Source organism: Canis lupus, chromosome 7 (assembly GCF_011100685.1).
Source record: "Canis lupus familiaris isolate Mischka breed German Shepherd chromosome 7, alternate assembly UU_Cfam_GSD_1.0, whole genome shotgun sequence".
Lineage (NCBI taxonomy): Eukaryota > Metazoa > Chordata > Mammalia > Carnivora > Canidae > Canis > Canis lupus.
In genome coordinates, this window is record NC_049228.1 from 26022371 (window position 1) to 27077976 (window position 1055606).

Here is a 1055606-nt window from a genome sequence, read left to right on the forward strand (position 1 = left end):
ATACCACCTCACACCAGTGAGAATGGGGAACATTAACAAGGCAGGAAACAACAAATGTTGGAGAGGATGCGGAGAAAAGGGAACCCTCTTACACTGTTGGTGGGAATGTGAACTGGTGCAGCCACTCTGGAAAACTGTGTGGAGGTTCCTCAAACAGTTAAAAATAGACCTGCCCTACGACCCAGCAATTGCACTGTTGGGGATTTACCCCAAAGATACAAATGCAATGAAACGCCGGGACACCTGCACCCCGATGTTTCTAGCAGCAATGGCCACGATAGCCAAATTGTGGAAGGAGCCTCGGTGTCCAACGAAAGATGAATGGATAAAGAAGATGTGGTTTATGTATACAATGGAATATTACTCAGCCATTAGAAATGACAAATACCCACCATTTGCTTCAACGTGGATGGAACTGGAGGGTATTATGCTGAGTGAAGTAAGTCAGTCGGAGAAGGACAAACATTATATGTTCTCATTCATTTGGGGAATATAAATAATAGTGAAAGGGAATATAAGGGAAGGGAGAAGAAATGTGTGGGAAATATCAGAAAGGGAGACAGAACGTAAAGACTGCTAACTCTGGGAAACGAACTAGGGGTGGTAGAAGGGGAGGAGGGCGGGGGGTGGGAGTGAATGGGTGACGGGCACTGGGTGTTATTCTGTATGTTAGTAAATTGAACACCAATAAAAAAAAAATAAAAAAAATATATAGGTCAGTACTAATCTGCCAGCTGTCCAAAAAAAAAAAAAAGAAATGTCCATGCACATATGCACACAAGAATGCTTTTCACAGTGTCTGAAATGGCAAAAGACTGTAAATAACTCACATATCCATTGACAAAAATATTTTTTTCTTAAGGTTTAAGATTTATTTATTTATTCATGAGAGACACAGAGAGAGAGGCAGAGGCACAGGCAGAGGGAGGAGAAACAGGTTCCATGCAGGGCGCCCAATTTGGGACTCGATCCCGGATGTCCAGGATCATGCCCTGAGCCAAAGGCAGACACTTAACCACTGAGCCACCCAGGTGTCCCCGTTGACAAAAATCTATTAAAATAATTTTATTAGTTTGCACTCTATGAAATACAAGTTTTGTTTTTGTTGGTTAAAGAAGAACATAAAGGCTGAAAATGGTCTCCATGGAATGACACAAAAGTCACTCTTAATACCATTATCCTATTTTTGTAGAAACACACTTAATTGCATAGGTATACTAGTTAACAGTGGTTATGGGTGTGGTTGATTATAGGAAACTTTCACTTTCTACACATTGTGGCAATTCTTTTTCCAATAAACCTGTGTCTTCAATTATCAAAAATATGATGATCATTTTTGAAAAATCAAACCCAGCCCTCTCAGGTTTCCTGGCATCCAGAAGCTTATGTTTTAGTGAACATGTGACAAAACATACTTATTACTATTTGCATGTCTGTGGGAAGTCTCAGACAAACAACCTCTGGGGTTTTTCCCAGAATTCCTACATAAAAATGATGCTGTGCTTCTCACGCCTCAATCTATTGGTTTTGTGCTACTCAGACATGAACTAGCATTTAATCTCAGAAGCTTTGAAATTGTTTTGGTCCATTTGGTTTAGTCTGCTAATACTCCTGTTTCTGGACCCCTCTCTCTATCCACTCTAGGATTATTGTTCCTTGATGTGAACCAACTGCTTAAACAATGTCCGGTTGCCCATTTCTTACTCTTTATTCTATCTGTAGCAAAGCATTTCTTTATATTCACTCCTCTCCATGAATTTAGTCCATGCCTGCCATCAGGCCTCATCCTACTATTAGGGAAGAGAGCAAATTCCAGGTTAGGGAAGCTGGTGTGGGCACAACAACTATACAGCTATCTCTTCATATACATATTTAAGCATTACCCTTAAAATGCCAAAATCAATGACAACAATTTGTTCTAGGAATCCACGCTTCTAAAAAAAATTGCCACCTCCTCTTCCTTTCATTTGCACATCATATCATCTCTCAACCACAGAAAGCTAGCTCCTGCCTCCGCCATGCTTCTCTCTAAAGTCTCCAACAAGCTCCAGAGTGCTGCTGTTCTTTTCTCCTTTGTCCTCATGAAATCTGATGTTGTTGCTTATTGACACATTTGTGGAAGTCTATCCTTCACTTCTGGAATATCATGCTATTGATTTCTTCTTTCTTCTCCTTTATAGATTCACCTTTTCCACTCTTAAAGGTCAACATTCTTCATTCTGCCTATGTAATCAATAGGATTGTATCATTTTATTAGTTAAATTTTATAGATTCCCCACTGCTTTTAGTATAAAACAATTGGTTGATCAACCAAAGCCTTTCATGATTTAGTTTCTGCCTACTTCCCTAGCCTCATTTCCTGCCGTACCCACCACAGATGGCTCAGTTCAGCCATATGACACAATTTGCTGCTTGTTCCCTCTGAATCTATGTCTCATGTCCATGCATTTATACATTGGTCTCTTACTTGAAGCACTCAATTTCCACACACACTTCACTACCATCGTCACACATATCTATACACACATCTGATGTAAGTCTAGCTAATGTGAACCTATCCTTGAAAACTCAGTGTCACCTACCATATAGTTTTCCTTTATTCTCACCTCTTACTACCAATTTAATTTATTTTTTTAAAGATTTTATTTATTCATGAGAAACACAGAGAGAGAGAGAGAGAGAGACAGAGACAGAGAGATGCAGAGACACAGGCAAAGGGAGAAGCAGGCTCCATGCAGGGAGCTCAATGTGGGATTTGTTTCCAGGACTCCCAGGATCACACCCTGGGCCAAAGGCAGGTGCTAAACTGCTGAGCCACCCAGTGATCCCCCAATTTAATTTAAATCTATAATGTGCTATCACTATCATGGTTCAATTACATGGCACTACCTCCTCCACTAAGGCCAGAAATTTCAAGCACAGAAATAATGTCTTTTCGAATTCCATATCATCAGTATCGATTGGGTACTTTGCAAATATATGTGGAATAAATAAATGGATGATTTACTTTATAATACAAACCCCCATTTACTCCACTACTCAGTCCCCACACTGCTAATCAGCTTATGGCACTCTCTTCCTGACAACTCTCCTCCATGCCTCCATGAGAATAAAGTCGAAACCCCTTAATCTAGAACCTAAGAGTTCATACTTAATCTAAAAATTTATTTCCAGAATTATTTCCTACAATATTCCCCATCATGGATCATTTGCTACAGCCCTTCTCTATTGTGCATTCTTCCCTGACTTCTTCTATTCTCATTTCAGGCCTTGGCTTATCAAAGGAAAACAACAAATCAGTCTCATTTGGGGAATTTTGCTTGCCTCAGGAAAAATTGATTTCTCCTTTCTACTCATTTCTAATACAAAATGCCTTTATTTAGTGTTAATTACATTTTGCTATTTTTATATACAATTGTATATAATTGAGATACAATGTCTCTAGAGACAGAGAATTTGTCTCACTCCTCTCTGCTCACTCTTCTATTCCTCACCCCCGACTTGCATATAACTGGTAATCAACAAACATTTGTCAAATCACATATATTTAACTGAGAAATTTTACCTTATTTAAAAAGAAGTTTAAATTGTGAATTCTCTAAAGCAAAATTATGCCTAAGTTCCAAATGCTATACTACATCTGGTTTACTCTAAGCACTGCAACTTCACAGGAAACAAACAACCAGAAAACCTGGTCGCAGGTAACAAAAGCCAAGACTGACAGGGATGACTACATGAAACTAAAAAGCTTCTGCAGAGCAAAGAAAAGAATTGACAGAAGGAAAAGGCAACTTACAGCAGGAGAAGATATTTGAAAAGCATATATCTGACCAAGGGTTAATATCCAAAATATATATATTTTTTAAAAAACTGCTGCAACTTAATAGCAATAATAATTACAATCTGCTTAAACATGGTCAAAGGATTTAAATAAACATTTCTCCAAAGACAACATGCAAATGGCCAACAGACATATGAAAAGGTGTTCAACATCACTAAGTATCAGAAAAATGCAAATCAAAAATATAAGGACTGCTAATCTCACATATGTTAAAATGGGTGTTACTGAAAAACAAAAGATAGCAAGTGTTTTGAAGACGTGGAAAAAAGGAACCTTTGTACACTCTTGGTGGGAGTGTAAAATGATGTAGACACTATGGAAACCAGTATGAAAGTTCCTCAATAAATTAAAAACAAAACTAATCAAGCCATCCCACTGATGGGTATATATGCAAAGGAAGTGAAATCAGAATCTTGAAGAGATACCTGCATTCCCATGCTCACTGAATCATTATTTACAATAGCTAAGACATGAAACAACCTAAATGTCCTTAAGTGAATGAAAGGATAAAGATGGTGTGGCATGCATATATACATATATGAATATTATTCAAACTTAGAAGAAATACTGGGGTGCCTGGGTGGCTCAGTCGGTTAAGCATCTGCCTTTGGCTCAGGCCATGACCCCAGAATCCTGGGATGGAGCCCCACATCAAGCTCCTTGCTCAGTGGAGAGTCCGTTTGTCTCTCCACTCTGCCCCTCCTCACCCTGTTCAGACTCTCTCTCTCTCTCTCTCTCTCAATCTCTCTCAAATAAATAAATAATCTTAAAAAAGAGAAAAATGAAAGAAATCTTGCCATTTGGGACAACATGGATGAACCTGGAGGACATCATGATAAGTAAAATAAGCTAAACACAGAAGGACATATATTACATGATCTCACATTTATGAAGAATCCAAAATAGTCAAACTCACAGAAACAGTAGAATGGTAGTTGGGGAGAGAGGGCAATGGGGACATACTGGTTAAAAGGTATAAATTTTCAGTTATGCAAAATGAATAATTCCTAGAGATCTACTTACAGCATAGTGCCCATAATTAACAATACTATATTGTATAGTTAATACTTTGTTAAGAGGGTCTTGTGTTAGATGTTTTTATCACAAATAATAATAAATAAATAAAAGTGGGAGGAAGCTTCTAGAAGTGAGGGATATGTTTATGGCATTAAGGTGATGGTTTCATGGGTGTATACTTATCTCCAAATTCACCAAAAGTATACATTAAATATGCACAGCTTTTGTATGTCAATCATACTTCAATAAAGTGTTTTTTTAAAAAACCTGGAAAATACAAATGTCATTAATACAGTTACAGAAAAAAAAAAGTTCCCTAAATATCTTAATAACATTATTATCAGCCAAAAACAAGGTACAGAGATCCCTGGGTGGCTCAGCGGTTCAGCACCTGCCTTTGGCCCAGGACATGATCCTGGGGTCCCGGGATCAAGTCCCGCGTGGGGCTCCCCGCATGGAGCCTGCTTCTCCCTCTGCCTGTGTCTCTGCCTCTCTCTCTCTCTCTCTATGTCTATCATGAATAAATAAATAAAATCTTAAAAAAAGGTACAATTTAATAAATAAGAATGAATATAATATGTGAAAGTAATAATAATAATAATAACAATAACAACAATAATAATATTCTATGAAGAAGGCCATGCTTTCTGTAAAGGCAGTATTTGTTCCAGGGGATTGCATATACATTTCCTTTAGTGATTTTAAAAGAAATGGAATATACAAAGAGTTACACTTCAAGATCTATTTATAGGTATTGCTAACAAAGATTCAAAGATGTCAATAAGGTCAAAGTAGGCAGTGATATTGGAAAAGACAAATATCTTTTGGGGACATTTGTAGCCAATAAAATATGAATTTCTTTATGAATACAGAACTCAAAGGAAAAAACAAAGCTAGCATCTCTGGTTTTCTTTTTTTTTTAAAGATTTTATTTATTTATTTATTTATTTACTTACTTACTTACTTACTTACTTACTTACTTACTTACTTATTTATTTGAGAGAGAGAGAGAGCATAGGGAGGGAGAGAGGGGAGCAAGGAGTAGAAGGGGAGAGGGAGGGAAAGAATCTCCAGCAGACTGTGCTGAGCACAGAGCCTGATTTGGTCTTGATCTCATAACCCTGAGATCAGGTCCTTAGCTGAAACCAAGAGTCAGACATTTAACCAACTGAGCCACTCAGGCACTCTGACATCTCTGGCTTTCTTAAAACAGCCTTGAGCTTGCACCCCTAAAAATGCATTCTTTCCTCTTAGCCTGTCCTCCACTTCTTCCATTCCTCTCAGAAGCACAGGGAAATTCCAATGTTCTCCTGTTCATTGACCAAAGAAGAGCACATCAACTGTGGTAGAAGTTGCTAGTTCTCTGGTGACTATGTCAGAAACCCATGTATTTCTCCAGGTATTACTCAGCATGCAAAACCTTCAGTAAATAAACAGTTTGGGCCTCCTTTATGGTTCAGACAATAACAATACAAATGAATCTAGGTGAAGGTGGAGGTTGGAGGTAGGGATGAGGTCAGGGTGATAAAGGGGAGAGAGAGAAAGAGTGATATGAAGGGAAATCCCCTTCTTGACTCTGCGCACAGCTTTTTTTTTTCTCTCTCTGAAGTATCATTTTTGCATCAAACCCAGCTTAATGAGCTTAACCCTCTGTTAGACCCTGTCATGGAGTTACAAAAAAAATTTTCCCATACCTGTGAATCAATCTATTTTTATACATGGAAAACAACTGGAAAATAACATAGGGCATTTTATTATCAAAGGTCAGTTATAACCAAATGATTCAGAATTCTTGCTTTGAGTAGTCAGGATTAAGAGTTGCAGGAGCCAGAATTTACTAAGAAGGTTTTTCTGGTGAGCATGAAACCTAAATTTATTTTGGAAATGTAAACTATTTTGAAAGGCAGAGTACAAGCATCAACATAGCATAAGGAGCTTGGCTAAATAAACTGGGCTTGCCTTCTTACAAAATCTTAGAAACCTGAAATATCTTAAGGATTTCTCAAAGGTCAATTTATCTTAGGCTTTACTTTAATTCTGTTTTCCTTCCCAATTATTTAAAAATCCTAATAATAAATTTACTTTGATTTTATGCTTAGTTGCCTCTCTTTGTACAGTCCCAGGAATCATGAGAAAAGAAAGATAAAATATCAAAAATAAAATAGTCCTCTTCCTCTTTCACTTTCCCTGTCTTTCCTGAGCAACGTAGTATAAAGACATTAGATAGGACTGAGCCAGATAGGCATTAAAACATGAAGTGTAGGAGGAGGATCTTGTTATAAGGTTTTGGAACCCATAAGTGCTAAGGGTGGTATCCACACAGGATTCATAACCCAAGAAGATGAGTAGATAGTCCATGAAAAAGGGTGACTTGGTGTGGGTGGAAGAGCCTGAGCAGGGTTAATAAGACTTCCATAATAGAAGTAGGCCTGAAGTGATGCAATAAAGGTGAAAAGGGTACCTACATGAGTGTATCAATTGGCCATCCTTGGGAGCTCAGAGAAAGATATGATGTGTCTGAGTCCAAGAAAGATACAGAAGGCATCAACACAGAAGGTAGTGTAATGTAGGGTGTTGAAGCCCAAGTGGTAGATGAAGAGGGTATCTATCTGCATGGGAACATGGCCAGGCATGGGTGTCAGAGTCTAAACAGGCTGATGAGGGTATCTTGTGATGAGGCCCTACACAAATTGTCTGTGTCCAAGTGGGATGAAGAGGGGCAGGCCACTGTCAAATATTGTAACCTGAGCAAGAGCATTAGAAACTATAAGGCACCAGAGGGCTTCAGCCTAAGGATGTAGTCAATACAGGACATTTGAGCTCAAGTGGTGCTAGGCTGCAGACCATTAGAAATTAAGACAGTCGGGGATCCCTGGGTGGCTCAGCAGTTTAGCGCCTGCCTTTGGCCCGGGCGTGATCCTGGAGTCCCGGGATCGAGTCCCACGTCGGGCTCCTGGCATGGAGCCTGCTTCTCCCTCCTCCTGTGTCTCTGCCTCTCTCTCTCTCTTTCTATGTCTATCATAAATAAATAAATAAATCTTAAAAAAAAAGAAATTAAGACAGTAACAATAGGAGATTAGTTACAAACAGGGAGGTTGACCAAATAAGAATCATATTCAGGATAACAGAAGTCTGCTTTCTTATTGTTGGAAAAGAGAGTTACAAACATAGAAAGGAAGAAAATTGGAATAAATCATATCGTATTGGATTAGAATTAAAAATATTGGCATGAAAATATGGATTTTAATATATATATAAAGAGATATAGATAAAAATGTGTGTGCATACAAACACACACACAAATACATATATTCTTCACTACTTCTGTTCATTGAGAGGGCCTGAGAGTAGTGACATCCCAAGAATAATGAGCACATCTAGCTTCCAGATCATGGTTTCTAACTACTGTCATTAAACGAGACCAGAACTCCTTAGAGAAACATCTGATTCTATATCTGTGATAAGAAAAGCACAAAATGAGCCTGGAGCATCCTGCTAGGCCAATGACGTAAGAAAGTGCTCAAAGAATGATGAGGATGTATCAACACAGAATTCAGATTGAAGAATCTCCTAATGGCCAAACTACAAACAATTTGAACAACTAAAATAAATAATGGTAGTAATGCATTTTAATCTGTGGAATAAAATAGGAATCCATAAGACTAGGTTAATACAAATAAGTGAAAAACTGAAGAAAAAGCTTGATTTGAAATGAGATATTTACTTAGTTTCAAACCAATCTCCCTCCCACCCCACTCCAATATATAAAGGGGAAAACAGTAACTTTCCAGTGGATCATATCACCTTAGTGTGGTGATATCACCTTAATAAAATGATCAAATTAGGGCATCTGGGTGGCTCAGTGGTTGGGTGTCTGTCTGCCTTTGGCTCGGGTCATGATCCTGGGGTCCTGGGATAGAGTTCCACATCATGCTCCTCACAGGGAACCTGCTTCTCCCTCTGCCTATGTCTCTGACTCCATGTCTCTCATAAATAAAATCTTAAAAAAATATCAAATTAGCACCATCAATATGGCAAAACTCTCAAAACTGTATGCTACCTGATAGGATATGGTGAGAAGAACACAGCATTAATTCTGTGCTGTTGTTGCCTACCAAAGAATAACCTGAGTCTAATCATGATGAAACATCAGAGAAAAGCAAACTGAAGGACACTCTACAAAATAACAAATCTGTCATCTTCAAAAGTGCCCAAGTCACAAAAATCAAAGAAAGATGACTAAAGATGGAAACACACTAAAGAGACACAAGCAAATGGAATGTGTGATTCTGAACTGGATCCTTTTCTTATGAAGGACGTTAGGGACAATAGCTAAAACTTCAATAGGGGGATAGGACAGGCTGGTAGAAATATGTCACTATAATTTACTGATTTTCATGGTTGTTACATGTGGTTATCTAGAAGAATGCTCTTGTTTGTTAGGAATAAAAGTTTTTAGGTATAAAAGACTATCTTGTCAACAACTTACTCTCAAATGAGTAAGTTACTCTCACATTTGAGTATTGTAGCTTCTTTGTAAGTTTGAGATAGTTTCAGAATTTTAAAATGGTAAATTTGCCATACCATGTGTTCTGGGCTGGCAGGGATCTGACTGACAGAGGCCTTGTGTGGAGTCTTTCCTAAGTGACCCAGGACGAAAGGACACAAGACTGCAGGGCAGCATACCCTACCCCACTCGGTGATCAAGGGAGTGACACATCTGTGTGTTCTCATAGCAGAGATGTCCTGATGTATGTGCAGGGCAGTCCTTTCTCATTCTGAATCATTAGGTAAAATGAGCTTCCTCTGATATTTTCAGTAAAAATGATTTTTTTAAAAAAGCCCTCTCGTTTTGGGCCCATTATCATGTAGTGAGCCTATAGTAATGGGACAAGAGGAGAATAAACCTGAATTTGGAAAGTTAAAACCTGGTTTGACCTTGGCTTCTCTGGAGAACCCTTCTTTCCTACTGCACTGGTTGCTATAAACATCAAATGAGATATGTGTGGAAAGTCTTTATGGAGTGCTATGTAAATGGTAGTATTACAGTGGCTGCTCCCTACCATCAAAGCTTACATGAGACAAAGTTAAGAAGTAAAGGAGGTTGTTTTTGGTTTCCTTCCTCTATTTTCCTTTTCCTCACTTCTTGTAGCCTTCTGAAACTACCTCCAATCCAGTGTTCTCAGCAGCCTACTCTATTACTCTATCCTAACCCACTTGGAAGTATCTCTTCCATCTCTCTCTCTCTTTTTTTTTCTCTCCCATCTCCTTATCAAAATCCTAGTTGTTTCTCCAGCAAAGGAAAACATATGAGTCAATCACATATCTCAACCACTTTACCATGTGCTAAACCTGTAGGAGCAATCCAGAAGGTATATGACAGAAAGTCCTTGCCTTCAGAAAGATTGCACTCCAGTTGAATTACTAACATGTCTAGATACTGTTTTCATTTTAAAGGAGAATATTTTAAAAGATAATATTTTGATGCCACAACACAAATGTCCAAGTGAGCTAATTAAACTATGTAACAGATGAGTCTCCTGAAGCACGGTATGGGGATGGGGAGGGAAGCAGTGAGATGGATGGCAAAGGAAAAGGTGACCATTCTCAAACCAAGCCTCCCCGGGGCAGCTACCTTGCTTCCTCATCTGTAAGTATAAATATGTATGATACTTACTCCATGAAGTTGTTGGAGGATTAAGAGCTGATACTTAGGATAGTGCCAGGTACTTAATAAGTACTAGGTAAGCACTAAATGTTAGCATCAAATTACGAAGCTGTGGAAATAAGGCAGTTCTAGGCAACAAATGACACTCATCTAAGTAGAAAAGAAGGATGAGAAAAAGCAGGAGGCCTGGGAGAAAGACAAGGAGCAAAAACACTGAGCATTGTACCACCTACAGCACCTCAATTTAAGTAATAAATAAAGTAATTAAGTAAATAAAAAAGTAATACAAACTTAAGTAATAATATTAAATCCTTAAATATGCTTAAATTTCTTAAAACTTAAATATTAATAATGAAACCTTTAACTTCCTGCCTGTGAAATCATTTTGCCCATGGCAAAACCTATTCACGTGTAAGGTATACGTATGCAAATATATTTATGGAAAGAACAGGAAAATGAGGTTTCAGCTCACATAGGGAAAATAACATTGGTTTTGTTGGTTTTAACCATGTGAACATTAGGTTTCATGGACCGTATCCAATTACACCATATCCATGATGTCAACTTGGTTGGATCAAAATTTTCAGGGTTGCTACCATGGCATGTTGGCTTCACTACTTCTTTATATTACTATACCTATTTAGAGCCATATGTGCCTCCTCCTGGGTGAAAGGGAGAGGAAAAATTGAGGCTGATCATGAATCCCCTTATTTGGTTTTCCTTTCTGGAAGAAATAGCTTTTAAGTCTAAAAAGAAAGCACAAGGAATAGCATGCCTGAGAGCAGCACACCATGTCTCCTTGTGTCAATCTATCTCTAAATATTTAGCAGGAAATTGCATGACCCAAGGCATGATCCACTAGAAACTGGAACTAGAAAGTATTATGCTAAGTAAAATAGACAGAGAAAGACAAATACCATAACTACAAAACTTTCTTTGCAGCCCCTGACTCCAACAAAAGCCAACCCTCTCCCAAGCCCAGCCATGTTAAGGTCTCCTTTGCTAAGAGTAAAGGACATGATAGCTCCAAAATGCATTCTCTCATAGTTTGTAGGTTGAAGTTAATAATCTGAGCACACAAAATACCATTTATTTATATTTATCTATTTATATAGAAATTAAAGTATGCTGGTCTAAAGAAAGCAATAGTGGTAATTTTTAATAATACTTAAATCTGTTGAGCAGTTATTTTATACTAGATACTGTGTATTATCCAATCCTCACAAAACTATATATATATATTTGAGCTATATGAGCTATATAATATGATTCCTATTTTACAGATTAGAAAAATGAGACTTGGAAGAGTTAAGTACTCTAAGTTACATATCTACAGAAAAGCAGAACCAAGATTTTAATTCAGATAGTTAAAAGTTAAAGCACTCAAACTACCAAACTGGAGAATGCATTTGCAAATGATATATCCAATAAAGGGTTAATATCCAAAATATATAAAGAATTTATGCAACTCACCACCAGAAAAACAAGTAATCTGATTGAAAAATGGACAGAGGACCTGAATAGACATTTTTCCAAAGAAGAGAGAGACAAGATGGCCAACAGAAACATGAGAAGATGTTCAACATGACTAACTATCAGGGAAATGGAAATCAAAGCCACAATGAGATACAAAAATCAAAATGTCATATGATCCAGTAACTCAAATATGATATATTTACCCGAAGAAATTGAAAACACTAATTCAAAAAGGTATATGCACCCCTATGTTTACTGCAGCATTATTTACAATAGGCAAATTATAGAAGCAACCCAAGTGTCTGTCAAAAAATGAATGGAGAAAGGTGTGATACAGAGATAGAGATATAGATATAAACACAGAATGGAATATTACTCAGCCATAAAAAAGAATAAGATCCTGCCATCTGCAGCGACCTGTGTGGAACTAGAAAGTATTATGCTAAGTAAAATACTCAGAGAAAGACAAATACCATATAATTTCACTTATCTGTGAAATCTAAAACACAAAGGAACAAACAAAAAAAACCCAGAAATGTACCTACAAATACTGAGAAGAATTAGGTGGTTGCCAGAGGGAAGGGAGGTGGAGGGATTGGTAAAATGGTGAAGGAGATTGGGAAGTACAAGTTTTCAGTTATGGAATGAATAAGTCATAGGGATGAAAGGTACAACATAGGAATATAATTAATGGTACTGTAACAGTGTTGTATGGTGACAGATGGTAACTAAGTTTGTGGTGAGCATATCATAATGTATAGAGTTGTTGAACCACTATGTTGTACACCTGAAACCAGTATAACATTGTGTATCAATTATACTCCAATAAAACAATTTAAAGCTTTCATTCTTAACCATTTTACTAGGCTAATTTTAATAATATGTTTTAGTAGAATATGCAATAATAATTGAAAGCAATAACTTTAAAAATGCCTTTTTTTAACTTTTGGTTTCAAAATAATTTTAGATTTAAAAATTTTGACTCCAGTATAGTTAACATACAGTGTTATAGTAATTTCAGATGTACAATATAGTGATGCAACACTTCATCACCCAGTGCTCATCACAAGTGCAATCCTTAATCTCCATCAGCTATTTCACCCATCCACCCACCACCTCCCCTCTGATAACCATTAGTTTGTTTTCTATAGGTAAGAGTCTGTTTCTTGGTTGCTTTCTTTGCTCATTTGCTTTGTTTTTTAATTCCACATATGAATGAAATGATATAGTATTTGTCTTTCTCTGACTGACTTTTTAAATATAGCATTATATTCTCTAGCTCCATCCAAGACATTGCAAATGGCAAGATTTCATTCTTTTTTAATGGTTGAATAATAATCCATTATATATATATGTATTCCAATATATATATTTCATTCATATTCTATAATAACATTCCATTATATATATATATATATATATATATAATCTTTATCTTTTCATCTGTCAATGGACACTTGACTGCTTCCATAATTTGGGTATTGTAAATAATGCTCCAACAAACACAGAAGTGCCTGTATCTTTTTGAATTAGTGCTTTTGTATTCTTTGGGTAAATACCCTATAGTAATATTACTGGATCATATGGTAATTCTATTTTTAATTTTTTAGCCACCTCCATACTGTTTTCCAGAGTGGCTGCACCAGTTTGCATTCTCACCAACAAAGCATGAGAGTTCCTATCTCTCTGCATCCTCATCAACACCTATTATTTCCTGTTGTTGTTGATTTTAGCCATTCTGACAGGTGTGAGGTGATATGTCATTGTGGTCTTGACTTGCATTTCTCTGATGACAAGTCATGTTGAGCATCTTTTCATGTGTCTGCTGGCCATCTGGATGTGTCTTCTTTGCAGAAATGTCTTCTCATATCTTCTGCCCATTTTAATCAGATTATTTGGTTTTTGGATGTTGGATTGTTTAACTGCTTTATGTATTTTGGATACTAGCCCTTTACCAGAGACATCATTTGCAAATATCTCTCCTATTAAGTAGGTTCTTTTATAATTTTAGATTTATTATTTTGCAGTTGCAAAGATAGTACAGAGAGTTCCCACATGTCCTTCATCCAGCTTCCCTTAATGTTAATATTACATAACCATAGTACATTTTTGAAAGTAGAGATTAACATTGGTACAACATTAGTCCCTAAATTACAGACTTTATTCAGATTTCTCTAATTTTTTCTACTAATATCTTTTTCCCATTCCTAGATCCAACTCGTTTAGTTGTCACTCTCCTCCAATCTGCAATAGTTTCTTAGACTTTCCTTATTTTTCCTGACTTTGACACTTTTGAATAGTATTACTTAAGTATTTTGTAGATCATCCTTCCATCTGGGTTTTCAGAGGCTTTCTCATGATTATCCTGAAGTTACTAATCTGGGGTGAGGAATAACATACAGGTGAAGTCCCCTTTGCATCATATCATTATCAGTACATGACATCAACACGACTAGTGATGTTAATTTTGACCACTTGGTAAAGTGATGTCTGCAACATTTCTTCACTCTAAAGTGATTATTTTTACCTGTCTTACTCTGTTCGTTAGAACCAAGTCACCAAGTCTTACGCAAGGGGCCCAAATTAATATATACCTCCTAGAGAAGGGAGTATCAAAGAATTTGTGGATATATGTTTAAAACACCATGACAATTCATATTTAGGGAGTTCTGTTAGAACTGTGTGAATATTCTCTTTTTCCTTAAAATTTTTGTTACTGATTTTAGTATTCATCAATGGGCATTGCCTGTGGCAATTACTACTCTCATGTTGTAATAGTGATTTTGATTTTGATTTCCCTCATTGCTTCCATATTTATTATCTGGAACTCTTCTGCAAGTATGGTTTGTCGTTCTTCTTAATTAATTAATTATTTATTCAACCATTTATATCAAGGAATATAAATTCAGTATGTATAAAATCAGTATATAAATACCACATCATAGTCTCTTATTTATTTAAGCTTTTATCTAGAAATAATTTCAGATTTACAGAAAAGTTACAAAGACCTACCATATATCCCTCATTCTGTTTCTGTTTGCCCTAATGCTATCAGCTTGTAATACAATGGAATATTTGCTAAAACTAAGAAACTAACATTGATAGTTTCTTGATTGATAATAGCTTATTAACTTAATTAAGTTTCAAACTCAATTTTGATTTTACCAGTTTTCCTGTTAATGTCTTTTGCTGTTCTAGGAGCTGATCTAGGATGTTCCATTGCATTTTTTAAAAATATTTTATTTATTTATTCATGAGAGACACAGAGAGAGAGAGAGGCAGAGACACAGGCAGAGGGAGAAGTAGGCTCTCTGTGGGAAGCCCGATGTGGGACTCGATCCCAGGACCCTAGGATCATGACCTGAGCCAAAGGCAGATGCTCAACCACTAAGCCACCCAGGTGCCCCTGCTCTATGGCATTTTATTTTCATTTCTCCTTAGTCTTCTCTGGCCTGTGACAGTTCCTTTCTACCCCATCCTCTTCAGGAAGATTACATCATGCATCTGTAATATAGTTTGATTTATTTGATGACGTCTTCATTCCATCCTGGGATCTTTTCAATCTATTGGTTGATTTTTTTAAAAATTGCATATAGTAAAGTTCACTCTTGGTGACATACACTTCTATAGGTTTTCGCAAAAACACAGAGTGATATATCCATCACCTCAGTACCATTCAGACCAGTTTCATCACCCCAAAAATTCCTTTGTGCAGCCCATTTGTGTAGTCCAGCCTTTCTACTTCCTCAAACACTTGGTAGGAAATGATGTTTTCTATCTCTATAATTTTACCTTTTCTAGAATATCATACAAATGGAATCATACAATAGGTAGCCTAGCCTTTGGGGTTTAGCTTCTTCCATTTAGAAAAAAATGCATTTAAGATTCATCCATGTTATTGTGTGAATCATCAGAAAGCAAAAATTTTAAGTTTGATAAAGTTTAATTTATTAACTTTTTCTGTTATGGATCATACTATCGTTGTCATATATAAGACTTACTGCCAAGATCTTATAGATTTTTCTTCTATTTTCCTTTAGAGTTTTATAGTTTTATCTCTTCCATTTAGATTTATGATTTATTTTGAGTTAATTTCTATGTATTGTATAAAGTAAAGGGTCAAGTTTCACTTTTTGCATTAAGAATACCCAATCATTCTAGGCTACTTGTTAAAAAAGATTATCCTTCTCTTATTGAATTGCCTTGCAATCTTTTGTTGAAAGTCAATGGACTATACATAAGTGGGTATATTTCTGAGCTCTCTTGTCTGTTCCTTTGATTTATAAGTGTCTCTTTAGTTTAATATTCAACTGTCCTTATAACTGTAACTTTATGATTATAGACTTATAGCTCTATAATTTTTAAAATCAGAAAATGCAATTACTCCAACTTTGTTCTTCTTTTTAAAAATTGTCTTGGTTAAAAAAAAATGTCTTGGTTATTATAGGTGTCCTGAGACACTATGAAAGCACATATATGAGTTGCATCTTTCCACAATGTCAGCTTAATCAATCATAAAGCAAGGTTAACATAATTATACAGCAGGCTCAGAATTCCAAACTCAATGACATTTCACCATGTGATTAACTTGGCTTAAGGTCTTACAAGGCAAACAAAGCAGAACAGAAGACATGTCACACAATAAACAAGATAACAGAGGGTATAGGAAGTTAATGAACAAAACATTAAGTCAGTCTGGGTGCACAGCTGAGATAAGGCCTCAGTCAAGTCCGGGTCAGCTCTAGGCATTTACTGTTTATTATGTTCAAGCAGTCAAGGATCTCAGTTCTATTTGGAGATCAATTGCACTGAGCCTTTGGAAACAGCCGCATTTTTAAGTGATCAGAGAAGTCATGTCTGAAAAGTCTGACAGTTGCTGCAAATATCTTTCCTTTTTAAAGGAATTTCGTCAGTCTTAGGACACTGCAGATCTCTGCTTCCTCTGGTTATCAGTTCTGGGATGTCAGCTGACCCCGGGTTGGCCATGTCTCCTCACTGCCTCCCTTAACTCTTGTGTCATTGCTTCACACAGGCCCCTGCTTGATATGAGTGATTCCGTCTTGCTCTTTCCAATAAGTTTTCACATTTACATGAAATGTTAGAATCAACTTGTCTTTCTACAAAAGAGCTTGATAAGATTCTGATTGAGGTTATACTGAATCTATATATCAATTTTTAGATAACTGATATTTTAAAAAGATTATGTCTTCTGATCCATGAACATGAAATATCCATTTACTTATTTAGGTCTCTTTATTTTTTTGTTTTTTGTTTTTATTTAAATTCTATTAATTAACATATAGCATATTATTAGTTTCAGAGGTAGATTTCAGTGATTCATCAGTCTTATACAACATCCAGCGCTTATTACATCAAGTGCCCTTCTTAATGTGCATCAACCAGTTACCCCATCCGCCATCCCCCTCCCCTCCTGCAACCCTGTTTGTTTCCTATGATTATGAGTCTCCTATGGTTTGTTTCCCTCTCTGATTTTGTCTAGTTTTGTTTTTGCCTCCCTCCCCCTATGCTCCTGTTTTGTTTCTTAAATTCCACATATGAGTGAGGTCATATGATAGACTTATTTTGCTTAGCATAATTACCCTCTAGTTCTATCCACATCATTGCAAATGGCAAGATTTCATTTTTTTGATGGCTGAGTAGTATTGTATTATCTATTATATATATTAATATAATATATATTACTACATATATATATTACATCTTCTTTATCCATTCACCTGTTAATGGACATCTGGGCTCTTTCCATAGTTTGGCTTTTGTGGACATTGCTGCTTTAAACACTGGGGTACTGGTGTCCCTTCAGATCACTACATTTGTATCTTTGGGGTAAATCTCTAGTAGTGCAGTTGCTGGGTCATACAAGTAGCTCTATTTTCAACTTTTTGAGGAAGCTCCATACTATTTTCCAGAGTGGCTAAACCAGCTTGCATTCCCACCAACAGTGTGGGAAGGTTTCCCTTTCTCCACATTCTTGCCAACGCCTGTCATTTCCTGATTTGTTAATTTTAGCCATTCTGACTGGTGTGAGGTGGTATCTCATTGTAGTTTTGACTTGCATTTCCCTGATGCTGAGTGATGTTGATCGTTTTTCCCTGTGTTTGTTGGCCATTTGTATGTCTTCCTTGGAGAAATATCTGTTCATGTCTTCTGCCCATTTCTTGATTGGATTGTTTGCTCTTTGGGTGTTGAGTTTGATAAGTTCTTTATAGATTTTGGATACTAGCACTTTATCTAATATGGCATTTGCAAACATCTTCTCCAATTCGGTGGGTTGTCTTTTGGCTTTGTTGACTGTTTCCTTTGCTGTGCAAAGGCTTTTTATCCTGATGAAGTCCCAATAGTTCATTTTTGCCTTTGTTTCCTTTGCCTTTTTCTAGGAAAAAGTTGCTTGGCTGAGGTCACAGAGGTTATTGTTCTGTGTTCTTCTCTATGAGTTTGATGGATTGATTTAGATCTCTTTAATTTCTCTGAGAATAGTGTTTCTTGAAGATGAAATTACAATAACCGAGAGTGAAGATGCACACAGCAAAGCCACAGAATTTAGAACTATCTAAGGCATTTTAACATGATGATGGCTATAACTGTATATATTTCAAAATCCTCTCAAGGAAATGGAATTTAGTAATTCATATCATAATGATAACCCAAAGTCATTTAGAGAGTATTCAATGCTATCTAGTGTATCACTTAATAAGGCAAAACAGTATATGCTTTTTAGAAATCTTTTAATAGTGTTAAAATTAAAATAAAGTATGGTACTTAAAAGAATAAGTTTCATTTAAATGGATAATTCACTAAAAAGAAATACATCATTTCCAATTATGGTGAAATATTGAGAAACCTCTACAAATGACACCCTTTGTCTCGTTTTAGAAGTGAGATAGGCAGACCAGGTTTCTCCTTCTGCCTGGGGAACTCCCTGAGAGAGAGACAGTAGGAGTTTTTCTTTCACTATATTTAGGGCTTTGCAGGATGTTGTTTGATCTTGTTTGTGATTGCAGAAAGTAGTGGCTGACAGTGTGCAGGTGCCTCTAAGAACTTCCCACAAGAAACACAATCTGTTTTCTCTCAGCAAAGAAAAAAAAAGGAAGCCCTGGTTTTCTCATAGATGTACTTTGGTTTCATACAGCAGACATGAAAGTTGTCAGGTTTGTTTTTCTTTCTCACAATACTAAGTAAATCTCCATTGACTTTACAGCTTTGGTAGTTAGAGAAGTTAAAGAACAGTTAAGGAACTTTGGTCATTGTGGACAATTGTTTCATGGGTCTTACTTTTTTATGATTCTCTGCTGAATGCTCCAATAAATGGACATTAGAGCCTAACTATATATTTGAACTATTGTACTCAGTCAGGGAAGAAATAGATATGGCCTCAAGAATTTTCTCATAGTAAATGCTATACAGGTTCAGCCCCAGCAGAGTATATGGGAAGAACCAGTGAAAAAATGTTCTTTAAAAAAAAAAAATGTTCTTTTTTGTTAAAAACTCCTGTTGGCTTAAAAATTATTTTTTTTTCTGAAAGTCAATTGTTATATAATATTATCACTGAGAAGGTTGAATATGGGAAGAGAAGAAAAACAAAAGCTAAGCCTGTGGAGGATGCAAACCACATTAGCATTTATAAATCTTTTTGTTATCGAAGGTCATATGGAATCCAGGAAATCACTGGTCTTTTAACTATTCCTCTAATCCTTTGTAGCAGAGAAGTAATATCACAATATAAAGTTTGTTTGTTTGATTTGTTTGCCATGGTTATTGTGGCCTATGAATATTTCTTATTTCACTTTGCCCAGAAAAAGGGGGGAGATCCCCATGAAAGTTGTAATCAATGTTCGCTTAATATTAACAAAATGTAACATTTCTCAATAACTACCTTTAACTTACCTCAATCTTTATATCATTAGTATATTATATGTAATGTTGGGTGGGGGAACAATTTAATTATATTTGGCATTACGTGAGGTGGAGGTCTCCAAAATCAAAAATACCTAAGATCAACTATTGACCTTAAATGACTTCAACATCCATACTGGGTGGGGGCAAATACAGTAATGCATACAAGATAGATGTTCTTCAAACCGTGGCTCTAGGGATGCCTGGGTGGCTCAGTGGTTGAGCATCTGCCTCAAAATCTTAAAAAAAAAAAAAAAAAAAACAGTGGCTCTAATACCATAGCAATCATAAAAGCCCTATGGCATTTGCAGTGGTTGATTTGTTACCCCATCACCTCATTACTTTATTCCATGTTATTGCAGGTATAACTAGTCTCTTCTGCCTCTCTTTTCTTTGCAGCAACAGATTTAATTTTCTAAAACACATCTTTCATCATATCACTAACCTGCTCAAAAACATGTGGTCAGTCTTTGTTACTAAGAGGAGAAAATAACAAGTCTTTAACATAGCCATAGGGAAAAAAGTAGTCAAGCTTCCACCCTCTGGTTCTTATCTGCTGACCAGTCACTGAAGCTCCTTGGCTATAAGTATGTTCTTGGTGGGGAGGGGGGACTCCTGGGTAGCTCAGTAGATTAAGCATCTGCCTTGGGCCCAGGTCATGATCCTGGGATCCTGGGATCAAGCTCCACATCGAGCCCCACATTGGGCTTCATGTTCAGCAGGGAGTCTGCTTCTCCCTCTCCTGCTCCCCTTGCTTGCACTTTCTCTCAGTCAAATAAATAAAATTAAAAAAAAAAAAAAAAGGAAGAAAGAGGATGTTCTTGAGGTGGAGCTCAGAGTGAAGCAATGATATACCAAAGTACCATCTTTGAACCAACAAATGACTTGTGCTGATTTTCATCTTTAAAGCTTTGTTTGCTTAGTGCAAGGCTTATTTATTTATTTAAATTTTTAAAAAGATTTTATTTATTTACTCATGAGAGACACAGAGAGAGATAAAGATTTTATTTATTTATTCATGAGAGACACAGGCAGAGGGAGAAGCAAACCCCCTGTGAGGAGCCCAATGCAGGACTCAATCCCAGGACCCTGGGATCACCACCTGAGCCAAAGGCAGACATTCAACCACTGAGCCACCCAGGCACCCTTATTTATTTTTAAAACTTAACTTCTTTTTCTATACTTATTAATTCATTTAACAAACCTATCTTGATCTCCTATAAAGAAGTCATTGGGTTTGCAAAGATAAATAACTCTCTCCACTCAAAGAACATATAGGTTAATGAAGGAGAAAAAAAAATTTAATTATCAGAGATGTGATCAAGGGATACTGATAGCCCAGTTTGGTGGGGAGGAGCAACGGGGCGGGGGGCGGCAGGGTAGGAGTTAACTCACTCTGTTTTCAGAGTCCAGGAGAAGGAGTTATTTTAGCTAGATCTCAAAGAATAAACTGGAGAATGATAGGCTGGGCAGAAAACAGGCATTTCAGGTAGAGAAAACTGCCTATGTTATGATACCAAATGGCTTACTGCATTCAGGAACTTCTAAGTTGCTCACTTTGGCTAAATGGTGAGAGATGAAGTGTGCAGGGTCAAAACACAATGAGTCTTGTGAACCACAGTAAGAATTTTAGACTATATTATGCAGAAAATGGAGTAGTTTAAACAAGAAATCATATGATCTGATTTTCCTTACAGAATATGGTCCTAGCAACTCTATGTCCCATTTGACCTTTTAAAGGCCTCAGCTGGCCCATATTACATGTCTAGAAGTCACATAAACATGTCCATTACATACTCCAAAGCTTCTCGATCAGATTTCTAGGACTCTTTGCCTCATTTGGTTCCACGTCCCAAAGACTTCTGAGTCTTACCATTCACTGATGATATTATTTTAGACCTTTTATCCTTCTCAGTATAATATTGGTATTTGCCAGTTAGCATGATGCAATGTAATTCTGGAGTTAAAAGCTCTGCCTTACATGACAAAATCCAGTTCAATCTTGGCCTCTTGAACATAGCTTCTTTCTGGTACTTGCCTAACTAGAATAGGGGCCAAATAAAAGTAGTAGAAAGGCTAAGATTAGAAGCAAGTTAGAAAGGAGACAAGGAGGATAGTTGTGGAATGACTGCAATGATTATGTGTGAGATAACTAAGAAAAGGAATATATGAAAGAGAGTGAAAAAAGTCAAATAAGCAAGATTGAATAGGCAAAGCCACAGAGGAAAGACTTCTGGGTTCCTTACTGGGGTAACTAAGTAGTCCCATTCATTCAGGTCAAGAAAACAGAGGAAGCAAATCCAAGAGAGAAGACTATGAGCCCAGTTGTGAATCCATTGAGTTTGTAAAACCTAACAGACATTTGATTAGAATATTCATGGGCAGCAAAATATGTAGGTTTGGAACTCAGGAGAATTTGCACTGGAGATCTGGAAGTAGTGAAAGAGATAGGCAGGAATGAGATCATCTATAGGAAGTATTCAGAGTGCGGAGAGGATAAAAGATGAGGTTGTGGAACAAAACCATATAAAAAACAAGTAAAAAAGATAATATCCAGTGAAAGAGACCCAGCACAAATGGCCAGAGAGATAGAAAAAAAGATGAATTTCTGACTAATAGATATGATACTTTAAAATGTTTTGTTGATGAGGCGCACCTGGGTGCCTGAGTCAGTGAAATGTCTACCTTTTGCTCCTGTCACGATCCCAGGATCCTGGGATCGAGCCCTGCTGCAGGCTCTCTACTCTTCTCTCTCTCTGCCCCTCACTCCTGCTCATGCTTTCTCTCTTTCTCAAATAAATAAATAAAATCTTAAACAAAAAACCCTAAATGCTTAAAAAAAAAAAAAAGTGTTCTGTTGACATTGGAAAGAGCAGTTTCAGTGAAGTTATAGGGATAAATTATTTTATTGAAAAAATGAAACCTGAGGAAGTATTTACAGAAAACATAGATAACTTCTTCAAAAGCTTGATTTATTAATGAAACGAATGAGATTATGCTATAAGTGCTTTTAGAAGATTTGGGTGGAGTAGGGTGTTATGTTATTTTTATAACTAGGAAAAGTTTGAATATATTTATATTCTTCAAGGGAAGGATTAACTGGAAAATAATACTGAGGGGGCACTGCTGGACCAAGACAAGACAGGAGACAGAAGATTGTATATGGATAAGAACACCGCATCTGTGAAACAAATAGAAATGGGCAAAGAGGATTACAAATAGTAAGTTTGTGGATGTGGAAGTGAGAAACAAAAAGTTAGTATCTGCTCACTCTCATACAACCTTTGATACAGGAAACCTGTAAGATTTACACTGAGGATTGACATTGCCACTGATGGAACTGCAGGAAGAACCCGCTAACCGTTACAAGGCAGTTAGTGGTGGGGGTGACTGGGTGACGGGCACTGAGGGGGGCACTTGATGGGATGAGCACTGGGTGTTATGCTATATGTTTGCAAATTGAACTCCAATTAAAAAAAATTGCATATGTGAAAAAAAAAGAATCTATGATTCAAAATTTCAACGATTTTCTTACCATAAAAAAAAAAAACAAGGCAGTTAGTGGCATTAACTTGTCACCTTGTAATTTCCTTCAGCAACTAAAAAGTAAGAGTACAGAAAATGGACAATATTGAAAAAAGTTCAGATTTGATCATGTAGGACTGACTGATCCCAGCTGAAAACCAGTAGAACAGGTATAGGGGAAGTTATTTGAAAGAGAAAAAGTTAAGCAGTGAACCATAATGTTTGGACTAGAAAGTAAAATAGTAAGGCTGGGGAGGAAAATGGAATAGGTAAAAAAAGAGCGGTGGAAAATCTGAGGTCTTTTTGGATGAAATAGTAAATATTGGTGAGAGAAGGAATTTAGAGGATAGTCGAGATGTTAATTGAGATGGTCAGGATGTTAATCAAGGTTAAAGCTGCAGACTTCAAGATTTCAGAGGTAGAACATTTCCAGAGGATGACAAAGTGTAACCTTACTATGTGTCATTTGCTAAAGCATGATTTGGGTCACGGTTGTTGAGTAGAGAATGTCAAGGAACTCTGAGGCTCAGACATTGGGTGCTGTGTCCTCTAAACACTAAAGTCACCCAAAATAAGTCTGACTTGGGAGTTGAGATGCAACCCCTGGATATGCATAAATGACTGTGAACATGGTAAACAGCACTCTCTTGGAGAGGTAGACAATGGTGTCACAAAATGGCATGAATTATGAATGAGAAAAGTACGTCAACAGAGGTTGAAAGGAAATCCTCTGGAACAGTGATTCTCAAACTTGACTGTACTTAAGAATCATATGGAGGGTTTGTTAAAAAATGCATTGCTGGGCCCTATCCCTAGAGTTTATTTCAGGTCTGGGTTGGGACCAAAAAACATGCATTCCTAACAAGCTCCTAGGTTTGGGGACCACTCTTTCAGAACCACCACTCTGGAAGCATCTTATAAAGGGAATTTGATAGAGCTGAACTTTTCAGATATAGGAGAACAAGCAGTTTCCCTAAGATAGGATGAGGGAAGAGAGGAGCAGAGGTATCACAGGAGATATGCTTCTGGTTTTGTTTTTTTTTTTTTTTAAGATTTTATTTATTTATTCATGAGAGACACAGTGGGAGAGAGAGAGAGAGAGAGGCAGATACACAGGCAGAGGGAGAAGCAGACTCCATGCAGGGAGCCCGATATGGGACTTGATCCCAGGTCTCCAGGATCACGCCCTGGGCTAAAGGCAGCGCTAAACCACTGAACCACCTGGGCTGCCTTATTTTCAATTAAGGGAGTAAGTGGAGAAATCATATAATCCTAGTAATCGAGGAGGCGGTGCAGCAGTAGAAATGCTACTTCAAGCTTCTGACTAAAGAGCCTATGCTCTAATCCTCAGGTGGTAAGAATATTTAAGACCCTAAATTGTTTTATTTATTTCTCTTCTGAGGTAGGCTACAATAGGACCTATGGTTCTAACAACTTTGGATCAGTTGTAACACACTGAACAATTTTTGATTAGTCTACTCTTATTCATCTATTATTCAATTAGGTATTGCAAATAAAACATGGATCCTGCAGGCAGGTTGAGCTAATTCCATTCTCAAATGAGTAAGTTCTAGACTGAGTTTAGTATCAAAGCACAGAAACAAAAATTTGAGATATCTTTTCTGAAAAGATCTCTGTTGCTCCAAAAGAATGTTTAATTTTAAAGTGTCACATGACTAGGTCATGAGAAGCAAAATGCATGTCCCAAATAACCAAGGTGCCTATCAGACAGGATTATTTTCATTTTATTCATCTGGATGCTGATAGCCCTTTGCCTAAAACTACCACTGCAAGGTGGTTTTTCATAGTAAGTTGGTAAGCAGCATGTTTCTTCAAGAGACACCATTTTGAATGTAGTTTTCAAAGCCAGCCTATCAACCTAGCTAGAAAACGCTTCACCAGGCAGGAGTCTGGTTTTACCACATATTTAGCTGTATATGTGTATGTGGAGATGGAGTAGTAGACAAATGGCACACTCAAGCCTCACACAAGTTGTACTAGTAAATTATTCCTATCTACGGAAATAAATGCTGATGAGTTCCTAATTGGGAAAAAAAAAAAAAAAAGGAGGATGGAAGGAACTCTTTTCATAGCTTGGAATTTCCTAAGGATGTGGTGAAATAGTTTGAAGAAAATTCAGCAAGGGGTGGGTTGAGGGTCTAGGGAAAAGGTGTAGACCATATGAAGAATAAAGAATATCCTTTAAAGAAGTAACTGAAGATGTCTAGGTATGAAGTGCTGTGTTAGTTAGCTAAGGCAGAAATGCAAAGGCTGCCAGGTAAACCCAGAACTGGGTCAACCACATATAAACTTTGTTGTCTTGAAATAGCAAATAGAGCTTAAAGCCCTTGTCTTCCCATGGTGAAACTAGGGGTGCTCTGAGATGTAGGGAGTGCTCCAAAGTTCTCTTAGTGGTTGGTCAGCTTGCAATCCCTTTACTTGAACGATGAGAAAGCGGAAGACAGAAACTCCGGGGGGATTTTTCTCCTGATTCAACAGTGTTCAAGGGTGTTGGCCCTTGGTGACACAGTCTTCTCATGTGTAATACCAAGATTTGTGTCAATGTCTAGAGATGCCAGGCTTGTTTGGAGAGTACCTGGAATTTAGATATCAATTAATCTATAAAAAAAATGTAAGTCCTTTAAAAATGTAAAAAACTGTTGAATATCAATAGTTTTTAATGATGCCTGTAAAGTATATTAATTTTAAAAACAGTTTAAGGTTTGTCACTTATAACATTACAAATCATATTTTAATTATAAAAGCTAATTTTTACAGATTTTTGAAATTTTGGAGAGCCCTACCAGAGACAGATATGTTTAAGTCTTTTATATGAGGTTATTTTTGTTCAGGCTACCTGAAAGTTTCTTGTTGAATAAAAAATTATTTTCGTATGCATCTATAAGAATTGATGTTGTGGTGATGAGGCTAACTGAATGACGTATTTAGTAATCGGTTTTAGAACTTGAGAAAATTATATTGATAACTGGCTTGCTAAATTGAGATTATTCTACTCTCTTTTTGGTCTTTTATTTTGTTGTATCCCTTATTGGAAAACATTCTATGATTTTAAAAAAGCTATTTCCTTATTTTATATGTTATTCATATAAGTTACAGTTTCCTTTTAGTTTTATTAGTTCATTTGAAAAGACAATAACTTTTCTGTTTCTACCATTACTATTTAAGGGATGGCTGAGTTTTATTCATCTAGCTGGAAAAACAGTATTAGGTTTTCAGGCCTGGGAATAATCTTCACTGGGTTGGAAGCTCTACCCTCTGGCCTGAGGCTCTCCCACTCTGCCACTTTCTTTCCTCCAGAAGTAGCATATGTTGTTTTATCAGTTTCCTGTCTGTAGAATTTTGGGAATCCAACAGTCTTTTATTTCATTCTCTTTCTATCCACTTCAGCCCAAGTTGGCTATGTTTCTGGTGGTTTAAAATTTTCTGGAAACTTGTGGATCTCTTGCGTACATCATGGGGATTTACTCCATCACACAAGAGAGATCTCCATAGGTCATCCCTAGATAGTTCTATTTTTATTCTTGGCTTTAGCTGAGGTAGCTGAATGGCTCCATGAGTCACATATCTAATCTCTTACAAGAACCTCCTTGTATGACTGAATACTGTGATAATTGGTTCCTTTCAAGGCATTAGCAAAAAGTTGTCTAGCTCATTCAGAAAGACACACCCTTGCCTTTCTCACCAGAGTAGGTTTTCCTAACAGTGAATCTAATTGATCGTATTTTGCAGTCCGGATAGACTGAGAATTTCCCAAATCATCAAGTCTTGCTTCCTTTCCAGCTAACCATCTTCCCTAAGTTTTTCTTTGTCATCACACATTTTAGTTATGAGAAACCAGAAGAAAGCGGACTATGTCTTCAACACTGCTTGAAAATCTCAGGTAAAACTCCAAGTTCATCCCTTACAAAGTCTGCTTTCCCCAAAACGGCAAGACACAATTCAGCTAAGCTTTCTGTGATTTAACAAGGACTCACTCTCCTTCCCTCCAGTTTTCAATAACATGGTCCTCATTTTCATGTAGCTCTCACCAGCAGCACTTACCATAGCCATAGTTCTACTAAAAGTCTATTCATTAGGATTTATGTATTCTCTAAGACAATGTGTTTTCTCTATCATGCTCCTTACTTCTTTCTGAGTCCTCACTAGCAGAATCATTCACATCCATTTTTCTGCTAATAGTCTATTCAAAGCTTTCTTTGAATATAAGCTTTCTCTATTTATGCTTCTCAAAATTCTTCTATTCTCTGCCATTGCCCAACACTAAATACACTTCCACATTTTTAGGTACTTGCAACAGCAAGACCCCAGTCTCAGTTTCCTAACACTGCTATAACAACTTACCACAAACTTAGTGATTTAAGACAACACAAATTATTAGCATACTATTCTGTAGCTTGAAAGTTTCGTGGGCTAAAATCAAAGTATAAGACTGCTTTCTTTTGGATGCTAGAGGAATTTATTTCCTTGCATTTTCCAGTTTCTACAGGTTGTCTGCATTCCTTGGCTCATGACTCCATCTTCAAAGCAAACAACTAGAATTTTCAAATCTCTCTTACTCTCAACTTCTGACTCTCTTATAAGGTTCCTTGTGATTATATCAGAACTGTTAGGATAATATCCTCATCTCAGTACTCCTGATTCTTAACATCTGCAGTCTGTTTTGCCACCTAAATTAACATATTCTGGGAGGCCACTATTTTGCCTATAACAAGATGGGAACTTAGATTATTTATTCAAGTCTTTCCTCTTTTCTAATTTATTTATTTAGTACTATAAATGTTTCTCTCAGCACTGCTTTAGTTGTGCTCCACAAATTTTGATATGTTATATTTTTGTTTTCCTCATTTTAATGTATTTTTTTAATTTTCTTTATTTGAGATTTCCTTTTTGACCCAGGGATTATTTGGAAATATGATGTTTACTCAGCAAGTGTTTGAAGACTCTCATTTCCTTTCTGTTATCAATTTCTAGTTTTCTCATTGTGATCAGAAAACATACTTTGTATGAGTTCAGTAGTTTCAAATGTTTTAAGATTGGTTTTCTGACCCAAGATATGGTCTATCTTGGTATGTTTCTTGGGCACTTGTAATAAATTCTGCTATGTTGAGTAAATTGTTCTATAAATATCCATTATAACCTGTTGGTTAATGGAGTTGAGTTCTGTAACTTTGCAGATATTCTGCTTAATTGTTACATAAATTTTTGAGAGAAGGTTTTTGAAGTTTCCAACTTACAATTGTGGATTTGTCTATTTTCCCTTACAGTTGTGTCAGTTTTTGCTATAAACATTGTGCTACACCTATTTTGTTGTCCTATGTTTGGTGTTTATATTTAGTGTTATTTAGTGGTAGATTGACCCTTTCATTACATCCCCTTTCTCTGGTAATTTTCTTTGCTTGCAAGTCTAATTTATCTGATTTAATATAGCCACTCTTGCTTTCTTTTGATTAATATATGCAAGTTATTATTTTTATCCTTTTACTCTCAACTTGTCTATACCAATATATTTAAATTTCTTATATTTGAGTTTCTTATACACAGAAAATAGTTGGGTGGGGATCCCTGGGTGGCTCAGTGGTTTAGCACCTGCCTTCCGCCCAGGGTGGAATCCTGGAGTCCCGGGATCTAGTTCCGCATCGGGCGCCCTGCATGGAGCCGGCTTCTCCCTCTACCTATGTCTCTGCCTCTTTCTCTCTCTGTGTCTCTCATGAATAAATAAATAAATAAAATCTTTAAAAAAAAGGAAGAAAGAAAGAAAGAAAGAAAGAAAGAAAAAAGAAGAAGAAAGAAAAAAAAGAAAAGAAAGAAACATCAAAATCCTACCGCAACTCAGCCCACCGAAAGAAAAGAAAAGAAAAGCAAAGAAAGAAAGAAAATAGGTTATGATTTTTAATACATTCTGGAAATCTCTGATGTTTAATTGGTATATTTAGACCATTTTTTATTTAAAATAATTATTTATGTTATAACTTAAAAGTGACATTTTAATTTTTGTTTTCTGTTTTTTCTGCTTTTGACTTCTCTGCTTTTTGTTCCCAGTCTTCCTATGGATTGCTGCAGAATTTTTTATATTTCAATTTTGATTAGCTATAGTTTTTTTATTGTACATTTTTGTATAGCTATTTAGTAACTGCTGTGTGTATTACATGATATATACATAATTTATCAAAGTTTACCAGTGTAGTCATTTTACCAGTTCAAATGAAATGTAGAATCCTTATATTAGTCAATTATCCAGAGAAATAGAATCAATGGGACATATAGATACATAAGAGAAGATTTATTATAGGAATTATTTTATGAAGTTACGGAGTTCAAGAAGTTCTGTCACCTGCAAACTGAAGAACCAGGAAAGCTGGTGGCATAATTTAATCTGAGTCTGAAGGCTGAGACAGGAGCCACTGATAGAAGTCCCAGAATCCAAAGGCCCAAGAACCAGGAATTCAGATGTCCAGGGATAGGAAAGTTTAAAGAGAGAGAAATTGCCCTTCCTTTATCTTTTTCTTCCATTTGAGTCCTCAACAGATTGGATGATGATTACCCACATTGGTGAGGGTGGATCTCTTTACTTAGCCTACAGAATCAAATGTTAATCTCTTCGAAAAATATCCTCATAGCACATTAAGAAATAATGTTATACCTGCTATCTGGACATACCCCAGCCCATCAAATTGACACATGGAATTAACCATTACAATCCTTATCTCCCATTATGTTCTTTACCCTTCCTTCATAGTATGATTATCTTAAATATTTCCTCAGTATACTTTCCAAACCAATTAGAAATGGTTATATTTTTAGCTTCAGTTATCAAAAAAATTTACAAAACTCAGAAGGAGAATTAATGTCTAATATATTTACTCATATTTTTGTTCACTGTGTTATTTCTTCCTTCTTGATATTCCAGGATTCCTCTTTGTACTCCATTTAGAGAACTCCACTTAGTCTTTCTCTATTTTTCTTTCTGAGGTTTATAAAATAATCTTTTTTTTCCACCTTACTGAGGTATAAATGACAAATATAGTATTTTAAAATATATATAAGTATATAATTAATAATATACTACAGTATTTAAAACGTACAACATGATGACTTGATATACATATACTTAGTGAAATGATTTCCTAGCCTTTCTTATATAGTAGATCTACTGAAAATAAATTCCCCTAATTTTCCTTCACGTGAGAATGTTTGATGATCTCTTCACTCCTAAAGGATATTTTCAGTGGCTGTAGGATTCTGGGTTGATTGTTCCTTTCTGTCACCACCTGAAAAAACATTGTACCACTTCCTCTAGACCTACAGGATTTCTGATGAGAAATCATCCATTGTCATTCAAATAGTTTTTCCCCTAAAGGTAAGGTGTTTCTCTCCTCTTGCTTTTAAGATTTTTTTTCTATCTCCAGTTTTCAGAAATTTGACTATGATGAGTTTTGATGTGGATTTTTGGGGAGTTGATCTATTGGGGATTTCCTTTACTTTCTTGAATCTGTAATCTCTGAGTACTCTTCTTTTCTGGGACTCTGATGACTTGAGTGTTAGGTATTTTGTTACAGTCTTGCAGTTACCTAAGGCTTTGTTCATTTTTTATCTTTTTTCTTTTTTTCAGATTTGGGTAATTTCTATTATTCAATATTCAAATTCACTGATTCTTTCCTCTGTTCCTTACTTTATGCTATTGAACCTATCCACTGAGGCTTGTTTTTTTTTGTTTTTTTTTTTTGGTACTACATTTTTAAGTTCTAAAATTTCCATTTGGCTCTTCTTTTTGTTTGTTGAGACTTTTTACATTTTTGCTGAAACTTCCTATATTTTTCATGTGTTTCAAGCATGTTTACAATTGCTTGCTGAAGCATTTTTATGATGGATGTTTTAATATCCTTGTTAGATAATTCTAATAGCTCTTTAATCTCTGTATTTGCATCTATTGATCTTTTTAAATTTAGTTTGAGATCTTCCTGATTCTTTGTACGATAAGTGATTTTTTATAAACATGGACATCTCTGAGTATTGTAAGACTGTGAATCTAATTTAAATCTGGTGTAGTGACCTCCATTGACACTAGTTTGACAGAGGAAGAAGAATATGCCATCTCTTCGCTTCCAGGGATGGATATAATTCCTGGTTGCTCATGTGGCCTCTGTTGACACCCAAGCAGCCCAATGAGTCTGCCACATGGGCCCTCCATCCTCCAAAGATGAGGTAATATATACAGTAAGACCCTTTGCTTTTCCTCCTAAGGGAAAGCAGCCTTGCCTTAAATAATCCTTTTCTTTTGCTGATAGCTTTCTTGCCCCACCTTCCTATAAAAAACTTCCACTTTGTACACCTCCTTAGAGCCCCCTCTACTTGTTAGATGGTATGCTGCTGATTCATGGATCATTTGATAAAGTCAATTAAATCTTTAAAATTTACTCCACTGAATTTTTATTATTTAACATGGTTTTTTGTTTGTGCTCCTTAGCATTTCCAGGTTGTTGCCTTTTTCAGTTCCAAGTCTGAGATATATAAGGCAAAGATACTCCAGCAGAATAGGGAAATGAAGACATTAATGGTAATCAGGGATTCATTGTAGAAGAGAGGTGAAGGAAATCCCCACTGTAATGGGGAAGGGAGATCCCATGGTCGCAGGTGTGCAGCAGGCCTAAAGAACAGCAGTCCAGATTTGAGCAGGCATTCAGAGGACTCCAAGAAAGAGATTTCCAAGAAGCTAAAACTAACAGAACATTTATTTAAAGGTTTAAAATTACTGGGGAGGGGCAGCCCCAGTGGCACAGCAGTTTAGCACCACCTGCAGTCCAGGGCGTAGTCCTGGAGACCCGGGATCGAGTCCCACATCAGGCTCCTTGCATGGAGCCTGCTTCTCCCTCTGCCTGTGTCTCTGCCTCTCTCTCTCTCTCTCTCTGTGTGTTTCTCATGAATAAATAAATAAAAAGTCTTTTAAAAAATAAATAAAATTACTGGGAAGATTTACATTTATGGTGGAGAATCTTAGAAAACTATACAAATACTCCAAAGAAAGACAATTATTAACTCTATGGAAAAGAAAAACCAAACAGTGTACCCAAAAAAAAAAGACAATTATAGTTTCCCACATGCTATGGTATAATAAGAAATACATTTGAACTTTGTCCTTGGTTCCTGGCACAGAGCACCACTGGGGTTTCCTTACTGATAGGATTGTCTTCTGTCATGCATAACAACTCCTTTTAACCATACCTGAGTTTATGCTAATGAGGTGACTATTAGTGGGCCCCCAGATAGCTTCAGGAAGGGAGCTGGTCACTAGAGGACCAAACTTTGTGATTAGAAGGTTGGAATTTGTAGCTCCACCCCCCAACCTCCAAGGAGAGGAATCGACTAGAGGCTGAGTTCAATCATCAATGGCTGATGATTTAATCATTCCTGCCTAAGTAATGAAATTTCCATAAAAATCTCTAAAAAAAAAAAAAAAAAACACCTCTAAATAACAGGTTTCAGAGAGTTTCTGGGTTGATGAACACATCGGGATGCCAGAAGTAAATGGAAGAGAGGATATGCAAGTTCTGTGCCTTCCCTCTCCCTACTTGTTTTGCCCTATATGTCTCTTCCATTTGGCTGTATTCTCTTATATCCTATATAATAAACCAGCAAGGCTAAGTAAAGCAGTCTCCTGAGTTCAGTGAGTTTTTCTAGCCAATTATCAAAACTGAAAAAGGGGTTGTGGGGACCCTGGATTAATAGCTGAGCTGAACAGAAGTAGAGATAACCTGAAGACCTGATACTTGTGACTAATGTCTGAAATTAAGACAGTGCTGTGGTAATGAGCTTTTAAACCTGTGGCATTCACCCTAACTCCAGGAGTTGGTGTCAGATTTGGCTGATATCAGGGAGGAGAAAACATCACAGACATAGCTTATCTTTGAAGAGTATCTACATAATTGTAATAACGTAAATTAAATATTCATCTTACCTAAATTACAACATAATTATAATAATTATTATATAATAATATATATATAATTATATAATAATTATATATATAATTATATATATAATATAAATTGAAGGGGAAAGTGCATGTGTGTGTGTGTGTGTGTGTGTGTGTATTAGGGTGGAAGGGCAGTAAAAGAGCACTAAAGCCTCATCTTCCATAGTGGAAAGTCAATAGATAATGCCTGAAACTGATACAAATGCATAGCCATATATAAATGTATTTAGACATATGAAGGTAAATGTAAAAGGAACAGCCTGTGGAATAGAGAGATAGTGTTAGAAGAGGAGTAGCAGAGACTATTCTATGAGAAGGCTTCTAAGTACATGAGTAGCTTTGAGTAACATAAAAACAAATTTATTTTTGAAAACTTAACTACAGATCACTCAAGAGATAGCCAGGAAGTAGAAGAGATCGAAGTCCTGGCTGACCACAGGCTGAGGACTAGTTAAAAGCCTACAATCAGAAGTTCAAGATGAGAGAGAATCAGTACTAAATAAATGCAGTTTTAGTGGAAACAGAGGAAAGAGATAAGATACAACATAGTCACAAATCAGGGAAGAAATCAAAGTAAGAGAGGAACATGTAATAGCTGCAACATTGTTGTCTTTTCTAACTGTATGTATGGCAGTGCCATTTTTAAAAGAAATGTAGAAGAAAGAACAATTAAACAGGAAGACACAGAGATCAGTTTTGGACACAATGGACATGAGAAGCTGAGTTCTAAAGCCCAGAAGAGAGATTATAGCCATGGATCTACATTTGCCAAGAGGCAGAGTAGCAGTAGTAAGTGGCCTGAAGCCAGAGTTGACAAAAAAGATTGGTCAGGGTTAAAGGGTCCACAGCTCAACCCTGGAGAATGTCAGCATTCAAGAGGAAAGGATAAGAGGAGTTGTCAAAGAAGAGTGAACACAGATGAAGATAGATGCAGATACCAAAATACACTGGTGTCTCCCAGGCCAGGAGAAGGAAGGTGTCTCCCAGGCCATTCCTTTCATGTCAACATGAAAGGAATCAACAACGTCAGTGCGAGCTGTGAGGAAGTGAGTAGAACAAACATTAAAAGGTCCACTATATTTGGCAGGAGTGGTTTAAAAATAATGGGAAGTTAGGAGTAGAACATTCTGTTAGGGAGAATGACTGTGAAGGAAAGGTAGGAGACAGGGCAGAGCTCACGTGGGAAAGAAGTCAAAGGAGGGCTGTTTGTACATTCACATAATATGTATTTTTTTTCTGATTACAGAAGTAAAATATGCTTTATAAAGAAATTTTGGAAATAAGTGAAGAAATCATATTTTGGTATATTATCAATATATTTTTCATTGCCACTCCTTTTTAACCACGTCTTTTTCCCCATTTAAACTAAAAGGCAGGGCAGCCTGGGTGGCTCAGTGGTTTAGTGCTGCCTTCAGCCCAGAGCGTGATCCTGGGGACCCAGAATCGAGTCCCACGTCGGGTTCCCTGCATGGAGCCTGCTTCTCCCTCTGCCTGTGTCTCTGCCTCTCTCTCTCTCTGTCTCTCATGAATAAATAAATAAAATCTTTAAAAAAATAAACTAAAAGGCAGCATATGCATTTTTTTTCAAGAAAAGGAAAATAATTTAGAAATGGGAAAAAAATTATTTGGGGTTTTAAAACCAAAGGTTTGTTTTCATTCACGAGAGCCTAAAATTTTGACCTTTAGGAACATTTTACCCTACAGAACTCAATGCATCTACCTAGTGCCATAACTAAAAAATTTGGAAAAATATATGACATATAAGAATCAATTTTCCCATCCCCACAACAGATAAGCCTCTAGACTTGGAAAAAGGAAAGGAAAAACTAAGGAACTTATCATATTGATAGATCGCTGAGACAGGCTCTCCCTGGGAGCTCCAGCCAGCTCGAAATTGAAGGGAGCAAAAGACATAACAGAATATCCAGGTGAGTTTGAAAGATCCCGGAGAAGAGAAAACCTGTGTCTGATTTTCTATGTGTAACCTGAGACCATATAGCAAGTTTTATGGAATTCCTCTGTGTCTAGCATGATATGAGAACCGTAGAAGAGACATGGCTGCATTGGGCATTTGAGATTTACACAACTTTCTTGTACCCTGGGTGACACAAGAGTACCCAGTAGGGACATAGAATTAACTGAGAGAAAAGCAGACTCAGAGAGGCCTTGTAGCAAGAAAAAACAGCAGAGTAACTAGATGTATGGACTGAAATCCGAAGTCCACACAGAAAATGCTATCTGACCTTCCGTTACAGATAGTATTAGAGAGCTAGTGGTCCCCCAGACTCCACCACCTTGGCTTGCTGCAAAACTTCTGGAACTTAGTCACAGCTTTAGGGAACACTAACAGTAATTTTCTACCTCCCAGTAGGAATGAAGGCTGGAAACTCAACTCAGAAATTCAATACGGTGTTTTTAGCGTCTACTCTGAGTCAGTGTTATGGGAGATTTGGAGGAAAATGTCAGGGCTCCCACAACTTTTTTTCCACCTCCAAAATGACCTACAGAGTCCTCCCCTGCCTCAGGAAAAGGTGTTATTTTCTCCAAGGCTAACCTCCCACCTGGGACTATACTCCATCCTTTCTCCTCTGCTGAGGTCATATGCATTCACCAAGCCCCAAGGCTTCCTGTATCTTTGATCAATTCATCTCCACTAGATTTTTCCTTTCAGCCTACCAGCTTCTCAATTTCTGCCTCTCCCTAAAAAGAAGCTCTACTTCAAAATTACCTGCCTTTTCATTATGCAGCAGTGCCATTCTTTCACGAAACTTCTTGAACCAATAGTTTCCAGTAGTTGTTGCTGTTTCCTGAACCGGATTGATCTTATTTATTTCTACTCTATTATTCTGCTGATATTGCCATTGATAATGAATATTCTACTGATTGTCAAATCCAGGGTTCTATATTCAGTCCTCATACTACTATTATCTTCTTGAAAGTCCTTTGGCTTCTATGACTTCCATTTCTCCCTATTTCTTTTTCTAATTTTTTTTTTTTCTTTTTTTGGTCTCTCTCTCTCTCTCCCTCTTTCTCTTTTTTTCCCCCTTGAACCTGCCTCTGGCTACCAAAACAGTGGCTCACACTATATCTCTGTAGACCTCATTTCTATTTTCCTGTCTTGTCTTCTATGACAATTAGCTTTATTCTCAGACCCCAGAGCAATTCCTCACCCACAAATTCATAGTGGTGAAAATCTCCCATTTTTTTACTGCACAGCCAGAGGACAAGGGAGAACCTGTTTAGGTGGCTACTTTAAAAATGACCAAATATCATAGAAATATGATCAATTGTGGCGATCCATCAAGTTGGTGCAATTGCTAGGACTCTTTTTAAGTTTCATTCTTGGTTATGTTACAAAGAAAATCACAGAGCCAAAATGGAGCTGCTTAGACCAAGACACCATTAAGTTGGGCTTAATACCTAACCCAACCACAGTTTCAGCTTACTTTAAAATGTGACTTTAACAGTTGGCAAACACCAACGAGGTTACCCATCCCCTGAGTTCTCTCAGCCCTGTAAGATCAGGTAACTTGCAGGATAAGACCCTCTGCTCTATTCCCCTGAAACACAGTGACCTTGCCTAAAACAATCCTTTCTTTTTCTAATTCACTTCTTGCCTCATCCTCCTTCCTAAAGAAGAACCTTCCATTTTGTACACCTCCCCAGAGTTCTCTTCCACCTGCTGGATGGGATGCTGTCCCATGAATCAATCACTGAACAAAGTCAATTAAATCTTGGAATTTATGTGATTGACTTTTTGTTCTTTAACAGGTACACTGACTGGAAAAGCTCAACAGAGTACATAGCGATAGACCTGAAGTCAGGAATGGGGCACGTGACATTTTTTGAGAATTATAAGTATTCAGGTGGTTTCCTTCAGAAGTCTCTTTGGAAAAGAAAACATTCTCATTTGAAGAAATATTTTATTTATTTATTTATTTATTTATTTATTTATTTATTTATTTATTTATTTAAAAGATTTGATTTATTTATGAGAGACACACAGAGAGAGGCAGAGGGAGAAAGAAATATTTTACTAAGCCATTACTTATGTAAACCTAGACCCCATAAAAGACCCTCAAAAGAGAAAGACTTAAAGGGAGACTAAATTTCTCAGTTTCATAGAGACACAGAATTTTGGCATTCTCTTCCAATGAGTCTCTGGGAAATGCGGACCAAAAGGAGGCCTGAGGGAAAAGTGGGTGGGCAGACCGGAGAGAAGCTGTTCTCAGGTCCCCTGAGGCCTAAGCCTGAAAATGGTGAAGTGAGAAATTTGCTGTGCTGTGGGTCATGAAGGAACGTTAAGTAAAGAAAATACGTAATACTGAATTTTATATTGCTTCTCCCTTATGTTGTAATCTCACTGTGATGTTCCCAAACATACAATATAGGTCAATGAAACCTTCGGGCAGTGAAGGGGATGCGTCCCTGTCCCTCTGATGTGGAGAACGAAGGCAAAAGAAATGTAAATAAAATTAAATTTCCTTATAACTTGCAGCCCATTGACAAGTACTTGAGGCTGGCAAAGTATAACATTGCTCCAGAATCTCCCAATCTTCATGTCAATGCCCTGTTGGAGGCAAAAAAACAAAAACAAAAACAAACAAACAAACAAAAATACCCAATCTTAGATTGACAATAGCCAGGCCGTGGGGATCCTGGGAGTCTTCTTTAACATATGAAAATCCTATTGGAAGTTTACCTCCCCCAAACTCTTGAAGTATGTATAATCCACTGCTCCTCACTGACCAGAGCAGCTCTTTCTGCCCACAGGTCCTGTCCCTGTGCTAATAATAAAGATACCTTTTTGCACGGAAAATGTCTCAAGAATTCTTTGCTGTTTGCTCACGAAAACTGCTTCACATTATATCATCCTGGTGCCTGAACGTGAGGCCTGAGTCTTTTCATCTGGACTGAGCCTTGGTGCAAACTTGGTGAGTACTTCCTCTTCTCTTCCTTTACTCTTATTTCAGGGGCTCTTCAAGGAGTACGATCTTATGGGAACACTTTCCTGTCGATTGCTCAGGCTGTCACCCTCTGGCCCATGACTACCCAACGGGGAGGAGAAAACCTACCTCTTGGCTGGAAAGTTAGTACTCTGGCTGAAATAAGAGACAGAGACAGCCTGCGCTCTGATTCCTGTCCTTATACAAAGCTGTCTTGGGCACTGGACAGCCACCCAAGTCGCTAGCTCAGCTGCTGATTTTAGGACTCCTGTGTGTGGTTTCCTCCTGACTGTTCTAATGCTATCCCCTTCACATCTCTGGGCTAGCAGCCTCTGGGCAGGAGGGAGGGGACCTCAACTGGGAGCTGGCCTGCAGACAGCAAAATGGACTCTTTCAGGTCAACCAGGGGCCTGTGTCAGCAAGACCCTGTGTCAAGCAATGATGCAAGCAGTTAATGTACTGCAGTTAGGAGATACATCTCCAGGACCAACGTCAGCTGACACCCCACAAGAACCAGAGTAGTTCTGCAGAGACCCAAACCTGATAAAATGCCTTTAAAAAAGGAAAGATTTTGGCAGCAAACTGTCAGAGTCTTCAGACCTGACCCCCCTATATCTGACTACTTAAAAAAGGCAACTGCTGCTGAAGGCTTTGCCCAATTGATCTTCGATCAGAACCAAGGTTCTTCACTGCTTGAACAGAAGCAGTAAGTGCCAATAGCTGACACGACCAGCCCGAGGCCTTTTCTCAACTGTGCTCCCATGAACTGACTTCAGATTTGGTTCATTAACTTCCTGCCTCCTTCTGTTGTCTTGTTTGTTGTGTGGCTTGTGTTCTGTCCTGCTTTGTGTGTTAAGAAGCCAAGTGTAATCACATGGTGAATGATCATTGAGTTCGGACTCCTGAACCTACCTTATAATTGTGATTTAACTTTGCTTTATGATTGAATAGTTTGATTTTGTGGAAAAACACAGCTTGTGCATGTGCCTTCATAGCGTGCTCCTGACAGGGCCAAAAACCAGTACGTGATTGAATTAAAACCCAACCAGGGACCATTTCAGCTGTAAGAACTATATGTGTGAGAATGTTACTTAGATCATGATGGATTTCTATCTTTGCTGTTTTTCATCAATAGCCCCAACTGACTACTTAAATTACAAAATTGTGTAATTACCCTTTGCAAAACATTTCTAGTATTTTCCACACGTTAAAAATGGTGGGTTCTTCAGGCAAGGGAAGATAAGACATGGCCTTCATGGCATGACAAGGCATGGTATCTTGGTCCATATGCTGGCACTCTGGTTACTGGAGGAAACACAGGCCATCCCTGAGGGAGGGTCACTGACTCTCTCTCTCACTGTTCTTCCTATTAGACCTGGGTTACTCCAACTCTGTGTGGAGGCTTCTCCTTCATTCATTTCCCATGTCGATGGCTATAATAAATTGGAGTCAACTGTATCTGGTTAGTCTTCCTTGGGATGGGGACTTTAAGGAATATTCCCAAGAAGCTGCTGAAATTCCTTTTGTTTTGGGGAAGTTCCTTTGTTTTCTCCCATCCAACATGGACTACCCATTTCTGTTTGCTGATGGAAAAAACAAGTCTTTTCATCTTTTGAGCAGAGGAGCTCTAGGACCCTTGGGCAGGGGGGGGCACTTCACCTCTTCTGCCTTCCTCTCCCCCTCCTCCCCATTTCAGCAGCACCTTGGCCTCTGGCACCATTGGCTCCTCTCCCTCCCTTCCCAGTCCCAAAGCAAAGAGTACCTCTTGGACTTATATTGCCCACTTTAGATTTTTCCCACCTGTGTCCCAAGTAAAAATTGACAATGGGGAACAAGTTGATTGGCCAAGGTGGACATATTCAGTATTTAATTTAAGCTTGTTGGTTTAATTAAAACATGTCTTTTAGAGTTATCAGTGATGTAGGAAAAGACACTAGGGTTCAAAGCTGATGGCCAAGAAAGAATCCTTGAGATGTCTTTGGTGCAAAAGGTGATTTTATTAAAGCATGAAGACAGGACCTGTGGGCACAAAGCTGCACTGGGGTCATGAGGAGTGGCCCATTATATACTTTTAAGTTTGGAGGGGGTTAGGGATAGCATAGATCTCTAAGGAATTTGGGGAGCAAGGTTCCCAGGACCTTAAGGGAGCTAGTTATTGTTGGGGAAAAGTCATTTACTACCGTCTAACACACCCTGAGTCACAAGACCCTTCAGATGTACATCAGTGGGTCATATGCTTGGGGGCTAATTGCCAACACAGATTTTGGGGATTTAGAGATAAAGGAAATTTCTAAAGGAATTTTTATAGGTTAAAGTAGACTTAGAGGCCCCTGGAGGTTGGGCCAAGGTTGTCTTTTGCCCTTAGCAAAGTATTAACATTGAGGATGGTCACTCTGCCTATTTCAAGGACTTGTCAAGGGGCTATAGGTAGTAAGGGAACTTAATAATTTTTCTTCTGCCTTTGTTTCCCTCATCAATTAGTATTAAATACGAAACTTATTCACCCAGATTTCCTAATGGTCAAAGAAACTCATGTTACCTCTGTTGTAATTTGTCAGCAAAAAGATAATTTAAAATGATGGTTAATTTTGTCTTTCTCTAAGTTTTCATGGGTAATTGTTAAGACAGTTTTCAAAAAAAAAAAAAAAAGACAGTTTTCAAGGTCTTTGGTAATCTAGACCTTTAAAGTGTTAAAAGCTTAAAATTTTGCTTGGATGATAAATTGGATTGTATTCATCGGACGCCTAACCTAAGTCTTTTCCAAGTATGATAAGCTTGTAAAGCAATGATTACTGAATGTAGGTTTGGACTTTTGACTTAGAAGCAAAGAGTACTTGGATCTGAGGGTAAACATGCTTTGTGTGCTTTATTAAAAAAAGGTGCCATGGGAAAACATGTTTTCAAAATTATGAAATACCATAAATTAGCCATGAAAAGAATTCTGGTATGACATTTCACAATCCATTATGTCTTAGTTTTTACTAGAGACTAAGGTTTCTTTTTGAGACTAAGTTTTCTAAGAGCTAAAATTCTTCTGCTAAATGTAAAGGACTGATGGCAATAAGGGAAACAACTCTGAATAAAGAGTTGTTGCAGAAGGTTTATGAAGGGAAATCTTTAGAAAGGAATTTTATATGTGGTCAGTGATGTAGTTTTGAATTTTGGATGAGTTTCAGAGCTAAAGGCCAAGAAGGAATTCTTGAGATGTCCTTGGTGCAAAAAGGTGGTTTTATTAAAGCATGGGTACATGAAAGAGCTGCACTGGGGTTGTGAGGAGCAATTGATTGTATTCCATGGGGTTGGAAGAGGTAAGGAAAAGGGAGGTATCCAAAGGACTTTCATATCCTAAAGAAGACCCTCAGATACTGGAGGCCTTACTATTATCAAGCTAAGTATGTTTTTAGGATAGTTGGAAGTTTCCTGGGAGTAATGTCACACATATTCCACTCAAGAGCATGTGGGAAGGAGTTTGTGGGGCCTCAGCTTTTGCTTTGACCTCAACTGGCCTTCTGCCCTCTCCTCAAGGACTAAGGTTGAAATGAATGGATTTTAAAAGTACACTGATAAAAGATTGAAATTCTCCTTTTCTATCTGTTCAAAAAACAAAAGTTTTCTTGGATTGTTGATCTGCTCTTGATAAGGAAATGTAAACAAAGGCTTTTTTTCTCTTCTTTGTGCCCAGAAAACTAAATCTTTTGCTTTGTTTATATCAGATCTTTGATTACTTAGTTAAAGCTTCTCATTATTAAAGGAGCTAAGTTTTGGGGTGCCTGGGTTGCTCAGTGGTTGAGGCTTTGCCTTTGGCTCAGGTCCTGATCCTGGGGTCCTGGGATGGAGTCAGGCATCAGGCTCCCCACAGGGGGAGCTTGCTTCTCCCTCTGCCTATGTCTCTGCCTCTCTCTCTGTGTCTCTCATGAATAAATAAATAAAATCTTAAAATACATAAATAAAGGAGCTAAGTTTTGCTAACAACTATATAACCCTACTTTTTTGTCTTTGGAATCTCTTCTTGCCACCTTGGCTAAATAAATATTTAAGTTTTAAGTTTTGTACTGATCTGTAATTCTATATAGGCATGTACTTTATAACTTTTTGAGGTTTTTTTTTTTTTTTTTTTTTTTTACAAACCTTTTGAATTTAAATTGTAAATAAAGTTTCTTTGACTCATTAGGTGTTTTTATTTGGTATGTTAAGTGGCCCTGAAAGCATTGCTAAACAAATAATAAGCCTTAAGTTATGTTTGGGTAAATGCTATAACTAGTCTAGAGATTACATGCAATTCTTAAGGTGTTTTGTTTTGTTTTTGCAATTCCTAAGGTTTTAATAAGTTTTGGTATGAGGCCATTACTTGATATTCTGATTATTGAAGTGCTGTGTGTTATAGAAATAACCAGACTGCCAGTTATATTGTAACCTCTTATCAGATACTTAACCATGTTCATTTTTGAGTCTTTTGCCATTTACAGTTATTGTTCTTATCCTCTTATCCTTGTGTTTGATACTCAAGGAGATTCATAGAAAGGACTTTTTTTTTTTTTTTTTTGAGATTTTCTTTATTGGAGCATAGTTGGTTGAGTAAAATCCAAGTTACTGTGGGGCTTGAACTTAGAATCCTGAGATCAAAATTTGAGCTGAGATCAGAGTCAGATGCTCAACAGACTGTTGGAACTTTTGGATCAGTGTGTAAGTGTGTACCACATCATAATGTGATATGCATGACTTAACTGTAACTTATGGTCCAAAAACTTTGTAAAGCGCTGCCTTAGGTGATCTCATCCAGTGTCACGGTTTTTAATACCACCTCTATGCTAATGATGCACAAATACAAATTTATATTTTCAATGGAAATTAATTGCTAAACTCCAGACTTACCTATGTAGTCACTTACTTGGTATTTCAATTTGGATGTCGATCAAGTGTGCAAACCCGTGTGATCAAACATAGAACCCCCACATGTGTGCCCAGCCTCCTTCTCTTGTAGTCTTCCCCATCCCAGAATAGAGCAATTGTATCTTTCAAGTTCCTCAGGCCCAAAATCTTACAATCATCCTTATTAACTTCTCCCTCATATCATGCATTCAATGTATAATCAAATTCTGTCTTCTCAAACTTTTACATGGATCAGGAATCTTGCTACTTCTCACCTCCACTCTGGCCCAGCTGCACACTGATAGCTTGCCCATGTTATTATAATAGCCTCCTTTTTTCCTTGACTTTCTCTAGTCTATTTTCGAAAGATCAAGCAAAGTGACCCTGGACAAATATAAAACAGTGTACCCCTTCTCTAATTTAGAACCCCTTAGGGCTTCTCAATCTCATGCAAATAAAACCCAAAGTCCTTACAAGGACACATCCCACCATTCCTCTCAGACCTTATGAGTATTACTCTCCTTGACATCAACCCTCAGTCACCATCCCATTCAAGTTTGACCTTACCAAGTACACACTTACCTCAGGGCTTTGACACATGCTTTTTAATTTACCTCAAAGTCCTTACACTAAATACCTACTGACTGATCCTATCATTGTATTCAAATGTCATCTCATAGTCAGGCCCTCCCTCTACTCACTATCTCTGTTTTCTTACTTTATTTTTTCCCATAACACATAAAACTGTGCATGTTCTGATAATATCCTGATGAACTTGTCCTCAGTTGCCTTCAGGATCCATGTGTCTTAGGGCAGTTTACAAGGCTATGGAAATCGAGTTGCCCTGTGAGTCACAGACAACTTTTGAATCAGAGTATGTTTTAACTATGCATATTGCTCTCCTTTCTTGTACTCTAATGCCCTGGGATTCCACTGTCTTCTGAACTCCTATAGTTTCTGCATCACCTGGTAACTCAATAGAGATGCAGATGGGACCCACGGAATCAGACAGCCAATCACATATTGCTAGAATGTAGGTTCCAGAGTCAGACTACAGAGGGCTCCATGCCAACTCTACTCTTCATGACTTTGTACATGCTTCTTAACCTCTCTACACCTATCTTTCCTCCTTTGTCAAAGGCAGAGGGCATCGTAGTTGCTAGGCCCTCTATGTCCCAACTGAAATCAGTGTTATGTCAAAACTTGTGCTGAATGGCTTAGAAACTTTTTCCTTAAGAAGCTTGTTACCTAAATAGTAGAAGTTATTTGTTACTTAAGTAATAACTGGATGCTGGGTGGTGGTGGTGGTGGTGGTGGTGGAACATAGGATAGTAATGACAAAAGGAAGCAAGCCAGGAGCTGAGTGTCTGGGGGGAGGAGGAGGGGTGAAGGCAGCAAATAAATGGAATGGGAAAAGTGTGCTGATAAGAAACATGGAAAAAAAGGAGTGTGAATAATCAAAATAGATAATAAAAAATGAGATGATGCCTTAAAAAGCAAGGACCAAAGAAAGAACAAAAGAATGAGAGGGGAAAAAAAGAGAGAAGAAGGAAGGAAGGAAGGAAGGAAGGAAGGAAGGAAGGAAGGAAGGAAGGAAAGAAGGAAAGAAGAAAGAAACAAAGAAACAAAAGAAAAGAAAAAAGAAAAGAGCTCTAGGAGCCTATCAACAAGGGCAGGAAATGCTGAACATTTTTGGAAACAATTTGAACATTATCAAAAGCAAACCCACAGGCCCTTTTTGCGCCTTCAGCATCTCAACTGCTAAATGAGTTACAGTAAAATCCAGAAGTAGGGCAGAAGAGGAGCTATGCGTAGGAGTTCAAACCACATCAGCTACAGGCAGGGGGGGATTGCCCCAGGGGACAGCCAGTGACCTGTCCAAGGTTTGAGAATGTCACCAGAAGTAGGCAGGGACACACAGTCCCCACAGAGCAGACAGAGGGGGCATCTGTGGGGTCTGCCTGGGAGAACCTCTGAGGGGAGGCTCCCTAGAATGATGTAGGAGCGTGTAAGGGGAAAACAAAGCAGAGAGCAGCTTTATGATTTTATGACTTCAAAAAGGACTTAAGTAGAACTTTGAAGGATGGGAAAGATGTAGATGACTGGAGAGGAAAGGAGAGGATATTTTAGAAGGGGAAACGTTCTGAGCAAAGATTACAAGGCAGGAATGAGTCTGTAAGTGTGTGAGCATACATACATTCATGTCAGGCATAGGGGGACCAGGCAGGGGCACTCATGTTTGTAATGGGAAGTAAAAGGAGACAGGATTTTATATAAAATTACATATCTTGGGCAGTCCCGGTGGCTCAGGGGTTTAGTGCCGCCTTCGGCCCAGGGTGTGATCCTGAAGACCCAGGATCGAGTCCCACGTTGGGCTCCCTGCATGGAGCCTGCTTCTCCCTCTGCCTCTGTCTCTGCCTCTCTCTCTCTGTGTCTCTCATGAATAAATAAAATAAAATATTTAAAAAAAAAAAATAAAATTACATATCTTATATGTATCCTTATGGATAAATCTCTATGATATGTATATCATAATCTCTAGCTGAGTTTAGACTGAACATCTGCATGGAGTGTATCTTTTGGGTCACAGTATCATCCAAGACTAGGTACAACCTAGACTAGAGAACCTCCTCACAGACCTCAAATAGAATCAATGAATTCATGTGACTTAATCAAGGAAGTAGGACAATGAGAACTGTAGCATATTTTCCGTTGCTAAGTGATAAATAAGTTAAGGGATAATGCTGTTTATTATTAGGATATTTCTGAGAAGTACAGAGCCAGCCTTGCTCCCTGCTTCCCTTCCTTCCTGCCTGTCTGCTTGCCTTCCTGAAGTCTTTTTTCCTCCTCCTTCCCATTACTATTTACTAAATACCAACTGTGCTCAGAGCACCTAGCAAATGAACATAAGGATGATCCTTGCTTCCTGGAGCTCCCATTTTACAGTGAGGGAAGGGGAGAGTGGGGGTGAGGAGGAGGCTGCTGTGGTCTGGTTCAATAAACTACACTTGACTCTCTTCCTAATGAAGAGGAAATCAAATGGTTCATACTCAGTTTTAATTTCTATTTCCTGAGTATATTCCTAACTTGCTATTAAAAAATAGCTAAGCTTAACAAGAATTAAAATGACAGAAGTAGTTAATATATTAGAAAACACAGGGCCAAAACATGTGGGAAACATGCAAACTTTATAATAAATAAACACAACTTAAAACAAGTATGAGATACTATTGCATGTTTACTGAATTAAAATTTTAAATGTATTATAGGACATAATGTAATGAATTGGTTCAATCAGACAGTATATAACAAGAGCTAGAGGGTTTGTTATAGCTTATGATTTAATCATCTCATTTTAACAAATATATTTCAAGAAAAAATACAAAAAAGGGAAATGAACCAGAAATATCATTGTTTATGGTAACTTCAAAATTTGACAAAGTTGAAAAGACCAGCAATTCCATGGCTTTCTCAGCATTTCCAAGACTTCTTGCCAGTATACTGTCTTCACTTGCGCTCTCCCTAATTCACCTTGCAGACAGAGGTCAAATTTCCCATTAAAATGTTGAAGAAAATTCAATCTACTCAGTTTTAATATTCTTTCTTTTAAATCAATAAATCAGAGGAAACTATCTTAGTGACGAAATATTCTTCCATTAAAAATGAATCCATCACAGGGCACCTGGGTGGTTCAGTCAGTTAAATTTCTGCCTGTGGCTCAGGTCATGATCTCAGGGTCCTGGAATCAGGACCTCCAAATCTGGTTCCCTGCTCAGCAGGGAGTCTCTTTCTCTCTCTTCCTCTGCCCTTCCTCCTGCTGGTGCTCTCTCTCTCTCTCTCTCTCTCTCAATGAATAAAATCTTTTGAAAAAAATGAATCCAGGGCACCTGGGTGGCTCAGTGAGCATCTGCCTTTGGCTCAGGTTGTGACCCTGTAGGGAGCCTGCTTCTCCCTCTGCCTATGTCTTCTGCCTCTCTGTGTGTCTCTCACGAATAAATAAATAAATTTTTTAAAAATGAATCCATTAAAGTTGGTTTATTTAAATGACAAACTTCCTCTAGCATTCACTGGTCTGATATTAATTATTTGGCTGAGTAGCTTAAAACAGAAAAGTGTTTACAGAACTACCTCTTGAAATGTCATCAGATACAAAAATCAAATTCCTTTTAATTGAAAAAGTAAAGAGATAGTAATGTCTTAGTATCATATATGGTACAAGGCTCCTTATCCCATGATCATGGAAGTAGTTCCTGGTGAGAGTCACCAATCTTCACTTGGGGAAGTGAGATGTGCCTGGGATCTGTGTTTTCCTGAGATTGCTCTTCAGGGAAAACTTATGAGAAGTATTAATAGGTGTCCCTTCGGGAAAAGGTTTTGGAGGTTAAATTAGTCGGAAGAAAACTGAAAAATACAAAGTGAAAAACTTTATTTCCCAAAGTGAAAAACTTTATTTTAGGTCCTGTGTATTTCTGGGAGGGAAATCTCCACTGAAGGTATTCACAAACTTATTTGATAAAGGAATCTTGTTTGCTCAAGGAATCTGAAAAGTTAATGCTGTACAGAAGGCACTCAGAATACTGGGATCCATTATTTTTAAAGACTTTATTTGAGAGAGAAAGAAAGAGAGAGAGCACAAGCAGAGGGAGGGGCAGAAGGAGGGGGAGAAGTGACTCCCCACTGAGCAGGGACTCTAATGTAGGTAGGGCTCTATCTCAGGAATCAAGACCTGAATCCAAGGTAGATGCTTAACCAACTGAGCTACCCAGGTATCCCTTGAGATTCATTTTTAATTAACTTTGTAGGAAAAACAATAAAACTTTAATCAGAAGATAATTATTTAGTTTTGTCCTCTGATCCTTACTATTTTATATAATTGTAGTCATTGTGTGTGTATTATTTTATACTAGGTTTCTTACTTGACATTATTTTTCATTATTTCCAAGTATTGTCACAGTTAATATTATCACCATTTCATATAGATAATTCTATATTTATGATCTTGAAATACCATAGAGAACATGGTCATCCCCAATTTAACATATGTGCAATATTATTGTTTAGCCTCTGGGGTTCCCAACACATTTCCTGCCCCAAAACTCCTCAGAGATAAAATGTGTTCCCATCAGTAATAATAATCAGTTACACAAACACACTCTTATACACACATAAACTATAAGACTGTGTGTAAGATAAGATCATGTCATACAAAACACCACAGTACCAGGATATTGCACAGAAATGGAAAATTATTTCAGCTTGGAAAAATGACAGTCTTTGCTTCATCTTTTTTCCTTCACCCCACAAATCCAATTCATCAGCCAATCCTATAGGTACCACTTCCAAAATTTAACAATAGAGAACACCTACTGAGGGCTTAGTATGTGCTAGGAACTTAAAGAGCTTTTTGGCATGTCCGGGTGGTACAGTGGGTTGGGCATCTGACTTGATTTCAGCTCAGGTCCTAGTCTTATTTAGTACTTATAATATCTCTATAGGCAAATATCATTAGTCTAATTTTACAAAGAGAGAAACTGAGGACAATGAAGTTGAGTTGCCAAAGGTCTCATGATTTGTAAGTGTTGAAATTGGGATGATGAGCCCAGGGAGCTTGATTCTAGAGCCTGCAAATCTATGTCCATGCCTTTCTGTCCCATCACTCAGAGCCCTCTACCTCTCTTCAAATTCACTCCTATGCTCTAGATGAAGCCACCCTCATCTTCTGCTTGGACTTCTAATGGCCTCTTAAATGCTCTTCTTGCTTCCACTTTTGACCCCTGGGGAATCCATTCTTCCTATGTCATCCTGGGTGATCTCTCTAAGATATTAATAAGCTTATGCCTGCCCCCCACTCCTTGCTGAAACTCTTCCATGGTCTCCCATTGCACCTAGAGTAAAACCCAAACTTCCTACCAATATTGAGTACACAAAGCCTTGAGTGATCTAGCCTCCACCCAGCTCTCCCACCTCATCTCACACCAGGTTCCAGGCTACATTTCCATTCCAGATCTTTCTCTCCTCAGGGACTTTGCACCTGCTCCTCTGTGCCTGGAATGATATTCCCCAGACTCTTCACATGACAGGTTCCTTTCATCCCTCCAGGCCTCAGCCTCATTGCCAAATCTCAGGTAGGCATGAGTGAACTATTCTAAAACCATCCTCTGCTTTCTCCTCTCAGAGCACCACACTTATTCCCTCCACAACACTTTACTCTGAAATATTTTTATCTGCTCACTTATTAATAAATTGCCCTCACTAAACTCTGAGCACCTTGAGGACAAAATGCTGGTCTCCTTTATTCATTCCTGCAACAAACACATATCCTGGTACAAAGTCAATGCTCAATAAATATATCTTGAATGAATGAATAAGGAGTAGAGATTTATAAATAATATGTCAAATTGAAATTTCATGTGCCCAGGTGGCTTGTGGTTGCCTCAGGTTGTAGCATAACATAACACAAAGAAAGTGAAGGGCACCTGAGTTGAGCATCTGCCTTTGGCTCAGGTTGTGATCCCAGGATCCTGGGATCGAGTCCCCCATGAGGCTCCCCAGAGGGAGCCTGTTCTCCCTCTGCCTATGTCTCTTACTCTCTCTGTCTGTCTCTCATGAATAAATAAATAAAATAAAACAAAACAAACAAAACAAAAAACAAAGAAAGTGAAAAGATAGGAAGCAAGCAGTGTCATCGATGCCTTCCAGAACGTGTTGCACAGCATCATGGGACATAAAAGTAGAATGAATGTTGGAGATCTGAAGTTTCAAGGCTTGAGTATCCCTGGGTGGCTCAGCGGTTTGGCGCCAGCCTTTGGCCCAGGGCACGATCCTGGAGTCCCAGGATCGAGTCCCACGTCCGGCTCCCGGCATGGAGCCTGCTTCTCCCTTTGCCTATGTCTCTGCCTCTCTCTCTCTCTCTCTCTCTCTATCATAAATAAATAAATAAATCTTTAAAAAATAATGAAGTTTTAAGACTTGCTCAGTCACTGAGTTATTTAGAAGCTATAGAAAATAATAGGAAGAAGAAGAAGGTGAGAGAGAGGGATGAGGGACTAACCTTTACTAATCTGGCCCTGCTTTACATACTTTTTATGTGTAAACTCAATGACTTCTTGTAACAACTACTCAGGAATCTATTGGATAATAATTAACTATCTCCAAACTTGTGGCTTAGAAGAAAATATATTAGTTATATTTCACAATGATGTAGGTCAAGAGATCGGACAGAGCTCAGCTGGACCTCGCACATACCGAAGCTTGGTAGTCACTCAACTGGTGAACCTGTTGTCAGAGGAGCTAAGAGACTCACATGCTGGGTGCCTCGGCAGTGATGGCTGGAAGGCTGGGCTCTGCCTTTATGTAGTGTCTCCACAAGGTGGTTGAACTAACTTCCCTTCTTTTTTTTTCCTCTTTCTTTTTCTTTCTTTCATTGTATTTATTTGAGAGAGAGAGAGAGAGAGAGAGAGAGAGAAAGACCGAGCATAGGTGGGGGAGGAGCAGAGGCAAAGGGAGAAGCAGACTCCTGGCTGAGCAGGGAGCCTGACACCGGGCTCAATCCTATGGTCCTGAGATCATGACCTGAGCCAAAGCAGCCACGTAACTGACTGAACCACCCAGACACTCTGGGTATTTGAACTTTCTACGTGAAAGTTCAGGGCTCCAAGAAACCAAGGAAGAGGGTGCTAGTCTTAAAAGCTAGATTAGAGCAGACTTCCAGTTTACTCCACTGATCAAAGCAGTCATAGCCCAGCCAAGATTCAAGAGGAGGAGAAATAAATGCCCGTTCTTTTTTTTTTTTTTTAATTTTTATTTATTTATGATAGTCACAGAGAGAGAGAGAGGCGCAGAGACACAGGCAGAGGGAGAAGCAGGCTCCATGCACCGGGAGCCCGATGTGGGATTCGATCCCGGGTCTACCAGGATCGCGCCCTGGGCCAAAGGCAGGCGCCAAACCGCTGCGCCACCCAGGGATCCCTTTTTTTTTTTTTATTATTTAAGATTTTATTTATTTGTTCATGAGAGACACAGAGAGGCAGACACATAGGCAGAAGGAGAAGCAGGCCTCCTGCTGGGAGCCTGATGCAGGACTCGATTCCAGGACTCTGGGATCACAACCTGAGTTGAAGGCAGATGCTCAGCCTCTGAGCTACCCAGGGGCCCTAAATGCCAGTTCTTGATGGGAAAGGTAACAAAGAACTTGTGGCTATCTTTAATTTGACAGAATAATTCTTTGAGATTAGGGTACTATCCTCTCCAGTCTTCAGCTAAGACTAGAAGCAGATGGTTGGTAAACCCAGATAGGTCTCTGCCTTAATTTCAAAACTGATTAAGTAGGAATAATTAATACCTTTCCTAACTATGCTTTACAGAGTAAAACTGTGAATAAACATCTAGTAACAATCATGTGCAGCATGCTGTGTTCACCATTGTGGGGTGTGGGGGAAGGAATAAAAAACACAGTTTCTTGTTCTATGTGGGAAAATTACTTGAAAATTAAAAAAAATAATAAAGTACATGAACGAATGAAGAAAGAAAGTGTGGTGTATACATACAGTTGAATATTACCCTTTGAAAAAGAAGGAAATGTTGCCATATGCAACAACATGGATGAACCAGGAGGACATTGTGCTACATGAAATATGTCAATCATAAAAGAAATACTGCCTGAATCCACATACATGCAGCATCTAAAAACAGCCAGTCTCACAGAAACAGAGTAGAATGGTGGTTGTCAGGTGCTAACGGGGGAGAGAAATGGGGAATTGCTGTTCAACAGATATAAAGTTTCAGTTCTACAGGATGAAAGTCCTAGAGCTCTGCTGTGCAAAACTATGACTATAGTTAACAATAATGAACTGTTAGCTCAAGAATTTAAGAGGGTAGACCTTATGTTAAGTGTTCTTACCACAATAAAAAAAAGACATTTTCTTAAAAAATAAAAGGGCACCAATTCCATCCTTACCTAAACCTAATTATTTCTCAAGGGCTCACTTTCAAATGCCATCACATTGGGGTTTATAACTTCACCATACTAAATTTGAGGGACACAAACATTTAACCCATAATAATGTTTTTGCTCAATGGCTCCAGAATTCAACATTCACAAGAGCATCTGGAATATTCATTATCTCAGAGAGTGTGTATCATACAAAATTCTATTTGTATGCTATTCGTCCTTTAAAGAGTGTAACAAAAGGATCAAAATAATTATCATAGAAAAATAGAAAATAACATCAAACTTTCATTTTCCAAGCTTGTCACCACAACAAACACCTATTCTTGCCTTGGGCTTTGTAGAGTTCCCTTCATTTCCTCCGTTACTGGCTATCAGTGGGTTTGGGTATGACCCACCTTCTCTCTCACTCACAGTCATAAAGGTAAAGGGTACAGAGAGAGAGTAAGACTCACGAAGCCATGACTCATTTTTGAGTTTTTGATCAAATGCCAACAGATAGCAAGAGATAAATGAGTCTTCAATAATTGGGCAAATGGAAACCAGTAACATTATGGGTGATTATTTAAGTTTCATTATTAATGTTCTTCTTCCTAAAATTGTAAATAAATGTAGTTCATTAGGCAAAGGATACAATCCTAACACCTCCTAGGAGTAGAGAGAAGTTGCACTTTTCAGCTACATGTGTGATGTACTCACATATATAAAAGGTGAGGTAATAACTCTTAGACCATAAAACTTTAGAGTTTCATATCACCCTGGTAAGTGTACCTTATTTATGAAACAAACTATATAATGAGTTTCTCTTTCAAAATGTATTCATTTTCTTTCCTTAAAAGCAGCACAAAGGGGAAAATGCTTTCTAAAATGACCCAAATCAACATCCGCTACTACGTAACTAGGATAGAGAGTTGGAAAGAACCTGAGAGAATCTAGCCTCCTCATTTTGCAGAAGAAGCAAACTGTAGTTTAAAGATAAATGTCTTGCTCAGGACAATAGAGCCAATGAACAGTCATGCTCAACTGTATCAAGGTCTCCAGAGCCTCTTTACATATAGATCCCTTTTCAGCAAGGTGGTTGTCTCAGCATTCTTAACCTTTATCCTCCTGGATCGTGGCATTTTGAGAAAAGAATGAAGATTAAACAGTAGTTCTCCTTCATAAGCATCATATCCAGAATGTAGCATGCACTTATAACTATCTGGAAATCAAAAAGCACATCACATTGAAGAGAAACAATTCTGACCTAATAAAAATAGCCCCTCCCCCAAGTCATAAAGATGATAACTGGCAGGATTTCTCTGTTTCTTGATATGAGACTTACTGCCTCAACAATATTTTAAGCTCTGTGTCAGTTGGGACTAATCATTTATTTTGCTTCCCCCACACCAGAGTGCCAGGAATGTTGTTACAAAAGCTGTATTTTTTATCCTGAAATCAGAACACATACTATTTAAAAGGATTTTTTAAAAAATATTTATTTATTTATTCATGAGAGACATAGAGAGAGGCAGAGACACAGGCCGAGGGAGAAGCAGGCTCCATGCTGGGAGCCTGATGTGGGACTCAGTCCTGGAACCCCAGGATCATACCGTGAGCCGAAAGCAGATCTGCCCAATCACTCAGCCACCCAGGCATCTGAAAAGGGATTTTTGTACCACTTCTTGGAGTGGTGAATTATCCAACAGATAGTGTTTTGTTGTTGTTTTTACTAAGATAGAATGTGCAAACCATACAATTCACTCATTAAAGTGTACAATTCAGTAACTCACCATTTGTCCACCCATCACTCCAATAAATTTTATAACATTTTCATCACCCCAAAAAGTAACTCCACATCCCTCCACCTCTATTTCCACACCAGTCCCCGGCCTTTGGCAACCACTAATCTACTTTCTGTTTCTATCAGTTTCCCCATTCTGAACTTTTCACGATATGCAGTCCTTTGTGTCTGGTTTCTTTCATTTAGCATAATGTCTCCAAAGTTTGCTCATGAGCATACATCAGAACTTAATTCCTTTTTATGGTCAAATAACATTCCATTGTATGGATACACCACATGTAGTTATCCATTCATCAGCTGGTGGACGTTTGAGTTATTTCTACGTGGTAACTATTATTAACAATGCTAACATGAACATTCATGAACACATTTTTGCAAAAATGTAAGTTCTCATTTCTCTTGCATAAATAGGAGTGGAACAGCTGGGTCATTAGTAAATTAAATTTTAATGTGGAAATATTTGAGTTAGCAGAACATTTGTTATGATTTATTTGGGAAATGGGACATACTAATTGAAATAAGATCTGTCTGAAATAAACTGTTGCCAAACCTAAGGGAGAAATTTGTCAGTATTTGTTGGACTGGATCTAAGTACTGGGTCAATCTTTGCCACTTGCCTATTGTAGACTGCCCCACATTTCCCTAGTACACCTCTTTGACTCAGTAAACTCATGGAATGATTCTGAAAATGTATACTTAATATTCATAAAAGGCAAAATGTGTATATGTAAAATTGCACCTCCTATTTCCTTAGCTTCTTAAAGAGACTTGAGTCCCCTAGATAATTTCAATAAAACTTCACATTATAAAGTTGGTATAAAATTACTAATTGTTAAAACTAGCAGTGTTTGGATCAAATTTAACAAAACCGTAGAAATGTAATTTATGTGTTACAGGCACACTTTATACTCTATTGCTATCCTCTTCAGTTTCAATGGGACCTCTAATTTGGGTTCATTTTATAAAGTCTAGAATGCGATATTACTATTTTTAAGTTCTAAAAATTCATGTAGGGCAGCCCAGGTGGCTCAAAAGGACTGCATATCGTGAAAAGTTCAAAGTGGTTTGACGCCTGCCTTCAGCCTGGGCCTGATCCTGGAGACCCGGGATCAAGTACCGCATCGGGCTTCCTGCATGGAGCCTGCTTCTCCCTCTGCCTGTGTCTCTGTCTCTCTCTCTCTCTCTCTCTCTCTGTGTGTGTCTCTCATGAATAAATAAATAAAATCTTTAAAAAAATTCATATATCCCTGTTTTCAAAAATCATCTAATCATATGTGTGAACTTAACTAATATTTAGTGCTTGATCAGTAGAACAACCTTCACCTGATGTGCAGCATTGTTTATTTGACAAAATGTAATCCACTTCATATGCTTTATGTCTGCCTTATGACATAGTTTCCAGGAACTCACTGTGGTGAAAACTGGGACTTTTTGCACAATGTGTTGGACTGTACCCTTCCTGACCTCACCATCGACAGCATTGCAGATGACTCTCTAGTTGTGTTATCAAGGTAGCACTGGCAAGAATGTGGTGTGGGAAGCTTGAGGATGGTAGGCTAGACTCTCAGCAATATACTTCACCCGAAAGTACCTGCTAGTGATAAGATTTGCTCTTTTTTTTTTAATTTTTATTTATTTATGATAGTCACAGAGAGAGAGAGAGAGAGAGAGAGAGAGAGGCAGAGACACAGGCAGAGGGAGAAGCAGGCTCCATGCACCCGGAGCCCGATGTGGGATTCGATCCCGGGTCTCCAGGATCGCGCTCTGGGCCAAAGGCAGGCGCCAAACCGCTGTGCCACCCAGGGATCCCTAAGATTTGCTCTTTATGTGTTTCTCTTCAGAGAAAAATTAAAGGCCTTTGCTATTATTTACCAGGCTGATTTAATCCCCCTGGCTGTCGATCTTCAAAATTTGATAATACAACTGAAAAGTCAGGCACTTTCCTTTGCAGTAAATGCTCTGAATGGTAGAATAAGACTCAGCTGGTTCCTAAATTCTTAGTTCAACTATGTTATGGCTTTCACAATAATTATAATTTAGTATCCTCTCAGTTGTCATCATGTAAAATATGATCCACTCGCCTATTCTCTCATGGCCAGGATTATTATATTCAATTCAGACATCATGTGATACAGAGCAAAATGACTTTGGAAGCCCTGAGTTCAAGCCCTGGTTTTCTTATTTATAAGATGATTACTTTGGATAAACCACAATCCACCAGAAATATATATATATATATATATATATCCAAATCCTATCTTATTCTCCTCTTCTTAATTAATGGAAAGACTACATCCTCAGCCTTCCAAGCAAGGGGCTTGGAGCCATTAGAATTGGGACTGTGGACAGGCAGATCTGACCTTTAAAAACATCCCCTTTGGACTTCTCTCTCTCCTTCTGATATGGTAAACTCATGTGTTGAGATGTGTTGTTTTCTTCGATTCCATATTTGTCTATGTTGCATCTACTAATCAAACTAATCCAGAACAAACTAATTGCCACAGTTGTTTACAACCCCTCTGCAATTCAGCTTTCCTGACTGCACAAAAATTATATTAGAAATCCCCTAACCAATCCCAACTTCATGTCCCCAACTACCCTCTTTATCTAACTCTCACATACTAATCTAGTATGCTCCCTGCCCTAAATTATCCAGGGCCAGTTACCACACGAAAACTAGAGATACCATCCTTATAGACCAGAACACACCAGTATTATTCAAACTAGCCTTTCCCTTACCCTGCCTTACTTCCCCACAGAAAACACAATAATGGCTCTGGGCCTATGCTTTCCCCTTGCTCCTGCTTCTGCCTCCTGACCAACAATGGGTGGCACTTCTCCACATGGCCTTACTTGGTACACTATGCCTCTTATTTCCAGGCTAACTATGAATAGCAATAAACTTTACTTTCAATAACATTGACGTCTCCATATCATCACTCAGTCGCCTTTATAGATTAGGACCTAGGCACAAATCAAGATGATGGCCTCATAAGATGAAGAATCTTTCCTGACCAGCATTGGTTTTTCCATAACTGGGTAACAAATGTTTATTTTGTTAAACCACTGAAATTTGGAGAGTAATTTTACTATAGTGATTTTACTATAGTTGAACCTGACCTAACCTGGGAAGCGAGAATTCAATTATTTCAATGATTAGGGAAAAATACATGTATTCAAAGTATATAATAATTCATGGTACAAAGACATGTTTTGAATTCAAAAAATGGTAGTTATCAGGATGATAATTCAACAACAATGTCTAAAAATAATGTATACACAGAGCAGATATGATCTGTTTATTACTCCATCAAATGAGAAAAACGGATTTTCACCACATATGGTGCAGATCATTTGAAACCTCACTTAAAACAGAAATTGTTGCATATATAAAAAAATACACTTTGGCAGTTTGTTCAAAGGGACAGGGAGTCATCTGCACAGAAACTGGAAACAAGAAAAAAATATGTGCTCATTGGGAGTGGCACTCTGTGCTAAAATAGATGCCACAGAGAGAGAACAACAGTGGACTCTAATGAGAGCCCATATCAAAACATGTGGGCAGATGATATAAATTATAGACATTGCTTTACTGCACATTTTCTTCTTCCTTGGACAATCTACATAGGAGGATTTATTTATTAAAAGGTAATGACTTAGTTTATATAACTCTTTACAGCTTACAAAGCATGCTAACAAACATTCTAATAAAAGCCATATGAAATGATCAGGGAAATCATAATGCTGTCTGTACACAGAAGAAAAGAAAGTTCCCTGTGTACAACAGCAAATCACTGCCTCTATTCACTTTATATACTACTTCCAGAGCTTAGAGATTATATTTTTCTGACAGTAAAGCCAGGAAACAAAAAGAGGCCAAAAGCATTGACATCACCTGGAGCTTGTTAGAAATGCAGCAGCAGGACCCCCTGAAATCTTTGTATTTCAACAAGATGCCCAGGTGCTTCCTATGCGCATAGCTTAAGAACATCGTTCTAGGAGAATATTTATAATTGTGTGCCTGAGATTTGGGAACCTCCAAACTGGACCAGAAAAAATAGAATATAAACACAGGAAAAGTCTAGACTAAAAGTCTAGACTATGCCTGCAACTAATTAATCAGAAAACCTAACCATTTTAGTGTATTCACAGTGTTTCCATTACCCATTAATGGAAAAGGAGACAGACTGCTGGAGTCTAAAAAAGAGAAGCCTAACAAGTAATGATCTCCCTTTGTCTTCTATACTGTTTGAAAAGATGGCATTTAGATCTATCAATCTATATATTTGCTCTGAGAGATATAGATAGGGTGCATTAGATCATGATGTTGAGTGTCTCGTAATATTCTCATAATCTAATTTTATGTTTTCCATTTAACCTACTGATTATAATTTGACTTCCCATCTCATGTAATTTTTCTTTTTTTTTTTTTAATATTTACTATTCATGAGAGACACATAGAGAGAGGCAGAGACATAGGCAGAGGGAGAAGCAGGCTCCCTATGGGGAGCCTGATGTGGGACTTGATCCCAGGACCCCAGGTTCACGACCTAAGCCAAAGGCAGATGCTCAACCACTGAGCCACCCAGGTGCCCCCTTCATGTAATTTTTCTACATGGAGATAACTTGACCAAACAATCAGACCAAAACATTCTAGATCACTGGCAATTATGCCTTCCATTATAACTTAATATGCTGGCTGCCTAATTTCAAAATCAGTCGATTATGAATGTGGTTAGGACAAACAAGTCTACCTAAGTCCATAATGACTACACAAATAAAATTTGTTTTTCTGAATATCGATGACCACTTCCTAAAAACACAACTGTGTGGGGTATGGCCACATGATATGTTGGGATAATGATAACAAATGTCTATTAAATATTTAGTATATTTCAAAAGTGCTTTGCCTCTATTAAGTCATATAACTCTCATAAGCCATGTATTATCATCCCCATTTCACAGATAAGAAAACATTGGCACAAAGTCATTTAGAAACTTGAGTAAGTGATAAAGTGACAGAAAAGAATTTTAACCCAGGCATTCTGGCACCAGAACCTGCCTTCTTGACCACTGTGCTATACTGCCAGTATCCTGTTGCAACAGTTGCCACACACTGGCCTTTTCTTGTTTACTTTCCCTACCCATCCTATTTTAATCAACTTCAAAAACATTAATAGAAGTACCAAGAACTAGAGCTCTTGATATAGCCAGGAGATTAAATGACCAAGCCTCAGTAGGTGACTCCCCTGTGTGGGTGAGGACACTCCCCTGGGCCTTGTAGGTTAAATACAGATAGGCTAGATCCTAAGAAGACATTCTCTACCTTACAGCTCCTTGGATTTGTTTCTCCCAGTCTTGAGATTGGAATGGGACAGAAGCCAAGACTGGATAGAACTAGGGCAGTGGTAGGGGACAGAGCTCACTCTGATGGGGGTTTCAGCAAGAGTTTTACAGAGACAGAGAATGTGCTTTGCCTTACCTGGATGTCTATGGTTACATTTCTCTTGGGACAATCCCAGGAAGTGGCTGTGGCCACACAAAACTCAAGGATTTGCAACCCTGAATCTTCGGTGAAATACCAGCATTATACACCTGCCAAGCACAGCAGAAATAGCATGTCATTTCACAGATAAGAAAAATGATAAACTGGAGTGGAAATCTTTATCTTCATTGCGATAAGAAGGGCAGAATGGGCCTGTAAAAAGTTCTCTATGGTGTCTCCTACAGCCTTTGTAGTCATCTGCTATAAATGGCCAGGACTGTTCAGTAAATTCTTCTTGTGACATTAAGTGAGTACTTTACAATCTTTTCTCTGCCCTGCATGCCTCTGAGAAACAGTACATTTCTGTTAAGTTAGAGTCACACTTCAAATGAGATTTGTAAAAAAGTACATGTTCCCATTATTTTCAGTACTAAAATATGAAGTTTGTGTTGCTTAGTATTTTTAAGAAGCACTTAGTAATATGCTGAGTAAATGTCATTGCCTAGAAGAGAAAACCAATTCAGTAAAAATGGGCAGTAGTGAGCCTTCAGAATAAACTTAAACTGAACCTGGACATTTAACAAGTTCATATGTTTAGTGACTAATAATTGAGCTTCTATTTCCCTCCTGGTTCTTGGCAATAACAAAGACAAAGAATGTTCAAACAGGCAATAAGTAATAACTGCATTCTATGTTTGTTAGGAAAGCAAAATATTTTATTTTGTATTTATAAGTTATAAATATCCCAAAGTTTCCAAATATTTGCCATCTATCTATCTATCTATCTATCTATCTATCTATCTATCATGTTTATTATTATTACATAGGAAGCATTGGAATAATTTCCCAAGGGTCAGGATGGACCACCACAGCATATGAAAATGTTACCAGTTAGTGTTAACTAATTTCTTTATAAATATTAATCATGTGGTTGATGGCTTTTTTTGCTGTTCATGAGAAATTGTACAAGCTTACTAAGTATGTATTTTCTTGCTATTTTTTTTTAGAAACTAGATTCAGAATTTGCACAACATGTAAAATAAAACAAGTCACCTATTCTTAATCTGAAGTATAAAAAGGTTTGTCAAATTTGAGTGCATTTCTGACTGTTTAAAATGTCTTATGTATTTCTGAACCACTATTTGCTTTTTCAAAGATTTAGGAGTCTAGAGACTTAAAAATGATTGGTTTGTGGGGTGCCTGGGTGGCTCACTTGGTTCAGTGTCCGACTCTTGATTTAGCCTAGGTCATGAGATCAAGCCCCATGTCAGGCTCTGCACTGGGCATGGAGCCTCCATAAGATTCTCTCTCTCCCTCACCTGCTACCCTCCCCCACCCACTTGCTCTCACACACACTCTCTCTGAAAAATAAAAAAGATGGACTTGTGTACAATCAACTAGAGTGCAAGACTGATGAAATGTAAAGATATGTTCATGATACATCAAGGAGACACCAGGTAGTTTACTACATCAAAATGAGGCTCAGTAAACCTGAGGCTGGTAGAGAATTTTGAAGATAAGGAAGTGCAACTGTAAATGAAGAGAGCTAAATGCCATAAATGAATCAATAGAAATAAATAAAAACAATGTGTAAGAGCATAACATATGAAATAAGTTAGAATTAGGAGAACTGCAATTCAACATACTCGGGATAAGTGTTAAAAATATCTCAATGTATATAATTTAATAACTATTAAGATCAGCTAGATGGATGCCTGCATGTGTCAGTGGTTGAGCACCTGTCTTCAGGTCATAGCATAATCCTGGGGTCCTGGGATTGAGTCCTGCATCAGGGTCCCCAAAGCGAGCCTGCTTCTCCCTCTGCCTCTCTCTCTGTATCTCTCATGAATAAATAAAATAAATCTTAAAAAAAGATCAGCTAGAAAGAGTTTTAATGGTATACCTTATATAACTAATAAGAAAAGCTGAAATGAACACTTTTACATTTTATTTTTATGCCAAGCAATTATTTTTTAGGTTTCAAGGAGTCACTGAACCAAATCACTGAGTCAGATATGAATGCCAAATCATCATCCAGAAGGTTTGTGTAAGTTTATTTTTCTACCAAGTGCCTATTTCCCATACCATTGCCAACTCTGAGGATTGTTTTTTATTAAAAATACTCCAATTTGCTAAGCAACAAAGTCCTATCATATTATTTCAATATATCTTTTCTTTCCAGTGCAGTTGAACACTCTTGCAAGTTTCTTAAATTTTTCTATTTGTTTAAGAAATTTCCTTATTCCACCTGTCCATTTTCCTACTGGAATATTCATTTTTCTCTGATTGACAATAAAAGCTTTCATATACTCTTGCTACTTATATGCCATATGTTTTAAAAAATATTTTTCATGATTGGAAATTTGCCTTCTGGTTTGTTCAGACAACTCTGGTCTATTTGAAAGGCATGCAACTCAGTTATAGTCAGAGAAACAGGTCTGTATCTGGCTGACCTTACACATCCACTGGCTTTCATTGCCTCTTCACACCTAGAAGTCTCCCAAGGCTTACACTTGGGTCCTCTACCTTTCTCTCCCCACGCCTCTTCCTTAAGAAGTTCATGTAACCCAGTGATTTTCACAACTCTAAGCTCATAATTCCCTAATCTATACTCCTGCCCCTAACTCAGTTTGCGCCATAAGTCAATAGTAGTATGGTTTCATATGCCTGATGAAGCCTTCCATTAAGATTTGTTTTAAAGATTTTATTCATCTATTCATGAAAGAATGCAAAAAAGAGAGGCAGAGACATAAGCAGAGGGAGAAGCAGGTTCCTTGTCAGGGGGAACCTGTTCCCTGTTGGAACCCCAGGGTCACGTACTGACCAGAAGGATGCTCAACCACTGAGCCATCCAGGTGCCCTTCATTAAGATTTCATTTGTTCATTCACTCACTCAAATTCATATAGTAGTTCTTAAGCACATCTAGTAAATAGAAGTATTGTGAAGTTTCGGTATCTCACATTCAAAGATTTCACAGCAAAGTCCCCTATTGCCCCACAAAACATCCTTCCTTTCCATTTCTCTTTTTTGTTGTTAACTTTCTGCATTTCTGAAACACCATATACTAATCTAAGAATGTCATTATCTTTGCTCTCTGTGTCACCACATACAATCAATCTATTATTTTTTCCTCTAAAATGGCTCAAAATTTAACTCTCTTTTGTCCACACTGCTGCCATTTTGGTCCAAATGCTCATCATCTGGCACCTATCGAGCTGCCATAATAATTTCCTAGTGGCCTCACTCATTCCCATCTGTTCCCACTTCAGTTTGTTTTATATCTTGTGCCAGATTATTCTTCCTGCGGTATGGCTCTGAATATGTGATTTCTCTGTTCACAGAATCTCAAGTATTTCCTTCTGCCTATAAAAATAAGCCTGAAATCCACCAGCTCCTCATTAGAAGTTTGTAATAAGTTGATTCTACATATCCTAATTCATTTCCCACTACTCCACATTGGAAACACGATGTTTGCTTAGTGTTGTTTCTTGCATTGTCCTCCATGTAAGACTTCTCACCTTTGCTCATTAATTCTGATTATATCCCTCACTTCTCTCAATCAGTCCAAACCCTATACGCCCATCTCTTCACAACACAACTCAAGTCTTCTCTCTTCCAGGAACTTAAAGGCTCCTACTAAAACCATAGTTTAGTTTTCTTAGAATTGAAGTAGACTTCACAGAGTACCCTCAAGGACTCTGAGCCTCAAAAATCTCAATTTCTGTTCAACAACAATTTATTGAACACTCATTTTGCACAAAGCTCTAAGCCAGGAGCTGAGGGTGAGAAAAAATGAATAGATGTGATTCCTCCTCTCAAAAAGCTAGTGCCCACTGGAAGGGACAGGTACATAAATCATTTCAATCAAATATGTGAAGTTCTAAGTTGGAGGTAAACAGTGCTGTGAGAGTGAGAAAAATAAGCTTTTAATCCAACTATCCAACTAGGGATTTAGGGAAAGCTTCCCAGAAGAGATATCCTGTGACAAGAACAGGATAATAAGCAAGAGCTATTAAGACAAAGAAAGATAGGAAGGGAGTTTGAGAGAAAGAGAACAAAATAAATATAGCCAGAGACATAATCAACAGGAGGGGAATGAGGAGCTAGAAGCAGTAACATTAGGTTATAATGTTGTGACCAGGAACTGGTGAGAGATAAAGACAGGGAGCAACCAGAGACAGTGAGCCACCTGGGTAAGGGCTTGTACACTACATTAAGAACTTCACACTCTGATCTAAGTGATGAGGAGCACTAAAAAATATTTAAATAAGAAAGTTAAATGATTCAGTTTTATCAAATTTTCTTTACTTTGTAGAGACCAGATTTAAAGAAAGCAAGACAGAAGACAGGAGACTACATACCGAAAGGCTCCAAGAAAGACAGGATAAATGACTCTAAGAAGATGCTGGTATTAGGGATGGGGCTGAAGGCACAGATTGGAAATATATATATATATATATATATATATATTTAAGGGCTAAAACTATTAGATACTGTTGATTTCCTAAATGCAGAAGATTCAGGGAACTGAGAAGATTCACCTGATTCCTAAGTCTTTCTTTAGGCAACTAGATAGTGGTGACAGTAATTAAGCTAGAAATCAAGGAGCCATAGTACATTGGGGGGCATTGGTGGTGAGGACTGGAGATGGTGAGCAGAGTGACAATGAGGACAGTTTTGGATATTATGAGTCTGTGATTCCTGTAGAATATATGAAAACCGAAGATCCCATATGAGGTCAAAGATAAAAATAAAAATTTAGCATTCATCATCATTCCACTACAAGATAAAATGATGATAGATAGGCATGAGATCCCTCAAGCAAAGCATGTAAAGAGAGAAGTGAAGACTTTAGAACACAGAGGGTCACCAGCGGTTAATGGATACACAGCAAAGGAACAGTCCATAAAGACCTGAGAGGAATAGTTAAGGAGAAGGACTGCCAGGACTATTTGGAGTCAAGGAAGTAAAGGACAAAGAGTTTTAAGATGGCATGTAAGATAAAGACTGAGAAAGCATCTTGGGTTTGGCAATATGAAGTTCACCAGTGACCTAGAAATGAGTGTGGACTCCAAACCGTGATGAGTTAAAGAGTGGATGAAATGGAGTCGTGAGATGTAACTTAGCTGAGAGAGAAAGGAAAAGGATTAGGGCACATGTAGATAGGATGGAGGACCAAGAGACAGCTAACTAGGGCTCAAGGAAAAGTGATTACAGAGGCACACAGTAAACTAGTGTTGCTATTTCTTTTATTTTTCTTAAAGATTTTATTTATTTATTTGAGAAAGAAAAAGAGCACAAGCAGGGGAGAGGGAGAAATAGACTCCCACTGAACAGGGAGCTGGTCAGGGTTCAATCCCAAGTCCCTGGAACTATGACCTGAGCCAAAGGCAGATGCTTAACCCACTGAGCCACCCAGGTGCTCCTAGTGCTGTTATTTAATTCATGGCTTTAAAGAGAACAAAAGAAGGCCATCTACAAATACAGAGTTCAATACTCAAATACCTTTTTCAGTCACAAGACTAGAAGAGAAATAAAGTCACATGCACTGGCACTGCCTTTGTCACAGTTCAAAACACATCTTTGTCTAAATTATGGAAAATTATGACGTTTTTGCTCTTGCCAGGAACCAGAAGCATAATTAACTGGCCAGGCGTCTTCCTAGAATAACTCAACTCTGGAGTGTAATCATTTTCCTTTCAGGCTGAGTATCTTTTCTATGAGGAGTCATTGCACCCCCATATGGCCAGCCTTGAGAATAGCAGCTTTTCCTCAACTTCCCACAGGTAGATTCTGGGTTGAAATACAAAAAAAGAATTCGGCAGCCAAAAGAGACCTCAAAGACCCTCTCCTTATTGTACAGATGAGGACTTACTTAACTTTTCAAAGCGTCTTTTTATTTTAACTTATATATTGATGTCTTATACATGTATAAATGCTTATATATATAAAAGGCAGACAACATAAAAATATATACACAATCTTTAAGTCTTCATTCAAACCTCAATGCAGCATCCCTATAAGAGTCTGTTTCAGACCAAGAAGTTGATGAAATGCAGGAACCCACACAGATCCTTGTTCCCAAACTAATCTTTAGCAACACTATATTGCCACAAAGTTAGCAATTTAGTTTAAATTGAGCCATTTCAAATTATATTTTAAAAATGTATACTGAGCTCAAATGAAATGGTAAAATAGGAAACATGTCTACTGAGGACCAAATTGAAGGTGGTTATTAGAATGTGAATCTTTATCATTTTTTCTGATAAGAAAAGTAATGGATGTCATAAAAATAATTTGAGAGACTTCTGGGGGTTACAAAAGCATTTAAAAAATCACTCAAAATCCCATAACCCCAACATAATCTTTCTTGAGATTCCGGCATATTCAATCTCCTCAAAATATTTTAAATTGAAAATATCAAATTAGACATTTTATTCATCCCATGAAATTAGCTGAGAGTTTAAAAAAGATTTCTCGTACTTATAGAAGTTCTTTTAAGCCCATCTAACCAAAAGAGTCACCAATTCAGGAACAAACAGTAAAAACAGCAAAGTTGACAAGGTTTGTGCACCTTTTTTCAAGGTGGCATCTTTAGCCAGGTCATTCACTTGTTCATCAACACTCTCCTTGATTATTTTTAACAATCCTTAGTGTGTTGGCTTCTCCCTGCACCTTTTTACCTGCCATTCCAAAGATGTTTCTGTTGAATTCTAGAGTACTTGGAAAGGGAACACCCTAAATCAGCAAAACTGGATCTCTATGATTTCAAATGTTTCAAATCAAAGAAATGGACTCCTTCTGAATACAACATTAATAAGCATAGTATTAGGAACAGTGATGGTAACAATTCATGAAGCTCTTATAATGCTTTATAAACTTCCCACTTCATTGTCTTAGCAACTTGATCTTACAAATGAAATGTTAAGAAATGTCTCTATTGGGGCAGCCCAGGTGGCTCAGTGGTTTAGCGCCGCCTTCATCCCGGGGCATGATCCCAGAGTCCCGGGATCGAGTCCCACGTCAGGCTCTTTGCATGGAGCCTACTTCTCCCTCTACCTGTGTCTCTGCCTCTCTCTCTCTCTCTCTCTCTCTCTCATAAATAAAAATAATAATAATAAAAAAAGAAATGTCTCTATTTCACATAGCTAATGTTTAAGAGGAAAATATCCTCCCCAAATCCTGTTTCAGTAAGCAGAACCCCACAGTCCAAGACATTCTCCAGGTACGCAACATGTAGCCAACCTCAGGTTTTCTGAGTCATTTTAACCTACACCAATGTAATTATATTCATCAGAAATGCAGCAAATTATATTTTGAAAAATATCTGCTTCTTTCTTTTGACTCTTTGGAGTAGGTCAACCCAAGGAGTCCATTTGTCTAGAGAAATACAAGGATATTTTACAAAAGAAATGCAAAGAGAAAAAAATAAACAAATAAATAGCTTCTAATATACAAAATAGAAATGTTATTATGGTCCTGAGAGAGAATTTTTCCAAATTCTTTTATTCACTAAAATTAAGACCCAACGCTTACAGAGATCACCTGCAGTATGGAAAGGATACTGCTCAAAGACAAAAGAAATACATGATTCAGAAAGTACAAGAAAAGGATCCTTCATTTTCTAGTAAGTCAGGGAGGCAGGAGAGTAGGACTGTTAATCATGGGGTCCAAATATCCCTTATTCAAGGTATGGGGCGGGTATATTAGCATAACATAGAGGGCAGGAGCAGCAGCTTATTTTCCTACTCCCCACTGAGGACTATGGAGTTAATTATCTCCTTTACTAATTTGCCATATGACCACATCAACAAGGAAGCCCAGAGTGGAAGGAATCTCTTAAGTTCAGCTTTCCAAAGCAGTCCTTGGTTCCCATGGGGCATGAGGGTTGAGATCAAGCCAGCTAGACACTAAATCCACAGTGACAGCAGCCAGTGACCTTATTGCTGAGGCTGAGGTGGACCTGTGGGCCAGTAGATAGCAGGAGAACGTGGTGAACACCCAGGCCTGCAGCCAATGGAAGCCCAGTATAAAGCAGATCAACCGAAGGAGCACTGCAAGCTTCTGAGAAAGCAGAAGAAGAGGGCGCACAATACCAGGTACCAAATTCACAGGAAAATGCCAGCTAAACAGGAACATTGCCTAGGCTTCAGAAAACACAAGCCCCAAAGACACAAAGTCTTCTCCTTAGATCTCCTTCTCTAGATGTGTCCCCCAGTTATCATCAAATTAACAGATTGAACTAATTTAAATAAGAATGAACACTATTTTAAAAAAAAAGAATGGGGGATCCCTGGGTGGCGCAGCGGTTTGGCGCCTGCCTTTGGCCCAGGGCGCGATCCTAGAGACCCGGGATCGAATCCCACATCAGGCTCCCGGTGCATGGAGCCTGCTTCTCCCTCTGCCTGTGTCTCTGCCTCTCTCTCTCTCTCTCTCTCTCTGTGACTATCATAAATAAATTTTGAAAAAAAAAAAAAAAGAATGAACACTATTAATACTTTCCCCCTAATACGGCAGATGAGTCCCCCTGGAGAGGCTTAAGTGAGCTCTAGACAAAAGAAGGAAATTCTATTTTCGGGGTTCTAGGTTTAGGTAACACATCTTTCTTTTCATTCCTTCCTAAAACCAGAACTATAGTAAGGAATCTTTCAAAGGACACAAACCCAGAAGAATGGGAGAACAGAAGAGACAACAGCAACACATTTGGAAGCTAGAAAGAGAAGGACAAGTCATAACTAACTCACCAGGTCTAAGAAAGCTGAATTCTGTATCCACAGTAAACAAGCTGGGAAGAACCAGCCCAATTAACATCACAGGAACTTCAAGGGTTCAGGAACTAGAAGCCCCAAGATCTCTTGAACCTGGGGTAAGAGAGCTGTCTGAAATAAGGAAAGCTGAGTGAATACTATTTCAGAAATTGTTAGGATTCCTACATTCCCTCATCCTTTCCACATTTCCCTTGCTCCACTGGGAAAAGTCTGAAGATTTGTTCTCTGAAAAGGGTAACAGAGGGATTCCGAGTTGAGGACAGCAGGAGAAGTTGAGGGCATAGGTACCAGATCCAGTGAGAAGCTGTGGAGTGAATGCCAAATGCAACCAACTCTTGCCATCTCCCCTCACTCTGCTTTGAGAAGGACCATTATACTCTAGGCCGAAAGTTGGAATCTGGCCAACTGGTCTAACTAAAGCAATGTTAGGCAAGAGATATAAAAGATGAGGATTATCTTCACTAAGACCTCAATTCAATCAACTTTTTAACTTGAGCACAGAATATGCTTGTGAGCCAGGTCCAGATTCTTATCTGTCTTTGGCTTATCTTGACCTTGTGCTAATTGAAGTTCATATGCTCTCCTGTGTACCCTGCAACTTGGGCTAGCTAAGATACTTCTTCCACACTGAAGAATTACTTATCTTTCCCTACTCTTGAAGGCTGCATGTAGGTGGTGACATAAGAAGCAGAAAATATGAAAGAGCCCCCTTATATTTGACCCCATTTCTAGCACATGCTCAAAGCCTGGTCCACACTATAGTCCTGCCAGATACCCCAACTGAGGTGACTGACTCCAATGTTTCCCTGCTCACAATCTTATGCATTGACTTCACCTAAAGGATTCTATAACCTCGCAGAAAACTAATGCCAAACTATGTCCAGAAATTCTATTCAGCTTGTCATCTCCTGGTAACAATAACATAATATGGCAATATTGCACTTTCTAAACACAAATAAATTTATGCTTACCATTCAGCTTTCCAAAAACTATACAATATACTGTTTAGGGATTCACATACCCATGGTAAATTATAAATCTTAGCTGTCACAGGAAGATAGAGATGTGAATGAGAGCGGCATGGTGGCTGTTGCTTGGATCATACCTGATCTAACCCATGCTGATTCTGAGTCACACTGAAGACAGCTAAGGAAACATGGGAGCACAAACAACACTCTCCAGAGTGCTTCTAAAAGAGAGACACAAAATAGGCCTTCTCCATATCAGTCAGTACAGACCACCTAACTCTGTCACCTAAGGGATCCAGGATACTGGCTGTGGTTACTTGAGAATAGGATTTTTTTGAGTAAGAATATAGGCAATATCCCTTGAAAACCCCCAAGTGCACTTAGGTGACAAAAGTGGTAGAGGGGGACTCTTGGGTGGCTCAGTGGTTGAGCATCTGCCTTTAGCTCAGGGCATGGTCCTGGGGTCCCAGGATTAAGTCCCACATTGGGTTCCCTGCATGGTACCTGCTTCTCCCTCTGCCTGTGTCTCTGCCTCTATGTATGTATCATGAATAAATACATAAAATCTTGTAAAAAAAAAAAGTGGTAGAGAAAAATGGTTGAGAAATTGGGCTTTCAGATTAATTCAAATCCAGACTCTAAACTACTGGCTACCACCTTAGTCAATTTATATAAATTATCTGAATTCATTCCTTTTACCTATAAAATAAGACTGGCTAGAGTCACACATTTTTTTTTTGTTGTTCAGTCAATACCATTCACACATTTGTTGAACAAACACTGTGCATCTATTATGTACAAGGTGCTGTATTGGCATTTAGAATGCATCAGTTAAAAAGAGATTTATAAAAATTTCCTGTGTTTATGGAACTTATGTTCTAAAGGAGGGTATAAACAAAATATAAATAATAAACAAATGTGGTAAACATTATATTAAAAGATCAGTCTTGTTGGGGGGAGCAGGGGAGTTGCAGTTAGCAATGTTATTTTTTAAAGATTTGATTTATTTATTTGAGAGAGAAAAGAAGTGGGGAAGGGACAGAGTGAGAGGGAGAAGCAGACTCCTTGCTGAGTAGGCCTTGCTGTGCCCAGTGCAAGTTCGATGCCAGGATTCCAGGATCATGACCTGAGCCAAAGGTAGAGGCTTAACCAACTGAGCCACATGGGCGCCCCTGCAGTTAGTAATTTTAAGCAACATACCTTAAACAGGTTTCAATGAAAGAAAAACAATCGATTTATAAGAGTGAGGTAGGGATTACATGACATAATGTAAATATGTGCTCTCACTATATACCACTTATGACATAAGTGTTCAGTTAACTGTGATCAATGTTGAGGAGGAGGAAAAGGACAAAGGGAATCGGCAAGAGATCAAGGTCCCAAATGAGCAGATGAGTGGAGTAACAGGCTGTACCATTTGGGCAATTCTTAGGAATGTGACCCTTTTCAATAACAGTAACTATTACTTATAGAACATTGCCTATATGCTAAACATAGTGCTAAATGTTAAGATATTTAGCATCTATAATCCTTACTAATAGTCCTATAAGGCCAAACTCAGGCTGACAGAGATAAGTAATTTGCATAGGGACACACAGCTGTCAGGAGATGTGAGGTAGCCAGAACTTTGGCCAGGTGTTTCTGTCACTGGCACTCTTAGCCATCATGCGATTCTGCCTCTCAGATTTGTTCTCAGATACCAGAGAGACCAGTGGAAACATGCGTCATAAAGCAGGAAACAGTCATGTGTGGAGTGGCAGAGCTGGGACTACGTAGCTCCCTTCATCTGAAGTTGATTATGCTGTCTCACCAAGCAGGCCTAACCTGAATACTATAGAAGTTATACATAAATTCTGTTAGACAACAACTCTCCATCAATAGAATATAAGATACTGTACGATCACCCTGTTAAGTTTTAAAATAATAGATTAGAACTTACTTGAGCCAGACAGCCTTTGCCAAAGTTTGCTTCTCAATACCCCAGGCCCAAAAGATGCCACACAATAAAAGAATTAGCGTTACTACAGGCATAAGAGGCCCCACATCTGCAGAGTTTGTCCAATGTGCAGTATCCAGGAGGACTCAATAGTGCATATGTGTTGACTGATTTGTACAGAAAGTTGTGCAAACTGGTTTAATCCAGGGCTCCGTATACATGATTGACCACAGAAGCCACTTACCCTGTGGGAAAAGAGGGTCTGTAGTGCTGAGGCATGTCACTGCACACAGGGAGGAAATGGATGTTGTGTTCAAGATTCCTGTCAATCTAATGAGAAAACATGGCTTAAACTGAAGCTCAAGTCTGTGTTTGGAGAGAAAGCCCTCTCATGCATTAAAATGTTGGGGCAGCTGTACAGAAAGGCCTTGGAACATAAGAAAATAAAACTGAGAAATTTTACCCTATGCCTTGGTTTCACAGAATAATGGGCAGAAACTGAAACTAACAAACATTTCTGTTAACAAGTTCACCTTCTGGAACCCAACAATCCAGCAGTGTTCTCAAATTATCTAAAATGAACAAGAGGTTTCCCACCACAAAGCTAGAGGGCAAAACAACTGCCAGACCCCTCAATGGGCACAGCAACCAAAAGGGCTCACGTCAACACAGAAACACTAAGAAGAAAGGGGAACAAGGGGGGAAAAGATGAGAAACCTCCTCCCCCGCTTTCCCTGAGGCTGTCAAGTCTGACACTTGCCACATGAGTGACAGCATGGACTTCGGCAGCTCCAATATACCATAAAAAAAAAAAAGAATGGGGGAAGTGACACTGGGTGACATTCTCCCTGAGAAAGATGAGTAATAGTGTCAAAAAGTGCATGGTCTACTACCCCTATAGACTTTAGCATAACACCTCCCCCATCGAAACGGTGAGCCAGCAACAAATAGCAAATGTCACAGAAAACAAATCTCTTGCATTTAGGTCCCTCTTAGTTGAAGCTGCAGAGAGAGGAGGCCAGCTGAGACCACAGAGTTGATAAAAATTCACACCATGAAGCTCTCTTAGAACTTTTATACACTGGCAATATAACCAAACATCTCCACATACTAGGGTTATACTAATTTTTTTTTAAATATTACTTGTTCTCACTTAAGTATCAAGGGCAACCACAATCATTATATTAGGAAAAAGCATAAACCCACCATATGATAACAATTTGTTTAAAAATATACTCACACAGACATAAGATGTTCATGTGTGCCCATATTCATGTGTGTGTTTGAGTGGGTAGCTATAAGAATATGTACTATATGGATAAATTCATAGGAAAAACAAAAAAGAAAATAGGCCAATATATCACTAATTTATTTTTGGACAGTAAAATTATCAGTAGTTTTAATTATTTTCCTTAACATTATTCTACATTTTTCAACTTGGACTCATTTTTTTCTCAAGTCCACCTACTTTCCAGCTCCTAAGCACAATATCCTCTCCCCAAAATCTCTTTTCTACTCCTCACTCTGCATGACTACTACTGCCAGAAAAAAAATCAGTAAATGTGAAAGGCATAAAATGAAATCCAGGAGGAAAGATGCTTAAAGTGACAATGAACTTAATATTTATAGACTTTCCCTTTTTATTTCTACATACTCCTATGTGTTTTCTAAATTTCTTCTATAAACAGGGAAAAAAGCCATTTAAAGTATTAGGAGAAGGAAACACTTCCAGAATGCCAACATAAGAGCACCCAAAAACTAGTGCCTTCATAAAAGAAATGAGAATATTGAGGGGGAAGGGCTGTCAAAATGAACTTTTTTAGTACTCTGGAAATCAAAGTTTTGCAACAATCGGTGGGCATGTATTCAAGAAAAACAGCTGAATCTCAGGAAAAACAGTGAACTCTGTGGCATTTTAATTTATCCCATCCCCATTGACCTCTCCTAAACTCCAAGCTGACCTTGAAATCCAAAAACCTTAGAATCATGATACCTGTGAAAACTAGCATCCTAGCAACCACTAGTGGAAGTATATGGTTTTGAAGGTCCCCAGAAAGCCCCATCATTGGAGAATCATCATTATTTGATCTATATGGCAGTTTCTTGAAAAAATCCCATTCACAAGGTTTGTTAGTATTTGACCTGATTTGGAGCTCACTCCAGAACAAAAGCCCTACCCTTGGAGCACTTGCTGAAAACAATCTGATAATTGTTTAACATTGTATTCGCCTAGGTCAATGATACCACAGGACCAAACAGGAAAATAGACGATCTAGGAAATAAGCTCTCTAGAGGGGGTTTTGCAATGCTCCAGTGTGTTTGTGGGGATCTAGACTGATCCTCACATTTGAGCATCGGTGCACAACTTAAAAAGATATGAAAAGGCTCTAATCCCTCAACAAAGTTAGAAGCTTTGTGCAAGCAGGAATAGATAAGGTAGAGTTGTAAACTTCTAGAGTGTTGAAGGTACACACCCACAGAATCTCACTCATATTAAAGAGTAGATTTATTGTTTCAAGAAATTTAAGGAAATTTCCACCCAAATATTGGTTGATCATTAAGCTAAGTAAACAGTAACTTTACACAAGAAGGAATACAGACTTTATAGAACTAATTTCAATAAGTTAAATAAGCAAACAGCAGCAATGAAAACAAACAAGAATAATGACAATAACAACAAAAGTATGGGAGAGGGAAGTCTGATTTCTAAAATTGCCACATTATATTGCTGTAAATGTCCAACATTCCACCCCCCCAAAATGAAAATATATGCAAAATCCCAGAAAAGATGTCCTAAATATACCAATAACAGTAGTCATTAGAAAATCTCCTTAACTCTCTCTGTGTCTCTCATGAATAAATAAATAAATAAAATCTTTTAAAAAAAAAAAAAAAAGAAAATCTCCTTAAGAAAGCCCAAATGTCAGACTTAGTAAGCAACGATTTTAAATAAGCTATTACAAATACATTAAAAACAATGTAAATCCTACAAAAAGCCTTAAAGAAGAGTATGAATGATTGCCAAACAAACAAAAAATACTGTTAAAGATAGAGAAATTATGGGATAGGGAAGAGATTCACATAGAAATCTAAAGGATTAAAAACTACAATTACAAAATATTTAGTAGAGGGGCTTAACAAATTTAAACTGACAGCACAGAGAATCCACAAACTTGAGATAGGAAAATCGAGTTCAAGATCAGATATTCAGGGATGCCTGAGTAGCTTAGCCGTTGGGCATCTATCTGCCTTTGGCTCAGGGCATGATCCAGGGTCTGGGGACCGAGTCCCACATCGAGTTCCCTGAGGGGAGCCTGCTTGTCCCTCTGTCTGTGTCTCCACCTATCTTTGTGTGTCTCTCATGAATAAATAAATACAACCTTTTTTTTAAAAAAATCAGATATTTAACCTGAAGAATGGACAGAAAAAAGTATTAAAAAATGGACATAGTTTGAGAGTTGTGTGGGACACCATATAGTATGGGAGTCCCACAAAGAGAGAAAATGTTATATAAAGTATACTTGAAGAAATAATGACTGAAAATTTCCTGAATTCAATGAAAAACATTAATCAACACATCAAAAAAAAAAAAAAAAAGACTAATAAAATCCAGCCTAGAAAAACTGAAAAAGAAGCATACCTATACATATCATAGTCCTACTATAAAAGGACAAAGAGGGGAATCTCAAAAGTCCTAAGGAAAAAAGAAATGACTCCTTACATACAAGGGTGATGCAATGAGATTAATAGCTAACTTTTAATCAGAAATACGGAAGTCAAAAAGTGGTAGGACAACATATTCAAAGTGCCAGGGGAAAAGACTATCAACCAAGAATTCCATATCCAAAAAAAGCATTTGACAAAATGAAGCATCCTCTCTTGATAAAAACTCTCTACAGTGTAGGGATAGAAGGAATATATCTCAATATCATAAAAGCTAAATATGAAAAACCCACAGCAAATATCATCATCAATGGGGAAAAACTGACAGCTTTTCCCCTAAGGTCTGAAACAGGACAGGGATGTCTACTTTCACCAGTGTTGTTCAACGTAGTACTGGAAGTTCTAGCCTCAGCAATCAGATATCAAACAAATAAAAGGCATCTAAATTAGCAAAGAAGTCAAACTCTCACTCTTCACAGACAATATAATACTGTAGGAAGAAAACCCAAAAAACTCCCAAAATTGCTAGAACTGATCCAGGAATTCAGCAAAGTCACAGGATATAAAATCAATGCATGGAAGTCAGTTACATTTCTATACACAAACAGTGAGGCAGAAGAAAGAGAAATTAAGGAATTGATACCATTTATAATTGCACCAAAAATCATAAGATACCTAAGAATAAACCTAGCCAAAGAGATAAAGGATCTGTACTCTAAAAACTATAGAACATTCATGAAAGAAATGAGGAAGATGGAAATAGAAAAAAATTCCATGCTCATGAATTGGAAGAACAAATATTGTTAAAATGTCTGTACTACTCAAAGCAGTCTACACATTCAGTGCAATCCTTATCAATATATCCTCAGCATTTTTCATAAAGCTGGAACAAATGATCCTAAAATTTGTATGGAACCAGAAAAGACCCTAAATAGCCAAAGTAATACTGTGGAAAAGAAAAGCAAGGTGGAATCACAATCACAATTCCAGACTTCAAGCTGTATTATGAAGCCATAATCATCAAGGAAGTATGGTACTGGCACAAAAACAGACACATAAATCAATGGAACAGAATAGAGAACCCAGAAATGGAACCTCAACTCCATGGTCAACTAATCTTTGACAAAGCAGGAAAGACTATCCAAGGGAACAAAAAAACAACAAATGGTGTTGGGAAAATTGGACAGCCATATGCAGAAGAATGAAACTGGACCATAAACAAAAATAAGCCATACACAAAAATAAACTCTAAATGGATGAAAGACCTAAATGTGAGACAGGAATCCATCAAAATTCTAGAGAACACAGGGAGCAACCTCTTGACCTAGGTTGCAACAACTTCTTAGATATGTCTCTAAAAGCAAGAGAAGAGCAGCTCTGGAGGCTCAACGGTTTAGCACCACCTTCAGCCCAGGTGGGATCTTGGAGACCTGGGATTGAGTCTCATTTTGGGCTCCCTGCGTGGAGCCTGCTTCTCTCTCTGCCTGTGTCTCTGCCTCTCTCTCTCTCTCTCTCTCTCTCTCTCTTAATGTCTCTCATGAATAAATAAATAGTCTTTTAAAAAATAAAATAAAAGCAAGAGAAACAAAAACAAAAATGAACTATTGGGACTCAATCAAGGTAAAAAGCTTTTGCACAGCAAAAGAAACAGCAAAACTAAAAGGCAACTTATGGAATGGGAGAGGATATTTGCAAATTTCTTATCAGAAAAAGGGCTAATATCCAAACATATCAAACTCAACATCCAAAACTAAAAAATCCAGTCAAGAAATGGGCAGAAGACATGAACAGACATTTCTCCAAAGAAAACATACAAATGGCCAACAGACACATAAGAAAGTGCTCAACATCACTAAGCATCAGAGAAATACAAATGCAATACCACCTCACACTGTCAGAATGGCTAAGGTGAACAACTCAGGAAACAACAGATGTTGGTGATGATGTGGAGAAAAGGGAACTTTCTTGCACTGCTGTTGGGAATGCAAGCTGGTGCAATCACTCTGGAAAACAGTATCAAGATTCCTCAAAAAGTTAAAAATAGAGCTAACCTGCAACTCAGCAACTGCACTACTAGGGATTTACCCCAAAGATTCAAATGTAGTGATCCAAGGGGCACCTGCATCCCAATGTTTATAGCAGCAATGTCCATAATAGCCAAAATATGGAAAGAGCCCAGGTGTTCATCAACAGGTGAATGGATAAATATAGTAGATAATGGATAAAATAATATGTATATATATATATAATGGAATATTGTATATATAATCAAAAGAATAATCAAAAAGAATGAAATCTTTCCATTGCAATGACGTGGATGGAACTAGAAGGTATTATGCTAAATGTAATAAGTCAGTCAGAGAAAGTCAAATACCATATGATTTCACTCATGTGGAATTTAAGAAACAAAACAGATAAACGTAGGGGAAGTGAAGGAAAAATAAAAATGAAAATTGAGAGGGAGGCAAACCATAAGAGATGCTGAACTCTAGGAAACAAACTGAGGATTACTAGAAGGGAGGTGGGTGGATGGAAAGGATAATTGGGTGACAGACATTAAGGAGGGTACTTGATGTAATGAGCACTGGGTATTATATGCAACTAATGAATCACTAAATTCTGCTTCTGAAACTAAAAAAAACAAAAAAACCAATTCCATATCCAGTAAATTTTCCCTCAAAAGAAAGAACATAAGATAATTTCAGATCAGCAAAAACTGAGAGAATTAATTGCTGTCAGACCTATACTACAAGATATAATAAGAGTCTTTCTGGCTAAATTAAAGAACACTAGATAGTAACTTGGATCCACACAAAGAATTAAAGAGCATAAATAACTCTAAATGCATAGGTAAATTAAACGACAGTATAAATGTCTTTTTGTTTGTAATTTTCTTTTTCTCCTACCTGCTTTAAAAGATAACTGCATAAAGTAATAATTATAAAACTATGTTGATGGATTATGATATATAATGATGTAATTTGTATAACAATAGTAGCACAAAGGATGGTGGAAAGAATAAAGCATTAGTGAAGCAAGTTTTCTTTTTTTAAAGATTTTATTTATTTATTAGAGACAGAGACCGGGAGAGAGAGAGAGAGAGAGAGAGAGAGAGAAGCAGGCTCCATGCAGGGAGCCTGACATGGGACTCGATCCCAAGTCTCCAGAATCACACCCTGGGCTGAAGGCGGCGCCAAACCGCTGAGCCACCAGGGCTGCCCAGTGGAGCAAGTTTTAACAAAACTGTTTTAAGTTAAGATAATAATTGTAAGCTCCAGGGAAACTTCTATGAAAACAACTTGAAAATATGTAATTGAAGAAAGAACAAGGGAATTAAAATGATACACTAGAAAATAATACAAAAAAGAGCAAAAGGGAAGATGTAAATCCTACCTTATTAGTTATATTAAATGTAAATGGATTAAACACCTCAATTGAAAGTAGATATTGGGAGACTTGGTTAAAAACAAAGAAACAAAAAACATTACCCAATTATATGTGGTGGAAAGGAGTCACGTTTAAAATACATTAATGGATTGACAATAGAGAAAGATACACTATACCAACATTAACCAAAAGAGCTGAGGTGCTATACTCCTATCAGACAAAATATACTCCATGAAAGAATGTTAGAGATAAAAAAGGACTTTTTATACTGATAAGTCAATCTATCAAGAAGGTATAGCAATTGGGCAGCCTGGGTGGCTCAGCGGTTTAGCGCCGCCTTCAGCCCAGGGCATGATCCTGGGGACCCGGGAGTCTATGTCAGGCTTCCTGCATGGAGCCTGCTCCTCCCTCTGCCTGTGTCTCTGCCTCTCTCTCTCTTCTCTCTCTCTCTCTCTCTCTCTCGTAAATAAATAAATAAATCCTTTTTTTTTTTTTTAAGAAAAGGAGGTATAACGATTACAAACACTGATGCATCAATGACAAAATACAATTTGTAAAATACAATGCATAAAAATATAGAACTGAAGGGAGAAATAGAAAATTCTACAATAGTAGATGAATGCTTAAATCCTCCCTTTCTGTAATGAATATAGCAACAAGACAGAAGAACAACAAGAAATTAGGAGATGAATAAAACTACAAACCAAGTAGGCTTACCAGACATCTATATCCACCCCTGCCCCCCACACTCCACTATCAACAGGAGAACACATATTTTTTCAAGTTCACATGTACAGTCCACAGGGTACACCATAAAATAGGTCATAAAACAAGTCTCATTAAATTTAACAGGTTGAGATCATACAATGTATGTTTTCAGATTATAGTAGAATTAGAAATTGATAGGAAAAGGAAATATGAGAAAATGACAATATGTAGAAATTAATGCTTTCCTAAATAACTAATAGGTCAAAAAAGAAATCACAAAGGTAATTAGTGAATACTTTGAGCTGTAATAAAAATAAAACACAGCATACCAGCACTTAGAGAATGCAGCTGAAACAGTGCCTGGAAAAAAAATTTATAGCTGAATGCCTATATTAAAGAAGAAAAAAAGCATCAAAAACCTAACCTTCCACCTTAAGAAAATAGGAAAGGAAGAGCAAATTAAATGCAAAAGGAACAGAAAGAAGAAAGCAGTAAAGATTAGAAGGGAAATGCAATAAAAAAAATAGAACAATTTAGGAAAGCTCACTGAAACCAAAAACCATCTCTTCAAAAAGATCAGCAAAACTGGCAAACATTTAGTTAGACTAACCAAGAGAAATAAGATAAGACTCAAATTACAGAGACAACTGGGTGGCTCAGTTGGTTAAGTGTCTGCCTTCTGCTAGATCATGATCCTGGAGTCCCAGGATTGAGCCGAGCCCTGTGTTGGGCTCCCTGTTCAGCAGGGAGTCTGCTTCTCCCTCTGACCGCAACCCCCTCCTTGTGTACTCTCTCTCTCTCCCAAAGAAATAAATAAGATCTTTTTAAAAGCACTCAAATTACTAAAACCAGAAATTAAAGAGAAAACATCACTACAACTTTATAGAAATAAAAGGATAATGAGGAAATGCTGGGAACAACTGTATGCCCACACAATAGATAACAAAGCAGACAATTCTTAGAATGATACAAAGTATAGAAACTGACTCAAGAAGAAATTGAAAATCTGAATGATTATAACAAATAAAGTTATTAAATTAGTCATTTAAAAACTTCCCTCCAAAAAATCCCAAGTCCAGATAGCTTCACTCACGAAATCTATAAAAGGATTAAGGAATAATATCAATTATTCACCAACTCTTCCAAAACACTTTCCAACTCATTCTACATGGCCAATGTTACCTTGAAACAAAATTGAGACAAAGACATTATAAGAAAAGAACAGACTAATATCCATCAGTAATATAAAACCAAAAATACTCAACATTTTAATACTAGCAAATTAAATCTAGCAACAAATAAAAAGTGGAATTATATACCATCTTCCTTGGTCTGTCTGGTAAAGGCTATGAAAAACCCACAGATAATATTGTAATTAATGCTTTACCCTCTAGATCAGGAACAAAACACATATCTCTTCTCACCGCTTCTGTTCTACAGTACGCTGGAGTTCTATCAAGGCAATTGGGAAAGAAAAAGAAATAACAGGAAATTAGATTAGAAAGAAAGAAGTAAAGATATCTCTATTTTCATATGACAATCTTATCAATGAATCACCAAGAAAACTATTGGAACTGATAAACAATTTCACAGAATCTACAGGATACAGATAAATATACAAATATCAATTGCATTTCTATACACTAACAATGAACAATCTGGAAAAGAAATTAAGAAATAACTTCATTTATAGTAGCAGCAAAAAAACAATAAAACATTGGGAATATATGTTTTAAAAAGTGTAGGACTGGGCAGCCCCGGTGGCGCAGCGGTTTAGCGCCGCCTGCACCCCAGGGCATGATCCTGGAGACCCTGGATCGAGTCCCACCTCAGGCTCTCTGTATGATGCCTGCTTCTCCCTCTGCCTGTGTCTCTGCCTCTCTCTGTCTCTATGAATAAATAAATAAAATCTTTAAAAAAATAAAAAATAAAAAAATAAAAAGTGTAGGACTTATACCCCGAAACTATAAAACATTGTTGAGAGACATTAAAAATGAGATAAATAAATGGAAAGATAGCCATGTTCATGGATCAGAAGACTTAGTATTTTTAAGATGGCAATAGTTCCAAATTGATCTGCATATTCAGCACAATGCCTATCAAAAACACAGCTTTTTTTTTTTTGCAGAAATTTACAACTTGACTCAAGAAATCATAAGAAATAAAACTGAACCAAAACACCCTAAATAATCATCAAAAAGAAAACAATAAAAAAAAAACAAAGTTGGAGGATTAACAATTCACATTTTCAAAATTTACTACAAAGCTACAGTAACGAAGGTTATGCACTGGCATTCAGATAGACATATGAATCAATAGGATAGACGTGAGAGTACAGGAATAAATTTTTACACTTAGGATCAACTGATTTTTGACAAGGGTTGGGAAAGAATAGTTTTCTCAACAAATGATTTTGGGATAACTGGATATCCACATACAAAAGAATTACGCTGGATCTTTTGTACTCAAAAAATTAATTCAAAGTGGACCATAGACCTAAAAGGAATAGTTTATTTTTTTATTTTTTATTTTTTTAAAAGATTTTATTTATTTATTCATGAGAGACACAGAGAGAGAGAGAGAGGCAGAGACACAGGCAGAGAGAGAAGCAGGCTCCATGCAGGGAGCTCGACGTGGGACTTGACCCCGGGTCTCCAGGATCACGCCCTGGACTGAAGGCCGCGCTAAAACACTGAGCCACCGGGGCTGCCCTAAAAGGAATAGTTTAAACCATAAAACTCAAGAAGAAAATAAAATGAATGGGCAATGGATTCTCAGATACTATTCTAAAAGCATGAACAGGAAAAAAGATTAAGTGGGCTTCCTCAAAATGTAAAACATTTATGCTTCAAAGACCTCATCAAGAAAGTGAAGATACTAAAATATGTTAAAATATTTTCTAGGAATTATTTGATAAGGAATTTATGTCTAGAATTTATATATTCTGGAGCCCTACAACTCAATAACAAAAACAACTCAATCAAAACCATATGAGTAGACTTTTCTCCAATGAAATATACAAGTGGCCAATAAGCATATTACATGATCCTCAACATTAGTCATTATGGAAATGCAAATTAAAATAATAATGAGATACCATCTCGTTTCCACAGGATGGCTAAAAGTAAACAGATAGAAAATAACAAATCTTGACAAGGATGTGGAGAAACTGGAGTTTAATTCATCACTGGTGAGACTGTAAAACAGTTCAGTCATTCTGGAAAATTGTTTGGCAGTTCCTCAAAATATTAAATATAAAGTGCCACATGACACAGCAATTCCACTCCTAAGCTACACACCCAAGAGAAATGAAATCATGTCTATACAAAAACTTTTTGAGAATGTTCTTTGCACCATTATTCATCATAGCCATAAAATGGAAACAACCTAAATGTTTCTTACTTGACGGATAAACAAAATGTGGTGTATCTATACAATGGAATATAACTTAGCATTATGAAGAAATGAAGTGTTAATGCATGCTACAACATGGATGAAACTTGAGAACATAAAGCTAAGTGAAAAAGGCCAGTCACAAAAAATCATATATTGTGTGATTCCATTTATATGAAATGTCTAGAATAAACAAACCCATAGGGACAGAAAGCAGGTGTTCAGTTTTGGGAGGGAGGGGGCAAGAGGAGGATGGAGAGTAACCACTAATGGATAGTTTCTTCCATGGATGATGAAAAGTTTCTGGAATTAGATAGTGGTAGTTGTTGCACAACTCTGTAAATTTACCAAAAAGCACTGAGTTGCAGAGTTTAAAAGGGAGAATTTTATGCTATGTAAACATCTCATTAAAACTGTTATTGAAAAACATAAGGAAATGTGTAACAGGCAAAAATGGCCATGCTTCATTCTCCCCCACCCAATCTTTCTGTAGTCCCCTGAGCTTCCTCTTCTCCATCCTTTTGTCTCTGGCAATGCTTTCCTTCCTCTCTCTGACCTTTCCTCTCCCTTTCATTTATTCATTGGCCTGGAATTTGTGGTCTGGTTCAAGACTGAAATCTGTAAGGTCCTCTGCCACAACCCTTTGCTTTGCCTATGAAGACTCTGAATCACTGGGAGAAGTGACCAACCCACAGAGTTAAGGAGTGATAATGCAAGGGGATCTACAATGAGCAGTGTTTTCTCCATGGCCCCTCGGGGCTTTCTATTCACCCGTGAAGGGAAAGGACCTGGTACAGGATCTCAAACTCCGGGGATTCTTCTCCTTCCCAGGGACTTCCTAACCCACAGTTTAACTTCAGAATCTTTAAATTAGACTTCCTTCTTCCTGGGTGTCCTCTTCTTCTCTCTCCATCACCCCCCTTACATTCTCCTCTCCTCTCCTCTACTCCTTACCTTAACCACCTTTCTCCTTCTAATTCAAGCAGCTCTCCTCAAAAATCCATTCTTTCCCCTCAGTAATTCCCACATCCCCTCCAGTGTCTCTGCTGCTGCAGCCGCAGGACCCAATCTCTCAAATCTGATCATAGAACAAGAAAAGATAAGTGTTTTGAGCCATGTGATAGTGTCTGAAAGAATTAAAGTCCATCACTAAATTTCCCTGCAGTGTATATAATAGATAAAATTAACAAGTAGGTCTTTAATATGTACTGTTGGCTTCTGAAGACAGAAGCATCTTTATTCCCTGCACATGGGTCATCTTCTTAATACCCCCCAAGCTAGTATGAAATGAAAATCAAGCTTTCACCTCTTTGATGAGTGTTAAATCCTCCCAAGAGCTTTTTTTAAAAGTTGGTTAAGCATAAGAAATTAACTGATACATAGACCATGAAAGTGAACACTGTGCATCATTTCAGAACACACACACACACACACACACACACACACACAAACAAACAAACAAATATTCTCCAATGGCTAGTACTGTTTGGGGGCGGGTTGTTTGCAATAAATGACCTATCCTCCTACAATTATGAGGATTTCCTAAGAACTAATCAAATTGATTGGGTTAGCCAGTTCTAACCCAATACCTCTCCACCTCGCCTCAGAAGTAGGAGTGGGCTATCTTTGACACATCATGTTTCCAGTCTCCAGGCCCCCAACGGACCCTGGGAACAAACCTACATGGCTCACTCATGTGCAGGGATAGAAAGAACAGACAATATTGATTTCATCAACAACAGAAGGGGCTCCTCTTCTACTGTCCCAAGGCTGGCTGCAGGGCCAGCTTTATAGGTACATGGATTGTGCAGTCACAGAAAGCCATTTGCTTTGTTTAATGCTCTCATGTCACTGTCGAAATTCTGAACTAGAGGCCTTGGACTTTCACTTTGCACTGAGCCCCACAAATTATAAAACCAGTCCTGGCTGACCAACATGTGATAAGAGAGGACATGTGCGAAGTCAGCTTTGGTCCTCTTCCTCCTCATCTCCTGTTTTGCAACAGATTTCCCTATTTTACTATTCCTGATATGGGAGATAGAAAGGGAAAATGTGAGGGAGAGTTGAGAAGGATATATTTGTATATAAGTGATCAGTTCAGAGTCATTATTTTATACTTCCCTAGGGAAGATGAAGGTTTTTCAGGTTTTCTTTACTTTTTTTTTTTTAAAGATTTATTTATTTATTCATGAGAGACACAGAGAGAGAGAAAGAGAGAGAGAGGCAGAGACATAGGCAGGGGGAGAAGCAGGCTCCTCACAGGGAGCCCAATGTGGGACTCGATCTCGGATCCTGGGATCATGCCCTGAGCCAAAGGTAGACACTCAACCACTGAGCCACCCAGGCATCCTTCAGGTTTTCCTTTTAAGGAGCAAAGGGTCAATATGTAAGATGCAATATAATATATATATATATATATATATATATATATATATATAGTGTGTGTGTGTGTGTATGATGTAAATCATTCATTTCTCAGAACAAACTATGAGGTTACACATAGAGAAAATGATGCTTAGAAAAATTAAATAACTTGCCCCAGATCACACAGCAAGCAAGGGACACAACTATATTGACTCCTCATCCAACCTATCTGCAAAACCCATGTGCTCCAACTCTCAGCTGTGCAGCCCGTGCTGGAGTGGGTTTGCACATAACTTCCGTGAGAAATAACTACTGAATGCTAACTACATGCCAAGTATTTCTTTATTTATAAATTTACTTAATCCTTATAGCATTCTGTGACATGGATATTCTTATTATCTCCATTATATAGAAAAGGAAACAGAGTTTAAGCAAATTGTCCAAGGTTACACTATTAGAAAGTGTTGGAAATGTATTTTTAAATCACACTATCTGGCTCTAGTGTCTGACCTTTTAACCATGACCTCATTCTGCCTCAGTGTAGGAGAAATTACTCAATAGAACATAATCCAAGATCTCTTCTGAGCATAGATCAGTGTGGAAAAATTACCAGGTTATTTCTTTAAAATTAGTCCTTCTCCGAAGCTGACTAAGGAATATAATGCCCTGATACATTTCCCAGGACTCGCCATCCACGGAAACTCCATAGCATACTCCATGTGCAGTCGCTGTGTCCTTATCTCCCACTTTCTCCTCCAGAACTCCTGTGTCATTCCATGAAGATATGCCTTCTTTCTTTCTCCTTCAGTCTTCAAAGGTCTCTTAGCAGCAATTCTTCTTTTAATGTAAGAGACATAGGAAACAGGCATCTAGCCCACATATATTGATGACCTTCATCTCATCTACCCCCACTAAGCCACACTGTCCTCTGGCCAGGAGCTTGCTAGCTAGAATAGAATCAGTTCACTCTGCCAAAGAAGGACAGTGGCCAATGGAAGAATTTCCAGATGAATAAGATGACCTTCAGGTGCTCCTGTGTTTTTTCAGCCCACCATATCTGCCTTGTCTTTTTCAGTGAGCATTTTTTTCCATAAGAAAACAGTCCTGCTTTCTCTCCCCAGAGTGGCCACAGTGTACGAAACCACACACTGACCTATATGTAGTGACAACCTTGACATATGTGGTTTAGAAATGCACCCATTGAGCAGAGGTTGGGTCACTAATCTTAGCAGTATCACTGGATTATTTCACTGGTTTTTCATGCAAGTTCTAGAGATAGAAGGGGTTTTTCCCTGATGGGGTGTGGAGGAAAAAGAAGAATGAAGAAGGGGAATTACTTGTGACATTCACCTTCCCGCTGTACTAGATGACTTGGTAAGATAATTTCAAAGGACACTGATCAATAGTATTAACATTCTTATTCCCAGAATGGACTGAATTATTATAATGTAGTATTCAAAGACAAGTTGGACTTTTCTCCAAAATATCTACAGTATGCCTATAGAAGTTTCTCAATAGGTATCTGAATTAATACTGACTTGTATTTGTTTGTGTTAATTTCCTGGGTGCAACTTTGCTCCTTACTTCCCCAGCTAGACTAGAAGATCCTTGAGGGAAAAAACTCTTTACCAATTCTGCTGCATGGTCCATTTCACATTTCATGTTCTGAACATACTATAGGAACCCACCATCAAAGATATCTTAGAGTAGTTGAGTATCTAAAAAATAGTAGCTTCTTTGGAGCACTCAGAGTAACTCAGAAAATTTTCAGATTTCCAGGGGTGTGAGCTATTAGTTTGTTAAGCCATCTTGAGATGGGAACAATGCTTGCGTTTGTACTATAAGGAAAGGAAATCTACATTAGGTTCTTCAAATCAGACATTTAACTATGCAAATTTATAAGTAATGGGCACCTGGGTGGCTCAGTCAGTTGTGTCTGCCTTCGGCTCAAGTCATGATCTCAGTGTCCTGGTGTTGAGCCCCACATCAGGCCCCCTGCTCAGCAGGGAATCTGCTTCTCCTTCTCCCTCTGCCTCTCCTTGTCTCACTTCCACCCCCTCATGCTCATACTCTCTCTCTCTCTCTCAAATAAATAAGATCCTAAAAAAAAAAAAAATCGTAAGTGAATAAAATAAGGCATGTGTGTATCCTTTGAAAGAGAAATTTCACCCAGAGAACTTTACATCTGTCAAAGTTCTACTCTTTTGAGGTCTACCTCCTTTGAGGCCCAAATGAATTATGAATTTAAGAGTAGCAAACATTAGTTATCATATCCTACCACTTTTTAAAAAATAATAAACTCTTATATTTGGACACAATTTTATATTTTTCAAAGTCTTTTCATATTCACTGTAAAATTTGAGTTCATATTGACCCAATAAGCTAGGGAAGGAAAACATAAACCCAGAGAAATTAATTGACTTGCCAAATATCAGAAGATTCAGGGAAACTAGGATAAAAAGCCTAGAGGGTTTCTAGTGTAGTATTATTCCTCCATGGTTGTCCACTTGATAGGCAACCATTCTTTAATTTGTTGACAAGTATATCTTGAATATGAATTTCTTTTTTTTAAGATTTTATTCATTTATTCATGAGACATAGAGAGGCAGAGACATAGGCAGAGGGAGAAAGCAGGCTCCCCACAAGGAGCCCAATGTGGGACTCGATCCCAGATTCCAGGATCACACCCTGAGCCGGAGGCAGATGCTCAACCACTGAGCCACCTAGGCATCCCTTAAATATGAATTTCAATAAAGTTTACAAAGCACATATATTACAAACATGTCATCACACATTCCAAAGTCTCACTGTGTTAGCTCATTCTGGTTGTATTAATCTACCCAAATTCCAATGCATCTTATTTCTTTTCTTTAGTTTTATTCCTGACTGTGGTTTACAACTTTTAATTTATCATCTATATCTTTTTAAATAATCCCTATGTTCTGGCTTTATGCTTCAGTAAGTTCTTTGCTGAAGTTATTGTCCACTCAAGCTGTTTGTTGTCCACTTGTTTAGACCAATCCGAGTATGGATGCATGTGTATGGGTGTGTGCATGTGCATGTAATTTGACAACAGGTTTATTTGCTTGGTTTTGGCTTTTTACAGTTTTTACAGTTTCTCTTCTTATAAAATATGAATGTTTTTTATTTTCAAGAAGGATGAACACATTTTTGTGTGCATTTTAATCTCCTAAGGATTTATTTATTTTATTTTTTATTTTTATTTTTTTAGGATTTATTTTTTAATGGGTTCTATGGTTACACAAAAACAGAAGTACTTGTGTGCAGGCAGTTTATTTGGGGAGTGATCTCAGAGAAAGTGAGGAAAATAAGACACAGAAAGGAGAAGAGCCAATAAAGGATATGTTAAAATGTGGGTTATCAGTGTGGGCAACTAGAGCAGATCTCTCCTGAGGACTTTCTGAGAAAAAAATTGAATGCATCTCTGGATCATACTCTTTCCCTTGCTTGCACTGAAAGGGGATCTTTGAGATGTGAAAAAAGGCCATCAGGAATCCAGATGGTCTCATATTTGTCACAGAAGAGGTTCTGTCATGAGCTAATGAAACTGACACACTGAGTTAACAAATGTTTGATCATTCTACTCTAAGGACACTCTGGCTAACCTGATTTATGAGCTTGTTTTGCTAAAGTTAACCAACTACTGGTAAGACTAGCTGAGACAGGAACAAACCCAGAATAATTCTTTAAATTGCACAGAAGGGACCAAGTGTGAACAAAGGTAACCTCTGTGATGACACACCCCAGATCTTCCCTCTCCATTCATCATATTTACAATACCATTTAATGAACATGTGGTGCCATGAAAAGACATGATTCCTGAATGTGGGTGCTCCAAAGAGAGGACATCTCTCTTTTTCTATATATTGAATTAGCATATTGCATTCAACCTAACTACCCTGAGACATCCTGATCTCATTCTTAAATATACCCAACCCCAGCCCTTCAAGGAAGCAGATTTGATCATTTTTCTCCCCTCTCTTTCCTTGACGCTCTGCAACTTTTCCCTGCCACAAAACTGGTGTCCATGCTTGACTTGCTGCACATCAGGCAATGGATTCTTGCCTGAGAACACTAATAGGTGTAAAGAAAACTTTGCCAGAACTAGAACAAATGTACTTCTTCTCTTAAAGCCAAATGTCAAAAAAAAAAAAAAAAAAAAAAAAAAAAAAAGCCAAATGTCGGGCAGCCCAGGTGGCTCAGCAGTTTAGCGGTTTAGCACCGCCTTCAGCCGGGGTGTGACCCTGGAGACCTGGGATCGAGTTCCACGTCAGGCTCCCTGCATGGAGCCTGCTTCTTGCTCTGCTTGTGTCTCTGCCTCTGTCTGTGTCTCTCATGAATAAATAAATAAAATCTTTAAAAAAAGCCTAAATATCTTACATGATGATGGAAAATAGTCAATGCTGTTTATGAACAATGAGCAGAACTTTGCCCATTCTCAGACTCAGTCTTCAAATGGTGAAAGAAGCTAAGATCAAAGATCAAAGAATCTTTGATCAAGATCAAAGAATTATTAGTAACTACTAAAGCCAACCCCAGTGCAATACTATTTGAAGATAAACTCAGAATAGAACAAACCCAAAAAATGAGCTAAGCAAAATCATCCTCAAGATATTTGACTTTAAGGAAATTAGCATGACCTGTTCCAATTTGGGCAAATCTTTCTTACTACCTATTAGCTGCTACTAGAGCTTATGCCAGACTAATACGAGCACAAATCTGTGTTTCTGACTTTGATCTTCTTCCTGACATCAATGATCCTAAGGGATGACATGGAGCAATAAATTTAGTTGTTCCTAGTACCATACACAGATAATTTATAATCTTGGGAAATATTACCTTGCTATGTTTTTCAGTAGTTAAATCCTATCTCACCTATAGATCCTTATGTAAAGCCTCTTCTGCCATTAGGAATCCTATTGCTTCTTTTTTTTTATAAATTTATTTTTTATTGGTGTTCAATTTGCCAACATATAGAATAACACCCAGTGCTCATCCCATCAAGTGCCCCCCTCAGTGCCCGTCACCCACTCACCCCCACCCCCGCCTACCTCCCCTTCCACCATCCCTCATTCATTTCCCAGAGTTAGGAGTCTCTCGTGTTCTGTCTCCCTCCCTGATATTTCCCACTCATTTTTTCTCCTTTCCCCTTTATTCCCTTTCACTATTTTTTATATTCTCCAAATGAATGAGACCATATAATGTTTGTCCTTCTCCGATTGACTTATTTCACCCAACATAATACCCTCCAGTTCCATCCGCAAGAAGCAAATGGTGGGTATTTGTCGTTTCTAATGGCTGAGTAATCCTATTGCTTCTGACAATAACATAATCATCTGAAAATCTTTAAGTTTTCTTTCTAAAACCTACTCAGATTTCCATTTGAAGATACGTTTATTTATCCCCTGTGGAGATCTAACTTTGCTACAATAATTCAATGCAACATTGATTTAACATAAATGAATGAACATAAATGTTGAATCATTGAATTAACATAAATGTTAGCACTTGGAAAGGTATCTGATAAAAAGTATCAAAATAAAAGAAAAATACTGCCAGTAGGACAGATAGCTTTTTTCTCCTAAAATAGTAACAGAGAATGTCACCAGATGTTAATAAGTGATTACACCCAGAGGGATCATTTACACATAAAAGAACTTTGCCTTGTAATGTGACTCAAGACATTTCAGAAAAATATTAAGTGTGAGCTCTGCCCTAAAGGAGCCTGCATAACTGGCCACACATCTACTTCACTTTCTAATCTCAATTAAGAACTCAGTAGCAATCTACAGGGTAAGGGGTTTTTCACAAACACCTTATACAACCTTCATAAGAACTTTGTGGAGTATTACTGTTACTGATTTTACAGATAGTAAAACAAAGCTCAGAAAAGTTAAATGATTCACTTAAGTTCACAAATACCTTAAGAGGCAAATCTGGGACTTCCTCAGGGTCTGAGATCCAAATTGAATTCCTCTCCCACAGTACTAGGACTGGCTTCCATACATGAAGACATGATTTCTTTGTATCCAGAAAGATGCAAACAGACTATTGTGCTAGTTGTCACTGAACAATTTCAAATATCGGCACAAGAAAGGGAAGAAAATAGTGGAAGAGGGAGCAAAATAGCAGAAAGGATTTTTTTTTTTAAATTTTGATAACACTAATGGTTTCTAAGTAGTTGAATTAAAGATAATAAGCAATTTTTAAAAAAACTTTCTTCATGATAGTTCTAGATACCTGTCATTTTTATCTCTGACTCAAATTCCAGATCTTTTAATTTCTTTTTTTTTTTTAAGATTTTATTTATTTATTCATGAAAGAGAGAGAGAGAGAGAGAGAGAGAGGCAGAGACACAGGCAGAGGGAGAAGCAGGCCCCATGCCAGGAGCCCAATGTGGGACTCCATCCTGGGTCTCCAGGATCATGCCCTGGGCTGAAGGCCGTGCTAAACCTCTGAACCACCCAGGGATCCCGGATCTTTTAATTTTTAACCCGGTATACCAATCATGAAGTTACTGGTATCAAATCTTAAATTGAAAAGTAGTCATACTACATGAAATTTAGATCATCGTGTACTTGTAGTCCTGTAGTGAATTTACCTGGAATTAAGGAATTTTTCCCACTCTCTGATGGGTATACATGCAAGTTAAATTAAGCTTTCTGAAGCCATCTCTGATAAGCTGTCAAGTGGTCAAACTTGACTGAGAATCATTTCTGAGATAATTGTCCCTAAGTCCTTCCATTTCGTTAAGTATTTCCATATGAAAAAAGTGGTTTTTTTCCTAACTATTTTTAATGATAGAAAGTATTACTGAATATTAATGATTTCTTAGATATGGTGCCAAATAGAAAATAATAAAATTAGAGAGGAGATACCTGATGCCAAAGATCCAACTCAAGCTACATTCCAAAACTGTATTCTCTTTACTGTATTATCACATTTTCAAAGACTGTTATGCCAACACGACATTATTTCTCAGACTTCTCTGCAGATTATGATCACTTCTCAGTCATTTAACTTCCACAGTAACGTCCCATTAAAAAACCCCAAAGAGGGGCACCTGGGTAACTCAGTCGATTAAGTGTCCAACTCTCGATATCAGCTCAGGTCTCAATTCCAGGGTCATAAGTTCAAGCCACACATTTGGCTCCACACTGCACATGGAGCCTAAATTTAAAAAAAAAAAAAAAAATCCCCTAAGAGTCACAGAATACAAGAATTTTAGAGTCAGAAGTGACCTCTGAGACTGTATCTGCTTCCATGGTGCATATAAAGATAGCAGTGAAAGCTATTTGTTGCTATGTGTACAAATTTGGGATCTGAATTTTCTTCAAGTAAGGCATGATTCAGAGGTGGCAAATTAGGGTGAAGCTAGACTCCCCCTGACTACCCTCAAATCCAAATTCAGCCTATTAGAAGGAAGAGAATGGGGTAAAGGGAAGAGAAAGGAGCAAATCCATAATCTTCTGACTACAAGGTACTGAATGGAGGCAGGGGTGGATGTGTTTGTGCCACATAGAGAAATACATAGCATAAGATGACTATTAAGAGACATCAGGCCTTAAGTAATGTTTTAAGTTTGCTTATGGCTCTGCTCCTGTTTCCTATGGGACATTATTCTTATATCAAGTTAGGCAATGAAGAAATGCAGCCTGCTAACGCATATTCAATCTATGGTAAAATACAAACAAACAAACAAACAAACATAAGAAAGTAGTTTGCATAGTCCAAGTCAGCCCTCATATTTCAAAACAAAAATGAAGAACACAACTTTCAATACTTCACCCAAATCCTCCCATTTTAGTTTCTCAAATAAAAATATAGAGTCATGTACATCCCCCTCTTGTCAAGAGTTATATTGAAATACCTCACTTTGAATAGGCCTGCTTCCACCAAAAAATGCTCACCGACTACATCTGCTGGGTACTTACTGCCCACAACAGATAAATGACAATGTTCACAAAGCTCACCATTTTGAAGAAGCTGAGTACCATAGAATCTGTTATTCCTGGAGCCAGATATCCCTATATTGTCAGCAGCTGGATTCTTTCCTCTGCTTCTCTTAAAGAGAAGAAAAATCTCTCTATTCCTTCTCAGCACCACCTTAACCTTCTCCTTCACTGGTTCTCTCCACCACTACCATCTTGTTTCCCCACCTTCACTCTTTGTCTTCCTTTCAGCCTCTTCCACTCCCCAAAGCAGCTATTACACTCTTCCCACTGCCTATGTGATGAGGCACAAAACTCAACTGACACACAATATATCAATGGACTTCATAATGATTGCCTAGTAACAAAGCAAAAACAAAATATAAATAATATAGTCATATTCCATTTTAGAGAAGTTAAGTCATTCACTGAATTCCAGCAGGATGTGAACTATCTCCAAATGTCTGCAGCTACTTTAATCCTAAATATTAGAAAGAAACAAAAAATGTAGGGCTGGCTGGACTTGCATGAAAGCAGTGGATCCCTTCAGTGTAATTTGGAACCCAAGAGGGATAGGAGATTAGGGAAAGGTAGCAGGAATGTGAGTGAGAGAAGAATAAGTGTTATAAAATCACAGAGCTACCAGAGAGAAGAATAAGTGTTATAAAATCACAGTGTTATAAACTTCAGAGATCATCTTGACCAAACTGCTTAATTTTTACAGATAGAGTGCCATAGGCTTTAAAAGATTATTCAAGATCACCTTGCTAGTTAGAAGGTGCCAAGAGTTAATTCTCCAATGCAGGAATTTTTTTGGTTTCTTTTTTATTGTATTGCTTTTGCAAAAAAAGGAGGCTTACTATTAAAGCACACCAACCATCTACTATATACCATATAACTAGATTCCTTTTTCTTTCACCCTAATAACTAGACTTCATTTTTCACTCACTCCATATCTGACCCATTCTCTCTTATATCTAGAATACATGTGACTTGCTAATTCTCTCATTTTACCTCCTTGGTTTAGTGATCTTGGAAGTGACTTTGGCCCCTCACCCACGTCTGATTTTGTTTCTAGTACTCACTCACTCTCTGCTTAATCCTTCAGCTCAACACATGATGCCCCAAATAGCTCTCATTCTCCTTCTTCAACTCCTTTTTTCCATTCACTCCTTATGGCATTCAGAAACGAGTTAGATGTAGCCCTGCTTCTCTCTCCCATTCTGAGCTTGCAGAAAACCTCATAGGTTGGACACTACACTTAAATGGATTTGGGGCTAACAATCAGCATGGATCACTTGAAATTTTACCCGGTACAACTCTTGGAGTACAGACCCCTTGTGTATAACAAGGACCTCCACCTAGCAGACTTACTTTAAATTCACATACCAACAAGTCTGACACAAGAACCAATGCAGTGGAGGCCCACAGAAAATCAAGCTGCAACATCCTGAAGAACTAATATTTCCTCAAAAATTGCAACCTAGGCAGCCTGGGTGGCTCAGCGGTTTAGCGCTGCCCCAGCCCAGGGCGTGATCCTGGAGACTCAGAATCAAGTCCCACGTCGGGCTTCCTGCATGGAGCCTGCTTCTCCCTCTGCCTGTGTCTCTGTCTCTCTCTGTCTCTCTGTGTCTCTCATGAATGAATAAATAAAATCTTAAAAAAAAAATTGCAACCTGTTCCAGTCTATGACTCACTCTAGAGGAAACCAGGGGCCACCATGCCACAATTCTCTCTCAGAGGGCATCTGGATCTGGATGGTCTTCACCAGACTCACATTTCTGGTATCCTCCCTCATCTTCATCATTTAATCTCTTCTATACTTTCATCATTATCACTCTTCTGCACTTCTTCTCCTTTGCATCTTCCCCAAAAATCTTTTTCACACTTTCAGTCACCCCCCGGGCACATCTAGAACTGTGTCACTCAGAATTGTTCCAGAGTCAAAAGATTGAATTCAACCACTCTGCTCTCTGAATGCCTTTTACTCTTCCATTTCCCTCACTTGGTTACCCTCCTTATACCTGCTTTTTATCTGAATCAGTCCATCAATCCAGTAATCCTCCCCACCTTTCCCTAGTTAGTTCTTTTCATTCCAACTTCCTTCCCTAGCTGGCTCTAAATATTTTAAATTGTAGCACACCATTCCTAGAGAATCTCATCCATTCCTACTGGGTCAGATGATATCAAATCTTGTCTCCAGCTGATACTCCTCTTAAAGGTGGTCAATACATTGAAATAATGGACCTTTCAACACTGAAGATTTCATAGACACCAAAAACTTGACATCTCCATAATTGAACCAATTATTTTCCCAGTAGATTTGTTCTCCTAAAATAGGCTGTTTCTGGCATCCGTTAGAGAAAAAACTGCTTTCATTCCATACCATAACAACTGCCTGCTTATTTTTTTTAAGATTTTATTTATTTATTTATTTGAGAGAAGGAAAGAGAGAGTACAAGCAGGAGGAGTGGCAGAAGAAAAGGGAGAGGCAGGCTCCCTGCTGAGCAGACAACCCGATGTAGAGCTTGATCCCAAGACCCCAGGATCATGACCTGAGCAGAAGGCAGATGCTTAACTAACTGAACTACCCAGGTCCCCCTGCGCCTATTTAATAACATAAATAGAAAATTCACATCATAAAGTATGCCTCATAGCTGCCTTCCCTTACTTCTGCTACCTTGAGAAAGCATAGGTTTAGATCACCTGGATAGTTAGCAGCAATAACTCTTTGGTAGGGCTGCTTTTAGACTATAGTGATAGAATTAACCAAAAATCACTGCAACTCTTAAAGCTATCCACTGTCATCTAAACAGGGCTTAGTTGACGACATTACCTGATAAACTTCCCTCATCTCTATAGTCTGGCAGTTCAGATACAGCTTGCCTAAAATCTGTGCTCATGAGATAGTTTCTGCTCAGGCATCCAGCCCAAGCCACACACTTCTTATGATTACATTTTTAGTGTCTGATGACCCACTTAAAAAAACAATGTTTGCAAGCTTCTTAATCATCTAATCTTTGTTTATTCATTGCTTGAGTCCTTCACTATAATATAAGCTTCAAAAAGACAGTGACATTTTTGTTTACCACTTTGCTTATTCAGTGCCTAGAAGAGTAGTTGATGCATATAAGTGCCCAACAAAGAAATATTTATTAAATACATGAAAAAAAGTCATGACTCTCTGATCTAGTTGACAACTGATGGTTGGAAGAGAAATGAATAAAAAAGATATTACTGGGCAGCCCAGGTGGCTCATCGGTTTAGCGCCGCCTTCAGCTCAGGGCCTGATCCTGGAGTCCCAGGATCGAGTCCCATGTTAGGCTCCCTGCATGGAGCCTGCTTCTCCCTCTGCCTGTGTTTCTGTCTCTCTCTCTCTTTGTCTCTTATGAATGAATAAATAAATAAAATCTTTAAAAAAAGATATTACTTTGGACAGCTTACTATCAAGAAAGATGAGAGAAAAAATACTGGGAAGGAAAAATGTCTAAGTACAAATATGTATGGTAAAGGGTGCCTGGGTGGCTCAGTCGATTGAGTGGCCAACTCGATTTAGACTCAGGTCATGGTCTTGCGGTCCTGGAATTAGCCCTGCATTGGACTCTGTGCTCAGCAGGGAGTCTGCTTCAGGATTCTCTCTTTCCCTCTATCCTCTTTTCTCTCTCTTTCTCAGATAAATAAGTAAACCTTAAAAAAATAAAAATAAAATAAGTATATTAAGCAAATAAGTGTACTAAGTACATAGGTATAATTAAAGGATTTGGTGGTGAAAAAATTAAGGTACGAAACACTAAATAGTTAAGAAGAAAAAAGATTTGTGAAAGAAAATGTGGAGGTCAAGAACTAGAATAGTAATTAGGTAATTAAGAAATACTAAACTTTGTATCTCTGATAATGAAGCTCTCCTTGATTGGAAGTTGAATCTATTATAATGGTAATAATGACAGCCATCATTTATTGAAATTTAATTATGTGCCTTGCACTCTAATAAATGCTTTAAACACAGAACTACAAAGGTGCACACTTTGGGACAACCAGGTGAAGAAAGCAGAGATGAAATCAATTGAACTGGGCATGGATAATGAGAACTGGAAGAAGAGAAATTATATCTGGAAAATTTCCAATATAAGACTTAACACTAAAAGTGTAAGAAACTCAATTGTGTAACTATGCTCAGGTACTAAATCTTCAAGCTGTAATAACACAATTCATTAAATTCTCAATTGTGGGCAAACTGTGATGCTACCTGTGACTCACTAACCATTCTACACTTCATGAGCGGTAATGGAGAGACAGAAATACGTAAGATGAGTCTCAGTTCCAGAAGCCAAGACCTGAGAGAAACCAGATGATTAAAGGCACAGGACAATGATGCCTATACAGGAGTTCAAAGTAGAAGTGACTCTCTGACCATACCAGTAATAATGATAATATTTGGAAAGGATTTTAACAGGAGCAAGATCAGACATGATCTTTTTCAGGGAGAGGGATTTGGAGGACAGCATCTTTTGTTTCAGTACCAAAGATAATTGAGCACGTGTTCTTGTCTGAGGAACTGAAGTTATCATGGGCTTTCTCAACCCTCTTATCCTACATCTCATCTATAATTGCATCCTCTCCTTTCCTTCCCTCCAATCTCTGGGAAAAAGGGAGAACTTTCTCCTGTTTCTCAGTTTCTCTCAACTCCTTGTAGAACTTATTCTGTTGATTATTCAACTTCTTGCTACTATTTGTCTCTTTCACAATCTCTCTTTGTCTATGAACTTGGTCATATCTTTCCTTTCAAAACATATGTATTTGACCTTAAAATACCATCATCCATCCAAGATACTGCCTTATGTTTTTCCCCCCTCTTTAAGGTCAAATTTATAGAAAGAGCAAATTATGCCTACTGCTTTAATTCCATTCCTTCAGGCCCTACCACTCTACAGAAACAACTCCAGCAAGATCCACAAAACCCCTTGATTATCAAATGCAAAAGAATATTTCAATGCTTATCTAATCGATTATGTTATTTCACTGTTACCAAAGAATGTTTCTTAGTGCTATTAATAGTAGTGATCTAAGAAGAAAGGAGAGTGATTCATGATCAAATAAGCTTTGGAAACTTTACTTTGGAAATAAAACTTATGGAATTCTTTATAGAAAGACTTCTCAAAGATAGTAACAGGCTAGTGTGTGTATGTGTGTGTTTGTGTATGTGTGTGTGTGTGTGTGTGTGTGATTCTGCAAAAGAAATATGCAGATTTCAACATTTCTCCCACTTAGTTGACCACAAAATAATTTTCCAAATAGTATTTCATGGGAGGATTATTCCTTAGAACAGTCTTTGAGAAATACTCCTTCTTATCCTTTGACAATAATGATCATTCCTTTTGATATTTTTTCCTCCTTTGATTCTCATACCTCACTTTTTGTTCTCCTTCTCTATCCTTCTACTTCTCAATCAAACATTCCTTTCTCTACCCAACCTTTAAAATTAGTATTTTGTTTGCCTCTATATTAGATCTCTTCCTCTGAGTGTTTTTGGAATAATCTCATTTGCCATCCTGATTTTACTACTGGGTATGAACTACTGATTCCTAAATCTATATGTTTAATCAAGATTTCTCCACTCCATTTCAACTATACAGCCAAAGGTCTTCTGAACTTTTGTACTCAAATGTATTCTAAATATTTAATTCAACATTTCCAGAGCTTTCTTCCTGAAACCCAGATACTTTTCTGGTGTTTCCTATCATGTAGAAGAATATCACTATCCATTCAATTGTCTAAGCTAGAATTCACCCAAGACTTCTCCCTGCCTTCTCTTCACATGTTACTAGTCATAAATCCTACAGTTATCCAAACTGTGTAAATACTATATCTAAATCCTATAGATATCTAAACTATCCAGGTTTCTTCATTTACTATTTATTGAGCACTAACCATACACCAGGTACCAGTATAAGTGCTTTGGATACAACATCAAACAAAATAGATAAGATCCCTTTTATCATGAGACTTACATTTTAGTAGGTAGAACACAAACTATATAAATGTGTTATATGTTGAACGTAACCAAATTCACATGTTGAAGTCTTACTCCTTGATATCTCAGAATGTGACTGTATTTGGAGACAGAGACTTTAAGGAGGTAATTGAGTTAAAATGGGGTCAATAGTATGGGCTCTAATCTAATATAACTGGTATTCTTATAAGAAAACAGATTAGAACTGACATGTACACAAGTGAGACATGTGATGATACATGGAGAGATGGTTATCTACAAGCCAAGAAGAGAAGAAAACAACCCTACTGGCACCTTGACATTGGACTTCTAGCCTTCAGAATTGTGAGAAAATAAATTTCTGTTGTTAAAGCCTCTCAATCTCTAGCACTTTGCTTTGGCAGCCCTAGTAACCCAATAAAAAATATAAACAGATTTTAAAAAGACAATTTTAGATGGTGAAAAGTTCTAGGAAGGAAATAAAACAGAGAAATGTGATAGTAAGGACAAATGTTCAGAGACACGGACCAACCTAGCATGTTCTAAGGAAAAGGGAAAAAGAGTGATAGAAGGAAAAAATGACAGGAAATGAGGTCAGAGAAATGAGCAGGGCCAGATCCAGAAAGAAAGCTCCAGCCTTGACCCAGCTGCAACTCTCACACAAAAGTAAGAAGAGTAAGAAGCACATTGTCCTTACCTTCCCATGTTGTAGTCAGTGCAGGAGAGAAAGCATGCAGACTATTCCCAGCTTTTAAAGCAAACCCTAAGACATAGGTTTCAGACCAGAGGGCATCAGACTCTTACCTGAGATTAGCTACTCCTGCCCCTTTGGAGAGAACATGTAAAAGGTAGAAAGAAATACAAAAACCACACCTCAGGTACTTCCCAGACAGTATGGAAGGTTTGGTGGGACTTCCTTTCCATATGAGCCATAGAGGAATACGGAGTGGGGAAGAAAACAGTCTTCCTCTAGAATCCACCTAAATTTTCTGTTATTAATTTCAGAAATCATCACACTTTCAGGATTTCTACTAGTAAATAACATTCAAGCACATTCACTCTACTCCTCAGGAAGCTGAGGTTGCATGATAAGCTGAGGCTGATAGGTGGAAAGGTGGTGAGCCATTCTGGAGAACCATTTCTATGAGCTATGCGATATAGGGTATTTTAAAAGACTCTGGGGTACATATCCATCACAAGCCCTTAAAATTTACTCAAAACTTATGTACTCTTGAGTCTATTTCTTTTCATCAGCAGCCATTACCAGAATAGCAATAGCAGTGGCAAGAGCAATAAACATCCATGGACTATCTACTGGGCAAAAGTTGTGGGGCCTGGAGTATAGAACAGAGTATAAAGTTCTATCAAAAACTTTAAGATCTAGTCCAGAAGCTGCTGTACCCAGGGCTTGCCTTTTTTATGGAGTTTTCTCTTCTAGATAATATATTTTTATACCACCAAACCTACTGGCCTTTATAAGATGAAAAGGTTTGGGGAAATTTTCCAAATAATTATCTGGTGCACAGATATAACTAAAACCCACATAGTAGACAGAAGTCTAAAGAATTCTGAAGAACCCCCACAAGGTCCCCACCCCCTGGCTGGTCAACACTAACCTAGGTATTTCTGTAACGAGATTTGGCAGATTAAACTAAGGTTACTAATCAACTGACCTTAACATAGGAAGATTTTCCTGGATTATCTGGGTAGGCCCAATGTAATCACAGAAGCCCTTAAAAACAAGAGTGAAGGCAGAAGAGTCAGATGTGGAAGAAGAGGTAAGCAGAGGGAGAGGCAGAAAGGAAGGTCAGAGATAATTGAGGCATGAGAAAAACTCTGAAGATGGAGGAAGGAGACCATAAGTCGGGGAACACAGGTGGCCTCTAGAAATAAGAACCACCTCTGACCAATTGCCAACAAGGAATTTTTGTTAAGAGAACTGAATTTCAGATTAGTGAACACTCTTTTCTTTAACAAATTTGGCTGTCTCCTTTTGTACTCAATGCTAAGGAGGGATATATTTTCAACAAGGAATTTAAATTAATCAAGGTCTTACCACATTCTACCTTTTAAAAATAACAGGATGCCTATCAAGACAGAAATTAAGAAAAATGTCTTTGAAGATATTGATAGATGACATTATTATATTTCTAAATATTCCAGTTTCCTTTTCTGTGGTGTCCTTCCCTGCAGGACTATATGTCACCCTCTATGACATCAGGCTTAGCCATGTGGTATGCTGTGGTCCTTTAATAGCAAGCAGAAGTGATGTTTGCCACTACAACCAAAGGCTTAAGAGCCAGCATGTGGTTCACTGAGCTCTGTTCCCTCTTCCATGAGCTTGGCAATGCTCCAGATAGAGGATGCACATCCTGCTGGTTCCCACAGTGAAGATCATATGAAGCCAGAACTTCAGCTGACCAATGGGGAAATGTAACTTGAGCAAGAAAGAAACCTTTATTGATATAAGTCACTTGGCTTTGGGGATCATTTATTACCACAGCATAACTCAGCCAAGTTGACTGATAGAGGTGTGGTGCTAGAAATGCCAACCTTTTTAATGTCTAGAAGTCAGTAAGCGAGTCCACATGAAACAAACACTTCTGTTCAGGGTAGATACATATGAAAGGCTCCTCTGGTTATGCAAAGCTAAATCGAAAGACATTGTCCAGGGAGGGAAAACTGCTCTGACTAATAAATATTATTAGTTAAGGAGGGATAGGCTCTTCTGCAATAACAGTTCAACACCCAAATCTCAAGAACTCACAAAATAAACACTTATTTGTCATGTTCCAGGGCAGGTCGACTACTCTTCTGGATGGCTTTAGGTGGTCCCTCAGGGTTCAGACTATCCCCAGTAGTAGCTCTACTATCTTAGAATCCTTTGCTTCCAGTCATACAGATACAGGGAAAGAACATACGGAAGATCTCACAAGAAAGGTTTTATGGCAAGGTCTAGGAAAGGTATGGCACATGGGTCCATATTCTCTGTTCAGATCTCATTACAGTTCCCACCCAGAAGCAGGGAATAGAATGATTTTATGAACAGTTACTTTTTCTCTTATCACAACAAAGCAGTATTTTTATAGGAGAAGGATATAAAAGGCACTGAATTTTGAGTGGCTTTGAATGACTGTGCTGACATTTGGATCGTAATGGCCATGAAGAAAGATGGGGAGTGTTGACTCTGGTTTTCGAGGTAGGAACCCAACTAAACCTCTCAGTGTGGATTAGCTTATGCCCTGGCATATTTGTGTATGTGAACCAAAAGAGACTTCTGCTAGAGCCAAAGTGTAGATTAATAACCACTGGAGAAAAACAGAGGAGTCTGGACCACCAAGAGCATCACTGTTTCAGTGGACAAGCACTGCTAAAGAGATATGCAGGACTGACTTTCAGCAGAAATCCTGAGGGGTGGTGGGCAAGGGACTGATCCAGACCCCAGTCCTCTCTGTAACTAGCATTGGAAATGGGCCTGAGTCCTTTGCACCAAGCAAACTCTGAAGTTCCTAGCCAACTTAAGTAGGAGAGCCTCAAAAGAGAAATTTTGGTCTTCTTGCTGATAAATATCTAGCAGTTCAAGCAAATAATTAAAAAGCAAAAAGATGTCTATGTTTAATGCTTGTTGAGCAATTCATTCTGGTTAACTGAAAAGAAAGACAGTATGAAGATCATAGAGGACAGGAAAGAAAGCTTCAGAAGAGAGCTTCTAACATGAAAAAGCAATGTATCTATACTATTTTTGTTTATCTTTAATCAATAATCCCTGGCCCTGCAGCAGCAGTGCAAGACAGATCAGCTGATCAGAAGCAATACCCACTGAGAGAGGGACACCTCTCTGTGAGGTGATTCCACTTAAGAAATTCAGAGACTAGAGAACAGAGCAGCATTTCTGGTCTGTGTATTGAGTCATAGGCAGAGGTGAAAGGATATCCTTCCAGTATGTAGTTAAATTATTGTGCAACTGTGGGGGTGTTTGATCAACTTCTGACATAAACAGGATCTACATGTGGGAACATTTTCAAAGGTTGAAGGTGGAGCTTCACTAGAGACAAAGTAGCAGGTGGGCAGCCAGCCAATCAACCATTCAAATAAGACCAGAATTCATTTTCTGAAGCCCACTGAGATCCTTGCAACCTCTCCCATTTGATCAGCCCACTCAGACACAAATCTAAGAGAGGTATCTCTCACCTGTGGGTTGCCCCTACGCAAACCCCAACTGCACATCTGATCTAATCTAAAGAAGCCTTTCATATAGAGAACATACTCACTCAAACCAACGTCGCTCATGGGAAAATGGCATCTCTGCTCAAAAAGCATGATTTTCCCTTGGGAACTATCAAATTATTTGCTCTCACTAAAAGGGTGGAATCATCGACTTGTTTTAAAAAGCTGACTACTGTCTCTAACTGTTCGTCAGATTAACGGTTTGACCCAAGGGCTCTGTGATTATTGTGATCATCTAGCTGTAACCCAGGCCCTCATATGCCCATCCTGGGTAACAGTCATTATGTCTTTCTTTGATTTCAGCCCCTGAACTTTGTGGACATGGGCTCCAGGACCCCAAATGTTATCCTTTCTCTGGTATCCCAGTATCCCCTGTTCCACTGAATGAATGCTGACCTTTCTCACTCTGGGCTCTATCCATATGGTTTTTAGTCTGCTCAACACATATGTGACACTTGGCAGTAGGCCCTTTCTCCCATCAGAGCTAACGGACCAATTGCAAACTTTGCCATTGACTCCTACTTCCCTACTACCCGTGCCACTGAAGATTTTCTGCCCCAGCTCTGAGTCAATCTCCAAAGAAGACCTGGTATTTTAATTCACAGTATTCTTTACCACAGAACCAGGGAAATGTTCTCAAACACTATGCTAGAATGCATTAGAGTAACATCTTCCTGAGATTAACCCAAAAGTGATCCTCCTGGGCACCACAGGAAAATAGTCTTCCTTTACATTTCACTCGGCATAGTGCTAATTCCTAGGGAAGAGGAGATCGATAAAGTACTATCTTTGTCCTACAGGAGCTCTCTTCTTCTGTGTTACTCTTGCCTAGATTTGGTAGGCACACAAGCCAGTGAGCAGGAAAATTCTTGAGTAAATGCAGTGTTAAAGATACTCTAAATTACAGCACAGAGTAAGAGCAGTTCTTGGTAAACCATAATTATTGGAAAGAACCAAGGAATTCCCCAGCTGGTATTAGGGGTAGCACCTAATTCTGGATCTTTTGATTGAGCTTGAAGGAAAGGGAAAAACAGATTGTTCATTTGGTTTTCCCTTCTGACAAGTTGCTAGATCACTGCTTTTGTGAAAAATTTGTTATCCTAAGGCAACTATGTTTTCTATGCGGCCCCCTAGAGGGTGACACATAACTGCCAACAAAAAAAGAATCTTCAGGAAATCTTTTAGCAAAAAAATAGCTGAAGTAATCACATTGTATCAGCATGAAAGTACTAACCTAGAACAATAAACTATAAAGGGTGAAAGCCATGAAGATATATTAATAGTTCAGAAAAGCTTTAAAGTAGTTAGTCCTCACAATGCCCCTAGGTACTTTATTACAAAAAACACCTAGGTTCTTCAGAAAGTTCCCAAGGTGAACTACAGAACCAAGAAGAGAACCTCACTTTTATAATTTATGCATATCATAAACCGGGGGAATACTAAAGGGTGAAATTGAGCTAAAACCTTTCACGTGTCTTCCTTCCCTGCTTCTTAAGATGTGGGCCTTATGGAAATAGACATGGAACCATGTGGCTGGAACCATGTGGCTGTGGATGAACTTGAGTAACCCTGAGGTTTCTTTTGTTGTTTTGTTTCTTGTTTTTTGTTTTTCCCTGAAGGCACCTGAATATGCCAATGTTTTCCTAAACCAAATGGGAAGCAAGAGAAGTTACAGATAGTGTTAGGAGGAGAGAGGGTGGGATTGACCAAGGCTGGAGAAACAAATGGACTCCTCAGGCTCATGAACTATCCCGGGACAACTGAGCTCTGGAATTCAGCTGCAGGTCATTCTCTTGTCCTGTTCAGAGTTTGTACGTTGCTACTCAGTGGTTCCCCCTAGACAATATGGGGTCTCTGTTAGGCTATGTTTCAGCTTCCCCAATTACAGTCTCTGTACCCTTCACCACAGGTTTCTTCCATTCAATACAGAGCACTCTACCTACCACTATAAGATAAAGGTCAGAGTCAAAACCAAAGAGTTTCACAAAAACAATAACCGCCTTGTTCCCCACAACCTCTCTCTACCCTATAACCTCCCCAAAGGGAAAAAATGCAAGAAGGGATCTTGGTTTGAATGGAAATTGATTAAACTTTTTTTTTTCCAGTTTCAACACTATTTTTTCTAAACTCTTGGTTTCTAGTGACCTTTCAAATACAGAATAATTAAGAGCTGAAGTTTTTTAATTGAAAAAACTAAATTCAAAAGGCATCCAACAATTTTGCCAGCTCTTATTTTGGGGGCATACAAGACCCTGACATTTTAGAGGCTCCTTACTGCCCACCAGCATTGCTGTACCTTGCCAGGAATGCTGATGCATCTTAAATAACGAAAGAACTGTGACTCACAGCTCCAAAATTTCTCATAAGAATTATATTCTGTATCTAGAAATTTAGGAAGGAATGTTCCAGAAATGTGTAAGCTATAGATAGATAGATAGATAGATGATAGATAGATAGATAGATAGATCAGATTAGATGATAGATGACAGATAGATGACACATTGAATTAAATAGACAGATAGATACAGATATAGATACAGAACTAGTTTTCTCATATACTCCAGCATATCTAGTTGTAGATAGCTGTTTCTACAGCTGAACATATGGCACACACACACACACACACACACACACACACTCACATTCAGATTCTGCTGTCTGGATATCCCTAAGCATTCCAGACTTTTGGAGTAAAAGTTTTTCAACTATTCAAATAAAATGGCACAAGTACCCGAGTTCCATACAGAGGTAATTCCTCACTACAGGACTGGGAAAAGAGACTGGCTCCTCTTGTCTGTGTGGGTGGGAGAAGGTTCTGCAGCACACCTCTGGAGCCCAGGAGAGCAGGAGATACAGCCAGGGCAGGCAGACCCCTCAGAAGGAGCTGTGGGTCTTTGTTCTGCTGCTGTTCTGCCTTTCCTGATGAGTGGGGTTGGGGGCACACAGCCATTGAAATATTTGGACTCTTGCTCTCCTGTGCCATTAGAGAGGCTGCTGCCCCAGGCAGGCCAGCCCTCCTCCTCTCGGCTACACTCATGTTGCTCAGACTACATTTCAAATAAAAAAAATCTTCTTACCAAAAAAAAAAAAAAATGCTCTTCTCCATTAGTCCATTCTGCAGTCTGATTATCCATGATGCCTGGCTCTCAATTCTTGGGCCTACTCTCCTCTTCTAGCACTGCCTTGTCCACATGAATACCATTCTTCTTTGTATCCCCTAAAGCACCACTAACTTGAAGGTGTATGTGTAATAAAGTTTATTTTTTTTAATTTTTTTAAATTTTATTTATTTATTCATGAGAGACACAGAGAGAGAGAGAGAGAGAGAGAGAGGGAGAGAGAGAGAGAGAAGAGAGAGAGAGAAGCTCCATGCAGGGAGCCCGATGTGGGACTCAATCCCGGGTCTCCAGGATCACGACCTGGGCTGAAGGCGGCGCTAAACCACTGAGCCACCCAGGCTGCCCTGTAATAAAAGTTTAATGAAAATTTAGAGTCACTTGGCTGGCTCAGTCAGTAGAGCATATGACTCTTGATCTCAGGGTTGTGAGTTCAAGTCCCACATTGGGCATGAAGCCTACTTAAATTGGTTTAGAAAGTTTTATCAAAATTTAGAAAGGAGTACAGAAATATGGGAATATTAGTCTTTGATGACCTTATGTTCCTTCACCACTTCTACCACAAATAACATTCCCTTTGCCAAGGATTTCCTCAGGCACCCTATCAGATGCCTCCTCTGTGGATGTCCTCCTATCTTTCATTTTCTGAACTTCTCTCCCAGGCTACCTATGTATGTGCAGACCTCTTACTTGTTATGCAGTACAATCACCTCTTCCTTTGTTTTCCCTCTTTCCCCAAAATACTTACCAAAAAGACTCACCAAAATTATTTTTCTAAGCAAAACACTGTTTTTTTAAAAAAGATTTTTATTTATTCATGAGAGACACAGCAGGAGAGAGAGGCAGAGACACAGGCCGAGGGAGAAGCAGGCTCCCTTTAAGGAGCCTGATATTGGACTTGATCCCAGATCCCAGGCAGTCATTCTACCGCTGAGCCACCCAGGCGTCCCATAAGCAAAACACTGTTTACTTAAGATGGATTTATGCTATGCCCAGGGAAAGTAGAAGCAACTATAGTTGGTTTTTGTTTAAAATAGCATTCTTTTTCTTTTTCAACATACACACACATACATAATTTTGTTAAACTATTAGAGATTATCCCTGAAAAATTGAATTTAGCAAAGTTGGGAACTTTTCTTTTTCTACAGAATGTGTTTGTACATGTGTGTACGGGGTGTGTGTGTGCCTGTGTGTGTGTGTTGTAAAAGACTTTTTTTTAATGATCAGATTCTACTTTGCAATTAAAGAAGAAAAAAAAGCAGAAATGAATTAAAACTTCTGGGGCTAATCCTTTTCTCCTTCCCCATATCCTATCTATTGATACAATCCATCTCTAAAACATCACTTCCTCATACACTTCCCTTTTCCTCTGCTGCTACCCTCTGGTTTATGACCTACTGTTTCTAACTTAGATGCTACAATAATCTCCTAATTTGTCTCTATGCTTTCACTTTTACAATTCACTCTCTGCATAGTGGAGAGATTTTAAAAACATGTTATGACACCTCCTTCCTTAAAATTCCCAATAACAGGGATGCCTGGGTGGCTCAGCAGTCAGGTTGCTACCTTCAGCTCAGGTCGTGATCCCAGGATCCTGGATCAAGTCCCACATCGGTCTCCTGCAGGGAGCCGGCTTCTACCTCTGCCTATGTCTCTGCCTCTCTCTCTCTCTCTCTCTCTCTCTCTCTCTGTGTGTCTCTCATGAATTAATAAATAAATCTTTTAAAAAATTCCCAATAACATGTAGACCCCTTCCCAAGGCCATGTATAAGACCTACTCCCCACCTTTATTTCTGGCTTTACCTCCTGTGGCTCCCCCTCTTGCTCCCAGTGTTCTAAGTACACTAGTTGGAGCACATCAAACTCATCCTTGCCCCAGGAGCCTACCACTTACCTAAACTAGTTTACATGTCTTGGCTTCAATGACACTTCCCTGGGAGGCCCTCTTTAAGCATAGTATCTATTTTGGTTATGATGTTACTCTCTATTGAGACACTAATAACCTGCAACTACTTGATTACCCATGTATCTGTATCTCCATGGGACACAGATCACAATTGTTTTGTTCTCTGTTATATCCTCTACAAATGCATACAATATATAGGTAATAGCAACATATGGATGAATAAATGAATGAATGAAGCACCTTCTCCTTTTTTTAAAAAAATATTTTATTTATTTATTCATGAGAGACACAGTGAGAGGCAGAGAAACAGACAGGGGGAGAAGCAAGCTCCATGCAGGGAGACCGATGTGGGACTCCATCCAGGAATTCCAGGATCACGCCCTGAGTTGAAGGCAGATATTCAGCCGCTGAGCCACCCAGACATCCCTGAAGCACCTTCTCCTTAAAAGGTTTGTACTAGGAACTTTATATGTAGGTACAAAAACATGCTTGTGCTTCTAGGATCTTCCCCTCAAACAGGAAGAATAAGACATAAATAAATGACAGCAAAATGTTACTGTAATTCAGAAGAGGATGAAACACTAGTTAAGAAAACCAAAGGCTTTGTAGATGAGTAGGGTATTTGAGATGGACACTGAGAAATGGGTAAGATCACAAAGGATGGAAATTGCAATATTCCAGGTAGAATAAACGAAGACATGCGTGTATGAAGTGCAAAGCATCCTTGTCAGGGGTGACATATTGAACAGTTCTGCTTAGAAGAGGTTTGTGTTAATAAATTAATTAATTTAATTATTAATTAATTTAATTAAATTAAATTTTAAAAAAAGAAGAGGTTTGTATTATGTGGGTTAAGTGGGGGAAATGCAGATTGGGGCCAGATTTTTGCAGCTCATTAATACCTGAATAAGAAATTTAAACCTGTAGTTTCCTGAGAATACTGACATAATTAAAGTAAACTTAAGAGAATCTTGTACTGACACATAAGACCAATTGGAGGGTGTATTCATTTGCCAGGGCTGCCATAAGAAAGTACAAGCAAACAGAACTATGACTTCCACAACAGAAATTTAATTTTTCAGAGTTCTGGAGTCTAGAAGATCAAGCTTAAAGTTTTGGCAGATTTTATTTCTTTTCAGGCCTCTCTCTTTAGCTTGCAGATAGCTGTCTTCTTCCTGTGTCCCCACATGGTCACATTTGTGCTCACACGTGATGAATGTTTCTCTGTGTGTCTTAATTTCCTCCTATTAGGAAATCAGTCCTATTGGATTGGGGCCCAACCTAATGACCTCATTTTAACTTAATAACTTTAAAAAAAAAAAGGATTTTATTTATTTATTTATTTATTTATTTATTTATTTATTTATGTTTTGAAAGAAAGAGTAAATACACACTCAAGAGGGGCAGAGGGAGAGGAAGCAGCAGATTCCCCACTGAAAGCCTGACTCAGGGCTTAATCCCAAAGCTTGATCCCAGGGCTGGATCATGACCTGAGCTCAAGGCAGACGCTTAACCAAGGGAGCAACTCAGGAACCTTTAACTGAATAACTTTCTAAAAGCCTTATCTCCAAATACAGTCACATTCTGAGGTACTGGGCATCAGAAGTTCAAAATATAAACTGGAGGCGGAGGTGGGGGATAGAGAGACAATTCAGCTCATAGCAGAAAGGGAAGTATTAATTTATGAGACTGTCAGCATGTCTCATCTTCCCCTTCTGAGCATCACAAGTCCCCTTCCTCCCCTGTTGATCTCAAATGTTGAGAGGTTTCGAGTATATTCAAGAAGAAAAGAAACTCTTAACATTTAATGTAAGGAAATGGAGCACAATGATGTTTGGTTAGTAAACATTCTCTGCCTTCTTTTTTCAATGAAGTTCTTAGAAAAGCTGAAATTGAGTTTTTAAATGCTGAATGTTCGATCCATGAAAACCCTGAGGAAAAATATTTCCTAGGCCTTCATAGGGATGGTTTCTTTTCTCCCCCACCACAGACTGATTGTAACCTAAGGAACCCTAGAACCTTTGTAGACAATTATATTTGTTTTTCTTATTGGTTCCTTGACAGGCCTATCTCCAACAAATGTAGTGAAGCAAATTCGTGTTCTAATTTCATTTCTGGCTCCACCTAAGGTCCCCACCCTTAGTTTCCCAATGCTTCATTTGTCTTATATTCATTTACATTTTTTTTCATTTTGTAAGTTTTGTCAGCTTTCTTAAATCTTCTTTGTATCAAGGTAGAGGGTTTAAAAAAAAATGTTGAGTTAACATCAATGGCAAAACCTGACATCAACTTTAATAATTTTATTTCATGGTAAAAGTCCTACAAATCACAGTTCTCAGTAGACATGTCTATGGCCATAAAACTAATGATCAATTTACAGGAATAAAGTGAGAGAGAGAATAAAGAGGAAGCTCTCCTGTTATAGAAGCCTGTGTCTCATGGTCAGACTCTCCCTGACTCCTCAAAGCATCTGCTTTCTATAATCTTCTGATGATGCCCAACTAGTGACTCCATTCACACACAGTTGTTCACTCTCTTCACTGCCTCTCACCATCAATCTTGTGTTCATTTCTCTTAACTCTCTTAGCTAGAAGGTGTTCCTCTTGGTAAAAGCCTAGGATTTAAACCTGGGCAGTGGTCACATGGGGTGATATTCCAGTGAATCCTATGAAACTACCATTCTGACTGCACATTCTGACTGTACCTAACCTTTTGTCACATCCGTTATAACATCAGCATCTGCTTTATGTATACATGACTCTCCAAGTAAACCATCAATCTGAAGGGAAGATTCATATCTTTTGCTTTTGTGAGCCCCTCAAATGTGTCACAATGGGACATCACAAATACTCAATATAACTGAATTCATGCCTCTAAAAAGCTCAGAAAAGTTAGAAATAGCAACAGCTAAAGAAGAAAAGGAAGCTACCTGTCCAAAAAATAACCTCAATTAATTACATCTGTGTGGAAGCTTTACCGTGAGACCAGAAAAAAACCACATGAGTGCTGACCACAGGACACTTAGAGGAATCCAGGAAGGAAGGGTTACTGCTCACCAGGCTATTTGGATAAATACTTGGCCTGAAACAAGAAAAACTAGCAGTCAAAAAAAGCCATCGACTATAAAAGTAAGGAAGAATATACAGGAAAACTTAATAAGACTGGCAAGAAAACACACTTTTGCTAAGTACCACTGCCCAGGCACATTTTATTTAACCTTCTCAACAAACCTGTGAGGCAGGCACATAAGAGAACAGGCTGCAACAAGTAAACAACTTCCTAAACTTACAGAGCTTGTAAATTATGCAGCTGAGAGCTGAGGCCTAACCCATGTGATAAGAAAGTACAAGCTCATGATTCAATACTGCACTTTGGGCATAAAATGTGAAGAGCTCAGACAGGGATATAAACAGTGGAAGGTCGGTAAATTAAAAGAGAAGGATATTAAAAGAATGGGGTGAGGTACAAGGTGTTCAAGGTAGAAGTTTCAGGATGAAAACTCATGAACACCAGGCCTATACAAGAACATCAGTTCATCAGTATGGGGTTACTTCTTGAAAGGCACCAATCACCTCCATGATGTCCACTTTATTCCATAAAATTTGATAGTTCCATCAATGTTCCTCCTGGTCCCTGTGCTAATTCTCTTTCTCACAGTTAAGAGAAGTTAACTTTTCTCACTAAAATGAAATTTCCCTGTCTTCCTCTTTCATAACATGGTAACTGGGCACTCCCAGGAAACCAAGAAAACTGCTTATTTGTGTAACATACCTATTTTTAAAAAGATAATCTCCTAAGAGACTGAAAAAACAAGCCACGAATGGGAAGAAAATATTTGCAAAGCAAAGGAATTGTATCCAAACTGTATAAAGAATTCAAAATTCAAAACTTAGAAAACAAATAACCCAATTTAAAAATGGGCAAAAGCTCTGAGCAGACACTTTACTAAAGAAGATACACAGATGGCAAATAAGTATATGAAAATATGCTCAACACCATATGTCATTAGAGAATTACAAATTAAAACAGTGAGATACCACTACACAATAATTAGAATGGCAAATATCCAAAACACTGACACTATCAAATGCCAGTTAGGATGTGGAGCAACAGGAACTCTCACTTATTGCTGGTAGGAATGCAAAATGGCACAGCTACTTGGGAAGACAGCTTGACAGTTTCTTACAAAACTAAGCACAGTCTTATCATATGATCTAGCAGTTGTGCTCCTTGGTATTTACCCAAATGAGTTGAAAACATGTTCATACTAAAGCCTGCACATAAATATGTATAGCAGTTTTATTCATAATTGCTAAAAATTGGAAACAACCAAGATGACCATCAATAGGCGAATGGATAAACAAACTTTGGTATATTCATAAAATGGAATATTATTCAACAATAAAAAGAAAAGACCTTGAATACATATTGCTAAATGAAAGAAGCCAGTCTAAGAAGGCTACATACTTTATCATTCCAACTATATGATACTCTGAAAAAAGGCAAAACTATAGAAATAGTAAAAACAGTATTTGTTGGGGATCCTCAGGTGGCTCAGCAGTTTGGGGCCTGCCTTCAGCTCAGGGTATGATCCCAGAGTCCCGGGATCGAGTCCCGTATCAGGCTCCCTGCATGGAGCCTGCTTCTCCCTCTGCCTGTGTCTCTGCCTCTCTTTCTCTCTGTGTCTCTCATGAATAAATAAAATCTTTAAAAAAAAAAAAAAGGAAAAGGAAAAAAAAAAAAAAACAAACAAACAGTAGTTGTTGCCAGAGATTCTGAGAGAAGGAAGGAGGGATGAATAGGTGGAACATAGAGAGTTTTTAAGATGGTGAAACTATTGCATTTGATACTGTAATGGTGGATACAAGACATTATGCATTTGTCAAAAGCCATAGAACTACACAACACAACTATGTAATTAATGTGAACCATGGACTTTAATTAAGAATAGTATATCAATACGGGTTTATCACTTGTAATGAATATATCACACCAATGCAAGATGTTAATAACAGGGAAAACTGTGTATGTGTGTGTATGTGGTTAGGGGTTAAGACGGGAACTCTCTGTGCTTCCTGCTCAATTTTTCTGTAAGCCTATAATTGTACTAAAAATAAACTGTGCTAATTAAAAACAAGAAAAGAAAAAAAAAGACACTACCAAAATATGTACGTCTATTGGGCTAATGGTGTGAAAATTGAACCTATAGATAAATGTACTTGATGGGCATTTGGGTAAGTTTTGACAAATTTTAATTTTCCTTTGTCCTCTGAGGCTATGTTTTACATTTGAAACAAGTCTTAAAGCTATTTGCCATTTGAAAATTCTGTTTTTGATGAATACAGCTTCTTTTTTGTATATAATGAATCCACCAAAAACAACTGTTATCTAACTCTAAATTAGTGGAATTTAATTTCTATGTTTCAAGTTGTTTTAAGAAAAAAATCACATTCTGCTTTATAATCACAAGAATAAAGGGATGTTCCTCTTATGCATTTGTCAAAAGAGATTTTGTTTTGATTTTGTTTAAAACAGAAGTTCTTCTTTTGGGAATCCTTATCTCATTTCATCCTTATCCATCAAATTTCTTATTAAGGTTTAGGAACTATTTAGGTAGTTCAGGATCTTGGTAGCACTAAGACTAAAAGAAAAATGAAAAAATGACTAGTGATCACATAGCTCCAACTAGACATACAGTAAACTCAAGACAAATTCCACTATACCCTCTCCCAAGACACACAAAAAGAAAATAACTCTAATGTTCATGCTGGAGAATGATCATTTGCTTGTTATGACTATGTGGTTTCATAAAAGGCGAGGGACAGTCATTGTGTCACAGTGTGTGTAAAAACAGGGAAGAAAGAAGAGGAAGCAAATAACTCCTGGAAAGCTACAGCCCCAGTGAAGAGAGAAACTCAGGGGACACTGGGACGCTGGGGACATTCCTCCAAGACTGGAAAGCAGAAAACTGAGACAACACCAGACTTCAGATCCATGGTTTATCTAACATCCAGGTTAGAAGTTGAAGTTACAAGTTGAAAAGAGTGCTGATATAAGAATGAAATATTTGTGTTCAGAAGTCCTTTCTTTTACCAATTCACTTCTTTGGCCAGTTTTCCCCTAATGGAAAAGTCAGAGTTAAAGCTTTGTGAGACCACTCAAACTGAGACTGTCAATCCCTTTCAGAGTTCTGATCCAGTCTACCAGACCCCAGTTAAACCATCAAGTCCTCTCTGAAACCAAGAGGCCAATCAGACAAAATATGGAGAACTCCATTCTTAAAATTATAATCTGCATTGTCTCTGTGAACAGGAGGTGCTAGGTAACAACTAGCATTTCTTTTTAGCCTTTCAGTAGTGCCCCTGACTCAGTTCCCCATGAGGTAGTCAGCCTATCAAGCCTTGTGCTTGGGTCTTTGGGTACCTAAGGTTTCTCCAGTTTCTCCTCCTAACTATATTCTAGCCAGCTCACTGGGACCTACTGGATGTCTAGGTATAGGGATGGCCTGAATTATTTGTGTTAATTTTGAAATAAGGTGTGAAGTCATTAGGTACGAAGAAAGAAAAGGTAATAAGTATAAAGCAGCAAATTGGGATGAGTTAAAATAGAAAAAGCAAGGGCTCAAGAGAGAATAATCTAAACTGGTAGTTCTCAAAATGGAAAAGCACCAAACTCACTTTGAAAACATCTCTAAAATAAATATGTGCAGACACCATCCCAGATCCTGTGAATAAAAAACACAGGGACCTGATGATATCAACTATACTTAAAGTTAAAAATTTTATTTTATTTTATTTTTTTAAATGACGGGGTGGAGAGAAGAGGGTAATTTTTTTAAAAGTTTCACAGTAATTCAGATTTCCAACCCTGTGTAAAGCCACTGGTTAAATACAGATGGAATTTATAACTGATCCATGGTATTTATTTTCATGGCTGTTTTCTCTGTGCTCATTTAAAAACAATAAAGTATGAAATAATCAGGTACAAAGAAACAAAAGTTATCCAAGCATATGAAACAATAAATTAAAATATCGTTCTTGTGCATTTTGTAATTAAACAAATTTTCTCTTGAGATCTGTAAGACAGTGCTTCTAAAACTGCCTTTTTAATTAAGGAAAATACATAAAGTTTTACATTAAAAAAACAATTAACTCAAGCATACAGAGAAGAGAATTTCCAAGTCAATTCTATAGTAACCTACACTTACCACCTTTCTGTTACAAATTGTATTGCTCTGATATTTCTGACATTCAGAAGTACAGAACAGTCAACAATTTTTTTCTAGTCAGCTGTCTGAACATTTGTAGTCATATATATTGAACAAAGATACATGTAGGAATAGGTTTAGGAAACTGAACTGAATCTGGATTGATCCTCTGGAAGTTTAATTTTGTCATTTGGCTCTTGGTCTTAAAAGTGAAATGTCTCCAAAAATGAGTTAATGGATAATTCTTTTAAGTTGTATACTTATTCATAAGCATTTACTGCAGATGAACTTTAGAAGAAAGCCACCATGTATACCTGTATGTATGTATATACATATATGAGTGAGGTTAAGTAGAGGTCAACTGGTACAGTATCTGTAGGGTCTGTCTCCGATGGATGTTTTGCCACCCTATTAAACATTTTGAAAATCCCATAGGGCTTTAAGCCTCCTATACAGTCTGATCCTAGTCATAGGTGAGTTTACTGGCATCACCCAGCAAAAAAAGGCAGGTTCTGTGTGGGAGTCAGAGTAATTGACAAGTATGACTAGAGACTTGGGGGGCTGAGTAGTCACAGCTGTGGTTTAACTAACAATTTCAGTTTTGAGTTGTTGGGGCCCCCAACAACTGAGAGCTAGAAAAGTGATATTTGGTGGAGAGAATCTTCCAGGCACTAGCTCTGAAGACCTCCCACCAGAACCCTCAGATCATCTAGAAGCAGGAAATGCTCTGATAGAACTGTTGATGCCTAAGAGTCTCTGGCCACTTCTTAAAAGCCATGTTTTAGAGTTGGAGTCTGGCTTCTCTGTTGTTTTTTAGTTCTCAACCAAAGTTTCCTTTCCTTGCAAATCTAATTAAGGCAATCAGAAAAATAGTTTAGTCTATGTAGTTTCTAGCATTTATTTCTTGGAGTACATTGAATTTTTACTTTGTTTATAAGTAAATTATTTATTTACAAGTATAAATAATCTGTCAGACTGTTACGTATTCTTCGAGACCCTGTTCAGATTTCATCGACCTATAATGCCTCCTCTCACTACCGACCATGGCAAGATGCTCATCCTTTGTGCAGCTGTTGAATTTAATGGATATCTTAATTTCAGAAAAACACATAACATTGAAATTTATAGCGTGTCTATCTTCCTGAGGCAAAGCCATGTTTTATTCATGATACTGCCATTCTTTAATTGGTTCTAAACTCAACATATTTCTTGGCAAAAATAAAATAGTGAGAGATTAGAATGGAGAAAGGAAGGGAGAAAAGGAAAAAAAGAAGAAAAAGGAAAGTACTTCTTTAGTCTTATATTCAAACGATTATTTCTAGATTTTGAGAATTCAGTTAATCTTGAACTCACACAAGGAGTTGCATGAACCAAAATACACTTTCACACAATATGGGGGAAAGAGCAGTCACCTTTGTTGCTAGGAGACTATACTCAGAAAGAGTTTATGTCCTGGAAATAATGGTGTCTCAGATGACCATGTCTAGGAGTCCTGTAGTTTCCTCCTCAGATAAAAGTCTAGGCTGCCTTTCCAGCCAAAAAGCCCTTAGGAATGGCTCAAGATATGCCAGCCTCTAAGTGAACAGAAGTACAAGATTCTACATACAACACTTGCTCAATAAATACTTATCAAAGTTACACAAGACTGCCTTGAAGAAAGAGACAATTATTATTTCCTCATTTACTTGAGGGGAGGGGGAATATATGTATTTATATATATATATACACTCCCTGCCCTAGAACAATGGAGGGCAAGCCTGAGATCAGCTTTCCAAGTTAGAACTGCAGGCTAGTGCTCGTTTCAGGAAAAAATGAACTCACAGCAAATAAATAGCTGGTGTTAGCAAAACTGAAAAAAAAGTTCTGAAAAGGGGACCACAGAGCAGCGATTTTTAAAAAGTTACTTTACAGAGAATATGGACTTATGTCTGCTCTTCTGAAAGACAAATGAATAGAATTTCATAAAGTTAGAATTCTAGTCCTGTTGTTGATAAAAAATAGATGGGTGACTTTAACCAAGTCAGTTTTCTGTGCCTCAGTTTTCTTATCTGTCCAAGCTGGATAATAATCTCTGAAACATCTCAAGAGTGTTGTAATTCCAGAGAGTTATGTGGTCCAATTTTCAAATCTAATCTCCTAAGAGTTATCTAAAAACAGTTCTTAAAATATAGACAATTTAAAAATGTGGAATAGGGCAGCCTGGGTGGCTCAGCGGTTTAGCACCACCTTCAGCCCAGGGAGTGATCCTGGAGACCTGGGATCGAGTCCCACGTTGGGCTCCCTGCATGGAACCTGCTTCTCCCTCTGCCTGTATCTCTCTCTCTCTGTCTCTCTGTCTGTCTGTCTCTGTCTCTCATGAATAAATAAATAAAATCTTAAGAAAAAAATGTGGAATAAATGAAGTGGGTGGGATAGAATGAATTTCCTGCATTAGTTTTCTGAATTCGAAGCAACCTGTTCTTTCAGGAAGATGTTTTGGATCAGTGAGATGAAGAGTATTAATCCCAATAGTTTCTCAAAGCTCATGTCATCATGAGAGCTTTTTGTTGATGTTACTGTTTTCACCAATCATATGTAAAGACTTTTCCCCTATGATGCGTTTTTATATTAGATATTGTTTTTCTTTCAGTATTTCATGATCAAAATAATGATGGTAGGAAGGAGGTAAACAGAAAAGAAATGGTCAGTCTGAAAGGCATTGCTAGTTCTCATTTCCTCCTATTACATGAGGTCACTAAATTGTAAGAAAGGGCAGGAGCATCACAGACACAGAAGGGTCCAACAAGTAACAAATGTTTGGGTTATTAAAGGCACAAGCAACACTTTAATTTGCCAAAAAAATCACCCTTCAATAATATTGCCATAATAAACTTTTGCTGAACTCTTACCAAGTACAAGTTGCTTAATCAAATTTAACAGGATGATAAAACAAAAAAATATAGGCAATAAGTAGGCTAGCTGCAAATGGACCAACAGAGAGTAGAAAGAAACCTTCTGGTAAATCAAGGAAAATGACAGAAATATAATGACAGAGGAATGCTGACTGCCTGGAAAGGAATTAATTTCCTTTCTCCTTAGGAAATTTAGGTAGACCATGTCCCTCCAGAGGACAATAGTAGAATATTATTATCCGTGCAATCCAGTATGGCAGCCAGGTCCTGTGGTGAACCCACAGGAGAGACTGCTCCACAGAAGAGCCTGATGGATAGATTGGGAAAAGGAATAGAGTGTAATGATGGCAGAAGAATTGGAGTTGGGTTTTTCCATACAAAAGTAAGCCAATAACCAATATTGAATGATGATCTGTACAATTTTGAGATCTGTTGCTCAACTTTCCAGTCATTTCTGTGAGTTTAGGAAAAGAAGTAGTATTATACTCAAAGAACCTAACCACCTAGAAGAACACATACAGAACTTATGACACCAGAGGTAATATACACTCAAAGCTGAGTTAGGTACAAATTTCTTCAAGAGTTCTTCACTTGGAATCTATAAATTGAATTAAAGGAACTCTGGGGCGCCTGGGTGGTTCAGTTGGTTAAACGTCTGACTCCATTTCAGGTCATGATCTTAGGGTCCTGGGATTGAGCCCTGCATTAGGCTCCTTGCTCAACCAGGAGTCTGTTTGTCCCTCTGCCCCTTTCCTTGCTTGTGCACACTCTCTCAAATAAATACGTAAAATCTTAAAAAAAAAAAAAAAAGAATTTAAAAGAAATCCACTAAATCAAATTGAACAGATATTTGCACTGGCTTCTAACTAAAATTTAACATTTTCTTCAATTATGAATGTAGGCAATAAACTAAACCTCAGTAGTGTTAGCAGTAATTGTGACTTTGTCAACAACTGAGATCACAGTTATTTCCGTATTCATCACAGTCATTGTGGATATTGTAAGCTATTGACCTAGCAAACACCCAGGAGCCTTGGATGCTCATCAGAACTGAATTACAATAGTAATCAAACTCACCAGTTAATTTTATTTAATGCATCAGTAAATGAGCACATATATCACTACAGTCTATATTTGGAAGTTTCTTTTATATTTTGATACCTAGACTTCAATATAATTGGTTCCTTTATAACCCTAAGTTTGTTTTATTACTTTTCAATCATTCTAAGAAGAGGCTCATAGGCTTCACCTAATGGCCAAGTGGTTTCATGTCACAGAAGATTAAGATTTCCAGGTCTGAGAGAAGACAGATAAGCATACAGCTCCTATCCCAGCCTGGCATTAAGTGTGGTGACTGCCTTTTGATGGATGTCTGGTTTCCAACCTTCTAGTTGCTTCTTTAAGCTATTCCAGATCCTTCTAATAAGTCCCTTTTCTGATTATGTAACCTAGAGTTCATATCTGTTCTGCACAATCAAGACTCTCAACTAGTACAGTATTTGAATGGTATTTGTATACTGTGGTTTTAATAAATATATATATTTTAAGATTTTTATTTATTTACTCATAAGAGACTCAGAGAGAGGGAGAGAAGCAGAGACACAGGCAGAGGGAGAAGCAGGCTCTATTCAAGGAGCCCGATTCCAGGATCGCGCCCTGGACCAAAGGCAGGAGCTAAACCGCTGAGCCACCCAGGGATCCCTAATAAGTATATTTTATAGAAAAAGTGTAAATCGGTATCACAGGCTAACTCTAAAATATTACCAGTTTAATAAGTCTCCTTACTGAATCTAATCTGCAACACCAAATGACAGATAGTTCTAGTACCTAAAAAGAATTGAAAATGGAATTGCCTTGAAAATTCAGCCCCATGATGGTAGCAATTTTTTTTTAGCAATTTTTATATACTTAGAAAATATAAACTGTTTTGAATATCCAGCTAATAATTTAATGTATCTTTTTCCACTATTGGGATTTTCTTATTATTCTCTAACTAGTATCCAAATGACTTAGCAAGACAACAGATAGTGATTGAGGGTCAGTGATAGAGAATCCAAGAATAATTCTATGTTCTTCTCCTTCAACCCAAGAGGATTTGCTTATTGAGGAAAGAGAATCAATTACCTCAATGTGGCACTCTCATGACTTGGTTATCCAAGTGCAAGGTTAAATCGAGATTCTACAACAAACAGGGCAAATAGGTTTCATCTCACACACCCACTCGAATCTAGTGGTAGTGGCTGTCTGGAGCAGTGATGAGAAGTGTCTTGTGGCTCCCTCCTGGCTCAGCATGAAAGAATGCCACAGTTAATTAACAAAACTTGTCAAGATCACAGAAGTGGTGACATGAGTGCTAGGTATCTTCCACTCTAGCTCTATATATTCTCACGAAAAATTACCCAAATGGGACCACAAAACAGAGTTAGACTAGAAGAAAGTCATTCTTCTATTGGATAAGTCTTTACAAACCCAATTTTGATTCTCAACAGGCTTGCTGAGGTTTCTTAGGGCCTGGATGAGTGGTCCAATATCATGAGCTCATTGATAGACATGAGAATTAAAGACGTAATAATAGCCAATAATCCTCTTGGGAACTTCTCCCATACTGTACCAGCTGACCAAATATAAATTTGAGTCCTTCTATAGATCCTGAGCTCCAAATAGTGAGAATAGGGAAGACCTCAAACACTGGCAAATATTCAAGGATTCAAAACCAAAGGCCTCTTCCTAGTTTACCTTGCTTAAAGAGATGATACAAACTATTCCCAGAAACTAGTGACTACCTACATTGGTAAATACTCTGGCATTGGTGGCCTCTGCTGTTTCTTCTTTCTAGTCATATAATCCTTTTGTGCAAGGGTCACTCTTACTCCCAAGAGGAAAGTCAACATGACTCACTTTGAGAAACTGAAAGTACACCATGTCCACATGAGCAGTGCTGCCTACTGTATAACCACAAAACCACAACAGAAGAAGTCAGCTGCTTAGGAAGGAGAAGAGGCAGTGGGCTGAACAAACTCATCTCCCATTCCAAACAGTCAGCCTTCCTTCTACAGGACTTGTAGTCTCCTAGATAAGCAAAGACTTGGGGCAGGTGACAGATGCCCGTAGCCAGGAGTGTCGGGGTCCCTGACTCTGGTAACTAAACATTGAAACAAGCCTTCCCAAGGCAACTGTGAAGCTGTGGGGTTGGCTTTGTTCTTCTTTTCCTTTCCTTTGGCACATTCTTCTCCTAGTTTTTAAACTTTTTCTTAAGCATCCAGTGATCTCTTGCCAAACCTTGCACTAAATGATTTGGGGGAGGACTTACAGGGCCTTGATCTGGGTGGATACTGTCAGGATTCTATGACTGAGTATTCTAATAATTGTCACCTAGAAAGTTTGAGAAATGAAGCATGGCTAAAGATTTAATTGGTAAAGGAATAGCAATCACTCCTATTAGTCAGAATGGAGGCACATTTGGTCAATATTGTGGTCACTTTTGGACAATACTCTCATTTTCATCTGTATTCAGACATGATTGTGGAGTGGTATTGTTTTTGCCTTGCCCCACTGTGGTTGCACAGTGGCCTCGTCAAATGTTAGAGTTCCATGAAATTGTTTCTGTTCAATAAGAGAACACCAAGTCCTTGCCATGAGTACAAGGCCACCCTGCCACAACACCAGGGTCTAACTGATAGAGCCAAGCTTGCTCCTGACTATTAGGGGCTGCTTTGCTTTAAATCCTAATCCTGCAGCATAGACTCCACTCCTACCCTTCCTCCCACCTTTCACTTAAAACTGTCCTGTTTCCCATTTCCTCTAGAAAATGCACTCTTTCAAAGTGGGATAAATAGAATTAATATCCATTAACATTAACAAGAGTTAAAATTTTGTCCTAGGGGGTTGGAAGGGTGTCCATACTTCATCATAACAGGGAGTTTTTAGAGATAAAAGCTGACTCCAGATAAGCCATTAACAGTGAGACTGCTAAGCTGTAAAAGAGAATACATTTAAGACTTCTCTCATTAAATCAAAGAGGCAACTGACTGCTGCCAACACAGAGAGCTGCACCTGAATTTCATCCCCACAGTTGAACTTTAAGGTTAACCAACTCCGTGAAGTTCATTCATGTTGCCCCACTGTTGATTTTGTCAGGCCATCCACAGCCTGGCAGTCTCTCACACACAATCTCCTCTCTTTTGGCTGACCTCTCTCTGCTAGTTTTTAAATGAAGATGTTATTTTTGAATTCACACTAGATCTTGACCTGCCAACCCTAATGAGTTGACTTTAGAATGATAATGAAAAAAATAATAAAATTTAAAATTAAAAATAAAAAAAAATGATAATGAATGTCCTGAATAGGCCACCCTTCTTGTTCTCCTTTCAGCTACTCTGTAGGCTGAGTAGAACGCTGGTCTTGTGAATTCTCTTCATAATGTTCTGCTGCCACCTAGTGAAAATTCATAACTAAACAAGCCCCTAGAGTTGTCACTGACTCCACTTCCACACACTCTCAGACCAACCCGTGGAAGCAGACACTCACTGTTGTCAGTCCAAAACACCCTGCAAGGCATCGCATCCAATGCTCCTGGAGAAGACCTGTCCACTAGGGTTTCCAAGGCAAACGCTTTCCCTTCCTTTCTCTTAAGCCCCAGTATTGTAAGAGGAAACTTGACTGAGAAGAATCTAGTCCAAACTGAGACCAGAAAGGAAATAAGAGCAAAAAGAGTCTGGACCTGTGAAGGGGACACAGTCAGCCCTCCAGGACAAGCAAAGCTAGAATTCCTAGGGATACCTTGTTGTCTCTTCACAGTTTTGTTTTTGGTCTTAGGAAATAAAAGTTATGGTAACATTCATATTTTTAAAAAAGAAAAGACACCAATATTCATTTATTGATCTCTGCTTACATTAGGCCAGATATTTTATTTAATCTTCAAAATAGTTCTTTGAGATTACATATTAACATCTCCACTTTACAGATAATGTAATTAATTATCTTGTGCCCAAAGTCACCTCACTAGTTAGAGGAAGAGCTTGGACTAAACCTCAAAGAGTCTGGCTTCAGAATCTGCCCTTTAACTGCTATATTTTTCTGACTCTTTCTTTGCTACCTGGAACACTGATCCCTGATGAGAGAAAAGGGGAAGGAAAGAACCTTCCTGTCTCCTCCTTGACCTGCATCCTGTGACTCTCCATCACTCATTTCTTGGCACCTTAGCATCCTTGGACCAGATTCCCAGCTTCCATGGCCTCTAAGAACATAGAATTCCATTTTGTGTGTGTGTGTGTGATCCAGATATGTAAGGAATAAGGAATCAACAAGAAAAACACAAAATCCAAATTCTTCTGCAGTTCTAAATAAAAAGAAATAATAAGTAATTATTAAAATCTGGATGTAGTTATGTCCGTAGAATATGATGCAACCTGCAAGTTAAATAAACAATATATTTAAAAAGAAAATTACTTTCAAAAACCAAAGTAACTTCTGAATGATGTTTTGTGTGCACAGATGAATCATTAGGGTCATCAAAAAGCCCACACTGGTGTATCTGAGACATATGAGGACACACCAGGAATGGAGTGCTAGCATCCCAGCTATTTCCCCTAAGTGGCCAGCCTGGTGGTTCCTACCAAGAGGAAGTGTATGGGAGACATCACTGGTCAGAAGGGCTGGGAAGTGTTGCTCTGAAAGATATTCCCAGGGGAATACATAGAACAGGGAATTTGGAAAGAAAGAATTATCTAGAAGGTCATAGGTCTGGAAGTCAGCCATGGCAGAGACCAGGAAAGAAACCCATAGATGTCTCTGGAATAAAGGTCATGAATGACTGCCCAAGGGCCTAATGTAGCCCACAGATGGGTCTTGATTGGATTACTCAGTGCTTTCTAGCTTATGAGTCAGTGGTAGCATTTTAAAAATCAGAAAATTTCACATAAATTTGGATTTCCAGCTTGTCTTCAAGAATTGGAAGATCTAGTAAATACGGAGCCCACATTCCTACATAGTAACAAGTTGATTCATGCAGGTCCTTCAGAGTACCATGTCTGGCATGGTTCCCATCCAGCCAAGGCACTCGTGTAGCTTCTCTCTGGTACCCTAGAAGTATTGAGTCCTTGGCTGCTGATCCAGCAGTGGCTGCCCAGGGTCCTGGGACAGGCTGCTCCATCACAAAGGAAAGAATATACTATAGCTAAAAACTGCCAGCCTACTTAGCACCCAGCCCACAAACAGGGGCATGACCACAGGAATTAGAAACAACTCTAGGACTATGGTCCTTCTCTCTATTTAAGAACTCCCATAATTTGATCCTAACTTAGCTTCCCAACATAATTTCCCATTATTTCCTTCATATAGCCTACATTGCAGCCACACCTCAGTATTTACTACCCTCTGAATATTATTCCTAGATTTGTACAATTTGGAATGCCTCCTAACTACTTCCAGCTACTACATGTGTCCAATCTATACCCATCCTTTGAGGTCCAGCTCAAACTTTGCTTCTGTGAAGCCAATTTCTATAGTCATAACTAATCCCTCCCTCCTGTCTCACTGTAGTATTAGTTTACATGCCTGCTGTAGGATTACCATTACTGATTTATATACCATTAATCTATCATTTCTGTCCACTTGTGAGTTCCTGAAAGGTAGAAATTGCATCTTATTATCTTTGTGCATCACCCCCTCTTCACTCCCACTCCTTATAGTTCCTAATGAAGTATCCTACCAAGAGTAGACTGCCAATGATTATTGAATATATTTTTAAAAAATCAAATAAGTGGTGTATATACAATGGAATATTACTCAACCATTAAAAAGTTGAGATCTTGCCATTTGCAACAGCATGGAAGGACTGAGAGAGTATTATGTTAAATGAAAGAAGTCAGAGAGAGAAAGACAAATATCATATGAATTCAAAAATGGAACCTAAAACACAAAACAGAAACAAACGAAAAAGCAGAAACTGACCATAAACACAGAGAACAAACTGGTGGTTGCCAGAGGGTTGGGGGGCTGGGAAGATAAGCAAAGTGGGTGAAGGTGAGTGCGCAGCATAGTTTTACAGTTATGGAATGAATGAATAAGTCACAAGAATAAAGGTACAACATAGGGAATATAGCCAATGGTAGTGTAATAGCATTGTATGGTGATGGTAGCTACACTTGTGGTGAGCACAGCATAACATATACAGTGGTTGAATCACTATTTGTACACCATGAAACTAATATAACATGGCCATCACCTATACTTCAATTAAAAAAAAATCGATGAAAAAAAAAATCGATGAGTGGGCATTGACTTCTACTGCCATCTAGTGAACATAATGTAGCATTATGCCTAAAGATATTGCCAAGAGGTGGGAATCACAAACATTCCAAATTCATCCATCTATTTTCTTTCCTTCATTTCTTCTTCCTTCCCTTCTTTTCCTCCTTCTCTTCTATCATTTTCTTCTTTCTCCCTTCTTTTTTTCTCCCTTCTTTTTTATTCATTTATCCTTTCACTCAACAAATAATTTCTGATCATCATCTGGGTGACAGAGGCAATGAGCAATTAAGAATCATTACAGATATGAACAGGAGCTTGGGAAGATGGCGGAATAGGAGGATATTAAACTCACCCTATCCTGTGTTTACAACTAGATATCATTCATATCTGTGTGAATAAGCTGGAGAGCAATCCTACGACTGGCTTTGAATAACACATTGGTTCAGGTGGATCTAACAGATGTATTCAAAACATTCCATCCTAAGACAGCAGAATGCACATTCTTTTTCAAGTGCACATGGAATTTTCTTCAGAACAGATCACATATTAGGCCACAAAACAAGTATCAACAAATTTAAAAATAGTGAAGTCATACCATGCATCTTTTCTGACCACAATGCTATGAAATTAGAAATCAGCCACAAGATAAAACCTGGAAAGCACACAAATACATGGAGGTTCAGTAACATGCTGCTAAACAATGAGTTGGGATCAAACAAAAAAATCAAAGACAAAGTTGAAAAATACATGGAGACAAATGAAAATAAAAATACCACAGTCTAAAATCTTTGGGATACAACAAAAGCAATTCTAAGAGGGAAGTTTATAGCAATATAGGCTTGCTGCAAGAAGAAAAAAAATTCCAAATAAGTAGCTTAATCTTACAACTAAAAGAGCTAGGAAAAGAACCATAAGCAAAATCCAAAGCCAGTAGAAGGAAGGAAATAATAAAGATTAGACCAGAAATAAACAAAATAGAAACTTAAAAAAAACCCAATAGAACAGGAACAATGAAACCAGGAGCCAGGTCTTTGAAAACATCAACAAAATTGATAAACCTTTAACCTTGAGAGAAAGGACTCAAATAGATAAAATCAGAAATGAAAGGGAAGAAATACAAAAGATTGTAAGATATTATTATGAAAAACTATATGTCAACAAATTGGAAAGCCTAGAAAAAATGGATACATTCCTAGAAACATATAACCTACCAAAACTGAAAGAGGAAGAAATAGAAAATTTGAACAGATGGATTAACTGTAGTGAAATTGGATCAGCACTCCAAAAACTCCCAGCAAACAGAAGTTTGGAGCTAGACAGCTTCACAGGTTAAATTCTACCAAACATTTAAAGAAGAGTTGATACCTATTTTCAAACTATTTTTAAAAAATAGAAGAGGAAGTAAAAGTTCCTAATTCTTTCTCTGAAGCTGGGATTACCCTGATGCCAAAACCAGATAAAGACACTACAAAAAAAGAGAACTACAGGCTAATGTTTCTGATGAATGGATGCAAAAATTCTCAACAAAATATGAGCAAATCAATCCAATGATACATTAAAAAATCCTTCACCATGATCAAGTGGAATTTACTCCTGGGATGCAAAGGTGGTCCAATCTTTGCAAGTCAACCAGTGTGATACATCACATCAATAAAAGTAGGGATAAAAAACTACATGATCATTTCAATAGATGCAGGAAGAAGTATCTGACATAGTACAACATCCATGTAGGATAAAAACCCTCAACAAAATATAATTAGAGAGAACATATCCCAACATAATAAAGGCCATATATGAAAAACCCAAATCTAACCTCATACTCAGTGAAGAAAAAACTGAGAGAATTTCCCCTAAGGTCAGGAACAATACAGGGATGTCCACTCAACATTATTATTTAACATAACTAGAAATCCAAGCTACAGCAATCAGACAAGAAAAAGGAATAAAGGCATCTAAATTGGTAAGGAAGAAGTAAAACTCACTATTTGCAGATGACATGATAGTACAGATAGAAAACCCTTAAAACCCCACCAAAAACTACTAGACCTAATAAATGAATTTAGTGAAGTTTCAGGACAAAGTCAATGCATAGAAATCTGTTTTTTATATACTAATTTTAATATACTAATAATGAAGCAACAGAAAGAGAAATTAAGAAAATAATCTCATTTACAATTGCACCAAAGATAATAAAATACCTAGGAAAAAATTTAATCAAGGAGGTAAAAGACTGAAAACTATAAAATACTGGTGAAAGATATTGAAAGTGACACAAAGAAGTGGAAAGATATTTCATGTTCATGGATTGGAAGACAAATACTGTTAAAATGTCCATACTACACAAAGCAATCTACAGATTTAATGCAATCCCTATTAAAATACCAACAACATTTTTCATAGAACTAGAATAAACAATCCTAAAATTTCCATGGAACCACATAAGACCCTGAATAACCATAATAACCTTGAAAAAGAAAAACGGGGCACCTGAGTGGCTCAGTGGTTGAGCGTCTGCCTTCAGCTCAGGTCGTGATCCCAGGGTCCTGAGATCAAGTCCCACATCAGGCTCCCCATAGGGAGCCTGCCTCTCCCTCTGCCTATGTCTCTGCCTCTCCCTGTGTCTCTCAAAATAAATAAATAAAATATTTTTAGAAAAAGAAAAACAAAGCAGGAGATATCACAATCCCAGATTTCTAATTATACTACAAGACTGTAGTAATCAAAACAGTATAACATTGCCACAAAAATAGGCACATAGATCAATGGAATAGAAAGTACAGAAACAAACCCATGTCTATATGGTCAATTAATCTTTGACAAAGGAGGAAAGAATATGCAATGGGAAAAAGACCACCTCTTCAACAATTGGTGTTGGGAAAACTAAAGAGATGCATACAAAAGAATGAAACTGGACCACTGGCTTACATCATACAAAAAGATAAATCTAAAATAAATTGAGGACCTAAATGTGAGATCTATAAACTATAAAAATCATAGAAAACAGAACAAGCAGTAATTTCTCCAACATCAAATGCAGCAATTTTTTTCTAGATATGTCTCCTGAAGAAGGGAAATAAAAGCAAAAGCAAACTATTGGGACTACATCAAAATAAAAAGCTTCTGCACAGCAAAGAAAGCAATCAACAAAACTAAAAGACAACCTACTGAATGAGAGAAGATATTTGCCAGGGACCTCTCTGATAAAAGGTTAATGTCCAAAATATATAAAGAACTTATACAACTCAACACTCAAAAAAACCAGATAATCCAATTAAGAATGGGCAGAACACATGAACAGACATTTCTCCAAAGAGGACATCCAGATAGCTAACTGACACATGAAAAGGTGTTCTTCATCACTTGTCTTCAGGGAAATGCAAATCAAAACTACAATGAGATATCACTTCACAACTGTCAGAATGGCTAAAATAAAAAATACAAGAAGCAACAAGAGTTGGAAAGGATATGGAGAAATAGAAACCTTCATGTTCTGTTGGTGGGAATGTAAACTGGTGCAGCTACTGTGGAAAACCTATGAAGGTTCCCACAAAAAGTTAAAAATGGAACTACCCTATGATTCAATAATCACACTACTTGGTATCTATCCAAAAAATACAAAAAACACTACATCAAAGGGATACATGCATCCCTATGTTTATAGCAGTGATCTTTACAATAGTCAAATTATGGAAGTAGCCCAAATATCCATTGATAGATAAACAGATAAAGAAGTGGTGATATATATCATTAAATTTTATATATAATTTAATATATATTATATATTAATATATAATAATTAATATTATATAATTATATATAATGGACTATTACTCAGCCATAAAAAATAATGAAATTTTGCCATTTGCATCAACATGGAGGGAACTAGAGCATACAATGCTGAGAGCAAAATAAGTCAGAGAAAGACAAATATCATATGATTTCACTCATATGTGGAATTCAAGAAACAAAACAAACAAGCAAAGAAAAAGAAAAAAAAAAAAAGAGAAAGAAAGAAAAACCAAAACATAGACTCTTAACTACAGAAAACATAGGGGAAGTGGGTAGGGAGATGGGTGAAATAGGTGATGAGGATTAAAGAGTACATTTATGATGAACCCTGAGTGAGGTACACAATTGTTGGATTACTATGTTGTACACCTGAAACTACTGTAATACTGTATGTTAACTACATAAAAACTTAATAAAATACAATACAAATGTGAATAGATATAGAGGACTCCCATAGCCAGCCACAATGGAATAAGCCCATTGCAACCTATATCTCCCACAGATTACCTAAAAACTGCAGACAACTACATAAAAGCAGCTATCTGACAACTCTGAAAAGTTAAAAAAGTAAACAGATTAAGGAGGAAAAACTAAAAAAAAATTTAACTTAATTTAAAAAGGAAGAAAAACTAAATTCGAAAAACCCATACAAGGGAGAGTTTCTTTGGTACTTTTATTCTTTTGTTTTCCCTCTCTGACCCAAGGATTTTTTTTCTATTTTTCTTTCCAGTTCTGCACACAGGGTACCCCAAATCATGAACCTGCAACTTGGGTATCACATTGCAAGGGTGGTCCCAGCACCTAAAACTTGGAGGAAAAACAAAAAAAACAAACATATTTTTGGCCAGGAGAACTGGAAAATGGAATTTTGTGACTCAGAAAGAATGGAAGAATCACTTTTCTTTTTTCCCTTTCTCTTTTTTCTTACCACTTTGTCTTGTGGGTTGCCCCAGTTATAAAGAATTGCATGTAATGTGTGCTAAATAAGATCACTGTCAACCCAGAATTCTTTGGCTAGCAAAAATCTATCAAGAACTAGGGTGAGGGGTGCCTGGGTGGCTCAGATGGTTAAGCATCTGCCTTCAGTTCAGGTTGTGATCTCAGGGTCCTGAGATCAAGCCCTGCATCGGGATTCCTTGCTAAAAACGGAATCTGCATCTCCTTCTCCTGATTTGTGCTTGCTTACTCTGTCTCTCTCTTTCTCTTTCTCAAGTAGGTAAATAAAATCTTTTTTAAAAAAAGAATTATGGTAAAAGAAGGACATTTAAGATAAAGAAAAGCTAAGGCAACTCATTCAGCAAAATTGCTCTAAGAAAAGTGCTAAGGGAAGTTTTCCAGGTAAGCTGAAAATGATACAAGAGAGAGACTTGGAACTTCAGGACTTGAGGAAAAACAGCAATATAATTAAGAAATGATAATGGATAAATATAGTAGTTTATTTTTCCTCAGATTTATTCAAGTAGGTATGACTATTAAAATAAAATTGTAGGGGATCCCTGGGTGGTTCAGTGGTTTAGCGCCTGCCTTTGGCCCAGGGTGTGATCCTTGAGTCCCGAGATCAAGTCCCACATCAGGCTCCCTGCATGGAGCCTGCTTCTCCCTCTGCCTGTATCTCTGCCTATCTCTCTGTGTCTCTAATGAATAAATAAATAAAATCTTTAAAAAAAAAAAAAGGAAAAAAAAAGAAAAAAAATTTTTTTCACACTGTTTCACACAGTTTATTCAGAAGTTTAAAATATGGGCATCTTCCCCTAAAACAAATCATCCCCTGCCAGTCCCCACACACAGACTATCACCACTCCTGCTAACTTCTCTTTACCGTGCTTACCAAACATACTTGCAAAACACCCTGGGATCAAAACCTCAGCTATTTGGTAATACAATGAAATGACAAAGTTACACAAAAGAATCTCATTTACTTCCTTTTCACTAGCAGACCATGAGTGAAAGATTAAAGGGCAAATATTACCTTCAACCCTTCAACCAAAGTTAATGCTTCCCTATTATTCTCTTTTTCCTTCCTCTAAGACATTGAAACTCAAAGCAGTTTCATTTACTACTGTAACTCTGATATCCCATTTTTCTTTTAGGAATGGCTAAGCCAGGACATACTTTCCTTTCAAGTCGATCTTAACCTCAAGACTGGCAGAAAGCAGATTCCCAGTTGTCGCTTGGCCATGACGCTTTGCCATAGGCAAAATTACCACAGAGGTGCAAATCATACTTTCAGAGTCATCAAAAATCTTAAAATAATGCATTTGTATGGAACCTCCACATTTTTCTGATGCCACAAAATTCCTCTTAAGGTGGTGGCAGGTGTGAAAGAAAAGGCACTTTGTGCTAAAATTCAGAGGGTCTCTCAGGAGAGTGCCACAGCAGAGAGGCCCGGTCAGCCTGAGCAGCAGGCTGCCCTTTAAGTTGGAGAGAAGCAGCCCCCCTGCCCTGCCCTGGAAGGCATCTGCAAAGGAAAAATCAGTTATCATGATTCCAAGACAAAATGGTTACTTAAATTGGAGAGGACAAATACAAATATCAGAGAGAGAGAGAGAGAGAGAGAGACCAAACACAGTTGCACCAAGGACTGAGGAGGAGCGAGCTTTACAGGGCCCTGTAGGCCAGCTTTCGCCTTCTACTGGGCTGGCTCCTTCACTTCAGAGGAGGTTCCAGAGACGGAGCAGAAACAGCACCTTGGCCAAGAGGGTTCCAGGCCTCCTGCCTCTGCCTGGACTCTCCCTGCTGTGTTCCCAGGAACAAACTGAGTTCCTGCTGACAGCACTTGTGGCTGCTGCTGGTCCGCGACAACATCCATCTTAAGGATTTTTTGATCCAGCCATGAAGGGACAGTAAGGGTTTTCCACATGATCTGGGACTCCTTAGCAAAGCCCAGTGGCTTCTGGGTCTTCTGAGAGCGACTATGGATCACGCTAGGATCCCCCACCAACACTCAGAAAAGCAGCATGAGTGTTTTAGATGGACAGGAGACAAATCAGTAGACTGAGGGTCTTTATCCCAGTACCATAAATAAAGTGCACCATGAATGGAGGCTGTGGGGAGCCACTCACCAGAGGCCGAGGTATGGGAGACACTACCCTCACCACACGCTCAGAGGATGGTGGGTCATTTCCTTCAGCCAGAACGCTGGCTGCTGAGGCTTTCATTATTGCTTTATTTCCTTAGTACTACGGAACTTTTAGCTGTAAAGGAGAAATACTTGGTGGGCTTGGCAGAAAGCAGGTCTGTCACAAAAATCACAGAAATTGGCTGATACTCAGTTAAGTGTATGTTACAATCTTAATAATGTTTGATGATGGCTGGTTTTTTTTTTTTCTCCTTCATTCTGATGAACTTAGGAAAACGAGTTTTTTAAAGAACTCTATCAAATTGGCTCATGAGGCTTCTGAAGAAGTGGTACAGCTGTTTATGGACGACGTAGTAGAAATGGTTGTCTTTGTTCTGCAGGTTTCCAGATGCTTTATGGAAGAGAATCCACTTACTGTCACATTTCAGGAGAGTTTACCATGACATACTGGCGGGTTCCATAAACTTCTTGGAAACTCTTTTCAAAGAGCGTGTGAGAGGAAAACCGTAACGTTGTACAAGGAGCTCTGCTCCATTTAGGATTCTATTTCGAGGACACTATTTAGCTGCTTTCATGTAGGAAGGTATTGCCCCCCGAGCTGTCAGGCCCTCAAAGCGCTTGTATGTGTAATTGATGAAGACCCAGTCTTTGTTCTTGTAGTCAGTCTCAGGGTGATTACTTGTAGCCATTACTAGTTGGCTTAAGAATATCAGATTCTGGAAATTCATCCAAGTTTGAGGTATCATCAATGCTTTTGATTTCAATAATATTGCAGCAGGTCTCTCTCTGATATGTTCCCAGTCAACGTCTTCAAAAAAAGAATTACTTTTGATTTCCTCAACTCCAGGGGCTCCAATTCTATGTTCCCACTCAGAGCAGAATCTCAAAATAAGGTCCTTGGCTTTCTCAGAGATAGGAACTTCTGGAGGAAAAGTCAGAAGTTTCTTTCTAGTTCATCACCTTCTTATAGGTCTCTTGGGGGGTCTCAGAACAGAAAGGTGGGTACCCTGATGAGCATCTCATACATGATCACCCCAAGCGACCACCAATCATAGAGCTTGTTGTACCCGGTCTTCATGAACACCTCAGGAGCAATGTAGTCCGGAGTGCCTACTGTGGAGAAGGCTAGCTGACATCTATTTCTTTTCCAGGTTTCTGCTTTCCTTTTGGAATTCATGTTCTGGAAAGTGAAATCACTGGGGAGGCTGTGGTTCAGATTCCTATAAAATTCTGTCCTATGTGCTTTCTTCAGTCCTGTGCAAAGGCCGAAGTCAGAAAGCTTCACGTGGCCCTTGCTGTCCAGGAGAAGGTTGTCTGGCTTGGTGTCTCTGTGGATGAATCCAAGTTGGTGAATGGAGTCTATGGCTAATACTGTTTCTGCTATATAAAACTGAGTCTGTCAGGGTATCTTTTTTCATTAATGGGGTCATCATGTCCCCTCCAGGCAGGAACTCCATGATTCGGTAGAGGTTTAGCTTATCCTGAAAACTATAGAACATTTTCACAACCCACACACTGTCTGCCTCCCCTAGAATGTCACCTTTCCCACGAATGTGGCCAACCTGCTCTTTTTCAAGCATATCTGCTTTACGGAGTATTTTCATTGCATACACATGCCCTGTATCTTTCTTCTGAACAAGCCGCACCTCACCAAATACCCCTCTGCCTATCACTTTTAAGGACTCAAAATCTTCCAATCCAAGTCTTGTTCTCTTCAATCGAAGAAACTCTGTTTCCTTCCGAGCATGTGTGGATCTCCTCAGTCGCTTCTCTTCATCCTTTAGGCCTCCTTCTTCCATCACTTTTTCTAACTTCTTTTGTCTCATTTCTCGTTCTTCATGTTGAGCGATAAGGTTGCTATAAAAATTCTCCAGTGTCACTTTGGTCATGGTCACTCTTTCCTTTGTGTGATTACTCATGGAGGAACAAGGTGTTGAGCCTGTCATTGCCATGGCAGAGCCCCGGGGAAGAAGGGCTGGGGGCAGCGGACCGCCGCGGACTCCGCCGGCCAGCGACCTATCCCACCCGCAGACACGCGAAGCCCCCGCGGCAGCCCCCCACCTGACCAGCCAAGACTAGGGGACGCGCAAGGGGCTCCGAGGCTGGGGAAGAAAAGAAAATTGTAACACTGATGGAATTTTTTAATGCATGTAAGCGCAATACATATGACAATTTTAATATAAAGGGAAGAGGAAGATAAAGTAATTTTAATTACTTGATTTAAAACTTAAACTCTCACTTTAGGTGGTAAAATACTAACTCTAAGTAAACTGTAAAAGGTTAGGTATGTATATTATAATTCCTAGAACAGTCACTAAAACATACAGAGATAAAAAGTCAAGAGATAAATTAAGACATACTATAAAAATATTGCAATAATCTAAACCATGGCAGAAAATGGCAAATAGAGGAATAAAAACCAGAGAGAGGAAAATCTAAAATAAATAATTAAATAAGTAGAACCAAACCCAACCATATCAATAGTTCCATTAAAAGTAAGTGGTCTCAATTATACCAACTAAAAGACAAAAATTGTCAGGTTGGAAAACAAAAAGACTCAACTATATGCTATCTACAAGAAATTCACTTTACATATAATCATATTTAAGTTAATGTAAAAAATGGAAAATGAAAAACCATGAAATCACACTAACCAAAGGAAACTGAGAATGGCTATATTGATATCAAAGTAGATGTCAGAACAAGGAATATTACCAGGAAGAAAGAGGGGTCAGAACACTAAGAACACACAACAATCCAGATAATGTATGTAACAAACAACACAGCTTCAAAATACATGAAGTAAAAACTAATAGAACTAAAAGAAAAAAATGTACAAATCCACAGTTATACTTGGAGGCATCAAACATCTCTCAGTAATCAATAGAATAGTAGAAAATCAGTATGGACTAACAAGACTTGAACAATATCATCAATCAGGTTGACCTAAGTAATATTTATAAAGTATTTCACTCAAAAACAGGAGAAAATATATTCTTTTCAAGTGCACATGAAGCATTCACCAAGGTAGATCAGAAGTCAACAAACTATCACCTGGAGGCTAAGTTCAGCCCAGCAGCAGTTAAGTCTTATTGGAACACATCTATGCCTATTTGGTTTCATATTGTCTGTGGCTATTTTTGGTCTACAAAAGCAAGAGAAACTATGTGGCCCTAAATGCAAAAAGTGTTTACTATTTGACACTTTACAAAAACAGTTACCTACCCTTATTCTGAACCATAAGCAAACAGTGAATTTAAAAGAAGAGAAAACACACAAAGTATATTCTCTGACCATAATGGAATCAGATTAGAAATTTATAGTAAAGGTATTTAAACTTTTCCCAAATTTTGGAAATTAAACAACATCCTTCTAAATAACCCACTGACCAAAGTGGAGGTCTCAAGACAATTTAGAAAATATCTTAAACTAGGGCTCCTGGGAGGCTCAGTCCGTTAAACAGTTTGGCTCAGGTCATAATCTCAGTGTTGTAGGATAGAGTCCTGGGTCAGGCTCCACACTGGGCATGGAGGCATGGAACCTTCTTAAGAATTTCTCTTTCTGGGAGCATCTGGGTTGCTCAGTAGGTTAAGCATCTGCTTTCAGCTCAGGTCATGATCCCAGGGTCCTGAGATGCTCAGCGAGGAGCCTGCTTCTCCCTCTTCACCTGCCCTTTCCCCTTGCTCATGCATGTGTGCACTCTCTCCGTCTCTCTCAAAATAAATAATAATAAAAAAGAGAATCTCTCCCTCTCCCTCTCCCCCCACCTCCCTCTCTTAAAAAAAATTAAACTACATAAATATCTAAATATATAAAAATTTCTGGGAACATACAACTAAAGAGGTGCTTATAGGAAAAGGTATAGCAATAAGTATTTATATTAGAAAAGAATAAAGGTCTCAAATTATATTCTAAGGTTGCATCTTAAGAAACTAAAAAACAAGACCAAATTAAACACAAAGTGAACAGGAGGAAGAAAATAATGAAATTAAGAGTATAAATTAATAATATCAAAAACACAAATATAATAAGGAACATTTATGAAATTAATTTTATTTGAAGATAATTTATAAATCTTCAGCCACACTGAACCAGAAGAAAAGAGAGAGCACACAGATTATCAATATTGGTAATAAAAGAGTAAACATCACTATACATCACTATACATCACTATAGATACATTAAAATACTATGAAGGAGGGAAAAACTGAGAGCTTTTACCCTAAGGTCAGGAAAATGGCAGAGATGTCCACTATCACCACTGCGATTCAACATAGTACTAGAAGTCCTAGCCCCATCAATCAGACAACAAAAAGAAACAAAAGGCATCTTAATTGGCAAAGAAGAAGTCAAACCCTCACTCTTCGCAGACTGCATGATATTCTATATGGAAAGCCCAAAGACTTCACCCCAAAATTGCTAGAACTCCTACAGGAATTCAGCAGAGTGGCAGTATATCAGATCAATGTGCAGAAATCAGTTGTGTTTCTGTACACTAATAATGAGACAAAAGAAAGAGAAATTAAGGAGTCAGTTCCATTTATAATTCAACCAAAAACCATAAGATAGCTAGGAATAAATCTAAACAAAGAGACAAAAGATCTGTACTCAGAAAACTATAGAACACTAATGAAAGAAATTGAGGAAGACATAATAAATGGAAAAACGTTCCATGCTAATGGATTGGAACCTAAAATGCCTATGCTACCTAGAGCAATCTATACATTCAGTGCAATTGCTATCAAAATACCATCAACATTTTTCACAGAGCTGGAACAAATAATCCTAAAATCTGTATGGAACCAGAAAACCCCTGAATATCCAAAGGAATGTTGAAAAAGAAAACCAAAACTGGTGGCGTCACAATTCCAGACATCAAGCTCTATTACAAAGCTGTAATCATCAAGACAGTATGGTACTGGCACAAAAACAGACACAGAGATCAGTAGAACAGAATACATAATCCCAAATGGGCCCACAACTCCATGGTCAACTAATTTTCAACAAAGCAGGAAAGAATATCCACTTGAAGAAAAACACTCTCATCAACAAATTGTGTTCGGAAAACTGGACAGCCACATGCAGAAGAACGAAACTAAACCATTTCCTCATACCATACACAAAAATAGACTCAAAACGGATGAAAGACCTAAATGTGAGACAAGAATCCATCAAAATCCTGGAGGAGAACACAGGCAGCAACCTCTTTGGCCTCAGCCACAGCAACTTCTTGCTAGACATGTCTCCAAAGGCAAGGGAAACAAAGGCAAAAATGAGCTATTGGGACCTCATCGAGATAAAATCTTTTGCACGACAAAACCAAAAGACAACTGACAGAATGGGAGGAGATATTTACAAATGACATATCAGATAAAGAGCTAGTATCCAAAATCTATAAAGAATTGATCAACTCAACACCCAAAGAACAAACAATCCAATCAAGAAATTGGCAGAAGACATGAACATACATTTCTCCAAAGAAGACATATAAATGGCCAACAAACACATGAAAAAATGCTCAACATCACTCAGCATCAGGGAAATACAAATTAAAACCACAATGAGATACCACCTCACACCAGTCAGAATGGCTAAAATTAATAAGTCAGGAAATGACAGGTGTTGGCAAGGATGTGGAGAAAGGGAAACCCTCGTACACTGTTGGTGGGAATGCATGGTGGTTCAGCCACTCTGGAAGATAGTATGGAGCTTCCTCAAAAAGTTGAAAATAGAGCTACTGTATGGCCCTACAATTGCACTACTAGGGATTTACCCCAAAGATACAAATGTAGTGATCTAAAGGGCACCTGCACCCCGATGTTTATAGCAGCAATGTCCACAAGACCCAAAGTATGGAAAGAGCTGAGATGTCGGTCAACAGATGAGTGAATAAAGATCGAGTGGTATATATATATATAATATTACTCAGCCACCAAAAAATTGAAATCTTGCCATTTGTAACAACATGGATAGAACTAGAAGAACTAGAGGATATGCCAAGTGAAATAGATCAGTCAGAGAAAGACAATTATCATACAATCTCAATCATATGTGGAATTTAATAAAACAAAGGATCATAGAAAAGAGAGGAAAAAATAAAACAAGATGGAATCAGAGAGGGAGACAAACCATAAGAGACTCTCAACCATAGGAAACAAACTAAGGGTCACTGGAGGGGAGGAAAGTGGGGGGATGGGGTGACCAGGTGATGGGCATTAAGGAAGGCATGTGGCATATGAGCACTGGGTATTATATAAGACTGATGAATCACTGATCTCTACCTCTAAAGCCAATAATACAATATATGTTAATTAATCGAACTTAAATAAAATTTTAAAAAAATTTTAAAGGCTATTAAGGGAATACTAAAAACAATTTCAGGTGCAGACATTCAACAACTTAAATGAAATGGAATGAATCTTTGAAAGACAAACTACCAAAAACCACTCAAGAAGAAATAGGTAACCCAAATATTCAATTATACTCAATAAATTGAATTTGTAGTTTAAAACTTTCCAACAAAGAAAAGCACAGGTCCGGAGGACTTCACTGCTACACTCGACCAAACATTTCAGGAAAAATAAAACCAAATCTATATAATCTCTTCCATAATACAGAATAGGAAGGAAAACCTAACTTATTTTATGAACCCAGCATTTACCCTGATACCAAAACCAGAAAAAGACATTACAAGAGAGAAAAATTACAAGCCAATGTCAATATCCTTCATGAATATGGACACAAATATCCTCAACAAAATAAAATCAAATCCAGAAACATATAAAAAAGATAATATATCATGTAAAAAGAGGGCTTTGTTGCAGGAATTCAAAGATGTTTCTACCCAACAACAGGAGAATACACATATTTTTCAAGTGCACATGGAACATTCATTAACGTATATCAGAAAAAAAAAAAGTATATCAGAAGTCAGCCAACTATTACCTGCAGGCCAAATTCAGCCCACCATCAATTTTTGTAAATAATTGATGACATTTCACCAAAGAATTTCTAAGGATAGCAAATAAGTACATAAAAAGATGCTCTGTATCACAAGTCATTAGGAAAATGAAATACTACTACACACCTAGTAGAATCCTAAAATTTTAAAATAATTGACAATACCAAGCACTGGAACTATCATACATTTCTAGTCAGAAAGCAAAATGGTATAGCCACTTTGGAAAACATTTGGCCATTTCTTACAAATGAACCTTGTCTCCTACCTTAAAAGAAAAAAAAAAAGTTAACTCAAAAGAGATCTAAGAATTAAAAGTATAACAAAACCATAAAGCTTTTAGAAGAAATTTAGGAGAAAATGTTTGTGACCTTGTGTTAGGCAAAGAGTTCTTAGATATGACACCAAAACATGGCCAAAAAAAAAAGGGGGGGGGGATAAATTTGACTGTATCGAAGCTAAGAACATTTGTTCTGCAAAAGGCACCTATTGAGTAAATAAATAGCCTACTGAATGAAAAAAGGAAATTGATGATTATCTGGTGCAAAGGCTTCAACTTACAGATCAGAAAACTGAAACCCATAGAAAATAAGGACTGGTTTGTCAAACTTACACAACCTACATGCTGATGGAGCCAGAATTTTAGAAATTAAGTCAGAGAAGTAGTTGCAAATTTTAATAATTCATATTGAAATCTCAGCATAGCCTCAATTAAATTGATCAAAGCACTTAAAAGATTGTTAGTCTTAATTTTATATTTTAAAGTCAAATCAGCAACAATATTTAACAACTGCCCTTATTCATTGTCCTAAATATAAATCAGACAAAATCATCTAGAACACTAAAGTGATCAAAAGTAAGATTTTGTATGACCCATCTTATTCCACTTCAACTCTTGTTTCACCCACTTACCACAGCATGTAATTAAACTCATATGCTCCAAATTCCTTTTATGCCCTCTTCAATTTTAATGCCCTCTATAATTTTTCTGAGCTGCCTCATTCATATGAAGGGGATAATAATTTCTACATACAGAGGTCACACATTAATAGCCTTACTTGCATTCATCCTGAAAATCAGTTTTGTCTGAATACATCTATAGAATCCACTGAGTAACCTCAAATACAAGAGAAGGAAGTTCTCCCAAGACAAAATGATTGACCTGCCTGTGTCTGGTCAAAGGGTAGGAAGATTGGAGAGACCGAACTGTGTGTCTATTTGTCAGGTGACAAGTCATGCCAGAGTCCTTGAGAGGAGGGCTCTAATAAAGAGAGTGCTAAAAAATAACTCATTTCCCCCAAATCTCTGCTACTTCATAGAGAGTACAAAGAATTCTGATTTGAGTCAACCCATGGAACAAAATGAGGATGAAGGGGGCTTTTAGAATTTTTTTATTATTTTTTTAATATTTTATTTATTTATTTGAGAGAGACTGTATCCTTTGCTGTGCAAAAGCTTCTTATCTTGATGAAGTCCCAATAGTTCATTTTTGCTTTTGTTTCTTTTGCCTTCATGGATGTATCTTGCAAGAAGTTACTGTGGCCGAGTTCAAAAGGGTGTTGCCTGTGTTCTGCTCTAGGATTTTGATGGAATCTTGTCTCACATTTAGATATTTCATCCATTTTGAGTTTATCTTTGTGTATGGTGTAAGAGAGTGGTCTAGTTTCATTCTTCTGCATGTGGATGTCCAATTTTCCCAGCACCATTTATTGAAGAGACTGTCTTTCTTCCAATGGATAGTCTTTCCTCCTTTATCGAATATTAGTTGACCATAAAGTTGAGGGTCCACTTCTGGGTTCTCTATTCTGTTCCATTGATCTTTGTGTCTGTTTTTGTGCCAGTACCACACTGTCTTGATGACCACAGCTTTGTAGGACAACCTGAAATATGGCATTGTGATGCCCCCAGCTATGGTTTTCTTTTTTAAAATTCCCCTGGCTTTTCGGGGTCTTTTCTGATTCTACACAAATCTTAAAATAATTTGTTCTAACTCTCTGAAGAAAGTCCATGGTATTTTGATAGGGATTGCATTAAACGTGTAAATTTCCCTGGGTAACATTGACATTTTCACAATATTAATTCTGCCAATCCATGAGCATGGAATATTTTTCTTTGTGTCTTCCTCAATTTCTTTCAGAAGTGTTCTATAGTTTTTAGGGTATAGATCCTTTACCTCTTTGGTTAGGTTTATTCCTAGGTATCTTATGCTTTTGGGTGCAATTGTAAATGGGATTGACTCCTTAATTTCTCTTCAGTCTCATTGTTAGTGTATAGAAATGCCACTGACTTCTGGGCATTGATTTTGTATCCTGCCATGCTACCGAATTGCTGTATGAGTTCTAGCAATCTTGGGGTGGAGACTTTTGGGTTTTCTATGTAGAGTATCATGTCATCGGCGAAGAGGGAGAGTTTGACTTCTTCTTTGCCAATTTGAATGCCTTTAATGTCTTTTTGTTGTCTGATTGCTGAGGCTAGGACTTCCAGTACTATGTTGAACAGCAGTGGTAAAAGTGGACATCTCTGTCTTGTTCCTGATCTTAGGGGAAAGGCTCCCAGTGCTTCCCCATTGAGAATGATATTTGCTGTGGGCTTTTCGTAGATGGCTTTTAAGATGTTGAGGAAAGTTCCCTCTATCCCTACACTCTGAAGAGCTTTGATCAGGAATGGATGCTGTATTTTGTCAAATGCTTTCTCTGCATCTAATGAGAGGATCATATGGTTCTTGGTTTTTCTCTTGCTGATATGATGAATCACATTGATTGTTTTACGGGTGTTGAACCAGCCTTGTGTCCCAGGGATAAATCCTACTTGGTCATGGTGAATAATTTTCTTAATGTACTGTTGGATCCTATTGGCCAGTATCTTGTTGAGAATTTTTGCATCCATGTTCATCAGGGATATTGGTCTGTAATTCTCCTTTTTGGTTGGGTCTTTGTCTGGTTTTGGAATTAAGGTGATGCTGGCCTCATAGAATGAATTTGGAAGTACTCCATCTCTTTCTATCTTTCCAAACAGCTTTAGGAGAATAGGTATGGTTTCTTCTTTAAACGTTTGGTAGAATTCCCCTGGGAAGCCATCTGGCCCTGGACTCTTGTGTCTTGGGAGGTTTTTGATGAATGCTTCAATTTCCTCCCTGGTTATTGGCCTGTTCAGGTTTTCTATTTCTTCCTGTTCCAGTTTTGGTAGCTTGTGGCTTTCCAGGAATGCGTCCATTTCTTCTAGATTGCCTAATTTATTGGCGTATAGCTGTTCATAATATGTTTTTAAAATCGTTTGTATTTCCTTGGTGTTGGTAGTGATCTCTCCTTTCTCATTCATGATTTTATCAATTTGAGTCTTCTCTCTCTTCTTTTTAATAAGGCTGGCTAATGGCTTATCTATCTTATTAATTCAAAGAACCAACTCCTGGTTCTGTTGATCTGTTCCACAGTTTTTCTGGTCTCGATTTCATTGAGTTCCGCTCGAATCTTTATTAACTCTCGTCTTCTCCTGGGTGTAGGATCTATCTGCTGTTTTTTCTCTAGCTCCTTTATGTGTAAGGTTAGCTTTTGTATTTGAGTTCTTTCCAGTTTTTGAATGGATGCTTGTATTGCGATGTATTTCCCCCTTAGGACTGCTTTTGCTGCATCCCAAAGATTTTGAACGGTTGTATCCTCATTCTCATTAGTTTCCATGAATCTTTTTAATTCTTCCTTAATTTCCTGGTTGACCCTTTCATCTTTTAGCAGGATGGTCCTTAACCTCCACGTGTTTGAGGTCCTTCCAAACTTCTTGTTGTGATTTAGTTCTAATTTCAAGGCATTATGGTCTGAGAATATGCAGGGGACGATCCCAATCTTTTGGTATCGGTTCAGACCCGATTTGTGACCCAGTATGTGGTCTATTCTGGAGAAAGTTCCATGTGCACTTGAGAAGAATGTGTATTCAGTTGAGTTTGGATGTAAAGTTCTGTAGATATCTGTGAAATCCATCTGGTCCAGTGTATCATTTAAAGCTCTCGTTTCTTTGGAGATGTTGTGCTTAGAAGACCTATTGAGTGTAGAAAGCGCTAGATTGAAGTCACCAAGTATAAGTGTATTATTATCTAAGTATTTCTTCACTTTGGTTATTAATTGATTGATATATTTGGCAGCTCCCATATTCGGGGCATATATATTGAGGATTGTTAAGTCCTCTTGTTGGATAGATCCTTTAAGTATGAGATAGTGTCCCTCTTCATCTCTCACTACAGGCTTCGGGGTAAATTTTAGTTTATCTGATATAAGGATGGCTACCCCTGCTTTCTTTTGAGGACCATTCGAATGGTAAATGGTTCTCCAACCTTTTATTTTCAGGCTGTAGGTGTCCTTCTGTCTAAAATGAGTCTCTTGTAGACAGCAAATAGATGGGTCCTGCTTTTTTATCCAGTCTGAAACCCTGCGCCTTTTGATGGGGTCATTAAGCCTGTTCACATTCAGAGTTACTATTGAGAGATATGAGTTTAGTGTCATCATGATATCTATTCAGTCCTTGTTTTTGTGGATTGTTCCACTGAACTTCTTTTTAAAGGGGAATTTTAAGAGTCCCCCTTAAAATTTCTTGCAGAGCTGGTTTGGAGGTCACATATTCTTTCAGTTCCTGTCTGTCTTGGAAGCTCTTTATCTCTCCTTCCATTTTGAATGAGAGCCTTGCTGGATACAGTATTCTTGGTTGCATGTTCTTCTCCTTTAGGACCCTGAATATATCCTGCCAGCCCTTTCTGGCCTGCCAGGTCTCTGTGGAGAGGTCTGCTGTTACCCTAATACTCCTCCCCATAAAAGTCAGGGATTTCTTGTCTCTTGCTGCTTTAAGGATCTTCTCTTTATTTTTGGAATTTGCAAGCTTCACTATTAAATGTCGAGGTGTTGAATGGTTTTTATTGATTTTAGGGGGGGATCTCTCTATTTCCTGGATCTGAATGCCTGTTTCCCTCCCCAGATTAGGAAAGTTTTCAGCTAGAATTTGTTCAAATACGTATTCTGGCCCTCTGTCCTTTTCGGCGCCCTCGGGAACACCAATTAAATGTAGGTTTTTCTTCCTCAGGCTATCGTTTATTTCCCTTAATCTATCTTCATGGTCTTTTAATTGTTTGTCTCTTTTTTCCTCAGTCTCCCTCTTTGCCATCATCTTGTCTTCTATGTCACTCACTCGTTCTTCCACCTCGTTAACCCTCGTCGTTAGGACTTCTAGTTTGGATTGCATTTCATTCAATTGATTTTTAATTTCTGCCTGATTAGCTCTAAATTTTGCAGTCATGAAGTCTCTTGAGTCCTTTATGCTTTCTTCTAGAGCCACCAGTAGCTGTATAATAGTGCTTCTGAATTGGCTTTCTGACATAGAATTGTAATCCAGATTTTGTAACTCTGTGGGAGAGAGGACTGTTTCTGATTCTTTCTTTTGAGGTGAGGTTTTCCTTCTAGTCATTTTGCTCAGTGCAGAGTGGCCAAAAAGCAAGTTGTATTGGGAAAAGGAGAAAAAGAGAGGAGAGGAAAGAAGGAAAGAAAAGAGAAAGAGAAAAGAAAAGGAAGAAAAAAAGAAAAAAAAAGAAGAAAAAGAGAAAGAAAAAGAAAGAAAGGAAAAAAAAGGTTGGGGGGAAGGAAACACATAAAAAAGCGAAACAAAACAAAACAAAACAAAACAACAACAACAACAACAACAAACCACGGGGGAGTATCTTCTGATTCCGTATACTTTAAGTCCCTTGACCTCCCCTGGAACTGGTCCGTCTAGCTGGTCTTCTGGGGGAGGGGCCTGTTGTGCTGATTTTCAGGTGTTATCACTTGGGGGAGCTGCTGTGCCACTGCCTGGTGCAGGGCTCAGTGGGGGTTGTTTACCCCGTGAGGCCGCAGGAGGAACAACCGCAGTGGCAGGGCCAGCTCTGGAGCCCTGGAGTCAGCCCCCGCAGTAACCCCAGAGCTCTCCGTCTGCAGGGCCTGGAGGCTCCGGGGCGGGGCCGCTGATCTGCTCAGCTCCGGGCAGGAGCGTCCTCGCTGTCCTGGGCCCTCCCGGCCTCTGCCTGTCCCGGGGGAGGCCGGATCCTGGGCTGTGTCCCGGCGCCCTGTGCTCCGGAGCCTGCGCTGTTGGATTCACGCTCCCCCCCCGCAGCCCCCTCCGCGGAGCCGCCCCTGAGCCCCTCCAGCTGCTCCGGGTCCCGCCGTGCGCGCTGCAGCCCTTAGGGAGCTCGGCGCACTCTCCCGGGGCGCAGGTGTCTGTTACTGTCCCAGGGAGCCCGAGGTCATCCCCGCCCTCCTGGGTCCTGCTCCAACTCCCTGCGAGCCCCTTTCCGCCCGGGAAGGTCGGTGCAGCTCCTGCGTCTCCGGGACGGGCTCTCCTGTCCTGGGGACACTCGCCCCGGCCTCAGCCCGGCTCCTCGCGGGGCCCCTCCCCCTTGGAGGCCTTTTGTTTCTTTATTTCTTTTTCCCCGTCTTCCTACCTTGATAGAAGCGCGAACTCTTCTCACTGTAGCATTCCAGGTGGTCTCTCTTTAAATCTCAGGCCGAATTCGTAGATTTTCAGGATGATTTGAAGGTTATCTAGGTAATTTGGTGGGGACAGGTGACTTTGGGACCCTACTCTTCTGCCACCTTGCCCCTCCCCTAACCCCTACTTTCCATCTTAAGTTCCCCTTAACTTTTCCAGACTCATCTTGTCAGCTCTACTTAGCTTGTTAAGGTAAAAATTACTAATTTGTTAGAAAATCCCAGTTCCCAGAACCTGGTTCTGCTTCCTAAGCTTCCAAGAGGTATATACTTATTTCCAAACTCATCAGACATATATATAGTGTTTTTTTCTTATACATACATACCTATAATAAAGTTTAACTAGGCACACGGCATGAGATTAACTATTATTGTTAATTTCTATCGTAAAATAGAAAAATCACGGGGTGCTTGGGTGGCTCAGTCGATCAAGTGACTGACTCTTCATTCCCGCTCAGGTCATGATCTCAGAGTTGTGAAATCGAGCCCTGTATCATGTCAGGGCTCAAGAATATGTCTCTCTCCCTCTGCCCTCCACTCTCCACCCCACATGCACTCACACACACTCTCTTTCTAAAAAATAATGACAATAAATAAATTAGTAAAATAGAAAAATTATTACAATTTACTATGATAAAAGTTATGGGAGTGTGGCCTGCCAAAATATCTTATTGCACTGTACTTACCTTCCTTTTTTTTTTTTTTTTTTTTTTTGTATTCACCCATCTTGTGATGATGATGTGAGATGTTAAAAGCCTACAAGAGGAGGTTAAATCAAGTGGATGGTGCAGACATTTTGATGTAGTATTAGGCAACTATTGACCTTCTCACGATTTGTCAGAAGGAGGATCATCTGCTTCTTGACCGTGCTCAACTGACCGGGTAACTGAAACCACAGAAGCAAAACCACAGTTAAGGGGAGACTCCTCTACCTACAATTGCCACTAGGTAGCACCAGTGAGCCAAGAGTGTATGCAGGGGCAGGAACGAAATGGAAAGAAATAGAAGAAAAGGAGGAATGGATATAACCAACATTGGTTGAATATTTACTTGTTCTTTTTTTTTTTTTAAGAGAAAGACAGAGAGAGGAGTGGAGAGAGAGAGGAGAGAGAGAGAGAGAGCACCCAAGGAGGGGTAGAGGGAGAGAAAGAATCTCAAGTAGCCTCTACGCTCATCACAGAGCCCAAAATGAGACTCAGTCTCACAACCCTGAGATCATGAACTGAGCTGAAATCAAGAATCAGATACTTAACCAACCGAGCCACCCAGGTGCCCCTGTTTACTTGTTCTTCATAGCAGCTTTATATGAGATGAGTATCAGCCCGATAGGAGAGAGAGAAATGTGCCCTCTCATTTCACATTATGATACTCCACACATATCTTCAGAATGTAATTTTCCAAGATCTCAATTTAATGTCTCAATATCCCTGAGGGGGAAATACATGTAGTCATCAGACAAGTGATTAAGACATTGAAAATGAGGGCAGATGAAATATTTATCAACATACATTTTTAAATACAAGTTGTTGCACTATTGTTCTACCCACTGTATAAATTTCAACTTGTGCCTCGTTCCACCTCTATCACAGTCATGTAAGCCAAGCTTGAAAATCAGATATTCTTTAACACCTCCTCCCTTGAATAGTAAAGAAGAATATAGTTCCCCACAATCACAGCACTAGCTAAGATTCAAATCCAGATCTGCCTGACTTCAAAGCCTTTGGTCTTTAAATTAAAACACAAAACTGGCAGACAGGATCCCCAGATCATGGCTAGAACTTTACATAAGTTTTCCTAGGGGGCCAAAGGAAGAAAAAGTCCTCTTTATTTCTGGAAATAATTCATCTGAACTTCACATCTGCCTGACAGAGTCTAACAGACTCCACCCAGCAAGTCAGACACAGAGCTAAGGCAGAAATCCAGTTCTCCAGACTTGCTACATAAGAGATGCTGGCATTTCAGAAGGAAGAAGAAAAGGTGAGGTGGCACTTTGAGGCAGAGACAGTGAGTCCAAGATGACACCAACATAATGATCATCGCTACTATTTATCTAGTCCTTCCAAGAGTTGGCACTGTTGGTCAGCTGGCATCATTTTCTCCCTTCCTTCTGCAACTATATGGATAGTTTCCTTTGGGAAATTGCCTCTCCTATACCTTTTGCATGACGGTTGATAGGGACTTTATCCCCACCTCTTAGAAATGACTCTGATGTCTATCATCCCACCCCTTTGACCCAGTAATTGTTCAGAGTGCATACACAAGCCAATTCAGGCATTTGAGGCATAAGATGACATTTGCTGAGTACTTTTTTGGAAAAAAAAAAGGTTCTTCTTTCTTCCACGGAACTACCAGAAGAGAAACTCCCCACTTTGAGATAGTGGGATATAAGCGTGTAAGGTTAGAACTGCCACAACCATTATTGTTTCTTCCCCGAGGCAAGACGGCCTGAGAGAATACACCAAGAGTATCATAAAGAAATGGAACTCAAGGCCTAATGACATTGTAAGTGTCTGGATCAAACATTTGAAGCTAGACCTACTTCAAGACCACAGATACACAAGCCAATACACTCCCTTTAAGCTAGCTTGAGTTTTCTGTTTTTCACAACCAAAGGCATCTAAACTGTTAGTAGAAGTACTAGTATTATCTCCGTTTTAAAGGTAGGAAGATGGGTATTTAGAAAATTATCCAATGTCATACCATTTGTAAAAAAATTTGACCCAGAGCTCTCTGGCTGCAAAATCTTAGTTATTAATCACATATCATAGCCTTCATGCCCCAACATTCCAAAGGGAGGGAAATACCTGTTTCCCTCTGGCTTTAGTGAGGAGCAGCTCCTAAATTCTTTCCCTTAATCATCACACTTTCATATCTCCTCATCTAAACGCATACTCTCAGGACTAAGATGTGACTACATTGACAAAATGAACTCACAGGAGCAAATAAGATGATTCTATTTGATTTCAGAGGGGAGATACTAGAATGACTCCCAGCCCAGGAACTGATCACACATATTCACTGAGAATTTTCTATTTTTTTTCCTTTACCTAGATGCAGTCATTTATGGATCTCTGGTGACATCACAGAAATACTTGTCTAGTCATTGACATTTCTGGGCAAAGCAGAGTCCAAGCAAAGAATGTGACAATGTGGCCTTGTAAACATACTGCTCATAGTACACTTGTCAACAAGGTCAGAGGTTGATCACAAACAAACCCATAGCATCATTGAGCCACTTGCATGATAGCATTTTGGAACTTCTCTCTCTCTACTCAGATTCCACCTGGAAAAGATCCTCAAATGTCCCCAGGCTCAGCTATACTCAGATTACTCTCTGACCACTTAACCAAACCTATAAAATTACCCAAGGTGGAACTGCAGGACTTAATAATCCAAAAGCAAACAAATGGACAAACAAATAAACAAAAAAAACCTTGGAGGCAGAGGTGGAGGAAGGGAAAGAAAAATCATCCAAATATTTCCCAGTGACTTTCCAGTGGGATCCACCAGAAAGATTTTCCAAAATATCTTCTCACAAAGTAAGATGGCAATAAGAGGTTATGCGTGCCTCTTGGAAGCTAAACTCTTTAGTCTCTGTGATGGAAATATTCTCACTCTCAAACTTGTTATTCACTTTACCTTTTTTTTTTTTTTCACTATCACTCTGACCTTTTCTATCTTCTTTTAAACACATCGCCTCACGGCCTCCCTGCTGTACATAGCCTCTGCAGTTGATGGAATTTGAAAGGTATACCCCAGCAGCTGGGCTTTTGATGTGGGCTTTGTTACATGGTTTTTTCATTGACTATTCAAAATAATTTCAACTATCTTTTTCAATCATTATGTTTGGTTTCCTTTTGTATTTTAGAATAGGTCTCCTCAGACCATGGCAAAACATAGTAAGTCTCTGTACATCTTCCCACCATATTACAGTGATGTAAGTCACAGGGAGGGAGAGGAGTGACCCTCCTCTCTCATAGAAAACCCTGTAGAGGCATGAGTAGAGGAAGATTGAAAAATAAGGCTTTAAGTGGCACCAACACAGTTTATGACAAGAGGAGAGTAAATAGCTCCTTTGGTGGGGCGAGTGGCCTTAGACATGGCTCTAGGGGGTAAGTCCAAAAGTCTACAAAAGAGTAACTTAATCCTCACATAGACTTATACTCTGTAGAGAATAGTTACTATAGTATATTAAGTACTGAATAATGAGTATCAGTTAAATTATGAGTATCACTTGACTCAAAGAATAACTTTTGTAACACTGGAAGTATGTTGTGTCTGCTGGGTGGCCCTTGGGACTATTCTGATCGTACCTCTCTGTAGAGCCCTACTCTGCTGACGAAGCAACTAATTGATGTTTTAGACATGCTGCTGAGGTGTCTCCCTGGAGGTACACAGGGGAAACCATCAATAGAGGTCACTGCTGTTGAGCCTCTAAGTCCCTAGATGGTCAGTGAAGAGGTGATCCTATGGGAACAAACTTAGAAGAAGACAGGGGTGGACACTTTCTTAGAATCACAGTGTTTACACTAAGTAGGCTTAGAAGTCACTTAGCTCAAACCCTCATTTTCTAGCTGACGCAAAGGGTAAAGTAATATGACTAAGGTCACAACCCTAGTATATTAGAGACCAAGGAACAAAACCTAAACCCATCATTTTCCCACCATGATTTGCTTCTTTTCATCAGTTTCACAAATTTCTATAAATCATATTATGAGACTGAATTTCCTAAAACATAGTCTCAAGGTTTATAAAACAACTTGGGGTCAACAAATAAAACCTCCCTTGCTGGAATCTCCTCTATAACATAGCTCTTAATTGCTGTCCTATTTGTGCTTGAATCATTTCGATGGTGGTGAACTTATTATGCTCCAAAGCAAAATATTCTGTATACAGAAAATTTGAATTGATTAAAAAACATTCTTCCTTTTATTGAGGAGAAAACTGTGTCCTTGTAACTTTCACCCATGGGCTCTAGTCTTGCCATTGGGGTCATGTGGGGCAAAACTAAATCTTCTTATGTCACAATCCTTTAGTTACTTGAAGATGTCTATAATGCTTCCTGTTACTCTACTCTTCTCCAGGTTGCATGTACACTCTAGTTCTTTCACTCTACATATCTAAGATTCCATATCTCATCAGGCATCCTAATAAGTCTCTGCTAGATATGCCAGTTTGTCCAGGACACTCTCATATGGGACTTGCTGAAGTAAGCACTGAGCTCCAAGTATAGTCTACTACAACAGAAAGAAGATCATCTCCCTTATTCAACAGAGCAGCCCCTTGAACCACATTTAGGTCAGCAATATCTAGCTGCTCTTTCCACTTTCCCTCCAAAGCCTTTACCCTAAAAAGGTAAAAATATTTAAATTTATAATCTACTGGACTAATATTGAGTTGTCCTTAGCAATATTCCAATTCTAGCCTAACTAAATCCAAATGAGCAGAGCAGATCAGGCAGTCTATGGAGATCATAAAAAAAAAAAAAAATGGAAGCCAGTCAATTGCCAGTTACGATAGACTCTCATCAGTTTTTCATAGTTAAAAGTTGCTCCAATTGGGCTATTGATAAACGAAGTAATTGCTCAAAGAACCTGTGAACATCATGAAATACAAGAAGTAACTAAGGGTGATGCTTCAATTTCTGCGTATTTATTAAAGTATGAGCAGATACCCATCTCTGAGCATGACCCAGGCAATGTATATAGGAGGATGGATGCTGGTAGACTTCGCAATGTCCCTTCCAGCTAATTTACAGATACTAAATTTGTTAAATCACACTTCGGGACACTATACTTTGAAGTGATGCTGTAACATTAAGCCAAAAAAATAACAAATTAGTGATGTGGATCAATTAATTCTTAGGACCAAGAATCTACCCTGAAAAAAATATGAAAGTAGACCATTCAGATGACTGATAAGGAGCTATCATCAATCTGAAACAGATGGTTTCAATAATTCATTTTTGCTTTTGTTTCTCTTGCCTTCATGGATGTATCTTGTAAGAAGTTGCTGTGGCCAAGTTCAAAAAGGGTGTTGCCTGTGTTCTCCTCTAGGATTTTGATGAAATCTTGTCTCACATTTAGATCTTTCATCCATTTTGAGTTTATCCTTGTGTAAGGTATAAGAGAGTGGTCTAGTTTCATTCTTCTGCATGTGGATGTCCAATTTTCCCAGCACCATTTATTGAAGAGACTGTCTTTTTTCCAGTGGACAGTATTTCCTGCTTTGTCAAATATTAGTTGACCATAGAGTTGAGGGCCCATTTCTGGATTCTCTATTCTGTTCCATTGATCTATGTGTCTGTTTTTGTGCCAGTACCACACTGTCTTGATGACCACAGCTTTGTAGTACAACCTGAAATCTGGCATTGTGATGCCCCCAGCTATGGTTTTCTTTTATAATATTCCCCTGGCTATTCGGGGTCTTTTCTGATTCCACACAATTCTTAAGATGATTTGTTCCAACTCTCTGAAGAAAGTCCATGGTATTTTGATTGGGATTGCATTGAACGTGTAAATTGCCCTGGGTAGCATAGAGATTTTCACAATATTAATTCTTCCAATCCATGAGCATGGGATATTTTTCCATCTCTTTGTGTCTTCCTCAATTTCTTTCAGAAGTGTTCTGTAATTTTTAGGGTATAGGTCCTTTACCTTTTTGGTTAGGTTTATTCCTAGGTATCTTAGGAATTGTATTGAACTCCAATAAAAAGAAATTTAAAAAAAAATGAAACAGATGGTTTCTCCAGGATTTAGTCCTCTTTCTTTTTTTTTTTTTTTGTCTTCTTTTCTTTAAATTACAATGGTCCCCCCAAAATGGCCACTGTCTAAGTTAAATGCTCTCTAGCCAGTTTTTAAATTACTGAAATATCAATGAAAATACTTTTCTTTTTTTAAAATTCTTTTTGGAGTTCAATTTGCCAACATATAGCATAACACCCAGTGCTCATCCCGCCAAGTGCCCCCCTCAGTGCCCATCACCCAGTCACCCCCGCCCCCCGCCCACTTCCCCTTCCACTACCCCTTGTTCATTTCCCAGAGTTAGGAGTCTCTCACGTTTTGTCACCCTCACTGATATTTTCACTCCTTTCCCTTTATTCCCTTTCACTAATTTTTATATTCCCCAAATGAATGAGACCATATAATGTTTGTCCTTTTCTGATTGACTTATTTAACTCAGCATAATACCCTCCAGGTATTTTTCATGTGACAAGTCCATAGCAATGTGTCTAATAGTAAGATAACCTGAATGGTGGTAGAAGAATCCAGCTCTGTGTGATTTTAAATGTTCGCTTTGTAGATGAAAGAGATCAAAGAGAGACTCTAAAACCATCAATTATTTTGGCTTCCAGAAAAAAGAGAGCAATTTTCAAAGTCTAGTGTTATGTTTTTAAATTTTATTGTATTTTTACTAGAGGGAGGTTCATATAGTTTCCTTCCATCTTGTGCATTTCATTGTGTGTTCAAACAGAACCATATCCATCTAAATGATTTATATTTAAGGATGCTTTGTTTCTGATCATGGTGTGTGAAATATGATCAGAGTGATGGCTGGGTAAGGAGAGATCTTTTTAGTGTAGTTTGGAATGACCTGGGAATTAACAGAAATACCATGGACTAAAAATAGCATGGAAAAGTGCTCTATAACCTTTCTGTGGTGAATGAGGTTGTTTTGTACTGCTTAATTCATGCCTCACAGAATGTCTTCATGAAATGGAAAAATGGAGTTTTATACCAGCAAAAGTAAATCTTGCTGGGGAAAAAAAAGCAATACACTACAGACGATGTTTTTGAAAACCAATATAAATTATGTGGAAGTTGGTTTTATAGCTCTTTCTCTCAGATAATATAAACATACTTTAAAATCTAGACTTCTGAGCAGCCCGGGTGGCTCAGCAGTATAGCGCCGCCTTCTGCCCAGGGCCTGATCCTGGAGTCCGGGGGATCAAGTCCCACGTCGGGCTCCCTGCATGGAGCCTGCTTCTCCCTCTGCCTGCGTCTCTGCCTCTCTCTCTCTCTCTCTCTCTGTGTGTGTGTGTGTGTGTGTGTGTGTGTGTGTGTCTCATGAATAAATAAATAAAATCTTTACAAAAAATAAAATATAAAATAATAAAATAAAATAAAATAAAATAAAATAAAATAAAATAAAATAAAATAAAATAAATAAAATACAGACTTCTGCCTATCACTCAAGAATGATCAGTAGATACCCCTGGGTAAAAATCTCCTCCAACACAGTCACATTATCAGGATCAGCAGGAGAGCTTACTTCTATTGCTTCTCTTTCTTGGAAACCAAAGAGAATAGCATAAGGTCTCTGCAAATTAAGTATGCTGCCTACTATGTTTCCTTGCTAATAACTGTCTAATAATAACAAAACGAAGAAAACATTTAACCTGTTGCTCGGCCAAATAACAAAATCCCCAAATTCCAGTGCAGTGTGAATATTTATGAATGAAAGAACAGACTTTCTTGCCTCCCTGAGGGGGAAAGTAGAGAGAGCAGAATTAGATTTAATTAGCAAGAATCAACCAAGTTTTTCTCTCATCAAAATCAATGGCTCTCCAACATTAAGGGGCATTGGAATCACTTGGAAAGCTAGTTAAAATGCAGTCCTGGGTCCCACAAGATTTTGGTTGAGTAGGGTTACAAAGGCCCTAAAAACTGCAATTGAAACAAACATCATACATGGTCCTTGGTCCACATTTTTTGAGACAACCCATTTTAGAAGTCCCATCTCTTTCCCCATACTCACAGAACAGCTCCAAATAACCCATGTAAGTGATGAAATAAATTGTCAGCACAAATAAGGATTATTTTCCTTTTTCTTCTTCCTCTATTCCTCCTCTCAGTATTACTTCTCCTCACTACTCTCTCTGCTTTCCCTCTTTTTCACCATTTTCTTCCCCTCTGCCTTTGCATTTTCAGCTACAAATCATGGGCTAGCAGAAGAAATGGTAAAGAAGAAAAGGCTTCACTTGTCTTGAGTTTCTGGGCACAGACTATGATATGTTGGTGTCCTTCTTAAATTCAAGAATTTTCCATGAGTAGAGTATTGATGACACAACTTCCTAATTTTACAGATGCGTGACTTCCTCTTTTCTTTTTGCATTGCTGAAAGCTTTGGAATCTACACAAGGCAATAAATTGGAGAAGTAAAAGGAAAGGAAATTAAGCCTTGTCTATTTTATTTATTACTTGTTAGCAGTTCAGAGAAAGATTCACAAGGAGAATGAAGGCTAGAGAACAAGAATATCAAGAACAAATTTTCTCAATCATTTTTCCATTTATTCTAACAGCAACAACTATTTCATCTTTTTTGCCAGGGCGTGCGATAAAAATTAAATAAAACATAGTTTTCACTGTTGTTGAAGAGTTGTTTCAGAAATCAAAGAAAATCAAAACATTGGAAAATATTTTCATAATATAACCCCAACTAAGTTTTTCGTTAATCTAAAGCTAATGGACCTCCCTTCATTCACAACGAATATATTTACGTAAGTCATTCAATCTTAGTTAGGCTGACTCCTACCATGCTTCCAGCAAACATAAATGAAGATGGGTTAGTTCACCTAGTTTCATTTCTATATGTCCTTAGCTATTAACCTGGTGTCCTGAGATTCCAAAGCAGTCCAAGAACTGGGATGGGAAAAAAAATGCATCTTGATTCTCACTAACTTCGATCTGGTATGTAACATATTTTTATTTTAAGAATACAGGAAATAAACCACAGTAGTATTAGCAGTATCTGTGATAGCTAATAGAAATCATATACATTTTTCTGATCATATTACAGTTTTAAAATTATGTTGAAATAGCATTTACATTCATTGCTCTATTAAACTATGGTAGTTTGTAGATCAGTTGATATAACTTATTACTTAATGTGTTAATATATATTAATCTATTATAATTTTTCAAATATGTTGATATCTGTACTTCAACGTGATTGACTTCTTTATAGTCCTATATGCATTCCTTCCTGTATGTAGACTATTATTTTAAAAAGAAGTCCATTGCAAGGGTGCCTGAGTGGCTCAGCCAGGCACTGGCTCAAGAGAGCCAGGCACTCTTTCTTTTGGCTCAAGTCATGGTCTTGGAGTAAGATCGAGCCCTATGTTGGGCTCTGCACCCATCTAGGAGTCTGTTCAAGATTCTCTCTCCCTAAAATGAGTGATAATATCAGTGACGGTGACAAAACATGAGAGACACCTAACTCTGGGAAATGAACAAGGGGTAGTGGAAGGGAAGGTGGGCGGGGGGTTGGGGTGACTGGGTGATGGGCACTGAGGGGGGCACTTGGCAGGATGAGCACTGGGTGTTATGCTATATGTTGGCAAATTGAGCTCCAATAAAAAATTTTTTTTTAAAAAAAGGATTCTCTCTCCCTCCCCTTGGCCCATTCCCAGTTTGCACATGCACACGCCCACCCTCTAAATAAATAAATAAATAAATAAATAAATAAATAAATAAATAAATAAATAAAATCTTTTTAAAAAATAAAATAAGAAGACGCCCATAGCATAAGAAAGTTAAGAATTCCAGCAACTTCTCAATTCTGTGTCAAATTAAATAATCTTTAAACACAGCATCTTAGCTTAGGTCTCCATATGAATATGTTCAATGACTACAACTTAATATTATGTCCTTGGATTTTTCATGATCATGGATGTAAAAGACATTTACCCACAGAATACCCTGCTGACATGCCCATATCTCTTTACATCATCCTTTATGAAGCCCACTAATTTCTCTTCAGAATTCAATGCCAAAAAATATACTTCAAATAGAGTTGTATGATTCTCTTTATCAAATAACAAGAACTATGTCTCTTTTTGTGGGTTTTCCTAGTTGTTGTTTGCTAAGGCTGCCAGGAGGATAGAGCTAAATGTAGTATCTGATATAACTGACAATATCATTCCAGTTTTGGTGTAAAACTATCTCTCTTCTCTTAAAATAGTTCCTGCTATACTGCTTTAGCTGTCCTGTGCTATAGGGTTTTTTTTTTTTAATTACAAGTTGATATGAAACATTTTTTGAAGTAGGAAGAGTGAGAATTAGAAACAAATTGTTCTTAATGGCTTTGAAGAATATGGAAGTCCTTTCCTCTAGATATTGGCTGAGTTCTCTCCTATCCTGGGGAAAGGAAGATCTTTAATAAGATCTTTATTTTCTCAATCTAACCTCCAGAAGCTTTCTGAGTCATTAGCATTCATCAGCACTATAACCCTAATCAACTGCTAGAAATGAAGGAACTTCTGTACCGGATGTTATAAACTGTTATGGGGGCCTAGGCGAGCCATGCCCACCACAGAAAGATTCCACCAGTCTTAATAGAAATAAGCTGTCCCATGACATCCCAGTGATTCAATTCTCCCAAGCATTAATGAGCAGTTATGCAAATATTCATGAATTGTGGAAGGACTTTGCCTTTTACGGAGTTACTCACCAAACCAGTATCTGATTTTTTTAATTGATGTAATTGCCACCTACTCATCACCCTATTCTTCCCTCTCCCATCCTCACTCCCATCCCATCACAATCTAGGTTCACTCACCTCATGGAATCTCCCAGAAGCTTCCCAAGGTTTCCCAAAGGCTTCCAGGAAAATAAAAGGAATTGAGGTTCTGAGAGAAGTGTGAACCCATGTGGGTCACTTTAAACTAGGAATAAGACTCCTTGAGACTTTACTCTGAATGAAGTACCCATTGTCTCCACCCACTAAATGTTGATTTTGGCCTGACTCACTGCTATTGAAAGGAAGTAATTAATTTTTTTAGTGAGTTCCTGATAAAGAATAAGGAGAGCTGAGTGGTCTAACTTCAGTTCTGCCTTTGACCTTCTGAAGACCCTAGGCATATTTTACTCATTGGTTTCTCAACAGGTGCTAAATGACTGTGTTACTCCTTATAAAATACTCTGATTTCTTAGGAGAAAAAATGTAACCACAACCTACACAAGGCTTGACTTCTGCTAGCACAGGATAAGAATGATCTTCTGCTTAGGGAGTAGTGATCAACTGAAAAGAAGAAGGAAGAGGAGAAGGCAAAATAAAACAAACCAAAATGCTGAGGCTAAGACTTAATTTCAAAATTGACTGTGCACACTGTGCTTTGCCAAAGTCTGTTTATCATAATGATATTTGGAATTTTACATTAGGGTCATAATTTCACAATAAAAATGCCATCCTTGAGTAACGGACAGATGGCTCAGGAAATCAGAACATTAAAAAGAGCATCAAATCACCCAATAAAGAAAGAGTAAATAATTACTGTGTGTCAGGCCATGAAACAAAAATCGGGTATATTTTAGTGAATAAGACAAACACACAACTTTTTCAGAAACTTTTTCAGGTCATTTTTCAGAAGTTTAAATACACACCCACCCTTTGATTCAGCAACTCCATTTCTAGGTATTTGTCCATGAGAATTGAATACACTTGTACAAAACTGTCCATTACATGTGTGTCAACCATACTTCAATAATAAAGAGTTTTTGAAAAAAGAATGTTCATAATGGCCTTATGCATTATAGCCAAAAACAGGAAATAGCCCAAATGTTATCAACAAGAAAATGGAAAAACAATTTTTAGTGAATTCACACAATGGAATGCTACTCAGCAACAAAAAGGAATAAACTTCTGATATCTACAACATGAATGAATCTCATAGGCATTATGTTCAAAGAAAAAAGCTGAGAATAGACAAAACTAATGGATGGTAACATACGTCAGAAAGTGGTTACTTCTCAAGGCCCCTGGGTGGCTTAGTCTGTGAAGCCTCGACTCTTGATTTCAGCACAGATCTTGATCTCAGGGTCCTGGAATCGAGCTCATCAGGTTCCCCAGGGAGTCTGCTTGTCTCCCTTTCCTTCTGTCCTCTCTGCTCTCTCTCTTTTTCTCTTTCATAAATAAATTTATCTTTAAAAAATAGTGGTTAAATAAATAAATAAATAAATAAATAAATAAATAAATAAATAAATAAATAAAAAATAGTGGTTACTTCTGATCAGAGAGGAACATAAGGGAACTTCCACAAATGATAAAAACATTTCATATTTCACTATGAGTGGTGGTGACATGAGCATACACATTGTCAAAACTCATCAAACTGAACATTTAAAATATTTCCTCACTTTATGTAACGTCTATTAAAAATTATCTATAAATAATTATTTGTTCTAGATCATCTGCCTATCTCAAAAGAGAGACAGAAAGAAGAAAAAAGAACAAGCATAGTCCTTGTGGTATAGTAATTGAAAATAATAGAGGGATTTTATTAATTAGTGTGGTTGTAGAAGGCCTCTCTGAGAAGATGGTCTAAGAGTGAAAGGGTGCAAAGAAATAGCCATACAGAGAGTCCAAGTAAAGAAAGGCATTTTGAGAAGAAGAAATGGTATGTGCAAAGGCCCTGAAGTAAGAGAATGTGATGGTTCAGGAACTGAAGGGACCAGCATGGCTGCAACATGTTGGGTAATGGGGAAGAGAGCATGAGATGAGGTTTAAGGGGGTAGGCATAGGTTAGACAATATAGGTCAGAAAGTCCATGTTGGGCCACCTGGGTGGCTCAGTGGTTGAGCATCTGCCTTCAGCTCAGGGCGTGATCCTGGGGTTCTGGGATAGAGTCCCACATCAGGCTTCCAACAGGGAGCCTACCTCTCCCTCTGCCTATGTCTCTGTCTCTCTCTCTGTGTCTCTCATGAATAAATAAATAAAATCTTTAAAAAAGAAAAAAGAAAATACATGGTCAAGAGTTTGGATTTAACTTTAGAGCAATTAGAGGGTTTAGAAATGGTATAATCTAATTTATGTGTTTTTTTAAAGATTTTATTTATTTATTCATGAGAAACACACACAGAGAGAGGCAGAGACACACAGAGGGAGAAGCAGGCTCCATGCAGGGAGCTCGATGTGGGACTCGATCCTGAGACTCCAGGATCACGCCCTGAGCCAAAGGCAGATGCTCAACTGCTGAGCCACACAGGCATCCCTAATTTATGTTTTTTAAAGATAAATTTGACTGCTGGATGACAGTGGAGGAGCACATGAACTATGTAAACCAGTTTGTCTCTTAAAAGCTATTGCTAGGGGCATCTGGCTGGCTCAGTTGGTGGAGTGTGCCACTCTTGATCTTGGGGTTGTGAGTACAACCCCCACGTTGGGCATGGAGACTACTTAAAAAAAAACTATTATTAACCCTTCTCATATTGAATTTAGTTTTTCAACTGTGTAAAGAAATTTAACTCTATCATATCAACCTTGCGGGCATGAGAGGCAAGTGTAAAAGAAAGTTGTTCTCTACTCAAAAGGTTTGCCTTTTTCTGATCATTTCATTCTTCAGCCTGAAAGTACTCAAATACTCTTGACTACAGAATGGAGCTCATTTATTAAGAAATGCAGCCGCTATTGATGAAACTGAAGGTTCAGAAAGGATATACACAGAACAAAAATAAAGGAAGAAGTTACTTCAATTAGACAGTCTGCTGGGTCAACTCAAAATTCATGGGTATGAGTGCAGGGAGAGAGTTGGGTACAGACTTCAAAGCCGTGACCCACTCAGGTTTTCTGTAGCTATCTTACAAACAAATGCTTAGACTAGCAGAAAAGAAAAAAGCATTTTTCTCATGTCATCTCCCCCGCACATTCTTCCCCAACCTCATAAAGGAGGTAGCTCAGCCTGCAAAGCAAACATGGAAAATACCCATCAGATCTGCAGCTGAGGAGCCCCCAGAGACTTGATTACTTTATGCACCAAGAACTCTGCAACCACCCTCAAATTGTCTGATTATGCACTACTTGGAACAATAAATAAGATTCCACCCCCATGGGGTTGCCTGATTAAATAAAAAGTAAAAGTTGACAAACAAAGGGAAAGAGTGACACGCTTAGACATCTTATATCTGCAGTGGAAATCAATGCTCAGCAAACGTGCGATGGGGAAATACTACTTAGAGGCAGAGATCAAAAGAAGAAGCTTCAGCTGTTTAGTCTGTTTTCAGCCTGTCAGCTGAAATAGGTGTCTTCTCACTCAGAAATTGGCAGAAGAGGGAATACCCAGTGACCCCCGCCTCCTCCTCCCACTCGGAGAGAAAACTTTTACTCGAAAAGAAACAGATTTTCCCAATATCTTTAAAGCATTAAGTTGCTTTAAGAACAAAAAAACAAATACAGGTAAAAAAGAACAATGATGTGGTCTAATTAAGTTATAAGCAGAAAATTAAGAAATAGACATTTCAGAGAATCATAGACTCGTTGGAACCTGATTCCTATGCTTCTGGCTAGGAATAATTTTTTCTCAGAAGCCACCAACCAAGGATCCTAATTTACTTCAATTGTCCAAGAGTTCTTCACTCAACATGAATTAAGCCCTAACCACGGTATTTACCACTCTTTTATCTCCAAAGTCAACTCCTGATTTATTCATTCTCAAGATCTGGTCTTCCTCTCTCTCTTTCTCTCCTTAGATATAATATTTTTTTAATTTAAAATATTTTGTTAAAGGATCTGAAGGTTTAACAATTGGTTCCAACAGACTCTTGGAAGTGTATTAAGGCTCTTTTTAACTAAAACATGAAGTGAAAACTCAATATACTTAAATTGAAGTCTGTTACCTAAAGGAGAAAATATATGTGAGGGACTGCTTTTTAAGCTGCAGAACCTAAGCATCTCCATCTTATTCAAGTATTTCAAAGGCACTAGAGCAGCCGAACATTCAAGAAATGAAGTTGAAGTAGGCCAATGTTGGAGAAGGTCATCAAGAGGACATGATCACTGGCTGACCCTCCAGTGGGATCCAGATCACTGGAGGCTCCTCACCACTCCCAGTCCTTGGACTGTGTACACTCTGAACATCATTCCTGCAGTGGGCACCATTTCAAGGATACCACCTTGGATATTGAGACCATCTGGATGGCATATGTGACTGAGCCCCCAGTTAGGCTTCTATAAAAACTCTTAAGATTTTAGAGGGTGGGTGCAGAGGTCTACTTACCTTACCTTTCTGCTTTCCGACATCAGCCTTGTCTGTAAGTTCTCTTATTTATTAAACCTGCTACCTACCAATCCAGAGTGGCCTGCTCCTTTCTTTGGTCTTCGCTAGCTGTGTACGGAAGCTGGTTAAAGAATCAACAGCCAAAGTTTTATTTAAAAGATATTAAGTGAAGTCTACCACCTAAGTGCTGGTTTTCATGGAATCTTGCAGATCTTTGAAATTATTGCTGAATTAGTGGTATCAGAAGGCAGGGAGTGCCATGGCCCATGCTTGGGGCTATTCCAGTTCTGGAAGCCCTAAGCATGGATGGATTCCCTATAAGGTGTCCATGGCTGTGGTCACTTCCTTCTCAGCCTGGCTGGTCAGTGAAGCAGATTCTGGGAACTTTCTGATGACCACAGAGGGAAAATGAACCAAGAAGCCAGTACAGGAGAAAGTAGAGTAGAGAGGTGCTGCATGAGCCAGCTGGGCTGCTAAATCAATACTAACCAAGAAGCCTGCCCTGCCTCTGAACTTTCAGAAAGTGAAAGAATTCCAAACCTTATTTTCAAGGCATATTTGAATCTAAGAGTTCTGCTACTTGCTAGCAAAACCATCCTGATACAGGAAGTCAGCATTAAGCAGAAAATATCTTTTGGGTGTCTCCTATGTGCCAGGCACAACACCAGGCACTGTGTCCACAGTGGTGAAAATAAAAAGAACTCTCTCTTATGGAGTGCACAGTCCAGTGGGGAAGACACACACAAAATATAAGAACATAAATAATAAATTTCTAGTGTGTGAATACTGGAGAGTATGGGAGCTTATAACTAGGAGACCTAATAGTCTGGGGGATCAGAGAAGACCTTTGTGAAGAAAGTGATGTTCAGGGGATCCTGAGTAGCTCAGTTGGTTAAGCATCTGCTTTTGGCTCAGGTCATCATCCCAGGGTCCTGGGATGGAGCCTGAATAGCACTGGGCTCCCTGATCAGCAAGGAGTCTACTTCTCCCTCTCCATCTGCCCACCACTACCTCTGTTTGTGCTCTCTCTGTCAAATAAATAAATACAATATATTTTTTTAATGGTGTTCAAGATGAGTAGTGAGTAAAGGCTATTTAAGCCTAGAGTGTATTATGTATGTGGCTGACGAGGAGGGAAAGGCGATAGAGTAATGGTTGGTAGTTTCCAAGTAAAGGGACAGCCTGGAGGTAGCAGGAGACTGTCTGTCATCTGTTGTATTTGAGGAACTGAAAACCATCAAGTACTGCCGGCAGAGCAAGCAGCAAGTTCAGCTGGGGCTGGAGGGGTAACAGAGTTAATGTAGCTACAAAGGTAGAGGATAGATTAGTAGATAAGCTATGTTAATAATCTGACACTAAACTAAATCAATTAAAAGTCATAGCAAAGGAGCAAGTAGTACAATCCTATGTGATTTAAAAAGAATATTCCAACAATAATGTGATGAACAGGTTATTAGAATTCAAGTATGCAGCCACAATAAGAGGTGAAAAAAGACAAGGATGGGAAGATATTTGAAGAGATAGAGTATTTTAGTAGTAGTCCTGATAATAAGCTAGATGTAAGGTGAACGAGAGGTGAAATCAGAAAGGATACCAAGATCTTTGACCTACACAAAGGGGTGGAGTGCAATGCCTTTTACTGAAACGTAGGATGAGGAAAGTAGAATGAGTGGAAGGGAGGGGGAAGAGGACCAAGAGTTCAGTTTGAGGAATGTTCACTTTGAGGTACATGAAAGACAGCAAAGTCTATTCTCTTGAAAAAAAAAATAGATTAATCAAATTGAAGCAGCCTTCAGAAATCTTGAGACCTAATTTACAATATTGAATTTGAGTACGGGACTCTATACTATTGAGATAACCGGAGATGATCTTCAGTAAGGTCAAGAAAATAAAACTGAGCCTAAAAAAGGGCTTCTATCCACTGCCTGAGCTTTTTGCATTCAACACGGGTTACCTCCCTCCATGAAAGTCATGTCATCTTGGTAATCAATGTTTACTCTGCTCCCAAGGGCATCGCAGGCCATTTCAACGCACGATCCTTATTGGCTCAAACATTGATGTCCATATACAAGACTGTATTCACTGTCACAATTAAATAACATGTCTATGCTCTCAGCAAAGGAGAACCTATTTCATTTATATTTGCTACTATATCTATATTTAATAACATCAATCAGTATATACAAGGTACAGGTACAAGCAAATTACCCGAGTTATGTTTTCCTTGAGAAGGAAAAGATTGAATATAACCATCACCCATGTTCTAGTATTACAAATTCCTCTAATCAAATCATCTAAGGGGAGTATCCTTTGTTTATGGCACATATTATTTAGAATGTAATTGGATTTTTAGGGATCCCTGGGTGGCGCAGCGGTTTAGTGCCTGCCTTTGGCCCAGGGCACGATCCTGGGGACCCGGGATCGAATCCCACATCGGGCTCCCGGTGCATGGAGCCTGCTTCTCCCTCTGCCTATGTCTTTGCCTCTCTCTCTCTCTCTCTCTCTCTGTGTGACTATCATAAATAAATTTTAAAAAGATTTAGAATGTAATTGGATTTTTAATGTAGTGGTTAAGGTGAGGAGGAAGGGAGGTTCTGGGTTTTGTGTTTTTCTTTCTTCCTTCCCCTGGCCCCCACCATTTGGATTAGACGAAGAGTGCAGAATGAGGAGCTGGCTTCATGGGAAGAGAAATCTATCAAACATAAAACAAACACAAAAACCTGTTTCTATCCACTGGCTATAACCACAGCATTATAAGACAGGGAAGGCTTTCTATTTGATTGATTTCTTCAATAATCCTCACTGCTCTCCTTTTTTGTATAATCTCTTGCAATTCTGGTAAAATGGCATTAGGACATGTTGAGATGAATCATCCATCTTCCTTAATGTGTTTAGGAGTTAACAGAAGTTAGCAAAAGCAACTCTGGCCTAATACTCATCTACTTATAGCCCTTGTTCGTTATGAAAATTCTTGAAACCTCAACCAAAGCCTATCTTCAGATCAAACCACAGCACTCTGCCAGGAAATGCATTTTCACAGGAGGGGCTCACACAAAAGCAATTTTCTTTTCTTCTGGGAGAAAAGGGGCATTTGGCAACTTGGAATGAGAGCTAAGACAAATAAAGCTAGGAGAATGAATGGTCAGGAACTGGAGGACTAGTTTTGACAACTGGCTCATCCCAACATTAGATAAGCAGAGGTTAGTATCCTGAAGTGAAGTCCTGGAAAGTAACAGAAAGTGCACTTGGTAGGGGCCAGGGTAAAGGGCATAAGGAGATCACTAAAAGAATGCCCTGTAAATTGATAAAATGGCTGTGGAAAGGGACAAAGGCAATATCCTCTATCTGCATTTTTCATTCTATACATTATGCCTGTGTTCCTTTATTTCAGCACCCCTCCATACACATGCATGCTTGAGTGTCCCAGGGAACAAGCATTTTGCCTGTGAATTGTCTGGGTGGCACAGAGCTGAGTAAGCTACAAGGTCGTCTTGTATTCTTTCCCTTTATATAAGGTATAAAGTTATAGAAGTGGACAGAAGCTGTACATATTGCATATGTCATAGATATCTTAATAAACGGGTTTAGCCACTTAAATGATCTACAGAAATTTCTTCCCTCTGTACACAAAGAAGCCAATAAGACAGCACAGGACTTTAAAGTCTGACTCTGTCTATCTAAATAGTACTTCACACTTTCTTCTCTCTGTCCATCTCTGGCTGTGCCTTCTTTGTAAGTACCACCACAGCAGGGAAGAGGTAAGTGTGGCGAGCCCTAAAAGGATGCATAATATTTGTTTTGTTTCTTCTCAGTGACTCAAAATTAGTTTATTGGCAGGGGTGGAGCTGGGTGGTTGGAGAGAGTGGTCACAACTGTAGACTAAAAGGAGGTCCTAAAAGAATGTGTAAGCCTTATCTGCTAACCCGTTCCTAACCTTGCCCTATGAAACATCTCCTCAGCCACAGTGACATTACTACTCTTTGCCTTTGTCCATGTATCTCCACCAGGTCCAACTGTCCCTCTCTAAAGGGATGTGAATCCCAGGCACGTGAGTGGCTCAGTTGGCTAAGTATCTGACTCTTAATTTCACCTAGGGTCACGAGATTGAGTCCTACATCCGGGTCTGCACTAGGCGTGGAGCTTACTTAAGATTCTCTCTCTGCCTCTTCCTCTGCCCCTCCCTCCCTGACCCACTTGCTCATGCTCTCTTTCTCTCTCCCTCTAAAAAAATAAAAGTAAATAAAGGGATGTGAATCTAGCTCTTGACCCATATCTTCTCTAGAAATGACTTCTACAACTTCATCCCATAATGATTTCCCCCTCCTTTAATTCAGAGTGGGCTTGATCTGGAACTTTCACTTTATACTTAGCCAGCCTATAACTGACTTGGTTCTAACCCTCTTTTGGTCATCTGACCTTTCATATACAGATCTTGTCTTACAATTTGACTGCAAACCTCTTGAGGGGCAAAGCACCTACCACAGTACTGACTGTGCTAATAAGGGCCTTTGGTAATATCTAAAAGTAAATGTCACTACGAGAAGGATCTTTAGAGATTATCAGATCTAGTCATCTCATTTTACAAACAGAATGTGACAGTGAGGTGTTCTGGCATGGTCACAGTGTCAACCAGAACTTAATCTGAAGCCTCACCCTCCTACCAAACCATGTCTCTATTCTAAACTGTTGAATGAATGGATTCATTCTTTAACTTTGCACTCCTAACAAAGACCAATCACTCTAGAATGCAGATATAAAGAAGGTATGATTCAATCCAATCATAATCCCATATTTGTAAAAGGAAACTATTTGGCCATCAGTTCCAAATAAATCTGGGAAAGAACAAGTCACCACCATCCTGAATAACCAGGACAGTTTAAAGAAAGGGAATGAGATGAGGGTCTTACTTCCTATGATTTTCCTCATCTTTCACTTCGCCCTCAATGCTGAACTTCTTGCTATACTGATAATGTTCCCAGCAACTCTGCTGCCTTAGGTCCTTTGCACCAACTGTCACCTCAGCCTGGCAACATGCAAGGCCCTAAAATCTGCCTGGTTCATAGCCTTATTCTTTCCAGGTCTCTACCCATATGTCATTTTCTCAATAAAATTTACTCTAACCACCCTATTTAATACTACAGCCTCCTTCCACCTCATACTCTCATAATTCCCTACCTTAATCTATGCCTCCCTTGTCCTTTTGTCTCCTTTTTGTCTACCTTCATCTATATCTCCTATCACCTTATAAGATACACTTATTCATTTAATTTAGTATTTGTTTCCACCAGCTGTAATAAAAGCTCCATGAGATAGAGGTTTTCTTTGCTCATCAATGTATTGCAAGTCCCTAGAATTGTGCTTCCCCATACGTGCTGAATGAATGAATGAATGAATGTGTTCAGGAACCCTCTCAATTGAGAGCGATAGGGAACCATTTAATGAATATGGCTCTACATAAAAAAAAAAAAAAAAAAAAAAAAGGGACTTGACTATTCACCAAAGTAGAAGTTCAATCTTCAAAACGATTTTCCCTCTCCTCCCACACAGGTCCCCTATGCTTCTCTGCTTGTGAGTAACTGTATAGAAGGGATTTTTACTACATAGTTTTTCATTTTCACTAAACAATGACAAAAGTATGTAGATTCCACTCAACCACAGAACTGAGAAAGAATGGGAGAATGAGGCTATGAATTCTTACCTACCTCCCCAAGCAAGGTCAAATTCTCTTCTTTCAATAATTATTGATCTCTAACTCTGTGCCAGGAATTCAGAACATGTTGGTGAAGAGGATAGAAAAAAACCCTGATCTCCTGGAGATTAAATTCTAATGTAATTATGTATCCTAATCCTCAGTCCTTACCAAGGTCCGTGCCCAGATGACCAATTATTAGAACTTAGTTCCCCTTTGAGGAGAGAAAAAACATCCCAAGTAGTCTTTACACTCTTTTGTTAGAACCCTGCTTGCTGTTCAAGTATGGGCCCGCAACCAGCAGTATCAGCTCACCGGGGAGCTTATTAGAAATGCAGACTCTCAGACCCTGTCCCAGGCCCACTGAATCAGAAACTGCATTTTAATAAGATCCCCAGGTAATTCCTGTACACAGAAATGTTTGAGATGCCTTGCTTGGGAACTCTACTCTGAATACAAGCCTATTAGTATCACATAAATTGTGGGCAAGGGAAATGTGAGGATTAGGAAGGAGACAATTCAGCTCATTTTTCCTTTTGCTAATGAACAAAGAATAATATTATTTGTTTTTTTTATTTATTTTTATTTTTTTAAAGAATATTATTTGATGCCATGGATGATATTAGAAATTGGAGCAGAAAAAAAAAAGAAATTGGAGCAGAAGATTCTAGATTGATGTCCCATTTAAAAATTCAAGGAGCAGAAAGCTAACCTGAAATAAATACATGATAATCGTTTGCTAATGTTTTATGTAGTTATACATATTCAAGAGGTAGTACTTAAAGGTATTAAGTAAATATGTATAAAAGCATAGGCTCTGAGGTCAGACTTCCTGATTTCTAAGCTGTCACTATATCATTAATTGTGTTTCCTGGGCCAATCTGCTTGGCCTCTCAAGCTTCAGTTTCCTCTTCTGTAAAATAGAAATAATAGCATTACTCATGAGTTTATTCTGGGGACTAAATGGGGGTAATATCTATAATGAAATAAGCATACAACATCCATACAAAGTTTCAGTTATAAGATGAGAAACTTCTAGAGATCTAATGTAACACATGGTAACTATACTTAATAATATACCATACACAGGGCACCTGGGTGGCTCCGTGGTCGAGTGTCTGCCTTTGGCTCAGGTCCTGATGCTATAGGGTCCTTGGTTCAAGTCCCGAATCAGGTTCCCATGGGGATCCTGCTTCTCCCTCTGCCTATGTCTCTGCCTCTCTCTCTGTGTCTCTCATAAATAAACAAAATCTTTATATATGTGTATATATATATATATATATATACACACATATACTTATACTTGGAATTTGCTATGATATCTAAAGTGTCCTCACCACAAAAAAGTTTTAAAAAATTAAAAGTTAAAAAAGGAAAGCATAATGCCCAGCATCTAATAGGCACTCAACAAATTTTAACTTTTACTAATACCATTATAGTTATTTCAATCAATATTAATTTATTCAATAAATATTTTAGTAATAGGATATAATAATAGAGAAAATCAAGATAGAGTATGAGGAGCCTACCTAAATAAATTGGTCAAATAAGACCTCTCTCTTCTCTTTCTGAAGAAGGACAACAGCCAATCATATAACGAGTGTTAGGGTCACATGGAAGGAAGGAAAGAGCAGTTCAAAATTGGTACGTTTTAGGCAAGGCTTCATAGTCCAGAAGAAAGCTTTGGATTTTACTCATAATCATTGGAAAGCTACTGAATCCTTTTTTAGACAAGAGAGTGAATTAAACACAAATGTTTGTTGGGGCTCCACTGGGAGCAGAGGTTTAGGAAAAGTCACTGGGACACACAAGATGAATCAAACTTGTGTCAGCTTCAAAGAAATTGTCATTCTAATAATCTGACTTGAGACTTTTTTTTAAAGATTTTTTTATTTATTTATTAGAGACACAAATAGAGAGAGAGAGAGAGACAGAGACAGAGACAGAGGCAGAGGGAGAAGCAGGCTCCATGCAGGGAACCTGACGTGGGACTCGATCCCGAGTCTCCAGGATCACGCCCTGGGCTGAAAGCGGCGCTAAACCGCTGAGCCACCGGGGCTGCCCTCTGACTTGAGACTTAATGGGACAGTGGACAGTCTTTCTCCCATGCCTTCCTACCTTTCATTTTGCTGCCTGTGCCCCTCCTTGCTGAACACTTCCAACAACCAGTTCACGTGGCAGCTCCTTTGTGGAACTTGAGCTGACATGTGTCCCCTGCATTTCTGGCTCCTCGTCTGGCCTGTCAGAGCATACCTGTGGAACACACAGAGCCTCTATCTCACCGACTGTAATTAGTGGTACTCCTCACTACATTTTACTTAAGACTAAACCTACCCTTTTTACCTCTGTGGTCTCACCACAGATAGAATTATAATGCTGGCATGTTGGCACACGGTAGGTACTCAGTAAAGGTTATTCAGAATGAAATAACTGATTAAACATTTGCTTACCATATATTTCATTACTACAAAAAAAATGTGTGCCAAAGTCAGCTCTGTATTTCAATGACAAGCTAGAGACCTGAGACTGGTGGTTTTCTTAAGGAAGATTATCTCTTTTAGTGACAACTCCCTGCAAGAGAAAAATCTCAACTTGAAATGCATTTTACTAACAAGTAGACAAGTATTTAACTCAGTTTATATAATTTTTAAAAAATATTTTTATTTATTTATTCATGAGAGACACAGAGAGAGAGAGGCAGAGACACAGGCAGAGAGAGAAGCAGGCTCCACGCAGGGAGCCCGATGTGGGACTCAATCCAGGGACTACAGGATCATGTCCTGAACCGAAGGCAGGCGCTCAACCACTGAGCTACCCAGGTGTCCCTATATAATTTTTTTTTAACTTCAGTCCAAGATTATTACCATGGAAACCATAGAAGAATGTATCTACCAGTAGTGTTTTGGGTCTATTTTTCTTATTTTTTCCTCCCCATAGCCCTTTGTGGTGATTCTCATCTTAGAGAAGGGGAAACTGAAGTACAGGAAGACAGGCCCACAATGAGTCAGTGATCAAACAAGCTCTTCCTGTGAGTGGGGTGCTCTGAAGGTGTCTCTGAGGCAGCCACACTCATCTCATCCCTGACATCCCCTCACCTTTCCACACTTCTTTCTCTCTTTTCTCCCTCTCTCTCCTTCTCTCTTTTTCGTATCCTCCTGAGTGTAACTTCAACTCTTCCTTGTCCTGTGAGTCTGGCTTTGTGTCCTTGGAGAACCCCCAAAAATCCATCCACCCCCACCCCAAAACCTTGATCTAGCAAAACCTCCATGTTGACTGGCTCCTTTATCCTTCCTCAGAGTCACTCACCTCCTCCCAATGGCCACCTCCCTGCCACCACTTCTCCCACTTGGTCCCAGGTGCTAGTCAGTCCTTCCAGTCCTGCCTCCCTTATCCTTGAAGTCCTGCTCTTGGAAACAAATATAGAACCTCAGGATGACAAAGAACCCAAAAGCTCACCCAATCCCACCCATTAAGGTACCTTCCAAAGTATTAGTTGGAATACGGGCTGATCAATCAGTCTGTGCTAATAGAAGGTTAAAGGAAAGGAAGAAAGGCCAATACTGAGAGGAGCCAAAATTAAGTACCCTTTCAACATTCAGGGCAACTTAACTGCTGTATTTGCTTGGTCATGACCACCATGCTAACATGTTCTAGCATGAGTTAGAAGTCATCTCTACAAAAACTATTCTTGGACCCAAGAAGACAGGAGAGAAGAAATCTCCTTAGTGATGAATCTGTTACATGAACATAGATCCTTTTGCTGGGGAGGATCTGAACGTGAGAAGGTTCTGAAGCTTTTAGACAACCAGAAGCTTAGATGATTTGAGTATCATCTTTTACGAAAAAGAACATGAATTCACAAACATGCAATTGGGCACTACAGTGAACATGTCTTCAGAATGAGAAATCATGACAACTTGCATATTTTTTAAAACCTGATAAATATCACAAATATCACAAAATCCAAGGCAATCCAGGGCCAGAGCAATGAAGAGCCCTGAAGTTTGTTTCACCAGCTCTGATAACAATGACTTTAATTCTGGAGTTCTATTTCTTTTTCATTTCCTGTCCACATTTTTTTGAAAGGTTGTCTGTCTCCTTCCTGATAACTTCCTCTCTACTAAATCACTCCCTAATCATAGGCACTCAGTTTCAGTCCACACCACTCTACTGAAACTATCTTCTCAAATGTCACCAGTGGCTCCTGGTAACCAAGTCAGATGGCTTTTGCTCAGCCTTCATGCCCCTGGTCTTTCTAGCCATAGACATTCACAACCACACCTACATTCGCAGAATTCTATCCGCCTTGGCATGCAAGAGGCTATATTACAATTTCCTTACTGTACATACTTGTCTTTCTTTTTCATTGGTTTTACTTCCTCCTTCCATCTGTCAAATTGGGTACAACCCAAGGCTTAATCCTCAGCCCTTGCTTTTGTCAATCCATGTGCTTCTTTATCACCTCTCAGAGCTTTAAACACAAGAGTAACACCCAAATCTGTAACTGTGACTCTGACGTCTCCCCTGTGTGTCAATCCTGCCAAACGGACACCTCTACGTAAAAGCTCCCCAAACCTCGAACTTAGCATGCTTAACGCCGAACTAATTCCAGGCATCCCAAAATTAGTTGACCTCAGTACGTACTGAAATTCAGTGTTTCTAGAATTAAATGCATCATCTCCCCATAACTAGCTGTCTTTCAGAACTTCCCCCTTTCTGTTAAAGGTCTGACCTAAATGGATGAGTGTCAAGTCATAATCTGAGCAAAGGAAATGACACTCTCTTATTTCTATCTTTTCTGTATAAAGTAATTCATTCTAGGTTGTTCCTCATGAGAACAGGAAGTTGCTCCGTAGTTTTGTCTGGGAGAAAGAGCATCTGCAACCTGCTTCAGGAGGTTGGTTTAAATATAATTTTGTGTCTATCTCCATTGAGACTTGTACCAGAGGCTCCAGACCTCATCAGAATAAAAGCATTTTTGTGGTCAGCGATGCAGCTGTGGTTCTAGCAGTTAGCAGGAACTGTGGCATTTAAAAGGAAGGGAAAGACTATTACTAGCAAACAATAAAAACAAACAAAATCTGTGTACTTTTACAGTTGGGACACAAAAGTAAAAACAATGGTTAATCTCTTCTTAGTACCTGAAGGAATTAGAAAATGCCATTACAAGGGGAAGCAGAATGGCAGAGTTGGGGAGAAGGGCTTAGGAAGAACAGAGGAAGAAGAAAAGGAAAGAAGAGGGAGTGGGGAGGAGGGAGAGGAAGAAAAGAGAACACTAGCACAAAACTGGAAACTAACACTGTAAGAAGACAGTTGACTTTTCAATGCCCTAAAGGAAAAAATTAAATTTCCTCAACTGAATATTGAGGAAAGATGGATAGGAATTGACATGCAGAATGGTTTCTGATGGAAATTGACCTATAAGTCTGGAGAGATGTTCTGTCGTGGAGACAGAATCCAGCCACGCAAAGAAGCTGGAATGGAAAACCAAGAGAAGTAAGATCCATTTCCCTTTATAATCAAAATGTCAAGACCTATCTGGGAGTCAAAGTGTTTTATTCAGGAAAGAAAATACAGATTGATATTTTTTAAATAAGCCTTTTTTTTTTTTTTTTTTTAATTCAGAGAGAGAGAGAGAGGCAGAGACACAGGCAGAGGGAGAAACAGGCTACATGCAGGGAGCCCGACGTGGGACTCGATCCTAGGTCTCGATCCTGGGTCTCCAGGATCACACCCGGGCTGCAGGCTGCACTAAACCGCTGCGCCACCGGGGCTGCCCAGATTGATATTTTTTCTTCTCTAAGCAATCCCAGAGTCCATGTGCATATTATAGCTCTAAGTGATTGGGTAGCACGTACAATATTTTATAGTAATACATAGTCTCATTTATTTTTTAAAAATTTTATTTATTTACTCCTGAGAGACACAGAGAAAAGAGAGAGGCAGAGACACAGGCAGAGGGAGAAGCAGGCTCCACGCAGGGAGCCTGACGTGGGACTTGACCCCAGGTCTCCAGGATCATGCCCTGGGCTGAAGGCGGCACTAACCCACTGGGCCACCCGGGCTGCCCCATATCCTCATTTATATTCTAAATTACATAATATCACAGAACAAAGAAATGCCTTCAATACTCAACGGAGCATGTCCAAAGGACAAATATTCAGCACATGAATATTCCCTAAGGTTCTGTCTTTGGTCCTTATTCTATTCATTCTCCCTTTGTGATCTCACTTAATTTTGACACCTGTACGTACAACTCCCTACTACATGTTTTCATGTGTGTGACCCTCAGGTTTTTTGCTCCCGTCCTATTTCCATGTAACACACTACCATTCAATAACATATAACACATTCAATGGCAAAGAAACACAGATTCTCATGCTCATGAATCTGCAGGTTGACTGCAATTCAGCCAACCTAGACTGGGCTTGATTTAGGCAGCTCTGCTCTAAGCTGTAGGCCTAGCTCAGATCCACTCCATATGTGTTTGTTCTGAGTCCCAGACTGAAGAGAACTTTTATTTTCATGGTAGGTTTTGGAAGCTCCTTCCCTGAGTAGAAGAAACACAGAGTGCCTCTATGGCTTAGACTTTGAAAGGGCACACTATTATTTTTACCCATATTCTACTGGTGAAAGCAAGTCATGCAGCCAAGCACAACATCAAAGGCTCAGAAAAGTACAGCTTCTCTTCTCATAGAGGCTAAGAAAGAGGAAGTGTATATCTGCTGAATGATCATTTCATCTACTACACTTCTCAAGCTCAGTGTCTCCAAAATCTCTCAACTGTCTCATTGTTCTCTTTTACCTAATGACTGGCATCATCATCTACCCAGTCAGAAAGCCAAGAGTCATTCTAACTCTGCGTGCCCTCAGTAACTATTTATTGCCAAATTGTATTGGTTCTCACTCCTGAATTATTTATTATCCTGACTTAATTTAGGCCTGCAGAGAAAATTGTAATGAGCTCCTGACTTCTTACTGATCCTTTCCATAGCTAGTTATTCTACTACCCTAAAATGAAAATGTTAGAATAATCGAGAAAGCTTAGATGATGATAAAAAAGATTTTATTAAAAACAGAATTCCAGCCAATAAATGTGGAGCCAATTGCAGAATATGTACACCCTAATGAATAGTTCATTCATCAATATTTGAAACCATTAGATCAGGGGTTCTTGATCTCAGCATTATTAACAACTGCACTACTACCACATGTCAGGCTCTATCAGATCCCTACCACTAGTCATGGGATCCTTAATGCCAGCGGGCTGGTGGGCTATTGCACTCTAAAATTCTATTTTATAGTCTGCTCCCTCAGATGACCTCTCTTGGATTGAATTCTCTGTGAATAGCATCAGGAGAGAGATTTGTGGAAGATCTTTTTATTGGGGTTAGCTCTCAAGAAGAACACATTTGTGGGAGTGAAAGAAGCAGGACTATACAGAGGGCAAAACTGACCTGCAATGAAGTTTCAGCAAATGTCACTGCCTATCCTTTGGGCACTCTGGAGGTAGGATGGCCCCTTAAAGTTGTTGTGGCAAAGAGACAATGTACCATCATTAACTAGTCACTGGATGTAGATGCCTACAAAGAGGGTGTGAAACCTTGCACAAAGCAGCTTCCTTCTGCTGAGGGCAATTTTCTTCAGCTGCGAACCCTCAGCGGCCAACATTTTCAGCTGCTGGGAAATGATTATCTCAGTCCTAAAGGGAGATGTGGGCAGTGTACTGCATTATCTACTACACCTCTGTTAAGTATGATCTAAGTTTTGAACAGAATCAGGTTCAATTTTTTTTGGTATTGGGGGAGGGGAATAGAGGGCATATGACTTCAAGAAAGTTGAAGCATGTAATTCCTTGCCCCACCCTAACAACATTTTGTCTAATGCAGTGGTTCTCTACAGCATCAAATTTGCCCCCACCAGGGGAAATATGGCAGTATCTGGAGATATTTTTGGTTGCCACAACTGGGGAGAAGTTTGAGTGCTACTGGCATCTGGTATGTAGAGGCTAGTGATGCTGTTAACCAACCAACAGTGCATAAAGCAACACTATCCCCAACAAAGACTCATCATGCCCAAAATGTTAATAGTGAAGTGAGAAAGCCAGAAGGCCTCACTGGCAGCATCAAAGAAACTAATCCCTAAAACTGGAAGACAGAAAAATCTGAGCATTAGGTCCAAATCTAAATTAACAGATTCCAGAGAAATTTAAAACCTCGATTCTGGCAATTCCACTAGGCCAGAGTAAGGACCAAGGTTGGAAAAAGAATGGCACCCTGAAAACGGGAAATGGGACATTTGGGCCAATGCATTCAAAAAACCTTGAAACACCAGATTCCCATGACATTTCTGGGCCCACTCCTCCCTATTAAAGGCTAACATTCCCCTCACTTGAAGATGATACAGAGACCTCTGCCTTGCAAGAAAATATTCTCAAATATCAAAATTTACTTCTACCTCTCTTCCTAGCCACCTGACCAATAATTAGGGTCATTTGCAGCACAACACATTATAGTGGGAAGACCAAACTCCTTCAGCCAAGACAGTAAATCAAAAACAACCTTGCATGCTGGAAGGACTGGCAGGGCTGAGAGTCTTCATCATATTTCCATTTAATTCACCAGTCTGACTCTTGAAGAAACCATGTGGCTCCTGGAGGATGACAATGGACTGCTATAAACTCTATCAAATACTACCTCTAAGTGCAGCTGCTGTGACAAATGTGATGTCACCAGAGCACATTAGTGATATCTCAGCTACAAAGTACAAGCCATGGATCTGATCACTGGGTTGTTTTCCATCTTATCAAGACAACAGATCAGAAACAGTTCACATTCACAGGGAAGAGACAACAGTCGTCATTTATAGCCCTAAGGCTATATTAAAACTCTCCCTCTGTCTTAGTCTGAAAGGATTTTCACCCTCTGAGTATGCCACAGAACATCACTCTAGTCTATTCTACAGATGGCACCAAGTTAATCAGCCAAGAAGCAGCAAGTGTTTTGGAAGCCATGGTAATATATGTACTTCAGAGGGTGGCAGAAGCATCTCATGAAGATTCAGATCTCATCAGTAAAGACTGTAGGGGTCTAGTGGGCAGAGGCATAATTTAAACAATTCCTTTACTAGGAGGTCCCTCTCCCCTTGCACGTTTATCTTTTCACCACAATTCATGTAGACTTCCAATTACCCCATTCTTTATTTCATGAATGACACCAAAAAGTGCATGTCCAAAACTGAATTCATAACCCTTCCCAGAGACTCTACTCCTCTCCTGTTCTGTATGTCTTGGTGAATGTGTTTACTACCTACCCAACTGCCTACCAGGAACTCTGGGCACAGGTTTTATCTCTCCCTTTATCCCCACATCCAGTTAATCACTGTGTCCTAAACATCTCCCATGTTAGGCTTCTCATGCTCCTCTCTGCTACTACTCTGATTCAGGCCTTCAGTGTCCCTTTCCTGGCCTGACAATGGAGACAAATATTTGAGTGGAAAGAACAATAATTTTGGAAACTTTTTGGTATACTGACTTGGTTTCATTTTCATTTTACCCATTCTCTATGCATATTACTTGGACAAGCAAATTAACCTCTCTAAGCCTCAACTTCTTCATCTGAGATAACAAATAACCACCCCATAAGATTAGTATAAAGAGGGCAACTGGGTGGCTCAGTGGTTGAGCACCTGCCTTTGGCTCAGGTCATGATCCTGGGGTCCTGGAATGGCGTCCCACATCAGGCTCCCTGCAGGGAGCCTGTTTCTCCCTCTGCCTATGTCTCTACCTCTCTCTGTGTCTCATATGAGTAAATAAATAAAATCTTTTATTTAAAAAAGATTGGTATAAGGATAAAATTAAACAAATGTGTAAAGTGCCTGATGCAGAGGAAGAAGTTCATAAATGACAGCAATCTGCAACACTGCTATTAGTAGTCATCATACAAAAGTCTTCCCTGATGATCTCATGACCTTTAATTTTAAGTTTCCAATTTATCTTAATGAAGTGATTATTTCAACAGGTAGATCTGGTTATGGTGCAATATTGCTCCCCTGCCAAAAATTTTTCATTGATTTCTGTATAACAAAATGAAATTCCTTTGTAGCATTAACAAGTTCCTTTGTGATCTGCCCTGTGTTGTCTTTACACATTCCCCACCCTGTGTCACACCCTGACATTCTTCACTCAGACAACACAAATACATTTGTACATCCCTCAATTACCAATACTCTCTTGTCTTAATACCTTTGTGCATGCTAACTCCTCCATCTAAATGTTCACCTGCCCAGCTCCTTCTCATCTCTTATGTTTTAGTTAAAAGCTCTTTCCTCCGTGAAGCCACCACTGAATCCCTCTAGTAGATTTAAACACTACCTAAAGTTCCTACGAATTTACACTGTGCTCCACTCTTGCAAGATCCCATTGTATCCTCTATGACTATAGTCATGTCATTCTCCCCCACTTTACTGTGCAAGCCTTGAGGTCAGAGAGTCTGTCTGATTCATATTTTTACCCCACCCCACACTCCACACCTGGTACCTAGTAAAAGCTGAATGAAGGAATGATGGCCACCATCTTGTGCATAATAAAATACATATTTAATAATATAATCATGATAGAAATCTCAGTCCCAAAATTCAGGAGTGTACAAATAAAACTTTCTTTATTTTGTTATCACTCATCTCAAACATTACTTTTGTGTTCTCATTCCAGTGTTGCATGAAGTTTAATCTTCATTTAATTCAGAGTTTTCTCAGTTAATTCAGGATTTCTTTTCCCACCCTTCCCCTTGGATATATCTAAGTATCTCAGGTTGTAAAGTGTGCCGAAGCACTGGGAAACTGGGAAAGGGAGGACAGAAACCTGGCCCTCAGTCTTTACTTGAGCCCTTTAGCATGAGCTCAGACATCATCATTCCCATCTGGTTTATAGTTGCTGGTCTATACAGGACACAGCTACATTCTCCTTGCCCCACCCATTAGGTCTCCACAGGTTAATGCCTGTCTCTCTCTTTCTCTCTCTCTCTCCCAGCTACTCCCCTACTGTTCTTGGGCATACAGAATATATTCAGATCTTTCACATGCTTTATGGGGTGAAAGGAAATTCTGCAAGCTCTTTCTGCTTAATTATCACACATGGTCCCATCTACTCCACTACTCCCCTACTAAGCAATGTAGGGGAAATTCTATAGTTTTGTTACCACTCCTGGCTCCACTGAGATTATAAGCATGATTACTCTCTGCTCTCTGATCCACCAAATTCATGTAGGGTTCTTAGAATATGTTACTCCCATTTCCAGACTGCACCTGAAGAAGAGTGTGGAAAAGGTCCGTTTTCAGGAACACATACCAGCATTTAATATTCCAGGGCACATCACTGTTTTCCATCAGAGCCCATCATTTCCTCAGAGGTAGAAGAATCATCTAGCCTCATAAAAGAAAAATTATCTCTGACTGACCTTCTGCTCTTCCAAATCTATCATATTTCTCCTTAACTTGATGAGCCATGCCTTTTGGGACTTAGGCTGTTGAAACTCCAGAACACAGGTCCTTATAACTCAAAATAAGCTTTTGAAACTCAACCACCAAGAATCTGATTCTTTTCTTTATTAATTCAACAATTATTTATTAAGTACAAATAGGGACAGTTGCAGGTTCTAGGGACAACTGGAGATATGTCCTTTCCTTAGTGAGATTAGAGTCTGGTGCAATCTTACTTTCCTAAGTGTTTTTAGAACAGCTCTTTTCTAAGGCAATAAACATAGACAATCCTAACTGACTGTAGTGTGGAAGGATGGTTCCCAGGTTACAGAAAGGGGAAGATCGCATGGAGGTTCATTTGTAACTAAATGCGGTCTCACTACAGCATGTAAAACCCTTCATGAACTGCCCCACTTGTAAACTACCTTCTGTTTCCCCACAAATATTCTCTACTCCGGCCTTACATAGTACAGACAATAGCCACAATGGCTCATGCTCTCTTATTCTTTCATGTTCCTACACCTTCTTTCCCAAGCAACCTTCTAAGTAGCTTCAATTGAACCTCTCTAGTAAGTCTTCCATGCCCACTAGGTCATGGGCCCCAAATCGGTGCTACAGCATTTGTGTTTACTCCTTTCACAGCATTTGTCCCAAGGAGTTTGAGCACCTGGTCATTAACCTGTGAACTCCTTGAGAACCAAGGACAGTTTCTTTTACCTCTGTATCTTCATGCCTAGCACCCCATAGATGCTCAAAGAATACTGAATGATATGTAGCTTTTAAAATGTACTTTCCACATAAAAATTCAGCGTAGGTTGAAATTAAAAAGAAAATCATTGCAGTGGGGCAGCCCCGGTGGCGCAGCGGTTTGGCGCTGCCTGCAGCCGGGGGTTTGATCCTGGGGACCCTGGATCGAGTCCCAGGTCATGGACCCTGCTTCTCCCTCTACCTGTGCCTCTGCCCCCCCCACCCGTGTCTCCATGAATAAATAAATAAAATCTTTAAAAAAAAGAAAAGAAAAGAAAATGATTGCAATGGTTCAGGAAAATGGCCAAATAGAGGTAAGAAAGGGAATCTGTGGGCAGCCCGGATGGCTCAGCGATTTAGTGCTGCCTTCAGCCCAGGGCATGATCCTGGAGTCCCGCGATCGAGTCCCACGGCAGGCTTCCTGCATGGAGCCTGCTTCTCCCTCTGCCTGTCTCTCTGCCTCCCTGCCTCATGAATGAATAAATAAAATCTTTTTAAAAAAAAAAAAAAGAAGAAGAAGAAGAAGAAGAATGGGAAGGTGTCTGTTGGAGTACAACTATGACAAAACCAGAGATGATGGATCATCAGGCCAGCAGTAGGATCCCAGGTAAAAGCAAATAACCCATAATGCCTTCTATCTTCCTCAGCCCTCCAGTCTCTCATCAGTGCCCCCAGAAGCCTAGGCAATGCAGTCTGCAGACCTCAAGGTAGACAGAGGAAGCATTAACACTCAGTATGAGGGCACAATGGGTAAGAAATGAATGCCCTTAACTAACTTCCCAGTTGTCAGCCAACATCTTAGTTAATGGCTAAGATTTTATTATGTGTTTCTCTTTATTATTATTATTATTATTATTATTATTATTATGTGTTTCTCGATAACGATCTGAAGCAAGACCCTTTGAGAAAGCAATATTGGATGGTTGGGGTCAAAGGAGTTAAAGGATCAAAGAGTAAGAGACAAAAACACATTTTTTTAAATTTAAATTTTAGGTAGTTAAAAGACAGTGCCATATTGTTTCTGGAGTAGAATTCAGTGATTCATCACTTACATAGAATACCCAGTGCTCATCATAACGAGTGCCCTCCTTAATGCCCATCCCCCATCTAGCTTATCCCCCACGCACCTCCCTCCATCACCCCTCAGTTTTTCTCTATTATTAAGAATCTCTTATGATTTGTTTCCCTCTTTCTTTCTTTTTTCTTTTCTCCCTTCCCATCTGTTCACCTGTTTTCTTAAATTCCATATATGAGTGAGATCATATGGTATTTGTCTTTCTCTGACTTATTTTATTTAGCATAACACTCTACCTACATCCATATCATTGCAAGTGGCAAGATCTCATTCTTTTTGATGGCTGAATAATAATCCACTCTGTGTGTGTGTGTTTGTGTGTGTGTGTGTGTATCACGTCTTCCTTATCCACTCATCATCAATGGACATTTGGGTTTTCTGCATAGTTTGACTATTGTTGATAATGCTGCTATAAACACTGGGGTACATGTATCCTTTTGAATCTGTATTTTTGTATCCTTTGGGTAAATACCTAGTAGTGCAATTACTGGGTCATAGGGTAGTTCTATTTTTAACTTTTTTGAGGCACTTCCATATTGTTCTCCAGAGTGGCTGCACCAGTTTGCATTCCCACCAACAGTGCATGAGAGTACCCCTTTCTCTTATTCTTGCCAACACCTGTTGTTTCTTGTGTTGTTAATTTTAGGAGGGTATTATGCTGAGTGAAATGAGTCAATCAGAGAAGGACAAACATTATATGTTCTCATTCATTTGAGGAATATAAATAATAGTGAAAGGGAATAGAAGGGAAGGGAGAAGAAATGGGTAGGAAATATCAGAAAGGGAGACAGAACATAAAGACTCCTAACTCTGGGAAACGAACTAGGGGTGGTGGAAGGGGAGGAGGGCGGGGGGTGGGGGTGAATGGGTGACGGGCACTAGGGGGGCACTTGACAAGATGAGCACTGGGTGTTATTCTGTATGTTGGCAAATTGAACACCAATAAGAAATAAATTTATTATAAAAAAATTTTTAGCCATCCTGACAGATGTGAGGTGGTATCTCATTGTGATTTTGATTTGTATTTCCCAGATGATGAGTGATGTTCAGCATCTTTTCATGTGTCTGTTAGCCATCTGGATGTCTTTTTTGGAAAAGTGTTTATTCATATCTTGTGCCCATTTCTTAACTGGATTATTTGGTGTTGGGTTTGATAAGTTCTTTGTCAAATATGCTGGATACTAACCCTTTATCAAATATGTTGTTTGCAAATATCTTCTCCCATTCTGTAGGTTGCCTTTTACCTTTTATTGTTTCCTTTGCTTTATAGAAGCTACTTATCTTGATGAAGTCCTAATAGTTCATTTTTGCTTTTGTTTTCCTTATCTTTGGAGATTTATCTAGCAATAAGTTGCTATGACCAAGTAAAAGAGGTTGCTGCCTGTGTTCTCCTCTAAGATTTTGATGGTTTTCCTGTCTCACATTTAGGTCTTTCATCCACTTTGAACTTATCTTTGTGTATGGTGTAAGAAAGTGATCCAGTTTCATTTTTCTGCATGTTGCTTTCCAGGTTTCCCAACACCATTTATTGAAGAGACTATCTTTTTTCCATTGGATATTCTTTCCTGCTTTGTCAAAGATTAGCTGGCCATATAGTTGTGGGTCCATTTCTGGGTTCACTAGAACATGGCATTCAGGGACATACACGAACAGGTCCCTGCCTGTTCCCAGGACTGTCAGTCTTTCAGAGCAGGGACTGTATCTGCCCTGTTCATCTTGTGCCCTGTGGTTGTTGTTTGTTGTTGTTTGGGTTTTTTGTTTTTGTTTTTGTTTTTGCTTTTTTTGGGTTAGGTATTCTGTTCCATTGATCAATGTGTCTGAAAAACTAATTGTTTTAGTCTAGCCCATTGAGAACTAAGAGTTCAATAAAGTGGCTATATATGAAACTATAAAATATATAGAAAAAAGTTAAGAAATGTACAAAACCTATATAAAAAACTGCAGCAATCATATTATAATACAAATGTATCCTTATACAACTCAATATCAAAAATCAACAAATAAACAATCCAATTAAAAAATGAGCAGAGGATCTCAACACACATTTGGTCCAAAGAAGACACACAGATATCCAACAGATACATGAAGAGGCACTCAACATCACATCATCAGGGAAATGCAAATCAAAACCACAGTGAGATATCACCTCACACCTATCAGAATGGCTATTATCAAAAGGATAAGAAATAACAAGTGTTGGGGAGGATAAGGAGAAAAGGGAACTCTGGTGCCCTACTGGTGAGAGAGCAAAACAATGCAACCACTGTGGAAAACAGTATGGAGGTTCCTCAAAAAAAATTAAGAATAGAACTTAATAGAACATACAATCCAGTAATTCCACTACTGGGTAATTACCTGAGCAAAATGAAAACACTAAGTTGAAAAGATATATGCATCCTTATGTTCACCGCACCATTATTTACAATTACTAACATATGGAAGTAAGGGAACCAAGTGTCCACTGTTGGAGTACTGGATAAAGAAGACATGGTATACATATACAATGTAATATTATTCAGCCATGAAAAGGAATGAAATCTTGCCATCTGTGGCAATATGAATGGAGCTAGAGGTTATTATGCTAGGGAGCAAAAATCAGAAAAAGACAAATACTGTATGATTTCACTTATATATTGAATCAAAAAAACCAACAAAATAAAACAAAAAAGAAACAGATTCAATGATACAGAGAATAATCTGGTATTGCCGGAGGTGGGTGGAGTGATGGGTGAAATGGGGGGAGGTGATTAAAAGGTACAAACTTCCAGTTATAAGGTAAATAAGACATGCGGGAATGTAAAGCATAGGGAATATAGTAAATGACATTGTGACAACTTTATATAGTAATAGATGATAGTGGTGATCACTCCATAATGTATATGCTAAATGTTAAATTAATCATTATGTTATACACATGAAAGTGATATAATACTGTATGTTGACTACACTTCAATATAATAATTAAATATGTCAAATTAACATGTTATACATATTAAATTTACACAATATTATATGTCAAATTATGTTTAAAAAAAGAAAGAAAACTATAACTTTTCTGAAGGAATATAAAATAATCAGTAAGTGCTGACTCCATATCATATTCTCCTAGAAGGGCAGACTTCACAGTGTAAAGTGGTCAGCTTCTCCCTAATTAAATTATAATACATTTTATGTAATTCCAATCAAAAGTCCAATAGGATTTGACAAGGAAGTAAATGGAGGGAACACTGGATAAGTTGATTAAGTCTATGTACAGAGTAAATATACAAAAATTGCCAACAACATTCTGAAGGTAAAAAAGACAGTTATTAAAATAGTCATGACTGCAATACAAAGAGATCAGAGGAACAGAATAGCGAGTTTAAGACAAAATCCAAACATAAGAGGAGGCTTAGTCTAAGACAGCACTGTCATTTTGACAGATGGGAAATTAAAAGATACATACACTTACAATAGGGTGAAGCAAGTCCCATTGTGACAAGAAGCTCTAAAGGAAACAACAGTTTTGTTTTTAAAAAATCAAACATTTTTGTTCCTCAAAAAAGTTAAAAATAGATCTGCCCTACAACCCAGCAATTGCACTACTGGATATTTACCCCGAAGATACAGATGTAGTGAAACCCCAGGACACCTGCACTCCAAAGTTCATAGCAGCAATGTCCACAATAGCCAAATTGTGGAAGGAGCCTCAATGTCCCTTGACAGATGAATGGATAAAGAAGATGTGGTCTGTGTATACAATGGAATATCACTCCGCCATCAGAAAGGATGAATACCCACTATTTGCTTCAATATGGATGGAATTGGAGGGTATTATGCTGAGTGAAGTAAATCAATCAGAGAAGAACAATCATCATATGGTTTCACTCATATTTGGAATATAGAAATAGTGAAAGGAATTATAAGAGAAAAGAGGGGAACTGAGTGGGAAAATTAGAGGGAGACAAACCATGAGAGACTCCTAACTCTGGTAAATGAACAAAGGGTTGCAGAAAGGGAAGTGGGTGGGCAGATTGGGATAACTGGGTGATGGGCACTGAGGAGGGCACTTGGTGGAATGAGCAGTAGGAGTTATACTATATGTTGGCAAATCGAACTTTAATAAAAGTAAATGAAAAAAAAATCAAACATTTCTACATAGAAAATGATGACAGATGACACCAGGGGAAGAAACATTTATAATACACTTAAGAGACAAAGAGTTACATTTATACCACATAAAGAGCCACTACAAACCAGTAATAAGACTTATAGCTTAATTTTTATTTTTTAAAAGATTTTATTTATTTATTTGCAAGAGAGGGAGAGAGTGAGGGAGAGAGCAGGCATAAGCAAGGGGAGTGGCAGAGGGAGAAGGAGAAACAGATTCCCCGTTGAGCAGGGAGCCCAATGTGGGGCTCCATCCCAGGCTCCATCTGAGCTGAAGGTAGATGCTTAACCAACTGAGCCTCCCAGGAGCCTCAGTAGCTTAATTTTAAAAGTAAATTATATTCAGCAATTCACTGGAGAAATATAAATGGTGATAAACAAAACTAAAAATGAAAGAACCTCAATTTCAAAAATATTTTTTGAAATGTCAATTATAATGAGACCATTTTTTTGCCTGGTAATGTTATAAAACTTTTACAAATGAAAATATATATAGTGCTTACAGTATAGAGAAAAGACACTCTCCAATGGTGTTGGTGGGAAGTGTAACTTGTATAGATTTTTATATTATTTTATTTTTAAGGATTCTATTTATTTACTGGAGAGAGAGAGAGCACAGGAGCACAGAGAGGGGAAGAGAGACAAGCCGACTGCCTGCTGAGGTCTCATTGAAGATCCTGACCTGAGCTGAAGTCAGATGCTTAACCAACTCAGCCGCCCAGGCTCCCCTTGTACAGCTTTTTAGAGCCCAATTTGACAATGCATATTGAAAGTCATAGCACATAGCTTAGGACTAGCCTTTCCAATTCTACTTTTCTATCCTAGAGAAAACCTACCAGAAGTGCACAGACATGTATACAAATATAGTCTTACAGCATTTAAAAAAAAAAAGCAAACAAACCTAAATTCTGGGAACAAAAAACATGTCCCTTGGAGAAACAAATGAAGCAATGTGATGATAGTCCCTGCACAGAGCCATCAAAACGAAAGAGATATGTCTGTGTTATGGAGTGAGGGAGGTGTCCTTAGTGTTCTGTGTTGAATCATTTATTCAACACACTTTTTAAAAAATTTTTATTTATTTATTTATGATAGTCACACACACACACAGAGAGAGAGAGAGAGAGGCAGAGACACAGGCAGAGGGAGAAGCAGGCCCCATGCCGGGAGCCCGACGTGGGACTCGATACCGGGTCTCCAGGATCGCGCCCTGGGCCAAAGGCAGGTGCCAAACCGCTGTGCCACCCAGGGATCCCCTCAACACACTTTTATTAAGCACCAGAATAAAAGTCAACATGGATCTAATTGGAAAAATACACAAACAGGAACAAAAAAAGACTAGGAAATAATTACCAGTAGATACTGTAAAGGAAACAGTAGAAAATAGTGGGTGTAATCCCTGATTCATCTCTTTTCCACGCACCCAACACCCAATCAGCCAACCTGAAAATTCTTACTACCAACATGTAGATCAAATTTTTCCACTTCCCTCCAATTCCCCTGCTATGATGCTTTTCAGTGGCTTTGTTAGTGGCTTCTAAAGCCCTCGGCCCAGCTCAGAGAGCCCTATGTGATCCCAGCTCCGTCAACCTCCCCAGCATCCTCCCACCATCCTCCGCCACACTCGCTCCTTCCCTGTGCTATGTGCCAAGCTTGCTCTGGCTTAAAGCCAGGCACCTGCCCAGTGACTATCAACACGGACCGAGCAAAGAGTCATCCCCAGTGGCAACTTTGGAAATGTAGGTGGGACACATCTGGCAGCCTGAAAGGATTGCAACCTCAAATTGAATCAAAGAATATAAAAACAGGGAATTTCATGCATGCGCTCTCAGAAGGAGCCTAAGACCCGGAGAGACTGATTCCCATAAATGCCTGATTTTTGAGAAACTGGCACTTATCTCCTGACCAATGATCATCTGCCGAGAATCTCTACCCATTCTCAAGCCAATGAATTTACTTCGACTCTGGCTGGACTTCACCCTCTTTGGGCTCCCTGCCCATAAATAAAGCCCGACTAAAGCTCTCAAGAGACTGGAGCTTGGTTTAGCACGTGTCTGCCAATAGCAGTTCCTCTGCTACTTGGGACTTAACTGAATTTCTGCTAACTAGAGTTTGCCTCAGTTTACCTCTTTATTTAGGTTGACAGTTGTCTCAGTAATGAGGAAACATCCTGGTGCTTAAGCACTTAAAACTGTTATGCATATTGCTAATGTGTGTGATAATCCCACACAACAATGCATTGTTTTATCCAAAATAACATGAACAGGCTGTCTTCTCTGCCTGGAACCTCCTTAGCTTAATCTTTGTATCCCTGGCTCTGCTACTTGACATATATATAAAGTAATGTCTATGCCCAAAGTGGAGCTCAAACTCACAAGCCTGAGATCAAGAGTTACATGCTCTTCTGACTGTGGCTCTTGTCATTTTAAATGACACCCCCTCAGAGAAGCCTCCCCTCTGATGTAGTTAGCTAGTCTCTCATCTTAATGCCCTATTTTAATTCTCTATCTAGCATTTATCATTATCTGAGAATTTATTTGCTTTTTAAAAAAATTTTCTGCACTACCACCATCATTCCTGCCCTTAAGATGTAAAATTAAAGGAGCAAGGAAGGACACCTGGGTAGCTCAGCAACTGAGCTTCTGCCTTTGGCTCAGGTTGTGATACTGGGGTCCTGGGATGGAATCCCGCAAGGGGGTCCCTGTAGGGGGCCTGCTTCTCCCTCTGCCTATGTCTCTGCCTCTCAGTATCTCTCATGAATGAATAAATAAAATCTTTTTAAAAAAATAAAGAAACATAGGAACAAGGAACTTATCTGTCTTGTTCACCACTGCATCCCCTAAGCAAAGCTTGGCACCCAGTCGGTGCTTAATAAATATTTCAAGCCCGGTCTTGAATCCTATCTCTGCTACCCTATGACCTTGGGAATGTTACTTAATCTCTCTAAGCCTAAATCAGTTTTTTTTTCACTTACAAAATGGAGTTAGTAACTCCATTATGGAGTTGTGAGGTTTAGTAAACATAAAAGTAAGATGCTTTGCATAATCCTTACAAAAAATGAGTCAATAAATTACAACTATTATTGCTATTTATCTACCTCACGCCTTGGCTTAGGGAAAAAGTAAGTCCTGTAATAAATGTCTCGTTATTTTTAAATAAGAATTTGGTATTCTTACCCATTTTGTAAGCTATAAAATACAACAATGTGGGCTTGGCTGTATAGCAGAAAAAAAATACCACAAATTCACCTTCCTTTCAAAAGTGGATCCAGTTACCTAGCCGCCTCTCTCTGCCAATTGCACTCCTACTCCCTTTCCAGAGCAGAGAATTCTTTTCACATTCTTTAGGAAAGTTGGAAAGAGACAATTAGCTATCCTAGTCAACACCATTGAGTAACCCAAGAACAGAATGCTAAAGTTTCCTGTATTGCAATCTTCTCTTTGCCACCCTCCCAAACCTTTGCAGGAGCCTCTAGACTTTCTTAGAAGCCAGAACATAACCCACCCAAATGATGCAAAAGAGGATGCTGAGGTTTGAGATGTCTTCTCTCGCAGCTCACACCTTAAAGTTCTGTTTAACACTTTTGTATCTTTCTCATCACTTAGAGAAAGCTGTTTTTTCTTCTCAATGAAGACATGAGGTGAGGAGAATAGAACACATTTCATGTTACTGGCACCTCCAGCTTCTTCAATCTACAATCTTTACTCTCTGCTATGAAAGTCTAGAATCTGAGTTCATTTATTTAAGACCAGAGACATTGTTAGCTTCCTGAATCTTCCACCTGCCTTCTTTTCCAATCAGGAACAAATTCTAGGACCTTCCCTTCCAGAAAATGTGCACCAAGTTCCCTTCTACAGACTGGAAGTGGTACACGTGTGGTGTTAGGGTGGTGTGTGTGAGAAAACTAAGACCTAAACCATGTGAAACTAAAAGGTCGTTGCCCAGAGAAGCATTGAGACACTAAGAGACACCCTTCCAACTCTCCAGTCTCCTTTGCAAAGATGCACATCTTGTATATGGTGCCTTACATGGGTGGACACTTTCAGAGTTCGATAGTATCAAGGCTGTCTCTTACTAACTCACATGGTCTTTGAAGTGGTTTACCCACAGAAAGCCAGGGCTGTGACATGAGAACCAAGAAGTTCTATCCCTTCTGTGATGAGTAGCTGGAGGAGGGGGATTCCCTCAACAGCTCACATCTCCTGAGACAACCCTGGGTTAAGCTAAAGGTGTTAGCTATGCATAAGGACAGCAAAGAGTATATTCTATCTTCCCAGTCAAATGTTTAACCAAAACCCTATTTAATTATACTTCATGATTTAAAATATAGCACCAAAATGGCATCACCCTAGGCTATGAATATAATGAGCTCGGAAAATATTCAATATATTCATTTAACGTTTATAGAGAAGCTGATGCATGCCAACTGCTTTTATGTATATTATATCAGATGTTAAAAAAAAAAAAGCAAAAGCCATGTGAAAAAAGCTATGAAAATGTAGGATGTTGGGGGTATCTGAGTGGCTCAGTGGTTGAGCGTCTGCCTTTGACTCAGGTCGTTAGCTGGGGTCCTGTGATCGAGTCTCGCATCAGGCTCCCCATGAGGAGCCTGCTTCTCCCTCTGCCTGTGTTTCTTCCTTTTTCTCTGTCTCTCTCGTGAACAAATAAATAAAATCTTTTTTAAAAAGTAAGATATTATTCTTTTACTTTTATATCTCAGAATACTTGCCTACCTATTGTTCCTAATTAGTGTTTTCACATTTGATGGGATTCATACATAATATGGTTGGATTACAGATTGTCAATTTTGTAGAAACTAAATGGCAAGTAAGAACTTTTTTTACAGTGACTTTATCAGGAAAGTTGCTGAGGTACATAACTCCACTGACCTACCTTCCGAAGTGTCATTCCTGACAAAGTGGTTTCATTCCATTTAGCATTAGCAATATTCCTACAAAACCATAAGACTCTGAATCAGTGTCCTCATTTTACAGAGGACAACAGAATCTGAAGATATTCCCTATCACTTACTCAAGGTCACACACATAGCTAGTTGAGTAGCAGAAGTTGGACTCAAATCCAGGCCCTCTTACCGCTAGTTCATTCTTTTTTCCTTCTCTTCTAGGATGAGCAATAGGAGCAATTCAGTTAAACACAGTTAAACACAGTAGAGACTCCCAAACCTGGGAGGCCCAGTGGTTGAGTATCTGCCTTTGCCTCAGGGCATGATCCTGGGGTCCTGAGATCAAGTCCCACATCAGGCTCTCCTCGAGGAGCCTGTTTCTCCCTCTGCCTATGTCTCTACCTCTCTCTGTGTGTCTCTTATGATTAAATAAATAAAATCTTAAACACACACACACACACAGTAGAGAGATGAAATGAAAGAAGAGAATCTGTGACTGTCAACTATGAAACTCTATGACCTCTATAAGGTTATGATATCAAATATGTATACATATTATATCATATTATGTAGAATGTGGGTATTAACCAAACTGAGACTTAAAACTAAAATGCAAAAAGATGGGATCCCTGGGTGGCGCAGCGGTTTGGCGCCTGCCTTTGGCGTAGGGCGTAATCCTGGAGACCCGGGATCGAATCCCACGTCGGGCTCCCGGTGCATGGAGCCTGCTTTTCCCTCTGCCTGTGTCTCTGCCTCTCTCTCTCTCTCTCTCTCTCTGTGACTATCATAAATAAATAAAAAAATTTTTTTAAAGTTTTAAAAAAATAAATAAATAAAACTTTAAAATAAAATAAAATAAAATGCAAAGAGATAAGGAGGCAATGAAAATGAAGGGGTGAGGCTCACATTGAGTGCCATCATATAAGGTGCAGCTCTGAGAAATCTCTGCATGCAGAAAGGACATAAGATGCACGTGGAAAGGACATAAGATGCACAGTTGGATGACTGGGGCTTACTTAGTCTGAGCTCCACCCTTTCTTAGCCATGTCACCTTAAGCAAGACTCATAACTTTTCAGTGTCTCAGTTGTTTTTGTGTATAAAACGAAGACAACAACCTACCTTCTGAGGTTGTCATGAAAACTAAACAAGATAAGGTATATGAGAAAGCTTTACAATCTATAAAATACTGTAGGAATATTAAGCAGAAAAGAACTATATCCAATATGTGGAAGGTGCAATGCAGAAGATTCCAAATCTGAGAAAGAACGCCCTAAAATGTAAATGTAATACAGTCCAGAGCAGATATGGGCTCCCTCACAGTTCACTAAACCCCTCTCCCAGAGGTTTTCAAATTAAGGATGTGTTGGAAATGTGTTCCACCTTTTGTACATGTGGCAATGAAAATTTCTGCCTCAAAAGAGATGTTGCTTTGTATTCTTTCTAAGACGTGTTACAATGTGGACTGCCCAAGAGAATGAGGGTGCTCCCTAAAACTTTCAGGAAACTGGAGGGAAGACTTGACTGTCCACAGAATATGACATTGGGTCCACGGTATTTAATTAAGAAGCAGAAGAAAAGATGACCCCATAGTGCCAAAGGAGCTTCCAAGTAGAATAGGAGGGATGCCTGCAATGTGCTTCTCTCTGAAGATGAACAGTTAGAACTGTGGAGAAATGTCTCCTAATAAGGATGAAGCTCAGGCAATAGTGAGAAAGTCATCCCTGAGATGATACTTTCCTCCCTTCTGGGTGAACTGTAAGAATATACTGAAGATATTCTGTATATAAGTGGGTATACCAGAATACCCACTTAGCTGTCTATATTTTCAAGGTGAGTTGGCTTTTAGGTGAGCCCCAAAAGTTTCTGCCTACCATCAATAATTATAATAAGGTTGATTTCTAAGTCTGAGGACTCTAAGGAATGGAGTTCTGATTCCACTTTCCCAGGGCCACCTCTTCTGCCTCTTGATGGTCAAAAACCCTGGGAAAGGGAGAAAAAAAAAAAAAAGAAAGAAAAGAAAATACAAATTTTTCAGAAAGTAAAAATTTATCTCTATTAATACCAGAATGTAAGCAGACCCCCTTTGAAAAAAATAACATATGGCTGGCGTACTTTTTAGATAAGGCCCAGGGAATGTCTGTGGCTTAACCCTAAGAAAATCTTACAGTCTGGCTCAGAGGAGTTGGGCTTTTCTCTACAGTTCCCATCTTCCAATGATCTGTTGGTTCAAATGAGCCACACTCATAATGATGGTCCCCAGTAGAGCTCATTTCCTATTAAGCTGTGGTAAGTCAAAACCTACTTCAGAGAAGACAAGGTCACCACCCTGGGGGTGCTAATGAAAAACATAGGTTTTGTGTGTTTGGGGCTGCTTGAAAAGTAAGAAAACCTCAACCTCCTGAACCAGAAGTAATCCTCTTCTTTTTTTTTTTCTTTTTGGTAAGTGTTCTATGTTGGGTTTAGCATTTCAAAAGTTAACAATGGCCCAGGGTGCGATCCTGTAGAACCGGGATTGAATCCCACATCCATCGGGCTCCCGGTACATGGAGCCTGCTTCTCCCTCTGCCTGTGTCTCTGCCTCTCTCTCTCTCTCTGTGACTATCATAAAAAAAAAAAAAAAAAGGTTAACAATGGCAGATCCCATTTTTAATGAGCTCATCAAAGAGTTTTGATTTTTTGGCATTCTTTATGTACTGAGGTAAAGAAAACTAACTCAAGGTTCCTGAGGGAACTGTTAAATCTCTTTCCTGGAACAAGTAAATAGTGCATAGTAAGTTATAGCTCTATCTCCAGAAAATCCCAAAGGCATCCTAGTAGAGCTCAGATTTAGAGGGATAAAAGTGTCAGTAATACCACTACTAGTTGATTGCATTACGTCATCTTGGGATGGCCCAGTGCCATTCCTATTCTCCCTTTGCCCTGGTGCCATTATCTAGAAGGGTCCATTGACCGAAAAAAAAAAAGCCCAGAAAATCTCCTATTACCCTTAGTGTACTTGATGGCTGGAGCCAAGAGAGGAGAAAAAGGATGAGGAGGATTTCATCGTGAGGGCTTCCAAAAGAAAGGAGAATACTTCCCTGACTTTCTCGATGAGGTACCTGGCCAGGAAATAGATGATTCAACAGAATAATTTTAAGGAGAGCAGGTGACATACTCCAGCCTGAACCTTTGATTTCTTTCATTAATTTATTCAACAAATATTTATTGTCTTCTAAGTGGCAAGTGCAACTCTAGTTACCCAGCAGTTTCCCTCAACAGTATCCTGAATAACTCTTGGTAATGCCAGACATCAAATAGATTTTTCTTATTTTCCAGTGATAAGAATCAGGATGCACTATTTTTTCCATCTGTAGCCTGAAATTCCTATTAGATAATCTACTCAAAGCTGGATAAACAGTCACATACATTCATGAGGCAACACTACAACTAGTAGTGAATATATTCGCTACACTGAGAAATATACACACATACCCCACACTGAGAAACATTTGTTTTAATAATAAGGTTACTCAGTCAACAAGATATTTATTGAACTCTTAATAGATGCCAAGCACTGGGTTTGGTAATGAGGTTTCAGTGGTAAACAAACCAGAAAAGTTCTTGTTTGGTGAACTTTTATTGTAGTGAAAAAACAGATACTTTTTTAAGTGGTCAAATAAATAATATAACTGCAAGTTATGCTAAAGAGAAATAAAATAATGAGAAAAAGAAGAGGCTCTAAGAATGATTTGAGGAGGTGACATTTAAATTAAGGCCTGAAAGATAAGAAGCCAGACATGTGAGGAACCTAAAGAAGACCATTCCTGGCTAAGGAAATGGAACCCATGTGTATGGAGACAGCCTTCTATGTTTGTCTCTACCAGGAAAATGAGAAATGCAGCCATCACTGGAGAAGAGGAATGGTAAAGAAAGGTTTGGGATTTTTTTTTTGGTTTGGACTGGGTTGTCTTTTTTTTTTTTTGAAAAAATATATTTGAACATATGAACATGCTGATGGAAATCATTTCATAGACAGCAATGGTTTGAGGATCCAGAAGAGAGAAGAGAAATTTTAAAGAGGCAAAGTAGGGGAATAGAAATGGATCTAGTGCACAAATGAAAAGATGGTCCTCTTCCTCCACTATAAGGAAAAAAGAAGATGTAGGTGATCATGCAGATGTAGGTGGATCATGCAAATGTAGGTGGATTGGTGTTCTGGTGGTATAAGTGTGGTTCCATGGTGGGAGGAGGGGATATGTTGGGCTTGTAAGAGGAAAAGCTATGATGTAATTGTCTCAAATAGTGGAAAAACATGGTTGGCAGGGAACTGAAAAAAAAAGTGGTAGGCAGTATTGAATGCCCATTTGAGATCTGTGATCACTAATATAAGGCAGTGTTTCTCAAGTAGGGCTGACTTTTGTCTTCCCATCCCCAGTCTGGAGAAATTTGGCAGTGTCTAGAGATATTCTTGGTTTTCCTGCATGCAGGAGGGGACAATGATACTAGTATCTAGTGGATAGAAGGCAGAGATACTGCTAAACATACGACAGTGCACAGGATAGCTCCCACGACAAAGAATTATCTAGTTCAGAATGTTAATAGAAGGAAGAATGGAAACTCAGATGTAAATGTATGTCATACATATAGAACATCTCTGGAAAGCTGCATAAGGAGACAATGATACTCTCTGTGGGCAGAAATTGGGCCATGGGACAGAGTAAAAAGAGGACTTACTTTCATCCTATATATTTATATGCTTTTTAAAATTTGTACTATGTACATGTATTAGTTACTCAAATCAATCAAAAGATAGAAATAATTCAGTGATAAAGAGTAACTGATTTATGTAGATGATAGACAAAAATAAACTGAAACTAGTCTGTCTTTTTGGGTAATTTTCTCTAGCAACATCCAGCTTTTAGGATGCCAGCTTAAAGAGAAAGGGATTTTTGCAAGGGGAATGTACTGAAGAAAGAATATTCTAGAATTGAGAAATTTCCCAAGATACTGATTGTAATGACAGAGGGCAGAATCTAAGAGAGAGTTGTGTTGAAGTTGTGTTGAAAGAAGGAGTTGATGGATATGTAAGGAAAGGATAGAGTTTATTAGAGGTCTCAATGTGATAAAAATATACACATTTTAGGAGAGAAAATGTTGGAGCAATTGAGCTGGAATAATAGGAGGTAATGTGAAAATAAGGTGTATGAAATTAAATTGTAAAGCAAATACCATAATTTTTAAAAAGGCAAAGTCCAGGGGGAGGCCATGGTAGTGAGTGGTTGAAAAAAAATAGGAAAAGGTCGTTGTCGGGATCCCTGGGTGGCGCAGCGGTTTGGCGCCTGCCTTTGGCCCAGGGCGCGATCCTGGAGACCCGGGATCGAATCCCACGTCGGGCTCCCGGTGCATGGAGCCTGCTTCTCCCTCTGCCTGTGTCTCTGCTTCTCTCTCTCTCTGTGACTATCATAAATAAATAAAAATTAAAAAAAAAAAAAAAAGAAAAAGAAAAGCTCGTTGTCAATAAAGGACAGGAGAATGTAAGAAACCAGGTGTTTGGGTGGATCCCTCAGGTCAGTGGCTTCTCCTGGAGCATATAGTGCCTCTCTAGAGTGGTTTATTAAAATGATAGCTGCCATTTTTTAGATAGATGCCATGTACCAGATATTTTATGTACATATCAGTCATTTTTGTGCAAGAGAGGTTAAGTGACTTGCCCAGTGATTGCATTTGGAAAGCAGAAGAACAAAGATCCAAGTTAAAGGTTTTGTCAGTCCAAAGTCTGTGCCCTTTCCACTATGCTATGGCTCTGTTCCCAGGAAAATATGGGGTAAATTGTCACTAAATCTGTTCAAAGTTGGGTGAGCTTAACATTGGCAACTTTATAGGTAATGAAAACTCTGGATAATGGAAAAAGACTGGGGAGAGGGGTATCTGGCAACGATAGATTTGCTTCATAGTTCTCACACCAGTGAGTTCTTAACATGGCCTTAAGTCAAAATGAGTAATGAAGCCATGGAGGAAAGAATTAATAAAGAAAAGAAGTCCAAATTTTAGTGATTTCCAAAAGGTACATTCATAATATTGATCTGTATTCTAAAATATAATTTTTATTACATGTATTCTTTTTATTAAAATACACAAAATGCATATAAATACTGATTATAGGAAAACAGCATCAACACCTGACAATCAAAGAGTCTTGAGGGCTATTTTGAGGACAGCTGAGTTGGTTGCCAAGAAGTATTCAAAAATCTACCACTAAATGCAACCCATGATTTCCTAACATATCCTTCACAATTTCCACATTATCTCTTCTTACATAACTCTTCTAGTCAAATGCATGTGATACACACACACACACACACACACACATACACACACACACACACACCAAAATTGCACTGGAAATATACATGCTGTGTGGGGAATGGGATAACTTCACAAAAGATTCCCTTTGCTTCTGTGTTAGCATCACCTGGTGGTTCAGGCTATGCGTTTAGAAGTAAAGGTGCTGCCAATGGGACACTGGCCTTCTGGTTTCTTTAGCTTATCACACAAGCCTACTCCTCTTTTTCCATCCCTTATACACTCATGTCACATCCATATATCAAAAATCCTCCCCTGAGGTAGATAGTAGACCCACCCCAAGAGGTGAGTTAACAGGTGTCCTTTTCAATGTGTCAAAATGCTTTTGGACACTTAAAATGAGAGTAGAACACTCTAGTAGCTACTTCTTCCTGCTTCTGCATCTTCATATGGTAGCCCAGAGTCTCATGTTCTTCAGTCATGTTCCTCTTCCTGTCTGGTTCATGGACCTTAGGTGAGCTGAGGAACTGTAAACCTGCTGAACCCTATGGTCTTAAGATACTCCTGGATCATGTCTTCTCACTTGACCTCAAGTGAGCTTAAGAAGACTCTCATTCAAGACCATGTTCTCAGTGCTTGTAACAAGGAACCATATGGAGAGAATCCCAAAGTGCTTTTCTTAGAGCTTATATAAGCCAAAAAATGTCTTAGATTCTTCAAAACTGACCAGAGATAGTTCAGATACATTGACATACAAATGGTCAGCACTGGTGAGATTGAATACTGCCCCCAAGTAGCTGCTACGAGCCCACATCTGGCCTGTAGTGCAGTAGTTCATGATCTTCCCCTCCATCAGCATCAGGTCCTGGGGATATTTAGAGTTCCTCATATAGACCTTGTGGTTCAGGGGCTTGTTGTTGCAGGACTGACCCCTGAAGTACACTTTGGAATACACAAAGTACAACCCAGTATCATTGATCACAAGGCCACCCTTCTTATACTTCACCCCAGAGACAAGGGCAATTCCGTATGTGTCTTCCCATTCCAGAGGGATGGATCTTGAGTTGGGCTTGCCTGAAATCAAATCAGAGAGGAGCTTTCAGCCAGGAATGCTCATGCACCCAACAAATGAAGCTTCCAAAGCAAAACTGTGGGCCTTTCCTTGAGCAAATAACCAAAGTGACATAACCCACATAGAACTGGCCAACAGGTCAGACTCAATCCATCACTGAATTCCTGCAACACCTCTATCAAATTGTTTGCCTTGATTTTATCATCTACACAACTGGGATAATAATATAGATGCTAATCAATTACAGTGAGACATTACTGAGATTATTTTAACTCTCTGGAACAAAGAGTCTATGATCTTCAGAACTAACAACAAAACTTCTAGGTTTCAAGGTCCTTCCATGAGGAAAAAAGCCAAACCTAAGGAACTCTGAAATTTTAAAGTTAGGAAGAATCCTTAGGGATCATCTGGCCCAGCTCCTCATTTATACTAAGGAGACTTCAGTTCCCCCACTTTGGGCTAAAATCCCCTTTCTTTTATGTCCCTACAGCAATATATTCATACCTTAAGCAGAGAACACACTCCAGTACTAAAATTATCACTTATGTACCTGTATTTCCCTATTATATTTTAAGTTTCTTGAAAGCAGGGACCATGTATGATTGTATGGACAATCATGTATGATTAATCTACATGCCCCCAAGGCGTGGCACACAACACGTGTTCAATAAATATCTGGTGATCCAAACTGGATGATTCTACAGCCTCTACTTTAATAATTCTAGAGACAGTGACATACCCCTTCCTGTGACGTATCCATCTTTCAAATATTAATGGACTGTACCCTGGGAATGCCCACACCACATTGCTATCAAATCACTTCACTCCGCTACGTGACCACATGCAGGAAGTCCACCAATGCCGGGACAGGGCCCTTTTTCTCACTTCTGTTTCTACTCTTGCACAAAGCAGAGTGAAGCTCTTCCAGAACACCAGAAAAGCCCTGACTAAAATAATTCATCACTCCCTATCTTCCCAGATCTCACCTTGTGAACCCATGCCCCAAATCCCCTAAGCATCTTTGGAGTGATTGAAAAGAGCAAGCTCCACATGGGCAGGAATCATGTTATAATTAGCTCCATTTTGCCAATTTAGAACATGGCCTAGACTAGTAGGGGCTCAATATGAGTATGAGGCTGACTTGACTAGAAAGATGGGACTATTCTTCAGTGTCAAATGCTGTCCCTGGAAAGTAACAACTCCCTCAGAGCACAGTACCCAACCAGCTATTCTTTCTGTCAAACGCTTTCCCAAGCCCCATGTACCTTTCCAGATACAGACCTGTTAAATGGGCCACTTTCCTCAGCTCCCTTTTTTCAGAAGGTGGATTGGGTTGACCTGTATCATAGAGAGATGAAAGATAAATATAAAAATGAGATGCCAACTATTCTTTTGTTGGGACTCCGAACAGGTCATTTAAATAAAAGTGATTTTTTTAAAAACATAAATGACAATAGTCTAACATATACTAATCATTCAAGTCCAAACTATAGAATTCACAGAAATCTGTATTTCAGAAATGAAGAGGTAAAAAATAAACCAAATAGAGATAGACATATGCAAAAACTGTGTTACAATAAACCAATAAGTTTGATTTATAAAGAGCTATCATATCAGTTACTGTATTTGAACTTGCCACAACACTTTGAAGTGGAGATATTTCGTCCCACCTTATAGACAGCTAAATGAGCTTAGAAGTTGAGTGATTTTTCCAAGAAGACCCAGCAACCAAATGTCAGTATAGGACAGACTCTCAGGTCTTCTGGCTCTAAATTAGGGTTTTTTTCTCTACTCCAGTTCTGCTGCCTTTAGGACTCGGCAGAGCAGAGGCCAAAGAAGACTATGATTTCAGCTCCTGGCCACTAGCTCTTTGCCTCCGTGGTATTCGACGGTCTGCCCAAATTAACCATCCTCAGATATCAAATGCCTTGAATAGCCCCTCACTGAACCTATAATTTTGTAACAGTTTCCCTAGACATCATCTCTGCCTATTAGTCCAGCTTTATCTCCTGAGCTTGCTCACATTGACCAAGGCTGCACAACACGAGTTCTTTTTTTTCTTTCTTTTCTTTTCTTTTTCGTAAAGGTTTTATTTATTTACTTGAGAGAGACAGAGATAGCAACAGAGCATGAGTGGGGAGGAGAGAGAGAAACAGACTCCCCACTGAGACATGGGGCCTAATCCCAGGATCCTGGGACCATGACCTGAGCCAAAGGCAGACACTTAACTTACTGAGCCACCCAGGCGCCCCCACAACATGAGTTCTGATGTAACCTGAACAAACCTGCAATACCTCTTTCTTGGGGAAACCCTCACAGGCCTTTTTAATCGAATATGATTTTTCTCTCCTTTGAAACCTAGAATCACTTTGTCTTCACCTCTCTTCTTGGTTCTGACTCCCCATTTCTGTGGTAACTGTATAACTTGTCTTATCCACCCCCCGCCCCCAAATAAATGGCAGGTTTCCTACTATATGTTTAATCCACCAGAGTACTCCAGCCTCAGTGTCTAACACAGGGCATGTGACCAGTAAATGCTTACTAAGTTAAAATGGAGGAGTTAAAACAAACAATAGTTCACAAAGTAGACATTATTTCTTTGACTTCAAATATCTTAACCAAACAGAGCTACCACTTAGCTAATGAATTCAGCTAAGACATTCGAGAAAGATTCATAGAAAGGCCTTCATCCACATCAAGCTCCTTGCGATTAGCCTGTAAAGCTCACCCGTGGCGTGAGAACGCCCTAATCGGCTGAGAACATAACCTGAGCAATCATGACCTCTCTAGCCCCACAAGACCACCCACCATGAATGAGGTGTTAGCGAACAGGAAAGGCAAAACTGAGTCTCCTCTACATTCCTATACCACAAACCATCTGTGCAACTAGTTTGGCATTCAGCCATGTACTGACAGGAAATGGAACAGAGAACCACAGCTTGCGTATCTTTATATCCCTCGCAGAGCCTTGCACAGTGTTATTCTCATAGAGGGTTATTCAGTAGAAATACCTGCTAGGCAAGAGCAGAAAGAAACTGGAACTAGATCCTACACTTCGGTGGTGAATGTTTCCTGCCCCCAGGGTCTTTGCACATGACATTCTCACTGCTGGAATGTTTTTTCCCTACCCTCCCACCCCACCCCATCCCCACACAGGCAGGCACACACATGACACCTCTTTAGAGGGGACTTTCCAGACCACTCTATTTTACGTTGCCCTTCGTACAATTTGAAATTGTTGTCTGCTTGCTTGCTTTTGTTTACCCTTTCCTGCCTGCTAGAAGCTCTGTAACAGCAGGACCCTTGTCTCTCCTCCCTGGTTCTCAGTCATTACCAACACCCAGCATCCAGCCTGGCACATAAGAAGAATTCCAAGAACATTCGTGAATGGATAAAAGACTTAATGAGTTAACTGTGGAAAAAAAGGAAAATGAAAAAGGAGCCAATAAGTATGTTTAAATAATCTATAATAATAGTATATCCCAAAGAAAATTGCTGTTAATATGTTGAAGTATAAATCCTTCTAGTTCTTTACTAAAAATATAAAATTATACACATGCACTTACATAGGGAATTTAAGTTAAGCATACTGTTTTATAACTTGTCTTTTTATCTCACAATATAGAATGCACAAACTTCATGGCCTTAAATGTAACTACATGGATTGCAGCTGCTACATACAATGCCATCCAAACATACCATGATGTATTTAATCTCCTGGTAAGGGGTATTTAAGTTTCTTCTGACTTGTTTATTATAAATAGCCTTATAAGGAAATGATGAACATCCTTATCTATTAGTTTTGGGGTATATCTCTAATTATTTTATTAAGATAAATTCTTAGTGAGGAGATTGCATGGTAAATTAACACTGAAACCTTTCGTGGGTACATTTTTCCAATTGCTCTTCAGAAAAGGTATAGCAATTTGCATGTTCCCTGGCTGTCAAGGAATACTGAAGCAAAATTTTTCCCTCATATTTTTGCCAGTCTGCTTTTTTTTATCTGTGCTAATGGGATGAATGAAAATGGATAGCCCCTTGTTTTAATTTGCATCTCTTCTGTTAATAAAGTTGCTAATTTGATTTCTAGGGGGTAATGCACCCAGTCTCCTGGTCCATCTGGGCTGATCTAAAGAAGGTACTTGCTTACTGGAATAGGTAGATTTGACTCATCAGTTCACTTGACTATCATCACTAAAATGATCCCAGAGTGGGTGAAAGATGAGTAATTAGGAACCTGTTTCACCAGCCACATTCCACTGATTTTCGAGGCCATTTCATTTTATAAATCCTCCAAAAGTTTTATTTTTCTAACAAATATTTCTACTGTGCTTGAATATATCTGGACTCTCCAACATTGAGGGACTTGGACCTAGAACTAGAGACAGAGCATCCAAGGGATGAATCCTTCAGAGCTTACATTCTGGAGCAGTAGGGTGACTTGGGTCAGCTACAATAGGCAATAAGAGAAATTGGAACAGGCTTCCCTCATTGGATGGCCGCCAGTGCTGTCTTTTATTCTCTTCCCAATTTCTAGGAACAAGATATATCTATTGTCTTTGTAGAGGTTTCTTGCTTTTCATCTTTATTTCTCATTCCATGGCCATCAAGGACAGATGGAAGTTTCCCTATTTCATAGGGCACCAGTCTATATACTGGAAAGCCCTGTAGGTGACAAAGCACCAGGAGCCTTTGTTCCTTCTGGCCCTAGTTCCACACCAGTGGTTTGGGGGCATATCCCCTCATCTGTCTGGAGTTCTGTTTCTCTTCTGAAAAGTGAGATTTGCTCCAAGCTCCCTTCCAACTCTTACCAAATCCAAAGTTCGGTGATCTTAGTTTAATGAACCAGAGCATCCTAAATCTACCTGTCCACAGTTTGCAAACTATGTTCTGAAACTTCACACAAGGTTAGTGTCCAATTTTTCATCTTATTTCTTGTCCTGAACCTCATACAAAGAACTTTCTTTTATTATTGAAGGTAACTCATGATTGCCTTTGGGGAGGAAGCTGGACTAGCCTTTGAGAAATGGCCAATGTCTTCCCCCAAAGACTGCCAGGGAGTGCAAAAGAACAACCTTAAAGTGGATAATTAATTGCATACTTTTTAAAAGCCTAAATGGGACACCTGGGTGGCTCAGTCAGTTAAGCATCCGATTCTTGATTTTGGCTTCAAGTCATGATCTCAGGGTCATGAGATCAAGCCCTGAATTGGGCTCTGCACTGGGCGTGGAGCCTGCTTAAGATTCTCTCTCTCAGGTCACCTGGGTGACTTGTTGATTAAGTGTTTACCTTTGGCTCAGGTCATGATCCCAGGGTACTGGGATCCAGCCCCAAATCAGGCTCCCTGCTCAAGGGGGGGCCTGCTTGTCCCTCTCCCTTTGCTCTCTTTCTCTTTCTCTCTTCCTTGTACTCTCTGAAATAAATAAAATCTTTAAAAAAAAATCTCTCTCCCCCTCTCTCTTGACCCTTCTCTGCTAAGTAAATAAATAATTATATCCTAGAAAAAATTTTTGAATAAAGTTTGACTCTTGAGTAATCTCTTAAAGAGTTTAAAAAGGAGATGACTTTTCCCAGAAACATCTGTCTCTGTCTCCTCCTCCCCCATCTCCCTGGGAGTTACAGCCACTGCCCTTTCATGGAAGCCAGGAAGCCTGAGGAATGGGACAAGCCTGTTGCAACTGTATTGTCTCTTTCCAAAGTTGAAAGGAAATTATTTCAAATTGTATTCAGCACTCAGTTATACTGATTTTGAATGATTAAATTCGCTTCATATTTTAGAGTGGCTCAAGGAACCAAAATGACCAGAGATTCAGAATTAGCCAAGATTCCTTTTGTAGTATACATGTGTCCAAGAATGGGATGGAGTTCGACACGTGCAACCAACATGGTTGAGCAATGAGGACTATCTTTAGAAACTCAACGTACACGCATAAAAGGACTCACCTATTTGCTTCTCCAAAGATGGTGCTACATGCCTTTCGCTGGTAGACTAGCAAAAGAGAGAGAAAAAAAGATGTATAATGATTATGAAGTTCTTTAAGCTTAAAAATGCAAAATTGTCAAATAAAGTGAATAAACCTGAGAAGGGAATCTCAATACCTCAGAACCTTTCCTAACTCAGACCTTGGCCATGCAATTTTGTCTCACCATGCCTCAGTTTTAGGATTTGGAACAGTTATAATATTTTAAAGTATTTGCAAGGAAAGTTACTTTGGTCATTTAAACAAATTCACTTCTAAGCAAGACTCCAAGTTCCTCTTTGTTTTTTCTTGAATCACTAACCTCTAGGTAAGAGTTCAGCAGGCTGCCTTGCCAACTGAGAAAGGAAGAACTGTAACTGCCAGTCCTATTTTAGCCCTGATCCTCTATAAGATAGCAAATATTCCTTTCATTCACTTGAGCTTCTATTTTTCTGATGGTTGACTAGAACAACTAGAATGAACCATTTCTAAGACAGGAAAAAAAGGACTAAAAAATACTTGGCAAGTGAGACCACGCTCCCTCTGGACCTCAGCATCCCTCCAGCCTCCATTGTAGCAGAGCTGTCTACACCCGTGTCTCCAGGGTACAACGATCCACACACTAGCTTACCTCTCGGAGTTCAGCCAGCTCCTTCTGTAGATGGAAGAGCTGAAACATCCCCAGCCCCAATCCGACCAGGGCCACCAGAACCATGAAAAACATCACAAGGAGACACAGGCCTGTGTTGTGGTCCCTCCTCGTCTTCAGAGGTGGCAGTGGCAGTGGAGGCAGCGGTGGTGGTGGTGGTGGTGGTGGTGGTGGTGGTGGTGGTGGTGGTGGTAGTGTCGGCGGTGGTGGCGGTGGCCTCCTTTGCCCGGGCCTCCCTGGCACAGAGGATGGACACGGGAGGACTGACCCTGGAGAGGCCCAAGGAGAGTTGGCACTGCTGTCCACCCAGTAGATTTGGGGGTAGGGGTAATTCAAGGGATGCTGCATGGCAGCCGGTCACTCGGACGAGCCCCCAGCAAAGGTGTCAAGGCTGGGACTGCTGTTTCTGACTGCTTGAGAGAAGAAAAGCCCGGCTATCTCTTTATAGAGTTTCCATAGCCAAGGGAAACACTTCTCTTTCGTTCTCTCTTTCCTTCTCTCTTTCTGCTTCTCAAAGAGACACCCACTCACTTTGCATCTGAAGCTGAGAAGCCTCAAGACCAGACACCCAGAGCAAACCCCGGGAAGTTTCCGCCCACAATTTTCTGATGAAAGCCTGTAGGGCCCCAGTTGCCACTGCCTGCTACCTGAACCGCTGGTGGGATTGCCTTAACTTTTCTCAGGCCCTGCAAGAAAAGATGGCCTTTGTCCACTGGCCAGCTCCAGGGAGAGGGGCCAGCAGGGTGCGTCCAGACCCCAAGAGGTGAGACCATGGAGTCAGAGCCAGAAGAGTCGCTTCCACATCTTATATTTTGCATGAGGGGATCGATCCCTGGCTGCCATCCTTTCCCCACACCCAAACACTGTTTACCCCAACACTGTAAAGCACTATCAAAACCTGCTCCATCCCTCCTCTAGAGATTCAATCAGACATTGCAAACCAGTGGCTGATATGCCTTATGGAACCCATAGACCTGTCTTGTTTGTACCTCACTATGTTTTTTCCCTTCTAAATTTGGGATAGCCCACATTAAAAAATACAAATGTTTTTTATTATGTTTTGAAACATTAGAATACTGGATACCCTGGAGGTCAGCCAAACCCAGTCAGCTGGAGCTGGGCAGCCCCTGACCTCATGGAGCAAGCATTGGTGTCCCTTGTTGGCTGGCAGACCCACCTATCCCCATCCCTCCCCCACTCTCCTTCCCATGCCACTTCGCCATGGCAATGGCCTTCCTCATCCCTGCAGGCCCTTGCTTGCAGCATGTGATATGGTTGTCAGTTTTAATTCATGGTGCCCAGTTAAGGTTGAATTTCACATAAATACATCATTTTTAGGATAACTATGTCCTAAACATTACATGAAATTTGCAAAAAAAAAAGATATTTGCCATTTATCTGATGTTCAAACTTACCTGGTTGCCTTACGTGTTTGTTTTTTAACTAAAGATGGGATCTCTATCTGGACAGATCTCACTCTGTTCTCTGGCTTCAACTACTATTTATATGCCAGTAACTCCTAAGTGCTTGGCTGCAGTTCCAATCATGCTCCCATATAAACCACATAAACCTCTCACAAGGAGGCACCTTGCTCAGTGGTGGAGCATCTGCCTTTGGCTCAGGTTGTGACCCCGGGATCCTGGGATCTAGTCCCAAACCAGGCACCCTTCAGGGAACTTGCTTCTCCCTCTGCCTATGTCTCTGCCTCTCTCTGTGTGTCTCTCATGAATAAATAAATAAAATCTTTAAAAAAAGAAAAAAAAAACCTCTCACAAAATCCTATTTTCCATTTTACCAGAGGGCCCCATTTTCAGATTTCAATAGCATTTACGTCATGCTTTGGCATTTCTGAAGCCATTCTGGCTCTCCATCTGGGCCAACCCAACACCAAATTTATTTCTCTGGCACCTTCTGTCCACCTACACCCTCTCTCCATACTACCTTGACGTTTCGCTTGACGTCAATCTCTCTGATGACAACTTCAGCTCCTCTCTTTCTCTCCTGCAACATTTAGCCTGCTGATTTTCCCCGAGCCTGTTTCTCACCTCAGCACACCCTCTCCATTTCTATTTTTCCTGTTATTGTCTTAGGTTAGACTTCTATGATCTCTCACCTGCAATCATGCGATGGCACCCTGACTGCCCTCCCTCCCACCAGCTTTCCTGAGCACAATTCACCGCGCAAAACGATACAAGCATCACGCTTCCGAAAAAAAAAAAAACTCAATTACCTCACTTTCTTGCCTAAAGCCTCCTGTTGGAAGGTTTGAAACCAGAAGTAGTACAAATTCTCTAGCATGACACACAGGGCTCCTTCCAGTTAGACTCCAACAGCTGGCACTGCCTCCTCTCCAGACACTTCTGCCCACACCCTACTCTCCACTCATGAGACAGTGTGATAGATGAGAGCAGAATGACTGTATAAGGTTCCCACTATCTTTTCAAGGTTGGCAGAGTTATTAAGTGCTTTCGAACTCACATGTGGCTTTACTCATAGTTATGAAATCTGGCAAGTTTAAAGTTCATAAGTAAGGATCAGAATGTGTAACTTTAAGAATTCCACCATACATACAACCAAAAAAAAAAAAAAAACCTACCTTGAAAGTATTTTGTATAACTCTGACAAAAATTGTATAGATTCATATTTTTTATGCTATGAAAATTTTACTGAAGGTGTCAAAGACTTAAATAAGTGAAAAAACACACCATATCGAGGATGGGGAGGAAAGAAAGTGTTGCATGATGCTTAGGGGTTTGAATAAGCTGCCTGGGGTTCAAATCCCAGCTCTTCTACTTATAAGCTATATGAACTGGACAGGTCACTGTCTCTCCTCAGTGGTTGAGTGTCTGCCTTTGGCTCAGGTCCTGATCCTGGGGTTCTGGGATCAAGTCCCACATTGAGTTCCCTGTGGGGTGCCTGCTACTCCCACTACTTATGTCTCTGCCTCTCTCTCTGTGTCTCTCATGAATCAATAAATAAAATCTTTGTTAAAAATGGGCCTGATCATAACAGTACTTATTTCATAGGGCATTGTGAGCACTAAATGAGTCAAAGCATTTGATACACTTAAAACAGTCTCTAGCTTCAAAGGAAGCTCTTAACAAATGTTATCCTATTGTTGGAAATGCAGCAAATCTTCCTACATGTAATTCATCCATAAACTTAACAGAACTGATGGTCTTCCACTAAAGATAAAAGAAGGTGGAGTGGGGACAAGTTGCAGGAAAAAGTGCAAGTCAATGTCCAACAACCAGGATCTGCAGAGAGTCTGCCGGTGGACCGATGGACTCCTCTGTTTCAGGCTCACATACGCCCTGCTTTTCTCTCTCAAACTCCCACAGAAGCTTCTAGCATTTTCAGCAAGAATTCTGCTATACTTCCACATCTCCCTCTGCCCTATGTCTTGATTTAATCCATGATAGGAGGGATCAGAATCCTAACATCTGCCCCCAACCCATCCAGTGTCCTCTAATCCTGGGGAGAATCTGAACAGAAATGGAGGCAGAGAGCAGTCTTTAAACACCCGTATTGCTCTTTGATAATGCCACCAAATATCATATGTTGGCAAAATTGTGTGGAGAAATAAATACGCTAACAAACAATAACAGGGACTTGCCATAGTTTGAGAGTACTACCAGAACCTTGTTCATTAGCAGATATTATCTTTTCAAATAAGATCTTAATTCTGTGATTCCTGGGTGGGGGAGTGTGAGGGAAAACATATATTTGCCTTCGAAAGATGCACTGTAGGGGCACCTGGCTGCCTCAGTCGTTAGAGCATGCAACTCTTGATCTCGGGGTCATGAGTTTGACCCCTACGTTGCATGTAGAGATGACTAAAAATAAACAAACTTTTTTTCTAAAAATGCATTGAATAAATCAATCAAAGGGCCAGCAGGCTGGCAGCTCCCAACTGTGGGAAACTAATTGAGGAACTTCTCTCTTTCTCATCTCATCTCTCCTGCTTGTGCTGGCAGCGTCTCTGACTCTGGAACCAGAGTTCCTTGAGGATGGATGAGGGAGAAAGACTCAGAACTGGTGGGTTCTTTTAGATAAGAGGTAGGATTTCCTGTCATAGAGATTTAACAGTATGTGGGTGAGGCTTGGGAGCAAATTTCAGTGCAGGATCAAATCAGAGAACACTCCTTGTACATGTTAGAATTTCTTAGGTATCTTACCTCATTAGATGAAATTCAAATTATCTTTTATGATGGTCCCTTTAGCATTGTAATTCCCTTCAGAAATTGTCCTAACGCTTTGGTAGAAGAATTCCAATGATCTTTCCCCATTTTAGCAAGTTAGCCACATGGAGGTTAAAAGAACAGAAGAGGAAGAAGGGGCTTCTCTCCCTTCTGTCCCTCCCGTGTTTTAGCAGGCGAGCTGACTCGGTGCACGGTGGCCCAGAGCTCCAGGTGTGACTCAGTGGTCGCCTGAGTAGTGCTTGATGGAACCAGCAGCTAAGTCTTCCTTGGGGACCGGCAAGAGGATAAAAAGTCAACACTGAGCATTGACGAATTACACGTGGTATACCGTGTCTATACTGGGTGAAAACTCAACAAATACCTGATGGCCGAGTTTCTGAACACAGAAGAGTCTGAAGTCAGAAGCAGGACTCCAGTAGGAAGTCAGATTCTTCTGCATCCTCTGGAGACACTCTGCAGGTGCCAGCGGCCGGCTGCTGCCACAGGAAAGCGCAGCAACATCGTACTTTCCCTCCCTTCTCTGAGGCCGTGTCCCTCCTTCAGTTGTCACTGATGCAAGTGTTAATTTGGTCACGTCCTTCTGCCTTGACAGAAATAACATTTTAGTGCCTTTCTATTGTCATTTAGAATAAAATCTCTGAAACGTTTAGTGTCACTTGCAAGCCCCTCGTTATCTGGGCTCTTCCTGACTCTGCAGCTCTTTTTACTCTCCTCCTCTCACATGGGCCTTTCAGTTCATCAAATGTGACAAGTTCCTGTCCACCTCAGGGCTTTGGCCCGAGATGCAGCCATTGGCCAGAATGTTCTTTACCCTACCACTGCCCTACTTTCATATGACCAGCTCCCAAAATCCTTCTGTCTTCAAATAAATATCACTTCCTCAGAGGTTTTCACTGGTTGCTCCATCAAAATGAGATAATCCCAGTTAGTATTCTCTGTCATCATACTCAGAGTTTTTTTTTTTTCCTTTTCTGGTACTTATCACAATTTCATAAATTATAGATATAGAATCATGTATATCTTCTGCATTCTATTGTATACCCAGTCTAGTACAGTTCTGGGCGACTAATGTGTATATGGAAGCAATTGTTACCAAACTCCCTATATAGTAGTTTTATAGAACCCTCAAATCACAACTCCTTTATTTTCTCAGTTTTCCATCAAATTTTGGCTCCTAAACCCTGAGACGAGTCAGAAAACATTTGAGAGGAACCGCACAGGGTTACACCCGAAGGCTTCCAACTCATTAATAATGCAGCTAGAAAAAAAAATAATGCAGCTGGATCCCAGGGCAGCCTTTGGTCTTTCCTGCCTCCTGGTGACCTCCTTGCAACCCAAAGTATGTCCCACAAAGCCAGGGCAAGACTGTCTTCCCTCTTGACTCAAAAGTTTTAGTACCATTCAGTGCAGTCACTATTTCTCTCAAAAGGCTTTTTATCAAGTTTTCTTCAGTTAGAACCCTGGTGGCTGACACTGACATGATGAAGTTTATTTAGGTGGTGGCTCAGCAGACTGACCATCTTTTTATTTGATTTTTTTTTAAGCCCAGCATGGAGCCCAATGCAGGACCTGAACTCATGACCTCACTGAGATCAAGACTTGAGCAGATATCAAGAGCTGGGTGCTTAACTGGCTGAGCCAGCCAGGTGCCCCAATTTTTTATAGTTTTATTGAAGTATAGTTGACATACAGTGTTACATTAGTTTTAGATGTATAGCATAGTGATTCAACTTCTCTATAGGTTATGCTATGCTCACCGCAAGTGTAGCTACATCCTGTCACCAAACAATGCTATTACAATGCCACGGACTACATTCTATATGCCGTGTCCTTTATCCTCATGACTTATTCATTCTATAACTGGAAGCCTGTGTTTCCCACCTCCCTTCTCTCATTGTGCTCATCCCTCCATCTCCTCTCCTCTGACAACCATCAATTTCTTCCTTGTATTTATGGGTCTTTTTCTGCTCTTTGTTTTGCTTTTTAAAATTTCCCATGTAAATGAAATCATACAGTATTTGTTTTTCTCTAATTTATTTTACTTAGAATAATACCCTCTAGGTTCATTCATCTATAAATGGCAAGATCTCATTTTTTCATGGCTGAGTAATATTCAATTATGTATGTATGTATATGTATACACACACACACACATACACACAGGGGTGCATATATCTTTTCACACATTATTGTTTTTATTCTCTTTGGGTAAATACCCAGTAGTGGAATTATTGGATCGTATGGTATTTCTATTTTTAACTTTTTGAGGGATCTCCAATACTATTTTCCACCATATTTGCATCCCCATCAACAGTGTATGAGGATTCCTTTATCTCCACATCCTCACCAACATTTGTTGTTTCTTGTCTTTTTGATTCTAGCCATTCCAACTGGTGTGAGGTGATCTCTCACTGTGGTTTGGATTTGCATTTCCCTGATGATGAGTGATATTGAGCATCTTTTCATGTGCCTCTTGGCCATCTGAATGTCTTCTTTGGAAAAGGTCTATTCAGGTTCTCTGCCCATTTTTAATTGGACTATTTATTTATTTATTTATTTATTTGGTGTCACATATAGGTCTTTAACATTTGGAATTTATTTTTGTGTATGGCATGAGAAAGTGGTTGTTTAGTTTCATTCTTTTGCATGTGGCTGTCCAGTTTTCCCATTTATTGAAGAGACTGTCTTTTCCTTATTTATATTCTTGCCTCCTTTGTTGTAGATTGACCATACAAGTATGGGTTTATTTCTGAGCTCTCTTTTCTGTTCTATTGATCTATGTGCCTATTTTTGTGCCAATATCACACTGCTTTGATTACTACAGCTTTGTAGTGTAAGCAGGTTGACCCATCTTTTCTCCTGAGTCCTCGTATGCTCAATAATACATTGGAACCACTGAAAAACAGTGCTGAGGTCATACGTTGGTTACTAAGACATACGAATGTCTAACTGTCTGGATTTCTGACAATTAGAAAGAGAAAGGGCTATCTGTAAATTCCAAATCTAGAATAGTACTTGGTATTAAAGGCACTCAATAACTATCTGTTGACGAGATGAATACAAATGAGGAAACTAACATTCAAATATGTTAAACGACTTGCCTAGGATTACACAGCCTGTTGGTATTTGAGCCAAAATTCTAACACAAAAAGGGGACAATGTGAAAATGTTTAGGAAACAAGAGTGCTTAGGACTACCCCATGAGCATAGGGCTGGGAGCTCGCTTCCTCCAGGGCAATGAGGAGGTGAGATTGGGTGTGGGGCACACCACTAAACAACATGTTTTAAGGCTAGAAATGCCTGAGTCTTGTGGGCTCTTTTATGAGCTCCTTATTGATGTTTGAAATGCTTCATTGCAAAAACACATGTCATGGTAGGTCTGTGGGAAAGTCAGATGTACCAAACACTGACACAAATGTCAGAGTCGTTGTTTTTGTCACCCACTGTTTCCTTTGAGTGTCTAGCAGATGTTGGTGAGATCTGTGCATCTGGATGCCTCGAGAGACTTCCATCTTCGGGGTCTCACGAGAATCAACTTTTTGGTGCCCAGCCTCTGAGTCTGAGATATGGTTTGCTGTCACAGGGCCATGGGACAATAGGAAAAGAACAGCCTCAACCCAATAAGTGAAGAGTCCTGAGTTCTGTAGCAGTTTGTTAGTTTACAAATGAGGCTCTCAATCTCTGGGGCTCATTTGCAAACCAGTTGCAATATTGTCATGTCAACCCCAAACCTTACAGGGCTCTCAAATCTCATCACTAGAATAAGGTGGAGATCATCCTGCTGCACCCCTTATTTCACAGATGTGGTCCTGAGCCCCAGAGAGGTGAGAACATTCTCCCAAGGCCACAGTCAGTGTGTGGAAGAGTTGGGAAGAAAAACCGGTCTTATCTCCTAGTGCTTCCCCACCATGTCGTAAATATCTGGACAGGAAAATGCAGCTTTTATTTCTGTCCAATTCCATCTCTATGTTCTCGAGCACCAATTCATGCAAAGCACCATGGAGGGTGCAAAGACATGGCTGTGGCGCGATTCCTTAAGGAGCTCCTAGTTGGGTGGGATGTCCCTGCTTTCTTCACTTTTTCTCAAATCCGCTGGCCTTTCCCATCCCTCATAGTCAAAATGCTGATGCAATGTTCTGTGGGGAGGAGAGAGGAAGGACAGAAACATTTATTTTGTGACTACTATATGCCAGGCACTCTATACATTTTCTTATTTGCCTCTCAAGCAGCGCTCTAAGGTAGATATTATCTGCATTTCGAAATGATTTGGAAAAGTTGAAGAACTCATGAAGTGGCTGAGTTCAGATTTGAATTCAGGTCTTTCACCATACCACCCTGTCACTTTTTAGTTTTCTCTTCTTTCTATAGCCATTCTCTTGTCCCACAGAGGCTCACATGTCTTTAGAACTTTTGACAGGTGATTCCCCTCCCCCCAATGCATAACATCAAAATCTTTCTTGTCATTCTAGGGAACCTGAATTCTAAGTTGAAGGTCTTCATTCACAGTTTTCAATCCCCACACTGGCCCCCTCACCCCTCCATGCCCCTCCTGTTTTTTTATAACACTCATCTGCCTCATTCTCAATCATGAACTATCCTCACCTCCCTAAAGGCACTGTGTTCCAGGCATTGAGGCTTGCCAGACTGCACCCTCCCCCTCTCCTCACCTGCACCTCAAGACAGGCAGCCCAGGTATTGCCACCTCCTTTGTTGGCAGAAGAGGACACAAAAGTCCAGCAAGGCTGTTCTTCCACAAAGAATTCCCAGACCAGCCCACACCTCCATTCTTCAGGGCTCCTGCTCCTAGATCTCACTGCACCACACCCTGTGTGTGATGCCCATGTCACGTTACATGTGATTTTCATCCTCTTTCCTGGGGATTTCTCCATCACTCCAGCCCATTGCTTGGTTTGTGCCCTCCATTCATAGTTAATCCTATTTATCTTATTCTAGCTGCCTCACTTAGCCCAATATCCCCAAATTACACTTGGGAATGGCCTTTGCCCACAATGTCCTTTGGTCTTCCTGATGAACTCTTCCTTCCAAAGTCAGTTCAGACAACACCACTGTGAAAACCTTCCCCAGGTACAGGGGGTTTATTGTAGCACTTAAAAGGCCAAGACACTGGAAATCTCTCCTATTTCCTAAACTCAAACATCTTCACTACAGGGATACTTTCTTTTCAGTTTTGCAATCGCAATCTCTAGCCCAGAGGCGGCCACCAGGAAATGCTCAGTAAATATTTCCTAAGGTTTGCTTGCCTCTTTAGACCCAAGGGGGAAAACTAGAGCCAAACGGGAAGGTTCTGCTCCCCTAAACTCCAAGTTCCGCAAAGGCAGGGTTCTTCCATCGGTGGATTCCTCCTGTGGGACAGTCAGAGTGCTACAAACAGAAGGAGCCACCCCGGGCTGCTGTCAGTTCCCGGTTCCAAGAGATGTCTAAGCAGGAGGTTGCACTAGGTTATCCTGAACTCTCTCTTAGCTCCAGACAGCATGATTCCATGATGAGCAACAGGTCAGTTAGGGGAATGGAAGCAAAAGAGGTGCAAGGTAGGAAATAAAGGGTTGGTGAGGAAAGAGAGGCTGAAAACTGGAGAAAGGGAAGAGATCGGAAGGATTGGTAGGAAAAACATGAGAGCATGCAGCTCCTTAACCACAGGGAAGCGCTCGCACACTGGCATGGCCAGACTCCCGAGATCCCTGCGAGCCCTGAGGCACAGCTGACATGCTGAAAGCTGCTGCTACTGGAAGTCAGCCAGAAATAGGCTTCATGCCCATTCCACCCAAACAGGAAACTAAATCCTAGAAAATCAGCTGCACTTAACAAAAACCAGGCCACATAGGAACACAGGGAAACCCTTGCTGCCCTGTGCCATCTGGCCCTCCTTGATGGGCTACAGCCTGGCCAGCCCTGAGTCAACATGCCGGAGCTTTGGTCTTCAAGCAACAGAACTCTCAGAGGCCAGCCCACTCCAGCTCAGGCCACCACTGGCTCTGAACTCCACCCATCCCCCCTTTTCAAAACGTATTGCACGTTACAGATGATGCAACTGTAGGCTGAGCTCTAGGGTCAGTCCGATTTCCAGATGGGCAATATACTTAGGTCACTTTTGCTGCAGGTCCAGGTCTGACTTCACACCCTGGTTCTTAACACACAGCCACCTGGTGCCCCAGAATTGTTTACAAAATACACGAATATTCATGTTTACTGGGTGCCCCTTATATTCAGATACTGAATCAGATCCTCTGCATGGAGTCTCATGTTGACTCCTCAAAATAAGCCAATAAGGTTAAACATGCTCCTTGGCAGATCAGGAGGTGGAAGCTCAGAAAGGTTGAGTGTCTTTTCCAAAATCACACACACAACTATTAAGGGGCAGAGGCTGGATGTAAATCAGTTCTAGGGCCCATGACCCAGGGCCGTCTAGGAATGGAGCCTTGCTCCCCAGGGTTCCTGCCCACATGTTCCTTCCTATAAACGCAGGCCCTGTTTTGCTCACTGCTGTCTTCCACGGCCTGCTCTCCTGTGCCAGCTCTCCTCCCTGTGCCAAGCCCCTGGCACCTGTGCTTGAGCCCCTGCCCGCCTCCCAAGGACCTCCCAGCTGTCTCCTGTCCCACACCATGCTGCTGTGGAGGCTGGCCTGCCTGCCCTTTGATTGCTAGCCTCAGAAACCCGCCCCCATCACCACTACAGAGGTTAACATTTGCAACTTGCTGTCCACATCTAACCTGTCCTACCCCCCCGAACTGGTTTGAACGTACACGGAAACCTGAATGCATCTCCAGACAGCCACTGACAGGTGGCTGAGTCAGCTGCTTCTCCACTGTAATCTAACCCGTGAGTGCCCTCCATCCTCCACTGCCCTGATCCTTGCATGTCTCATTGTTCACATATCAAGGTTACTGGACAGGAAAGAAAAGGGGATGTCAGCCCTGGGCCTGGCTCTGATCCTCGAAGGGGTGGGGAGGGGGACGTGTCAGCTGAGGGAGCAAGGTCCCTTCATCTTGCAGCTCTGAATTAAGTTACCTCACAGTTCCGCACTTTCCTCCTTACTATACACACTGAGGACTTGTCACCCCAGCCTCCTGACGTGTGCACGCGCATGTGTGTAACCTCCTGCACAGCTCAGCCTTGTGGTCAGGGTAACCACCACCACCATGTAGGCCAGGGGAGGGGGCCCCTGCACGGGATGGGTGCAGAGACGGAAGACACATGACCCAGTGGCTGTGCTCACTGAAGCAGCCTCTTCCCAACACTCCTGGGTTGGTTCTTTTCCAGCTGCAGCTCCGCAGAGTGAAGTGGGTGCTAAGGAAGTGGTCAGAGGGCAGCAGAAAGCACTCCCTTTCACACAAGGCCTCGGTGGCAGAAGCAAAGTGTCATAACATCTCCTCCCAAAAATCTCTTCTCCCTGTATCCCCTTTCTCTAGTTTACTGGACACATTTTTTTTTTTTTTTTTGCGTTGTCCATTTCTTCACATTTTTCACCTGCATACTGTTTCCCATCCCAGTGGGGAGACACCTGTGTTCACCGTCTCTGGAGTTAGGAGCGGATCGGCTCTTAGCACTCAGCCGTCTGTTCCCGTAACCCCTCCGCACCCACCCTGTGCCAGGTGCAGACCCCGCCCTGGGCTTCACACAGTGCGACCATCCGGTGTAAGCTCCTCATTGTCTGTCCAGCTGGAGATCTGAGATGAAAGGCCCTCCCAAAGTGCCCTGAGCATCTTGGCTGGCAGCACACCACTTTCAAGAATAAAATATCTCAGAGCAATTAAATATTAAAAATGCCATATTCAGAAGTTTCTCACGCCTGGGTGTCTCCTTCCCTGTCTCGTGTTCTCCACACTTCAGGCATGCAAGGGGCGTCTGCTTGCAGAGGGTGGGCAGCATCGTGTACCAAGTCAGTAGACTCCTGAGAGCCGATGGATTGTGTCCCAAGATACCCAGTCTGGTCCACACTGAAGATACCCACGTCCTCAGTGACACCCCTTGTCCCAAAAGAAAGGTTAAATGTTATCGTCACTCATGCTCTTCTTGAATCAGACAGAAAGACTCTCTTTCATTTGATCCTGATGGTGCCTAAGTTCTTCCACCTTCAAATGTGGGGAAGATACAACCCGTATTATTATACAGATTTGAAGTATCAGCTAAAAATCAACTACTACAAAAGGAATGGACTATATCAAAGAGAAAACATATTGTCCGAAAAACTAATACTAAAGAAAACAAAAACTGAAACACAGGAAAAAAGTGAATTAGTCAGGCTCACTCAGGTTGCAAGTGGCAGAGCCAGGCCCCAAACCTCCATTCTCCCAATGTCAGTCAAGGCCAGCTGGGTCCCACAGCAGGCTGGAAACACCCTGACCTCCCTGGAGATAAGGTTCAAACAACATGACCTTTTAGTTCAATGCAGACAAATCTATGATGCTCTTTTGCCCCCAAGATAATTAGTTTGAGCAACTTTACTTTTGTCCCCATCTAAGAGCAGAGATTGCACTTCTTTTTTTAAAATTTTAATTAATTTAACTTAATTTAATTTTTTATTTATTCATTTGACTGAGACACCCTGAAATTGTACTTCTTGATGGTTTCACTGGACTAGAAATAGTGAAATGATATTTACCTACTCTTGATGATTGCCCTCCACAAGAAATAGCCAACTTTCTAAAAAAACAAAATAAACAAACCCATCTCCCCACCAAACTCAGCTCCTACAGGGAACTGGGAGGGGAGTGAGGATGGGGGACCCAATTTAGGAGCCAAGCCCTTAAGATAGAGAGACTTAGATAGGGAGACAAAGTGTTTGTAAATGAGCACTTAACTTGTGGGGAGGATGCAGAAATCCTCACCAGTGACTGCACTTGTCCACTAAAGTGTGAACTGCCCTGCCAACACTGCTTCACATGTGGTAACAACAGTCCAATTTTCTTGGGGCACCTGGGTGGCTCAGTTGGTTGAGCATCTGCCTTTGGCTCAGGTCATGGCTCCAGGGTCCTGGAATCAAGTCCTGCATCAGGGTCCCTGCTGTGGGCAGTCTGCTTCTCCCTCTCCCTCTGCCTGCTGCTCCCCTGCTTTCTCTCTCTCCCCCCCCCAAATAAATCGTAAAAATAAACAGTCCAATTTTCTCTGATGGACAACCTGCTCTCTCCTCCCTGTCCATGTAGCTCAGTCACAGCTAATCCCACTTAGATCCCTTCTGGCTCAGTTGTTAAAACCATGAGTCCCGCTGGCCCCAATGATTGGAGCTGAGAAATGGGCAAAGAAAGATACTTGGTGGCATCAGAGTATCTGAATCCAGCAGCACCTTAATCTTGGAATTTACCCCTACATTTTATAAGTTGTAGAAGCCATAACATTTCCTTTCTTTCTTTCTTTCTTTCTTTCTTTCTTTCTTTCTTTCTTTCTTTCATCCTAGTGTATAAGCCTATTTGAGTTGAATCTCTGTCACTTGCAACCAAAAGAGACCTCATAAACCCACAGTAAGGGCACTGAGTCGCTGCTCAAAGAGAATGAGAGCTTCAGTAAAGGGCAGTGACAATGTTTTGGGCACCTGGCCTGAGCCCTGCAGGCTCCTGAGAAGAAGAAAGGTCAGCTCCACCCAGACGGGGGTGCAGGCCCTAAGAACGTGCCCGGGAGCCATAGCAGAGCTCGCCAAGACAGCAGAGCTCATCCTGAGCTGACATCTAGTCCTCCACCCACCTAACTTTCCAGTGAGATTCAATGTGAGAACATGAAACTGCATTTGATGAGGTTTTGCCTCCCCTGACTCCCACAGTGCTTTCCAGATCCCCAGAATGTAATTTTTAATTTAGAGGCACCCAAAGACACCCGAATTGGGGTCCACCACCAGCCACCTTTTTTTTTGTTACTGAAATCCAAGCTTTCTCCATTTAAAATCAACATCTGACCCCAAAGTCCTTCTTCTCCATGACTATTGCCCCTCCCTACGTTCACCCGGCCTGAACAGGGAGGACGGTAGCTCTTTAACAAAAGCACAGTATTAGACCTTCACGACTTACCTCAGGTCATACTTTTTGAGTAGATGCTTTGATTTCTTCTTGCCTTTCCTGGTTCATTTCCTGCTAGTCATCTGTCCTTCCTTCCTATCTGGAGTTGGAGAGAGGGGGCGAGTTACAGACTGAGGTGCCACCACAAAGCCAGGGGCTAATCAGTCCTTCTCCCAGCTTCTGCGGAGCATCAGGCACTGTATGCCACTGTGGGGATACAATGGAGCGGGAACTGGCCCCGGCCCTCCAGGCTTCTAGCAGCAAACCCTCAGTGGGGGGTCTTTTCTGGAGCTCTTAGATGACAAAACTAGGGGCAGGCTGAAGACCTAACACATTTCATGCTGTTTGCTTTACCTGGCCTGTTCTACTCAAAACGCATCTACAGGCTCTGGCAATTCAGTCCCTCCCCAGAATGTGAGCCAGGCGGGCTGTCAGTTGCCGGAGTGGGCAAGGGAAAGGCGCAGCGTAGGTGTCCCTGCTTCTACCCTCGATGCTTGACCTCCTGGGCCCAAGCTCGGCGCTGCCTTGGGGCGGGAGGCAGAGAGCAGGCCAGTCCTCCTCCTACAGGTCGCCCAGTCAGAAACACGGCTCGAACCAGAAGAGTCTTCGTGTGACAGTCACTGCATTGCCAGACGGAGGGTGACAAGCACTCTGGGTGCCGCCAGCACGTTAGTCCTGGGAATAGAATCCTATTTGGAGCGAGTGTGACCGGCCTGGACGCAGAAGGGGCTCCGAGAATCAGCTCCTCCTGTTTATTTCAGCTTTATGCTTAAAAACAAACAAGCAAGCACTGGAAGGAAGAGGGCAAACGATTGCTGAGAAGTTGGAGTCCGGCCTGGGACTGCATCTCCCCTGCCCGGCGCGCCTCCCTGCGCCGCAGCGCCTCCACCCACCGGGCTGCTCCCCACCGCCCTTCCCCACAGTCGGCCTCGGCCTCGGCCCTCGGGGCAGCTGCTGCTCCCGCTGGCTGCCGGGGGCGCCTTCCTCTCCCCACCCTGCTCCAAGCCCGGTCACTTTCTTTGGGGGCAGCTCTGACACAGCCTGAAAGTCAGGGTTTCCAGAGATGAGACACATCAGAGGCCACATCAGAGGCTGCCGTGCCCACGGCCCTGTGCGGGCTGGGCTGAGCCCGAGCGTTCCGAGCGCAGTGGAACATGCGGCTGCGCCCGCCAGCGACACACGTCCAGGCCTCACCTTGTTCCCCGCGGTGGCCACACGCGCGCACAGGCAGCCCCAGCCCTGGGGCCCCTAGAAAAGCGGGCCAGCCTCCAGGCACACTCCAGGTGTCCTCAGGATCTGAGCCAAAGGAGGCTTTCACCCCTGGGAGCTCAGGCAGCAGGAGCCAGATGGAAGGAAGCACAGAGAACAGCAAGTCAGAGATGCAGGTCAGAGATGAGGCTGTGCCGGGAGCAAGTTTCTGGTGTTTGATGCTTGTCAAACGCAAACACGCATCCTGTTTGCCTCAGGATGCGTATTTACACTTGCCTTTACTAGTGTAAGGTAGTGCACATGGTTCGGTCTGTACACACAGGGGGCATGTTTTTCATCTGATGTGTATGAATGTGTGCATGAACCTGCAAACACGAATGGCAACTATGAATAGACGAGTAAGCAAATAGAAGGAGTACACCAGCGTCTTCTCACGGCCACGGACAGTTGGCTCTGGCTCCTTCCCTCGCTGATAACATAAGACAATATTTCGCATTCATTAATAACCTGCCCCTAAACCAAAGGACATCAACGATGACCTTTCCCTTCACTTTCCAAGGAATCACAAGGCACACTTCTGGGCTTGGACAGCAGAGGGAAGCACTTTTCTTACTGGAAAGGGAAAGAAGAAAATGGGTTGGGAGCATTTCTCTCCCACCCAGCAGCTTCCTCACTAAAGAGCTTCACAAAGAGGATGTTCCATGGTTCCACACAGATTTATAGAAAATTTAAGGAAACACAGAAGCCCTCAATTTACTTACTGTCTGCTGGGAGATACCGAAAAATAAATGCCAGCTTAAAAACCAGTTATAGCGTCAGTTAGAGTAGGCACAAGTGCCTTGGGAGCCAGGAGGAAGGTCACCAAACTCATGGAGCAGGATGCAGGGTCAGAGAAAATACTGCAAGATTGTGATACTCAAACTAAGCCTCCAGAGATAGATAGGAAGCGCCTAGGCTGCAGGGGAGGGAGAGCCATTCAAGGCACACAGAAGAGCATGACAAGAAGGAAGGCATATCTGGGCAACCTGCCATGCTGGAACTCACCCTGTTTTACGCTTCTCCATGACACTCAGTGCCATCTGACGTTTTACACCTTTCTATGTGTATTGGCTGTCTCTGCCAACCAGAATATCAGCCTCCTGAGACCAGGGACTTTGTTTTGTTCTTTGCTATATCCTCAGCATCTAGAACTTGCTTAGCATGTAGTAGGAATCAAGAAATCTTGGTGAATGCATGGATGCTGCAGAGGAGAAATGAAACTGGAAGTCAGGTAAGGTGTCCCCCACAATCACAAGGGCCTTGTGTGCTATGTTTGCAAGTGTGAACATTACCTTGGAGAGCCAGCACAGGATTTATAACCTGGAAACCTATAGACCAAACACATGAGTGTTTCACTTGGCCTATACTGTGTTTTTAAAATTAAGATCTTTTATTAAAATATATGCATGCTTGTATGTATCTGGCTTCCCTTAAAATGCAGTAATTTGGGGCCTAAGGTCTTGCAAGACAAAGTCACTAATGCTGATAGCAGGTAGTCCTTTAACAAGGCTTGTGCTCCATGGGCAGCCTGGGTGGCTCAGCGGTTTAGCACTGCCTTCAGCCCAGAGCATGATCCTGGAGATCCAGGATCGAGTCCTGCTTCGAGCTCCCTGCATGGAGCCTGCTTCTCCATCTGCCTGTGTCTCTGCCTCTCTCTCTCTCTCTGTATGTATCTCATGAATAAATAAATAAAATCTTTAAAAATATATTTATAAAAAAAACAAGGCTTGTGCTCCAAAGGATACAAACATAGTCATTGAAGAGGCACACACACCCCAATGTTTATAGCAGCAATACCCACAAGAGCCAAACGATGGAAAAAGCCCAGATTTCCATCAACAGATGAATAGATGAATGGATAAAGAATAAAATCTTTTTTGCAGTGACATGGATGGGACTAGAGGATACAATGCTAAGCAAAATAAGTCAGTCGACTGACCCCATTCAACCCACAGAATCATGACAAACAATAACAAATTATTTAAGGCTATCACATTTTGGGTGGCTTGTTACATAGCAATAGATAACCTAACACCCACATTACCACGTATTAGGAATGTGGCTTTGGGCACGTTATTTAGCATTATTAAGCCTCAAATTCTCATCTTTAAAATAATGGTTAAAGTACTGACTTGAGAGTTTTTTGAGATTCAAACTAGATCATGAATGGAATATACTTAGCTTTGAAGCTGGCACATCTTTTTTTTTTTTTTAGGACTTTATTTATTCATGAGAGACACACAGAGAGAGGCAGAGACACAGGCAGAGGGAGAAGCAGGCTCCCTATGTGGAGCCGGATGCAGGACTCAATCCCAGGACTCCCGGGATCACTTCCTAAGCCAAAGGCAGAGGCTCAACTGCTGAGCCACCCAAGGGCCCCTAAAGCTGGCATGTCTTAAGTGCTCGATAAATGTGAATCATTATTTTGCCTCAGTTGTCATTATTATTGTTGTTGAAATCTCTGTAGTGGGTAGCTATCTCTCAAAACCAGCATGCCAAAAGGGGAGCAGAAGCAGGGAAGGTACTGATGGACAGAACAGGGTCAAGGAAGGTGTCCATGCAGAAGACGGTGTGCGCATATATCTTGATATCCCAAACTCCAAAACACCAGGCAGTTGGCCATTTACTTCATTTTGGTGGCTATACTAAGGATTGTGGTAACTCCTATCAAATCACAATTGATTAATTAAAAACCCATTCAAAAATATTTATTGAGGTACTGTTCTAGGTGAACTGGGGATACAACAGTGAACAAAACAGATAAAGAGCCCTTTCCTCATGGAACTTCCATTCTAGTGTTGAGGAGCAAATACCAAGCACATAAGAAGTAGAATATGTGGTATGGCAAATGGTGATAAATACAATGGAAAAAAAAAAAGTAAGAGTGATAAGTGTGCCCTGGAAGAAACTGGGTTGTAATTGTATGTAAGTAGGTCAAACAAGCCTTCTTTGAACATGGTGGGAAGTGAGGGAGAATATGGGGGTGGGCAGGGACCACCAAAGAGAAAGATCCAAAGGTAAAAAAAAAAAAAATCTGAGGTTCATATTGTTATATCTGCTAATTATCAATCATACTGATGGATATGTATGTTTCCTCCCAATGATTCTGTAAGGCAAATGTTATTATATGTTATCTTTCATTAGTCACTTCTTTATCCAATTGCACTATATGTCTCTTTAAGCTACTTTAACTTCTTTTTGAAACAAGGGAAGATGATGTATTAGTCAAGTGAAGTTAGGTTAAATAACAAACAATCCCCAAATCACATTAGCTTACCACAGTAACAGTGTATTTTTTGTTCGCAAAGTCCTTAGTGGCTGGACTCCCTACCCACTGAGGCACAGCATCCAAGTTTCCAATCACTGCAGCAGGGAGGAAAGAAGATGGACAATTGACATCTGCTCTCAAATAATGGAAGACACCAATCACTATTTCTCTCCTAGTTCATTGATCAGAGCAGGTAATGTGTGTGTGTGTGTGTGTGTGTGTGTGTGTGTGTGTGTGATCATCCTAAATGCCTAAAAGTAAAAGGAAATAGATATTAATGTATACTTTAATGTCTGCCATAGATAGATACATGGATAGATAGATAGAATGATAGTAGTAATAAAAAATGATAGATGATAGTAATAAAAAATAATAGAGAGAGAAAGTAAATAAAAGGAAACTGAGTCTTACTAAGCAATTTGCCTAAGGTCAAGCAGCTTATAAATAGCCAAATCAAGATCAGAATCCAGATTCATTTGAATTTCAAATTGGTCCTAGTGAGACTGCTTGGAATCTATGGCACTGAACCATTGAAAGGAGTTCTTTGATATCCTCTCAGATATGAGCAACTGAATGTGCCTTTCTGACTGGGTGATATGTTTCTCTCTGAATTTTGTTTTCATGAAGCACAATTTGAGAACCTCTGCTCTTTTTCCAGCAAATTTTACAGCTATCACTATTTAACTATCATTACAAAAGACCTCAGTCAGATCAGCAAATACTACTGTTTCATGGTATCAGAGTTTAAGAGCCACTAAGATGAAAGCCTCACTCCAGGGTGATTCCCAAAACCAACAACCAATTCTCTGGTTCTCCAGACAACAACTTGGTGTTCAACAATTTAATTCAATTCTGATACTGCCTTTCCAGAGTTAATGCAGACCTCACAGCTTAAGGGCTCAGCCCCACAAGACTGGACCCCACTTCAGATGCCAGTGGAAAGTCCCAGCTTCCCTTTCTTCTGACTGGTAATAAATAGGGGTTCAAGCTTCCATGCCTCATTGGGGCACACCACTCATCTAACACTTTGAAGTGTTTGCCAACCTGTAATCTCTCCAAACTCTGTTATTTAGGAGTTTTATGAAGATTTTATTATGTAGACATGATCATCATGTTTACAGTAAATCAGTACAGTACTTCAGTAAATCATTTGGCCATTGGTGACTGAATCTCCAGTTCATCTCCTCTCCCAGGAGAGGGGTCAGGATGGGGGCTAGAAGTTCAACTCTCTAATCAAGTCACCTCATTAGCATACACAAGATACTCTGATCACTCTGGAGATTTCTGAAGCTCTAGGAGCTATGTGCCAGTAACCCAGGACAGATCCAAACATTAACAAACCATCTCCAATTTATGATGGTTCAACTTGCCATTTTTCAACTTTACAATGATATAAAGTGACGTGCATTCAGTAGAAACTGTACTTTGAATTTTGAATTTTGATCTTTTCCCAGCCTATTGATATACAGTACAATCCTCTCTTACAATGTTGGGGGATGGCAGGGACACAGCTCCCAGTGAGCCACAAGGTCACAGGGTTAAACAATGGATGCCCTTACAACCATTCTGTCCTGTTCAACTGTCCTGTTTGCCACTTCCAGTACAGTACGCAATGAATTACATGGGACATTCAACACTTTATTATAGAATAGGCTTTGTGTTCGATAATTTTGCCCAACTGTAGGCAAATGTAAATGTTCTGAGCATGTTTAAAGTAGGCTTAGCTAAGCTATGATGTTTGGTAGGTTAGTGAATGAAATGCATTTTCCACTGAATGGTCTTTTCAACTGATGATGGGTTTACCGGGGTTGTAAACCTTTTTATAAGTATGTTTTATCATGCTACACTCACCATGCTTAGACTAATTTCATTCCAAAATATCCCAAACTTGCCACTTTGAATGTGGAGACAATTTGTAACTTTCCAGAAATGGAAAGTAGGAGTGGGAAACGTCTGAGAGAAAGAAATTTTAAAAATTGTTCAATTAGGGGCACCTGGGTGGCATAATCAGTTAAGCCTCTGACTCTTGGTTTTGGCTCAGGTCCTGATTTCAGGGTGATATCAAGCCCTGCGTTGGGCTCCATGCTCAGTGTGGAGTCTGCTTGAGATTCTCTCCCCCTCACCCTCTGCTCCTCCAGCATGTACACATACACACTCTCTTTCTAAAATAAATCAATAAATCTTTTTTTAAAAAAGTTTTTCAATGGAACTGATTCTAGAAATTACTGAAACTGGACATTAATACCTGGAAACTTCTCTAAAGATTTTTTTTTAAGATTTTATTTATTTTTTTTCATGAGAGACACAGAGAGAGGCAGAGACACAGGCAGAAGGAGAAGCAGGATCCCCGCAAGGAGCCCCATGCAGGACTCGATTCCCGGATCCTGGGATCACACCCTGAGCTGAAGGCAGATGCTCAACAGCTGAGCCACCCAAGTGTCCCTCCGAAGATTTTTTAATAAATGGTGTGTATGAGGTGCCCTGATCGGATGAGAGCTGGCGGTGGGGATGGTAAAAGAATTCACCCTAAGTAGAACAAAAGAGATAACAGTTTACATAATACACCATTAAGGGAGCCACAGGCAGGACAGCAGAGGAGATGCTGCCTACTAGGAGGCAGTGGGTAGGGGCTGTTTTCAAAGGGGGAAGATGAAGAGATCTGGTGATGTATGGAATTCTTCCTTTTTTGGTAACTGTGCCTAGCTGTAAGTAACCTGTTGGTTAGGGCCTATGGCAGCTTGGAGGTGGATGGGCTTAATGAGCTCATTTGTGTTCAGCTCAGTGGTCACAATGGGCCCTTTAGCCTTGCTCGTGATTCCATGGCTCAAGCCTGTTGCCTAAAAGTAAACTCTACAATGTGTACATGGTTTCTATAAAACATGTTGCTTGTTGAGTTATGGAGATCTGTATGTGTATACATAATACAGACCTGCAATACCTCTTCCAAACTGGGAATCTTTCCAAACTCACCTGCCAGTGAGCCCTATGTTGAATTTATGTGGTGACAACATTTGACCTAAAGGGTCATGAGGCTGTTTAAGGTCTTTATAGAGAGGGTTTTTTTCTGTACTAGTGTGAATATTCATAGAGCTGTCAAAATGTGAATTTTGATCATGTCAACCTAAAATTGTCAGGAGGCAATAATTAATATTAAGCAAGAGTGTTGGGATCCCTGGGTGGCGCAGCGGTTTGGCGCCTGCCTTTGGCCCAGGGCGTGATCCTGGAGACCCGGGATCGAATCCCATATCGGGCTCCCGATGCATGGAGCCTGCTTCTCCCTCTGCCTGTGTCTCTGCCTCTCTCTCTCTCTCTCTCTATCATAAGTAAATAAATAAAAATTAAAAAAAAAAAAAAAAAAGCAAGAGTGTTTATTTGGGATCAAAATAGTGCAATTCAGAGTATATAGATTTGAGAAGCAACCCCAATAGTGTCCCATTAGGGAGCAAAAATCAAAGGTTTTTAAAGCACAAAGAGAATGCTTGCACACGTTTTTGATTGGTGTTGGTGTTGATAGCAGAAAGCTATCTTCGAATGTAATTGGTTGCTAAGGCTATCACTAAGCAAAGTCTTTTACTGTTAGCAAGTTGCAAGCATCCTGGTAATTTCTGAGGTGTGGCCCAGTTCAAAAGTTCCTGGTTCGACCTGGCGAGGATGTGCAAGACCCCACTTCCTTGCTGGCCTCTGGGCTCCATTTTATTTTTTTATTTTTTTATTTTTTGAAAAAATTTTTTAAATTTTTATTTATGATAGTCACACAGAGAGAGAGAGAGAGAGAGAGAGAGAGTGGCAGAGACATAGGCAGAGGGAGAAGCAGGCTCCATGCAGGGAGCTCGAAGCAGGACTCGATCCTGGATCTCCAGGATCATGCTCTGGGCTGAAGGCAGTGCTAAACCGCTGAGCCACCCAGGGATCCCTAGGCTCCATTTTAAAACCACTTAGCATAAGTGACCCCATTTCATTCCACTTTTCATGACCAAGTATTAATTTGATCATGGAAAGCTGATCCAGATTGGGGTGTTACATCATAGCAAGACACATACCATGTTATCTTTGTAAATAAAAACATTTCTGAAGCATGTTCGGCCCCCATTATTTGAATCAGAAATTGTGACCTAGATGGGCCTCATGGTTTCCTTTTGGTCTCTCTTTTAATAAGCTTCATGCCATTCTTCTCTGTTCTCTCTTTGTATTTGAGCCAGTGGAGAAGGATGGGTCTTGGCAGATGTTGCCCTTCTCATTGCTTCCTCATGGCAGTGATTTGTGATTTATGCAAAAATATTTTAAACATTCAGACAGAAAGGGTTCTGATGTGATTTTTCCCTGTTGTCCTTCAGATCCCTCTTTAGAGAGATGTGACACAGTATCAAAGGGAGGTTTCACCCCACATCCCCTCCTCCAACCCTGCTTTTCCCCTAAGATGAAAGGGCTGAAAACACACTGTACCACACTCAAGGTTTTAGGAATGATAGAGCCCTCTGTGAAATGATGAGTCAAAAACCCCTAAACAAATAAGAACATACTCAGCATTTTGCATAGAGTTTCAGATTTCTCAGATACCCTCTGCCAGGCCCAGATTAAGAACTTCCATCATGACCAGTGATTCTCACAGGCTAGAGGCTCTGGGAGGTCCCTTGGATCTTTGGGCAGGAAGATTCAAGCTCTACACCACACTTCCACCCACTCTGAGATACACACCTGGCACCATCAGCTGAAAACATTTTGAATAACAAGAAATAGATCCCTCTCCTGTCCTCAGTCTCACATTATTCAAGGAAAATAATTCCTCCAGGTGGTTTACCTCTTTGATGTGAAATCTTTTTTCTATAAAGGAGAGCCATTATAGAAGATGGAAATTTTCCTGAGATAAATACCTTATCAGGATTGCTCCTGTCCTTGACTCAGACTTCTGAATTCAATCTCTTTTAGTCATTTGTATGTTTAGTTAATTGCATGCTGATCACTATTTAAAAACTAAGTTTTTCTCTTATATTTACTTTGGAATTCTTTTCTCTGTACTCTATGGAGAAAGGCAATGAAGCAAATGAGAAGTGACTCACCTTTTTCCCCCCATCCCTTGCCTAAAAGGGATTTAAAATTTCTACAGCACCCAAAGATTTTAGAAACAGAAGCTAATTCAGTTGATTAGTCCAGAATAGAACCCATAAGGACCCATAACAATCCACAATCACATCCCAAGGCTACTTCCTTAATCCCAATGAGTCATCATCTCAAAATAAGTCTATGGTCACAATAGGATCAGATGATACTTTGGAGGCCCCATACCTACTAATTAATCTCCAAGAGCAGAAAGCACATGATGGTGGTTCAGTCATGGCATCCCCATGTGATAAGAGAAAGCCAAAAGGAGATACAAGAATCTGACAATCTGGGATCCCTGGGTGGCGCAGCGGTTTGGCGCCTGCCTTTGGCCCAGGGCGCGATCCTGGAGACCCGGGATCGATTCCCACGTCGGGCTCCCAGTGCATGGAGCCTGCTTCTCCCTCTGCCTGTGTCTCTGCCTCTCTCTCTCTCTCTCTCTCTCTCTCACTGTGTGCCTATCATAAATAAATAAAAATTAAAAAAAAAAAAAGAATCTGACAATCTTTACTCTGGGAAATAAATTAAAATCCATCTGGTCAATGGCCAGCTGTGGCATGAAGCTCACTGCACTCTATGCCTCTGGGTTTTTAGGGATCTTTCTGGAAGAAATACCTTCCCGGTGCCTGGTCCTAATTCTTACCCTTCCTGACGATGTCCATCACCACTGCTTCCCTTGCCTGGTAAACTCCGACTCACTCTTCACAACACAGCTTAAAAGGCAATTCCTCTGTGAAGTGTACCTTGCTGAAGCAGAATTACACCCTCCTTGTTCCTACAGATGTTCACAGTACCACTGCTAGGGTACTAAATATGATATTATATTGATGGTCATCTGTTTGCGCTTCTTTATCTACCTTGCTCAAAGATGGTGAAGTTCCTGAGATTAGGAATTATGCTTTTTCCATGCAACTTCACGCTTAAAATAGCTCTGCCTGGAGCATCTGCATTTGTTCTTGCAGGGAGCTTTGTAACTCCAAAGTACGCAAAGGAGGATGTTTCAAACAGAGATCTTAATTGGGAATACATTAGCAATGATTTCTGGGTGAACTATGCATACCTTTTGGCCTTACTGTAGGACTGACTTCAGATTCTCAGGAACCTCATAGTTGTAGTAAAGAGGAGTCGACATAAGCCAATGGTTGTTGGGCTGGTGAGACTGGGGACCTCAAAACGGCCGACCCCAGGCCAGCAACCTCCCAGTAAGTCTGTCTTGCCACTCTACCCTACCTTAGCACACAAAGACCTGTAACCCTTGCCCTGGTTGGAATGCCACCCTACCCCCATCTTCCCGCTGAAAGCTCTTTATAGACCCCCCTGCGGTTTGCCTGGGTGTGACTTCCCTGCCTGACTCAAGCCCCTCTGAGTCACGGAACCTCTCCTCATTAAAGCATTCTCAAACCTACTGCCTGGCTCTGCTGTTTTTAATTTCTCTGCCGTTCATTTGGGAAAAACCTAACAGTTGTCATTATAATATTATGATTAATGCTAAATAAGGTCTGAGTAGACAGAGGAAGATGGTTACAACTTTTTTTCTAAATGTGTATTTGACAGTCTTTGTCTAAAGACTTGACACAGCCCAGCAGCTGCTGGATTGGGCCTGCTGGGCCCTCTGCCACCATTGCCACCATGAGGGTCTCTGTATGTGAGAATCTTTTATCGGACTGTAAAAATTTTAGAGGACTGGGTTGTGCTACTCAGGAAAAGTTTTGAAATGGGTCAGGCAATAAAAGATCTTCTGTTAGGCCCCTTTGAGCTCAGGGTTGTAAATGAGCTCAACAATTAACAGTTACTGGATCCCCCAGAGAAAGAGCCCTAGGACCTATAAAACATGATGAAAGTCAACATATGACAGATTTGGGGGAAATTAGCTCACCTAATTACTAGAAGTTTGACAGTCTGTAATTCCTCTTACAGGCAGTATGAAATATATCAGCGATTAACATTCCTCAGCGGAAATCTTGAGAACAAGGAATCATTTCCTTAAATTTCATTGTCTTTTAGTTAAGTGACTCCTCTTTCACAAATACTGTGGAGTGGAAATGCAAACCACAGCCACTTTTTGAAGATGGATTGACAATTTGTCACAAATAACAGTGTGTGAATCAATTTAGTCACCATAGGATTGGACTCTTCCTCCTGATAACATCCAAAGAGGCTCAAGAGGTTGTAATCTTTACAATCAAATAACCAGAGGAGACAGCTCTAATCTGATCTATGCTATAGTGAACATAATAAACACTCTAAAATGCCCAGTGTTATTTACTTGATATAACTATAATTAGGCAAATCAGCAATGAGCCAGATTGAGCCTTGGGTCAGTGATATAGCCCTTGGTAAATATTTCAGGTTTTCTGAGAGACTCAATGAGCTCAGTGCTCTGAGATACAGAGACAAAACGATGAGAGCTAATGAAACATGAGTAGGAATCACGTGATACATGTGAAGGGTGTTCTGGGGCAGTGGGGGGAGATCATAGAGTCTTGGGGGAACAGGAGAGCCACAGCTTCCGTTCTCCACTAGCAGTTGTTATTTTTAAAGCAGAGTCTCTTTGATGTGATGTACATTATCATTTCATGCTCCTTCAATATTCTTTTTCATGTGGGGATTTTGAGTCATTTTCATACTTCCTCTTTTAAAGTTCCTTAAACCCCTATAAAGTATAAGAATACTGATTGCTGCCCTTGGAGATAGGACTTTTTTTTTTTTTTTTTTTTTTAACCACCACTAACATAAGTACCATTCATTTCTCCTCATTGCCCCCTGGTTCTTGGAAATGGACAGTATAGACTTCCTGATCCTTAAGGTTAAGAGCTATGGCAGTCCCTGCCTAGTCAATCTGTTCATGGAACAAACACCTCTTTGAAGGAAGGATTCACATTCTTATCTGATAACTACGTACTACACATATTCTTGGTATATTTTTTTCCAAATTGGAACTTTCTCTTAAAGAATTTACTTTGGGTTCCCAATTCCCTGGAATAAATTTTTAAAAAATTAAACAGGTATAATTGACATATAACATTATATTGATATACAGGTATACGGCATAATGATTTGATGTTTGTATGCTTGCAAATGATCAGCACATAAGTCTAATTAATGTCTGTCACCTTACATAGTTACAATATCCTAAGAACTACTGGAAAACATAACTTTGGAACTTTAAAGATCACTACTTTAGTTATTAAATTAGAATTTAAAGTAACGCTGAGAACAGATACTAAATGCAGCATTTTGTCCCAAATAGGTATAGTTAATGCATTTCTGAGTCTTAGTTCTCACCAGGCTGTGACTACAAAATGAGAACTTTCCAGGACAGGTCTAACTAGCCCAATGCCAGAAAGTGGTGCTTCTGTGATTGGTCCCTACCTTCTTCTGAGATCCTCAGAGGGGTCTTGGGCATTCTCAGGTAGTGTCCCCCATGTCTCTACCAGGAGGCATTACAGCATGGTGCTTAAGAGCCTAGGCACTGAAGTCTTACTACAGAGAGAAGCTTAAATCCCCACTCTTTCACTTACTTTGTGACCTCTCTGTTTCTGAGTTTATTCATTTTAAAACTGACACAATAACCATACTCATAGAGATTGTTAAATAAGAGGATATGTATACAATGCTTTAGCATGGTGTTGGCACTTTATAAGTGCAACTTCTAGCAGATGGGATGCTTTTGGCATAATACAAATATGTAACACAAAAACTGGTCAAGAATGGCTTAAACATGAGAAGATTATCTCATTTAACAAGAACTCCCAAGGATTGGATGGCTTCAGTGGTTCAGTGACTTAGAGTGAGGGCATGAACAATTTCTTTTTCTGCTCTACTCTTTCCTCTGTCAGATTTTCCTCAGACAAGCTGCCATTGTGTGTGTGAGAAGTTTACATATGTCATCCAGACAAGAAATTGTCCAGAGAAAACAAGAGAAGGAAACATCCTTCTCTTACTACAACTTGATTTTTAACAGCAAAGAAACCTCACTCTTGGCAGACTTCTCTTCATTTGCCACTGGCCAGAATTTCACCACACATCCATACTGAAACCAGTCACTAGTGAGGAGAATATTTACCATGATTTAATTACACTGACCAAGATTTATGTTTGACCAAGGAATAAGATCACCTCCCCCAGGAGTATGTGTCCCTGAAGTTAGGGAAAGATGGAGCACAAAGGACATGTGACTGAGTCCCACCGAGAAAATTAAAAAGTTGAGACTGGCTTGCTAAGTACTCTGATGGTGTGAGCAAAGAGTCTGAAACCTGTTGGGATTGAGCAGCATTCCCAGGGTTTGTAGCTGAGGATGCATGTTTTCTGGAGACAAAATATGAACTACACATGACAGCCATCTGATGGGAGTTTGATTGGTGGGACTCTGGTGGGACTGCAAAGAATTGTTACAGTTAGGGTGTGAGAGGGAATGCGCTAGAATAGATGGTGGTCAGAAGCTGGATGCTTGGAATTGGTGTTAAGGATTACAGATATTGGTAATGACAGAAACTAGGATTTAATCATTGGAATTAAGTGGCTGAAACAGACTGGAGAACAAGATCATTGGAGAAAGAGGTCAAGGAACTGAGAAACTAGAAAAATCATGTAAGGTAGACATTGAAGTCCTCAAGAATTGTGACAGGCAGTACTGGAATGATAGGGAACCCAAGAATGAAGATGAGAGAGGGCAAGAGAAAATAGGGGCTCATTTGCAACAAAGAGAAATAGTGGGTGGTATGGTTTGTTGATGTAAGATTCAGAGAGTGAATTTTAGGTCATGGAAGATTAAGGGGACCATCAACTAGTCTCTCCTCAGACCAAGTAGTGTGAGGAGTGCAGAAGAAAGTCGACCTGGAAAGGATTCAAGGGAAGTAGTTTTGAGTAGAACAAAAAGGTGAAAGGAAGGTTGAAACAAGCTAAAGATTTAGAGAATTTTATTGATGATTGATTTTGAGTTCCAGAGGGCACGACGGAAGTGATTAGGAAATATAATACGGAAGAGTATTCCTGAAGGAATAATGTGAAAGCCATATGGAGCTTCTTGCAGTGACAAAATTAACAGGAGTCAAGGACATATGAAATCTGCCTTGATGGTTTTGAGGAAGAAAGTTGTGGCAAGGCTTCATACTGAAGGGTAGAAACAGGTGACAAGATCTTTCTAGGAGTCCTGCTGAGTCTGGAGTGTTTAATGACCCTGTGGTGAAAGCACTAAGGGTCTTACCCTGAGTACATCAAGCTTAAAGCTCCCAGCTGACCTTGCTAATGGTGGTGTAGACACTGAGGCTAGAGATGATAGTCTTACACCAAGCCTGAGCTCCTTTCTTGACCTGCTGGTAGATGGTCAGACACCAGGGATGAGATCTAACTCTGAGCATCGAGACATCAATAGCTAACATTGAGTGCAGTATATGCTAGGTACATGGTATTTTTATGTGTATTAGCACACTTGATCCTCAGAATAATCCTCTGAAATAGGTGTTATTATATCTGTTTACAGGTGAGAAATCTGATGCTTAACGCGATTATGACTAATAGTGATTTGTCCAATGTCATCATAAGAGATGGAGAGCAAATATGAAACTAGGCAGTCTGATTTGAATACACTTGCTCTTAAATTGTATGATACACCACCAGAGGAACTTTTTAAACCATCCTGGGTTTAAAACTTGCTTTTTACCCCTTATTCATCTAAAATCACAAATGCAGTATTTACCCAAAGAATATAAAGGTACTAATTGGAAAAGAAATATGTATTCCTATATTACATTATTTACACAAAGATAATCAAGCAAACTGTCTATCAATATAAATTATAGACGAATGGATCAAGAAGATGTGAGATAGATATATGTAAGAGATATAATGTAATACATATATATATATATATATATACACATGCGCCATAAAAAACAGAATGAGACCTTGCCATTTGCCACAACATGGATGGGTACCTAGAGGATATTATACTAAGTGAAATAAGTTGGACAAACACCATGACTTTGCTTACGTATGAAATCTAAAAGACAAACAAATAAGCAGAAACCCATAAATAAAGAAAACAAACTGATGGTTACCAGAGGGGAAGAGGTGAAGGACAGGCAAAATGGATAAAAGGGAGTGGAAGGTAAAAACTTCCAGTTATGGAATAAGTCACAGGGATGAAACGTACAGCACAGAGAATATAGTCAATGGCAATGATATTGTACTAGCATTGTATAGTGACAGATGATAACTACACTTGTGAACACAGCATAACATATAGATTTGTCCAATCACTGTTGCACACCTGAAACTGATGTAGTAACACTGTGTGTCAACTATACTTCAGTAAAAAAGGGGAAAAATAATAAAAATCACAGATGCTTGTTTGCTCAGATGGACTTATCACTTTACATATTATAACATTAGGCATTTAGGTGGGTCTTAATATATGCTTTATCAAAAAAAATGCAACAATTCCAAGTGATAAACTCTGTTGTAAACATTCTAAAGATTAATTTTGAAAGTAATAAAGTGGAATATAATGTAGAGGTCATGAATACGTGTTCCTATAGGATATATTTAATGTCTTAATGTTATATTAATGGATACTTGTGTGTTGGGATAAAATTTAATGACAGTATTGACACATCACTAGAAAAGCTGTCAGTGCCCACTTTGGTAGCCCATGGGCCCTTACATAAGGAAGACACGCTAAGTCATAAAGCAATCTGTATTTAAAGAACCTAAATAAACAGTACAATCAAATGAACCTTGACCGGACATTGGACCAAAAAAAAAAAAAAAAAAAAAAAGAGGGATACCCATGGGGACAACTGGAGAAATCTGACCATGGACTGTGTTATTAGACTACAGAATTATCAACTTTTTAAATGATACAAGTATTGTGGCTACAGAGGTGAATGTCCTTATTTTTAGAAAACACATCCTTAGGTATTTAGGGGTAAAGGGTTCTAATATCCCAACTTTCAGATGGTTCACTCAAATGAATGTATGCAAATAGACACACACACAGACACATATAGCAAAAAAAAAAAAATTAAAAATGTTAACTGCTAAATCTGAATAAAGGTGCATAGATATTCAACTTTTCTATGGATTTGAAGTTTTTCAAATTAAAAAGCTGGGGAAAAGCATGAGGTTTTTAATAACTTTCTTCTATGAAATGCAGGTTTTAAAAAAGTATTGTTTCTAAACTGACATCCCTTCTATATGCCATGATCTTATGTAGATTTGTTCAAGTAGGTTAACAAATAGCTATTTCATATTCATGTATGTAAGTTTAAATATTCAAACTGGGAACACCTTTAAAACTGGAAAACCAGTAAGTGGTAAAAGAAACACCAACTGGAGACAAAAGTTGAAAAGGTTGCTATTGAGGAACAAACCATCCTTGGTGAAGGAGGCTGTGGTGGCAGTGGTGGTGTGGGGGCAGTGGTAGAGAGTAGAGAATTCCTGTTTTCTCATACAAGGCTTATTAAAAAGTTATTTAATTCCTCAGATTGTATGTATGTTTAACATAGTATTTTTAAAAATCCATTTAAAAGAACTGCTTTACTCGGCACCTTTGCCCTTAGGATTCCTGTTTCCTTTTATTTTATGCTGTTTTAATGCTTAATGTTAGAAGGAATAAAATGAGGCTATCAAGGAACATTGAAAGCTTATTTTATATACATAGCTTTGCTTCTTATCAGGCACCAGTGACACTTGGCAAGAACTGTTTCTTCCCCTCATGTAGGTATAATCTCACCTGAAATTATAAAATGTTATGCTCTGGTTAGATGTGTAAAAGTTTAAAAGTAAATTGTAAAGCATTATATTCTATTTAGATGTAGAAAAAATAAGAAATTAGTAGTCCTCAAGATAGCACCTGTTAAGAGGAAACTGCATACATGCACTCTACTAAATAAAGATCAAAACTCTTATTTTAGTGTTTGAAATGGTGAAATTATGATTGTATAGAGAACACAATATTTATGTGTAAGTTCAATCAGTATAGAGGTGGCTGAAATGTCATCAATTATGTAATGAGATGTTACTGTATTTAGTTTTTAATGTGGCAAAAACTTCAATCTATGTTCTGAGTAATATAAGTTCTCCTTCCAAGAACAAAAGAGCCAGTAATTAATAAAGACAAGTGTTCAGATTTATTTGGAAATTCACAGTTTCTAATGGCACTACAGCTCCGTAGTTACATACTGAAAGTCATCTTTCCACAATACTGGGTGCTGCACACAGATTGTGTACCTTCCCACTCTCCCTCCGCTCTCGTCTGGACCTCTTTTCAATGAGTTTCTATACAATCAGGCCCTCTTGCTCTGAATGGCTAATTGTACAGACTGGAAAAAAATTCAAATCATCTAAAACATACTGTTAACCTAAAAGCAGCAACTTAAACAAACAAAAAAGGCTTTAAATAGGTCACATTACAAACAATACCCCCAGAAAGGTATTAGACGAGTTTAAAAACAGTTATTACTAAAAGTGCTCAATAAGTTATAACTTAAGTCTTACAACACAAAATGGTCAATTCTCTCCCTTTCAAAAAGAAACTTCCGACTTTCACTCATTACTGTACAAACACACACTAAGAAATCATTGTATTGAAATACAGTTGCTGCCAATTATTTTTAAAGAAAAAAACGACAAAATGAAAACAGACACATCGACATCACACAACGTATACCTCTGCACATTTGTAGCCAATACAAAGCAAACATCAAGGAATAATAATCCGTTTAGACTTTACCAATTAGACAAGGCTTGACAAACTCACTAGCTGGTTCCGTGCATATGTACATAGGCAGTGATTATATCATATGAGACCTGGACTCATTTGACAAACCTTCAAATGTTCTATTTGTAGTAACAGGAAGCAATTACCTGAAAGTCTGAAGGATTAGTGCTTATTGTGAATGTTTAAAATGTAATGTAGCTAATGAAAACCCTTACAAGTGGTTACTGTGTTTAAGAGGTGAATTTATAAAAAATTTATTTCCAAATACCAGTTATTTGCAAGAAAAAAATCTTGTAGGCTTTTTTCTCATTGAGTTAATAGCTAGAGAAAAACAAATGAGAATAAGTTAAATGAAAATATCAGTATCAAGGTTTACCTAAAAGAGACAAAAATTCCAGCAAGTTTTTGCTTCAAGTGAGTTTGCTAAACAGTAGTCTATTTGGCAAGTATGCAGGATCTTTACACTGTCTGACCCACATTACTGAACTTCAGGCGCAGATCACCTTAAAGCCTTGTAGTGTTTGCAGCTTCAAAAAACTAACAAAGTTATAAAAGAAATCAAATGACAGAAAAAGTTCTCCCTCCTCTTCCAGTGGCATTATAAATAGACAAAAGGCACATAAATATGGGAAGGTGCAAGAAATAGGAACAAAGCTAAAGGAAGAGGTTTAGGCTTTCATTCCTATCCCACCCAAAGGAACTGGGGCTTCCAAATTACGTTTGTCCCAGTAATTAATCTGTGAAAAAAAAATCTTTATAAAATGTCTACCATTGTCCTTGTAGGAAGTGATCAGCCTTGTAAAACTGCAGCTCATTAACCAAGATTGACACAATCCCACCTACTTTTTTTTAAAAAGGCAGAAACCATAATTTCTGAATACTTTTCCCATTAATATTTTCTCCCTCCCCCAAACCCTTCAAATACCACAGACTGTTCTTCAAAGAACAACAAAAGTCTCCAGTATGAAAAGTTCTATTATTTTATATATGTCCCGAGACCGCTGTGACACCAAATGTTCCCACGGTGATCTCTTTGTTTCCTTTGATTATGTCATGCAGGCTCGGCAATGATCCTGACTTAGTCTGTATTAGAGTTTTTATCAATTTTCCTTGGTCTTGGACTTTAGATCGCCTTCGTTTTAAAGCCCTCTTCTCAGTTTTTGTCTTTTGGGACTGTCCATTGCACAGACTTGTGCAAGCTGAAATGCCACAAAAGTAAGATTCTTCTGACTGTGATGATGTTTCCGAGCTTCCTTCAGACGGAGGACCCTTATAGGAAGAATGATAAACTTCTCCCATATTAGAAAAATCTCTCTGGTTCATAAAGGGCTTCCTTCCTTTTAGGTCTCCATTGGCTACTGGGTGCAATGGATCTGCTGGCTTTATGGTTTCAATTTTTTCAGTTTTGTACTTGCAGCGTTTCTTCTATAACACAAATTTTTTAAAAAGGTAGTAATGAGACCTCCAATAGTTAACTCATCAAAACATCTAGACAGCTGGGCTAATGGAGCAAAGTACCAACCCAATGAGAAGTAAAACAGTGTTATGAACAGCATAACATACTGTTGTGTTCTGTATAGACACCACCATTACCTTCCCATTTTATAAATACTACTCAATCAAAACTCTTTACTTAGCAGCCACCTCTGAAAATAGATTTAGGAGATGATAACTAACATCTGAGTACTTACTAAGTACCAGGTATTATCTAGTTGCCTTCATGTGTATCTTAACTTATTGAGAAGTGAGTATTTTTTATCCCCGGTTACTAAATTAGAAAACCAAGGTTCCGAGGTTTGGTTCTCTGCCCAAGTTACAACACAGTAAGTGGAGGTTGGGATTGAATCCTGGACTATTTTGGCTCTAAAGTCCAAGTTCTTTCACCTAGAGACCATTACCTCTAGTCAAAATGAGTACAACTTAGAGAGGCAAAATGGAAAAAGCAGACTTTGTAACCAAAAAGTCTAAGTATATTTTGAGTTTTACCACTGATTTAATAGATCATGCAATAGTATAAACCCTCTGAATTTCAGCTTTCTAATATCAGCTCGGGGATACTACCATCTCCAGGCTGCTGTGAGGATTAGAGAAATAGCACATGTATACATTGTGCCTAATAAGCACTGATACTCAGTAAATAAGGACTATTAGCCAGGGGTCAGCAAACCTTTTCAGTAAAGGACCAGGCAGTAAATATTTTAGGCTTTGCAGGTCACATACTGTTCCCTCTTGCATATTCTTTTTCATCGTACAACCCTTCCTTTAAAGATGGTTCCAGGCCCATACAAAACAGGCCACAGGCCAGATACAGCCTATGGGTCATAGCTTGCTGACTTCTGCAACATTTACTTATATCATTAATATGACTGGAAATAAACAGTAAATTTAAATAAGGACCACTTAAAGATTAAATCAAACCTTTCTACCTAATTCATCTATAATCACATAATTACACCAACACACTAAAAAGAATCAAAATATTACCTTTTTTTCTGGAGAGAACTTGAGGGGTTCTACGATGTACAAATCATTTGGGTCTACTATAAATAAGAAAAAATAAAAAGCAGATATAAAATGTAGATTATGCTATGATAAACACTAAAACTATACTGTCCCTTAGTAATTGTTTTCCTAACAGATACAGTGAATTTATAATTATAACATACTAAGCATTTATTTATGCATTTTAAATTAGTAAAAAGCGACAAACTGGAAGAGATGGTACCATTCTTATTTTGGGCTTGGTTGGTCTCCTTCAAATAATTTCCCTAAATTTTTCATTGATAGCTGGTCATCAGCCAACAGTAAGGATCCTTTTCTTGGGCCCAGCCCAAACCTCTTACCTGATGAGAAGGATAACACCACTAGGTAAACTAGTAACAAGCCTAGAGATCATCTGAGTATTTCCCTAAAAGACTAACCTACACTGTATCACAAATGTGGGTTAATTATGGCAACAAGCAGCTGTGACCAGGTATGAAAGCCAGTTAAAGGAACATACACACAAAAAAAGAAATTTAAGAAGTTTTTTCTTACTGTATTTTACTATGACTAAAACTATGAATGCCAAAATCTAAAAACAGCTTGAACGTGCAATATAAATGACAAAGTAATACTGAATAAACACTTCTGGCAAGGTGAGTAAATTAAAAATATTCATTTTAAGGTTCCTAAGATTTCATTACTTTAAGCACATTAAAGACAGCTGTATACCACTTTCACACTGACAAGCTATACTTCTTGACAAGATATTTGACTACCAGATAAATGAGATCTCAGTCCTACTGAACCCATTAAAAGTAAACAGTATGTGGTCTGACAGAGCCAGAAGTTTATAAGTAGCAAAATTCACTATAAAACTTCATATACTGGGCAGCCCGGGTGGCTCAGTGGTTTAGCGCCGCCTTCAGCCCAGGGCCTGATCCTGGAGACCTAGGATCGAGTCCCACCATCAGGCTCCCTGCATGGAGCCTGCTTCTCCCTCTGCCTGTGTCTCTGCCCCTCTCCCTCTCTCTCTCTCTCTCTGTGTCTCCCATGAATAAATAAATAAAATCTTAAAAAAAAAAGAAACTTCATATACTGCAAATTTACTAATAATGCGATTTAACTAATTATGTTTTTTTTTACATTATATCCTAGAAATCTGCTGAGAAAGTCATCAAATATATAAAAATATCCAAAAAAAAATATCCAAACATTCCTCCAGATAGCCATTTCTATCAGGTTACTAATCTCACTCTAATTGCTTTTTTAAAAAATAACACCTACTTCTAGGAATGGTTAACTGTTACTCAGATCACCCTCTCTATTGAAAGCAACTAAATATGGAACTTTAAAAAAATCACTAAAAGCACTGTAGAGCAGCCAAGATTAACTAGGCCAAATTTGAAGGAAAAGTAGGAAGCCAAACAGTGAAGTGGAACACAAAAGTCATTTTTGTCCTGATGGCATTTGCTAGTGCATGAGTATGTGAAGTTTAGCTCTGATGATCAAGAGAATAAGCTAGAAATCAAATCTTCAGACCCATCCAGAGTAGTAGTGTAATAAGACACCCTCTCCCCGCAGTAAGCTAGAACTCTACAGAACTGCCCTCAGAGAAAGAATTAACCCATGCAATGCAAGGACTTACCGTCCAAATTCCCATCATCTGGTGGTCCAACTAACCTTACACTACAAACATAAAGTAAATATAAACCAATTCTCTCTGGAATAAGGACCTACCTTCTAGCTCTCAAATTATCCCTACAAATTTTTCAAAGAGAAGGACCAACACACAAAGGTAAAAGCACAGAAAGACACAAAGCATCTTGAGCAAGAGCCAGTAGACCCAATTAATGAACAGATTCACAAAGTCTTAAGATATTACAATTATCAAACATAAGACTAAAAAGACAGCTATACTTACTATTTTTAAATAAAAAACAAGCTTGAAAATATCTGCAGGAAACATAAAACAAAAAAAGGGGGGGATCTAGATGTTTAAACAAATACTAAAAGAAGTCCTAGAAATGGAAAATATAATAACTGACATTAAAAACACAATGGAAGAATGTAATAGACTACAGATAGCTGAAGAATATACGACATGGAAAACAGATTGGAGGAAATCACCCAAATAATGCACAGAAAAGCAGAAAGAATGAAAATAACAGGGGATGCCTGGGTGGCTCAGTGGTTGAGTGTATGCCTTTGGCTCAGGGCATGATCCTGGGGTCCTGGGATCGAGTCCTGCATAAGGTTCCCCATAGAGAGCCCGCTTCTCCCTCTGCCTATGTCTCTGCCTCTCTCTCTGTGTCTCTCATGAATAAATAAAATCTTAAAAAAAAAAAAAAAAGTTTAGCGGCATAAAGTGAAAAGGAAGTTAACATTGAATTAAATGGGTACTCTAAAAGAGAATGAGGTAGAGTGAATATTCTGGGGAAAAAATAATGGTTAAGAATTTTCCAATACTGATAAAAGATACCAATTGAGAGATTCAAAGAGCCCAACAAATTTAAAAAGGAATAAAGAAAAAAAGATAATGTTTCAGTATGAAGGGAAATAATGGCAAACGGAGTCTCAGAAAGCAGAACTGAAGAATTAAGAAATTGGTATATATGTGAATAAATGTAATGAACATTAGTGTAAAAAATAGTATACCTTGTTGAGTTAAAACTAAACAAAAAAAATAAAGAATTTATATACACAAAACAGTAACATATAAATGAAGTAGAGGATACAAGATCTTTGTATTGTTCAAAAAGAGGTAAAAGTATTGAATAACTGCAGACTTTGACAAGTATTTGTAGATGCTAAAGTACAAGAAAATGTCAAAATGAATGCACAACTTCTAATGACAGAATAAGAGAAGAAACTTGTAGCTCTCAAAGGGAGGAAAAATAAAGAGTTAATAGGCAAAAGATATGCAAGTACTTTTTTGCTAATAAATTTTAACATTTAGATGAAATGGAAAAATTCATGGAAATTTTAAATTTAAAGTGACAAAAAAAAAATCAGGTTCCTATAACCAAAACTCCTCTTACAAAGAAAATACTGGACCTATATGACTAATAATTCAAAAAATAATTATAATCTGAAACTCTTCCTGAGAACAGAAAATAAGAGAACACTGCCCATCTGATTTTACATACTTTACACATCAAAACCCAACAGTCTGAGAAATAAAAAATTACATGCTAACCTTATTCATGAACAGTAAGATAGCAAAATCCCTAGAGTATCACACAGAATTATGTGAAATTAACAATATGTACACAAAACATACACATATATAAATAATGTATTATGACCAACTTGTGTTTTTTTAACAATGTAATAAAAATGTAACTCTAGAATATCAATTAGTATAATTAATTTTAATAAGAAAATTAGAAATAGTCATCTTAAAAGAAGCTTAAAAAGTATTTGGTAAAATAAAGCATTAATGGGGAGAGGAACTATTATTAGCAAACTGAGAAGAGGAACTTCCTTTGATAATGGCTATCTACAGAACACCTATGAGAAATATAATACTTAACACTAGGTGTTTTCCCTTTAAGAATGGGAACAAGAAGAAAAAAAAAAAAAAAAAGAATGGGAACAAGACAAAGGTGCCTATCAGCTACTTCAACACTGCTAAAATGCTAGCCACTGCAGTTAGGGAAACAGGAAATAAGATCTATAAGGATTGGAAAGGAAGAAACAAAAATTGTCTGTAGTCTCAAAAAGTGTGCCCGTGTTCACAGAAGCTGCCACTCTGTCCTAATAATAAGTAAAAAAGCTGAACAAACCAAAAAATCAACTCTTTTTTAGCTCCTTCAGAGAAGTGAGCTCACAAGGCAAACTACTATCCCCAAACTCAGAGATAGGCAAATACAGTGAATCACAAATTACCTGGGCAGAAACCTCTGTGGGAACCAGTGCTCATATAGAAAAACCTGAACTATTAATTGATAAATTGCTGGATGCTCAGTGTGGATAAATCTGTAAGTTAAAAAGTCTAAGGAGGACATCCAGTCAAAGGGGAGCCCTCACACTTTTATGAGTCGTATTTTTAGGAGCTCTACCAGGTCCTCACCATTTTGAAATATTCCAGAGTAGCCCGATGTGGGACTTGATCCCAGGACTCCAGGATCATGCCCTGAGCTGAAGGCAGGTGCTTAACCGCTGAGCCACCCAGGTGTTCCAGAGAGTATTCTGTTCTTAACAAGGCCTGACTTTAGGAACTATTTTAGAAGAGCTGTACCTGCTGGTGTTTTATCAGAGCCGAACTGGCCTAAGCAAAAGGAGAAACCCAACAAACACTGGTGAAGTGTACAGTCCAGGGACAAAGGCCTGCCAAAAGACTGAAACCTAATCACAGGAGTCCACAATGCTTCCTCTACCACCACACCTCACCACTATATTATGAAAAGATCTGTTTAATTCCTTTTACCTAGTGCATCATGTCCCATCTGTCAATAAAAAATTACAAGGCATTTTTTAAAAAAGCAAAGAACACTTTGAAGAGACTAAACAAACATTAGAACTAGAGTTAGATGACAAGAATGGTGGAATTATCAGACCAGGAATTTTTTTAAATTATGATTAGTATGTTAAGAACTTTAATGTAAAAAAGTAGACAACATGCAAATATAGATGAATAATGTAGGCAGAAAAGTTCTAAAGAAGGATAAACAAAGAAATGCTAGAGATCAAACACAGTACCAAAAGATAGGGAATAGCCTCAAACTGAAAATGATCAAAATAATGTGCAGTGCATTTGTATAATGGAATATTGTATAAAGATACAACAACTATATTCAGTGACATGGTGAATCTCACAGTCAACAGTCAGAAGTCCCTGCACCCCGATGTTTATAGCAGCAATGGCCACGATAGCCAAACTGTGGAAGGAGCCTCGGTGTCCAACGAAAGATGAATGGATAAAGAAGATGTGGTTTATGTATACAATAGAATATTACTCAGCTATTAGAAATGACAAATACCCACCATTTGCTTCAATGTGGATGGAACTGGAGGGTATTATGCTGAGTGAAGTAAGTCAGTCGGAGAAGGACAAACATTATATGTTCTCATTCATTTGGGGAATATAAATAATAGTGAAAGGGAACATAAGGGAAGGGAGAAGAAATGTGTGGGAAATATCAGAAAGGGAGACAGAACGTAAAGACTGCTAACTCTGGGAAACGAACTAGGGGTGGCAGAAGGGGAGGAGGGCGGGGGGTGGGAGTGAATGGGTGACGGGCACTGGGGGTTATTCTGTATGTTAGTAAATTGAACACCAATAAAAAATAAATTAAAAAAAAAAAACAGTCAGAAGTCAAAACAGTGGTTATCCTGGGAGGGGATGGACAGTGTCTAAAAGAGCACAAGGAAGTTCTGGGGTACTGGATAATGTTCTCCATCTTAATCTGGGTGTTGGTCATACAGGTGTGTTCAACTGGTTTATGAAAATTCATCAAGGTTTACATATGACAATTGCATTTTCTTACATGTAATTCTTCAATTAAAAATTTCAGTTGTAAAAGAAAATCAGCCAAAAGAAGAAAAAAAGAAAAAGGGGGAAGAAGAGATTTACTAGTCCTAAGTAAGCACACATGTAATGTAATGGGTTAAGTCTGTGAAGCTTTGTGGAAATAGTAATGCTCAGCAATGATTACTTGAAAGAGTTAATCAATTGAAACATGCTGTTGTTACTAAGTCTTTAAGAAAGGGAAGCCAGCCAATAATTATTAAGAAAGCCATTCTAATTGAAATACATAATTAATTTGGTTATTTTAATACTGTATAAAGATAAGTCTCTTAATAAGTACTAATTTTAAAAGAACAGATATAAAAAAAATAGCCACTCAGTACACATTCATTCATTTAAGTATTCATTGACTGTTAGACAATAGAATGCTATTATAGACCCTGGCCTATAAAAAAAGAGATAGACTAGATTTTTTTTTTTTTTTTCCAGAAAGTGCCTCACAGTCCTAAACTAGAGACAAAAGGGGTCCTACCTGTACAAGAAGAGGAGGCAGATAAGCACAGGATGCTATGGGAGCACATTCAGGTTTTCCAAATCTGTTGAACTTTTTCAAACATCCCTTTCTAAAAAGAAATACTTCTAAACAGGAGCATGTGCAAACAAAGCTACCAATGGCTAATTAAACTAAGCCCCCCTTCCTTCCCCACCCTCTGGGCTTTTAGGAACAAAGACAGTAAGTGTGAAAATGATACAGTGGCTCTGACATAGTACAAACATGAAGGTTACCCATTATTCTGTTACAGGTGGTTTCGAACACAACATTGACATTGTAATTATGCCAGAAGTAAGTGTTTATATATATATATATTGCACAAAATCTACCTTCTTTGCCAGTTAACTGTAAAGACTTGGATCTGATGAGTGGGAATGAAGTTCTTCTTTTCAAATTCATATCATCATAGGAAGAGAAACACCTAAAACATGAAGAAAATGAACACAATGAGTAAACTACTCATTTACTAGTAAACTACTAGTAAACTACTCATATACTAGTAAACTAGTATAATTTACTTTGCACTTGGGGCTTGATAGAAGCTATTGAGAACTGAACATCCACAGAATACTAATCTCTAATGTAATACTTCAGTTATTGCTATTACATGTAAAAAATTGAGGATCATTGTCTAAAAGATGCTATATTAAAATACCTACTATCTTCTCCCTTTGAATTCCACATTTAAGCACCTTTCATAACTAAAACATTTCAAGGGTTTATGTACTTCCTATTAACGTATTTTTCATACCAGTCTACAGAACCTTCCAGATACAGGACTATCTCTTGCTAGTTACAATGATGTTTTAACAGTGCAGTTTTAAGACAATCATATGGGAAAAAGAAAGTATCTCATTATTTGCTTATTCAAATTTCTCAAAATATAAAATATAGTAAAAATAGTGAAATAAAATGTTGATATATACTACCTTTTTGGGCTTGGATATTGATTACTTTTAGGAAGTTTTGAAATATAATCTCCATCAAATTGAGAATTGTTTCGACAGCGCTGCATACAAAGCATCAGTCCCAAGACAACACAGAGAACCAAAGATATGACAAGATAGCTTTGTCGATCTGAAACCTGAGAGGAGAAAAGGATTTAATAATTATTATATTTTATTTTATAGTAATGTTAAATATATTATTATTTTATCCTGTCATTATAATTTAAAAATTATACTATAAAAAATATAATGGGATATAAAAATCAAAGGACAAATAATTTTAAGCATTTTTTAATATGTTTCAAAACCATAAAATGAAGGGCATGCACTTAGAAAATGTCCTACTGAGATAATTTTTCTTCTCTTCCCCTCCAATACTTTGAACATTTTTAAATCTATGGAAAACTTTTAAAAATAGTAATGAACATATTCATGCCTTTTCACCTATGTTCATCAATAGTTAACATTTTGCCACATTTGCTGTGTTTTTCCATCTGTATTATTCCTACTTGGGGAGAAAAAAAAATCTTGCTCCTGCCTAGTCTTTACCATCTTGTAATACTGAAACAGCAATTACTCAGTTATTTAAGCCAAAAACACAGGATCATCCTTAGTTCCTCATCCCACACATCCGATCTTTCATCAAGGCTTGTCTTTCTCTTCAACATTCCCTGAATTCAACAACTTCACACTGTTTTCCACTTCTAAAAATATAAGTCCAAACCAACATCACCTCACCCAGGTCACTGCAACTGCATCCTAATTAGTCTCCTTCCCACTTCTGTTCTTGCTATTCCCCAAGAGGCAATTCTCCAAAGAGCAACAAACAGGGAGTTTCTCAAAGTGCTGTCAATGAGATGACCCATGTCACTTCTTAATTCTTTCCCTAAGAGTAAAAATCAACTCTAAATTGCCTACAAAGGCCTTTATGACAGGGTCCCTGGCATATCCTGAATGTACTTCTTACTCTCCTTCTCCTCATTCTATTTCAGCCACCAGCCTTCTTTCTGCCCTCAGATATACCACACAGTTTCTAATCATGGGTCCTTTGCCCTAGTGCTGCTAGTAACAGGTTTGTTCTGAACCTAAGCCTCCTGTGGCATGCAAACTCTTCTTGTGCACTCAAGTTCTAATGTCACTGCCTCAGATAAGCCTTCCCAAATCACTCTAGCTAAGCAACCCTTACCATAATCACTTCATACACACATATTTCATTTTCTGTCTTACTGTCCTCTCCCCCAGAAGAGTTCTGTGGCCAGGGACTACTCACTGCTATATGCCATAAGGAATGTACAGCTTACACCTCACATACACTGGATGCTCAATACTTGTTAAATCAATGCAATGTTTGCTTTGTTAAGCAACTCAGTAAGCCTTTGTGAACTGAAAATGGAAGTACCAGTGGTTTGCAAAAGGCCTAATAGTATTGCTTTATAACCATATTTTAGGTAAGACCTAAACTATGAATGCCTTGTTTTCCAAAAAATTATCATAATTAATCTATTTCCAAAATATTATAGTGCCACATTCCAGTGTTCTGAGCAAGTTCTTTATAAATGACTATTTTGTTTGGTTTAAGTTCTTAGATACCATGTTAATAAATCAGTCTTTATGACAACCTCTATATATGCAATGTGTCTTACAATACCAGCAATAACAATACCTCGCGTTTTAATTCTGCCACTGTTGTTGATAAGTTTGAAACAAGCTGTGTCATGTTGGTCAATTGTGCCTGTAGTAACTGAATGGCTTCTGTTTGCCGCTGATCCTATGATAAAGAAAGAAGTAAGTATTATTTTTGTGTGTGTGAAAGTTTCATCTATACGTTAAATATACTGCAAGTTCCAGTAAAATTACTAAGTTTCTCAAGAAAAAAAATACATAATAGAAAGCTTTTAATGAACAAGTACTGTAAAATGTGACCAGAAATTAAAAAACACAAAAAAAACAAAAAATGAGACTGTTGAATCCTCCCTTCCCTGACTCCTACAAAAAACATTTTGCCATTTATTGCCACATTTGGATTACTGTCTAGTGGAAGTTAATAAATTACTTCAAGTTAACATGGGCTCCATATGCAGGAACGAGCATATAGTCAGCTATATGCAACACAATCACTTTGTCAAATATATTCTCAAACCAAAGCAGTCAGCACAAAAAGATGCTGAAAAAGTTCTGAAAAATGTTTTGGGGTATAAAGCACACTCATACTAAGAAGCTTTTACAAATTCTATTCTATCACACACATTAGAATGGAACTTAGAATGTCATATAGTCAAAAACCTACAACTGATCATCTAGTCAATGCTAGAATATCACCAATAAAAATAAATTAATCAAAAACATCCATCTAGATTTTTAAAACTTTTATAACTGACAAACGTGTCTTTATGTAAAATATCTACCTGCATATTTTAGGGAATTATGCATCATGCTCATGGTCAGGAATCTGTATTAGGGACACTGTATTGAAATTTTCAACTTACTACTGAATTTGGGAAGGAGTAAAAGAGGACAGAATGTAAAGAAAATCTAACACTCTATTTAACTATATAACCATTTATCATTCTAGACCTAACTTTTTCAAATTTAGATTTAAATAAGTCTTAGGGCAGCCTGGGTGGCTCAGCGGTTTAGTGCTGCCTTCAGCCCAGGGCCTGATCCTGGAGATGCGGGATCGAGTCCCACATTGGGCTTGCTGCATAGAGCCTGCTTCTCCCTCTGCCTGTGTCTCTGCCTCTCTCTTGAATAAATAAATAAAATCTTTAAAAAATAAAATAAAAATAAAAATCAATCAATCTTAAATCTCAAATGTGTGTATGTGCAAGAGTAGGGAGGATGTGGATGTATAAAACTAACAAAAAGTTTCACCTATTTCCCTACTGTGATACACTGTGGTACTTTTCTATCTTACTTCATCTTTTTAAAATGCTGAATCTGACTCATTTTATCTTGTGACTCACATTTGACAAATACGTTCCAGACAGTTATAAACATTTAAAGAAAAAACTATGAAATTTAATAATTTGGTTAACACTTCTAATCAAGATTTACTTCTAATACTGTTAATAATACATAAATTATATTAAAGTATTTAAATAAGTTTTTGAGATGAGAAAATATAAAGAGGAAATAATTTTAACCATTAAAATTAATGAAGAACTAATTAACTACTGTGTTCATGGGTCAGAAGACAATACTGTTAAGACGTCAGTTCTCCAAACTGATCTAAAATTCAGCAAAATCCTAACCAAGATGCAAACATGTTGTTGTTGTTTGTTTGTTTGTTTTGTAGAAATTGGCAAACTGATTCTAAAATCTGTATTAGTCAAAACAATTCTGGAAGAGATGAACAAAGTTGGAAGATTCACACTATGTGACTTCAAGAGTTCCTTTAAAGCTATAGTAATCACAACAATTTGGTAAAAGTATAAAAATAGATGAATAGAACAAAAGAGCAGCCTTGAAACAGACCCATGTATGTATGGTGAATTAATTTTTTATCAAAAGTACAAAGGAAATTCAGTGAGGAAGGGATAGTCTTTTCAACAAATATACTCGAATAAAGAGATATTCATTCATATGTTTCTCTATCCCCCTCCTCAACAAAAAGAACTTTGGGCCATACTTTGCAATATGTAAAAATTAAAATAGATTATAAACCCAATGTAAAATGAAAACTATAAAACTTTTAGAACAAAACGGAGGAAAAAAATCTTTGTGACCCCAGGTTACAGAAAGACTTTATAGAGCAAAGAAAAAATGGGTAAGTAGGCTTTAACAAATTAAAAACTTCTCTTCATGAGATACTTTTAAGAGAATGACAAAACAAATAATGAACTGGGAGAAAATATTTGTAAAGCATATCTCTAATACAGGACTTGTATTCAGAATACATAAATAACTCTCAAACTTCAATTAAAAAAAAAAAACACTAAAGGAGGAAATTTGTATGGAACCACAAATAGATTGTGTGTGGAAATGGCAGTAAGATGCAACTAAACTCTGAAACCTCAGGCCTCCTCACTTCATCTCATTTTTTTTTTTTTTAAGATTTTCTTTATTTATGAGAGAGAGAGAGAGAGAGAGAGAGAGGCAGAGACACAGGCAGAGGGAGAAGCAGGCTCCATGTACCGGGAGCCTGACGTGGGATTCGATCCTGGGTCTCCAGGATCGCGCCCTGGGCCAAAGGCAGGCGCCAAACCGCTGCGCCACCCAGGGATCCCCTCTCACTTCATCTCATTATCCCCGAGTCCCAGATAAGCTTTTAGAAAAGTATAAAATTTCTCATTTTAGTAACACACCATAAAAACTTTTATTTTATTTTATTTATTTTTTCATAAAAACTTTTAATAAGCATCTGGATATTACAACACTGAAGCTGTTCAATACTGAAATTGTTTCCTTAAAATCAACAAGACAGGGTAATGGCCAATATCAGCAGTCTTATTGCATGACAGGCAAGAGACAGAGGGTAAAAAAAGAAGAAATAAAAAGGTATAAGGATTAAAAAGAAACAGAACTATTCTTATTTGCAATCAAAAGATTTGAGTTTAACAAAGTTACGTAAAAAAAAAGGCCAATGCACTTCTACCACACATACACACACAAACTTGGAAACGTGATAGGAATAATGCTCAAGAAAATTATCTCTAGAGGAGATACAGATGCTGATAGCTAGGTAATTTCCCAAACATGACATCTTATAAGACTTATCTTAACCTATTGGGGAAAAATAATGAATCAATATTACTTTCTTACCAGCAAGAACCTATAGAATTCTAAAGAAATCTATATAAAATGTAAATAAGGGGTGAAGATGACCAACCTGCTCCTCTGCTATTCTTGAAGTATTCTGAAGCTTTACTATTGTTTTATTGAAAGCCTTTTGCATTTCTTCCATTTGTTTTCGGTACCTGTGGAGTAAGAAAGGATTTAAATTAGCTTTAATTTCTTATTAACTTATTACTGTAAACAACTTCTGATTTCAACCTGTGAAATAAATCTACTTTTTTGAAAATGACTTATTGAGGCCTGAAACACTTACAAAGGTAAAATAAAGAAGTCCCTTGAAGTATTTACTACCTTAACACTAATTCTACACATCTCGCTACTATATAAGATTAGTCACATATATATCAATTAATTTATGACAAAGGAACCAAGAATATGAAACGGGAAAGAACAGTCTCTTCAATAAATGGTTTTCGGAAAACTGGACAGCCATATGCAAAGAATGAAAGTGGACCACTATCTTCAACCATACACAAAAAGTAACTCATCGATTAAAGACCTGAATGTAAGGCCTGAAATCATAAAACTCAGAAGACAACACAGGTAGTAAGCTCTTGGACACTGATCTTGGTGACAGCTTTTTGGATTTGACAATAAAAGCAAAGATAAACAAGTGGAGTACATACCAAACTAAAAAGCTGTGGTACAGCAAAAGGCAACTCATATATCTGATTGGAGTTAATATCCAAAATACATAAAGAATGTATACCATCCAATAATAAAAAATTAAACCCAATTAAAACACTGGCAGAAGAGCTGAACAGGCTTTTTCCATAGAAGTCATACAGACGGCCAACAGGTACATGAAAAGATGCTCAACATCACTAATCATCATGGAAATGCAAATCAAAATCATAATGAGAGATCACCTGTTGGAATAGCTATTATCAAAAAGGTAAGAAATAATAAAAAAAAAAAAAGGTAAGAAATAACATGTTTTGGCAAGGATGTAGAGAAAGGGAACCCTTTTGGGTAGAAATGCAAATTGATGCAGCCACTCTGTAAAACAGTAGGGAAGTTCCTCAAAAATAAAAAATAGAACTATTCTATGAACCAGCAACTTCACTTCTGAGTACTTATCTGAAGAAAATGAAAAACCCTAAGTTGAAAAAATTTATGTACTCCCATGTTCACTGCAGCCTTATGTACAATAGCCAAGACATGGAAACAACCTAAATGTTTATCAAAGGATAAATGGATAAAGTAAATGTGGTCTCTCTCTCTCTCACCCTCTCCCCCCAACACACACACACACACACACACACACACACACACACGCACACTGGAATATGATTCAGCCATCAAAAAGAAGGAAATCTTGCTGTTGGCAACAACATGGATGGATGGACCTTGAGGGCATTACACTAAGTTAAATAAATGAGACAGAAAAGAAAAATACCATATGATCTCACTTATACATGGAATATAATAATAATGATGATGACAATAATACCCTCGAACTCATAGATACAGAGAACAAATTGGTGGTTGCCAGAGGTAGAGGATGGGAGATGGGAGAAATGGGCAAAGAGGATCAAAAGGTACAAATTTCCAGTTATGAAATGAGTAAGTAATGTAATGTAATGTAATGTCCAGCATGGTAACTATAGTTAACAATACTCTATTTGAAAGTTGCTAGGAGAATAGATCTTGAAAGTTCTTGTCACAAGGAAAAAAATCTTGCAACTGTATAGTAATGAATGTTAACTAGACTTATTGTGGTGATCATTTCACAATATATACAAATACCAAATCATTATGTTGCATACCTGAAATTAATGTCAATTATATCTCAATTAAAAATAAAAAAGTTATTAATGATTTCTGTTGTTCCCTTAGGGAGACAGTTGGGGTAAGGAGAAGCAGGTAGGAGGGTTTTGGGTTTGTTTTTTTTTTTAAGATTTTATTTATTTGAGAAGAGACAGAAAGCACGAGCGGGGTAAGGGTAGAGCTGGAGAGAGAAGCAGACTCCCCGATGAGCAGACTCATTAGGCACCCCAAGTAGGAGGTACCTAAGTGGGCATGCATGCACATACAATTTGCCAATAAACTGTCTGTATGGATTAGGGGGAAACCCATTAGAATATAATGATGACCTTAGTGACATCTCATTAGCAGCATTTTGATTTAAAAGGAGTAGGGAAAAAAAAAAAAAGGAGTAGGGAAAGGTGGTGCTTCAGAAATTCTGGACACTTAATGCCCAAGTGGTTACAAAATGTTGAAAGAGAAGCCCTAAGGACACTGGACATTTAGGGGATAAAGAATAAACAGGTATAAAAAAAATGGAGAACTGTGCCTGGGGTCCTAATCGCTGCATAAGCACACTGGCACTTATGACCACAAGAGCATAAATTATCACAATCAGAACTAGGATTCCAAGATTTGTTTGAAAGACTGTAAATGTTCCCTAATCATCCAGTTCAGTTTATTCTAGTATTCACTTATTTAAACTCTTAATTGATATCTGGTCTAGTTCCACTAAGATCTTTGACATTTACAGTTTTTATAGGTATTGCATATTCGGTACAGATATACATGTTATAATGCTATAATTTTCACATGATTACTCTGGGAACCCAATAGTAAAAGTGGCTAAAGTTAAACAACAGAAGAAAGGAGAAACTGATTAAAGATAATTCAAGTTGTTGTCACCCTATTTTATAAAGATATTACATCACTTAGTACTTTTAAAAAAGAAAATCAATTCATTGATTGATATCCAAGTAACTTGCTCTCCAGCTAAAATGGCACTAACTAGGGGCACCTACGTGGTTCAGTGGTTAGACATCTGCCTTTGGTTTAGGTCGTGATCATCCCAGGGTCCTGGGATCAAGTCCTAAATCAGGCTCTCCATGGGGAGCCTGCTTCTCCCTTTGCCTTTCTCTGTATCTCTCATGAATAAATAAATAAAATCTAAATAAAATAATAAAATAAAATAAAATAAAATAAAATAAAATAAATAAAATAACATAAAACAAAACAAAACAAAACAAAACAAAACAAAATAAAATAAAATAAAAATGGCACTACTACTATCATGAGATAACTAATCCTCTCCTCCTCTACTCACAAGTCATACTCTGCTACTTACCTCACTATGCAAAGTGGACTGTGCTAATTGATTATAAAGCTCACCTTTGACTAAGTTCCTCCAGATAGCGACCACTGAGAGACATGTTTACTTCTAAGGCTTTTATACGATTATTAAGTCTCATAAATACTGACTCCTTTTGGTTTGATCCATGTACAAGATTTCCATTACTGTATCCTAGATCTGTAGAATTTTGTAATTCAGCATAAAAGTCTGTAGCTGTCCTCTGTAGCCCTCTTAATAGGGCATCTTCTGGAGACTGTTCTTCCTCTCTTACTTCAGGTAATGAAGAAGAATCCATAATAGGAGTCAAAATTTGCTTTGGTGTGTCAGCTATGTTCAGTTTGGCTTCCCCATCTTCACTGTCTGGCATAGTAGCTGTGTTTACAGGTGGCACTATTGTTTCAGATAGCTTTGTGATGATGTGCAAGGAGTTCATATCTTCTTTTACAGTATTATCCATTACTTCATTAAGTTTATTTGTTTCATAGATCACAGGTGGCTTCTCTATAGAAGTAAAACTCTCAGACTTTTTTTCTGTCTCATTATCAACTTCAACAGAACTCTCTTGAGGGATCACTTGAGATGGTGTAGGTCCTGTTTCATATTTAATAGGCTCAGACACTTCTATTTTAGATAATGAATGGATTTCTGGAGTAACATCTAAGATAAGAGACTGAGAAAGAGTTTGAGGATGGCTTGGTTCAAGTTCAATTGCATCTGCACTGTGATTAATCAAATCACCTTGGTTCATACTACTTAAGTCACCTAGATCGATAGTTTCAGCATCCTTTTCCTTTCTCTTACTGTCCAAATCTCCACTCGGAGGTTGCAATACTAAAACATCCACTGATTCAGCAGGAAGCAGTAATGGTGGTTGAGCCAACACAAGACGATCTTTTCCTTTACCCACAGCAGTTCTGCTACGTTGCCGATAAAGAGCAACTCTAACTGAACACCATTTATATACGTATTCTGAAAAACTAGAAATACAACAAATTGTGGTCAATTCACTGCAAAATATTTGTGTCTCTGACTCAAACCAGGGTGATGATTCATCCTCCTGTTCACCACTACCCAGAAGGGTCACTGTAGATGGACTTGCCTCCTCTTCTTCCTCTTGAACCAGTTGTACAATGGGACTCTCTTTTGGAGTATCTGGTGATGAGAGCTCTGTATCGTGTATGTGTCCTTCAGTGGTTATAAACCTAGAAATACACACAAATTTAATTAGAAATCTAGAGTTAAAATTATGCTAAAAAATCACTGTATCATACATCGAATAAAAGGAAGACTAGAAATATAGGAGAAACTGAAATGGTTTTTTTGGATGAATTCTTCCCTTCAAGTCATTTTCACTATAAAAGCAAGTATTATTCAGAAATGGTAATAGAAAGATCATCTATCAACTGATCAGCCAGATGACTCAAATCCCCCTATTTACTACATCAAACTTGATTATTGTGGATTGCTTATATGTGGATTCTTATACTTATGAATGCACTTTGTATTTAAGTATCATGCTTTCAAAAGATAGCTAGGGTTTTCAAAAAAAATTTTTTTCTGTGGATGATGTGAGGAATTCCAGGGTAGCATTACACACACACACACATACACACACACAATTTTCTGCCATCCCTCCCTCCCCAAAATAATTTTAAAATCATCTGGCCTAATTTTCTATTATTTAAGACAAATATTTAACAACTTTTCATTAGAGTTGTCCTGGCTAATAATAAAGTGCCCTCATCTGTAACTTAATCCCATCTCTAGGATCTAGAGTATGTATGTAAGGCAGCAAAGTGTGGGGGGATGGAGCTGGTAAGAACAGTGCTATAAATTATAACATCTGTGGTTCATTCTAAGATAAATATAATAAATTTCCAGATGCAGCTCTTACAGCATAAAACATACAATCTGAAAAAATAATTTGAATACCAAAAAGAAACATCTCCATATATAATTTTCCTACTCTGAAAAATTACTAAGAATGCCAAGAAATGTCTTTGAATAAAGACTAATATCATAATAGCAAAGGTAGTAATAAAATAGTATCTAAAAGCTAGACTTTCATCTTGTTGACAGTAAGTAAATGGGCAAAACTAAAACATAGACTAATAACATTTCTTACATCTTTATTGCTTACTATTTACAATATAAATTATGACAGTAAAAAGGAGCAGTGTCTGAAAGGGAGGGAGAAAAACTAAATTGAGTTAATTTGGTACAAATTAAGTTGTATACCATCTATATATACCTCATCAAAGCTGTACTTTAAAAAACTCAAACCTGAGAAAAGAAAGTAAGTCATCTCTTCAAAGTAACTTTAACAATGACACCCTATCATGTATTCTTCAATTTCAGTTTTCTTCTTCAAAGGACTGCCATAAAGTCATCAAAAAGAATTTAAAATAAATAAGAAACATAAATTAAAAAGTAAGCAATTAGATTAAAAAGTCTATTAAAATCAAACTAATAGAGGGACACCTAGGTGGCTCAGTAGTTGAGTGTCTGCCTTCAGCTCAGGGCATGATCCCGGGATCCTGGAATAAAGTCGGGCATCGGGCTCCTCATGGGGAGAGCCTGCTTCTCCCTTTGCCTATGTCTCTGCCTCTCTCTCTGTGTCTCTCATGAATAAATAAAATCTTTTTTTAAAATTATAAGTAAATAAATAAACTAAAACTAATAGAGAAAGGTAAAAACCACTACATTAGACTGATGTAGTATCTTTCAACAAATATTCTTATGTATACATGGGGGGGGAATAAGTGTATATATGTGTATGTCGGTACATATATAAAGTGAAGTCAGTTTCCTTCAGTTTTGAAAAAGAAGACATAGTATGTGTTATTAACTGAAGAAGCATAGTTACAAAAATGGGACTAGCAATCACAGCTCCACATAATTAGAAATACCACCCTTTCCTAAATAGATTTCTTAGTACCTTCTAGGAATCAATGACATATAATGCTGTAGTCATTCAATAAATAAGTATCTTTAGTCATTTTCTGAATTAACACAGAATACAAATATGTCATTGTGCCCTTCAAAGCACAAAAATCTCAATTTTGAATTAGTATGTTATTTAGGAATTACAGCTTAAATTAATTGCAGCTTAAACCATACCCACTGCACCTTTCATTACATGTATCCTATTCAATTATCTTATCCTGTTAAGCAGATTTCTTCTGAGAGAAAGGGCTTTCAAAATTTTAGAGTATAATGAAATACACATAAACTTACAGTAACTATACCCAATTATCCAGTCTATGTGCTTATCTGTTATAAATAAGGGGTAGAGGTGTCAAAAAACCTTAATCATCTCTGGTAGGAAGACTAAAAAAAATGAGGGTGTTTTACGTTAGCTATATGACAGGCATTTCTGCCCATAGTTGCCCACTGCAAACTGGGAAAAGACCTCAATCTAATTCAGTTTAAGAAACTGAACAGAGTAAGAGTTTGCTGAGAGATAAACACATAATTTAAGAATCACTGCTCTAGGTATTTCAGGCACCCTTTATAGCTTTTGAGGCACAGCACAGGTATTCAATCAATGCTTTTAAATTTGAACTTAATGAAAGCAAGCTTTTAAAATTTGTCTTCAAACCTATTCCTGCAGAATTAGGCCAATTATTTGCAATAAGAAAAAGATTCAGTGTTGTGAATAATAAAGGTAATATATAATATCAAAACAACAGATATCTGGTCTGGAGTGAAGTGCATTCCTGGTGCCAAAAAGCAATTCGGAGATATTTTAAGTGGCTGTGGAATGCCTGCCTTATGATTCAGAGCTTTCTATAATCATTTCACACACAAATCTCAAGTACCTTTCTATGTACTAGTACACTTAGCTCTCCATTTTAACAGAACTCTAATATCACAATATAACTTACTCAGGTGATGGAACAGGAGTTGAAACAGGAGCTAAGTCAGGCATTTTAGGTGCAGCTGTGGCAGTGGCATTCTCAGATATACTTTTATTTCCTATTTTAAGAAAGATACCCATGTTGAGTTTAATTTTAAAAAGCTATACCATGAAGATATTTCACTATAACAAATAAAGAACTTTAGTTTCTGGGGGAGAAAAAGTAAAATAGGTTTGCTACTGAAGACTTTATTTTCTTCCAACAAAGTTCTTTTAGCAAGAAATGATCATACAAAGTCAGAACTACAAATAATGCATATTCTTTCTCAACTTCTCAGATAAAGCAAGTCAAATGACTATAAATTCTGTGTAATCTTACATGATTAGCATGCCTTCTAGACATCTAAAGGAGTAACTAAAGAGAATGAGAAGAAATGTATGGGTCATTTTAAGTTTGCACTGGAAACTAAGTATTTTCTAAGAATGAAAAAGGCAAGATGGTTTCTCCTTGCTATTAATACTTTTATTTGGCATTCTGTAGGGGAAAAAAAAATCACTTTCTAAATTGAGTAATTATTTGATAAATAAAATCATGCATATAGTATCCTTAGAGCATCAAAGAGATAAGGGATAGAATTATTACTTCTACAACAGGAAGAGTCAAAAAACAACTTCATGAATTTTATATAGACAGGATCCTATTATAAAAGAGAACTTATGAAATTCAAATAAACAATGGGTAACAGAAGATTGGTAAGTCCTTTTGTATCATTTCTATATTTCTAAATGAAAAATCAAATTGTTTGGCTTATTAATTAATTTTCCTAACTAGAATGACCCCTGGAGTATCAGATATTTAAAAGACCCATAAAATGATTAGGTACCTTCTGTCAGGTCTTCAGTTTTTGCTCCCAGAATATTAGCGGCAATATTCACCATATTTAGAATGGCATCTAAAACAAAATTCAATCAGAAAAAAATACTAATACACCTAAAAATTCTTATATAGCTTAATATCAGATAGTCAAAAAACCATTTATAATGGTCTTTTTGCATCTTTTTGGACTAATTACCTTTTTCTTCATCTTACTATGTAAGTCCAATCTAGGACACAAATTTCAGCCAAAAAGTATAAAACATAAATCTGAATTTTTATGTTCGGAAGGAATTTAAAACTTAATTATACTTTTTTGGTAAAGCTTCCCAAACCTTTTGCCAAAACACTAATTTCAGCATATTACAAAATTCAAGTAAAATTCAACATATAGCCTATGTTGGGGCAGAGAGAGAAAAATGTGACAACCAAAATTAGTATTTTACAGAAAAGCTTGTTTTTCTTTAAAAAGTTTCTACAGTTTAAAACAAAACAAAAAAAAAAGCATGAAGAACAGGCAATTTTTATATGTATAAACAAAACGGGAAGATTATTATCCAAAGGAGAGCAGAAAAATTTTATTTTCAACTAGGAACATATATTATCTGTTGATAATATAGTTAAATCCCAAGTTGATACTGCATAGAATCAGATTTCTTTGATAATTTTTAATGATGTTTAATGGATAATACATTAAACAGACTCTTTTGTGAATTGGGTGGGTATGGACATGGACAGATTAAGTCAATGTCATAAAACTCTCAGTGTTGTAGGTAAAGCAATCTGCATACCCAGGAATTCTATCTTTCTTTCTAAAGAGGGTTTTTGAATGATGAATAAAGTGAAACCCTTAATATCTGAATAAATAGCCAAAGATACATCTGAATAAATAGCCAAAGATCCGAATAAATCTGATTATGATACATGAGTACCACAAAATACCTAACTCCATGAAAAGCTGGTGCTAAGAACAGGTGGTTTCCTTCTGTAATGTAATTTTAACAGAAGTTAATTTCCATCTCCAATCTAATCTCTAAAATTCTACTAGAAGTTAATTCACCTGTTATCAGGTTTTTGTCCTATTAAAATATTAGTATCTGGCAAGGGCTACTTAATTAAGCCTCATCAGTTACTTCTGTCTTGGTTTCCTTTCCTAAGAGATCCATAGTATGGTTTTCATCACTTTCAGCGAAAATCATAGATGTGAAAAGTAGAAAGGGCTCAAAGGGAGGAAAGCTAACACCCTATCTAGAAAATTGAGAAGAAGCCAAGCACTGTCACCTGGAGCTAGTCCTGTAGATATATGTTTTATGGTAAGAGAAAGCAGTAAGAAATCTTAGTTTAAAATGATAACTGGTAGTCATAAATTTAAATCTTTACAAAGTACAGGAATGGTACTTTGTTCCAATCATTGGTATAACACACAAAAGCTTTGTACTTGTTTGTATATGTCTAGGATTTTACATCAATCTTTGCCCTTCCTTTGACCAGACAAACTAGAAAACAAAGAAGCAGTGTTGATTCTTAAGCTAACACATGAGATAAAAACAGGAATGGAAACACAGGATTTCCTCACAAACCAAGGTAAAGCAGCAATGAAAAATCTGTTATTTCTTCATAAATCCACTTTTAATGTCAGCCAATTTTCCAACAGTAGAAAAAAATTGCAAATCAGATATCTGGTTAGGGGTTAATATCCAAAATACATTAAGAACTTATATCACTCAATGGCAAAAAATTAAAAATCCAATTAAAACACTGGCAGAGGATCTGAAATAGGCCTTTTTCCAAAGAAAACATACAGATGGCCAACAGACACATGAAAAGATGTTCAACATCACTGATTATGAGGGAATACAAATCAAAACTACAATGAGATATCACCTCACACCTGCCAGAATGGCTAAAATCAACAATACAAAAAACAACAGACTTCAAGAGGATGTGGAGAAAGGGGAACCCTCTTGAACTGTTGGTGGGAATGCAAATTGGTGCAGCTACTCTGGAAAACAGTACAAAGGTTCCTCAAAAAGTTAAAAATAGCACTATCCCACGATCCAGTATCCACACTACTGAGTATTTATCCCCAAAATACAAAAACACTACACCAAGGGGATACACACATCCTGATGTTTTTATAGCAGCATTATCTACAATAGCCAAATTATGAAAACAGCCCAAGTGTCCATCAACTGATGAATGGATAAGAAAGAGGTCTATATATACACAGTGGAATATTACTCAGCCATAAAAAATGAAATCTTGCCAATCACAATGACATGGATATTATAATGCTAAGTGAAATAAGTCAGTCAGAGAAAGATATATTATATGACCTCATTCCTATGTGGAATTTAAGAAACAAAACAAATGAGCAAAGGGGGTAAAAAAGAGAAAAGTAGGCAAACCACCAGACTTAATTATGGAGAACAACTGATGGCTATCAGAGTGGAGGGAAAAGGTAAAATAGGTGATGGAGATTAAGAAGTGCATTTGCTGTGATGAGCACCAGATGTTATATGAAAGTGTTCAATTACTATCTTGTACATCTGAAACTATTATCACCCTGTATCTTACCTGGAATTTAAATAAAAACTTAAAAAAAACAGGAATGGAAACACCTTTTTTTCTCACAAACCAAGATAAAGTAGCAATGGAAACACTTTTATTTCCTCATAAATCCACTTTTAATGTCAACCAATATTACAATAATATATGATCTTCTACTTGGCCTGCCAGCTAAAGTTCAGTCAAAGCTGACTACTTCACAGAATCCAAATTCTGGAATCAAATCTATACTCAAAAGTCCTTTGTACTTCAAAGGGCAATCTTACCTCAGATAATAAATTTTTTGACATTCAAATTTTGGGGCATTTACTGCTAAAGAATTCAAGAACACATCTATCAATCTGTGTAAAGAAAACAGCTTTAAAGTCTTATTTTTTAACCTAAAGAAGATTAACATCATCCATCATTGAAAAATACTAATTATCATAATTTCAGGGGGATACTTGGTAACAAAAGCAAAATTTGGCAAATTTCTACATTCTCGGCCCATCTAAAAAATAATTTTGCTCTGTTCACAGAACACTGCCAAATGTAGTCTCATTTTGTCTTTTGAATGAAAGCAGCTTTGTGAATATTCTATTCTGACCATTCCCAATTTGCATCCAAACACATGATACCTTGTCAAAATCATAATGTGGCCACTAAAAAGCTGTCTGAATAGGCTAAGGTAATAATTTGCAACATAGCACCAAACTAGGTATCTGTCCTTAATTTCTCCCAGATTAGCCAACTCCTTTATCTTAAAGCAGGGCACTATTCATCCAATCTCATTCTTTTAGGAATGAATTCTCCCCAAGGACCATCAACATGTTATACTCAGTCTCCAGTACACTATGAAGCTTTGATAAGGAAAACAAACTACTTATGCTACAACATAACAGGACAAAGCAACAAAATAATTATTTCCTCCCATGTGCATTTAGATCCCTCTGCTGCATGCCCACCTTCATTCTCATTTCTCCTTCTAGGTCTTTAAAATACATACATTCATTAAAAAGTACTTTGATATAAAAGAACACAAAAACTATTTTGTCTTAAACATATACACAGAAACCTGGCCTTTAAGTGAGTCTAAAAAAAATGCAGACCATATTTAGGAGTAAAGGCAGACCTGCAAGAATATCAAAGTAGAAAGTGGTTTGGAAAATCCACATGACAAAGCACAAGGAAAGCAGAGTGATATGAAGAAATTTTGTTGATGTACAATAGTTAAATGTTTTGGTTAAAGAATGTAAATAAAAGAATCAAGCAGAAGAGCTGCCATAACTAGCATATACACAAAGTCAAGAATGCTGCTTTTTCTAACATAATAGTTTCTCCCTTTTTAGTATGGTAGTTAAGAAAATTAGATAATGTCAAGAATGTCCAAATATATAGTATGTATGTCTCTGAAAACCAAGTGCCAATAGAAGCAATGTACTCTGGTGACATTTATTTCCTGTAACTACTAACTGCTCAATACCAATAGGAAAAAAAGGAGTTTCCATTAAGATTAAAGCCACAGGAAAAAGGGGGGGAGGAGTGCCTGGGTGGCTCAGTCAGTTAAGTGTCCAACCCCTGATTCTGGCTCAGGTCATGATCTCAGCGTTGTGAGATCCAGACCCTTGTTGGGCTCTGTGCTGGTCATGGAGTCTGCTTAAGATTCTCCCTCTCCCTCTGCCCCTGCTTTAAAAAAAAAAAAAAAAAGGTTAAAGCCACAGAATTCTGTTTTGGAGCCACTATGTAAATTTTAAAAGTTAATCAGTTTCAAAATTGGCCAATTTCAAGCTAATTCATAGTATGATGATGCTAGTCAAATTCAGTTATTTCAATGCCAGAGATTACCCTCTTTGGCCTGATTCTACTCTGTTATTTACTCCTTAAATGTTATACCACCAGGTGATAGCAAAGCCAGGCTCAGAAATAGTCCCACTCTTCACAGAAAACTAGAAGAATAAGTGTAGAAGATAGCTGTGCTAGGTCATGTCTATAGCCTTTATGACACCAAAGTCTTATCACTACCAGCTACGATTGCCTTTTTTCTGAAACTTCAAGAGATGGGGGTCTTTTTAAACCCAATTTTCTATGTTTAGGCTTTGCTGACACCCTGCCACCCTCCCTTCCACTCACTAAACAAATTCTTTCAGTATTAGAACAATGAAAGGTAAATAGACTACCTTTTCAGAGATCCTCAAAAAGAAAAAATGTTACCAAGAAACACATTTTTGAGGAAAAGGATCCCAAAAGTTGGATATAAAGAAGACTCTTTATCTCATTAAATCAAATAATACCTTGGTCAGAGAAATGATTACAAATAGAGAAATGTCCTCCATTGAGATATAAACTGGGTTTTGTTTAGGAGTTAATCCCTTAAGAATATAGAAAAGGAAATCAAGAATATCAACAGGATTTTCCTTTATCTAAAACTACGGTAAGCTATTACTTCCCTAAGGTTCCCCTTCCTCTCCAAGTAACTATCAGAAGCTAGAGATCTTTCAGTTTGGGGCTATGTTTTGATTCCATAAAATAAGAATGCTTCCAGACAGCTAATACAACATCATTGAGCTATGATGATTACTATGTACCACAGAATTTTTAATACAGATTTAAGGACATGAACAATAATATTAACATCCAGAGAGATAAAACAGAATCAGGTTTTCACTCCTAAAAGATTCTATCCCATAGCAGTGAATGAACCACTTATTTTTAATACTATCAATATTAATTACTAAAGTAAAACTAATTAATACTATCATCAATAATACTATCATGAACTAGATAGCTAAGAATGCTACTTAAAAGTAGTCACTAATAAATAGAAAGTCAGTTGACCAGCAATAGAGTGAAACAAAGTATATTGAGCTACTATCCAACAAAGTTAAATATTACATAAAAGGGTTCCTCTTATACAGGAATTTTTATCATTCTTCTTCCTATGCTTTAAAAAGTCCACCGAAGGCTACATTTTTCTATGGAGAGCAGAAGGGGAAAAAGGGAACAGAAAAAAGAAAAGATGAAAAAAAACCAGAAACTCCCAGCTCCATATATTGCACCTATACTATACTAAATACTACCTAAGTAGATATACTACTGGCTGAGTATCCTAAAAAGGTATAAAGACAATTTATACCAGGAGATTGAGATTCAAGCAACTCAACTCACGAGAAGCAACAAAGGAAAATCACAAGAAATTAGCCATTGATTTTACTAAGCTTTACTTTTATTATATTCACCTGTTAATCTCCAATTAAAAATAAAACTCCTTTCACGATTTTATATTCTTTAGTAATAACCAAAAATAACAACCATTAAAATATACCTACCTGAATTATAACAGTAAAATAAAGTGTCAGTTGGTCTTTCCAAGAGTCTCCTTAAGCCAGCCTACCACTAGGTTTAGATAACAGGCTGGCATGAAAAAATAAACTACTAGTATCTTAGTCATTATTTCTTTAGTTTACAAAGAACATATTACTATTACTATTACTGTTATTGCTTGAGAATCATTATTATTATGGATAACAGCCTTTATAGTCTGTAATTAAATAAGAAACTAACTACATTCATAGATTAACAAATCATTGTTTGCTGGGATTTCACTGATGCATACTACCTCTGAACTACCATTCGAATTCCTTTCCCATCCAGTAGGACTACCCAGATACTTCTATTGATATGGTTTAGAGCCTCTTTGATAATTCTTTTCCCAAGTAAATTCATAACCCATTCTTCCAAGGAATTTGCTTAAAAATATAAGCACTTAGGGTAGAAGAACAAACTTGTGCTTGCACTTTTTCCTCTCTTCTTTTCATCTAATCTTTCTAGTCTTATTCCTATGGAAATACATTTCAAAGCCACTATCTTTGATTTCAACTTAAGTTCAATACTGGGAGTAGGAGCTTCCAAAACTATATACCACAACAAAATATCCACATATGTCAGGGAAAAAAAAGTTGAGAAATACTTTAATCGTGTCCAGGAAAATCCCCAAATACTCACTTGTAGCAGAACCAAGAAGATTTTTTGAGGATTTATCCTCTCCAGTATTATAATCCAGTGGATAATCTATTTAAAGAGAAAATGAAGGTAATTACACTAAGAACTATCTCCAATAATATGTTTAAAAGCTCAAATTATGTCCTGTCAAAGTCAGCCATTTAAAGCATATTTTATAATAAATATTCACTATACATCTAAAATATGTTCACAAATTGAAAATAAGATTCAGAAACCATTTGTCAAACAGATGTTGTAAACCAAGGAAAATAATTCCACTGCTTACCAAAATTGTAATCACATTTATTAAGACTTTATTAAGCTTTCCATGTACTTTACCAACCCCTAGTAAATGTTTTCATTTCACTTATAGGAAAATTAAGGAAGGGAAAAATTCAATTTTTCAGGCTATGATTTAAAATCTCTTAAAACGAGAATTGATAGAGTAGTAATTGAGGGTGACATAAAACCTTCTCCTACCCCTACAGACTAATATTAGACTTTAAAAAACAAAAAAATACATATAATAGTCATTTCTCTTAAAGTCACTTACCATAGTCCTCATCAAATAATTCTTGACGTTCTGACTGATACTGGGAATCAGCAATTTCTTCATATTCTTCAACCATGCTAGTGCCAAATACCCTATTAACAACAATTTCATTAAAGACTTTAAAACAAAACAGAGTTGTTAAGACTCATCTCTTCATAATAAATGACAAAATACATTAACTTTGGTTATTTTTTTGAGAGCCATTAGCTTCTGGACTCCAAAACAATGACTGTTTCTTACACTGTAGTCACCCGCCCACTGTTTCCATTAAAATTTTAATCTATTTAAGGCATTTAAAAATGTGATGGCCAGTTTTAATATTTGTCTAAGAATTTTCCATATATTATTATCATAGCAAAACAGCAAGCAAACTAAACCAGATACATATAATGGTTATTTTTTTCTTAAAGCAAATTCTTACATTTTTCTAAAATGGATTCAAGAACAAGGTTTTAACAGCTTCTATTTCTATAGTATTAACTTCACATAACAGAAAATCATTTCCTCACTTTAAATATACTGGGACTTTTGTGTATCTTTTTTTTTTTAATAAGTCACTCGATAAATGTTGTTCTGTATTACCTTATAAGGCTTAATGGACAAAAGTGCTCTGATCCAAAATGTGATACCAACTCTACCTAAAGAATAAAGCACAGTGCACGTGAGATTATCTAACAATATATTCAGTTTCTTTCATCAAATTTCTAAAAATAAAGTCTTCATTTCCCCGAAAGTCAATAATTATAAGTTTTGCTTTTTTGCCATGCAGTAATATGCCATGCCCTGTATTCAATATTGCAAAAGAGAAGGTTGCTAACCTTTATGTACTTGATGAACATCTGAAGCAAGAGAAAGGAAAAGAAAAAGAAATCAGTTCCAAAGTCTGGATAACATGCCATAAGCAACATTTAATATTTGTAAATTATATTGTATAATTAAAGTTTAGAAAGCCATATACTGTGTGATGGATAACATTGTAGTACTCTTATTTCTTTGCAGAATCAAGCCAATAATTAAAATTTTTACCATCATGGCTAGAAAATATAATCTAACTGTAATGAAATAATAAATTAACTTTAAGGTTAAGTTGAATAACCTAAAATTCATTGCTGCTATTTTATTTATCTGTCAGGAATAAAAGCATTCTAAAACTAATAAAGAATATCTAGAAACAATCTGTGTCTTATATTAATTCAAATATTATAGATATGTATTATGTATCTATGGATATATATGTTGATATGCACAAGCATTTACATAGTGATAAAAAGATTAATTAGCATTATATAAAATAATATTTATTCTTGTGTATATTGTATACAAATTTTTTTAAGGAAAGCATGAATTTTTCGTATGCTAGGTTATTTCAAATATAACTTACAGAACAAAAAGATATATAATCAATCCACTTTTAAGAAACAAACTATTTTAAAAAGTAGACTATACATCTGGGTTTAATTTTGGGATAAGGAAAACCCAGGCAAACTTACATATTTATCAACATTAGAATTAGAATTAAATGGGGTTTTTCTGCTTTTAGAACTAATGCTATCAAAACTAATTTTTTAGAAAAATGATCCTCAAGGTGCTCTATAATGTCCTACCATATAAAGGACTAAGTAGGGAATGGCACTTTTAAAACAACCAATAAAATGTTCTGCCATTATTAACAGAGTAGATGGTACAAAGAATGATTCTTGGAACTATTTCATTAATAGGTGGGTTGCCTTAACTGTAAAAATTAAATACAATTGTATCACCTGCCACATAATTTTTTAAATTCTTCCTTATCACAGTGTAGACACTGCTATATAAAAAGGTCATAAGCAACCGTTTAAAAGAAACAAATTATACCTTCATTTTTCTGAACACTGTTGAACCACTAAGAATATCAACTGCATTTTAAAAAAATAATTTGGCATTTTTATATTAAGACTAGGAATACTACAAGTTTACCCATTCATAGAAGCCAATTTAATATATGCTTAAAAAAGACACAGACAATATAATCCCAGAGGATGATCAGGCAGTGTAAGTTCTCACATTTAAAGAAGAAAAGACAGAAATTAGAGCTGCTATCATTCCAAAGGGTCATATTATAAATACAGTGGTACTTCAAGGTGTGCTATTATTTTAGAGAGAAAAAAAAAAAAAAAAAAGAGGGGAGGAGAAGAGTAGGAAACTCCTGTATTTTGTTTAAAATCCGATTTAAGAGTAGTAAGTGTATTTCAGTAGATAATTCAACTTTGGTAGAGGAAGTAGCAGGAATACTGAATATAAGCATTTAAAACTTTATCTGAAATTGGTATTTGGACACAGAATATTTCACTTGAATACACAATAGAAAAGGCAAAAGCTGTAAGACAAATAATTGGATATCAATATTAAAATGATCTAAAAATCCGATTCTAATTAAAAAAATCAGACTTGAATTAAAAAAATCAATGACTAACAATGATTTGGTCTTTGAAATAGAGACACATGATACTATGAAGATGACATTTTACATAAAGACCCAAAAAATATGAAGATACAATTTGAAATTTCATCAGAGCTGCAAATATCAAAAAATTGGCCTAAGCTACCAGTTACACAAAAGGGAATGTGTTAATATTTGTTTCATAAAATAATAAATGCAAGTAAGAATCATTTTATCAAAAAGAATATTGCATTAATATCCTCAAGTTTTGTGATTTCTAAAAGGGGGGGGGGGGTGAGGCATAAAAAAGTACGAATAATAGGTATGTTTTTATTATAAAACATAGTCCTGAATGTATAAACATTACCTTCACATATTTTGCATACATCTGTTCATCTAAAGGGAAACTCTGGACATTCCTCTCATCTCTACCATGAAAAGTACCCAGTTTAATCCACTTATTTGTGGGATATCTAGGAAATAAATATAAACATTCTTTTTAAAAAATCATAAACCACATACTGAGAGGTTCCATCACATCTCCAAAATACATCCTGTTTATTTTTTTCCTCCAAGAGCACATACTCACTTAACATATTTAAATAGGAGTAAAACACTGAGTTGAAGAAATACATTTTATTTTCCAACTAAATAAACTCTGATAGGTTCCTCTTTATAGGGAAAGAATATCTTGAGAAACTCACACCATTATCAAACAGAAAGCAAGAAAGGAGAAGACAAACGTAGGACCAAAACAGCTTCTTGGATTTCTAAGTAAACTGGAGGTTTTAAAACAGAGAGTACAAGAGATTGTTTCAGAAGGAGGTACTACTACTCCTCAGGTACTGACAGGTGTGTGACAATATAAAATATAAAAAGTACTGGTGGAAAGGGAAACAAAAAATTCCTTGCCAAGCAAGCTTATTAGATGAAAAATGGATGAAATTCAAGAGGTCTTGACAATTAATTTCAATAACTGTATAGGCAAAATGTTGAGTGTGAGGTGCAAGAAGAAAGAGCATGGAAAACCATTAACAATCACAACAGAAGAATGGTTAAATAAATAATAGCATCCTACATGCAATATCAGAGATACTCAAAAGGTATTTATGAAATGAGTAAATACCTCCAGTGGGGGAAAATATAAACTATTTAGAACTAGAGGATATTATGCCAAGTGAAATAAGTCAATGAGAGAAAGATAGTATCATATGACTTCATGTGTGGAATTTAAGAAACAAAACAGAGTATCATAGAGGAAGAAAGGAAAAGATAAAACAAGATGAAATCAGAGAGGGAGACAAGCCATAGGAGACTCTTAATCATAGGAAACAAACTGAGTCACTGGAGGGGAGGGGGCCCATAGGGGATGAGGTACCTCGGCGATGGGCATTAAAGAGAACACATGATGTAATGAGCACTGGGTACTATATAAGACTGATGAATCACTGACCTTCTACCTGAAACCTATAATACATTATATGTTAATTAACTGAATTTAAATAAAATTTAAAATAAAGAAAGAAAAATAAAAAAAATATTCATTAAAAATGGTATATTTAATCCATAGAATTACTGAATTAATACTGTAATGTAACATTGTAAGTTAATTATAGTTAAGCAAATAAAAATTTTTAAATGGTGTGTTTAAAAGACAAAAGCATGTATCAGGATATAAGCAGTAAAAGCTGATTTTTTAAAAAAAATTACTAAATATATAAATACATAGAAAAGACTGGAAGGAATATATTAAAATGCTAATAAGTTATCTTTGATTGGATTGTGATTCTTTACCAAATTCCTTACAAAATGTTTATTCTTTTATAATCACACATACATAACAAAGTTTTTAAAATATATTTTAACAAAAATATACCTCATGATATATAAAATGAAATATTCATGAATGTTTAAAGTAACTTTTAAAATTTTTTTTTTTTTGGAGAGAGAAAGACAGAGCACAGGCAGGAGGAGAGACAGAATAGACTCCCTGCTGAGCAGGGCACCTGATGTGGGACTCAAACCCAGGACCCAGAGATCATGACTTGAGCCAAGGCAGATGCTTAACCATCTGAGCCAACCAGGTGCCCCTTTTAATAACTTTTTAAAGAAATGTTTGGCAGTAACAGAGCATAATAATTAAAAATAAGGAATCTGAAGTCATACAGATCTACGTTTGAATCCTGATTCTCCAATTCACAACTCATGTGATCTGGACAAACTATTTAACCTTTCCTTATCTGTTTCCTCACCTTATAAAGGAATAATATCATATAATGATTATAAACACTATATGATTTAGTGAAAGTAAACTGATTAGCAAGTGCCTAATACTATAGTATTATTCCTATTCTTACAAACAGATCTATTAAAAACTAAAGTTTTAAAAAGTGATGCATTTAAAAATTTTTATTCCGGAAATCCAACAAAACCTCTGTAGAAAGCAGCTTTAGAATTTACCTGTCACTGATAGAAACCAGAAAGTCTTTAGGAGTTGATGAAAATAATTCATAATTTGCAATATCAAGCTGTTTTACTTGAATTGGCTCACAAAGTTCAATAACAAACCTTTAAAAAGAACACAAGACAATTATTGAGATAAACCAACCAAAAAAATAGTTCATATTAAACATAAATAGTTCACATAAACTAGACTTCCACTAAGTTACTTGTTATTTCCCAAGCATATCATTAGTTGGGGGATGAAGTAACTATAAATAACATAAGATACTGATTTTGTCCTACAAAATTTTTTAAAAGGTTCTTTTTTTAATGACAACATTCTTGGAGAAGGAATGACTTCACTAAAAGCAGCTAGTAAAAGTGTAAACTGACTAGTCTAGAGGGCAGTTTGGCATATACGTGATCTCAAAGGGTACCACAGTCTTTGATTTAGCAGTAAACTTTTAGAAATTTATCCTAAGGACACAAGCTCCAAAGACTCACCCTTGTATATTCATTGTAATATATCAAGGCAGAGTTTATAAAAGCAGGTGGAAAAATTCAACCTACATGTTTAGCATTAAGAATTTAAGTATGGTCTACTCAAACAATGAAATACCAACAGACATTAAAAATGTTACTAGAAACTCCATCTATATAAATATCTAGAAAATGTAAAATAATTTATAGTGATGGAAGACAGATCTGTAATTGCTGTAGGAGCAAGAGTTGGTTACAAAGGAGCATGAGAAAACATTTCGGGAAGGTGGATATGTTTCATTATCTTTATTGTAGTGATATTTTCATAGATGTATAAATGTCAAAATATATCAAATTGTACATTCTGCTGCTATGTTGCAGTTTATTTTATATGTGTATATATATATTTTTTATGTCAATTATGTTCAATAAAACTATTCTTTAAAAATGATGCCAGAGACCTGTATTTACAGTCATGGAAAAATGCCATAAAATATTGCTTCTTAGGAAGAATTACAAGTATGGTGTCATGTGTCTAAAATAAAACTGAATACAGCGTGGCATTTGGGGAAAAGAAATACTCAGGACATCTAAAACTCTAATCAATACTTTCAGAAAGTAATTACTATATCAAATGAGATTATATATATTGACAATGAAATAAATCAAAAGCATTAAAAATAACATCTTGTGTTTAATTTATGAGAGCAAAAGAACCAAGTTTTAGCAGATGGCAAAAAACAATCAGGTTTCAGAGAAAAGCTCATGAAGAGAAGCAAACCAACATTTGCTGAATGCTTACTCTGGGTCAGATATTATGTTAAATGATTTACATTCACTCTTTAATTTTTTATAACCAAACTGCAAAGAACATGATCTCCATTTTATAAAACAATTCAATAATCACCAAGTGGTTACTTCACATTCTTCTCTTCTGCCTTGTAATTAAAGACCCCGCCAAAATATAGCTGAGCTTATAGCCACACATCAAAGATTGTGTCTCTCAGTTTTAGTCGTGTTATTTAGTTTAGGGTGAAGAGGGGCTGTGAGGAGAAATGTCAAGTCCAACTTCTAGGTCAAGTCTTTTTTTTTTTTTTTTAAGATTTTTTTAATTTATTCACAAGAGACACAGAGCACAAGAGGCAGAGACACAGGCAGAGGGAGAAGCAGGCTCCATGCAGGGAGCCAGACGTGGGACTCAATCCCGGGTCTCCAAGTTCACAACCTGGGCTGAAGGTGGCGCTAAACCACTGAGCCAGCTGGGTTGCCCTAGGTCAAGTCTTTAAAAGGGAGCTGCTACTTCTCCATTTGCTTTCTCCTACCTTACAGGTTGGAATGAGAATGTGATAGGAATAAATAATTTCAGCAATGCAGGCAGGGACAACATCTTTAGGGGAGGCAAAGGAACACGACAGAAAGTGTGTGGGTCCTTTAATTGTTCGGTTCTATCTATCTGGCTCCAAAGCTTGAACATTTCCCAAACCACCAAAACACCCTTGGGAAAGGGAACTAAAGAAAACCAAACTCAGACTTTGCTTGTTATTTATAACGAAAAAAATAAATCTAAAAGAACATTAAGAAGAAAATAAAAAGCTAATTCTCCTCCACCTCTTCTTTTTGTATATGATGTTCTCAATTTCTATGAAGACATGAGCTATATATCAGAAAAAATAAGCTTTCAAACATATTACCAGATATAAAAAGTAAATTCAATGTGATGATCACTAGATATTATATGCAACTGATGAATTATTGAACTCTATACCTGAAACTAATGATGTACTATATATATTGAATTTAAATTTTAAAAATTAACAATATATAAAGAAAAACATGAAAAAGGTGAATTCACCGAGAAGATTTAATAATTCTAAAACTTGTATGCACCTAATAAATAAATATAAAATATAAGCAGGTATGTTATTATTCCTCAATTAGTTGATTTTAAAATGCTCTCTCATTTTTCTGCCTCATCTTTTATGTTTTCTTAGAAGCAGAGAATATTCTATGCAAATTAATAGAACCACATATATAAAACTTGACAAATCCAATTTCAATATGCTTCTTTTTTTTTTAATTTTTATTTATTTATGATAGTCACACAGAGAGAGAGAGAGAAAGAGAGAGAGAGGCAGAGACACAGGCAGAGGGAGAAGCAGGCTCCATGCACCGGGAGCCCGACGTGGGATTCGATCCCGGGTCTCCAGGATCGCGCCCTGGGCCAAAGGCAGGCACCAAACCGCTGCGCCACCCAGGGATCCCTCAATATGCTTCTTTTAGTCATTTATAGTTCAGGAATTTTAAGAGATCATAGATCTAAACACAAGATCTAAACCCCATGTATCAAAATTTAGTTGATACAATTAGGAAGGAAATTTATAACCTTAATGTGTTTATCTGGAAAAAAAAAAAACTAAGTTCAATAGAACTAAACTTAAAGAAAACATAAGATAATAAAATTTCAAGCAGAAATCCATAAAACAAAACAAAACAAAAGACATGATGGAGGTAATCAATAAAGTCAAACTGGTACATGGAGGAAGACATAGTAGAGTTTTTTTTTAAAAAAAAAATCATTAAAACAATCATTGAAACAATAAGAGAATACTATAAACTTTATTACAAAAACTTTGAAAATGAAGACAAATTTCTAGAAAAATGTAATTTACCAAAAGTAACTTAAGAATAGTAAACCTAAATAGTCTTATAACTATTTCTTTTAAATGTATTTAAAAACATCCCAATCTACTTACACCAGTACGAAATGGTACATGCTTTAGCTTATTTATAGTAACACTGTTTGCCATGGCAGATTATGAACACCAAATATTCATCATCATAAGACTAGTTAAATATTGGTAAAACCAAATAATCAAACTTTATGTAGCTGTCAAAAAGAATGAAAACGTTTTCTATGAACAAAATAGAAAAATGACCAGATACTGTTGAGTTAAAATTTAACTCAAGGAGAAAAATAGTGTGTATAATATACTAAGTTGTGTGAAAAAAGATCAATAAAAATCTACATTTGTATTTGCACAAAGAAACTAAAAAGATATCTAAGAATTTAACAATGAATAAGAAGATGGATGACAGATTGGAAGAATCTCACTCTAACTCCCTTATCCTTCTGAAATACCTTTTTGGGTTTTGAACCATGTGAACATATTACTTAGCTTTTTTTAAATTACACACTTAAAAGAAAATCAGTATCTTCTCACAGGCCAAGATGGTTTTATAGCTGAGTACCAAACTTAGAATATACCTAATGGTACAAGGTTAGAAGCAATGCCTTTAAAATAAGGAATAAGATGACATTGCCTACTGTCACTGTTTCTATTTATAATTTTCCCAGGGACCTTGCCAGCATGTAATGACAAAAAGAAAGTAAAATACAATGAAAAGGATTAAAAATTTTTTAAAGAAGAAAAATATGCAGGGACGCTATAATTTTCTACACAGAAACTCCAAAGAAAAATCTACACATTATTAGAAAAAGAGAATATAAAAAGATAGTTGGATATAAGATCCATATGTAAAAAACTGGACATCTATATACAAGAATTTCTAAAAAGATTTATTTATTTAAGAAAGAGAGGGAGGGAGCACATGCGCACACAAGTGTGAGCTGGGGAAGGGGCAGAGGAAGAAGAGTGATTTACAAGTAGACTTCACAGGTGAGCACAGAGCCCAAAATCAAGAGCTGGCCACTGACCTGACTGAGCCACCCAGGCACCCCAAGCCCAGCACTAGTATTCTTTTTTTTTTTTTTTTAAGATTTATTTATTTATTTATGATAGAGAGAGAGACAGAGAGAGAGAGAGAGAGAGAGAGAGGCAGAGACACAGGAGGAGGGAGAAGCAGGATCCATGCTGGGAGCCGGATGTGGGACTTGATCCTGGGACTCCAGGATCACACCCTGGGCCAAAGGCAGGTGCTAAACCGCTGAGCCACCCAGGGATTCCCCAGCTAGTATTCTCATTACTGTTGTTCTCAATTCTTGTTCAGATACATTGTTTATATCTGTTTTGAACAAATCCCTGGCCGTGATTTCTTCTTGATATTTCTTTCAGAAAATTCCTGTCTTGTCATTTTGTCTTGGTTTCTATCTTTTGCATATTATGAAAGCTTGTAATGTTTCCTGTTCCTGAGAGTAATGCAATATTAAAAAGGGGTCATACGCTGTCCAGAGCATTGCACTTCAGGAAGTGTTTCAGGTATATGCTACACACACTCTGCTTTCTTTTGGCTGCTCTTTCCCACAGGTCAGTCCTCTACAGAGTTCCTTCTTGTTTGCAGTGGGGAGTGCTTGGACCTTTAACTAGGTGTGCTTTGATCTGTTAAAATAAGTCTGATTAAAACAAAATTATCTAAACAGAAAAATGGAGAGGGAAGAATGAATCCCTCCTACATATCATATAAAAAAATTCCACTGGGATCAAAAACCTAAACATGGATAGCATAAGTTAAAAATTTAAGGTATCTTTTTTTTTAATGTCAGAGATCTGACATCCAAAAAATCCAAAATTATGACAGGTAAGTTCAGCTACATTGTTTATTCAGTTCTACACTACTCCCTGATTTACAATGTACTTTTATCATAAACTTTGCCTCTAAGCATGCATTTGTTCTGTACTCCCTGTTCATTCTACTGATCAGTTTATCACCACCTACAGTAACATCTCATTTTCTTTAGCTTTATGGATCTTAGTATCGGGTGGGGCAAGTTTTTGCATCATATTCTTCAGGACCATCTTAGCTGTTCTTCTGCTTCTGCTTTTTTCTTATTAATCTTAGACTTATATATTCTGTTGAATTCCCCAAATATCATGTCAAATTTTCTTTGGAATTTTACTGAATCTCCAGATGACTCAGATATTGAGTTTTCTTTTCTATATATAGGACATATCCTTCTTTGTCTTTTAATGTCTTTCAGTAGATTATTATTTTTTAAAATTTTCAGGAAAGTATTGTATATCTTATTAAATTCATTTCTGGGTGGCTATTTATTTGCTGCAATTGTAAACTCATTTTTAAAAATTACATTTTATTGGGGCACCTGGATGGCTCAGCTGGTTAAGCAGGTTGGCTCTTGATTTCAGTTCAGGTCATGATCTCAAGAGTTATAGGATCTAACCCGATGCTGAGCTCTGTGCTAAATGGGCAGTCTGCTTGAGAATGTTATCTGTCTGTCCATCCCCCTGCTCCCATGTGACCCCCCCCCTCAAATAAATTAATTTTTAAAAATAGTAGCTGGACTTGAAAAAAGGATAGAAGACACCAGAAAAACACTTGCTGCAGAGATAAAAGACCTAAAAATTAGTTGGGCTGAAAAAAAAAAAAAATGCTACAACTGAGATGCTGCAAAACTGACTAGATATAATCACAACAAGGATGGAAGAAGCAGAGGAATGAATAGGTGATACAGAAGATAAAATTATGGAAAATAATGAAGCTGAAAACAAAGAAAGGAAACTAGTAGATCATGAATAGAGACTTAGGGAACTCAGTGATTCCATAAAGCACAATAATATCTGTATCATAGGAGTCCCAGAAGAAGAAAAGTGGGGAAAAGGGGGCAGAAGGTTTATTTGAAGAAATTATAGCTCAGAACTTTCCTAATATGGGGAAAGGCATTCAAGTCCAAGAGGCACAGAGAACTGCCTTCAAAATCAACAGAAACAGGTTAACATCAAGATATAACATAGTGAAACTTGCAAAACACAAAGATAAAGAGAGAATTCTGAAAGCAGCTAGGAACAAAAGGTCCTTAACCTACAGTGGTAGACACATAAGGTTAGGAGAAGACCTGTCCATAGAAACTTGCCAGTTTATAGAGAGTGGCATGATATATCCAACATGCTAAATGGGAAGAATATGTAGCCAAGAATACTTTATCCAATAAGGCTGTCAATCAGAATAGAAGGAGAGATGAAGTTTCCAAGACAAGCAAAAACTAAAAGAGTTCATGAACCCTAAACCAGCTCTGCAGGAAATATTAAATGGGACCCTTTAAGCAGGAAAGGGAAACCAAGAGCAACAAAGACAGAGATAATCTACAGGAACAGTGACTTTACAGGTAATACGATGGCACTAAATTCAAAAAATTTCTCTGAATGTAAATAAACTAAATACTCCAATCAAAAGACAGGCTATCTGAATGGATTAAAAAAACAAAGGATGCCTGGGTAGCTCAGTGGTTGAGTGCCTGCCTCCAGGTCAGGGCATGATCCTGGGATTCCAGGATCAAGTCCTGCATCAGGGTCCCCCTGGGGAACCTGCTTCTCCCTCTGACCATGTCTCTGCTTTTCTCTGTGTGTCTCTCTGAATAAATAAAATCTTAAAACAAAAACAAAACAAGACCCCCATCAATATGCTGCTTACAAGAGACTTATTTTAGACCCATAGACACCTCCAGATTGGAAGTGATGGAGTAGAGAACCATCTATCATGCTGAGGGACATCAACAGAAAACTGGAATAGCCACACTTGTATCAGACAAGCTAGATTTTAAACCAAAGACTATAATAAGAGATGGAGAAGGATACTATATCGTAATAAAGACATCTATCCAACTAGAAGATCTAACACATATAAATATTTATGTCCCTAACTTGGGAGCAGCCACGTATATAAATAAATTAATACCAAACTTAAACTCATTGATAATAATACAATACTAGCAGGAGGTTTAACACCCCCAATTGCAGCAATGGACAGGTCATCTAAGCAGAAGATCAATAAGGAAACAAGGGCTTTTAATGACACACTGGACCAGATGACTTCACAGAGCATTTCATATGTTCAGTGCATTTCATTCTAAAGCAGTAGAATACACATTCTTCTCAAGTGCATATGGAACATTCTCCAGAACAGATCACATACGTAAACACACAGAGATAGAGACCATACCATACATATTTTCAGACCATACGCTATGAAACTTAAAATCAACTACAAGAAAATATTTGGAAAGACCACCAATACATAGAAGTTAAAGAGCATACTACTAAAAAATGAACAGGTTAACCTGGAAATTAATGAAAAAAATTTAAAAATACATGGAAGCAAATGGAAATAAAAACACGACAGTATGAAATCTTTGGGATACAGCAAAGGCTGTATCATAAGAGGGACGTATATGATACAGACTTTCCACAAGAGGCAAGAAAAGTCTCAAATACACATCTAACCTGACATCAAAAGGAGCTGGAAAAAGAACAGTAAATAAAACTGTTCTCAAAACCAGCAGAGGAAGGAAAATAATAAAGATTAGAGCAGAAATAAAGGATACAGAAATTTAAAGAGAGTAGAACAGAGCAACAAAACTAGGAGCTAGTTCTTTGAAAGAATTAACAAAATCGATAAACCCCTTGCCAAATTTATCAAAAAGAAAAAGAACCCAAATAAAATCACTAAAAAGAGGAGAAGATCACAACACCACTGAAATACAAACAATTATAAGAGAATATTATGAGCAATTACATGACAACAAATTGGGCAATCTAGAAGAAATGCATAAATTCCTAGAAACATGTAAAACTACAAAAACTGAAACAGGAAGAAATAGAAAACTTGAACAGACACATAACCAGAAAAGAAATTGAATCAGTAATCAAAATCTCCCAACAAACAAGAGTCTAGGGCCAGTCTGGTTTCCTAGGGGAATTCTACCAATCATTAAAGAATAGTTAATACCAATTCTGCTAAAACTGTTCCAAAAAAATAGAAATGGAAGGAAAACTTCCAAACTCATTCTACAAAGATGGCATTATCTTGACTCCAAAACCAGACAGAGATCCCACTAAAACCAGGAATTACAGACCAATATCCCTGATGAAAATTGTCAACAAGATACTAGCAAATCAAATCCAACAGTATATTAAAAGAATTATTCACCACGATCAAGTGGGATTTATTCCTGGGCTGCAGGGGTGGTTCAATATCCACAAATTAATCAACATCATACACTACATTAATAAAAGAAGGGATAAGAGCCATATGATCTTTTCAATAAATGCAGAAAAAGCATTTGACAAAATACAGCACCCTTTCTTGATAAAAACCCTCAATAAAGTATGGATAGACACCTCAACATTATAAAGGCCATATATGAAAATCCCACAGCTAATATCCTCCTCAATGGGGAAAAACAGAGCTTTTCCCCTAATGTCAGGAACATGACAGTGATGTCTACTCTCATCTCTGTTGTTCAACATAGTACTGGAAGTCCTAGAAAAAGCAATCAGACAACAAAAAGAAATAAAAGGCATCCAGATCAGCAAGGAAGAAGTCAAACTTTCACTCTTCAAAGAGGACATGATATTCCATGTAGAAAATCCAAAAGACTAAACCCCCAAAATTGCTAAAACTGATACATGAATTCAGCAAAGTCGCAGGATATAAAATCAAGGTACAGAAATCTGTTGAATTTCTATACACCAATAATGAAGCAGCAGCAGGAGAAATCAAGGAATCAATCCCATTTTGGTGCACCAAAACCCACAAGATACGTAAGAATCAACGTGACCAGAGGTGAAAGATCTGTACTCTGAAAACTATAGAACACTCATGAAGAAAACTGATGAGGACACAAAGAAATGGAAAAACATTAGATGCTCATGGATTGGAAGAACATATATTGTTAAAATATCTATACTACCCAAAGTAATCTACACAGTCAATGCAATTCCTATCAAAATAATAGCATTTTTCAGAGAGCTACAACAAACAATTCTAAAATTTGTATAGAACCAGAAAAGATCCCATATAGCCAAAGTAATATAGAAAAAGCAAAGCAAAGCAGGAAGCATCACAATTCCACACTTCAAATTGTATTACAAAGCTGTAATTATCAAGGCAGTTGGTACTGGCATAAAAACAGACACATAGATCAATAGTATAGAACAGAGAATCCAGAAATGGACCCACAACTATCAGGTCAACTTATCTTCAACAAAGCAGGAAAGAATATCCAATGAAAAAAAAAAGACAGTCTCTTCAACAAATGGTGCTGGGAAAACTGGACAGAGACATGCAGAAGAATGAAACTGGGCCACTTTCTTATACCATAGACAAAAATAAATTCCAAATGGATGAAAGACCTAAATTTGAGATAGGAAACCATCAAAATCCTAGAGAAAAACACAGCCAATAATCTCTTTGACCTCGGCCATAGTAACTTCTTCCTAAACATGTTACCAGAAGCAAGAAAAACAGCAAATCTGAACTATTGGCACTTCATCAAGATAAAAAGCTCCTGCAGGGCAAAGGAAACAATCAACAAAACTAAAAGGCAGCCTATGGAATGGGAAAAGATATTTGCAAGCAATGTAACAATAAAAGTTTAGTATCCAAAACCTATAAAGAACTTATCAAACTCAACACCCAAAAACCAAATTATCCAGTTAAGAAATGGGCAGAAGACATGAATAGACATTTTTCCAAAGAAGATATACAGATATGGCTAACAGACACATGAAAAGATGCTCAACATCACTCGGCATCAGGGAAATACAAATCAAAACCACAATGAGATACTACTTCATACCTGATGGAAAGCTAAAATAACAACACAGGAAACAACAGATGTTAGTGAAGAGAGAGAAAGGGGAACCCTCATGCACTGCTAGTGGGAATGCAAACTGGTGCAGCCACTCCGGAGAACAATATGGAAGTGCCTCAAAAAAGTTAAAAATAGAACTACCCTATGATCCAACAATTGTACTACTTGGTATTACCCATAGGATACAAAAATATAGATTTAAATAGGTATATGCACCCCGATGTTTATAGCAGCATTATCAACAAGAACCAAACTATGGAAAGAACCCAAGTATCTATTCAACTGATGAACAGATAAAGAAGATGTGGTGTGTGTGTACACACACACACACACACACACGAATACTACTCAGCTATCAAAAAGAATGAAATCTTGCCATCTGTAACAACACGGATGGAACTAGAACATATTATGCTAAATGAAATAAGTCAGTCAGAGAAAGACAAATACCGTTATGATTTCACTTATATGTGGAATTTAAGAAACAAAACAGATGAACATAGGGGAAGGGAAGGAAAAATAAGATAAAAACAGAAGGAGGCAAACTATAAGAGACTCTTAACTACAGAGAACAAAATTGCTGGAGGGGAGGTGTTTGGGGGGATGGACTAAATGGGTGATGGCCATTAAGAAGGGCACTTGTTATTAGCACTGGGTGTTATGTATAAGTGATGAATCACTAAAGTCTACCCCTAAAACCGATACTACACTATATGTTAACTTGAATTTAAATAAAAACAAGAATAGTGAAAAAAGTTTTGATGAAGATGACTCTACCAAATATTAAGACATAAAGCTACAGTGAGACTATGTGGTCTTAATATACCTTAGGGGGATTAACCTACTTAAATCAGGTGAAATCAATTAAACATGCTCTGAAGTCCAATTATACAATGAAAACACCTATGTAAATGAGCCAAGACTAAATAAATATGCAGTAAACACATAAATACATGCTGTTTGGTAGAAATGTTAAAATACAAATGCATAGCTATGACTACTTCATATAACTTCATCCCAGCATGTCTGTTTGAAATACAAAAATTTGGAGCATAAAAACTTGAGCTGTTACTGACTATAGAGGTGCCTACAAATAAAAAAAAAACAAACAAACCTCAAAATAACAGTTTAATTACAATCTCAGATAATCATTTCCTCAATTCCAATTTATGACAGAAGGAAAAGTAGACTTTCAAATTATCCCTTAATTCCCTCAAGTAATTTGTGGTATTAATTTTCAAAATGAACCTAAATGTACCAAAAGGAAAGCCAAGAACAGAAAACATAAGCATTATCTTAAAAGAGTTTCTCCTCAGATTTAAAAAAAAAAAAAAATTCAATATATATATTTTTAGTAAATCAGTATGATGGTGGTGATTTATCTTAATTCTTTTTTGAACAGCGGCTTTGGAGCAATTAAATAATCTAATAAAATTGTTGGTATATCACCTATACCTTTGCCTATATTCTTAGTTATTGGCAGAATCACAGACCCAAGTAAGAGCCAAAATCCTTGGGAGATTTCCTAGATGACTCTCTCTACATCCAATTACTAACCAAGAGCTGCCAGTTTAATCTGCTATAAATATCTTTTATATCCCCCCTCTCTTCTATATCTAAACTGCCAATGCCTTAATTAAAGCAGGTTCCTAACTGGTTTCCGTAATCCCAGTTGCATTTTGTTGTAGGCCATCCTTTGAGGACGAGCCTTCTTAAAATACCAATGAGATCATGTCATTTTCTTTTTTTTTTTTTTTTTTTTTTTTTTTTAGATCATGTCATTTTCTTACTTAAAACAAACACTGCCCTCCACAGTATTTTAACAAACTTCAAAACATTTTAAGATAAATACAGCATTGGATGGCCTGGTAAACTAAACTATTGGTAAACTAAATTTGTCTCCTCTTTCACGATTATTCTAATTATACCTTTATTCTTATCCTAAAATAATTTCTTCAGGTTGCTTCTACTTATAGCTGCCCATAAGAAATACAATCCTTTTAGCACTGTCCCCACATCCTTACAGTTCCTGAATATCTCCGTCTCCCTCATTTGTGACTTCCTACAAATCCTTGAAGATTTAGCTCAGGAATTACTTCTTCTAGGAAAACTAAGAAAGTACAGTACAAGCCAGACCTAAATTAAGTACAATACAAGCACCTATCAATCATAAATACTTTTTAAGTGACTACATGAACAAATCAATCTAATCCTAACATAAAAGCTTAACAGAGGATGTACATACATAGAATGCACTGTATTAAATTTTATATTACTTACCAAATTTTAGTGCTGCAAGGATTCAACATATAAAGATCCATATTTTCTATAAGAATAGCAGATGTGCTCTATTTTAAAAAGGGGGAAGGGAATAAATTACTTAAGGAAAAACACTTCAACTCTAAAGATTTCTAGGATTTCTATATTTTTAGATCTTAAAATAGCAAGATTCTGAAATGCTCATTTGAGAAGAAGGTATAGGTATAAAAAGGCTAAAATTTACCAGTTATGTCTATAATGTAAAGTTAGCCTTATAATAAAATGTTTAAAATTAAATGTCTGTTACTATAAAGGAAAAATGATTTTTCTATTAGTATTTTCTTTTTAAAATTTCAAACAGGTTTTAAAAGTTAAAAGACAAGATGAATGCCCTTCAGTGAATGACGAAATAAACTGTGGCACATTGAGACAACAGAATATTACTCAGCGCTAAAAAGAAATGAGCTATCAAGCCATGGACAAAACTTAAACTCATATTACTAAATGAAAGAAGCCAATGTGAAAAGGCTACATACAATATGACTCCAACTACATGACATTCTGGAAAAGACAAAATTATGAAGATAGTAAAAAGATTGGTGGTTGCCAGGGGTTGAGGGGAGCGAGGGATGACTAGGTGGAGCACAGAGGATTTTTAGGGCAGTAGAACTACTCTGTATGATACAATAATGGGAGATACATGTCATTACACATTTGTCCCATAGACTATATGATAAGAGTGAACCCTAAGGTAGACTATGGACTTCAGGTGACAATGTGTCAATGTAAATGAATCAAATGTATCACTCTGGTGGGAAGTATATAGATAATGGAGGAGGCTAAACACATATTGGGGTAAGGGATGTGAGAGAAATCTCTGTACTTTTCTCTCAATTTTCTTGTGAACCTATAACTGCTCTAAAAAGAGTCTTTACCAAGTCTAAAAAAAGGTGCAATGTATCAACCAATATAACTAAGAATTCATACAAGAAAATATCTTTAAAAGCATAATCCTACATATATTAGTAAATCAGAAAAAGAGCTAGCTCATGTTAAAATATAGTTTTCAGCAAACTGCTGCCTTTATTTAAAAAAGTTACTAGTGTCCCACATGTACAGAAGAATTTTACAGTTAAGTACCTTGGCTTCTGGATTAGCGGCCAAAATTTTGGCACCACATTCTACTGAGGCATAATTATTTCGATTTTTCTGTACTTTTTTTGTTGCATGTAGACCTCCATTAGAAGATGGATGCATTGACTGACCTGCAGACAAACCTTATTATAAATGTACATATATGATGACTATGATTTAAAATACCCCCAAAAATGATCTCAAACGCAATAGCTGACGTGTAGTGAAGAACAGGTTTTAATACTTAAGAGAACATTTTAAAAACCCATTAAAAAATTCAAAATGCTTTACCTCTTGGCTTTAAAATACCCCCCAAACCAAATTAACTCCAAAAATCCACAATACTTGAGTTATGTCTAAATAATACGAGTCTCAAAATGAAGCTTATCATGACAATCAAAATATTGTGCATACATATTTTATTAAGGATAGATGCTATCTTTCTATAACATTAAGAATTTTTAACTGAGATTTTCTTTCAAAAACAAAGGGCAATACCTTTGTCCAACTCTGTTTATAGTTTAAAGTTTCATGACTCAAAAGTTTCATTCATATCCCAGACAAGCCCCCACCAAAAACAAAAACAACAAAGTTTCCATGCAATTTTCCTCTTATAAATTGAAATGAAGATTACTGTTCTGTCTACTTTGTCTCATTTTTCCTCATTTAACAGTTTACAAGAATGGATTTTATTTTTTTGTTTGGTTTTTGTTTTAATTTTTTTCTTTTTTTTTTTAATTGGAGTTCAATTTACAAGAATGGATTTTAATTAAGATTAAAACTATGTAGTTATATACAGGTAAATCATGTATGTTGGTAATTACACATCTTAGTAACTTTCACCTTTAAAAAGTTTTCAAAAGTTTTATTTTATTTTACCAACTATGGAGAGAAATGAATATTTAAACCAGTCCCTAAAAAAGTAAAATAAATTTAACAAAGAATTACAATGCTTCCATACTTTTTTCTTTTTCTACTTCCATAACTTTCTTCTTCCATTCATCAAATGTTGGTATATCTTCTGGGTCTTTGGGACTTGTTACAGATGTGTGGTCAATTTCCCCTGGTTTTGTGTAATCAGAACTCTGAAAGAAATACAAAAGAATACAGAGAAAACAGATTAATAAATTGTAAAAGTACATACAAATGTTCCTGTAAAATTAAAGTCAAATTTTATAGTTGACAGAAAATATCTCAGAATAATGAAATGTAAAAAGTTTTGGTTTGCTTAAAAGGCGAGTTTCCCTTGAAATAATTGAAAATCTTCTACCTAAGCATCACAAGATGTATTCTTGTGGAAATCTACCTAAGCATCACAAGCACCATAGGATGTATTCCTTCACGTTAGCAATATAAGCATAGGTTGTAAAAAAAAAAAAAAAAAAAAAAAAAAAAAAAAACTCTGTATCATAAACAACAATTCCTTACATAAGTTAATAAATACTATAGTTGTAATGCATCCATCTTAAAATCTAAGCTAAAATAATATATGTTTATATATAATATATGCTTAAAGAAAGCTAATTTTAGATGACCATTCACATAAAAATTTAAGGTAGATTTAAAAACATAAAGAGTCTAAAGAAAAAGCTTTTTAAAGAAAGTAGAGAAAAATCTTCATATATAAAGGGATTTAACAACATGAAGAAATAATAGTTTAAAAAAAAAGACTGACACATTTCACTGGATTAAAATTTTAAAATTTAAATGTATTGAAAGACCATAAAATACATGGTACAACAGCCACAAGCTGAAAGAAGTATTTGCAATATATGCAACCTTTAATAAAGGATTACTAAAACTACAAAGACTACCTACAAATCAATAATGGAGAAAAGGAACAATAAATTCAGCAAAGAGAAAATGCAAAATGCTCAATCTCAGTAACAACCAGGGAATGCAAATGAACACCAGACATGCTAAATTAATTATACCAATCTGATGTACCCTCAAGTGTGGCATGTCTGTTGAACCATGGGAACATCTCTCAGACTGCTGAATGGAGTTCAAAATTTAGTAATATTAGGGGTACCTGGCAGGCTAATTCAGAAGAACATGCAACTCCCAATCTTGGGGTCCTGAGTTTTAGCCCCACACTGGGTACAGAGAGTACTTAAATAAATAAACTTAAAAACAATTTAGCAATAAAAGTAAACGTGCATACCCTGTGACCCAATTCCACTCTTATGTATAAATATGAGTGAAAACATGCACATGTGTCTAAGAAAGTACGTATGAAAATGATTATTACAGCACTGTTTGTAATATCAAAAAATCAGAAACAACCTAAATATCTACTAATTGAAGAACAGGCAAATTATGGTAGTGAAATATAACAGTATAAATAATGAACAGACAAATCTCAAAACAATGGTATGGAAAATGATACTTAAGAATGACATCATTTTATATTATGTCCAAATATACCAAATAATAGTATGTATTGTTTATAATAATGTAGTTTTGGGAAAAGTTTAAAAACACATTCTTACACACATACATATACACGCTGAATTTGACATAGGTGTTCTATCTGAAGAGGAGAGAAGAAATATAACTGGGGAAAGGCACACAATTTAATTTGTAATTTTTTCCCCATAATCTGAATACTGTATGCAAGTATGTTAATTCCATTGCTTATTTCTGTATTCCTAAAGCAATGCATAACATTTATTAAAATTTCCTTGAGAAGTATACATCTATTTAGATGACTTACTCTGGTAAATAGCACAAATCTCATATAGTGTACATATGCTATTTTTGTAGGGCACACTTTTAAGAATACTAATATTTGGGCAGCCCAGGTGACTCAGCGGTTTAGCGCCACCTTCAGCCCAGGGTGTGATCCTGGAGACCCGGGATCGAGTCCCGCGTCAGGCTACCTGCATGGAGTCTGCTTCTCCCTCTGCCAGCGTCTCTGCCTCTCTCTCTCTGTGTCTCTCATGAATAAATAAATAAATAAAATCTAAAAAAAAAAACAACAACTAATATTTGCTATATTAAAGTATACTTTTAAGGACTGATACTAGAATATTAGAATTACACTAATATACTAGTTTATTAGAATTACACAAACACAAAAACCCATAATCTTTCTCTAGAAAGACAGAAAACTGGCTCCCATACAACCTCCATCTTGGAGTGTTTTGCAGAACAGGCTAACAGACTAAATGAAGTATATGGCTATAAAAAAAAATACATAGCAGAATGTAAAGACCTAGCAAACCATTACTTTAAAAGTTAAATAAAAACCTAGTCTGAACATAATGGGAAAATAAGAAAAAAACATATTTATAAAAATTAACCTGAGTACTTAAGAATAAAGCCCAATACTAAAAGAAATACAAAAGTAGAGGAACATACTTATGCTCTTTGAGGCCCAGGCAAATAAATCACTATCACCTCTTAGCAACAAATAAGAAAACTAAACAATACAATAAAAATACTTGGTAAAGCACTGTTTCTAACTAAGTATGGCAAAGACTGTCTTACAGATTCTTGAGATAACAAGGATAACACAAAGATCTACCTGCATGAGAAAAAAAACTCTCCAGTCACACAAACTTAACTGGAAACAATTATCCTGAACTGGACAATACATAAAACTACCAGATATTTCATTATGTGCTCATTATCTGATAATTTTTCCAGGATATTAATTTATTTAGGATCTAATTAATACAGTTAAAAATTACACCATTTTTGCCTATTAGCATAGACTCATCATCCATCTTTACATCCTAGGTTATGAAGACTAGTTTCAGTCCGCTAATGGTTAAGGAGAAAGAAAAACTAGGACAAAACTGGCTGCCATGCTTGAATTTCACATCTGATACTTAAATAGCTCCAAAGAAGGTATTTTTGTAATGTTTGCCTAATTTTATTTATGGCTGTGGACAACTGAACTATAATATATGTCTGATTTGGTTTCATTAAGAAAATTACTTCCTTCAAGATGGCGGACTACAAAATGTTGCTCCTGTAATTTTAAGAAGCATCATAAAAATAGCTGGTACAGTGATATTAAAGTCTCCAGAATGAAGTTTAGTTAGTTGTGAGTACATATTCACTGAAAATATATGAAAGGGAAGGTAGAGAACAGAAGATCCAAATTAAAAGGGAACAAATGTCTATAGTACTCAGTACTTTAAATTACTCTTTGATTCCACATGTTTTAAGTTCATGGAGTGGACTTCATCTCTGTTACACCGTTACTTCTTACCTGAAGGGAGCCCAGACTTCTCCACCAACATTTCTTTAGGAAATTCTGCATTGGCCTCTATACGAAGTCAAAGCAGAACTCGAAAGGAGAAAAGAAAGTAAAACTTTCTTTGGAAAGTATAATTGAGGATAGTATAATTGTAAACGGCACACTCTTCAATATAAGCTGATCTAGTTTGTAGTCTGTGCACAAATAACAAACAAAAGGTAAAATATCTCTTTAAAATAATTCTGTTTGAAGAGCCTAAATTTAACATTGTTTATGGAGTTAAACTTATGTTCAGCCTGAAGATACCTGAATTCAATAATAATAGCTTCTTCTATACAGCTCTCTGAGAAACTGCTTAAAGACATTATGTATCTGGTATCAAACAGTTGATGGCAGCAGAAAACCACTTAATTATATACAAAGCTCATACTTGGAACAACTTTATGTATAAACAATACACTGGCAACAGTACCCAAAAAGTAACCACTTGCCCTCAAGGAACACAGCTAGCCTCAGTTCCATATTCCTCATTAACTACTTAATCACTGATTTTTATGGCAAATATGGTTAGCAAACTGCAACATAAGCTAATAATAAAAATGCATAATATAAAGTAAGAAATAGTCCAAGTCATATACCTACCTCATTTTTTAAATTATCTGAAGTATTCAATGCAGATTTTGAATCACCATTTTTCTGATCACTTGCTGAAACTTTTGATTCAAATTCTGATTTTGTTATTTTTCCTTTGCCATGTGAAGATGACACATTTTCTATATGCTGGCCAACAAGGCTATTAGAAACCAAAAAGACGTATTAAAAGAATTAGCTGAATAACAAGTTTATGTAATCTAACCTAAACTGTTACAATTCTCATGTATAAAATAAACCAAGAAAAGAGCACAAAGGGATTAGCTTTCTCTCAATCACAAAGTGGAATTACACGTGCACCATTCAAACATGACACTGCTATCATTACAGAATTATATAAAGGGCAAACAACATTTCACACCCACCTTTCAGGTGGACTAACAAAGGAAGGCTGGTCAACTGGAGCATTTGTTTCAAGGGTGTCACCAACATCACAATCGGTTTCAGATTGCTCAGTTTCACTTGGTTTGGCTATAGGAATAGTACCAGATTTTTCTATTTCACTAAAAATAGAAACAAAAAAGACAATCTGGCAATTCAATGAAAATAATGTGGCATAAGTTAAAAATTTTATTAGCGATTTTCAAAAAATAATCTAAGCCACCGAAAAATGCTTTGTAGTTCTGCAGGCTGTTTTCAAGAATTCACTATTTTAAATCATATAAGGTCAACTCCTGATTCTTGATCTGTTAATGTCCTTGGCCATTAAATAGGTAATTACCAAATTTTAAAGCAAAATATCAGAGTTTAGTATTTGGTCTCATAAAAAATAAGTTTTCAAATTTATGTATGTATGTATGTATTTATTGGGAGGTGGGGTCAGAAAGCACACTAGCGCATACAAGGAGGGACAGGAGGGGGAGAGGGAGAAAGAAAATCTTAAGCAGTCTCCACACTATATGGAGCCCAACTTGGGGCTCGATCTCACAACCCTGAGATCATGATTTGAGCTGAAATCAAGAGTTAAATGCTTAGGCGACTAAGACACTCATGCGTCCATAAAATTACTTTTTTAACTGCATCTTCTCTAATGTTTCCTTCCTGTTAGTATATTCTACCAGTATTAGAGTTGCTGCCTATAGTATCAAAAAATCATCTATTATCTCAAAACATTTCACTAAAGTTCTCAAGGCACTTTCAGAATTTTGTTTTATATATACCCTAATATTTTCCCCTACTCACTTCCAATTTGCTAAGTAGTCATGTTCAATATAATGGGAAAATAATATGTACTGTTCAGATATGTAATATCTAGCCTTAAATTCTTTCTGGAATAAATATTTAAAAAATTTGAAATACTATTGTTATTTCTAAGCATGTCTCCTGTTTCTTTGTTCCTTATCTAGGATAAATACCTAAATGGCAACTCTAACATCTCTAAGTACCACTCCTTCACCCCAGTCCCTTCTGTTCTTAAAGAGAGTATTTAAAAAGTGCTTATGTCCCCCCCCCCAAAAAAAAGTAGTGATGATAATATTTATTGACAGATATATTATTACTATGTGCCAGATATTGTCCTATCCATGAATATATATGTATATATGTATATATGTGTGTGTACACACACACACACACACACACGAAATACTTAGTAAGAGAAATACTTAATGTAGTATGAGAAGGGAATTTTGTTCTTTGTAGTGTTGCTTTAAGGATCAGGAGAGATTTAATAGACTAGGAAAGACATAATAGATTTTTCTAAATTAAGGAAATCTTACACCTACATATCCTGAATATTATCAAGTTTGAAAAACATATCTATTCACAAAAAGACACAACTATGAATGGAATGCTGCAGTAATACTTGATGGAAATGAATACCGACATTTGAATCTTTGATAATTATAGAGAAGATTACTCAAATAAGTATTTACTTAAACAAGCAGAACCTCAGTTTATGTGATGTAGAGATTTCATGGCTGAGATCTAATCAACTCAGAGTTTGGATGCAGAATAAAAACACAGGCATCGTAACTTAAGTCTGCTATATGGCCTAAACTTCAAATCTGAGTCTCAAGCTGCCTTATCTTTAAAAAGACCTTTTTCTATCATTACCTAATGGGATTCCTTTTTTTTTTTCTTTGTAATGACTTACTCAAGCTTTGAGATTGGAGTAATCTCTGAGGTAGATGAGCTGGAAATATTTTCAATGTTTTCACTTCCCACAACTATACTGGAAGAATCTTCTTGTAGATCAACTGTAGGGAGTGTCTCAATCACAGATGGACTTAATTTTGACTCAGTATTCTGTTAAAAAAAAAAAAAGTCAGTTGTATTCTTTTGCTATATAGGATTTTATAAAAGTACATTCAAAAGTGACAGTATCAAGAATGTACTTTTATAAAAATCCTATCTTCTAACATTTACCCCCCAAGAAATATACTTCATATTAAAATAAAAGCTCTAGACATTTTTCATGGCATTTCACAAACCAGGACAAAGGAGCTTGTCTTTCTTCTTTCCTATTTTCTATCAAGACCTACATATATTTCCCTCTTACTACTATTAATGCTAGTAGCAACACAGAAATCATATTTAAATATACAAAACAAAAAAACAAAACAAAAAAAAAACAAAAAAAATAAAAAATAAAAATAAATATACAAAACAGTACAACACATACTTCTTGCCTCAGAGCAGTTTAGAAGATAATGTCCACAAATAAATAACAGCACAGGGCATGTACAAGTAATATTACAATGCAATCCATGATTTTCACTGCTCCGTCACTCCTGGATGCTCTGGACCTTTCTACCCTCCAAACCACAATCTGAAATCTACCTAATACCACTCATATTTGAAACCTCTATCAGCATATTCACCACCACAACCAACACTACAGAGAATTAGCCATTCCTCTTTCTCTATGCCTCTACTTTCTCTGTATATAGACTTAAGACAGCATCTATAACAACTTAATTATCTTATTTAAGGTCTCCTTCCCTTTTTCAAGTATACTGTAAATGTCTTGAGTAAGAACTATGTTCTCTTGATCTTCATGCTCCCTGGCACATAGCAGACATTCAATGCTTATTAACTATCAAGTGAGAGGTATTCATGCTCAGTTCAAGGAAAAGACAAACTATGGACTATTATGGACTAGAATAATTGGTTCTCTGAAGCAAAAAGGACTCAGTATGGAAGCAGAAAGAAAACACAAGGTATAGAGTTCAGAGGAATATAAAATGCAATCATCTGGGGAAATATTTACACTGAAATGAAAAATTCACAAAGGAATATAAACAGTTTACAGTTTATGGTGGAGGCCTTGAAAAAAGGAGTATTACATTATCAAATATTATATTATCATTTTAATATGTATTTAATATAAAAAAAATCAATGAGATATTTTACATTTTTTTAACTCAATCTCCAAAATCCAATATGTATTTAATACTTGCAGCAAGTCTCAATTTGGACTAGCTGCATTTCCAGTACTCAATAGCCCCATGTAGCTAGTGGCTACTATACTGAACAGCACAGATCTATTAAGATGCAATAAGCACTTCAAAGTATTTGAGGAAGAGTATACCATGATAAAAGTTCTGGAGAATGAACAATGGTAGGACTGTTCAGGATAGTCGTATAACTGGAAGGGCTACAGAGAACTTTTTCGTACTCTTATGTACACACATCTAACAAACATCTTCCAGGATCCAATAAAATGAAATTCACTATTTGTACTTAGATAGCGAAATCAAGTCATAAAATAGCTGTAACTGTATTTTCAAAAAAGAATTCTCCCCCATTTTGAGTTGGTTTGTTTTTGTTAATATTTGAGATACTTAGTTTTTCCTTAGTTTTTCTTCTTCCAGATAAAATATCCCTAGTTCTTCAGCTATTCCTGACATTAAATGGGTTCCAGATGCTTCAGCATTCTAGTTTTTAATAATTTTCATAAAATTTGATGTACAAAATGGAAAATATTCAGGATATAATATAAGAAACACATAAAATACATTTTAACCTATTACTAATTCATATTCCACAATCAGTGACAAAAGTTTGGTATCAAAATACTCGATTTTATATACAAATACTTTCTTTTGTTGTAAGTTAGAAAAAAATTTCCCGACATCTAATAATCTGGAGATAAAATACATTATAGTGAGCCAAAATGGAACCTACAAAGAAATGAGAACTTACACCCAAACTTTTACTACAAAGAAAATGGTCACATTATTAAATCTGCAATTTTTCTATTTCTCAAAATCAGTACTCTTAGATGTAAATAGTATTAAAGCCAATTGCATGAAAGTTTGAAAAAAAAAGTAACAATATGCAATATGGTGAGTAGTTTTAAAAGATGTATTATTAAACATTAAAGCAACATAGCTTACTTGTACATCCACATCGTAGTCATCTTTTAATTTATGTTCTTCTGGAGGAATAGGTAAATTTGAACCCACTTTTTCCGATAATTCAGCATGGATAGGTCCCTCTCTTTCATCCTATATTGCAACAAGATGAAAGGGTAACTGATAAAACTATTTCACAAAACAGTTATATATATAATATAAAGCAATATTATATATTTTACAACCAAAACACTGTTTTGTACAAGTCTGACTCTAATTACTTTTATTTGTTTACATGCTTATTGTTCATCTTCCTGCATTCCATTCCTTGCCATCACACTTAAAATGTACACTAAATGAGTTCAAGACCTTCATTTGATTTCTTGATAAGCACTTTAGTCCTACCACACAGCACCACGTGGTAGGCAAACAGTAAGACTTTGGAAAATATCTAAAAAATGAATGTACATCATCCAATATGTATTTAATACTTGCGTCATCTCTCTTTTGACATTTACTTTCAAGTTAGGATTTCAGATACCTTCCCATTTAAATGTATCTTCTAGGATATAATTTCATAAAAGCAAGGTTCATTCTTTGCTTATCAAAGCCTTTAAATCATTTATCAGACCTAAATATTTCTGTAAGAGTATGTTCCCCCCCCGAATGCTTTGCTTACATTCATTCTCACAAAATTTGTTTTCAAATTTCTCATGAGAGATTAGATCAAAGTCTTAGACTGTGGGTAAAAGTTAAAAGTATAAAATTATACTCTCTTTAAAGAGATATTCAGCAACAGTCTTAAAATTTTTAAATGCTCTATCCCAGAAATCAAACATAACCCCAAAATTTGAATCATCCACACTAAATATCATGCCACCCCCTCAAAGCATGTAATTATAAACTTATGTTCACACACATGCGTGCACACACAAGCTGAGAAACAATTCAGTCTTTTTTTTTGTTTTACAATTCAGTCTTTTAATAAAGAAATATGTCATAACTTATGACGGAATAAAAATGTAGCCATAACAAGAATACAGCAACATGAAAAAGTGTCCATGAGATACTATCAGGGCAGAAGGGAAAGTCAAAATGTAGAATATTTACAATATGACATTTTACGGAAAATAAAAATATTAATTTGTGTGCCATATATAGATATCCACAAAAAACCAGTCTCAAGGTTTTCACAAGAAACAGTAAATTGTGGTTCCTTTCAGAAGGGGAATAGGCTATAAATATGAATATTCTATAGTTAGTATAAATTACTTCTATACAGTTGATCCTTGAACAATGCACGGGTTAGGGGCTCCAAGCCCTAGCACAGTCAAAAATTTCCATGTACTTTTTAACTCCCCCAGAACTTAACTACTCATAGCCTATTGTTAACCAGAAAATGTACCAATAATAAGCAGTCAACACAGATTTTGTATGTTCCATATATTATAAACCATATTCTTATACTGAAGTAAGCTAGAGAAAATAAAGTGTTAAGAAAATCATAAGAGAAAATACATTTACAGTACTGTATTATAAAAAATCTGCATATTAATATAACCACACAGTTCAAACTCATGTCATTCAAGGGTCAATTGTACTTTAAATACATATATTGATAGGGAGAAGCCAAATCTAGTCAATACTCACCTTTTATCTATCATTCATTTTATTTATTTATTTATTTAAATAGGCTCCAAAAAATAAATAATAAATAAATAAATAAATAAATAAATAGGCTCCATAACTAATGTGGTGCTTGAACTCACAACCCTGAGATCAAGAGTCATATGCTCTACTGACTGAGTCACCCAGGCCCCCCACCTTTTATCATTTAAAATAATAAAATAATAAGTGATTTAAAGACCATCTGATAAAAAAAAAAAAAAAGACCATCTGGTCTGGCTTTTTGGACTTTGTCTATTCATTCCCCCAATTATACTTTATTAAAATTCCCCCAATTATATTAAAAAACTACATAGCCAGTGATTGCAGAGTCTCCATATAATCCTCATATCTAAATTTTCACTTATAAGGCTGGGGTTTCTTTTGAAACCTTTTAAGTATTTAGAGTATTAAAAAGTGAGCCACTGGTTTTCAGTTCTCTGAATAGGTACTATTTTTCTCCCTATTCTAGGACTAAAGATGTTATAACATTCCAAACATAAGCAACACAAATAAACATATAAATATCTCAGGGATAGCTTACTTTCAGAATTATCTGAGTAATTCTTATTACAGCAAGAATTACAAATCACCAAAAATTATATCCTGTATTTTTGAAATTACTTTTATTCCAAAATTTTTGAAATTACTTTTATTCCAAACATTTTGAGGAAGTCTCAAAAAGCTGACACACAAATTACACTGTCAACTTTATTTAAGGTACCTTTTTCTGGAATTGTACATCTTCATTTTCTAGTGCACAATTGTCATCTTGAGAGTAGTATGATGAAGCTGAAGAACTCTCTTTACAACACACATGCCAACTGGGAAGCCTGTAAAACATTTACCATCACCAAAAGAAAGAAAGAAGGAAAAAGTTGTTAAGCCAATATATCCCCTACTACGGGCTAGAATTTGAGGCAATAAACAAATAGATGGCTCCTACCCTAAGTTCTCAAGAACTTAACAATATAATGGAGACAAATGTATATAAGACAAGTGTTTTTATTTAATGCCCTAAAAAAAAAACATAAACTGTGTTATCAGTATTCCAAGTAAGGCATTATGAATTTCATGAAGGTAAAACAATAAAGACTTCACAAAAGAAGTATCTGATAAGGGATCCCTGGGTGGCGCAGCGGTTTGGCGCCTGCCTTTGGCCCAGGGCATGATCCTGGAGACCCGGGATTCGAATCCCACGTCGGGCTCCCGGTGCATGGAGCCTGCTTCTCCCTCTGCCTGTGTCTCTGCCTCTCTCTCTCTCTGTGACTATCATAAATAAATAAAAAAAATTAAAAAAAAAAAAAAAAAAGAAGTATCTGATAATTCTCACAGAAGAAAAAGTTTTCAAAGACTTAATCTCCTCAGAAAGTACTAGATGCCAATAATATTCTAAATTTTACTAAATACTTAAGAACAGGGACACCTGGGTGGCTCAGTGGTTGAGCATCTGCCTTTGGCCCAGGGTGTGATCCCGGGATCCGGGATCCAGGATCGAGTTCTGCATCAGGCTCCTTGTGAGGAGCCTGCTTCTCCCTCAGCCTGTGTCTCTGTCTCTGTCTCTGTCTCTCTCTCTCTCTGTGTCTCTCATGAATAAATAAAATCTTAAAAAAATACATACATACATACATACAAACAAATAACTCTAAAGCTGCCTAAACTATTTCAAAGCACAGTAGGTAAAGCTTCCAAGTAATTTTCATATAGGGAACATAGCACTGATGTCCAAAATTAAGAGAAACAGCACACACAAATGAATACTACACATTAATACAACTTATGATACCAGACATGAATAAAACAATAAAAAAGAAAGTCCCTAGGAACATACCAAAGAAATAATATACTACTGTTATGATCAAGCAGAGTTTAATTCTGATATTCAAAAGTGGTTAAATATAATAAAATCTATTTATTTAGTCTACCATGTAAAAATATCTTATGATTATCTCCACAGTCACTGAAAGACATCTGATAAACTTACACATCCATCAAGATTTTCTTAAAATACTGGAGGGTATTATGCTGAGTGAAGTAAGTCAATCAGAGAAGGACAAACATTATATGTTCTCATTCATTTGGGGAATATAAATAATAGTGAAAGGGAATATAAGGGAAGGGAGAAGAAATGTGTGGGAAATATCAGAAAGGGAGACAGAACGTAAAGACTGCTAACTCTGGGAAACAAACTAGGGGTGGTAGAAGGGGAGGAGAGCAGGGGGTGGAAGTGAATGGGTGACAGGCACTAGGGGTTATTCTGTATGTTGGTAAATTGAACACCAATAAAAAATAAATTTAAAAAAAGATTTTCTTAAAATAGGAATAAGCAGATGTTTACCATGGAGACATATATGCATAATACACAATCCTAAAAGTCAGTACCAAAGTTAGTGAAGAAACCTAAAAATAACCCTATATAAATCTGAAACAAGACAAGAATTATTGCTAGTATTACATAATTTGATAAAAGGTATAAAAATGGAAAAAAAGAGTAAGATATCATTAAGTGTGAAAAATTAAAGGTGAAATAATTATAGGTGTGATAATTATAGATGAAAAATTAAAAAGAACCACCTATTAAAAGAAGTTCTGGATATACAATTTATATTTGTAGGTATAAAGAATCAAGTCAACTCTGCTCAAACCATCACCATCGCCACCAGTTACAAGATGAAACATAAAAGTTCCCATTTGCAAAAGAAACAATAAAACAGTAAAATATAAACTTAGCAAGAAATGTTCTATTAACTGTTTGAAATTACTAATATTTGACAACGCTTCAACATGGAAAACTCAAATTATACAATTCAAGCTAACATATACAGAATATTTGACAACTGCATATTGAAGACACAAGATTTTTAAGTAGGTAGGCTGATTCTAAAATTTATATAAGCAGTAAGAACAGTCAAGAAGATTTTAATGTGAAGGAACTAGATGTCTATAAAACCATAATAATTACAACAATATGGTATTGAGATGACAGAGGGAAAGGGAATCTCCAGGGTGTCTAGAAATAGAAATCCTAGCATGACACAGAAAACAGGGAACAACCTGGAGGTTGGAGGTTACCGGAAACTCCAGAAGAACCTTCTTTTAGAAGATGAAATTGACAGCACATCTGATGATAAGTCTTTGAAAATCTTAAGTACAGATTTATATAAATGGTAGACAGTTTGTCATTGAACAGAAAAACAAGCAAATTTAGTAAGTCAAATATTAGTTATAGGAGGAAAAATGGTAGTACAGAAAAGGAAAAGTAATCATGTTGTGAATAGCATTTATATAAGTCATAATTACATAAACAATGAACACTGATCTAATCCAAATTATGACAGAACTATATTACTATCAACATGTACTTAAAGAGAATCTGATTATCTGCACTAGAACACTAAAACTGACATTAAAGCAATTATTTTAGAGACAAAGAATATAAAATTAATCAGCTAAGAAATGAAAGTGGTTTCTTTCAAACCAAAATAAGTAAATAAATCTTAGAGCTCTCTTTCATATGGATATATTATTTCGATAAAATTAAAACTAAAAAAAGGGGGAGAGGACAAGGTACATAATAACATATACATACATATTATACCGTGTGTACATGTATACTAAAGGTATTTCTATGTGCATAAATTTCTCCGAAATAGTTGTTTTTTGTTTTGTTTTGTTTTGTTTTGTTTTGTTTTGTTTTGTTTTGTTTTTTAAAGCACTACCTTGGGGCAGCCCAGGTGGCTCAGCGGTTTAGCACCGCCTTCAGCCCAGGGTATGATTCTGGAGACCCAGGATCGAGTCCCACGTCAGGCTCCCTGCATGGAGCCTGCTTCTCTGCCTCTCTCTGTCTCTCATGAATAAATAAATAAAACCTTAAAAAACAACAACAACAACAACAACAAAAAACCACTACCTTGGTTGTATCCAAGGAGGAAAACTGATGGCAGAGTCACAAGGGCAATACAAGAGCATTTTTTACTAAATAATAACTATGCCTTTTGAATTTTGAGCCACAAGAATATATTACTTTTCAAAACTTCATATTGATACATCATTGTTTATTATGTATTTCCTTATTGAGACTTTACACTGTTTCTCAGGTGTGTGTCTGTGTGTGTTTATATGTATGTATCTGGGGCAGCCAAAGTTTAAGATATCCAAAACTGTGGGTACTACAATTTTGGTGGTAATGCCCCCTTATTTTCTTTATCTTTTTCTATACTTTCTAAATTTCTACCACAAGCATATATTAGTTTTATCATCAGGATCTCCGCATGTAAGTGTATGTATATAAGTCCTAATATCCACAGTTAGTAGGGGGGCCAACAGGCCTTAAATCTCATGATCTTTATTTTTAATATCATATAATCAAATCCTATTGCTCTAAGTTCTGAATTTTTTGGAAATGAGATTAGCAATAGCATGAGTGGACTCAGTAGACTGCCCTCCCAATGTGGGTAGGCACCACCCAATCCTTTGAGGGCCTAAATAGAACCAGGGGCAAAAGAAGGAAGAATTTGCCCTTTTTGTTTGTTTTCCTGCCTCATTGCTAGGACATCTCTTTCCAACCCTTGCACTGGGATTTATATCTCAAGCACCATTGTTTATCAGGCCCTCAGACTCAACCTGAATTGTATCACTGGCTTTCCTTGGTCTCCAGCTTTCAGACTTCAGATCATGGGACCTCTCAGCTTCCATAATTGTGTGACCTAATGCCTCATTAAAAACAACAAAAACAAACAAACAAACAAAAAAACACCACACAGACACGGAAGTTCTGTTTCTCTGGAGAACCTTACTACACTTGCCATTAGTATATAATACATTCTTTATATATCTTCCCTATTTCTCCTCTTATTTATAGCTTTATCAATGGTATCACTTAAACATCTCTAACATCTCAGTCTCTACTTAATAACAGATCCTAGTAAAACAATGGACCTATAAGAGATAAAACCTTAACTTTCTTCTTCATAAGTCTAAAATATATAATAAAAATTATCACCAATTAATAACTGCCACAAAATTTTAAACTATCAATGTATAAAATAAATGCCCTAAAAGCACTCTAACTCGACTGAGCTTTCCTAAGAAAGGATCTCTGTAATGGGAGTCTTTACTTTCAACACATTTCCCAGGACAATCAGATATGCAACACTCACTTTAAGGATAAGTGGATCACATCATATTGGCTGAAGGCACTTTTTGCATAACTCAATAGGCCTAATTCCATGCTATTAAAGCAACTTCCTAAAATTACACTATGAAAGTGCCAAGACTGAAGATATGAGTTTCCAGACTTAAGAATTAAGAAGTTCAGCACCAGAAATCACATCAAGATCAAGGACAATCAATCAAAAAAAAAAAAAAAATCAAGGACAATCTGTGAGCCCTTGACACACTCCCATAGTTCAAAATGAGTGATAATTGTTACTTTCTATTCATTTGTTAAATTGTTTCTGTGCATGTATATCTTCACTTACATTTAAAACATAAATGCTTTGAGAACCAATTCCTAACCACTTTAAGCCAGCCCCAAAAAGCCAAATCTTGCAAATATACGGTAGAGAACTGTTTTGAGCAGAGGAAAATTCAATCATTTTTTATTCCTTTCCCATCACCACCATCACCTCATCACTACCACTCCAACTCACCTACCCACCCACCACTCTGTCATACACATAAGAACCTGGAAACTAAGAGGATATTTATCCCTTCTTGTCAGCCTCTCTCTACCAATGTGGCATGGATTCACCATTCAAAAAGAAAGGTATTCACTTTCAGAGTAGATGTAACTAAAGATCTTAGAAAAAGATCATCTGCCTGCCATTTAGGGATACCAAGCTTTACAGACTTTAGTGAAACAAGAGTATCACACATGCTAGTAGTATTGTGCTTACCGAAAATATTTACTAACATCCAGTCTGAAAGCGTTAGCAGTCACAAGTACCAGTAGTTACAAAGTGTGTGTGTGGTGTATGTGTGCGTATGCTTTTCAACAAAAAGTGACCATATGACATCTTGAGCAAGAAAAATGTTTAAAGGATTAAAAACAGTAAATCTATAACAAAATGAACCAAAGTAGAGTCCACATGCTGAAAAAATCATCTTTAAAGGAAAACCTATGTTAAGCAGATACTAGATTTTAAATTTTTCTTTACCCAAACTTGGAAAAGAATTTTTTTTTTTTGGTACTTTACCTACTTATTATCTTATCAAGACAGTAATGCTACAAATGCTGCCAAATTGTGATTTCCTTTTACATGCAGTTGATGTTCTAATCTAAATGATACAACCAATCAACTTTATTTAGAAAACCTAGCAAAGACACGTGGCAAATAGTCAACAAATAATTTCTTCTTCCAAAATTTTAAAAAACCATTTTCAAATAAAAATAGGTCTATGAATATGTTCATATATATACTGCATATGTATAATATTCTTATGGAAAACAAAATGATTTTCTGGGTAAGAATTTTGAGGGTAAAAGTGGAAGGGGTAAAAATACCACCAAGCTAGCTTTGCGTTTTCTAGCTTTAGGTTCTCCTTAATGGAGACCCTCCTCTCCCAACAAATACACAAAAACAAAAACAAAAAATCACCCAAACAGCTTCTCAATGACTGTCTAAGAAATAGGACAGATCAGTTTTATTTATACATGTAACTGTACATTAAAAAAAAAAAGTTTTGCAAACAGGGGACCCTGTTATAAAATATTAGCACTATTCTCCAAAATTTTAAACAGTAGAAAAACTTGCAGCAACCATTAGAAATCCATCAACATAGGACGCCTGGGTGGCTCAGCCATTGAGCGTCTGCCTTCGGCTCAGGGCCTGATCCCAGGATCCAGGATCGAGTCCCATCGGGCTCCCTGTGAGGAGCCTGCTTCTCCCTCTGCCTATGTCTCTGCCTTTCTCTCTCTGTCTCTCATGAATAAATAAATCTTTAAAAAATCCATCAACAAATCTCATGAAAAAATAAAACAAAAATGATACCAAATTTCAAGCTGATATGTAGAGTGACCTAATTTTTAAAATCCAAGAGCTGAAATTGCTGTAACTTCCTCAAGACAGCAACAAATTGAAAAGCTCTGGCCCTTAGCAAATAATTATTAGGATCCGATGAGAAGTGAAAAGTAATAAAAGTAAAATTAAAAAAAAAAAAAGTAAAATTTAAGTTGGGATAGCATTCCAATAATATGCCCAGTGTATGCATGGCTATCTTTCATGGATTTTTCATTAAAATATTTCCTGATAAAGTGTTTTAAAAAGTTATATCCTTTATAGGTAAATAGATCAATCGATCACCACCACATCAGCTATGTTATGGTGCAAAGTTATAATTACTAGTATAACTTAGAGGCAAAGGTTTCAAGTCATGACCACTGATGTTGAATTTGGTACTCCATTTAACTATTAATGGAGGAAAAAAAGATAAAACTTCATAAAAGGGATGTAGTAATGGAAATCTTACCATTCCTTCAGGAGGTCACAATAATAGAGGTATTTGGCAAGGGGAGGTGCATAATATTACAAGATACATTCAACCATGACAATTTGCTAGTTGGTCTAGCACAATGGTTAAAAGAATGTAGACTAGAGTTATATAGGCTGTGGGATGTTGGGCAAGTTCACTGAACAAACATTTATTTCTCTGTGCCTATTTCCTCAAAATAGTATTATCTATTTCACGGGACTGTTAAGAGAATTCAATAAGATACTTTAAAGCACTGTAACTGTGACAGCATGTAGTAAACACAATATTATGCATTATGTTTACTAAAACACAAAGTATTTTAGATTCTAAAAGGAGTAAAAATAGGTATTTTTGCCTAAGAACATAATAGAGTGAAAATAACAAATTGATATGAACGCTAATTTTTACTTTTGAACTATAGGAAATATGTTTTTCATCCTCTTGTCCACAGCTGATCAGATATAAAACTATTACAAAATGTCTTTGACACTCAAATTTTATCCTATCCTGTAACTTCTGCAACCTTGAATAGTTACTTATTAAAAAAAAAAAAAACACATACACATTGAAGATTTCTTTCTATCTGCACATGATGTCTAGGTCAGTTTACTTGATTATGTTGTTAAATGTTGAGTCTGACCTTGACATGAACAGCATTACACTGAGGAATTTAAATCAATTGGTACTTAGGTTGGGGTCCTGCACATGGAAATAACTCCACACAACTGCCTTTAAAAATGTGTTCAGGGCATCTGGGTGGCTCAGTCTGGTTAAGTGTCTGCCTTTGGCTCAGGTCACACTCTCAGGGTCCTGGAATGGAATCCCAAATCAGGTTCCCTGCTCAGCGGGGAGACTGCTTCTCCCTCTCCCTCTGCCTACTTGTGCCTGCATGCTCTCTCTGTCAAACAAAATCTTAAAAAAAAAAAAAAAAAAAAAAAGTGTTCATTTTTATTGAAGTATTTATAAGTGTAATTATAGGATATCTTAGTTTAATATTATTCCACCATCTGATACCCCCCCAAAAATGCCAGGCAAAGAATTTTTATATATAATAGATAATATATATAAAATATATAAATATATATTTATAAATATATCTATATTATAATAGATAGCAATATATAAAAGAACTTTTATGTAATTTATATTATATAATTATATATTAGATTATTAGATTATATATAAATATATTATATATGATTATATATTATAATTATATATAATATATAATATAATAGGATGGCCCATGTTCTGTATCACTGTTAATTTCTTAGTTTTGACAAATGTACCATGGTTATGTAATGAGATGTTGGCATTCAGGAAAGCTGGGTGAAGGGTATATGGTTAACTCTTTGTACTACCTTTTCATATTGTCTATAAATCTATAATCAATCCAAAATATGCTCGTTTTTTCTGCACAGCAAAAGAAACAGTCAACAAAACTAAAAGACAATCTACAGAATGGGACAAGATATTTGCAAATAACATATCAGATAAAGGGCTAGTATCCAAGATCTATAAAGACCTTATTAAACGCAACAGCAAAGAAACAAACAATCCAATCATGAAATGGGCAAAAGACATGAACAGAAATTTCACCAAAGAAGACATACACATGGCCAACAAGCACATGAGAAAATGCTCTGCATCACTTGCCATCAGGGAAATACAAATGAAAACCACAATGAGATACCACCTCACCCCAGTGAGAATGGTGAAAATTAACAAGACAGGAAACAACAAACGTTAGGATGTGGAGAAAACGGAACCCTCTTGCACTGTTGGTGGGAATGTGAACTAGTACAATCACTCTGGAAAACTGTGTGGAGGTTCCTCAAAGAGTTAAAAATAGAACTGTCCTACGACCCAGCAATTGCACTGCTGGGGATTTACCCCAAAGATACAGATGCAGTGAAATGCCGGGACACCTGCACCCCAATGTTTATAGCAGCAATGTCCACAATAGCCAAACTGTGGAAGGAGCCTCGGTGTCCATCGAAAGATGAATGGATAAAGAAGATGTGGTTTATGTATACAATGGAATATCACTCAGCCGTTAGAAACGACAAATACCCACCATTTGCTTCAACGTGGATGGAACTGGAGGGTATTATGCTGAGTGAAGTAAGTCAACTGGATAAGGACAAACGTTATATGGTCTCATTCATTTGGGGAATATAAAAAATAGTGAAAGGGAATAAAGGGGAAAGGAGAGAAAATGAGTGGGAAATATCAGTGAGGGTGACAGAACATGAGAGACTCCTAACTCTGGGAAACGAACAAGGGGTACTGGAAGGGGAGGTGGGAGGGAGGATAGGGTGACTGGGTCACCGGTACTGAGGGGGGGGCACTTGACGGATGAGCACTGGGTATTATGCTGTATGTTGGCAAACTGAACTCCAATAAAAAAAATTTTTTTAAAGAAAAAAATGTTCCTTTTTAAAATAAGCACAATCCATGAAAGAAAAAAATTGAGAAACCAAACTTCAAAATTAAAAACTTCTGTTCCAGGATCTCTGGGTGGCGCAGCGGTTTAGCGCCTGCCTTTGGCCCAGGGCGCGATCCTGGAGACCCGGGATCGAGTCCCACGTCAGGCTCCCAGTGCATGGAGCCTGCTTCTCCCTCTGCCTATGTCTCTGCTTCTCTCTCTCTCTCTCTCTCTCTCTCTCTCTCTCTGTGACTATCATAAATAAATAAAAATTAAAAAAAAAACTTCTGTTCCACAAAAACACTTATTAAAAGGAGAAGCCAAATTACAGACTGGGAGAAAATATTTGCAAAGCAAATCTCTGATACAAGATCTGTATCCAGTATAAAGAACTCTCAAAACTCAATTAAGAAACAACCCAAATTTTAAAAAACAGGCCAAAGATTTTCACCATCATATCACCAAAGAAAACATAGGGATGGCAAATAAACATGTGAAAGATGCTCAACACTGTTAGTCATAGAGAAATGTAAATCAAAACCACAATGAGGTACCACTACATACCTATTAAAATGGCTAAAATTTAAAGTGTTGCAAAGAATATGGAAGGACCGAAACTCTCCTATACTGCTCATGGGAATGTAAAATGGTTTTTAATTTTTTTAAAAAATATTTATTTATTTGAGAGAGACAGTGAGAGAGAACCTGAGCAGGGGGAGAGGGAGAAACAGGTTCCCCACTGAGCCGGGAGCCTGATGCAGGGCCCTAGGATCATGACCTGAGTCGAAAGCAGACACTTAACCAACTGAGCCACCCATGTGCTCTGGTATATTCACTTTGGAAAACAATTTGGCATTGCTTTAAAAGTGAAACATATACTTACATATGATCTAGCCATTCCACCCTTAACTATTCACTCAAAAGAAAGGAAAACACAAAACATCACAGCAGCTCTATTTGCAATAGTCAAAAACTGGAAAAGACTCTCAAATGTCCATGAACAGGTACGTGGATAAACAATTTGTACTACAGATATGCAATGTAATACCATTCACCAATAAAAGAGAACGAACTTGAAACACACAATACCTTCAAAATAATTATGTTCTGTGAAAGAAGTCAGACCAAAAAAGAAAAAGAAAAAATAGTATACAGTGTATGACTCTGTTTATATAGTACAAAAAATGCAAACTAAACTACAGCTATAGAATGCAATTCAGTGGTTGCCTGGAGGTAGCAAGCCAGGAGGAAGGGATTACAAAGGGGCATGAGAAAATTCCTAAGTGTAAAGGGGATATATTCACTAAATTACTTGTGATAGTTTCATGGATGTATACATACGCCAAGAGGTATCAAACTGTACAATTTATGTAGTTTATTGTATGCCAATTATGCCCCTGATTAAGCTGTTTTAAGAAGTGGAGCAGAGAGCAATAAAACAAGATTGACAAAAGGTTGACCATTATTGAACCTAGACAACAGATGCATCTTATTACTCTTCCTTCTATACTTTCTGATACATCTTTAAATTCTCACGACCCTGAGACCATGACCTGAACAGAATCAAGAATCTGATGCTTAACCGACTGAGCCACCCATGCACTCTGGTAGCCTATTTTAAATTATCTCTTATAAAATAATAAATAGATGAACAAAAACTAAGGAAACATAAGATTTATACTAAGAGGGATGCCTGGGTGACTCAGTGGTTTAGCGCCTGCCTTCGGCCCAGGGCATGATCTCGGAGTTCCAGGTTCGAATCCCACATCAGGCTCCCTGTGTGGAGCCTGCTTCTCCCTCTGCCTATATCTCTGTCTCTCTCTCTCTGTGTGTCTCTCATAAATAAATAAATAAAATATTTTATTTTTTTTTACTCTTTTTTTTTAATTTTGTATTTATTTATGATAGTCACACACAGAGAGAGAGAGAGGCAGAGACACAGGCAGAGGGAGAAGCAGGCTCCATGCACCGGGAGCCCGACGTGGGATTCGATCCCGGGTCTCCAGGATCGCGCCCTGGGCCAAAGGCAGGCGCCAAACTGCTGCGCCACCCAGGGATCCCAACAAAATCTTTAAAAAAAAGATTTATATTAAGAAACAAGCTTGGTCAAATATATAGAACTTTATAACAAATACAAATTAAACATTCTTTACAAGCACATACGAATCTTTCCCAAATACTGACCATATACTAAACCTCAAAAGAAGACTCAAATTGCAAAGACTGAAGATCTAATAAACTATATTCTCCAACCACATTGCAACAATATATGAAGTAACAAAAAGATAGCCAACAACATCCTAATCTGGAAACAAAAATTATGCAGCAAAATAATCATTCCATTAAAGAGGAAACAATAAGGAACATTATGAAATATTATAGTGGAAGACTACCAGTCAAAATTGGTGGGACCCACAGAAGATAATAACAGGAAGACTATGCTTCTAAACACATTGGGAGACAAATCCTGAAAAGAAGAGCTAATCTTTCAACTCAGAGGTAACAATGTAAATAAAATAAAATTGGGAAAAAAAAAAAAAAAGGCAGGCTGTAAACAGAAATCACTGAAATAAATAATAAAAAAGGCAAAGATTCAGAAAACCAAAAGTTGATTCTTTGAAGAAAATGCTAAAAAGATACACCACTGGTAAAACCAATCAAGGAGAGTAGATGATATGAATTAACACAGTATGTTACAAAACATGAAATAACCACAGACAAAACAGATTTTTAAAATTATAAAATATTATATACTATATAAATACCAATATATTTGAAAACTTGGAAAAAATGGATTTCTTTAGAAAATGGCAAAATTGGCACAAAGTATAAAACTAATGAAAATTAAGGAAATTTGAATGGATCAATCAATACCTCAGAAAGAGAAGGAAAAAATGCTAACCCAAGTTTGTTTCCCCCCCCCTCTTTTTATTAGGGAAAATTTCAAAGTTTCAGAAGAATTGCCAGCATAGTAGAAAGAATATACACAAACCATATCAACCTCCTGATGAATTTTGCCTCATTTCTTCCATCACTTGTAATTTGCTCATGGCATACTCTCTCACATCCTTTTCACACTCTCCTTTCTCCATCTCCATATAATTTATTTCTAAATATGGTAGTATTTCCACAGAATAAGGATATTCTCTTACATAACCACAGTGCAATTATCAACTTCAGTAAATGTCACACTGACAATACTTTAATCCATATCACAATTTTGTCAATTAACTCAATAATGTCCTTGTAACATTCCCCCTCCACTACTCCCAAGTAGAGAATTGAGTTTAGGATCAATAATGTCCTTATAACATTCCCCCTCCACTACTCCCAAGTAGAGAATTGAGTTTAGGATCACGTCCTGTTTTTATCATGTGTCTTTCTTCAGCCTCCTTTAACCTGGAAGGTTTTGGCTTTTACCTTGTGTGGCACTGATATTTTTGAAGAACACAGTCCTTTTATTTTTAAATAATATATATCTTATTTGGGGTTTGTCTGATGTTTCTTCATGATCAGATTCAGGTTATGTATTCCCAGCCAGAATCCTTCCTAAGTGATGTGTCTTTCTCAGGGTACTATATGCAGAAGGACACAATACTCATCTGTTTCAGCGCTTGCAATTCACTTTTTGGTACTTCTGCTCAGGAGAAATGAAAAGTATGTCCACAAAAAGTCTTGTAAGAAAATGTCCCCCATAGGTTTTATTTCTAACAGCCCAAAACTGGAAGCAGCCCAGATGTCCACAGCAGTAAAATAAAGAAACTATAGTATGTTCATAGAATGTACTAACTAGGGGATCCCTGGGTGGCTCAGCAGTTTAGTGCTTGCCTTCGGTCCAGGGTGTGATCCTGGAGACCGGGGATCGAGTCCGACGTCGGGCTCCCTGCATGGAGCCTGCTTCTCCCTTTGCCTGTGTCTCTGCCTTTCTCTCTCTCTCTCTCTGTTTCTCTCTCTGTCTCTCATGAATGAATGAATGAATGAATGAATGAATAAATAAATAAATAAATAAATAAATAAATAAATAAATCTTTAAAAAAATGTACTAACTATTCCCAATAAATAAATCACTAATGAAACAACACAGATAAACCTTAGAAAGATCATGCTGAGTAAAAGAAACCAGACACAAGACATACTGTATAGCTCCACTTAGATGAAGTTCCAGAATTAGCAAAACTAATCCACAGTGATAGAAATCAAATCACTGGTTGCTTCAGGGGATTCACTAGAAAAGGACACAAGAAAACTTCTGGGGTGATAAAAATGTTCTATACCTTGATGGGAGGTAGGTTACACAAATATATGTGTTTGCCGAAACTGATTCAACTACTATAGAGTTAATATATGTGTATTTCGCAATATGTAAGTTACCTCAACTTAAAAATTAAAGGAACAAAAGTTTATATTTCCTCCCAGCAATAACCAAATAGAAAATAAGCTACTAGCAATAAGAAAAATTATAAAATGATTTCAAAATTAGCCTAAGAAAAATAATACACAACTATTTATATATACAAAATTTTAACTCTGTTAATAATCATACAATAAAGAGATAAATATATGAAAACCTAGTATGTTCATTCATAGAATGCTGGTGACAGCAACGTAAAGATAGCAATTCATCACTCAAATACAACTCCTATCAAAATACCTGAAGGGTCCTATTCTAAATATGAGAATAAAGTGATTCAAGAATAACTAACTTAACAAAAAGCAAAGGCACGTGGTTCACCTTGCCAGATAATTACATTTATTACAATACAAAACCATTCTAATTAGACTACAGTACTGGGATAGCAAAAGACAAGCAACTGGAACAGAATACTCCCAAAATGCATTTATTAACATGCAGTCTCTCTTTAGAAGCAGCCACACACAAAGTGCTCAATGAATGAATGATACTATCAGGCTTTCCTGACGATATCTGCCACATGATTAACTACTTTGCCACATCATTAACTACTTAAAATTCATTTCAATGGTGACTCTACTAACTAAAACAAGTAAAGATAAAAGTATTAAAAGAAGTAGAAAGAAGGAGATTAATAGCATTATATCATTTATATAAAATTTTATATAAGCATATAAGCAAAACAAGACTATTTTGGAAAAAACACATCAAATAAATACATGAAGGCTGACTGGAGAGGTATCAAATATACTCTGGGGTAACTGCCTAAAATGGGGAAAAGAGTGAAACTGAAGATAAAAGAATAAGCATATAAAATGGAGCAAAAAAGGGGACCCAGGGCAGAACTCTGCATAGAGTGTGAGCAATGCAATCCTAAGCACCTGATGTCTCGAGAAAAAAAAAAAAAGTCATATTTTTATTTTTTTATTCAGACTTTTAAATGAAAGTCTTAACCTAATTTTTACAAAGAAGCTACAGCTCAGAAATTAACTTGTCCAAAGTCATTCAATTTGTGACTACAAGTCTACGTATCTCTCTCCAAAGCCTATAATCTTTCTGTATCGCCGCATTTCATATTTAATATTCGCTGGTCAACAGATAAATGAAGAGTGAGAAAATAACACCAATCTGTTCACTCCAGAAATGATGGTACTAGTCAAGGCTAGCTATAGCATAACAAAAATATAAGAACTATCACAAAAGAGAAATAAGGTTTACCTCAGATTTAGATAGTGGCAACCAGAGATAAATATTTTTTTTTGTTTTGTTGTTTTGTAGTTTTGTAGTTTTGTAGTATAGTGACCAGGACATGAACTTTAGAGTCAAGATCCCCAAGTGTTATTTCCAGGTACTCCATTTATTAGTTGTATGTTCTTGGGTAAATTACAAAACCTGTGTGCCTCAATATTGATATTCTAAAATGGAGTTACTAAGGGGAGCTCAGATGGTGCAGTTAAGCTTCCAAATCTTGATTTCAGCTCAGGTCATGATCTTGGTGTTGTAGGATCAAGCCTGGCGTCCAGCTCCATGCTGAGTGTGGAGCTTGCTTGATATTCTCTCTCTCTGCCCCTCCCCTTAGCTCATGCACACATGCCAATAAATAAATAGATAGAAAAATAAATGATAAATAAAATGGAGTTACCATGAGGAAAATAAAATGACGCATGTGCTGTGCTTATTAGTCTGACATAAAATATGCACTCAAATGTTAACTTATCAGCTTTGTTCTTTCCAACTTCATTTACTTATCAAATTCTAGAGTACTATATATGTGTAGTCTCAATTTCTTCACCTTCTACTGAGCCCTTGGCCTGCTTAATTCTAATTTCTGCCCTTGTTTAAACTACCACCTTGTATAGTAGTAGCAGGATTTACCTTTTTTGATTTCTCTGCTGTGTGTGGGACCTTTGACTACTGCTTCCACTTGAAACCCTCTTCTCCTTTGGTTTGTCAAATTACATACTTCGGTTGCTCATCGCTCTCGGAGTCTTCCGAGTCTCCTTTGATAGGCTGCTTCTGCTGACTACAGCAGCTTAAATTCCAGTGATTTCAGGGTTCTGTTTTCAGTTTTCCCTTTTATACTCTACTTTATTACTAGGAAGAGTTCATCTAATCTCATTGTTTTCATCTGATGGTTACTTTATCTTCAGTCCTTATTATGTTCTCCTACCTGGTCCATTTCTTAAAACCTTTCGATGATACCCTATGTATGTGGCAAATGAATTAACCTCATTCAAAACTTGAATCTCTCTCCCTTCATGGTCCAAGATGTCTCCAAAACAACTAAATCCAAACTTGAACATAAGAATCTTCCTTTTCCAAATCTCTTCTTCCTATATCCTTGATCTCATCATGTGATACTGCTATTCACCCAGTCCTCAAGTTAGAAACCTGAAAAGCATCTATACATCTTTTTCCTTCATCCTCCCTCCACTATCTCCAGTTTATTTTACCTCAAATTTCTGTAATCCATTTCTCCATCTTGTTACAACTACCTTAGCTCAAACCCTCATCCCTTACTTAGAGCAACCTCCTAACAGTTCCCTAATTCATATCTTACCACTTCTGCAAATCAACCCTTCACACTGCCAAGAACCTAACACTAATCGTCAGACTACTGTTCTCCTGCTTAGGACCTTCTATCAACCCTCCATGACAAAATTCAAGCTTCCTTGCATATTTTTTAATATCTAAAATTCTTCTATTGCCTAAATCTTCAGCTTCATATTTTCTGCCACTCCCTGCCTCCTACTTCATGCTTCAATGATACAGAATTAGTTGTAGTTGTTCCCTGAACACATACTAAGCTGTCTTATGCTTCTAAGTCTCTGGCCCATGCTTCTCCCTCTTCCAAGACTGTTCTGCCCTACTCCCACTCCTCACCCTCCAAAACTTGACTAAATTCTTATCCATTTTCTGGGGAAAGGAACAAGTTAGGGACTAGCACACATTCCTGATTTCCACAATTTGTGGCTTGGCCACAACCCTTTGGCATATCTCTGAGCATTTATTACAACCCTGAACTGAAATTAACTGTTTATATTTCTGTTCCTTACACAACACTGAGCAACTCTAGGGCAGAGAACTTACTGCCCTGTTCTCCGCACAGCGATCTCCTGAGCAATTCTTCTGACTATGGATTGGAACAGTCTGGATAAGAACTTAGAAAAAGGAGAGAACCCAGTAACCACAGAATTTATGGTAAAAGAAAGAAGAGAACTGGGTAATGAAGAATTGCTTCTTAAACACAAGGGCAAATCTAATCCATAGTATGGAAACATAATTAATACCAGCCATTTAATTACAGCAGTGTGGTTAAAGTAATTCCCTGCCCACTTCCCCCCTTCACAAACAAAGGCAATCCAGGAAAGACACCTATGAAACATAAAGGTGGGAAAGTAGAACTTAACTTTCAAACAACTGAAAAGTATGGGGTTTTTTAACATTATTGTCAAGAAATTTGAAAAACAACAGAAATTCTACGAAGTACAAGGAGACTCGTAGTAAATGGGTATCATACTTTGATCAAAAACCAAAAAAGACCAAAAGATCACTGGGCCTCCAGTGGTTCTGGTTAATAAACACCCTACTTTCTTTCAATCACAATGTATTAAAAGACAGATATTCTTCTTAATCTATTATCAGCTTGGGGGCTCTTTTAAGGTTGCTTCTCTGCTAACTCTACATGCTGATCACAAGAGGTCACACTGTGCTCCTTTCCCCTCCCAGCTTTTATTCTATTTGGCTGCCACAGCAGTCCCCAATCAAATCACATGACACTCTATAGAGCTTAGCTAAAGAAAACTCTGTAGTCTAGCGTTTGCTTCTCATCAAACCTTTGAATTTCAAAGGTTTAACTATTCCATATATCAAAATCTATTAGAGGATTGTTTCACTAAATTTGCCTATAATTTCAAGGATCCAGCATGGGGTAGCACTTATTAAGCAATATATGTTGTTTTTACATTTTAACATACTGTTAGAAATTCAACCAATACAACTGTCCTCTGAAAATAATCATATGCTATACTTACTTGATAATGATATATTTCAATAAACTGCATCAGCTGTGTTTAGCCTAAAAACCCAAGTCACAATACCTCGTTACCTTAACTTTCAACTCAAAATTACAAAGATAGTAGTCAAGTAAATTACTACCATGTTAACAGGTTAATCATGCTATAATAGAAAGCCTACCTAACAGTGAAAAATAAAGCTACAAAAGTAGGTTTGGGCCAGACTTCAGACCTTTAAGGTGAGGTTTTAAATTTTTACTCTTCAGGAAAATAGGAGCCTAAACAGGAGCTAAAAGGTGTTTTAGCAAGAGACTGACATAATCAAAGTTGTGTGTTAGTAAGGTAAATCTAGTGGCACTGTGTAGAAAGGGTTGAAGCATACAAGGGTGAGACTACTCTAACCTCTTCTCTCTCTGGCTGCCAAATAAATGTATGAGAACTCATGCTTACCAGCTCTTCAAATATCTTCTATTTCCACTCCTGTGAGCTTTTACCAATTACTTCCCTCTTTTGAAAACAGGCCCTTTTCTCAGTTTTCAAGCCTTTCAGCCTTATCTGAGACATTCTATATTGCTGCCCACTCAAATGACCATCTTAAACCTCTTTCCATCTTTCTTTTCAAACCAGTCTCCTCCTTTCCCTTCAGAGCTTTACTTTGCTTGGCACCTTTCTTTATTCTAAGTATCTGCAGAAGCTCCTTGTTCAGCGAAAGTTCTGCTTCAAAAGATCCCCTCTCTATGAGGACAGCTCCAGCCCAAATCTTAAATGCAGTGAAGTCTGAATTTTTAAGTGCCTATACAATGTTCACTTGGACCATTCCACTTGGATTATTCCACTCATCTCAGCTGCTCCTCCTATCAAAATCCTCTGCAACTCTTCTCCAATTCTTCCAGTTGACCTAGTTAAAAAAAAAAAAAAAAAAAAAAAAAAAAAACCTAGGGGATCCCTGGGTGGCTCAGCGGTTTGGCACCTGCCTTCGACCCAGGGCGTGATCCTAGAGTCCTGGGACCAAGTCCCGCATCAGGTTCCCTGCATGGAGCCTGTTTCTCCCTCTGCCTGTGTCCCTGCCTCTCTCTCTTTCTCTCTCTCTCTCTCTCTGTCTGTCTCTCATGAATAAATGAATAAAATATTTTTTAAAAAATTAAACTTGGGCGGCCCTGGTGGCGCAGCGGTTTGGCGCCGCCTGCAGCCCGGGGTGTGATCCTGGAGACTTGGGATCGAGTCCCGCACTGGGCTTCCTGCATGGGGCCTGCTTCTCCCTTTGCCTGTGTCTCTGCCTCTCTCTTCGCTCTCTCTGAATGAATAAATAAATAAATCTTAAAAAAAAATAAAAATAAAAAATTAAACTTTTCTCTTTGAACTTTATTGCACAAATTTATAACTTTAGATCGTAGCATTTATTCTCTCAACCAATATACTACAAGAAAGCAGTTAACTTTGTTTTATCCACAAGAATCCTACATAGAATGTACCACATAGACGCCTCAGTAAATATCTCTCAACACTGACATGGATGACAGAAAGGGAGTCCTAAAGAACAAGAGCCTGTTAGAGGCAAACTAAAACCAAGTTCTCTTCTGAATCTTAAACCAATGCTACTTCTACTATATTGCACTGTCAATGGCCAATCTATCACCAAACCAGATCATTTACTTCCTCAAAACTCTGTTTAATGCACCCTCTTCATTTTTACTACCAAGTCCTTGTTATGATAAACTTCAATTACTCCAATTGTCTTTTTTTTTTTTTTTTTTTTTTTGGTACTCATCCCTCCAAGTCTCTCTCTTCTGAAATATTTCTAGCACAATGATGTCAAAATAACATTCTTGTAACATCACTTCTATTGCCAGATCTTTACTGTCTAATTCCTTGCGTGAGCTTGTAAAACTCATTACAATTTCCAAAACGTAGCTTTTAGTTTCTACTCAGGCTTGTCTGCTTACTATCACTCCCACTTATATCAAGTTCATTATCTCTTTTATTCTCTTTCTTCTTGACAATTAAGTACTACCTACTCACTATAGACACACACACACACATACCCCACATTAGGAAAAGCCCATTATTCATATTAGCAGAACCAGTACATCTTATTTCAGTTCACGAAAAATCTACATTCCAAAGAAGCCACACATCATTTTTTCTTAAACTTGTCATATGTTTCCTGACAACTCCAGGCCTGATTTTTCCTAATTTTCATTAAGCACCTACTGAACAATTCAGTTTTTTGTATTGTTCACAAATGTTCAAATCAGAGACCTCAGAATGCTAAAAGTACAAAAAATTCTCAGAATTCACCTGATCTAGTAATAATTACTGGGATAAACAGATTATCCCAAACCTACTGAGACAGAACCCCCAATGTAAGAATCCTAGGCATGTGTATTTTTTATTTTATTTTTTTAAAGATTTTATTTATTTATTCATGAGAGACAGAGAGAGAGAGAGAGAGAGGCAGAGACCTAGGCAGAGGGAGAAGTAGGCTCCCCTCAGGGAGCACGATGTGGAACTCGTTCCCTGAACTCCAGGATCATGCCCTGAGCCGAAAGCAGAGCTTAACCGCTGAGCCATCCAGGTGTCCCTGGCCTGTGTATTTTTTAAAGCTTCGTGAACAATTCTAATGTCCATTCCTAGTTGAGGCAATCCAGGCTGCCCATTTTCAGGTAAGAAAACTGACACAGGAAGAAAAGGTAAAGAAACTTGCTTAAGGCTATCTATCAGATTGCTGGTGGAGTAGAGTAGTGATAAAAATACAAGCTCACTAGATGTCCATTGACAGATGAATGGATAAAGATGTGAAATAGATGTAGATAGGTAGGTAAACAGATGGATAAATAGATAAGGAAATATTAGTGTGCCATCAAAAAGAATGAAACCTTGCCATTTGCAATGACATAGATAGAACTAGACAGTATTATGCTAAGCAATTAAGCCAAAGACAAATACCATATGATTTCATTCATATGTGGAATGTAAGAAACAAAACAGATGAACATAGGTGAAGGGAAGGAAAGATAAGATAAAAACAGAGAAGGAGGCAAACCATAAGAGACCTTAACTATAGGAAACAAATGGAGGATTGCTAGAGGGGAGGGGAGTGGAAGGATGGGGTAACCAGGTGATGAGCACTTGATGTAATTAGCACTGGGTGTTATATGCAACTAACTGATGCATCACTAAATTCTACCTCTGAAGTTAAATAATACACCATATGTTAACTAAATTGAATTTAAATAAAAAATAAAAACAAAACACAGACTCAGACTCAGCCTACTTAGGTTTATTGCTTACTAGCTGTGTGAACTTGGGCAAGTTAATTTTTATGCCTCTTTTTTCATCTTTAAAAAGATGGTGTGGCTAAAAAATAAAATAAAAATAAATAAATTTTAAAAATGGTGTGGCTATCTCAAAAGAGTTGTAAACAGTGGACATGAAACACTTAGAATAGAAAGAAGCGCCCAATAAGGGCTCAATATTAATAATGCAAAAAAAAAAAAAAAAAAAGGATTACAACCAAACTCTGAGTTAGTTTTATGCTCTTTTCACTACACTAGTATGTACATATATTTCCACCACCGGATTGTATATTCCCAAGGGCAGAGCTCAAGTCTCCTGCTTCCCACCACAACAAATACATTGTTAGTAACTAAATAACATTTTGAATGAATTTATGGATTCCTATTTCTCAACATTGCCATCTCTGCCCTCCTAATTATACCAAAGCACCCAGAGGGAATAAATAATAAGAACTCTTAGTGCTTACTATGAGCAAGGCATTATTTTAAGCACTTTACATATTTTCTCCTGTTAGATTACAAATATTCTATAACAAGAAATACAAAATTCACTTAGTACCTATAGGTCACAAAACATTTTCTAACAAAGCTAGGTGTTACTTCTACATAAAATATAAAAGAATTTTAACTAGTGATTCTTTACAAAAACAAAGTCCTAAAATAAAATCAAACCTTCTTTTAAAAAAAAAAATCTGCACTTATGAAATAAGTTTATCCCAAGGGATTAACATTCTTATACTGTAAGTACTCGAAAATAATTTTTCATTTCTTTGCAACGTGTACAATTTTTTGAAACTACTTTAAAATACGGCCTTGAAAAGCAAAACAAATAACACATAATTGGCACTAGAGTACAATCTGCAACATGTACACATTATGTTTCAAATAAAGAATTCCACTTATGTATAAACTAAACAAAGTATTTCATACATATGTTTCTACTTGAAGATGGCTTGACAGAATAAAGCACTTAAATTTTTTATAAATTTTTCTCTTCCCTTTATTACAAGGACTAGAATGTTAGATATACATATTGACCTATTTCTCTATTCAGACGGTTGGGAAAAAGTGAAAGAATAATTTAGGAGTTGACGAACAATGGAAAAATGAAATAACAGATGTCCAAAGGTATGTTAGGTGTATCTTTTGCTTTTTTCATTGCCAGACAATCTAACTACCTGCATCCATTCTGATATACCCTCAAATGTTTAATAATCTAAAGAAGTTATTACAAAACACAACCAGCTCTTTTAAAAATAATTCAAAGGATATTGTGAGTTATCTGCCTCTTTTTTTTTTTTTAATTGAACACAAGTGTTGGAGCTTTACACAAAGATGTTGTACCTCCCTGTCACACCTTCTTTCACAGACCTTTTCCTATTTAAGCAATCTGGCTTCATCGAACTTGTCTGAAAAGATCTAACATTGTTTTTAATAACTCAACACCTCTTTTAAGTACCAGAGACTTTCTTTGGAATGTATATCCCAGGGCAAAGATAAACTTTTCTTCCCAAAGTTTTTCACATCAAGTTCCACAAGAACTTGTTTTTAAATCAAAAATACAAAAAACAAACAAACAAAAACTGAGATACAACTGGCATATATTATGTTTGTTTCAGGTGTATAAAATAATAATTCAATATTTGTATATACTGTGGAATGTTCAACACTAAGTACATTCATTACCACACAGCTATAATTTTTTTTTCTTGTGATAACTTTTAAGATTTACTCTTAGCAACTTTCAGATATACAATACAGTATCATTACCTAAAGTCACCATGCTGAAAACTATATGCCCAGGACAACAAAGACTATAGAAAAAAAAAAAAAAAAAGTCATCAAATGATTTAAAGAAGAGGAATTACTTTATCATTTATTTTGAATATTTATTAATTTATTCAGAAAAGAGATTTATGGTCTTAAAAATAGTTACAGAAACACAATAAAGAAAATAATTTCTCCAGACAAAAAAGAGTTGGGATTTTCAAAGATATTTCCAATTATTACCTTAAAAACAATAAAACTGGGCAGCCGGGGTGGCTCAGTGGTTTGGCCCTGCCTTCGGCCCAGGGCGTAATCCCAGAAACCCGGGATCAAGTCCCACATCGGGCTCCCTGCATGGAGCCGGCTTCTCCCTGTGCCTGTCTCTGCCTCTCTCTCTCTCTCTTTTTCTCTGTCTCATGAATAAACAAATAAAATCTTAAAAAAACAACAACAACAATAAAACTGAGGTAGCCCAGGAGGCTCAGCAGTTTAGCACCGCCTTCCACCCGGGGCCTGATCCTAAATACCTGGGATCGAGTCCCACGTCGGGCTCTCTGCATGGAGCCTGCTTCTCCCTCTGCCTGTGTCTCTGCCTCTCTGCCTCTTTCTCTCTGTGTCTTTCATGAATAAATAAAATCTTTAAAAAAAATAAATAAATAAAACTGCTTATATTATTTTCTTGTTTCTCAAATTTCTGCTCATTTATGCATAGAGACAAATGAGCAAGAAGCCAGCAATATTATCATAGAAAAAGCAACATAAGAGATATGGAAATAAAATTACAAGCCAAGAACTTATTACCTCTGAGGTCAATGAAAATAGATGACATACTCAGAAAAAATTAGTACCAAGGACAAAAAAGCAAACAAAACAGACCACACTGATTTAGGTATCTATCAAGTCTCTCCAGTATGACTGCCACTTAGGGCTCCCATCCTCCAAAGGACAGCCTCCCAGTCTGTCCCTTCCAATCCACTCTATCCCCATAGTGATCTAAAAGATCCATCTGACTTCACGCTCTTGCTTAAACTACCGCCCTGGCTCATCCTCTCAGGTTAAAATCAGAGTTCATCTGCACAATTATCAAGTCCCTTCAAAACCTGGCTCTGGCTTCCCTTTCCAATCTCTCCCCCACGTAAACTCTAGGAATCTTGCCTCTACCTGAAACAAAATTCTCCCATCTTGAGCTATCCATCCTGCAAACCATTTATACAGATGAGTACTGAGACTTAGAAATAACTCATCCAAGGACATAGAGCTAGTGATAGAACCATATCTAGAATACAAATTCTACCCTTGGTGTTCCTAAAGACCTTTGTAAATATTTTTTGTATTTATTATATTGTCAAATGTATGAGAATTGTTGAACTGTCAGGTTTTTCTCATTAGCTCTAAATATAAGCTTCTCCAAGATGATCCTATTGGGTCCAAGAAGAATAGATTTTTTTATTTTTTAGTCTTAAAAAAAATAAGCCACTCTGATAAGGGATGTTGATTAATGAAGGGGCTATACAAGGATGGGGACAGAGTGTATGGGAAATCTCCGTAACTTCCACTCAATTTCAATTTTGCTGTAAACATAAAATGGGCTCTATAAAAGTTTTTTTTAATTAAGCTTTACTAAGTCTAATTTAAGAATTTATACTTGTTCTGAAGGTCAGCTAATCACACATCAATAATTCTAGGGACTAGTCAGAAACCTGAGGGAAAATGTGGAAGCTCCACTAAGGGGGGGGGGGGGGGTTACTTCCAGCACATTGTGAGGCACTGACATTTATATGTGCCCAGTTAAGTAGACTTAGGGATTATACTAATTAATCTTAATTAAACTGATTCTCACAACATGGAGAAGTAGCTTCAAAAAAATTCCTGCAAAGACTACAAAGATAATAGCTACACAAGCACAAATCAACAAGAAAATTGCAGGGCTAAGACTCCTAACTAATACAAGCTATTCTTTAATCACATCATGATGTAAAATAATTTAGTCAATCACAAAGCTCTCACCAGAAATTATTGCTTGAGAGCAAAAAGTACTATTAATAGAAAGGATCAGACTGTTTTTCTCATCTTTTTAAACTACTGAGTTCATGTAACTTATTAGTATACTATACATCATTCATTATATTGGCACATGCACATAACATAAACAAGGAAATATTAAAGGTGCATGGACATGGTTTTACTGACTGAGGGTAGACACATTCAAAAAAGTTTGAATATGCACTGCTTAAAGCACAAATCAAATCTTTGTCCTCTTTAAGCTGATGGTCAATCTTTCCAGTTTGCAGGACTGAAGGCAGTGTATTAAGCTGCATGATGCCTCCCAGAGATGTTGGAGTCCTAATCCCTCAATGTGTTACCTCACGTATTAAAACAGTCTTTGCAGATGTGATTAAATTAAGGATTTTGAGATGGGGATATAATCCTGGATAGTCTTGATGGGCCAAATGTAATCACAAAAGTGCTTATAAAAACGAGGCAGGAGGATCAGTTATATAGCAGATGTGAGGCCTTAAACTAGAGGTGGGAATGATGTGAGGAAGGAGTCACAGACCACAGGTAGCCCTCGAAGGCTGAAAGGTCAAAAAAGATTCTTTACCTCAGAGACTCCAGAAGGAATCAGCTCTGTTGACACTCTGACTTTAGGCCAGTTAAGACTTATTTAAGACTTCTGACCCCAGAACTATAAGATACCATATGTATGCTGCTTTAAGCCACTAAATTTTTGGCAACTTGTTAAAGCAGCACTAAGAAGTAACACAGGGGATTCCCGGGACCTGGGACTTTCACTGACCAAAAACCAGGATAAGTTGGTCTCCCTGTTTTCAGGTTTCCAATTCCCATAACAACATATGGTACATAATAAGCATAAGAAAAATCTTTGTTGGGCAGCCCGGGTGGCTCAGCGGGTTTAGCGCCACCTTCCGCCCAGGATGTGATCCTAGAGGCTCAGGCCCCAAGTCGGGCTCCCTGCATGGGGCCTGCTTCTCCTCTGCCTGTGTCTCTGCCTCTCTGTCTCTGTCTCCATGAATAAATAAATAAAATCTTAAAAAAAAAAAAAATCTTTGTTGAATAATTTTATGATGAAATATACAAATGATATACCCTTACTACTTTGTAAAGACCTGTTATATGTATTATCTCATTTCATCCTCCTAACAACTCAGTGAAGTGTGCATCAATTAGTTTTCCTACTTTTAGAATATAAGAATTAAGGTTCAAAGAAATTACATAGTATGCCTAAGGATGTATATCTACAAAGTGATGGAGCCCTATTTAGAAGACAGGCCTTCTCACCTTTGACAAGTCAGGATCCTCTGCCACGAACAAGGCTGCGTGGATTCAAATCCAGCCTCTTAAACTTAATAGCTGTTTAACCTCGCTATATTATTTAATTTGCCTACTTCCTTCACTATAAAATGAAAAATAAGGTTAACAATAATACTTACCTCATAGTGCTGTTGGGAAGATTGAATGTACTAAAATGTGTAAAGTACACACCACAAGGCAGACACAGAGATAGATGTCAATTCTAATCAATATTACTCTGTACTGCAGCTACAGTACATTTATGCCTAAAATATTCTGTACTACTTAATAAAGAATCATATAATATATGCAAAAGTAAAAAATAGCAACCAGAATGACTAATAAGATGGAAGGACAGGTTTTGTGTGAAAGAGTCTAAGGTTAGGACTCTAGGCTGAAAAGACAAAAGGAGAGGGAAGACAAAATCAAGATATATAAAGTGTGAGAGTATAAAAAAGGGGGTTAAAAAAATCAGTAATATTGGTAAGGAGAACTTTAGAAACTAGAGAACTGTAATAGGAAAGCACAGCATTCATAAATTGCAAAATGATATAGCTTTAAAAAGAAATGGATCAAAAATGGGGGACAATTAATGAATGACAAAGACAAAAATGGCTACTAAAATGAGCTTAACTACTTTTCTGTAAACATCTATCTAACCCTACAATGGCTGAACATAACCATTAATGGTAAAGGGAGAATGGAGATACTGGAAAATGACATTAGAGCAAACCATAACAAGAATTAGACCTCTGGTTGGATCAGTGCAGTAATTTCAATTTCCCCAAGGAAGAGAGTCTCAAAGACATAATATACCCTCTTGCCAGTCAGTATCACGTACCACTCCTCTTCTCCAATCTCATCATTACCCTTCCAAGAATATCTCAAGCCTAAATACCCTCTTTTCAATGTCCTTTAACAGCATCAGTAAAGAATAATTAAAATGTCCCTAAATTTGGTAGTCCAAACCAATCTCAAAATATATTAAAACAATTGTTTCTTTAGCTAAAGTTTCATAAACTTTTCACTCCTTTAAGTAACCCTCAACATCCATTCTTCACTGTGAAAGTCAACAAACTTTACAGAACTTTCTGACTACTACTTTCAATACTAGGCTGATTTTTTTCTCTAACAGGTTGTGATCTTCTCACTATTGCTAATGAGAAGCCATATGAAGTTGGCCTAAGCAAAAGAGAGCCAGAAGTTACACAAAGTAATAGAACCATGGTTAATTTAAATCCAAAAATGATTTCAGAAAGACACATTGTAATGTTTGGTTTCATCTCCACCATCTACTTAAAATTGGGAAAAAAAAAAAAAAAAAACATGTTTAAGGGTACAAATTTGCAACTGATAACTAAGTCCTGGAGATATGCTATAGAGTATAATGCATATAATGATATTGCAAGCAAATTATTAAATTTATTATGAGACTAGGTTTTAATTATTCCAACCACCAAAAAAGAAATGATAATGTGACACGAAAAAAGTGATAACTATCACTACAATAGCAATCATATTACAATATATAAATATAGCAAGTCAACATGTTGTACATCTTAAATTTATGAAATGCCACAATGACATTTACACAATGTCAAATATGTTTCAATTAAAAAAAAAATCATTCTAAACTTGAATGAAAAGTATAACCTCTTTGCCCTATGAGCCATTTCAGAAAGTGCTGGTGAAGAATAACATGATCTTAAGTTGGGCAGGATCAAGGAAAAGAGGAAATAAATTATATATATCCTGTAAATTACCAAGCCCTCCTCAGGAACAGGTGGATATGAGCACAAGGTTTTGGTATCTCACCTACAAATTTAAAATGGGATGAGTCGACTCCTCTGCACGCACTTCTTGGTACCTAACATGATACTAAAAAGCAGAAAGGGAGGAATGACAGCAGTCCTTTAAAAGGGTTTGTAATCAAAGTCAAAAAGCCAAACATCTTGTTCTCTAAAACTTCTGTCCATCTTCCATTCAAAATTCCTCAGCCAGGGAAGTGTTTCCTTTTCCTCTCCATTTACTACTTTCTGTGAGGAACTCTACAACTTCAGTATCTTTGGAATCGGTTAGGCACCAAGAACATGAACATATTGTTGGTGTTTTCCATAAATAAACGAGAGACTTCGTTTAACTAGACTTTAATCTAGTGTAATCGTTCTAACCGAAGCATCTTTTCAGTCAGCAAACGTCACACATCACTAAACAAATTCTCTAAGAGGGGGGGGGGGGGGTTAAAAATGGCTTTTCCGAGTATAATGACAGCAATCCTTTTACCGACAAGGTCTCTGTGCCTCAGAGACACCCAAATGTGCCAGGGAGCAACAGACACTCCATAAGCTTTAGGAACAAATGAAAAATAAGGTTAGCAATAATACTTACCTCATGGTGCTGTTGGGAGGACTGAATGTACTAAAATGTGTAAAGTACACCCCGCAAGGTAGACACAGATATAGGGACACAGGGAGCACTCTTCTCGCCTTCAAAATCCAGGACTTATCCTCCCATTACCAGGGACATTATCCAAGCCACACCACCAGAACCGACTGTACACACTACACCTAAGACTCTACTAAACCAACGGCTTTCCATCAGAAACGTGCTTCCCTTGGAAACGTGCTTCATAACGCCCCCCCCCCACCCCAAAGTTTCCAAGAGGAGCAGCCCCAAGGGTGCGCGAAAGCGCACAAGACACTAAGAAATGGCCAAGAACTCCTGCGTGTACATTACTCTCACCCTCGTGACAATCACGTTTTTAAAATCGCACGTCGGGAACACTCACATCCGACACTCTCTCCACCCTTACCACACTAGCAGAGCGAGCGGCTGGCAGGAAACCGGGGACTTACCTTGCATTTACCTGAGAACTACCCAAACATCCCGCCGTCTCCGAGGGGCCGCGTCACTGAGTACAAGGGCACTCGGGTGGTCCCTTCGGCTCAGGCACCTTTCCCTCCCACTTAGTCTGAAAATCCCAACACACACCCTCAACACCGTACAGAGCGCAGCCGGGCCCGGCGGCGGGAGAGCCGCGACGTAATACTCGCTGTGTCGCCCCGGCAGGGCCTGCGAGACCCGCACCCTAAGAGCCAAGATGATCTGGGGGTGTGACCTGGGGTGTCCCCTCTCAGGAAACTCCCGCCTCGTCGCGGCGACTCACCAGACGAGGGAGCACAGAGACAGGCAGGAGACCAGGGCCAAGGCCCGACGGTACTTCTTCATCTTCTCCTCCTTCTTCCCCCTGCCAGAAGGCGGCACATCCTCCCGGCAGCCGCCACTGCCGAGGCCAAGATGGAGGAGCCGGAGCAGGAGCGAGAGGATGGGACCGAGAGTCCTAAGGGCTGCGGCGCTGGGGGAGCGGCTCCTCAGCGGCTCGCGTACTGGCCGCCCTCCCCGAGGGGCCCACGGCGGCGCCCACAGGCGCGCTTCACAGGAGGTCTCCTGGGACTGCCGCAGCCGCCGGCTCGTCCGCGCCCGCCTCCTCCAGCCGCCGCCGCCGCCACTGCCGCCCCATATCCCCCCCGCCCGCCCCGGCTCTCCCTCCGTGCTGCCGGCGACCAACGGCCGCTGCGTACTAGTCTCCCAACAGCCAATCGCCGGCGGGGCCGCGCCACCTCACACACCGCTGAGCTGGAAGAAGACGCGTCACCCACGTCCCGCGGCGCTCGCGCCCCCACCAGCCTCCGCGCGGGCCACGCCCCCTCCGACGTCTCGGGCGGAGGAACGGGAGGTGGGGGCAGGACACAAAGCGCGAGAGCCGCTGTGGCCGCCGCCCCGCCCACCTCAGGGTCCCCCGCGGCGGGGGCTCACGTTCGGGAAGTCGGAGAGGAGCCCCGAGACCCTCAGCGGTCTCCTCTGCAAGGGCCCGCCCCCTCGCCCGGGGCCAGCCGAGTCCGCGCAAGGCCTCTTGGGAGTTGTAGTTTGTCCTCTGGAACGCTCCTTTTCCTTTATCCCTCCCGGAATCACAGTTTTGATGGAGAGGTGTAGAGTTCCGCGTCTCCTCGCCAGAATGAACAGCTTTGGAATTGTTTTACTCAGCTTTCCTCTTTTGAGCACAGTTCGTGGGATGGAAGGCCTAGAATGACGGTGGGGGAAAAAAGCTATGACTAAAAAAATTTAAAAGGTGTTTTTCCGGTGCCGATGGGCCCGGCCCGTGGAGGTAGGTGCTGATTGGTAGGTGGAGAGGGGTGCGCCAAGATTTCCTCTCACCTGATTGGTTGGAGCGGAAAGTCCCTCGCATCTCCTCGGCCTCGGGGAGACCTTCAGCGCCCCAGATTGCTGCGCTCGGGTCGGCGGAGGTGGTCTGCATTCTGTTGGATTCGAGCTTCGGCTGCACCGCGTAGGGGCCCGGCCGGGAACGCCTGGGCTCTCGTTGACGAAGCCTCGGGCCCTGGAGTTCACCAAAAGGGAGGAAGGAGGTCACGTAACACACGCCTCTTGTGCTACTGTGCAGAGCAAAAAAGTGCCTGGTTCTTAAACTTTAGTAACCGGCAGTATGCCCACCCTGGATTTTTATGCCACTGGGGTCCCTCGAGATCTTTTGGAATCGGTTTCTGCTTGAAACTCCAAAATGCTTGACCACTTTTCTTCCCAATCCCCGCTTGTAGCTCTGTTAGAAAGCAGAGTTATAGAGGCAGAGGCGTTAGCTTCTGCTCAGAGGAGAGATTGGGCCTCTGGCCTAATGAGTTTAATGCATTCATCTGTCTCTGCTGATGTATTCGTTTCAGACTGACACTAAGAGGAAGTTAGTCTCTACTGAGGGATGCTTCTTTCATTAGATAAGAAATATAAAATATAACTCTGGTTTCCTTTATTCGTCTTGACTGTCGGGAGACCCAGAACTCTCTTCCCCAGAAAGCAGCCAGACAAATGGGGGAATAGGGAGGCTCTAAGGTGTCTGTGCTGTGGCACACGGCATAATGTTTAGTGTAAAAAAATGAAGCAGATATTAGAGCATGCGTCAGGTACTGCACGTGTGGCCGTAGGGGAAAAAAAATAAAACACCTTAGTAAAATGCTTAAATTTCAGACAAAATTTCCTTATGAACCTTTTAAGTCGAATTGGTTGGTAATTGCATTCCCAGGGACATAAATGATTTGACCCATTCTAAGAATCTTGATGTAAGTCAACTGGATATATTTTTTAAATTCTATAAATGATGATGTGGAAACTAATTTTTCTGGCAATAATTAGGTAACAGTTCCAATGATCTACTGATACCACTCTTAGTATAAAACAATGAATTATCCTTTCATCCCTCTTTATCCTTGCAGTAGACAAGCCTTTATCTCACTCAAGAGCAGAAGTAAATGGTTGATATGAAAGTTGAAAAGAAGGTAGGAACAATAGAAAGATGGATTATTTTACATTCTTTACCATGTTGAGCATCTTTCCTTTCATTCTAGGAATTACTTTATTCAGGATAGGGAACAGATGCTCCCCAGGTGATCCTCAGTAGATTACCACCAAGGAAGTCTGATTAGAATACATCCTTATCTCAAGGCTGGCAAGTCACCAGGCACCTTATCTATTCCCTTTCCCGCTCCAAACCACAAACCCACCCACTACTACTCCACAAGTCCTTGCAATGCTCTTCTGGTACACAGAATCTTTCTTTCTTTCTTTCTTTCTCTCTCTCTCTTTCTTTTTTCTTTAGTTCCTTCCTTCTTTCTTCCTTTTTCCTATAATTTGGCTTTATTGATACCCCTGTGGTAGGGTTACCATTCACCATTCAGTCGTTAGCTTTCATAATTTCAGTCAATAAATATCCTTTTTTCTTTCTGCTAGCTTCATTTCTATAGCTTCATGTTAAGATTTAGTCTTCAGTCCTCTGAGCTTTTTCATTTTTCTCTTGGGGACTTCATAATTTTAGTTCATAACTATGCTGTTGACTCCCAGGTCTATAGCCCAACCTCTCTTCAAGTTTGTTGTTGGACATAGCATTTAGATATTCTACTATCACTTCAAATTTTCCCTGAATAAAATAGAACTCATCTTCCCCATAAATTAGCTTCTTCACCTGACTTTCTATTTGTGCTAGTTCTTCCTTGTTTTAAGATGTCAGATAGAATAAGAGAAGTTCCATGGAGTTGACCTTTGAAAAACTGGATGTTTTTCTACATGGTTGTTAAATATCAGGGGGAAAGTATGTTATAACTCAATAGGCAAATATAACAAAAAATTAGTTTGAATTACAAAATAAATTTAGCACAGATAAATGCAACCATATTTAAAGTATAACAACATATGCCAAAGAATAGCAAGAAAGACTGTAGAAAATCTTTGAGACATGGGCTAAGTAACTACTATCTAGAACCACAGTGGTTCTCAACCAGGAATAATTTTTCTCCTTGGGGAAAATAATGGCAACATTTGGAGACATTTCTGGTTGTTACAGTTGAGGAAATGCCATATCTAGTTGGTAGAAATGCTACATCTTACAATGCACAAGACAAAAAATTATTTGGCCTGCAAAGTCAAAAGTACAAAGCTTGAGGAAACTCCTATAAGAGGATCTCCCAACTCAATAAAACCTATAAATCACTGATCACACACATGATAACTCATGTGCACTGCAAATCCTAGGATTATTCTGGAGGTCACAAGGACTAAACTGCCTGATAAACATGAGTTCTTCATTCCTAAATGTTGTCCAGAAACTCTGGACAGCTCAAGTCTCTGCCCTGATAAAGATCAGATACTCTGCTGACAGGGAGAAAGAATCTGCAGATCTCAGAAAAGGAGCCAACCCCTCGGGCCATCTCCTTTGTCTTTTTTCATATGTAAATCATATTCAAGAAGCCTCAGAGAAAAAAAAAATATATTTGTCCAGTTTAAGTTGGTGATACTTGACAGGCAAGCCTTGACATATTTTTAATTAATCAAAATATTATCTGCCTTTTTCAATGCTAAGATACTATGTATCTTTAGGAGGAACAGTTGAGGCTCAAAGATATCAGATGGTTCCAAGGGTAAAAAGGAGTTAGGACAAAAGTTCCTACAGTGAGTTGTATACATGGATCACAGGTTAAGAAACACTGCACTAGGGCAGTATTTCTTAAAAGATGTGTTCATTTATTTGGGAGAGCAAGAGAGAGTGGCAAGGTGGGGGGAGGTGGGAGAAGCAGAGGAAGAGAGAGAGAGAGAGAGTCCTCAAGCAGACTCCCTGCTGAACACAGAGCCCCCTCTGGGGCTCAATCCTAGGACCTTGAGCTCATGAACTGGGCCAAAATCCAGGATCAGCCACTTAACCAACTGAGCCACTCATGTGCCTCCAGGGCAATTGCTTTTAAATCCTGGGTCACAATTCATTACAGAGTAAAGAAATCAATGTTTTGGGAATCCATCAGTAATTTTTAAAAAGCAAAAGATAATAATTTTAAAAATATCACAGTGTTTCACAGTAAGAGGAAGTATTTTTCAGGTACTCTTGTTTCAGTGATATAAATGTGTGTTGTACATGCGTGCATGTTTGTATAATATAAACTGTGAGCATCACAAGATTTTAGAGGAAAAGAAAATTCCTTTTTTTTTTTTTAGGAAATTATCAGGGAAGATTTCAAGGAGAAGGCAGATTTGACGTAGAACTTAACAGATGACTAGGATTTTCACAGAGATGTGAAGAGAAGCTATTTCAGACATAGAGAACAATAAATCCTAGAATCTAACTAAAAACTACCTTAACCATCATATGCCGTATATTTTTGGTTTGCTTGACACTTACTTGGTATTCAGTATATGAAATAGACAATGATGGTGAGCTCTATCAAATAAAATCAGTAGATATTTATTAAACTAATTTAAAATACCTCACTTGTAATGATTTTAAAGAACAGCCAAGGCATTGAAGAACTTTAAAATTAAAAATGCAATGCAAGCACAAAATGATCAAGGTGAGTTCAGGATAATTAACTTGGATAGAGATAATGCATGCGAATGTATACCATTACTTTTACTTGCAAAACCCCATAAAACAACAGGAAAGGGTTGGTTGGTTGGTTTGCAAATAAAGCCACAAGAATGGGGTGAGCAGATGAAAGGAACAGAAGAACAAAGCTTTGATGTTGCAAAGCAGAATAGTAGGAAATGACTTCCCACAGTAACCATTCGAACCATTCGCTCATCTTCCAAGGACTATCCTGGTTTACCTCTATTAATAGTCCTGGCATAATTAATAATAGTATCAACTTTTACTTCCTTTTTTTAAAGATTATTTATTTGAGAGAGAAAGAGACAAGTAGGAGGAGAATTTTACTGTCGAATATGTTCTGTTTTGAAAAATAAATAATATAATTTAACATAGCTCCTTAACACAGCAGATATGAGAAAACTAAATCTTACTTTAGTAGTAGGAAATGGCAAAAAAAAAAAAAATGACCCAGATTGTGATACAGAATCCCCAAACAGCTCATTCAGGAAATGACACCAAGTACTACTGGAAGGGAGGTTAAAGGTAAGCGTGTTTGGTGGTGGTGATAGTGGGGCAGAAGTTGCAAATGAAGAAATAGAGACCTTCCTCTATTCTACATGTCTAGATGACTACTCATCTCCTACCTCTAGCAAAAGACTGGATTTATTATGGAGAGGATTGATCCCTGGATTTGGTAACACCTAGCATAATTTAAGGTAGAAATACCATCAAGTAAATCAGTAGGTATTTATTAATCGAATAAAATCAGTAGATAAGAGTATATAGTTGGGGATATTTGAATAAGGACTGACCATTAAGTGATAAATTATTGTTATTTTTTTAACATTTTTATTTATTTATTTGACAGAGAGAGGGAGAGAGTACGTAGAAGGAGAGGGAGAAGCAGACTCTCTATCAAGAAGGGAGCTCGATGTGGGGTTCAAGCCCAGGACTTCCAGATCACACCCTGACCTGAAGGCAGCTGCTTAACTGACTGAGCCACCTGAGTACCCCTATTTTTTTATTAGATATAATCCATTGTGGTTATGTATAAAATGTCCTTATTTGAGGAAATTTATGCTGAAATATTAAAAGTAAAATGTCATGATAATGGCATCTTACCTTCAAAGGTTCAGGAGAGGAGGAGAGTAAGAACAAATGTGGCCAACTGTTAACCATTGTCAAATCTAGGTGGAGGGAATACAGGTGGTTATAGCACTATACCTTCAAATTTTTAATATTTTTAAAAATTGTATAATAGCAATTTGAGGGTAGAATGAACACATACTTGATTCTGAACCCCTAGCTGTTTTCCTGTACTGACAGCCAGTCTCTCTCTCTCTCTTTCTCTCTTTCTCTAGGCAGAAGATTGGAAGAGTCTTCTTTGGAGAATGTGATTATCCTATAAGGGAAGACCTAAAAGATACTGAGACATGAGTGTTCTCAACCAATTCACCCCATGGAAAGGTCATAGTCAAGCCCAGCTTGTGCTCAGAATATCAAATAAACTTTTAATGCTCCACTATTAAAAGGAATAGACAACTAATTACCAGCCAAAAAGAAAATGCTCTGACACCTAAAACAAACAAAACATCAGAGTAGAAGAAAAAGACTATGCAGAGAAGAAAACTTAAAAAAAGAAATTATAACATTGCCAGACATTGCCACCATAAAACAGTAACCAGATACTATACAAAAGGAACCTGTCAAAAACAACAACAAAAAAGATCTTTTATAAAGTAAAGATGTGAAAACAGAAATAAAAAAAACTCAAGAGGAAAACTGGAAGATAAAATTGAAGAAATTGTCTGGAAAGTAGGCAAAAAGACAAAGGACTAATGAAGAAGATCCAGAATAGCTATAATAGAAGAAGAGCAAAGACACAAACAACTTTAAGACATTTTTCTAGGGTTAAGTTTTCGAATTCAAAGTGCCCTAGTCTAAGTGCCCAGCACACTGGATAAAAATGATAGTGCTGAGTTGCCTAGGTGGCTCAGTCAGTTAAGCATATGACTTCGGCTCAGGTGGTGACTCTCAGAGTCCTGGGATCAAGCCCCAGTTCCAGCTCCATGCTCAGCGGGGAGCCTGCTTCTCCTTTACCCCCTGACTCTACCCCTTGCTCATGCTCTTGCTCCTTCTTTCTCAAATAAATAAAATCTTTAAAAAAATGATCGCTCAACACTGAGGCACATCATTGTGAAGTTTGAGACTATTGGATGCAAAGAGAAGATCATAGACCTTTTAAAGATAGGTGAGAAAAACAGATCCATGCCCAAAGATTCAAGAATCAATAGTTTAGGACTTCTCTACCTTTACACAGAAAGTTGAAAGGCAGTGGGAGCATTGTCTTCAAAATACTAAGATTGGAAGGTCATTTCCATCCAAGAATTCTATGCTCAACTAAGCCATCAACTTCAGGGGAATAAAGCCATTTCGAGACAGGAAACATCTCAAGAAGTTTACCTACTGTGCATCATTTCTCATGACAGGAGATTTTACTCTGCTAAACAAGATAGGAAACCAAAAAAGAAGACACTTGATATAGGAAACATGAAATCCAATCCAGAGGAAAAAGCAAGGAGGATTCCCCAGGGTAATAGTGAAGGAAGAACCCAGCACGGCTGCAGAGTATCCTGAGTAAGAGGCAGCCACTGAGGATTCAAGATCAGAAGGCACTTGGACAGACCTCTGCAGGAAGATGGCATTGATAGAACATCTACTGCATCTGAGAGACTTGTGGGGAAATTTAGGCAATTGTGAAAAGATAGCTGATTAGCGAAAATTATTTAGAAAACTAAAACAAGGAGTGCCTGTGTGGCTCAGTTGAATAAGTGTCTGCCTTCGTCTCAGTCATGATCCCAGGCTCCTGGGATCGAGACCCACATGGGGCTCCCTGCTCGGGAGGAAGCCAGCTTCTCCCTCTCCATCTGCCTACTGCTCCACCTGCTTGTGCACTCTCTCCTCTCTCTCTCAAATAAGTAAATGCAATCTTTAAAAAAATAAAACAAAACCAATTTAGAAAACAGAGTTACGCAAGACAAATTCATCTGTGAATAGTGTTTACATGATCTCAGTTACGATAAAAATTAATGTAATCAAAATTATGACATAACGACATCAGAAGGCTGGAACAATTAGAAGGTGTTATAGGTCAGGGAACAGGAAAAAGAGCAAAATCCTCAGCTTCTATGGCAGAAAGCAAATCAGTATTGCCTAAAACTTGAAAAAGCCAAGACAAAGAATAACGACACATGCAATTTAGGGCATGGAGGAAAATGGTATAGCAATTGACTGTAGGAGGGGAAAGCAGTGGGAGTTTGGGGAACAGGGAGAAATTAGAGGAGGGCAGTGGGGAATTGCTATTTTTCCTAACTTTGGTGGAACTGTCCGATTCTCCCGTGCATATGAACTTTGAGCCCTTAAAAAAAAATCAGATGTTTTATGATAATGTTGGTGATTTGTGGCAAAATAAGTTATTTTAAATATTTTAATTTTTTTCCTTTCCATTCTTCTATCCTGAATATATGGAACAAAGAAGACAGTCTGCTATGATGTGTCCATTTTCCAATTGTTCTATTCAGTCACAAGACTTGAAAATCCAAAGAGAATGCGAGAAAATAATAAAATGTAGAGGTGTGGGGCAAATGGACACTTCGCTAGGGATTACTTGTTTCCGAGGATCTGAAAGTGTTTCTAGAACTCTCTTTGCTGCCCTGCCTTCACAACCACCTAGTGACTGCTTATAATTCAATCTTTACCTTCCCTGACATGTTCTTCCCTCTGTTATTTGCATCTATTTTAGAACCATCTTTCAATGCTTCTATAAATTGAAGCAATTCTGGATAATTGAAGAACACTTACTTTATCTGTTATTCAGTCATTATCCTGTTTGGAGGCCTGAATTGTGAAAATCATTATATGGATTAATTTTCCCACTTCGTATTGCACAGGGAGATCATGTAATATTAAAGTGTGTCAGTCTGGAAGCTGTTAAAGGATTTGTATGAATCGATATTCAGGGAAACTGGTATGCAAGAACCTTCGCTGTTTCCTTCCACCATGCAACTCTCAATTCCTTACACCGAATTCACTCAATTTAATGAAACTCATTGGGAAAGTCCATTCCTTAGGAGAGCATTAAACATGAATCATTTCATATCACCAGATAATTAAGGAAGAGTAACAGTCATGCTTCTAGGGAAAGTTAAGGAACTGTTGAGAATATGGGATATAGAAACTTCTTGTAGGTGAGCTCTGAAACCACTTTCTCCATGAAGTCTTTTCCCATTGTACAAGCCCCTGCAAGCCCTCCACTTTGTGAACTTTCAGAGCGCGGATTATTACCTTCTTACTTGCACTGCAGTTAGTGTGTCTTCCCTGGAGGGATGAGAAGTGTATCTTATTTCACCTCTGTATCCTCCACAGCATTTGGCATTATTCTTGGCACAAAGGAGCTATTCAATCAAGTGTAACTGTGAGGTTGATCATGACGAAGTTGGTGATGATTCATGAAATAGGATATTTAAATGTCTTGAGCATCTTCTACACAGAAGTAGAGCTTTTATGTGCATTCTTTCATTTAAAACTAAGACCAAAAAAACCCAAGTCTACGAGTGAGCAATACAATCCTCATTACATAATGTGTGAGATGGGATTTTTTTTAAAGATTTTATTTATTCATGAGAGACACAGAGAGAGAGGCAGAGACACAAGCAGGCTCCATGCAAAGAGCCTGATATGGGACTCGATCCCGGGTCTCCAGGATCATGCCCTGGGCCGAAGGTGAGTGCTAAACCTCTGAGGCACCCAGGCTGCCCGAGATGGGATATTAAAGCATGACTTCTTTCAAGTGTTTAGAAACATTCGGCCTTAGTTAGACTTTGTTAGGATTTTCACTAGTTATAGTCCCATCTCCAAAGATACAATGGAGGAAAATTTAAAGGGTTTGAAAGGAAAACTGCTTATTTTGAAGAATAGGGATGGAGAAAGATATTTATGATCACTATAAGTAGAATTTAAACTTTACATTCTTTAAGATAATTTTGGTTAATTTTAAATATTACATGTTTTTTAAAGTAACCCCTACACCCAATGTGAGGCTTGAACTCACAACCCCAAGATCAAGAGTCAGATGTTCCACCAACTGAACCAGCCAAGTACTCCTAAACATTACATATTTTTAATTTTGCCTTTTTTTCAGAACCTAGTTATAGGCAAAAACAAAAACAAAAACAAAAAAAAACAAAAAAAAAGTTCAAAGATTTTGTTAATTTGAGAGAGAGAGCATGTGAAAGAGAGAGGAGAGAGAGAGTAAGGGGTGGGCAGAGGGAGACACAGATTCCCCACTCAGCAGGGAGCCCCAAGCAGGGCTCAATCCCAGCCCTGGGATCACGGCCTAAGCAGACTGTAGACACTTAACTGGCTGAACCACCCTGGTGCCCCTAGGCTAAAAATGTAATGTGATGTATTTATTTGCACAATTACAATAAAATATATCTACCATTTAGTCAAAGACTCACGGTTGCTGAAAAAAAAACTTAATAGATGGACAGAATATTTTGAAATAACTTCCTTTTTATTAATTAATTTCTTTTTTACATTGCAATGTTGTCAGTGTAGGTTCAATTTGTGAAAGGTGCAAAAGGTACCTAGTTAGCTGCGCTTCTATGTATCTCTTACTTGCAAGAGGAGTTCTTTGGGTTTTTCACTCCTCTTTGATCAATTGCAATTTCTCCTAAATCTCAATTTCCAAAATTTTACTTATAATAGAATCTTTTGTAAAGGTATATAGCTTCCTAAACCCACCCTAGATACTCAGAATCAGAATCCTTAGGAGAAGGACTGGGAAATCTGTACTTAATGGATGACTTTTATTGTCAGATGAATTAGGAAACACTGTTCTAAAATATTCCTCTCAGGTGCCTGGGTGGTGCCATTGGCTCAGGTCATGATCCTAGGGTTCTGAGATTTAGCCATGCCTGTGGCTCCCTTCTCAGTGGAGAGCCTGCTTCACCCTCTCCCTCTGCCCCTCCCCCCCTCATGATTTTTCTCTTTCTCTCTCTCTCTCTCTCGAATAAATAAAAAATTAAATAAATTAAAAAATAAAACATTCCTTTCTGAGCTCCTTGAGACACTATTTTCACAAGACTAGATAAAACATCTCCACTGTTTTGTACTAGCACAGAAAAACTTGGTAAACATTGTTTTTTCTGATCTCGTTTAGTGTTTAAGCTGTACCACCACTTTTTTTTAAAACAAAAGATTTTATTTATTTATTTATTCATGAGAGACACAGGGAGAGAGAGACAGGTAGAGACATAAGCAGAGGGAGAAGCAGGCTCCATGCAGGGAGCCTGATGCAGGACTTGATCCCAGGTTTCCAGGATCAGGCCCTGGGCTGAAGGCAGCTGAGCCACCCGGGCTGCCTGTACCACCACTCTTATTAACAACTTACATTCACATTTTAGGGTGAAAAAATTAAATTATATATATATATACATACATATATATATATATGGTTCTCTTCTGATTCCCTTGCCCCTACAAGGAAACTTTGTGATAGTAGAGTGTCATTTTGTCCTTTTACCTATGCTTCTCACAGACTTAAAATAGGTACATAATAAGTGTAAAATACGTATTTCTTGAGTTGAAATAAATCAAATTGCATATTAGTGACAAAGCAGGAAGCTGATAACTATGTTGGCTTAATTCATTTTGTTATTGCTTGGAGATCATTCTACTATCTTTTGCCCACCAAGACCCAACTAGTATCATCAAAGATTTCCCACTCAGCAAAGGTGAATGGAAGATACTAGAAAAGCTCCTCCCACAAGTCCTCTCTCCTTCATGTACTATATACCTTCTCTCCTGCTTTTTCCCGAAGCTCCCTATGTTGAGTATGTCTTGTCCTCTCACACCCAAGTAATAGTTTTATAGCTTTATTTACAAATATAGAATATCAGCTTCAGTGAGACAGGGACTCCCTCAGCAGAACTTTCTTGCCTTGGTCAGCATATTAATAAAATAAACAGTGGTTTCTAGGCTATAAGCTAATTCACCTCAGTGACAAAGGTGGCACCTTTCTCTAGTGGGAAAAGCAATTTGCAGCAAACTCTTGGTATCACTGCACCAAGGAATCTCTAGTCATCTGACATAGCTCTGGGCCAGAAAATCTGCAGCTCATCTGACCTTTTCAGCAATAACTGAGGGCAACTGACTTAGTTGCAGGAGAAAGTGTGACAATGGCTGTGGTAAATCGTATTTTCCAAAATTTCTCACCAAACTTATCCAGTTCTATATCCTCTTCTGGAAACTTGTCACCACCACCACTATCACTCATCAAAAGACAGAGTCTGTCTCTCCTCCCCTTGAAACTAGAGGGAGCTTGTGTGGCTTTGAGCTTTGTGTGAGCTTTGTGACTCCCTTGACAGATAGAATGTGTCAACAGTAAGGCTATGTGATTTCCAAGACTTAGTCATAAAAGATCATAAAAGGAGATACGAACTCTGATTGGATCTCTCTCTTTCTTAGACACTCAGTCTTTGAACACAGCCTCCATATTGTAAGGAAGCCCAGGTTACATGGAGAGGTCACATGTAGGTATTCTGACCAATAGCCTCAGTTTATATTCCAGTCAACTGCCAGCACCTCCTGCCAGTGGTAAGTGAATGAGCCTTCATATAATTGCAGCCTCTGGCTTAAATGGTTTGCCCCCAAACCATTTAATCTTCCAGCTGAGGGCTCTGACATTACTGAGCAAAGACAAATCATCCCCATGTGCCCTTCTTTATAACAGATCCATAGAATCCATACACATACTAAAGTATTGTTATACACCACAAAGTTTGGGGATAATTTTATCACATAGAAGATAATTAGAATAATGGCTAATTTGATAAAAGGAATAGAATATAAAGGCTACCTAATATACTGAACAAAGTATTAATCGTGGAAATTTGTCCCCACATTTCTGTGAGAAAAACAAAAATAATAATCTACTAGTCTGTTGTAAACACGAACTAGGAGAGATAATCCTGTCTTCCCACCAGAAGGTTTGTGAGCAGAACATCAATAGGAAATTGATGCAATAATTTTTAAAGTTTTGTTAAATATTATTTTTCTTATATTTTAAGATTTTATTTATTTATTTATTTATTTGAGAGAGAGAGAGAGAGAGGGAAAGCACAGAGGGAGAGGGAGAGGAAGAAGCAGACTCCCTGCTGAGCAGAGAGCCCCAATGTGGGGCTTGATCCCAGGACCCTAAGATCATGACCTGAGTCAAAGGAAGACCCCTTTTTTTAAAGATTTTATTTATTCATGAGAGACAGAGAGAGAGAGAGAGGCAGAGACACAGGCAGAGGGAGAAGCAGGCTCCATGCAGGGAGCCCGACGTGGGACTCCATTCCAGGTCTCCAGGATAACACCCTAGGTTAGAGGTGGCGCTAAACCGCTGAGCCACCCGGGCTGCCCCAAAGGCAGACACTTAACTGACTGAGCCACCCAGGCACTCTTATGTATTATTTTTTAAAAGCTAGTGATAATTTGGAAAATACAAAGACCAAGGAAACAATAATTCCACTCTTCAAAGCCAACCACAGTGAATATCTTTCTGTATTTCTTTTCTTTCTCTAAGCATCTAGTTTTAAACATTATCAAGATTCCATTACTGATGCATTTTAATCAAATATAGTCTTTTCATCCGCTACTTAGCTTACTTCCCTCTGTCAGAAGGGCCCTGTGCTTCTTTCCTGCCCAGCTGAAGCTCCTCTTCCTCTGTCTGGGAAGCCTTCCAGAACTACCCATCTCCCAGGACCACCCAACCCACAGAGACATCTACCTCAAAATCACAGCACTAATTGCCAACACTTCTTGCTGTATAATCACACATTGTCATGGCATTTTATGTATTTATCTTTTAATGTCTATATCATTCATATAATCTTTGCCATTATGCTTTATCTCCCTAACTAGATTGATTGCAACTTCAGGGCAGAGGCCAGTTTTTTAACCTTTTTTTTTTTTTTAAAGATTTTATTTATTTATTCGTAAGAGACACAGAGAGAGACAAGCAGAGACACAGGCCGAGGAAGAAGCAGGTTCCATGCAGGAAGCCCGATGCAGGACTCAATCCTGGGACTCAGGGATCATGCCCTGAACCAAAGGCAGACACTCAACCACTGAGCCACCCCAGGCGTCCCTAACCTTTTTATTCCCTACACCATTTAATATATATGTAGCAGATATTAAGTATTTGTTGAAAGAAAAGAAGGAAAAAAAAGAAGGCTTATTTCTAATACTCTCAATATTTATTTCAAAATTCTTTCATCTCAAAACAACACAAGTTGTTAATTATCATAAATTGGACATGTGTGTGGCTATGAATATATATATATATATATGAATATCTTTCATATTTTATCTGGAAAAGGCTTTACAAGGTCTATAATTTTTTCTTTTATATTTCACAAATATGCCTTTATTATAGAAGCAAACTCAGGTATTCACAATCGATTTTTAATGCTCACATTTTATTTATAGAGTATATTATTACAACATTCTGAGAGTCTATGTGTACATGATTAGGCGATAAAGGCTCTTGGAGGTTTTGTTTGATGTATCAAAGGCTTCGATGTACAAACAAACTGCAGGATGAGATGCAGACTGTCTGAAACTGTTCTAACACCAAGTTAGAACTTTCAGGAAAAGGCTGGAGAAGGGAAGGGAGAAGAATATAAACCATTTAGTCTTTAGTTTTGGTCAAGGGCATACATAAGGAGCCCAAAGCAGCGCTTAGGAGGTTAAATGCAATTTAGGGAACATTGTGGCATTTTGGATATAAAAAGTATGTGTGTGGTGGCCTTTCCAAATTAAAAAGATGTTTTTTAAATATTGAACTGGAGTTTGGGAAGTCTCAGTGAATCTCTAGCTTCTATAAGGCTGACAGTTGTAGGATGAAGGCCAAAGTGAAGAGACAGGAATAATTAACCCAGCCATGTAAGAGGCCTCGTGGAAATGGGGTTCTGTAGGATATGTTATCAGTACCAGAAGGTGGTATTTTATTTCCATCACCTTACTTTATTATTCTCTCTGTATTTGTCATCTCAGCTTCCCCTCTCAGTCACGCTGTCTGCCTTTAGTTCCTTCACTAAAACACACATATACACACACACCACTTCTTCAAAGTCTGTCCAATTTTATCAAAAGCATCATATCTGGTTTCAGCTCCAGTGTGTTTTCCTGATGGAGATTAACGCCTTACCAATTATTGTAGCTGTGAGAGGAGAAGGGGAAGGATGGAGCAAACTGAGCTCCTTAACAGAAGCAAAAGAAAGATGGGCCTAGGCCTGGACCTCTAACGGACAGATGTGTTTTCTTGGCACAGGAGGCAGCCGAGCCACTGTGCGTGTGCCTGTTGTGGTTCAGGTGCAGGATGGTGCTTTCTAGAGAGTGGGAAGGGCAGTCAAGCTAAAGTCTGGAGGCATACCAAGAGAAAAGGAGGTTCTATTTCCCTTGAGAGAAGGCTATACATGTCAGAGGGTTGTAAGACAAGGCTAAAAAGGCAGTTCGAGGCCGATAACAGAAGGCCCTGACTGCCCCATCTGCTCCTCACACTACTCCTGCTCTCTCCTTGTCCAGGGACAGAACCTAGGAAGAGCTGTTTCTATTTCCTGCCAGGGAGGAGCCAATACAGATTCTTCGTCTAATCTTGAAAAAAAAGCACCTTGTGACTCTCTTACTCTCGAAGATCAGTAGAAAGGTTTCCTGTGCTGGAGGAGAGCTAATTTGCCTGACTAATGTACAGTTTCCTCCTAGAGAAGAAATTAGTCATCCGATAACCAGGAAACCCAAAGAACCTTCCTCTGAGGTCATCAGAATTCTCAGATATTCAAAAATAAAAATAAAAATAAATTTTTAAAAAGATATTATTTCTTCAATCTTAATATTCTCACAACATCAAAAATCTTCCAGATAAAACAATACAGGGAGATGGGGGTGGCAGGAGAATATGAGCAAGGGGTAAGGAGAGAGAAAGAAGAGAAGGAGGAGATGGAGGAGAGAGTAATGGAGGAACATGGCAAGTCCTGCTGCTTTGCTGTCATCATGCTGATCCCCATGAGGCCTCTTCTCTGTCCTCCCTCATGTTGCAAGAAAAACGATATTTGAACGGTTGACCTATGGTGAAGAAAGCCCAAACAACAGTGGAAGAGATCCTGTATCTTTCTCCTTCCTCATGGATTTTAATGACATCAATGAATGACAAAAATTCCTCATAAATTTTTAATATAACCTTTTTTTAAAAAAAGAAAAGAGGGATTTATTAAAAATATAAAAGCTAGAAGGTGAGTTGTGATAGGAGCAATGGGCTGATAAGTATATCACATCACAGGAAATAGGTCTAGTCCCAGCCTTCCTGTTGTAGTTGCTTAAGAAACTGAAAATGCATAATCAGGAAGCAGTCCCTGGGTTTGTCCTTTTGCATCAGAAATGACTGGGGAAAACGAGGGCTACAGAGAAATGGTCTTCCTTAGCACACTTACTTTGTTTTTAGTATGTTTGTTTGAACATCAGGGCACCATCAGAGACTTCATAAAAGGACAAACAAACACGATGCAATCATGCTCCTGAGGTCTGTAGGCTTACAAAATAAAATGCAAGATCAGGTATTTCAACTCCTGCAAATTGTCATTTATCAAGAGACAAATGGAATAAAAATGATGCATTCTAAAGATAGTGATGTCCTCAGGAAAGGTCTAGACAAAAGTGAAATTAGCCTTATTATTAGGGTGACATATTTAGGGATAATTGATATTTGTTCTTTAATAATCCACTTGATTATTTTAATTTTAGGTAAAAAAACACATCCTGTGTTTCCCTAAGAGAACCTTTATATTTGCCAAAAGGGCATTTCATGTGAAGTTGGTAAATAGTGTATTGATTGGGACAGACTGTACAGCAGTACTTCTTATCTTTAGGTCCCACAGTGGTGCATGACTTTCTGATATTGCTAGTGTGACACTGCTCCTGCCAAGACACTGATGTCTTTCAACACATGCCATATAGGGTTTTTGATGAAATTCCATGAGCTGGGGGATAGCCCATACCTATATTCTCTGTAATTCAAATCTGCTGTGTTCACCTTTCACACCTTTCTGTAAGCTTGTTTACACTGTAAAAAGTGAACACACACACACATAAAAGACATGAGTTTTATACCATGCCATGACTCATGACTACTCAAATTACAGGTTGCTCTATTCTCTATCATTTCTATACAACTGCTTATTATTTGTTTATAAAATTAATTAGCAAAGAAGAATGTTTTTCTTCTCACTTTCATTGGTATTTAACATCTAAGTGTTGATAAGTCTCATTGACTCTGATAAAATAGAGACAAGTGTCAATAGAAGGAGCACAATTCAAGGACCCTAGACTACAATGCCAGAAACCCTAGCTCCTCACTCAACACTTATGAGGCCTTAGGTAAGACTCTTCATTTCTTCAAGTGTCTATAAAATGAGAACAGTCAGACTTTTATGGAGGAGAAGCAGGAATCAAATTAGGTAATAGGAGCATCCAGCAAAGTGTCTGACACAGGGCAGTCACTCATGAATATTAGTTGAATCTGATTCTGAACCAGTGGGTGGAAGAGAACACAAAATACTTGAAAAACATCCATTAAGACTATTTTTAATCCTAAAAGCAGTTGTTGGTTGAAGAACATGTTTTCTGTGTTTCCTTATTAATCTGGAGGTTACTAGTAAAGTCTCTTCTATTTTCTTAACAATAGACCAATGAATTGAGTTTTTTTCCAATACATCTTTTTGGCATTCCAGGCTAAGGACTGCATACAATAAATCAGACATAAGCATTATTCTTTAAGTCCATGATGCCTTCCTCCATGTTTGTATATTTCCAGGAACTCTGCCTGTGTGATCATCCTTGTCTCCTGCTTTATTTCTAAGCATTCAATAACTACTTTCATAAATTCCTTTCATTAATGAGAAAAAAATCCTTAAGCTGTGTGAAATATGCTAATTCCTTTAAACTATTTAAAGTCAAGAGATACAAATTGGACATATGATGTCTATATTCTAGTGTCTAATTGTCCATATTCTCCGAGCCAGAAAGGAAGCAAGCCCTCATTTTCAATGAACCATGGAAGATGAAATGATAGCTCAGAGGCTGTCAGCCGACCAAGTGGAGTGCAAGTTTCAAGTTCCCCTTCCTCAGCTCACTCACTCTGACTCTGCAGGTGAGGCTCTCTGAGATCACCATGAATAATCCAGGTGAAGACAAGCCTGAAGCAAGCACAGTCTTGCTGCTCCAAGATAAATTTGTCATGAGTTTTTCCTTGCTACTTTATCTGACGAAGGGAAGCTGCCCCTTGAGGAAGCACCTAGAACACTCCTAGCCATATATTGCTATTTGTTTACAAAAAATAAAATTGGAGACTAGCAATAATTACAACAAAAAACAAATCTAATTCTTTTTTTTTAAGATTTTATTTATCTATTCATGAGAGACACACACACATAGAGGCAGATACACAGGCAGAGGGAAAAGTCCATGCAGGGACCCCGCCGTGGCACTCGATCCCCGGTCTCCAGGATCACTCCCTGGGCTGAAGGCGGCACTAAACCACTGAGCCATCCAGGCATCCCTCTCTATAGTCTCTTTTCTAATGCCTCTACCTTCACTCTCCCATCAGTAAAAGAACTGATTCCATGTATATAGATTTTTATTATTTGTTTCTGACCATCTTTCTTCTGAAATAGCTTCCCTTCTTTTTCAGAGTCTGAAATACCCCACCTTCACCTGGCTCCAAGTGGGAACTGACCTCACCCTCCTGGTGAGTGCTTAGTCCCATGTGTGGACACATGACCCGATTGTAGCTTTCTGAACATTTCTTGGGATCTGTAAACTGGAGTTGGGGAGAAGTGGCTTTTTCTTTTCCTAGTAGAGAAGGGATGCAGATTGGCATAGGGATTGCTTGTAGCCTGGAGTAGAAGCAAATGAAGTCAGTAGTAGACAAAAGCAGAGAAAAAAGAATGGAAAATCCTGCTGATTATCAAGCTTGCGGTTCCCATTTTCCCGAGGTGGTTCCATCCCTCTGTCTCCTGAGGTCAGGCAGTGTGAGACAAGGCAATCTTCTTTTACCTAAGTAGTTCAAGTTGGGTTTCTGACCCCTGAAATCAAAAGAATTTCAATTTACATGCCCTACCTATTCAGAGACAGCCTGAAGAATATAATTCCTCAGATGAAAGGAGCAATATGAATGTTTGACATGATAGAGTACTGATGATTTTTTTCAGCATTATAATCCATTTCTTGAAAATAATTAGAAATGACGAGCAATGCTGTTTCTGACTCTATTTGACAGGGTGCATAACTCATAAGAGAAATAACAATATTGGTTAACAACTGACTTCCTCTGTGAAATCCAAGTTTTAAAGCAATTTTAAACAAAATTATTTCCTAATCACTGAACCCAGTGACTATTTTCTTCCTTCTCTTATGTCTTAAGTTAACTTATCCAGCTGTGTCTGTAGAACCCTTTCTGTTCCTTGGGAAACTTTATCTCATCATCCGCGAGTTTCCATGCATTAGACTCATTGTTTGTATCTTCAGCCTCTACCTCCAATGTTCCTTTCCCATCTACTTGCATGTATCCTTATATCTTCCTGTTTTATTTATTTTATTATTTTTTAAAAATTTAATTTATTTATTCATGACAGACAGAGAGAGAGAGAGAGGCAGAGACACAGGCAGAGAGAGAAGCAGGCTCCATGCAGGGAGTCCAATGCGGGACTTGATCCCTGGACCCCAGGATCATGCCCTGGGCCAAAGGCAAGACGCTCAACCGCTGAGCCACCCAGGCGTCCCTCTTCCCTGTTTTAATAAATTTCCCCTATCCACATTCTCCTAATGAGATACAGATAAAACGATTTCTTTCAAACAAACCTAGAGTAGGAAGCACAATAACCTGAACAGATCTAAGTTTGAATCTGAGCTTCATCAGTTTCAGATTATCAGTATGTGATGTAGTAAATTTATGTGGGTAAATTACTGTCCAGTCAGTGTCACAATTTTCTCATGAGTAAAAAAGGGATTATAATAGTACCTACTTAATAGGATCTGTGCAAGGAGGTAAGATATGCCAGCTGTTTAGTGGAATTCAAAATGCACAGCTACACTCTCCGATAAACACTGGTTATCAACATTATTATTACTTGATCTCCCAATTCTTCCCAGGCTGCTTTTTTCCTTTAACATCTTGCCCCTTGTCTTTTCTCCTCTCAGTCTCCACTGCCTACCAATTCTAATCCCCGAACCCAGCTCTTCTCAGCTGCCGCAGACCTCTCTCCAACATTTGGCCTCCTGATTCACCATCTTCTGTTTGAATCTCACTCCTCCTTTGGCTTTTTTTTGGCTCTCCTCCTAGATCTTAGATACTTCTTCATCTCCTGGCCAGCTCCATTTTCTTCTTCAGTGGAAGCTTTACTGCAATTTTTCAAGGGTTCTCTTCTTCAGTGAAGAGCAGGGCCATGTTGAAACTGGATCCAGAACCCAAGTATTGAAGGTGTATGTTGGGTAGGGAGAGGTTTTTTGGATCACAGGTTTCTCACCAAGGTGGGCAGTAGTGCCCAAAGATATAGTGGAGCAAAGTGCTAAAAGGGGCTGTAAAAGTAGGTGACAGACAAGTCCATTCATCCATTCAATATTAAATATCACCAGATTTAGTCTTGGCCAAATTATAACTAGACACTATAAAAGAAGATTTAAACAAACTTAATAACTCACTGATCAAGAACTTGAGATCTATCCAGAAGTTAGCTTTTAAAATCTTTTATTTAGATTACCTCACCCTGCTTAGTAACATAATTGCTGCAAAGTGAATGCCTAGCTTATTTGTTGAGTCCATCCCCCATTTGGTGATGTTATCTCTGTCCCATTACAAATCCCCCTGAAGTTGCCCGTCCATTTCTGTTATTTTCCAGTGTTCTATCTATAATTTTATTTCTTTTCTATGTCTTACTGAAACCTTGATTATCCTTAGAACCTCACATCTGACAAAGATTGGGAATGAAATCCAAGACATCTGCTAAGAGGGCAAGGAGCTCCATTATTCTGGAGGATCTATTGTTTCACTTTATAGGAAATGAAGCCTCATACATCTTGTCAAGTGATGGGAATAATTATTCAGCCTTTGTTTAAACATATCTTCTAAAGTTTCTGAATTAATCTTCATCCTGATACAATTAACTAATAAAGATCTACCTCTATCATCTGTCTTGCGAGCTATTTCTCCTTGAAACTTCTACTAGGGGTCACTTCCCCTCTGCAATTTTCCTTGGGAGTAGGGACTATGCCTTTTCCATCTTTGAAGCCAATGTCTTTCATGAGATAGACCCTTAATATACATGTTTGATGTTCTAGGCAGGAGCAGGGAAATATGCTATAGTGTTTCTTAAAAGCCTGCTTCTGTTGTAACAAAGTCTAGAGAACCACTGAGACTCATACTTAGTGGGACTGTGAGCCAGTGAAACCACATTGCCTACCTCTCTTTCCTTTCTCTTCACAGGGAGTCACCAGAGGAGAGCAATCTCCCTCATGTTGCTTCCCTTCCTCTGAATATACTCTCTGTGGTCGTGGGAGATGGGGACATCCCCTGGGTAAAGGGAAAGGATGGTATCTACATTGTCAATTCTCAATCTTATTTGGTCATCTCTACCACTTGGTGAAGTAGGTAGATTGGATAGAACCCCATTTCATAAACAAAAGAGTCTAGAACTTAAGGTCAAGAAAACTCCACCAGATTGTTTTCAGTGGCTATAAGCTCAGGCCTCCAGACCCCTATTCAACCACATGAAATTCCTACTGTCATAGATCTTTAGAGGTCAGTGTATAACAACAACAGCTATGTTTTCCCTTTCCAAATATGAAGGTACCTTCATAAATACTATCTGTTGTCAATACAGAAATAAACCATCAAGATTCTATGCCACCAACTCTACCAGTTTTTTTCAAGTAAATAGAAATGCTTACCTGATGCATTCATTCTGTATTTCAGTAATTGCTTTGTACTTTCTCTAAAATTTTAGGTGAATTTCTTTTATTAAATTAAATGCATTTATTTCCAAACATCACAGCACGAATTTGATCCTCCAAGTAGGCAACCTCAGTGGTTGGACATATTTTGTTGTGAGATGTAATCAAATGACTTTTTATTTCTTTATTTTTATTTTTTTAAGATTTTATTTATTATTTGAGAGAGAGCGAGAGAGAGAGAGCATGATCATAGGGGAGGGGAACAGGGAGAAGCAGACTCCCTGCCAAGCAGGGAGTCCAACCTAAGACTAAGACCAGGACCCCGGGATCATGACCTGAGCCAAAGGCAGATGCTTAACTGACTGAGCCACCCAGGCACCCTCAAATAACTTTTTATTTTTTAAATGACTTTTAAAATTGAAATATAATTGATATATAATATTGTATAAGTTTAAAATATATAATTATTGATTTGGTGAATTTATATATTGCAATATGATTACAAACTTAGATTAGCTAACACCTCTATCACTCTATCATGTCACATAATTATTTCTTTTTTTTGTGGTGGCAACAATTAAGGTGCAAACTTTTAACAACTTTGAAGTTTAAAACACAGCACTGTTGTCTATAATCACCACGCTGTGCAATAGATCCCCAGGACTTATCTACTAGTTGCAGGTTTGTACCCTTTAACAACATCTCTCTAATTCCCCCCACTCCTCAGCCCCTGGTTACCACCAAATGATTTTTAAAGTAAAAATTGTACTAATGTCTCCAGTAGGCTATAACCCCTTAAGGGCAGAGAAATGCTTTATTTATCTATATTCTCATCCCCTTAGCACTCTGCCTGGCAATACTATATATTCAATAAATGTTGAATGAATGGATGAAGAATTTTAGTTATCTTCTACAGACGTTCACTCTCAGATCCACCAGTTAACTACCTAAGTAATTTACAAGCTTGGGGTTTTCACATACGTAATCTTGGAGCCCATATGTAAGATTATTATAATTCAGTAAGGAAAATCTAAGAGAGACATAATGCCAAATTTAGGTGGCAATAGACTAGAACACCAAGAAGGATTCAATCTCTAACAAAGACCATGGTCATAAATACACTTAGGCTCAGCTATGCCTAGTAAACATGTAATTTATCTAAAGCCAAAGAGCACAAAGGGAAGTATCCTGCCTATAGAAAAGACTGGAAAGAGAGAAGAGGCACCATAGCAATTGGTTTGCTCTGAGATTGGTGTGTATTTTCCGTTCAAGAAGAATTGGGCAGTTTTTGTTAGTACGTCACCTCTTATTTTACCCAAGTGGGGAATATTGCATTTTTGTGAGTTTTGTTAGGACCTATTTGTACTTAATTTTTTAAAAGATTTATTTATTTATTCATGAGAGACATAGACTGAGAAAGAGAGAGGAAGAGACAGGCAGAGGGGGAAGCAGGCTCCCCGCAGGGAGCCTGATGCTGCACTCCATCCCAGATCTGAGCTGGGATGAAGGCAGGCACCCAACCGCTGAGCCACCCAGGCATCCCTATTTGTACTTAATTTTGATGGAGGTCAGTGCTAAAAGGAGGCTTGGGACCCAGCCAGGATGGGAAATTCAAATTCTGTGAAGAATCAACAAAGGTATATTTTTCTCATATAGGAAGAATTTCTGGGCAGCCCTGGTGGCTCAGCGGTTTAGTGCCACCTTTGGCCCAGGGCGTGATCCTGGAGACCCAGGATGGAGTCCTACATCAGGCTCCCTGCATGGAGCCTGCTTCTCTCTCTGCCTGTGTCTCTGCCTCTCTCTCTGTGTGTGTGTCTCTCATGAATAAATAAATGGAATCTTAAAAAAAAAAAAAAAAAAAAGGAAGAATTTCCCCAAGGAACAGGAGGAAACAATCTCTTATTTGACTATTCAACAAAGAAGCTCAAAGCTCAAAGTTCCTTGAGTTCTGCTCTCTGCAGAGGAGAACTATTGTGTAAGAGGCAAGAAGAACTTGGTGGTGCTGATAGATTCTAGTCTAGACACTGCCACTAATCTTCTGGTGGTCAGGGATGGTTTAACCAGAGGTGAGTGCATAAAGTAGTGAAAAAAATCAGACTTGTGTTCTAATCCTGACACTGATTCTTAATAACTATATAAATGTGGACAGAGCTTTTCTAGGCCTCTTTGCAGGTTCTTTGAAGAAAATGACCCCTGTTCCTTCCTCCTACTGAAATAGAGAAACTGCACCAAACTTGTTTTGATCCCCAAACTGCTTTCCAAACAGCCTGCCTGGCTGAGGTTAGCTTGTACTGGGGACCACTTGCTTGTTGTGCAAATAAGACCAAGGTCTTGCCTCAGCAGAATGTTAAACTTTGTTAAGCTCTTTGTGCCAGTTTTAGGGGTAAATACAATTTATCTGTATCCATTTCATCACTGCATGCATGAGCTCCTTTATGTAACTATCTATCCCAGTAACTCAACCCAGTCCAATGATGTCTAATATAGTGATAGCCATGTTACAAAATATTATCTTGCTGCTGTTCTTGAAGTATGGTTTTACTTCAAACTTAACTGATCTTCCAAAATGAGTATCCAAGGCCAGGAAATATATATTGAGATTACCAGGACTTAGCTAAGGCTGCCTACAGTGACAATTCGTTGCCATTCATTCATCGATTTATCAAACACATTCTTGAGTACTGTTACAAAGGAGACAACATGCCCAAAATGGAGTCACTTCTGCTAAATCCCATGTTTGCAAACCAAGACTCAGTACCTACTTAATTGCTGTTTCAACTCATCCCCCTCACCTCAAATGTAACCTTTATTCAGTCAACATGGAATGGCCTGGTCAACACTAATGAGATAATCTACCCAGTGGACCCTGTCTTTTCCTGTAGGAAGGCAACTTTGCCTAAAATAATGCATTGTTTGCTAATAATTTCCATTTCCAACCCCATTTCTGCCTTTAAAAGTTTTTTCTTTTCTACAGCTTTGTAGAACTTCTTCCTATTGCTAAGGATGCTTCCTGGTTCATAAATTGTTGAAAAAAAGCCAATTTGATCTTTAAAATTACTCACTTGGAGGGCAGCCTGGGTGGCTCAGCAGTTTAGCGCCGCCTTCAGCCCAAGGCGTGATCCTGGAGACCCGGGATCGAGTCCCACATCGGGTTCCCTGCATGGAGCTTGCTTCTCCTTCTGCCTGTGTCTCTGTCTCTCTCTCTTTCTCCTCTCTGTATATTCTCATGAATAAGTAAATAAAATCTTTAAAACAAAATTACTAAAAAAAATTAAAAAATGAAAAAATTACTCAGTTGGAAAATAAAATAAAATAATAAAGTAAAATAAAATAAAATAACTCAGTTGAATCTTTGTTGTTAGGAACTACTTCATTCCAGGTGCTGTGCTAGACACAGGATACAGGTGAAAGTTGTGACCCATGCTTTCAAATTGTGCACAGCCCAGTGAGAAGCTGCATGATGTAGTGGTGAAAATTGTGGTATAGTGATGGAAAATAAGACTTAGAGTCAGTAGAACTGTGGGTTTTTTTGTTTGTTTGTTTTTAGAACTGTGTTCTAATCCCAACCCTGCCTCTTATTAACTGCATTAATATAGATAAAGCCATTAATATAGATAAAGCCTTTCTGAGCTTTGTTTTCATACTTACAAATAAGAATAACACTACTTCACAAGGTTGGTGTGATAATTAATGACATAAAGTATTACTGTGAAACATAGTAAGCATTCAATAGATGATATCTATATTATCATTGTCATCAACATCGTGGGGGCTACCAAGAAAATTAACAATTACAATATCACATGTGGGATATGAGGATAGGGAGAAGGTACTATAAAAGCATTATTGGGGATGGTGATGAGGAAGAAGACTCATAGGAAGAGAGGGACTGATAACAAGCTGAGCCCAGAGGATAAGTAGCAGGACATCAAGCAGGAGAAGGCATTCTAGGAAGACAGACTGTTAGCATGTACAAAAGCCCAGAAGAAAAAAAAAGACACTTTAGGAAATTGCAAGTTGTTCTGTATGTCTGGATCTTGGAATATACATAGGGCAGTGGGAGAATAGTGAGGAAGGGAAGGGCTATGCTTCCCTCCAACCCTTGAAGTTGCCACAGAGCCTTGGCACTGCAGCACCACCACTGCTCCCCCATCTAAATACCAGATTGTTCCATGGCTGTAAAGACGATGGCCTTAGGCTTTAAGATTTTATTTATTTGTGTGTGTGTGTGAGAGAGAGAGTACATCAGCTAGCATGAGTGTGAGGAAGTGTAGATGGAGAAGCAGACTCTTTGCTGACCAGGGAGCCTGATGTAGGACTTGCTCCCAGGACTCTGACATCATAACCTGAGCCAAAAACAGATGCTTAACTAAGCCAGGTGCCCTGGCCTTAGGTTTTAGAGACAAGGGTGTTTCTTTCAGTTTTCCATTTCTTCCTATGCTGGTCAATGTAGGTGTCATAAAAGAGGAGCAGGGCTCTGATACAATCTTCAGAGGTTTCTCTAAGAGGTATGACCCACATTCTAATACCAGAGCAGCCTATACGTTCATTCAACTCCAGAGGTAGAAGGAAGTCCTTGCATCTGGGAGACCTGGAAGAAGAAAAAAGTATCCACTAGTGTTCAGCTACTGCAGAAACCATTAGTATGGCCAGTGTCTCTTCTTGCTGATACCTTTGACCTAGATACCACTTGGAAGGATGAGCTTAAACTTATTAAAATGTCCTATGGGTAGGTTCAGTCAAATTAAGTCAACCAGGCAAAAAGATAAAGAGTAGTTTGAAATCTAGTTAGTTTCCTGGAAGTTAAAAACTTCTACAGATTTATATAGAATGGGAATTGGAACACACCTGAACAACAAGGATTGGCTCTAGAAGAGATAGAGGACATGGAATACTGCATTTCAGATCAAGAACTCCAGGTGGTTCACCATAGGGAGGTGGAATTAAGAGACTCTCACTCCATTTTGGTTTCCCTATGTATATAATAGAGATGATGATAGCTTCCCTTGAACCTGCCTCAAAGAATTACCAAAAAATAAATAATGCAGCATGTTAATATGCTTTGAGGCCTTTGAAAGATGACTTTTCTAAGTTCTGGAAGTATGATCTTTTTTATCATTATTACCTTATTACTGCAAAAAAAAAATGCTTAGAAGTGTGTTGGCCACCTGACATCAATTAATGGCCAAATTCATCTTCCTCCTTGATTTCTTTCCATGCTGACGGATATTAAGCCAATCTAACTGGCTTATTCAACATATCATGGGCATCCTGATCTGCTCACATCATGCCTCTTGCATTTTCTTTCTTTTTTTTTCATTTTCTTTTTATTCCTCTCCATTTTTCTAAACCTCTTCCCCCAAGGTCTAACTCAGGTTTCCTCTCCTCTGTTAAGTGACCCTCTCTTCTTCTTATTCAGCACCATGTTAGTCAGGCTTCTCTAGAGAAACAGCAACAGCAGGATATACATAGATACATAGAAAGGGATTTATTATGAGGGACTGGTTCATGTGACTACAAAGATGTAGGAAGCCTACAGTCTACCATCTATAAGCTGGAAAGCCAGTGGTGGAGTTCTAGTCCAAACCCAAAGACCTGTCAACCAAAGGAGCTGATAGTGAAAGTTCAGTTCTGAATATGAAGGCCCAAGACCCAGAGGTGCCAATGTCTGAGGGCAGGAGAAAATGGATGTCCTGGCTCAAGCAGAGACAAAATTCACAGCTCTTCCAACCCTTTAGTTTATTCAAGCTCTCAATGGATTGGATGATACCCAACCACTCTAATGATGGAGATCTTTACTCAATCTACCAATTCAAATGCTAAAAACTTTTAGAAATAGCTTCACAGACATACCCAGAAATGTTTTACCAATAATATGACATCCCTTAGTCCAGCCAAGCTGATATATAAAATCAGCCGTCAAAAGCACACACAATCAACAAACATTTATTGAGTCTCTACATAGCAGGTACAGGTCTCTACATAGGAGCAGGTAATGCTCCTAGGCACTGGGGATATAGCCTTAAAAAAGGACACTGCCACTGTCCTCAGAAACTCATGGTTTCCTTTAGTCACTTTGAAAATTTCTTGATGTAAGGGATATATTTTACATCATAATCCATCACACAATCATATATTTGTATCTGTACACACACATACATTTCACAATACAGTATCTATGTATGCTGCCTTCTAACAGCTTCTATTTTGTTCTAAATGATGCTGGTTGTGACCCATTGCTATAATTTTACAGCTTCCTAATGAATCTTGGCTAACAGTTTATGTAACACTGGTCCCACTGAGATATAGACAGGGAAACCATCATATAAATAAATGATTTCTGTATCGTGTTAGAAGCATATACTTCTTTTTATTGTTCACTATTGTATCTATGGGACTCATGTTACCTATTCCAGTAGGGACTATTGCCTATATCTCTTCGTATGCTTCCTCTGTCTCTTAGCCTTGATATAGTAACCTCCACAGAGAATGCAATAGATCTTTCTTGTTAATGAGAAGAGTGTATTGCTGTTATTAATGATTGTGCTAGCTCAGGTCCTCTTAGAAGCAGATCCAAGAATGAATTATAGGTGTAAGAAATTTATTGGGGTCAATGCCTATGGAGGATAAAGGGGGAGGTGCAGGAGAGCTTTTCAGGAGAGCTTTCAGGCCATGATACAGATCTGACAACAGGACCGCAGCACAGTTCCAAGAAAGGTTTGGCCATGCTGATGGGATGTCCTCAAGCCAGAGTCACCTATTGAGAGTATCCCAAATCTGGCAGGAATGGGTACTCCTGTGCTTTTTCAGTGACCACCAGCAGCCTGTAGGAAGTGTGGCTATAAATGTGATGGGGAATCAAGAGGGTCAGCAGTTGGGGTTATTGGTCAGTTATGCTCCCTACAATTATGAGTGATGATAGTTTTGATATCATAAGCTAAGTTTTTCTTTTCAACTGGAAGCAAATGGTAAAAAAGTTTTAGATAAGTATCTATCGTTTCCTAGCTGTACCTTGTTGTGGGTTCCTCCCTCATAGCCCCCTTTGGCTATAGAGATGAGGCCCTCTCTACCTGGCCCTGACTTTCTCTAGGTGCCCTGCCATGGGAGAAGTTTTAGGAGTTTCTTCTGACCCTGCTGGGTTCCAAGTTAGTGTTCCTTGGAGTTGGGGTGAGGGGGAGATAGGGCTCAAGGAAGCAGGTAATGTGGGACACCTGACATCAGCAGGTCCTACACAAAAAGACTGGATCTTTAAGGCCACAAGCCCAGAGACCCAAATGAATTATTCCCTTTTATTTATTTATTTTTATTTATTATTTATGATAGTCACAGAGAGAGAGAGAGAGAGAGAGAGAGAGAGAGAGAGAGGCAGAGACATAGGCAGAGGGAGAAGCAGGCTCCATGCACCGGGAGCCCGACGTGGGATTCGATCCTGGGTCTCCAGGATCGCGCCCTGGGCCAAAGGCAGGCGCCAAACCGCTGCGCCACCCAGGGATCCCGAATTATTCCCTTTTAATGACTCAGTTCTCGCTCTCCACTCCCTGTGCCTTATATCTACTACAACCCACATGGGAAATATAGGGACCTTGAAGAGGCTTCTCCACACATTTCAATTGAAACACTGCGATTTGTGCAACAAAGCTTTCTTATATCTTCAACAGACTGTGAAATTCCTGGGGAGCTGGGATCAGCTCTATTCCTTCTAGTCTTTTCCACTGTCTTGGGACAGAGCTTCCCAGGCTAGGTCACTGCCTGGGCACCATCTGATGGCCTCTCTCCTGCCCACTGGAAACCAGACCTTTTAATGCTCTGAACTTAAATGTGACATGGCTTATTCATAACTATGAGGGCAGATGGGCAAGATCTATGTCTGTGATTGCATTTTTAGGTAAAGGAGCACCCACTGACTTTTATGGCTAGATAGCTCATAGCTGTTCCAGTTTCAGGCCTAGTTCTCATGATATCACTGCTCATGAGTTAACTATGAAAAGAAATGTCATCTGGGTTAAATAATGACCATACTCTGTTCAGCATTCTACTTAGAGCAGGAACCCAAACCCTGTACAAGGAAAATCTCATTAATATTCACAACAGTTCTTTAAAGAATTGGCAATAAGTCCATTTTGCCAGTCTGGGGAAAGGAGACTTGCAAATTAAGACTGACTCAATCAGTCAAATAATGGTTAAGCATGGTTAGTGATAGTGTGGAACCTGGGGAAATAGGAGGCAGAGACTGAGTCTGTGAGTGCATCCCCTCCAGGCTCAACCAAGTTGGCTACTGCTAGACTTTGCCTCTGGTCATTCAGAAGACCATCAAACTGAAATCTAACCTGTGCATTCTTCACAGAATTATTTTGATAGAGAGTTAAGTCCTCTGTTTTGCTATCTCCATTAAAGAGTCATAATTGAAGCTGTATATATCATGTGCACCATTGTTGTAGTAATGGGGTGGCTTTGGGGACACTGAGCTTCAGAAGAATGGCTGACCTTTTTAGATGTAGGTAATGGCTGCTGCAGAACAGAGAAGTTGTCTGAGCTACCTTCTTATTCCTGAAGTTGGACAATATCCTGGCTTATTGTACCCCAAGAAGTCTGCAAGAACCTGTTTTAGCCCAATCTGACTAAATCTCAACTTGGACTTATGGGAAATAAAGTGATTTGACATCAGTGGACTAAAAGGCTCTATTACATTCCTTCTTTTCTCAAAGATGGCCAGTTTAATAGCCATGGGCTTCCTAAAAATATATCCCCAGATATCTATAAGACACATTTTACACCACATAAGCTGCAGCATGCAAGGTGATTCCCAAACAGCATACTTCAGGAACCTGAGCCTGAGCTAATTATCATCATAGCATCCATTGGGCAATTCATTGTTGGTTCTGATTTCACAATTTGGAAACACTTCCTTCGGTTTTTCCCAAATGTCATTGAGGCTTGTGCAGTTCATTGGCCTACACTCTCCCCTATTCTTTGCTGCCCATATGGCAGGTAGTGTGGTGTGAGCTTTTGTCAGAGTCTTGAATGGCTTCTTATTGCCCCTGAAAAAGGTGACCTTTTGACTTTGTACCCAATGTCATTACAAAAAAAAGTGCTTCTCATCTGTCTGTCACAATTGGAGGAAACTTCCAACCATTACATGGAAGCACTAAGAAAAGATCATTCAAGTTCACAGGAAAAATGCAAAGATGCAGGACAAGAATGAGAGATGGAGAAGGTGGTTCATCTTTTAAAATTCTATTCTTCTCCCAAGACCTTCATCATCCCTAGCTAAATTAATATCCCTCTCCTCTGTATTTCTTCTGTATTTCTATAAACACAGCACTTCTCTTATGACATTTGCCAAATTTGTTGTATCACCAGCAACTTAAAAATTTATTAATAATTATGAAAACTTTGCATTTACATGATCCTTTATGGCCCCTGATGCTTCTACAACACCTGCTATCTCATTTGACTTTTCCAACACCTTAGGCAAGTTACTTAATCTCTGTGAGCCTCGTTTTTTTCCTTTGTAAAAAGAGTTATATCACCCTTTTTAAAAAGGATTGACATATTTTGTCAGTCTGGGAAAATAAGATTCATCCAAATGAAGATTTAGTGAATCACTTAATCAAATAATGTTCTCTCGGTCATTATAAGAAGCAAATAAACTAAGGGATGTGACAACTGATTTGTCAAATGCAAAGGCATATATGGGTAGAGAATAACAAAGACTTAGTTTCTAGCTTTTGTGACTGAGTGCCAAAACAGAGACTTGAAAAGATACATGAGAGAGCGAAGGTTTACATGTTGTAATGGGTTATCTGATAGGATACCTGTTGGGCCAGTCAGATTTTTGGGCTGGTGCTCAGGGGAAAATGTCAGGCCTAATAGGTGTGCAACTCAATGGCATGCAGGCAATAATTGAAGACAGGATTACACCTCCAGGGAGAGGGTGTAGCATGAGAAGAGGCCAAGAAGAACCCTTGGGAAGGTCTACATTAAAGTCTACATGGAGTATGTGGAGAGGAGATGGCTGGGGAGAAGTGGGATTGGCAGGAAAACCAAAGGGAAGAAGAAATTCAGAGTCAGATATTTGCAGTCAAATGAAATGAAAAGAGACTTTGTGCTAGTAGCTTAATAGGCCCCTAGCAAGTTTGCAGAGGGTGGTTTCAGTAGTGGGTTGAGGAACAAAAGAGACAGGAGGTAACAGGGGCAATTAATGGGGAGTCTGCAGTGTTAACCACCCTTCTGAGAAGTTTGGTGATGAAAGACAATGGACAGATTGGACGGTAGTTCTAAGAAGGAATAGGACCAAGGAAATGAAAGAAATAATAATAGCTAATTTAAAATATATTTTTTATTTATTTTTATTTATTTGACAGAGAGAGAACATGAACAGAGGGAGCAACAGGCAGAGAGAGAGAAGCAGATTCCCCGCTGAGCAGGGAGCACAATTCAGGGCTTCATCCCAGGATCCTGGGATTGTGACCGGAGCTGAAGGCAGATGCTTAACTGACTGAGCCACACGATGCCCCAGTAATAGCTAATTTTACTATCATTTCTTTTAATGAATAGACACTGCTATAGCATTTGTAATGTGTCAGGCACCGTCCTAAGTAGTTCACAAAAATGAATTGACTTAGGGCACCTCTGTGGCTCAGTTGGTTAATGTTTTCGGCTCAGGTCATGATCCCAGGGTCCTGGGATCAAGTCCCAGGTCAGACTCCCTGCTCAGTGGGGAACCTGCTTCTCCCTCTCCTTCTGCCTGCTGTTCTGCCTACCTGTGCGCTCTCTCTTTCTCTGTCAAATAAATAAATAAAATCTTTTTTAAAAATGAACTGCTTTAACCCTCAACTTTACATGATGACATAGTCACTATTATCTCTATTTTTACAGAGGGGGAAACTGAGGCAAAGAGTAGTTAAGTAAGTTGTCCAAAACAACAACAGAACTGATATTTAAACTACAGGCATTCTGAGGCACCTGGATGGCTCAGTTGATAGAGCACTGTGACTCTTGATCTCAGCACTATAAGTTCAAGACCCATATTGGGTATAGAGATTACTTAGAAATAAAAAGCTTTCTTTAAAAACAATTAAAGTAAATAAATAAGAGTAATAAAAGACTCCGAGACTTTTTTTTTTAATAAAATAAACTATAGGCAATCTGGTTGAAAAGTCCTTATTCTAACTTACTTATTTTCCCTCTGGAATGGTTTGGTAGTTACTTGAGGAAAAAGTATCAAGATTTTTATTCCTATTTTTAATGGAGGAGACTTCAACTTGATTGGGTGCTAAGAAAAGAAGCCAATATTTTAAGAGAATAAACAAGAATTTCTGCATAATGAAATTCAGGATCTCAGAGCATATGAGTGGCCACGATGAGCAAGTGTACCAGTAATTTGTCTTGGACAAGAATTAGCACAAGTTCTTCTCAAATAGGAGCGAGAGGGGGAAAATACACATTAAATTTTGAAGTGATGAGAAAGAAAACTGAGCAAATCCATTTCAGATAGACCCTAATAAAGTTTCTACAGAGAGAATGAGGATGGAGAGTGGCTGGTGGCTCAAGAAAAAAAGTTGCTGTGTCCCGGAACCAGGAGTCAGCTCTCACCAAATTGCACTGAAGCTTGCTGGTCTGATTGCCGTATGAAAACTGGTGTCCTAGATTCAAAGCCACATGCTGAGATGTCAGCCTCCTCTGTCACAGTGCTCAATTTGTTAAGAATGCTACAGAAGACAAGATAAGATCAGTTAGCACTCGTATGGCTAAATGTTTCTATGGTGCTCAGAGAAGAGAGAGCTCTGTATACCTCAAGGGAGCCATGAAAAGGCTTGGCTTGAGCTGGACCTCAAAAATCGGGAGAATCTGCCGGACAGAGAAAGAGGCACAGTTTTTGATGGTGGAGGAAGTGAGAGGAATAGAAAGATCAAAAGAAGAGAGGCAGACTTTAGAAGGGGCTTTTGGTCAAAGTGTAAGAGCTAGGTATGAGGGGAGCAGTGGTGTTTGAGTCAGAAGACAAACCTACCCAGTGACCTACCCTGGATTTGGGTCCCTTTGGGACCTCATGTCTCTATCAGCCGTCTTGGTTATCTCCTCCTCGTGTTTTGCTTTTTTTCCAAAGCAATTATCACTTTCTAAAATGCCATATTTAAAATTTGTATTTTATTTATTTTTATTTATTAGAATATAGGTAGGCTCTCTAAGAACAGGGATTATTGTCTTGCTCACTGGTTTATCTCCAGGGCATAAATCATGCAGTTTTGGGGTTAACTGAGGGTCCTTTCAAGTGTGGGCTCGAAATCCGGACTCACAGCCTAATTGCAAAGAAAAGCTGACAGCCTGCTTCTCACATGGATCTTCTTCAACATCCAGGTAAAAGGTAAGCTCACAAGAATTAAAGGCAGAAACTTCCAGGAACTGGGGGCTGGGGAAAACATCTTCTGTGAGGAGGTGGGAGAGAGGGTTTAAGAACAGACAGATTTCAGGCTAATTGATCTGGAATGGTTTAGGTGGAAGGATGAAGCCACTGGCTGTGTGAAGCCCTCAGCTTTTATTAATCTGTTCTTGCAGCTCTCCAGGGGGCTGTGTCAACCTCAATAAAAGAGACAGTGTATTCCAGAATCCTTTCTTGGATATGGAGTCTTTCTTCAGATCCTGGTCCAGGGAACAAGGGTTCTTTGTATTCTTGCCAGGTTTTTTATACTGTCCAATAGGGGAAAACATGATTTCTCCCCCTACATACATTTAAGTTTAAAGTTGGCTTCAGACAAGGAAACAAAACACACACTGTTCAGAAGCCAGGAGTTGCAAGTCTGAGCCCTGCCCAACAGTGGATTTGACCCATGGTAGGTGTTCCCACGTGCAGAAGCATCAACAGTAACTACAGGTCCTGTGCCCACCTCGAGCTGCTGTATAGTTGTATGCATATACATACCTAGTTGTATAAGTAAGTCACCTCCCTGTGAAGGGGTGACCCAATTTTCCTGTTCTGTGAAATGGGAATGAGAGTCCTCACTTGTTCTCCATATTCCCGCATCTGCAGAGGGGAGAAGATCTGATTCCACCTACCAAATACCTTGTACTCCTTAAAAAGAGGCAATCTACTCTTAATCAGTGGCACTGTTGTTTTGAAAGTCAATTGGCTACTTGTCAGGAAAGGCTAGGGTGAGCTGGCAGGGTGAGTTGGCAATTTCCTGGGAACCCTGGCACGTGCTCCCAACCTCCCAAGGAGACATCTGTCGGCTTTTTATTTCCTTTCCCCAGAGAAATCTGGAAGGTAGTCTTCTCTCCCTATGGAAATGCCCAGGAGGAAAGATGTAAGGTGAGAAACCTCAGCTTGCCTGCTAGGGAAGGGTGGGCACTGGGGGAAAACCTTGTTACACCTGTCAACTCAGCCTCCTCAGCTGAAAGAGGCCTCAGAGAGCAATATACCCCTCTCTCAAGCCAGGATGCCTGCTCCAAGCTCATTTCCTACTGAGCAGAGAGACAGGTAGGACCTGAGCCAAACCCCCCCATGGCCAGGGAAGCTCTGCTGGTACCTTCTGGAGCTCTGGTCTCCATGGGTCTACGCAACACAGCTCTGGAGGGCTGGACTTGGATACCTCCATCAGGCTGCTCCCTGGCAAGGGGCTGCCTGTGTCATTGCTGCTCCGCTCTGATAAACAGGCTGCGGGTGTCACCCTCCAGCCCAGAAGACTGATAAAGCAGAATTTGGCTGAGTGAATCTGGCTCCAGAATCAGCCGAGAGCCTTGTGTTTCTGGCAATATTCTCTCTGCTCTTCCTCTTTTCTTTCTCTCATGCCATAGACATAACCCCTGACAAAGAGGCAGCATTCCATCATGAGGCCCGCTCTATCCCAGCAGAGCCAGAGTCCTCGCCCCAACTCCATCACTGGATAGCTATGTGTCATGCACTGAACCAGGTAGAAGGCATTAAAGAACATTACATTGCTGAAGTATGTTATTTACCCCCGTTCCTCATCCCTACCCATGGGCCATACTTTCCCCTTCCCTGATCCTTGGGGAAATTGTGTTGCTTATGTAACTGCTTTTATGAAACCTCAGAATTGCTCTGTGACACTGTAAAATCTCCTGCCTCACAGAGCTTTTAAGGCTACAGTGGCCTGAGATGTACCTCTGCCCATCCCCACACCTCACAGATACACTCTTACAGGGCAAAATTCATTTGATTGCTTTTCAGCTTTTCTGGCTCCTTCAACTCTACTTTTTCTATTTTGGGGGGAAAACCAAAAACCACCACCAGAATCAGGTACCAAGTCTATTTTCTCTACCTGTGACCTAGTGTTTTCAAAAACTGAGGACTCCACGTGATGTGGCTGTGAGGCCAAATTAATTCCATTTTCAGATGCCTGTTTCTTCAGAGGATTGTTTCTTTAACTACTGGAGGAATAGTGAAGAAGGTGAGACCCCAGAAAGTCCCATTGCCATCTTCTCCCAAATAAAAGATTGATGGGCTGCCATGAGGCCTTCCCCTAGGCCTTTTCTAAACTTCCATCCCCAAGTTGGGTGAGAGAGGAGTTGAAGAACATCTTGCAAGCCATATTTTTCTATGGAGCCTAAGTACAGGGTAGCTAAGAAATAATGAGAGCTGAGAGCCTGGGCCCATGCTCCTGGGATTTTAGTGCACCTTGAAATCACCTAGAGGGCTACTGAAAACACTATGCTGGGTTTCGTTTCAGCTTCAGGAGAACTACAATGGGGCCTGATAATATGCCTTTCTAATAAGTTCCTGGGAAATGCCAATGATGCTGTTCTGGGACTCACTGGTTTATTCAAACCAAAGGGATTCTCTGGCTTCTCTCTAGCAACCCCAAAATCACCGATTCCTTTTCACTACTTCATTCTTCTGCAGAGTAGAGATGCTGGGTGGATAGTGCTACCGTTAGGAGGTCAGGCTGCCTGGGTTTGAATCTTGGCTTCTATTTATTGGTTGTGTATTCCTGGTCAAATTACTTAACCTCTGTACCCCAGATTCCTCACAATAAAAAATACAGTTGACTCTTGAACAACGCAGGGATTAGGACTATTGACTCCCCATACAGTTGAAAATCTATGTATAACTCCCCAAACTTAACTATGAATAGACTACTGCTAACTGGAAGCCTTACTGATAACATTAACAATTAACACATATTTTGTATGCTATATGTATTACATACTGTATCCTTACAACAAAGGAAACTAGAGAAAAGAAAATGTTATTAAGAAAAGCATAAGGAAGAGAAAATACATTCACAGTATGGTACTGTAAAAAATCCATGTATGGATGGACCCGTGCAGTTCAAATCTGTGTTGTTCAAGGGTCAACTATTAACATTTCCTGAGAGCTTACACTGTGCCAGGCATAGTTCTAGTGTACTTACTATTTATTTAAATACTTACAAGACTATGGGGTAAGTTTTATCCCCCATTTACAGATGAGTAAATTAAGGCACAGAGAGGGATAATAATAATAAATGCCTCATAAGATTATTGTTTGGATTCAATGAGATAATTCATGTCAAATTTTCATTTGAGTATCTAAGAATGTTAGTTACTTTTATTTTGGAACCAAGGATCTGAAGGTCCTTTCCTTCTTTTGCGATTCTTAAGGATTTGCCCAAGACAATGAACCAGTCCACTTTCTTCTGGATCCTATGGAAAAGATCTACAAATCACATCCTGCAACCTACCCCACATTTAGGTCCTCCCACAAGAGATCATGCTCCCCTCTTGCAGATTCTCTGTCTCCTGAGAGCTGTCACAGATTTAAGGGCCCCAGGGCAAGTGTGGGTGGAGAAGTGGGAATGGGGGGGGTGGAGCAGGGAGAAGGAAGTCTGCATGAAAGCAATGGTGTGTGCGTGCCTGGTTAAGCAGGGAGTCCTGTATGAGACCTGACAGGGATGGATCTCGAGAATGCAGACAGTTTGCAAGCTCACCAGACCAAAAGAGGAGAGAGAGAGAGAGAGAGAGAGAGAGTGAGAGAGAGAGAAGAGAGAATGCCCCAAGCTCCTGAGCTGCGCCAGCACATTCCAGCATGATTGACACTTGCTAGTGGCCTTTGTTTTTGTACCAGAGCTGGAGGGGAGGGGATAGAGACTGGGCTATTGCTTTTCCTGACCTCAACACATTTTAAGCTTTCTTTTCACAGATCAGAATAGAGGGTTTTCATTAAACCAAGGCTGAATATGAATACTAATTGGTATTAATCGCCATTAGTAAATGAAGTGAAAGCTGATGATTGAGCCTTCAGAACTTCCCAGCTATAAGAAAATATTCTGGGGTACAAGGACTCACTATTTAGTTCTAACCCATGCTCTATCATGTTCTAACCCATGCTCTCTTACCTTCCAGAATTTACACAGGCTACTGAACCTCCTCTTTCTGCTTTCACACACTGCTTTGCTTCTGGGTCAGCTCACGTCTGCTCAAGCCTTAGGCTGTCATCTCCCCTGGTTGGTTCCTGATTCTCTTTCCCGGTGGCACCCTGGCCGAGGCTGGATGAGATGCCTACCCTCTGGTCTGTCCCAGCTCCATCTCTTATCCTGTTGGTTGCTCTATGTCTCCCTGACTTGTCTGCCTTCATCCCTCAACATGAAGACATGAGCATCTGATTCACTTTGATTTCCCAGAGCCAAGTGCAGCACCAAGCCTGAGTAAATAACCATGAAATATCTATTCATTTAAAATATTTAAATTTTTTTTGCATGCCCATCCTCTCCTTGCAATGCTAAATGCAAGGAGAAGGCTTGATTCCTATACTCTGAGAGAACAATGAGAGGCAGGAAATGTTCACTGACTAATCCCGTTTTGGTAGCAGTAAATACTGAGGTGAAAATATATTTGATGTGCACCAGCTTAAACCAAGGGAGAATTGGTTGAGTCAAGCAAACAAGAGGTGCCTGCTCAATGTGTGAGCTGGTCCTAAGTGGACAGATGAATGAGAACATGCCTGAGCTGAGACAAAAGAATGTGAGTTCATATAGCAAGCTTCACTATCCAGTTTGATGTCGCTCTAGATACATAATTCCTCCCATGATTACAGGTCTCAGACTAGCCTTCTGGAGAGCCTTCACCATGATGAAGGGGTGAGGAGTGCCACAAGCTGGCTAAGCAAGGTATCATAGGTCTTGCCATCTTATAAGGATGAGCATCACTCTGGACTGAAGATATCCCTGGCAGGGATATCCTACTCTGGTTAGTTGGTCCCAAATATGAATCATTGGTCATAAGGGGAATCAAGATATTTGGGTAGGTGGACAGCTACCTCTGGACACATACCTGTAAGGTCATCTCCTAATAGGTCATCAGGTTTCTCTTTTTGAGAAGGAGAAAGGTTCCCATATGTGCGCTTGCTACAGAAGGACACCATGGTCCTTCGTGCTGCCCCTGGTCACTGGTTACCTTCTGCCACCATCTAATCAGTTTTGTATTCTCACTTCATGAGGATGAATACATGCTTATTGAGGGCAGGTATGTATTCTGGTGCTTCCTGCGGACTGGGGAGAGAGGGAGGAGGGGAGGCAATACTTACTGAAATGTAATAAAGATCAAGAAAGGCATTGGGCACAAAGCCCGAGGCCAATCCAGTCCAAAAGCAGGGCCTCTAAATTTAGTCCCCTGATTGTATTCACTCTATAAACCTCTACGTAAAAGCCTGTGCAAAACTTCTGTAATATTGAAATAGGCCCCAGCAGAAAATATGTTACAATCTCTTGGGGAAGCTTGTGAAGGTTTTTCAAGGCTGCTAGGGAGCTCAGGGGTCCATGGTCAAGGGGAGACCCCTTTCCCTTCCTCCATGCTACAAAGTTAAAGCCAGAACAACTTCTTCATTTTGGAGTGAAATCTGGCTCTACCAATCTCCACCTTCAATTGAGCAGTGAAGGCCAGATTCGGCAATATAGCACAAGGGAAACTCATCCTTGGGACTAGTTCCTTTTTTTGACAAACACTAAAATTAGTTCTCTTTTCCTGTAGCTCTTTACGCTGAGAGACCTGACACAGCAAATGACCTTTCTGTCATTCAAGAAGAAATGACTGAAGGAAAATAAAATGATTATCTTCAAATATCAGGAAAAAAAATTGATACTAGAGAGGGGAGGACTGGTTTTCTCCGACTTACTGGGAGGGATGGTTTAAAAGAGCAGAAGCCACAGGGAGACAATGTCAGCTCAGCAGGAGGGACAACTTTCTACTCGTTCCAACCATCCAAATGGAATGGTCTGCATTGTGGGGTGATGAGTTTTTGCACACTGAAGGCATTTTTGAATATTGAATTTACTTTTTTGAATAGATAATAAATGCAACAGGATGGAATTCAAACCTATATATTACAAGAGTGAGTCTCCTTCTTAGCTCTGTTTCCCAGATATTCCTTTTTCTTCTGAAGAGGCAATCTCTATCACCTGGTGTTTGACTGAAGGCCAGGCAACTCTCTGTAGGGAACATTGTCAATTAGGCCATGGTTTCTGGCATTGGGCATGATGACCTCTGAGAATCTTCCATCTCTTGGATCTCCCCCTTTCCATTTCCAGCTCATAATCCTTAAGATTGTATGACAAAATCTAGTTTGATTCTGGAAAATACACATTCGCTGCTCAAGAAATGTGTAGAGGACTCATGACCTGACAGTGAGAATACTGGGCCAGCTCGGAGCAGCTCTTATAGCAACAGGCAGATTCCAACACATGACAAAAGAAGTATCAGAGGGAACTGAACCATAGACCCCATGCCAAATTTGTGGGAACCCTTTGCCAAATGTAGTCCTTCCTCCATTTGAACTGAAGAGAACAAAACTTTGGGAGATTAGGGAAGGAACAAGACAGAGGAAGGGGTAGGGGTGGGGCAGGAAGAAGACAGGCCATGGATAGATGGGAATGGAAGAGTGCTGGTGCCATCAGGGATTGCTGGTAACCTAGGCAGTGGCCTTTCCTGTCATTAGAAAACCTCAAGTACTCCTCCTAACCTTTCTTCCTGGCTGTTTCCCGCCTTCTCCAGTTTCTCAAATGCCTCTACAGTCTGTTGTCAGAGTACCTAGAAAGTACGATTTCATCCTCTGACATACAGGGCTGCACATGACTGCATGCATGGAATCTCTTTTCATGTACTTGGAAAATTCAAAGGCATTTTTGATCTTGAAGGTAAGCTCAAACCTTTGATCCTGACAGATGAGTCTGGCTGCAGCATTCAAGGGCATCTAGACCTGAAATATCCAGGGTGGAATCTGTCCTATTTCAGGAGTTTGGCTATTTCCCCAGAATGAATAGAGGAAAGTAAAAAAAAAAAAAAAAAAAAAAAAAGGAGGGCTTTCAAGCAGAACTGTAGACTCCTTTATTTACAAGAAGTACAAGAAGCCATCTTGCCTATCCCTGTTTCAGCTTCTTAGAAGGGAAACAAATAATAAAACCATTTCATTATTGTCATTGTTACAATGGCCATTATTCATTTTAAAGGCTAAAAAATCAGTGTTTATCAAATGCAAATTGAAGAAAAGGCATATATTTTCTAGACATACTTTCATATCAGCAATAACCGAGCACATGGCAAACAAAATAAAAGAATCATTAAGGATATTCTTATCCAAAATAAAGTTGCGGGACATCTCAAGGGGCAAATTATCACAGGGTTCTGTGCTTAGAGGTATGTTTGGCATCAGTTCCACGAGCTCAGGGACGTGGGCCATGGGAATCTCTGAAGGTAGATTCAGGCTGAGGTTGGGGTATGGGCATCACCCAACACACTCAAGGCAATGTAGTGCCATGAAAACTCCACTTCTACTAATGAGAACAATAATATCAATGATTGAAATAATGTTAAGAGCTAAAGTATTTAAGTGTTTACCACAGAGATATTTGCTAGGAATTAGGCATGTGTGTTCTTATTTTCTCTTTATAACACTTATAAGAAAGGGACTCATGGTGACCTTGTTTGGAGGCTTAGAGAGTTCAAGTTACTTTCCCAAAGCCACACAGCCAGCAAGTGAAATGTCAAGGGGCAAACCCAGACTGCTTGACTTCTCAGATTCTTCTGTTATGTCTTATGCTAAACTGAGAGGAGCCACATGGCAGGGTAATTCCAAAAAAAAAAAAATAATAATAATAATAAAAATAAATTAGCTTAGGGAAAAAAGGAAGAGAATAATTAGCAAAGTGAAGTCTAGGAAAACCAAGAATAGATCTCCAGGGATCAAGTGACACGCAAACAGTAGTTTGAGATGAGTGATGTAGAAGTAAATCTAAAAATAGAATAGGCTCAGATCTGTTTTTGTTTGTTTTTTTGTTTTTTTAGTTGAAGTATAGTTGACATGAGACCTGTCTTTTATATTATGCCTATTTGTGTGGTAGGGGAGATGTGTGTCTTAAGTGAGCCCTGCTGGCTTGGCTCTCACCTTTCCCCACCCTATCCAAGGATCCCACCTCTCAGACAGAGCAAAGCTGGGGAGGAAGTACATCTGCTTCAGGTAGAACCTGACCTCAGGTCCATTTCTGCACTGCATAACCAAAACCCCTGTGTCAAGCTCCAGATCCATCCAATGAATGGTGGAGAGGATGTACTGGCTGAAAGGAGTCACATTGGCTGAATATGTGTTTCTTGTGTTTCTTTAATAAATATATATCACAGAACACTCATCCTAAGCACTCACAAGCAAGAAATCCTATTTATTTAGCAACATAAGAAATGGATAAACTTCTAGCAAAAACTATATGAATGATGTGAATTGTAGGAGAATGGAAACAGTGATCTAGTTGTCTCAACAAAGAATATTTATTACCAAATATGCATGAAAAGTATTCTTGGTATTGATACAGTGTTTAGGTAATAAGAAATAACCATCTTTGGTCTAATCTCCACATTACGAAGACACCTTGACTTGGTAACCTTGATTTGAGCATGCTCGTACCTGGATTAAGGTTTCTTACCTGTTCACATGAACCTTAGTCATATTGAAGAGATTTCTTTCCCCTTTGCTTAGAGGAAGAGGCATGCAGTGTGTAGAGGAGGGGTCTATCAGCATTTCTTCCATTTTTCATGGTAGACTAGAGACACAAAACTCTTCTGGTTTTTGGCAGTTTCCACAGGACACCACTGATGCGCTTTTCTCTGCAAGAGGCCTCATCATATTGCATAGTGTCTGTTTTCAAGCCACCTCCAACTTTATCCATGATCCCCTTTTTCCCTCAGAGAGCTAAATATATTGAAAACACTCAGTACTGCCCTGCCTGTATGTACAGAGAGCCAAGGATGTACTGCCCCAAATGTATTGGAGTCAACTCCTACTGGTAATGAGGGCTGATTATTAAATTTTTAGAAAATTGGTGAGCTTGTTGTCAAAGCTTTAAAATGCCCATGCTTGGAGTAGTTACACCATAGCAATTGGCAAGTGCTACAAATCAGGGCTTTTTTTTTTTTTTTTTTTTTTCCTTTGAGAATGAAAACTAAGAGACCATGATTCCTTCACTGGACATGTCATGAATTTACAATTTTTTCAGCCAAACTTGGTGAGCATCTACTAAATGACAGATATTATAATAGGTATTAGAGCTCTAGTAATAGGTGATACATGATCTCTGGACCAGAAAGACCTCATTAACTTTTTGACCCATTCCCTGACCATTCTACTGCTACTGCTGAGAGAGGTGAAAAGCTTTGGGTCTATTTGCACTTGAGATTGAAATATTCTAAAGTCTCTCCCACTTGTCATGATCAAACATCCTAAGAAAGGTATTTTAGAAGCTTATAAGCAATTCATCTCAAAATGAAATCTTTACTAAATGGTAGAAAAATCAAACCCCTGACTCATTACAAATGTTTTTCCTCTTCTATCTCTTTTCCTAACTGTTACCCTGGATCCTTGGGGGGTTTCATGCCAAAGAAAAGAACATAGCACAGAAATTCCCTTGGGTAATTCAGGGCATTTGCTTTTGCTAAGGCCTTTCAGATTGCTGGAACAGATTCATATGGATTTCATAAATGCTACTTATCTTTTCTTTATTTTTAACTCTTGTTCAAATACATGATTTTCTCATCGTTAGCTTGCCCTCTGCTCCCGTTTTAATTCCATGGCTATGTCCAGAATGAAAAAAGCCAAAGGGAAAAATAGACTGACTTGAGTTACATGAGCCTAGTTTTCCTTTGGCTAGAGCTGGTCTGACCTCCTGGTTCTGCTGAATGACCTTGAGCTATCACTTTCCTGATCAGTGTGCAACAGGATGGCATTTCTAACCACAAGAACATTTAAAGGATTAATTGTGCCCCCCCTCCCCAGCATTCTTAGAAAATGTAAAGGCAATTAGTTATTACTTATCCAGTACTGGCTAGTTTAAAAGACAGGGCCTGCATTGTCTAGATTATGAAAAGCCTTAGATCCCTTACCTCTAAGAACCATAATCAGCTTAAAAAGACCTGAAACTGTGACTGCTCAGAATTTCCAGTTGAGGATCAGAGCTGGTGCTGTGGTTGCTCACAGGAAATAAAGCAGGATCAGGTAACAGCCTCAAAGACCCAGGTCACCAGAGAATGTGACTCCTGACCTTCTCTTAAAGGAAACCTGAGAATGGAAAATGATAAAGAAGAATCCCAGGCCCTCAAGTATGAAGGTATAGAAATGAGGTGAGAGGTAAGAAAATTACAGATTTTTTCCCCTCTATTTCTGTCTTCAGCTCTTTATTTTTACTGATCTTCCTAGGTTATTTCATGTTTAAGCCTCCTCTATTCTAAAGACAGAAGACATTTTTTGGAATACCTTCTCTGTGTTATATGCTGGAGATACCTTGAGGAAAAAGATATCATTTCTTCCCCCTAAGGAGCATATAGTCCATGGGGGAGAAAGAGAAGGAAAGAATGCCAATAGTATATTAAGAAACATGATGCAGTAGAACATGGATATATAAGGACTTGTGGAGGGGTTCCTAATCTACTCTAGTCATGTTAGGGGACACTTCCTGGAAAAGGTGATATCTGGGCTAATTTAGGGACAAATAGATATTATCCAGACAAATGAGTGGGGAAATAGTATCTCAAGAAGAAGAAAGAGAACACATATAGAGAGATGTAAGAGAAGAAGAAACTTTGAGGAGCTCTAAGTAAAGCTACACTTAGGATTTCATCAGGGAGGAGTGGCAGGAGATGAGTAAGTGGAGACCAGCCTTGGAATGTTCTGGGATGTAAGATATGCTAAAGAACTTGCAGTTTAGCTAGGGGAATAACAAGGAACCATTGACTTATTTTAAGCAGGAAAATGGCCTCATTAGAGTTGTGACTTATAAAGCATTTTAAAATAAGAATAGTAAGATTAGTTGATTGTTGACTGCTTATGATGTGCCAGGCAAATCTGGGACATTTTTTTTTTTTATATAATGCATGTCAATCTCACAACAGCTTGTCCAAAGCCATATGGCAGCAATAAGGGCAGGGTACAAACCCAGCCAGGCCACCATCAGAGACTCTGCTTTCAACCACTAAGCTACAAACATATCCCATGTAGTTGTTTCTCAATCACAAACAGAATGTAATTCTCATTGCTTATCTTTTTATTGTTGTTCTGCAATTTTAAGCCAGCAAACCCCAACAATTCCCATGTATACACAAGAGGTCTTGCTTTTTGAAAAACCCCAGTTTTCAATTATAAAAGGTCTAGGGGGTTTACAAATTGGAAGGAATGCACAGAGAAATTCATGTTGACTAGACTGTTTTGGCCTAGTGGTGATCATGTGACTTCTCAGTGAAGATAACTCTGCAAGACATTTCCCTTTGTTTTAATTCTGAGCTTTGCTGGGAATCCCCAGGAATCCCTATCCTATGCTCAGTTTCTGGATCCCAGAATGAATTACTCCTCCTTGTCTCTATTATTTCACTTGGAGCCAGTTTTTTTTTGGAATCAAATTCTCAGTTAACAAGGAGCAAAATTAAGAAAAATCAAATCAGAGTTAAATGAGGGATAGTCAAAAAGTAAAGAGAAAGCTTTCTTTCATTCCTGGAAGACTAATCTTACACCTTTAGGAAGCCCCAGATTATGCATAGCTCCTGAAATAGGCTCTCAAATAATCAAATGTTACTTTTATTTTGTCATCAACCAAAACTTACAAGCACCTGCTCTGTGCCAGGCACTATGCGGGTGAGCTATAGAGAGATACTAAGTATGGTTTCCTCTTCATGCCTAATGGAGTCGCTCAGAGTCAGTCAGTCACTGGTACTTTTACAATGTTGGTGTTTATCATCTTCATCTCCCTGAATACCTCCATCTCATCCATGACTCTTGCAACAGGCATTTTTGACTTGTAGGAAATTGTAAGACACTCCTTTCCCTGAAATGGTCCAGTTCTAGATAGCCACTCTAGTCCAGGGAGATGAGACATGGTTCCCGACATGGGTCATCTGGCTGAACCAGTTCTTACCAATTCATTACTTAACTTTCTCATTTGACTAACAAGTGACTAGGCACACTCTAGCCTGTGATGCTGTTATTTGGGAGTAACTCCCTACTTGGGAGTTACTGGGCTGGTGCCATTTCGTTTTTTTTCTTTTTTTTTTAATTTACTTAATTTTAATTTTTATTTTTTTAGTATTCTCTACACTCAACGTGGGACTTGAACTCACAACCCTGAGATCAAGAGTCACATGCACCTTGGACTGAGCCAGCCAGGCACAATAGGCTGTGGCCATTTTCTAAAGGGAAAAGTGACGAGTTTTTATTTCAAGTCATCAGGAAGGAATATTACTTTAAGCATTGTACACAGAAATATCTCTAAAAGAAATGTCAGCCCTTTGGAAAATCTCTGAAAAGCCCAGCTATGTGACCATAAGCCAACTCCATCCCTTTCCCAAACATGCAAATTTCTCCTTGGGAAAGTATAAGTTAGAAGGGCCCAAATGCAATGCTTGAGGAACAGTTGTCATGGAAACAAAGCTGGGGCATGAAGAGCTCATTCAGTCTCACACTCCCTCTCCCACCAGGTACTTCTCTGGAGGAAATGCTGGGCAGACACAACCTCAAAACAGAAGGGACAGTCTGTGATTAGAGAGTCCCAGATCAAAAGCTTTACCCTCTCAAAATTTTTTGGGAGAGTCCATTTTTCTCATTCCCAAATGGAGGAAGACATGGAGAGCTGTGAGGAAGGGGGTTTCAAATTCAGTTTGCATTAATTTTTTATTAACTCCACTAACAACACCTTCTCCTATTCTTTCTCTTCTTTCTCTCCTTTGTCCGTCTACTCTGCTTATTTCCTACTTCATCCTGACCATCCCCAGTACTATCTTATTGACCTCTTTTCCCAAGAGTTGACAAACCAGTTCCTCAACTATTGCCTTTGGCTCCCTGTCACTAACTGTAAGTGACAGGTCAACATTCTGAACTCTGAAGACAGCATGTGCCTTTTACAAAGAAAAGGGGGGGGCGGCCTTGTCAAAGAGATGTCAGTTTCAGCTGCTCCCAGATGCAGCACTTCATTCAGACTCTGAGGAGATCACTGACAGCATTTTTGTGTTATGCAGCAGTTGATGACACCAACTTTTACAGGTATTAAGGTTTAGTCATCTTCATCTCACCAGTGGCTAACCAGTGTTTAATACAGAGCCAGGACATAATGAGCATGTATAGTGTTGCCTGCTCAGCCCCACCCACTATCCTTGAAAATTGTGCCTCTCTTTCCCTACCCCTTCATTTATATGGAGTTGGTCATAACTGATTGCTTGATGATACGATTCCTTTCCAAGTTGGGCCAGGTGCCTGGTCCTGGATTTTGGGGCTTGGAACTATAGTGGTTGAAAGCTATACAGGTAAATATTGGAAGATGTTCATAGTCAGATTTTCTGCCACATGGAAATAGATAGTCTGTAACAGGAGAAGGCAAAAGAGCCAGGAAAAAAGAGATGGAGAATCCACACTGTATTAAGTTCCTGGCTTTAATGGTTCCTGACGTCTGCTACATCCCTGCACTTCTTGTGGTTTGGTTGCTCTGGGAGAAAATCCAGGATCCTTCAAGTGTGCTTCTATTTTTTTTTTTTCTTAAGGTATAAATTGAGTTTTTGTCACTTGTAATCAAAAGGATCTTGATTAGTCCCTGGAATTAAGCAGGCACTTTACATAAATGTTTGCTGAAATGATGAATGTGCAGTTTTTCAGCGTCCAAATTCAGAATACCGTAAGGCTTGAAAATGTTGGGAAGGCCATTTGGTTTATCCTTCATTCTAAGCGCCAATTCACAGGCACTCCAGCCAAGGATAAAGTGCTCCTAGTTTTAAAGCCCTTGGAAGGCAATTTTAACAAAGGAGATCAGAAGAGTATGGATGACCATGACATCTTGAACCTCTGCTGTTTCCTTAAAAGTACTCCTGCATTCCATTCTGTCTTGATGATTTTCCACTTATCATATTTCAACTATTATTTTAAATCTTTAATTCTTTCATCTTTTTCAATTTTTCATATCTAAAATCTATTTGTATTTCCCAAGCTTTTTTTTTTTTTTTTTTTGGTCAATAGTGTCACATATATCATTGTTCCCTGGTGATAAGAGAGAATTTCTTTTCCAGAGAATTAAAGCACCTCATCATTAAGGGACATATAATGTGAATTCTTTCATCTGGCAGACCATTTGCTGAGAGTCTTGTATAAGGCTATGCTAAAGAATAGGATACATAAATGCTATAACTAGATCTTAAATGAAAATAAATTACTCAAAGTCTAGTTTAAACCTGATATGGAATTTCATTTTTCTGAGATTGAAATAATTACAGCCATTGTCCTTATTTTCTTCATTGATTCATTCACTGATCAGTCATTCAATGAATATTTTTGAGTTTCTATTTTGGGCTGGGCTCTGGGCTTATGAAATTGAACAATGTTCATATATTCTAATGGGAGAAGACAGAAAAAAAAACAAGTTCAAAATTAATTATTTCAGATGGCATTGGATAGTGATAATTGCTATGACTAAGAGAAGCAGAAGAAAGGATTAAACATCCTAGATTGTAGGCAGGCTACTACAGATAATATAATCAAGAGGGTCTTCTCTGAGGACGTAGCATTTGAACAGAGATCTGAGTCACACAAAAGGTTGAGCTACGCAATGTCTAATGAGATAGGAGCCCTGCCAGATGGTCCAAAGAATTGGTCTAGATGGTCTCTGGGGTTCCTTCTAGGAGGAAAACTTAGAATTTCACCCTTTCCACCTAGTTTATGTTTTACAATAGCTTTTATGGTTCCTCTTCTAAACCTTTGCCAGAATCCAAAACTTCTATGTGGAGCCCAGAATTAGTCTCTAGGGAAGTTGTGTCAATAATTCAGACTCCTGGCCCCAGCAGCTTATACTCATACCTGTAGGTGCCAGGATGATCCCATGTAGCCCTCTCTCATTTCAGAAAGAGCTCAAGATGCCAGACACAGACAGGTTCTGATCTTTCAGGGGAAAAAATGACTTTGTGGAACACTAAATAGTATCTCAGTGCCATGGTTAATGTGCTATATAAACCCTAATTTCTCCATCTATAAAGTTTGTATGTATGTATGTATGTATGTATGTATGTATGTATGAGAGAGAGAGAGCATGAGCGGGAGAGAGACAGAAGAGAGGGATAAGCAGACCCCCCACTGAGCACAGGTGCCCCACAAGGCTCGATCTCAGGACCCCAAGATCATGACCTGAACTGAAGGCAAACATTTAACTGACTGAGCCACTCAGGTGCCCCTAACTTCTCCATATATAATTTTTTAAGAAATTTTTTTTAATTATTTGAGAGAGAGAGAAAGAGAGAATGCCAGCAGGGAGAGGGGCAGAGATGGAAGGAGAGGAAGAAGCAGACTTTTGGCTAACTATGGAGATGATGCAGGGCTTGAGCTCATGACCTGAGATCATGACCTGAACCAAAATCAAGAGCCAAATGTTTAACCAATGAGCCATCTAGATGCTCCTCTATCTGTAATTTTGAAGTGGTCACAATATATAAAATATTATCTTTATAAATTAAACTCACAAGAAAGAGACCATAGGCCAAATCCCTATGCAATGAAGTCTACCAGATGCCTGGTATCTTTGGGTTGCATTAGAAATACAAAATTTGACTATTGCTAGGGTTCAGAGGGCCATTACATGGGCATTGTGAACTTTGGTTCTAAAGATTTAGATTTACTTTTGCTTCTGGAGTCATCCTGATATCACTTCAAATTAAATTCTCAGATTGAGAATATTTGGGCCACTCTAGTCATGTAAACTTTGACCACTTGTATGAGTCCCAGCTTGTAGTTTAACTCCTTGGATGAGGTGTTTCTCATCCTTTCTTCACCACTGCCAAGATGGAAACATGCAAGATTTTTTGCTGTCTCTCCCTGTGTGGTGAGTTCATTTCTTGTTCTGTAGTGAATGTATAGCCCTTTGGTATCTCAGCTTTATGTAGGGGGTCTCCCATTAGATTCCTCATCTTGGGTATTTTTTCTTAATTAGTATATATAATAATGGCACATTTTTATTTGATAGCATCCTTGATTGAGTAACATCTAGTAACTAATTAGAAAGCCTAGCACTTTGGGAATAAAATATAAGGTGGGTATGTGGGATTAAGGTGGCATCGAGGGAGAAAGCCACTGAAAAGGGCCATGGGACCACATGAAGAGACTAGTTGATCATTTACAATCTGTTAGAAAAGAATCAGAATGTGACTTGACTGATAGAGTACTGTGATTACTGGCTACCATTTGGGGTCTGAATGCCTGAGGACATGGTATGACACCAGTGAGACCTTATACCCTAGGTGGCACATCAAAGGCCCAAGACCAGCTAGGAAAATGGCTCTAAGAGTTTACACTGAACTACATATGGGTCAGTGTGTGTAGACTCAAGTTCTTTTCTGAAGGGAAGTTTTCTGGGGACTCTTACCCATCATTTCTTAATTCCTTATCTCCCCTACTATATGTAAATTCCAGTAAGATCAAGAACTTTGATTTTCTTCTACATCAGCGTCTTCCAATGTTAAGAATAGTGCCTGACTCATACTAGGGGTTTAACAAATATATGTGTGATGAATGCATAGGTGATGATGTGTCACTGTTAGCACTGCCAGTGGTGTTCTGGGGGCTTAGGCTTGAGTTCACACTGCTGAGGAGGCCTGGTTACCAAGCCCAAAGCAAACAGGCAGAGGTACAGAGACACTAGAAGTAGGAGCCAAAATGTGAAGCCAAGTGGGTCAGGAAGGAGAGGAACCTGATGTGTGATTAGAGCAGGCAGATGGAAGGACACTGGAGTGCTCTGATCTGGAGAGCAGGCTTCTCTTCAGGGGAATGCTTAGGTGCCCATACGCTTGGCTTTCTTTACCAGGCTCCTTTCTCTCATTAGAGGTCTCTTTTCTTCATCCTTGTCTCTGCTCCTCATGACCAAACTTCCTTCTTTCTTCAACTCACTGCAATCCCAATTCTTTTTGAACCCCTAGTACTCTGACATTCTTACCTCTGACATCTTAATTGTATCTGGTAACTTCTTTTCACTACTTTCCTGTTTGACTTCTCTGTGGTATTCAACCCCATTGGTAACATCCTATTTCCTAAAATTCTGCTCTTGGTTTCTGGGATACTTCTCCTGGTTTCTTCTCAGTTTAATTAGAAAACTCCTCTTCCTTATCCTCTGACATTGTCCAAGCCTGCCCCCTTGGATCCCTCTCTTTACACACTACAGTACAGAACTATCTTCTTGACTTATCTCATTGATATCTGTAGCTTCAAATACTGGACTTCAGACTGCTTATTCTTAGAAATAAGCCTCCAGTCCAGGTCTCTCCTCATAGGGTCTGACCATATAGTCTGCTAGAAGGTAACAAGATTTACAAACCTTGTCTGGATTATTGCAAAACCCTCTACCTGGTCTCTTTCCAACTGGTATTTCCTCCTTTCCCTCAGCTTTTTTTCCCTCAGACCCAGTTCTAATCATGCTTTTCTCCAGCCTACTGAGTAAGGATTGCACAGCCAAGTAATGTCATAGCTGGTATTTTGTACGTGCCTTTCTGATCACATTTATCATATGGTGTTGTAATGCTTTGGTCGTATGTCTGTCTCTCTCATGAGACTATGAGTTCCAACAGAAAAGTATTTATCTATAAATCATCTTTGTAAGGTTTCCATAAAGCATAGTGCCTAGTACATAATAGGAACTCTAATATTGAATGAATGAATGAATGAATGAATGCAGATATTAGATTGGCCTGAGATACCTTCTTGTTAAATACTAACTCCTTTGAAAACCAGCACTGCTACATTTCTAACTTAATTGTCAGTTCCTTAATAAATTACCCCATTGACTCATGTAATATTCTACAAGTACAGGCACAAATAAACCTTAGACTAGCTTGGAAGGGAATTTCTAAGCATAGAAAGAACCTGAACTAAAAGCACTCCACAGTTTCAGATCCATCAGATCATACTATATTTAAAATTAACTAATAATTTATATTTATTATGAGCTCTGTGCTAAGGTGTGATACATAATTGCCCTACTTAATCCTTACAACAACCCTATGTGGTAGGTAGCCTAGTAAAATCTTGATGGATGTACCATCTTGTACATCCTTGTACCCTGGTACCATCTTGAATCAAGATGGAAGTGCCATCCTAAGGGCACTTAAGTACAGCCAACATAAGTACAGAGACCAAGCTTGTAACCTCCATGGTCCACCACCCCTTACAGGCTACCCATTTTCATTAGATCCAGTACCAACTGCTCTTTAAAATCAGCTTATGAACAATTCTTCTAGGAAAACCTCTAGCCCAGGCTAGAGATCCCTCCAACTATCCTGTGCATACCTCTATCATAGTGTTTCTAACATTTCACTGTGATTATCTGTTAGCCTACCTCTATTGCCCAATTAGATCACAAGTTTCTGAACGATTATATTCATTGTTGTATCCACAGCACCCAATATGGTGCTTGTTGTTTTATACATTTTCAGCGAATATTTATTGAATCAAAGTAAACCAATGGAGAGAAGCTCTAAGCTCACTCATGGCCCTAGGAGGCAAAGAGACCTGTTTCAGAATTGGACTCCTTCTGTTTTTCTCTTGCTTTCCAAGGATTTCTCAATATTGAAACTGATCCCATCTTTGTTTAACATAAAAATTTCATAGCCCCTGTGATAATCACTACTATGCAAAAGATAATAGTTTTTAACTCGAGTTCAATTTCTATATATCCTCACCAGCTAAAAAGACTTTGTTCAGACTTATTATTTTCTATTATGAACACAAGCATATTTTATTTATTTATTTTTTTAAAGATTTTATTTATTTATTCATGAGAGATAGAGAGAGAGAGGCAGAGGGAGAAGCAGGGAACCTGATGTGGGACTCGATCCCAGGACTCCAGGATCATGCCCTGGGCCAAAGGCAGTTGCTAAACCACTGAGCGCACTGAGCTACCAGGGAATTTCTGCATATTTTATTTTAAATGCATGTGTAGGGATGCCTGGGTGGCTCAGTCAGGTAAGTGTCTGCCTTCGGCTCAGGTCATGATACCAGGGTCCTGGGATCAAGCCACACATCAGGCTCCCTGCTCAACTAAGAGTCTGCTTCTCTTTCTTCTTCTCCTTCTGCCCCTCCACCCCTCTCTCAATGAATAAAAACTTAAAAAAGTAAATGCATGTATATATGAAAAATATTTCAGTATTGAATGCATTTCTAACCTCCCTACCCCCAGAGATCATGATATGGCTTCACTGAGAATCCCTCGGCTTCCCGGTTTTGCTCTGGCCAGACTCCCTTCCTCAGGCAGCCCCTTGCATCTTATGCAGTGACTGGGCTTTACCATCAATATCAGACTTCCAATAATGAATTCCAGCTGTTGACATTTCCAAGTACCTCCTTCCCTCTCCACACACACATCTTTACCTCTCTCTCTACTGCTGCACTCCTCTACTTTGTTAGGGCTCCAATCCTGACCAAACTAGAGCTGACAGGTGTAAGATTTGTTCACTGACTTTGCCACACTCTTGGGACTAGTCTGCTTTCCTACCCATTTACCACCCACTTCTTAAACTTCATCTAAACTGGTGGGCAAGCTTCATGCCAGGACCTGCCTCCTCTGGCTCCTCCCTGCACTATCATTCCAAAAACATGACACATTCCAATAACCTACAGGCTGAGAGAAGAGAGGCCTCTGCCTGGAGCAAGTGCATGTCATTTCCCATCCTGGGAAAACCCAACAAGGTGAGGCTTCATTTTGTTTGACTCGCAGCCAGTTTCATCCGTCAGATGACGGAGAACTCTGTGAAGAGAACTGCTATTTTGAATATAACCTTTAACAAGGTTGAGGTGATTGGTTGATTGGAAATCTTAGATGTTATGTTGACCAAGAAATGGACAGAAATGCCACAATCAGAGGAGAGATAGGATAGTGGAAGGTGCTTCAGTTAGCTATGTGCTCAGAAAGACTCAAGTTCAAGTTCCAATTGTGTGCTCAGAAAGACCCAAGTTCAATTCCAAAGTGTGTTCTATGTAAGTTATTTAGCCTTTGTGAGATCAACTTTCCTCACTTATATTTGGAGATAACAACCCTACCCATTTTGAAGGGTTATTGTAAAGATGAAATATGGACTCACTGTGTTGAGCGTGTGGTAGGGAACACAGTAGAAGCTCATCCAATTACCCCCTCTACTAGCATCCAGTCTGGGTTTTATAAATGGTATTTTATCAGATTTCCAAATGTTAAATGAAAACATGTGTTTGATCCCATGGTCAGAGACTAGGTGGAAATCTTTAGTGCAGTTGTATCATTTAAGATTTTTTTTTTTTTTGCCATTTGGATAATTAAATATCTTATTCTTTACAAATTAATGGGTCATGATAACAAAATAGGTTTAAAAGCCAAACAATAAAAAAATGTAATGAATGGCCCTTAAATATATAAAAACAAGTGCAATCTCATAATTAGAGATACAAATTTCAATTGTACAGAGATATTTTTCATCTCTAAAAATTATTTAAAAGTAAAAATTATTGCAGTCATTGTTGAGGCTGAGGGCAACAGGCACTTGCATACATTAGTAATGGTAATATAAATTAGAAAACTCTTATGCAGGGACATTTTTTGCAATTTTTAATAAATATACATATGAGCTTAGCTTAACAAATATGGAACACTTCAGGAATTTGCATGCCATTCTCATGCAGGGGCCAGGCTAATCTTCTCTCCTCCTTCCAATTTTAGTACATGTGCTGCTCTTACTGAGACAGATACATTTATCCTCATTATACAGCACAGGAAACCCAGACTCACAGAGGTTAAGTAATTTGACCAAAATTACACAATTACAAAACATCACAATTCTGGGTTTGTCTCTGAAATTGCATCAGCCCAATACCATAAGAATGTTATCCCATGCTTGTCAGAAGTCCTAATATTTAGTTACATATAAATTTGATGAAAAAAGAAAAATTAATAATTATTCAGTAATTGAACTTTCCTTGATAGCAGCAGTTGAAACAATGTGAAGGGGGTGGTTTTTATTTTTTATTTACTTATTTTTTATTAAAAATATTTTATTTATTTATTTATTCATGAGAGACACACACAGAGAGAGGGAGAGGAGGGAGGCAAAGACACAGGCAGAGGGAGAAGCAGGCTCCATGCAGGGAGCCTGACGTGGGACTCGATCTCCTGGGTCTCCAGGATCACGCCCTGGGCTGAGGGCGGCACTAGACCGCTGAGCCACCCAGGTTGCCCAACCAAAAATCTTTAGTTGGTGGCAAGTCAATGTGGGAGAACGAGGAGACACAGCTGCCAGAAAAACGAATTTCTTATCAGTCTGCATTTCTAATGCAGGTACTTCAGAACTCAGGAGGCTGAGAGTTCTACAGATGCATCTGGCCAGGGTGCATCTGAAGTTTCAGATTTCACTCTAGGTGCCTTCTTTTGAGTGGCACTGGGGTGGGTTTAGAGAGGGTGACTGGGCCATGTCATATTGGCCCAACAGCCTGGGGATCATAAGTCCTATGAGCAACATGGATGATGCCATCCAATATTTCAAGGGTTTTGTGCAAGAGGGACTAGCCCTGTGTAGGCAGCATCATAAAAAAGAACCAGATACATATGTTACAATAAAATAAAGAAATTTTGTAAAGATGCCAGGGAAGGACTGCATTTGTTACATGGAAAGCGGTGTGTGCACCATTGATTGCTCTCCTTTCATTCTAAGAGAATGATTGTAAATTTGAGACAAAGAAAGGGGAAAAACAAGTCAAACTGCCTTGAAAGTTTAAAATGCTACCTAAGCTGGAGCATGTGTTTCTATTTGCCAGTAGCATTTCAAAAGCAAAATTTTCAAGGGCCAGAGATAAAATTTATCTTTCCACTAGATGCTTGTCCGGACTTTGCCATATTCAAGGACTGTGTTGTCCGTGATCATGAAGATAAAGCATTATGTTGATAGTTTATTAGGCTTACAATCCCAAAGCTAGATAGCCCCCCACCCCCAACCGTGACTTTTTTTTCCAGTAACTTTTTAAAGTTTTTATTTGTTTGTTTGATCTTGTTTCGTTTTTGAGTCAGCAAAACATTCCCGTGGTTTAAAATTCAAAGAATAGACAAGGAAATACTATGAAATATCCTCTCCCTCTGCCAATTTCTGTCCTCCAGCCATTCAATTCTACTCCTCAGAGCCAACCAATGTTAACCAATACCTCATTGTTTCATGCACACTTTACTCTTTACCCAATTTTTTCAATGTGAGAGTCTAGGAAACAAGGGTTTCCTGATTCTTTGGCTATGTGACCTGTAGGATGCTCTCTGCTACACAGGAAGGCATGAAAGACAATCCCAAGGGGTTAGGAACAAGTATTCCTCGAAAGAGCAAACATCTACCAATGCCTAATTTCACTATTCTGCACTTTACTGGCCAGGCAGTGAAATGCCTCGCCAAAGACTTTGCAAGGGGGAGATAACATTCTGTGAGAGTAAATATGGCTATTTTTCCTCCGACCAACTTCACCGACAAGGTCACACAATTGCATCATTGTCCCTGTCCAGAGAGCTGGGCAGTTGGTGCTACGGAAAATCGTATTGCTGATATCACTGGGGATTTATAGCAGAGAGTAACTCAAGCTTAATTACATATTGGCCTTTCATTTATGTCTAGATGTGTTATTTCTCCAGTTGAAATAAGTTCCTAATACCTAAACCCTTTTTACCTTCCTTGCCGGTCATCGAGGGAATTCAGCTCCTACTTTCTCATATTGCTTATCAACCTAGGAATGGACTTTTCTTCTAAATATCTTTCAATTATGCATCTGGGTAGCTCCTGTGGAGATATGCTGTCAACATGAGATACCGTTCTCGTCCTCATTAAGCTATGCCCTTTTCTAGAGAGATAAGAATTACACATATGAAACAGAGACTGTAATTTAAATAAAGTGGTAAATTAAGGGTGGCTTGAGGGAGACATGGTTAAAACAAGATTAATCATCCTGTTTTCTCTAGAGGTTAAATTTTATCCATTTCTAAATTCTCTATCTTGATAACACCTCTTGGTTAAGGCTTTAGTTTACAGGTTTATTAATATTAGAAACAAATTCTGTGCTTCCTCCTTTTCTTCTATATTCTGGAAATTTTCTATATTCTATTGGGTGATACCCTCCTCACCCCTAAGACCACCTTCAACCTGAGTAACTACACCCAAACAAGACATTCCAAATAGAGCTTTTCTTAGGAGGGGAAAATGCAGTTCTGCCAACTTTGTTTTTTTTCTTTTTTAACATTTTATTTACTTATTTATGAGAGACACAGAGAGAGATAGGCAGAGACACAGGCAGAGGGAGAGGCAGGCTCCCTGTGGGGAACCTGATGTGGGACTCAATCCTGAGACCCCGAATCACAACCTGAGCCAAAGGCGGACGCTCAACCCCTGAGCCACTCAGGGGCTCTTGCCAACTCTGTTCTATGTCTACTATTTGGAGTTCTTGGTTCTCGGTTCTTGGTTATGCAAGAAGCTGAGTGGCTCTGATGTGTATTACCATGAGCTTTGACTGTCAAGGGCCAGGAAGAAGATAAGTACCCCTGAACAGAGCACATGACAGTAAAGGCCTATAGGACTTCCCAAGGTTAAACTGGGGACTGGAAGTGACAATGGACTTGATATATGCCTGATTTCTTTTTAAAAGATCTAGCATGGATTTTCCTCAACATAACATTTTTCTCCATTTTGACAGGAAAGAAATTGTTCTGATTCACTGGTTTTTAAGTTCCCTGTTAAGATGAAGGATAGAGAGTAGTTTGCAGATTTTTATTTTAACAAGAGTTATTTTTAAAACAGCAAAACCAAGCATTAGCTTTAAATTAAAAAAAAATCTACCTAAGGTTATTCATTAAAAAAAATTAATCTGAACTCTACATGATTTTGACCTGGGAATAACATTATGAGCAGCTTTTTATAGTGAAGAGATTGTCTGGGCCCATTTATGAGAGGTTTTTGGATGAAGCTTAGGAACGCACAGTAGGTAAAGTAATAAGTGACAAGTCCACATTATTACCTCCAAGGATCCAAATCAGCACAGAAAAAAGTCTGCATGGGCAGCCTGGGTGGCTCAGCGGTTTAGCGCCACCTTCAGCCCAGGGCCTGATGCTGGAGACCCGGAATCGGGTCCCACGTCGGGCTCCCAGCATGGAGCCTGCTTCTCCCTCTGCCTGTGTCTCTCTGCCTCTCTCTCTGTGTCTCTCATGAATAAATGAATAAAATCTTAAAAAAAAAAAAAGAAAAAAGAAAGAAGAAAAAGCCTGCATCAATATGATGGCAGAGTCAACCATTTGACCCTATAGCACAAAGAAAAATGAAATTTGGTGTGCTTAAGATGATTTCTTACTTACATTACTAATGGTGAAAAAAAATCAGGCAGCATCCACATAGATTTCTTTGCAAGTTTATATTGAAATGGTGGCATGGGCTTGGCCATGTGGAGTAGGCTGTCAAGGGCTGGACTTCCTAACCTTGGCCATTCACCCTCAGTGCCACTACTCTCCAGGATGTGGTTAAGCAAGGAGTAAAGTAAAAAGGAAATTCGCCAGCTAGCTAACTGTTCAACAAAGCTGCTGATGGGACGTCACTGGTATGCCAAGGTCACAATGAGTCCAGGTTTACACCTCAGATTCTGGGAAATGAGTTCATACCAACCAAGAGCAAATAAACTAACAAGCATCCATATAGAGAATGGAGAGTCCGGAGGGAATGAGAGTTCTTGTGCCAACCAGTCAACTCACTCTATTTTCACCAGGGCACTATTTGAGAAACCAAATTAAGGTTGTTAAGTAAACAATGTGAGCAAAAGGAGACAAAGGATGCTGAAAGTTAATATAACTGCACTTGGAAAACCTGCTACTGCCTTCTTTCGAAGATCTCCGCCAAGAGACCAGAGTACTTGGGTGAGTGAATTTAAACATCCTGGCAGCCCTTTCCTGGCAAGGCCAAGGATGGGAGGGTATATCATGTGCATCAGAAGTTCTCAAAGTATAGTCTGGGGACCCCTGGGGGGTTTCTGAAATCCTTTTTGGGGTGTCTGTGAGGTCAAAATTATTTTCATAATAATACTAAGATGTTATTGTACTTGTTACTTTCCTTCTCTCCCAAAGCTACAGTGGAGTTTCCAGAGGTTATATAACATGTTATAATGTCATCACTTTGACAGCTACCGAAGGGTGTGCTTGGGTATTGCTGTGTTTAACATTTTCTCCATTTTAATTTCTAATGTAATAAATAACAGTAGATACAATCCATATTTTAAAAATATCTTTAGGGAGGCACCTGGGTGGCTCAATCAATTAAGCGTCCAACTCTTGATTTCAGCTCAGGTCATGATCTCAGGATCATGAGATTGAGCCCTGCCTCAGGGCTCCACATTGAACATGGAGCCTGCTTAAGATCCTCTTGGCTTCTCCTTTTGCCTCTCACTCCCCACCCCCACCTCTGCCAATGTCCCCTCTTCTCTCTATCTCAAAAAATTAAAAAAATTTAAAAAAGATCTTTAGGGCTCTCAGTCTTTAAGAATGTAAAAAAAGTTTTCTAAGATGAAAAGTTTAAGAACCACTGATACAGACCATCATTGTCAGTCACCATACTCAGCCACATTGGCAAACACCAGAATGTTATTCTTTTTGATGAAATTTTAGAAATACCCTTGTACTCCAGGTGAGGACTTTTTGTGATTTAGGAAGCATTCTATCTGACTGGGTATATGATATTCAGATTACCTCAAAAGCTCCAACTAATTGTGCTTAGGGCATGTATCTCTCCCTGATTCAGGGGTCTAGGTACCCCAAATCCTTTTCCTGGCTACATTAATTTGCAAAACAAAAAATAAGAAAAAACATTTTTATTCATGATTTGTCTGTCCTATGGCAATAGTCATGAAGCAGGATCATAATATATGCATGCCCCGAGAGGAAGCACATACTATTTTTGGAGTTATTGAACTCTAACTGAACTGAAACCAAGAATCATAACCTACGATAAATATAGGGCAATCGAGCGAGTTTTTCTGGTTTGGGGGGTTGTTTTTAAATGTGTGTGTGTGTGTGTGTATGTATAAGAAATGAGGTCAATTTAGGCACCAGGCCATCTGCTAAAGATTCCTGAAGCCCATTCTTCAAATACAGTCAGTACAGAGGTTGGTTCTCACATGTGGGTTCCAGTGTCCATTTAGCCAGGGTCTTCGGATTCCACAAGGCCATTGCATCCATGGAAGGGACCTTTTTGATATGAGCCCTCCTGAAGCTGGGTATTGAGCATTTGTGCCTGTAAATATATTTGAAATCCTAGAGTTTTCCTCTGTCTCCCTCACACTGCTGCCACATGGACCACAACAAAGCTGAAGGTACACCTTCTCAAATGAAAGTAATCAAATAACAAAATACAAGCATGTGATTTAGATATGAATGAGCAAAGATTAGATGAATATCTGATAATATACAGGGCACTAAATAGGGGGTGGGGAGCTAGACAAGGCACAGTTCCTGTCCTCAAGGGTTGCAATCCCTAATCACTTGCCATTTTCCCATTGCATCACAGTATCCTCTGTCACCTACCAGTTAACTAACAGAGATATTGACAGGAAGGTGACTTCCATTTCTCTCCTGTATTCATAATAGATTGAATTCATGAGAGACCTAAGGGAGCCACTTCCAGCCCCCTGCCCTGAAGAGCCGAAATAATTTGCATGGAAAATTCAAGGCTTAGAAACAAAGGATGTTGTCTATTATGACACAATTAAGAATCTTAAAAAAAAATAAAATTAATGATACTCAAAATGTTCCATTTTAATCAGTAAACCTTTATAATCATGGAAATTAAACCACTTGTCTTTAGGAAAATTGAGTGAGAAGACAGTGGCAAGAGCTAGAATTCTAGCACTCTCAGGAAGGTAAAAGTGAGTCACCTTTGTGGTGACAGGAGGAAATTAGGCTAACATGCCAGAAACTGGATTGGTTAACTTGTTTTCTCTTTGTGAGTCTGGAAGGTGATGAGCTCCAACCACTCATTGCCTCACTGTCTTGCCCATTGGCTCCTTTCTGGGCAAGGAAGAGAGTTGTGTCTCCTGCAGAGTTGCATAGGTATCTGCCAGCAGTTCATTGAAGACAGCTGTCCTGGGGCCCAGAATGGGCAGTCTGTAGTGAATGCTCTCTGGAGGGACAGTGTAAGAAGGAAATGCAAGGGCGTCTTAGAGTCTATTTTTAAAGCAACTCAAAATATCTAAAGGTCACCAAATACTTTTTTTCACCCTTATAGAACAGATTCAAAATTCACATAAGAATTCCTTTTAATAGAACCATCTTATTCTGCCAAGATTTAAGCTTCTACAAATCTTATCAAAGAGGTCAGAAGAGAGTACCCAGAAACAAAACTCAAGTATTAGGAGTCATTGCCAATTAAATAAAAACTGAATATAAAATGTATTTGATAATGTGAGTCAAAGGGAAAAGAGGATTAAATTCTTGGAATATTTTTCAGGGACACATATATGGTTCTATCTTCAAAAAAAAAAAAAACTATGATCCTTACAAAAAGTCTACAATAGTATTTGTATTTCAAAAGGAACCTTTATTTTATGAAATAATTTAAATTAGGGTTCCTTAAAATTCTCATTATTCTGACCTTTTCTTCAAATGTGATTTTATTTACAAAAATGTTAATATTCCAACTTTTCCAGAAGACACATTGCTCGAAGGATAACGTCTTTCTATTGGAAGTCACTGAATAGAAGGGAATTGGAGTCCTGAATTCTCTGGAAAAGCTCCTCATTTGAGCTGAATGAGAGCTAAGAGATATCACACGACCCCAGACCAAGGATCTGGTTCAGTCTCATCACTATAATGAAGAGGAAACAAGGTCCAGGGTGATAGGTACTGATGGACTGGGGACCAGAACCCTGATCTCCTTAATCCTAGCCCAGTGTCTTTGAATCTTGTCACACCACTCTCCCAGGTAGTAGGCCAAGGCAGGCTGTTCACATCTCTACTGATGTTTATTGACCACAGGAGCCCTACACATCATAGAACTCTGGACTCAAAGCCAGAGTCAAGATAAATGAATCCAGAAGAAATCCCCATCAGTTATGGAGATAGGCTCTTTCTATTTACTTACTTCTTACCAATAATTATTGATAATATACCAAGGTTAGCTGAATCCAGAAACACACTGGAAGTCACTGTTGTGATTAAGAAGAAGGGGTAGACAATGATTGGCAGTAATATTCACTAGAATGAGTCAGCCATTTGGTATTTGTAGTTTGTCCACAGGCAAGGCAGCACAGGTGGGTGGCAGCTTCAGCAATAAGCAAGTGCTGCAGCAGGGACATGTCTAATTTGTATAAACCAGTAGGGCCAGGACAGCATCAGCAGTTTTTCTGGTCTGATCAAAGGTGAAGGCTGCCTGTACTAAGTGTCTGGGTTTCAGGGGCGGGGGAGGGGGAAGTGGGACAGCAGAATGCTTCTTTGGTTTTATAGGTGGGAACCCAGAGGCCCAGACAGTTTAAACAATTTGGCCAGTCCTGTACAGCAAGACTAGGATCTGAACCTAGGTCTCCTTGCCTCTAGGCTAGTGCTTTTACAATAACCTTAGAGGGTACACGCAGAATGAAGCAAATCTCAGAAACGTCACAGCTGAAATCGATAGTAGATCTGCCAAGCTTTAGCTCCATAAGCACTCTCCCCCAAGTCCTACCTCCAAGATTGCTGTTCTTGGATGAACTCTATGGGAAAGAGTCATATTATGTCCAAGAACATAATGTGCTGACCTCTGTACACAAAGTCTAGCTCTTATATTGGTAATTGAAATACACTCCCATGGTTAATAAATTGATGAAAGACATCTTATCGCATTGCCCTGTAGAATCACAAAATAAACACTCTTGCTGAGGGAAGGGCATGTAAGAGTGTGCATGTATGTGTGTTCTACTTCTTTGTGAGGTAGGCCTGAAAAAATCCAGGTTCAAAGAAAACTCAGAATGAGTATGCAACTGGAAAAGAGAACCAATTGCACATGCCTGTCACCCTACGTTCTCTTGGCTTCAAGAGAATGAGGTGGTCACAGAAGAGTGAACAAGCAGAGGGGGAGATTTTCTTGGGTGGATGCTCTTAGCTCTTGGCTCTTTAGTTCACTTTGGCTAAATGAGAGCCATTATTTCCAGATACCCAAGAAGGGATTCCCTGAGACTGGCAGTCTTTCACTCCACCAATGTGAATATCTCCAAACCTCAACTGTTTACCTAAGTCTCTGGTCACCACTTTTAGCATCCCTTCAAGAAATCTCTTTATCTTAAATTTCCTCTCTGGATGCCTTCTCAGGCACTTCTGGCTCTAGCTCCCCTGCAGACGGAGATTAGACTTTTCCATTTGTACAAAGCAAAGAAAGTGATTTGGATTTAACTTACTGTGTAAATCACATGAGAGAAAAGTTGGAGGCAGCTTCAGTTAATATGGGAGCGAATAAGAAGGTGGATAAACTTACATGACAGCGTCTACTGCACTAAACCCAGAGTATCCCCCCAGGATCCACACCCACCTTCACCAGCCCAGTGTTGATGTCTCTAAAAGATGAGACACAGGTCAATGCTGAAGCTCTTGCTGAAGATGCTATCCTTTTGTCTATTAGTAGCAAGTGCACATAAGAATAGTGCAGGGCAGCTGCCAAGAGAAGGCAGGTGGTTTAAAAAACTGTGGGGTGGAAGGTTCAGGGCTTTGGTGAGGCCATTTCAGGGGTGTGGGGGTGCGTTCCTTTCCCACCTTTACTGCCTGAAAGGGAATTACACACTTTGCGCCCCATTTCCATGAAAATTCTTCAGCAAGTCAATTATGGGGGTCTTTAGAAAGAATGGGGTATAGCCGTGTGCTATGGAGAAGACCTGGGAAGAAATGTGGCATACATAAAGGTCAGTGAGCCCGGAGAGGAGACAGGTGGAGCTAGCCTGAAGAGACAGCCGGGGAGCAATTAAAACAGGCCATAAGCAGTATGTGAAAAGAGAAAGGGGCAGACAGAGGGAACTTATTCAGAAAATTTAGTAACTATCTTAGGGATTAAACTTTTCATCGTGCTCCTCTGGGGGTGGTATGTCCCCCACCACAAGTGCTCTAAAAGAACACAAACCTGTTGAGATGTCATTATGGGAATGTTTGAGTACAGCTTGGGCTTTTGGTGGATGAAGACTCATTCTGTTTGGAAGAAGCAAGAAAACACATCAGTTATGTGGCTCAGGCTTGGTGGAAAGGAATGTGTCTTGATACATTTTAAAACACAGATGGTCTCTTGAATTCAGCACCTGTTAACCTTGTGCTCAGAGCACTTTGCCACAGTATAATATGCCTGGGCCAAAGACCACTACATCTTAAGCTCTCTTACTTTTATGGAGTTTGATAAAAACTTCATTGAAAAAACATTTTATGTATTGTCCAAACACATATGGTCTAAAAATAGAAGGAATCAAGAATCCTCCAGTTTCAAGAAAAAAGTGAACAATTCTTTCACATCAGTAATATACTCCTCAAGTGCAAAACAGAATAAAAAACAGAACCTTCTTATTATTTTATTTTTATTTTTTGGCCTTAAAATCTCTTCTTTTATTCCCATCAATATTATGCTGTGAGACTGATTCTCTACTGTTGAGTGTTATTAAAGCAGAACAGAAACCATTTAGAAATACTTTGTTGCCAATCTGACTTTGATTAATTTTTACAAAATATTTATTTAAGTAATCTCTACACCCAACGTGGGACTTGAACTCACAACCTGGAGATCAAGAATAGCATGCTCTCCCAACTGAGCCAGCCAGGCGTCCCTAAATAAATTTTTTTAAAAATTTTTATTTATTTATGATAGTCACACAGAGAGAGAGAGAAAGGCAGAGACATAGGCAGAGGGAGAAGCAGGCTCCATGCCCCGGGAACCCAACGTGGGATTCGATCCCGGGTCTCCAGGATCGTGCCCTAGGCCAAAGGCAGGCGCCAAACCGCTGTGCCACCCAGGGATCCCCCTAAATAAAATTTTTATAAATATTTTTCTTTGTTTTTAGTTTTTATTTTAATCATTCAGTGTTCATCACAAGTGCACTCCTTAATCCTATCACCTATTTCACCTTCCAGTTTTAGAGAAAATGTCTTGACTACATCCTATTTCCCCCAGCGGCTAAGGCTGTGGAAGTGACCCTTCACCAAAATGGATATGAGCCCAAACCATTTCTACATTAAGTTGCTTAATTTTGAAAGATTGACAAATCTTTAAACTTTGATGGGATATCTAAGTCTCTGAACTCATTTCATTGTTTCTATTTCTACAAAGATTTTCCAAGATTATTTTACTTTGCTACCAAAAATATGTCCCATCTGGCCAATTTATTTTACTCAATTGCCATTGGAGAAATCAGTGGGACCAAGGAAAAGAAAAATCCCTTCTCTTACCCATGTTGAGCAAACAGGAAGGTGGTATTTCTAAGACTGAGTAACTGAAGATTTGTTTGCACTATAAATCAACAAATATATACCTCTCCACTCATATTTCCTTTCTTTCTTTCTCCCTCCTGCTTTTCTTTCATTCCTTCCATTAAACAAACATCACTTAATTTCTACAATATTTACAATTAAAGTCATTTTAAAAAAACTATTATTTCAGTAAGGACAATTATACCTGCCCATATATATATAGTGAGACTCAAAAACCATGATAGATTTATAAGCTTATAGATTTTATAAGCTACAAATAGAATCAGGACCTTACTTGACAGTCACACTAACTAAATCTAGAACAGAAGTGGTCTGTTTCCCTTCATTACACTGAAAAAAAAAAATGACCCATCTAATGATACTTCAGGTTGGTGTAGATGTGATTTTAGGATTGGCTCAACCCCTAGTCTAGCTCAAGTAATAAGAGCTATTTGTTTAAAATCAGCTAATGATTCTGGAATTTGGGAGTTTACTTAAAATACCAAATTTGCAAAATAAATAAACTGGGGCAACAAATTTCAAAAGTTTCTGTCATAGAGTGAAACTTTTGCACAGAAATCCCAGACTTTAGATAGTTCTATTTTCTTTTTAAAGTCTATACAGAATATTTATTTGAATTACTTTTATTATGATCTGACAGGTGCTTTTGAAAAGTATAGAGTGAGTGCAGGTAAGTGTTATTAGTACTGGAGCCTGTTGTACTCAAGTACACTACCCATTTCCTCCTTGACCCTTTCTCCCTGGGTCAGGCACCTGGCACATGGGTTCCATGCATCTGAGTCTATACTTCAGCTTGGAGAAAATTTCAGAAAAGGAATCACAGCATCTACTGCTGTTTAACATAAGCTTACAAAGAGACTTATTTATTTTTCCATATTATTGATTTCTCTTTGAGGGAGAAAAGTTGAAGACTGTCATTAGATCCCATATAACTTTTTTTATTCATATCAAATCTGACCATGCTTGTATGCCTACGTTCCAACCATCTACTATAAGGGAAGTCTATCCTCATGGGTGCCTTATCCAGGGTAAGTCTGTATTTGAATAAAAACTTCTTTACAGTCCTTTTCCCTTTCTGATAGGGGAGAAGAAAAATCCCTGAAATCCAACTAATCAAAATTCTGACTGGATTTTATTTTTTATATACTTGCTCTTGATAAGAAAGCAGCAAACAACAATTAAAAACAAACTGATGACAGGAATTTTAGTTACTAAAAAGTAACAGAGGATGTCTTGGACTGAGAACAGATTATGTGTAATGTCCCATGCCTTCTGAATTACATAAATCATCTACATGGAGAATTTGTACTCAGTTCTGACTGAGCTACCAGAGGAATCTTGTATCCCCTTCCTTGTACTGTTTCTGGGAAGGTGGAAATGCAGATAATACTTTCTACTACAATTTCAATAGTTGTTCAGTAAAAAGGTGAAAACAACTTTTTTGGTCTCTCTGGTTTAACCAGGAAATGAAACCAGTCAAGAAGCCCATTCTCTAAGCATTCCCTAAACGTTCTACTTACTATGTTTCTCAGTCCACTGTCCCGTATCCACAAACCAATATAAACAGAATTAAAATAATGTCCTGATTTAAATCTTAGACTTACCTATGACTCATAAGATTCTCAAAGGATAGTTTCAGATTATGAGGGATTATCACAGGTTTTGGTTGTACCTGAGAAAGAAAGTCTCATTTAGAACATCACCCAAAACCATATTCCAATTTAAATAAATAATGCACCATCATAGAAACTCAATTTGTATTTAATATTAGAATTATTCACGTCTTCTTCTGTATATGAATGAATCAGAGGTGATCACCTGCTCACAAGCCATAGAGTCTATGGTCTTCCCTGGTTATCAGATTTTGAAGTTAGAAACCTCAATATTGGTAAAGCCTCCAATCCTCTTTGTTTAGCTCATAGCTCACCCCCAACATTCTTCAGGTCTCAGATCACCGGTTAGCCTCTCACAAACAACACTGACTCCTGGACCACTGTTAGGTAGTTATCTGCCTTATGTTCTAACCATTCCCTAGGCTTTCTCTATAGGAATACTCCTAAGGTTTTTATTTTATTTACTTGCATGATGTCTGGTTTCCCTCATAGACTTTCAGCTTCATGTGGGCAGAGACCATGTCCCTTTTTTTGTATTTCCAGATTCTAACATAGTGCCTATTCAAGAAATATTTGCTGATCAAATTAGGGAATGAATGAAACCACTTTGAAGCACACTTGGTTTTAAGTGTGACCTTCCTAGAGGACTAAAATAAATTACACAGAGTATTCCTGATTAAGACATTATGTTCTTGAACTTTTCCAGATTTGTTACTGGCACTCAATATTGGTTTTCTTTTGGAGCACAGGCTTTCACTAAGAATCATTTGTTCCCCATTATTTCTCAAAAGACATCATAGCCATGACAATGAAAAAATAATCATAATATGTGGGTGTGGTGGTTAGTTGGGTTACTCATTTAGTGACTTGTGATTTAAATGTATGACACAACAAACCTGCAAGTGACTATGTGTTAAGGGCCTTCAGCGATGCTTGAAAAGAGAGAAGAATCTGAACATTGTCTATAGAAACACCAATCACTTATGGTATTTAATCAAATTGTTGTAACTCATTAGCTGAGGGGAAGATGTGAGAGAGAGGAAAGAAATGATCCAGTGACGGGAGCATCTGAGAGTAGTGAGGACAGCAAAGGCTTTGGTGAGAACCTGAGAAGAGGTTTCTTAGATACATAAAAGGGATGGGAATGAAGGAGATGTATTGCCTTTTTCCAAAATTTCTTCTGACATTGGCTCTTCAGAAAGAGAAAGAAAGATGGAGGAAAATCTCTACCTTCTGATTAGCATGACCCTTTTTCAAAAGCCCTTAAATCCAGGTAGTTTTTTTGCATGCATGAGTGGGCGATGGGGGCTACCTCAAAAATAATTCTGGACATTTCGTACAAATGAAATAATAATACCTCAAAGGTCTTTACTGAAGATAGTACTTTTGTCCCTGAAAAGAAGTGTGTCATGTGGTCAACTCCTATTCAGTCTTGAAAACCAGGTGTAGTATTCTGGGAAGACTTCTCTGATCTCTACTTTCCACATCTGTTCACATCCCACAGGTCTATTTCTATTTCTATTCATCACCTCCTTATCTTTATTTGTTTACCCACTGGCTCCTTAAAGATAGGATTTATGTCTTACTCTTCTATTTATTTATTCTTTCCTCTGTAGCTGAGCTATTACCTAAGTGCCTGGCCTAGGGTAGGCAGTCAGTAAATATTTGTTGAAATGAACTGAATTATATAAATAGACTTTTAAAACCAATTAACATACATATGTTAGAGAATACTTCCTTACATACTAGCTTGACATCCTAATTTGAAGGGACTTCAAAGTGTGTATCAGAGAGTAACGCAGATAACAGAACAACTACAAAATAGATGTTTTACAGGGAAGAGGAGCTGTTTGGAGCAGACACGTAAAAAGAGATGGTTTACATAACACTAAGGCAGATATCCCTGGGGACTCACAGCCAGCCATAAGCCTTAGTAGGTATTTCTTCCATGATAAATAATTGAGCTCCTGGCCCAGGGTACTCATACATAGGAGTATAAGCAGTCATACAAGCCAGGTCCTATTAGGCTTTTTCTTTTTTTGATATTCTTCCACCTTATGCTTTTATTGTAAAAAATATTTTTCTAGTGTTAATCTGTTTTTAAGTTCAGACACCGTAAGAGTCACCATCTCAGCATATAACTCTGGTTTTTAGTAGTGTCACAAAGTTGTAAACAATCACCACTATCTACTTCCAGATGATTTTCATCAGCCCAGAAACTCTGTCCCCACTGGCATTCATTCTTCATTCATTCATTCCCCAAATCCTTGGCAACTGCTAAGGATTATCTATTTTCTATTTCTACAGGTTTGCCTATTCTGGACATTTCATAATAAATGAAATCAATATAACACGTGGCCTTTATTGTCTGGTTTCCTTTACATAACAAAATGTTTTCAAGGTTTATCCAGGTTGTAACATATATAAATACTTTCTTTTCGTGGCTGAATAATATTGCATTGCATGGATTTTTTTTTATTTTATTTTTACTTATTAATGATAGGCACACAGTGAGAGAGAGAGAGAGAGGCAGAGACACAGGCAGAGGGAGAAGCAGGCTCCATGCACTGGGAGCCCGATGTGGGATTCGATCCCGGGTCTCCAGGATCACGCCCTGGGCCAAAGGCAGGCGCTAAACTGCTGCGCCACCCAGGGATCCCACATTGCATGGATTAAATGAAATTTTGTTTATGCATTCATCAGTAGACGGACCTTTGAGGTATTTTCACTTTTTGGCCGTTATGAATAATGTTGCTATGAACATTCTTGTACAAGTTTGTGTGTGGATATGTTTTCAATTCTCTTGGGTATATATCTAGGATGAAAATACTGGGTCATATGGTGACTCTATGTTTAAGTTTTTGAGGAATTGCCAATTGCCATTTCCTAAAGCAGCTGCATTGTTTACATCCTACTAGTAATGGATGGGGGTTCCAATTTCTCCATATCCTTGCCAACACTTGTTAGTGTACACTTTTTTATTATGGTCAAGCTAATGGGTGTAAAATAATATCTTATTGTGATTTCAATTGCATTTCCCTAGTGGTTGATGATGTTGAGCATCTTTTCATGTGTTTATTGGCCATTTGTATACCTTCTCTGGAGAATTGTTTATTCAAAAAATTTTTTTTTGCCTATTTTGAATTGGGGTGGTTGTCTTTTTATTGTTGAGTTGTAAACTTTTAAAAAAATATATTTTGGATTCTAGTCCCTTTTCAGATATATGATGTGCAAACATTTTTCTTCCATTCTGTGGGTTATCTTTTCATGTTCTTTTTTTTTTTCTTTTCATGTTCTTGATGATGTAGCAAAAATGTTTTTAATTTTGATGATATCAAATGTATGTAGTTTTGTTGTTGTTTGTGCTTTTGGTGTCATGTGTAAGAAACTATTGCCTTATTCAAGGTCATGAAGATTTACACCTACTTTTCTGCTAGGGATTTGCATATGGATATACAGTTATCTCAGTACCATTTACTGAAAAGACTAGTCTTTCCTCATTAAATTGTTTTGACACCTTTGTCAAAAACCAACTGTTCATGATCTCTTGCTTTTATGGAGACCCCACATGTATGTAATTAAATTTGATGTTCTCCTGTTAACATTTTTTTTATTTGTTCACATAAGATTTTATTTCTGGACTCTCAATTTTATTCCACTGATCTATATGTTTATCCTTATGCCAGTACCACAAAGTCTTGATCACTGTAGGTTTATAGTAAGTTTTGAAATCAGGAAGTGTGAGTCCTCCAACTTTTTCTTTTCTAAGATGGTTGTAACATCTCTTGCATTTCCATATGAATTTTAAGATCTGCTTGTCAATTTCTTCAAAAATGTCACATGAGTTTTTCTTTTAAAGATTTTATTTATTTGTTCATGAGAGACACAGAGTGAGAGGCAGAGATACGGGTGAGGGAGAAGCAGGCTCCATGCAGGGAGCTTGATGTGGGACTCAATCCTGGGTCTCCAGGATCATGCCCTGGGCTATAGGCAGACACTCAACCACTGAGCCACCAGGGCTGCCCTGTCACATGAGATTTTGAGAGGGATTGCACTGCACATATAGATCAATTTGGGAATACTGCCATCTTAAAAATCTGGGTTTTTCCACTTATTTAGGTCTTCTTTAATTTCTTTATATAAAATTTAATAGCCTTTGATGTAGAAGGCTTGCATTTATTTTGTTAAATTTATTCCTAAGTATTTTAATTTTTTGATGCTATTGTAAATGGAATTGTTTTCCTAATTTAATTTTTGGATTGTTCATTGCTAGTATATAAAAAATAATTGATTTTTGATATTGATTTTGTATCCTGTAACTCTTCAATACCCATTTATTAGATTTAATTGTTTTATGTGGGTCTCTTAGGACTTTTTAGATAGAAGATTATGCCATCTGTGAATATAGTTTTATGCTTTCCTTTCCAATCTGGTGCCTTTTATTTCTTTTTCTTTTCTTAACTTCCCTAACTAAAACATATAGTATGATGTTAAACAGAAACAGCAAGAATGGACATCCTGGTCTTGTTTCTTATCTAAGGGGAAAATATCCAGTCTTCCTTCATTGAGTATGATATTAGCTGTGGGTTTTTCATAGATATGCTTTATCAGGTTGAGGAAGTCAACCTGATATTTTTTGGAGTCTTTTTATATCTTCCCCAGCATCTACTTTCAACCCCCTGTTGAGAAAGGAGGGGTCTCAGTGACTACAGGAGATATGCAGTACCCCTACCCCAGGAGGAAGTTGAAGTGCTATTGTACATAGTGAAGCAGTATGAAGCGTGCTCATTTTCTAACTTTCTGCAGTTTCCCACCAGGGTTTGCATGAACTGCTTCTGACTTTCACGTTTGAGGTCCTTCTTTTTGGGATCTGTAGTGAATGGTAAAACCACAGTGTGTGGTTCTACTCCAATCAGGCCTAGGCAAGGGCAAAGGTCAGAGAAGAGGTCTTGAGAAAGAGAGCAGCTGCTGAAGTCCCAAGTGAGCCAGCTGGCCAAAGCCAGCTTGGGCCTGGGGTCAGTGCATTCTAAATGTGGACACAGTGATTCCAGGAATAAGATCAGGAATAAGATCAGGAGAAATCTCAATTCCACTTTCCCAGATTCCAGTCAATGCTAATATTGAACACTGTGGTCTTAATTGGACATAGATTGTAACATTAGATATACCTTTGTCAGTAGCTTCAGTTAAATTTCCAAATCCCACACAAAAATTTCACAAAACTGCTGGTCTCTTTCATATCTTATTAGCCAAGAACTTTCACCATTAACTAATCAAAGGAGGCTCTCTTATGTCTCCTGTTTTTCTTCTACTCCTTGCCCTTCCTTTTATCACACACCAGCCCAGAGTCAAAGGAGAATCATAGGATATCAGAATTATAAATACCCTTCCTCAACTTCTATCTGAAACCTAGCCATTTAGCTAAATTAACCTTCAACCCAAGCCCGACTGACCCTAACTCTAATCTTTAAACTGACTTAAGACCTAACTCTGACCTATGGAGCATTCCTCCATACACAGGCTTCTTTCTGCAGCATCTCTGACAGATGGCAGAGCTTTGTCCTTGTTTCCCCATAATCCTCTTGCTAGCCTTCATTCCCCACCATTCTGCACCACCCGTTACAGACACCACTCACTAGCTAGAAAGTACTATAGCTGAGCTTTAATCCTGAGGCATTTATTGAATTGATGTGTCCAAAGATGAAGCTGCTTGTTTCATGACTAAAATGGTAGGGGCAGATTGTGTTGTATGGTTGTGTGTTTTTTCGTATTGTATTGTGGAAATGTTAAGTGGGGAGAAGTTTCACAAGCTCCTGAACCTCTACAGCAGTGCAGTTACTTTAGGATCTCAAAGTACAGTGGCTCATCTCATCTCTATCCCTCTAACTCACCTACCCTAATTCATCTTTTGGTTTGTTGAAAATAAAGAGAGTTTATCATATTGTGTCAGATAATGATGCTCCCAGAGCCAACAGGTCCTTATTTTCAGCCATTCCTGCAAAAAGTATTGTCTCTCCACTGGGCTCTGGTCAGGGAGGCATAGTGCTTACTATCCTCTGGGATACCTATGCTCATCTCTATCATCCCGTTGACCTACCATTTTTATTTCTTGACATGTGGAGCACAGCTGCTTATTTCTGATCAGCATGGGGTTACTCTGGATCCTCCTGGCCTGAGGGGAGAAACAGAGGAAGGTAAGGAAATGGTGGGGGTATCTGGGCAGCAAGGAAGGGGGACAGGGTTGGAGGACTAGGAAAGGTAATAGTTACTCCTTCCATAAAACAGAGGGAGTCAGTTCCATCCCATGTGGACATGGAGTCCAGGCTTGGCTGCAGCTGGTAGGTTTAGAAAGAGTTTAGGCAGGAGGGGGTCAGTCACAGACTACTTGGGATCCCTGTATATAGTGGTACAGGTACAACTTACCTTTCTTCACTCACACTGACATCAGAGTCATGAAGTATGTTCATAAGAAGCATATAATATGAGGGAGGGGGGTCAAAGGGATAAACAATGACTGTGAATTAAAGCCCCCTTCTGCCATTTGATTGTTGACCTGTTACTACATGTGTGTATACCTGTGCCCTGACCCATTCCTGCTGCCCTGAGAGGAATGGGGCACAGGAAGAGGAGGAATATATCTCTGCAGTGTAGGGAGTGCCTGGGCAGTGCTCCTAAGGTGACCTTCAGTGGATTGGTCGTCCAGTAGCTTCATCCTCTGAGAAATATAAAGCATTTGGGTGAGACATTATTATTGAAGGTATGAGGACTGCAAACTAGAGACAAAGTTGGATTCTTTTGACAAATACCTAAAATACATTTCATTTCTATAGGCCATTTAAAAAGAATCAACTGAGTATTACAATACAATGTTGTGGGTTGGCATGTTAAAGTATGAGTGTGAACAACTCGATTCATTCATTCAACAACAGACATTTATTGTGAGGCCATAATAAATGTGCTGGGCTGGGGCCACAAGGATGAATAAGGCATTTTCTGGCCCTAAGGCAGGCCAGGGGAAAATACAAATTCATTCATTTGCCCATTCATTAGGTACTGGGGTCCCTGAAACAAATAAGACACAGCTTTTGACTTCAGCTGCTCACCACCCAGCAGACTGTGCCCAAGGAAGCACAACAGTATAGAAGGTTATGTGACAGGGATATGTTGAGGGTGCAGTGAAACTGAAAAAAGTGGAGGTGGGACGGACATTGAGGGAAGGGTCTGAGAAGGGCTACAGGAGCAGGCAATGTTTGGGTAGGTGTTGGTAGGGTGAACAAGTTGGGGGAGGGCATTCCAACCCCCAGGAAGCACGGCGATGGCGCAGAAGAATGACCTAGCAGATTGGCTTCAGGTAACTGAGGCTAGCTGAGCACGGACTATTGTCTAGTGTGGGGAGTGGGGCTTGGGCAGAGGCCAGAGAGGCAGAGGAGACTCCTGGGCTTCTGGCAGATTCCACCCTCTGCCATATCTTCCCGATACCTTGGGGATGGTATCTCCCGGGGTTTGGCTCCTCCTTCCATCCCTCACATCTGTGAGTTCTGAGACTTATATACATCTCTGAAACTGTGATCCAAGACCGGATGCACTCGATATCACAGAAGAAGCAATGGTACTTCCAGGCCTTCAGAAAAGAGAAACCACATCCCACTGCAGGATCAGGAGAGTCTTCGAGAAGCGGCATTACACTTAGTCTGAAAGAATGCAGAAGGTATAGACGGGTAGAGGTGAAAGTGGGAGTGTCCTCGAGCAGATTTGGAGTTATAAGTGGTTTCTTATTTTCCTGCGGTGGATTCCTTCCCCTTTTATAGGCTTTTGGTTTTCACATAAGAGGAAGAGTTCATTGCAAATCAAGCAACAGACCTGAGAGACCTCCAAGGTGCACGGCAGGATCTTGCCGGGTTAACGAGGGCGGCAGATGGGATGCGGAGTTGCATGACCTTGAGGACTCCCATCCCGTGGAGCCTTGAAGACGAAATGTTTTATATATTGTTCTGTCCAGCCTTGTTAACTCCACATCTGTCAAGACACAGCTTCACTGTTACTTTCTCAGAAAAGTCTTCCTCAAGGCCCTCTTACCATTTTACACACCCCTTACCTGAGTTGGGTGCCTGCCTTTCTGATTCTATCACAGACTTAATACAGCATTTTGCATTTTGTCCTGTTACTCTTTCTTTCTTTCTTTCTTTCTTTCTTTCTTTCTTTCTTTCTTTCTTTCTTTCTTTCTTTTCTTTTTTCTTTTCTTCTTTCTCTTTCTTTCTCTCTCTTTCTCTCCTTCCTTCTTCTTTCTCTTCTCTTCCTTTTCTTTTCTTTTCTTTTTTCTTTTTTTCTTTTCTTTTCTTTCGTTGGTTTCCTCCACCAGACTGAGAATTCTTGAAAAGCAAAAACATGTCTCAAACCCCTTTGCATCCCTAGAGCCTATCAGGAATCTGGCACACAATAGGCATTCACACATGTTGGTTGAATGAATGAATCACATAAACATATACTTATGTGTGTACAAGGAAGTGGATGCAAACAATTTGGGATTCCACACTCTGTAGGACCCCTCTTCCTACCCCCAGACCTCCCCCCAAACCTTCCTATATCCCTGCTTTCTTTCCTGGCCCTAGAATCAAGGGTCTTTTTCTTCTGCAGCATTTGCTGCTCACTCTTGATTTCCTGAGGGCCAGTTCAGCAGTAGTAGCAGAAATGGCAAATGAATTGGCTGATGGTTCAGAGTACACAGGCCCCTGTAGAGTCAGTATCATCTGTAGAGTAAGAGCGACCAAGAAAAGCTCTGAAATGTTAATGGGGTTCTCATTTTCCAAGCAGCTGTCCTCAGGATAGCAGATGGCAGATGTGATGAGAAAGTGAGAGCAACCTTTTGTAGCTTGGCCAAGGTATGAAGCACACTTCAGCAAGGCCCCCAAAGATGGAGTCTGCTCTTCACATTTCACGATCAGAAATGTCCTAATATTTGAGGTTAATATCTGCTGAGGTTCATAAGGTCTGGTTCATGGCCCAAGTCCTTGGCCTTCCTGAATCTTTGATAAAGAAACAGAGAAATACGTTTCTTTCCCTCCCTCTCTCTCCACCTCTCTTTCTCTCTCTGTCTCATACATATACACACATACCTCTCCACATAACAAAACTGAAAATGTAAAAGCACCAGATGGTGATCTTAAAAATAGCCACCACAAGCATGCTGAGGAACGCTGACAAATTTGCTTTCATCCTTCCTGCCCTCGACACCTCTGTTCCTTTCCTCCTTTCTACTCCTGACTTAAATGAGAGACACCTCATGGGTCACCTCTAGTTCAACACTTTGAATGAACACAAAGAGCAAATTGTAGCCCAGAAGGGTTAAGAGATTTGTCTAACCATATATGTATTTCAGTGAGCCAGAAACTTTTGGATAAAGGGACAAAAGAAGACTACCTTTTCTCAGGGAGAAAGTAGATTCTTAGGATCCATAGGAGGACATAATGCTTCCTATATCCCTTAGGAAAAAAAAGTGGTGATTGGAGAGTTATTTTCAATATTCAGAAAAGCCCTCTGATAATTACACACTTTCCTGCAATCTGAAAATACCAGCCATCTCCATTAAAGAATACAGTTGGAGATAGTTTTTAAAATACTCATATGATTGACTAGGAAAAAAATTCAAACATACACAAAATATTATCAACAACCATGCATCTACCATCCAGACTTATTAAACTTGGATTTTATTACCATCAGGTCAGTGGTGACCATGATTACCTCCCTTTTAAAACTGCATTTGTAGTTATATGTATCTGATAAATATACACAGGAAAAGGACTTAGGAACATGCAAGGTGGTTTCTGTGGTGGTCATAAGCTTTCAAACGCTGAGATTCAGCAAGAGAGAAATAATAAAACAAGTTCTCAGTGGTGAGAAAATTGAGAGTTGCCGTCCTGTGCGTTTTCTAGCCACATCTCTGCCGCTGCAGTGTGTTTAGCCAGGGGCCTTTGTCACAGGTCTGCTAAAAGCAAAATAGTACTGCTCTCATCTGGACTCTGACTCATTACACTAGAACAACAAACCCAGATCAAAAAGAGGAGTGAGTGAGGGCAGGAGCCGAGGGAACAGAGTAGGGTTCTCCACTAGTAAGTGAGTAGCTGTTGTCCAGCGGCACCCAACCCAGCAAGTGCACCAAGGGGTCCCAGGGCCTCCACTGCAGCCCCCAGAGAGCCCCCCACATCTGCTTGCTAGGGAGCTCAGAGCATGTCGTCTCAGCCTCAATTACTCAACGATCACAGTACACTGGGCTATTCCGTGGCATCTGGATGAGTCGATGCCTGGAACAGCAGGTGAAAGTCCTGCCTGACAAAGAAGCTGTTCCACCGTGGATGTCTAAATGGGGGAGTATTGAGGCTCCACCACTTTGTGTTTATTTTCCATTTTTCTTCTTTGCTAGCTCTGCCTTTCCTCTTCTACTTCCTCTTCTTGTAATCTGTGCCCCTACCCGCCTCTCTGCGCCTCTCTCGGCTTCTGCTTTCTTGCTATTTGTCTTCCTCTCCCTGTCTTTCCATCTCTCAGCCCCTATGTCCTTTCTATCTCTCCACCCCTTAGTGAATATTGCCCCAGACACGCAGACAGCCGCCTCTACCACAGGACTGCTCCTGGGTAGGGCAGGAATGCCACTGGAATGTGAATGTTCAAAGTTCTGCCCTTTGACCTGTGAGTGGGGAAGGGAAGGGAGCCAGGTGGAAGGACCTTTACACCTGTGCCTGGAGGCCAGGACCTCTAGCTGGTGGCATGGCTGCCAGCAGCCCTTTGGCAGGTTGGTGATTTAGAGGATAAAGAAAGACATGAGGTGTCCACGGTGCTTTATACTCCCACCGGATAGAGCACGGTTTCTTCCCAGAAAGGAGCAGCTGCTGGCTGAGCCCATGGTTACCTCACAGGGTATACGTTCAGGCCTTCGTGGTCACAGCCAACTGTACAATTCTGCACACGCAGACCTTGTTAAAAGCGTTTTTATCTTCCTTTAGCCACCCCATCTATTTTAGGTACTTTCCCCCATTGCCTCTCTTTGTTCAATCGAGCATAAAACATGTAGGTTTGGCCACTTCTTTGGGTCTTCATTTCCTTATGAGGGCTCCCGTGTCACATAAAACTTACATTTAATACATTTGTATGCTTTTGTCCCGTTAATCTGTCTTATACTGATTTAATTCTCTGATGCAGCTGAAAACCCGAAGATGGCAAAGGTAAGATTTTGCCTTCCCTATACCTGCTTGCCTTTCTAATCTGCAGGGGTAACTGTCTTTTACAGAAAGACACGGGTGGGGTGGGGTGGGGGGGGGGTGGGGATGAGCCCCAGACACGGTGAGGATGAGGATGAGGGTGAGGTCCTGGAGCCCTCCTTTCCTTGCAGGAGTTAGGATCTGGGGATCCCTGGGTCCGCCCAGAGCCTGGCCTCCTGGCCTCCTGGCCTCAGCCTACTGGCCAAGCCCAGGGAAGCAGCTGCTCTTGGCTTCCCTCTAGTGGCCACTCCTGCATATTGCAGCCATGAAATTCTCTGGCCTGCTGGAGATGGGCCTCTCAACCTGCCCAGGTCATTGTCAATGCTTTCCTCTCGCGCCTCCTGCCCCAGCGGTCTGGGGCCTGGAATATTAATGCCTTGGAAGGCATCATGCACTGAGACTCAAAGCTCACCTGGGATAAGGAGGTGCTCGGTGGCAGGGGAGAGCCTGTCTAAATCAGAGGTCAAAAAGACAGTGTCTGGAAGGCTTGTCGCTGGTTCTGCAGCAATTGTCAGGGTGGATCCCGTCTCCACTCAGCTGATCCTGTGCATGTCAAGGGGGAACTCATACCTACATGCCTGGCCTGGATGTTGGGGGATTAGTGCAGTGACTCAAGCACAGCCCCTGACCATGCTGAGCTGAAAACCTGGACCATCTCCACAGAGCTCCTGGCCTCTGCGGCCCTCTGCCCTCCAGCTGAGCCCACCCATCTGCGTGGTTTCTTTCCCTGCCGTGGCCTGATTCCTTGATGTTTTCATGCTCAGGTTCTGTGTCTTTGTTCCCTTGGTGCTTCCCTCCACTATAGGAGTACCTTCTAGAACACATGCAGGTGCCGCTTCCTCTGCAACCATTCCCTGGCACTCTCTGCCCACCCCTCCTTTCCTTCTCACTGCCTCACAGGGACTTTGCCTGCCCCTGATGATGGCTGTGCACCTATCAGGTCCCGTGCACTGATTCACTGAGCTGGCATCTAACTCAGTCTCTCCATATCTCCCTAAACCACAGAAGGCCTCCCTAAGCAGGGATCTACCTCCTGACATCATGGCTGACCCAGTGGTAACTCACAGAGTGGAGCTGTCACCATGATCGGGTGTCACCACGAGTGGGGCGCTGTGACAAGTGCTTAGGAACACCACCCTGGCACACCAGCAGCCACCCTGTGTACTCCTCAGGTGAGAAACTGCTTTTATGCCTGAGAATTCTCTCCCTCTGTCTCTTAGCACTGCTGACTTTATCAGCACCTTGAAGATCGGGAACCTCCTGGGGAGTATAGTCATCACCCAGTTGTCAATCTCAGTTGATTTCTGTGAGGTGGAGGGGACATGAGGAGGACAATATGAAATTCTACGGGTGTAGAATGTGTAGGTGGGAGATACAAGGGATCGAGGGCAGTGATGGGACAGGATCAGAGGCTCCAGAAGCTAAGACTGGCTCTGGACACAGGCTGAGCACAGTCCCTGAAAGCTTCAGGGTTTATTTCTCAATAGGATTGTGTTTGTTTTAATTTTTTGATGATTGTAACTTTCATTCTTAATGCTAGTGTACTTGACCTTGGGCGAGTCTGCGATGCTCATTCATTTCATTCAACAAATATATATGGAACAGTGATGATGTTCCAGGCCCAGCGCTCTGCTAAGGAGAGAGAAAATGCCCTTGTATTTACATTCGATGTCATCCCTGAACCACTATGGGTTTCTTTTCAATTAAAACACAAAATTGAGTACCTTAGATAAGACATCTGGAACTTGAAATAAAATAGGCAAATTCATATCCTTCTTGGATGAAATCAGGAAAGTGCCAGAATTCTGAGGATATCTAAAGGAATAAAAAAAAGAGCAAGTTAGAACCACAGTCTCTGATTTGATGAACCAACCCCTTGGTTGTTTCAGAGATGTAGGGGTTAATATGAATAGCCCCAAGATGTACTATATTGACTTGCAGAGTATTTTGAGCTGAAAACAATCAGGGCCAGAAAGACTCGGGAAGAAACTTTGACCTTCCCCTTAACTGCCTTAAAGAATTTAGATAAGGGACCTGCTCCAGGAAGAGAGCTATCATCATAGATTATATATAATATATCAACTAGGTAAAGAGGAATTTAGCAAAGTCTGTTGAAATTAATCTCTGTGTCCCATTGTTTCTGGATGGCGCAGCAAACATTTGCTTGCCAAACATTTACTTTTTCCTTTCTTCCTGTGAATTGTCTTCCTTCCCTTTGAAATTCTCAACCCCTGCTGCCTTCTTAGTTCAGCATGACATATATACCTTATTTGGCATGACTGTCTTTGGACTCTCATGTGGGTTCCTGTATGTACGAAATCAAATTTGATTTTCTCTTGTTAATGTGCTTCATGTCTATTTGATTCTTCAACCAGCCCGAAGAAACTTGAAGGGAAGAAGAAATTTTTTTCCTTTCCAAAAAAAGATAATCCAGGAGATACCCCAAGGAGTTGTTGCCCAGCCCAGTCCTGCAGGGCACAGGCCATTTGACAGCTTCCAAAGGATGACTTTGCTCTCTTAAGTCACTCTGGTTTCTCTGTCCTTTTGATTTGAACTAAGCAATGCCAACTGTGAACTGTTAGATAGTGTACAAATTAAGAGAGAAAAAAATTGTTCAGAGAAGCAGATGTAATCGATGAAACACATCCACATCTCCTTGAAAAGGCCCACCTGCTCTGCAGCTGTTATGGTTCATTTTATTACAATGTAAGAGGCCAAGGCCTGCAGGGGCCCCGGTCATCAAAAACTGCTTGTGTGTGCAGTACTGTACATGCCCCTGGCATTCCAGAAATGGAAACTCGGAGTGCCAGGAACACCTCTCCTCTCTAATGAGGAAAGATTTCATTGTTCATTGTTCATTTATAACATAGGCATGTGACAGGAGTTTGGTATTCCCGAGGCATTTATGGTTTCATTTCTCCTCACCATTTCCCTGGGTGAGCAGTGGTCCGGTGGGTCTGACCCAGCCCTTCACTGTCTTTACCTTTGATTTGTGGACAGCCAGCCTGCCTTGGACTTGACACCTAAATGCTGACCAAGAGAGACCAGAGACCACTCTAGAGCTGTTTAGCACTCAATAACCTCAAATACACAAGGCCTCAGTGTCACCTGAAGGCTCTAGAGACTGATGATGAGTGTGGCTTCCATGTAGCATGACAGTCTTCTTTGAAAGAAGTAGGTCTGTGCAGGCCATGGTGTTCAGAGCTAGGCCTCACTCCTCCAGCCATGTAGGTAGTTTCTGGTGCTCTGAGTACATTTTACTAAACGTTTCTTTCTCTTTTTCAGACTCTTCTGTGTTAGAACTGCTTGTGCCAAACTAGGTAATACTTAAAACACATCTATAACTTTCTTACTGAGGCCTTAGGAAAGTTTTGCCAAAAATAATTGGAACCCAGAGCGTTAGCCAGATGAAGAGTTTCTAATCTTTAAGAATTGTTGATAGTGGGATCCCTGGGTGGCTCAGTAGTTTAGCGCCTGCCTTGTGATCCTGGAGTCCCGGGATCAAGTCCCACATCGGGTTCCCTGCGTGGAGCCTGCTTCTCCCTCTTCTTGTGTCTCTCTCTCTCTCTCTCTCTCTCTCTCTCTGTGTGTGTGTGTGTGTCTCTCATGAATAAATAAATAAAATCTAAAAAAAAAGATTGTTGATACTTAAGTAAACTGTCCTTTCGAAAGACTGTGCATTCCTACGTTGTCTTCCTGAAAGCTCTGGGCACCACACTGGTGGCATCCAGTCAGTGTCTTTTGAGGGAGAGAAGTGCCCTTTCTCCTCACAAGAGTTGAGACTGCTGCCCAAATACTGTTTAGAGATGAGTAGAGCTTTACTGACCATTCAGGTAATTTCTCCTTATGGCCAGAGGGAAAACAACCCCTTCCTTCAGACTATCAATAGCCTGTCCCTTCTGATATACCAGGATGGCTGTGAAGGGGAAGAGGTGCTGGGGCTGCCCCATCATATTCTGGGTCTGCCTTCTTCAGGCCCTCGTCCTGCTTCCACTCCCTACCCTTGACCCCAAAACTGTACAATCAGAAAACAAGAGAGCTAGGAGTGAGAGCACCATGCCCAGGGATGCTTTACTCCTGGCTACAGGGGCAGGTCTAATGGGAACGGGGCTGAGATGGGATAGTGAGCTGTTACCCTGTTTAGATGTCAAACACTAGCCATTTCATACTAGCTAGACATGAGCTAGAGTGTAGACAACAAAGTAAAAATAGCAGAACAGAGCAACAGGCACTTCCTAGATGCTCTGAAAATACACAAATCTGTCTATTTACTGAGAATGTGGCTTTTAAAAGGAGCAGCAGATAAAGCAAAGGTCCATGTTACTGAAGAGGCCATGCGGGGAGAATGTTCTTCATGGAGAGTCACTTACTTGTGGGTAGGAGGGTAGGTGACGGTTACGAACATCCCTTTGCTAGAAGTACAACCCTTCTAGCAAACTGCCACATGTGCCAGGGAGCCAGCCCTCCTCATCTATGAAGTGGTTTCGAAGTTGCCTCCTGGCTGCTCTCTCTCTCCCCTCCCTCTGATTTCTTCCATTCGCCTCCACATTACCTCAATTTCCCCCTTCCTTCCACTTCCCCTCCCCAGAGCAGCCAGGGACCACAAATGAAAGAGGAATGAAGAAGCCCAGATATTTCGAGTGTCAGCACTAAAATGCTGCTAACACATGAACACCTCCAATTGTGAAACACAGAAACATATTCCATAGCTGTTGGTTTGGAAGTGGCAGGACTGGTGAGATTGGAGGAGATTGTCCCAAAGGGATATACGGGCAGTCGCTCCTCTCTAAAGATTGCCATTTATGGGTCTAGACTTTTGATGGTTAAAATGAGAAAATTTCAAATTAAAGCAGAGGAGAAAAAGTAAGATGTAGAGGAGGATGGAAGTGTTCGGAGAGGTAGCATCCAGGGGCAAAATTCTTTTGTATTGTTGAGTGGTGGTTGTAGAGAGGGAGGTTCATTGAGATCTCCTCCCCCCTGCCAAGCCTATACTCAGTGCCTGCTTTTGTCTGAGAAACCCAGGCCATTTCTGGGCTTTGAGCACTCATCTTGAGTTTCTCAACTGACCAGATTTGCCCCTCTGATAACTGCCCCAGAAACCATCTTCTGTGACATCTTTCTCGAAACCTTTGGCTTCAGTGACTGAGTGATTTACCTTTTGGGGAGGCTGAGCACTAATGGCTTGTTTATGAGGCTGGCCTCGCTAAGCCAAGGAATCTTGCCAAATTTCGGAACAGAAACCTGGAAAGAAATGGAAAGAGATCATTCCGTGGAACTTATTGCATTTGAACATTGCCATCAAAACAATAACCAAAGTGAGCTAATGGCAGCTATATAAAAGTCAGCACTTTACAAAACATTTTTATGACGAGGGCCTTTTGAGTCTCCTATAAAGGATCCAAGAGCAAACAGTGTTATCTCCACTTTACAGATGAAGAAATCAGAGCTCAGGCGTTGTGATTTGCCAAGTCACACGGCTCATAGGTGGATTCAGGTTTTCTGACTTTCGTGCCCTCTATACCTGGCCTTCTACTCTACCTATCCCTTTGCTTCTTTATTACTTCCATCTGTTGGTGCACCTATGCAGCCGGCTGAATTATCAGCAGCCTCCCGTTCAGTCCCAGACTGTTTTCAGCCGCAGGGCCCTCCGCTCCCGATTCCTTCCAGGCACCAAAGAGGAATGAACAACACGCTGAAGCCGCGGACATGGCACGTTAATCTGTTAATCCACTTTCCAGCTGGTGGCTTTGGGACAGCTCACAAGGTCTCTGAGCCTCGGTTTTGTCCTCTTGGGAAGATATCATCACTTTCCAGGTCAACGCACAAGACAGAGAGCTGCAGGAGAGCAGGGATTTTCGGTTCCACTCACTGTGGTGTCAAGAGCCCCCCTAGGACAGTGCTCGCAGGTGCTCTCCGAATACCTGTCCAGCGAATGCACGGATGCGTGGCAAGTCCCCAGTTGAGGGCCTGACTGAGTAACAGGAGCGCCTAAGAGTCGGCTCTACAGTCTCTCTTTACCAGCCCAGCCTCTGTCCCCCGGCGTTCGGATCCCAAATAATCCAGCCTTTCGTTGCGGCGCTTGCTTTTTCCTAGGCTCCGAGCGGCGCGTCCTCGGGAGAGGAGCCGGGAGTTCCGCGGGTCGCCGGCAGGGGGCAGCAGCGACCCCCGCAGTTCCGCCGGCCGGGGAAAGGCGCTCTCGCCGCGGGGGGGGCGGACCCGGAAGTGCTCGGCCGGCGTCGCGAGCGCCGCGGAGCCCCGGATGGGAGCGGAAGTGGGCGGCCGCCTCCGTCCGGCCGCAGAGCCCCGGGAGCTGCGGGCAGGTGGGTCCTCGGGCGGGCGTCCGCGTTTCCGGGCCTCCTTGTCCTCCGCCACGCCCGCGCAGGCGCAAGGCCGGTGAGCGGCGGCCGCGGAGGGGGAGTGGGGCGTCCCCGGGGACACCTGGCCGACCCCGCGGGGGGGGGGGGCGGGGCGTTGCCCTGGGCGACGGCGGGAGCGCGCTGGGCTGGGGGCCCTGCGGCCGCCAACGGGGCTCCAGGGCGTCTGGCCGGTGCAGCCCAACTCGCCGTGGTCTCCGTGGAGGGAGTCAGGTCGGGCAGTAGGAGTCGCCTTCCCGGGCTTGCTGGAGGGAGGACTCGGGTCCTTCTGCCTCCTTCAGGTTTCCTTGTGGAGAAGGGGTCGTCGTCCGCGGGCCTCGCGAGAGTTTCCCGCCAGGACGCGAGCTCTTTAAAGGAGGTTAAGCTCGCGAGGTTCGTGGGTGAAGACCCTTGAGATTCTAAACCGGGAGCTCGTGCCTTTTTGTATTGTGCGGTTTACTGTTGTCTTTAGACTGGTACCTTTTCTTCTTCTTCTTCTTATTTTTTTTTTAAGATTTATTTATTCATGAGAAACAGAGAGAGGCAGAGACACAGGCAGAGGGAGAAGCAGGCTCCCTACCAGGGGCCCGATGCGGGACTCGATCCCGGGACCCCGGGATCACGACCTGAGCCAAAGGCAGACGCTCAACCGCTGAGCCACCCAGGCGTCACTGGTACCTTTTTCTTTTTTTTTTTTTCTCCTTTTTTGGTATAATGCCTTTGAGGTCTCCATCAATAAAAGCTCCGGATCCTATCCCTCGAAATTTGCACTAATTGCAGCCACAAGGATATGGTGACAGGGAGAGTGTTTTGGATGCTCTGGAGCCCATCCACAGACCTCAGGGATGTGTGAACCCCTGAGGGAGACATGACGTGAGGCTCAGGCTTCCGGGGAAAGACGTGGGCCTGAATTTGGCGCCACTGTTAATTTGGGCTAAAGTTGTCTGAGCAATCTGAATCTCAGGTATTTTTACTGATTAAAGTGGAGCTAATGCTGATTTGAAAGGAGAGGATTAAACGAAAGAAGCTCCAGAAGGCACCTGGCACATAGTAGGCGCTCAGAGAGTAATAGCTGACAGATGTCTGTTGTTATCTGTGGGATTATAATTAAAATCTGATGTGAAGTGTTAACGTCCATAATTATAAAACAGCCACCGCATGTATTTTTGCTCAGACTTTTAATAAACTGAATTAGTTTGATTTTTAACTCAGTCCTTCCCTTGACCTTTGACAGCTTTCCTAGGTTCATAGTCTCTCATTTTCCAGGAACTTGGCTGCATCATCCTGCCTCCGGGAACAAACTCTTCGAGTTGAGGCCTCGTCCGGGTTGCTGCCTTTGAAAGCAAGGGAAGGTCGGTACACTTTGAACCGCAACACAGCATGGAACTTCCAGAGAGGTCTTATTGCAAAACTGTGTAAAGAACAAGAACCACCTGGACTTCTGGAAGGGAGCTCAAACTGGCCTGAATTTGAAGGAGGGGATAATGTGTGCCCAACCTGTAACTGACACAAAGGAGATCAAGTGGCAGAAGGTCTTGTATGAGCGGCAGCCCTTTCCTGATAACTATGTGGACCGGCGTTTCCTGGAAGAGCTCCGGAAAAACATCTACGCCCGGAAGTACCAGTACTGGGCTGTGGTATTTGAGTCCAGTGTGGTGGTACAGCAGCTGTGCAGCGTTTGTGTTTTTGTGGTTATCTGGTGGTACATGGATGAGGGCCTCCTGGCGCCCCACTGGCTTTTTGGGACTGGCCTGGCTTCTTCACTGATTGGCTATGTTTTGTTTGATCTCATCGATGGAGGCGAAGGACGGAAAAAGAGCGGGCGGACCCGGTGGGCTGACTTGAAGAGTGCCCTCGTTTTCATTACTTTCACATATGGTTTTTCGCCAGTGCTGAAGACCCTGACAGAGTCTGTCAGCACCGATACCATCTATGCCATGTCAGTCTTTATGCTCTTGGGCCACCTCATTTTCTTTGACTATGGCGCCAACGCTGCCATTGTATCCAGCACACTGTCCTTGAACATGGCCATTTTTGCCTCTGTCTGCCTGGCGTCGCGCCTGCCCCGGTCCCTGCATGCTTTCATCATGGTGACATTTGCCATCCAGATTTTTGCCCTGTGGCCCATGTTACAGAAGAAACTGAAGGCATGTACTCCATGCAGCTACGTGGGAGTCACGTTGCTTTTCGCATTTTCAGCCTTGGGAGGTTTACTGTCCATTAGTGCTGTGGGAGCCATCCTCTTTGCCATTCTGCTGGTTTCCATCTCTTGTCTCTGCCCTTTCTACCTCATTCGCCTGCAGCTTTTTAAAGAAAACATTCATGGGCCTTGGGATGAGGCTGAAATCAAAGAAGACCTGTCCAGGTTTCTCAGCTAAGTTAGAGACTTCCATTCTGTTATTAAGGCAAGCTGATAGACTAGCCTCCCAACTAGTAGAAGACTCGAAGACAGTCCCATCCTGGAAACAACATACTGATGTGGGGGTAGGGGAACAGCAGTCAAAAGAAAGAACTAACCAAAGGCATGGGTGGTGAAGATGCTTGTCCTTTCTGTTATTTTGTGGATGAAAATGCTTTCTGGGGCCCTCCTCAATTCTTGCCTCTCATTTGCTGTAACAAATGAAGTGGTGTGGCTTCTATTTATTAAAAAAATAACATCCATTAAGTTGTCTCATGACTTTTCTGTAAGAAGGCTGACAGAAGGGGCATGAAGAGTGAAAAGAGAATGAAAATATATGTGTTTATGTGTAAAGTCACTTCTCTCTACCTTTATTTATCTAGAGCTCAGGTCCTAGAATCCTGGATTCTGTGTTGTGTTATTGCCTTAGATCCCAGAATTGGTCACTTAACCTTGACTCAGAGTTTCTATTAGTTTTAGTGAAGCATGTACACACTTAAGTCCAAAGGAGAGTGTGGTGTGTTGTGATACATAATCAGAATGCTAGGGGAATTCAAAGAAGCTGGAGACCACAATTGGAATAATTAGGAAACATTTGCCAGAGGAGATAGCATTTGAGCTTGGTCTGTGGTTTCAGGTGGGATTCAGGTTTAGGGCAAAGTGGCAAAGGTCATTAGGAACCAGGTCATTAATGTGAACAAGTGAAGCTGGCTGACTTTATGAGACTAATGGGAAGTGAATGCTGGATGGAGTGTGCCCGACCAGTGAAGGCAGCCACTACTCTGCTCCAGCTGAGGGTTTCTAGCTGGAAATCAGTCCTAGCTTCAGATCTTTAGAATTCTGAGTAAGATCCTAAATGAAATCTCAATAGCTGCAAATGTGATTTTTTATTTTATTTTATTTATTTATTCATGAGAGACACAGGGAGAGAGGCAGACATAGGCAGAGTGAGAAGCAGGCTCCCTGTGGGGATGCGGGACTTGATCCCAGGACCTGGGATCACAACCCGAGCCAAAGGCAGATGCTCAACCACTGAGCCACCCAAGTGCCCCACAAATGTGTCTTTTAATGTGAAATCTGACCTGTAAATATTGCCCAATTTATATCAGGACAAAAGCCATACTTGGGTGCAACATGTGGCTGCCGTTGTGCCATGTGCATTCTCAGGGCAAGCACAAAGGTGGGAAAGTGTTTTATCGGAGTTTAGGATTATGGGAATTTGAGGAAAAGTTGGAACGGGAGGTTTGAGTAATGGGTCTGAATACTCAGGAATTTGAGTTTTATACTGCAGGTCATTGGGAGCAACCCAGCTTATCTACAGAGGGAGTAGATGATTGGAATTTGGGCTAGTTATGCAATTGCTCTATGTCTCAGGTTTTTCATCTATAAAGTGGGAATGGAGGTATTTACCTCTAGAATTGTGATAATTAAATCTATGCAAAGTGCTCTGAAGAACACTGGACAAGTAGCACTACATTTGTGTCAGCTGTTGCTGTTATCAAGTTGATCTGTAGGAAGACTTGAAGAAGACAAAGTACAAAATGCATTCAGGTCCCCTCCCAGAGTAGTTGGTATCTCATGAAATCATTCATTTGGGGCAAGTCATGTCAGAAATTTTGTCAGTAGTTTTCCTAAAGAGTTCTACTTCTAGTTTCTCTGAACATGGATTTCTCAAAAAATGTCTTGAACAGGACTGTGAACTAATATTGTGAGCTTTGTCACTTCATTCTTTTTCTGATTTTAATTTGTACTGATGAGTATGGTGTTTCGTTAGAATGGGTAGTTCTCCCTGAGGCCAGTGAGATGGCTTTTGAAATTCCAAGGACACTGGCTCATGGGGAGAGAGGGATCTTGGAAACTGACTTGAGCTTGAAACGTCCAACTACTGCCTAGGTCAGAAGTGGCTTCTTCATGCCTTGAGAATGGCCCAAATTGGCTCGTACTTCCATGGTTCAGATCAGGAACAGGGCCAGGTGTTAGTGGCTGAAGAATGGGTAAAATTGTGTGCTTTGGGGTTATATTTTAGTACATTTGCCTTATTTGAATGGGTTTCTGATTATTTAGGAAACTCACGTAGCAACTGTATCCATGTTGATAAGCAGAAAGTTCTCCAGATTTGAACCACTTTCAAGAATAGTTTCAGTGGGATGAATTAATGTGCCTGTGCTGTCATTTTCAGCTCTTCTCCATCACACTGAATATAGTATTTGGAGCCCACCCTCCCCCCGACCCCCCCAAGGCCTGATCCTATTCAGTTTGGTGGTGGTTGTTCAGTGTGCAGTTGGCAGGGGCATGGGGAGTTGAGGGCTGGATGTGAGGGTTTAAGGGTGGGGCAGCCAACTCATTTCAGGTAGAAAGGCGGCGAGAACGATATTCCAACCAGAGTGAGCAGTACATTCAAAGTGTGCAGAGGCTAGATGCATCCTGAAGATGGACAGAACCACAGAATAGATGGGTCATAGGGAGAGGGCTTGAGGTTTGAAAGTGCTGAATACTTTGAATTACCCTATACTATAGTCAATGCAAATTAAAGAGATTTTGAAAAGGGACATAAGATTCCCACCAAACACTTTTATGCATATATATAAATAAAATTCTGGCAGCAGTTTTCAGGCTGAATTTCAGAGGCTCTGTGGCAATAGTGAAGAGTGGCCATCTGGACTAAGGGTGGTGATGATGGTGGGCATGGAGATGAGGGTCTTGGCTAGATTGAGATCTTGGGAGACTTGTGTTGGGAAATGGAAGGGACTAGTGGATGAGTGGGGCCTCTGCCTTGAGTGGATTTGTGTTCCATTCCATGAAAAAAGTGAGAACAGGTTTGGAGGTGAAGTAGATAGAAAAATAAGAATGGGACACATGAGGTTTGAGGTGCCTGAGATGGCAATTAGGTTAAAGTGTTTCAAATATGTCTGGAGGACATTGGCTCCAAATTCTGGGCATAATCTAGAAGGGTATTGAGATCTAAACAAAATCTAGTGCTTTTGTACTTAGAATTTGTTGTGCAGAATCAGTTGCCTCATCACCAAGCTATAGTGGAATTAGAAATGGATCACAGAAGGATAATTAAAAAATCAAAATGGTAACCACAGAGAAGGACTGCCCTATGAAAACAGATGAGAGAATTGAACCATCACAGCCTGGAAGAAGTCTCAACAGAGATACACAGTCATCACCTATAAAACTGAAAAGGGTCAAAATGAATGTTAATTTGTTCACTAAGTCATGAGGTAGAGGAGAGGACACCCTTTGAAATTTAAGCAGAGCAAGTTGAAGACAAAAATACAATTTTCTGCATGTAACTCCAGGAAGTTTCCCAGACCAAGAATATAAATAGATTCCAAAAAGTTTTGGGAAAAAATACAAATAAGCCATAAATGTTTTGTAAGAAAGTGTTAAGAAATCCCAAGCTCTTACTGGTACTACTAGGGGACGATGGGGCTCACTTACAGCATGCTGCTTTGGGTTGCTGCTGGCACAGGGATGCGGGCCTAGCTAATAATGGGTGTGACCTGGTGTGACAGTTGTTGGGAAGGTTACTCATTACTTAAGTACAGTGATGTGGTCAGTCTCTTTAAGCTACACTGAGAGAGTGCAAGCAGAATATTCATAACTAGATTTTCAGAGAATACTATGGTGTGTGGGGGAAGGGAGAAGCCATTACAGTAACGTTGGAATTAAAATCCCAAACCAAATACTTGCATAGGGAACTGTTAGGCCTTCCCTCTCTGCACTCCTTTCTCCCAGCTCTGCTTCCTGTCAATCAATAGGTAAGGCTGGTTGGAAGGTGGTGGTGGCAAGTGAGGAATGAGGAGGCAGCTTTGCCTGTCCCTCCAAAATGGCATCAAGGCTTGTAGTTGGGATAGACGGGATCAGGGAAAGATAGGGCTATGGAGCAGCCGGTGTGCTTTGCTTTTATGGCATGATGTGGCTTGTAGATGATTTGCCAGTAGCTAGAAGGCTGTGCAGGGATCCGATGATAGCACATTGGTTCTGTGCAGTGACCAACTTAGTATTAGTGTTAGGCCTATAAGCTATGGCAGTGCTATAAAATTTTGAGTGAGCCTTTGGGCAGCTGGCTTATATTGTGGATTTAGAAATCCATTCTGAGCATGTTCAAGGAAGCATGAAGCCATTATACATCTTCTAAGCCAAAGGCTCAACGTCAAGAAAAAGAAAAGCCAGCAGAGGGCATCAGTCACACAATCTTACAGTATTTCAAACACACTGGATGCAGGGAAACCGGGCTGGGACACAGTGCCATCCTGTGGAAGCTATTGATACTTCTTTTTCTAATGAAATTCAACAAAGTCTTGGAATTCTTGATGAAATGTGGTTTGAGAAATAACTATACTGTTCGAGGTCCCCATAAATTCAGGAAATAAATAGCATGTTGGGATTTGACAAACTAGGATCGCTACATTTTCAAGCACCCACCATGTACCAGGCACTGTATTAGGCACTTTTTATGCATAATCTTATTTACTTCTCATAGCAATCGTGTAATACACGGTATTACTTTCATTTTACAGTTGAGGTGACTGAGACTCCGTGAGCCAGGAACTTGCCTAAGGCTGATTGCCAGTTTGGGCTGATCCTTTACTTTTCAACAGCTGAATTGCATCCAGGGCTGAAGACTAACTGGTAGGCAGTTGGCTTTTAATGCTTTCTCAAATCCCTCATTATCCCCTATATCCCTTATTCCCACCCTCAACATCCAGCAAAATATTTATTGTCCATGCAGGCTGATCTCTACTCACTTTCCACCATTCACACTTTATGAAGTTTGGCCTCAGGAATTTATTCATTCAGCAAATATTCAGTGAGCACTAATTATATACTGTCCTATGTGCTTGAAATATATCTATGAACAAAGTGGACAAAGGTCCTTGATCTAGTAGAGCTCACCTTCTAGCAGGAGGAGACAGACAATAAACATAAGTAGATGATTATAAATGCTATGGGAAAAAAAGTTATTAGATCAGGGAGTCAGGATAGGTCTCATGGAAAAAGTAACATTTGACCAAAGGCTTGAAAGAGGTAAATGAATGATCCAGATTCCCAGGATCCCTGCTCAGAGGGGGGCCTGCTTCTCCCTCATTGGACTCCCTGCTCAGAGGGGAGCCTGCTTCTCCCTCTGCCCCTCCCCTGCTTATGTTCTCTCTCTTTCTTTGTCAAATGAATAAATAAATTCTTTAAAAAAAAAAGGTCACATCCTGTATATAATTTGAAAGTTGAGTCAAGGGCTTCCTGACAGATGTGCAGTGTGAAAACAAGAGAAGAATCATAAATGACTCTTAAAGGGTTTTGGCCTGAGCAAATTGAAAGGTAGAGATGTCATCAATTGAGCTTGGGGCAAAGGGAATATGGGTGGAGATTTGGGGGAAGAAAATCAGTTTGGGAAATGTATTGCAGACATAAGGGCTGAAATGTTGAGTAGGGAGTTAGATGAGTTTGTATTTTAAGATCAATGTATGAGATGGAAATATACATTTGGGAATTGTTGGTATATAAATGCTATGAGACTGGATGAGATCACCAAGGAAACTGATATGAACTAAGAAGAGGACTGAGCACTCCAAATTAAAAGGTTGGAGAGAAGAACAAGCAAATGGATTTGGAAGTTGGGAGTCCTGGAAACCAAGAGCAGATGACTCAACGAAGAGGAGGTGATCAACTGTGATTTCATGTGACAATCTGGTAAATCAAGTAACACAAGGGCTGAGAATTTACCATTGGATTTAGCAAGGAGAGAGTCATTGGTGGTGTTGAACAGTTTTTGGTGGAGTGGCGAGAAGAAAAACCTATTTGGGATGGGTTTAAAAGAAAAGAGAAGGAGAACTGGAGCGACAAGTATAGGCAAATTAAAGGTTTGCTTCAAAGAAAGACCAGGAAATAGGGCAGAAACTGAACATGGAGGTGAAGACAAACTATTCTTTTAAGATGGGAGAAATGATATGTTTCTATGCTGATGGAAATGCAACAATAGAAAGTAGTCATTGATGTGAGGAGGGTGAGAATTACAGTCTTGAGCATTTGAGAGGAGATGGGATCTAGTGCATGAGGGGAGGGACTGGCTCTGGACAGAGGCCAGGAGAGTTACCTATGGCAACACCTGGAAGGCAGTGTGCATAGATACAGACGCCAGTGAGAGGAGAGATGCTAAGTGGGTAGATGAGGTGATGGGGATTTTTGGAAGTTCTTTTCTGATTGCTTCAATTTTCCTAGAGAATCAGGAGGCAAAGAATCAGCTGAGAGGATAAGAGAGGAAGTGATAGGGGAGTGAGGAGAGCGGGAGGTAGGATATAGCTTAGGACACTGGGGCAGTGAATGAACCAGGGATGGTTAGTGTAATTGCTCAGTAGGATTAAGGGCTCACTTGAGCATGGCGAGCGTGACTTTCAAGTGAAACCAATTAGTTTGGTTGTGTCTGTGTGTTTTCCAGACCATGTACAAGTACAAGGGTGCAAGGCAGAGGAGATGGAGAGCTGAATATCCTTAGGGTGGTGGTTTTATCAAATTGAGAGGACAGGGGGGATCCCTGGGTGGCTCCATGGTTTAGTGCCTGCCTTTGGCCCAGGGCATGATCCTGGAGTCCCGGGATTGAGTCCCGTCGGGCTCCTGGCATGGAGCCTGCTTCTCCCTCTGCCTGTGTCTCTGCCTCTCTGTGTGTGTGTGTGTGTGTCTATCATGAACAAATAAATAAATAAATCTTTTAAAAAATTGAGAGGACAAAGGAGAAAAGTATACATATACATGCATGGGCATGATTTATAATGATCGACTATTGTATTCTAGTTGAGTAAGAAGGACAGTGAACCTTAACACGGGTGAAGAGCAGGGAGGTGAGGGACAGGGAGAAGATCAATGTATTAGGGGTCCACACAGTTAGAAGGTTAGGATGTGAAGACCAGAGAATAAAGACAAGGTTGTAACTTTGGGAGTGAGTAGCTGAGGTGGAGTGGAGGCCAGCATCATTGGAGAAGTGAAATCCTAGAAAATAAGAAGAGAGAAGGGTGGGTGGGATGTTGGAAGGATAATTTACACCTATGTGAAATCCCCAAGAATTGAGACAGGAATAGTCCTGGAGAGAATGACAGGGAATGACAGGGAATGACAGGAGCTAAAATCATCAAGGAATGAGGGAAAGTGAACTAGGGGTTGGTGGTGGGTTAAAGCAACACTGAGGGGTAGTATGTGCAATAGTCTGATGCCATGAGGTTTAAAGCTGAGGGTTTTAGGGCAGAGGGAGGAAGAATGGTCTGAAAGTAAAAGTGAAAAACAGGATGCCTACCCCACTCAGGTTCAGCAGTATCAGGGCTGTGGAGACAAGCTGCCACCTTTGGGGATGACCTCAGGGGGCACGGTGCCCTGAGAGGAGATTTTGGTTGTGTTAGAGCAAGAAGGTGAAGGACACAGCCAGATAATAGGTGGAAGATACACGGATTTTTACTGATCATGGGCAGTAGATTACAGAGGGCACAGTGTAGGGTTTTAGAAGCAGGGGAGGGTGGGAAAGGAGCACAGGATAGGCGCGGACCAAACTGTGTGGAGAGCAGAGTGCCAGGGAGGAGGGTGACCTAGCAGTCTAAGGGGCCTTGGAAGGCAGACAAGGCAGTTGGCAGGGAAAATGCAAACATCGGTGGGTGGGGAGGGAAGGCCTCCTCAACTCTAAAGGAGGTGTGGTCTTAGGGTACAGGCTTCCTGAAGCCATCACGAATAGGTTACTACTGCCTGCTAACGAGATGAATGTACTGACTCTCTGGTATAATAACAAACTTCCTGACAACTGTGCAATCTTCCATCAGTGGGGCAGCACCCTTTGTAGGGTTCTAGAAAGTTTGATTCTGGGTAAAGTGATCAGAGCTTAGACGAGAGCCAGCATTTGCTGGCGGTCCCGTGGATGGTCCATCCCGGGGAGGCACACTCCTCCGACCGTGGGGAGGGCTCTGGACAGCTTAGCTGCAGGGGAGAGGCTGAGCCAAAACAACTGAACACCTGCTGGGGCGAGCTGGCTTCCACCACACTAACGCTTTGGGCTATTTTCTTCTTTTTCAGCTACACAGGTGTGATAACGTTGGTCTGTTTACCTTGAGAAACAATAGCAATCACCAACCAAACCAAAACACCATTTTCTTCCCAGAGACGGAACTGTGATGAATGGTGGTGGTGGGGGGGTGTCCCCCGGAGATGAGGTAGTTAGGAAGCATCTGCTTTCCAGCTGCCCAGTATTTGCTCCACACCAGGAGCCCGGCCACGCCAGGGGCCTGGCCACACCGGGGTGTTGGTGCCTCTTTGCCCCCATCAGGTAATGCAGGTGCTAACGAGCCAGAGGAAGGGGCTTAGAGAGGCAAAGGACTTTTTCTGCCACCATCTGGCACCAATTGGCACCCGGATTCAAATGACACCAGGATCAGCCTGAGGTCTTGTGCCCTACACAGACTAGCTCTCCAGTCCCCTGAGCACATGTTGCTGGGACAGTGGATCAAATTGATTTTGCCAACGCAGAGGTCGAGGGAAACAATGGTCCCTCCGGCCCTGGGAAAGAGCTGGGTTGGTTGCTGCTTCAGCCTTCCCAAGCTGCTGGCTCTCTGCTCCCCACTCAGGGATGGCCCAGTGGCCTTGTGCAGAGCCCAAGTAACACTTGGACTCTGCTCAGTGAGAACGCTGTGGGCCTCCCACTCTTTTTAAATTGCAAAATAAACAGATCTTCAGGCCCCGGGCAGCTTTTGTGTATGCAAGCTGTATTTTTGTCTTTAAAAAAGGCAGCAGGCAGAAGGAGCTGTTTCCTTGGCTCCTACTTGCTCTCTGCTGCTTTCTAAGATGCTCCCTTGGAGATGAGAAGTGGGAGAAAAAGATCCAGCCCAGTGGAGCCGCAAACCCTAGTCTTTCCAGTGTTAGATGAGGCTTCAGAAACATACTTCACTAGCAGCTGTTTTGAGAGGTAGAACCCACTTCAGTGACTTCTCCATTGCTGACTTGAGGATCCTTCAGTCTCCCTGACCTGAGGAGGTGGCTAAGGCTTGGTTTCCCCTGTGCCTACTTCTCACCCCTGTTTATAAGGTTCTCTAAAGATGTGAACTGGGGCTGAAAATCGGGACCTGATATAAAATACTGTGACATTTGATTTGATTAAAAGCAATACGGGAATAGCAGATTCATCTTGGCTCATCCCACAGCCTGCCGTCTAATCCAATTTAATGGGAAATTATAGTAAAAAAAAACCAATGGGTGTGTACGTGGTCATGGAGGCCGCTGGTATGTCCTGTCAGTGGGGGACACAGAGTAGTGTAGTGTCACAAGCTCCATCTGATGTATGCAGATAAGACTCTGTAGTATTATAAAGGGATATAGAAATTGTTTTCTTTTTCAGGAGTCTTATCTTCCTGTGGGTGTAGTTCATGCTTTTAAGATGGATTTGTGGTTGCAAAGGTTTACTTGAGAATCTCATAGAGCTGGATTAAAGATTCTAGTATCATTGGAGGGTTCTTAAAAAATCATACTTAATGCTGAGCTATGAAACAGATGCTGTAACTATTTTCAAACTGTGGGATCCTGAGGATCGAGTATATCCTGCTCCAAGTCCACTGACAGTGTCTATGTGTGTGAAGGAAGAACACAGGTTTGGCTTTGAGCTTCTAGGACATTTGTGGAAATTGTTGAAATTCCCATCTGTGTGTATGTATGTGATCCCTGTTTATTTACCAGTGAAGCTCCCTAAGGGAAGGATTGGAAGTTTGGTATACTTTTTTCCTACCTTTAGTTCTCTTCTTTCCATCTCTCAGACGTCCTGGATTTTTGTAGTTGGAGGCTGAGGAACTCCCCTGTTTCCAGGGGCAGAGTGCTGCAGAGTACTTTCTGATTATAGAGCCTTTCTGTTAGAAGCCAAAGCAAAGTTCACAGACTACTTCAGCTTCAAAGCTACACTGTCTTTTCCTCAACCAGCACTTATATGACTTAGAATCTTGTATCATACTACTCCATTAGAAATGAAATATTTGGTTTCTGATTGGCTGAAATGAGTTCTATTGTCAGAGGTCAAAATCACCATGTTCTGGAATGTTAGCATGCATTGAGTCAGGTGGGTAATCTGAGTTCTAGAATTTAAGTGGCTTCTTCAGTGCAGAAATCAGTAACAGTTCTCCCTGGGAGAAGGACTCAAATTTTCTCCCATCATAGCCCCTTATTGCTATTTTGTAAGCTACTTTTATCTTGTTCCTTCTTTGGGTGCTCCCAGTCCACATAATAGTTATTATGTAGTTATATGTATAATATATATAACACATATATTACATAGTTAGCACATAATAATTATTATGATTTCAAGAAATGTTTGATGCGTAAATAATGGCATGAGAACATTTAAAAAATAGTATGTTTGTTATAGGTATAATGGTTCCTTGTGATGATCCTGAGTTATGATCAACTCTGAAGAATGCAGCATTTTTTCAACCCTATCAAGTATTAAGGGTGGAGATGGGGGCAGGGATGGTTGGGGAAAGGTATATTATGAAACAGAAACATGAAGGATAGTAAATAAATAGGAACCAACCATGGCATGTTTCATGTTGCTCTGGGCTGCTTCTCCCCCTAGCCCCCACCCCGATTCACCCCTTTTTTTAACTTGCCTTGTCAATGTGAGGAAGGACCTGGACTTTTGTTGAGACCCTGCAAAATTGCCAGGGAATCATGTCATTCTTATGCGATTTGGGCTTTCCTTCCTCATTGTTCATCAGGTCAGTTTAAGCTTTAAACACCTAAACTGTGTAACACTGTATATGAAAATAAGATCATGTTTCAGACAAGGTGGGAAAGTCCCAAACACCTAAAAAAGATGAACTGGTGAAAACCTGGTTGACAACCCCTTCTTTTGTTTAGGGAGGTGTATGAAATAATCCAGGAACACTGTCTCTGTTGGGAGAGGGATGCTATCAGATGAGAATGCTATGCAATAAGAATATTATTCAAAAACTCAAGTGGCTGGGCTGGAGCTGGAGGGAAGAGAGAGTACTGCATGCTGTGCCTTATTTTGCATCAACCCCATCGCCCCCAGGAATACCTGAGCCCCAGTTGATCTCCTGATCTGGTGCCTTTGAATTTTCTTAGTGACCAGTGCTTCTAACAGTCACTGGACCTAGGAGACAAGTAAAAATGGATGTCATATGCCATTGGAAATGCCAGAGAAATAAAGTAGTTTGTTATTTTTGAGTGGAGACTGTAGTCCTTTCAAAAGATTTTTATGGTCCAAAGGGAGAGTGTTGTGAGTGAAGGATCTCCATTTTTTTAATTGGAGGGTGCTGCCCACATCTTCTGCTTTGCCTATCTTTACCAGGTCTTGCCTAGGTCAGACAGGAGGTTCATGAGACACCGATTCTCATGAACAATTTTTTACTTTCCTGTAGCTTTCTATCTTAATAAGGTCAACTGAGCCATACATAGAAGTGATCTCACCCAATAGGAGATACTTTAAAATTGTAATTAAGATCATGTAAACTTTTGAAGAGGAGAGAATTCTGAATCTCAAATCTTTTTTTAAAATCTGAGATTGCAAATTTGGCAGATATACTACCTTAATAATAGACATTTTATTTGAATAAATGTTTGGATTTTTTTTTAAGGTAAATTCAGTATTGGAGATACCATTTGAGTATTATAGTAGAAAATGTTGGGATCCCTGGGTGGCGCAGCGGTTTGGCGCCTGCCTTTGGCCCAGGGCGCGATCCTGGAGACCCGGGATCGAATCCCACGTCGGGCTCCCGGTGCATGGAGCCTGCTTCTCCCTCTGCCTGTGTCTCTGCCTCATTCTCTCTCTCTCTATTCTGTGACTATCACAAATAAATAAAAAAAAAAAAAAAAAAGAAAATGTTCTCTGGTCCTCCAAAGTCACATAGATTCCATTCTTCCAGTGCTTTATTAACACATTAAAGAACGTTTCTTCTCAAGGTGGTAACACAAAGAGTGTTTAGAAAAATAATAAAAACAGGAATAAATGTTTTGGTGCGATAACAATTATTAATGGGATCCCTGGAGGCTGGTTGAAATTATTTGGTCTTCTGTGTCTTTTCTAGATATCCAGAATTTGTGCTGCTTTTCTCACTTTAAAAAAAATCCAGTATAATCAGCATACAGTATTAGTTTCAGATGTACAATACAGTGATTCAACAATTCTATACCTTACTCAGTGCTCATCAGAAGTGCACTCCTTCATTGCCATCCCCTATTTTCACCTATCCCCCTCCCCCACCTTGCCTCTGGTGACCATCAGTGTGTTCTCTGTAGTTAACAGTTGGTTTCTTGGTTTGTTTTTTCTTTGTCCATTTGTTGTGTTTCTCAAATTCTACATGAGTCAAATCATATGGTATCTGTTTTCCTCTGACAGACATATTTCACTTGGCATTATATCTTCTAGATCCATCTATGTTGTTGCAAATGGCAAGATTTCATTTTTTCTTGTGGCTGAATAAAACTCTATTGTGTGTGTCTGTGTGTATTGCATCTTCTTTATCCATTCATCCATCAGTGGACACTTGTATTGCTACCATAATTTGGCTACTGTAAATGGCACTTCAATAAACATAGGATGCATATATCTTTTCAAGTTAGTGTTTTTGTATTCTTTGGGTAGATACTCAGTAATGGAATTACTGAATCATACAGTAATTCTATTTTTAACTTTTTGAGGACCCTCCATACTGGTTTCCACAGCGGCTGTACCAGCTTGCATTCCTACCAACAGTGCATGAGGGTTCCTTTTTCTCCACATCCTCCCCAACACTTGTTTCTATTTTTTCATACTTTTTTTTCATATTTCTATTGGACAGACATTTCAGTTGAAGATGGATTATTATTCTCCACCAAATAGCATCTTTTTTTAAAATAATGAATGTGCAAAAAAATAATAATGTGCTTTATTTCTCTCCTAACTTTTAAAATGTGAACATTCTGTAATGTAGTCACAGCCTTTACTTCCAGGTGACTTCTTCATTGGGTCTCAATTCCCTTCTAAACAACAAACTCTTATTCCGGAAGGCAGTTAGCTTTTCATCATTCTTTCTGTCTAGGTAACATCCAAGGACAAACCCCATAGGCACAAGTATATGTACCCAGTGGTCATGAACCATCTGAATTACGTTCATCTTAAGTGCTGCAGCCTGGGTAGCTCCAATGACCACCAAATAGCATCTTAAATCACAATGCTTTAAGAACTTAAATGTTTTTCAAATTAAGCTCCTACAAGATCAAATTACATATTTTTCACCATATCTGGTTTTAGCTGAAAACCATTTAATTTGTCTCTTCTTTAGAAAAAGAAACAGAACACACTTCATTTTTATATAGAATAAACTTTGTTTTTATTATAGACATAGATCAAAAATAAAAGTTTTTATGTACATATGACATGTAGTGCAAACGATAGGCTTTTAAATACCATGGATAGACATGTTGTTGGAAACAAAAGGAGATGAATCATGGATGTTAGGATGGTCGTCCTGGAACTGCAGGAGGGGGTCGCCTAGTGAAAACAAACAAAACAAAATAACAAAAAGAAAAACACAGATGCAGAGGAAGAAAACAATGTTTAAAGTAGAAAACAAATCCAAATAAAAGCATGCAAAATGATCCCACGAAAGTCAAATTCAAATTAGACAAAAAACATGCAGACATGCAGGAGAAATGAGAGAACCACATGGCAAAGTTAGCAGTTCCCAGGACTTTTCCTGGCTATCAGCAGTGTGCTAGGTGTGAGCCATTTGAGCCCACTCCAGAATCTTCTTTTGTACCCTGGGATGATAAATCCATGCAATCATATTCAGGAGACCTGGAAATAGTACTAGAGCCAAATGCCTTTATCACTTTGAGTATTTGCTTCTGAGCCCTGAGTTTGTGACATTGTTACCTCCAAAGAGTTCAGTAAATGTAAAATCTCCAAAGGGAGAAGAAGTTGATATAGAAATTGACAGGTAAGATTTTTTTTTTTAAGGTGAGGAAATTAGAAGGTGTTATGAGATCAGATGAGCAATGTAATCATAATGCAGAAAATGTCAGGGGTTGATCTCGGGGAAAAGGATTTGTAAATGAGAATCTGCTCCGAGTGAATATTCTGATACAATAGCCTTTCCAAGCCCAGGGAAACCACAAAGCTAGTCCTGGTCCATGGGACCCTGGGCTTCTGTCTCAGAGTTGCGTACAATTAAAGCTCTGATTTATTCAGAACTGGGTGCAGGGTGAAGGAGACTGAGTTTGCCAGACCTTTTTCCATTTCCCTAGCTTGGCTGGCATCTTGTCAGGCCTATCGTTGTGAAATAAGGGTCTAGAGAGAGCTGTGCTTCATTTGGACATCAGCCTCTCTGGATGATTCGCTGCTAAGGAGTAAACTCTACACTGCAACAAACGGCTCTGTCTGTAAGTGGGAAAACAGCAGGCCAAGTGAAACTTTCCCATTGGTTTCCAGCAGAAATCTGTACTTTCATTTCCTCTCTCTAACCAAATTGGTAATGAATTCCACACTACAGCAGGCCACAGAACTGTGAGGTTAGCTCAGTACCCTGCTCCCCGCGGGACTTCTTTTTTGGCTATTCATCCAGGTGTCTGACAACATACTCACTGCCATCTTACTCTTGTAACACTTCAAGTGAGTGGAGCAATGAAGTCTACAAAAAACAAAAACAAAAACAAACTGCTTTTTCATCTTCTAGGAGATGTTTAATGGAGCCAAACTGCACTATTTCTGAGCAGTGGTGAAAAAATCTTACCTTCCCTGAAGTCCGAGACCAATTTTTCTTCAGTCCAATTTAAGCTGGCTATGCTAAGGAGGCCTCTCATCCATTTAAATGATGAAGAACTTGCTTTTGGTAACCTTTCAACTGCGGGGGGGTTCTGCAAGCCTTTAGCTTTAGAGATCCAGGTAATGGGGATCCCTGGTGTTTTCATGAAGAAAGTGTAATTAAATTCCTGTCAGGCTCAATGAGATTTATCACCTGCCCAGCAAACAGAAACTATTTTTGAGTTCTGAAGGGGCTTTAGAACACTTTAATTACCTCAGCAGGGTGGGGAGGTGAGCCATTAAGTCCACACTGCTGAAGAGACATTCTGTTAGCATATGCCAAAGCACTTTCCTGTTTGAGCTCTTTGGTGTTCTAATCCAGAAACAGGATCAGAAACTCTATGTCTTGGAATATATTTCACCTGACAGCTAGAATGTTTGCTTCAAACATCAGAATGACATTTATTCCCTCAGGCGGCTCCTTTCTTTTCCTCTTCACTTTCCTGCACCAACTTTCCTCTCATTGCCAAAAAAGCATGTCGATGATGACACATGCAGTGGTTCAGAGTTAGTTCTATGATGGGTCTTGGTGGTTTGAATTTTCACGATTTCTCTTCCAGAACCTTCTATGTTACTTACACAATGCTGAAGTGCCCAAGGCAAATGCTGAAAATATTTGGGCTTTTTACATGAAGGCCTATAAATGTACATCATACTCTTACTGAATTGGAACACTGAGTTGAAATTCTGAGTAGTTAACAAATTTTAAAGTTTGGCCTGCTACTCTTTACCATACAGGCAAATCTACCTAATCAAGGTTATAGTTTCATGTTACACCTTCTTGAGTATTTTGAAAAATAGCTTCAAAGAATTGTTTGGCTAGAACAGGAAGGTAAGGAGGCAGGAAAAACTGTGTATGGAACATGGGCATTATTCAAATATAAAAGACTCAATTATCAGTAAGAATGATGGATTACCCATATTCTCTTGGATCTACCTCAATGCTGCAATCTGTTCTAATGGTGAAATTCCCCTGGCAAGGTCCCTGGGGAGGTCTTATGACTTTTTTTCTTTTCTGTTACAACTTCACAAAACATTCTCTGCTTACTTTCTTTGCCCATCATTTAGATAACTTAGTATCTCAGATCAGTAGGTGAGCCTGAAGGCTTGGGTAAGTTTTCCTTTGATAATCTTTAAATTTTATTTTATTTTATTTTTTATTTTTTTAGATGGGATGTTCCCATTTTTATTTTATTTTATTCTTTTTAAAGATTTATTTATTTATTCATGAGAGAGAGAGAGAGAGAGACAGAGAGGCAGAGACACAGGAAGAGGGAGAAGCAGGCTCCATGCCGGGAGCCCGACGTGGGACTTGATCCCAGGACTCCAGGATCGCGCCCTGGGCCAAAGGCAGGTGCTAAACCGCTGAACCACCCAGGGATCCCCAATCTTTAAATTTTAAATCAACCTGGATCCATTCATTTACAAGAATATAATGGAGGAATGTAATTCCTTTAAAGGAGCTCTTTTTTTTTTCAGGAGTGAGAGAGAAAAGGTAGTATGGAAAATTATCTGAGTCCTCCACAAGGCTTACTAAGACTCATTGCATGTATGTCTGCTTTCATGCCTCTGTTCTTATGTGATCTTCCTCCTTGGGTCTGGTACATTGCTGTGACAAAGCATGGGGGTCAAGAAGATTGTCCTGGGAGCTTTAGTTGCTCTTATATTTGATTTTATCACCTGACTTTGTGATAGTGACAGTCTTGTAATGGACTAATCCTGCTCAATGCCTTTTCTCTCTTATCTAAAGCCACCAAAGCATTGTTTCCTCACAACACTAGACCTGCAGAATGTTTTATGAACAAAGCACTGATGGTCAAATAAGTCTGAGAAACATGTAGACACTGATCTTCTTTTAGAGATTCACAAAGCAATCTGATATTAAAACTTCTGTAAAGTCTTCCAGTAAAGAAACATTTAATTTTTAATCATCATTTCCCAAGTATGCTTAATTATGAAACCCTTGGTATATGTACATGCAAAACCTACTAAAATCTCATGGAATGAACTTTGGGAAACTCTAAGACTGCATCTCTCTTTTAGCCAGCATCTCTTGCATGTATTCTAATTATTAGGCTGCCACAGTGTGAAAAAATATCAACAAATGGTCTTCAAAGTGGCAATGCCTAGATGTGTGTTGAAGTACTAGGAAGTAGGGTATGAGATCTGTCTAACCAAACACCAGATAGATTTCTCAATATGAAATTCAAAGATTCCAGCAGAAAAACAAGAATCTTGACAACTGAAAAGATATTTACTTCGATGCCAAAACTATTTCAAAAATACGAATAGTAATTTGCCAAATAGTTAGCAAATAAGTAGTTTGCCAAATGAGGTCCTTTGGTTTTGGTAATTTCCATTAGAACTACTGAATAAAGAATCACACAGTAAAACATACACATGTACACACTCACACACCCCACACAAGTGTACAGCATGATTCTCATCCTATCTTTTCTAGTAAAAAGCTTCCTTTGAAGGCATTAATGGCTCTACTCATGGAAGATGTACAGATATGAAAAAGAAATTATAACAGGAAAGCATGAATTAATACAGCAATCTTTGCAATTCATCTTTTCCCAATAAACATATCCTGAACACAGAGGGAAAGTAAACCAATATTCATCTTTTCTCTTCTTGTCTTCCTATTTTGGATGGGTGGTTCAACCTGGGACTATGTACATTGATAAGGAACCTATTATCGAAACTCTGTAATAAAGAGTCTTACTCTGTGCTCTGGAACCTGCGGACAAGGATGTGTGTAGCTACTGTTTAGCACTCTTCCATTTTCTTAATATTAGGGAAACTAAAAGGGTCGCTTCTCCCCTGGATGCCCAATGAATAAATAATGGAGGCCAACTATTGAGTCAAGAGCTCAATTAGTTTCTGTAAGAAATGCCTTCTGTGGACCTAACATTTGGGCAGAGTGTTCTTCCTCTTTCTGCTTCCCAGGGTTTTTCACGAACACTTCCTCTTTAATGGCAAAATAAGATGGTGCCTCTTGTCAAGTGTCACATTGCACCCCCTGCAACTGTCTAAGGCGTGTGCCCCTTTTAACCTAGTTCAGCAATGAATTTGAATCAGAAATAAAATGTCTCCCACTCTCCTGCCTTTGATTTGTCTGATTTGCTCCCTTTAAAAAATATTGTCCTCCAAAAAAAAAAAAATTGTCCTCCCCCAATTAAATGACAGTAATGCCAAATGTTATTATTCCCCATTTCAGTAATTCTGGACCAATTTGATCAAAAGGGTTATAAGTATTCAGACATCTCAGGTCTTACCAATATGCATAGATATGAGCCAAATATATTATACAAGAACAAGGAAGGGGGAGTCCTTCATGTGTTATCATTTATTTCAAGTTCAGAAATACAGCTTCACATTTTCACAATAGGTACATGTAACCTTCAAGAATGATACAGGCTTGAGAAACTTGCTTCAAAAATTCCATTCACAGAGTCCATCCATATATCAGCAGTAAGAAATCTCGAAAGTGCCAAGAAGACAGTGGAAAGTATTCTGGCTCAAATTAATTAAAGAATCAACAGAGAAGGTAAGATTTTGCTTCTACACACTGCTTCTTCGTAAAAAAGCAAAAGAGGAATTTGATTCAGAAAAGGGAGAAAAAAGAAACATAGATGGGCAAACAAAGGCTGTACATATGAAATTAATCATAAATCAAGTATTGGTGAAATTTCTGGTTGAGAGGAATCGTTTTTTATCAAACTGGCAACAGACAATGCAAGAGGTTGACAGAGTAATTTTTATAATACTTAAAAAAATATTACACAATGAGCAGAGTTTAAGGAATTCAAAGGGTAAAAATTAAGAAATGAATGCCTTGAGCTGAGCCATGTGTGAAACCCCAGACCAGAGTGGTGAGAAGTCTCACCAGTATATACCAGTATGAACAGGTCTTAAGACAAACAGGAGACTCTTCCTTGAGTTTTCTCTCTTGCTCTCACACATATACACATTCTTACACATATATACAAGTAGCAATGCATATACTACATATGCTTCAAAATATTCTTAAAGTTTCACAATACAGAGCACCACACAATTTAAAGCATACCAACTAGACAGGATGACTTAAGATTATCTAGAAGACACATCTGAACTTTTAAGAAAGGAGTGAGTGATCTAATGAACTAATATTGTTTCTCTACACTCATCTAGCTTTATTCACATTAAACTCTGAGCTCACAGCTCCTCTTGGTGAAATGGATATAAAACTCTCAGTTTGAGTCTCATATCTTATCTCCCTTGAGTGGGTTCCACAGTTCAGAGACCTACTATTTAGGCTTTATTCTCAAATACTTCTCTTTCAAATACTTATCTGGTTTGCCAAATGAGAAATATTTACCTGAAAGAGGAGATGGATGACCTACCTCTGAGGTATTAAGTAACTTCTTCCCTACATTTTTTGATAAATTTACTCCAAAAAGTCTGTTCTTCTTATTATATTGCTTGATCCCTCCACTTTATTTTTTTGACATTTACTATGAAGAATAACTATGTGGACCAATTTAAGCTTTTCAAGATTCAGCTCAGCAATCCAAGAATAATTTATAATTCCAATCAGATAGCTTAAAAGTATGCTTCCCGATCTTACACTATATTTGGCAAAGGTAATTTCTTCTTAGATAGCAGTGTTGTGGACTTAGGTACAAATGTCTGTGGATGTTACTCTACTGTGCTGTCATGGTAATTCTGAGCTTTGTGTCTGTCCTGGAAAAATTTTGTATGCCTCATGTATGTTATCATTGTTACATGAACCACTGTTATCATATATTACAGCAGACCCTCCAAAGTGAGCTCTTGTATTAACAGTTTAAAAAATATTTTCATACCCACACATACAGCACATGTATACATAAATATTTACACCCATACATACCATATATACACAGTGCACATACATTCACACTCATGCTTGTGGCATTTTAACAAGTGCTTTTAAACCTACCTACCCAAAGGGGCACAAAACACAGTACTTACAGAAATGAATTCACCATGTATATACTGTATACATAGACACATGCATAGAAAAGAAGTTTGTACACAGAAAACATCAACGTTTATCACATACTGGTATTAGGTCCCATTTCATATTTGAGAATTATGGCTACAGTCTATACTAAAAAGTCATAAAATTAATCTATTATGACTATTTTTAAATTCTAAGTTTAGAAGGCTTACAGTTATATCACAGGAACTGGTTTCATTATGTTTTGGAACAGAATGAGTTTGAATCTGAAAAAGTAGGCAATTTACTAATAAACCCTACTGCTCTTCTGTGCTACAAAAGACAGCTATAAGCAACATTCAGAAGAGTAATCTTGGTGGATGACTTCTGGAAATGCAATATATCTGTTCTAAATCAATACTATTTCAATAATCTGTTCACACTTGAGTAAACGGTTATTCCAATTAGTCAATAAGCATGCAATATTTAGCATGTGACAAGAAGTGATGTACCTATAAAACAAACATATACAGTTAATTCTTCCAAATCCTAAAAATATTGTATGTTTTATTTTATTTTGCTAGACATCTATTGTGTAGACCACATCAGAGCAATCAGGAGGAAGCCACACAAAAGATAAGAGGTGGTATGGGAAACTCTTAGAAAGCTCATTAAGCTACATTCCCACCTTAAGGCCTGGTATGGACAATGCACTTTAAACACATCTTAGAGCTTCCGACTTCATTCACCTTTACATTTCCTTTTAGCAGGATGCAAACCCTTTGGGAAATGGCATTAATACTAATCATATGACATAGTACTGCAGCAAACAAAGTGTTCTCCAGCATGACTTCTGGAATTCCAGGGGAGGCTAGAAATAGCTGAGAAGTGAGAGGACAAAAATGTGCCTACAAACAGAGACAATTGGGACAGTGAAACTGTAGGATTATAATCTGAGAGCAAAAGCCAAATATGACAAATGCCATTGTTTATGACTACATAAGATCAGTGGAAAGTTGGAAAAACATCTCCAATTTTCTTCGACATGGTTTGTGCTGATCTAAGAACACACCAGTGGTTATCCACAATATTTTCCTTTAACAGAAGGAAATTTTTGAAATACAGCAAAATGCAAAACCACATTTAGCACAAAGCCAAACCCCGAAGTATATAATGTTAGCTGCCTATTTTAGAGAATTCAAAGGAAGAAGCAAAGGGAATCCTAAAAGGAGAGAATTTTATGATAAGATCTCTGTAGATAATTTATTTTACTATGGACATTTACATAACACATTCCCACTTAGCTGCAGCACTATTTTAAACACACATTATGTCTCTTGCATATCTGTTCCATTCACAAAGAGTTAAGATTTTTTTCAAATGAGGGAAAAAAAAGATATGAGAAGATTTAGGGTGCTGTTCTTTATACAATAACTTATAACTTAAAAGTTGAAATGTTCTTTTTGTAAATCTTGTATTCTCTGATTTTTGCCTATTATAAGTGGGCTAGCTGTAACCCTTTAGAATAACTTCAAAACAATGTCATTCAAGTTGGCAAGTTCTCTTTTTAATAATGGTTGAAAGTTTTTACTTCATACTTTATGGGTGTCTGCTTTGGGTATAAAGTACACAGGAAATTAAAGTGAAGTTAACATACAAATCATGTTTGCTGCTTTCAAAGGGAGACATTTCAGTTGGTGAAACCTGATTTACTTCTGTAGAATATGAAATAGTGTCATGGGACGCCACTATTCAGTGAGGACTTGCTCTGCTGTCTGGGAACAGTTAGCAGACGGAATTCCAGTTGGCTTCTGGCTGTTTCCTACATGCTAATCATTTGGTCCTAGGTAGTCTAAAACTCAGCCTTAAGACTGAACTATTAACCCCCAGGCTAAAAGGATTTTGTAAATTTTTGAAATGCTAGCATTTGCCAAGTTGCTTTAGATCTCGATGTCTTAATACCATTATTTGGAATGACCTGTATAGAGACTCTGAAATCCTACAACTGTAAAAGTGTGAGCTCTGCTCTTAAACCATGGCATCTCTTACTAAACGACTTTTATTTTCATTCTGGGGCTCCTTTTGAAAACAGTTATCCCAGAGTAAGGCTCAAGATATATTAAGAAAGCCTAGAATGGATGGAAAGTTATGTTAAACTAGTCTTAAAGGCAGATAAATTCTTGCATGAGGGAATTACAAATTAGCATGGAAAGAGAAAACGTTTTGCTCCAACCAAATAAATAAATAAACTGGAGTTTGTGTCAATGTGTAGTTAGCTATGCCTAAAATTAGCTCAGTTTGAAAAATTAAATATCTTCCATGTCAGTCACTGTAACCCATAAGGAGATGAATATATATGTGAATAAATAAATTATATGTTTCCAGACACTTCTAGAGATGTGATATTTTGCTTCTTCCTTGAACTCTGAAACTAACTAGCCAAATCTACTGATAGACTACCGAAAATTAAGCTTTGATTTGCTGTTGAATATGCTTCTAGCATGAAGCAAAACACATTGGTATGAAGAGAAGCTCTCTAGAGCAAGCAATGCGTTAACTTTTCCTTTGCAAGCTATCTTGTGCTTCTGGAAAAGTTGTATTCTTAAGGAATCCTAATTTTTTTAAAAAAATCACTTCCTAGCAGTCCTATGAAATGAAGAGGAAGGAAAGGAGATCTAAATAGCTAAGTATAGAGTAGAAGGAAATATTAATAATGGACAACATAATTTCTGTAAGCCAAAACAGAATGTGGGAAAATAAATATATGTATGGCTTAGGTCTAAGCCCACCATCTCATAGCTCTTAAGAATTATACTTAATGGGCTACCTGGTGGTTAACCTGGGTAGGCAAATGGTCTCCAAAATATAGGGCTGCTATACAAACCTACCCTTGGTCAGTACAACATAGAAAGCCTTGAAGGGTCAGCAGTTTTCAAGAGTCAAACTCCAAAGGTTTGATACACCATGAGCAACGAAGATGAGTAATGAATGCATTAGTAAAACTGGTTACTTGCCTACTGATGTCCACACATGCGACTACTCATGATTTACTGATCAAATATGTTGCTTTCGCATAATTCATTAGTAATTAATTGCCATGCCAGACACTTCGTTTAGTCTAACAGGGAGGATTCTAGTGGACGGATTATAGTGGGACGAGTTGGTGATGGGGGCGGTCTCCGGCTAGAAAGAGAGAAAGAGAAAGGTAAAGAAACAAGTAGAATATCTAAGCAGAAGGTTGTCCCAAAGACACTGAGAAAGAGCCATCATACACATGCCCATGCAGACAGGCCAGCAGGGGTGGTTGCCATCTGTAATGATTTGAACACTGTCACCTTTCATTCATCTAGAATTTTGAAACAAAAAATTTCATATGCAAATCTTTCTCAAAACAGAAGCTGTTCCTCCCAAAACAAAACAAAAAAACCCAAACACCAAATCATTTAAAAACCATCTGAAATGTCCTGTGCATTTCTCAGCTGACAGAGAATGACTGCATAGAGTAAACTGTGTTACATTATGCCTACTCCAGGAACTTTTAAGGTATATCAGGTCTCAGAGGATGATGATTTTTGAATTTTTATTTCCCTTTATGTAATATTCTCTTTTTACTGTCAGAATGCTAGTTATCACTTTTCATTGCCTTTAGCAGTAGCCTCATCCAATTTGTTCTATATTTTATTTCTAATTTGAAGGGCACCAGAAAACCAGAGAATCAGGGTTTTTGCATTCTCTACAGTAAGTGTAAATAGGCTCAGGAGGAGTATTGCTCACTTTCTGGTTGGTTATGATGTTTCTGAGAGCTGAGGTTGCCCAATACACAAACTCCAGATAATGAATATTACTGTATGTGAGAATCTCAACATTACGTAGTAATGCTCTTTAGTTCCTGAACACATCCATTTATTTCCTAAATGTATTAGGATCTCTGTGTGTGTGTGTACTTGCTTTCATATGTAGTATTTTGGGGAGTAATTTTTATAACCGACAAAATTCAACAAATTCTGCAAACTGAAACCTTTCTTCTTGATAAAACTGTCCCACTGGTTGTTTCAGAAAGATCCTTTTTGGAAGTATAGTCATGCCACAGAATTTTTCCTGTGTTAGAAACACTAATATGATTAAATCAAATGTCCCTTCTCAGGTATGAAGAAGTGAAGATAGAAAACTTAAAGGAAACAATTATGAAATGTGGAAAAAAATCACAAAGGTATAAAATCTAGATAGTCAAGGAAAAAATGCAAAAGAGATATTGTTCATTAATGGTACAAATACTGGCCCCTTAGGCACAAACTCCTAGATATTAACAGAGTTCCTTTTTGCTCCTGCACCAGAAAAATGTCCAAGAGGCTTTAGAGGAAAGGTTTCCTTGGGAAGGTGCATTTCAATTTAACTCCTTATGCTAGTCTCCTTATTAGGTGGGCACTAGATTTCTTAAAGTCTGACTAGACATATCTGATAGGCACAGTAACCAAACTAAACCATCAATACTAGTTGTTGATTTGAGTAAAAAAAAAAAAAAAAAAAGTCCTCTTTTTGCAGAGAGGATACTGGCTACTCTGACCACCTGACATGTTTTGGCTATTCCCTGCTGGGAAAAATCTTCCCCTGATTTCCTTTTTACTTGTGTCCATGCAAAAGCACTGCCCTTCCACTAGCATACTGCTCATGTTCATTTAAAATGGCCATATTTATTTGGCTTATGTCCTGAATCTTGAACCTTGAGTCACGATGTTCTAGCATGATGTTCTATGCAATTATGTTCTCAGCGCTGTTTTGTTCTTCTGCTAGAAGTGCTATCCATCCTTCGAGGCTCACCTCCCCGACGTCTTCTCTAACCTACCTCTCCCTATCTTAATAAAGCTGCTTCGAAAGCATCTCAACATACGTCTATTACAACCATCACAATCAATCCTAATTAGGTTTTTATGTTTTATCTTCACTGATGAGAAATGGGCTGTGTCTCACTCATCTTCCTGTTCTTGTGGTGTGTGCTTATCATTCAGCCACTGTACAACTAGGCACTGACAACTAAATAAAGTTATCCATAGAAGTAAGAAGCAATTTATGAATGCTTGTGATACTCACTCATCTTCACATTACATACAGGTATATGTTGGGAAGTCATTGCTGTTGCAGAAAAAAGAAAAAAAAGCTACAGCAACATGTAGGATTTTTACCCTTGGAAATGTTACCTGTAATGTATTTGCTCAATTCTTTAATAAATGTTTGGAATAAACATTAAATAATAAGCCCCCTGTCCTCAGCGAGTTTGATAAATAGTCACATAACCCATAGAAATGTATTCTTAGAATTAAGCAGTTATGGAGGGGTGGAAGGAGAGGAGGGGTTGGCCAGAGTTTGGAATTTGAAGGAAGGAAACTCTACCAGAAGATTCAATATTGGGTTGGATTTTTTTTTTTAAAGTAGATCTTAAAACAAATTCATTGAGGGGCAGGGTACAATGTGGCATGGTGGGTTGGAAACTGTTTCATGCATACATGATAGCCTGGACTAAGGGCTGTAGCCAAGAGAGAAAGGAATACAAACCGGGTTCTCTTCTGATCCTTTGGTTCTTGGCTTAAATGTCATTCCTTAGCCCTTCCTGACCATCCTAGAGTTTCCAACCACCCCATCCCCAATCACTTCATGATATTTGTGTATTTCATAGCACTTGACCCTGTTTGTGATTATGTATTTACTATATTATTGCCTATGTCCTGCAGTAGATTCCTTAAGAGCAAAGACCATATACTCTGTATTTATTATGTGTATTCAGCATTTAGTATAATGTAATCACATTATTAGATTAGAAGGCAGTGAAGAAATATTTATTAATAATGGACAAATGAATGGCTGAAAAGTGCCTAAACAGAGATGCTTGGCCAGGTTAGAGCATAGGCCAGATCAAAGGGAGTAGATCCATTGGGGCCAGGAATATTTTTGAGGTGTTTATGAGATGCTATTATTGAGTTTACACAGAAAGAGTTCTAGATCAGAAGTCAAAAGATGTGGATGCCTCCAACTGCCAATTTGTATAGTCACTAACCACCTGAGGTTCTCCAAGACTCAGTTTCCCCCTCACAGGCACCAGAGACTCAGACTAGATGATCTATAACACACCTTCTAGTTTTTATGTGGCATACATAATTTATTGAGCATCTACTATGTGAACTGCATTATGCTGCAATCATTTTTAAAAGCTCAGAATCTATTTAGAATGGAAGATGAGTGGGATAGACAAGTATACAAGTGGTTTTTACTATTGTACCCCATTTTAAGTGGAAAAAAATGACAAAAGTTTTGTAATTCAGACTCTAAGAATATAGTTTGGGAGCTTGAAAATACAATGTGGTCAAAGCAGGGGCAAATGTGATTTTAACTGCAACATATAAAACTTGGAAGATGTAAGACAATAGTTACAATGAATTTATAAGAAACTAGAAACTATGTGCTGAAGATGGAAGGGCAGAGCTCAATGGTGGGGACAGAGAAGAGAGAGATTTAAATGCTATGATGGCACAGTTGCTCCTCATTAACCTCCACCCCAGTTTTGGACTATGCTGATGGAACTAGAAAAGGACGATGGTAATGGGCAAGTCCAGAAAGAAAGCAAGGCAGGAGACTAGGGGATTGCAACTTTCTGCTCTGTGCCAGGACTTTCGTTTGTCTTATTCACCACTATATCCCCAACCTAGCATAATCTTGGGCTCATGACATGCTTTCTCTCTCTTAATATCTCTCTCTCTCCTTTTTTTTTTTTTTTTGAGAGAGAGGGAGAGAGAGAAATTGGGAGTATGCCAGTGGGGGAAGGGGTATAGGAAGAGAGAGATTCTTAAGTAGACTCCTGGCTAAGCAGGGAGCCCAATGTTGTGAGTCTGGACCAACTGAGCCACCCAGGTGCTCCTCATGGCATCCTTTTTTAATAAAGAAATTAGGAGAAAGGTCCCTGGGGTCCCTGGGTGGTTAAACCTCCAACTCTTGATTTCTCTTCAGGTCATGATCTCAGATCAAGCCCTGCAACAAGCTCCCCACTTAGTGGGGAGCCACTTCTCTCCCTCTGCCTCTCCCTCTGCTCCATGTGAGGTATTCTCTCTCTCTCCAATAAATAAATATTTAAAAAAATAAAATTGGGAGAATCTATCCATTATGAGCTTCTTAAAAGTGTCCCTTAGTGGGGGTGTCTGGGTGGCTCAGTTGATTAAGCAACCAACTCTTAATTTCGGTCCAGGTCATGATCTCCCGGTCATGATCTCAGAGTGGTGAGATCAAGCCCCACGTTGGCTCCACTCTGGGCATGGAGTCTGCTTAATATTTTCTCCCTCTCCCTCTGTCCCCCTCACTCTAATGCACTCTCCCTCTCTCTAAAATAAAATAAATAGGCACCCACACCTGTGTGGTGAATGAATGAGAGAATTAAAGACAAAATTTCTATCATGTTCACTCAAAAATAATTATGACATCTATAAAATATGCTCAGTTTCAGGTCAAAGTAACTCATATATGTACTTGGTAATTAAAAATCCTGAAAGATCCCCCTCCCCACCCTTCTGGGAAAAAAATGAGCATCATTTCATTTCTAAAATAATACAACTCTACTAGAAAGCAATTCAGGAGGAGCATTAAGTTGTTCTGTGTGATTTTCTTAATAAGCAATGGTATTTGCCAACTTCAACACCAGAAATACATTTAAGGTTTACTGTTAAAGTTCATTTCATTGGTCTAGTTCCTAACCATTCAAAGAGTTTCCAAAGACATTCACCTCATAAGACAGTTTGTTTTGGGCAAAGTTATTTGTTTTGTACCAAATTTTCCTCAGTTGCTTTGTTTAGTGATGGGCTTCATTAAGTAACCCATTACATTGAAATGGAGCATCTTGCATCACTTAGTGTTTATTGAAACACTGTGTTGTGTGTGGGCGGTTTATGGTTAGGACAGAAGAGCCATGTTTCTGCTTCCAAATCAAAGGGAGAGATGTAATACTTGTAGCATTCGTAGCTGCAGGGATGAACCTTTTACAGTCTTTTGGACAATGACAATTTTTGTAAGGAAATCCAATGCTCACACAAGGTGGGTGGCATTGAAAGGGAGAACCTGGCTTTACTGATAAGAGAGAAGAATGCATTATTTTGTCTTACTGTCTCTTTCACTTCTCTTCTAAGAATGGAAGGATTAAAACTTCAGCTGTTCTGTTTTGGGTTAGCAGGTTCTGAGTATTTATGATGTGAGGCCAATCATTGTAGGGTTGAGAATATGAATATATATATATATATATAGTGAGAAAGAGAGAGAGAATATATAGAAAATTCTACAGGCAAACTGCTTGTGGGGTGCATCAGCATGTGGGGATTCTCTAGTTTCTTGCTGTCAGGTAGCATAATACCGGTTGTTGAAATGGCTTGGTCTTTCTGCCCCTGCCCTTATTCTCTGTCAGAGTGGGAATTATGAGACTGGTAAATGTGTGAGCCAGACTGGATCTGTGTAGCTCAGTCTCCTTCCTTTTCTATGTTTACACCAAGATTTCATGGCTCCCTTTCCAGGATTCTTTCTATTGGACAGTTACATTAGCACATTCTGAGGCAATGGTTCTCAAATTGGACCGTGCATCATAAGTCCCTGGTGGACTTGTTAAAACTCAGATTGCTGGGCACCACACAGAGTTTCTAATAGGGTGAGACATTTCTAGCAAGTTCCCAGATGCTGCTGATGCTGCTGATCCTGGGACCATGTTTTGAAAACCATTGTTCTAAGGCACAGTAAGTGATTTTGAGCTTGCTTTATTAGCAATTCAAACCACTTGCCAGATATAGTACAAGCAAAAAGTGAAAGTACTGGGAAAAAAATCTTAAGAAGGGTGAAGAAATGGTTGTAGAAACACTCTGAAACATTTGGGAATTAGACTTAAGCATGGGTCAGCTCAGTTTTAGGTTTATTTTATAATAACTAAGATAGTATACTCCGGTAATTTTCTTGTTAATCATCACCCCCTACTTGCTTAGGGACACTTGTATTTGCTTATGAAAATGGCAGTAAGTAAGGAAAGTAAGCATCTGTAAACATGAATTGCAAATTCTCATCTTTGGAAAGGGTATGTATGACTGAAGTCCACCTAATTAGCTAGGTGAACCTACTCCTCCGCACACACAAAAAAGAAAACAAAACCCTCAAAAAAGATAAAGATGAACACATCTAGAGGAATGATATCTGTCTACCAGGGTAGTATTTGCATAAAAACGGATATGTAATAGGCTTCTCTTATACCACAAGTTCTACTTATTAAATATAATTGAGGCTTTAAAATACATCTGTCTCAACAATTCAATTTACATATAATTACATATTACATATAATTACTTTTAGGAGGATGGGAGAGTTATACATCCCAGGTTTCTAGAAGCCACAAAGATCTGATACCAACTTGCCCAACTTGTTTATCTTACTGATGAAACAGGTAAAAAAAATTTTTTTAATGAAGGGTTCTGTGTACTGAACCACAAGAAGTAAGACTACATCTGGTGAATTTCTTAGAAAACAGAAAAAATAGAACTAAAACAAAAACTGCTTCTGAGTTTTCTAAAACCATAAAGAGCATCTCCTGTACTGGGCTCTGTTGGACTTGTCTTTAAAGCAGACCCAGGCAAAAATGGCTCTGGTAGGGACGCCTGGGTGGCTCAGCGGTTGAGCATCTGCCTTTGGCTCAGGCCTGTGATCCTGGGGTCCTGGGACTGAGTCCCGTGTCAGGTTCCCCAGAGGGAGCCTGTTCGACCTCTGCCTATGTCTCTGCCTCTCTCTCTGTGTCTCTCATGAAAAAATAAATAAAATCTTTTTAAAAGAGTTAATAAATAAAATGGCGCTGGTGGCATCGGGAAGCTTGGTTGGGGGATGCCCAGAGTATCTCCCTCTCGGGAACAGTAATGCCTTGTTTGTCCACGAACCTCTTGAATTAGTTAATCCTTGGATCATTTCTCAAAGGTTAAAGCATGTATATAGAGTGTACACACAGTTTATCACCTGAATGACATTATAAACTTCCTAAGAACCCAGATTATTCCTTATCCTAGTCTTCCACAGCACCTGCAGAGGGCAGCGTCCCCACCGGTAGTTCAGTGTACAGGAATGCAGATACCCAGTGACAAATCAGGAGCACGGTGCTAGGTGATATGGAATGGCAACTGACTAGGATCCAGGACTTCCTCTTGCAAATGTCTGCTCTATCAGATAACAAGATGCAGTATTTTAAACACAGTTGTGTTTGTGCTTCACTTATTTTAAGCATTTATTAACAAGACAGATTTTACATATCTACAAGCTATGAGGCTGTTTTAAAAAAATGCCACAATGGTCAGGATATGGTCCACATGGAAGACAGTATTTTGTAATTTATTATTGAAAATACCATAGGCTGCTATCCAGCATATTTTTGGCCTTCTCAGCTTAGTAAGAAAATGAGCTGATACTGTCCAAGAATCATTTACAGTAGATGTTGGAAAGAACATAGGACTTGGAGTCTACTTAAAGGGTCTAAAGAATTCTCTAATATGATTCGTGCTACATGTTAGAGCCAGCATTTCTTTCCCCTGTGAAAATGAACCCATGCCTTTATAACATGTGTCACTGGGAAAGTATGAATCAGTTGACAGAATTTGAAGTAAGAACATAAGGGGGAAAACAGTCCACAATTGTTATTCAATGATACAAACATCTAATATCCTGTATAAATTAGTCTCTGAGATAAATGGTAACATAACCTCCCTTGCCACATTTGCTTTACATGATATTAAATATCTGACTTGGATTTCATTCACAGGGATGGTACCGATCTCTCCACTTCTGTGGTTGCAGCAAAAAGGCAGCCTAAGGACGATTTGCCCACATTAAGTCTGCTCGGTTGGTGATTTGTAAAAAAAAGAGTTTTACAGTAGCATTTGGCCAGGCAAGGTTCTCAATAGAACAGAACGAGATAGAGTGTTTATGTTTAAACTGGTCCTTAAAATATACTAAACATTGGGCTAATTCCAAAAGAAATTCCGAATTAGCACTGCATGTCAACTCATTTTGTATTCTTCATTCTCTCAATAAGCCCTGTTTACGTGCTACATGCTGTATTAACAGTCAGATGTCCAGAGACGTGATCCCTGCCTGGGAATCTCTCCGAGATTGGGAGAGAGACAAGAAACTGTGATGACAGTGCGATAGTTGGTAATGACAGGACTGTGCCTAGGAGCTTCCGGGGCCCCTGGAGTCTTAGCCTGGGACTGGAAGGGGGTCAGAAGGACCTCCGGAAAACAAGGGAAGTTGAGGGGACTGGCAGTCAGAAATAGGAAATAGTATGTGTGAGGGAAAAAAAAAAAAAAACTAGAAAAAGTGCTGTCAGTTTGAGAAACCAAGTGTTGTCTTGTTCTTTATCAGAAGTGACAAAATTATTTGTTTTGCACTGAGTCCTAATTCATAAAACAGATAACTTCCAGGGTTTAGGGTTATATTAAAATATGATTCCTCAAAAGCCCGGCTTTCGAGATTTTAAAAAATGTTTTAGCCTCTGTACTATATCACTGATAACAGATAAACTGGATGGAGGGAAAGAGGAAAGAGATGCAAAAAGCAGAAGGTAAGAGGAATGCAATGGTGAGAAAATCGTACAGAGAGAAAGGATGTGGTTTGAAAAGAGCTTTACCTGCACGTGGCTAGTGAATGAAGCTAGGCAGTGTCCCTTCCGATGATTCCCCACCCCCCCATTTCTCTCCCTTTTTCTCTTTCCTCCCTTCCTCCCTCCCTTCTCTCTCTCCCTCTCTCTTTCGAGAAATCCCCAAAGAGATCTCCAAGAACTTACATGATGTAGAAACCTAGTCCCATTGATGTTGCGGGGGCACAACTATTTCTAACCCTCTTCATCTTCTTCTGTCCTCTTCTGTCTGCCCTTCCCCTCATTCCCAGCTCAGGCACCAGGGACAGGGGTTGGCCAACCCCGCCATTTGGGGGAAGGAGGAGAGGTTGGGAAGGAGGTGCTAAGAACCAGCTACTGGGAGAGGCAACGTCCACTTCTGAGATGCACATTCCTCTGTCATCTCGAGTCAGTGGGAAGAAGACAAGGGGGCAAGGATGGGGAGGGAAAAGACGACCCTTCGAAGGTCTACACAGAGCTGTAACATTCATTTCTGGCTTAGAAAGACAGAAAAGACTCTTTACCCCTCTCTGGTAGAAAGCAGGAACCTTGCAGGTGTGAGTATCTGACTTGGGGTCTTACCTCAGACAGAGCAAACATGTAACTAGAAATCTTGATGGCAAATTTCACTTTCCAATGTCTTTTATTTTAGTAACAACAACACAACAACAACACAACAACACATAGAGACTGAAGAATTTGAAGACTTAAGAGAAGATTTATGCTGCACAAATGTTTCATTTCTGCCTGACTGTGATACCTGGGGAATTCAAAGGCCAGTTTGAAATGTACCACGTGGTATTCCTCTGGCCACTTATGTCTCTCAGTCCAAGTGGCAAAAATGGAGACAAAGAGTTACCATTTACTAATTACAATCCCAGTGATAAAAAAAAAAAAAGAAAGAAGAAGAAGAAAGAAGAAAGAAAAGAAAGAAAGAAAGAAAGAAAGAAAGAAAGAAAGAAAGAAAGAAAGAAAGAAAGAAAAAGAAAGAAAAAGAAATCCAGCAGGAGGAGCTCTAACATGTCTCAGAGCTCAAAGTTTAAAAACAAAAAAGTTTAATGCAAACACAGGAAAACAGAGAAGCAGTTGTGCCTTGCAAGCTGCCATGTCGGTGGACAAACATGTGACTAAAGTCCAATTAAATGGTCAGCGCGCAGGCAGGTGACGATCCTGGCCGAGGCCGAAGCACCAACACCCCCCCATTCCCCACCCCCAGTGCCACCTTCCATGAACCTCCTTGTTCTGATGCAGCTAAACTGGGATTGGAGCCGTGGCAGTTAGCTCTTACAAAAGTGAGAGCAAAAGGCCGACTTTGAGACAGGTCTAGAAGCCATTCTTTTCCTCCTACAGTGTCATACTGTCTCTACTCGAGTCTGGGACACTGGCTCCAGCACTGCATTTAAAAATGGATTTTTTTCTCAGCGGTTGGCAGCACTACAAAAATTCCCAAACGCTCCCTCTCCTTCACTCAGTGGCTTGATGGGTGCTTTTCTAAAATGAGGGAAATGCTCTCTTTGTAAAAATTGGTGCTAAAAGGGCAAGGAATCATATGTCCCCTGGGCCATGTAAAGAGTCTGCAGAAAGAATTATAGCTTTCTAACACACACGCACACACACATCAACTGGAAACAAAGAATTTACTCAGGAAAACATTGAGAAGTATATGAATATAACAGTTATAGGATTTGGGGGTAAGCCTTTCCATTTTGAACAGTGTTGTGGGAGTGGAATGGACGAGTGGGCATACAGGATGGTCAGAATTACTTAACCTGAAGGAAACTTGCAACCAATCCCTTTTAATCTATTGCCAATAAGAAGTCAAACTTTTTGTTTTACACCTTAATGGTATGCCCACATTTTAAATTTTTATACAAGCTTCTACAGAAACTTTAACTAGACCAATTCAGACCAAAAATCACTAAATAAAGCTAGTCTAGACGGAAAAATCTATGAAAACCATATGTCTTTTAGGCATCTGCCTTAAGAAAACTGCCATCATCCTGGAGAAATAGTTCACAAAATATGCTTTCAGGAAAACACTGCTGCGATGACCATGGGGAGCTGTGCTTAAGAAGACAGTTGGGCTAGGAGAAAGTCAAGCCAAAATGTTTACCAGTGAAAGGCTTACATGTCTGCATATGTCTGTCTGTAAACATCACCGAAATGACAGGCAGAGGCCGACATCATTTCTATTTCCGTTATCTTAGAAGGAATCAGAAAAGTTAGTTTTGTTCCTCCACATTCCTGCAGAATGTTAGACCAAGGGATCTCAGAGCCACTCTGTCCTCACTCACAGAAAATGGTTTTGGATAATGTTGTATGTGGATGAGGTCAAAGAACCAGAACATTTTCTTCTGATTATTTCCTCATCCTGCTGGCCTGCCAAACACAGGCAGGAGGCAGGTGTCCGACTAAGTGACTGAACGATGACTGTTCCGTGTAGTTGGATGGAGGGCCCTCCGGAGACAAAGGGACTCAGGACTAGGGTACAAAGTGAGAGTGCAATGAGAATGCAGTAAAGAGAAATTGTTCTAAAACCCTGCTCTCCCGATTAAATATATTGCTCTCTGGAGACAGTGGTCAGAGCTACCTTTGTTATTCTAGCTACATATTCTTACATCTCAAAATGCACATTTAATAAGTAACCTGAAATCCATAGGAAAAAAAAAGAGAAAAGCAAACTTTAATGATAAAAATAATAACATTTTAACTGAAAGCTCAACAGTCTATGGAGATTATGAAAGTATTTATAAATTACCAAGATACCTTGTAACCCTCAAGAATATTTTCTCCTTGCTCAACAGGCCAGGGGACTTTGGAACAACAAAGTAGCAATGGCTAGTGGCATGAATAGGTCATTTGGTCACCTAGAGGGTTGTGAATGCATGATGTATATTGAATAGCTACACGTGGAGAAAAGGTCCTGGGTTGGAGGAGTCAGGTATAGTATAAAAGAAGGAAATTTAAAAGATGTGGTCAGTCATACACTAAAGTTTCAAGCACAGAGGAAAACACTATTTCAACATGCTTATTCAAAGATGATGTGCTTTAAAATGAGTTTTCAATATACTTAGTTTTCAAGTAATAGGATGCTAAGGGGGGTAAATGCAGAGCGTTTGAAATATTAAAACAAATCAAGCAATCATAGCAACACCCCTCACTACAGATTCCTAAACTGAACGATAGGGCATTTAAGTTAATCGAAGTCTGATGAGTCACTGGGATTTCTGGGGTCCACCAATTTCAGTCCCAAGTGCTCTGATACTACTTTTGTTGAGCTAAAACGACAAGTTTGCTTTCTTTCAAATAATATGTGTAGCATGGATTTTATTTTGACTTCGGATCCAGATATGTGGAGGGAAATTACTGCAGTGGTTTCTCTAGTTAACACATTTACTAATGTTTCCTTAATTTTCCACCCCAAGAGGCAATAATTAAGGTAGAATTTGCCTCACATGAAGTTTTATTATTTTAGTTATTAAAATATTTTCCAACACTACCACGAAGCAAAAAGAAGTTCTAGTTGATTTAAAAATAAGTAGATGTTTTCCCCAGGTTTTATAGCTTTTCCTCCGTAAATGGTGGTCTAAAGGTGGAGCAGTGTATAGACTTTCTGGCAAAGTCCCTTGAATGTGATGCTAAGGGTAGATTTATTTGAAGGAAAAAATTCATTCACTCTTAAAATTGGCTTTGAGAACAATCCTAATATAAACTTAAAAAAATACACATGATACAGAATATATCGTATATAAATATCCATTCCCCAGTGAAATAATTTCATTTTAGACTTTCTGGGCTACAAAGTCTTCCTCATCTACCCTCCTAAGCGGTCTCATTATAGATCAGTGTGATATATACTGACCAAGAGAAGTGTCGATAATGCTGCCTCATGCAAATCTGAAACTAGAGATAGGTAATATTTACATGGTGGAGGCGACTGGTATATTTGAATTGTAAAATAAAATCATTTCCCAGATCATATTCAAAACCACCCGAGGCCACCTTCTCACACCTCTCACTTCCTCTCGGTTCTCGAAACTGCCACAGAAGCCTGGGGATGCCCATGTGGCGGTGCATCTAGTTTGTGGTTTTCCAGGCCTTCACATCATTCTCCCTCTCTGTTGCTTCCTCAGCCCTTCCACAAACAAAGCAGGGATGGAATGTAACTTATTGCTAAACTTTGTATCAACTTGCACATTTACTGGGTTCCCAGTATTCACACCTTAGCCTATTTTTCAGCATTTTAACTAATCTCAATAGGGGAAAATGTTGACTTTATGAGATATGGAACTCTCCTTGTGTCTGAACAATGGAAGTCAAGAAGGCCCAGCATTGCCACTGACTATGAGTGAAGGAGGATTTTGCCATCTGCCATTTTGATTAACCATTTTTTTTTTTTAAATCCTTGGATGGAATGTGTCCTTTCTCAGTTCATATGAGCTGATCGTTTTGGCTGGAATGCAGGAATGGACATTTCCTAGTGTTTATGGGAATTGTTAAAAAAATAATTCCAGAAATTAGAGCACTTGCTATTTGTGGTTTTGCCTATCATGTGGCTCTGGTGCCTGAAAAGCAGCCAAAAGGAAAAGAAAGTACGACACCACACCATGAGGCTGCCGAATACCTTGTGGCTTTAGACTTTGCCCTAGGTAGAAATTCTCCTAGTTTTGATCAGAGTTGCCAAGTGATCTAAACTTTCATCGAAATACAGGTAATATGGTGTCAATACACCTGCAGAATCTCTCAAACTCAATGTCCTTCCAATGCCAACCCCCCTTCCCCTGCACTTAAAAATACTGGCCAGACCAAAAGTGTAATATTCTTTTGGCAACAGCATTAAGTAAGCCAGATGGATTTCATTTGGCAACTAAAGGGTGTAAATATGTGTTTAGATTCAGAGGTTCCCCCCCCCCCCCCCCGACAATGGTTACAATATGTTGGCTCTAGTAAGCTAAAGGATTTCAGTGTTGGGCATTTAAAAATTGTACGTCTAAGCGGCAATAAAGTTATGACAAGCAGACAAAAGCCATCAAACCCTCAGCTAAATCCTCCTCTCCTTTCTCATATTGCTGGAGGTAAGCATTTAGGGCCCGTTCTGAGTGAAAGAGGTGACATTTACAATTTCATGTTTAATTTCCTGGCTGTTTATCGGCCAGAGCCACTCCAGTAAGCTGAATTTCGCTTCTTTCACAGTAGCTGGTAAGTCACAGGGAAGGAAGAAGCGCCCAGCAGCTTCTCGGAGCATGCTGCTTGGATAAAATTTGGAGGTGGAAGAGCCACGCATCACATTGTGCTATGAATCTCCAAAGTCACTAAAAAATGTGCCATCTAACCAACACTGTCTGCATGTCAAGGTTTTCTCTGTAAAATCATTCTTTTCTTACAGCAAAGGAGACAAAAGAAGGCGACGATGAAAGGGAAGTACTAGCCCGTGTCTGTCTGCTTACACTGGGCGGGATTCACTTCTCTTCTCCTTTCCTTTCTCTTTGTTTCTTTTCCTTTTGAGCTGACATCAACTTGTATATAGGAACATTCAGCAGATTCCAACTGGTGACAGTTTGCTGCTGACTGGCCACAGGAAGAATAATAAGCATTTACTGTGCATTTTTCACTGGTCAGTGGCTCTCTTGCCAGACTCCCGTCTTGGCTGTCTTCATCAATCAGGTGAGACCCAGGGCAGGGCTGGGTATCCTGAAACTCAGAAAGGCTTTCCTTGCAATGGCTGAAGCTTAGCAATTTAGAACCCCAGAGAGAACAATGACAGAACTATTTGCTATTATTTGTCACGGGATGTGGAAGCAGTTGTATTTGGTTAACTTAATGCCAGTTACCACTGGGCTAGGAGTAGCATACTGTTATATTTACGGCCGCCTGCCGCCTGTCTGCATTTCTGGTTGCTTGGACTTGGTCGTATGTAGATCCTTTCTTATTTTCTTTTTCTTCTATCGTCCCCTCAGCCTCAGATATTTGGAAAAGTGAGATAAGGGACACATTGAAAGCAGAAAGGCAATCTGAAGTCTACCTTGACACATCTGCAAAAGTCCCAAATTCTGACCTTCAGAACACTTGTAGTTCTGTTCCTGGGTCTCACCTGAACAGACTGCCAGTCATTCCGCACTGTGGCAGGATGGAGATGTTTGTGTAAAGTAGACTCAAGTTTGCTAGACCCAAGAAGGAAACCACCAGACTAATTTTACCTTCACTTAAACCAGATGGAAACCAAGACTGCAAAATGAAAAACTCTTGTCATTAACCATCGATTCACCTCAGTGAAATATTATGTTACAGATTGTGGAATTTGAGTGATTTTGATGGGATATTTAACTGAGGGGCTTAAATTAAATTGAATATTTTCTTTAGTGAACAGTTTATGGCCAAATTTCTATTTTCATTAAAATATATGAAGCATCATATTTTCAACTCATGTTGAACCTGCAACAAATTATTAATTGCATTTGGGATTTCAGTAACAAATTTTATAACACAGCAGTCTCACAAAATTGCCTTAAATAATGCTAAGAATCAGAAAGAACACCTCAAAGTTGTTTCCACTCTTGGCATTTATACTAAAAAAAAAGAAAAAAAAATCTCTCCATGACTTTTAAATCCAGTCGCTAAAAATAAAAACCGTTTCCTGAAAAATCAGAATACCTAATCATAAATTTATTTATTTGTTTTTTTAAAGGGGAAGGACAGTGGGGAAAATAAAAAACTCATGAAATCAGAAATCACAAGACGAATTCATCACTTGTCCAAATGACACTCAGTTGCTAAAAGAAGTCATACTTTTAGAGGGCTCTTGAGGAGGGAGTAAGTCAGGATGTTTCCAGGACATGATTTCAGGAGAATCAGACACAGGCTAGTCACAAAAGTCGCTTAATTGTCCGTGTACCCTGAACCCATGACTTCAAGACTCAGCAGCTTCATCCTTCATGGCACCAAACCTTCATGTGAGGGATGCAAAGACAAACTTATAAGAATCGTGGGTATGTCCTTACTCAAAATTTGGGGGACTGGCTGAAAAAAACAAAACAAGGAGAACTTATCCCTAAGTTAAAGGGATTCTGTGTTAATGTCCATTAGATCAACATATAAAATACGGAAAAGAGATACAGCATAGCAGTGTATCAAGGTCAAACATGTAAAACAAGATTCAATTGTAAAGAGAACCAAATGGTTTTTACCTCCTTAAAGACAAGACCAAGAGTGCACCAATTATCTCTTTATGGAGAGAGATTTCTGTAACTTTTGCCATGGTTGGCTTTGCAGTAAATTACTGAGACCGTGGGACTGTGATGAGACTCTCAAAGTGCGCCATGTAAAGTCAGGGAAAATGAGTAAGTCACAGAATGGGCATAAGTGGGAAACCCTGTGATAATCTTGATGATGCTCCAGGGCTGTCCGTGCAGCACGAGATGTCAGCTTCACTATTGGGCTCACCAGAGAGTCAATGGAGCATTTCTTGGTTTCCATCTTGTGTTTCTGTCATGTGGATGAGCTGGAGTAAAAGCTAAATCCTTTCCTATGATTCAGTTTTGCCATTTTTAAAAGACACCATCAGACTTGGTGACAAGGGTGGTTAAAAAAAGTACTTCAGTTTTTTAGTTTTTAGTTTTTTGTTTTTTTTTAAATAGAGGATTGCGTGATGAGGTAAATGGAGTTTGCTTTTCCTTGGATAGGGACCCTTCCTCCCACCCTTATCCCCTTTTGACCGTTGCAAAATAGCTTAGTCCAGGGAAAGGGGAGAAGACAAATGAGTAAAATAATGCCAGAATCAGCTGTTGCCAGGAAAAACACACTCTGATTCAGTTAATTTGTTCTGTTAATGTCAAAGGCTGTGATTCCCAATTAACTAATTTTAAGAAGCCGTAACCGAAAATAGCTACATCAGCCCTAAAGTTAATATTTGATGAAGATTAGGATCTTCAAGTAAGAAGACCGGGGCCCCTAAAGAAGTGGTAATGTCTGTTTCAGATCATCTTGCTAAACAGGAACGCAACTGGCTGGGATTTTCAAACTGGGTTTTCGCCCCTTCAGAGAAGTTGAGTGGGGCGAGAGGGGAGGGGGCAAGCCAGATATTCTGGCAATAGACAACGTTCCACAAATCAGATTTGTGTACACTCAACTCACTAATGACAGAAGCATCCCCACTGGTGAGTCTCTTTGGGCTAGAGATGCTCCCCGAGCTCAGGTGGAACTAATTAAACAGGCATGTCGTTTGCAGCATTTCCAGCTCCCTCACCGAAGGCGAAGGCTCGGGGCACAGAAACCAGAACAGCTTGAGCGGCTGAGAAAAGCTGGGCCGAAAACGACTCCCCCCGCCCCTCTCCTTCCTCTTCCTTTACATTGGAATGGAAAGATATAATAAAAATAATTCAAAAAAACCCCAACACACCCGAACGCTCATGGTCTCTGTCCAGTAGCAAGTGCTTTCATTACATCTGAGTAGGGTTAAAATAAAGGTGTATATGCTCCTAACGTCAAAATCATAACTTGCTAATGAAGTCGAAAATTATCCGGAAGAAAACTCTGTACAGGCACATGCCGGATGTAGAATATTTTGCCTCTAAAAGTTCCGTTATTGCCTCTGTAATATTAAAGCCCAACAGGGAGCCGGCGGGACACGGCTTGTACTGTCTTGTCACGTTAGGAGTTTCTGGTTTCAGATAAAAGAGGGGAAAGGGCCCTTAAGAAAGTAAAGAGGCTAGGAAAAAAAAAGTCAAACTTCCTTCTCGGAAAGCTATGGGTTGTTTTCCTGGAGATGATGGATAATGGCATTTCAACCTTTTTTTTTTTTTTCTCAGGTTTTAATAGAGAAAATGGAGGCAAATCAGAGTGGGAAAGAGGGAAAAGAGAATATATAAATAAACAGAACAAGGTGAAGTTTCAACAAGAGCTTCCCCTCAACTTTTTTCTTTTTTCATCTTTGTCTTTCTTTTTCTCTTTTCTTCCTTTCTTTCCTTTTTCTTTCTTTTTCTTTCTTTTTCTTTTCTTTCTTTCTTTCTTTCTTTCTTTCTTTCTTTTTTTTTTTTTTTTTTTTTTGAAATCTTAAACCCCATTTCTGGCTTGCATTTGGTAGGATTCCTGCTCTGGCTTTTATTAAAAACAGACTTTATGTGGTCAGAATTCTTCATCTAAAGCTAAACTTTAATAGGCATAAGGATCCTGACAGAGTCTCTCTGGGTCTCTCTCAGGTGACCCCCCCCCCCCCCCCAAGAGGGGTTTCCCTCCTGTTGCACTGAACTGGCTGGCGCTAAAACTTGAAGGCTCAGCACAAAAACCAACCTTCCTTCCTCTTTTACTCTGAAGGCTCATTTCTGTTTTACATTTGAGACTCTTTGCAAGGCCAGGGCAAGTTAGGGCTGGCTCCAAGTTGAGAATATTCTAGAAGTTTTGAATAATATAACCGTTGTCCTATAAATTCCCCAACACAGATGCATTAAACCTGCGGTTCCCCTTCTCTAGCTAGAGCTGGAGCTTCCGATTCCTACTGGCTACCTTCTTTCCGTGTGTGAGCTTGGAAAGGGTGACTCCATCCCGCCTAACAAATCAGTTTAGCATTCAGCAGTATCTCTGAAAGGGATTGGCAAGCCAGCTTATCTGAAACAAAGAGGTAAAGCAGCCAAGCGAGCAAACAAAGACATGCATGTTCATTCCCGAGGAAAGGCACCACCAGGTTGCTTTGGTTCCTTCTTATAGCTAAACAGACAAAACAGCTGATTTTGAGGCTCCTGTTTCAGACTCCTGCCTTCCCACTCTCAACACCCCACCCTGCCCCCCAGTGGTCTCCACACCTTCCTGGCACAATAACAGATACTTTCCCAGTCAGTCTGAAATTTCCTAAAACAATAATTTAACCTTGCTTGCAGTGAGGCTCAACACTGACATTTATTTATTTATTTATTTATTTATTTATTTATTTATTTATTTATTTATTTATTTTTTACATGGAGGGCAAAATCTTTGCAATAATGTAGTGTGGTGATCCTCAAGGGGAGGGGGATTTTACACCCCACTCCCCACCTCCCCAAACACACTAGCAATGTCAAGATGTTTTTAGTAGTCACAACTGGGGCAGTATGACTGGAAATCCAGTGGGTAGAGGCCCGGATGCTGCTAAACATACTAAAATGCACGGGACAAGCACCCCCCCATCCCCCAAATGGCAACAGTGCCAAGGTTGAGAAACCCTAGTATTGTGGTTGGAAGACTGGGTTCTGGAGTCAGACTGCTTGGGATTAAAGCCCAGCTCCATTAGGGTCTGGTTGAGCAGTCTTGGGCCAATTGCTTAAACCTCTGGGCTTCATCTGTAAAATGTATAATAACCTATCCTTTTGGGTGGTTGTGAGCAGTAGACAAAAATATACCTTCAAAGCACCTAGAATAGTGCCCAGCATACATTGAGAGCACAATAAATATCGCTATTACTTTTACTATTATTACTAGAAATTTAGCTCCGTTCCAAATGAAGTATAAGCTGGACCTTATTTTTAGAGGAAAAAAAAAATACAGGTTTGAGAGTACACATATCCTTTTTGATTAGGACCAAAGTGATGATAACCCTAACAACCACAGTGCTTTACAGTTTATCAGGCTCATTACATATGATTTGGGCAACAACCTTTTTCAAATTGTTCCTATTTCATAGATGAGGAAACCCTAGCTCAGAGTTTAATGAGTTGTGCAAGGTCTGTGGCAAACCAGGTCTTCCGATTCCACATCCCCTGCTGTTCCTGCTACACCACCCTTTGTTTACTAGTTTAAGATAGCCCTTCTCCTCATTACACCCAACAGCCTGAAGATCAAAATAAATGTAAGCCCCGTAATCAGAGAGTGAGGTGACTCAGGCTTCGTGGGTGGGAGGAAGTCACTTCTCTTTTATGGTACACGCATAGTAAGGTTTTCCTTCATAAAGCATACAAATATTATAATAGTCTGAATTGAATGTTTTAAACAATTAAATTTCTGTATGAGCTAGTTTTCTTTTAAAGTTTCTGATCTCGAGAAAAAAACCTCTAATTCCTTCTATTTTTAAAATCTCTAATTATACACATTGTACATGTTTGACTATAAGTGTACAAAGATGAGGATATAGCTTCAACTATATACATGTTTCAAGTTTCATTTATTCACTATTTTGTTTCACAAGTAAGCCTGGAAAATCTGCTTACCCGTGCCAAGATGTATTAATTCAAATGTATGATGTTCCATCTCATATATGGTTAGTGACTGCACATAGCAATCATCATGTCTATGTTAAAATTTCTCTGCACAGTTTTTTTTCTTTTTAATATATTGCAAACTGATCAGCCCAGTTTTTACTTAGACTACATTAAAGTTAATAATATTGGGTTTAAGGGTTATAGTTCAGGGGGCAAATGGATAATATTCCTTGAAGTGAGTGGTTTTCTGGAATTCCATTGGTAATAGAGAAGGCGAGGCCTTAGCTCTTGATACTCTCATGACCTATGGAGCACACAGCTTGCAATAACCCAGCCATGGCTCTTTCTTTCCTTTCAAAGCTCTCTCTCAAATTATACAAACAGCTGCCCAAATGTCATTCATTTGGACCCAGTTTCCTATAGTCCCACTTAGTTTGTGCCAGTTGATAGAGGAGAGGTCTGGACCACATATTGGTGTTTAAATGGTGTCACAGGCTTCACGGTTTTCCCATGATACCCCTCCTGGGTGAAAACTGCAAATGTGTATGAAAATATTTTTGCAATTTTCTTATCTGAATAAGGTCTGTCTGTTAGGCTAGCAGAAGAGAACCAAAGAGCATCCCCCTAGCCTGCGCAGGGGGCAGTGCACTTACCTGGGGACACTGGGTGGGGCCCTCGTGGGCCTGGAGGGGACTTGTGGGGGCGCTCCGAACCAGTCGCTGCTGCCACTGCCACTGCTGCTGCTGCTGGGGAAAGGGGGTAGCGGGCCGGGCCTGAAGGGCACCGGGGGTGCCCCCGAGTGGGGTCCGGGTGAGGGGATGGCGGGCGCGGGCCCTCGGCCAGAGGCGGGCCGCGGGAGGGGAGCGCTCAGGGTGGGCCGCCTCTGGGTCGTGGGGCTTGGAGGGGGTGACCTGGGGACAGACGAGATCCATTTCAGTTTGGAGGCATCTTCAAAAAAATATTTTAAGGCTTCCTGGCTGCTTTGTAAAAAGTCTTTTTTTTTCTGATTGAGGAACTCAGATCCCTTTTAGGAACAGTGCAACTTGTAAAAGGGAGGAGCCAGCGGCTGTTGATCTTGGGGTGGTGGGTGTGAGCTCATCTTGGGTGTAGAGATTACTTAAATATATATATTTTTTAAGGTATAAAAGGGTAAATGGTGGAAAGGACATCCCCCCCCCCCGCCCCCAACGATTCTCTCTGTGGAGGCAACCAGTACAAGGAAACTATGTATCCTTTTCAACTATATTCTATGACACAACACAATATTCTCTCTATATAAGCTCTTGTTTTATACATATTAGAACATAACATTCTACAACTTACTTTTTTTTTTTTTAAAAAGCCTCACATTAACTTGGCTGTCTCTTCACTTCAGTACAGAACTGTCTTACTCATTTTGAGGACTGTATAACATTCCATTGTAAGGATATATTGTTTGTTTTTGAAGGGAGCTGAGATAATCTGACCTTTACTCTCACTCCTGAACTTAAATATCTTTCTTTCTCTTTAATCTTTCGGTTCATATTGGTTTAGGGAAGCACACTCATAAAATGATCCCGGACAAGCTTGGCAGGCCTCAGGTGACGTGGCGCTATTTTCCTACCTGCGGGAATGCTGTATCCAGGAGTCATCCACCGGAGGCGGTGCAGGGGTGAAAGTGGTGGCAGTGTTGATGTCGCCGATGATCACAAGGGCTTCTTTAAGGGCTTGGTACATTCGAAGCATCTCATCCCGGCGCTGAGCCTGCTCAGCAGATTCCTCCATCAGAGTATTTTGGTCCTCTGAAGAATATAACTGTGCTAGGAGCTCTGAATTTATGAAATCTTTAACCTGTCAGGTTACCACAGAAAAGTAAAAATGGGAATACATGAGTGATCAAATGGTATAAACTGGTTCACAGCCCATGGACCAAGTCTGCAACATTTCACTCTGGGAAAAAGTTCATGATGCATCATGTACACGCAAGATGTACAATATATGCGTATTTGTTTACTCTCATTTTCTCCATTGTCCTCCCAATCCTCAGTACCAGGGCAGGAACAGTCATCCCCTCTGTCTTATGGCTGTGGACTAAAGGAAAACCTAGATTAGGTGAAAGAGGACTAAATCTTGCTATCACCAGAACAGGGCCTGTTGGCAATGCAAAGCATTTCCACAATGCTGTCTGTGGCTGCTTGGCATAGAAATGAGGGCAGGTACCAGAAGATAAGCAGCAGTATTTTCAATAGAAAACAATGATGTAAAGACACCTATGTCATAGCACAAGTTATCCATTCCTTCATATTCCCAGTCTTTTACTAGTTTTTACCACAATCACTGGAGTAGTATGAAGATCCCAGGTTTCAATGTCAACCCAACGGTAGAATTAGCACTAGTAAGTGAAGTTCTATTAAAAACAGAACCTTAGGGATCCCTGGGTGGCGCAGTGGTTTAGTGCCTGCCTTTGGCCCAGGACCCAATCCTGGAGACCCGGGATCGAATCCCACGTCGGGCTCCCAGTGCATGGAGCCTGCTTCTCCCTCTGCCTATGTCTCTGCCTCTCTCTCTCTCTCTCTCTCTCTCTCTGTGACTATCATAAATAAATAAAAAATTAAAAAGAAACAGAACCTTGTATGATTATTGTAAGTTGACTTACAAAACCAAAAAGTTATATACTCTTGGCTTTCTAGAAGTCTACAGTAGAACTACTTAACAGTATTGAGGACTGACATAGTTCCCATAGTTAACAGATATATGAAAACAGACTTAAGTATGAACAGTGTGTATGAGTCATAGGGGAGGGGCAGTTTGAAGAAGAATGAGAATGGAGAGGATGCATACATTGCACAGCACCAAGGGAGCAAGCACCAGCCACCATATCTCATCAAATGGAAGATACCAGTAATTTTAAGATACGCCATAATTTTATGCTACTAAGAGAAAACACCATCAATTAAACTATGACAGAATGCCAAGATGCCACTGAGTGTGACATGTGTCATCATGTCAGAACTAGTAAATGTGAAACAAGTGAGTGCAGGAATCAGTGAAAGACAGAATGTCCCAAGTACCTCCGCAAGTTATGTTTTGATTCCCACCACATACATACAAAATTTACTATGACCTCAATTCTACAGAAGAAGACATTGAAATTCAGAGACTTTAGTAACTTGCCCAAAGCCACATAACATTAACTTGAACCCCAAATATTTTGACTCAGTCTGGTGCTTTCTGTTACCCCCTTACCCCACTTGGATTGAATGCTTAGCAAAGACAATTTATGTCTAAGCATCATTATTTTAGAGTGGTATAGCATGTATGCTAATTAACTTAAGCCTAGAAAAATAAACCAACTTGGATTTTTCAGTTTCTCTGTTAAATAAGACTAATACTTGTTTAGAGTCACTGGATCTTTCTAAGAAATTCCAAAGGCCAGTATATTTAATTGTTACAAATTTAGGCAGGCAGCAGCACAGCTGTCAGATGCTCAGAATTCCTGAGTTGTAGTTAAAATATGTAACCAAGAGATGACAAGAGTCTAAAACACGTAGCTTTATTATTTTTTAAAGGTATCAAACTATGTAAATAGTTATACTGATCAGAAAATTCAGCAAAATCATAGCTTCACTGTGGTGAAATGAAAAGTATTCTCTGTCCACATTTTGTAAACCAAGAGGGATTCAAATGTGGAAGTAATCTAGTAGACGAGATGTATTTGGGCAACTGTCTAGAGGGTAGAAGGTTTATGTGTGATAGCTGTGGAAGGTAAATTTGGCCAGGTAACCTGGAGCCAGATGTGAAAGCCTTGAACGCCAAGCAAACTGTTTGAACTTTATCCACTTGGCAATGGAAAGCCATGGAAGACTTTTAAGCAAGTCAGTGAAACAATAAAATAGAGTTTTAGAAAAAGTAATCTGTCTGTGATTGGAAAAGAATTTTCAAGGGTGGCAGCTGAGAGAAAGAAATCTGTTAGGAGACCATTATATGTCATTTATGAGACAGTAATGGTTTAATTTAGCAAGACTGCAGTGGAATAGAAAAGATGGGCACATATAAATTACATTATGGAGGAAAACCCAGGTGGATGAGGTGCTGTTTTGATGTGAAAGGGGAGGAGCGAAAGGAACAAGAACATTTCAAGCACTGAGGTTTGGGTGAGTCAGAGAACAGAAAATCAGAAGTCAGGAAGTAAGTTAAAAGTTAGAGGAAAGACACTAGATCTGGGTTAAGGAATACTTCATCCCCCTTTTTGGAGATTCAGTCACTTTTAAACACACTTGCAGGTACCCACAGAGTCAGGGGCACTCGCACGAATCTTCTGCTGCTGGGAGTGTGCATGAACTCAGATAGATGATGCAACTCAAAACTCAAAACCAGACAATTTTCCTGGCATTGAACAGCAGTTGGGCTAAGCTAGTTTGAAGCTTTACATCTAACTGGAGTATCACTTAGAATCTATTAAACACAATTTAAAAGAAGGTCCTTCCAAGAAGAGATTTAAAGCAGATCTGAATTAAGAAGTGACTGTCAAACAAACCACGAAATAAAATAATGAGGGCTTGTTTCAGCATTCTGATCAAAGATCTGCCTTGAATCAACTCTCCCACATCAGAAAGTAACACACTAAAACTGGCCTACTATCCCAAAGATTTGGCAATGTTCTGAATTAATAGGAATATTACTAGCATGAGAGAAAAAAAGGCAGTATGACACAGTGGTTAGGAGCACTCGCTCTACACTCAGCTCTGAATTTGAGTCCCAGCTCCCCACTGCTGTTCTTGAGCAAATAACTACCTCTTTCAGTCTCAGGATGCTGATCTGTAAACTGGGGACAGTGGTAGTAGCTGTCTCTAGGGCCATGGTGAGGATCAAGTGAAAGAATAATTACAAATTGCCTCGCGCGATGCCTAGCATTTTGATAGTGTTCGGTAAGCAAAAGCTGTTCTTTGTAAAGCACACAGGCGAAATTAAGTTGGCATGAGGTTTTTAGAGGGAGAAGAACACACAGAAAGCTATTGCGGGGGCCAAGACACATATACAGTTCAATTCAGAGTGGAGGGTAAACATTTTATTTTGCAATGAAACAAAATTTTAGAAAGACTCTTCTCTTCTCCTGCTAGCCTAGTTTTGTGATGCCACAACTGGAACAAAGGTAGGGGGATGTCAGGGAGTTTCCAGACACTTTGGGGACTTTCTGAGCAGTCCGCATGTCCGTGGTGCACATACGTAAATCAGGGATTCTGCACGACAGGGGAGACCAAGTAAGATCCCTTTGAGGTGATGGCATTTAGAATACACCTCACAGAACACAGCATAAACGAATTATACTTGGATGCGAGACCTGAAATAATATTTATGCTTTTAATTATAACACCTTATAAGCTATACATCTTGGTATGGTTCACAAAAAATTCTCATACTACAAAACCTCATTCCAGTTCAGACTCTACAGGCTAGATAAACAGGCATGACCGCACCATGTCGTTCTGCTCAGTGTAAAGGAATGTGAGGTCATTAAAAACGTTCCACATGTTTTCTTCTCTTTCTTACTTTAACCCTTCTCTATCAACCTGCAATAGTTTGGGATTTTAAACCTTCTTTGTCTTCATAATTAAGACCCTATTAAAACCTTCACAAATAGAAGGGACATTCCGAAAATTTTCACATAATTCTGTTACTAAAGAGACCATTTCCTTAAGAGCTGTAGGTTTCTAGACGGAAGGGCCACAGTCTGCAACACGGTGGTAGTTCTCATTCTCATGAAGACATATATGAAAAACATAATTGAGAAGTTTAAATTTGCTTAGTTTGGGAAAGGAACTTGGTTCTTTGAGATCTCATAATTCTTTCACATCTGCTTTAGCTTCCTTTCCATTTCTCAGGGATATATTTCCACTAAAGACCAGTGCTGTTTTCCTTCTTTAAAAAGTGACATCCTGGGGCACCTGGGTGGCTCAGTCAGTTAAGCCTCTGACTTCAGTACAGGTTGTGATCCTGGGGTTCTGGGATGGAGCCCCGAGCCCCACATCAGGCTCCCTGTTTAGTGGGGAGACTGTTTCTCCCTTTTCCTCTGCAGCTCCCCCTGCTTGCCGCTCTCTCTCTCTTGAATAAATAAATAAAATATTTTTAAAAAGTGACATCTTTGACTCACAAACCTAACATCAAGCAAAAGAAGTTAGACACCAAAAAAGCACAGACTATATGATTCCAAAGTTTAAGAACAGCCAAAGCTAAGATAAGCTATGCTGTAAGACATCAGGAGTGTTACCCTCGGTGCAGAATGATGGTAGTGGGGAAAGTGGGGAGAGGGGCGCTTCTGGTCCTGGTCCTGATCTGTTTCTTGGGCAGGATGCTGAATTCTTGACCCATGGAAACAAATCAGTGCCCTGGTATTTAAGGGATACTTTCACCTCAAATAATGAACATTTGAAATAACACTCTACTTCATACATGTGAAAGTTACAGTGAGTTTTGAAATTGGAGCACATGTTACTGATTTTCCACCAAAGTGCCAATGGCCAAGGAGAGTAAATGTGGACCTCCAGGGGTCCAGGGGCACAGGCGGCAGCATGCACTCCAAGTGTGAAACGCCTCTGGGCTTCATATTTGATTGTTAAAAAATTTCATAAAAACTTTATGTTCTATTTTGTATTATCTGGGTTTGCTCGAGTTACTAGTTAAGATTTAAAACGTTTCTCATATTCAAATAAACCCTAATTAAATATCCAAGCAAATGAGCCTTCAGGGAAGATACATCAGGTATATGCTACGGGGACAGGAGCCCTGCTAGCTGAGCTGTGTAGTTGGCCTAATCTCACCATACGCGTTCACGGACTGTGGATGAGAAGATCTGGGTTTTCATCTTGACTCTGCCAGTCCCAGCTCTGAGAGCCGGGGTGAGTCACTTAACCTCTCAGAGCCTCAGTTTCTTCATTTATAATCTGGGCAAAATAACAAGTACCTAGTGGATGGCTGTCCTATGGATACCAGCACAGAATGATGTCTGGCTTTGCCACTGCCGCTTTCACAGTAAAGCTGGATTCCCTTCCCTGATTCTGGGACCGAGAATCTTCTGATGGGGTGAGCTGCAGAGAAAGAGGCCATCAAACTGTGCCTGCCATGGGGTGCTAGGTGTGTGTTGACTTTAAAGTCCTCAACAAGACTCTGCTGCTTCGACTGTAGCCCGTCCAGAATGACCGGCTGTCATAAACTTGCTATTTCTTTGGGCCGCTGTTCCCTAGTGCGCTTAAGCAATGCAACAGCTGCTATGCTTCAACAGACAAAGGCTTACAGTATGTCTGAGGCAAGGCATTTATTGCTGGCTTTAAACTTCTTAAATAATTCCATATGGAGACTTGAGTGGCAGAGCACTTAATGTAAACTTTCAAAGGAAACTGCCCACCAAATTCTGAACTTTAGAAAAGTTGGCTGAAACATACTCTTTTTCAGAAGGCAGGGTAGCCATTGCCATTTCAGAGAGGAAAGGCCACGGTGCGGCTTTCGGCGGTGACTGTCCACACAGAGGCCCCCGCTTCAGGTAGTCGTTGATCCTGGAGAACCAGGGTCTAACCCGGAGCCATTTATAGAAGCAGCAGGGTTAAGTGGATAGAGTTTAGAATGAGGAGTCAAAGCGTTTGTTTTCTAGGTGTGATTCTATGATGAATTCTCTGCCTTGAAGTCTCTTAACACCGAACAAAAAATCAGCACGTATGCGTGGCACAGCGCTGGGTGTTCACCACGTTTCCGTTCCTTGAACTCCACGGGGCACTTCTGGAATGGATAGAAAGGGTCCAGGTGTCCCGTACAATAAGATGCCATGAGGATATGGCATTTATAAAGGGCAATTTATTTCTTTCACATATATATCATTATCAGATAGACAGATAGATAGATATGACTATGTATTTTTACGTATAGTGTAAAAAAGCAGACAAAATAATACTCCAGGAAAAGTGGTCATCTGAGATATGTAAACTCTTTTCTGACAGATACAAAAAAGTTAAATTTCAAACAAAGAGAACCGTATTTCGTAAGAATTCAGCATGTCATGATGTTTCTGTTTTCTCCACACACTCCTATAAGTCTCCATGTGTCATTATTCCTGTGTAAGGTCTCTCTTAAGACAGCTTGCAGAGCTCTCCCTGGACAACTCCCTGTGGGCGGGGGCTTAGCCATTTCATTAAAACCAACAAGAACACTGGTGAGGGGTGAGGGCAATTAACCCGGCATTTCTTCGTGTGTGTGTGTGTGTGTGTGTGTGTGTGTGTGTGTGTGTGTTTCTTGAGAAGGTGAAAGTAGGATAGATTCGCAAGAGGGTCTTTTTTTTCTTTTTCCTTTTAACTAATTAGTGTCAGGCTCCTCCTCACAGTATAGACAGTAAGGGCTATTTCCTGTGTGGATGATTGAATACAGTGCAGAGCAAAGAAGTGTTTGAACTGCTGGCAGCACTAATGACTCGCCATCAAACACTGAAAAGATAAATGATACTTCATCAGGAAAATGTTTAAATAAGCAAGTGCCTGGATATACCACAGCAAAACAACCTGAACTCATTTAACTAAAATTAAGAGGGTAATTTAAAAAAATGCACAATTTGTTTAGTACTCTGTATTTTTCAAAATGGCATACGGTCGCATTTATTACATTCTCTGACAATTCAGCGAGGCAGCTCAGTGTTCTTATCGTCATTTTAGAAGTCACCCACTTCAACTCAGAAGGGCCAAATAATTTGCTTCTGGTCACACAGTGGGCCAGTGACTAAGCTTGAGTGCAATTCCTGGTTTCTAAACTTCCTAGATACTGCTTATCTACTGCTGATACTTCAAAGCATCCTAATAACCTTGTTTGATTATGCAAAAATGTGTAGGGAATAGAGATAAAAACCTTGGGTACTTAGAGCTTCTTCAAGAAGGGTTTCCCTCAAGGGGTTTCTTTGAGGAAACCTTTCTTCAAGGAACAAATATACCATGAACAACAAATAGAATGTCATATTTACAAACACAATTCTGAAAAAAATCTTGAAATATGGAAAAGGCCCTTTATGGTTCTTTTTTTTTTTTAAGATTTTATTTATTTATTCATGAGAGACACACACACACACAGAGGCAGAGACACAGGCAGAGGGAGAAGCAGGCTCCATGTGGGGAGCCCGACGTGGGACTCAATCCCGCGTCTCCAGGATCACACCCTGGGCTGAAGGCAGGCGCTAAACCACTGAGCCACCCAGGGATGCCCCTCTTTATGGTTCTTAAATAGGCAGGCAGACACATTGGTTTCTTACAAGTATATTTTTCATAGTATTTCTACATGTACTATTTTCTGAAATAAATCCCTAAACCAGGGGCACCTGGGTGGCCCAGTGGTTGAGTGTCTGCCTTCAGCACAGAACATGATCCTGGGATCCTGGGATGGAGTCCCACATCGGGCTCCCGTGGGGAGCCCGCTTCCCCCTCTGCCTATATCTTTGCCTCTCTCTCCTGTGTCTCTCATTAATAAATAAAATCTTAACAAAAAAATTCCCTAAGTCAGGTACTTTCTCCATGATTAGTAGTTTACATATGGAGGAAACAAATGTAAAGAAGTTAACTGATTTGTCTTTATTTAGGTCAATAGAGTCTGTAGCAGAGCCAGGCTTAATAATATATAGGTTTCTGCTGATTTCAACTGTGTCCAGTACCTTTGCCAACTAATTTGTATTTATCACAAGCAAATGCTCATCATATATTATTGATTTAAATAAAAAGGTGTCCCTAGAAGATAGTTAGAACTAAAAATGTTGGTGTCTCCTTTTCAAGAGTCGGAAAAGCCTATTCTAAAACATGCCATTATAGCTTATCTTATCTAAAAGATAATTTCTCAAGTAACCCATGATATTATTAGTACTTCAATAAAGGAGCTGCCAAACTAGACCACATAATGTAAGTATCATATCATGACCACTGTAAAGGTAACCACAAAAAGGGAGGGATTCTATATGATACAAATCAATTGAGGGCTAGTCTAGCAGGCATTTTAACATCTGTGGCAATATCATCATTACCTTAGAAAAGAGAAGCTGACTGACTTTGAATCCAAGGGGATAGGGCAAAAAGCCATTTCCCAGGTTAAAATAGCATTCCATAGTTTTTAGAAGGTGAAAATAATCATATAACGTATTTTATGTGCATGTGTGTAGAAAAGAATAAATATTTTTTGCCTTTAATCTCAAAGTCTAGGAGCCAGGGCATCTGGTTTTATTGTTGGCTTTGCAATTCACTTATACCCCGACTGCAACTACAGTATTTTTGCTCTGCTTTATGGTGAGCAAATGTGCACTCTTCAAGAGGAGATAGGCAATAGGGAATACCACAATGCTATGGCTATTCCATGTTTGCTTTCCTAAATTCTCTTTCACTAGCCACTTACCGCTTTTAATAGAAAATGAATGAACCTAGGTAATAGGCACTTTAATAATCCAGAAAATATCATAAAAAAACTGATGAGACTATGAGCACTTTCCACACTAAGATGGGTTAGAAGTTAGAATGAGACAGTTTATAATCACTTACATTGTTGATCATAAGGTGCATTATTGTTTTTGGAATAAGATCTCGGATACATTTGTTGATGATAGACATGTAGGAGTCTACGAGGTTGCGAATGGTCTCCACTTGCCTCTCCAATTGTGGGTCCATGGAAAAGTTTTCTGCTTGGCCATTCTCATCATTTTCAGTCTAACAGAAAGGAAAGAAAACATGCATTATTTTGCATTCGTTCAAAAGAAAAAAATACCATACATTCTCAGACGATCAACTTCTGATCACTGTATTTGGAGTCCTATTACTAGATGGTATCATCTTTATTTTAAACATACCCATTAATTCTGAAAAGAGATCAGAACCATGCAGTTATTACTCAACTTTTAAAGAGCCACAACCTGGGAAAGGCAACTATTCTGAGTGAATGCTGAGATGAATAACCAGATAAACAGTTCACCTAACAACATCTCTCTAGAGAACAGTCTAATCTTCAGCCATTTGCAAGCTGGCCAAAGAACTGAATCCAAGCAAATGATGCAGATGCAAATCTCTGGGAGGGGTCTCAAGGGATTCTATAGATTAGAAATAACCTTGGTGTTGTTCTGGAACTCCTAGGTCTGTCCTGGAATGGATCAGCATTTGCATCAGCCCAGGTTTTAAAACTAAATCTCCTGGGCCTGGCCTGGAGTCAAAATAAGAGATATAGAGAATAATTCATCTTTCCATGCACTTGCTGGAATTTGTTCTGTAAATTCATGCTTCTGTCATCACTACTAAAGGCTGGCTCCATTGTGGAAAACTTAAAATTTTAACTTCCAACTTGTTATTCTTTGAATAAAACAGAACACATCTATACACAAAGAATTTATTTGTGCAACATGAGAGAAGCATCTGTTTTCTATACTATGGGACTTGAGTTAATTAATTTTGGCTTATCCACCAGAGGCTGGGCTGGAATGGCATCTTCATCATTAAGGGCTGACCTATTGGCTTGGCATTGAAATCAATTTAGAACAAATGGTCTCCATTTCAAGTCAGGTTGAACCATCTAAGCCCCAGAACATGATACAAATATTGTTAGTGGTCTGGCTACTTTCTAACATTTGGAAAGATTTAATTACAAATGCAAAAAAAAAAAAAAAAAAAAGGAGGGGGGATAATTTATTGCTTCCATTGTAGGCATGAAGTACTTTTCTTTGGAAATGTACATACTTTGATCTGCCAGGTTTTCAATCATCGTATCAGTTCTAGGCAAAGCACTCTGCTTAAATGGATCTATAAATGACAAATTTTTCCTTTGAATCAATATGCATGTGTAAAAGGCGTATTTGTAGGCTGACAAAGTCAACAATAACAAAGAGAGAAATAGGTCCTAGTCATTTATATCAGCTTCTCTTGCTCAGAAATATCCAATACTTTTAAAAAATATTAAAATAACGTGCTCACTAAATCACAACAGTCATTTTTCCAATCCTGAGAGTATGACTCCATGCTTCAGAGTGATAGTTGGAGGACATTTCTGAGGTATCTTACCGCTACTCCAGCAAGGTAGAAGTTTCAAAAATGACTGTTTTATATATATTTATTTATTTTTAAAGATTTATGTATTTATTCATGAGAGACACAGAGAGAAAGAGAGTGGAAGAGACACAGGCCGAGGGAGAAGCAGGCTTCTCACAGGGAGCCCGATGAAAGACTTGATCCCAGATCCTGGGATCACGACCTGAGCCGAAGGCAAGTGCCCAACTGCTGAGCCACCCAGGCATCCCATGACTGTTGTTTTAAATGGTCTTGGCTCACTGAGACAAAGAGCTAAATCGAGTCTTAGGTAGTTCTCTATTTTTATTATTAATTTGTGATAGACAAGCACAAAAGGATCTAGGACAAGTAGGTAAAAAGCTAAGGCCATAATGTGGTAAAGTGATAGAGGGAAGGTAAGCCATGGCAGTGAAAAAACAATCAGTTTTCCAAACTTCTTTCTAGGGTTTAAAAACCACTGCAAATTTGCTCCATGTTGAACCCAAGTTGTAAGAGTCAGCAGTAACTACAGTGTTATTTTAAGGATAACGTATTTGAAAGTGAAAGCTCTAGGTTCAAAGTCACGCTCTATTGTGGACTGGTTGTGCGGCCACATTTCAGTTACTTGATGTAATTAAAACTCAGCTTTCCTATCTGTAAAATGGGGATCCGTGTCTCTGGTAAACTTGTGGAAGCTAAATGAGATAACTCAGAGGAGATGACCTGGCCAAGGGCCTCAATACATTTTAGCTGCTTTCTTTCCTTTCTGGATATTCATGGAATATGAGTTAGAGAGCTGCTTGGCTCTCAACATATACTATGAAAATTTAAAGTGAAAAATTTGAGCATAAAACATTTTAAATTAGAGCAATATAAAAATGGCAAGTGTATTTTTTTTTTTACACCTCCGTGTTTTCTGCAAGCTTGTCACTTTTGCCCCAGAACCCCTTCCTCCCCCCAGTGAAGATTTTCCATCTTTCAGAGTCTTGCTTCATCATCACCTCTTCTGGACAAGCTCCTGAAAACCCCCAGGCCCCCATCATCCCCCCCCCTCCCACCTCTGTACTTCCTCAGTGTCTTGTATTCACTTATATTATTTAATATCCAGCCTAGTTTTATGTTCCTTCCTTATTAGATTCTGGGGTCTTGTTTATCCCTCCTTTTTCAGCACCCAGCACAGAGCTCAATGCTTGGGAGGAGGAGTTAACAACTGCAAAAGGGGTTTACCTAAATCAAGGAAATTGCTCTGGTGCATTACAGGGCCTCTAAGTGTGCCTGTGTACATGTCAGAGACACTGGAGACCAGAGGAATCACTCAGGGTGATGAGTTAGGATCTCTTACTACTTGATAACAGTGAGAATGATAAAATGCTTATGAAATTATGTATATAAATGAGAACAGATGACCGACAGCTTTGTGAGGAAAATATCTTTTATACAAAGCGACATAAACCTCTCTAGTAGGTAAAATGCAATTCAGTTTGTCTCTCTGATCTGAAATATACTGAGGTTTTGCTATGGTATTTAACAGTTGGGGGTGATGACATTTCATTGTTAATATTCCACCTGCCCTAGGAACACTTATTGAGCACTTGCTGTGTTCTAGGTACTCTGCTAAGCACTTTACATAGAAGATCCATACCACAACCTCAGGAGGTAGAGGCCCTTGTTATTGTCAACCTATAGAAGAGCATGCTGAGTCTCTGAGAGGTGACATTTGTTCAGAAAATGTAACATGCATACAATATTAACAAATTTATTTTTCTTCCTTAAGTATAAAAAAAAATCAAGAAGTATTATGAAATGGTGAAATATCCATAATACATCAAGTCAGTTTTATAGATAAAATAACAAATGTAAAACGAGTTTCCAGGGAAAAGATGTCATTAAAATATTGCTATTTGTAAAGAAAAAAGATTATTGAAACAGGAGAGAAAAGCAGAGTAAATGGTATTTTGAAAGAACCTCCAGAAATATAAAACACCAAGAAATGATATATGTCATCATCCACATTTTTATATAGAAACACTGCATTTTCCCATTTCACACAACTTTTAACTTTTAGCCTCACTTTAGTTTTTGCTTATCAAAACATGCAAAAGACATTCACTTTCACTTTTTGAAACCAGATGCAAAGAATAAAGAAAGTGTCAGAGCGAATGGAGAACACCGAATGGTTTAATTCTCAACAGTAAAAGGAAGAAAAAAAGAAGAAGAAGAAGACGACGACGAAGGAGGAGGGGGAGGGGGAGGAGGAGGAGGGGGAGGAGGAGGAGGAGAGGAAGAGGAGGGGGAGGAGGAGGAGGAGAGGAAGAGGAGGGGAAGGAGGAGGAGAGGAGGAGGAGGAAGAGAAGGAGGAGAGGAGGAGGAAGAAGAATTATTCCAGAATAACCCATAAAACAATTTGAAATTCTCTTTAGCTTTTGGAAATAATATGTGATCACATGTAAACTTTAACCACTCAGATAATATTATGGACATGATGGGAGTCACAGAATTCAGAATGCAAATTGAATTTCTTTTCTGATTTTAGAAAGAAAGAAGAAATACTTTCCCTTTCTAATCTATCTAAGAAAAATGGGGGAAATGTGCATAGATGGACTCACTTTTAACTGAGTAATTTCAGAGAGCAAATGTTCCCTTTTCTCTGACCCAGTTCTAACCAAATTCTCTGTTGTGCTCTTATGTATACTGTGTATGACTACGTATTTTTTTCTTTGTTTAAATTATAGGATTGCAATAGGATTCTTTGCAGTCTAAGCACTGAAGTGACAGCTGTTTATCATTATCCTCATCAAGGGAATGTAAAATAAAAATAGTAATTTGTCTCTGATCTTTGAGGCAAAAAAGAATGGTCTGCAAACATTTAACCTTTTATGTGCAGGTTCATTGATGCTGTTTACAAAATGTGAATAATATTGTGAAAACCAGCTTTCTTCTGAAAAATACAATGGACAGGCGTTCCTATTGCAATTTTGTACTAAACAGCTTTTGTGAAATCTAATGCAGCTTAAACAATGAAAAATAACGACTCAGCACTGTAAATTGTTTATAAATAATATTTTAATTTTCTTTCTTCTGAAACTATTTGCATGCTATTCAGAAAACAGTCTGTTTTACAACGTTTTAATTTAAAAGCTTTCTCCTAAAGACTTACTACTTTAAAAGGTGAGAGGATGAAATAGTCGAATCAGAAATAATTCCCACCATGCCTTATTTTTTTTTAAGATTTTATTTATTTATTCATGAGAGACACACAAAGAGAGGCAGAGACATAGGCAGAGGGAGAAGCAGGCTCCCCATAGGGAGCCTGATGCTGGACTCAATCCTAGGACCCAGGGATCATGACCTGAGCCAAAGGCAGATGCTCAATCACTGAGCCAACCAGTTGCCCCCCACCATACCTTAAAGCAACCATTGTAGGAGATCTGGGCTTGATTGGGGGATATCTATTTTTCATGTGTTTTATTTTTGTCTCTTTTCTTTCCTTAAATTTCTTATGGAACTATGTCATAGGCTTCTTGGAGGATCACTAAAACCATCTACATAAGGTTATTTTCTTAAGGTCACTGCAACTCTTTAAAAGTGGAATGATAGAAATGCAAAGTATCCTGGCAAAAATACGTAAGTAAACATACTAGCTCGTGGGGAGTGTGTGTGTTGGGGGGGGGGGGGAATTTGCTGCATCTCTTCTCACCAGTGGAGAGCACTGCATTATAATCTGCAGATCTACATAAGTGATTTTTCCAGATAAGCAACGCTTGCCCCTTTCTAAGCATCTTATTATTGTTATACAATATCTCCACTACCTTAAACAAACAGTAAAAAATATCATTTAACTTTTTCTTAGTGAATCGGGTCACCATCATGGAAAGAGCGTTACCACGGTAACGCAGCTTTGAATTTTCCAGCCCCATATTATGAAGAATGTCTCACTGAAAACCTTTCCCCGTGTTCAGTCATGTACTTCTCATTTGCAGAGGCTAATTAGAGGCTAATTTGTAGAGGCAGCAACTCAACTTGTAAAACAAACAAACAACCCACAAGACCTAAAAACTATGGGAGAAGCATGCTCCGCAAAGCCTTTGAGAAGAGTATAGATTTGTAGTCTGGTGCCTTGTGACAGGTATTTTATTAATTAATTTGTAAAACACTTGTTTAGTGTCTCAGGTGAACTGTGAGGGACACAAAGGAAGTCAAAAGACACAGGGCTTGCTCATGAGCAAGGGTGAGAGGAGCCAGTGAGTCAGAGGACGAGCTCAAGTACAGGGCTTCCAGGCAGTCCCTATGGGTGACCACATCAGAGCTGAACCTTCAGAGTTGGGTGAGATTTTGGACTGAGACTGAGGAAATATGCTCATTGTTCTATCTTTAGTAGTCAGCATGGTGCCCTCTATATGTAGTAGGAGCTTCATAAATACTGTGGAATATTTGAAGACAAACACTCACCCAGGCCATCTCCTGAGGGATTAGGTTTCTGTTCCAAAAAGAACCTAAGAGACCAAGCTCCAGGTAACTGAGGGATTGCTATTCAGTAAATGTGAATAAGTGCTTAGATTGCTACAACTGGGTTCTCCATGTGGAGCCTCCCAGTCTGGGCAGGATAAGTAACTATCTGCATCCAGAATGATCTCAGCTGACGTAAAGGTGTTGGTGACTCCATCTAAGGCTGTCTACAGATTGGAACTGTGATCCAGTCAAATGCTGGGATCTAATTACGTCTCCAATCTGCAAGAAACATCATAACACAGGACAAAACACTGAGCCTCACCTGATCCTGTGGCGGTGACCAACTGGACAAAGCAGGCAGGACCCAACTTCTTCTGCTTCTGTCATTTTCATCACTATTCTTCCTTCCCTCTTCTCCTTCACCTGCTATTATCTTTCTACTCTCCTTAAAGCTTTTACTCTCCTTTCATCTCTACATGGCATCATCATAAACACTACAAAACTATGTAAGATTAATGTGAAATTAAACAGCCATTGGAAAAAAACTACATGGGGATCTGAAAGATACACACTTGATTAAAACAACAACAAGCCTATGTTCTGATGTAGCTTTTTTTTTTTTTCTAACGCTCACTCAGCCCAAGAGCTGCTAATAGCATATTTCTGTGTGGAGCCAGTGTATGTCTATGTCTTCAATAAATAGCTTGAATGATGACAGCAATGAATAAGTGGGATCTAGAGGAATAAGGGGAAGGAGGAGTTCCCTCAGATAACTGACAGTTCTGTACTTGCATTTAAGATGCCCTGAAACAATGGCTTTTATCTGCAACTGTAAAAACAAATGTGGATGTGAGGATTTGTAGAGAAATTTGAAGACTTCTGTACTCTGTCCTGAGGTCTTCCTAGAAGTTACAGTAATTCCTTTTTTTAAAAAAGATTTTATATATTTATTTGAGAGAGAGAGAGACCAAGCAACAGAGATAGCAAGAGTGGGCACAAGTGGAGAGAAGAGGAGAAGTAGACTCCCCACTGAGCAGAGAGACTGACTTTGGGCTCAATCTCAGGACCCCAGAATCATGACCTGAACTGAAGGCAGATGCCTAACAGACTGAGCCATCCAGGTGCCCTGAAGGTATAGTAATCCCAATCTGTTTTTAATCTATTTAAAGTCCCATATTGTATTATATTAACAGATAGATTTGTGAATATGAAAGATTCAGATATTTTAAACACATTATTGAACACTGCCATTTAAACAATCTTGCTGAGAATTTTTTCTAAACTTATGAATACTTATTTTTGGAAAATTTCAATCTTTACATACCAAGTTTGCTTACCACAGCGTAACAACCTTTTGTCCAAACAATAAAGTGTCTAAGCAGAACAATTTAGTTTCTTTAAAAATAATCACTGGCCTCACCATCTTATTTGGTGATATTAGTAATTTTGAAAGGGCCAAAATTATTTTTCAAGTGTTGACTCTTGGAAAAATACCTGTTTTAAATTTAACTTTGGTAAAAAGAAAACTCTTTTCCTAAAGAGAACTAGAATTAGAATCAACTGATACAAATTTCCTTTTTAGTGAAAAAAAAATCACATTTCTTTGGAATAGCAAAATAGGAAACAGAATATTTCCAAAGAAAAATTTCCAGAAAATAGGATCAAATACAATAGGGTAAACATAAAAACAATTTGTGATGGCTAATTTTATGTGTTGGAGCCTTATCCAATCAGTTGAAGGCTTGAATAGACTTGAATTTGCCCTTCACAGCAAAAGAGTATTCCTCTGCCGACTGCCTTCAGACTTCATCTGCAACATGGTTCTTTCTCATTCTAAGAAGACTGCCTTTGGACTTGAACTGCACATTGGGTTTCCTGGGTTGGCAGCTTGCCAGCCCACCCTGCAGATTTTGGACTTGCCAGCCTTGATAATTACGTGAGCCAATTCTATATAAAAAATCATTATCATCTATCTATCATCTATCTATCTATCCATCCATCATTGGATAGATCCATCATTGGATAGATCCATCACACACACACACACACACACACACACACACACACCCTATTGATTCTGTTTCTCTGGAGAACCCTAACTAATACACACATAGTCTCACTACAGATCATCAAACAGTATGTGATTCAATGTTACATTGCTTAGTGGTGTTCACAGGTGCTATAAGAGTTCAGAGAAGCAGAGGATCAGGAAGGGCTGTGATGGGAAGTAACACTGGTCCCACTCTAATGATTTACCTTTACTTCACAGCATTCTCTAAAGAAGAGAGTAAAAAAATAATCCGCCTCTCTCCAATCTATCACTGGGTCTTGCTATGCCTCCCCTGTGGGTAAAGATAAATTTGGATAGCCTCCTCCCCTCAGCTCAGTCCTGTTGGTTGGAGCCCTGATGGATCTGCAGAGAGCAGGTGAGCCTTCCACTTGCCCATCCAACCTACCCTCTGTGATGACAGAGATGGCACATGCAGAGCAAAGCCACTCGTGGCACACTTGTCAGAACTATTAAGGAGGAGAAGCCTCCTTTCATTTAGGAATGAAAACTTTTGGGGCGCCTGAGTGGCTCAGTGGTTGAGCATCTGCCTTTGGCTCAGGTCATGATCCCTGGGTCCTGGGATTGAGTCCTGCATTGGGCTCCCCACAGGGAGCCTGCTTCTCCCTCTGCCTATGTCTCTACCTCTCTCTCTCTGTGTGTGTCTCTTGTGAATAAATAAAATCTTTAAAAAAATAAAAAATAAATAAAAATTGAGTAGGCTTGAATTTAATTTTTCTTGCCCCTATCCTAAAGAGTTCAAATGAATAACTCACTTATTCAGGATGTTCTCACAACCTGGAACTTTTTCTTCCATCTCCACCTCTTACCCCTTCATGGTTTAGCACATCTGGCACACCTCTGAGTACTGAAGCTAAAATTCAGCCCCTCTCCTCCCTGCATCTGAACATTTGGTTTAGACTTCTCATCCTTTGTCTTGTATCTCAATGAGGTGTTTACAAGTCCATTTCCCTAGCCAAAATGAAAGGTCTTGAGTTAATCTTTCAAAGTGCAGTACAAATACGATATCACTTGCTTTATATGCAAAAACTTCTTAGTAAAAAAAACAAAAGAATGCAGTGGATTAAAAACATTCAAGGATTAAACTGTGGGTAGAATCATGACTTGTTGCATGAGTAGAGAAATAAAATCATGACTTTTAAAGAAGTAGCTATAGTCAAGGGTTTTACATTTCTCCAATCTCTGCTGAACGCTGTAGTTGATAGACCTGTCATCTGGATTCAACTGTACAATTCCCCAAAGGCCTCAATGATAACTTTTTCAGCCATCCCTACACATGAATTAGTGAGTACACATTCGTCAGGCATTCCAGGGCCCAATGGCCTTACCAGATGATAAACAATCTATAAACTGTTCTAGAAAATTTGGATTCATTTCTGTTAATAGGAGAAATTAAAGCAAAATAAGAACAAATTTGCCAAGTTGAGCTGTTGTAAATCCCTTGTTTCCAATATTCAAAGATAGAACATTTCTGGTAATAACAATGGGCCACAACTATCTGGGCCACCAAACATACAGCATGCACGAATGTGCCCCAGACATCCAAAGTTGCCCTAAGTAGAACTTCTGTCCATAAATACTCATTCGCAATTAAGAAACAGACTAAAATGTAGAGTACTTTGTCTCAAGGTAGGCAAATCTTGATTGTACAGAAAATAGAAATTCATGAAGTTGATAAGAATACAATATACTGGAGATGCTAAAAATTCTGATGCTGAAAATTCAATTGATCACAGAGCTCTACATGCCGGGAGTAATAGCTATTGTGTCTCTAGTTTATTCTCTTTTGCTACTTCTCTCTATCCCTTTTCTGAAATTGTGTGTATTGCCTGCTTAACAATATGGAGAAAATAATATACAGATAACAAAACTTTTTTGCCTCACCTTGATTGTGATGTTTGCTTCAAATATTGCCTACTTCTCACAAAGTGGTAAAGACTAACAAAGGCAAGATTGCTTAAAAGATCAGCAACCTTTGGCAGCATTATTGGTGCAATTATTATAAGAAAATCTGTAGTATTTTAAAATTTATATACATGAGATTGTACGGAGGGCTGTGTTAATAAGGTTTGGAAATATGGCTAGAGGTATCAGAAAAAATTGACATTGACATGGTTTCTTAAAAACCTTTTGAATGTGTGTATTGCCTGCTTAACAATATGGAGAAAATAATATACAGATAACAAAACTTTTTTTGCCTCACCTTGATTGTGATGTTTGCTTCAAATATTGCCTACTTCTCACAAAGTGGTAAAGACTAACAAAGGCAAGATTGCTTAAAAGATCAGCAACCTTTGGCAGCATTATTGGTGCAATTATTATAAGAAAATCTGTAGTATTTTAAAATTTATATACATGAGATTGTACGGAGGGCTGTGTTAATAAGGTTTGGAAATATGGCTAGAGGTATCAGAAAAAATTGACATTGACATGGTTTCTTAAAAACCTTTTTTCTCTAGACTGTTTTAAAAGTAGTTTGGAAGGAGAAATCAGACTATAACCACTAATAAACACTGATGAGATTACAATTTCAAATAATGCTTTTTATGACCAGATCAAGATGTTCCTTTATAGAATAACAAGGTAACTTTAGATTGGATATGTAAATATTGCTAAGAAAATGTATTACTGCATGTATTCACAATTTCCCCCAATTTTCTTTTTTCCTAACCATGGCTTCAAAATTCTTAGAAATGTTATTATTAGTAAGTACTATAATATCCCCCTCGCCAATTGTTTACTCAATTCATATAAATACTTTCTAGTTAAAATAGGTATAATGATCTCTGAATTAAAGAATAAAACCTCTCTGAAATTACCATCATGAAATTTCACACTACATTGGTGGCCAAAGGCATCAAAAAGAGACGTGACAACATTGTCCATCCAATTCAATACAATTTCTAGCAATACTTCACAATAACTTATAAAATATCTGGGAATATGTGTAAAATGAAAAAGGCAAGATACCAATTTTTAGAGGACTCAACACTGGAATGTGCATGGCTTAAAGATAGCTTTATGCAACATCAAGGTGCATGTGTGATTAAAATTTAAAGGGCATTAAAATAAATCAATGAAATAATTCTGGATGGTAATTCTATCATTTCAACAGAACTCTTGTCTGATTTAATTATATTTTCCACTTTCCTATAAGTAACATATCCTACTAAAATCTACAGAACTCCCAAATCAAAGAAACTATAAGGAAAATACCTAGATCAAATGCACATTTGTAGTGTTCCTCAAATACAATTAAAAAAAAAATCCACCTGACTCTAGTGGATTACCCCATGTTCCCAAACCACTTCAATTTGAGCAACAATTTAGAATGTAATTAAGATTATGAACTATGGAATCAGATGAACTATATTCATATCTTGTTTCTGTCACTAATTAGGGTTGTGACTTTAGTGAAATTAAAGTTACAAAGTCAGTCAGCCTCTCTAAGCCTTAATCTCTGTGCCATAAGAGGGAGTAATATTAGCATCTTAAACATTTTATAGGGCATCATTCAAAAGGCACTCAGCAGTGCCTGACATATAGTAAGTGCTCAATTGAAGTTAATTGTTTGTATTGCTTAATTGATGTAAATGACATAAATGACTTACATGAGTTTACAAAATTCATACATATGAGCTTGGTTAAAAAAAGAAATCAAAAGATCCCTTGCAAACTCTTTCTTTGCGAGTGTTTTCTGAAATCAGAAGAAGTTGGGCTACAGTCTTACCAATAAATATTGTGGGCTTATTATGTCAGTTCCTTCACTGCCTGAATATGAGAATTGCTGACTTCATCTCCACAGGCCCCTTCAGCGCTACAATTCTGTGACCATAAGAAAAGTGTGGGCACCTGGGTGGCTCAGATGGTGAAGCGTCTGCCTTCAGCTCAGGTCATGATCCTGGAGTCCCAGGACTGAGCCCCACATCAGGATCCCTGCTCAGCGGAGAGTCTGCTTCTGCCTCTCTTTTGGCTCCTCCCCCCTGCTTGTGCTCGCTCTCAAATAAATAGATAAAATCTTTAAAAAATTAAAAAAAGAAAAGGAAAGGAAGGCGCATTTAAGCTTAATATAAGCAGTCAGAGCCATTCAGAAATGTCTAGTAACTGGGGAGCACCCATTTACTACAAGAATTCAAGCAAAATCTTCTGGGCAAGCTGGAAAAAAATTAGAGCTACAATGAGCAAGAGGGTGAGCTAGAACTGATGACTTCTAAGAATCCTTCTAAAGATTTTGTGATTCAAAAACACAAACACTGTCCCTTCCTTTAGCTCTAAAATAACTAGGCTATCAAGGAAGAACATCGATCTGCTAGTCAAAAGAGAAAAACCATAGCTTTATCTGTAATATTTCTAGGAAAAGATAAAACAATTAACAGTCAACAATTTTTAAATGCATTCATATATACCATCTCAGCTGGTCCTTAAAACAATCTGGTGGGACAGAAGTACATTAGGGAATAAAGGACATTAGATCCCTTGGTTCCACCACTTAGTAACTCTGGGAACTTTGAACAACACAGTAGGGGTTGGGTAGGTCGATTAATCTCTGTGGACTTCAGTTTTCTGTCAAATAGAATAATAACTGTACCTATTATAACTATTACCTTTCAAGGGTCATTGTGCGGATTAAATAAATCGCTAGTGTAGACATTCAAAGGATTGCCTGGCACATAATAAACATTCAATAAATGTCAGGCATTATTCTTCTTCTTTAGGAAGAGGGAACGGAAGCACAGAGAGGGGAAGGGACATGCCCGAAGATCATAAAGAATAGTAAGACTGGGTGTATTTGGGTGGCTCAGTGGTTAAGCATCTGCCTTTGGCTCAGAGTGTGATCCTGGAGTCCTGGGATTGGGTCTCACATTAGGCTCCCTGCAGGGAGCCTGATTCTCCCTCTGCCTTTGTCTCTGCCTCTCTGTGTCTCTCATTAATAAATGAATAAAATATATATAAAAAAAAAAGAATAATAAGACTGAAGTGGGGCTTTGACCTAACATCCCTTGTGTACAATTCCTGCTCTCTATACACCACCTTGCTGCCCTTGCTCATTAACAACACTGCAGTAGAATTGAGTCCTAAAAGTGAAATTAAATAGAAAGTAAGACATTTTTAAAAATTAAAACTTCTTCTTGCTCCTCCAACAGGTGATGCTACAAGGTTCTAACATTCCAAAGAAATCAAATACATCACTGTCCAGTAGAAATAAAACACAAGCCACATTTCCATGGCCATGTCAAATAAAGCAAGTGAAATGCATTTTAATAATGTTTCATTTAAGCAGACATAACCAAAATATTATCACCTAGAGAAAAGTATCATTGTGATGTGTTTCGAGGCCGAGTTGTATGTATCTACCCCAAATTTGTGAAGTCCTAACTCCTAGAACCTCAGAATGGGACTGTATTAGGAAATAGGGTCTTTTAAGAGGGAGGCCACAAGCCTGTGACTGGTGTCCTTCTCTGGAGAAGAGATTAGGATACAGGCACACACACACAGGGAAGACCATGTGGTAACACAGAAGTCAGCTATCTACCAACCAAGGGAGAGGCCTCAGATGAAACCCACCCTGCTGACGCTTTGATCTCAGGTTTCTAGCTTCCAGAATTGTGAGAAAATAAATTTCTGTTGTTTGAGCCACTTTGCGGTACTTTGTGATGGCAGCTCTAGCAAACAAATGCAACATGTAATTAATATAAAAATAATTCATGAGATAGTTACATTCTTTTTTTGTTTTTGTACCAAGTGCTGCAATCCAGCAGGTATTTTACATTTACAGCATGTCTTGATTTGGACCAGCCATGTTTCAAGGGCTCAGTAACCACATGCAACTAGACAGTGGTTATACTGCCCTGGACAGTGTAAGTACAGAGTAGGTACATGGTATTATGTCTTTTATATAAAGTGTTTAAGTTCCAAAAAATACATGCTTATTTTTTTGAAACTTTATAAAGGATTACAATTTTATTAATAATTTTAAGTGCCAATTCCACTGCTAAAACAATATTGCTGATTCATTATGATAAAAATGTTAACATTGGATTCATACTCTCAGAATGGCCACCTGATAAATCCTATGTTTCCTAGTTGGATGTTCAAAGTTTTATTTCCTTTGGTTATAACATCACATGAGACTTTGAGAGAGCATAATATGATCTCACTAAGTTAGTAAACTGTAGAGTTAATTTTAACCTTTACTGAGATACTGTCAATATGAGGATGAAGTCCAATGTGCATCTGTGGCTTTAGGTTGACAAGAAGAGAGAGCTATATGCTTCACTGGAATTCACTTGAAATGAAGGTATCAGTAGCACACTCAATTCTTCTTCATCCATGAATGATTTTTCTAACTTAACAGATTTTCCAGACCTTCGGCTGGGATACAATATTAGCTTAATGGTCATTTTGTTGCTCATGAATATCTTAATCACAGACACAAGACTCCCCTTCTTCCCCATATCAGATAATTTGCTAACAATCCAAGTTTAATTGAAAAGTTTGTCAGAGGACTAAGAATGAACTTATTAATTAAACTGATATTGGGGAAAGCCTGGCGTTTTTTTTTAAAATCTAGGATTGTTTAAGCATATCTCAAAGCTTGCCCACTGAGAGCTGATGTTAACTGGAATAAAACCAAATAGTTTTGAAAGTCACTACTCTTGTGACAAATCTTGTATCTTTAAGGACTATGACTACTTACAGTCCAGTGTTTGGTTATTTTTTACTCCTCCGTATGCACTCATCTACAGGACGTGCAACTCACATTACCTTTTAGATATTGGAGTAATCTTTTAGTAAAAAGAGGTAAAACACAGGGCAGGCCTTACATAACCTAAAGTATTATTGTTTCTCAACTTTTGGGGTTTTAGGGATATATTCCTGAGGATAAGAAAATTTTTCACTGATGGTGTAAACATTTTGTGTTTTCACTCTACTATAATTTTTTAAACTCACAATAACTTACATGACTATATTTTTATTATTTCATGCATTCATATTTCAGTCAGTATTTCTAAAAGGACTCCTTTTCAAAAACATAACCACAATACCACTGTCATGCACAAAATATTTAACAAGAATCATTTAATATTAGTGACTACTTTTTAAATCCTTTCCCCTGGGAAATTTAAATATATGTAAAAGTGGAGAGAGTAAAGAAAATAACAGAAATTAATCTCACTAGGTGCTCACTGTTCAGCTTCAACGATTGGCCACATGGCTCTCCTTTCTCCATCTACATTCCCCAACTACTTTGAGGCAAACTCCATAACACGTAATTTTATCTGTAAATATTTCAGTATGTATTCCTAAAAGAAAAGGACCCTTGGAAAACATAACCGCAATACTATTATCACACTAAAAATATTAATAATAATTTCTTAACATTATAAATATAGTTGACCCTTGAACAACATGGGTTTGAACCATGTGGGTCCATTTATACACAATTTTTTCGATTAATCCAGTACACTACTGTAAATATATTTTCTCTTCTTTGTGATTTTTAAATGATATTTTATTTTCTCTAGCTTACTTTAATGTAAGAATAAGGCATATAATAGAACATACAAAATATGTGTTAATTGAGTTTATATTATTGATAAGCCTTCTGGTCAATAGGTTATTAGTATTTAAGTTTCTGGGGAGTTAAAAGTTGCTCTGCACAGGGCGGGTGACTCCTTTGAGCCCTACATTGTTCAAGGGCCAACTGTATTCAGTGTTCACAGTATACTTCCTCAATTGTCTCTGAAAAAAAACATGTTATAGTGTACATGTTTGAACTGGAATCCAAATAAGTCCATATACTGTGATTGGTAGCTATATCTCTTAGGTTTATTTTAATTTATAGGCTTCTCCTTCATCTCATTCTCTTTCTTTTTTTCCTTGAAATCTGTTGTTGTTGTTGTTGTTGTTAAAAAAAGAGGGGGGGGGTCATTTGTCCTGTAGATCCCACCCCATTTCCCTGTTTGGATTTGGCAGATTTAATCCATTTGGGTATCATTTATGGGGTCTTCTACCACCCATATTCCCTATAATTCGGTACTCCAGGCTCAATTATTACTTCTTAGCTGACTCTGAGTTAGGAAGAGGCAACTACATCAAAATTGATATGTAAACTAGATACTAATATTATAGAATAGAAAATGAGCCCCTTTCATACAGTGTAAATACTATTTCCTGTTGTCCTCTTCATAGAGTCTTTATCTTGGTCTAAACCAGTTTACTGAAAAACAGATAATTATTATAATTAATTCCTCCTATGTATTAAGCATATAACACATGATGAGAAATGTACTAGGTGCCCTGGGAGGTTAAAGCGAAGAACACACACAATTTGTGCTCTTAAGGAGTTTACCATCTTTTTGAGGAGGAGCAAATCCATAGGCCAGAAACAATGTGTCATAATCAGAGCATGCAATAAGTCCTAAGTGCTGTTGTAAAGCCTCTAAGTATAATCAGTTATCCAAGAGAGGAGTGACTTCTAGAGTTTTTAGGAGCCAGACGGGCTACAGAGAGAAAGCAGGTTGTATTGGAACACGCAGACATCAAGAAGGCATGTAGGCAAAGGGAACAAAAGGAATGGAGGTAGAAATTAGCTTGATATGTTTGGGGAAATATTTAGGAGTGCATGGTGGACAAGCATGTTGAAAGGATATGATCACATGACATTTTAGAAAGATGACTATGGCAGCTGTTTTCAGGCTAAATTTATGTAAGGAGGGTGAGACAGGAAGCAGGGAGACCAATTATTGTCTGTGGTAGAAATGGCATAGTATATATATCAGGATATCGGGGTCACAGAATGTTTCTTACAGGACAGGGAGGACATGCGCATATATGAAGTTAAAAAAGGAGCCAGGAAACAAAAGGCCAAAGACATCAGAGAAGGCAGTTGTGTACACGAGATTTTAGATGATGTCAAAAACAAACAGGGCTCAGTGTATTGGTAAAGGAGAAATATTTAGAGACTTACCTTTTATGCCACATTCCAGCTATACCTAGCCACTCACTATTTCTAGATCAAAACATGCAAATCACAACCTGGTGCCTTTAGTCCATGCTGCCTCCTTGAATATGAATGCCCTTCTGCTTAAAACCTGAATGCTAAAATCTTTCCATTATTCCAGGCCTGGCCTTGATGTCACTGCCTATGTGATATCATTTTCCTAGTGAAATTAATTAGAATTGATCTCTCCTTCCTACATATTCATAGCCTATTGAAATGTTTCTTCTTCCTAAATTTTACAATTTTTCCATGAATTATTACTCATTGCTTCCTACTAGGTCTTTTCCACTGTATTTTAATGCATTGCAGTTGGTATTCCATAGTGTTTAATAAATGAAAGTAGGATCTTTCTTCTTGAACATTTAAGGGAAGGCTAAGAAGAGAACGAGGAAGAGTGAAGATAGGAGTATTGGCAGCTTCATCTAGTTGGCCCCCCGGAGAAAGAGGTGACAGGCTTGCCTAGAAAAAAAGGGAGGGACTGATGCGAAGGATGATCCTATCTTTAGAGCCGGAGCCAGGTTAGTCAGCAACCTGAGGAAGCGAAGTTCCTTTAAGTGTTGAGTATCACAAATTTGCAAAGGCCAGATTTTTGCAGCAAATTTTCTTTTACTAGGAGTTCACAGTTGGAAGGACAGAGGAAGCAGACAGCATAAAGACTTGGCATTGTTGACTGGTGCAGTGAGCCTCACTGTAATCAGTAGGAAACATTCAATGAGAGAGGCTGTGTGCGTGGCAGAAGGATGCCTCGAGGACACTGAGATGATGAGCAAGGCGCTCGAGTTGAGGAAAGAAACTAACACAACTTGTTGGGCCAGGCTTTCAGTGGATTGCCCAGAAGAGCCTGGGATGATTTTGATTTTGCCCATACACCGGCTCCACCCATCGAGACTGTGATTTAATTAATCTGGGCTCAGGCCTGGAGGATCTGTATTTTAAAAGTGCCCCCAGGTAGCAACCCCACAGTAAGGAGATACAGATGGGGAAGAGTGGAAAGGGTTAGAGGATTGAAGGTTCTCCTGAGGATAGAGTACAGGATGGAGCAAAAATGCTATTTATGGTCTCAGGTCTGAAAATTTGCAGGAAAAAGAAGGGTCTGACTTTACATAAAAGAAAGTATCTATGTTTTAGGATCCAAATGTGATCTCAGCTAGTTTCCACTGGACAGACGTCATTATTCCCTGACAGTCATAATTGGCACTGTGGTAGGCAGATGGTTGCACGGTAAAGGAAAATTTACCAAAAACAAATTATTTCAAAAAGAAAGTTGCCTGTGCCAGAACAGACCTGGAGGGTCTTTCTGCGACCCAGTGGGATGGAGAAGAGACAAGTGTTGAGGACACAGGATGTTCAGGAACTCTCACGTGGCTAGACCCAAGGTCAGCCATTTCAACTGATTACAAGAGACTGTCCTGTGGGAGGCCTTGGAGCAACTCTCTGACTCCAACTGTAAAAGTCAGGCATAGCCCTGGTTTTCTTAGTAGCCATTTATGGTTCTCATTCATAAATTTGGCTAAGGGGTTTTCTGAATTCATTTACATTTCCTGCCAGCACTACCTTTTGGGACTACAGAGTTCCATAAGTTTATAACCTGCTATGTGAAATTGATTTCCTTTCATTTTCCCTAAACTTACTTCACTCTGTCTTAAAGAGTGCCCTCCTTGTCCTAAAAAGAAAAAGTAAACAGGATTATAAGATGAGGGCAGATTGGCTGAAGTAAGCAGGGCAGAAAAAGAGCTAGGTGTTATAAGGAACCGCAGACTACCTTAAATCCGTAGTATAGTTTTAAAAGACAAACATGGCTGGAATGCATGACCAAGAGGGGAGCTGGAGTGCCACACCACAACGGCTTCATTGTTCTCAGAACTGGTTAGACCCTCCCAGGGGCTCTGCATCCTGTTTGGGGCGCCACTGCTCAAATGAAAGGGAGAACTTGAACGGTTAGCAGATATCAATAATACTGGTTAAATCACTGGAAGTAGACCTGGAAGAAAAATTAAACAGACCTGGATTTTTTTCAGGTTAGAGAAAAGAAAGTTATTCTATACAAAAATATCTAGGATATTATGTATAAAATGAAAAAAATAGTTGTTCTACATTTGAATTAAAACAGAAAGAGAAGGAATCAAAGGCTTCAGATGGCTGTTTCAGCTTTGTCCTAAGAAGGAGCTTCCTGACATTGGCAGTTATATGTAAGACTGAGAAAACTATGCATTTTTTAAAAAAAGTTCTATTTCCAGAATGATCTGGGACTCATCTTGTCCTTGCCTGCCTCAGTGCATTTTAAAGACAGCCAAAGGAGTTGTTTACTTGGAGGCATATAGTAATGGACTAGGTAAAGGTACTAAGCATCTTAGAAAATAAAGGAATCTGTGCTTAGAATATTAATATGTATAAATTTCGGAACTACAAGGCAACAACAAATATTTCAAAAACTTACTAGTTTTAGTGGGATGGATAGTAGACCAAAGTATCTGTTGCATTTTTTTCCCTCCAAGGTCTTAGTATGAAGTTGATTAAAGGAAAGTTTTGTGTTTTAATGGAAAATAGGGCAAAGGTTATGTGTAACAGGAATCCAGTCATGTGGAGCTTGCAGAACGCAGGTTAGGCTCGTAAAACTGGTCATTAAAATGCTCTGTTCTGAAGCAAAAGCAAATAAATGAGCTCAAGGAAAAGAGCCACAGAAATCGTCTAGAAATATTTCCATGAAAGACTGTGAAAATAGTCCTCCCTAGTCATAAGAAATGTTCAGTTATTGCTTATACAAATAGCCACACTTAAAAGACTTTTAAATACCTTCCCTGCAATGCTGGTTTTGACCTTCTGCCAAGAGCTACTTAGTGTTTTTTTTTTTAATTTTTCTGAATAGACCATATGATGAGCAAACAATAAAAAGGCACACACACACCAGAAGTTTAAAAACAGCATTAGCAGAATAGCTTAGTTATTAGCCCTACCCCCAAATTCTGGTTTAAATTTAGCAAATTTACAAGTTCTACACTGGCTTAAAATCCCAATCGCAAATTACAGAAATGAAGACCAAAAAGAATCTGGAAGATTTACAGAGCTAAGTATTCTCTGTACTTCATCATCCTATAGAACAGAAAATGTAGAGTGAGGAATTTAAATTAATAATAGTAATGGCTTGCCGGCAAAGTAATGAACAGTGAGAGAACTTCTAAGAAGGCAGTTAGCCCCAGAGCAATTCAGACAGACCGTGCTTACACAACGGCTGGCTGGTCTATAAGGCCTCAAGCCAAAAACAACACCAACTGCCAGCAGCGCCCATCACTTACAGAGAGAACGGCACAACCTGATGCTGATTAAGGGTGCGTTGGGGTGGGGGTGGGGGCGGGGGCGTCCAGACAGGTATCTTATTTTGAATGTAAATTCAGTGATGCCCTAGACCCTGTCTGAGAGGCAACCTGGTGAAATCTCAGTGTGCCAAGTGAGCAGCCGGAAGGAGGCCAGCTTACCGAAAACAAAACCGCTGCAGAAAGCAGCGTAAGTAGTGAGGCATGTGGTCTGAATTCACACCCTAATATTCTATCTGTGGCTTTTCCTCGCACCATTTCCATAGCTTGTTGCCCTCCGGAGGGAGTCAACATGAGCATGGACATTCTGCCCACTTTCTTGTTTTCTTTTCTTTCCCTCTCTCTTCTTTCTCCTTTTCTTTCTTTCTTCCTTTTCTTTCTTTCTTCTTTCTTTCTTTCTTTCTTTCTTTCTTTCTTCTTCTTCTTCTTCTTTCTTCTTCCTTCCTTCCTTCCTTCCTTCCTTCCTTCCTTCCTTCCTTCTTTCTTCTTCTTCTTCTTCTTCTTCTTCTTCTTCTTCTTCTTCTTCTTCTTCTTCTTCTTTTTCTTTCTTTCTTTCTTTCTTTCTTTCTTTCTTTCTTTCTTTCTTTCTCTTTTCTTTCTTTCTGTCTTTCTCTCTCTTTCTCTCTTTCTTTCTTCTTTCCCTTTCTTTCTTTTTGTAAGTAGAAGGAATTACCAATGGCAATCTTCTTTCACTTTAATCTATCCTAAGAAAAACAGTCTGGAGCTCACTGGTGAGACGCAAGGCATCAAACAGAGAGATTCCTTTTAAAAAGCAAGACTGGATTGCAATGGGCCTCCTGCCAACATTCAATCGGGTTTTGTTGTCCTTGTTGCTGTTTCATTTTGGTGGGGAGGGAGCTGACTGAGAGCAGAGATTTGGCTAAAATAAAAATACCGGGCTCTTTTACAGGCTGAACCAACTCTCACATCCTGTGAGAGAGCCTAGACATTTGATAAACACATCTTGGCAACAATCGCTCATCTCTTTAGGGTTAGCTATGAAAAGGGTAGTTCCTAATACACCCCGAGCTAAACAAGATCTTCTGCAGCCCTTTTCCCCCTGTTGGCCACTAATACACCTTATTCTGGAATAATATTTCCCTTTGCTTTAGTAGGTTTTGAAAATCAGCATTATTCTTTCCACAGTGGTAGTTTACATTTTTACCTACACACACACACACACACACACACACACACACACACACTCTTGCACAAGTTAGCGAGATTTAAAGCCTCTCATTTTTTATTCTTGAAACCCCGAAAGGGAAACTGTTCTTCATGTGCCAAAGAATACAGCCATTCATTATTTTTTCTTTCTTTCTCCCCATATATCCTCCCAATAGGATTAAAAGCAGTCTGGAGAGTGGAGTATGGGGGTAGAGGCGGGGGAAGGGAGAACAAGATGGCATTTTAATAGCCTCTACTACACAGATTCAACACGGTAGGGGTAGGGACCTCGTGCATCAGACTCCAACTGTTTCCTTCCTCCTAAGCCGTGCACTTGGCTATCTTCTACTGAAGCCATACGATGATGTCTCTGGACAGAGGAGGCTTTTCTGACAATGAGGTGAGGACGGAGAGGCCCAGGAAAACTATCATAACCCTATCTTTGATTTTTTTAAAACAATTCCATCTTGAAATAGTTTCAGTTTTAGAAAAAGTTTGCAAAATTCATACAAAGAATTCCTGTATGCTCTTGACCCAGATTCCTCAAATGTTAACATCTTATAAAACCACACAATCATGGTCAGTCAGGAAATTTTGAAGAGAGTACTGGCCAGTTACTTTATAGTGTCTCTCAATTTGAGTCTATCTGATGTTTCCTCATAATTGAATTTAGGTTATGCATTTAAAAAAAATACTTTAGTTAGAGAGAGAGCATGAGCAGGGATGGGGCAGAGGGAGAATGAGAGAGAGAATCTCAAGCAGACTCCACTCTGAGCTCAGAGTCTGATTCGAGATCATGACCTGAGCCGAAATCAAGAGAGATGCTCAACTGACCGAGCCACCCAGGCACCCCTAGATTATGCATTTTTTTTTTCAAGAAAGCCATGTAAACGATGTGTCCTTCTCAGTGCATTACACCAGGAGATACATGTTACCAGTCTGTCCTGGTGCTAGCGATGTTAACTTTGATCACTTGGTTAAGATGGTGTATACAGGTTTCTCCAGTTTCTATTTTTTTTTCCTTTTGGAATTAAGAAGTATTTTTTGGGTGATATTTTTGAGGCTATGTAAATATCCTATTTCTCGTCATACTTTCAGTTACTAATTTCAGCATCCATTGATGAGTGTTGAGAGAAACAGTTATTACTATGGTGTTTTGATAAAGGGTGATTTTCTATCTTCTCTTTTAAAAGTATCACTTGGATTTATATTGTAAGGAAGAGCTTTCCCTTCATTTATTTATTCAATTATCTATTTATGGAAGAATAGATTCTTATTTTATTCTTTGGGTTATAATCCATTACTATTATTATTTTGTTGCTGAAATGGTCTCACATTTAGTCACTGGAAGCCTCCCTTAAGTTGTCTCTTGTATCCTTAAATATCTCCCCATCATTTTTTAGTACTTCTTTTCTTTGTTTTCTGTTTTCACCATAAGTTATTTTGTTGTGTTTATACTTTCTCCGCTCCAGTCCTAATTTCTCCAATAAGCCCTAGTTCCTTTAACTGGAGCATAGTATAAAATAACTCTATCTTTTCTTGTTAACTCTCCTAGTGGTCAAGACTCACCAGCATATGTGGAGAGAGAAATAGAGGCTCTGAAGCTCCAGTGTCTGGGGGATACACTTTTTCACAATCCTAAACTGCAATATGTCTTTATCAGTTCACCTTAAGTTGGAAATCCCTGATAAATAATGACATGGAACTCACATAATTGAACGCTCAAGATCAACAAGATACATATTTTTTTGAAATCTGAAGTACTGTGAGATTGTGATTTATACGAAGAAATACACATTTGGTCTTGGTCCTGTTCTTAGTAGAACATCTAAAACCTTTGGAATGCTCTAAGTGATAAAAGTTAGACAAAAAAGTGTCTATTGGTATTGACCATAGCCTCTTTCAACCACACCTGAGTTTATATTAATAAGGAGACTTTGGGAAAATACCTAAGGATGGGGGCTGGTTGCCAGTGGCACCAACCATGTGCTTGATTAGAGGGGTTGAACCTTCAGCTCCATCCTCATCACCTCTGGGGAAGAGAGAGGGGGCTAGAGATTGAGTTAAACTGCCAATAAACAATGGCCAATGATTTAATCAATTCTGTCCCTGTAATGTAACCTCCATTAAAACAAAAGGATGGTGTTTGGAGAGCTTCCAGGTTGGTGAAGACATGGAGGTACTGGGATAGTGGTATGCCCAGAGAGGGCATAGAAACTCTGTACCCTTCCCACATCCCTTGCCCTAGGCATGTCTTCCCTCTGGCTGCTCCTGAGTTAAATCCTTTTCTAATAAACCAGTAATCTAGTAAGTAAACTGTTTTCTGAGTTATGTGGACTGTTCTAGCAAATTACTGAACCAGAATAGGGTGTTGGGACTTCTATCTGGCAGGTTGGTCAGAAGCACAGGAGCCAACCTGAATTTTTGATTTGCATCTAAAGTTGGGTAGGGGAGTGGAGCACTCTTAAATGAACTGAACCCTAAGTTGGTGGCGCACTATCTTTTGGTGATAGTGTCAGAATTGAGTTAAATTGTAGGACCGAGCTGGTGTCACAGAATTGCTTTAATGGGTGGAAAACGCACACATCTAGTTTCAGCTGTACAGTGATGGAGCAGAGTAGTGTGAGTAAAGGACATACACAGAGGAGTGTGTTTTCTTAGAGATGTTTATGGATCTTTCATTACAAACTAAAAACTCATCCCAATGTTTGTTATGCTTAACACAGTGTAATTTGGACTAAACCAAGGAAATCTTTTACCAAAATACTTTAATATTTTTTTCTGATTGGTTCATAAGTCACAAGTGAACAAAAGATGATTAAAACTTCAAGGGGGGGTGGATTCCTGGGTGGCTCAGTGTTTTGGCGCCTGCCTTTGGCCCAGGGCGCAATCCTGGAGTCCCGGGATCGAGTCCCACGTCAGGCTCCCAGCATGGAGCCTGCTTCTCTCCCTCTGCCTGTGTCTCTGCTTCTCTCTCTCTCTCTCTCTCTCTCTGTGTCTATCATAAATAAATAAATAAATCTTAAAAAAAAAACTTCAAGTGGTAGGATAATGAAATGCATAATAAACTAGTTTTTGAGGGAAAATAAAACTCACTATTCACGTGGCTTTTAATTACTAGACATTATTACTATGGTGGTTATTTTCATGTTGGCTTAGATTTACCCAAATGTTTATCCATTTATTTGTCTATAATCCTTATGGATCATTTTCCTTCTTCCTAAAATACCTCTTTAAGTAGTTCTTTTTGTGTGCATCCATTGGTGGTAAATGCTGTTTCGTTGTTTGAAATGTCTCAATTATGCTCTCACTTTAAAATAATGTTTTAATAAGGTTACACAATTCTAGGTTAATTCCTCTCCTCTATACTCTGAAAATTATTACATTATTTCTGGTTTCTATTGTTGTTCTTAAGAAGTCTTAATTCTTGTTCCTTGGAAGTTGATCTCTCTTTTTTCTCTGGATGCTTTTAACATTGCCTCTTTGTCTTGAGTGTTTGGCAATTTCATTACAATGTGTATCTGCATGTTATCTGTGGTTCTCCTAGATTTTCAAATTCATGGCTTACTTCAATTTTGGAAAAATTTTATTCATTCTCCTATTCTCTTCTAGAATGATGATTAAACATATGTTAGACTTTCTCATGCAATCTTTTGTGTTTCATACATTTCCTATCTCTCTGTCTACACTGCATGCTGGGCAATTTATTCAGTTATGCGACCAGTTGTGTGTAGGAACTGGCGTGTACCTGCATCCAGGAACCACCTGAGAGCATCTCTTCCTAATTCTGCATTCACTATCATCACACTGGTAGTTTAAAACTGGCCATGGTAGGAGTAGGTACAGCATAGAAACTGTCAAATGTTAAAAAGCAGGGGCTTCTTTTCTCCTCCCCTGGAGAGAGAGTTATTAAACATTTATCATCTGAGATCAGTATATGATCCATTTCACTTAGTCTCTCTTCAGCTGTTTATTCATAAGTTTTATGAATAAGTTTTAACTTCAATAAGCATTTTCATTTCTAAAAGGTCTATTTGGTTCTTTAATACATATGCATAGTCTTTTATAAAGGTGTTCCTTTCTCAAATTTGTGATTTTTTTCTTTAAAACATTTTAAATTCCAAACAAAGCCAAATTCTTTTTTACTGTTCTTCTCTTGACTCACTCATGATGGTTTCTCTCTCTTCCTTTTCTTTCTTTTTCTTTTCTTTCTTTCTTCTTTCTTTCTTTCCTTTTCTTTCTCTTTTTCTCTTGAATACTTTTAAATATTAGATTGTGTATTCATGTCCAGCTGAGCTTTATTTGTGTCAATCCTATTAGGGCTGATGTCGGGGTGTGTACCTTCAGAGAATATTTATGTTTCTACAAGCTCCCAGAACTGCTTCCAACCTGGACCACTTAATATCCAAGTTTTCATTCTGCTTGACCATGTAAGTGGTACAAACTTGAACCCCGAATCGTATGGATGCTCTAAAGTGGATTCTCAAAGAATATTTTTCTTTCCTTCTACCCAGAGCTTTGGCTGAGATAAATAGCTTTCTTTGTTTTCTTCCATTACTGGCAGATTCTTTTTGAAGGTGTATATGTTTGAGGGTCCTGCTCACTGCAGAGGCCTTGGTTTCAACTTTCCAACTTGTTCTGGCTGACCCGTTTTCTCTTCTCCCCACGTGACCATGGAAACCCAAAGCTCTTGAGTACAGTGACAGCAAATGCCCCATCGACAGCTGTGGCTTCACCATAGTCTCAACCCCCTACTTCCCTGTTCTCTCTCTATTTTGGCACCACAGGGTTTTCTATCTTTCTTGTGAGCTCAATTGGAAATTTAAAAGATTATCCTCAATATTTCTAGATGTTCTGACATCAAGATAGCTTTTTTAAAACTGCCAGAAATCAAAGTCCACATGCCTTTTTAAAAGATTTGTTCCTAAGATTAGTACTGTTTAAAATAATAAAGATTTGAGGACTCTGATTGGTGCTGTCTTTTCTTTTACTTCAGACTGTTCAATAGCAAAATGTTTCATATATCACAGACACACACACATATCAACATGTTATGTATTAAGTAATATTGTATATTGACACTGTTATTAGCTATTCAGAATAGCTTCTCATCCTTGCAAAACATTTTGTAAATCATGAATAAGTGGAATGAGAGGTTGATTCTCAAAGAAATTTATATCCTAACCATCATTTTTTTGCCAAATTTTATTTGGGTTCCAGGTACTTTAGACTTCTAGTTTCCTTCATGCTAGTGACAATACTGTGTACTACTCATAGGAATGTGAATATATACTTTGTATAAATATAGAGGTATATAAGTTTCTAATTGTTTTACTTATATAACTTGTTTTGAGCTTTTGACATAGATAGACTTCTTTCCTTTTTCAGAAACTGTCAAAAAAGAGGCATGATTTTTCCAAGGCCATACAACGTAAGTTGAAGAGGTAGAACTGAAATTCGGCTTTCAAAGCTCTAATTTCAGTGTAATAAGTACAGATGAATCAGAAAAACTGGGGCATATCCCTTTCTCTATGGGAAAGAAAATCCTATTGGAATAGAAGACTCTTGATCAGGTCAGGGAGCCATATGGACATATATAAGTAAAGCACTGGCTCAGTTTTAGTACAGTTTTAATTGTTTATACATTTTTGAGGTTTTTCCTCTCTTAGGGTAACCCTCAGAAATGCTGTAGTGATTTAGGGAATCTTCACTTCAAAGAAGTTCTACAACAGAGACACCTGGAACAGCAGACTGGTATGTTGCAGGCCAGATTGTTCCCTGCCTTTCTATTTTCAATTAACATTCACATAAAAAAAAATCAGTGGTTCACTCATTAAAATGATTTTTCCATCCTGAACGCAATAACAATTATAAGACAGTCTTTCTACCTACACTGGCAAATCCTTACAAACCAATAAACTGGGACTCTTCATGAGTTCTTGCACTCTCAGTGAGATTTCTAGTGACATTTTTCGGTTCAAAAGTGCATTCTTGTTGCAACTGGACTACATGGGATCATCCAGTGGAATGAAGTCCAGTATCACACACACAGCTGTACTCTGAGAAGTAATTTTAGACGTCAAGATAATGTATGTCGAAGCTGTGCAAAACCACAATCCACCAGTGAATCACGATGCCTTTTGGCAAATGCTATTTATTGTGTTAGTCTCTGGCTGTACAATGATCTGGAAAGCTGCAGGATTGGAATTTGTCACTTAAGCCGTTCATCCTCAGCTGCCAAGAGGTGGGCACATTCTGACCTCTGGAATTAAAGCTGGGCAGAGTTCCATATACTATCCTACTAAGAATGTGGTCACTAGAGCTCCAATAAAGACATCCTGTCTCAGCAATCCAGTGTGAAGAAAACTTCGCAACCATTAAATTGCTTAGATGTTTTTCCATTCGTTTTAGTTGGGTAGAAGTCCATTTTCTTTTTACCTATGTATAAACTAAATGTGTCTTGGTATTAGATTTTTTTCTATAGCTCTAACTTAAAAACAGCTGAAGCTATTTTCCTGAATACACATAAAAACTCCTGAGCTGAGACCTGATATATCAAGTTTCAGCCTGAAGAATTTTTTTTGAGCCGATGGTTTATGCTGAAAACGCTGACAGATGTCGAACAGCCTCAGCTAAGCAATCTTTAAGGGAGTTCTGGGCAACAGCCCATGTGGCTGCTTTGAAAGTGCTAAATTCTTGTTGCTAAATAATTTTACTTTAAAAAATCCTATGATTTATTCTATTAAAATTTTAACAGATATTTGGAGAAAGCCATCAATTACTCTGTTGCTAAATTTTGGAACTTGCTAGTTCCTATTTTACATTTTTTTCTGGGACAAGAAATTCTATATTTATCATTCTAAAGGCTCAGATAAGAGCCAGACTTCTCAAATTATGACCTTTAGTATATGTGCTGCTGAAGGGAGCACTGAAATTATGCCTTTAAAGCAAAAGTAGGTATAGAAAAAAATTTAAAATGCAGCAGGAGGTCCCTGGAACCATGAGAATTTAGATGGTAAACATTTGCTACATTTGTGGCAGTGACTTTTCTTTGCTGGTGTACTAAAATATGAGTCAGAGAACTCAAACCACAAACTACATAGGTCTGACCAGAAACAACCGAATGTTTCTAAGTATCCTACAGGGGGTCCAGGCGTTCCCAGGAGGGTGATATTTTAAAGGATATCAGGGGATGCAAATGAACTTCAGCCGCAAGAAAGAAGGAGAGGTGAATAGTAATTTTGTCTCTGGGAGACTTGGAACCTCAGACAGGCTCCATTTTGGATAATTCTATTTAGCCGGCCTACATTTGCTGATGTTGTTTCAGTTGGGAACCGGAGAATGATATTCCTCATCCTTGCATCCTGAACTGTTCAGCAGTGTTATGCTATGCTGTTAACAGCTGGCAAGTTCCATGGATATGCAGATGGATGAGTTCCCTGCTGATATAAAAAGATCTTGTGGATTGTGTCTTGTGTAAAAGAGAGAAAAATCCTTTTTACAAAGTCAGTATAACATGAGAGAGAACTGCAATTTTTCCCCTCTCTTATCGTTCTATCTAGCATACTCCCCTCTCTGACAGTCTAACAGATAATCCAGATACTTTATTGCCATGCTGTGCACCTTGGAGGACTGTTTTAACATTCTTTTTCTCCAAAGCTAAGCACTTCCTTTCTTCCTTTCTAGTTACCCCACCATAGCTAGCAATCTTCTAAAAGCCTGAATGCTGCATAAATAAGTGGCACAGAATGTGTTGCTTTGCAAAGTGAAAAATCCACCTATCTAGATTCATGAGCATATTTAGCCATGAAATGAGCCAGAGAGATATTCCACCTACAAGAAACACACTCTAATGAGATAAAATGGAAGGGTATGAAAAATGTGAGCAACTTCACAATGTTATTTCTGTACCAGAAAGCCCTAAAGAAGAATGGAAATGCTTTGTTTGAAAAAAAAAAATAGAGTGATTATTGGGAATGTAAAATATGAAAATTTCTGCCTAATAGGTTTACCACTTGCACACTGTGAGAAAACAATAGGCCCCCCTTTTTTCAGAAGTCTATACCAATTTAGCATTTTGTATGGATAACATACATGTATCACCCAATGCACATGTTTACTGATTTAGCATAATATTTTTTCTGCCTCTCCTCCTCCCTCTTCTGGCCTTAGGGTGAGCTGTCTATGTATGTGTGGATTTGGTGATTTTGCGTTTCTAACTGCTGACACTACAGTAACCTTCACCTATCACTGTATCATTAAAATGATTGTGCATAACCACTTCATTCAGTATAATAAATCCTGAATGTGAAAATACTCTTTGGTTAAAATGTCCTACATAACATGTGAATTCTTTAGAAGTTTAGTGAACATAGTCTTCATGTATTCCATTCTAGTGAATTAGACTCAGGAGATGAATGTTTGGGAATTTTAAAATCTTGATTTAGAAAATGTGTATTTGGTAATGTATTCTTATATCCATCTATATTACCTTTATGTGAAATTCAAAAAAATATTTTTATGATTATTTTCTTAATAAAATGATGTAAAATTAATGACAACTCAGTCCAGGGCTATATCAGAACATAACCAGCAGACTAAGTAAAGATGGGTCACTTATTCTCAGGCAGACTAGGAAGGTAAAATGAAAAGTTTTGAGCTTTTATAAGCTCTCTCTCTACCTGCAACAGATCAAATGTTAGGAACAGCAATCACTTACTGAGAACTTCTAAGTGGCAGAGACAGAACTAAGGGCCTTATTGATTTTATTTTCTCATTTAATCATCAAACTAATCCTGGAGGGGGTGTGTGTTATTTCTCCATTTGCATCAGAGGAAACTGAGGCTCAGATGTATTCAGTAATTTGTCCAGAAAGTGTTAACAGCCAGCATCCAAAACCGTTGTACCACTAGAAAATAGTCTATTTTAAATGGATAACCAAGTAGGTGGTGGAGGAATCGGTAAAGTATCCACATGGGAAAGAGGTCTAGCTAGAGAAGTGTAAAAGTAGAAATGATATCCCTCAGCAAGTCTGCAGGGTCAGGAACTCTGATATTGGGAGTAGTGGTATTGGAAGGCTACCCAGAAAGGGTTCCATCTGGTGACACCAAGCAGGTAATATGAATTATATTATTCATTTATTAAAAATGCTACTGAAAAGATGGAAGGGTTGGGCAGGGTTGGATGGCACTTCTCAAGAGTTTGAATTTATCATACATCGGCTCTGAAATTGGATAAGTTAGTTCATTTCTCTAAGCCATGATCACTCATACCACAAAATGGAAATTAGAACTACAACCCATAAATAACTGTTGTGACAACTGAATGACATTATAAAAACACTAGCACAATGCTGGACACATACTGAGGCATTAAACAAATGTTATTTCCCTTTTCTCTTCTGTACTTAAGGAAGTTTTACTGAAATTTTCATAGGTTAAACAGATTATTACTAAGTTTTTTTTCCAGCTTTTCAAGTTTTTGAATTTCTTGATTCTGTTATTTTTCTGGTTTGCATTTATTACAGTGAACAAAATATTCTATATAAGAGTGTGTGATAAAATTTGAAGAATATTAGAAAAACATGGAAACAGAAGACATGAACCTGAGTACTGGACCTACCACTTATTTATGCAATGATGCTTACCGGCTAACTGATCAGTAGGCTAATTCCATTTCCTTTGTAGGTGATCTATCCTGATTTAAGATCTCTTTGTACTCAGTGTCCCAAGGTTTTACTATGATATGCCTAGGTATGTGTACTTATTTATTATTTAATCCTATTTAGGGCTTGTTATGTTTCCTGAATCTAAGAATTGGTGGACTTCAACAATTTTAGAAAATTTTCAGGCTGCCCTGTCCCACCCCTCTCAGTGTACCTCTAGTGTACAGAATAGGATTAACCATAATCCTTGGTTCATGGAGCACTCTCATCATTGGCCAATGTGCAGACCAATTTTATTTACCCACTTATTTAGATTTTTAATTAGTTATTTTCATAATGTAATAAGCACCAGGGAATTCATTACCAAAACCAGAAGCTGGGACTTTTTTTTTTTAATAAGTCCCATCTGTATCTACTCATAGGGTACCTTCTACCAACCAACTCATCATCTCCCTGCCTTTGCCACCCATGGTAACGATCAGTGAGAACAATTACCTACAATTACCTTACTTTCCTATTATTATTTTATTGCATCTATGTGTACTTTTATTTTTTATTTTTTAAAGGTACATTGAACATGTTCTTTTTTTTAAAGATTCATTTATTTATTTATGATAGACAGAGAGAGAGAGAGAGAGAGAGAGAGAGAGGCAGAGACACAGGAGGAGGGAGAAGCAGGCTCCATGCAGGGAGCCCGATGTGGGACTCGATCCTGGGACTCCAGGATCATGCCCTGGGCCAAAGGCAGGCACTAAACCGCTGAGCCACCCAGGGATCCCTATGTGTAGTTTTAAAGAGTTGTTTTTATCAGTTATTTTTAATTTCATAAAAAAGAATATACTATAGATAATCTTTTTTCACTGATATTGCAAATTAGTTAATTGCCCATGGTATACAGAGCTCAGCAAGATTTGTCATCTGTCTCCACCCCCTTTCCCTCGGCCTGCCCTGAACATCTTCAAATGAACTTTATGTTGTCATGGTCATCTATCTTCAGTTACTTCAATACACTTTCATTTCTCTGAATTTTTAGGTATATTGTTACTCTGCCTGGGATCCACTCCCCTTTCCCCAGTCTTCCCAGATTCTTACCTATAGCCTTCAAAATTCACCTCAAAAGTCACTTCCTTTCCGAAGCACCTTCTGATCTGTATTCTTGCTTATCAGGAAAAATAATTAGGCACCTCTCATTTTACTTCCTAACAAAACTATTACAGCAATTATCATATGCGGTGGTGATAAATGATTTTCTTAAAGTCTCCCCTAGCAGACTGGAAGCTCCTGGAGAACAAAGATTCCTTCATACCATATATGCAGCAGTGAGCACAAATGCCAGACACATGAAGGTGCTAACTAAATGTCTGTGGAATAAGAAGTGAATTAGGTGGGCACAATTCTACTTAAAAGTTTGGTAACTTTGACAAGGAAGACTTATTCTAATGATTCACAGGCTGTCTGTGTGTGTGTGTGTGTGTGTGTGGTGGTTTAAAATACCTTCTCTCTTTAAAATTATGTATGATTTTCTAACTTTCCATCAGTAAAGAAAACTGAGAGCTAAATTTCCATCCATATTGCCCTATGGATTTTGAAATGCTTGACTTACTACTAAATGCCTGTGGAACCAAATTAACAGGGAGAAAAGTAGTTCACTTAGATAGCTTTTACTTAACTCAAAGTTGTCTGAGATGGTTTTGTCCACTAACATTATTTCCTCTAGCATAATCAATTTCTCTTTCTGAAGGAACCTCAAATAAGCAAGCAAAATATACAGGTGAATATACGTTTTGAGAAACAAACATTTTTACATGGGATGAAACTAAACCTTTGTGTTCAGGTTTTTAAAGGATGCCACTCCAGAAAGTATTCTAGGCACATCTGATTTAGACATGAGACCTCACACATTAGTCATCAATAGGCAATGGAATAAAACCTTTGTAAGGATATAAAATGTGACGTATTCTGAAGGCTTTTGGGATCTGTGTACTTACTGGAATATAATTCAAAGAATGTCAATATCTTTGGAAAAACAATTTTGTGATATGTTTACAAGTATCCTTTTGTAAGCTCATACGCAGACACACAGACACACACATACACACTCACACATACACACCCATAAGGGCAACAAAATTAGAATTTCGTGGCTATTTTTCTCCAAACTTAAACCAGCAGCCATTAATATTTTGAAGCAATTCTTATTCTATTTCCAGTTTGAGCTGAGTCCATCATAAAAACACTGTGAGAAAGGAAACAAACTGCATAGATTCCATCTGGCAAATCAGGGGCCTGTAGATCTGACTGTGGTTCAGCCCCTGGCGCCATCAGTTGGGCTCAAAATCAAAAGCTGTGGAAGGAGGTAATTAGCAGGGACGCTAGACCACTCAGTTGGCAACAGCAGGCTTCTTATAGCCACTGGGAAAGTGGGTGGGAAGGGGTTCAGAAATATTCTCTAAAATAACATTGTTCCTTCAGAATGGATGATTGCAATTATAGAACCTATTTTCATGGAGGAAAAGTCGATCTTGATTAACATTCATATTGACACATTTGTTACAGTGTTAATATTTAACTGGAAAGTTCAACTACTAGCAAAGACAATTATTACAGATCCTTATTCTGTAAGAAGATAAGAATAGAGGACAATACTTTCTAACCCACTCACAAAGGTAAAAAGGTACATGACCTGGGTATAGGCACCAACACCAACTCTTGGTGAGAAAGGGTGAATTCTGCATTCCATTAATTCCAGCACAAATTGAACCAAAAAGAGGCATTTTTGGCAAAGCAATGAAAATATAATTATGTAGGTCACATTCAGAAGATAGTGACCTATGAATCTTGCCTGACCAGGCTGCTGATTTCTTAAACTTAAGTGTTAAATGGAGAGAAATTGGCTACTTTTAAGCCACTCGATTTGGCTATAGAAGTGATCATTTACAGATGAAGGCGAAGCAGCCCGAAGTGAACAGAAGATGAGAAGACTGTGTTCCAAATTGACCAGCTGAAGGAAAGTTTATATTTTAAAAAAACAATCACTTGGTCAGTGACTCATGGGGAAAGAATTCTTAAGCTTTCTTCAGGGAAACCCCAGTAAATAACATGTATAATAAAATGGAGATGGTGTTGTCTGTTTTGCTGGGCTGCTCAGTCCACATAATAAACCATTTGGCAAAAAAATGAACATTCTGAACACTATTCTCTCTGGGAAACCCCCAAACAGCAAGAACTACTGTGGCTTCCTTACAGTTTTACAGAATATTTTGTATCTCAGACTTGCATGTGAAAGAAAAACTTGGAAGAAATGTGGAAAAAAATCTGCTTTTTGTTATAGAGTTGAGGATTTTTCAGTCGGTTGCTTCCATGATTCACACTGTACTCCACTCTTCTGAAACTCAAAACCACATATCATAAAAAGCAACACTGGCTCGAGTTAATTCTTCCTGCTTTGTCCCTAGGAGAACCAACTGCTTTAAGCGTGCCTCACACGACACACAAGAGAAATGAATGAAAAGTTCTCGGCCTGCATTGATTTACTGGAATATGGTGTAAATCATATACTTTAAAAGAGATCTGGGGTCTTACTTTTTTTTTTTTTTTTCCTAATTTGAGGTTTAACTGACATAATCTATAACAGTTTCAGTTCCTCTCGCTTTAATTAGCAAAAGCTTTTGGAATTTTGTTGTTTTTGGTCTCTAAGAACATCGTGGAAGAAAAAAAGCTGAGCAAAATGAAATGTACTTCTAAATGATTAAAAGAAAGCCCTGTTTGTTGGGGATAGGAATGGTCAGAGTTTTCTATTCTCCAGCCCCCTGCCCAGAATGCTTTGTTCAAGCCACACGGTGCCTAATCAGCATGTCTTTAGATTATTTTATGTTAATTAAAATTATGGTTAGTTTTAGAGGTTAATGTATACATGTGCATGTGGCTTCAAAGGCTTCCCAAATTACTGGCTGAGCTCCCTTGCCTTGGGCAGGCCTGATCTGTGATAAAACTGACCACATTAAACCAAGTTTATTGCTACGGAGTTTTCTTTAATTCAGTGAAGAAAATACATTTTGTAGGTTTCTTAAGGAATTTCCCATTTTAAAACACTCTCTCTGGATCCCCCAAAAAGGTAAGAAAAAAAAGAAGAAACGTAAAAGGAACGAAACAAAGGAACTGGTTCAAATTAGAAATAAAACAGCTTTACAGTTCCAATGAGAAAAAATCCCACCAAAAATCATGAAAAGTGGTTAAAACAAATTATTCTAATTTATTTGTCACTTTGTGTCATTTGGATGGTAAAGCCCACTAGTGTTCCTGGTCTGCCAGTGACTATTACCAACAAAAGTGCATTAGAATGATCAACATAAACCTTGCTGGTCATAGCTGTAGAGCAGCCCAGTAGAAACTAGGAAGGAGACTCATCTGGGAGACAGGAACAAACAGAAGTTGGGACCAGCAGTGGGGACAGTGTGGCGCTTCCTCTGTGGAGAAGCTGTCAAGCCATGACTTACAATGTAAGGGAATGTGTCAACCTACATCTCATTCTGATCACATACTAAATTCCCAGAATGAATTTAATCCAAAAAGACTGGGAAGGGGCACACTTTTCATTTACATCATCACGTATTCCTTAAAACTCTACTTGGTTCAGGCCCTTGCCACCTTTTTCCTTGACTACTATGAGAATCTCCTGATAGGTCTTCCAGCCTCCCACTACATTCACCTTTCACATGCTGCTGGACTCAAAAGTCTAAAACACCACTCTGATCATTCATAGCTTCTTGATGGCACAGAATGAAGTATATCATCCTTGGTGACCTGATCCCCTACCTGATTCGGTATAAGTCCCACCACGTACAACTTCAACAAATCAGGTGTTACCCATTATGATGCCACCCATGCCACCCATTATGATCCCCACCCATGCCACAGGCAGCCAGATGCTCCTTATAAGCCACTGAATCCTGAGCATACTTTTTACCACTCTCTGTTACAAGTTTCTGTTAGAGATCGAGCTCTTTAAAAACAGAAATCATAGAAGACTTAGTAATTTTTGCATTTTTGGCACCTAGCAATGCTTAATAAAGGCTTGTTTAACTGAACTGATGTGAAATGAGAGGAACAATAAATAACATCAAACTTCAACAGACAGGACAAGCACGAATGATGTATGAAGAAAGGCTGGCTCGTAGACTGCCCTCACCTATCAGAGACTGGGGGTTACCAGGGAAAATCCAGGCAAGTAGAGCAGCTCCCTAAAGTGGGGGAAGATCCAGGAAGCTGTTGCCATAAAATATGGTTGAACACCAAGTGTCTGTTGTTCCTTTAGGTGCTTTGACCCCTCAGCACAGCATGGCATAATCAAACCACAGTATTTTGACTGAACAGATAACCTGCCAGGCCAGATCATCATTGGTTTCTGAGCAGATGACTAATGCTGAAAATAGGGCAAGGACAAGAGTGATGGACAGAGATGAGGTTTCTTAAGGCAATATGAGCCAATGCCAATGTTCTAGAAACAGACTGGTGGAAAAATAGATGGAAATAGATAATACAGTTTGGGTAAAAAATTTCAAGAACAGCATTTTCCCCCTGTTCCTATTGCCCAATGGTAGCAAATGTAAATCTTCAATACTATCACAAGTCAGGAAGGAAATTTAGTTAAAGGTAGACTCTAAAATAGTCCTAAGAATGAAATAGTCTCTTACACATTTGAAAAGGAACAACTTAACATACCAAAATATTTCACAACCAGAGGTTACCCTCAACTCTACTTTAAAAGCAATCAAACATTATTTTCTATTTAGAAAAACAAATGTCAATGAACATCATAGCCCAACTTGGCAGGGTACAAAGTATGGAAATCACCAAAGAAGGAAAATGTGAATATACCTTTTAACAAGTTAATATTACATAGCAGAATAGTTCTAAAAAGCAAAAAGATTTTAAAAACCCTAAAACTATAAACCTGTACAAATAAACCTACCATTTATACATCTTAAGTTCAGATCTATTTTCACTCTGAATTTAAAACCAAAATTAAGTACTGGTTATACACTAAGGCTCATCTGAAAAGCTCCATGGAAGTTTTCAGAGCTACTTAGCACAAAAGTACAAAGAGATATGGTAATGACTTCCCTGAACAAACAAATATACAGAAAAAAGTGAGTTAGTTTGAGCTCTCAGGGCACACCCGGTGGCCTGTGGCTGCTCTCATCCTGTGCCATGAAGAAATGTATTAGGTCTCTCTAGCTCTTCCTTCCAGGCTGGGGACCGCCAACAGTTGTTTTCAATGAGGTAAGGGAATGATTCCCCACCAGCAGTGTCAGAGTTGTGAACAAAATCCATTCACAGGCTCCCTAGCTACCAGCAAAATTATTTGCTATTGATCACAGCTGACAGGGACCCCTCACAGCTGAGGGGTAGGGGTAGGGGTATGATTAGAAAGCTGAGTTTCTAATAAACCCAGCCAGACACAGGGCAATGATTCTTAGCATTACCTCAATCTACCTCATAGTACAATCAAAGGCCACAAGTGTAAACTCTCCCTCAATGGTGACAGAAGGGATAGGTTAATAGTTTTTGTACCTTATTCTATGGATACTGTTACTACTTAGAGTAGTAATTATAAAACTTTAGAGGTTATCAGGATTACCCTGACAGCTTATTTAAAATGTATATTCCCAGGAACCATCCTTAGATATTCAATTTAGAAGACTTGGGAGTGGACTAGGAGTTTGCATTTTTAAAAAACAGCCTGGGTATGTCTGATGCAGGTCAGATGGAAACCTGAGAAACCCTAAGCTAGAGGCTGCTCCTTATCCTTTTGCCTATTCTGCAAGAGTGTTTCCCACTGAACACTGGTACTACTAGATGGTGACAGGTATTGTTTAAAAAACAAGGGGGGGCATATTATTTGATAAAATAAGTTCAAGAATTGCAGTGTCAAATTCACATTCATATTCCAGGACTCAAATTAAAAAAAAAAAAAGTGCTAATGTGTTGGTGTCTCACCAGAAGCAAGATAGAGTACAATGTAACCCAAACATTTCTGATAATCCAATCTTCTTACTTAAATAGGCTGACCATACTTTAGAAAATGCTTCTACATAGAACTTAAAAAAATATTTTATTTATTTGACAGAGAAAGAGAGAGAAAGCACAAGCAGGGGGAGAGGGAAAGGAAGAGAGAGAAGCAGGCTCCCCGCTGAGCAGGGAGCCCACGACGCAGGGCTCGAACCCTAGACCCTGGGATCATGACCTGAAGCTGAAGGCAGACACTTAATTGACTGAGCCACCCAGGTGCGCCCTACATAAAACTTTTATGTAAGAAAATATAAAAGTAGAGAACTATTGAGGAAGATAATCTGCAATACCTAGATGGAAATGGTTTAGTAGTAGAGTACATAAGAATGCTCTGGAGCAAAGATGCCAGGTTATAAACAAATCCTGAATATCAAAGTCAGGCAGAAGCTCCCCAACAGGTATCTCAATAAATGCCTTTAGAAGTGTTAGCAAATAGTGTTAGTAAGGTCCTTGGTAAACAGCAGGCTTGGAAAGGAGATGATATGTGGAGAATGAGGATGATACTGGGAGTCAGAGCAACTCGTAGGTCCAGAACCATAGCACTTTAACAAAGGTTAAGAGACCATGCAAGTACAGAAACTAATGATACTGAAGATGGCCAACACCTTTTGAGAATTGACCTTATTTCTGGCATTCTTCTACATACATCACAGGAGTAGCTCATTTAGTGTTTGTGAGGTAGTGATTATCATCAAGGTCCATTTAAAAAATAAGGATGGAGACTCAGTAACTTGCACAAAGTCACCCTGCTATCAAGTCGCACAGCTGGGCTTTGAGCTTGGATTGGAATCATAACACCCTAATCAGAGGGTCAATAGGTTTGCAATCAAAGGAGACTCTCTGAGCAACAGAGATTTTTGTTTGCGTACGTGTTTAAGGAAAGGTAAATGATCAAATTGGCAAAGATTAAATAAGCTGCACGAAAACTGTAGTGATCATTTCAGGTTACAGTTAGGTGAGATGTGAACTGCTCTGGCTTTGAGAAAAGTAATTTGGTAGCATAAATCGAAAACTCTGTATTCATTCCCTTTGATACCAATTCCGCTTCTTTTTAAAACATTTTTAATTTATTGGAGTTCGATTTGCCAACATATAGTATAACAGTGCTCCTCCTGTCAAGTGCCCCCCTCCGTGCCCATCACCCAGTCACTCAATCCAATTCCACTTCTAGAAATCTATTTTAAGTACTCAGAAATGCATACGAAGAATTATACACAAAGGGGTTTACCCTAAATTTACATATAATAAAAATTAGTTGAAATTGGGTATTAGTTGAAATTGAGTATATATTAGAAATTTCACCAACTCTAGATTCAAAACTAGGTGTGAACTAATTCCTGACTCTTTCACTTATTAAATATGTGCTCTTTGGCTAGTTTGCTCACCTTACTAAGCCTTCTATTCTTCATTTCTAGAATGGAGAAGATAATGCTTACTTTACAGCAGGGATTCTCAAGAGCAGGACTCCTGACATTCAGACATTTAATTCTGAGCCTTATAGGATGTTTAGTAGCATCCCTGACTTCTCCCCATTAAATGCCAGTGGCATCCTTCAACACAACCTGTAATAGTAAAAAATGTCTCCAGATATTGCCAAATGTCCCTAGTTAAGAACCACTCTCTTACAGGATTGTTGTGAGGATTAAATAAGCTAATTTAAAAATACTTGGTGGTGAAGAGAAAAAGAGGAATAAAGTTTTTTGACTAGGAAAGGCAATTAGAGAATATATATATTATATATATATATATATATATATTATATATATATGAAAGCCAGCAGAAGGAGACAGAATGAAAATCTAAGAGTAAATCAAAACCACAATGAGATATCACCTCACACCCGTCAGAATGGCTAGTATCAAAAAGACAAGAAATAAGTATTGGTGAGGATGTGGAGAAAAGGGGACCCTTGTACACTGTTGGTGGTAATGTGAATTGGTATAGCTACTGTGGAAAACAGTATCTCCATTCCTCAAAAAATGAAAAATAGAATTACCATTAGATTTGGATTTATTTCTGTGTATTTATCTAAAGAAAATAAAAACACTAATTCAAAAAGATATAAGCACTCCTATGTTTATTGCAGCATTATTTACAATAGCCAAGATATGGAAGCGACCTAAGTATCTATCAATAGACGAATGGATAAAGATGGAATATTGCTGAGCCATAAGAAAAGAATGAAATCTTCCATTTGTAACAACATGGATGGACCTAGAGTGTATTATGCTAGGGAAATAAGTCAGACGGAGAAAGACAAATACCATATGATTTCATTTATATGTGGAATCAAAAAACCAAAACAAATGAACCAACAAAACAGAAACAGACTCATAGATACAGAGAACAATCTGATGGTGGCCAGAGGGGAGGAGAGATAGCGAAATGTGCAAAATAAGAAAGGGGGTAAAGAGGTATAAACTTCCAGCTATAAAATAAATAAGACACCAAGGATGCAATTTATAGCACAGGGAATACAGTCAATATTGCAAGAATTTTACATAAGTAGCTATACTTATTGTGGTGATCACTTTATAATGTATATAAAAGTGGAATCACTATGTCATACACTTGAAACTAATATAATATTGTATGTCAGCTATGTTTATTTTTTATAAAGATTTTTTTTATTCATTTGAGAGAGCATGAGTGGGGAGTGAGGGAGAGGAGCAGAGGGAGACAGAGAGGCAGACTCCCTGCTAAGCAGGGAACCTGATGCAAAGTGGGGCTCGATCTCAGGACCCCAGGATCATGACCTGAACCGAAGGCAGCCACTTAACTGACTAAGCCACCCAGGTGCCCCCTATGTTTAAATTTAAAAAAATCTAAGGGCATGGCAATAACTGATAAGCAAAGTCCTAAAATATGCTAAAGAGATGGCCTCATCAGAGAGGAGGACCATCCCCTGAACTGGGAACACAGAGAGAAAAGGTAAGGATATGAAACAATTCGGAGAGTTTTCCTTTTTATAATAATGTTACTATCTCGGGATCCCTGGGTGGCGCAGCGGTTTGGCGCCTGCCTTTGGCCCAGGGCGCAATCCTGGAGACCTGGGATCGAATCCCACATTGGGCTCCCGGTGCATGGAGCCTGCTTCTCCCTCTGCCTGTGTCTCTGCCTCTCTCTCTCTCTCTCTGTGTGTGACTGTCATAAATAAATAAAAAATTAAAAAAAATAATGTTACTATCTCTAATTTGAAAAAAAAGATAAGGTATAAAGAGATCTTTTTACCATGGTGCAAAATAGGTTGATAGAGTTGAGAGCAAAGCTCAATCAGATTTAAGTTACATATATTGGGAAAAAAAACAATAATTAATTTTATTAGTATTTTATTGTGCTTAACCCTTAAGAATGAGGTGTGTAAGCAGTCTGGCAAAGTAGACATTTAAATATACATTGGAGAATTGGTTACAGTAATTTCAGATGAACTGATCATGGTGATCAGGTTAATGGCTAGGGATTTTGGAAGCTATTTCTCCTGTCTCAATGTCACTACCTTTACCTTCCCGATTCCTACCATGCCGCAGTTTCTCTCCTTTGCACTGTCACTTACTTCTCCCCCGAAACTGTGCGCCTAAGTTTACAGTTTCTGACTTGTTTCTTCCATAATTTATATTCATTCATTGAATGTTTCTATAAATATTTACTCACTACCTATTACATCCCCAGTTCTAGGGATATAATAAGTTAACAAAACCACTGGCAGAAGTACAGTTAAGAAGACAGACAATAGCCAAATAAGAAACCAATAAATTAACCATATACAGTATTATACAAATTACCAATATACAAAATTCTGGGTTCTGTCAAATCTGTGCCTAATGTTCCCTGTCTAGTATTAAAATTTTTCACCATCTGGGAGGTCTTCCTATTTGTTAAGCAGTTATAATATAGTGTCTTTGTTAAAGATCTATTCCAGGACCCCGATCACTATGCTATTTTATTTTATTTATTTATTTTTTAATATATTTTTTTATTTTTTATTTTTATTTATTTATGATAGTCACAGAGAGAGAGAGAGAGAGAGAGAGAGAGAGAGAGAGGCAGAGACACAGGCAGAGGGAGAAGCAGGCTCCATGCACCGGGAGCCCGATGTGGGATTCGATCCTGGGTCTCCAGGATCATGCCCTGGGCCAAAGGCAGGTGCCAAACCGCTGCGCCACCCAGGGATCCCACTATGCTATTTTATAGAATCCAAGTTGAAGCTTAGGATAGCAACTACTCCCTGATGTGATATTCATATTCTATAAAAATTTATATAATACCATAAAATTTTATGCTTTAATACTTTTATAATTCATCATAATTATAACCCTCTCAGCACTTCACATGAATTAGAAATGTAAAATTGTTAAAAGGTCTTCGTAAGACTTGGCTTCTACAACTGACTTCAGTAATTTTGTCACATCTGAGGAAAATCAAAGTATCCAGGTTGATGCTTCAATGCCTGAAAAACTCTACCTCTAAACGGGTTGAGCAAATTAATATAGGTGGCTTTATCTTCGGGTCTAGGTATACCAGCCATCTTAAAGTGGCTTTAAAAAAATAGAATCTCAACTGGCAGACAATACATTCCATACTTTGGTCAGCAAAGTTTTCTCTTCAACAGTCTGTGAGTTGAATGGTTGCACCACTTGGAAAGGGACAAATGATGATGTTTAGGTTGGAACATTAAAAAGGTTTTTCTTGATAAAGGCTCAGTTTTTAATTGTATGTAACTGAGTCTATTTTTGTATCTTGTTATAATGCTTAAATATAGAAATATTTTAACTTTTCATGGAATTCTAATTTTGAAATTGGCTTTTAATGGAGGCACCAAAAGTTATCCAAATTTATAAAAATTGGGTTTTACTTATTTAATGAAAGACATATGTTCACAAAAAAGTGTTAGGAAAGGCAATTCTTTGTAAAACTTAAAATCCTTGACCCTGAACCTCCTGACCAACTATGCAAGTCCAAGTATGCAAATATCATCAGTTATTATCATACTCTTTAAGGCAAACCAGCAAATCAAAGGACAGGGAATATTTTTCAAATGAAGCAGATACTCGTGAGGCATGATGGGAAGTGTGGGCTGCATATGTTCATAGTTTGTAATCTGAACAGATTCCAGTTCTTCGACCAACCCTATAAATTGGGCTCAGTTAATGAAGAACACAGGTTTAAATCCTCATAGGTTAGACTTTAGTATAGGGGGGTCTTACATACTTATTTCAAGCGAGGCCAGAGGGTCTATCAATCTGGACACTATTGAACATTTGACTGAATAATTCTTTATTATGGAGGCTGTCCTATAAATAATAGGCTGTTGGCCTTCTACCCACTAGATGCCAGTAGTATCTCCCCAGTCTAACAATCAAAAATGTCTTCAGATATTTTCCCCTAGGGAGCAAAATCATCCCTAGTTGAGAACCAATGAGCTAAGTGGAAATAATACTTTTTTCCTGGTTTCTCAAGTGAGGGAATAAGTGTAGCAATGGAAGGATTTCAACAGTAAGCCTTTTTAAAAAGCTATATCTTGCTCTTTGCATTAGATTCTTTTTCTTTTTTTGCTTTGCCTAATTCCTCTAAGTGTCACCAATTCTCTTTGAAGCTATGTGATATAAAATAAAAAAATCTGTATGACTAATAACTACTTCAAAGAGGAAAATGAAAATGACCCAATAAGATCTTTCTTCACTTAAAATTTGGTCAGAAATAGCAATTTATGCTGCAGAATGTATGTTGTTTATTATGTAAAGTTGATTTTCAATATCCCACTTTGTTATACAATTAGATAGCCCTACATAACATTAGTCTTTGAATTTAGGGCTGATTCAGTTAGTTGGCACACAATTTGATATATTTCCTAAAGTCTTATTTAAATACTATTGTTTTCTTTTTAGAACTTTGTATACTAGATTTTGCTAGATTTTGCACACACACACACACACACACACACACACACGACTCTTTCTATATCTCCTTAGATGGTTTCTCCCCTTCTACTATATTTCTAAAGCATAGATAATTCTGTCCTCAGCTCTCTTTGGTTTCTAAACTTTATCTCTTGCTACAAAATTTTAAATATCTAATAACATCCAAATCTCTGTCTGAAGCCCTCTCCTCTCAACTTAGATATTTAACTGCCTTAAAGATATCTCTACTTGGATGCTGAGACAGTCATTCAAATATCCGTTTTTCCTCCAAGGACTTGGTAACATGGTACTTCCCTGCCCATTTGAGATTGGGTGTGGCCATGTAATTCACTTTGGATATTAAAAAGGGTATGGAAATAACATGTTGCATTTAGACAGAAGATTTAACAGCCAGTGTGTGGCTCTCTACTCATTCTTTTCCTGAGCCATGGTGATCAGCAATAATCTAACCAACCTGACTCCTGAAATGAGAAAAACAAGGAGCAGAGCTCCAGATAACTTGAAATGGACATACAGCATGATCAAGAAATAAATCCTATAGTTGAAGCCACCAGATTTCGAGGGCTGTTTGTTGCAGCAGTAGAATTTATTCTATCCTGACTCAACACTGTGGTGTATGAAGTATCCCAAATATAACATGATCAAAACAATATTACCCATCCTATTTTCTCCTTTCCCCATATTACTCATCTTTTTAAATGGCACTAACATGTATCTGTTGTCTAAAACTCAATAATCTTTTTAAATTTTACTCCTTTTCTCACTTTTCATGTCCAATCCACCAGTAGATCTTAAAAGATTGCCTTTATCAACAAAGTCTATCCCAAATCCAACCACTTCCCAGTATCAGTTCCAAATCCAAGCCATCATCTCTCCTTGGAACTAACACAGCAGCCTCTTGACTTTCTCTATAAAACCTGCTCCCATTTCTTTTTGTTTTTATTACTGTCTTTTATTATTGATTTGTAAGAACTCTTTAAGCTTTGGCAAATAAAATATTAACTCTGCCTGTCATATGTGTTGTAAATGTCATTGTCACTCTAGCTTTCCTTTTTTTTTTTCTATAAAAACTCAGCTAAATCTGGGTTTAAATTAAGTCATTGATTTTATTTATTTATTTATTTATTTATTTATTTATTTATTTATTTATTTATTTATTTTTAAGTCATTGATTTTAATGGTCACTAGCCTTAGTCTGTTTAGTTCTTGCTCAAATGAGAGTGCCTGGTACGGTACCCTAGCAAACACACAATTAATACTGCTCCATAGCCAACATGATTCTCTGAAACCAAAAGGAGTTTTTGTTTTTTGTCCTTTTTTTCTCCTTTAGAGGAGCATTTCATAGTAGAGACTCTAATTCTGATCCCAGAACTGTCATCCTGCTTTTCAATTTTCAGATTATTCATTTTGTAGCATAAACAAATGAATTCAAGGCAAATAAATCAACTATTGAATTTAAAATTTGAAACTAAACATTGATATTAAATTTTGCAGAATTACTTTCATTAGCCTAATATTATATGTTATCATCTTTAAACCTCAATTAGATTCTTATAATAGTAGAAGATAAAGAGCAAGAAATTAGGCCACAAAATGGCTCCCTGATAATCCAGATCCAGGTAATATATATATTTTCTGTATATTATGCATAGCATAGTCATAGTGGGCAATGGTGCTGACAGGTACAAACATGGAATTTAAGGAAGAAGGATTGGTCCAGGAAGATGAGGGGGCTGGGTACCATGGAATTTGAGCATGTGAAACAAAGACACTATTGAGAGCCACAGGCAATGAGGGAATGTAAGCATCAGAGATTCATAGCATGATCCTTCAACAATATGTAATTCAGTGAAAAAAAATAATAAATAATATATTTGTACAGGCACAGTAAAGGGAAGAAATAAACAAAATCTATATATTCATCATAAACATAATAATAATAATAGAATTACATAATTGTAAGACTACATTTGTAGAGTCTTAGATGCTTAATTTCCATTATTTATATTATTATCTTTGACTTTCTTATAAAGTGTAATCTACTTATGTTCTATATTTTTCCTTCTGAATACTATTTTCAACATTTTATATTTCTCACAATCCTCCACTTAAATATCTTTCTCTTTTTCATTAAAAAAATTTTATTATTAAAAAAATTTTATTACTAAAGTGTAGTTGACATACAATGTTATAGTAGTCTAAGGTGTGTTTAAAACCGTTTTTTGAAACTGCACAAAAAAATAGTTATCAAGGAAAATGAGAAAATTATACAGGAACAAAATTTAAAATTACCCATATTATTGACATTTTGGTGTGTATCTTCTCAGGATGTCTATATGTAAATATATAAATATAGTTATCGTGTAAAAAATTTTTAAAGCAAAAATGGGATTTTGTTATCCATAGTGGTTTTTTTTCTTCAGCTGATTTATCATGAAAATTTCAATAGCAGTCCATAAATACCTACATTAAAAATTTTTGCTTAAAGCATTTCATTGAGATATCATACTCTACTAAACCAATTATCTATGGTAGATATTGCTGTTGTTTTTAAACACTGGTAACTATGAACAATGTTTCAAAGTCATTTTTGAACAGATACTTTTTCACAATTATTAAATTATTTGATAAAAATAAATTTATAAGAGCAGAATTGCTTGGCCAAATGGTTGGCACATGACCAAAGCATTTGATACACAACATCAAATTGGCCACTTTCCAGGAGGGCCATGTGTACACTCTGCCGCATCTCAGACACAAGAAGGACAGCTTCCTCATTACTATATTTTATGACTATTCTTTCACATTTTTCATAATCTGAAAGGTCAAAAATGACACATAACTGGCTATTTTAATTTATAATTCTTGGTTACTAATGAAACTGGATTTTATATCAGTCCCTTTTTTTTCTTTAATGATATTAAATGAACTTCTATTGATTTGGTCAGCTTTCTCTTTTTCCTAATAAGTTTCTGTTCTGTTTTAAATGAATCAAAAAGGAACAGTTCGATTTTGAGGATATTTAGACCCTTGAATGTCATACATCTTGCAATATTACTAATTTGTCATTTGCCTTTTAACTGTTTACTGTCTTCTGTACCATACAAGAGCTTGAAATTTGTATGTAGCTTAAGCTCTTATATTCTTCTTTCATTATTTATCAATTCATTAATCTTTAATCATTTCTTTCCTTAAGTTTCTTTTTGTTCATTTTCCAACCTTTTAAACTTCTTTACTTCCATTAAAAATAATAATTCCATTTGAAGTTTATTAATTTTTCTCTGTGTATAGCATTGGTTCAATTTTACAATGTTTCCTGTTTAGTGTTTTCATTGTTATTATATCCCAAATAGTCTGTTAATTATTGATTTCTATTTGGATCCATTTAGGAGTGTATTTTCTTTTCCTGAATAGATCAACTTTTACATTTAAAGTTTGCTATGTATATCTAATTTTCTATAGCTTCTTGTAGCTTATCAGATATCCAATATTTATATATTTAAAAATATACACACACATTTTTTGAATCAGCCTTATTTCTTACAATAATCACATTCATTTTTACTTTAGTTTTTGTCCAGTTGATCTGCCAAAGATAGGGAGAAAAATTTTAAACTTACAACTACAATGATCCTGATATAATTTCATTGTACCGTTGATAATCACATAAAGATAAATTAATAAAAATTAATTTATACTTTTTGATAAAACTGCTTCTGTAAGTGCTTAAATTTCATACCAAAACTTATCACATTGGAATTTCTAAAATCATACTTGATCATAACATATTTTCAAAAGAGAGGTATAAAAAAAGGTATAAAAATTTTTCATTCAAACCAATTCCATTAAAAAATATTGGCATACAAAAAGGTGTTTAAAATACTATGCGAGACTATTTTTTTAAAGATTTTATTTATTTATTCATGAGACACAGAGAGAGAGAGAGAGAGAGAGACAGAGAGACAGAGACACAGGCAAAGGGAGAAGCAGGCCCCATGCAGGGAACCCGATGTGGGACTCGGTCCCAGGAATCCAGGATCATGTCTTGGGCCAAAGGCAGGTGCTTAATCACTGAGCCACTCAGGCGTCCCAGTGAGAGAGACTATTGAGAGGGGGGACAATACAGCAGAGTAAGAGGACCCTAAGCTCACCTTGCCCCATAGATACAACTAGGTAACACTCGTATCAGTGAAAATAACCTTGAAAATGACCTGTAGACTGGCAGAACATACTACACAACTAAAAGTTGAGAAGAAGCCACATCAAAGAAGGTAGGAAGGGAGGAAATGTAATGGGGAGCTAAATGAACTCCAGCAGACTATCCATGGGCAGGAGGGAGCTCAATCAATGGTGGAAAAGGGAGAGAAACAGATTATCATGCCATGGAGCCCACATGGGGAAGATGAACCCCCAAAATATTTCGCTTTGAAAACCAGAGGGGCCAAATTTCATAAGTTCTTACCACCAGTTAGCCATAAAGCTTGGGATTTTAAAAATCAGAGGGCCTGGCTCTGGGAGAGCCCAAACATTGATAGGCAACTGAGTCCCTACTCTTAAAGAGACAACACAATAAATGGCCTGTGGGGATACAGCATGGAAGCAGCAGTTTGAAAAATGCCTGGGGTATATGGGAAAGAGAGTTATTTACTCATCTCAGAGCTCATCCCAGAGAGGCAGGGATTTCAGGGAGAATTCCCCAGAAACAAAGGAGCTGGTAAAGTGCTACTTCCACCCTTCCACCTTGCAGCATAAACACACAGCTGCCTCACTACCTAACTTGCTTACACCAAGTCCTGCCCCACTGCACTTCAGCAGATCCAACCTTCCCAGTCAGCTTTGCCTAAGTTTAGATTCAGCAGGTCCCCTCCCCTAGAAGACCAGTGCAAATCTTGCCAAAACCAAGTCTCTGATTAGTATGTTTTGTGGGGCATGGGTCCTGGCAGCAGGTGCACTGGCTGTGGGCCCTGTGGAAAGGTGCACCTTCTTAAAATTGTCTGCCCTGGCCACATAGCGCCAGTCCCTGCAGCAACAGTTACAGGTCTCATTTTGCAAGCAAACCAGTAAATGCCCTGTTAAAACTACATACCCCTTGGGATGCCTGGGTGGTTCAGTAGTTGAGTGTTTGCCTTTGACTCAGGGCATGATTCTGGGGTCCTGGGATCAAGTCCCACATCAGGCTCCACATGGGGAGCCTGCTTCTCCCTCTGCCTATGTCTCTGCCTCTCTCTCTCTGTGTTTCTCATAAATGAATAAATAAAATCTTTAAAAAACAAAAACAAAAACAAAACCCTACATGCCCCCCACCCCCAGCTAGGGATCAAATACTGACAAAGAAAGAAAGCCTTTGCAGATGACTAGACTGAAGGAAAAAGTGGCCCAGACATGACAGCAGGAAAGACACAACACACATAGGAGACACCCCTGAAGCATTAGGTTCTGGTCAACAAGGGATACTGCACTGCTGGGTACTACAGGACTTCTTCATAAGGCCATTACTTTTAAAGGGCAGGAAATGTAGCTGACTTTCCTAACACACAGACACTGGGAGTTAGACAAAATAAAGAGACAGAGGAATATGCCCAAATGAAAGAACAGAAGAAAACCACAGCAAGAGATCTAAGCAAAAAGGATATGAGTAATATGCCTGATGATACAGAATTTAAAGCAATGATCATAAAGATACCTACTGGACTTAAGAAAAGCATGGAGCGCATCAGTGAGACTCTTGAGAGATGAGAGAACAAAATAAATGAAATTTAAAATGTACTTATATATAATAGCAGGCTAAAAAAAGTAGAGGAATGAATTAGTGATCTGAAGGACAGAGTAATAATGCAAAGTAATCAAGCTCAGCAGGTAAGAGAAAAAAACTATGCAAAAGGATCACTTAGGGAACTCAGTGACTCCATCAAGCATAATAACATTCACAGAAATTATTCATTCATAGGGATCACAGAAAAAGAAATAGAGAAGAGGAAAAGAAATTTATTTGAAGAAATAATAGCTGAAAACTTCCTAATCTGGGGAAGGAAACAGGTATCAGATACAGGAGGCAGAGATCCCTCTATAAAATCAACCCAAGGTGGTCCACACCTAGACACATGGTAATTAAAATGGCCAAAAGGAGTGATAAAGAGAGAATTTTTTAAAAAGCATGAGAAAAGAAGGTAGTTACATACAGAGGAAACTCCATAAGGCTATCAGCAGACTTTCAAAGTGCTGAATGGAAAAATCTGCAGCTAGGAATACTCTATACAGCAAAACTATTATTCAGAATAGATGGGGAGATAAAGAATTTCCAGACAAACAAAAACTAATGGAGTTCATGACCACTAAATTAGCCTATAAGAACTGTTGAAGAGAACTCTTTGAGTGGAAAGGAAAGACCATAAATAGGAATAAAAAATGTAGGAAGCACAGAGGCAGTAAAAATAAGTATATCTATAAAAATCAGTCAAGGGACTCACAAAATAAAAAAATGTAAAGTATGATACCATATACCAAAAATGTGGTGGGGAGAGGAGTAAAGAATGGGCTCAAACTTAAGTGACTATCAACTTAATATGGACTGGTATATATAGAAGATGTTATATACAAACCTAATGGTAACCACAAATAAAAAAACAGTAATAGATATACAGAAAAATGTGAGAAATGAATCCAAGTATGGCGTTAAAGAAAGCCAGCAAACCATGAAATACAGCAAGAGAAAAAAGGATCAGAGAACAACAAAACAACCACAAAACAAGTAACAAAATGGTAATAAGTACATAGTTATCAATAACTACTTTGAATGTAAATGGACTAAACACTCCAATGAAAAGATTCTGGGTGACAGACCGGATTAAAAAAAAAACAAAACAAAACAAGACTCATCTGTATGCTGCCTACAAGAGATTCATTTCAGACCTAAATATACATGTAGACTGAAAGTGAGAGGATGGAGAAATATTTATCATGTAAATGAATGTCAAAAGAAAGCTGGTAGCAATACTTATATCGGACAAAATAGACTTTAAAAGAAAGACTGTAACAAGAGACAAAGAACATTAGTATATAACAAAAGGGACAAACCAACAAGAGGATATAACAATTGTAAATATTTATGCACCCAACATGGGCGCACCCGAATACATAAAACATTTAATAACCGGCATAAAGGTAATAACTGATAGTAATACAATAATAGTAGAAGATTTTAACAGCCCACTCACATCAATGTACAACAGATCATCCAACCAGAATATCAATAAGGAAACAGCAATTTTGAATAATACACTAGACCAGATGAATTTAACAGATACATTCACAACATTCAATCCTACAAGGGCAGAATATACATTCTTTTCCAGTGCACACAGAACATTCTCCAGAATAAATCACATATTAGGCCATGAAAGAATCCTAGCAAATTCAAAAAAGACTGAAGTCATACTACACATCCTTTCTAATCACAATGCTATGAAACTAGAAATCAATCACAAGAAAAAATCTGAAAAGAGCACAAATACATGGAGGTTAAACATACTGCTAAATAATGAACGGGTAAACCAAGAGATCAAAATTACATGGAGGGGTACCTGGTTAGTGTAGTCAGTAGAACATCTGACTCTTCATTTCAGAGTGTAGAGATCACTCAAAAAAAATTTTTTAATTACACGGAGGAAAATGAAAATGAAAACACAGTGGTATAAAATCTCTGGGATGCAGAAAAAGCAGTTTTAAGAGGAAGTTTATAGCAATATAGGCCTACCCCAAGAAGAAAGAAAAATCTCACATAAACAACCCACCTTTACACTTAAAGGAGCTAGAAAAAGAAGAACAAACATAACCCAAAGCTAGCAGAAGTAAAAAATAAAGATTAGAGCAGAAATATATGATATAGAAACTAAAAAATCAATAGAACACGCCAAAGAAACCAGGAACTGGTTCTTTGAAAATTATCAATAAAATTGATAAACTTCTAACCAGACTCATCAAAATAAAAGAGAGAAAGAGAAAGATAGAGAGAACTTCAAATAAATAAAATCACAAATGAAGAGGAAAAATAACAGCCAACACCACATAAAAACAAAGGATTGTAAGACAATATCATGAAAAATTATATGCCAACAAATTGGCCAACTAGAAGAAATGGATAGATTCCTATAAACATATAAACTATCAAAACTGAAGCAGGAAGAAACAGAAAATTTGAATAGGCCAATTACCAGCAGTGATATTGAATCAGTAATCAAAAAACTGCCAACAAACAAAAATCCAGGACTACATGACTACATGACTTCACAAGTGAATTCACAAGTGAATTCTACCTTTAAAGAAGAGTAAACACCTGTTTCTTCTCAAAATTTTCCAAAAAATAGAAGAGGAAGGAAAACTTCCAAAAACTTCCAAAAATAAGGCCAGCATTATCCTGATACCAATCCAGATAAAGACACTACACTAAAAAGAGAACTACAGGCCAATATCCCTGATGAATATAGACACAAAAACCCTCAACAAATTATTGGCAAACAAAATCCACAATATATTTTAAAAAAATCATTCACCAGAATCAAGTGGGATTTATTCCTGGGATGCAAGAGTGGTTCAATATTCACAAATAAATCAATACATTATATCGTAAGAGTAAGGATAAAAACCATATGATCATTTCAATAGACATTTGACAAAGTATAACATCCATTCATAATAAAAACCCTCAACAAAGTAGGTTTAGAAGGAACATATATCAACATAATAAAGGCCATTTATGAAAAACTCACAGCTAACATTATACTTGATGAAAAACTGAGAGCTTTCCCCCTAATGTCAGGAACAAGACAAGAATGTTCACTCTCACCTGTTTTATTCAACATGGTACTGGAACTCCTAGCCATAGCAATCAGACAACAATAAGAAATTAAAAAAAAAAACAAAACATCCATATTGGTAAGGAAGAATAAAGCTTCCACTATTTGCAGATAGCAAGATACTATGAAAAAACCTTAAGGACTCTACTAAAAAACTATCATAATGCATAAATAAATTCATTATGGTTGCAGGATACAAAGTCAATGCACAGATATCTTTTGTATTTCTATACACTAATAATGAAGCACTGAAAGGGAAATTTTTAAAAATCCCATTTACAATTGCACCAAAATTTACCTAGGAATAAATTTAACCAAAAGGTGAAAGATATGTATTCTGAAAACTATAAAACATTGTTAAAGTAAATTGAAGATGAGACAAAGAAATGGAAAGATATTCCATGCTCATAAATTGGATGAACAAGTATTGTTAAAATGTCTATACTGCTCAAAGTAATCTATACATTCAATACAATCCTTATCAAAATACCAACAGCATTTTTCACAGAACTGGACCAAACAGTACTAAAATTTCTATGGAACCACAAAATACTGGCCAAAGCAATCTTGAAAAAGAAATACTAAATGGGAGAAGATATTTGCAAATGACATATCCAATAAAGTATTAGTATTCAAAATATATAAAGAACTTATATAACTCCATACACACAAAAAAACTCCCAAATAAACCAATAAAAAATGTTCAGAACAGGGATCCCTGGGTGGCGCAGCGGTTTGGCGCCTGCCTTTGGCCCAGGGCGCGATCCTGGAGACCCGGGATCGAATCCCACATCAGGCTCCCGGTGCATGGAGCCTGCTTCTCCCTCTGCCTGTGTCTCTGCCTCTCTCTCTCTCTCTCTGTGACTATCATAAATAAATTAAAAAAAAATTAAAAAAAAATGTTCAGAACACATGAATAGACATTTCTCCAAAAAACGACATCCAGATGGCCAACAGACATATGAAAAGAGGCTCAACATCACTCATCATCAGGAAAATGCAAATCAAAACCATGATGAGATATCCCCTGAAACCCATCAGAATGGCTAAAATCAAAAACTCAAGAAACAAGTATTGATGAGAATGTGGAGAAAAAGGAACCCTTGTGCACTCTGGGAATACAAACTGGTGTAGCAACTGTGCAAGGTATGAAGGTTCCTAAAAAAAAAAAAAAAATAGAATTACCCTACAATCCAGTAACCACACTACTGGGTATTTACTCAAAAAATGCAAAAACACTAATTTTAAGGGATATGTGCACTATGTTTATTGCAGCATTATTTACAATAGTGAAACTATGGAAGCAGCCCAAGTATCTATCAATAGATAAGTGGATATAAATGCAGTATATATATATATATATATATATATATATATATATATATATTATGTATATTATTCAGCCATAAAAAGAATGAAGTCTTGCCATTTGCAACAACATGGATGGAGCTAGAGAATATAATGCTAAGTGAAATAAAACAGTCAGAGAAAGATAAATACCATGTGATTTCACTTATATGTGGAATTTAAGAAACAAAACAGCAAATGGAGGGGGAAAAAAGAGATAAACCAATAGGTGATGGGGATTAAGGAGTGCACTTGTCATGATGAGCACCAGCTGATGTGTGGAATTGTTGAATCACTATATTAAATCACTACATTGTAGATCTGAAACTACTGAACACTGTATTTTAACTACATTAGAATAAACATTTTAAAAAGCAAAATGCTGAGAATATGTCAAAATTACTATGAAGTAAGACAAAATTATTCTCATTATTTCTCATTAACTAGAGTGAAGTCACTTATTCTGGACACAACAGAGGAAAGAAAATATATAAATAAGCCCCACGAACCCTTCAGAAGTTCCTATTCTATTACCCACTGTGAGCTTTCTGAGCAGATTTGCCAAAAAAGAACCAAAGGTTTATTTATTGGTGTTGTGAAGATTGAGACTGACAATTCATTTTTCCATGCATGTGGAACTAAAATAACACTTTGAAGCCAGTGAGTTTTCATCCGTTCTTTTCACTTTGCTGATATCCTTATTGGATGGTGTATAAATTGAGCAACTCAGATGGGCTCTCTTTAAATACCAGGGAAATATATTTTCTAAGATTCTCTAAGAAAACCAAGGAAAGCATATATATTATTCAAAGAAAATAAAAAATCCTAATTGAGCTGACTATACCTAAGCTGCCTAAAAATGTTCTGATACACACTTATACACATTTTAAATATTAGGAAGGAAATATACATTATGAGACTTTACTGTCTGGTTCTTTACAGGTTGGTGGTTTTCAAAAGGGCTATCTACAGTCTCTCATATTCAACCAAGAGCAAGAATTTAGGAGTTGAAGGCCTGCCATTAGAGATAAGGCAAGTTATCATGCATATAACATTTGTGTTCTTCAGTATAATGCATTTTGGTGACATTTTATCTGGCACACACTATTTTTGCAAATGATTGCTAGAATCCAGTGGATCACCCAAAGAAATACTCTAGGTAATCACTACTTTTCCCATTGTTGGAGGCTGTCAATGCTCACTTATCTTGCTCAATGTGTTGGGAAATCACTAAAATATTTCTTAAATGTAAAAACAAGTGTTTAAACCTGATTTTCCCTTCTTTTCTTAAATAGCAAAGCCTTCCAATATGTATAACATTATTGCATTTAACCTAACCAGAATTTAATGTTTTAGCATGTTTCTGTTCTATTTCTCCTTTTCCAATATTCCTTCTCTCTGATCAAGATGGTCAACTTAATACTTCCGCTGGGAGAAACACAAGAGTCCTTTACTTAGGACTTTCAGTAGGAAGACTGAAGTAAAAGGACAGTAAATCTCTCCTTCAAAGACAATAGAAGATTCATAAGAGAAAAGATTAAATGTAGTTTTTCCCCATAACTTGAAATTTTTTGAAGCAGTCATTTTTAAACTCATCAGGATTTCTTTATTTTAATTTTCATTTATGTTTCAGCACCAACATCATTAAGAAACTTGAAAGCTTTTGTCATAAAATTTTACTCATTATTTTAAGTATTTTCTAGCTTTAATTTGACTAATATCAAAGATATTTAACAAAACTCAAAGTCTTTAATAAAGAAATAAAAAGTCTACTGAATTCCTAGAGATGCCTACCAAAAGAAGACATCAAATTAAATAAGGAACTTACATGTTACCTTTCTTTCTTTTTTTTTTTTTTAAGATTTATTTATTTATTTAAGACAGAGTGTGGTGAATGGGGGAGAGGGAGAGAGAAAATCCTCAAGCATCTGAGTGTAGAGCCTGATACCAGGCTTGATCCCAGGACCTTGAGATCATGACCCGAGCTGATACCAAGAGCCAGACGCTTAACCAACTGAGTCACTCAGGCGCTCCTAAATGTCATCTTTCTAGGATAAAAAACATGGAGATTACTCTTTTACTCGAAGGCCTCAGTTCTGCAAGTTACATTCTTACAACATTTGTGAACAACTAATTAAAAAAACCAAAAACAACCCCTCCCCCTCATTACTGTATATATTTGTTCCACATTCCCAAAACTGACTCATGAAGTCCTAGACTTTGCTCTTCCTCATGAAAACATGACTTGGAATCCATAGTTCAGGGAAACCCCTCTAAGAAGGAGGCAGACTCTATCCCTAAGCAATTTAGAGTATCACTATGCCAACAGAAAAACATTTTCAAAAGGAAAAATAAGTAGTGGGCCTGGAAGGAATTTTTTTTTTAGTAACTATGATCTCCTCAGAAAAGGAAAATTGGCTTTTTAAGGAAAAAGAACAACATACATAAAAATTGTTCAAAGAGGAATGTGAACTTTGACATTTTATTCTAGAATATAAATCTAAATGTGCATCTATGATGAAGGTTTGTTTTTTTGGAGTTTAGAGGATTAGATCCCAAACCCAAAGAGTACTCTAAAGGTGGCTGAAGCAGATCAGCTTAGTTGATACTGAGAAAATGAATAGTAGGCTTGTTCCATACACCTCAGAACATGCATGTTTGGATGTGTATGTGTTTATACTGCATTTAATGTATGTGGGAAGATGAATTCATTCATCCTGCACCTCTGAAGAAATATTCATTTAGCAGACTTCATTCTCTTTAGAGTCTGATTAATATCATAAATAATAAAATGCCATTCCCTAAGTAAACAATTAGCCATTGTGAGTCTAAAATGAGTCACCTTTTACAGCTGGCTCACGTACATGGCCGGCAACGAGTTAGGTATGTTGCCTTGGGGACAATTCAGAACAAGCATTCCAGAATTAGAGGGAAAAAAGAATCTCATATTCTCCTTTTGAAGACTCCAGATCTATACTCTGGAGACAGCACAGCTTGTATTCCAGTGTTTTCCATTTATACTGAAATTCTAAGCTAAAGGAAAATAGCATGCAGATGTGCTGTTTGTGATTTGAGGAGGCTCTCTTGTGCCAGAGTACATGGTCAATATAATGATTGTATTTTAAAAGTATTAGCATTACATTTTTTCACAAGCTATCACTTATTCATAACATAAACAATGAAAAATTAAGGCATAAGGGCAATAAATACCAGCGCCTCCAAAGTAGCCACTCTTCAATGGAAAACCCAAGCTGTCAGTGCTTGCATCTTTGACACTCTTTAGCTAACACTCTGGAGCCTGACAATATTAACCCCCTCAGCATTAGGCCAAGTTTTCATTATGCAGATGGTGGTTCCAGGTGCCTGAAGACCCTGCAGGTCTTCTGCATCATCCTACAGGTACCCTTATAAGCAGTAACTTAGCATTTTGGGGTTTTACTGCTCATTGCATTATAATTATTTGAAAATGAGAAAACCCATTAAACTGAACTTTGCCCAGAAGAGCTTGACCAAGCAAGACACAATAAATGGATGACTCCTGGATCGAGAAGTGTTTTCTTACAGGAATTTTACAAGTCCCTTTAAGTCATCAGTGAATCACTAGTGAAAGAGGCAAATCATAAATGCTTTTCGAGTGGTCTAAGGGTTAGCACATCCTCTAAAACGTCAGTAGCTGGTTCCCTGATCATCGGCACAAATGGACTAATTATTAGTACACTCACAATTAGTTACTTGTCCTTAACAAACAAACAAGAGAGGGAGCGCATGAAATTCTAGACAGAAACTCAATGTAAATGACCAGATCAGACATATTTACTACTCAAGAATTGAAATACATTATGTGGTGTAAGAACTAAAACAGAGGTTTTTATATTTTATCCAAATGTTTTTTTTTTCTAATAGTGGCAGTATTAGGTAGAAATATTATCCTTTACTTTGTGTAAGAAATCCCTAATTAATTTCATAAGTTACCTGCTGTTTTTAAAAAGCGAACTATTAGTGGACTAAATTCACTTTGCTTCTTCACAAACGTTTACCTTGTACTTTTCTTGCATTATTTTTAACTCTATTAAATATTATTACTTAGGTGGTAAGCAGTTATATCCAGATATAAATTTAAAAAGTGACACATTTTCAATACCAACCACGACTTCAACATATTCCTAACAGCACATTCCATCAAATTAAACTGCAAGATTTCCCACATTTGTTTTACATTCTATATGTATGGCTTATGAATAGCAATTTTGATGAATTCCAGCTGGTTTAAATATGCAGGCAACCCCTTATAGAACAGATTCTTTTCAATTCTTACTGTATTCAATGAGGCCCATTTTAAGTGGGCCACCTGGTAGGATAAAACACTAATAATTCTCCATAGAAAAAAATGAAAAGCAAATCACCCTGCTAAACTTAAGACCATCTTCTCTAACTATATTACTATTATATCACTAATATAAGCGAGGAGTAGTTCTAATCTTTTGGAAGAATGGAATTTAAATTTAAACAGGCCAGCAGCCCTATGATGACTAAATTGCTCACTTCTCTAATGACAATAGCAACATGAAGATAATTTTCACCATTGCTGCCTGTTGCCTGGTCTCATAGATCTATCATGCACATTCAGTCTCCTCCTCCATCCCCCACACCCTCTCGCTTCCGTCCAGCTGGAATACATCAGGGTGCAGAAGCCAAGTCAAATGTGGACCCCACCCTCCTCCATCCATTTTAAGGCACCTTCAAAGCCAGAGCACTGATTTCGTTCAGTTTCACCAGCAAAGCCAGCCATCCTGCTATTTAAGACTCCAGTTTGGGGTTTTTATAACTGCACATTAACATGAGAGCTTTGATTTTTGGTCAAAAACTTTGCTGCACCGAGTTTCATCAGACTTTTGTACCCTGCCTGCAGAAGAGTCCTTATTATTAAATCTTCATGATATTTGCTCTCAGTGTCGACCTCCTTCCTTGTGTTATGAACCTCTGAACCACCCAATAACCTACCCTAAAGAACATAACATTTCCCTTCCAAAAGGTCAAAAGGGAACAGCCATTAGGGTAGTTCAAATGTACGTTTTCCCTGGTGTTTGCAAACCCTGTATCATTTGTGCAGTGTCACAGACAGACAACAGTCATTCCGACGTACACAGAAACGCTCTTGCCAAGATGCATGCAGTGGGGGGTGGGGGCTGGAAAGAAAGAGTTGCAATAGGACAAAGAACTTACTTTGTTGTTCCCCTGTGCACATAGCCGCAAGAAAAAAAAAAACAAAAACAAAAACAAAAAAGAAATACGTTAAACATAAACTTATTAAAAATTGTAAGGTTTTTCACGCTAGAGCAAAATCCAAACAAATAATTTATTCATTGACATCCCCTACATACATACAGCACCCAGAGCTCATGGGCAAGTCAAAGAATCCACTTATATTAAGTGAAATCATATATTTATAACAGCAGAAAATTATGACAGTGATTTCCCCCTTTCTTTCTACCCGGAATCCTTGGAGTATGGGAACCTGGCCAAAAAGCACTGGTTTGAATTGGTAATAACTGAACTGTTAGCATGAAAGGCAAAATAGTTAGTATGTCAGCTTGCCCCTTCCTGACAGCCCCTCCTCCAACATGCCAAGCAGTGGAAAATTTCATCAGCCAATGCATTTTTAAACAAACACTGCATCCTTGGTTTCAAAGAAGGTGGAAAAAGAAAGGAAAGGAGCAGAGGAAAGGAGTGGGTGGTTCTGGGGAGACAGGGTAAGCAGACCAAGTTACGACCTCCATCTGTACCATTCCTCTACTCCATAAATTATGAGTTTTGTCTCGGGCTGGCATGGGAAGCGAAAGCTGTATAGTGGGGACACGGCCAAAATAAACATTGGTCCACATTCAAGAAAATGGGTCTGGAAAGGTTAGTCACAAAAAAATGCAGTCATTTCTAAAAGTGACGTTCTGGAGAGAGACACAGAGAACAGCCAGTGACAGGCAGCAGGCAAATGGCTCTCCTGTTTCAAACTGGAGCTGCAAGAGTATGATTTATATCAAACAATTTCACTCACATATGGCTTAAAAAAATAAAATGGTGATTCATTACTCCCAGGGCAGCCGGAGTCCTTGCAAGGTCAGATCCTGTGGGGAAGACGTGATGGGATATGGGCAGGGAACAGATCTGAACTCTTCTCACAAGGGGCCCAGGAGGAATTCCTCACTGAGATGCAGAGCTGAAGAGAGCTGTTAGTAAAGTGTGTCTGTGAAGGAGGACAAGCCCGGGGTGGAGTAACAGGTTGGGCTGGAGATCTGGCATTTAGTTTCAAAAGACGATGTACAGAGAGAAACTTTCTGGAGATGGGCAAGGCCACAATCACAGGAGAGGGTATTTTCTTAAACGCAATGCCAATTGGTGACTCTGGGGAAATGTCCAATCCAAGCGCCATCACAGCCATCATATTTAATAACAACATAACATAAGTTTAAAGACACTGATAAAATAGTGTGGAGAAACTTCTTGGCATTGAGAATTGCCATGATATAACTGTTAACATCACTGGCTTCTGTGAGACATAAATAATGATAGAAGAATGAATGAAGGGGGAAGAAAGATTCTCTGTAAGGAATATGCCAACCATTCAATAAGGCAATAAAGATTCCCACAGGGAATTTTATCAGGAGTAAAATGCTATTTTAGAGAATAACAGGCCCTGGTTCTCCAAAGAGCAATATTGCTGAAAATACCTCAAACAGATGGACTTTATTGAATTCCACAGCAGTGCAGCTTTTGATCTACCAAATAAGTTTCAGGAGTTCAACCAAGTATTTTTGCACATTAGGGAATGACTGGCTTCTCTGCTCAATGGCAGATGGTTCTGTTTGTAGTGGCAACAATGATGTCACAGAGTAGGGGGCCTTGATCCTTAAATATGAGAAACATCCAAGTGGAGGCCGTGGTGTGGCTTTGCCATTTCTTGTTTCCTTCAATCATTTCCCAATTGTCTATTCTAAGAGAGGCATAACAGCCATGAATGGTGAACTGTAAATGTTTTATAATTCCCTCCACTACTCTGTGTGGCAGCAATTTATGTTTAGATGCCACAAGTTCCTCTATTGAAGAAAAACTAGACTCCTCAGTATTGGTCATGTGGCTGCTTGACGTTGTGTGGGAAGCACTGCTGAATAAACCAAGAATAAAGTGATGTGTGGCCGGGCTAAGCATGAGCATTGTCAATCTTGTATTATTAGATGGCTGAATAATAAATGCATATGAGTGGTCTCCCATATTAATAGACATTTACGGAAGTCTGTGGGCAATCTTCTTCTCCCCCCCACAGACTGATACGGAGACCCTCCTCCGAATTGTTATTTGCCACAGAGAAAAATTCAGTTTTGAATCTTTCCAAAAGGAATTTCTGAAGACCCCAAAGACTTCATTTATAGAGTGGTTTCAAACTCCAAGGCACTCACTATGACTGGGAAAGTCTTGAATTCAGAGATACAGTGAAGTTCTGGGGTGTTTCACATTCTATTGCCATTTTTCATCACTTAACTCATACCGTAAATGGGAGGAGCATCCATCTATACAGCCAATGGAAATCTCTTAATTAGTTCAGAGGTGTATAATTTAACAAACAGGCAAAACTGAATTCACACCAAATTTATCTCCAGGGTACCCACTACTCTGCAGGCTGCTTCTTTCAGATAACCACCAGGCCAGCATCTGAGGGCAGGCTTGTGAACCCTCACTTTCCCTGATAGCTCCTTGGGCTCACTGTTGATGGATAGATAGAGCCTTCCAAGCCAGCCTGGCCAGCAGGACAGCACAACCCCATGAGTCCCCCTAAAGAAGTCTACCTCCTCAGCCAATAGTTAAGGAAACTCTCCTTCGACATGCCCAAGTCTCACTGATATTTTGCAAAGAAAAAGTAACTACTAAACTGGGAATTATGATTTCATGGATTTTCAGTAATAATAAAGGCTACATGGCATTGAACACATTCACCCAATTGTAGCACAAAGCTACAGGTGATATGCAATAGTTTTCATTTAATCCTATAAAATCACACAGAAGAAGGTAGCATTATTTTGAGTTTAAAAAATAATAAACTGAAGAGTTAAGTAAGTTGCCTGAGCCACTCGCCTAATAAACAGAAGGGTCAGGATTCAAATGTGAGTAGATCTGACTTAAAGTCTACTTCATTTCACCACACACAAAATGTTCTAAAGAATTTGGAATTCTTTGTTTATACATAATTTAAGGCATACTGTGAGCTAACAAAAATTGTACCAGAAAAATCATATTTTGTATCATGTCCTTTAGATATTTAATGAAATTCATATTTATTTGTATTTATACTTACTGATGCATGAACATATTTTTTTCTATAAAATAATCTTTATGGGTTCTTTAATTGTAGCCTATAATACTGACATATGCACACTTTTTATCTCACTTTCATCAGTAAAAAAACCCCAAAATATTATTAATTAATTCCATTAGAAACATCTTTACTTCAAAACAGTGTTAACAATTCAATTATTAAACAACATAAGATGTTATAATAGTTATAATTTTAATTTAGTGGCTAAAGGAAATAGAAGTTAAAGAAATAAAATTCTGCTAAATCTAAATTCAGATTTACATATATTTTTTAAAGTATTTTGGTTGCTCAGAAAGATGAGGTAACTGGTCAAATGCTAAATTTGTGGCTCAGAGAGGTTATGATAAGTTCATGGAGTATGGCAGTGTCACAGTGGGAAACTGAACACAGGACTCCTCATTTCCATTTTAGGGCCACACATTACACTGCTCAAAGAAGTCTATATTTCACTTTGGATCCAGAAAGATTAAGGGTCTAGAGGTAATTAGAAAATCCACATGGAAATATAGTTGGGCTGTGGCATTTTATACAGACATCCACTGTAGTTCCTACCACACTGTAATTATTTACTTGCATCCCTCACCTCCACTAGCCTTGAAATTCTTATAAAGTAAGAACTTTATAAGAATCTTTTTATATTTGAATTTCTAGAGTCCACCATAACAGTGATAGATGAAGTTTCGGAAGAAAGGGAGAGAAAAAGGTGGAAGAAAAAGAAAGAAAAATCTGTAGGAAAACTCCAAGAGAAACAACCTAAGAGAAAAAACCAAGTAGCAGAACATTATGATATGAGTGACAAAAACATTCCATCATTTGAATGTGATAGAATAGATATGATGGGGGAAAGAATGTCATAAAAAAGTGTGCATTCTTATTTGAAAAAAAAAAAATTTGTCCCAAACCAAAATGTGAGTGACGTCTATTTATCAAAATAAAGCCAAAATTATACAGTTTTTACAAATGATCTTTGTAGATTTTTTCCCAGTCAAAATAGAGATGTTTTGTGTAGAAAGCAGAACTTTTTGAGTCTAGACTTATGTCCATGTATGACAAATAAATGTTTCATTTTTAGAATAGTGATTGATTAACTGTCAACTCAATGGTTTATTGATACAAAACCCAAATGACACACCAGAAGTCCTAAAAATTTACTTACAGAAAGACATCTGTTATTAGGTTAATCTGACTTTTTCATCAAATCTTTCTAAATTAGGAATAACTGTACCTAAAAGTATCCATTCCCCCAAATCTAAGCATGCTCACAAAATGAATGTTTACACAAGCATTCTACTTAGATTGCTTTCAGTAGTTAGCTGCCATTTAAACATCTGAAAGTCAAGCAATCGTGTAATATAACCTCTACAACTGCATGGTGCATAAGAAATGCAAATATTGTTTATGATGAAAACTGAGAAAAGCAATGTTCATGGCATACTTCCAAGTTTAATTTCCTGTTATGTCTTTGGCATATAGTAAAAAACCCCTTTGTCTCGACCTTCTAAGCAACTATACCAAAGGTATATTTATAAACAAAAAATGATGTGAAAGAATCAAACAGATTGTTCAACAATTCTGGATTTGCTTAAAATTGAGTATTCTGGTAAAAAATCACGAATATTTCATTGACCATCTTCATGCAGAGCTATGGTGCACACATGAAAATTCAAATTTGTAAAAACAGTTCACCAGAGATAGGTAGGCAATTTTGCTTTCCCAAGACAATTTTCCCTCATAAGAGGCATATTGCATCATTTCTTTAAATAGCAAAATTGTCTACTGCATTTAAAATAAATTTGACAAAATCACAATTGAAAAAAAAATTTGCACAAACATTCCAGTTGCATGGTAGGAAGACATACATCCACACATTAACATTTTATACGACCAAGCATTATTTGGAAATCGAAAACAGCATAAAGTGTTCACGATCTCACTGGTCTACACTATAACATTCACATTGTTTCAGCTCTCATCTACTTGTTAAAGAAAGCAGTCTGTGATGAAAATGATAATTATCACCATCATCATCATTATCATCACAAATAAAAATAGAGGGCTTATTTGTGCCCACTCTATTCAGTGCTTTGCCTGCATTCTTTCACTTAATCCTGTCAACCAAGCTACAGAGGACTCCTGTTATTTCCATTTTAGAAATGGGAATTTGGATATATAAAAAGGCTAGACATATCACAGCTTATATGTGAACTTCTGGAACTTCAGTCTTGGTAGTTTGACACTAGAACCTGTGCTTGAACACACATGCTCTACGGCTCCTTGTAATAACCCAACATATAATTTTTTAGCAATGTCAATCTTATCATGTCACTTAACTGGCTTGAAACCGGACGTCCAATGGCTTCCCATCTTACTCAAAATAAAACTCAAATGGTCACCCCATCCTTCGAGACCAATATAATCTGCCGTGACCACTGTCTCGGAAACTATCAACCACTTTTGTCCTCCCTTGTTGTGTTCCAGAGTCACTAACTTGTTTGTTGCTCTTCTGAGACACTGAGCTGGCTTTGCACTTGCCAGTCCTCTCCACAAATATTCTTCATTTCATTTATTCCCTCTCTTCCTTCAGGAGCCTACTCAAATGACTATTTAAAGAGGCCTTTCCTTATCATCTCTACTAAAATAAAGCTTACCTGCCCCTCACTGACTATCCCTTTCACTTTCTTTGTTTTTTATAGATTGTATCACTCTCTTACAATCACACTATATAATTATTCAGTTATTCATTCACTTGTTAACGTCTGCTCCTTGTAGATGGGACCTTATTCTTCACCTCTACAGCACTGGTGCCTAGAATGTGCCTGGCAAAAAGCGTGTGCTCAACAGGCTTTTGTAGACTGAATGAATAAAAAAGTAAGCATGTGTACATTTTTAATATAGAATATTTGTGAAATTAAACACAGTACCATCAGTGGAGAGGGAAGAGTAATAATAAATGATTAGAATTAATAACCAAAGTATAAGTAGTACTCTGATTTTTTAAATGATTTCTCATCTGCAGTTTTTGGAGTAGCATACAGCTATGTAAATATATATGTACACCACTGATAAAATTTGGACAATTACGGAAATCATACAGACAACTCTGTACTTGAGTATCATCAGGAAACGGTCTTCTTTCACCTCATTTAGAGGGTATTTTGTGGGGAATTCATTGTTTTAGGTGATAGCCAGACAAGTGTAGATTGGGTGGGGGTTAAGAGGTCTATATGTGAGATAAAATAACAGCTAAGAGAAGAACATTTTGACACAAATCCCCAATCCTTTACCTCTGAAACTCTGTTAAATTCCAATGCAACCTCAGGGATGTGGTCAAGTCTAAAGTTCCTCCAGAGATGCTTCAATGGCCCCGTCTGTGCCCTATATTTCAGAATTTCTCTTGAGAAGACTATTCCTATTGGGAGCCCAGAAATGACCTGACTTGTTCATGATAAGTCTTATAAACTAATTTAGAGCCAAGCAAGCATCAAAGGATCCAGTTGGACTCAATTCCCAAGGCTCAGTCCCAGTACTTGCATTTAGAGGAGACACCTGGGCAGTACACCTGAAAGGGGACAGGGAGTAAGCAGGGAGAGCCATCAGCTAGAGTGTCTAACGGTGTGTGTACATGTGTTGGATGGGACTTCTGAAATTTAAATACAGACATTTTCCAAAGAATACAAATAGAAGTTCTGTTTATTAACTTGAATGAGAGAAGTGACTTCAAACACTTGAAGTATATTTATAAAGATAAGTAGGAATGGCAATATAATGTTTTTCTTCTTTCACACTCCAAATGACATTAACCAGAGTTTGAATACAGATATGATTTTGGACTCAGGTACTACAGACCTAATGAAGGGAGGTAGATTTTTATAAAAATAAGTACATTTTTAAGGATATGAAATAGTGTTATGACATTATGACTTTATGAAGAATGTTCTAAACAGCTGTATGAATACTAGAACAACTGTGGAATACCATGTAAAGGAAAATAAAATTTTAAATTAAAACAAAGACATTCTCAGACATAAAACATATATTATGTTTTATGGCAGAATAGGGCATTTTCTCTAGCAAATATAGTGATAAACTTCCTAAAATAGAAACTAATGGAGAAAAAGAAATATGATGAGGATAGTATTACTATCCTCCAATGTTCCAAAAGACTGGTGGTCTATGTTCTAAAAGACCACCAGTTTAACAATTATATAGTATATAGAATTATGTCTTCTTAAACATGGTCAATAATCATAAAAAAAGAGATCCAACTTACTAAAGATTTATCGGGATAAACCCCAGCTCTCAGTAGAGATGCCTTCCAGCTGTCTACATCCTCCTGTGAGTCACACGCCAGCTCAAGGAAACGATAGTCTTTGTATACATTCCTGGAATTAAAAAAAAAAAAAACATCATGCCTTTAGTTTGGAAGCAAATTCAAAATGATTTTATATCACTGCAGATGATGATGATACAAATGACAGTCCAAATGGATAATTCTCTGACAGTCACTGGAGGAAAAAAAAATAATTCAGTGTATTTAAAATAATTAGAAAATTCTTATATTTTTATGTAATCTTTTTAAAACTTCAAATTAAAGAATTCAGAACCACTTATACTGCTAAGCAATAAGAAGTAATGGAGATACAAATACTCTCAAGATGATACACAGGTGCCAAGTGAGAGAGATTCCAGAGGAATTGATCTGCTGTTGCCTAGTAATTAATCAATTTTCTGAAACCATTTTATAAGTCTAAATGGCTCATAAAATTTTAAAAGGTATGACAGTAATCTTACAAACTTAAAATACTATTTTAGATTGAAAGCAGAAATTCTCATAGCTACTGTGAAAAGAAAAAAAACATTAACCAATATTTAACAGAGTGATATGCCTATAAAGTGCATATTTATAACTGGGACAATACTGTACTTTTATTTCTTCTCCTAACAGTAAAATAATACATAAGGTGTAATATACACCCATCTAGAAAGATTTGGAAATTTGGTAAAAGTATAAAAATGGTGACAATCATCCATTTTCCACGGTTTATAGATAAACTTATTTCTTTATACTATTGTCCTATCAATCTTTCAAACAGCTGAGGTGGTGTAATATACACCCATCTAGAAAGATTTGGAAATTTGGTAAAAGTATAAAAATGGTGACAATCATCCATTTTCCACGGTTTATAGATAAACTTATTTCTTTATACTATTGTCCTATCAATCTTTCAAACAGCTGAGGTCTCCCCAACTCCCTTTTCTCTTTCTTTCTGTCAATTTTGAGTCCTTTTTTACTTACTATGATGTTATGGTAATTTACTTATGCCATTGCATCTTTATAAACATTAAATTACAATGGTATGATATTCATTAATATAAATGTATGATAATTTACTTAACCTCTTTCAAATATTAGATATTTAGGTAATTTCCTTTTTTACAATAAAAAATAATGCCTAAGTGAATATTTTTATCCATAAGCCTTTGACATTTACTACTCTTATTTTCTGAGTATAAATTCCTATAATTAGAGTTACAGGATCAAAGTTACAGTCATTTTTTAAGATACTGATATGCACTACCCATTACCCCTCCAGAAGAGGTAATCCAATTTAGACAATACTAGCAGAATACCAGAACTTAGGGTCTTATTCTCTTCCAGGGTATTATCATTCAAGCCTAAGAGCCTTAGTTTACACCTAAACTAAGATGGCTCACAAATTTATATCTCTTGCTCAAGACCTCCCCAGATTCATAACGTCCACTGACTTCTCCACTTGACCATCTCAAAGGCACCTTGACATTTAGGACTGAATTGGTGATTTCAGCTTGACATTCCCTACCTTCCACTCTCTCATACCCTCTTTCACTTGACCACCTAAAGTGCATTTCCTGTACATTGACTGCCATCACGCTCCTTCAAACATTATAGTGGCCTCCTCATGGGTCTCCTGGCATCACATGGCTCCTCTAAATCTGCTCTCCACACAGAATCCTCATGATCTCCTGAAAATGCGAATCAGATTATTTTTACCCGTGAAGTAAAACATTCCAACAGCCACCTGCTTTTAGGGAAAGACGATACTGTCTATCATATAGTATAGTCTGACCCATAGGTATTACCTTCCTCTTCAGCTTTTTTCACATTCTCCTTTCCCTTGCTTTGTTTACTCCACCCATGCTGGCCTTCCCTTGCTTCCTCAGATTTGCCATGCCTACTCCCAAAGTCTTTGAATCTACTGCTCTCTGCCTGTAGGTCTTTTCTTCTTCTCTCACTGTACAATTAATGCCTACTTTTCTTGGAATCTCAGATCATATTTCTATTTACCTTTCCTCCATAGCACTAATAACAGTTGTGAATTCAGAGTTATGTGTGGGTTTCATTTTCTTTTTTATTTCTTACTCATGTATTTGTTTACTTGCTTGCTTGCTTACTTAGATACTGTCTATCTTCCCAACAAGCCCACAACCAACATTAGGACAGGGAATGTATCATTTTTATGCTTATCATTATATCCCCCATTATATCTTCTCCACTTCTAACTCAGGTCAAACATATCATCTTTTCTTAAGTCAGGCATACACTGGGATTGGCATTTGGGTAGAGGGTGTGAACTAGGTATTTTCTCACTCTGGGCTGAACAAAACTTTGGGAATATAGCAGGAAAACTCTAAGGCAAGGACCTGCATGTACAGGCCTTTGGTAGGGCTGTCCCTCAATGATCACAGGACTCCTGGATGTGCCTGATCCTCTGGCCCTCAAGAAGTGTGGGGGGCTGAGTTTTCTCTACCCTAATGCAAAAGAAGGGCTCCTTCCTTGTGTCTCAATACATAAAGGGCAACTTGCCTATTTTGGGTCTGTGATGACTAAGATGTCTGTGCCTTCCCACTCTCATAAGACTAGTCCACTTAAAGTATACAGCAGCTGGACCTGTGCCACAACGAACAGAGGAAAATAAAAGGATATCTAATAAGCAGGTCTAACAACCAGAGAAAGCAAGAATGAAGAGAGCAACCAGAACACTATATCAATAATGAACTGTTGGGGGAAGCAGAAGAATAGTAAGTATTTGAAGAGGTATAAAAACAACATTAAGAAAAACTTCCTGGAACTAAGAAATAAGATTTTTAAGTTAAAATATTTAGTAGATAAGTTGAAGGAATGATGAATGTTGAGACTAAAATTCATAGTTTTCTTTTTTTTAGTTTTTATTTATTTACGATAGTCACACACACACACACACACACACAGAGAGAGAGAGAGAGAGAGAGAGAGAGGCAGAGACATAGGCAGAGGGAGAAGCAGGCTCCATGTACTGGGAGCCTGACGTGGGATTCGATCCCGGGTCTCCAGGATCGCGCCCTGAGCCAAAGGCAGGCACTAAACTGCTGCACCACCCAGGGATCCCAGAATTCATAGTTTTCAAGATCTAGCGGGAAATTTTTTTTAAAATACAAAGAGAAGTTATGAAACTGTGGAGGAAAGACCCAGAACATTTAACCTGTAAACAAAAGGAGTTTCAGAAAAAAGAAAAGGTGGGGGGAGAAAAATAATTATGAAAAAGAAACTACTTTCTAAAAAAGAATCTTATCCTGATTTTTAGAAAGATCTGAGTCTATAAATTTTAAGTGCTGTTTCACACGTATTTGGATGTGAAAAGATACCATATAGACATACATTTATACAATTCTTGAGCTCTGAAATAAAGAAAACACTCAAAAGTCTTCTGTAAAGAGATAACCAAGTTACTTACAAAGGAGAAAGAATTACACTGGCACCAGATTAAACATTCAAAAGATAGAAGGCAATGAAGTAACTAACCTTCATGGACTCTTACAAGGACTGCAGAGACCCCTATCCAGCTGGGGTATCACCACACTCCCGAGGTAAGGGAGTTACCTATGCAAGAGATGAGGTTGCAACAGCACCAAAGGAACCCTCAAAAAGGTTAAGAAGAAAAAAACAGTGGCGAGCAACAGAGCTTGCAACATTTACAGAGTCAAATCAAAATAATGACAGGCCATCTAAGAATATGCAGTATAAGGGCTAAAGATTCTTAAGGTAAAAGAGACACACTATTCAAATAGTCTGAAAGTTGGGGAAGGATAGGAGGTAATAAAAATGCTCCCCAGGTCTTCTCTGATGGGTGCGGGGCAAAGAGTGGGGCAGCAAAGGGATCCCAGTGGTCTTAACTGCGAGGAGAAGTGGGTGAGGGGAGAAGCAGAGAAGAAAGGTTTGGGGCAGAAATATTTGATAACTTGCTTCATGGAATGATACGGTTATATACTGGTGATGAATATAAGTGTTAATAGAATTAGAAGTACAGCAGAACTCTCAAAATAAAAGAAGAAAAAGGAGAAATTAATAGCCTCTTGATCAAGCAAAAAAAAAAAACTAAGAAGAAAAAATAAAAAGGAACAAAATAAGAAATTTTAATAAGATGGCAGGAATACATTTAAGTATATTATGAAATCAATGACAGTAGGCTGAATTCTCTCAGGCTAGTCAATTAATTTAGGTTTAAAAAACTTACATATTATTTAGAAAAATAAAAGAACAGGGAAAGAGAAATCAGACAAGCAGAAAACAAAGAAATATAAATTTAAGAATGGCAATATTAATAATAAACAAGATAGAATTTAAAAATACTGAAGCAAGATACAGTTTAAAAGCCCTAAATAGAATAAAGAAAAATATTATACAATGGTATAAAGTAAAATTTGTGAAGGCTGGAAAATACTCATAAAACTGTACCAAATTACATAGTAGGGAAAGAAACAAAGAAAATGCTACTAAAATTGCAAGATTTGTAATAATTGTAATAATTATATATATGTAAAATACAGTTGAAATATCTTAGTTAAAATATAAACACAGAAAAAAATTTAATATACTCTTCAAATTGAACAAATATCATGGACAAAAGTAAGCAAGTAGATAGAAAATAAAGATATCTCATTATCCAGAAAACATTTACAAAAATCAGTCTTATACTTGGACCTACACACATACACAATAGCAACTTTAAGAAACTTAAAAAAAAAAAAAGGATTACATAGATCACATTCTTTAATCACAAATTAAAAAAAAAGAAAAAAAGAATTTGTAAAAAAAAAAGACCAAAAAATCCCTTAAATATATTCTTAGATAATCTTTATATTACAGAAGAAACCAAAATACAAATTATAAATTTAGAAAGCAATAAAAATATAAACACATCATTTCCAACCAACAGAACATAGCAGACTGTAGGAAAATTTATGGCCTAAATATGTTCATCATTTATAGAATGTAGAAAAAACAGTCAATATTCATTTACAGGGATTATAAAACTATTATTTTTTTTTTTTAAAGATTTTATTTATTTATTCATGATAGACACAGAGAGAGAGAGGCAGAGACACAGGCAGAGAGAGAAGCAGGCTCCATGCACCGGGAGCCCAACGTGGGACTCGATCCCGGGTCTCCAGGATCGCGCCCTGGGTCAAAGGCAGGCGCTAAACCGCTGCGCCACCCAGGGATCCGGCCGAGGATCCCTGGGTGGCGCAGCGTTTGGGTGCCTGCCTTTGGCCCAAGGCGTGATCCTGGAGTCCCGGAATCGAGTCCCACGTCAGGCTCCCGGTACATGGAGCTTGCTTCTCCCTCTGCCTGTGTGTCTCTGCCTCTCTCTCTCTCTCTCTCTCTCTCTCTCTCTGTGTCTCTCATGAATAATTAAATAAATAAAATATATTTTAAAAAAGCCAAGAAGAGGGAGTTAACATAGATTAAAACCAAAATTAATAAAGTAGGAAATATAAAAATAACATAAAAGATAAAGACATCCACAAATATTTTTTCCCCTTAGAAATAGATAACATAATACTATGTAAGAGAGAAAACAAAAGTATACAAGTTCACAAATGAGAAAGGATAGGATACATAGCCACAAATATAGAGAAGATAGAAAAAAATTAAAATCAAATATTATATGCAATTCTATGGCAAAACTAAGAACCTAGTGGAAATAATACCCTAACAAATATAAATTACCAAAATTAATTCAAAATCCAAGTGGCTTTTACAAAACACTACTACACTATACTTCTAGTAACTTAGATATAGGAAGATATTCCATTCATATTAGGAAAAAGCCTATAAGATACATAGGATAAATTTTTTAAATTAAGAAAATGATAATATCTTATGAATAACATGAAACAAGATCTTCATAAATAGAAAGACATATTTGACGTGTTGTTTTCATTACACGATATTCTTAGGTCTTACGAAGTGACTAGAGCTAGAAGGTACTTAATAAATATTTACTGAATAATAGGGATGCCTGGGTGGCTCAGTGGCTGTGCATCTCTCTTCGGCTCAGGTTGTGATCCCGGGATCCAGGATCAAGCCCCACATAGGGCTCCCCTCATGGAGCCTGCTTCTCTCTCTGCCTGTGTCTCTGCCTCTCTCTGTGTCTCTCATGAATAAATAAATAAAATCTTTTTTAAAAAAAATTTCTTAATAATGAATATCATTATACCCATAAAAATAATGACTATCATCTTTAAAATATTTGCAAATTTTATAATTTAAAAGTGATTTTCCATCAAAGCTTTAATATTTTTGTAAAGGGAGGTGGGCATTTTAACACATTTCTAGAAGTGATATTCTTTGTTCTGATTTTATTAAGACTTTTTTATATTATTGGAATTATTTCTCACTTTTTATTTACATTACCCTGACATATCTCTGTCTCTTCTATGTTTTTACTTTTGTCCATTTATTTTACTTTTTAAAAAGATATAATTGTAGTAAATGCCAACAATATAGTTGAGAGAAAGGCAGCCCTCTCCACCTTTTTAACTTTCTATTCAGCTTGCTCTTCTTACCAGGCTCCACGGTTGGGTAAACCCTCACTCCAGCAAAGCTGGGTTTGGGGCTTGGGATGGGGGCTAGGGTCCTTGGAGTGGGGAGTGGAGGGCACTATGCCTCCATCTCAGCCCAGAAATGCTGGGTGCAATCATCTAGGCTCTGGCGTGTTGGTTTTTTCTTTTTCTTTTCTCCCTTGACTATAGAAGAGCTACTTCATTTTAACTTATTATGGTGATCATGTAAGTAAGACAAAAAGGAGAGAAAAATGTACCTCTTTTACTGGAATAATGTTTATGATTACAAGTGAAATAAGGCATTTTTTATCGACATAAAGGCAACCTTGGCTTATACAACCTCTTCTCGATCATGAACACTGACATCTTTACTGCACTCACTATCAATAACAAATATATTTTCCAAAGAAGAAAAAAATTTTTTTTCATCCCAATTTGAATAGCACTGCCCATGATTAGGAAAGTCTGAGTCATGTTTATTTCTTGCCATAGCTGGATAGGCTTGGTTTTAGTTTTGTCATTTTGACATAAGGTTTTTGTTTTTTTTGTTTGTTTGTTTGTTTTATGCTCCCGTTTCCTTGCATATGTTGATAAATGAACTGCCTTTTTGGCTTCTATACCTGTAAGTGGTTTCAGTTTACAGGTAAACAATTATTTTTTTTTAACAATTACGTTTCAGTTTTCCAAATCATTCCTGAATTCATATATATATATATATGTGTGTGTGTGTGTGTGTGTGTGTATATATATATATATATATATATATATATATATGTAATTCAGAAGTAAAACAATAATTCCTAACTTAAGGAATTTAGAAGAATTTACTTCTTGTCACTTTATCACATGCCTTTGCTAATCTGTCTAGAAATATTGGCAAAATATTATTTCTGAATTATTGTTTTCACATCTCTTTAAGAGTCTATTTCTTTAGCTTAATATGCAATTTTGTTATAACTTAAGCAATTATTTAAATGGAGCTCTATATGTTTAACTTGAATAAATATTTATCATCAGACATTTTCTACCTGGACTTTCCCATCTGTAAATTCTTACTTGGATTCATTTTTTGAATTGGCTTCAAATTAGAGTTGGCCATCTGGATTTCTGGTTGGCACAAGGATCCACATTTCTTGTGTTGACTCAGTGAGAAGTGTAGAAGTTTCTTCCTGTTGTCTATTTAGCTCCATTTTTCTTAATCAAGGTAAAGCCTGCAGTGGTTACTAATAAAAATTTTATTACAGTTTACTCCATGAGTTTTGCAACTACTTGATTAACATTGCTACTTTCCAGTGTTTTTAAGACTTTCTGTCTCCGTTGTACATGATCTTTTAGATACAGCAATGGATGGAGTAGGGTAAAAGAGAAGCTTCTAGTTTTTTCACCATCTTAAAAGAGAAATCATTTCATTGAGTCTTCATTACTGACCCTGCAAAGTTGGTAGCAGAGCTGTTTTACAGTTAAGGAAATTGAGATTTAGAGATGAAGTGATTCCCAAGATTACATAGCAAATGCACAGCACGGTGTACGCCAATCACTGTCCTTGGCATATGGTCTCTACAAAACAATTATTTGTCAAATGAATGGGATAGATGAATGAATGAAAGAACGAAAGAACTTGGATGGTATTTATCTTTATTTTATTTTTATTTATTTATTTAAGATTTTATTTGAGAGAGAGAGAGTGAGCACGCCTTGTGAACTCTCTCGAGTTGGAGGAGGGGCAGAGGGAGAAGCGAGCTCCCCACTGAGCAGGTAGCCCTGGTGCTGGACTCAGTCCCAGGAACCTGGGATCATGACCTGAGCCAAAGACAGACACTTAACTGACTGAGCCACTACAGTGCCCTAACTGTGTTTATTTTGAGACCAAATTTTTAATTTTTGACAGAATCCTTAATTTTCCTCAGAAAATCTAAGATAATAAAGTTTGAAGAAAAAAATCACAACAAGCAGAATAAGTACTTTTAATTAAAAGTGGGACATATTTGAAGGAAATATATTCTCTAAGTAGGACAGTTTATTGTTGGAAAATTTGAAAGGTCATATGTTTGCTACAGAGCAGAAAGGGTAAGAGATTATCTTGATAGAAATCAAAATTCATCAGTTTTTAATTATCTAATTACCTCTACCATAGCTTTTAGCTACCACTTAAGTTTCCATTCGAGGTATTTCTGGTGCACAGTATGAGCCCCTTGAAGATGTAAAAGGTATAGGGAAGGCAGAGCTGGACAAATGCCAGGGAGCTCTTGTCCAGCTGGAAAGCACAAAAAGTAGCGAGGGTACAGACTTTCCACATTCTCTAAACAGATCTGAAGAATTCAGCTTTGGCCCATTCTCACTGACCTTTCTCCAGAGTATTTTCTTTCAGGGGCTCTTCACATGGAAAATCTTGATTTTTTTTTCCCCCTCAAAGGATAGCCAAATTCTTGAGAGGGAAAATAATTATCTGGTTGAAACATTAGAAGAGGGTCAAAGGCTTCTGGTGGCTTTGGCTGCTTCATTTTTACCCATTTTTGAAGCCTCATCTTAGTCTGTGTCTAGACATCCAAGAAGAGTTGGATACAGGTCTAAAACACTGAACTGAGCTGATTTACTGGAAGTCTTATAAATTCTGTGGATGTAGCTTCCAGGTTCTCACCACATGCTGTAGCTGTATAGATAACCCACAGCAATTTGTACTGACTGAATTTTTTTTGTTTAGTCTATTGCAACTGCAATCATGCAGATATGAGCTTCTGAATGACTTCACTATGAAATCAAGCTGAACTATGTGTTTTATTGTTTGAAATTTTCAACATTAAAAATGAGCATGAGAAATTTTACTCCATAGGTAAAAGGTTTTTAAGTGCAACACTGCTAAACATGACCACATGGTGAGTCTGTGTTTTGACTAGATGTATAACTTTCATTCACACGTCATAAAGATATCTTTAGGTATTAAAAATGTGAAGTTTAGCTTGTTTACCTATGACAGCTCTTTAAACATCTGGGATCAGACATTACCTGTCCCTCAAGTCTTCTAAGTATCCAAGCTAACCTTTCTGCCAATTTTTTTCAAATGTTTCTCATATGAAGAAGATTCTAGATAACATCCTTCTTACCTTCTGTGGATTTGCTTTATTTTAAAAGGATTTTCTGAAAATGACATGCCAACAACTGATCACAAATCTCCAGAGGCAATATTATCCAGATGCAAGGAAGAAATTTGGTGGAATTTTTGCCTACTTTCTAACAGTAAACTTTCACTAATGTAGGAGGTAGTAGAATATAGTAAAAGACCATGAATAATACCTGTTGAAATCCAGACTATGCCATTTATTATCTTTTATGACATGGGAAAGATAATGTCTCTGAATTTCAGTTCATTCATCTATAAAATGGGGATAATACCACTATCTATCTCAGGCTTACAATGATAATAAAATAAAGTCACATGTGTGAAAACCTTGCTTAACACAATGCCCAGCATCAGGAAAATGCAAGTAAAATATACAAAACACAAAAATTACTATTATTCATTATGCTCACTGCCTTTAGGTCCTTTGGGTTTGATCTCCTATAAAATCAGACCTCTCCTGTACTATTTTAAAACAAAATGGGATCCCTGGGTGGTGTAGCGGTTTAGCGCCTGCCCTTGGCCCAGGGCGCGATCCTGGAGACCCAGGATCGAATCCCACGTTGGGCTCCTGGTGCATGGAGCCTGCTTCTCCCTCTGCCTGTGTCTCTGCCTCTCTCTCTCTCACTGTGTGCCTATCATAAGTAAATAAAAATTAAAAAAAAAAAACAAAGTAAAATTTATATTTAATGTTATTATATTTTATCTAGTTAGTCTGGCCCATATCCCAGTTTGCTCATATGTTCTGAATTCCAATTCTGGCTAATATCATATTCATAATTCTTCCTGCTTTGCATTATCTGTGTATTTACAATAAAACAATATTCCCAGGTCATTATCAAAGATACACTACAGAACTAAATAGACCTCAAAAAATCCCATACCAGAGTTACATGTTCTATTAATTGGTACCCACCGGGTATCAACACTAAGACTTAATCATAAATCCATCTTATATGTACTATCAAGTAATGTCCTTCTATTTTCCCTCATGTATATCCCAAAAGACTATATCAAGGTCTAAGTATATTATATCTACCCAATTCTATGAAAAAATTGAAGTCAGTTTGGCTGCACTTGTTTTTCAAGTTTTGAAGCAAGACCTACCAATCAATGATTTCCTTTCTAAATATATAACCATCAATTTTACAATTAATTGTAAACTTACATAGCAGGGTACCGGTAACAAGCTCATCAATCAAAATTTCCATTTAATTATCCTTTTTGAAAATCTGAGAAACAACTTCTAGTGTGGGCTTTTACTGATCTACAGATCCTACCATGTTCCCACTATCACATTCCTTATGCCTTCACTTCTGTGAAGACTCAGTTTAGTACTATAACTACTACCTTGCAAACCTTCAACTCCCTTTTCTGTCTTTCCCTTCACCATTTTACTGACCTAATAAAACTCTGACTGAATTATATTTCCTATCCAAGTTTCTAAGTAATGCAAGAGAAAAAAATATACAATTGGGCTTACTGCACTCCAAATTATAACTACAAATATCAAATGGGCACCTAACTTTCCCAGACATCCCTACTCTTATTCTGCAGTCAAAAAGCTTTATCACTGTACTAGATGATTACTTCATGCCTTTTCTTCCCTGAAATCTATAATATGCCCTTTGCAACTAACACCTGGCTGATAATCTTCCTTCATACTTCATAGGAAAAACACACATAATCTGATGACTCTTTCTACCAAGTACCCCAGACTACCTGCATTTGCAACCACAGATTCTGCCAGTACAAGGAAGGGCCAGACCTTCAACTTATATATTGAGTCCCTTTTCTTCTAATGTCTTTATGAACTTCCTACAATCATTCCCTTTTACTTTTCCTTCAATAATTTCCCCTTTCTACTATTGAATCATTCATATGGCACAGTAACATGCCTTAAAAGCAACCATCTTAAAACACACAGACACACACTTTCTCTTGACCCTTCCCATCTTCTACGAACTGTTCCATTTCTGTTTGCGTCTACAGCAAAACTCCTTGAGCTATTTTGAATCATTTTCTCCATTCTCTCTCATTCTTTCCTTAATTTACCCCGGTAAGATTTGTGATCTTGTTACTCTGTGGATACAGGCCTTATCAAGGTCATGTGATCTACAGCAAATGCTCAATTATTCCTTATCTATACATTACTTGGCTTCACTGCAGCATTTGACATATTGACCATTCCCTCTGTCTTCAATCATTTCCTCCTAAAGACTTCTGTGTTTCCACACTTCTACATCACAGACTACAGCTCTTAATCTCTTTTGATGCCTCCTCTTCCTTTGTTAGATCTTTAAATTCTGGAGTGCCCCAAGCTCCTTCATGGTCCTCTTCCCTCTATCTATGCTTTTGACAAGATAATCTTGCCTCACTGGGAATCCTAAATATCATTTAAATGCAGATATCTCCAGGTCTTTACACTGAACTACCTATATCCAAGCTGCCGTCTGATGACAGCTCTTCGGCACCTTTCTTGTTCTACTCTCCACACAGAAGCCATCAGAATCATATATTATATCCCCACCCTGTTTAAAATCTTCCAGTGACTGCCCACCATGAGTAGGAAAAAATTCAAACTCCTTGCCGTCACTGGCTTATCTTTCCAACTCTCATTTTCCCTTGTTTATGCTCCTCCAACTGCAATATAAATTCAACAATGGAACTTTAAATATTCATCAATGTATTTCTGGCATTTCCATCACACAGTAGGTACTCAATAACACTTATTGGCTGACTGACTATGTTTCAGCCTTTTCTCAACATCCAAAATTCTTCAAAGACTACTGACAATGAATTAATGATACCAAGATGGTACACTACCATAAACTAAGAATCAAACCTGTGAATTCAATAATACAAATTTCATAAGTGAGGACTATGAATTATTTTTATATTTTACAGAGAATATTCCTAATTTTGTGAATTGAAGATAAAAAGGAAGTACACTAAAACTAGAAATTATGATAAAAGTTAAACAGAAAGAACCATAAAACCACTTAAAATAAAGTAAAACTTGCCCCAAAACTTGTGTCATATAGCAACTCAAAACTATAATTGCACACTACTTATTAATTGGACAAAAATAACATGACACACCAGACTGAAACTCAGAAAATGCAGCCAAAATTTTACCCAGAGGTAAAATCATACATGTATGTCTTATTATTTAAAAAAAGAAAGCAAAAAAAAATACATTGCCAGAATTGTATTTAAGAAGTTAGAACATTATAAAACTAATCAAAGCAAAATATAGAATATAATAAAGTTCAGAACTAATTATGGAAAATTGAACTATCTTTGATAAATTTAGGAGTCCATTCTTTGATGAATCCAACAATGAAACAAAGCTCTGTAGTATCTAGTAAATATAAGATGAGAAAAATAATCAAATTCAGAGATGATACATATGATTTAATAAGGAGAAGATTAAATTTTTAAAGAGATGCTGAGTATACTTTTATGACAGTAAATTTTTAAGTATCAATTTCTAAAAATATAGGGAATCAGAATCATAAAATCTTACCTGACCAATATCCAAAGGATAAATTGGGGAAAAAATTAAAAATTAAAGAAATTAAAACTTTTCTTCAAAATAGTCCTGATCTCAGAGAGTTTCATAGGTCTTTCTTTCCAAACTTTAAGGGGAAGATTCTTCTATGCAGGACATCTCAGAAATATTGAGAGGCTAGTATACATTGTAAATCTCCAAGAAATGAACCTGCTATGCATGACTCTCCAAACTTAATTGACCCCTGAATCCTTTTTCTTTGAACTTATCAAAGGGTCAGTATTTTAAAGACCAAATTTTGGGATATGTTTCTATAAGTCAATCTCACTTATGAATACAAATGTAAAACTTTAAAAAAATATATTAGGAAATTGAATGTAGCAAAAATTTTAAAAATATAACCCTGAATAGCCAAAACAGTCTTGAGAAAGAAGAACAAAACTAAAGGCATCATGCTCCCTGATTCCAAAAGCTATTATAATCAAAACAGTATGGCATTGGCATAATAAACACTCAGAGTTCAATGGAACAGAATAGAGAGCCCAGAAATAAACCCATACATATATGGTTAATTAATTTATTGCAAAGGAGCTAAGAATATACGATGAGGGTAAAGGACAGTCTCTTCAATAAGTGGTGTGGTTAAAACTGGACAGCTGCATGCAAATGAAGGAAACTGAACCACTATCTTACACTATTACACACAAACTACTCAAAATGAATTAACACTTGGATGTAAGACCTAAAACCCTGAAATTCCTAGAAGAAAAATAGATCAGAACTAGCTATTTAACATGGGTTTTGGCAAGGATTTTTTGGATTTGACATCAAAAGCAAAGGCAATAAAACTATAACAAACTAAAAAGCTTCTGTGGAGCAAAAGAAACCATCAAAAAAATGACAAAGCAACCTACTGGATGAGAGAAAATATTCATAAATCATGGGGTTAATATCCACCATATATATAGAACTCATATAATTCAATGGCCACAAAGCTAAACACAGTCTGATTAAAAAAATAGAAGATCTGAATAGACATTTTTCCAAAGAAGACATACAGATGGCCAATAGGTACATGAAAAGTGTTCAACATCAATAATCATCCTGGAAATGCAAATCAAAATCACAAGGAGGTAAAACCTCACATCTGTTAGAACGGCTAATAACCAAAAGGACAAGAAATAAGTGTTGGCAAAGATGTGGAGAAGGGGGAACCTCTATGTATTGTTGGTGGGAATGTTAATTGTTGCAGCCACTATGGAAAACAGTATGGAGATTGCTCAAAAAATTAAAAATAAAGCCACCATATGATCCAGCAATTTCACTTCTGGGCCACCTAAGTGGCTCAGTGGTCGAGCAGCTCAGGTTGTGATCCTGGGGTCCTGGGGTCGAGTCCCCCATCAGGCTCCCTGCAGGGAGCCTTCTTCTCCCTCTTCCTATATTTCGGCCTCTCTCTCTGTCTCTCATGAATAAATAAATAAAATCTTTTAAAAATTTCACTTCTGGTGTTTATCTAAAGAAAAATGAAGAAACTAAAAAAGACATAGCACCTCCATGTTCACTACAGCATTATTTACAATAGCCAGGACACGGGGAGGCATATATTCCCCTGCACAGGGAATGAGTGAAGGGTGACAAACGATACAAACTGATATTGTATTACTTATTCAGAAGTTGCTAAGAAAGTAAATCTTAGGCTGTCAACACAAGAAAAAATATTTTGTAACTATATATGGTGACAGATGTTAACTAGACTTGTGATCCTTTTGTTATAATATCAAATCATTATGTTGTACACTTGCAACTAATGTAATAAGTCAATTATACCTCAAAAGAACAAATATCCAGTCACCACTCCAAGTAGGGTTTTTCCTAAAAGAATTTTTACAAGGAGTGCTAAAAAAGAGACCACTTGCATTCAGTATCATGTATAAGCTGACCATTCACAAATCCCAGAGTTCCCTTTGAAGCTACAGTTGCATTCTGGATATTTCTATTCTCAAATCCACCTCATCAATCATTCCTCACTACATTAGAATAAAGATGAACAACCTTAACACAGCCTCTAGGGTTGTAAGTAACCTGGATCTCGACTCTTGTTTGCCAGGCTCCAGCTATCAGCTGCATGAACACACAGGCTTCTTCCTATCTCAGGGCCTTGTAAATGCTGTTCAGTCTGCCTAGAACAATCTCCCCTTCTCTCTTCACCCAAACTGTGTTTACTATCTTCTAGTGTTAGCTTTAGCTACCCCTCAATTCCCAAAATGGTTAGGTTACTCCATTAAAAGTTCTCACAGAAATTGCCATTAAGAGTTGCGAGAGTAGAGAACTTGTTTCTCCCATTCCCAGAACTTACGTAGAGCACCTAGCACACAAAAAATACTCAGCAAGTAACTGAGAATGCATGAAAGACTGGCTGAAGCAAACACCAATGAATGAAGAACTCAGTGCCCTTCATTTCCTTAAAATATTTATCTGTCTTTCAAGATCAGCCTCGAAGACCAATGGGACAGTTTTAAATTGTAGGTTGGCTATCGTTTATTGACTGAAAGTGTCAGGATTCATCACCAAAGGAACAAGTTCTTTTAGCCTGACTCGATTTGCTATTCAGTCCTTTGATCATTTGATATTTCCTTTTCTTGACACAATAAAGAATAAATAAATTAATTAAAATCTGAAATACATTATTTTTTTAGTTTTTAGGAAAAAACATTTTAAAATATAAGAGCATTGCAAAACACATTTACTGTAAGTGCATCTGCAGAATCAGCTGAGTCACCACTAGCCCTGACTTTCTCTGGCTGCCAATGGCCATGGCGCCAGGCCCATGACAGTGTTAATCACAGGCACGAGGAGAGAGCTGAAAGTATGAGTTTTGGTTATAACTGTGGGGTCTTATTTATAATGAAAAAGATCATAAAAAAATCAGATTACAATTTTAATGGTGGAAATTCTTATGATATAGAATATTTAATATCAAAATATTCTTTCTCACACCCACATGCTAATGTAATCTGATATAACATAAGTTAAGAAGGTATTCTAAACAAAAATAGAAAAGTTTGGAGGGACTCGTTTAGTGGGAACTCGATCTCCTGGCTTCTTGTAGGGCTTTTGGCTCCCAGTCCCTTTTCTCCAGATTTCATTGTTTCCTTCCCAAAAGAGGAGGAGAGCTGACTGATTTGATTAGTGTGTTATAAAAGAGAAATTGAGCAAGCCTGCGCCCACAGGACACATGCATTTCTCTCCTATTCCAAGAATCTCTGTTGAGTGCTGCCCTGTGGTGGAGCTCTGTGGTTGCTCCGCTTGTGGCCATGATCGCTGGGGGCTGAACTACCAGCAAAACATTTGTTGATCTATACCCATTTGTTCATGCCTTATCTGTTTGTTTCCTATGCTTCTGAAAATAGCAACAACAACAAATTTTAATGGGGGGAGGGAGTGTGTGATTTGTTGGCCCCTTAAAATTCCAACAGTGAAGGATGGCTTTTAAGAAAGGGTCCTGGTTTCAGATGGGTTAAACTGGAAGAGACAGAAGGCCTTATGAGTGAACATGCCCAGTAGGCAGTTGGAGATGTGGAACTGGTGTCTCAGGATAATAAATAATAACCATATTACATGTGGCTGTGATGCTGGATGCCATGTGAGTTTGTTTATTTTGTTTTAATACAGCTTATTAGCTTCGTTAAGCATTTTCCCATAGGAAAACAAGCCAAACAGCCACAGGTCATGTGTCTACTTGGGCATAACCAATAGCAGGCAAATGAGCCAGTATTACAATATCATTTAAAAAAATTGTTGTTGCAATCCAAACTTCATTTAGCCCAGAGCAATGAAAGACTTCAGAAGGGAATAAAAGGCAACTGGTGAAGAAAGCAGAGAGAGAACCACAATTATTTTCAGTCTGTCTCGTTTATTAGGTCAGAAGAGGTTGTGGTAATGATCTGCTTGAGCTCACCATTTCTAAAATCTGAGGAATAAATATAGAGTGGCTATTGGCCCCTCCAAGCCATGCCTCACCATGTGCTAGGACAAAATTGCTGCCCAGTCTACACGAGTCTGGCCTTTTTCCCTTCGGTATTTATTATTTGAAAATCACCTTCTGTGGGATCTTTCATTTGAGGTAATGACTAACTAATAATAATTATTATTATATAAACTTTTTAAAAACTCATTTTGAAAGTTTTAAAGAATAAGATTTATGAGGAACTATCAACACAGGAAAAGTGACATCTGATCTGATTCCAGAAGGCATAGTGTTAATCAAGAAGCCAAAAAATCAATTGTGAGATAATATGCAGTTATAAATTCATGCTAGGCCCCGAATACCTGAAGAGAGTTTGATGAGAACTTTTAGATCTTGGGATTAGGGTGAGATCTGTGTAAATTTACCAGTATTGAGACACTGTTAAAGAGAACAGGGGAGAGGAAAATTTTAAAAGAATGAAAGGGGGCTGACATGGTTGTGATATGAATGATTTTACCCAATGGTTCTCCACGAAATTAGCCTTTCAAATTATTTTTAAATGTTTACTTGTTGATATTATTATTATTACTTTAATCATGTCAAGTTATATAAAAGTCAATTCCTCGAACTCATTTTGGAAAGTTTTGTATGCACCTTTACAGTGTGAAAAAATAGGTTTTCAGACTGCTGTTCTGAGGCTACAAAAAGATGTGTTGGGTACATGGGGAAAGTCTGGGCTGCTCTGTGAATATGGCCACCTAACATGGGCTCTGACGTCCTGGCCCCATCCAGGTAATCAGCACTGTCTACACTCTGGCTCTGTAGTACCTCACTGGTTCCCCTCAGTGAGACCAGGATTGGGGTGAGCAGTATACAACTAAAATCACCTAAATTGTTTTAGGCCCCAAATCTGTCCATACACATCAGTTTCTTTTTAATTTTTTAAAAATATTTTATTTATTTATTCATGAGAGTCAGAGAGAGAGAGAGAGACAGAGAGAGACAGAGAGAGGCAGAGACACAGGTAGAGAGAAGCAGGCTCCATGTAGGGAGCCCGATGTGGGACTCAATCTCAGGACCCCAGGATCATTCCCTGGGCTGAAGACAGATGCTCAACTGCTGAGCCACCCAGGTGTTCCCACATCAGTCTTCTTACTGCAACAAATTTATAAAAATCTGGTCTGCAGGAAGCTTTACTATTTGGTGACTTGCCTGGGGAGGTCATTTTAGGTATACTCATTATAATGGATATAATGGACTCTTCAAAGAAAAGAAATCAGATTGAAAAAAAATCAAGCACTTCAGTGGCAACTTTATTTTGTGTGAAAGAGTAATATTTGAGCAGAAGGTAGTGGTGATGACACTGATGATGATGGTGGTCCCATGGTATGCCCTTTTACCTGTTGGGCCTTTTCATGCACTATTACCACTGCCCCCTTGCCTACCTCACCATCTGGCAAACTTCCGCTCATCTCTGCAGCCTTGACTCATACACTCCCTCCTCAGAGTCTTCTTTTAGGTAGCCTTAAAGCCCGAAGTTATTCTCTCTTCTGTGATCCCAGAATGCTCTACTTACCCATCCTTGGAGTTGAACTACAATTGCTTTCTATTTATGAAGCTCATTACTCCAAGAGGTGGTGAAAATATGAACAGTGTTAGAGTTAATTTACATCAAATCATGGGTGAAAGATCCATAATAGACTAATAATAATAGGAGAGATTTTGAAATGCATCTTCAATCCTAAAGTTTCTCTTCAGGAAAACTTCCTTGCCAGGTTATCTCCATAAAAGGTAACAGAAGAATGGATGAATGAATTATGTATCTTGTTACATGACATGTCATTCTGTACAGTGGTACTTGTGGTATTCATTTATTGATTTCTTTGTTTAATAAACATTTGTTGAGAAGCTACGTGCCAGGTATCATGCTAGACCCTGAGGGACACAAGGTGATTAAGACATACAATTTCACTATCCTCGAGAAGCTTCTATTCCAGCACTACACAAAAAGTTGATGGTGAATGCTATGCTAAAACACTACCTAACAACAGTTTATTTGGACTTCACTGTCAAGGTATCAAGTAAACTCCAATATCCCAATGGCATTTCCCTCTTCCCCTAAACAACAAAACAAAAAACAGACATCTGTTTTATTCCAGTAAGTTTCATCACTTTAACAATTAACAGTCAAAAGACTGACAATAATTCACAACCCAGATAAAGGAAATCTTTACAAAGCTCCTAGTGGTTTTTAAAAATTGCTGTTTAAAAATGTACACTACAAAGAGGTTTTTGACCAGACAGCTGTTTCAAAGAACAATGATTTCATGTTTTAAGGCTAACTTTAAAATTGAGATGTCTTTGCCTTCCAGGAAAACTCAGCAGCTGTGGAGATTATTGCACTTCTTTCTTTCACATTTTACTGGATTTAATTTTAAGGCGGGGGGGCATATAAAAGAGAAAATTGCATGCAACACAGAACAAAACCTATTGCAAAACAAGCAATTGCACATTTTTTTTTTAACTACAGGAAGACACAAAGGCAACTTCAAATCTCTTTTTAGCTAAGGAAGGAGAAAACTTAGCTCTTTTTTTAGTGAAATGTACCCTTTTCCTCGCTAAACTTAGAAAATGCCCCCTTTGACCCCTGGCCCAATCTCAATAAAATCCAGGTAAACTTGGTTTTCCTAGTGGAATAGAAAAATGGCTTCAGGAAGTATCAATAGAGAATCGGTCACAAACAAAGAGTCTAAGTAATTGCTGCCTTGTACTCTTTACTGGTCAAGTCCTGCCAACCACTGTGCCTGGTTCTAGAATCCAACTAAAGAGATGGAGCCTCTCCATGAGGGGAGCTGGAGAGAGCTTCCAAAGAAACTAAAAAAGAAGCAGATGACGTTACAAGGCCAGGGAAGGTGAACCTGGCAGGCAAAGCACTGTTTGCAGACAATATGAAGCCCTTTCCATTTTAGCCATTGTCACTGAGGAAAAAACTGAGTGGAAACTGACAGCATTGCACAGAGATAGGAGGAAGAATTTTCTGGTAATCCAAACAAACCTTTAATAATCAGGTCTCCCTCAGTGGCTAGCAACAACCTAAGGTGGCTGGTACCTGGAAAAGAAGGAGCTCTGGAGTAAACAGGTGCAGGCTGATGCCATGCTGCTGGCACTGTGTGGGCATAAAGACAGTCTGACCCAAGAGAATCCTGAAGTCTTAGACAGCCACATAAGTTCTCAAGGTACCCGTACTGGAGGACTGTACTGTTCTCCATTCTCCATATGAGGGACACATGTAGGTTTCCCCTGGGGGGATAGTTATCAGACAAGAAGAATGAACTGTATGCATTAATCTGGAGAGAGTCTGAGACTATCTCCAAGTAGAGTTATGCCTATCACCTCAATAGTCTAACAAAAGATGCTTCTCGACAAATACAGAGAGACTTTTAATATGTGGAATAGATGAACTCTTATATCCTACCCAGAATACCCTTATCCCCTATCAAAACTTTCCCCAATCAATGTTCTGGAAATTTCATTCTTTGGAGTCTTAAGAGCTTTAAGTTTCTACAGGAATCTGCATGGTGTGACAGAACATTTGGAATCAGAGAAAATCAAACTCTGGAACTCGTTAATTATATGTTAGTTTTATGACTTTCAGTCAAATTAATCAAGCCCTCTGGGTTTCGATTTTCTTGTTGATAGATGAGAGTAGTACTATTTAAAGGTTTTTTTTTTTAATTAAGATTTTATTTATTTATTTGAGAGAAACAGAGACAGACAGAGCAAGCAGTAGGAGGGGGAGAGGGAGAAGCTCCCTGCTCAGTGGAGAGCCCAATGAGAGGCTCCATCCCACGATCCTGGGATCATGATCTGAGCTGAAGGCAAATATTTAACCAACTGAGCCACCCCAGCACCTCTTAAGAGGGTTTTTGGAGTTTAGGGATTTGACACCTGCAGAGCATTGAGCATGGTGCTGGGCAGGAATTATTATTGAAACACAAATGTTCCTGGAGAAAGTTATTAGCTCATAAGGCAATTTCCCAATGATGTAACTAACTGAGAAAGTAAGACTAAAGAAGGAGGTGAACAAAATTTAACCAATGACGATGAGTAATGGACAAGATCAGTCTCAAACTCCAGCGTCTCCATAGCGTTGCCCTGAGCTTGGTAAAAACACTGGAATAAATGGTCATGGAAGCAAGTATCACAGATTTTCATCTTGCTAATGTATTTTAGATGGTGTTCTTCTCTAGAGGTGAAATATGACATGTCTGTGTCAAATTCTGACATTATATTATTCTAAATTTCAAGAGCAAAGAAATGAGATGATCAAAAAGTACATTAGATTTTTCAAAGTATCAGTGAGGAAGAAATGAGCACAACACTGCCAAACAACAACAAAAAAAGCTAACATTTAAGAACAGAACTGTAAATTATGGAGTTGGGCCTGCAAACCAGCTTGATTCATAGACAAAATACTAAGATGAAACTTGTTAATATATTTTTTAAATGAATAACAATTGCATATAATAAAGACAACAGCTATTTACAAAGTAATTTACAGAGTTGAACAATATGTACCAAAACTTTGGGCTTCAAACCACTTTGTGGGAGCAAAGAGCCGACATATAGAATGTGTCGTCTTATAGTTCAGCAAGTTCTAGCAAGCTCAAATTGAGGAAAATGGGGATGCTGGCCCACAGGTTATCTATATCTCTATTTGGGGTACCATTTTCCTGGTGCCTCTCCTCTTGAGATTGCCATTGCGATGATTACTTTGTAGACCACTGAGAAAAGAAACCCAGTTTCACCTGGATGCTTCATCTGGAGCCATGATTTTACCTTCTCTTTGAACATTTCTATAACCTCCCAGGCTCCTTTCTGTGTATCTCACCTCACCCCTTTTAGAACCACTGTTTCATTAGAAACATATTCTTCTCCATACTACTGTTGGCTCCCTTCAAAAAACCTGGAAGAGGTCCTTGTCTCTTAGCTTCAAAACCGTTCAGACTAGCTTAAAACTTCCCATAATTTAATTCTGCTAAAACATTCTCTCTCTTCATCATTACGCACCGAGAAAATACTCAGTTTTCATAACTTGCACTTATAAATAATCTCTTTCCATAGGAACAAAACCTGCTGTTCTCTGATCACATTATTTTGTCTTTGGCCATGACCTCCCACATCCCAGTCTTCTTATACAGAATGCTTCTTCTTATCTCTCCAGTCCTTTCACTTCATTCATTACAATATTTCAGGATAACTTAAATAATACTGCTGGATTGAACTACTCCTCTCATCTCTTGCTTATATGTGTATATGTATAAAATTTTGATACTATTAATTTTCATAATTTTGAGTTCTGTGCCTCTCCTTATAAGCTTTCATGAATGTTTTTCTTGTTCTCTCCTAATATTAACCTGGAATCTCTTCTGGATGGCTTCCTAGATGTTTAACACAAGAAAATAATATATGTAAAAATGAACAGTAATGTACAGTAGTCCTTTCTCCTTATTCTCAGGGCATATGTTCCAAGACCCCCCCTGGATGCCTGAAACCACAGACAGTACTGAACTCTAGATACATATACATGTATGCCTATGATAAAGTTTGATAAATTAAGCACAGTAAGATACTAACAATAGTAACTAATGATAAAATAGAATAATTTTAACAATATACTGTAATAGAAGTTATGTGAATACAGTCAGTCTCTCCTTCCCTCTCTCTCTCTCTCTCTGTCTCTCTCTCTCTCTCAAAATACAGCACTATACTCACCCTTCTTGTGGTAATGTGAGATGATAAAATCCCTTCATGATGAGATGAAATGAAGTAAAGGATGCAGGCACTGTGACCTAGCCTGAGGTTAGTATTGACCTTCTGATGATACTTCAGAAGGAGGATCATCTGTTTCAGACCACAGTTGCCCGTGGGTGACTGAAGCCATGGAAAGCAAAACCAGGGATAAGGGAAACTACTGTATGAAGTTCTATATGATTATTCAGTACCCTTTTTATATCCTTTACAGAATATACAGTTACCATTAAGTAAATGTTGACTGAAGCTTAAGACTGGGGAAAAAAGTCCAGCAAGCAGCAAGCTCAAGGATATTAATAAGCAATACTAAAATCCACTCACTCATTTTCTCACTTTTTCACTCCACTCATTCCTGAATAACTACTATATGCCAAGCACTGAACAAATGAGATTAAACCGTTGCCATGATAAAACTGATACTCAAACAGGGAAGAGAGAAAACAAACAAAAAATAAACAAACATATCCGGAAGTAATAAGCATTATGAACAAAATAGAGCAGGAGCAAGTGCCTCTTTGGAGAGAACAGTCAGAAAATGAAGTGGTGACATTTGAAGAGACATGAGATGAAGACAGAGCATGACTCATGCAGGTTTCTGGGGGAAGGACATTCCTGGCAAATGGAAAGGCCCTTGGATAGGAACGAGGTCAACATACTCAAGAAACAGCAAGGAGGCCAATATCACTGGAGCAGAGTGAACAATGAAGAGCCGTTGGAAATAAGTTCAGAGAAGGAGCTGGAAGCCAGGTTATGGAGGGCCTCACAGGACACAATAATAAGTTTGGATGTTTTCCTGAGTGTGCTGGAAAGACACTGAAGTAGTTTAAGCAGAGGTGTGTAATAGGATCTGACTTACTTCTTTTGAAATAGCTCCCTGGTCACTCTTCATGCTCTTCATACTCTCTGTAGCATGTAGCATGGCAATAGCAAGAGAGGGACCAGGGAAGGGGCTGCCACAGAAGTGCAGGCAAGTGGTGACCAGACTGAGGAGGCAGAGGCAGTAAGAAGAGATGAAATTCTAAACATATAGTTCTCTTCCAAGGAAGGGCAATCATATTTTTCTGAGAAACTGGTTATAGCAAGGGTAAGAAAGTCACCAAGGATGACTTTCAAGTTTCTGGCATGAGCAACTGGAAGACTGGAGGACAGGAAATCAGGAGTTACGATTCTAGACTGGGGTTGGTAGGTAGCCTAGATATAAGTCTGAAGCCGGGGAGAAAGAGAGGAATTGGATGTGTATATCTAGGACCCTTAGCATATAGATGGAGCAAGAGCACTCTCTTAATATTTTCACATGGTGTTACTGGTGCCCAAGGTGTTCAGGGTCTCACTGAAAATCAAGCCTGATCTGACAACAGCAACGTAAATGGACCAAGGTAATGAGTTTGCTAATGGTTTTGTACTGATTTGGGAATTATTCGAGTACAAATACTATGCTGTGTATATGTGGAGATTTATAAAAGCCCCTGCTGGGTATTTATTTTACCAGTCTACTGGTATCCAACGTTACACAATTAAATATTCTTTTTATTTTTAAAAGGTTTTTATTTATTTATTTGAGACAGAGAGAGAGCGTGAGAAAGAGCACACAAGCAAGGGGAGGGGCAGAAGGAGAAGGAGAAGGAGAAGCCGACTCCCCACCGAGGAGGGAGCCCAACTCATGGCTGGATCCCAGGACCCTGGGATTATGACCTGAGCTGGCAAATGCTTAACCAACTGAGCCACCCAGGCGCCCCACTCAATTAAATATTTCATAAGTGAATGTATTTCAGATGAATAAGCTTTTAATGTAAACATTAATGTAGTAAAAGGAATTAAAGATGCTCAAGATTTTTTTTTCAATCTGATATAAAATTATTATTTTTCAAGATTTCTCCTAAATGCATTGCACCCTGCAAAGGTGACGAAGCATTGGTCCTTTCTCGCACACATTCATTCATTTCCTACTCTAAAGGAAGAAAGATGACATACGGTCTGGCAGGATTATGTTTATAAAACCAGACTGCTAGTGAAAATAAGCAAAGCAAATTTCAGCAACAAGAAAACTGGACTACTCCCTGGGTTAAGCATGAGGAGACTAATCTCATAGCCTAGGAAAAGTCACAGTGAGAGTAGAAACTACCAGAGAAAGAACACTTTACCTCCAAATTAGATCAGTCGCTACGGTCTGCTGGGGTTCTCCCCCGTCGGCATTGCTAGTTTGCTATGGAAACGTGGCGGAGAGTTAACAGGCGATGAAGTCAACAGCACAGTGAGACACAGGCTGTGTGCGCATTTATGCAATAGTCACACGCTGATACTCCTGATTTTTAACGGAAGGCAGGATAAAACAGGAAATGAACTAGTGAATTACAGAAACATGGCTTCTCTTCCATGGCATGACAAAGAAGGAGCAGTGAACATCTCCCCGAAGGCAATTCCATTTGTTACCTATTATAAAACACTAATGACAACAGGCACCCATGGAAAATGGCTATAAATCACGAACTATGATAAAAATTTAGGAAATTTGAGCCTGGGCCAAGAAAAGAGCCATGAATTCATTTAAGAAGAATTGGCTGTAGGGATGCCTGAGTGGCTAAGTGGTTGAGAATCTGCCTTTGGCTCAGGGTGTGATCCCAAGGTCCTGGGATCGAGTCCCATATCAGGCTCCCCGAAGGGAGCCTGCTTCTCCCTCTGTCTATGTCTCTGCCTCTCTTTCTGTGTCTCTCATGAATGAATAAATAAAATCTTTTCTTAAAAAGAAGAATTGACTGTAGAACACTTTTTATGAGTACTTTGCTATTTTAATTCTATCTTACTTTGAACAGAGTTAAAAAAATAAAAAGTATAACTTTGGTCCAATCTAGAATCCAAATGTGAAAGAGAAAGCAAGAATCATATCAACAAAGGCAAAGAAGTATTCCTCGCAATCAATCTCTGAGCTCAGAGATGCTTTCCTTCAGGTATGTGCTAAGTTTTGATGCTACCATAATTTCATATAAATTGCTTGAGAAGTATCTGAACCACCTCTCAGGATTAATAATAATGACAGAACTGCAGTGCAGTCTCTATTTTAATCCAAAGGTCTCTCCTCATTCCAGTAGTTTAAAATTTCTGGGGGCAAAATCATAGTTATATAATCTAATGACATTAACATTTTAATAACATCTCTCATTTTTTTCAGAATGGAATATTCCAATCGTTTTGCCATGATCATGCAAGGTAACTCTCTTATATCATCAATCATTGTAATTTTCACCTTCAGAATCTGCTCTGGTTACATTATGCCTCTTCTTGCAATTGACTGAGGGGGTTTTTAGTGAAATATTCTAGGTATAAAACACCATGATTTTGTATACAAGCAGGATGTTTTCTACTCTTGAGTTGTCCACTGGACCATATCAATACATTGGGTAGATAACCTCAAGTGCTAGTCTACAGAGAGCCCTAGATCTTTTTCATTCACTGTTAATGAGACTTTGAGTCTTAAATAAGAGTTTGGACTATTTTCCTGTAAATACATGACACCTCATGTTTTTCCATATTGCGATTAGTTTGCCACTTTCCCACTCGTGATTAGAAGCCATGTGAAGTCTTCTGAAGATTGTCTTTGCCTGCTCAAAGGAGACAGACCTGAAAGTTTGAGTTTTTGCAATTTTCAGATTATTTACACAGATATTTTACACAGATTATTTACACAGATGCGCAAGATTAGCTTGTGCATTGAGAATTTAGGAAATTAGGATGTTGAGAAATCTCATTCAATACCTTTTACCACTAGCAGAAATACCCATCTCTTCCTACTATACTATGAAAGCCATGATTGCAGACTAGCTCTACCTCAGACCTTGGCACATAAATACTCAATGAAGTGGTTATAAATTGGATAATTTCTACCCTTATCCTACTTTCTTGAAGAGAGTGTCCTTACCACATGAAACAAGCAAGCAAACAAACAAACCTTCAATTCCATACACATCATAGTAAAACTCTGCTAATGGATATTTGAAAACTTAAATATGTAGAAATCCATTGATATTCTTTATTGCCATATATATAACCTCCTGAAAAGCTCATAGAATAGTAAGGGCACACTTTCCTCTCAAAGAAACCATCTTCCCTTTTGTCTAACTTTTAGACAAAAGCTATAATTTATTATAATTTACATCAGATTGCCTAATATGAAAATAATGCTCATTTATGATTCTGGCAATATGGTGGTCTCTCAATTCATAAGAAGAATCCCAGAGACAAGTTGAAAGTATCAACAATAAATAGTGGTATCACATTTGAGACTGTGTTTATAAATAACACAAACTCTCCACTCAAGGTCAGTTGGGGAATGGGCTGTTACACTAAGCGATTTAATTTACATATAAATGAGAATGTGTTTGTGTGTGTGTGTAATTTCCTGTGTACAAGATTTTTTAAAAAATTACAACATAATTTACATATTGTAAATTGTGCCAAACAAAATTTAAACTCTAATGTTTAATAATAACACACTTCAGACTTCTCTCTGTTTGAGGACTATTAGCAAAATAAATAATCATAAAAAAGTGTAAAGCAATAGTTGTGCATAAGATAGGTTTTATATGGTGAAGTTGGAATGTACCATAGAGGTCACCCAAGCCAAATTCCCTCACTGGGACTACAAATTCTCCTCAGCAGGTAGGCTTCATTTCTTTTTGCTTGGATCATCTCAGTTTATTGTCAAGTAATTCAGCATAATTATTAATAGTGTCCCTTCTACTCTCAAACATAAATGATAAATTATGATCACCCTACAAATAAGTTGATATCTGGCTTCTGCTCAAAGTGCTTTGGCAATGAGGGAGCTTCATAACTCACAAGTTGCTCATTCTATTTTTTAAAAAGGTATAGTAAAAATATATATTAAAATACAAAAATATTTTTAAAACTTATTTTTAGGAGACAGTCCAAGATGGTGGATCAGTAGGAGACCTTAGTTTTGTCTGGTCCCAGGAATTCACCTAGGTAACTATTAAATCATTCTGAACACCTACAAATCTCAATCAGACATCTAAGAAAAGAATAGCTGCAACTCTATAAATAGAAAAGTGACCACATTCTGCAAGGTAGGAGGTGTGGAGAAGTGATCCCAGGGTCTATGGGAAGATAAACAGGGGTGGGGGAGCCTCTGGCAGTCGTCTACTGGAAAGGGATAGAGCAGCAGAGTGCAAAATCAGAACTTTTAGAAGTCTGCTCTGGTGAGGGATGTCCCTGCCTGAAAGGGGCTCAGGCAAGGAAGCAGGGGTGGAATTCTAGGTGGGCCAGTGTGGTCTCAGGATCCCTGGGGTCATAGGAAGACTGGGGGTGCCTGAGTGTGTCAGAATTCCCAGGCATTGGAGCAGGAAAACTGGCTGTAATCAGAAGTCCAGGAGTGGGCTCTCAGCTTGGGGTTGCCATAAACCAGGAACCCCTGCCCAATTGGCATGATGACTCGCTGAGCAGAGGCCTAGCCAGCAGCAGAACTCAGGAAGACAGCCTTCCTCCTGTGGGAGGAGTGGCGTGGGAGCCTACTACAGGAGCCTGCAAGATTTGGGGATCCCAAATAGGTTGCATGCCTGAGACAGATACCCTGGGTCACAGGCTGGGTGAGCACGGAGTGCAGATAGAGTCCAGGGGGACAGGAGTGATTGACTGCTTTTCTCTGAGGGCACACTGAAGAGTGAAGCCTGAGCTTTCCATTCCAGGGCTGGAGATTAGGAGGCTGCCATTTTCATTCTCATCCTTTTAAATGGCCTGGAAAGTCTTCAGGGAACATAAGCCACCTAGAGCAATCTGGTGCAGATTACTTAGCTTGGCCCCAGGAATGGATGGTGCATTCCACGCAGGGCAGACACCTGACAATCAGTGCAACAGACCCCTCCCCCAGAAGATCAGCAAGAACGTCCAGCCAAGACCCAGTCTATCGAACACAGAACTGCAGAACTCTAGTGGTAGAGGAATATAGCATACAGAATTCATGGTTTCCCCCCCCCCGCCCCAATTCTTCAGTCTTTCAACTTTATTGAACCTTTTCAACCAATTTCTTATTTTATCAACTCTTTTAAAAATATTTTTAAATTTTCATTTTTATAGTCATATTCTACCGATTCATTGTATTTAATTTTATCTTCTATAAGATAAAGATATGTTTTTCTTTCTTTACAATTGTGGGATACAGTTTCTTCTAACAAACAGACAAAAATGTGCCCAGAATCTAGTGTATGACTCTGTTCTCTTCACTTGTCTGATCATATTCTCTATTTTTTTAAATCTTTTTTTTGTTTTGTTTTAAATCTTTTAAAATTCTCATCTTTACATTAAATTCTATCTTTTCAATGTATTTCATTGTGTGTGTGTGTGTACGTTATACATATCTTTTTTTCTTTCTTTACAATTTTGAGATGTACCTTTTTCCAACAAAGTGACCAGGATATAGTGTATTGCTGTTCTGTTCACCATTCTGTTTATATTACTTCTTTTTTCTCTCATTTTTTGTCTGTTAATTTTAATTTTTACAGTTACATACTATCCTTTAATTGTATTTTTTATTTTTTTACATATGTAAGTTTTTCTTTCATTATAGTTTTGGGATCTAGTTTTCTAACAAACAGACCAAAATACACACAGGATCTGGTGCATTGCTCTGTTCTGTTCACCTATCTGACTATATTCTCTTGCTCTTTTTTTAAAAAATTTATTTTCACTTTTTTTTCTTCAGTTTCAGGTCTCTTCTGATTTGTGTAATGTATATTTCTCTGGGGGCCATTATTGTCATTTTAGTATTTTGTTCTCTTTTTCATGTATTCTTCTCTGGACAGAATAAAAAATGGAAAAACTCACTTCAAAAAAGGAAATAAGAGGCAGTAATGACTGCCAGGGACCTAATCGGTATCATGTCAGAACTATAGTTCAGAATAATGATTATAAAGATACTAGCTGGGCTTGAGAAAAGCACACAGAAGGCACAAGAGAATCCGTTTCTGGAGAAATAAAAAAACTAATATCTAATCAAGTTGAAACCAAAAAGGCTATTAATGAGATGCAGTCAAGAATGGAGGTTCTAACGACTAGGATAAATGAGGCATTAGAGAGAATTAGTGATATAGAAGACAAAATGATGGAGAATAAAGAAGCTGAGAAAAAGAAAGATAAACAACTTTATCACGAGGGTTGAATTCAAGTGATAAGTGATACCATAAAGCAAAACAATATTAGAATAATTGGGATTCCAGAAGAGGAAAGAGAGAGGAGCAGAAGTTATATTGGAGCAATTATAGCAGAGAACTTCCCTAATCTGGGGAAGGACACAGGCATTCAAGTCCAGGAAGCACAGAGAACTCCCTTAAAATCAATAAAAATAGGTCAACAACTTGACATATAATAGTGAAACTTGCAAATCTCAGAGATAAAGAGAAAATCCTGTAAGCAGCTTGGGACAAAAGGTCCATAACCTACAAGGGTAGAAACATTACACTGGCAGCAGACCTGTCCACAGAGACCTGGCAGGCCAGAAAGGACTGGCATGATATATTCAGGGTGCTAAATGAGAAACATATACAGCCAAGAATACTTTATCCAGGTAGAATGTCATTCAAAATTGAAGGAAAGATAAAAAGCTTCTAGGACAAACAGAAACTAAAAGAATTTGTAATCACTAAATCAGCCCTACAAGAAATATTAAAGGGGATCCTTGAAGTAAGAAAGAGCCCAAATGTAACATAGACCAGAAAGGAACAGAGACAATATACAAAAAATGACTTTACTATGGCACTAAATTCATATCATTCAATAGTTACTCTGTATGTAAATGGGTTATATGCCCTCATCAAAAGAAAAAGGGTATCAGATTGGATAAAAAAAGCAAGACCCATTGATCTGCTATCTGTAAAAGACTCATTTTAGACCAAAGACACCTCCAGATTTAAAGAGGGGTAGGGGGTTAGAAACCCTTTTCATGCTAATGGACATCAAAGGAAAGCTGGGAGGGCAATCCTTATATCAGACAAACTAGATTTTAAACCAAAGACTGTAATAAGAGATGAGGAAGGACACTATGTCATAATTAAAGGGTCTATCCAACAATAAGATCTAAAAATTGTAAATATTTATGCCACTAATATAGGGGCAGCCAAATATATAAACCAATTTAAAAAATTAAAGAAACACATTGATAATAATACAATAATTGTCGGGGACTTTAACATCACACTCACTGCAATGGACCGATAATCTAAGCAGAAGATCAACAAGAAAACAAGGGCTTTGAATGACACACTGGACCAGATGGACTTCACACATATTTTCAGAGGATTCCATTCTAAAGCAATAGAATACACACTCTTTTTTTTAGAAGTTTTTTTTTTAATTTTTATTTATTTATGATAGTCACACACACACACACACACACAAAGAGAGAGAGAGAGAGAGAGAGAGAGAGAGAGAGAGAGAGGCAGAGACATAAGCAGGCTCCATGCACTGGGAGCCTGACGTGGGATTCGATCCCAGATCTCCAGAATCGTGCCCTGAGCCAAAGGCAGGCGCCAAACTGCTGTGCCACCCAGGGATCCCTACACATTCTTTTTGAGCACCCATGGAATAGTCTCCAGAATAGATCACATACTAGTCACAAAACAGGTCTCAACCAGTACCAAAATACTGGGATCATTCCCTGCATATTTTCAGACCACAATGCTTTGAAACTAGAACTCAGGAGCAGCCCCGGTGGCTCAGCAGTTTAGCAGCCACCTTCAGCCTGGGGCCAGATTCCGGAGACCTGGGATCAAGTCCCATGTCTGGCTCCCTGCGTGGAGCCTGCTTCTCCCTCTGCCTGTGTCCCTGCCTCTCCCACTCTCTCTCTATGTCTCTCATGAATAAATAAATAAAATCTTAAAAAAAAAAAAAAACTAGAACTCAATCACAAGAGGAAGTTTGGAAAGAACTCAAATACATGGAAGCTAAAGAGCATCCTATTAAGAATGAATGGGTCAACCAGGAAATTAAAGAATAATTTTAAAAATTCATGGAAATAAATGAAAATGAAAACACAACCATTTAAAACCTTTGGGATGCTGCAAAAGTGGTCCAAAGAGGGAGTTATATAGCAATACATGTCTTTCTCAAGAAACAAGAAAAGCCTCAAATATACAATCTAAGCTTACGCCTAAAGGAGCTGGAGACAGAATAGCAAATAAAGCCTAAACCAGGCAGGAGAAGAGAATTTATAAAGTTTAGAGTAGAAATCAATGAAATAAAAACCAATGGCAGCCCGGGTGGCTCAGCGGTTTAGCGCCACCTTCAGCCCAGGGTGTGATCCTGGAGACCCAGGATCAAGTCCTATGTTGGGTTCCCTGCATGGGGTCTGCTTCTCCCTCTGCCTGTGTCTCTGCCTTTCTCTCTCTCTCTCTGTCTGTCATGAATAAATAAATAAAATCTTAAAAAAAAAAAAAAAGAACAGGAGAACAGATCAATGAAATTAGAAGCTGGTTCTTTGAAAGAATTAATATGGCTGAAAAACCCCTGGCCAGACTTATCAAAAAGAAAAGAGAAAGACCCAGATAAATAAAATCATGAATGAAAGAGGAGAGATCACAATCAACACTTAAGAAATATGAACAAACATTACATATTATGAGCAACTATATATCAACAAATTAGGCAATCCAGAAGAAATGGATGCATTCCTAGAGATGTTTAAGCTACCAAAACTGAAACAGGAAGAAAAAGAAAACCTGAACAGGCCCATAACTAGCAAGGAAATTGAATCAGTAATCAAAACTCTCCCCAAAAATAGGAGTCCAGGGCCAGATGGCTTCCCAGGGGATTTCTACCAAACATAAGGAAGAATTAATACCTATTCTTCTGAAGTTGTTTCAAAAAATAGAAATCAAAGGAAAACTTCTAAACTTTCTATGAGACCAGCATTACCTTGATCTCAAAACCAGACAAAGACCCCACCAAAAAGGAGAATTACCGATCAATATCCCTGATGAACATGGATGCAAAAATTCTCACCAAAATACTAGCCAATAGGATCCAACAGTATATTAAAAGGATTATTTGGGATCCCTGGGTGGCGCAGCGGTTTGGCGCCTGCCTTTGGCCCAGGGTGCGATCCTGGAGACCCGGGATCGAATCCCACGTCAGGCTCCCGGTGCATGGAGCCTGCTTCTTCTCCCTCTGCCTATGTCTCTGCCTCTCTCTCTCTCTCTGTATGACTATCATAAGTAAATTTTTAAAAAATTAAAAAAAAATAAAAGGATTATTTACCAGGACTAACTAGGATTTATTCCTGGGCCACAAGAGTGGTTCAACATCTGCGAATCAGTCAATGTATTACACCACATCAATAAAAGAAAGGACAAGAACCATATGATCCTGTCAATTGATACAGAAAATGCATATGACAAAATATAGTCTCCTTTCTCAATTAAAACACTCCATAGTGTAGGGATAGAGGAACATACCTCAATAACATAAAAGCCATATACAAAAAGCCCACAGTAACTATCATTCTCAATGGGAAAAAACTGAGATTTCCCTCTAAGATCAGGAACATGGCAGGGATATCCACTCTTACCACTGCTGTTTAACATAGTACTAGAAGTCCTAATCTCAGCAGTCAGACAACAATAAGAAATAAAAGCCATCTGTATCAGCAAAAAGTCAAACTCACTCTTTACAGATGACATGATACTCTATGTAGAAAGCCCAAAAGACTCCACCTCAAAATTGCTAGAAATACAGGAATTCAGGAACATGACAGGATATAAAAATCAATGCACAAAAATCAGTTGAATTTCTATACACTAACAATGAGACAAGAAAGAGAAGGAGTTGATCCCATTTACAATTGCACCAAAAACCATAAGATACCTAGGAATAAACCTAACCAAAGAGGCAAAGGATCTGTACCCAGAAGACTATAGAACACTTATGAAAGAAGTTGAGGAAGGCAAAGAAATGGAAAAACGTTCCATGCCCATGGATTGGAAGAACAAATATTGTTAAAAGGGCCTAGAGAAATCTATACATTTAATGCAATCCCTATCAAAATACCATCAACTTTTATCACAAAACTAGAACAAATAATTCTAAAATTTGTATGGAACCAGAAAAGACCCCAAATAGACAAAGACATGTCAGAAAAGAAAACCAAAGCTGGTGTTATCACAATTCTGGCCTTCAAGCTCTATTAGAAAGCTACAATCATCAAGATAGTATGGTACTGGCACAAAAACACACATAGATCAATGGAATAGAATAGAGAAACCTGAAATGGACCCTCAGTTCTATGGTCAACTAATCTTTGACAAAACAGGAAAAAATATCCAATGAAAAATAAAGACAGTCTCTTCAACAAATGGTGTTGGGAAAATTAGACAGCCACATGTGGAAGAATGAAACTGGACCATTTCCTTACTTCATACACAAAAATAGACTCAAAATGGTTAAAAGACCCAAATGTGAGACAAGAATCCATCAAAATACTAGAGAACACAGTCAGCAACCTACGTGACCTCAGCCACAGGCATGGGAAACAAAAGCAAAAATGAACTATTGGGACTTCACCAAGATAAAAAGCTTTTTGCATACCAAAGGAAACAGTTGACAAAATCAAAAGACAACCGAAAGAATGGGAGAAGATACCTGCAATATCTTATCAGATAAAGGGCTATTTTCAAAAATCTATTAAGAATTATCAAACTCAACCCCCAAAAGAACAAATAATCCAATCAAGAAATGGGCAGAAGACATGAACAGACATTTTTCCAAAGACATACAAATAGCCAATAGACACATGAAAAAATGTTCAATATTACTCGGCATCAGTGAAATACAAACCAAAACCACAATGAGATCCCACCTCACACCAGTCAGAATGGCTAAAATTAACACGTCTGGAAACAACAGATGTTGGCAAGGATGTAGAGAAAGGGGAACCATCTTATACCGAAGGGCAGAGGAGAAGCAGTCTCCCTCTGCAGGGAGCCTGATGAGAGACTCAATTCCAGGACACTGGGATCATGACTTGAGCCGAAGGCAGACTCTTAACTAACTTACTGAGCCACCCAGGCACCCCTTAAGAGACTCTTAGTCATAGGAAAGAAACTGAGGGTTGCTGAGGGGATGGGGTAAGTGGGTGATGGACATTAAGGAGGGTAACATGTAATGAGCACTAGGTATTATATGCAACTGATGAATCACAGACCTCTACCTCTGAAAGTAATAATACATTATATGTTAATTAATTGACTTTAAATAAATTTTTTAATTAAAAAAACAAAATTATTTTTTAAAAACCCTTATTTTAATGATGGGCTTATACCTTTTTCGGAGTCTCTACCCATTACTAATTTGAATCTATGTAAAGATACTATAGAATGTGAATCCTTCAGCTCCATGCCTTCCTTAATCATAAATAGTTGAACATAAAATAGTTCAGGAAGGAAATATTCTTTAAGAAGAAGTTTGTCAGGATTAAGAATTATTGTATAATAAGAGATGATCTTAAGGAACTATGTTAAAAGTGTTTTCCTTGGAGCTAGGAGCTCTCAAGGAATAACAGTATCTGATAGTTTCCTTTCTCAGGTAGGTCTTTGCTTGAGTGTACTATCTGGATTTCCATGGGCTGGAAACCAGTATTAGTTTTCATAATTTTACACCAGTCAAGTCACGTGGAAGAAAAAAACTGCTCTGTGGAGAGGGCAAAAGAAATCACTACGGTAACATGGTTTGAAAAAGGACCAGAAAGTAGAAATATCAATAGCTTCTTTTTTCTCAGGTTGCTTGCTCCTCATCAACTATCCAGATATAAGAAGAAGCCATACAAAAGGAGTTTCTAGAAATTCAGCACTGCAATAAAATTCCAATATTCTCCAGGTAGTAGAAGACAATGAATTAATTGGTTAAGAATTAATAAATTAATTAAATAATTAAAATAAATTAAGTTCAAAAGAATTAAGGATATAATAATTTTAGTGACAAATTACATGTTATAGGGTCTGCCTATTCTTGTTCAATAAATACTCTTTCAGATGATAGTTTCATTGTTAAAACAGAGATAGAGTTAATTGCCATGCCAGTAATCTAGCCAAGAACTTTAACATCATTTTGCATTTTATAGGAAAAACCAAAATCAGTTACTGGACCCTGTGCATTAATCTGAGATGGAAACAATGTATACTTTGAATGATTCTACCTGTGGAGTCAATGTAGCTGTAACTAGTTCTACTGTGGCATCTAGCAACAGCTATGCAAATGACAGGCCATAGTTGTCTAGGAATAATCACCCTCTGCTGGGAAGTGTGTTTGGCAAATTCAACCCTATATTTGCGATGGCCAACATCAGAGCAGTACTTGAGGTCTGAGAATTACTTGTTACCAGTCTACAAGTACGTAAGTATAGAAACTGTCCGAAGCAGTTGGAAGCTTTTATAGCAGCCTGACACTGTATGATATCCAAACCTTGATGGACTAGTCTAATGAATAGGTTTCACACCAGTTTGGGTGATGTTGAACCCAAAAGGTAAGTCGTTATGTGATACAGGTTGTATACTAGTTGAGCAATACATCGAAATTTTTTTTTAATTTGAAAAATTTAAAAAAACAATTCTTTACCCTAACAGTTTGAAAAGCAGTGCTTAAGAAGAAAATTCTCTAAATTTCTGATAGTTTTGATTCAAGATGAAAGATATTAACCAAATAACTATTTCTACTTAGGAAAAACCCATCTAATGTAGTTCAGTATTTCCTGTCTTTCATCACTTCTCAAACCTATCAATAGAGAGCAAGGTGGAAGAGGTGCATATGATATCCCCCACCTCCCTCCTGTCCTCAAACTATCAAAGAGAGGGTCTCTCATTTGAGATTGAGACCCTGGATCCTTTCCCTTTTGTGGGTGACAGGGCTACTCTCTTTGGTCACATCTGCATTTCCACACATGATTCTCAGAAATCAACACATTTCCAAAAATTTCATCTTTTCAACTCTAAGCTATTTGATGATTTCTCTGGCTGGCACCCATTTTCATTAACATCACCAATGATAAAAGAACAATAGGAGATATGGGGAGTAAACAAAAACTCCAGAAATTTCATAACTGTTTTGGATTTTATTTTAGTGTAATTGGGAAGGAACTGAATGGTATGGCTTTGATCACTAGAATAAATCTATCTTGGCCTGAAATGAGTTTGTCTTTCCAGATGTGTTTTGTTTTCACCTTCTACTTTAAGACAGTATGGAGGACATATAAAAATCTAATTTGGTAATCAGTGGTTTCTTGGTTCTTCAAAACTAGGTGATACAACCAACAGACTTACTAACGCAATAAGTATCCCCATCAGTGCACGAGAATAAACCTTAAATTCATGTCACACCAATAAATCATTATATCATGTACTAGTTTTCAAAGTATTGTCTGGGGACTCCTAGGATCCTCAAAACCCTTTTAGGGGGTTCTCAAAAATCAAAATTATTTTCATAATATTTGTTTTTCACTTTCATCCTATTATGAATCCACAGAAGAGCTTTCTACAAACTACATTACATGTAGCTATCATCACTTGGAAAGTAAGCTTGTGCACTCTCATGTTTCCTAGAATTTTCAAAAGTAGTATGTGCATTTTCAGAGATTAACTCATTTGTTCTGAGTACTTCTACTGTGCTTCTAAGGCTATTTTCATTTATACCTGCTATAATCTCTACAACTTTATCATCTAATAAGTCATTGTTTTGAAATTCTAAAGTTTACCACTGTCTACATGGAGACAAACAAATGTATAGGCATACATTTTTGTCTTATTTTACAATACCTTAATTCAAAAAAATACCTTTTCTAAACTTAAAATTTCTATCTAAAATACTATTTTAGAATTTAATAATTTTTTCTGAAATAAATAATGTATTTATATTTTTCTTACATTTATGGATGGCTCATTGGCTTAAAAAAGGGGGATATTTGAAGATTCAATTTCTCAACCTTTATCTGCAACAGCTACATCTAAAGATGCTAAAAAAAAACCCATTAAGACCAACATGTCCCAAAGTACTCTGGCTCCTAGAAGGAAGGAAACTAGTGCAAAGAAACAGGACAAAGCTATAAGTATAAAACAAAAATAGGATGAAAGCTCTTCCTTTCTCTTGGCTTTATATATGTTTATAAATTATCTTCTTGTCTAATGTAGCTGAACACTTTTGAATAGCATTATAATGCCAGTTAGTAACTCACACCATCATTTGAGACCAATCATCAAACACTTACAGAAAAAAGAATCACACATTTTAAACATAAATTTAACGTATTCTTTGAAAGCCAAATACTCTTTGTTAGAGCTCTTCACAGTATAAATGAAAAAACCCTTGAAGCATCTTTTAAAAAAAATATTTTGTTTATTTGGTGGGGGTGGGGGAAAGAGAAAGAGAGAGAAAAGCATTAGGGGGAGGGGGAGGCAGAGGGAGAGGGAGAAGCAGATTCTCCACTGAGCAGGGAGCTCCATCTCAGAATGCTGAGATCATGACCCAAGCCAAAAGCAGATGCTTAGTCAACTGAACCACCCAGGTGCCCCCCAAACCCTTGAAGCATCTTATGGGATAAGTCGTTGTATTGCAATGACTGAATAAGTGTGCTCTGTAGCTGAGAGATTAATTAATAAAACTTTTTTTGCACTTGACATTAATGAAAACTTGCTAGATAAAAAGTAAAAAGAAATTACTGTTATTTTCCAATGATACAGCAATTTGTCTAATTAAAGATTTCTTTGCTAACATGAAGCATGAGTTAAAATCTCATCTGCAGAATTACACTTTAACCTCAAAATGTGACAAATCTAAAGGACTATACTTGTTTTGATTATATTTGTCCAGCATCAGTACTGTATTTGTACTGTATTTGTACTATATATAGTACTATATATTTGATTATATTTGTCCAGCATCTGTACATCAATACTCAAAAACCATTTATACGAATGCTTATCAAAAAACACAAGTGTTGGGATCCCTGGGTGGCGCAGAGGTTTGGCACCTGCCTTTGGCCCAGGGTGCAATCCTGGAGACCCGGGATTGAATCCCACGTAGGGCTCCTGGTGCATGGAGCCTGCTTCTCCCTCTGCCTGTGTCTCTGCCTCTCTCTCTCTCTCTCTCTCTCTCTCTCTCTGTGACTATCATAAAAAAAAAAAAACCACAAGTGTTGCTAAAATAGTCAAAATGGAATATATATATTTTTTATATCCATGGTTTATCTTGCAGCAAATGTATTAACATTTGCACTGGTGGTACAGAAGCAAAGGTGGGAACCTTAGTGTCAATGAAGTCAATGTCATAAAGCTGTATTGAAAGCCATTGTATTTTTCACTGCCACGCACTCACAGCTTTTCAAAAAGTCACTTCCACTTAAGGATATCTCGATGAAGCAGTAAAACTATTAATTCTATTAAACCTAGAGCCTGAGTGCACATATCCTCACAATATTCTGTCACGGAGTGATTAAGTACACATAAGCACTTCTGCAATTCCACTGTAAGTTGAAGTACCAGTTTTTTATGAGATGCCTTTCTACTTGGAAGCCTTACTAAGAGTCAATCCTACGGTTATGAAAACCTGAGTTTTTGGCAGACATTTTCTCAAAAATGGACAAAATGAGACTCACTTAAAGGAAGACAACTGACAGTATTTATGACCAATGATGAAATTCAGACTTCAAATTTTGGAAACCTTGTGTTGCCTACTTTCTGATGAGATTGGTGGTAATATTAGGAATGTGATTTTTAAACACTGTATAATGAAATGTGTACACATTGAGCAGATCTATGTAAGTCAGTGAATCAATGTTTCCAAATCTATGATGCTATAAAATCACTCATAAGTAGAAGATCCACTTAAAAATGCACAAAAGACCAATGGATTAATGTACCAGAATATGAAAAGTCATCAATATGATTTCAGATTCCATATTGCAACTAACTTTTTTGGAAACTATCACTTGTCAAGTTTTGGTGAGGTATCAAAGAAGAAAATCTATAACTTTCTTATACTTCAAGCAAAACAACATATTGCAGCAGATGAAAAGCAGAAGCAGATATAAGAATCCAGCTGTCTTCCATTAAACCACACATTAAAGAGTTTTGCAAAGTTGTAAAGAAAATAGCCACTCTTCTCACTGATATTTTAAAATATATTTTCCCCATAAAACATACCAATTATGCTAACATGAAATAGATTTACTACTATTATTTTAAATGATTTAATAAGTGAATATTTAAAAAATTTCTCATTTTAAATTTCTACCAACAGATATCATTGGCAGTATGCTAATAAATGTTTAACAACTAGCTATGCAAGGGAAAAAAAGCCATATTTTGTAGAACACGTCAATTTCCATGGTAGAAGTCCTCTCTCTCTCACTATAGCCAATTTTAAGCAACAACGTGAGGCCAACTAGCTCACAAAATTTCTGACATAATCCACACAATCCACAGAAGCAAAAGCTCTTTAAAGTCTTCAACAATTTTTAAGAGTAGGACAGGGTCCTCAGACCCCAAAATTTGAGGGCCACTGGTATCGATGTTATGTGGCCAATTTATTTTAAAATACAGAGTATAAACATCAAAACACAAATGTTTTAACTATCTTACTGCCCTGATAGAGTGACCCAAGTGGCAAGCATTTATCTACTTTCTGAAGCAAAATTATTCTGTAATATTAAAACAAGTGCAGACTAATATCTAGTAGAATAACACAAGAGATTTCTACAGGTATGGAGTGAGGTACCGGCTCAACAAACACATTGACAGCAAAGGCAGATACTGTGTTTGAGTAGTCAAACTACTCACTGCAATTGCACTTTTTGAAACTGTTCCTTTATATGAGCAGTATTTTCCTCAGATTCTAAGAAATAAACATAGGCAGTCTTCAAAATTAGAAAAAGAAAAGAAAAGGAAAAAACTCACTCCAGTTAGGCTCTGCAAATATTTTCTTTATGAAACCATGCATCTGCTCAGAGTTAGCTGCAGAGTGTGACTAACATTTTCTACCAAAGCTTGTGCCGTGTCAGTTCCCTTTACTAATGCTGCGTGTGTTAATTAAAATTAATTACACATGCCAGTAAATAGTTTCCCTCTGAACGCAGCAAATAGAAGCAGAATAATATAATTTATAACTTATATACAAGGTATATAATTAAAACCTTCATAATATTTTCTCTCAGCAGGTATAGTCACTGAGGACATTCTTTAATGGCTAAGTTGGTTGCATAGCAAATCAACTGAGGAAAAATGAAAATAGATCACACATGCAACGTTGGGTCCCCAAAAGATTCCTGATTTGCAAATTGATAACGTAAAAGGCCAGACTTACAATAAATATTCTTGAGTGCATTATTTGAAGGAGTTCAGTGATCTTCATAAAGCTTTATATATCTGTATGTTATTTTGATTTTTTGAGGCTTTCTTTTTTTCAAACTCAGGAACTCCTAGGCAAGGTGTTAGTGCTTTAGTAATAAATCAGGATAGTACATGGAAACACTAGTAATAATGGAAAATACTGTGTCTGCCAGAGTGCCATGGATACATTGTTCAGTATAACTGGATTTAAACAGCAACAGATTTGAATAATAACCTTCTTTGGACTTTTTCTATTCTATTTCCTGTAGGGCTTTTTTGTCAACATGCAGATTGTTTTACAATATTCTATAAGTCATCTCTAAAAACCTGATTATTCCAATAGTAAAACATGCCCTTCATTTTCTTTATTTTTGTTCTTGGGAGGCCTCTAGGACTGCCAACTGAAATTTGGGTGTTTAGAAATTTCCTTCAGGCTAGGGAAATTTTCACACCCCTGCTTATTCATTTCTTAAGAGCTCTTCCCGGCAGGTTGCTGACTGAAATACCTGAACCCTTGGCTATCTTCCTACTGGCTTTGGGTGGGGAGGGGGGAATGCTATGCTGTCACAAATTCACCATCACACTGCTGAAGCACACAACTCACTTTACTTTTATCTTTCCCACAAATGACCAAAATGTAAACTCATTCTTTACATTTTGAGTACAGTTCTTTAGGATGACTAGTTTTAAAAAATTAAAGCTAATTTTTAAACAAAACCTAGCACTACAATCTTATTTATAAACCATCACATTTTAAAATATTGGCTCGTCTGTACCAGTCTCTTTTAATGATCTGTCAGACTTTCTCTTGCCACTTAACCACTACAGAGTCTCATTTAAAGACTGTATCGTAGAACAGAGCATGTATTTTTCTGTAGTATGTTTGCGACCAGTGATTGTTCCCTATCATTAATGAACACAGCTGGGGCCAGTTTTATGGTCCCCAAATGGAGGCTGTCCCAAGCCACAGTGTTTGTCTGAAGGGGGAGTGGGGGAGGGGACTACCCATCAGCAAACAGTCCTTCCAGGAAGTAGGTGGGGAGCGGGCAATGTATTTGTTCTGAAATCCTAGAAGAAAAGTAAACTTGCTGTGAAGGACAGAATTTCTTTTTGTTCTTGAACTTTACATAGCCGTATTGGGCTCATTTATCAAGATTGCCCTTGGACACAAACCTCCTGAACATGAATGCCTCAAACACTGACCAAAATCCCTGCTGGCGCTACTAATGGCTTAAAATACAACCCCAGTTTAAATCCTTGGGAAGAAAGGAATTGAATTGAAGTCGCTGATTCTATCCTATCATTCCCTTTGTTTGAAATACTCAAAGGGAGCCCAAAGTCTAATTCCCCTAGAAAAATGGGATATGGATTACACACAGGTGTTTTAAGCATGAAGAATTTCTCCAAAGCCTTTTAATGACATTTGAAAAAGCTAAAAAGCACCAACTTGCTATTTTTCTCCCTCAGAAAAGGCAGAAACAGTCATCCAAGTAGGGCATCATACTCCTATTTCACTTCAGAGTTTAATTTGAAAACCAATAAGAGAAGAATTTAAATTGATTGCTTCAAGCCACAGACATTTCATACCCAAGCAATTATGTTGGCTTTCATGAGAATTTATCTTAGCTGTGAAATCAATTGTCACAGACTTGGTTCACAAAAATATTACCAAATCATACTTGATTTTTGTCTTGGTGTAGCTGGTGAATCAAATCAAATGGGCAGACAATTTTAGCTCTCTAATCCATCTCTCCCCAGATGCCCCCTTTGAAAACATTTTCACCCCTCCTCTCTGGTGTACCTAGTGTTTCCTGATGCCATTTCATAACCAGAGAGACACTCAACAAGGGGAAGAAAGAAAGAGTAGTGAGAGCTGGGAACTATTGTAATATGCAGGATCAGAACCACATGACAACAAATATCTTTGCAGTGAGAGACTGGAACTAAGGAAGAGAGCAGACAAAAACAAAACAAAACAAAAACAAAAACAAAAAAGAGAGTTCTCTGAATCAAAGATTTGTATTTAACAGCCTTCAAGATATAAAGTATCCTTTTATTGACTCGCTACACATGTATTTCTATCCAACTCCTCCACAAAGAAAGCACAGGGTCTATCTCTCTAGATTTACAGTGGGAAATAAGCATTTCTGTCATATTGGGAATTTGCAATCAGCAACTCTGCAAAAGTCCTCAACTCTCTGTCTGACCCATGTGAACCTAATAGTTCTAGCAGAACCAAAAAGGGCCAAAATCTTACCAACAGAAAACTAAAATCCTGTCTTCTGGCTCTTTACCTCCTTTACTTTCAGAAGTTCTAAATATAACAGAAAACCTGAAATTTGTTAATACTTTGCTTAAGCTAAAGAACTGAAGATTTAGAAAGCTGAATGGATCTATCTACAACACAGTTCTGAATAATAAAATGAACAAGAGAACAGAGACAATTTACAATAGAACATCTATTCTCTATTTTTTTCTTAAGGACAATGACATGGAATTCTGTTCTACTAAATTCAAATAATATTTATACAGTTTGTATAGCACTGAAAATTCTCAGGTTCTTACTTATTAAATCAAAGATTTCTTTTTGTGTTCATTTCCTCTAAGAGTTTTCATCTATATTTTCATTTTCAGCCCACCCAGATCTGAGGCTTTAGGCTTCCAAAGCTTACCTACAGAATGCTTTTTCCTGGCAATTGGTCTTATTTATATCTTCTCTATATAACAGGGAAGAAAAGTTTAATATAGATACATTTATTCATTCCCTCATGTTATTAAGGTGTACGGCCCTGGGGATAAAGCAATGAACAAGACAAAACCAACTCCCCCTCATAGAAAGTAGTGCAGCAGTGGAGATAAATATCTGTCACATAATTATATTTAATTTAATTTATTTTTTTGTTGCCATGTTAAAACTAGAAAGTAGTACAAGGTGTTAAAATGTCGACTTAGCACATTCCATTACTTAAATACATTAAGTGTTCTCACAGCCATATCACTGACACCTGAGTAATATCAGTTTGCTTACATGTGCCTCCAGACAAGGCATCAAACTTCACTTAGTCTCACATCTGGTGGCATTTTTTTTGATACTAGGAAAGAGTACAGGGAAAATCAAGGCATTTATAATCATACCTGAAGTTACAGAGAGGATATAATAAACTAGAGAAGATAGTTGAAAGTGATAAAGATTTTTTTTTTTTTACCATCAACCTGATTTTTTTTAATATACTAGATACTCATAGAGAGTATTACAAACACCCCTATACACCCATCCACATTCCGTGGGGAAATGGAGGGTAACATACATCTCATTACTCAGCTTGGACTGGAAAGACTGGTTACAACTGAATCTTAATCTTACAAAGAAAAATTTTCTTGAATTAGAGTATTCAGAAGAGAAACAATCCTCACTTAGTATTCTATGAGGCAAGAAGAAATGTCTGAAACATCCTTTTGACAACTTTGGGGTAAAATGAAAGAAAATAACTTCTCTAGGTATCATGTTTATGTCCTAAACACAAGCCTCATTGCACTGTATTCCTTATACAATATTTCATTTCCTATTATAAAATTCTACATGTTCTTAATCTACTGAGTTTCCAATGAATTTGAGCTCTGCCATCCTACTTATGGCAGAGTAATTGCTTCCCTTTTAATATAGACTTGACACTACACCACATTCAAATGAGACATGACCTTTTTGACAAGGCATTGTATACCACCTTTTGCCCAGCGTATTTGTTTAATAATGTACTTTTCAAACAACTTAAACGCTAAATGTGTCTTAATATAGAAACGTAGCATAAAGGTATATAAATGGAAAAATCTGACTCCAATTTCTTTCCAGCTAACAAGTGGAAAAATATACCACTCAACAATGAGAATAAAGAGCCATTCTTTTCGGAATCCCTAAAGTACAGCACTAGCTATGGTGCGGCATTATTTGACATTTATTGAGTGTCAGTAGTATGCTGGGGACTAGTGGACTAGTGAAACATCCTAAAATCACTTTCTGTAGGAAAAGGGGGAGGGGAGGAGGTGAACTGAAACACTTGGCAATGTTGATAAACCATATCCTGAATTGAAGCTACAAAGCAACGTCACGGAAAAAATGCCTTATTTTAAAAGCAAACAGAGCTGGACAACCCCAAGGGGTACTCAGAAAACACCATGTGGCTGCCCTACAAAACCCCTGGATGGACACAGATCTCTGCTGGTTACCAGAACTGACATACCTTGGACCAAATGGGCCTTAGCATGACCTTAAAAGAGAAGGCCTGCCTGGGGAGAGCAAAGACCAGCACAGTGAAGCCATTATCTAGACATGCCTCTACCAGAGAAAACATGGCATTTCTAACAAAATCAAATGGAACAAAAACCTGGGGGAACATTCCAATCGTAGTTTAGATCCTGCCACAAAGAAGTTTAGGAATCTTTTAACTTAGATTTCAAAATGATCTGGTGATGCAATGAATGTGAGGACAAAGTATTGCGATATATAAGTCTCCCCATATATCTAGGATATGGTTTTTGACAGGCCCAGAGGAGAGTTGGGGGATGCATACTCTTACCTGGAGTTTTTGTAGGCTAAATCAGTCTAGGTGTGAAATTCACTCTCAAGCGCAGAAGTCACTGCAGCTAGTAACAATTCCTTCCATTTATAAAAATCTTAGCACTAAAACACTGTTTAGAATGGCTCAAAAATCTGGTCACCAGACTCATAAAGATCATATTAATTCACCAGGACACCAAAGGCTTTTTAAAGAAGGATGTTAAATGTATCAATTCTCACACACCTGATGATTGGGGAATTACAGAATAACTGTTTTAAACTTTATAGTGGAAAGTTGAAATAGCAACTGTATGAGCTCTTAGGAATAATGCTGTGGTACAAGTAGCAAGGACTAATAAAGTTTTTTAAAGAACTGTAGCAAGGGTGCTGGTCAGTTCTATGTCTAGCTTTGCCAATGAGACTAAAAGCATTCCATGGAAATTGGTAGGACTAAGAGATAAGAAATACCTCCAAAGGAAGTTAAAAATCTCTTCATTGCTGCTCTTTTGGGAATAATTCCAATTAAAATATTAGGTGGAATTCCTTCTCCACAGTCAATATCAAAACTGTGGTATCAGAAAGAGCCCTGGATCAGGAGACATCTGGCCTGGGTTCTACTTTTGTTTCTGTCACTAACATTTGTGACACGGGAAGGGTATTTAACTATTATGGGTATCAACTCTTTAACCTGTGAGATGAGCAGAATGGACAGGATTATCTCTAAGGTTTCAGAGAACCCTAGAAAGCCATGATATTTTACAATTACACTGGTGACAATGCTAGTTTTCACACGGGAACTCAACCCCAACCCAATGCATCTCCCAAGGGTCTTCTGAATGGCTAAATATTTTGATCCAAAACACCAAAGTGGAAGACAAGGATGAAGCACACAAATCAACAGAAGCATTTATAAAATCTCTTCTAAAATCTCTTCTACAGCTTGTCTGAAATAGATAAATTACTAAAGGCAAGAATATAATTTTTCTTATAAGATTTTTGTCTCAGAAAAAAAAACTAGGAACATAGTTTCAGAATCCGTGTAAGTGGTGAAAAGAATATCATTTAAGTATAGCTGATAGAATTATGCTAAGCATATATGCTTCTGAAAGATGCATTGTTTTCCCTCTACGTAGAATACTAAAATACATTGATTTATATGGTAAGTCCAGTCCAATAAATTCCATGGAGAAAAAAAAAAAGAATTTTTTTTTGAACTAGGGCTCATCTTGCCTTTGAAATTAGCTTCTTCTCATCCAGAACAGGTGACAACAGATTAAGTAACATTTCCAATCATTTGCTTTGACTAATGCTATTTCCTCTTTGGGATATTCCTTTCAATCTCCTCTCCATCAATTCATGCCAAGACCCAAGAAGGTCACCTCCTATGCTGCTAACTATTGTTTGTGGGACTTAAACACTAGAATGGAATATGCTATCATAGATCTGGTGAAATGTTACCTTACACACTATAATCTGTTTCATGTATAATTATTCTCTCAACTAGATTACCTTTTCTCCTTTTTTTCTTTAACCTCTTCATTCATTTTTAAATTTTCTGTCTTAAGATTACTGAAAAATGAATGCTGTATGACACTCACTGGTGATTACAAATGTCATGCAAAACATTTAGAATACCAATACTGACATGCATAGCTGATAATGAAGAAATGCCTAATAAATACTTTGGAGTAAATAACAGAATTATTTTTTACTGAGAAAATAAATAAGAGAACAGGAAAATGATAAAAGGTGTTCTCTTGCCTTTTTTTTTTTTTTAAAGATTTTATTTATATATTCATGACAGACACAGAGAGAGAGAGGCAGAGACACAGGCAGAGGGAGAAGCAGAGTCCATGCAGGGAGCCTGATGTGGGACTTGATCTGGGGTCTCCAGGATCACACCCCCGGCTGAAGGCAACGCTAAACCACTGGGCCACTGGGGCTGCCCATTATCTTGCCTTTTCTATACTTGTTTTATACCCTCCCCACTTCACTCCTGACTTTTAAAAATTCTGATTAATTTATTTTCTCCTTATATACTTTAGTAGTTATAAGCTTTATTTTTATTCTTTTTGATTCCTCAATTTTTATTTAAAGTTTGAAGTTAGTCTTTCTACTCCTTTTCCAAAATGACCTTGAAACAGTTTAACTCTACTAACTTTCCTGATTTCCATATTGTTGTTACTCAGCATTTGAATTCCACCTTACTCCTTACCACCTTTTTCAAATTGGTTCACATAAACAGTGTTTGTTTAAATTTATTACTTTGATTGTCAGTTTCTTTGTTCAGTTTTTCCCCTGCATTCCAGTGTTTAATTTTGGTTCATTCTCCTTCACACTAAAGTATATCCCTTAGAAATCCCTACTTGGTTGTAACTCTTAAGTTTGGTGTTTGTTTTCCTGAGAATGTTTTTATTTTGCTCTCATTTTTGAATAATACTTCAGTTGGATATTAAATTATATATTGATGGTTCTTTTATCTCATAACTTTGAAGTCTTTATTCCCCTATATTCTGACTAAAATAGGTGTTCAAATAAATTTAATAAACCAGTTATAATGATATTAATGGACTAAACTCTCTAGCTAAATGAAAAAGAACTAACATTAGATTAAAAACAAATAAATCTAGATGCATGTGATAACGAACTAGGGGTGGTAGAAGGGGAGGAGGGCGGGGGGTGGGAGTGAATGGGTGACGGGCACTGGGTGTTATTCTGTATGTTAGTAAATTGAACACCAATAAAAAATAAATTAAAAAAAAAAGAAAAAAAAAAAAAGAATGCTTCTTAATAAAAAAACAAAATGGTTGGGGCTTCTCAGTGACTCAGTTGGTTAAGCATCAGACTCTTGGTTTTTGGTTCGAGTCATCATCTCAGGATCATGAAATCCAGCCCCATGTCAGGCTCCCTACTCATTGGGGAGTCTGCTTGAGGTTGTCTCTCTCCTCTGCCCACCCTCCTCTCTCTCAAATACATAAGAAATATTTTTAAAAAAATAGTTGATAGCAAAAAAGGTAAAAACGGTAAGCCAAGCAAATATTAACTAAAAGAAAGGTAGTATAGTTATATTAGGAGCAGACAAATAAATTTTAAGGCAAAGAACACTGTTAGGAATAAAGAGGGTTGCCCCAAAATTACTTATATATCCAGAAAACCACCAGGAAGATAAAATGATTCTAAACTTGTAAGATTCTAATAACATAGGTTGGTCTCAAAATATATAAAGCAAAAATTGACAGATTTACTAGAATAATCAAGCTCATAGTCACAAAATGAGATTTTAATACCCTTCTGATGAAGTGAGATTCTTTATGGCTTTTGTCTGTCTCCCTGCCAAAACCCTTCTCTGGAACATAATCTAAAATATATCATCTTTTTTGTTTATTTTATTCACAAATGTATTTCAGTACATGGAGCAGTGCCTGGCACATAATGGCTACCTAATACAAATTTGCTGAGGGTGTGAATTCATTAATATGAAAAAAGATAGTAAATATAGAGACTGAATAATACAATGAACAAGCATAATCCAATGGACTCTCATGGAACCCCACACTCCCAAATCAATACATTCTTCTCAAACACACATGGAACATTTTTGAAAATTCATCATGTGCTAGACTGTGTTCTTTGACCACAATACAATTAAGTTAGAAATCAATAACAACAAACCAATAAGTCTATGCATCAAAAAATGTAAAACATACTTCTAAATGACTCATAGAAGAAATCATAATGAAGATTATAGAAACAGAAGTGTCAAGAAACAGAACTTAATGATAACAGAAAATATTATATCTCAAGATTACTTAGAGGGAAATATATAAATTTATATGCATATACAAGAAAAAGGACAAAAATTGATGAACTACATATCCAAATTAAGAAGTTAGGGAAAAAAAGCCTACAAAATACACAAATAAAATACAAAGAAGAAAGTACTGAGGAAAAGAGCAGAGATTATTGAAATAGAAAAAAATATACAAAGTGGCCCTTGGGTGGCTCAGTCAGTTAAGCATCTGCCTTTGGCTCAGGCCATGATCCCAGGGTCCTGGGATCGAGCCCTGCATCTGGCTCCCTGCTCAGCAGGGAGTATGCTTCTCTCTCTGGTCCTCCTATGCTCATGCTTGTTCTCTCTCTGAAATAAATAAATAAAATCTTTAAAAAAGAAAGAAAAAATATACACAGAAAAGGGTTAAAAAAGTCAAACTTGTTACTTTGAAAACAGATAAAGGTCTGGCAAAAATAATTATGTTAAAAAAGATAAAGTTTAATGTTAGAAATAAAAAGGGGTCAAATTTCAGATACAGCAGGAATTAAAAAAAACAGAACATTAAGAAACACTTGATACTAATATACTTAAAAATGAACAGAATAGATGCTTTCCTAGAAAAAATAATTTGTCCAAAATGACCTATGATAAAAATAGAAAACCTAACAAACCTATAATTGTTAAATACATTAATTCACTAGTTAAAAAAGTTTACCTACTAAAACTGCCCACCAGGGCCAGATGATTTTATGGGTGAGTTCTACCAAATAATCAATTAATAGTTAATCCTATCTTATAAAAATGTTCCAAAGGATAAAATGGACTCATTCCCACTTCAATCATAAAGCTAACAGAAGCTTGATATGAAAATCAGGCAAGGTCAGCACACACACACACACAAAGGACATTTATGGGCAAATCTCACTTATAACCATACATGCAAAAGTCTAAGTAAAATTCTTAGCAAACAAGCCAGGAAAGCATAATAAATAATACTGCATCATTAATCACAAGAGATCTGGATGGTTTAACATTAGAAGGTCTATGAATCTGTTTCATTACATGAACAGATTAAAGAAGAAAATTATACAATTTCTGTAGGGACAGAAAAAAAGCACTTGATAAAATTCAACATCATTTATTTATTTTTATATATATATATTTATTTATTTAAAAATATTTTATTTATTTATTCATGAGAGACACACACACAGAGAGAAGCAGAGACACAGGCAGAGGGAGAAGCAGGCTCCATGCAGGGAGCCCGATGTGGGATTCGATCCCAGGACTCCAGGATCACGTCCTGGGCCATGAAGGCAGGTGCTAAACCACTGAGCAACTCAGGGATTCCCCCCATTTATGATTTAAACAGAAACAGAAACTTTGGCAACTCGGAACACAAGGGGTCTTCTTTGCCTGATATCAGTTACCTATCAGAAAGTACTTAATTATAAAATTATGAAATAATTCTCCTTAAAATAAAAAAACAAAACAAGGATACCCAATCATATTCAACATTGTACTGGAGGTCTTAAACAGTACAAAAATAATTTAAAGATTTCAGAGGAAAAGACAATGGCAAATATGCATATAGATGGGACAGCCTTGTACTCTCAGAGGTCTCTGAGAAGTAGCTGAAGAGTTCACTACCTACTGAGAACTCTAGGATTCCAGAATACCTACTAGAATTTTAGAAGTCCAGTTATCTTATTTTGGTGTCTTTTGTGCTCTTAAAAACCCACAGTTATATTTCATCTAGAAAGATACTCTATCACTGTCTGATTTTTAAAATTTTGTACCAAGCCCTTTTATAACCTGAACCTTCCAGGTTGACCCAGAACTCAAATTGACTTTGTATGCAGTAGTCCACTTCAATTCTGCATCCAGGCAGAAGGCGGAGCACATCTGTGAAGGTTCTTTCAGGACCTCCCAATTACCCATTGCTTTGAGGAAAGTATGTAAACAGTGCTCAGTTGGCCCTAGCACAAGGACACACTACTGCTCTCTCCAGGAAATCCTTTTATTCTTTATCATCACAGTTCTTTTTTTTTTTTTTTTTTTTTATGCAACTTTCAAACAATACCAAGTTTTTAAAAACTCCATCTCAGTATTTGGTAGGGGAGTTATATTTAATTTTCTTTCCCCTAGGTTCTTTAAATGATTTGCTCTTGTGGTTTTTCTAAGTATTTTTGTATAATGAGTCACTCTGAGCAACTGACTGGGAATGTAGGAAGAAGGCTTCTTTGGCTATTTTAATTTACTGTGTGATTGACCTTAGGCCGGTCATTGAACCTAATCAGGGAACTTCATTCATTGCTAAATAAAGATAAAAGGGCCTCAAGAGATGGGTTAAAATTAGACCCTGCCACCTAATGACTCAATCTCTTAATAACTGACTCACAGAAATTAATTAGCTTTTTCCTAGAACATTTCCATTTGGAAAAGATCTCCTTGTTATGTTCGCCTCATTATAGCCCTTTGACATCTCTCTATTCCACCCTCTGCCACCTCTCCATTTGTTTATTTAATTTTCCTCCTTGGCTTCAGTAAGTAACCATGGCACTCCATGATAATCAGCCCCAAATTAAGTTTTGATGTTGTAGGTGATGGGTAGTAAAACAAATAAACAAACAGACAACAGCAATAAAACAAGACAAGAAACATAAGTGGAAGGAAAAGTGGACTTAAACACAGAAGTCCTGCTTCAGTTTTAAGCTTTCTTATGCACTAATTTTATAATCTTAAGAAAGTCAGTTAACCTTTCTGAGCCACAGTTCTAATTTTTAAAATGGTCACCACACTACTCTATCTTTTGGCTTCATGGGAGACTGTTTAAAAAATGACTGTGCATAGTGCTTTGAAAAACTGTGAAGTACTACATATTTGTATTCACATTAAGGGGAATAATTCTATTCACCAATGTAAAAATGCCATCCTAATATACATAAGAAGGTCTTGAGTAATATCCACCCATGCTGGACAGATACTATCAAAAATAATAACAGTAATTTATAAGTATGTACACAATAAATTCAGGGCATGGAAGACTTTAAATTAATAAAATGCACTTCAAGAGTGAAAGCAACATGATTTGAGTGCCTGATGGAAGAGCAGGGAATAAACTAATTAATGCTTGAAGATCATTCTTATTCTAAGTTCTAATCTTTTCAATCCATAACTTATGGTGAAAGTTAAACATACAAGCCAAATGAAAGGAAAACTATAGAGTTAACAAATTTCAAGATGGCACCAAAGGAACTCTTATAAATATGGTCTCTAGATCACATAAATTTCAAGCAAAAAAAAAAATTTGAAGACAGAAGCTGCTTCATTTTCTTACCTTTGTTCTGTATTAAAAAGTGCAAAGATGTGCTTGCTAGACATAAAGCTCTTTTCCACATCTCGAACTTTCAGGTTGTCCAAGGGGAGCATATACTTCTTTTCTTTTTCCTATTGAGAGAGATAGAGAGGGAGAGAAAATTGGCTTTAATAAAAGATTTTGAAGCCTGTCAATGGCAACACATCACCTGAGTTAGCCAACATTTGATTACAATATTTCGATACCATCATGCACTATTTTGACACCAGCTACCAAGGAATAAGAGCTGTCTGAGAAAAGAGACTCCAGTGATTCTCAACACATGGGTCAAGAGGATGAGTGGAGGAAAAGTGTGGAGAAGGAAGGGCTCAGCGATAGAGAGAACACATGGTCTTCTATCCTTTCTTCCTCATGTGGGCCCCCTTAGATGTTTTAAAATGTTAGTTTGATATTAAGAATTTAGCCATCTGTTAATATTTAACAAAAATGTTCTGGTCCTAATTCAATGAGAAACGCCAGATGGATTTCATTTCATATTTTATTTGCAGCCTAAGCAGTTTTGATAGCCAGTGCTGGCAGGAAACTGGAAGCACAGGACCCCAGTATGAAAAACCCCCTATAAACAGGAGAAAGCACAGCAAAATACTTCTTAGAATAAAATGTGAGTCCAGAAAAAAAGTGATTCCATTGTTGAGAGAAAAAAAAAGAATCCATTAGAAGTAGACTGAGTAACTAGAATAAATTCTCTTTTAAAATTAATAATTCTTTTGGAAGAACATGGACAATGGAGAGGAAGGTATGCAAATGAGTCTAAACCGGTCTTCATGAAACATAGTGGATGCCAAAGAATTATGAGAAACATTTACTATAGGGATTGGCCCAGGGCCAATATTATCATATGTATAAATGCCTAACAATCAGTCTAATAGGCGAGAATCAAACTTTCAGCTTAAAATACCTAGTCAATATCTATTATAGGGGCATTTTACACAGGCCTTGTTCAACAGTAGCCCTGTGTATAGAGTCCCAGCCCATATTTCTAGTGCTGGTCCTGAGAAAAAGCAGGACTAGACTCCATTAAGCATGGAGACTTACACATGACTTTTAATAAACAACTATTACCGTATTTCCCGTCAAAAAATGCATGCGCTGTACAGACATGTTTGACATAAGCTTTTTTTGTTCCCAGAGCACTAGGCTCAGTAGTGTGGAGAAGAACTGTGTGTGTGTGTGTGTGTGTGTGTGTGTGTGTGTGCATGTGTACACACGCACTCCCTAGCCAGTTTCTGGGGGCCATGTTGTATGCAGATCCTACAGAGGGTTATTGCCCAGAGAATCACTGGCTTTGACACTTCTTATTTCTAAATTAATTAGAGAAAAGTTGGGCAGAACACAGAAGAACTGTGAGGCAGAGAGAAACAGAGGACTAAATCAGTTGAAGGAAGTTGGTTGGAGAACAAAATCGCTGTCCTGGCAGACAATGTCTTCAAAGAAGCTCAAAAAAACATAAAAGAAACTAAATAGGAGTGAGAGAAGCCTAAGAATAAACATGAAAAAGAAAAGCATGGTTAGAAAATTCAAACATTTCTTGTACAAAAATTAATAATATATTATGAAACACAAGTGTATTCTAAATAACAAAATATGTAATTTAAGTTAATAAAGTATCACAGTTGAGTCACTTGTCAGACTATTTTAGGACAGAATTCTAAGAGGCAAGATCACAGATTGAATGAAAAACTATCCAATACATAATCAAATGAAAATGCTTGAAACCCAGGGAACATTTTTTTTATTGGATGTTTTTCAATGCCCTAAATTTAAGCAGCTGGATTTTTTTAATGCACCATCCTCTTCAACCTTTTGAAATGATGGATTCGCCTTTTAATGGGAAATCTGCATTTCATTGTAAAGATGGAACACAATGTCCTTGGCGTGTTTTCTATAGAAGTAGGCTCCCTTTCATACTGAGTTCTTTAGCATATAGTGAATACCAAAAATCCAGCAAGTTTACGTCAGACATTAAATGCTGGAGAAATACACATATGCCGACAGGGGAACATGAAAAATGTAGTTTCATTTCCAAAGTACTAAGTGTCATTTATCCAAGGTTTTTGAGGACATATTGCTAAATTATTTCATAATCAAGAGTTTTAAGACTGACAAAGGGAGAAGTAAAAGAAGATTCAGACTGACTTGTTTAATTAAAGTTGTAAGTCAAATGGAGAACTGGAGAGAGCAATGAAACAATCTATCATAGATATTTCTAAGATTCTTGGTGCTGTGGGGAAAGAATGATGTTCTGTTAAAATAACATGTTGAATATGAAGTAGCTAAAATAAACAAAAGGAATAGGGGAGGAGAAAGGATAAACAGAATTATAATTTCCAAAATAGTCAATCTTAGTATCAGCTTAATTGAGGCATTTGCTACATAATCTTTGTTAGTTCTATTAAACTGGCCAACAATACACTGTCCAATGTGATAGCCACAGCCATAGTCCCTACTGAGCACTTGAAATGTAGTTAGTTATATTGGAATGTGCTCTAAGTATTTAGTACATACCAGAATCCAAAGACTTAGTGTGAGAAAAAGAAGGTAAATCATATCATCAATATTTTTATATTTATTATACATTTAAATGATAGTATTTTTTAAAAATTAGGGCAAATAAAATATTGTTAAATGCAATTTCATCTGTTTATTTTTAGTGTTCTGAATATGGCTGTTAGACAATTTAAAATGACATATGTGGTGCATATTAGTTTTCTATTGACAGCATTGAACCCCTTGTCCTCTCATACATCCAATTTTTCTCTTTCTCTTAAATTTATTTATTTAAAGTAAGCTCTATGCTGTATGTGGTGCTTGAACTCATGGCCCCAAGATCAAGAGTTGCATGGTCTACTGATTGAGCCAGCCAGGTGCCCCTCCATCCATTTTTTTTTTCTCTTCTGACCTCCCTGTTTCTACCATTAGGTATATTTTAATTTTGCATTCTCCCAGTCACTGAATCTGAAACCTCACTATCATTTCTAAGGTACTATTTCCTTTACCCCCTTTATTACATCAAGACTATGTTTCATTCTGTTTGAGGCATTTGTCAGAGCTACCCTTGTCTGACATTCCCATGATATGTGTCCAGGTCTCTGGCATCTCACAAGCATGCGGTTATAAATGGCCTCCTATCTAGTCTCTTTGCTTTCTAATTCCTTGAACATTACCAGAGATGGGCAATTTTCTAAAACTACTCTGTCAAATCCATTACAGTCCTTCCAAATTTTCACAGGTCTCCATTATTTCTGGAAGAAAATCCATGAAATTCCTTCCTGTGACATCGGTCATTTTTGTCACATGACACACCTACAAATTGGTCCAATTCTGATTTGACAATATCTTTTACTCTTCTAGTAAAAAGTCTCCATTTCAACCAAATACAACTCTGTCCACAGTCTTTTCCCAACTTGAGATATCCTTCCAGCTTCCCCCTACCACATCAGCCTAGAGTCAAGTTCAAGTTTTACCTTCCATGCAAAAGGTTTTCCTAAGTTTATGACTGTCTCTTTGTCATTCCTCTGTCTTTATTTTGATTCATACAATAGGCATAGTTTATTCTATTCATTTTGAATTATATGTTATATGAGATATCGTCATCCTATAAATGCATTACATTACAAAATTTGTATGAATGTTGTTCATTTGAAATTCAGAATGTTCAGTCAATTCTATTGTTTAAGTAGGTTACATTGGCAAAGAAAAATAAAAAATAGAAAATGTTTTTGTAACATTTATAAGTAAATAAGATATAATTTGATATTTTATTTTTTTAAAAAGATTTTATTTATTCATGAGACACACACACACACACACACACACACACACAGAAAGGCAGAGGCACAGGCAGAGGGAGAAGCAGGCTCCATGCAGGGAGCCCGATCCCAGGACTCCAGGATCATGCCCTGGGGCGAAGGCAGGCGCTAAACCGCTAAGCCACCTGGGCTGCCCTAATTTGATATTTTAAATATTTTATATTAAATAGACATTTTGGAGGAAGCATTTGTAAAGTTTTAGAGAAATTTTCAAAAGTTTTAGAAGCTGAGGTCCCCAATTCAACATCTTTTTTTCCTTCATTTTTAAACATAGTACCCTTCCTTTCCTCAATACAAAATGGTTGCTAGCACTATTTGTGTGGGAGGCATCCAGGGATTCTTTGTTCAAAGAGAGAGGGAACATGAGAGAGTTTGTGTTCTTTCCTTGCAATACTTGACAAGTATTAGAAGAAAGAGGAGAAATAAGATACACTCCCAAAAAGGATGCATTAAATGTTTGAGAGAGTGTTGTCGGAGGTGGAAGTAACCAAAATGTGACTAGCAAAAGGCAGATGAATCAAGGTAGAGAGAGGTGGTAATTATATGATGGCTACAGGATGTGCGGTCATTGACCTTGTAAGGAAACAAAAGGACCAATGAAGGACAGATATGCAGTCAACAAGTGGCCAGTGACGATTTCTAGCTGGCAGGGCACCATCAATATAACTTGATTGAGGGAAGGCGCCACAGTGGGTATGAGGAGAGGGTTGGGTGTGTGGAGGAAAAGCTTCTGCATATGCAGTGGACTGGAAAGTCTTTATGTACTTGGTGATTTATATGTAGGGAGTTTCATAACTTGGGGAATGTTTGAGTGGCCTTGGTTTGATGACTACCTTGAATCTTATTTGTATGTACATTTTCTCACCAAAAAGCAACAAAATATTCAAGGATGAGACAATGAGTTATTTATTTCTATATATTTTAATGCCTGGCATAGTGTTGGTCATTGAAATTTATACAACATATTACAAGTATTTGTTGAATTATTTTGAAATTGTCTGATAGCAAAAGTCATATGTTGATTAAGATATTTGATAGTCACATATATTTGAGAATCAAATAAAAATTCTGTAGGAAAGAAAGAATCTGTAAAAGATGCTTAATTGGCACTGCTTTTGATCATGAAATCTTTACAAAGTTTAGATTGACCATCATGTGTATTTCTCTCTCTGCCTCTGTTTGTATGGCTTCTACTTGCTAGGAATGTCTTCTTCCTTGCAAGAAGGCATATACTAGTGGCCTTGAAATTTATGTCAAGTGCCACCTCCTCCATGAAGCCTACTCTGATTACTGCATGTCATATATGTCTTTTTTCATTTTTTATTTTTCAAATGATTTTTATTTATTTATTTGAGAGAGAGAGCGCGCATGCACACTCTCAAGAGGGGCAGAGAGAGAGGAAGAAAATCTCAAGCAGACTGTACCGAGCATGGAGCCCAACTGAGGAGCTGGATCCCACAACCATGAGTTCATAACCAAAGCCAAAACCAAGAGTTGGACATTTAACCAACTATGCCACCCAGGCACTCCATATATATCTTTTTTTAAGAGCTCTAAAATTCCCATGGTTTTTGTTCTAGGCTATATAGGATACCATTTCTTATTTATGCTCAACTTGCCTCTTCAATAAATTGGAAGTTCTTTGAGGGCAAGGTTTATGTTGAAATTCTTTTGTGTTTATACTTATCAGTTAAACGCTGCTGCATCAGATACTGTTTAATACACATTTGACTGTAAATGATGCAGCAGAAACAAAATTCCAACATGATGAAATTTTATAACTGTCGTATTTATGCCATTTTACTACCATGTCTACCTATCTACTCTTAAATCTATTAATATGTCTACACTTTTACATAAAAAATTAAACAGATATGATATTAAAAAACTTATTTTTAATGCCTGAAAGGCTAATTTTGAATGAATTTATAGCTTTTTGCTTATTATCCTATTAGGTGAAGTTTCACTAACCTAGGCCAATATACTTGATTTTATTAATAGAGACCTCATGGCTTAAACACATGCATGCACAATAACATTTCAATACACTTCAAAACAATACAAAGACCCAAACCAGGAAATACACTGTTCTTAACAGGTAAGAACAGATGTAAAGTTTTAAAAAACAGTAAAGCATAAGATATTAGAAAAGAATTAAGAAAAATGTATGAAAAAGTCTGTAACAGTATCAAATATATTTTTGAAGTATGTAATAATGGCACCAAATTTATTTTCTAAATATATATGTTATAATTCTTCACTAGTCTGCTGTAACATTTCAAAATATTGTGATAATATTTCTCAGGCTAATAAATAATCAGAATAGAAACAGTTTCCATGACAGATTAACAGACTATTCCATACTGTGGAGAATAGCTGAGCTTCACTAGGGCAAAGATTCCTAGTTTTGACCACTCCTCTTTTCATACCCACATAATGATATCCCATGTTTATTCTTGATTACTGCATTTCTCATACCATCTATTCCCAATTTGTTGAGTGTCTCTTCTCCTACTGAGAAAGTGACATATGTCTTCTCTCAGTGCTGCACCACACTGCTAGCAATGAATGGAACATTCCCATGACTCAACCATACCACCAATGTGTATAACCCACATGGATGGTACCACTGCACCAGCTAAAGGGGGAGACAGATTGTACCACCAAGAACCTGGTCCAAAGACAGGGCAGTAGTGGAGGGGGTGGGAGGGATGGGGTGACTGGGTGATGGGCACTGAGGGGGGCACTTGACGGGATGAGCACTGGGTGTTATACTGTATGTTGGCAAATTGAACTCCAATAAAAAAATATACAAAAAAACCCCAAACAGGGCAATACCACAGATTAGTCCAAGTTTAAAATTAATCTCCCTCATACAGGGACTGTTTTTGCAGAATACTAGAAACTCATGAGATACCATGGGACACTCTTATTATGATGATTTACTTATTCCTCAAGAGATAATAATACTGATCAATATTTTTCCTGACAGTTTTCTTTTTTCCTTGATACATGGTGGCCAGAATGTTTGTGAACAGGGAAACTAGAGACAGTACCCTGGGTTTTGGGGTAGGTACCTGGGCCAAGAAAAATGAGATGCTTCCATAAATTAATGCTAGCCTTTCATTCTTTGAGGAACTGACACAAGAGTTATGTAAGCCCAAATTTTCATCATGCTCTTCACCCTCGCCTCATTGTCCAAGATGAGACTGTACTGTCATTCAGAGTAAATTCAAATTCCTCGACATACCCACTATGCCAACCACAGGACTTCTGCTTTCCAGGAAAACCAATGCATTTTTATTTTCCACACAGAACAAATCTAACCACATCTTCTTGTCTTTGTCTATACTATTCTTTCCACTAGAAATACTTCTGCTTATGAGCCACTCTGCTTCTCTTTCACCCAGAACTCCTGCAAAAGATCACTCTATCTAGTTCAGACTTCATGTACGTTTTTTCTTAAAGTATTACAGTTCTCATTTTTCTGTCTTCTTTTCCTTCTCCAACCCACTTGCAGACTTATTATTTTTCAATCAGTAGAATCCTTTAAAAGAAATTCTGACACCAAAGCTCATTATATTGGGTAGATTAAAAAGTTAAGCTCCTCTGATTGAGACAGCAGTGGGGCTATGAGAAAACCTGCCCTGTGGATTCATCCTCTTGTTCAGGTGTTGCTTCTAAGAAATGCAGCTGCAACACCTGAGGACTGTAGTACAAAGGCCTGGATTTCCAAATCCCTCTTCTGGAACAAGGTGCCAGCCTTATTCTTCTGGTGTTTCTGTAATGCCACGGCTCTGCCCTCCCCCAAGTCAACCTAGATGTGCCTCATCTCTCTAGGTCTCCTACACCAAGTAGCTCCATTTGGTTCCTGCAATTTCTAACTGAGCAAACATGTATCCCCCAGAACCATGGATGTGATTTAGCAAATGCTTCCAGGTCAAATCACCCCTGCCATACTGCCATACCCTGACTGATTGATTGAGTACTGTAATATGCCCAGAAAGTATGCAGTACTCTCCAACCATCAGAAGCCCTTGCCGTTTGTGGCCAGGCACAGCACTCAGGTTTCCTCTACCGCTTCCAGAATTTCTCTCACCCCAGTCCCATTCCTTGACAGCATTTCTGTGGTTGGTTTCTTCTCTATCTTATTTTCTAAGTGGCTGAGTGTTTCACCTAAGTGTGCGTATGCTCTGCCTTTCCAACTACAAGGTAAACTCCTAGGGAAAGAACAAATTTGCTGTTATTATTACCATTATTATTGTTGTTGTTAATTATTTTATGTATCTTGTTCCTCTGCTACTATGTACCTATGACCTGACTTCCTTATCAAAGCATCAACTCTTTGAGGGAAGCAATTGTTTCCCTCTTAGTTTTAGTTGCATAGTTGACATTCATCAAACACTTGTTGAATGAACATAGGATTGAGTCCCTGCATGGGCTGGCATAGTGCTTTGTTTAGAGTAGGACTCAAAGATGATGCTTGACTTAGAAAATAATAAAAATATCCAAAAAAAGGGCTATAAAATATTGAGAATACTAGATCCACATGCTGTTGAAAACAAAAATATGGTGTTTATTGCTATTAAAAAGTTATAACTATAGAGACATACAAGTATGAAACTCATAATACAAACTACTCATCTTTTCATTTAAGCTCGAATAATTCCCTGCTTTAATCAGAATTACATTTTGAGTAGTAAACAGCATCTGTGAATCAGGAGACTGCTAGTAAAAAGTACTTCTTTATATTTTTCTCTTGGGCACTGAAGAAACTGCCCATGGGGAGGCTTTCATGGGCTGTTGTAGTAGGCCCAAGAAAACTATGGTTCAGGGTCCAATTCAAGTTCCACCTCCTCCAGGAAGCCTGCCTGGCCGTAAGAGCCCACTGGGGGGCTCCCTCCTCCATTCTCTAGGCATTCTTGGACCGTAACACTTTTTTTTGATGTTGTTTTACACTTAGTATATTTTATATTTCCTGGTACCTCTAATATCCTCAATATGTGGACTCCCCTCTCCTTCCAAAAAAAGGGACTTTTGTAATTTTACAGCAAGAAAATCAAAAGCTTTATTCTCACATTTTTATATTTAATCTCTCTATTAATTCTTATATTTAAAGAAATATTTGTGAGTATTTATAGATACAAGATTGAAAATGTACAGGACTGATAATGATAAGTATACTCAATAATAAATTTAAAGGACTTACGGCGAAGCATGGCAGATTGACCGCACCTCTTCTCCCTCCCCTAAACCCATTATGATGATAGTAAAAGAATAAAAAGATATTGATCCACAAGGATAAAGAATGGGAGGGGAAAAAAAACAGTAGAGAAGATATTTCCTGAAAGCTTTGGAAGACAGAAAGCAGAGGAGCATTGATTGACTTTGCTTAGAGAAAGGAGTTATTCCCCCAAGTTCCTACAGGGGGAGAGAATGGACGCAATGCCACCTCAACTAGGTCCTGTCCTGTTTCTTTGGAGGTACCTGATACCGACATGAAGGAATAGTTGTGGGGCTTACATAGCAAGATCAGATAGTCTGTATACAGAAGTACATAGAACAACTAATGACAAAGGGTTACCTCCTCAATGCACAGCAGGACACTCCTGCCCCTAGCAGGAGATTATAGACTTTTCCCTAGACACAGAACTATAAAAAATAAGTTTTGGGACCCAGAGGTACCAGGCAGGGTGAACAGCAAAAGTAGAATAAAAACAAGAGAACTTAGTAAAAGTCTTTTTGTTGAAATGTCCCTCCTCCCCTTTTCCTGCCCTACCCTGGAGTGCCAGCAACCAGATGTATTTCTCTGCCTTCACCAAGCAGGGATATCCTACTGTTCTTCTCAGGGGAGCTACATAGTTTCAGAGAAAATGCTCCATATTCTAACATTTCAGCAAAAAGATCAGCTTGTTACCTGATCACCTTACAGAGAGATCCTACATTCTGCAAGCCTCACCCACACACAGTTTCCAAGTAGCTAACCGGCACAGAATCTTAATAGATTAGATGTATCATAGATTCTGAGAATGGGCTACCTCAGCGCCCATTCCGAACTTCTTATAATGTTTGAGTTCAATTTAAAACTCTCTTTCCCTTCCCAATCTTGCTCTTGTAGCTAGGGCTCCAGACGAGATAAAGTTTCAGCCAACCCAATATATTCATATCCATGTCAGACTTTGATTCAGAAGTGAGTCACACTGGTGAGCTACAGAGTATGTGGCACTTGTTTTGTTGAAGTGGATCATGGCAGAAGTGGTATGGTTTTGGATCCAGAGGCTATAATATGAGGAGGCTTCCTGACTATACAGCTTCCAGTTTGGTGGAGGCAGCAGCTCCCTGGCAACCCCAGCTCTGAACTTCAGTTTGGAGAACTCACTCTGGGAAAGTCAGCCTAATTTTCTGACTTTGGCTCTTTGAGCAATTTATCTCCCTTAATAAGTATTTTTCTACTTAAACCAGCTAGAGTAGATTCTATTGTTGACAACTAAGGGCTCTGAACATACAGTAGCTATATCTAGTCATTATATATTAGTATGTCTCAGAAAAAAATGAATAGTCAGTAAAGTAGAACAATGGCATTTCCCAACAATACATCATTTAAAAAAATGAACTGATTATTAGCACACACGTTATGTGCATGTGTGTGTGTCTGTGTGTGTGTGTGAGAGAGAGAGAGAGAGAGAGGGAGAGAGAGAGAGAAAGAAGGAGATGGTTTATGCAGTTATGAATTTCTAGGACTTTTCACTTAAGGAAAGAGTCTTTATCCAGGGAAAAATTATATAAATGAGAAAATCCAAAAGAGTAAGTAAGAAGGATAGCATTTGAGCAGCTCTGCAAGAAATAAAACAAGGTAACAGATATGACTTCAATAACAAATTGCAGTGGCATATATGTTTGTAGACTATTATAAGCTACTCCTGTATTGGCAATGTACTTCATGGGTTAAATTTCCTGGGAAGCAACGTACAGGGACTTAGTTTGTGTTTTATACTTTTTAAGTAACTAGGAAGGAAAAACTTTACTCAGCACGGCAAAACATACTGCAAACACTTTAAAATGAGCATATTTCAAATGCTTAATATTCTCATTTCTTCATTTTTTTCTGTGTTCCAAGGCAACAAAACCTACATTTTTAAAAAGAGAACCTTCCAAGTTTGGAATAGTGACTGATTTACTTGAAAAGGTGTGTGATATGATACAGATTTCGGGTAGTAATATCCCTCAACTCTGACTTCAGTGGCTACACATTAAATTACAAAGTGAGTTTAAGAAACTCCACACACTCTGAAATTATGCTTACTTTGTAACAGCTTTCAAGTGCATATTAATCATACAAAATTCTACATGTATAGCCCTTTGAGTATACTTGTATTAAATAAAAAGTGTTATTTTGGCTAAGTATACCATACATTCGTAAAAGTTCAACTCAATAAAAGCACCTTGTTTACAAATGCAGCATAATTTTCACTTATCTGAGAAAAATGGGGGTCAGGAAGGCATGTACAACTAGAATCCTCTGACAATTCCCAGAACTTAGTAGATGAATGGTTTAAATTTTACCCCCATCATCTGTCACCAAGCCACAAATAAAAATCAAAGCCGAATTTTCCCCTCTCTCTTCTATCATTTCAACAAAGAAATATTCAAAAAGAGGCAGCAGTAAGGAGAAAAGCAACAGGACTGAGCATTCAACCCAACTGAATTGCTTTCATGCCATCCTCTGCATGGGCTCCAAAGCTACCTGCCCTCACCACTGATATTAACATAATTCCATAGGGTTCCTGTTGAGACCCATACAGTGTGTTTGCAAAGGAGAGCTGACTACCATGCTTCTGCCTGTGTTCTCTAGTGAGATCCCTTCTCCATCTGTTCCAGGGAATGTGGACCCAGATGGATTCAGGGAAAAAGGGGCCCCCTTCCATGCACCTTCTGAGTTGCAACCCTGGACTTATGATGACATTTGGCTAAATTGCTCCAAGCACAGCTGGTGGTCTGCGTACCATTATTGGCTCAAACACAAGTTCACACAGAAACAGGGCTCTGGATGAGGGAAAAAGAACTGGAACGGTACTTCTCCATCAATTCTAATCATATCTACTGACTACTTTCTGAGGAAAGGGTGAAGAAGAAATGAGCACAGAGAAGACGAAAGGAAGGGGTGCAGGGAGACAGAAACGATGAGCAAAGTGACCTATGTATGGGGGGGGAGAGACTGAAGCTATACGAGCTAAAAGTGCCTTCTGCTTTCCTGGCATGCTCAGGTGGGTCCATCCCCAGTTTCCTAGAGACAAGGACCACCAGGAGGAGACTCCCAGGAGAGGCAGTGTGGCGAGCAGAAAGGATGCAGATGGAGTTTGGGGTTAAGACCAGGTTCACATGCGAGCTCTGACACTAGCTATGTGAATCTAGGCAACTTACTTTATTTCTCTAAGTCTTATCTCTGAATGAGGTGATAATTCATGGCTCACAGGGGGTACGTAGATTAAATGAGATCATGGGCATTACTATTAAATGAGAGGGCTGTCTCTTCAGGGACTTGTGATAAATGTTTCTTTGATAAATGTTTCTTTACTTTTCCTTGGGGAAAATCTGTTTTAGCCGTCCACTTCCTTACCCATCAATGCAGTAAGGTGTTCTCTCTTCAACATAGCTGTAACAGCCAGCTTTTACACTTGTAAGCTATAGGACTATGAGGGGAAAATCGGAAGTTAATTATGTGCCCGCCAGATAAACACTCATTAAACACGTACAGTATCAGGCCAGGAGGGTGGCAAGCAGTGAAACAATATAAACAACTTTAAACTACGGTTTTCTATTCAGAGACTTGTAAGGCATCCATAATTGTGGAACTGTGTCAACAGCTGTGGAAAGATAGAGGAAGTACTACTATAGGCTAAGAGGTAATATTAATTCCTCTCCCTCGCTTCCACAGTGGACTGCAGAGAATACATCAAGGAAAGTATTTGAAAGGAGATGAAAGCTTTGAAAGAAATATACAAATGAAAATTCTGTAATTAAAGGATCATCTACTTTTTATTACAGATATGTTTTTACACTTTAAAAAAAATAAGCAAGAGTTTCAAGACTGGCTAAAAAACTAAAAGGCAGGGAAGGTTTGTTTTCTTTCTCCAAACCTCTTTATTCGGGCAGTTTCGCTTTTCTGCTGGCTCCAAATCAAGATGGCCTTGAGTTGACGGCTTTTGCTGCTGCCTAGTTTCTAAGTTTCTCCCTCTGCTACATCCAAGGAAAGCTCCCCTTCTCACTCCATTTGTCCTGTATTACCAATTGGATTTTAAAAACCACGAATGGAGACTCTGTTTACCTCTACAGATCTCTGACACTAGCAGGCACTTAATACATGATGATTTATGATGGTATCAAACTCACCTATGCTACGTCTCATTCCACAAGGCCTTATTTCATGCAAAATTGCATTTATAAGAAACTCTCAGCATGAGAATCAACTGCTGTTAATTATTCTCCTCAGATAATATGTTTGTATTTAAATCAGGTCCTTCGATCCTTCTGCCTGAATTGGCAGAGTCATTCCAGTGCTTTAGCAAACTGGTAGGGGTGAGATTCTTAGGTGGCCCTCAAATCATCCCAGTACATAGCTGTCCAGTCCAAGGCTGCTTCTCCAACTCTGAAAGCAGTAAGTTCAGAGCGGTGTTTCTCAGCTAGAGCCCCCTTATATCCCCAGAGTTTCTGAGGTCTTGCTAGAATGAATAAGGAATTTTGTGTTGGTATTTAACAAAATTAGTATAAGGGATTTTCTGAATTGTCTGGGGAACCACTTAAAAGTGCCCACGTTCGTGTTTGCGCCGAGTAGAAGTACTCTGTACATAGCATCCTGATAAAGAAAAGAGCAGAGAGAGACATCAATATATAGTTTATTTTCCTCTAACGACATCACAGTACCCTGGGTAGATAGAGGTTTCATCCCAATAGGATTAAAGTGGCAGGAGGATGGTGAGATCATCCAGCACAGGTAAGCCTGGACATGCCTATCTCAAAAGACCCTATGCCTGGAAGCTAGAACGTATTCCTATTGACTAGTTAATTAAGTTTCTTAAAAGGACATCATCTCTCACATGAACATTGCTGATCAGTTGATGTTCCTTGGTAATACAGATTTGTCTGAATTTGACATGTTTTGTTTTGTTTTGTTTTGTTTTTTGATATAGAATAACAAGTATGACCCATTTATGTATTTGTAGATATGTTATAGAAAGTTTCTGTTTCTACATATTTAAGTAATATTATGAACGAAAATAGTTTGCCCATGCTCACCAGTGAAGAGGATCCTTCTTGTTTAAAGGGTGTCTGCATATTATCCAAGTTTGAAAAACTGGTTTAAGAAAAGTGTATTTGCAGGATGCCTGGGTGGCTCAGTGGGTGAGCATCTACCTTCGGCTCAGGTTGTGATCCTGGGGTTCTGGGATCCAGCCCTGCATCAGGCTGTCCACAGGGAGCCTGCTTCTCCCTCTGCCTCTGTCTCTGCCTCTCTCTCTGGCTCTCTCATGAATGAATAAATAAAATCTTTTAAAAAGAAGAAGAAGAAAAAGTGTATTTGGAACTCTCCTGAAAGGGCTGACATGGTCTAAATAGGTACAAACAAATGACCTGACTTATAAATAATTTGGAGCAGAGCTGAGAAATTACTTCCATTTCTAATTGCCCTCAGCAAGACCAGGAGAAAAAACACAGGCCTGGCCCTGAGACGCTGGGAGGCCCAGCCACGGCTGCAGCATATACTGTGGGGCCTTGTGGGGGACTGTTTCCTGCGTTTCAGCTGCAACATGTGTAAAGCAAGAATAATAATACCTAAATTCAATCCTTCAATTGAAAAATGAAAACAAATAAACTTAACTTTACGAGAATAAAGAGGCAATAGATGCAAAAGCATTTTCATCTTTTGAGAAAAAGAAGGTACTATTTAAGGGAGGAACTCTTGAAAATATCTCAGTAATATGTGTCTAATTCATACTGACATGTGTAATTGAACCTATGTTTAATTTTTGCTGCAAATTATCTGCTTCCTTTAAGAAGATGGGGTGGTAACAAGCTAAGTTGTGTGGTTCAGAAATAAAGCTGTGGGGGAATTGGGAATACCTGGGAAAAGACACAATAAAGTTGGACCCTTATCAAAAGAAGAATGAGTGAAACAATGACGGGAGAGCTGCAGGGAAAGGTTGTGACAATGGTTAAGAAAAGATACCATGAAGTTGGTGGAAAATAATAGCAAGGAAGTAGGGATAAGGGAGATTTTCACACCCAGATCTCACTAATGACACAGAAAGTGTTTAACGTAAAGGGTGCCTGGGTGGTTCAGCAGTTGAGTGTCTGCCTTCGGCTCAGGTCATGATCCCAGGGTCCCGGGATCAAGTCTCACATCAGGGTCCCCGCCGGGAGCCTGCTTCTCCCTCTGCCTATGTCTCTGCCTCTCTTTCTGTGTCTCTCATGAATAAATAAATAAATTCTGAAGAAAGAAGAAAGAAGAAAGAAGAAGAAGAAGAAGAAGAAGAAGAAGAAGAAGGAAGAAGAAGAAGAAGAAGAAGAAGAAGAAGAAGAAGAAGAAGAAGAAGAAGAAGAAGAAGAAGAAGAAGAAGGTGGAGGAGGAGGAGGAGGAGGAGGAGGAGGAGGAGAAGGAGAAGAAAGTGTTTAACATAGACAAGGACCCAGTGAAGTCCCCGGGGGCTTCCCGGTTAGGACCCAGAGCAACTCAAATAGAGATAAACTACATAAATATAAATAGTGAGCTTTATCCTACCTTAGACGACAGAGCTTATACTCTTCTCTTTCCCCTCCCCCCTTTCTTACATTCCCTAAGCTTAAATACTTACAATTAAATCTAATCAATTCCTATTTCATTATTCATAATTATATTTCAATATGAAAAGCTTGATAGTTATTTAAATAAAACTAGAATGGTGAGAACGTGCTGGCTCTCTAGGAGTGCCTGTCTTCCCACCTCCCAAACTCAGTTCCTCAAGTATCACAAAAATGTTGTGAAGCATTATATTTTGTAGGTTCATCAGGGAAGCCTTCCTTGATATAAGGGGCAATATGCATGATTTAAAAGATCACCTGGCCACAATGTAGTGTGTGAATTAGGGAGGGCCAAGACCAGGGGCAGGAATCCAATAGGAGACTAAGTGCAGGAAGGGGACAGTGGTCATTACAACTAGAGTAGTAGTGGAAGGGAGAAGCAATCGGGCTTGGGAACAGGTTTTGGAGGACAGCAGCGGTTGGCAAACTATAGCTCCAAGGGCTAACTCTGGCCTTAGCTTCTGTTGTCTGGCCCAAATAGCGAAAAATTGTTTTTACTGTTTTAAATGGCAATGAGAAAAGATGAGTGAGTGAAAGACATCATATGTAGACCCAAAAGCCTATTCACTATCTGTCCCTTATAGAAAAAGTTTGGCAACCCTCTGGAGTAGAGTCACAGATCATGAAATCAAACTGGTTGGAGGGAAGGATGAGGGAAAGAGAAGAATTAGGGAAGCCCCTGTGTGACAGACATGCCCTTCCATTTCAGCCAGAGCCTGAGAGACACACAGAGAGAGGCAGAAACATAGGCAGAGGGAGACACAGGCTCCAAGCAGGGAGCCCTATAAGACTCGATCCCCGAACTCCAGGATCATGCCCTGAGCGGAAGGCAAACGCTCAGCCACTGAGCCACCCAGTCCCTAGTCCTCTGGCTTTAAATACCATCTTCATGCCCTATTTTTGTGACTACCACAATTATATCTCCAACTCTGAATAGCAGACTTGGATATCCAATGACCTTCTAGATCTAGATATTTAAACGTCTAATTGGCATCTCAAATATAACTTTCCAAGTCAGAACTCAATCTATATATCAATAGTCTTCTTTATCTTAGTAATAGGCACTACCATTAAATTCACAGTGTGAAAGTCCACCTTTGATTCCTTTTTTCCTTCACCAGCCCCCTTACACTTAATTCAACTGCCCCAATTGTTGTTGCAATTCCCAGATTTCTTTCTCTCTTTCTGATTTTTCATAATGCTCCACTGCCAAATTTGTCTTTTCATTCTGTTTTTTTCTTTAAAAAAAAAGATTTATTTATTAGAGAGAGAGAGAGAGATTATACATGCCTGCAAGAGAAGGGGGGTGGGCAGAGGAAAACATTCCTCAAGTAGACTCCCCGCAGAGCATGGAGCCTAACGCAGGGTCTCAATCTCAGGACCCTAAAATCATGACCTGAACCAAAATCAGGACTTGGAAACTTAACCAACTGAGCCATCAACACACCCCATTCTGTTCTTTTTCTAATCACTCCCCCAAAGGAATGGATTTCAATTCACATTTTTAAAAATGCTTATAATTCCTAAAATTTTAAATATAAGTAAATAAACATAAAATACTATTTCATGTAAGGAGAACTTATAATTGAAGTGCACTGTAATATCAATATATAGGGTTGTGGTAAGGAACACAGGGGTTGCAAAAATGGTTTATAAACTCTTACACACACAAAAAAGTGATTATTTTGCATTTATTAAGAAGTTAATGTTACTGTCACCTCTGAAGATGAATTTAATGTATCATCATATCTATTATATCTAATAGTTATGGGGCATGTGGTTTGTACAAAGCTGGGTGCCATAAACATTGAGAAAACTTAGAGTTACCGAAGGAATTCACTGTCAAGGAGGGGAGACAGACATCTAAGTAAATATGTGTAAAAGAAGTACAACAAAGACATAAATAAGACAAAGTGGAGGTGCCCAAGAGGCTGCCTGAAGTAGGTTGAAGTGGGTTAAACAGACAACGAGGAAGTACTATAGACATGTCAAGGAGAGATATTCCCACTGAACATGTAACCCTTATGCTGTAATAAAAAAGAAACTGGAGTAAGAAAGTAACATTCACTGAAAAGAACATTCAAACTTTGTTAAAACACTCTGTAGCACATGTATTTTTCCCACTTTTCAAACGGCACATGTCCTATTGGACAGTGGGTGTGAAGTGGTTAAACAAATGGTCCTTTCCTGGAGTCAATACAGCACAAGGGGTTCCATGCAAAGCAAGCAGTTTCCTGAAACAATATACCATGAACTCCTGCTGTGGTGAGGAAGAGGGGACTATAATTCTTCTTTTTTAAAATTGAAGTGTAGCTGACACACAATGTTATATTAGTTTCAGGTGCACAAGGTAGTGATTTGACAACTTTACATTGTGCTATGCTCACTGGAAGTGTAGTTACTATCTGTCACTCTACAACGTTACTGCAATACTATTGACATATGCTCTATAGTAGGAACAGTAATCTAATGGAATTTCACAGGCATGTTATCACGTGCATAGTTTGTCCAATAAACAAAAGGAATTTCTTTTTAGCTTGTATCTCATTCAAGAGCTTTGTTCCCAACAGAAAATCTGGCTCATTCTCACATGGCGCAAGAGCTCAGCAAACACAATATTATCAGAACAGAGACCAGCCAAGAAACATCACAACTTGGGAAAGCCATCAGCAGGGTTATAGGTTGAGCAGGATGACAGTTTCGACTTCCCCAGTGATGGAATTAAAAAACAAAACAACTCTAATAACTCCAGAGAGGAAGCTTTTAACAGTGCAAAGGCAAGGAAAAGAATTTTCTGTACAGGAGTATGATGTCCTAGTACAGAGCAGCATAGGATAAGAACACTGAGGCACATATAGGGAAGAATCAGCACAACTTGGACAGTGAAAGAAGTATTCTTCTTACTAGTTTCTTACATAAGAACTGAAATATGCATCCTGGAGTACATGTATTTTATTATACTCTACTGTTATATACATATATGTAATACATAACACATTCAACAATTCTAAATATATATATGTAATAAAAAAGGATATATTTCCTACTCTGTACCATGGATTCAATCATTCTCCCCTAATATTTTCATTAATCACCTGAGTTTTAAAATTCCAAAAGCTATTGCTAGAGTTAGGACTTATACTGCAAGCCTAACCTGATTATATTGCCAATACTTTTGCACATAGAGTAAACAAAAGATTTAACAATCACACCTTACAGAAACCTGCTTCAGCTAGACATATTTCTAAGTGTGCTCTTCATTACAAATAAATGCTGCTGATGCAGGCAGACACACACACATATATACAGGCACACACTCTTTAGATGTTTAATTGCCATTTGATGTGAACTCTTAACTGATTTTGTCAGATTTAATTGCTTTGTATTTCAATCATTTGGTTCAAATATCTCTTTCCTACAGATAATAAGTCACTAGTGAATAGGGAAATGTCTCTACTTCTAGAACTTTGAGCATAAAAGGACTCAATAGTTGTTTTCTGAATGAATACATTTTTTTTCTTAAGATTTTATTTATTTACTCATGAGACATATATATATAGAGAGAGAGGCAGAGACATAGGCAGAGGGAGAAGCAGGCTCTCCGCAAGGAGCCTGATGTGGGACTTGATCATTGACCCTAAGATCATGCCCTGAGCCAAAGGCAGATGCTCAACTACTGAGCACCCAGGCATCCCTGAATGAATAAAAATTAAGCATAATAATTATCTAACTAACTTAGAGTATTTATTAACCTTGGTGAGTTTGTATACACATAGACTTCCCAGTTGTATGATTCTGTTCTTTAGATAAGACAAGAAAAATAATGAAGAACTAGCTCTTTGAATAATTTATAGCAAAATCTTGGCCAAACAAGCTTTTTATGGTAACTGCATATAGGTGAGAGATGTCATTCAAAGACAATCTATTTTTAAAGGATTCTGGGGTACAGTTTGAGCTGTGTAGGAAAAATATGCTCTGTATCAAAATAGCAAAGGGAGAGGGCACCTGGCTGGCTCAGTGGTTGAGTGTCTGCCTTTGTCTCAGGGCCTGATCCCATCAAGCCTGGCATCGGGCTCCCCTCAGGGAGCCTGCTTCTCTCTCTGCCTATGTCTCTGCCATTCTCTATGTGTGTCTCATGAATAAATAAATAAAATCTTTAAAAATAAAAAAGAAAATGGCAAAAGGAGAGATCTTCAGTGAAAACTGAAGATGAATAGCATTTTAGAAATTATATTCACAGAGCAAACTCAAGTTGTGGGATTGTACTCCTAATCAATCATTAAATGAAGTTAGGGTATTTGCTCGAAAATACCTGTGAACAAATCTAGCAGGAAATGTGCAGTGCCTATATGAATAACTTTATAAAATTATGCTGAAGGACAAAACTAAACTAAAACAAGAAACAGATCTTGAATAAGAATCCCACTATTTAAAGTTGTAAATTCTCTAAAAACTAAAGAACTACAATTATCATTCCCAGGGAAATTTTTCAGTATAAATTTGTAAGAGGTAACTTGACAGAATGATTCTAAATTTCACTTGACAGAATAAACAGATGAGAGGAGCTAGGAAAATTCTAAAGAAGAAGAAGAAGAAGAAGAAGAAGAAGAAGAAGAAGAAGAAGAGAAGGAGAAGGAGAAGGAGAAGGAGAAGGAGAAGGAGAAGGAGAAGGAGAAGGAGGAGGAGGAGGAGGAGGAGGAGGAGGAGGAGGAGGAGGAGGAGAAGAAGAAGAAGAAGAAGGAGGAGGAGGAGGAGGAGGAGGAGAAGGGGGAGGGGAGGGGGAGGGGGAGAAAAAGTAACACATGTAATCAGAAGGATCCAAAAATTTAAATTTAATATAAAAATTATAAAGTGACAAATATCAGAAGCCTGTTGTAAAATTCCACTGACTGGTCAGTTAAATAGAAAATAGCACAGAAAGAATGAAACAAAAAATGAGAATGTAGTTTTTGATAAAGGTAGCATTACAAACCAGACCTCTGAATAAACAATTTTAGGAGAATTTGGTTTCCATCCCTCTCCCTCCCCCGACAAATAAATTTTAGATGGGTCAAAACAAAATCCCAAAGTACAATTTAGGTGATGATTTGGGTAGTACTGAAGTTAAAAAAAAAAAAAAGCTTTTCATATTTGACACAAAAACTGATACTATAAAAGTCTCATGGGTATGAAATGCTTCATGACAAAACAACAGACAAAACTGGAAAACAAAAGGCAACTGGAGAAAAGTGCTGGCAGCCTATATGGCTGAAAATATAAGCATAATATCTAGAGAACTTTTTAAAAATCTGCTTAAAAAAACAAATCAATATTAATAGAAAAGTGGTCAAGAATAGTTTTAGTAGTTCTCAGATGATAAAAGACAACTGGTCAATAAAACATAAGACACCAAACTTCCCTAATCATCAAAAGGAAAGCACACCAAAACTGCAGCTGTGCGAATATTTGCATATCACTGAAAAAATCCTATATTGATTAGATATGGATAAATGGATATTTTTACACATTCTTGACTGGAATGTTAATTGGCACAGTCTTGGAGGAAGGGGAATATGAAAATATCAAAATTTTAAGTTGTATCCATCCTTTGACCAAGTAATTCCATTTTCCATTAGGAATATAGCCTAAAAAAATTCTTGCACAAGTGTACATATATGAAATGTTACTTGCCTCATTTTTGTTGAAAACCTGAACTGTCCATCAATGAAGACTAGCTAAAAAATTATGGTACATATTAGTAATAGCTAATATTTATTGAGTACTTATTTTTCTAAGCATTTTACCATATATTTAGTCATTTAATCCTCCCAATAATAATAATATTATGAAGTAGGTACTTCATTCATCACAGTTTAAAAATGAGTGTATATGACAAATCCATGCAAGAAATACTATGTGACTATGAAACAAAGTGACATATCTAAATTCAGTGGAAAGTGCACCAAGAATTTTCTTGATTTAAAGAATCAAATTGAAAAAGGAAAAAAAATAAAGAATCAAATTGTAAAATAGTATGCATAGTATAATTATATAAATTCATGTTTACATTCAAAAGAGAGATGTCTAAAGGAAGGGTTAATAGTGTTTTTCTTTCTGAACAATGAAACATTAGATTTTTAAGCTTCATATTCTTGAACTTTTTACATAAAAGGTGTTCTTAAAATGAGGAAATTAGGCACCTCATAAAGGTGGAATCATGCATTATCTGTCCCTCTGTAGCTTATTCACTTAGGATAATACATTCAACTTCATTCATGATGTCGGAGATTGGATTTCCTTATTTTTTAAGGATGAATAACATTCCATTTTCTTTTCTTTTTAGATGTCAGTGGACATTTAGGTTGTTTCCAAATCTTGGCTATTGTGAATAGTGCCTCAATAAATACTGGGGTGCTAATATGTCTTTGAGATCTTCACTTCAATTCTTTTGGATAAATACCCAGAAATAGGATTACTGGATCCACATATATAAGGTATGTAAAACAGTCCAACTCACAGAATTAGAATAAAATGATGGGAGCCAGGGATTGTGTGGTGAATAATACGGACAGAATGTCAATTATGCAAAATGAGTAAGTTCTGGAGATCTACTGTATAACATTGTGCCTATACTTAAAAAATACTGTATTGTACCCATAAAATGTGTTAAAAGGATGGATCTAATGTTAGGTGTTCTTACTGCAACAAAACCAAATTTTAAATATGAAGTATTTTTCATTTTGAGAAATTTAAATGAGGATTTTTAAAGTTTCATCTGATTTTCCTAGACAAGTCGTCATATACCTCCCCTCTTTTTAAACCTATTTGGGACTCAATATCAAATTCTTAGCCCTTTACCCTTATTTCCCTGTATTATCCCAAGGTTCTTAGAATTTTTGGTCAACATGCTACCAACCAAATGCATTTTTATGTGAAGATACAGTAGTATGGCCATTTGGTAATAGTTGCTAGTTAAAGATCTTAGAGTAGAAGCTATCGAAACCCTCAGAGAAATTCAGGAGGCCTTTTTGTTCATACGTGTTGCCACTAGAAAAAATAAAGACTAAGTTGAAGTGACTAGAACGAGGTACCTGAAACCAAAAAAAAAACAGCATGATGTAATGGGAAGAGAACCTAGATTCAATGGCAAGCAACCCAAGGTCTAGTCTCGGTCCTGCCCTGGCCAATACTGTCTTTCTGGGCATGTTTACGTTTCCTCATGTAAGAAACTAAAGGTGAGATGAGATCCTTGGTTTTCAAACTTGGATCACCAGCATTGTAGGCTTATTCCGGATGTGCTTTAGGGAGCATCACAAAAACTGGAGACCCCGAGGCAAGAGGGCTGGATCCGGGGCTCCCACCCTGCTTTAACAAAAACAACTCCATTTTTATTTATTTCATATAATGGGATTTCACGGAAGATTTTAATTGAATAAAGAGTTATAATGCTTAAAAACAAAAAAGAAGAGAGGAAAGTTTGAAAACCACAAACTAAAGCTGGTCTGAGGTCCTTATAGCTTTAAGTTCTTGTTTTGAAATTAATCTATGCTTCAGAATGTATGGGAGTAAGCAGTGAAAATGCAGTTTGCCCTGAAGAGGATTTCCAAGTCACTGAAGATCAATCATGAAGAGTCTCTGTTGCTAACATGTGGCAAGTTGATTTTTTTTCTTTCCCTCGGGTCAATTTACCATGTGCCTCATCTTCATCAAAACATTAATTTCAGCTTAATCCCCTTTCTTCCTCTCTGGTGGTAAAAGGACCTGGCTCACTTTGAAATAAAACAAATAGAGTGCAGCTATGCTTTCATATGCAGGGTGTTTTCCATTTGATTATTATGGAACTCCAGAATACTAAAATGAATACAATAATTCAGCTCTTTTCAGAGACCCAAAGTCTAAAAACTATCCCATTAAAATAAACTAAAATTCATTAAACACATCGAGTATTTACTATATGTAAGGGACAGTGCAAGGTGTATCTGGTGATAGAAATGTGAAAGACTCTGCTTTCAAGTTGGATTCTGGTAAGAGAGGACATCAGAGGGATGTGAGTTCAAAGGAAAGAAGTGCCTCTTCAGTGGAAAGGATGTTCAGAAATATTTTAAGACTCTTAAAGATTGGGCAGGATTTTGATAGGCATAAATATGAGGACAGGATATTTCTGGTGAAGAGAATGCTAACCTACAAAGTTTGAAATTAACTCAATAAGCAATGTAACAGTTGGTGAACATGTTCTTAATAAGATTAAGCTGGTATTAGCAGATAGTGTAAATAGAAGAAGGCAGATACAAAAAAGCTGGGGAGGTAACTGGGATGATGGGTGCTTCACTGCCCAGATTAAAAGGTAATGAAATGGGATGATGGCAGTGGAAAGATCAAGAAAGTAATTGATGGAGCTACACCTGGAGCAGACTTCCAAGAATTTAAAATATGGCCAGAAGTACATGCAGAACAGGTAGGAAGCCATTACAAAAGTCAAGGAAGAAGAGAAATGGTAGCTTGGACTAAGATGGTTGGAGAGTAGAAGAAGGTGAAGAATATTTGATATCATATTTGATTTAATATCATATTTGATAATTATCTAGAAGTAAAACCAGCAGGGATTTAGTGATGGATTGGACATGGAGATGATGTTCACTGAGATAGGGAACAACAGACAGAGATGAATCATGGATTCAGAGAGGCTATGGATTCCATTTTGGATATTTGATGCTGAGGAGTCTGAAGGAACCAAAAGAAGCTAGGGTAATGGGGAAAGAGGGCTTTTTTTTTTTTTTTTTTTTTTTTTGAGGTATGCTTTTTTCAGAGGAATGTGAAATTTCGATGAATGAAAAGAACTGTAAGGATTAATGGTGAAAAGTTATAGAATATATCTTATATATAATATATAAACCACAAAAGAATAGGTATACAGTGGGGCCTGAAGATGTGTCTAGAGGGGCCCAATTTAAATTAGATAATTTGACAGGTACCTGGGTGTTTCAATCAGTTAAGCATCTGCCTTTGGTTTGAGTCATGATCTCAGGGTCCTGGGATCAAGCCCCCACATCAGGCTCCCTGCTCAGGGGGGAGTCTGCTTCTCTGTCTTCCTCTGCTCCCCCCCTTGCTTTTGCTCTCTATCTCTCAAATAAATAAATAAAATCTTTTTAAAAAATAAGTAAATAAATAAGATAATTTGATTATATTCTGCTGATAGAAAAAGACATTGATACTGAATATGAAAAAAAGAATAGGTCTTTTTCTAGATTTTGTTTGTTTACTAGGAGTGCTTAATGAATGAGTGAGTTGTGTCTCTTCTGAGATCTTTGACGAGTGGAATTTTCTCTCCATCACATGTTTGAATGTTTAGAACTCTGTTACTGTTCTATTTAGTTCAAGTGGTTGTATGTTGGTTCTTTGGCGCCATTGTCAATAATAAAATTCAACAAAACAAAACCCTAAATATGGCTTTGTTTTTCTCTTTTTAAACACATCTGATTCTTAGCCCAAACCAAGATCCAAGTTTTTCTTCTTATGTGGGAGACAAGTGTAAGTGACTGACCACTATTACAATTATTTTACTCACTAGACCTCTCTGACCTTTTGCTAACCTCTCTCTGTGCTCAGCCTTCCAAGCCCTGCCCCTCTCCATTGTCTACTGTTACCTCCTTTGATACACACCTTTGCCCCTTCACCAACTGCCTGCTATAGTCTTATTTCTTCCCCAGCAAGAAGCCAGGGAATCTGTATTTTTAACAGATGCCCCAAGTGATTTGTGAGATTAGGTAAGTTTGAGAGAATCTGTGCAGAGCCTCTTCTGGGACCACCTTGAAGATTCAGGAGAGAAGCAAGCTGGGCCACATTCCTTTTAGCTGCCATACTCACAATAGGTCTGAGCTTTACTCTTTTCATATGAGGCTTCTGCATGTTTTCATCTGAAGCAAACATCTTATTGCTCAAAGCACTTGAAAATTGTGGTCATGGATCCATTTCCACTTCCGACTTTCCTAGTCTCCTTATCCATTCTCATGTCAATAATACACTCACAACCAGTCTTAGAATTCCTCAGCTACTTGATGGTTAAGAATTGTGTATTACTGAGGACTAAATATGTGATAAGGCCTATTTTATGTGTTAAGTGTACAACACTGAATGAAACAAAATTCTTACCTCATCTTACTTTCTAGTGGGGAATAAAAATAACAAAATAAATAAGTTGTGTTTAAGTCCATTTTTCTACTAGAAGTTCCAAAGAAAATGGAGTTTGTTAAATTAGTGGGAAATCATATGTAATATAATGGAATAACTTTAATATAGGGCCAGAGAAAAGTCTACTTTTGATTTATCCTCCAAAAAAAAGTATTTTCTAGGCAAAGTGAAGATGTATATGAGATATAGGAAAGAGATTAAGTGCCTTCAAACAATCTTCAAGTACATTGAAAGTGCCATTCTAAGCAACTGATATCCACCATTAGGGGAGGCAAAAAGTAGGCAATACTTTGCTAGCCTTGGTCTATTTATTGACCACTCTTCAAACTAAATAAATAAACAAACAAACAAGTGAACTTTTTAGAGTATTAGAAAATAATGACTGTTATGGAGAAAAATAGAGCATGAAATGGAGAATAGGGAATTCCAGAGAGAAAGGGAGGGGGGAATGTACAATTTAACCATTTAGTGAAGAACTAAAAGAGGCAAGGAAATGAACAATGTTCATTTGGAAGAAAAGCATTCCCAGACGCAAAATCACAGCAGATGTGTAATTAGCATTAGTAGAGCAAACAGATATCAACATAGGAATTGTTTTACCATGGTCACTTTCTGCTCTGTGAGCCATCCCTTCTCTTCCCACTGTTATAGCAAATGCCATGTGCTTTAACTAGGATTACCACTTAAGACTATGGTCTTCAAACCACCAAGAACATTCACTACTGATATGATCTGAGGTCCTCTCTAGAGCTGAAGAAACTGAGGTAGAGGTGGGAGTATGACTTCCCTGATATCAGAATGCGCATCATGACTAGGCTAGAATTAAATCTCAGGTCTTCTAAACTTCTGCCTTAAGTTCTTGGAGCTGAGATCTTTAATATGTGTATCAGAAATCTAAATGATCACATTATTTTCAAATTACATTTTTCATATATATTTCATATATTAATGAATACATATTCATACTAATGGGGGCAATATCCTTAACAGTAAACACTGCTTGTGGGTTTCTATACTTCCACATGTCCCAACAAAGAGAAAAGATGATGAAATAAGGGGATGAGGGAGAAAAAAAAAGAATGAAAATAACATATAATATAATTCAATTATCTTTTATATGAACCCAGATCTTTTCTAAACTCTAGTTCTTTCCAACACATTACACCAATACTTTCAATTTCTCACCAAAGTTCTGAAATGTAACAATATACATATCCAAAATTAAAAAATTTAATTTCTTCTCCTGTATGGCACTATTTTATCAACGAAGAAAGCATCCATCATTGTCATCAATTAATTGAATCCCAACCAGTTACACTATGATAGTTTGATGTTTACTGTTTTAATAGGATATCTCCTCAAACTTCAGATCCATATTCCACCTGGTCATTCCATCCACTCCCACTCAGACACACTACTTTCCCTTCTCGTCTTATTTGGTAATGTGATCTCCATTTCCTCTACCATTTAATCTTCCCTGAGAAACACTGCTGTTTCTGACATCTGTTCCCTTCCCATCCGTCCCTGTGAACTCGGAGATAAAGACAAAGTTTTCGAGAAATGTAAAATTCATCTGTCAACAGACTTCCCCTGCCACCTGTCAGAGGCCTCACTGCCTTTCCCATGTGCACTCTTAACTCGATACCAACTTTTCTTGTTGAGCTCTCTTTGGAGAGTTCTCCTCATTCTCTATTTTTTTCCTATCAATTCTTTGTATATTGTATTTATTCACAATGTATCTGATTACTCACTATTGTAATCATTTTGCATATAGCTCCTATGACATCATTTCTGCTGTATGAAAAGTCAGCTGGGTATTTCAAGAAACTTCTATCTAGTCCTAAAATTCAAAGGCTCAACTTCAGGGTTTAACCTATAATCTGGGTATTTGAAGAGCTACCACAGCTGCTACAGCTGCCAAGATGAATATGGAAGCAAACAATCCCTTCTCTTCAATGACCTCATCATATTTGTTCACGCCCTTAAAATAATTAGGCTGGATTAGTGCAATGAATTCTGGGTTTAGGGCTCTCCTTAAAGACCACCTGTGAGATTTAGTTAGCCTTCCTACTTTAGGATCCTGGTCAGATGAGCCATGTCCCACTTACTCCAGTATTAAATTTGTAATCTAGAAAAAGTTAACCTTAGACCAAATTTCTAGAAAAAAATTCTGGCTCTTGTGTATTTTCTAGGGTCTTCTACTTTGAGAGTAAAATGAAGACATGGTATTCTCACATAAAATGCACCTTCTTCCCCTCCTCCACACTTACCCACTTAAAAAAAAAAAAAAAACTATCTGAACAGCTTCCTCTTTGCAGGAAAAAAGGTTGAAATGAAGGAGATACAGGTTAGTTCTTCCTGACAACAGGGATGGTGCGGAGAAGAGGTGTCTGTTGTGAACTCTACTGTGTCTTCACCTCCATTCCCATCTCCCTCTTACTGCTCTTGGATAAAGCCCTTTGTGTTCTGATCAGGGACAGCACCACTGTGAAGATTTCTCTGCCTCCTTCTTGACCGTTCACAGGGTCCATCAACCCCATACACAAATAGTCACATACTGTCATTCACATCTGTTTATGCTCTCTCTTAATTCTAGAAAAAATTATGGATAAATTATTTTTTTCATTATGCTTTGTTGTTTGCAGTCTATATTCCACATTAGAATTCTTTAAAGGTTTTAATTTGTACACTTCCAGACACAGTACCTAGCACACCATACAGACTCAAAGGAATTTCATTGAAATAATTAATTTAACTTATTTAAACCAAAGTAATATATGCATGTGATTGAAGAATATGTGATAAGAAGCAAGTATCCCACCCCACTTCTTTCCACTTCAAGAAAAAAATCTCTTTGAATTTCTGTGTAGATCTACTGGTGGCCTATATAATATGCTGAGTTTTATTTCTTGATTTAACCACTTTACAAAATAGCTACCAACCCTGCTTATTAAAGGAGGTTTAGCTCACTTCTCATTGCTCTTACAGTTCTCCCAATGGCTGATGGCTGTACAAGTCAACAATTCCTGAGCTGGAATTGCAACTCAAGTTTCAGAATTGATTTTTTTTCAGAATTTACAAAGGTAACATTGTGTGTATATCATCTGCTGCAAAACCCACATGAAGCGTTTCCATAGTAAAATATCTCAACAGTCACATTAAGTGGGATAAAAGAATAACTTCATAGAAGTGCAACTAGGTTTTGCAAGCAAAAAACTTCCCAAAATTTGTCTTCTTCAGCTTGTTACAATGAACCCAGAAGCTACATCAACTGCTCAGTCCTTCTTATCCTTATTTAGATTAATGAATATTACCAGAGTAACAAAATTCAGTTTTCTTTCAAATTTCTTGGGCCATCTTAGTGGCTCAGTAATTGAGTGTCTGCCTTTGGTTCAGGTTGTGATCCCGGGGTCCTGTAGGGAGCCTGCTTCTCCCTCTGCCTAGGACTCTGCCTTTCTCTGTGTCTCTCATGAATAAATAAATAAAATCTTTAAAAAAAAAAACAAATTTCTTCAGGTATTTAATCCAAAGCCAAAATATCCAATTATTTAGTTTCCATCAATCACACTATTTCATTCTGATTGGGCTACATAGTTGTTTTCTTTTTAACTGTTCTTTTTAAGTAAGAACTTAATATGCTAACCATCCTTTTTTTCCCCCCTCTTCTCCTACTTGGTTGCTCACAAAGGTCCCTGGTATGCTGCTGCAATTATGTCTACAGAATATAAAGAAACTTTCAGAGGTTCAAGGATACCTCTGATGCCCTCAAACATGCAGGAGTCACTTCAATTTCAATGGATAAATAACCAGATGTTATAATTATTGTCTACAATGTTTCTTAGCAATAATAAGAATAGTCAAGAAATTTTGCCCAGTCTTTTATCTAAAAGATGCTGAACAAATGTAAAATATTATTCACTAAAAACTAGCTTATAATACAGGGAATATATAGCTATTGACCATTTTAGTTTAAAATAAGACAAAAAACATAGGAAAACAGGTAATCTGTATTTTCCTAAATACAGTCACTGTGAGCCACCCCCTACCCCTGTACCACCAATGCCTCACACATTTCTTTAAAAGATTTGCCTCCTTCCCTCAGAATTTCCCTTAAGGAATAGTCAACAATAGAATAAAATTTTGTTGATAGGCTGTGGAGGAAAAAGCAACAGGAGAATACAATACTGCCTGACATATGGTATATTCTAAAATAATAGTTGAATTTTCAGAAACAAAATTAGTCAGGACAAGGAAAAGAAAGAATGAAAACAATCAAGTGATGTGTAATAGGCCATAAATAGAAGAAAATAAAGTGGGAAGCCAAAATTCAACCTGGCAACTCATCTCTAACAGAAATAAGGTCTCCAGCATATGTAAAGCTTTGTGTTGTTGAATCTGCACTGGCTTCTCTACCAAAGGGCTACCAGGGCTTTCAAATGTCTCAGAGAGTCATGGACTGAGCACACCAAAGACTTGGTTTCCCACCAGTCACATTGGCTATGGGTCTCTGAAAGTGGCTCTTTAGCACTGCTGCTTGTGTAAGAGGGAGGAGCAGCAGCAAATGAAGAGTCAATGGAAGCTCTCAAACTTAGAAAGAAGTCTCTCCCTCTCCATATTTTAGTGGTGATGTCATAAGGTATAAGGGTGCTGGAGTCAAGACATCTGTAAGTATCACTATATGGGTGATAGTGTTTGTGGACTGTAATCCTAATTAGAACATTGTTTTTCTTGGAAGGAGTCCATTTCCATTGGAATAAATAATCATAGCTGTGTCACTTCAATTAATAAGTGAGATTCTTATGAATCTTGGAAATGAGCTGGTGGAAAAAGATAATAAATTATGGCTTTCTAATAGTGAAATGACATTTTAATGTCATCTTCAGAATCTGTTGCTATATCTAGTTACATCTCTAATTACAGAGGGAAAATATTTAGATGGGAAACTTGGCTTATCCTGGACTTGAAATCTGAGCATAAAGCATGGTGACAGACAAAGGCTTCACCTCATCATATTATATCTGATGCTGAAAGTTCATCTTCTTGGTCTTTAAATTAAAAGGTTAAAGTTACAGAGAGATAATCAAGGTCATATTAGAGAAAAATGATTAATTCCTCTCAATAAAGGTTTCTTTCTTATAAATTGAACTTAACTCCTTGGGCAAATGTATACACACACACACACACACACACAGACACACACACACACACAATTTCATGCACCACACAATTATTGAATATGCTGTTGAAAAGTTCAAGTGAAAATTATCACAAATACAAATGAAGATTAGAAGAAAGGCTTTAAGTTAGCTCTAATTGGGAATAATCCCCATAGTGTGAACACACAGTAAGCATCTAATAGCTTTTGTTCTTAAATGATTCTTTTAAGTAGTTACATAGTATGAAGAAAAAGACCCAGGATCCAGAAAAACTTTCTACCTGAAGGAGTAGGTTAAATTTGTCTTACAATAAAAACTCTGGTCAGGCCAGACAATGATGACTATTTTTGTTCAATATACTGTTTTACAAATTTTAAAAATAAATTTTAAAAATAAATTTGTAAAACAATTTCTAGAGGAATTTAATTTCTTTGATGCCAATATGCTTTATCAAGGAATTTTCAATTGTTGCATAAAATTTTTTAAATTTCCTGATGTATTCAGAAATGCAGAGTTCACAGAATCTCTGCAAAGTGAACATTCCCACGTAACCAGCATCAGAAAAGAAACAACATTCTCAAGAACCCCAATGCCAACCTCCTTGTGCCTTTTAATTCACCAGGTCAAATGATTTCTACAAAATGTAATTTCTGGAGCAGGTACAGAGTGAAGCAAGACAAGCCTGCCATTTCCAGTTCTGTTGGCCTGAAGCACAGCTGGTTTGTACTATGCAGGCTCCTTCTACAAGTGGACACTGCCTGGCCGGGATGACCATGGAGCTACGACTACAACTCTCCTGTCATTCAGGAGAAGAGTTAGGTGAAGAGGACAAGGTGGGGGAGGAGAAATAATACTGGACTTGGTAGGCTATAAAACCAACATCTGAAGATACAGATTTTCTTCCTCTGAACAGTTATTTGACCTGGGGCAACTTAGCTAACCTATTTAGGCCTTAGTTTTCCTTTATCTATCAAAAAACACTGTTTGACTATATAGTCTCTAAGTTTTGTTCCAGGGCAAAACTGTTACAATTTCATATGGAAGGATGCTTGGATGCACAGATGAGGTATAAACATATCAGAAGGTAGACAAGTAAGTATTCTCTCTCTCTATCAGTACTGGTCTCACTAGGGGGCCTTCTATCATTTACTTTCCTGCTTCTGGAATCCTGTGTTCAGCCTGGGTTGGAGTTATTTGATTATCCCTTCTTATGTATTTATGATGTTAATAAATAATTCCTAAGACTCTAAGTTAAGTGTACAAATTTACTGTTTCCTTTTTAGGCTCCCATTAATATACAAAGTAAAAGGTTTGGGCTTCGATAAGCCTGGCCTCTCCTAAGCCCTTCAGAGAAGGAGTCCAGTATATACATCGCATCTCACACCTCCTCCTGTGGTAACCTGTGTACCATAAGAATAGAAATTTCACCACACATATACATGAAACATGAAACACGCAAAATGTGATGCCCATAAATGAGCAGATGATTTCTGAGATGGACCTTGTTCAAAGATATGAGCTAGGTTAATTGTTTTACAAAGCAACTTTATATCATATGAAATATCTTCAGTGACTGTACAATAGCAAAAGACATACATCAGCTTCTATTTAGCAACCTCAAAACCTCTGACAATTAGTTCCCATGAATCCCTGTCAAGAAGAAATCTTCCAGCAGCAGTGACTAGGCTCAGTTTGCTGCCTGGCTGAGATGTGATTGATATCAGGATCAGAGCAACCTTCCAACTTTAAGCATGAATATGGAAACTGCCATGAAAATAAGAATTAGAAATCTCCTAATTGATGTCCCTTCTGTCCTTTCTTTATTATGATTCCAGTATCTTCCCTGCATTTTCCCTTCTCTGATTCATCAGACTTTTTCTATGTGACATTAGAATAAGCCTGGCAATAGCTCTGCTGCAACTGTTTGCAATGAGATGAATAAGAACAAAACCACTGCCTGTTAGCTACAAGGTCATTCCTTTGCTTCACTACAATGAATAAATAGAATTAAAGAACGTGAACAATTTGATCTCAATTATGTAGAAACATTACAACGAGCTCTCTAACCTCCTCCCTTGGCCTCATAAATAGCATCCTCATAAGGCAGACAGACTCACAAAACTCCAGATTCCATTTTCTTTCCAATTTCCACCTGTTCCTTAAAAAGCCATTGCTTCACATTTTTCCTCTGACCTTATTTCAGGATCTACAGCAGAACTGGACAGAAACTGAAGTTTTAGTAATGAGTATACAACCTTGCATATATAGTCTCCATAGATCTAGAGTGTTTCCTTTTTCCATTCACCTAACCCATCAACTTAAAAAAAATTGCTTAAACTAGACATTGTGTGTCAAACTCAGAGCAGCAACTTTCTCCAGTCATATTCAGTCCACATGAGATACTTATGGATGTCATAAAATATAAAAAAGCATATTTTAGCAGCTTGCTGTTTTGAAAAAAAGGGGGGAGAAAATCCCTTCAGACAGTAATCAATTGCATTGTGGTGAAGATTTCTGCAAAACGCATTAAGCAGTTCGCGCCTGTGGCAATGGTCACTGCACATATTTTGGAAGGCCTCCCAGACTCTAAGACTTTTTCCAGACATCCAGGAGGAACTTGAGTATGATAGAAATCCTGCTCTGGGCCTTGAAAAAAAACTGTAGAAGGAAAACTTCTGAAGGTTCAGTTTCAGCTGGATTTTGTTTCTTAGACAGCCGAGTTGCCTAGGTTATGGAAAATACTAGTAATTATGGAGTGACGATAATCAGAAAAGTTTCCCCCTCTGTCTTTTTTTGTCTGCAGCTTTAATTAGTTAATCGAGGTTTGAGTTAAGCAATAATGCAACTTTGCTTCCTCAGTGTCATTATGGGCAGGGTAGAGCCTCTCCTACCCCAAATACTGAAATCACTGAAAGGTATTGTGACATATTTTCTAATTTTTAGAAACAAACAATGAGATATATCTCTGTTTACTGCCCTTTTGCTGTAAGAGCAATCTTCGATTTGCTCAGGAGTTAGGCTGTTAGGGAGGAAATCATGGGATTTAACAAGTGCTCTTTAACCATCTCTTTCCTCTGTCATGTTTAGATTTAAACTCTTCCCTCACGAGGGGCTTTTCCTGTGGTAAGGAATGAAACCTGAGTATAGAAACTGACATAGTTTATATCTGAAAGGACATATTGATGTATGCTAGAGCCAAACATTTTCCGCAGACATATATTACCCTCTTTCTTTTCTGTCTCAAAGGCATAACTTTTTTCTGGGGATGGAGACATTTTGTGCCTCCTATAAATTGAATTCATCTTACCAATGAAAGAAGTATATGAAAGAAAAAGTTTTCCTAGTCTTTTTGTTTCATGTTCTATCTCGGTTCCCATTAGAGTGTTCTCTAATGCTCAGATGCAACTTTACAATTTTCTTGTTATGCTTATATTGGCTAATCTCCCCTTTTGGCTTATTTTCCAGCTGAGTTTTGCTCTGCTCTCCAATCCATACAGCTCTCGGTGTGAGAAACAGGTGCTTCTTGGTCTCTATTCTTCACTTCCAGTACTTCCTGCAAGGGCTGAAAGTCAGTATTCCTTTAGGGAGGCAAATGTCGTTTTCCTTATCTTACTGATTCTCACATTTATTTGTTTTAGAACCTAAAGAGGCAAAGAAAAGCATATTTGCTTGCTCATGATTTTACATGTATTGTAAATTGTATCCTGTATATGTATGTATATATGTAACACATATAATATGTAATGCATAATTATACACACACATATATACACATATATACGTACATATGCATATACATACACATATATGTGTGTGTGTGTGTATATATATATATATATATATATATAATGTAAAATACTTTATGCCATTTAGAAGAGAGGTGGTTTGGAAAAATCACTAATTTAGGAATCTGAAGAACTGGATTATGTTTCAAGCTTTGCCATTTACCAGCAGGGTGACCTTGAGAAAATCATTGAACTTTCTTAAGTTTTAATTTTCTCCTCTGCAAAATGGGAATAATACCTGCCTTGCCTAACTCACAGCTTTAATACAAGAGCCAAATGAGATAGTTTATGTCAAAATACTTCTAAGGTAACATCCGTGAAGAGCTCAGAATGGTGTTTGGTGCATGGTAAACACTATAGAAGTATAAGCTACATATTAAAATTATCACTATTATATAATCATTATTAAAACTGCAAAGTACCAAATAGGTAATCACTTACTAGTGCATTTTTTTAAAAAGATTGTATTTATTTATTCATGAGAGACAGAGAGAGAGAGAAAGAGAGAGAGAGAGGCAGAGACAGGCAGAGGGAGAAGCAGGCTCCATGCAGGGAGCCCAACACAGGACTTGATCCAGGGCCTCCAGGATCAGGCCCTGGGCTGAAGGTGGCACTAAACCACTGAGCCACCGGGCTGCCCTACTAGTGCATTTTTGATCGTTGTATTATACCATCTCATGATTAGTAACATTTTTTAAAATTATAATTTTATAAATCTATTTAGCTATTTAAAACAGGCTTCAGTAAATGCATTTTCCAGATGATGAAAAAAAAATGGCCTCAGAAATATTAGGATGAAGAAAAAAAAAACCCAACTAGGCTATATGAGATGCTCATTGCCTGAGCTGACAAGACTTTTCTGGAACTCCAGCTGTGGATGGGCAAGGACCCAGGCAGGAGCACTGCAAATATAATCTATGTTACTATGGGGCTCTTGGAAGAGGTGTCAGAGTCCCATCCCTGCTTTAATGCAAATAGCAACTCAGCCTGGCTTCTCTTAAGCCAGTCAGAGATGAATGAGTCCAGCAAATCCAAGGCAGTTCTCAAATCCACTGTCCTGGCTTCTGGATGAACAGAAATCTCTAATGCACCAAAATCATGTCCAGCCCAAGGCAGAGCTGAAAAGTCATCAGTGTCAACCCTTGGGGCCTGTATTAGTTTGCTAGAGCTGCCATAACAAAATGCCAGAGACTGGGTGGCTCACACAACAGAAATTTACTTTCTCACAGTTCTGGGGACTAGAAGTCCAAGGTAAGGTGTCAGCAGGTTTCATTTCTCCTTAGGTTTTTTCCTTGTCTGGCAGATGACTGCCTTTTCTCTGTCCTCACATGGTCTTTCCTCTGTGTGTACCCCTAGTGTACTCTTTTATGTCCAAATTTCTTCTAATAAAGACACCACTTGTATTGGATTAGGGTCTGCCCTAATGGTCTCCTTTTAACCAAATTACTTCTTTAAAGGCCCTCTATCCAAATATGGTCACATTTTGAGTTATTGAGAGTTCGGGCTTCAACATTTGGGTAAGGTAGGCAGGGACACGACTCATCTCATAATAGGACCTTCTCTACTGGTTACTTCCCCCACCAGTTACTTCCTTCCCACTAAGGTCCATATAGTTCAACATAATTTATTTTCCCTTTGGATCCCTGCTGCTCACTGCTCCTGATTACTTCTAGAGAAACAGTTAATTATGCACAAATACATAAGTGTTTTGAAGTCTATATTGTGATCTGAAAATGTTATAATATTATGACCTCTAAGAATCTAAGTCTAGCAGTGTCAAGGATTAGAGAGTATGCAGGACAGCATTTTATTCCTTGGACTAACATAAGACCAAAAATGTGGACAAGTCAGCTATATCAGTCAGGGTTCTCTAGGAAGACAAAACCAATAAAGTGTGTGTGAGAGAGAAAGAAGGAGAGATAAAAACCAATATATAACACAGGGTGAACAAGCTTGCTGCTCATTAAGAAATCCTTAGATCTACCAGTCATTGTAGTGGTGAAGAAATAAAACTCAGCCCCTACCAGTAAACTTCATGGACAAAGGGAAATGTCTTAAGGGCTATCACCAGAAACCAGAGGAGAAGTAATAAATTAGCCTGGGGTGTTTTGGAAGGCTTCACAAAGAACAAGACTTTTGAGCTTAATCTTAAAATTTGAATATGAATTCTCCAAGCAGAAAATGAGCATAGGGAAGATTTCAAGTCAGCAGTTTACAAAGTATGGACCATGGTCCCCTGGGAGTCAGTAGTACCCTCTGCAGGGGGCCCACATAATAGGCCCACGTGGCCAAAATTTTATAACACTAATGTATTATATGTCTTTTCCACTATATTGACATCTGTCCTGATGATTCAGAGTAATGGGGGTAAAACTGCTGGTGCCTTACCACAAATCAATGTTGGGCATGAAGCACTTGTAGTTATGTTCTTCAATGTCAAGCTGTTGTAGTAAAAAAGAAGAAGAAGAAGAAGAAGAAGAAGAAGAAGAAGAAGAAGAAGAAGAAGCAGCCGCCGCCAGATTTGCATAAGAATATCTTTGATAAAAGAATGAAAATGATTAATTTTTAAAAATCTTCACCTTTCTGATATGCCTTTTTAATATTCGATGTGATGAAATGGAGAAGTACACATAAAACACTTTGCTATATCCTGTAGTTCAATAGTTATTTCAAGGAAAAAAAGCACTTGTTGGAGTTATGATTTTTTTTTTTTTGAATACCACTTTTACTTGAAAGAATCACTGACAGACAAACTGCAGTAATTCAAATGTATTGCATGCTATAAGGATACAGTTCTGTGAAACTGATTCAGTTGTATGACATTTCAAGTAAAAAAAACAATACTATTAGTGGCCAATAATAAAATTAGAGCTTTTATGTGAAAATTAAAATTTTGGAAAACTTGCCAAGACTTATTTGCTGCAATCCATGGCAGTATTAGCCAATGTGATTTTTAAATATTATTTAATGAAATTGATAAACATTTGGAATATCTACATATCATTCAAAGAATCAATATTTCCCAAATGGCCAGTGCACAATATTACAAAATCATGCATGGGTAAAAGATCCATTCAAAGTGCAAACAAGACAGAACATTGATTTTAATGTCATAGACTATGGAAAGTTAATTGATATGATTTGGGATCTACATTGTAACTAATCTTTAAGAAATTACTGCTTGCTGAGTTTTAGCATAGTATTAAAGAAGAATATCTACACAATTATCTGAAAAAATTATTAAAATGCCTGATCAGTCCTTTTCCAACTACATCTCTGTTAGAGTCTGGATTTTCTTCAAATCCTTCAACAAAACATCACATCACAACAGATTGTAGAAGCAGATATGAGAATCTGTTTTTGACCAAGCCAAACATTAAAGAGATTTGCAAAACTGCAGAACAATGTCACTCTTCCATTTGTTTGGGAAAATATTTTTCACAAAAATATATTACTTAGGACAACATACAATGGGTTCATTAGTATTTTAAATAAATGAATACATATATTTTTTAAGTTCTCCATTTTAATTTCTAGTATGTTATATATCAATAGATATAGGCTATAGTCCACATAAACAAAGGCTCTCTGGAAGTATTTAAAGACTACTTTCAGGGGCAACTGGCTGGTTCAGTCAGTTAAGCGCCTGGACTCTTGGTTCCTGCTTGGTTCATGATCTCAGGGTCAAGGGATCAAGCCCCGCATGGAGTTCCGCATTCAGTGCAGAGTATATTTGAGATTCTCTCCCCTCCATCTCTCCCCTCTGCTCCTATCCCTGCTTGCACTCTCACTTATGCTCTCTCTCTCTCTCTCAAACAAATAAATATATAAAATCTTAAAAAAAAAAAAAGAATATTGTCAGAATTTAAAAGGATCCTGAGACCAAAAAAGTCTGAGAACTGCTACTTCATTTAAGGGAATAGGTTGTATAAAAGCAAAGATCATGCCAGGGAAATACAGTGAGTTCCTGAAGTGAAAATTGGCATAGGCTTCTCTGAAAAGTTGGCTGGAGATGATGGTAGGGAAGTTAACTAGGTAGATTATAAAAGAAGCTGCATGCACTGATTAAAAATTTGAACCTTATCCTTTATACCAATGGCTTTCAAACTTTCATGACTATAACCCATGGTCAGACATACATTTTATATAAAACAGTCCCCAAACACATGCAAAATTATAAAGATAAATAACTAGAGTAGACTTTCACAAAACTTTACAAAATGTGATGTATTCTATTTTATTTTCTATTAAATTTTTTAAAGTTCAATGCCAGTCACTAATTTGAATTCACTATTTATTAATAGCTTGTGACCTGTAACTTTTAAAGTACTGCTCTATGTAACAGAGAATCAAGGGGCAACAGATGTTTTACCCAGGGAAGTGACATGATCACATTTGTGCTTTTAGAATCACAATGTGGAGTGGGGCAGGTGGGGTGAAACATTCAGGAGGCTGTCATAATTATCCAGGAGTTATCCAGGAGAGTGATGCTAAGGATATGACCTAAGCCAGAGGATTGAGAGGAGGGACTATATTTGAGAGAAAAAAGAACTATTAGGATTTGAAGACAAGATGATGTAGGGCTTATAGAAGAAGATATATCCATGATGACTCTGAGGAAGTTTGTAATTTGGGAGAACTGTGCAGCTGCTGAGGCTATTAACTAAGATATAAAATGCAGGAGAGTAATGGGTTTTCAGGACACAGAGGTGAAGGCAGAAATAAATAAACTGAATTTTTGATGGGCTGGATTTCAAGTCATTCAAGTAGTGATGCCTAAGATGGGAATAGAAATTTGGTTCTATTGAAGTGGAAAGAATTCAAGTCTGAAAATATAGAAATAATTGGCTATAGGTTTCCATACTGTTACTTCAGAAACACTGTTAGTCCTCCCAATCTAAGAACAGACTGTGAAGTGTGTTCTTTTAGAGCACAAATGATACACTGTATCAATTTAGGCAGAATAGCTATGGTTCTAGAAGATACAGTATCACTAAAAGTAATAAAACAAAAAACATACACCAATTTCAAGTTTCAAAATACATTCACAAAGGCCATTATATTGTGAAGTTTACTCAACATGGCTCATTATACAAAAAAAAAAAAAAAAGCAGCACATATGGTCGCTGTCAACATGTGCCATAGCACTGGGAGATGTTACATACTGCTAAGAAAATCTTTTTCATGACAATAAAACCTCAGTGAAGGATATAAATACTTCATGATCCAACTGTAAGAAAGTGCTACACTCATTTTTTAAAGATCTTAGGAGAAAGGACACAAATGTCCATCTCATAATTGGATAAATATTAAATTTATAAGCATTCAAAATTTAGGGCATAAAGCCCAATTTAATTCATTTCATTTTAAAAGCCTCATGTCAAACTTATTTGTTAATACTAGCTACATGTTTAGTGGCAACAAAACCCTTTGCACAGATATTTTGTTGAAAAATATCAAAGGTCTCTATGACCATTAAAAATGTGGCACAACATTTTATCCAGTTTATAGTAATGGAAATCAAGAATCAAATTGGTTAAGCAGCCTTGCAAATATCACACACTACATAAATAACCAAGTTAATAATCAAACTTATATCATAATTTATCACATAGCCTTGCAACTGAGGAACTACACACATTTTTTACTCTAGTACCAAGGCCACATAGAACACTATTATTTAATAAAATACCAGAACTAAACATTTTTTAACATGCATGGATTATTAAAAATAACCCACTGTTATACAAAAGCAAACTTCATAGACTATAGAGAAGAAATGCAGATAAATAACACAATAAATTCTACTAGAAATAACATGAGTCAACTTCACGAGGAATTCTGATTGCTATCCATAGTTATCAAAAATCTTAAAAATAGATTCATAATAGTGTTAAACACATGCAAAATGTCTGGGATTGGATATCATATAAACAACTTGCTGCTGCTGCTAAAATGTTGCTCCCTAATAACCTGGTTGGGCAGTTCAGCGACCAAAAACCGCTCCATGACCCGGACTTGTCAGCACAATGTTTATGCTTCGGTCTCTCTGACCAAAAGAGCCTGAACACATCAATGAAATGCAACACCGAATCTCAGCGGATGTAGCACTTGAGGGCTTGCAAGCAATCTAAACATGGGGTCTGAAGAAAGAGGCCTGTGGCTCACCCTTTGGGGAACACAAGGTACCTTAGTTACACAACAGCAGTTAGCAGATCAGAGCAGAGATTAAAGAGACCCAGCAGCTCATTCTTTGTCCTGAACATAATATTTAATCATAGCCAAAGACTAAGCAGAAGTTTAAATTACAAGTCTAACTTCCTGTTTTGTAATTTTTAATCATCAGTTCTCCCCAGTGGAGCTCAGGTTATATGGTTATTGTCTCTATTCAGGTGTGTTCTGTTTTATGCAACAGATGATTTCTAGAAATAGGGAAAGGGGTGAATCACATTCTTATAATTGTATTAATGCTTCTTTCAATGACAAATGTCATCATTTCATATTAAAACCGTTTAACTTTAGATTTCTGACTCACTAGTGTGCAGCTTTCTTTTAAACAGTAAAGTGACTAGAGTCCAACATTATAATTCACCTTAGAACCAAGCCAGTTAAAAGGACTAAATAGATTAGTCCTTTTAAAGTAAAAAAAAAATAAAAAAAATAATAACATTTATTTTAAAAAATCCCATGTTCTTCTTCTTATAGCTGTGGTGTTGCCATATATATTTCTTATATCTATTTGATATTTTGAAGAATTTCAGGTCATCTCATTAAACTTCCATGAAATATCCCAATTATTGTGCAAAGTCTTAGTGATACAAAATTTAAAAACATGGTCTATACTCTCAAGAACTCCATCATTTAGTAGAAGAAAACACTCACACACAGAAACAAATTATGAAATATGCCATATAAAAGTACATACACAGTTTAGAAACAGAACATTCAAAAGAGTAATTAACCAATTCGGTGAAAGACACAATCAAGCAAAACTCAGACAAAAAGAAATAGATAATCTGAATAGGCCTATTTCTGTTAAATCAACTCAGTCAATAATGAATAACCTTCTAAAAAATTAAAGCAGTAGGGCTTAATGTTTTTTTTTATTTTTTTTATTTTTATTATTTTTTTGGCTTAATGGTTTTAATGGTGAATTCCACTAAACATTTAAGGAAGAAGTATTAGTTCTCTACAATCTCTTACAGAAAATAGAGGCAGAGGGAACACTTCCTAACTCATTCTATCAGGACAGCAATACTCTAAAATAAAAATCAGATAAAAGTTTTTACAATAAAGGAAAGGAAAACACCAATACCACTCACTAACATAAATGCAAAAATTCTCAATATTAACAAATCAAATCTAACGAAGTATAGAAACAATTATGTACCATGCTTATTCTAGGTATGCTAGATACCTTCTCAAAATCAGTTCACTTCTCAAAATTGGTTAATGTGAGAGGCACCTGGGTAGCTCAGTTGGTTAAGTATCTGCCTTTAGCTCAGGTCATGATCCTGGACTCCTGGGATCAAGCCCTGAATCAGGGTCCCTGCTCATTAGGCAGTCCACTACTCCCTCTCCCTTTGCCCTTCCCCACCACATATTCTCTCTCTCTCTCTCTCTCTCTCTCGCTTGCTAACGCTCTCAAATAAATAAATAAATAAATAAATAAATAAATAAATAAATAAATAAAATCTTTTTTAAAAAAATTGTGATCCCTCCCATCAACAAGTTAAAGGACAGTAAGTAACAAAAAAATCATATGATTATATAAATAGGTACAGAAAAAATATCTGACAAAAACCCAACACCATTTCATGATAAAAACTCTCAGCAAACTAGGAATAGAGGGGGGAACTCCTTCAACTTGATAGCATACAGTTACAAAAAAACCTGACAAAAAGCCTAGAGCTAACATTATATTTAGTAATGTTACTAAAGATTAGGACCTAAGATTAGATCCTAATTTCTCCTAAGATTAGGACCAGGCAAAATGTCCCCTCTTATTATTCCCTATTGAATATCATGCTAGAAGTCCTAGGTAATGCATAAGAGAAGAAAAGAAAGAAAAGATATACAGATTGTAGAAGAAGAAATACAACTGTCTTTGTTTGCAAATTACATGATTCTATAGAAAATGCCAAAGAATTGACCCAAAAAACTCCTGGAACTAATAAGTGATTAGAACAAAGCTGAGAGATACAAAGTTAATATACAAAAGTCAACTGTGTTCTTAAACACCAGCAATGAATAACTGAAGTTTGAAATTAAAAATAAAAAAACATTTACATTAATGCTAAAAAGAGAGAGAAATACTAAGGCATATATCTAACAAAAATATGTACAAGATCTATATGAAGAAAAGTATAGAACTGATAAAATAAATCAGAGAACATCTAAATTAATGGGAAGAGATTCTATGTTCACAGACAGGAAAACTCATTATCAATAAGATGTCCATTCTCAATTTGCTTTATAAATTCAATGCAATTCCAATAAAAAAAAGTCATCAGGTTATTTTGTGGGCACTGAAAAACTGATCTGAAAGTTTATATGGAAAAGCAGAAGACCCAGAATAGGAACACAATACTGAAGAAAAGCAAAGTCAGAGAACTGACCCTATTCAACTTCACGACTTACTATAAAGCTATTGCAATCTCAAGAGAGTGTGGTATTTGTGAAAGAATAGACAAATAGATCAGAGGAACAGACAGAAAGCCCAGAATATCTTTGATAAAGGAGTAAAGGCAATTCAATGGAGAAAGAATAATCTTTTCAACAAATGGTACTGAAATGACTGGATATGCACATGACAAAAAAAAAAAAAAAACAACTGCATCTATACACTGATCTTACACATTTCACAAAAATTAACTCAAACTGGGTCCTAGACTTAAATGAAAAATACAAAATGGTAAAACATTTAGAAAATGAGATAGGAGAAAATCTAGTGACCTTGGGTTGGGTGATGAGTTTTTAATTACATTAAAAATCTCTGTTATGTCAAAGACACTATCAAGAGAATGAAAGGATGAGGCACAGACTAGAAGACAATATTTGTAAAACACAAATCTGATTAAGGACTGGTATCTAAAATATGCAAATAACTCTTAAAACTTAACAATAAGAAAACAACCCAATTTAAAAATGGGTGAAAGACATGAACAGACACCCCATCAAAGAAGAGAATACAAATGGAAAATAAGCATACAAAAAGAGTCCCTCTAATAACACCATAGGTCATTGGAGAAAACAACAGTGAAAAATGACTACACTATTAATATAGCTAATATACAAACAAAACAAAAACTGACATCAAATAGTGATGAGAATATGGAGCAACAGGAACTCTCATTCATTGCAAACAGTACAGCTACCTTGGTAATTTCTTATAAAACTAAACATATTCTTACAACACAATCCAGCAATCATGCCTCTTTGTACTTACCCAGATGAGGTGAAAACTTACATTCACACTAAAACCTGCATACAATGTTTATAGAAACTTTTTTTCATAATTGCCAAAACAGGAAACATCTGAGATGAGGTGGACTGGAAAGCATACTGTGGTACATCCATATACTAAATGATAAATTCAATGTAAATCCAATGATAATAACAAACAAGCCACAAAAAGACATGTGAAAGCTTAAATGCATATTGTTAAATGAAAAAGCCTGTCTGAAAAGGCTACATATTTATGATTCCAAGTATATGACATTCTGAAAAGATAAAACTGTAAAAAGAGCAAAAAAGATCAGTGGTTGTCAGGAGTTTAGAGGAAGGAAGTGGGAGAGGGGTGAATTGGTGAAGTACCAGGGATTTTTAGGGCAATGAAATTTTTTATGAGACTGTAATGGTGAATACATAACATTATGCATTTGTCAAAACCCATAGAATGGCATAATACTGAAAACAAACCATAATGTAAACTCTGGGCCTTAGTTAATATAGTTGCTAATAATATAGCTGATAATAATAATAATATACCAACACTGGTTCATCAATTGTAACAAATGTACCTACTAATATAAGGTGTTGAAATATGGGAAACTATGAGCAGAGCAAATGGGTATATGGGAACTCTGTACACTCTGCTCAATTTTTTCTATAGATATAAAACTATTCTAAAAAGTCTACTAATTTTTTAAAATGTAAATACATGGTTCAGAAGTAGAATCTTTAGCAGTGTTTAATTCTTCAGGAGAAGGAAGAAAGGGCTCAACAATCATGGACAGTAACAGAGACTGCCGAGCAGGATTTTGAAAGGCAAATTGTAATTTGCTATTCATTTGGTAAAGGACATTCCAAGTCAAAAGAATAAGAAATTGGACTCTGAATTTGAATAAATATTTCTAATTTATAGCAAATTAGAAAAAGATTATACTGCAGAAGACTTTGGAGGCATAATGAAAAGCACACTCACTTCTGAGATTAGAATCCTGTGTCAGTTAGTGGGAGGAGGTAGCACACTGATCCTGCAACCAGGCTACTGGGATTAAAAATTCCTTCCAACATTTACTAGTTGAATGATTTCATCCTCTTTAAGTCTCACTTTCCTCATCTATGGAGTAAAGATATGGAGTTTGTGCCTCCAAGTATAATCTGTGAGTTAATTTACATAAAGTTCTTAGGCCGGAGCTTGGTACCTGATAAGTGCTATAAAAGTGTGAGCTATTATCATTGTCAATACTACTAGTAGTTACTAGCCATGACTTTAAGCGATTCCTTTAACCTTTCTGAGCCCCAATTTGAGTAACACAGGATGATAAACCACCTAACTTGAGTTGATGTAAGAATTAGAGCAGTATGAGATGCCTGGGTGTGGCTCAACGGTTGAATGTCTGCCTTTGCCTGAGGGCGTGATCCCAGAGTCTGAACTGGGCTCCCACAGGGAGCCTTTTTCTCTCTCTGCCTATGTCTCTGCCTCTGCCTCTGTGTCTCTCATGAATAACTAAATAAAATCTTAAAAAAAAAAAAAAAAAAAGAATTGGTGGCAGTGTAAAGTGACCCAAACCATGTCAAGTCATCCAATAAGATTAATGGCTGCTATTGCTGAATTTTTACTATAATTGTGCATAATGGTGAGGTGAAGAGAATAGAAATCTTAAAACTTGGACTTACCCCTAGCTCTGCTACCTGAGATGCTGTTTATCTTTCGTAGCCTGGGTTTTCTTAACTATGAGATGGAGGGTAATATCAGGACTACTAAGAGGTACAATGTGATGAATCTTTAAAGCATATAAACACATAAAACAAAGTAATAATATTTGGGGGAAAATGAATTTACCTTTTAGTCACATATTACACATACATTTTTTTTTGGCAACATATTACACATACATTTTATACTACCTTAATAAAGTTCAAGGTGATCTAAAGCAAAAGTATTTCCCCAAACCTGCAAATAAATGAACTGAGGCACAAGGACTAAGAATCATGCCTATTGTGAGGAAATGGGAAAAATGAACAGACTATCCAAAGGAATATAAAATTTAGTATAATCTGGGTTTTCTTCTGCAGATTGAAAAGAAAATGTAGGAAATGGTCTTCTGAATTTGCTAAGAAAAGATGCAAAGTATCTTTGAAGGATAAGAAGATGGAGGAGAACCTTAAAGTGAAAAAGTGCCAAAAACCAAGTAAGCCTGCATGTGTACACCTAGAGTCACTAATACAGAACCCCTTGAGCACTCAACCAAGCACTGTGGGAAAAATCAAAATAAAAATAAGGTTATTATCTGTTTGTAAGGAACTATATAGTCTCATTGGAGGAATCAGATCTACACTCAAGACCAAAAAAAAATTTTTTTTTGAATAGTAAAATAACATGTCTGAAAATAACAGCAGTTCCCATTGGGAAAGAAAGAGAGAAAGGCATTCCGAGGGCACTGTAGAAGATTTTCATTATAACTCTAATTATTATTTTTAAGGATCTGAGGTAAATATGTCATAATGCTAAGATTTTGTTAAAATAGGCAGTATTTCTATTCTCCATTCATATGTATACATTAAAATATTTCCTAGTAAAAACTCATTTAAAAATAAGCAAAAAAGAGAATAATGAACATCATACAGCTGGTACCAAGTTTAAGTGGTATTACTAGGAATCACTAGGAGAGTGGTCACTCTGGGCTGCTGGTGAGGGAAGGCAGGTGGGAGAGAAGAATACAGCAAGTTATGAGAATGGGTAGGAATCTGATATAAAGAAAAGAAGAAGAAAAGATGCATTCAAACTTAAGACTGGGTCTTGGAAAAGACAGTGACATAAAATGGTTAGGTTCCTTGTGGGGGGGTCTTCCACCAACTCTAAGATGGGCAGGATATCAAGAGAATATAGATTACACAGTACTGACCTCAGGGCCAAAAGAAGTAGCTCCTTGATAAGAGAAGGCAACTTGGGGAAATTAACCCTGCACAGCTAGGGCTTACAACCAATGGTCCACGAAGGGGCCCCTGGACTGGAGGACTTTGGGAAGTCATTTTGTGAAAGTGTACAATACTCCAAGGAAAGGTCAATAACTCTTACAATGCTCTCACATGGGTTTCAGACCCCAGAAGTTGAAGAACCACTGGTATAGACAGAGTATACTATAAGGTTGACAAAGGCTGCCCCCAAAACTTTTATTAACAACTGATTCTGATTCCTCCAGCTGGTTTGGCCATCACTAGAGTGCAAGAAGTACCTTGGAGAGGCAGGAGGTAGCAACATTTGCATCAAAAGATATAGATACCTGGATCTTGAACCTCTCAGAAATGGCTGAAACTTTGCTCTAAGCTCATATCATCTTCATAAGAAAGGAGCACTGTGCTTCCATATTATGCCCCAGAAAAACAGAAGTAAGTATGCCCCATTTTATCTGTGTTTGGTACTACCTCAAGGGGGTCAACAGAATGGAAGCTATTTTTCATCACTACTAAGTTAAAAACAACAACAACAACAACAAAAATGACACAAGGTCAACATCAGAGTCCACATTCCCAAACCCCTGTTCAGGTCATGTTGTCTTTCTGGTTTATATCTCCACATTTCTTGGAATTTGTAACCGACATTCAAATTAACTCTTATGCACTCTGCACTTTGAGGTAAATCTGGTTGTAAGCAAAAACAACTTCAAAAGTCTCAAGTCCTTACTCCTTTTTGGACCCTAAGAACCCAAAAGATGTTCTGTCATCCCCCAAACTCTGGAATGTCTTCCCAGAAAATGAGTTAAAATGACACTTCTCCTTATTCCTATTTTTATTGTAATAACTGGTGAACTTTTGGTTTCCTTGCTTCTCACATTTTGCCCTTTTACCTTGCAAATGAGCTCCATTAAACAGCAGGGCTAATTATAAAACAATGTAAAATTCAACTGTTCATAATAAGATCGCTTGGAATTAAAGCACAATTTTTATTTAAGGATGAGCCAAATTCCTCAGACAAAATAAAATAAAATTAAAATATGGCTTGCTAGGCATTTCCACAGATTTATTATGATAGTGGAACTAATCAATAAACCCTTCCACATTACTTTATTTTCAGTTTCAAAACCAGCTATAAAATCAACTGAGTTAACTTGATTAAATAATTTAATAGTCTTTTTTACCTAGCTATGAAGCAGTGTTTGCAATACATTTATAAGAGAACCTCACAAAATGGCTAAACAATTACAATATTCTAGAGGAATGATTCCTAAGTGCACAAACCCATTAAAAACCCTCTGTTCAGGCCAGGTTGCTATAGAATTCTGAATGCAGTGTGACCTTGCTTCCCTTAGAGACCCTTTGGAATTTGGCTCTTATTTCAGCCTTTCCTTTGCCAAGCATATAGAATGAATTAGGTGAAGCTCTGTTACAAACGCTCTCTACCCACATTGGTTTCCAATAGAGAGGAGCTGAATGTTTTAAACTCACAGTTTTAACCGAAATGTAAAAATGGTTCTACTTTCAAAACAGAGTTTCACTTCCCTCTTGCATCTGCTCGCCTTTTCCCACCTCATTCCAGTTTTACTTCCCCGTGAGAGAATAAAATTGGAACAAATGTAAACAGGAAGCCTAAAATAAACAGTCTAAATGCATATTTGTAGTCTTTTAATTTCAGGTATTCACATACTGAAGGGGCCTCTGGATCTCATGGCTGAGGCAAATAACGAAGGACCTATCAGGAGCTTCCTTCAATATCATTTTAGCTTTGGTTCCTGGCCCATCTGTACCCACTGGGGCAGAAAGCAAAACCTGCAGATGAGCCAGGCCCAGAGGAGCTGCTCCTATGTAGTGACTCAAGGGCTCTCCAGCCTCCTTTTTCTGCTCTCTTGTCCCTTCTCTTTTATCACCACCACTTCTCTTCCAGGTTCTTAGCACACTCTTGTGCTTCTGATCCCCAGCTTTTAAGAAAAAAGCATCCCATTAATTACTAGGAGATGGAGAGCATGTTAAGGAAAGAACATGAGTTTACAGGCAGACCAGCTGGGAGGTCAGATCTCAGCTCTACAATTCAGCCACATAAAGAAAGGCAAAAAAAAAAAAAAAAAGGAAGAAAGAAGAAAGAAAGAAAGACTACTAAACTTCCCTGAGACTTGGTTTCTGCATTTGTGAAAGAGGGAAAATACTGGAGAATGCACATACCAAGTTCCTGGCCCAGATTCAGTACTCAGTAAAATTCTAAGGTGGTTTCTCCTCCTTTCCTGCAGCCAGACTTACAACTCCCCAAAAGTTTTGTCTTTTAAAGTGGACCATATGGAGAGAACAAGGGTTAAGTGGAAACGATGAATTTCTAAAAGAGCAAGTTTAAGCTCTTAGCACCTAGCCTGGGGAGATGTTCTGGGGTATTGCCAGGTTCTCTGAACATGCTGCTCAATACTGTGTTGAGGGTAATGTTTAGAAGGGAGAATAAACATTCCCAAATTTCTCAACTTCTAAACAAAATTAATTATAATTTCTTATTTTTCATTGACCAGCTTCCAAATTGCAGCAAAAATTGCTGCACCTCCACAGTTGGGTTTTATGTGGTACGTTTTAGAAAAGTTTTGGAGGGTGTCTGGGTGGCTTGGTCCAACTCTTGGTTTTGGCTCAAGTCATGACCTCATGGGACCTGAGATGGAGACCAGCATTGGGCTCCACACTCAACAGGGAGTCTGCTTCAGGAATCTCTCCCTCTGCCCCTCCCCTGACACGTGCAGGCACGTGTTCTCTCGAAAGAAAGAAAGAAAGAAAGAAGGAAAAGCTCTGCAATTTAAATTGTTATAATGTAATGGTATTTGTCATATATTTGTTTTGTGACCATTTTCTCTATTTAATAATTCCAGTTGTCTGATGCTAAATTTAGACTACATATTTAAATCCCACATCAGTGTGATTGGAATCATTTGGGTCTTAGACATTTTTAACACCCTTTAATGTGAAGATTATGAAAGATTTCATAGAGCTGTGTAGTTTTGCCCAACTCTCTCTATAAATACTGGAAGAGATGACTCTTCAATCTATTCTTTCTATTTCTGTATCCATATCAGAGTACAACATCTTTTGGTACTCTGCAGATTCTGGAAGCCAGAGAAACATTCACCAAAAAGTGTTTTCCTTCTCACAAGATGGAACATTCCAGATAGAAACTTTATACACACGTGGATACACATATAAATGCACACAAAAAATAAAAAAAATAGCAAGAAATTTGTAATACAAGCTAGATAATTTTTGGTTTAATGGTAGCTTCCACTCTAAATATGAAATGAAGCTCCCATCTACACCAGTAGTGTACACCTATTAATGGCCTGAAGTGTTAATGCCCCTTCCAATCTAGGGATTTTTTTGCTTGAACTACAAATTCTTTTTCCTGATCTTAAAAGTCATTTTTAAAATTCTCTCTGAGCTACAGAATGATTCCATATAATTTGTGTTCATCTTTCTTTCTCATTAAATGACTGTAAGCCACTTGAGGCCAGGGACCATGGCAAAATTAACTTCATATTCCCAACATTTAGCAGAGTGCCATTCAAGAGCTTTTTGCATGCCAAGCAACATGTTTGTCATCTGGATTCAGCAGTGAACAAAAATGATAAGGCTCCTGGTCTACCGGATCTTACATAAGGGAATAAATATACAAATAGATATGTAACTATATATTGGAATAAATTCTCCAAGGAAAAAGAAGACAGTGCCGTGACAGAGTATGAAAAGAGAAGGTAATTTAGACCAGAAGGGGAAGTCAGAGGAAGTGTCTCTAAAAAAGTTCCATTTATATTGCATCTTAAGGCTGAGAGGATATAGGCCCTACACTGGAAGGAGCACTCCTCAAAGGAACAGTGGAAAAAGGAACTGTGTGGCAAGAGTGGAGTCCTCAGTATAGGGGAAGGGGGAGGGCAAATAAGTTAATGAAGGCAAAGATGTAGGAAGAGACCAAGGTGTGGGGGCTATATTTAAGATTTTATATTGTATCCTAAGGGCAACTGTGGCCAGTGAAATGTTTTAAGCAAGAAAGTGACAAGATCCGATTTATGCTTTTAAAAGATTATTCTGGGAGTGTCTGTGAAAAGGTGCTGAAGGAGTGGAGGGAGACAGTGGCAGGGCTTTGTGGCCATCTGGATGAGCAGTGACAATGGCTTAGACCTGGCTGGTTGGTGGCAGTGGGACTAAAGAGAAGGAGGCAGATCTGAGATCTGTTTTGAGACAGGATTAGCAAGAATTGGGGATAGATTGGAAAGGGTGTAATGAAGGGAAGATGGAAGATTACTCCCAGCTTTTTGGCTTGAGTAAAAAGACAGATAAAGGCGGTGTTTTCCAGATGGGTAAGAATGGAACAAGAGCTGTTTTGGGAGAGAGTAATGGGGAGGTGTAGGGAGTGTTACAAACATAATGACCTTCACAACATGCAAAGTAAGCAGGATAGAGTCCTAATCCTATTGAATAGAGAGAAAATAGGCTCATAGGGGTAAAGCAACTAGTCCAGGATTAAACTATTAATAAGTGGCAAACCTGGTCGAAATGCAGATTTTTACTGTTATTGCTGTGGTCACTGTTGTTTTAAGCACTAGTCCAGTAATTCCTATTACAATGCTCTCATTCTTCAGCAAGAAAGTGTTTGAATCTATTACCGAATAATTTTAAGCAACTGATGAGTTTTGCCATTCTGGTACTTGAGGATTTTATCAATTGCCCTGACCAAGTACACCTTCTGCTTAAAAAGTCCATAATGTTTTCTAGATTTGTGTTTTGAAACCCCAAATCATTGTATTTTCCTTAAATGACCACACAAATAACTCCAGAGTACTTACCAAGTTTTTGCTTAAGATATAAAAAAAAATTTTTTAAGAGAGGGAGAGAGGTGGTGGGGGGAGGGGACTAAGGAGTAGAGGAAGGGGGAAAGAAAAATCCTAAGTAGGTTCCACACCCAGTGCTGACCCCAATGCCAGGCTTCATCTCACAACCCAAAAATCATGATCTGAGCTGAAATCAAGATCCATACGCTTAGCTGACTGAGTCACCTGCCCCAAGTCAGGTGCCCCAAGACATCAAAATTTAATTTAGGTTAATTTAACTGTTCTTTTAGAATTTGGATAACAGAATATTTTCAACATCATGAAATTATATATTCATAAGGTGGGTAAAACCAATATATTCAACTTTCCCAGAAATTATCTCCATTTGAAATTAGAACTGGCTAACTGAAATATAACTCTATTGGGTATTATATAGAGACAAAATATGGAGGGGAATAACAGTCATGGCGTAGAGACAGTGCTATCTGTATATATATATTTATAAAGCAAGTGATCTTCTCATCAGCTTTCCTCTTCTGGGTTCAGCACTTCTCACAAACACCCTGGCATCTGACACAGGACAATGCCTTTCTGCACCCAGTTCCCTTCGGTAAAGGAATTGAGAAAACAGACTAATTCCTTTTTTTTTTTTTAATGGAAATTATGTCTAGTAATTATGATATGAAAATTAGGCTTTAAATTGAAAAATTATCTGCACAAGTAGAAGGGTACAAGAAAATCAGTGCTTATCCTCAAAATGAACTACTGATATTATTCTTTTTTTTTTAAGATTTTATTTATTTATTCACAAGAGACCCACAAAGACAGAGGCAAAGACACAGGCAGAGGGAGAAGCAGGCTCCATGCAGGGAACCTGACATGGGACTTGATCCCAGGACTCCAGGACCACGCCCTGGGCCAAAGGCAGGCTCTAAACCGCTGAGCCACCCAGGGATCCCCTACTGATACTGTTCTAACACTCAAGTTTTATGATAAAAATTTGCTACCCACTGTAGTAGAAATATTGAAATTTGGGGTCCTTAATCTTTCCTTAAGTGGGCTAAAAGACTGAGTATTTTCAATTTCTCTACTTTTGTTTTCTCTTCCAGAATAAAAACAAAAATCCCATCTTGAGACTGCCTACTGAGGCCAGGAATTTTGATCCCAAGGAAGGTCTCTGCTTTGGCACAACAGATTAAAGGGAGGGGCAGGTGGGGAAAGAGGTCTTTATATGCTCTACCTTAATGAGTACATTAAAATTTCATTTCATCTTTAAAAGGTTCATTAAATTTCATTCATCTTTATTTTTGCTTTTTATGCAGAGCAAGAGAAAAAGAAGTCTATAGAGAAAACTCCTTTAATGAAATTAGTTGAACTTCTTGTTGGATTTGGTTATCTTGTTTTCAAGGAAGTATTTTTTGACATTTAAGCAAAAGGTATGTCTGACTGTTTCTTCTCTGGTACATTTAAAATATATGTGGGGAAAAAAAGAAAATAAATAGTAAAATATATATGATGGTTGGACACCAACATGAAAGGTTCTTATTCAGCATCCCAGACCTCTAATTCCTCATATCCCAATGATGTCAGGTCCAAATAACTTCGTACATCCAAAGTCAATATTACATTGATTTTTATTTTTATTTAGTGAGCTAAAGCATCTTAAGAAAAATTCTTTTTCTCTCTCTCTCTCTCTTTAGCTCCTCTGGCTAGTCTTGGAGAAAGAAGAAAAAAAGAAAAGAAAAGAAAAGAAAAGAAAAGAAAAGAAAAGAAAAGAAAAGAAAAGAAAAGAAAAGAAAAGAAAAGAAAAGAAAAGAAAAGAAGAAAAGAAAAGAAAGAAAAGAAAAGAAAAGAAAAGAAAAGAAAAGAAAAGAAAAGAAAAGAAAAGAAAAGAAAAGAAAAACACTCTAATGCTCCTTTTCCCTCTTAACCAGACTTCACTTCCCATCTTAACAGCTTCTTCCACACTAGACAATTTAATCCTGTCTATTTCTAATAATAGGACTTTGTGGTTCGTGACAGCCGAAAACTCAAGAAAATGGACATTCTTGAAAGTGCTTCTAGATTATCTTCAAACGCAAGGTGTTGTGTTGTGGTGATAGCCATCAAGAACAGCCATCAGGCAGATTGATTCATCAACACTCAATGAGTTAATTAAAAAACAAGGACACCAAAAGAACATACACAGTTATGTTCAATATGAGCTTTGCCTAATTCAGTTTTAGTCAGAGACCATTGGTTCTTTCAAATAACTCGTTTATTTTTGAGAAAAAAAATCCTGTCTTCAGACAGGATATGGGGGAGGAGTTAAGGGGTGATGTTTTACACATGCACATCTGGATACAGTCCAATTATTTCCCTTAAACATTCCCCCAGTTGTTTTCATTTTGCTCCATGCTTTGGCATTCATAAATTTGTGAGATTAATTGTGTGTCAGCAGTCTGCAGGCCTGGAGCTGGGCACTACTTTAATAGCAATACAGCTACAAAACAACTCTATAGAGAAATATATTCACATTTTTAAAAAGGAAAGCATAGCCACATATTTCATTTCTGTTTAATATTGTGGCACTGACACTATACATAAAGAAAGTAGTGTAGTCTTTTAGAGAACTGCCCTGCTAGCAAGATATATATATATATATATATTCAACTGTTTTAACATAAGAAAGGATTCATCAAGAATACAATGGAGAGTTCCTGGGCATTTGTTTCTTGTTTTCATCTGATCATTTTGAGAAGACTGTTCCTTGTCCTGGAAAGTGCCAACAATTAAAATCATCTTTGCCAAAAGAACAAATTTATCTCAGACATGATGTAAAAGTATCTTTTTTATTATTTATATTTGAGAAGTCTCACATGATCTCCAAACTACTGTTATAAATTAAATGTTTATGTCCCTAAAAATTCATATACTGAAACCTAACCCCCATGTGATAGTACTAAGAGGGGTGAGGCCTCTGGGAATCGATCAGGTCATGAGGGGGAAGCCTTCCTGAATAGGGCTAGTGCACTTATAAAAGAGACTCCAGAGAGCTTCCTTATCCTTTCTGCCATGCAAGGATACAGAGAGATGATAGTCTATGAACCAGGATACAGGCCCTCCCTCACCAGGCACTGAATCTGCCGTACCCTGATCTCGGACTTCCAACCTCCAGAAATGTGAGCAATAAACTTCTGTTGTTTATAAGCCATCCAGTATATGGTTTCTGTGATAGTAGACCAAACACACTAAGACATCTATTTTTTTTTTTTTAAGACATCTATTTTTATGTGAAAAGTGAAACTGGAAACACCTTGCCTTGATGTTTGGACCTCACAGTCTAGCTTATAAGCCAAGTGAAGGAAGAGCTGTGCGCCTCAGAACTTGGTATTGCAGCTGTACTAGGTAAGTGCCGGGTAAATGCTGCTTAATAAGGAAAGAACTATTTTTAAATATTGGTAACAAGACAACTTATTCTTGTTTGACGTAATCTTTCATTACATAGTTGACTAGGAAATAAACCTATCAGATGTGGCTTTTTCACAGGTAAACACCACAGGCCACAAGAAGGCAAATTTCCATGCGTATACATGACCCAGTAGAGTGTTCTGGGTCAAAGTTCTAGGACTGGCAATATCATTAGGGGAAAGATATGAACAGCTTCTCCCTTAACTCTCCACAAAAACACAGCCATTGGAGAAGCATGCAGTACTTCTTCAGGTAATAACTAGAGCTAAAATAAGCAGTAGATATCCCTGCAGAAAAGGAGGAAGAAAAGCTTTTATATTCCTATCTTCGACTAAGCTGTATGATGGGAAGTTTTACCTAAATCAAACTATAATCTAGCAGTAAACTCCTAGTTATAAAAGCAACAAGATGTACTGTGGTTATTGCATTGTATCCACTTAATCTTAGACTATTTATCAGAATCTTTTTAACATGGGTAATATTTGAAGTTTGCTGAAAAAATCACTCACTCTCCTTTGGCCTTGATTTCTTCTCCCGCAAAATGAAGTGAAAGAAAAAAAAAATCAACCCTATCTACTTCACAAGGTGATGGTGAGGATCAAATGGATGAGACCAAGAATGGCTAAGCAATCTAAACCATGAGGCACAAACAAATATTAGACTCCGTAAAACATTACTAACCATTTTATTTTCTACTCATGGCTCAACAGTGAAAACAAAAAATACATAATAGTTTATCGTTTTTATATATATCTTGTTACTAATCTCAAGACTAACTGGAACTAGTTCACATAGACTGGTAACATGTTCACAAAGGTGAGATGTCTACCTGGCAAACTTCCATGTTCATACTAAAGTAACATGAGAGAGGCCTGTTAACAGAAGGTAATGCTGTTTTGAAAATAATATAAATTTGACTCAGAGACATGATATGATGTTGGTACAATATTTACAGATGCAGTTATGTTTTCTCTAATCAAACTTATTTTCATTGCTCAGCTTATATCTAAGTAACTGTGGTGCTATATTTATTCAAATCCCTGCTACATGGGCAAAAAAGCTAATCTCTCAGAGCCATCATTTCCTTATACATAAAAAGATAATAATACCTCCTGTCAAGGTTATTGTGAAGATTAAGAGGGTATGAAGCAGTATTTTTCACATACAGGTCACTCTGTATTTACTGGTTATATCTCAAGAATTGTTGAGTTCATATTTCCAAAACTATGTTGGGAAAATAAGTCGAGAATTAAATAAGGCTACAAATAATCCAAATGCAAATGATTAAGTAAGCATCACTAAAATACATATATATTTATATATATTGCCTCCATATGTATTTTTCTTAGGAAGTTCACGTGAGTCATAGAGAAGCTGAAATAAACAGCAAAAAACTTCTCCTTCCTCTCTTCAATCTTGAATTCAGAAGTCATAATACTATTTTAATAAAATAATGGTTTCAATCATTGTAAAAATGATGATAAGCATAACTAATACTTACATGATCCTTTAACTTTTCAAGGCATGTTCATCATATCTATTATTTTATTTTGATTTCCTGAACAACACTGTAAGAGTACTAACATCATCTTGAATTCTACATCTGATTAAAACCTACTAGGAGAAACAACTTGTCAAAACTGAGACCCAGCAGGGCTGGTCAGAAAAAATTGTGAGACCACCATTTACCAAATACTACCTCATCACACATAAACCAAAGGTCACAGATGACAATCAGGCACCACTAGTAATAAACAAGAATTTTGAATTCCAGCCCACACAGGGGGATGCTTTCTATAAATACAAAATTAGAGGTGACCATCTGAATGTAGGCTTCTCAAACCAACCATGTTGGCAATCAACCTTCAAGTTCATTGCATTCACAGTATGTACTCATAACTGCTGCTAACATCTTGGATTCACACTCAATTCTTATCCAGCATCTTCAAGCACTTTATATTTTAGGCTAGAAGATCACTATTTTTGCTTTGCTTTATGGGCTGAGACGTAAAGTGATATAGCCCTGATATATGGTAGAATAACTTAGACTCTGCTGATTTCATTTCATCGCCAGAAAAATCACTCTTCAACCCACAGCAATCCCACTTATGTCCTTACCATCATACCAACAATGAAATCCTAAATATCACTGTTGATAAATTAATCATAAAGTCCAGTGACCTATTCTTAAGTCTTCTCATTAAAATCATAGTGATTGCCATCGACAGGGTAATGCTGAGAAGATGTGTACTTAAGAAGACCCAAGGAAGACATTTCTGTCTGCTTCAGTCTTACTGGGTCTGAGACCATGTTATTGTCAGCATTTCCTCTGGGTTGGCTGTGAGAACACTTACAGCCAAAGCATTCGGGGCTTTACATATGCAATTATGTATCCTGTAGCATCATACCTTTCTGTCTCAGGTCACAATTTCATCCCTCACTTATATGCTAACTCTCCACAAGGAAGTCTTATATCCTAAATTTTTCTGAACATTTTCACTTACGCAACTAAATTTCAAAGAGTACAAGAAACTTTTAAAAACTGATTCTTATTGTAAACATCCCATTTTCAGAATTACACCATTGTTCTAGCAAACTCAAAACACCATCATCCAACTTTTCAGTTTCCCTCTCCCTTGAATGGATTTGGCCACCTGGCCCTATTGAGTTTCTTTTGTAGTTTTACCTTTATTCTTTGCTGTCCCTTCCTATGTTCACAGACCTAGAGGAGGATTTCATTGTTACATCTAATTTTACTATTTTTGATATTACATCTATTTTTCGTCCCTCCAATCTCCCTGTTTTCTAATATATCAAAACAAGGTAAATCTTATTATTTTGAGTTGGTTCCCTACTGAGAACTCTCCAGATCAAAAACTCTCAAGGGTTCCCTACTGAGAAGTGAATTAGAATAGCATTCAAACCTTCCACAATCTCCCCTTGAACTACCATTTCAACTCTGTTTTAGTTATCTTTTATGGCATAACAAATTGCCCCCAAGTGAAGCGCTCTAAATAATATACATTTGTTACCTCATAATTTCTGTAGGCCAGGAATCTGTGATTGGCTTAGCCAGGTGATTTTGGCTCAGGGTCCCCCATGGGTTGCAATCAAGCTGCTAGATGGAGCTGTAGTCATCTGGAAGGCTCAAGGGTTTGGGGAGGAGGGAGTGTTCTGCTTCCAAGTTCACTCACATGGGTAACTGACAGGTCTCATTTCCTTGTTGGCTATTGGCTAGACACTTCAGTACTTTGCCACATGGGCCTTTCCTTAGGTTGCCTATATGTCCTTACGACATGGCAGCTGGACACAGTGAATGATCACAGAAAAAAGGACTCAATGCAGAAACTTCAGTCTTTTATAATGTTATTGCCTCAGAAGTGGTAAACCTTCATTTCTGCCATAGTCTGTTGGTTACTGTGTTAGTTTCCTATTGCTGCTGTCACCAATTACTACAAACTTGGTGGCTTAAAGCAACACAATTTTTTCATCTTACAGTTCTAGAGAACAGAAGTCTAAAATGAGTTGGAAGTGATGCATTCTTTTTGGAGGCACTAGAGAAGAATCCTTTTCCTTTTTTTCCAGCTTCTAGAGGCCACCTACATTCATTGGCTTGTGGTCCCTTCCTCCATCTTCTTCCAAAGTCAATAAGAACTTCTCTCATCTCTGATATTTGCTTCCATCCGTATATCTTCTTTTTAATGCTAAGTCTACTAAGTCCCTCTTACAGTGACCTGTGATTACACTGGGTTCCTCCAGGTAGTCCAAGATAATCTTCCCATCTCAAAAATTCCTAACTTATTCACAAATCACATATTCAAACTCCCTCCTGACATATAATCTAACATATTTACAGGCTCTGGAGATTAGGACATGCACATCTTTGGGCTAAGGCAGTGGAGTACTTACTGAATCCACCAAAATCATGTAAATCAACCCTGGTTGATGCTGGGGAGGGATTATTCAAGGATGTGTAGAGATATTATTGGGGACTGGCTACCACAAAACCTACCTTCTCATTTTCCCAATCTTGAGCACACTTTGATCCTTTTGACTGGACCTGTCTAAGTTTTACTTATCATTAAAATATATCTTATAATAGAGCAAATATTGTTAAACCTCTATTGTCATCATAAAGGGTATACTGGTACTCACTGTAAAATTCCTTTATCTTTTCAATGTTTGGAAATTTTCACAATAAAATGGCATAAAATTAAGCCTCAGCTTCATGAAATATTTCTTACAATTAGTTCTCAGAGGATTGTCTTTCCTCCAGTCTCTTATTCATACTTATTATGTACATTACTCACTTGGTTTCAAATACTACAACTTTCCTAATGTCACTGAAATTAAATATATGAATGGATACTTCCATATGCTACCATTAGATCTTCAGGAAATAAAGACTACACCAGACATCTTTACTCAATTGTCCCCCATGGAAACATCTATAGGGGCACAATCTATAAGTAAAAATCATCATCAATAGGTTTGAGTTAGTAACATATGATGTCCTTTATCAGTTTACTTGCAATAACTTTTAAGTTAAAGACAAAAATCAAGGTGCACACTCCTGGGTAAGAAGGATATTGTTTGCAAACAAAGATAATACTGATTCATGGTCAGTATATCACTATTTTTCCAAAAGTGGAAATACATTTGTGTTGATCCAGTCATGCTCTTTATTCTGTTTCCCATGCAAACAATGACAATAATTTGGAAGATGCCTGAGCAAAGACAGGGGAGAGTGTGTAGCAATGAAAAAGATAGATTATTATGAATAGTTGGCTTATTAGAACACAGCATGCCTTAGTTAACTCAATTTACTCCATATGGAATAAGATAATTTTTAAAAATCAGTACTTCCACAAGTCAATGGTGATCTCACTGTTTAAATGTCTCTTCTTGAAAAATATAAAGCAATTTAGACAAATAAGCACCTTTTTGATACTTTTTGTGATATCTCATTCAGAACATGCTTGCTAATGCCCATAATGAATGCTTATTGGAAGTACCTTTAATATTTGAAAATACAGCTGAAGCACAGCAATATCTTTCACCATTGATGAAAACATACAATAAAAACATAAATGATCTATTTGCAGTCTACGTGCCATCCATAGCACAGTCTACCAACCCTTCATCACTAGACATTGCTCTTACAAGGAACTTTAGCAGTCTTTTTCTGATATAAGGTAAATTAACAAATTGTATTAAACAGTAAAAAAGGAAATCCTAAGCATGGCACCAGGTCTAAGTAGAACACTAAGGCATTTGTTCAAAAATGTCAGCCAAAGAAGATAAATTACCAAGGTGTAACTTGTCAGGCCCTTCTAAACCAAACAGTAAAAATCAAAAGTTGGTGTCTAAGTCCTAGATGCTGCCAAGGAAAAAAGTGTTTTTGGTCTCAAATCTTCTCCATTCACTTATGGACACATTTATTTCAAAACAGAGCATATTCACTTGACAATGGACCCACAGTTAAGCAGGAAAGGTCTCAAAACCTCATATTTAAAACTTAAACTTATGCTCCATTAATTTATATTTCCTTCCCGAGTTGATGGACTCAAGCCCAGGAAAAAAGAAAAAAAGCCTCATTCTATATTTAATCATTAAATTTATTTAAGGTTCAACTATATAGTACTTAGAATGTTAAAAATATTCTCTAATATTTGAAAGTATAATAGTCTCCCTTCATTTTCTATGGAGCATATGCTATAAAGAATTGCATCATTTTAAATATATTTTAAATCAATTGATTTAGTTTTTTTCAGAATATAAGCTTATGGACACCACTGCTGCCTCATCGTGATTTCAAGTTCAGCATTTAAGATGCTCATTTCCTCTTAGTATGTGGACTCTAAATACTGTTGTGAGAGCTTGGTCCTGGCCATAAGATCTAGGAGGCTTGTCTGCGGGTGTCTTCACTTAAGGATGAATACACTTTCATATTCATCTTGTAACATAAAATTGGAAGCCTAGCAAAATTAATGCATGTTAAAGCTGGGATGGCAAACATAAAGTCTATAATCAACTTAACTGTTAACTCTAAATTTTACTACTTTTTAATAAAAGTAAATTTAACCATAGTTTCATTCCTTCTTAATTTATCCTGAAATCATTCCTTGGTACAAGGGTTCTCCCTGCTTAACTTCATAGTTAAAAAGCTTTCTTTTGAGACTAAGTTTTATATATTTTCAATTGGACATCTTTGCCCACATGGATCACATGTTTGTGAATCTCAGTATCCCAAACTGAAATAATTATTATCCCTAGCATTCATATTACCTGCACCTTCTCCTGGGTCCTCTGTTTGGTTATAGATACTGTCATTCTGCCTATTTGCTTAAACAAAAACCTTGGAATCACCCCCTCTCCCTCTCTCAACTCCCTCACCCAATTGCTCAATCAGAAGTTTGTCAAGTCTATGACTTTACCATCTCTTTTCCTTCACTTTTTCTCCATCTTCACTGACAGCACCTTAGTTCTGGCATGCATCATCCTTCATACACAAAACAATAACTTCTTAAATGTTCTCCCTGTCTTGGGACACTTGGGTGGCTCAGTGGTTGAGCATCTGCCTTCGGCTCAGGGCATGATCCCAGGGTCCTGTGATAAGAGTCCTTCATCAGGCTCCCCTCAGGGAACCTTCTTCTCCCTCTGCTTATGTCTCTGCCTCTCTCTGTGTACCTCATAAATAAATAAATAAAATCTTTAAAAAATAATGTTCTCCTTGTTTCCAGTTTTTCCTCACTCAAGCCACCCTCTGCACCTCTACTAGAATTATGTCTCCAACACACAAGCTCATTTCCTTCAAGAACTCTCCACCACCTATAACCATAGCTCACCATCTTTCTCTGTGCATCACACTATTTACAACTCACTTTCCTCACTCAAGCCACCCTCTGCACCTCTACTAGAATTATGTCTCCAACACACAAGCTCATTTCCTTCAAGAACTCTCCACCACCTATAACCATAGCTCACCATCTTTCTCTGTGCATCACACTATTTACAACTCACTTTCACATGCATCAGTAGAATACCATGTATTCACAGGTGAAACAAGAATGAGAAGTTCATGGAAGTTCTCCTATGAGGGGTTTGGTGTTCCTTATTAGGCAGCAGCAATACCCCAGTTATGAACCACTTACCGGAATGACTGGGTTTTTCTCCCAGAAGGCTCCCTACCTGGCACCCCTTTACATTCCACACACGTTTCCCATCATTCTTCTCAAGGAACTCTGTTTATTCCCTCAACAAATATTTACTCATTCATAAATAGCAAGTACCTCTTATTCACCAAGCACCAGGTGCTGTTCTCTGGTCACATGTAAAGGTTCCCTAAATACATGACTCTTTCATACTCCCAAGCCTCTATACTTGAGATTTCTTGTGTCCGGAATACAAGTCCACATCCCCTCTTTGTGGCCTTCCTCAACAAGGTAGAGAATAAAAATTCAAGGATTGCTATTTAGGTATTGTTTTGTTTCATTAGCACTGCCCTATTTATTTTTATCTATCATCTAGATACAGAAATTGGCACAACTCAGGAGGACTATACAATAAATATTAGTTAAGTCAATCTGACAAATACTATTCAATATTTTCATCAGCCTAACTTTTCTGTGTAAAGTTGAAATCAGCACATTTTCCAAAGAATGTCTGCATCCCCTCACTCACCACCAAGGAGAAGCTGGTACTGAGATCTTACAGAGCAGGGTAGACAGTATACAGCTCTACTGCTTGATTATTTTAAATGAAAAATAAGAAGTAAATAAGAATTTCAGACAAAATATACACTGACCTATTTCCCTTTCTTCTGTGAAGTCATATCTTCCGAAGAGGTAAATTTTGACTTAGGTAGACTCATTCTTGTATTCTTCTCATATACTTTTATCATATGACATTAAATTCTATTTTTAAAAAAATGTAATAAAGTGTCCACTAACATGACCATAACTGACTAAAAAGAAATCATTCTATTGCTTATTTGTTCCTAGAAAATCAAAATAGCTGAGATGAATAAGGATGACAATACAGAATAAGTATGGGGCGGGGATAATCAATATCACTAGTTAATTCATACCACTTACAAACTCTCTGCTTGAAATTATGTGCTATTCTTCACAGCTTCCTTTTGACTCAGAACAACTGGAGGTATGTTCTTTGAAGCACCAAACTAATTAATCTTTGTTTCTCAGAAGTTCTGTTGAAAAGGATCCAGGATACAGAAAGAGATTGTGAATTCAATAATGGGCAGAGGTGAAAACTCCAAGCCAATGAAGAATAATAGAACTATTTCCAACAGCGTAGAAATATCACCTTGGTTAGATTTTTAGTTTAGCATAAATGAGGACAGAGCTGGCATGATTCCCAGTGACTCAGAAATTCAATTTTTCTTCTTTATGATTTGGTTGCCAAAAGGTACAATGCACCAGCTTTCTTCAAACATGGACTCTTAAGAACTCATGTCAGGGTAGATAGCCAGACTAGAGGAGGTCAGACATAAAGAACTCTGGCCCAAACGTTCCCTGGCTCTTTTAGCCAAGAAAAGAAAAACAAAACTATCACAAAACAAACAAGAACACTGCGGTGTGCCATCCATAAATTCTAAGCAAATTACTCCAAAGTGACCGTCTTTAGAAAAGAATTATAATAATATACTGACAATGACACCACCAATAAACACTGAAGTCCTTACCATATTCCAGGTGCTATGTTATGGGCTTTACATATATGAATTCATTTAATCCTATTTTCATTCACATTCTATAGATATGAAACTGAGGAGGAAGAGAGAGATTAAGGCCCCAAGTCTCACAGTTAGTCAGTGGCTGCCTAGCTGGGAGTCTGCCCCATTCACTTCAGCCCTCCCAGTCAGGCGTTAAAAGCTTGAGTCCAACACACCTGTGTTCAAACAACAGCTTTGCCATTTATTAGCTGTGAGACATGAAGCAAGGTACCTGAACCTCCCAAGCCTATTTCCTCATCTACTAAATGAGGATATTAATGGTACCCCCTACTTGAAAAGGTTATTGTAAAGATGTAAAAAACAATGCATTTAACATATACCCTATGCTTCAAGTATATGAACTTAAAACATACATAGAACAAAACCAAGAAATTCTAATGCTTTTCACGTGATATTCTTTTATTGTCTGATCCCTTCCTTCTGAAAACACTTACGTAAAAGCTAATTTGCTTTTACAGTACATAGATGTCTAGCTCCTTCTAGACCTGCTTCTTAAACATACTTAGAAAAAAATGCGACTAAGTTTATAAACAGAGCTGCAAGGGATTTTGCTTCACATACTGCAAAAACCAACATTTGCCATGAGTTTTGCTCTCAGTTCTTTGATGAGGCTACCAAAACAGGAAGTCAAATTTCTTCACAAGAAGAAAAAGAAACAAGATAATGGGTATTTCATTTAAATATAACAACAAACTATTTCCCGGTTATAAAAACTGATATTCATATCAAACAATTAGTTCAATGTCACCCAGTCAGAAAATGGAATGTGAGTCTATGTCCAGAGCTGCAAACACTACAGGTTTGCAGTGAAGTTTTAAGTTCCCTAAGATCTTTCTAAGGTTTCTTCCTACCCTCAAGTTCAAATTAACTATCTCCAAGCTACCTTCCAGTTCCTAAGACTCGAGCTAACCAGAATATTTTTACCAGAGTAGTTTTTAAAAAAGACAACTTGGTCAAGGCTCATCAGCCAATAGTGGTCACATTTAGAGAGCTTAACGAGCCAAAAAGTCGGTGAATAGCTCACCATTTGAAAACCAAATACCCTTAGGCAAAAAGTTGTTTTTCCTAAAATCTATAGCCCAGAAGGGAGGATGAAAAGATTATATGATTTTTTAGGATTTCATGAAAAAAAATACAGAGACTATTTCTCTCCTGTAAAGCAGCAGTCACAGAAATGTAGCTAAGAAGCTAAGAAGATTGGACTTTGAGCAGCCCCAGAGCCCAAATGACACAAAGAGGAAGGAATATTTGAACCCATTCAAGCTCTGGGAGGGCCTAACCTCAGCCCACTTTGGTTGATGGAGAATTGGAAGAGATCTAGTTCTTAAGAGTCTCTGGAACAAAGGGAAATGCCACTCGATATGGAATTCCACCCCAGACAGAGTGCAGAAACAGGGAAGGAATCTGCCTTATAACAGGAGTTGAATGGTGGCAATAACTAAGCCAGACATGCTATGGAGAAACTTTGTCAGTTAGGTAAAATCTGAACCATGTGAATCATTGTTTAAAAGAAAAGGCTAATGTACATATCCAAAGATGACTACTATATTAACCACCCCCGACTATTTATCAATCACAAATAAACATTTACTCCACTAGACCTTTGAAAATTCAAAGGCAAAAGAACCATATTCATCCCAAAATATATGCCAAGTTTTATCACTTGAAGCTATAGTGTAAACACCTTCTTTGTGGATTCATCCACCTATGCTTATTGCAATTTGGCTCATAGGACTTGATAACTTATAAATGATTTTAAAATGTCTTAAGTGCTCGTCACTACATGTCTCCACAAGCAATATGACTGTGGGAGGGGCCTGTCTCATGTGGATTTGACCAGGGACACCTTGAAAATCTAATATCTGCATTAGGGCTTCCCATGCAGAGATCTGCTGTGCATTTAATACTTCCAATGAGGCAAAGAAGGCTACAACAGGAAGAGAATACTTTCAACTAAGCCATGTCTCTCAGGGATCCCATATACTTCAATTGCTTTGTGGAGACAATCCAGGGCATTTGGTTGCTCATGAGCAATTCTAATCACTCCAGCACCCTGTGGTAATCCAGACACATACTTGGAATTTTTCCAGAGAGCTGTTCTCAATCAGGCAATTGTCTTGATAATAGAACAACTCAGCCCTGTTTTAAGTGTCCATCCTGCTATAGCCAGTGAACCTTTTGCTAAAATATGCAAGGTTCTTTCCATCCTCTGTGTTAACATATACAGGAAGAAGTAATGGGCCATAATGCAGAAATAGGTGTGCTTCCTTATTTTTCCACTCTAGTGTAGTTAAACTTTCAAGAAAAAGCTGATAAAATGATAGGGAGACTGTGTAGAATAACTTTTAATGAACAATTGGAAGAGACACCCATTCATTCAACAAGTATTCACCTAGTACCCACTACAAACTATTTTAAGTCAGGGGATCCCTGGGTGGCGCAGCAGTTTAGCGCCTGCCTTTGGCCCAGGGCGCGATCCTGGAGACCCGGGATCGAATCCCACGTCGGGCTCCCGGTGCATGGAGCCTGCTTCTCCCTCTGCCTGTGTCTCTGCCTCTCTCTCTCTCTCTGACTATCATAAATAAATAAAAATTAAAAAAAAAAATTAACAAACTATTTTAAGTCAATTATAATATAGGTAGTTAAAGCCATAAGGAATTATTTTTTTTATTTTGAAACAGAACAAAGCTGTGCTAATGTTCAGCAAACTACGTAACATCCATGAAATCTAACAAGTATAATTACTACCGGAGATGCTATGTTCATGTTTTCCCTTTGTAGTCTTTTATCTGAAGAACCCAAACCCTCAGAGCATCAGGAATTAATCTCCACTTTGCAGGAAATTGCACTTAAAAAAATCTTACTGTGGTAATATAAGTTATCAAGACAAAGTTTAAGAACTGAAGAGTGTCTCTATTTCAACTTCTTATGAGATATTTTGGAGAAGTGCGAGCTAAATAACAGTAGCTGGATTCAAAATTTCAGTACCCTGATTTTTTAAAAAGATTTTATTTATTTATTCATGAGACACACACACATACACACACACACAGAGGCAGAGACACAGGCAGAGGGAGAAGCAGACTCCACGCAGGAAGTCTGATGTGGGCTCAATCCCGGGACTCCAAGATTACACCCCAGGCAGAAGACAGGCGATAAACCACTGAGCCACCCAGGGATCCCCTCAGTACTCTGATTTTGATAAATTCTTTGAAGGTAAACTCTGTGCCTGTTTGTTCCATGTAAAATGCATGGATCTCAATTATGTAAAAGAATCATGAGGTTTTCTTTATTAATAATGAGCAATTTTCAGTTTAAAATTCTGTATGAAATCAATCCTCTGCCATTTCCCTAGACCTGGAAATGAACTTCAGGATGATATAAATCTTCCTTGCTCCTTTTCAGTCTCAGAGCTCCCACTTTTAGCCACATCAGGATTTTAGAGCATGAAGGCAGGGAAAGTAGAAAGAAACTCAAATCGGTGAGTTCTATTCTTTAGTAGCTCCAATAAAACCAGTAAGATATCAAAATGACTAGCAAAACAAAACAAAACAAAACAAAAACAAAATGACTAGCCAAAAAATAAAAAATAAAAAAATAAAACAACAACAACAACAACAACAAAAATGACTAGCCAAACAAAAAGATGTTGAGAGGGGAGAGGAACTGTAATCATTCATATTAACTGCAGAAACATTTATTTAAGCCTATACTCTGTTCTAGGTGCCTTGCTTGTGCCAGACACTTGAAATACAAAGATGGACTAAAAACCTTTGAAGGTATTCAGGTCTAATGGTGACTTGATATCTGTTGCTACAGATCACAGAGTTGGCAGCACATATTCCTGGAATTCAAAAAACCTGTGTATGTGTATATCTGTAGATTCCCTGTGTAAAGTAACTACTATGATGGCAGATGTATTCGTTACAGTACACACAAATCCTATGTCATGAGGTGTGTTGGTGATGATGCATACATAGTGATTAAAAGTAGACATTGCTTGGAGAAGAAAAAGAACAATGACAGCAATAACACCAGAATGTGATTCCCAGGCATTTAATGGCCTTTTTAAGTGAGGGCCTCAGTCATTATCATCCCACCAGACAACCAGAATCTTCAGCCTTAGTTTTTGGTTTTCTTTCAGTCTCGTTCAGCACACATACACTGAGCACCGCTGCATGTACTTTTCTGAGTCCTTGGGATATGATGAAAAAAGACCAAGTGCCCATCCTCAAAGGGGCTTGCAGTCCAGAGGGGGAGCCAGACACACAACCCAACAAACAGTACAGCATGATATCCCTGAATAAGATAGTGGTAAGGCCAGGATGCAGTGGGAGCCCCGATGAGAGACCCTCTGATGAAGTTGCCCAGGAGGAAAACAATAAAGGAATATTTTTATTTTGCTTCATATTCAAGCACCCAGCAGAGTGCCTGGCACAAAAAAGGTAACTGATAAAAGTTGGTGGAAGGAATAAATATTTGGAAGCACTGTGGAGAATTCAAAGATATAGAAATATCAACTACTGGCTTGGAGCAGCTTAAAAAACTTAGTAGAGAGATGTTACAAAGACATGTAAAATTAATACTAAAAATAGGGCTTTTGCTAAATAGAAGCACTGAAAGTTTATATGCAGGATTTGCTTTCAGGCATACTACCTTGGGCCACCGGTAGGCTGGGAAGGCTTCCTGGAAGGGACAAAATTTTAGGTGCTCTGCAGGGCTGCTGGAGATTTCATGAGATGGAAGGATGGAGGGATCTTTCAGGGAATCCCTGAAGGTCAGTGAGGACAGCAATTTGGCTAGAAATGTGGAACGGGGTGAATGGCAGCAATTTATAGACTGAGGCTAGATTTGAGAGATTTTAAATTCGAAGGCTTAAGTATTTGAACCATATCCTATTAATTATAGGAAGTCACTGAAAGCTTTTGAGCAGTGTAGTAACTATATATATATAGTTAGTTTTATATATATATATATAATGCGTAATATCTTCATTCCCCTAAAAACATAATAATTTCATTTATTTTTTTTCTGAAACACATAATTGTCTTGGTCTTTGGTTTTTGAATTTTTAAAAAAACTTTTTATTTCAACATAATTTTAGATTTACCAAAGAGTTGAGAACACAGTACTTAGAGTTCCCATCTACACTTCACCCAATAAAGCCATATTTTTGAAAGATCAGTCTGGTTAAGGACCAGTTAGGTCTTTAACACATACATACATATAACCTGACTTACTAAGATTGCTTCTTTGGATAGGGCTGAAAATGGCTAACCACTGAAATTGGATCACAAATCTACATTGTAAACTTGGTTGAAATGACTCAATTGCATTTGTGCCAAGTCCTTAGCCTCCAGACAAAGAGCGGCATGTGCCCTTAGCATAAACACAAGGGATACATACCCTGGACTTTGAAACAAAAGCAGAGTAGAGCTGCAGTGTGGCTCATCCACTTCTCACTGCAGCCAGCACTACCAAGCCGGTGGTCCTCAAGAGAAAGTGCCTTTCAAAGACCATTCTGCCTACAATCTACCTCATACACTTTCCCCACCCCAGAAGGAAGAGTGCCTGTGGTTTGGTAGATGGTGCCACTCTTGCTAAGTGATGAACAGGACCCAGGGGCATGCATAGGTGTGGCTCTCCCTCTGGTTTATGTCTTCCCCATGCTTGGCATCTTCAGAGCCAACGCTCATTTTTCCCGGGACCAAACACGTCACTCTACCTTAAGTCTTTCCTACAAGTGGAGTGTGATAAGAAGTAAAACTGTTGATATGGATGTTAGCATAAAGAGGCCTCCTTTAGTTTGAAGCTATCTGGGCCTCATCACCTCAGGAGAAGTCACTGCTCCATATAGGTGGTCTGGCCCAGCCAGCCAGAGTTCTCTGCACTAGGGTTTGGGGCCAAATCCCCAGCAAATAACAAGGTGCCATTTTCCTTTTCTTTGCCATTATTCCTTCTTCAGAAACCATGAGGAGAGGATGCCTGGGTGGCTCAGTGATTAAGCGCCTGCCTTCAGCCCAGGGCATAATCCTGGGGTCCCAGGATGAAGTCCCACATCAGGCTCCCTGCATGAAGCCTGCTTCATGCCTATGTCTCTGCCTCTCTCTTATGTCTCTCTCTGTGTCTCTCAGGGATAAATAAATAAAATCTTGAAAGAAAGAAAGAAAGAAAGAAAGAAAGAAAGAAAGAAAGAAAGAAAGAAAGAAAGAAAGAAAGAAAGAAAGAAAGAAGAAAGAAAGAAAGAAAGAAAGAAAGAAAGAAGAAAGAAAGAGAAAGAAAGAAAGAAAGAAAGAAAGAAAGAAAGAAGAAAGAAAGAAAGAAAGAAAGAAAGAAAGAAAGAAAGAAAGAAAGAAAGAGAGAAACCATGAGGAGAGTTGTTGCTGTTGTCCCCAGAGATTTGGATATTTCTGGTCCTCTGGCCATCATACCAAGTAATAGTACCTTAAGCTGATCACAACCCTTAACACTGCCTATTGCTTTAACTCACATTTTCTTCTATTGTACATAGCAGCTCTTAAAAAAAAAAAGCTAATTCTTCCCCTTGTCCCTGTATCATGATAACAGCAAGTAGGGAGTTACCATTCTGTTGTTTCTAACTGTATTTTTCTTCTCACTTGAAAAAGTGGTTAATTCCATATAAAGTCTCAAGGACACACACCTGTTTGCATGAAGGGGCAGACTCCTATCAAATTTCCGCTTATGTAAATGCTTTTAAAAAAGGATACATACTTCTCTATCAAAAGAATATTTAAAAAATTGGACAGGTATTCATTCGCAAAACACTCTCTATATCCATTACTCAGGTCACCTTACTCAAAGCTCTGAAAATAATGAAAAGAGTAACAAAACACTCTCATGTAATGATCTGAGAATAGCTTTAAAAAGATCGAAGTAAATTATTCTGGGAAACCTGACTTTTTTTTAGTTCTAAAAAACAATTATTTAGTATTATTAGATAACAGTTAGTAATGGCAATACACTATCATATAGTTCAAAATTCAAAAAATGTAAAAAGACACTCAAGGAAAAAGTATCTTTCTCACCCCTGGCTGAAGTAGAAGTATTTTTAAAGCAGGAGAAATACATTAGACATCTTTTTTTCCCTTTCCTTTTTTTGGGGGGAGGGGGGGTATTTTGCATGTGTATTTGTGTTTCTGAGAAATGGTCACCATGACAACATCTTACTATAAGCTACCTAACATTAATAAGATCAGAGTTTATTGCCAAATGTTTGGAATGATACTTTTTGAGTTCACAAATCATGAATTCTCTAAGTGAAATCTCAAAGCTATTAATCAAGCAACAACAGATATGCCATTGTATTATACCAGGTCTAAAGTATGTTCTTTATATAAAACTCCACATAAATAATCAAAAGCAGAGATTAGGCAAGAAATTATGCTTGTTTTTTTGAGACAATAATAGCGTGTATTGCTGTTCCCTACCGTTATAAAAATTTTTACTAACATAAGTCCACGCCCTATACACATTTGTTGAGTGAATTCTTTGAAGTCCCTGAGTAGCAAGAAATTTCACAAAATGATGGAGATAGATCAAACTAATTTTTCAACTCCTTTGCAAATATACTTTAACCAAAATATTGCCTTAGAAAATCATGCTTTTAGGAAATAAGATAACCAATCATCCAAGCAAAATGGATAAATCCCATTTTTACAAGATAACCACTGAGAGAAAATCCACAACCTATCATACGTAATAGTACCACCTGGAGTTTAACAGCAATCAGTTCCACAGAATGCTTTCTTTTTCGCTCAATCTCTCTGGTAGCAATTTACACTAATTTATTTTGTTTACTTTCCCTTGGAAGATGAAGTGTGGCTGAACATCCTTCTTCCACTTAAATCTAATTTACTTACAGACAGTTGATTTTAAGCTTCTTCCTCTGTCAAAACACCACCTTCTTTCTTTCTTTCTTTCTTTTTTTAAAGATTTTATTTATTCATGAGAGACACAGAGAGAGAGAGAGAAGCAGAGGGAAAAGCAGGCTCCATGCAGGGAGCCTGATGTGGGATTCGATCCCGGGTCTCCAGGATCACACCCTGGGCTGAAGGCAGGCGCTAAACCACTGAGCCACCCAGGGATCCCACCACCTTCTTTTTTAAACCCAATCCCACCTCCCTGCCCATCATACTGCCAGATTCCAACCCTGAATCATTTTCGTTGCTCATCTATGGTACCCTCCTTAAATCTTTCAGATCTCTCATAAAATCTGAACATTAAAATGAGATCTTGTGGTCATATTCATTAAATAAGTATGACCAATGCCAAGCAGAGGGGAAATACAACATTATTCTTCGTTGATATGTATCGTATCTTCCCCTCACCTATTCAAGCAACACTCTTGACTGAATTCACATCTCTATTATTTCCCTCTAATGTTGTGGTAAACTTTTTTTTAAATTCTTAATAAGAAAAAAAAATTCATAATGAGAATCTTACAATACTGAAGTTAGGTTGAGAAATGGGTCATGGCAACATTCAGGTTTTGCTTTGTTCTTTAGCCCTGTAGCATTCCTTTGTTCTTCCTGAACTGCATTTTATTTTTCAATTCGTCATTTGATGGTACAAGTGCCACTTTGTATTTGAATCATAAAGGAGGTTAACATTACCCCCTAATTTAGTGTCATCCAAAACTAATGAACTTATTCTGAAGTCTGTCATCAAAATCACTGATAAAAAGAGTAAATAATCCAGTCCCCAAATCAAAGTTAATAAATTCATACAGTTTTAAACAGCATGTTTCAACCTATTCATAGGATTGCTCTGAGTCTTAAAAGTAATTCACCTTTTATACCACAGAACAGACTGCTTACTTTGCATAGTTCCTCAGTAGAAACTGACTAGGCACATTAGCTGGTATTTCGCCACTATTTCACAGGGATGCTCAGAAAATTCATCAACAGGGAGTGTGCACATTGCCAAATTCCTCTGCAGGATAACAGTGAAGTCAGAAATAGAGTCAAAAGTTTCCTAACAGTATTCTGTACTGTAGCACTCAGCTGATGAGTCCAGCATCCATTTCTTTTTTTTTTTTCAGCATCCATTTCTTAAAATAGATTTCATGAGAATCATCTTAAAACTGAATCTCGTTCACATTGAGGAGGTAAAGAAACAAGTTTCTACATACTGCTAAATTTCTGAGGACCAATTCATGGGAAAAATAAGTTTAGTTCCATGTGAGGCAGGCTATACTCAGCATGGCTGAAACTCACTGAGAGAGGAACTGTCTGGCAGAAACACAGCAACAGAAGTCATTTGATGATAGAAAATTATTTTCAAGTAAAAGCTCATCTTTTGAAAAGATTATGTGGAAAAAAGCATGAGCCAATGAGGACATCTGAAAGTCTGATGAATCTAACAGGGTGCTTGCTCTTTCCTTTTCCTCCATCTGACCACCTTTTTGCGTAGCTTGACTAGTATAATGCTAAAAAAGGCAGAAATTACTAAGTAACATCAACAGGTCTCAAACTGCAAGACAATTTTCCAAAGGCAGTTGCGACCATTTAAATTGACTCAAGTCATTTGTCTCACTTGCTTCTGTACCGTATTTGTGAGTATGTGATCATGTGTACATTGCAGCCAGCACAACAGCTCTTATGTTTAAAGCTTGAAAATGGGCATAAAAAGAGAACCATTAGAACAAGATCCCTGATTTCTACCCACACCAACATTATTTATTCAAAGGATTATGATTTTAATATTTAAAGCAACATCTAGTTTATCAAATCATGATGCCATAACTGTAACTCAAAGAGTAGGATGTTAGGAAATCTTTTATTTAACAGTAAGCACTTTTTAAAAGATCATATTTTCCTTTATTAAACTTCAAAATTATTATTTATATTTTATATTTTTTATTTCTGTCTGAAAACAAACCTCAGAGAATTTTATGTATGTAGTGTATACTTGGATTTTAAATTTGGACTTTACTATTTTATCATTGATTTGCTTCTATTGACTGGTGACTTTTTTCTTTTTCTTTTCCTTTTTTTTAAACCAAAAGTCCTTTGCCTGGCCCTCAAGGAATGTCATCATCCAATCCCGCTCTATTTACCCAATCTTGTGCCTCTTCTTCCCCTACTGGTGACTTCTGCTCTACACAGACTATCTTGAATATGTTCCAAGCCTGCCTCTTCCACTGACTCTTCCTTTTGTGTACGTTCCTGTTCTTCTCCTTAACAGGAAAGTTCTCCTTTTTCCATATGTTTCTCCATAGCCACTCAATGTCAGTCATTGGCTTGCTCAGATCTTAAGCAAGTCTCTGACACCAACTTCACCTCCTCCTACTCTTCCTCTCACTTTAATGGAGTGCTCCTGGCTTTCTGGCATACTCTTGCCTCAGGGCCTTTGCACATACTATCCCCTCCATCTGAAAACGCTCTTTAATGAGCAGTCTACATGTCACACCCTTACCACCTACAAACGTTTTCTCAAACATCATGTTTCCTAACCACCCTATTTAACTCTGCAACCCCATCCCAAGATTCTCTACTTCCTTTTCTTGCTTTATATTTTATTTTTTTCATTATACTGGACTGTCACAAGGATAGGAATTTTTGTTTGTTTTATTCACCATTGTATCTCCAGGTGCCTATAATAGTGTCTGGCACATATAAGTGCTTTAAATATCTGCTGAATAAATTCAGTGAATTTAATAAATGTTAATTACTTCTAAGGCCTTAAGTATAATAAATTAAATAAATTTATTGAAATTTGTGTTGATAAGTATTCCTTTGTTTAATCCTCCCAACATTCTATGAAAAAGGTTCTATCATCACTGCACGTTTACAGATGGAAAAATGTAACATAGAGAGATCAAGTAAATTAACTATAGTTAAGTGACCAGTGTCAGTAGCAGCAACTACAAAAGAACAAACTCTTTCACACCTCGCATGTCTTCTAACCTCCCCCATATGCTCTTATATTGGCTCTATCCTTACCACAAGCTGTTGGCCATTTGCTAAAAAGAGTGAATTTATGTATGTATGTATGTATGTATGTATGTATTGTATATTTATGTAGGTATGTATATACTTCTTTCTAAAAAAGAATGTGAGGCAATTAGCCTTAGATATTATTTTCTTCTTATAAGAAGGAGGAGGAGAAATGGGAGAGAGAAGTGAAAGAGGAAAAGCCTGTACTATCACACTTACCAACCGACATTAGGGGAAAGAAATACAGAACTCAGGGTTTGGCCCTAATGTCTTCTAGAAGTTATTAGCTAAGAAAAACACCCTGAATGATCTGGAACTTGAAAAGAAGTCAGTAATGGGCACCTAGGTGGCTCACTTGGTTAAACATCAGCCTTCAGCTCAGGTCATGATCCTGGGGTCCTGGGATCAAGTCTCACATCAGGCTCCTTGCTCAGCAGGGAGCCTGCTTCTCCCTCTCCCTCTGTCTGCCACTCCTCTTGTTTGTTCTCTCCCTGTCAAATAGATACATAAAATTTTTAAAAAAGAAGAAAAGAAAGAAAAGAAAAGAAAAGAAAAGAAAAGAAAAGAAAAGAAAAAAAAAGAAAAGAAAGAAAAGAAAAGAAAAGAAAAGAAAAAAAAAAGAAAAGAAAAGAAAAAAAAAGAAAAGAAAAGAAGTCCATACTAAGTTTAGCCACTTAAAAATGAAAAGACTTCAAAAATACAAATTGCAGGCCCCTAGAAGCCCTGGGTCTATGAGCTCCACAGAGCCTGGCCCACAGGATGAGGTGGGAGTAAGACAAAGCTTGGTTCCGAAATTTTGAGTAGAAACAATAATACCAATGAGGCCAACTGAGCCAACATCCAAACCATACACACTGGTGTGGTCATATCAGGTTTTTATAGCCAACAGCAGTTCCAACTGGTTGGTGCCCCTACTCTACTTGTGAAGGATCTTGAAAATCATCCCTGAAGCTAACATTTATAAAGTGCTTAATAAATGCCAGGCACTATGCCGAGAGCTTTCAAAGATTAATTCATGCAATTCTCATAACTACTCCAAAATCACAAGGATGACAAACAATGTTCCCAAGGACACACAGCAAAATGGTAGAGCTAGACACACACTCAGGCCACCTAGCTCTTTAGTCTGTTACTTCAATGACCTGAGCATCTGTGTAAGTTTATATTATCTAAATCATTCTTTCTTCTCAACAATTGTCTTTGCCCTTTAAGTCATCCCAAACAAACTCTTTGAAGGCATGAATTTTGTGTTACTTATTTCTGTCTCTGGCACAGTGTCTATAACATGGTAGGAGTCTGACAAATGTTTATGAAATGAATGAGTGATCAGGAGAACAAATGAATGGAGTGACTAGAGCTTATTTTTATATCTGATTTGAAAAATGGCATTTCCTAAGACAAAAGACCCCCAGGCTATGAATGCAGGCTTAGACAAATTATGTATCAGTTATTAAGACAGGCCAACTAAAAGTTTTCAGATTGGAGGTTAAAATAGGGAAACAACAACAACAAACAAACAAAACCCACCATTTTAAATAAAAGTAATTAAAATTAGCCTTATATAACTCCACCTCCCTTTTCTACCACAAAGTAGGAAGGAAAGCTGTGGAAGGAAAACTTTTAATCCACTCAAGTATATGATGAACTTAATTTTATAATCTCCTTGATCTCACAGGCTTTTTCAAAGCACAAGGCCTACTGAATTTAGAAATGCATGCATGCCTGTGACTCCTGAGCATGGGTATACACAATCTGGTTATGTTTATTAAAGGGAAATCACAATTTGAATGATCGGTCTTTATGTTTTAAATATTAATGTCTCTGTTATTCACAATCCATTTTATCTTCATCAGGTTTACTTCTTCTTAAATACTAACTTCATAACTTATTTAAATTGTATAAGGGCCACAAAATAGAAAACTAAAAAAGAATCTCCAGAATACTTCTCTGAAAATAAAAACAGTTTCAGCTCTTCTCCTTCTATCTGCCCCACTCATATACCTTTTCACATAGTTTTAAAAAATAGCTAACTGAAAACACGAGAGCAAAATTCTCCTATCCCTAGAAAGAATGATCTAGAACCAAGCCCAAAAAAGAGTTTTCCTGCTTCCTTTCTTTTTCTCACTCTGAAAATAACGTCTGCCTCTAAAGACTAGCATGAGACTTTCGTTTTAATTTCAACTGAAGCAAATGTTATGGCTGTGTTACTGCTCATCAACAGGAAGCAAAATTACTCATCCATTCCACTGAGATATCTAAAACTAGAAGATTCAACACATTCTCTCCCTTCTTAAAGGATCCTATGTGATGGGATTAAATTTCACAAATTTCAAAATACATTTACGATATGGGATTTTAAAATTTAATCCCTTTGCCATTCACTTTAGTTTTAAACAGCTTGTTTATCTTCTTTCTGCTAAGCACAAAATGCAGCGCAGAAATGGAAACCAGATTTCTTTATGTAGCGAATTTCATGTGGTTTCCACATTTCTCCTGGCAGTAGTTTCCCAGCAGACATTCATCTAAAAAATTCCTCCTGGTGATTTTTAAGTAAGATGGCATCTGCAGCATTTTGTGGCACGTTCTAAGCACACTCTCAAGCACAACAAATGGCCTGTGTATTCTAGCATTCTAATTGCAGTTTATATTTAAAGTCTTTGTAAAGGTAGATTAAAATGTTATGCATGTAAACTAGCAAGGGGACTTTTAGTGGTCTTGATTCTTACTCAGGAAGGAATCCCCCTTTTTTTGACTCCTCATTCAGGATAATCTCGGATCACTATGCATTTACTAGCGTGATTCCATATGAGAAGCCCTTGCACAGCAGACACAAACTACAGGCATGGCCCCTGCCCTCAGGGAGCTTATAACCAAGTGTAAAAAGTGATAAACATCAGAATAAGCCAGATTTCTCAATTCTTTGAGAAGAATCAGCAGAGCACAAACAACAAGTGGATGAATGAATGAAACAGACAATAAAGTCTAAATGGTTATCTGAAAATATTTGGTATGCAATATTTTTTGGAGCCATAAGAAAGCTGATTTAAAGCAAAACAGCATGATTAATCTAAAACTCTAACATTCTCTCTCCTCCCTTCCAAAGACATTTAATGTTTTGTTTTAAATCAAAAGTCACTGGCTCACAAGAGAATTATTTTAAAGGCCATAAGGAAGACAAAAAGCAATGTAATTTAGTTCAGGAGTTCTCTGTTTTTTTGTTTTTGTTTTTGTTGTTTTTTTTTTTAAAGATTTTATTTATTTATTCATGAGAGACAGAGAGAGAGAGAGGCAGAGACAAAGGCCAAGGGAGAAGCAGGCTCCATGCAGGGAGCCCAACGTGGGACTCGATCCCAGATCTCCAGGATCACGCCCTGGGCTGAAGGCGGCGCTAAACCACTGAGCCACCCGGGCTGCCCCAGGAGTTCTCTGTTTTTAAGCAATGCATCTGACTGAAAATGTGAAGAGAAAAAACAAAATCTTTTTAAATAGTTGAATACATATTTCCCTGTTTCCTCAATTCCAGTACCTTCTGTGGTACTGTGTTCTGAATAAAACACAGGAAGAGTAGAGGCTGGAGAGAAGAGAAGAAAGCAATATAGTCTCACACTGAGCAAGAGAGGGGTGATGAGGGAAGAAGGACAAGTAGAAAAGAGGAGGAGAAGGAAGGAATAAAAATGAGCAATAAACCCATTTTACTGAATACCTTGTGATCACTTGGTGAAGGTGAACACATACCCAATGGATGGACATTAACACATCACTGCCTTTTGACACAACTAGTTGAAATAATTCTCTGCTTTTCTTTTCCTTAAACATTCAGGGCTACCACAAAAGTCACCAAGGGTAGAAAAATTTCTGCAACAGCACTGTAACCATCTGCCCCCAGGCACTGCCATGACAATTCTCCAAACCGTTGCCCTATAAATTACTGCAGAATGTTTTCAAAAGTATTCCCATTTATTTTACCCGTATCATTTAATTCAGGCCATCTCCCAATGGCCTCCTTCCAACCACATCTCGTTTGACAAATCAGAAAATAGTAGAATTGATCTGGTACCAAACAATTCTGGTGCTCCTTCTCTTATACTTCAGTTGTATCCCAAAATACAAAGGTTGAACTATACTGTACACCTGAAACTAATATAAGACTGTATGTAACTAGTGTAACTAAAACAAAAACTTTTTTTTAAAAATAGGCCCCATGCCTAGTGCAGAGCCCAACGTGGGGGTTGAACTCACAACCCTAAGACCAAGCCCAGAGCTGAGATGAAGAGTGAAGCACTTAACCAACTGAGCTGCCCAGGCACCCATAAAACAGAATTTTTTTTAAAAATGTTTAGGTTCAAATAAGTGTAACTTCTTCAAGAAAGATGAACTTTTGAAATACAATTAATTAAATCTGTACAAACATTAAATCACCAAACATCTTCTGCCCTAGGCATTGAGCGACTTGGCTTTAGTGTTTACACTGTGAATGTTAATTCAAAACGTGTATCTCATGCTCACAGTATGTACTGGTAAGTAAAGAGAATTGTATTATGAAAATTATCCTACATGGTTAAAATGACTTTCAGCATGGCCTCTCCAGTTTCCAACAGCATGCACAGTCACAAAAATTTATGGAAACTTTCCCTTATTGAATGTGAAGGAGATATGTGCCATGTACTGTGGGAATGGGAGTTGTAAGTGGAGAATTTGATATACTCAGGAAATCCTGCATATACATAATACACAGAGAAATACACTGAAAATGATCCAGTAGAGGAATGCAGCAAATGTGGCTCTTCATCTAAATGAGTCCGAATATACAACATATGATCTAAACAAAATCAAATTAAACAATAATAAAATAAAGTCAGAATCAACGTTAACAAATTGGATCCATGGGCAGCCCCAGTGGCTCAGCGGTTTAGTGCCGCCTTCAGCCCAGGGCGTGATCCTGGAGACCTGGGGTCGAGTCCCACATCAGACTCCCTGCATAGAGCCTGCTTCTCCCTCTGCCTGTGTCTCTGCCTTTCTCTCCTTCTGTGTCTCTCATGAATAAATAAAAAATCTTGAAAAAACAAAACAAAACAAAACAAAAAAAACCAAATTGGATTCAACCTAACCAGTATTAGCATTACCACGTGACCAACACTGATTATTTTATGATCTGAATGCAAAGATGGAACTAAAATTAAGGCTGATTCAGAAAACATATAGGACAATATTTACTGGCAAATCACTTCCCACTAGCTTTCTTATGCTTTGTTAAAGGTTAAAACAAAGTTAAGAACTGAACTTTCCAAAAATTAACCAACTAAAATGTGGTATTGAAACTGTCATGGTCTGAAATCATGAAAAAAGGGAGAGAAGCCCATTATCATCAACCTGGCTTCACTACGGACAAAGGCAATTCTACAAAAGTTAAAAGGTTCCTTTTAGGTCACTTATTATGGCTCCTGTTGTTTTCTCTGTTCAGAAAACTTGAAGGAAAAAAACTAAACAAACAAACTATAAGTTCTTTTGTTTTTTTAGTGAGCTTCTCAGTAATATAATTTCACTAGGCCCTGAAAATGCAAGTTGAATTCTAAGTAAAGGTTGTAGTGGACACACACCCTGGACCAGGTAGTACCTGGAGCCCACCCTAAACATTTTCAGTGAGGTCTGGATCTCTTAAAGAAAAAAAAAAAGCAAAAACTATTTAAAATTCTACTAGTTCTCCAGCAAAACATGCCAGTATTTCAAAAGCCATCATTATCCACTCTGGCCAATGAAATCCAAGACTACTTCTTTCTTGAAAAAAACCAAGGTGAAATGGAAAGGAAGTAAATTGTACCAGAGGAATTGTAGCAGAGGTTGGGGGAAAACTGATCCAGTAGTACACAAAGTGTGTGTGCAGTTTTTAAATGCAAGCAGCAATAACCCCCCCCCCCATAGAAATTGGTCCCCTTTAAATCTTGCATCTGCAAAATTATGAACACATTTCCTATCTAATTTATACTTGTTAACCTTCTATTGTTCCTGTAAAGCTCTGACAGGCACAATTTTTAAAAAAATGACTGAAATGTGCACACACTAAAACTAACATCTAAGATTACAAAAAACACTGAACACGTGCTAGCCTAAAAAAAAGAAAAGGTTACTTTAAAAAGGGGAAAGAATTTGATTTTGATGTTAGTAATTCTCACATAAAGACCTGGTGTAGTTTAAATAGATATATATAGATATACACACACACACACACACATCCATACACATTTATGTACACATATGTATTTTAATACATACATGAAAAACTATAATAAAAGTGGATAAACTCAAAAGAGAGTAAGGTCATGATGGGCTATTCAAAAAGATTCTCCAAAAGGTTATCTTAGGAGCGAGCTACCACTGCAGTGTTTTCAAAACAATGCTTGTTGCCTCTCTTTCAGAATCAAATATTTTCTTCTATTTTTACTTGTTTTACACATACATGGTTTATTTACCCCATGAGATTATAAACACCTTGGGGAAAATAACACTCAAACACTGCTCAAATATTCCTGAGCAGTACTTGCTATTGCTTGGGCTTTGGAGTCATAGTACCTAGCTTTGAATTGAGGGTCAGTAACTAAGGGAAGATGGGAGCCTGACTGTGCCCTCAGAATAGTACCTGACCTGCAGGAGGCCCACTTCTGGGCCAGGCCCTGTTCCAAGGTCTTATCGCACATTAGGTTTTTTAGTCCTCAAAGAAACCCTATCTCAAAGATAAGGAACCCGGGGGCCTGAACAGTTAAATAATTGCCATGGTCCATAGGAAGTTGTGAGGCCAGGATTCAAACACATGTGGTCCAGTTCCAGAATGCTCACCCTGTACTGCCTCCTGGAGCTTCTATTCCTTCATCTGTGACCAAAATCCTACCTTCAGGATTGTGGGATTACATTACATGTGAAAAACACTAGCACAGGGGCCTGATATAAATAAAGTAAGTGCTGGGGGCACCTTGGTGGTTCAATGGTTGAGCATCTACCTTTGGCTCAGCATGTGATCCCGGGGTCCTGGGTTCAAGTCCCACATCGGGCTCCTGCAGGGAGCCTGCTTCTCCCTCTGCCTATGTCTCTGCCTCTTTCTCTGTGTCTCTCATGAATAAATAAATAAAATCTTTAAGAAAAATAAAATAAGTGCTCATAAAATGTATCTAAGAAACAAAACAAATCTTTAAAAATGGAAAACTATACACTTTCCTTCCTCTACAGCTTTTCACTATATTCCTGAAGATCAGTGAAGTCATATAATCTGATTCTGTCTGGCCAATTGAAGCCATTTTTGGGTGATTAACATGCAAATAATATAAGTGTTTATAAACATAGGATTAATACTCATCTGCAACATGTAAATAACCTTTCAACATGAACTAATTTATACACAAAGTGCTTTTTTTTTTTTTTTTTCCTGTAAAAGTAAAGCAAATTCCCATGGTGGCATGAATAGAAGTATTTTAGTGTGGTCTCATATGTCCCTTGAATAAATTCTCTGGAGTCTAAACAGAATTAAGAAGCCAGTTATTACAATATACTCAACTAAACAGATTTATGTGGGATCAAACCCTTTTAGCAACTCATATAATTTGTATTTCCACTTCTGAATATACCAAGGATTATGAATCCTAAAATAAAGATACTGTGCCACGTATTGTGCAAGTACACTTATCATTGCTTAAAGACTTGGAGCTTCTGAAATGACCTTCTAGGTAATTGCAGGTATTTTGAGTAAAGCAGAAAGCTTCCTTTCACACACAATTTCCTTGTAGCCAATATGCTTCACTTGAACTCCCAGTCACAGAAAGGAGACTTTCTGTATCCCTGCAAAAAAGTGGCTCTGAGTCTTCATGTAATGGACATAGAGACTTCTTTTTCTTTACGATATCATACATGCACATTTCTGAGTCATACTAAGGAAATAAAATATTGGTGATGCCAAAAGACATCAGGAGGCAATATTCTAAAATTGTCAGTGACCCGAGGACACCATATTTCTCTTGTCCAAGTGAGCCAGTGCTCATTTTAAAGTCTGATTCTAACGTGGAATTCAATGGGAGCTCCTAGCACATAGCATTCAGATGATGCCCGTCAGCTCTTAGGGGCTGCAGCAGGCAGCAGACTGCATTCCTAGTACGCTCTCACTTAAAATCTGCCTGGGAAGGCCAGCGCCAATTTTCCTATCCCTTTATCTTGCCTTCCCCTAAAGATTTCAAGACAGTGCTTGAAATTTTACTGGAGTCATAAATCACATATTTACCTTCATGAGACTGGTTTTCAATAGAGCCAGTTTTTAAGGTTCGTCTGCAGGATGTATTATGTTACTAAAATATAGAAATGGCTGCTGTGCACGACACTGGTTAGTAAGACTCAAAGTTCGTAACATTATCTTCCTCAATTGATTTGAGGAAAGAATGTTCATAAAATACATACTGCTTTTGGTTAGAGGCTGATTTCTAAATAAACAGACTCAGCAATGGAAATTGTACAGACAGGCAAAACAAAACATGCATTAGTAAATGTACATTTTAAAATCAACTCTCACAATCTCCGCCTTTCGCAAGCTTTTTGAAGACTGTAAAATCGGTTGCATTACATTTATGATTTATAGCTGTTCTAATGTAACTTCTTTTTCAGTTGCTGAAGGAAAATCTGTTCCCTCTTCTGGACTATTTCTCCTCCATTTCACAGTCTCTTGATGTTGCATCTCTGCCTGAGAGAGCACCTCACTGCAAGTGATCTGAAGGCAGCCATTTGACTCAGGGAGGGAGAGAAAAGGGGAGAGCCTTGCTACAACAAATCTCCCAGTCCCTTTGGGCCCTAACAAAATAGGAAATGCTAGTAATTAGGGGATTGCATTGCCACCAATTAAAAAAAAAAAAAAAAAAAAAAACGAAGTGCTAATCCACACAACATAAAGTCAAACTAAGTGGGTCTATCTTTCCTAATTTGTGATGAACTGGGGTCAACTAGATTTTTATCTCAAATACAGACTGGGAAGGAGAAAACAACAAGAAAGGAAACATCACAACTTGGTTAGATCCTGCTTTTCACACAAGATTATATGACCGATAGCTACACAGGATGCTTCCAGAAGATTACGAGGCCAAAAATAAGCAAGGAAATATGGCTGGCCCAAATGTTCACATTTATTTCTAAAAGAATAGTGCAATCCGATACACAACGGCAGTACATCTATATCCAGGTTTCACATTTAAGATTAAAAAATAAGATCGTTTTAATTCTCGAATGACTGTCATGATAAAGGTTTGACCAGAAACCATACATGTACTATGTAGCTTTTATTCATTCTTCCAACCAGATGCTGAATGGCCTGCGACAGTCCACTTAAAGTATAAAGATAGCAACCCTGCCTTCAATTAGCTTACATTCTATTTGGGGAAAAATCCAAATATGTGAAATATTTGGTGACATTTCAGTACAAAACTAAGAGAAGGCAGCAGATAATTAACAAATGAATAACAGGAAACAAAATTGCTATAAGAATTCTGTAGGGGAAAAAGTGGTCTCTGTGGGCTGACAATATGCTTTGGGGGTACAGGTGCCTGGGTTAGTAAAAAGCTGAGTTCTGCCACTTACTGTTATTCCACGAAGCGATATGCTTAACTTCCAGCCTCGTCCTCATTATTGATAATAGGAATGACTACAGTACCTACTACATAAGGTTAATTACAAGAAACCGACACATTGTATATGGAAAGATTTTGTAATCTGTAAAGAAGCTATAAATGGCTATTGAGAAAGTGGTAAAAAGAATCACACAAAACTGTTACCACTAATTTGGGAGAGCAGAGAGGGTTAGGAGGATGGAAGGGAAGATGATTAACTTTTTTCCTTATATACTTTCTACTGTTTGAACTTTTATAGTGCCTGAGCACTAATTTTATAACAAAAAAAGTTAAAGCTATATAAATACTATCTGAGGTAGAGAGTCTAAATACTACCTGTGACACCATATCTGGATGTCACAAAATACTCTATTGTAAACATTAGTAACCCTGTTCCTTTATGAGTACATGGAAACAAGACTCAGTCCTGGTTTCAATTTGAGAATTTCTAAAGTCATAAAAATGTGCCAAGTTTGGGAATGATAACCAACTGAAACAGTTTTTTCTTTCCATGACATTTTAAAACAGAGCAAATTTTATAGTGACCTCAAACATCCATTGATTCAAACAATCACTTTGGTCAATGTGTTTTGAAATAGCAAGTTAAATAACATTAATTCTCAAAGGCGAGTCTTTCTGGGGCATAACTGCGCTCTTTAGAGCCTGTCTCATCAGGTATTTAACTGATAACTTTACAGACAGAGGAAAGGTCCTCAGGCCATTTCCAAATGAATGCCAAGGGCTTTCCACAGAGGCATGGAAGATTTTATAAACTGAATTTGATCACCAATTAGCATTTTTAACATTAGAAGTAGGTGTGAGCTCTTCTAGGGCAGGAATCATATCTTCTTAATCTTTATATGCCCAGTCCCTGGCATTGTGATCAGCATACGAGGAAGCAATAATAAATATTTATTGAACTTATTTGAAGGAAAGTTAACTCTGAAGCATTTTAGTCACCTGGAAGCCCAAGGACACGGGCACATATGCCAAGAACTAAACCTGTATAGTTGCATTCTGTAGAAAATCACTTAAACTACTTCAGTAACAGTAAAGATAAGTATGAATTTGAGTTCCCTGAATAAAACTTCGAAAATTTCCCTTTGTGAGAAAGAATCTCTCCTACACTTGAGAACTATAGATGTGTGAACTGAGATGAAATCATGGAGCAGTTTGATCAGAGCAACCTTTCATCTGCCTTACCCAAAATTTCCAAGGCATGTTTCATCGATATAAATAGAAGAGGGCAGAGGGAAGGCTTTCACTATTTGTGGCAGAAAGAAGCCCACACCTGGAATGCTGGATTCCTGGCTGACTATTGTACCACTGGCTCATGGCTCCTCTATGACGATTTATGAATAAACATATAGGTGCTGAGAAAGAACAGAGTTGGTATCTACATGTAGCAAGACTGTTAGATTATATGTAGTCACGTGTCTATTTCCAGTCTTATATAAGCAGTGATGGGGTGGGAGGGGGTAAGGAGTTGGGGCATCCTGGGCTTGTTCAGGCATTATGGGATGGGCCCTATACAAACAAGTATGGAAGTGGAAGTAGGTGATAGGAAGTAATCCCTCTGTCTTCCGTTGAGAGTTTAAATCCCTCTATGAATGATATACCCAATGCTAATCTCTTTGTTCCACCCAAAATTACTGGATAATTCATTTTTATCTTATTTAATCTTCCTCCCAAGGTGACCAGGGCTTGTCAAACTTTAGATTCCATTAATGGTATATGTTAATTCAAGAGGACGTTTCATGATAAGTGAAAGCTTTAAGGAAGCTCTCACTTGAAGCTTTTTGAAACATTTAACCCAATATATTTAAAAGAGTAGATTTTTTTCTGCTTCTATAAAGTATTGCATGCGTCCAGTAGAAATGAATTGCTCTAGTTGTAATTCTTTAAAGATTACTAAATTTCATAGTTTGGCTACTCAAATTATATTTGGAAGCTACCTAGGAATTCTCTCACATTTTGATCTCTGGAAGGGTAATTAATCAAGCTCTTGTTTTGGATAACTCGAACTTTAATCAGAATCCTACGGGGCGGGGATGACAGTCACAGGGCTGTATACTCCGAATATTCAACAGTATATATATAATTGAAAACAGCAACAACAGGAAAAGAAACATAGATGCCAGTGGGTTGATATGTTATAACCTTTGCTCTACCAGTACTTGGCAAATTTCAACAGTTTTAGTTAACCAGAGATAAAAACTATAAACAGTGGAATACCATTAAAATTTAAAAAAAAAAAGGATTAACACAAAATCAAGAATTAGCAGTGAAAAAGAATGCTGTACTTAAGAGCATGCATCTACCAGAGGCAATTTGTTCGAAGACTGAAGTCGTTATTTCATAGTGGAGGTTTGAAATCAAAACTTTAAAGTTTCTTTAGGTCAAGCTATAGCACAGCATTCAGAGAGCCAGCCAAAATCGCTGAGGGAAACGAGGAAGGCCACATGTGGAACTAATTACTCATGTAGAGGCCATGACAAAGAACATTTCTCCAGACTTTTCATGGGGGCTTCACTTTCAGGAAGTTGCTATAATTACTGTTCAAGTCTAGAGCAGCCTGCAAGCCGCTGACAGATCCAACAGACGAGGAGGAGGAGGGAAAGGGAGAGAGAGAGAGAGAAAAAAAAAATGAACTTATCTGCCCTTTTGACGAGTGAAATACCAGAAAATAAAGTACCACAGGAAAGCTCAAAAAAGTTCACAAATGAGCCCTGACTTCCAGCGTTCAACTCTGTGTTTACTTTTTTTTTTTTTAAATCTATCCTCTATCTTCAAATGACTTTCCTAGCCTGGATCGGACAGCAAATTTGTACTTCGACACTAACTCACTTTCAGTTGGCCACAGCAGAACTGTACATCTCGACTCTTTTTTTTTTACAGCTTTTCCATACTGAGGCCCACTTCCTGCCCAGTTGAGGAAAAAAATCTGGCCTGAAGATGAAATGACTGCTTAACATTACACTAAAACATCTGGTACCATTTTATGCACAGACCCATGTCTGAGAGCAGGCGATTCTAGCGGTCTCTCCAGCGGCACAGCGCATACCCAAACCTCCCCAGGGTGACATCATCCCATATATGGACTCTCCAGCCCAGCCCTCCCCCTTTTCCTGGTCCTAAATTCATTGCCAGTTCCCCAGTCTGCAGCAAATGTGCCACGTCAAGACTGGAAATCACAGCCCTTGAGTGTGTCTCAGTCAGTGCAACAGAATTCAGGGGGGAAAGCCGAATGCAACCCCCGGTGCAGGAAGGGAGGCTTTTCCCAAAGACCGGGAGAGGATTTTAAGTACATAGATGGAAGCTTCTGGAGATCCTGCTCCGTCGCCCCAGTGTTCAGACTACCTGTTCAGGACAATGCCGTTGTACAGTAGTCTGCACATTGGTTAGACTGGGCAAGGGACAGCATCGCCATGGACGGATGGGGACGAGAGTGGCTGTTTCCAAGGAGAAGACTTTTGTTTGCTGTTTCCAATCTCATACCCCATGTTTTTCTTCACAGGTTTTGCACACTAGGGACCCAGAAGCCCTCGGGGACACTGCTGAGAAAGGACTGCTCGGAAGAAGACCTGTGGGTAAGGCCTTCCTGACTGCTCACCTGGTCTGCGCCCAGGAGAGCCGAGGTGGGGAGCCAATGATTTGCGTTCACGTGCGAGACAGACAGACGTACATGCATGGTGGAGAGCTATGCGTTTAGCTTTGAAAGAGGAACAATATGTGGTATAGAGCGATTTACTGTATTGATACTGGATTTCTGAAGATTTAGAAGTCAGGGATTTCCTTAAGTTTAAAGTTTTTCCCACTTCCAAATGAAATATGGAAACACTCCAAACACTTAAGAATAATTTAATGAGGCTAGTTTTTAACTGTTGAAATGAATAATCCAAAGACCTGAAAGCTTATTTGAATAAGGGCTGTCGGAGAACTTGTAACATTCCCGGGTTGGATCCATTTTGCTTCAAAGGAAAGAATATTAGCTATTTTTAAAATGCTATCCGAATAGTGCTTTTTTTTTTTTCAAAATTTACTTACATAATATAAATCCCAGGAATAGTAGTATCTAACAATAAAAGAAGAGGCTGCCAAGCTTTTGCCCACCAGACAATGCAGATGGGACTGACCCAGGAAAACGCGCCAACCCAGAACTTAGTCAGCAACTGATGAAGTCGGAGAATAGAAGAAACCAAACCTCTGTCTTCAGATATCCCAGTATATATATCTATATATATATCTATATATATATAGATATATATATCTATATATCTGTGTTACAGTTTTGTTTTTTAGTTTTTTTTTTTTTTAATCCTAAAATGGTTGATAATTGTTGGTCAGCTGAGACCTCATGCCTATATTTTACAATGCTTCTATTTCTCGGAGCATTTAAAATGATAAGGTACTTTGTCTAGAAACCCACTGATAAAAAAGGAATTTGTAAACGAAGGCAAAGTTTTCTTTGGTCAGTTTCCAGCTGTCCTGGAGGTGAAGGGGGGTGGGGAGGAAGGTGGGAGGGAGGAAAACCCTCAAGCTGAATGAAATCCCAATAGAGAGAATAATAGAGAAAGTCTGGGTTGCAATATGATCCATGCTAAACTTTAAAGGTGGGCCTCTTAAAGAAAGTTCTGGAGAAACGTTACTGCCTCACCCCTAATTCTTCCAGCCCCCAATTATATCAACTCCCAAACAATTCTATATAATGAAAACATCTGTTCTATAGGCTTTTATGAAAAAAACCAATGTGCTCTCTTTTGTCCTCCTTTAATTCTTCAAAATTTTAGTGGTTCCTGAACAAATCCTTTTCTAAATTGTACATTTTGCAATAATTCAAAAATTGTCACAAGTTCTCTTTTGCGAAACATTTTATTACAAAAGGTTCCCCAAGTTATCTTTTGTGAAAACAATTTACTTTTAAAATTACCCTTTTGATCATCCCCCAACTGGTATAAAGAACATATTCCTATTTCCTATTCATAGTTTTTAGTTAAAACATAAAAAGCAAGGATAAATTTACTTATCTTCTCCATTTAGATGATATAATAAAGTCACCCTTTGTTTTTTCTATTGTGACTTGGAGGCTTCCATATTAATTATTTTTAATAGAACAAGAGATGTTTAAAACCTATATAATTTCTTTTTCACAATGAAACTGGAAAAAAACTTTACTAGGTAATTACGGAAGCTTATTTTCTCAAAAAATTATATTTTTACTAATTGATGGACTTACTGAGGAAGAAAAATAGCTATAAGGGACTTTGGCGATGTTTAAATTTTTCTGAAATTTTTTTAACTCTGTAGAAATGACAAAATTTCATAACTAGCTTTCATTTCATGTATATTGAATTCAAATGTCTTTCTTCACGTTAACTGGTCTTTTTGTTTCTACGAAATTAACCATCACTGGTTGCCCACCAATTTTCTCCCTCAGGATGACTTTTAGTTTAGAGATAGAGGGGACCCGATGGTGTCCTTGGCAGAAGTACAGGAATAGGAACATAAGAAATAATTTGTAGAGGGGTAGCCGAGGAGTGCCTGCAAGTGCTCGGTGGAGTCCTGACAACCCATTTTTGATGCAAACTTTTAACAAATGAAAAGGAATCACACTTATTTTTAAATTGCATGAGCTAAATCAAGAATCAAATGTAAAAGCTCATTTTATAAACTCCTGCTCACTGAAGGCAGGACAGGATGGTCCTTAATGCGCTGGTATATATACCAGCAAGTATACACACATATCATAAAATAATACCTTATCTATTTGCAGGGTAATTAGAGCAATGTTTAACTTTATTTTGATATTACTTTATAAGGAGATATACAAATATTTTAGAGGTCATGGGATCTATTCCAGAGGAAAGTAACCAACAGTGACATCTTCAACTAAAACTACCCCTGGATATGATGGTAAGTACTAAAATTAAACTTTGTACATTGTCAGAAAGAGAAATATGTCTGCAGGGTCTGTCCAAACTGCATTTCAGGAAAGCTTAGTAGTTATTTTTTGTTTCAATGCATGGATGCCTGGTAAGTTAGGCTAGGTGGTGGGTTAAAAGGAAAACTTTTTCTGCCATCTAACAGAAACGAAACGTAGGGCCTTACCTTCAACACCATCAATCTGTAAGTGGAAGAGGATCAATATAAAACAGTTTATATTTTCCAATCTCATTCCCTATTGTTTAAGCCCCAGATCTCACAATCAAAGAAAGTTTGTTTATAGTGGGACAAAATTTCTTACTGATCACTTTCTTGCAATCAGTCAATATGTTTAACGCTCTCCCTGCTTGGCATGTCTGTCTTTCGGCCCAGATAATAGTGTTTATGTTTTTTAAAGACCAAAATATACTGTCTACCCCCACCTCTCGCCTTACAGACCACCCAAGTTTTTCACGCCGTGGGAAAAAGCTTAGGCATAAAATGTCTAATGAAAGAATTTTCCTTTTTTTTTAAAGGAAATAAAAGGAAAATACAACTTGATAATGTGAAAAAGTTCACTCAACCACCAGCGTCCATCCTTAAGAGAAGCCAAAGCTTTCAATTACCCTACAACAGCTCTGTTCTTTAAAAACAACCTATTTTCCTCTTTTCTAAGGAGAATATCCCACCCCTCACAATAGTGTCCAAATAATAACTAAGTGACCATTACTCAGAAATCCCAACTTAAAATAACTAGGAGGTCAGGGCTTTAACCTGAAGGGAGACAAGAAATTGTCTTCAATAAAGACAGAAATTTTCTTACTTGGTTTCTTCTTTTTACTTTTTTGTGCTGTAAATTAGGTCAAGAGAAATATTTACCCAGGTTTTGAAGGTCTCTTATTAAAAAGTTTTATCAGTTTTAATAAATAGAGATAATGAAGTAAATTAAGGAAAATCATTAAATCTTCATATTGGACTTCCTGACCTATCGTGACAGCCAGTTTCCTGAAGTTGCTCTGGTCTAATTTTGCTGTGAAGTACTTAGAAGATAATTCTTCCATTGTATTTTTTCCTTAAGATAATAAATAAAAGACAAAAGAAAACAAAGTGTAATAATCGTATTAAAATTACTTGGTACGATAATAATGTAAATAGCTCTTTTATATTTTAGTTAGCATTTTAAGTGATAATGAATTGATAGTCACTCTAGCTGAGAGATGGAAAAAAACTCTTAAATTTTTTTTCAGCCTTTGGTCTTTTTAACAAGATTAAGGGCAGATTCAACATAACAATGAAGTATGCATATGCCACATAGTTACTGTAATTGTAGTTTAAAAATTTATTAGAAACATTAATTGTCCACAAGTCTTATAAATAGTCATTTTTTAGCAAGATTTTTCCCCCTGAAAAAAAGTTATGGTTTTTCAGGCTCAAATATTTTTGGATATCTTGTTTTATTAGAACTGTTTCATATTAAAATATAACATATAAACTCACAAATATTTCTTTCTATTTTTTCAGGTTGCATGCATCATTCCTTTAATTGAGCAGAGTTAACTGGATCAAATTATTTATGGGAGAGAGGGAAAGCTATACAGAATTACAGTAATTTTTAATTTCCACCAATATACTCTTTGTAAGTGAATCACTCTAAATATTTTCTGTTACACTGAATGCAGCAACAATAACAAAGTAGTTTCATAAGGTACTTGTTTTTACATACTCTGACCTTGTAATTATCTAAATAGCAGCCAAGTTTACTGACATTTTTGATTCTGTCAGAAAAAAAAAAGTTCTCTACTCAGAATGATGACCAGAAACAGAATCAGATATTTATTTTCTTGAAATCAAATAAATAAATGGAAAATTGCACCTATCAACTCTTTGTTAAAACTGTACCATATCTAATCAATGCATAAAAGTTCAGATGTGTAGAAAACTGTAATTTTTTTCAGTCTCTAAGAACAGTCTCCATAAAGTTTCTATTTGCTATTTTCTCAGAATTTTATAATTAAAGGGAAATAACAAACTACGAATTTTCTTTAAAATTCTTTGGAAAAATATCCCAAACTATACACTCCTTGGACCATAAGATTTTGTTTTGTTTTTGAAGAAATTCCACTTATTGGAATTTTGACTATCTAAATATTTTGTGTTTTAAAGGGCAGGGGAACTTATTAAATACCTCTATGGATGTGAATTGATCGTTTATAATAAAAAGCCAGTAGAGTTATCCTTGAGTCACCAGAATTACATTTTCTAACTGTATTTAACACCATTAACTCTTTCTCATACAAATTATAAGAAAACTTTTCAAAGGGTATGGTTTTACTTTTTGGATATGAAATAAAGTTTCCTTTTCTGTGTTTAAGGAAATTTTCTGTAACTGTACTTCACTACCAATGTCCAAAACACATTCTGAGCATCACCATGGGTAACAACTTCTTACTTTATACCCTTTTGATAAATGGCACGGTGCTGTAGCTAAGGTGGAGCATGTAAGCTCACTCTGCTTTTTATTTGGTCTTCACATCCATATGTAAATACTTCGCATTAAAAAGAATATGAGAAATTTAACTAAGTTCTCACTGCTTTACAAAGTATTGGCAAAAATACATCCCCTTATAAAATCCCACTATCAAAGCATCGGATACCAAAGTTGGCTGGTTGAATTGCCAAATACATTAGGCTCATTAATTATTTTGAAAATGGCTGCCGTTTCCATGTAAACGACAAGTTTCTTTTTCATGGGCTGGGCTATGGTACTTATCTACTACAAGAAACATGTATAAACATAGTCTTTATCTTTAACTTCAGTTTTAAAATATGCAGAGTTTTTGTGAAGAGGAAAAACATCTGGTTCAATTACTGTGAACTCTGACTGCATGTGGGCCAGTAATAATAATATGAATTGGATTTAAGAATAAACCTTGTGCTTAATCTTTTTTCTTTTTGTTTTGTTTTGTTTTGTTTCCTTAAAATTTCAATGTGAGTTTTCTGTTAAGTCCATTATCCATGTTAGCACATTTGGAACAAATGTAAAAGTGTACTTTCTGAATAAAGTCAAAAGTCTAACTTGTTTTAGTTCCCTAATGTTTTAATGTTTAATTCTATTGTGTGTTTTTCTCCCTTTCCCCTCACCCTCCAAAATCACCAAATCTGGAAAACAGACTGATTGTATCTGCCCATGAGCAAAGGAAACCCGAAGGAACCAAGGGCCTGGCTGGACGGAGTTGTCATGTGTCTGCCTGTCTACACTTGCTGTGCAGAACATCCGCTCACCTGTACAGCAGGCACAGACAGGCAGTCACATGACAACCCAGCCTGAATGACAACCAGCCATTGAAAGAAAGCAGCCCTCACACCATAGCATCTACACCAAGAGCTACAACCAAAATGAGGGGCGCGGGGGCCTGGGTATTTAATCTGTTGGTTTAATACTTAATTCGTATGTATTATTTTATTATTATATTTTGATTCAAATATTGAAACCCACCAAAAGTAAAGTGAGTGGTGCTTATGAAATATAATAAAACCCATTTCTGAAAATGTTCCTGTGCTTTCTATAGTTCTCTTTTCCTAATTGTTGTCAGTAAATTACTACCCTTGACATTAATTGTACACAGCTTTGCAGAACCCCATAATCAATATGACAAAACAATATAACTTCAGTCTAATGCTTGACAGAGAAGAAATGATTCTAATAATTCTACTACAAAAACTAAGTTTAATTTTTCTGTATCATGATTTTTTAAGAGAGAGAAGGAGAAAAGAAAAAGGGAAGAGATAATGTTTCAGGGGATCATATATTTTGAGTTAATACTACCAGTTTGGGTCTGGGTATAACATAGCAAAAAGAGTATTTCAAACATACTGTTCATAGGTATTAAAATAGTTGCTTCTCTTCTGCTGATATATAGAAAATTGTAATTGAAGCTTCTATATTCCCATCTGTCATGATATACAAAGATTTATTACTTTGTCATTGTTTAATTAAGAAGATTACACTATAGTTCTAAAGGTGGAGTTACCAAGGCCAATGCATTCACTTGAAATACATGTTCCCATTCACTGTAAACTTTGAAACTCTTGAGATGTTCAGGCATTCAGTTATTTTTCAAAAAGAGCAAGGAAAAGGATCAATGGTAAAACAATGTAAATTTTGCCATATCTCTTGAGGAAATATCAAAACTTCAGTATAGTGAACTGGAATGAAATGATCAGGGCTGGCTTGCGTATATGAATGTTTCAAACACTGATGGGTAAAAAAAGTGTGGAGACAGATAAAATTAGAAAATTGTCAACTCTGATTTGATTCACTAAAATGTTTTAATTTCAGTATTTAAAATTAATTTCATTTTCCTTAGATTCTTGTCAAACTTTTGAAAATGTTGCACAAGAATAAACAAAATTTTCCATTTTTTTAACTTAATTAAATATTTCAAATATATAGTTTGGACTAAAAAAACTAGTTTTCTGCAGATTTTTCAGTTTTAAAATGAAAGATTTAATCTTAGGGCTAAAAACCCTATGAGGTTAAAAATTTCTAGGATTTTGTGCTATTTGGTGTTTTACTGGGCCTGACACTAATTTCTTTAAAAAAAGAGAAAAATGATTCTGCAAAAAAACGAAGTAAAAATACAATTAAAGCTACATTCTTGCATTTAACAATTTGGCCTTAGGATATATATCTTCTGCAAAAATATACTTCTGCAAAACACATTGAGCAATGAAGGTTTTTACCTTAAATGAAAGTCTATGACTAGCAATAAAGTACTAAACAATAGTTCACAAAACATAAAATATAAACAGGAAGACAATATAAAAATGTCCCACAAAATATTTACATATTACCACCCAATTTTAAATGTTTCATATAACCCGCAGCAGATGCCAACACGAGTCCACATTTGCATCACTCTACTGAACCCTGCAGGGCAGTCCCAAGACAGTGTTTGAGACCACTCCGGATGACACAATAGCAGGTCAGAACATAAAGATGACTGTTCCATTCCAGCAAACTCCAAAGGGAAAGTTAGGAGGCCAGCAGAGTCATCCTTAAGTGAGCTGCTCAGGATAACATTGCCAATAATATTCCCATAAAATTTGACGTTGACATTTTGGTTTTACATTTTTTCCCTTAGCTCTCAATAAATGCCTGAAAGAATATTATGTATATTTAAATTTATTAAATGAAGCACATTTTAAATTTTTACTCTTCTGGTAAAGAGTAATATTGCTCTTCCAGAATAATCTTTTGAGTGAAACAAAAAATACATTTAGGGGAGTGGGTTTGGGTCTCAGTATTTTTAATAAATTTGAAAGTGTTTGCCATTATGGGTTGTTGTATATATTTGTCAAAGTTATAAATATTTGGATAACACCAGAATGTGGAAATGTTTGTATGAAATAATCCTACATAAAAAAGCATAACGTAAGATATCTTATATATGTGAAAAAACACAACTATGATCATGAAGAATTTTAAGTAACATAAATGTTTTAAAGTTCAGTATTTTGGGGGACTTCTTTGGCAAAAAAAAAAAAAATATGTAAGTTTTGGCTAACTAAAACAATTCAGCAAGGAGTGTGAATAGTGTTCACAGGGTCAATCCTAACCTCCTCATCATAGGGAGCATGGGGACCTAGCAGGAAACAGGCAGATGTTTAAAAGTACTGAAACTGGAAAGAACTGAAGATCTCTGGGACCTCTTGGTCTCACGGCTTTGGCTCTTCAGGGAGATTGCTGCCATTTTGTTTTTGATTACCTGAGTCACATTTGTTATCTGTTACAGCTACATAATAAGAACAATACTAAGTAAATATCCCTATAAAGGAATTATATAATCTCCTTATCAAGCTATCCAAATACTTCAACCCACAAAAATGAGGCCTGCAATTTTTTGAGTCCAAAGAATGTCCTTCTTTCAATGCAGACTTTGGATTTTCTTCAACAGTACAAGGTTAGTACATTTTCATTGGGGGCACTTCTGTTGAATTACACTACTTTCCTACAAGTATTCAATAATGATTTTGATCTTCATGTTGTATGATAGAAGTAGGATAAATGTTGGCTGTAAGCTACCATTAATACATAAACTAGCAACCCTCTTCAGAGATTTTAACTATCATTCACACATTCTCACCAATATTAAGAAAAATGAGGCTTCTTTTCTCCCTTTAGCAGAATATTCTATTCTTCTAAAATTCATATTTTATACATATTTTAAATAAAATCCATCTTTTTTTCCAGATCTGATGTAAAGTATTAATATAAAACTATCCAAACCCCAAATCCTTTTTGAAATGATAATTTCTATTTTAATGCTACACTTGGCCCTTTTCTAAATCCTCTCTGATTTGTACAAAATATATTTACTATGTGTTAAATAAGATTGGGAAATTTATTTTCTGCTTAAACGGTATTCAGTTCAGGAAGCTACAGAGTCAGGAGAGGAAATAAAGAACCATTAACCTTCAATGATGAAAATTAAGAAAACTTTAAGACAATTTACCTCAAATTGTAAGTTTACCCTGTAATTAAATAATTTAGTTTAGGTGCCTTAAGTAATAGGACATGATGAATTATTAGGTTGCATTTATTTATTTACTTGCTCAATCACATCTTCACTCAACCAATATTTACTGTCACCTGCCAGTGCTATGTTCACTGGTAGAACAGTGAACAAGAAAATGGCTTCTGGTCTCAAGAGGCTTACAAATTAGCAGAAACACTCAACCAATATGTATCATATGTGATGAGTTGTCAATTTTCACCATCTGAAATAATCTTTTAAGTCTATCCACTTCTATCAGTTTCCATCAATCCACCCAGCCCAATCTATTTTCTCTTACATAGTCCACAACCATACCTTCCTAACAACTCCCCAACCCAGTTCTGTGTTCCTCCAGTCCATTCTTTACAAGGCAACCAAAATTCAGATCTTATTATGTGGCTTTCCAGCTTAAAAACTTCCAAGGCTTCTCATCATTCTTAAGATCAAAATCCTTAATCTTTATCGAGTTATTTTCTCTTTGTTCTCTTTGGTCTTAATACAGTTTCTTCAATTCATCAGGCTCAATTTTGCCTTAAGACAATAACATAAACCTCTGTCTGACCACCCAACTCAACATCCCTCTCAGGCTGGGATCCTATCTCAGACACTCCTTAAGTCAAACACATCACTGGATTTATTTTCTTCATAGCTTGTAATGCACATCTGACAGGTTTTCCTGCTTGTTTGTATGTTTCTTTATTAGTAACTATCCTTCATGAGGGCAGGTACCATGAATTCCTTGCTAACCATTTTATCCTTAATGAGTAGGATAGTGTCTACTACATAACAGGTGTTCAGAAAGTATTTGTTGGGTAATGTTCAGCCAATTAAGAGCACAGCATCAACACTGAGCAGCTGGCTAAATTATTCTCTTTGAGTCTCAGTTTTCATTTCTAAAATGGGGAATATAAATAAAATACTCACCTCAGTGCCTGGAAAGCTATAAATACTCAAAAAATTTTAACCTTTATGATGATAATGATCATCATCAAGATTATAATTCAGATAGAAAGCTGGCCTGAATGACTTTAAGCAGGTAGAATGACTAATAGGATACTATTTACAACAATAATTACTGTCAAACTAGGGAGCATCTTGCTAAGCGGGAGTCCATTTGGCTTGGTTTAGCATTTTGACTAGTCTGATTATGCAAAATTGAGGCTGGAGCAAAGGCTGGACTAGATGCTGAGAAGACCTGAAGGATGTATATAACAGAATGAGAAACACCTTGAGTTTGGGGCAATCCAGATGAACAGCATTGAGGAAAGAAATAGGAGGAAAAAGAAAGAGAGAAGCCAATGTACTGCCCGTAAGCTGGGCCAGCACAAAGCTAGAGCAGCCAGTGACATCACCAAGTGGGGTGTCTACTGGTTAAAAACAACTGTGCAGAGGGTATCTACTATTCTGTTGTCTGAATTGCTGTATTGCTTCTCCAAATCCTTGGTAAAGTACTAAAAATATCCTTAGGTCATTATTTTGATAGAAATCAAGGATCTAAGATCATCCATCCCAAATACAAGGGAATGTCTGTGGACACACAAGCCTGCATGTTCAAACTCTGTCCTTACCCCTAAATATATCCTCCTTGACTTGGGGGTATACACACTGGTAGAATGCTCTGGAGAGGATGAAGCCAGGAAAAGGCCTATCAAACCCCTAGAAAAGAGCTCACGGTCACTTGTAAAAGAAATTTCTGCATCTGGGGTACTAGAACATGATCTAGAAGGACAGCCACATTTGGGAAAATCCCCTGGTGGTTAGGTATAAACTGTCTAACATTGTAAGAAGACAATTTCTTTTAGTCAGGTAGATAAGGTATGTCTGTATACCACACTGTATTATAAAGACTCTTTGAAGATAACATATGGAATAAAACAGTGTCTGTGACACAGGTAGAAACCTCTCTATTAAGCTCACCTATCAGTAATACTACAAATAACATTATTGCAATTTAGAGTAATGGTTCAAAAAGTACAGTCCACAATGTTTGAGGGTATTCATGAATCCATCTAAAATTCAAGGGTAGGCTAGATAGATCTGTTCAGGATAGACAGAAAGCAGGAAAAATGCTGGGGACTTACCATTACAGTCATGCCAACTCTAGGTTAAAATTCGTACACAGTGTTATCATGCTATTGCTTCTGCCAGCTTCGACAGGAAATCACATGTTTTTGTATTATCACCTCCAATTCTTGGCTGAGGTGTAAGAGAACCCAGAGGCTGCAGAGGAGGCAGCCTGGCAAGTCTCACTAAAGGAATGGGATCTGAGTTCCCAGTAGAGTGTGAACCTTACTATTCTCTGCTAAAAACAAAACAAAACAAAACAACAACAACAACAAAAATAGGCTCAGATACCATACATCCTATCTCACGATATGAAATGACAAAAAAAAAAAAAAAAGGAAATTAGAACACATGTAAGTCAAATAATGGCTTTGCAGTGGGAGGGCACAGTTGTTACTTGTAGTGGCAACCATGAAGATGTAAGTGTGACATCTAAAAGTTTATAAAAGTATTTATTTATATATAATTTCTTAGAGTCCTAGAAAATGACTTTGAGGTGACTTGGTGAGCTAAGATCCCCATTCCGTAAGTGAAAAGAAAAGAAGTGATGCCCAGAGAAGACGGACTTGTTCCAGCACTGACATTAGCCCTAGCAAATCCACATCCTCACTGTTTTCATTGTACCAAGCATATGGCCTATGGGGTCTTTTCTTCAATGAATATAATCCTATAAAAGTCTGAGCCATTGTTCTTCAATCTCAAATATATTTCATAAGTCATTTATATTTATTACAGACTTGTCATAAATTACATAAAATCCTATCTATTCTTATGGCATAATATGCTATTTACTTAACAGTCAGTTTGATATAATGAAAACACACCAATCTAATTACACAAGAAAGTGGGAAGATGGCAGAACACAGAAAAAAATATGATAATCCCCCAGGAAAATTTACATACACATTTGTTATTGATTAAATGAATGAAAATATAACTAACTTAACAATATTTACTGTCTCCCATCTGTTTGACTAAGAAAGATAAATTATCACGTCGGGGCATCCGGGTGGCTCAGTGGTTGAGCATCTGCCTTTGGCTCAGGTCCAGACCCAGAGTCCTGGGATGGCAGCCCACATCAGGCTCCCCACAGGGAGCCCGCTTCTCCCTCTGCCTATGTCTCTGCCTCTCTCTGTGTCTCTCATGAATAAATAAATAAAATCTTTAAAAAGAAATTATCATATAACAGGATTTCCAAGTATAAAGATGCTAAAGTACGTATGAGAAAGATACCATGGGAACAAAGATCAAGCACTTAATTTAACAACAGATGGACTCCAAACACTGAGTTAGAATTCAGGCTTATTTTCACAAAGGAATATTCTAAATTGGAGGGTTTTGAGGTTACCCACAGAAGCACGTTCAGGCCACATGTAGTTGAACTACGGCCTGAACTATGAACTAAGACCTTTATGGAATCTAAGTATCATTTAAGACATTGCTGCTAAAAGATGGGAGTTTAGGGTACAAATTCAGGAGGCCAGAGACTCATCACGACTTCTAAGCCCTACCCTCTGATATTTCTTCTTGACCTGCTTTCCCCATACCCTCCCTTCTGGCCTCTGCTCCCAGTTGACACTAGTAACTGTTTGTTGAATACTAGCAGAAAGCAAGGAATGATACTGCTCCCTCCCTTTCACCTTGACAGCAACCTCAGAGGTGTTCTGCAGTGGTGGAAAACTCTGGTGAGAGAAATAGAGCAGAGTAGAGGATGCCAGTGGAGATGGCCAAGGAATAATGAGGCAGGAATGAATGAGGATGGCTCCAGTGGAAAAAAGGCTCTGCTCCAGTGACACAATTTAAACAGAAGGGTCATTTGTGAGTCAGACATTATTAATATTTTGAACACTTCCTATCTTGTTTCTTGAGCAGACTTCTAATAAGTAACAATAGGTAATGGCAACAGCGTGGCTCTATGTGGCCTATCCATTTGCTACCCTGAATTGAAGAGCTCCTCTCAAGCCACCCAGAATAAGCCACCATCTTCTCTTATCTAGACTATTGCTACAGTCTCCTAGCTGGTCTCCCTTCTTCTGTTCTTGCCACTCCCCTCCTTCTACAAACCTATTTCATCCCACACACCCATTCCATCCCACACACCTATTCCATTCCACAAATCATGCCCAACCCACCAGCCAAAGTGATCTTTCTAAAACATAAATCCAATCATGTCACATCCTGTTGGAACAAGCCAATTGTTTTTCAATTATCCTTGATATAAAATCCAAATTATTGGCTGGATAAGGCTCCACCCACAGGTACCTCTGATTTTATTTCCTAACTCTCTCCCCCATGCTCTTACATTTCAGCCACAGGATCTCTGCTGGCTCTCACCTGGGGAGGAGGGGTACACATATGGTTCCCTCGAGTTGGAATGTTCTTCAACAAAATCTAGCTCATTACCCTATTTTATTTTCTTCAGAGCACTTAATATCTGATATTATATTATTAGTCTCTTTATTAGCTCCACAGAACAGCAACTTTGTCATTTTCTTTCTTGAAATGGTCTAAACTAAGAAAACAACCCTCTTCTAAACTTCTAAATCACTCCGTTGTATTTCAAGGGTCATTCCTATCTCTCCCACTGGTCCCATGCCCAAACACCCTCCACACATATAATTTTAATAAGACAATCTCCAGAACTCAGTTAATACTATAACTGTACACATGTATTTTCCATTTGTTGAAAACAAGTGCTCATGAGGGCACTTCAGCAACAGAAATTTTTAAAAAGTTATCCTGAGTTTATAGAGGAGAGGAAGGGATGACCAGTTATCATAAGCTTACCAAGCTCTCAAAGCTTCTCCCTTCGCCCCAGGGGGCATCATATGCTTTCCAGTGGCCTTCTTTCAGTTCCACACAGCCTGACAAGAGAACCCCAAAGCCATATTCCAAGAGCAGCCACTAATCCTATTGTCTTCAGAGCCCCTGATACTAATATCCAGGAAAAGATCAATGCCAAAATCCCGGGAACTTGTCTTAATAAATCCTCTGTGGGATGAGGTTGACTTGGACAATTCTAGCATCTCTGGGATTCTTGCCTACATTTATGGTTGAAGACATAAGCTCTGGAGCCAGATAGCCTGAGTGTGAATTTCTGTTTTGCCACCAATTAGCTATGTGACCTTGGGAAGTTAGTTGTCTTCATAAACACTCAGTAGTCAGCCATAAGGGAAACTGAGTCCTAGAGAAATGACTTTTCTAAAAGTTGGGGGTTTTGTTTGTTTAGTTTACTTCTTTGAAAAATAATAGCACCTATCTTTAGGATTCTAATGTGCCTTGAATGAGTTAATCAGTCTATATAAAACACTAGCTATTCTTATTATGAATCCTCAGCAAAATCTTTTGCTTTCCCTAAAATAACTGATAAAAGCCCCAAACCAATATGTGTTTAAGTATACATAAATGATCCTCTCAATCCTTGGAAACAGAATATATCTAAGAGAAGATCTCTTAAGGCAATGCAATGCAAAAGAAGGTACTCTTTTACTGATTTTCTGTCTAGTGAGGTATCTCAGAGCCCTGAAGCTGTGATGTTTAAACACTAGAGTTTCCCACACAATGATCGGGATTTCTAAGCAGCCAGCACAGGAAAGAAACCATTGTTAATCCTCAGACTCTCACAACAACCAATTCCACATTTGACTGAAGTCAGTGAAATATAACATAAAAATTTTTAAAAAGACATAACAACCAATTCCACGTTTGACTGAAGTCAGTGAAATATAACATAAAAAAATTTTAAAAGATTTTTGCATTGAAATCATCCTTGCACATTTCTAGAAGATTTTATTTCCCTTACTGAAGAAATGTTGGTGGTCATCAACTGATCATCTGATTAACACACTATTGTACACAAAGCATTAGGGAACAGAAAGAACTGTATAATATGTGAAACTTTAATTCCAACCACCAACAAAGGCACCTTGTCATGCTTTCCAAAAAATATCAAGCCAGGATTGGAAGGACTTTTAACTCTGAAATACATGCCCTTTATACCAGGTATACATGGCCTTTATAGCATGTATAGACAATCTCCCCTGTAAATAGCTTTGTGATCACAAAGCATTCTTATCTAATGTTTGCATACTGCATTATAAGCACCAAGAACTGCTCAGGTCAGACCAGAGCAGAGCTGTTAAAATTTCCAAAACAGTTAATTTCATCCATGATCTCCCAAATTCGGCAGTATCATTTTATAGCATCCTAATGGATCCATAAGACTGATAGGATTTTTTGAATTTTTATAGCTGTAAGATTTTGAAATCACAGGACCAAAACTATTAACATCTAACATGAACCAGAACAGCATAATTATTATAATTCATGCTTTTACATAGCTATCAAATTTTCAAAGTACAACATTTGTACAAACAACTACCTGAGACTCGCTTAAAGACTAGTGATTTGGACATTTTCAAAAGCTTGCCATTTGAGACAGATATAACAGCAACAATTTCAAAATTCTTTATTAACTTTACAACAGTGCTATTAATTTCATTCTTAGGATGCTCTATATTCCTGGATCTTTTCAACACATTTAATGAAAATTGTTTTCCCTTTATCAGTATCTCACTATTACTACAAACAAGAAGATTTCCAACTAGTGACCCCAAACTCCACTTCATCGGGTTAACAAACATGTAACTATACCAAAGAAATAAAATAAATTTGAGGTGAATATTATAAAAATAAAAATCTATGAGGAAAAAACAATGCTTCTTCAAACAAGCACCCCAAGCTAAGTCTTACTGAAAGAGAACCACTCATGTCTTGAAATTGTATATCACAATATCAATTAGCTTGAAATTAGAAATTCTTTAAAAAGAAAACTCTGTCATTCTCTTTGGCTTACCTCATCATCTTTGTACCAGGACAAGCTTTCAGCAGTAAGGACGAACCAGTATCCCTTAGAGCCTCCTTTCATGATGCCGATGTTGCTGATGGTTAGCCACCCCTTGCGAATCACCTACAAGAGAGCACAGATTGGCAGAGATGTTTAGTTTAACATGAGCCAATAGAGAGAGTACAGGTCTTGTACTAAGTGAAGTTAAAAACAAGATATAGATTGCAATAAGAAAAACACTGTTTCCCCAAAGCCCAATCTCTATTAAGCTATTCAAGATAATTTATCTTCCCAAACTACAGATAACCAGAGGGAAATCTCTCCCAACAAAGGAACAAAGTTAAAATTCCAGACGACTTCTATGGATAGTGGAAGCAAAGCAACTGAAACATACAGGAATTAAATGAGGCAGACTAATAGGCTTGTGCTGAGACTATTTATGGCATTGCTGCTACAATTAAAACAGATTTAGTTGATTGGGTGAACAATAATAAACTCTCCATGCCCACTGCCTCTTCTCCTCCTTCCAGTCCACTAGTCCATTTGTTTGCCTGGTTTGCATCTCATTAGGATTTCCACCAGAGACTGGCCACCAAATGGTGAAAAGAAGAAACTCAAGTCAACCAATTAGTTTCTTGTTAACAGCTCACAGATCTGAATAAAACTGGATGAGGGAGAAAGCTGAAACAATAAGTGAAAATTAAAAGTTTGGATGGGATGCCTGGGTGGCTCAGCGGTTGAGCTTCTGCCTTTGGCTCAGGGTGTGATCCCGGAATTCCGGGATCGCATCCCACATCAGGTTCCCTGCATGGAGCCTGCTTCTCCCTCTGCCTGTGTCTCTGCCTCTCTCTCTGTGTCTCTCATGAATAAATAAATAAAATCTTTAAAAAATAAAAATAAATAAATAAAATAAATAAAAGTTTGGAGCTTCTGAATGGCCTAGATTTATCCATCATCTACTTCTGGTTATTTGTCATGCTAAAAAATATGTAGCATCTTCATTAAAATCTTTAAACTGCTCTTAAATTTTAAAACATTAATCACTTGGATTACAGCTTTGAGTATTTACAAATGACATTTAACTGAAAATCTATTTTTTTTTCCTCATAGTTGCAAAGTTAGATTTTTCCACATGGTGTAGTTGACTATCTCCTCTATGCTAGATAATTTTTTTTGTCATAGAATCCAAAATGAAATACTGAGTAGAATTATATGATACTGTTCTAAATATTAAAAATCATCCTATACCTATAGTGTTCAATATCCTGGAGATCCTGAAATATCAAAAAAAATAGTTATTGAACAACTAACAAGTGTCAGTTCCTAAGTGAAGATGAAATACTCAAATAATAAGATTTTAGGAAAAATATCGATAGTAAGTTTTCTTGCTGAAGAAGAAAAATAAATCCTAGGGAAAATTGTGAAATAAGCCAAAGTTTTCTTAAATTGATCTTCATGACTCCCTCCACACCCTCAGTCACAGCCACCCTTGATTCCATTGCAACTTTTCCCATGTGTCCATTATAGCTCTGTAACTTCTGTAGACCTCTATGGAGAACCTCACTCTGTCCATGACTAAGGCAGTTCTCTCAGCTGTTCAAAACTACTTCTTCCTCTTACCTTCTACTTAAGAAAGGATACAGTACTTCTCAAAGTATGGTTTCTATCATCTATATTATTGTGATGCTTCCTAAAAATACAGATCTTGGGCCATCATCAGTTCAAATTAATCAGAATACATATATATGAAACCCAGATATCTATATTTAAACATGTGTCCAAGGTGATTATCATCCATACTGAAGTTTGATGGTGATTGCATGTACACATGCAACCAAAACTTCACTATGCTAGAGCAAGTAATCTCATCTAATTTTTAGTGAGAAGCAAGTGGGCAATTCATTTCACAATAACATTCTTATTGACCCTATGAGCTTCTTAGAAATAGGATACTAAGCACAGTATTAAAATCAAAGTATACTTATTATTTTATCATGCACCTTTAGAGACAAAGGAAGTCTCCCAGATACTCCATAAAGTGCAATGACCAAATCATTGTTTCATTCACTGGTAAAAGAAGCTGGTTTCAAGAAGGAGAGCCATGAATGTAGTTCAGTGAACATTTCTAAAGAACTATCATATGTCGTGGAATGCCTGGGTGGCTCAGCGGTGGAGCGCTTCTCTTTGGCTCAGGTTATGATCCTGGGGTCTGGGGATCAAGTCCTGCATTGGGCTCCCCGTGGGGAGCCTGCTTCCCCCTCTGCCTATGTCTGCTTATGTCTTAGTGGGGAATGTTGGTCCATAAAAAATATAATTTCAGTCTAATAATGTAATAAGAAATGTATGTCAAGCGAGAGAGGGGGCATATGACATAATTTATGAAGTTGTCATAGGCTTTCTTTGAAGAGAAAGAGTCCTCAGAAGAGCCTAGAAGAGAAATAGAATTAGGTCAGGCCAGGGAGTACTTTACCTATTTGTTTATCTGTATGAAGAAGAACAAACAAGAATAAAATATGAAAGAGCCACTAAGTACAGAACATGTGAGGTGGGGATGAAGAAGTTGAGGTTGGGGAGGCAGGTGAGATAAAGGCAGAGTAAGTACAGGTCCATGAGATGCCAAATTTTAGTGATTTCACTCCCCCTGGCAGTAGTAAAATAAATTTCAAGTACACATGTAATTTTATTTTTAAATTATATATGGCCATAGTGTTAATAAATTATGTATACCATATATAAATATAAAAAGAAACTTTAAAGTCTGCATGAAGATAAAATAAATAACATTATTTTTTTATTTTGTGGGAAAATATATTTTGTGTCTTACATTTATACTTGACTATTGACTGACTTGTTTTCTTATTTTCTAGATAAAAATACATATAAGTAGATGTTCTACTATAGTCTCCTTTATTCTAGTGGATTTTGTACACTTTCTAAGGCAGAGAAACTAGCTACATAAGCTACTGCAAGAACTCAAATGAGAAAAGACTAAAGTGTGAACTAAAACCATGGCATAGTAAGGATGAAAATAAATTAACTTAATGGAGAAATACTGATGAGATAAAACTAACAGGACTAATAACTGGATAAGAGAGAGATTAGTGGAGATAAAGACTCTACAAATGCACTGAGTAGAGGAGCCACTAGCCACATGTGGTCACTGGAACCCAGCGAATAGTTTCAATTCAGATGTTCAATAAGTGTAAAATGCAACTTGGATTTTAAAAATATAGTACAAAAAATGCAAAATACCTCATTGTTCTAGGATTTATCATAATAGTATTATGTTGGATATATTGGGTCAAGTAAAATCAATTTTTAGTAACCATTTCACTGTTTCATTTTATTTTTTAATGTGGCTTTCAGAAAATTTTAAATTACATATACAGGTTACATTTTATTTTTATTAAACATTGTGATCTTCCAGAAATTCCAAAACTCTTGGGGTTACCGCCTCAGAAGGAACAGAGAAGAAGCAAGTTTTGGAGTGTAGGGTAGTTGATAAATTTAGCCAAGACTATGGTGAATTTGAGGTACCTATGGGAAATACACATAGGGGTGACTCGACTTCTGAAGCAAAAATGGCAATGTTAGGACTAGACATGAAGACTTACAAGTCACCGATATATGTGTGTATCAGTTAAAACTCTGAATGAAATAGCAGTGGCTCCCAGTGGAATCCAGGGAAATATCAACATTTAAAGAGCCTGAAAAGGAATGTCAGAGAAATATAGCAATAAGGTCATAGAAGCCAAAGGCAAGGTAAATGTCAAGGACAGGGTAATCAAGAATGTCAAATTCAACACAGACAAGGATGCATAAAGTGCAATGTAGACATCATAGTGTCTTCAGCTAGGCCAGCTGCAGGGTGATGGTGGGAGAAGTCAGAGTTTATTGGGTTGAAAGGTGAATAGGAAGTAAAAAATGAAAATGATGATTGAAAAGAGCTCTATCCACAGGAAGATGAAAGACAGTTAAAATCAGAACACACACAGGACCAATGGAGGTGGTGGTGGTGTTGCTGCTATTTTGTTGTTGTTGTTTTGGGATTTTTTTTTTTTTTTTTTTAGTATAGACAAGAATTGAACATATTTATTGTTTGAGAAGTAACATACAAAGTAAGAGTTTGGTGATATAAGAAAAATGATTCAAGGATTAAAAACATAAGAATGAAGGATAAAGAGTACAGAAAGGAACTGCCCTTGAACAGAAATGGAGCTGCCTCATCGTGTGCACCTGGGGAAGTTGGTAAGTAAGGGCAGATGTATGTCCTTTGTGAGGAAAAGGGTAGAAAGTTTAGGGAGGTTATATTTGATCTTTCCAATTCACTTCATCAGAGCAGAGATTAAATTTATCTGGAGGAGAGTAAGGGTGAGAAGTTGGAAAGGTGGCTTAATGAGAGCATTGGGACAATCAGTCATTGAGTGAGAGCAAGATGGGGGGGCACCAGGGTGGCTCAGTTGTTTAAGTGTCCAACTCTTGATTTGGGCTCAGGTCATGGTCTCAAGGTTGGTCATGGGACTGAGCCCCAGGCTCCATACTCTGGAGTCTGCTTCAGATTATTTCTCTCTCCTTCCCTCTCCCCCTTCTCATGATCTCTGTCCCCCTCAAATAAATAAATAAATAAAATCTTAAAAAGAAAAAAGAAGAGGGTTTGGGCTGCCTGGGTGGCTCAGTGGTTGAGCATCTGCCTTTGGCTCAGGGTGTGATCCTGGAGTCCCGGGATTGAGTCCCACATCAGGCTTCCTGCATGGATCCTGCTTCTCCCTCTGCCTATGTCTCTGCCTCTCTCTCTCTCTCTCTCTCTGTGTCCTTCATGAATAAATAAATAAAATCTTAAAAAAAGAAAGAGAACATAACAAGAATTAGTTTAAAAAATGGTTGGCAAGACACATCACTATAGAATTCATAGAAGATAACATTAAAGAAAAAATCTAGAAGACTTTGGGTATAATGACACCTTTCTGGATACTCATTAAAGACACAACCCATGAAATAAATAATTGATAAGCCAGACTTCATTAAAATTAAAACTTCTGCTCTTCAAAAGACAGTATCAAGAGAATGAGAAGACAAGCTATAATTGGGACAAAATATTTGCAGAAGACATATAGGATAATGGACGGTTGTCCAAAATATATAGAGAACTCTTAAAACTCATTAATAAGAAAACACACAACCTGATCAAAAAATGGGCCAAAGACTTTAACAAATGACTCATACAGATGGCAAATAAGCATATAAAAGATCTTCCATATCATATGCCATGAGAGAAATGTAAATTAAAATGAGATACAACTACACACCTAATAAAACATCCCAAAGCCAGAAAACTGACAACAGCAAGTGCAGGATATGGAACAACAGGATTTCTCATACATTTGCCAGTGGGAATGCAAAATGGTACAGCCTCTTTGGAATATAGTTTGGCACTCTCTTATAAAACTAAATATATTCTTACCATGTAATCCAGAAATCATAATCCTTGGTATTCACCCAAAGAGTTAAAAACTTATGTACACAGATGTATGTTTACAACAGTTTTATTCATAATGGCCAAAACTTGGAAGTAACTAGGATGTCCTTCAGTAGATGAGTAGATAAATATATCACAGTACATCTAGACAACGGAATATTATTCAACAGTAAAAAGAGCTATCAAGTCATGAAAAGACATAAAGGAAATTCAGATGCATATTGCTAAGTAAAAGAAGCCAATCTGAAAAGGCTATATATGATTCCAACTATAGAATATTCTAGAAAAGGCTAAACTATGGAGACAAAAAAAAAAAACCCACAAAAAAACAGTGGTTGTCAGGAGTGATAGTGGGGGTAGGGGAAGTTCTGAATAGGCAGAGCACAGAGGATTTTTAGGGCTAAAATAATCTGCATGCTATTATAATAATGGATAAATATCATTATACATTTTTCCAAACCCATATATATAATATACAACTCTGAGAGTGAACTCTACGGTAACTACATACTTTGGGTGATGATGTGTCAATATAGCTTCATCCTTGGTTAAAAAAAAATCTGGTAAGTAATGTTGGTAATGGGGAAGGGTATGCATATATGGGGGCAAAGGGTACAGAGAAATCTCTGTACCTTGTCATCTCCATTTTGTTGTAAACCTAAAAGTGCTCTAAAAAAATAAATTATTTAAAAAAAAAATAGTTGAGGGATCCCTGGGTGGCACAGCGGTTTAGCGCCACCCTTTGGCCCAGGGCGTGATCCTGGAGACCCAGGATCGAATCCCATGTCGGGCTCCCGGTGCATGGAGCCTGCTTCTCCCTCTGCCTGTGTCTCTGCCTCTCTCTCTCTCTCTCTCTGTGTGACTATCATAAATAAATAAAAATTAAAAAAAAATAGTTGAAAGCTGAGAATGAAGGCCATAGTTTGCAGGAACACAATTGGCATAGTTTAATAGTTATCATCAGCAGTGTTCTACACACTGGATGTAGAAAAAGAGACGATAAATGGAATTGATCCATGGTTCTGAATTTCTAGGCCCAAAGGACCTAAGTACATGGGTGTAAAGATGTTGAAGGTTTAGAGCAAGGTACTCATTCAGGTGATCATCCATTCAATCTAGGCCAGAAATGAAACCAGGAGGGGTCTAACAGAAAGGTAGAAAATGAAGAGATTGGTGATGTCAATGGGGTTTCAAAAAAAAAAAGCAAAAAGTAGGTAAGTGAAGATAAGAATGGAGTTTTGGATATTTAAGTTGATGTGAAGCAATAACCTGCCTGATCCTCCTGGCATCATTGTATTAATTTCTCAAAGACGCACCACTATTTCTAGAAGTACTAAATGTTATAGCTAATAGGATATTTGGTAAACATGATTTAGTTCAGTGGATATATTCAAATGTACTATGTGGAAATCATGAGTTACTAATAACAGTCAAAATGAAATCTGCAAAGAATTCGCAAAAAATAATTAGATATTACATTCTATGGGATGAAATTCATTGCATTGCAACAAGCTTCCTCATTTGGAGCCAAAAAAAGAAGAAGAAGAAGAGAATGACATCTTGCATGTTGTAAGTACACATGGCCACATCTCTTCACGGGCATCCATGGAAGTGTGTTCAACACCAAATGCTGTCAGCAAGTTAAGTTGCTGTCATAAAGTATTTAAGAAGCTCCGGCCCACTCCCAGAGGAGGGGTGGGGAAAGGAAGCATATTTGCCACAAATGAGCTTTTTGTTTTCCCAATGATAATCAGTTTAAAATAAGAATCAAGAAAAAGCAATTCCTAATGTACTTTTTCACAAAGGAATTGAGGGGGGGAGAAATCATGAAATCCATGTAAAACAGTGGAATAAGAAAGGAAAAGGGAAAAGGCAAGCAGGAAAAATGGTCAGAATATAAGAGGTAAAAATGCTGAGGGGAAATAAAAAGAATGAGACAAAGGAAAATAAGTGAGAAAAAGAAGACAAAGGCTAATTAAAATAATAAAATTTAAAAAGAATGATGAGACAAATGGGATTAACTGAAGGTTCTCTTCATAAAGAAATATATAATATAAAATGTTAATTTTGCATTCAAATTTAAAATCATCAAAAAAAAATCCACCAACATTCGGTAGAATAACCATTTACAGCCTCTTGGTGTTTGAACATCAAATTCTGTTTTGAGTGTCCAAGTAAATAAGAGCAAGCAAGCTCGTAATTACACGACTAGAAGGGATCTTCAGAGCTGAAAGGGCATGTTCATGTTTGTAAGGCTGGAGGCCAACCATTTTAAAAAATTTATTGCCATAAAATATCACCCAAGCTTTTTTTTTTCCCCCAAACACAGAAACCCTGAAAGCCGCTGCAAGACCAGGCATGGAAAAGTAGAACAGCCCAGCCCCCTCCCTCTGTGGCAAGCCTAAAGAGTTTATGTTCTAGCTCCTTCCCTGCATGCTAAGAGAACCCAGGCTCTGTCGGGGATGGCAAAACCTATATGCTAGTAATGAGTTCGGACCTCAACATCTGGGCAGCACACTGGATCATAAAATTAATAGACAAGGAATCAAATTATGGAGAGAAAAAAAAGTACATGTGGAAAAGTTCTAATGTGGCCAAGGCTTTGGGCCTTGAACTTTATTTGTGAGCAGGGCGTTTTAACCTTGGCCTTGCTTATGGTAGACGACACAAGTTTTTCTCAGCTCTGCAGCTGGCTTTAAACTGTTATAGCCTAAGTGGAGGTTGTAAATCATACACTGCTTGATATTTTGCTCTTGGTAGATTATAAAAGCTTATACACAGGCTTTATCCATAGATGAGTAGCTGCTTCTATAAAAGTAATTCATATATTGCCTGGCCTCTATGGGTAAATGCTGCAAAACTGCATGGCCCTAGCAAAAGCACAGGTCAAGCCAGTCACTCAGCTACTTGGGAAAGATCTACCTTTGCTAGCATAGGCACCCTCAGAATATAGTCTTCTCCTGGAATTTGGCTGGCAGAGATTTTTTTCTAAGCAGGTGTGCCTATAGGGAAAAGAGTCCTTCCATATACAGGCCTCATAGTCCTCAGGAAGGAGAATTTAATTTACTACTTTTGAACTATAAGGCAGCTGAGGCCAGCATGCATCACAGAGCCCTCTTAAGGTTCTAGCTTTAATTTATTAGGCCCAGGCCCAGATGGGAGGTAGGAGGGGTGAGATGGGCTTCCCTTGATGCCATTCTTTATCTGGGGCCAGGGTAAGAGGCAACTGTGGAGAACTAATCTTAACCTTGTATGGCTTATTTACAGACTCAAGAGTCACCCTCCACTGCAGCACAAGTTCTAAAGCTGGCTCTGCATTAATTATATAGGCAGGATGAAGTCTCCTTAGGAGGCCTAGGCTTTTAGACCAAGAAATTATGCAACCAGAGGCAGGAAGAGAAACACAGTGGCAAAGGAAAAATTAGGAAGTTTTGAATATGCTGCACAGTGGAGGAAGGTAACTCAAATAGGACCTGATGACCAGGGCTGCCACCACTGCAGAGTCCTAAACATTGTAACAGACAGTCATGTTTCTCTCAGACAATGTGTATAGATTTCCCCCTTGGTGGTAAAGTGTACAGTGGCAAAAATAACTTCTTAGGGAGAGAATCCCCCTCCCCCCAAAAATTTATAGTTCACAAACAACTAAAAATAACCTGTCTGACAGCCTGATAGGACTAAACCCAGGAGGTTTTCCTCCATCTACCATCTCTCTTTCAGATACTCCTAAATGTCTGCTATAGTCAATGGCCACACTTACAAAACAGCACAAGAAACAGTATGGTACTGGCACAAAATAGACACATATATCAGTGGAACAGAAAAGAAAGCTCAGAAATAACCCATGCTTTTACAGTCAATTAATCCATGACAAAGGAGGCAAGAATATACAATATAAAAAAGATAGTCTCTTCAACCAATAGTGCTGGGAAAACTGGACAGTTACATGCACAAAAATGAAACTGGACCACTTTCTTACACCATACACAAAAATAAACTCAAAATGGATTAAAGACCTCAATGTGAAACCTGAAACCATCAAAATCTTCAGAACAGAATACAGGTAGTAGTTTCTCTGATATCAGCCATAGCAACATTTTTCTAGATATGTATCTTAAAGCAAAGGAAACAAAAGCAGAAATGAACTACTGGGACTATGCCAAAAAAAAAAAAAAAAGCTTCTGCACAGCAAAGGAAGTAATCAACAAAACAAAAAGACAACCTACTGAATGAGAGGAGATACTTACCAATGATATATCTGATAAGAAGTTAATATTCAAAATATATAAAGAGGTTATACAACTCAATACCAAAAAAAACCTACAAATTAAACCACAATTAAAATGGGCAGAAGACATAAGAGACATTTCTCTAAAGAAAACAGACAAATGGCAACAGACAAATGAAAAGATACTCAATATCACTCATCATCAGGGAAATGCAAATCAAAACCACAAGGAGATCTCACCTCACACCTGTCAGCATGGCTAAAATAAAAAAATTAAAAAATGAGTGTTGGCAAGTATGTAGAGAAAAAAGAACCCTCATGCACTGTTGGTGGGAATGCAAATTCATGCAACCACTGAGGAAAACAGAATGGAGATTCCTCAAAAAATTTTAAATAGAATTACCATATGATCCCATAATTACACTACTGAGTATTTACCCAAAGAACACAAAAACATTAATTCAAAAAGGCATAGGCACCTCTATGTTTACAGCAGTATTATTTACAATAGCCAAGATAGGGATCCCTGGGTGGCGCAGCGGTTTGGCGCCTGCCTTTGGCCCAGGGCGCGATCCTGGAGACCCGGGATCGATTCCCACGTCGGGCTCCCGGTGCATGGAGCCTGCTTCTCCCTCTGCCTGTGTCTCTGCCTCTCTGTCTCTCTCTCTCTCTCTGTGACTATCATAAAATCAATAAAAAAAAATAAAAATAAAAAAAAAATACAATAGCCAAGATATACACGCAACCCAAGTGTCCATCGATAGATGAATGGATAAAGATGTGGTATGTATGTACAATGAAATATTGCCCAGCCATATAAAGAATGAAATCTTCCCATCTGCAACAAGATGGATGGATCTAGAGGAGTAAATGCTAAGTGAAATAAGCCAGTCAGAGAAAGACAAGTACCTTACGGTTTCACTCATATGCACAATTTAAGAAACAAAAGAACAAATTTTTTTAAAAGAGACCAAAAAATAGACTCTCAAGTATAGAGAACAAACTGGTGGTTACCAGAGGGGAGGTAGGGGGGGTGGGTGAAATAGGTGAAGGGGATTAAGAATATACTTAATATACTTATCATGATGAGCACTGAATAATGTATAGAATTGTTGAATCACTATATCGTATACCTGAAACTAATATAACACTATACATTAATTAATTATACTAGAATTTAAAAAAATAATGTCTCTAGGACCTTCAAAAAAAAAAAGAAAAGAGTACAGGAACATAAATGTAGCCTGGGATAACTACTTTAAAGAGTCTATTTGTCTTAATAAATTTGGTTGATTTGGAGCTAGTGCTGGGCTTATCTTTTGTGGCCCATCTTTGCTTCATTTCTGAAGTAAGGGACACGGAGACTATTGCAACTTCAGAAGCCCACAAAGAACAATCCATTTTTGTGGAGGCCAGCTTGTATGAGCATATGAGCATAGCTGCTGAATGAATCCCAACTCCACTGGGGCAAGACCCTCTTTGCCTGAAGCCAAGAGAGTATGAATTGGCAGACTTGAACTCGATGTTCCACAAGAATCTTAGACTTAACAAACTCCTGTGGTGATATCATCTGTGGACTTTAACTTCGGACAACATCAGAGTTGGGGGGAGGCGGTTCATTTCTATTTTGTTGATGTTTTATTACTGAGTCTTAATATATTAGAATCTATTTTTTAAAATGTTTTATTTATTTATTAATGAGAGACAGAGAGAGAGAAAAAGAGAGAGAGGCAGAGACACGGGCAGAGGGAAAAGCAGGCTCCATGCAGGGAGCCTGACATGGGATTCGATCCTGGGCCGAGGGCAGGTACTAAACCACTGAGCCACCCAGGGATCCCTAGAATCTATTATTGATGCCATTTGATCATTGCAGAAATCTCCATGCGCTATGAAAACAACATGCCTAGATATAATTTGAAGCAGAAAACAAGGTAAGGAGGAAACATTTAATCTTAAAGACAGACTGGCCTCAGATTGAATTTTACTGATGTACTTTTTTGACCCATTTCAGAGCCTTCTATCCATCAGAGGTGCTTGAAAGATGCCCAAAGGAGCCATGGTTAGCTTGGGAGGAGATTCCTGAAGAAGCAGGAGCAGGACTGGTAGACTGTAAATCTCCTTCCACAAAGGGGGCGAGCCATGCTCCAAGTGAACCAGTGGCTTAACCATTTAACCTAATGGAATTAAAGTGGAGGAAAGCTGAGGATACTGCCCAGAGTGGGGGATGGAATGGCACTCTTGCTATTTCCTCACTCACTCCCCCTCCAAGAGGAGTAAAGGGATTTCTCAGATTGGAAATCTAGAAGGACAAGTTGGGAAATGTAGTCAGAACTGTTCTCTCCCACTTGTTCATCTTGGGAGCTAGCCTGACCACAGAGAACACAGGGCCTAAGAGAGAAAAGAAGGGGTTTATGCCTGTGGCTTTAGGAGATAAATTTAGGGGCGCCTGAGTGGCTCAGTTGGTTAAGCATCTGCCTTGAGCTCGAGTCATGATCTCAGGGTCCTGGGATCAAGCCCCACATTGAGGCCCTGCTCAGCGGGGAGTCTGCTTCTTCTCCCTCCTCCGCTTGTTCTCTCTCTCTCTCTCTCTGTCAAATAAATAAATAAAATCTTTAAAAAAAAAAAAGATAAGTTTAATTCAGGAAATGTGTTCAAAAACCTTTATCACTTAAGACACTTGATAAGTCAGTCGACTGGTATTTACTGGTATTTATTTGCCTTTGATGACTCAGGCACTGTGCTAGGTGCCCTGCCCCTTGGATCACAAATGAAGGCCACCGTAACTATGCCCAGATGTGTCTTATCATGGACTGACATAATGTAAAAAATTGATTTTCACATCCAGTGAACTAATCTTGTGGCTGGGATAAAGAAGCTGTGAAAACAAGCAGGTAAGGTAACAACCTTAGAAGCATATCTAAGATAACTGACAGAATAACCAATTAAGACATAAAATTATCAAATATTTTATGATAAATTCTAAAAGACTTTACAAAATACCACCATGGATGAATTGGCTAAGTGACATTTGTATGTTTGGATGTTCCTTTCACGGTTTTACCTTTCTAGGAAATCAGATTACAGAGTTTCATAAGTATCTAAAATAGGCAAAGTTAAGAATACAATTTGACTCCATTTCTAGGAACTTCAGGAAATAACAATAGCTAACATTTACTGAACACTACTCTAAGCCAGGCATTGCGTTAAAAGTACCCTGCATATTATGTCTTCTAACCCACAGAATAATCCTTGGAGGGAAGTAGTATGTGACGAATGAGGAAATTACAATCAGGCTCCTGTTTCGCTGCCAAGCACCTTCTTATATCCGACAGGCCTTCCTCATAGGAGGAAGCATAAATAAATAAATGTATATATTTATTTATTTATTATTTATAAAATTTATTTATCATAGGAGTTGGCTACTTTGCTCACTTTGATTCAGCCTCTTAGTATTTGAATTAAAGAAAATCTCTCTGGTGGTCTGATTTCAGAGCCCCAGCCCTTAACCCAGAACAGATACAGGGATGTTGGCTGGCAGTATTGTTTCTAAGAGCAAATGATTGGAAACAACCTATTTGCCTAAATGGAAACTGGTTAATAGATTATGATATAACCCTCTGATATTAAATTAAACTGAGGGGGTTGGGCAAAATGGGTGCAGGGGAATGGGTGATACAGGCTTCCAGTTGTGGAATGAATAAGTCATGGGAATAAAAAGCACAGCATAGGGAATACAGTATCAATGATATTGCAATAAACAATATAACAGGACAGGTATGCTATGTGAACATAGCATAATCTTTAAATTTGTCAAATCACTAAGCTGTATACCTAAAACTAATATAACATTTGGTACCAACTCTACTGAAAAGAAAAAAAAGGAATAGGGTCAATGTCCAAGGTTCAGTCCATATTTAGGTCAATGGCTTCATTCTGTTCTGTGATTGCAGAATATACCCAACCGTGGTTAGTCATGTTACAAAATAATAATAATAATATTAATTATAGGGGCAGCCCGGGTGGCTCAGCGGTTTAGCGCCACCTTCCATCCAGGGCCTGACCTGCAGACCCAAGATCAAGTCCAATGCTGGGCTCCCTGCATGGAGCCTGCTTCTCCTTCTGCCTTTGTCTCTGCCTCTCTCTCTCTCTCTCTCTCTCTCTCTCATGAATAAATAAATAAAATATTTAAAAATATATAAAAATATAAAAATACGAATTATAATATTATATTATCATTTTTATGCTTACTCTAGGTATTAAAAACAGAGAAGATGATATTTGAAGTTTCCCTATCCTCTATTATTTTAGAAACGTAATAAATCCTCCAGATTTCTTACGTTTAAAAAAAATAAGCAGAGCAAAAACACCTAATGCATGACATGACAAAAATACTTTTGTCAAGGAGTGCTAATATGGGATCCCTGGGTGGCGCAGCGGTTTGGCGCCTGCCTTTGGCCCAGGGCGCGATCCTGGAGACCCGGGATCGAATCCCACGTCGGGCTCCCGGTGCATGGAGCCTGCTTCTCCCTCTGCCTGTGTCTCTGCCTCTCTCTCTCTCTGTGACTATCATAAATAAATAAATTTAAAAAAAAAAAAGGAGTGCTAATATTAGGCAGGACTCTAGAGTCTGATTGTCTGGGATTTCTTAATGTAAAGACAGAAGAGACTAATATATATACCAAATGTTAACTATGATTGAAAATTGGTGGTAAGATATAAAGTTATATTATTTCCTCCTTCAATCTTCCTGTATTTTCCATCTGTTCCTATAATATTCATGCTTTTAAATATGCAAGGTGCCATCACTTATTGCTTGCTTGAAAGAGGCAGTTTCTTGAGATCCCCTTAAACATGTAATGAATGCAGCATGTTGGAGGACTCAGGCAGATTACAAACAACTTGGTAGTGAAATTACAGCACAACACGAAGAGAAGTAATTCTGGAATATCGTATGGGAAATCACCAGGATGAAAGAAGTCTGACTCTTTTAAATAAGGAACTCATTTGACTGAAAACATATTAATAGTATGCGATAAAACTGAATGAAAATAAGGAATTGAAATTTAATACCTATATCAAATCCCCTTTTTATTTGAAGATACAGCTGCCAAAAAGATAATGACTTTCTGGTTTCTCTACAATTTTCAATCTTTACCTAACAAAACTGACATGAGTTTGAATCATAATCACATTAAAAAAATGTTTTTAAGCTGAACTCCAAGTTATTGTTTCATGAAATAACCTCACAAGGGTCGCCTTGAGGAGTCCCCACCCCACTTTGTTTCTGGACTCCCCAAACCTATGAGGACTATTTCTACGGTGCCGCCATTATCCTCCACTCATTCTGCCCCGTGAAAGCACCTGAAACCTCTTTCCATCGAGACTGGCTTCTAGCACATCAGCCCATGCTCAATTTTTCACATTGCTATGGCTCAGCAGGTTATTGTATGATCTCAGTTCCCAAAACTACTCCTGAAGAACTTCTTCCCTTCTCCTCATATCCCTGAACTTGCTCAGTGGCCTGTTTATGCACTTTCTGTGGCATGCACTACTATTTCTGAGAGGCTCACTAAGAGTCAGCTGTTTATTCTCAGAGTTTACTCACCTAAACCTCTGCAAGATCCAGGCAGGCCATTAACCATGATGAAAATCAGGGCTCTACTTTTTTCACTTTTTTCCTGTGTATCTTTTCCATGTGCAGAGCTTCCTTTGAAGTTAATAGGAGCCCTCCATGTGGAAAAGATTCCAAATGATACAAAACAGAATGAGAACTAAGCTCGTCATCTATTTCTCACATTCAAGGACAAAAATATGCACATACAAAGGAAAAGATACCACATAATTAGCAAGGTCTGAGTAGAAGATGGACATTTTACCAAAAATAATTCAGAGAGCTTCTTTAAGAGAGACAAGGAAAAAAAACACCTTAGTAAATATTTGTTAGGTCATTTAATAGAAAATTAATGAATACCTTATAGGTATAAGCACATTGAAAATACAAGGATAACCCTCCAAAATAAAAATAAAAAATAGGCACAGTCCCTGAACTTCACAGAGCTTATGGACAAATGGGAGAATAGATACAAAGCAAAGACTCACACAGATAAATCCACAATTACAGCTATGGCTCGTGCTGCCAAGGATTGCTTCAGTACATGAAGAGAGCCCTGACCTACATGGGATATAAAAAAGATGTAAAAAAAAAAAAAAGATGTACTTGAAGATTTTAACACTTGCACTAAAATCTGAAGAGTGTGGGAGTGGGGGGATCAGGTGGTCATAGTGCAGAAAGAAAGCAAGAGTGGGCCCCTGCAAAACAAGTCTGGAGACCAGGCAAACCAGGCATGGCTGTGTCATTTATGTGAAGAAATTTGGTCTTTACTCCGAGAGGAACGGGAAGCCTTTGAAGTATCTAAAGTAAGGCAGCAACATAAGATCTGCATCATGAAAAGTTTCTTTCTAGATCCGGTCTGGTGAAGAGAATAGAGAGGGGAGAAAGGATATGGGAAAAGTGGATTGAATCCTAAGTCACAGACAATGATAACTTTGATAATGGGATGGAAGTGGACATACAGACAAGTGGACAGATTTGAGGGATCTTTAGGAGGAAAAATTAATATGACAATGATAAATCAGAGATGGAAGATGAGAGAGAATAAGGTGTCAAGGATGACATCCAAGGTTCAAGTTTCTGAAACTGGACAGGCTGTGGAGGCAGGTTCACCATGAGAGAGTAAGAGAGCCGTGTTTAGGGAGGTAATAAGTCACGAGTTCAATGTGGACTTGTCAAAATGTGAACATGTAAAACAGATAATTTGCTACAGAGAAGTCTTTATCAGATACACAGATTTGTGAATCATTGGCTGTGGGTGTGATTAAAGCTGTCGGTATGAAAACATGACATAAAGTAGAAATCTGAGTAAGAAGAGAAGAGGGCCCAGGACTGAGGTATGAGGAAAGCCAACATGTGAAGTCTGGGAGGAGAGGATGAACCCATAAAGGAGACAGCAGTGGCTAGGAGCCAGGAGAAAACAACAGAGAATTCCAAGTCCACAGAAGTCAATAGACATGGATGTTTTATTTAATAAGATGAATAGACTGAAAAGGTCAAAAGCCACTGTGAGGAGAAGTGAGATTCAAAGCAAAAAATATATATATATATTTTTAAATACCCCCCAAAATTGACTTGGGTAACATGGAGTTTATTGAAGAGATAATATTCAAAATATATAACAGCTAGTATAGCATCAGCCTGACCAATATGAAAAGGTATGGGGGTCACAGTGTGAGAGCAGAGGACTGGAGGCCCCCTTCTGTACCACACATTTGCATTTGGTTTCTCACTAAGGGGGAAAGTTTGAGGCATTCTGAGAAAGGAGCCTCAGTGTCTCTGATAATAGGCAGGCACTTGTGGGGAGCAGTTAAATAAATGGTATAAAGGCATTTAATATTTGAATAACCAATGTGGCTCCACTAATAAAGACATGCTGGCTGCACAACCATACCAGGCATTGTTTCTGTGGCTTGACGGAGATGGGAAACAGCCAGATTAAAATGCATGAGTGACAGAACAGAAAGTCTCCCAGGCAACTCTGATTCGGTATTGATAAATCAATACCTACACAACATCTTCTAGATGCAGAGAAACATTCCTCCAAAATTTAAAAAAAAAAAGAATTGGCCAATGAAGAAAACATATATCAAACAGATATGTTTTTTTTTTAAGTCTTTTTTTTTAAGATTTTTTTTTAATTTTTATTTGTTTATGATAGTCACAGAGAGAGAGAGAGAGAGAGGCAGAGACACAGGCAGAGGGAGAAGCAGGCTCCATGCACCGGGAGCCCGATGTGGGATTTGATCCCGGGTCTCCAGGACCGCGCCCTGGGCCAAAGGCAGGCGCCAAACCGCTGCGCCACCCAGGGATCCCCTCAAACAGATATGTTAAAAAGTACCTGAGAATTTTCTCATGAAGAGAAGCAATGAGTTGTTATTCAGTCAGGCTGAAGTGTTCTGAGAAACAAAGCACCTAACACACTGCCTTTTACAAAACAGCCATTTAAAAAGTGGTACCTATGATTATAATATGATTGTTTCAAAATCAAATGTGACAGAGAGCGATAGGTAAAAGCATAAATACATATCAGAGTTTCTGGGTAATATAACACTTTAAGAAAAAGAAATCAGTCCATGATACTATTCCAGTGAATAATAGAGAAGCTCCAGTAGGATTTCTTCCTTCTCTGGACATTTTATTTTGTTCATTATCTGAATTTAGCACTTACATCATCTTGTTTTGAATTACTTGCAATTGTGTTTGCTTTGCTTCCATATTCCCAATTAGATTACAGCTTGGTTGAAAGCATGGACTTTCTGAGTTTGTATATCAACTCCTCCATTTGTTAACTGCATGAACTTGGGAAAGTTACTTAATGTAACCAATCCTCATTTTTTTCTTCATCTGAAAATTGGAGCTAATACTCCTAACTCAAATCACACTGTGAGTATTAAGTGAGATGAATGTACATAAACCACTCAGTAGAATATTTGTGATCTGGTAAATGTTCAATAAATGGTAGGTATTATTGTGAAGTAGAGACTATCACTAGTCTGACCCCTGAAATTCAGGAAACTTCTAGTAGAAGTTTCTGTCTAAGTGTCAATCTTACCTTTTGGAAACTAACTAATGAACTGCTAGGACAGAAAAAGAAATATTTGAAGATGACACCTGTGCAGATGAATCAGAAAGTGCCAGAAGTGCCCAACAGTTACCCCAGACTCATTATAATGTTAAAATCCCCCTCTGGATATTTGTCCCAAACTTTCTCCTGTTGGTGAAGACATGGCTTTAGGTCTTATTCCCCCATGATCTCCTTGCTTGTACAATTAAAGTAATCTTGGGAGGCAACTCCACCTGGGTCAGTCTATGTCTATAGCTCACCAAAGAGCAGACCCACTTTGGTGGATCCAGTAACATAACTGTGGCTTTTTGCTCCTTTGGAATACTTCTACTTTCCCAAGATCATGGGCTAGTCAATAAATTATTGGTCCAATGGCTCTAAACCAGGGGCAGTACCAACACCAAGGACTTTCTGTAAACATGTAGCGGGCATACTGTACAGTCTGGGGGACATCTACTGAAAAAGGTCAAGAATGATAAATAAAGAACTCTTCTATCTGGGCAGCCTGGGTGGCTCAGCGGTTTAGTGGCACCTTCAGCCCAGAGCGTGATCCTGGAAACCCAGGATCGAGTCTGTTGAGCTCCCTGCATGGAGGCTGCTTCTCTCTCTGCCTGTGTCTCTGCCTCTCTCTCTCTCTCCTCTCTGTGTTTCTCATGAATAAATAAATAAAAAATCTTTAGAAAGAAAGAAAAAGAAAAGAAAAGAAGAAAAAGAAAGAAAGAAAGAAAGAAAGAAAGAGAAAGAAAGAAAGAAAGAAAGAAAGAAAGAAAGAAAGAAAGAAAGAAAGAAAGAAAGAAAACTCTTCTATCTAAAATGACAACAGCATTTGTGGGGTCGAAAAGTACAATTTATAATTGGGTGAGTAGCTCTAAATGTTAATCAAGTTTAAATCATTTCCATTACTTTTCTGGTGACATATTTCAGTGGAAAACTTGAGTAGTCACTATAGACAAGCCTGAAATGACAACTGTAAGTAACAACTACGTGCTTCAGATCCAATTTTCCCCTCTGGATGACAAAAAAGTAACATTCAAAGTTAATGAGCAGTTTTAATATATTCTAGATGTTCCCTTCTGAATGTCAACCTCATGGTTTATGAATCATTATTTTATAGGTAATTTACATACCTGGCCATTTACTTCTCAGTTTAAAAATATGTAACTTTCCCTTTCATTCAACCACTATTTTTTTGGACAGCTATCGTGAGCAGACTCTAAGTGAGACATAGAGAACCTAGCAGAGAACATGGCAACTACTGTCCCTGATCTTGGAGCCGAAGGGCAAGTGAGGGGGAAGATTAAACAAAGAATACACAGATGCTGAGTGAGAAAGGTACATGTTCTTATTGGAACATAGAGGAGAGAGCCGAAAATAGTGTCAAAGTCAGGGATGGTTAGTCCTAAGGGAGTGATGTTTAAACTAAGTAAAATAAAAAGATGTTATTCAGGCAAAATTGGAAAAGATGTTCCAGGCACAGAAAAGAACGTATCAAAAGCTCCAGCTGGGACAGAGTCTGAGCCACGGAGGGCACAGACCGAAGGTCATTGTTGCTGCAGCACGGATTTCAGGAGTGCCAGGGGCACGTGAAGGAGTTATAAGTAGACAAGGAACGGATAAATGGATGCTGAAGTTTTGGTCTTTATCCCAAAGGTAAAGAAGTACTTTTGAGGGGTTGTAAGCAAAGGACTGTCATATTCAGATTTTGTTGTTGTTGTTGTTTGCACCAAAACAAAACAAAACAAAGCAAAGCCACATCAGATGTTTCACTTGTTTGTAATTTCAGCAAAAAGTTTTAAGAGAGTGTTCGATTCCGGTTAAAGTGTTTTAATTACTTGTGGATTTTACTTAGCCCATATTCTTCCTGATTTCCTTAATCGTGGCTAATTGAAAATTGGCTGAACTGAAGATACTCTGTGGGAGAACTTAATAAAATGAGGTATCTAACAGATGAAATCCTGATTTGTACTGAAAACCGAAGAACATATAAGTAACAGGCATTTTGATTTCTGATGGGAAATGGAGAGGCCCTGGTAAATATCAGTCATCCAGAGCAGCTATTTTGCTTAATCCCATAAACTAGTTGCAGATGTTGGCTCAAACAGCTAGGCTTTGCATCTGTAATTTTAAAATTGTCTCATATTTCCAAACCTGACTCCGTATGCACCGGAAATCAGTGACATGAATTATGAACTTCAGGAAGAGGAGAAGCACAAGAAATGCCAGAAGTGATAGGAGATAATATTCGGAGCAGTGGTCGAGCTATGTGCACAGGATAAGTGAAGGATGACACGGTTCCTTCCTCCAGGACGTGGATCCTGCAACCAGGCATTTGAAAATGAAACCCTGCAAAGTGGATGTACCAAACAAGAGGAAGTCATTTATAGATAGTTGAGTTCTCAAAAACAAATCCTCCTTTTCCTTTTCCCCTCCTCCTCTTTACAGCAGATCAACAGGAAGACCAGACTTGCTGGAGAAGTTAAAGATTTTTGAAGATAAAAAAAAAAAAAAAAAAAAAAACAACTGAGAACACTAATGCATGCTAAAACTTTCTCAACTTAATTAAGAAGATCAGTTTTAGTAGACTGGGTCAGGAAATAATAAAGTGACTATTATACTAAATTTTATTTATATTAGTGCTTACTCCTAAAAGACAATTATAAAAAGTCAATAAGGACTTGAATTAAAACTTAGAAAAGGAGCAGGGAATAGCAGAACTCCATAGATAAAAGAATTCATATTATGTTGCAAACAAAGAATAATCATGGGCATTTGAAATGACTTAAATTGGGATGCCTGGCTGGCTCAGCAGTTAAGCATCTGCCTTTGGCTCAGGGCGTGATCCTGGAGTTCTGGGATCGAGTCCCACATCAGGCTCCTTGTAGGGAGTCTGCTGCTTCCCCTGCCTGTGTCTCTGCCTCTCTCTCTCTGTGTCTCTCATGAGTAAATAAGTAAAATCTTTTTAAAAAAATGAAATGACTTAAATTATGATGATGACTGAATTTCATACTCGTAATTCCCATTTCATATTTATATTTCTCATTTTTATTTATGTGCACTCTTCCCAAGTATAGCTCCTTTCAGGCAATATAAAAGACAGTGCATCAAGTAATCTTCCCACAGGAGCAATCCATCGCAGGCTAAGAGTGTAAATAACCTCGCCAGAAATCAAGACAAAAACTTCAGCCAATTATTTGGTGAGGTGAAAGCATAATGCAAAGCTTTGAGGAACTCAAGTTCAATTATGAAACTAGGACCCTCATTTCGTGGAGAGGGAACATTCATTCATTCTATAGAATTCAGCCTAATGGAATCTGTGAAGTGGGGAATGGGTTGGTTGCTGAATCAAAAAATTTCATAGTAACTTTAGGGGTAAGACATTTTCTTTCTTAGTTTCACTAAAATTCTATAGATCTACATTTTAAGAGATCGTCTCTGAGGGATATCTGGGTGGCTCAGTCAGTTAAGCATCTGCCTTTGGCTCAGGTCATGACCCCGGCGTCCTGGGATGGATCCCCAAGTTGAGCTCCCTGCTCAGCAAGGAGCCTGCCTCTCCCTACCCCTCTCCCTCTGGTTCTCCCCCTACTTGTGCTTGCTCATGCGCTCTCTCTCTCTCTTGTTTTCTGTCAGATAAGTAAATAACATCTTTTAAAAAGAGAGAAAGAGAGATCACCTCTGAAAAGTCTTATTTTCTGCACTTACATAATTAGGGAATATATGTTGCTAGGCAAATAAACCACATTGGTCTTTCCAGGATTTTTCAGATAAATCTCAGACCAGCATTAACTCTTTCAAACTATTAGTACTACTGCAGGTAAATCACAAGGAAAATAGATAGTATTAAGAATTACTATTAATTTTCTTAGATGAGAAAATGATGATGTGGACATAAAGCCGGATGACCTTTTTCTTAAGAAATGCAGCTAAAGTATTTAGAGATGAACAGTCATGATACCTGCAACTTACTTTCAAAGAGTAAACACACACACACAGATATAGCAAAAATGACCAAAAGTTAACCACTGCCAAATCTAGATACTAAGTATATATGCTTATTCACAGTACTATCCTTGCAATGAAGCAACCTTGACAAAGTCACTTTAAGACTGTGACTCTCCATTACCCATCCATTGAATGGGGACAATGATACCCAAACTTTCATAAAGCTCTTGGAAGTGTTTGGTGAGACAATCTATGTAGAAACCTTGGTTTAATGCTTGTCCCCCAAAAGCACTCAATAAATGCTAAATATTAGTGTCATTAGAAGACGGTGACCTGAAACTCCCCTGCCCTTTAAATACATAGACAGAGTTCTGCCATGTTCGTGTTCAGAATTGCTCTGGCCTTTTGCATAATACAAACTACACATGAGAGATCAATGTGTACTATTAACCCTTGTCTACGACTTCATGTAAAGATGAAATTTCACTACTAAGAAAAATCACAATCACATGCAAACTACTCCCGAGAGAAAGTTAATGTGATTCCACAAAAGCCATGAGAGACCTGCTTATTGAAATAAATGTCTGAAGACAGAAAATAGAGAGGGACTCCATGAAGGGATGAAGGATTTATGGCAAACAGAATTTGTAACTGACATGTAGAGCTACAATCTGGGAAATATGAGACCCTAAGATTAGAAGATATATACTTTTTTGAGAAAAAAATAAAATTGTTCTCAAATGGGATTATTTCATTACAAAACAAAATTTTAAAAAATAATAAGATGTCCCAACAATTTACACTAATGCCAGGATTAATGCTTTGACATTTAGGTACCTTGACAATGAGGCTCGAGATAAAATGAATCTCTAGAAGAGAACCCACAGGCTGACCATCAAATCCTCCCCTACCTAATTGACATGGTCAACATGAGCTTTCTTTTCTGTGAGTATATATCTCAGCATTCTCTTGGGTGAAATATCTTAAGAATGTAAAGATGTCTCTGTATTTTGAGGATCCTGGGATAAACATTCCAACTAAGGAAAACTGAGATGTGATTGCACTGAGGACAAAAAGATTCATGCTGTAGGGACAGAAACTACAATTCGCCTTGGTCATGGTGAATTGGGGAAATACTTATGTAGGGTGGATTTGATTTCAACATGGGAAGCATTGAGCAAAAATAACAACAACAACAAAAAAACTCTATCAGAAATACATACAAAAATTTCCCAGCTTCCTTTTCTATTTTCACTGTTACAGTGAACCAGTGACATCCTTTCAAAAGGACCTTCAGGTAAAGAACTTGGACTTCATCACCAACAAAATATCCCAGGACACCTCTGTAGTCACTGAAGTTGTCTAATTTTTCTTTTGCTAATCTCTTAATTTGCTAAATTGAAGGAACCGGGGTTTCCTCAGTATAACAAATACAAAATTTAGCATCTCTACACTAGAGTCTCGGCATGTAAACTGGCCAATGGCTAAAAGCCTCTTTCACTCCTCTTAATAATTCCACTTGGTAATGACACTGAATTTCACCATCTTCTTAAGGCTCCCATGTAACTCCCACTCCCAGGCAGTCAGCAAACACCCCAGCCTCCTGTTTTATCAAGCAAATGAGATAATCAGAAATAAGGCATACAATATCCTTTACTCCTCAATTTCTGTGACATTTCTCTTTTAATAGGAAGTTCAATAGTATTGCATATTTATTTATCTTCTATTTCATTAATTTATAAATATATTCATTCGTTTTTATAAAGAATAACTTTATGTCATAGGCAAAATAAACTCATCTTCCATTAAATAACAAGAAAACTAATTCAATGGCAAAAGAATCATCCCCTAATGGCCAAATATGGTTTATACCAGAAAAGCAAGGATAGTTAGTAAATCTACCAATATAATAAATACATAATTTGTTCAATATGTAAGAGCATAATTATCTCAACTAAATGCTCATGTCTGAGACAGGATGTCAGATATAGAGAATAGACTTATTTATCATAAGAAATAAATATATCTTAAACTAAAAGCCAACATCAAATGCTAATAAACATTCATTCCTATTAAATAAAATATTCCCATTAAATAAAAATATTCCTATTACAAAAAGGTAAGATAAAAATTATAATTAAATGAAAAACTATTAGAGAATCTAGCAAATTCCATTAATTTTGTGCTTAATTTTTAAGCACAAAATAAGTGCTTAAAAATCAATAGTTTCACATTGTAATAAACAATTAGAAAGTATACTTTAAAAATATCCCTTTCATAATTGCAACATAAGGGTATTTCCAAATAATTTTATATTTTAACAATAAATGTGCACTTACCTATATTAAGGAAAAAATAGGAAATTATAATAACTTGGAATCACCCATCCAACCAGAGGGAATTTTTAAAAGAATGTGAAAAAATATAACTTCTTCCCATATTAACTTATAGGCTTTATAAATATCTTACCAAAATTCAAATAGAATTGCAGTTGGAATATAACAAGATTTTAATTTTCAACTGAAAGAATGAGTAATCTTAATACTTGAAATCTTTTAAATCTTAATTTTTGAAAAAGAGGAGTAAGGAAAGGAAATGACCTAACAGATATTAAAATGTATTCGACAGCTGCATTAATTTAAAAGTGGGTCACTGTACAAAAATCAACAAATGTTGGGACAGGATACAAAACCCAGATACGGATCCTAGGATAAGAGTTCATCCATGACCCGGACTGAAGCCAGGATTCTACCATTTATCCAATGTATGACCCAGGGTGGACTAGTTAACTTTTCTAAGCTTTAGTTACATCATTTATAAAGTGGAAGGAAGAATGGAACCTACGTTATAGTGTTGTTGTAGAAATCTAAGGAACGTACCTAGTGCAATACCTAGCCACAGAGTAAGCTTTCAAGAAATATGGGCTACTCTGATTATTACAATTATTGCTGACATTTTTATATGATCAATAAAGTGGAATCAGCTGTGATGGATGGATCATTCAAACAATTATATTTGGACATTTGCTCCTTTGGAATAAAATTTTAACGATTATTACATTATTATTGGCACTATCAATAATCATTGAGTTGTTATAATGTGCATAGCACTGTTTTCAGTGCTTTACATACACAAATGCATTCAATCACATTAATACTAACAGGTAGATACAATCAATAATCATATTCCTTTTACAAATGAGAAAACTAAGGCACAGAGCCATTAAGTAGCTTGCCCATGGCTGGCAAGTAGCAGAGTCAAATATTGAAGTCTGACAGTCAGGCTTCACAATTTATCATGCTCTCAATACCTACACTCTGCTCCCCACACCTTACCTTCACCTATGATAAATTCCAAATGGATTACAGAGACAAATGTCAATAATGGATTCGTAAAAATCTATAAATAAATGGGTGAATATTTAATTGTTCTTGAGGTGGACCCCACCTTCCTAACCACAAAGGCAGTAGAAAAAAAAATTAGATAAAAAGAGCAACAGATATTACTACAAAATATGTTTTTAAATGACCTCAAAAACCTTGTAAGTAAAATTAAAATGTACAAAAGTTAATGGGAAAAACATTTAATAAATATAACAAATGATTGATATAACTGCATAAAAATTCTGCGACGAATCAAGTATAAAAAATTTCAAAGAGAATATAAGCCAAGGCATGAACAGTTCATTCAGAAAAAAGAATACTAGTGATCAATACACATAAAAATATTTCTCTCACTAGTAAATTACAGATATAAATGACTGAGGTTTAAAGGATAGAAATATGTGAGCAGCAGGAAAATAATTTCTTTTTCATATAGCTAAGTATAAAAACCTTAAAACTATCATAGCATGATAAAATATAAATGCCACAAAAATTGAAAAAATATGCCTAGATCAAAATTATAACTTTTTGTTTTAGGATATACAATAAAGATAAAGTGACAGATAAGCAGAAAATACTTGCACTACCTATAATACACAATATCCAAACTATTAAAAAAATCTTAAAGTCAATAAGAAAATAATGTAACAGTCCCTTCAAAATGGGCAAAGAGATACAATCAGATATTTATTTCATAGGACAGGGGATATAAATGTCTATTAACTATTTCATCTATTTCTTTTTTTTTTTTTAAAGGTTGGGATTTTTTTTTAAATTTTTATTTATTTATGATAGTCACAGAGAGAGAGAGAGAGAGAGAGGCAGAGACACAGGCAGAGGGAGAAGCAGGCTCCATGCACCGGGAGCCCGACGTGGGATTCGATCCCGGGTCTCCAGGATCGTGCCCCGGGCCAAAGGCAGGTGCCAAACCGCTGCGCCACCCAGGGATCCCTATTTCATCTATTTCTTTAAAGATTTTTTTTATTTTTAAGTAATCTCTACAACCAACATGGGGCTCAGACTCACAACCTCAAGATCAAGAGTTACATGCTCTACCAAATGAGCCAACCAGGTGCCCTGTCTCTTAAATATTTTGAAGGCTGCATAACTTGTAATAAGTGAAATGCAAATCAAATAATACATTATTATTTTCATCAAATTATCCAAAATTAGATAAAATATAATTATCCAGTGCTGAGAATTCAAGTACTCACATATGTAGTTGTAGGGTCTATAAACTGGTTCAGCTGTTTCAGGAAAAACTAGAAACAAAACAAGCCTATCCTCAGGGTAATCATTAAATTAACAATGGCATATCTACACTGTGTAATATACAATAATACTAGATACCAGTAAAAGAAGTTTAGTTGACTCCTGTCAGTGTGTTTACATGGAAAAATCTCTAAGACAAATCATTAAGTGGACAAAGTTAAATTTCAAATATATTTGCTAAGCATCTACTATACACCAGGTTCTAAGTATTTCAGACCCATCAAGGAACAAAAGAGACAAAAGTCCTTGCCTTTGTGGAGCTTATAACTATAGGGTAAAATATGTACAACATTTGTGACCACTTTTATTTTTTAAAATCACAAACCATGTGTGTGTGTGTTTGGGTGTGTGTGTGTATATGTAAGTATATGTACTCTAAAATGCTAAGAGAGGTTATAGCTATGGAGATGAGTGGATGGGGTAAGAGTCAAAGGTATATCTGAAACGTGTTCATATATATCTTATGTAACAAGTGAAAACTATGGCTTCAAAGTCATATACTACTTTGAAAATTTGTGCTAAATTAGCTATCGGGGCCCCTGGTGGCTCAGTCAACTGACTGTCCAACCCTTGATTTCAGCTCAGCGGGGAGTCTTCTGGGATTCTCTCTCTTCCTTTGCCCCTCCCTTACTCTCTCTCTCTCTCTCTCTCTCTCTCTCTCTCAGATAAATCTTAAAAAAAAGATAGCTATGGAGTATACATAAGAGAAGGCTTGAACAACAACAAAAAAAACCCTTGTGGAGCAATTTCTGCCTTGTTAGAGTAATTACTCTATCCTGACAAACTACTTAAAAAGTCTCTGTGGCCAAGGGACAAGATGATGAGCTCACTGGTGAGGAATGGGAATGTGAGCAGCCTTATGCAATGAAGCTGCAGGAGAAGGGGGTGAGACATCAGGAGCTAAGCACTGGTACTCCCCTGGCCTGGAATCAGGAGCAGTAAGGGATGAGAGGTGGGGTGGCTGGGCAGCCAGGGTGGGTCTATCACAGGCTTGGCTGAGGAAGAAAACCAGCAACTTTTGGTGTTGGCTGAAGTAGCCACATTGTAGAATCCCTCTACCACTTAGGTGCCTATGTAGGAAAATAAAATGGAAACTTCTCTGAGATGTGGAATGATGATTAAAGAAGTGGAAATGAAAACAGTGAGAGCCACTCATTCAGAACCAAGGAAATGATACAATCCCAATGTCCATAAACATTGAAAAGAGTCATAAACAGGAAGACGCTAAGATGTCATTTATCTGTTAATTCAGGGGAACATTCAGATCCAAAATTATGGTGGTTAATAATAGTGAGAGAAAATAAAATGTTTAAATGTTATAAAAATTCCAGAGAATTCAAATCAACCAGGTGTTTAACTTACTGGGAATCAAACACATCAAGCTTTCTTTAAAAAAAGGGGGGTGGGGGAGGGAGAAAGGCAGAGGATAAAAGAGACAGAGGGAGGGAATGGGTGGCTGTGAGACAGCTAGCAGGAGAGAGGAATGAGGAGAAGCCCTTAGTTTGCCCAAGTGCCCTTTGCCCTGGAGAAACAAGATCATGCCTCTACTGTCCCCAAGAAAAGACCACAGCTGAAATGTGAGGCTACATTCTGCCCACTGAAGGCATTTTTCAAGGTAATTCTGAATAGATAGGTTTTTCTCCTCACTATTTTAAGCCCTAAACCTTCAATTAAGATGTAACTTAATTACTTAATTGTAATTGTAACTTCTTACTTAATTGTAAGAATACAGTAAGGGCATCTGCATATTTTCTAGAAAAAAACCTATGAGGCATACATTAAATGCTACTCCAAATAAAAGTCTAGATTTTTAAAGATCCAGAACAAATTAGCAGGCCATACATTTCACTCAGTGTGGTTTTCACAGATTCCATTGTCTATTTTATTAAAATAAAAATCATTGAATTTATTTATAAACTACTTCTAAGTTCTGGAGATATTTTCTTAGAATTGAGGGGAAAAAAGGAAACACATTCTAACAGCTATTATAGTTTTTCATTTTTAATCAGTGCTATAAAGTGAACATTAGTATTCCCCCCAAATATATATATTGAAACCATAACCTCTAATGGGATGGTATTAGAAGGTGGGGCCTTAGGAGGTAATTAGGGTAAGATAAGGTCATAAGGGTGGTCCTCCCATGATGATATTAATAATACCCTTATAAAAAGAGGAAGAAAAGGGTGCCTGGCTGGCTCAGTTGGTAGAGCATATGATTCTTTATCTCAGGGCCATGAGATCAAGCCCCATTTGGGTATGGAGCCTACTTTTTAAAAATAATTTAAAAAAAGAGGAGGAGACACAGGATCGAACCATCTCTCTTCATGTACCAAGGAAGGGCATGTGAGAACATAACCAGAAAGAGAGCCCTCACCAAAAACTCAACCACAATGGCACCTTGGCCTCAGAATTCTAACCTCCATAACTTGAAAAATAAATTTTTGCTGTTTAAGTCACCCAGTCTACGGTATTTTGTTACAGCAGCCCAAACTGACTACCACAATCAGATTAATGTATACAAATCTAAGTTCATTCTATTCAGGATCGATCACCTTTAGATTAATAACAAATTTAAGGTATAAATAAAACTAACAGTGAATGGATTTCAGCTATAATGGAAACTGAGATTCCTGATGCAATTTACAATTTAAACTGTTAGAAGCAGTGGCTAAACACTATAATTAAAGGAACAAAAACTAAAATCAAATCACCTGGATTTGAATCATGATGCTGTCATTTAGAAACTCTAAGTCTGGACATGCTATTTGGCCTTTCCATGCCTCAGCTTATCTGTAAAACTGAGATGATCAGGGCACCTACCTCAGGGGGTTGTTGGGAGGAGTTAATGAGCTAACGTGTGAAATACATGAAACACTGTTAACTAGTCCGTGTTAACTGTCATGATTTCTACAGAACTGATAGGAGTAGTACACAAGGTATTATTTTCTCAAAACAGAATAATAAAGAAAATAGCCTTTTAAAGCTCCCATGGTCCAATTATAAAATTCTTACTTTAATAAACGATTAAAGTTCAGCATCCTGTATAGCTAAATCCCAGGTAAAAATCTTATTATAATAAGCCATTAAAAAAAAAAGAAAGAAGAAAAAGAAAAAAATTTGTAAGGGGCCAAAGTGTAGTGAGCTGAATACTGTCTCCCAAAATTCACATCCATCTGGAACCTCGGAATGTGACTTTATTTGGAAATAGGATCTTTGCAGATATAATTAGTTAAGGTGAAACCATAATGATTTAGAGTGGGTTCCAAATCCAATGACTGGTATCCCTAGAAGAAGAGGAGGGGGCACAGAAATAGACACATACAGAGAGTAAGTAGCCATAAGATGATGCTCAAACTGGAGTCAGCCTGCCACAAACCAAGGAGTGCCGGGAGCCGCCAGCCGCCAGGAAGAGGCAAGAAAGATTCACTTCTAGAACCTTCACAGGGAACATGACCCTAAAGACACTTTGATTTCAGACTTCTAGCCTTCCAGAACTGTGAGAGAATATATTTCTCTTGTTTTAAGTCACTCGATTTCTGATACTTTGCTACAGCAGCCCTAGAAAACTAATACGCCAAAGAAAAGGGCAGTCTCAGAATAAGTTTATACACCTAAAAATTTAAATAACAGACTAAGTGGCAACAAACAACACTGTATTCCCTTAAAGGATAGAAACACACCTAGTCACAACAGATCTTATTATACATGATACATGCTAAAGCAGCTGTGATATATGCATGTATTGGCATGACAAGTTAGATTCCTACTGGCTTGAACTGCACAATTTTAGAAATGTTTCCTAAAATGCAATCTATTATATCTAATAAAAATTACATTTACATTTCTTTGATAATAAGGGGCATCTATATAATATATAATAAATACAGAGAAGCACCATATAGTCGTAAAAATATATATTGTATATATAAAACTATATATTGTATCTTGCCACAAATCTTTGATAATTTTTAATTATTAAGTTACTTCTTCTAAAAATACAAAAAAAAGCACTGAAACACCAGTATAACATTGACAGGGTTTTCATTAAAACTGGCTACCTTGAAGATCAACAGAGAGCAAAAATTAAATTCTTCCTACAAATAATGTTTTTTAAAGTACTTTTAATTAAAAGAACTTGATGAAGAAATCTAACTGGTTCTAAAAATTTATAATATATATTCAAAAATACATTGAACTGCTTATTAGAATATTGGGGCGGAGGGTATCTTTCTTGTTCTGCACTCAGAAAGCTGTCTTCAAAAATTAATCCACAAACCATATGGATATGCAGAATTCATTGTTGCTTTGTAGCAATCTTCCCATTTCCAAAGGAGGAGAAGGCTCAATTAGAAAATAAAAGCAATTATTTTAACTATCTTTCTTTCTTTTTTTTTAAAGATTTTTTTTTTATTTATTTATTCATGAGAGACACCGAGAGAGAAAGGCAGAGACATAGGCAGAGAGAGAGGCAGGCTCCATGCAGGGAGCCTGATGTAGGACTGGATTCCCGGACTCCAAGACCACGCCCTGGGCCGAACCTCTGAGCCATCCAAGGATCTCCCTTAACTATCTTTCTTAAAGACAAGCAAAATAATACAAATATACAGCAATAACAATAATAATAACAAGCACTTTATATAGGGCTTACTATCGGCCAAGCCCTGCTGTAGGTACCTAACTTGTATTATCTCATTTAATACTTACAAAAACCTCATAAAGCAGTTACTATTTTTTATCACCTTATTTAGAAACCTGAGGAACAGGAAGTTAAATATTTGCTCCTGGCCACACACAGTGGCTTCAGAGTTCTAGCTCTGAAGAACCACTGCATTATACTACCTCTCAATACAGTCAACAGAAATGTTTTTTGGAAAGAAAGAGGAAAATGAAGGGGGAGAGAAAATCAGAGGATGAACTGGGAAAAAAAAAAAAAAAACAACCATTAATCAGTAAATAAACCATAGGGTTTTAATAATGTGGTATTAACCATGTTATATTTCTTTAAGAAGAAAATATACCTAAGAATCCTATTATCCAAATGAAATTGTTGTGAAGACAAACAATGCTCAGCAAGTACCTGCAGCCATCATCTCTAATACACATCCTCCAGGGTCTACTCCCTCTTCTTTCAACAATAGTTCAGACTGTTGTCAGAGGAGCCCAGCCCAGCCCTACTCCTTAGGTCGTGTGATCTGGCCCGAGCCAATCAGTACACTTCATCCTGTGGAACCAGGGATTGGCCCACGAATGAGCACAGATCCACACCTGATCAATCAGAGTGAACTTCAGGAGTCTTTCTGAAACTTCTGGGAGGAAGATTCATTTATTTCTGCTGGACAAAGTAGGAAATCCCCTGGAGGCTGATAGCTGTCATACTGCAGTCCTTTGAGGCCCAAGAGCAGAGCCAACAGCAAAGAAGCAAAAGTAAAAAAGGAAAGAGTTCAGCCAGTTCATCATGGTTCATTCCAACAGTTTGAACCACGGGTACCTTATTTCCGAAATATTCAAACATGTAAACTAATTAATTCACTTTTTTCCCCAAGGTCGTGTAAGTTAAGCTTTCTGAAATTTACACCTGAAAGAATACTCATCTAGGTAACAGTACCAGGAAGTCAGGTGAGTATGGGAGTTGAGTGTCAGATCCCAAAGGTAGAATTAGCTAAACTGACCAGGGAAGAGAGAGGGATGGGCAGCGCCCTCTGCTGTAGCCCAGGAAGTTGGCAAACTTCCTAACCAGTTATAAATTAGCCAAGTAAACTCTCACCTCTTTTAATATTGGTCCCAAACCATGTACTTACAGAGGCTGAATAACTAGGTAACTTGGTAGGACAATTTCCGGATGTTGGGGTGTGTTGATAATCTTTTGAGACCTGTAGGGGGTCCTACAGAAAAGAGACTAGCTTTCAAGAAGGTAGGGAGGAAAAAAAAAACCTGTTTTGATGAGAAAGGTCCTCTCTGCTTGTAGCCAACAATTCAAGAAATTTGGGAATCCAAATAATGTGGAGACCTGTAAGTTTGGGAAAGCTGAATTTCATACTCCAATCTCAAGTTAGCAATAGAAGGCACATTGGTGAAAAACAAAACAAACAGGCCCAGGACTAGGAGGTACTCTAATATTCAGGCTCCTGCAAGCACCTGCTCTGTTCACTGCCTAAAGAAAAATTCTTCCTAATTTTACAATTACAGTTCGATGCAGTCTGGGCCAGTGAGCATGTCAGCTGTGCCTTCCTGCCCTAGATTCTGATAACTAAAGGAATGAATTATCAGCCATGTAATCCTCCTGGCTTCAATATATCCTAGGCCTTAAATCTCAGAAATTTTATCCCCATTTCTCTTCAGCTGCCCATGGCTTCTGAGGACAAACAATATTCTACCAATATCCACAGTTATCACTTGTCATTCTCCTTCTCCAAATATCTGCTCCTTCTTATTCTAATAACCCCTGTGACTTCCAGGGGCATTCTCTTGCCAGCCTTGAGATACAACATCCCACTCCCTGACGTCACCCTCCAATCCTACCACCTTTTCCTCATCATCCTGGTATGTTAGTTTCCTTTTATCTGAGGTTTTGCTTTCTGTGGTTTTGGTTATCCACTGTCAACTGCAGCCCAGAAGCAGATGAGCCTCCTTCTCATGCTATACCATGGTGCCTGTGTCATTCACCTCACTTCTCATCACAGAGGCATTTTATCATCCCACATCATCACAGGAAGGATGACTACAGTATAGTAAGATATTTCGAGAGAGACCACATTCACACAACTTTTATTATGGTATATTGCTATAATTATTCTAATTTATTACTTATTGTTATTCTCTTGCTGTGCCTAATTTATAAATTAAACTTCATCACAGGTATGTATAGAAAAAACACATATACGTAGGGTTTGGTACTACACATAATGTCAGGCATTCATCAGGGCTCTTGGAGTGGGTCCCCCACAGATAAAAGGGGACTGCTGTACACTCTTTCTCCAATTTCAGTAAACTCTTCATTCCTCTGGCTTGCTCATTCCTCTGGCTTGCTCATTTCCTTTCCATTCTCAGTCCATCTTTTGTCTTTTTTTTTATTCTGGGCACAAGTTCAGATTATATTTCCCCAAGGCCAAGGCCTTTGTTTGTTTCTGTTTCCCCAAGGCCAAATGATTGACTTCTGATCAATCAATGGAATGGAAATGCAAAAAATGTGTGACACTTTCAGGCTTGTCCTTAAAAACTTCCTTCACTCAGGCTTATTCCTCTTCCCCATCTGCTGGAAGAATAAAGAGGATTCTAAAGTCCATGGCCAACCATGTAAAGCGGGATGCCCCCCACCTCCTACCACCAGCACCTCAGTGACCTTCACTGAATTAAATTGTTGTTTGTTAAGTTATGGAGTTGACCTCTGGGGTGGAATTGGGATTGAACTGAAACTCTGGGATTGTTTGATATTTGGTTAACGTTTCCTAACTAATACAGCAATCAAAACTATTCATATGAGATTATACAATCCTTTATTTCAACCTATCTTCTCAAAATTTCCCTTCTGTTCCCTTGACTACATTTGCTGCCTCCCTGGAAAAAACTCATCTCAGCTCAATTCCATTGTCTGGTTTCTCAGCTTTATTTTAGCTGAAAGGTACAAAAGTAATGCTACCTTTTAGCTATAGAGTAGAAGAGTCATTCACAAGACCAAAAGGACTGGTAATGACTCAGGTGACCCCCAGCACCTCACAGGACCTCCTACCAGTCCACTTATTTTGACAACTTCCCCAATGATTCTTGATCTCTAGGAAACATTCAATATTAACTGGTCATTCCGCCCCCCCGCTCCTTGAACCGATCTCTTCTGTTGGCTCTCACCATACCGTTTTCCAAGTCTGCCTACCTCTCTTTTACTCCTTAGATTCCTTCTCAGTTTCTCATTCTGCCCCAACTCTTTATTTCTCCATTAGCCTTTAAATCCTGTATTTTCTTCCATGCTTTTATCCACTGGAGGCAATTTCATCCACTTCCATGATTTCAACTACCACGTATACACTGAGAGCTGTAAAACATATTTCCAGTCCAGACAAGTCTTGAAATTTAACCCTATTGACATCTCCAATAGGCACCAAAAAATGTATCTGAAACCGAAATCATCACCTTTTCCCCTAAAATCTGCTTCTTCTTCCCCTGCACTCCCTTTGTCAGGGTATGTCCTGAGCCATTGCCTGGAAAGAGAACTCCCTTCTCCCAATTCCACAACTATTTATAACTCTTCCTACCCTCTAAATGTATTTTGGATCTTTCCTGTCCACATGCCAGTTGCTACCAACATTTGTATTTTACCTGAATCATTTCAAAAACATCTTCACCAATTTCTACATTTCTAGTTTTACTCCTCCAAATCATCCCATATGGCCGACACACATCTTTCCACCATACAAATCAGATGATATCCCTTCCCTAAAAACTGTTCAATGGCTTCCTACTACCTTTGAGATAAATAGTTCTCTGTCTCTTCTCAACTCTAGACACTTTTATCCAACAACTCTCTGGACACTTTTACTTCCTTCTCCCACAGTAACTCATATTCAACATATCTACCCTTACTAACTGAATCCAAATCTGAGTTTCTCACTATAATTCCTTCTCCATGGAGAGAACCATTATCTCACCTGTCCTAAATCAGATATCTAAACAGCATTGCTGATGATGACAAGTCCTCTCCCCAACATCCAGTTCATCACAAATCCTCCTCAGTGCATCAGCTTCTCCTCAAATCCAGCACAAACACCAAGCCCAGATCACCATAATCTCTTGTCTGCAACAGCCTCCTAACTCATCTCCTTTTTCTAACCTTGTCCTCCCTTCAAAACCTTTTACATACAGGCAGACTCATCTTGCTAAAATTTATGATTGTACTTGAAACCTTACAATGATACTCCATGGCTTTCAGCATCACAAAAAAAAAAAAAAAAAAAAAAAAAAAAAAAAAAAAAAAAGCTTCAGTAGAGCTGAGGCCCTAGTGAAGGAAGATGAAAAAATAATTAACAACATAAGAAGATAATAATGTCAAGACACAAGAGAGGGAAGGTGATTTTAGATCTAATGGTCAGGGCCAGTATATTCCCGAAGTGACATTTCAATGTGACCTGAAGGACCAGAAGAAAGTTGCCTTGAAAAAAAAAAAAGAGGTAGACTTCAGTTTGTTTACTTACCATCATCCCCCATGGGCTGTGAGGTCCCTGAGGATAGGACCCATGAATTATTCATCTTTCAGTTCTAAACATCTACCACAGTTTTTTATACTCTTAGGTTTTGAATACTTAACTGATGAGTGAAGGGATGAATTAAGGTTGCATTTAAATTATCGGGCAGTGTAACTTTAAGCTAATCGTGTGCTCACATTTTTTTGTATAAATGTTGACATCAACTTGTGGAAATTTCAAGCCAACAAATTTCTGGGCAGCCATAAATGAACAAGATAGTCTTTAAAGAGGGGTTTTGCTTTCCTTAAATCCTTCTAAAATATTTCAGAGCAGACTCTGTACAGCAGGATCTTTTATAACCAGGAGCCCAAAGGGAATATCACAATGGATGAACCATCATAGCACAGGGTATTTCAGCCCCACCAACCATAAAAAGCAGCATCAGTTAACAGTCTGGGCTCCAAGGGTCCCTGGCTTTGAGCTTCTTAATCGGCAAAAACTTCAAACCAACCTCAGACATTCAGATTCGTAAAGAAAATGATTTCAAATAGGTATGGTTCGTTTCTGCTAAGTAGCAAAAAGTAATAAAAGATTTTCTAAAATATACTGTACTGCCTGTAATTACAGAACTTGATCCTGGAATATAAGATATTTAGGTTCATAACCCCTTACTTGCAAAGTAAAAGGTTTGGGGGGTTTTAAAAATTTTTTAAAGATTTTATTTATTTATTCATGAGAGACACATAGAGACAGGCAGAGACATAGGCAGAGGGAGAAGCAGGCTCCCCACAGGGAGCCTGATGCAGGACTCGATCCCAGGACCCCGGGATCACAACCTGAGCTGAAGGCAGACATTCAACCACCGAGCCACCCAGGTGTCCAAAAGGTTTTTGTTTAAAACAAATAGGGGCACCTAGGTGGCTCAGTCAGTTAAGCAGCAACTCCTGATTTCAGCTCAGGTCATGATCTCAGAGTGGTGAGATCAAGCCCTGTGTTGTGCTCTGCACTGGGCCTGGAGCTTGCTTAAGATTCTCTTTCTCCCTCTGATCTGCCCCTCCCCTGCCTCTCTCTCTCTCTCTCTCTCTCTCTCTCTCTCTTTCCTTCTCTAAAAACATTTAAAATAGAAAAGTAAAACAAATAAACAAAACAAAACAAAAATTTAGCAGCAAAATATAACCTGATATGAAAATGTTTATCTCTCATTTAATCCACTTAGTGTGATGATTGTTCATTTGCTTTAATGAAGAAACATAACGTGTTTAATTAAAGGGTGCTGACTCTTGACCCCACATGAATATTGGGTAATATAGGATATATGCAATATATTTTTCTTCTAAAATTCAAAAATATACTTTTCTTCTAAAATCCAAAAAATATACTTTTCTTCTAAAATCCAAAAAATTCTGACATTAATGGCACAGCTGGCCCCAAGTGTTTTGGGTAGGGATCTATATTCTGTTATAAGACTCACCCAATTCTATTATCTTGAATTAAAGACTTCCATACTGTGTGGGCTTTGAAGTACTCAATGAAAGTAAAGTCACAGAAACACAATTAGCATTATTTCAGCATTTGGAAGCAATATATAATCGAAAACTGTTCTGAATTTCCTTTCAGATTGGTTTTAAAATATGCATTCATGCCACTATACTATTGCTTTTCCAATAAATATAAACTTCTATGAGCTAGAGCTTCCGATCATGAAGAAAGTTTTATGTATAAATCCATGACACATCAAGCCTTAATCTGGGCATTGCAATCTTCAGAATAATTTGCCAAAGCTTCTAATTTCCCCAAACGTTTCATTGTTCTCATTTGATAACTTTTGTAATTTTCTTACATTTTTATATTTTTATTCCGAAAGTTTCAAGAACAGCACCTGCCTGCTGAAAGCAAGGGAAATACTGTTTGCAGGGCACACATCCAGTACCCAGATGCAAACCTCTTTATGGAAATTACTTCTAATTCTCACAATCATCCTACAGATATATTTTTTATTCTTCTTTTCTATTCTTTTCATCATACAACTCAGGTTCAGTTTGTCCCAGGTCCCAGTGCTACTAAGTGACAGAGCAGAATTTGAACCCAGTAATGTCTAGTTCCAAAGTCTTTCTTCCAAAACGTCAGGGGCAAATAATTGGCCCAGGCTCCAATCTCATTCTCAACTTGAGCACAAATGAAAAAAGACTTTAGGGCTGCTTCATCTGTGGTACAAATGGGAGCGTAATGTTGTTGTTGTTTAATGCCTATGCCAGTAATTTTATAGTATCTCTACACTTCCATAAAATGAAGATAGGATATCTGGTTTTAAAAGATTCAACTTTAAAGGCATATAAGATAACAATCGATGTGATTTTGGTTTTGTTTTATTTTTTAATGAATACATATAATTGAGTAGGCTTATCAACATATACAACAAAATCAGATGTTTAATATTCACCCACCTTTTAGAAGCACCAACTACATTTATTGGAAATATGATTATACAAGTTGTAGAGAAAGGCTTATGCCTCATAACAACATAGCACAAAGAGACAGAGATGAAGATCATTAATGATTTTAATTATTTTAAGGCCCATTAAAATTAGAGAAATATCAAAGCACCCACAATGTTAAGGGTTTATTATTATAGCATTTTAGAGTTAACTAGTTCATACCTTTCAATCACAGCAAGTTATTAGCAGTGAAGGGATGAACCCTCTTAAGAGGATTTTTATTTCAATGATACAGTGTTACGGACAAGACAACCTAAGTTTAAAAAAATTAGTAGCAAGCGCTAGTTGAGTTAATCAGTTAAAGACAAACTGTGCCCTTGGGAAGCTAAATGAAAAAGCAACAGTAAAGCTTACAGAACTTAGCTCGTACAATTTGCCTTGAAGGCGGAAGATTGGTTCCCTGAAATAGCAAAGAATTATATGCTTTAGTTCAGAAAAAAGTTTTTAAAATAAAGTCTGTTATTACCTCTTCTCCTTTCAAAACAATGGAAAAAATTCTAGAGCAGAGGTTTCAATTTGTTCAATAATTGTACCTCTGAATTTAAAAAAACGTAAAATCATCATTGTTTTGACTTGAAAAGAAATAACAATACAAATATTCATTATCACATAAAACATAAAAGAAACAGCAAACTGTCAGAGTTAATGCAATCTCTGCAGAGCGCTATTAGTTAGAGACAGCGGGTCAGCCCAAAACACAAAAACCTAAAAGATCAGATCTTCTTAGGAATTAACATCTTCATTAACCAACAGGAATTTTTTGTGGCAGAGATTCAATCCAACAACTGCCATCTTTATGAGCTGTCCCTTCACTGTTACCAAGCTGTGCAAATGTGTGAACTAGTCAGCAGCACCAGAAGCTCATGCAACTACTCACCGTATTTCAACCTTGAACTGACTCACAGATTTGATGTTAAATCAAATTTAGGGGTAACATAAGCAAGCAAAGTAGGACACAAAGAGTCAATTGTGAAAAGCAGAGCAAATAGCAGAAAAGTTATCTAAAATAAATCATAAAGTGCATAAAATAGCAAAAATAAATAAATAAATAAAATGCAACACACTCCAAAAACCTTACAAGCAAAAACAAAACAAAAAGCTGCATTTTCAGCAAAGTTTGCACACGATTATTTTGCATTAAAAAATAATCAAGCGACTGAGTTCCAATTCTCTGGGGCAGGCATGCACTGATTATTCTAAAAATTCCTACCTGATTTCCAATTGTGTTTTTCTTGTGAACCTGACTGCTCCTCTGTTGAGCGCTGAGAAAAGCAAAGGAGACCATCGCTGAAGAAACTCATGAGATTTTTTTTGGAACAAGTAACACATATTAAAATATATACAGGTTTTCAAAATGTATCAACAACTCAGGCAGAGCAAATACCAAAAATCCAGGCCAGTTTAAGTCTGGAAGCAAGACCAGCTCAGGGGAATTAGTACCAATTAACCACACCAAACCATAAACATAAATCACAGGATAAAAAGTTGTATTGCCACATTAATCACATGAGTCTGTGCAAGGACTTCGGGTATTCTAGGAGGTATACAGAATAGCTGCAGTGAAAATGAACGGTTCACATTCATTGAGTATGTTATGTTCTAAGTGTTTTACAGGTATTAGTGACTTGGATTTAAATTTTTATTTTAACTCCATGAAGTAGTTACTATTATTCTTCTCATTTTATAGGAGGAGAGAATGAGTCACAGAGAAGCAAAGTGGCTTTCCCAAAGTTCCTCAGCTAATAAGTGGTGGTATCAAGTCATCTGATTCCAGATCCCAAACTCGTGCTATTATCCAGTCTCACTGCTTTGAATTCCACAACATTCTGACAGTTCCCATAGTGATCTCCAGCTTGGACCTATATCCCCTAACTCCAGACTCATAAATGTTTTGGACAATTCACCCTCTCCACTTGGATGTCTAATGGGCATCTCAAATGTAATAGGCCAAAACTGAACTTGTGATCTCCTTCCTAAAACCTGCTCCACCACAGTTTTCCCCTCCTCAGGGGCAATTCCATATTTCCAAGTGCTTAAGCCAAAATCCTCGTTTTCTCTCACACTCCATATCCAATCATGACCAAATGCTATTGACTCTACTTTTTTAAATGTATTCAAAATTCAGGTGACTGGTGTCTTGGTTGGTTAAGCGTCCAACTCTTGGTTTCAGCTAAGGTCATGATCTCGGGATCATTAGATCAAGCTCCACACTGGGCTCCATGCTCAATGGGAAGTCTGCTGGAGATTCTCTCTCTACCTTTGCCCCACTAATACTCCTATTTTCTCTCTCAAATAAATAAATAAATAAATAAATAAATAAATAAATGTTTAAAATAAAGTAAAATTTATTTAAAATTCAACATTTTGGGGCACCTGGCTGGCTCAGTTGGTGGAGCATGCCGACTCTTGATCTTGAGATTATAGATTCAAGTCCCATGATGGCTTTACTTTTACTTAAAAGTAAAATCTTTTAAAAATTAATTAATTTACTTAATTAAATAAAATTCAACATCTTTTTACCACTCCCAATTGTTACCACATTAGTCCAAGCCATGGTTATCTTATTGTTTTGATCACCTATTTTGGTCTCTGCTTCCACACTTGTCCCCCAAACATCAATCCTTAACACAGAGGCCAAAGTGATCCTTTTTTTAAAAAAAAGGGGCTTTCTGCCATTCTGCTCAAAACATTCTATACTATTATGCAATACTATTCTACCCAGGGTGAAAGTCCTTACCATGGTCCATAGGCCCTACTCAACTGACCTCCCACCCTCTGCCTCTTTAAACCATCTACTCTCCCCAACTTGTTCATGGAAGAGGTCCAGCCACACAGACTCCTTTCTTTTTTTTGGACCTGCCAAGCATGCTCCCACCTCAAAACCTTTATGCTACCTATTCCCTTTGTCTAGAATATGCATCCTCCATACATCAGCATGGCTCTCAGCATCACCTCTTTGAAGTCTTTTTTCAAATTTATCTTTTCAATGAGACCTACCATGATGACCCTATTCAAAATTGCATCCCTCCCTTCCAGTAGTCTCATCCTCTTTATACTGTTCTATTTTTCTCCATAGCACTTTATGCCTTCAAACATACTATATAGTTTACTGATTTTTGTGTGTATTATTTTCTGTCTTCTTCCATTACAACATAAGCTCTTGTGAGCAAAGGGTTTGTCTGTTCCATGCCCCCAGTGCCTAGAAACTATGTGGCACCCAGTTGGCTTCAACAAGCATCTGTTGAATAAGAAGTCCAATGAGATTGGTATCATTACAACATGAGCATAGAGGGATTAAGAGCTAGATATGACCCCAAAAATTTAACTCCAGAGCCCAGATATTTATGTGCTATGTTATTCTATATCTCAAAAGAATGAAGGCTTTCTTTGAGTAAACACTTATTGATACAAGAAATCACAAGTCATTGTGGTAATTCTGAAAAGCAGACCCTCTCATTAGTTGTTTAATAGTTTTTAGAAGCTGTTTTAGTGATGAAATAGTTTAAAATAGAGAAAATGTAGATTAAAGTCATTAATCAGCCATTTAAAGTGATGGGATATTGTGGTTCAGTAGCAGATCACAAATCACACATTTAGAACAGCTGTTCAAAATAGCAATCTCCTATAATCTACTGTGATGTATTTAAGCTGCTTCTCTTCACTCTCAGGAAGAAACATATACTACATTCAAATGAGGTTGAGGAAGGCATGAGTGGTAAAAGGGCACACAGTATTTGATTACTAAAGACATTTTATGTGTATTTTTTGTTTTGCTTTTCAATTTGCTAATATCAGGGTCTGACCTTCTTTCCTGTTTGTTATTTTCCTAGTTTTTAGTTAAATGCTTGCTTCTCTTAGTCACTATGAAATTCATCTCTCTCCAACCATTTCTCTACATAATCCAAATCTATATTATTTGGGTTTTTGTGGTGAGGTTGTAAATACAATAAAGTTTGTGTCAGGCTGTGGCCAGGGGTCGATGTGCCCACTGCCCTCTCGCTGCCCACAACGCCTCGAAGCATGGAGTGCATCTAAAGTATTTCTCTTCTGAGGCTTCAGATCTTGGCCATGCTTTTTTCCTCTGGGGCCTGAAGGATCCGCCCCTTCAGGGAAGAGCTGGGACCAGCTACTACTGTAGTGTGACCATGCCACCTTCACAGCTATGGTCAACATTTCCAAGTACCATAATTGTTCAGGATTTTCTTAAGAGGAAATGTTTTTAAATAAATCACTTACTAATGGTGATAATTTCAAACTATAATAGACCCACAGGTGTTTAAAGCAAACTATAGGGGACCCTTGAATTATGTGTAGATTCCCCTTAAAATCACATAGGAGAAAAATAGAACATAAAGCAAAAGTTAGAGACTGTTGATAATTCTCTGTGCAAAGAATATGGCCATACAGAGCACAGTGTCATATCTAAAAGTGAGTGTATGTGTGCAGACAGAGACAAGGGGTGAGGGATTAGACTAATTTCTTAGGTTCCCCTTAGATCCAAGATTACTTGAGATGCAAAGTTATTCTCAGAAGCTTATGACCTACACAGTAGATAAAGAGATTTTCCACTGACAGAACCTTTATCTACTAAATAATCATATTTAGGATCTACCATATTCTAAGAATATGTAGGAGTAAAAAGAGATATATTTTATAAGCCAATATCCAGTATTAGTGTTAAAAAATGGGGTGCCTGGGTGGCACAGTTGGTTGAGCATCTGACTCTTGGTTTCAGCTCAGATCATGATTTCAGGGTTGTGAGATCAAGCCCTGTGTTGGGCTCGGTGCTTATCACAGAGTTTGCTTCAGATTCTCTCTCTCCCACTCCCTCTGCCCCTCCTGCTTATGTTCTCTCTCTCTCTTTCTCAAATAAATCATCAATAAATCTTTTTTTAAAAAGCCCAAATCCTAAATTAACTTTACTTTTGACCTAAAGAATAATCTTTTCACAGCAACTGGCTCCATAAAGACAAAGATACTTATTAAAGATGTATATAGTACTTGAAGTTACTACATAAGCAACACAATAAAAAATAAACTGTCTAGTTATAAAACATTCTTTATAATAATTTTTATGTATGCTGTGATGATTGAACTAAAAACATTTCAAAATATTTATTTAAAAATGGGAGGACTCCTGGGAAAACAGCAGAGTAGGAGGATCCCAAGTTCACTTGGTCCAAGGAACACACCTGGATAACAGCCACATCAGTGCAACCACAGCAGAGAATAACCCAAAGACTGGCAGAATAGACTTTCCACAGTTCATCAGAGAGAGGACGTCACATCAAAAAATGTAGGGGGCAAAGATGCCATGGGGAGCCAGACTCCTGGTGAGACTAAGCAAAAATGCGAAGGACTCCATAAGCACAGAGAAGACCTTATACCAAGGATCCCAGGCACAGGGGATCTACAGGAGGAATATAAGTCCCCATAACAGCTGGCTTTGCAAACCCTTGGAACTTAACTTTGTGAGTTTTTTGGGTTTTTTTGTTTTTGTTTTTTTGTTGTTTTTTTGTTTGTTTGTTTTGTTTTGTTTTTTTACAACCAGTGAGACTTAACTCTGGAACTTAAAAAATTGGCAGACTCAAGTCTGGGAGCTATGGAGAGAGATAAGAATCTGAATCCCTGCCCCTAATGAGACAGTACAACAAACAATCCCACCTAGATACAGCATAGAAGCAGCAGTTTGAAAAGGCACAAGGGGTTATGGGAAGGAGATTTATTTACTAATTTCAGAATGCATGCTAGAGGGGCAGAGATCTTTAGGAGAGTTCTCCAAGAACAAAAGAGCTATAAAATGCCATTTCTTCCTACCTGCCTACCCCTACCCCAAGCCTAGATCTTGACATCTTGATCAGACATCTTGGAAACCAATACGCTCCACCTACCTTGCTGACACTGTGCACCCCACCCCTGCATTCTCTTGTGAATTCACCCCATCCAAAACCCTCCACTCTGTAGGAGTCCTCCCAAAGTGGCTCCTACTGCATCTCATCCTGCAAGCAGCCCCAACAGGGACTGGCACCACTCCAAAGTGACTCCTGTCCTGGTGAGAGACGAAGATAACCACACTCCAACTCCACTGCAGCCCTAGCAGCCTGGCCTTACAACTGACAGTGTAGAGAGTGCCCTGCTGATCAGTACATTTGCAGTCCCAATGGTATGGGGGAAGGGGTCTTTGTCTAACTGCCAGCCCCACCCACCAATAAAAACCTCCAGGGAGGCAGCACAGAGAGAAAGCCCTGCAGTTTGGGGTCACTTTGCAACCCTAACAAACAGGCTGAGAGGACAGGCCTCTGGTCTGACTGCCCCATCACCCAACTACAAGTCCACAGGCACCCCTGGCTGGCCCCTTAACAGCACAGGGACCAAATCTTGCCCACAACAGGTAAAGTGAGCCATTGCAGTTGACTGGACTGAAGGCAAAGAAGGCTGCCACAATATTAGGGCACATGAAACCCACACAGGAGACACCTCTGGAGTGCCTGGTTCTGCTGAACAGAAGACGTTGTGCTACAGGGCACCACAGGCTTCTACCTCATAAAACTACTACTTTCAAGATCCAGGAGACATAACTGCTTTTCCTAATACATAGAAACACAGACAAAATGAGGAGACAGAGGAATACGTCACAAATGAAAGAACAGGACAAAATCACCAGGAACAGAGCTAAATGAAACAAAGACAAGAATATGCCTGATTAAAAAAAAAAAAAAATCAAAGTAATTACACCTACTGGACTTGAGAAAAAAAATGGAGGATCTAGTGAGACCTTCAACAAAAAGATAGAAGATATAAAAAAGAACCAATCAGATGAAGAACTCAATAAATGAAATAAAAAATACACTAAAGGAATCAAAAGTACAGTTGAGGAGGCAGAAGAATGGATCAGCAAGCTGGAAGACAGAGTACTGGAAAGAAACTAAAATGAACAGAAAAAAAAAAGAATAATAAAAAATGAGAATAGGTTAAGGGAACTCATTAAGCATAATAATATTTGCATTTTGGGATCCCAGAAAGAGAAAAGAGAAAGGAAGGAGAAAATTTATTTTAAAAATTAATAGCTCTAAACTTCCCTAATCTATGAAGGGAAACAGGTATCTGATTTCAGGAGGCACAGAGAGCCTCCAATAAAAATCAACCCAAGAAGGTCCACCTCAAGACACATAATAATTAAAATGGCAAAAAATAGTGATAAAGAGAGAAGTTTAAAAGCAGCAAGAGAAAAGAAAACATTTTTTTTAAAGATTTTATTTATTCATTCATGAGAGACATAGAGAAAGAGAGAGGCAGAGACACAGGCAGAGGGAGAAGCAGGCTCCATGCAGGGAGCCCAACATGGGACTCGATCCTGGGTCTCCAGGATCAGGCCCAGGGCTGAAGGCGGCACTAAACCACTGAGCTACCTGGGCTGCCCCAAGAAAACATTTACATACAAGGGAAACCCGGTAAGGCTCAGCTGATTTTTTTCAGCAGAAACTTTGCAAGCCAGAAGAGAGTGGCATGATATATTCAAAGTACTGAAAAGAAAAAAAAACTACAACCAAACATACTTTACTCAGTATGGCTATCATTCAGAATAGAAGGAGAGATAAAGAATTTCCCAGACAACAAAAGTTAAAGGAGTTCATCACAAATAAACCAGACTTACAAGAAACATTAAAGGGAATCCCTTGAATGGAAAGAAAAGGCCATACTCAGGAGTAAGAAAATTGTGAAAGGAAAAAAATTTCACAGTTAAATATAAACATAATAAAAGTATTAGATTAATCACTCATAAAACAAGGTTGGAGGTTAAAGCACAAAGGCAGTAAAATCAGATCTATAAAAAATCAGTCAAGAGATTCATGAAATAAGAGGAGATAAAGTATGACATCATATACATAAAACATGGGAGGGGGAGGAAAACTAGTGCTTTTAGAATGAGTTCAAACTTAAGTGACCATCAACTTAATTTAGACTGCTTTATGCATAAGATGTTATATATGAGTGTAAGGGCAGATGCAAATTAGAAACCTATAATACATATGCAAAAAATAAAGAGAAAGCAATCTAAGCATATCACTAAAGAAAGCCATCAAACCACAAGGGAAGAGAGCAAAAGAAGTAAGGAACAGAGAACTACAAAAACAACCAGAAAACAAGTAACAAAATGGCAATTAGTACATACTAATCAATAATTAGTTTGAATATAAATGGACTAAATGCTCCAATCAAAAGACATTGTGTGACCGATGGATTTAAAAAAAAAAAAAAAAAGCAAGACCCATCTATGGGCTACCTATAAGAAACTTATTTCAGACCTAAAGGCACAAGTAAATTGAAAGTGAAGGGATGGAAAAAGCATATACCATGTAAATGGAAGCAAAAAGAAAGATAGGATAGCAGTATTTTTATCAGACAAAATAGACTTTAAAATAAAGACTGTAAATAAGAGACAAAGAAGGACACTACATAATGATAAAGGCAAAAATCCAACAAGAGGATATAACAGTTGTAAATATTTGTAGACCCAACATAAGAACTAAATACATAAAGCAACTATTAACAGACATTCAGGAAGAAACTGACAGTAATACAATAGTAGGGAACTTTAACACCCCACTCACATCAGTGGATAGATGCTCCAGGCAGAATATTAACAAAGAAATAGAATCTTTGAGTGACACATTAAACTAAATGGATCTAGGGATCCCTGGGTGGCTCAGCAGTTTAGCACCTGCCTTTGGCCTAGGGCATGATCCTGGAGTCCCAGGATCAAGTCCCACATCAGGCTCCCTGCATGGAGCCTGCTTCTCCCTCTGTGTCTTTGCCTGTCTCTCTTTCTGTGTCTCTCATGAATAAATAAAATCTTAAAAAAAAATAAATGGGTCTAACAGATAAATTTGAACATTCTATCCAAAAACACTGGAATACATTCAAGTCTACATGACACATTCTCCAGAATAGATCACATATTAGGCCACAAAACAAGGTTCAACAAATTAAAAAATATTGAAATCATATCATGGATCTTTTCTGACCACAATCGTATGAAACTAGAAGTCAATCACACCCAAAAAAAGTGCTGAAAAGAAATAACAGAATAACAGAAATAGACGGAGGCTAAATAACATGCTACTAAACAATGAATGTGTCAACCAAGAAATCAAAGAGGAAATTAAAAAATACATGGAGAGAAATGAAAATGAAAACACAGTGGTCCAAAATATTGGGGATGCAACATAAGCTGTTCAAAGAGGGACGATTATAGCAAAGCAGGCTTACCTCAAGAAGCAAAAAAAAAAAATTCAAATAAGCAACTTAACCTTATACCTATAGGAGCTAAAAAAGGAAAACAGAGCCTAATGCCCATAGACGGAAGAAAATAATAAAAAACTAGAGCAGAAAAAAATGAAATCGAGACTAAAAGAACAATAAAACAGATTAATGAAGCCAAAAGTTGGTTCCTTGAAAAAATCAACAAAATGGATAAACCTTTAGTTAGACTCATTAGGAAAAGGGAGAGATCTCAAATAAATAAAATCAGAAATGAAAAATAATAGCCCACACCACAGAAATAGAAAAGATTCTAAGAGACTATTATGGAAAACTAAATGCCAACAATCTGTACAACCTTCCAAAATTGAATTAGAAAGAAACAAAATTTGAACAGACTCATTACCAGCAGTGAAATCAAATCAGTAATTAAAACAAAAACAAAAACAAAACCCCCTCCTCCCAAAAAACAAAAGTCCAAGACCAGATGGCTTCACAGGTGAATTCTACCAAACATTTAAAGTAGAATTAATACCTATTCTTCTCAAAATATTCCAAATAATAGAGGAGGAAGGAAAGCATCCAAATTTATTCTGAGGCCAGCATTATCCTGATACTAAAACCAGATAAAAATACTACAAAAAAGAATACTACAGGCCAATATCTTTGATGAACATAGATGCAGAAATCCTCAAAAAAATATTAGCAAATCAAATCCAACAATACATTTAAAAAAATCATTCACCATGATGAAGCAGGATTTATCTATTTCAGGGATGCAAAGGTAGTTCAGTATTCACAAATCATTCGACGTGCTACATCACATTGACAAGAGAAAAGAGATAAACCGTATAATCACCTCACTAGATGCAGAAAAAGCATCTGACAAACTACAACATCCATTCATAATAAAAAACCTCTCAACAAGGTAGGTTTAGAGGGAATATACCTCAACGTAATAAAGTCCTAATATGAAAAACACACAGCTAACATTATAGTCAATGGTGAAAAACCAAGAGCTCCTCCTCTAAAAGCAGGAACAAGATCAGGATGTCCACTCTCATCACTTTTGTTCAACATAGTACTGGAAGTTTGAACCACAGCAATCAGACAAGAAAAGGAAGTAAAAGCCATCCAGATTGGTAAGGAGGAAGTAAAGCTGTCATTATTGGCAGATGACATGATACTATATATAGAAAACCTTAAAGAATCCACAAAAAAACTACTAGAACTAATACACAAATTCAATAGACTTGGGATAAAAAGTTAATATGTGAAAATTTGTTGTGTTTCTATACACTAATAATGAAATGGCAAAAAAGAGAAATTAAGAAAACATTTACAATTTACATCATTTACAATTGAACCAAAAAGAATAAAATACTGGAGGTGCCTAGATGGCTCAAGTTGGTTAAGCATCTGACCCTTGATTTCAGTTCAGGTCATAAGTTCAGGGTCATGGGATGGAGGCCTGTATCAGGCTCTGTGCTGGGCATGGAGCCTGTGCATGATTCTTTCTCTCCATCTGCCCTTACCCCCTGCTCTCAAATATAGTAATAAACTTAACCACAGTGATGCTCATGGATCAGAAGAACCAATATTGTTTAAATGTCCATACTACCCAAAGTAATCTACACATTTCATGCAATCCCTATCAAAATATCAGCAGCATTTTTCACATAACTAGAACAAATATTACTAACACTTGTATGAAATAACAAAAGACTCCAAATAGCCAAAGCAATCTTGAGAAAGAGAAAGAAAGATGAAAGTGTCACAATCCTAGGTCTTAAGATACACTACAAAGTTGTAATCATCAAAACAGTATGAGACAGGCACAAAAACAGACACATATATCACTGGAACAGAAAAGAGAGGCCAGAAATAAACCTATGTTTTTATGGTTAACTGATCTATAACAAAGGAGACAAGAATTTACAATGGGAAAAAGATAGTTTCTTTGACAAATAGCATTGGGAAAACTAGACAGCTGCAGGCAAAAGAATGAAACTGGATCACTTTCTTACATCATACACAAAAATAAACTCAAAATGGTTTAAATACCTAACTGTGAGACTTGAAACCATATAATTCCTAGAAAAAAAACATAGGTGCTAATTTCTTTGACATCTACCATAGAAACATATTTTCTAGATATGTCTCCTTTGGCAAGGGACACAAAGGCAAAATTAAACTATTGGGACTATGCCAAAATAAAAAGCTTCTGCAGAGCAAAGGAAATCATCAACAAATGAAAAGAAAAACTACTGAATAGGAGGACATATTGCAAATGATATATTCAATTATAGGTACATATACAAAATATATAAAGGAACTTATACAACTCAACACCCAAAAACCAAATAATCCAATTTTTAAAAGGGCAGAAGACCTGATTAGACATTTTTCCAAAGAAGATATAGAGATAGCCAAAGGACACATAAAAAGATTTTCAAAATAACTAATCATCAGGGAAATGCTAATCAAAACCACAATATGATATCACCCACACCTGTCAGAATGGATAAAATAAAAAACAGAAGAAATAACAAGTGTTGGCAAAGATGAAAAGAAAAAGGAAACCTCATGCACTGCTGGTGGGAATGTAACCTGGTGCAGCCGCTGAGGAAAACAGTATGGAAGTTCCTCAAAAAATTTAAAATAGAATTACCATATGATCCAGTAATCCCATTAAAGGGTATTTACCCAACAAAAATGAAAACAATTTAAAGGATATATGCACTTTTATGTTTATTTCAGCATTATTTACAATAGCCAAGATATGCAAGCAACCCATGTGTCCATCTATAGATGTATGGCTAAAGATTTAGTATATGTACACACACACACACACACACACACACACACACACTATGGATTATTACTCAGCCTTTAAAAAGAATGAAATCTTGCCATTTGCAACAACACAGATGGACCTCAAAAGTTATTATTCTAACTGAAATAAATCAGAGAAAGACAAGTACTAAATGATTTCACTCATATGTGGAATTAAGAAACAAAACAAATGAACAAAGATAAAAGAGACAATAAAACATTCTTAAATACAGAGAACCAACTGGTGGTTGCCAGAGGGGAGGTTGGTGGGGGATGAGTGAAATAGATAAAAGGGATTAAGGGTACTTATCTTGATGAGCAATGAGAAATATATAGAATTGTTGAATCATTATACTATACACTTGAAAGGAATTTTTTTAAAGAATTTAACACTGTATGCTAATTATACTTGAATTTTTAAAAATAAACTAAGAGGGATCCCTGGGTGGCGCAGCGATTTAGCGCCTGCCTTTGGCCCAGGGCGCGATCCTGGAGACCAGGGATCGAATCCCACGTCGGGCTCCCGGTGCATGGAGCCTGCTTCTCCCTCTGCCTGTGTCTCTGCCTCTCTCTCTCTCTCACTGTGTGCCTATCATAAATAAATAAAATAAAATAAAAAATTAAAAAAAGAAAAGAATTTACTAAAAATAAACTAAGAAAATAAATTAAGTTAAATTTAAAAATACAAATACAAATTAAAACGTAATCATGAGAAACCATGTAAGGACCTGCAAGTTATCTTGAGCCTTTGGACATATTCTTGGTGATAGGTACTTGGTTGGTTATATCCACAACATTGAAAATATACCTATATATAATGCTTTACCCTGACATAAGTCAAAAATTTTAGGGCACCAGTTATCTGCAAGACACTCTGTAGAAGATATAAACACAAATAACGTATCATCCTTGTCATCAGAAGCCTCCAATTTACCCAGTGTAGGTAGTGAGAAATATACACAAAACACAACATAGAAAAAATAAGCTCTATGAAAATAAATATGTGAGGATATAACAGAAAGCTAAAAAATAAGGTGCTTTTATTCCAAATGTAGGATATAATTACCTTATATCTTCTTATTCTGTGTGTGTTTGTTCTTAATTGTATAAATTTCTATTACACGCAAGTCACTGTGGAAGGCTTTGTTAAAGCTCTAACACACATAAAACTAAATGAGGTTTATTTAGTTTAATTTTCTGAGACTTAATGATTTTAAAAGTATATAAGAGGTTTAAAATTTTGTAAAAATAAGAGCACAACTGAATTCATTCAAAGAAGAAAATCTGTATTATCTTTTAGCTCAAAAATTTTTTTTACATATTGGTTTCTATCCTTGTCCATGTGCACACACAATAAGAGATTCAAATAACAAGTGCATGCCAAGGAGGTGTGTGTCCATTTTCAAATAAGTCCTATACATAGTAATTGGTCTGTATGTTCAGAGAAAAGAAAGATTATTTTGGTCTGATGTGATCTGAGATTTTCACAGAAAACTTGAAAAGAGGTTAAACTTTAATAAAGGAAGACAAGCAACTGCATTCCAAGAGAATAGGGTAGTATTAGCAAAGCCAGGAGGTAGAAAAAATGAGGCATGTAGAGAAGTTGTGGAAAGTAAAACTATTACGGCAAAATTATATAATCATAGACTCAGGTTTGTAAAATGACCTTAAAAGCCATCTAGTACAATAACTGTATGTTGAGGCCAATTATGAAGAATTTGGCCACTATATTAGAGGCAGCAAAAAGTATTCAAAGTTTCTGAGCCAGCAAATGACATGATCAAAGCAATGTTTTAGTAAAATTACCTCCCTGAAATGGGTAGTATTGACTCTGAAGCAGGGAAGATAGGAAACAGCCAGCCTAGATCCCCTCCTTCTGACTGCTGGAGTCCTGCTCAGCTTTCAGAGTCAATCGAGTACCATTTCTGGATTATGCCTTCTTAGAAATCTCCAATTATTTCTCTTTCCCATGAACTCCCAAAGCTCTTCGTCTGTGCCTGTATTATACAAACAGACCTTGTTATAGGCAGATCTCTAACTCCCTCCAACTATGTCTGCTCCTTGATGGCTGATGATGTGTTGCATTAATCTGGGTATCTTTCCCTCTCTTACCACTGGAATTACCCAGCACAGTGTTTATAGTAGTTTCTTAAGAGATATTTATGAAAGTATGTGGTGCCTGGGTGACTCAGTTGGTTAAGTGTCTGCCTTTGGCTCAGGGTCCTAGGATCCAGCCCCATGTCAGGCTTTCTGCTCAGCAGAGAATCTACTTCTCCCTCTGTGCTCTCTCTCTTTCACTCTCAAATAAATCAAATCTTTTTAAAAAAAGAAATATTCATGAAATTATATTTTGATACCAAGGTTATTTTTAACTAGATTATTAATATTTATCTGCAATAAGAAATTTAAATAATATAAAAAAGTGTGCCATAGACATGTGCTGCAGCAAGAGTATGGTACATTGGGGCACCCGGGTGGCTCAGCGGTTGAGCATCTGCCCAGAGTCCTGGGATTGAGTCCTGCATCAGGCTGCCCAGAGGGAGCCAGCTTCTCCCCTTGCCTATGTCTCTCATTAATAAATAAATAGAATCTTAAAAAAAAAAAAAAGAGTGTGGTACCTTGAGGGAGATGCAAAAGTGGTCAGTCTGACCAGAAGGATAGGGGCTAGGGGATGGGCCAGAGAAAAACAATGATGATAGAATAGCCTGAAGAGGTAAGCAGAAGACAGACTCCACGGGACCTTGAAAACCACACTAATGAGTTTAGACTTTATTCTGAAAGTAATAGGGAATCCCAAAAGGAATGAGAATGAACATACCAAGAGGCAGGGAGACCTGCTATAGTAACCCAGGCAAAGGAAGACTAACTTTAGTAGTCTTAATGATGACAGGAAGAAATAGACAAATTCAAAAAATATTATAGAGGTAGAATCAAATGGACTGGATAAAGATGGAGGGAAACAAAGATGAGGGGAAGAAAGAATAGAGAATGATGCTCAGGTTCCTGGTGTGAACAACTGGGAGTTTCCATCCACAGAGAGAGGGAACAATGGAGAGGACTAAATTCTAAGACCACATGATGAGTTTAATTTAGGAATATTTGGTTGTGGTTTCCACAGGATATACAAGTAGAGATGCCTAGTATGTAATAGAATATGGTATACAGTCTAGGAAAAAGTTCTGGAATGGATGTCTAGGTTTAGAATCATTAGATAAAGGGGGTAACTGCAACCATTACAATGGGAGTTATTGGTCAGGGACAGTGCAGAAAAGAGGATCTATGAAAGAATCGTGATTTAAAAAAAAAACAAAACAGTTTTTAAGCCATGTTTGGAGGATGAAGAGCTCCAAATAAAACTGAGGAGCGGCTAGAAGAAAAAGAGGAAAGCCAGGAGATAGTTGAGCAGTGCTGAAGTAAAGGGCAGCGCTCAACAAGACATGGTTATGGTATAAAATGGAAGACTCAGAATTGCCCATTGGATCAGCTGTTTTGTCTCAACCAAAAGCAGTCTCAGTACAGTAATGTGGCAGAAACAAGACTGCAGTGGGCTGAAAAGTGAAAGAGACGTGAGAAAGAAAAAAAGGGAAATCTAAATGTTGACTCTACATCAACTCATAGAGGGCTCAAATAAATCAAGGAAATGGAGTCCCTCAGAGATGCAGATTCCACAGCAGACATTAGGGTGTGCCTCACCCTCCACTACTATGTTTAGTTTGTAGAAGAGACTTGGAAATCAATTTAACTTTAATAGTAACCATGATAGAGAAAAAACCAGCAAAATGGCAACATACAGACTTAAGGCAGTATAAGGAAAAAGCCCTTTATGATCCTTTGGTGATAGAGCAATTCAAGAGTTGACTGCATATTCCTAAGCCTCGGGGTTTGCTTAGCAGCAGCTAACAAAGTTATCTCCTTTTCCTCTTCTAGTAGCCACTATTGTAGGTCACCACCAAGCTGTTACCAATGAAGGACTCACAGCAGTCAGCTGGACTCACCATACTCTAGAACTCTGCTGTTCAATACAGTTACTGGTAGCCAAATGTGGCTATTTAAATCAACATTTTAATTAAAATTTAATTTAACTTTCATTTCTTTTCTTTTGTTTTGTAGGCCACATTTAAGCTACTCAATAGATACATGTGGCTGGTGGCTACTGTATTGGACAGCACAGATTATAAATTATTCCATCCCTTCGGAAAGTTCTACTGGACAGCACTGCTCTGGAATTAAGTTAAGCTCTTTCAGAATGTCCTTTTATACTACCCCAAGAAGATTATGAACACTTGCCAAGAGTCCCAAGAGTACAGCTTATCACATCCCAGCTTGGCTCCATCTAATCAGATTGAAGCCAAAAGGGAAAAAAAACTACATAATGTCAATTCCCCCTGCAAGATCTTCAGTGAAGTCACAGGCTAAATATTACGCAAGAAAATCCTCCAGGATTTGGGGGCCTATCAAAGAAGGATGACTCACCTTCTAAGATCCACTTCAGAGATGAAGATAATGTTCAAAATAACAGATTTGAGAATGAAAGAGAAAAGTAGAAGTCTGCTGATTTTTAAAATGGTGCTTAAAACATTAGAATTCATAACTTATTTGAATAGGTGATTTTTTTAATAGGTGATATTAATGATGCCCTTGCAAGTTGTTCAACCCTGTATTTCTACTTGATACCAGTCCCAGTAAAGCAACCAAGCATTTAATTCCTGAATTTGTATATGAGTCAAAAGAATCATCAATCTTGTTATAATACCCAAAATTTGATTCCATAAGAGAGAGAACATTTTTGTGTTAAAGAATAGGAACTAAAAACACCCTTATGATATAATATAATTATGTATTAGGAAAAAAAAGGGAAAAAAACACATTGCTCTGGAATTTGATGCCAAGGTTTCCATATACCACCACCTTTAATAAAATGGCAACAGGGGTACCTGAGTGGCTCAGTCAGTTAGGCATCTGCCTTCAGCTCAGGTCATAATCCCACATTGGGCTTCCTTGTTTGTTGGAAGCCTGCTTCTCCCTCTCCCTTTGCTGCCCGCCCACCGCTTGTGCTTGCTCTTACTCTTTCTCTATCAAATAAATTAATAAAATCTTTTTTTAAGTGGCAACAAAGGCACTCCAGAGGATCAGAAAAGAGATACCATGAATATTACAACCAATAGAATTTTCCTGGTACTCATATAATAAGGAACTGAAATCTGCACACTTTCAACTATGAGAAAACAGGTGCTGAGACCTACCCAGCAGATTGAAAAACGGACTTGGTCTGCCACTCACAGCATAGAGATATTACTGTTGATGGTCTATATCTAGAGCCTATTTTTCTTTTAAACAATTGGACTGTATAGGTTATAGACGGAAGGCAAATTGTGCCCATGAAACAAATGAAGAAGAGCACAAGAAATATGAAAGTTCACTTTCCAAGGCATTCAGCTAACAAGCTTGCCTTTCTATTCAAATATAGCAGGGTTACAGAGAAAGAGGGGAAGTGAATAAAAGAACAATTGGAGTAGCTTTTGTTTTCTTAAATAACAAAACCTAGTATTGTGTAAAAAAAAAAAAAAGAATGTAGGGTTGGTTTTTTTTTTTCAACAGAGATAATCAATTAAAATCCTTAAGTCCTGAGGTAAGTTGATGTTTTCTTCTGAAATATTGGACTTTTAGATTCAGAAACTATAATATAAAGATCAAGCTTTCAAAAATCAGGAAATTCCAAAGCAAGCCTACAGCAGTGCTTACTTGGATACATTACACATGGTACATATTTTACGGTCCATGTTTGACAAATAGCTGGGAGATGAAAAAAATTCCACACATTCAGCATGGCAGAGTAAGGCCTACAGCAGAAAGGGGAAGTCTGGGCACTACTCTGAGAATTAATATTCTGTTAATCTAATTTTAGCAATTTGTTTTCTTTTTTTTTTTTTTAATTTTAAGAAAAGTTATCCCAACCTTTTAAAAAGATTTTATTTACTTATTCATGAGAGAAACAGAGAGAGAGAGAGAGAGAGGCAGAGACACAGGCCGAGGGAGAAGCAGGCTCCATGCAGGGAGCCCAATGTGGAACTCGATCCCAGATCCCGGGATCACGCCCTGAGCTAAAGGCAGACGCTCAACCACTGAGCCACTCAGGGATCCCTAAAATGTCATCCCAATTGAAAAAAACATATATGTGTGTAAAATGCTATGTCCATCAACATCCTATAAATCTGAGAGGTGGATCCCCTTTTTTGGCAACTCTCTAAATATCTCATGAAATAAATGCTTATTTTCCTCAACTCCAGACCTTAATTTTCTATCTTTGGAACTTAAAAATACTTACATAATTGTCTTCAAATATGGCTTGACTTTTCTTCTTTGATGGAAACAGCATTCCTGCCAACTTTAAAATTTATAGCTACAACCATATTTTTTTAATTTTTAAAAGCACAAAAAAAAATACCACAACCCCTTAAGTATTTTGAAATGAATATTTCTTCATATTTATAATTGTCCCATGTCACACTGAAATGTACTCCAACTCAGCATACAAATGGAAAGAACATTCACCTCTGAGTCGTGTTTAGAGATAATATCAGCAACTAAAAAAATTTTCCAGTGGCAATCATACTCCAATCATGATAAATTTCATAACAAAGTAAAATGGTACACCTAAAGTAATCAAATTCCTCTGTGGATCTGTGTGTGTGTGGAGGGGGGGCACTTTCTCACTTTTATAGACTACACCACAGTTTTCAAAAGCACTTTCCCATAACTTCATTAATTTGATCTTCCAACAATCCTGAAAGGTACACAAGACAGGGATTATTTATTATTCCATTTGATAGAGCAGTAAACTGAGATACAGAAAGGCTAAATGACTTGCCAAAACCCAAAGCTCACCAGTGACAAATCCTGGAAAAATTATCCAGACTGCTGACTCTTAGGCTAGTCCTTTAAAAGAAAGTTGAGATGTGCAGTTTAAATTAGATGAAAAATGTGCATAGTTGCTAGGTGCCTAAAGCAGTTTGAACAATGCTTCTTTTTTCTCCCTCAACATCATAAAGGTTCAAGCCTATCTCACTGCTGGGAAAATGGGGCAGTCACCTGGATTACAGAGAGACTGCATCAAAAAGTTGAGTTTGAAAGTATTTACATTTGCAAAATTATATGCTGTTGGAAACCTAGTCAATATAATAGTGAACAGTTTATGACATAGAAAATATTGTAACTCTAGACCATTTATCTTTAAAAATAAATAAGAGTATGGGGCACCTGGGTGATTCAGCTAGTTGAACAACCAAAGCGGTTTTGGCTCAGGTCATGATCTGAGGGTCATGAAATCAAGTCCCACATCAGGCTCCACACTCCAGGGAATCTGCTTGAATTCTCTCTTTTCTTCCTCCCCTACCCCAACCTACCCTCCTGCGTTCACACGTGATCTCTCTCTAAAATAATCTCTCTAAAATAAATAAATCTTTAAAAACAAACAAACAAATAAATAAATAAATAGATAAATGGATAAGGGGGGAAAGTTTCAAGAAGACTGACTATACGGATGAGATGAAATTGTAGCACTGATTACAAAACTTGTTCAAAGAATCGTGAATCCCTCCAAATTCCTTATGATTTTTGCTTCCTCGAATCAGGTACCACAGCAGGGCAACATTGCAACATCCTTTCCACTTTTAAGCTATAGTGTCAAGTTTGCATCTACATCTGCTACATTTTTATAAGAAACTAACAGGCATTTGTAACCAATAAAAATCAACATTAAAGGCAGCATTCCTGTTATTTCAAATGGCTCAAGGATTTGTTGTTCTTTTAAATTCCTCAAAGAAGCAAGTGAAGTAAATGGAGAACGTGTTGGCTTAACTTTTTTACATGTGTTTCTCTCTACTTTTCGATTATTAGGCAAGCTCCTCAAGACAAAAACATATTTTTTTCTTTTTCTTATATATTTTCCCCAATAGCAACAAGTGTAGTGCTTGGCACCAGCCACATGGAGTTCACTGAGTGTGCTGGAGACTGGGCAGAAATTCTCAAATCCCCCCTTCCAAGGCCAGGATAGAGAGGTGTATTAGAGTCTAGGTTTCTTCCTACTGTGATTTTGTGTAAGGAAATGAGCACTGCACTTGGTGAGAGCCACAGGGGCTAAAAGAGAGGGGAGCAGGTCTATATGAAATGCCTGTGAGAAAACACCTATCTAGAAGTTGGAGTGGGTAGTGTGGCTAAAAAGACAACTGGCCAAAGGAACATATTCATCACTGTGTTCTAACAACTTTACACATAGGTTATAGAAATAGTTGAGGAAAACGAATCTACCACACGATGGATACAAAATATAATACACCCTTGGTTAAGCCATCATGATCACAGCCAAGTTTAGAATGAGACCATTTTCTTTTGGATAATTGGGCCTTTGCTCCCTAATACATGCCTATAAATTCCTCAAGCCACTGTTTGGTTTAGCTTACATGACCTACATATCTGTTACTTCTAAGTCAGAGTGTAATTAGATAAATTTGTTTTATATTTTGTTATTATATTTTTCTATTTGTCCCTGTTCTTGAATATATAGTAATAGCACATAGGCCCCTTTACTTTGTATTTTATATAAAATAGACTGTGTTTTATATACTTGAAACCATGTATATGACACAAATATATTTTAGAGTTAGAATCAAAATTCCTTAAAAGCAAACAAAAACTGATTCTACTAAAGGCCAGGAAAAAATGGTAAATTCGGGGTCTTGAAAATGTCACATGATGAATAATCAACCCTAAATAACTAAGCATATGTATATGACAATATTTGTGAATATAGTAATAGAATACTAGAATATAACAGAATACATGTATGATAGAATAGTAATATATAGACAAGTATAAATAAAGTATACACACTTTATAGAAAAGAGCATGTTCATCCAAAAAGATTCCATCTAAGTTTACAAAGGGTAGTTTAAAAAAAAAAAAAAAACAGACCTCTATATTATGATTTAGGGATGTTAAAATAGCTTGTATCCTGTGAACTGCATTTGATACTTCAAATTTATGTGAGAAAGTGTTCCCAAACATATTTTAAATGTGCATCTGTTACTGCTTATCTATGAGAGTTCAAGTACAAACTGCAGACCATCATCCAAAAACAATGAATATCTAAGACACATATGACTTCACATGGCACACAATGAAAGAGCCAACTACGTTATCGAGAAAACATGGCCTCATGGCCGTGAGGTTCAGACCTCCTACATGGTCGACTCAGAGTTAATCCTGACACAGAATGTGCTCTCAAGAGTAGTATGGTTGTAGCAGAAATTTGCAATGTGCATTCTCAACAAATCAGCAGGAGGAATGCATGCAGCAATCAAGTGTTTCACGTACTTTGCAAACCCAATGAAATCTTCATGATTGGTGTTGATGTAGGAGACTTGGATGTCAATCAATAATAGTACCTATAAGTCAAAGAGAAACACTTCAGTGAAAATGCATTGTAAATATTCTCAAACACAAAACTCAGTAATTGCCCACAAATTATTTATCTTCATTTAATTTTTAAAAAGGTCTTCAGTTAAAATGAAAAGTTGCATTAAGTCTTTTCATTAGACTCATAATTTTCACTCTAAATTCAGAAATTAAAAATCTACCTCAAAAGTCTGAGTCCCCCATGAAGACAAAGTATTATAGTTTATAGGCAGGTACTCTATGCCTATTTAACATAGAACCTAGAATTATTCTCATCTTCTAAAATGTAGGCATAATGTCCAAAAGGACATGTGTGTATCAGTGAGGAGCTGCTCAGAGCTTCCTGCTCCTGTAGACACTGTATTTTAGCCATGAAATAACAATATCACCTCTTGCTTTTCCTCTTCTCTTGTATCTCTTTAAGATCCTTCTAGGCAAGCAGAAGAAACATCTTATCAACCAACTCAAAAAGGCAATATACAAATAAATAGAAAACTTCCTTGAGATCACTAGGCTTCATTATCAAAAGCAAAACTTCATTCAGTTCTCTGCTAAGAGATCACCTCATCACCTCTTGGCCCATTCTATCTAACAGCACTCTCTTTATATCCTATTACTCTGCCTTATTTTCCCTTGTAGCACTACCACCAGCTGACATAATAAGTATCTACCTGTTCAGTATACAGGCCCCATCTGCCATATCCACTGCTCTATCTCCAGGGCCTAGAACATCATGCACATTCAATCAAGATTTGTCAAGGAATGAACTGAATGCATGTTCCAGTAAACACGAAATATGAAAATGTTCTAATCACAAGATGCTTATAAATGCTAAATAAGAGATCTGGAAAGTCCCTCTGTAGAAAACATTCTTCAAATAGGAGATAAGAGAACTTAGAACAAGAGAGGGTAGAACAACCAACCAGAAACTGTAGAAAGAGAATTCTATTCCAGAAATATTCAAAATATAGTTCCTCTGTTTCCTTTTGTTCTCCCAATTGTGTTCCTTCTTTCTAGAATGCTGAGACTTGTTGATAGAAAAAAATACTTAAGAATCCCTGCCCATGGGGCATGTGGCTCAGTTGGTTGAGCGGCTGCCTTTGGCTCAGTCCATGATCCTAGGGTCCTGGGATCAAACCCTATGGGCTCCCCACTCTGCAGGGAGTCTGCTTCCCTCTCTCTGTCCGCCCCCTCAACTCATGCTTGTTCTCTCTCTCTTTCAAACAAATAGAATCTTAAGAAAAGGGGGAGCACCTGGGTGGCTCTGTTGGTTAAATGTCTTCTTTGGCTCAGATCATGATCCCAGAGACCCCCGATGGAGCCCCACATCAGGCTCCCTATTCAGCAGAGAGTATGCTTCTCCCCCTGTCTCCACACCTCCCAGCCTCATTTCTCTGATTTGCTTCCCTGCAAGACTGCAAGCAAGTTTCATGGAAGCTTACTTGACCACTTTATGCCCAGAATTTAGCATGATATACACAGTAGGTACCCAGTTAAGTATTTGTGGCTATAAATTTATTATTTTTACCAGCCATGAAGGAGACTTTAAAGGGAGCAATTTATTACCATATAATTATTTCATGGCCACTTATTATTGTCTTTCACTACCCAAAGCTATGAGCTCTGAGGCTTTGCTCTCATGGCTAATCTCAGCTGGTCATCTGATCAAATCTTGCTGTGAGTCCCAAGGGGACCTGACAAAAAGAATAAATGGATCACCCCAGATCCATCCCTACTACAAAACATAAAGTCAAGGTAAAGGCACTAATAGGTCAATAACATAATACTTGTATGAAAAAGTTTCATATTATAAGATACAATTTCATTTCTTCTCTTAATGAATAAAACTAAAGAGTTAGGAGGAATCATCATTATTAGATTATCTGTGGTATTGCCTCTATTCCCCCTACAATGAAGCCAGATTTTGTTAAATGTCATACTCCCAAATTCACTTGGCCAGGAGTCTGTATCAATAAACCATAATGTTTAAGCACAAATAAATTGTTGCCACCATAAAGAGCAAAATATCTACATAATTCTCAACACTGCCAAAGGCTGTCATGAATATCTTGGCCGTTCATCCACATTAACTTGGACTACAGTATAGGAAAAAAGTAGAAAAAAAATAAAAACTATGGCTGCTCTCATTCATATTCCTGGAAACTGGGAGTCTGTGTTCATCCTAGGAAAAGAGCCAGGTCGCATGTGGGGGATGAAAAGGAAAATAGTACATTTTTTTCTCATTTTTTCACTTTCTCAGAGTTTCTCACTGCCTTTTTAACCACAGTTATTGAATATTTAGTTAAAGAAAAGTAAAGCTGCCTCTGCTAGCAGTAATCACCCACAAAGTCAGCCATTTTCACATGCAATTACATGTATGGAAACATCTGGTATAATAGGTACTCAGATTTTTTTAAATGCATTTTAGAAAAAAGTTCACAGACAGGTTTATGGTTTCCCATATTTTTTAATTTTGAAGAATTTCTCCCTACAAAGCTTCCAGAGCAGAGGTTAGTAATCATTTATTTAAAATTTTTAAAAACTGAAAAAACTGCAAGAACACTTCAAGGCACTTCTGGTACAGAGGCTGGAGGAAATGGGCCCCTCTCTGACCAGCTACTTCAGAAGCATCATATGACCCCCAAGCAACAGAGTTCAGAACTCATATGTGAGATCTACGCAAACTGATATATTCACATTATCAAGATCATGCATGTTTCTACTGTGCTGCATAGGTCTACATTACAGGCGTCAAGCACCAGCTTTTTCAAGGAGTTGACTGATTAACTGTCAGATTAGGCCATTTGAAATGGTCACATCACTTAGGAGAGAGCCACCTGCTCCATCCCCTTATCTCCCACTTGGGGGGATGAATTCATCATTACATCAGAGGGGCAGATGGAAGACAATTTCTCTGGAAATCACAAAAAGGCAATTCTTTCTCATAAGACACTATGTGTCATAGCTCTTTAGGAAAAAAAGATGATAACAACTAAAATTAATGAAGAACTAAGAGCTGTATTTGGATTGTTTCATTTCATGTTCACAAAATGGCTTTGAGTTAACCATCATTGTTACCCCCACTTTTTTTTTTAATTTTTTTTTCAAGTTATTCCTTTTTTTTTTAATTTATTTTTTATTGGTGTTCAATTTACTAACATACAGAATAACCAACCCCCAGTGCCCGTCACCCATTCACTCCCACCCCCCGCCCTCCTCCCCTTCTACCACCCCTAGTTCGTTTCCCAGAGTTAGCAGTCTTTACGTTCTGTCTCCCTTTCTGATATTTCCCACACATTTCTTCTCCCTTCCCTTATATTCCCTTTCACTATTATTTATATTCCCCAAATGAATGAGAACATATAATGTTTGTCCTTCTCCGACTGACTTACTTCACTCAGCATAATACCCTCCAGTTCCATCCACGTTGAAGCAAATGGTGTTACCCCCACTTTAAGATGAGGAAACTGAAGTATATAAAATGTTGAGTACCTTGTTATTTACACAAAAAGTAATGAGAGAGCTTGGATTCAAACTCAGGCAGTCCGAACCGAAACCTACAGTCTTTTTTTTTTTTTTTTTTTTTTGAAACCTACAGTCTTAACAACAATGCTAAATTTCAGTATAACATTTTAGTAAAGCAAAAACTCTAAAACATGAAAATGAAGAAGTTAACAATTGCTTATAATTTATAATAATTGTACTACTTTTTCTCCAATACTGTTTTTACATTCCTAGGTGAGGAATGTAAAATGCCCTAAGAGTTAGGACATATTTTCCTTTGAATTTTATAAAGATATTAAATTAAAACAGTTATCTTACTGACTTAAAGTCAGGGGTATAGCTGATACTAGAATTTAAGTTTTCTTGGTCCAATAGCAGCTATGACATTAGATGTGTGGGGAATTTCTGGTGGCAGGATTTTATATCTGGCCCTACACTTCATTTCATTGGCCCATGAGTTAACATTGATTTGTTTATCTCCACTAAGTCATAAAGTCTATTTTTTCCTCTTTTGGCTATGGTAGCTATCCAAGGGTGTGGAAGCTGGAAAACAAGTGCAAACTATAAATAATGTTCAATTAACTTTCAAAGCACAATGATAAAAATTAGTAGCAATGTATCCCTTAGCTGGAGCAGAGAGCAAGCTGTTACTGAGTCACAAATATTCCAATGTACTGGGCCTCCATTCAGTCTCTTCACTTTCTGTTGCCACCCCTCCCCCCCCCACCCGCCCCTTCCCTTCTCTGCATGCACCCTCTGGGGCAGGTTGCCTGTGTCTCTCCCCCTGCAGTTTGTCTCACTTTTCTATTTTGCCTTTCTCCTTTTTTCCCCCCCTAGGTCCCCCTCTCAGCCTTTCCAAATCACCTAAGCAGCACAAAAATCTTGGAATTCTAACTTCTAGAGACTTCTGAGATCACACAGACCAACATCCCAATGTCGTACATGAGAAAACAACAGTCCTGAGAAGTGATTTTCACAAGAACATGCTGTTATTTTGTGGAGAACACATGGCCTGAGTCCAGTGTCCTCTACATGCTGTCACAGCTGTGTCCTGGAATCCAAGAGCACTTGAAAACCTTTGTGCTTCCCATTATGATGTTTTATAAATAAGAATAAAATCCACCTAAATTTAAGAAGCTTTTATTATTTTCACATAGTCCTTAGCTTTTTTCTAATGACTTATCTTTACATAAAATAATCTTTTGAATTCATGGAACTAAATAGGATTAGAAGATAATTTTAAGGCCACTCCTTACAAGCCATATACATTTATTAAATAAAAATGTTTTAAAAAATGTTTAAAAGCGCTGTTCTTAAACATTGTTTTCCAATCACAGGTTTCATGGATAAGCATTTCAGAAAAGAAATCGAAAACACCAAACATTCTGCAGAACATTTTAGGAATTTATGAATATCCTGATACCTATTTGTGGGCCCATTAAAAGTTAAGAACCCCTGCTCAGAGAAAAAATGTTCTATGTTTCTGAATTCTTGGTTTCAAAGTGGGGTGTATACATGCTAGGGGCAAACACGATGATCCATGGAGCACTGAGGAAAAAGTAATGCAATTCCTATTACTGCTTTTGAAATATCATCCTTCTAAAGATTTTATACTTGTTTAACATACACAAGAGGTTAGCATAGCAACACATGTATAAAATCCATAAATAAGTAAAAATAAAAATAAAAATATGTGGTTGTTTCTCAGCTACTTTTTTCCATTCAGACACAGGCCAACTGTTGGAGGCCACCAGAAGACAGCCCTAGAGAAACCTTCTACTTCCTACCAGGACCTACCAGGACCCTGCCCACCACGGAAGCTTCCCCTCACCTGGTCTTTTGTCTTCCCTTCTCGCTCACGAATGTGGTTGGCTACAATCCTTTCAGTTTCCTCACAGAGCCTGGGGAAGTTTGCCAGCTGTTAAGAGAAACAGATCTGAGTGTTAATACTCAAAAAGTTATACTGCAAAAAAAGAAGCAGAGATGATAAATTATGTTATCTTACAGAATGTACATATTACAAATCTGGAAGCAAAAGTAAAATATACGAAAGAAGAATGGCAGAGTGACAGAAGGGGCTCTGCAAACTATAATCAAAATAACGATATTATATGATAGGAAACAACTAGTAGAGAAATTTCCTGAAGGAAAAAAAAAAAAAACAACAACCAGAAACCCAAATACCATCTAGTACTATGCTCTAAAGAGTTGGCACTTAATAAAGTTCAAAGATAACAAAGATGGAAATGAGGATGAAAAAGAGAAAAATAACTCACATTTATAGAGTACTTACCATATTCTAGGCTGTGTGCTAAACACCTCATGAATTAGCTTATTCAAAATCCACAACAATCATAAAAGATTTTATTATTAACCCCATTTTATAGAGGAAGAAAGCAAAGCACAGAGAAGTTAAGTAACTTGCCCAAGAGTAAACAGCTCAGAATTGGTGGATTCCAATTGGATTCCAACCCAAGCTTTTAGACTCCAGAGCCCATCATCTTGTACACGAGTCTTTGAGAATGATTCATTCCATGAACCACAGAGATAACTTTTTTTTAAATTCTTTCCTAACAGATGTGTTTGTGTGTACATACTTTTTGGCAAAACTGTAGAAATAATTCATTTCAATCACTCATCCCATCTAAATTATGCCAATAATTGTCAAAAATTTAATTTGCAAAAGGGAATGAATTAATCATAGTTATTTTCAATGTAAGGAAGAAGAATGGGATGCTATGAGGAGGCTTAAGGAGGCCTAACCTAGAAGGGCTTAGTCAGGTAAAATTATACAGTTGTGGCAGAAATGGAGCTGTCTAGCATAGGAACACGTGTGAAGGCAATGTGGAACAGAAACAATGAATGGTAAAAGAAGCAAAGGTAGATTAGAGCAGAGAGTGAGGAGGATGGTTTGATGGTTAAGCTAGAAACACAAACAGGGATCAGATCAGGGGGATCCTTGCAGGCCTGCTATGAATTTTGGCTCCTGAGGCAATTCAGATAGGAAATGATGGTGACTGGGTCTGGGATGGCTGCAGTAGAACGGAGAGAAGGGTGCAAATTCATGACTTAGGACAGACCAAAGGTTATTTGCAATTCTTATTTAAAGGACTTACAAATTAATAACACTAATATCTCATAAAAACAGGCAAACAATATGACTTTATTAAAAAAAGAAGTTTAATGATAAATAAGCAGAAGAAAAATATTAAACTGCACAAATGACCAAAGAAATGAAAAGAAAGATAATAACTATTATGTTGTCAAACTGCTTTAATTATTTCCATAAGCCTTAATGCAGATGAGGGTATCCTGAAACTAGCACAGTTTAAATTTTCTGAGGAAGGGACAATGAGAATAATTTTCTGGAAAGCAATTTGGCAATATGTACCAAAAAATCTTAAAACCATCCATTATATATGTGTTGATCTAATTATTCCACAGGATTCTGAGATAAAATAATAAGGACATTCATCACAGCATTACTTGGAATAGCAACAATAAGACAAATGAATAAACAAAACTCTTTAAGCCACTTAAGTCTCTAACAATATAAAATAAAAGTTAAAGTAGATCCACTAATGGGATACAATTAACCATCCAAATAATATGCAATACCTAATTTTTCATTCTAATTCCTAAATAATATATAATAACATGGTAAAGTTTTTATAATACTAAGTGAAGAAAATCAAGGTACTAAATATATAATGTGATTACATTCAAGCAAACACACACATACACATAGTCACAGGCTACCATATACCCTTGATACCCTTCAAAGATATAGCCTGAGACCTTACAAATCTCAAAATTCTTGAGTAATATTGTAGCACCTAACATTTCTCCTGATTTTTAAGCAATTAGAACTAGGCCACCCTGAGATAAGGCTGCTCTGTGGTCAAACAAGGTCATTGTACACATCAACTTTACAGTATACATGATGCACATATTCTTAACTAGACAACAAACTGCAATTTTCATGGGAACCATCATAATCACAAATCACATATAAATATTAAGCCTCCTAAAGCTGCAAGTCTATTGTCTGTACACAGTAAAAGATCTACACAAAGACTACAAAATCTTCATAGGCATAACCTCTTTGAATGATGGGATTATACATAATTTCCATTTTTTTCTACATATGTCTCTATAGTCTCCAAATTTTTCTACAGTGACCATAGAGGGCTTGTATAACATCATAATAAAAGCACAGAGACTTGGCTGCCTTGATTACCCCCAAAATCACAGCCCAGTGCCTCTCCATGAGATCACCAAACCATTGCCCCGTTACTGAGACACGTAGCTAAATTCTGAGATGTATGCTCATTTGAGAGCTTATTTCATGAATAACTGTAGGATACAAATGGAGCTTCCACTCAAGTTTTGGAAGCATTCTCCAAGAAAAGTTCTATCATACCAGAAGTCCATTCATACTCTGAGAATAGTGTTAAGTAATTTTTTGTGAGGCCTGTAAAGCATTTTCAGTATAGAAGAGATAGCTGATCAAAACAAATCATTCTTTTTGATTAGGGCAAACCTGAGTGGTATATCTGACCCAAATCACTATCCTGCCCTGAGCTACCAGAGCAATTGTTTTTCCTCTGCACGCAGGGCATCCTAAGCTAACAGTGCACCCATGATTTTGATAATAGCCACACAAGTACAGAGTCGTACTCTTGTGGAAAAGTGACTGCCCAAGTAATAGTGGTCTACTAAGCAGGAGACGCATGCCTTCAACAGCGTTTAGAAAATAGATGATAGCAGAAAGTTATTTTTACAACACTGAAGAGTGGCACTATAAATATTTATTCAGAAACAAAGTACTTGACAGCTGAAGGACCCCAGGCTAGTGTGCAGCTATCATTAAGTTAGAGAAAGGCCAAAGTGGCAAGAGGATCCCAAGAATCAGAATCATCCAAGAACCTTCACATCTCCTGGCCTTGGCAGAGGGTTTGATGTTCTGTATGTGTGTGTGTCTCCTGACCTTTCCAAGCTTACTGCCCAAGGGCTTAGTTTCACCAGGAAAGGAGCCCACCACAGGCATAACTTAGTACCTACAATTGAGACAACTGGAAAGTAAACGAGCCTAAATTCTAACTGGAACAAAAGGAAAAGAACACACTGGAACAACCGCCCTCATGGAGGCAAAGGAGGAGAAATACTGAAGGGGACACTAGCAGTGCAGGATGTAGGCACTGCTGAAAGGCAGTTATGCAGCTGCTACAGTTTCTATCTAGCTGGTTGATCTGGAAAGACTGTAGACATTTAAGAATCAAAATGTTAGCTTGAATTGCTGGCTCTCAAATGTAACACTTCAGACCCCATTCTTCTCATAATATATATGAGGAAGGTAAATGCCCCACTCACATTCTGAATAATCTCTGATCAGGCTTCCTGCCACTCATTTCATTAGCTTAGTCAATGGGAATTCCTGCTCAGTTTGCAGAACCCTTTTCTTTGTTGCTGTTGTTTGCTTGTTTTTTTTTTTTTTTTAAATACTTGACTCTGATCACTCAGTTCAATTCCTCACCTCTCTTCCTTGTCATTATTTAAGGCACAATCAGTTTCCTCAACCATTTTTAACCATTAGAGTTTGCAATCTCTTTTGTTCTTAACACTGAGTTGAAAGGCTACAGTTGTAAGAATGTATTTACTTTGTCAAAATCATCAAAGTTGTAATCATGTATGCCAAAATAATATTGATTTAGAAGACATCATCTTTAGACATTTATTCCCCTATTAACTATTTAAATATTCTAGAAATTGATTTATACAGAATCAAGGAATTAAGACTTTGCTATTGGTTATATTAATTCTATATTCCTAAATTCGTTTCAAGGCAGTCACTCATTGGGCAACTGCCATAAGCCAGTTTGATGCTCAGTTTTTGTCAAACTACCTGATATTAAAAACCAGTCTTAGTGGCAGGTTGACTTTACAGATACTGTCATACTAGAGAGAAATATTTTATAAAAATCAAGGGAAAACACGCAAAAAAGTGGCTAAACCTACTCTGAGCAGGTCTCAGAAGATTTGATGCTTAAATCATAACAGTGAAGCTTCCAGACAGAGCTGAGCATCGATCAAATGACAAATTACTTCTAAACAGTTTCTTGTTAGGGCACCTGGGTGGCTCAGTGGTTGAGCATCTGCCTTTGGCTCAGGTTGCGATCCCAGGGTGCTGGGATCGAGTCTTGCATTAGGCTTCCCATGGGGAGCCTACTTCTTCCTCTGCCTAGGTCTCTGCCTCTCTGTGTCTCTGATGAATAAACACATTTTTAAAAAAATAAATAAAATATACAGTTTATTGTTAAAATCACACTGAATACTCTTAAGGAATATTCAATATAGAAAGAATGCAATATATATGATGTTAGAAAGCAAAACTTTAAATATATAATTCTGAGAGAAGATTTTTTTTATTTTTATTTTTTGAGAGAAGATTTTAATTATGGTCTGAGAGAAAGAGTATTAGGTATTTTTTTAATACAAAACATGTATTAACAAAATCCAATATTTTAAGTGTTATTTAGGGTAGTGTTTAATTCTATTGGTGGCACCTCAATATAAAAATTTATTTTCAAGCATAGGTCACATTTTTCCCTAGCGGAAAAATATCACTTGAATGGTCTTTCTATCCAATAAAACAAAAATTATACACTTATAAAAGTTACTAACCATTGATTAATCAGACCAAGAGAGCCATGCTATTACGTCTCTCCTGGAACAAACACAAGATGAGGAAAGATTTCCACACCTTCAAGACTAACTAGTTCACTGCCTTAAGCAAAGAGTCAGGTTATTAGGTACCATCTGTTCATAGTTCCATACTAAACATAAATCAAAAAAATAAACCAAAGATCAGAACAAATTTTTTTATGCACATGACTTGAGTTGATTGGTTTGGCTAACCTAAAGGTATGGGCTCTGTTTTGATCCAAAGGCCATAAACTTTCCAATGTTGGCCACTCACTACAAACTGAGCAGCAATAATGATTTTGCTGCCCATTAAAACATAAAATAATTTTATTCCATTTATGTGAATTAAAACCTGCCCCCAAATCCCTAGCATTTGTGTATAGCATAACGCTGGATTCATTCAGGAAATAAGAAAATACCTATTATTATTATGAAATAATAATACACCTATTATGAAAAAGGAAAAATAGAAGGATTTACATTTACAAAGGTGATCAAGGATAAAAAACGATTCAGTATAAAGAGGTCAAGAAGTTGCAATTTCTAGCAATTGTGAATGGGAAAATTTTTCATCAAGTGTTCTGTTATTTTAGGAGTAGCATATAGGTCTCACAAGACCTAACTGAAGCTGGTGGAAGGGGAAGAGAACCAGGTTCCATTGAGGGGGCCTTGGGTAAAATAGTCAGAGAGATAGAAAAATGTTCGCCCTCCTTCTCCAAGTGGGCAAATCCCACATCTCTACACCTCAAATATTTTCTACAAATAGTAAAGTATATGATGGAAGAACATGTATGGGATGTTGGTATATTCTCACCATAACACTTCTAAGCAGAGAAATGGGGACTCTAGGATTAGTTGGCAAATGCCAAGGAATAAAAATAAAAGTATAACATTGGGTGAAATAAAGCTGAAAGGTGTTCAGAAGAGACAGCCTCATTAAGTAATTTCAGAGCACACTAAAACAGGAGGCCAGGGATGGGGTTGACACTGTCTCAAAACACATGAAGATAATAATCAGATTTTCATTTTCTTTCTTTTCAAGTTTACCTCTGGTAGGCATATTAATGAGGAGTTTAAAAAGAAAAATCAAAACAGAAAGTAAGGGGAAAAGCAGAGGCCAGGGAAAATTACAAATTAAGAATTAATTATAAAGATCACAAATTCTTTAGTGAATTATGAGATGAAAAAACAAAAATCCTGGAATATTATCCAGCCATTAAAAAAAGAAATTCCATAATTTGTGACAACATGGAAGGACCCTGAGAGCAGGGGCTAAGTGAGATATGTCAGACAGAGAAAGACAAATCTGCATGATTGCACTTACAGAATCTTGTAGTATCTAAGAACCAATAACAACAATTGAGCTTAGACATTGAGAACAGATTGGTGATTGACAGGGCCCTGGGCAGGCAAAATGGGTGAAGGGTGTCAAAAGGCACAAACTTACAGTTACAAAATAATAAGTCCTGGGGACGTAATGTATGTACAGCACGGTGACCATTGAAAGTTGCTAAGAGTAGATCTTTACAATTCTCATCACAAGAAAACATTCTTGTAACTATGTGTGGGGATGAATGCTATCTAGACCAGTTATGGTGATCATTTCACAGTATATACAAATACTGAAACATTATGTGGTCACCTGGAACTAATATGTTATATATGAATTATAGCTCAAAAAAAAAAAAAAAAAGCAGGGGCTGGGCTTAAAAACAAGTAACAATAACAAAAAGATGAAATTCCTATCTTTTAAAAGCCAAGCACCAGGCCTGAATCCCTATAATATCCAATGAAAGGTTCAAACTTCAATAATCAGCCTGATTTGAAACCTGAGTTGTATGAGGCATCTATTATATGCAAAACACAATAGTTTGTTGACTAGCCATTAGAGGAGGTGAAATGTGAGTCTTTTTGTAGAGTAGAAACCACAGCAGATCTATCTAGGCATAAAAGAAAGCCCTATTAGAGCATGATGCTTTGCAGCTATTCTCCTACAGACTTTCATGGAAGGTAATCAAGTGGCTACTTTAGTCAAATGGATAATAACCCATCACATCTATGAGATATGATCCATTTATTCTTTCAAGTATCCATTCAATAATTATTATTTAAAACCTGGCTATTTCAGGGTTGTGAATACAGTGTTGAACAAACCAAGTCCCTATTTCCATGGAGCCTATATTCTTCAAGTCCCTTTATTGTCCAACAACAACAACAACAAAAAAAAGACATACTTATTATAATTCATGTGGTCATATGTGCCATGAAGAAAAACAAAGTTTGGTAAGTAGATCAAGAGTGATGCTTGTGTGTGTGTGTGTGTGTTTGAAGGGAGGCATGTATAAATGTAGACAGAAAAGTCAGAGAAACACTTTGATTAGGTGGCATTTGAGGAAAGACTTAAAAAGAAGCAAAGGTGTGATCCACATAAATATTTCTAACAGTGAGAATGAGAAGTACAAAGGCCCCACCATCATAAATCCTTGACCTGTTGAAGAAACCAGGAGACCAGTGTAGCTGCAATGGACCAAGGAAAGGGAGAGTGGGAGGAGCTTAGGAGATGAAAAGGGGTAAGATTGATTACTGGAACCTTGAAAGCCATGCTAAGGACTTTAGATTCACTTGATCAGTATGGGTAATCATTGAAAGATATTGACTCACCTAAGTTAGCCACAAAATTCAGCATTTCTTCTAATAGCACTCTTTAGTGAAAAAAATTTTCTTGTCTTTCTTACAGCCAACTAAGGCATCTTTTCTATTTCCTTGCAAAGCTTTTTCTTTTTTTTCTTTCTGAGCAGAGTAAAAAATTTTTTTAAAAAATCAATTAATTGGTATGATGGCAATCCAAGAATGTGGTTTCCCAAGAGGCCAATAAATGGCACAGTTGCTAAACTGTGGTTAAAAACACAAGATGTTCCTCTCAGCGCTTCCTGAAAGAACCTCGGGACCCTTCAATGGTGCACCGGAGAATTAGGGTTAAAGCAAAGCAGCTGAGAGCTGATGCCCACCAGAAAAATTCTGAAATTTCCATGTCCTTGGAGTGAAGCCAAACAACTCAGAAAGCTCTAATGTTCTTGTCTTGTCCTCTAGTGCGCCAGAGACAACAGTGAGAAAATATCCGAGAAGATTGCATTCCCCCAGGTTAGAAGTCTAGCTTTGTGTTTTGTTACTTGAACAAACATAAATCCCATGTTTTTCATTGATGTTTATTTATGTGGTTTAAGGGGAAAAAATTAAATATTTTACACATAAGACATTCAACATGAGAAATACAGTAAATGAAAGTACTGTTTTAAGACTCTAAGTGCGTATACATATATTCACAATACAGCTAGAGTAACTATGCCTTTCAGATTGCCTGGGGTAGTCCACTCTACTCCTACCATTCCACTGAATGTATGAATAGCTCCCCCTTTCAATCTCAAAAGGGTCCTACATTGGACAATAAATTACATAATCACGTTATATATGGCTCATGTTCAAAAGTAATAAAGTCCTGGTATAATCAACTTTAACTAAGGCTATTTTGCTTTGCAAAAGATTTTAATTAGGGCAGTTTTAAAGTAAAAGAAATTGAAGGTAGACATAATGAGGGCAAAAGTCAAGATCATCAAAATGAGAAAGAAGGAAAAGAAGGAAAAGAAAACCTGCTCAAGTTTGATTATTTTAAAAGAAATGACTAAAATATTCTTTTAAAACCAAGTACAGATTTATTTAGTGTCAGGAGAACTTAGAATATCTAAATTATTAATAAGTATTTATAGAATTCCTCTGCTGGGGGGTTAGTCATTATGTTAGATGCCAAAAACAAGAAGATAAAAGACACAGTTTTGCATTTTTTTAAGAAGCTTATAATCAACAAGAGGAGACGTTCACTTAAATAAATTACAAACAAACCACAATGTAACATCATAAATGCCATGATAGGAGTAAACATAGGGTGCCAACTAAAGCACTGTAAAGGGAGTAAGGGCAGAGATCAGAAGAGGACTCACAGAGGCCCTGCAGGAAGATTTCTTAGGAAAGTGATGAGAATTGAGTTGGACAAAAAAAATGAGAGGGGATGGCAGGTGAAGGCAAGAGGCAAAGGAGACATTCTAAACAAAGAGAATCACATGTGTGAATGGGAAAGGCATGAAAATTCCGTGAGGGTGGTGCAAATCACTTGGAATGGCTGGAGCAAGCACAAAGCACCAATAGACATAGCTCAAGAAGTATCTTCAGGGATCACATTTTAAACTAAAAGCAACTGTAAACGATTTATACTTTATTTGCAAGATTGGAGGAGCCATTGCATAATTTTGAGGGAACAGGCAAAATAGTCTGTATTTTGGAAGGGCCACTCTGACAGCAGTGGGGAGCATGAATTTGATGGTGGCCAGACAAAAAGTAGAAAGTAGAAAGACCAGTTAGGATGGCACTGGAACAGTTTAGTGTAAAAAAAAAAAAAAAAACTGTTCAGGGCTATAAGTCATGGGAGATATGACCTGGCAGAGAAAAAAGATAGGAAAAGAAGAAAACCTGGAGTAAGCTCTGTGTGACTCTGGCGTTCAAAAATAGGAAAAGTAGATAATCTCTTAAAGGAGACAGAGGAGGGATCATGAGAAGGATGGAAGAGAAGCCATGAGAGATGGGTATCAGCTTCAAAAAGAGAGTAGCCAGGCAGCCCTGGTGGCTCAGCGGTTTAGCGCTGCCTTCTGCCCATGGCGTGATCCTGGAGACCAGGGATCGAGTCCCACATCAGGCTCCCTGCATGGAGCCTGTTTCTCCCTCTGCCTGTATCTCTGCCTCCCTCTCTTTCTCTGTGTCTCATGAATAAATAAATAAAATATTTTTAAAAAGAGAGAGAGAGAGAGAGAGGCCTACAGCATCAGGGATGAGTGTGTGTTACATCTGGCGATCAGGTCTCTGGTTGACCTTCACCAAAATTACTCAATGGAGTGGTGGTGTGGAAGTCACATTTCAGAGAGTTATGGGTTAACTGGAGATAAGAAAATAAAGATAGCAAATACTAACTACTTTTTTTCCCAAGAAGGCTGCACATGAAGAAAAGGAGAATAAAGTAGTGGATAGGTTTTTGTTATTGTTGGTACCACTTTTAAGTTAGATTATTTTTTAATGTGATAGAGAAAGTGATGATTTAAGAAATAGAAAAATCAAAAGATAAGTTCCTTAAGAGGGTGAGAGTACAGAGAGGAGCCCAACCCCAGCCAGGGAAACCACCTCAATAGAGACAGAGGAAAGGAGGGACAGGGTTGGGAATACCAGGAAGTTTGGGAAAATCGTATTCCCACTTCTGGTCCCTATTTTCTCTGTGAAATCATTACTGAAAATAAGAATGAAATTGATGAGCAGAGAGTGGTTATAAGGAGAGCAAAGGAGAAAGAAAACTGGAAGGGTAGGAGCTTGTGACAGAATGTTAGGTAGAAGGAAGAACTGTTGCTCACTCACTCTTCCACAGCACCTTGCACATCTCACTCATAGTAGGAACTTTCATCAACACTCTGCCCTCCTGGGGAAGCCCTATGGAAGAAACTTCTATTATTTTCTTCAGCTCACACACACAGAGAAAGACATGTTGATTGGTAAGACAGTGAGAACCTGACATGCACCAATCCTCAGCTCTCTTTTGGGCAGGGTGGGTACCCTAAGTCACTACTCACATGTGGCTCTCCAACTTTTATTAGATTACATTCCCGCAGATGTAAGGCAAGCCCAAATACTCTGTCTCTCTTATGGGTGCACATCTAACTCTTTCCACCACTGTGACCTTTAAGGTTTACTGAAGGAACAGGAAGTAACAGGAGGCTACCACTTCAGCAGCAAGTTCCAGACACATTTTCCAATCTAGATTTATCAGCAGCAAAGTGGGTACTAAATTTCAATCCTCCTCTAAGCTTTTCTACTAATTTTCTCACTAACTTAAAACCTAAAGAAGTTAGGAGGAGTGAGCAGCATTCTGAAAACCTTAGGCTTACAGTTTGAAAGTGCTGAAGGCTCTCCTGGTAAAACATTTGTCAATGAAGATAAGGACCAGAAGAGGTCATGGAAGTATCATGCTAGTGTGGAATGAATCAAAAGCCACTGGAGTCAGAGATCTTGGAGAACAGTAGTTCCTGGGTGTTGGATATGATTTCTACACAGTCTCTACTGAAGTCATACAAGTTGAAAGTGAATTTACAATGAAGAGGAAAAATGTAAATGAGGTTCTAAATATCTTGATGAATGCAAGGGAGTGACTAAGATGCGATGGTGACAGTGAAAAGAAGGGAAGAGCAGAGCTGGTACCATTGGGGCCTTTACTGAAGACTTTTACAGGAAGTTGAAGGCACACTGTTTGGAAGCCACAGAGTAAGTAGGCAGATGCCAAGCCTGAAGCAGGCCCTTAGATTCCTTGGGTGTAAGCCAATAAATATTCTTCAGGGAAGAGAGTGAAGGGTAAGCAATAATCTCAGGGAAAAGGCGAGGTTTTATTTAAGACAAACTATACAATGTTTTGAGAAGACAGGACAAATACACAACAACCATTGATCCAGAGAGCATAATGGAAAGAGAGATTCAAAGAGTGAAGAGCAAAAGAATAGAAGCCAAAAAGTGTCCACGAACAAGCTGTCTCTTCCCATGTCATCAGGACTGACTGTTGGTTTTCCTACAAGTTGGATACAATGGGAAACGATAAAAAAAAAAAAAATGACTCATACATACCATAAACACTCTATATAACTTAAAACATAAATATACACACATGTGCCAATCTTCTGATGTGAGGCCAAGGCCTGTTCTCTGCATATGGGTCTGCTGATTGGAGTTATGCGTCTTCTGTCTTACATAAACCACATCCTTCATCTATGATTTCCAGTTTGGCTCTCTTTAAAGCATAGGGAGAACCTGAAGACACTTGTGAAACAATCTGAATGCAGAGCTCATCTAGGTTTTTATAACTCTCCCCCATCTTCTTTAAGCATTATCCTGCTTACACCTCATGAACAGCAAAGCTTTTTTATCAAGTCTTTCCAAAGCCATGTTTATAGAAACAAAACTCAAAGTCTTTTCTGTGTTTGATCAGTTCATTTACTCTTCATTTCAACTACATGATTAAAATAAGAAATATGACTGGCTAAACAAACGTGAACACAAGCACAACACAATGGGCCCTTGAGAAAAAGCCAGCTTTCCTGGTGGGAATGGGAGCACATGGGCAATCTAAAGGAAAGCTTGTGGCTGAAAACATCCAAGTACTGAGAGTGGCAATCCTGTGGTTAACAGAGAATGCAACATCAGTTAATTCAGCATCACCTACAAAGAGGCCAATTAGGAGATCTTTAACCACACAGGTGGCAAGAGCAACTGCATGTTGAAGTCAGGCAAGGACAAAAGGATGTGAAGTATTATCAGTGGGATTTGAGTTTTTGAATGGACAGCTGGTGTAAAGATTGGGTTTTTTTCCCTCTCCATGTGCATCCTCTTCCCTTTCCTCAGTCCCTTAGATCTTAATGGCTTTTCTCTCATTTTCAAGGAAAAAAACTAGGATGTTAAGGAACAAGGTAGAAGAATAATTAGAGGTCGAGAAAAAAAGTCTGAAGCTCCAGAGCCACTCTGGGCCCCAAGCAATTCCCTTATCTCCTTTTCTTTTAGCATTGGCATCTTGGGATTTAGCCAGCTCTCCTCTTTCACTACTTACAACTTTCTTCATCTGAATTTTTCAACCAGGTAACTGGAAACCAAGTTCATATTCATCTTCGTTTTCTGTCTCTCCTTTTTTCCCACTGGTTGTTCAGGGAGGTTATTCATAGCCATACAGAAAGGGAAGGGTAACAAAACCTACAAAACCAGAACTATCTACACTTTCAAGAAATCAGTACCAGTGTTAATTGCCATGGGGCCAGGTCTGCCCTACCTTAAACATCATCACCAACTTCCTTCCCACATGTTCTAACACAAGGTACCCCTTTCATGCCCCCACAGAATGGACAGAATCCAGCACAGTTCCTCCACGACCCTCCCATGAGGAGGAAGTCTCTCCCCCTCCTACTCTGCATCATAGATTCAATAAATATCACACAGTAGAGAGTACTGGATGCTAATAAAATGGCCATTTGTAGATTAGCCATCATTTCCTGAGTACTTGGTATGATTAATCAATGTGTTAAGTGCTCCCACGGCTTTGATGCATCATCTTGTTTAATTCTCACGGAAGTAGGATTGTTGTTATTATCATCCTCTGTGAAAGAAATTTATAAGACTCTAAGGGATTAAGTATAATACTCAAGATCACACAGAAAGTAAGTAGCAGAGCCAGGATTTGAATCTGGGTAATTGGACCTCAGAGCCTGGGGTCTCAAGTACTATACCACACTGCTGCTTCCCAGAATCCAGGTTCAAATGGGATTCATTTAAAACTTAGAATAATTTGGGGATCCCTGGGTGGCGCAGCGGTTTGGCGCCTGCCTTTGGCCTAGGGCACGATCCTGGAGACCCGGGATCGAATCCCACGTCGGGCTCCCTGTGCAGGGAGCCTGCTTCTCCCTCTGCCTGTGTCTCTGCCTTTCTCTCTCTCTCTCTCTCTCTCTGTGTGACTATCAAAAATAAATAAATTTAAAAAAAAAAAAAAAAAAAAACTTAGAATAATTTTTTTTTTTACTCATATATGCAATGTCAATGATTCCCTTCCTCTGACAATTATCCCCATCCACACACCATAAGAAAAAATAGTTTATGGAATTCACCAAATTGTTCTAAGGTGATATTTACCTGTTTAAGACAACAAGGAAAACAATTAACTGACTAAAATATACTCTTTCTGGTTTAAACAACCCTGTTTGGCATGGATGATAGAAGACAAATCTCTGCCTATCTACCATGAAACCAGTTCCCACTCAATACTTTTCACAATCCTTCCCCTTGGGCAAATACACTACCTTTTACAACAAAGTCAGGGAACGAGAGTTACATAGCACTGTAGGAAAGATGGGTAAACTAGAAAGTTAACTGTTGGAAAGTTAAATAATTCAAACTTACTTTTTTGGTACACTTCTTAACAGTGTTGATTAATTCTTGTATTACCAGATCTACACTCTTCAAGGAAGGTCCCTTCAGCTTTACAATTTGCTTTTTGACTATTGCTTCAAATGCCATGTCTGGAGTAAACAACCCTGTCCTGAATATAAGAAAGAAAGCAGTATATTAGATTTTTTAAATTAAGTAATATCCAAAATTTTGAAAAAATGTTTTAATTGACATGCCACCTAAAGTAACCACGTAATACCCAAGTTTAAAAGTTACATAGTGATTTATTCTATCAACAGTATCATTTGTAGTAATATCTTCAAAACTACTATCCCATAATAAATTTCATTCCCTAGATGATTAGTGTCACCTAAAAACAGTTCCCAAAATGTTTTCATGGACTGGAATAATATGACCAGTAACTGACATTTACCTGTAGTTTGTTTCATCTCACTGTTTCACTGCAATAAAAAGCAATGCTACAATAAAAATGCTGTCCTAAATTTACATTTCTCTGTCAAAGTATTCCAATAGCAACCCCCTCTCGTCCTTCATAGAGCAGAAGATAATCCTCATTTTGTCAACACTGAAATAGTAGCATTCCTGACTATGCAATCTATCCTCTCCAGGAGAGCTGTATTATAGCGACCTCAGTGGATCCCAATCTGAGGTTCTGGGGTGCTACAGGAAAAGGAAGACAGTTAACTAGCTTGGGACCCAGGATGCCTAAATGGTGAATTTACAAAAAAAAAAAACAAATGAGAATCAAAATAGCACGTATCCTTTCACTTAGCTGTAATTATTTCAAATTGGTGTCATAACAATGGTTTTCTCCGGCTGCAAAAGTACGTAGCAAAGCAGGTGAGTGTGGTGTGTAATAAAAGGTGAAAAATGATTACATCTAAATAAAAGGACAAAGGAGAAAAGCTACCATAAGAGAAACTCTGAACCCCAAGTATCATCACGCCTAAAGCCCTACAGGCTCCAAGTGCTTGTGCTGGATCCTCCCCATTCCCAGGCCCTCCTGCCTTTGATTAACTTCTTCTCCTTCACCACTCAATTCAGTGATGCTTCTTTTGGGAAATTCCTTTCACCCTTCCCTTACAGCAGCTTTATTCTGGTCCCTTCTAATCATTTACTTTATCACCTTATGCTCACCTCGTTTTCTTACTGTAGTGATCCTACTATATTATAATTTGAAATTTCTCCACCTTGGATACAGAATAAAATCCACACTGTTTGGTCTAACATTAAAAATTTCCCTGTCTGACCCTAACCTTCCGTTCCAGCTATTTGCTTCCTCCCTTTCATGCACCCTATGTTTCAGCCAAACCCAATCCTTGGCCTTTCCACAAACATACTCATACTAACATTCTCTGTCTTTGCCACCATCCGTGAGATTCACTTCACCCTTCCCACACTTTCAGCCCGTCCAAGTCCCACCTGTGCTTCAAAGCCCAGATCAAAAACAACCACTTCCTACAGCTTGCCTTCTCCAATCCTGCCATGACAAGGTCTTCCTTCTCCGAACCCCAACATCCTATTTTGCATTGCAGTGGTCTGAATACACATAGTCCCATTACTACCCTGGTGGAAAGGTCATTATTGCATTTGTCTTTGCCTCACAAGGACCATCTTTCTCCCGTGCTCATCACTGGCACACAGTGCTTACGGAACACAGAAGGGCCATTAGGTCTGCAGTGGACAAAGATGGCTTCTGTTATTTTGATACCTAGCAATCAGTCAGAAACCAAATTTTTCAAATTAAGTGTATTTAAAAGCCTAAATCATCATGCCATCCATTAGTATATCTTATTCTCAGGACACTGTGCACTTCTTATCATCTTACAAGCAAATTAATTCCAGAATAATAAATAACAACCCACCTATTCTTTTGCAATGCACGTAATTCCAAAACCTTCAAAACTGAACTACTGAGCTTTTGCAGCTACATTCAACAAAAATGTATCTGATAAGGAGTTATAAAAGCCAAGTAAAAGTACTGCATTTTACACTTACAGCAAAGTAAGTGAATATAAGAACAGTTTGGGACCCCCAAAAATGTGATTTGCTTTCACTGCACTTATCAGATTGACATGCTCAAATACTAGCCCTGCCCAGCTCAAGAGCAAGACACAGCTTCTATACTTAATGTATTCCAGATTTGAGGAAGACAGAATAGAATTAATAGAGAACTTGGAAATCCTGTTGACAATAAGAGAAAAATACTGGATTTGGTTATAGAATGTTTTCTCCCTTTTACTTTGTGACTGTGTATTTACCTATCCTTTTTGCAGCTTGCAGAGCAGGTTGTCTGAATGTTAAAATGACAGGAAATTCAAATGTCATAAGTCCTTTCACTTGTACACTCAGTGTCAAGCTTTGCCCTCTCAGGTTCTGTCCCCAAAATGGTCTCAACTTAGCCCTGTGGCAGAAGCCGAGAGACAACGGCCAACAGACAGGGGGACATCTCCTTCCTATGAGATCATCTATGAAGTAAGCAACCTAAGTTCAATATCTTAAAATCAGGACATTTAAATATACTCCATTAAATTTGGCAGATGAACTCAAGAAATGTGTGTGCTAAATTCATTTTTTTTCTTATGACAGTGCTTTAAAGAAAGTGAAAATAATCCCATTTGATACAAGGGGAAATCCCCCACAAAATTCCACACAAGATACAAACTCCCCTCGCAGTCTCGTGTCCCACTGCCCTCCCTCAGTGAAAATGCATGACTCCCTGCTCCACGAATCCCTGCTGTACTTTACCTCTTCTGTGCCTTTGCTCACACTACTCTGTCCACTGTAAGCTCTCTCTTTTATTCTCCTGCCTCAATAATCTCCAGCCTCCCATGTTTCACATGTGTGCATGCATACACACACACACACACACACACACACACGTATGTGTAAACCCACAGCACACCATTGCCTGTCGAAATCATTCTTTTTCTCTATCCAGGTAGGTTCAACTCAAAAGCCACCACCTTCATTAATCTTACCCAATCTTACCCCACAACTCCAGCAGAAATTTATCTGTCCTGCCTCTGTGTTAAGTCATGATCACTTATGAGTAGGTCAGGCCTCCCTCCCTAAAATGCAAGGCTCTGGAGAACAAGGTCTTACTCACCAGTATATCCCTAACTATACAGAGCACAGTGCTGTGGATGCAGGAAGTGTTCCTGCTTTTTTTTAAATTGTAAAGTCTTTTCTTTTGTGAGTGTGACAATACAGGAAATCACCATTAAACTCAAACTAGAGTCTCCTATTTCCTACTTCTATCTCTGTACTCCCCTGCTCAGATGACAAAAAGGCTACTTCACTAGCCATTTATAATTATTAATTTTCTTTTAGTAGCTTGAACAGAAGACGAGGAAAATGTAAATCACTTGCCTGATACCATGTATGTTTTTGATTGCATAGCTTATTTCTCTTCGTAATTCTTTCTCATTGAACTCCATCTGCAGATGCAAAATGAGCCACAGTTATGACACTTAATTCCTTTGAATAATAATATTGTTGAATATTTAAAAATGAGAATAACTTGACTTAGTTATTAATAAATGGATACTCATGTGTCTCCTAACCTAAACCCAGATGGTCAAAACATCTGTTTATATAAAGTTCAAGGCAACATAGAACATTGGGGATTTCTGGGAATTTTAGCATAGTGGATTTTAAGTCTGTTATAGATAGGAGCGCTATGCATAAAGAATGCCTTCTGGACATAAATCTGGCCATTCATTTGAAATATACAATTCTTCATTCTTCTGCTGAATGTAGTAAATGTATTTATTCACAGACAAACGCATAAATAAGAGTGTCACCTGACATGCACCAGTGGTCCAGCTGGGCTGAGATTAACAATGGCTGTCTTTTCTCCCTGGCCATTTTAACCACCTGCATTCAAGGCCTCTTTACAAGAGGAAATTAATAATATTTTACCAATCCAAGGCAGGATAGATGACTGCATAAAAATCTCCCAGAAATTCCAGGTACTCTAAATATATTTGGAATTGGGATCAAAGTGTCATGGAGCTTAGACCTAAAAGGGATATCAAGAGCACATTTGGTTCAGCCCTTGACTTCTAAGATTTTGCCTCCCCAGCCTCATTGTCTATCCATTTTTCCCCTCACACTTTATACCATCAAACAATGAACTGCTTTAGTTTCCTACCACACCCCGCAGCCCACAGCTCAGCTTTCACCATTCCTCCTTTTCTATCTGTAACAACCCCAGACCCTAACTCCCTCCTGCTTGCCTAGCTGTTCATCCTTGCAAACTCAGCTCAGAAGCCAGGCTCCCTCATGCACTCAGTATGGGATTCAGGTCTGTAGGCTCAAGGTTACCCCTTAGCACATTTTAATGAAATGATCTATTTACCAATTTACCTCCCACAGCAAGACATGAGCACCCTCTTCTGTATGTGAAGCAAGTAACAGAGTCCCTAGTACTACTTAGCCCTCTTGGGCAAGCCAAACTAAACTTGGCGAAAATAAAACTCTCTCAGTTCATACCTCTACACAAACTCAGCTTTTGCTCAGTTTCCCCATCTATGATTTGCCATTGTTCAAGCCTAAGCCTCAGGAGTCACCTTGAATCTTCTTTTTTGCATCCCCCATACCAGTCCAAGCCCTACTGACCCTACCCTCAAAATCACAAATCCAATCACTTTCTCCATCCTCTCTTCTAGAGCATTTTTACTAGGAAGCTAAAGAAGATTAAGTTTCAGGGCTTCCCTCTTGCATAAGCACCTTCCAAGACCCTGTGCCTAACTCTATGTTTATAATTTTGTATTCTTCCCCTTCAAGGGCTCCCCCCAAATTGTATAAACTTTAGGCACCACAGAAAGTTGATTCACTCCTAGGAGCTCTGACCCTACTGTTTAACTCACCAAACTTTTCTCCCTGAATCAACTCTCTTGCCCCTTTACAATTGAGCCTACAAAGTGTTCTTTTAAAATTATCCACCAAATCAGGTCATACCTTTTCTTAAAACTCTCCCTTAACTTCTCATTATTAAATGTAAACACCTCACTGCAACCTGGAAGGCCTTGCATAAACTGGAAACTTCCTTCCTCTGAATTCACAGCATGCCCTTCTCTCCTCCATCAGCTCTATACTGGCCCCATCTATTCTCTACCCACTCTTTCTCTACCCATTGGACAGATGCTTGCTTTAAGGCCTCATCCTCAGCTGTGCCTTGAATGATCATCTTCCCAAGATCCTTACAGCTGATTTCTTCATGACATTCTAGTCATGCTTTCAATGTCCTCTACTCAGAAGGACTTCACCTAAAACATCCTATCAAAAGTGGCTCACTCAGAGCATCTGGGTGGGCACAGTTGGTTAAGCGTCTGACTCTTGGTTTCAGCTCAGGTCATGATCTCAGGGTCCTGGGATCAAGCACTGCTCAGTGTGGAGCCTGCTTGAGATTCTCTTTTCTTCTCCCTCTACCCCTCCTGCTCCTGCCTGTCTCTCTCTCCTTCTGTGCCTAAAGTAAACAAATAAATATTTTTAATAAGTGGCTCACTCAACTCCGCCTCCCTCGTTCTCCCTAACATTGTGTTACATAACAACACTTGATGTTTTTTTACTTTGTCTATTGTAAAATTTCCTCCCTTTTCCCACCAGACAGTGCCTCTGTCTTGCTCACTGGCACCTAGAATTTTGGCACAGAATAGGTGCTCAAGAAACATTATTAAATTAGTCAGACAACAAATAAACTTCATAATAACTCAATTAGTATTTGTTGAAATAACTTGAAATGTTGTTAGATCCTATTAAATTAATAAAATCAGGACCATCAGGAAGAAAATATTTCTCTCCTAAATTTCAGCACCTGAGTATGGGGATTTTTGTTCAAGGATTTTAGTCCTATACCACTCACATAAACATTTTATGAACAGTTATGTAGAACAGAACATGTAAATGAAAAAGTGAAAGGAAAGAAATAATACTTGGTACAAACCTTTACTATCTCAAAAGGAAAGCGTTCGTGGAAAATACGATTGATTTTAGCCCCTCCTGAGAGCTCCAGGGTATCTACTTGATCCCCTGACCCTTCAATTCTCTTCTCAAAATCCACAGCAAATTGCTGAACCATCCTATAATTGTGAAAGAGAAAAAAACTCAAGTTAAAGTTATAAGGCTTTGCATTTCTCATTTTAATTCACTGTGGTGAGCCTTTAGAATCCTTTCCTAGTGTTCTTAGTGGCACCTACTGGCAGAATTAACACTGCACTCTATTCAGCACTCAAAAATGTAATTATATGACATACATGTTATTAAGATTTATTTTAGGCATTTAATTAAAATATATATCTTAAATATCTGTGTCATTAGATGCATCCTGCCCATTTAGTCGAAAACATAAGTTGGCATTTAAAAAGACTGAAATTAAGAATTAAACAATAAAACTTTATATAGAATAGTCAAAATGTACCTCGGTTCCTATGACATTGCACTCACTTTGTGTTCTAAATGCTTCAGATGAGCCCCTTCATTCTCTGTGAGCTCTGTTCCCTGCCCCAACATCACAGACCTCCCTCTGCCAGAACAATGCTAACTGGTGACCTCCACCCTACTCCACAACTAGCTCTAGCCTTGTTTTTCAATGATTCCCCACAATTTGATAATAAAATTAAAATTCCTTAACCCATTATGCAAGATGCTCCATGGTCTGGCCCTGGATGCTCCATCTCTCACTACTCGTCCACGTTCACCTTCTAAGCCAACCATAAAAATTGTATTTGCAGTTCCCTATGTGTACCATGCTCTGTGCTTCTACACTTGTTTTTCTTTCTGCTCAGAACATCATTTTCTCTGTTCCTTGCTTCCCTGCCTGGCTAATTTGTATCTGTCCTTCAAGAATCAGTTCAAGCATTAGTTTTCCCAGGAAACCTTCCACGGTCCTATCCACTACCATTCCTCATTGCCGTCAGGTAAAGGGACTCTCTTCCTCCTCTCCTGTACTTATTTTCAACACAACACTTAGTAGAGCCCCTCACCCTTGTTCACCTGCCAGTCTCTCTCCTAAAAGCAAGAACCATGAATTTTATTTATCTCCCCCTGCCCAATATTCAAGAGGTACTCAATAACTTCAATGAAGGAATGAATTACCTTAAGGTGGTTGGTAAAAACAAAGAAAAATATTACAGGGAGAAAACAGCAACTTACTTACATTTTCGATTGCTAGTGTAGAAACTCTAATTTTGGCATGAGGGTAATACTTTCAAATTCAACAGGAAAAAGTCAAACCATTGAAGACTTATCTTTTATTCTCTTTCATCAAAACCACGGATGAATTAAAACTGCAAGTTACATAGGCCAGAAAATTCAGAATACAATTGGACCAGGTAACTATGTTTATGCAAATGCAAATATTAATCTAATTTTTAACCACCTGAGAAGGTATACACTTGAGGAAGCACTGAATGCTGGGAAATTTTAGGAAATTAAACCTCCAGCCACTGCTTTCCTTCCAGCCTACACTCCAGCCCATTGGCCCACTACAACAAGCTATAAACAATTTCACACTATTCTCTTGTCCTCCTCTTCCACCTGACAAACTCCCCCCTACATTAGGTTCTCAGTAAAGTACCTTTTCTTCTGTGAACTCACAACCTTCCTCACCTGTAATTGCTTCCTCATTTGTCCTCCCTTAACATTTTATACTTACCAGAAACATAGCATTTATCAGATTTTAACACAGTTGCTTATATGTCTCTTTCCCTTGCTCTATTGTAGCCTCTCCTTGATAGCAAAAGTCTTATCTGTTGTTGAATCTCCAGTAGATAGCACAGAGCCAGACACCAAGTCAAACACAAAGAGATGATAGGAAGGCAAGAAGAGAGGCAGGCAGAAAAGGGGAAAGGAAAGAAAAAGGAAAGGGAGGTAAGGAGAGAGGAAGGAGCTAATCAGCCCCCTACAAGGGAAGAATCCAGATGTGGAAAATTCTGTAATCTGAGTCCAATGGAATCACAGAGGCAAGCCTAGTATTTGTAAGGAGAGTAGTTTCAGTTGATGTTAAGATGATGACCTAGAGCCTAAACAGAAATAGCTTTCTTTTCTCTGTAACTTGAAGAGTTTTTATAGTAGCTTAACCAAGGCCAAGAATAAAAAGAAAAGATAAACTAGGAAAAGAGTTGAATCCAAGAAAAAATTCTTTCCACTGTATGATTCCATAATGTTTTTAAATGAGGAAACATAAAATGTTACATTAAATTTTTACTTAAATAATTTGAGCATTTAGAAATATCTCCACAAAGAAAGGGATCTTCTCATGCATTTTCAGCACCAAATTAAGGGCATCTGGATTGCAAGGTTGCACAGTAAGAAGAGACAGCAAGAGGGAGCAAGCATCATCTTGGAAAATGGGACTTGGGATGTCCTGGGCTATCAGCTGGGCAAGGGGTCTTCTGGTTGAGAGGAAACTGATGTAAGTTGCAGCATAAGGATAAGAGGACAGATGAGACTGGGAGGGGCCAGAAAACAGAACAAAGATAAAAGACATAAGGAGATGGTGATTCTCTAACAACTCTGCTGTCCTACCCAAGGCCTCTCAGGGATACCTAGTAACCCAAGATAAGATGGGAAGATCATGAAGGTGTAAAAAGATACTTGGCAGGTTTCACATCTATGTTTTAAAAGAGCTACGTGAAAGTCATTACTAAAAAAAGGTGAAAGAAATTTAAATGGGCTTTGTCACCCACATTTTAATTATTAAAGCCTTGGTTCTCATTCCACTGAAAAACGTTCACAGATAAATCACATGAAATGACTAACATAAGAAGATAATAAGTGCGAGTGACATCAGTAGAAACAGTTGTATAATACAGATGACATTTTTGACAGGAGCTTTGTCCACTTCTAAAGACTATGGGCAAAAACCCTACTGAGTTATCACTATTGGTTTTACTCATTTACAGAATCCAATTATAAAAGCACAGGGAAATTGTGCATGGGGATGGACAACTGGTTCAATTTATAGGAACAGAATAAGATCACATAAAGACTCAAGGCTCATTGTATAACATACACTGAGTCTCTACACTTTACTTGCTTCTTCTGTTAAACCTCAAAAATATCATGACAAAGAGACCAAGGCAGGGATCCCTGAGGGGCACAGCGGTTTAGCGCTTGCCTTTGGCCCAGGGCACGATCCTGGAGACCCAGGATCGAATCCCATGTCGGGCTCCCTGTGCATTGAGCCTGCTTCTCCCTCTGCCTGTGTCTCTGCCTCTCTCTCTCTCTCTGTGTGACTATCATAAATAAATAAAAAATTTAAAAAAAAAAAAACAAAAAAACAAAGAGACCAAGGCAAAAGCAAACCGAAGAAATTAGTTTCAAATGCTGAACGAGGGAAGGGAAAGGTGACTCACTGCAGCAATGCTTTGGTCTTCCTGGTGGGGTCTTCTGGCTTGAAGTTTTTGTAGCCTTCTACTTCATGTTCTATGGAGAGCAACTGCCCCTGTAGTTTGTTTCGGAAGTTTGGCAGGGTATCTCGAATGTGGTTGGTAAGTTGCTAAATAAACCAAAACAAAATCATGTAGATATAACAAATTAAAATTAACTCGTGAAACAAAAAATTGACCTTCACTGTTTTCCTAATCATTTAAAACTTAGAAATCATATACATATATACCTTTGAGACTATGTAGGTAATAATGAGAAGGAGCTCCAACTCTCTCCTGACCTTAAGGAGATGCTCCAAATTCCTTCCATTTGGAGTCACTTGCCTGGTCTACCTCTTTATGCCTGGCTGGAAATATCCTGTTAAAATGCACCTAATGTTACCAATGAGACTGCCTAATAACTTGAGCATGGATTGATTTGTCAGATTACCTAGATTGTAGAAAGGAGCCTTATGTTAAAATGTAGTTAGAAATGAAGAAACTGGAAAGTTACAGGTGCTGCCAGATGTCGCAATACCACACTAGTGGAACCTGTAGGCACCTATTTATCAGCTGTTAACTTCCCTTCCATTTTGCAGCTCGAGTGCTTCCTCTTGCCCTGCCTCTAGGCCTCAGTCCAGTGGTGGTTGTTCACTGGCTGATGCCTTCAGCAGTTTGCATACGAAAGCTCCATGTCTAGCAAAGGAAAACTCTCTCTCTGCTGCTGCTTTCTTTACCTAACCATCCACTTGGCATTTCTGCTGAGATCATCTGCCGGCACCTCAAGCTCAGAAGATTGAAAAATTCTCTAAGAGATTGTCTATGAGTACATTATTAGTTAAGAATAAAGGTGGGATATAACCCAGATTGGTTAGCCTTATGTTCTTTCTATTATAATCCAGTTTAAAAAAAAAGTCTAAATTTAAAAAAAAAGAAATAAAGAAAGGGAAAAAAAGATCATCTTCTTGAACTGGTTAAGTAATAAACTTGGAATCAAAGGAAAGAGAATTTAAACTTCACAGAAATGCAGGAAAAAGAATAATAATTTGAAAGGGGAATAAATATCCACCGACTAAAGAAACCATTTTAAATCATTTTCATGTTTATCTGAGATTACTTGAATATATCTATTCAATACATCTATAGTTATTTAGATGTTAATAGTTCATTACTAGCTTATACCTTTGCCCACAGTTATGATTTAAGATATTCCCCAGCATGCTGTTATTATGGCTTTGAAGCGGAAAACAAAAGAATGGAGAGAACTGCATTCCCAGTAGCAACATCACAAATCCTCAAGTCTAAAAGGATCAGTAACCATGAGATACTAGTAGCCACCTGCCTGCCATGTGAGTGGTAAATGATAAAAACACATGGTTTCCACTTCTTGCTTCTCAGATATCTCAACAGCAAAGCAACACTCTGGACCACTCTTGACTTTCTAAACCACTTCTTTCCTTGGCTTTGATGACCCTAGCTCCTCCCATTTTTCTCCTAACCTTTCAAATATACCCTTTACATCTCCTTTGCCAAGTCATCCCCCTCCACCAGACCTGTAAATATCAATATTCCTCAAATCTGAGTCTTAACCTTCTTCTTTGTCCACTCTCTGTTCTTTCCTACAGTAATCTTATTCTATTCATAGCTTTAATAAATATCCAAACACTTGTGGCTACCAATGCATTATCTACAGACCAGACTTCTAATCTTTGCTGTAGGCTTATGTATTAGACTACGGACTTTACTTCTCTTAGATGTGTCAATGACACCTCAACCTCAGTATATCTGAAATCAATCACCTAATCTTCCTTTTAGGGCTCTCCATCTTGTTGACTTCATAACAATATGGGAACTTGGAACAAATCCTTGACCTCACCTCTCCATAACCCACCAGAATTAATCTACCACCAAGTTCTTGATTTTCCTAAACATTTCTCAATTCTGCTTTTTTTCATCTTCACTGGCCCTAACCAAGCCAAACTACCATCATTCTCACTTTACTTCTAACTTCTCATGTCTACTCTTGATCTTCCTATCTGCAACCACCATGATCATTTTTAATCCACAGATATGATTGTGTAATCTCCCTACTCAGATGCCTTAAATGACTCACTCCCCACTGTTCTTAGGATAAGAACAAAAATCTTTAACTTGCCTATAAACATTACAGGATCCAGCCTCTGCCTACTTCTCCAAATTCGTCTCTTATAACTCACTCCCTCATCCTCTGCCCTCCAGTCATAATGACTCAAAAATGTCATGTTCTGTTCCAGTTTTCGCCATAGAAACTGTCCCTCAGGGCCAGAGGTATTGGTGCACATTGAATCAGCCATAAAAGTATCCTAGTTTCAAACAGTATGAAGATCCCTGAAGCAATAAAAAAGAAAGTGATTATCCAAGAAAAGAGAGATCTTCAGTACAAAATTCATTCAGTTTTCAGTCAACCAGAATCCAGTTATGTCATAGTTTAGGGATCATTTGTATAACCAAATGGCCAGTCATATTCTTTCTACTTTTCTAGTATTCACAACCTTATTTATTTCCAACTTTAATCTTCCTAATCACCTTAGTGATTTTTCTCTAAGAATTTTTCAGTTTATATTTTTCTTAGATCAATACAGGCATGAAAGCAGTAATCCAAAAAGATTTTTACCAGCTAAATACATTGGTAGAATATTATGCCTTTTGTGTGACAAATCAATGTTCCTTCTCTAAAATATATTCATATTCGTTAAATGATACAACCATAACACCACCTCATGACTTCTAAATTCTTATCTACTGGACCCCTGGGTGGCTCAGTCAGTTAAGTATCTGCTTCAGCTCTGGTCATGATCCCAAGGTCATTGGATCGAGTCCCACATCAGGCTCCCTGCTCAGTGCTTCTCCTTCTCCCTTTGCCCCTCCCCCCTGCTCATGCTCTCTCCCAGTCTCTCTCTCAAATAAATAAAATCTTTAAATAAATAAATAAATACATACATACATACATACATACATACTCATCTACCCTTAGATAAAAAGCACAAATCTTACATGAGGTCTGTTATGCCACTTAAAATAGAAGTATACCACCACTTTTTTATTTTCTAAAACTTCTTCAATTGTTTTGCCCAAATGGTTCAGGTACAGTATTACAAGTAGCCTGCTATTGTGTTAGTCTCTAAAGATAGCTTTCGGGAGCAAACAATCAGGACATTCAATAACGACTTGATTGGTTGACAAAGTTCATAAACATTAAAGCATATCCTATGATTCTATTTGTGAGAAAAGCTGTTCACCATCTGAATCAACATAATCAAAACTCAGGGAGGAGACCCTGCACACACTAAGGATGATGCTTAACTTCCCTAGGAGATGGAAAATATGTAACCAAGTAAGCGCATGAGGTTTTACGCAAGTATGTAAGTGCATGGAATGTGGGAAGTTGGTGGCCCAAGTCTACTGTTCAGGGAAAGGAGTCTGCAAAAACCTCTTAGATGAATGGAGATCAATGATTTCTTATACGGATTTTTTTTATTTTTAAGAATTTAAATTAAGGAACAAATCAATCCTAAACAAAAACGATAAAAAAAATTTTAAAAATAAATCTAACCTAACCATTACATGTTGACATTTTAAAAACAGATCCCAAGAAATCAACCTTTCAGAGATATACAAGTTTAGTTTCTTAAGATAACTACATATTATGAGTAAAGTGGGTGCTAATATATACCCTGTTCACTGTTCCTAAATAAGTGTTTATTTCTGCTTTGAGCAGTATTCTTTCGATAACATTAAAGTAGTGTAGGACTAAGTATTTATATTCATTTTTAATTCCTATCAATTAAGCCAAATGTCTTATTTTGGAAAAAAATTAATATTGAAATTAAAAATATGAATTCCAATAGTCACTTAATATTTCATAATTTTTGCTTGAGAAAGGTCTTTACCTGATTAAGGACCTTCTGCAGGTGTGGGGTCCCCATCCGATCAGCAATATGTCTATACGCCGGATGTGAGAGAAAAAATTTCCTTTCGGCCAACATGGCAGCCTTAATGTCCTTCTTCCCATCTATGTCCTTCTGGCTTCTATTTACCACCCCTACATAGCCTGAAACAGAACACATACAATGGGGTTTGGGACACTTGTTGTTTATTCTGGAGAGATTTTAAGGCTCTCAAACAGGCTGAATAAGAAAAGCAAAATTATTTTTAAGGACTGAAGAACTGAACACTCCATTTAAGTCATCAGTATTAAACAAAGGCTGGCTGATGGCTAATGACACTTTTTTAGCATTAACACAGTAATGTGTTTGCCCTTAAGAGCTCCGTACATTTTAACAGTGTCTCCCTTAGCAGTTTTGTCATATGGTGGCCAAGTAAACAAGTCACACTTAAAACAGAACAGTATATATTTATGCAGTTTATGATGAATATTTATACCCTCCCTCCAAACTCCTTCTTTTTCCTGTTTTCTTATTCCTGTTATTTTAAGGAATAGTTCTCCCTTTGGATCATTTTCAATATATCATTTGGAAACATTATGCCATTCCAGAAAAAGTATAACTAATCACAAATATATTCCCCACAACTTTGAAGGCATAAAACCAAGCTTGCCATTGGTTTCCCAATGGTTTCTCTGCCACATCATCAAAGGAAGTCCTCTCTATAGGACACGGTACATTACCCCTGCGAAGAGGCAGCAGCTTGTTCTCTAGAACATCCCTGGCATCTGTTCCTTCATCCATAAGATCCAATTTGGTGATGACTCCAATGGTTCTTAAACCTGCATCACAAACAAACCCAATATTACAGTTTTCAGAAGACTAACACATTTTAGAAATACATATGTCCCTACCAATGCTAAGTACAGGCACTCATGTGTTTGGTCCTTTTCCTGTTTCTCTCTGTCTTACTTTGTCTTCTAATCCACTGCTACCCTGGTCTGGTGAATTCAGATGTGATGAGAAGGAGAGTTGTAAAACCACCTATCCATAAGATAACTTTCACTTCAAGAGAGAAAAAAACTGAATAGTATATCAGCCAATAATTTTAAATATGTATATTTATTGTTGTACCATGCACACATGGAAATTATACACTTAAAATTTTCCTCCATGGGCTTTAATGTTTTTACATATTACCTTATTGAAAATAAATAAGTAGGATCAATAAGAGAGTGTGTCATAAACCAGAGCTTATTACTGAGCCAGTTCCAAGTACTTGACAGACAAATAAGAAGAAAGTTAGGTATAGGATAGCATCATCACCAGAAATAAAGTCTCACAGCATTCCCTGTTCCTTAGAAAAAGATATATGACTTAACGAAAAGAAGACCAAACTAGGAATCCTAATACTTGGATTCTGGTCTCAAGGCAAGCTATTTAACTCTCTTCTCGGGGTCTGTTTTCCTACCTGTAATATAAAGAATTGGAAACCTTAATCTCCAAGGTACTTTTCAGTAATAAAAACAACATAAAACCTAGACATTTTATGTAGCACATCAGATACACTGTGTTTGCCCATTGCTTTCTTCACTAGATAAAATGAACAATATTCGCCTAGGCATTCATATTTTTAAGTGCATTTCTCTGGACACCCAGTAAAACATGATAAATTGAACACATTTTTATCTTTTTATCTGAAACCACTTTAAAATGGCTAATATTTATTAGGCCAACTAGGTTTTACATACTTTATATGTCTTAAATCATTTGCTCTTAGAAAGATTAAATCATTTAATCTTAAAAACGATTCCAACTACTGTTTTTTTTTTAAGATGAGGAAACTAATGCAGAAAGAGATTAAGTAGCTTTCCCAAGGTCATACAAAGATGTAGGTCTAGGCATCCAGAGCCCATGCCTTTAATCAATATACTGCTTTTCACAATACAAAGAATTTTAAAAGTAAAGAAGGTTTAAACCAAGAAAGTCAAAGAAAATAGGAGAGGACTGAAGAAACATTTTGAAACTGTAAACCCAGCAGAATAACTACTAACTAACTTAACAGACTAGAGAAAGAGGAAAATTGAATCCAAGAAAGCCAACAACAGGAGAAGCCCAGAAGCTGGATAATTTACATCACAGCCTCTCAGAAAGGTTCAGGGAGACCAACAGCTCTGACAATAATGGAGAGTAGTGGGGGCAGTTGAGGCTGAAAACAAAAGTGCTGGATGAAAGCAGTGAGATTTCTATGGATAACATAGCTAGGATCCACCCTGGTCCGACCTGGCAGGACAGCTCAGGTATACTCCCTGGAAGCACTGAACTATGGAAAACTGAACTAATGGGCACTTGGCCCAAGTAGGGGCATCAGGTATTAGAAGAGGGTGATTAAGTGAAATTCAATATACTGTATGGCAGGACCTCTCTGCCTAGTCCAGTTTAAGAAAAAAATGGCTGGTAGAATTTAACCCCCAATGCAGGAGATTGAAAAAACTGTCTGGGGAAGTTAACCATTCTTAGAGGAAAACGTAGACATTAAAATTCAGTGGAACTCCAATTAAGACAGCCCAATAAATCATCCTACTGTGAAGCCTATAACTCATTTAGTCAAGCACACCCACAGAGAATTTCCAATCACCTGATAATATTTCACTTTTAAATATAATCAATAAGTGTAGGTTACCAACTGTCATCATACAAAATTATTATAATATTAATATAACATATTATTAAATATATTTCCTATAAGTGACTTATTTATTATAGCATTCTGTGATTTATATAGTTGTAGAATCACTATGTTGTGCATCTGAAACTAATACAATATTGTACATCAACCATGCTTCAATAAAAAATAAAAATTTTTAAAAAATGATTTTAAATGTTAATGGATAGCCAAGGAGAGTCTCTGAGACCAAAACAAATATTATAAAATAGAACTGAAGAAAACAAAGACAATACAAAATATAAAAGAAAACTTTATTATTTTATTAATGTCCTTAGAGAAAAAGGAGAGGTTATTGTGTCCATGGGACAAAAATAGAATGTCATAAAAGGAAACATTCAAACAAACAAAAAGAATTTTCAGTAACAAAATATAAGAGTAGAAAAAATTTTAAATGTTAAGAGAATGGTTGGAGTACAAAGTTAGAAACTCTTCCAGAAAACAAAAAAAAAAACAGAAGTAAATAATAGAAAAACTTGTTTAAAACTAGAGAAATAGGGATCCCTGAGTGGCACAGCGGTTTGGCGCCTGCCTTTGGCCCAGGGCGCGATCCTGGAGACCCGGGATCGAATCCCACGTCAGGCTCCCGGTGCATGGAGCCTGCTTCTCCCTCTGCCTGTGTCTCTGCCTCTCTCTCTCTCTCTCTCTGTGACTATCATAAATAAAAAATTTAAAAAAAAAAGAAACTAGAGAAATAGGAGTACCTGGGTAGTTCAGTAGTTTAAACAACCAAATTTAGGTTTTGGCTCAGTTCATGACCTCAAGGTCATGAGATCAAGCCCTGTGTCGGGCTCTATGTCCAGTGAAGAGTCTGCTTGAGATTTTGTCTCTCCGTGTCCCTCTCCTCCTCCCCCACTCTCTATTTTATTCTCTTTCTCTGTCTCAAATAAATAAATAAATAGTAAAAAAGAAAAAACTAGAGAAATAATCCAGAAGACCCAATATCTGAATAACTGACATCGCAGGAAAACAGAAAATGAAACTGAAATAGTTGGGCAGGGGCCATACTATTCAAGAAAATATCCTGTAAGTGAAAGATTAATTTATGCGTTGAATAAACCCATCAAGTATCCAACATAATATGAAAAAAAAAACCACACACACACACAATAGTAGTAAGAGATTTCAAAACACTGGGAACAAATAAAATATCTAATAAGCTCCCAAAGAAGTTAAGAAAATGACAAAAAGGGTTTGGGATCATTATAGCATCAGTCTCCCCAGCAACAAACTGGAAACTAAAATTCAATAGAAAAAAAAAAAAGAAAAGAAAAATAAAATAAAATTCAAAAGAGTGCTGTTTTCAAAATTCTGAGGGAAAAATCATTTCTAGCCTAGAATTCTAAACTATCAATAAATGTGACAGTAGAAAAAGATATTTTCAGACATGCAAAATCTCAAAATATTTTACCTCCCTTTCTCTTTCTTTGGAAACTACTAAAGGATGTGTTTCGCCAAACATGGAAAGCAAACTAGCAAAATAGTAAATAAGAGATTCAGGAAGCAAGATGTATACTATAACCAAAAAAAGAAGGGAATTTTCAAGATGGTGCAGATCCCAGTACTAGGCCAGGAGAGCAATCAATATCTATTAGGATGAGAGGACACAGATTACTGAGATTTATTTCCCCCACTAAGAAAAAAAAAAATGAAAATGACAGAGCACCTAATGCCTAAGATTTTTGAAAGTATTAAGAGATTTAGACTCCTGGAAGAGAAGCTAGAAATGCACTGCTGAAGGATATATAAAGGACTATGCAAGCAAACAAAAAGAAAGACAACTTATCAACCTCAAAGACAACAATATCATGTAAGAAAGAAATGTAATCATAATTTACACAGGGCTCAGCTGTGAATGATATTTTCATAATCATAAATATTTAAATATAATTATATTAGTAGAACATGGGAGGGTAAGTATGTATAAGTATATATGTATGGTTAGTATAAGTTAGTATAAGTATATATGTATGGTTAGTATATGGGGATATGTGAGAGAGATAGAAGACAGCTAAATTTTTTTCCACAGTAGGAAGTCAAAAGTGAATTTCTAAAAATAAAATTTCAAAAATAGTAGTATGAACAGATTACAGAGAAACATGGAGGTAAATACCAAAAGAAAGATAAAAGAAGTGAAAGTGATAACCTCCAGAAAACAGTAATCAAGAATCAGGAGGAGTAGGCAAGGGACCAATAGTTTTGTTAAAAGCCTTTAGGACTGATTTTTTTTTAAAGCTATGTATATTTATAACATTAATAAAAATAAAAATTAAATTTTAAAAGTATTTTCTTTACTACTCATTTAGCTCTGCAAAGGTAGAGAAATCTATGCTTAGTAGTATACCAGAAATATCAAAGGAGATTATTTTCTTTTCACAGCTATACAAATAGGCAGCTTAAAATAATCAATGACCTCCTACTGGCATACTGGAGACCTACACTGACAGATTTTAAAAAGCCATTGCCAGAAGAGATTCAAAGGTAGCATGTTTTCAAAGCATTTCACTGGGAATCTAAAAGACTCAGATAAAAATAACAATAGAGACCATGTATTGAGTCCTGATTATGCACTGGACATAGACTTGAAACAACTCTATGAAATAGGTGCCACTGTTTTCTCAATTACACTGATCAGGAAAGTGAGATTTGGAGAGGAAAGGCATGCTTACCTAAAAGCTCACAGCCTGGAGGGTGTGGAATCCAGGCAAACTAATTCCATTTTTAATCACTATATTTTTCTGCTTCCCAGTTCTTAGCTAGATTCTATAAATGATTAGCTGTTATTATGCAAGTTAGTTACATCACCCAGGCCTGTTGATCTACATATAAGAAACAGAAGACTAACCAGAAATCTCTTTCAAGTCCATAATTCCAGGAAGGATAAAAACTTCCAGATTTAGAAGTTATGTACAATAATAAGTAAAGAGTAATTTTTTAAAAAATATTTGCCCTCCAACTAAAGGGAAAATTAAATTAAATTAAGAGCTAATAAATAATGTGTGATACTATGTTTCAATTATATTTCTCTTCAGTAAAGAAGAGCCATAATGACGAGTGCTGATGAATTCTGATGAAGAACTTAAAAAGACACACAAGGCATTTCCAAACTCTGATTCTTATATGGCACAGAGGTTAACAGCACTCATTCAATATTCTCACAGTGAATATCTGAGAAAAATTCCCTTGCACTCATACAAGGGGAGAAAACAAACAATCTGATTTAAAAATGGGTGAAAGACCTGAACAAACACCTCACCAAACATGATGTACAGATGGCAAGTATATATACAAAAAGTTGTTTCCACATCATATGTCATTAGGGAATTGAAAACTAAAATAACAGTGAGATATCACTGAACAACTATTAAAGTTGCAAATTCCAAAACACTGACAACATCAAATTCAGGCAAGGATATGGAGTACCAAGAACACTCATTCACTGCTATTGAGAATGCAAAATGGTACAGACATTTTGGAAAACAGTTTCTTACAAAACTAAATATACTCTTATCATGTGATACAGTAATTGCAATCTCTGGTATTTACCCAAAGAGTTGAAAACATGTCCACAAAAAAAAAAAAAAAAAAACAAGCACACAGATGTTTATAGCAGAATTACTTCTAATTGCCAAAACTGGGATGGAACCAAGATGTCCTCTGTACATAAATAGATAAATAAAACTGCAGCACAACCAGGCAATGGAATATTATTCACTGCTGAAGAAAATGAGCCATCAAGCCCTAAAAAGTCATGGAGGAACTTTAAATCCACATTGCTAAGTGAAAGAAGCCAATCTAAAAAGCTACAAAGTCTATGGTTTCAAATATATGACATTCTAGAGAAAGCAAAAGTAAGGAGACAGATAAAAGCTTAAAGGGTTACCAAGGGTTAGGGGAGGCAGTGATAAAAAGGTGGAGTACAGAATATTTTTAGGGCAGTGAAAACTATTCTATCTGGTATTACAATGATTGATACCTATCATCTCACATTTGTCAGAACCCATGGAATGTACACCATCAAGAGTGAACCCTAACGTTAACAATGAACTTTGAGTAATGATACACCAATTCTAGGTTCATTGATTATAACAAATGTACTACTCTGGTGTAGGATGTTAATAGTTGAGGAGGCTGTGCATCTGGGGACAGAATATATACGGGAACTCTCTGTTCTTTCCACTTAAAATTGCATAAAATATAAAATCTATTAATTAAATAATAAATCTATTAATTAAATTATCATAATCTGTAAATTATGATAATTTACAATTATCATAACATATGTAAAGTACTTGGTGCATAAAATCACCTAGTAAATGAAATTTGTGATCTCACGAGCTTTGATTCTCAACATGCCTCCTACTCTACTCCAATCCTAAGCTTCAGGCACACCCAAAAAGTTGCACTTCTCCATGTGACTGTGCACTCTTGGGCAACTTATCTTCATAATGCTGCCCCTCAACTCCAAATATCCTTCCCTTCCCTTAATTTTTTGGTCAACTCAAACCCATTTTTCCTTTTTATCATTTTATTTTCATCATTATATGTACACTCTTTAATCTCCATACCCTATTTCACTCATCCCTCCACCCACCCACCCCTCTAGTAACCATAAGTTTATTTTCTATAAATAAGAGTCTGTTTCTTGGCTTCTCTTTCTCTTTTTCCTTTGCTCATTTGTTTTGTTCCTTAAATTCCACATATGAATGTGATCATATGGTATTTGTCTTTCTCTGACTGATTTATTTCACTCAGCATTATACTGTCTACCTCTATCCATTTGGTTGCAAATGTCAAGATTTCATTCTTTTTTATAACTGATTAATATTCCATTGTATATATACCTATCTTCTTTATCTATTCATCTATTAATGGACACTTGGGTTGCTTCCATAGTTTGGCTATTGTAAATAACGACACAAGAAATACAGGGGTGCATGGATCCTTTGAACTAGTGTTTTTGTATTTTGAGAGGGTTAATTACTGTATCATAGAGTGGTTATATTTTTAATTTTTTGAGGAAACCTCATATTGTTTTTCACAGTGACTGCACCAATTTGTATTCCCAACAACAGCACACAAGGTTCCTTTTTCTCCACATTCTTATCAACACTTGTTTCTTGTGTTTGTGATTTTACCATTCTGCCAGGTGATACTTAATTGCAATTTTAATTTGCATTTCCCTAATGATGAATGATGTTGAGCATCTTTTCCTGTGTCTGTTGGTGATCTGTATATCTTCTTTGGAGAAATGGCTATTCGTGTCTTCTGTCCATTTTTTAATTGGATTATTTAGTTTTGGTGTATTGAGTTGTATCAGTTCTTTATATATTTTGGATACTAACCCTTTATCAGATATGTCATTTGCAAATATCCTTTCCTATTCAGCAGGTTGATTTCTAGTTTTATTGACTGTTTCCTTTTCTGTGTAGAAACTTTATTTTGATGTAGTCACAGAGTTTATTTTTGTTTTTATATCCCTTGCCTCTGGAGACATATCTAGAAAAATATCACTACAGTCAATGTCAAGACAGATTACTGCCTATGCTCCCTTCAAGAATTTTGATGGTTTTAGGTCTCAAATGGTCTTTAAACCATTTGGAATTTATTTTTGTGTATTGTGAAAGAAAGTGGTCCAGGTTCATTCTTTTCCATATGGCTGTCCAGTTTTCCCAACAACATCTGTTGAAAAGACTGTCCTCTTCCCATTGTATATTCATTCCTCCTTTATCAAAGATTAATTGACCATATAATTGTAGGTTTGTTTTTGGGTTTTCTGTTCTATTCCATTTATCTATGTGTCTGTTTTTATGCCAGTATCATTCTAATTACTACTGCTTTGTAGTACAACAAAATCTGAAATTGTTCCTCCAATTTTGTTTTTCTTTTTCAAGACTGCTTTGGCTATTCCAGATCTTTTATGGTTCTATACAAATTTTAGGATTATTTGTTCGGTTTTGTGAAAAATGCTGTTGGTATTTTGAAAGGGATTACATTAAAGCTGTAGATTGCTTTGGGTAGTATAGATATTTTAACAATATTTGTTCCTCCAACCCAAGAGTATGGAATGTCTTTCCTTTTCTTTTCTTTCTTTTTTTTTTTTTTTTTTTTTTTTTTTTTTTTTTTTTTGCATCATCTTAAATTTCTTTCATTGGTGTTTTACAGTTTTCAGAGTACAGGTCTTACACCTCTTTGGTTCAGTTTACTCCTAGATATTTTATTGCTTCTGGTGCAATTGTGAATGGGATTGTTTTCTTAATTTCACTTTCTGGTGCTTCATTTGGTTTGTGTACCTTGATTTCATATCCTGAAACTTTACTGAATTCATGTTCTAGTGTTTTTTGGTGGAGGCTTTAGCATTATGTAATCTATACAGTGACAGTTTTGCTTGTTCCTTACTTAGGTGGATTACTTTTATTTCCTTAGTTGTCTAATTGCTATGAGGACTTTCAGTACCATGTTGAACAAAAGCAGTAAGAATGGACATCCTTATTTTGTTCTTGACCTTAGGGGAAAAGCTCTCAGTTTTTCACTACTAAGCATGATATTGGCTATGCATTTTTCATATAAGGGCTTTATTACATTGAGGTATGTTCCCTCCAGATTCTACTTTGCAGAGGGTTTTTATCACGAATTGATGTTGTACTTTGTCAAATGCTTTTTGTGCACATACTGAAATGACTATATGGTTTTTATATTTCCTCTCGATGTGATGTGTCACATTGATTGTTTTGTAAATATTAAACTTCCTTTGCATCTTGGAATAAATCCCACTTGATTGTGACATATGACTTTTTAAATTATTGTTGGATTTGATTTGCTAATATTTTTTTACCTTTTTTATTTGCTAATATTTTGTTGAAGGTATTTACATCTATATTCATGAAAGATATTGGCCTGTAGTTCTCTTTTTTTGTTGTGTCTATCTAGTTTCGGTATCAGGGTGATACTGGCCTCATAAAATAAATTTGGAAGTTTTCCTTCCTCTTGTATTTTTTGAAATAATTTGAGAAGAATAGATATTAACTCCTCTTTAAATGTTTGATAGAGTTCACCTATAAAGCCATCTGTTCCTGGACTTTTGATTTGGGGGAGTTTTTAAATTACTGATTCAATTTCATTGCTGGTAGTCAATCTGTTCAAATTTTCAATTTCTTCCTGCTTTAGTTTCAGTAGGTTATATGTTTCTAGGAATTTTTCATTTATTCTAAGTTGTCCAATTTGTTGGCATATAGGCTTTCATAATATTCTGTTACAGTCGTTTATATTTCTATGGTGTTGGTTGTTATTTCTCCTCTTTCATTGGGGATTTTATTTGCATCTCTCTTCCTTTTTTGATGAGTCTTCCTAAAGATTTATCAATTTTTTTGGTCTTTTCAAAGATCAAAATCAAAGAACCAGGTCCTAGTTTTATTGATCTATTCAATTATTTTTTTATATTTCTATTTTGTTTTGTCTTGTTTTCTGCTCTAATCTTTATTATTTCCTTCCTTTTGCTGGGCTTGGGTTTTATTTGTTCTTCCTTTTCTAACTCCTTTAGATGTAAAGTTGGGTTGTTTATTTGAAATTTTTCTAGCTTCTATTTTATTTTTTTAGATTATTTATTTATTTATTTATTCATGATAGACATAGAGAGAGAGAGAGGCAGAGACACAGGCAGAGGGAGAAGCAGGCTCCATGCCGGGAGCCCGACGCGGGACTCGATCCGGGTCTCCAGGACCGCGCCCTGAGGCAGGCACTAAACCACTGAGCCACCCAGGGATCCCCTCTAGCTTCTTAAGATAAGCCTATATTCCTACAAACTTCCCTCTTAGAGTCACTTTTGCTTCACCTCAAAGATTTTGGACCATTGTGTTTTCAGTTTCATCTGTTTCCATGTAATTTTTATTTCTTCTTTGATTTCTTGATTGACTCATTCACTATTTAGTAGCATGTTAATTAACCTCCATGAATTGGTGCTCTTCCCACATTTTTTCTTGTGATTGATTTCACTGTGGTCACAAAAGGTGCATAGTATAACTTCAGTTTTTTTTTAATTTGTTGAGACTTGTTTTATGGCCTAATACATGAGATCAGCATTCTGGAGAGTGGTCTCTGTGAACTTCAAAAAAAAAAAAAAAAAAATATCTGTGCTCTGCTGTTCTAGGATGGAATGTTCTGAATATGTTTCTTAAATCCATCTAGTCCAGTGTGCCATTCAAAGCCATTGTTTCCTTATTGATTTTGTGTTTGGATGATCAATGTAAGTTGGATGTTAATGTCTCTTACTATTATTGTATTACTATAAATCATTTCCTTTATGTTTGTTATTAACTGTTTTATATATTTGGGTATATATATATATATATATCCTGTTGGATGCATAAATATTTACAAGTGTTATATCCCCTTCTTGGAATGTCTCATTTTTTATTGTAGTGTCCTTCTTTGTCCTTTGTTACAGTCTTTATTTTAAACTCTATTTTATCTGACATAAGTATTACTACTCCAGCTTTCTTTTGACACCCATTTGCATAGTAAATATTTCTCCAACCCCTCACTTCCAATATGCAGGTGTCTTTTGGTCTGAAATGAGTTTCTTGTAGGCAGCATATAGAAGGGTCTTGTTTTTTTATCCAGTCTGTCAACCTGTGTATTTTGATTGGACCATTTAGTTCACTTGCATTCAAAATAATTATTGACAGATATGAATTTATTTCCATTTTGTTACTTGTTTTATGATTTTTTCTATACATTTTCTCTGATCCTATCATCTCTTGCTCTCTTTCATGGTTTGTTGGCTTTCTTTAGTGATATACTTGATTCTTTTCTCTTTATTCTTTGCACATCTATTATTGGTTTTTGATTTGTGGTTATCATTAGGTTTGTATATAACAACTTCTGCATATAGCAGTCAATATTGAGTTGATGGTCACTAAGTTAAACCAATTCTCTATTCCTCTTCCACCTTATCCCAACATTTTAGGTATATGGTATCATATTTTTACATTCTCTTATGTTACAAAGCCCTTGACTGATTTTTATGAGAATATTTCTTTTTATTGCTTTTATATTTTTTGCTTTTCATACTCTCATTTATGGTCTTTCCTTTCCACTCAAAGAGTCCTCTTTAATATTTCTTGTAGGGCAGGTTTAGTGGTCATGAACTCCTTTAGTTTTTGTTTATTTTGGAAACTTTATCTCTCTTTCTATTCTGAATGATAGTCTTGCCAGATAGAGTATTCTTGACTGTGGATTTTTCCCTTTCAGCACTTTGAATACATTATGCCACTCCCTTCTGGCCTGCAAAGTTTCTGCTGAAAAATCCACGAATAGCTTTATCACATTTCCCAGTATGTAACTGTCTTCTTTTTTCTTGCTGCTTCCAAAATTTGTTCTATATCACTACTTTTGGCATTTTAATCACCCTGTGTCTTTCTGTGGACCTTCTTGGGTTGAGTTTTTGGAAGAATCACTGTGTCTTCCATACCTGGATATCTGTTTCCTTCCCCAGATTGGGGAGGTTTTCAGCTTTGCTTCTTCAAATAAGTTTTCTGCCCCTTTTTCTCTCTTCTCTTCTTTGGAGGTCCCTATATGCAAATTTATTATGCTTAATGAAGTCACTGGGTTCCCTAAGACGATTCTCAATTTGCATAATTTTCTTTCCTCTCCTTTGCTCAAATTGGTTACTTCCCATTATCTGTCTTCCAGGTCATTATTTGTCCCATCAAGTGTATTTTTAAAATGTCATTTATTATGGTCTTGATCTCTAATTGGTTCTTTATTATCTGTGTGTAAGGATCTTGTTTATGTCCTCCACTCTTTTCTCAAGTCCAATGAGTATCTTTTATGATCATTACTTTAAATTCTCTGTCAGCCATATTACTTATATCTGTTTCTCTTTGGTCCCTTGCTATAGTTTGGTTGTGTTCTTTCATTTGGGAGACATTTCTCTGTCTCCTCATTTTGTCTGACTTTCTGTGTTTGTTTTTGTCTGTTGGGAAGTTCAGCTACTTCTCTTGCTCTTAAGGATAACAGCCTTATGATGAAGAGGTCCTGAAGTGCCCTGCAGTAGAGTGTCCTTTGTTCCCTAGGGCCTGGCACTTCAGGGAGTGTCTCCTATGTGTGTGCTCTGCTATTGAGTCATGGCCTCTTTTTCTTTCTGTCCAGTTGTCTGCAGAGGCTCTCTGCTTATTGTGGGCAGTGCAGGGGTGAGGCATGTTTTAACAAGGTGTGCAGTGTCTGCAGTGGTCTGCTTGCTGAACAAGACCTGCCCCTGCTGCCAGAACTGAGTTCCTGCAAAACATACAAACACAGGTAGGGAGATAGTGTTTGCAGGGTTTGCACTGGTCTTCCAGGGGAGGGGGACTGAAGCACCGGGACTAAGGCCAGCATGACTGGGAAGGGCAGATCCACTGAAGCACAGTAGGGTAGAACTTGGTGCAAGCAAGTTAGGTGAGGAGTGTTGAGGCTATGCTGGTTCCCATAGGTGGCTCATTTTTTATGCTGGTGGGTAGGGGAGGGAAATGGCATCTGCCAGCTGCTTTGTTCCTAGAGGGTTCTCCCCATGATCCCTGTCTCTCTGGGCCATGCTCTGAAATGAGAAAACCAGTCCCTTTACCATCTGCCCCTGGCATTTATCAAACTGCTGGTTCTATACTGTATTTGCATAGGATGTTTGTCATGCTGTGTCTTTAAGGGTGAGGACTTGAGGACTCAGCTTTCTAATGCCCTCCAGGCTCTCCCAGAGCTGAGTCTGCCAATTTTTCAAATCCCAGGATTTATATCCTGCTGGGTGCAAGAACTCACAAAACTTGGCCCCTCTCTCTCTCAAAGGCAAATATAATGGGGATTTGTCCTGTTTGTGGGCTCTCCAGTGTGAAAGTCTGTTTTCCACCTTTTTTCATACCACCAGCTCCCTCCTCACTACAGATGGCCATTGGTCTGCTTTTTTCCCCAGACCACATGATCCCCCTTCCTATTTTCTTCACTGTGGCCTCTTCTCTACCTTTAGTTGTGGAGTTCGTTCTTTGGGTTGTTTTCTGGGTTTTTTAGGCTGATGTGCGTGTTATCTAGTTGTATCCATGGGATGAAGAGAGCTTAAGGTCCTCCTATTCCAGCTGATGACTCCTGCCCATTCTTCAAAATATCTTACAGGCCTCTCCTGCAGGTTCTTAATCAGACTCCTACATATGTACATTTGGAGCCATTTCTCTGTGCCTTCAAGGCTCTCTATGTACACTGAAATCATAATTCTTATATGAAACTAGGGATCTACTGATTTGCCTATATCACTAACTAGATCATGGTTTCTTCTACAATAAGGACTATATCTGCTGTACATACTTCAAGCAACTCATATAAGTGCTAAACACAGAGTGGGAACTCAATCAATGTTTATTTATTAAATGCATAAATGAGAGCAAAAATAAGCATATTTTTCTTAGGTTCAGACAAGCATTGAAATACAAACTTCAAAAAAGAAATATGGGACACCTGGGTGGTTCAGCGGTTGAGCATCTGCCTTTGACTCAGGGCGTGATCCCAGGGTCTGGGATCGAGTCCCACATCAGGCTCCTGCAGAGAGCCTGATTCTCCCTCTGCCTATGTCTCTGCTTCTCTCTTTCTTTCTGTCTCACATGAATAAATCGAAAAGTCTTTAAAAAAAAAAAGAAAAGAAATATGATACCATTCTACCATATTACCTAAGATTGTTAACACAATGATTTTCCTATAAGAGCACTGCCATTTCTTTCATCTATATTTGCAACTAAATTTAAGTAGTGTGTTGTTTCATCTAACTAAGAAATGGGGAAAAAAAAAACAAGCCATGAACCACATTAGCAGTTGCCAGAAAAGTAATCTGGAACATGGTGTACACTGAAACAACAGCAATGACAAACAAAATCAATGAAGAGCTTACTGTAAACATGTATACTGTAAAATTAAAAACAGACTTAGGAAATTAGACGTCCTTCAGTTAATGCATTTTTGTTGTTTCGGATTTTGGTGGGATTTAGGGGAGTTTGAAGTAAATGTTGTTTCTGTTTGGCAAAGATTATGGAATATTTTATTTCTTAAAGCAATCAGTGATGAACAGGAATAGTTTCATCTTTTTTTCCTATAAGTTTCTATTAATATTATTTTATTGTTTCTCCCAACAATTCTAAATAATGCAGTTTTATTTTCAAAGCCATCAGGAAATATTTTGCATACAATACTGGGTAAAATATTAAGTTAAAAATAGAAAACACAAAAATTACTGTTGCTGTAATAACAGAGACTCAATCTTGCTCATCAATATATATCTAGAGTCTAGCAAAGTGCTTGAAAGATTTAATATTTACAGAAGGAAGTGAAAGGAAAAAGAGAAGGCAAAGACTGAAAAAGAGGGAAAGGAGAAAGAATTATTCCCAAAGTAAGAAAATTTAGGCATGAAACGGTTCTTTCACTGAGCCTTTGTACTGCAAAATATACCAAGACATGAGGAAACAAAAGAAAAAGAATCCGTATATATTTAAATATCTTTTTGTCCATTTAAATCCATTTCCTTCTTCTCCCTTTGCACATCGTATATTTCCAGATCTCCCTTTCAATTGAGTTACAATCTCCCTTATAATTTGCCTTTGCCTGTGACTGAGTTCTAGGTAGTGGAATGTGAGCAGAAGGTGATATTTGTCACTTCTAGACTTAGTCTATATAATTTCTCACATATGCATCTGCCTACTCTATCATCTTTCATTTAATGGATCTAACCATAGCAAGTTCCTAAAGCCCTAAGGATAACAGGTACAAGTATCTGGGTAGCTGAATGATGTCACAGACAAGAAACACCATGCTACCCTGAGAGTCCACACAGGATGGACCTTTCTCTACTGTTTGCACTATTACATGTTTACCGTACTTCTTTCTGTATATTAGTACAAATAGTGATACTTTGAAGAAGAGAGCTGCTGTAATGAAAACCTGGCTTACAAAGCAAGGAAACAAATATAGCAAGTTGGAAAGATCAAGATTCATGTCATGCAACAGCAACATATTTTATAAGCCTGCTTCATATAATAACTTGTAAGGCAAACTAAGTGCCTCCTGAAAGAAGAAGCTATTGGAAAGAGCCAGAGTGTTAATTTATCTTGACTGTTCCTTGCTGCTTAAAGCAAGGTATTTAAGAAAGAGATGAGTTCACACAAGAAACTTATCATTTTGTGGGGTGCCTGGATGGCTCAGCTGGTTAAGGGTCCTCAGATTAAGGCCCACATCAGGCTCCCTGCTCAGAGGGGAGACTGCTTCTCCTTCTCCCTCTGCTGCCCCCCTCCTTGTTCTCTTTCTCTGTCACTTCCTCTCTCTCTCAAATAAATGAAATCTTTATTTTAGTCAAGTTTTTCATTATTTTTTTCAGTTATTTTATTTTTTCAATTCTGTTTTTATTTTATTTTAATTTTTATATGACAACGTTATATATTGTTAATTTTTGTCTCTTTTCCTTTCATTGCATTTTATTTCATTTTATTTTTCTTTCCTATTTTGTGATCTAGATTATTTTAATAAGCAGATTAAAACACACCCAGGATCTAGTTTCTTTGGTTTGTTGCTATTGTTGTTGTTATTTTGGCTTGCTTTCTTTCTCCTCTTCTTTTCTGGACAAAATGACAAGATGAAGAAATTCACCCCAAAAGAAAGAACAAGAGGTAGTACTCACAGCCAGGTATTTAATTAATCCAGATATAAGTAAGATGTCTGAACTAGAATTTAAAACTAGAATTAAAACAAAGTGATACAGAGTGATACAAAAATACTGGCTGGGCTTGAAGAAAGCATAGAAGACACTAGAAAAACCCTTACTGCAGAGACAAAAGAACTCAAATCTAGTCAGGCCAAAATTTAAAATGCTATAACCAAGATGCAATCCCAAGTGAGGTACATAAAAACAAGGATGGATAAAGCATAAATCAGTGATATAGAAGAAAAAATTATGGAAAATAATGAAGCTGAAGAGAGAAAGAAAGGTAATGGACCACAAAGGTAGACTTAGGGAGCTCAGCAACTTATTAAGACATAATAACATTCATATCATAGGAGTCCCAGAAGATGAAGAGAGCTAAAAAGGAGCAGAAGCCTTATTCAAACAAATTATAGCTGAAAACTTCCCAAATATGGGGAAGAACACAGACATTAAAATCAAAGAAGCACGAATAACTCCCATTAAATTCAACAAAAGTCAACTATTGCCAAGGCATATCAAAGTCAAATTCACAAAATACACATATGACGAAAGAATCCTGAAAGTAGCAAGAAAAAAAAAAATCCTTAACCTACAAAGGAAGACAGATAAGGTTTGCAGGTGGTCTGTCCACTGAAATCTGACAGGCCAGAAAGGAGTGGAAGGAAATATTCAACATGCTGAATGGGAAAAATACGCAGCCAAGAATTCTCTACTCAGCAAGGTTGTCATTCAGAATAGAAGAGATAAAGAGTTTCCTAGACAAACAAAAATTAAAGGAGTTCATGACCACTAAACTAGCCCTGCTGGAAATTTTAAGGGGGACTCTGAGTGGAGGAAAAAAAGGACCAAAAGTAACAAAGACTAGAAAGGACCACAGAACATTTCCAGAAACACCAACTCTACAAGTAAAACAATGCCACTAAATTCATATCTTTCACTAATCACTCTCATGTAAACTGACTAAGTACACCAATCAAAAGACATAGGATTCAGAATGGATTAAAAAACAAGATCCACCTATATCCTGCCTACAGGAGACTGATTTTAGACTTAAAGACAACTGCAAATTGAAACTGAGGGAGTGGAGAACCATCTATCATGTTAATGGACATCAAAAGAAAGTCAGAGTAACCATATTTATGTCAGACAAACTAGTTTTAAACCAAAGACTGTAATAAGAGATGAAGAAGGGCAATATATCACAACAAAGAGGTCGATCTAACATTTGTAAATATTTATGTCCCCAACTTGGGAGCAGCCAAATACATAAATCAATTAATAATAAACTTAAAGAAACTCATTGATAATAATACAATAATAGTAGGGAACTTTATTACCCCATTAACAGCAATGGACAGATCATCTAAGCAGAAGATAAACAAGGAAACAATGGCTTTGAATGACACATTGGACCAGATGGATTTCACAGATATATTCAGAGCATTTCATCCTAAAGCAACAAAATATACATTCAAGTGCACATGGAACATTCTCCAGAATAGATCACATACGAGGTCACAAATCAACCTTCAATAAGTACAAAAAGACTGAGATCACACCATGCATATTTTCAGACCACATTGCTATGAAACTTGAAGTCACGCACAAGAAACATTTGGAAAGACTATGAATACATGGAGGTAAAAACATATCCTACTGAAGAATGAATGGGTTAACCAGGAAATTAAAGAAGAAATTTTAAAAAAATACATGGAAGTAAATGAAAATGAAAACACAATAGTCCAAAACCTCTGGGACACAGCAAAGGCAGTCATAAGAAGGAAGTATATTGCAATACAGGCCCACCTCAAGAAGAAAGAAGAGTCTCAAATATGCAACCTAACCTTACACTTAAAGGAGCTAGAAAAGGAATAGCAAATAAAGCCTAAAACCAATGGAAGAAGGAACACAATAAATATTAGAGCAGAAATAAATGATATAGAAATGAACAAAAAATCCACAGAACAGAGTAATGAAACCAAGAGCTGGTTCTTTGAAAGAATTAACAATATTGACAAATCCCTAACAAGACTTATCAAAAAGAAAAGAGAAAGGACCCAAATGGGTAAAATTATGAATGAAAGAGGAGAGATCACAACCAACACTATAGAATACAAAGAATTATAAGAGAATACTATGGGGCAGCCCCGGTGGCGCAGCGGTTTAGCGCCGCCTGCAGCCCGGGGCGTGATCCTGGAGACCCGGGATCGAGTCCCACATCGGGCTCCCTGCATGGAGCCTGCTTCTCCCTCTGCCTGTGTCTCTGCCTCTCTCTAGCTGTGTCTCTATGAATAAATAAATAAAATCTTTAAAAAAAAAAAAAGAGAATACTATGAAAAATTATATGCAACAAAATGGGAAATCTACAAAAAAATGGACAAATTCCTAGAAACATATAAACTATCAAAATTAAAACAGGAAGAAATAGAAAATTTGAACAGACCCATAACCAGCAAAGAAATTGAATCAGTAATCAAAAATCTCCCAATAAACAAAAAGTCCAGGGCCAGATGGATTCCCAAGGAAATTCTACCAGACATTTAAAGAGAAGTTAATACTTAATCTCCTCAAACTGTTCCAAAAAATAGAAATGGAGGTAAAACTTCCAAACTCATTCTATGAATCCAGCATTTCCTTGATTGCAAAACCAAACTCACTAAAAAGGATAATCATAGGCCAATCTCCCTGATGAACATGGATGTAAAAATTCTCAGTAAAATACTACCAATTAAAATTCAACAGTACATTAAAAGAATTATTCACCACAATCAAGTGGGATTTATTCCTGGGCTGCAGGGGTGGCTCAACATTCACAAACCAATCAACATAATATGCCACACTAATAAAAAAAAAAAGGTAAGAACCATATGACCCCAACAATAGATGCAAAAAAAAAAAAAGAATAAAAAAGCATTCGACAAAATACAGCATCTTTTCTTGATGAAAACTTTCAACAAAGTAGGGATAGACGGAACATGCCTCAAAATTGTAAAAGCGATATACAAAAGACCCACTGCTACTATAATCCTCTAAGGGGAAAAAATGACAGCCTTTTCCCTATAGTCATCAATAAGACAAAGATGTCCACTCTTGCCATTAACTAGTTAACATAATACTGGAAGTCTTAGCCTCAGCAATAAGACAACAAAAAGAAATAAAAGGCATCCAAATCAGCAAGGAAAAAGTCAAACTTCCACTATTTGCAAGTGACATGATACTATATGTAGATAATCTGAAGGAATCCACCAAAAAATTGCTAGAACTCATATATGAATTCAGCAAAGTTGCGGGATGTAAAATCAATGTGCAGAAATTTGTTGGGTTTCTATACACCAATAACAAAGCAGCAGGGACTGAAGAGATATCATGATGACATGGGACTGAATAGATATCATGATGACACTAAACTCATATCTTTCAATAGTAACTCTGAACGTGAATGGGCTTAATGACCCCATCAAAAGGCGCAGGGTGTCAGACTGGATAAAAAAGCATGACCCATCTATTTGCTGTCTACAAGAGACTCATTTTAGACAGAAGGACACCTACAGCCTGAAAATAAAAGGTTGGAGAACCATTTACCATTCGAATGGTCCTCAAAAGAAAGCAGGGGTAGCCATCCTTATATCAGATAAACTAAAATTTACCCCGAAGACTGTAGTGAGAGATGAAGAGGGACACTATATCATACTTAAAGGATGTATCCAACAAGAGGACTTAACAATCCTCAATATATATGCCCCGAATGTGGGAGCTGCCAAATATATCAATCAATTAATAACCAAAATTAAGACATACTTAGATAATAATACACTTATACTTGGTGACTTCAATCTAGCGCTTTCTACACTCAATAGGTCTTCTAAACACAACATCTCCAAAGAAATGAGAGCTTTAAGTGATACACTGGACCAGATGGATTTCACAGATATCTACAGAACTTTATATCCAAACTCAACTGAATACACATTCTTCTCATTTGCACATGGAACTTTCTCCAGAATAGACCACATACTGGGTCACAAATCAGGTCTGAACCGATACCAAAAGATTGGGATCATCCCCTGCGTATTCTCAGACCATAATGCCTTGAAATTAGAACTAAATCACAACAAGAAGTTTGGAAGGACCTCAAACACGTGGAGGTTAAGGACCATCTTTCTAAAGGATGAAAGGGTCAACCAGGAAATTAAGGAAGAATTAAAAAGATTCATGGAAACTAATGAGAATGAAGATACAACCGTTCAAAATCTTTGGGATGCAGCAAAAGCAGTCCTAAGGGGGAAATACAATACAAGCATCCATCCAAAAACTGGAAATAACCCACATACAAAAGCTAACCTTACACATAAAGGAGCTAGAGAAAAACCAGCAAATAGATCCTACACCCAGCAGAAGAAGAGAGTTAATAAGATTCGAGCAGAACTCATAAAGGGCTAGTTTCCAAGATCTATAAAGAACTTATTAAACTCAACAGCAAAGAAACAAACAATCCAATCATGAAATGGGCAAAAGACATGAACAGAAATCTCACAGAGGAAGACACAGACATGGCCAACAAGCACATGAGAAAATGCTCTGCATCACTTGCCATCAGGGAAATACAAATCAAATCCACAATGAGATACCACCTCACACCAGTGAGAATGGGGAAAATTAACAAGGCAGGAAACCACAAATATTGGAGAGCATGCAGAGAAAAGGGAACCCTCTTGCACTGTTGGTGGGAAAGTGAACTGGTGCAGCCCCTCTGGAAAACTGTGTGGAGGTTCTTCAAAGAGTTAAAAATAGATCTGCCCTACGTCCCAGCAATTGCACTCCTGGGGATTTACCCCAAAGTAATAGATGCAATGAAACGCCGGGACACCTGCACCCCGATGTTTCTAGCAGCAATGTCCACAATAGCCAAACTGTGGAAGGAGCCTCGGTGTCCATCGAAAGATGAATGGATAAAGAAGATGTGGTTTATGTATACAATGGAATATTACTCAGCCATTAGAAACGACAAATACCCACCATTTGCTTCAACGTGGATGGAACTGGAGGGTATTATGCTGAGTGAAGTAAGTCAATCGGAGAAGGACAAACATTATATGGTCTCATTCATTTGGGGAATATAAATAATAGTGAAAGGGAATAGAGGGGAAGGGAGAAGAAATGGGTAGGAAATATCAGAAAGGGAGACAGAACATGGAAGACTCCTAACTCTGAAAAACGAACTAGGGGTGGTGGAAGGGGCGGAGGGCAGGGGGTGGGGGTGACTGGGTGGCGGGCACTGAGGGGGGCACTTGACGGGATGAGCACTGGGTGTTATTCTGTATGTTGGCAAATTGAACACCTATGAAAATAAATTTATTATTTAAAAAAAACAAAGCAGCAGAAAAGAAATCAAGAAATTGATCCCATTTGCAATTGCACCAAAAACAATAAGGTACCTAGGAATAAACCTAACTAAAGAGGTAAAAGATACGTACTCTAAAAACTACAGAAAATTTATGAAATAAATGGAAAAACATTCCATGTTCATGGATTGGAAGAACATCATTAAAATTTCTATACTACCCAATACAATCTACACATTTAATGCAGTCCCTCTCACATCACCAGCATTTTTCACGAAGCCAAAAATAATCAATCCTAAAATTTATATGAAACCACAAGAGACCCAGAATAGCCAAAGCAATTCTGAAAAAGAAAAACAAAACTGGAGGCATCACCATTCCAGATTTCAAGCTATACTACAAAGGTGTAGTCATCAAGTCACTGCTGTACTGGCACAAAAATGCACATAGATCGACGGACCAGGATAGAGAACCCAGAAATGGACCCACAATTATATGGTCAACTACTCTTCAACAAAGCAGGAAAGAATATCCAATGGAAGAAAAAAAGAGTCTCTTCAACAAATGGTGTTGGGAAAACTGGACAGCAACATGCAGAAAATTGAAACTGGACTGTTTCCTTACACCGTACACAAAAATAAATTCAAAATGGATGAGAGACCTAAATATGAGACAGGAAACCATCAAAATCCTAGAGGAGAACACAGGCAGAAACCTGTTTGCCCCAACTTCTTATCAGACAAATCTCCAGAAGCAAGGGAAACAAAAACATAAATGAATTATTGTGACTTCATCAAGATAAAAAGCTTCTGCACACCAAAGGAAATGATTAACTAAACTATGATATAACCTATGGAATGGGAGAAGATATTTTCAAACAATGTATCTGATTTAGGGTTCATATCCAAAATATATAAAGCACTTACCAAAACCAACATCCAAAAAACAAATAATCCAGTTAAGAAATGGGCAGAAGACATGAATAAACACTTCCCTAAATAAGACCTACAGATTGCTAACAAACACATGAAAGGACACTCAACATCACTCATCATCAGGGAAATACAAATCAAAACCATGATGAAATAGCCTCTCACACTTGTCAGAATAGCCAAAATTATCAACACAAGAAACAACAGATGTTGGTGGGAATGCAGCCACTCTAGAAGACAGTTTGGAGGTTCCTCATAAGTTAAAAATGGGGCAACTCTATGGTTTTCTCCCTCTTTGTGAGCTTTATACTGTCACTCAATAAACTTTGCTTTATAATCACTCAATAAACTTTGCTTTGCTGCCCACCATTCTGTCTGGTCTACTTTATCATTCTTCAAAGTGGTATGACCAAGAACTGCTGGAACTTAAGGAAAAGAAATCCTGCAACAGTGATCTCAGGATCATGAGACTGAGCCTGGTGTCAGGCTCCATGCTCATGCAGAGTCAGCCTGGGATTCTCCTTTCTTCTCCCTTTGCCCCACTCTTGTGTGCACATTCTCAATCTCTCTCTCTCTCTCTCTCTCTCTCTCTCTCTCTCTCAAATAAGTAAATTAAAGTAAAATCATTTTTATAGTCCTTTATTTTAAAAAAGTTAAAAACAGAATTACTCTATAATCCAGAAATTGCACTACTAGGTATTTATCCAAAGGATACAAAGAAACAGACCCAGAGAGATCCATGCACCCCCCTGATATTTACAGCAGCATTATTAACAATAGCCAAACTATGGAGAGAGTCCAAATGTCCATTAACTGATAATTGATAAAGAAGATGTGGTATAGGAATGCCTAGGTGGTTCAGCGGTTGAGCATCTGCCTTCAGCTCAGGGTGTGATCCTGGGATTCCAGGATCAAGTCCCACACTGGGGTCCCTGCAGGGAGCCTGCTTCTCCCTCTGCCTGTATCTCTGCCTCCCTGTTTGTCTCTCATGAATAAGTAAATAAATCTTAAAAGGAAAAAAAAGAAGATGTGGTATAATATATATGCTGGAATATTACTCAGCCATCAAAAGGAATGAAATCTTGCCATTTGCAACAACGTGGATGGAACTAGAGTATTATACTAAGTGAAATAAGTCAGAGAAAGACAAATACCAAATGATCACATTCATATGTGACATTTAAGAGAGAAAACAGTGGGCATCAAGAGAAAGAAAAGAAGAGAGGAAAACAAACCATAAGAGGCTCTTAACAATAGAAAACAAACAGAGTTAATGGAGAGAAGGGGTTGGGGGTGGGCTAGATGGGTGATGGGCATTTAGGATGGCACATTGTCATGAGCACTGGGTGTTGTATGTGATGAATCACTGAATTCTACTCCAGAAACCAGTATTGCATTGTATGTTAACTAACAAAATTTAAATTAAAAATTAAAGGATTAAAAATGTAGAGCATATTTTTAAAATTAATAAATTATACATCATCAATTTAAAATTTGTTCTTTGAAAAATAAAGTTTTAAGAAAAAATAAAGCTTGTTCTTTAAAGATATGGTGAAGTAATATTTTAAAAGTATGCTATAAGCTGAAAGAAAATACATGGTAAAAGATCTGTGTCAATATATTTTTTAAAACCTCATAACTTAATACTAAGAAGACAGATCATTTAAAAATAAGCGAAAGATGTGAATGATACTTTACAAAAAAATTATGAATGGCCTATAAGGATATGAAAAGATGCTCAGCATCATGAGTCATCAGAGAAATGCAAATCAATACCATAACACAGACATTAGAGTGATTGCAATTAAAATAAAACTAAAAATACCAAATGTTATTATGTGGAGCAAATAAAACATCCATCTATTGCTGCTAGAAGTTGTACATCACTTTGGAGAAGAGCTTAGGAGTTTCTTAAAAGTATTAAACATATACTTACCCAGCAATTCCACTGGGATTTTTCCAAGTGAAAATGAAAACATAAGAACATAGAAACTTGTATAGAAATATTTATGGTGGAGCACCTGGGTGGCTCAGTTGGTTAAGCGTCTGAATCTTGATTTCAGCTCAGGTCATGACCTCAGGGTTTTAAGATCAGGCTCTGGGCTGGGCATGGAACCTGCTTAAGATTCTCTATCTCCCTCTCCTTCTGCCCCACCTTCCCCCCCACAAAAAATATATATAGAAATATTTATGACAGCTTTATTTATGGCAGAAATATTTATGGCTAATCAGCTATTAGAAAAAGACTTAATTCCATCAACAGGTGAATGGATCAACTAAATGTGGCATATCCACACAATGATATAACTTCATCAGTTTAGGAGAATAAAGTACTGAAACATGCAGCAGCATGGATGAATCTCAAGAAACATGCTGAGCAAAAGAAGCCAGGCATCAAGAGTATTTGCTGTATGATGCCATTTTTGTATGACACTCTAGAAAAGATAAACCGAATTTATTGTGACAAAAAGCAGATCAGTAGTTTCCTGGAACAAGTAGTCGGGGACCAGGATGATACCCTGAAAAGGAACACAAGAAAATCTTTATGGGTGATAGAAGTGTTCTTTATCATTGTTGTGATGATAGTTGCATACGCGTCTGTATTTGTCAAAACTTTTTATCAAACTTTACACTTAAAATGCATATCTCCCTACCCAAGCCTTTAGTCTCAGGTAGCCTCAAGGTGACTCCAATAAGCTGAAAGAGAGAGAAGAGGATTGAGGGAAGGGTACTGGTGGCAAGGCAACAAAGAAATAGAATAGATTTAAGACCTATGTCTAGGAAAAGTCTTTGCACATACAATTATTTGTACATGGAATTAACTAGCAACAGAAGTTAAGCTTATGGAGTTTTTTAAGAAATTGTATTCCCAAAGAAACAAAAAGCTTGGCCTAAAAAGACTTTGACCCTATGAGTCATTAAGCAACCTTTAAGGTCCCAAGTTTTTACAAGTAGACAGCAGGCTATGAAAGTTGTGCATCTCCCAAGTAGGTCAAAATCTCCCATTTCCACTTCAGATGTGTTAGATTTGTCTTAGAGGGTAAGGGACAAGGAACAAATTCACAGAAGGAGTCCTGGGAGAACAACAGACAATGGATGAGGGTGTTTCTCTGAGAAAGCACACTTAGGATTTAATCAAGAAACTTCTTTCACTGCCAGGGTAGGACCTGGAAGTCTTCATAGTGCCTGCCCAGTAGGATTCCATCATTGCTGTGGATCTGGAAGTTTTACGCATTTCCCACTCTTGCCTTTCTCATACAGTTTTTACTGTAGACAATAACTAATCAGGCTCCATACACAGCCCTTGGCAATCTATCTGGCATCCTGAACAGATAACTCAGACTTCTGACTGCCGATCACAAAATGTTCTGGCCTAGAACACCATCCAGGGACTCTGCTGGCAACAGCATGGACACTCTTTTAACTGGAATCCTAGCTGGTTAACTTGGGACTCACTGAAAGCACCAGATGGCTCTTTCTTCATGTCACCCTTCACTCTCAAACCAAATCCAAGCTCCCCTGGTTATTCTCTTCTGAACAAGAATTTCTCCTACAGCAAAAGTTTGCATTAAGTCCTTCAGCTCTTCTGGGACCTACTAAATAGAGAACATGATTTGCATTACATAAACAGCCACGGGCACCATTACCAGAAAGTGTGATTTACACACACACACACACACACACACACACACTCTTACATAGGAAATACAACTGCTTTTTGAAAGGGTGGCTCTGGCTTTGTCCATCATAATGGGTTATAAAGATAACAGCACATGAATGCAAAACAAAGAACCTTGGACAAGTGATAATGCTGGCAACCCTAAGAAAACACAGGTAAGAAGGAAGTGGAAAGCAAGGGTTAATGTTGCTGAGTGAGATTTAAAATTAGCATCTATACCCTTTCAGAAAATATTACAACCATTTATTGGTGTTTTAAGGTCTTTTAGAACAGAAATATTCCTGCAGGAAAAAATGTGTTTGTAAGTCTGAAACTCAACAACCCCAAACCTACTTTTTAGCCAATGAAACAAATTAATTGTATGTAACACTTTTGTAGAGCTTATTATGGGACAAGTACTTTTCTAAGTACTTTATAGACATTGACTCATTAAACCCATAATAATATAATAAGGAAGGTATTATTATCTTTAGTTCACAGATGAGAAAACTCGGACATAAATAGATTAAGAAATTTGCCTAAGATCCCACAGCTTATAAATTGTAGAGCTGCTTGGCTCCAGAGTTCCTGCTATTATCCACTAGGCTGTACTGTTTTAAGATGTAATTTTTATATGTCTTATGCTTTTTATTAATGTATTTTTTGATTAAGGCAAAGTTTCTTAAGAACATTACTTGGTTGTTTGAGCATTCCAACATGCTCCTTGTTCATGCATTCCAACATGCTGCCCGCTGCTTCCCCTCGCTGCCTTTCTGCCAGCCCTCTCCACTGTCTCATCTGGAATCAAACATCTTTATGGACATCAGATTACTCCAACACACACATGTTCTGCTCTAAACAATATCTCTCACCTCCTTGCCTTCATTTAAACCCAGAGCTCTCCTTCATAACTCTCAGGTGGGAGACTGCATATTCTCCCAGGCTCCACTTGAGTCCAGGGTTGGAGGAAAATAGAATGAAGGTTAATAAAGTTTTCTTACTCCTCAGGGCTGCTCCAAACCAAAATCTTATACTTTCACATAAAAAACACTGCTTTGGAGCTTTACATCCTCTCGTTACAGCACTCTAGTCCTCCTTGTTTCTGTCATCTACCAAATGCTGAGACATTCATCTTCAACACACACACACACACACACACACACACACTTAATTGAAGGTCTTAGAATCATGGTACTTCTCACTACCCTTATTTCTACCATTATCTGGGCAGCATCAATGTATGTGAGGATGATGTATCCAGTTCTCTTTATGTATTGAGTCCCTTGACCTCTTCTATTCAATGATTTTCACCTGCATGCCATTTTAGCAATTTCCTCCTATGACCACATCCTGGACATTTATAACCTGGACTTGCTCCAGCTGTAAATCATAAGCTCCAATATTCTACCCTCTAACCACAAACTCCTGTTCTTCCAATTCCTTTATTCACCTACTATGAATAATGCATTGCTATACTCCAGTCTCATCCAGAACCCCATCCCTAAACCACCCATTTCCCCCCACCCAGATTTACTGGTCTTTTTTGGCTTCATTTTCTTCCCTCCTTGTGAGGGTTTTACAGTCCATCGCCCCAATTATTATTTTTTCCAATATCCTCAACTCTTTCCCCCATTTTATCTTCCATTAAACTAACCCTGCAAAATTCTAACCCAGAAGCAATCAAAGTAGTTGCCTCTTTAACCCCCTAGATGCCAAGTGTTTCTGGGAATCACAGGAGCCTGAAGGTTGGTGCAGATGGACTCTGACCTCAGGAGAGGTCTTCAGATTTGGCACGCTTTATCCACAGTGGTTGTTTAAAATATCTCCCTTCTCAAACATCTTACACAGCCCTCTCCTCTCCTACACTGCATCTGCACCCAACTCAGTTCTTTCTCAGCCAATAGCCTCATTCCTACTTGAAGAGAAAAATCTATGTTCACAGGCAATAAATTCATCAAATGCCTTTCCAGATACCTATAAATTAACCTCTAACAGCATGTACTTTCTTACTTCCCTCTTGTCTCTGTGGAATAAATAATTCTTTGACTCAAGGACCATAACAAGCATTCAAGAAATGTTGGGGAGGAGGAACAGAGAGAAGAAAAAAAGTAAGGAAGAGAGAGGTTGGAAGGCAGGCTGGAGACAGGAAGGGAGGGAAGGAGGAAGAGGGTTCATGAAAGGGAAAATGAAGATCTTATAAAAATTTAGAAGAGTTTTGTTTTGATTTAATGATCATATTTGATTTATACTGCCCACAAAATAACTGTACAGATCTGGATTGGGTAGGCATTCTGAGAATGGCTTACAGGATATGTTTCCATAGCAACTTTCTAAAAAGCTACTACACAAATAGGAATGTTAGATGCTCTTGATTCTATCAGAATTCAGGAGTAAGATTTAATTGCATAGATAACTATTAATTGTGTTTTAAATTTTGAAACAAGAAAGACATGAGAATACAATTGTTTTATAATACTAAAGTCACATTGATTAAGATAATCAAACACTTCCACCTTGAATAGCAATGCAACACTTATCCATAATATGAAAAGAATTCTTGAGAAAAAAAAGATTCGTATCACCAAAATGCAATTAAAGGAAAAACATGTTTTTTTGTTTTATTTAAGTATAATTAATATACCACGTTATATTAGCTTCAGGTGTATAATATTCAACAACTCTTATACATTACTTAATGCTTATCACAGTAAGTGTAATCACAATCTGTCAGCAAATTACATTATCATCTTATTGACTATATTCCCAATGCTTAACTTTTCATCCTTGTGACCTATTTATGTTGTGACTGTAAGTTTGTACATCTTAATCCTCTTTATTTCGTTCCCCACCCCCACTCCACCTACCCCACCTCCGGTAACCATCAGTTTGATCTCTGTATTTAAGAGTCTGTTTTATTGTTTGTCTCTTTCTTCCATTGTTCTGATTGTTAAATTACACATGTGAGTGAAATCACATGATATTTGTCTTTTTCTGTCTTATTTCACTTAGCATTACACTCTCTAGGTCCACCCACATTGTTGCAAATGACAAGATTTCATTCTTTTTTGTGGCTGAGTAAATTCCATTCTATATATACTGCATCTCCCTTATCCATTGACATACACTTGAGTTGCTTGCACACCTTGGCTATTGTAAATACCACTGGAAAAAAACATAAAATTGCATCTATTTTTTCAAAGTAGTGATTTTGTTTTCTTTGGGTAAATACTTATCTGTGGAATTACTGGATCATGTGGTAATTCTATTTTTAATTTTTCGAGGAACCTGCATAACATTTCCACAGTGGTTGCACCAATTTGTACTCCCATCAATAGTGCATGATGGTTCCTTTTTCTTCACATTCTTGACAACATTTTGTTTCATATATATATATGAAATATATATATATATATATATATATAATTGGAGTTCAATTTGCCAACATATAGTATGACACCCAGTGTTCATCCTGTCAAGTGCCCCCCTCAGTGCCCATCACCCAGTCATCCCATCCCCCTGTCCACCTCCCCTTCCACTACCCTTTGTTTCCCAGAGTTAGGAGTCTCTCATGTTTTGTCACCCTAATTTTTCCCATTCGTTTTCTCTCCTTTCCCCTATAATCCCTTTCACTATTTTTTATATTCCCCATATGAGTGAAACCGTATAATGATTACTTCTTGTTGTTTCGATTTTAACCATTCTTACAGGAGTGAGGTGATATCTCATGGTGGTTTTGATTTGCATTACCCTGATAATAGTGATGTTCAGCATGTATCTGTTGGCCACCCGTATGTCTTCTTTGGAAAAATGTCTCTTTATACCCTCTGCCCATTTTTAATTAGGTTACTTGGTTTTTTGGTGTTAAGTTTTATAAGTTCTTTATATATCTTAGATATTAACCCCTTATCAGATATAACATTTGCAAATATCATCTCCCATTCAGTAGGTTGTCTTTTCATTTTGTTGATGCTTTCCTTTGCTGTAAGAGCTCTTTATTTTGGCCTTCTCTCAATAGTTTAATTTTTGCTTTTGTTTCCCTTGCCTAAGGAGACACATCTGGAAAAATATTCCTATGGCCCATGTAAAAGAAATTACTGCCTAAGCTTTCTCCCAGGAATTTTAAGGTTTTAGGTCTTACATTTAGGTGTGTAATCCATTTTGAGTTTATTTTTGTATATGATATTTAAAAAGTGGTCCAGTTTTATTTTTTGCATATAGCTGTCCAGTTTTCCTGACATCATTTATTGAAGAGACTTTTTCCCATTGTATATTCTTGCCTCCTCTGTTGTAGTTTAATTGACCATAAAAGCATGGGTTTATTTCTGGACTTTCTGTTTCACTGATCTATATGTTTGTTTTTGTGCCTGTACCATACTGTTTCAATTTCTATAGCTTTGTAGTATGACTTGAAATATAGGTTTGTGATACTGCCAACTTTGCTCTTCTTTCTCAAGATTGCTTTGGCTATTTGGGGTCTTTTGTGATTTCATACAAATGTTGGCAATATTTGTTCTACTTCTGTGAAAAATGCTGTTGGTATTCTGATAGACTGCATGAAATCTGTAGGTTGCTTTGGATAGTAGGACATTTTAACAATATTGGTTCTTCCAATTAATGTGCATGGACTATCTATTTGTGTCATCTTCAATTTCTTTCACCAATGTCTTTTAGTTAACAGAATATAGGTCTTTTGCCTTCTTGGTTAAGTTTATTCCCAAGTATTTTATTCTTTTGGGTGCAATTGTAAGTGGTACTGTTTTCTTAATTTCTACTTCTACTGCTTCATTATTAGTGCATAGAAATGCAACAGATTTCCACATATTAACTTTGTATCCTGAGACTTTACTGAATTCATTTACCAGTTTTAGTGATTTTTTTGTGACTTCTTTAGGGTTTCCTATATACAGTATCATGTCCTCTGAAATAGTAACAGTTTTACTTCTTCCTTACCAATTTGTATGACCTTTATTTATTTTTTATTGTCAGATTTCTGTGGCTAGGACTTCTAGTATCACGTTGAAAAAAAGTGGTGAGAGTGGACACCCTGGTTTTGTTTTTGCTCTTAGAAGAAAACCTCTTGGTTTTTTTCATTGTTGATTATGATGTCAGTTGTGTGTTTTTCATAAATAGCCTTTATTATGTTGAGGTAGTCCCCTCTAGGCCTACTTTGTTGAGAGTTTCCAACATGAGTGAATGTTGTACTTTGTCAAATGCTTTTTATGAATCTAGTGAGGTAATCATATGGTTTTTATACTTTCTCTTGTTAATATGCTGTATCACATTGACTTGTGAATATCCAATCATCCTTATGTCCCTGGAATAAACCCACTTGATCATGGTGAATGATTTTAATGTATTGCTGAATTTGTTGAGGATTTTTGCATCTATGATCATCAGAGATATTGGCCAGAGATATTCTTTCTTTCGTGTGTGTGTGTGTGTGTGTGTGTGTCTTTATTTGGTTTTGGTATCCAGGTAATGCTGGCTTCATAGAATGAATTTGGAAACCTTCCTTCCTCTTCTATTTTTTGGAGTACTTTGAGAAGATAGGTATTAATTCTACTTTAAATGCTTGCTAGAATTCACCTGTAAAGTCATTTAGTCTTGGACATTTGTTTGGAATTTTTTGATTACTGATTTAATTTCATTGCTAGCAACTGGTCTGTTCAAATTTTCATTTCCTCCTGATTCACTTTTGGGAGGTTGTATGTTTCTAGAAATTTATCCATGTCTTGTAGGTTGTCCAATTTGTTGGTATACAATTTTTCATAATATTCTCTTATAATCCTTTTTATTTCTGTTGTATGGGTTGTTATTTCTCCTCCTTCATTTCTGATTTTGTTTATTTGAGACCTCTCTCTCTTTTTTTCTTGATGCATCTAATGGTTTACCAATTTTGTTGATCTTTTCCAAGAACCAGCTCCTGGTTTCATTGATCTTTTCTATGTTTTTCTAGTCTCTATTTTATTTATTTCTGTTCTAATCTTTATTATTTTGTTCCTTTTATTAGCTTTGGGCTTCGTTCTTTTCCTAGCTCCTTTAGGTGTAAGGTTAGGTTGTTTTCTTGGATACTTTTTAGTCATTCTCATAAATAATGTTTTTCTCCACATTAAAATTTTCTACATTCAAATTCCACAAAGAGCAACTCTGGGAAATTTTAGACTTGTTCAAGCAATGTCTTTACAGTGACCCCCAGTGGCAAAAGGAATGAACGCGTAAGTTTTAGGAATCCATATCTCCATGGCTTTTCACACTGATAAAATCTTGATAACAATAACACGTTCCATTTTAACAGCATGTCCACTTTTGCCAAAATGCCCTCACATTTTTCTTTTTTATTCCTATTTAATTCAAGTGTTACATTTACACATGCATATTCAAGTTCTAAATCTACTCTATTCTTTTTGATCTTTGAGAGTAAATTTTATACTCCAGGCCATTTTATTTTTCCCAATAATAGCATATGAAAAACATACAATTTCATAAAAAAAAAACTTTAAGCCTATAAGATGAATATTTTTGTGGTCATGTTTCCAATTATAATACTCTAAATACTTTTTTTGAAATATTTTATTTATTTTTTCATGAGAGACACAGAGAGAGAGGCAGAGACATAGGAAGAGAGAGAAGCAGGCTCCCTGAAGGGAGCTTGATCTGGAACTCAATTCCAGGATCCCAGGATCAGGACATGAGCCAAAGGCAGATGTTCAACCACTGAGCCAGCCAGGTGCCCTCAACACACAATTTTTTTTTTTTTAAGATTTTATTTATTTAAGAGAGAGAGCACAAAGGGAGAGGGAGAAGCAGACTCTGCTGAGCAGGAAGCCCAATGTGGGGCTCAATCCCCGGTCCCTGAGATCATGACGTGAGCCGAACCCAGACACTTAACCAACTGAGCCACCCAGGCGCCCCTCAACATACTCTTTTCCAATATACATAAATATAGATATAAATAATTATATATGACATATATAAATGTAGAAAAATCTTAAATCTTAGATATAATTCTAAGATTCAACATACTTTTTTAAAGCTCAAATGGAAGTCCTCTACACTTTGGCAAACCCATCTACCAAACTACAGATAAACTACTCTCTCTGCAAAGGGGCTGATTTCTAACATAAGATTAACAAACTTACTTAAATTGCATATGCATAAAACTCTTAAAATTCAAGTACATACAATGCAAAATAGTAACATGACTTTGAAATGCACATCTGTAATTCTCAGACTTCAAAGTATAATATAATGATAATACATTCTATAAACCTCCTATCAAAGTTTTGATCACACAGGGTTTCAGGATCATGTGTATCTGTGGTCTCTGCTTTCCTTTTTTTAAAAAAATATTTTACTTATGTATTTATTTATAGAGAGCATGACTGGGGAGAGGGGCAGAGGGAGAGAGAATCTCCAGAAGACTCCACACTGAGCACAGAGCCAGAGGCAGGGCTCGATCTCAGGACCCTGAGATCATTACCTGAGGTAAAACCAAGAGTCAGACACTCAACCAACACCACCACCCAGGAACCCTGGTCCCTGCTTATTTAGAGTGGATTATCTAATTTAGTCTTTGTTCAAGCCTAGTATATAGTAAGATGCTCAATTTAAAAGACTGAGCAGGGCAGCCCGGGTGGCTCAGCGGTTTAGCGCCACCTTCAGCCCAGGGCCTGATCCTGGAGACCCGGAACTAAGTCCCACGTCAGGCTCCATGCATGGATCCTGCTTCTCCCTCCGCCTGTGTCTCTGCCTCTCTCTCTCTCTCTCTCTCCCTCTGTGTGTGTGTGTGTGTGTGTGTGTGTGTGTGTGTGTGTGTGTCGTGAATAAATAAATAAAATCTTTAAAAAAAATAAATAAAAGACTGGGCAGAACTGGTATGAACCAAATTTTCAAAGACCACAATGTTTTGATTTTAGCCTCTGTCTTTAGCATTTCTTCAATTTGAAAAAAAAAAAAAAAGACTAATTGAATGTATGAGTCTCATTCATGTTAGAAATAAGCTAAAAATATATATCCTTTAAGAAGTTTAAAAAAAATGGCTTCCATGATTTTTACAATGAGTTATTTCTTCTTAAAGAATATCTTCACACATTAACTTATCCAATTAATATCAGGTAGGATTTGGGCTCAATGCAATTATTTAAGGTCTATTAACTTTTCCAATATGGTCAAATATTTATGCTAAGAATTTCAAGGTAAAATGAGAATTTAATTGGGGGAAAAGAATACCTGCAGAGACAGATACGCTGCCTGAAAAAAATGTTTTTTTCTCCATTGATTGCTCTTATATTTGCATTTTATAAATATATTCATCATATTCTGAATGCTGATTTAATGTCTGCATGCCTGAAGTTTCTATTCAACCTAACAGCACCTCCATGACCAGACAGAAAAGTAAGTGTCTGCTACATGTTGCCAAAAATCAATAAATATCAACTCATATCAACCCATGGATTTTAACTTTTCCAGACTGAAAAGGGAGACTTGTTGAATAGCAAAAAGCTTGAAGCAGCAGATTGAACACACCTCCATAAAACAAACAAAGCAATCTGCCTCCAGCTTCATGGTAAATTTTGACCCAATTCACAAATTTCATCTCAAGAGAAAATGGTACTGTCTTCCCAACAAGGAGTCTTACAGTCCTCATGAAGTGTTTTTTGTACTCTAGGAAGATCTATCATGCTAGATTTAGGAATGAAATTCATTTGCCATGAAATAAATCACCATGAATGAATTTCCAGACACATCTGCCTCCCTAGTGAGGCCTTTGAACAGCCCTCTATTGTAGACAACAAACTTGATGGGTAATGCTAAAATACTGCTGTGCCCAGAAAATAAAAGGCACAATGAGAGTCTTCATGGGTAATGAACTCATGCTCAAGTAATAAATCAATACCACTATTGGTACTGACTCCTCAGGTTTCTATACAGAAAATGTGAGTGTCTCTTTATGATGAACTGCTCAGCTAAAGTATAGCAGTGTCTATAAAACAAGCAGATGTTGAACAGCAGTGTTAACATGGTGTCTTTATTATATGACCATTACAACCTTCAGTATAGATGGTATTCAGGATATGGTACACTATCATAAATAAATTCAGCAAGAAAAAAGCTATTTTTCAACCAATCAATCTAACCAACTACCGTCATCTGCATCCATATCCCTACCTTCCCTACCATTAAAATAAAGAAACAATCTAATTCTCTCCTATGGCAAGGACTCCCACAGGTGCCCTACATTTTATCTCCACTCCCTAAAAAAAATCAAGGACTTTTCTATTTCTCCTGTCTTTATCCCGTTTCTCCTGCATTCATCTCATTTCTGTCATTCTTTGCCAATTGTATCTCTCTTCTAGACCATTTTCATCAACACCCAAACATACTATTAATATCTTCCATCTTTAAAAAACATTCTCTTGAACTTACACTAGTATCCTACTTTTCTGCTTCACTCTACAGTGAAACTTGAAAGAGCTGTCTGTATTGTCTCTACTTCCTCACACCCAAGTTTCTTTTTAACACTCTTTAAGGAGACTACCCTACTAAGCCTTGTTATCAAAGTCACCAATGACTTTCATGTGGCAAATCCAATGGTCAGTTCTCTACTTTCATCTGTATTACATGAAAACATAAAAGTCTGATTTAGATAAAAAGATTGGAGGTAATGATGAATTAGACCTAGTTCAAGGATGTTTTCCTTCCATTTACTACTAAATCTTCAAGCAAGCAGTGGAAAGAATTCAGGGCTAAGAAAAAATATATATATGAGTGAATGGATGCAGCTTTCCAGCACCTCCCAGGTTCTTCACAGAGGAGCACTGTAAGTTTGAAGTTGAATATAGCCTGTAAGACCTGGGTAAATTGCCAAGCCAGAGACAAGGAAATATAGGCGCCCTGCCTTTTATGCCATTAGGTTAGGTGTACCACTTCATCACAATATAAGAGATATCTCACTACCTAATAGTTACCAAGTCCTGTCATTCCATTTCTTACTGTGTTATTGGGCTTCTTCACAGTAGGCTCAACTTTGACCTATCAAATCATCCTTCTTGATCTCTCATCAGCATTTAGTATAGCCAATCACGGTGTCCTTCTTGAAACCCTTCTTTTCCCATGGCTTCTGGAGTACTTTGCTCACTTGGTTCTCTATCACTTCTCAGTGGCAGCTGCTTTTTCTCCTCCTCTCCAGGTGGGAGAGAGAAAATTGCCTTGGAGAGCCCCAGAGCTACTTCCTTGGCCTTCTTTTTCTTCTTATCTATATTCATCTCCTACCTGATCTTATCTAGTCTCAAGGAATTACAATCTAAATTAGTTCCCTATGGCTATTGAAACAAATTGTCACAAACTAGTGGTTTCAAGCAATAGGAATGTATTTTCTCATAGTTCTAGTTCCAGAAGTCTGAAATTAAAGTGTTAGCAGTGTCATAATCACTCCCATAAAAGGCTCTAGAGGAGGAAATACCTTCCTTGCCTCTTCCAACTTCTGGTAACTGCTGGAGTTACTTGGCTGTGATCGCACACAATCTCTGCCTCCATCTTCATTGGCCTTCCCTGTGTGTCGCTCTCATATCTCCTTCTCTTTTCTCTTAAAAAGACCCTAATCACTAGATTTAGGTCCCACCCTCAATCTACAGTGATCTCATCCCAGATCCTTAATTTAAGTACATCTACAAAGACCCTATTTCCAAATAAGTACTCATTTACAGGTATGGGAGGTTAGGCCTTAGACATATCTTTTGTGGGATATAGTTCAACTCACTACCACCTCGAAGCTGATGCTTACCAGATTCATAACTCTAGCATGAAACTCTCCCTTGAATTCCAGTCTCTAATATCACCACTTACTTGCCGAATAAATATCTCAAATTTTACATATTCGTAATAGAACTCTTGATTTCCCCAAACATTTTCCTTTCTTAACATTTCCTTTCTTAACATTTCCCTTTCTTAACATTAAATGGTGATGCCATTTAATCTAATGCTTTGTTAAAACCTTTGAAGTCATCCTTGACTTTTTTTATTTATGGCAAAACATCAGTTCATTGTCAGCTCTACTTTCAAAATATATCCTGACTGATAGCTTCTTCCCCCCTGTACCATGACTCTCTTATTCCAAGCCACATCATTTATCTCCATATAGGACCTCTTTGTAGGAATCTAACTGATCTCTTTGTTTCTATTCATGCTCTTCTTTTAGTAATTTCTTCTCATAGCACCCAGACTGATCTATGAAAACATAAATCAAATTTTGTCCCTCTTTACTCAGGACCATCCAATAGCTGCTCATCATACTTTGAAAAAATACAAAAATCTAGAAGACTCCACATGACCTGGGCCCTGCCTACCTCTCTGAATGTAGAACCTGCTACCCTCTTCTTCTCACTGAGCTCCATCCTCAATGACCTCCTTGCTGCTCCTTAACATGTCAAACCAGTTCCATCCGGGTCCTTTGTTCTTGCTCTTTTCTTTGCCAGGAATGTTCCACTTCCAGATATTCACAGGCCTTATTCCCTCACCTGACGGTCCTGTGCTGAAGTGCTGCTTCCATTGTCTAAAATAGCATTCTCAATCACTCTCTCTTCCCTTATTCTGTTTTAGTTTTCTTCATAGTACTTAATCACTGCCTGGCATTATATTAACCTGATAATAAAATAACTGTTTATCTGTCATTTGTTTCTTCTGTTAACATGCATGAGCCCCATAAGGCTAAAACTTTTGTTTTGCCCACCAACTTATTCATGATGCTCAGAATGGTGCCTGGCATATAGTATTTGCTTGTTAACCATGTGTTAAATAAATGAACAAGCAACTAAAATTATCCCTTAAAATTAAAGCAATGTAGCCATATTAAAATTAATATGAAAAGTGAAAATCACATTAAGTCAGTTGAAAATAATGCTAAGTGCTTCTGGGAAATAATGAAGAAGCATTCACATGAGAATGTAAACATGAACTCTTCTAAAACAATTCTTTCTCCAGCATTTACAATATTTGCTGTAAAGTTCAGTTTTTAAGTTTGCTAAGGGGTCTGTTTCTTACACATATTGATGCAGTGATATTCCAATAAATCTCTGCCTTACAAAAGAATTATAAGGCAAAACCTAATTCAACATAACTTTAACAATGTTTTACCACGTTAATATTATAAAACTTCATTAAACAGGTTTCACTTCAATATAATAAAATTCTAACATATATTCATGATTATGTATACTGAATAAAGTGTATAAAACACAGTTGGTATGAGAAAGATAGATGAGACAACGGCAAACCAGACCTGTTGGTATCAGAGATATGTGGGCTTATAGCATGCTTCTGCTATTTAATGAGCTGCTGTCTGACCATGAATAAATTCTCTAAGCTCAATTCCTCCTATATAAAACTGAGTAATGCCACTATTTTGGTTATAATATATGACACAGTGTTACTGCACAACTCATTTCATTTGCATTGATATATGCTGTAAGCCAAATCACATCCCCTAAAATATGAAAATGTTCATTTTATAAAGCAGACCTTCCTGAATATCTTTCTCTGGGGACTTCTATGACCTCACACATAAGAAAAGATGCCATGCAAATAAATAGTTTATTCTTTTTAAGTGGTAGAGAATCACAGAAGTTATCAGAAATGTATACTGAGCATCTATCCAGTCTAGTTTCCTATGAGGTAGTCCAGCATAGAGAATTTATACTACTGACAAGCATTTTGCCCAGTTTAAAGGATGAATGATAAATGTCTGTTGAACAAGAAATTAATAAATTAACAAAGTCAGTGATGGAATTCTTAATATACGTGAATAGGAATTCCTAATAACTAGAGGAAGTGTTCCTTAGAGAAATCAATGTAGTCTCCATGCGAGACTATGCTGAGAATCTTCATAGTACTTAATCACTGCCTGGCATTATATTAACCTGATAATAAAATAACTGTTTATCTGTCATTTGTTTCTTCTGTTAACATGCATGACTCTTAATCTATGAGTAATAGGTGGCACAATCCCTTAAACCCATATCAAGTCAAAGTAAAGACAGCCCTCTTTCCAACCGTACTGCAGCTCCAACCCAACCCAGCTAAAATCTTCTTTCATCTATAGTTAATCTAACAATTTACATATGAATCCAAATTATTTTTATGATACATTAAAATATTCAAACTAATTCTATTACAATTCTAAGTGTTATCAAGCTTTATTAATTTGTACTAGAGTAGGCAGCAGTTTGGATTACAGAATGCCATTGATTGTTTTTTAGGTTTTTTTTTTATCCCTATTAATTATGTACAATATAGTAACAAAGTAGTGTTCTTTGATTCTTTTCAAGAGGAAAATAATTGCTAGTATTTGGTTAGCCATTTAGAGTTAGAGTTCTCATTACAGATAAATTTATCTTATTTAATTATTATAGTAACCTTTTAAGGTAAGGTGTATTATAACGTCATCTCATTTTCTAGATGAGGTAATAAAGCTAATTTCCCCAAGGACATACAACTGGGAGGTGATAGATCTGCTTCCAAACCCTGTATTCTTTCAAATCTACCACTGAATAAGACAATTAATTGAGAAGTCATCTGATAAAGTAGAAAGAACACTAGATGAGGAGGGAGGGGCTATCACAGATGCATGGTTGTAGCCATATTATAAAACAGTGTAAATCACCAACATATAAATAAACATCCTCACTCCCAAAATAGGACCTTTCCACAAACAAACCTCACAGTATTCTGGTGAAACTAAAACCAAAGTATGTAAGAGAACTTCAAAATGCTAAGATCATTTTACAGGGAAAAATATATGTAAAATATTAGATAATTCCAATGATTAGGAGTTTGACCTTTTAAATAGTATAGCCATTTCCCTTGAAGTTTTACTAAAAATCCTAATTTAGTCAGTAAAAACATTTTTCACAAAAGATAAGCTTGAACTTTCTCTAGCCACAAATGTGTAACATTCTGCATATATTGAGAATAATTCACCATTAAATTTAATATAAGACATATATAAATTTATCCCAGCATTATAGTAATATTCATTTTATAAAAGCTTTTATCATTATGCAAACATAAACTTTCCAAGTATATATTTTAATATACTATGCCCAGTTGAAAATGACCTATCTCTGTCAAGAAGGCTTAATTTAGTACAAAGTCACGACTGCCTAAAATAGACTCTCAGAAAACTATATAAGGATGTATCTTGGTAGATAAGATTATATTTCAGATACCTTGAATAAAGAATGGCCCTCTCTTACTGAAATAGGTCATCTTCATCAGCTAATAAGGGCAGAATTTCAGGTAAGATGAACTAATGATGAGAACAGACCACTTGCAAAGCCAGTGAAATCAATCCTGAAGACCAACAGGGTAACAGATGTCACAACCAGATTGCCCTCAGCATCCCAAATCCAACGTCTTTTATTTGAAAATTTCCCAATTATTAAAGTTACATAAGAGCAGAATGAAGAATAGTGGAATGGAATAAGGACCTCTGAGAAGGTTACTTCTCATAAAAGCAACAAGAACACTGGTAAAAATTGTCAAAATCAACTTTTTTAGAACTCTCAAAATTAACTAAAGGCTTGTAACAAACTGAGAAGTATTTATTTAACAAAAATGGCTGAATCTCAGTAAGAACAGTGAGATTTGTGGTATTTGAACTTTTCCAATTCCCAGACCCTTCTCTTTAGCTCTATAATAGTCTTGAAAATGAAAATCCCCAAAATCACAGTGAAAACTAACAGCCAGCAGCCACTGGAGGGGACAAAATATAGCTTGAACACATCAAAAATACAATTTTTAAGAACTGTAGTTATTTAACACCTCTAGCAGTTCTCTAAAGTCACCTATTCCTAGAGCTTTTCTTTATTTGATTTAAGGGTCTACTCAGCACAAAGAGCCTTTTCCCCAGGAAGAACGTCAAAAACAATCAGTGGCAATTACTTAACATCACTAGGTATTTCTAGCAGCAATCAGAGTTGGGGCAGAAAAAGCTAACCTAAAAGCTTAAAAAGAAAAGTTGGAGAATGAGGTGGCCATAAGGATCTTTGAGGTTTTTATACATGTACAATTTAGAATCTAAAAGGCTACATGCATGTCTGGGGCTGTGCACATTCTCATGAAAGATCTAAGAAGGCCACAAACTCTCACCTCTGGCTAACCTTAAGGCTCTATACAAGCAGGAAGTGAAAGCTAAGGCAGAATAGTAAACCGCCTGCCTGGGTATTGAAGGCATATTCCACCATGCACATCACACTATTCACTAAATACTAGGAGACTTATTGGCCCTGTACACTTAAGAAAACCTCTGTCCAATTACTAACTGACAAACAAGAAAATTGACCAAAGTCTCTAATGACCACACACAACAAAGAATACAGATTTTATAGATTTAGTTTAGGAAAATTACTAAGCAAACAAATACAAATACCAATACTAACAACAAATAAGCAGCAACAAAAACACTGGAGGAGGAGAGGAATCTGATTTTGAGTGTTGCCATATTATATTACTCAAAATATCCCATTTTTAATGAAAAAACTACAAGATATGCAAAGAAAGCATAGCCCATACCCAGGAAAATAAGTATTCAACAGAAACTATCTCTGAGGAAGCCCAGACACTGACCTTACTAGACAAAGACCCTGGGTCATGACCTGAGCCAAAGGCAGACAGGCAACCACTGAGCCACCCAGGTGCCCCTGAACAAAGGCTTTAAATCAGCTATTTTAAATGTGTTCAAAGAACTTTAAAAAATCCGTATCTACATAATTTTTGAAAGTATAAGAATGATGTTACACCAGATATAGAATATCAATAAAGGGACAGAATTATTTTTTAAAGAACCAAATAGAAATACTGGAGGTAGAAATTAAAATAATAAAAACTAAAAATTCCTTAGATAGATTCAACAGAAGATCTGAGCAGACAGAAGAATCAGCAAACTTGAAGATAGGTCAATTAGATTATTCCTCACATCTGAGAAACAGAAAAGAAAAACAAAAAAGACATATAGAAAATAAATGAACACAGCCTCAGAGACCTTTGAGACACATAAAGCATACCCCCATGCATTTCACAGGAGCCTCAGAGAGGAGAGGGAAAGAAAGAGTAGTTGAAGAAATAATGGCTGCGGGAGGAGTACAGAGGAACCTAAGCTTGCCTCATCCCTCAAACACAAGATCACCATCAAATCACTTTGAACAACTAGGAAATTGATCTGAAGATTAAGAAAACACTAGAGGGAGAGAACATGGTAGACTCAAGGTTCAGAGATGAGAACTGGGGGAGAGAAAAGCTGAGTTACCAGAAAGAGGAGGGTCCCCTTTTGCAGAGAGAAGTCAGGGAGAAAGTGAGAGCAGGAGAGAGAGCAGCACAGAGATTCACACAAGATGCTCTGGTGTACAGAGCCCCCTGGTCCTCACTGGGAGAGAATATTCCCCTCCTGGAGTATATCTGGAAGAAGGTATTTTGCCTCTTCAAGAACAAGAGACCCACCGGGCACCACTGAGTGGCCATTCAACAGCAGGGGATAGAAGTGTATAACCTGGTCACAGCTTTTCACTGTGCTTCATCATAGACTCCAGGCACCTATACAGGCCTGCAGCTGCATTTCCAGGACAGAAAAAGGCAGGATGCAGTAAAAAGCGAGGCTTTTCTCTGGAGGAGGGGACTGAGTCCACACCTTGCTGGGTCCTTTAAGATTTGGAGTTTGGAATACCAGCCACAAGCTAGAGATAAACCATGCTGCTAGCCAGACACAGACAGATGGAGGGCAGCGATCTGATGAAAGGTTGGTACACAGGAGGGGAGATCATTCACTTTTCTATGAGGGCCTCCTAAACAGCAGCAGCCTCCAATTCCCCTCACCAGGGCTGAGAGAGTCGGGTAACACCATCTTCCACCACCTCTTCCCAACCCCACCCCACCCCAAGCCCACTAGCACAGTGAGACTTGAGAGAGAAACACAGCACCTCAAGTGGTGGCTGGAGTCACTTACACCAAACCACACCCTGCTGTATCTGGCAGGGACATCTTTAATAGGGCAGGTCTGACTGTGAGGCCTCTCCCTCAAAAGACCAACACAGGCCCCCTGCATGTACCAAGTCTAATGATCACAGAAAGCTCCAAAGCGATAGCTTCAGCTCTGGTGGAAATAGAACCGGGCTTTCTTTTTTCTTTTCTTCTTTTTCTTCTCTTCTTCTTCTTCTTTTTTTAATTTTTCTTTTGGAATCAGGCTTATAGTTTTTTGTTCATTTGTTGGTTCATATGTTTCCTTCTCACATTTTTGGGATCAGCCTGGGTTTTTATGTTCTTTTTTCCTTCTCTCTTTTTTCTTTGGAATCAGACTTCTACTTTTTTGTTTGTCTGTTTGCCTTTTTGTTCCTTTTCCTTTTCTCTTTAGTGGAATTAATCTTTTTTTTTAAATCAGGCTTATCTTAGCAAACAAATCAAAGCACACATAGTTAAAGGTCCAAACACTCCCCATCACAATGAAGGAAGAACTCCTAGAGGACTGACCTATCCAAAACGCAACAGCAGAGTATGCACAGCATACTTCCTGAATCACTAAGCCCTGGACAGTGTATGATGCCTTCTTAATATAGTATTACTCTCAGAGCAGGAAACATAGCAAGCTTTCATAATACACAAAAGACAGAAACCTAGACATAATGACAAGACAGAATATTTCTCTCCAAAGAAAGATCAAGGAGAAATCTCAGCTGAGGATTTGCTCAAAACAATTATAAGTAGTGTACCTGAATAAGAATTTAGAACAGTCATAAGAATACTAGCTGGGCTTGAAAGAAAGAGAAACTCTTGCTGCAGAGATAAAAGACCTAAAAACTAGTCGGGCCAAAAAAAAAAAAAATGCTATAACTGAGATGTGAAACTGACTGGATGTAATCAGAATGAGGATGGAAGAAACAGAGAATCAAATAGGTGATACAGAAATCAAATTATGGAAAATAATGAAGCTGAAAAGAAGATGGAAGGAAAACTATTATATCACAAATATAGACCCAACAATTCACAAAATGCAATAATATCCATATCACAGGAGTCCCACAAGAAGAGTGGGAAAAGGGAGTAGAAGGTTCATTTGAATGAATTAGAGCTGATAACTTCCCTAACCTGGGGAAGGAAAGAGGTATTCAAGTCCAAGAGGCACAGAGAACTGTTCTCAAAATCAACAAAAACAGGTCGACACCAAGACATAGCATAGTCAAACTTGCAAAATACAAAGATAAAGAGAGAATTCTGAGAGCAGCTAGGGGCAAAAGGTCCTTAACCTACAATAGTAGATATGTAAGGTTAGTAGAATATCTGTCCACAGAAACATGGCAGGCCAGAAGAAAGTGAGATGATATATTCAAAGTGCTGATTAGAAAAAATATGCAGGCAAGAATACTCTATCTAGCAAGGCTGTTATTCAGAATAGAAGGAGAGATGAAGAGTTTCTAAGACAAGCAAAAACTAAAAGAATTCATGAACACTAAACCAGCTCTGCAAGAAATTCTAAAGGGGATCCTTTGAGTGGGAAAGAGGGACCAATAGCAACAAAGACTAGAGAGGAACAGAGACAATCTACAGGAAGAGCAACTTTCTACATAATACAATGGCATTAAATTCATATCTATTAATAATTACTCTGAATGTAAGGACTAAATGCTCCAATCAAAAGATATAGTATATCAAAACAGATTAAAAAAAACAAGTTCCATAAATATGCTTCTTACAATAGACTCATTTTAGACTTAAAGGTACCTGTAGATTAAAGTGAGGAAGTGGAGAACCATCTATCATGCTAATGGACATCAAAAAAAAGCTGAAGTAGCCATACTTATATCTGATGAACTAGATTTTAAACAAAAAACTATAATAAGAGATGAAGAAGAGCAATATATCACAATAAAGAGGTCTATCCAACAAGAAGATCTAACATTTGTAAATATTTATGTACCCAACTTGGGAGCAGCCAAATACATAAATCAATTAATAACAAACTTAAACTCATTGATAATACAATAATAGTAGGGGACTTTAACACCCCACTCACAGCAACGGGCAAAAATTGGGCAATCTGGAAGAAATGCATAAATTCCTAGAAACAGATAAACTACCAATACTGAAACAGGAAGAAATAGAAAATCTGAACAGACTCATAACCAGCAAAAATTTTAATCGGTAATCAAAAATCTCCCAACAAACAAGAGTCAAGGGCCAGATGGCTTCCCAGGGGAATTCTAACAAACACTTAAAGAAAAATAAATACTTATTCTTCTGAAACTGTTCCAAAAAAATAGAAATGGAAGGAAAACTTCTAAACTTATTCAATGAGACCAGTATTACCTTGATTCCAAAATCAGACAAAGACCCCACTAAAAATGAAAATTACAAATCAATATCCCTGAAGAACAGGGATTTAAAAATTCTCAACAAGATACTAGCAATCAAATCTAACAGCACATTAAAAGGATTATTCAGCATGACCAAGTGGGATTTATTCCTGGGCTACAGGAATGATACAATATCTACAAACATTATATGTTCTCTTCATTTGGGGAATATAAATAATAGTAAAAGGGAATAGAAGGGAAGGGAGAATAAGTGGGTAGGAAATATCAGAAAGGGAGACAGAACATAAAGACTCCTAACTCTGGGAAACGAACTAGGGGTGGTAGAAGGGGAGGAGGGCGGAGGGTAGGGGTGAATGGGTGACGGGCACTGAGGGGGGCACTTGACGGGATGAGCACTGGGTGTGATTCTGTATGTTGGCAAATTGAACACCAATAAAAAATAAATTTATTATTAAAAAAATATCTACAAATCAATCAGTGTGATACACCACATTACACCTGGGTGGCTCAGTGGTTGAGTGTATGCCTTCATCTCAGGGCATGATCCCAGGGTCCTGGGATCAAGTCCTGCATCAGGCTTCCCACAGGGAGCCTGCTTTTCCCTCTGCCTATGTGTCTGTCTCTCTCTCTCTCATATGAATAAATAAAGTCTTTAATAAATAAAATAAGAACAACATGATCTTGCAAATAGATACAGAAAAAGCATTTGACAAAATACAGCTTCTTTTCTTGATAAAAACCCTCAATCAAGTAGGAATAGAAGGAACATACCTCGACATCATAAAGGCCATATATGAAAAGCCCACAATGAGTATCATCCTCAATGGGAAAAAACTGAGAGCTTTTCCCCTAAGGTCAGGAACATGACATGGATGTCTACTCTCATCACCATTGTTCAACATAGTACTAGAAGTCCTAGCCTCAGCAATCAGACAACAAAAAGAAATAAAGGGCATTCAAATCATCAAGGAAGAAGTCAAACTTTCACTCTTCACAGACAACAATATACTCTATGTACAAAACTTGAAAGACTCCCCACCAAAAAATTGCTAGAACTGATATACGAATTCAGCATAGTCGCAAGATATAAAATCAACATATAGAAATCTATTTCATTTCTATACACCAAAAATGAAGCAGCAGAAAAAGAAATCAAGTAATTGATCCCATTTACAACTGCACCAAAAACCATAAGTTACCTAGGAATAAACCTAACCAAGAGGTAAAAGGTATGTACTCTAAAAACTACAGAACACTTATGAAATAAATTGAAGAACATGTAAAGAAATGGAAAACATTCCATGATCATGGATTGGAAGAACAAATATTTTTAAAATAAAAATATGGGACAGCCCTGGTGGCCCAGCAGTTTAGCGCCACTTTCAGCCCAGGGTGTGATCCTGGAGACCCAGGATCGAGTCCCATGTCGGGCTCCCTGCATGGAGCCTGCTTCTCCCTCTGCCTGTGTCTCTGCCTCTCTCTCTGTGTCTGTCATGAATAAATAAATAAAATCTTTTAAATAAATAAATAAATAAATCAAAGCAATCTACATGTTTAATGCAATCTCTGTCAAAACAACACCAGCATTTTTCACAGAACTAAAACCAACAATCCTAAAATTTATATGGAACCAGAAAAGCCCCTAATAGCTAAAGTGATTTTGAAAAAGAAAAGTGGGAGACATCACAATGTTAGACTTCAAGTTTTATCACAAAGCTCTAATCATCAAGACAGTGTGGTATTGGCACAAAAATAGACACATAGATCAACGGAACAGAATAGATAACCCAGAAGTGGACCCATAACTATATGCAACAAAGCAGGAAAGAATATCCGATGGAAAAATGGTGTTGGGGAAACTGGACAGCAACATGCAGAAGAATGAAACTAGACCACTTTCTTATTACCATATACAAAAATAAATTCAAAATGAATGAAAGACCTAAATATAAGACAGGAAACCATCAAAATCCTAGAGGAGAAAACAAGTAGCAACGTCTTTGAGCTCAGATGCAGCAACTTCTTACTAGACACATCTCCAGAGGCAAGGGAAACAAAAGCTTAATGAACTACTGGAACCCCATCAAGTTAAAAAGCTTCTGCACCTTGAAGGAGACAATCAACAAAACTGAAAGGTAGCCTATGGAATGGGAGAAGATATTTGCAAAAGACATACCAAAAAAAGGGCTAGTATCCAGAATCTATAAAGAATTCATCAAAATCAACATCCAAAAAAAATAATCCAGTTAAGAAATAGGCAGAAGATAGAACAGACATTTCTCCAAAGAAAATATACAAATGGCTAACAGACACATGAAAAAATGCTCAACAACCATCATCATCAGGGAAATACAATCAAAACCACAATGGGATACTACCTCATATCCATCAGAATGGCTAAAAATTAACAACTCAGGAAATAACAGGTGTTGGTGAGTATGCAGAGAAAGGGGAACACTTTTGCACTGTTCATGGGAATGCAAGCTGGTGTAGCCACTCTGAAAAACAGGTTAGAGGTTCCTCAAAAAGTTAAGAATATAACTACCCTTTGACCCAGCAAATGCACTAGTAGTTCTTTACCCAAAGTAAACAAAAATGCTGATTCAAAGGGACACTTGCACCTCAATGTTTATAACAGCAATGTCCACAGTAGCCAAAATACGGAAAGAGCCCAGATGTCCATCAACTAATCAAAGAATAAAGAAGAAGTGGTATATATATGTGTATACACATACACATACACATAGGAATATTACTCAGCCATCAAAAAATGAAATCTTGCCATTTATAACAACAGGGATGGAACTAAAGTGTATTATGCTAAGTGAAATAAGTCGTTCAGAGAAAGACTATCATGATTTCACTCATGTGGAATTTAAGAAACAAAACATAAATATAGGGGAAGGGAAGGAAAAATAAAATAAGATAAAAACAGAGGGAGATAAACCAGAGAGACTCTTCATTACAGAGAACAAACTAAGGGTTGCTGGAGGGGAGTTGGGTAGGAGGATGTGCTAAATGGGTAATAGGCATTAAGGAGGGCACTTGTTGGGATGAGTGCTGGGTGTTATATTTAAGTGATGAATCATCAAATTTTACTCCTGAAACCAATGATATACTATATGTTAATTAACTTGAATTTAAATTTAACTTAATTTAATTAAAAAAAAAAAAGAATGGCAGAACAGGACATCTGGTTGGCTCAGTGGTTGAGCGTCTGCCTTTGGCTCAGGCCATGATCCTGGGGTCCTGGGATCAAGTCCTGCATCAGGACAAGGAGCCTGCTTCTCCCTCTCCCTATGTGTCTTCCCCTGTCTCTCATAAATAAATAAATTTTAAAAAAAAGAATGGTTGAAAATGTCCTAAATTGATGAAAACATTAATCTACACTCCCCAAAACCCTAAAACTCCAAAAAGTATAAAATCAAGGAGATCCATATCTACACATATCATAATCAGACTCTCAAGGAAAATGAGAAAATCTTGAAAGCAGCAGGACAGAAAAGATCCCTCATGTTCAAGATGGTCCTCAATGAGATTAACAGCTGATTTCTCATCAAAAAACCACAGATGGTAACAAGATGACATACTCAAAAAGTAGTGGGAGAAAAAAAGAAAAAAAAGACTATCAGCTAAGAATTTTCCTTCAAAAATTAAGGAGAAATTAAGACATTCCCAGATAAAAACTGAGAATCCCACTCTAACAGTCCTACCCTATAAGAAATACTGTCTTTTAGGCTGAAAAGAAAGTTTGGCACTAGACAGTAACTCAAATCCACACAAATAAAGAACACTGGTAAAGGTAGCTACTTCGGTACATATAAAAGAAAATATAAGTGTATAATTATTTGTTTGTAATTTTTTTCTCCTCTCTGATTTAAAAGATGTTAATTTTAATTCCATGGCAACCAGTAAGAAAACCACTTTAAAAAAAAAAAACATTAAAATAAATGACAAGAGAATTAAAGTGGTACAGCAGAAAATACATTTTTAACAAAAAATTATTTCTCTGTTGCCCAATAGAGAAATACACAAACAAAAGACATAATACATAAAGAACACAGAGACCAAATGACAGATATAAATTCTGCTTTATCAGTAATTACATTACATGGAAATGGATTAAACACTCTGGTCAAAAGGCAAATATTAGAGAATGGGGTTTTTTTTTGTTTTGTTTTGTTTTTTTATTTTTTATTTTTTTAGAGAATGGGTTTTAAAAAAATGATCCAACTATATGCTGTCCACAAGAGACGTATTTTATATTCAAAGATACAAATAGGTTGAAAGTAAACAATGGGAAAAGATATACCTGGAAAACAGTAACCAAAAGAGTTAGAGTAGCTATACTAAAATCAAACAATACAGAATTTTGAGACAAAAGCTGTTACTAGATGCAAAAAAAGGACATTTTATAATGATCGAAAGGTTAATCCATCAAGAAGACATAACAAGTATAAATGCATCTAACAAGAGTCTCAAAATACATAAAGCAGAAACTGACAATTGAAGAGAAAACAATTTATCAATAATAGTGGTAGACTTTAATATCTCAATTTAAATAATAGAACACGTAGAAGATTACAAAGGAAACAATATTTGAGTAGCACTATAAATCAAATAGATCTAACGAATATCTATAGTACACTATACCCAACAACAGAATACACATTCTTCTCAAATGCACATAGAACATTCTCCAGACAGGTGACATGTTAAGCCATAAAATAAGTCAATAAATGTTAAAGGACTGAAATGTTACAAAGCATATTCTCCAAGCAAAATTAAATGAAATTAGAAATCAATAACAGAAGGAAATTTGGGAATTTCACAAACGTGGAAATTAAGCATCACACATCTAAATAACCAAAGCTGATGTCATTGCTTTTTCACCAAAGCTGTAATTATAAGGAAAACTAGATCTCTAAAACAGATATTTAAAACATACTCACAGAATGACTAGAAGGACACAGAAAGTAAAAGAAAGTCTGTTTATCAATCCCGATACAACATATCCCTATATACCAGATCCCAAGGCCTTCCCAGCTTCTTCCTTTCTCTATTTTAATTCTTTTACTGCTAATGAAAACACACAATGTGAACTCTATTGGTTTGGGAAAGAATTCACTCTCTTCCTTTGGAGCTCCAGTGATGTCCAGGACCAACCAAAGCCAGAGGATAGCAACACACCAAAGTGGTTCTCTGAAGGAGACCTGAGCACCCTGCAAAGATGGTTTTCAGGTTTCTCACAACAGTGCTTAGGAGTTTTAGAATTTAAACTGGGATGCGAAAACAAATTGCAAGCCTTGAGGGTAGCAAGGAACTTTTATTAATGAACCCAAGAATCATACTTATTAAGAGTCTTCAGGCAATGAATTAATTTGTCCTCCTTAGCAATCACCATGAAGGAATCGGTCAGACAAGTAAATGGCACACAGTGGCACTGAATGTTTTCTATCTTCTGCAAAATTATCAATTACCTACAAAATTTTCTGCCAATGATCTGCAAAAATTACAAAAATCTATCCTCAAAACTACCATAAGTAGGATATTAAATACTGAAGTAATGAAGGCCAATCTTTGACAAAGCAGGAGTTCTACTGATCCACAAGAAATGAGGCTCATTTTGAATAAATTCATGAACATGCAGTTGGCAAATTCTAAGTAGTATTTAATAACAATAGGTTTATAAAACAAGCCAACCATACATTAGGAATAAAAATTCAAATTTAACTTTCTGGATACAGACTTATAGCATACTACTACAAATCCATGACTGAAACAATGCTGTATTTTTATACTGTAACAACGCACTGTAAATACTGTCAGTGAGATTGTAAAGATTGTCTCTTTTCTGGTAAACTGATGACTCCCTCCACCAACATTAATTACTCCCACCTAATGATATGCCATCACATGAGAGTTATTGTTTTGGGTTATAAATGAATCTTCTTTTGAGGAGCCTGAGGAATGAGATATAGTCACTGTCATTAATAATCCCTTCTAAACAGGAGGAGTAAAATATAACATGAATGTGTCAGTCTTTGGTTCTGTCTCCTTGGAGTTGGTTCATTTCTCAGGTAGATTCTCCTCACAGTTGACAAATGGTTGCAATTGCCTCTGCCTTACAACCTTACAACTTCAAATATAGTAGAAGAACAGCCAAAGGAGAATCTTCTGTTTTTATAAATTCTGAATTTTATAAGAAATGTAAGTTAAAAGAAAATTGGACAGCTAACATGTCCTATAAAATATCTGTAGCTAATTCTTGAGATTGATTTAACATATTCACGTTAATGTTGGTAAAGAGAATTCTGCAGAACTCTGGGAAGGTTTTGTTTTGTTGTGTGTGGGTTTTTTTGTTTGTTTGTTTGTTTGTTTTAGATTTTACTTATTTATTTGAGAGAGAGAGTGCATGCATCAGCATACGGGAGAGGCATAGGGAGAGGATGAAGCAGGCTTCCCACTGAGCAGAGAGCCCTATACGAGGCTGGATCCCAGGACCTGGAGATCATGACCTGAGCCAAACTCAGATGCTTAACCATCTGAGCCACCCAGATGCCCCATGATTTAAGAACTAAAGGCACCAAGCCCAGGGTGTAAGAGGAGTTGAAAATAGAAGAACTGGGGGCACCTGGGTGGCTCAGTGGTTGAGCATCTGCCTTTGGCTCAGGTCATGATCCCAGTGTCCTAGGATCAAGTCCCACATCAGGCTCCCCACAGGGAGCTTACTTCTCCCTCTGCCTATATCTCTGCCTCTCTCTCTCTCTGTGTCTCTCGTGAATAAATAAATTAAAATCTTTTAAAAAGAAAGAAAGAAAATAGAATTGGCTGAAAATGTATATGCAATATTGATAGACTTCCAGACCATCTTTCTCATCTTGCATAACCGCATAGTTACTCCTCCTTAGCCTCAACAGGATACTGATGATTTGCTTTCAGAAGAGGGTAATCCAGGACTCTGGACTCAAGAAGATCTTTGGGAATGCCATTATGAAAGCAGAGGGATTAATTAAAAGTCTACATGCTAAACAGTGAGACCCACCCCACATTCCTCTGCCAAACTCACTTCTTCCTCTTGACTCTGAGACATTGGACATCAGGTTATACCAGACCAGCGCAAGTGGAAATACAGTATCAAACAGCAGCTGAGAAAGCCTCCTAAAAAAATGGCCAGTCTCATCACCTTATGATAAAGCTGATTAGTCAATGAATCCCATTCATAGCATATAGAATTTTCATCAACTTATTAGTGATCTACTCTTATATCTGAATGAGCAGCAAAAGACACCAATCATTTGAACAAAAGGTCTCTGACATCAAAGACAATGACCAAGAATCACCAGAAAAAATAGACACAGAGACACTGTAGATTACAAAGGAAAAGCCTCAAAAGATTTCTCATTAATATCTTTAGAGAAAATACTGTACTTGCAAAGCCAAGAGCATAATGCTATTTAAAAAAATAAAAATAACATTCACAAAATGAGAAAATGCTGTTGGAACTTTTTAAATATCAGAAATGAAAAATTAATAGAGTTGAAGATAAAGTCGAGTAAACTCTGAAAAGTAGAACATCAACACAAAGAAACATAATAAAAGGGGAGGATTTGTTTTAAAAGGGGGTTAATCCAGAAGTTCTAACATGCTAATAATAAGGATTCCAGATAAATACAAAAGAGAAAGTAGAGGCAATTAATTGTCAAAAAAAATTCTTAGAATTGGAGAACATACATCTCCACATTGAAGAGACACATCACTGAGTGCCTTTCCCTAGCTACTTTAAACACACACACGCACACGCACACACACACACACACACACACACAGAGTCCAATTATGGGATCTCTGAAGATAAACTATTATTACTCAGTTCATAGAAAAAAATCAAAACATCAGCAGAAATAAGGGATTTTTCTGGATTCTGAAATACTAATAAAATAAAATCCCTGCTTTTATAATACATGCTTATGTCAAATAATTATAAGCTAAATAATACTTTACATACGTTAAGTGGGCTTCCTATTTTAAAGAAACAAAACATACATAAAACAGAGTTTTCACTGGAGGTATATTCGGGTAACTCTTTTAATAACTAAAGGGGACTGTCTGAATCCTGTACCAGAAGTTTATTTTATTAGCTCTTTAAAATAAGTATTTCATGAGGAATAGATATGTCTGTTTTATTAGATCTCACTTAATATTACCATTTATTTATATAGGTTTAGACTATATCCCCTAGTTATTTTTCTTTCAGCATCTTAAATTCAAAAAAATCTAACAATATAAATCACAGCTAATTAAATTAATAATGAAATTAAGTTATGAGAATTGTGTTACCTTGAAATATACACAAACTCTTGACATTTTAAACTAATTCTCTTTCATCTTAAAGGCCACACACTCACCTTGAGGATCAACTTCTTTAGCTAGCTTCAGTGCATCTGAGTTTGCAAGGTCGGTGTTGGCTGGCGTAACAGCCAAAATCAGACAGTTCTCCCGCGTGATAAACTGCATGATCATTTCTCTGATCTGATACTCGATATCTGGTGGCTGATCTCCCACGGGCACTTTAGTAATTCCAGGTAGGTCGATAAGTGTGAGATTTAACACTGTATGGGGGGAGGGGGAAGAAGAGTCTTACATAATCTCTCTATGCTAAAAAATAATGCAAATCATCTGTCTCGTTAGTGGAAATAAAACAAGCTCAGCTTTATATATTATATACTGTGTTAACTTCAACTTCTGTGTACACCGAATACAAAATGGCTTTTTAGTTTTCTCTATTTTTATGATATGATTGTTCTAAACCAAATGATCATTTTAGCACAATTTGAAAGGCACTGATTTGCATAGCTAAGAGAGAACTGTCATATCTGTAACTAGTGTGTTATAATTCAAACACTGAACAAGAAGTGCATATGCTGTCTGCCAGTCTTATACACTGCCCTCAAATGGTATAAAAATTCTTAGGATAAGATTTGTCCTTCCCTTCAAAAGTATTATATACTTATTTAGAGAGGGCTAGACACTTAGCCTAGTGGAAATCTGTGAACCATTTGTGGTACCACAAGTTTACTATGTAGACTATACAGCCAGACTCATGGAGTATCATCAGGAGAGCAGGAAACTACCCTTGAGTCAGTGACTCCAGCTGGGACCAGGCTATCATTCTCTGCACACAACAGAATTGGCACCAAATCTTCTTGGAAAGTCATAATTGAGCATTATGTTATTCACGTTCCACTTTAAAAGCAACAGAGCTGAGTGGAAGATTAGAGATTAAAATCTGTCCCATTGAAAATTTAGTCGGAATAGAGGTTACTATCATATACCATAAACTGGTTATCTAATTTATAAGTTTCTTCTGTTAGTCTGGAAGAAAATTCTAGTTGATTCCTTAGGAAGAGAATAAATAGAAAATCAGAGGGCTACAGAAAATCTGATAGGAGAAGACTCAATCACAGTACCATGTATCTCTAAGATTCTTGCTAAGACTGAAGATGTTAAAAAATGGAATTTTTCATGCATACTTCTTGAAATTCTAATTTTAAAATAAGCATAAAGAAATATTTTTAAGTGACATACTCAATTCTGATCTTTTTAAAAGTCATGTCCTCCTGCCTCCCAATAAATTGGTGAGCTTTTTGGACCAGTTCATTTATGGTAGTATCCAAACTTAATCCCAGAAACCTGATACTTTCTGACAGAACAAATCATCTTCTACACAAATAATGTATGTCAATTAATATAAAATTTTTGAGGACAAAAATTTGGAATTTTGTTTTTTTACTTACCATGTGGAGAATAGACTCGTAAATTAATAGGTATGGAGGAAATGCCTTTATTCATTCCAGTCACTCGATCTGTTTCTGCTTCAATCTCATGGCGAACTTCATCAAAATCTGTAAATTTTTTTCCTTTGCAATGTAGAAATTCAGCATATTCTACAAAAGACAAATTAACATAACTTAAAATCCATGCACTCTTGCAATAATTGTAGGGAAACAATTTTTTTTTTTTTTTAGAAAAGATTTTATTTATTTATTTGACAGAGAAAGAGAGAGAGCACAAGCAGGGGGAGTGGCAGGCAGAGGCACATGGAGGAGCAGTCTGATCCCAGGACCCTGGGATCATGACCTGAGCCAAAGGCAGAGGCTCAACCAACTGACCTACCCAGGCACCCTGAGAAACAATGTTTTTTTAACTACAAGTCAAAGTATCCAATATTGTCTCCTCAGCCATTAAAATGAGAGAATACAGCAGTTACTAAGAAACACAGCTAACACTTTAGAAATATTAAACACAATACAAATGCTAGGAATGCTAAATTTGTTAATTTGCAGATGAGCAATTAAGTACTAAAAGCAGTCCTTAAATCATATAGTCTATTAAATAATTTAAAGAGAATTTTGGCCCTCCAAATGAAAAGGAAACAGCATCTGATTGTCAAAGAAATTAAATCTAGGGAACATACAAAGCCTACCTACTAACCCTATTAGCATGTCCTTTTTCAATATCACCACTTTATTAAGAGGGAATGCTAAGTCATATAAATATAGCTTCAGAAGGCAAGACAATTTAGGAACAAACTGTACTTAATTCTTTAAAGAGAAATAATATATGGAATATTATAGCTTTAAAATATACTATTCAAGATACCACACTAACTTGGATACTTTAAAAGATTTCTCAAGAAAAAAAGAGTTTGGGATGAAAGAAAATATTTACGTACAATCCAAAAAAAAAAAAAATCAGTATCCACGGAAGTAGGAAAAACTACATAATAACAGAAAATTGGATTAAGTTTTAGTAACATCCTACTAAATGTTGTACTATGGACTTCAATTCCTGTTTCCAGAAGTATCAGGTACATAACACAACTCAGAAAGGCAGCTGATACTATTAGACTTTAAAAAATTATAATTTCAATGAGAGGATGAATCTTAACAAAATTTTTGATTCTCTAATAACTAGCTGAAGAACTACTGCATCAAACTTAGACTACAGCTAAGTATCTGAAGCCCAGATGTCAGGTGAGAAAATTATTGGTAGTCTTTCCACCATTTCCACCATAAACATTTGACCTTCACCCACTGTAGCAAAGCCAACAGGGAGACAACTCTAAGATGTCTTCAAGCAGCTTAGCATCAGTTAACAAAGGCAGCATGAAATGATGCTGATCTGCATTTAAAGAGAAAGGAAAGACAGAGATAGGAAAGATGGATTCAAGCTGCAGTGTCTAAAAAAGAAAATGAGGTTTGAAGTGAGTACCGAAGAGTGGGAAGGGTATCCGTGTATGCAGAGAAAGTAAGGTGTTTAAGGGAATCAGAGAATCTTAATAGCCCAACATATTCCTGGCTGGTTACCAACCAGCCTCTGCTCAGAAACATCCACTGATAGGAAACTGAGGCTTTGATGTTTGAGGGGGAAAAAAAAACCCTCTTATTGGAAAAAACAATTCTTTTTTAAAGTAGGCGCCACGCCCAGCATGGAGCCCAATGTGGGGCTTAAACACAAACCTGAGATGGAAACATGAGCTGAAATCAAGAGATGGACACTTAACTAACTAAGCCATCCAGATGCTCTAGAAAATTTTTTTTAATTGTATTTATTTGAGAGAGAGAGAGAGAGAGAGCACGCACAAGTAAGCAGCACATGCGGCAGGGGAGGGACAGAGGGAGAAGCAAACTCCCGCTGAGCAGGGAGCCTGATGTGGGGCTCCATCCCAGGGCCCTAGGATCATGACCTGAGTGGAAGGTAGATGCTAACCTAAGCCAACTGAACCACTCCAGCACCCCTGGGAAAATGTATCTTAACAAAAGTCTGAAATCTGCTTTCTAATCCACTTCCTTGGTCCAACTTTCGCCCCCTGGAGCTACTCAGGCAATCTTCCTCCCCGTAAAAAACACAGGATTAATCTGAGCCTTGGCACAAGGAGTTCATCTTCTCCCTGGGCTTCTCTTGCCACCTTCCCGTGCTTGTCTGATGGATGCTCAGGCCTCCTGGAGGCAGACACAGATTTCCCAACCCCACCACAGCTACTCAGGGCTGGAAAGGCCATGGCTTCTGAAGTGGACTAGCCAGTTTAAGTTTTAATTTCCCAAAGAACTGTAATGACTTAATCTTTCAAATGTTAGGACAGAGACTTTACTTCATTTCAGTCTTCCCTGTCAATGTAGGTGGACATGAATATTTTTCTTTCTTAGTGTTTCCATATGCTATGTGTCACTTTCTGAAAAACGGCAAGCTAAGACTCCCACAGTTTATTCCTCAATAGTGGAAGTATACCCAATACAAATTCAGGAAGCTTCAGAATTCTGGCCTGAAGAGATGACTGCATCTTCTGGCATGTTCTTTCACATGTTTACCCTCATAGGTGCTGTTTTATTAGCATCTACATTCCCAGAAGATATGGCCTTTATTTTATTTACCTAACTCAAAGGATTAGCCAGTATCATAGGAACATATAAGTTTAAAAATAAGTAGAGGATAAAACAATAAAAATAAAGAGGAACAAAGGTTGTCAGATCAAGAAAACAAAAATTAATTCATAAAAAGGAGTCATAATTGATAAGAAATGGGACTGTACTTTTTCAACTCAATATATTTTGTGGAAAATGCACAGTTGAGGATTTATAGCTGCCATAATTATTACTTTCATAAAATTAATAAGCTTCTGGATCAGGGACTACATTTTCAATTACGCTGCCAATCAATAATTCAAGTAACACAATTGTAGACGTCCTTGCAGCCACTAGATGGCGCCTACTTGCTTTCTCTGTAGGAAACCAAGACCCTTCCAGAAAGCTGCAAAATCCATGCAATTTTCTAATTAGATTTTAATTCATTCTTGATCTCCTAAAAATGCTTTTATTTTGAAATTGAGAGATCAGAACTGTGTAGTACCATCTCAAACCTTCGTGTCTTTTTAAGGATAGGATCCCACAGAGAGATTTAGAGATGCTGTATTCATTTATTTATTCCACTAATATTTTGAACTCTTACTATTTCACGGTGCACTATTATAGAAATTGCAGAGGAGAAAAAAATACATATAAGTCTCTAACCTCAGTCGAAGCTTAAATTCGACTGAGATGAAATAGCAATGTGGGTGCGCCAGCGGATAAGTGCCATGGAGAAAATTGAACAGTAGGGGGGATATTTAATGCTAGGACAGGAGGATTGGTTTGTTATATGCTTTGATTGAGGAAAGCTTCCCTGATAAGATAAAGTGACATTTGAGCAAAAACTGAAGAAAAGAAGGGAGCAAGCGATGCTTTAATAGAGGAGCATCCCAGTAGAGTATCTGGAGCTGAAAGCACACTGGAAGAAGAACAAGCAACACATCTGGATCACAGAGCACATCGGGGAGAAAGGCAGGAGATGAGGTCAGAGCTGTGGTACAGACGTAGATTGTGTGGAGCCCGTGGGACTTGAATGTTTACTCTGGCTGAACAGTAGATCACTTGAAAGGCTTGGGGTAGAGGTGAGACATGATGTGACCTAGGTTTTAAATAAATCACTGGGATGGTTGTGTTGAGAATAGACAGTGAGGGGTAGAGAGGAAGCTGGCTCTTTGGGATAATGGAGGTGAGAGATGATGGGGATTGGAGCAGGGTGGCAGCAGTAGGATTGGGGAGAAGTGGTTGAATTCTAATGTATTTTGAAGAAAAAAAACAATAGGATTTACTGATGGATTAAACTCGGAGTATGGGAGAGAGAGGAGTCATGAAGGACTTCATGGAGTTTGACTACAGCAATGGGAAGAATTCTGAAATAGAAAAGACTGAAAGGAAGAGGTTGGGGAGATGGGGGTTCAGGATCAGGAGTTTGGCTGGGGACTTATTACTCTTGTGATGCCTCCTACATCCCACCCAAGCAGAGAAACAGAACTGCTGCTAACAGTTGAGGATTACACAGCTGTAAGAGATCCCACTCACAAAGTCATCTGTTAAATGTTTATTTATTCTGAAAATTTTCCAGAAGATGGCAGTCAAGTGCTTGACAAAAAGAGCAGCTTTTTCTAATTAGCACACAGATGCCTTTGGGGCTAGGTATGTTAGTCTTTCATCCAGGGAGAAGTACAAGCTAGAAATATATATTTGGAATTCATTAAAGTCAGGCAAGGGGATGAGATCACTAAGAGAGCATTAGATAGGGAGGAGGCCAGAGCACTGAGCCCTGGATGCTCCAGTGTTTAGAGGTCAGGAGAAAGAGAGAGAATGAGTGGTCAACAAGGTAGGGGAAAAACTGAGGACAGGACCCAAAGCCAAATAGAAAGGGTCTCTCATGAAGGTAAGAGACTTCCATTCCATCCAAAACTGCTCAAGTAAGATGAGATTAAGAATGGATCGTTGTATTAGACAACTGGAGAGTCCTCCAGGAGGCTGACAAGAGCTGCTACAGTGGAGTGATAGCCTGATTGGAACACATTAGGAGAGAAGAGATTGACTGTGAACAACTGTTTTAAGTTTTTCTGTAAAGGAGAGGAAAACAGTGAGACACCAGCTGGAGAAGGATGTAAAATCAAGGAAGGGTTTTATAAAGATGGGCAAACTAACAACACATCCATTGGCTGATGGCATTAATCGTATGAAGGGAAAGGTGGCAATGCAGAACTGAGAAAAAAAAAAAAGTGCTGAAATGGTATCTTAAGGAAGAGGGGACAGAAGGCATAAAAAGGAGCATGTCAGTTCCTCCACAGGGACAGAAAGGAAACCAAACAATGAGAGTTGACAAGACAAATGGGTAGAACTTACAAGGGTGGGAGTAAGTGGAATTCATCCGGTGAGAGTAGGGATTTATTATATTTGCCTAAAGTCATTTTACGTCTTGAGAAACATTTTTTTTTAGATTCTATTTATTTATTCATGAGAGACACACAGAGAGAGAGGCAGAGACACAGACAGAGGAGAAGCAGGCTTCATGCAGGAAGCCCGACGTGGGACCTGATCCCGGGACTCCAGGATCACACCCTGGGCCAAAGGCAGGCGCCAAACCATTGAGCCACCCGGGGATCCCCTAAAAAACATTTCTGCGTATATTCCCACTGGTTAAACCCTACAAATACTATTATTTTTGTCACAAAGTACATATCACACACACACACACACACACGCACATACACAGTAAAGTGATCCCAAATGAGTGACCTAAGAGTAACCATAGCAGAGATGTCAACTGGGTCTAATCTATGTCCATCACTGGGTTTCAGACATGCCCAGCATTTCGGAAGAACCAATGGGGGCAGAAACCACAAAATCCTTTTTTCTATGCTCCCAAAGAGTCTCTTAGAAAGCAATTCATCTTAGGATGGAATTCAGGCAAAACCTACTCTGAGCTGCCAGAAAGAATCTACCTGTTATCTATCCTCTACTCAGCCCTATAGACTCATAGGTGTAAGTCCCCTTATCATTAACAGTATAGTGATAATTGTCAGACCACACAATCTACTTTCTCATTAGAAAAACATTATAATTTATAGCTATAGGATTATATTGCCAATAAGATGTGTCTCACTAACAACAAGGATATGGGATCCTTTCCCCTACTGAGCAAATTATAAATAGGTGGACAGCAGAGGTGGCATGCATGTTTTTGAACAACTGACCACAGTTGCTATTGAGGAGGATCATCAATCGGCTTATATCATCACGCAATTCTAAATCTTCATTAACAATGCAGAATTTAAAAGATGACAGCTTTATTTCACTGCTGTCCAAAAATACAATTATAGATGAAAATCTTAGAGGATTATCACAAGAGTGATGCATCACTTATTATACCCACCTCCACAAAAGTGTTCCTGCGAGTTTGGGGATAAAGGAAATTCTAACACCTAAACCAAAATCTACAGAACAGCGTGTACTAATTGATCAATAGCTACATTTTTTAAGCACTAGTAAATGTGTGTCTTCTGAGACCTTTACACTGCAATGAACTAATAGGTCTGAAGGTCTAGCAATCTCATTTTCTGGTTGAGATACCTTCTTTTTCCTTTCATTCTAAATGCTTGGTAGCTGGGTACATGAAACAGTCTCTCCCTCAAACAATTCCAGACTTTAGCCCAAGTTCAATCTGAAAAGAAAGTGATTAAATTTCTTAGCCAGGAGCTCATATAAAGGATGAAGTTATGTGCGTATTAGCACTGAAACCATGATAATGCACCCATGAAATTCCATTTTGTCAGTATAACCTGTCTTGCTAAAGTTCATAGTATGTTTTCAGTTTTGCAAAATAAGAATCCTAGTTTTAAAAATCATCCCTATTTCCCTAGTGTTAAAAATAGCCTACATTTGAAGCAAAGGTTAAGACGTATTTTTATATCAAAGAACAATTTGGAGGGGGAGAAGGGTATTAAAAAATAAAAGTTATCACTCTTCTTTATTTCCCTGTAAAACATTCTAGCACTGTCATTTCTAATGGTCATGAAAAACAAATTATGCCTAGGTTAAACAACTGACAAGTTGTTTGGGGGAAGGATGAGATGGTTTATGCCTGGGCAGCATTCCAACCATCTGTGAAAAGCACAGCATGACCATAAGAATTTAAATATTACCAATATGCCCCTTCCATGTGGAAAAACATGCATATGTTTCAATTAATCAAGGTTAAGTAAAAGAGAATAATTATGGAACACATGCACATTGTCTCTTGTCAATCTTTATTCTAAGAACTGGGGCCCTCAACACTTCAGCTAGGGTCTTTTTTCTGAAGTGTTTTAATAGCACTATTTTGTGAGCACAGGGCTCCAATGAAAATAGAGCACGTGGGTCGCATAAACGGAATAATTTTCAATGCAACTAGCTGAATTCACTGGCTGTAAAGAATCCGAGTATGACTATATTTAAAAACATATTTCCTCAAAGAAAGAGGCTACATTTTACTCATCTGTGTTTCCCCAATGCCTATCATATTTAGAGTAGAGAACATCTGTGGATTTCTTCCTTTTTCTTTAAAGCAGGCCACTTTGCATACCATTGATCAATGTCAGTTTGGGGGAAAAAAAATGCTTCCCTCAAGCCTTGAAGTCATTCCAAATTGAAGGCAAGATCCTAGAACAGGGTAAGTTAGACAAGAATTTTATAGACCCAGATTTGAAGTAGAATTCAATTGTGTCCCTAAGGTAAACATGGGAAGTCTAGCAATCAGAAAAAGTGTTTGGCGGGGGGCGCGTCTAAAAAAGCAAACTACCTGAGTGAGTCCAGCAGTGCGCAAAAGGTAGAAGTCTCAGTACAAGGGTTAAGGACAATGAGAGAAGCAGGCTCCACGCAGGGAGCCCGATGCGGGACTCGACCCCGGGACTCCAGGATCATGCCCTGGGCTGAAGTCAGGTACTAAACCACTGAGCCACCCAGGGTGGCTCTACACAATCATGATCTAAAGTTTTTCTTGTTTTTCTCTATTGCCTTTCCTATCACTGGAATATAAATTCAGTGAAATCAGGAACATTAACTGCTAAACTCCCAAATGCCCAAAACAGTGACCTGCATCTATTAAGCACTCAATACATATTTGTTGAATTAATGAACAAGTGAATGAGTAAATAAGTGAATAAATCAACATATAAACACTGGAGGATGTGAAGTTTGTGGATGTGGAAAAGAAAATGTTCACAAAGATGGCTTCTCACATACTGAGTTTGATATATCTGAAATATTCAAGTAGAGTGTCAAGGAGTCAGCTGAAAATATTAGTCTGGAGTTTTAGCCCAGGAGCTATAAATGTGAGAGTCACAGTACATAAGTTATGCACAAAAGAGACTGTCTAAGGGAGAATATGAAATGACACAGAAATGATCCTTGGGTAGGTTCAAATTTTAAAAGCCAGGTAGAAGATAATGCATCTGTAAAAGAGGCAGAAAGAGTAGTCAGAGAGATAGAAGGAAAATCAGAAGTACTTAGCATCATGGAAGCCAAAAGAATAAAGCATGTTTCAAGAAGGAGGAGCAATTAATAATGTTAAAAGCTACTGAAAGGTCAAGATAAGTATGAACACATGGCTATAGGAATTTACAAAAATTGAGCATGTGCTATGTAGTTTCTTATACCCTTACACAACGTTCTGTAAGTAATTTATGTATTATTTCAAAGATTTTTGCTAAAGATTACTTTGCTTAGATAAAAATTGTTTTATCTTTATTTTATTAAGTTTTTTATTCTAATTTCAGTATAGTTAACATACAGTGTTATATTAGTTTCAGTGCACTACTTTATCTTTTTTAAGCTTTTTTCCTTGTGTCTCTTCATTTGTGATCAGGTTTATAATTGTCACTTCTTACTGTTAGCAATATCTCTGTTTTTAAGAACATTCCCATTCTAACTTGTAGCTTTATGTTATATTCTAGAATGAAAAGTCCAGGAACTTATGGTTTGAGTCTAAACAATGAAAAAGTCCAGAGTAAGCCCACTACCCTACAATGCATGAGCTTTAGATCATAGACTTTATATTAATTTTGACTACACAAGGCTCTTTTTACCTCCTCCCAACAATGAGCAAAGTTTAGAAATTAAAAATATATATAAGAGGTTTTCAAATAAGTACATTATCAAAATAATATTTGAGAATAATTGATTAGTGGTGCCTGGGTGGCTCAATCAGTTGGGCAGCCAACTACTGGTTTCAACTCAGGTCATGATCTGAGGTCAGATTAGGCCCCACATCAGGCTCTGTACTCAGTGAGAGTCTGCTTAAAGATTATCTCTCTCCTTCTCTTCTGCCCCTCCCTCCGCTCACACTCACTCGCTCTCTTTCTCTAAAATAAATAAAACAAATCTTTTTAAAAAAGAATAATTGAATATAAAAATTCAGAAACAACAAATGATGCAATGTCATTCCTTGTTTTAATAACACAAAAAATAAGATAATCTGCTGAATAAAACTTCTAGAGTAATTAAAAGTGAAATGACTAGACTTTGTCATGAAAATTCAAGTAACCAAATTCCAATACAAAAAACACAATCCAAAGTCTAATTTGCAAAATGAAAATATTATTTTCACATAAAATCTTATACACAAGGAATAAAATTTGTAAATGAGATTTTAGTAATAATCATACCAGAATTACAAGTATATAAACAGGTAACTAAAAAAATATTCTCAAAGAAAATATCTGAACTACAATACAGACACTGCTGGATACATGGTAATATCTTAACTACTTGACAAAAAAAAAAAAAAAAAAAAACTTTTCCATGAGTATGCACTTCTATGCACAAGTTGTAAGCAACAGTATTCCATCTAAATATTTTACAAGATCTTAGTGTATTATGTAAACTCCTCAAATGCCTTCATGACAAATTCCTGAAGATCATGAAGCTCAGCTAGAAAGAGAGCCAACTTAAATTTGCCTATGGTAAAAGGTACAAATAGAAGTTCACTTCTTACAAATGAATATTCAACTTATCCAATCCCATTTGTTGAAAATACTACTCTTTCCACCGAATTTTTTTTTTTTTTAAGATTTTATTTATTTATTTATGATAGTCACAGAGAGAGAGAGAGGCAGAGACACAGGCAGAGGGAGAAGCAGGCTCCATGCTGGGAGCCCGACGTGGGATTCAATCCCGGGTCTCCAGGATCGCGCCCCGGGCCAAAGGCAGGCGCCAAACCGCTGCGCCACCCAGGGATCCCCTTTCCACCGAATTACTTTTGCACCTTTAACAAAAAATCAGTTGTCTATTTGCCTGTACGTCCATTTTAACTTTATTCTGTTCCACTGGCCTATCTCTAATGCCAATGTCACACTACCTTGATTATTGTAGTTTTATAATCAATATTAAAACCAGGTAGTATTCATTCTCCAACTTTGTTAATTTTTTTTGTTATTTTTTAAAGTTGTTTTGACTATTCTAGGTCCTTTGCATTTCCCATGAATTTCAGAACCAGCTTGCCAATTTCTACAAAACAATACAATACTTTAATCTCTACGAGTAGCAGTCTTCACAATATTACTAAGCCCCAAGCTTGTACATATACACACAACATGTTTATCTAAAATCATAAGAATTTTCCCATGGATGTCTGCTCTATTAAATGCATTAAACTTTAATAAAATTACAAATTCTTATAACAGGGAGGTACATCTCCTCTAAACTCTGTCACATTAGAGCAATCAGTTCAATGCTGTTGAGGCCATACAAAAATATTTATCAACCATGGCCCAAGTACTGTCCTACTAGTCAGCATCATATAGCTTGATAATGGGAAGAAATATTTTCATAACAAAAGTCTGAACAAATAAAAATAAATATTTTATCTTGAATACATTAAAATACAATACATGCATGGACATGATACAAGAATACTTCATTTTATTGGCTTTGCCTTACCTCACTTTGCAGATGATGTCCTATTTACAAATTAAGGCTTGTGGCAACCCTCTTTCAAGCATAGCTCAGTACCACTTTTCCAACAGTATTTTCTCACTTTGTGTCTTTGTGTTACATTTTTGTAATTCTCACAATATTTCAAACTTTTTCTTTATTGTTATATTTATTATGATGATCTGTGATTAATGATCTTTGATGTTACTGTTGTAATTGTTTTTGGCATGCCATGAACCACGGACATAAAAGACAGCCAACTTAATCAATAAACACTGTATTCTGGGGGATCCCTGGGTGGCGCAGCCGTTTGGCGCCTGCCTTTGGCCCAGAGCGCAATCCTGGAGACCCGGGATCGAATCCCACGTCGGGCTCCCGGTGCATGGAGCCTGCTTCTTCCTCTGCCTGTGTCTCTGCCTCTCTCTCTCTCTGTGTGTGACTATCATAAATAAATAAAAATTTAAAAAAAAAAAAAACACTGTATTCTGACTCCTTGACCCACTGGCATCCCCCCTGCGTCTTTCCCTCTCCTTGGCCTCCCTATTCCCTGAGACACAATATTGAGATTAGACCAATTAATTACCCTACAATGGCCTCTGTAAGTGTTCGAGTGAGAGTCTCACGTATATTACTTTAAATCAAAAGCTAGGTAACTCTGGGAAACGAGCTAAGGGTGATGGAAGGGGAGGTGGGCAGGGGGTGGGGGTGACTGGGTGACAGGCACTGAGGTGGGCACTTGACAGGATGAGCACTGGGTGTTATTCTATATGTTGGCAAATTGAATACCAATAAAAAATAAATTTATAATAAAAAATTAAAAATAAATAAATAAATAAATAAATAAGCAAGCTAGCTAGGGGCAGCCCAGGTGGCTCAGCAGTTTAGCGCTGACTTCGGCCCAGAGTATGGTCCTGGGGGCCCAGGATCAAGTCCCACGTCGGGCTCCCTGCATGGAGCCTGCTTCTCCCTCTGCCTGTGTCTCTGCCTCTCTCTCTCTCTCTCTCTTTCTCTCATTAATAAATAAATAAAATCTTTTAAAAAAATCAAAAGCTAGAAATGACTAAACTTAGTGAGGAAGGCATAACAAAACCTAAGACAGGCCAAAAGCTAGGCCTTTTGCTCCAGAGACCCAAGAGGCAAATGCAAAGGAAAAGTTCTTAAAGTAAATTAAAAGTGCTACTCCAGTGAACACATGAATGGTAAGAAAGCAAAACACTGTCACTGCTGGTATGAAGAAAGGTGCAATGGTCTGGATAGAATATCAAATCAGCCATAACATTCCCTTAAGCCAAAGACTAATCCTGATCAAGGCCCTTACTCTCTTCAATTCTGTGAAGGCTAGAGATGTGAGGAAGCTGCATAAGAAAAATCTGAAGCCAGCAAGGATTGGGTAATGAGATGGAAGGAAAGAAGCCATCTCCATAACGCACAAGTGCAAAGTGAAGCTGCAAGTGCTAATGGAGAAGCTGCAGCAAATTATCCAGAAGATCTAGCTAAGATAATTAATGAAGATGGCTTCATTAAACAACAGATTTTCAGTGTAGATGAAGCAGTCTTCTATTGCAAGAAGGTGCCATGTAGGATTTTCATAGCTAAAGATAAGTCAATGTCTAACTACAAAGCTTCAAAGGACATGCTGACTCTTATTAGTGGCTAATGCAGCTGGTGACTTTAAGTTGAAAACAATGCTCATTTACCATTCCCAAAACCCTAGAGCCCTTAAGAATTATACTAAATCTACTCTACCTGTGCTCTAGAAATGGAACAACAAAGTCTAAAAAACAGTACATCATTTGTTTTCAACATGGTTTATAAATATTTTAGGCCCAGTGTTGAGACTCACTGCTCAGAAGAAAATACTTCTTTCAAAATACTGGATACACTGAATATTTATCCAATACCACCAACAATGTACCTGGTCACCCAAGATCTGTGATGGAGATGGACAACAAGTCATGTTTACATGACTGCTAACACAAAATCCATGCTGCAGTCCATGAGTCAAGGAGTCATTTTGACTTTCAAGCCTTATTACTTAAGATATTCATTTTGTGAGGCTAGAGATGCCATAGATAGTGATTCCTCTAATGGATCTGGGCAAAGTCAATTGAAAACCTCCTGGAAAGGATTCACCATTGTAAATGACATTAAGAACATTTGTGGGGATCCCTGGGTGGCGCAGCGGTTTGGTGCCTGCCGTTGGCCCAGGGCGCGATCCTGGAGACCCAGGATCGAATCCCACATCGGGCTCCCGGTGCATGGAGCCTGCTTCTCCCTCTGCCTATGTCTCTGCCTCTCTCTCTCCCTCTGTGTGTGACTATCATAAATAAATAAAAATTAAAAAAAAAAAGAACATTTGTGATTCATGGAAAGAAAACAAAACATCAACATTAACATAAGTTTGGAAGAAGCTTATTCCAACTTCTTGGATGACTTTGAGGGCACTTCAGTGGCAGAAGTAACTGCCAAAGTGATAGAAAAGCAAGAGAATTACAATGAGAAGTGGAGTTTGAAGATGGGACTGAATTGTTGCAATCTGATGACAAAACTTTAATGGACAAGGAGCTGCTTCTTATGGATGAGCAAAGAAAGTGGTTTCTTCACTCCTGGTGAAGATGCCATGAAAATTATTGAAATGACAACAAAGGACTTAGAATACTACATAAACTTAGTTGATAAAGCCATAGCAGGGTTTGAGAGAACTGACTACTGTGGATAAAATGCTACAGAGAAATCTTTCCCAAAAGGAAGAGTCAGCTGATGTGACAAACTTCATTATTGCCCTATTTTAAGAAATTGCCACAGCTACCTCAACCTTCAACAACCACCACCCTGATCAGTCAGCACCCATCAACATGGAAGCCAGATTCTCCATCAGCAAAATGATTACAACTTGCTGCTAACTCAGATGATGGTTAACATCTAGCAAAAAAATATGTTTAAGTTAAGGTATGGGTATGTACACTTGTTTTTCAGACATAATGTTACTGCACACATAATAGACTACAGCATAGTATAAACATAACCTTTATATTCATTGGGAAACTAAAAATCCAGTTGACTCACTTTATTGTAATATCCACTTTATTACAGTGCTCTGGGACAAACCCTGCAATATCTCTAAGGTATGCCTGTATTCACAATTGATGGCATAAAACTAAAGCAAAAAGTAATTTCTTCTGACAAGATGCCTTTCTTTCATAAACTGCAAAAATTATTCAATGACTCAAACAATTCTTGAAAACTTAAAAAAAGAAAAGAAAAATTAAGTTGTACCTCTTATGAAGAAAACGCAATAAAACGGGTTGATTAGTGCATAAATTATCTAAATAAGGATAAGTAAATTTAAGATATTTTAGGGTCTTCCTTAAGTGATTTTTGTCTTAATCCTAAGGAATTTGCAAGAACACCCAGCACTTAGCAAAACGCAATGCATTATGTGGTCAGCTTAAATGATGCTAACAGAAATGTACCTATAGAGAAAACAAAATGAAGTTCTGATCTGAAACTCTGTACTATGGTTTTTCCAACTCAGATTGCATGTAACTTAGTACTAAGCTACAATAGTCACAGATTATCTCAATAGGAACTTAAGTAATAGAAAACTTTCTCACCAAGACACTCATTTCCTTTATTTTTATTTTTTATGATTTTCTTTATTTATTTGAGAGAAAAAGAACATGCACTAGTAGGGGGAGGGGAAGGGACGCCTGGGTGGTTCAGTGGTTGAGTGGCTGCCTTTGGCTCAAGGTGGGATCCCAGGATCCAGGATCAAGTCCCACATTGGGCTTCCTTCATGGAGCCTGCTTCTCCCTCTGCCTATGTCTCTCTCTCTCATGAATAAATAAAATCTTTAAAATAAAAAAAAAGTAGGGGGGAGGGGTAGAGGAAAGAGAAAAATCCCAAGCCAACTCCACACTGAGCGCAGAGCCCAATGCAAGGCTCAATTCCATGACCCTGAGACCACGACCCCAGCTGAAATCAAGAGTCAATGACCAACTGACTCAGCCACCCAGATACTCTGCCATTTTTTTAAAGATTTTCTTCACTCACCTCCTTTTAAATGAGCTCAGGGGCACCTAAGTGGCTCAATGGGTTAAGCCCCCAACTGGGTTTCAGCTCAGGTCGGGATCTCAGGGTTGTGAGATCTAGCCCTGCCTCAAGCCCCTGGCTCAGTGGGGAGTCTGCTTGGATTTCTCTCCTTGCCCCTGTGCCCCTCACTCACTTTCTCACTCTTTCTCTCTAAAATGAATAAATAAAATATTTTTTAAAAATTAAAAATAAATAAAACAGGTTCAAATATGGGGATAATCAATAACTTTTACAAAGCAGATAAAATTAAAGGAGTTGGAAAATAACAATCTAAACAAAAAAAAAATTATCTGGCTTAGAAAACAAGTGTACCCATTTTAGAGGGCCTTGAAATATGAATACATTTGATGGATCACAATGAATAATGCAATCTCAATAACAATGTATTAACTATTTGATCATCTAAATGTCTTATACTGAAATATGATAATATTTGAAAATATGATCTATTATTTGATAAACCCTCTGAGTAATTTCATTATGTTAAAAGGACCCATCCAAAATAGCTGTATTCTTCTTCTTTAAACTAAGAAATTTACATGTAAATCATCCCTACACTAGATTTCCCCTTGTTAACATTCTCACAGAGTTAGCTATGCCTGTTAGATCTGAGTTTGAAGGTTCTTCCATTTCTTCATCATGTGACTTGGAAAGTCTTTTAACTTGCCCATACTTCAGTTCCCACCTCTGTAAATGGAGTCTCTTTCACAGGCTGCTGTGAGGAAAAGAACTTGGCCAATTCTGTTTCTTTCATCAACGTTCTCCCAGTGGCTGGTTATAAGACCTCAACAAATATATGTTACATCAAAAAATAAATGAATTAAAGGATTAAACACATGGGAAGCTCTTTTTAAAATGCTCAAAGAAATTTTAAAGAAATATGTAACAAAATAGCAGAGGTCTTAGTTTCAGAGAGATTAAATAAATCCCCTAAGATCACACAGTTAAAGGTGGCAGCCCAGGATTTAAATCTAGACATTCAGACTCGCAAGGACAGTCAGCCATCCTATACCAATTGTTCCTGATTACTTCAAGTTCTCCCATCCTTGGAGCTTCCAATTCTCAGATTTTCACTTCTTTATTCTCCATAGTTCCTTCTTTTCACCTAGGTGTGCATTTCTCAAAGACCAGAAATTACATGTGCTACTCTCTCCACCATGGTTCATGTTTCTGGGGATCCTGGAACCTTCTCCTATAAAAATGTACAGATTTAAATGTAAACAAAATTTTGGGTATAATTTTAGGTTATTCAGATAACTCCACCCTTCTTTCTCACAGGTTTATTTAAAGTACCTAGTATTGGCTCCTGCATAACAAGCAAAAAAATGGTGTGTATCATTATCATGATTATAATCTATGCCTATCAAAACACTACTTAACAAGTCCCTGCTTAAATATCATTTCTACTAAAAATTTCCTTTGATTACTCCATTGACTGTGACAAATGTTTTCCTCCTCTGAAATTTTTAGGACTCTGTGAATATACTACTCATGTGATTTCACAGGCAGAAAGAATCTTAAAGAGTCTCCAATCAAAGTAACATATTTAAGAACATTCACATAGCATGTAATACATTAGCATAGTCACTGTTTATATATCTTCTCTCCAATGCAATAATAGAAGTACCTAGAGAGTAGCAACTGTATCTGCTACATCTTCAATATAATATTCCTTAAGGATACAGGAATGATTTTTTTTAATGAGTGAAAATTCTGAACTGAAATATTATTCACTATTTTTCAGACTCATGAGGCCTTGAAAGTCTCTGAGCATTTTAGAATTTTCAATATCTTTTCCTCATTCAGTATGAATCAGCACTGTGAAGCAAAATCTTTTTTTCTGCACAATCTTTGTAGGATCTTTTTATAAGGCATCTCCTCCCACTCTGGTCTAATCAGTTACAGAGAGTAGCCCTGGATAAGACTCTTGAGAACATGTTACTGCTCCCTGGACTTCATTTTAGTAAGAAGTTTAATACGACAAAAATATATTCAGTCTCCCAAAACCTGTTCTAGCTTTGTGATAAGGTTTTCCATTTCCTTTTGAACAGCTTTCAATTACACATTGTACTTCTTAGGTTACAAAACTGTTACTGTTTTCCGTTCTGTAATATAATATATCCTTTCAAATGAGAATTGAGTTTTCTGGCCAGACAAAAATCTATTACTTAAGAAGAAACTATATAGGACATGAAGTGTTAAGCTATCATCCATAAGATGATAGCTTGACGAACTTAGCCAAGTTTGACAAAGAAGACAATGTTGTAAAAATTAAGAAAAAGATTTAAACAAGATTTCAAGATAGAAAACTCTGTCATAAGTAATCTACGGATAAATGGAGTACCTTATGCTATGAGGATTGAGAAAAGGAAGAGTCTTTTAGGCTGGGGTGGTCTATAAAGGATTTCTGGAAAGAGCTGATTCCGAGTAGATTTAGGAGGATAGATAGGACTGGGCAAAAAAAACAAAAAGAGAAAAGAGAACATTTAAAATTTTAAATTACAAACAGGGGTACCTGGGTCACTCAGTTGGTCAAGTGTCTGCCTTAAGCTCAGCTCATGATCTTGGGGTCCTGGGATCAAGCCCCACATCAGGCTCCCTGCTCAGTGGGGAGTCTGTTTCCTCCCTCTTCCTTTGCCCCTCCTCATCACTCATGCGCTCTTTCTCTCTCCTCCCTTCCTCCCTCAAATAAATAAATAATACCTTTTTCAAAATGATAAAATATTTGTGGGAAAAAAATTTGTGAAATGAATGAAACATAAAGCATTATGGAGGAATATAAGAGACAGAGTGCATCCCTCTTTGTAGGTAAATGTTAAATGAGATGTTGCACATAAAGCATTTAGCATAGTGTCAATTCCATATTAAGCATATAAAGAATACAGGCTACTGGGAGAGGAAGATGGCAGCAGAGTAGGAAGATCTCCATGAACACAACTGGATCACTATCAAATCATCCTAAATGTCCCGGAAATCAGTCTGAAGACTGGCAGAATAAATTCCACAACTACTGGTAAGGAGACCACACTGAAGAAGGTAGGAAGCATGGAAACTCAGTTTGGGAGAGAAATGGATTGTGACTGTGGTGGTGGGGAGGGAGCTGCAATCATGGAGAAGAGCAAGAAACAGACTAGCACACAGGGGAGTGCATAGAAAAACAAATCCCCATAGCAATTGGCTTGGAAAGCAAGAGGGCCTGAATTTCTTAAGTTCTTGCAACCAGTGGGGCTTAAAGCCTAGAGTTTTAAAGGTCACATGCTTGGTTGGCTCTGGGAGAGCTCAGAGAACATTGGAGCTGCTCTTGGAGAAAAGTCAGGGCAAAGAGCGTGTGAACATACAGTATGGAAACAGTGAACTGAAGAGCACCTGGGACATACAATGGGGAGGTTATTTGCTCTTCTCCGAGTATGTCCTAGACAGGTAGCATTCATGGAGAGACCCCTCTGGGAACAAAGAAATCAGCAGGTGCCCTTTATCTCCCTCACCCCTCAGCATAACCCCAGAGTGACCTGTGGAAACCAACACAGCACCAACAATAGCTACCTAACTTGCTTACCCCTAGCTCCATACTGCCACCCCCTACCCCAGAAGAACTGCCCCTTCCAGGTACGTTTGCCTCAGTCCCAGGGAGGCAGGCCCTTTTCCCAGAAGACCAATCAAACCCCTGACCACACTTCATCCCAACCCATGAGTTTTGCAGGACCTCAGTTCTGGTGGCATTGGTGATGGTTCTCATTTCACAAGCAGACCAGAACATACCTAGTTAAAACTCACCACATTCAGGCCAGGAAAAAAACACTGCCCACAACAAGCAAAGAGAGACTACAGACAACTGACCTGAAGGATAAAGTGACCAGGACACATTAGCAGAGTGCATACAGAACACTTTGGAGACACTCCCAGAAGCACCAGGCCTGGGGAACAGGGGACACTATACTGCAGAGCACTACAGGACTGCTTCTTCAGAAAGTCATTACCCTCAAGAACAAGAGACATAGATGGACTTCCCCAACACATAGAAACAGACACAGAGACTTAGATAAAATAAGAGAACCAAGGAATCTGCTCCAAATGAAAGAAGAGGACAAAGTCATGGCTAGATATTTAAGCAAAACAGATACAACTAACATGCCTTGATGGAGCTGAACAAAAGAGAGGGAAAAAAAACTCTGCAAAATGAGAATAGACTTAGGGAACTCAGCGATGCCATCAAACATAATAATATCCATATTATAAAAGTCCCAGAAGAAGAAAACACAGATAAGGGGGCAGAAAATTTATTTGAAGAAATAATAGATGAAAACTTCCATAATCTAGGGGAAAAAAACAAATATCCAGATACAGGAATCACAGAGAACTCCAAACAAAATCAACAAAAGCAGATCCAAAAACAGGATATTTTATAATGAAAATGGCAAAATATAATTATCTCAAATATATTAAAAACAGGAAGAAAAAGGAAGACAGTTACATACAAAGGAAATCCCATAAGGCTATAAGCAGGTTTTTCAGCAGAAACTTCCCAAGCCAGAAAGGAGTGGCATGATAATTCAAAGTGCTGAATTGGAAAAACCTGCATCCAAGAATACTCTATCCAACAAGGCTATCATTCGGAATAGAAAGAGAGATAAAAAGGTTTTGAGACAAACAAAAACTAAATGAGTTCATGACCACTAAACCAGCCCTGCAAGAAATATTAAAGGAGATACTCTGAGTGGAAAGGAAAGACCCAAAATGACAGCATGAAGGTAAGAAACATAAAAGCAGTAAAAATAAGTCATAATTTATATCCTTTTATTTTGTATGTTCCTTGACTGATTTTTTACAGAAATTTTCAATTATGACACCATTATACCTAAAATATGGGGAGGAAAGGAGAAAAGAACAGGTTCAAACTTAAATGACCATCAACTTAATATAGACTGCTATATACAGAAGAGGTTATATACAAACCTAATGGTAACCACAAACCAAACACTACTAATAAATATGCAAAGAATAAAGACAAAGAAATCAAAATATATCACTAGAGAAAACAAGAAAACCATGTAAGAAAGAAAGACCAGAAAGTATCAGAGAAAATCTTCAGAAACAACCACAAAACATCAATAAATACATATCAAATAAATAAATAAATACATACATACATACATACATATCTATCAACAATTACTGAGAATGTAAATGGACTAAACACTCCAATCAAATGACAGAGTGACAGAAGAGATAAACAAGATCCATCTATATGCTGCCTCCAAGAGACTCACTTCAGACCTAAAGACACTTGCAGATTAAAAATGAGGGGATGGAGAAATATTTATCATGAAAATTGATGTCCAAAAAAAAGCCAGAGTAGGAATATTTATATCAAAGTAGCCCTTAAAACAAAAACAGTAACAAGAGACAAAAAAAAAAAGGACACTATGTAATAATAAAAAAGATAATCCAAAAAATAGAGACTATTGATATGACTCCTGTGGCTTTTTTTTAATGATCAATATAAAACTGGTTCCTGAAACTTGACACTTACTTCACTTGATTTTTATGATCTGTCAGAAAAAGTAGTTTCCACAGAAAACAAAACTGAATTCTAATGACAGCTACCAAATTTTTTGTTGTTGTTAACATCCTCAAAAAAGAAATTCAAGAACTAACTAAGGGGCATTGGTAAAAACCAAGCAGTGAAAAGTTAGAAGAAATGATAGTTGTGTACACAACACCATATATTTAGGATGGCACTTTACAGTCCTAATGGTGATTTTGACTATAACCTACCTTGGCCTTAAAAGTTGATTTTAGAATGCAGTACCGATATAAGATGGAACCATATTACACATAAAAATTCATACTCACCTCAAAGATAATTAGGAGGGTTATTATACATTTTACAAAAGTATTTTTATCTATCATATTTAAAATAGAATTTGAGGGGCGCCTGGGTGGCTCAATTGGTCAAGTGACCGACTCTTGATTTAGGCTCAGGTCATGATCTCAGGACTGTGAGATCAAGTTCTGCATCAGGCTCCATGCTGGACATGGAACCTGCTTAAGATTCTCCCTCTCTCCCTCCTCCTACTCCTCCTCTCACTCCTTCTCAAAAAAAAAAAAAAGCATAAACAATATATAATAAAATAGGATAAAATAAAATAAAATAGAATTTGAATCCAAAAACTTATTTTATGCACATATTCTTAGGACATATCTGTTGTATAAGTCAAGATATGAATTAACATATACGAACTCTTATTAATACCCACAACAATCTTAGAAAATCTGTATTACTATCTCAGCTAAGGTTACCCTTAAAATCTTTAATATATATTATCTTATCTTTATTATTCTTTAATATTCTAAGTTTGTTTTAGATTCCTTTAAATATTCCTTTAAAGATATAATTATTTTTATTTGCTTCCAAGTAGTCCATCTAGAAAGTGAAAAATAGGAGGAGAAAGCAGAAAGAAAGTACATAGGCTGAATTTTTAAAGGCATTTATTTTTACTTGTTTCAGCATAAATCTATGGTTTTGCCACATGCAAGCCCCAAAGATTGTACTGATTTTAAAAAAAGGAGGGGGCACCTGGGTGGCTCAGTCAGGTAAGCATCTGCCTTTGGCTCAGATCATGATCCCAGGACCCTAGGATCAACACCCGCATCGAGCCCCACAACAGGCTCCCTGCTCAGTGGGGAGCCTGCTTCTCCCTCTGCCCTTTTCCCACTGGTGCGCACACATGCATTCTCTCTCTCTCTCTCTCTCTCTCTCTCTCTCTCTCTCTCTCTCTATATATATATATATATATATATATATATATATATATCAAATAAATAAAAAATTTTTTTAAAAAGATTATACTGATTACTGCATAATTGGTAGCTTTTAACTCGGAGTACATTTTAAATGACTTGAGAATTTGTGATACACCAAGATTTTATTCACAAGCAGACACACTTTACCTCATGTTAACAAAAATCCTGGGAAACAAGTATTATTATCCTGGGTGAACTATAACTTCTCTGTGCCTCAGTTTCCCCTATGTACAATGGGAACAATAATAATAATATCACCTACTTCATAGGATTGCTGTGGGGATTAAATAAGTCAATATATACAAAGTACTTAGACAAGTGCCTGGTAAGTATGTATGTGCTAAGTGCCATATAAACATTGCTATTAATGATAATTAAAATAGTTATTATTTCTGTATAACTATAAATATAGCTTTTCTCCGTCAAAGCTAAATGACCCAAATGCAGGCAGAATCTGAGACATGTTCCTTCAAGCACCAATTGTAAACACTGAAGTTCACATTTGGGCAACACATCAACAGCATCATTTTGCATTTGGTACTAGAAACTTACCTTGATAATTATTTATTTTTCCAATAGAAAATTTAAAACAATATTTAAATTGACTCCCATTTTTCCTCAGTGTAGCTTACTACACAAAGGTGACATAACAGTGGACTTCCATTCCAACATAATAATCACTTGAGACTAACACTTTTAGAGGAAAAAAAGGGAAGGTCTGAGTTTCATGATCACAGAATCATAAGAAGCTTCAACAGAAGTGAAGGTCCTCTGAATTAACAACATCTGTATAGTATGCATATATGTTCAAAGGACCTGCATGTGCACTAGGTGATCCAATCTTCAAAACCATCTTCTGGAAATCAATCATCAAAAAGCTTAAGCTATTTATAAAGTCACAGAACTAAAAAATGGTGGAAATACAAAAATTCCAGTGATTTCACCCCTGATCTCTAGTTCATTTCACCATACCACCCTGCTGCAGCCTCATGGAAATCTTCAGGTAGAGATATGACACCATGGCAAGGACTGACATACAAAATGTCTCAGAAATGACTTTTTATGTCTTGGGTCCCCTTCACACTTCTGAAAATATAATAATAAAAGGATGAGGATAACTAATGCCATTTGTAAGATTTCGTTGGAAAAATTAGGGGCCAAATCCCTAGTCCCGACACTCCTGCCATTCATTTCTTCTCTACTTGGGTTTCTTTTCTCCTGACATTATGCTGGTGCTCCCTACAATTTCCTTCTTAATCACTGTTTTTCTCATTCTCCCTAGATAAAAATTTCTAATTTGATCCACTTTCTTGGTTAGAAAGACAACTGTATGTTTATGACTTCCAAATCCACATATCTAGCCTAGATTTCTCCCCCAAGCTGCACACTTGAATATCCATCTTCTTGAATATGGTTCAAGCAGGTCAGCTCATCATTTTCTCTGAATAAACCTTTAGTTTTCTGTTTACTTGACATCACCATCAATGACCCAGTAATCCAAGCTGGAAATCTGGAGATATCTTGCCCTTATTTCTACCTGTATATCTAACTTCTTCCTTTACTATCCTTTTAATATAATGTTTAATAATACAAAAGAATACATGTGTCATGAATGCCATACATATAATGGCTAACAATAATAAATCTAGCACCAATAAACCCATCTCCAATACAAGAAGCCACAACTGCCCGTTACCATTCTATCCTCCTATGTACTCTCCCCATTCATCTCCCCTTCCATGAAAGATAACATTCATCCTTCATTTTGTTTTTAGTTTTTCCTTTTCTATATTGGCTTATTTCATAGGTATGTATCTCTAAATATTGTTTAGTTTTACTTGTTTTTGAGCTTTATAAAAATGAGTCACTTTCCTAGGACTTGCTTATTCATTCAACATTACACATAAGATTCATTCATGCTAATGCACAGAGGTGCAATGCACTAGTTGTACTTCTACATAATATTTCATCATGAAAATTAATTATAAAACATAATTTTAGAAATATATAATTTACAATATTAACAGAAACTATGATGCCTAGAAAGAAACCTAACAAAAGACATGTTAGACAGGTATATCTATCTATCTGAGTTTACTTTCTAAGCATTTCTTGACTCCCCTCAAATCCCAACCACCAATGCCAAGTGAGGGAGCCCTCATCTCTCACCTGGGCAGCTAACTCCACAGCTGTGCCCGGAGTCCTGCTCCATTCAATCTACTTTTCCAATAATCATCACAGCAACCCATTCAACATGTAATGCCAACTGTACCATCCTCTTACTCCAACACCTTTGAAAGTTCTCTTTTGTCCACAAGCTCCTCACATACCCCACCCCAATCTCTCACTCACACAATCACTATACACTCCAGAGAAACTTCAGTGTTTCTCACCTCCAAATTTTTATTACAACTCACTTCCCACTCCTTTCCTTTATTCCTCCAAACACACAAACACCTCCACACACATTTAGACACATGCCTGCACAAAATACATACACACACACACACACACACACACACACACACACATCCTTTCACTTGGCTAGATTCTATTCATTAAGATTCACCTTAAATATCTCAACAAAAATTTTCCTTTGATGCTACACATGCCTCTCACTTCAGGTATCGCTCCTCTAAAATCTCATATTAGATATAGTTATGATTGGGGCACCTGGGTGGCTCAGTGGTTGAGCATGTCTGCCTTTGGCTCCAGGTGCGATCCCAGAGCCTTCGGATTGAGTCAGTCCCACATTGGGCTCCCTACAGGGAGCCTACTTTTCCCTCTGTCTTTATCTCTGCCTCTCTCTGTGTCTCTTATGAATAAATAAATAAATAAAATCTTTTTTTTAAGATTTATTTTTACTTATTTATGATAGAGAGAGAGAGAGAGAAAGGCAGAGACACAGGCAGAGGGAGAAGCAGGCTCCAGGCCAGGAGCCCGACGTGGGACTCAATCCCGGGACTCCAGGATCGCGCCCTGGGCCAAAGGTAGGCGCGAAACCACTGAGCCACCCAGGGATCTCAATAAAATCTTTTTTTAAAAAAGATATAGTTACGTTTATTGTTATGAATATAGTTATGGTAGTAGCTTTCTCATTTTATTGGCCATATTTGTTAAGTCTCTGACTCTCCTTCTGGTGTATGGGTTCCTATAGATCCAAAACTATCTCCTATTCATCTCTGATTCCTCTATATCTATCTGCCACAGAGAGTGAAATAAAAAATGCATTCAGTATACACTGAAAAAAATTGGTTCTTTCACAATTGTTCTCTGTAACTATGAAAGTTAGGATCTTATTTTAGAACACTATCTTCTTTTTTGAATGAACAGATATATCACGTTTTATAAATGAGTATTTGTCTAATTTTCTTAAGTACAGCTGTACATGGCTTCCATGTCTTTAAGCGGTTCATTACCCACTGCACTCATGCAAATAATACATTTATTATAACTTCTCCCTGGCTAAGAGATAACACTTATTCAGCAACTCACCTATTCAAAAGAGTATAAAAACCTAAGTCTATCCAACTAGCATGACAAAGTTGAAGTTTGCTACTAAGTCGCAGCTTTATTCATACATGTACTTCAAACTGTTATTTTAACATGCTGAGCCACGTGTTTTAAAAAGATAATATCAATTTAAACTGTTCTAACAGCTTATGTCAAATTGCAGTGACATTTTATTAGTAAGCTAAATCTTCCTAATTAAAACCAAACTGCTTAGCATCAAATTACTATAATTCATTAATTCTCTGCCGAGAACGTATTTTTAGCTGTCTCCAAAAAAAAAATTGCGTAACAAAGTATTGCCCTAGTTTCCTCAATTGTAGTCATGCTACTTGAAATGCCACAATATGAGGATATGTTTTCATTAATAAATTATCTTCCTTCTGGTGGCGTTTTCTACTGGTGTGTTCTAGAATTTTCTGGACTCAACGACTAAATCTCCCCTTGTAGAAATGAGCAAGCACACTAATTGAAAAAGAAGGTAATCAGATATAAAATGTCACTGCCCCCAGAGGGAACTGAATTTCAACAGTGAGAACACTAAGCAGCAAAGTGACTTAAGAGCATTAAGGTTAATAGTCACTTTGTTATCTTAAGAGGATTTCAAGGAATAATAGGAGGCACCCAGAAACCAAAGAAGGTTAAAAAATGTATGAGGAGGAACAAGGTCCTTTGCTACTTCAGAAGGTCCAAGACCCTGTTCTGACAAGCACTATTTTCCCTCATGATTTGGGCAAAGTAAAATGGTATACTTATTACCCAGAGGAGGATCTGCGCAAACTGGAAAAAAAAAGTCAAGACCCAAAATTCTCAACAGGCTGAAATCATCATTGAAACTTAACAAAAGAAAATTATTATCATAAATAAATATAAAGTCCTGCTCTTAAATCAATAACACAAGAGAATCCAGGCTAGTATAAAAAAGAAAAGAGTTGGCAATTGTAGTGGATGACAAGTTAAGTATAAACCAATAATAAAATATCCCTACCCAGAAACTAACGTGACCTAACACTACATTAAATGCAGTTTAGCGTACAGAACACAAGGGGCAGCTAGCCCTCAGAATCATGTGGTGTATAGACCACACAGGTATTATATGCAGTTTTGGAAACCATGCTTCAATGTGTTTACTGAAAACTGGAATATATGAAAAAGGATAATGACCCCAATAGTAAAGAAACTCAATCCCACATCCAAAACTTTCCTAAAGAAAATTAAAATAAAAGCTTAATAGGGGTTCAATGCTTTTTATTCTGAACACATTTCCTTCAAAGCTAAACTTTCTGGACATCATTCCTGGCTATTAGCATTCCTCTAGTTAAAAAATTTTAAAACGAGGTAAGAAAAATGAGGATGCAGAAAGGTACTGTAAATAAAAACAGAGTTGAGTATAGGATACACTGAATGCTTCCCTAAGTCCTTAATCTATTTAAAGCTCAAATAACTGGCTTCACTAAAAGTGCAAGATAATTTGCCTAAATGTCTAAAACCATAAATAATTATCATAATCGAAGGTGTGAATATGACATATAATTACAAAGTGAAAAATAACAGCCAAGCTTGTGATCTGTAGATCATCGCAAATATTACATTCGGCTAGGATATAAAGTTTGAAAGAAATATATCTTTGGGAAATAGATATGAGTATGTTAGTCCTCTAACATATTTGCATCTAATACAAACTAAATAAGCAGAATATTCCTTAGTTAAAATTTAAATGTTTTAAAGCTTTGAAGTCCTTTCCAAAAAAGGACTATTAGTAAATGCCTAGAATCAATAGCCATTTCTTAGCAAAAGCCATGATATAATAATTACTTCTTTGAATGAAGAGAATAAAACAATAAAGAGGATAATGTTTTCTTGACTATGTTGACTATAAAATCAGTGCTATTAATAATGATAAATACAAACTATACCTCCCTAAGAGAAAAGAATCATAATTTTTAAATGTGGGTGTATTACTATTACAGCTGTAGAAACTCCTTTGCCTTCTATAGCAGCAGCAAAGAAACAACCAAATAATTCTTTTGATAATTCATTCACATTGCAAAATAACTCTCTTCAAAATAGTCAATAAATTTATTGGTCTATCCATTTAAGTTGCCTGTACTACATATCATGTCATTAAATTTTTGTAGAATACACACTTCTACTGTATCTTCACTCACTAAAGTTTCTACTAGGTAGGATCTCACAAGATCTCAAATTCAGCATTCAATGGATATGGAGTAGATTACCCACTAACTCATTCAAGGAGCACTGAAACAACTGTTTACTATTTTACGGGAGTTACACTTAGGTGCTTGGCTACAACTTATAATGGCCTCTCCCTTCAAGAAGCTTACTGGTTACTAGATAAGTCAGTCAGATAAACTCCAAGTTAGAGAACAAAATGATGGGTGTTATTAGAGAAGTTTATGTGAAGTGCTATGGAACACAAGGAAAAGTATAAACAATTAAGGGAAGGAGGATGTTGGATAAGGCTTATAGAAGAGATGGTACCTGACTGAAACCTTTTTCACAGGAGAACAGAAGTGCATCAGAAAAAGAGAATGACCAAAGGAATTTCAGACAGAAAGTACAGCCTGAGAAATGCCATGTTCACTGTTGCTGAAACACAGGGTTGAAAAACACAAGAGAAAATGTGACTGGAAAGATGAAACCAAACTATGAAGCACTGGGGAAAAATAATATCCGGGAAACTAAGCAATCCTAAACCCTAAATTATACTTATATTTTGTGTAAAACAGCTGCGCACTGTCTTGTCAACACCTCTACCACTGGAGCTGGTACTGCAGTAAGTCCTCAAGAAAGGATGCTAAAATGTTTTCCTAACAGATGGCATTCCCCTGCTTACAACTCTACAATGGCACTCTGTCTTTTGCCACAAAATTCCAAACTCCTCTACCAAGGTTTCAATATTCTCTGTAACTAGGCCTTGCCCTCTACCAACCAAGACAGCCTCATCACAAAAGTGGAAGGACAGGTCTGCTCACTGCCTCCTGTGTATCCCACTCTCAAGACCTAACTTCAAATCTGACTCTCGACCTAGATGATCACCCAGTTTTCTTCTATTTTTCTTTAGTTTACATCACATCAGGGCCTCCATTGTACCATCTGCAACTACTCAAGCCGACTTTGATCTCTATTTTCCTTGAATTCCTTCTGCACTGAAAGCCACAATTGCACAGCTTATCACTAAACTGTCAACTCTGCCCCGTGCCTCCCCCAGTACAGGAACTATGGCTTTTACTTCAACCATATGCCCATCAAGCCTTGCAAGTATTGTGCAAACTGTACAAGACATATCAAATAGACAAAAAGTTTTGATTGGCATGGGGAGCAGAGTCTTGGGGCATGTGGGTGGCTCTGTTGCTTGAATGTCCAACTATTGATTTTGGCTCTGGTCATCTCAGGGTTGTAGGTTAGAGCCGTGTGTCAGGCTCCGCACCTAGAGTGGATTCTGTCTCTCTTTCTGCCCCTGAGATTCTCTCTCTTCTTCTGCCACTCCCCTTGCTCTAAAAACTAAAATAAAAATAAAAAGCATGAAATTCTTGATTCTTGTATACTAAATTTCAGAGCATATCAAATGTTTAATTATTTTAATATTGTCTTTCTAAGTAAACATCACCATCATCATCACCCAAGCCACCTCTGTCTGGTACAACATGATAAAGACCTTTCCAAGTGAAGAATACACACTCCAGCAATGACAGAATTAAAGAAGTCTTCAGGAAACTACTACCTAGGGATTCACAACGTCAGCTTATAGTACTATGCTTAGGACACCATATACATGTCAAAGAAGAGAAAACTGAAGACCAAATATGCTATATACTGGCCAAAGCCATACAATAAATCAGCAATACCATTTACTTACACTGAGTTTTGCTGCCTGAACAGAAAATCTGCCTCTTCAGAAATCTGATTATTCAGAAATATATTTCTTCCCAACTAAATTAAAACTTTAGAGCATAAGAATACTTTTGCCCAACATAAGCACATTACAGGGACAGAAAAACCATGTAAATGATAAATTATGCTTTTATAATGCAAAGCACTGCATGTAAAATATTTCAAAGTCTAGTTTCTATTTTAATACTTTGCCACTTGATAACCAAGTAGGCACCAAGTCCTACATTTATCTGAGAGGTTGAGATATGAGATTTGCAGTATTTCCCTGCCTCAAGATCAAAATGTCAGTTTTAGGGTCACCTGGGTGGCTCAGCAGTTGGGCATCTGCCTTCTGCCCAGGGTGTGATCCTGGAGACCCAGGATCAAGTCCCAAATCTGGCTTTTTTCATGGAGCCTGCTGCTCTCTCTGCCTATGTCTCTGCCTCTCTCTCTGTGTCTCTCATGAATAAATAAATAAAATCTTTTCTTTAATGTGAGTTTTATTACAGTTACCATCATGTTTTCAGTAAAAGAACAAGAGAGAACATCAGTCACCAGGATCATTACAACTGATAAAGCAACCACCAATTCTCATTATATGAACTGAAGATTCAGCAAATATGAATTTAGTAGAATTTACAATACCTTAAGGAGAAATTTCACCCTAAGAGAATGTGTATGTGATCAGCCACATTGAGTTTATTATCTAACACCTTTGGAAAACAGAGACCACAAAAATTAAAGCATGAGCAGGATGGCATGGTACATCCTCATTCCCCTATTCCCAAAATAAGTAGCAGTTTCTACATACAACTAAGCCATAAGTTAAGGGCAAATTAGGTAGATGGGCTAATGGTATTTTTAACAGCTTTACTGAGGTGTAATTGATATACAATTGTATATTACTCAGATTTTCCAGAGAAAAAGAGCCAGTAAGATAGATGGATGGATGGATAGATGGAAGGATGGATGGACAGACAGATATAGAAATACAAAGATATTTATATGTATATACATGTATCTAGAAAGAGATTTATTAAGAGGGATTGGTTTACCTGATTATGGAGGCTGAGAAGTACCTCAATCTGCCATCTACAATCTGGAGACCCAGGAAAACCAGTAATGTAATTCTATTTAAGCCTGAAAAAGCATGGAGGAGAGGGTAGCAGGTAGCTGGCTGATAGTGTAAGTCTCCATCTGAATCTGAAGGTTTGATAACCAAAAGCACCAATATTTAGGGGCAAGAGACGGATGTGTTTCAGCTGAAGCAGAGAGGGCAAATCCATCTTTCTTCTGCCATTCATTCATTCAATCATTTAAATTCAGGCCCTCAGCAGATTGGATGATGACCACAAGCACTAGTGAGGGTGATTTTCTTTACTCAGTCTATCAATTCAAATGCTAATCTCTTCTGGAAACACTCTCATAGACACACTCTAAAATAATGTTTTACCAGTTATCTAGGCATTCCTTTGCACATAAAATTGACTATCACAACAGTAAAACACGCATACTTAAAACATAAAATGCGGTAAGTTTTGACACATGTATACCCCTGTGAAAACAACACTATGATCAAGAACATACCCGTCACAACCCAGAAGTTTCCTCATGCCACTGTGTAATCCCTTCCTCTCCCACTCTCCACCCTCCCTCAAAAACACTGATGTGCTTTGTCACTACAGATAAGTTTCCATTTTCCAGAAATTTAAATGATTTTGATATGTACTCCTTTTATCTAGCTTTTCTCACTCTGCATAAATTTTGAGATTCATCCACTTTGTTGAGTATATCAATTATTCATGCCTTTTATTGAGGAGCTGTATTCCTTTGTATGAATGTTCCACAACTTGTTTATCCATTCACCCAATGATGACCATAGGCGCTGTTCCCAGTTTTTGGCTATTTGCACACAAGTCTTTGGGAAGACAAATGCACCAATTTCTCTTGGGCAAATGCTTAAGAATAGATTGGCTAGTGTATATATGGAAGGTGTATGTTCAATTTTTTTAAGAAATCTCCAAACTGTTTTCCAAAGTGATGTGCCATTTTACATTGAACATCACCAATGTACGAGCATTCTAGTTCCTCTACATTCTAGTCAATTCTTTGTACAGCCAGTCTTCTTAGTTTTAGCATTCTGGTGGTATATTAATTATTTTGTTGTGGTTTTAATTTGCATTTCTCTAATGACTAACACTGTTAAGCCTATTTTCATGCACTTAATTGCCATCCCTCCTTATTCTCTCACTGGCAGTTCCACTCTCCCTTTCCCACCTTTAAATAAACTACTGATCTTTGTCCCTGGATGGAGAGCCCATACCTAACATTTCTATTCATACATTCACACAGAGAAAAGTATTATGAGGCAATGTGCTTCCATTACTGGTAGAGTTAGCAATATTTTGCTGACAATATTTAAAATATATTCATTTAAATAAAGGTTTTAAAAATATAAATATATGGGCAGCCTGGGTGGCTCAGCGGTTTGGTGCTGCCTTCAGCCCAGGGCATGATCCTGGAGACCTGGGATCGAGTCCCACATAGGGCTCCCTGCATGGAGCCTGCTTCTCCCTCTGCCTGTATCTCTCTCTCTGTCTCTCTCTCTGTGTGTGTCTCTCATGAATAAATAAAAAACATATATATATACTCTATAATTCTCCATATTAATAATATTGTATGAGTGGCACAGCTATTTATTTCATGAAATCAATAAATTCTTGAGTGTTCCTATAATTAAAAAAAACATTATTTGCTTTTTAGTAACTTCTGTGCTTTTCCTTTATGAATAAAATCAATAGATAAGAATATTCTCCTTAATATAAAAACAGAAAAGTCTGAGATAGCTATATTTTCAGCTCCTAACCAATATACCCAAACATATTACATAATTGAGGAAGTCACATAATAGTGCATTTTTTTGCAGAGCTCTCAAATGCCTGAATACTAGGAAGTAGAATAGTTTTCATAATTTAGTTGTAGTTTACAAATCTTGACCTTAGTGCTTCCTCTATCTGGATTCTGTTTTAACCACAAAAGTCACTTAGTGTTTTGGTTAGATTATCATTTAGGAATTTGGCTCCTTCAGGAAACTCATCTGTTTGAGGAGTATGTTAACAGGGATTCCAGGAGAACAAGTAACAAGTGGTAGCTGTTTCCCTTGGCAACACTTCTTTCATTTACCTATGTTATCAGTGAAGAGCTGCTTTCCTTTTTCTCTCAAAAAGTGATTGGATCAATGAGAAGTTCGTTCAGATGTAAGCTTATATATATGTTGGGCATTTTCAACGTGGCATTAGCCATTTGGCCGTCTATTATATTACTCTTCTATCCCCAAACACCAGAACCCTAAAAAATAACAATGACAGTTTAACTTAGGCACTCGAGGTAAGAAATATGGTTCTTAACCCAGCTCGTTCTCAAAGCACCTCAGTATTAACTTCTCCTACTTTCCTTATTCATTATAAATTAGTACCTTCATTAAAAATTTAGTGAGACTGCTTAAATTGTCAGGTCTTAAGCAATTTACCAATAAAAATTTGCTTGTATAATGCCTTAACACTTTACGAAGTGTTTTCAAGGACGTTATTTTATTTCTCTAAAATGTTGTATTTGTTTCATCAGCTGTCAACAGATTGAAATGCTGTCTGTTCACTACAAATAGAGTGTCTTAAAGATTAGAAATAATTTATAAAGAACTCTGAACTTACTGAAGATGGAATTACATTAAGGTGCTAACTCTGGGTAGAAGCAGAGCTGTAGTCACTTAAGTGGTATGGTTTTAAAAGCTTGAAAAAGCTTCTACAGATTAAAAATAAACAAAAAAACTATCCCTTTCCCCCAAAAAAACTCCACAATAGAGATTAATTTCTGTTAAGTAAGGCTTCTCATTTTTTTTTTTGTAAAAATGTAAAGGACTTCAGGATATTAACACTTCAAACTATATCAGTTACTTGTATCTGAGTATAAATGAACTTATTAGATGCTCTTGTAAAGGCTCTCAAGGTACTAAGATTACATGAAAACTCAGGGGCCTGGGAGAGATGAGATAGCACATAGAGTAAAAATGAATATAGATATGGTATGTTGGGGCTAAAAGAAATAAATCTAATTTACTTAACTACTGCTTATCTTACAGAATCCCTAAAAATTCTACAGAAATACTAAAGAAAGTTATTGTTATTAATACACCTGAAATTATTATTGATAATCTTTTCAGAGTAAAGTCAAATAAAAGTGTTCCATTATTTACTGTGAAATACTGAGTTTTTTCAGCCTGTTATTATGAAACTAAATACATTTAAACTGGGCAGCCCAGGTGGCTCAGCAGTTTGGTGCAGCCTTCGGCCCAGAGCCTGATCCTGGAGACCCGGGATCGAGTCCCACGTCGGGTTCCCTGAATGGAGCTTGCTTCTCTCTCTGCCTGTGTCTCTGCCTCTCTCTCTCTGTCTCTCTCTCTCTCTCTCTCTGTGTGTCTCTCATGAATAAATAAATAAAATCTTAAAAAAAAATTTAAACTATGAGTAGTGCTTTTGAAATAAGCCCAGTCAAATTAGAAGCCCTGATGGATAATAGGATAATACACATCCTTTTCCCTAACATGCATACACACAAAACCTGCTGGAAGAAATAAACCTAAGGACAGTACAGTAGACACACACACACACACACACACATACACTTAGACACACACTCACACACACATGTCCTACAGATTACAAATCCTATGAAGCTCATGAAAAAGTTAGAGGCATAAAGAGAAGAAATGAAGCCTTAGTCCAAATGCAGCTGCCTGATCTATAAGAACCACAAACCCCACCAGGTCTACCTCCATGCTGCCATCAGAGTAACAGATAACTGCTCCCTATTCCTCTTGTCTCATTTCTGATAGATGTTCTTGCATGGTAATTCCACCACTGTCACCACTGAAATGAAAATGTAATGGATACTTTATCAAACCACATAGTATTGAGCATATTCATGCACATACATACCACAACTTCACAAAAACCTTATCATCCAGCCAAAAGCAAGTCAACAGGGAAAAGATGCTTATTAATCATCATTAGCTTAGCAGAGCTCCATTAGTCTCCTCTCCCTCAATTCTATGGAAATATACAAGTATCAATAGCATACACAAGACAGCTCTTATGAAGTCTGAAGGGCTATCCATTGGCTTCCTTGGTTATCCAATAACCCCTTTATTGATTATTTAGTTAAGGTCATACAATTTTAACATAAAATTATATATCTGAATCCACACTCCTGTAATGTGTTTACATCGTTAAATAACTATCCTTGTAAGGTTCTCAGACTTGGCATCATCTAACACTTAACTCCCAACAGCTAGAATAATTGAAGCAAAGCCATCTATTTTAGGTACATGTATAATCTTTACAATAAGAAGATGGACTCATGAACTAATTTCACTTTCCTTAATATCCCTGCCATTATTCCTTGTAAGACCAATATTGACATTCTTTTTGCAACAGCCAAGAGATGATGAAGCAAGCAAAGGCAAGCACCAATAAACAGTTCTGACAAAATTCTTCCTAAGACTCTTCTTAAGAAGAGATCATATTAATGGTAACCACTGATATGGTGACATTATCATATCAGTGGTAACTAGATGTAGAGTCTAATGGAGGTGGATTTTAAGGTTAAGCTCTAAATGTGAGAACTACAAACCCAAGTCCTATTAACTCACCTAACTTGCAGACAGGGAGCTTCCCTCTGTTACCTAAAAATGTCTGAATTTCACATCCGTACTGTAACTAAGAGGCACCATCAAGATTTTAACAAATCTGGTGTTTTCAACTTGAAAAAAAAAATGCCTAGCTCATCTGGTATTCTGTATTTCTTTGGTAGCTTCTATAAGTGGGAGACATTTTACAAAAAAAAAAAAAAGAGAGATGTAAAAGAAACAGTTTGAGGGATCCCTGGGTGGCGCAGCGGTTTGGCGTCTGCCTTTGGCCCAGGGCGCGATCCTGGAGACCCGGGGTCGAATCCCACGTCAGGCTCCCGATGCATGGAGCCTGCTTCTCCCTCTGCCTGTGTCTCTGCCTCTCTCTCTCTCTGTGACTATCATAAATAAATTTAAAAAAAAATAAAATAAAAAATAAAAAAAAATAAAAAAAAAACAGTTTGAGGTGGGGTTTGTGGTTCTTGTAGATCAGGCAGCTGCATTTGGACTAAGGCTTCATTTCTTCTCTTTATGCCTCTAACTTTTTCATGAGCTTCATAGGATTTGTAATCTGTAGGACATGTGTGTGTGAGTGTGTGTCTAAGTGTGTGTGTGTGTGTGTGTGTGTGTGTGTGTGTCTACTGTACTGTCCTTAGGTTTATTTCTTCCAGCAGGTTTTGTGTGTATGCATGTTAGGGAAAAGGATGTGTATTATCCTATCTGGGGGGTATAACTGTAAGGTCTTTTCATCACCTTAGAGCCATAAACCAATGTCCAAAACTGACCTTGGAAATGTTTTCCATGAGCAGTCAAAATCAATGTGATTTCAATGTTGATCATTAACAATCAGAGTAAAAGGTTAACTGGGTCTTACCTCCATCCTAGCCATGATCAAGTATCAGGAATCAGATATACCCTCCCACCTTAATAAATTAGAAAATAGGACCCACTACATTAAAGAACAGTGTTTCTACACTGAAGAGCAAGCAATTCAAGATAGAAATTCCTGAGAGAGGGGAAACCAACAAGGTGAATACTTCAATTGCTCCAGCTCACTGTCTAGAGAAAATGTCATTGTCACAGCACAGGAAGGCAGAACCCATGTAAATCTCAGAAGTCTCCCGAAGATGAAGAGACAAGAATTCAGAGTTCAAGGAAGCCAAAGCAGGTAGAATTTAGCGTAGCAATATTCTTCAAGTATTGAAGAAAAGGGAACTGCACAGAGATAAAGTTCCAGAGACTAGTGAATACATACGAGGAAACAACCAAGGCTGGGAAAAAGAACCACAAAAACGGAGTAGGAGGAACAGTGTCCAGAGCTCACAAGAGGCTTGGGATAGTTGGTGTTCCAATAAGCCAGACTGGAAATACTAACACTTGGGACTTCAAGTAGAGTCAATAAAGAGATCAAATTTGCCCTTGACTAAAAGCTGCTCTAGAGCCATCCCAATAAATTTTAAAAGCAAAGTTCAAAGAGATCAAACTGGTGCCTATTAATTTACTGCATACCAGAACAAAGCCCAAAACTATTAAAACAAAATCCAGCACAACATAAAATTCACAATGGCCAGTATTCAGACGAGATTGGGCACATTCAAGGTGGTATGGCTATAGACCACAATGGCCAATATTCAGTCAAAATTACTAGGCATGCAAAGAAGCAAGAAAATAGGAGAATAGGAGCCATAATCAGGATAAAAGTCATTCAGCAGGAATAGACACAAAAATTACAAAATTAATACATGGTAAATTTTATGTTATATATTTATTTTAATCAATATAACATATTTCATGATATAATTAAAGTATATTCATTTAACAATCAATATGATACATTTTCTATTCTTTTTTTTAATTGCAGTATAGTTGATACACAATGTTACTTTTCTCACACAGAGTATCCTCCAGGACCAACCTCTGAACATTCACCTTCATTATTCTCGTTCATTTGGCAGTTGCAGTACCTATGCTTTCCTCAGTCTGATAATCTCTTCATATCACTCCTATGGTTTTACCTCTGCTATTATACTATCCAGGAATTAAAAGTGTGGCTATTCTCACACTCAGCATTATCCTTTTAATGTAGAGACTGTGTGTGTGTGTATGTCTCTTTCTCTCTATATATATATCTTTGTATACCTTTCAGCAACCTTTTTATATGAGGAGAAAAATATGCTCAATAAACTGTTGAATAAGTGCTCCTTACATATGTCCTTTTCTGAGCACTCAACTTTAATAATCTCAATAGCATAAATACAAATTAATTAAAAGATTTACTTAAAAGGCTAGCAATAATTTAGACAATAAACAATTCAGACAACATCCCTAGATTACACTTACATTGTAAATCAAAATAGCCTTGCATATTAAAGTATGCTGATGTTTATTCTGGAACCTGCACTAATACTTGGTCGAGGAAAAGCCCACATGAGCCTAATATGAACACTGGTATACATGTACACAGAAAACTAGAAAAAAAATGAAACTTTAAAATAGGACACTGATGAAAAGTCAGATATATCATGTACAAGCTGAGAAAAAGGGTTTTGATGAGGAACAAAAAGCACAAGAGTAAATGTACATTCAAAATGGAAATCACAGTTGACATGCCTTAGATTCAAGACCCTCCGAAGGATACTCAAATTGCTTTTGACATGTGTTACAGAGGTATGTGCTTCTAAGCCCTAATACTTAAAAAGTATTGTATGACCTCAAATTCCTATATAATGTAACAATAAAAACTGAAGTTCAGTGAGAGAGACAATTCTATATAGCCTCTGTTATGTATGCAGAGGGTAAAAAAAGAAGAAGAAAAAGGTCTCTAAATATCAGCCAAAGTAATGGTAACAAGAAGATAGTTGAAGGAACATGGTATACAGGATATATACTGGCAACTTCTCTGTTGTGTGGCACAGTATAGGCATTTAAAATCTATTTAATTGAACAGATGAATACATGCAAAAACATGAAGATAAAATCTACCAAACAAAGACACTCTGGGAAAATAATGAGGCGAGATTCCACCAGGCTTGAAGGATATTGTTAGCATTAAACTAACATAATCACTTTAAAAGTACTTAATGTGAATTTAGCTCACTTTGCAAAATAAACACCTTCAGTTACTACAAAGCTATCTTGTAAACCAGCAGAGTAGACCAATGATGGTCCACCCTATGTTGTCCAGACAACAGAACAACCCATTTCTTAAATCTATAGGCCATATCATTCAACAGATGATATGATGCATCCTGTCCTGCTGGTCAAGTGATCACTGAAGTGAATGTTTCATAGAAAGGAGGAAGCATGACCCACAGAGGAGAAGACAAAGAAAAGGATTTCCAGAGTACTACAACTCATCCAACAAATGCAAATAATAGGGGACATCTGTGATCTACAATTTCTATTGTTAGAAGCCCAAGGGGAAACCAGGAGAGTAGGAAGGAGTAGGTAAGTAATAATTATTATTAGTCATAGTCATGATGTAAAATAAGTCTATTCATTTTCTTACAATAAAAATCACACCTACCTCTCTCAGATTTAAACAGATATTAACTTTACAGCTTATCCTTTAGTCTTCTTCAAGATCAATTATTTCTAGACAACCTATTTTTTAAAACTGGAAGAACAAAGGGTTATAGAAGGAAAGAGAAGTCCCAAAATGAAGAAACTTATCGCCCTTCCATCCAGCCTCTTTAAGCAGATATAATTCTGAACGACATTAGACAGCCAAAAGATAACTATAATTTTTGGCTTGGAAATTTGAGGTCAATATAAACCTCAATGCCTTCTTTTAAAATAGAATAGATGGGGACCCTGTGTAGCTCAGTCAGTGTCTGACTCTGGATATCAGCTCAGGTCTGGATATAGGGTTGTGAACTCAAGCCCTCAGTGCATTGGGCTCCACACTGGGCATGGAGTCCACTTTAAATAAATAAATCAATTAATAAAATAAAATAAAGACAAACAAATCTAAAAACCAAATTACTGCCAACTCAAAAGTCATCTTTACCTCACAAACAGGAATGGAATTCTACTGAAATATATATTTCTTCATTTGCTTTCAAGAAAAACATGACTAAACGTAATTTAGTCACTTCCTTCCTAATAGAAATAAATGTGGCACTAAAGGGCAGCCATCTACCTGTGAAAAAAATAATATTTTTGTCAAGTTTGCTTAGAATAGTTCTTTGGCTTTTCTCAAAATTTTTAGAGTTGAGCAAAAATCGCTGTGGATTTTGTAAATTAAAGATATATAACTGAGCAACTAGAAATTCTATTAACCAATATGTAGCCAATACTTAAGCTAAGAAAAAAGGACAAAAGAAAAATGGCAAAAATAACAGTTTTAGAGTGTTCTCAGCAAAAAGAAGTAGGGGAAAGAAAAATGAATATAACCAGTAATTGACAGTGGGACCCCAATAACCAAGCCTAAAATGAAGACAAGTTAAATTTCTTGAGTTATACAAATATTAAAAGAGCAGTGACCTAAAAAACACAACCAAAACAAATTGAAAGTAGGTCTAGATGAAAGTGCACAAACTACTTTTCCCCTCAAAAATAAGCTTTATAAGAATCCTGAAAGTCATTTGACCTCTTCATGAAATAGATTATAAATATCTGAACAAAGTCTTACCTTAATACATGCATATAATTTCAATATTTTTATCCATTTAATAAGACTATTATTCTACCTAGGACCTTTGGGGGTTGCATATCCCCAGCTCCAAGGGTTGCATATCTCCAGCTCCAAGTCTTACTTTAATACATGTATATAATTTCAATATTTCTATACATTTAATAAGACTATTATTTTACCTAGGACTTTTGGGGGTTGCAAATCCCCAGCACCAAGGGATATGCACTTATTGTTACAGAGATTTCAACGTGGATGTTTTTATTCTCTCTACATTTATGCATGGAAGGTAAGTCAGTTATGTAACAACAAGAGTAGATGTTGTTAGAATCTTAACCTCTGACAGTCTATGAAAATCCTCAGATACACATATATCACATTATTACATCATACATCTTAAGCTTACACAGTGTTTTACATCAATTATATCAAAACTAGAAAGAAAATATCCTCAGGCTCTTCAAGTACCAGGGCCAAATGTGCTGTGTCTGAGCAAGATGCCCTGGCAGCAGAATACTGTTCAGAACCGAATGAGTGCTGATTACTCAAAGCACAGTGTTGAGACCTGTCTAAAAATTCCATGACCAAACATTCAGACAATTTTTAAAAGAGTAATAGTAATATCTCAAAATAAGGAGCTATTAAAAAGAAGAAGGAAAGATCTAGAAAAAGAAAACAACAGTAAAAGAATTAGGTGAAACTATTATGAATGCTTCTCAGTGTTTATCAAAGGCCAACAGCTATGGAAGCACTTGACAGTTCTTTAAAATGCATCTCCCTGAGCTTTTGCCCCAGACCTACTGAATCAAAACTTCAGACAGTAATACTCAGAATCCTTAGGAATCCTATGCACATTAAAGTTTAAGAATATCTATATTCAAGGGACTTTAAACTATGAATCTGCACTTTATATGGTAACCTGTACTTTATAAGGAAAGCAGTAGGACACCAGCACTGGAGCAGAACAAGATCAAAGCTGTAGTCAAGAAAGAATGTTTTCGAATCATATTTGTTTTAACATGAGGGTAACTTGTTACAGTGAAAAGAAAATAAACATTTAATCTCTGCAAAAAGTCTATCTTATTCTAAAATGTCCATTTTAATTAAATTCAGATATTTAAATACAAATGAGATAGGTAGTTTTAAAATATTTTCAATGTTGTTATTCAAGAAATACTTGAATGTTTCCACTAAGTATGTATCAGTCTAATTTATGAACCTAGAAAACAAGTCCTGGTCATTGTACATACGTACATCAGGATTTAAAGTCTAAGTAATCTACAAACTTCTTTAAAATATCTCACCTGTGAGAAGGTGACATTTCTCTCTAGAATTAACTATTCCCTGACTCTCATGGTAAGAAGCAATCTCTTCAAACATACTTTGGCTCAGTTGCACCTAGACTCACAATGTTTTTAAAGCTTCCCTGAAGATGGACCTCAATGTGTAGCCCCCTCACTTAAAACATAGTGATCTGGCACCTTCACAAGCCTTCCTGATGCTTCTCAGACCTGTTGCCTGAACTCTGTATCTCCGCCTTACCCTGTTAGTTTTCTGGTGCCTCAGAAAGAAGTGTTCTGACTTCTGTTACTGAATATCTTTGTTAAAATGGTCACTTAAAGCAACTCCAAGGATCCCAAACACTGAATAATAGTAATTCTCTAATAAATTACAAGTCTTACACAATTTTTGAAATACGAACATGTTACATTGTGCAATAAATGTAATACAGGGGTGGTAAATCAAATTTTGATGAACTAATAATATATTTGACATGCATGAAAGGAGGAAATACCAAGAAAATCTTTCACAAAAGAATACTTCCGTAATGTAACAATTAACTTTATCCATTTTGAAAGCTCTAATTTGTAATATCTTTCTTTCTTACACTAATGTCATTGAAATAAAGGAGCATGAGGCAATATAATAGCATTTAGAGAAGAATTTTAACATAGGAAAGTTCTCTAGGAGATAAAACCACTTATCATTAACCATGACCTACATGCTTTACTTTTATAAGTTCTCAACAGTAGCTTTTAATGGAAAGAATGACGGATTTAAATGTCTTAAAAAAACCACCCATCCTTTAGGAAGTATATCAAATTCCAAATAGGTCATTTCTTAAAGTGGTGACACTTTCAGTATACTCAGTAGTTCATCAAAAATATTATACTCAGACACATTTCTTGTCTCAATTTGACAGGTCATTAAACCAGTAAACACTGAGACTAGGTATTGAGAAGAAAGAAACCCGTGGCATATTGGTAAATGTTTAACAACAGCTGGCATTCTAAGAGGAAGAAAGTCCTGATTTGTAGCATTTGCCAATTTCCATATTGTAAATATGGAAATATTTACCACCATGATGTCACTGAATACAAAAGAGAAGAGAGTTTCATGATCGGATCTCAGCAGCTGACACAAGCCAGTTACAACATAGCCCTGGAAATGCCCACAGGAATTGAAAACTGTCCCCTTGTTTTACCATGGACCCTCTACCTACTTCCTTGCTCTTGAGGTGAGTCCTTACCTAACACCTCATCAACACTTTGTGCAGTTCTTATCCTTTCAAGCCAAACCTTCAGAAATCTCTTTCTAAATCCAAACTATCATGACCTTAAATCAAGCCCCACAAGGCCCCCTCCTCAGTGGAGAACATGCTTCTCCCTCTGTCTCTGCTACTCCCTCTGCTTGTGCATGCTCTCTCAGCAGTCTCCCTCAAACAAATTTAAAAATCCTTTAAAAATTTTTTTAAAAAATATATATTAGCTCATTGAATTTAAATTTTAAAATAATAAATAAATAAAGCAAACAAGCAAGCAGTTAGAGATTCCTATTTTTTAAATGCAATATTATCAGTCTCAGAAAGATACTAGCAACAATCCCTACTCCTTCCAACAGCAAGGCCTCTGACAAACTGCTTAACCTTGTTGGGGCTCTTTTTCTAAAATGAGAATCGTAACATCTATCTCAGAAGGTTCTTGCATAATGCTGATACATAACTAATGCTCAAAAAAAGGGCAACCACTCAGTATTATAATTTTCTAAATAGTAATTATCCTGGGCTTAGCAATACTTTTAAAGGAGTTTCTTAGGATTTTAACAGGAAAATCTCTGCATTAGAACAAGAAGTATGGAGGCACCTGGGTGGCTCAGTAGGTTGTGTCCAACTCCTGATTTCAGCTCAGGTCATGATCTCAGGGTTATGAGATAAAGCCCCACATCAGGCTCCATACTGGGCATGAAGCCAGCTTAAAAATTTTCTCTCTCTCTCCCTCTGCCCCTCCCCCTCCTCCCACCCTACCCCTACTCACAGTCACTCACTTGCTCCCTCTCTGAAAAAAAAAAAAAAAGAAGAAGAAGAACAGGAAGTATCCACATGTTTTTAATACTCTATGCGCTCTGACATCCCATGCTTCTGGACCAGTGCAACCACAGCCTCAAGTCTACCTCTCTTACTGCCCACAGCTGCTGTTGCTGAGCCACTGATCTAAGACATAACCCTTTGTAAAAAGCCATGCTAGCAGCCCTCCTTAATTGGAAACAGAAATTAAAATGCATCACGGGGTTTTTAAGAATTTTAAAAGCTAGTAGAAGAAAGCCAAAAGACAGAAAGAGAGTTGCTCAATTTATTTTATGCTGACCAGTACAGATTTCATTTGATAATGACAGTGATAGACAGATGTATATACAAAGAAATGTAAATAACCTAGATTAATTAATAAAATTACTTTAATAGTACAGTAAAATAATAAGTTATTAAAATCAAGTATATCTTAGAAATGGAAGGATGCTTAAATAAGAAATCTATAAATGTAAAGGTGAACATACCAAAAAAAAGTTTTAAATGATCATCTCAATAAATGCCAAAATGTCATTCATTAATATTATATATCTACTTATTAGGTTTTAAAATATATATTTTTTTAGTATATGTGCTGCCGAAGCAAGCATAGGTTTTAAAATATTTTTAAGGGACACCTGGGTGGCTCAGCGGTTGAGCACCTGCCTTCAGCCAGGGGCATGATGCTGGAGTCCCAGGATCAAGTCCCACATCAGGCTGCTTGCATGGAGCCTGCTTCTCTCTCTGCCTATGTCTCTGCCTCTCTCTCTCTCTTTCTCTTTCTTTCTCTCATGAATAAATAAAACTTTAAAAATAGATTTTTTTTAAAATTAGGAATAAAATAGTTCTTTACCAGGAAAAGCAAATAGTAAACAGTATATGCATAACTTAACACAAAAGGCATTGTCATGAAAACTAGGAGCAAAACTTGGTTCTGGAAGTCCTACCAATGTAAGAAGACATTAAAGACAAATAACAGGCACACTAATGGAAATGAGAAGATTAAATGATCATTATCAGCAAATATCTTGTTTCAGTCCTGAAGAAAATAAAGACATGAAATGAGGAAACGCACATCTCTCTAGCACTAAAAGCACAGACTTCCCAGTAGTTTCTCCCACATTTTCCTCTTTTCATGTGGTTGCAGTAGAAAAGGTATCCCTTCATTCTTCAGCCTCCTCACCAGTAAAGAAATTACCCTAACCCACGATCCAATCCCCAAACCACTCCAGTTTCCTTCTCTTACACTCCTACTATCATACTTCCTTTCAAGGTACCTAGCTCACAAGATCCTACCCAAGCAATTGTTCCAGCAACACGTCTCTCCTTACCTCACCTTCTACTATTCCTCCTCTCTCCATTCCAGCCCTGCTGGCATCCTTGTTAAACTTCCAACACACAAGTAGCTCCCATCTTAGAACCTTCTAACCTCCCTTTGCCTACACAAATAGTAGCATGGATTGAATGCTCACTTTCTTCATTATCTAACATTCTATGGTTTGAGGGTTGGGGGGTTTGTCTTATTTTGATTTGGTTTGGTTTTTAGTAGTGATTGTTTTCTCCCCAACTAGAATGTAAGCTCCATGTTGCCAGGGTTATTTGCCTAATACACAGGAATCACTCAATAAGCACTAGAAGAGTGAATGAATCTATCAAGAGAAAGTAGTATTTGTGGAACTGATCCCAATTAGGATCTAAAGGCACAAGTAAATTACCTGAGCAGTGACATAATATCCCAGATTGCTTCATTCAGCCATTTTGTTAACTCTTCATCAACCCAAGCCTATAGTCATACATGGGATTGCCCTATGAACAGTTCACTTGGAGTGGGAAAAAAAAAAAGCATTGTTATCAGCTGGCATCACCTAGAGTGCTATAATATAAAAAACCCTTTTTGGGGTTCATGAATGACTATGAAAACAGTAAGTTTTCCCTGAGGGAAGAATGTCTACTTTGCATGAAAAGAGAGGTGGCTTATGAAGTATGATTCTCACTAATTAATGAAAAAATGGTCAGGGGTTTAGAAGTGACAAGATTGGGAGACTGTTGACAAAAGGATATAAGGAAAAAGCATATAATGTACCTTCTCAATAAAGCTCACCATGTAATAGAATTTTTCCCATGTCAGTACTCACCCAAAAATTCCCAGTGCAATTTTTTTCTCAGTCATCTCAGTATTTTCAGGATAAGTATTTATTGAAAACTTTTAAGAAATGCAGATGAAATCACCATATAACTAAAATACTCCAGAGAATCAATTAAAAATATTTTAATGTAAAATGTAGATTAATACAGTTAATTTAAAAATTAAAAGTAAAAATAAGCAGCATTAACATAGACCTGAAATAAGAAATCAGAAAATATAATGAAAAAAAATCCTATTCAAACCACAAGAACAAAAAAAAATAAATAAATATGAATACCTTAACTAGAAACACACAGATACTATATAAAATTCACCAAGCATTTTACTAATGAATATAGAGAATATTTGAGCAAATGAAAGGATATAGCATGATCCCAGGATTGGAAAAAAAATAATGAATATTTAAAAAATATCAATTACTCTCTATGAATTTATGGGTTTAAAATAATTTTAATGGCAATAACTTTGTCTTTACAAAATTATCCTAAATATAGCCACACAAATAGAAAAGAACCCCTGAATAAAAAATAAGCAATGGGGCAGCCCCGGTGGCTCAGCAGTTAGCACCGCCTTCAGCCCAGGGTGTGATCCTGGAGACCCAGGACCAAGTCCCAAGTCAGGCTCCCTGCATGAAGCCTGCTTCTCCCTCTGCCTGTCTCTTTCTCCCTCTCTCTTTCTGTCTGTCTGTTTCTCTCTCTCTCTCTCTGTGTTTCATGAATAAATAAATAAAATCTTTAAAAAAAAATAAAAAAGCAATGGCAGGACTATAGACATGACAGCTGGATTTTAAGTAAACTGTAAACCCACTGTGGGAGCACCTGGGTGGCATAATCAGTTAAGCATCAGACTCTTGGTTTCAGCTCAGGTCATGATCTCAGGGTCATGAGATCGAGCCCCACGTTGGGTTCCACATTCAGCACAGAGTCTGCTTAAGACTCTTTCCATCTGCTTCTCCACCACCACCCCCTCCCTTTCTCTCTCAAACAAATAATCTTTTAAAGTAAAACACTATTATTGGCACAATAAAATGGAAAAGATATTTAAAAATAGATTGCAGTAGGAATGTAATAGGATATAAAGGAAACTGGGAAATAAAAATACATAAAAATATCAGCATACATAAAAATATCAGCATACATAAAAATAAATTTCAAATAAATAAAGAACTAAATGTTAAAAAATTTTTAAATATGAAAAGAGAGAAAAATGTGCTAAGTATTTACTTTTTGTTAAAGATACATGTACAGATTTCCCAACCATAAAGGGTAAAATTTCAATACATCAAAACTTTTATAAACAGAATATAAATCATAAGATATTTTTCCAATTATTTAGATAATATTAAATTTCTTTCAACAATGTTTCATAGTTTTGAGAGTACAAGTTTCACACTTCGTTTGTTAAATTTATTCCTAATTAGTATATTATTTTTTATGCTATTATAAATTAAATCATTTTAATTTCATTTTTTTATTGTGTGTGGCTAGTAAATAAAATACAATTGATTTCTGTATATTGATCTTGTATTCTGCAACCTTGCTGAACTCATTTATTAGTTATAATGGTTTTTTGGTGGATTCCTTAGGAATTTCTACTTACTTTATCATATCATCTATAAATAGAGATTATTTGGGGCACCTGGGTGGTGGCTCAGTGATTGAGCATCTGCCTTTGACTCAGGTCATGATCCTGGGGTCCTGGAATCGAGTCCCACATCGGGCTCCCCAGAGGGAGCCTGCTTCTCCCTCAGCCTATGTCTCTGCCTCTGTCTCTGTGTCTCTCATAATAAATAACATCTTTAAAATAAATAAATAAATAAATAAATATTATTTTACCCCTTCCTTTCCAATATGGATACCTTTTATTTCTTTCTCTTGCCCAACTGCCCTACCTAGAACCTCTAGCTCAATATTGAACTGAAGAGGCAAGAGTAGACATCTATGTCTTGTTCCTGATCTTAAAAGGAAGCATGCAGTCTTTCACCATGAAGTATGAAGAAGGTAGCTGTGGGTTTTAGTCTGTGCCCTTTATCAGGTTGAGAAAATTCCCTTCTATTCCTGTTTCATTGAGTGTTTTTGTAATGGTGGGATATTGTTTTTTTTTTTTTCAAATGCTTTTTCTGAGTGTTGAGATGATCATGTGATTTCTTTTTAATTGTATTGATATAATATATTACATTAATTCATTTTTAGGTGTCAAACCAACCTTGCATTGCTAGGCTAAAACAAGGTGATTTTAAGATGCATACAGAATTTGAAGGGACTCAGGATAGCCAAAATGATTTTGAAAAATACAAAATAGGACTCACACTTCCCAATTTCAAAACTTACTACAAAGCAAGGGTAATTAAAACAGTACAATACTGACACAAATATAGACACATAGGTCAGTTGAATAGAATAAACACATATATTTATGACCAACTGATTTTGACAAGGGTACCAAAACCATACAAATGATGGGCAACAAACTGGATATTCATATGTAAAAAAAAAAAAAAAGTTGGACCCTTCCTTACACCATATAAAAAATTATAAATTATAAAAATAATAAAAATATTAAAATTTTTATAAAAATATAAAAATTTCTTCAAAAAGAAATAGGGAAAGATAAAAATAGCCAATTCATTAAAAAATATAAACACCAAATAAGCACACAAAAAATCTAACATCACTAGTTACTAAAAACTTAGAATGAAAACAAAGCTTATTTGCCTATCAAATTATGGTGTTAAAGAGAGGGGCAAGCATAGCACATTAGATGTAGATATAGGTACACATACATTGTACATCTGCATACAGATATTAGATGGATATTGACTTATCACTTAAAAATAAATTCCCAAACACACATACACATACAAGAAGGAAACAAACTGGAAGGGTATTAGTAGTTAAGCTGTATTGTAAAATTATATAGATGGATTACAATGAGACAATACTATTTTCTTAGAATAAAAAATAGTAGGTGTTTAAAAATCTATATGCAAATAGATTTTCCCTTTACTGTAATCAAAGGAATTAAAAGGACAATGAAGAAAATAGCATTTGAAGAGAAATACAGGCTGCTACCCAGAGTAGAGACATCACAAAAACTTGCTACAACCCAACACCCAGGAATGGAGGCAACAGGTACCATGGGAATGTGCTTACTCATGTGGCAAACATCCTCATTTATTACCTGCTTTGGAAGTAACAAGCTGCAGCACAAGAGGCCGTCTGGTTACGATGCCCGACCCACGAGGGAGAAAGTCCCTACAAAAAAAAAAAAAAAAAAAGAAGAAAAGAAAAGAAAAGAAAAAGAAAAAGAAAAAAGAAAGAACAGATTAAGGCATTTTATGTGATTCTGATTACAAATTTATAAGTCAAGTTCCAATGTAATTCTCCTAAATTCCCAACCTTTTAGTGCATAACATGTCTAAAGAATGCTGATCCATCTTATAAAAGAAGCTTTGTAAAATAAAAATGGGGGGGAAGGAGGTTCCTTATATTGAATATTAATCCATGTGTATTATCACAATGACCTCACCAGAATACATCACTCATTCATTTAGCTGGAATTAATAAAAGCTTACATTTAAATTATATTATATTTTCACTTCACCTGTATTTTCAGAGAATCAGCATTTATAGAAACATGTGATAAAGAAATTAATCCTTAAACTTTTTGTAACTAAAAAATTCAGTACTCAGTCTAGCTTCAAGGTCAACATGGACCATTATTAGAGGTATTAAAGGCATATTAGATTGTGCCTTCTAAATATCCTGAAATTTTTTTCCCAATTAAAAGTCATACATAAAATGTAGGATTAATTAGATAAATGTTGTATATGTAGAAATTAACAGCAAACACTGAAGTTTGAATTTTGTTTTCATTCCTGATAAGCGGGAGTTTATTCTTAAAAAAGAGTTTTTAAAACCAATAAAGATTGTGTTTTAAATGCATATTAATATACACTAGACCAATAAAACTGCAGCTAAGAAAGTATTTTATTATTATATCTACAATGCCACATAAATCAATACTGATTGTGCATTCATGAACATACCTATAACACAACTTTTAAATGCATTTAGAATGCCTTACAATTTTGAAAGATTCATCATTTTAAAAATAACAAATAAATTTGACTCAATGGCAATGTTTCTCAAAAATGGTTCCAGGACCACCAGAAAGTGTTATAACCACAGATGCCTGGGATTCATCCTAAACCTACAGATTCGGCATGCCCAGGGGAAGGGGTGTAGTATCGGTACTCTTAACAAGCTCCAAGGGATTCTGATGCTCACCATGGTTTGACAAACATTGACTTCAAGTCAGGATACATTACTCAACAATTCAGTGGGTGATAATGGCCTGGGTCATACTATGAGTTTTGTAGAAAATTTGGTAGAGCTTCAACACAATGAAATTTCAATGAAAATATCCTATACAAATGATAAAGTACAGTGAGAATGCTGCAGAACCCAAGCCTTTAGCTCCACTGATCCTTTAGAATACAGTTGCAGAGAAAAAATTAAACAAAATTTCCCCTACTGCAAACAATTTATTTTGCAAGTGCTAGAGTAAAGTTTAATAGAGGAAATAATACTGAACAGCCTCTTAACTAAATTAAAGCTTTACTGCTTGATTCCAAGGACTAAGTTTTATTTGAAATGTCACTGTATGTGACTCAAATAAATAATGGTGAAATTATAGACCTGTATTGCCCCAAAAAATCCCATCTGAAATAAATAATATTATTTATTCATCAAAAAAAAATTCACTGAGCAACTAAGAAGTGCTAGGGTGATGCATGGGCATCACCTGGCACTCATTAGACACCAGAATTTTGAAATCTAATAGGAAGATAAAGACAGGCACAGAGGAGACCATTAAAGAAAGGGATACATAAACTACACTGGAATTCAGAAAAGAGAGATACTCTCCTTTGTAAACATCTAAATGCCTATAATTAAAAACTTTTTTAATACTCTTCAGGAACTATATCAGAATATTTGTTCATTTTAATGGTTCCAGTAATCATTAAAACTAGTCAGAACAAGAAGAGCATCTACTGTGTCTAAACCAAAAAGGAACAAGTTAACTTGAGAATCAGTATAGATAAAGGGAAAACAGAACAAAACTCCACAGTAAACAATGGGAGGGAATCTGTTTGAGCTACTAGGACTTTGAGATTTTAGGATGTAGAGGTCGATGCCAAAGAGAAATATTCACATTTTAAATGCCTGAATAATGCCATTTCTGAAATCAATAAAATATTTTCTTAAAAAATAAAAAGAGGTGAAGCAGGAGAAGGAAGAAGGAAGAAAGGTTTAGTTACTTAATACCTTAGTGCTGGTTTCTGTTTCAACTGATGTTTACGACTATATATTTATAATGTAGATTTAGTAACAACCCCTTTGAATATTATTAAAGCAAAACATAATGTATCATTTAAAATAACAAATAATTATCATGTGTTCGGCTAAAAAGTAAGCCCACAGATGCATCTACACTTTTTTATTAAGCAAACAGACCTTTATGTTAAAAGTAATAAATAGATTCAGGTATGCAACTTCCTTCTTACTAACTCATACTTACTGGCCCCCTCTATGGCTATCACCAGTCCTACTTCTAACACATAGATTCTTACCAAAAAGCAAAAGATCTGGTAACCAAATCCTGTTATTTGGAAGTCTCTCCTGACTTCACAGGAATATCCATGTACAATGAGGCACTAGAGAGAAACATCTCTCTTCTGAAGAGCCAGTGACTAACCCAGCATCCTGATGATTCATGTTATTCTGATGATCCAGCAGCATGAAAACTATATGCCCAGCACACCGCTGCTGTGCAAGCTAAGAGGTGAGCCCTCAGATAAAACCCAGAGAGGCTTGCTTTGAGCCCCAACTCCACCACTGACTGAATAAAATTCTCTCTAAATCTTAGTTTCTTTTGCTACTAAACTGAGACAACCTTATGAATCAAATGAAATGCAATATATGGCAACTTTTTAAAAACCCAACCACCATAGAAAAAAGTATTACTATTACTATTGCTATAATAGAGCCACAACATATTTTCCCTGATATTATAGTATTCTCTCATCTCAAAAATAAATAAAAATAAAATGCCTCTACACACAATATTTCAACATTTGTGAATGGAATTTAAAGATAAAGAGCCACAGACCCCACCTGAACTGTCCCCTTGGTATTGACCAGCTGCATTGGTTGGGAAAAGCTCAGTTCCTTATAATGGCCTCTAACAGTGAACCAAAGCCCTGATACAAATAATCATGAAAAATTCATCAGACACTGCATGCAACCATCCATTTGAATTTTGTTATTTTTTATGCAATAGGTGGTTGGTTCTCCCATAATGTACATCTTATAGGAAAATTACCTTGCTAAATCAATGCAGGAAAAAATGACTGTGCCTTTAGTATTACTGTGGATTTAAATGACACATTTCTGTTTATGGTCATGTATATAAAGATATAAAATTTGCATGCCATTTTTCTCCATTTTTTTCTCATTTGCATGAACTTTCAAGGTAAAAAATAAGAAGAGTAATCTGAAGACTCAGCATCATTTAATTAACTTCATTCTATTGCCTGAGTATCTTATTGATGTATTTATGGTTGTAGTGTACAGATTTTAAGGCAGGAGGAGTACTTCCTCTCAATGCTACATAGCAGCTACAACTCAAATGCCTTCTTCTTTCTCCACCCACCTCAATGAATCATTAATCTGCACAGTTCTAACAGCTGGTCTTCAGGCAATAAGTCAATGCTCTTTCTTGGTTTCCTGACTCCTGCACAAAAAGTAGAGAACAATTCCCATCCTATGGTCTAAGAACCATCTTGATAATATTTCTTATTGGCTCTTCCAGAAACTTAGTTAACAAGAAACATTATTATTGGTCTCCTAGGAAATGACTGACCTTTAGATGCCTAAAAAAAGGAGAACACACTTGCTGTATCAACTAAGCTATAAGAATTTTTTCCCTTAGCAACAAATAAGGTAAGTACAGAGATATTTTATCTTTTAGATGTAAATGATCATTAACCAGATGATCTGTTCAATAAATAAATGCTTAACATCTGCCCTTGACTGGAGACAAAGGCATAACTTACACTCTTCAAGAAGTTAATTCATGTAAATGACTCAAAGATAAGCTTTAGTCTTAGAAGAGAATGGCATGCAAATGACAAGCATAACTGGCATATGGTTAAGTTCCACACAAGGTGTAATATTGACATAGATCAGGAATAATAATCTATTCTCCTTGGGGAAACAGCCAGAAACTATTTCAGAGAGACATGAGGTAGGAAGCACTCCGAAGGGGATCAGGATATACAAAGACATGGAAGACCACAGTAATACATAATATAACGGAACTAAATATTAAAGAAAGGTCAAAATGAGGTAGAAGAGTCTAAAGAAGGCAGGACCAGACCTCAGAGGCCTTCACTTGTATTTTTTTTTCTTCCTGTAAGAACCAAAAGGCACTAAAGAGTTTTAAGTAATCAGATTTGCATTTCAGAAAAATCACTGGGGGACTGCACAGAGAATGTTGAAAAAAAGAAAGACAAGACAGGGAGACTAGTTACTAGCCAGTCTGGGTCACTGAGGAAGAAGATAATAAAGATTAAGTTCAGAGCAGTAATGGTAGAGATGGAAAAAGACATAAGAGAGTGGACACTTTTGACAGGACAAAATGATCATTCTGATGTGGAATGAAGTGATACAGAGGAAGTCAGGATAAATCTCACAGTTCTGGATTGGTTAGCTGGCTGAACAGTGGTACCATTAACCAGAACAGGCAATACAGGAAGATTCAGTTATAGCTGTTATTTATATGTGTTTATCATGTGTCAGGCACTATTCTTATTTGATTCTCGTGTAGGTGCTGTTGTTATTCTCAATTCACAGATGAGGAAGCTGAGATACAGAAAGATCACATAATTTTCTCAGAGTCACAAAGCTACTGACAGATCTTAGAGGACTCAAACCTAGACAGCCTAACTCTAGTTTCTATGCTAATGTGACCATTAGACTATGCTACATTGTAAAGGAAAGGGGGAAGAAGATAAGGGAAAATATTTGGATATATTGATAGATATCTGAAGAATATCCAAATGGAGACAAGTACACAGTTAGACTGACCATTTAGAACTCAGGATAAAAGTCCTGTCTGTAGATAATAATCTGACAGAAATTCATGTAATAGGCAGCTAAATCCAAAAGAATAGATGAGTAGGAATGGAGTGGAATAGAGTAATGAATATGGATTCCAGAAAATACCAATATTTAATGAACACTGAAAGAAATGGAACTAATTGAAAGATTGAGAAGAGGTCTCCAAAGAAGTAAGCCAAATACTATAAGCCAGAGGCATCCCCAAAGGCACACTAGCCTCTTAGTCTTCTCCACCTAGATGTCTCATACTCAAGCTCTACAATTCAACTCATTATCATCCACCCAACATGTTTTTCCTCCTTCATTCCCAATAATAATACACATCAGCAGCATCCATACATGTCAGCCAAACCAAGTACCTGGGAATCACCCATTGCCCATTTTCTTCTGTCTTCATTCTCACAATTGATCACCAAGTCCTGCTGATTCCACCTTCTTAATATCTCTTAAGTGCAAATAGCTCTCTTCTCTATTTCAATCACCACCCAGGTACCAACAACACTCATAGAGACCACTGCAATAATCTCCCAATTAATTTCTCTGCATCCAAATTGAGCACTCTACTGTAAACTCAGCAGTGACATAAGTCCCATCACATCATTTCCAGACTCTAAATCACTCAGTGACTCTCCATTGTCTTTAGCATGAAATCCAAGCCAAAAACAAAGCAGATAAAAAGTCTGTCTTTCGTGAAAGTCTCCATGTGCACTTTCAGGCTCAGTGCCTTGGCACACTCCATGTTCCCCTCCTGGGATGCCCTCTCCTCACATCTCCCTCTAGCCAACTTCTGCTTGATTCAACACTCACCTCTACATCACCTTCTCTGAGAAGCCCTCCTTGAACTCCTCCATGCATGCCTCAAAGCTCTCAACACACTCGTTACACTGATTTATTTATAGTTTGTATCCTCACCCCAATGCTCCCCCCAGTACCTCCTCAGTGTCCATGTACTAAATATTTCTAACACTTTCTACCTACTCTGTCAGGAAGATTTCCAGTAGCCCCATATATTCATATCATGGAGGGAAAACATTATCCTATCTAATTCCCCAACTGGTAGATAGATAAATAGCATTTTAGATGTACCAAAAGAACAGGCAAGATGACTTTCAATTTACCAATAATTTCTTGAAGTCGTTTAAGTTAACATTTTATTATGAATGTTTAAGATCCAACAGTCTACACCAAAGCAAAAAATACAAAATATCAGTTGGGCCAATATTATTGGTTATCTAAAGACACAGAATAGAATTTGAAGGAAACAATTTTTTTAAAACTCCCAGAGCCAATATATTTTTTTAAATTATTCCTTAAAAAGAGAAAAGGCCCTCCTAAAAAATTATCTTCAAAGTATAATTTTATGTGCTCCAAAATAATTCCTGCAGGATTACTTCCTCACAGTCCTTTAAAATGATAACCCAACCTAAGAGAGAGAAAAAGAAAGGAAAGAAGAGAGGTAAAGAAGGCAAGACAGAGAAAGACAAAGAAACAGACAGATCCTTGCCAAATATTGTCCACCTCCTGCCCCAAGAAGCACTGAGGTCATGTAGTCCACATACTAAACACAATGGTGCTGTTAAAATGCCTTTGTACTTCTGTGCCTTATCCTGGAGTTCTGCCAACCATTACAATGACACTTTAATTGTTGAAAGAAGTAATTATGCCAAAATCCACAGACTTAATTGGATATTTTCCAACGAAGTTTTCTTTTATTCCCTAAATTCTTGGCATAGTAAGAATATTAGCATTTACAGATTTGCAAAACATCACATGTTTCTGTTATCAGTTACTCTATAATTTTAGGTATTCGATAAATACCACCATCATTTTGTTTGAAAAATATAGCTACAAATCCTTTTGCAGGAAACACTGTTTTTATTTTTTTACCAACATCTAAGAAATTTCAAAACAAATTTAACTTACATTCACAAAACTTGAAATTTCTAAGCAAAATGTTTTCATGAAATCTAATCAATAACTAATGGTTTCCACTGCAACATTCAAAATGCAAAATGCCTGAGTCCAAGATCTGTAAACTGAATGAAGAAGCTAGCTTTAGTTTCAAATACCATGTGTTCTCTCCACCAGGAAACTCTCAGGAACCTAAAGCCTTAATATTTAATCCATTTTATTTGCTTATTCACAAAGCCAGTTTGTTCAAAATTTTAAAGCAGCAGATTAATGAGTCCCAGCATACAGGAGTGGCACATAACTCTTGCTCTATTCCAAATCCCAAACTATACCTTGCCCTGGGTAGCTGCCACACAAATGGATGATAGAAGGGACAACTAAAGATACTACTAGTTGCCTGCCTGATATCCATTTCTGCTTCTCATTAATAGAATCTCAATTTTGTTAAGAATGGCAATGGGCCCAATTTTAATAGATAAATAGACATATATAAATCTATGTTCTCCTGACTCATTTGCAAATGGGGCATCCACATAGCTAAGATATAGTCAGTAAAATGTAAAGGTTACTAAGTAACATCAACTTTTTTGTTTTTAAGATTTTATTTATTCATTCATGAGAGACACAGAGAAAGAGAGGGAGAGACATAGGCAGAGGGAGAAGCAGGCTCCCTGTGGGGAGCCCGATGTGGGACTCTATATCCCAGGACTCAAGGATCATGCCCTGAGCCGAAGGCAGACACTCAACCGCTGAGCCACCCAGGTGTCCCAGTAACATTAACTTTAACAGGGCACCTAGGTCACTCAGTTGGTTAAGCAATTGAGTTTTGGATTCGGCTCAGGCCATGATCTCATGGGTTGTGGGATCAGGCCCCACATCTGGCTCCATATTCAGTGGAGTCTGCTTGAGATTCTCTCCCACTGCCCCTCCCCCACCTATGCTCGCTCACTCTCTCTCTCTCTCTCTCTCAATCTGTCTAAAATAAATATATAGATCTTTAACAAAAAAGAAATAGTTCCTTTAAAAAGGTCTGATTTAGCTGATGTACACCTTTTGCCCTTCCCTCTCCTTTTTTCTCCCTGATGATTCTACATGAGAGCAGAGTTACAGCAACCATCTTAAGCCACAAGGCAAACTTGAAGATAAAAGCTATGGACTAAGCATAGCAGAGCAAAAAAAGACAGTCTAGTATAATGATGACATTATGAGTCACTAACCCATCTTTGTATATATTGCCTAACAAAGAGAGTAAGAAAAAAATAGAGAAACTACATTTTAGAACTTTCTCTCAACCTCCTTTTATTTTATTGCCCCCCTCAGGAACCTTGTTAGATATTTTTCTCCATCAAATTTTCCCCATTGTTTAATACCACAGATACACTGTATATCAGTAAATGTACTGTATATACATCTGTGCTTTATACATGAGAAGAATACGATTACTTTTGTCCCCCAAGAATTAATATTTGCCCCCTTGGATACAATCTCACTCCCACTAAGAATATGTGCTACAAATCAAAGAAGAGTAAGAGAACTCAGAATGACAAACATTCATCCTGTCAGCCATCCTTTCCTACAAGGTTTCTAGAAAGATATGTGTAGAAAAAAAAAAAAGGTCAGACGGCTTTTGCCTCAAACCCTTACACATTCCCTTCTGAATCCTGGAAACTTGAGGTTGAACTAGTTATGAGCTGAGTTTAAGGCCAGTACCAAAAAGGCTGAAAGGCTTCCTTTGCCCCTTTTCCATGAAGCCCATACACGAATCTCAGACCTTTGTACTTTAACACTACAATGGGTAAGAAAGGCCCAGGTGTGGAAGACCACACCCCGTGAGAAGAAGCTGACCCAAGAGAACACTTATCCAATGACAAGGGACAGGGTTGATGTAGGCAGCCACTTCAACCCTTCCCAGAAGATTGACTCAGAGAAATATGACCCAATTACTGTCCTTGGTCCTACTGTTTATTGCCAATTCTTGCATAGCCAATACTATGCTCACCTGTTTCCGCTTTTCCTAAGATGTTAGAAGAAAAATTAGGTATTTAATTGGAAGTCAAAAAAGTATAGGTCAGTTTCTCCATTAAAACAGAATGAAGAAAAATAAAAAATAAATAAAAAAATAAATAAAAAAAAATAAAAAAAAAATAAAACAGAATGAAGAGCCATAGCCATACAGTTTATTTAAAAAGAATGAGAATATGATATTCTAATTATCAAAGAGGAAAAAAAATTATCAAAGAGGGATTTAAGTGGATCCCTGGATCTAACTCCTCCCTAATAGTCTAGAAGCCTCATCCATTATTCCCCCATGCAAACCTTTTATTCCCAGAACATCTGGTTCCCAGGTGATTTCACACTAATTTCATGCCTCTGTGTTGAGTATTTGACCATGAAAGCCTTTCTCCAAGGCATTGCCTTTCTTTACCCATCTCATTCAAAGACAGAATGTTGGTACAGCCTTCTATGGGAAGCATTTCTTGAAATGCCAGTATATTTAAATGTTCTCTTTATTCCAAGGTACCATGAATCTCAGTCACATCTCCTCCCTTAGACATGCTCTCTTAGGACAGGAACCTCATTTCTAAAAGGCCAGTGTTTGGCACAGCACCTGGCACGAAGAAGGTGCTCAACAGTGACTTGGTGAGCAAATAAAGTCAGCATTATAGGAATTAAAACTGTTAATTTATTGGAAAGCTAAATTTTAGGTATTAATTAGAAAATAAATATACAAACATTCATAACTAAAGATATACAGGCATCATGTATGTGGTCTATTATTTAATTTTCTTAACCGGAAAAGGGTTGGGCTTTTTTTTTTTTTTTTTGTCTATTTGATTTTTTTTCTATGATTCTATAACATCGACTGGAAATTTTAAAGAGCAAGAGAAAAAGGAAGAAGGAAAAGCACTCACTGTCTAATACATGATATATAGGTATATAGATCTATACATATATATATTTATAACATATGTATCATAAATATTTAATTATTTCTTATCTTAAAAGTTACCCTTGGGGGTCTCTGGGTGGCTCAGCAGTTTAGCGCCTGCCTTTGGCCCAGGGTGCGATCCTGGAGTCCCGGGATCGAGTCTCGCATCAGGCTCCCAGCATGGAGCCTGCTTCTCCCTCCTCCTGTGTCTCTGTCTCTGTCTCTGTCTCTCTCTATGTCTATCATGAATAAATAAATAAATAAATCTTTTTTAAAAAAAAGTTACCCTTGAAACTACATTCCCAATGAAAGTTTGGGAAAATATATTTATTTGCTCCAAGTCTTAAAATGTATTAAAAGTAACCAATGGAAACACAACAGAGTTCAATAAATTTTGCTTATTACTTAATAGATTCAGCTGACCAAAGAAGGCATACTAATGAGTAAACTTAAGAATTACTTTCTCTATACTTCTCTGACTACAGTAATCATACTATATTACCCAGTTGTATATGTCAAGAATACTATGTAAACTATACATCCACCAACATCAGTAAACTGATAGTGTGTGACTAAGGTGATAATTTTATTTATAGTTCAAACTGTCTGTTGTGCTAAAATGATTGGTGGCTCCCTTCTTCATTTAGAGTAGATAGCATCTCAAAGCACATTTGCCTCAGTTTCAATTTACTTTTTCCTGAGGCCTAATAGCATGTTTTACAAACAAGCACAGAAGCTTTTGAAAATTTAAGAAATCCAAAGAAGAACAGACTATTAGGTTGAAAATAAAACAATCAAGACTAGGGGTGCTTGGGTAGCTCAGTTGGTTAAGGGGCAGACTCTTGATTTCAGCTCAGGTCATGACCTCAGGGTCTTGAGATTGAGCCCCATGTCAACCCTGAGTTGAGCCCTGCCTCAAGGCCCCACAACTGGTTCCACTCTCAGTGTGGAGTTGGCTGGTGAGTCTTTCCTCTTCTTCTGCCCCTCCCCCAACTGGTGTGTACGTGCGCATGCACTCTCTCTCTCTTTCCCTCTCAAATAAATAAATAAATAAATAAATAAATAAATAAATATCAAGATTGGCAGGATCTACTAATAAATCATGGCTATGAGAGTTTATGATAGTATTATTTAACATGGGAAACAGAACAGAGAAATATTAATGGAGTAACCAACTCTATTCAAATCTGAATTTTTTCACCTTAACTAGAATTTTATTAGATAAATATATAATATTTATGTCTGTGAAGTGCTTTTAAATACTTCTTTTTCAGTATAGCACAGATTCTAGAATGAAATGCCTGGGTTTGAATTCAGAATCCACTACATTTTAGTTCAGTTTCTTCTGCAAATTGTGGGCCTGTTGAGGGTGGAATAATAGGAATAATATAATCTTTTATCTTCTGGTGGCGTTGTGATATGCCAACTCAAATTTTCTTCAGATTTGAGACATGTAAAAAAATGATGCCTGAAACTTAAACTGTGTGGGGCACCTGGTGGTGGCTCAGTCAGTTAAGCGTCTGCCTTCGGCTCAGGTCATGATCCCAGGGTCCTGCTGAGCAGGGAGCCTGCTTCTCCCTCTGTCTCTGCTGCTCCTCCTGCTTGTGCTCTCTCATTCACTCTCTCTGATAAATAAATAAAATCTTTAAAAAAGAAAGAAACTTAAACTGTGTAATGGAATCTGAAGTAGCACCTGGAATCAAATATACTATTTCTGTAGCAAAACAAATGAATATTCACAGTAATATAAATAAAAACTTAGCCTCACATCATTCAGGTCAAGTCTGCTAGTAAATAAGTTGAGGTCAATATAAGTTTTGCAAAATGAGTTACAAAAATAATATTTAATTTTCAGATCATTTTGTATTCTGAAATGTAGACAAGAAACTTGAGTACATACTTAGCATATAGTAAGGGGTCAAAAATTTCAGCTGCCATCATCATCACCAACATCATCATCGTTACCACAATTTTTAGAAGCCATAATCATAAGTTATCCTGAAATTTATTTAGTAATTAACTAAACAAATTTGTTTCAGAATGTAACATATCTCCAGAGCAGTAAGTAGTGATTATCTTTTGTCAGCCATAGGCATATGACTTTAGGATAAGCTAGATTTAGTTTTTCATATTGTATCTAAAGTTTTGAGTGATGTGAAAAGGAAAATATATCAAAATAAACACCTATAACTTTAACTTTTTCATCTACTTCCTAGAAAGTCATCAGCTACCCAAAGGCTTCATTCTCTAAGACCTCTCACTATTTTTCTATTGCCTTCCATGAGAAAGGTTAATATAAAACATGGAATGAAAGCTTAAACCAACAAAAGAATCAACACACATTCCAACCACAGCATGTTCAATTCAAATACAGAATGAAATGAATGCCCTGGCATCTAGAGTATTCCACAAGCGTGTGGCAAGTGTTATTTCTAGCCACTTAAAAGCACCAGTGAAAAGAGCTCAAATACTTAGAAAAGAAAAGATCTCCATTCCCATGAGGAGAGGCATTTATTAGCACTTAATGGCCTTCTTTCATTGCCTTTCCACTGACGCATCTCTAATTGTTCCGATTATAATTTCAAGTAACAAAACCAATGATGGTAAAAGCCTATAGTTCAGTGTATGCTTTGTGAAAAGAGGTCTTTAACAGCACAAACCAGATATAAAAAATATATGACAACATGGGATCTGGACAGGCAATATCCCAATAAGGAGAAGGGAGGTGGTATCGAAGGAACACTGGTCAAGAAACCAGCTTAGGTTCTAGCTGTGACCTCAATAGGCCATTTACTCTACAAGAGACTCAGTTTCTACATTATTAAAATGTGAGAACTAAACAATTGTCTTCCAGTGCCTCTGCCACTTCCAAAATTCTATGAATCTCTGAATGCTAGATGTTAACCAAGATACAAAAAATCTAATTCCACCAATGGCATTCTAAGCAACCAAAGGCTTCTTGTTTTCACTTTCATAACTAGGGATGTCAGTATCCATTTTAACTCCAGTGAATGCAAGGACAATGTCTAATATAATCCCCACTACCATGCATGGCATATAGCAGGTATTCAAAAATATTAGAGAGAATAAGAAAAAGGGAGGCAGGCAGTAAAGCAAGAAGGCACAAAGGCACAAAGCCAGGAAGGCAGGATGAAATTGGCTTAATAATTTACTATGGCTACAGCATTGCATGTAAGACAATAATGAAGAAAGACAGTTTGGAATATGGATTTCTTACTTTTAACAAAGATCATTATTAGGGGGTGCCTAGATGGCACAGTCAGTTAAGCATCTGACTCCTGGTTTCAGCTCAGGTTGTGATCTCAGGGTGATGAGAACAAGTACCACATCAGGCTCCATGCTCAGCACAGAGTCTGGTTAAGACTCTCTCTCCCTCTGCCTCTCCCTTCCCCTCGCACTCTCTCTCTTTCAAATAAAAAAAGATCATGTTAGGAAATTTCAAATTTAGATAATAAATTAAATTAGAAAAGATTACAGATATAATATCTGTTAAATGTTTTCTGTCCTCAGAAATTAAGAGTCTAAAAAAACAAATGCAGGCCTATGTGTTAATTGCTGTGATACTTTAGAATAATAGCATAAATTATGCTTTTTAGTCTTGATTATTTTTCCTCATTCTCAGTATTCAATATTAATAAGGGTAGAAAATGAATACTAATCAATAAAAAGTAAAAGGGTAGAAAATGAACACTAATCAATTAAAAATTAAAATTAAAAATTAAAAGTAAAAGTAAAAATAAAAATAATATTTTTTATAAAAATAAAAAACACTGAAGGGTGCCTGGGTAGCACAGTTGGTTAAGCATCTGCCTTAAGCTCAGGTCATGATTTCAGGGTCCTGGGACTGAGCCCTGCATCAGGCTCTCTGCTCAACTGCAAACTGCTTCTCCATCGCCCTCTGTGCTTGCTCTCCCTCTCTCTCTCGCTTTCTGTCACTTTTTCAAATAAATAAATTTTTTTTAAAGAAAATATTTTTTAAAAGAAAAATAAAAATTTGAAAAGATATATACATATATATGATCATTGCAGGATTATTTACATAGAAGCAACCAACATGTCCATTGATGGAAGAATGAATAAAGAAATGTGTATGATAAAATAGGACTCATCTATAAAAAAGAATGAAGTCTTGCCATTTGCAACAACTTGTATTGACCTTGAAATTATTATGTTAAGTGAGTAAGTCAGACAAAAGCAAATGCCACATGATTTCTCTTACATTCTATGTGTAATCTAAAATACAAAATAAACAAAACAAAACCCAGACTTCATAGATATAGAGAACAGACTGGTGGTTGCTAACAGAGAGGGGGATAGGGTGCTAAAATGAGTGAAGAGGATCAAGAAATAAAAACTTATAAAATAAGTCATAGAGATGTAATGTACAGCATGGGGAATATAGTCAATAATATTATATTATCTTTTTTAAGATTTTATTTATTTATTCATGGGAGACAGAGAGAGAAAGGCAGAGACACAGGCAGAGGGAGAAGCAGGCTCCCTGCAAGGAGCCCGAGCAGGACTTGATCCTGGATCCCATGATCACACCCTGAGCCAAAGGCAGACTCTCAACCACTGAGCCACCCAGGCATACCAATATTATACTATCTTTGATGATGAATGATAACTAGAGTTATTAAGGCAATCATTTTTCAATGTATATATACAAAGATTGAGTTACTATGTTGTACACTTGAAACTGATATCATATGTCAATTATACTTCAATAAAAAATAAATAACCAACGAAAGATGAATGGATAAAGAAGATGTGGTTTATGTATACAATGGAATATTACTCAGCTATTAGAAATGACAAATACCCACCATTTGCTTCAACGTGGATGGAACTGGAGGGTATTATGCTGAGTGAAGTAAGTCAGTCGGAGAAGGACAAACATTATATGTTCTCATTCATTTGGGGAATATAAACAATAGTGAAAGGGAATATAAGGGAAGGGAGAAGAAATGTGTGGGAAATATCAGAAAGGGAGACAGAACGTAAAGACTGCTAACTCTGGGAAACGAACTAGGGGTGGTAGAAGGGGAGGAGGGCGGGGGGTGGGAGTGAATGGGTGACGGGCACTGGGGGTTATTCTGTATGTTAGTAAATTGAACACCAATAAAAAATAAATTTAAAAAATAAATAAATAAATAAATAAAAATAAAAGGACCACTTTGACTATCAAAAATAAACCATAGGAGTCAAAGACAGAAGCAAAGAGGAATGTCTGGGTGGGTCAGTCAGTTAAGCATTCAACTCTTGGTTTTGGCTCAGGTCACGATCTCAGGGTCGTGAGATTAAGCCCCGCATTGGGCTCCACAATCAGCACAGGATCTGCTTGAGATTCTCTCCCTCTTCCTCCCCCTCCCTCCTCTCCCCACTCACACCCGCCCCCCCCCCCCCATCTAAAAGAAATAAATAAAACCTTTAAAAAAAAAAAGGGCAGGGAAAACAGGAGATGTTAGACTAACAGAAGCAAAGAATCATGGAAACTTGCACCAGCATCATAGTGATGGAAGTGGTGAAAGGTGGTCAGATTTGGGGCATATTCAAACATACTGAGTCCATCTGGAATTATTTCTGCCTTGAAGCACACATTGTAGGACATTTCTTGTTGTGTCCTGAAAGACTTGGGTTCAAATTCCAGCTCTATCACTCATTAAGTCAATATACCTCAGTTATGGTATTTTGACTCTCAGAGTCCAGGTCTGTAAAATAAAAATAGCATCACATACTCTAAAGGGTTGTTGAGAAGATTAAATAACAGGTAAGACCACATAGCAGGACTTCAATAAATGAGAGCTCCTTTTCTCCCTATTACTATAATTATTTTGTTATAGACATATTTAAAATATAAAAGGGGGTACGTGGCTCAGTCAGTTAAGCATCTGCCTTCAGCTCAGGTCATGATCCCAGGGCCCTGGGATCAAGCCCCACATCAGGCTCCCTGCTCATTGGAGAGTCTACTTCTTCCTTTCTCACTCCATCTGCCTCTCCCACAGCTTGTGCTTGTGCACTCGATCTTTTTCTCTCTCTCTCAAATAAATGAATAAAATCTTCAAAAAAAAAAGCGTTTTGGTTTTATTTTTACAGAGGGCAATTGAACTACAGCTTAAAAGCCTTAGAAATGTTTGAGAAGCTACTTCATTTCTTCAACAAATCTTGGAAAGCTATGATGTTGCAGGCACTGTGAAGAAATTGAACAACCTAGAACAGCCCTTTCCTTCAGAGAGTTCACAGTCTAGCACATTCATTCCTCATTCAACCATCAAATACTGAAATAACACCTTATGTACAAATTGAGGGGGTGGGTCACCTCCTAAAATAAAAACTCTTTACTTCCAAAACAGCCCATTATTCTTTCAGTCTTGAGACTCATGATTTTGATTCTTACAATTTACTTGTATCCATGCTGATTTTCCTCTGTGCAGTCTCTTTAGTCTTCAATAAAATTAATTTTGTGTATCACAAGTTAATATCAACTCAAAATACCTTCATCACCTATCAAGAAACTGTTTCCTAATAACCACCTCATTATGTTTAAAAGTTCTTCTCCTAATTCAAAATCCTTCTCTAAATCCAGTTCACATTAAGTGAATATTTTATGGCTATTCTCATCCCTACCACATACACCAAAAAATAAAAAATTGATCCTCAGTTCCATAAAGACAGGTCTCCCTAGCAACCCTGCCTCCATGTATACCAGATTTATCTGCTCAATGCTTTTGCTACTGTGGCTCTCCCAATCTTAAATACCTTCTGTCTCTTTAATAGAAGTCATTTCATTCAACTCTCACAACCAGTCTGTGATTTAAGCAAGGCAAGCATTATCTCTATATTGCAAATTAGGAAGCCAAGAATTATTTTTAGATTCCCTACTCTCTGCTTATTCAAAAAGGAGAACTGATATTTGACATGAATTTTGAATGATGAGTAAGCATTTTCCAGGTGGTTAGACAAGGACAAGGACATTTCCAGATGGATGCATAAAGGCCAGGGAGGTATAAAAAAGAAGTCCACATACATGTATGGAAACATTCATGTATGCACATAAGCTAAGAATTGCTTCACTACATTTAAGATAAAAAAAATTATATCTTTTTGTTTCTTAATTCAAAGCAGTTCGGACTTCAAGACCAAGATTCATTCACGTCAGTAAGAAATCTAATATCAGATATGTTTAAGGGCTCTTCTCTCACCCCCTGATTTGTATCAGACCTTAAAGGTGATGCAATGAAGAAAAATGTAGTCAAGGCCTTTAATCAGTGACCCATGGTAACCCCTACAGGAGATGCTTATTGTCTACATTCCTGTGGCCCTGTTGGCTTAGCCCCATTGGTAGTATCCAGTGCTTATCCTCCATGCCGCCCTCCCCAGCCTCTGTAGCAAGTTAGTCACAGGGACCTTCACAGTGTATGTCAAAGTCATCTCAGTGGTCAGTCCTCCCTAGTACCCACATAACCATATTCACTTCAGAACCTCCAAGCCATGCTTCAACTAGAATACCAGCATCAACTATCCATAAAAATGGACTATCTCTGATTTCTTCTCCCTGGAAGTTTCTCTTTTCTCTGGGAGAAATCAGCCAATCTTCTAAAGACAACCATCTTTCATCTTTTCAACGATAATGGAGTTTAGTTCTCTCAAAGACTTTAGAAATAGGATGGCCCTAAAAGCTCTGTACCATGGATTCTAAGACCATCAAAAATGTATTTACCTTCCTTGGGAATTAAGGAGGATTTCATCTTTAGGAATGGAGTAGAGAGTCTCCCATTCCCAAGAACAAAACATATGCTTCTTTTAATGATGCAGAATGAACAATAGTATTGTTTTCCTATCTTGCTATAGTAACTTCTTGATAAATTGTCCTGTTACATATCTAACAAATGTTAAGTCTTTCTTCTCCAATTAGATCACAGGCATCCAGTATAATTGTCACAGTAGGCGCCCATATATATTCTGCATATATTTTAGCCAAGTATTATAGAAGCCCATATTTTTAACATACCACAAACCAAACTGTCCTTAAAGTATAGCAAGGTGCAACAGATATAACAAAGCTTATAGAATAGAATAAGGATTATCTCTTTAGCCTAGCATTAAAAGGCATTGCATTAGCTCTCAGTAAAAATCAAGTCTGCATCGGGGCGACTGGGTGGCTCAGCTGGTTCACTGCCTTCAGCTCAGGTCGTGATCTCAAGGTCCTAGGATTGAGCCCTGCATGGGCTCCCTGCTCGGTGGAGAGCCTGCTTGTCCCTTTCTCACTGCTGTTCCCCCTACTCATGCATTCTCTCTCTCTCTCTCTCTCTCTCAAATAAATAAAACCTTTAAAAAAATTAAGTCTATGTCCCTGGTCAATAAAATATTTTTCACAATTATCCTACCAAGCACCAGTTGGTTACAATAAATGCGGGACCCGTGACTGGTGTCCAGTGAAGAATGAATTCTAGCTCTGAGATTATTTTTCCCATAGTAGAACATTTAAAACATAGAACACTTAAAACAGTTTAAAACAAAAGTAAAAACTTTAGAACATTTAAAGTCTATGCAGAATTTCCAGCTATTACCTCTTTTCAACTTACTTAAAAACTTACTCAACTTACTTACTTACCTTTTCTAACAGTAAGTTACATGTCTAGAAATTAAAATTTCAAGTTCCAAGATCAGTTAAAATCCCCAACCAAAATGTCTTCTTCAATTAATTCCCATATCAACAAAGTGCTGCAATGAGAAGACAGTGGATTACAAGGAAGAAAAAGTCCAATCCTGACACTAGCTCTAGGGCCTTAAACAAGCTCCTGAACCCCTTTCACCTGTTCTCTCATTTGTAAAATAGCGATAGTATGCTGACCTTCCTCCAGCATAGTTATGTCATATTTTATTAAATAAGACAGTGCCTGGGAAAGCTCTCTAAAAATTGTAGCATTTAAAAAAAAAGAAGCAAGGCAGTATTGTTAATATCCATCTGGGAGCATAAGTTTAACAAAAAAAGTTACCTCCAAAAAAATGAAAATCAGAAAGACAGCACCAAATACAAAGGAAAAATAAACAAGAAAGTTATTTTTAAGTTACAGTATTTTCTACTGTCCATTCTGTGACATCAAACTATATACATAGACACTCCTTAAAAATTAGTCACATTATACATCTCGTTTTGCTCACTGAGAACTTCTATTTATGGTATTACTCGATTTTCATCCCAGTTCAACCTTTTTAAAAAGTTTTCTGAACATAAGTGTTGTAGAAAATTTTCACCCAGAACACAAAAAAGTACAAGTAGCTTTTTACTATGCCCAGTCCCTGACAGACACCTGACAACCTGTTGATAAAATAATACGAGATTTAAGTCTTTGATCGGTTTTTAAAAAATAATTTATCCTTTTTAACAAAGATTATCACTCTTGAACACATTTCTACAGAGTCAACAACATTCCAGGTCATTACTTTGATTTTAAGCCATTGTCCAGATTTTAGATTCTTGCCTGTAAAAGACAAAAGCATTTCTAACGTCGGGAATTTTGGATCTTAGAAGGTTTCAAGGTTTGTCCTTCCGAAATGTCAACAGGGCTACCAAAATTCAATAATGAGCATTTTTACTTTCAATTTACCATAGTCTGATCTTGTGCCTTGGCAATTCTTTAAGGATAATTTGAAGACTTGTTTCTTTTATGTGGTAAAAGAAATACACTGAACCTTTCATATTTTATTTTTGATAATTTCCATTATAGATTACCATTTCAATTAAAGCTATTAAATATCACAGAATAAAAAAAGAGGAATATTTGTACTCCAAAGCTGATAAAATTAATGTATTCTCCAGGGTCTAAAGACAGTCTGGGATAGGGCTGTTTTAATCTTTAAAAAATCCTATTTATTAACCTTTTTATGATCCCACAAGGCAATAAAGATTTAAAATGCTTTAAAATGTGCTATGGAAATATAAATGTGAGCTGACAATACAAAGCTTCTTCTAGCACCAGGCTTTCTAGAACAACCACACATCACAGCTCTAACTCTTAGCAATTTCTATAAGCACTAATTCTGGGCCATCCTTCAAATAGGTAAAAACAGAGTGAGATACGTTTTGGAAAAGGCCCCAGCTACTGCTATAATTGCCAAAATTCTATTTTAATGGAAAACTATGAAACATATTTAATATACAAAATAGTTAATATCTTCTTGTTGGTATTCTTAACACACAGTATTCCAAGTATTTAAACATCTCTTGATAAAGTCTTCATTTAAAACAGTAATTATTATATTATGCTAAAACACAGTGATATCACAGTGGATATTACAAAGGCCTAAAAACCCTGCACAAATTGAGAGTTTTTTTTTTTAATGATTATTATTGTATTCTTAGGAGGCATTTTACAATGTGCCTTTTAAATAGTGCAGACTATTCTAAATGGGGCTTTAACTCTGTCTCTGTGTGTTTGTAGTATTATCCTGTTTCTAAGTCTTTACTTTTTTCTATTTTGCTATGAGAACATTGGGTGCTACTTCTCCCTACCACCAATGTGCCTGCTTTTAACGTGCCACTCTTTCCCTGCTAGTTCTACTTGGTAGTGGGCATCAAGGTCAGATAACCCAATGTAGGAGAACTGCCAGGAAGCAGGCGTGTTCTGGGCACAGTCAGCCTTGTTCACCTAAGGGTACCCAGAGGGGCTTTGCTGTATTATCTTGGCTACTCACAGCCTATTTAATTTACCTCTTGTCTCCCAAGGTTGTCTTTTAGCAGGGTTATATGGAAAATTAAGGATGTGATATACTCTCTACAGCATAATACACCATATTGTTGAACTGTCAAAATTACAAAACTGAAGACAAAAGCATTTTTGAATTTCTGCATTCTGGCCAGGTGAGGTGAGACTACAATAATGCCACCTCTTATACACAATGGACTCTATACATTTCAAAGCAGTGACAATATATGTATACTATTGACTTCAGTTCTCTTGACAGGAAAGAAGCGAGGTACAATGGCTCTTACTACCTACCTGTTACAAGTGGAGAAAGAGACAAGGAGGGCTTAAGGGATGCATGTGTTGTTGCAGGAGTTCACAAGGGACAGAATTGAGGCTACAGCTTGATATTCTGATATCCTGTCCTGAGCTTTTTCTAAAGAAAGAACTGCGTCCCAAAGAAGTTAGTTGTCTTATACATCGAGTTCTCTCTCCAGGGATCTGTACCACTTTCAAAGATCACATCACTAATACATAAAGAGGAATATGTCAAGAAATTTTATTCTCTACATATTATAAAGGTTAATCAGTTTACATTAGGAAAAAAATATTTGTTTAGATCATAGGTTAAGCTACAGAGACAAAGGAAGTTGGGGTAAGAGGGAAAACTTAAAGGCTCAGATCTTATACTTTTGAGGGCAAAATAGAAAAAAGCAAAGACTTAGAAACAGGATAACACTACAAACACACAGAGGCAGAGTTAAAGCCCCATTTAGAATAGTCTGCATGTTAGTAGATAAGCATATAACATCACTCTGATATCTTTGAAAGATCTTGGTACAGTTATGAATTTGTGCTCAAAACCTCCTTTCTTCTTTCCTGCTCTGAGTCATCCTTGCAACCAGACTCTCTCCCACATTTTCAACCCCCCCTCTCAAGTGGTTCTTGTAAGAGTATTCCAGGAGACACCTAGGTGGCTCAGTCAGTTAAGCAGCTGCCTTCAGTTCAGGTCATGATCCCAGAGTCCTGGGATAGAGGTGTTTCCCACTCCACCCACCCCCACCCACCCTCAGGTGCCCTACTCAGCAAGGAGCCTGCTTCTGCCCCTTCCCCCGCGCCCCTGCTCATGCAAGAACCAGGATCTCACTCCTGTCTTAAATAAATAAATAAAAATCTTAAAAAAAATTCCAGTTCTCCATCCTTGGGGGGAAGAAACAAGCAAACAAAGGACCACCACCCTCTCTCTCCAGCCTCATTTCACTCATCCCCTCCCACTCACTGTCACCACTCACTGTCACCCCTCACTGCTTCCTCTACTGCCAAGTTTCTCAAGATATTCTAAAATCATGCCTCCACCACTGAAATTTAGGCCAACCTACCTCACCGTTGAAGATACCCCCACCAATGACCTTATTTCTAAAAGCAACAGTGTTCCCAGAATTTATCTTCCCTTGTTCTTTCAGCAAACTTGATATTGCTGACCTCTCTCTCCTCTCCTGATGCTTTCTCAGCTAACCTCCCTCACTACATCCCCTCCCACTTTTCCTCCCTCTTCTCCTTCTCAGTGTCTTTCATTGTCCACTCCTTGGATTTTTATCAGCCATCTTCTCAGTCTACATGTTCTCCATCAGTGGTTTCATCCACTCCCCACTAATAGTTGCCATTCTTGACTCTGCAATCCTAATCTCTCTTCTGAGCTCTAGACTTCTAGTTGTTATATCAATATATCGCAAGCACTCCAAACTTATCATGTTCCAAACTGAACACACTGCTCTCCCAATCTGTTCCTCCTTAGTTTGGATTTTTTTTTCCTCCTATAATAGTGAATGACACCACCAACCAAGCAAAAATCTGGACGTTCTCCCTGATTTTCTCCCTACCCTTTATTTTCTTAACTCAAACCCTCATAAAGTATGTATTGCCAGTCCTCCTTCACTGGGCAATAAACTCTTATTCTGCTGTACACTAAACTCTCTGCAGTGCCCTAGAGATCCTATCTTCTTTCTTGCACCTTGCCTTTGCATATGCAGTTACCTCTATCTGGAGTACCCTCCTCCCTGCCCCCACGTCTTTCAAGACTCACCTCAGCGATCAGCCCCTATAGGACTTCTGTTACTCTGCCAAGGCTGGGCTATGATATCCCTACTCTGAAATCCATATTATTTGTAGAAACCTATATTGTAGAGCCAACTATGTTATATTTGCCTATTTTCCATCTTCCCAACCATACTGTTAACTCCTAGAAATCAGGAACCATGTCTTATTCATCCTCATGTATTCAAATTTTAGTATAATTCCTGGTATATCATAGGCCCTCAATTAATGTTTTATGAATGAAAAAAAAAAATCAAACCCTGGTAACTTCCATTGTCCACATTTCTGTGCTTCTTTGACATTTGTTACTACTCTTCAAAAATCCTACCCATTCTTGAATGCCCCATTGAAATATCATTTCATTTATGAAACTGTCCCTGATTCCCACCCTGTTCTCTTATTTCTCACTTCTCTTATGGCAGTTAACTGCAATGCAAAGCAGACAAAGAAATCTAAGCACTTACTTTTCTATTATGCTATTCTATTACAGAAGGCCTGAAGTAAAGGATAATTCAATTCATCCTTGTCTCAAAACTAGTATTCCTTACTTAGGATTCTTTAGAGGAAGGCACATTCACATTTGAAAGAAACCAAAAGCAACACACTAGCAAAAACCTCCTCTGCACTAAAACTCAGCAGCATCTCACAATAGAGCTTTCAAAAGGAGTTACAGATCCTGTGTGTAGTGCCGCTTACAAGCCATCACATGGCAGCAGCAGGGACAACACACCAGCACCAAATCGGAGACAAAGAGCAGAGATGAAGCCCGCTCTGTTCCTGCTGACGCTACTGAGGCCACTGCTCTCTCAGCTGGGCTAACAGCAAACAGGCCTAGGGCAGCCTGCAGCCCAGTGAGGCAAGCAAGCAGAGAAGCATCCCAGAGCAGTGGTCCACTGCATTCGAGGGCACTGCTGCCCTACTTCACGTAGCTTCGAATACACCTCATCATCTCTTTCTTCTAAAAATGAATAGCATAACCTCCTCTTCCATTAACAAGATTCAAATGAAACCGTGAATGGAAATAATACAGTAGTCCCTCTCTTACCCACCGGGGATACATTCCAAGACTCCCTGTGAATGCCTGAAGCCAAGGATAGTATGGGACCCTATATATATGGTTTTTCCTACACATTCATACCTATGATAAAGTTAATTTATAAATTAGGTACATGCAAACGCCTGGGTGGCTCAGCAGTTAAGCATCTGCCCTCGGCTCAGGGCGTGATCCCACGGCCCTGGGATCAAGTCCCACATTGGGCTCCCTGCATGGAGCCTGCTTCTCCCTCTGCCTATGTCTCTGCCTCTCTCTCTCTCTCTCTTTCTCTGTGTGTGTGTGTGTGTGTCTCATGAATAAATAAAATCTTTTAAAAAAGTATAAATTAGGTACAATAAGAGATTAACAACAATAAGTAGTAATAAAATAGAATAATTATAATAATATGCTATCATAAAAGTTGTGTGAATGTGGTCTCTCTAGAAATATCTCATTGAACTACACTCATCCTTCTTCCTGAAATGTGAGATGATAAAATGCCTACATGATGAGATGAAGAATGTGAATGATACAGGTATTATGACATGGCATGAGGCTATTGACCTTCTATGATCTGTCAGAAGGATGATCATCTGCTTCCAGACCACAGCTGACTGCAGGTAACTGCAACTGCAAAAGCAAAACTATTGATAAAGGAGGGACTGCTGTATAAACATCCAAAAAGAGGGGAACCTATCATACAATGGAACACTAGTAATCATTAAGAATGGTGTAACAGAATAATTATTAACAGGAAAAAAAATTACTCTCTACTATTAAGTGAAAAATCAAATTTACAAACCTAAATATACAATATATCTAATATATGTATATATACATATATATACATATATTACATTTTCAAATCATACAACAGCATAATATAATATAACATAAGATAAATCTATGCCTAAATATTAAAAGTAGTTAACGTCTGGATGACTAGATTGTGGGTGATTTTTATCTCCTTATCATTTTATCTGTGTTTTCTAGATATACTTCAATGAACGTGTATTTCTTCTTTTTTTTTAAGATTTTATTTATTTATTCATGAGAGACAGAGAGAGAGAGGGAGAGGCAAAGGGAGAAGCAGGCTCCATTCAGGGAGCCCGACCTGGGACTCAATTCCGGGAACCCAGGATCATGCCCTGGGCCAAAGGCAGACGCTAAACCACCGAGCCACCCAGGGTGGTATATTTCTTTAATATGGCAAAACAAGTTTCTGAAAATGAAATCATCTCTTGATTAAATTCTAGGTATCTCTGGGACGCCTGGGTGGCTCAGCGGTTGAGTGTCTGCCTTTGGCTCAGGGCGTGATCCTGGAGTCCGGGAGTCCCACATGTGTCTCTGCCTCTCTCTCTCTGTGTCTCTCATGAATAAATAAAGTCTTTTAAAAAAAATTCTAGGTATCTCTAAACCTTCATAAGTATATTCCATTTTTTATTCATATCTTAAAGACTTAAAATATTTTTTTTATCTCAGTCTTACCAGGTCCTAAAGGTAATGGAGCTAGATTTACAGGATCATTAAGTCCACAAAACATCATGGTATGCTCAATAAAATGTTTACTTGTAAAACATGGTTCAAAATGAAAACAATAATAAGAAATGTACTCATTTTAAAATAGTTTCTTATTCAGAAAATAGGTTGCAACAAAGTCAGAAAAGCAAGGTTAAATTCTGCCACTGGCCAATTAGAACAAAGATCATATTTTTATTATGTTCATCTATAAAATATAGAAAATGCCAGATTATTAGCAGTAAAGGAAGTTCCTGTCAGATGGTAGGTTCTATCTATCTTCACATTAATGAATGAGATGATTTGAAAAGATTCATTTTTTATTCATTTAGCAGATATTTATTAAACATTCACAATAGAATAGCATGTGCTAATTTAGGTTTTCGACCAAAGCAGCAATTCTTCACAGCATCCTTAGAATCAAAAGATTGTCAAAAGATAGATATGATTATTCACTACTGCCAAATCTCTGACATCTGTTCTACTCATTAAAGGTCTACCCTTTAAAAAAATTAAGAATAAATAATAATAAAGGTCTATCCTTGACATCAGTGGAGTAGAATAATAGCCTATGTTATTTGAGAAAAAAAAGTCTTTAAATAAAGGACTCAGGGAGGGGGAGCTTATATTAATTAGAGAAAGGAACATAGTATGAAATTTAAGTTAGACATTTAGAAGGGGCAAAACAAATCTACTCATGAAAGTCCTGTTCATTTTTTATTTTGATATTTATTTTTGAGGTACACACTTTACAAAATAAAAAAAGGTGGCAACTTTATATCCATTGCCAAAGTTTGGGGTTGTTTGTTTGTTTGCTTTTTAACTGACTTATGAAATTCAGCAGTCTGGGAGCCACTGGTTCCAAGAGCATTTTAGCCACCCGTTCTGGCTGATATACAATCTGAAACCCTGCCCCCAACACAATGTCATACATATAGAAGACACTCAAAAAATACTGTTCAGTGAAGAAATGTAACCCAGTTTCAAAAAGTAGCTTGGGGATCACTTGAAGATGGTCTTGAAGGATGTTTGAAAATAAATCAAGAAATGAAGCAATATGTTAAGGTTTTAAGTAAGGGAGGTTGGCTCTAGAGAGCAAGATTTCCCAACGCTGCCTACTAGTTTGTAACTCATTGTTAACACTGCCTAAAATCCTAACCTTGAGTAGAAGATACTTGGATGAATGTCTACTCTTCTTTGAAAATATAAGTAATTTGGAGAAGATTAAGGGATGCAACCATTTGACAGGACTGTTGTATCAGAGAAATTACAGGAATTTTGTCATAGTGTTTATTAAATGTGTAAAATATATACTTAAGATTATGATATCTTTATGATAACTTAAAACTTAAGTTTTAGCTACTTCAATGTACCTGCATGTAAATAATACACTGGCTTACATTTCAAGTTATATTAGAACAAATCTCCAAAAACTGCTGGATTTTTAAATCAAAATTGGTCAAATATTAACCAATTAAAAATAATTTCAGGTATATGACTCTGTAGTGATGAATACATGATACTATACATTGTCAAAACCTAAAAAGCTTTATAGCACAAAGAGTGAAACCGAATGCATGCATTTTTTCATTATTAATGACCCCAGAATAAAATGCAGAACGTGAAAAAATAATCTAACTGTATCACAAATGTATGAAACAACCTCACATAAAGGTATGGGAGTGGGGGAAGTGCTGACTTAATTAAGGGGTAATGAGTGAAATCTGCAAGACTAAAGGTGAAAGGAAATAGTATATAACCACTGCACTCTAACTGATAAAGCTATAAACCCCAGAGATACAAGTTAACAATTCTGTTACTGCTATATATGTGTACTGGAATGAACAATTAAGTAAATAAATGGATGGTCAGAGCCAAGTTCCTTCCTTTTGGGATGAGAAATTACAGATAAGCAAGAAAGAATCATCCATGTGGTAATGGATTAGAGTTGGAGATATCAATATGAATCCATGTTTAATTTATCATCAATGCAGATGGTCATATTCAGAGATAGCTATAAATATGTGTATATACACAGGTTAGTATACACATATAGATCTCCCTGCTCTGTCAGCTGAGAGGGCCTAGAAGCAACTACATACCAGTAGCAATGAGCACACCATCCAGATCTTGGTCTCTAATATCATTCTCCATAAAAGGAACCAGGGCTCCTTGGAGAAACAGCTGATTCTGGAACTAGAGCAGGAAACAGAAAGGATGATCCCAGAGCATCTTACAGTGAAAGAAAGTAAGGAAGTGCTCAAAATACACACATGCACAAACACAATGATGGAAGTCTGTCAAAGGGATACAGGAGCCAACTGAAAGAGCTCCCTAGGGAATAGACTGAGCAACAAAATAAAGTAGTGTTGGATTATAAACCAAAGAATAAAATAAATACCCATGAGTGCATTTTGATGCAAATAAATGACAAAATAAATAAATAAATGGAGAAGAAGAAACAAATCTGCCTTGCAGAAGAATTCCAAGTAATTTACGTAAACAATCTACCCTCAGGAAAGAGGAGCAGAACTCCCACTACTTAAGTGTAGGTTGTGCATAGTGACTTCCTCCCAAAGAGCAGAGTAGGTGCAGGGAGAAACCTGGCAAACATTACCTCAGTTGTAAGCTAATGGTCAACATCAATAGTAACAAGTCATGCTGGGGCACCTGGGTGGCTCCATTGGTTAAGCATGATTTTGGCTCAGGTCAAGATCTTAGGGTTGTGAGATGTAGCCCCACATCAGGCTCCACACTCAGTAGGGAGTCTGCTTGAGATTCTCTCTCCCTCTCCCCGACCTCTCCACCCTGTGTACATGAGCATGTGCACACTCTCACTCTCCAAAATAAATAAATAATTCTTTTTAAAAAAAAATAGTAATAAGTCATACTGATATGGTATGTACCCTTGATAGGAAGCAATGAAAAGGGCAATTTCCCTCTGTGGTCTTTCACCCAAAAACATAAAACCACATGATAAAAACATCAAACAAATTCCAATTAAGAGACATTCCACCAAATACCTGATTGATACTCTTCAACACTATCAATATCATCTAATACAAGTGAAGTCTGATAAACTGTCATAGTCAGGAAGAGCCTGAATAGACATGATCACTAACTGCAGTATGCTATCCTGGATGGGATCCTAGGAGAGAAAAAGGCCAGGAGGTAAAAACCAAAGAAATATGAATAAAATACAGACTTTAATTAATAAAAAATACATCCATATTGGTACAATAATTGTAACAAATGTACCATACTCATATAAGATTTTAACAATAGGAGAAATTGGATGTGGAGCATACGGGAGCCCTATGTACTAACTTTGTCATTTTTCTATAAATCTAAAAGTGTTCTAAAATTAAAAGATATTTAAAATTAATTTGAAAGGAGCTGAGATATCCACTGCATATGATGATTATCCATTTATACCTCCAGCCCCATTCCTTTGTGTGTGTGTGTGTATTTTTTTATTGGAGTTCAATTTGCCAACATAAAGCCTAATATCCAGTGCCCCCTTCAGTGCCCATCACCCAGTCACCCCATTCCCCTGCCCACTCCCCCTTCCACTACCCCTTATTTGTTTCCCAGAGTTAGAAGTCTCTCATGTTCTGTCACCCTCACTGATATTTCCCACTCATTTTTTCTCCTCTCCCCTTTATTCCTTTTCACTATTTTTTATATTCCCCAAATGAATGAGACCATATAACGTTTGTCCTTATCCAGTTGACTTACTTCACTCAGCATAATACCCTCCAGTTCCATCCACGTTGAAGCAAATGGTGGGTATTTGTCGTTTCTAATGGCTGAGTAATATTCCATTGTATACATACACCACATCTTCTTTATCCACTCATCTTTCGATGGACACCGAGGCTCCTTCCACAGTTTGGCTATTGTGGACATAGCTGCTATAAACATCGGGGTACAGGTGTTCAGCCATTTTACTGCATCAGTATCTTTGAGGTAAATCCTCAGTAGTGCCATTGCTGGGTCATAGGGTAGTTCTATTTTTAACTCTTTGAGGAACCTCCACACAGCTCTCCAGAGTGGCTGTACCAGTTCACATTCCCACCAACAGTGCAAGAGGGTTCCCCTTTCTCCACATCCTCTCCAACATTTGTTGTTTTCTGTCTTGTTAATTCTCGCCATTCTCAACTGGTATGAGGTAGTATAGTATCTCATTGTGGTTTTGATTTGTATTTCCCTGATTCCAGCCCCATTCCTAATACTATATATTGGCATCAACCACCTCCAGCTTTCTAAATGGGAAACTCAGAACTGATGTTTTGATCATGGCAGCCTTTTCACTTTGATATTCTTCTACTCTTGGGTAGACTGTTGGCCATCCCAGCAGTTTGGTTGCAATACCACATAAAGTCAATTACATGGAAAGATTTTCAGAAATTAATGTATTTTTAAGAACCAGATTTTTCAAAAACCACATATAGTGACTTTTAGAAACTATGTCCATTGTTATTTTACCTTCAGTTCAGGATACATGACTGCTTACTTTTTGCTTCTATGATTACTAATAAACAAGACCAAAAATATATCCTCCTAGATAGATTTATAAACACCCTCCCCCTCCATACACACACATATATACTCTAGAGTGAACTATGTCACCTCTATAAATCTCAAATTTATTTTGCAGAAGCAGTGTCAAAAAAAAACAAGTGCCAACTTCATGATTCCTTTTCCCATTGAAAGTTACTTGTAAGTTAATTCAACTGACATCTAAAACTTCATATGAATTCTTTTTAATTCAGAAAGTCAAGGAGTAGCTGCTGGTAGCTATTGTTCTAACTTTACATATGTTATGTTAAATGCATATTTTAAAGTTAGTTTTACTACAGGAAAGTCACCAAGTCAATTTTAAATAAATCTGATTATGTTTTAACTCTAGGAAAGCATCTGTTAGTTTTCTAGGAAAATGAATCAACTAGTAATTTTTTTCTACTTGGCCAGAAATGCTACTTCTATATAAATTCATGGAATAAGTACTTCCATACAAGGCTGAAGATAGCTTTAAAAAGCCAAATCTTAAAATAAAATTGTTAAACAGATTCACTATGAACACTATTTTTAGCATCCCTCTTACAGTACAATATCAAACTAAGCTTTAAATATGGCCTTACAAAAGGGGCTGCTGCTAGGCTCTATTCTTCTCTTTTGATGTGAGCTATAAAGAATTTGAACATAAAATGTAAATAAGAATGCCTAGGGATCCCTGGGTGGCGCAGCGGTTTAGCGCCTGCCTTTGGCCCAGGGCGCGATCCTGGAGACCCGGGATCGAATCCAACGTCGGGCTCCCGGAGCATGAAGCCTGCTTCTCCCTCTGCCTGTGTCTCTGCCTCTCTCTCTCTCTGTGTGACTATCATAAATATAAATAAATAAATAAATAAATAAATAAATAAATAAATAAATAAATAAATAAATAATGCCTAGCCAAATAAATAGCTCATTTTAAGGTACTACATATCATATCATATCAGCCATGGAAGAGAGGTTTTTATAAGGGATCCCCAGGCATTATAAGGTGGTTTTAATGTTCAACTACCTCTTTCTTCCTCTTGTTCTTTAACTGATAGATCCCCACACTGAGAACAGATATCTGAAGAACTGTATCCATGATCATCATTTGATTCATTGATCTTACTACAAATAATTAGGGATGGTTTGGAGACTAGAGACTGGTAAACATGTAGTTTTTCTCATTGACTTTTTCTTATATCCTTGTTCTCAGCATTAAATATCACTAAAAATCTATAAATTGTGACTGGTAAATTATAATCAGGGGAATGCAAAATGAGGTTTAAATTCAGATTAGGGTGGACTACAACATATCTAGACATCATGCAAGCATGGTGGCTACACCAAATACATTAAATAGTAATGCTATAAAGAAACATACTTAAATCCAAATGTTTCACCTCCTACAACTATCCCTGGTGAATATTCAGTCAGTTTCTACAATGTATTTCCAGTAAAGAATAGTTTTAAGGAGGCTTTTCATCTTCCCTACTCAGCAATCTTATCTTCTACTATCTTCTGGAAGGAGCTTCAATTTTAAAAACAAATAAGAGTCCTTTCTCCTGTCTTTAATTTGTTTTTATTAGTTTGTTTATTTGCCCTAACCTTATCATAAACCTCAGCTAATTCCCAGTTTTAGCCTCCCTGACATTATCCTACATAAACTTTCACATATATTCTTTTCCAGTCATTGTCAGGGAGTAGTTAGTAGCCACTGTTCTAACTTTGAAATATGTTCTGTTAGATGCATATTTTAAAGCCAATTGTACTATATAGGAAAGTCACCAAATCCATTTTAAATGAAGGCTACTCTTGTATTTATCCTCAGTAAAAGCTCCTTCCTTGATATTTTGTATATTTCCTGTGACCTTTGTGCTCAGTCTATATCACTGACTTTGTTAGATAACTACCTTGCCATAAATCTTTCTCTACTGTTCAGATCATTTACATGTAAATCATCAGAATTTCATTTTTCACTATCAGCCATCTTCATGGGTCACAATTCCTTTAAAATGTCTACTTTTTTTTCTCTAAGCTCCTTAAAATCTACCTTCTTTTTTGTTTTGTTTTGTTTTGCTTTGTTTTTATTGAAGTTTGATCTGCCAACATAGAGTATAACACCCAATGCTCGTCCCATCAGGTGCCCACCTCAGTACCCGTCACCCAGTTACCCCAATCCCCCACCCATCTCCCTTTCTGCAACCCTGTGTTCGAAAATCTACTTTTTCTTTTTTCTTTTTTTTAAGAGAGAGAACTCAGGCAAAGGGCCAGGCAGGGCAAAGGTAAAGGTAAAGAGACAATCTTAAGCAGGCTCCCACACCCAGTAAGGAGCCCCAGGAGGGGCTCTACCTCACAACCCTGAGATCATGACCTGAAATAAAACCAAGAGTCGATGCTTAACTGACTGAGCCACCCAGGCTCCCCAAAATCTACTTTTTAAAAATTATATGCAGTACCACCTTGCCTTGACATTATAAACTCTAATAAGAGAAAAAAAAAAAAAAAAACTAATAAGGTCACATTTCCCAGAATTCCTTTTAAGGCCATATCAGCAATATATTCTTTGTTTGTCACTTTTATAGATATAGAATCCTAATCCTCTTCACTGGCTTCTTCCACCTTCAAAGAGATGACACTTTGGAAAGATAAAAGAAGAATGCATCAGGTGCTCTGGCTTAATGCTAATTCACATCTGTATAGCGCTATTTTCAAAATATTTTCATATGCATTATCACATCTAATCTTCATGATAAACTTATAAATTTGGAAAGACAGGTGTTATTGCCTGAAGGTTGAAAACAGTTAAAATTATTTACCTAAGGCCACAAGGCCAAGCAAATGTTAATTGAGAGTCCTTTCCATTATAATGCCTTCCTCTTCTTTTAGCAGAATCAGACTTTCAGCCAAAAATAAAATGGTAGAAAATCCCATTTCTATTATTTCTTCCATCTATGCCAGTTTTATAATCTATATTAAGAAATCTTATTTCTTTCTTAAGATTTTATTTTTAAGCAAACTCTCCACCCAGTGTAAGGTTCAAACTCACAACCCTGAGATCAAGAGTCATACTGAACCAGCCAGGTGCCCCAGAACTCTTAACTGTTTCTAATAGCTACAGAGTTTGTTCTCTGGGAAAGTGATGTTATTTCCCATCTACTGAGAAAAATGAATTTCATATGACCTTAGTTTTATTCCCAGCTCCACTATCTTTTCACTGTATAACCCTGAGAACTGGCTTTAAAACTTTATTGCAAATATAACATTATTATTTTCTCATACTTGAAAAGCAAATGTTTTTCCTAACCATAAAGAAAAACAAAAACCTCTATATTCTTAACATACAATGATAATAACGAGCTGACTTCTAACTATAATATAATATTGTTAAATTGTATATAATACATATTACATAATACATGACTTCTAACTGTAACATTTATAATATATTAATATATAATTATATATAATTTCTATATTTCTAACTATATTTACATTAATATATAATTCTGTTTATGTATTATATAAATATAAAATTATAATTATAATATATATTACATATAATAAAATCAGAAATACTAAAAAAAAGAAAGTAGAAGATAATCAAGAATTTCTTGACCACAGGAGTATTAAAATATAATTTTTATAGTAATAAAATTAAAATATAAGACCACCAGAGAGCATCATGGAATCACAGCCTTTCTTAAAAATTTAATCAGATTGTAAGGATTGGTTTATATATATATTCTAAAGGTTCCATTTGTTTCAATTGGGGAAAAAGACAATGGGAAAAAAATTATATTAACAGGTCACGCCTCAAAATAACTTAACAATATGGTTATAATATATTAATAGTGAATGAAATAAATCTCAAATATTTTCAAATATTGACAAGACAGATACATATTTACACATACACGTAGGTTGCATAAATGTGTTTATAAATTATCAAAGGAATGTTAAAACAGAGTAGAAATTTTGTGAATCACCTATTTAACCAAGTAAATAAAGTACAGCAAAAATAAATACAAGGTTTACCTTTTTTTTTATGGGTCCCAAATTCACTGGGAAAAGATCCATAAGAATGGAATGATTTGATACAGCATAGGGAATATAGTCAATAGTATTGTAATAACAGTGACAGATGGTAGCAGATGAGGAGAACAAAGGCAAAAAACTTGTAGATAAAATTAAATTTCCTTCAACTTGCAGCCCACTGACAAGTACTTGAGACAGGCAGAGTGACATTCCTCAAGGAACTCAACTGCCTTCATGTTAATGTTCTGCTAGAGGCAAAAAGTAACCTTAGCTTGACAAGGTTGATCCCTCCAGGATCCAGTAAATCTTCTTTAACATAGGAAATCCTTTTGAAAACTTCCTTTATCTCTGCCCCTCCCAATTTAGAGGTATACAATCAACCTCTCCTCACAATCCCAGGGCAGCAGTTCCTGCCCACCTGTCCTGTCCCATACTTTAATAAAAACCCCTTTTTACCCAGGAAACATTCCAAGAATTCTTTCTGGATCGTTCACTCTGGGCCCACATCATATCAATAGCTACACTTGTGATGAGCATAGCATAACACATAGAGTTGTTGAATCACTATGTTTTATAACTGAAACTACTGCAATGTTGTGTGTCAACTATATCGGGGAAAAAAAGAAGAATGGAACGAATTTGCTACTCTGATACATGCTGGCAATAATAAAGGTAAACCAAATAACTTACGTTATATAAAGACTAAGAATTGACTTTACAGTTTATGCATCCATGAAAACTATAGAAAACCTTTTAAATACTACATGTAAACAAAATTTTAAGATTCTGCCTCGAGAATGTATACCTTGTATATAGAGAAGAGACACTCTGCATTAAGAAGTAACAGTCACTATTTCAGGGCTATTATGGTCCTTGGGTTCTGATTCCAGCGTGACCTTGGGCAAGAGACCTTATATCCAAATAACCTTATTTTTAAAATGAGGATGTAAGATTGGATAACTTCTATAGTCCTAATATCTCTAGAAACTTGTGATTTTAGGAATAACAGCATAAGTCTACTAGTCTGAAGGTAATCAATTTTAGATCTCCAGCAGGAAATAGGAAGTTCCTTGTCCACAACCCATAGGTAATTGGGGTTTCCCTCACAGCAACATCTCCAGTAATTCAATTGCCTAATAAATCTACCTTCCCCTGTTCTTGATGATAATATGTTATTATCCAATCATATCACATTAAAATATAATTCTACTATAACCAATGGGAAATAACTTTCTAGTAAGAAGACATATAATGAGTCTTTCAAACATTAAACCAGAAAAGATGATAACTCTACGCCAACTTGCAAAACAATTCAGCTTTAAGAGAGCTATGTGAATCTGAAGAAATGTTTAGTGTAGTCATTAATCAAAAGCCTTGTAAATGACATTACTAGACACATGTTCATTGCTAATGACTTCGTAACTTAATCCTCAGATTATAAAACTGAAAGTTTTATGTTTGCCCTTTCTTATTTCAAATTCAAGCCATAGCCAGAACACAATAAGCTTTGATTCTAACTCCTCTGTTAAGGGCTCCCATATTATTCCAAAATTCCTAAAAGGGTAATGTAAATAACAAAGGCAAAGGTAATTTTCCAGGTAAGAAGTTACTGCCCAAAGGGATTCTTTAAAGAGAAGGGAGTGGGGTAGAGGAGGGAGAGACAAAAGAAAGGATCATTGAACTTCATTTTAGCCACCCTAACACCAGCCCCCCAGGTGTTTCTTATACAAGCATGTCTCATTTTACTGTACTTCACTTTGTTGCACTTTGCAGATACTGCATTTTTTTTACACATTGAAAGGTTTGTGGCAACCCTTTGTCAAGGAAGTCTATCAGAGCCATTGTTCCAGCAGCATTTGCTCATTTCATGTCTCTATGTCACATTTGCTAAGTCTCAAAATATTTCAAACTTTTTCATTATTATTATATTTGTTATAGTGATCTGGGATCAGTGATCTTTGATACTACTATTGTAATTGTTCTGGGGCATTAAGAACTGTACACTCATATAAAACAGCAAACTTAAACCACAAATGTTGCATGCCTTCTGACTGCTCCATTGGACTGTTCCCTGTCATCCCCCTCTCCTCCAGCCTTCCGAATCCCTAAGACAAAACAATACTGAAATTAGGCCAACTAATAATCCAACAATGGTCTCTCAGTGTTCAAGTCAAAGAAAGAGCTGTACATTGTTCAGTTTAAATCAAAAGCTAAAAATGATTAAGCTCAGTGAGGAAGGCATGTCAAAAGCTGACATAGACCAAAAGCGAGGCCTCTTGCTCCAAACAGCCAAGTTGCAAATGCAAAGAAAAAATTCTTGAAGTAAATTCAAAGTGCTATTCCAGTGAATAGAGAAATGATAAGAAAGTGAAACAGCTTGGGGTGCCTGGGTGGCTCAATTGGTTAAGTGTCCAACTCTTGATTTCGACTCAGGTCATGACCTCAGGGTCCTAGAATTGGGCCCCACTGTGGGCTCCACACTCAGCAGGGAGCCTGCTTGTCTGCCTTTCCCTCTGCCCCCTCCTCACAGGTGTGCAGGCATGCCTGCGCTCTCTCCCTCTCTCTTTCTAAAATAAATAAATAAATAAAATCTTCTTTTAAAAAGAAAGTGAAACAGCTTTATTGATGATATGAAGAAAGTTTTAGTGGTCTGGACAGAAGACCAAATCAGCCATAACATTCTCTTAAACCAAACCCTAATTCAGAACAAAGCCTTCACTCTCTTCAATTCTGTGAAGCTCAGAGAGGTGAGGAAGCTACAAAGAAAAGTCTGAAGCCAGCAGAGTTTGGGTCATGAGATATAAGGAAAGAAGCCACCTCTAAAACATACAAGTGCAAAGTAAAGCAAGTGCTGATGTAGAAGCTGCAGCAAGTTATCCAGCAGATCCACCTAAGATAATTAATGAAGGTGGTTACACTAAACAACAGAATTTCAGTGTAGATGCAGTTTTCTTCTGGAATATGCCATCTAGGATTTCCATAATTAGAGAAGAAAAGTCAATATCTGACTTCAAAGGACACACTGACTCTCCTGTTAGCAGCTAATGCAGCTGGTGACTCTAAGTTGAAGACAATGCTCATTTACCATTCCCAAAACCCTAGAGCCCTTAAGAATTATGCTAAATCTACTCTACCTGTGCTCTAGAAATGGAACAACAAAGACTATATAACAGCACATCATCTGTTTACAACATCATTTACTGACTTTTTTTTAAGATTTTATTTATTCATAAGAGATAGAGAGAGGCAGAGACATAGGCAGAGGGAGAAGCAGGCTCCATGCAGGGAGCATGATGTAGGACTCGATCCCAGGACCCTGGGATCACAACCTGAGCCAAAGGCAGACGCTCAACCCCGGAGCCACCCAGGTGCCCTGTTTACTGAGTATTTTAAGCCCACTGTTGAGACTTACTCAGAAGAAAAGATTCCTTTCAAAATATTACTGCTCATTGGCAGTATTGGTGATCACCCAAGAGCTCTGATGGAGATGTAAGACACGATTAATGCTTTTGCACCACACAACATCCATTCTGCAGGCCATAAATCATTAGTAGTCATTTTAACTTTCAAGTCTTCTTATTTAAGAAATACATTTTGTGAGGCTAGAGCTGCCATAAATAGTGATTCCTCTGATGGATCTGGGCAAAGTCAATTGAAAACTTTCTGGAAAGGATTCATCATTCTAAATGCCATTAAGAACATTCATAATTCATTTGGAAAGGTCAAAATATCAACATGAATAGGAGTTTGGAAGAGGTCAATACCAACCCTCATTCATGACTTTGAGGGATTCAAGACTTCAGTTGCAGAAGTAACTCCAGATATGGTGGAAATAGCAAGAGAACTAGGATAAGAAGTGGCCTTGAAGATGTGACTGAATTGCTGGAATCTCATGATAAAACTTGAATGAATTCAGAGTTGCTCCATTACAGATGAACAAAGAAAGTGGTTTCTTGAGATGGAATCTACTTCTGATGAAAATGTCATGATGATTGTTGAAATGACAAAAGGATTTAGAAGACTACCTAAACTTAATTGATAAAGCAATGGCAGAGTTTGAGAGGACTGATTCCAATTATGAAAGTGCTACTGTGGTGAAATGCTATGGAACAGCAACACATGCTACAAACTGTCATGAAAATAAGAGTCAATTGATGAAGCAAACTTGACTGTTGTCTTATTTTAAGAAACTGCCACAGCCTCCCCAGCCTTCAATGACCATCACCCTGATCAGTCAGTGGCCATTATGAAGGCAAGACCCTCTACCAGCAAAAAAATTATGATGCTATGAAAGTTCAGGTGAGGGTTAGCATTTTTTAGCAATAAAATATTTTTAGTTAAGGTATGTACATTTTTTAGACATAATACTATTTCACAGTTAATAGACTAAAAATAACTTTCATATGCACTGGAAAACTAAAAAATTCATTTGACTTGTATTATTATGATATTTGCTTTATTGCAACTCTGGACCTGACACTGCAATAACTCAGAGGTATGCCTGTAGCTGTTTTGCGAGCTTTTCAACTCTTAAAACTATTTTATATGCCTCACTATGCTGAACTTCTATTATCATCCCCTCTAGTCTATACACATTAAATTTATAAACACTAAAGTCCTGTGTAACTTGGTACTCATTTTTTTTTTCTTTTAAAGATTTTATTTTTAAGTAATCTCTACACCAAATGTGGGGCTTAAACTCACAACTCTGAGATCGAGTCACACGTTCTCCCAACTAATCCAGCCAGTGGCCCTGGTACTCACTTTATTACTAATCAGGAGACTGTAGACTAATCACTTAAACTACAAATAAGAGACCTTACCATTTATAGAGGAAAAGTAGCTTAATAATTTGACACATTTCCTAAAAGATTATAATCTCACAATTTTGCTATATATTAGCAGGAACCAACATTTAAGTTCATAATCTCACAAAACAAGCACCACATTCATTTACTGCCATAAAATATAATGAGTTAACAGCTATTTAGTAGGTTTTTTTAGTTCTTTATATTTCTAAAGTCATTTGATTTAATCAAAACTCTCAGAATTCAGGTTGAGACCAGTTCAGCCAGTATTCCCCTGGAAAAGTCCCACTACTGACAATAGCCTTTTAAGATCCCCAGTTAGGCCACCTCCCAACCTCTGCAGCCCAAGGCAAAGGGGACCCTATCCTGGGGCCTATGTATTTCTCATCCTACCCCTAGTTCCATTCCACACCCTCAGGAACCTCCAAAGCAAGATTACATGCACCCCAACCCAAAGTCCAAGGTCCATCACTCTCTAATCCTCACTGTGCAAATGCTATGCCTGGGCCATCTCTTTGGCCTAGGAGGTACACATTGGTATAGTCTCCCTTTAGTAGAAAAAGAAAAGAGACCTACACAGATCCTGAAAGCAAGTTAAGTCCCGTTAGGTAGAGAATGTTGGACTCTATTTTACTTGGAACAGGATTTAGGGAAAGTAGGTGAATAATCTCTAGGTGAGACATCTCTGACCCCTGGAACATCCTTGATCCCTCCAACTCCTAGTCAGCCAGCAGCCGAGTCTCCTAAAGCTCAGCATCCCAGAGCATTTCCTTAATGCTCTCTCTGTATCCCAAAGGTTACTCAATTTGGGGGCACACTAAAGGAATCAGATAACTGTATAGATCAGGTCAGCATTTCCCAAGCATCTACCTTATGCCAAACACATGGTACGGAGCTAAAGGTAGAAAGATGGTTATGATGTAATCCTGACATCAAGGAAATTGTAGTACTGACTATAGGAATGACTCCTTTTGTTCACGCATCCTCCATCCACGTCCTTTGATAGTGTCCTCACACACTGACCCTGGGGTCTGCCATATTGACTTGTTTTAAGACAATGAGACAGTAGCATTTGTATCAGAAGCAGGAATTTGAAAAGTCCCTGCATATTAAGGTTTTGCCCTTTTGTATGCTCTTGGGAACCCTGTGGGTATCATGTCAACAAGTTCAAGCAGCCAGTTAAAGAATGAGAAACTAAAAGAGAATAACTGATGTGTCCCACTATCAATCAGCCAGCCTCTTCTGACCCAGCAGCTGTCCATAATAAGTGAGTCCCAGCAAAAATCAGCTGAGCCCTGCTAAGCACAGCCCAAACTGCTGATTCCACAAAATCATGAGCTACAGAAATGGCTGCTGCTCTAAGCCACTAAGTTTTGATGTGGTTTGCTGCAGTGCGAAGTCTAACTAATAGAAAACTCAAAACCTTGTAGGGAAGCCAGACTTGTAAACAAGAAAACACAGTACATATAGTAAGAGGGTTGCAATATGGACCTAAGCATAAGATTCATGGATAATTCAGAGAACCGGGTGATTAACAGGGTCAGTGTGGAGTCCAGTGTGGAGGATTGCAAGGCATGTTAGAAAAAGAATCACAGAGGAGATGATGCATATTCTTTTCCTTTATTCTTAGAAAAAGAACCACTTCAGGAGGCGACAGACTTAACCAACCTCTGCTTCTTCCATCATTAATACAAATCCCCCAGAGGGAACACCAGGACCAAATCACAATCCAGGGCTTCTGTATCCACCGGGAAACCATGGAATCTTATTCTTTCAACCAGAAACTCTCTCAGAGCCAAGGAGCTTCCCTGAGACTGAACCCATCTTCTTCTCTGAGAAAATACCAAATAGTGGATGATGCCAGTGTTTTGGAAGGGCTCAGGGGCCCTAGGATGGGAGGCCAAGGAAGTGGTATCCAGGGCCAAAGTCACAGCCACAGACAGGTCAGGGTGGAGGCTGCAGAGCTCAAAGAGCTCATGGAAGCAAGGCCAAGGACAAGGAGTGGATTCCCATTACCAAGCTGGGCAGCCTGGTTAAGAACAAAGATCAAGTCCCTGGAGGAGATGTATCTCTTCTCTCTGTCCATCAGGGACTCTGAGATCACCAACTCCTTCCTGGGTGCATCCCTTAAGGATAAGGTTTTGAAGATTATTCCTGTGCAAAAGTAGACTCATGCTGCCCAGCAGACCAGGTTCTAGGCATTAGTTACCATCAGAGATTACAGTGGGCATGTCGGTCTGGGTGTTAAGTGCTCCAAGGATGTTGTCACTGCCATTCATGAGGCCATCATCCCTGCCAAGCTTTCCATCATCCCTATGTAGCAAGGCTACTGGGAGACAAGATGAACAAGCCCCATACTGTCCCAAGCAAGGTGACCTGCTGCTGTGGCTCTGCGCTGTGTGCCTCATCCTTGTCCCCAGAGGCACTGGCATTGTCTCAGGCCCCTGTGCCCAAGAAACTACTGATGATGGCTGGTATTGACAACTGCTACATCTCAGCCAGAGGCTACCCTGCCACCCTGGGCAATTTTGCCAAGGCTGCTTTTGATGTCATTTTCAAGATCTATAGCTGTTTCATCTCTGACCTATGGAAAGAGACTGTTCACCAAATCTCCCTATCAGGGATTCACTGACCATATTGTAAAGACTCACACCTGAGTCTCCATGCAGAGGATCCAGACTCTAGCTGTGACCACCACATAGTTTTATACAAGAAAAATAAAGTGAATTAAAGCTTGTTAAAAAAAAAAAAAAAAAGCCAAATACCAGGCAAGAACTTGAAGATGCAGCCAAGTTGAACATCTGTTTAACTTAGCTGTATTCAGCTCCCTGTGATCACCCAGAAGCCAGGCTGAGAAAACGACAATGCACTGTCACTGCAAATGGTATGAAAGCACTCTGAGCAGACCAATACTTTGGCACACCTGAGAGAAAGCAAATCCTTACCTAGAAAGAGGTCCCAAAACTCAAGACTGGAATGTCCTGAGCTTCTGAAACAATTTAAATGCCCAAAAATAAGAGAATATTTAAATATATGTTAGTGTAACTGTAATAAGGAATATAAGGAAGCAACTAAAAATATGGTTTCAAAGAGCCTTATGACGTGGGAAATTCTCATAAAATCAGATACAAAAATTGGACATACAGAACGATCCCAATTATGTAGAAAAATAAATTCATAGGGGATAAAAAGGAAGTGTGCCTAAATGTCAACAGTATTCTTGGGTACCAAGATCATGTCTGAATGTTTTCTTTCTTATATATTTCCATGCTTTCCAAACTAAAATAAAAAAGTCATTTGCTTAAAAAATTGAATCATACAGCCCAAAATTAAGAATCTATAAAACTGGCTTGTACACTTCAAAAATATCAATGTCATGAAAGGAAAGAAAAGGCTAGGAAACTGTTTTATTTTTTTATAATTTTTTTAAAGTTTTATTTATTTAAATAATCTCTACACCCCACAAGGGGCTCAAACTCACGACCCCGAGAATCAAGAGTTACTCCACTGTCTGAACCAGACAGGTACTCCTAGGAAATTGTTTTAGATTAAAGAAAATTTAGAAAGATGACAACTAAATGCAAAATGTGATCTTGACTTGGATACCTCATCAGGGGAAATATATTCTAAAGGATATTATTGGGACAATTGGCAAATTTTGAATGTAGACTGTATGTCTATGTGGTTATATAAAAGAATGTCCTTGTTCTTGGGAAATACACTCTGAAGCATGTAGGAATAAAGAGGCATGATCTACTAACTCTCACAGTATAGGAAAATACACATACATGTGTGCAAAACATTAAAAATTGGTGAATCTGGGTGAAAGGAATACAGGAGTTTTTTATACTATTCTTGCAATACTTCTATATTTGAAATGATTTCAAAATAAAGTTAAAAAAAATAATTCTAGATCTAAAAAGAAATCAACTTAAAGAGAAAAAATCTTTAATTGGTAACTGTAAATTTATTATTTATGGTAATTCTGAAAATTCTGAGAAGATTGAGTTCCTAGAACATTACGTAACATTTTGATGTCAAATAACAAAACTGTCTCCTAGGAGAAAGTGAGGTAGGAAAAGGACGAATCTCTTTATTAACCCTGTTCCCCGCACCAACAGATATCTTGGCTGATGCTGCAATCTCTCCCACTCAGTACCCGCTAGAGGCTAAAGGTGCTAGCAACATACCCAAGTCAGGCATTGTGGATGCTTGCATTTGCATGTCTACCCTGTAGGAAGAACGCTGCCACTTCAGTGGCATACACAGAATAGTATTTCACCCATGGCCTTCATCTTGACTCTCTAGCTCTCAGACCCAGCCTGGCCCTGTGGTGCCACTTCTGGCTCAGCCAGGCCCTCTACCTAGAGTTTCCTATTGCTTCATCTGAAATTTCCCAGTCCTATAAATTTTCCCAAGTGTATAACTGTCAAACGCACCCCATAGCCCTTCTGCCTAGTTTTACATGAATAGACAAAACTGGACAGGAAAATTTTCATAGTAAATAGTATTATCCATACATTGTCCATTTCCTCAAATTTTAAGATCCTGAGAAAAAGGGCTATATCTTAAGTATATTCTACATTACACTTAATGTATATTCAATATCATGATCACAAAATTAAAGACGTTTATATCTTAAAAAATCCACATCATTAAGAATTAATTCCATCTTACATATGATTAATAGTTTGTGGTAAAAGTGATAGGTCAGTAGACTAAACAAATGTTTTATGTGGAACTGATCAAAAAACTAAATAAATCAAACGTGTAAATTGCCCTGGGTAACACTGACATTTTCACAATATTAATTCTGCCATACATGAGCATGGAATATTTTTCCATCTTTTTGTGCCTTCCTCAATTTCTTTCAGAAGTGTTCTGTAGTTTTTAGGGTATAGATCCTTTACCTTCTCTGGTTAGGTTTATACCTAGGCATCTTATGCTTTTGGGTGCAACTGTAAATGGGATTGACTCCGTAATTTCTCTTTCTTCAGTCTCATTGTTAGTGTATAGAAATGCCACTGACTTCTGGGCATTGATTTTGTATCCTGTCACTCTACCAAATTGTTGTATGAGTTCTAGCAATCTTGGGGTGGAGACTTTTGGGTTTTCTATGTAGAGTATCATGTCATCGGCGAAGAGGGAGAGTTTGACTTCTTCTTTGCCCATTTGAATGCCTTTAATGTCTTTTTGTTGTCTGATTGCTGAGGCTAGGACTTCCAGTACTATGTTGAATAGCAGTGGTGAGAGTGGACATCCCTGTCGTGTTCCTGATCTTAGGGGAAAGGCTCCCAGTGCTTCCCGATTGAGAATGATATTTGCTGTGGGCTTTTCGTAGATGGCTTTTAAGATGTTGAGGAATGTTCCCTCTATCCCTACACTCTGAAGAGTTTTGACAGGAATGGATGCTGTATTTTGTCAAATGCTTTCTCTGCATCTAATGAGAGGATCATATGGTTCTTGGTTTTTCTCTTGCTGATATGATGAATTACACTGATTGTTTTACGGGTGTTGAACCAGCCTTGTGTCCCAGGGATAAATCCTACTTGGTCATGGTGAATAATTTTCTTAATGTACTGTTGGATCCTATTGGCTAGTATCTTGTTGAGAATTTTTGCATCCATGTTCATCAGAGATATTGGTCTATAATTCTCCTTTTTGGTGGAGTCTTTGTCTGGTTTTGGAATTAAGGTGATGCTGGCCTCATAGAACGAATTTGGAAGTACTCCATCTCTTTCTATCTTTCCAAACAGCTTTAGTAGAATAGGTATGGTTTCTTCTTAAATGTTTGATAGAATTCCCCTGGGAAGCCATCTGGCCCTGGACTTTTGTGTCTTGGGAGGTTTTTGATGAATGCAATCCCTATCAAAATACCATGGACTTTCTTCAGAGAGTTAGAACAAATTATTTTAAGATTTGTGTGGAATCAGAAAAGACCCCGAATAGCCAGGGGAATTTTAAAAAAGAAAACCATAGCTGGGGGCATCACAATGCCAGATTTCAGGTTGTACTACAAAGCTGTGGTCATCAAGACAGTGTGGTACTGGCACAAAAACAGACACATAGATCAATGGAGCAGAATAGAGAACCCAGAAGTGGACCCTCAACTTTATGGTCACCTAATATTCGATAAAGGAGGAAAGACTATCCATTGGAAGAAAGACAGTCTCTTCAATAAATGGTGCTGGGAAAATTGGACATCCACATGCAGAAGAATGAAATCAGACCACTCTCTTGCAACATACACAAAGATAAACTCAAAATGGATGAAAGATCTAAATGTGAGACAAGATTCCATCAAAATCCTAGAGAAGAACACAGGCAACACCCTTTTTGAACTCGGCCACAGTAATTTCTTGCAAGATACATCCACGAAGGTAAAAGAAACAAAAGCAAAAATGAACTATTGGGACTTCATCAAGATAAGAAGCTTTTGCACAGCAAAGGATACAGTCAACAAAACTAAAAGACAACCTACAGAATGGGAGAAGATATTTGCAAATGACATATCAGATAAAGGGCTAGTTTCCAAGATCTATAAAGAACTTATTAAATTCAACACCAAAGAAACAAACAACCCAATCATGAAATGGGCAAAAGGCATGAACAGAAATCTCACAGAGGAAGACATAGACATGGCCAACAAGCACATGAGAAAATGCTCCGCATCACTTGCCATCAGGGAAATACAAATCAAAACCACAATGAGATACCACCTCACACCAGTGAGAATGGGGAAAATTAACAAGGCAGGAAACCACAAATGTTGGAGAGGATGCGGAGAAAAGGGAACCCTCTTACACTGTTGGTGGGAATGTGAACTGGTGCAGCCACTCTGGAAAACTGTGTGGAGGTTCCTCAAAGAGTTAAAAATAGAGCTACCCTATGACCCAGCAATTGCACTGCTAAGGATTTACCCCCAAAGATACAGATGCAGTGAAACGGCAGGATACCTGCACCCCGATGTTTCTAGCAGCAATGTCCACAATAGCCAAACTGTGGAAGGAGCCTCGGTGTCCATCGAAAGATGAATGGATAAAGAAGATGTGGTTTATGTATACAATGGAATATTACTCAGCCATTAGAAATGACAAATACCCACCATTTGCTTCAACGTGGATGGAACTGGAGGGTATTATGCTGAGTGAAATGAGTCAATCGGAGAAGGACAAACATTATATGTTCTCATTCATTTGGGGAATATAAATAATAGTGAAAGGGAAGAGAAGGGAAGGGAGAAGAAATGGGTAGGAAATATCAGAAAGGGAGACAGAACATAAAGACTCCTAACTCTGGAAAACGAACTGGGGGTGGTGGAGGGGGAGGAGCACAGGGGGTGGGGGTGACTGGGTGGCGGGCACTGAGGGGGGCACTTGACGGGATGAGCACTGGGTCTTATTCTGTATGTTGGCAAATTGAACACCAATAAAAATAAATTTATTATTAAAAAAACAACTAAATAAATCAGTGTATCATGAATGTAACTTTATTATTACACAATTACTAAGAAAATTCACAGGGCAGTATTACAATTTCTCTTAATAAAATAATTTCAATAAATATTATTATACTTTGAGATTTGGGAAGGTTTCCAACAAACTTAATTTTACTCACAACTGAAAAAATACTTCCCAATAAATTATCCACAAAATAATTCAAGATATCTAGTCAAATTGAGCAGAGTAATAAATGACATAATTTTTTTACTTTACTATTTATTCTGCCTGTGTATTTTGCATAGAACACCTAGTTGGTAAGTCATGGAAAAAAATTTTGGTAATCATTTTCTTATAATACAAGTGCTATGTGCTCATTTGGATAAAAAGGTTTTAAATATAAATAAATTTTAAAAATCAACTCCAATTCCATCACCCAACAATGTCTTAATATTACATATTAGACCTTTACAAACATTTTTACCTATATATTTTTCATATCAACATTGTCACACTCTACATAGCTTTATAATTTCTTTACCCACTTAACAGTATAATATTATCCTTTAGCAATAAATATACAACTTTCACCATCAGACTTATAGACTGCATATTAGTCTATATGGAGATACATCAAATGTTTGACATTTACATTGTTTCCATTTTCTTCTACTGTATACAACTTTATAAACCATTACCAACATCACTAATTATTTTCCTTGACAAGCTCTTTTATTTTCCAAGTTTTATTTATTTAAGTAATCTCTACACCCAACATGGGACTTGAACTCACAACTCCAAGATTGAGTCGCATAATGTCTTCCAATTAAGTCAGCCAGGTGGTGCCCCTCATGGGCAAGCTTTCTTAAAGGAAGAACTATCTACAATGAGCTGCCCACAGTAGAAGCATCTGAACTAAATGCCCACTGGAGGTATGTGTTCCTACAGTCACTGGTCAAGCATCTTTAATCAACTACACTATACCTAGCTGGAGTAGGCCACAAACAATGAGGACTTATTTTTCAGGATAAAAATTACAGCATATGGCATGGCAAAGCATTTTTTCCTCTGATTTGTGATTTTCGTAAATAAGAAATCTAATAAAAGCATAAGATTAACTCACTATACAACTGCTACTTAATAAGTTGTGTTTATAGAGAAAAATAAAGTATTATCTCATTCAAGGCACATGGTTAGTACAATTAAGTATATATTGTTAATGTCAACATTCTTGAATAAAGGCACATTTTATGTCCTTAATTAGCTCATTTTATATACAAACAGAAATCATGGAATACTTAACTTGCTCAACAGAACAGACCACAGAAAATTATCCTGGGGATTCAAAACAAAAAAACAAAAAACTAAAACAAAACTAACCTAACCAAGGTATATAGATCTAGGATTACAGGATGTTAAATCTTAAAGGGCACTTAAAGGGGTGCCTGAGTGGCTCAGTTGGTTAAGCAGCTGATTCTTGATCTCAGCTCAGGACATGAGCTCAGAGTGCTAAGATCAAGCCTGGTGTTGGGCTCTCCATGCTAAGCATGGAGCCTGCTTAAAATTCTCTCTCTTCTGGGCACCTGGGTGGCTCAGTAGTTGAGAGTTTGCCTTTGACTCAGGTCGTGATCCCAGAGTCCCAGAATCGAGTCCCACAGCATCACGTTCCCTATAGGGAGCCTGCCTCTCCCTCGGCCTATGTTTCTGCTTCTCTCTCTCTCTTTTTTTTTTTTCTCTCTCTCTCCCTCTGTCTCTCATGAATAAATAAAATTATTTTTAAAAATTATCTTCCTCCTCCCACTCTCTCTGCCCCTCCCCCTGCACATGCCTGCTCTCTCAAATAAATAAGTACTTAAAGATTATCTGATCCCCCCCACCTTCATCTTAAAATAAGGAAACTATATACTATTCAACAAACATTTATTGAAAATCTACTAAGTACCAGGTTCCATGCTCAGCTGTGTATATACAAGGTTTAGCAGGACAGATATTATCTCCCAACTGCATGGAGCATACAGGCATCATGCTGACAGGTAGGCAGTCTCCTGTTAAATTATTCGGCTGTGTCTTCTGACTGCTATTCCAATACACTTTTTTCCCCCTTCATTCATTTGTCCAAATATTCAGCACCTACTACCAGGCTGCTGTAGGTTCTGGGGGCAGTGAATATAGCAAAGCACTTATCCTCATGCAGCTTGCATTCTAACGAAATGCAGACACTAATGCATAAACAAAAATAAATAAAATCATGATAAATGCTATGAGAATAACACAGCAATGTTACTGGATGATTTACAAAACAGAGGGCCCCAGAGAAGAGATTCACCTTTAGCAAAGGCAATCAGAGAAGTCCTCTCTAATTCCAGAGATGAAAGTAATAGTTACATTTACAGCAATTAAATCTACAAATCTTTTTCCTTATTTATAAATAGGACATTCAACAGATGGTCTTAGAAGTTAGGACTTTTAACAGTAAGACATGTTCATTTCAAATATTACAGTTTATTCTGCCTTACTGACTTTGGGTTAGGCCAGCTGTCCTGACAGTATGCGCCATGGAAGGAAAAATCACTTCACAGGATATTCAAGAGAATTCTATTTAACCTTTACAGACTCTTTGATTCATTATTTATTCAACCAATGTTGCTTATGCTCCATTTGCTCTACTTAATGCTCTCTATGCCAAAAAAAATAATCTCAATTAAATCCGCTAGCATAATTACCAGTGGGAAAAGTTTTAATTTCAAAAGATAGCCAAATTCTAAAGAGATGACATATGGGATTTAAATTATAAATATGCACAGATACCTGAATTATTCCAGCTGGCACATCTGACCATGTAATTAATGATTACTAGATGTTCTTCTGCAGACTTAAATAATAAAAACAAAAAATCTATTTTAAAAATCTTCATGGAGAAGAAAGAGCAACATACATGGTCTGTATGTGAAAATTATTTCCTTCATTTAATCAGCTGAATTTTAAATTTAAGGTTATTTTCTAGCAATCATAGGGGATAACACAAGAACATTTGTGGTAGACACAGTGAGTGGCCAGCTCAATTTCTGTTCCAGATCTCTTTATTTGCTTTCCTATACTACAAAGACTAGAATGCTAAAAAAAATACAAAACAAAACAAACAAAAACACACTTCATTTCCCAGACTTCCTTGTAACTAGCATTCTCCACGCATTTTAATTTTCGCTGTAAGATGTACTTCTGTAAGATCTGAATTCAGAGTCAAATTCAGGAGACACAGTACTCAAAAGTTTGTTTTGCTGGTGTAGATCTAGCAGGTAACAGAAAGTTTTGAAGCTAACAGTGCTGACAGCAGTCTGATCATGAATCACAGCTGAGGTAAAATATTCCAGAACACAACAGTTGCTTTATAACTCCTGGAAGTGGCTAAAGTGGTGAAAGCAGCAGTTGGACATACAGATCTCCTGAGTTTCCAGCTTTCTAAATGTAACTACATAGTAGTTCCCTTGACAGCCAGTTTTGCAGTGTCATTCTAGAACCATTCTAGAACAATTCCTTGAGGAGCACCCTCCAATCTAATCATCTAGCCCTTCCAGTGACTGCCAAGCACTTAATTCCTTATGTTAAATCCTTTTTTGTTATTGTTTTTTTTTTTCCTTTTTCGCTTAAATAGCTAGAGTAGTTTCCATAATCTGCAACCATACCTTTGAGTGATAAGAGTATTAAGACAATTACATGGAAACAAACTATCTGAACACTTTCATGTTTTCAAATAGTCAAAGTAATCTAAAGTGGTCTAGACTCTTCAATAGATAGCACTGATTGAGGTACATCATATAATTCCTCATTCTTTCTGAGCAATAACAAAGAGATGCCTAGATTTTAATAGCATAGCTACTCTGGGGCACCTGGGTGGCTTAGTTGGTTGAGTATCCAACTCTTGATTTTCTTCAAAAATTGACCTTTAAAGTCAGAAATCCATGCATTGAGGTAGACAGAATCTACTTGATAAAAGGTCCCAATAGTACCCAAGTACCTCTAGGACTCAAAAGAATACTCCTATTCCCTAAGGGTAATAATGACAAACCTTTTCATGCAAAAATATGATGTAAAAGAAAGTCATAGCTACCTGACTTTCCCCTGAATGATGAATAGTATAGCCTGGGTTCTCATCTATGTAGAAAAGTAGTGTAATAAATTGAGGTTTACTTTTATCTCTGTCACTTAATATAAGTGTTTTCCAGTGCATGGGAAAAACAGAAGTGGTTCAGCAGGTCCTTCTACCAGAAGCATCTCTGCTATAGGAAAGATGTCAGCCTCAGCTGCAAGCGTTTTTCATGAATAAATTCCCACAGTCCTATCAATTTGCAAATAGATTCAAGTTTTTCCCAACTTCCAAAAAAAAAAAATTAAAGAAATTTAAAATTAATGTTTCCAGATTATTCAATTAGTGAAAAATGAGTTATTAGTTGCCAAGGAAAGATACAACAGAATAGAAAACAAGGTCCCTATCCCCAAGGAAGTTTTCAATCCATGTAAAAAACAAAAACAAAAACAAAAATCATCAAAGCCTCTGGAAACTGTTACTGATCCTTATTTGGCGAAGTTTTTGGACATCTTTTCTTTAGCACTTATCCCTTCATTCTTCTCAATAATTCCATATGGCTTATTTTTAAATGAAAATTTTATTTTTAAAAAAAGTTTTATTTATTTGAGAGAGAGAATACACAAGCATGAGCAGTGGGAGGGAGAGGAGTAGAAAGAGAGAAGCAGACTCCCCACTGAGCAGGGAGCCTGATGCAAAATGCCAGGCTCGATCCCAGGACCCTGAGATCATGACCTGAGCTGAAGTCAGACACTTAACCAACTGGGCCACCCGGCACCCTGGAAATTTTACTTTAGTTTTAAATTCTCTCAGAACTTCATTAGTCAGCCAAAAATGGCATGACGTATCACAATGACTACATGGAGAATCACTGTCCTCAGTGCTATGGAAAAGCTAAATGAGTAAATGAGTGAATGAAACAATACAGCTTAGCAAGTGCAGATCCTCACTAAAGAACATCCACTCTCACGTCTGTTCATAATCAGACACCCCGCCTAAAATTTAACCATGATTCGAACCTTGCAAATATGAATGAGGCAATTCACTTCTTGTGAATCTAAATTCTTCAGTGCAGTAGCTAAAGGTCAAGAAATTGGGTTAATGAGAACATGCTACTGGGGCGGCGATGGAGCAAGCAGAGTGGAGAAAATGAAAGGCAGAGACTATTTATTCTCCATTGCAAGTGAGAAAGTCATGGCATAATGACTTCAGTCAATATAACCTTGTTGGTGACTTTTTTAGGAACTTGATTGTTTAGCTTATGGATTATCTGTGTCCTTTAGTGCTTCTTTTTGCTTTGAGTGTCATCTCTTAACTATTTCACTGGTGATTAGCACCTCTGTACAGAGGATGTAAATGGAAAGGAGAATGAAGGGCTACCTTGAGTTTATATTTCACCGTAAGGCAATAAGTTCAGGAAAAAAGATTTATTGTAAAGAAGAGACAAAGGTGAGTGGAGTCTTAACCTTGGCTAAGTGCAACTTATAACAAGCAGATTTACAAAACACTTAAACTCTTTAAAAATTATTCTACCTGGGACGCTTGGGTGGCTTAGCAGTTGAGCGTCTGCCTTCAGCTCAGGGCATGATCCCGGAGTCCCGGAATCAAGTCCCACATCGGGCTCCCTGCATGGAGCCTGCTTTGCCCTCTGCCTATGTCTCTGCCCCCCCCCCTCTCTCTCTCTCTCTCTGTGTGTGTCTCTCATGAATAAATAAATAAAATCTTAAAAATAAATAAAAATAAGTAAAAATAAAAATTATTCTACTTATTACTATGTTTAATAGACATAAAATTCTTGGGTTTAAAATAATGCTTTAGCTTACCAAAATGTGTTCTACATATGATTTTAAGAATATACCTAAAGCAGGAACACCTGGGTGCTCAGTCAGTTAAATGTCTAACTCTTGATCTCAGCTCAGGTATTGATCTCAAGGTCGTGAGTTCAAGCTCAACATGGACCCCACTTAAAAAAAAAAAATACACCTAGAGAAAGCTTACTTGTGCTATGGGAGATGGCTGGGTAGCTAAAATTATAGTTGTTTTCATTTCTTTCCATGGTTTCAGGGCCTATACAAAAGTGAAACAAAAGTTCTATGGCTTAGGTTTTTCAATATTGACTTTTTCCAATTTTATACTAGACTCTTTGTATCATTAAAGTCTATAAATGGAAAAAAACAATGTAGGTCCCCAGATGGAAAAAAGAAAATCTTACTTTCCATAACCATGAAATAAAAAACAACTGTTACACATGTTCAGATTTCTAATGTGCCAGAATTAGATGGATATTACAGTAGCTCAGCTAATAAACATGAACAACATTAACTTCCCAAATGAAGTCCTTAAAAAGATAAAAGGAAATCCCCAAACAGCAAAAATACTTCACTATAAAGCCACACATATTCCTATTTGGAATTACCACTACAAAATCTTAATAATACTCCTTCAACCAGAAACATGGTACTTTAGTAACAACTGTGACACAAAGAAAGGTTTTGTGTTTTGTTTTGTTTTTGGCTCTTTCTAGATTACAGTCAACAAATACCATTTATTCAACAAAGATCTGATGTGCAATGTGTTTCCTATGAGAGTTACAAAGATGACTATGAGAGTTACAAAGATGATCCTAGCTCCCACGGAGCTTAAGCCTAGGAGAAGAAAAAGCACAAAGCCACACAGTATCCACACAAACCCAAGAAGGGCCCAGGGGACTAAATTAGTCACAAGAGAAAAGATGGGATGTGGCTGGAGTTATCAAGGAGGACTTCACACAAGGTGGTATTTGAACACCAAAAAAAAAAAAAAAAAAAAAAAAGAAATAGTATGCCAGATTTAGATAAGAACTGATAAGTAGTGGAAGGAAGGAAGGAAGGAAGGAAGATAAGACAGAGCAAACTGTTCTTTCTTTTTTCTTTTTTGGAAAATTTCAATGTTACATAAAGTAGAGAGAAGGGTATAATACGTCCACATGTACCTATATTCCACTGAAACAATAATTAACCATAGGCAATCTTGTTTCATCTCTCTTCTCACTCACTCCACATCCTACTCTTCTACCGGATTATTCTGAAACAATTCCCAGATAGCACATCCCAGATATTTTATCAGTAAAGATATTTTTTTAATATTTTATTTATTTATTCATGAGAAACACAAAGAGAGAGAGGCAGAGACATAGGCAGAGGGAAAAGCAGGCTCCATGCAGAGAGCCCTATGTGGGACTTGATCCCAGGACTCCAGGATCACACCCTGAGCTAAAGCTAGACACTTAACCGCTGAGCCACCCAGGTGTCCCTATCGGTAAAGATTTAAGTAAGTCCCTTGAAAAGTAAGGGCTCTTTTTTAGACTTGCTGTGGTATTTATTTTTACATTAATATATATTATTTTTATATTAATTTAACACACTGTCTTAAGTGCTTTACATTTTATTCTTAAAACAACCCTAGAAGGTAGTTACTATTATTCTTACCATTTCACAGATGTGGAAACTAAAGACCAGAAAGTTAAATTACTTCCCCAAGATTGCCTAGCTAGCAGTAAGTGGCAAAACAGGATTTGAACCCAGGTGTTCAGGCTTAGCTCAATGGTCTTAGACACTACACTATACTGCCAGTACATATCTGGTTTACTCCTTCAGAGTCCAAACATAACTTACTCAAGTGTCATTTTTCCATCCTATGTTTCAACTTGTCTTCAAAAAGAGATACTGTTAGTCCTTCAACCAGGAAGGAAAGGTACAATTGCACAAATTCCAATGGAATAACATTGGCTTTTTAATAGTCTTAATAAATGCAATTCAGACAAAATAATCATGAACTCTAGAAGTTGCTAAGTGCAAGTATTCTGAGTTCACAAATCACACGTGTGCATTTGACAAGTAATGAGCTATTTGAATGTCATATTTTGATGATAAAAACAAAGTCTTCACACTATTTTCAAAAATCCAATTTCAGGGCGCCTGGCTGGCTTGGTCAGAAAAGCATGCCACTCTTGATCTTGGGCTCTTGCATTTGAGCCCCTTATTGGGTGTAGAAATTCCTTAAATAAGTAAACACACAAAAACCACTCCAATTTCATCAACTAGACACTGCACACCTTCTGACTGCAACATCTAAACATAAGAACTATCATAGATGCCACTGAAACACAGAATTATTTTGACCTGCACAGACACCACAATTATTTAATTTTAAGTAATATTTAATTATGAAAACTACTGGTTTCTCCAATTCTTTTAAATAATTAAAAAATTAAGCAAATTATCTTAATCATTGAAATATACTGATGTGTGTATATATAGATATCTATACATGATAAATACACATATTAATGGCATCCAATTTTAATATCTGAAAACCTAGGTATCTGACAAATACTAGCATTTGTATATATGTGTATGGATTTGACATCTAACTTCAAAATATAGAAAAAATACCATCTCTGATTAGGAATTGGAAAAGCTGAGTTTAGGGGTACTTGGGTGACTCAGTAAATTAAGCATCTGCCTTCAATTCAGGTCATGATCACAGGGTCCTGGCTGGGATGGAACCCTGCCAGAGTCAGAGTCCAAGTCCTCCCTGCTCAGTGGGGAGCCTGCTTCTCCCTCTCTCTCTCTGCCCCCCACCAACCCTGGCTCCTGCTTTCTCTCTTGCTCTGCTCTCTCTCAAATTAATAAAATAAAATAATAAAATAATAAAATAAAATAAAATAATAAAAAGAAAGAAAAAATGAACGAACAATGACTGGGCAGCTCCATGGTTGAGCATCTGTCTGGCTCAGGTTGTGATCCTGGAGTCCTGGGATCAAGTCCCACATTGGCCTCCCTGTAAGGAGCCTACTTCCTCCTCTGCCTATGTCTCTGCCTCTGTGTGTGTGTGTGTGTGTGTGTGTGTCTCATGAATAAATAAATAAAAATTTAAAAATAAATAAATAAATAAATAAATAAATAAATAAATAAATAAGAAAAAGCTGAGTTTACATTACAGTAAATTTTCAAATGAGTTCCAGGAAAAGAATTATCTATCATTTACTAGATAATGTACTTTAATAGATACTTTACCTGTGGCAAGAGGCCTTCTCACATTCCTACCCTATAGCCAAGTTACACTCAGAAGAAAAACAGAAACATTCTTAATTTTGAAAACATTCATGGTAATAATGTCACATAATGTGAGACTCAACATAAGTGTATCTCTGGTTTGGATTAGAGCTACAACCATTAGGAAGTAAAGGAAATAGCTCCTAAGGAAAGATTAGATAATACCATTAGGAATGCTTGTTTTATTAACATTGAAAGAAAAGATAAAAGAACATCATTTACTTACTTTTTGGATAAAAGAAAAGAAAAAATGTATACCTTTTCAGACATTTTAAGCCTCACAGTTAAGAATATCAGGCATTTTTTTTTTTTTTAAGATTTTATTTATTTGAGAGACAGAGTGAAAGAGCACATGAATAGAGGCAGAGGGAATGGGAGAAGCAGACTCCCTGCTTAGGGAGCCCCACACTCCTTGCAATGTAGGACTTGATCCTGGGACTCTGGGGTTGTGACTCAAGCCAAAGGCAGACATTCAACCAACTGAGCCACCCAGGTGCCCCAAGAACATCAGGCATTTTAATAGCTTTTAGAGCATAACAGCTGTTCTTTAGAACAAAGAGGGTATTGAACACTTCCTTAAGAGATGTCTGCTTCTCACCCTAAACGCTAGCTGTTCTTTGAGACAAATTTCTCCCAATTTAAGGAACTTATCTTGTCAGTTGAAATGCCAACTCCTAACTAGGAAAGAGACACAATGTTGTCATCTCCAAATCTGTGGCCTTTCCCCCTGAACAGTCCTGATCCTCCTTGACCTGCTTTACATTTTCTTTGGTCCAAAACCCTAATCATCCTGCACCCTACCACATAATTTCCTTATTTATTATGCCTATTATTTATCAAACTCCCCAGTTAGAATGTGAGTTCCTGGAGGACAAGAATCTTTTATTTACGGGCTTTGTTCTCCAGCTCTTAAAATAGTATCTGACATATAGTAGGTATCCAATAAATATCTATTGAATTTGGGGTTTTAAATAATCTTTTAAATATTAGTAATACTTTATAGCAAACATTAATGAAGATGGAGAGCACCCACCACAGGCCAGACACCATTCCATGGCCTTCATATCCATTTTTAAAAATCACAACATCCAGTAAAAATATATAATATTTTACTGATGAGAAATGTGTCACTTACAGAGATTAAGTAACTTCACAGCAAGTGAAGCATATTCAAGATTTCTTCATCTTAATGTAAGAATTAACTTGACTTTTTTTACTTGACTTCTTAAAGAACTGACATCATTAGATCTTCAAATATTCAAATAACTACAACAATAGAATGTAAGTTAACAAAGCTGATCAAGTGTCTTCACAAATTATGCCAAACACATAACTCAGATCCTGAGAGTAATTATGGAATGATGTTGCTTCTTTTTGCTATGATCATACTACTCCCTTGATCTTTTTTTTTTTTCAAAGATTCTATCCATTCATTCATGAGAGACAGAGAGAGGCAGAGACAGAGGCAGAGGGAGAAGCAGGCTCCCTGCAGGGAGCCCGATGCAGGTCTCATCCCAGGTCCCCTGGGATCACAGAATCACAAGAGCCAAACGCAGACACTCAACCACTGAGCCACGCAGGTGCCTCTCTCTTGATCTTAATAATGGCAAAAGAATAATAATTTCTATGATACTTTATAGTTCACAACATGCTTCTACAAATATCAAATTTGACATAACTATAAAAAATCTATAATCTTGTTCGTCAAAATTCCAAAGAGAGAAAAAAATATCTTGTCCAAATTAAACCTGAATGAGACACAGATATTCAGAAAAAAGCCTCCTGAATGGCAATTTCTGTAACTTCCGGAGCAGATAATAGCTTTCCAAGTTATCTCTTCCCTAACAAAAGGGACTAAGATAAAGCAACATGGTTCTACAAACTCAGACCACAACTGGGCCTGGCCAGCCTGCCAGAAGTGGAGGAAGCTGTCCTCTTAGTCTCAAATACTCTTGACTTCACTTGTCCTGGTAAATGCTAATGGAAAATAAACAGAAACAATTCTCAACAAGGAATCATTCATTCGTAAATTATTTTGACAATATTTAAGATATATTCACTCAATATTCACTGAGTGGTTACTCCATGCTCTGCACTATGGGAGATCCTGTTAAGTATAAGACATGGTTCCTATGCTCAAAAGCCAGATACAAAGATGTAAAGATAAACAACAGAAAAGTGACTTGCAAAAACAAAAAATATCTAGATACTGGGAGATAGCAAAGAAGCTTTATCATCTCAAGAAATACTTGGCATTTGGTACTTCATTACAAAGTCTGTATAATTAATACAACTTGAAAGTTCATTTCAAATTCAACTTTTTGTTACCAAGCAGTGCACTCTTAAAATTCTGTTAAAATCACACTTATTCTTGGGGTGCCTGGGTGGCTCAGTGGTGGAGGTCTGCCTTTGGCTCAGGTAGTGATCCTGAGGTCCCGGGATAGAGTCCCACATTGGGTTCCCTGCAGGGATCCTGCTTCTCCTTCTGCCTACATCTCTGCCTCTCTCTCTGTGTCTCTCATGAATAAATAAAAGTCTTTAAAAATATATACATACTTATTCTTGAGGCACCTGAGTGGCTCAATCGGTTAAGCATCCAATTCTTGATTTCAGCTCAGGTCACCATCTCAGGGTTGTGGGATCAAGTCCTATGGCCTCTCCACTCAGCAAGGAATCTGCTTGACATTCTCTCTCTCTCTCTCTCTCTCTCTCTGTCTTCTCCCCTCTCTCTGCCCTCCCCTCACTTGTGCTCTCTCCCTCTCTCTAAAATAAATCAATCTTTAAAAAAATACTTACTCTTTAAGACATAACTCAAAAGTGACAATCTCTGTCATTTTCTCTGTCCTTCCCTCAATGCTCCCAGGTTTTGTCATCTCAGATTTTCCACACACCCTTAATCATACACTCGACTTGCCTGATGGGCTATGAGCCAGCTACATGAGAGCAGAGGTCATAGTTCATACCTACATGGTACCTGGCAGTCAGTAGGGGCTTAGCAATTGTTAGCTAAATTGAATGTAATAAAGAATCCCTTCCTCTTAAACCTATAGAATTTATCTTCCTAGAGAAAACAATTAATACATAATCTCTGACTTATTAGGGAACTACATTTTAAAGGTTCTCTTTGGCACATAAAAACAATCAAAAGAACAGCCAAACATCTAAACAAGAAAAGGAAATTAAGATACATAAATTACACAAGTCACTGATAGTATAGGGCAGTTGGTTATCAAGGTTTACTTAGAAATCCTAGAGGGTGTTTCACAGTGATTGTAGAACCAGAAATGTTAAACAACTTGAACTCTTGGAAAAGTCTTATACACTGAACAACTATCCTGCATCCTGCAAGATTTTCCAATCTTTTGCTACAATTCATGTAGGTGAAATTATCTGAACCTAACTCTGTTTTATATATTAACAAAGATTTAGGCAATACACGGGATTTTCAGGGAATGAAACTACCATGTGAATTAAGAGAAGGCTGTACTTTCGTTTGGAACTTTATGAAGAGTTGTTCAGCATTTTGGAAAATCAGATCCCTGACAGCCATGTATCCATCCTTTCTTACAGCTCTAGACACTGACACAGAGTGGCGATACCTACATGGTTCTATATCCTGTCACTCCATTTCTCAACAATGAATACTGGTTCCACCCTGGTCTCCCTTCACCCCAAATGGCCCTCTCTGCCCCATCACTTCTGACAATGTCCATTCCAAATTTTTGACTTTTAGCATTTGATATCATTTAGAATCTTCCCTCCTTTGCACATACTTGACACCATGACTAAGCTATCCCCTATAAATGCCAGACTTTTTCATGTTTTCAAGTGTTTATCGTGCTGTTCTTCCTCCAGGTATACCTTCCACCTTTCTCTGTCTTCCCAAATCCCATCATCTACTGGGGCTCCCCAAAGTGATCTTTCTTTGATAAACTCTCCATAGATATTATCTTTCCGTGTGGTTTATTTCCCCCTAAATTGCCCATTATAAGATAGGCTGTTTTGCTACCTGACTGTATTAAGTTTAGCATTTTATTTTATAGTCTTATGCTGTTTTCTCATTGTTTCATGTCTTATCTTTCCCCCAAAGAATATAATTTTGAGTGCAGAAATCCTTCTATACCTCTTTTTGATGCATAATCTATTTTGCAAAGTGACTGGAATATAGTAAGTATTCAATAGAAACATACTTAACTGAAGATCAACTTCACTTTTTATCTCCGGGAAGTGGGGTAAACCTTTTGCAGAACACTGAACAATGCATAAGAAACTTCAAAGTCTAGTAAGTCCCAAATGAGTAAAAGACTCCTTGATTATCAGCTGGTTCACAATGAAAAAATAAATACATTAGTTTTCAATTGGTCCCACCTAAAATTTGTCTTCTTAATGAGGATACAGTGAGAATACATAAAAATTACATATGTTACTAATTTTACTTTATATCAGTAACATACAAGGGGCAATTTATGTCAGATATCATTTCTTAATATTTTCACAATAATGGAAAACATAGTAGCAGGACACTAGTATTTAAATGGGTTCTGAGAACCCAAGCCATCTGAACCCTGATCACAAGGTTAATTCTTCAATGGGCATTTATATCTTCTAGACACTACATCAGCACTTACAGTAGCTCCCACCAATGGTGCCTAATTATGACTTTACAACACAAATTACTAGTGAAGAAAACTGAATATTATGAGCTGCTATAGCTAAAATTCTAGAAAACATCAGAACTTCCCATATTTAAAAAGTAACTTGAGGGGATCCCTAGGTGGCTCAGCACTTTGGTGCCTGCCTTTCACCCAGGGCGTGATCTTGGAGTCCCACGTCCAGCTCCCTGCATGGAGCCTGCTTCTCCCTCTGCCTGTGTCTCTGCCTCTCTCTCTGTGTGTCTCTCATGAATAAATAAATAAAATCTTCATAAAAAAAAAGAAGTAACTTGAGGGGCGCCTGGGTGGCTCATTCAGATAAGCGTCCGACTCTTGATTTCAGTTCAAGTTATGACCTCAGCCCCTGTGCCTGGCTCCACACTGAGTATGGAGCCTACTTAAGATTCTCTCTCTCTCCTTCTCTCTGCCCCTCCCCTTCTCCCCCACCACCCCCAGTACCCTCTCCCTCTAAGAAAAAAAAATTAGAGTCCACATAAAAGTTATCAGTCCCTACCTTTAATTAGTTGAAGGTTTAAAGTAAGCTGAAAGTAATTGGCAGTGTGTTAATTTCTGTCCTGAGGTAGCATGCACTATTTATCATCTATGAGCATTACTTTTTTGAACAATAAAAATAAGGCAGAGTAGTAAAACATTTTAGTAGCAATAATCCAGCATCATACCTCAGTGAAAACTAATGATTATCAGCCATGATATGAATTCATTTGTAATTAAGTAAATAGAAAAAGAAAAATGAATAGCCAGAAAATTTCAGGTCAAAACCTTAAGTCTCTATGTGGATATGGATACAGGAAAACATGATTAGTATAAACTAGAGAAGAGGAATTCTAGAGTACACCAGCACAATTCTACAGTGAACTACAAATGACAGCTATAACTGCCCACTTCCCTTATGAGGAAATGCCTCTGAATAGACAAACTTGAGCAAGAATGAAAATCATCCACAAAAGATCTCAGGAAACCTGAACTCTGCTAAGATCCAATGGCCAAGCTCTGAGCCAGCAGATGACTGTTCGATTTTTTTTTGAAATATTTATTTTATTAGGAAAGCACCTGATAGTTGCATCAGATCATATAACCACACAATTTTAATGTGGTCTGAAGACATCCATTAAAGTATGGATTTCTCATTCATTCACCATATCATGTAAGCACCTACAAGTGTTAGGGACTGGAGGGGCAGGCAAAGCAGTAGATCCTTGCTCTCAGAGAGCTTACATCCTAGCAGTAGGGCAATATTAAAGAAATGTTTGTGTTTCTAATAAATACGAAAGACAGAGAGAGTGGCTGGTGTTTTACAAGAGCACATACTGTCTGACCCAGCCCGGGGAGGTCAGAGACAAAATAGTAAATGTTTAAGGGGAAGTAGAAGGGTGCAGGCAGACGGACCCTTGGGGGGCAGGACTCTGTAGGTTCAGGGAATGAGAAGTCTAGAACAGCTGGAGCACCAAGGGTGAGGGTAGAGCATCAATGGGTAGGGCAAAGGAAATAGCACTCGGGTTCTGCACCAGGTATCTTCACATACCTTGATCCGGGGGGAAAAGTAAAAGTTTATGTCCAAAAGCATTCACAAAATGGTTTTCTCCAAAGATCAACATGATGCTCAGATACACAGCCTTGAGGAAAAAAGTACAAAAGTACATGCAAAAACAATTAGCTCTGCAACTATAATTTAAGAAACTATATAAAAAACACCAAGCCACTTCTTTTTTTCCTTCTCACACCGCAAGTGTTAAAAGGCTACTTCTTGCTGAATAAAGCAAGCCAGAGTTGCCAAGAAGCACTGACTTACAAAAGACAGCTAATTCTCCTTCCTTTTTGCCTGAAAAAATTGTCTAATTTGTGACATCACTAACTCAATTATGCATGTCTGTGAAGATGCCATTAAATAGGTGGATCTGAGCATTTCAAATCGATCTGGCAGGAAGCTATTTCTTGCTCAAAAATTTCCACTCATTCACACAACGCACAAATGGCAACGTTGAGGTTGAAAACAGGAAAAATCGCTTGGCTTAACACCAAGTACTTCAGGGCGTTGCAGTTTCTGCCCCTGGTCTGCACAGACCACAGAGAGGACGGATGCCTGGAATGTCACAATCTGCACTCAGGGCACCACTCGACACCTTCTCTAGGGAGGTTAGGTCTTAGGGCACAAACGAAAGCCTTACAAAACTGGTCAGTTCTAAGAGATCCTGTCTGTTAGAAAATAACAATACTATCATGCAAGCAGGAAGCACCTTTTTAAGAAATGCTTCACCACCGACATTCTTAATAGCAGGAGGATGATATTGGGTGGAAAAACACAGATGTCAACTAATGCACTGAAGGGTAATTCATGAATTGAACCCAATGTGGACAACTCATTTCACTTACATCTTACAATTTACATATGCATACAAGTGACATAGGATAAAAATCTATTTCTAAAGTCTGAGAGTTTCTCCAGTAAGTACAAAACAAAAATTCTAAGTGATAAGAGAGCATTGTGTTGGTTGAGAGTGGTTTTCTTTTTCTCTGTTAGCTGTATATAAAATAATGGTGCATCTTAAAATTATGTTATTTTTGATGGATAAAATATGGTAGGCTATGGTAAACACAGATATATAAACATGTGTTTATGATAAATTCCACAGATACCAAATACTAGAATGATAGGGGTTCCCTTTGACACGCAAGCAGACTCAAAGGGTCTGTTAATAATTTTTAGAGTAGATTATAAACATGAAGAGAAGAGGTTAGGGCAGCTTGAGTGGCTCAGTGGTTTAGCACCGCCTTCAGCCCAAGGCGTGATCCTGGAGACTCAGGATCAAGTCCCATGTCGGGCTCCCTGCATGGAGCCTGCTTCTCCCTCTGCCTGTGTCTCTGCTTCTCTCTCTGTGTCTCTCATAAATAAATAAATAAAATATTTTTTAAAAAGAGAGAAGGGGTTAGGTTTAAATAAAAGTAAGTACAAAGGAAATGCATAAAAATTTATGTGACAATACCATAAACATATAAAAAATGCTTTGGGTGCATCTAACCTTAGTTTAGGATTAACATCTGAAAGGAAAACCATACACCCTGCATCTCCCCATGACACATTACTTGGGTACCTATTAGCAAAAGAATCACGGACTGGATGAACACCAATGTTACCTATCAGAGCCTACTACAGATGTGACTTCTACATTCCAAATGTTTTAGGTTCAGAGCATTAACAGCCACATTTAAATATAGATTTTTCTAGTGAAACAAAGTAATCATGATAGGAACAGGAAAGGAGTATCCAACGACTTAAATAGTAAACATTTCTACAAGACTAGATGGAATTAAATCAAATTTCAAAAGCCATCACCTCTCACATAGATACAAGCCTGCTTCAAATCTGTCTCAAGCCTGATCATCAGCCTCACTCAGCCTCTGAGGAAGCCTGCACCTGAAGGTCTAACTCCCGCCCCCACCCAAACCATTCCAGGCTCTTCCCCACATGCTGTGTGCAGTTCCTGCTGATTTCAAAGCTGTGCTCCATGCAGGGTTACACACGTGGCCAAAAAGTTTAAAAATGCTTGGCCTTTATTAGAAACTTACATGCATCTAAGCTTTCTTTAAAAAGACCTTGGGAAAAAAATAAAATAAAATAAAAATAAAAAGACCTTGGAGGGCAGCCCCGGTGGCTCAGCGGTTTAGCGCCACCTTCAGCCCAGGGCCTGATCCTGGAGATCCAGGATCAAGTCCCATGTCAGGCTCCCTGCATGGAGCCTGCTTCTCTCTCTGCCTGTGTCTCTGCCTTTATCTCTCTCTCTCTGTGTGTCTCTCATGAATAAATAAATAAAATCTTTAAAAAGACCTTAGAAAGGCTCCAAAGAGGAAGCAATATGTAAACTTCAACTTACCAATCAATTCCTCTGAATAGTTGCATGAGATCTTTGAAAGAAAGGATAATCATTCCTGTCTCTGAATCCATATTAGCTAGTACAACCCTTTGTTCATAGCAAATGCTCAGTGAAGTTTTAATAAATTGAATTAAAATGGGAGGAACAGGAAGAGCAAAAGCATTCTAGATGGAAGAAGCAGTATGGGTAATGACACAAGGGAGAGAAAGCATAAATGTTCCAGAAAATGGTACCTATGGTATGTAAGTGACAGGAAGAGAAGACTATGCTGAGAAGTAGTTGGTGGCCAGATCATGGAAAGCTCTGAATGTCATGCCAAAAAGCTAGGAGTTTATTACATTGGAAAAGGGAATGGTGGTGATTAGGGTTGTGCATGAGAATTTAAGATAATTTGGAAGAGGGTTGACCAGAAGCACTATTAAATAAGCTGTTGTGACAGAGAAGAAGGAGAAGGGAAGTCATGAGCTGGAACAACAGCAACAGAAATGGAACAGCACCATCAGAGAACAAAGGCACCACTCGAGTAGAACCCACAAGACTCAATAGATACAGGGAGAGGAGCACTGAAGAAAATAGGAAAGTTTCAAGGTTTATTGAATGTGAGAATGTTAAAGGCCATCAATACACATAGGAAATGAGCTATCTGGGGAAGATACGAATCTTTTAGTCCATGTATGAGCATTTAAATTGAAAGAAATCTTGGTATGTGTCTGAAAATATGAGAATGGGATCCAGGCTCCAAATCCCAAAGTCACCTGCCCCACTCAACCCTGGTAATGGGTGAGATCAGAGAGCAAAGAAGCTACTATTACATAGTTATAAAATATGAGAAATTGTTTTTGTTCTAGAGGAAACTATGAATGTGAATGTTTCTTCCTCCTTTCTGATAATAAACTGATTGATTTCTTTCTCCCCAACTAATAAGGTGCATACATGTGTTCAGCTCTACAATTATGCTAATTTTTATGTTTGAAAATTTTCTATTCTCCATTTCTTGGTCTTAGCTACTTCTTTTTTCTTGGCCCTGCCTCTTTACTTCTATTTTACTCTACTGTCTTATTTCATCTCCATATATCTCCATTGTTGTAAAAAAAAAAAAAAAAAAAGGAATAAATGAATGAATGTGGTTTGTAGGAAGCCACCTCAAATCTTTTGTGGAAAAGCAAGGTATTAAATTTTAATTTAATTTAATTTAAACTTAAATAAAAAATTGTTTTATTTGCAGGCATGATAGCTAACTTCTTATGAATTACAGGAATGTTTCTCTCCAATTAAGAAAACCTGCTAGATATTAAATGTCTGAATTTTTTATTTCTTTTTTAAAGATTTTGTTTATTTATTCATGAGAGACACAGAGACACAGGGGAGGGAGAAGCAAGCTCTGTGTAGGGAGCCTGATGTGGTACTCAATCCCAGGACCCCAGGATCACACCCTGGATCACTCAACCACTGAGCCACCCAGGCTTCCTAAATGCCTGCATTTTAAAGCAAATCAAGGGATGATTAATTTTATTATGAAATAATTTAGGCACACAAAAGATTCTTGCTCTGAATTAGAACTTTAAGTAATATAATAAAAAATTTTTCTTCAAGCAAAAATTAGAAACTTTTGGCAAGGGGTGCCTGGATGGCTCAGTCAGTTAAGCATCCAACTCTTGATGTCAGCTCAGGTCATGATCAGGGTGGGGAGATCAAGTCCTGTGTGATATTCGCACTCACTGCAGAGTCTGAGATTCTTTCTCTCCCTCTCCCTCTGCTCCTCCCTCCAGTCATGTAGTGCTCTCTCTAATTTAATAAATAAATAAATAAATAAATAAATAAATAAATAAATAAATAAAATCTTAAAAAAAAAAAACTTTTGGCAAGCAAAATCTGACAAACCATCTCTAATTTAATGCTGTAAAGTATTAGGAAAACACTATTAACCAATGTTCAATTTATATACCTTTTTATTTTTTTTTGAGAGAGAGAGAAAGAAGAAAGGGAAAGAGGCTGGTAGGTGGGAAAGAGGGAGAAATCCACATCCAACTCAGAGCCTGATGCAGGGCTCAATCTCACGACTCTGGGATAGTGACCTGAGCCAAAATCAAGTGTTGGACACTTAACTGACTGAACCACCCAGACACCCCTACATACCATTTTTTAAAAAGAAAAGCTACTGAAAAAAACAGCCACACAATGACAATTCAACAATAAATGTTGTTGAAGTGTGTGTGTGTGTGTGTGTGTGTGTGTGTGTGTGTATATATATAAATAATGTATCTAAATTATAATCTCTCTGTGCTTGTCTTGGTTCTAGTCCAATATGAAAGACTCCTTTCCAAGCCTAAAGGGCTCTACTTAATACCCTATGCTTCTACAAATCCTGCCTGTTCTATAGACAACTGATAGTTCATCCTCTACCCTGGCGAGGCTTATTGTATGCTCTGCTAGCTCCTTTTAACCAGAAGACTAGTTACCAGGTTCTTGTCCTCCTCCCTGGCACAGCTCCTTAATGTTCAGGCATCTGGATACCTTAATGGAAAATATGCAGGGTAGATCTGAATTTTACATATTCTCCTTCTACACCAAATGTATCCCTCTGTTCACCCACCCATGGGTCTACACCAAGAAGCGTGCAAGTCATTTTGGAGAAATATTACCTTTTAGAAAAACAGTTTTCAGTTATAGGTCTTCCCAATTTGTCTTAAATGTTATGTCAAATAATGCAGAATTTAAATAGAGCAGGTGTCTTTGCAATCCTTGCAATGGAGATGATCTCTTAGGCATGTTTAGTTATAATTTTTTAAACTATCATTTATTGAGAAGTCAATGTACTAGACATTTAAAACCCACTTTTTAGACTTTGTAAAAGGAATTGAGATAATGTATATTATTTCCATTTTGCAGATGAAGAAACAAAGACAGAAAGCCATGTAAGTACAAAGGCCCTTGGCTTTTTGTGCTTATACCACTGTCTCTCTGGATAATTATTTGGTATTCAAAGAACTCATCAGTTCAACAGGGCTCTTGGCATCCTCAATCTTTCAACATACATTTAGTGAACAGCTTCTCTCTTAGTAAAGGCTTCTAAGAAAGAGTTGATAGCTGTGTCTTGAAACAGAGTCAGGCAGGCAGAGTTAGTAATTCCAATAGGGAGTTGAATATCAAGAGTATGGATTTGAGCATGTTGGAACCTATTAAGACATGCAGGTGGTTGGATATGAGAGTCTGGAGCACAGAGTTTAACTAAAGATATTAATTAGTAGTTGTCAGTATTTCATTGACATTTAAAGCTTTAGCTTTATGACTGTATACCAAAGGGGTGCCTGGGTGGCTCAGTCGGTTAAGCGTCTGCCTTCAACTCAGGTCATGATCTTAGGGTCCTGGGATCAAGCTCTGCATCATGCTCCTTGTTCAGTGGGGAGAGCCTGCTTCTCCTTCTCCCTCTGCCTGAAGCTCCCCCTGCTTGTGCTCTCTTTCTCTGTCAAATAAATAAATAAAATCTTAAAAAAAAAAAAAAAAAGATTGTACAGCAAAACTACAAAACATCACTGAAAGAAATTAAAGAAGACCTAAATAGATGGAAAGACATCTTCTATTCATGAAATGTTGGAGAAATGACATTCAGATCTTTTGCCCATTTTTAAATTGGATTGTGTTTTTATTGTTGAGTTATAAGAGTTCCTTACATATTCTGGACACTATTCCTTAACAGACATATGCTTTGCAAAAAAATTTCTCTGGTTCTCTGGATCATCTTTTCATGTTCTTACTAGTGCCTTGGAAGCAAAAACAAGCCGCTCCCTCTACTCAGGCTCTCTCACTCTTGCTCTCTCAGAAATAAATAAATAAAATCTTAAAAAATAAACACAAAAGTTTTCAATTTTGATGAATCCCAATTTATTGAATTTTCTTTTTGTTGCTTATACTTTTGGTATCAGAGCTAAGAAACCACTGTTGAATCTAAAGTCACCAAGATTTACACTGTTTTCTTCTAAGAGTTTTATAGTTTTTACCTCTTACATTTAGGTCTTTGGTCCATTTTTTTCTTTGATCCATTTTGAGTTCGTTGTATACATGGTTTAAGGTAGGGGTCCAAATTCTTTTGCATGTGGATATCCTATTGTCTCAACCACTTGCTGAAAAAGTCACTCTTTCCCCAATTGAATTGTCTTGGCACTCTTGTCAAAAATCAACTGACCATAGGGGCACCTGAGTAGCTCAGTTGGTTAAGTGTTCAACTCTTGATTTTGGCTCAGGTCAGGATCTCAGGGTGGTGAAATCAAGCCTTGCATTGAGCTCTGTGCTGAGCGGAGAGTCTTCTTAAGATTCTCTCTCTCTCTCCCTCTGCCTTTTCCCCTCCCTCCACCCCTGGCTCACATGCACATTCTCTCTGTTAAAAAAAAAAAAAAAAAAAGAAAAGAAAAGAAAAGAAAAAGAAAAGAAAAGAAAAGAAAAGAAAAGAAAAGAAAAGAAAAGAAAAGAAAAAGAAAAAATAATCAACTAACCAAAAATGTAGTCTTTTTAAATTTTTTTTATTTATTTATTCATGAGAGACACAGAGAATGGCAGAGACATAGGCTCCCCATGGGGAGCCTGATGTGGGACTCAATCCCAGGATGCTGGGATCATGACCTGAGCCAAAGGCAGACACTCAACCACTAAGCCACCCAGGTGCCCAAATTTTATAATCATTTTTTTTCTTGTTTTTGTTTTGTTTTTAGACAGGGTAGGGGCAGGATCTACCCTTAGTGCAGAGTCCATCATGAGGCTTGATCTCACAACCCTGTGATCATGACCTGAGCCAAAATCAACTGACCAAAATCAAGTCAGATGCTTAACTGACTGAGCCACCCAGGTGCCCCTGTAATAGTTTATTTCTATTGATTTATATGTCTATCCTTATGCCAGTACTATACTATTTTGAGTACTGAAGTAAATTTTGGAATTAGGGAGTTTTTATAGAGATTGTATTGAATCTGCAGGTTGATTTCAGATATATTATCATTTTAACAATTTTAAGGCTTCTAATTCATGAATACAGGATATCTTTCCTTTTATTTAGGTCTTTTTAAATTCTTTCAATGATGTTTATAGTTTTTTCTATCTTAAAGTTTAAATGTCAATGAAATATTGACAACTACCAATTAATATCTTCACTTAAATTTCCTTCTGTGCTCCAGACTCTCATATCCAACCATCTAGATATCTTACAGGCTCTACATGCTCAAATCCATACTCCTGATGTTTAGTTCCCGACTTTTTCTTCAGTCTCCCCAATTTGAAGAAATGGCAACCCTGTCCAACTAGTCACATGTTAAAAACCTATAAGTCATTTTTATCCTACCCTTCCCTTATCTAATCCATCAGTAAGTCATGATGACTCTTTCAAAATACATGTAGAATCTTTATACTTCTATTTCCACTGTCACCTCCTAATCAAAGCTGTCATTATCACCCACCTAGACAACTGCAAAAGCTTACTAACCCATCTCACTGATGCTATTTTGCCTGCCTCCAGTCCATTATCCTCACAGCATCTACCATTAATGGGGATATAATGTGAGCCACATAAATAATTCTGAATTTTCTAGTAGCCACATTACAAAAAAATAAAAAGAAATAAGCAAATTTGACAGTTCATTTTAATTTAGCCCAGTCTCCCCAAAATATAATTATTTCAATATGTAATCAGTATAAAAAAATTAATGAGACAATTACATCCTCTTTTCATACCAAGGCTTTAAAATCTGGTGTGCATTTTACATTTATAGCACATTCCCTACTTAGAAGCTTAATTTTCATCAGAAATACCTGATCTATATTTAATGTTATAAACTTATAGTCAAAAAAGTATCAGAACATACTTAAAAGTTTTCCAATAACTGAATTAATTATGCTTTTATATTTAGGTTTAAAATTACACGGGATCCCTGGGTGGCGCAGCGGTTTGGCGCCTGCCTTTGGCCCAGGGAGCGGTCCTGGATATCCGGGATCGAATCCCACGTCAGGCTCCCGGTGCATGGAGCCTGCTTCTCCCTCTGCCTGTGTCTCTGCCTCTCTCTCTCTCACTGTGTGCCTATCATAAATAAATAAAAGTTAAAAAAAAAATTACATAAAGTTGAAAATTCAGTTTCTCGGTAGCAATAGCTACATGGGGTGGTGACCAGTCTTAAACAGTACTCATCAAAAGTGATCTTTCTTAGATATAAATCAGATTATGTCACTATCCTGATTAAAATCCCCCCTTCAGTTGCTTACCATTGCATTCTGGGCAAAATCTAAACTATTTTTGACACCAACAAAGTCTACCTAAATTCCCTGCTACTTTTCCTTGCCATACTTCCCCTAGCCCAACTTACCTTGAGTTCCTTCAACACACAGAGCTCTTTGATGCCTCAGAGACTTAACACATACTGTTCCTTCTTCATGAACTGCTTTTTCCTAGCTCTTCCCATACCTGATTCCTTATCTTCAGCTGAAATGTCACCTGATCAGACAGGCTTCCTTGATCAACCTATAATGTCCTTCTCTATCATGCTCTAGCAGTGTCATGATCACTTCTGTCATAGCTTCCATACTGAGTTTATAATTATACACTTTTTATTTGCTTGTTGTTGATCTTTTCACTATACCACAAGCTCTACAATGACCAGGAGTATGCTTGTTCACCTATTAATGCCTTTCTGCTGCCTAAGACAGTGCCTGGTACACAGTGAGTGATCAATAAACATCATATGCTGCAGGAAAGTCGGTATGACAAGGGCTGAAACCTCTCTATTATATCTGTTGACTTATCCACTCAATATTTATTCAAAAGTTACTATGTCCCAAAAGTAAAAGAGGGTCTGCCCTCAAGAAGCTCACAATTTAATGATAGAAGTAGATAAAATAATTTAAAACAATGTAATATGTGTAACATTAGAAAGCTACTCACAGGGCAGCCCAGATGGCTCAGCAGTTTAGTGTCACCTTCGGCCCAGGGTGTGATCCTGGAGAATTGGGATCAAGTCCCTGCATGGAGCCTGCTTCTGTCTCTGCCTGTGTCTCTGCCTCTCTCTTTGTGTGTCTCTCAAAAAAAAAAAAAAAAAAGAAAGAAAGAAAAGAAAAAAAAAAGAAAGAACGAAAGAAAGAAAGAAAAGAAAAGAAAAGAAAAGAAAAGAAAAAGGAAAAGAAAAGAAAAAAAAGAAAAGAAAAGAAAAGAAAAAAAAGAAAAGAAAAGAAAGCTACCACAATTATGATGCCTAGAAGAGGGATAAATAACTTGGGAAAGATGAAAAAGTGGAAGGTAGCTGAGGTATTCAAGAGATGAGAAGAAAGATAACTTGAGTTAAAGATAATAGGAGCTAGCCTAGTAAAGGATCACATTATTCCTTATAAAGGGACTCATGTGAAATAGGCAAAGAAACGTGAAACAGCATGGTGAATGTGCGCAGGGCATGAAAAGCTTTTGGATACAAGCATAAGTACAGATAACCTGGAAAGCCTGGGTTATGCAGGGCCTTTTATACCATGCCAAGAAGCTTAGGTTTTATGCTGTTAGCACTAGGAGCTGAATAGTTTTCACCACCACAGTGACATCACTTAATTTTAATTCCATAACAATCATGGTATGGCTGTGCGGAAGCTAGGTTGGAGGGTTACAGATGGCGAAAGCATGAAGTCCATTGCTATAGTCCAGGAGATGAATGATGCCAACTTGAACTCAGTGGCTGTAGGAAGCATAGGTGATCAATTTCAGAAATACTTAGTAAGTGACGCCTGGGTGGCTCAGTGGTTGAGCGTCTACTTTCAGCTCAGGGCATGATCCCAGGGTCCCAGGATTGAGTCCCACACAGGGTTCCCTGAAAGGAGCCTGCTTCTCCCTCTGCCTAGGTCTCTGCCTCTCTCTCTCTCTCTCTCTTTCTCTCTGTGTGTCTCTCATGAATAAATAAATAAATAAAATAAATAAAATCTTTAAAAAAAAAAAGAAATACTTAGTAAAATAAGCTGTTTAAAAATCATTAGTAACCTTGGCAAGGGCAGTTTCAGTATCATGATGGGAATAGAAGACACATTTCATTCCTTATCCACAGCTGCAGAAATCACAGGAATTGTGGAAGTGGTGATTAGGAGCTCCCAAATATGGTTGCTTATTAGGAGCACCAGGAGAACTTTAGAAAAATACAGATTATGCTGGCTTAACTCCAGACCCACTGAGTTGGTCACCATGAGTCAAGCCCAAGAACCCTTATTCTGACAAGTCCCTTAAGTAAACCCTTATTCTGACAAGTCCCTTAAGTAAATCTGACAAAGACATCCATATATTTACCTTGGGAGATGCTGGGATGGACCAGCCTTTCAAGTATATTTAAACCTTATAATTCAAATCTATTTGATTCCTAGACTCAGCAAGAGTTCAGAAAGTAATAGTTGGGAAGACAAGGAAGGAGCTAAGCCAAGAGCAGAAGATGGCAGAGGTCAAAATCCTAAGTAGATTTATAATATTAAGAAAATAGATAGAGGGGCACCTAGGCAGCACAGTGGTTGAGCATCTATCTGCCTTTGGCTCAGGTCATGATCCCAGGGTCCTGGGATCAAGTCCTGCAACAGGCTCCCTGCAGGCAGCCTACTTCTCCCTCTGCCTGTGTCTCTGCCTCTCCTCTGTGTCTCTCATGATTAAATAAATAAAAGCTTAAAAAAAAAAAAGAAAATGGATACAGCAGTACAGATGAGAGAAGAGATACCTAAAAAACTAAGACACATGGGCAAAGAACATTAGTTTTCAAGCTAAGAGCATTAGTTCCTCAAACACAGTCAATTTTATCAATTTTATCTCATAAGTATAAGTATAAAATATAAATCTCATAAGTATAAAATATAAATCTCTTGGGGTACCTGGCTGGCTCATTTGGTGGAGAGTGGAACCCTTGATATTAGGCTTGTGAGTTTAAGCCCCACGTTGGGTGTAGAGGTTATATATATATAATATATCTAACTAAAGATTACTTACTTTCATTCCCAGTCCTAACCCATCTGAAGTTGGGTCAACAATTTAATTAGTGAAAACTCAATAAAAATTAAGTACCTAAAACAGAATTGTACAAGATACTGTGGGTAATTCCAATAAGGAGTTTGTATTTGTCTCAGGGACCAAAAACTTATGTAAATCAGTCAGAAACCTGGAAGTGCCAAACAGCATAGCACCAACCGTAAAGTCATCAAAAGGTCAGAGAAGGCTGTAACCTGGCCTCTGGCCTCTGACCTCTGCCTCTGGCCCATCTCAACTTGTCAAATTCTTCCTCTCTAATGCTCATTTCAAACCGTACCTCTTTCATGAAATCTTTCCTGGACTCTCCAAAGAGGTGTGATATTTTCTTTTAATTTTCCAGAATACACTGTAATTCTAAAGGCACCCAAATTCTGTCTAAACTTCCATCCCCAGTAATAAACACAGATATCACATATGTTGCTATGTGAGACACTGTCTGAAGTGTTTTACGTGTATTAACTAATTTAGTCCTCCTAATCCTTAGGACCAATGAGATAGGTCCTCCTATTACCCCATTGTACAGATGAGGAAGCCAAGGCACTAAGAGAGGTTCAGTAATTTCCTAGGATAACAGAACTACCTAAGTGGCAAAGCTAGGATGTGAATGCAGGCAGTCTGGCTCCAGAGACTGCATGTTCTTTACCATAACACTTCATGAGTTCTGGAGTACACCCAATGTTAGTCTACATTAGACTCTGTTGAGGGCAAATACTTTTTAGTTGTCTTTTCATCCCAAAGTAAGCATCCAAGTATATGTTGATTGTTGGAATTTCTTTTGGTCACAAAAAATCATGCTCTGCCCAGCTATGCTCATTCCTGTGTCAGAAACGACCACTTTATACACAGAAAAGATGAGAAAAGTGAAAGGAAAACACATTGCAGAAAGGCGGAAAACAAAAGCTACACAGGTAAAATGTTTTGAAAATCACATAGAGGTTTGAAAAGATGGGTATTAACTCTAAATTCCTGAGGATGGTGACATGAAAGTTGTGTGTTGGAAAATGAATCTGAGAGCAGCAATATTAGCATGGAAAGGATGAATGAGAAACAGGAAATGAGAGAGCAGGATGCCATCAGAGATCTCCAAGTATAGGGGAGGACCTGGTCTAGAATGTTCTGAATAAGGAAATTCTAATATGTATTAGATTTAGGAAGAGGATTTTAGAAATGAAAAAGAAGACTAAATGAGATTTTTCCAATGAGTTTTAGATCAGTACATCGCTGAAAAAAGAGGTGGATTGTTAAAGCAGATTTTAAAATCAAGCTGTTATTCCTTTTTTTTTTTTTTCAAAGAATAATACAATTTATCACTAAAACATTTTTTATTCATAGCTGCTTCTTGGAATTTGCCATTCTCTGAGAGATTCCAGGGTTTTTTTTACATCCACAACTATTTTTTGAAGGCCTGGAAAGACTTGACCCAGGGAGGTCTTAACCCTTTTCTATGTCTGACACTTTTTATCTACTTAGAAATAGTCTATAGAAAACATACGTTTTGAGGAGCACCTGGGTGGCTCAGTTGGTTAAGCGCCTGCCTTGGGCTCAGGTCATGATCCCAGGGTCCAAACATCAAGCCCCACATAGGGTCCCTGCTTCTCCCTCTCCTGCTCCCCCTGCTTGTGCTCGCTTCCTTTCTCTCTCTCTCTCTGTCAGATAAATAAATAAAAAATTTTTAAAGTACATTTTTTTAAAAGCCAGGTTGCTTACTGACACCCAGCAAGCTAAATCATAGACTTTAAGTTAAAAAGAAACTTTAAAGTCCTTTTGCTCAATCTGCCTCCCGTTTACACCATGCCAAGGAGCCAGTCGGTCTTTCATCCCTGGCCTCTATCCTTCTGGTGATGGAATACTTACTGCTTCAGAGGAACTCATTCCATTTCTTAACTCTTCTGTTGAGTAATCTTCTGATGTTAAGTTTAAATCTGTCTACCTGTAACTTTCATTCATTTGTTCTGTGTCTTCTAGGGACCTACAGTCAATCCAATCTCTCTCCAGTTAACAGCTCGTTAAATATTTGGAGACAACAACATGACACCACCAACTACTTTCTAACAAATGCCTCACATAGGAATCGTCAGCCTGGTTACCCTAATAATAACAGCACAGTGCTTATCAACTGTAGAGACTTGTACCCTACTGGGTCACCAAGTTCTTTGATAGAGCAGTTCTTTGCAAAGAGTCTCACATATAACCTGGAATATAGTAGACTCTCAAAATACGACTATACATGACTCAGTAAATAAATAAATCCATCTGCAAACAGAATTTTCAAACATATTCTCAACTGGTTTTATCATCTACCTATAACCAAACAAGTTTATTCTTTCTGTCCTCAAAAATCAAATAAATGTCATATGAAGAAAATATAAACCCAGAAATAATCTGGCAAGTATTCAGGTAAATGAAACATCTTAACAAGTAAGAAACCTCAATGGGGGAGACCATTTTTATTGTATATCTTTTTGAAACGTCTCAGTTTTTAACATATGTACCTATTCATTAACTAAAAGATAGTTAATTTATCAAAATAAAAATAATAAAATTATCTTCATTTTAAATTGTCTAGTGGAATAGTATGGTATAGTGTGAATTGTGCCTTCTGTAATAAAAAGATCTGTCCTACTACACAAATATGGAATCATCAAATAAATGATTAAAAATAACATTAGATTTAATCTATTCCAGAGACATTCAACAATTTTGAGGCCAACCGTAGTAAGAAATAAATTTCATATTGCAGCATGATATATATATATAAATATATAACTAATGCAAAAGTTCCCCAATAATGTATTTATCATTACTATTCAGGATATTTACTCTGATATTTTTTAAAAGCTGTCACAACCCATTAAATTGATATCCTGTCCTGCTAATAAAGTCATACCCACAATTTGAGAAACACTGATCTAGTCCAAAATCCACCCCTACCTACAACCAATTTATTGATAAAGAAGGTACAATTCAGCTTGAATAAGTGGTATATACAGAATCATACAGCTAATTCATATAGCATTAAATGAGAATGAGAACTGAAATGCAGCTCTTAACTTCATGGAAGGTGCAAAGAGTTGGGCAGACAGACAAGGCAACCAATTGTGCGGTAAGATCCCTGTGCAGGAAGATATGAACAAGGACCACCAAGGAGGGGCTTCTAAATCAGACAGGAAGAGCTGAGGAAAACCAGTAGGGTTATGGTTATACTGGACTAATCCCAGCTTTCATTGCTTTTCCCCATGGTGAAGCAATCCTTTAACAAACATCCATCTCAAACTAAATAATTCATGAATACTCCTAACGCCCACAGCAGTTAAGACTTCATCTGTTTTTCTTCCTATCTCCCTACAATACAGTAGACATTCACACTCAATTAAGCAAAACTTCCTCCTTCCGGTTCCTGCCCTTGTTCTTGAAGCAGGAGATTCATGATCCTTCCACCATTTCCCTTCTTCAATTAAGAAAAAAAATCCTTGGGAAAATATAATATTCATGGTCGATAAATCAAATCAAGTATCACCCCCAAAAATTTCACATGTTTCTTTGTTAGGGTTAAGTAAACAGATCATGAAAAGTTTCTTAAATTGAATCCACAAAACTGCAGCCAGTATTCAGAAAGTTATATTAGTATTTCTAGATGAAAATACAAAAATCTCACCACACAATGGTTATTGTCCAGGAAGTAGGATTCAGAATCATGAATGCTAGGACCCGTGAAAATAGACCATGAGCCTTTTCCCCTCTTTTAAATATATGAAAAGAATGAATCTCAGTTTTATTAACCAGAAAGCAGAAACACACAGATCTCTAAGTTTCCTCTAGATAAGGCACTCAAAGCTACTCTTACACAAATGTTCTGAGGCATACCTAGTAACACAAAGACAACATCATTCCAAATAGAACCAGTTAGCTTCCACCAGAGCTGAAACTGGTGGTTAGTAAGTTGTGAGACTGTCAATTGAGTCAGAATATGAGTTTTTCCACTGAAAATAATCACTGGATATTACTTCAACTTCTATACGAATTGCACTACTTCTCTAAAGCCTAACAACACCAACACTATTTTTCTGTCTTACCTCCCAATCTCTTTGCTATAGATGTTTTCTGTTCCTTGGACTTAGCTTATACACTCACTCAGTAGTCCTGCTTTTCTAGTAGGACTCACTATTGTTTTTCCCACTTCTACCCCCATCTTTGCCTGTAATTTCATCTGATATTTTCAAAAGATACAGATATGCTAAGAATGGTTTATTCCATATCATAGAATCAAATACTTTCCTTAAAATTTATTCTAAGAACAAAGGAAAATTGCAGCAAAACTCATTTTAATTCTACTATTGCAATGTTACTAATTCTATTACATTCATTATCTCTAATATCACCATTTAAACCTTAGCATGGGGCAGCCCGGGTGGCTCAGTGGTTTAGCCCCGTCTTCAGCCCAGGGCCTGATCCTGGAGACCCAGGATCGAGTCCCACGTCAGGCTCCCTGCATGGAGCCTGCTTCTCCCTCTGCCTGTGTCTCTGCCTCTCTCTCTCTCTCTCTCTGTCATGAATAAATAAAATAAAATATTTTTAAAAAGTAAAATAAAATAAAAATAAACCTTAGCATATCATTTAACTTTTACCAGCTCAATCTTCTTCATTTCTGATTGAAGTTAATAAAACAAGTCTTTACTCTCTTCTCAGGAATATGTTTGGATTAATAAAAGAATAAATAGAAAAGTGCTCTGGGGGCCGCCCAGGTGGCTCAGTGGTTTAGCGCCACCTTCAGCCCAGGGTGTGATTCTGGAGACCTGGGATCAAGTCCCATGTCAGGCTCCCTGCATGGAGCCTGCTTCTCCCTCTGCCTGTGTCTCTGCATCTCTCTCTCTCTCTCTCTCTCTCTCTCTCGAATAAATTAAAAAAAAAAAAAAAAGGAAAAGTGCTCTGGAACTGATGAGAGAAAACACACAAACTGGATTTATGTTGTTTTACGCTGTTTAAAGAAAAAAATACACTATGGGTAATGTTAAGTGTGGATGTGGACAATGCTTTCTCTAAGGAAGGCCCATATATTTTCTAAGTTAGGATGATCTAAAAGTTAGTATTTTGACGCAGCTGTAATTTTCCAACATGCACAAAATGGAGAATTTGCATATATGCTTTACTATCATCTCTCCTAAATTTATTTTTGTTTTTAAAAATATTCTGAAAACTTCCAGTCTAGATAAAAGACATAGACTAATAGCCATTAAATGGGTTCTAGTACCAACTCTAATGTGGTGAGGGAGGTTCCCAAGCCAACAAGCAGTGCTCAGATTCCAAAGGTTGAGGGCCCAGTCCCATAAGCTTGTACCCCAACACTTCAAATGCCAATCTGATCCTCTCTGAGCTCAATTAATTTGCTAGAGTGCCCCACGGGACTCAGAGAAACATTTAACTTATTAGATTACCAGTTTATCATTAAAGGATATAAGTCAGGAACAACCAGATGGAAGAGATGCATAGGGCAAGGTATGGAGAAAGGGTGAGGTAATCCATGCCCTCTTCAGGCAATCTAGACTCCCTAAATCTCCATGTGTTCACCAACTCGGAGTTTTCTCTCTCCTGGGTTTTTATGAAGGCTTCATTTCATAGCCAAGATTGACTGAATCACTGGCTACTGGTAACTGATTCAACCTTAAGTTCCTCTCCTCTCCCAGGAAGCTCGGGGAAAGGACTGAAAATTCCAACCCTCTAATCACAGGGTTAGTTCCACTGACAACCAGCCCCCATCCTTTTCCAAGTCACCACATAATATAACAAAAAGACTACTTTATCACTCTCAATACTTTGGGAATTTCAAGTTTTGTGAGCTATAAGACAAGAACTGTGAATGAAGACCAAACAGTATGAGAATTGTATTTTGGTCATATGAAATAAGATCTTTTTTTTAAAATAAAATCTTAAGAAAAAAGTGGGGGGCACCTGCATAGCTCAGTCAGTTAAGCATTGGACTCTGGGTTTCAGCTCAGGCCATGATCTCAGAGTAGTGAAATCAAGCCCCACAATGGATTCCTTGCTCAGCAGAGTCTGCTTGTCCCTCTCCCTCTGCTCCCCACATGCAATAAATAAATAAATAAATAAATAAACAAATAAATAAATAATTTTTTAAAAAGGAGAGAGAGAAATATATTTGTCATATGAATGATCAAATATATATTTTCTTATAAATCATAATATCATAGCCATAGTTTATTGAATGCACATTATGGACCATACACTATACATTATCTTACTTAGAACTCGCATGCACATAAAATAATAAAGTCCGTATTTTACCCCTATACTGCAGATGAGGAAATTAAGTCCCAGGGAAGTTCAGTGCCTTACTGAGGAGCCATGCTACCAAACAAGGCAGAGGTAGGACTGAAACACCAGTGAGCAAAGCCTGCATTTTGGCACCAGGATATGATGAGTCCTTGTCAAATGTTGGCTTTTTGAGATCTAAGAAATATCATAAATAAGATTAGTCACCCATCAAATTACTAATTTAAATGAATTTGTCTTTTCAATTCCAAGCCACTGAAACAATAGACAATGAGGTCCTTCAGAAGCCCTACCACTTCTAAGAGGTATGTATGTGTTATTCATGGGTATATCATGACCTTGAAGCAGTAGGAGATGAAAATGAGACACTGTCACAAAATAGTACTGAGGCACACACTTTAAACTTTGAGAAATACAGGACTTTCAGCAGGGATGTCAGAAAAACAAGATCTAAAGCAGTCCTGTGTCATTCACATAATTCATGGATTAAATATATCATCCTTTTCCTCAACAACTATCTTGCCTTTCTAATCAATGAATATTAAGGATTTAACACAATATTAATGTTTGTTGAAATTATTAAAATAATTTCTATGATATTGATGGGCCTCACTCTAAGAACACAAAAACAAAAAAGTAACAATACCTAAGAAACAGGAAAACTAAAAGGTGAGGATTTGCTACCCAATACCTATCTTTTATTTTACCAAAAAGTTCTATTCATTTCTTAAAACAGTAACTTGCCATATTTATATGATTTACCAATGCTCAACTTTTCAAAAGCTTTCTTTGGTTTAAGCAAGGTCTATCAGTGACCACCACAGACACAACTTTCTAGATATGCCCACCTGGTGGGAAAACATTAATAATGTGTGAAAATATTCACTATTGCATTTAGTCTTTTCCTGGGCCTGTTTCCTAAAAGTCACAAATATACTAGCGTATATTATCGCAGCCAACTTACTGGTCTAAGCCTAAGCTTGACAAAAATCCTGCTCCTTCTTTCCTTCTGCTATTGGTAGGGCAGGGGGATGAAGCATCACTGCAGATCTGCTAGTGAGCAAAGTAATGAAGGGAAATATCTAGGAGGCAGAAAGACTGGTCTAATGGAAAGGAATGGGAAAACGAGGAGGCAGACCGAGGATACAAGGGAGGCACCTTAAAACAACAAGAGGAGGAAAAGAAGATGATGACCTGAACAGGGCTCCCAGTTCTGAACACCAAGTTCCAAATTCAGCTCTGATTCTGTCTCTGACCTTGGGTAAATCTCTCAGTCTCTCTGCATCCTAATGTAGCTCTTATGTTAGCAAATTAAGACAGAAGAAAGTTTCTTACAGAACCTAGTGAAACGCCTGTACTTGCTACTGATAAAAGCAAAGCTAAGCTTCCTATGACAAAACAAAACAAAACAAAAAATACCAACTTGGTATTAATAAACCCTCTAATCTGTCAGGACAGTGTTTAACTCAAAAATGCATATTGTTCAGTGTCAACACTATTCCTTTACCCTCCCCCACTTCTAAACAATATCAACACATTCTATTCTCAGGTTTGCCTGTAGAAAATCTTCCCTGACATTTTGTCTTCAGTTTACTTCATTACTTGAACTAAAGGCCTTATTCTTGGGATGCCTGGGTGGCTCAGTGTTTGAGCGTCTGCCTTCGGCCCAGGGCATGATCCCAGAGTCCCAGGATCGAGTCCCATATCAGGCTCCCTGCATGGATCCTACTTCTCCTCCCTCTACCTATGTCTCTGCCTCTCTCTGTGTGTGTATCTTGTGAATAAATAAATAAAATATTTAAAAAACAAATAAATAATAAAGGCCTTGTTCTTAAAAAGAAAATAGAATTCCACTCCCTTCAGCATTAGTGCCTTAGAGGTACATATAAAGCAGTTGGCCTAATCCATCCCACTCTCACTCAGCCTTTACTGCATCCAGCTATATTTTTAATCTCTCCAACCTTTTTTCTTTCCTCCTAATCTTCTCTCAGGCCCTCTCCAGTACATTGTATCTCTTTGTGATAAAGTGATAGTCTAAATTCAATGCTTTGCTGTGGAGTCAGACACTGAAACACAGATAACCACTTTCCCACTTTGACATCGATACTCTAGTTACATGCAGCCTTGAGTTAAAATGATACCAAGCTGCCAAACGACACTGGAAACTCATATATTGTCTACTTTCCTCTTATATCCCAATTCAATTTCAGAATTGTGGGTTTTCAAGGTTTTTTTTTCTTTTTTGTAAAAGTAAGTTGACATAGTATAATTTATTTTATCCCAATTTGCATTATACCTAACTGCATTTATTTTATAAAACCACTTGAAAGTTGAGCTCTCATACCTTACGTTGTCAGTTCTTTTTGTAAGAACATCAGTTTCTATGCATTCATACTTCCTGCTATATTCTTACTCAGTGTACTCAGAACTCAATAAATATATGTTCATTGACTTGACTTGATCATACTTCTCAAGAGCATCAATAGGAGTCATATCCAAGGCTAAATCTCAGTTTGGCCACTTACTAGCCATGTGACTCTAATTACTCTTGTCTCTAATCCTGAGTTTTCCTCCCTTATTGACAAGGGGATGTGAAAACAGGGAAAGTAAGGAAAGCATGGAAAGTATGTAATAGTGTCCATGCTTACAACTCATTAAGGCTAAATAAACACTGGCTTTCTTCTTACTTCTACTTTATAAAAATGTAGTGGATTTTTAAATTAATGCTGAGGAGCACCTGGGTAGCTCAGGGTTAAGCATCTAACTCTTGATTTTGGCTCAGGTCATGATCTCAGAGTCAGGGGATTGAGCCCTGAAAGGGCTTGGTGCTGAGCATGGAGCCTGCTTGGGATTCTCTCTCTATATCTGCCCCCCCATCTCTTAAAAAAAAATGTTTAATCAATTAAATAATCAATTAATGCTGAGACTGCGAGAAATTACAAAGCAGACTCAGAGATGGGCAAAACTTCATCCAGACAGAAAAAAAAAAAAAAAAGTGGATTATTCTATACAGTACATTAATTAATTTAGGGTTCCCTTGACTTGGCTCTTGTGGGAGAGAAAAAAAAATCATCTCTTTCAGCTGCTTGTAGTCCCCTCGATATCAAATAAATTATAATAATAAATAAAACATCATAATTTAACTCCATTTACTAGCCCTAACAAAAGGTACTACTACCTAAGAAAAACACCTAATAATCCAATAGCCTAACCTTTAGCATAATAACATAGCTAACTATTAAAGTTTCCATTCCTCCCAAGTTCTGGATGACTGTCTATCCAAATTTACTCTTAAAGAAATCAATAAAGTACACTCTGATATCTGATCATCAACAGTAAATTTCAAAACAGAGATATCCTATCCAAGTCCAATATACCTACTTGTATTCTTCTCAGATACTATTAATAAAAAAGAATTAAGTTGATTGTAGTAATTAACTCCAACTGTACACTTGTGATCACCTAAAGTATATCTTGTATGTTAATTCAGCAAAAGTATCTTCATAAGTTCAGATTTTATCAATTCATTGTTGGACCAAAAAAAGTTCAAGTGTCTGACATTTTATTTAAATAGACTCTTGGAAAAAAATAAATAAATAAATAAATAAATAGACTCTTGGGAACCATGAAGCACAATTTTCAAAAATTATCACAACTTAATTGTTAGCACCTATTTATCTAATCATTTTAATACCCGGAAGCTATTTTTTGAAAAATATTCACTAATTCAGCTGCTTTGATATTTAAAAAAATAATTTTCCTCAATACAAACCTGTTTCTGAATTAAGAAGTTTTACTAATATGAATGCTTCTGTGCCTAATCTCACTCGCAATTAGAGAACTCTGGCCTCCTCAATTTTTAACTACTCTCTTGAAATCAGTCAAAGTATTCAAGAATAGATTAGTGCCTATCTAAGCCATGTAAATGACTTAAGGATTTTTTTTAAATTATCCAGTTATGTCCATTGCAACAACAGCATCAAGTGGCTATTAAGGTTCTCTCTCAAAAAAACTTTTATTAGACAATCCACATATCTGTCTTTAAAACATCACAACTAGGGACACCTGGGTGGCTCAGCGGTTTAGCACCTGCCTTTGGCCCAGGGCATGATCTTGGAGTCCTGGGATAGAGTCCCACATTGGGCTCCGTGCATGGAGCCTACTTCTCCCTCTGCCTGTGTCTCTGCCCCTCTGTCTCTGTGTCTCTCATGAATAAATAAATAAAATCTTTTTAAAAATCACAACTATATAAGTATACATTTGACATTTCCACTTGAAATGCACTCCCTTAACACAGTCACTTTGAAAAATCTTTTTTTAATCATTAATCACAAAACCTGCTATATTTGTACAAAATTAAAAGTCTAGCACTCAGACTAGAATAAAATAATGTGGAATTCTCTGCCTATATAATTAGTATTGAAAAACTAATGTTTTTAACAAGTATATCATTATAAAACATTTTCACATTAGCAACTAATACAGTTTTCCTTTAACACCTCCATAAACAAGTTATATGTATTCTAAACACATACTTAAATAAACAACCCAATTACATGCTAGAGCTCCCTTCAAGAATGTCTAATATAGTAAAGTAGTTATTCTTTAACTAATGTGGCTTCTGCCTAAGGGGTTGCCTCAAATCTTCTGTGAAATAAGGCAAAGTAGACTTAAATAAATATGAACACTACTATTAATATGGCAGCTTCTTGTCCATTTAGGAGGTGCTTTTTTTTTTTTTTAAGATTTCATTTATCTATTCATTCATGAAAGACACACAGAGAGAGAGAGAGAGAGAGAGGCAGACACACAGGCAGAGGGAGAAGCAGGCTCCATGCAGGGAGCCTGACGTGGGACTTGATCCCAGGACTCCAGGACCACGCCCTGGGCCAAAGGCAGGCGCCAAACCGCTGAGCCACCCAGGGATCCCCAGGAGGTGCTTTTTAAGTGTGGTCAAAGAAAGAAGTTAAAAGTATTTATCAGAGGATTTGGTAATTCTAAGTATGGAGGGAGCAATATGGCACCCTGGTTTACAGTATAGGTATAGAGCCCACACCTCAGGTTGGATCCTAGCTCCACTGTTTTTATGTTAAATTAAATTAGCCATCAGCAAGTTACTTAACTGTCTAAATCTCAATTTCTTCTTCCATAAAATGAAACTCATAAGAGTAACTTCCTTTGTGAGGTTTTATGAGTATTAAATGAGAATACCCATGTAAGAGTCCTTAGAGTAGCACCAGATGCATAGCAAGCTCTCAATAAATGTTAATCACTATCATAACCATCATCATATCAACTCACTGCACTGCAATAAAAAAAAAACCACTGGATATGAAAGTAGTTGAGTAAATTCAGTTCTTTAACACACAAACCAAATGGGCAGACCCCACACCAGATAATGAACCTCCATATTCACACGATAAGTCTCAGCTTCTACTCACTAGACCTTACGCTGCCTCTCACTGCCAGTCTATAGCTCATCTGAACAACCAAAAGAACAATCTGGTTACTCACGCTATATTACATTAATATGTAAATTCATCACTTCAGAAAGAATATCACAAACAAGTAGTTCATTCATGACTCATTTTATTCATAACAATTTAAAACTTGTCACCCCAAAATTGGATTTTACAGCTACAGTTTAATGAAGTAAACACATTCACAACCAGATTCATTCAGTGGTATCAAAAAAAAAATCAATATAAACTATCTGAGAGGAGAAAATAGTTAATCCACTAAATATGGATTGTTAAGTATTGAGGAAAATGCATCATTATTTTGAAGAGAACAAGCTTAAATGAGAGCAAACACAATTCATACAAGCAATGACCCCTTGTTTTATGACTACATTGGATAACTACAATACGCCAGAGTCCTCAAATGAAAACAGCTACGTGTAAAAGAATAAAGTTTCATCCTTAAAGGAAAGGACCTTATCCTTATTACAAAACTTCTGGATAACAAAAAGATAAAAGGTTATAGTGGAATACAAGTAGTTTTTTTCTGCCTAGGACCAATCTCCTTTCAAAATTGAGAACTCCTTTTTCCCTAAGGTTGGTTTATAATTAGAAATTAGATTCCTCAATAATTCAATGACCGAAACCTTTATTAAAGTCAAATGACCTTTTTAATTAATTTTTCCTAATATATAAGCTCTGCTAGGCAAGTGTCATCTCTACAGATAATAAAGCCTTTATATATTTATTAAGTGAGTTTTTCCCTCTATGTTCACCCTTTTCTTTGATTTGATATTTTAACAGTAATTGTTGGTAAAACTTTAAAAAGTATAACAGAGTACTATTGTGCTAAATGCTCTGATTTGTATAATGCTTATAATGTCCTTATTTTTCATTCTAAATGAAAAGCACAAAAATGCTTAAGCTAAAATATTTTACTCTTCCATATATCTTTTCCTTTTAATTCACATTTTAAGACTATAGCTAGTGAGGGGAAATGTATACAACTTTATTACAGCATTAAGAAGTGTGTCAGGATTTGAAAACCTGGAGAACAGAATTGAGATATGTGCATAATACTGACATTAGGTTCAACAGCTCTTGACACAAACAATGCATTTATAAGACAGGCCTATCCAAGTAAATATATGAAAAAGATGCATAAAAATATGGTAACTGCATTTGAATTACTTACAATTTTAGTCTTCAATTGTTTGTTTAAAAAACAAAAGTAGTTAAATGACTATTAAGGCACCATGTTAAATGTGCTGGAGTTTGAAAATTCAAAATTACATTGTCCTCAAATCTCACTTTCCTATGGATACCACTTTAAATTTAGTGAATTTCACTGACACTAAATCAAAAAAAGTAAAACTCTTAAGTATATGACTGTCGTGTTTATGTCTGAAATCACATCCATCCATCACTTCACCATTAGTCTAAGATGACGTATGCAAAATGTTTTACCATCACTTTTCTCATCACTCAAAATGGTAAGACCGAAGTGAAGGGATTAAGAGACTTACGCAATGATACCAGCCAATTGTCAGCAATTCTACTTTTTTATTAGGATCCTAAGCTTTCTAGTTCACACAAGGGGAAAAAAGAATATCATCAGAGAGATAGAGCATCATCTAAGATAGAAGAATATGCACTTTATAGATACTAACATTCCCAAAGGAGATGTGGGAGTATGGAAATTTTACACACCACCAAATACTAACAGAAATCAAAAAAGAAAAAAAAAAAAAGAAAAAAGAAAGAAAGGAACAGGACCCTCTGGAATCTCCAGTCACTTAACTAGCCAAGTAAAGGGAGTGAAGTACAATCTGGATTGTCCCCTCTCCGGCCCGCTGTCTCACGGCTGCACATTTCTACCTGGTTTACTACAGGGAACAGATTTCAGCCTTCGTAATGCTCCCAAACGGGCTTTTCTTGGCAAATGTCTGCGCTCCTCAGGCGAGGCCGTTAAGGTAACTTAATCCCTGGCGAACTGCTCAGGGGAAGCAATGCTGATTCCCAATTCAAAAATGAATCCTTTAAGCTCTTTCCGTGCGAAGAGCCACGATGAAATCCGTAACTCTAACGGAGACCCCTCATTTTATCTCGAAGCCCCGCAGGACAGAGGCGAGCCCCGGGAACGGAAGCCGCCGCGGGTGGGGGGGGGGGGGGCGCAGGGAGGTGCGAGAAAGATGCTGGTCAATTCCGAGAGGATGCAGGAATGACATGGCATCTGGGCAACCCGGGTCCACGTTCCCCTCCCTCGACACAAGCCTGGGGCTCTGAAGGGGTGCCCACGCGGACACACACCACCTTTTATTCTTCGACTCCTAGGGAGGAGAATGGTGGGGAAGCGTGGCTGGATGAAGCTTTCACCACAACAAACGGCTCCTTTCTCCTCGCACCCCGCCTCCCCGGCGAGGGGCTGAGGGCGACTGTCTCCAGCCGCAGCCAGCTGAGCGCCGCCGAGACCCGGGGCGAGGAGGACGGCGGCTCCGCGGGGGGCGGGGGGGCGCCGGGAGCCTCGGGGAGCCTGGCAGGAAACGGGGGGGATGTGGAGCCGGGAAAACACAGCAGACGGGGACCGGGAAGCTCCCGGGCGCGCTCCGCATCCAGGCTGCCCGAGGCCGGCGCGCCGGGCGGACCCCCCTCCCCTGACTCCGCGACCGGAGGACGGAGAGGAAATGGCTTTGTATCGCAGGATGAAAGGCAGACAGGGGGGCCACCGGGCGGGGGCGGAGGGGCGGCGGACGGAGGATGCCCGGAGCCGGGACGACCCCGCCCGCCCCACGGACGCCGCCGCTCTGCCCTCCATTCCGCCTGGGCCCCGGCCCGCCCCGGGCTCCCGCCGGCCCGGCACGCTCCAGCCGCCCCTAGCGGGGTCCCCGCCCCGCCCCCCGCGCCCTGCGCGCTCACCTGCCCACGAAGTTCTCGAGCACCGAGCTCTTGCCCGCGCTCTGGCCGCCCACCACGGCGATCTGCGGCAGCTCCAGCAGGCAGCTCTGTCCCAGCGCCGAGAAGGCGTCCTGCAGACGGTTCACCAGCGGGATCAGCTCCTCCATCTCCCGGTTCCCCATCGCGCCAGCGTCGCCGGCCGCCGCTGGTCCCTGCTCTCCTCTGCGACCTGGCTGGCGGGGGAGCCGGGGCCGCCCTTGCCGCCCTTGCCGCCCTTGCCGCCCTTGCCGCCCTTGCCGCCCCTGCCGGGCTGGGTGCTGTCAGCCGGTTCCAGCGCAGACGTCGGACCCCGCCGCCCGCCAGCCGCTCGGCTCCTGACAGCTAACGGCCCGCAGCGCGCCTGCGCGGGCGAGAGGGGGCGTGGCCTGGCTCCTCGGCCGCCCCTCCGCGCCCCTCCGCGCCCCTCCTGGCCGCATTCCGCGGGAGGCTTCCCGACCCGACACCTCGGGCCGGCGCGCACGCACTGCCTCCCAGCTGCGGCCAGATGCCACGACCTCTGTCTCCCGCTGCCAAGGCTCAGAGGCACAGTTACAGCGCCTGGTCCGGGAATCAGCGGCAGCTACAAAGCCAAAGACCAGGGAAAAGACCTACCGATAGGAGCTCAGCCTTGTCGCCAGCAGCAGCTTCAGTGCCTCCGTCGCCGCCAGAGTCACTTCCTAAAAGCAAATCTCATGTTCTCACGCCCTACTTTCAGAACCCACCTCTTCTCAAGGTGGCTGGCCTGGGGGTCTAAATTCTTCCACCTGATATCCATTTCAGGACCTGGGTAGCCTGACCCTACCTAATTATTCAACTCTAACAATTCCATCTCCCAGCTGTCGAAGCTAAGGTGAAGCCCGTCATGCTTACCCCGCATGGCTCCCTCTCTTCAATCACCACACTCATTGTGTCCTGTAAGACTCCTCCTATAGGGTCTATCAAAGAGCGTGTACTCTGCACATATTCTGTTAAATTTAGCAAATTGAGACGTGCCTGTGCGTCGAGTCCTATGCCTGCTATGGAGACACAAAGATAAATGGTCATGCTTGCTCAGCCTCCTTAGACTGTTCCACTTTACAAAGAGATATCCATGCTTTCCAGGGTTTAATTCATGGGCCTTTTCTTGTCTCACACTTTATACTCTGCCTGAGGATTTTTGCCATGGCTTTGATTCTGCATAATGACTAGCGACTACAGAAATCTAAATTGCTAGCCCACGTCTCTCTCCTTTACCGTAGACTGTACTCAAAACTGGTCCTGGACCTCACTACCCGAATGTCCCACAAGTACCTCTGACTTAACTTACTCAAAACAGCTCATCTTTTCTAATCTCAGCATTTAATCCTATAAAGTCTCCTTTATTTATTTATTTATTTATTTATTTATATTTATTTATTTATTTATGATAGTCACACAGAGAGAGAGAGAGAGAGAGAGAGAGGCAGAGACACAGGCAGAGGGAGAAGCAGGCTCCATGCACCGGGAGCCCGATGTGGGATTCGATCCCAGGTCTCCAGGATCACGCCCTGGGCCAAAGGCAGGCGCCAAACCGCTGCGCCACCCAGGGATCCCTATAAAGTCTCCTTTAACCCTAAAAGACTTGTATAAAAATGTCCAAACAACCAAAACACTAAGAATAACCCGAATGTCCATCAAAAGATGAACGAAAGAGCAAATTTGGACATACTTCTAAACAACAAAAAGGAGGGAACGTCTGATACAGCAGTAACATAGTTGAATCTCAGATACGTTATATTAAATGAAAGGCATCAAAGAGTACATATTGCGTGCTTCCATTTATACAAAGTTGTACAATAGGCAAAATTATCTACCATGATAGAAATCAGAGTACTAGATGCCTTTGAGGTGTAGGGATTGACTGCAGGAGGCACCAGAGATCTTCGTAAAGTGACAGAAATGTTCTATATCTTGATTTGGATATGAGTATATATTCATATATTCATGGACTCGAACTAAACATTTAAGATCTGTGCGTTTCACTGTAAATTGTATCTCAACTTTTTTAAAAAGCAAAAGAGAAAGACAAAGCTGAATGCACCATCTCCTCCACTGAAGTGTATCCCTAGTAGGATATCTGCCCAACATGCCTTTTCATGGAATCACGCCTCCATCCACCACATGGTTGTAGCCAGAGTAATCATGAAGATAGAAGGGCATGAAGAGCAACTAACCATGCCCTCCAGAGTCAACAAGAGGCCTGCCCAGTCCCAATCCAGAATCTGGAAGTCATTCTACTCCTTTTCTCTTTCTCTCCCTCATCCCCTACATCAGGTTGGATCCCAGATTATGCCCATTCTAACTCCCTAATACCCACCTCATCCTCTTCATCTTTACTGCCAGTACCTCATTTATAACTATCATTTGTTAACCACCTTCTTCCCATATACATGTACCCTAAATAGATTTTCATTATTGCATTTGGCACATTGCATTGAATCTCTGATTTACATGTCTCTTCTTCCACTAATGTGGAAGAATAATGTCCCCCTACCAACAATGTCCACATTTAAATCTCCAGAAGCTGTGAATATGTTACCTGACATGGCAAATGGAACTTTGCAGATGTGATTAAACTAAGGACCTTGCGATACGGAGATTATGGTGAATTATCTGAATGGGCCCAGACTAATCATACGGATCCTGAAGAACAGAGAGTCTTACCTGGCTGTTTCAGAAGGAGATGTGACTACAGTGGAGTGGTCACTGAGATGCAATTTTGCTGGCTTTAAGATGGAGAAAGGGGAGCCAGAAGCCAAGGATTGTTGGCTGCCTCTAGAAGCTGGAAAAGTCAAAGAAACAGATTCTGCCTAGAGCCTGCAAAAGGAACACAGCTCTACTGACACCTTGATTTTACCTCAGTGAGCTATGTATCAGACTTCTAACCTATAGAGCTGTAAGTAATACATTTGTGTTGCTTTAAGCCACTAAGTTTGTGGTAATTCATTCCAGCAGCTATAGAAAACAAATACAACTAATGATAAACTCTTTGCAGCCAAGATCCATCTTTGTGATTTTCAGTGCCTAGCACAGTGCTTAGCACCTAAGGACACCATAGTCAATGGGGGATAGACATAAACAAATTATCACAGCATGGTGTAATAAGTGTCCCAGCGGTGATATGGACTGAACTATGTGTCTCCTCAAAATGTATATGTTGAGGCCCTAATCCTCAGTGTGGCTGTACTTAGGATGAGGTCAAATGAGGGTGGAGCCCTGATCCAGTAGGACTAGTGTCCTTACAGAGGCTTCCTCTATCTCTGCCATCTGGGGACACAGTGAGAAGCCAGCCATCTGCAAGCCAGGAAGAGAGTCCTCACCAGGAATCGAATCAGTTAGCACCTCAATGTTGAATTTCCTAGCCTCCAGAATTTTGAGGAAATAAACTTCTGTTGGTTAAGCCACCCAGGCTATGGTATTTTGTTATGGCAGCCTGAGCAGACTCAGACACCACATTTGCTTAAAGGAAAAAAAGGGAAAACAGGAAGGGAATCAGGGAGTAACAATTCTCTCTTGAAGCCTTGATGAGATGTCCTGCACTGTGCTACGTGCTGTGAGGAATACAAAAAACTCAGAAGCACTAGCCCTTGCCCTGAGTACCTGGCATTCTAATATAAAAAACCATGTGACCATGCAGTAGACAGAGAATGTATAATCATTATATAAATTTGAATTTCATGTGCACTGAAGCAATGTATGTCATCTCTATTCTCCAGAACTTAGTTCAAATCAATCCCACCCACCTACTTCAAGAAACTAACCTGAACTACTTTCGCTAACTGGTTTCCTTCTTTACTTCCCATTTCCAGAATCAGTTCTGCAATAACATGGAACCAGGAGAAATTTAATACTCACACTCCACACCCTTTTCGCATAAATTCATCTGTATAAAACAAATAGTGAAGAAAACAAAAACAAAGGGGAAAATCTGAGGGGGAATTTTTGACACAAAGACAACCTACACCTTTGAGGGTGGGTGTAAAGCTGAAAGGGGAGCCGGGTTAGCCTCCCCTGCTTCTTGTGTGCATCACACAATCACCTCAGCCTTGGTCCAGCACCAAGTGAAGAATGCCAATTCCAGCTTTCTTAACTATCGCACTGGTTCCCACCTTCCTAATGAGGCAGAAGATTCCTAAAGGTTAAGCCATTTTTAGGTGTGGCTCTCTATCTAAGAAGTTTACTTTTTATGAACACATCAGAACTATTACTGAAATAAGTATTTTCCTTCAGGGTCATTTTGAGAAGCAATAAGCTGGTGGCAATAATGCTGCATTTCACACAGTATCACTGGAACTCCTCCTTTGAAATTAATAAACCTTTTCCAAAAACTCAGACTCAGTATTCCACAGTCACACATCATTTCAGATGAACAGAATATTATCCTACCACGTTCATAGGTTTAGTACCAAATGACTTTTGGCTAATTCTAAGAATTAAATATATATGTATCTTAAATACACATATATTTTTTAAAATATGCTGTAGGCTGAAAGCAAACTCTAAGGAGTTAGAGAGTGCTGAGTGGTGAAAACATCTCTGAAAAAATATTTAACCTCTCAAAAAGAGACCACACTTGAATATATGATTGAGGAATTCCTGGTTTTTAAAAAATCAGCCACATTACTGCAGAGCCACATCTCGTATATCTCCCACAGTGCCTAGCTCAGTAATCGATAAATATTTATGAAGCATCTGAACCAAAACTTTAAGCATTTGTCATGTCATCCTTTGTGAGTGCCACTAGGTAAATTATAGTATTACTCTGCATACAATTGAGGGCCTGTTCAAGCCCTACAGTCCTTTCTCCAAAGGTTATCACTTAGGCAGATTTTAGATCATCCTGCAAATCAGTTTGTCTGCAGACATCTTTTGAGTTCTATTAAAGCCAGTGAAGTTCAATATAGACACACAGACTTTCATCTGTAGTTGTACTAGACTTTCCATCATAGTTGGCACTTATGTCTCTCCAGGCTTCTCTCCTTCAGTCAAGAGCAGGAGTCAGAAAGTAAAGACTCCCAATTTTATTGCCTGTATTTTTCCTTAGCTGTCATCAGGAAGCAAAATAACTCTGGAGGAACCACTCCAGTCTCCTACCCTTATCACTTCTGTCAATTTGAGATCTGACAGATGGAATCTCACCAGTTGTCCCCATGGAAGCATGGCTGAATCTACACACCTGCCAGGCAGAAAATACCAATCAGCAAGCTTAAGGTGTTAAAACAGAAGGGTTAGGAAGCACTCTCTACATCGCTTAAGTCGATTTAGCAGCCAGTTTGTGCCTCCTATCAAGTAGGTATAGCTGTATTCTGCTATAAGCATAATCTATACAAACCAAATTAGAACAGAAATCACATAATTCCTTTTAAAAGGAGGGCCCCCTAGTGCTTTTTAATTCTCATTTGTTGAATTATGAATCCTATACACATAGAGATATACAGGGATAATTCTATATTAATTGTACATTATATGTAATTTTATATTATCATTAATAATACAGTAGTATTTTAGGTATATAGGTAAGCTATACTGGCCATTTAAAATATGCTTATGACAATTTTTCACTGACACAAAGAATGCTATGAATAAAATATTAAATGAAAAATGCAGGATATAAAATTATATATATAGTATTTTCATATCTGCATGGTGGACTATCTAGAGGAAAAAGAAATAGAAAGAAATGTGCCTAAAAATTTAATGTTAGTCTCCATGAGAAAGTATTGGAAATTTTTATTGTCCTCTTCTCTTTTTTCTCTCAAATTTTCTACAACGAATATGTATTACTCTTAAAATTTAAAAGTGAATAAAAATGCCATTTGGCTGAACCATGAGTGGTTTACATACATACGCTTGTCAACAGCAAAAATGTTGTGTAATACAAGGTTATGATAACATGGCAAATAGAAGCAGGAGAGTCCACAAGCTCCTTGACCCCCAAGCCTTTGCCACTCACTGGCAGCTAATAACTGGCAAGGGATAACTAAGATTTTTAAATGGGAAACATTTCTTTCTGACCCAAACAGCAGAAATGTTATCAGCCCAGGCCACTACAGTCACTGGAACTATCATTAGCCAAGGACATCCAATTGTAGACTAGCCGAAACCATAGGAAGGTAGGTACATATGCTGAATTTTGTTTGCTTAAACCATATGCAGTAATCTATGGCATCAATAAGCCAGACCTAAAAGATTGCATCCTGTATGAATACATTTATACGGCATTCGAGAGAAACCAGAACTAATCTGTGATGACAGAAAGCAGTCTGGGCTGAGGGTGGGGACAGGGAATTGACTGCAAGGGGGCATGTGGAATCTCTATCTTGACTGTGCTGGTGGTTATGTGGTTGTAGATGTTTGCCAAAACTCATTGAACTGTAAACTTGAAATGGCACATTTTGTCTTATGCAAATTATACTGCAATAAAAATAACCTATGGCATTTATGACACATACCTATATAACATGTAATGGTACCACAGAGTCTGATAGACTCTGGATAACCTTAGTAATGGCCAGCCATAATCATGCTGTGTTTTGAGAGGACAAAAATTAAATATACCTACTCCCTAAGAAGTTTGCAGTGACTCCAAAATTCTGCCAATATAGAGTCATTCTTTCGGGATCTCTGAGTGTTATGTTGACAGGAAAACATCACTTACAGAAAGGAAAGAAACACCTTAAGCCACTAAAAACTATCTCTTAGAGAGGATTATATTCCAGCAATGTCAGCTCAGAAAGGGGGTGTGGGACAAGAGCAGAATGGGTCCCATAAACATACTAGAGTCAGTGTCCTAGGATGCTCACTTTCCCCATTTCACATGGTCTCCTCTCTTCCATTTTTTTAAAAAGATTTCTTTGTTTGTTTGTTTGTTTGTTTGTTTATTTGATAGAGAGAGCAAGAGAGCACAAGCGAGGGGAGCAGCAGAGGGAGAGGGAAAAGACTCCCACTGAGCAGGGAGTCTGACATGGGGCTCAATCCCAGAACTCAGGATCATGACCAGAAGGCAGACACTTAACCAACTGAGCCACCCAGATACCCCTCCTCTCTTTCATTTTACAGGAGAAATGTGAACCTTCATCCCCTGAGCATAGAGGCCAAACTGAACTCCAGTTCTTTTGCTCCTTGATCTTTTGCCAAAGATCGTGGCACTGACAACACTGACAGTTATTGATACTGCTTCATACCCACAAACCATTTTCATGTCACAGCTACTTTTGAAGTAACAACTAACAGATACCAATAACATCTGCCTTTCACAATTAAGAAAACTGAGAGAAATCAAAGAGGTTAGGTGACTTGGCCAATGTTACCCAGTTATATTACAAGAGACACTCTCCCTGATACATACACTTCTGTGTACCATACTTGCAGTCCCACAAGGAGACCTTGAACCTTCGTAATACATAGTACCTACATTTGCCAAATCTATATTGATACTGGAAAATGCATGGTAAATCACTGTTTGTGAAAAAAAAAAAGCAGGTTTTATCTTTACATAAATTATTTCAGTTGTCATGATATAGAGTCAGCAGATTGTGAATCAAATTTCTTTTTTTTTTAAGATTTATTTATTTATTTATTTATGATAGACATAGAGAGAGAGAGAGAGGCAGAGACACAGGTGGAGGGAGAAGCAGGCTCCATGCTGGGAGCCCGACGTGGGACTCGATCCCGGGACTCCAGGATCGCACCCTGGGCCAAAGGCAGGCGCTAAACCGCTGAGCCACCCAGGGATTCCCGGGATTCAAATTTCTACGGGCTGTGTGATTCACCTTCCTAGCCCATAATTTCATCTGTAAAATGGGTACAGTAATGTCTGTTTTTCCTAATTCGTAGAACTATTGTGCAATCAAATAAATAATGAACACTAAAATATTCTATAAACTGCATGTCATCAAAAGACTATTAAATGTTTTATTTATAACTATCCAAATCTACCCCGGGACTGTAAATATATTAATTACAAAAAGGATTTTCTTAACTATAATTTTTACATGATTTGTGTGATAAATATGTAATAAAAAATACTTTCAAGTATCTTACTATTCATGTATCTCATCAATTTTAGGATTCCTTCATCTGGTAAATTAGAATTGTGGAAGAATCCACTCGTACGAAGAGCCCAGAAATAAACAGAAAGTGTAGTTGAAAGTAACAGTTCAGGGCACCCAGGTGGCTCAGTTGGTTAAGCACATGCCTTCAGCTCAGGTCATGATCCCAGGGTCTCCTGGGATTGAGTCCCATGTCGTTGGCCTCCCTGCTGGCTTGCTTCCCTCTCTTCCTCTGCCTGCTGCTCTGCCTGCTTATGCTCTCTCTCTCTCTCCCAAATAAATAAATAAAATCTTTTTTTAAAAAAAGAAAGTAACCGTTCACTAGGAATCAAGCATGACAAAGTAATAGAAAGCAAGATAAGTTTTCACAGATAAGCACAAGTAAGAACATCCAGTAAGCAATGAGTTAAGAGTAGGCAAAAATGGGCTGAGATTGACTTTGATGAAGAAATTACAATGAAGCTTAATTCCTTTACAACTAGTGTTGTTCTTTGTGTACAGTTTGAAAAGAACTTAGAATAAAGGTAGCCGATGACACAAGGATAATTTCCAGATTCTCTGGCAAAATTATGCAAAAGAACATGGTATCTCTGGAGCCAAGAATCTCCAAAAATGCCCACTCCCTGCAGGGTCCTCTTTAGACTTTCCTCAGTGACTGCTCCAGTAGAAATCTCACTCCTATCTGTGCCCTTACCTGCTAACCCTGCCCCTGACTAGCATCCTCACTTGCCTTGAAAACTATTTGTAGATAGAAGAGTTAGTCCTTTAACAAGACTGTCAAAAAGGCAACTCATTGTGAAAAGTCAATACTCCAAGGTCTTATAGACAAATGGTCAAACCTGAAGACCCTTGATTTTACCGCCATATCACTATTCCATCCACCCATCACTCTATTTGATAAAATGGATTCAGTGCTTCCCTACATGACCTTCCAAATCTTTTCCTTTTAGACTAGCCTGAGGAAGTTATTTTATTTCCTTTTTTCTTCCATCCCCGCATAAATTATTTTAGGAGGGTAAATGCTGGCAGGTATGTGCTGAGAGAATAGAAAGAGAAAATTCACAGAAAAGGTAACAGGCAGGTTCAACCCCAACTCCCTTTTATGCCATTTATTTATTTTTTTATTGGTGAAAACTGCCAAACACCTTATTGCTGAGGACCTACGTTCTGAAAAATAGAAATTCAGCTGCAAAGAATGAACTGTAACTCTAATGTATAATGACTGAATCCATTAGGGCATGCTCTACTTATATCCTGCTGCACAATAGGAATTATTCACACACACACACACACACACACACCCTCACAAAGCTGAGAGTCCCCTTCAGGGCATTGACATCTGCAAAACAATAGCTCCACCAAGGAGGCCATGATAAAAATTATGTTTTCTTTGTTATTTTTTTTCTTAGATTTTGTTTATTTAAAAGAGAGAGACAAAGATAGCAAGAGAAAGCATGAATGAGAAGAGGGAGAAGCAGGCTCACTGCAGAGCAGGGAGCCGGACACTGGGCTCGATCCTAGGACTCTGAGATCATGACCTGAGCTGAAGGCAGATGCTTAACCAATTGAGTCACCCAGGTGTCCTCTGGGTGGGGACAATTAGTTTTCTATGAGTGTGCACATGTTTCAGATGAGCCATTTATCAGCTATCCTAATAAAAATTCATTTTCTTGTTTTCTTTTTCTTTTTAAAAACAATTTTCAGCAGTGGCTGTTTTGAGAAGGTATCAGGTTGAAATGCTGGTGCTGCCTGACACAAATCCCTCATAATCCAAAGGGGCTGGACACCGCAATTAGAAAGAAGTTTCTTGTTCACACGTCTATTATGCGATTGAGATGGCCTCTTCACAATTTTTCTGCCCTACCCAGATGTCTCGATCCAAATAGAATGAGAAAATCAAGCCTCTTGTTAGGTGGTCAGTTAGAGGTATCTGACGGTTAGTTACGTCTAAGCTTGCAGCGTTGGCTGAGGGCTCCGTGGTTATGCTCTGTGGTTATCTGCTTCTCCTCTCTGTTCCAGGAGCCAGATCCATTTTAGACAGATGAGAACCAGGACACACGACCAGCTGCACACAGAGCCCCAGTTTGTGGAAAAGTCAGTCAGAGGCAGGGCAGAGTAGAGAAGAATAACATGTACCTCACATACGGGGCCTTCATGATTTTCATGGGCTGGAAATCTTCTCTGGCTCCATCCCTTCATTCCTGCAACACCTCCACCTTGTGCCCTTTGCTCCCCATACTTTATTAGCAATAAATCCTCTTCGATCCTCACCTTTTCTCCAAAGTTACTATACAGCAAACTGGTAACCTAGTTCTCCCCTGAGGAACCTGTTTCTACTGGAGTCATCACAAAGGGTAGCTGTCAGCTCTCTCATGCCTCCTGAATCCTAGGACTAAAAGTTCAGAGTGGGGTAGGTTTACTCAGTGCTCCTCATGGCTGCTTTGAAGCCATTCCTTCTCTAAAATTTTCCAGCTTTGGATCTAGATCATTCAACTCTTGTCACTCCTGCTTCTCCTTTTTGGAAACATCTGCCAACCTCTTGTTCATTCTCCTTGGGTTTCAAAGATGTTAGTTCATGACTCACTCTAACAACATACTTGTCTTAGTTCTTTGTGATTTCCATTCCATGTTGGTGATACCTCCAACACTGTCCTTGCTCTTCCATCCTCTCCCCTCCCATGATTATTGTCTTTCACCCTATCTCAGCCTACCTCCCCAAGTCAGTCCTTAGTTCCTGCCAGGACCACAGTCTACAACCACCCATAATCTCCACACAAAATAGCCCCCAGTCAGAGCTCCATCCACTGTCTTTCCAGATCACTCTCTCTCTAGTGTCCACCTGCAATAATTCATCAGCCTCACTAGGACTTAAAATCAATTAATTCTACCATCTCACCTCCTTCATGTCCTCACTTCCCTCATTTCATTTAGAGGGCATGATGGCATGATCTATCATTATAAGCACTCCCTTGAACACACCCTCTACTGTCAATTCTCCCTCAATTTATCATACTCAGCATAACCCAGCCCTGGGAAAATCCAACTTTCCTCCTAGTCTGTGCCTGCACCCAAGAAGCTGAACATAGATAGGAAGAAAAGAAACACTACCATGTTGACAGGAACTACTTTAAGTTAATAATCCTGAACTTTGAATAGACCTGGTAATACCAGTGCCTTCCCGTAGTCCATTCACTCTTATATTCTCCTAGATGACAATTTCATACTTTCTCTTCTCTCCTCAGACCTCCGTGTCTCTTCCCTCATCCTCATTCTCAAATGGTGAATTGTATTCTATTTCACTAAGAAAATAGTAACAATCAGAAAAGAAATTCCACTAGCTCCCATCATCTCAAATGCCAACATACCAGCTTCTAGATCATATACTCTGCCTTCCCTAGTGTTTCTATAGAACTTCTAAGACAGGATCTCTACATATGCACTAGATTCTACTCTCTTCTTTACTTGATTATAGCAATTCTCTCTTCTTAACTACATTATTAACTTTTCCCTCTCTACTGGATTATCCCATCTACGTATAAACATGCGCTCTTCCCCTTAGCACTTGAACCTATTATTTTTTTCTGACCTATCTCAGCTAGTTGAAAATCCATACTTGCATTTGCTCAAACCAAAAAACATGGTCATTCTTGACTTCTCTCTTTCTCTTACACCATACATTCAGTCCATCAAGAAATCCTACTGGCTCTATCTATCTTCAATATACATCTAGAATCTAGCGGATTCCAAAAATCTCTGCTGTTAAACAGTGATCTAAGCCACCTCTGTCCTAGATTATTACAGTGGTTTCCTATCTGGCCTCCCTACTTCCATCCTTACCCTCCTACTAACTATTCCTAATATAGAAGCCAAAGTTATCCTTTTAAACATAAGTTCCATCATGTCACCCCTTTACTCAAAAGCTCTGCACTGGTTTCCAATCTTAATCAGACTAAAAGATTTAGAAGACCCTTCATTACTAATCCTCCCCTCCAACTCCCCATCCTGCTTTTACTTTGCTTTTTTCTCCAGCTCCTTCCTGCAGACTTCTTTGTTGTTTCTTGAAAATAACCAACACATTCCTCTATAGGCACTTTTTCATCTGTTCTTCCCCTCTGCTTGAAACACTTATTTTCTCACCTTCTTTATAAGTCTACGCTCAAATGTTACTTTCTCGGGAGCTCTTTACCTGACTATCCCACTTAAAATTGCACCCTCTTAGGGCACTGGTGGGCTCAGTCAGTAAAGCATGTGACTCTTGATCACTGGGTCATGAGTTCAAGCCCCACATTGGGCATAGAACTCACTTGAAAACAAAATTGCATCCCCTCACACACAATTTCTATTCTCCTCCCCTCTTTTATTTTTCTCCACAGCATTTATCATCTTCTAATATTCTATATAATTACATTTTTAATTTGTTTGCCTATTATACACACACACACACACTCACACACACACACCTGAAAATAAGCTCCATGAAGAAAGAGATTTATCTATTTTGCTCATGGTTATAAACACAGTGCCTAGTAGAGCACATAGTGCATATTACATGCTTAAATATTTGTTGAATGATTTTAACAACATAACTAGGTGTTCTATATGATTTTGTACCTATCCATGTGTGCAAGTCCAGTAGTATTGTAAGCTTCTTGATGGTCAGAATCATGTCATCTACTTTCCTGACTTTCTTCCACAGCACAAATCATGGCTTCCATCAGATGGATTTCCACATTAAATCCCTATTCAACTGCACTGCATTATAAATATTATCCTGATCAGTCAAGTCCTTCCCAAATTCCTGACTTTGGGAACCTAAGAGAGGTGTTATTTTAAGCTACTAAGTTTCAGAGTCACTTACACACAGCAAAAGCCTATGGGGGCACTTGTAGAACATTGTATTTGGAAGTTATAAATAATTCCTACCTTTTAAGTTAGCTATCTAATGCTAAGTTTTCTCCCTATCTAGTAATTTAGTTACCAATAAAAATGACTTAACCCACTGACATATTTATTGGTTAAGGAAATTACTTACATAACAAAAACAATAGATCACAAAACGCATAATAGCTCAAATACAGTAAAAAAAAAATTGGTTTGTATAGTACAGAAGAGTAAACAAGTTAATGCAGTTGTCTTCCTCCATGCAATCAGTCTAATAGAAGTTCTGCCAACTTCAACATACAGCTTTTATATAATTTTTTTTAAATGTTATTTATTTGGGAGAGAGCACAAGCAGGGGGAGGGGCAGAGGGAAAGGGAGAAGCCTGATGCTAGACTCGATCCCAGGACTCCAGGATCATGACCAGAGTGTAAGGCAGACATTTAATCTACTGAGCCACCAGGTGCCCCTTCAACATGCAGCTTTTAAAGTCACCCCAGAAATTGTCTCCATTCTTAGCCAACCACAAGGGAAAAGGACATACAGGAGCATACATAGAAAGTTCTTAAGGGCCAGTCCTAGAAATGACACATCATTTGCACCAATATTCCACTGGTAAAATTGAGTCACACTGGGAAATGTAATCTAGCCAAGTGCCCAGGAAGTACAGTTGCCAGATTTAGGGGGAAAAAAAACAAAAACAAAAACAAAAAACCAGACCATTCTGTATTTATCTACAATCCTCCCAGAAATAAGAAGAGAACATTTCTGTTGAACAGATAATATCCAAATAGGGAGGAATAAGAATTCATTATATATTCTTAATATGTCCCCATCCTATGATGGCATCTATCTCTGAATACTCAAGACCAGTTTCCAACAACTCAAAATCCATGTTTTTGCAGATTGCAGTTGAGGACCTGATATTTATCCACCTAAAGCAGATTCATCCAATGACTATTTACTGACCTAATTTATTTATCTGGCAAAATGACCTTAAATGTTGCTAACAAAGGATGGAAGATAGCAAACAAGAGACAACAGATTTCAGAAACTTTCTCATGACCCTCCACCTAAAGACTATCAACTCTCCTTTGCTGTCTTCTCTCCCTTCCAAAATAATCATTTTGACATACCTTTATCCATAGGAAAAACAATTATTCTGACAATTTTCATCCAGAAAGGTATTGTTTATCTACAAGGGGCCTCCAGCTAGGACCCTACTGACAAGGTAATTCAGGGAATGCTGAGGGTGGTTGACAGAATGAGAAGAATATTATTATTCTTAAGAGTGGGATGGAATTTTTTTTATAGATTCAGTCTAGCTCTCAATTGAAAACATTCTAGAATTTTCCCCATATTTGGAGGCATTTAGAGATAGGAGTAAGAAAAAAAAATACCAGCAAGAAAAACCTAATCAGAGCCTGGTCACAGACATGACCTCAATACCCAGCCCAATACCAGATCAGTTGAGGATGTGGCACTGCATTACTTAGTTTCTTATCTCTTCTCAACTTAAGAATTCTAGAGAGCTAACCTACTTATCAAAAAAGGTAGTGCACAATATGGTTTCTATTTTCATATCATTTTCCACATTTCTCTATTTTAATGTAGATTTATTTTTGCAACTAACAAACCCTAACTGTGATGAGACTATTCTGGGGACACTCAGTCTTCTCTTTCTCTAATTGGAGGCACATTACCCTGTCCATTTGCCTCAAGAAGTTGGCATAAAAAGGGCCACTAATGGCCTTAATGAAAGAGAAATTCAGTCCAAGCCAGGTATATCAAAATGGATGGTTCACCTGGGAAGATCCTCACAACATCACCACGAGTTCACTTGTGGGTTTCTTCCTGGAGTTCCCAAGAGCCCTGACAACACTGGTAGGAGTTCATCATCATCCCCCACATTAGAACAAGTGGGAAATGAAGCATAGTGGGATTTTTAAATAGTACATGAGAGAGGAGTCTTGTCAAAGGTCAAAGGTCACTCAGCAATCAAGTTAGTATTGAATCTCAAGAGTTTTGGCTGCTCCATTTTAAGAAATACTCAAGCCCATGAAGTGAGGGTAACAAATCACAAAGTGATTTGTTATTTGTCTCATTTGCTTTTCTAGGATATATTTTTTAAGGATAGATTTTAAAATAAAACTTCAGACCAAAAAAAGAAAATCAATGCTATTAGTAGTATAGTTTTAATAAATATTGCTTCTGAAAAAGTTCATCTATTTCCATATCCACACCATTGCCCAAGAATGTTTCTTAGGCTCTATTAGCAAATAATAGTCTATTCCACATGACTCAAATAGAGTTAAATCTACATGTAAGAATTTGCCATCTAAATCATACTACAGATCCACTCAAGGGCAGAAATTTAGCTATAGGGGCACCTGGGTGGTTTAGTCAGTTAAGCATTTGCCTTTGGGGCAGATTATGATCTCAGGGTCCTGGGATCGACTGGATCAGGCTCCCCTCTCTGTGGGAGGCCTTCTCTTCCTCTCCCTCTGCCTGCTGCTCCCCCTGCTTGTGCCCTCTGTCTCTTTTTCTGTCAAATAAATAAATTTTTTTGAAAAAGAAAAGTTTAGCTATAGGATATTTTCATTGAATTTAAATTCAATAGGGAATGAAAAATGCCCAGGATCATTGGTTACCAGGGAAACACAAATCAAAATTACAGTGAGATAACACTGCACACAAACTGTGATAGGTAATATTTTTTTTAATTTTTATTTATTTATGATAGTCACACAGAGAGAGAGGCAGAGACATAGGCAGAGGGAGAAGCAGGCTCCATGCACCAGGAGCCCGACGTGGGATTCGATCCCGGGTCTCCAGGATCACGCCCTGGGCCAAAGGCAGGCGCTAAACCGCTGTGCCACCCAGGGATCCCGGTAATATTTTTTTAATGACAAATAAGTGTTGGCAAAGATGTGGAGAAATTGGAACCCTCACATACTTGCTGGTGGGAATATAAAATTGTGCTGTTGCTCTAGAAAACAGCTTGGTGTTTCCTCAATGGGTTCGATGTAGAATTACCACATTACCCAGTAAACAATCCCACTTGGTATTCCAAAAAACCTGGCACACAAAGTTCATAGCAACAATATTCACAATAGCCAGAAGGTGGAAACAACCCAAACTCCCATTGCCTGATGAAATGATAAACAAAATGTGATATATACACAAATGCTGAGATATTACTCAGCCATAAAAAGGAATGAGGTACTGATACATACTGTAACATGGATGAGTCTTGAAAACATTGTGCTAAGTGAAAAAAGCTAGACATAGAAGGCCACATATTGTATGATTCCATTTACATGAAACATAGAGAATAGATATATCCATAGAGACAAAACCCAGGTTGGCAGTTACCAGGAACTAAGCAGAGGGAGGAAATGGGCAATGACGGCTTAACTGGCATAGGATATCCCTTTGGGTTAATGAAGTATCCTGGAACTAGAGAGAGGTGACAGTTACCCAATATAGTGAATGTACTAAATATACCACTGAACTGTACACTTTATTTTTTTAAGATTTTATTTATTTATTTGAGAGAGAAAGAGAACGAGCAGTGTGGAAGGGCAGAGGGAGAGAGAAAGAGAAGCAGACTTGTTCCTGGGCAGGGAGTGCGACTCCAGGCTGGATCCCAGGACCAGGAGATCATAACCTGAGCTGAAAGCAGATGCTTAATTGACTGAGCCACCCAGGCAACCTGAATTGTACACTTGAAGGTGATTAATTCTATGTCATGTGAATTTTACCTCAATAAAAAAATGTGGGGAAAAAATGCAACAGGGAGGGTGCACCTAGGTATATGTACATACACCTCATCAATCCACAGACCTTGACCGGACTTGGCATTCTGCATTTTAGGTTGAGGTGTGGCTCAAGTGTTGTTTGGTCATCAGAAGCCTGACTTCAACTTTGTGCACCCATAGCCTTGAGCCTAGAGGAGAACAGGATTGAAACAAGCCTTCTCTGTGACCCTCAGGCTTCAGAGCAGGTGATGTTCTCTTCTGCAGGAAGTTGGTAATAGGTGCAAGCTGTGCTTTTTATCCATAGCCTTCGGCCTGTTTCAAGAGCTCCTACCAGTTAAAGACTCCTCTCAAAGCCCAAGAAGCCTTGGCATTGCTCCAGGGCTCTCTTTTCTGGGCTACCCCCATGGGCTTAGAGCCAGTGATTTCTGCATCCACAGCAATGTTTCTGAACAGTCCCACACCCGTATCATTTTCACTGATATTTGCCAAAAAAAGTTTGGACAATGTTACCTTATCATTTCCTTTCAGTGTCACATTCTGAGTCCTTGACGATTAACATTTATACAACAGTACTTGAGTGCTAAACACTGTTTTTAAACTTTGCAATATCTGACGACTATTTGGGGGAGATTATCACCACCCTTACTCATCTCTTTCTACTGAGCCCCAGAAGCAAAGGATCAGAGAAACATGTCTGGCATGTCATAGGCTCTTAATAAATGAAACATCTTCCAGAAAGCAGTCATTTTCTGTCTGGAAATTTCTAAGACTGCAGTCTATGCACACACTAATCTTATGCAAATCACTTATCAAAAAGCATATGCTAAACTCATTCACTGGGACTCATCTTTTGTGTGCAGTGGTATTTCCAACACCCTCAGAAGAATTCTCAAAAAGACCATACCACTCAAGGGGGGCACTCTTATCATGGGTATTCTCTTCTCTCACTTAATGTGGTAGCACAAATACTGTATGCTTTTTATGGATTTATTTAACATTTCCTGAGGACCTTCAGAGTACCATGCCCGGCTAAATTAGAGATAAAAAGAAGAAACAAAGATATAAGTTCAAAGAACTCAAATAGTTCAACCTCTGTTTGAAAAGGTCTATTCCTAGACCTGGAAAAAAAATAACACACACACACAAAAAAAACCCTCAAGAGGTCAGTAGCCTGGCTCCTCAAGACTGTTTCCATCTCAGACTCCTTCCTTCTGAAAAACTTTTCTGATGGTCTCTGTCCAACTCTAATCATCCCTGAGTGATTGCCTCATTTGCATATGAGACTGCATTACCTTGTGTGTGTGTTTGTACTTCGATATCTTCACATCTTTCTATACAGTTCATATATACATCTATGAGTATACACATACCTTCTTTCTTTCCAATTCTATTACAAGCTTTTCAAAGAGTAGTGGCTATGCTCTGTATCACCTTTTTTTATATAGCCCACCCACCTTTGCTCCCATGCTCATCCTCAGCATCAGGTATGAGTGATATACCTAGTACAGTATCAGAAGGGCTAGTGAACTAAATGAGAAATAAGGGATTTACCCTGGTCACATGCCATTGTAGTTCCCTCCTCCTTGAAAAGTAGGCACTATTCATCAAGTTCAAAGTTCACAAAGTCCTTTATGACTTTTCAAAACCTTCTACCTATAATATCTCATCCCATTCTCACAACAATGTAGAGTGATTTCCCCATTTTATGATGAATGAAACTAAGAATCAGAGAAGAGATGAACTTGACTACTTAGCAAGTTGTGCTACAAGTTTTCGGTTTGCCTCCAGATCCAATCTCTGCTCTTTCCACTCTACCTTTTCCCCAGGAGGCAATGTCTATGGCTGGCATCAACCACTCCTTTGCTCTCTGCCTTCCAGTTGGATTTGGCCAGTGGAAGGATTAAGAAGGGCAGGAAAAAGGAGAATGAGGTCAGGTATTTACTCCTCTAGCTCCCTTCCTGTGGGTTAACTCTAATTCGACTGTGATCCTTAAATAATATGACAGCTCTTCTCAGGCAACCTCCACATACTTCTACTTTCTCCCACCCCAGTAACCACTCTTGCCTCTGCTTGTTCAACCTAGTAATGGGTCCCCATTCTGGCTTTCCTGGGGGCTCTACACCATCCCTCGTTGTTTCTCTGAACCCACCCACACCTTTGTAAAGAGTCTCTTCAATTGCCCAGTGTAGATGTGCCACCTACCTTTCTAAGATCCTGAATAGTATATATTAGTCCTCTTCACACCGTCTAATTCTTGCTTAACTCTTTGGTGTCCCAATCTAAACACTTGCTCATTGCATTATTACCAAATTGGAGGCAAGAGCATTGTAACATCACATTGGGCAGCCCCAGCCTGTTACACTTCAAGACCTTCCAGGAATGCAAATCCTCCCAAATCAAACCTGCTCTCTCTGCTGGTGAGATCTGGAGCACAACAGTCTGTACCTGCAGACAGCTGGAGCTTGCTCTCAGTAAACAAGTCAGACCCAGCTGCTGGGACATTAGTGGAGGCAAGACAATGACTCATCAGAGAAGCTGCAGTCACTTGACCCTCTGTGACTCACACACATTTTGTTGTCAACAGGGTGCTGAGCTGGAAAAAAGCTGAATAAACCAATGCTCTGTCTCAGCCAGGTTTCTGGCAATCAACGAGTTAAAGGGCACTGGACTATTCATCTATTTGGTCCTATCCTCAAATATTCTCTCCTACAGTCCTCCAATGTCCCTCTGTCATCCCACTTCTTTCTACCTCACCCACAAAAAAAGCATATTGCTAAAAATGAAGCAGATAGAGGTACACAAAGGCTGCACTTCTGAGATAAGGACACAGCCACCAGCCAACACTGCACTTTGCCTTAATCATTTCATGATGCACAGTATCTATGACTCCAAAGCCTCATTTCTCTTGTCTTCCAATTCTAGCTTTAACAAAGAACTCAATTTGAGAGGCAAGAACCTGGCTTCTAATGCAGTCTCTTCCCCAGTTTCTCTCTTAGCTGAGATTCTTCCAGGATTTGTAAGTTTAAGACTTGTACCATTGGCCTGGCCTTGGAAAAATTTTGGTATAATAGTTAGGTATCATGTTGAGCAATAGCATGCTCAATGAAACATCGAGTAATTACTAGGTGTCAAGTATTGTGCCGAGGCCTTTGCTTTGGTTATCCCATTCAGCTATCCTGGTAATCATCTGAGATTGTGTGTGTGTGTGTGTGTGTGTGCACTTCACTTTACAAGTGAAGACAGGCTCACATTTAAGTGATTTAGCTAAGGTCACATAGTTACTGGTGAAAAAGGAAATTCAGCCAACATCTACCAGTTCCTCAGTTGCATATGCCTAACCATTTTCCTGCTTCTGTGTACATTTAATCATTTAGTTTTCAAAATTCAGTTCTTCACCTCCATACAAAAATTCTCAAGGGAAGGCAAGATATACCCTGTTATTATTTTGGTCAATTAAGTTTAGCACTCATTTATTGAGCAGCTACTCTGCACCAGCCACTTTGCAAGGTACCAGGGCACATGGGTAGAAAGTACAGTCTCTGCTTTTCAAGAGCTCACAATTTAATTAGAGGAACTTCTGAATTTTTTTTAAGGCTCTTGGTTTCTTTCTGGCCTTGGTATTACAGAAGAGTGAATTTTTGCCTTCGTTTGTGTCAATCTCAGAGCTAAGGGATTTCCGTTTCTTAACCGCAACTAAAGACCACGATAGGTGATAACCCATATGTATATTTATTCAGGGAGTAGGGAACAGAAGGAAAGAGAGGAGGAGAAAGAGGAGAAGAAAAAGAAGAAAGGGAGGGCAAGGAGGAAGAAGGAAGGAAGGAAGGAAAGAAGGAAGGAAGGAAGGAAGGAAGGAAGGAAGGAAGGAAGGAAGGAAGGAAAAAAGAAAGAGGAGGAAAAAGGAAGGAAAGTAGGAAGAGAAAAAGAATTAGTACGTTGGACTGACCAATGCCTAAGGAAACAAAGGGAAAATGTTTGAAATAGGAGCTGTCTCCAAAAGTTCATGGCATAAGATTACTACACATATGTTGCAAAATCATTCAATAGACATTTCTTGAACACTTATGATAAGCTATGAGTAGTGTCTGATGCTGGTAATATAGTCACATAAGACTCCCCTCACTCTGAGGACTCACAGTGTCATGGGCAGAAAGATGGTAAATTAAAATTACAGCCCATGGGGTACCTGGGTGGCTCTGTCAGTTAAGCTTCTGACTCTTGATTTTCAGCTCAGGTCTTGATCTCAGGGTCGTGAGTTCAAGCCCCGCACTGGGCTCCATGCTGAGTGTGGAGCCTACTTAAAATAATAATAATTATAATAATGTAATGTAAATATTATTACAGCCCACTGGAAGAAAAGCCATAGTTAAGTTACAACTATCACAATATCCCATTGGAAAATAGGAAGAGAATCTCATGAATAAGAGGGTAGCAAAGGAAGAGGCATAACAGGAATAAAGTGATCCTTGAGCTATGACCTGAGATGAAGTGAGAGTTAACAAAGAGGGGAAGGGCAGGTTTGGAAGAAAATACCAGAAAAGGCAGGGAGGTAAAGGAGCCCCAGTAATTTTGATGGAACCCATTGAACATATGTCTGAAATTCACATCATTAAAGCACCCCAGGACTTAATATTTTTTATTTAATGTTTTAAAAAAAAAGTAATGCAGTCATGGTTCAAAATTAAAACAATATAAAATGGTACCTATTAAAAAATCTTGTTCCCATTACTATGTCTATCCTTCCCACTTCCCATCTCCATCCTTCAGATCTTCCTTGACTTCCAACAGGGTTACATACCAATAAACCCACTGTAAATAAAAAATATTGTTAAGTTGAAAATGCATTAAAAAAAAAAAAGAAAATGCATTTAATATACCTAGCCTATTGAACATCATAGTTTAGCCTAGCCTACCTAAATGTGCAGAACACTTATATTAGCCTACAGTTGAACAAAATAATCTAATACAAAGCCTTTTATAATAAAGTATTGAATCTCATGTAATTTATTGAATACTGAAAGTGAAAAACAAAATGGTTGTATGAGTACAGACAGGCTGTAAGTATATTGGTTGTTTACCCTTGTGATTGTGTGGCTGACTGGGAAGTATGGTTCACAGCTCAAAAGTCAAAAATATGCAAAGTACATAGTCAAAATTCAAAGTACAGTTTCTATTGAATGCATAAAGTCAAAAATCATAAATTGAACCCTCATAAATTGGGTACTGTTTGTACTTACATAGTTTGTTGTGTATCTTTTCACTGCTTCTTTATGAAATACAAGGCAATACAACTAAACATACCCAAATAAATAAAGACTGTCTACAGATGCATGCACTTTTTAGTATATTAAAGCATTGTATTACTCAGGGAAGGTAAAATATTATACATTTTAACATCTAAAGGAATTATTTTCTTGGATTATCATAATTAGCTTTCATGGATGGAGTGCCTCCTACATACCATTACATCTAATGGTCACAACAGTTCCATTTTATAGATGAAGAGAAGTAAGATGTGGAAAGGTCAAGTTACTTATCAAGTTCGGATTACCAGTGAGTGGCAGAACCAGGAGGATGTCCTCTCCTCCAGCATCCTATTTTGGAAAAATGGCCCTACCATTCATCTAATTACTTGAGATAAAAACCTGAGTCTCCCTTGCTGCTCATATCCAATCACCATATCTTATTGGTGTGAACCCCTCATTAGCTTTCAAATCCATTCCCTTCTCTCCATTCCTACCACCAGTTCCCTTATTGTCCTCATCATCTCTTATCTGTCAATGATACTGGCTTTCTAACTGACCTTTTGCTCTCTGGACTGATATCCCCTCCAGTCTATCCTCCACTTTGCTGGTAGAGCAATCTTTCTAAAACACAAAAGTATGTTGAAAGTTGCTAAAAGTGTGAAACCCAACTCCTGTGCATGGCGTGGTTGGGCCCCAACCACATTCTCCTGACACTTTCCCCCACATACTTGTGATACACAAAAACCAAACCACTCCAAGATTATAGAACCTTCCAGCTCTCCAGCTCTGGGCCATTGCCCAGCTGAGTCTTCTTCCCAGAACATCCATCTCTTTCTTGGAAAATTCCACATCCTTCGGCTCATGTGATACCTTCCCTGGAAGACTTTCTTGCCTTCCCCAAGCAAACTTGGACATTTTCTTCCTGTACTCCCAATGTTTTTTGTTCCTACCTGTATAAAAGCAGTCACTTCATAGTAATGAATGGCTTATGTTTGGTTTTCCATATTAATCTTCACATTCATTTTTTAAAGATTTTATTTATTCATTTATGCTCTCATGACACAAAGAGGCAGAGACATAAGCAAAGGGAGAAGCAGGCTCCCTGTGGGGAGCCTGATGCAGGACTTAATCCCAGGACCCCAGGATCATGACCTGAGCCAAAGGCAGACACTCAACTACTGGGCCACCCAGGTGCCCTAATCTTCACATTCTTTAAAGTAAGAACCACTTACCTTTTAGTTTTAGATCCACAGTGCCTATCATAATGCCTATTGTATCATAAGACTTCAATATGTATTTTTGAGTATTTATTGTATGAATGATTCCAAAATCCAAGGTCTTTTTGTTCATTATTCTAGACTATGGAGGCCATCACTACCATAGGGAATTAGTTGAATTATAGGACCACGATATACTCTCAGCAGAGAACAGCAGAAGGAGTGAAAGATGGTCCTGTGAAACCCTGAGTTATTATGAGGGCATAGTGAGCCATCAAAAGGAAGAGAACATAGTGACCCTGAAACAAGGGAAACAAAATTTAAAAAGGTAAATTTTACATACTTCCTAATCTTGCCTTTGTCAGGTCCAGACCCAGAAAGATGCAATTCAAATTCAGGCTTAATAATCTTGAATACTAATCATGAGATCACTAGTCTTCTGCTACTCTTAAGTTTAAAAAGGAACTAAACATTAAGGGCCTGGAATTCTAGAAAAGATTGGCGCCACCACAAGTTTTGGTTATATAAGGAGAAAGTCCTCTATTCTAAACTTAGTTTCCAAACTTAGGTAAAATTTTAAATTTTAGGTGAATGCAAGAGCCATCTAGGCAGTTTTTTAAAATGTAATTTTCAGGGCCTCACCATGGAGTTGCTGATTCACTGGGGCCCAGAAATTTCCTTTTCTAACAAACAATTCAAGTGATAATGATGTAGATAATATTTGCAGTAGTCTCCAAACTTTTTTTATTAGGTACTCCCAGCATTTAATTTTTAAAAAGATTTTCTTTCTTTATTTGAGAGAGTGTGTGTGCATATGTGCAAGCCAGGGAAGGGGCAGAGGGAGAGGGAGACCCACAGCAGACTCCATGCTGAGCCTTGATGCAGGTCTTGATCTCACAACCCTGAGATCATGACCCGAGCCAAAATCAAGAGTTAGATGCTTCACTGACTATACCACCTAGGTGCCCTACATTCAATTTTTTTATTTATAAATTGTATCATGTATTTCTGTACTTATGCATAAAATATACTCAAAGTAGAAATGTTAAAAAGATAAGATGAAAAAAATCTAAAGAGAATATTATCTTTCCACACGTCAATGAATCATCTGTGCATCCCATAGTAGGGATCAATCAATATGCCCATCAATAACATGAACATCTTTTCTAATTGTCTCAAGGGCCTCATATGAAAATATATCCAACTACAAAAATCAAAGAAACATCTATTAAGGTCCTTCTGTGTACCAGGCACTGTGCTGGACCACTTTATGCATGCTATCTCAAACCCTCCTCCAAACCCTATAAGATTCATGCATTATTCATGTCAATGACAGATGAGATTGACATTCTAAGAGATTCATGTAACTTTCCTAATATCTCATAGATAATAAATAATGAAAAAATAAATTTGAATCCAAGTCATGTTTTCACTTTATTGTATATATCAGTTAAGAGTGTAATTGGCTGCAAGTAACAGAAATTCTATTATATTGATTTAATTATATAGTGCCTTATTTTTTCCTATAACAAAAAGTCCCCATGTATGAAGTTAGGGCTGGTGAAGAGGATCTAGGATTGTGACAGAGACACAGGTTCCTTCTCTTTTTCTGTCCCACTGTCTTTAGAAATGGCTTTTTTTCCCTCACAAAATGGCTATCCCACCTCCAGGCAGAAAATAAAAATTGGAGAGAGGACAAAAGGCAAAATGTAAAAGCTGAAAAGACACTTATCAGATGACTCAGCTTTAACTAGCTTTCCCAGAAGCCCCACTTGGTGATCAGCTCTTGCATCTCATTGGTCAGAACTGTGTCACAAGGCCACCCTTGTGCAACTGGCAAGCTGAGTATTTTAAGCTGGACATAATTGGGACAAAGTTGGATTTCTCGTAGTTAAGAAAGAGAGGATGGATTTGGAGGAGGAAGCCAGGAACATCTGCCTCATTGCTTCTTTTGCCTTAACCCCACAACTACCACACCATTAGAGTTGCATAAAATAATATAGTCTTAGTAGCCCAGGAAGAGAATATTTTCAACTCATATAGCCCATGTCAATATCCAATGCAATAATCCAGTCATGACCCAGTTGTTATTCAGAATCTGCTTGAAACTCCCAGAAACAGGAAAACTCATGACTTTACTTTGTAAAGTAATCACCTCTAATCAAGGGAGGCTTTAATTGTTTGAACTTCTATTCTAGTCATAATCACCATGTATCACATTTGTATTTTTACACTCACTCCTTAGGAGTAGGGGCTTATTCACCTTTGTGCCTGGTACAGCTGGTTACTGTAAAGAAGTGACTCAAGAAAAAATTTGAGGAATAAACTGATAAATCTCTTCTTCATCTTGAAACTAATGATCCTTCTAGCCATTTAAAAAAACAATAAACTTTTACTCCCCGGCCCATCCTATTCAACTAGACTGTCATGTTCAGTTAATAAGCAGTACAAAGAGTGAAATATTAGGGCCACATCCCTGGAGATGGTCAGGATGTATAAGAAGCCCTGCAGAGCTCTGGAAATAAGCACTGATCCAGGAAGAGGTGAATGTGCTTCAGGGAACAGCTTGTGATTTTGATCCGCACTGCTGAGAAGAAATGGGGCTCCTGCAGGGCAGTCCCCAATCCAAAATTCACCACCCTCCCCCTTCCCTCTGTTAATCTGAGTTTCCATCACTGCCTTTGGTAAATTTTTGCTGCCACAATGGCCAGGGAATCAAAGAAAATGAGGGGTGTGTGTGTGTGTGTGTGTGTGTGTGTGTGTGTGTATGTCTAGGGCAACTCTTCTCTTGTCCAGGGCAGCCTTTCAACCTGGACCACCATCGCTGCATATCTTGGTGTGTTCGTTCACGTGCACAAGTAGTTTTTACTCCAAAGTGAAATATTTAAAGGGAAACAAATGAAGTGGAGACACAACTTCACAAGTTTCAAGAAAGTAGGACACAAGGGTTAAAGGTAAGATCTGTAGTCAGGCCAAACAAGAGCTGGTTTTGTGAGGACTTAACTTCCCTAAGCATATGATTCTTCACCAGTAAAGCAAGGATAGTGGCACCACCTACCTCAGAGCTTGTTGTGAACATTAAATGAGAGACAGCCTATCGATACTTAGCACCAAGCCTGGTGCATGATATGTCTGGTAAATATCAGTAATGACTGCCACCATCACCCCTAGGCCCCCTGCATTGACAACCCTTTCAACCCCGTTCTACTCCTTTCACAGGCTCTTCCTCTCAGATCCTCAAGATCTTACCGGTTTTTTGCTCTTCCACCTGTTTCTTGCCCTTCCCCCAAACCCTATGCTTAGCTGTCTCAGTATTCTAGGCCTTTGAAAAAGGGAAGTCTTTCTTTCTTTCTTTCTTTCTTTCTTTCTTTCTTTCTTTCTTTCTTTCTTTCTTTCCTTTCTTTCTTTCTTTCTTGACTGGGTCCCTTCTCTGCATGCACTTGGCTCATGAACTTGCTAGGATCCTCAGATGCTCTTCCCAGAAATTGTTTCACTCACTGTGTTTCCCTGACTCTGAATGAGCACAATCTGGGTACCTCCAAGTTGCCTTTCTTTTTGTTTCCTTTGTTTTACTCTTAACTCTTCCAAATAGTGAAAACAAGGATCCAAATCCTTCTTAATAAAAGGGATCTTTAAAAAAAAAACAAAAACCCTTTATAGGGGCACCTAGGTGGTTCAGTCAGTTAAGCATCTGCCTTTTGGCTTGGGTCATGATCCCAGGGTCCAGGGATCAAGCCCTGCATCCTCTATATAAGGCTCCCTGCTCAGCGAGGGGGGGGGGGGGGGGGGATGGGCGCTATCTGCCTCTCCTCCCTCTTTTCCTCCCCCTTGCTCATACTCTCTCTCTCAAATAAATAAATAAAATCTTTTTAAAAATTAAAAACAAATAAGTAAAACCTTTTATAGGGGTAGCTGTGTGGCTCAGTCAGTTAAGCATCTGCCTTCGTGGTCATGATCCTAGGGTCCTGGGATAGAGCCCCACATGAGGCTCCTTGCTCAATGCGGAGCCTGCTTCTCCCTCTGCCCCCCACCCTGCTCGTGCTCTCTCTCTCTCTCTCTCTCCCTCTCTGTCAAATAAATAAATAAAATCTTAAAAAAAAAAACCTTTTATAGTATGTTACCATGTACTAAACCCTTCCACTGACTGAATAAATTTTATCTTTACAATAGCACTGTAAACTACTATTATCCCCATTTTAAAGATAAAGAAACAGATTCAGAGAGCTGGCAAAACTTGCTTAAGAACCCAAAGGCAGTCAGAATGGATGTGAGATTGAAACTCTGATTCCCTGAAACTCATGGTTTGGTCTCTATGCCACCTTGACTCAGTTTTTAGGCCACTATCGGTGGGGTAACCCAGGGAGGAGGTACACTACCAAAATCTCCTATATTGCTATAAACAGGTGTGCTGGCACCTATAAAGTCTGCCTTCTATTTTCTCACTGTCTCTATAACAATATGAGCTAGACATGTTAGTACAAGCCAATGGTACTGGAAAAGCCTGACTTCTGTTTTCTAGTACAATTACAAGAATTGTTCCCCAAAGAATCTAAGCCATCATAAAGTATGCGCTGCTTACTTAGAATGTTTTCAACACCATATATACGGAGAGCTCAGATCTACTCCAACAGCTCCCCAAAGGGCAGAGCACCTTCTGGCACTCCTAAAACTATTAGAGTTCCATAGGCCTTCAGGGTTGTCATTCTCTCTCCAAAGTGGACCCTCCCTGGCCCCAAAGTATTACCTCTCAGTGTTCTCACCTCAGACCTAGGAGTCAAGGAGTGAGACCTCCTCCAAACAGAAAGCCAAACACCACCTCTGTAAGAGCACCAAGCATATGTTCCATAAACAGCAGTTAACCTAACTGAATTGCCAAGGGCCCTAAAAGCCAACCTCTAAGACTAACCATTCTGTGAAATCAACCAGTGAATGTGGATGTCCCCATGCCTAAAGGACTTAGATACCTATGTGTGGGACTTGGGCAGAAATTCCAATTCTGGCCCCTCCTTTGCTTCACAGCCCACTGGGCTGCAAAGGACCTCCCAGGACAAAAGTGCTCAGGCATCCCAGTAATAGCTGAGTGTGCCACAGGGGCCTTGAGTCATCTCATCACCCGGTCCGCAGAAGCTGGTTCAGTTGGAGGTATCTTAGGAAGAAAAGTGTCCCTTGATGAGACTCATGGCTTTATGGCCAACAGGTGACATTTACATACCAAAATTAGTACAATCAGAATTTTGGTTTTTATTTGTTCATGAGAGACAGAGAGAGAGAGAGAGAGAGAGAGAGAGAGAGAGGAGGCAGAGACACAGGTAGAGAAAGAAGCAGGCTCCATGCAGGGACCCTGATGTGGGACTCGAACCCAGGACTCTAGGATCACACCCTGGGCCAAAAGCAGGTGTTCAACCACTGAGCCACCCAGGGCCCCAGAATTTTGGCTTTTGAGTTGAGAGAACAAGAAACTTACCACTTTCTATTTATGTAATTATAGTTAGTGCCTTTTTTCCCCCTAGCAGTTCAAAGTATTTGGTAGCTATTCTTTTACAAATTCTCACTAATTTAGAAATACAAAGTGGGGAGGAAGAGTTTCAAGAGACCTAGAGGTTAAGATGCCTGGGTGGCTCAGTTGGTTATGATCTCAGGGTCCTAGAACTGAGCCCCACATCAGGCTCCCTGCTTAGTGGAAAGTCTGCTTCTCCCTCTGTCTCTGCTGCTTCCCCTGCTCATGCTCTCTCTCTCTCTCTCTCTCAAATAAATAAATGAAATCTTAAAAAGAGAGAGAGAGAGACCTAGAGGTCTTGCTGGAGCCAGCAGAGCCAGACACTGGATCACTAGTGTTAGTATGATCTCACCGGTGTCCAGGGATTGCAGAGGCCTACAACCCTCCAGCTGTGGTTGTTAGGGAAAAGGCAAGGAAGGAAACTGCACCATTCTCTTCAGCTAACCACTGTGCATTCATTTGTTTACTCATTCATTCAACAATCATTCATCAAGGAATTTTTTGTATGCCAGGTACTACACTAAGCACCTGTAGGAGAATAGAGTTTTAAAGAAAAATAGCTTTAAAGGATAGGGTTATGGCTTTAAAGGAAACGGGAAATCAGACTGAAAGATGTGGCTCATACGAAGAGAAGTCAGTCATGGTCTAAAGAGCAGTCTTGGAACAGGGCAGTTGAAAAGTGCTTTTAAGTTCCCTGACAGTAAATTTGCATGATTTGATGAAGCTTATGCAGATCATTAAAGTCAGAGACTGGCCTAAACCCCAGCCCTGAATACTTTCAGGCAATATCATGAGCTCAGCACAGTGAAAAGAACTCAGGCTTTGGAAGGAAACATACTTAGATTTAAACCCTGGGTTTACCTTTAATTAGCTTAGAAGTAAACCTCCCTGAACCAAAATGTTTTCATGTGGAAAAATAGAGGTCAAAAAAATACTCAGTGAAAAACGAAGCTATTAGGATCAAATTACATGCTGTGATTTCCACTTCCAACAGAACGGAGTAATAGGGATCAGATTTTCTCTCTCCACTGAAATACAAAACAAAATACATGAAACAATAATTTTCAAGACACTGGACATCAGGCAATAAAAGGACAATGAACCCTAAAAGATGGGAAATAAATAAGGTGGACCCTATGATTGGGCCAGTTTACTGTCTTGAGAGAGTTGCTGGGCCATGAAACTGACATGTCGCCTGGTAGGCTCTATGAACCAAAGACACACAGATGGAAGTCCAGACAGATCAAGTGACTAGACTAGGCAGAGGCTCCCCTCAAGTATTCAGTAGAAGACTGTAAAAATTAGGAAAGTAATCCTAAGAGCTCACACAGGATCAGGAATAGTTCATTTATCTGAGAGGAAAATGGTAATTCACGGAACATTAGGTAGACTACTCATGGGGCACAAAATCAACCTTATACTAAACACTCCCCTGTGTTTCTAACAAAGCTCCAAAGCAAGACTCAAAATGATCATATTGTTTCTAAGTAACTTAATTCTGTCCTGGAATAATGCTTAAGAATATTTATAGATATATACATGTATCCAGCACCCTAAAATTTTAAATTTACAATGTGCAGCACCCAGTCAAATATTAACAAGTGGGCAAAGAAGCAAAAACAGGGGATCCCTGGGTGGCTCAGCGGTTTAGTCCCTGCCTTCTGCCCAAGGCATGATCCTGGGGTCCCAGGATCAAGTCTCACATCAGGCTCCCTGCATGGAGCCCGCTTCTCCCTCTGCCTGTGTCTCTGCCTCTCTCTGTCTCTGTGTGTGTGTGTGTCTCTCATGAATAAATAAAATGTTTGGGGAAAAAAGGAAAAATACAATGATTGGATTAATGGCAGATTAAATATTAAAGAAGAAAACATTAGTAAATTTGAAGATACAACAAAAGAAATTATCAAAAAATAAAACAGAGAAAAAAGAGGTTAAGAAAAAAAAATGAGTAGAGCATCAGTGAACTATGGAACAATCACAAGAATTCCAAGTTATATAATCATCAAAGTAACCAAAGCAGAGGACAAAAATTCCTTCAAAGACAGAAACTACCAAAGCTCACTTGGGAGGAAAATTTACATCTACTAGAGAAATGAAATTGGTAGTTTAAACTGTAACACAGAAGAAGGTCACCTGTGTTATGTAGTCAGTTAAGCATCTGACTCTGGTTCCAGCTCAGGCCATGATCTCAGGGTTGAGAGATCAAACACCAAGTCGTACTTCGTGCTCAGTGGTGTCTCTGCTCCTCTCTCTCTCTACCTCTGCACTTGCCCTCGATGGTCCATCTCTAATATAAATTTTAAAATCTTAAAAAAAAAAAAAAACTGTAGGTGCTCCTGGGTGGCTCAGTGGTTGAGCGTCTGCCTTTGGCTCAGGTCATGATCCCAGGGTCCTGGGATCCAGGCCTGCAACGGGCTCATTGTAGGAAGCCGGCTTCTCCCTCTGCCTATGTCTGGGCCTCTCTCTGTGTGTCTCTCATGAATGAATAAATAAAATCTTTTTAAAAAATTAACACAGAGGAAACTCTCAAGACTCAGATGAATTTACCAATGAGTTGAACTAAAGATTTAAGGAAGGAACATTTCCAATTATACACAAATGGTTCCATTTGTATAGAAAGAGAAAGAATTGGGCAGCCCAGGGGAGGGGCTCAGCGGTTTAGCGCCGCCTTCTGTCCAGGACGTGATCCTGGAGACTCAGGATCGAGTCCCACGTCAGGCTCCCTGCATGGAGCCTGCTTCTCCCTCTGCCTGTGTGTGTCTCTCTCTCTCTGTGTCTCTCATGAATAAAGAAATAAACTCTTTAAAAAAAAATTTTTTAGCAAATCTAATTGAGCAATTATTCTTTAAAAAAATAATGCATGATTATGTGAGTTTTTTCCCCAGAAATCATGATTGACTCTTTAAAAATCCATAAATGTATTTACTATGTTAACAGAAAAAGGAAAAATATCGCTAAATACAGAAAACGTGTTTGACAAAATCCAACATCTATTTCTGATTATATATATATATATATATATATACTCAGCAGGCAGTCTGCTTGTCCCTTTCCCTCTGCTCCTCCCCCCACTCATGGTCACCTTCTCTCTCAAATAAATAAAATCTTAAAAAAAATTGTATTTCTTTATTCATGAGAGACACACAGAGAGAGGCAGAGACATAGGGAGAAGTAAAAGCAGGCTCCCTGTGGGGAGTCCAATGTGGGACTTGACCCCAGGACTCCAGGATCACGCCCTGAGTCAAAGGCAGACGCTCAACCACCTGAGCCACCCAAGTGTCCCATAAATAAAATCTTAAAATAAAAACAAACAAACAATATATGTCCTTATGCTAGGAAGAATCATAAATTGAAATTTTAAAATACTGTTTATAATAGCATTAAAAGTACGAAGTAAATCTGACAAAAGATGATACTACTTGTATGTTAAAATTATAAAAGATCAATGAGAGAATTAAAGAATATCTAAATAAATGAAAAAATATACTGTGCTCATAGATCAGAAGATTAAATATTTTGGGGTTCCTGGATGGCTCAGTTGGTTAAGTGACCCTCAGTTGGTTAAGCCACTGATACTTGGCTTCATTAAGGTTATGACTTCAGGGTTGTAAGAATGAGCCCCATGCTGGGCTCCCCACTCATTAGGGAGTCTGCTTGAGTTCTTTCCCTCCTCCCTCTGCCCCTCCCCCATTTGTACTCTCTCTGTCAAATAAATAAATCTTCAAAAAAAAAAGGTTCAATATTTTAATTATGTAAATTCTCCTCAAATTAATCTATAATTTCAATACAATACCAATCAAAATTCCAACAGACTTTTATGTGTGTAGATGTCGAGAATCTGATTTTAAAATTCATATGGCAGCAAAAGACCTAGAAGAGCAAAGAAGAAAACAACTTTGGAACTTAACACTATTTGAATTCAAGATTTACTATAAAGTTAGAATCATTTAGATTGAGTTGTATTGGCATAAAGATAGACAAGTAGATCAATAGAAAGAATAAAAAGTCCAGAAATAGACCCACACATATTTGAACAATTGATTTCAACAAAAGTGTAAAGGTAATTTAACAGAAGAAAGATACTTTAGCAAACGGAGCAATTAGATATCTATATAAAAAACAAAAAACCAAAAATTTGATTCATACTTCACACCATACACAAAATTAACTCAAAATAGATCCTAAACCTAAATATAAAGCCTAAAACTATACAACTTCTAGAAGGAAACAAAGACAATCTATGTGACCTTGTGTTTGCCAAAGATTTCTTAGATAAGGGTCAAAAGCATGGTCCATAAAAAAAAAAAATTGGTAAACTGGACTTCACCAAAATAAAGAACGTTTGCTTTTTAAGAGACACTCTTAAGTGACAAGCCACAGACTAAGAGAAAACTTACAAATCTGATAAAATACACAAGTCTAGGATATATAAAAAACACCCACACCTGAATAATAAGAAACAACCTAGTTTTTATTTAAAAAATAAAAATTTTTTATTTAAAAAATAAAATTTTGCCTATTTAAGGCAAAATATTTGAACAGATATTTCACCAAAGAAAATATATATTTGGAAAATAAACACATGGAAAGATTCTGAATATCATTAGCTATTACCACTACATGCCAATTAGAATGTCTGAAATTATAAAGACTGACCAGAGCATAAATACTGGCAAAGACATGGAGCAACTGGAGCTTCATATAGTCCAGCTGGGAATAGAAGATGACACAACCACTTTGGTATACAGTTTAGTAGCTTCTTAAGAAGCTAAACATGCACTAACCATAGAATACAGTCATTCTGCTCTTAGGTAATTACCCAAGAAAAATGAAAGCATATATCCATTCAAAAACTTGAACATAACAGCTTTCTTTTTTAATAGACAAAACTATAAAAGACTGAAATATTCACCAACAGATGGGTGGGTAAACAGCTTGGGGGGGATCCAAAAATGGAATCTTCCTCAGCAATGAAAATGAGTGAACTCTTGATAAACCATGGTGAATCTCAAAGTAATTATGCTCAGTGAAAAGCAGTCAAATTTAAAAAAAAAAGTAAATACAGTATGAGTTCATCAATATAAAAATCCTAGAAAATGTAAACTTATCTATGGTGGCAGAAAACAGACCATTGATTCCCCGAGGACAAGTATTGGGGTACAAAGAAATGTGACCAAGGGATTACAAAGAAGCAAAAATAAATTTTTTGGGTGATGTCTGTGTTCATTATCTTGATTGTGGTGATGGTGTATACTAGTGTTAAAATTTATAAAATTGTATGATCTAAATGTGCAGTTGGTTGTATGTCAATTATAGCTCAATAAAGCTTCCTTTTAAAAAATACATAACAATACAGCTTCATATATCAATTCTACCAAATATTTAAAGAAAAGTTAACAGCAATCATCAAATTCTTCCAAAAAATTGAAGATGGGAGAATAATTCCTAACTCATTCTATTAGGCCAGTATTATTTTAATAGCAAAGTCAGATAAAGACATCAGGAAGAAGGAGGAGAAGGAAGAAGAAGAAGAGGAGAAGGAAAAAGGAAGAAGAGGAGGACAAAGAAAGAAAATAAAGAAATGAAATGAAAATCAAAACTAATATCCCTTAAAAATAGAGATACGAAAATCCCCAAGAAAATATTACCAAATTAAAAATTATGTAACACATGTAAGGTACCTCTCGCATAGTAGGTCCTAAATGAGAGTTAATTTTTTCCTTTTAACAACTAGGTTTTACAACTATAAACTAATAGGATCCTAACTTCTGACTAGGAGAGCTCTCTTCTCACCAGAAAAAGTATAGGAACAATTTTTGAAAGCTCATTTGCTTAGTTACTTCTGTGTTCAGTTTTCCCAAAGCTACCATTGTCAGCTATCAGCACCCTCCTTGGAGAGCTGGCAAAGTGAGAGAGGCCAGTCTAGCCTCACTCCTTTCTACCCTCGTCTCCCAGAGCCCTCATCTTTGGCAACCTAACCCAATTTAATGGCTTATCAAAAATGTGAGGTTCTTGACTTTTGTACTTCCACTGCCCCAGCATAGTATTTGGGTATGGCTGGTGCTTGATAATTGCTGACAGAAGGAAGAAATGAACAAAAGGAACAAAAGTTTCCATTCCTGTTGCTGTCTGTCTGCAGCTCCCCAGCTACTGTAGGTCCTAGAAGAATTGCAATACAGAGGATTCTGAGGAGCCCAGGCTTGTCTGATAAAGGCAGGCAGACACCGCTCTGCTTTGAGAGGGGAGTAGAAGGCCCATGAGAGTGAAGCCGACGCAGAGAAGTTGGTGCCTCCTGAGAGCACTCCAGGCAGAAGCTGACAAGCCCCTGAGAGCCCAGGCCTGGACCCCAACCAACAATGTTTTAGAAGATGATAAAGTACAGCTCAGAACAGGAGAGAGACAGGAATCTCCCCCATTTCTACACAGGACCCAGAGAGGTTATGGGGGAAAATGCATTTCCATTTTGACATCTTGAACATTTTGCAGCTTCCTGAGTGCAGAGAGACAGAACCAGTGCTCTCTGGGAGAGAACAGGAATAGTGGTACAGGGGTGTCTGGATGGTTCAGTGGGTTAAGTGTCTCAGGTCATGATCCCAGGGTCCTGAGATCGAGCCCTGCATTGGGGAGTCTGCTTCTCCCTCTGCCCGTCTCTCTGCTCATGCTCTCTCTCTCTCTCTCTCTCTCTCTCTCAAATAAATAAGTACAAATCTTTACCAAAAAAAGGAAGAAAGAAGAAGAAGAAGAAGAAGAAGAAGAAGAAGAAGAAGAAGAGAAGAAGAAGAAGGAGGAGGAGGATGAGGAGGAGGAGGAGGAGGATGAGGATGCGTGAGGAGGAGAAAAAAAGAAGGGGTAAAAACCCTCATTCGTCTTCGTCTTCTTCTTCTTGGGCTTCTTCTTCTCTTCTTCTTCTACTGCCTCCTGCCTGCCCTACCTCCTCCTCCGTCCTCCTCCTCCTCCTCCGCCTCCTCCTCCTCCTCCGCATCCTCCTCCTGCCTCCTCTACATCCCCTCCTCAGAAAAAGAAGAAGAAGAAGAAGAAGAACAACAACAACAACAACAGTGATGCAGGACTACCGCAACTGACAAGACTGGATAGACCCAAGCAGAAGGCTGGGAAACGTTGCTAAAAGCCAAGTGGGGCAGGTGTGGGGCAGGAGAAGGAGATACAAGTGGGAGCAAGAGGTTTAGGAAATCTGAAGGATTACTGTTAATGTGACCTCATTCATATCTGCAGATTAGTGGGAAGGAGGAAATTTAGGATACATCCATTGGAATAAGAACTCATCATGACAAGCCAGCAGAACCAATGATCTCTAAGCATTCTCACCTATGACAGGAATCTAGAGCATACATTAGGAAAATATAAGTTATCTTGTGATCATGTCTCCCCACTAGCTTTAAATGTTTGCTTTTCAGATCATTGCCTTCACTACTCCTCATTTTCAGATATGTTGAAGGTTAAGATTATCTACGTGTTCTTAGCATGTCCATAAAATGCTTACCTTTAGAATGCCTCTGAAAAGACCACAGGGTTCTGTAGGCACAGCCAAATAAATTCATTTCAATTACTGAATGTGGTCTTCAGAAAATCCTAAAAGGCTAACTTTAATTATGAAGGAAGACGAGCCTTGAAATGCTCCCTCAATGTCTTAGCTCTGGGTGGCCTGAGCTCTGCTTTGATGGGCAGCACCCACAGCCACTGCAGCTCTGGGTCTTAAAAACACCCAGGACTTTTACACCAATGCCTTTTCACAACTGCTTCACCACCTATGCACTCTGCTAGGGCATCAAAACCATTTGCAGCTCCTCCATCTTGATTTGATAGCAAAACAGAGATTATATTTTAAAGTCGTCATGTTACAAGGGTTCCAAACTCTTGTGCTCAAAGAGAAAAGATGGATGGCATGGGACAATAGAAAGAACTGGACTGGGAGCCTGGAGCTATGGATTCTAGTCCTGGCTTTCCCTTTTCTTAGGAGTGAATGCCCTGGAATCAGTCTAAACTATGCTTGTAAGTCATTGGCCCACCTTCCTTACCATGACTGTACTGTGCCAAGGGAGGCAGAATTTTAAAAGAGTATCATTAACCGTAGGTTAAGGGTAAGACCTGGATCTTCCAAGTGATAACCAGAAGATGGGTTGAGTGGCCTAGCCCATTCCAAGAGTTCTCTGTAGGAAATTTTTCTGTTATCCAGTTTCCAAATGGCCTGGGGCTCATCCATTCTCTCAGTGGAGAAGTAGATGCTGAGGTGGCCATGAAAAAAATATCCCTTCTAAGGAGAGCACTAGGTAAGCAAATATTCAATTGGTGCTACCCCTGAAACTGAACTTCCTGGCTTCTATGAACTAGTAGCATTCACTGAGAGCTCAACCTCGGTTTTCTGCAGGACATATTGGCAAAGTTGCCTTAAAAATTAATAAGTTAATATAACCCATATACCAATCATGTTTTCCATGAAAAGCACCCATCACATACTAATAAAGCTAACATTTCACTTTTTATTATCATACATAAGGTTTGCAAGAGCAGAGACTTTTATTTTTACATTTATTCACTGTAAATTTCTAGTGCAATAGAATAGTGTCTGGCTCATGGCACTGAATGTTTATCCATAAATGTTTCTTGAATAAAGGAATCACTTAATAAGATACTTGTTAAATTGTGCTCACTTCGGCAGCATATATAATAATAAGATACTTGTCAAATGGAATCTGTATGCAATGCTTTGGAGAATCACCAAATGTATGTAATCTTTCTTGATCAAAATAATGGTAACGTCATGCTGCCTAACAACTTTCTGTGAATACCCTCACATTTCCTGCTCGTTCCTTCAGGTGACTGGGAGTTCTCTGCCTACAAGATGGTGCCCTGCAGACTTCATCAGCAGGGTAACAAACCTTGTAGACGATCTTTGCAGCTTGTTCCCACTCACCATTAAAAGAGAGAGAAGAAAGTTTTTATGAATAGATTACCTAGATAAGTAAAATATATCACTGTAATAATAATTCATTTTTATGATTTTCATTAAAGGAACTACCTGGTTTTGATACTCTTGGTTTATAGATACCTAAATAAACAGAATCTAATGAATTCAAATCTTAGCTCTGCAAAACAACGCAAATCATTCCAATTTTCTTGAGAAAAGACTTTTTTGAAATTTTATTTTATTTTATTTAAATGAATTAACAGGGGATCCCTGGGTGGCTCAGCAGTTTGGCACTGGCCTTTGGCCCAGGGCGTGATCCTAGAGACCCGGGATCGAGTCCCACGTCAGGCTCCCTGCAGGGAGCCTGCTTCTCCCTCTGCCTGTGTCTCTGCCTCTCTCTGTGTCTCTCATAAATAAATAATCTTTAAAAAAAATAAATAAATGAATTAACATATAGTGTATTATTAGTTTCAGAGGTAGAGTTCAGTAATTCATCAGTTGCATATAACACCCAGTGCTCATTACATCATGTGCCCTACTTAATAATGTCCATCACACAGTTACTCCATCCCTCCACCCACCTCTTCTTCAGCAACCCTCAGTTTGTTTCCTATAGTTAAGAGTTTTTTATGGTTTGTCTTCCTCTCTGATTTCATCTGATTTTATTTTTCATTCCCTTCCCCTATGATCCTCTGTTTTGCTTCTTAAATTTCATATATGACAATTGGCTTTCTCTGTTTGACTTACTTCACTTGGCATAATACCCTCTAGTTCTATCCATGTCATTGGAAATGGTACAATTTCAATTTTTTGATGGTTGAGTAATATTCGATTGTATATATATACCACATCTTCTTTATCTATTCATCTGTTGATGGACATCTGGGCTCTTTCCATAGTTTAAATATTGTGGACATTGCTGCTATAAACATTGGGGTGCAGTTGCCCCTTCAGATCACTATGTTTGTATCTTTTGGGTAAATACTTAGTAGTACAATTGCTGAGTTGTATGGTAACTCTACTTTTAACCTGAGAAAAGACTTTTTAAGAACAATATACTTCAAAGATTTCCAGTGGGATAACAAACTCACACTGCCTCCTTTTCTTAGTACTAGAGGATAATGCCCTCTGGCACCTGCCCTAAGGCCCATTTTTTATCAGAATTGTTTCAGAGCTTTTAAGAATATGGATTCCAGGGCTCTACCCCTGTCCACTCCATCATGCCACACATATACCCAAGATTCTGATATAGTAGGTCTGGGATATGGTTGTGAATTTGCATATGAAAAATGGTCCGCAGGTAGTTTTGTTGAGCAACCAAATTTCAGAATCACCTTATACATGGTGCTGCTAGATACAAATCTCCCAAAACCACTGACTATAAAATCCTTATTCCAAAGGAAAGGACTGTGTCTCTTAACCTGCCAATTCTGGTGCACATACAGGAGCTACAACCTTAAATGCCTGCAGGCCCAGGCATGGAACATAACCACATGATGGAGGCAGAAGAGGAGGACTGGGGACCGTAGCAAATATGACTCATCTAAAAGAGACAGATGCTTACCAGTTCTAACCAAGTGTGAACAGGAGCCCAGCATTGCCAGATCTTCTATGTTTTTGAAAGACGCTAGAAACCCAGATTGTATAGAAAATACCCTATAGAGGCTAAAGACCTCTGTAGGTAGCATGTGGCCGAGAGGGCATACAATCTCTGATTCTGTGCCACCGCATGGGCAAAACCCTTTTAGGCAGTGTATTCATTTCCTGAGGCTGCTGAAATAGATGATCACAAATCACGTGGCTTAAAACAACAGGAATTTACTCTCACAATTGTGGGGGTCAGAAACCCTCGGTCAAGGTATTATCACGATTGGTTCTTTTCTGGTTCTGAGAATCATTCCAAGCCTCTTTCTCTACTTCTGGTGGCTGTTAGCTATTCTCGGATTGTGGATGCCTCCCTCCCATCTGCCTCTGTCTTCACTGGTCTTTTCCCCTGTGTGCCTCACCTGTCTCTGTCTTCCCTTCTGTTCTAAGATCTCGTCTGCGGATTTAAAATCCAGGATGATTTCATTTCAAGATCCTTAATTACACTTGCAAAGATCTTTTTTCCTGATGAAGTTCCCATTTACAGGATCCACAGGTTAAGATTTGGACATTACTTTTTTGAGGCCACTACAGGATATTGGCATTTTTAAAAATCCAAATCAAGGGACACTTCAGTGGCCCAGTGGTTGAGCCTCTGCCTTTGGCTCAGGTCATGATCCTGGGGTCCTGGGATCAAGTCCTGCATTAGGCTCCCTGCAGGAGCCATCTGTCTCTGCCTCTGTCTGTGTGTCTCTCATAATTAAATCTTAAAAAAATCCAAATCCATTATTTCAATCAAATTATATATTTTCCAACCTTTCCCATATGCACTATTTTACTACTATGATAGAAATGACTTACATCTTATCGTGGTAGGAAATTTGATATGCAAGCTCAGGTATATTTTTATTTCTTATATGCTTCCTCGATTTACCTCCTTTACATTCTGTTAGCATAATCCCATTGTTCTGTTTACACCATTGCTTCTAAAATCAGGAATGGGAGGCAAAAGGACCTCTGCCTCCGTGCAGTGTTCCACCATGGCAGATCTTGATTGGAGAGAGTCATCTCTCCATATGTATGGGAAGGCAGAGAGGGTGATAATGGAAGAGTAGAGTAGATAGTATTGAGTGGAGAGAAAAACAGGTAAAGTAGGAGTCTAGGCCAGGCATGAGAGGAAAAAAGCAGGAGATAGGATTTATGTGAAACAGCTCTTTCAAAGAATTCTGCTCTCCCAGAGGGGAAGGGCAAGATGGGGGAAGAGTAGGGTCCCCAAATCACCTGTCCCCACCAAATTACCTAGAAAACCTTCAAATTATCCTGAAAATCTATGAATTCGGCCTGAGATTTAAAGAGAGACCAGCTGGAACGCTACAGTGAGAAGAGTTCGTGCTTCTATCAAGGTAGGAAGTCGGGGAAAAAGAAATAAAGAAACAAAGGCCTCCAAGGGGGGGGGGGCCCGCGAGGAGCCGGGCTGAGGCCGGGGCGAGTGTCCCCCAGGACAGGAGAGCCCCGTCCCGGAGAAGCAGGAGCTGCACCGACCTTCCCGGGCGGAAAGGGGCCCGCAGGGACTTGGAGCAGGACCCAGGAGGGCGGGGATGCCCTCGGGCTCCCTGGGACACTAACAGACACCTGCGCCCCGGGAGAGTGCGCCGAGCTCCCTAAGGGCTGCAGCGCGCACGGCGGGACGGGAGCAGCTCGGGGGGCTCGGGGGTGGCTCCGCGGAGGGGGCTGCGGGGCGGGAGCGCGAATCCAACAGCGCAGGCCTCGGAGCACAGGGCGCCGGGACACAGCCCAGGATCCGGCCTCCCCCGGGACAGGCAGAGGCCGGGAGGGCCCAGGACAGCGAGGACGCTCCTGCCCCAGCTGAGCAGATCAGCGGCCCCGCCCCGGAGCCTCCAGGCCCTGCAGACGGAGAGCTCCGGAGTTACTGCGGGGGCTGAATCCAGGGCTCCAGAGCTGGCCCCGGCACTGCGGTAGTTCCTCCTGCGGCCTCACGGGGTAAACAACCCCCACTGAGCCCTGCACCAGGCAGGGGCACAGCAGCTCCCCCAACTGCTAACACCTGAAAATCAGCACAACAGGCCCCTCCCCCAGAAGACCAGCTAGACGGACAAGATGCGGGGGAAGTCAGGGGACTTAAAGTACACAGAATCAGAAGATACTCCCCTGTGGGTTTTTTGTTTTTTGTTTGTTTGTTTTTGTTTTGTTTTGCTTTTTGATTTGTTTGCTTCCCCCACCCTTTTTTTCCCTTTCTTTCTTTTTCTTCTTTTTTTTTCTTTTTTTCTTCCTTTTTTTTTTTTCTCTTTCTCTTTTCTTTCCTTCTTTCTCTCCTCTCTTTTTCTCCTTTTTCCAATACAACTTGCTCTTTGGCCACTCTGCACTGAGCAAAATGACTAGAAGGAAAACCTCATCTCGAAAGAAAGAATCAGAAACAGTCCTCTCTCCCACAGAGTTACAAAATCTGGATTATAATTCAATGTCAGAAAGCCAATTCAGAAGCACTATTATACAGCTACTGGTGGCTCTAGAAAAAAGCATAAAGGACTCAAGAGACTTCATGACTGCAGAATTTAGAGCTAATCAGGCAGAAATTAAAAATCAATTGAATGAGATGCAATCCAAACTAGAAGTCCTAACGACGAGGGTTAACGAGGTGGAAGAACGAGTGAGTGACATAGAAGACAAGATGATGGCAAAGAGGGAGACTGAGGAAAAAAGAGACAAACAATTAAAAGACCATGAAGATAGATTAAGGGAAATAAACGACAGCCTGAGAAAGAAAAACCAATGTTTAATTGGGGTTCCCGAGGGCGCCGAAAGGGACAGAGGGCCAGAATATGTATTTGAACAAATTCTAGCTGAAAACTTTCCTAATCTGGGAAGGGAAACACATTCAGATCCAGGAGATAGAGAGATCCCCCCCTAAAATCAATAAAAACCGTTCAACACCTCGACATTTAATAGTGAAGCTTGCAAATTCCAAAGATAAAGAGAAGATCCTTAAAGCAGCAAGAGACAAAAAATCCCTGACTTTTATGGGGAGGAGTATTAGGGTAACAGCAGACCTCTCCACAGAGACCTGGCAGGCCAGAAAGGGCTGGCAGGATATATTCAGGGTCCTAAAGGAGAAGAACATGCAACCGAGAATACTGTATCCAGCAAGGCTCTCATTCAAAATGGAAGGAGAGATAAAGAGCTTCCAAGACAGACAGGAACTGAAAGAATATGTGACCTCCAAACCAGCTCTGCAAGAAATTTTAAGGGAGACTCTTAAAATTCCCCTTTAAGAAGAAGTTCAGTGGAACACTCCACAAAAACAAGGACTGAATAGATATCATGATGACACTAAACTCATATCTCTCAATAGTAACTCTGAACGTGAACGGGCTTAATGACCCCATCAAAAGGCGCAGGGTTTCAGACTGGATAAAAAAGCAGGACCCATCTTTTGCTGTCTACAAGAGACTCATTTTAGACAGAAGGACACCTACAGCCTGAAAATAAAAGGTTGAAGAACCATTTACCATTCGAATGGTCCTCAAAAGAAAGCAGGGGTAGCCATCCTTATATCAGATAAACTAAAATTTACCCCGAAGACTGTAGTGAGAGATGAAGAGGGACACTATCTCATACTTAAAGGATCTATCCAACAAGAGGACTTAACAATCCTCAATATATATGCCCCGAATGTGGGAGCTGCCAAATATATCAATCAATTAATAACCAAAGTGAATAAATACTTAGATAATAATACACTTATACTTGGTGACTTCAATCTAGCTCTTTCTATACTCGATAGGTCTTCTAAGCACAACATCTCCAAAGAAACGAGAGCTTTAAATGATACACTGGACCAGATGGATTTCACAGATATCTACAGAACTTTACATCCAAACTCAACTGAATATACATTCTTCTCAAGTGCACATAGAACTTTCTCCAGAATAGACCACATACTGGGTCACAAATCGGGTCTGAACCGATACCAAAAGATTGGGATCGTCCCCTGCATATTCTCAGACCATAATGCCTTGAAATTAGAACTAAATCACAACAAGAAGTTTTGAAGGACCTCAAACACATGGAGGTTAAGGACCATCCTGCTAAAAGATGAAAGGGTCAACCAGGAAATTAAGGAAGAATTAGAAAGATTCATGGAAACTAATGAGAATGAAGATACAACCGTTCAAAATCTTTGGGATGCAGCAAAAGCAGTCCTAAGGGGGAAATACATCGCAATACAAGCATCCATTCAAAAACTGGAAAGAACTCAAATACAAAAGCTAACCTTACACATAAAGGAGCTAGAGAAAAAACAGCAGATAGATCCTACACCCAGGAGAAGACGAGAGTTAATAAAGATTCGAGCGGAACTCAACGAAATTGAGACCAGAAAACTGTGGAACAGATCAACAGAACCAGGAGTTGGTTCTTTGAAAGAATTAATAAGATAGATAAACCATTAGCCATCCTTATTAAAAAGAAGAGAGAGAAGACTCAAATTAATAAAATCATGAATGAGAAAGGAGAGATCACTACCAACACCAAGGAAATACAAACGATTTAAAAAACATATTATGAACAGCTATACGCCAATAAATTAGGCAATCTAGAAGAAATGGACGCATTCCTGGAAAGCCACAAACTACCAAAACTGGAACAGGAAGAAATAGAAAACCTGAACAGGCCAATAACCAGGGAGGAAATGGAAGCAGTCATCAAAAACCTCCCAAGACACAAGAGTCCAGGGCCAGATGGCTTCCCAGGGGAATTCTATCAAACGTTTAAAGAAGAAACCATACCTATTCTCCTAAAGCTGTTTGGAAAGATAGAAAGAGATGGAGTACTTCCAAATTCATTCTATGAGGCCAGCATCACCTTAATTCCAAAACCAGACAAAGACCCCACCAAAAAGGAGAATTACAGACCAATATCCCTGATGAACATGGATGCAAAAATTCTCAACAAGATACTGGCCAATAGGATCCAACAGTACATTAAGAAAATTATTCACCATGACCAAGTAGGATTTATCCCTGGGACACAAGGCTGGTTCAACACCCGTAAAACAATCAATGTGATTCATCATATCAGCAAGAGAAAAACCAAGAACCATATGATCCTCTCATTAGATGCAGAGAAAGCATTTGACAAAATACAGCATCCATTTCTGATCAAAACTCTTCAGAGTGTAGGGATAGAGGGAACATTCCTCAACATCTTAAAAGCCATCTACGAAAAGCCCACAGCAAATATCATTCTCAATGGGGAAGCACTGGGAGCCTTTCCCCTAAGATCGGGAACAAGACAGGGATGTCTACTCTCATCACTACTATTCAACATAGTACTGGAAGTCCTAGCCTCAGCAATCAGACAACAAAAAGACATTAAAGGCATTCAAATGGGCAAAGAAGAAGTCAAACTCTCCCTCTTCGCCGATGACATGATACTCTACATAGAAAACCCAAAAGTCTCCACCCCAAGATTGCTAGAACTCATACAGCAATTTGGTAGCGTGGCAGGATACAAAATCAATGCCCAGAAATCAGTGGCATTTCTATACACTAACAATGAGACTGAAGAAAGAGAAATTAAGGAGTCAATCCCATTTACAATTGCACACAAAAGCATAAGATACCTAGGAATAAACCTAACCAAAGATGTAAAGGATCTATACCCTAAAAACTATAGAACACTTCTAAAAGAAATTGAGGAAGACACAAAGAGATGGAAAAATATTCCATGCTCATGGATTGGCAGAATTAATATTGTGAAAATGTCAATGTTACCCAGGGCAATTTACATGTTTAATGCAATCCCTATCAAAATACCATGGACTTTCTTCAGAGAGTTAGAACAAATTATTTTAAGATTTGTGTGGAATCAGAAAAGATCCCGAATAGCCAGGGGAATTTTAAAAAGAAAACCATATCTGGGGGCATCACAATGCCAGATTTCAGGTTGTCCTACAAAGCTGTGGTCATCAAGACAGTGTGGTACTGGCACAAAAACAGACACATAGATCAGTGGAACAGAATAGAGAACCCAGAAGTGGACCCTCAACTTTATGGTCAACTAATATTCAATAAAGGAGGAAAGACTATCCATTGGAAGAAAGACAGTCTCTTCAATAAATGGTGCTGGGAAAATTGGACATCCACATGCAGAAGAATGAAACTAGACCACTCTCTTTCACCATACACAAAGATAAACTCAAAATGGATGAAAGATCTAAATGTGAGACAAGATTCCATCAAAATCCTAGAGAAGAATACAGGCAACACCCTTTTTGAACTCAGCCACAGTAACTTCTTGCAAGATACATCCACGAAGGCAAAAGAAACAAAAGCAAAAATGAACTATTGGGACTTCATCAAGATAAGAAGCTTTTGCACAGCAAAGGATACAGTCAACAAAACTCAAAGACAACCTACAGAATGGGAGAAGATATTTGCAAATGACGTATCAGATAAAGGGCTAGTTTCCAAGATCTATAAAGAACTTATTAAACTCAACACCAAAGAAACAAACAATCCAATCATGAAATGGGCAAAAGACGTGAACAGAAATCTCACAGAGGAAGACATAGACATGGCCAACATGCACATGAGAAAATGCTCTGCATGACTTGCCATCAGGGAAATACAAATCAAAACCACAATGAGATATCACCTCACACCAGTGAGAATGGGGAAAATTAACAAAGCAGGAAACCACAAATGTTGGAGAGGATGTGGAGAAAAGGGAACCCTCTTACACTGTTGGTGGGAATGTGAACTGGTGCAGCCACTCTGTATGGAGGTTCCTCAAAGAGTTAAAAATAGACCTGCCCTACGACCCAGCAATTGCACTGTTGGGGATTTACCCCAAAGATACAGATGCAATGAAACACCGGGACACCTGCACCCCGATGTTTATAGCAGCAATGTCCACAATAGCCAAACTGTGGAAGGAGCCTCGGTGTCCATCGAAAGATGAATGGATAAAGAAGATGTGGTTTATGTATACAATGGAATATTACTCAGCTATTAGAAATGACAAATACCCACCATTTGCTTCGACGTGGATGGAACTGGAGGGTATTATGCTGAGTGAAGTAAGCCAGTCGGAGAAGGACAAACATTATATGTTCTCATTCATTTGGGGAATATAAATAATAGTGAAAGGGAATATAAGGGAAGGGAGAAGAAATGGGTGGGAAATATCAGAAAGGGAGACAGAACGTAAAGACTGCTAACTCTGGGAACCGAACTAGGGGTGGTAGAAGGGGAGGAGGGCGGGGGGTGGGAGTAAATGGGTGATGGGCACTGGGGGTTATTCTGTATGTTGGTAAATTGAACACCAATAAAAAATAAATTAAAAAAAAAAAAAAAGAATTCTGCTCTCCCAAGGGGAATTTTGTAGACACCCCAAACTTCAGTGTGATCTTTAGTGCCATCTACTGGGAAGCACGGGAACCTGGTAAGACCTGAGCTAGGAAAACAAAACAGTGGGGTCCCTCTTTCTTTTTCTTTCTTTTTTTCTTTCTTTCTTTCTTTCTTTCTTCTTTCTTTTCTCTTTCTTTCTTTTCTTCTTTCTTTCTTTCTTTCTTTCTTTCTTTTTCTTTCTTTCTTTCTTTCTTCTTTCTTTTTCTTTCTTTCTTTTCTTCCTCTTTCTTTTCTTTCTTTTTAAAGATTATTTATTTATTTATTTATTTATTTATTTATTTATTTATTTATTTAATTTATTCATGAGAGACACAGAGAGAGGGAGAAGCAGGGTCTGTGCAGGGAGCCCAATGTGGGACTCGATCCTGGGTCTCCGGGTCAGGCCCTGGGCTGAAGACGGCGCTAAGCCATTGAGCCACCAGGGCTGCCCTGGGTTCCACTTTCAATCACTTTAAAGGTGTGGTTTTATTGAGACCAGACTCTTACCTGTCTAACAAACATGTAAGACTCTCAGCAAACACCCGATCATCTTCTGTTCATTCCTCACACTTTATGCACATGTGGTCCCAGAACTCATCCAGGTGCTGCAACTTATTCCCAAGCTAGACAGTGAGCTCTGTGATGTCAGGAGCTGTATCTCTTTCCTTTCTATCCTTGGCACAAGCATGGAGTTGGGCATAGAACAGCATCTCCAAAAATAAACAAATAAACAAAAAATAAAAATAAACATAAAAATAAAAAATAAACTATTGAATATAAGAAAAACTCAGCCTAAGAGTTTGAGAGACTCTTGGGATGACTGGGTGGCTGGGTTGGTTAAGCGTCTGACTTCGGCTCAGGTCATGATCCTGGGGTCCTGGAATTGAGCCCCGCAGGCTCCCTGCTCAGTGGAGAGGCTGCCTAACCCTCTCCCTTTGCCCCTCCCCCTGCTCATGCTCTCTCAAATAAATAAAATCTTAAAAGGATTCTACCTCTTATCAACCGTTACTTATTGACAAATTTGTAGAAACAAATGACAAGACAAACTACAAGAGAGAAACTGGATTACCTATGGTTTAATGAAGTCCTCAGGAAGTACACTCAGGGTCCAGTCATACTGGCGAATGGGCTGCTGAGCTCCATTGAGAAAAGCACCCTATAGAGCAAGCTGATCTCCTTGTCATCCACTCAAAGGGCTAAGAGATTGAGGTGTGCACGGGTGTACTGAAGTGTGAAATAATACAAAATACAAATTGGTTTCTGACCCCAGTTCCTGACATAGAGCTCCTAAAATTCCTGTAATTTCCTGGTTGATAGGAGCATCTTTTGTTTTAATGAGGTGACTCTTGGTAGGTTCCTGGATCAGAAAGACTATGCCATGCTTAGAAGCTTAGAATTTTCAACCCCCCTCTCATTCTCTGAGGAAGGGAGAGGAGGCTGGAAATTGAATTAACAATCAATCATACCTACATGATGAAGCTTCCATAAAACTCCCAAGAGTACAGGTTCTGAGAGCTTTCAGTAGAGACACGTGGAGACGCAAGGAGGGTGGCATGCCCAGAGTGCATGGAGGCTCCACACCCCTTCCCACATTCCCTTGTGCATCTCGTCCACCTGTTTCTTCTTGAATTGTAACCTTTTATAATAAACTGGCAAGTTAACTGTTTTCCTGAGTTTTGTGAGCTGCTTTAGCAAATTATCAAACCTGAGGAGGGGCCATGGAAACCTCTGCCTTATAGCCAGTTGGTCAGAAGCACAAACAACCTGGACTTGGGATTTTGAAACTGGCATATTGAAGTGGGGTTGAGTAAGACAGGGGGGGGGGGGGGGAGTGGCTCTAGGTCTGCACTAACCTCAGGCAGAAGTGTCCAATTTTAACTGAATGTATGACACCTAGTTGGTGTTAATAAGTTGGAGCATTGCTTGGTGTGGGGGGGAAAAACCTACACATCTGGTGTAAGAGTGTCATGAGTCCAGTAAAGGCAGTGTTTTTCCTAGACAAAGTGGGAGGAGAGCATATTCCATCAAATGACTGTTGCTGCTTGTATTTCAGAGCTAAGGCAGTAATGGGAATAGCATAGCATAGCTATAGCATATGTTATTAACATAGCTGCTCACATAAATTTTACCTCAGTGGTCCTCAACTTTGGCTGCACGTTATCACCTAGAAAGCTTTATGGCAAGTCTGATGCATAGGCTGCATCTCAGCCCAATTAAATCAGAATCTCTGGGGGTGGAGCCCAAACGGAAGTATTTTTTAGTTTCCCAGGTAGTACACTGTTGGTGAGAATGTAAAATGGTGCAGCTGCTATGGAAAACAATATGGTGGCTCCTCAAAAAATAAAAAATATAACTACTTGTGATCCAGCAATTCCACTTCTGGGTATTTCTCTGGAGAAAATTAAAACACTAACTTGAAAAGATGTATGTGCCCCTATGTTTACTGCAGCATTATTTATAATATCCAAGATGTGAAAACAGGTAACCAAAGTGTCTACCATTGGATGAATGGATAAAAAAAAAAAAAAAAAAGTGTGTGTGTGTGTGTGTATGCAACAGAATATTATTCTGCCATAAAAAAAGAAATCTTGCCATTTGAGACAACACAGATCCTGAGCCTATTATGCTAAGTGAAATAAGTCAAAGAAAGACAAATACCATACACGTGGAATCTTAAACAACAAAACCAAGGTCATAAATACAGGGAACAGATTGGGCGTTTGCCAGAGCCAGGGGTGGGGAGGTAGATGCAATGAGTGAAGGGGGTCAAAGGGTACAAAATTTCAGTTATAAAATAAGTCATGGGAACGTAATGTACAACATGGCGACCATCATTAATACTACGATATCGTATATTTGAAAATTACTAAGAGTAGATCTTAAAAGTTCTTATCACACACACAAGTTTCCCAGGTATGTTAGTTTTCTATTACTGCTGTAATGATTTACCACAGACTTAATGGCTTAAAACAAAACACATTTATTATCTTATATCTCTATAGTGCAGAAGTCCGAAAGAGGTCGCACAGGGCTAAAATCAAGATGTTGGCAGACCTGCATTCCTTATTGGAGGTTCTTGGGGGAGAATCCGTCCTCTGACCTCTTCTAGAGGCTCTAGCTTCTAGAGGCTAACAAGCTCTCTCCTTCTTCAAAGCCAGAAACCATCAGTCAAATCTTCCTCATACTGCATCACTCGGACATTGACTTTTCTGCCCCCTTCCCACAGTTCAAGACCTTTGTGATCGTGTTGGGCCCACCCAGATAATCAAGAAAAATCTCCTATCTTAAAGTCAGGTGACTTACAATATCAGATCCATTTGCTACATTAGTTCCCCTATGCAGCGTAATGTAACATATTCACATATTACCAAGATTAGGACATGGACATATTTGGGGACCATTATTACCATTATCAGATGACCCCAATAGGAAGCTGAGACTACTGGTTTACCACATAGGAATGGACTCAAGAAATGGCTATTAGCAAGCTGAGCCCTGATGGAAGACTGGAGGCACACACTGAAAAACCAGTGTGTCGAGGGATGGTAGAGAAGGGGCAACAGCCAGCCTAATCAATTTTACATTGTCGCAGAACTTGTCTTGCAGGAGGAAGGGGTTATCAGGTGATTTATTATCACTCAGCCTCTGAGAGTCCTGGGAAGTGAAACTGTACATTATGCCAAGGATGCTGGGACCATCTCAAGAGTAGCCACTGCAGAAAATGGAGGTCACTTAACAGGATGGGACTTTAAGACTTTTGGGACTGGTAGCTATCAGCTTGCTCCTTGTTTTACGTTCACTCAGAGCCTGGGTGTATGCCAGATTCTCACATGCTCTGTAGGCTTTCCCCCATGGTGGAAGATGCAAATTACCTGCCCATAGGTTGAATATGGCTTGAAGATATTTTCTAACTGGCCATTATTTAATAGTCACACACACAAATACATTCAGGTTGTCTGGCTTTTCTTAAAAGATCTAGCTTTGCTGGGAGAGCATTCCTGCAGGACAGCTCTCAGTTGGGAGAACAGTGGCTGCCTTTTGATAGAGCACTTATTCTCTGGTTTGCTGCAGGCTTCATCCTAGCCTGCTCACTTCATATATTTACGTTACTGGTCTAGTCTGGAAGGTATTTGAGTTCACAGGCCTCCCCCTCCTCCAGATTTCCAATGCCTCAAGTTAGGCAAAATTCTCATTAAGACCAATTTGCGTGTCATCAATGCAAAAGTGAACAGCTCTTAGATGTTAACTAGGCTTACTGCAGTGATCATTTAGCAATACACACAAATAATGAATACCCTCTCCTCACAATTTCAGGAGCACACCAAGGGGGCTTAAGACCAGTGTCTGAGTAAACAGCCTTGAGTCACCACGTGTACATGACCAAAGTGGTCTCCATTGGTACAAATCTCTCTGTAGGAAATGAAGCTGAAAGCTGCCCAACTATAATTTTTGCCCACTGATCCTTCTTCAGTCTCTGGAGGAACACATACTCAACATCACTCTTCTTTCATACCCACAGACTTCCAAAATTTTGAAGACAACTATCATCACCCATGACAGCCTCTTCCCACTTCCAAAGGCTTTCCAAGAAGTCTGCTTAATTCCCTGGATGACTTTCCCAAGATATTGTGGAGACCTCATCTTCATTCTGGTAAATCCTGAGCTTGCTGTGCCACCCAAATGTGCTATTCCAAAGTCAGCACAGCTTGAGAGTGAGAACAGAATGGCAGAGTAGATCCTCTGACTCAGACCCCATTCCTTTATCACCTGTCCTAACACTGAGTGAACTTACAGATTAGAAAATAGAGGATTCCCAAACTAGAGCCCTTTGAGGTACAGGGGCATTGCAAGACATAGTCTTCCCTTTACATGATGGCTCCAGGGAAAGATCATCCCCTAAGAAATACCAAGTATTTGCAATGGATAAAATCCAAAAACCCTCTGTCCTTACATCCTTTCTCCTCAATGAGCTAATACAATTTTGTAAAGATGACACTCTAACTTTGAAATATGCTATACCTCAGGAGGTTAGAGTCCATTTGAAAGAACCTGTGAAGTAACTTGGGGTGGTAGATGGTGACGACGTTTATTTTCCATGGTGATGCTCATTAAGTCAGCCTTGGCATAATTAGAGGAGATGAAATTCAAGCCAATCTCTGAACTGCTGGTTTTAGTTTCAATAAACAGATAGGACTGCTGTGAGAGGCTCAAGTGAGACTTGGGGTTAGATGTGGTTTTAATTTAACTTTCGTTTATTTCATTAAATGAGATAGTGTATGTGAGTCACTTAGTAAGTTACTGGAACATGTTCGTTTTTATTACTAATCCATGTTTTCTAGCCATTCTTAACCATCTTTACTTCCACCGCAGTCTTTACACTGGGTCCCACATATAGCTGTCACTCAATGAAGGAGAGTGAACTGATACTGGAGATTTTAGTCGACTGTCTCTGACATGCAGTAATGGGGCCACTTACATCCATCCCTTCCACAAGAACAGAACAAAGAGCTTAGGCTACAAGGTTGGGGTAGTTGAGGAAAGTTGTTAAAGTGGGTTAATAGATTCTTAAAACTTGGGATCATGTCAGCAGCAGTTCCATCTGGGGGGAGACAGAGTAGATTAGATGTTCTCACAAATCTGTCTCACATCTATGGAAATCCTACTCTCTTTATAGTCTTCTGGCACAGAATACTATGCTATCTCACTTGAGATCATTCCCACAGAACCAGTAGAAAGATAAAGTGAAAGCAAACCAGCAATCAAATTTGATTGTCTTCCATCCTAAGGAGCTTGGTGTATAGTCATTAAGGCATCAGCATCTGTTGGGGGCTCCAGCAGGGAATCCTACTCAAGGACACAGCACAGGAAGCAGAGGGGATCAATCCAAGTGGTACTAAAGAGGACAGGATGGGAAGGACATTTTTTATTTCCCCGGATCTTCAGGCAACCTCACTAAGCTGGAGGTCGCATGCAACTGAGTATGAAACCAAGAAAAATATGAGGCTTAAAAAATACTGTGCATTATAATTCTTCAATCTCTGGAAGGCTAGGAGCCCAAGGTCAGTGTGGGCAGGAAGCGGAACAGACTTCCCAGCCAAGCAGTCACACAATCTTCACGGTCTTGAGCATATCTGACAGTATGTAAGTGTCATCCCAACCCCTCGCAGGCTTCCTCAGGGTCTGCTCCAAGGCCTGGGCCATCTCCAAGAGCTCTGATGTGGCAAGTTTCTGCTCTGGGTGCAGCTGACAGAACAGGATCTCGTTTACTTCACCCTCAATTCGCCGGACATACAGGAGAGGGAAGACTGCTTTGAGCCCGGTCAGCACTGAGTCCTTCAGCCCCAAGTCCCGGCACACGAGGTTGAGGATAAAAACACCTATATGGTGGGAAGGAAAAGAGTCATGTTCTTCAGATCAGGAGACATGCTGGAGGCAAGATTCAGCTCTGAGGAATATACCAATTCCTGCCACAGGGAGGTTGGTGGCCTAGGAAAACAAAACTGCGGTGAGTCTGCAGAGAACACACCGCATATGAAGACAGAGAAGAGCATGGGGAATACGTGAACTACGAGAAAACCTGAAGCTAATTTTTGCTCTTCTGTGCTGCTAACAAATTCCCATTCTCCGTGCCTCAGTTTCCCAAACAATTGCTTTGAGAAAGAAAGAATACATACCCCAAGAAAAAAATGTACTAATTCCACAGGGATGTTAGCTTCCTGACGTACATTATGGAATATTTATCAGCCAGTAAGAGGACCAAGGTTACCATGACCTGTGACAATGAAGGTTCCAAATAACTCTGTTCACTCAAGTACCTGACACAAATCAAAACATCTGGGAGGCTGTCAATATGGACTAAGAACTCTCGCTTCCAAGTCGCAAGCACTGGGGTTGGAGTGCAGCTTGTTACCTTGTGTCACCCCGGCAAAGACTCCTTACTTGGTTTCCTTATCTGAAAACAGGATGCTACAAAGATGACACAGCACAGCCTAGTGCAGCCCACATGGAAAGAAATCAAGCAGTAGCTAGCATGACCAAACTGGGAGAAATGTGAATTGCTACACCTTGTGAAACTGTGTGGCAACATCTAGAAAACCCCAGCTTACCAGTAAACTATGATCCAAATTACAACCCTACCTACAAAAATGTTTTATATATAACCCTACCTACAAATATATAACACACCTGCAAATATATCTCACCAAAAGGCATCTATTAGAATGTTGATATCAGTACTGCTTATAAAAGCCCCAAGTAGGAAATATCTTACAACAACAGCAGAATGGAAAAATGAATGTTGTATAGACACACAATGATACTACACACCAATATAAAGGAAAAAGGTAAACACAACGCTATGGATAAATCTCATAAAGATCATCTTTGGTGAAAGAAGGCAAACAGTATGTTCCATAAGATTCCATTTATACGAAGAAAAAAAATGGGCAAAACTAAGCTGTACTGGGGCACCTGGGTGGTTCAGTGCTTGAGCATTGGTCTTCGGCTCAGGTCATGAGCCTGGGGTCCTGAGATCGAGTCCTACATCAGGCTCACTACAGGGAGACTGCTTGTTCCTCTGCCTATGTCTCTGCCTCTCTCTGTCTCTCATGAATAAATAAATAAAATCGTTAAAAACAAAAACAAACCAAGCTATACTGACTTAAGTTAGAATAGGGGTTATCCTTGAGAGGAGGATGAGTTACTGGAAGGACCTAAGAGGTAGGCTTTCTGGGGTGCCGCAAATGTTCTGTGTTTGACGCTGGTAAATGGGTGTGTTCAACTCAGGAAAGTTCACTAAGCTACACTTATGACGTGCACATTTTTCATTTAAAACAAAACAATTTTGAAAGGGCCCACCCCTCATCCCTCCCTAACCTTTTATACTTCCTACCTTCCGGAGTCAAGATGCTTTTGACCTTCTGCAGGAAAGGCTGGTCCACAAAAGCTGGTGGTGGACAACTCATGCCCAGTGTTGGATCCTTACTGTCTACATCAAACATGATGACATTGTAGCGGGGCCGTGCTGGGAAAGAGAAGCAAACAAGTCTTTGTCTACCACCATTTACATTCCTACTCCCTATATTCCCTGTGACCTGTGGTGGCCACAGGTGGCTAAGTCAGAAGGATGACATGGAGACTGTCGTTTGCCTGTAACAGCACTAAGTGCGCTGTCCACGGAAGTCATGGTCAATCAGGGTTCTGCTGTGAGCCCCTTACATTAAAGACAGGGCCTTTATCTGATCTTTTCCTCCGTATTTAAAGAACCTTTCAAAGGCACACACATTCATGGGGTCCATGCTAGCAAGATTACTACTTGGCTAAGAGTCCATCTATACCAGTAATTTTCAATCCAGGCAGAACATTAGTCACCTGGGAATATTCAAAATACTTTGAGAATCTGGGCTCCATTCCTGACCACCTGAGTGAAAAACCCTGGCGTGGGAGGAACAGGTCAGAGAGGAGATAGGAAGCCTCTGGTATTTTCCTTCAACTCCCAAGTAATCACCAAATCAGGCAAAGTTGAGAACTACTGCTAGGCAGCAAAGCAGCTGCCTAAGCCTTTAAGGGCGGACTCTGCAAATGGCTGTGGGAGAAAATGTCCTCAAATTAGTTAGTGTATCTTTTCTAGTCCTCAAACAATAGCTGGCTCAAGAAAGATTTTGCTAAATGAGAAAGAACTGATGATGCATTGGATGAGGTCCTTGCTATAATGAAAACAGTTTTTACAAGGGGTAAGCCTACAATACTACTGACTTTTAGCAAACTTTGAGACTATGATACCAATTATTCAAGAATTCATAAATACTGACTTCGGACTAATGCATGCCCATAACAGGGCATAGCACAGATCTTGTTTGGGTCTCTTAAGAGAGCAGAACATGTCAGCTTATCAAAGTCCAAGAACAATCACTGCCCACATTTGTAGGAGCCCTCCAATGATCTGGAAGGTGGTTGTTAGAGGTGACTGCCAGATTATTCAAAACCCATCAAATGGCTGTCAATACAGCAACATGTCACGCACTGACAGCCTACCATGAGCCTAGGGCAGTTTTCAATGTTTCACATGTACTAGTTGTGTTGGGCCTGGGACCCCACACTGGCCCCAACCTCAGAGGTAATCTCTGATATCCTTAAATTCAGTTTGCAATTAAAATCTCTGCACCAACTGTCCACCCCAGCACCAAGGTACTCACCCCAGGCATCCTGCTTTGCCACACCTTTACTGGGAGATGCCCTAATCCAGTGAGAACCAGAGTATCAGCGATGGAATGGGCAGACCAGGAGGGGTGGGTGGCCTGAGCTCGCCAGGTCCACTTAAGACTGAACCAACCTGACTGACTTCTCCCTGAGGGGCTCAGGCTCTGGGAAGCACCATCCCCAGCCTCCATATCAAGTGGCAAAAGGATCACAGGAGCTGTTGCAGAACATTAATATGTCTTTTGTCATAAATCAGGGATACGAATTATTAGAGCAAAATGGAGTCTCAATTCCAGCAGCAGCACGGCCATCAGCATCCCCACGGAGTAGCATCTACCTCAGGGTTCCTGAACCTCAGCACTACTGACATTTGGGGCCAGATAATTCTTTGTCATGGGTGGCTGTCCTGTGACTGTAGGGTGTTTAGCAGGATCTTTGGTCTCTACTCACTGTCAGAAGTACCCTCACCCTGCGGTTACACGCATCAAAAACATGTCTGCAGACACTGCCTGATGCTCCTCAGCTTTACAACCACTGATCTACATGAATGCTGTTTTGCTCTATCTCTGGCTTCACCTCCAGCTGAAAGACTGAAAAAAAACACTCCCAACACACACCCCAACTTTTCTTCCTCTTTTCCTCACCCACTACAGACCTTAGGTTTCTTGGGAGGATGAGGAAGTGACAAGAACACAGAGTTAAGAAAAGAATCAGGAGAAAGACCCACTGATCTGTTAGCACCACAAGCAGAAACAGACTGTTTCACTTGTTGCTGTAGCCCAACCCCTAGCACAGTGCTGAGCACATGGTCGGCACCCTGTATTCACTGAATCAATACATCAACCAAGGAATAAACAAATCTACAGTCAAAGACTGGAACAATGCTAATGCTGCTGTCTTAGAGATGAATTCTAGAGGCCCTTGCAGGCCTGACAACCTTGCATTAATCTTCCCTCAGCACCCCTCCAAAGTCTCCAATAGCAGTACCTTCTCGTCCCGCCAGGCTGGTAATATAGTCCAGGCCATCTGCAATATGGACCTTCATCCGCTCGCTCTGGGAGAAGCCAAACCACTGAGTGGCCACGTCCAACATGGAGGGGTCGATCTCCACAGCATCAATGCAGGACTTCGGGAAATGATCGTGGACAAACAGGGGGAGGCTGCCCCCACCCAGGCCTACCACCAACATTGCCAGGGGGGTCTCTGCAATAAAAGAATACAGTATCATTTGACAATCTGCTTGCTGACAGTTTTATACCATCCTTGGGGAGGGGAAAGGAGGAAGTTGGATTACTGGCTCTGCCCAGGGGACACACAGTTTAGAGGCCTAGCCTCTCTGTCTCATCCCAGAAATGTAGAAGCCAATCTGACATCTGAAAACTCACCCCTGGTTACACAATCCTTTCTTTACTAGATCCAGAAGCTGAACCAGTATGTTACTATTACAGACCTTTAATGATCCCCAAGCACTCAGCTGACATCGTATCACCATCTCTAACATAAGCATTATTAGATTCCCCTTAATCTAACTGGGAGGGATGATAGCCAACATCTCTCTCAAGATCACAAAGCAGTGGAGATGCAATGCCCTCTCCCCAGCTTTCAATTCAAAGGCCACAACTGCCCTCTCAGACACAAAGCCTAGGGACAGCAATCCATGTGAGTGAGTTCCAGAAATCACAGGAAAACAAAGGCCCAAATCCTAGCTGTAAGTAAAGAGAAACCTCAGCTACCACAGGAGGATAGAAGTCAAGAAACAAGAATCACTCCAAGGAGACACTAAATAGAGGATTAATATCTGAGGATTAAACCTAAGAACTGAGACTTTAGGGACATACATCAGCACCTATACAGGCCAAAAATACAGGGTGTTTCAGTAAGACACACTCAGGACTTCAGGTGAACAGCTACAAGCTTAGATAGAAAAAGGAGTATTTTTTACCACTGTAGTTGGAGCCAAACCTGTTATTAGTAATAAGGCTATGACTGTACTGCCTACAATATAGGTTTTTTTATTTAAGTAGAAATTCAAGTAAGAATTGCATCTGGTGCTCAAATTATAACACATGACTGAAAAGCCAGAAATTCTTCTAAAATGCAAAGGCATTTTTGGAGTCATGATTTTAAAGGTTAATCTGGTTTCATGGGTAGACTCATAAGCAGACACTCATCAAACTGAACAACTTAAAATCTGTGTACTTTGTGTCTCGTTGAATATATTTTATACCTTAATATTTTAAATAAATGAATAAACAAAAAATTTAGACATCCACACACGCAGCCATTCCAAGATCACAATTAGAGCTGAGGGAAAAGTTACTGAATGTTTATTAAATTAACTTGGGAGATGGCTGGGAAGAAGCAAGCTTTGCTGTATGAGCATTTGTTGGTCTCTAATCGCTGTGCTCGAAGCACAAGCCAGCTGACACAGCATCCATCGGCAATCTTACAGGCCCCTCCTGTGGAGGGCAGGGGCACTTCCCTCACCTAAGAGCAGCTCCGGGTTTCTCAGCAGGGCAAGGCCGGCAATCATTGCTTTGTGGTGTTCACAGCACAGGTAACTCTTGTCAATGGACTGCCCTGGGGCAGCTGAGAGGTCCTCGGGAGTGTTAGCAGGCCGCTGCTTTTTCCTGTCCTTTTTCCGTTTCTTCTGGGCTAAAGAAGAGAGAGAGATGATGAGGTCCTATGCTTACTTAGCACTGTAGTCTGCGGAAGGGGAGCCACATCAGCAGCACTCTGCTGTAGTGAGCTTGATTCAACTCAAAACCCATACCACTGGGCATGGAGCCTACTTAAAAAAAAAAAAAAAAAAAAATCTCAGAGGACATGGCCTAGATCTACACTGCCCAATACTGTAACCTCCAGCCACTTGAGGCTATGGAAATGTAAACATTAATACAATTTTTTAAAAAGATTCAATTCCTTACTTGCAACCAGCCACATTTCACATGATCAGGAGCCACACATGGTTAATGGTGACCATATTGGGCAGTTAAGTGATTATTAAACATTCCCTCCAATGTAGAAAGTTCTACTGAGTAGCACTGGACTAGGTGACCTCTAAGGTACTCACCAACTCTAAAGCCTCTCTGAAACATACTAGTAGGTGGCACTATGGAGAGGCTCTAAATGTTTCTGGCTCATCTCACAGAAGTTTACTAATGAATATAATACAGATGCATATGAAGCAACATGCAACACAGCCTCTAAACTGAAGGCATTAAAGTGATAATCACAACTATTTGGTGAACCACCTCCCCAGCCCCTCATCATTTCAGACCCAGGCTCTGCTCAAGAATAACATACACCTCTATTTTGCTTATTGCCACTTACACTTTAAGAGCCCAGATGGTAACAGGACAACTTGCAGAGCCCTGTGCCTCTGACCACAGGTACCCAGTTCTGTCCTACATCTTAGCCAAGCTGCCAGGTCTTTCTACCACCCAGATGGAGAGTCCAGCCATGTCCACTTGGATCCTACTAGTGTGTTGATGATACCTCACCTCTGTGAGACGCATCCTTCAGCAACCTTGCTTCTGACTGCACCACATTCCTGTTGCTAAGGAAGATCAGCCGCCGGAAATAGTGCTTGTCATCCCCCTGCACATCCTCGACCACGTAGCTGCCACTCAAGGGACTGCAGTTTTGGTGCTGAACAGTCCGGACCCCAATGTCCCCACCCACAGACAGAAAGGGCACCTGAAGATATAAAAAGAGATGTGGTCAAACACCACCTCAATTAAGAAACATGAGGAATTATAACCCTTTCCCTTTGTGGGTATATGAGGAATCCCCATATCAAGGTTCTAGACAGCAAGAACTTCCAAGGTTTGCCTTGAACTTTCCTGAGCCTTTCAACACATCCCAAAAGATTTAATTCACTCTTCTGAAAACCAATTGAGCACAAAGATTTCCAAAACCCTCAGTGAAATGCAATGGGTTCTCCCTAAGAAAAAAACATGAGTGGGGATTCCTGGGTGGCTCAGCAGTTTAGTGTCTGCCTTTGGCCCAGGGCGTGATCCTGGAGTCCCGGGATCGAGTCCTGCATCACGCTCCCTGCATAGGGCCTGCTTCTCCCTCTGCCTGTGTCTCTCTGCCTCTCTCTCTCTCTCTCTCTCTCTCTCTCATGAATAAATAAATAAAATCTTAAAAAAAAAACACATGAGTTTCTCTTTAGGAATCCTCAAAGGACTTTCCATAAAAGCTGGAGGGAACACTCAGGAGAAGACTATAACTATGAGAGAAGGAGCCTGAACAGGGATAAAGACAACAAAATCCAGAGGGAAAGCAAAAATTCCAAGTTTGGAAAATCTCTCCCTTCCCCCAATTATTCTCACCTTTTCCCTTATTTTTTCTAAACAGGAAAAAAAACTAGGAGAAAAATACATCCCCCCCCCCCAGACTTTTCCATTTCTCTTTCTAATCTTTACTCTCTCTTTCTAATCATTTCTCCTTTCTAATCTTTTAAAGACCTCCAAGAAAATTTCATAATCACCAGGGGCCTCGGACTTTACAGAGATGTAGGCATTGGACAGAAGGTGACAAATGACCTCCCCACAGGATCTGCATCTCTCTGGTGGACACCAACCCCAGAGTCTGCCAGGAAGAATCAAGCACGTTCATCTGCAAACACAAGACAGCCTAGTGGGCAGAACAGCAGGCTATAACCTGGGAGTCTAGGTTCATCTTTTCAAATCCGTTACTTCAGCAACAAGCTTCTAGGGACCCTGGCCTTCCTATCCATCATGGATAAAGTACCTGCAGTACATTCGCCAATCAATGAGCAGGATGGAACAAGACAGTATAGGCTGATGAATACCATAAACACTACTTGCCAAAGTAGTGTTTTCCTCCACAGGAAAATACCTGACCAGCAATACTAGTATCCTGAAAACTAACCTGAGCTGTTTTTGCCTCTTTTCCATTCTACACTCAGATAATGATGGTTCTAGAAAACAAAATGGTCAAGGAAGGCCTGCACAAAAAAGGGTAAGGAGAAACATTCTGAGCAATGCACAGTATAAAGAGCTGGAGCCTGCAAGGGGGAGAGCATTTGTGGAGTCTCAAAGGCCACACAAACACAGATGCTACTATGGGTCTCCAAAGAGCAACTACTCACCTTCCTCTCACTACCTGAAACAAGAGAACTAAGTACTGACCACTCAGTTCTGAGGTGTTGATATGCCCTCAGGAACAGCCTAAGGGATGAGACACTAGTCCCAGCTCCAAGACACCTTCTGCCTTCCTGCGTAATATGACTTCTCTAGAGATCTGTGAAAGCTCTGCCAAAGCTTTGTTACCTGCTGCTGGCTGGGCATCCCAGCAGGAGCCAACTCCATGACTCTGGCTGACAGCTCGGCCTGGATGCTGTCCATGCCTTCATACTGCTGACCTCGGTGGAGGGCCACTGTGATCAGCCTCCTGAAGCCTGCAGTGGCCGCCAGCTGCTTCCGACCCTCCTCCATGCCAAAGAGCCACTCGGTCTCCCGACCCTGGGGGACTGGAAAGAAGCAGCTGGTGACAGGGAGTCCAGGGAAGAGTGTTCAAGCCCCAATCAATATGACCTACATGGCCACGAGTCAGCCTTGGCGTAGGCCCAGCATCCCTTCCAAATGTGACCCACTGAGGATTATCACTTCCCTAGTACACAAGGCCCAGAGCAAAGCAGCCATCAGACACATGGTAGGACCCACATGACCCTGTGTGTAAGAGGAGAGAGGCAGGCACCTACTGCAAGAAAAATAGCAATAATGCTAGCGCTTATTGCATGCCAAGCAGTATTCCAAGAAGTTTACAAACAGAAACTAATTGAATTCTCACAGTAGTCTAAGGTACAGGTGGTATTAATACTCCCATTTATAAATGAGGACATTGAGACACAGAAGCTGAATTATTTGCCCAAGTTATTTGCCAATTAATTTCCCACACCATTAGTAAATTTCCACAATTAGTAAATGGTGAGGCTGGGACTCAAACCCAGGCAGTCCAGCCCCAAATTCCATGCTTATATTGGTTATACCATTTGTTCCCAAAGGTAGACAGGTAGGATTATGGAATACTTGGGAAAATAGCTCACCTGTCAGCAAATCACCAGCATGATGATTTCAACACCTTGCCATTGTCTAGAATTTGCTACTTTTGAAAGCACTTCCTCATCCTTATCATTAAACACCACTATTGTTTATTAAGCACTTACCATGTGGGAGCAGCACCCTAAGAGACCTTACACTTTTCACACCTATATGACACAGTCAACTAAATCACTTTATAGATGAGGAAACTCAGGCACAAAGAAAAGGAATGTCTGAGGTCACACCACCAAGAACAGACTGAGCTAGAACTGGAACCCAAATAGTCACTTTTTAAGCTACTACTCTGTACTGTCTCCCTAAATTCAGCAGAGAAGCACAGCAAATTCCCCCCAAGTCATGCCGCTCACAGGCTACAGAGCTGACTCTGCTGCTTGTTACTCCATGTTACAAAGTAACTCTCAACACTGTGAGACTTACCTAAATTGATCTGTCTTGCCTTTCTCTCCTCCCTACCAAACCCATTCTCACACTTTGCCAAGCTTTTGCAATGAAGATGTGAAGAAATATGCCTCAAATCTTAAGTAGGTAGCTGGACAGCTGCTACTCCCTCTTCCTCAGGCCTGGACTAGTCTAAACTCTTGAAGTGCCACCCCCTGCAAGATAAAATCGGCCAAAGCATACCCAGCCACCAAAGTCCCAGCCCTTATGAGCCAGCCCCTCCAGGGAAGAGAGGGAGCAATCCCAACTCACTGATGAAAATGGCAAAATGATTGTCCCGCGATGGTTTCACAGTGGGGCTGTCCACCACGTGGAGGGTGTAGCGTGGCTCCCCCGTGTCCCCATCGCACAAGTCCAGAGATACACTCCCCAGCCCGGCCTTGCGGTACAGCTGGCTGCACAGCCAGGCATACTGCTGCCGCTCCCGCACCGCCTCAGCCAGCCGCTCGGCACTCTCCAGCCGCACAGGCTTGCCCTGCTCCTGAGCACAGAGCTCAAAGATTTGAAGGGCAGAGCCAGGGACTGGCCTGAACTTGGTCATGATGAAGGCAAAAACAGGTAGGGAGAACCGAGGCTCTGCTTCCAGCACCTGGTCCTGGCTGTTGGCCACCTGGTGTACCCTCACCATCCACCCCTCCCGAGAGAAGTGACCCACTGCTTTCTTCAGGATGTGAGCCTGAGCCAGGGAGATGCAGAGGTAGCGACCGCCCACCTGCAGGACACGGCCAACCTCAGCCAGCATCCTGTCCACTTGCTGCAGGGTCTTCTCCTCCTCGTCCGTCAGGACAGCGTCCAGGGTGCCCTTATCCAACACCACCTGGAAGGAAGCATCAGGAAACTCCATCTGTGTCATGTCCATCTTCAAGAAGCTCATCTGGGGCCGTCGGCTGGCATTCCGCTCCTTCATTTGCTTGATGACCACCTCACTGATGTCGATGTTCACTATATCCTGATAGCCCACATCATACAGCTGCTCACTGAGCTCTGAGTTACCGCACCCAATCACCAGTACCTGAGGGAAAAAGCCAGTAAGATGAAGGTGATCAAGGTAAAGGAATAACTGGCAGATACTTCCCAGAATCAAGTCTCGGCATGGCTGTCAAATTTTTAGAAGGTGCAGATGCTACTGTCAGGAGAGAGCACCATTACAGAGGTGATTCTAGGCTCCATCTTGAAAAACCACGGCTTTGAGAATCTCACTTTGAAATCCACATTCATGGGGCAACCCCGGTAGCTCAGGGGTTTAGCGCCGCCTTCAGCCCAGGGCGTGATCCTGGAGACCCAGGATTGAGTCCCACCTCAGGCTCCCTGCATGGAGCCTGCTTCTCCCTCTGCCTGTGTCTCTGCCTCTCTCTCTCTCTCTCTGTGTCTCTCATGAATAAATAAATAAAATTTAAAAAAAAATCCACATTCAGCCACAATGATGCAAGGTATGTAAAAAGGGACTTTCCATATTGCAAAAACAACCTAGTCCAAGCTTTCCCTGAAGCAAGCATTGAACACTCAAGTGAGAGAAGTCACAGAATCTAAAAACAGTAGTTTGAACTCAAACCTCCTGTTTGACTCTTGAAAACCTTGCTGTGACATAACTCTATTCCACTCGGGGCTTCAGGTCCACCTGACCATATTCTGTTACTTTGTGTGTTTCAGTTGGCTCCACCACCAGTACAGGAGCCCAAAGCAGAGCTTGAACTCACAGCCCAGAGACCAAGACCTGAGCTGAGCTCAGAAGTCAGACACTAACTGACTGAGCCCCCCGGTGTCCACTCTCCTATTTTCTAAAGCCAAACTTAAAACACAAGTTGCTACCTCCCTCTGTGGGGCAACTGCACATTGATCCTTAAATATTCTCCCCCAATGTCACTAATCTCTAGAAAAGTGCATAAATCTTAGACTAGATAGGATTGAATTTAAAAGCCCATGTGGCCGCTTACTACATGTAGGATCCTGGGCAAGAAACTGGCTCTCAGAGCCTCAGTTTCCAAGTCCATGCAATGAATGAACCTTACAGAATTTATTAGGAGATTTGAAATGTTGAACACACATAGCACCCAGCACGAGGCTTGGCAGGTAGAGCGTCCTCCAAGAACATTACATTTACTCCCTGCCTCTTCCCCACCTGCACTACATACAGTTCCGTCTCCATCAATCGCTGGCACTGTACTCCCCAGCTGTCATTTATGGAACGTGCCTTAGGGCTCTTGTTGCTGATGAGCTAAGCACGGTGCCTGAATTAGGGTGCCAGCCACACCAGTTCCGTGAACGGGCTCCCGTGTCCGTCAGCCACCGGCACTACCTGCCCTACAGGGTGGACAGGGACAGAATCACCCACCACGGCTCCAGGGGGCCATCCCCGCCCGGACTCCCAAAGGATCCCTCTTCCAGGGGGATCAGTGATTCGAGGAGGGGCTGGCGGCAGGAGGTCTGTTCTCTGAAAGCCCTGAAGCAGGCACGTTTACCTTCCTGTGGGCCGAGTGGTGCGGAGAGCCCGGGCCCCAGCACGCGCCCAGCGCGGACGCCCTGCTCGGTGCCCGGGGCCGAGCACACCCAGGCCGCCAGGCCGCGCTCACCTTCTCCCGGGGCTTGATGTACTTGTGCAGCACCCCGCACAGCTCCAGGTAGCTTCCATACCACTCGAAAGCCTTCTTCCCTCGCTGCTGGAAGAACTTCTCCCAGTAGTCAACGGAGCCGAAGTCCTTGGCGCTTTTGGGCAGGAGGTTCATGCTGCCGGCGTCCGACCGTCCCACTCGCCCGCGGAGGGACCATCGGACGGGCTCCCACACGCGCCGGCGGCGACGCTGCGGCGGGACTCGCTCCGCCACGAACACCCACGCTCACTTCTCCCCCGCTGCAAACCCAGAGGGACGAGGCTTCCGCGCCCGCCCACACACGAGACGCCGAGCCCACCCCCGGCCCCCGCTGCTCCCGGCTCCAGGCCGCGGCCCCACGTGCGCGCCCCCTCCCGCCACCTCAGGGCGGGGACGCGGGACCCGCAACCACATCCGGGGGCGCGGCCCGCGCGATTGGCCGGCCTCGCAGACCCGCCCCGCGCGGTGGCTCTGGCACCTCATTGGCCGGGACGCGCTCGCCACGCGCCTGCGGGGTCCACGCGGGCGCCGAGCGTTCCCTGCGCGCGGCGGGGGGGCGGGGCCTCGGGCCCAGGTCCGGGCGGAAGGGGCCGCGCTTCCGGGGCCGCGCTTCCGGGGCCGCGCCGTCGGCTGTGCGCGCCGCGCGGGGGCCTCCTCCCCGGTGTGAGGTTTCCCCGCGCGGCCCTCCCGGCCGGGTGGCCCCTCCCGCTCCGAGCGGACCTCGGGCCGCGTCTGACCCCGCGCGCGGCCGGCTGCGGACGCTGGAGGAGGCTCCCGAAGAGAAACAGCGGTGCAAGGGCGCGAGGCGAGGAGTGAGGCGAGCACGCCCAGCCGCAGCCAGCCCTCCTCGCCTGGTTGTCTTCTGCGTCTCCCGCGCACCGTCCCTTCCCGTAGCCGCTTGGATGACTGAGGTTGGTTTTGGAGGAGGCTGGCCTGTCGGCCACACGCAGGATTCCCCTGTTACCGTAGCGACGTGAAGCTGCCGCCGAGGAAAGCAGCTGCACGCCCAGAAGCTGCGCCTCACCTTGTCCCCCAGAGGACAACACGCACAGTCAAGCTCATTTGGAGCATCAGCCTCCCTGATGGGAGTCGTGCTGGCGCCATCGAGCAGTGGCTGCGACTGCTTCCTTGAGGCGCTTAACGGACACACTGCCCTGTCGTCTTACCTGATACCCTAAGGAAGGTCCTGTGAAGCGCGTTTCACGGCGCTGGGAATAGCGGGAGGGAGCACCCAGGGAGCAGGCAGGCGGGCGTGTGGGCGTGCCCTGGGCGTCGACCTGTAGTCGGGGGTGAGGGACCCCACCAGCACAGGGGCCACGTAGACTGGTGGTCGTTAGTGGACTTCGTTTGGTTTACGACCGTAGTTCTCGATCTTAGCCATGATTCAGGATCACCTGGAAGACCTATTAAAACAGGTTGCCGCATCTCGCTTCCAGAGTGTCTGACGGATCGGGTCTATGCTGCGGTCCAAGGGTTTGCATTTCCAGGAAGTTTCCTAGCGATACCCATGGTTGGTTCAGGACCACACATTGAGAACTATTTCAAAGTATAAGTAAAGAGAAGAGCCGACAAACTTAGCTCCCACTCCACAACGTTAACAGGTTACTCTAAAAGCCCTCAGCAAGTGACATCAAAGAAAATCCGTCTTCCTGGACCGCCTGTTGAGTTCACGTTATTTCCTTTCAGGAAGGGAACCCGAAGGAGCCCCTGAGGTGGCGTCAGTTACTAGAGTTCCTAATGAGTAAGATGTGGGTTCTTTCGGAAAACACTTAATGAGAGCTGAGGACATTGTTTTTCCTTGAAGCGCTTCACGATACCAATGAAAAAAATCAGAGAGCAAGCAAAACCACAGCCTCTGCCCTCTCCCCTGAGGACTTAAGTCATCAAACGTTTACATTACCTACTAGGAACCAATCTTTGTGATGAAGCTATGGATGCAGGGGTAAGCAAGGTGGTCACATGGTAGACACTCAGCAAACAATGTCAAAAAATAATCTGTATGAAGGTCGTGATGAATGCTGTGAAGAACAAGTATAAGATTCTGTAACAGCAGATACCTTCCAGACCTCCTCTAGAGGTGACCACTTCTACGGCTCTTCTGAAAAAGGGACAACAATTTTCTATAATCTGTCAGGTTGGGTAAATACTGCACACCTGAAGTTGGTCTAGTGGTATCAGGCTGACATAGTTAAGAACCCAGTATTTCACCCTCTGAAGGTCCCTTCAAGAACCTTTGGTTCCTGCTTTCCCCTCTGTCTCTTTTGTCCTTTCTGTGAATGGCTCTATATTGGAAACGATAGTAAGAAGTGGTTTCTGTCACAGCCCAGGCGCCAGCCCCTTATCTAAAGCCCTAAAAATACAATTATTTTCTGCACTGTTTCAGACCAAGAGGATAAGTAACTTACCCATCCTCACCTGTGACTGCTGCCCTGTTAGAGGCAAAAAAACAGGTCCAGGTCAGAGCACTTGAAAAGTCACTACAGCTTTGCTAAAGTGTATGAGTGACTCTTGCAGAAATACTTCAGATTGAGCATTAGACTTGTCTTTTATAATACTTACATTTGAAATGTAGTTCTCTCAACGCTTGACAATAAGATATAATTAATAGCTGTGCATCCTTGTATAGTTAAAACCAGTTAGATATTAAGATGGTCTGTGTTTGGAGATCTCTGGGTGGCTCAGCGGTTTAGCACTTGCCTTAGGGCCAGGTCGTGATCCTGAAGTGTCGAGATCTGGTCCCGCATCGGACTCCCTGCATTGGGCCTGCTTCTCCCTGTGTTTGTGTCTGCCTCTCTCTGTGTCTCTCAAGAATAAATAAATAAAATCTTAAAAAAAAAAAAAAAAAAGATGGTCTGTGTTTTATCAGGAATTCCGGGGTGGCTACCAGTGTGCTTTAAAATGCACAGTGCATGTAGATGAGATCATTCCGTGTCATACCCTAAAAATATAAATCCAGACCTCTCTCAGTATATAATCTGCAATTAGTAGTCTTACTTAATTTAAGCATGGGGTTCCTAGCAACAATATTAAACTAATTGTTGCTGAAATCTTTGCAAAAGGAGGCATAGATAATTAAAGCATTTCTGAAAATGTGGGAGACAGAGAATAGCATAGAGCATGTGATAGACAGAAGACACTCTCCCCCTGAGACGTGTATGTCCTAATTCCCAGAACATGTCAATAAATTAGCCTATGCTGAGAGGGAAATTACGTTTCCTAAGCATCTGACGTTAAAATAGGGAGACTAGTCTAGATTATCCAGATGGGCCCAATGTAATCACAAGGGTCCTTAAAAATGGAAGAGGGAGACAGCAGAGAAAAAGGATAGAGGTGGTAACATGAAAGGGATTGGAGCCGCATTGCTGGCTTTAAAGATGGAAGAGGGGGCTGGGAGCCAGGGAAAGGGCCTTCCAGCCTATGAAAGCTGAAAGAGCCAAGGAAAAGAATTCTCCCTTAGAGCTTCCAGAAGGAACTCAGCCCGGTAGACACCTTGGTTTTAGTCCAGTAAGACCCCCTCGGGCTTCTCTCCTCCAGAACTGGAAGACACTAAATTTGTACGAAGTCACTAAGGTTTTGAAACCACTACAGAGCATTTCCGTGAGAGGGTATGGGTGTTTGGGCAGAAGGTTACAGTGGGAAGAATGCAGCTTCAGAAGCTAAAACAGAACTGAAGTGAGCAGCACCTCTGTTTTGAGAAGTCTTCCGTTCTGAGTGTTCAGATTAAAGCTGTCAGGCCGTAAGAAGCCAATGAACAATGAGGCTCATGACAGAACTGATAGGAGAATGCCCTCAGGGAGAATGGAAGCAAATGATGTCTGGTCATATACAGGGAATAGGAGATCCGAGGACTCAGAATGGTGTCCATATAGGCGTCTGGATGACTGGGGAAATTGCCTATACAATGGAACAGGGGAAGGAGAAGGGAGGTCATTTGGAGAACTGTTGCTTGAGAGGAATTTAGAAGTCACCGTGCTACCCACGACAGGTTCAAAGCTACTCTCCCTGTCCTGCATGCCTATCCCAGGGCTCATTCCCTTCTCAAATTCTATCAGTGGCATCCAACTGGACTTTGTGGTCCAGACCATGAAAATACCTCATGTGTGCAGTGTAAAACTGTTTAAAGGGAATCTCTCCTTGGTGTCCAGGGAGTGGCTCATGCGGTGCTGGAAATGATTTCATACTGGAAGTCTTTGCAAATGGGTTTCTTTTCCAAATTGGAGAAGCTAAGAATTGGACGGTCCCCTGAGTTAGAATAACGGAAGGCAAGCATGACATTCTAGGATAATGCTGTACCAATTTATTACCTGGTATCAGCACTTTCTTTTATTTATTTATTTATTTATTTATTTATTGATGATAGTCACAGAGAGAGGGAGAGAGAGGCAGAGACATAGGCAGAGGGAGAAGCAGGCTCCATGCACCGGGAGCCTGATGTGGGATTCTATCCCGGGTCTAGAGGATCGCGCCCTGGGCCAAGGGCAGGCGCCAAACCACTGCGCCACCCAGGGATTCCCCATCAGCACTTTCTTGAAGGCATTCTTGCTGACCTGAGAAGTAGTGCTCAAGCTGACATTGGATTCCTATATCAAAATAATCATAATCGTACTTTTAGTTTGCATAGCCCTTGCAATTTGCCGAGAATCCCCTTACACATTAACGTGAATTCATGGGATGGACACACACGCACATAATTGAGGGAAAACTATTGGTTTTGAAAAAATTAAACAGTTATGTATGATGGAGTGAATTTAGCCAGCCTGCCTTGGTATTATATTTGATTCCCAGGATTCCCTTTGTTTAATAGTTTCTTCTGTCACTGTGGACATCTGTAGGTGACTCTTATCCTGATAATGGGTGGACCGCATATCTACTTTAATGGGGGAAAGCAAAGGGCATAGCATACAGCAAGCTGCTTATCTTTGGGGCCAGTGGCCATAATATTTTGAAAACTAAAAATGGTGAGGGATGGTGCCAAGGATGATGGCCTGTGCTCTGTGCATCAGATCCCTACTGTGGACGCTCCCAAGGCCTGTTTTTGCTTCTTAACTTTGTTTTGTGCAGCCCGGATACTGGGAAAGATTACTATTACAATGTTTTCTCCATAATTCTAAACTAGAGTTCCTTTGCAGGAAGAAAAAAAAAAAAAAAAACAAACCTTGGAAACCAAATTGTTTTTTTTTTTCTAAACTCTAGTGCTCAGCACATGTACCATGAGCATTTTATGTATCCCATTTTAATTGGATAGTCTCTATCCTCTGCCCATAACAAAATATTTCTCTACCATCAAAGAGAAGGACTTTAAATAGTACTTAATGAACAACATCCTTAAGTGCTCCCACCAAGATATATATATATATATGTGTGTGTGTGTGTGTGTGTGTGTATATATATATATACACATATATATACATATATATATATATATATATATATATATATATATATATATATATATTTAACCACTCAGATTGAGATCCTTGAAAGAAACCAGGAGAACAAAGGTAGTCGAACAAAGGAGTCCTATGTAATCCTTCAGTAAAACTAAAAAAACTTTTCATGACTTAAGAGTGCAAGAAGGTCTTTTCCTAAGAAGAATCTCAATTTCTGAGGCCAAAACACTTCACTGCCCTTTGTCCATCCGGTCTTCCAACAGTAGATCTTTAAGCTGATTGTTCTGGTACAGAGAAGGAATGAGTTTACCCCAGTATGCGGCAATTGCCTCCAAACAGCAGCTCTAGTGGTTGAAGACTCAACAGACAAATGGCCTCAGAAAATATGGCCCGAGTATTTCTGGAGCTAGACAGCAGGAAGGGGCACCTAAATGACTAAATCTATACCCCTTTCATGATGCCAAATGATACAGCTTAGAGATACATGAAATTTGGAATCAAAGATCTAACAGTTCTCAATGTGTGAATTTCATCACGCTTGCTGCCTTCCAGTCCTCTGCCTAATGGCCTCCACTATTCCTGCCCAACACAATCCATTTACTACTCAGCAGTTACAGTGGATTTTCAAGTATATATAATAGCATTTTTTTCCATGGAGATATACCTCACAAACAAAATACATGATTTAAAAGGTGCACTTCAATGTGAACAGAAATTTCTCCAATGAAGACAAACTCATGGCCAACAAGCACATGAAAATATGCTCCACATCACTTGCCATCAGGGAAATAGAAATCAATACCACAATAAGATACCACCTGACACCAGTGAGAATGGCAAAAATTAATAAGACAGGAAACCACAAATGTTGGAGAGGACTGGAGAAAGGGGAACCCTCTTGCACTGTTGGTGGGAATGCGAATTGGTACAGCCACTCTGGAAAAACAGTGTGGAGGTTCCTCAAAGAGTTAAAAATAGAGCTACCCCTCCACCCAGCAATGGCACTACTGGGCATTTACCCCAAAGATACTGATGTAGTGAAACATGGGGACGCCTGCACCCCAATACTCAGCAGCAATGTCCACAATAGCCAAGCTGGAAAGAGCCACGATGTCCTTCAACAGATGAATGGATAAAGATGATGTGATATATACATATATATATATAGTGTGTGCATATGCATATATGTGTGTGTATATATATGTGTGTATATATATATATATATATATACACACACACACACATACACAATGGAATACTATTCAGGCATCAGGAAAGACAAATACCCACCATTTGCTTCGAGGTGGATGGAACTGGAGGTATTATGCTGAATGAAATAAGTCAATCAGAGAAGGACAATCATCATATGGTTTCAGTCATACGTGGAATATAAGAAATAGTGAAAGGGATTAGAAGGGAATGGAGGGGAAATGAATGGGAAATTAGAGAGAGAGAGACAGAGACAAACCATGAGAGACTCCTAACTCTGGGTAACAAAGGGTTGTAGAAGGCAAAGTGGGTGGGATGGGGTAACTAGGCGAGGGGCACTGAGGAGGACACTTGAGGGGATGAGCACTGGGTGTTATACCATATGTTGGCAAGTTGAATCTAAATTAAAAAATGTAAAAATTATAAATAAAAATGTGCGCTTCAATGGTTTCTCTTTCTTTAATAAATTTATTTTTTATTGGTGTTCAATTTGCCAACATATAGAATAATACCCAGTGCTCATCCCATCAACGCTTCAATGGTTTATAATATATTCACAGCTGTGTAACCATCACCCCCATCTAATTTCACAACCTCTCCATCACACCAAAAAGACATTCCCTACCTATTAGCATTAGTTGTATTTTCCCCCTCCCCTACCCTCTATCACTAATCTACTTTCTGCCTCCATTGATTTGCTTATTCTGGAGATTTCATGAAAAACGAGTCTTGGAGGATGTGGTCTCTTGTGGATGGCTTCTTTCAATTAACATAATGTTTTCAAGGTTTATCCATATGGGAGCGTGTAACAATATCTCATTCCAGTTCTTGGCTGAATAACAAATATTTCATTGTTGGATATGCAATGTGTGGTATATATCTGTTCATCGAAAGATTCGTATTTGGGTTTGACCCATTTAGCTATAATACTGTTGCTGTGCAAGTGTTTGTATGAATGTGCAATTTTAGTTATGTAGAATAAATACCTAGCAGTGGAATTGCTCAGTCCTATGATAATTCTGTGATTGACTCTAGGAGGAAAACAATGATCATTTAAAAGTCTAAATCTGTTTATGTCACTCTCCAGTGCTTTCCAAAACACTGAGAATGAAACCAAGACTCTGCATGTGCTATCAACTTTTAGGATCCAGGGCCTACCTGCATCTACAATTCCCTCTTTCACCACTCACCCATTTGCCAAATCCCAGACACACTGGCTTGCTCTACAAACCTCAAAAATTCCGAACTCCTTGCTTTGGGAAATGTGGATACCTGCTCTCAAAAGAATGAAGCTGGACCTTCTCTTCACCATGTAAACAATTAACAATAAATGCATTAGACCTAAGTGTAAGAAGGGAAATTATCAAACTGGCAGAAGACGTAGGGAAAATCTTCATGAGATTGTATTTGACAATGCCTTCTTGGATATGACACCAAAAGCACAGCAACAAAAGCAAATACACACATGGGATTTATTCAAACTTGGGCACATCAAAGGAAACGCTAAACAGGGTAAAAAGACCACCTGTGGGGTGGGGCAAAGTTTTGCAAATTATGTGTCTAATAAGAGGTTAATGTCCAGAATGTGTAAAGCACCACAGCTTAACAACAGCCACAAAAACCCAAGTACACATGACCAAAGGACTAGAACAGACTTTTCTCCTAAGAAGATACAAATGGCCAACAAGCATTTGAAAAGATGCCCATTCATCACTGATTGCTAGAGAAATGCAACACAAAACCACAATCAGATGTATTACCTTGTACCCATTAGGAAGACTGCTAACAGAGTAACAGGCAGCAAACCATAACCACAGGCATAGACCTCCTCCCTGAAAATCACCCTAAACTAAGGTGGTGCTTCAGACTGGCGACAGTCAGTCCCCATTGGGACTTGCGTCCTTATCAGGTCTAGGGTTTCTCCAGTACTCTGGGGCTCCCAAGGAGTGTTTCATTGAAAAATTTCAATGCCCTGCCCCAGGAAAGCAGTCTAGTATCCCCTAGTTTTATGTTGGGGGGAATACCTACATCTGCATAGTTAGTGATTGGGCCTAGTTTTTGTCCAGCAAAGCTTGTTCCCATGGAAGCCTACAGATCCTTGCTCTGCTCCAGATCTCTGGCAACTCTGAACTTGTGCACTGCATGCACAGGCACCATAGCCTCTCCAGCAGTCCTGGGGAGGGAGCCCACTCATGGTCCAAGTCACTCTTCAGGCAGCACCTGCGTATTGGCAACAATCAGACACCACCTGGACTCCACCACTTGATGGAGTCCTAGGCATCTCTCTCCACTAGGACTTTAACTCTCTCTATTGGAGGACTCACCAGCCAGGCAATAGGCTAGCAGTATTGTATCCTCCAGCCCCCCTTCAAGGGGAAGGTGCACAGCTATGCACCCCACTGCTTGCAATTGGGCATAGGCCTTGTCCCCCAAGAGCCTGCTTCTGTGACTCAACCTCTCCACACCCTTGCCCTCTTCTAGATCCACGGCAACTGCTCCACAGAGTGTGTGTGCACAGTAACATCCTGTTAGGAAGCCTTGGGCAGCTGGAGCCCTCTAGCTCTGGGGAGCTAGGTCCATCCAGCATCACCTACATAGGCCTAAGACAGGAGAGAACCCATTCCCGAAATCACTCTGAGGCAGCCAGTATGGTGGGTGAAAGTTAGTCCCCATGTACACTTATTGTCTGTTCAAATCCCCGACTTCTACAGCATAGACCAAGAAAAGAAGCAGAGCTAAGATAAAAGAAAAACATTTATTTGGGGAGTCTGGTTTGTAATTCAAGGAAAACAAATTAGGGTAGCACCTCAAAATGTGTCCCCCACCAGATAATGAACATTAAGTTTTCTTAGGAGAAAGGGAATGCTTTATGTGTTGTTTACAAGAATTTTGATTGCTGTTGGCAGCAGAAAACTAACTGTGGCTGAATAATTGGTTGCTAGGGCTGTCACTAAGCAAAAGCTCTTACTGCAGCAAGTTGCAGATGTTGGACCAAGTCCTTGGAATATTTGCAGTCTAGCCCAGTTCAGCATTTATAGTTTTATTCCCTGAGAACATGGATAAGGCCCATTTCCTTAACGGTCTCCCATCTCCATGTTAAAACCCCTTGCATAGAGACTCCATTTTACTTCTCCTTTCACATTTCCTCTTTTGATCAAGCCTTGCTCTGAAAGCATTGCTGACCAACTATAGATTTGCTTAGGCCCATGTCATTGAGATGGATCAGTCCTAGAAAGTTATGTCCCACGTCAGAGGGCATTTTAAGTCTGATAGTCAATTCAAGATGTCACCGTCACTAGGGTTAGGCCATGTTTGAGCAACAAGGCAGCGGTCAGAAAATTCTGCTTAGGCACTTTCCTCTTCTGCAGCTTTGTTAAGCCATTTGGTTCAAATGAATCAACCTGTTGAGTGGTCATAATCTTGGTAGTTGTGGAGGTTCTGGATTCCACAACCACCAGTGTATTAAGTGGAACTTTTTTACCGAGCATATGAGCATATTAAGGGTAATTAGCAATATTAATGTTCTAAAAATCTCATGGACATTCTGCATAATGATCCAGATAACTAGTACATTGTTAAGAATATCAAATTAAGGGGGCACCTAAGTGGGCCAGTAGGTTTAATTTAAGCCTAGGCCTTCATCTCGGGTCATGATCCTGGGTTCTTGGAACTGGGCCTCTGGTTGGGCTCCCTGTTCAGGGGGAAGTCTGCTTCTCCCTCTCCCTGTGCCCCTTCGCCCCTCTGTGCCCTCTCCTTTGCTCACTTACTTTCTCTCAAATAAATAAAATCTTAAAGAAAAAAAGAATGTTGCATTAAGTATCTAAGGGGCTCAATAAATTTAATAATGCAATAGAGCAGATCTAAGGAAGTAAAAAAGAAAACTTACATCAGTTTATCAAGAATTGAGATTAGAAAAATAAGATGTGAGATTGAAGGGTACATTTATCTGTTATCATTCCTTGGTTGATCAAGGATATTTCATTCATTAGTAAGAAAAGCATAGTTTGTACAGTCCTCAGAAAGTCTTTTTTCTGCAAATAACCTATTTTTTTGTAACTCACCAAGGTTAGTACAGTTCCATATTTTTAACAAAATGGAATCCAAAGTACAAAATGGATTCACTGCTGACAACTCTTTTTTCAAGGTATGTGGTTGAACTAGTATGGTTATGACTGGGAAAGGTTGAAACAAGGTATGGGAACAGTTGGTCCTAGCAACTTAACCTGATAGGTAACACATAAAGGCTGTGGGGCTAATCAGCAGCACCACTGGGACTAGAGCAATTGGTTGTAGGGAGGACCCAGGGATTTCCAACTTCACAAACAGATTTGAATTTCTGGTGACAGATGTAACACAGAGGTCTCCCCCTTTTGTAATCCACTGATAAATGCAGATAAGAGCATTATCTCTTTAAGAGAAAGAGGAAAAACAATAGTAACAACAAAGTAAGGAGCAGCAAGGAAAGAGTTCTACAGATCTGGTCCAGTCATCTTGGGAACATTGTCTCCTTCATCTGTTGTTGGCTGCAACTCCTGGAAATCTACTTTTGGGTCACCAGTTGGTGCGCAGATTCAGTTAGGGTTGGTGCTTTCTTTAGATGTGACATATGAATCCTATGGTCTATTCCTTGGAAGTTGGTAGCACAAGATTAGTCAACAGCTTGATAGGTGTCTTTCCAATGGGATGGTAGAGATTTTTTCTGAAGATGCCTGTTCCAGTAAGTGAAGTCCCCAGGTGGTATGGCGTAGTATTTAAGGTCTTTATCTACTGGAGACACACTGTGGAAAGATGGCTTTACCAAAGCATGGTTATTTTGTATAGAAGCCATTAGAAGCAGTAGGAGCCTTCATGGTGTCAGATATATCCCCTTTTATTAGCTGTGGATCAAAGAGGCAGGGGTGAGGGGCATTGGGCAGCCCATAGATACTTATTGGACTTATACAAATACATACATTGTTCTGAAAAATTAAAATATTTAATAAGCATTTCAGAATTCTGGAGGGATCAGGCAGGGAGAAAATGATAAATGTTTCAAACTTTGTTGTTATAAAGAAATACTTTAACCAAATTGATAGAGGTTATAGATAGCTTAGTGCAGAAAAGAATAAAGGTCGTCTCAGTCTGGAAAAGAAAACATTAAAGCAATTATTTTTCCATTCATGTTTTAGAAATTTTGAGTTATGTATTCATAACTAAGTTCAATGTTATGATTTTAAATTTAATAAAATCTGTGTTTTAGCATATTTATCTAAGTCTTTCTTATGAGTCACTTTGAAGATGAAGCACATAAAACTATAACTACCTGTAAAAGATTTGAAATAGCAAATATTAGAGATCTTATGAGAATTCATTATGATGGAATTAACAAATAAATTTGGTTATTTCTGTGGCACATAACACTTTAAGTTAATGATAAGGTTATGACTGATAACATTATGCCAGGACATTAGAATTTTAGGAATTTTGCATAAATTTCTAGAACACTTAGAACATATCCTTATAGAAATACATCATTAAGGCTTAGTATCACTTTTTATTTTTTTCCTTTAGCATCACTTTTTCTTACATTTAAATTTTTTGTTTAAATTCAATTACTTAACATATAACGTATTATTGGTTTCCGAGGTAGAGGTCAGTTATTCATCAGTCTTGTATAACAGCCAGTACTCATTACATCACGTTCCCTCCTAAATGTCCATCACCCATCCTTCTACTCCCCTTTAGAATACTTTTTGTTTGACTATGCTTCCCATATAATTTGACATATCAACCCTAATTAGTGTAAGATCTCCCTTTCTATAAGGAGAAGGAGCAAATCTTTTGAGAAGTTCCAGGAACTTGTTTATTTTTAGGTCAAAAGACTTATTTAGAATTTGATTTGGGGAAGTTTGTCAAAAATCAAAAGGTTTTAGATACTTGATCAAATAAGATTATAAATGATTATGAAATAATGGTTCATTATCTAGGTGACCAAGTGACAAGAAAAGATTTTGAAGGCAAATACAAAGGGTCACATAGTTGTAAGTGAAATTTAGGTCTCTTAATATCCAGAAGACTCCGTGTATTTGAGTAATCAAACGTGATGAAGACGATCACCTAAAGATAAATAAACATGATTTACAATTTCTTATTTAGAGCAGACCCATATAATCCAAGAATACTTGTCCTTTAACAGAAAGAAAACCAAATTTTTAATTATGCACCAGTGTGCTTTTGATATTAAAACTCTCTCTTCAGCTTATATAAATCCATTCCAGTCTCTGCTTGACTACTTAAATTCCCTTTTCAATATTCTTTTAACCTTACACTTTTTGGAAATTACAGTAAGAGTTTCATTTGTTTATCGATTCATCCTGACACTGCTTTGTTAGTCTGAGAATAAAAAAACAGGCAGGGTCAACAGGATCCTCAGAATATTATTAAAGAGCGTTGCTCTCAGTTGGATAGGCAAAATAAAGATTTGAAGAAATGGGACAATTCTGAATGAATGGCAAAGCTATAGGTGTATGGGAAGCCATCATCAGACTTCCCAGCCTTGCAGATAGTTACGAGTAGAAGTGTCTTAAATCAATTTGCTGCTTGGCTGCAAACAAGTCAACAAAGTATGAGCCTGTTACACCAGTGATTACGGTTCGGCCTTGAGGAGTTATCACTGTGTGTACAGAACAGAGAGGGTGGTTTGCTTATATTGGCCTTTTCAGCTGGCTGCACAGATTCTTGTAGGTCAATTTACTGTGATATAAGAGCAGTGGCTTTCAAGTATGTGGGATCATTCCACAGCAAGAAATATATGTTTTATGGCCCAGCACACACATAGACATACGAATGTGATGTGGGTGTGTGTGTGTGTGTGCGTGCGCGCATGACCATAAGTAACTGAAATAAAATTGCAAATTTAATTTCTGGTAGATTGACTAAGTTACTTCCTCAATCAAGTCTTTTGTTAAAGACTGTTTTTTTTTTTTTTTTTTATTTGCAGGCTGTAAATATCCTTTAACTGTTTTTGAAGTCATTTTGAGTTTTACGAGCTGCTGCATATCAACCAAAGAATGTATTCCATTGTCTCCAAGAGATCTGAAATCCTCTTTTTTAAGGGACCCCTTAAAGTGGACTCATCTAAGTTAAAGCTTTTCCAACATGGTCTTTGCCTACAGGCATGTGAATAAGTTGGTAGAGGTCAGAATAACCAGGTTTCTAAGTTTGAGCAATCAAGTTAAACTCTTTAGCAAAGCCTAGAGGGTCTTCAAAGGCACTGGGAAATTCCTTGATAATAGTTTGCAATTCAGCCTTAGTTTAAGGGTTACAAGGAACTAAGGGAGTTCCTACACCTCCTTCATTAGGTTTTACCTTCAAGGGTGCTTGAATTAATAGGGGATTTGGAAGAACTTCAAGGTTGTTGTTATAGTTTGAAAGTTCACCCAGGCTGGGGTGTAGGGGCAGAAAATAGGGAGAAGAGGGAAGAGGAAAAGAAATGGTAGCAGTGGTGACAACGGTCAGTGCAGGAGCTCCAGAAAGCTTTCTACTTTGCAGAGTCTCTGGAAAAGGTCAGAGTTGGCTTTAGGGAGCCTATGGTTATTTTCTTGTTAGGAAGCTGTAACCCAACCCATGTGAGATGTTAACTGAACCATTGGTGAGTTACAGAGCCTGCACCATGTGAGCTGTGCACTTAGAAAACTTTCATTTGCAGCGAAGAGAGATTACAGGGAATGGCTTCCAAAGCCCTGACTTCCCCAGCAAGGGTGGATGGTTTCCTCTCCTATAGGGTGGGATGAATTTTTGGATAGGAATGGAGAGGAAGGCAAAAGGTCCCACAAGCGCCATGACTCTACACACATTGTATGTTTTGTGAATGAGGCTTGTGCTCCTCTTTGGGCTGAGACTTTAGTATTATAATGAGGTAAAGGCAGTTGTTGGTCATTCTAGAAGTCACTTCATATTCTATCTGCAGAGGCCTGAGTCAGGGATTAAGCTCAAACTGGTCTGGGTGGTCTTCGCTGACTGGAGGTCTTATCAGGGCAGTCACTAACCCTTGAGGGGTCCGTTTCACTTCCCATTTGCCTGAATTCAGAGATAAGCTGGAAAGAAGAGCTTAAGGGAAAATGTGGGACAAAGGTCTGTGAGGACCAGAAGGTAGGCAGTAAAGGTCAGGTCTTGGAGTCTAACTGGTAACAAAGTGAGTTACAATTCACTTGATTGCTTGGAGGCCTGAAAATATGCTTCCCATTCATTTTGATTGGTGTTATATCCCTTTTCTTATTATGCATGCAAAGAAATAACTGTTAGAATTTCAAAGATTTATTTATTTATTCATGATAGACAGAGAGAGAGAGGCAGAGACACAGGCAGAGGGAGAAGCAGGCTCCATGCCGGTAGCCCGACGCGGGACTTGATCCCGGGACTCCAGGATCGCGCCCCAGGTCAAAGGCAGGCGCCAAACCGCCGAGCCACCCGGGGATCCCCAACTTTTAGAATTTCAAAGGATCCCCAAAGTTGCCATTGCAATTTTAATCACTTAATAATATAGGTCCATCATATAGTCCAAAGCTTACAGGAAGAAGATCCATCATACCTACACATAAAAACACCTGGAGTCCCAGATGGGGACTGCTCTCTAGGTAGCATTTTTGACATTGGAAGTTCCAGAGCATCCTCAGGGAATAGTCCAGATGTAACAGTGTTAATCCCCTATAGAAACTATGGGTTAGAAAAGTGTCAGTGTTCTGTGAGAAGCCATACAGGGAAGAGTCTGGCCAGGGAAGGGTTTCTCCCCTGTGGGCACTTGTCTGGAACAGAATGCAGACAGAGAAGTGTTACTGCTCTATAAAAGCTGGCACCAAAAAGACACCCAAAGAAAGGCTAGAATGTCAACCAAGGAGGAAGGCTCAGAGCCTATAGGACTCTCCAGGGAACCCGCAGCCCCACAGAGTGCTCATGTAGGTGCCATGCTTGAATCCAACAGTGTGTAGAAGTTGAAGCATAATGTAGCTTGGATGCCGGTTCTGCTGCCATGAGAAATGTCCACCTAAAAAAGAGGCAAAGCTAGAGTAAAACAAAAGCATTTATTTGGGGTTTCAGAACTGTAATTCTGAGGACAGATATGGACAGCAACCCAAATTGTAGCCTCCCTCAGAGAACAAAAGTCAAGGGCTTTTAAAGACAAACTGTTTGCATGTGTTTTTTGCAAAGAATTTTGATGGTAGCAGAAACCTAAATTTGGCTGAGTATAATTGGTTCCTTCCTGAGTATAATTGGCTATCCCTAAGAAAGCCCTTACTGTACCAAGTTGCAAGTGTTTGTGCTGGGTCCTTGGAACATTTGCAGCCTGGCACAGTTCAAAGTTCATTGTTTCCTCCAATAAGGACAAACATGGGGCCCTTATGAAATGGGCCCTAGTTTACATGTTAGAACCACTTGACATACAAGCAACACCATTTTCCTTTGCCTTTGTCAGCAGCAATGAAGGCTCATAGGAGTCTCATCCTGGAAGATACCCCAGCCATCTTGCCCAATCCAGCTGTGGCAAGGCAGTGCAGAGTGCCTTTGGGGGAATATAAGCCTTGGTACCTTGGTGTGTGTACCTTGGTGTTTGGAATTAGGCAGTAGCCCTTTTCTGGGGCCAAGCCTCTTGGGATGCAGGCCTAATCCAGGTCCCAGATGCCCCAGAACCCACAGGTGCTGCCCCTGTGCAGTCCAAATCATGAAAATCAGATATGGGCTGCCAGGGCCATCCAGGAATATGGAGCTCAGGCTGATCCCCAAATACCTGCTAGCCTCAAGGGTGACTAGCAATACTCCCAGAAAAACTCATTGAGCTTCCTGCTTAAACTGGAACTTCTGGGAGGTCTGTTGCTAGGAAACACAGTGACCCAAAAAAGTAGTCAGTCAGGTGGGGGGATGTAAGTCAACAGTTGAAGCCAGAACATCAGGAAGTGTTTGGGGTTGGTTCTTTCCAACATGAAGCCATTCAGGTAGTGGGGTCCTCTCTGAAGCCCATGGGCCAAGATACCCTCTGGTATCCCAAGGCCAGCTGCAAAGAGCACAGTGCCGCTCATGCACAAGCACTGCAAGTAAGGTGAGTCAGACATCTGCACGAAGTGGTGTCGGGAAAGGCGAGGTCCCAGTAGCAGGCTAGTGGCAGAAACCGGCACCTGTCTTATTCCAAGCCCTAACCTCCACAAATGCCCCGTGTCCCAGAGCACCTGGCTGGCTCAGTCAGTAGAGCATGTGACTCATGATCTCGGGGTCATGAATTTGGACCCCACATTGGGTGTAGAGATTACTTAAAAAGAAAATCTTTAAAAAGTATGCACATAATCCCTGAATCGAGAACTAGGGACTCCGGAAATTTTGTAGAGGTGGACAGAGGTGAGGGGGGCTCAGGATGGTCATGCACTCTTCCATGAAGAGCCATCTGGGAGCCTTGATTGTTGGAGAATCCCAGGGCCCCCTCAGGCAGGCAGTCCAAATGGAGACTGACTGTGGCCAGTTTAACTGTTGCCTCCAAAGATTTTTACTGGTGTGGATGCCCTCTGTCCTGAGGCCATTCAGATAGTAAGGGTCCTCTCAGAACCACAGATGCCTGCAGCGTTTCCTGTAGACCAAGGCTGGATGAACAGGTATGCCATGCACCTGCCCAGGCTCCCCAGGTCTGACAAGTCAGGCACATGGAAGGAGGCAGCTGTGAGCAGAGGCTGTGTCACAAGAGCAGGCTATGAGGGGTCCCTGGCCTCTGCCTCATTCCAAGCCCTATACTCCATACCCCCTGAGGGCAGAGTTGAAGAATCTGGACTCCAATGCCAGGGCAGGCTGAGGAATGGTCAGGTTACCCTCCAATAAGACACATCCAGACACATCTGGAAGCCTTGGCAGGTAGATAAGCCTGGGACCCCTTGTCAGACAGTGCAAACGGAGACTGACTGTCACATGTAAAATCCTTAGGCTCAGAAAGATTTCCCAGGGAGGATTTCCTCCAACCTGGTGGACAATGTCTTCCTGGAACCTCACAAGCCTGCACTGCTTCCGGCGAGGCTGATCAAGTGCTGCATGCATCTGCACAGGCCCTCTAGTTTGTTGAGCCGTGGGCCTGGAAAAAAGCAGCTGAAGCAGCTGTAGGGAGAAGCTGGCTCACAGGAAGGGGCTATTTTATTTTTTTAAAGATTTCACTTATTTATTTGACTGAAAGAGAAAGAGCACAAGCAGGGGGAGCAGCAGAGGGAGAGGGAGAATGCGGCTCTCCACTGAGCAGGGAGCCCAACTCAGGGCTTGATCCCAGGACCCAGGTATCATGACCTGAGCCGAAGGCAGAAACTTCACTGACTGAGCCATCTAGGGGCCCCAGGAACAGGCTATTTCATTAAGGTCCCTGGCATCTGCCTCATTCCAAGCCAGATACCACATTCTCCAGAAGGCAGAGCTTGCCAGGGACAGGTGGGGTGGTGCTGACACTGCAGGGCCCTCCTGCTACTGAACTACCCTTCCCCGCCCCCCCGCCCCGCTGCCACTCCTCTGCACCCGCGTACTGCCCCTCTTAACTCCCGCCCCGCCACCCTCCTACCAACCCTGGGGGATGAGGCTCCAGAAGCCCAGGATCATGACAGGCAGCCTGTCCCAAAGTGCCATGACGGCCTCCTAGTTAAAAAGATGCACCTCCCATGATTTCCAGGTGTGGGATAACTCCACCCAGTGGCCCATGCAGGGGC

General features: G+C 38.1%; 7 protein-coding genes, 7 long non-coding RNA genes, 2 other non-coding genes and 2 pseudogenes across 44 annotated transcripts; 7 read left to right on the forward strand and 11 right to left on the reverse strand.

Moving 5' to 3' along the window:
• Positions 1–59457: 59457 nt before the first annotated feature.
• Positions 59458–92885, reverse strand: LOC111096885. The gene is made up of 3 exons (XR_005361644.1): positions 92645–92885; positions 80281–80345; positions 59458–59572 (listed from the first exon to the last, which is right to left on the reverse strand). It is a non-coding gene; the product is annotated as an uncharacterized LOC111096885 (long non-coding RNA).
• Positions 92886–132579: 39694 nt separating this feature from the next.
• Positions 132580–134022, reverse strand: LOC100684025 (annotated as a pseudogene).
• Positions 134023–195624: 61602 nt separating this feature from the next.
• FASLG (Fas ligand) lies at positions 195625–204016 on the reverse strand. The gene is given in 4 exon segments (NM_001287153.1): positions 195625–196901; positions 198181–198237; positions 202843–202888; positions 203491–204016. Coding segments are annotated over 4 exon segments (864 nt in total). The 5' UTR covers positions 203857–204016; the 3' UTR covers positions 195625–196506.
• Positions 204017–210431: 6415 nt separating this feature from the next.
• LOC111096886 lies at positions 210432–218491 on the reverse strand. The gene is made up of 3 exons (XR_005361645.1): positions 218069–218491; positions 217727–217814; positions 210432–211846 (listed from the first exon to the last, which is right to left on the reverse strand). It is a non-coding gene; the product is annotated as an uncharacterized LOC111096886 (long non-coding RNA).
• A 16945-nt stretch (positions 218492–235436) lies between these two features.
• On the reverse strand, positions 235437–324553 carry SUCO (SUN domain containing ossification factor). 5 transcript variants are annotated; one of them, XM_038542506.1, is made up of 24 exons: positions 324219–324552; positions 295074–295182; positions 292727–292837; positions 290482–290633; positions 288752–288889; positions 288378–288528; positions 284487–284610; positions 283532–283656; positions 282413–282480; positions 270106–270213; positions 268013–268118; positions 266045–266065; positions 265809–265864; positions 265227–265318; positions 264677–264742; positions 258138–258206; positions 257282–257372; positions 253433–254596; positions 250332–250419; positions 247167–247271; positions 245486–245640; positions 244886–244977; positions 238534–238586; positions 235437–237474 (listed from the first exon to the last, which is right to left on the reverse strand). In XM_038542506.1, the coding sequence occupies exons 1-24, from the start codon at positions 324278–324280 to the stop codon at positions 237031–237033; spliced, it is 3750 nt and encodes a 1249-aa protein (XP_038398434.1). In that variant the 5' UTR covers positions 324281–324552; the 3' UTR covers positions 235437–237030. The 5 variants fall into 5 exon arrangements, 3 of the variants coding, with proteins under 3 accessions (XP_038398434.1, XP_038398433.1, XP_038398435.1); XM_038542505.1 differs by having other exon boundaries at positions 238534–238589; positions 324219–324551; XR_005362073.1 differs by lacking the exon at positions 235437–237474 and adding an exon at positions 244536–244626 and having other exon boundaries at positions 324219–324553.
• A 181-nt stretch (positions 324554–324734) lies between these two features.
• Positions 324735–332953, forward strand: LOC111096661. The gene is made up of 2 exons (XR_005362074.1): positions 324735–325217; positions 330329–332953. It is a non-coding gene; the product is annotated as an uncharacterized LOC111096661 (long non-coding RNA).
• Positions 325224–329888, forward strand: LOC119876431. Its single transcript, XR_005362075.1, has 3 exons — positions 325224–325476; positions 326332–326394; positions 329836–329888. It is a non-coding gene; the product is annotated as an uncharacterized LOC119876431 (long non-coding RNA).
• A 5436-nt stretch (positions 332954–338389) lies between the features above and the next one.
• LOC111096662 lies at positions 338390–345873 on the reverse strand. The gene is made up of 3 exons (XR_005362076.1): positions 345527–345873; positions 340505–340602; positions 338390–338673 (listed from the first exon to the last, which is right to left on the reverse strand). It is a non-coding gene; the product is annotated as an uncharacterized LOC111096662 (long non-coding RNA).
• A 33222-nt stretch (positions 345874–379095) lies between these two features.
• LOC119872717 lies at positions 379096–379195 on the reverse strand (annotated as a pseudogene).
• A 6054-nt stretch (positions 379196–385249) lies between these two features.
• On the reverse strand, positions 385250–421692 carry C7H1orf105 (chromosome 7 C1orf105 homolog). 9 transcript variants are annotated; one of them, XM_038542520.1, is made up of 8 exons: positions 421315–421655; positions 407965–408050; positions 404534–404624; positions 397655–397729; positions 391549–391616; positions 388596–388660; positions 388014–388135; positions 385250–385634 (listed from the first exon to the last, which is right to left on the reverse strand). In XM_038542520.1, exons 1-8 carry the CDS (start codon positions 421333–421335, stop codon positions 385497–385499), a joined length of 666 nt encoding a protein of 221 aa, XP_038398448.1. In that variant the 5' UTR covers positions 421336–421655; the 3' UTR covers positions 385250–385496. The 9 variants fall into 9 exon arrangements, with proteins under 9 accessions (XP_038398448.1, XP_038398449.1, XP_038398455.1 ...); XM_038542521.1 differs by lacking the exon at positions 421315–421655 and adding an exon at positions 408371–409007; XM_038542527.1 differs by lacking the exon at positions 421315–421655 and adding an exon at positions 408731–409004.
• On the forward strand, positions 397502–406256 carry LOC119872527. Its single transcript, XR_005362081.1, has 3 exons — positions 397502–397751; positions 403815–403981; positions 406095–406256. It is a non-coding gene; the product is annotated as an uncharacterized LOC119872527 (long non-coding RNA).
• On the forward strand, positions 409008–411827 carry PIGC (phosphatidylinositol glycan anchor biosynthesis class C). Of its 5 annotated transcripts, none has more exons than XM_038542515.1 (2): positions 409008–409129; positions 410429–411827. In XM_038542515.1, exon 2 carries the CDS (start codon positions 410647–410649, stop codon positions 411538–411540), a length of 894 nt encoding a protein of 297 aa, XP_038398443.1. In that variant the 5' UTR covers positions 409008–409129; positions 410429–410646; the 3' UTR covers positions 411541–411827. The 5 variants fall into 5 exon arrangements, with proteins under 5 accessions (XP_038398443.1, XP_038398445.1, XP_038398446.1 ...); XM_038542517.1 differs by having other exon boundaries at positions 409026–409129; positions 410397–411827; XM_038542518.1 differs by having other exon boundaries at positions 409076–409202.
• Positions 414636–451468, forward strand: LOC119872526. Of its 4 annotated transcripts, none has more exons than XR_005362079.1 (7): positions 414636–415327; positions 416090–416201; positions 429776–429934; positions 440711–440801; positions 442158–442237; positions 443665–448676; positions 451237–451468. It is a non-coding gene; the product is annotated as an uncharacterized LOC119872526 (long non-coding RNA). The 4 variants fall into 4 exon arrangements; XR_005362077.1 differs by having other exon boundaries at positions 414637–415327; positions 429839–429934; positions 451237–451467; XR_005362078.1 differs by lacking the exons at positions 414636–415327; positions 416090–416201 and adding an exon at positions 421666–421753 and having other exon boundaries at positions 429839–429934; positions 451237–451467.
• LOC119872525 (NADH dehydrogenase [ubiquinone] 1 beta subcomplex subunit 1-like) lies at positions 424474–424722 on the reverse strand. Its single transcript, XM_038542529.1, has one exon. The coding sequence runs from the start codon at positions 424691–424693 to the stop codon at positions 424520–424522; it is 174 nt and encodes a 57-aa protein (XP_038398457.1). The 5' UTR covers positions 424694–424722; the 3' UTR covers positions 424474–424519.
• DNM3 (dynamin 3) lies at positions 424924–972743 on the reverse strand. Of its 7 annotated transcripts, none has more exons than XM_038542511.1 (22): positions 972390–972550; positions 884971–885044; positions 837156–837305; positions 835767–835970; positions 782388–782486; positions 781651–781811; positions 777710–777852; positions 774298–774433; positions 771720–771787; positions 768339–768477; positions 754447–754533; positions 749031–749101; positions 728773–728824; positions 727933–727962; positions 688928–689041; positions 584716–584825; positions 531675–531786; positions 524263–524274; positions 464701–464865; positions 455778–456004; positions 454828–455085; positions 424924–425070 (listed from the first exon to the last, which is right to left on the reverse strand). In XM_038542511.1, the coding sequence occupies exons 1-22, from the start codon at positions 972548–972550 to the stop codon at positions 425034–425036; spliced, it is 2610 nt and encodes an 869-aa protein (XP_038398439.1). In that variant the 3' UTR covers positions 424924–425033. The 7 variants fall into 7 exon arrangements, with proteins under 7 accessions (XP_038398439.1, XP_038398436.1, XP_038398438.1 ...); XM_038542508.1 differs by lacking the exon at positions 424924–425070 and adding an exon at positions 429715–434533 and having other exon boundaries at positions 972390–972743; XM_038542512.1 differs by lacking the exon at positions 424924–425070 and adding an exon at positions 449665–449956.
• MIR199-2 (microRNA mir-199-2) lies at positions 672874–672932 on the forward strand. The gene has a single exon (NR_049350.1). It is a non-coding gene; the product is annotated as a microRNA mir-199-2 (primary transcript).
• On the forward strand, positions 678668–678777 carry MIR214 (microRNA mir-214). Its single transcript, NR_049435.1, has one exon. It is a non-coding gene; the product is annotated as a microRNA mir-214 (primary transcript).
• A 49209-nt stretch (positions 972744–1021952) lies between the features above and the next one.
• EEF1AKNMT (eEF1A lysine and N-terminal methyltransferase) lies at positions 1021953–1037651 on the reverse strand. Of its 4 annotated transcripts, none has more exons than XM_038542531.1 (8): positions 1037291–1037647; positions 1034973–1035537; positions 1033491–1033690; positions 1031694–1031889; positions 1030678–1030845; positions 1029178–1029393; positions 1026884–1027015; positions 1021953–1025369 (listed from the first exon to the last, which is right to left on the reverse strand). In XM_038542531.1, the coding sequence occupies exons 1-8, from the start codon at positions 1037441–1037443 to the stop codon at positions 1025095–1025097; spliced, it is 1905 nt and encodes a 634-aa protein (XP_038398459.1). In that variant the 5' UTR covers positions 1037444–1037647; the 3' UTR covers positions 1021953–1025094. The 4 variants fall into 4 exon arrangements, with proteins under 4 accessions (XP_038398459.1, XP_038398458.1, XP_038398461.1 ...); XM_038542530.1 differs by having other exon boundaries at positions 1034973–1035732; positions 1037291–1037646; XM_038542533.1 differs by having other exon boundaries at positions 1033491–1033682; positions 1035433–1035732; positions 1037291–1037644.
• Positions 1037652–1055606: the final 17955 nt, after the last annotated feature.

Bases quoted from the DNA above. Each gene is read 5' to 3' on its own strand.
- PIGC (XM_038542515.1), top strand. From the start codon at position 410,647: ATGTGTGCCCAACCTGTAACTGACACAAAGGAGATCAAGTGGCAGAAG.
- SUCO (XM_038542505.1), bottom strand. From the start codon at position 324,280: ATGAAGAAGTACCGTCGGGCCTTGGCCCTGGTCTCCTGCCTGTCTCTG. The intron at 265,865-266,044 runs GTTAGCAACCTT...TTTATTCTTTAG, and splicing joins TGTTCATCAAGTACATAAAG to GTAGAGTTGGTATCACATTT. The intron at 250,420-253,432 runs GTGAGCTTTATA...CTTACTCCACAG, and splicing joins CTGGAGGAACTTAGTCAAAG to GTACCGAAAACAAATGGAAG.
- DNM3 (XM_038542508.1), bottom strand. From the start codon at position 972,550: ATGGGGAACCGGGAGATGGAGGAGCTGATCCCGCTGGTGAACCGTCTG. The intron at 781,812-782,387 runs GTAATGTACCGT...GTTCTGTTTCAG, and splicing joins GCTGCTGCCTCTTCGCAGGG to GCTATGTAGGGGTGGTAAAT. The intron at 728,825-749,030 runs GTACGTGAAACA...TGCTTTTCTCAG, and splicing joins GATTTCATTGGGTTTGCAAA to CGCTCAACAGAGGAGCAGTC.
- C7H1orf105 (XM_038542520.1), bottom strand. From the start codon at position 421,335: ATGGAAAGAAGAGAACTAAAG. The intron at 404,625-407,964 runs GTAAATCACTCA...TTATTCCTTTAG, and splicing joins GTGCTCAGCCTCCCCAAAAG to ATATCCTCAGAATTCTGGCA. The intron at 397,730-404,533 runs GTACTCAATTTT...TTCTCCCCTCAG, and splicing joins TTCCAGATGTCTTATCTAAG to GCCAGGAGGATCCAGAGTAA.
- LOC119872525 (XM_038542529.1), bottom strand. From the start codon at position 424,693: ATGAACGTAATTCAGATGGTTCATGACCACTGGGTACATATACTTGTG.
- EEF1AKNMT (XM_038542530.1), bottom strand. From the start codon at position 1,037,443: ATGAACCTCCTGCCCAAAAGCGCCAAGGACTTCGGCTCCGTTGACTAC. The intron at 1,033,691-1,034,972 runs GTGAGTTGGGAT...GCTTCTTTCCAG, and splicing joins TCATTTTGCCATTTTCATCA to TCCCCCAGGGTCGGGAGACC. The intron at 1,027,016-1,029,177 runs GTACTGCTATTG...TCTCTTTCCCAG, and splicing joins CAGCCTGGCGGGACGAGAAG to CACGGCCCCGCTACAATGTC.